The sequence below is a fragment of the Cervus canadensis genome, chromosome 26, assembly GCF_019320065.1.
Source record: "Cervus canadensis isolate Bull #8, Minnesota chromosome 26, ASM1932006v1, whole genome shotgun sequence".
Lineage (NCBI taxonomy): Eukaryota > Metazoa > Chordata > Mammalia > Artiodactyla > Cervidae > Cervus > Cervus canadensis.
The window spans coordinates 48925743-49856096 of record NC_057411.1 but is presented as its reverse complement, the minus strand read 5'-3'; the positions used below and the strand labels follow the sequence as shown (position 1 = coordinate 49856096).

General features: G+C 55.0%; 5 protein-coding genes and 1 non-coding gene across 37 annotated transcripts in view; 3 read left to right on the top strand and 3 right to left on the bottom strand.

Annotated features, from left to right (window-relative positions):
• Positions 1–13215, bottom strand: part of LOC122428163 — a 38638-nt gene extending 25423 nt beyond the window's left edge. The window contains exons 1-2 of the mRNA XM_043447971.1: positions 13080–13215; positions 12846–12943 (exon numbers count right to left, since the gene is read on the bottom strand). Coding sequence (XP_043303906.1) covers positions 12846–12943; positions 13080–13215 — 234 coding nt within the window. The remainder of the gene's footprint in view (positions 1–12845; positions 12944–13079) is intronic.
• A 21842-nt stretch (positions 13216–35057) lies between these two features.
• On the top strand, positions 35058–193723 carry ABLIM2 (actin binding LIM protein family member 2). Of its 31 annotated transcripts, none has more exons than XM_043447917.1 (23): positions 35058–35213; positions 81454–81597; positions 93782–93965; positions 96202–96317; positions 103096–103222; positions 106161–106254; positions 115941–116028; positions 121132–121190; positions 127732–127788; positions 129626–129703; positions 137141–137287; positions 139408–139440; positions 141061–141181; positions 142987–143085; positions 148897–148998; positions 149528–149581; positions 156972–157024; positions 157677–157818; positions 169929–169990; positions 177044–177098; positions 178642–178649; positions 178861–178941; positions 191955–193723. In XM_043447917.1, the coding sequence occupies exons 1-23, from the start codon at positions 35204–35206 to the stop codon at positions 192066–192068; spliced, it is 2028 nt and encodes a 675-aa protein (XP_043303852.1). In that variant the 5' UTR covers positions 35058–35203; the 3' UTR covers positions 192069–193723. The 31 variants fall into 31 exon arrangements, 29 of the variants coding, with proteins under 29 accessions (XP_043303852.1, XP_043303851.1, XP_043303850.1 ...); XM_043447916.1 differs by lacking the exon at positions 35058–35213 and adding an exon at positions 62831–62964 and having other exon boundaries at positions 157680–157818; XM_043447915.1 differs by lacking the exon at positions 35058–35213 and adding an exon at positions 62831–62964.
• TRNAL-UAA lies at positions 152312–152394 on the bottom strand. The gene has a single exon. It is a non-coding gene; the product is annotated as a tRNA-Leu (tRNA).
• A 12768-nt stretch (positions 193724–206491) lies between the features above and the next one.
• On the top strand, positions 206492–354271 carry AFAP1 (actin filament associated protein 1). Of its 2 annotated transcripts, XM_043447567.1 has the most exons (18): positions 206492–206721; positions 261353–261481; positions 266192–266289; positions 277523–277631; positions 285595–285806; positions 288225–288404; positions 304018–304113; positions 305518–305599; positions 311916–312065; positions 320763–320974; positions 326234–326379; positions 333531–333648; positions 336645–336911; positions 339517–339631; positions 343914–344078; positions 345737–345927; positions 347147–347311; positions 349344–354271. In XM_043447567.1, exons 2-18 carry the CDS (start codon positions 261355–261357, stop codon positions 349368–349370), a joined length of 2460 nt encoding a protein of 819 aa, XP_043303502.1. In that variant the 5' UTR covers positions 206492–206721; positions 261353–261354; the 3' UTR covers positions 349371–354271. The 2 variants fall into 2 exon arrangements, with proteins under 2 accessions (XP_043303502.1, XP_043303501.1); XM_043447566.1 differs by lacking the exon at positions 336645–336911 and having other exon boundaries at positions 206494–206721.
• Positions 354272–366659: 12388 nt separating this feature from the next.
• Positions 366660–855565, bottom strand: SORCS2 (sortilin related VPS10 domain containing receptor 2). Its single transcript, XM_043447910.1, has 27 exons — positions 855061–855565; positions 667332–667399; positions 552892–552991; positions 454096–454260; positions 445440–445513; positions 440650–440714; positions 437337–437455; positions 434912–435001; positions 421886–422065; positions 416600–416746; positions 412791–412893; positions 405918–405994; positions 401989–402080; positions 400804–400911; positions 397278–397398; positions 395790–395923; positions 394889–395017; positions 392050–392221; positions 384744–384930; positions 383681–383814; positions 382461–382584; positions 381013–381125; positions 379898–380023; positions 376549–376648; positions 375758–375860; positions 370759–370904; positions 366660–368812 (listed from the first exon to the last, which is right to left on the bottom strand). The coding sequence occupies exons 1-27, from the start codon at positions 855541–855543 to the stop codon at positions 368748–368750; spliced, it is 3525 nt and encodes a 1174-aa protein (XP_043303845.1). The 5' UTR covers positions 855544–855565; the 3' UTR covers positions 366660–368747.
• Positions 638165–640690, top strand: PSAPL1 (prosaposin like 1). Its single transcript, XM_043447911.1, has one exon. It carries the CDS (start codon positions 638201–638203, stop codon positions 639812–639814), a length of 1614 nt encoding a protein of 537 aa, XP_043303846.1. The 5' UTR covers positions 638165–638200; the 3' UTR covers positions 639815–640690.
• Positions 855566–930354: the final 74789 nt, after the last annotated feature.

Genomic DNA, 930354 nt, shown 5'->3' with positions numbered 1-930354 from the left:
ATTCCTGAGCCCCACCCGGTCTCCCAGGCAGTTCTCCTGAGATGCCCTTTCTGGCAGTTTGCCTTGCACACTGAAGCCTGAGGTCAGAGCCCGCGATGGAGTGAGAAGCCTGGAGTTGGCCTGGAGCCTGGCATCTGGCCGCCGCTGGGCCCGCTGGAAGGGCTGCGATCCTGTGTGTGTGCCCAGCGGGGCTCGTCTGTGTTTGTTGTTTCTGGCCTAAGCGGCTGAGACCAGCCCCCGTCAAAGCTGAGCAGACCTCCAGGCCCCGTGATTTCAGGAACTGCCCTTTACAAAACAAGGATATCGGGACCAAACAGGCTGTCCAGATGACTGATGCCCCCCGGGCCGGGTCGAAGGCCTGCAGGAAGCAGTCAGCAGTTCCCCTGAACTGAGGACGCCACCCCCACTGGCTCAGGCTCCGTCCGGGCAGGCATCGCCCTCTGCCCAGGGATCACTGATCCTGCTGCCCTATCTCCCCCTCCTTGGCCCATGAGCTGGCCAGGGCCGGGGACTCCTCCGCGTTTAGAAGAGGGGTGCTCCCTCGTCAACGGCTTAAGTAACGTGGTGTGGGCACTCGGAGGGAGTTGGTCAGAAAGGACCAGCCTACATGGGAGCAAGGCCCAGACTGGCACACCCTCTTATCACACCCGCAGAGGGGCTCCGTGATGCCCAACACGTCAAAGCAGCCCCTTCTTTTTAAAAATGAGGGATGAGGGGCTTCCCTGTGGGCTCAGTGGTAAGGAATCTGGTTGCCAGTGCAGGAGACGTGGGTTCCATCCCTGGTCTGGGAAGATCCCACTTGCCGAAAAGCAACTAAGCCCATGTGCCACGAGTACTGAGCCTGCGCTCTAGAGCCCGGGAGTCACGAGTACTGAGCCTGCGCTCTAGAGCCCGGGAGTCACGAGTACTGAGCCTGCGCTCTAGAGCCCGGGAGTCACGAGTACTGAGCCTGCGCTCTAGAGCCCGGAAGTCACGAGTACTGAGCCTGCGCTCTAGAGCCCGTGCTCCACAACAGAAGCCTCTACAATAAGGAGCCCTTGCACCACAATGCAAAGAAAAGCCCATAGCAATGAAGACCCAGCATGGCCATAAATAAATAAATAAAATAATTTTTAGCAAAATGAGGGACGAGGTTCTGAGCGGCCACAAGGCTGGCAGTGGCCAGGTCGCAGAGGTCCCTCCCATCAGAGGACAGGCTCGCCCCACTCCCCTGGGCCATGTGGCCCCTGAGTGGTGGTGGTGGGGGCCGGGAAGGGCTTGCCTGGAGGCGATGGGAGTAGGAAGCCCCCGACTGGGATGCATGGTGATGGCTTCGCCGCTGCCGTTTCCTCGGGAGCCTGGGGAGATCGCTCAGTGATAAATGAGACCCCAGGGACACCCAGATCCCACAGGCCCTCACAAGGTCCAGAGCACTGACGTTCCTAAAGCAGGGTACGGCCACCCCCTAGAAACTCGGACCTCCTCCCAGCCCAGGCACCAGGGGGTGGATCTTGAACTTGGCTAAGCAAACATTAACCCAGCCTCAGCACACAATTTAGAGAGGCCTCCTCGGAGGGCAAGGATCCTCCCAGCCAAGATCCCCTCATGGAAACAGGGTCTCACAGCCGGCCGAGCAGGGCAGGAGGGCCTGGGGGGAATTTCCGCAGGACTCCCCTGACAGTCACTCTCAGCTGTGCCTGAACCGCACTTGGGTGATGCCGCCTCGGATTGGGGGGGGGGGGGCTCAGTCCCCACTTCATTCATTTAACTGCTTCCCATCTCCTCTCCCTTCCCAGTGAAACCTCAAGAGCCCCCCACCCCAGCCAGCTCTGCTTTCCCTCCTGAGCCTGGCCTCCTCCACTCCCCACTCCCCAAAGCAGCCCTCATCTAGGCTGCCAGCACCTTCCAAGATAGTAAGTCTGATGGCTTTGTCCGCATCTGCATCTCACCGGCCCCTCAGCGGCCACTCTCTGCCCAGCTGACCACACCCTCCTCCCACTCACTAGCCACTCCACTCCGTCTACACTCATCCTTAGGTGTGAGCACGAACGTCGAGGACTTCAGAGCCATCTGCCCGACTCGGATGGTCCAGGTGCCACTCTACCCTGAGGGCAGAGCCAGGCCTTTCTCTCAGTGGGACTGGAAAAGTGCCCTATGGCCCACCACCCACCCCTCCTTCCTCCAAATCTCAGTAGCGGAACCACCAGCCACTTGGCACCTGGTCTTTCACTTTCCCTGGACCTGTCACGTTCAAGCCACCCTGTTCCCTAAGCAGTTGGGGCCCTTGGGCTCCTTGAGCCCCACTGTGGTCCTCTGCATTTGCGCCTCCTCTTCCTGGTCAGCATCTCTTCCAGGTGCCGACCCTGACTCCTGTCTGCCTCTGAGTCTCCCTCCTGCATCGCCTGACGTGGACAAGCTGTCCCTTCCCCAGCGCCGAGGGCCCTGAGCACCTTTGGGCTGAACCCAGGTGCCCCTAGATTAACACTCAGGATCCTCAAGGGCTCTGTCTGGGCAGTCTGCAACCGTTTGTTGAATGACTAACAAACTGGTGCCTGAACAGGAGCTGTGTGCGGGGCGGGGGTGGGGGGGGGGGGAGGCCTGCCCGTCCCAGACACGCAGAAGGGGCAGCCCCCCAAGTTACTGCCTCTGATCAGGCAAAGCCGTGCAGGACACTGACGCCTATCTCCCGCCCATTTCCAGGTGTCCACTTTCCTCCTGGTTCTCCAGCGGGCAGCTGGGTGGGAGGGACTCACTCAGGTCTTATTCACAGGGCCACTGCACGCTCCGAGCAGCAGCCCTGTGGCAGGCGGGATGTCCACACCTGCACCCTTCACACATCCAGCCACCCAGCTGCAGGTTTCACAGGCCGCATGGTGTGGGGAGTGGTCGGAGCACCCACAGGTTCGGTGCCAATCCAGGTGGGAGCCCGGGGTCTCTCCTCAGTGTGCAGGTGGGCATGGCCTCCACCTCCCTCCCCGCACAGAGCTCTTCGGCCTTCACAGAGGGCAGCTATGGGTCCCAGCACCTCACACACCAGCCCTGGTAGTGCTGTGCTGACCCCGCACGCTACGAGGTAAGGTGGTGAACAGCACAGCTTCCATCCAGGTGGGAAGCTGGGTGAGCCCACTGCTCTGGCCTCCGTTGTCCACCCTGGCCGGGGGCCCAGCACCCACCTGGTGTGGGGAAGGGGAGCCCACAAAGGAGAGCAATGATCATCATAGCCGGTGGGGGCAGGGTCTGGCTGCTGGCAGCACTGCCCAGCCCCACCCTATGCCCGGCCCAGTGCTGGGCACTGGGGACCTGGGGGCATGGATGAATCAGATGGCCCTGCCTGCGGGAGCTCTTAGCCTAGTGGTAAAGACAGCCAAGGAAACAGAGTGACCATAATGGAGGATGAGCAGGGAGGCCAGGCCCACCAAACAGCCCCCAAGTTGCCCAGAGAAGGCCAGGGAGGCTGCCTGGAGACGGCCAGGGAGGCTACCTGGAGGAGGGGCTCTGAGCGAGGCCTTAGCATGTGAAGCACATTCCCTGGTGGGGAAAGTAAGCAAGCCTGAGACATCTTGTAGGTCCCGAAAGCAGGAAGTGGGTTAGATAGATAGACAGACGACAGATGGGTGGATAGTAGCTAGATCTACGGGTCCCCACAATGACGGGACCAAGTCAAAGAGACGCAGGGAGGGGCCCATAAAAGAGCGATGACTATCATCAAGGCCAGTAGGGGCAGGGTCCAGACAAGAGCTCACAACGGCCAAAGCTGGCACAATTTAAGGAACAAAATAAAGTGGTATTGGATGATAACCCCAGGTATGAAAGCCTGGTGGGCTGCAGTCCATGGGGTCGCAAAGAGTCGGACATGACTGGATGACTGAAACAACAGCAATAAAAGGAATATGCCTAAGTCCATGCCAATATAACTCAAAGATTGCCTAAGTAAATGGAGGAGAAAGAGGTGAATCTCCCATGTAGCAGAGCTCCAAGTGATTTATGCAGCTGCTCCACCCCCCAGGAGGGGCGTCTCCCTCCCCAGTCCTCAGGGGTGACTGGGCAGGTGACTTCCTTCTGGGAAGCAATGCATGGAAATGAAAGAGAAGGGTAATTTCACGGGAGAAAGCCTGACAATCACTACCTGGGCTGGGGGATAGAGGCCGACATTGGCAGTGACAGGTCTTGTCAACATCAGGCACCCTTGCCAGGACAGAGTGAAATGGGCATTTAACCTCTGTGGCCTTCCTCCCCCAAACCCATGACCCCAGTATTACCATGAGAAAAACTTCAGACAAACCCAAATTGAGGATGTACATGGGTGGGGTAGGGTGTCAGGGGTGAAAAGATTAACTCAGCTTGGGAGTCAGAGAAGGTTTCCTGGAGATGGTGACATTTGCTTAGGGCCTTGCTTCCCTTGGTATGCAGATGACACCACCCTTATGGTAGAAAGCAAAGAAGAACTAAAGGGCCTCTTGATGAAGGTTGAAAGAGGAGAGTGAAAAAGCTGGCTTAAAACTCAACATTCAGAAAATGAAGATCATGGCATCCAGTCCCATCACATCATGGCAAATAGATGGGGAAACAATGGAAACAGTGACAGACTTTATTTTTTGGTCTCTAAAATCACTGCAGATGGTGACTGCAGCCATGAAATTAAAAGACGCTTGTTCATTGGAAGAAAAGCTATGACCAACCTAGACAGCATATTAAAAAGCAGAGACAATACTTTTCTGACAAAGGTCCATCCAGTCAAATCTATGGTTTTTCCAGTAGTCATGTAAGGATGTGAGTTGGACCTAAAGAAGGCAGAGTGCCAAAGAATTGATGCTTTTGAACTGTGGTGTTGGAGGAGACTCTTGAGAGACCCTTGGACTGCAAGGAGATCCAACCAGTCCATCCTAAAGGAAATCAACCCTGAATATTCATTGGAAGGACTGATGCTGAAGCTGAAACTCCAATACTTTGGCCTCCTGATGCAAAGAGTTGACTCACTAGAAAAGACCCTGATGCTTGGAAAGATTGAAGGCAGGAGTAGAAGGGGAAGACAGAGGATTAGATGGTTGGATGGCAACACAGACCCAATGGACATGAGTTTGACCAAGCTCCGGAAGTTGGTGATGGACAGGGAAGCCTGGTGCACTGCAGTCCATGGGGTCGCAAAGAGTCAGACACGACTGAGCGACTGACCTGACTTGGCTTTCTTAGTGCCTCAGACTATAAAGAGTCCATGGGCAATGCAAGAGACCTGGGTTCGATCCCCTGGAGGAAGAGAATGGTATTCTTGCCTGGAGAAGTAAATGGGCAGAGGAGCTTGTTGGGCCACAGTCCATGGGGTCACACAGAGTCAGACACAACAGAATCACTAACACTTTGGGCTTCCCAGATGGTGCAGTGGTTTAAAAAAAAACAACTCTACCTGCCAATGCAGGAGCCGCACGAGATGCAGTTTCGATCCCTGGGCTGGGAAGATCCCCTGGAGGAGGAAATGGTGACCCACTCCAGTGTTCTTGCCTGGAGAATCCCCATGGACAGAGGAGCCTGGCGGGCTACAGTCCATAGGGTTGCACATGGTCGGACACAGCTGAGCAGGCACAGAAGCTAAACAACCTTGGAGGGTAGGTCAGAGCAGGCAAGGAAGGCCCAGGTAGACGGCCCAGCATGGCCAGAGGGCAGGGCTGGGTAAGGGTGAGGAGGGAGGGGGGGCGGTGGTGGCCGCAAGGAGAAGGGCTTGTCATCCCTTAATAGGAAGGGGAAGGAAAGTGCCTGCGATCGGGGCCAAACGACAGGAGGGTGTGACGGACCTCCTCACAGCATCCATGTTTGGGCAGCGGGGCCCGTAAAGAAGCCAAAGGGCCTCAGGACTGGAGGCCATGGTGAAGCTCAGGAACTGGGACGGTGGGTTCGGCTCATGGGAGGCTGATGGCGTGTGTGTGTGTGTGCACGTGAATGTACTCAGTCGTGTCCAGCTCTTTGCGACCTCAAGGACTGTAGCCTGCGACAGGAGGCCAACTAGGCTCCTGCCAAAGTGGACCCCCTACCCCAGAGTCTGGGTTTTAGATTCTCATCACGAAGGCAAGGGTCAGGCAGGCGAGGCCAGGGAAGAAACATGCATTCCTGCTGGAGAGGCAGGGACACAGCAGGCCCAGAAGAGGCCAGGAGCCCTCCGCCTGGGGTCTCCAATCATCACCCTCTGCACCCACACCCGGTCAGGGGGCAGGAAGAAGGGAGCAGCCTGTGCATCACTGCGCTTGGCCATTTCTCATGGGGAGAGCTTGGCTCAAGCTGCTCCCATGCCCAGAATACCTTCCTTTCCCCGTGGCAGCCGGATAGACTCTTACACATTCTACCAAGCCCTGCTTGACCATCATCTCCTCTGGGAGGCCTCCCAGATCGCTCCCAGTTCCAGGAGAGAATAAGGAGGAGCAGAACAAGCTGTTTCTTCCATTGCCCCCTGCCTCCCATGGACACCGACCTTTTCCCTGCACACCCCTCACCATGGGTCGGCTACGAGTCTCCCTTTCCATCTGGTCCCTGCCTCAGAGCCAGCCGTGGCTCCTGACACGGGGTGGGGGCTCAGGCTTCATTAGCTTTCCTTAGCCTTTCCTTAATTGTCCTCTTTTATTCCCAGTGGGCCCTGGGGACACCACCTCGCACTTGAGCATCGCGTCTCTTTAGGCTCCTCTGGGCTGGGACCGACCATCAAATTTTCCATGTTTTCCATGACTTTGATAGTTCTGAGGACAGGCCAGGCACTTTTGCAAGCTGAACTTCAGCTGGGGTTTGTCTGCTGTTTTCCTCAGGCCCTTTACTCTTAATTTTCAACAAACAGAATCTGCTGTGGGTTTTGGTTCCAAGTCAGGCTGGACCACACCCTCTCCCAGCAGGTATTTGTAACTGAACCTCACTTGAGACCCCATGGCTCAGCTAGTAAAGCATCTGCCTGCAATGTGGGAGACCCAGGTTCGATCCCTGGGTTAGGAGTATCCCCTGGAGAAGGAAGTGGCCACCCACTGAAGTACTCTTGCTTGGAAAATTCCATGGGTGGAGGAGCCTGGTGGGCTACAGTCCATGGGGTCGCAGAGTTGGACACGACTGAGCGACTTCACTTTCTTTTCTTTCTTTCCCACCTGAGATGCTGGAGGAAGAGAACAAGGACTCCACAGAAAACAGGGCAGACTAGAGATAGTTCCTATTTGTCTGTGTCCTTAAAATATATGAAATGAGGCTCAGTGCCCCAAGCCAGAAGGACAAAGTGGTCCCAAGACACCCTCTGTCACCTCCCAGCTCCTCCCTGACATCTGTTGGCACACCCTCGGCAGGCTGTGGGGCGGGCAGGGCCGCGCCAAGCTGAGGGCGGGTTACCAGTCAACCAGCCAACTCCTATAAAGCCACAGTGCCCTTTGCCCAGAAGCCCCACCTGTGGGAACACTCTGCAGACGACTGCCCGCTTCTGACAGGCCAGGGCTCTGAGGGGGTGGGGGCTCTGCAACAGTGACACCTTGGAAATGACCCAGGTGTCGCATAATTCACGCTCCAGGCTGGCACTGAGCAGCCTGAAGCCAGTCTCAGGGCCTCAGCAGGGGAAGACCTCTGAGCCACAGTAAGTGGGGAAAGCAAGAAGCAGAGGGATCTGTGCACTACCTTCTGTGTTCTGAAGGGGGTTTAGAATTTCTTCATATTCCCTGCCTTTGTGAGAACAAACTGGAAGGATCAATACATCAGCGGCCTCGGAGGGCTGAGCAGGGAAGCCCCGGGGACTTTTTAGGGTGGTCCTGTGATGGCGGCTACCTGATGCTGTGCGTTTTTCCAAAGACTTTAAACTTTATAGCACAAAGCGAACCTTAATGGATGAAAATAAAACAGAATAAGGAGGACTCAAGAATCCCAGGATGGAGGCCGAGTCCAACAAAGCTGTGAACTGTACGGTGAATGAAAAAAGTGCCTCACTGACCGGAGGTGGAGGCGCCTGCCCACCAGCCCAGCGATGAGTGCCGGCTGAAGACTGAAAGTAAAGGCCCCACCTCTGTTCCCGGGCTCAAGCTGGTCACCATGTTTCCCACGGGGCCTGGGTTTCAAAATCTTAACGCTTCTGTACGTGTGTCCAGCGGTCTGAATGTCTACAGTTAAGTAGATGGTGGTCGGTGGTGACAGACGGGTTTCTCACTGTTGGAGCAGGAGTTACAGAAAACCCAGGAGAGGAAGCTGGAATGACCCGTGGGGTGCTGGCTTAGAGATGGAGACACCAGTGCAGATTTGAATTTCACTGGGCAGAGATACATGTGTCACATGTAGAAATACTCATTAGATTTGTGTGTATACAGGTTAGAATACACGTATACACAGGCAAACTTGCAGATATATGTATGTAGACAGGTTAGTATACACATACACACACCAACTCATAGTGGTTGGATGAATCACAAGCTGGAATCAAGATTGCTGGGAGAAATGTCAATAACCTCAGATATGCAGGTGATACCACTCTAATGGCAGAAAGTGAAGAGGGCTAAAAAGCCTCTTGATGAAAGTGAAAGAGGAGAGTGAAAAGGTTGGCTTAAAGCTCAACATCCAAGAAACTAAGATCATGGCATCTGGTCCCATCACTTCATGGCAAATAGATGGAGAAAAAGTGGAAACAGTGACAGATTTTATTTTCTTGGGCTTCAAAATCACTGCAGATGGTGACTGCAGCCATGATATTTATAGACACTTGCTCCTTGGAAGAAAAGCTATGACAAACCTAGATAGCGTATTAAAAAGCAGAGACATCAGTTTGCTGACAAAGTCCACCTAGTCAAAGCTATGGTTTTTCCAGTAGTCATGTATGCATGTGAGAGTTGGGCCATAAAGAAGCTGAGTGATGAAGAATTGATGCTTTTGAACTGTCGTGTTGGAGAAGGCTCTTGAGAGTCCCTTGCACTGCAAGGGGATCAAACCAGTCCCTCCTAAAGGAAACCAGTCCTGAATATTCTTTGGAAGGACTGATGCTGAAGCTGAAACGCCAATACTTTGGTCACTTGATGTGAAGGGCTGACTCATTGGAAAAGACCCTGATGCTTGGAAAGATTGAGGGCAGGAGGAGAAGGGGACGACGGAGAACGAGATAGTTGGATGGCATCACTGACTAAATGGACATGAGACAGAGCAAACTCTGGGAGACACTGAAGGACAAGGACAAGTTCACGGGGTCGCAAAGAGTCGGACACGACTGAGTGACTCAGCAACATAAACAGGCTAACTCATAGATGTGTGTGTTTACACGGATATGTGTACACATACTCTTGTATCCATCCATGGGTTTATATACACGTATATGTCAGCTGAGAGGACCTAAAAGAAAAGACACATGTAGCAACAAGCACACGCAGCGTGCAGATAAAACACCTCGGCTCCTAAAGCCATTCTCCAAGGAGCAGAACCTTTGGAGAACTGGCTGATTCTAGGACTGGGTCAGCACAGACACATGGTAAGCCTGGCCTGTTGTGACAGAAACATATCTGAGGTTATTGATATTTCTCCCAGCAATCTTGATTTCAGCTTGATATTCATCCAGCCCAGCATTTCCCATGATGTACTCTGCATATAAGTTAAACAAATAGGGTAACGATATATAGCCTTGTCACACTCCTTTCTTGATTTTGAACCAGTGGGTTGTTCCATGTAAGGTTCTAACTGTTGCTTCTTGATCCACATACAGGTTTCTCAGAGATGTGTAAGGTGGTCTGGGATTCCCATCTGTTGAAGAATTTTCCAGTTTGTTGTGATCCACAGAAAGGCTTTTGCATAGTCAATAAAGCATAGGTAGATTTCCTTTTTTTTTTTTTGGAATTCCCTTCCTTTCTCTATGATCCAACAAATGTTGGCAATTTGATCTCTGGTTCCTCTGCCTTTTCTAAATCCAGCTTGAACATCTGGAATTTTTTGGTTCATGTACTGCTGAAGCACTGTCAAGTCAGTGATGTCATCCAGCCATCTCATCCTCTGTCGTCCCCTTCTCCTCTTGCCTTCAATCCTTCCCAGCATCAGGGTCTTTTCAAATGGGTCAATTCTTTGCATCAGGTGGCCAAAGTATTGGCCAAAGAATGGTCATCATCAAAAAGTCTACTAAAAACTTGCTAGATTGGATGTGGAGAAAAGGGAACCCTCCTAAACTGTTGATGGGAATATATATTGGTGCAGCCATGATGGAAAACAGTATGGCATTTTCTTTAAAAAGTAAAAACAGAACTACCATGCAGTACACTGTGCTAAGTTGCTTTAGTCGTGTCTAAGTCTTTGCCACCGTACGGACTCAAACTCGCCAGGCCCCTATGTCCATGGGATTCTCCAGGCAAGAATACTAGAGTGGGTTGCCATTTCCTACTCCAGGGGATATTCCTGACCCAGGGGTCAAACTCGTGTCTCTTATATCTCCTGCATTGGCAGGCAGGTTCTTTAACCACTAACGCTACCTGGGAAGCCCCAGAACTACCAAATGTCCTAGCAATCCCACACTTGGGCATATATCCAGAAAAAATTCTAATTCAAAGAGATATGCACTTTCTTGTTGGTCCAGTGGTTAAGAATCCACCTGCCAACGCATGGGACATGGGTTGAATCCCCACTCTGGGAAGAGTCCACGTGTTGCAGAGCTACCAAGCCCTTGGGCCACAACTACTGAGCCCAAACGCCTTAGACCCCCTGCTCCACAACAAGAGAACCCACCTCAATGAGAAGCTCATGCACCACAGTTAGAAAGTGGCTCCCGCTTACTGCACCTAGAGAAAGCCCACATGGCAATGAAACCCAGCTCAGCCAAAAATAAATTTTTAAGAAAAGATGCATACTCTCCTATGTTCATAGCAGTTCAACTATTCACAAGAGCCAAGGTGTGAAAACAGCCTAAATGCCTATTGACAGATGGATGAATAAAGAAGATATGGTACATGTATACAATGGGATATGACTCAACCACAAAAGAGAATGAAATGATGCCATTCGCAGCGACGCAGATGAACCTAGAGAGTGTCACGTTAAGCGAAGTGAGTCAGAGAAAGACGCTTACATGTGAAATCTAAATATCGACAGAAACTTATCTATGAAATGGAAAAAGATTCACAGACACAGACAATAATCTTGAGGTTGCCAAGGGGGAGAGGGGGATGGAGAAGGGTATAGTGGGAGTTTGGGGGTTAGCAGGTGCTAACTATTATATATAGACTGGATGAACAACAAGGTCCTACTGCGTAGCACAGGGAATTCTCTTCAACATCCTATGACAAACCATATGGAAAGGAATATGAAAAAGAAAGTGTGCCTATGTACATGCATAAAACTGATTTGTATTTCTGTACAGCAGAAATTAACACAACACTGTACGTTAACTGTACTTCAATAAAATAAAATTTAAACAACAAACAAACAGGGAAAGTCTGGGCAACTGTCCCAGCCCAGGAGCCCTGGGAGATGTGATGACTAAATGTCACATGGTGTCCTGGATGGGGTCCTAGAACAGAAAAGGGACATTAGGTAAAAACGAAGGGACCCCAAATGAAGTGTGGGCTTTCCTTAGGAATGATGAGCAAACCCTGGCTCACGAGCCGTTACGGGCGCCGCAGACGCGTGGGGTCGCAAGAACCCTGTGCGCTCCATTTGCAATTGTTTTGGAAGTCTAAAAATGCTCTTTAAAAAAATCAAGTCTATTTTTTTTTTAAAAAGGCCCAGTAAGGTGGAACCACCTGGAAGTGTACAGAGAGAACAATTAAAGGCCAAAGAGCCTGGAGGGCATGTCCCAGGCCAACTTGCTGTGTGGCCCTGGGCCAGCCTTGCAGCGTCTCTGAGCCATGCCTCCCCCAGCAGCAGGAGGAGGGTGAGAGGGCCCGAGCCTGGCTCTCCTTGCCATCCCTGGGGCCCCAGGAAGACCAAGGCAGACCTTCAGAAGAGACCCCGGTTCCAGTCACTATGAGCTGGGGGTCCCTAGCAAGTTATTCCACCCCACCCCCCCGGAAACCCAGCGCTGGGCCAGGCCCTTCCATGGGTCACCTGAGAATCCCATAGACAAGACTCTGCCTGGGGCCTCACCCGCAGCCCCCGGGGGAAGGAGGAAGGGTCACCAGGCTCACAGGGTGTAAGGGTCGGAGGGGCACGGCCTCGCCTGGATCACAAAGCTGCCCCCTCACCACCGGTCCATCTGTATGAAGTTGGCAGTACATCCCAGGACCCGGGGACAGAGCTGCCGCCCCCTTGACCCCTCTGACCCTTCCCTGTCCAAAAGGCCCTCTTGGACAGAGGGACTGTCCCCAGGGCTGCAGGGACATTGGCCCCTAGGGGACTGGGATGGGAGCTGGGGAATGGAGAGGGAGCAGAGACCCCCCAGGGCTGATCCCCAGGGAGGGTGGACAGCCTTAGGGGCAAGGGACATGGCCCCCACCCCAGCCCTCCAGCCCCAGGCTCCCGCCCCTCTCCAGGATCATTGGTGCTGGACTCAGCCCCTGACTGCCTAGGGACACTCTGCTGGCCCCAACACGAATGCTGTCATCTCGCAGATGGCAAATTGAGGCTCCGAGGTGAGTCCCTTACTCGCAGGCCAGGGGCTCAGACAAGATCGGAATCTCTGGGGCTGTAGCCTCCGGGGCCATAAAGAGGCCCACCCCCACCCCGACCTGGGAAAGGCATGCACCTCCTGCTTCACTACTGCCGCCTCGACAAGGTCCAGCTTCACGGCTCGCGGCCCCCTCCTCGGACATGGGGCCGCTTGAGCACTGCCCCACCTCTCCCCAGACAGGATGGTTTCAGGGTGCACGCCCGTGCACACCCTCCCCTGGCTTCGCCTGTCCTGACAGGTGACCCTCCACACGCACGCACGGGGCTGGGGACAGCTTTGTAGGCCGTCTGGAACTTACCACGCTGAGCAAGGGAAGGGGGAGGCTCCTGGGGCCCCGCACCTGCCTCGGTTCCTGTCCTGGCCCCTCGCGATGGTCCCGGCCGTGTGATGCCTGTCCTGGCAGGAAGGCACACAGTTGCAGCGAGCTGGCCCTCCAGGCTCCGATCAGGTGGCCAGGGCTGTCAGCCCGGGTCATTGGCTGGGCCTGTGGCTGGCCCGCCCCGCCGGGAAGGGGCCGGGTCTCCTCCACGACCTTCCTCCTCCTTATCTGCGTCGGTGGAAGTCAGCAATTCCCAGGTCAGCATTCCCCGGCCGGGTGGGGAGGAGCTGCCTGCAGGCGCGAAGAGCAGGAACCTGGCTCCCTGACCGGCCTGGGTGCCAGGGGACATGGGGACATGGGGACACCAAGTGACAGGTGCCGCCTCTTGGGTGTCCGTGCCTCAGAGAGGTAGGAGGCTGGGCCTTTGGATGCTGGGCTGCTCACAGCTCTTTCTGGGTTGGGTTTCTATAGCTAGGGGCTCAGCAAATGTCCTCTGAGCAGCCACTGTGTGCTGGGTCTGGCCACGCCAGCAGCGGGCCTCAAGGCGTCCAGAGGGACCATGTCCCAGATGAGCTTCTAACCAGACACCGAGTGGCCTCAAATTTACAGATCCTTGACTCCAGACCCACCAGGTCAACACCCACTGGGGCAGGGCCTAGAAATCTGGATTGTTAACGAATCCCAGGTGGCCCCTGTCATCAGGCAAGGGGTCCCCCGTCCCAAATGATATGTCTTCAGACATCCAAATAGGTGGGCAGAGTCACCGGGGGCCTGTGACAGACGTGCCCCTCCCCCTTCTCAGATCCCCGAACCACTGCAGGGTGGGGGCCGTCCAGGACTGGCTGTGCGGCTTGGGGCGAGTCTCAGCCTCTTTGTGCCCCCCTTTCCTGCCTGTGAAACGGAAGACCGCTCAGTACCAGCCCCTCGTCCATGTTTGTGAGGAATACATGCGTTAGGAAGTTTCGAGGGCTCAAAACAAAGCCCTGCCCACAGACATAAGCACACACACATACCCATATACACACACACACACAACACACACACACCCATACTCACAATCCATCCAAACACATATACACACCCACACGTGCACAGACACACACACACCCCCACACACAATGCACCCATACACATATATACACATACACACAGACACACCCATATACATACACACCCATACACACAGTACACGCATACACCCACAAACACACACACACACACACACACACCCCCAGCTGGGCAGTCTTATCAGGCCCCCTGTGGCTCTGACGTGTCTGCACGAGGTGCAGTGTGCTGTCCCGGGGGAGAAATGGCTCAAGCAGGAAGGGTGGGGCTGGAGCCGGCCGCAGGGCAGACAGGAGCTGGCCGCTGAGTGCCCGCCGCCTCTGAGGATGGCCGAGTGAATGGGCGAGTGGATCAATGAGGTACGAGGTGCCTGAGGCTCTCTCTGCTTTGACTCACGAGGAGAGCGCAGAGTTCGCCCCCACACACCCTCCAGGCCTGTCCCTGTGGCCCCTGCCGCTGTCGCTCCAGTCCGGAAGCCCGGCCGTCCCCCCGTGCTTCCTCGGGCTCGCCGGTCCGGCCTGTCTGAGGCCGGGGCTCTGGCCTCGGGGCTGGCGCTGCTGCAGTGTCCCCAAGTGTCGGCCACCCTCGGTCCACAGGCGAAGGGCTTAAAGCCCTCTGCTTCATTTTCAACAGTGGAAAGCTAGAGATTTCACCCTAAACCAGGTATCTGGCTGTTCTGAAAAGTCGGGACGTCTGGACCTACAGGGCTGTGTTCCCCGGCGCTCACCAAGGGCCCGCTGCACCCTCGTAGAGGGCACGCTGTCCCGCGGCCACTGGGAGTGCCCCCCGCTCCCGGCTGGTGCCCTGCAAGGGCTGAACCGTGACCCTCGTCCCTAGACCAGGGCTTGGCGGCTTGGTTCCCAGGAGCCAGCTCAGAGCCTTGGCATTCTCAGTCGTGCCCCCGCCCCGCCCTCAAGCTCCGTCCTGTGACTGACCCGCAGACCCCATCCAGCGGCCAGGGGAGGCTGCCGGTCCCTGGCCCCAGGGAGGCCAGATCGGGGGCTGAGAGGTAGTTAGGTCCTGGCTGCCCTTCTCGGGAGCCCTCCCCCAGGTCGAGGGCCGGCAGGGGCCGGGCACCGGGCTCAGGCTTAGACTCCCACCACCCGGCCAGTGCCCTTTTCACGATGGAGACCAAGGCCCTGAGCAGCCCAGGGCCTTGGACAGAATCTCCCCCAGGATGTCCCCAAGCTGGGGTCCCACCACGCGACTTCCCGCCTCTCAGGTCTCAGGTCTGGAAGCTCTTCAGTGCTGGAGACCCGTTCCCACCCCCCTATCCCCCACACTCACATAACCCCTTTGGTTTTCTCATGGGTCCCTGTCTTTTCTTTTCCTCTGCACCACACTGCTTGAGTGATTTTTAGTTCCCTGACCAGGGATCGAACCTGTGCCCCCTGCATTGGAAGTATGGAGTCCCAACCATTGGATGACCAGGGAAGTCCTGTGGAGCCCTATATTTTTCAGTCCCAGGGCACGGCGGGGCAATTCACAGGTCTCTGGGGAAATTGAGTTTCCCCATTTGCAAATGAGAAGTGGCTGGGCCGGGAGCCCTCTGGGGACCACAGTCCCAGAGCGGATGCCTCCGCTTCTGCTGGACAGCAGGTATCACTGCTCCTCTCGGTAGGGCTGGCCTTGGCCTGAGGCCATCGTGAGCCTGCCTAGGAGGCCCTGACGCCTCTCCTTCCTCTCTGAGAACCCCCTCAGCCACGCAGCAGCCTCACATCCGTCCCCCTGCCCCTGACTGTGATGGGCTCGGAACTGGTACAAGGAACCCGAGGGCTTCCCTGATGGGCATGAAAAATGCAGACCGTCTCACCATGGGGACTGGTGCTGCGGAGTCCAGAATTTGCTTAAACAAATCACCTACGTCCCAGACTTCTTGTCTTAACCTTTTAAAGACCATTTTGGAAATCTTGCTTTAAGGAAACGAAAGCCAAGTGCAACTTCTTTTTTACCAGCCTTGATCCTGAAGGGCGGGCCGGGCCACCCTGGTCATCCAGGATGGAGTGGTGTCGGGGGCGGGGGGGCTGGTCAGGGCCATTGGCTGGACGAGTCTCCCCAACCTGGAGATGCCTGGGCAAGCCACGCAGAGAAGGGTGGACGGTGGCCTGAGGGGCAGGCATGACCCCTCCTGAGCGAGGAGGACCTACAAGAAGCTAGAAGGCTGTAGAAAATGAAAGAGTCTCAACAAGCCGAGATACTCATGGTGGGGAAACAAAAGCTTGAGTCAAAGGGATGGTGCTTGGTCTCACTCCTTCTGGGCTAAGCAGTGTTCCCTGCAGCCAAGGCGACGTCCCAGCAGGGGCAGGGCCCGAGACTGGGACCGGCATGCCTGCCGGCAAAGGCACGACCCCAGCGGCTGCAAGGCAGCTTTATACAAGAATCGGAGGTTGAGGCAACACCCCAAGGCCATATGAACTTGGTTCCTGAGTCAGGGTCACCGGGGCTGTCTCAGCGCACTCCTGTGAAGACCCTGGGGCTCCATCCAGGGTAAACACTGACTACATGAAAAATATTCCAATTCTCCAAGCCAGGCTTCAACAGTGAACTGTGAACTTTCAGATGTTCAAGCTGGATTTAGAAAAGGCAGAGGAACCAGAGATCAAATTGCCAACATCCGCTGGATCACTGAGAAGCAAGGGAGTTCCAGAAAAACATCTATTTTTGCTTTATTGACTACGCCAAAGCCTTTGACTGTGCAGATCACAACAACTGTGGAAAATTCTTCAAGAGGTGGGAATACCGGACCACCTGACCTGCCTCCTGAGAAATCTGTATGCAAATCAAGGAGCAACAGTTAGAACTCGACATGGAACAACAGACTGGTTCCAAACCGGGAAAGGAGTACGTCAAGACTATATATTGTCACCCTGCTTACTTAACTTATATGCAGAGTACATCATGAGAAACACTGGGTTGCATGAAGCACAAGTAGGAATCAAGATTGCTGGGAGAAATATCAATAACCTCTGATATGTAAATGACACCACCTTTATGGCAGAAAGCAAAGAAGAACTAAAGAGCCTCTTGATGAAAGTGAAAGAGGAGAGTGAAAAAGTTGGCTTAAAACTCAACATTCAGAAAACTAAGATCATGGCATCTGGTCCCATCACTCCATGGCAAATAGATGGAGAAACAGTGACAGACTTTATTTTCTTGGCTCCAAAATCACTGCAGATGGTGATTGCAGCCATGAAATTAAAAGACACTTGATCCTTGAAAGAAAAGTTATGACCAACCTAGATAGCATATTAAAAAGCAGAGACATTACTTTGCCAACAAAGATTCGTCTAATCAAAGCTATGGTTTTTCCAGTGGTCATGTATGGATGTGAGAGTTGGACTATAAAGAAAGCTGAGTGCCAAAGTATTGATGCTTTTGAAGTATGGTCCTGGAGAAGACTCTTGAGAGTCCCTTGAACTGTGAAGAAATCAGACTAATCAATCCTAAAGGAAATCAGTCCTGAATGTTCGTTGGAAGGACTGATGCTAAAGCTGAAACTCCAATACCTTGTCCACCTGATGCAAAGAACTGACTCGTTGGAAAAGACCCTGATGCTGGGAAAGACTGAAGGCAGGAGGAGAAGGGGACAACAGAGGATGAGATGGTTGGGTGGCATCACTGACTCAAGGACATGAGTTTGAGTAAACTCCAGGAGTTGGTGATGGACAGGGAGGCCTGGCGTGCTGCAATTCATGGGGTCACAAAGAGTCGGACATGACTGAGTGACTGAACTGAACTGAACTGAGCCTGCAAGGGCTTCCCAGGCGGCACTGGAGTAGGTAGTCATTCCCTTCTCCAGGGCACCTTCCCAACCCAGGGATCAAACCCAGGTCTCACACATTGCAGGCAGATTCTGTACCAGCTGAGCCACCAGGGAAGCCCAAGAACACTGGAGTGGGGAGCCTAGCCCTTCTCCAGCGGATCTTCCCGACCCAGGAATTGCATCGGGGTCTCCTGCAGTGCAGGTGGGTTCTTTACCAGCTGCCCAGCAGTAAAGAACCTGCCTGCCAATGAAGGAGGCAAAAGGGACGTGGGTTTGATCCCTGGGTCGGGAAGATCCCCTGGAGGAGGGCATGGCAACCCACTCCAGTGTTCTTGCCTGGAGAATCTCATGGACAGAGGAGCCTGGTGGGTCACATGGTGTCGCAGGCAGTCAGACATGACTGAAATCACGTGGCCCGCACAAGCTGCAAGGCTAGGCCAGAGGAGGGGATTTCAAAACATCATGGGTGACTGGAGCCCATTTTTGGTTTTGAAAATGCTTTCGAGTAAAAGAGAATGGGTCATAAGAATACAAAACTGTTCTCTGTGGTCATCAGAGTGATGAGGTCGGGGCCATTAAGTGTTCATTAGACTCTTTCTGTATTTTCAGGGTGTATCACTCCTATAATCGGAGATGGCTATTTTCTAATCAGAAAAAGTGCAGTGAATAAGGAAACTGTCTTGGGGTGCACGTTCAGACACGAAGGCCTTCCTGAACAAGTTTCTGAGCCCGAGGGTGGGCTCCTAGCACCACTGTCCTCAGCAGACCTGGGCTCGGGACCCTCAGGCCCCCTCCCCCCAGGTTTGCTCATGGTGTATCTGCCCCCGCCCCCCATCCACCACTGTGAAGAGGCGTGTGCGGGGATGAGCCCCAGGGAGGCTGGGAAAGGGGAGTAGTTCTCTCCTTGCGTTGTTTTGAGCAAGTCCTCCCGGCTGTGTCTTCTCCCTTTCCCCTCTCCACATCAGATCAGATCCCTGGGGGTCCCCACCTTCATGTTCAGTCCAAACCCGGGGGCTGGCCCTGCCCACCACCGCCCTCTAGTGGAGGACTGAGCACAAAGCACCACGTGGGGCACCCCTCTGGGGCACAGGGGCTACGACCCCTACAGTGGGCTCAGGAGGAGCGCCCCCAGGCTGGGTTCCTGCAACCACCCGCCACCACCCTGGCCTTCTCCACTTGTTAAAGCCCCGATTCTTCATCACACAATAGCACTACGAATTTAGTCACAGGTAATGCATATCACTGCAGAGGGTGACTGCAGCCATGAAATGAAAAGACGCTTGCTCCTTGGAAGGAAAGCTATGACCAACCTAGACAGCATGTGAAAAAGCAGAGACATTACTTTGCCAACAAAGGGCCCATCTGGTCAAGGCTATGGTTTTTCCAGTGGTCATGTATGGATGTGAGAGTTGGACTATAAGGAAAACTGAGTGCTGAAAAAATGATGCTTTTGAACTATGGTGTTGGAGAAGACTCTTGAGAGTCCCTTGGACTGCAAGGAGAGCCAACCAGTCCATCCTAAAGGAGATCAGTCCTGGATGTTCATTGGAAGGACTGACGCTGAAGCTGAAACTCCAATACTTCGGCCACCTGATGCGAAGAACTGACTCACTGGAAAAGACCCTGATGCTGGGAAAGATTGAAGGCAGGAGGAGAAGGAAATGACGGAGGATGAGATGGTTGGATGGCATCACGAACTCTATGGACATGAGTTTGAGCAAGCTCCAGGAGTTGGTGATGGACAGGGAAGCCTGGTGTACTGTAGTCCATGGGATCGCAAAGAGTTGGACATGACTGAGCAACTGAACTAGACTGAACATGTGTCAGGTGGCTCAGTGGTAAAGAACCCACCTGCCAATTCAGGAGACATGAGTTTTATCACTGGGTTGAGAAGTTCCCCTGGAGGAAGAAATGGCAACCCACTCCAGTATTCTTGCTGGGAAGTCCCACGGACAGAGAAGCCTGGTGGGCCCCAGTCCATAGGGTCGCAAAGAGTTGGACAGATCTGAGTGACTTAGCATGCATGCGCAGCACGTATTAATGGCTTGCAGTGACGACGCTGTCCCAAGGCACATGGGTCACACAGGTCCTTGCCTGGTCACCAAAGCAGCTCTAGCAGGTGGGTGTTCTGGTCTCACACTCTTAGAAAGGAGCTAAGAGGAGACAGAGTGAGCCCAACATCACCCAGCTGGTGAAGGGGGTGAGCATCAATTAACACAGCCAGGGGCTCCGCCAACACCACTGGCAGGACCCATGGCCAACCTGGTGCCTGGTGCCCTGTTCTTGGTAGCCAGTCATCAGCTGACCAAGTCAAGGTGAGGTGCTGGAGCTCTTATCGGTCTCTGCTCTCCAAATGAGGAGCTGGTTGATGGGGAAGAATGATGATGTGGTCAGAGTCCCAGCTCCACCAGATGCCCAGCAAGAGACCCAAGCAGACAGATGCCCCCTCCCAGCCGAGTAGCATCTGTGAGGTCAGAGCAGGGATGCTGAAAGAGCCAGCCAAGCCAGGACTCAGAAGGGCAATATCCACGGAGCAAGTCCATGGAGGAAAGAGCAGGGGTCCTTCCCTTGGGGACCACAAGCGCCATTCCCCCCTGGCTGCCTCTCACACTCACACCATTCACAGGAGGCAGGGTCAGGTGGAAAGGAAGAAACTCCCCTGGTTCTGACACTGCGGGCTGTGTCTCCTTGAGTCAGACACTTAAACTCTCTAACCTTCAGCTTGTCCATCTTGGAAAGGAGGCTCACACGTGAGCAAGCTCAAAAACGATCCTTCCCCTCCCCAGCAACCTTCAGATGAGACCACAGCCTGGCTGATGCCCTGACTGCAGCCTTGCAAGAGCCCTTGATCTACAGAAACTGTGTGATAAGAAATGTTAGCGATCCACTAACGTCACATGTGTCAGCTGGTAAAGCATCTGCCTGCAATGCGGGAGACCTGGGTTCGATCCCTGGGTTGGGAAGATCCCCTGGAGAAGGGAAAGGCAACCCACTCCAGTATTCTGGCCTGGAGAATTCCATGGACTGTATAGACCATGGGGTCACAGAGAGCTGGACATGACTGAGCAGCTTTCACTTTCACTTTCAACACCACTAGCCCCAGTTTCAGTGAGGGGAGGCCGACGAGGTGGTTCAGACCACGGATGGTGGCATCAGCCTCACTTAGGGTCTGTGCACCTCTCTGCTCTTGCCATTTGCTGGCTTTGGGTGGACCTTGGGGAGGGTCTCAGTTTTCCCATCTGTGAAATGGAGCCAGCAACCTCAGGGGCTGCCAGGAGGACAGACAGCATGACTCGGGTAAGGCACATGCGATAGCTTCGTGGACAGTAGCGCCCAACCCTCTGGGGCCGAGTCTTCGGCAGATGGTAGCTGCTTCCTTAGCATCACTCCCTCCCCCCACGGCTCTGGAGAAGGAAGCGCAGGAAGGCCGCAGGTCTGTTTGTCTGCACCTTGGGAAAGCAAATGACAAACAGGACCTGATTTTCTGGAAGGACGAGGATGAGACTGACTTGACAAAATGCTCTGGCAGGCCCCCTTAGTCACCACAATTCACACACAAAAAAGCACCTGGGATTAGAAAGCAGGGTGATTTGGGTGGTGTTCCTGGTTCTCCTTCCTGGAGGAGGAAATGGCAACCCGCTCCAGTATCCTTGCCTAGAAAACCTCATGGACAGAGGAGCCTGGCAGGCTATAGTCCGTGGGGTTGCAAGGAGTCGGACACAACTGAGCTCACAGCACGCACGTACGCCCTGGCTCTGCGGGTGGCTGGCTGTGTGACTGCAGGCAGGGTGCTCACACTCTCTGAGCTTGGTGCTCCCAGGGGTGAGGTGGGTCACCCGTGGACTAGATGGCACACGAGAAGTCCTGTGTCTGTTCGTTCTCCCCCCACCTGCCTGCCTGCCCCCAGCAGTCTGTCTGGAAGACCCCAGTTCCCCTCGTCTGCCTTTTCAACTGAATCCAAATTTTATTCAGTCAATATAAAACCTCCCGGGCTTCCCTGGGGGCTTAGTGGTAAGGAATCTGCCTGCCAAAGCAGGAGACATGGGTTCAGTCCCTGGTCCTGGAAGATCTCACACGCTACAGAGCAACACAGCCCGTTGCAACAAAGCCACAACTGTCGAGCCTGTGCTCTAGAGCCCAGGAACCATAAGTACTAAGGCCAAGCCCCACAAGCAGCTACCGAAGCCCATGTGCCCTAAGGCCAGGCTCCGCAACAAGGGGAGCCTCGGCGAGGAGACACTCGCTCACCGCGACTAGAGAAAAGCCTGTGCCGCAATGCAGACCCAGCACAGCCAGAATAAGCAAACGAGATTGTTTTCATGTAAAACCTCCGGGCCCTGCTCTTACGGTCAGATCCTGTCTCACTGCAGGACTGCTTGCTGGCGTTCCTTCTTCTACCATATCCACAACCTCAACCCCCCCGTGAGGCCAACACTGTCACCCCCATTTGTGGATGGGGGAAGCTGAGGCTCTGTGGGGTCAGGGAACTTTCCCGGGGTCACGGCAGCAGCCCAGCTGGGCGGGAGCCTGGTCCGTGGCCCTCCCGGGAACCGCCTCTTCCAGGGGCCCAGGAAAGCCAGCAGGAGCAAGGCCACAGGTGGGGGTGAGGGGGCAGGAGCCCCAAGAGAGGCAGGGAGAGAGGGGTGCTGGTTGCCTTCCCCAGCTCGGGCCTGGCCTCCTCGGGGCCGCCTTTGCCAGACTGGCTGTCGCCGCTGCTCTCAGCTCCCAGCTCCGAGAGGGAAGGCCTGGTCACCTCGGCCCTGGGCAGCCGCGGGGGGCTCCAGTGACAGCCAGGGAAGTGTGGCTGTGTAAGATCCCTGTTAGGACTTCCTGGTGGCAGAGCGGATAGGAGTCTGCCTGCCAGTGCGGGGGACATGGGTTCGATCCCTGGTCCGGGAAGGTTCCACGGATCGCGGAGCAACTGAGCTCGGGCGCTAGAAATACCGAGCCTGCGGCGCTAGAAATACCGAGCCTGCGCTCGGCAACAAGTGACGTCAGAGCAGGGCGGAGCCTCCGGGAGAGCAGCCCCGCTAGACACGACCAGAAAGGCGGGTGCTCAGCAACGCAGACCCAGCACAGCCAATAATACTCATAAAAGAAGATCCTGGTTAACCAGCCACAGGGACGGCAGGAGGCCCCAACCCGGGAGGCACGGCCTGCTCACTCAGCAGCCGGGCTGGATGGCAGGAGGGACTGCATGGGCCTTGGTCCAATGCTTCGTCCAGACCGCAGCCCAGCCCTGCACGCCTGCTGTGTGCCAGGCCCTACAGAACACAGTGTGGATGCGCGTCTCTGGTCCCCGAGCCCCGACCCCCAGCGACGTGACCTGCGAAGACCCCTCCCTGCGTCAGCCTGCTTCCTTGCCTGAACGAGAGGATCGTGACACGGAGTTGGTGAAGGACGATGAATAAAGTTCGGGAATGCCCTGTGCCCAGCACAAGGAGGGCACTTAATTCTTGCTGTTCCTCAGCTCAGTTCAGTCGCTCAGTCGTGTCCGACTCTTTGCGACCCCATGGACTGCAGCACGCCAGGCCTCCCTGTCCATCACCAACTCCTGGAGTTTGCTCAAACTCATGTCCATTGAGTCAGTGATGCCATCCAACCATCTCATCCTCTGTCGTGCCCTTCTCCTGCCTTCAATCTTTCCCAGCCTCGGGGTCTTTTCAAATGACTCAGCTCTTTTGCATCAGGTGGCCAAAGTATTGAAGTTTCAGCTTCAACATCAGTCCTTCCAATGAATATTCATGACTGATTTCCTTTAGGATGGACTGGTTGGATCTCCTTGCAGTCCAAGGGACTCTCAAGAGTCTTCTCCAATACCACAGTTCAAAAGCATCAATTCTCTGGCGCTCAGATTTCTTTATGGTACAACTCTCAAATCCATACATGACTACTGGAAAAACCATAGCCATGACTAGATGGACCTTTGTTGGCAAAGTAATGTCTCTGCTTTTTAATGTGCTGTCTAGGTTGGTCATAACTGTTCTTCCAAGGAGCAAGCATCTTTTAATTTCATGGCTGCAGTCACAATTTGCAGTAGTTTTGGAGTCCAGAAAAATAGTCAGCCACTGTTTCCACTGTTTCCCCATCTATTGCCATGAAGTGATGGGACCGGATGCCATGATCTTCATTTTTTCATTGTTGAGTTTCAAGCCAGCTTTTTCACTCCCCTCTTTCACTTTCATCAAGAGGCTCTTTAGTTCTTCACTTTCTGCCATAAGGGTGGTGTTATCTGCCTATCTGAGGTTATTGATATTTCTCCCTGCAATTTTGATTCCAGCTTGTGCTTCATCCACTCTGGCATTTTTCATGATGTACTCTTGCATATAAGTTAAAACAAATTTTACAAAGAGAAAATTTTATTTTGTTCTGGTGTCCCGTGTTACGAGCTTGAACACATCTAATCGCTCCATGAAAATAGAAACTAATACTGTCGCCTCTCCAAACACGCTCTGACCTGTGAAAGCAATGCTTTTCCCTAGAGGCTGTCAAGTTGGTGGGCAGGACCCCATGTCCCAGTCTGGTCTATGTAGATGGTGGTTTCAGGGTCAGTTCAGCTGTCAAAGCCTTTGCAGGGCTGTTTGGATCTGACATGCATGTGCGTGACCAAGACCCTGACTAAATCTTAGTCAGTCCCTCTGAGCCCTTTTTAAAATGTTTTAGAGTGTTGCTGATTTACAGCGTTGTGCTAGTTTCAGATGTGCAGCAAAGTGAATCAGTTGTTTATACACGTGTCCACGTTTTGAGATTCTTTCCTGATTTAGGTCATTACAGAGCATTGAGTAGAGTTCTGTTCCCTGTGCCATAGGGTAGGTCCTTGTTCGTTATCTATTACATGCCGCCCAGGGTTCCTTCCAGCCTTGTCCTCAAAAGACAGAACCGGGCTAAACCGGTCTCATGCCTCGTCCCGAGCGCCCCCTAGTGGATGCCTGATGTCCCGCCTTCAGCAAGGATGCTCTCAGACTGTTAAGCCGGAACCGTCCTCAATCTGGTGGTCTCCCTCAGTGATTTTTCCATCCACTGACCCCACCTGCTCCTGGGCCATGACCCCCATGACCCTGTACTCAGGACTGAGCCTGGTTCCCCCACCGCAATTATGGTTGTTCAGTCGCTCAGTCGTATCCGACTCTTTGCGACCCCACGGATGGCAGCACACCAGGCTTCCCTGTCCCTCACCGTCTCCCGGAGTTTGCTGAAACTCACGTCCATTGAGACACTGATGCCATCCAACCATGTCACCCTCTGTCATCCCCTTCTCCTCCTGCCTTCAATCTTTCCCAGCATCAGGGTCTTTTCCAATGAGTTGGCTCTTTGCGTCAGGAGGCCAAAGTATCGGAGCTTCTGCTTCAGTATCAGTCCTTCCAATGAATATGAAGGGTTGATTTCCTTTAGGATTGACCTGTTGCAATAGTCCAGAATAAAATCTCTCCAGCTCTGGGTTTTCTCTGACATGCGCCCCCCCACCCCCCGCCCCAGGATCCTCTTTAGGGAAAGCCCTAAAGCTCTCATAGCTTGGGGGTGGGTTGTCCCCCTTAAACACCCAGGACAAGGAGGGCGCTTCACTGAGTAGGGGTGGTCGTTCTGCTCACAGTGAGGACTTCTGTGGGGCAAGGTCCCTGGCGGCCAGAGGGCTGAAGCTGCCTGAGCCAGAGACACTGAGGGGCTCCCAGGGCCCCTGTTTGCCTGTGGGACTGGGGGCGGTCACTGGGTTCACATTACCTCAACAGCGCATCCCAGCCAGCCTGCGAGGGCCCTCGCATTGTTCCCATTTCAGAGATGGGAAGAGTGAGGCCCAGAGAGGGACCACAGCATGACAAGCAGAAATCCATCCTCTGTGGCTGGTCGTTGGGTTGTGGGTGTCATTGCTCAGAAAACCCACATGCGGGGTTTTCCCTGATTAGAAGTTGGGCTTTGCTGATGGCTCAGATGGTAAAGAATCTGCCTGCTGCACAGGAGACCCAGGTTCTATCCCTGGGTTTGGAAGACCCCCTCAAGGAGGGCATGGCAACCCACTCCAGCGTTCTTGCCTGGAGAATCCCCATGGACAGAGGAGCCTGGTGGGCTACAGTCCATGGGGCTGCAAAGAGTCTGACACGACGGAGGGACCAACTCAACTAACACTTTCATTTCCAGAAGTTGGAGGCTTCAGGACCACCACTGTGTTTCTCTGCCTCTGTCTCTGGGTCTGTCTCCCTCTCACCGAGCGCAAGAAGGCAGATGGTTTGCTGTCCAGAGAGCAGGTCAGATTACTTGCTATCAGCAAGAACCACCCCGCCCCACACACACCCTCTCCCCGTCCCTCCCAGCAGCCTGGGACGGGCTTAGAAAAAGGAGAACGGTGACCAGGGGGCAGGACTCTGATGCCAAGGAAACATCCCTTGACTTTTCCTTCCCTTGAGCCTTTTTCATCCAGGGTTCCTTGAGAAAATGGAGCTCTAGAGCCCTCCGGCATCCACCGTTCTCATGAGTGAACCCCCTCACACCCCCGTGCGGCTGGAATGTCCTCCGCCCGCCGAGCATCCCAGGGAGAAAACAGCCCTCGCACCCCCCTCTCGAGTCCTGGCGTGTGAACTGGGCCGGGTCCGTTCTCCGCCCTCCACCTGCACCTCCTCCTCTGTGACTTTGCTGAGTCTCTGTCTCCCTCCCCCGACCCCACACGTGTGGGGTCTGCGGTCTCTGCCGTCTCCCTGTCTCTGCAAAGGTCAGGTTCATGATCATAGTCACTCAAATAGCTCAGACACAAGACTCAGCCTCTCTGAGATTCCCCAGGGAGTCTGGCCCCCCGGGATCTGCGTCTGGCATCGGGGCTCCTCAGGACAGCTCCCCCACCCCCCTCAGTCCAGGCAGCCCCCTGTCCTGCTGCTCTGACCCCTCCACATCATAGCCTGGTCTCCCCTCCCCAACTCCACTCCAGAACAGGAGACAGGGCTTAGAAGAGGAAGTTTACTATGAACGGGACTCTGGGGATGGACTGGGTCCTGGGGAGAGGACAGAGGGCAGTGACGAATAGACACTGTTGATCTGGTCAGCCTGCAGGCACCGGGGCCTTGATCCCACTGAGATCTTCTAGGGGGCCGCATGGAACGTGCCTCGGGGTTGAGCCTAGAAGAGGGGCCATGGGTGCAGAGGCTCGCATGCCCCCTTGACTGGTCAAGAGTGGCCTTGCTCCCCTGGGTTGGCATGCCGGGCAATCTCGCAGGCACCCATGACCCGTGTCAGCGAAGCCCAGGGCAGAATCGAGGAGACGTGCAGGGCCGTGCCCGACGTGCCCCACAGTCCAGCTCCGGGGGATCCACTCTGCTCACCCCACCCCCGTCAAGGCCAGGCCTCCAGGCTGCTTCCTGGAGGCCCGTGGTCTCTACAGACTCACCCAGGAGGTTCAGCACAACAAGGCGTGGCCCCGTGGCTTCAGAAGCGGTTCCCGGGGACCCCATTCTCTCTCCCCTCCACGTCCTGGGCCGGCACTTCCAGCAAGGTCTCTGGAGGCCCAGACCCTCTCCAGCCCTCCCCGCTGGTGGTCCTTGCCCCGCCTCCCCTGTGCCTACTGCCATCGCGGCGGAAGAGCCCAGGGGTGCCGCTGTGGTCCGCTGGTGCCAGGCTCACGCCCCCTGCCCTCACTGTAGGGGCGCCCCTACCTCGTCATGATGGTCAACCACCGCCCCCCCCACTCCCACCCCCCAGAGAGCGACTCTGCCTTCTGGTCCACCGGTCTGAGGTCCCCATGAGTGGTCAGTTTCAAGTTCAAGGAAGTCTTTGCTCCATCTCCTGTTGGAAGCTGGGGTCCCCTCCACGCATGCTGAGCCAGAACCCCTGGTCCAGCATAGCCCGAGACCACAGAGATGAGCGGCACACACCCTAATAGGGAGCCACTGAGGATGATGCCAGGAGCGCTCTGCCCTCGGTTCTGGCCCCGTGAACCTCCTGCTTTTTCTGAGCATGTACTGCATCCTGGAAAACAGGGCGCCACCCACAGGGAACGGTCCCTGCGCTGCGCCTTGGAGGTGGGCCTTCCATCAGCTGGCAGCTTCCAGAGATGTGTTTTTTGCGGGGGGGAGGCAGGAGAAGTAGACCTCATGGTCTGGGACTCAGAGTCATGCACTCTTCGCTACAGAACGAGGTTCTTGGTCTGTCCGATTCTTTGTGACCCCGTGGACTGTAGCCTGCCAAGCTCCTCTGTCCATGGGATTCTCCAGGCAAGAATACTGGAGTGGGTTGCCGTTCCCCTTCTCCAGGGGATCTTCCCAACCTAGGAATTGAATCAGGGTCCCCAGCACTGCAGACGGATTCTTTACCATCTGAGCCACCAGGGACGCCCATATAGACAATGCTGCCAATTATTATTCACGCTGAACACTGGCTTTTTACCGGCCCCCAAGGGGTGAAGAACTGGGGGCCCAGGGAATACCCATGGTGAGCCTACTTCTCCTTCCTGGCAGGGTGACCTCTGAGGCATTTCCCTGACACACAGCCGATACGCTTTTCTTGCTGAGTCTTGCCTGGAACAGAGTTGGGCGGTGTCACCTTTCTCTGCATCTCAGATGGGGTCAAGCAAGCCAGAGGCTCTCAGGAATTCCCCCAGGTCCCCTGCCAGGCCGGGGGTGCGGTAGGGTGGGGAGCAGGTGAGGGGCAGGCTTCCGGCACCGTCCTGTGGCTTAGGTCAAGAGCAATCCCAGCACCGAGCCATCTGGAGGGAGACTCTGCCCAGGACACTTCAGTATGATGTGGCTTCAGCGACATGACAAACACCGATGCCTTAGGGGACCTGTGGGTGGCTCCCGAGGCTGGGGCGTCCAGATGACAGCAGCAGTGGGAACCTGGTTCCCTGTGTGGCCCGGCGTCTCTCTTCTCACCAACCAGGGGGACTCAGGCCTGAAGCTTTGCTCCCAGGAGGCCCTTGTGCGGGTGATGCTGGGCTGAACCATATCCCCCTCCCTCTCTGCTACCCAAGACAGGCTCAAGTCCCACCCTCTGGGACCTGTGAACTTGACCTTACTTGGAAATAGGGTATCCACGGATGCCGTTAGCTAAGATGAGGTCATGCTGGAGGAGGGCAGGCCCCCAAACACCAGGGGAGTCACAGCCCTGAGCCCAGGGACACCAAGGGTGCGCGGGAGACCCAGAAGCCAGAGAGGAGCCTCCCCTGGAGCTCCTGGGGAGGGGGCGGCCTTGCCACCACCTTGATCTCAGACGTCTGGCCTTCAACTAGGACAGCAAACTTCTGTCGTTCAGGCCCCGGTTCGTGGGGCTTCGTCCCGCGGCCCCAGGACACCAGGCCACCTCGCATTCGTTACCCCTTGGACCAGCCCGGTTCTTCTCTCATCTCCAGCACAGGAAGTGCTCAATCAACGCCCTGCCCAATGCCCTGCATCCGTGAATGAGCTGGCCCTGCCCTCTCACTCTCCATTTCCCTCACGTACTCCTAACTCCCCTTGTCTGTTTTCTGCTGCATGGGCACCAAATTTAATTAGAGAAATCGTTTCTTGATCACTAGCCAAAAATCCAAGTCTTGCCCATGGTGTGTCCTTTCCTGAATCAGGCCCCGACGTCCTACTTCATTACTTGTAATGAACCCTCTCGTGTAGTTTCTCTGTGATGGCGAAACAGTGCCAAGTCTGCAAAGCGCTCGGAGTTAACCGGGCCATCCAAATGACGGAGCAGACTCGGCCGTCATGGGCGATGAACGCACATGGCTTTTTCTGTAGCGCCTGGAGAGCTCAGGGTGAGTGACAGGCACGGGATGCTGAGGCTGGATCTGAATCCGCTGAATAATCCAGGTGTGTGGACCCGTGTTTGACGAAGTGAGGCTCCAAGGAGTGAGTCACATGTTATTTTTACTCCTGGTTTCATATGGCCTGGTTTTAAATTATTGAGCGGCTGGAAAGCTCCCACAATGAAATCATATTTCATTTGTTTCTCCATTTGGCTGTTAAGTGAATCAATTTCTGGGCTGGGTTTGGAGGTGAAGAAAGGACAGAGATGCCCGCTCCGCTTGGACGAGAGAAGGCCCAGAGATGCCCTGGGTGGTCTGGAGTCTCTGGAGGTGGCTCTTCCGTGGGCCTGGGGCCTCCCACGTGCAGGATGTCTGCAAGGCTGGGCTTCCAGGGCGGTGCCTTTCTAGACCAGGCCCCAGGGGAGCCCGGCCACACTGGGCACTCTCTAGGGAGAAGCAATTGGCGGGAAGTCTCAGCAGACGCGGGGTGAGGTCAGGAATGTGGGGAAGGGGAGGCTCACATCTTTGCTTTTGCTGTGAGTGAGAGGCAGAAAAGGGAGCACTGGGGCGGGGGGCGGGGTAGACACTGATCCTGGAGTTCAGTGGTTATGCTCCTCCATGCTGGAGATCCCAGGATGCCCTGGAGATCCCGGGAGGCACTGGGGACCCCAGGATGCCCTGGAGACCCTGGGATGCCCTGGAGACCCTGGGATGCCCTGGAGATCCCAGGATGCCCTGGAGACCCCGGGAAGTGATGGGGACCCCTTGATAAGCCCTTGCCTGGGCAGCCTGACGTTTGGTGAGGGCATCAGACAAGAGGGATAAACAGCAAGAGTACACAGCAATCTGGCAAGGACAGTCAAGGCCTCGGGGAGTGGAGGCGGCCCCCAGTTTAGCCAGGTTTCAGGGGTCTTCTCCAAGGAAGGACTCTCTGGTGGAGTCCAGTGGGTGACGCTGAGCTGTCAGGTGAGGCTGGGCCACCCCCCAGCCCAAGGGGGAGAGGGCCTGGCATGGTTTGGCTCCAGGGCCGCAGGTCCCTATGGTCCGAGCCCCTTATCCTCAATTCAGTCCCCTCAGCCTCATCTCTTGACCGCCTCAGCGCTTCTTGAAGGCCCAACAGACCCAGGAGAGATCCCCCAGGTTCACTCTTCAGAAGAGCCTGGGTGTGCATCCCAGCTCTTCTGCAGGGGACCAGTTTGCATTTGGGCAAGTGAAGCCTCAATTTCCCCATCTGTTAAATGGGTGCAAGGATGACACTGAGGATAGTAATGGAGGGCTCTCTGGCACAGAGCGGTCCTGGAGCATTGCAACCCTGGTCCTCACTGCTTGCCTCACCTGCCTTGGCCCTTGGCATCCTCCTCACCTGTATTTCATGCCACCTCCACCCCACCCCCTTTTTTGGGCCATACTGTGCAGCTTGTGGGATCACAATTCCCTGCAGGGATCAAACCCAGGCCCACGGCAGTGAAAACTTGGGGAGTCCTGACCACTCTTCTGCCAGGGAAGTCCCTCAAACCCCTTGCTCCTCCTACCTGAGTGTGAGGCTGGCCCCACTGGGGGCTAGACAAACCCCTCCACCAGGCTCTGCTGCCCCATTTAACCAGCCCTCCCCTCCTGACCTTTCGCCCTCCCAGCCCCTCCTGGCAGGCCTCAAGAAAGCAGCACTGATGCCCACTGGCCCCGGACCACACAGTTGGCGTTGTGCCCAGCTGTCACCTCATCCCTCAACATCCTTCCCTTCCCAAGGGCTTGAGGCCCCACAAAAGGGCAGTAAACATTTTTAGGACAGATGACCTTAGTTCTGAAGGGATTTCCAGGCCCTCGGAGCTGCAACAGACGCCTGTATCCTCCTCCGGGGCGTTTGTCACAGAAAGAAAAGGCCTTTGTCTGTAGGTCACCGGACTCGTTGCTTGGGAACCTGTACCTGGCACGGGCCATGCAGGAAAAGTACCCCCAAAGGCGCCCAGGGTGGCTGTGCTGTGGGCCAAGCACGGCGTCTTATGCAGTTAGTAGACGCTTGAGAAGGAACACTTAGGCTTTGATCATTTTTGTTTTGTGATCACCTCTGGGTCACCAGGGACGGAACCTCCAAATGATAGCCTGGTGCCCACAGGAGAGCAGGGTTTGCTGTGAGAGGCTCGACTCTAGGACCAGCTGGGCCCGGGGCGGGGGCAGAGGCTGCCCCTCCCTGTTCTGCAGTCTCCATCACCGGCACAACCCACGTCTCCTAGTAAGTGGTCAGCAAACAGCAGAGGTGGAGCTCTTCATGTCTCCTCCAGGGTCCTACCTGGGCTCTGCCCATAAGACCCCTTCAGCTGCCTGGCACCTGCCTGCTGGCACTTAGGCACACCCTCCTTTATGACCCAGGGCTCTGCCATCCAGCCCTGATTATACCCCTGGCTTCCCTGGAGCCCGGGTCTGGACAAGGAGGGCACCGGGCCACAGAGCAGGGGGCAAACACGCAAGGGCCCATATTCATCTTGGAGACGGAAGTCTGGGCACCCCGAGGCCCATCCCAGGGTGGGGACATGGACCAGCATTGCCGCTGGAGGCGCCAGCCAGGGAACCCAGTCAACACCCTGGAAAGTCAACCCCTTCTGTGCTTCCCCTGAGCGCAGCCTGGCCAGGTCGTGTCCTCTCCCCAAGCCTGGAGGTGGAAGACTAGGGCCCTGCTTGTAGGGTCACGGGGAAGATGAAACCAAAGGAAACCTGCTAAGTCTTCAAGCAGGAAAGATGGGGCAAAGGTGGAAGGAATGGGTGGAGGGCCAGCGGAGCCACCCGGGGCACCCACTCGTGAGGGCCTGGAAGGGGGTCCCTGTGAAATGAGATGGGGACTTCCCCGGGGGAACATTTAGGGGTACGTGGGCCGAGGAGCAGGTGTGGCTTCTACCCTGCCTGCAGGAAGGGGCCTGGGTCACCCCAGGGCATTCCTTTCACCCACAGGTGTGAGCTTGGCAGGAGGAGAAGGTGCGGGGTAGCCACTGGCAACCAGCAAGGCCCAGCGGGTCCTCTGAATATCTGAAAGCATGCAACAAATGTTGTAAGCGTCTTGGTTTGACCGTGAGCCTGTCTGGGAGGTCCTTGTGTCAAGGAGCCCCTCTGACACTCCCTCCTTCAGGGCTCTTTCTGCAATGAATTAGATGACTAATTTGAAAACAAATTTCTGTTTTCTTTATTAAAACAGTGCCCAGTTCACTGAAGGTACTGAATACATGGTGGATGGATGGATGGATGGCTGGAAGACAGGTGAGAAAAGGCAACACCCTTTGAGGGCTGGTGATGGCCCATACTGCTCTCCGGTCTGTTTCAATAACAATAAATACAATAACGATCATTCCCTGAGCCCTGACTTTTTTGCACTTCAAAGTGCTTTATTTACATGACTCACGGGATCCTCCTAAGAACCCTGTGGGTCAGGTGCTGTTTCAAGGATGAGGAAGCTGAGACACGAGAGGGTGAACGAGCTGCCCGAGGTCACACCTGGTTCACAGCATCAAGGATGACAACCGAAGCCTGGTTCCATCCACCCAGCCCCCGAGGGCGCCGTGCAGGAGGAAGATGAGTGAGCAGACCTGGCCCACAGGGAGTTCCCCTGTGGGAGAACCAGCCGGGCCAGGGCAGAGGGGGCAGAGGTGTGGCTACAGGACCCCGGGGTCCTCCCTCGCTGCCAACCTGCTGTGTGACCTTGGCAGGACTTCCTGGGGCCTTCAGATCTACCCCAGTGAAAGAATGTGCTGGAACCACATGACCCTGAGGTTCCTTCCTCAAGGAGCTGAGAACGGCTATGACTCCCCAGTCCCTGCCCCATTTGAAGGTGCCTGCTCAGAGAGGCGGGGCAGGCCCCACTGGGAGGCCCTGGGTGGCCGCATGTCGAGCGGACTTCTGGAACCAGGCCACTCACACTCGCCCTCTGACTCACAGGGACTTGGGAGCAAGGGACCGTCCACACCTTTCCGTGGCGAACTCGATGGTGAGCTTCCTAAAGAGGACACGTGGGGGCAGCGGGTGCTCTGATATTGGGTGGGTGTCTGGCCTGCTGCCCCGGGTGATGGCCTGGAAGGTACCGGCTGCTCGGGGTCAGCACCCTGTCTCCTTCCCTCCCTTTCCTCAGCAGGGTATCTGTGGGGTGCCCACTCCGTGCTAGGCTTATACAAGTCACTCAGAAGGATAATAACTGCACAATAATATCAAACACAGCTACTGATCTCAGCTGCTGCTGGGGCCCAGCGTGCATTAGCCCATGGGAGCCTCAGAAGTATCTAGAGAGGCGGGGACTGCTCACAGTCTAACGACGCACACGGAGAAGAAAGCAGGCTCCCCACCAGGGGGTCAGACCCCCCAGGCCCCCACCCTGACTGGCCAGGCTCTGTCCTCACCACAACTAACCACCAGAATATAATGCTCTCATCCGTGGTGGATCCTCCAATTGGCCACTTCACAGATGGGGCGCTGATGCCCACAGAGGGGCAAGGACTGCTCGGGTCTGCACTGCTGAGAGGGCCGCTGGGTGAAGAAGAGGGCACCTGACCCCTGCTCGTTTCCTTCCATCATCACACCCACTCGTGTTCTGGGCAAAAGGCCCCAGCGGACAGGCTTGGAGCCGGGCAGCCACACAAACAGCCAGCCCAGCCAGTCTTTCCAGGTTGCTAGGGCGCATGGGGCTTGGGCCAACCGGCCGCATTGCCCAGGCTGGTTCTCCCCAGGAACCGCAGCCTCTCTACTCCCGCAGGCCCCTCTTGGGAGTAGGTGGACGCTGCTGGAGGCCCAGAAAGAGTTATCTGCTCCTGCCTCAGAGTTCTGTTCAGAGTTCACCTTTTCTGGGACCAGCCCTCTCTTCTCCCCCACCAGGTGGGGCCAGGTCCAGGGAGTCCACCTTCTGAACCGGTCAACCCAGACCCTCCACACCCACCCCCAAAGACCCCTTCCATCAGCACCAGAAACTCACTGGGGTCCCCGTGCTCCCACCCGGGGCCTTCCCTCTGCCCTACCGGGGACCCAGGCCCTCCCTGTGATGGACCAGGGAGGTCACTGACGTCACAGAGGACAGTCGGCCCCTGGGGATGGGGGGGGCGAATGGAGGCCCGCAGACTGCGCCACCGGGATCAGACCACGGCGCCAGCCGATGCGGCGCTCTGGGAGACTGGGGCAGGACATCGGGTCGCCGCCGCCAAGCCCTAGATACGGGGTCAAGAGCGCAGGCCTCGCCCCTCGCCGGGGCAACTGGGCAAACCCTGCCTCCCCCCGCTTGCCCCCGCCTCGATTCTCTTCTGCAAACTGGGGAGGGAGGGAGTTGCCGCTGTGCGGCTCGTTGCACCAAGCTTGCGCCTCACCCGGCCGCACTCCTGGCCCGTTCGTGGGCTCTTGGCAGCAGCCGATGGCCAGGCCGCCAGCCAGCCAGCCAGGCCGCGGGGACAGCTCCGCAGAAACCCCCACGAGTGGGCTGCGGGAGGCCGCAGCGGCGTCGCCAGCCTGCGCATGCGCGGGCCGCGCAGCCTGCCGGAACTGTAGTCCATCCCTGGGGGGCGGCAGGTGGCACCGAGCGAGGAGGGGCGGAGCGCGGTGCCTACATTTCCCAGGGTGCATCCGGTATGGGGGCGGGGCTGGGGCGGGGCCTCCTGGCGGGCGGGGCGGGGATTCGGGTCTGGGGCGGGGTCTGTGGGGCGGGGCTGGCGCGCCGAGGGGCTGCGGCGGAGCTGCGGGCGGGCGGGCGGCCCATCCCGCCTGCAGGCGCTGCACCTGCGGACACGAGCGTCCGGCTGCCGCCCCGCCCCGGCGACCCGACTCCAAGCTGCCGCTGAGATGAGCGCGGGTGAGTGTGCGGGGAACCGGGGCCTCTCCAAACTGGATCGCGGCGCCGCCAGGGCTGGGGTGGCTGCACCTGCAGACGGGAAACCGCCCCGCGGCTGCCGCCGACTTGCGCTCCAGGGTCTGCAGTGTGGCAGGTCAGGCGCGCCCCCCATCGCCCGCCCTGTCCCTGCGCCCGAGGGGCCGGGAACCCCTTTCACCGAGCGCCGCACCGCCTGGCTGCGCTGGGCTGCCTGGACTGCGCCGCTCCTTTGCTTTTCTCCCCGGCGTGCGGGGTCGCAGCAGGGTCCGGGCGAAGGGCGCGCGGCCGCCGTAGACCCTGCGGCGGAGAGGTGTGTGACACGGGTCGGGGGGTGGGGAGGGCTTGGCGGCAGGGGGCCGCCGCCCTTGTGTGACTCCCGCAGCGCCTTGGTGGGTAGGTGGGTTGGGGAGGGGCATCAGGTCGACCCTCCCCCCCCCCCCGGCGCCCTGGGCTCGCCCAGCGCAGACTTGGGGGCGCGGAACCGCAGTTTGTGTGCAGCCCTCCGCGATGCGCGCGCGTGCTCTCTCCGGCCCCTCGTCCCCTCCACTGCGTACCCAGGCTGCTGCCTCTGGGGCCGCACCCGCAGGGTCTGACAGCCTCTGTGCGGCGCTGGAAAAATCCCACGTCACCACCACCTAGTGCGCTGGGGGAAACTGAGGCCTACCGCTGGGGGCCTTGGCTCCTGGAGAGACTCTGAAGTGACCAGAGCCCCGTTTTGAGAGCCTTCTGGGGACCCAGCCCTGGCTGGAGGGCTTGTCCCTACATTCCCTGGCAGGGAGAGGCCATCACCCCATTTTCCAGGGTGCGACCGAGCCTCACCAGGCTTGAGTCACTTGCTCAGGTCTTGCATTGGGGCTGGGTTTTGAAGCTGGTGCTTCCTGATTCCTGTGTCCTGCCTTGAGTCCATCTCCCCGAAGACTACATTATGGACCCCCGGCCACCCCGCAGAAACCAGAGGAGACAGCTGTTTCTCCCTGAGGGGCGGGAGGGTAGGGAAACAAACAGGACTGTGGAGGGAGTATGCCTTTAGGGACCATTTCCTGTCTGCTGTCTGCTTGGAACCTGTGTTTCCCCGGGAGCACCCCCCAAGGGGAGTCTATCCCCTCCCCCTCCTAGTTGAGGAAGGAGGGACCACACGGGCAGTGGGAGTTGGGAGAGAAGCTGAGAGCAAATGGCAGGCTGGAGGAGGCAGACTTCTCTAGAAGAGGATTTCTGAAATGGCCAACCTGTTCTTTGGAGGTGGCTGGGGAACAGGGCACCCCGCCTTGGCAGAGCCTCCAGACACATTTATCTAATGGTAGGTGGGGGGGAGGTAATGGCAGGGTGCACCAGGTAATTTTAGGCTCTCCCCAACCGTAATTGATCCCTCCGATCTCTCCTGTAATCAGGGGGAGCCCTGGAAGGAACCATGGCATTTCCCCCCTCATTTGTGGTTGTCCTGGGAGCAGGGGTAGGTGGTCACCAGGGGTCCTGGGGGGATCAGAGGGCAAGGAGACTGGGGTTTGAATCATAGTGTCCACCTGCTGGTCTTGGACACAGCGTGACCGCTTCTTGAGCTTGGCTTCCTGAAAGCAGTATCGTTGCCCCCGTGGAAAGGATGAGGTAATAGCGGAAACCCTGCATCTAGTAGGTCCTCCCTCAGGGGCTCGTGTGGGTCAGTAAACTTCAGCCTCTCTGAGTCAGCGCAGCCTCTTGGGACTGGCCGTGGGCACACTGACCCGCCACCTGTCGCTTATGGCCCGGCGCGTGACCTGCACAGCAGTGAAATTTTCACCCACAGCCATGATGGGAGAGAGCAGACGGTGGTCCCTGGCGCCGCGTACCTAGGCTCTTGTGGCCACTGTGCACATCTGGAAGGCCAGGGGCTTCCCTCATCCACAAGGGCAGGTCCCCTGACGGCCCTTCCCAGGGAAGTCTGGCATCATCCCAGAGCTGGGCGCCAGCAGGCGTGGCTGGGAGCACGTGGTCCAGTCTCCAGTGGCCCAGACCAGCCGACGGTCGGAGCCTGAGGGGACCTGAACGCCGGCCCCGGGAGGGAGGCTCCCCTTTATGCTGTGCCGGCTGCGGGCGTGTCTTCCTTCAGTCTGATCACTCAGGGCACCTTTGAGGGGGCTCTGGGGTGGCCTCCAGGCCCCGTGCCTACTTGCTTTGTTTTGCATTCATTTCAGTGTTCAGGGGGATGAGGAAGCAGCGCGGTGAGGCGGGAGGAGCTGGCGTTTCGCGTCAGATAAGCCTGACCGAGCGCGCGAGCTGTGTTCTGTTTGCAGTCACCGTGCCCTGCTTTCCCCGCCGTGTGGAGGGAGCCCCTCCGGCTCTGCGCGCACTGCTGGCCACACCCGGGCTCTCCTGGCCACTGTGCGCATCTGGCAGGTCGGGGACTTCCCTTGTCCACTAGGGCAGGTCCCCTGACGGCCCTCCCCAGGGAAGGCTGGCATCATCCCGGAGCCCAGGTGGGGCCCAGGAGACAACGGTGAGCCTGGTGATGGTCTTCTAGCGTCCCAGTCCGTGTGGTCACGGGGGGCGGGGCAAGGTGGGGCAGAGGGACGAGCCTGAGCCCAGAGGGGCTCCAGAGCCAACCCTGCCACCTCTGGGCACCGGGTCTATGCTCTCTTGGTGCCTGTGTGTCCTGCCCGGGCGGCTGCAGGTCTGGTGGGCAGGATTCTCCCAGGTGAGTTTCATGGGGGGCAGGCGTTGCATTAGTCTGCCAGGGCTGCCGTAACAAGGTTCCCACTGACCATGCAGCTTAAACAACAGAATTGTATCTTCTCACACTTCTGGAGACTGGATGGAAGTCTGAGATCGAGGCGTGGACAGGGTTGGTTTCTTGAGGCTTCTCACCTCATCGTGTAAGTGGCCGTTCCCTCCCTGTGTCCTCAGATGCTCTCTCCTCTCTGTGTCTGTGTCCTTCTCTCTTCCTAAAAGGACACCAGTCATACTGGATTATGGATTTGCGGGACGGATGCAGTTCAGCCCAGAAGGGGAGGGCAGGGCCAGGCGGAAAGCTGGGTGGCAGCTCAGCTGTCTTCTTTTCCTGTGGCTGATGGGTTAGCAATGCAGAGCTGGAAGGGGCCTGGGGGATGCTCCAGTCCTAGCCCACCCACCCACACAGAGGGGAAACCGAGCCCCGGGGAAGGAAAGGCGGCCACGAGAGTGTGCGGTAGACGCAGAGCCCGAGCCCCAGTCCTCTGCTCCGGTTGGTGCGGCCCCGGCATTTGAAACAGAGAAACATGTTTCTAATCTGAGTCGGGGCTGGTTCACCACGGCATCCCAAACAGCAGCAGAAAGTCAGAAACCTGCTGCGTGTATGTGGTGGGGAGTGACGGGACATGGGCTGTGGGTCCTTCGTCCGGTCCTTCATCCGTGGGTCCTTCGTCCGGTCCCTCATCCGTGGGTCCTTTGTCCGGTCCTTCATCCGTGGGGCTTAGATGTTTCCTAAGCCCCTGCTGTGTGCCCAGCACTGCCCCAGGCCCGGGGCTCAGTTGTAGACCAGAGCAAGCAGCATCGTGTCTTCCTGGGGGAGGGGGCTGGCGAGAACGTCCTAGTTACTTGTGTGACTGGAGTTTCTCACGTTAGGAGAAAGTGCTTAAGAAAAGCTTCATTTAGAAAACAGCTGAGGACACAATGGTGCGTCCTATGTGACCTCCGCGCTATGAAACAGTGCAGGGAGCAGACCAGAAGGAAATCGTGACGTCCAGGGCGTCCCCCCTCTGTTGGAGGTGGCGAAAGAGCTAGTGCTCCCCGCCCCCCGCCACCCCCCCCCCCCCGACATCTTTACGCTTCCTGTCACCGTCCCCAGTTTTGTTTTTTTTCATTGTGTGTGCTTGCCTTTTGCAATGAGGAATCAACAAGAAGGGCGTTGGTTCCGGGTCTAAGGTGGGCGTGTGCTGCTTCCAAAGCCCATGACTTTGTGACAGGTTGGGCAATTCCATCCACAGGGGCCACTCCTTTGCTCGAATGGAGGTCTCCCAGTTGGCAGCACACGGATCTTAACACACGTGCCCAGTTTCCATGGGTGACAGCATCTGACGTAGGTGTAGCTGAAGACAAATCATCCTGACCCAGAAATTCATCTGAAATTGCACCTGAACAGGATGGTCATTGCCCCAGAACCGGCAGCTCTTGGACAGCCCTGGAATCCTCATCTCCAAACTGTTGGTCCTTCGAATCCATGGTCACTTCCTAACCCGCCACCTGAGGTGCTTCGATTCTTTCTGGTTTCTGTCCAATGAAGTGGTTTGGGGGCAGTCGGCATATTCTCTGGACCCAAATCCTGACTTGGGTGAACTCTTGGAAAGCCCAGTCTTACTGTCTCAGCGAAGGGAGTGTGACCCACACTCTGGACAAGTCGCTGGTCAGACACCCTGACCCTCCGGAGCGTCTGCCGTCTTGTGTGAGAGCTGTGAGCCGGCTAGAGGGAGTCGGCAAGTCTGGTGGTGCAGGGAGCCGGCAGGGTGGGGTGGAGCCTCTGGGAGGGGTCTGTCCTGCTGGTGGGCCTCAGGGCCAGGCCAGCTGTCGTGACCCTGAGCTGCCCCGTGGGTGCCCGACTCTGGTCCCTGGGTCGGACGGCCCCTGTGCTGCAGACACGGGCTCTTCCAGGCTCGGGTTCCAGCTCTGCCACCTGCTAGCATGGGATCCTCGGACCTCTCCGAGCCTCTGATGCTACCTCTTCTGGGGTCTCCATAGGGACCGAGGGTCCCAAGTGCCTGGTATGCGGGAGAGGCTCAGTTCAGTTCAGTTCAGTCGCTCAGTCATGTCTGACTCTTTGCGACCCTATGGACTGCAGCACGCCAGGCCTCCCTGTCCATCACCAACTCCCATAGCTTACCCGTACTCATGTCCATTGAGTCAGTGATGCCATCCAACCAGCTCATCCTCTGTCATCCCCTTCTTCCGCCTTCGATCTTTCCCAGCATCAGGGTCTTTTCCAATGAGTCAGTTCTTCTTATTGGGTGGCCAAAATATTGGTGCTTCAACTTCAGCATCAGTCTTCCCAATGAATATTTAGGACTGATCTCCTTCAGGATGGACTGGTTGGATCTCCTTGCAGTCCAAGAGACTCTCAAGAGTCTTCTCCAACACCACAGTTCAAAAGCATCAATTCTTTGGCGCTCAGCCTTCTTTATGGTCCAACTCTCACATCCATACATGACTACTGGAAAAACCATAGCCTTGACTAGATGGACCTTTGTTGGCAAAGTAATGTCTCTGCTTTTTAATATGCTGTCTAGGTTGGTCATAACCTTCCATCCAAGGAGTAAGCGTCTTTTAATTTCTCAGCTGCTGGAGAGGCTGGAGAAGCAGATAAAATAGTTGGGACAGGAAAGCTCGGGTTGGTGTTCAGATGGCGGCTCATGTTTCCTGGTGATCGTGTGGTCTCGCGAGCTGCTGCGGGCCCGAGTCAGAGGGGTGCCAACCTGCTGGGCTGCCTCTGGCCACTCAGACGCAGGGCAGAGCAACCCGAGTGTCGCGTGTTTGTTTACCCGGGGATGTTTCCATCGCCAAGGTCTCTTGGGTGTCAGGCAGCAGCCTGCTTCAGTGTCAGGGTGTCGCCGCTCGTGGGGCCCCCCTCTCGGGCCCTGCTCCGCCAAGGGCTTCTCAGGGCTCCTCAGGGTCGCCGGGGTGTCCCCGCCTATAGATGGGGAGGTGGACGCCCAGGAGGGCGCCGGGCATCACATCCCACCACTGGTGAACGACAGAGCTGGATTTGAATCCTGTGTGTCCAGCTGGCGGGAGGGCGCTGTCTGTCTGTCCCTCTGTATGCATTAGGGGCTGCAACGGTGACTTTGTGACGTGTGGCTGAGTGTTTGGGGTGGGTGAGGCTGAGTGTTTGGGGTGGGTGAGGCTTCGTCCCCTGGGGGCCTCACGATGACGCTTGCTGGTGACAGCGTGGGGCGGGGACTCACAGCCGATGTCCTCACCTGAGCCGAGGAGCCTGGCCCCGTTCCGAGGTGTGGCGCCTGCCGTTGTAGCTGGGAAGGCAGAGCCAGCCCCAGCCCAGCCCTGTCTGCTCCTGAGGACTTGCCCTGTGCCTCCAACGTGCTCCTGTCCAGGGTCATGGCTCAGCCCCAGGGATCCACCCGGGGATGGACCGCTCAGACCGGGAGAGGGTCACCGCGTGGAGTCCACACGCCTCCCTGTAACCTTGACCCCTGGCCCTCGCTGTCCCCTCTGCCGGGTCCTTGGGGTCTCCTGGAGCTGACCGCTCCTGATGGAGGGGGCACTCACGGCCGTCCCAGGCTTCTCCAGCTCCAGCCCCGCCGGCATCAACCGTCCCGTTAGTGTCTGAGCTCCCCGGACTCTCGGGCCCACCTGCCGGACCTCTCTGTGACCTTGGGCCAGCTGTCTTCCCTCTCTGGGCCTCAGTGTACCTGTCTGAAAACACGAGGGCCACCGCCATCCTCAGAGGTGTGACCTGCTTTCTGCTAACAACCCGTCCCCCTCCCCCCACTGCAGTGGGGAGATCGTCTGGGTTTGAGGCTCAGCCTTCGTCCGTTCAGGGAAACACACGGTGTGAGCCATAAGTCTCGGATCACCCTTCTGGGCCCCGTGGACCTCATCTGACGGTTTCACGGCAGGAAGCACGTTGCCCTTCACGCCGAGGGGGCCTGGTTAAGGGCCTTTCTCTGCAGCCTGCCAGGACAGCCACCTCTGTGGATATCTGCCTGGTACCCAAGCCAGCAGAGCAGCTGAGTCCGAGTCCCGGGGAACACCTGGGGAGGGGAGGTGTGCTCTGACCTCTGCCGGCGTCTCCTACCCTGGGCGGGGGCGGGAGGCTTCCAGGCTAGTGGGGAGCCAGACCCAGGCTGAATCAATTCCATTGCAAAGTGATATATTGGGGGTTTCATGCGCCATGTTGCCTTGGCTGGAGATTTCTAAGCAACAAGGGAAGTGGTCTTGATTGATGCCTCGAGGGCTCTGGGGTCAGAACACCTGAGTCCCAGTCCTAACTGTCACCTGCTAGAGTGTCCCGGCCACCAGGTTGCACAGGTCCCCCTCTTTGCCTCGGTTTCCCCACCTCCCAGGTGGAGGTAATAGCACCTGCTTTTCAGGACTGACCGTGGGCTTTGGGGCCAGGGGCCTGGGGTGGGTTTTTTTTTTTTTGTCACAGCCAGACATGCTGTCCCAGGGCTTGAGGCAAAGCCTGCAAGGTCCTCTGGGCATCGGCTGGCACGGCCTCCGGTCCGCGGCACTTCCTCTGTTGCTGGTTCTCTTGCCTGTGCTGCCCAGCCCGCCCGATGCTGTTTTACAGTCCCTGCCCGGTGCCGGGGTCAAGAGAAGCCCAGTCCCCCGAGAGCGGCCCTCCTGGGTTCTGAGCGGCGCTTTGGATGTCAGCCCCGACTCAGTCCTGCAGGGCTGTCCTCACCACACACACAGGGCATCCACTCGGCCCCTGCACAAAGCGGGTATGCTGGGTGGCCTGTTTCTTCATAACAGAACGAGGGGTTTGACAGATCGGGCCACCCGACTCCAGCCAGCGCCCAGTGGCCCCGCTCTGCACACCTGCTGGCTGAGCCGAGTGGATCCCCCCTCCCGAATCCGCACAGACTGCCTCAATTCAGGGCTCCGTGAACAGCCTCCAATGGAGGTCGGGTGCTAGATGGAGCTCGGGTCCCCGCTTCATGCCCACCCCCCCCCACCCTCATCCCGGTTGAGGACTCAGGGTCAGGCCTTTCTGACCTGCTGCTCTGACCTCCTGCTTCTGCTTAGATGTCAGGGGCCCGAGGATCTTGCTGGAAAATGGCATCTCCAAGGCCCCGGTTAGCGCTGCAGTTGGGCGTGAAGTTCCAAGAAGGAGGAATTATAAGGACCACCCCGTGGCCCCCCCGTCAGTTTGGCGACCGAGTGTCAAATGTTCCCGGGGGCCCACCCCCACCTTTTGTTCTGAGTGACTAGGCTGAGGCTGCAGGCGGTTTACCTGGGAGGGGGTCCCAGGAAGCACAAGGGTGAGGGCTGGGGCGTGGAGGCGGGGAAGAGCCATGGGGCATTTGGATGGGTGGGTGGCCGCTGTGGGCCGTGGGGGCTCAGTCCTGCTCGGGGACCGTGCAGAACGCTCCTAAGCACCAGCAGGACCCTGGGGCCTTCGTCGTCCTGGACTTGGGGGAGTGGCTGGTCCTGGGATCGTGACCCCCCCACCAACACACATTGCACGGTGTGACTGCCACAGCCACGCAGGGGAGCCCAGGGGCGGGGTGAGGGCGGGTATCACGCCACAGCACCCACAGAGGGCCCACGGGCTCAGATACGGGCCAGCATCAGCCTGACTGGGGCCACTGCTGTTCCCAGCCTCAGTCCCGTCAGGGCCACCTCTGATCCCCGCCATCGGCAGCCCCTCGAGGGCTCAGGGCTGTTCTAGAATGCCTGTTTACTTGGTTTATTGAGCACCTACTGTGCACATTGGAAAAGGCCCTGATGCTGGGAAGGATTGAGGGCAGGAGGAGAAGGGAATGACAGAGGGTGAGATGGTTGGATGGCCTCACTGACTCAATGGACATGAGTTTGAGTAGGCTCCGGGAGTTGGTGATGGACAGGGAGGCCTGGTATGCTGTGGTCCATGGGGTCACAAAGAGTCGGACACAACTGAGCGACTGAACTGTGCACAGAGCACTGTCCTCGCTAGTGATTCCCCCAAACGCTTGTGTTTTCTCCTGCCACCTTCTCTCCCCCTCCCCACCCCCTGGTGCTGGAATTCCTCCTCCCAGAACCCAGAAGGTCCAAGACCCTTGCCTCCATCCTCAGGACCAGTGAACCAGAGCTGGAGCCGGGGACTCCAGGAGAAGCCGTGTGCCTGCTCCCAGCTGCCGTGTGACCTGTAGGTGGGCACTCCCCCTCTCTGAGTTGCTTCATCTCTGAGCAACGGCCCCCAAGGATGCCCCTGGCCTCCTCCCCAGACAGGGGGGATATGTTACACACATGGCAAAAGTGACCTTGAGGATGGGATTAAAGGGATCTTGCAGTTGGGGGGTGGTACTCACGGGGGGCCCATGCTGTCTCGAGGAGCCTCCAAGGGAGGAGGCAGGAGGGCCAGAGAAGAGGGGAGGCGGTGGCAGACGCAGAGGTCGGAGAGGAGACGGGGTGCGGCATGGCTGGCTTTGAAGATGCAGGAAGGGCTGCCTCAGTCTGCAAGCTAAAGGGCTTCTGCAGCCACTATGTGACTTGGTGTCACACACAGTGGGGGCCGCCTGCCTCCCGGGGGGTCTACTGAGCACCCACGAGGGGTAGTGAGAGGCAGCGTCACGGGGAGAGTGCAGTCTGACACCCCCAGAGTGCAGGGACGCGGGGCGGCGAGGCTGAGCCGGACCCGGATGCTCTCGTGGGAGAGGTGGCCGGCAGGTGCAGGGGCGGACCGTCCAGGGTGGCTGAAATGAGCCAGCCACCCAGGATGGGCCGGGGTGGGCAGCGAGGGGGCCGTCGGGCCGGGCCAGGACCCGGCCAGCACCTTCCTGCTGCTGCTCTGGCTGTGGCCACGCCGACCCCGTGACACGCGTCTCCCGGCCGCCCCCATCCCTCCGTTCTCCAAGTCTGAGCCTGGCCACTTCTGCCAAGCACTTGAGGCGTAGCTGTAGGGTGCGGGACTACAGGCACTGGTTCCCTTGAACACACCCCTGACCTGCCTCGGAAATCAGGAAACACCATCTGTGTGCAGAAGCCCAGCATCCAGCCAGGCGCCTCCCTGGCTGCCTCTGCCGAGCGCGGGGTGCGGCCTGGGCCTGGGGCACGCACGGCACGTGAGCCGCAGGGCAGGTCTGCATGCTGAGGACCACAGGCATCCTGCCAGGACCCCCCAGGGCCGCCTCCTGCTTCCTCGGGTAGGGGTCCCCGCCAAACCTCAGCGTCGCCTGCACCGCTCTTTCCCGCCAGACCCCGTCATCCCCCCGCCTCACTCTTTCTGCTCCGGCAGAGCCAGACCCCCCCAACCCCCCGCACCCGCCACGGGAGAGCTTTGCTCTGCCCTTGCCGCGGCCACCTTGTCTTCCTCAGTCAGCCCCCGTCCCCTGACCTGACCCCCCAGACTCCTTCTCTGAGGGTAGCTTGCTGGGCTGAGCACCCAGCCAGCCGGCAGCCTCTGAAAAGGAGTTGAGAGGACTTAAAATCACTGGCAACAGCTCACACACCGAGCCCTAAGCAGGCCCCTGGGGGGACACCCTGCAGCCCAGCGCAAGGTTTTCTAGGAGCTGGTGCCCAGGGAATGGGGTTGACAGAGCGGGGAGGCAGTCCCCAATACTGGGGCATCCAACAGGAGGGGGATGGCTGGCGTGAAGCTCCGTAAACCTCGGGGTTAAATAGCAGAAAGTTATTCTCTCCCAGGTCTGGAAGCCCGGGGTCCAAAATCTGTGTTACTGGGCTGAGGTCAAATCTCGGCAGGGCGGGGCCTCCTCCGGAGGTGCTGGGGGAGTCCCCTCCCCGTCTCTCCTTGGCTGCCAGAGGCTCCCTGGCTTGTGGCCGCGTCACCCGCACCTCAAGGCCAGCCTCTCCAGCACCTTCGGACCGCCCGCCGCCCCGTCCGAGTGTGTGGCCGGGTCTCTGCCTCTGCCTCTGAGGATGCTGGCACGTGCGCTTGGGGCCTGTGACCCAGGGTGACCCTCCCATCCCAGGGTCCTTAACTGTATCCCATCTGCAAAGACCAACCATCGCATCCTTTTAACCATATGATGTCACACCCATGGGTCCTAGGGATAAGGACACAAGTATATTGGGGGGGGTGGGCATTATTCAGCTTTCCCAGGCAGCTTCTCGAACATTCTGTTTCTGAGACTGAAACCCTTTTTTTCCCTCCTTGCGGGGTCTGTAGAAGAGCTAAGGGTTAGAGAAAAGACCTCTCATGGGATAAAAATTGTGCCTCTCAAGTCAGCTGAATATAAACATCCCAGAGTCCCCACAGCTGATGGCCTCAGGGGCCTCTGTGGGTCTGTGCGGTCTCTTGGGAGCAGCTAGGCGAGATGCATTGAGCCTTAAATACGCTCATGCCTTCGGTAGAAGAAGGCGGCTCTCCGGAATCTTCTGAAGAAGCGGTCTGAAGCACAGATATGGTTGGTGCATAAAAACTCATTCACTGCAGGGGTCACAGGCTCTGCAGGGTGAATGTCCAGCCAGAGATGCTGACTCAGGAAATTACTGTCCGTCTGTCTTTCTGTAGCAGCTATTCTCCAGCTTTGAGGGCTTTGGACCCCTTCACTCAAAATTACTGAGGACCCCAAAGAGCTTTTGTTTAAGTGCATTGTATTTATTGATATTTACTGCCTTAGACAGGGCTTCCCTTGTGGCTCAGTCGTAAAGAATCTGCCTGCCAATACAGGAGATGCAGATTCGATCCTTGGGTTGGGAAGATGCCCCTGGAGAAAGAAATGGCAGCCCACTCCAGTATTCTTGCTGGGAAATCCCATGGACAGAGGAGCCTGGTGGGGTCATGAAAGGTCGGACATGACTGAGCGACTAAACGACAAGTGTATAAGACATTAAAATGGAGAATTTTTAAGCATCTTTAATTCATTGAATAAGGAAAATAGCCCGTTGTATGTTAACTGTGAGTGTTTTCAGGAAACAGACTGGCCTTGCTTCACAGCTGTGCAAATCTCATTAACGTCTGGCTTAATGGACGGCGGCTGGAGCCTGTGTCCGGCCTGCGTTCTGTCAGTGGTGATGCCACCTGTCACGGGGCCTCAGGCAAACTCCAGCATACATTTGGGAGGGAGAGGGAACGACGGGGGAAAATAACATCTCAGTCTTATTATAAACATGGCTTCGACCCGGCCGGCACCCTGCTTGCATCCTGAGGACCCCAGGGTTCCTAGACCACACTTGAAGCTGGTGATAAAAGATGGAGTATTATGCAGTCGTTAATACGACTGTCAAGGAGCAGTACAAGGCGTGTGTCCGCGCTGGTGATGAAGAATACGGGGTCCCCAACTTTATACAGTGTCATCTACAAAACAGGCAGAAAACACATTGAAATGCAGGAGTTATGGGCAACTCTGCCTTTTTTTTTTTCTTCTGATGCTTTGGCTGTTTTATTTTCCCAGCTTCTTCATTTTAAGGATGTGTGGGGGGGATGGGTGGGGGGCAGGCTTGTGCTCAGTACTGGTCTCAAGAGGCTTGAGTGGAGACCAGCTGTCTGAGCCCCTGGCACCAGCCAGCTCCTGCTCCAGGGATCGGACGGCGTTCTCTATTTTGGGAGGTGGACTCTCACTGTGGCACTAGGCCTTTGAGTGTCACCGACATGATGCAGGGATTGTGTGTGTGTGTGTGTGTACTCGGGATAATTTCATCCACTGTTAGAAGCAAGAGAGCAGTTTCAGTGGGCTCTGGAGCAGGTTTCACAGTGGCTGATGAGCAGTTGGGGCTGGTCTGAAACTCGGCATCCCCTGCAGAAACGCCCCACCCTGGCAGGGCTCCAGTGGAGAGCTAAATATAACCTGGGTGTGTGCTGGCAACCTCGGGCACCCCACCCCCCAGCTGGTGGCAGAGCTGAGCCCAAGGGAGCAATTGATTTGTCTAATGGAGCTCAGTGTCCGCCATTTGTGGGGCATCTGGTAACTGCGGGCGGGTGGGGAGGTTGTCCAGGCCCTGTCTGGAATGCCACAGAGCCCGGCAGGGCACGGATTCTTGCTCCCGATTTTCAGATGGGGGGGGCAACTGGACTAAGATGGGAGGCAGGACCCATGGTCATGTGGCTGGTGAGGGGGGCAGTGCTCTGAGCTGGGAGCACCCTCAATGCCCCTCCCCTCTGGGGGGCACGCGTCTCCCCCACTGGGTCTTCTGATCCGAGGACTGTAGTCACGTGTTTCCGAGGGACCTGGCCTCACCGGTGGCAGAGAAATGGTCTCAATGATCATTGTAACACCCCAGACAGCATCCCTGCCTGGGTCCTCCAGACGCTGCAAGAGTGGTCTCCGTGAGTGCCCATTCTACAGGTGGGCACACAGAGGCCAGGGGACCTTGAGAAACCCTCCCCGGGGACCCGGCTGGTGGCGGGAGCTCCTCCAGGTCCTGGGTGCTGCTGAGCTGCGTCCTCCCTCCTGCGTGAGATGTGGGTCAGCGGCTCCCCGGGCCCAGCAGGAGCCCTGCGCCGAGCACCTCCATGCGCTTGTGATTCTCCTCCACACCTCACCTGGCAGATGGTGGGCGGGGGGGGGGGCGGCTCGCTCCCACTCCTCCCACTGGCCCGGGGCATCACGGGACAGGATGATGTCATCACCCTTGGGGGGCGGCAGGATGGGGTGACCGGTGGGGGCGGGGCAGCCTTCTGAAAGGGACTTGCAGAGAAACGATCCCTCTCTCAAAGTACAGCCCGCCACCTCCAGGATCGGCACCTCGGCGAGGACATCTCACAGGAGACTGGGGCCCTGTGGGTAATTCCTGCCCATCCCTGGCCACAGGGGGCCGCTTGCCCATGGACACCCTCCTCCCCTCACTCCCAGGCACCCTTGCAGCCTCCAGGAGACCTCAGCAGGGCTCTGCTCTGGATTTTGGGGTGATGGAGGGACAACTGGCCTCAGCCTGCCTCCTGGGACCCCCTTAAAGCAGTCTTCAGGGAGGAGGTGGCTCCCTGGATTCCCCCACCAACGTTCCTGTTTCCTCCATGAGGACCTGCCCCTTCCCAGGGAAGGGACACTCCTCTCTCACAGGGGGCCCTCCCCACCTCCCTGGGTCTCATGAACAGGCATCCCCGGGGGAGGGGGAAGGAGGTGGTTTCACCTGAGCGTGTGGAGCTCTTGGTCAGGTGCAGAACGTGACCTTGAGGGAGTTCTTCCCTCCAAAATCTTCCAGCCTGGTAAGAAAGGAGGACAGCATGTGGGGAAGACACACCATGAGAAAAAGCACTCCCCCAGGAGGCTGTGGGGGAATGGACAGAGGGCAGGGAACTGACCTGCTGTGAAAGAGAAATCCTGGCAGACTTCCTGAAGGAGGTGATGGCCCACCACGTAGGAGTCAGAGCCGTAGGAGAAGGGAAGAGGTGAGCCTGTAGGGCGTGTGAGGAGTTTCACTCACTCCTCCACCCCATGCTAGGCCCTGGGTAAGGTGTCATCTGCCTCTCAGGCACTGTGATCCCCTGTCCGCCCTCATGGTACCTTGCATAGTGCCTCGCCGGCAGGAAGTGCTCAGTGATGATGTGGCTACAGGGGGCCGAGGAGTCACGGCATCCAGAGAGGGGACAGGGAGGGAGCATGGAGACCATAGGCACCTGGGGGTCTGCTAGACCCACCCCGCCCTGCCCCCATGACTGCAGGCTGAGCCAGGGCGCGGGTGGGGGCGTCAAGCACTCTCAGCATGTTTATCTGTGAAGGGGGGCGGGGGCAGGTTAAAGCCCCCGTGTAGGTGTGGCCAGGACTCAGGGAGCACGGGTCACTCTAAGTGGGGGGGAGGGGCGCAGAGGGGACATAGGTGCCCCGGTCGTCCATCTTCCTTGACCCCTCGTCCTCCCCGAGAGCTTGGACTCATCGAGGGCCACACCAGGCCCACGTCCTTGCAGAGGGCTTGGGGGCCTGGCAAGCTGAAACAGGAACACTGACCCTGTCCGGGGGTCTGGGTGGGGGGCGGGTGTGTGGGGAGACCACTGGGGGTCCAGGCATGGCCCCTAGTTCGGAGGCCAGGGCCCCCTCCCTGCCCTGCAGCAGGGAGGCTCATGACCTAGCGCTTGGCAGCTGACCCCATGAGCCCTTGCAGCCCAGACACAGCCCTGCGTGTCCTTTTGTTCGGGAGCAGAGACGGCTGGGGGCAGAAGAGGGATCGTCCATCCCCGCTGGGCAATGCCGGGCAGTGCCCACTGGAGGCACGGTCCAGCCAGGGAGGCAGGCCTATGAGGGGTGGGTTGCGACAGTGGGCTTTGGTCCAGGGTAGACTGGTGAGACCCGGAGACCCAGAGAGGGTCTCAGGCCACGATGGAGACCCTGGCCGCGGCCTGGCCCTCCCTGTCCCAGTTCTGGGAAAGAGGGTCACGCCAGGAATAGAACCTTGTATTTCCCACGGCTCCAAAACTGCCGCTCCAGGCCGCAGCAGTCTGGAGAGGATCGGCTCCAGGCCTGTGATCTGCGGCTCTGGGTTGGAGTGGCGGGTGGGAGGCAAGTCACTGGCCACCTGGCCAGCATCAGGACCGCGGTGCCCAGCGGTTGGGTTTTTTTGTCGCCTCCTGCTGGGAGCCATTCTCTGCCCGGGGTGACCGACCCACTCGACACGCAGGCTACAAGTTGGGAAGTTTGGGAGTCTTGGCCCCAGGCACCTGGGCAAAAGGAAGTTCACGATGGATCCCCGGACCGCCTGGCAAGCCAGCGCCTTGTCACGGTCCTCCTTTTACCTGGGACCCGGGGTCGCCCTCATCTGTGGACCTGCTGTGTGCTAACCTGCGTCCAGGTCTGCTCGGAACATCAAGCCCAGCCCGGCCCAGCCTCCCCTCGTCTCTGGAAGCAGAAATATTCAGATCCCATTGACTTGGCTCTGCTTGAGCAAATAGACCCGAATCCTATTAATATTCGTCAAAGGCCACTTCCCTGAGTGCCCGTGAGCTGCTGCGGGAGGAACATGAATTGCAGGGCAGGCTCTGAGCGAGGCCCCGTGGGCTGTGGTCTTGCCGAGGAGGGTCCAGGGAGCTGGTAATTAACTGCCGGCCACGTCTGGGGCCCAGACTTGTGGGTCTTTCCAGGTCTTATAAAAGCCGTAGGATTCCAGCTCGCATTCACTTGGGCCGTTGCTTCTCTGCGCACTCAGGTATCTGTGACCTGGTTAGACTCCTCAGATCTGCTTAGGGCTTTAGGGGTTGGGCGAGAGGGGTGGCTGAGGTCACAGCTGGACGAGGCAAACCTGCGATTGGAGCCCAGGGCTCTCTGTCTCCCGGCCTCCCGGGTCACAGGAGAAGGGGGTGTGCAGACAGCAAGAGCTGCAGGTCAGGTACCCGAGCTTGTAGGAGGAGTGTCCACAGGGAAGCAGGCAGAGCCGCTGATTTTTTAAAAAATTTATTTATTTTAATTGGAGGCTAATTACTTAACAATATTGTAGTGGTTTTGCCATACTTTCACATGAATCCGCCATGGGTATACATGTGTTCCCCATCCTGAACCCCGCTCCCACCTCCCTCCCCATCCCATCCCTCAGGGCCGTCCCAGTGCACCAGCCCTGAGCAGCCTGTCTCATGCCTTGAACCTGGACTGGAGATCTATTTCACATATGATAATATACATGTTTCAATGCTATTCTCTCATATCATCTCACCCCCGCCTTCTCCCACAGAGTCCCAAAGTCTGTTCTTTACATCCGTGTCTCTTTTTCTGTCTCTCATATAGGGTCATTGTCACCATCTTTCTAAATTCCATATATATGCGTTAGTATACTGTATTGGTGTTTTTCTTTCTGACTTACTTCACTCTGTATAATGGGCTCCAGTTTCATCCATCTCATTAGAACTGATTCAACTGCATTCTTTTTAACGGCTGAGTAATATACCATGGTGTATATGTACCATAGCTTCCTTATCCATTCGTCTGCTGATGGGCATCTAGGTTGCTTCCATGTCCTGGCTATTATAAACAGTGCTGCGATGAACATTGGGGATGCACGTGTCTCTTTCAGATCTGGTTTCCTCGGTGTGTATGCCCAGGAGTGGGATTGCTGGGTCATATGGCAGTTCTATTTCCAGTTTTTTAAGAAATCTCCACACTGTTTTCCATAGCGGCTATACTAGTTTGCATTCCCACCAACAGTGTAAGAGGGTTCCCTTTTCTCCACACCCTCTCCAGCATTTATTGTTTGTAGACTTTTTGATAGCAGCCATTCTGACTAATGCTGTCGATTTAATGAGAAAAGAGGCTTGAGAAGACCCTGCTCACACACCCAGGTCTCCTGGGCTCTGATTCAGAGTCTGCTCGTCCTCCAGAGTTCCTCACAGCTGACCCTCCAAACCGGCAGGCTGGACCCCAGGCATCTCTCTTTTGAAATGACCACTGGCTCTTAACCTTCATCCCACATATTTCTGGGTGCCATCCTCTGCTACCAGGGATCTTAAACAGGGTGCATGTGGACTCAGTCGTGTCCGACTCTTTGTGACCCCATGGACTGTAGCCCGTCAGGCTCCTCTGTCCATGGGATGTCCCAGGCAAGGATACTGGGAGTGGGTTGGGATTCCCTTCTCCAGGGGATCTTCCTGACCCTGTGATCAAACCCGCATCTCTTGTGCCTCCAGCACTGACAGGAGGATTCTTGACTGCTGGCGTCACCTGGGAAGTCCCAAATAGGGGGACCTGACCTGTTTTAGGGGTCTCACTCTCACTTGAGTTTCTTGGAGTCTGTTTTATTATCATTAATTGTGCAATAAACCAGACAGATGTTCATTTTTTCAAGAACAGGGGATTGAGGAGGGAGTGGTCTGTGACCCCCTCCCCGGCCCCACGTCTGGCTCTCTGCTCTGCGTGGACCCTGCCTGCGAAGCCTCTGGCCGCGTCCTGCGCGCCCCTCCGACGCCACCCAGGCAGCGCCCCCGAGTAGGACGTGCTCTCGAACAGTCCTTCTCAGCGGCTGCCAGCGGCTCTGTGGGCTTCTCTGGTTTGTTTGGCCAGGTTCTTTCTCCAGCACTAAGTACGGCATTTTCTGCGTGAACGTGTCTCATCTTGTAAAAGACACATAATCTAAAGTACGTCACGTTAGCTGTTTTTACGCACGTCACCCGTTGCTGTGAGACCTTTACCACCCTCCATCTCTGGCCCTTTTCCTTCTTTCTCAGCTAACGGTCCCCACGAAGTCACTCCTCATCGCCTGCCCTCCACCCCTCCTGTCCCCCCGCCCTTGGCACCCTCAGTTCTGCTTTCTGCTGTCCCTGTGGATCTGGCAGCTGTCGGGCCTACGCAGAAGCGCAGGTGAGCCTCGGAGCTTGTCCTTTTGCGGCCGGCTTCTTTCACTGAGCGTAGCGTCCTCCAGATTCCTCATGTTGTAGCGGGTGTCGGAATGTCTTGCCTTGTGCCTGCGTGTCGGGGTAGGGGAGCCCAGGCCACAGCTCCCGGGACCCAGGAAGCGTCTCTGTCCAGCGGGGCAGCCTCGCTTCCCTGGAGCCTGAGTGGGAACCCGGCCGTGCCGGGGAAAGCTGCAGCTGGACCCAAGGCCACAGCGCAGGACGCTGCTGGGTTAGCGAGGGATAAATTTAGCCACGCTGATAGAAAAGCATCCTGCGTCTTCCTTCCTCTGCTTCCCTCAGCCCCGAGGACGTGACTCACAGGGGCATGGCTGTGCCTCCCCGCAGCCCACCCCATGGTCTAGAGACGCAGAGATGCCGGTCTAGAGGGTGAGGGACCCCGACCCACAAAGCAGAGCCGGTGGGGTCAGTGGATGAGGGACCCCAATCCACAAAGTGGACCCGAGAGGGGGTTAGTGGGTGAAGCCCCCTCCTCCCCTTGTCTCAGCCAGAGCTCCACCCCTCCAACACCCTACTGCTGTGAAGTCTTGCTGCCCTAGGCACTGGGCAAATTAAACTGCGGTAAAATAAACACAAGATAAAGTTTACCCTCCTAAGCTCTGTGAAGTGTACAGTTCTGCGGCATCAAATACAGTCGCTTGTGCGGCCATCGCTGCCAACACCTCCTGAAAGCTTTTCCTCTTGTGAGGCTGAAACTCCAGCCCCAGGACACAGCGGCCAGCCCACCCCCACCCCCAGCTCCTGGCGAGCACAGCTCTGCTTTCTGCCTCTAGGGTTCTGTCTGCTCCAGGCGCCTCACGTCAGTCAGGCTCTGTAATATCTGTGCTTCTGTGACCGGCCTGTCTCACTCCACAGAGTGTCCCTGGGGCTCATGCGTGTGGTAGCCCGTGTCAGCTTCCTTCCTCTTGAAGCTGAATAATATTCCATCGCACGAAGAGCCCACAGTTTGTCTGTCCATCCGTGTGACCGTGGACGCTGGGGCGGCTCGCCCCTTCGGCTGTTGTGAGTGATGCTGTTATGATAACGGGTGTGAAATACACGCTTTGGGTTTTTACTGCAGCAGCTCTGGGGCAGGTGGCCCCGTGGGCCTGCCCCAAACAGGCCAGGGCAGAGCCCTGCACGTGTGGGCCTCCACTCTTCCCTCCCCACTGCCCAGAGAAGTGTGCGCTCCTCCCGTCCCGGGTGTAGATGGGGAAACTGAGGCCAGCGGGGTGAAGGGACTTCCCGCCACGCCAGCATCTGGGCACGGTGCCAGGGCGCTGGGCGGTGGGGTGGGGCTCCACATTCAGAACCCACGCCCTCACCTTTCCCGTGGGGCGCCCAGCCTCCCATGTGCTTTTGTCCATTCTCCCAGCTGTTGGTTCATTCATCAGACCCTGAGCGGGTCCACTCACCTCCCTGTCCTGGGCTGGGCCGGGCGAGACGCATCTAGGTTATACGTCCCGCCCTTCAGAGCTCACAGGATGGAGACCGAATCACTCAGAGGCAAAGAACCGGCGATGGACTACCCACGCCTGCCACAGGTGCCGGCCGTGGCTGTGTGCGTGTGTGCAAGCCACGCATTTGCCGACTCTGGCTACAGGTGAGGGGCGGAGGGCGGAGGGGTCCCTGAGCCCAGGGCCAGGTGTTCTGAGCCGGGTCTGTCTCTGTCGCTGCAGTATTTTTCCAGGATCCATGAGGATAAAGGTAGCCAGTCATGGTCTATCCTGTTCCTGGGGGGTTCTGCCTTCTTCATCAGTTCCTCCCCCAGATCTTTCTTTTGAAAGATTTTAAACATATAGAAAAGTTGTTGGTGTTGGAGGGTCAGTACAACGAATACCTTGTGATAATTTTTCACCTGAATGCATTAACTATTAACATCTTGCTGCATTTAGCCGTCTCTCTCTCTCTCTCTTCTGAACCATTTGAAAGTTAGTTGCATCATAACTCCCAGGCCTTAGCACATGTCTATACCTAAATATCAGCCACAGAAAATCCCCGTTTGCTGTCGCCCCCTCCCCACAGGGCCCCTTTACAAATGTTTGTCTACATTTTCTCCTCCAGGAGCCAGGCTGGGGTCTACACCACAGCCGGTTAACATGTCTCTGTCTTTGGTCTCCGTTATTCCGGGATGTTCTTCCCACTTGTTTTCTTTAGTTTTCCGTTCATGCCGCCGACACTTAGAGAGTCCAGACCTGTCTCCCTGTGGATCACGCCCTCCCCGATCTGGGCGGGTCTCTGCTCCTTGGTGATGGGCTTCGGGCTGAGCGTGTTTTGGTGAGAGGCTGCTGTGTGGCGGCTCCCCGCACAAGAGCACGCAGGGCCTCTGGTCCCGCGCGTGGTCAGGTTTTTAGCACCGCACGCGTGCATCCAGCCGGGGTGCGAACTCCTGCACCCGTGGCTTTGCACCTGTGTGCAGACAGACCTGTGAGTGGAACTTATACGTCTGCCCAGAAGCGGAATGTGAAATGGGAATGTCGTCTGTCTGCCAAACCACTGTCCCCAGAGGCGGGTCCAGGTCACACCTTTACCCAAAGGACACACGAGTCTCTTGTCCCTGTCCCCTCCCGGCCCAGCACTGGGCACTGTCCGCCTTCTCAGATTCGCCAGCGGATGAGGAGAGGGCCCCTCCCTGCTTTCCCCTGCCCGCCCCGGGTGCCGAGGGCGTTGCTCTGGCGTCCGGGCCCTTTGTGTTTCTGTGAGTCTGCTGTTCCCTCCGTTATGGTTTTCTGTGGGACCGCTTGTCCGTCTGCGTTGCCCCAGCAGGGGGATGGGCGCGTGCCCTGCGCTCTGTCCGGCCGGGATGAGGAATCGCTGTCCATCTGAGCTCGGGTGGTGGGGCCCAGGAGCCGGTGTGTGTGTGTGTGTTGGGGGCAGGGGGCAGGCCAGGGGCGCGGGGGGCTGCGTCCAGGTGTGTTGCTGGGCAGGGAACACACTGTGGGCTGAGGAGGGGGCGTCTCTGAATCAGGAGTCAGAGGCAAGATCACCTCTGATCATCCTCACCGGCGATCTCCCTGCTCGCCAGGCTCAAGGGGTTGCCGAGACCCTCTCCCCTTCTCGTCCTGCGGGGCCTCCTTTGGGCCTCTGGGCAGCCTCCTCCTCACCTCGGGCGCCTTCCCACTTGCTGACTCCTCCGCTGGACTTGTCCACCTGCTCTTAAGTTTTCTCTCGGCCTTTGAAGTCAGCTTCAGCATCCTCTCCTCCTCCGGGAGGCCCCCTGACCTCCACACCCTGCGGCAGCCGCCGGCCCTGCTCCTGCTTTTCCTTCCCGTCACACGCTGATCGCAGGATGAGCCTGCATGTTCGTGTGCCTGCCTGACTGTGTTTGTCACCCTGCCAGCCTGCCAGCTCCTGGTGGGAGCCTCAGAGCTGATGGCCAGCCCGCCTGCCCCGACAGAACACCCTGCTCAGGGCGTCCGCTCCTCTGTGACCAGACAGGACAGCCTCTGACTCGCTCAACCCTTGGGCGTCCGGGCTTGTCTGACTGCAGCCACCTCCTGGCTGGTGCCTTGGGGGTCCCTGCTCTCTGTCGCCTTAGGGGGACCTTGGGCTTGCTGTCTCAGGGGCATACGTGTTGTAGACAGTGGTGCAGATGCTGTGGGGGGTGGCGGGCTGAGGTGTGACCCCTTTGGAGCTCAGCTCCCCTGACGTGGGCATGGGCGAGAAGAGTGGAAGGAAAGGACGTGGTCCAGGCTGGCGTCTGGGACGTGGAGTTTGGTCTCCATCCGGGAGGCCCCCTGAGTCCCCCACCCCAGACATGGTGCTCCGTGCTGGGGACCCGGAGGTCAGCCTGGCAGGGAGGAGGGATGGGGGCAGAGTCTCAACCTGGTGAGAAAGGGGGTGGGTGGGAGGACCGAGAGAAGGGGCAGCCCGGGGAAGGAGGGAGAAAGCCTACTAAGGGCAACGCCGACGTGTGGCATGCGCTGCCCCGAGACCACAGAGGGTGTTGGTGACGACGGGCAGGTCTATGTTCTGGGCTGAGTTGTGTCCCCGAAGCGTGGTGCTGAAGTCCCGACTCTGGTCCCTGTGAACGTGACCTTATTTGGAAGTAGGGTTGTTGCAGATGTGGCTCGTTGAGATGAGGTCACATGGAGTAGGGCGTCCTGATAAGACGAGGAAGAGAGACACGGACACGGAGACACGGGAGGAGGGCCCCAGGACCGCAGAGGCAGAGGCTGAAGGTCTGCTGCTCCGCGCCAAGCATCGCCCGCGACCCGCGTCAGGAGGGGGCTGGGAAGGGCTCTCCCCTGGGGGTTCCCGAGGGACCACGGCCCTGCTCCACCCTGATTCAGGACTTCCGGCCCCCAGACCGTGAGAGAATAGGGTTCTGTGACTTAAGCCGCTCAGATTGTGGCCGTTTGTTCCAGCCAAACTCATACAGTTAGGAATTGGGAGAGGAGAGATGCCGCTCACCAAGTGCCCATCATGTGCCACGTGAGGTGCCTGGCGGGCAGGTACCCCCATTATACAGACAGGAAACCGAAGCCCAGAGAGGTGAAGCCAGTGGGCCCAGGGCACACAGTGGCTGAGAGATGGAGCCGGCGGCAGACACAAGGCTGCCTGAGTTTCAGAAGGGCAGCCAGCTGGGCGGCGGTGTGGGTGTGGGATGCGTGGCCCTGTTGGAGGGTGGGGAGAGGGGGCGAGGGAGGGTGGCCATGGTGAGGCATTCTCTTTTCTGACCGTGAGGCTCCTGGAGGACTTCCAGGTGGAGGTGTCCAGCACTCCGATGGCTCTGGGGGTTGAGTGCTCAGGGGAGGCCTGGCTGGGTCTTAAGGAATCCTTGTCCAGGGACTGGACGATGTCTCAGATCCCTTCAAAGCTAATTTTTATGCCCCTGAGAAAGCACTGGTGTCTTCCTTGCCTTAAACTCACCTGAAAAACCAGGACCCACGTGTCATAAAGTTTTCAAACCCTTGATTTCATTTGTTCCTCATCTTTTTAAGCAGCGTTCGGCAATGAAGATGCAAGTGGGTCTCAGTTGGGAAGGCTCGGGGCTGTGTGGACACAGAGTGGGCTGTTAGGGGTGAAGAATTTTTCTGGAATGTGGGGCAGGGAGTGTGCGGGGAGGGGGGCAGTCAGGGGCTCGGGGATGCAAGTGGGGCCACCGAAGCCGCCTGGGACCACCCTCCCCCTTGCCTTTCTGGCTGGAGCCAGCCTGCTGCGGCCACAGGTGGAGGACCGTCCACGGGGCAGGGAGGCCTGGATCACGTCCTCACGTGTGGGGGTCCTTCCAGGCTTCTGCAGTCCCACCCACCCCCTGTGTCCAGAAAGAGCGTGTTTCTCTCTCTTCTTTAAATCACCGTCATTTCTGCCTGGTCCCCCTACTCTGGCAGGGGTACAGGCGTAGAAGTCAGGATGGAACTTTCTCCACTGCAGGTGGCGACCCATTTGTGGGTGTGAAATCGGTTTAGTGGGTCACAGCAGCCTTTGTTACATAAGAGGTTGAATTGAATAGAAAAAGAACAGACCCAGTCTGGAAAAAGAAAGGGAAATAGCAGAGCACATCCCAAGTAATAGGGCGAAGTATTGTTTGGTGAAAAGAAAAAAATCTGTTATGTATTCACATATCGTATAAACTATTGCTGTGTCGGGGGCAGGCTGAAAAATGCTCCCCCACCCCAATACATCACATCCTCATCTTAGGACCTGTGAGTGTTTGGGGAAAAAATGGGGGTTTTGCAGATGGGATTAAGGTAAGGAGGCTGCACTGGGGAGATTATCCTGGATTATCTGCATGATATCCTAAAGGCATCACAGTGACTCTTAGAGGGGCAGAGGGAGGCTACAGACAGACAGACAGAGGAGAAGGGGCCGGGCCAGCAGGGCGGGTGGAGGTGGAGTGATGCCTCGGCGAGCTCAGAGCTGGAGGAGGCGGGAAGACTCCTCCCCCCGGGCCCCGAGGGAGCCCTGCCCACAGACCCTGCATCCCAACCCCGTGGTGCCGACTTTGGACTTCTGGCTTCCAGAGCTGTTGTTTTACCAGTTCGTGCTGATTTACAGGAAACTAGTACGCCGTGGAATGAACAACCGCAGAGCTCAGAGGCTAAATCGGCAATCAGTTATCCTGGCTTGGGGTCTGTGGGCTGGCCGGTCAGCTCAGCTGACCAGACCGGGCTCTCAGGGGGCTGGCCCTGTCCCACCTCCACCTTCCTCCTGGGACCGTCGGGCTGGCCTGGGGGATGCGCTCTGTGCAGGAAGAGCGGAGGGAGCTGTGTGACGCCTGAGCCCACAGGAGGTTGCTTCCACTTGCGTGCGTGCAGTGACCAAGCTAGACGCGGGAGCTGACGCCGAGTCACGGGGCCAGAAGAGCCCTCCGCCCTGGGAGGGGACCCTGGTGAGGGGGCGGGAAGGGGGGGCCCGGGCCTGGCCCATCTGCAGGCGCGCACCCCTGTGCATGTGGGGCCACCGCCTGGCAGACGCGCCTCTCTGTGCGCTGATGCTGGAACCGTGTGGAAGCTGCCCGCCGGCGGCAGTGAGCCCCATCCCCCATGCCCTGGACGCAGCCGTTCGTGGGTTTTCAGGGCTCGGCTCTGCCTCTCTGCGGCTCTCCCTGATAATCAGTCTGGAAGGTTCCGGGTGGGGAAGGGACAACGTCCCACCTCACCCCTCACCCCGCATCCTCAGAGGGATAGATGCGGGCTCATCCTGTAGGGTCCAGGGCGGGGGGACCGCTCCCCCACAGCCCCAGCTGGTCTCCATCCCAGGAGGGGACGTGCACATCCACCATTAGCTTGGGCTCACCGGGGTCCTGGTCCTCCGCCTTGAGCGCGCACGGGGACTTTGGAGAGGCCGCGGGGCAGGAATCTCCCACGATGACGCTGGCGGCCCTGGCCCGTCCTCCCCGTGGGTGCTGCCTTCTGTTGCCCCTCCTGCCCCCTCCCCCCAGAACAGATATGGAAGAGGGGCAGGGCCCAGGCAGCCCCCCGACCCCTGGTCCTGGCAAACCACCTGAGGCCGTGGGAGAGGAGGCCGTGGGTCCCGGACCCCTGGAACCTCTGTGGGCAGGGGAGGTGCCCCCACAAGCCAAGCGCAGTCTCCCACGGGCCTGGCAGCCACTGCACTGGTGAGTCATGGCATGCGGTGTGGGGCCCTGGGCTCCATGGGGGCCTTGGTGCAGGCCAGGCCGGGTGGGCAGGGAAGGTGCCCGGAGCTGAGGGTCGGTCAGGCAGATACCTGGAGAGGCATGGAGCCCAGGGAAGGCCTGGTGTGGTCAGCGAACACCAGATCAGGCCAGCTGAACCAGGCCCGGGGCGGATTTCTGCCCCAGGGTCCCAGGGGCCAAGGAGCCCCCGGCCTACGGTTCCCATCTCCTGGGAGGCCCTTCTGGCAGTGTTGTGGCCATTTGTGCCATGCATAGGGGTCTTGGCCCCCCCCCCCAGCCCAGATGGACAGGAGGCATCAGGCCCCGGGTGAGACCCTGGTGGGGGAGGCGCCAGCCCTGGGGAGGTAAGGCCGGAAGGCAAGACCAGCTGGCCTCTGTGCTCCCCAGGAAGCAGCGGGCTTGGGGTTCACGTCCAAGCTGTCTTCGCTGGGATGCATGGGAGAGGGAGGCAGTCCTTCCGAGGGAGGCTTGAGCCACGCTGAGTCCGGGCGGGAGCAGTGCCTGCCCTGTGAATGGAGGGTACCCGTGGTTCCTCCTACGATGATTCTCTGCCTGGGCAGACCCCAGCCTCCCTCGTTCTCAGGGTGAGACTGACCCAGGGTTTTTGATGGAAGGTCTGTTGCCCTGGCCGCTGCCCACCTTCCCACCCCAGCAGAGCCTCATGTGGCCGAGAGTGTCGTCCTGCCGGGAACATCAGCTCACTGTCTCCCCTCTCCAACGTCCGTCCCGGAGTCGAGCAGCTCGCCACCTGCTGGTCTCTGAGTCACCCTGGGTTCTCTCTGCCGGGGCGTCCCCTCAAGCCCCCCAGGAGCGCCCACCGCTCCTGTGATACCCCGACTGGTCGTATCACCGACTGGTCAAGCCCCAGTCGCCGGGTTTCCCTTCTTCTCCCGCTGACTCTCAGACTCAGAGCCTGCGAGTCTCTCTTGTTCACTAGAGCTGGCCCAGCTCCCCCTGTCTCTGCCTCGGTGTCCTCATGGGGCAAGTAGGGACGTGACGATCCCTGCCTCGGGAGTGGGGCTGGCTGGGGGCTCAGCGGGGGCTGCTGTCCTTGTCGCCATCGCCAACGCGGTGGTCGTTTCAGCCCTGAGCTGGGCACAGACCGCAAGGCATAGAAGCTGCAGAATAGATGAGTGGAGAGAAGCTCTCCTCTGTAAGCCCGTGGGGCTGTCACTCTCTTCCTGGGATGCGTCATCCGTACCCACTGGCGGGACCCGGGGGCCGGCCTGGCGTGAGGCTGCCGGCAGCCCTGTGCTTACCACCCCCTCCCCCTGCTCCCCGTCCACCAGGCGGAGAGGTTCAGACCAGTGTGATCAGTCGTGTAGTGTTAGCCGCTCAGTCGTGCCTGACTCCTTGCAACCCCAAGGACTGTAGCTCGCCAGGCTCCTCTGTCCATGGGATTCTCCAGGCAAGGATACTGGAGTGGGTAGCCACTCCCTTCTCCAGGGGATCTTCCCAACCCAGGGATCGAACCTGGGTCTCCTGCATTGCAGGCAGATTCTTTACCGTGTCAGCCCCCAGGGAAGACCTAGTGTGGTTAGCGAATGTCCGATCAGACCCGGAGAGTCCCCGCCGGCGGCCAGCTCCCGCTCTGACTCTTCAGAGCCGAGTGGATGAGGTGCTTTCTGCTGGCTGCAGGTGGAGGGCTGACGTGGCCCCCCCGCCCCAAAAGCCGCTGCAGCTGAGCGCTGGAAAATACGACCTGTGTTCCAGGGCGTGGCCACTGAGCCTCTCCGCTGTGGGATTCTGGCCCGCGGCCACTAGGCCATCACACGCACGGTTAGGCAGGATAACGCCTGCAGGTTCTCAGGGGCCACGTGCTGGGGGCCAGGCAGGCCTTCCTGCTTGTGTGGTTCACGGGTCACAGGGCTTTTCTGCCCCCGGAGAGCTTAACGCCGAGTGTTGCAGAGAAGCATCCACAGGGGCCACCCAGGGGACGAGGGGTCTCTCACGCTGCCTTTATGCCTAGGGACCCCCCCCCCCGAGTGTCCCAAGCCTGCGTATCCTCCCCTCTGGCACACGGGGGCTGCAGAGTGGGTTAAGTAGGTCACCCCGACATTCATGTCCATCCAGAACCTTCACGTGTGACCTTATTTGGAATAGGGTCTCTTCAGGGTAATCAGGGTAAGGATGGAGAGGAGGTCCTCCTGCAAGAGAGGGGACCCTAAATCCGGTGACTGGTGTCCTCATATAAGAGACAGAAAAGGACACGCAGGGACATACAGAGAAAAGCCAGCCCTGTGAGTTCGGGGGCCGAGATGGCAGTGATGTGAATGTTAGCCTGGGTCGCCCGGAGCCCCTGGAAGCTGGCAATGACGGGAAGCATCCCCCCACCACCGCCCCAGAGCCTTTGGGGGTTTCTGTCTGCAGACTGGGGGAGAGGCCACAGCTGTGGGGCTTGGTCCCCAGGATGCGGGCAAGGGCTGGGAAGCGCTGGGGGGCCATGCGGGGCCGCAGACCGACCCAGCTCCCCCAGGACCCTCCCCCACTGCCCTTGCAAAGCCGCTTTCCCGGACGCCCGGGAACAGGTGCGTCTCTGGAGCGGGGTGGCAGTCTATTTCGGTGTGCCGGGCAGGGCTCGGCCCGGCCCTCCTCAGGCATGAGCGCGGCGGCTGCCTCGTGACCCTCTGGCGTGTCCCCCGAGGGCCGTGCTGGCCGCAGAGGCTCCAGCCCTAGGCCAGCTGCCGCCCGCCCGCGGCCTCCTGGGTGCCGGCCGGACTCGCGGAGGTCACAGTCCATGGGGATGCCTGGAGGAGGGACAGGTAAGGCCCACGTTGCCCTCACCGCTCTGACCATCGGCCCGGGAGGAAGGCTTCTGTTCTGACCGGAAGTCTCCAGGCCCCCCAGAAAACCCGGGGTCCAACCCGAGGGGAGGCAGCGTGAGCTCTGCCGTGTATGCAGGCAGACGCGGCCGGAGCTAACACATGCCCACTTCGTGCCTGGCCTCGGCGACTCTCCTCTGGACTCTTGGTGGCCGCCCTGTGTGGTGACCCATTTTACAGATGAGGAAGCTGAGGCTCGGGGAAGGGGAGGGTCTGGGCAGGCAGAGCGCGGTGGGTGATGCTGTCGGGCCCCTGCTCTGGGTTGAGCCTGTGCCTCCCTGCCCCTGCCTTTTGCTTCTTTGCTGGTGGTTCTGTCTTCAACCAAGGCTGACTTTGTTCCCGGGGGAGTGTGGGAGGTGTTTGGCCCTGACTGGAGCCACTTCTGATGGTCTCAGCTTGGCAGGGGATGGGGTGCCACAGGCCCCTGGGGAGGGCGGTTGAGGCCAAAGACACCGCTCAGCTCCCCGTGGTACACGGGACGAGCCCGCAGAAGCGTGGTCCAGCCCAGGGTGTCGGTTGGGCCCGAGGCTGAGAAACCGGCCTTAAGAGATATCGTCATGACTTTGGTCCTTCTGCTGTTGATGCGAAGAGCAGGGCCCATCAAGGTAGAAAGAAACGCTAAGGAGCTTCCAATCCATTCCACCCCGACCTCGGACGCGGATGACAGATGACGGGAAGAAAGCTCTGGGGCAGGGGGAGGGGCTGGAGGAGGAGACGGAGTCGCGCGGGGGGGGCACAGGGGAACGAGCCTGGACCCCCGGAGCAGAGGGGGTGGGGTGCAGCGGGGAGAGCCTCTGAGAGCTGAGGTGTGCAGGGCTGGGGGGCTCCGGCCAGGGTCCAGCCTCCATCCTGAAGGGCTCCCAGCCTGGTCCTCAGGGCTCCGTCCTGGTATGAGGCTCAGTGCCCAGCAGACCCTGTCTCTGGGCAGCTGGGCAGAGAGTCCCCGCCTCTGGCGTCCTCTGTCTGTCCGGAGGCAGGATCTGGGACCCTCGTCCATGTGTCCCTGTCAGCACCCCACACTCTGCCGGCTCAGGGGGGATTTTATGTAGGAAGCAGCTCCCGGGGTGCCGGGTGAGCTGCAGCAAAGGTTTGAAGCCGGACCTGCCTCTGGCCTGACCCCACTGTGGGCCTGGTCTGGGCGCTGTCTTGCTCTGGGGTAGGGGGAGAGGCACATTCTGGACCCCCTCCGTAAAGTGGGAGTGTTTACAGTTCTTCCCTCCCGGGGTGCCCTGAACCCTCCTAGCAGACTCTCCATGTTTGTCCCCCAACATGTGTAGCTGTGGGTGCCCCCGCCTCCCCGGGCTGGCTGGACGCAGCCCCACATGGAGGTCTCGCTCCTGGCCTTAGAGCTCCGGCTGGCTGGGGGTCAGATAACATCCCCCGACCTGCACTGTGGACTGGATTGTTCTGAAAACCCCGGCACATTCCAGGAGCTGAGACATGTGACGGTGTTCGCTTCTCAAATGGAATTTCCAGGCCGGCGGCTGGGCGGGTCTCTCCACGCGGCTGAGGACTTGGTGTCCTTCACGCCCTGCTCTCACCGGACAACGGGCAAAACAATCGTGATATTAAAAGCCGCGCAAACCCAGTGAGATAAGCCTGTTGTTCCAGACTCATAGACAAAGAAATGGCATCTTGTGATAAAAGTGCCAGGGAGGGAGAGGTGACTCTATTTATGTAAAATCGTAATAAGAGTTAAAAGTTAAAGAATGGTAGAACTTTTGGAAGAGAATATTTTATCAGGGTAAGGATTTGTGATCTTGGGGGTTTCTTAGGAATGAAACTAACTACACAAGCAAGAAGACAAAGATACACTGGATTTCTTCAAAATGAAGCAGTCTTATGCTGCAGAGAGCTTTATGAAGCAAATGGAAGCACAAACCACAGAACAGGAGACAATGTCTGCCAATCATGTATCAGAGGATGCGCTTGTGTCTAGAACAAGTGTGTGCATGCGTGCTAAGTCGCTTCAGTTGTGTCCGACTCTTTGCAGCCCTATGGACTGTGGCCCGCCAGGCACTTCTATCCATGGGATTCTCCAGGCAAGAATACTGGAGTGGGTTGCCATGCCCTCCTCCTGCAGAGCTTCCTGACCCAGGGGTCGAACACGCATCTCTTCTGTCTCCTGCGTTGGCAGGTGGGTTCTTTACCACTAGCACCACCTGGGAAGCCCGTCCAGAATATATAAACAACTCTTATAACTCAATCAGAAAAAGCCAAATTCAATGAACAGAAGATCTGAATAGACATTTTTCCAAAGACGATATCCAGCTAGTGAACAAGCACGTGAAAAGATGCTCAGCATCGGCAGCTATCAGGAGATGCAGACCCAAGCCACAGTGAGACACATCTCACGCCCATCAGGGTGAGTGTGTGCTCAGTCGTGTCTGACTCTGTGACCCCGTGGACTGTAGCCCACCAGGCTCCTCTGTCCAGGGGGTTCTCCAGGCAAGAAAACGGAAGTGGGTTGCCCTGCCCTCCTCCTTCAGTCCCTGCCATCTTCCCGACCCAGGGAGTGGACCCATATGGCTGCCTGCATGGCTGGTGGATTCTTTACCATGGCGCCACCTGGGAAGCCTTTCGGGGCGACGGTGATGAGAAGGACCAGCGGTAAAACCGATATTGATGAGGACGTGGAGAAGCTGCTGGTGGGAGGGTGAAGTGGTGCAGCGTCTTAGGGAAGCGGTCTGGCAGTTCCTCACATGGTTAAATGCAGACTTACCGTATGACCAGTAAGGAAAGGGGAACGTCCTCACAAAAGGGCCTGTGCCGGAGCGCCCAGAGCAGATTACGTGTAACAGCCCCAAGGTGGTGACCACCCCGGAGGCCTTGAGGTATGTTCCTGTAGTGGACAGTTATTTGGACATAAAGAGTTACGACGTGCTGACCCCTGCTGCAGCGTGGATGAACCCTGAAAGCCTTAACCTGAATAAAGGAAGTCAGACACAAAGGACCACGTATGGTATGTTTGTCTTTATATGAAATGTCCACAGTAGGCAAACCCATTACAGAGACGGAAAGGTCCATTGGTTGCCAGGAGCAGAGGGAAGGGGGTGGATGGGGAGGGATGGTAATGGGTGAAAGTGAAAGTGAAGTCACTCAGTTGTGTCCGACTCTTTGCGACCCCATGGACTGTAGCCCATGGAATTTTCCAGGCAAGAGTACTGGAATGGGGTGCCATTTCCTTCTCCAGAGGACCTTCCCTTCCTGGGATCAAACCCAGGTCTCCCTCTTTGCAGGCAGAGGCTTTATTTTCAGAGGGATGGAAATATTCTGAAGTTGACTGTGGTGGTGGGCACACCTCTATGAACGTACAACCGTCCAGACACCCAGTTCTAACGAGACACACACACAGGACACGCTTCCCCTCCCATCACCCTCCTTGGACCAGTGGGTTAGGTGGAGAACACGCGAAAGGACAGAAGGCTAAAGGAAGTGGGGAGGGTGGGGAAGCCAGAAGAAACGGGAAACCAGGCCGGTCACACAGAGACCTGGGCTTGAATCCCTCCCCTGCCGGTTACAAGCTGTGTGATCTCAGCCGGTTGCTAAGCCTCTCTGAGCCTCGGTTTCCCCGCCAGCATGCTGCGGGAGGTGAGCATGCATCTCCAGCCAGTTGGCGTGCGGAGCCCACAGCCAGGCAGAAAGGAGAGTTGCGGTATTTCTGGGTGGCCGCTGGGGACAGAGCCTGCCCTCAGAAGTCACAGGCCAGCTGCTGTCCCTGTTACCCTCCCCCAGCCCTGGCGGCCCCTCCGAGAAAGGAGAGGAGACTGGAGCTCCTGCAGGACCACCCAGCAGATACTAGACCCCCCATCCCTCCCTGCTCCGTCCACAGACTCCCGCCGGCGGCCCGGCAGCACCAAAGCCAGTGGGTGGGGTGTCTTACTTGGTTGAGGATCGTCCAGCCCAGATTTTCAGACCCCAGCTGAGACCCCTTCGTTAGCAACACAGATCACCAAGGAGGCTCGTAAGGTCCACCCTTTGTGGAGAAACATAAGGGTTGTAGGGCTGGCCTTCCCTGTGGATCTGGAACCATGTGTGTGAACGTCGTGGACAGAGGTGCCGTGGCCCCGAGGCGCAGGTTGGAGGAGTTTTAAATTGAACGTTGCTGTGGGTCTTGCATGCTTCAGTCACGGGAAGCCGCTTCGTGACTTGGGGGAGGAGGGTCTTTGTCTACCAGGCAAGCATCTGGGGGGCAAGTACGGAGCCACGAGGCCAGGTTCTGGAGGAGGGTCAGGCCGGGAATGGAGACCCCAAGAAAGGGCTGCTGGCCCCGGGAAGGACGCAGAGAGCCTGGGCTCCAGGCTCAGGTGAAGGAGGGCCCTTCCACCACCGGAGATGGTGCTGGGCTGACGGCAGCTGAAATGGGTGCTTTAGCCGAGGCTATGAGCCTGCAGCTGCTGGGCTGCTCAAAGTCCATGAACACAGCCGTGGACAGGAAGGTTTGCCAAGCAGGGGCACCCCGGGAAGATGCCACATAGCGAGTTAGGTCCAAGGTGGGCCTGCCGCCCCCAGAGCTGGTCCCCTCCCTGCCCTCTGCCCCTCGCCTGTCTCCTCTACCCCCAACCCCGCCCAGCATGCCACAGAGGGGAGAGCAAGACTCAGAGAGACTGGGCTTCCGGTTCCGGCCTGGAAGCTGCTTCGGTCCTTGGAACCTGTTTGTCCGTCTCAGAATGGTTAAGAGAGGATGTTCCCTGATGTGTAGAATGAACAGGATAATTGGACTTTAAGTGATGGGTCGGCAGCAGGCTCTGGACGGTAGACAGCGTCCTCCTGGGAGAGGGGTCAGGAGGAGAGGCTGGGGGAGGGGTACGGTGACCTCTCGGACGCCCGTGCCGTCCTTGCTGGGTTTAAAGCCAAGGGCTCTTCTGGGCCACAGGGACTCGCCGATGGTGACCTGAGGGGTAGCTGGGTCCCCATCAGGTGGGTGGTGTCTCCAGGCCAAGGCTGCAGCCCCATCTCCAGGGGCCTGGGCAGGAAAGGGGGGCAGCTTCTGACTCTGAGCGGGCCCGCGTGCACAAGGGGCATATCGGCCAGTCCCCCAGCTGGCTGTGCCCCCCGACTCTGCCTGGAGAGTGAGGGTCCCTGGCAGGATTAGCTCAGCCCTCACAGACCCTCAGGCTTCCCAGGTGGCCCAGTGGGTAAAGAATCCACCTGTAATGCCGGAGATGCAGACAGATGCAAGTTCAATCCCTGGGTTGGGAAGATCCCCTGGAGGAGGACATGGCAACCCACTCCAGTATTCTCGCCTGGAGAATCCCATGGACAGAGGAGCCTGACGGGCCACAGTCCATGGGGGTCGCAAAGAGTCAGACATATCTGAAGCGATGCGTGCAGCACGCACAGACCCTCCTGGTGGGAGCTGACAGCCGGGGCTTGGGGTCCTGCAGGCCTGGCTTCCAGTCCCCGCGGTGCCGTATGCCCACTCCTGGCTCTGTGACCCAGGTCACTGGTGGGAATCACCCAGTGCCGTGTCTGGCCGTTAGTCCAGGCCCAGGAGCCGAAAGCTGATGTTGTCACTCAGACTGTTACTTCTCACCCCTGCAGGGCGCCGTTCTGTGCTCTGAGTCACGAAACGCATCCCCGTTTCCCATCAGATGTCAGAAATATTCATGGGGCACCTGCTGTGAGCTGGGCCTGAGCCATACGCTGAAGACCCAGACGAGGTCCCTGGCTGGCCCAGCGGTGGCCGCCTGGCCCACGGCGAGGTGACATAGGGGACATGCGGTGGCTCTGGCCTGGGAGTCCAGGGACCCAAGCCCTGGCCCCGGCCTGACCTCACACCTTCCCTCTGCTTTCTCCTGTGTTTGGGTGGGGGACGGGCCCAGATGCCCACCTAAGCCCTGACCTTCCGGAATGCCGCCCGTGAGATACTCAGATGCCTCACCGGTCAGGAAGGGCAGCTCTTCCGGCGATGAAATAACACCCTCCAGGGACGTGGGTGGCTGGGGCGCCTGGGCCAGCTGCTCGAAGCTTCAGGAGTCTGTGAGTTGCCAGAAGCTGGAGCCGAAGGTAGCTGGGCGCCCCCCATGGGCAGCCTGAGCTTCCGGGGGTTAGGGGTGGGGTTGCTCACTGCCGTGTTCTCGCAGCTTCTGCCTCGGGATGGGGGGCAACCCCTCTACCAGCAGACACCACCCCCTGCAAAGCCCCTAGCACGTGCCAGTCTGCAGAAGCCCGGCCTGGGGCAGTCTGACTGTCCCCCCGTGCAGAGGAAGACAGGCTCGGGGGACAGCGGAGCGGCAAGTCCCCAGCCCTGCCTCCCACTCCTGGTGGTCACGGGAACAAATCCCGCAGACCTTTCTTCCCAGACAGCTCTGGAGGCCAGGGGCCTAAGGTCGAGCTGTCCCCTGCACGGGCTCCTTCCGAGGTCTGCGGGGACGGGGCCTGTCTTGGCGTGACGATGGCCGTCTCCTCCCTGCGTCTCCACTCCTCGAACCTCTGTGCGTCTCTGCCCCAGTTTCCTGTTTATCAGGACACAGTCGTGTTGGAGATAGACCGACCGAGTGGCCTAACTGTAACTGGCGTGCCTCTCTCCAGGCCCCGGTCACGTTCCGAGGAGCTGAGGGCCAGGACTCCCACATGCGGGGGACGCGGTTCCCTTGTGTGGTCTCCCATTATCCTCGCCGGCTGGGAGTCCATGGAGGCTCCTCTTTCCGCAGACGGTGGGGTCATCGCGTGGGCGGTGGTGGTGTTGCGTGGGCGGGGGGGTCATTGTGTGGGCGGGGGGCCGTCCCTGCATGAAGCAGGAATCTGGGGTTTCCCCGCTTGAACTCTGCCTGAGCTTTGCCGTTGGTCGCTGGGGCCGGGGCAACTGACCTGCAGTCCCACCCTGGCGTCTCCCTGGCTGAGCAGCTGGGCCCAGGCGCCTGGGGGATTTTGGTGTGGCATCTGCGTGGGAACTGGCTAGGGCAGCCCTGGTTGAATTTGGAGCAGGCAGGACCCGTTTCTGGAACCAGACCCAGAAGGTGATAAACTCGTCCCAGGGCAGAGAGATCACACCAGTCAATCCTAAAGGAAATCAACCCTGAATATTCACTGGAAAGACTGATGCTGAAGCTGAAGCTCCAATACTTTGGCCTCTAAGAGTGTCAGTTCAGTTCAGTTCAGTCGTTCAGTTGACTCTTTGCAACCCCATGGACTGCAGCACACCAGGCTTCTCTGTCCATCAGCAACTCCCAGAGCTTACTCAAACTCACGTCCATTGAGTCGGTGATGCCATCCAATCATCTCATCCTCCGTCGTCCCCTTCTCCTCCTGCCTTCAACCTTTCCCAGCATCAGGGTCTTTTCCAATGAGTCAGTTCTTTGCATCAGGTGGCCAAAGTATTGGAGCTGACTTATTAGAAAAGATCCTGATGCTGGGAAAGATTGAAGGCAGGAGAAGGGGACGACAGAGGATGAGATGGTTGGATGGCATCACTGACTCGATGGACGTGAGTTTGAGCAAACTTCAGGAGGTAAAGTGAAGGGCAGGGAAGCCTGGCGTGCTGCAGTCCGTGGGGTCGCAAAGAGTCGGACACGACTGAGCGACTGAGCAGCAAGTGCAAAGAGAGCTCAGAGCTGCTGGGAGCAAAGCAATCTCGTCAAGCGAGGAGCTGTCTTCTTGAAAAGCAAGGGGAGGTGGGTGCAGCCCAGGAGCGGCTGAGGACCCAGAATGAGAAGCTGCCGTGGGCGGGGCTGTGACTGGGTGGAATCTTTATGGGTGGAGCCTGTCGTGGGCAGAACCACAGTGGGTGGAGCCTGCAGCTGGCAGAGGAGGCTGGTCCTGGGTTGCAGCTGCCTTGAGCATGGAAGAACTGATGCGTTTGAACTGTGATGTTGGAGAAGACTCTTGAGAGTCCCTGGGACTGCAAGGAGATCCGATCAGTCCATCCTAAAGGAAATCAGTCCTGAGTATTCATTGGAAGGACTGATTTGAAGCTGAAACTCCACAACACTTTGGCCACCTGATGTGAAGAGCTGACTCATTGGAAAAGACCCTGATGCTGGGAGGGATTAGGGGCGGGAGGAGAAGGGGACGACAGAGGATGAGATGGCTGGATGGCATCACCGACTCGATGGACGTGAGTTTGAGTAAACTCTGGGAGTTGGTGATGGACAGGGAGGCCTGGCGTTCTGTAGACCGTGGGGTCACAAAGAGTCGGACTCAACTGAGCGACTGAGCTGAAATGAGGGTTCCAGGAGGGAGGCCGACCTGGGGCTGAACCCTAGCTCCACCCCTCTGGCCGTGTGGCTTTGGGCTGGTTACCGACCTTCCGGAGCTCAGTTTCTAGCTCTGCCAAATGTACGTAACGATGTCCACCTCGCCGGGTAGTTGTGACGACTCCAGTCAAGGTAACATCAGACTCTGGGCACTTCCTTTCCTGGATCAAAAAGGCCAGCATCTATGGGACTTTGGCTGTGGAGGCGGTGACCTTACCGTCTCTGGAACAGACTTCAGGCGGGGCAGGCGCAGGGATGGGAGAGGGGACCTTGTACAGACGCGGCGTGGGGCTGCCTGGGCTGGTGGTTGGCGTGGCGTTCTGGTTTTCTATGGCTGCGTAACTAACTGCCCCAAACCTTCATGGCATCAGACAAGCGTTCTGTGACACTCACAGGTTCCGAGGAGCAGAGATTCTGAAAGGGCTCCGTGGGGATGTTTTCTCTCTCTTCCACGGCATCTGTGGTTTCAGCTGGAAAGCAAGAAAGCCTGGGGTGACTCAAGCCCTGGGGACTGGCATCTCTGGAGGCGCCCCGACTCGCAAGTCTGGGGGACGTGCGGGGTGATCTGGGCTTCCTCACATCCTGGCTGCTGGGTTCCCAGACTTGGCAACCTAGGAAGCCAGGCAGAGGTCTGTGGCTACTGTGACTTGGGTCAGGGCAGCGGCAAAGGTCCACCCAGGTCCCGGGGAGGGTCTCAGAGCTCACCGCTGAGCAGGAGGAGGGTCAAAGCCTTGTGGGAGAGGAACCTGAGGTTGGGGCTGGTGTTCGGCTGTCTTTACACATCCAGTCAGTCATGTGATCAGTTCTATCTGCACATGCTTGTGCTGAAGCTCCGGTTCCAGGCCTGAGACCCAGGCAGAGCGGCGCTCGTCACTGGCTTCGGGGAGCCGCCGTCTGGCCGCGGGGCAGGTCCGGGGCTCAGCTGAGGACAGGGGGCTGCACGGGGGTCACAGAGACCACGCTTGTGGGGAATCTAAGAACACAGGCAGCTTCGCACGGCGATGACACCCCAGCGGGCCCCTGCCGTTCGCTCGTGAAATTATAGACTCAGGCCTGGGGACGGGTCTCAGGGTGAACATTCCTGTGCCCGGGGGCCAGCGTCCGTGCGATGAGCTTCCTGCAAGGGGTTTCCACGTCTGTCTCCACCTCCATGCCCTTGGGTGTGAGCTCCTCAGGGCGCGGGACCGTGTCTTCGTTGCCCCATGCCAGCCAGAGCGCGGCAAGGAGCCGGTATCACCGCAGCCTCGCCGAGGACGGATGAAGGATGTGTCTGCAGAGGCTTCAGGCCTGGCAGTGCGGAGACCCTTGCAGCCGGCTCACTGGGTTCGGGCTGCCCACAGCCTCGGCGGGACGGGCCGGATCAGAGAGCCGCGTCGTGGTTCTCGGTTTCATTCACAGCCAGCCCTTAAGGAGGTGATGATGGGGAGTGACTATAGGCGCTCTGCTTTGATTTACCAACACATAACAGCAGGAGAGGCCAGGCCTGCTCCTGAACCGGACGACCTGTAAAGAGTGTCCTGAGGGCAGGGGACACAGACCCCCTGAGGTCTTCGTGCCGTCAACTCCCTGTTTAGAAAGCCGGTCTGAACAAAGCCCTCTGCTGGAGGCTGCGCTAGCTGCAGGGGTGCTGGTGGTCGCCAGGTGTGTGAGCACCGTCACCCAGCCGGGCCTGGCTGAGCGCCCCGTGCTCTGTCTGCGCTGGTACCCGGCCCGGGGGAGCTGCGCTTCTCAGACCTGGCCCCTGGCCCAGGAGAGGAGCGTGGTGATGGGCGCTTGCTGCTGCCCTGAAGATGCCTGTGCAGAGCGTGTCAGCTCCTCCCGGAAGCCCTCCCTGACTGCCACCTCCCCGCAGCCCCGTAGCCTCCCTCATTACCTCTGTGCTCACTGTCACGGTTAGAAAGAAAAGCCCGAGAGGGGAGGTGAGAACTCGGCCCCTGGGACCCGCTCTGGGCACATCGGAGCCCCAGGAGAGGCTGGGACGCACGGTCGTATAAAGCTTATTCAATATTAGAGCGGACTTATCAAATGCAGAAACCCCACACCAGCCGTTGGCGTGATACAGAGAGCAAGATGGAGAGTGCTACAGAACCATCACACTGATGGAGCTTGGGTTCCCCTTGGATTCCCCGAGGATGCAGGGACTCCACGTCCCGATAGCGAAGTGGATTGACCCTGAGAGCGAAGCCTGGAAAATGAGCTGAACGCAGACTATGGGTCTTTGTCCAAACCAGCAGTGCCTGCTCGGGGTCTGGTGTTAACCGGACCCTCCGGGAAGGGACAGGGCCAGATGTAGAGGCTTTGAGGGAGAGCAGAGATACACAGTCAGAGAAGTCCCCTAGGACACCACAATGCCATGTGCTTTGCTGTCTGGAGCGTGAGGGATGAGATGAGTCCCTGGAACAAGGGAGGCGCCTGCCCCCACCTCCACGCGCTGGGCCCCGCGTGTCCCGCCACACCAGTCCCTGGCCAGTTTGCACACCCGCCTCCCTGAATGCCCACCACCTCCTCTGTTCCTGATTGGTGAACAAGCAAGTGCGTGATTGGGACTTGCAGACCAGCAGATGGCAAAGGGGCTGGCGATATTGGACACCTGAGCAGCAGGGACCCTGGCCGAGTCCCTAATCCAGCCACGTGGCTTTGGGAAAGCCCCCAGGCATCTCTCAGCCTCTGTGTGTACTCAGCAATCAGTCGCGCGTCCGACTCTGCGACCCCCGTGGACTGTAACCCCCAGGCTCCTCTATCCTTGGGATTCTCCAGCCCAGAATACTGAAGTGGATAGCCATTCCCTACTCCAGGGGAATCTCCCAGACCCAGGGTGGAACCCAGGTCTCCTGCATTGCAGGTGGATTCTTTACTGTCTGAGACACTAGGGAAGCCTTCATATCTTCACCTGTAAAATGGGGGTGACAGGCCATTTCCGTGGGAGGGTTGGGGTATGGATCAAGTGAGGGCCAGGACTGGGTCTGTTTTGTTCCTGTGGGACCTGGGCACATAGTAGCTCTCAGACGTCTGTTGGGTGGATGACTGAACGGTGAACAAGGAGAGGAGCTTTGTTGGCTGGAGTCGGGAGTTGCTCACACTTTGGCCGAGCAGCCTGCAGTTCTGCCGCCAGAATGAAGTCGCGGCGACCTGCAGTGGTTTCCATGGTTAGGGCGCCGAGAGGGAAGGGAAAGATGCTGGGGAAGATTGAAGGCGGGAGGAGACGACAGAGGATGAGATGGTTGGATGGCATCACTGACTCAACTTGCTCAATGAGTTTGAGCAAGCTCCAGGAGTTGGTGATGGACAGGGAGGCCTGGCGTGCTGCAGTCCATGGGGTCGCAAAGAGTGGGACACGACTGAGCGACTGAACTGAACTGAACTGAAGGGTCAGGGTAGATGCTCTGAGGCAGGAGGAGGCCAGCCCTCCATGCTCCTGCACAAGCAAGGATCCCGCAGAGGGGAGGCAGTGGACACGTGTTGAGGTGGCATCTCAGCAGCTTCCAGGTCCCGCGATGCGAACGCATGACACGTTTGCTCACGAGTCTTGAAGGAGGCCAGGCTGGTGAATTTCTCTGAACCAAGTGGAGATCATCCCCCGGCAGGTCTGTGCCAAGGGAGTGAAGCGGAGAACGGAATGTTTGGTGGGTAAACCAGCTGGAAGGGAAATCTACAGTCCCCCTGATGCCCTGGCCTGGTGTCCTGGGGGCCCCCCACTGCGGTGGACATGAGCCGGGAGGTTGACATCAACCTTGGCAGTGGTGCCTGTGGGGTTCAGCGGCCAGGACTGCTCCCCGCGTCAAGCTCCAGCAAGGTTCAGGGCTGGGTCTGGGTGGATCCCATTTGGGTGGAAGACAAAGCCAGAACAGGCTGTTGATGAGGCTTTGGGGTGAGCAAAGGTGTGGCCCCCAGGAGCTCCAGGTCCCCTTCCCCCTTCTCGAAGCCTCTGCCCTCCCCACCCTGAGTGACTGGTTTCCCCCTGGGACCCAGGAGAACTAAGCCAGCAGCTGTTTGTCGGCGACACCCGTCAGTCATCACATCCAAGCTCTCTCCACTTCACCTGATTCCAAACGGTGCCTCCTGAGACCAGGCTCCACATTACAGATCTGAGACTTCTCAGAGCTCGACCAGCCGTCAAGGTCACACAGCTGCCCCCCTCCCCCCGGACGGTGGGCCCAAGCCCGGCCCTGCTAGCTGCTCTCCTGGCTCCTCCAGGCCCTGGACCTGGCTGGTGGATCAGGATTGTACCCGGAGGGATCACAGGAGAAGGGTCACAGCGACTGCCAGGTCAGACCCAGGAAGCCACATGCCTCCACTTTGAACGCGAGTTCCGTGTTGATGTTACTGGTAATTGTTCTCTTATTCCCAGCAAGGCTTCCCCGTGCTGGGATTTCATTATCACGGGGGGGATTAAGTGGTCACAGCCCCGTGGGATTGATCCTTACCACTTGACTTTATGTTTCATGTTATTATCGCAGTGAGGGACTTGTTAAACCAAATGTTAGAGCCAACCTGGAAATTGTAGTGAAATGAACCTGCTGGGTTTGGGGTTAGGTCTGGAGTGTGGTGGTTCCTGCTCTCTCTGTTTTTCTTTCTCACGTTTTTTTAAACGTGGCTTTTTTTCTTGGAGCAGTTTTCAGTTTATAGGAAGTTGGACAGTAAGCAGGGAGTTCCCACATAGACTCTCCCCCAAACCCCCAGTTTCTCCTGTTAACATTTTGCATGTTACATTTGCTGTGACCTTTGTGTGCGCTACATTTGTCATGATGGATGAGCTAGTTCTGGTATGTCGTTATGATATAAAGTCCACACCAGCATGCATCAGCGATTGCTCTTGGTGTTGTGTGTTCTCTGCGTTTGGATGAACGTATAATAATATATGGGCTTCCATGGTAGTTCGTCTGGTAAAGAATCTGACCCCGGTTCCATCCCTGGGTTAGGAAGATCCCCTGGAGAAGGGATTGGCTACCCACTCCTGTATTCTTGGGCTTCCCTAGTAGCTCAGACAGTAAAGAATCTGCCTGCAATGTGGGAGACCTGGGTTCGATCCCTGTGTTGGGGAGATCCCCTGGAGAAGGGCATGGCTACCCACTCCAGTATTCTGGCCTGGAGAATACCCCTGGACAGAGGAGCCTGGTGGGCTACAGTTCACGGGGTCACAGAGTCAGACACAAGCGGGCGACTGAGCCCAGCACAGCGTAGTGAGGTGTGTTTACCATCATGAGATCACGCAGAACTGTTTCGCTTGAAATCCCCTGAGCCCCACCGGTTCATCCTCCCTGCCCCCAGCCCCTGACACCCGGTGATCTTTTACTGTCTGCGTGATTTTGCCTTTCTTGATGATGTCATAGGGTCAGAGTCGTGCAGTGTGTAACCTTTTCAGACTGGCTTCCATCACTCAGTAACATGTACCTGAGGCCCCTCCAGGTCTTTTCACGGCTTCACAGCTCATCCCAAGAGTTCTTTATGTGACGAGATCTGGCCTGAACCACCCCATCCCGGTCTAAGGGCCCACTCCTGCCCTGTCCTGCCACTCAGAGGGTCCTGATTCCCTCTTGTTGCATCCACGTACCCGCCGGGCCACCTCCCCCAGCCTCAGTCCCTCACTGGGCGGCAGGATCAGTGACCACGGCCCTTGCTCTGCAGGCTTCTGTGAGCACTGGTCCCCTTTGCAAAGCACCCGACTGGTGCAGCTGCATGAGGTCTGAGGACTGAGTCCATCTTGGAGGGTAAGAAGGCCCAGACCTCAGATCCACAGGACCCTCAGGCTGGGACCTCAGGGACAAGCGGGCAGATGCAAGCTGGAGGGGACACCTGAGCAGGTGGTACCCACACCGACAGGCCCCCTCTGGACAGTGTCTACTTCCCACCACCAGGGGGCAGCACCCGGCTCTCACCCAGCCACCCAGAGCCGCAGAACGATGCTCCAGGCAGCAGAGCTGGTGCTCCCACAAAACGACCCTCTTAAAGCAGCTTTCACCCCAGATCAAGTATATTTCTGTTAACCAGGAAACTGGCCGTGCCAGGCTGTGAGTTCTTGCGAATGACAGCGGCTGTTGCGAAGGCGGGAGAAGGGGACGACAGAGGGTGAGATGGTTGGATGGCATCACCAACTCGATGGATGTGAGTTTGAGCAAACTCCGGGAGTTGGTGATGGACGGGAAGCCTGGGGTGCTGCAGTCCATGGGGTCTCAAAGAGTCAGACATGACTGAGCGGCTCAACTGAACTGAGCTGTTGTGTATTGATCTCTTATGGTTTGCGGGACTCTGGGCTGCTTGTTACGCAAGCCTTTCTGCCTGAGGTCCTAGCCACCCCTGGGGCAGGTGCTGTGAGCAGAGGGCAGACGTACAGACAGCCGGATGGCTGGGAGTTCCAGGTCACTGCCTGCTGGAGGTGAGGCTGGGCTGCACGCAGGTCTGCCCGCCCCTCGCCCAGGGCTCTGACACTGATCCATCCCACGAAGGTGCTAGTGTAAGACTTTGCCTGTCCACTTGTGGAGACACAAGGCATGCTGTCCTTTGTACGCTTAGTGGGTGAGAAGATAACATGCATTCCCCCCAACCCTCCCCCAAATCTTGATTTAGCCTCAGATGCGGACGGGGTGACTCAGGAGCCTCTCAGCCCCACGTGAGTCCCAGGCAGCCCCAGGGCAGTGTACAGCCGTGAGTCGGCTCTGCCTGAGGTTTCAGTCCTCAGGCCCCGTGGGGAATCTTTAACTCCAGCCCGGGACATCCTTGCTGTCTGCGCACCACCCCCCATCAGTTTTATTAAGTACTGGATGAGGGGGTTTCTGTGATGATTGCATAGGAGAAAAGAGCGAGGGGCAAGCCTGCCGCTGATGCTCAGAGCAGAGTGGAAGTGTCCCCATGGCGTCCAGGACAGCCGTAGGGGCTCCTCAGCCCTCACTCGGCTCCGCACCGCCCAGTGAGCTGTTTGGTCCCCACCCGTCTGAGACCTCGAGGCGGTCCTTAATGCTGGGCCTGGGGTACTGGGGGTGATGCCAGGCTATTTTTTTGTGCCAGTTGTCTGCTTTCCTGCACCTGCTTCTCCAGACAGGGTCGCTTTTAAAATATGAAAGTGAAAGTGAAGTCACTCAGTCGTGTCTGACTCTTTGCGACCCCATGGACTGTAGCCTGCCAGGCTCCTCCGTCCATGGGTTTTTTTCAGGCAAGAGTACTGGAGTGGGGTGCCGTTTCCTTCTCCAGGAGATCGTCCTGATTCAAGGATTGAACCTCGGTCTCCCGCACTGTAGGCAGACACTTTACCATCTGAGCCACCAGGGAAGTCCTGGTATGCATATATATCTTTTAAAATGTATATGTCTGTAATTTTTCCTGTTGATTTACTTCTGGCAGTGCTGGGTCTTCCTTGCTGCACGCGATTTCTTCTCTCTAGTTGTGGAGAGCAGGGACTCTTCTCCAGCTGCTGTGTGTGGGTCTCTCATTGTGGGGGCTTCTCTTGCCACAGAGCGTGGGCTCTAGGGTGCCCAGCTCAGGCGTTGTGTCTCCCGGGCCCTGGGTGCCCGGCTCAGCCGTTGAGTCTCCCAGGCCCTAGGGTGCCCGGCTCAGCTGTTGTGTCTCCCAGGCCCTGGGGTGCCCAGCTCAGGCGTTGCGTCTCTCGGGCCCTGGGTGCCCAGCTCAGCCCTTGAGTCTCCCAGGCCCTAGGGTGCCCAGCTCAGGCACTGTGTCTCCTGGGCCCTAGGGTGCCCGGCTCAGGCATTGCGTCTCCCAGACCCTAGGGTGCACGGCTCAGGCATTGCGTCTCCCGGGCCCTGGGTGCCTGGCTCAGCCGTTGAGTCTCCCAGGCCCTAGGGTGCCCGGCTCAGGCGTTGCGTCTCCCGGGTTCTCGAGCACAGACTCCGCCGTGCTGACGCCCGGGCTTCGTTGCTCCGCAGCACGTGGGATATTCCGGGGTCAGGGGTCGGACCTGTGTCCACTGCGTGGGCAGGTGGACCCTTTACTGCTGAGCCCTCGGGGAAGCCCCAGGATGGCTTTTGGCCCCAGACGGCTGCCCCTGCCCGGGGTCTTCAGAGCCTCCTCCTGGAAGGCCTGGTGCCCCCTGCGTGGCCCGCGCCCTGCGTGGAGCTGCCTGCGGTCAAACCCTCCCCGTAGGCGGGACCCAGAGGAGGGGGCCCTGCACTGCGGATCCGGGGACTGTGGGGAAAGGGGGTCTGGAGGCTTGGGGGGCAGGCTGGAGGCTGGATGGGGAAACGTCCTCTGTGTGACATCAGCCTCCTCCATCTTTACAAGAGTGAGCAAAACTTCTGTGCCTAGTACTCCATCAGTGATGGTGTTAAAACAGCGTCTAAATGTGTATGCGTGTATCTGTGTGTATATATGTACATTACATTTATATATTTGTGTGTGTGTGTCTGTCCTTGCGTGTGTGAATGTATACTTCAGTGTCTCTATGTGTGTCTGTGTGTGATTGTGTACGTATGTGTCTGTCTGTCCATGTGTGTGAGGGTATATTTGTGTCTCTGTGTGTATGTATGTGTGTCTGTGTGTGTATTTGTCTTGTCTGTCCATGTGTGTGTGAACATATGCTTGTGTGTTTGTGTGTGTGTGTGTCTGTCCATGTGTGTGTGAATGTATATTTGTGTGCCTCTGTGTCTCTCTATGTGTGTGTCTGTGTCTGTCTGTCCGTGTGTGTGAATGTATATTTGTGTGCCTCTGTGTCTCTCTATGTGTGTGTCTGTGTCTGTCTGTCCATGTGTGTGAGGGTATATTTGTGTCTCTGTGTGTATGTATGTGTGTCTGTGTGTGTATATGTCTTGTCTGTCCATGTGTGTGTGAATGTATATTTGTGTGCCTCTGTGTCTCTCTATGTATGTGTCTGTCCATGTGTGTGTGAGTGTGTATTTGTGTGTCTGTGTCTGTCTGTCCATGTGTGTGTGTCTGTATGTCTCTGTGTACGTGTGTCTGTGTGCCTACAGCCCCCTGGCTTCTGAGCTCCGGACCTCTGCTAAAACCTCAGAACTCATTCAGCCCAGAAAAGGGGGCCAAGAGCCCTGCTCCGGGGCAGCCCTGACCCGGGGGATGGGGGGTCGGTGCCCCAGCCCCCTGCCCTCCTCCTGAGGGATGCCCTGGAGGGTCTCCCAGGGGGAGATCAGCTCGACAGCACGCTCTCCTTCCTCCCCACTGCTTTCTGCCACCTGGCGTCCCCTGGGTACACCGCTAGGACCGCATCCTTGCCTCAGCCTCGGGTCAGGGGACCCCAGAGCGAGATGGAAGGTGGGACTGGAAGATGTGGGTCCTCGCTAGGCTGTGTGCTTGGAGCTGGCTGAGCAGGGGGTCTGCTTCCATCCCTGCGCCTGGCAGAGACCCAGAGGCAGGCAGAGGAGCGGACGAGCTTCCCCGCGGAGGAAAGGGGACCAGCTCCTCTCAGGGAGTCACGTGAAGCTCAGGGGGGAGGCAGTGCTGCAGGCTGGTACAGAAGCCTGCTGGGCAGAGAGCGCGGCCCACACTGGCCCCTGCAGCCCGGGTCCACCTCCCACCCAGGACCAGCCTGAGAAGGGCGAGCCTGCCCCTAGCCAGGCATGTGGGATCCGCCCCCCGCCCTTTCAGTAGCCTCCCGGGTGCCCCAGGCCCCCAGCCCCATCAGGCCTGAGAGGAGCTGGTCCCTGGCCCCTGGTCGTCCCCTGACCACCTGGCCGTGGCCACTGCTGGGCTGGAGCTCCCTGGGCACAGACGCTGCGTGGGCCCGAGTGACCTCACACTGGCCCCTGTAGGTGCTTCTGGAGGGTGTGGGTGAGCGGCGGCCCTGCCGAGAACCCCTGGAGCCCCACAGGTAGGCCCTTCGGCCATCCACCCTGACCCGTCCCTCTGGGGGTCTCCATGACCACCCTCGGTCGTGGCTGGCTGTAAGGGGGAACAGTGACAGTACTCAGGTCGCCGGCCCCAGGCCACAGAGCGGATTCGAAGCGAGCTCACAGGAGGATGCGATGGTTGTATGGCACAGGAGAGGACCTGGGTCCCCGTCTGCAGAAGGACTCACGAGCTCAGCAGTGTGTGTGTGTTGGGGGGTGCCTTGCTTCTGAGGCCCCGGAGGGCCAGGGGGCATCGGCTTCCCTTTGGGAGGTGGGGGACAGGACCGCCGTCAGAGTCTCCCATCTCCTGACCTCCGCTGGTCCCCCGTTGCCCTCTGGGTCGTGCTGGGGGGTTATGTGGGGCCCCGAGCGCTTGAAGGGTTTCGGGGTTGCTCACCTGTGCCTGGCCCATCCCGCTTTCTAATGCTCCTTTTTCCCCGCAGTGTCAGAGCCGCAGGCTGCTCCCAGCCCCCCGGAGAAGCCGCCCAGCACGGCCATCCTGTGTAACACCTGCGGGAACGTGTGCAGGGGCGAGGTGCTGCGGGTGCAGAACAAGTACTTCCACATCCAGTGCTTCATCTGCAAAGGTGAGCATCCCGGCCGTCTCCACCGCGGGGCCCGGCACAGCCCTGCCGTGGGGCGGGGCCCGCCTCCCAGCTGCTTTGCTGGGCCCCACAGTGTCCCCGGGAACTCCTTAGATCTGGGCTGTTGGAGAAACGCATCCCCAACCTTCATATACCGACGTGATCTTTTCAGCATGGCCTGCCTGCCTCCCTTATAGGGGTGACGAGAGTTCCTGCCCAAGGGGGCGGTGGGTGAGAGGATGAGGTCTAGGTCCTGGGCAGCATCCTCGATGGCTGCAGCCGTGTCCGAGGATTCGGATCCACTGGCCAGAGCAAAGTGGCCACCTGGGTCCCAGAGAAACGTAGTAAATGGCCATTGCTGGTGGCGTGAACTCAGCGTCTGGGGGTGCACGGGGCTGAAGGTGGACTGTGAACCTCAGGCATGCCCGTCCTCACTGGAGGGGGACTGAGAACATTACTGCTTGCTCCAAATGAAAATGACCTTTTATCTGGTTATATAAAGTGACATGTATATGCACTAGATTCAAAGAGATAGTTTGATATTCAAATATCAGAAAGATAAGAGAGTAAAGTAAATGACAAGAAATCCCTCTGATTGATCCTTTCTGGGAGCATCCTTCCAGCCTGCCCATCCTCCCTGCACTAAATGAGTGTATATTCTGGCGTGCACGAAGGGATTTCGTGAATTTACATTTAGTTTCCTAAAAACATGGCTTCCCTGATAGCTCAGTTGACAAAGAATCTGCCTGCAATGCAGGAAACCCCGGTTCGATGCCTGGGTCAGGACAATCCACTGGAGAAGGGATAGGCTACCCACTCCAGTATTCCTGGGCTTCCCTTGTGGCTCAGCTGGTAAAGAATCCGCCCGCCATGCGGGAGACCTGGGTTCGATCCCTGGGTTGGGAAGATCCCCTGGAGAAGGGAAGGCTACCCACTCCAGTACTCTGACCTGGAGGATTCCATGGACTATATAGTCCATGGGGTCGCAAAGAGTCGGACACGACTAAGCCACTTTCACTTTCCTGAAAACACATGAAAAGCAGCATTTGGGGGAAGGGATGGACAAATCAAAGCAATCTGGCACTGTGTCCAGACTCAAAGAATTTATACGTGCATGCTAAGTTGCTCAGTTGTGTCTGATTCTTTGCAACCCTATGGACAGTAGCCCACCAAGCTCCTCTGTCCGTGGGATTCTCCAGGCTAGAATGATGGACTGGGTTGCCATGGCCTACTCTAGGGGATCTTCCCAATCCAGGAATAGGATTTCCATCTCTTATGTCTTCTGACCTGGCGGGCATGTTCTTTATCACTAGTGCCCCCTGGGAAGCCCTGTAGTTTTAAAGAATTCTCTCAGTGACCCTGCAACTCCCACCTTACCTCTGGGCAGCATGCGGTGTTGTCACAGCCTGCCGTCCGGTGGGTTTGAACGCCGCCCAGAGATGCACGGATGTTCACAGATGGATCTTGGGGCCCCAGGCAGTGACGGCCTGGGCTTCCTGGTCCAAGTAGGGAAGCAAACACGCCACGTGTAAGATCGCGGAGCACCGTGGCTTTTGTCAGCACCACGGGGCCGGTTAACTGCCTGAGTCCCTTCAGCCCACCGTGGTCCCAGGAGGTCCTACTGTGCGCCAGGCCCGGCCTTTGAAAGTGCTGAGTAGGAAGGCATGAGACCTGGCTTGGAGGCTGCGGTCTGGTCAGAAGATAAATCTACCAGCTCAGTGGAGAAAGCTGGTGGTTAGTGGTCGAAGCCGAGAGCTGGGAAGGGGGCCCCTGGGGATGCAGCAGGGCCCCAAGGAGCCCGCTGGTCCTGTGAGGCGCCGGAAGCCGGCTTTTCTCCCCTGGCCCTCACCTCTGCTGAGCGCTTCCTGTGAGCTCAGTTCTCTTGTGTGTTTCCACCTAAAGCCCCCCAGTCTTGGGGGATGGGGTGGCTGTGGCCTTATCTCCACTGAAAATGAGGATTCAAGGGTGGCTGTGACTCACAGCTGTCCCCTGGGGGAGCCACTGGTGTGAGTCGGGGTGGGGGTGCCCTTCCCATGAGTCTCAGCTCTGCCCCCACCCCAGCGCAGAGGGACGGGGTGCGGCCCCCAGCAGGGTCTGTGTCCCAGTGAAGAGGGGGCAGGAGGTGAGGGCCGGGGGTCAGGGAGGCCACGGTCATCGGTGAACAAAGATGGACCCTGTGTTCAGAGCTGCCACCTCACCCGGCCGCCCCGGAGCTTCAGAATTACGGATCTCCTGGTCCACGCCCGTCCTTTCCCAGGAGGGGAAACTGAGGCAACAGGGGAACCCTTCTTGCCCAAGGGGGCAAATCCAGTCAGCTGCTGGAGACCCCAGACCTGAAGATCTTCAAACGAGAGCAGGAGAAAGCAGGGGGAGAGAGGGAGGGGAGGATAAATGCGGATGAACGGGAGAAACAGAAAGAGCAGCCCCCACGTGAGCCTTGGAAGGAGAGAAAACCCCAATGGCCAATTGCCTTCCACCCCCCACCCCACCCAACCCCGGGTCAGTGCCGGGTCGCCAGCGGGCCCCTGCCTCCGGCCAGTTCGCCCGGCGGGGACCAGAGTGGGCTCTCCAGGCCGACGGGCCTCGGCCTCTCCCATCGCCTGGGTAGCGCCTTGAGTTTACCTGGCCCCAGGTAGCAGGCGCCTCTGAGCTCAGCTGGTGCACCCGGGAAGGGGCTGTGTGTGCAGGCGGGGGCGGACGGGGTGGGCCGGGAAGGGGGGGCGGACGAGGGGCGGAGGGCGGGTGCATTGTGAGGGTGAGCGGGTGGGGGCACGACTGGGGGGTGGATTGACGGGCACGCGGAGAGTGGACATGGGACAGACAGGAGCCTGGCCGGCTGGCTGGAGCTGAGTGGACAGGTGCCCTGAGGCTGGCCAGGCCTTCTGGCTGGAGCGCGTGTTGGGCCTGGCCTTGCCCCCACCCCTCTGGGCCCAGGCTCCCGCCAGACCTTGAGATGGCACATGGCCAGACGCCCAGATGGTGCCCCCCAGGGCTGTGAACAGGGTGTCTCAGGAGCTCAGATCTCCCTGTCGGGGGTCCGCATGGAGGAGGGGCCCTGCCGGCCACTCAGTCTCCCCAGGGGCACGCGGACACTGCCCTGGCCCTGGATCCTCCATCCTTGTCTCTTGCTAAGACCCCTGAATGGAGGTCTTCCCTCTCGGGTTCCGTGGAGGGGCCTCCTGGACAGGAGGACGAAGGGGGTGGGGAAGGAGGGCAGCGGAGAGAGCCCCCACCCCCCAGGAGCCCCACCTGTAGGCGCATCAAGTCACAGACTCTGTGGGGGCTCTGGTGTTGAGTCTGGTCATTTGAAAAGAAAACTTGAGGACCGCAGCCCTGCCCTCAGCCATGACCCTGTGCCCTTCACTCAACCCTAGGCCCACAGGGCTGCCCCGATGCCCAGGGACGTTTCCCGGGGAGGCCGTGACCCGACACCCTGGCTGGGGCCCTGCCTGGCCCATTTCTTCTGCTCTTCAGCACCGCCCTGGCCACTGCAACATCTGCCTGGCTCAATCTCCTCTGCTCTCCTGCAGAAGCACGTGCTATGTTCATGGAAAGCCAAAGCCATTAGATTGCTTTTTTTTAAAAGCTGATTTTAAAAGACCCAGGGGAAGTGCCCGCTGTATTTAAAAGGATTGTCTGGGGGCACTGACCCTAGGAACTGGATAAAAGGCATTAGATGTTCAGCACCCAGCCCATCACCTGCTGTGGCCCAGGGGGTTTGGTTGGTGGCGGGGGGTGGGGGGCGGGAGGGCTGCCCCAGGTGACCCTCCCCCAGGGTCCTTCTCTGGGCTCCAGCCTCCCGAGGAGACCTGGGAATGGGTCTGACCTGGTCCTTAGCAGCCGGGGTGGGCAGTGCCGGGCCAGCATCTGGGCCTCACCCTTAAGCCCCAGCAGCTGCCTGGGGCGGGTTGCCATTGGTGGGGGCAGTGGCAGGAGTCCGTGGGCATACAGGCCTGGTTCCAGGACCCCCAGGCATCCACCCACCCACAGGCTCATTCTGTGCCAGGAGCCCTGTCAGCCTGCAGACACAGCTGGGCCCTTGCTGTGACATGTCTGCTTAACCTGCTGAAAAATGACAGGAACAGCTAAGATTTCCTGCGAGTTTTAAAGAGCTATGTTTATTCAAGCACGAGGATTGCACAGTCTTCGATTGATCTTTTATTCACCGCTCATGAAAATGCAAAGTCTATGAGTCATTGAAGATGCTCTTGGATGAATAAAATAAAAGAACCAACTTACACTGTCTTAAATTACATGGGTATTTATCATCTTTACAGGAAGCCTGGAAGTAGCCTTCTTACCCACCAGAGCTTGTTAACAAAGTCATCAAAGACTGGGTTCTTTTTTCACTTCTCCACCCCAACTGCCCCACCCCCAATCTTTTGCATTTCAACAATGCCTTTCCTCATGGTCTCAAGATGGCTGCTGTAACTCCAAACATCCTATCCTCACAGGTTGAGACTCAACCCTGGGGACGAGGTTGGGCAAGGATGTGCGTAGGCAAAGGGGCCCTCCGCCCCCCATGATTGCCCTGTTTGGTTAATCAGGGCAATCTCCCTTTGATGACAAACCTAGGCAGTTTATTAAAAAGCAGAGAAGTCACTTTCCCAACAAAGGTCCATATAGTCAAAGCTATGGTTTTTCCAGTAGTCATGTATGGATGTGACAGTTGAACTATAAAGAAAGCTGAGCGCCAAAAGAATTGATGCTTTTGAGCTGTGGTGTTGGAGAAGACTCTTGAGAGTCCCTTGGACTGCAAGGAGATCCAACCAGTCCACCCTAAAGGAAATCAACCCTGAATATTCATTGGAAGGACTGATGCTGAAGCTGAAGCTCCAATACTTTGGCCACCTGATGTGAGGAGCTGACTCACTGAAAAAGACCCTGATGCTGGGGAAGATTGAGGGCAGGAAGAGAACAGAGGATGAGATCATTGGATGGCATCACTGACTCAATGGACATGAATTTGAGCAAGCTCCAGGAGATGGTGATGGACAGGGAGGCCTGGCGTGCTGTGGTCCATGGCGTCGCAAAGAGTCGGACCCGACTGGGTGACTGAACAGCAGCAGCCCTCTGATCAGGGAGGAGAACTTTTCCCTGGAAGCCCTCACAGGCTTCCTGTGTGACTCACCGGTAGAACTGGGTCACACTCGCTCCCACCAGTAAAGAGGAAAGGGAGGGCGGGGACTGACTGACTCCAGCCATGTTCCTCCTTCGGTGGGTGTGTTGCCAGTCCAACTGCAGCAGGGTCTGTTAGCACAGAAGGCAACTGTGTCTAATGCTGACCTGAGATCCCCGCATACCGGGGTCCTGCCACCCAGGTGCTTGCTTGACGTGACTTGGTTTACCCAAATATGAAAATTCGTGAAAGGAAGCACATCGTTTTCCAGACCCTCTCGACATTGTCAAGCTTGGGCCTTGCTGCCAGGCCTGGGTTCCAATCCCACCTCTGCCACTCACTGCTCACATGGGTCTCAGACACATTTCTTAGCCTCGGTTTCCATTCGACAACCGTACTGGGCACCTGCTCTATGCCATGCAGTGTTCTGGGTGCTTGGGATTCATCCATGAACAAAACAGACATCCTTGTCCTCGTGGAGATCATGTTCTAGGGCCGGGAGACAGAGAAGTCTCACTAGATAGAGAAAATAAGTAGATCTTTATTATATACTGAAAGTGAAGGACTAGGGAGGGGAGACAAGGCGCAAGATGCAGACAGAGTTGGAAAGGAGTGCCAGGAAGTCACTATTTTAAGTTGGGTGATCAGGGCAGGCTTCACGGAGGAGGTGACCTTTGTGTGACGACTTGAAGGAGGCGAGGGAAGGACATTGCAACCAGAGGGAACAGCCAGGGCAGTGATACTAAGGCAGGTAGCTGTGCCCGGCAGTCTCCGGGACAGCAGGAGGCCTGCATGGCTGGAGGAGAGTGAAGAGGGAGTGGGGAGGGCTGGAGGAAGAGCTCAGGAGGGTCCTGTGTGTCTCAGTGTCGTGGCCTCTGGGTGCTGTGCTGATGGGAGGGCAGGGTGGGGAGAGGGGCCCAGAGCCCCAGCCCGAGACCGCGGCAGCTTGGACGACAGTCTGAGGGGGCATCTCCTTCCAGATTGTCTTAGAACCCAGCCAGCTTCACGGTACACAGTGGGACTCCGTGTGAGACGGAAATAGGTCAAACATCCAGCGCATAGCAGGTCCTTGGGAAAAAATGAAAGCTGTTACCGTTGTTACAAACAACTTGAAACTTGCCCAGGAAGATGAATCTGGTCCTCTGGACCTTCTTCCCATGACCGAGTTCTGTGCTTTCGGAGCATCTGTTTCCAGCTGGGGTCTTCTGTCGTCCTGCTCATGATGCTTCAGCACGAGCCCCGACTCCGAAATGATGAGAAGATGAGGAAGTGAGACCAGGAACGCAGTGCTTTCTGATCCGTGCGGTCCGGGGGCTGGGCGTGCTCGTGTTTGCAGAAAGAGTGAAGGAGACACGGGGGGAGGGATGTGTGTGTGTGAGTGTGTGTGTATGTGTGAGTGTGTGTGTGTGTAAGTGTGTGTGTATGTGTGTGTGAGTGTGAGTGTGCGTGTGTGTGTATGTGTGTGTGAGTGTGAGAGTGTGTGTGAGTGTGAGAGTGTGTGTGTGTTTGAGTGTGTGTGTGTGTGAGAGAGAATGTGTGTGTAAGTGTGTCTGTAGGTGTGTGTATGAGTGTGTGTATGAATGCATGTGTGTGTGTGGTGTGTGTTTGTAAGTGTTTGTGTGCATGTGTGGGGGTGTGTGTGCATGGTGTGTGTGTATGCGTGTGAGTGTGTGAGCTTATGTGTGTGTGCGTGTGAGTGAGTGTGCGTGTGCATGTGTGTGTGTGCATGTGTCTGTGTGTGAGTGGACATGTGTCTGTGAATGTGTGTGTGTTTGTGTGTTGAATGTGTTTGTGAGTGTGTGAGTGTGTGTGTCAGTGTCAGTGTGTGTGTGTGAGTGTGGTGTGTGCGTGAATGTGTTTGTGAGTGTGTGACTGTGTGTAAGTGTGTGTGTGTGTGTGTGTGTGTCGTGCACCAGCTCTGCCTGTAACTTGGTAACAGCAGGTGGGGTCGTCCACAAGGACACACCCCTCTGGGGATCATGGACGGCCACACCCAGAGCTGGTCTGGGCCTCGGGGGGTGACAGGGACCTGTGTTCCAGGAGCGTTCGTGGGAACCGGACGCCAGGGGAGAGCGGTGGACAGTCAGGGCAGGACGGACTCTCAGATGATGTGGGCCTGTGGTTTCCACAGGGAGGGTCTGCGTCCGAGGCGAGGCTGGGGCCTGGGCGGGTGGGGACCCCGCTGCCCCCAGCCAGCTCGCTCAGCTCTGCGGACGCCTGAGTTCTGGGTCCGCCTGTTGCTGTGGCGTCAGCCGCTCTCCTTGTCCCAGGCCCCAGCACCGAGCGCCCCTCAGCTGACCGCCCCGAGGGACTGCCCTGCGCATCCCAGTCTCTGCCTTTGTAAGAGTTTTCCATCCGGCGTCCTCTTGTCTACATACTTTCGTGTCTCTTTAAGGGACTGTGTGAGCCTTTTCCCATCATGCGTTTGTCATCACGTTTCAATACCTAACCAAATTCGTTCAGTTGCCTGGCCCACGGCAAACTTGGAGCCATTCCTCAGCTGTTAAACGGTTGCATGGATTCCAGCCGGCGCCGGGGTGATCAGTCTCCTTTGCCTCATCTCACTGATTTATCGTGACAACCGTGGGAGATCAGTATGATTAACCCTTTGTTACAGAGGAGGACTCTGAGGCTCAGAGAGGTTCAGTTACTTGCCCCAGGTCACACAGCTGGCCAGCAGCGGGAGCGAGGATCCACACCCAGGCTTCCTGTCTCTAAAGCCCAGCGTTCACGTATCACCTCATCCTGTAGTTAACGCTGCAGCTGACACTGTGCGGGTGGGCTTCTGTGGACGTTCACAGTCGTTTCCTTGAGATAGAGTCCCAGAGACAGACGGCTGGGTTAGCGGGTAGGAGCCATTCGCAGACTCCTTTGAGTCGGTGCCAAACGGTATTCCAGAAAGTGCCACCGATTGTCTTCCCACCACGGCCCGCCCCCTCCTGACCGTTTCTCAGAAATGACCATGGTTGACCGCCAAAGGGGGGGCCTCTCGGGTCACCCACAGCGGCTCGGAGCCCTTCGTGACTCTCGGCTACTTGCTTAGGCAGATAGAATGTAAGGATAGCATACTACCTTGATGAGGACTTTTAGCAGACGACAGAGGATGAGATGGTTGGATGGCATCACCAACTCGATGGACATGAGTTTGAGTAAGCTCCGGGAGTTGGTGATGGACAGGGAAGCCATGCAGTCCATGGGGTCGCAAAGAGTCGGACACGATTGAGCGACTGAACTGAATGTATTTGGACTCTATTTTTAGCAGGCAGAGATCTGGATTTACTGTCTGGCCTTAACCTCAGGCACCTGGGCAGCTACAGTCCACTCAGCAGCAGAGATAACCCGGGGGGGTGGGGGGTGGGCACTAGCGGGACCCAGCTCTCGGGGCAGAAAAGCTGCTTTTATTCAGTCTCCTGGTGCCTCCGTGATGTAGACTCAGGTTTAAAGGGGTACTCGATATCCCTCTGCACATTTTTCTCCTTTGAGGAATAGTCAGTGCCGTCATAGCTTTAAGAAGATTGGAAAATGAGCCAAACCCCAGAGCCAAGGGTGTCCGGGAGCCAGCCGTCACTGGGGGCCGAATCGCTGCAGGCGGCGTTTGCAGAGGACAACAGTTCTCCCGCACAGGCCCCGGGGGAGCCTGTTCTTCCCAAGTCAGGGTGCAGCTGCAGGAGTTACACCGGTGCAAGATTGAACAAAGCGGGCTCGCTCGCTCCCGGTAGGGAGACAGATCCGGAACCGAGTGCTGGTCTCCGACCTCCCGGGTGAGTGACGTCAGTCCAACAATGACCTGGACGGTGTCCCCGCACGACTCGGGGCTCACGTCACGGGCGCTCGTAGGATGCCCTGCACGCTGCTGTCCTCCCAGCTCAGCAGACCCAGCCGAGGACGTGGGGCCCAGAGAGGTCAGGGACCTGCCGAGGGGCACACAGCACGGTGCGCGGGGCGAGCCTGCATCACCCGGGTAACCCCGACGTCCAGGCTCTCAGCTGCTCAGCTTTTTGTCCAAAGAGCCAGCCGCTCCTTGGAGACGTGGAAGGAAGGCTTTCCAAGCCCGCGGGCGGCTGTGAGCATGGAATGGTACATGCAGTCCTGTGCCCTGGGCGAGGGGATGGGGGACGGGGAGACCCAGGAGAGGCCCACCACCTTGGTCCGCGTGGGGCTGGGGGCTGAGCTGAGAGGGCCCCTCCCGGCAGGGCCACTGGAGCCCCCAGGTCGCCGTGGGAGGGTGCGCTGTGGGCATTGACCAGTCCACGTGCTGAAAGGCGCTGCTGACCGGGCTGAGCAGAACCCGGCCCCGGGGACCCTGAGACCCTCCGGAGATTCTGATTCCTGGAGAGCTCTTCCCAAACCGACCAGCCTGAGGAGCCGCCTGCGGTGAAGGGAGGCTGCCCGATTGCCCTCGCCTCCCGAACCTGCAGGGCACCACACAGGACGCTATTCAGAGGTCGGGGCTCCCGGATCAGACCCCAGGAGCTCCTCTCCCCCGCCACCATCCGTGTCATCAAGACCTGCACTGCAGAAGGCTCTTACCCTCTCCGGGTAGTGATAACCTCCGTGTAATAGCAACACATGTGTTGCATTCTGATTTTCTGTGTTTATCTTGGATGCGTGGGTCTTGGTTACTGTGCGGCTTCTTCTCTAGCTGTGGCGGGCAGGGCTAGCTGCGGTGTGTGGGCTTCCCATGGCGGTGGGTTCTCTTGCTGTGGCGCGCCGGCTTTAGGGCGTGCAGCCTTCAGTGCTTGCAGCCCTCAGCTCAGGAGCTGTGGCACACGGGCCCAGCTGCCCCGCGGGTGTGGAATTCTCCCGGACCAGGGGCGGAACGCCTGTCCCCTACACTGGCAGGGGGATTCTTTACCACTGACCACCAGGGGAGCCCCGTCATAAGTGTTCTTCTGATAGCTTTGTACTTGTAATTTTTACTAGTAACTAGCTTTTTACTAGTTACTTTTTACTAGCTTTTTACTAGTACTAGTAAAAGTAGTACTAGTACTACTTTGTACTAGTAGCTGTAATAACAACCTCATCCAGAATAAGCTATTAAATATTTAGAGCCTGTGACCATAAGAACCTAGGCAGCATATTAAAAAGCAGAGACATAACTTTGCTGACAAAGGTCCGTCTAGTCAAAGCTGTGGTTTTCCCAGTGGTCATGTACGGATGTGAGAGTTGGACCATAAAGAAAGCTGAGTGCCGAAGAATTGATGCTTTTGAACTGTGGTGTTGAAGAAGACTCTTGAGAGTCCCTTGGACTGCAAGGAGACCCAACCAGTCCATCCTAAAGGAGATCAGTCCTGAATATTCATTGGAAGGACTGATGCTGAAACTGAAGCTCCAGGACTTTGGCCACCTGATGCGAAGAATTGACTCATTTGAAAAGACCCTGATGCTGGGAAAGACTGAAGGTGGGAGGAGAAGGGGACGACAGAGGATGAGATGGTTGGATGGCATCACTGACTCAATGGACATGAGTTTGAGCAAGCTCCGGGAGTTGGTGATACATAGGGAAGCCTGGCGTGCTGCAGTCCATGGGGTCACAAAGAGTTGGACAGGACTGAGCAACTCAACTGAACTGACCATAAGGAAGGGTTTCCCAGGTGGCGCTAGTGGTAAAGAACCTGCCTGCCAATGCAGGAGACACAAAAGATGCTGGTTCGATCCCTGGGTCGGGAAGACCCCCTGGAGGAGGGCATGGCGACCCACTCCAGTATTCATGCCTGGAGAATCCTATGGACAGAAAAGCCTGGCGGGCTATAATCCATGGGATTGCAAAGAGTCAGACACGACTGAAATGACTTAGCAGGCACGCACACAGCATGTCCATAAGAAATTTCTAATAAATCGAGTTCCACGGGGACTGTGGGGTTTTTGTTGTGGAACCATTGGCGTTTTCCATCTCAGAAACACCCCTCTTGCAGATGGTTCTGTGGGTAGGGGGAGGGATGGTAATTGGCTTTCTAGGCAGAAGGGGGACGAGGTGAAAAGCCTGCTTTTACTCAGAGCCTGGCTCTGGGATTTTAAACAGAGGTCCATGGTCTTGCTTTGGCATCTCCAATCGACTAGTTAAAGCTGCCCATTCTTAGACTTTCCCAGAAATGATATCCTCTGCAATCAGTTAATCTTTAAACATTTGTTTATGTATTTGGCTGTTGCAGTGTGTGAACTCTTAGCTGTGGGGTGTGGGGTCTAGTTCCCTGAGCAGGGTGCAGACCCAGTCCCCTTGCTCTGGGAGCACTGAGTCTCAGCCCCTGGACCACCAGGAACATTCCCTCAGTTAATGTTTTGATGAAAACGTTTATGCATTGATTCGAAGACGGGCTGCAGAGTTTTTTAAGACCCTGGCTTAGGGGCTGCGACGCTTGAAGACCCCAGACGGACCAGATGGCAGGCTGGTCCTCCGCAGGGAGGGGCATGAAGGCTGCTGCCTCAGGAACCAAGCCTGGCTCCCACGTGCCCTGGGGCCTGTCCTGGGGGAAGGCGCCCCCCCGCCACCCCGCGGGTCTCCCCAGTCCTCCCAGGGCAGGAGGTGTGTGTTAGGGTCAGTGCCTGCGTGCCCGGCCTGTCTCCCTCCTGCAGGGGGTCTGGCCTCATCCCCACTGGGGGAGACGGGTGCGGGGAGTCAGGAAGCCTCACTGTGGTCTGGAGGTGATCATGTGTCCTTATGGAATCTTCCCATCCAGAACAGGGCCTAGCACATCGTAGGTGCCCAGGTACCTGGGACTGCCTCCCCCATCTGGTATTTCTGTGCCGGGGACTGCAGAGCTGGAGGGGCTGGGGGCTCATGGGCATCTCTGCTTCATCCCTGGGGGGCTCAAGGAGGTGAGGAGACCCCAGACTGGCCCCCAGCACGGCCTCGTTCTCTTCCTGGGCCGCTGTCCCTTTTTAGAGGCTTCCACAAGGAGGTCCACTCGACTCCAAGCTGAGGGGCCACAGCTGGAGTCTGAGCCTGGAGCCCGGCTTCCCAGGGGCTCAGCGAGCCAGCCCGAGTTCCCCCCAAGGCCCGTGTGTGGCCCGTCAGGACCCGGGAGCCGGTGGCCGCCTGCTCACTCGGCTCCGCGTGTGTGTCCCCAGCATGCGGCTGTGACCTGGCCGAGGGCGGCTTCTTCGTGCGGCAGGGCGAGTACATCTGCACGCAGGACTACCAGAGGCTGTATGGGACCCGCTGCTTCAGCTGCGACCGCTTCATCGAGGGCGAGGTGGTGTCGGCTCTGGGCAAGACCTACCACCCGGACTGCTTCGTGTGTGCTGTCTGCCGGTGAGCGGGGGCCCGCCTCCCTCCTCCCGCCTCCCCACTCCCGCCTCCCCTTCCCTCCTCCCACCTCCCTCCCCTCTCCTCCCTCCTCCTCCTTCCCTCCTCCCCTTCCCTCCTCCCACCTCCCTCCTCCCTCCCCTCTCCTCCCTCCTCCTCCTTCCCTCCTCCCCTTCCCTCCTCCCACCTCCCTCCCCTCTCCTCCCTCCTCCTTCTCTCCCTCCTCCCTTCCTCCTCCCTCCTCGCCTCCCTCCTCCCCCCTCCTCCTTCCCTCCCTCCTCCCCCCTCCTCCTTCCCTCCCTCCTACCCCCTCCTTCCTTCCTCCTTCCCTCTCTCCTCCTTTCCTCCTCCCTCCTCCTTTCTTCCCTCCTCCTTTCTTACCTCCCCTCTCCCTCCTTCCTTTTCCTTTCCTTCTTCCTCCCTCCTCCCTTCTCCCCCCTCCCGCCTCCCTTCCTCCTCCTTTTTCCTCTCCTCCCTTCTTCTCCCCCTCCTCCCTCCTCCTTCTGCCTTTCCTCCCTCCCCTCCCTCCTCCCTTTATTTTTCCTCCCTCCTCCTTCCCTCCCTCCTCCCTTCCTCCTCCCCTCCCCCTCCTCCCTTCCTCCTCCCCTCCCCCTTCCTCCTCCCCTCCCCCTCCTCCTTCCCCTCCTCCCCCTCCTCCCTTCCCCTCCCCCGTCCTCCCCTCCCCGTCCCTCCCTCCCCCGTCTTCCCCCTCCCCCTCCTCCCCCTCCTCCTCCCACCTCCCTTTTCCTTCCCTCCTCCCTCCTCCCTCCTCCTTCTCTCCCTCCTCCTTCTCCCACTCCTCCTTCCCTCCCCCCCACCCACGTGCAGCCCCAGATACATGGCTCCCCGGGGAGGTTCCATTTCCAGAAAACAAAGACTGAAAACCTCCAGGTTTGTTTTCTCTGTTCTCTGCCTCACCCCACCCAGCTGAAAGGGGACTTTTCTGAGCGCTGTTCCTGAAGCCGTTTTCGGTAGTTATGGCCTCTGCTCCAGACAGAAATGGGAGCTTTGTGAAGGGTGGGGGAAGGTGCTGAGCCAGGAAACCAGGATGACCAGGGGCGTTTCTAACGGGGGGTCACTGTGTGTCACGGCAGCCTGCCTGGGTCGTTTCCCCAAGGGTGATCTGCATGTTTGATTTCTCTGCGCGTAGCTTAGAGACATAATCACTGTGGGTTTGAAGGGTCACCTCTGTGATCCACCCTTTTAAAAATAACAGCTGACAGCTTTGTGGTTCTGGAGTCCCCGGGCCTGGACTTATCCAGCCACTATAAATAACCAGAAAATAAACCAAGAAATAGAGAAAACAGGGGGTGCTGGGGCACAGGCAGCCCAGAACTAACAGAGGAGACAAATGCCAGGACCCCGGTGGCCACCCAGATTCCGCCCGCAGGCTGTTTCTTGAGCCAAGGAGGACACGGCGTCCTCCCTGGTTAGGAGACAGTGATGTGGGAGACAGACCAGCGTGGCGAGGGGAGAGGGCCGTGCAGAGCAAGAGCAGGAGAATTGTGTAGAGCTGCCTTTGGATCCTGGACCATGATGAACAAAATGCCGGACTTTAAAATAAAGACGGAACCCAACGTGCCGTCTTGCACGCTCCTGGTGGCCGAGCTTTCTGCGGGACCCAGGCAGGAAGGCAAACCACGCAGCGCTGGAGCCAGACAGGCCTAGGTTTGACTCTGGTTCTGAAAGGCAGCAGCTGTGTGTCCTTGGCAGAGTTAACTGCCTTCTCTGAGCTTGAGTTTTCTCGCGGATAGAGGAACATGAAGACCCACGTGGACAAGCGTGTTAAGCAGCTGTTAGAGGAGGCAGGAACTAAGGAGTCTGTCATGGAAGCCGGCCTGGCAGCAGCGGGTGCTCAGTAAATGGTGCTGTTGCCTTGAGCGCTGAAGTGAGCAGCGTCCCGAGTGGTCGGAGGAGGCGGGGTCGGATGCGGGAGGCCACAGCCTAGACTGCGTGGAGGATCAGTGGCTCGCCGCCGTGTGTAAGCGCCGGCCGGCCCCCACCGGCCCTCCGCACGGCCCTGCGGTTCCGCCTGCTGGTTTGATGAGGAGACCGCGGCCAGGCGGTCCAGTGACCAGTCTGAGGTCGCCCAGAGAGGCCGCGGCGGCGCCTGCAGGGGGAGACCCTGCGTCTCGGGCCTGGTCCCCGGAGGAGGTGGTACATGGTGTCCAGAGTGGTGCTCCCCCAGGAGAAGAGCCAGGTGGGGGTGGATCCTGGCTGGTAACACGCTGTCTTGTTTCAGGTCGCCCTTCCCGCCGGGGGACCGAGTGACCTTCAACGGCAAGGAATGCATGTGCCAGAAGTGCTCCCTGCCCAAGTCAGCGGGCAGCAGCGTGCCCCTGTGCCAGGGCCTCTGGAGTAAGTGGGCGAGGCGGGGGTGGGAGGGGGCCTAACGACCCCGGGACCCAGAGTGGAAGCAGTGGAAACAGATAACTGCGGTTAAACATACCAAAAGGAACCGGGGCCAGGGGCCTCTGGGGCCCTCCCGCCTCCAAGCCTTGGCTCAGCCCGCGACGCCCCCACCCCCCGCCCCCCGTGTGCACTTCTGCTTTCAGCCCGGCTCTAGGCCCCCTCCTCCAGGAAGTCTTCCAGCCTCCTTCCAGTCCTCTCCCTCCGTGGGTCAGCTACCCACGGTTCACTCCACACCACCCAGAAGCCCGTAGGGAGGGCCAGTAGGAGAGCAGCGACCTCTGGGCTCCTGTGGTCTGTGGCTCTCTGGTAACTGCTCCAGCCCCTGGGAGCTGAGCCAAGGCGTGTCTGCAGTGGGTGCTCAATACATGCTTCTGAATGGAGAAGGGGGTTGTCAGGAGCCTGTGGACGTGGGGCAGAGAGGTGCTGGCCTCCCTGCCTGGGTGGCTGTTCTGGGACCAAAGATGGGACAGAGGGGTGGGGAGGGAGCCCAGCGCTCCGGGATGGCTCCCACAACCTCCCACTGCAGAAACGGCGTGTTCAGAGCCCACCCTACGTGCAGGGTTGCTGTGGCGTCCCCAGGGCCAGGGCCATATGTCCTGGGACAGAGGAGGGGTTTCTACTGACCCCCAGAGCCAGCCCCTTGCTCACAGTCCCCTCCCCACGTGCCCACCTTGTCCCTGACACTGAAATCTGCAAGTGAAGACTGAATATCCTCCTAGGAGCTAAATGTTGGCTTCAGGGGCTGGTAAGGATTTTCTCAGATAAGTGAAGTGAAGCCTTCACCCCCAGGAAGGCAAGCTCACAGCAGGCCCCACTGGTGAGGCTGTGGCTTTGGGGTCTGATGGGAGAGGTCTCCATTCACAACTTTCTCTGCAACTGAGGTCTGGATTGATTAAAGAATTTGAGGATGTGCTCCAACAAACAATCCTATTATCATTTAATCTGAAATAGCAAAAAAAAAAAAAAAAAGCTACAGCATAATTCAGAAAGGCAGGGTTTAGTTTGAACAGTCTATCCAGAGCATCCTGGCAGCCAGAGTGAAAAGGGAAACCTGTCCAACCACAGACTCACTGTCTGAGACTTCTTTTTGAGATTTTTAAAAAACGCCATGGGCAGAAAGGCTGCCCTCTCCAAACAGAAATTTATTTTAAAATATCAAATTTTCAAAAACAAATGTTCTCCTGATCCCCAGATGGTCTACTACTATAAGCTACCCCTCCTCCCAGTCCACGGTGATAATCTGCCACTTAGAACCACTTTTGTGCCTTATGGTTGTTCAGTCGCTCAGTCGCGTCTGACTCTCTGAGACCCTACAGACTGCAGCACGCCAGCCTCCCTGTCCTTCAGTCTCCCAGAGTTCACTCAAACTCATGCCCATCGAGGCGGTGATGCCATCCAACCGTCTCATCTCTGCTGCCCTTTTCTCCTCCTGCCTTCAGTCTTTCCCAGCATCAGGGTCTTTTCCAATGAGTCGGCTCTTCGCATCAGGTGGCCAAAGTGTTGGAGCTTCAGCTTCATTTTTATGCCTAGAAAGCACTGATCATCCATCACCAGCTCTTGGCTTCCGTGTGGACATCTCCGCATCCCAGCTCCTGCCTCCTTTTGTCCCCAGAGCAGCGCGGAGGCAGGGGTTCCTCTCTCCTTCCCCAGGAGCGTACATGCCCTGAGCCTGGTGGGGAGGGCGGATGTGCTGGGTGCCCAATGTCCAGCGAGGGACAGGTGGGGCTGAGGTTGGAGCCAAGCCCTTTAAACTCCAAAGAGGGGAGCCTGCCCCGCTGTGAACAGAGGCTTTCTGAGATGCCATTTGATCTGAACCTTGAAGCACTGGCTTCAGGAAGTGGGCACTGAGGTGAGGGCACTGCATGAGCTGGGGGCAGCTGCTACCTCCATGTGAGTGGACAAGGGGCTGCTGTGTGGGGGCAGGGAGCAGAAGTGATGCCAGGGAGACCATGACCAGCTGGCAAAGCCATGCCAGGGGCTCCAGCTGCATCCTGGAGGCAGCAGGGGGCAGAGATGGCTACTGAGGGGCGGAGCGCCCACGTGGGTTGGGGGCACGGGGAGTGTGAGCCTGAGCTGCGTGGTCTGCCCTGCAGCGGGGTGGGGGGGACCCTGGGGGATGACCCAACCCTTCAGGTCCCCCATCCTTCCTGCCCCACAACCCTTCCTGCCCCCATGCTTCCTGCCCTGGCCCTTCACCCTTCCTACCCCCCATCCTTCCTACCCCCCATCCTTCCTACCCCCCATCCTTCCTACCCCCCATCTTTTCTGCCCCCCATCCTTCCTGCCCCAGCCCTTCCTGCCCCCCAGCCCTTCCTGCCCCCCCACCCTTCCTGCCCCCCTCCGTTCTTCCTGCCCCCCACCCCTTCCTGCCCCTATCCTTCCTACCCCCCATCTTTTCTGCCCCCCATCTTTCCTGCCCCCGTCCTTCCTGGCCCCCCCTTCCTTCCTGCCCCTGATCCTTCCTGTCCCCCCCCCCGTCCTTCCTGCCCCCCCAGCCCTTCCTTCCCCCAGCCCTTCCTGCCCCCCGTCCTGCCTGCCCCAGCCCTTCCTGCCCCCCGTCCTTCCTGCCCCAGCCGTTCCTGCCCCCCCACCCCTTCCTGCCCCCCAAGCCCTTCCTGCCCCCCCATCCTTCCTGCCCCCAGCCCTTCCTGCCCCCGTCCTTCCTGCCCCCTGTCCTCCCTGCCCAGGGTGGAAAGCTGCAGGTGGCCACCTTTGCGGGCTGCCTTCCCTGGGGGAAGTAAGAGTGACTGGCTCCTCCAGTGGGAGTCTCGCTGGGTCCCAGGGCCCTGAACCTCCCTCCCCCGCTCTCTGGCCTGAGCCTGTTGCTTAGTAACAGGATCCGTGCTTCTGGCTGGACGCCCACGCCTTCCCCAGGCAGGGATGCGCCCCTCCCTCTGAGTGTCCAGCACCTCCCTTCTTGCCTGAGCCTCCACCATGCTCCGCCCTGGGCTGCCTCTCCCACCACCTGGGAGAGGGTGTCCTCCCAGAGGGCCCCCTTTGCTCCCAGCCAGGCTCCCCTTTTCCAGGCTGCCCCCTGACTCTCCAGCTCTGAACTGGTGGCTGGTTGGAGCTGGTCACAGCCTCCGGGCACAGTCCAGGAGGCTCCTCTGCTTTGCCCACGTACGGAAACCAGAACCAAGGCTCCAAGCAGGCTTTCTTGACTTGGGCGCTGTTGACCTTTGGGACCTGATGATTCTTCGCTGTGGGGGTGACCTGTGTTCCTGGAGGGTGTGTGGAGCATTCCTGGCTTGGCTCACAGAGGCCCAGCGCCACGCCAGTTGAGGGGCAGCTCTGAGGCCAGGCTGCATGGAATGGACCCTGCCTCTCACCACTTGTGTGCCCTGGGTGAGCGGTATCCCCGCTCTGGGCCTTGGGGATGGACATGGGGTCAGTAGTGGGTGTGGGTGGTGGCCCGGAGGGGCAGCCTGGGGTGGGGGCAGCCAGGAGGTGGGAACCTGGGGCCTTGGACGGGGCAGCTCTGTCCACGTTGAGGAGCCCCTGTGGTTCTAGCCAGGAGGGGGTCAAACCCTGAACCTGGGGTCCCCCTCGGATAGAGGACCTGGAGGCCACTAGAGGCAGGGGGCGGGGAGAGGGGTGGGGGAGGGGCGGGGAGAGGGGCGTGAGAGGGGCGGGAGGGGGCGTGAGAGGAGCGGGAGGGGCGGGGCCCTGGCACCGGGGCCTCTGCAGGGTGTGTGCTGATGAGGGGCCACAGGTGGGGTGGGCCTTCACCACCTGGGCGGAGGCCCTGGACTCGTCCGTGTCTTCTGCTCGCGTGACATTGCTCTGTCCACGTGATCAGGGGTGGGTGATGGCTCCGGAGCCTCAGTCCCCCTTTCTGGAAATGGGGTGAGGTTCGATGAGGGGTAATATGGAAAGATAAGGGGGGACCGGGTCCCAGGGGAGGAGCAAGCACGCCGGCTGCCTTGTGGCGTGCAGCGGCTGCTTTGTGGGGTGCCCGGAACCAATATCCCTCCTGCCCCACCCCCGCCACATTGCAGTCATGGCCTGCGGGAGGGTGGGATGCGCTTCAGTTCAGTTCAGTCATGTCTGACTCTGCGACCCCGTGGGCTATAGCACTCCAGACCTCCCTGTCCATCACCAACTCCCGGAGCCTACTCAAGCTCATGTCCATTTAGTCGGTGATGCCATCCAACCAACCATCTCATCCTCTGTCATCCCCTTCTCCTCCCGCCTTCAATCTTTCCCAGCATCAGGGTCTTTTCCAATGAGTCAGCTCTTCGCATCAGGTGGCCAAAGTGTTGGAGTTTCAGCTTCAACATCAGTCCTTCCAATGAACACCCAGGACTGATTTCCTTTGGGATGGACTGGTTGGATCTCCTTGCAGTCCCAGGGACTCTCAAGAGTCTTCTCCAACACCACAGCTCAAAAGCATCAATTCTTTGGCTCTCAGTGTTTTTTATAGTCCCACTCTCACATCCATACATGACTACTGGAAGAGTCGTAGCCTTGACTAGACAGATGCACTTGAACATGCTTTATCTTTCCCAGTGGCTGCTCACAGCTCTTCCCACGCAGTCCAGTTCCTTGGAGAAATCCCAGGTCGAGCCCATAATTTCTCAGGCACTTTTAAGAATTAGAACCCAGTTGGTTCCTTGCCATCAAAGGCACCCTCTGATTTGACTCAGAGCTCCCTGACCCGGATAGATCTGCGGGGACACTGGGCTTCACCCCACTCCCGCCCCAAGTCACAGCTGGGGCTCAGAGGCCCCCGGCATGTCCTTAGTCTCAGGCACCCTGTCAGTGACAGGGCCGGGCCTTGAACCCGTGACCAGGTCTGGCAGAGGAGAGGGCACTTGAAATAAGGAAACTGGAAGATTCTAGAAGGTCACACTGGGGAAGGGGCCCAGGCCCATCCTGCTGCTGTGATGGCAGAGCCAGGTCCAGGTTGCAAGAGTGAGTGGGCAGTGGGCTTTGGTCATGTTCCTGGTGATCTCTACCCCAGTGACCTCTGCCCTGGGCTGTGGGGGCACACTCCCTAAAGGACAGCGGGAGCTCATTGACAGCAGTTGTCAACTGGATTCCTCACCCAAGGTTCCACTGTCACTGGCAAAGTGGTGGGAACCCATGCTGAGCTCCAGATGTTTCTAGAGAAGGATGATTGCCATCTCCATGACAACGGTCCTTGCCACGTGCTCTGGCCTCCGTGTTCACGGCTCACTGTTAATGAGACTGCATCCCGAATTCAGGGAGGATGAGTGAGGGGCTTGGGATGAGGCGCACGTCCCCCGGCAGCTGCAGGTGGCACACTGGCCTGAGCCTCGGACCCTGCCCCGGGGGAGGGCGCGCTACTGATGCGGCCGGAGGCAGAGAGAAGACGTGAACCTCTCCCCAGGGCTTCCTCTCAGCAGTAGCAGGGGTAACTCCAGTGTACACATGCGCTTATTTGTCTATCAAGCGCATCTTCCAGCCCACGGGCCTCTGTTACTCCTCTTCACCCCCTGACAGCCGTGTGAGGCTGGTTCCTTTATCGTCCCCATGAAGTGCGTCCGTGTTTTCGCGGGCACAGAGAGGTGAGGCGACTCGGTCACTGTCACACAGCTTGGGGGGCAGCCTGGTTCCCAGGACCGTGTTTCCAGCCACTGCCAGTGGTCTGCCTCCTCCCGGGTCTGTCTGGCACGGTCCAGGAGGCCCCTTTGCTTTGCCCACTTGGGGAGACCCAAACCGAGGCTCCAAGCAGGCTTTCTTGACTTGGGCACTGTTGACATTTGGGGCCGGATGATTCGTTGTTGCAGGGATGACCTGTGCCCTGGAGGGTGTGCAGAGCATCCCTGGCCTCCAGGCTCCGGGAGCACCCCTCCCCACCCAGCTGGGATGGTCAGAACTGTCTCTAGACGTTGCCAAAAGCCCTGGGGAGCACAATGGCCCTGGTTGAGACTGGCACAGTCTGTGCGTGTGCCCAGGGTCACCTACTAGGTGAGGGCCCAGGGTGGCTTGATCAGGGATGGGCCCGGCTGGAGGGACAGAGCGGGGGGCCGACCAGGAGCCCAGAGCAGGATGGGGACCGAGGGTGGGAGGGCACCAGTCACCTGGGGACCAAGGCACTGCCAGGGGCCTGGCTCCACCCTGGGCTGGGACCCGGACCTAGAGGGCAGGAGGAGGTCAGAGTGTCCGGCGTCCGGCACAGAAGGAGCTCAGAGGCCAGGCTGGAGGGCTTCCTGCAAGGTGCATTCTGGCAGGCGAGCACTTGGAGGTCAGGCGCTGGGGCCTTCCGCCTCTGTATCTCTGCGCCTTTCCTTAGGGGGCACGGTTAGGGTTAGAGTCCACCCGCCAACAGAGGAGGGCAGAGGGGCCACCAGAGCTCCTGCCGTCACAGCATCCTGCCGCCCAGGGACCCTCCCTCTGGGGACAGCCCCCAGTGCAAAGGGCCCCTGTCCAGGTCCATATCTGCTTGCGGAGGCCTGGAAGCCCATCTCCGGAAGGCGGGGACTCCATCCGTTCATCCCGGTATCTCTGGCTCGCGGCCTAAGCTGCGTGCAGTCAGCGCTCAATGCATGCAGGAATGAACTTCAGGGTTTGTTTTCCACATGGTCACATCGGTTGTCGTGTAATAGCGTCCTCCTTCAACGCTGGACGGCCCCTCTGTCCCGCCTGCTGTCCCTGCCCTCATGGCTTCTGCCTGAAGTCCCAGCGCTGCGGGCCCCCCTCCCCAGCCCCACGCCCCTCGCCCGGAAGGATGACGTCTGTGCTCCGTTCTTTCTCCCAGGCTGCGGGGGCTGCGGAGCCGAGATCAAGAACGGCCAGTCCCTGGTGGCCTTGGACAAACACTGGCACCTGGGCTGTTTCAAGTGCAAGACCTGCGGCAAACAGCTGAACGCGGAGTACATCAGCAAGTGAGTGGGCGGGGCCGGTTCACCTCAGGCTTGGAAGGGGGCGGGGCTCCCCGGTGTCCACCCTAATCAGCAAGTGAGTGGGCGGGGCCGGCTTGGAAGGGGGCGGGGCTCCCCGTGTCCACCCTAATCAGCAAGTGAGTGTGCGGGGGCCGGCCCACCTGCGGCGTGGAATGGGGCGGGGTCCTCCGGTGTCCACCCTGCACTCTCTGCCTCTCAGCCCCCACCCCAAGTCTGCAAGGCGAACCCCGCCAGGACGCCAGGACGTGGCCTGTCTGTCCCAAAGCGCTCGCCCTCCCCCGCCACCAGCCTGGCTTCCGTGATGCAGAGACGTTCATTTCTGTTGGTTGAGCCGAGGCGTTAGCGCTCCGCCTTTGACCTTGTGGCGCTCCTCCCAGCGCCGTCCCTGGGGGTCGCCCTCCCTATGGAATCTGCCGCCCGCGCTGGCACCCGGATCCCCGCCAGCACATCGTGGGGGTCAGCCGAGGCTGCAGTCAGGGAGGGCTGACGGGCTCGGGAGCCCCAGGTGCAGCTGTCCTCTGCCGTGGTGCTCCCGCGGGGTCCCTGACGGGTGCTCAGGGTACAGGGGTGGCTGGTTTGGGGTGCGTGGGGAGGGAGCTTGTGCAGATCGGGGCCGAGCCCCTTCTGGTTGGCCAGGAGGGGGCTGCGTTCCAATCCCCAGAGACCCTGGGGACGGAGAGCCTCCCAATAGCACAGGGGAAGGATGGGTCGTGGACTGAGCTCACCGAACAGCTTCTCTGAGGGCAGAGCGACTGTCTCCTGCCAGTCAGGGGCGTTTGGGACAACTTCTATCAAAGGCTGTGCTGCTTCTTGATGCTCTGGGGGAACAGAACCATCACAGGAGTTGATTGGGTTAAAAAAAAATTCCTGCAATAAAACTGCAGAGACTGAAGCACACATATGTACACGCGTGCACGTGTCCGTGAGAGGTGCGTGTACGCCGGGGGAATCCGGTCACTGCATGTACCCACGTCAGTTTCCTGGTGGACCTTGTCCCCTAATTCTGTAAGGTGTGTGAGCTTTGGGGAACTCTGGGGAAGGCTCTCCGGGTTTCTCTGTATCGCTTCTTACAAAAGCATTTGGACCCACAGTTATCTCAAAATCAAGCTTTGCCAGGGAAACCAAGATGAGCCTCTGTCCAGGCTGGGTCAGGCTGGGTGAGTTTCTGCTGCCTGTTTCATAGTAAAGAGGAGTGAGTGACATGCAGAGGCAGCCTTGGGGATGGAGCACTTAAAATAAAATGCTTCCCAGCCCCCTGAGTGCAGCAGCTCACCCACACAGCATGCGTGTTACTTAGCAGCCTCCGGAACTCTCGAGGAGGGGCCTTGGGGTTGCCGTGGAGATGTTATCTTTGAACCTCCTGGGTTTGCTGCATGTGCAACCTTTTTGGGGGGCCATGATCGGGGCCCTGAGGTCAGGGCATTTGAAGGTGGACCCTAGGAGCCCAATTGACGTGTTCCATCGCCTGTGCAAGGAAGGACTGCTTTCTCACTGGGACTGCGAGAAGCACCAGGACCCTGCCCCAGGTCCGTCCACTCCTGCCAGCATCCGTGGGACCCAGACAAGGTCCCGAGCTTTGAGGAAAAGAGCGTGCCATCAGCTCCTTCTCCTGACAGCTCGAGAAGCCTTGCCTTCTGTTGGCAGCTGAGCAGAAATCAAGACCAAAGTGATGACACAGCAACACATCAGCAGTGCTGGGGGGAGACAGACCAGATGCCCCCATCACCACCCTCCGTGCCAGCCGCCTCCACATCCGACTCCTGATGGACCGGGCCTGGGCCAGGGGCACCTTCCTGGTTGGCAGTGACAGCGGCCTCAGCCACCGGTGGGCTAGGCGCCGAGTGCCAGGCACTGGTCACCCCTTGTCATACACAGACCATGCTTTCACGACCCCCGCTTCACAGACAGGAAGCTGAGGCCCAGGCAGGTTAAGTGACCGCTGGGACTGGGCATCTGAGTGCCAGCCTGTCCAGTCACCACTGCCCAGCCCCATCCCACCCCCAACCACATGGAGTGCTAGCACTGTCCTGACACCCATCACTGCCATGTGCCCCACTGGGTCGACCTCATCGTGATAATTACAACCACACGCTGTTCAGGCCCGTGCCTGCGTTCCTGTCCTTCGACACCCGCAGGCCAGCTGTATTCTTGCCGCCCAGTGCAGAGAGCCCAGCGTCTGAGCGGCCCGCCCACAGCTGCCCGGATCAATACTCAGGGGCAGCGCCCACCAGGACTCCCCTCTCGTCTGTAATCCCCAAAGCCACACGCCACGCCCTGCACAGAGTTGGCCCGCCGCGCACGGGCAGCATGAACGCATTGCCGTGTGGTCTCCCAGCTTCTTCCCGAGCAGCGGAAGGTTCAGTGCGGGGACAGTGAGGGTCAGTCCTAAGGCCTACCTGCCCCACTTGGATCTTGTCACCCCCAGTCCTGGTCTCTGACGTGGGCAGCTTTGTCAGACCCCCTTGTCGGCTTGTAAGGATGCCCCAGAAGGAACAGTAAGCCACCCAATGAGGAAATAGACCATTTCATACCCCACCCAGATGTTGAGTGTTGGACAGAACGAACTGGAATGAAGAATCGCGTCTGCAGGAACTTCTTTTATTTCCCAGGCGCGGCTTTGGTTCCTTGGGCTCTCTGGAGCCCTCCACCAGCCCTTTGCTCACCCCTGGGCAGGCGGCCCCAGTTCTTGTACCTTGGTTTCTCCACCTGTGAAATGGGATGATCTTTGTGGTATTTCTCAGCGGGCTGCTAGGGTGACTGAGGGGTGCTCAGCTCACGCTGTCCAAGGGCCCGCTGTTATCCCGAGTAGGAGGCAGTGGGCATCTGCCCCTTGGTCACAGCCCCTCTCGTTGGTGAGGACTGTCGGGCCTTGGGGTCCTCAGGGTGCCCCCGCCCGTCCTGACTGCCGGCTCTATTGCAGGGATGGACTGCCCTACTGCGAGGCTGACTATCACACCAAGTTCGGGATCCGCTGCGACGGCTGTGAGAAGTACATCACGGGACACGTGCTGGAGGTGAGGAGGCCAGCTTGGAGACGGGGCCCCCCCGCAGCTTCCGCCACCCTGAGCACAGTACTTGCCCTCTGAGCTAAGTCCTGCCGTGGGCCCTGGTACCTGCCTGCCCACGAAGGACTTAACCGAGAGGATCCGAAAGGGCCTTTGTGCAGGAATCCATGCCCCTGAGCCTCTGCCTCCCTCTTCCTCCCAGCTCTGCCAGAGGACGCGGGCTAGGCTTTGCTCAGTGAGTGCTGCCTCCTCCAGGAAGCCTTCCCTGCCGCTGTCTCTCAGCTCTGCCCTTTACAAGTTGACAGAGGTGGGAAGGACTTGTGATCCGGGTTCAGCCCTTTGGCCTCCAGATGGGAATCTGAGGCTTGGGGGTTTTAAAAGTGCACCTGTACCCCTTAGCTGTTTCTCCCCCATACCCCGAACCCATGGCAGCGCCGGTCTACTTGTGGTCTGTAGAGTTTCCAGTTCTGGGCGTTTCCTATAGATGGAGTTGTACGCCCTGCTGTCCTCTGTGACGGCGTCTGTCTCCCATGTCTCATCACAGGACTAGACCGGAACTGTGTAAGCTGATCACTTGTTGTTGGACACAGCACTGCTTTCCATGCTTTGGACGTGATAAATAACACTGAGATGAACCTCTTTTTTATTGCCTAGTTTCTAGTTTTCCTGAAGGTTAGTTCACGGACGTTTAGAGACTGAGTCAGCAGCTGTGATCGTTTTCAGGTTCTTGAAAGTTATAAGGCACTTTCCAAAAAGTTTATTCTGATCTCCCACCCTGGGAGAAATTCTGCGCCAAGTGAGAATGTGAACCTCTCTGTCACGTGCCCCCCTTCCACTCCTAGAGGTGCTGTTTCGTCATTTTTAACCGATCAGAGTTCTTCTTGCATTTCAGTTACCATTCATCAGTGTTGCCTGATTATACACTGGGGTCAGCCAATCAGAGTTCTTGCATTTCAGTTATCTTTCATCACCGTTGCCTGCTTATGCTCTGGGGTCTTCATGTTTTTCTGACGCAGTCGGGCAGATGGTCACACGATGAGATGGTTGTGGTCTGGTCTGCCAGACGTCTTGTGTCTTCTTGGGTGGTGAGCAGGCTGAGTGTCCGTACCCACATCCTCTGAATGTGGACGAATGCTGCGTCCCTCCCCGCAGCCCCGTGACACCTTACCTGGCGCCCCTTGTCCCAGGCCTCTCTCCTCACCCAGCCCTTTGCTGCAGATCCTGCTCTGGATAGTCAGCCCCGCTCCCACCCGACCCAGCTGCAGGACTGAGGCTTCTGGACAATTCCCCCACCAGAGCCCCACCTGCCACAGGGTGCCAAAGACTGTTCCAGAGCTTCCGAGCTCCATCCTCCCCGGGGCTGCTCCCCCCTCCCACCCCAGCCTGCCACCCACAACGACTTCATCTGAGATTTAACCCCGGAGAGGCCAAGGTCACTAAGGGCTATCTGCGAAGCTTCCTGGTCAAGGCTCTGTCCCTCCTCCAGCTCATATCCTCTCTCACCTGTTCTTGGTCTGAACCCCTCTGCCTCTAGTGGGGCCTGACTCTGCAGCTCCCTTTCTCCCTGGGGGGTCACACCTCCCCTCTCACAAGGCATCCTCCCCCCACCCCCGCCTCCTCTGGGGCCTGACCCTGCAGCCCCCTTCCTCCCTGGGGGGCCACACCCCCCTCTCACAAGGCATCCTCCCCCCACCCCCGCCTCCTCTGGGGCCTGACCCTGCATCCCCCCAGTGGCTACATGAACAGCTCCCGTCCCCTCTCTGCCTTCTCCCCCTCCCTCCACAGTCAGGTGTCTCCATGGAATGCTGACCCTCCCCCACCTCCCTCCCCAGGCCACACTCTCCTTGCCTCCCACAGGCCCGTCTCTGTGTCCGGGAGAACACGTGCTGGGCCAGCGGCCACCGCCACGCGGGGCCGAGCCCACGTGAACCCAGGCTGCCCAGCCAGGCCGCCCGCCCCCCGACCCCCGGCCTCTCCCTGTGGAGCCACTGGTTGGTGATGTTCTGGTTCAGTGCCACGTCGGTGCCGCCCGATGCCCTGAGCGGGGGCCTCTCGGGCCCCGTGGCCGGCGCATTGCTACTGCAGGTGTGCGGGTGGGACGCTCCTGACCCGGCCCGTGGGTGGGACGCTCCTGGCCCGGACCCTGGGGCCGCCCGGCCTCTCCCGGTCCTGGGCCCGCCCTGTGCCTGCTGAGCGCCCCCATCCTCAGAGCGAGCCAGCATCTCCTCGGGGGACCCTACAGGACGTCCCCCCAGCTCAGTGGTGGCCCCCGGGGTAGCGGGTGGGGTGGGGGGTCTCCCCTGATGGATCGGGTTCGGAGGGCAGGGAGGGACCCGTCTGCGTGTTGTTGTCGTTCAGTCTGCCTGTGAGCTCCCTGAATGATACTCGACGCGGGACCCAACACAGGCTCCGGGCGTTTGGGCAGTGTGAGTGGGGCGACCCCTGGTCCACACCTTGGCTGTGAGGAGCAGGAGAAAGGCAGGGCTGCGTGGAGGATGCAAGAACCTCCCGGGAAGATTAATGCTTTTGTTTTCGCCCCTGCGGGTGAGCTCCGGCGCGCAGTGGTGGCTGAGTCGTCGGCGGGGCCCTGCACGGCTCAGAGCTTCCTCCCCAGCAGCGGCTCCGCAGAAGGGGGGCGGCCGTCACCGCGGCGGCACTGCCTGGGCTTGGCCCAGAGCCTGCTGGCGACCCGGCTGGCCGGGCGGAGGGCTTCTGGTCGGGGGGGGAGGGGGTCGGCAGGCGGCTGGCCGGGGACGGGACCGCAAACCGGACAAGAAGGATCCAGACCGCCGGCTGGAGGGTGAGGGTGTCCGTTCCTGCCGGCCTGTCCCCAGAGGGGGCGCTGGAGAGGGGCCTTGGGAAGGCAGGTGGGGGCGACTGCTTGGACTGGGCTCTGGTGCCAGGACCGTGTGCAGGTAGGAAGCTCCCTGGGCCGGTGGGGAGGCCGTGCTGGCGGAAGTGGGGTGGGCTTGCTGGGAGCCGGGCGGATCAGCAGGGGTGGGACCCTTGAGGCACCTGCCACCACCCCTCACCCCGCCGACTTGCCCCCCAAGAGGCTCTCCCCTGCAGAGCCCAGGTAGGAGAGCAGCTCGGGGCCCCTTCCCTGCCTGCAGGAGTCTGCCGCGTCTGCATGCCAGGCCCCGGAGCCATCTCATGCAGGCGCCTGCCCGCCCGTGAAATGTGCCTTTGACTCCCTCAGCCGCTCTAAATACTGAGCGTCCTCTACCCCATATTTGCCCACATCCTGCGTATCTGGGGTGTCTGTCCCCACGAGCTTGCTCCACGCTGGGTCCGCAGGGGACCCGGGAGGGGCTGACGCAGGCCCCCACCCCGTCGCTGGCTGGCTGGCTGGCCCCCTGGAGCGTGGGAGCAGCCCTGCTGAAGGACTGGCTCCCGGGGATGGAGTCGCTTCGCAGAGCGAGCTGGAAAGTGGGCTGGTGCATGGCCAGGGGACAGGGCTCTGAGCAGACCAACCAGCGTCTGATCCAGAGAGGAGGTGCCCAGGGAGGGGTGTCCCTGGCTCGGCGCCCCCATCACCACCTTCTCTTCTTGTTCTCACTGGTATTAGCAGGAACAGGTGGGAATGGGGGGCGGGCAGGCATTTCTTGCTCAGCCCCATGCTCCGTAACCTTGGTCCTACCTGCCTCCTGCTGCCTGGCTGTCTCCATGGTAACGAGAAGCCCAAGGTCCCTCTGGAATCACTAATTAACCCCATCGTTCCTTTATTACTTCCTCTCTGCTTCCCTTCCTCCTACTCCTCCCTCCTCTACCCACCATGCACCTTGCAGACCCTTCCTGAATACTCCCACCGTGGCCTGGGGGCTGGGCTCCCAGGGATGACCTTGGTAGGAGCTCCTCTGCCTGGAGAACCCCTGGGGGCGGGGGTGGGGTGGCCAGCTGAACGAACATTTCTCCATTTCAAGTGGACTGTCTCTCTGACTCCAGAGCTGGCGGATTTGTTCCCCCCTCTTCTTTTCAGCAGTTTCCTTTTCACCCTTGTAAGCCACAGGACTTTTATCACAGAGAAAAGCAAGCCCTGACTCTGAACAAATAAAAGCATTTCCTAAGGACAGAGATGAAGTCAACTTCTCTCTCTCTTTAAAATTTAATGAATGTGAAGTCAACTTCTCAAGGCCCCAGCTTCTCTCTCTCTCTTTTTAAAGTTTAATGCATGTGTTTATTTTAAAATCACGCTCAGAAGGAACACTTGTTTGTCATAAAATAAACCAAAAATCATCCGTAATGAATGTCATCACCCAGAAAAACTACCGTTAGCATTTAAATGTCATTCTTGCTCATTTTGTGCACCCCACGTAGACGCAGACGCACTCAAATACACACAGACACACACACACACACATAGATGCACACAGATAGACACAGACACACTCAGATACTCACACAAAGATACACACAGACACACACAGACAGATGCACAAACAGATACACATAGACACCCACAGACACACCCACACAGAGACCCCCAGTGCAGGCACATGCTGACTTGCCGGCAGCCTGACGCCACGCCCCTGCTCATCACCAGCAAGGAGCAGCATCTCCACTCCTAGTCTTCAACCGTCCATCCGTCACCACGTTCCCGGGCATCTGGGTTGGGGAAGCCGTGCAAGAGCCCTGGGCCGATGTCCTCACTGCAGGACTTCTCAGAGCCTTGAGCGCTGACGTGCCTAGAGGTGGAGTGTGTTTTCTGTCTGCTCCCACACTCTGCTGACCCTGTCGCCTGGGACCCCGTTATGCACGACGGGTGGATGCTGTTTCCCCATTCTGAACATCTTTATGGGATACCCCCTCTGCATGCAGCTCTGCTCTAGGGCCTGGGGACTGCAGAGGACAAGGCAACACAGCTCCGTCCTGGAGCAGTCACCCCAGATTGAATGGGGGTGAGAAAAGGACAGGGCCAGGGGGCCACGCCAGCCTCGACATGCTCCCCGGAGCCCCTGAGCCTGTACGAGCCTGTCCTGAGGCCAGAGGCATCAGCCGTGGGTCCAGGCTGTCAGGGGCTCTGGGGAGGGTCTTTGCTGACATGGCACACAGCCAGGCTCTTCTTGCTGGGGTGAAATCTCCTTGGGCGGGCCTGGGGTGGCAGAGCCCTCTGTGTGGGTTCCTTCACCCCACCCCCACCCACCCCCGCCACATGCTTCCTGCTAAAGGTTTTCGATGAGCTTCTCGGTAAATTTCATTTGGTCAGCGTGGTCTGTGATTAGATCTTTTAAGATCTGGATCCGGTTCTGGTCATTCGCAAAGGAGAATAAATTAGCTTCAAATCCGGGGATGTGCCAGGAGCAGCCACAGGGAGCTGGCCATCCTGGGCTGGGGGGGGACGTGTGCCCTCCTGGCCTGGCCCTGCAGCGGGGGATTTGAGGGGGGAACCCAGGGGAGGCCTCAGAAAGTAGGTGGAGGCCAAGCCGGCTCTCCCGAGACCGGAAGAGGCCGTGGATGTATCTGGGAGGAGCAGGGATGTGCCTGCCTCTGATGGGCTGTGGGAGGCCCAGCCTCTGTGCTTCCCACGTGGAGAAGGGAGCGGGGAGGGCTTGCCTGCTCCTCTGGCAGGGAGTGGAGGGAGCTGGGGACCCAGAGGCTCGGCCACTGCTCCGTGGTACCAGCCCAGCCCTCCTCATTTGTTGCCTTCGGAACCCTCCCCTCTGCCTGGGGGTCCGTGAGGAGCAGAGCTCCCTTAGGCTGTGTTCCTAACGAGCCTTGTTCTGCCTGATTGAAGATGACAGCCGCTTGTGGGAAGGTACCCGGCATCCCTGTAAAGGCCCACGCTACAGACTCTCACGGGCTTTTCATCACCTTGGTAACCTGTGCCATCTTGAGTCTCACCTGGGTTTAAGGGGCTTGTGCCGCCTGCCCGTCGGGGGCTGGGGTGTCGGCGACACAGGTGACCCCCCGGGGGCTGACGCCTGAGGCCCTTCTTGGGCAGCATTGGGGGGGACAATGGAGCAGGGGGTACAGTCATGTTCTGCTGACGGGGAATGCCCCGGCCAGCGTGGCCACACCAACAGTACCAGAGCAGCGAGGGGGGCTGATGGAAGGGGTGAAGACACATCTGTGAGTGACCTTATGAGCCTGTCTTAGTCGGCCTGGGCTGCTAGGCTGTGAACTGCGAGGCTCAAACAATAGACAGTTATTTCTCACATTTCTAGAGGCTGGAATTCCGAGACCAAGGTGCCAGCCCTTTGGGTTCCTGGCTTGGAGATGGTCACCTTCTCCCTGTGTTCCCCCATGGCAGAAAATGCTGATATCACATCTTATAAAGACACTAATGTCCTTATAAAACACCACAGGGGCCCCAAGTGTCAAGACTTCATTGCCTTTTATGGATAGATCTATAAATAGTCTTCCATCGTGTTTATCACACTCACCCATTGATGAACATGTGAGCTGGTTCTACCTTCTGGCTGTTGGCAATAATGCTTCTATGCAGATTTATGTGCAGGTTTTTGGGTGGGCATATACTTTTCTCTTGTTCTCTTCATTTTTCTTACATACGAAGGAGTAGAATTGCTGATTATCTGGGTCGTGAAGATCTTTTTTCTACAGTTCTTCTGTGTATTCTTGCCACCTCTTCTTGATATCTTCTGCTTCTGTTAGGTCCATACCATTCCTGTCCTTTATTGAACCCATCTTTGCATGAAATATTCCCTTGGTGTCTCTAATTTTCTTGAAGAGATCTCTAGTCCTTCCCATTCAATTGTTTTCCTCTATTTCTTTGCACTGATCACTGAGGAAGACTTTCTTATCTCTCCTTGCTATTCTTTGGAACTCTGCATTCAAATGGTTATAATTTTCCTTTTCTCCTTTGCTTTTCACTTTTCTTTCCACGCTATTTGTAAGACCTCCTCAGACAGCCATTTTGCTTTTTTGTATTTCTTTTTCTTGGGGATGGTCTTGATTCCTATCTCCTGTACAATGTTACGAACCTCTGTCTATAGTTCATCAGGCTCTCTGCCTATCAGATCTAGTCTCTTAAATCTATTTCTCACTTCCACTGTATAATCGTTAGGGATTTGACTTTAGGTCATATCTGAATGGTCTAGTGGTTTTCACTACTTTCTTCAATTTCAGTCTGAATTTGGCAATAAGGAGTTCTTGATCTGAGCCATGGTCAGCTCCCGGTCTTGTTTTTGCTGACTCTGTAAAGCTTCTCCACCTTTGACTGCAAAGAATATAATCAATCTGATTTCGGTGTTGGCCATCTGGTGATGTCCATGTGTAGAGTCTTCTCTTGTGTTGTTGGAAGAGGGTGTTTGCTATGACCAATGCATTCTCTTGGCAAAACTCTAATAGCCTTTGCCCTACTTCATTCTGTACTCCAAGGCCAGATTTGCCTGTTACTCCAGGTGTTTCTTGACTTCCTACTTTTGCATTCCAGTCCCCTATAATGAAAAGGACATCTTTTTTTGGGTGTTAGTTCTAAAAGGTCTTGTAGGTCTTCATAGAACCGTTCAACTTCAGCTTCTTCAGCATTACTGGTTGGGGCATAGGCTTGGATTACCATGATATTGAATGGTTTGCCTTGGAAACGAACAGAGATCATTCTGTCATTTTTGAGATTGCATCCAAGTACTGCACTTTGGACTCTTTTGTTGACCATGATGGCTACTCCATTTCTTCTAAGGGATTCCTGCCCACAGTAGTAGATATAATGGTCATCTGAGTTAAATTCTCCCATTCCAGTCCATTTCAGTTTGCTGATTCCTAGAATGTCAACGTTCACTCTTGCCATCTCCTGTTTGACCACTTCCAATTTGCCTTCATTCATGGACCTTACATTCCAGGTTCCTATGCAATGTTGCTCTTTACAGCATCGGACCTTGCTTCTATCACCAGTCACATCCACAGCTGGGTGTTGTTTTTGCTTTGGCTGCATCCCTTCATTCCTTCTGGAGTTATTTCTCTACTGATCTCCAGTGGTATATTGGGGACCTATTCACCTGGGGAGTTCATCTTTTGGTGTCCTGTCTTTTTGCCTTTTCATACTGTTCATGGGGTTCTCAAGGCAAGAATACTGAAGTGGTTTTCCATTCCCTTCTGCAGTGGACCACATTCTGTCAGACCTCTCCATAATGACCCATCCATCTTGGGTGGCCCCACACAGCATGGCTTAGTTTCACTGAGTTAGACAAGGCTGTGGTCCATGTGATTAGATTAGTTAGTTTTTTGCTATTGTGGTTTCGGCTGTCTGCCCTCTGATGCCCTCTCTCAGCGCCTACCATCTTACTGGGGCTTCTCTTCTCTTGGACGTGGGATATCTCTTCACGTGGGTTATATGGTAGCTTTATGTTTACCTTTTGGAGTCACTGACACTGTTTTCCCAGCGGCTGCACCATTTTATATTCCCACCATCAATGTACAATGGTTCCAATTTCTCCACAGCCTCGCCAGTACTGGTTATTTTTCATTTTTTTTTTTTTTTTAAATTAGACCTGGTGGCCCCGGTGGTAGAGAATCTGCCTGCAGTGTGGGAGGCTTGGTTGATCCCTGGGTAGGGAAGATCCCCTGGAGAAGGGAACGGCTACCCACTCCAGTATTCTTGCCTGGAAAATCCCATGGACAGAGGAGCCTGGCAGGCTACCGTCCATGGGGTCTCAAAGAGTTGGACACAACTGAGCAACTCACATTTTCACTTTCACTGGTGGGCGTGAAGTAGTATCTTGTAGGCATTTGGACTTGCATTTCCTTAATGACAGTGGTAGTAAGCATCTTTGATTTGCTTCTTGGCTGTTGCTGTATCTTCTTTGGAAGAAAATGTCGCTTCACGTCGTTTGCCCATTTTTTAACTGAGCCCTTTGTCTTTTTGTTGTTGAGCTGTAAGAATTCTTGATATATTCTGGATCCTCAGCCCCTATCAGATCTATGATTTGCAGCTATTCTCTCCCATCTGTAGTTTATCTTTCCACTTTCTGTCATGCTGAAGACAGTATTTTGGGGTGATTTCTTTGGTACCTTGTAGAAATAAACCCGGGTGTGGCTCAGCTAGTAAAGAATCCGCCTGCAATGCGAGAGACCTGGGTTCGACTCCTGGGTTGTGAAGATCCCCTGGAGAAGGGAAGGCTACCCACTCCAGTATTCTGGCCTGGAGAATCTATACAGACTGAATCTATACTATACAATCCATGGGGTTGCAAGGAGTCAGACGCGACTGAGTGACTTTCACTTTCATGCCGAAATAAGTCAAACCAGCCAGTGTCCTTTGTTTTGATTATTTTGCTATTTTAATTGAGTTGGATGGATTTTAAGAACAATAAAAACAGTAAAACACTCATGGAGAAAAGCGAGCAATACAGAGATATGAAAATGACCTGTCATTTTCACCCCCCTGTCCTATCCCTCCCCTGGGGAAGTAACGTTAGCTCGGTGTCCCGAGATTCAGGTGCGGGGACCTGGCCCCCTCTGCCTCCTGGGGGTGGTGGAGACGGGAGAAGTGGCTGCCTCCGGAGGTGGGTCTCTGCTCCCAGGTCTGGCCCCCAGTGGGCAGGGGCACGTCCGCACGCACACGCCCTGGACGGCCTGGAGCGTCACGGGCCCCGACCCCTCCCCACGGTGTGGACTGTCCGCTCATGGCCGGCCTGCGCACCTGCGTCGGCGGTGGGGGCTGGCTGTGGCCCCAGCTGATGCGGCAGATCCGAGTCCCCCTCCCCGGCAGACACACCTCTGCTTTCTGCTTCTTCCAGGCCGGGGAGAAGCACTACCACCCTCTGTGCGCGCTATGTGTCCGGTGCGGCCGGATGTTCGCAGAAGGCGAGGAGATGTACCTGCAAGGTAAGAAGAGGAGTGTGCCGCCCGGGACCCGGGGGCACCAGACTGGCGCTCGGGGATCCACGCCCTGTTCCGGTGCGCTGGCGGGTCAGTGAGCTTTCCTGCTGCTTAGGGAGCCCTGCCTCCCAGCGGGGATGGGTGTCAGGGCTGGCAGGCTCTCCCCACAGGGACCCTATTCAAGAGCAGGACCCAGAACTGGTGGACGTGTGGGTCCCAGTAGCATGCGGCCTGTGGTCACTTCAAAGCCTGTCCTGAAAGGCCCTTAGCAGGGCAGGGGTCAGGCAAGTCTCAGGGTTCCCCCCCACCCCTCCCTCTAACCCTGCAAGCTGATGAGAGGGTATGGAGGCCACCGGCTGCTCCTGAGGCTTCTTTCCCGGTCAGGGGAGTCACCAAAGCATCGGTAAAGAGAGCTTTAGAGAAAGGCCTGGCCAACCTTCACACGCATTCCGTGGGAAATCCTGGAGGCATTCACCATTCAAATCACAGTAACCATAGAAAAAGGCGTCCTGGGGCCCCAGACCGGGAGAAACAGCAGGTCACGGCCAGGCGTCCCCTCCCTCCTTCTGCAGGGGGCCTTCTTTGTAGCTCATGGCTGCTTGTTTAAAAAAAAAAAAAAAAACTATATCAACACTCAGACCGGAGCACCCAGCTCCCAGCTGTTTCTTCACGTGTTTATTGCCCAGGGTGCGGGCAGGTCTCCTTTGAACTGCACCTAGTTTTATCATTTTGATGAACCTCTCCCCCACCACCACCACCTGTGGCTTATTCATTCCTGACCTTGATAAAGAAAGATGGTTCACATGCTTGTCAAAAAGGTAGGAAGATGGTATACAGGTCATGGCAGTTGGGGAGAGGGATCCGGCTGAATTCGCCAAGGACGGTGCAGGGGATTTATAGCCAAGGCGCTGGGGGTTGGGGAAATAGGTGGATGGAAAATTATCAAGAGGAGAGCCAGAGGGGGACCCCTTGCTGAAGGCAGGCAGGGGCCTAGAGGCCAAGTCAGAGGTGGGGGCTGAGGAGCTTGGGCATCTATCAAGGGTTGGGGAGTCCCCGCACCCCCCCGCTAAGGCAGCTCAGCTGGATTCTCCCTGGACCTGGGTTCGCAGGTTGAAGGCCTTCCCCGAGGGGCCCAGCAGGATGGTTGGATGCTGAGACCCCTCCCCCACCCCCACTGCGGTCACAGCGTCTTTTCTGTCTCGTGACCCTGGAGGCAAGCCGAGCGGGCTGCACAGTGGCCCCCAGATGGGCCGTGGGATGACCTCACCCGGGGACCGTGTGGCACACAGGCCTGCTTTTCTGAGACAAGCTCGGGAGCCGACGTCAGCCAGGACGGCCTGGTCCCCGTGTCCCCTCTTGTTCTTTAGTCTTAAGAGCTTATCAAAGGGGCCCTTTAGGCCCCTCCCAGCTGTGCCGGGATGTCTTGGGTGGGGAGGAGGCCCCCTGCAGCCCGAGGCGCCCACCCCCCACCGCGACAGCGCTTTCGGGACGTGCTGACACCAAACACGCGGCAGCTCGGGACACGAGCTCGCCATCAAGGGGACCCAGTCTCAGGACAAAGATGCTCTTCATGGCTCTGTGCTGAGGCCGGCTCCCTGTTTCTAAAGCCGGACCTGCCCTGACCTTCTGTGGGGTGTTGAAGCCTGTCCCCTCCCCAGCCTCCTGTTCTCCAGTCTGTGCCCTGAGGGTGCAGACCCGGTGGGTGGTTTTCACGCCTGCTCCATGGAGCACAGGAGTTGCGTGGCAAGGCCCCCGCCCTGCACAGACGCAGTGAGACCCGCAGCCTCCACCTGCATGCTGGGGCTCCAGGAGAATGTGTTTGATGGGTGAATCCCGAGCAGTAAAAGCTCAGAGGAGCAGGGTCCCGAGCCCTCTGGCCTCCGAGCGAGATGAGGCAGCCCTCCCCCACAAACTCCCACCAAATACCAGCCCCGCCGCCCACCCCTGGACGCACCTGCCTGTCTGCAGACTTGGTACACAGGGGAGGAGGTTGGCGCTCACTCATTATCAGAGGTGGCTGTTATGTTAGTCTCAGTCGTGTCCCGCTCTTTTGCAGCCCCACGGACTGTAGCCCACCAGGCTCTTCTGTCCATGGGATTCTCCAGGCAAGAATACCGGAGTGGGTTGCCATTTCCTCCTCCAGGGGATCTTCCTGACCCAGGGACTGAATTTGAGTCTTCTGGGCGGGTGGATTCTTTACCACTGAGCCACAGGGAAGCCCAATTATCGGGGGTACTCAGATTAAAATAACGATTAGATGCTATGTTCCCCACTGGATCAACAAAAGTTAAAAGGACCAATGCACCCCGCTGTTTGGAGAACTGGAGTAGACAGGCCTCTTACCTGGCTGGTGGAGCAAAAATTGTGAAATTGCCAAAATGCCTCAAAGAGCCTTAAAAATGCCCACACTCTCTAAGCCAGGACCCACGTTTAGGAAGCTTTCAAGTCAGTAAGAGAGATGAAGTGGAACTTGTGTTTCATGGAGTTCCTACAACTTTATTTAGAAATAAAACGTCGGAAATAACAGGGAGCAGATAAAGAGATTCCTATTGATCCTTACGATCAATAGGAATATTATGGAATATATTGGAAAATATATATGGAAAAATAATAGGAATATTATGCAGCCCTTAAAAGTTACACTTTTGATATTTAATTATGTGGAGGAACACTAAGACATTTTAAATCAAAAATCACAGAATAAAAAACTGTGTTGCTGCTGCTGCTGCTGCTAAGTCACTTCAGTCGTGTCCGACTCTGTGTGACCCTACAGATGGCAGCCCACCAGGCTCCCCCGTCCCTGGGATTCTCCAGGCAAGAACACTGGAGTGGGTTGCCATTTCCTTCTCCAGTGCATGAAAGTGAAAATTGAAAGTGAAGTCGCTCAGTCGTGTCTGACTCTGTGCGACCCCATGGACTGCAGCCCACCAGGCTCCTCCGTCCATGGGATTTTCCAGGCAAGAGTACTGGAGTGGGGTGCCATCACCTTCTCCGAAACTGTGTGCAAACATTGTATTTAATGTGCACGCGTACACTGGACGACAGCAAGTAGGAGACCACAGATGACTCTCATTTCTTTAAGGTCTTGTTTAAATTTTAATAAGGAGTATCTATTACCAGGAGTTCTCTGGTGGGTCCAGCAGCTTAGCCTCCTCACTACCAGTGCAGGGGGCACAAGTTCAATCTCTGGCCAGGGAACTAGATCCCACGTGCTGCAACTAAGGATCCTCCATGATCCTAAGACTTGCGGCAACCAGATAAGAAATTTTTTTTTTTTAAAAAAAGAACATCTATTACCTTTGTAATCATAAACTATTTTTTTAAAAAGAAAAGCTATGCACACATCAATCAAATCCCAGTCTGTCTGGGAACTCCAAGTTGGTGCAGATGTTGTTCCAGGGAGGGGCAGAAATGAGCTCCCTTCCCAAGTGTTAACTCGGGTGACCTAGAGGCTTTGCAGGCAGAAACAGGGTGTCGCTCCTTCCTGCCACAGGTTTAAGGCCCGCTAGTGTGTCTACTCTGCGTGGCTTGTTCGGGGGACCTGAGAGGGCATGGACACAACTCCCATCTCCCAAGGGGGCGTGGGCTGGCCTGGCACCGGTGGGCGGACGCCTTCTACCCGCAGAGGGCGTGCGAGTGGGCTGTGGGTGGGTGGAGGGCGCAAGGGGGTCAGGCTGAGTTTCAGCGAGGGGGGGAGCAGTTATCACCTGAAGTTATTACCCTTGTTTCATTGCATTAAGTTCTCCCAGTGGTCTGCTGAGGTAGGATTATTGTTGGCCGCGTGTGAAGGTGGGAAAAGCCTGAGGTCTAGGGAGGTCGAGTTTGAATTAGAGAAGAGCAGGACCCTTGGGTGGGGTCAGGGGAGGGTGCTAGTGGTAAAGAACACGCCTGCCAGTGCAGGAGACATAAGAGATACCGCGTGATCCTTGGGTGGGGAAGGTCCCCTGGAGGAGGGCACCCCACCCCAGTATTCTTGCCTGGAGAATCCCATGGACAGAGGAGCCTGGCGGGCTATGCTCCATAGAGGCAGACACAATGAAGCACCTTAGCATACACGCAGGGCCCTTGCAGCCGTTGGGGACCTGTGACCTTGATGGTGGGGCCATAGACGGGGAAGCTGGGTGGGGCCGGCATGACTGAGACAGCTCAGACACCCCGGGAATCAGTGAGGGGCTGGGCCCCGGCCCGCAGTGCCACTCTCCAGCCCACACTTCAGGTTCCCACCTGAGGGTCCTCCTTCCCGCCTTCCAGCTGAGAGCCCCGCCCCAAAGCCGTCTTCTCCCATACAGGTCACACCCAGCTCCAGCCTCCACCGGGCCCCAGGCTGGGCCTGGCCACTGCCCACCTCACGGAGAGGAGCAGGTGGAGGCCACACAGCAGCCCCCTTTATCTGCTGCCTGAATTGTCTGGCTCTGAATAGAAGCCACACACAGAGCCCTCCTCGAAGGCCTCCTCTGGGTGCTGGGCATCCGAGGGATCCCATGGGAGCATTGGCTCATGGTGAAGCACTACCTGTTTATTCCATGTCGCCAGTGGGACTGTGAGCCCCTGGGCCCTGAGAGCCCCAGACCCAGGAGCAACTTGCACAGAGGAGAGGGTGGGCCCAGTGTGAGCAGCACAGAGGAGGGGGCGGGTCCAGTGTGACCAGATCAGAGGAGGGGGCGGGGCCAGTGTGATCATCACAGAGGAGGGGGCGGGGCCAGTGTGATCAGCACAGAGGAGGGGGCGGGGCCAGTGTGATCATCACAGAGGAGGGGATGGGGCCAGTGTGACCATCACAGAGGAGGGGGTGGGCCCAGTGTGATCAGCACAGAGGAGGGGGCGGGGCCCAGTGTGATCAGCACAGATGAGGGGGGTGGGGCCAGTGTGACCATCACAGAGGAGGGGGTGGCGCCCAGTGTGACCATCAAAGAGGAGGGCGGTGGGGCCCCAGTGTGGACACTGACCCCCTCCTGCTGACCGCCTCCACTGTCCTACATCTGGGAAGGAAGGGAAGTTGCTCAGTCATGTCCAACTCTTTGCAGCCCCATGGGCCTACCATGCTCCTCCGTCCATGGGATTTCATCTGGCAATCCACACTAACTCTTCCTCTCGGGAATCTGTCTGCAGGCTCCTCCATTTGGCACCCGGCCTGTCGACAAGCAGCCAGAACTGAAGATAAAAACAAGGTTGGTGGAATTCTCCCGATGCCCTTTCCCCAGCCTCTGAGCGACATTACACAGTTAAGGGGGTGCTGACTTGCCTGCAGGCTCAGTGGTCAGTCCCAGCAGGCCGTGGGGCAGGTGGCCTGAGGCCCACGAGTGTCCAGGTGGAAAGAGCAGGTCAGCTGCTGGCCGGCCCGGGGGCTCCCTGCCCTGGCCCTCCTTCGTCTGGTGGATGCCTGTGGCTGTGCAAGTTCAGGGACCACTGGAAAGGTAGCGGATCTCTAAGAGTCCCCAGGAACATCCATGCTTCTGATGCCAACAGCTGCTTCACAGGGTCTCCCCAACTGCCTTCTGGTTCGATAACAAGTTAGAAGGACTCAGTGCAAAGTGTCACAGCCCAGTTACAGTTTATCCCGGGAAGGATGGCGTGGACTCAGCCCAGCGTGAGGCAGGGTCCGGGGGGAGGTCTGGACCCAGGTTGCCACCGTCCTCTCCTGGTGGAGTCCGGATTCCCCACCTCCCAGTGCCGGCACACACGAGGCGTTGCCAACCAGGGAAGCCCTGTGGCCGGAGATCTTATCGGGACTCTGTTAGTCAGTGGACTGCTTTATTGATTGATTGCCATGTGGTTGCTTTCACTCTCCCGGTGACATCACACAGGACCACCAGCATCTCAGGGCTGGTCTTTCTGGCGTGACCCACCCCACCCTGAGACCTTGGGGGTGTGATGAGCACCCTACCCCCGAACATAGAGCTCTTACCAGGTATGACACTGATCACCTTCCAGAAGCAAGGCAGGACCCCTGTCTAGGCCAGGCCAGCCCTCCCTCTGGGCCAGGTGCAACTTCATCCCGCAGAGGCCCTGCTGGGGCACCCAGCCAGAGGTGCTGCGTGAGGGAGAGGGCTGGACCGCCTCGGGGCCCTCCTGGGCTGATGTCCCCAAGAGAGATAGAAATCAGTGCCTCAACAAACAAGTGATGCAATGGGCTGGTGGGACCAGAGAGCAGGGGAAGGACCAGCTTTTCTGGGGATGGTGGCGGGGGGACACGGAGGGGTCCTTCGGAGGAGTTGAGCGGGAGCGGAGCCTGGGAGATAAGATAGCGCCAGCCCTGAAGAGAGGTGGGGGGTCCCTGGCAGGGCTGGGGGCTCAGGCAGAGGCCCTGGGGCAGAGCAGGCCAGCTCCCTTGGCTGGGGCGGTCAGCAGGGCAGGGGTCCTCTGCCCACACATGCAGAAACACATTCCTCCAGCCGGGGCCACCCACTTGTGCCTGGCATCCGGCCTCCCAGCAAACTCCTCCTGTGGGCTCTCAGATTTGCCTAGAATATCATCCCCTGAAACCTCGCAGATGCCTCCGCTCACACCCTCTTCCCCTGGAGCCTCCTCTCCAGGCTCCAGGTTCCTACATCTTGAACCCCCTGGCCCCGAGCCGAGCCCTGGCAGATGAGAGAGAAGTGTTTGCAGGATGAAGGGAGGAAACGAATCTAGGTGAACTGCAGCCCTGGGGCCCCCCAGGCCCCTCGAGGGGAGGCATGACAGCCAGCTTTGCTCTGTCAGGGACCACCCACACCCCTGCACAACCCCCGCTGGGATCCACACCGTGCAGACCCCAGGAGCGAGTGCACATGCCCCCACACTCCGGGGGGGTGAGTGGTGTGTGACCCACAGAACTCCTGGCCTCGTCCCAGCGACCCCCGGCCTCCCACGCCACCCCCCCCATGAGGGGCGCCCAGGCATCGCCAAGACTTTGAAAGTCGCCAAACAGGCTACGGGTGAGCCACTGGGCAGATGGGCCCTTGAAGACCCTGGTGACTCAAATGCCTCATAGTGGCGGCGGGTCTGCATCCAGATGGGGAAATGACAGCTGGGGGACTGCAGGGTGGCCGACATGCCTGCGGGAAATCAAGCGGGGTGTGCGGAGTCACTCTGGGATTCCCACAAGAGCTGGGACCCAGGCCTCTCGGAATCAAGGCTGGGGGGAGCGCAGGGCTTGCTTTGCTGATGGCAGCTCCAGGTCAAGAGGTCAAGCTGAACAGCGGGTGGCGGTGTGATCCCTGAGTGGAGGGTGGGGGGGGCGGGGCTGAGCGGAGCGGAGGCTGGAGAGTGAGGCAGGGCCCCAGGATGAGCTTGGGAGGCAGACTGCTCTTGGGGAGGGAGGTCTCAGTGGCCCACCCTGAGGGTCTCTTGCACCTGCGTGCGTCAGAAGGGGACCACTGCCCAGAGGAAGTCTGGCCCTGAAGGACAGGGGCAGAGCTGTGCTGTGGGGGCACTCTACTGTTAGCTAGAGATGCTGGTTCTGCTCACCGAGTCCTTTAGTGACACTTCCACCATGGGAGCAAGGGGGTCCAGGGCTGCAGAGTCCCGCACTCTCAGCCATGGGGGGTGGCTGGGGCCCAAACGGAAACCATCCCCAGACCCAGCAGACGTGGTGGTGCCCAAGGCTGGGAATTTGCGGCGGAGGGGTTGGTTCGGAGATGCACCCTCATGAACGTTGTCCTGGGAGACGGGACAGGTCGCGGGCTGGTGGAGGGACCCTCCTCCTCGTGTGGGCCCCTCAGGGAGGGTGGGACCCACCACTTGAGCAGACGCTTGCCACGCCCGTTCTGAAAGAAGTCAGCGGAGGGAAAGTCTCTCTTTTCCTCTAGCGGTTGATCTCAGTGGGTTTGGAAGCTTCTGCTTTACATGGGTCCACCGTTTCATGATTCATTCATTCAGCACAGCTTCAGCGAGGGTCTGGCTCTGCCAAGCCCGGTTCTTGGCCTGGGGCACCGAGGTGATGTCACAAGTCCTGGCCCGAAGCTGCTGCTGATCGGAAGATAGAGGGAGGACCTGTGGACTTACCTGCAAGTCTCGTCCGAGGGCCGTGGGGACCGTCCCACTATACCCGGCCTGGCGTGAGGACCGGGGGAAAGGTGGCCGTGGGCCCGGGGCGGGAGGGCCCCATAGAGGGGACCAAGTGCCCAGGGTCCTCTGTGCCCTGCGCCTCCCCCGGCCGGGTCAGGGTGACCAGTGCCAGCCCCGGATGCTGCACCCCCTGTTGAGCTGGGCTCAGGGCCTGCGGGGAGCCCAGCTCAGGCCTGGAGGCAGCAGGCACGTCTGCTCTCTGCCTGGAGCCCCGCCCTGGATGACCATGGGCCACTGGCCCAGCAGGAAGGAGACCTTCTGGGCGCTGGAGGCTGGCAGGACAGGGCAGAAAGAAGGACCATTGTCTTGGGGGCTGGTCACGGCCCCAGAGTTGGCTTCCGGGGCTCATCTCCACAGATGCTTCGGGAACATTGAGGGCAGAGGCCGGCAGCCTGGGACAGCTGTCCCTTGCTTCCGGCGACAGGATCCAGGCCCTGGTCATGCCCTGCGTGTCCCTTGGTTCACCCTCCCCACCCCTGCCCCTCAGAGCCTCTTCTGTCTTGCCTGAGAAATGAGAATAAACCCTGGGCAGGCCAGGCAACAAATGGACAGGGCAGTGGGTGGAAGGGGCAGTCAGTGTGCAGGGCAGTGAGTGGGCAGTGAGTGGCCAGAGGAGCAGGTGGACAGGGCAGTCAGTGGGCAGGGCAGTCAGTGGGCAGGGCAGTCAGTGGGCAGAGCAGCAGGTGGACAGGGCAGTCAGTGGGTAGGGTAGCAGGTGGACCGTGTGGTGGGTGGGCAGGGCAGTCAGTGGGCAGAGCAGTCAATGGGCAGGGCAGCGGGTGGACAGGGCAGTCAGTGGGCAGGGCAGTCAGTGGGCAGAGCAGCAGGTGGACAGGGCAGTCAGTGGGTAGGGTAGCAGGTGGACCGTGTGGTGGGTGGGCAGGGCAGTCAGTGGGCAGAGCAGTCAGTGGGTAGGGTAGCAGGTGGACAGGGTGGGCACAGATGACTTTCCCGGGCAATCGGGCCCCATGGAGACAGCTCTCCCAGCCAGCTGACCGCCCCTGGCCTGTGCAGCGGGAGAGAGCCGTGTTTTTCTGTAGTGTTTGTTGAGTGGGAGCCAGCTAACGAGCATGAACCTGCTGGACCCGGTCGGCTCTGGGTCAGCCTGGCGGGGTCTGCTGGGCAGCCGTCAGCCCCGGGGATACCGCAGAGGTGGCGTCACTCTCTCTGAGTCTGGCCTCCGGGCGGAGGTGGCTCCGCCGTAACCTGGCAACCCAGACGAGAGCTAAGTTGCCCATCTGGAGGGGTGCTCAGTGGTCAGCTAACTAGGCATGCCAGGCCCAGTGGACTCCAGGACTCTCCTCTGGCTCCAGAGGCCAGCTCGGGTCTCCCTGCGAGCGCACCAGGAGAGTGAGAGCAGCCCTTTCACTCCTGGAAGAACCCTGACTGCGTGCCCCCCCGGGGAGGGGTGCCCCCCAGGACAAGGATGCGCGTCCACTGAGGGTGCCCGGGGGGAGACCCGTCGGAAGGCTGTGGTCCTAACGGCCCGTCCACAGTGCCTCGCTGGGCATCGGATCGAACCCTCATTCAACACACGTTCACCAAGCGCCTGCTGTGCCTTCCAGGCTGGGCGCCAGGAACGCAGAGGTGAATGAAGCCGGCGGGTCCCTGGCCCTACAGCATCAGGCGGCGGGGAGACGGATGGGCCGGCTCCAGGGTGCAGGATGCTTGCCTGCGAGGTGGGGAGGGACGGGGCCCGCTGGATGGGCCTGGCGGGCGGGGTTGGGGGAGAAGCCGGCTTCCTGGAGCCAGGACTTGGCAGGTGTGCGGAAGGGTGGGTCACAGGGGCCGGCCCTGCTCTGGGGGTGGGGCCCCAGTCTGAGGAGCCATGAACAGGTGGGGATTGAAGGAGGGTTTCAGAGCCATGGGAAGGGGCGGCCCTGTGTCTGCTGAGTATCTGGAGAGGCCTCGGCGCGTGGAGAAGGTGGCCGGGGCAGGGAGAGGCCTCGGCGCGTGGAGAAGGTGGCCAGGGCAGGGAGAGGCCTCGGCGCGTGGAGAAGGTGGCCGGGGCAGGGAGAGGCCTCGGCGCGTGGAGAAGGTGTCTGGGGCAGGGCCAGCCTGGTGGCTTCTGCTCCGGTGGGACCAGAGGGAGCCTGGACGGGAGGGCTGGTCCCCTCCAGGCTGTGGCTGTCCGTGGTCACACCTACCCTGGGGGCGCACGCAGGTCCTGGCTGCTTACTGCGGGGCAGGTGGGAACCCAGAGGAGGAAGCCAGAGCCCCTGCACTGACCCTGGGGCCTCTGAGCAGAGAGAAGCCAGGCTTGGTGAGGCTGCCCCGGAGGCCTGAACACAAGGACAGGGAGACTGACCCTGGGCGAGGATGTTCCAGCGGAATTCGCAGTGGCTGCCGGGGTGGGAGAGCCTGAGCTGCCGTCGGAGCCCCTGTGACCCTGGGCAAACCACCAGCCTTCTCGGAGCCTCAGCTCCGCTTGGCTTTAACGTGGAGACGAGCGGGCGCTGACCTCTCTCTGTATGTCCACGGAGCCTGTAGGAGACCTTAATGAGAGCCAGGCGCCCCCCGACCCTGTTGTGGGACGGCGCTTCCTGGGGCCGGGCTGGGTGGACGGGGCTGGACGACTGCCCGGCCTCGGGCGGGTGTGAACAGCACCCCGGAGAAGGCAGCTGGGTGCTGGGTTTGACTGTGAGGCTCCTTTGGGCCGGTTGGAGGCAGGGCAGAGAGGAGATGAGAGAAAGCCCAGGTCTCCTGATTCTGGGGGAACCGCCTGGACTCAGCCCCACTCCGTCTGGGCTCCCGGACCCAGAGGACATCGCGGTGGGGTGGGGGGCACGCTGCTCTTCTCCCCGCCCCCCGTTTCTCCAGGGCTGGGAACTGGGTCATGGCGGGGACACCGTGTAGCCGCCCAGCTGCTCGGGACCCTGAAACGTGCAGGAAAAGCCGGACCCCCCTGCTGCCGTGCCAACAGCCCAGGCCCCCTTCCGCCGGGGTCGTGGTGTCAGTAACCCCGGTGCCACCCCGACAAAGCCAGGAAACGTCCCTCAGGGCCCGGGGGTCCGTTCTTGTGACTCTGCCGTTGCTCTCAGCTTCAGGGCGCTTTCTTCTGAAACACCCAGTGTTAGTCGGCTTTGTGAAGAAGGGACTTCCTGTCGTGAGCCGCAATCAGCTGAACTGAGATAAAAGCAAGGGTGATTCACCAGAGCCAAGCTGCGCCTCTGAGTCCTCAGCAATGGAAAGATCCTTCCAGGCAGGTTTTTCCGTTTCACAGAGGAGGAAGCTGAGAGTCTAAGGTTGTTTTCAGACGTGCCAAACAGACGCGCACAGCGTTTTTGCCTAGCCAAACAGGCAGCCTGGCCACCGGAACAGCGGTAAAACACAGACCCTGTGTTTTCCGCCTCCCACGATGCGTCTCCCTTGAAACGGCAGCTCGTGATGTGTGTCTTCCTGGGGGTGGCCGAGCCTCAGGGGTCAGGCTGAGCTTCTCGAGGGACCCCAGCCCCTTGCCAGCCTTTGCGAGCCTGTGGTCTGAGGGGACAGGCAGACCCCTGAGTCGATGCCCCGTCCCATGTGTGCAGCCGGGCCGTGGGGCCTCAGAGAGGATGCCAGGGTGATACCCGGGGAAAGGAGGCGGGCTGGACCGGCTGACGAGTGACCGAGCGCAGCAGTGACGACGGAGCTTCACGCCCTGTCCTTCTCTTTCCTTTCTAGATGCAGAAGCAGGTCTCCCATCAGGTTTACCCGGGCGCCTCCCCCTATGCCTTTCAGGTTTGTCCCTGCCGCCGCCGTGTCGGGCTCACGTCTGGTCCTGGTGTCGTCCCATCCCCGCTGGTGTCTCGCTGAGTGTAGGAGGAGCTGTGGGTCATCTCCCTGGAGGGGAGGAGGGGGCGCTCCACGACAGGCGTTTTTGTTGTTGTTCAGTCGTGTCCGACTCTTTGACCCCGTGGACTGAAGCACGCCAGGCTTCCCTATCTTCCCCTAGTACCTGGAGCTTGCTCAAACTCATGTCCATTGAGTCAGTGATGCCGTCCAACCATCTCATCCTCTGACGTCCCCTTCTCCTCCTGCCTTCAGTCTTTCCAGCATCAGGGTCTTTTCCAATGAGTCAGTTCTTTGCATCAGGTGGCCAAAGTATCAGAGTTTCAGCTTTAGCATCAGTCCTTCCAATGAATATTCAGGACTGATTTCCTTTAGGATGGACTTGCAGTCCAAGAGACTCACAAGAGTCTTTTCCAGGTGTTAGCCACACCAAACGCGCTTAAGCAACGGAACTGTGTCCTCTCTCAGCTCTGGAGGCTGGAGCTCCCGGGCCCACCGGCGGACTTGGCTCCCCATGAGGCTTCTCCGCTGGGCGTGTGCACGGCTGTCTCCTCCCTGTGTCCTCACAAGTCATCCGTCTGTGCCTGTCTGTGTCCTAGTCTCCTCTCATAAGGAAGACAGTCAGATCCAGGCCTGTCCTGAAGGCTCCATTTAAGCTTAATTACCTCTTCAAACATCCTACCTCCAAACACCTTCTGGGGTCCTGGGGTGTGGGCTTCAACCTATGAGCTTTGGAGGGGAGCAGTTCAGTTCATGATATGGCCCCTCCCAGGCTCCTAGTGGGCGGTGTGGACCGCTGGGAGTGGCTGGACAGAATTTCAGGGGAAATTCAGGATTTCCCTGCTTAGAAAACGAGAGAGGAGTTGGCCCTCCCTGGCAGTCCTGCGATTAGGACTCCTCACTTCCACTGCAGAGGCACGCAAACCCTGAGGCCTGGCCAAACAAAAACAAACACGGGAGAAGCCGTGAGCTGGGGGGCAGGAAGCAGGAGCCCCTTCGTGGAGATGGGTTTCATTCGGATGAGGCGAGTGAGAGGCCTGGATAGTTGGGTGGGTGGGTGGTCCCAGCCAGGGAGAGGGCTGGACCAGGAGAGGGTCCAGGAGCTGCCAGGTCACACATGGCAGGCGGGGATGGAGACAGGTGCAGAGAGCTGGGCGGGAGCTGGAGAGAACCAGGGTCCTCACGGTGATGGAGGACCTGATCCAGAGGAGCAGAGGAGACGGACGGTTGGGGGGTCTGTCACCTCGGGGGTGCGGACGTCATGGGCAGAGATGAGCGAGGAGGGCTGGGGGGTGGCTCCCAGCCACAGTGGGCACGCGAGGAGCAGGTCCCAGATGGGAAGGCCATCCTGTCGAACCACAGAGGCAGGGCCGGAGGCGCAGCAGCCGTCCCGCAGAATTGATGTGGAGAATCCACTCTCCGAGCGGCTCTATCCTGCCTTTGCCATTGGGGCACGCAGAATCCCTAAAAACACATCGCTTGCCCTCACCCTCCAAATAGAAGATCATTTCAGCGACCTGAGAGCTTTGTGGTCGTGGAGCGAGTCCATCCGGCCCTGGGAGCACACGGCCCCTTTGCTGGCAGCCAGGGCCACCCGCTGTGTCTCCCGGTGACAGCCTCCTTGTCGTCCATCCAAGCCCACGTGTTTCTCTTTCATCCTGCCCGTAGAAAGGGTCTCGTGAGCTCCAGCGCTTCTGCTGGTGCTCCACTCGCGATAGTTGCCTCCGGAAGGTTCTCTGCATCAACAGAATCTGCTTCAGCCTCTCCCTGTTTCCTTGTCTCCTAGGAAACCAGGACGTCCTCAGAGAGCATCATTTCGGTACCTGCTTCCAGCACCTCGGGGTCTCCGAGCCGCGTGATTTATGTAAGTCGGATTCCCTCTCTGGAGAGGGGAGGAGACCAGGGGCCTGGGGTCCTTGCTGAGTGTGCCCTCGGCGGGTGCAGGGCCGCGGGAGAGATTGGCACAGACCCTGAGGCTGACTCGGGGCCTCCAGTGTGGATGTGTTGTGTGACCACGGCTGCCCCAGAATGTGGCATCCGGTGCGCAGAGAAATGTACTCACGGCCGTGGTTTCCGGCGGTGTCGGTGAGAACACGCCTGCATCCCGCAGCCGGGACTCAGCTGGATAAACCGCACTCACCAGTAACGGTGCAAATCTGTGCCTGTTGGTGCGGGAAGTTCCTGGTGTGCATGTGAAGGATGACGTGTGTCACGTGATCCCATTTTCATTTATGTGTATGTGTATTCGTATGCACGTAGGTATACATATGTGTATTGTGTGTATTTCAGTGTGTGCATGTATATAGGAATGTGTGTATGCATATGTATGGATGGATATGTGTATGTGTGTATCTACATATGTGCATGTGTGTGCAGGTATGTGCAGGTATGTATATTTTGCGTGTGGGTGTGTGTGTCTCTGTACGTGTACATACAAGTCTAAATGTGACTGAGAACATTTTAACTAATTGTTGATAGCAGTTACCTCTGGGTGGTGGCTTTAGAAATGGAAGGTGACCGTTATAATTACTTGCTAGTTTGCTAGTCTAAAGAGCCTGTGCCGCAGCGGGGGAGCGGGCAAGCGGGGTGAGCCCTGGACTGGGCGTCTTGGCCCAGCTTCACCTCTGCAGGCTGGTTGGCCAGGACGAGTCTCCTCTCCCACTCCCCCCAACTCACGGCCAGAGTCTGGTTTTTCTCTAACACAATGGAGATTGGGTTCCCTCCTCTCGACACTTCTTTTTAGCCCCCAGAACTCTCTCTGGTTGGACACAGGGCAGTTCCTGCCCTAATTCTGATGGAAGATAAGAACCCGGGTTCTAGTCTGGAGGGCGAATGGCCAGATGACCCTGGGCAGCTGCAGACTCGGAGGTTCAGAAAGACAGCCTGACGTCACCAGGCCAGCTGTGTGCCCTCAGGCAAGGCATTAGCCTCTCTGAGCCTCCGGGAGCTCACCCATACCTGGGGGCCCACAACACCTGCTGCCCAGGGCCACGGAGGTCCTGAGTGGGAGGCCCCGGGCACAGCCCTGAGCCCAGAGCGGGGGCCCAGGAAGCGCTCACTGGAGTCACTGTTGTGACATCAGTGATCGTCTGCAGGGCCACCATACCGAGGGCCCAGACCAGGGGCCTCAACCACAGAGACGTACCTCCCCACCGTCCCGGAGCCTGGGAGTCCGAGTCACGGTGTCGGGAGGGTCGGTTCCCTGCAAGGCCCGTCTCCTGGGCGTGTGGACGGCCGTCTTCTCCGCCTGTCCTCCAGCTGGTTGTCCCTCTGTGCACGTCTGTGTCCTGACCTCCTCGTCACAGGAGGACCCCTGGGCGCTGGCTCAGAGCATCCCACCCTGCTGACCTTGGTTCACCTTAATCACCCCTTTAAAGGGCACTGTCACCAAATACAGATTCTGTAGTGCTGGGGGTTAGCGATTCAATGAAAAAAGGAGGAGGACACAATCCACCCCAAATGCCATCATCATCAGGACCAGTAATAGTGACTGTTACTGTTTGAATGAGAGCGTGTCTGTGGCACAGAGTGTGGTCCTGTCCGCAGATGGCAGCTGCTGTTGGTAACTGCTCCTTGCTGTCTTCAGTCACTCAGTCGTGTCCGACTCTTTGCGACCTCGTGGACTGCAGCACGCCAGGCTTCCCTGTCCTGCACTATCTCCCGGAGCTTACTCAAAGTCACGTCCATTGAGTCGGTGAGGCCATCCAGCCATCTCATCCTCTGTCACCCCCTTCTCCTCCTGCCTTCAGTCTTTCCCAGCATCAGAGTCTTTTCCAGTGACTCAGCTCTTTGCATCAGATGCCCAAAGCACTGGAGCTTCAGCGTCAGTCCTTCTAATGAATATTCAGGACTGATTCCCTTTAGGATGGACTGGTTATCCATGTTTTGAACAAGTTGGTGTTTGTAAGGGGTTCAAGTACAGTGCTGGCCATACAGCAGTGCAGCCAGCAAGGACGTTGGTCTCCGAAGTCCCTGTTACTTTATAGAGATCTTGCAGTGGTAAGCAGTAGAGCTGGCTTTGAGACCAGGTCTTCTCACCCCAAAGCTTGGGTTCTGCTCAGGGAAGCCGGTTGCTCAGGGCTGAAAGCCAGCCCTGCTGGGTCCCTCCTTCACCAGGCTGTTTTCAGCACAGCCATGGCCATGTCCCCCAGGCCAGGTCCCCTGATGTCCCCACCCTTGGGGAACAGCAGTTTGCCGAGGGTGATGGTGGGCCAAGAAGGTCCCCACCAGCTGGGTGTGCCTTCAGCCGAAGTGGATTCTGCCTGGGCACACCGTCCCAGCTGATATAGGCTTCTTGCTCGGCTAATACCCCTGCACCAGTTTTAAACAGACGGCCTCAAGAGGATTCATGTAACCCAGACTCCTGAGTCTGAAACACCTGCTCTCAGCTGACACAGCTGAGATGCCTTGAGGACTGGGTACCAAGGCCCACACCTGCTGCCTCCTCCAGCTCTCAGCATCCCACTTCTCAGATGCAGCTCAGAGAGGGGCAGAAGCTGGTCTGTGTCCCAGCCTCTGAGTCAGGGAGCCGCCATCCAAGGACACACGGCCGCTTCCAACACGTGGACTCGCAGTGCCGTGGCCGGCGCCCAGCCTGGCCCCCCCACCCCACCCCCGCTGCCGTCCCTCCCAGTCAGGGCTGGTGTCGGCTCTGGTCAGCAGTGCATCCCTGCGGTTCCTTCACCAAGGAGACGGGAGTCTGGTCAGGCACGCCTTCTCAGGCTCACTCCTGTTGTCTTCCTGCTCCAGCTGGTATCTGCTGTCATCCTCCTGTGTGCCTGACTTGGCTCCGTGCTGGGCACGCTCAGGACCTCAGGACCAGGGCCCCAGTCCATGCGCCAGGTCAGTGAGCTTTAGAGGGTGCTGACCACCCCATCCGGCAGCACCTGCTGTAGTGTGGTTGTCATCAAACGCAGCCTCCCCGCCCTCCTCCTTCCCCCATTCAGGAAGAGATCGCTGCCCCCGTGAGGCCCCCGTGTGCAGGAATGGGGCAGAATTCATCGTGTGCTGTGGCTAACCTCTTCCCCTTGGGCTGTGAGTGCCTGGCGGGCAAAGGTCGTGCCTCATTCATCTTAGCATATATACAGGATAAAACATGGGCACAGTGTGTGGGTTAGCCGCTCAGTCGTGTCCGACTCTTTGCGACCCCGTGGACTGTAGCCCGCCAGGCTCCTCTGTCCATGGGGATTCTCCAGGCCAGAATACTGGAGTGGGTTGCCATTCCCTTCTCCAGGGGATCTTCCCAACCCAGGGATTGAACCCAGGTCACCTGCATTGCAGGCAGATTCTTTACCATCTGAACCACCAGAGAAGCTCAATAAATTGTGGGGTTTTAAAAAGCAATCTTTTCACTGCCTTTTTCTTTATTATAAAGGTAACCCACATTTATTAGGAAAAAATAGTGATTGGTATAGAGACAAAAATGAATACCATTTATAATCCTCCCAGCCAGAGTGGCCCATTGTTAATATATTGAAGTACACCCTTTCAGTCTCTTTTTCTCCATGTGCATGTATTTTCTTTCTTTCTTTTTTACAAAATGAAGTCACATGGGCTATATTGTTTTATAAGCTTTCTTCACCATGGCAATAAAGCAGTGAGTTGGCATAGTGTATCATTAGATTGTTTTATCGGTAGGATTATATTACAGCTATAACATCATATACGGTCACATCCTAGGGGCTTCCCACATGGCGTTAGTGGTAAAGAATCCATCTGCCAATTCAGGAGATATAAGAGATGTGGGTTCAGTCTCTGGATCAGGAAGATCCCCCTGGAGGAGGGCATGGCAACCCAGTCCAGTATTCTCACCTGGAGAATCCCATGGACAGAGGAGCCTGGTGGGCTACAGTCCACAGGGTCGCAGAGAGTTAAGACAGGACTTAGCACACACACATGCTAGATACAGTGTAGGGAGAAGAAAGCTGAGGGGAAACACTCGCAGACGCACACACCCCAGTGGCCTTCCGCCAATGGGAGGGCATAGCCCGTTGTCACAGTGACCCCCCCAGGACCTGGGTGCCAGGAAATGGATCTGTGAGCCCTGCTGGGTGGTGTGGATGTGAGGAGCCAGGAGCATGGCCCCTTAGCCACCTGGCTGGGGGTTGGGGGGTTGGGGGCCTCTGTCTGAGCTGGCTCATGTTGATGTAGTTGGCATTGTCAGGCTTTCTCTCTGATCCCTGCAGTCAGAGGCTGACCCAGGGCAAGGTGGGCCCCGCTGACCGCACGTTTGGGGCAGAACAAGCCAGCGGGCAGCTGATTGCTGTGATCATAGCAGGGCAGAGGGGGCAGAGTGGGTGGGCACAGCCTCCGCCAGCCCCATGGCAGCGTCGCCCTTTAGGTCAGGCCATGTGGATGTTCAGAAATCCAGCAGGTGGCGAGGCCCAGGTGGCATTCCCATTTTCAGGGGGAGACCAAGGCCCAGAGAATCCGCCTGGCTTTGGCGAATGCACGATCTATTTTAGTTCAGTGCGGCTTGCTTGCCCTGAGGACCGTGTCATGTCCATCGTGGAGTTGGGGGGAGGGGCTCCATGGTGAAGCAGAGTCCTGGACCCACAGCCCCTAGCCTTGCGGGGAGGGGACACTGATGCACCAACGAAGATCAGCACCTTTACTCAAAAGAGGAAAACATCCAGCCAGACGGCAGAGAGAAAGCCGGAAAGGCTTCCTGGAGGAGGAGGCCTCTGCTGACTCTGGAAGGACCAGAGGATGAGCCGGGCAGAGCGGTCTGGGGAGGGCCTCTTGGAGGGCGGGATCTACATGTGCTGAGCCCTTAGGCTCTGTACATGGGGAAACGGTAAGGAGTCGGGTGTGGCTAGTTTCCTGGGCTGGGCGGTGAGGGGCTCTGATGAGCAGATACACAAGGGCTAGACCTCCAGGGGCCTGAGTTCCAACTTCCCCAGAACACAGAGAGGAGCAGCTCAAAAACGCTGATCAGAGGTCATCATCACAACAAATGGCACACTCAGGGTTTGAACTCAGGTCTTCCGAGTGCTGCCCAGGGTTCCGAAGGGAATCGCCAGAGCCTGAGACATCAGGTGTTCACTCTCTCAGCCTACGTCACAAACGGCACGTGGTACCCAGTGCCTCCCGGGAGCCTAGGAGTTGGGTGGTCAGGGAAGGCTTCCTGGAGGAGGTGGGCTAGAGCTGCCAGACCTCGGAGGAAGCGGGACAGCTGGAGCGTGGGGGCTGAGCCGGCTCACCGAGGGCAGGAAGAGGAGACAGTGTACCGCGGGCAGACTAGAGACATCCGGCTGCAAACATCAAGTCTGGAGACCACAGTGAGGGCTGTGTCACCTGCCCCTGGAGGGGGCTGCCAGAGGATGTGAGCTGGAGGGTGCAGGGGGGGCAGCTGGAGCTCGAGAGACGTGGCCCTGGCGGAGAGGAGAGCCGGCTCTGCACGCAGACAGCCTGCTTCTGTTCCCCGGCGGTGGGACTCCGGGCTCTGCTGCTTCCCTGTGAAGTGGAGGTCCTGTGTGTGGCCAGCTTCGTGGGCTTGGCCCACTGCCGTCTGGGGCGGAGCGCAGAGCTCACGGTGCTGTTGGAGTTTGAAGAATTGCTGGCAGGACGCCCCTCCCCGCTCACCGCCCCCCGACACCCAGAGGCAGAGGTCAGATCTGGACTCCGGCTGTGAGGACCTTGACCAGAGCTGCCTGGGGCTGGGAGGGGGTGCAGAGAGGCAGGCAGGGGCTGTGTTGGCTGGACCGGGGGTCCCCCAGGGAGGCTGAGGTCGAGATGAGGGTTCTCGAGAGGTTTGGGGGGTCAAGCTGAGCTAATGGGGGCAGCCCGACTGGCCAGCTCTGCCCACGACTGGCAAGGCCAGGCTGAGACTAACCCTCAGAGGGGACACGGGGGAAAGGAGGTGACCGGAGTGTCTGCTCCAGGAGGGACAGCAGCCTGGGCGTCCACTCCGCTGGGAACCAGGCGGTGCTGGGAGTGGGCTGGGGCCGCACGTCCCTTCTTCTGTGGGGATCGCAAGCTGTAAACGTTCCGTCCGCACTTGGGGGGGTGTGTCACAGGAACACCGGGGCTGAGACCGGGGTTTGGGCGTGGATCTCAGCCCTACTGTGAGAGCCAAGTCTTGTGCTCAGCTCCCGGGCCTGTCTGGTCACGCGCCCCCAGGCAGCCCCCAGAGCTGGGAGGAGGGGCTGGCGGGCAGTGCGGGGAGGCTGAGCCCAGTTACAGGACAGCGGGCCGCCAGGTGGACCTCACCTGAGCAGATGCGGTGGTTCCAATGCTCACTCATCACCACGAGTGAGGGCCTCTGTGATGACCTCCGTGAGGTCACACACCAGCTGCCTGTCCCCTGTCTCATGTCAGGCTGTTGGCTGTGTGTAGGGAGTGTTCCAAAGCCCTGGGCGTGTGTACGAGTGGCTGGGTATGGAGGTGTGTTCACGAGTGCTGGTTTGGGTGTGTGCGAGTGTGTGTGCGCGAGCGTGTGGGTGCCTCCAGGTTGTGCTGGTGAGTATGAGTGGGTGGAGTTGTGGGTGTGTCAGGGTCTCCCTCCATAGCTGTAGGCAGGCACATTCTCTGTGCACACGTGTATTGTGTGTGCTGGCCTGCATGCGTGTGCTGGGTGTTTGCATCTGTACATACATGTGTGCACACATCGAGCAGGTATTTAAATGCACGTGTGTATGTCCTTTATGGATGTGTGTAGTTTGTGTGAGCACATGTGTAGTTGTGTTTGGATGCATGCAAGTCTATTATGTGCAGGTGTTTGTGAGTATGCGTCCATGTGTGTGTTTGTATGCATGTGTACATGTTCGCTGGTAGCTCAGCTGGTAAAGAATCCGCCTGCAATGAAGGAGACCCCGGTTCGATTCCTGGGTCGGGAAGATCCCCTGGAGAAGGGAAAGGCTACCCACTCCAGTATTCTGGCCTGGAGAATTCCATGGACTGTATAGTCCACGGGGTTGCAAAGAGCTGGACATGACTGAGTGATGTGTTTTCTGTGCCTACACGTACATTATGTGTGTATGTGCATATCTGTGTGTGTTTGCATCCAAGTGTGTGTTTGTATGCATGCACGTATGTGTGTATATGTGTGTTTTCTGTGCCCTCACATGTGTATTTGTTTGTGCATGTGTGTCTGTGTGTATGCAAGCATAACTGAGTGAGTGTGTGTTTAGACTGCAGATGGAGTTCTCACTGTCTGTAGGACCAGGAGGCTTCCCCACCCCCCTGACTTTGCCCATCCACTCGTTTCACTCAGACTCACCTCCTCCCACGTCTGCCGGGCGACACGGCCCCTGGGTGTGGGTCTGACCAGCCCTCGTGGCCCCTTCCGTCCCTCTTTCAGGCCAAGCTGGGCGATGAGATCCTGGACTACAGAGACCTGGCCGCTCTCCCTAAGAGCAAGGCCATCTACAACATCGACCGCCCCGACATGATCTCCTACTCGCCTTACATCAGCCACTCGGTGGGGGACCGGCAGAGCTACAGCGAGGTATGGGGCCCGCGCAGCAGGTCGCCTTGGCGGCCTCAGCCCCCCTTACCCCCTCAGACAACCTGCGCCTCCTCTTCAGAGAGTCCCCAGAGTGCTCTGGCCTCAAACCACCTCACGAGTCTGGACGGGGAGCCCCCTTGGAGTGGGGGGCAGGGAGCAGGAAGCTCGAGGGTGATCGGGAAAGCAACAGGGGCAAAGCGAGCATCTCTTCCGTGTCCTCAGTCGGGCTGATGCTCATCCCCGGGGAATGGACCGTGTTCCTTTGTCCAGCCTGCTTCTGGCCCCGCTCCCTGCTCACGTGCCTCCCCGCCCCGTGAGCCCCTCGAGCTGGTCTGACCCCTGGTTGGACCGCAGATGACTCCTCCCTTCTGTCCCTCGGGCGATGCGCTTCTCGGGGCCTCCCTGCTCACGGCGGCACCTCTCCATTTAACTGGAACTTGCTGCTGGGTTTGGCTTTTCCTTTTTGAGACTCAGGTGTGACCCTGGGGGCGGGGCTGGAGGCGAGGAGTGTTTTGTCAGTTGCTGGCCGTGTCCACGGGCCGGTCACATGTGGTGGCCTGGCCCAGGCGGCCCCTTGGGGGGCAGAGCTCAGCCCTGGCCGTAACTGAGTCCCCCGAGGTGTGGTCAAGGCTCTGGGGTCTCCAGGTTCGATGGGGGTCATGCGGGCAAGCTCAGCTTGGCAGGCGCTGCTGTGGGATACAAGGGCGGGGCGAGGTCCTCCGGGGTACACCCACCGGTCACGCCGCAGCAGCTGGCCAGGGCCACCCCTGCCGTGGCCACTCGGTCACAGTCACCACGCACGCACAGACCCGCTCTCACTCTGCCCTGGTACCGGGCTTGGCACTCCCCACCTCCCACGGCCCAGCGCTCTGGGAATGCCCCCTCCCCGCAGGACGAGGATGAAACGAGGAGACTGGGGGGGACGTGCTAGCCCCAGGACCGTGGGGCTCACAGGGCAGAGCTGGGGCGTGGGCCCGGGTGGCCAACTCTGGTCACTGCCGCCTCCGTGCCGGCTTCTACCATGGTGCAGAGCGAGGTGTTGGGTCGCGTCCCTTCTCCATCTCTGGGGACCTTGAGGGCTTGCATCTCTGCAGGCCCCACCAGCCGGGGGCCTGCTCGGAGGGGGCCTCTGAGGGGCCTTTCTGTGAGTTGATGATGAAGGGGGGCCCGGGAAGCCCCAGAACGGGGCTTGGGGCATTGAGCTGGGCAGACACGGCCTAGGGCTGAACAGCTTCTCCCGCTGCTCTAGACCTGCAGCCTTATAGCCGCTCATCCCAGGGCGGAAAGCTCACAGCGGGAAGAGGAGTGGGCCGGAAGCACAGTGCTCTGCCAGCCTCTCTGAGCCTCAGTGTCCCCGTCTGTGAAATGGGCAGATTGGGGTACAAGTTCCCCCTTCCCATTCTAAGGGCGGGGATGGTACAAGAGCGAGCCCCCAGCCATTCGGGGCTCCTCCTCGGAAACTCTCCACAGCATCTTCTTACCTGTTCAGGTGTGGGGGAGACAGGTGAGCTTTCCTGCCTGGAAGCTCAGTTTCCAGAGCCCCTTCTGCTACTTGCTGCTTCCCTGAGCCCGTATACAGATGGTGGATGACCCAAATACCGACCCATATACACATGGTGGACGGTGCACTTGTTCTAACGGGAGCTGCCTGGCTGGTGACCGCTCCCCGGGGCCCCGATGGCCCCCAGCCCCTCACTGTGGTCCTCACCCCAAACCCTGAGACTCCGAATCATCCTTCCTTTCTCCGGGCCCCTTTATCTTTTCTGAAGAAGACCTGCGGGCTCACGGGGTGGTGACTCCTGATGCCCTGAACCAACAGTCCTCCTACTGGAAACGGGGCTTTGCGGGAGGGTGGCAGGGTGGGGTGGGACAGCCAGGAGGAGGCAGGTCCACGCTGATCCGCACAGAGCTCTGTCCTGGGGGCCTCTTTCTCTGGGGGGCATTGACTGAATGTCTCCAAAGAGAAGGCTTTGGAACCCATGTGGGGTCTTGTAGGGAGGAGTCCCTTCCCATTGGGAGGAGGGTCCCTGGGGTGGAGGTACCTGGGCCGGGGTCTGGGCCCCTCCCCGCGTGACCGCCTGGTGCCGGGCCTAACGGGGTCCCCTGTGTTGTGTCCACAGTCCCCCCAGCTGCTCTCGCCAACGCCGCCCGAGGTAACCGCCCCCCAGCACGCCCATCTGCTCATCACTCCGCTGCCTAGATTATAAAGATAACTGCCCGAGGCTTCCCCAGGAGGGCCCCCCAGGCCCTTGGCTGTGGCATCTGGCCCTGGCGTCAGTCCATGGCCCTCTGAGGCTGGGGTGCCCTCCTCGGCGCTGGTTATTTTTATAATGGTGTCTCATTCGCATGCTTCCCCGTGCGTCTGCCAGCCCTGCGATGCGGACATCTGGGACACAGGCGTCCTGCGGTCTGGTCCACGGCTTCCTTTAGAGGGGAAAAAAAGTCCAGGGGCTGGGGTAGCTGGGGCCACCTCATCCGCCTCTGAGCGGGATTATGGGAACATCCTTGGGGCCTTGAGGGTGAACGTACTGAAAGCGTTTCTGTATCAAATAGCGTTTATAATTAGCAACCCGCCCTGTATGTCTGTTTCTCAAAATGGATCCTTGACATAGATGGCTGCCAATCAGACTCCATAGGTATCAGATCCTGGGCTCAGGAAGGTGACAAATGCCTGTGGGTGGGCAGCTGGCACCGAGTGGCCATGCCCACGTGTGGTTGCGAGCCCCGGGGACAGGGCAGATGAGGAGACACCTGTAAAATATAAGCTGGCCAGTGGGGCTGTGCAGAGAATACCCGGGGATGGAGATGAGATGGCCGGACTGTGGCAGCCCCAGAGGAGACAGTGTCCATCACTGGGGCGGTGGGGGGAGTGGCAGGCCAGGCCAGGAGGTTAGTGTTACGCACAGCGGGGGGCGGGGGGGACGCCTGACAAGTGCACTCCCAGCGTGAGGGTGGCCTGAGCAGAGCGTGGAGGTGGGTACGCAGGCAAGATTTAGGGACAGTGGATCGGGCGGGTTTGGCTGAAGAGGAGCCCTGGGAGGCAGGAGGTAAGCTGGGAAGGGCATGGGAACCGTGAGTGCCAGACCCAGACCCTCCCAGTGCTCATCCCCATGCCGGCCTGGTGGGCAGAGCAGCGGGGTCCACCCACGGCAGGAGGCCGGGCCGCGTCGTGATTCCGGCCAGGGTGCCGAGTTGCGGCTGGTCGGTGGTCTGCTCTGCCCCCAGCCTGCGGTGCCACGCCATCTCACGCCACCCGCTCTGACCACTCGAGAGGGTGGCCCGTCCTGCTTGAGTGGAGTCTGTGTTGTCGATGACTATGCATCTGACTCAACTGAGCTTCTGGGCCCTGGGGTTCAGGGGCTTCTCACCTCCCACACCTGGGGAGGCCCTGTTGAAGCTGGTTACAGAAGCTCTGTGGGTCTCAAAGTGTCTCCCAAGGACCCTTGGGGACCAAGGATTGGACAAGAGGGGGACCGAGGGGAGTGGGGGGAGCCAGGTGCCTTTACCCACCCTTGGAGCCAAGCCACAAGGAGGTGCTGTGGGAGGGATGGATACCATCCACCCAGGTGCTAAAGGATGCTCAGGCTGAAGGGAGTGTCAGCACCAAGGCCAGCTCCCCGCCTGGCTCTTCAGAGGTGCCCTGGCAGGTGTGGGCACTCCATCCCGGGGCCACGTTGAGTCAGCCTCCGGGGTCAGGCGCGTGGAGGGCGGAAGGGTGGGACGGGATGGGTGGTGGTCCCGGCTCAGCGTTCACTGGGCTGTCTTCCTCCCAGGGGGAGCAGGACGACCGCTCCTACAAGCAATGCAGGACCTCCAGCCCCAGCTCCACCGGGTCGGTCAGCCTCGGCCGATACACCCCGACCTCGCGGTCACCCCAGCACTATAGCCGTCCAGGTACTTGCCCCCACCCCTCACAGCTTCTTTTACCCCCCTGAGCCTGTGCTTCTTGTTGCTTTTCCTCTGAGGAGTCTGTCTGTTACTCTGCGCAGCTGGAGAAAGGACGGACGGGGAGATGGGGAGCTGTGCTTTTAGTGACAGAAGCAAAAGGCCCTCTGCGGTCTGGGTGGGGAGGTGAAGTGCAGAGGCAGCGGGATAGCCGGTCAGTGAGAGGGGCCATCCTGGGAGACACCCGAGGCAGTGCTGAGCACATAGAACCCAGCTCACTTGTTGGTGTCGGGAAGGTGAAACCACACCCACTGCAGGAGTCACCGAGTTCCGAGCTCACGGAGTCCTAGGGAGGTTTGCGCTGCGAACGCAAAATCAACGGGCAGAAACTGGCCTCAGCATACGTGTTGCCGCTCCTCTGTATCTGGGTCAGTGGCCCCAAAGACAGCCGTGGGGAGAAGCCTGAGGAGGGCCCTCTCTCCCCTGCCCCGGCCTCACCCCCTGCCTGGCACCCAGCTGCGTATTGCTTCCCCTTCCCATTTAAAACTCTGAGCTGCCTCATTGTGTCAGAGTCACAGGGACTCCACTCAGAGGCTGCTTTCCTGAGGGACTTTTCCAAGCATCTCCTCCCCGGCCAGCTGCTGCATGGCTCCTTTCTCACCTTCATGAACTCAGCTCTCGAGTTTTGTGGTCCTTGTGGAAAAGTCAAAGCTCCATTCATTGGCAAAGTTATTTTCATTACCTCCCTGCCATGTGCCTGGTACATCTTGCTCAATAGAAGTTTGGAAAGTCGGCGAGTGAGTGAGTGATGAGTGACTGACTCAGTGAATGAATGAGTAAGTGAATGCGTGAAAGAGTGGGTGAATGAATGAATGTATGAGTGAGTGAGTGAATGAATGAGTGGGTGAGTGAATAAATGAATGAGTGAGAGAATGAATGATGAGTGACTGACTCAGTGAATGAATAAATGAGTAGGTGAGTGAATGAAAGAGTGGGTGGATGAATGAATAGATGAGTGAGTGAATGAATAGATGAGTGAGTGAATGAATGAGTGGATGAGTGAATGAGTGATGACTGACTCAGTGAATGAATGAGTGGATGAATGAAAGAATGAGTGGGTGAATGAATAGATGAGTGAGTGAATGAATAAGTGAGTGAGTGAATAAATGAGTGGGTGAATAAATGAATAGGTAAGTGAGTGGGTGAGTGAATGAATGAGTGGGTGAGTGATGAATGAGTGGGTGAGTGAATGAATGAATGGGTGAATGAGTGAATAGATGAGTGAATGAGTGAGTAAGGGAATGAGTGACCAGGCAGGTGGGTAGGTCAGGGAGAAGGGCCGTCAGCCTCTCTGAGGACCTCTCTGTGGACCCCTGACCGCTGTATTTGGGTCACCTGGGCTGGCCAGCTGGTGCTTGGCCGGATGGCCACCCCAGGGTCAAGGCCTGACCCTCTCCTGGGTGAGGCCTGGTGCCTGTCCGGTGACCGACCCCTCCCCGGTCCGGCTAACTGCCCTCCGCCCGGGTCCCAGATCCCAAGAAAGCCCCTTCCTGGGGCAGTGGGCAGGACCCGGGGGCCCGCCGCTCCCACCCAGCAGGCCTGCGGCGGGCCTGGGCACCCCGACCCCAGCGGGCAGGCCTTCCGCCCTCCGAGCCCGGAGCAGAGGCGCCCTGAGCATGCTGGGCAGCCCACCCCCTCGAGGGGCCTCAGAAAGGTGTGTGTTCTTGGGTCGAGACGGCAGAGCGGGGCCTGGGGCTCTTCTGCGGCCATGTGGCCGGGCGGGCTGACTCTGACTTGCTCTCTGTCGCCCGCAGCTGGTACTGCGAGCGTCGGTACCAGTAGCTGCCTGTCCCTGTCCCAACACCCAAGCCCTTCTTCCGTGTTCAGACATCATTACATCCCGTACTTCCGAGGTAAGGCGCGCCGCCCGCAGAGCGTCCGTGTCTCGCTGTCCTGTGTCCGCTGCCGCATGGCTTCCCCGAGCCCCCGTCTCACGCCCGTGCTCCCCACTGTGTCATGTGTGTCCAGCTGTGTCGGTGTGTCCGTGTTCCCAGGAGGCAGCTTGTCGTTCAGAAACACGAGTGGCGAGGCGGGGGGAGGGTTCTAGGACCTACCCAGCACCCACCTTGGGCTGGCTCCGGAGCCTCTACCTAAGTCATCCCGTGTTATTTCCCTCTCGGCTCGGCGGGCGTGGGGGACTGCTCGCCACAGTTATCGGGAAATGTCCACGGCTTCAGTTCATGGTGGCCGGGCACCCCGCCGTGGCTGCAGCTCCTCACAGGGCACAGACCTGCCCGTCTGCCCCACCCCTGCCTGGGCACTTGTGTGTGAATCAGTCCAGGAAAAGGGCCAGTTCCTGTGTTATGGACTGACTCGTGCCCTCAGATTCATTTGTTGACATCCTAAGCCCCCGTGAGCCTGCGTTTGGAGAAAGTGTCTTTAGAAGGTTATTAGGGTGAAGTCATAAAGGTGGGGCCCTAATCCAATGGGGTGGGTGGCCTTTTTGGAGGAGGAACAGACAGTCTGTCTGTGTGTGCTCAGAGGAAAGGCCATGGGAGGCCAGAGCAGTGTCTTCTGCCAATGAGAGAGGCTGCACCTGAGACCCAGCCCTGCCAGACCTTGATCTGGGACTCCCGGCCTCCGTTCCTGAGAGAAACGAATGTCTGCTTTGCAAGCCAGGCAACCGAGGTGCTTTGTTACACAGCCCTAGCTGACTGATACACCCTGGAAAGACTCCCAAAGCACAAGAGGAGCAGCAGTGGTCTGTTGATTCCCCCGGAGTGAGTTAGGGTCCCTGTTCCTCACCGCTGCTGAGTGCAGAATGTTTCAGGAAAAACTTCTGACCCCGAGAGACGGGGAGAGGCCAACCCAGCGGGATTAATGCATCACTGATGGTCACCCATCCCGGCTCCTTGGAACTTGGACGGTTCTCATGTGCATCGTCATCACCCATCTGAGTGACCCTATTAGTCTAACGGAGAAGAGAGCCCCCTGGTCAGTGGGGTGCCTTCTGCTCCTCTCTGTGGACCTGGCCCCGCAGCTCAAGGACTTTTTTTTGGATGTCCTGGCTTTTCTGAGAAGGAGCAAAGCCCCCAGATCTTGTGAGCAGGAGAGCAGCGTGGCTCGCGTGCATCCGTGTAGACAAGGGTGTCATGTGATGGGTGTGGCCTCACCCAGAGGCAGACAGAAGACTCAGTGCAAATCAGAGGGAGCTTGACATTTAGACACGTCCCCTCAGGTCACACAAGCAGGCGCCCATTCTTGTCTCGAAGGTCAGAAAGCTGAGCACACGGCTTTCCTCTGCCCGACGTGGCCCTGCTTTGGGGTCCCTGGCAGAGGTACGGCCCAGAGGCAAGGCCGGGCAAGCTGCCCCACCCTGGGAGCTGGGCTGACTGCCCAGGAAATGGCTTTGTCCACATCCGTCCAGGCAGCCCCGGTGACTGCCCTTCCGCTCCCCACCCAAACGCGGCTCAGAGACTGTGCCACAGCCCCTCCAAGGGCGTCCCTGAGGTCAGGGAGGGGGGCACGGTGCCCTGCGGTCTGCTCCAGGAGGGCTGGCTCCACAGTGGGCCACCCTGCTTCCCTTCTGCCTGCTCTTTCCCCAGTTCTCTTTGTCCAGGAATCGGGCAGAGCCCCCACCCTCCTCTCTCATGGAGGATGTGGGGGGTGCCTGGCACCCCCAGTTCTGCCTGCTGCCAACCTCCAGGGCCGCCCATGACCTCAGGAGCCCCAGCTCCCTTCCCGGACTCTCCCCTGGGGAGACGGAGGCGCAGGGACAGCTCGCTGGGCTGGACCCAAGGGCGGGCCCTCGCTCACCAGGTGCGTCCACCTGCAGGCTGTGGAACCGCTCCCTCTCCCCAAGGCCCACGGGCTCTGGTGCATCGCAGCTCGTGGGCGCTCTGTGGCCAGCTGTGCCAAGGGCCACCTGCCTTCCTCTCGGCTGGTCATGGGGCCTGGTGTCCACCCGCACGCCAGGAAAGCCTTCTCTGGCCACTCCTCCCAGCAGCTCAGCTTTCTTGGCTGCCCAGCTGGAGATTTTCCCTCCGGACGATGCTACGGGTGGAGGGCTCTCCCAGGAGGGACCAGTGCTCGCCCTGACCTGGCCACATGCTCCTCTGTCCCCACCTCACCCCTCCATTCCCAGACACACCTTCCCACCATATCCTGGCTCCTGGGGCCACCCTGCTGCCAAGACCTGTGTGCAGTGTAGGTGCCCGTGGCAGCCATTTACACTTTAGTATGAATTTCAGTCCCTGATGTGTCTCCCAGGACAGTGTGAGGTTTAAGCCTGACCTCTCTCCTGATATGGAGCAGGTGAGTGCAGGAGAGGTGATGCTGGCAGAACCATGCTGCTGGGCAGTAGGGGGAGGTGACCCGTGAGCCCCCCACCTCAGTGTGAGGGGGAGAGGGGTGCTGCAGAGGTGGAGCCTCTGGTCGGAGCCCCCTTGACCACCCGATGGCTGCGCCTGTTGGCACCTCCTCATCTCACCTGCTTCTGGAGCCGCCTGCCTGGTGGCTGTGGTGAGCCCAGGTGGCCTGAGGCAGCAGGCTGGGCAGGTGGAACCCGCCTGCATCGGGGTGTCCCATGGGAGCCCCACAGGGGGCTGGGGGCTGGCCTCGCCTCTGGTCACCTTGAGAAGATCACAGAGCCAAGTGGGGGTGCTCCCGAGGGCTGAGTGTGGACTGCTGAGCAGCAAAATGAAGGGCATTGCAGCTGGATCGGAAAGCAAAGTACAATGTCCACGCGTCCACACCCATGGAAAGGCATGACCGAATAATAAACCAGTGGGGAGAAGAGACCGACTCCCAGCAGAAGAGACCCCAGTGATTCACGGGGAACCTCTCCCCTCCCCACTGTCAGGTGGAGGCTGTGCCTGGCAGCTTCCCCGCAAAGAGTGCAGAGTTGGGGGAAGAGGAGCCGGACGTGGAGAATCCTGGGCCAGCGCGACCTCGGGCACGGGGTCAAGGTCAATCGCAGCGCCAGGTCATGTGGATGGCAATGGGGGAGGGCACCTCCCCTCCAGGCTCTTCCCCCCAGACCTGTGGCCCCGTCTGGTCACGAGAAGACACCCAGCAAATCCTCCCTGAGGGGCAGTCTGCCAGACGCCCGCGCGGCGCTTCTCAAAACCGCCAGGGTCGTGAGGTGCCCGAGAGTGAGAAGCGGTCACAGCCCTGGGGGGCCTGGGGGATGTGAGGACCGTGTCGCCTGGTGCCCTGGACGGGTCCCGGGGTACCCAAGGGACTCGAGGGGAAAACCGGTGAAATCCAAGTGAAGCAAGGCATTTGGACAACACCAGGGTGGCGACACGCCGGCTGCATGTAAGGTGGAACCGCGTGGGGATCACAGGAAACCTCCGTGTCACCCTAAACTCCTCCACAGCAAAGCAGTGACTCCAGCGGGCAGGGGAGACAGCCGTTCACGGGCCGGGGCTTCCCGGGCTCCGCGATGGCCCCTTCCCAAGGTCCTCACGGCTCCCTGAGGGTGCTGAGGACCGTCCATAGCAGAGGTCAGAAGCGACCTGCATCCTGACCCGCCTCCAGGAGAAGCCACGCATCTGGGCACAAGGGACTGTCTGCCTTTTCAGCGTCGCTGCACGGCTGGGCTTGCTTCTGGATTCTCCCATCCCTGGTGATGTCGGTGGTGGGGGTTTTGGCCACCAGGATCCACGGGCACGGCGCCCAGGGCTCGGTCTCGCCAGAACCCCAGGCCCTGCAGAAGGTGGCCATGGGGAAAGTGGTCTTGGAGGCCCCACGTGGGGTCGATGCGAGTGTGCACTTTACCGTGGATAGCGACACAGTGACTGGCAGGTGGGCGTGTGTCCAGAGAAGGGAATGGCCAGCTGGGCTGTGTCCTCTGGGAAGGGTTTGCACCTGAGCCTTGACCCAGGCAGAGTCTGGACAAGCGGGGAGGATTGGAAAGGGGGTCCCCCGGGTGGGAGGGGGGGTGGTGAGCAGAGACAGATTGGATGAGGTCCTAGTCTTAGAGTCTGGTGACCGGTGAAGATGGCAGGTGTGAGGTGGGTGTGACCTGCCCCCTGACCCCGGTGAAAGCCATAGTCCTCCTCAGACACACATGCTCATGCACACACACACATGCACACGCACACACATGCACACACATGCACATATACATGTGTATACACATATACAATACAGGAGTCTTGCTTGTGAAGTCGGATGCCGCACGGTGGCCCTGAAGACTGGGGAGGACGGGGTCCCATGACATGCTGGAGTCTGCCCCACCTGGGGGGAAGCAGAGAGAAACGGGCCACAGCGCCCCAAGTCAGGCCGTCCTCAGCTGCTCCGGGGTCCGAGCAGATGAGTGTGAAGCCCCGGCTTCCGAATGTTCTGCGCCCTGGGGGTGATGAGTCACGGCCAGCAGGGGGGCCTGTGGTTTCCTACACTCGCCCGTGGGCGTGGTCTACCCACGGGGAAGCGCAGCCCAGCCTGAGGCTCCAGAAGACTCTGAGCTATGCTGGAGGGCGGTGCTAAGGGAAAAGAGGGCTTCACGCCCCCTCCCTGGGTCCGGGACAGTCCTCTACCCGACGTTCCGTCCGCGCTGACAGGTGAAACTGGTGCCCTGGCGGGAAGCTGATGGAAGCTGCAGTCAGTCTGGGGAGCTGGCTGTGGTCTGCTGCACCCACCCTGCCCCTTGGGCCCCCTGAGGACCCCCACACACCACCCCAGGGCAAGAGCACCCCTCAAGCCCATCTACCGCCCCACCCCGTTAGCCCACGTCCAGGTCGGCCCGCCCTGCCTCATCACATGTCACCCTGGGGTCCTTCGAATGCCAGTCCAGGGTATTTTCGTCAGGGTGTCCCTTTCCTTTCACCAAGCTGTCGCGGAACGTGTCCTGAGCTGAAGGGCGGGGAATGAGTGGTGCGTCTGTGTGTCTTGCTGAAACGAGCCGTACACCTCTTGTGCCCCGTTCAGTGCCGATGCCACCCTGTGTACCACCCCATCCCTTCAGCAGGTGTGGGGCGGGGAGGGGAGGGTCACCGGGTGACCACAGCTGTCTAGAATCTGTGACTTGATAATCCAACCTGGTCCGCAAAAACTGAACTGACAGGTCCAGGTGGGGTAAAAGTCAGAGCCAAAATCAGAGGGCTCTTTCCGTTCAGTTTGGCAAAAAAAAAAAAAAAAAAAAAACGGCTTTACTTGGGAACACGGCAGCTGATGAACGCCAGTTGCCTCTTTTTCTCCTGTAGCTGATAAAATTGTCCTCAGTGGCTTTTAAAAGACAGATGTTGATGAATTCTGGCACTTCAGTCCCCTGTTGTGAATGGATGATTTGTGAATCCTCCAAGAAATCAGCGTCTTTTTACACAAGGATACTTAGGAAGAGCTGGGGGCACTGAGTCTTGGTGAATCTGTGATTTTCTAGATTCGGGCAGCAGCCTGGCCGTGACGCCCCCTCCCAAGGAAAGGGGGGCACTGTCGATGGCCCGGCCAGCCGTCCCGGGAACTTGGAAGCAGGCTGGGCCCTCCCCTGGGCGCTCCTGCTCCCCTACCCTGGGGCCACGGAAGGCGGTCCCTCGAGGTTGGATTAACGAGTCGTGGGGCCCCATCTGGAGGTGTCGGTGGGGGGGGGTCACACTCCCTCCCCTGGGCAGAGGCCCCACGAGGCAGGGGAGACAGGGGCTCCCGAAGCTCTCACGCTTGAAATGCTCTCCTCTGCTTCCCCCTCCCGCCTCTGTCTGCCGTCTTCGCTCTTCCGTCTGGAGGCAGTGAAAGTGGCCGGAGCACTCCCAGCCTCTCTGTGCTCTCAGACAGCAAGCCTCCCCCCTCCACCTACCAGCAGGCTCCTCGCCATTTCCACGTCCCAGGTAGGCGCCCAGGACGCACGGCCACTCACCAGGCAGACGGGCCGCCCCCTGAGCTGTTGGGGCGGGCGTCTGCCGTTACCTCTTGGGAGTCGCATGTTCCCCCGGCTTCTTCATCCCCCACCCCACCCCCCCAATTCTGAGATGCTTTAAAAATCCACCAATGGGTGGTGTTCACGTCCCCAGACCGGCACATGTTTGAGTCTCTCCCGAAGCCCCACAAACACCGGGGAGGCGCGGCTGCCCTTCCGGGAGTGGACTGGAGACGGGCCGGCCGGGTCCCGGTTGTCACTGGACACCCGCTCCAGCCACTCTCTCCCTCTGCCCCCTTCACAGCGGGGGGTGGCACCTGGGCTGAGTGCAGCTGATGTGTGGGGCCTGGGCGCCGGTCGCTGGGGTCCCCGATCCTTGCTGGGGGCCCTGGGTGACGGACTGCTTGCTGACAGATGGCGGGAGAATGGAAACCATCACACAGTATGCTTGCTCACCCTGCTGTTTCTCTCCTTTTTTTTTTTTCTTTCTCCTTTCCCAGACACTGGCGTCAAAGATAACATCTATAGGAAACCCCCCATCTACAAGCAGCATGGTACATACAGTCGGATTCCTCTGCTGCTGTGTTTGCCCTGCATGCCTGTCAGTGCCTTTGCTTCTGAATGCTTACACTTGCTCTGCTTTGATACATGATGGGGAGGGTAACCGCGGGGGGCTGCAGCCTGAACATTAGGTACGTGGTGTTTGCTGGCGGGACCCCGGGAGGCCCCTTCATAAATTACAGCGGAGAGTGTGTCCAAGTAAGCGCCTCTCTGTGTGTGTGAACCCAGGGCTGACTCGTGGGCCGGGCTGCAGATGAGGGCTTGTAACGGCGAGCTTGTCCCCGTGTGTGGCTTTGGGGGTACTGCTTTGAGGGGAGCAGCCAGGCTGCCTTTAGCCCAGATGGTGAGGGACGGAGGTGCTTGAACCCCAGGGTGACCCAACCTGGTCTTTGGAAAACAGCACAGACCAGAATCAGTCCTTTAGCCCTCTGTAAGAATGTAAGTCCTGTGTTTTGAGAATCTCTGATGGTAGAATTAACGACTTGGCCTTTGGCTAAAGGGGTTTCAAACCTCAGCAAATAGGGGCCGGCGATGTCTGCCGGCGAGGGTGTCTCTCACCGCTCCCCGCCCAGCCTCCGCCTTCAGTTTCCCTCCTAGACGTGGCCAGCCATCTCCACTCCACTGAGCCTGCAGGGGTCACATGTTCAGGGGACAGGAGGCTCCAGGTCTCACCTCTGTTTCGTCAGAGAATTTCTGGTGATTTGGGATGTGTTGCTTCGCCATCCTGAGCCTCTGCTTCCTCATCTGCAGAACAGGGACGATCCTCCATCCTGCCTTTTGGACAGGCTGGTTGGAAGGACCCGGGTGGGGTAATGAACGTGAAATCACATTCTAAACTGTCGAGGACTGTGCAGGTGATGCGGGATTGTTATTAAATCCCTAGAGAGATGGGAAGGGGAGCTCCCATACTTAAAGTTCTTGCCCAGAGGCATCCCCAAGACGGCCACGACCCCTGTTGACAACTGGAAGGATGCTGTGGGGTGAAAGCTGTCGAAGTGTGTATTCTGGACTTCCCAGGCGGTCCAGTGGTTAAGACTCCATGCTTCTAATACAGGGGGCGTGAGTTCAATTCCTGGTCGGGAAACTAAGATACTACGTGACACGCAGCGTGGCCAAAGATAGTGTGTTTTTTTGTGGCTTACTGGGCTTCCCAGAAGGCGCAATTGGTAAAGAATTCATCTGCCAGTGCAGGAGACACAAGAGATGCAGGTTCGATCCCTGGGTCGGGAAGATCCCCTGGAGGAGGAAATGGCAACCCACTGCAATATTCTTGCCTGGGAAATCCTCTGGACAGAGGAGCCTGGCGGGCAACAGTCCGTGGGGTCGCAGAGAGTCAGACACGGCTGAGCACGCGCTGGCCGGCTGGCTGGCTGGCTGGCTGTGGCTTACTGACAAGCCGTGGTCTGTCTGTTTTATAAATTTTCTGCTTGACGGCAACAGGCCCTGTGCTTGATTGTATTTCTCCCTCTTCCCAAGAAAATAAAAGACGACTGGGAACTCCTGGGCTTCCAGGAGGTGATGCCTTTCACTGTTGCCCTCGATCAGAGAAGCAGGGAACCCAGATCTTCCCGAAGGATCAGAGAGGGCGGGGCTCATGGACCCCAGGACCCTCAGAGGTTGTCCAGACCAGCCTCCCGTGTCACCCATGGGGAAACTGAGGCACAGGAGGGCAGGAGCAGGCAGAGAGTGATGTTGTTCCGCCGGGGCACCCGTGCTCCAGCCTTGAGGCTGTCCTCGTCTGCGGGGAGAGCTGACTGACTTGACCTTTGATCAGCCGGTAACACATCACTTACACATACAGGGTCGGATGACCGGCCCCTAGGAGGGGGCTAGGTGGCAAATCAGGTTATGAAATTGCTCCCTAGCGTCTGATGGAGCCCGATGATCCTAGACTGAGAACTTCTCACACTGAGTCCCTTAACTGAATCATGCCACGGAGATTCAGTTTACCTATTTTTTTTTGGCTGCACCGTGCAGCTTGTGGGTCTAAATTCCCCGACCAGGGATTGAACCCACGGCCCCTGCAGAAGCGCAGGGTCTTAATCACTGGACCGCCAGGGAAATCCCAGTTTGTTCTGGGGTGATCGTCATATATATTTTTTTAATCTGGATATTTACACCTTTTCTATCGAAAGGCAAGTGAATCCCTATTTGAACCCTGAGTAATGACCCAAACTCTTTTAACGTTCTGGAACTTGGGCTTATTGATGACTTTATGAAATGAACCTTATAGAGTGCGTGCTCTCTGCCGAGCGTTCAGCCTCACGGCGGGATGAACAGCAGCACAGACAGCCCCTGCTTGACTCTAAAGGGGCCGTGAGAGGGGCAGGCGCTCTCGGGGGCCTCGAGTCCTCGCGTCCAGCTTTCCTCGGACAATCCTCAGGGCGTGAGGGATAGGTGTGATGGAGTGCATTTGAGATGCTTTGATTTTATAAGATTTCCCCCTCTAGCTGGACCATATCCACCGGAAGTGCCTCAGGGGCGGGAGCATGCCTGTGTGTAGCATGTGTGTGAGCATGCGAGTGTGTGCATGTGTGTGTTTTCAAGTCCATGTGCAGTCCCTACTCCCCATCTCAGCAGCAAACTGAGCGTCCACTCAAGGGAGAGAGGAGCCCAGCTCAGGCTGGAGAAACCGTCAGTTTAATCTCCCGACTTGCCAGAAATAAACTCCGGGTGGTGACATTGAGTTCCTGGACCATTTAATTAGTTTGCTAAGTCACTATTGCCGGGAGTGGGGTTTGAACCCACGCAGACACATGTCCATTGGATCTTAAGTCCAACGCCTTAACCACTCGGCCATCCCAGTGGTAAGAATACTGGAGTGAGTTGCCACGTCCTCCTCCAGGGGATCTTCCTGATCCAGGTATCGAACCCGCATCCCTTACTTCTCCTGCATTGGCAGGCGGGTTCTTTACCACTAGGGCCACGTAGGAAGCCGAATGGCAACCCACTCCAGTGTTTCTTGCCTGGGAAATCCCATGAATAGAGGAGCCTGGTGGGCTACAGGTCATGGGGTCGCAGAGTCGGACTCGACTTAGCAACTAAACCACTAAGTCACTTCAGTCGTGTCCAGCTCTTTGTGAGCCCATGGACTGAAGTTGCCAGGCTCCTCTGTCCATGGGGATCCTCCAGGCAATACTGGAGTGGGTTGGCATGCCCTCCTCTCAATTAGTTTAAGATGGTGTATTCAGTGAGCTTTAAAAATTTATGCTTTTTAATTAATGTATTTACTATTTAACTTTCTATTGCCAAGTCATCAAAAGTTGTGTTTAATTTAGCAACAGTCTTTCTTGGTGCCTTCATCCCACTTGCGTGTTTGGGGAAATGAGCCTACAGCATGAGGGTGGCCAGGCCTGAGGACTCGGTGAGGGGCGGGCAGGGGGCACTGACGCTGAGGATGGGGGTCAGGGTTAGGATTAGCGGTTGCATAGCTGCCACAGATGTACCACGTGTGTTGGGGTTCCACCTCGACGTAGCCCGGTTAGTGGCTCCTCAGTCCCTCAGTCATGTCTGACTCTTTTCAGCCCCATGGACTACAGCACGCCAGGCCTCCCTGTCCATCACCAACTCCCGGAGCCTACTCAAACTCATGTCCAAGTTGGTGATGCCATCCAACCATCTCATCCTCTGTCACCTCCTTCTCCTCCTGCCTTCAATCTTTCCCAGCATCAGCATCTTTTCCAAGAGTCAGCTCTTCGCATCAGGTGGCCAATGTATTGGAGCTTCAGCATCAACGTCAGTCCTTCTAATGAATATTCAGGACTGATTTTACTTTAGGATGGACGGATTTGCTCTCCTTGCAGTCCAAGACAAGTAAGCTAAGGTCAGGGCCATGAAGTGGCCATTGTGACCAGTTGATGGGCAAGTCACCCCCAGGTCTGCCTGACCCCTGAACCCGCTGCTCTCACTTAACATCATTAGGGACCAACAGGATTTTCTTGGACTACATTAGTTCCATCTCTTGTTCAGTCGCTCAGTTGTGTCTGACTCTTTCGACCACATGGACTGCAGCACACCAGGCTTCCCTGTCCTTCATCATGTCTCTGCTTGGTTACAATTTAATGACATGTTTTTAAAAAAGGAGTGAGAAAGAGAAGAAAGGAAGCAAAGGAACAGAGTGGAAAATAAGGACTGGCAGAGGGTGTTGGACAAGCTGGGGGTCTACAGGGGGCCTTGCACCGCCCGCTAAACCTCCAGCTGTGACGGGAACCTTTTTGGGGTCCTTTGAACGGCCTCGAGTCACCCGCAGTGTTGAGCCCAGTGTTGGCCCTCTGTGAGGCGGACAGAACTCCCCCACCAGCCCTGTCTCCTGCTCTGGGGGGCAGGGTTCTTGCTCCCAGGGGCTCCACATGCAGCCCCATGATGCCTGGCCCAGAGCGGGGACTTTCCTCCCAGTGGAGTGGAGCTGGCCCAGTGTTGAAAGTGAATTCAAGAGGAAAACGTGATGCCTCCCTCCAGACTTCCCAGGAAGCTGTCCAGTTGTGAGGACAGATGTTCTGTTTCACCAGCCAGAGTGTGGGAGCTGTTAGGTGGCGGTGTGCGTGGGAGGTGGCGGGGGGGTGGGGGGGTGCGGCTCACCACCTCCCACACCTGCTGTCAGCAAGGGGCTCCCTCTTGCCTCCCAGAGCCGCCCACTCGCACCAGGCCATAGGGGCCACCTGCGCAGTCTGTAACTATTTCCCTGGTGGCTCAGATGGTAAGGAATCCACCTGCAATGCAGGAGACCCAGGTTTGATTCCTGGGTCAGGAAGATTTCCTGGAGGAGGGCATGGCAACCCACTCCAGTATCCTTGCCTGGAGAATCCCATGGACAGAGGAGCCTGGTGGGCTACAGTCCTTGGGGTTGCAAAGAGTCGGAAATGACACAGTGATTAATACTTTTAAGAAATTAATCGCATCTCATGTGTCTCTCTGGGATTCCTTCATAGTGGGTTGGAGGCTCATTTTGGCTTTGGGATGGAGGGGAAGGGGATGGCTCTGGGCAGACCGCCCCTCTCATCAGGGTGCTTCCCGAAAAGGTCCCGGGCAAGCAGGGGCAAGGAGATCAGCCTAGCCCCAAAGGGTGCTCATGGCAGATACCTTTCACGGCTCGGATGGAGCCGCCTCGTGTGACATGAAAGACACACACAAGCCCGTTTCTCTGCTTGTCCTGAACCGATCTGTCTGTTCCTGACACCCCGAAACGGCCTGCTACAAATTAGCTGCATGATTCGCCTCTCATTTATTCCTAATATTTCAGACCTGTGAGCTGAGCTCCTCATATGTGACAGGATCCATGTTCATCTCATGGGATCCTCTTCAAGTAGTGGGGGTGGAGTGGGTGTCATTTGCCCATTTTACAGATCAGGAAACTGAGGCTCAGGGCCATGAAGGGAGCAGCCCGCAAACCACACGAGACACCAGGGTCCTCTGTGTCCTTAAGCCCATCTCCCATTTCTGGAGAGACCCCGCCGTGTGTTATACGGCTCTGGAAACCCCCTGTTTGAGTCTGGTTAGCTTGTACACACCTCTCGGAGCTGGAGGCTTTTGCAGAGAAAACTTGCTGCATGTTGGTGGAATCCCCCCCACCATCAGAGGTGGGGCGCTTCTTTGAGCCCTGAGCTGGCTCTACAGCCAGAACTCTTCTGCCCCCATGTGACCCCCAAGGCTTCGTGGAGTCCTCAGACCCAGGAGGTGGGGGTGAGGGCGCGCTGGTCCCCGGACTCCGAAGTCTTAGGAATCTCACACCCTCCAAAGCCCTTTGGCTGGAGCCTCTTAGTTGTTTGTGCATTTGCGAGTTACCCCAACTGCAGCAGTGCCAGGGGCCTCTGCGGGCTGCTGAGGGATGAGGCTCACTCACTTTGAGCAGAAGAGCCAGCCCTGGAGGCCGTCTCTGGGCTGGACAGTGGCTGAGCTCTCAGAGCCCCCAGTAGCCGCTGGCCGGATTGTCGCTGAGGCTGCTGTGCCAGCTGCCCAGAGTCCCGGCTGATGCATGGCCCGACGCCCAGGGCTCTGCTGCCCAGCAACAGCCATCGTCTGGGCAGCGGGAGCGCCCACGCTGATGGGCGTGCATCCGCCTCTGTGCCCCATCCCCTGCCGCTCCATCACCGTGCCCCGCACGCAGGCTTGGCACCTGTTGCCCTCTGTCGGTGGAGAGAGCGAGGTCTTTGTTTTCATGTTGCAAACTGCTGTCTCTCCCGGGAGAAGGAGAAACAGGGAGTCGTTGGGGATAGCGAAATGTCAGAGCATCCAGAACAGTCTTCAACTGTGGCCTTATCTTGTCAAGGTCCGGTAGCCCAGTCCCCCATTTCCAAGCTCTCGGGTCTGATGTCAGTCTTGTCGTTGGTGGTGCACAAGGCAGGGTGCTCCCAAAGGCTAGAAGGTCTGAGCCCTCCGCAGGCTGCAGGTAAGGAGCCCACCCTGGGCGCGTCCTTGGTCTCGGCGGCTCGGTCTCCAGCCTCGGTCTCCGTGGCAGGTGGCGAAGGACCCTGGGCTCTTCCTTCCGTGGTTCCATGCATGCCTGGGGCCAGTGGTTTAGCTCGGGATGCACAGGATGGGTCGTTACTGAATTGGATGCTGAGAACTGTCCGCCTTGCCCGCGTGTGGTTTATTTCATCCTGTTAGTTTGGAGATGATAACGTGGGCCCAGCTGGGTGACCATCCCCACGCCCCGCCAAAAAAGGGAAACGGAGGACACAGACACCTCCTGACTCAGCTCCAGAGAGTCTGCCGAGTGGCGGACGTTTGCGCGCGCGCTCTCATCGAGCCCACCTCCGGTCGTGTGTTGCACCCCCTCATTGCTCTTCCTGGAGTCCTCCCACTGGAATTGCTCACTCCATGTTCTGTGTCTTGCGGGCAGTGAGGTGAGGCAGACAAGAGGAAGGACTTTGGAGTCAGACCGCCCGAGTTGCATGTCAGCCTCTGCCGCCCGCTGATCTGTGATCTCGAGAAAGTCACGTCAGGTGTCTGAGTCTCAGTGCTCTGATCTGAGAAATGGGTCACGTGGGGGTGAGCAGTAAAGTCTGTGAAGCCCAACCCAGCAGAGTCTGACCCACCGGGGGCTGGACCACGGGGCCCTTCTCTTACTTTAAAGTTAAACTTGGAAGGTAGAAAGCGTGATCTTCGAAATGCCAAGCGGCTGAGGAGGGGTCGGCTGGGATGTTAATGAGACATCACTTCACACACCTGCTCTTGTTTTAGCAAATCCCATGCAAGGCTCCCCAGCCCCTATTCATGCGGGGATATTCCCCAGCCGATCTGGTTCCTCAGTCCTCAAAAGTACAAGTGCTGGCGACTTTTCTTTTTTTTTTTTCCATTTTGAGCATGACTGTGAAGTGGGAACCAGGACGTGCAAACCCACCACCGACGGTGCGCTCCCTTGACCGATCGATTTTTCCCTTCCAGCCACGAGGCGATCCGATGGGGAGGATGGAGGTTTCGACCCGGATAACAGGAAGGTAATGAGGGGCAGGCCCGGTGTCGGGGGGCCTTCTCCAACTTGAAGCCGCAGCTCCTCCTCTTAGGTTCTGCCCCTTAGGGGTCCGGCACGGGCCACCTGGGACCAAATTTAAGGGGTGGTCCCACCAGCCTCCTTGCACTGAGGAAACAGCACCTCTTGTCCTCATTCTTTGCTTTCACTTGAAAGTGAAAGCGTTAGTCGCTCAGTCGTGTCCAACTCTTTGTGACCCCATGGACTGTAGCCCGCCAGGCTCCTCTGTCCATGGAATTCTCCAGGCAAGAATACTGGAGTGAGTAGCCATTCCCTTCTCCAGGGAATCTTCCAGACCCAGGGACTGAACTCAGGTCTCCTGCATTACTAGCAGATTCTTTACTGTCTGAGCCACTTTTGGTTCTTTAACCAACGAGATGACTGAAAAGAAAGGAAAATAAATCTTGAGTCCACCCTGGCTCAAGAGCTAAGACCCCTTTGTTCTTCTTTAAGGAAGGTGGGTGAGTATGGAAGGAGCCCAAGGCTGGCTTACCCGACACCCGCCACATGTGATCTCACTTCGGGCCCTGACTTCCCCAGCCTCAGTCTCCTTATCTGTAAAATGGGTCAGTGCCCCTGCAGGTCAAGTTGAAATTCACAGAGCTTCTGTTTTTTCTCAGCAGAAGACCAGCTGGCTGATTCTCAAGGGGGAGGCAGACACGAGGACCAACTCTCCAGACCTAGACAGCCAGTCTTTGTCCCTCAGTAGCGGGACCGACAGAGGCCCTCCCCAGACGGTTCCAGGGGACAACTTCTACTCACGTGAGTGGTTCTTCTGAGCAAGAGGCCGTCGGTGTGGCATGAAAGGCCTTGCAGAAAAGGGGCCCATGACCTCGAGCTGATCCCCCCAGATCTAAGCCTTGCTCCTTCAAAACTCTGAGAGCAAACCTCCAGACAGAGGGCAAGTCAGGTAGGGAGCAGGCCCCTAGCCACGCACTGTTCTCTCCTCAATGGCGTCCGAGCCAGCAGGCTGCCCGCAGGTCGCGCCAGTGTCCCGCTGAACTCTCAACGGCTGGGAGGAGGCTGACTCACACTCCTGGGGTCCTCGGGGGGAAAGGGCTTCCAGGCTGGAAGTGAGGGCCTGTTTTCCTCCGGAGCGGACAGAGCGTGGTCCAGGCGGTGAGTCCAGACTTGGGGCCAGGAGCAGCGCTGTCCAGGGCGGTGTGTGAGAATGCTGACCCGTGTTATTATGTGCCCCTCCTGAGCAAGGGGCCGGGACCCGGGACCCCATGTCCTCAGGGAGCGAGGTGGGACAAAGACCCCCATCTGCCTGATCCAGGGGATCGTGACACTCAGTAGGTGTGCCCTTCAGATGTTGAGCAAAACTCCCCGTAACGCTCTTCACATCCAGAGGCTGTGAATTATAGAGGAAACAGCAGCAAGCTGGTGCACGCAGTAGATGACAGACAGACTCTTTGGGTCTCAGCGGCTGTGGGTGGGTTTCTGTGGACAAGCTGGAGGTGTAGTTTGGAAGTAGAGAAGGCCAGGAGGGGACGGGGACGGGTGTGAGAAAGCCCAGGAAAGACACTGGCTTTGCCTTGAGAGAGGCCTAAGTTCAAGTCCCAGCTGGACGCTGACCTTGAGCCAATTACGCCAGTACTGGGCCTCAGTTTCACCCGTGTGCCTGGAGGGGTTGTTAGCCACCCGGGGCGGGGAGGGGGTCCGGGAGCCGCCAGCGCTCAGCCGAACGCATAGTAGATGCTCAGAGAACAACTGCTTTTCCTCACCATCATCGTCATCCTCGTCCTCCCAACTGTAAACTGTCTCACAAATGAAGGCGCGTGTGTTCCGACGTGGGCGGGGGACCAGGAAGCGTGGAGGTGACCCCTTGTTAAAGAAGACGTCTAAACGGAGCAAGCGTGTGTCGTTTTATGTGCCGTCTCTGTAGGCGGGCGTCCGAGTGCCCCGTGCCTCTCCAGCCTGGGCGGCCGCTGTCCAAGTGGAAGCCAGAGTCACTGCAGGGCCGGCATCCCCACGGGAAGGTCACACCGGGAAAGACCCTCAACAAGACTCATTCACTCAGCGGCCTGGGGCAGGAAAGGCCGAGGCAGGTGGGGTGGGGGTGAGGGGTGCAGGGCTGCTCACAGGAGCAGTGAAGGGCAGAACCCGACCTGGCAGCTGCAGCCGGACCCCCAAGCCCCTCTCTGTCCGGGGAGGTTCGGAACTTGCCCATAGCCCCGTGTCACTGGCCTTGATCATGGCCCTTTCTACTTTTCCAAATGGCAGTTGTTTGGAAGGTGGAGACCTACTGCGCCAGCCCCCCAGAGCACCCCCAGCAGCACCCCAGTAGCCCCCCTTGGGGGCACCAAAGCACTAGCTCCCAGGAACGGACACTCTGGGGTCCTCAGGTGGGCTTTGCCAGCCTCGGTTCTTCCCTTGCTGGGTGGTGGGCAGGCCCGTGTCTGCAGGGCTGGTGGCCTCCCCTGGTCTCTCCTCTGGGGCGGGGAGCAGGCAGCTGCTGTCCCCAGGGAGTCCCTTCGTGGCCTGCCTCTGGCTTGGGGCTTAGGGAGGGGGGCTCCATCTGGGGAGAAGTCCAGGCAGGAACAGGCTGCCTCCTGGCGACCTCCCTGTGCCGCGCTGACCTGCCCTGTGACCTGGGCGTGTTTGCCCACCTGCCTGCACCGCTTCCTCATCTCATGCCACATGAGGTGCCCTGGGGTCACTCCAGGCGTTCCCCCCGGGCAGTAGACCCTGCAAGGCCTGTAGGCTGTGCAGCCGTTTTGGGCAATGACACACCTGTGAGGTCTGTGTCAACCCCATTCCTTGCTGCCGTGTTCCCATCACAAGCTGCAGGGGCGCCCGGCCTGCAGGAACCGCAGTGTCTGTGCTGGAATTCATGTTCTAACTGGGCGAGCCCTCTGAGGTACAAACAACCTGTGTCTCTGTATGCATGTGTATGTGTGTATATGTATATATGTGCGTACACATGTGTATGTATACATGGGTGTGTACGTGTGCAGATGTGTATGTGTGTATATGTATGTATGTGCGTACACGTGTGTGTATGTGCACATGGGTATGTACGTGTGCAGGTGTGTGTGTGTGTGTGTGTGTGCACGGGCATGTACATATGTGTATGTGTGCGTGTGTACACAGCTGTACATGTATGTGTGTACATGTATGCATGTGTGCACGCCTGTGCGTGTGTGTACATGTACACATGTGTGTGCGTGTGCATGCATGTCCTCCTTCAGGGATGCAGGCTCACAATGATTGTGATAATGCTTCTGTCATTGCTTCACTTTCTGCTGGTGTTCTGACATCGGTTCCTGCAAATGGGAAGCCCATGGTGTCTGACCACTGCACCTGTGACTTCATCTCTGCCCTGGTGATACCGCTCTGCTCCCATCCTGCATGGAAATAGCAACGAGGACCCAGGCTGCTGGTCTTGCCTAGGTCAGGCGTGCCTTGCTGTCTACCAGCCTCCTGAGAAATTTGGGCGGGATGAGCAGTGCCCCTAAACTGAGAACAGAGGGGTATCCACCTTCTTTTCTCAAGTTGCATTGAGAAAATGCAAGTGGCTCCCAATCGTGAGTGCATTGACCCCAGTTTAATTTGCAGTCATTACTGAACAGAGTGGTTTGCACACAGCAAGGCAGGCCTGCCTGCATCCCGGGACATCATCTGTAGCGCGCCAGAGGAGGGTAGGACTGTGACACTCAACACAGCGGGCGCTCAATAAATGTTTGTTGAATTGAGATGCGCTAAATTCAACGGGTATTTATTGAGCACCCACTCTGTGCCAGACGCTGTGCGGGGCGCTGAGGGAGAAACCGAGAAGACAGGAGCGGCCCCCGCCCTGGAGAAGTGTGCAGGGAGCTGGGACAGGCAGAGATGCTGCTGGGAGCCAGAGCACGCACCCCACCACCTGCCTGGGGTCCTCTGTGGGCTCACAGGGACCAGGCACAACCTCATCCCACTCATGACACCATCAGCACATCTCACCTGAGGCTGAATTCATCGTTCAGTCACTCACCCATCCCTTCACCAAACATTAACTGAGCACCTACTATGTGCTGGACACAGCGCTAGGCAGCAGAGAGGAGGTGATGAACAGGACCCAGTCCCCGCTCTCCTGCAGGGAAGCAGGTGGCTGAGAAACCTGTGTGATATCCTCCTCCTCTAAGGCAGTGGTTCTCAGCCGGCACGGCTCATCCCTCCAAAGAGGTCTCATTGAAACACGTTTTATGGTGGAGTGCCGTTCTTTTCCTTTATGCGACACCTCGGGCGTTACCTGTACTAGGCATGTACTTGTCTGCGCTTCCCTGGTGGTTCAGCTGGTGACGAATATGCATGCAATGCGGGAGACCCAGGTTCGATCCCTGGGCTTGGGAAGATCCCCTGGAGAAGGGAACAGCAACCCACTCCAGTATTTTTGCCTGGAGAGTTGCATGGACAGAGGAGCCTGGTGGGCTAGAGTCCATGGCGTCACAAAGAGTCGGACACGACTGAACAACCAACGCTTTCACTGGCTTGCTTTCTTTCATGCCTGTAGCCAGTTGTATTATTGATGAATCTGATTTTTGCCCAGGAAAGGGATGGTACTGATTTTCTGTTACAAGGAGAGCATCTTGAGCCTCACAGGATGCGGTTCACAGGATGAAGGACCCCAGGATCTGTGGGCCTCTCACCTGGCCTGGACCCTGTGGCCTGGCCTGCTGCTGCTCTCCCTAGCCCTTCAAGTCCTGTCCTCCCTTTTGAGGTTCCCCACGTTCCCCCAACTCAGGGGGTCAGAGGTGTGACGATGTCAGACAGAGCCCCAGGCTGGCTGAGACCCTTCCCTGAGGACTAGGTGAGCCCTGGAGAGGACCTCACCCTTTGGAAGGGAATCAGGCACGTGAGGGTGGGCTTGGAGGTCAGGATGAGGACTGCTCTGCATGGAAACCAAGGCGGCACAGAGGGGTGGTCCAGTGGGGGCCAGCGCTCCCCACCCTGCCTGTGACTTTGCTGTCTTGTGACACCTTCTGGGTATCCGTCCCCGTGGAGTCCCGTCCACCTGTCTCCCGCCTGCTGCCCACCCAGCCAGGGCCTGGCCGGAGGCTGGGGTCTGAGACTGTTTCATGATCGCCAACCCAGTGCCCACCAGGGAAGGTCGGGAGACAGCATCTCTGTTCATCTCTGTCTCCCTGCTAACAGCAGCAGGAAAGTGGGTGTCAGGCCCGCTCGGAAGTGGCTTTCCCCGTCCTCTGTTAGTCCTTGGGAGTTTCCAGGCTGTGGAGGAAAGAAAAAGATTGTTCTCACATTGCCTAGTCCGTGGTGGAAAGAGGGAGAGAACCGATTTGTGGTGTGCCAACCCCATGAGAATTTCAGAGCGTGGGGGCGTGCTCAGTTCTGGGCGTTGTGACCTGAGACCCGGGGGGCAGAATCCACGAGCATCACACCGATGGGACATCAGTCCTGGCCCTCCTTGTCGGACAAGCAAGAGAAGGCCCGGAGACGGGGCGCGACCGCCCAACCTCAACCAAGCTTTGGTGAGGGCTCCCGCGCCCTGGCCCTGGGTGTGTGCTGGGGGCACAGCAGAGTCTGCACAGACGGTACCCCCAGCCCAGGAGCTGACGGTCTAGAGCGGGTGGGGGGTGACACAAAGTCCAGATGAAAAGGTGAGACGTATGGCGCCTGCCTTTGCATGCTGGACGGCATCACCGACTCGATGGACAGGAGTTTGAGCAAGCTCCGGGAGGTGGTGAAGGACAGGGAAGCCTGGCGTGCTGCAGTCCATGGGGTCGCCGAGAGTCGGACACGACTGAGCGATTAAGCAGCAACAGCATAGCGCCTGCAGGTCAGGCGGCCAGGCCCAGCCCGGGGCTCGGGGTAGGAGGGGCTAAGTGAGCAGGCTTGAAGAGGGAGGTATCTGGGCGAGAGGACCCTCCCAACAAAGGTGAAGCCTGGCTGCTGGGCCCTGGGTGGCGTGGGGGCTGGGATGTGCAGGGTCACACAGGGTTTTGGGGGCCTTGGTAGGGCCCGGCCTGTCCTGCGAGTTCTCAGCAGCGCCCAGACCGCCTCTGACCGAGCCTCCAGCAGGACTGTCGGGGGCGGTAAAGACAGTAGGAGACTCACTGTGGTCATCCAGGCTGGGGAGGAGGCTTCTGGGGGTGTCCTGGGGGTGTCCCCGAGAAGGACCTTCTGAGCAGCACAAGCAACCCACACTGGGGCTAGAGGCAAGAAGCGAGGTGGCCGTTTGGGAAGCAGGAGGCTGGGGGCGGCGGCCAGAAGCCAGTGGTCCGTGTGCGATTGCTGGGAACATTATTCTCTGTCTTCAAAGACCAGAGTCAGGGCAGCAGGGTTGTGAGCAGGAGATGAGGTTGACAGTTTTACCCATTTAAACACGGATGGGAGGCTTTGCAGAACATAGACTAGAGGCTGCCAGGCCAGGGCAAAGGGGACGGCGGGGCCCAGAGGAGCCGCAGGGAAGCCCCTTGAGCTGTCTGAGCAGCAGGACCGGTGTGAGCGGTCAAGGTGGGGGGCGCGTAGGATCAAGAATGATCCTTCAGGTCGTCCTGGCTCAGGTGGGCGGGGTCACCTTTACTCAGAGGCGGGGCAGGAGCAAGGTGGGTTCTTCATGTTGAGACAGGAGTCTGAGACACCCAGCCAGAGCTGCACGGAGGTGGATGGGCAGGCGGGGCCCTCAGGAGAGGTCTGGGCTGGAGGCAGAGTCTTCGGGGCCCTTGGCTCCCAGGTGGGCCTAGGGGTGGGGTGTGGGTAACCTGAGACCCAGCCCCACCCTCACTGGGCGGGGTCTGGAGCCCAGAAAAGCTGCGATTCTCCTGCTCAGCACCCACCTCTGTCCCCGTCCTCTGCCTCCATTCCCCTTTCCTGCAGGACCTGGGGTGAGGGTGGAGAGAAAGCGTGGTCAGGAGTAGCCCCTGGAGAGCCCTGGGGGTGGAGAGAGCCAGGGCTGGGCGGAGGGTGGTGGGGGAAGCCTGGGAGAGAGGCCCAAGCGGGCTTTAGGGCTCGGGTCAGGCGCCCAGCGTCCTGCAGGCGGCCGAGGGGCCCCTGGGGCAGAGACAGCTGGGAGAGTGTGGCTGACCTGGCCGCCGGCTGGATGGACAGCCTGCCGCCTGCCCTCCTGCTCACATTCGGCCCCAGCAAGAGCAATGGGGGCTCCAGACGTCAGGGAGGGGACCTTGGCCCAAGAGAAGCCCCCTCACATGCGAGGGCAGAGCCTCCCTGCCCTCCCCTGGGGACTGGCTGGGACTCTGCTTTCAGCAAAGGTCCCTGTGACCCCCTGTGCTGGACAGGCTTGCCCCCAGCCTGGGGACCAGATGGGGTGTGACCTTGGATTTGTGGTCAGGGACACAGGCCATGCCCAGACCCTCGGGTGTCCAGGGGTGAGAGCCCACATCTCAGGTCACAGCTCTCAGGCTTCCTCTGTCCCCCCAAGTTCAGCTCTGGGTCTCGTGGTACCCACCTGGGAGCTCTGTCTCTCCTCCCCTGGCCCCGGCAGGGGACACCTTATCTGAGACTCTGTGTCCTCTCTCCCCTGAGGACCGTCAGCCCCTGGGGGCAGGGTCCAGGGGGCCCCCTGTGCCTCCTCTGTGCCTGCAGCAGCCCCCCAGTGAGTGCCCACGGGGCAGCGGGTGCCCAGGGCTTCCCTGAGCAGAGCCTACCTCCTTCGTGGGTCCCAGCGTGGCAGGGGCCCCGCGGGCAGTGACCATGGACATGAGATTACGTGAGGGGTCAACGGAGACGACTAGATCTGGGTGCCGGTCCCCCTGGGGGTGAATCCTGGCTTCTGCCTTGCTGCGTGACCCTGGGTACAAGAGCAAACCTCTCTGAGTGTGGAGTCGCCATCGCCTCGTCTGTGAAGGTGGGCATGGTGCAGTCTTCCCGGCAGGAAGCACCTGAGCTTTGGGGCTCCAACGTGAGCATCCTGTGGGCTGAGCCCTGGGGTGTCACGCAGGGCTGGTCGGGTCCACGGGCCCGCCGTGGTGAGCCTAAAATGGACCCCTCTCACATGCTCCTGAAGCCTGAAGCTCAGGTGGCCCAAGGGGCCTCGTGCCCACGGTCCTGGGGCTGAAGGCGGTTCCAGCCCCTCCTTCCTTGGATGGGGACACCGAGGTGCCAAGAGGGGACCTGAACCTGAGCAGGGCCGTGCAGCTGCAGACTTCCGTATCTGTGATCAGTGAACCAAAACCTGTTCACTGTGCTGGTGAAGCTGACCGAGATCTGCCCAGGGGAACGGCTCCCTGCCTGTTATCCACAAGGCATCCTGGAGGGGCCGTGTGTCTCGAGATGCACCTGAAACAGTCATCCACCCGCAAGGGGCCTCTCCTTGCCCATCCGTGTGGTGATCTAACCTCAGATGACCCAGACCCAAGTAGTCACGCTCAGGGCCCCACAAGCAGTCCCAGAAGAACACTGAGGGCAAGGTTGCCACAGGAGGGCTTTTGGGAGGAGGTGACAAGGGGGCCTGGTTAGGCTGAGCTTGGAAATGGGGCATGGGCAGGCATGCAGAGCCTCTAAGGCCTGTTGCAACTCAGGGTCCTGAGTGCCCAGCAGCCACCTGACCTGCCTTTTCTATGCGCCTTCCCTCTCCCTCTAAGACACACACTGCACATACTCTTAAGGCCAGCCGATGCCATCTGACAGGCAGGCCCCTAGAAGACTCCCATGCCTGCAGACCCTCACCAGGGCAGAGCTCCTGTAGCAGAGAGGGTTACTGGGGGAGAAAGTATAGAGTCCCGGGAGCTTGTCTCATCCTCTTCATGAGTAATCATTTGACCTTCTACAGGTCATTTGGTTTTCCTGGGCCTCAGCTTCCTCACCTGTAAAATGGGCTCATGTGTAATGCCTTGGCTCATGATGGTCACATAAAATCTCTGAATGTGTGAAGGGAGCTTTTAACCTAGTGGTTCTCAATCCTGGCTGCACCCAGGGTCCAGTGACCTCTGAAATCTACCGATGCCTGGTCCCATCCTAAGAGTCCCATTCTAATGGGTCTTAATAGTACCCCAGGGATGCGATAAGTGGAGACTCTTCGCTCCCTGCTCTTCTGCACTTGTTACAATGGAAAAGCCCTAGAACAATAGGGAGGATGGCTGTAGAACTCTGGAAGGAGGAAGGTGGACTGGCCAGAGACCTGAGGAAAAATGCAGGACCTGTGTCTCCCACCTGCCATGCAGTGGACAAGGAGAGTAAGTAAACTGCCCTCCCCGGCACCCGGCCCAGGGAGACACTCTCCATCTACGGCCAGTGTCTCCCACCCTGACCCCAGGGCACAGAGCAACCAGGAAAGCACCTTTCATCACCAGGGCATTACCAGCAACACCAGTTGGACGCTGAAGACCAGAAGAGCAGTTTAACAAGCATTCTGAAAACTAACTCGTCTTCAGAAGCACAGTCCCCAGTAAGCCAGGCCCCACATGTTAAACCTAAACAGGGAGATGGTCTGCTAACATGGAAGACTTAACTAGGATCCAGACCTCCTAGCATAAAATTCTCATGTCCGGGATACAGTAGAAAATCACTCATCGCAGCAAGAACCATGAACATAACTATTTGGATGAGAGAAGACAGTCAGCATGTCCTTGCTGTTGTTCAGTCCCTCAGCCATGTCCAACTCTGCGATTCCATGGCTGCAGCACGCCAGGCCTCCCTGTCCTCCACTGTCTCCTGGAGTTTGCTCACTCATTTCCATTGAGTCAGTGATGCCATCCAACCATCTCATCCTCTGTCGTCCCCTTCTCCTCCTGCCCTCAATCTTTCCCAGCATCAGGGTCTTTTCCAATGAGTCAGCTCTTCCCATCAGGTGGCCAAAGTATTGGAGTTTCAGCATCTGTCCTTCCAATGAATATTCAGGGTTGATTTCCTTTAGGATGGACTGGTTTGATCTCCTTTCTGTCCAAGGGACTCTCAAAAGTCTTCTCCAGCACCACAGTTTGAAGCATATCCTAACACTGAAAAGACATTAGAATTATCTGAGGAGGATTTTTAAGGCAGTCATCACAAAAATGCTTCAACCAACAATTACAAATACTCTTGAAACAATTGAAAAAGTAAAAAAAAAAAAAAAAAAAAGTCTCACAGAAGGAATACAGGTCCTAAAACAAAAAGAATTCAATGGAAATGATGGAACTGAAAAATAAAATAAGCAAGATTTAAAAATTCATGGGTGAGTTCCCTAACAGAAGAGAAGGCTATGTCAGAGGAGAGACTCTGAGCTTGAAGATGGAATAAGAGAAATGATCCAACCTGAACAGCAGAGAGAAAATAGGAAAAAAGAGTGAACAGAACCTGTAGGATAACAGTTATGCCATTGGAGGCCCAGAGGGAGAAAATGGGTCCAAAAAATATTCACAGAAATATTGCCTGAAAACAAAAAATTTGACAAAAAGACATAAACCTACAGGCTCAAGAAACTGAGTAAACCCCAAGTAGATTAAGCCCAAAGTTATCCACAAACACACTTAAACTTCAAAACCTGAAGACAGAAAAAACAATCTTGAAAGTAGTCCAAGAGAAAAGACACTTTTTACTCCCTACCAGGGACTCCAATGCGAATAACAGCCAACTTCTCCCCAGAAACCATGGAGGCCAGAGGAAGATGGCACATTTTTCAGGTGCAGAGCAGAGAGACATTTGCTGTCGATGTGAATTCTATCTTGGGTGGAAATATCCTTCAGGAATGAATGGCACATGGACACCTTCTCAGACAAAGAAAAACTCAGCAAAGCTTTCACTGGCAAACATACTTGTCTAAAGGACATACTCCATACGGGAAGTGATTAGAGGGCTCAGAAATTCAGAAAGGAAGAACATCCAAGTAGGTAACAATAGAGGTCAACATATCAAACTGTCTTTCATTTTGATGAGTTTCTTAAGTCATTGTTGATGATCAAAGCGAAAATCATAGCAGCCTCCGATGCGGAAACTCAAGGCAGATAGAAGAAAGAGCTAAGACAGTCGTAGTTGATGAGTCAGGAAGACGAGGTGGCCTGATGGAAGCAAGGTCTCTACGCTTCATGCGAGTGTGGGACACTCAGACAGAGGCCGGCAGCCTGAGCCCGGGGGGTTTTAGAAGCTGGTTTTAGAAGATGGCAGTGCTTCCATCACTGGTTTAGAGCAGATACGATGAGAGGGGAGGACATAGATGATCCCAGGATCCTAAGGGGTGCCAAGCCTCAGTGAGCATCAGAACGCCCTGGAGGGCTTGTAAAACACAGGCTGCAGGACCCCAGCCCCAGAATTCTGCGTCTGTAGGTCTGCGGTGGGGCCGGAGAATCTGCCCTTTCTGACAAGTTGCCTCCAGCGCCGCTCGCCAGAGACCCCGCTTTGAGGTGTGCCGCCAGCCACCCTTGGCTGATCAGGAGTTCCTGGGTCTCCGCTGAGGTCCCCTTAGACCCTCAGCCCCACAGCCTCACACCCCTAAGAGTTCTGGCTCTGTGCGTAAACTGGGGAGCAGGTGTGTCCTGGAGGGACCCCGGGACTGTAAGTCAGGAGGCCTCGTCTTGCAGCTGAGGACCGGGTGAGCTTGGCCAGGTTCCTCTGTGGCCCTGGGCCTCCATCCCCCTTTCCATGAAATGGGAGGAGCTGGGGCCCAGGGCGACAGCAGAAGTGAGAGGCGCCCAGCAGGCCTGGCCCGGCAGCCTCGCCCCGCTTCGCTTTCTCCAGCTCTGCTGTCTTCTGTTTCACATATCAGTTTTCACACAGGTTTCCTGTGACGAGAAGGCTCCTTGGCTAAAACAAGTGTGAGACCCCTGCCCTTGACATTGTAAAGGGCCCCTCCTGACCCTCATCTGGAACCTCCTCACAGGCCATCTGGGGACACACGGGTCCCCGAGGCAGGTCTCCAGCTGAAGCCTTTTCCTGCGAATGCGGCCTATTTGGAAGGCCGTCTCTCCCTTCCCTCCGCCAACCCCCAGGAGAAAGGCACCCGGATTAACAGCACCCTCTGTTTGGAAGCTGGCCTTCCTGGAGTGGGCTGCAGGGCAGGGGGGGGCAGCAGGCGGTTCTGTGCACAGTGCCCGCCTCACCTCCGGGGGCTCGGTCCTCCGTCTTTGGGGACATTCCAGTGGCTCCCAGGAGCGCGTGCTGGGAATGGGGGTCCCTGGAGTCGGCAGGCGTGGCCGCTGCTCTTCACGGGCCCACAGACTATGGAAAGACAGATGTTCAGACACCCCGGGGAAGTCCGCACCCCAGGGTGGGTAGGGGTAGGGGTCCCCCCCAGGGACCCCAGCTCTGCCCTTTGTTCTCCTTCCGGGGCACGTCCCACACTCCTCTCTGAGCCAGGAACTTCTGCTCTGTTCTCTCTAGACGTGGCACTGAAGTGGTTAATGATGAGGCGGGGGTTGGGGGGCGTCTCAATGTCCTGGGCCCCCCGGGGGAGCCAGGAAGGTGAGCGATGGAGGGGGATCCGTTGTGGGATTTGCACAGGGAACTCAGAGTCCGTGTCTCAGACTGGCCCCTTGAGAAGTTAGAAATTAGGGTTTTAATGTGAAACCCCCCAATTGCAAGCAGCTCCAGGGTTTTGAAAGGTAGTCTGCAGGCCCCCTCTGGTGGAGCTGGGCCTCCGCTGGTCACCTCTGGCTCAGGGTGGCCCAGTCCTGCCCACATAGGGCCCCTTCCCCCCTCTGCCCCCAGCTCTCCTAGTCAGCCGGGTGAGGGGCTGGCCAGGGGACAGGACACGCGTGCCTGCCAGGCTGGGTCAGGCTCCATGGCATTCCTGGGGTCAAGGGTGGGCTCGGGGACACCGCCCCCTTCCCGTGTCTGTCTTCAGTCCGTGCCTGGGGGATCGGGGTCTGGAATGAGGCAGGTGGGATGTTCAGGGCCCTCCCGTGTGACCCAGTCACCCCCCACCCACCGGGGCGCACCCCCTCTCCCGTGCCCGGCCGCGCCTGGCCGCCTGCATGACAGATGTGCTGTGTCTGTTCCAGGGCTCCCCTATTCCAAGTCTGACCCTGTCTCAGGACATGGCAAGAATGGCTTGGACCACCGGGTAGGTACTCGGCACCCCGCCCCGCACACCCCACCCCGCACACGCGTGCTAACCAGCGCCCGGGGCTGGTGCGGGGCCCACAGCTTGGGGACCACTTGGCCAGGAGGAGGGCCCAGGGGACCCCGCTCACCCGCCTGCCTGCCTCTGCCTGCTGCCCCGCGAGGGCCAGACCGCCACCCGGCAACACCCTTCCTCCGTCGCCCCCAGCCCCCAGGGAGACCCCAGCGTTGGGGGGCGATGGGGCCACTCAGAGGAATCAGACCCTCGTAAGGCCTTCCTGACCCCCTCTCCTGTGACCTGGAGCCTAACGAGGACCAGGAAGAATGGAGGCGTGCCATGAGCCGTGTGGGCCCGGCGTCCACCTCCTCTCCTGGCGTGCCCTTGCCCCCCTCCCCACGGTTAGTACCATGACCGTGCTCGCCTCCGACGGTGCCCTCAGCCCTGTGAGTGCTCCTGGGGTCACACGGGGGCTAGCGTCCTCTGCCCTCTCCTGCTGACAGCTGCTTTGAGCACCCCCTGCCCGCTCCCCAAATGTGGGGACGTGAGACTGTAGCCCAGACGGCCTAGCACCTGGCGTGTGCCCAGCCGGGCCCTCTTCCCAGAGCTTGTCCAGGTCCCCAAAGAGGAACCCCGGGCGGGCTGGGCATGTGGCGCTGAACCTCTCCCACGGCAGACAGGTGGACGCACACACACACCACACACACACACACAGAACACACAACATACACTCAACACACAACACAACACAGAGAGAAACACACAACATACAGAACACACACAACACACACAACACATACATACACACAGAACACACAACACACACAGAACACACAACACAGAGAACATACAACATACAGAACACACAACATACAACATACACAACACAGAGAACACACAACACACACACGACAAACACAGCACACAGAGAGAGAGAACACACAACATGCAACATACACAACACAGCACACACAACATACACAGCACACACCACACACAGAGAACACACAACATACACAGAACACACAACACAGAACACACAACATACACAACACACAGAACACACAACACACACAGAACACACACACGACACACACACATAAGACACACACACATGCACAGAACACACAAGACACACAGAACACACAACCCACAACATACACAACACACACAGAACACACACACGACACACACACATAAGACACACACACATATGCACAGAACACACAAGACACACAGAACACAGAACACACAAGACACACAACATACACAGAACACACAGAACACACAACACGACACACACCACACACAGAGAGAACACACAACATACCCAACACACAACACACACAGAACACACATACACAACGCACACAGAACACACAACATACAGAACACACACGACACACAACACATAAGACACACACACATAAGCTCACATACACATACCACACACACACAGCCCCAGGATACTTGCTGCCCCAGAGGCAGCCTCTTACTTACGGATGGAGGACACTGTCCACAGACTGAGCACTTCCATCCTCCCAGAGAAGCCCCTCAGACTTGTCCCTATTTGTTCCCCTGGGGTGGTCCTGTCCCCACGTGTGTAATGCAGGGAACGGTGACCCCTTGCACTGACCTCCGACGCAGGGTCCAGCCACGGGGCACATCCTAGAACAGGGGCCCCATCATGGAAGCTGTGGGCATCCTCAGGCCCTGCTCCTTACCCTCGGCCTCTGTGGGCCCTGCTGCTGCGTCTGTTCCGGGCCCGGTGACGCTGTAGGGCTTGCTCAGGTGGACCACACACATCCCACTGACCGCTCAGGTGGACCACACACATCCCACTGACCACTCAGGTGAACCATGCGCATCCCACTGACCACTCAGGTGAACCATGCGCATCCCACTGACCACTCAGGTGAACCGCACACATCCCACTGACAGCTCAGGTGGACCACACACATCCCACTGACCACTCAGGTGAACCATGCACATCCCACTGACCACTCAGGTGAACCATGCGCATCCCACTGACCACTCAGGTGAACCGCACACATCCCACTGACAGCTCAGGTGGACCACACACATCCCACTGACCACTCAGGTGAACCATGCACATCCCACTGACCACTCAGGTGAACCATGCGCATCCCACTGACCACTCAGGTGAACCGCACACATCCCACTGACAGCTCAGGTGGACCACACACATCCCACTGACCACTCAGGTGAACCATGCGCATCCCACTGACCACTCAGGTGAACCATGCACATCCCACTGACCACTCAGGTGAACTGTGCACATCCCACTGACCACCCAGGTGAACTGTGCACATCCCACTGACCGCTCAGGTGGACCACACACATCCCACTGACCACTCAGGTGAACCACACGCATCCTACTGACCGCTCCCCTGTTTGTTCAGAATGGGCTGAGCTGAGACAGGCACGTGGCATGCTTCTCTTAATTTCCTTTAAGGATTTCTCCGCTCCTGTCCTCCGGTCCTGTCCACAGGACCCCCGTGGCGCCGGAGAAGGTAGATCCTTAGGTTCAGCCTGAGGGTCCTGAGGTTTGAGGGAAGGGGTCATAACGCTCCCTGAGTCTCTGCTCTGTGACTCGGGCCATGAGCGCCAGGGTCACTGGCTGGACCACGTCCATGCCAAAGCGTTCCCCCCACCGCAAGCCGAGTCCAGGGGTTTATCTCAAAATGTGAGAGACAACTAAGTGGATGAGTGTCCGCACCCGCAGGCTTGCATCCTTGGTGGCCGAGCTGTGCGTTGTCTAGGGAGAGTTCCCTCTTGGCTGCCATGCTAGAAGGATGCTGGTCAGTGGCCCCCAGCCCCTGCGGGGAAGGCATGGCCTCCAGACCCTCCGCCCCCAAGGAGCCTGGGAACAGCTGGTGGAGACAGTCTAGGGGGGACACTGTCTCCAAGCCTCTCCTAGAGCAGACAGCAGACGCTTAAGCTTCACAGAGTTAACAGCTGAGCCCTCCGGGAATGTTTTTCCTGCTGGCCTCAGGGTGGGGAGCAGAGTGTTAGGAAATCTGTGAGCCCTTCTCTACATCTTAGGGAGTTGATAAAGACGGAATTCATCATCCCATGAGGACCTTTGTTTTTCACATTAGACTACCTGGGAGGTTGGTGAAAATCCTTGTTGACTTTTCTTTGGGATTCTTTTTTCCCTACTTATGTTCTCTCCTATTTTTTTTCTTCACTCTTTCTAAGACTCTTATGTAATTGTATGCCTGTTTTTTGGCCAGAAGACTGGATAATTGATGGCCAGTCTTTTACAGTTCAGCCATGTCAGATTAAGTTGTTTTCTTGGTTTGTTTTTTTACTTTCTGAAAGGATTCTAGGTGACCTAAATTAGAAGCACAGATGCAGGGAGACCAAATCCCAGAGGAGAGGAGAAGAAAGAAATGGGAGAAAATTATGGCAGAAACACACAAAGGAACACTGTCTGGAAAAACCATCGAAGCTCAGCTGCAAGCTTCCTGATGACCAGGGCGCAGAGGCTGGTGGGACCAGCTGTTTGTCCTCATTGTCAAGTGGAAGGAAGTTAGTAAATCAGGAGGCGGAAATTCGCCTGGTTCTTGTTCCAGGATGGATTTGGAGCCAGGACCCTAGGTCCCACAAGGGCTTCCCTTGTGGCTCAGCTAGTAAAGAGTCTGCCTGCAGTGCGGGAGACCTGGGTTCCATCCCTGGGTTGGGAAGATCCCCTGGAGAAGAGAATGGCTACACGCTCCAGTATTCTGGCCTGGAGAATTCCATGGACTGTATAGTCCATGGGGTCACAAAGAGTCGGACACGACTGAACGACTTTCACCTTCACTTTCATCCTAGGTCCCAAAGCTTGTTAAAAAGTCCTGGTAACTAGCCAACCACAGAGCCTGACATGTGGTGGATAGTCACACCTCTCTGTAGGATAAATAGGAAAAGAACCACCTGTGAAAGTCCTTCCTGTGGACCAGAGAGCCCCAGTTCCAACATGTGCCACCTGGCCTGCTATTAAGAGACTAGAGAATTCCATGGATAGAGGAGCCTAGTGGGCTACAGTCCATGGGGTCCCAAAGAGTTGGACACAACCAAGTGACTAACACTGAACAAGGTAGAAGTTAAGGTTAAAAGTGAACTAGTAGTTTTAGTGGTATGAAGAGGGAACAATTCGTTCTTGATGACCCAAGTTATAAATCAGTTACAACATTCATAAACTTAAATGTACCAAGCAACATGGCAATGCCAGAGACCTTGATAAAATGCAAGTATGGAAAGCATTTTGAATAAGGCTCTTTTGAAATCAGATAAGAATCTAGTGAAGGAAAAACGTATAGAGAGCAATTTAATAGTGGAAAGAACAAAATTAAACTAATAAGGGTATGAAAAATCCATATTTTCTGAATTAGGTTTTCACATGTCCATAAAACATTATAATAGAAATGCTCGTGTATATCAATATGAAGGAAACCTTAACGAAGTGTAGAAGTCTGATATTTTCCAACTGTGATGCTGGAAAGAACACATGCATTAGCGTCAGGCAGCCCTGAGTGTAGATCCCAGTCCTGCCACATACAGGGTGTGTGTTTGGGAAAGTTACTTAAATTTCGAGTCTCTATTTCCTAGTCTTTAAAAAAAAAGCATGGCAACCTACTCCAGTATTCTTGCCTGGAAAATCCCAAGGACAGAGGAGCCTGGTGGGCTGCAGTCTGTGGGGTCACAGAGTCAAATATGACTGAGGGACTGGGCGTGCGCGCACACACACACACACACACACACACACACACACACACTCATCCTTGCCTCTTTAAGCTATCATTAGGACAAATAACATGACGGTTGTGAAATCTTCTAAGTTCTGTAAGCCTAGTTCCCAAATGAATAATTATTATAGAGCATGTCTCCACCCTTTCTTACCTCCATATCACTGGCCCCTAAGTAAAACGTGAGCTTTAGCCAGAAAAGAACAACAGTCAGTGGTGAACGGCCACAGTTTTGTTCTCCCTGTTATCAATCCCAGTATAATTTTTGGAAACTAAAAAGCATTGGTTAAATCTTTTACAGTTCCATGTATTAGCTGTGTGATCTTGGGCAAGTTTCTTTACTTCTCTGAGCCTCAGCCACTACACGCTGATAATAATGCCCACCTCCTGAGGCAGCAGGAAGATGAGTGAACGCGTGTGTAGGGCAGCTGACTCCTAGTAACACCAAACAAATGGGAGAGGTAAAGGGTTGGTTGCCTTTAGAGTCTCTGTTCTCTGCTGAGAACTGCAGAGGGGTCAGCTAGGGGTGTGCCTGTGGATGAGGCCTTTGTGGGATCCCCCCAGGCCGCTTAGCTGTCCCGCCAGCCCACGCATGGAGCCAGAGGCCCGGGGCTCCCCTGCACCAAAGAGGTCGTGAATGTCCCCCCACACTGCGCACTTAGAAGGTCAGGAGTAGACTGCTCTTCCCCTGCTCTGGACTGATACGATGCCCCGCCTCCACCTGGGGGTTGCCCCCCTCCCTGCTGAGAGTCTCTGGCCTGTCTCCGAGCCTGGCTGACCAGACGATGCAGGTCCCGCTGCCCGGAAGTGGGTTTCCCACAGCCCCAGGTGGCGGTGATGGTCCGTGGCCGGGGAGCTTGCCGCCTGCGATGCAGAGCAGTGGGCACTAGGGGGCAGCATTTCTCTTTCATATTCCGAACAGGCCCCGGGAAAAGGCCAAGGTGGGAGACAGACCGGTCTTGCTTTGTGCAGGAGGTTCCCTATCCAGACAGGTGCAGGGGCAGGGAGGATGTTTGTCAGCGGCCTGAGAAACCGTCTCCAAATATTGCTTTTGAAACTCCCAAGGGGAGTCCTTCACGGGCGACTCGGTGGGTGCGAGGTTGCCCGGCCCCAGGTCCCAGCGCTGGGACTAGGGTGCGGCCTGCCAGGCTCTTACCAAAGGACTCAGTAATCGAGATAAGCAAGATGCTCATACAATGTTTGTGAAAAATCCAAATTAATTTTTAAAATATTTGCGATGGACAAACGATCAGACGCGGAAAGACCGGCGCAGCCCTCCACTGACACGCTCACCTGCCTGGCCGCCTCCTCCCGCCATCTCTGGGCCTCAGTTTCCCCCACTCAGGATGAAGGACGTTGCACTGGGTGCTTCCGGAGGCCTCACGCTGCGCCACGCTTGCGAGGACTGTGACCACTGCTCACTTGTCACCTCTCGCAGTAAATGAGTGCTGGAAGCCCTGTCCCTGTAACACGACCCCAGGGTGAGGCGGTAACGCCCCCCTGAACCGCAGGGCTCCCTCTGTGGAAATTTAACCACTGTGCCCAGTTTCAGAAGCGCTGGCCAAGAGCCCTGACCTGGGTCAGATGCTATACCTGGGGCCAGACGTGAGCACACGTGAAATGTTTTCCTCCACTGCGGGCAGTTGACTCAAGGCCCAGACAGACTGGCCAGGACAGGGGCTGACCGGCCTGCAGGGCCCCGGTGCTGGTGGCGCAGGGCGGGGACCCTCCGGAGAGGTTTGCAGGATGACTTTTTCAGGTGGGCAAAGGGAACGAGAGCTCCAGACATCAGGGTTGGCCGCTGAGATGCCACGGACAGGTGAGGGAGGCACCTGAGAGGGGTGGCCGGGCTCCCAGGTCCACCGCCCCTCCGAGGGCCAGGCCTTGAGTGCCAGCATGCACAGCCACGCTCATGACACGCGGGGTCTGTGCCAGGGGCTTTACAGGCACCGGCCACCCGGGGCCCCTGGGGCCCGCTCGTCCAGTGGGACCGGAGGCCCCGTGCTAGAGCCCCAGCCTCGGTGAGACGCCTGCGGGGTCCGGGCCAGCTGTGGGACCGAGAGGCTGGGCGCCCGGGAGCTGCCATCTCAGCGGCTTAGGAGCTGGTGGGACAGGCAGGGGCGGCCTGAAGGCGGCAGGAGGCGCGTGAGCACACCCGCTCTTGGGGAGCTGGCGGCCTTTCCAGAGCCTGGTCTCAGCGGGCACCCCGGGCCGACCCGCCTCCCCCGCCCAGCTGCCAGGACCCTGGAGACAGCCTGCCCCCTGCAACCTGCCCCTGCTGCCCTCTCTCTTTCTCTTCCAGAATGCCAATGTGGGCCCTGGTGGAGCAGACCCGGATGCCGGCTGGGGCACGCGAGGTACAGGAGGCGGGGACCCCGCGGGTCTCTGGCTGGGGCAGGGGCCGCTGACAGGGCTCCACGAGTCTCGTTCCGAGACCACCCTCCCCCCAAGCGCCGCGGGCAGAAGGCTCCAAGCGCCCGGGAGGCGGAAGCCGGGGATGCGTGTGTCCCCGCCTCTTCCGGTCACGGTCGCGCTTCGGTTCGCCTCCATCCTGAGTTACCGACATGCTTCCTCTTCTCCCTGGGGTGTCCCCCTCTAATTCAGGTGCTAACTCAATGCTCCCCCATATCCTGCCCTAGGTGCTCCCCTCTGGAGCACGGCCGACCCTGTCCTGACCGACTTATCACTCCAGGTCACTCAGACGAGAGGTCTGTGTTTGAATGACCAGCCCAGGCCAGGGCGGGGGCCAACCAAACAGCGACTGGCACGTCCACGCCACTAAGGGAGGCAGAGCCGCAGGGAAGCGCCACCTCGGGGCTTCCCAGGCGGCTCCGTGGGTGAAGAATCCACCTGCAACGCAGGAGCCCCAGGAGACGCGAGTTCAGTCCCTGGGACTCCCCCTGGAGGAGGAAATGGCACCCCACTCCAGTATTCTGGCCTGGAGAATCCCTTGGCCAGAGGAGCCTGGCGGGCTGCAGTCTGTGGGGGTCGCAAAGAGGTGGAAGGGTAAAGCCCGCCCAGCCCGCTCGCTAACACTGCAGCCTCCTGGGGCCTCACACCGGCAGGATGGCCTGCAGGGAGGCTGGCGTTACTGGAGAGACCTGGTCACGTGGCCGGTGTCCGCCCGGGAGGCTCTGCCAGCCCTGAACCGTGGGGCCGCAATGCTCACTCATGGTTGTTACCCAAGGGTGATGGGAGCCTGCTTTCCAGGGCTGGTCCACGCTGGATGCTGGAGTAGGGGAGAGGGGAGGGAGTCACAGCCTGCACCCTCTGAGAGGTCTCCGGGCTCAGAGCTGGCCTGGCCAGGCCTCCCGCACGGCACACCGGGGAATTCAGGGACCAGCCGCCCAGTGCCCGAGCCCCTCACTGGTGTCTCCCACCCGAGAGGGAGGCTTTGCAGCCAGGACCCAGAGATGCCGCCCTGTCGGGGGGAATGTGTGCTCACGGAGACCGCCCATCCGTACGATTTTATTTTGTTTTTAACAAGCTGCTTTTAGTCTGGAAGAAACAAAAATCTTTAATAAGCTAGCGTGTGGGGCTGTGTATTTAAAAGGAGGAGCTGAAGGGTGAAGAAAGTAAATACAGTAAGAGGCGGGTAAGCCCAGGGGGTAAACTGAGGCAGGTCTCGGGCTCCCCTACCCCCACCCCGGGGAGACAGCAGCCCAGCTAAGAGAGAACACAGCGCTGCCTAGGGCTCCCAGTCTGGGCTCCAGTCTCCAGACCACGCCTCCCGCTCCTAGCTTCCCACGGGCCCCCCTGCCCCAGCTCCGAGGATGCTGCGGGGGTGGAGGCGCGCGGCGCGGCTGGCCGCAGGGCGGGGTCCGGGCAGGATCGCTCCCCCTTCGGGCCGAGCCCGTGCGAGTTCTGAGCCGGCCCCTGTGGTCTCTGCTTCTCTTACAGAATACAAGGTAAGGGCCGCCCGCTCCCGCGCTGACCTCGGCCTGCTGCTCCGCGCCTGCCCAGGTTAAACGTTCCTTTTGTTGTGCTTTCCCGTGAAATGTGTGTGTCAGATGCTCACGCACGTACGTAGCTCTTCCTTGGCCTCGACTCGGCTCTTGGCCCCCTTCCTCACAGACGCACCCACTCCCTGGGTGACCCCGGGCTTCCTTCTCCCTGCAGATCTATCCGTATGATGCCCTTATTGTCACAAACCGGATCCGAGTGAAGCTGCCCAAGGACGTGGATCGGACGCGACTGGAGGTGAGGGGGCCGCAGGGGTGGAGGGCCACGTCCGCCGCACGTCTCTCCGCATCCGGCGTGTTGACGCACGGCCCCCGAGGTCCCCATGGTGATGGTGCAGGGCCCGCGATGGGCTCAGAGTCAAGGACTCGAGTTGTTTCCAAGACCCAAGACCGGAGAACGTGGTTATGTGCCCAGCAAAGATGGCTTTGCCAAGGGGCGCACAGCTGCCATGGTTTGGGGTCGGGAAGCCTGCGTCACTGCACTTAACTGGGTAACATTCGCCTCTTCCTTGAGCGCTGGGAAAATAAGCACAGTTCCTGGTTTCTTATCTGATCACCTTCACCCTAACCTTGAATGGTGCTTAACGCAGGGAGCCAGGGTATATTTAAAGGACCCGCAGGACCAGGGCACAGAAGGTGTGTGGGTGACATCTCTTGACCAGGCCCCACCAGGAGCCATGGTCACAGGTGGTCAGCATGCATAAAAGCTTTCCTTCATCCTCACCATCCTTCCCCCAGGAAACCAATGTCCAACAATGGACCGCACCTCCCGAGCCGTGTTGGGAAGGCTTCACAGGGGTGAGGGGTCTGGGGGCTCCTGAAGGCCCAGGGCCACCTGCCCCGTCTGTGCCCGGGGGCTGGAAGCAGCTGTGGGGGCGGGGGGGGGGGTAAGGGCGTGAATGTGGCCCAGGGGCCCCAGCAGTGCCGGGGGCTCAGCAGGGCTGCCAGGTGGAAGCCCATTCCAGTCCAGGCCAGGCCGATCTGAAATGAAGTGCAGTGTCAGGGGGTCCAGACGGACGCTATGGGGCCCTGATCTCCCTCATGAGGTTGATATCTGCTGGGTGGGTGGCTACGCTCACGGGAGCCCCTCGCCCAAGGCTCCAGGTAGTCGTGGCAAGGAGGGACGGGGACGCTGGTGTGGCTGCAGCAGTTGGGGAAGGGGGGGACTCAATCTTCTGTTGCGATGACGGAGCCTGACCGAAAGTTGTTCAGTCGCTAAGTCTGACTTAGCAACTCCACGGACTGCAGCACACCAGGCTTCCCTGTCCTGCACCATCTCCAGGAGCTTGCTCAAACTCATGTCCATCGAGTCCGTGAGGCCATCCAGCCATCTCATCCTCTGTCGTCCCCTTCTCCTCCTGCTGTCGATCTTTCCCGGCATCAGGGTCTTTTCCAGTGAGTAACCAGAAGGGAACTGCTAGCGCGTCTGACCCACGGGGCTTCAGGGGAGGTCTGATGACGCCTCCACAGCCAGGTTCTCTTGTTTCCTGAGCGCCTCCTCTGTGTGTCGGCCTCACAGATGGACAGACTTTCACCTCCCCTCCCCCAGACTCGAAGTCTGGATGGAAGAGACCCAGTGGGGCTTCCGGAGGGGCTCTGGGACCTGAGGCCTGGGGCCTAGAGACAGGGGGCGGTGCTGGGCTCTCAGATAATTACGGTATAAATAGGTAATATGGGGTAAATACGGCCATTTATCCACTTAACCCTTTCCTAGCAGCTCTTTAGTGATGCAGCTATTGTTGAGAGTTGAGAACATAAGGACAATATTAACTAACAAGACTGGTTTTTGTGTGTGATTTGAGGTACTAGTTTCCTTCCCTTATTGATAAACAACACAGGACTCTCTCATTTCTCACAACCTGCCTTAGCCAAAATCATACATGGAATGTTTAATTGCAAAGAAGCCTTTTTATTACCTGTGAATAATTGAAAAACATGCCGTGCATTAAAAATACTTCACAAATTATTTGCTCATGATTATGACATTAAGGCTTCCCAGGTGGCTCAGTGGTAAAGAATCCGCCTGCCAAGGGAGGAGATGCAGGAGATTTGGGTTCGATCCCCGGGACAGGAAGATTCCCCACTGGAGGAGGATATGGCAACCCACTCCTGTATTCTTGCCTGGAAAATTCCATGGACAGAGGAGCCTGGTGGGCTGCAGTCCATGAGGTCACAAAGAGTCAGGCATGACTAAACACGCGCAGAAGGAGATAACGACTGTGGCCTAGTTCTGCGAACTGTCCGGTGTGGTCTGACGTTGTGCATGCGTGCTAACTCGCTTCAGTTGTGTACGACTCTTTGTGACCCTATGGACCTTAGCCAGCCAGGCTCCTCCGTCCATGGGATTCTCCAGGCAAGCATACTGGAGTGGGTTGCCATGCCCTCTTCCAGGGGATCTTCCCAACCCAGGGATTGAACCCGAATCTCTTACATCTCCTGCACTAGCAGGTGGTTCTTTACCACTGGTGCCGTCTGGGAAGCCTGGGATGAACAAAGCAGGCCCCAAATCAGGCACATCTGGAGGATGGGGCCCAGGGCAGCCGCTGCCTGGGCCTCAGGGTGACCACCCCTGAGCGCTTTGCAGGGGACGCGCTCTGGTTCCTGCTGAAGTCGGGCCCTCGGTAACTGTGCTCAGGTCTCACTGCTATAAAACCGGGCACGTCCGGGCTGAGTGGCTCTGTCAGGCCCTGCCTCCGGGGATCCTGTGGTGGTGCATGGTTGTTCCCAAACCGTGAACGTCCTGAGGGCTCCCACTCCCCCCGCAGGGGTGGCAGGGGAGCTGGTGAGCTCAGAGCAGGGTACCCACAGCTCCGGCTCCTGACCCACCAGCGGCCGCGGGGCCACCACCCCACTGGGACTTGGCTGCTTCCCTCCCAGGGAGTGGGGTGCCCTTTCACCAACTCCCATATCCCCCCCTTTATTTTGCCACAATACAGAATGAAGATGCAAAGTAGCAAATGGTTAATACATGTAAACATTTCCCTTTTATTAAAAAAAAGCCTTGGACATGAAGGTAATGAGTTTCATCACCCCCATTTCCAAGAACACCCCAGAGCGTGCGTTGCTCTCTAGTCATTCTCTTCCTGATCTCAGCCACGCCAGGAGGCAGACTGGAGGTGTTACCACACATGGTGTGTCTCACATCATCCAGGGTTGGGAGCTGGGCCCTGAGCCAGGAGGGGCTCCGGGGGTAGGAGGTGGGGTGCATCTCAGCAAGAGAGAAAGATACAGCAGTGTTTTCATCTCAGGGGAGAGAGCTTAATTTTTAATATAAAAACAGTTCATAACTCTTGTAAAAGTCCAGAAAAATATGAAGAAGAACGTAAACATTCCATGGAATTCCCCCACAGAGTCATCACTCCTGTTAGCCCCGGGGCGGACCTGTTTCCGGAAATCTTTTTTTTTTTCTTTTTTTCTCACAGATGCCCAGAGATAACTGAATTCTGATCTGGATAAGGAGGCTTGTTCTGCTGGTGCAGCTGGGCACCTGCTTTGTTTCTTTTAAATTTGTTGGGGACCTCTTCCACGCCAGTTCATGGGAGCCTGCCCATCCTTTTAGACAGCTGCGTGCTAGTCCCGTGGCCTGGTCTGTTGCCAGAAACTTGGCCTGTGTGCACTGCCGCCAAACTGAATCTCCAAGACGGGGCTTTGGGCCAAGTAGGAAAGAAGAGCTGAACTGCTCTGCCAGGCAAAGGGGGACTGTGTGCCCCAACCTGAGAGGGTTTTGTTGAGTTTTCTAGCAAAGGTTCAAGGGTAGAGTTGCTGATAAGGTGTCTACAGGGTCTGCAGTCATTTAATCTGGTCTCAGGTAATCTCTTGACGAGCTTTTCTGGTTCCTTTCAGCTTAAGGCCTCAAGTGGCCTTCCCTGGAATGAAGAGTGCTGACATCTTCCATTTATTGGGGGTTTTATTAGATTGGGTTAATAAAACTGGGGGTTTTATTGAGACTTCCCTGGTGGCTCAGACGGTGAAGCGTCTGTCTACAATGCAGGAGACCCGGGTTCAAACCCTAGGTCGGGAGGATCTCCTGGAGAAGGAAATGGTAACCCACTCCAGTATTCTTGCCTGAAAAATCCCATGGATGGAGGAGTCTGGTAGGCTACAGTACATGGGGTTGCAAAGAGCAGACACGACTGAGTGACCTCACTTTCACTTATTAGCTTGGTGCAAATGTAACTGCAGTTTCAGACTGTGAATTTCAAATCATTACAACTAGGCTCAGACACATCTTAATTCATCAAAATAGGAACCACTGCAATCCACAGATTTTTACCAATGAGAAATAAGTTTGCTTATCCCTGTAGCATAAGAATCAGTGCTTCAGGATTCGATGAACTCCTGGAAAACATATTCTACCTCCTGCTGGTTGTGGAAGCATTTTCCCTGCAAAAAGTTGTCGAGGTGCCTGAAGAAGTGGTAGTTGGTTGGCGAGAGGTCGGGTGAATACGGCAGATGAGGCAAGACTTGTAGCCCAATGTGTTCAGCTTTTGAAGCGCTGGTTGTGTGATGTGTGGTCAGACGTTGCCGTGGGGAAGAACTGGGCCCCTTTCTGTTGACCAATGCTGGCTTCAGGCATTGTAGTTTTCATGGCATCTCATTGATTTGCTGTGCATACTTCTGAGATGAAATGTTTTCGACGGGATTCAGAAAGCTGTAGCAGATCAGACAGGCAGCAGACCACCAAACAGTGACCATGACCCTTTTTTGGTGCAAGTTTGGCTTCGGGAGGTGCTTTGGCACTTTTTCTTGGCCCACCCACTGAGTTGGTCATTGCCAGTTGTATAAAATCTACTTTTTGTCACACGTCACAATCCCGTCAAGAAATGGCCCACTGTTGTTGCCTAGAATAAGAGCAGATGACACTGCAGAGCGCCGGTTTCTGTGATTTGCGGTCAGCTCATGAGGCATCGAGCTTTTTCCAGTTTGCTTCAAGTGCCGGACGACCGTAGAGTGGCCAGCCCTGAGCTCTTGAGCAGCTTCTCGTGTGGTCGTAAGAGGATCCGCTCCGATGATGACTCTCGGTTGTTGCCGACTTCCGATGGCCGGCCGCTCCACTCCTCATCTTCGAGGCTCTCGTCTCCTTTGCCAGGCGTCTTGAACCACTACTGCACTTGTACGTGCACCTGTTAGCAGTTCCTGGGCCAGATGCGCTACTGATGTGAGTTGGCTCCACTGCTTTATGACCCATTTTGAACCCAAGTAAGAAAAACCACTCGAATTTGCTTTTTGTCTAACACCGTCATTTCCATCGTCTACAATAAATATAAAATAAGCAGCAAGGAACAAGTCATTAGCAAAAAAAAAAAAAGTGAGAAATGCATATTAAAATGATATATAACCTAATAACATTTATTTAGAATGTATTCTACTATCAAATGGCAAATTTCAACAGTGCAAAAATCACAATTATTTTCTCACCAACCGGCTAGTTCTAGGAAAGTGAAAGTGTTAGTTTCTCAGCTGTGCCCAGCTCTTTCCATGGACTGTAGCTGGCTAGGCTCCTCCGTCCTTGGGATTTTCCAGGCAAGAATCCTGGAGTGGGTTGCCATTTCCTCCTGCAGGGGATCTTCCTGACTCAGGGATGGAGCCCTCGTCTCTTGCATTGCAGGCAGATTCTTTACCTTCTGAGGGCTTCCCTGGTGGTTCAGGTGGTGAAGCGTCTGCCTGCAGTGCAGGAGGCCTGGGTTTGATCCCAGGATCGGGAAGATCCTCTGGAGATGGAAGTGGCAGACTCCTCTGTCCATGAGTCGCCAGCTCATGGGACCAGGGATGGTGGCTGAGAAGGTAAAAAGTCTGTGTTCAGTGCAGGAGACCTGGGCTCAATCCCTGAGTTGGGAAGATCCACTGGAGAAGGAAATGGCAATCCACTCCAGTATTCTTGCCTGGAGGATTCCAGGACAGGGGAGCCTGGTGGGCTACAGTCCGTGGGGTCACGAAGAATCGGACACGACGATGTGACTAACACTTCCACTTTTCTGAGAAATAGTTCTATAAAGAGCTCAAAAGGCGTTATTAGGTGCATCCCTTCAGGCAAACCAGGACCCTCCCAAGGCTGCACTATTCCTTCCTGGCTGCTCCTCCTGTGTGTCTGAATCCCCTCCCTTCCCTGATTAGCAGCTGTTTGAATCTGCCCTTTAAGACTCCGGGGAGGTCATGGAGGCTGATGTCTGTCCCTGACAGACAAGGGACAGGGGAAGGCTTCCATGCCCCGGAGCCCCGCTGGGTCCTGCTCTGTTCCCATCCCACGCAGGGGAGGGTGGCAGGGACCAGGCTGTGGATGACAGGCCATTGGTTGGGGCTCCGTCACCCAGCAAAGCAGTGGGTCTGCTGTGTGCCCAGCAAGGGGAGACGGTGGATGTGGGCAGACAGCTGGTGGTGCCCAGACACCAGCACACCAGCAGGGATGTGGGGTCAGTCCCTGGAAGGAGGACCACTCTGTCTGTCAATGGTCAGAGCTTGTTATTCATCCTTACCGCAGAGTGTTTGGCTGAGCCTCACTAGCCTGGTGAATTGAATATGGGTTAGGCATCAAGCCGGGCCTCGGGGATGCATGGTGAGCCGAAGCCAGCAGGAGTTCTGCCCTCAGACTCAGCCTGATGGGGAGGCAGATGTCCATCAACTGATGACAAATGAGGGTGTAAAATTATACCCCAAGATTGGGGCTCTACAGGAGAGGAACATGGGCCCGTGAGCATTTTAAAAGGGATACAGTTAAGAATTGATGCTGTTGAACTGTGGTGTTGGAGAAGACTCTTGAGAGTCCCTTGGACTGCAAGGAGATCCAACCAGTCCATCCTAAAGGAGATCAGTCCTGGGTGTTCGTTGGAAAGACTGATGCTGAGGCTGAAACTCTAATACTTTGGCCACCTGATGTGAAGAACTGACTCATTTGAAAAGACCCTGATGCTGGAAAAGACTGAAGGCAGGAGGAGAATAGATGAGAGAGGATGAGATGGTTGGATGGCATCACGGACTTGATGGACATGAGTCTGAGTAAGCTCCGGCAGTTGGTGATGGACAGGGAGGCCTGGCGTGCTGCCGTCCACGGGGTTGCAAAGAGTCGGACACAACTGAGCGCCTGAACTGAACTGAGCAGTTAAGTGGGTGTGGTAAGTGCCTGAACGTGTGTGTGTGTGTGTGTGTGTGTGTGTACCTGCACAGAAGCTGAGAGCTGCAGGTGGGAGGAGAATTCCAGGAAAGCACACGGCAGATGCAAAGGCCCTGGGGCAGGCCGCAGCCGAGGCTGTGCTTGAGCCAGTGACGGGGAGGAGGGCCAAGCCTCGTGGGGTCCTGCGCTTAGGTTAAGCAGTTTGGTTTCTAGCCAAAAAGAAGTGACTTTTAAGTTGAGGGACGACATGATTACATTCGTATTCAAAACTGTGCCTGAGTCTGCACTGTGAAGCCTGGGCTGGCTGTGTGTACCTAGGAGACGGTTGAGGAGGTGATTGGCTGGTCTGGGCTAGAACTGATGGCATCTTGGACAGGACAGTGGAAGTGCTGAGGTGAGAAGTGGGTGGGTTCAGGCTACACTTGGGGGTCGAGGTGGGAGGGTGTTGTGGGCAGGGGCGGGGACATGCCTGGGGTGACTCCAGGGTGTCGGGATGGAGTGGTGGGTACATGGCAGTCACTGGATTCAGTGGGATGGACCCGGATTCTGCTGATGACTGGTGCTCTGGCCTATGAGGAACGGACAGGGAATAATGCAGGACGCTCAGCCTGGCAAAGAGAAAGATGCCACATGGGCACCTGGTAGCCCATAGTAGGTGCTCAGTTAAGGTCGGTGACTCAAGGAGGAGTCTGGAAAGGCTGTGGTGGCCCTCGCCGCTGTCACATGGACGGCGGTCGGATGCATCCTGTATCGCCATGGGCAGCGCAAGGACCAGGCTTCCCAGGGAGACCATGCCTGCGATCCAGCACGTTCTCTCCCAGAGGGTCTAGGCCCCAACCCTACCCCAGTACGCAGGGGCTCATGTCTCGGGGGCTCTTGGGTCCTCCTGCATTTGGCAGGTGCCCTCTGAGGGTCTGCCGTGCCTGGAGCTTCCACCCCGAGGGGAGGAGCCTTGCCTGCCCTGGGCAGACTCCAGCGTCCACTTACTAAGGCCAGCCCTGCACTCTTACGCCCAGCATTCGCCGAAAGACATGGCCATTTCGCTCTGTGTCAGCCTCTTGCCGTCCAAAGGTGGCACCCTGGCTGAGGGGGAGAGAGCAGCTCGGGTCTGGGTGACCTGGGTGTGAATCAGTCTCCATCATGTTTCTAGCTGTGTGACGTTGGACCAGTTAGCCACTCTGAGTCAGATGACATCACTGTGCCAGTTGGCTGGGCAGTTTGGGTGATTATTCACTTGTTCAGGAGTTGGGAGCGCTTGCCATGAGAGAGCCCTAGGCAGGTGTGATGTGCAGTTTCAATTGTCTTGTCCGTGTCACCCCCTCTTTACCAACCTGACAGCCAAGTGGGCCAGTAGAACTAGAGAAAGGCTTCCATGGAAAAGGAGTGCTATGGGCGGGCCAGACAGTGCTTGCTGAGAACTTCACGGAAAAGCAAGGTGGGTGGGGGTGAATGGAGGCAGGGTCAGGCACAGGCTTGGTCACCCGCAGAAGGGAAGTCCCTCCTGGATGCCTGGTACTGGGAAAAAGCAGGATGTTTGAGAATTTATCAGATTTGGCTTATTTAACAAGCACTTGATCATCACCACCAAGTTGTTCCAAGGACTTGACGTGCTGGTGCACTTTTCACAACTCGGTGCGGCGGGTACAGAGGAAGTTTGTGGCAGGGGGTACAGAGAAGGCTGGAGGATGTCCCCAGACCTTGCAGCTTCTAGGAAGCAGATGTGGAGTTCTGGTTAAGATGTCACGCGGGGCCACTCTGCTGTGCGTCTTCCCAGATTAATTACAGTATGGAATATTGATTTCTAACCCCTCTTCCACACGCCAACCTCCCAGAACACACAGTCCGCTCCTTAGGTAGGAAAGTATGTCAGCCAGGGCCTTCCAGAGAGACAGCAGAACCAACAGGAGACAGATGGATAGACAGACAGACATAGAGAGACGCAGACAGACAAGTATTGAGTTGGCCCAAGAGTTCGTTTGGATTTTTCGGCAAGATGTTATGGAAAACCGGAATGAGCTTTTTGGCCAATACAACATCAAGAAATGTAACTTAAGGAATTGGCTTCCTGTGGGGCTGGCAAGTGTGGCATCCGCGGGGCAGGGCAGCCGGCTGGACACTCAGGGGGGAGCTGACACGTAGAGGCAGAATTCCTCCTCCTCCAGGAAGCCCTCAGTGTTTGCCCCGGCAGAGTGGAAGCAGCCACTGCATCTTCACTTAAAGGCTGATTGTAGGCATGACCATGTGGTAGAATACCTTCACCACCCCTGGACTGTTTGGCCATACAGCCGGGCATCAGCGCCGGGCCAGGCCTGGCTGACTCCTGCAGAGAGCAAGGCTGGCAGATGAGTAGGTGGGGAAGGAGGGTGTGCCCTCCCGGGGCCTGGAGGCTGCGGTCCCCGGGGTGCTCCTTTCTGAGGCTTGGCAGAGGCAGGGCTGAGCAGCTCCCCGGGGGGAGCGGTGGTTTCAGGAATGCCTCTGCTAGACCCTGGGGCTGAATGCACACCTGAGTTTGCCCAAGCAGGAAAAGCCCCAGTTGTGGGAATGCACCTGAAACCCCAGGTCCTGAGGTTAAAGAATACATCCTTTGTTTCGACTCATCCGACCGGTCTGATGGGTCTCAGAAGAACTCAACAGACTGATGGTGACTGTTCCCAGCTATGCGGACGTGTCTGGGAGACGCGTCTGCCAGAGCCTCCGGGTGAGACACGGAGAGCAAACAGGAGCCGTCGTGGAAGGCCAGGACAGGTGGTAGGACTTTAGGGGTGGAGGGTGGGGAGGGAAGAGGGAGGCGTGCGAAGAGAAGGGCAGGCCTGCTGGAGAGGGGGAGCTGGGAGGCAGCGTGACTGGGGAGGTGAGCCGGATTTGGACTCAGGGATGCAAAAGCATGGATCATCCCTGGATGAGGACAGGAATCAGGCCCATGCTGCCCTAGAGGGGCTGAGACAGACGAGGTCAGCTGTGCTCAGTACTGAGGGACACACATGGCGCGGGGCCTGCTTGCTTGGCTAGTGCAACCCAGGAGGGCCCCCGGGAGGAGGGGACATTTGAGCTGGGACCTGCAGAAGGAGGAGGAACTGCTCTGTGAAGTAGGGGAAGAGTACTGCAGGCTCTGGGTGGCAGAGAGCCTGGCACGTTTCAGAACTTATAGATGCCCGCCATGGGGCAGAGCCGTGGTGGGAGAGGTGGGAGAGGTGATGCAGGACCTCGGGGCCACCTGGCAGCCACGTCAGTCCACATCTCAGAGCTTCCATCCCCATCCTACCCAGTAAGCTATGGCAAGGTCACAAGCCGGTGATGGAGAGCTTCTGGCCCTTGTCTGGCACAGAGGAACACTCCAGGGATGGCAGGGGCCATTGTCTTTATGACAACAATGATGTTGTCATGGTGATGATGTCGTCATGGTGATGATTTCATGGTGATGATGCCATTATGGTGATGATGTCATGATGATGTCGCGATGATGATGATGTCATCATGGTGGTGATGTCGTCCTGGTGATGATGTCATTGTGTGATGAGGTCAAGGAACAAGGAACATGGACCCTGCTCAGCAGGAGTCCCCTCTACAGACAGGGCCTCCCTGTGCCTTGTGACAGTGTGGGGATGCCCTGTGGGACCCAGATTCTGAAGGAACACAGACCCTAGAGTCACAGGCTGAGGGGGTCTGCGCCTGAGCCCACCCACTCAGCACCACCTGGAACAGGGGGCCTGGTGGTGGCTGGTGGGCTGCAGTGGGCATCTGAGCTTGGTGAGGTGGTGGGACTAGGAGAGCCCTGCGGGGGAATCAAGACAGGCCAGTCCCAGCAAGCCGGGCAAGCACAGGCCGTGGGCCTTCACCACAAAGCCTGGGATGCTTCCAGGAGCATCCATGGGGGTCACAAAAAGTTGGACATGACTGAGCAACTCACACTCTCTGTGATTCAGCATAAAAGGGTCCCTTGAGTCCCCTCCCCCGTATCATGCCAGTGACTGGGCTCCAAAACCCAGTGCAAGTCACACAGGGCTGTGACTTCTCTGAGAGAGATGCCTGGCGGTGATGGTTGTTTCTGCTTTCCACAGTTCCCCACGGGTCTTCATACCATTTTCTCTCTCGATCATCACAGTAACCTTTAGTAGGATGTGTTTTTTAAATTCAAGAAAGCACTTTTTTTTTTTTCCTGGCAGGAACTGGATTTTTTAATGATAAAATTCACAATTGCAGCCATTTTATTTATTTTTTATTTTTTAGATTTGATTATTTTTATTATAAAAGTAATTTAGATGTTTAATTTTATGCAGGAACAATGAAATAAGTACTGTTTCAAAATTAAATGACAGTAGAAATGAAAGCATATTAGAGCACTTTCTTGTACTTTTCATATTAATTGCAGCCATTTTAAAGTGTACAGTTGACTGCCTTTAGCACACTCTCAATGTTGTGTGACCTCCACTACCTCTGCGGGATTCTAGAACGTGGTTGTTGGGTCCAGGGGGAAACCGCCCGCCCACCGATCAGCTCTTCCCCAGGCCCCTCCTCTCCCAGATGTCGGCAATGACTGAGCTGTGTGGTCCCTGAGGATGTTCCCCACTCTGGATGTTTCCTACAAATGGACTCGTTTAGCCTGTTTCCTAGCCCCTCCATGTTGTAGCACAGGTCAGAGCTTCACGACTTTTTATGGATGAATCATGTTCCCGGTGGCACCAGTGATAAAGAACCTGCCTGCCGATGCAGCAGGTGCAGGAGACCAGGTTTTTGATCCCTGGGTCGGGAAGATTCCCTGGAGGAGGGCATGGCTACCCACGCCAGTGTTCTTGCCTGGAGAATCCCCATGGACAGAGGAGCCTGGCCGGCTATAGTCCGTGGGCTCGCAAAGCATCAGGCGCGACTGAGTACTCCTCAGTCACGTTCCAGAGTCTGAATCGACCGAGTCTTGTGTGTCCCTTTGTCCTTCCGCGGGCACTTGGGTTGTTCCGGTTTTGGACCGGTGTGGATAATCTGCTGTGAACACGGGTGTGAAGGAACCCGTGCAAGTCCCTGGTTTTGGTCTTTTGGGATCTGCTGGGTCTTGAGGTGCTTCTGCTAAGCGTGCGGAGGAACGGCCAGGCTGGTTTCCACGCAGCCGTGCAGAAGCCACACTTCTTACATGGGGGTGGGAGGGGGTTTTGAACCAGGTCCTCCGGGGCTGGAGCTCGACCCCTCCTGCTGCAGGCTGTCCACCCCCCTTTCCATTTTCTCCCCATCTCCTCCCAGGCTGGGGGGGGGGGTGGCTGGCCTCACTCCTCCCGGGAAGCCCCCCAGGAGAGGGTGCCGTGCCCACCTGAGCCGGGTCTTAAAGGACAAGAAGAAGTTATGCAGCACCAGCTGAGGAAGACAGACATGGGGGTGAAGGGAGTAGACACCTTCCTTCCCTGCAAGGAAGAGTCTAGAATTCAGGTGGCGTCAAGTGGCGACAGAGGTGGCTCTATCTCAGGTTGTAATAACTGTGTCCAGGGCTCACTGTTCCTGCCCAGGGCCGGGTTCAGCCCTGGAGCTGACCTGGGCTGACCCGTTCACCCCGAAACTCTGGGGGTGCCAGGGTGACCCCATTTACATGCGAGTAGGCTAAGACTCCAGGGGGCTAGCTGGCGCTGGTGCCCTTAACACTGTCCGGCTTCCCCATTGTGCCCGCCAGGACTGGGGCTCAGAGAGACAGGAAGCTCACTTGGGGTCACAGACCAGAGGTGGGGTGGGGGGAAAGGGAGGATTTGAAGTGAGGCCTAGGCCTGTCTGCCTCCGTGTCCTCGCGCGAGCCATGGGGACACTTCCTGCTCAGACAGCAGCCGTGAGAAGGACATGAAACGGTACACGTGACCACGTGTGCACACTCCCTACCATTTCCAGGCCTGATTTGCGCTCAGTCTGCGGTGGGAGACGCTTCTGCAGGTGTCGGGAGTCAGGGCTCTGGCCCCTGCTTGGCAGCTGCTCACCGTGGGTCCCCTCACCATCCCTCTTTCCTCTGGGCCAGCTTCTGTGCCCTGCAGAGCAGACCGGTGGGGATGCAGAGGGAAGCTGGGGAGCCAGGTGTGCCCAGGGAGACCCCCCCATCCTCTCTGCAGGTCCCGCCTCCAGGGGCGCTTGGCCAGGTCGCTCACTGCCCCCCTCTGGGTTGCCCTTTTCATTTTCAGAGACACCTGTCGCCCGAGGAGTTCCGAGAAGTGTTTGGGATGAGCATGGAAGAGTTCGACCGCCTGGCCCTCTGGAAGAGGAACGACCTCAAGAAGAAAGCCCTGCTGTTCTGATGCTGCTGGGGGGTGGGGGGCCCTGCCCACGGGTGTGCCTGCGGGAACCACCAGACCCCCCTCTCTTGCCCTCGGCTCTGGCTTCTCTGTGTCCACCGTGGGCGGGTGGGCGGTGGGCGCCTAGGAAGGGCCGGTTGGGGGGCACTGGGGGCGGGAGGAGGTCCCATAGCAGGTAGAGCCCCCGTTTCTGGTTTCTGCCAGCACCGCCCCCACGCATAGTCTGCCGCCCAGACCCCTGGCTTTGCACTGTCCTACCCCGCTGCCTCTTGCCATCAGGAAGGAAGATGCGGCGAGGTCGCTGCCCGGAGACGCAGGACCACTTAGACGCACGCAGCCCACCCTCCCACCTCCCTGCAGTGCCCTCCCCGCACTGGGCCCCCGGGGTACACAGAGGACGGGAGTGGACGCCTGAGGGGCTTAATCAGTGACGGGCGCTGACGGGTTACGGTGTGGGCACCCTGCTCCTGGTGTCCATGGCCCCGCTTCCCTGCTCAGCCTGGGAGGCACGGCCTGGCACACAGGCCCCCGTCCCCCGCCCCGGGCCTCCCCGGGGCCGTCAGAAGCATGGGGGGCGGTTTGCAGCCTTCGTGATGAATCTGTGTTTAGGGAGGACCTTCAACCCGAAGGCGCACCTTCTGCCGGGGATCCCGTGCGCTGCGTTCCTCTTCCAGGTCATCCCTTAGATGCCTAAACGATATCTTTAAAGTTAACACAGAAGTTTTTATTTTGTTAAAGAGTAGAGCCTACTTAAACACAAAGACGACATATATAAAGAGTTTAATTTTATGGTCCCGCTGAGAGGGAGCGCGCCAGCCTTATTCTCCACCGTCGCATCTGTGTTCCAGGTTTCATGTGTGTTCCTAATACACAGGACTCCTTGTCCGTTTCCTTTGTGCTTTTTTTTTCTTTTTTTTCTTTTTGGCCTGTCACACAGGCACCCCGAAAGGCAGAAACCCGCCCACACACCCCATACCGCGGTTTGTAAGGACCCCTTAAGTACGGCCACACTGTTTCTCGCTGTCGTTTTCCAAGTCTTGCAGAAAACATCCTCCCCTGATGGCCAAAGCCCCCCAGTTAAGGGTTCCCATGGTCCCGGATAACGCTTGATGCAGCTTTCAGCGCACCCTCTTCGTCACGTGGCCGGTGGAGTCCCCCTTTGCCCCCCTCTCCCCGTAAACCCCCCGGCGAGGGAAGGCTGGTGTCCAGTCCTGAGACCGACGACACCCGGACCCTCCGGGAAGACGGGATGGGAGATGCTGCCGAGATCGGCCAAGTCGGCAGGGAGACCTGCCAACCACGCGGGTAGAGTGTGGTTACCTGAACGTTTGTACAATGCATCGAGGGGCCTGTGAAACACTGCACGGTGTCCCGGAGTGTGGGCCCCGCCTTCGTGCCCCGCGTCCGTCTGTGCGTCCTGGACGTCCGTCTGTTCCGTCCGCGTGACTCCGCCCCTGTAGTCCTGCTGTGCGCCCGGCTCTCCAGCGAGGCTTGGCCTGGGAGGGGGTTTCTCAGCACCAAGCATATGCTTCCCTCCGTGTCGCGATCTGAGCCCGAGCCTCTGGAAACCCCTATTTTCTCACTAGTGAGCGTCTTGTCAGACCAGGGGAGCCTGGAAAAAATAAAGGATGATGTATTCTAACTTGTGAAAGTGAAAAGCCACTTCTTATAAACGCCTGTCATTTCCAGCCACGGGCCCCCTTCTGCCGCCAGCGCCTGGGGAGGGCATCTGCTAAAAGTGGTCGTCCTGGAAGTGGGCATGGAGCCGGGGGTGGGGGGGACAGACCCCGTGTCGGCCTCGGGATGGCCCTAGGACAGCCGTGGTAGGGGCAGCCCCTCGGGCTGGGGCCCTAAGCCCCTCACCCAGGAGCCCTTCACCCAGGCCAAAGTGCTGACAGGAGAGATGCTGATACCCACCCCCATCAGGCCAGGAAGACAGACCAGCATACCGACCATGATAAGAATGACCCTTTGGAGCATGTCCCCAAGGGGGCCCCATAAATACCCCAGAGGTCAGCGGAGGCTTTCTGAGAAGGCACTGCCAAATGTAGGTCTTGCCAGATGAGGCTGCATACCTGGAGGCCAACAAAGGGATGGGTGTTCTGGGCTGAGGGGACAGCAGTGGATACAGGGCTGGAGATGGCATCCCAGGATCCGCAAACAGGCTGTTGGTTGTGGCCCTGGAGCTCGTGGCTAAGGAAAGGACGGGCACCTGCCCAGTAGGTTAGCAGCTGCTGCCCTGGGATGAAACAGTCTGTAACCGCCACCTCCGTTCTCTCAAGCTGCTCTAACCAAAACTGCAGACAGGAGCCTCAGACAACAAAACGCTGAGTTCTCTTGGTGTTGGTCAGAGTGCTGGTCGGGCCAGGTTCCGGCAAGAGGCCCCTTTCTGCTCTCAGATGTGTGGGCTGGGTCCTCAGCTAGCAGATAGCATCTCTCTTCTCACCTAGCCAGCTTCTTACAAGGGCACTAACCCCCTTGTTGAGGGCCTCACACTCACAATCTGATCACCTCCCACAGGCCCCCTCCTGCGTCACACAAGAGATTTGGGCATCAGCTGTGAATCTGGGGACACAATTTAACCCACAGCAATCTCTAATCTTATTGCAATGACAGTAATGACTCTCACGAAGCCCCCAAAGCCTGTCCACATGTACATACTGCGCCCCATCTTGGTATACTCGGTGATGCAAGTCAGAAATGAGAGCATTTCCCTCCCTCCCAAGGATGGCCCATCAGAGGTCCTGGATTCACCCGAAGCATGTCTCTTCATCTCTCCATCTCAGCAGACACCTGCTCGGAATTATCCAGATCAGAAAACAGCCCAAGACTAGAAGGTGGTAGTCACCAATGGCCCTGGGACACAGTGTACACCGGGCCTGTCCCATGCCAACCAGGTACGTGGTCACCCTGACCATATACCCTCTACTCTCAGCTCTCACCTGAGTGAACACAGCTTCCCAATCAGAATTCTGGTCCCAGTCTTGCCTGGGAGCAGGTCATTTCCCACCTGACAGCTGCAGTGATGCTTCACGGCCACCGGTCAGATCATGTCAAGGTCCCAACAGCACCTTCTGTGGCCGGCACTCTGCCCCCTCCCGTAAGCCACAGCTATGCTGCCTTCCCTCGGCACAAGCCCTGAGCTTTTACACTCACTCTCCTCCTTCCCAGGGCCTGGGGCTGCTGCTTGTTTTCCAGGTGGAGCCCCACTCTCCCCTCTCGGTTCAGCTCTGAAGTTCCCACCTCAGACAGTTCAGTTCAGTTCAGTTCAGTTCAGTCACTCAGTCGTGTCTGACTCTTTGCGACCCCATGAACTGCAGCACGCCAGGCCTCCCTGTCCATCACCAACTCCCAGAGTTTACTCAGACTCTCAGACAGGCCCGCTGCTGACTCCAGGAATTTCCCCACCCATACCCGGAGGTCATCATGCCTGCCCGTATGTCAACACATTCTTCTCTTTCTCTTTCTTCTCCCAAATCACATTTTCACTTTTATTTGGGGATATCTTGTATTTTCTCTCTTCTTTTAATTTGGTTATTTTTAAGAATTCATTTTATTGAAGTATAGTTGATTTATTGTTGTTGAGTGGCTCAGTCGTGTCCGACTCCTTGCAACTCCATGGACCACAGCACACCAGGCTTCCCTGCCCTTCACTGTCTCCTGGTGCTTGCTCAAACTCATGTCCATTGAGTCAATGATGCCATCCAACCACCTCAGCCTCTGTTGTCCCCTTCTCCTGCCTTCAATCTTTCCCACCAACAGAATCTTTTCGTGAGTCTTCTCTTCACGTCAGGTGGTCAAAATATCAGAGATTTAATTTCAGCATCAGTCCTTCCAGTGAATATTCAGGATTGATTTCCTTTAGGATTTTTTAGCTGATTTATAATGTGGTGTTAATTTCTGCTGTGCAGCAAAGTGATTCAGTTATAATCATATGTATGTTCTTTTTCACATTCTTTTCCATCATGGTTTATCACAGGTTGTTGAATAGCATTCTCCAGCACATTCTTCTTGTCTGTTTACTGACACTTTCCCTCCGAGAGGGCTGGCAATTTTACAGCAGTGCTCTGTGACCCAGGATGTCACTGGAGTACTTGGTAATGAGATGAGAGCCCAAAGTTTTCCCAGGTGTCAGTGCTGAGAACAGTCCAACCCAAAAGAACTTTCTGCAAAATGTTCTGTACCCACTCTGCCCAGTACGACAGCCACTAGCATTTGAAGTGTGACTGGTGTGACTAGGGAGTTAAATTTTCATTAAAGTTAAGTTTAAGCAGCCACAGGTGACTAGCAGCTTCCAGTGAGACAGCACAAACCTAGAAGATTAGAAACTTCTGCTGCCTTGACCGTAGAGACTGGATCCCTCGGTAGGCTCGGGACCTGTCATTCTGTCTAGAGGAGTGCCATTTGGTGCCCAGGGTGTAGGGTCATTTAGAGTATGCACTGTCTGTGCCTGGCACTGTCTTGGGTGCTGGAGGTTTGGTAGGCTAGCCTGTGTGCCTCAGAGCTCATGCCCACCACCCGAGCTTCAGTGGTCCTAGGTTCTAAGGAGCTGCCCACCCCAAAGCCCCAAGCCAAGTCCAGTCCCATTTTCCATGCCAGCCTTGGTGTCTGCCACCGGCACCAACCTTCCCAAACCAGCCTCAGCCTGGGCCTGTGTCAGAAGCCCTGGGACCCAGGGGGTGGGGAGATGTCAGCCTCCAGCCTTTCTTTCTGGAACCTTCTCCCAGGGTAGCTGTGCCTCCTAAGCCACTGAAATCTGAACCCAGAGCTGCAGAATTCACTGCTTTGAATGAGAGGAGGAAGACGGCCAGGCAAGTCACACTGCCCATCTTAGGGTTTGGCTCAGAAGGGACACGTGTCACCACCAGTCCCACTCATTGGCCAGAGGTGGTCACGTGACTCCATCCGACTGCAAAGGCATCTGGGAACACAGCACTCATGTGTTGAGAAGCCAGCCAGCACGATTGGTGGGCACTCCCAGCTCTGCAGCCCAGGCTCTCCAAGACCTTCTTGTCCCCGCAGTCAACACCACCCCTCCCCGCACCTTTGGTGGCTCTTGGCAGGAAGCCCCCAGCTGCCCCTGTCACCATGCTCTTGGTGCGTGAGGCTTGGTGAATGAGGCTTGCCGTCCTCATTCGTCATGCCCATCTGCCCGCCTCACCACATGACCTCCAGCCCCTTCCAGTCTTTGCCATGTTCTGTGTCCCCTCCTGAAGGCGCTTTACCCACAATTCACCGTGTCCTGCCCATTACCTGCTGCCCCCGGCACAGGCGATTGGACCGAGGGTGGCCCCTGAGGCCCTGGACTTCCTGGTGACCCCACACGGCCTCTGGCTTCACTCTGCATGGACATGGCCCACCCAGTCAGCACTGTCTCAGGGAGCTGCACTATGAGTTGCATGAGTCAAGGGAGGTGGACAAAAGCAGGGGACAACCCCCCGAGCGCGAGCCAGCGGGGCCCACACGGTAGAGAGAGGGCACATGGGATAGTCGGTCAGGAGAGCGAGAGAGGGAAGCAGAAAGGAGACAGAACTGGAGGGGCCATCACCAGCGGGGGGGACACCGTGAGTGGCCCTGTGGATGGCTTGGGGCTGTTTAACCCCACCCACCCCGCTCTGGGTTCTGAGCCGGCTGAGAACCAATGGGAGATGGATGAGTAAGCAGGGACTGTATCATTTCCCTTGGTGCATCAGATCCCAGAGCCCCAGTCCAAATCTTCTGGAACAGCTGAGCTGGAAGATGTTGTTCAGTGTGTTTTAGATCAGAAAAATCTGCAAGGATGGTCCACCTCTTTCCCCACCTGCTCCTGGACATAGATTTCCACCAGGTGACAGCCGGTGGTGAAGGGGGTGGTAGAAGCACCCCCACTGGCCAGTGCAATGGGAGGAGACTGCCCGTGAGCCCACCTCCCCGGGCAAGCAGAAGGAGAATGGGCTCCGGGCCTATGCCGAAAACCCCCGCCTGGGTCCTGGCCTGGGCACGGCTCCCGCAGGAGGTGGAAAAGTGAATCAGTGTAGCATCGATTTCCAGCTCTCGCTCTCTGCCTCTCCCTGTTCTGAGCACCTGGGGTCCTTACAATAATACTGTGAGATCCTTCCTAATCCCCACTCTACACATGGGGAAACTGAGGCACAGTGACCCAGCTGGGAATGTCAGACGAAAGATCTAAAGCTTGCCCTCTGCCTTTGAATAAGGGGCATCGTCCCACGGATGCCTGCCTGAGCAAGCCTGCCCCGAGATCCCTGGGCAGAGCTTGGGCTCAGGTCGTCCTCAGACCAGACCAGCGGCTCCCTGCCTCACCGTCCAGAGAAGCATTTGTCCGTGCGGACAGTCAGGGACACTCCCCACTGTGCCAATGATGGCAGTGGCCAGCTGTGTCCTGCACGGGGAGGACTTTGTCCCAGGCCAGGAGGCCTGGCCATGTGGTACTGAGGTCACTTCCGGTCACACTTAGCTCACAAGGCTCCCTAGACGGCCCACCGGCCCCAGGGGCGCTGAGGTACCCTGATCGTCGGGCTTCCGTAGGGGATGGGTAGGCTCCTCCTGGCCCAGCCCTGCCCCCTCCCCCCAACCCCACTGCTCCCACCTGTCCTCAGGCCTCCTCCAAGGCCGCCACCCTCCTTTCCAGACCCCTCCCCTACATCACCTCCACCCTTGTCATTGCCCCTCTAGAGGGAAACCTGTCTACTACACAGGTGAGAGCTGGGTCATTCCAGAGGTCAGTTTCCTTCGACCCCTGGACCCCTGGTCTCCCCCTCCCCGACCCCCACCTTCCAGAGTGGAAGAAAGCCTGGTGTTGGGTAAGTCATCACCAGGGCTGAGTGATCACGAACTGGCCCGGTTCCCGGCCCACGGGCTGAGACGGCGCGTTCCCGTGTAAGAGCACTTCTGACAAATTAAATGAGAGAGATCAGTGCCTGTCCAGTGATGGCCAGGCTGTGGGCTGTTACCGAGCCAGTTTTCATGAATAATAGAAGCTTCCTTTTCTCCCGTCTGAGTACCGTGAACCATCCTCAGGGGTACGTCATTTCTGAGCGCTCCACACAGCAAGTGCGGCCTCCTAAGCATGCCTCCTGCCTCCAGGGCCCGATACCTCCCTGACCTGATACCTACACACCACGTCTTCCTCCAGTCCGTCCTCAGGGACGTGCAGCAGCTGGTCTGCAGTGCAAGCTGGACTGTGCCCGCCCCTGCCTGGAGACCTCAGCATGGGGACTTCTGTGGCCCGTCCTCCGACTCCTTCGCGGGCACCATCTGGCCATTGATCCCTCTCCAGACTCTTCTTTACCCCTCCTTGTCTGGCACCCTTGTTTCTTGATCGGCATCTTCTCATCTCCCTCCCAAACTCATGTCCACCGAGTCGGTGATGCCATCCAACCATCTCACCCTCTGTTGCCCCCTTCTCCTCCTGCCTTCAATCTTTCCCCGCATCAAGGTCTTTTCCAATGAGTTGGCTTTTTGCATCAAGTGGCCAAATCATTGGAGCTTCAGCTTCAGCATCAGTCCTTCCAATGAGGAAACTGAGGCTCAGAGAAATTACGTAAATGGCCCAAGAGCTTGCAGCTATTAACTAACAGGCTAGGATTCAGACCAAAGCACACGTGTGCATCCTCTGTAATGGTCATGTACAATTGCATGTCAGGTGTGGGACTAGGAGTTTCATTAACATACCCTTTATCATCTAACTTAACTAGCACCCATTATATAAATGAGCAACCTGAGGCTCAGAAACACTAAGTAACTCACCTACAGTCACATGACTGCTGAGCAGAGGTGCTGGGATCCCAGCCCAGGACTACCAAGCTCTAAACCCAAGCACTCCCCAGTGCCCAGCACCTTCCTTCCTCCTTGACTCCCCCACACAAGGCTCAAATCCAGCAACACTGAGTGATGTCTGTTATGTGATCATTTCATGATAAAGAGTCCCAGGGGAAAGCTACTTATTGGCACAAGCTTTTGAGTGAATCATTTCCTTGTGTAAAGATGGGACAACGTAGGGCCTTCCCTGGTGGAACGGTGGATAAGAATCTGCCCGCCAGTGCAGGGGACACGGGTTTGATCCCTGGTCTGGGAAGATCCCGCATGCTGAGGGCAACTAAGCCCATGCACCACAACTGCCGAGCTTGTGCTCCAGAGCCCGGGAGACGCAACTGCTGAGCCCACCGCAGCAACTACTGAAGCCCACGCGCCTAGCGCCCGTGCTCTGCAACGAGACCCCACCGCAGTGAGAGGCCCACGTACCCCAACGAGGAGTAGCCCCTGCTCACTGCAACTAGAGCAGAGCCCACAAAAAGGAATGAAGACCCAGCACAGCCCCAAATAAACAAATAAATCTTTAAAAAAAAGATGCACAACTTACGTATGGTGGTTGTGGCTTAGTCGCTAACTCGTGTCCGGCTCCTGTGACACCATGGACTGCTGCCCGCGAGAATACTGAAGTGGGCTGTCACTGCCTTCTCTAGGGGATCTTCCTGGCCCAGGAATCCAACCCAGGTCTCCTGCATTGCAGGCGGATTCTTTACCGACTAAGCTATGAAGGAAGCTTATTACCTCCCCAAAGATGAATACTGAATGATTGCGTGCATGAGTGGATTCACAGTCAATCAATTGCATTCATCACAGCCCAGAATCAGAGTGATGTTGGTGGTATAGAGGACATTGGAGACCAGGCAGTCCAATGTACGGGGATATATTTAGGGTTTAGGGGACAAGGGTACCCATAACTTTATTTTGTCACTGGTAGATTGGCTGGTCAGAAATCCATGTATGTACCAACCTGTGATTGAAATTTATTTTAGCACTAAAATACAACTTGGTAGCTATGGTTGAAGTGGTTTAGTCCATGTGTTGGGCAAAAGTGTATGAGGTTCTGTGGTCAATGTGGTGAGAATATGGAGGTATTTAACAGGTGTTTCCCGTCTGTCCCAGCCCCTTCTCTGGACTCCAAGCTTATATAGACCAGGACTAGCCCTCATTTAATGGACCAAGACCTCCCTCACCCCAGTGCTGTGCACACAAGGCTAGACTTCCACTGAAGGATGCGGCTAGAGGCCAAGGGATGAGCATCTCTCTGCAGCCTGGGTTAGTGGAGATGCTGGGCAGAGAGGACTGTCTTCTGACACCCCTGTTCAAAACTTCCTGGGCGGTCACAGCCTCTAGACATTCCCCAGCAAATGGTTTCCCCCTTACAGCCCCTTTCCTCTTTTCTCCTGGCTGCCCCCACCCCGTTCTTGTAAAGGCCAAGTTTGGCTCTCTTTGCTTCTCTGCCTCAGCGCCCCCTCCGCATTGATGGTCAGTGAGTCTTCAAAACCAAAATTACCTTCCAAGGAGACTACTGAGGTTCTGAGAAGCTCAAAGACTTGCCAAGGTCATACAGGTGTCAGAGCTGGGTTTCAAGAGGTGATTGTTGTTACTCTCAAATTTATGCTTTCTCCAAACACCAAGCCACCACATTAACTTGATGGACCAATGTTTGCAAAGGCACCAAGCAGAACGGGAGAATGACATGCTTAGGACCAGTTGGGAAGGGGTTCTTTTCCTACTGTGCCACGTTCATGAAGGAGACAGAAGACAGTGCATGTAAGTGGTTGTAGGTTTTGGGAGGGAGATGGACTGACACTTTTTTTTTCCTTTCAACATTATAAGACTGATATCCCATTGTTTTTTGACTTCCATTATTTTGGGTAAGTAGTTATCTGTAAGTCTTACTGGTTCTTTTTTTTAAATAAATTTATTAATTTTATTATTATTACTTTTTGGACATGACACATGGCTTGTGGGATCCCAGCCAGGGATCAGATCTATGCCTTCAGCAGTGAGAGCACAGAGTCCCAGCCACTGGACCACCCGGGGAGTCCCTGTAAGTCTTATTGCTATTCCCCAGAATATGGTGTTTGTTTTCTATGTCTGCTTTTAAGATTTTATTTTAACCGTTAAGTGTTCAGCAGCTTGGTAGGCAGCCTCTGAGAAGACCCCCAGTAATCCCTGCTTCCTGGTGTGCCCACCCTGTGTGGTCCCTTCCCATTGACTGTGGGCTGGACCTCCTAACTTGCAGAACACAGTGGAGCTACTTGACTGTCACTGCCGGTGAAACGCATGGCTTCCATCTCAGGGGCTCTGGGGCAAGTCAGCTGCCGTGTTGGGAGTGGCTATGTGCAGGCCTGGCATCCGTGAGGAATGTGGCCTGCGAGAAGCCATTGGAGTGACATGAGAACAAGTCACCCCCCAGTCAAACCAGCATGTCAAGCCATGGCCCCAGCCAACAGCCTGGTTGCAACTTTGTGAGAGACCTTGAACCAGAGGTGCCTGGATGAGTTCTGCTAGATTGCTCACCCACCGAAACGGTGAGATAAGGAATGTAAGTTTGTTTTTTTTTAAATTTTTTGGCCACTTGGCATGTGGGATCTTAGTTCTCTGCCCAGGGATCAAACCCACATCCCTTGCATTGGAAGCAAAGTCTTAACCACTGAATGGACAGGGAAATCCCAGTGTAAGTTGTTTCAAACTACTAGGCTTCAGGGCCATTTGTTAGGAACTGATACGTGACTCGTGTGAAAGCCCTGTGGGCTTTCAGCCTTGGCAGCTCACACCACATCCTCACGTGGGTTGGATTCCTCACTGGTGCCTAGCTGCCACAGGGGATCTCTGTTCCTTCTGGGTCTCAGAATTTAGGAAGACTGCGTCCAAAGTGTCCTGGAGTAACAATGACCCTATATGCGAGACACCAAATGAAACACCAGTATAAAGAACAGACTTTTGGACTCTGTGGGAGAAGGCAAGGGTGGGACGATTTGAGAGAATAGCATTGAAATGTATCTATTACCATATGTGAAATGGATTGCCGGTCCAGGTTCAATGCATGAAACAGGGCACTCGAAGCTGGTGCACTGGGACGGCCCTGAGGGATGGGATGGGGAGGGAAGTGGGCGGGGGGTTCAGGATGGGGAACACATATACACCCATGACTGATTCATGTGAATGTATGGCAAAAACCACTACAACACTGTAAAGTAATTAGCCTCCAATTAAAATAAATAGATTAAAAAAAAAGTGCCATGGAAATGTAGCTTACCTTGGGATATAAATAGCCTGTAATTACATTTACTTCCTTAAGAGACATATTAGTGGAAGAATCTGGAAGACGTCTGGGGTCACTAACCCCATTTGATAGCCCTTCACAGTATTAAACTAGGTCAGGAGCTTCTACAATGCATGCTGGCTCAGGGATTCCCTGGTGGCCCAGTGGCAAAGAGCCCGCCTTCCAATGCAGGAGACACGGCCCAAGAAGAGTCCGCCTGCCTCCAAGCATCTAAGCCCATGCGCCACAATTACTGAGCTCATGTTCTAGAGCCTGTGTTCCACAAGAGAAGCCACCAGAATGAGGGGCCTGGGCACTGCAACTGGAGAGGAGCCCCTGCTTGCCGCCACTAGAGAGACATCCTTGCAGCAGTGAAGACCCAGTTTAGTCGCTCAGTCGTGTCCTACTCTTTGTGACCCCATGGACTGCAGCTTGCCAGGCCTCCCTGTCCATCACCAACTCCCGGAGCTTATTCAAACTCATGTCCACTGAGTCAGTGATGATATCCAACCATCTCATCCTCTGTCGTCCCCTTCTCCTGCCGCCTTCAATCTTTCCCAGCATCAGGGTCTTTTCCAAAGAGACTCAGTGATTTTCCAATGAAGACTCAGTGCAGCCAAAAATAAATAATAAAATAAATAAAATCATTAAACAAATAAAATCATGCTTGTTGTTGTAAAACAACAACCTTGGACACTGGGCAAGGTAGTAAACTATTGGAGTGTCTCTAATGGAATATGGCTGGGGAAAAGGAGGCTAGTAAGGACAGTAGGGCCAGCAAACCCACTGGTGGATTGGTCTGCCTTTGTTCGGCCCATTGCCTAGAACAGAACTGAGTTGGGCGTTGACGCACAGCAATGAGCAAGACACACTCTGTTTCTATCTTCAAGGAGTTTTTGTGCAAGTGGCAAGAGAGTGATGGTCAACAAAGAAGTGGAATCGTGGTGACTGCCAGAAAGAAGTAGAGGCGGCTATGCATGTGTATATTGGGGAGGGGACCTAGTACTTGTTTTTTATTGTTTCATAAGAAATAATCACAAATGTAGCAGCTTAACATAACCCACATTTTTAAACTCAGTTTCTATGGGTCAGAGTTTAGCCCATTTTAGTTGGGTTCTCAGCTCAGGGCTCACCAGGCTTCACTTAACCCTTCGGCCAGGATGTGTCCTCCCCTGGAGGCTTGACCAGGGAAGAGTCCCTGCCAAGCTCCTTCCAGTTGGCGCCAGGATTCATTTCCATGGGACTGCCTGGCTGGAGCCTAGCTCTTTGCTGGCTGTTGGCTGGAGGCAGTCCTCAGGTCTTACCACCATCCAAACATCTGCAGGTGGGTTCTCCAGAGGCCCTCTCATAGCACAGCCTATACAGAGAACCTCTCCCTATAGTCTAAGATGAGTTCTTTTTTTTTTTTTTTGAAATAAATCTTTATCAAGTTGATTTACAATGTTAGCTTCTGCTGTATAGCAAAGTGATTCGGTTATACATATACATATATCCACTCTTTTTTTTTTTAGCTTCTTTCCCCATATGAGTCATTACAGAGTACTCAGTAGAGTTCCCTGTGCTACAGAGTAGTTACTTATTAGTTATCTATTATATATAAATATATATATATGTTAGTGTGGCATCACTGACTCCACGGACATCAGTCTGAGTAATCTCCGGGAGTTGGTGATGGACAGTGAAGCCTGGCGTGCTGCAGTCCCTGGGGTTGCAGAGAGCCGTACACAACTGTGGATGGTTGAAGGCCTGGGAGAGGCTGAGATTTCCCAATAGGACAGTCTATATTGGAGCCAAGGGCCACCCTAATACCCCAGCATGGAGAGGTTGGGCAGAGAAGGGGTGCAGACTCCAGAGGGGCCGCAGGGGGTGGGGGTTTAGTCGCTAAATTGTGTCCAACTCTTGCAACCTCATGGACTATAGTCTTGGCTCCTCTGTCCATGAGATTCTGTAGGCAAGAATACTAGAATGAGTTGCCATTTCCTTCTCCAGGGGATCTTCCCAACCCAGGGATCGAACCCAGGTCTCCAGAACTGCAGGTGGATTCTTTACCAGCTGAGCCACAAAGAAAGCCCAAAAATACTGGACTGCGTAGCCTATCCCTTTCTCCAGTGGATCTTCCCAACCCAGGAATGGAACCTGGGTCTCCTGCATTGCAGGTGGATTCTTTACCGACTGAGCTACCAGGGAGGAGCCGCCAGTGATCTAGAGGAAAACGGGGACTTTGGCGTCCCAGGATACCCAAGATCAAAGGTGGTGAGGACAGAGGCTTTATGGATGACTGGTACTTGGACTTATGGGGTGCCATGCAGGGCGAGGAGAGTGCTTCAGGTGGGGAAGAGCGTAGGACACAAGCTTTGCGGCAAGAAGGGGAAAGAGCTCTGTTCAGAGCGCCAGTTTTGTGGCTTCAAGTGACCTTCAGAAATCTCTGATCCTGTCTGCGGGAGGTCCTTAAGGGAGAGCCAAATTTGCCTCTACTCCATTCCGCACATCTTTGGGGCTTTGAAAATGTAGCTCAGTCGGTAAAGAGTCTGACTGCCGTGCAGGAGACCTAGGTTCAGGAAGACCCCCTGGAGAAGGAAATGTCAACCCATTCCAGTATTCTTGCCTGGAGAATCCCATGGACAGAGGAGCCTGGCTGGCTCCAGTCTATGGGGTTGCAAGAGTCGGACATGTTTGAGCAGCTTAAGCACAGGTGGCTTGGGGGCCAGGAGGTCTCCCTCCTTGGGCCTCAGTTTCCCTTTCTGTAAAGAGGACCATACTAAATGAAATCAGTCCTGAATATTCACTGGAAGGGCTGATCCTGAAGCAGAAGCTCCAACACTTTGGCCACATGATGCAAAGAACTGACTCATTAGAAAAGACCCAGATGCTGGGAAAGATTGAAGGCGGGAGAAGGGGACGACAGAGGATGCGATGGTTAGATGGCATCACCGACTCAATGGATATGACTTTGAACAAGCTCCGGGAGTTGGTGATGGACAGGGAGGCCTGGCGAGCTGCAGTCCATGGGGTCGGGAAGAGTACGACAAGGCTGAGCGACTGAGCCGAACTGAAAGAGAGCCAATTCCATAAACTTGAGTTCCGGGTCTGGTATGGCCAAGGTCTCGCTGAGCGGACCCCGGGTGGACTTGACGCCGGGCGGTCCCGGGTCGGACCGGGGTGGACCGAGGTTCCGGGAGCTCTGGCTGCAGGGACCCCCGCAGCCCCGCCCCGGAGCGGCCCCGCCCCACCTCCCTTTGTTTCCCCAGGCCCCGCCCACCGCGGCCAGCTCCCTCCCTATTGGCCGGGGGGCGGTCCCCGAACGCCGAGGAGCAGCCAGGGGCGGAGCATCGTGTCGCGGGCGGGGCGAGTGCGCCTGCGCGGAGCCCAAGCCCGGTCGCAGCCTTTCGGCGGCCGCTGCTCCTGAGGAGCCGGAGCGCTAGCCTGAGTTGGGACCAGCTGAGGCGGCTGCGAGGCGGCCCCGCCCCGGGGCTCCATTGTTGCGGCGGCGGCAGCGGCTCTGCCGGCTGCTCGGCTCCTCCTGTATCGGCCAGGGCGGCCTCCGGCTAGTAGCGATCGCTGCCCCGGCGGCGGCCTGAGGTGAGGCGGCGGGCGGCTGGGCCGGGCCGGGCGTGGGGCCCCCCGGTCGGACACGGGCTCCGGGGCTGGGAGAGGGTCTCACGGCCAAGCGGCGGTCCCGGGCGGTCGGGGGATCCTCGGGAGTCAGGGGTCCCAGACCCGGGCGGGGTCCAGGGTGGGGCAGGGGTCTCGAGTCGGGCGGGGGTCCCGGGGCCGAATTGGGGTCCCAGAGCCGGACAGGGTCCCCAGGGCCAGACTGGGGTCCCAGAGCCGGACGGGGGTCCCGGGGCCAGACTGGGGTCCCAGAGCCGGGCTGGGGTCCCCAGGGCCGGACGGGGAGGAGGGCAGGGCTCTCGAGTCGGACGGGGCTCCCGGGGCCGGACTGGGATCCTGGGGTCGGGCGGGGCTCCCGGGCCCGGACTGGGGTCCCAGGAGACAGGGGTCTCCGAAAAGGCAGGGGTCCCGGGCTGGGCGGGGGTCCCAGGGCCGGATTGGGGTCCCAGAACCGGGCGGGGGTCCCGGGGCCGGACTGGGGTCCCAGGCGGCAGGGGTCTCCGAGAAGGCAGGGATCCCGGGGTCGGACGGGGGTCCCCCCCTGGGTGTGGCACATCCGAGCGGGGCGCCGCGGGGTCGCTTGCCCGAGGTGTCGGCCGCCGCCCTGAGGGCCAAGCGGGGACAGGGTCGCGGAGCGGAACCGACCATCGCGCGTCCGGGCGCCGGGCATTGTCTCGGCTTCGGGGTGGCTCCGAGGGGGCTTCGCGCCCGCCAGGACTCCTCGGGGATCGCCCGGTGATGCCCCCCGCGCGGGGTCCTTGTCATCCTGAGGGCGGGGACACTGCCTCGGTCTCCGCTCCCTCCCTAGGGTGGCTGGCTCGCGCGGTTGTCGCCCGAAGGCAGCTTGGGTGGGCCTTCGCACGAGGGGACCCCGGACATCCTGGGAGTGGGAGACTGTCTTTGTCGCCCCCCCCCCCCCCACACACACACCTTACCTCCACCGGGTGACTGGTTCGCGGTGTCTCACTGAGGGTGACTGCGTGGGCCGCCGATCGTAAGGATTCTGGTCACTCCGAGAGTGAGGGGCTCAGAGTGTTTGTGGGTCACCGAGGGTGGCTCCGCGTGGACCCGTGCGCTCGGTGTCTTGGCCCCCCTGCGAGTTGGGGGGCTGTGCCCCGTCCCTACGCCTCCCCTCCCCGACCCCCCCCACCCCCCGCCACGCGGCTTGGGGGGTGGATCGGTCCGGGGACACGCTCCCCTTTTCCCACAACGGTGCGCGCGCGCGTGTGTGTCTTAGGGGTTTCCATGTGTCGACGGGTGTCCCTGCGCGGGGAGCGGCGCCGGTCGGGCTGCAATAGGCTTGTACGTGGGGGAGAAGCATTTGGCTGGAGTCGGACAGCTGAGCCGCTCTTTTATTGTCTCCTTTGCCGTGTGAACTGAAGCGGCGGCACTGGCCCCGGAACCCGCCCCTCTCCCAGGCCCGGTCCCCGGGGAGCGCGGGGCTGTCACTGCGCCGCCGGGGGACCGCGCGTCGGGGTTGCGGCCGGCGTTTCCTGCTGGGGCGCGAGACTCGGCCGGCCCGGCGGGAGCCGGCTCTGATTGGAGGGAGCCTGGTCCCTCTGCCCGGCGCTTCTTGATTTCTTCCGTTAGGATTGGGAAGAAGAAAAAAAAAAAAAGAGTCTGGAAAGCCAGATTTAACTTTGCAGCTCTCAGCGCCTGGAGAGTGGAAGAAAACTTTCCCAAGAATTTGGCGGGCTGGAGAGTGCGTTTGAAGGAGGGGAATCCACACCCGCGGAATGAGGCCAAGGCAGTTACAGTTAGAGGTCAGGTTTATGCAAGGAATAGAGGGGGTGAGGCTGTGGGTCATTCATTTACCCTTGTATGAAAACACCTATTATGTTCCAGGGGAAGTGATTCTTTTCCCCTGGGGAATGCAGTGTCTAACAGGTCAGTCTTTTTCCTTTTCAGAGCGTCCTGGTCAAAGACAGAAAACTGCTATAGACACAAGTAACTTTAATATCCAAATGGAAATTCTTTGTGAACGGACAGGGTATAAATAACAGAAATGCAAGATGGAAATGTGGCCATAACTGCAGCTGTCGCTGTTATAAAGTCCAGACTTAGCCGGCTGGCCTTTCGCTCTGCCTTGTCTCCGCTCACTCTTCTGTCTCCCCTCCGTGCACCCAGCTCCAGGGCTTCCAGCTTCGTTTGGCCATTCTTACAGTATCAGTTTAGGTGACACCTTCTTTCTGAAGGCTCCCCTGACATCTTCTCGTCCTGCCCTCTGAGAGCCGTGGTCTTCAAGGACAGGGTGGTTTGCTGCTGTACCCAGAGAGAATGAGGTCTGTTTGAAGGAGAGGCCCCTTTTCTCCACCCTGGATCCAAGTCTTTCCTGTGATTTAAAATCTGCAATTCCTCAGCTCTCCTAAGGACTTTCAGATGAACAGTTGCTATCACTGTGTTTGTTGCACGGTGTGGAGTACTTGAATTTATTTGGTCTGAGTCTGGCTCTGGAATGAAGCCGCTGTTTGTTCCTGCAAAACCACTGGGCTTCAGTTTCCTCACCTTCGAGGGTTTTAAACTAGGTAAGAACTTTGTCAGCCCTAAACCTTTAATTCTTTCAACCAAATACAGCAGAGGAAAGTTCTGTCAGTGGCAGTGGTATAAATAATGGAGATCCTTTAAAATGTAGGTTCTAAAGTGAAAGTTTTGTGGTTTCTTTCCACAAAGTTTAGTTGTGGGTGTATTCTTTGTCTCAGAGTTGAAAGACACTGTGGATGGAAGCTTTGGCAACTACTTGATACTGTCTTGCATATTCTTCATAATTGCATTTTACTTGCAACATCTGTGCTCTGTCAAATTGGTTTGAAGTTTTCCTTAATGAAGTTGTTGGGTTCAGAACTCTTGGCAGGAGCATGTTGCTGATCTTTTGAGTGTCATATGAAGTCGGCCAACTGCAGGCTTTTTTATGCCCCAATCTCTAATAGAGATTTTATTTTATTTTTTAAATTTTATTTTTATTTCGTGTTGGGGTATAGCTGATTTAACAATGTTGTGGTAGTTTCAGGTGAACATTTAAAGGACTCAGCCATACCTATACATGTATCCGTTCTGCCCCAAACCCCTCTCCCATCCAGGCTGGCACATAACATTGAACAGAGTTCCATGTACTATATAATAGGTCCTTGTTGGTTATCCATTTTAAATATAGCAGTGTGTACATGACCTTCCCAAAGTCCCTAACTATCCCTTCCCCCCAGCAACCATAAGTTCAGTTTCTAAATCTGTGAGTCTCTTTCTAACGGAGATTTTAATTTGGAGAGTATGAGATGAGTGAACGTGGGGAGTACCTTGAGTGGGTGTTTGTGGCTTTGTGTAATGGATTAAAGCATAGTTTAAAATTATTAGTTGCAAATTTGCATCATGTTAAATGACCTATAAAGCTTCAATTCTAAAGAATATAGTAATTAGTCCTTTAAAATATTAATCTCCCTTCCAATTATGTTTGGCAAGGTGGGAATTTGATGTGCTTGATTCTTTTAAAGCCACATGTCTGTTGTTGAAGGGATACACAACACAGTTTTCTCTGCTATTCTTATTTGGGTGATTACAGGGATTAAACATAGATGGTAGCTGTTTGGTCAAGGAGGGATGCCACCAAATTATATTTTCACATTAAGTAGCATTTTTTGTCTTTATTTTGATTTGCAGCATTTAATTAATATAATACATTAAAAAGTGCATTGTTTTATATATGTATGCACTCCATGTGGTTTGTCTTGTTCCCTGGTGGCTCAGATGGTAAAGAATCTGTCTGCAATAAGGGAAACCCAAGTTTGATCCTTGGGTCGGGAAGATCCCCTGGAGAAGGGAATGGCTACTCGCTCCAGTGTTCTTGCTGGAGAATCCCATGGACAGAGGAGCCTGGCGGGCTACAGTGCATGGAGTCACACAGATTTGGACACGACTGAGCGACTAAGCACACACATATTTTGGGAGCCGTCTTCAGAAATGCAAGTAGGTTTTCTTTGTGGTTTTCTGAGATTGTCTTAATATTTTCTCTGAAAGCTCATTACTACTTGTTCTGCAGGTAGGACTGGTTTTTATATGGATTAAATGAAGAGGGAGCGTTCAGAGAAGAGGTTGCCTGGGGATGGAGGAGGTAGTGTTTGAGCTGTGCTTTTGGCTGTCCTTCCTCCTGTTCTCCACTGGAAGAAGCGGGTTGACCAGCTCTTCCCTGGGGGCCTCATTAGAGAGCTGACTTCACCTCACCTTAAAGAACTGATGGTACCTCCCCCCTTTTTTAGTTTATGATATTCTCTAAATCATCTTGTTTAAGTATTCTTTTTTTAGAACTAGAAGTTCAGAGAGAAATTTTTTTCTTAAGCTATAAATCTAAGTCTTTGCTGTTACCCGCTCTGCCCCACCCCGCCTGCATCCCACACCAGCTACCAAATGGCTTTTCCCTCTTTGTTTTCCGTTTTAAAGATCTTATCATATATGTGCCTATTATTACAGGCTACATCAAAACCGTTTTGAATGTTGACAGGATATAATATGAATAATATATTCAAGATAACTTACTCCAGTACTTTTTGCACAGGAAGCTTGGCCCCAGGAAGGCATTTGTTAAGGTCAATTACTTCCTTGAACTTTAGTTTCCCTCCCTAGCTCAGGAGATTGTCCTGAGGATAAAATGAAATCCTGTATATAACAGAATTTTGTAAGGTGTAAAATATGTTGCCAAGGATTAAAAGATAATGCTTCATTAAGAATGTAATGAGTCTAGGTTTTTTTTTTTTAAACTCCAGATGTTTAATATACAGATGGTCCATAACTTGAAGGGTATCAGGCAACTTCATGTAGGATTGTTTTCTATCTTTAATTGGCCAGTATTGTTTGATATCTTAGCCTTTTGAGGGAACATCCAATTCAAGTTTCAGAGATGTTACTCTTTTGAAAGTAAGGCTACGGAACATGCAGACTGTAGCCTTTAACGGTCTCTGTCTTACGTCTCTCCCCGGTTCATGTTCCTGTGAACCTTCCTTTAATGAAGCCTGATGGCTGGGCATTTCCGTTCCTAAGGGACCTGTCTTGAGGTTGGGAAAGGCAGCAGGCATTGCCAGGTCACGATCAACAAAAGTGCCGGCGGGCTCACGTCTGAAATGCCGTGGAGCGTGAGCCGCGGGGGTCAGGGGGTAGCTGACCTCAGCCCCCTGGAGTCCTCGGGCCTTCTCTTCTCATGGCACCTTGGAGACTGCAGGGTCTCCCGTCCACCAGGCAAGGCTGCCTTTCCCTTCCTCTCCACCAGCTCTGAGGATCTCTGATGCCCCAGGCATCGGCAGGAGGCAAATACAAGGGCTGATAAAATCCAGCACTAGTCCACAAAGACCCAACACTGTAGCCCCAGGTGATGAGTGACACTGTCACACAGTTTGACGGACATGGGCCTAGATGGCCTGTGATGTGCCTGAGGGCGGGCGGCCTGTGGACACTGGAAGGGGGGACCCAGTGCCTCATTGGAGAAGAGCTGGAGGCTTGTAGTAGCGGGAGAGGCAGACCTGGGCGCAACTCAGTGCAGGGAGTAGGTGCTGCCAGGGGTCTGCCGGACGTCTGGGGGCCAGGGCGCACACAGTCCAGCGTTTACTCTCCACTGTGGTGCTTAGAGTTCGTCAGGTAAGACAGGCAATGGAAGGTTTATAAGTTAAAGCAAAGGCAGTGAGTTACCTGAAGCCTGGACTGTGTGTAGACGTTCTGGACAGTTTATAACTCCCCACATCTGCATGTATCAGAACAAGCCTGTGATCTCTGTTGTTTTGGATGGAGTATGACCTTTCCTTTGCTATTTTTTTGGCTGTATGGCATGTAGGATTTAAGTTCCCCCACCAGGGATCAAACCTGTGCCCCTTGCAGGGGAAGCGTGCAGTCTGAACCACTAGACCACCAGGGAAGCCCCCATTCCTATCTTTTGATTTAAGGGAGTCAGTTGACTCTTGTTGAATGTCGAGGATGTGACAGACACTGCTGGGTGTTTTCACATATACGGCTGTGTGGCTTTCCTCGGCTGCTGTAACATTGCCCCAAGCTGAGTGGCTTACAACAACACAGATTTATTACCCTACAGTATATAGAGTTCTAACTTGGGTCTCGTCAGGCAAAAAACAAGGTGTCTGCAAGGCTGTGTTCCTTACTGGAGAATCTGAGGGACAGTTGCTTGCAAGCTCATTCACATTGTCCGTCAAATATGGTTGAGGCCACCTGTCAGCCCGAGGCCCCTGTTTCCTTGCTGGCTGCCAGCTGGGAGGCTGCCCCCGGCTCCCAGGGGCGTCTGTCTGGGACCCCTGTCTGAGGTCTGTAGCAAAGTGCTTTTTGTCAGGTAATATGACATAATCACAGAGCCCAGGGATTAGCACGTGGTCATCTTGGGGAGTCGTTATTCTGCCTCCCACAATTACCCAATCCATTTATGACAGCATCCAGTGACACTGGTATTGTTGCCCTCAGTTCACAATAAATAAAAGGCATCGGTATTTTAAGCAAATTGTTAGGACCATTAAGATTCCTGTTAAATGACAAGACAGTTCATCTGACTCACCCTTGAGCTGATGGTGGAGTTTATAGCAGCAGGTCAGTGAGAAAGAAACAGAGTAAATTTTGCGTTTTGGAGTATTTAAATGGATGGGCTGCTCTGATTATAGAAGTTTTGCCAAGAAGTCATTAAAGTAATTCCTCTGTTGGAAAAAACAGCCACGTGTGGGATTTGGGATGTGAAGGACTTTTCCTCTTGGGGTGAAGAGTGCACAATTCCATGTCCGTTTCTCCAGTGAAAACAGCTGAGTCGACCCAACGGGGATTCACATTCCTGAACTTCAGAGCATCTGTTTCAAGACTGAAGCAAAGCCCAGGAAACAGAGTTCATACTTTCATTGATGGTTTGCAGTGGGGTGTGTCTTGTGGTCAAGGAAGCAACAGGTGATGGTCACGAGCGTTTAAGACCAAGCATGACCTCATGGAGTCCCAAAGTCAGACACGACTTAGGGGCTGAATAAACAACAACATGATCTTGTTTGTTCATGTTGTTGTTGTGTGGTCGCAAAGTCCTGTCTGACTCTTTGTGACCCCAGGGACTGCAGCACGCCAGGCTCTCTGTCCTTCACTGTCTCCTGGAATTGGATCATGTAGGTGTTTTTAATAGTTTTTCATTACAATTTTTTTTCCCTCTGTAAGAAATCAGAATCTAGAATCCTAAGGCTTTTTAACTCAGCCTTCAGGAATTTACTGGCTGCCTGATACCCTGTGCAGAAATGCTGTGTGTCTTTGTGTGTGTGTTTACTGGGGGGAGGATTTATAGCTCTCTGTTCTTTTTCGAAGGCGTTGGATTCCAGAAAGTTTAAGAACACACTGCTTAATCTGATATTCTTGCTAGTCAAGTATCAGATTTTGTTTAAAAATGAAATACCCCATTTTAAACAGTTACACAGGCGCATAGTTTTAAGAGTCAAAAGTTCTACAGGACTTAGAACAAAAACCCAGCAGTCACCTACCCCACCCTTCTCCACCCTGATTCCCGTCCCCCGAGGCCTCCCGCTTTCAGTGTTTTAGCAGTTTCTTCCAGATTCTGTGTGAGGCTTCCTGCTTAGGAAGAAGACAATTTGGGTCACCTATTCCCTCCTCCTACCACCCACATCTTTTTCCTCTGTCCTCTCAGTATAATTACGTTAAAGGTTTTGGTTAAATATTCAGCAGGACCTACTATGATTCTGGGAACATTATTCACAGCTGAGATAGATCGTCTGCTTTGCTTACAGTTCCCTTCTTTTATCGTTTTTACCTTTTTTTCTAGAGTTGAGACTTGCCCTGCTATGTTTTGCTTAGTTTTCTGTGCTAAAAACAGCCCCTCAAAGTGTAAATCTCCCCCTCTGTAGGTTCACACACAACAAGGAATAGTCCATTCTGTCCTTTTATTAGGATGATTTTTTCTGAGCCTGTCACCCACCTGCTGGTGGTTTAGCCACTTGGTTGTGTCCGACTCTGCGACCCTTTGGACTGTAGCCTGCCAGGCTTTTCTGTCCATGAGATTTCCCAGGCAAGAATCCTGGAGTGGGTTGCCATTTCCTCCTCTGGGGGATCTTCCTGACCCAGGGATTGAACCTGTGTCTCCTCTGTCACGTGAACTGCAGACAGAGTCCGCTGAACAATACCCAGGTTCAGGGAAGCCCTGATTTTCTCCAGATTGGTTGCTTCCCAGGCCTGCTGCACATTCCCTGCTGCCCTGAGGATTTCTTTTACCTCTTTCCCAAATAAGATGCTTTCTTATTTTTTAAGTTTTCTCTCTTGTTTTGGTTGAGCATGTTCACCAGCAGCTTTCTAAGACATAATTTTTTTTGAGAACTTCTAAGGAAATGGCAACCCACTGCAGTACTGTTGCCTGGAGAATCCCTTGGACAGAGGAGCTTGGTGCGTTACAGTCCATGGGGTCGTGGAGCCGGACACGACTGAGTGACTGACGACATAATGTTGGAACGTTTTACTCTCGTGTTTAACGGTCAGTTTGGCTGAGTGTAGACTCCTGGGCTAGAAATCATTTTCCTGCAGAGTTTGGAAGACGCTGTTCAGTTGACTTTCAATGTCAAGGTGGCAGTCGATGTGCCCAGAGCCATTCCTTTGATTGTGACCTGTGTCTTGCTCTGTGTAAATTCTGCAGGGCTGTTCCTCATGTTTGCAGATGTCACGGTGGCCGTGCCGAGATGTGGACTATGTGTCGTCCACTGCACTGGGAGCCAGGTGGACCTCTTCCGTCTGTGGACTCCTGTCCTTTATCCTCAATCTCCTTCAGTCCTTCTCTTTTCCCATTTCTTTGTCTTTTTGTTTTCCCACTGGGGAGATTTCTCCAACTTCTCTAAACCCTTCTTTGAATTTTGTGTTGCCATGATTATTTTAATTTCAGGAGCTCCTTCAAAGTCCCTGAAAATATTTAAGACAAAAACAAAAACCCGTCTTTCCTTGTTTCAAGGATGGTGGTCAGAGGTTTTATTACACCCTGCGTCCTGGAGGAAAAGTTTATCTTTTCATGGCTTTTCAGCTTGATTATCTAATAAAACCCAAAGGATTTGAGAGTAGTTTTATCACACTGCCGTAGTTTGAAGGGAAAATTTCCATTTGGCCCATTATCTATTTTCTAATATGGAGAAAAGACAGCTTTTGGTCCTTGTTGGTATTAGAAGACTTTTTTTTCCCCCCACACTCTTAAGTCATACGGGATCTCACTTCCCCCACCAGGGATTGAACTTACGCCCCCTTCAGTGGAACACAAAGTCCTAACCATTGGACCACCAGGGAAGTCCCTAGAAGATAGCTTTTGTATGTCTTCAGATACCTCCGTTGAAAACATTTCTTTTCCACTCATCGCCAGGCTGCAGCTGACTTTGCCATCTGCTTTGTGCACGTAAGATTGTCCCCTCTGTATCCTGTGAGGAGCTGCCATCAGTGGGTTCAGAGTTTGGAATCCTGTTTCTTTTTACCTGACAGTGCCCAAGGCGTATGCAGTCTCTGGGGGCAGTGGCATTGAGGAGCCTCCTTTTTTTGGGTTGTGTTAATACTTTACTTGTAAGTTTATCAAGAAAAGGAAAAAGAAGTAGTAATAATGATGGATTCTAGCTCTGGACGTTAAATGATGGTGTGACAGATGAGGGGTATTTTTTTTTTAAATTTTTCTTTTTTGGCCGTGCTGTATGGTTTGTGGGATCTTAGTTCTCCGATAGCAGTGAAGGCTCAGAGTCCTAACCGCTGAGCAGCCAGGGAATTCCCAAACGATGGGCGTTTTTAGCCACGGTAGGTAGACTTCCCTGGTGGCCAGGTGGTAAAGCGTCGGGAGACCTGGGTTCAGTCCCTGGGTCGGGAAGATCTCCTAGAGAAAGAAATGGCAACCCACTCCAGTATTCTTGCCTGGAAAATCCCATGGACGGAGGAGCCTGGTAGGCTGCAGTCCATGGGATCACAAAGAATCGGACACGACTGAGCGACTTCAGGTAGAGTTAGGTTTGGGGTTGTCATCTAGCATGGACCTTTCTGTCAGGAAGTTATAGAAGTGACTTCTTGGGAACAGGACAGAGTGCCTTCTCGGGGACGTTTGATGAAGAGCTTTGTGGTGAATGTCCAAGAGAAAGACTACATATGAAAGTCATTTTGGAGCCCTACTTTTTGAATGACTTTTGAAACCCTTCAAGGGTTTGCCTAAACATTTTCAGCATGTGATTCTGAATTAATTTAACCATGAGAGTCAGGGACGGTTCTTGGGGACATGGGGCATGATGCTTTCTTTTAAAATCCCATCTTCCCAATGAATACAAATTTGTGTGTTGGGCAGTCCTAAGTGAGTTGAGTTTTTTTCTCTAGACGGGTTAATCATTTGAGTTTTCCTGTGCTTAAAGTGTGACCCACTGTCTTAGCTTGTTTAGGTTGCTGTAACAGAACATATAGACTGGGTGCTTTATGAACAACAGGAATTTCTTTCTCACCGTTCTGGAGGCTGGAAGTCTGAGCTCAGGGTGCTGGCCGATTCTGTGTCCAGTGAGGGCCTGCGTCCTGGCTCACAGACAGCATCTCTGGCCGTGTCCTCATGTGTTGGAGGGACACGGGCGCTGGCTGGGGTCTCTTTTCTGAGGGAGCTAATCCCCTCCAGGGGCACCCCACCCTCATGACCTAATCACTTCCCAGAGGCCCCATTCCTCTAATACTGAGACACTGGGGGCTAGGTTTCAACATATGAAGTCTGAGGGCACATGGACCTTCAGCCTGTAGGCCCCTCTAAGAAGCTCAGACGTGCTGTGTGTTCATGATCCATGTGTGCTAAGTCGCTCAGTCGTGTCTGACTCTTTGTGACCCCATGGACTGTAGCCCACGAGGCTCCCCTGTCCATGGGATTCTCCAGGCGGGAATACTGGAGTGGGTTGCCTCGTCCTCCTCCAGGGGATCTTCCTGACCCAAAGATCAAACCCCGGTCTCCTGCAGCTCCTGCATTGCACGCGGATTCTTTACAGCTGGGTCACCGGGGAAGCCCATGTCTTCATGGTAAGTGGGACTGAGTGGTCCAGAAAGTCTAACATTGCCTTTTGGAGTTTGAGTCACCACCCCCATCATGGCTGGCACTGTTTACTGGGTGCTTACTATGTCCGAGGCACCATGCCAGACACTCTCCATCTGTATCTCTTTTAACCTTTTCAGCAGCTCTTGGGGAGGTAATGTCCTCCTTTTGCAGTTGATGAAATGAGATGAAGACTCACGGAGGCTAGAGTTAACAATACTGTATTGTACGTTTAAAAGTAGCTGAGCGAGTAGATCGTAAGCGTTCCCATCATGAGAAAAAAAAATTGTAACTGGGTGTGGTGCTTGATGCTAAGTAGACTTACTGTGGCCCTTTCACAGTACTTGCATGTGTCAAGTAGTTAGGTTGCCTGCCTGAAACTAACAGTGTTGGTAGTTACTTCGAGGTAAAAACAACGAGGTGACGCGACAGAGAGGAACTCTCTCAAGATCACGAAGGAGGTGGGATTCCAACGCCAACGCCAGAGCCATGACGAGCGTGCAGCCCGGCCTCTTCGTTTGTTAGGACGTTCTGGTGGCCCACGCCCGGGTGAGCGGTGTGCCCGAGAGCTGTTCTCAGGCAGCCCCTCAGGACACAGCAGTGGGCAGAGCCAGCCCCGACGGGCAGCCCGGCTGCTGTTGACCCACCCGGCGGGTCTGCGGTGTCTCTGCTCCTGCCTCCCTTCCCTCCCGCGTTCAGGGGCTCAGAGGGTCTGTGCGCAGCAGTCCCTGCCCAGCGGCTCCCGCAGCCGCACACATTGGGAGGGGCCTTTACAGAGACTGACCGTAGGCTGTTAGGGAGGGCCGCACAAGATGCTGGGGTCTCGGAAGGCGGGCGAAGGGACCACCGAGGGGTGGTCCTGAGGGGGATGTTGCAGGGGGCATCGGCTTTCCACAGCGGGACTGACGATTCCAGCCACCCTGTCTCACCCGGATGCCTTTTCCTGAAATCTCTGTTTCTTAGTGCAGAAAAAGGCATCGTCTCTGCACCGCTGATTTCTATGAGTCCAGTTGTGGATGTTCAGCAGGTTGGAGGCACCTGGGCTGGACAGAGGAGCCTGCATCTCCCACCTGGCAGGACAGCTGGCGGGCGTGGTGCAGGGGTGTATTGCCCGGCCTGGGCCCAGGCCTCCAGCTGCACAAAGACGGCTGCCACCAGGGCCCAGAGACGGTTCCCTGGAAGAGACAAGGCACGGAGCACTCAGCGTGTCCCCAGGACGGCAGAAGGGTGGACAGGCCGCCTCTTGGACAGAAGGGTTGCTGTGACTGACTCCCACGCTGCCCGCGCTCTGAGACTGAGCCATCCTTTGTACCACAGTGAAAGGTGCTTCCAAGGCCCCTGAAGTCCTGGCGGTCTGTCTGCATTGCCTGAGCCTCAGGGAGGGCGGCCAGGTGTGACTGCGGCACTGCAGGCCCCCAGTCTGGCTCTGAAGAGGATTCAGAGTTAGTCAAGTCTGCTGGGAATACAAGCATGAGGTGGTGCAGAAAAACCACTTCCGTATCACGGCACATGTAGCGTGACTTAGAAGCGTCTCATGCCCAGGTGGAAAGTGGAAACAAATCCTGTCTTTGGGTTGCACTGGATACCACTGCGACTCGTGTGAATACAAGGTTTCAGGTGTGGGGACCGCCAGCCTGCTCTTGGGGCGTCTTGTGCTTCCCACTGTGGGGGAAGGCGGGCCAGGAGGAGGGGCCCCACACTTGCTGAGCACTGGGTACTCGCCAGCGGTCTTACAGAAGTGTCCCCTATAATATCATTTTAGAGCTAAACATTTTTGATGAAGATGAAGATGGAAGCTTAGAGATGTTAAAGTTGCTCAAGGTCACATAATTACAAGTGGGGAAAATGAAATGCTTGATGAACTCAAGGGTTTGACCTCAAAGCCCTTGATCTTTCCCGGGCACTTGGTTCCTTCCCTGGATAGCAGGGTCGTGATTCAAACCTCAAGAAAGTGAGGTTTTGTGGAAAGAGGGCCCTGGGGACATGAGGTCTCTCCAGACTTGGAATCTGCCACACCGGGCTTCTAAATTAGGGACTGGCCATATGTAGCGAAGCCCCTGGTTTAAGACTTTTCTCTGTGGAAGTAAACGGAGACCAACCGCATGAGAGAGGCGAAGGCTATTTATTCAGAGCTGGCTTGTAGCAAAGGGGTTGGCCTCCGTCGCTTGTGCTTGGCAGAGGCTCAGAGGAGGGGGTGAGCTTTCTAGTGGAGAAAAGGGGGCTCGGGGTGCCTGATGGAGCTGGGGGCTGCAGGCTCTCTAGAGGAGTGTCCAGGTGACTGTTCAGGGGGCAGGAGGTTGGCCCTGAGTTGGAAGCAGGACAAAGACTAGGAAGGCCATTAGATATCGGTCTGGTCCTGGCCGATTGTCACGGGGGTTGCTGTCTGGCTTCCTGGGTTGTCCCTGGAGACGTCTGTCCTCCTGAAGTTCTGACTCACAGCAGGCTGGCTCTCTGGGCTGGCGGCTGCAGGCTGAGGGTCAGAGCTCTGCTTTTGCACGATCTGGTCATTGTCATTGTATACTATCTTTCATCTTTCTCTTCTTGTTAGAAATACTAAAAAATTAGAGGACTTCCCCAGTGGTCCAGTGGTTAAGAATCTGCCTGCCAAAGCAGGGGACAGAGGTTCAATCCCTGGTCCAGGAAGATCCCACATGCTGCAAAGCAGCTAAGCCCGTGGGCCGTGACTGGTGAGTCTGTGCTCAGTGAAACTGAGGTAAAGATCAGCTCAGTTGCTTGCTGAAGCTCTTGGCATTATTTCTGAGAGACACAGCACACTGCTAGTTTCAGGAACTGTTTACTGAGCACGTCCTCTGTAATGCGTGCTATCCTGAAATTGCATTTAGGGATGGGGTACAGGGCAAGAGACCCGAGTTTGATCCCTGGGTCAGAAAGGTCCTCTGGAAGAGGTCATGCCAACCCATTCCAGTGTTCTTGCCTGGAGAATCCCATGGACAGAGGAGCCTGGTGGGCTGCAGTGCATGGGGTCCCAAAGAGTTGGACACAACCAAGCAGCTGACACTTTCACTTTCACACAGGGGAGACAGTCCGCAGGCACCAGACCTGCTTGTGGAAGGAGGGAGGGGACCTGTGGGGAGCAGAGGGAGAGGGCCTCTGGACAATGCATGCGACTTTGATGTTCTTGCAGTCCGGTCCGAGGCCCAGTTATTGCAGAGACGCTTCCCAGAGAGACTTGATTTTGATTTTGGCTCACCAGAGACTGAAAGCGAAAGTCACTCAGTCGTGTTCGACTTTTTGTGACCCCCGTGGGCGATACAGTCCATGGGATTCTCCAGGCCAGAATACTGCAGTGGGTAGCCTTTCCCATCTCCGGGGGATCTTCCCAACCCAGGGATCAAACCCTGGTCTCCTGCATTGCGGGCGGGTTCTTTACCAGCTGAGCCACCAGGGACGCCCAAGAAACCTGAGACTGAGTGACCTTTCATGTAAAACGGCCTGAGTCACGGCCTTGAAGGTTAGTGCTGCTGCGCCCTAGCTGGCCTGCTGTCACCCCCTAACTCCTATGACGGGGCGTCACAGGGACTGGAGTGCTGTGCCTGCGAGTGGCTCAGTGGGTATCTCGTAGCACGTGGATTTGATGCTGGTTGTGATGCATCAGACTCTCCCGCTCTTCCCCACTTGGAAGAAGGTTTTCCCACATCTTGGGCTTTGCTCCGAGGCCACAGGGTGAGCGCAGGGCCCTGCAGTTTGCTGGGTGACACGCATGTGGAGTGCTCAGTCGCTCAGCTGTGTCTGACTCTTTGTGACCCCTTGGACTGTAGTCCTCCAGGCTCCTCTGTCCATGGGATTCTCCAGGGAAGAATACTGCAGTGGGTTGCCATTTCCTCCTCCAGCGGATATTCCGGGCCAGGGGTTGAGCCTGTGTTTCCTTTTTTGCAGGCGGATTCTTTATTGCTGAGCCACCAGGGCAGCCCGTGTTGTGTGCGGGCAAGCAGAGAGCTTTGGATAGCGTGGCAAGAGGCAGTGCCCAGTGCCGTGGGGTCGTTGGTTACAAACGTGCCTGTAACAGCCGCATCAGGCTGACACAGAGGGGCAGGGCTTTCTGCTCCGTGCCTCCCCTGCTCTTTTGGCGCGTTTTATTTGGGTGTCTCCTATACAGACGGTATGACTTCAGCTTTTTCACCAAGTAGTTATAGCACTTGGTACCTCCTCTGTGGGTCACTTTTTGTGCTGCAGTTCCTTTAAGGAAATTGCAGCTCTCCCGCCTGAATCACGCTTCCCCCCGATTCAAGGTGTTCCTGATTTCTGAGCACCTTGGGAGGTGTATTCTGGTGGAGGAAGTACTCCTCTCTGTTTGGTGGTCTCTGGTGATGGTCCAAGTCGACAGGGTCTGTAATGTGTTGTCTGAAACCCCTACCCACCCTCTGCCTCCCCTTCCTTCTCCTCCTTCTCCCTGTTTTCTTTTCTTTCTTTTAAAATATTTCTTATTAAAAATTGAGCAAGTATTTTGGTTTCCTTCATTTGCTCTTCTTTGCTAATTACATGTTGAGTGAGCGCGAGAAAATTAATAAGATTTTACTTCCCTTCAATGATGATAACAGCTACTCTTAAGCGAGAGGTGGACCGTGTGCCAGGCATTGAGAAGTGGCTTTTAATCCTCACACTCAACCAGCTGGGATAGATGGTGTTTACCCCCAGTTAATGGGGAGGGGATTTAGCTCAGAGAGCTTGAGACATCCTCCCAAAGTCACACAGCCAGGAAGTGGCAAAGCAGAATCAAACACAGGTTGTCTGCGTAGATGGATGGTCTGATTCCAAAATGTGCTTATAACTCCTGGAGGCCATAGAGCTGAACTTGGGTCGGAATGGCCCTGATGTAGCTGCCTTTATGTATCTTTATTATTTACAGATATTTACTTGAAGTAAACTTCCTTGCCTTCAATAATATGGAGTATTTGAAAGCTTATATTTCAGTCTTGCATTTTACACTTTAGGTTTGCCCTTGATACGCATGTTTATTACTCAGTCACAGGGCTTTATAGTGATGACCTTTTCCCCGACATATGCTAAGTCGCTTCAGTCATGTCCAACTCTGAGCAATCCTGTGGACTGTAGCCCACTAGGGTCCTCCGTCCATCGGATTCTCTAGGCAAGAATCCTGGAGTGGGTTGCCATTTCCTCCTTCAAGGGATATTCCAGACCCAGGGATTAAACCCACATCTCTTACATTTCCTGCATTGGCAGGCAAGTTTTTTTTACCTCTAGCATAGTGCCACTTGGGAAGCCCAAGGGAAATGAATCCCTAATTAATAGACACATATGCTAATTGTTTTAATTATTACACACTTCTAGCTGTTGCTTAGGTTTTGCTTGTGATACTCATGTCAACAGGATCTGCTGTCATAGGTAGAAAGTCAGAATATTAAGGAAAGAATACTTATAGTTTCCAAACTTTCAAACTGGACATTTTACATTGTTCAGTATATAATTAGAATTAAAGCTTTACAAAACAATACTTACTGTAATATAGATGATGAACCAGCATGATTTTTAATTTCGTTAAACTTGGAGCTGGTTGCCTGGAGCAATTAGACGTCCACAGGCCAGAAAAAAAAAAATGAACTTTGATCTCAGCCTCACACCTTATACAAAAACTAGCTCGAAATGGACCACGGACTTACATGTAAAATGTAAAACTATTAAACTCTGAGGAAAAAAGAAACAAAACAGAAAATCTTTAAGGTTGGTGCTCGGTTGCTCGGTTGTGTCCAACTCTTTGCGACTCCAGGGACTGTAGCCCACTAGGCTTTTCTGTCCATGGGATTCTCCAGGCAATAATCCTGAAGGAAATTGGCCCTGAATATTCACTGGAAGGACTGATGCTGAAGCTGAAGCTCCAATACATTAGCCACCTGATGTGAAGAACTGACTCATTGGAAAAGACGCTGATGCTGGGAAAGATTGGAGGCGGGAGAAGGGGACGACAGAGGATGAGATGGCTGGATGGCATCACCTACTCAATGGACATGAGTTTGAGCAAGCTCTGGGAGATAGTGAAAGACAGGGAAGCCTGGCGTGCTGCAGTCCATGGGCTCGTAAAGAGTTGGACATAACTGAGAGACTGAGCTGAACTGAATACTGGAGTGGGTTGCCATTTCTTCCTCCAGGGGATCTCCCCAGCCCAAGGATCGAACCTGAGTTTCCTGCGTCTCCTGTGTTGGCAGGTGGGTTCTTTACCACTGTGCCACCTGGGAAGCCCTGTAAGATTTAGGGCTAAGCAAAACATTCTTGTTTGGACTTGACCCTGAAAGCACAACCCATGAAAGGAAAACCTGATACATTGGACTTCATCAGAATTGAAACTTTTGCTCTGCAGAAGATTTTGCCAGTGGGAAAGGGGAAGGAGAGAAAAGGTAAGAGTGGGAACTGAGAGGTACAAACTACTCTTACATAAAAAAATTGTAAAATAAGCTGCAAGGATATATTGTATAGCACAGAGAATATAGCCAGTATTTTGTGATAACTTTAAATGGAGCATAATCTATAAAACATTGAATCACTGTTGTATATCTGAAAACGAATTTAATACTGTAAATCAACTATCCTTTAATAAAAATAAACCAGTTAATCAAACATATCTTCCTGTGTAGAGGGAAAAACAAAAGACTGTGTTAAGAGGTTGAAAAGACAAGCTACAGACCAGGAGAAAATATTTACAAACCACATATGTGATAAAGGCCTCGTATTTAGAATATATATATATATTAAAAAAAAACTCTCAAAATTCAGCAGTAACGTTAACAGTCTAAATAGAAAATAAGTAAAAGACATGAAGAGACATTTCATTAAAGAGGATGCACAGATGAGAAGTATGCACATAAAAATATCTTGAATATCATTAACCATCGGGGAAATGCAGATTAAGACCGCAGTGAGGTATTACTGCACGCCTCCAGGAATTGGCTAAAATAAAAAATTGTGACCCCATTAAATGCTGGTGAGGATTCAGAAAAAACCAGGTCATTCATGGCTGATGGGAAGTAGTGTGACCAGCTTGGAGAACAGTTTGGCAGTTTATTTAAAAAAAAAGCAAACAACACATGTGGGATAGTTAGGGAGTTTGGGAGTTTGGATGGACAGGTACACACTGCTATATGTAAAATGGATAACGAACAGGGACCTACTATGTAACACAGGGAGCTCTGCTCAATATTCTGTAACAACGTAAGTGGGAAAATAATTGGAAAAGGAAATTGAAAAACAGTAGACACATGTATATGTAAGTGAATTGCTTTACTGGATACCTGAAACTAACACAACATTGTTAATCAACTATCCTCTAATATAAAAAAAACAAAAAGAAAACTAAAAACTAAATGTGCAACTACCATAGGACTCAGCACTTTGGGGCAAATTTATCCAGAGAGATGAGGACTTAGGTTCACATAAAAACCTGAGTATGAATGCTCATGGCAGCTTTGTTCATAATACGCAGAAATTGGAGATAACCCAGATGTTTTCAGGGGCTGAGTAGGTTTAAGGAATATGGTACATCCAATCCCATAGAACATGACTCTGCAGTAAAAAGAAATGAATTAATATATACAACAACCTGTGTGAATCTCCAAAGGATAATTTTTTGTTCAGTCGCTAAGTCGTGTCTGACACTTTGGGACCCCATGGACTGTAGCACACCAGGCTCCTCTGTCTTCCACTGACTTATGGAGTTTGCTATCCAATCATCTCATCCTCTGCCACCCCCTTCTTTTGCCTTCAGTCTTTCCCAGCCTTGGGATCTTTCCCATGAGTTGGCTCTTCACATCACGTGGCCAAATTATTGGAGCTTTAGCTTCAGTGACAGTCCTTCCAGTGAATATTTAGGGTTGATTTCCTTTAGGATTGACAGTTTGATCTCCTTGCTATCCAGAGAATTATACTGAATGAAAAAGAAAGCCAACTCCTAAAGTTTACACAGTGTATGAGTCCATTTATACAGCATTCTTGAAATTACAGAATTGTATAAATGGTGAGCAAATTAGTGGGCTAGAGGTTAAGAAGCGGGGAGGAGGCGAGCAGGGAGGGGAGTGATTATAAAAGGGCAATGTGAGGAATCCTTGTGGTGCTGGAAGTGGACTGTATTTTGACTGTTTTGATGCCAGCATCCTGTTGTGAGATTGTATTATGGTTTTGTAAGATGTTACCACTGGGAGAAATTAGGTAAAGAATATATGGAATTAGGGGCTTCCCTGGTGACTCAGATGGTAAAGAATCTGCCTGCAATGCAGGAGACCTAGGTTTGATTCCTGGGTTGGGAAGATCCCCTGGAGTAGAGAATGGCAACCCACTCCAGTATTCTTGCCTGGAGAATTCCACGGACAGAGGAGGCTGGCGGCTGCCGTCCATGGGGTCAAAAGAGTCAGACATGACTTAGCAACTGACGCTTTATATGGGATTAAGGATTTCCCTATTGGTCCAGTGGTTAAGACCTGCTCCCGCTGCAGGGGGCCTGGGTTCCCACGATCCCTGACTGGGGAGCTAGATCCCACACGTCACAACTCAGATCTTGTGTGCCACAACTAAGACCCGGTGCAGCCAAAAAATATTTTTTAAAAGATCATATGAGATTATATATGTTTGTTTAACTGAATCACTTTGCTGAACACATGAAATTAACACATAAATATTATGAGTCAACTATGCTCCAATAGAAAATAAAGATTAGAAAAGAGTATGTGGGATTTCTTCTTTCTGATAATTACATGTTAGTCTACAATTATTTCAAAGTAAAAAAGTTTATGCTGGTTGCTAAGCATTCAACTGGTTTTGTTATTCACTGGAGAACTCTTCTAGAGGAATTTAAGAACTTTTGGCTTTTCAAGAATCTTTATGATTCTAAAGAGATTTTATATGCCCATTATAAAGAAATCAAAGCAATGCAGAAAAGTACACATGTGAATGTTTTAAAAAAATCTCTCTAATCCTATCCTTTGGAGATCACCATCAATTTGAAAGTGAAAGTCTGTCAGTCATGTCCGACTCTTTGTGACCCCATGGACTATACAGTCCATGGAATTTTCCAGGCCAGAACATTGGAGCGGGTAGCTGTTCCCTTCTCCAGGGGATCTTCCCAACCCAGGGATCCAAGCCAGGTCCCCCGAGTTGCAGGCAGATTCTTTACCAGCTGAGCCACAAGGGAAGCCCAAGAATTCTGGAGTGGGTAGCCTATCCCTTCTCCAGGGGATCTTCCCGACCCACTGCCATGACAGTCTTCAGGAGGAAATACTACGAGTGTTTCCTTCACCACACATTCAGTTTGCGTTCCTTCTGAAGACTGCCATGGCAGTGCATACCCTCATTTCGATATCAGGAAGCCACAGCTCAGAGAATTTGGATGACTTGATGAAGGGCACACACGGAGTTAATGGCGGAATTGGCTCCTCAGTGTTAAGACCTTCCCTAATACTTTGCCCGGGCCAGCCCTGCCCTTTCCTCTCCTTGTGCCTTGGAGCAGCGGTTCTCCGAGTGTGGTGGTCCTCCAGCCAGCACGCCTCTGTCACTTGGGAGCTTGTTACAGATGCAGATTATCATGCCTCCACCGCTGGAATCAGCATTTTTCTTTTTCTGCCTTGCTGTGAGGCATGTGGGATCTTAGTTCCCCGATGAGGGATCGAACCTGCAGCCCCTGCATTGGAAGCTCTTTGGCGTCTTAACCACTGGACCACCAGGGCAGTCCCTTGAAATCAGAATTTTGGTTTTGCTGAGGCCTCTGGGTGGCTCTGAGGATACCCTGCAGGACTGAAGGTGCTTTGCCTTGACAGTGTTTGAACAGCAGATTCGTGCGCGTTAAAAAACAGACAGTGTGAATGACCTCCTACCGCTGCTGCTGCTCCTTCACTGCGCTTGCTTCTGCTGTGACTCGCGCACTGTCTGGTCATTTGTCTCCCCCATTCAGTCCTGAGCTGCCTGTTGTGTGAGCTCCCGGGGCTCTGCAGGGCTTTCCAGCTCGTCTGTCCAGGCCCTGGGTCATTGACTAGATAAAGGAGCCGGTGAACCTGACGGTGGGTCGATTGCTCAGTTTATCTCCCAGCCCCTGGTGTCTGCGTGGTCGCTTCTGCTGAGTTCACTCCTTGCTTTTCTCCCCTTGCTCCCTTCCACATTTTCGGAGGTCTAGTCTGCTCTGTGCTGGACTTTGGAAATCAAAAATGATCGAGTGGGTTGGTATATTTAAAATGGATAACCAGCAAGGACCTACTGTACACCACGTGGAACTCCTCTCGATGTTTCATGGCAGCCTGGGTGGGCAGGGGGTCTGGGTGAGGATGGATACACATGCATATGTGGCTGAGTCCCTTTGTTGTTCACCTGAAACTGTCACAACATTTGTTTATTAATTGGCTTATACCCCAACACAAGATAGAAAAAATGGTTGAATGTTAAAAATGACTGTGTCCCTCAACTGCAGTTGCTTCTGCAGCTCAGGTCCAGCCTCTTCCCCCTCTCTCTTCCAGATCTGACTGCTCTGCCCGGCTTGTTTTTACTGAGTTAATGCATCCTTACTCATTCATCGCTCAGACTAGACCCCTCCATGGGTCTTACTCTCCTTCTTTCACCTCTGGGTCTAATTAAACCTCATTGTACATTTCTTTCATGTGTGTTTTTTTCTCTCTCTCATCTTGCTGTTTCGGCTCTGGGCTAGAACCTCGTCGTGTTGCATTTGAATCGTTGTAATAAACATTGAATTCTTTCCTTGTCAGAGAATACTTTCTGTACTTCATTTTCCACATTGCTCCTAGAATGATCTTTCCAAAACACAAACGAATTCTATTTGCCTATGCAACCAGCTCAGCAAGGGTGCACGTTTTGTTAGAAACGTGATGACCTGTCTTTGGGCATCCCAAGGACTCTAGGGAGACAAACTTGCTCATCTGTAAGACCAGGGAAGAATCCTGGGAGGGACCACGTGGGATGCTGGCAGCACTGTTGATGCTCGCATCAGGAGGCCTCTCGTCCTGGTTCTGATACTCGCTGGATGTCGCTGGAGAAGTTCCTCCATGTCTGTGCGTTTTGGTTTCATTCTCCCAAGAGAGGGGTGTGATGAAACGTTCTGGCCGATCACACACAGGGCTGCAGGGAGGAGCAGATGAGATGCGTGGAGGGAAAGCTCTGCAGTCTGTTAAGGCGGTTATGTGCTGTGGGGGTGAAGTGGTATAAACAGCGTTTCTGGAATAATTTAAAGCCCGGTCGTAGGTCTGCCTCAGGACACCAGTGGGTCCTTGTGTGTGGCACCCCCACCCCCTCCCGGCACGGCACTGGGGTCTCTCTATTGCAGAGTTACAGCTGCCCGAGACGCCCCTCCCCCACCCACAGCCTGGAAAGGAGGCTCTTTCCTGCCTATATTTGTTGGCATCAGCTCAGTGCCTTAGGGATCGAACGCGCTGGGAGAGCCATGGAGAAGAGAGCTCGCGGCCCACGGTGGGGGCAGGGGGAGGACTGGGGGAACCGGGCGGGGAGTCACTTCGTGGTAACTCGCCAAAGCCTTTCTCAACCCATCTGCTCACAGAAGTGACCCGCATGAAAAGTAAAAGATCTGCTGGAGACAGATGGACTGGATTAGTCCGGTACGTTTATGGCTTTTGCGGCCTCAGAACAGCCCGTGACAGAGCTGCCAGGATCTGATCGCTTTCTGGGGAGTGCTGGGTCAGCCAAGGGGCTGGAGAGGGCGGGGGGCCGTCCACGCCCTGCCGCTCTGGCCTGGCCCTGGTCCCTGAAAAATGACGCCTAGGAGGGGTCTCTCAAGTCTGTTTCTTAACCTCCTTAGGCTGTGGTGACTTTCATCTGTAACAGCCACCCACAGCAAAGGGCTTCTCAGGGTTAGACGAGGCAGTGTAGTGACACGTGGGCGTGGAGGAGGCTTTGCAGGAGACGGGCTGGAGTTAGGGGCACTGAGGAGCCTTTGGCACGGAGAAGACAGGTCAGGTATTTGAGGGATGAATGAATGACCGAATGCATGGATGGTAACCCCTCCGCTCTTGGGACAGGACTCAGCACGTGTGTCCTGCTGACCCCGGCTACTAAGTAGGCTGGTTGCTTAGTTCTCTGCTTTCACTTGTGATGGCTTAAGAATGGGCAAAGTCCTTTGGTTATTTTTCTGGTCATTGGTGAAATTCCTTTTTATCACTCTTAGACTTTGGAGGTGACACCTGTCTTTTTATACTTGACCCTCTCATTCAGCTGGTGGCCACCCTGAGACCAGAGAGGACAATGGACTTCCCTAAAGTGACGTTGCTCATTGGCCCTGGGGCCAGGACTAGGGCTTAGGCTTTCCTGATAGCTCAGTTGATGCTGGGGAAGCTTAAAGGCAGGAGGAGAAGGGGACAACCAAGGATGAGATGGTTGCATGGCATCACTGACTCAATGGACGTGAGTTTGAGCAAGCTCCAGGAATTGGTTATGGACCGGGAAGCCTGGTGTGCTGCAGTCCATGAGGTCGCAAAGAGTCAGACATGACTGAGCGACTAAACTGATAGCTCAGTTGGTAAAGAATCTGCCTGCAATGCAGGAGATTCCTGGGTTGGGAAGATCTGCTGGAGAGGGACAGGCTACCCACTCCAGTATTCTTGGACTTCCCTTGTGGCTTAGCTAGTAAAGAAGTCTACAATTTGGGAGATGTGGGTTCGATCCCTTGGTTGGGAAGATCCCCTGGAGAAGGGAAAGGCTACCCACTCCAGTATTCTTGGACTTCCCTTGTGGCTTAGCTTGTAAAGAAGTCTACAATTTGGGAGACGTGGGTTCGATCCCTGGGTTGGGAAGATCCCCTGGAGAAGGGAAAGGCTACCCACTCCAGTATTCTGGACTGGAGAATTCCACGAACTGTATAGTCCATGGGGCCACAAAGAGTCGGACATGACTGAGCTACTCTGACTTTCTAGGACTGGAGTTCTCAGTCCCTTGAGCCCCACTGGCTCTCTTTTCTATATTGTGTGACTTTTCTGTTTCCATCCTGACAATGTGGTAAATCTAAGATGCCCTGTGCCCTTTAGAGGGGAGGGTGCACTTCAAGGATGGAAAATGGCCCAGACTTGAATTTTTCTTTCCTGCAGCTTTCTCATGGCTCAGAATTAATCCCTGTCTACTGACGGGGAACATAAAGGAAGTTGTTTTGTGTGTAAACTTTCACCAGAGTCTTTTTTCACCTGGGAGTTTATTTGGTTTGGACTGGAATGAATCTCTGGCGTTGGTTTCTGTATTCCAGAAGCACAGAGAACTCTACACTCTTTTTTAGGGCCTTGAGCCAGACTTGTCTCATCTACCTCGTTTCCTCATGCCTGGAGTTTCAGCGAGTGTTGGTGAACTGGTGGAAGTGTGCGAGGGACACACTGTGGCTTGCACCCCTTCTCCTCAACTGGGGGATGTGTGCCCACTACACGCCTGTTGGAACAGAATCCCCGGGAATGGAGCTTTGGCATCTAGAGGCCTTACAGGAGCCCCAGGTGATTGTGGTAGACGGTGAGGTTGAAAGCCAATGTCCAAGGTGAGGGGAGTCCCAGGTAATGCAAGCGTCTTCTGCTTTCAGCAGCTTAGAAGGGTTTGGGGTGCTTTTGGGGTGACTAGGAATATTGCCCAAATAGATATGGAAATTACATAAATGCTACATCCTGATGGTTCAGATGGTAAAGAATCCTCTTGCAGTGTGGGAGACCCAGGTTTGATCCCTGGGTTGGGACGATCCCATGGAGAAGGAAATGGCTACCCACTCCAATATTCTTGGCTGGAGAATCCCATGGACAGAGGAGCCTGGTGGGATGCAGTCTATGGGATCACAAAAAGTCAGACATAGCTGAACAACTAACACTTTCATGTTTTTCACGTTTCACATCCTATTTATATTTACCGTGAGTATGTGTATCAGCCCCTCAGTCTGTGCTGGGGTCCTCTACCCATTCTTCTTTCTCTTCCTGGAATAATGCGATGACAGCTAGTTACGCAGAACCACAGTGAGTCTAGTGGCCTCGAATGACTTGGGGTGTCTAGTGCCGTGTAGGTATTTGTCACCCTTCTGTCTGCCCCAGCTCTGTGCCCAGCGGCTGATAAACGTTACCTCTAAGCAAGGGCTGTGGAGTCAGGCTGCCTGGCTCTGGCTGACGAGCCGTGCGACTCGGGGAAAGTGGTAAGACTTGTCTAAATCCCACTCTCTTCATCTGTAAAGACAGGAACCACTGTCATCTCACAGGAGGGTTTTGAGCTTTAAGTGCAAACACATATATAAAGTGCGTAGTTTAGTGCCTCTACCAGCACATAGCAAGTGTTCAGGAAAGTTGCCCTGATTGCATCATGTGGTTTTTCTTTTTTATTAGTTTTTTTTTCAGTCGTTTAGATTTTCAATGTACGTATTCAAAGCTGATACATTTGTCAGAGATAGTTCATCCTTAGGCTTTGAACCAAAGGTCTCTTTAGTGTTAACTTGTGGAGTGAACTCACCACTTAGATGGCAGCCCCGTTAGCACCTTCTTTCCAGTGAGTGTAGCCAAGGGATTTCACAACTGGAGCCTTTCCTCTGAAAGCTGATTTTAATCTGGTTGCCTGATGGGTCCTGGAGCTCCGTCTGCCTCTTTGATTTCTTCCTGGACACGCCTCTGCGGTGAGTTCTGGCACCAGGGGACGGTTTCATTGCGGCCTCATTGGTAGCCTTGGGGGATGTGATCTTGCGCTGGAGGAAGCGCTGAGGTGCTGTTATTTCTGTGTCATCCAAAGTTAGGTGCTTCCTATGGCCCCCTGTGCCTTTCCTTCTTAGCTCTCTCCCATCAAACTGATATTTTTTCTTCTGTTCCTGTCTCTGCTCAGTCGCTCAGTCCTGTCCGCAACCCCACGGACTGTAGCCCACCAGGTGTCTCCATCCGTGGGATCTTCTGTGCAAGAATACTGGAGTGGGTCGCCATTTCCTCCTCCAGGGGATCTTCCCGACCCAGGGCTCGAGTCCACGTCTCCCGTGTCTCCTGCTGTGGCCTCCTTACCGCTGAGCCACCAGGGCGTCCCCACCCTTTCCCCTTTAGACTCGAAGTTCTGTTTGAACCAGGACTCCGGTTGTTGCTGTCAGTGCCCCGTCCTCCTCGCTTAGCAGTATCTGGCCCCTAGTAGGTGCTCACTGAGTATTTAGCGAATGATGATACAGCAGAACGCAGGCTAAATCCACACGGTGAGATTAAGCTGTGTGGTATGAAATCTGCGTCGACTCAGTTCAGTACATCGGTTGTGTCGATGCCAGTTGAAAATGCTGTAGTAGCTAACGTAGTTCAGTAATCACCTGTTGAGTGTCGTATGGGCATTGGGGCTCGAAGGACAGTATCTGATCCCTGCCATTGTGGACAGCAGCCTGGTGGGGTGGACGGACACACGGCCTTGATAGAAGATGGTCAGTGTTAAGATAAAGGGGTGTACACCATATGCCCTTGGAACAGAGGGTAGGGTTTGTGCTTTATTGACACAGGTAAGAAGCCAAACAGCTGAAGTCACTCGTTACGTATTCTTGCTTGTATATGTGATAGGAGGCACCTCCCTTGGAGTCTGTGCTAAATAAACTCTCAAATGGCTTCTGTATGGATTGCATGGCTTTTGCCTGGGCCTTGTTTCCCTTTCCTTCATTAGAAAAAAAACAACAACACAGGCTGGCGTTGCTGCAGGAGCTTGGACCAGAGGCTCAGCGAGGAGGTTTTGGTTCCGGCTCTGTCACTAACTCAGGCTATTTACTTCCTTTTCCTGGGCGCCACATCCCACAGCCGTACCCGGAGTGTTGGGCCAGGTGATGTCGAGGGCTCTTTGAGTTCAGACTCTAAGACTGACCATTTCAATCCATCTTCCACGGGAGCAGAGAAAGAACAAAGCAATTTGGGAATCGTTTACCAGCGTTCCTGGGACTTTGCAGCCTGATTTTGGGGGAATGTCGCTGCCGGTGAGCTCAGGGAGAGGCGTGAGCTGGCGGTCCGCTCGGTGCTGAGTTGGAGGGGCCCGCAGTGTGTGTTAGCTTTCCCTGGCGTGAGTGGGGGCAGCTGCGAGGAGGGGGCACCCTGAGTGCCGAAGGTGGTGCTGAGCGCTGTCACGCGGAACCCTGGGTATGTCTCCCGAGAGTCCGTCTTCAGGATCCCACCCGCATGGCGCTCTGCTTTCAGCACGGGAAGGGGGGAGAGTCATCACTTGACATCGGATGCTCTTTCACCTTCGCTCCAGGAGTGAGCAGATGACAGCTGTCAAGTCTAGCAGCAGCAGTCCCCTTCTCTGCGCAGCCCCGCTCTGAGTTTGGATGACTTCAGGCCCTCAGTTCAGTTCCGTTCCGTTGCTCAGTCGTGTCCCACTCTTCGCAACCCCATGGACTGCAGCACGCCAAGCCTCCCTGTCCATCACCAACTCCCAGAATTTACTCAAACTCGTGACCATTGAGTCGGTGATGCCGTGGTTGGATGACTTGAGGCCCTCAGAGGAGTTAAAACGAGGTCTTGCACATCCGCTTGCTTCTCTCTCAGAGAACTCGCAGGGAATGACACAGTGTGTGTTGTGGGCGTCCGAGCCGGAGACCCCAGCTGCAGGCCGTGTTGCTTTCAGTCGGGGGCGAAGGCGGGAGGAAAAGGCTGTCATCCTCTAACTCGATTTTACATGGTTGTTTTTAACGGTAATCATGGTTCCTTAAGTTTATGTTTTGCTTCATAGTTCACTAGGAATTTTTAAATCCATTAGCTCATTTTATCCGCTCAGCTGTTCTGTGAAAAAGGCAAATTCGTGCCTTCTGTTTTCCGATGACTTCACTGTGGCTCGTGGAAGCTGAACGCCTTGACCAAGGTCATGGGTTGAGTTAGCAGCTGGGCTGGGAGGAGATCTCGGGCTTCTGGTGGCCCTGTTCGCCCCTTGCTGTCACGGTGGTGCTCTGCACCCCGTAATGGGACACGTTCGGGTAGCCTTCTCTGGACCCTTCCATCTGGGGAGGGGGCCTGGGAATTTCCGTTCACTTCGGAGCCTTGAGATGGCCTCTGCCCCCTTCCTCCCCGAGGCGTGGGCATTCCTGAAACCCTGGGCTGACCTTGTGTATGTGTTTGGGGTGGTTCTGAACCTCCTGAATGGACTGTCCTCCAGGAGGGACCCCTGTGCCCACCTCCACACCCCTGGCTGACCTGAACATCACTCTCATTATGGGAATGGGATGTGGTGTGTGCTACCTGTGTATTTTTTTGATTCAGGCTAGTGAGGGCCAGAGCTGAAGCCACTAACGCAGTCAGCGAGCTGTCTTACAGTCGTGGCATAGGCACTTCCGCTCCCCCTGTGAGCACCCGAGGGCGCGACGGGGCCACGTTCATGGGGTCGTCGCGGCGGTGCTGCTTGCTGTCTGGGTCACAGTCAGTGTGTGGTGCTGCCCGAGGTAGTCAGGCCAGCAGAGGTGGCAATCTGGAGAAGGACGTGTTAGTCCCAGGAATTTTCGTAGAAGACATGTGCAAAAGAAACCTTTTTGGAAGAGTGGGCCTGGAGTTTAATTTCAGCTCCGAGGAGCCGCTGTGCGCCCAGAGGGCCTCGGGGTTTCCCTGTGACAGAGGGACTTGATTCGATGCCTGTGACCATGTTCACTTTTCCCTGGACCTTTTTCCCGAATGGAGTGGGTTTTTCTGTCGCAGTCACACTGCCTCTCTGAGAAGTCTTAATGGTAATTTTATAGGCTGATCTCCCACTCGTTCAACCCGAAGGATGACCAGCTAAGAACCAGACTCACAGCGTTTCGGCTCTGGGAACCGGGTCTGGGTTCCGGCTCTACTGCCCGAGGGGGAGGGTCGCTTTTTGAGCTAAAAAATGAGATGCATGTCTGCCTCCTGCTCCTTCCTTGATGCTGTCTCACGTCCCTGGGTCGGCATCTTTCCCGCTTTTAGGAGCTGAGTGGGCTGTGTGCACAGACAGTGAGGAGTAAAGTGTCCTGGGTGACATGCAGCTGGAGTCTGTTTTCTCCTGCCCAGCTCTCGGACTTTGGATAAGTCACCCGGAGTCGCGGGGCGACCTTCCTTTTCTGTTATGCTTTTCTCGAAGGGTATTTGCAAGAGTTGATGAGGTAACCCCTGTGAAAGTGCTTTGTACTTTTTTAAACAATTGAAGTATCGGATGATATATCAGTTTCAGATGTGCAGCATCGTGATTCAGTATGTTTATAGATGACACTTCACGAGAAGTTATTACAAGATAATGGCTCTAATTCTCCGCGTTCTGTGTGCTTTTCCATTTTGGAAGATCTCAAGCCCGCGTGTGTTATTGAGGCAGATGGAGTTGGCTGGGCTCTGGGAACGTGGGTCTCAGGACGGCCCACCGTCCTGCTGGCGGCCCTGCCCTCCTGGGCCCCCGCTGGGGTGGAGACAGCACGTGCTGTGCGCTGCACTCAGTCCTGTCTGACTCTTTGTGGCCCCGTGGACTGTACCCAGCAGGCTCCTCTGTCCCTGGGACTCTCCAGGCAAGAATACGCAGTGGGTAGCCATGCCCTCCTCCAGGGGATCTTCCCGACCCAGGGATCAGAGCCACATCTCCTGCATTGGCAGGTGGATTCTTTACCGCTGAGCCACCAGCGAAGCCCTAACACCTGCTTTCCTCCTGGGAGCCCGGGTTTGATCTGCCAGGCAGAGCGGGCCCGTGTGGCCAGCCCCCAGTCAGATCCCTGGCACTGGGCCTCCATGGGCTTCCCGGGGCTGAGGGGCGAGCGTCATGGGTGTTGACACTGTGTGACTCCACCGGGGCGGGGGTGGGGGGGGGTTCCTGGGAGCTCGCGTCTGGTTTCCCCCTGGGTTTCACCCTCTGTGCCTTGTGGTTTGCCCACGCTGCCTTGTACCTTCCTGCTATAATAAACCACAGCTCTGGGGAGCTCCCCTGGTGGAGCAGTGATTAAGACTCAATGCTTCCACGGCAAGGGGGCACCGGTTCGATCCCTGGTTGGAGGACTAAGGTTCCACATGCTGCACAGGGTGACCAATTTAAAACAGAACAAGGCAAAATCCCACAGCTCTTGAGTGTGTCTGTCTGAAGGAGCAGGACACAGACACACGTCTTATTTTTCAGCTCAAAAATCGACCCTCTCCCTCTGACAGCAGAGCCGGAACCCAGACCTGGTCCTGTGAGTCCTCCTAGCTGACTATCGAGCCTGGGGGTATTTGTGGGGACCCCTGACAAGAGGACCTTTTCTTTTCTAAGCTTTAGTAAGTATGTATATATATATATTTTTTTTAAATAAAATGGGTATTGTATATCTTTGAGATCTCTTTTATTCAGCAAATACCAGTGAGCATTTTTCTCCTATCACTAAAACATTTTTTCAGAACATGACTTATAACTGTCTCAAATTGTGACGTAAAGGTTTATGCACCGTGAGAAACGTGAAGTTTACAATTCACAGTGCCGTTACAGGTCATGAAAATGCTTGTTTGTAGACCTGGGTGTGCATCTCTGATGATTTTCCTGGAACATGGTTCTGGGAGTGAGAAGATGACAGAACGTGACCGCACGTGTGGTCTGATCGACGTGCCGCATGGTTCATCGCGAAGGTGGTCTCCACCCACAGCCTCGTGAGCAGGGCACGGGCGGCCGTCTTCCTGCATCCTCACTGACACTGATTGTTTGAAGCCGTGGCTTGTCAGTGTGACATGTAACAGACGGCGTGTTTTACTTTGCATTTTTGAGCAACAGCGAGGCTGAGTGGTTCATTGTGTGCTTGTGGCTCCTTTTTCTGACTTGTCTGTGCAGACCTTTTGGATGGATAGTGGTGGGCTCTTCCACCTTCTGCTCAGATGTTTTCTGACTCTTAGTCTGGGCTGTGGCGGGGCTCTCCAAGTCAGAAGGCCCTGCACCTGCCCTCTGCTGTGTCTGCCGTAGGCCTCCAGACCACGGTCGGTGCTGAGGAGGTGGACTCTGGTTATGATAAAAAGCATGGCACCTTCAGCAGCCGACGTGAGCGTCGTCTGAGCCGATGGAGCAGAACACGCGGGAAGCAGTGTGTACCCGCGGGCGAAGTGCAGGCTCTGTGTGCCTTGAGCCGCTGCCTCCTGTGCCTCACGTGTCCCGGAGAGACGGGGCCCCCGTGCCGTCTGTCTGACAGCCCTCCGATTTGGCCCACTGTCGTTTGCTGTCATCACGGCAGCAGTGGCTGAAGGCACAGCTTGGCTTAATCTGCACATTTGGATGTTTGTGCTATTTATAAACAATTAGAACAGGCGTGGAAGCCTCTTTACCGCAAGCTGGCAAATGCAGCAAAACACGGACCGTCTGTTAACCCCGTCTGCATGGGCGCGAGCACGAAGCAGTCACACAAACAAACACATTTACCCACATTTAAATGCTTCTCATTAAAAAAAAAAAAGGCATTCAGCCATTGGCCATATGGTTTAGAGACTTAGCCTTGAAATGCACGACTTGGGCTATCAGACACTGAAATCTGAAGCCGTCTTAAAACCTTGCCCTGAAGTGCTGTGTCCCCTCCCTGCTCAGCAGACACATGCATTTCCCCCCCGTTTTGAGGAGGGAAGGGTGGAGGGGAGGAGAGTGTCCCTCTGCACAGGCTTCGGTTTCAGTCTGTCTGTCCCTCCCCCGATGCCCGTTCCCTGTGTGTGTTTCATGAGGCGAGCCTTCCCTTGCGGTGGACACATCCCTTCTCCTCTTTGCCGCTGCACTTTTCTCCGAGAGAACTTCTCACTGTCTGCGGTGTCCTTTGGTTTGTCTGTCTCCTCCTCCCCACCTCCCCGAGGGCTGAGGTGACTGTCTCCTGCATTCACTTGCTCTGTCACCAGGGCCCAGCGCCTGGATTAATCAATACTTCTTGAATGGATGGGCTGAAAAACCTGTTCTTCTCCTTCTTTCTGCCACGTCAGGAAAAATGCTTTTGGACAAAGCTGTCTGAAAGGGAACGGGGAAGAGTGTCAGCAGTTTTGGTTGTGCAGGTGGCTGCCAGTGGCTTTTCATCCCAGCTCTGTCACCTGGAGGAAGGCATGGGGCTGGAGTGCAGTCACAGAGACGGGCCCTGCAGGAAATCAGCTGCGTGTCCCAGCTTCTCATGGAGGGATGTGGTGCTGCCGTGTGTGTTACGTGAAGAGCTGCTGGAGCCTGAAATCCCAGGCTGATAAATTCCTGGGCAGATAAGAGCAAAGCTCGAGGCACAAGAATGTGATTTGCCCCAGGTCACCCAGATAGCATCACAGAGTCTTCCCAGGTGGCACAGCGGTAAAGAATCCGCCTGCCAATGTGTGAGATGCCAGATGTGGGTTCCATCCCTGGGTTGGGAAGATTCCCCTGGAGGAGGCAACTCATTCCAATATTCTTGCCTGGAGAATTCCATGGACAGAAGAGCCTGGCGGGCTACAGTCCATGGGGTCCCAGAGAGTTGGACGTGACTGAGCAAACACACACACACACACACACACACACACCCAGGTAGAGCTGGGATCAGTACCTCTGCCTGTCTTCCCAGATCCTGTTTAGGTGCTCAGCACACATCCTGCTTGCTGCTGAAGCCGTCTGCCTTGACTCTGAATACGTAACAGCAAGGGAGAGACTGTTCTCTGGTGTCACAGGCGCTGGGGAAAACAAATAACCCAGCAGATTAAAATGCTGTTTACAAGCCCTGTGTCCCGAGAGCGTGGCCGTTTTCCTCAAGCTTTTATATTTCACAGTGCCTGTCATTTTCTCCTGAATTTTGTAAATCAAGTAAGACCAGAGAAGACGTTGGGAGAACAGTAACTTTAGAAAAAGGAAAAAAAAAAGTCAGTCAAACCAGGGAGTTACAATTTCTCTTTTACATTCTCCATCCAGAACGTCAGGCTACTGTGTCAGATACGGCTCGGAGCTGGTGAGGCGCTACTGTGCGTGGCCGGGCGTTACACACCGTTTTAGAGTAACAGGTGCAGCGGCGACCCTGCCCTCTAATAGCGGGCTTATTAATTTTGAATTTGAATGACGGAGGAGCAGATGGTGAGGTGGGTGTGGGTTTAGGCCTTTGGCCATCTATAGCTTTTACTTGCTCACATTGCACTGGGAGCTGAGGCTGGCTGGCTGCTCCCCGGAGCCGGGGGAGGCTCCGCCCCCTCCCCCGCCAGCAGCTGAGCTCTGCCTCATGCCCTCCTGGGTCCACAGGGGCTGCTCCTGGCAGTCGGTAAGGTCAGGTTGCTGATTGCTTTGGATGCATCAGAGTTTATTTGCACCACCCAGATTCTGAAGCCGAGCTGTCGAAAGGTTGTCTCCTCTTCTGTCCTTCAAATCTGGGTGATGTTTTTGTTTAATTACAGAAGCAAACACAAGTCGTCTGAATGAGAGGTGAACTCTGCTGCAGAGGCCCTGGGACTTTGTTTACACAAAAGCGTGACACTTCCAGCATAAATTGGATTTTTCTAAATGATTACCCAGGCACGACCCTGCACACCAGAGACGGGCCTTCTGTTTTGTCTTGAGTCAAGAGTTTACTTCAGTGTTTAGAAAAAAGAGTAACAGAGCTACACCATTCAATTTGAAGGAGCTTTCACGTTCCCTGCCTCTCTCGAGGTTGGACGGCTCAGTCATCGAAGGTCCCCTCCTGCCTGCCCAGCTGTCCTGCCCGCCTTCCCTTCCCTCCTCCTTCCCCCCTGCTCTCTCATCAGGGTGACGGCCCCCGAGGCCCGGCAGGGCTGCAGTCCGAGGCGAGGTGTTGCTGCGGCTCCTGCTGACCCAGCAGAGGTCAGCTTTGCCACTCCGCGGTGCGGTCCTCCTGTAGCCTGGGAATTGTATCGTTCTGCTAAAGGGGATACCAGGTGGTGGGAACAGGGGCCTCTTCGTCCCTTGTGCTGGGAAAGCCGTGGAAAAGTCTGTAATACTTGAAACTGGGTGTCGGAAGGAAGTCAGGGGTGTGCATGAGACCAGAGAAGTTTCCAGTGTAACGGGGGCATCAGCTGCACTGCACGAGCCCCTCCTCCACCTCCCACGAGGCAGCCTCGGACAGATGGCTCCCTCTCACATCTCACTTGTGAATTTGCCTCGAAATCGTGTAACGTTACATGACTGTGTTCATGCTTGTAGCGTAGGCCTCAGACTGCATTTAACACAGACGTTTACTCTTGCTACAAAGGAGACACTTCTGTCTGTGTACCAGCTGGGAGGTGAGTACTGAAATCTGGGCCAATAGCTGGGATGGTGGAGCTAGATAGTACAGAGGTCATCGTGTCCAGCCTCTCCCGTCTGGATGAGTCAGAAAGAGGGCCAGAGTCGCGAATTTGCCTTTGACCCTGATGCCGCTCGCGGTAGCCTTGGAACCACGCTGTGTCTGGGGCTGTCGCTCTGCGCTGCGATGCATGCTTCCTCTCGTACCTGCATAACGTTATCCTGTCATTCAGTCTTTTGTTCTGATGAGTTCGTGCATCCTTGCCATGTAACAGCAGGCCCGAGCTGGAGTGTGGCAGTGTGAACACAATTATGGAGGCTTGTACAGTTTTAAAAGTTTGTTTACAGTTTCTTTCTTTCTTTTTTTTTTTTAAACATTTATTTATTTATTTGGCTGTGTTAGTTGTGGTGCCTGGGCCCCCTGCCTAGGGAGTGCAGAGTCTTAGCCACTGGACCACCGGGGACGTTCTTGCCTACCGTTTCTTGCTGGTTGCCAGGCATTCTTTCAGAAGGGAGTTCTGTGTGGTATATTTATATTTCTTTTCAAAGGCAACTTTGGTTAGAACCTCCTCAGAGAGAGTGTGGGCGGGGTGGGGGCGGGTGGCCTTTGGTGACAGCTGCCCACCTCGCGGGCAGACGTGAAGTCATCGTTCCCTGAGGGGGGACCTGCTTCCCCATCCTCATCGCGCCCTGCACTTGACTCAGTCTGTGTTGGTTTCCTAGCATCTGGCCGTTTCTGGCCGCGTCTGGGTCTCCTTCCTTCCTTATTTTAGAACACGGTTTCAGGGCCCAGAAAATGATGGCCATTTAGCCCAGACATCCACGCAAAGGACAGTTTGCTGAGGAAACTGGACCGGAGGCGTCTGCTCAGGGGTGTCAGCGCTTCGATTCTCTGACAGGCGGGCTGGGAAGCATTTGGACATGTGGCCGTGTTCTTTCACGGTTCTTCCTCCTTGCAGCGTTCCAGATTTTTGGAGCGGTCCTTGTAATTGTCAAGAATGTCATTCTCGAAGGTCTAAGAAGTCAGGATTTATTCAGTGTTAATTTGATATGGAGAGCTCATTCCTGGCCAAATGTGTCAGTTAGCTGTTCTCTTGGCAGCCTTGTGGGAGGTGTTTGCTATGGCTCAGACGTAAGGGAAGTGCATGAGTTTGAAGACAGTTTAAGCCATGAATAACTGAAACACAGCCAGGTACTTTTTGGCTGTGTCATTTGCTAACCACTGTTAGGCTTCTTGATCAGGCCTGTTGAATTCTTGGGCCCTCCTGCCCTCCTAAACACACACACACACGTGCATACATTTTTTTTTTTAAGAAGACCATAGCCCCTGTGGTGGCCACGGTCAGTCAGGCTCCTGTTTGCTCTCTCTGGTTTAGAAGCATCCCAAGCCCAGGCCTCCTTCTGTTTCTCTCTCCCTTCCCTGGCATCACTGGTCAGCCTGCCTCTGCCCTGGGGATGGGGTGGTGGAGGGGGTGATTCCGTAAGAGGCTGGGGCTTGCTAGGTGCATATTCGGTTTGTTAATGATGAGATTTACTCTGTGCTGGGAACTCACAGCACACAAGAGTGCTGAGTAGAGTGGGGCATGTTTCGACTTCTGCCCTTCTTAGGGAGGGGGAGCTTGTGAACCCATCCTTGCCTGCAACAAGAAAAACACGGCTTGCATATCCGCATGTCTAGTATTCCCTTCCTGCACGTTGACTGTCCTCGTTCTTGTCCTTGTTACTCGCTCAGCCGCTGCTTTTTGAGCCTCATGCATGTTCTGGTCATGGCAGGGGCTCTGCAAGGCTGTAGGACCAACCAGCTCTTGGGAGACGGCGGGTGCAGGGAACTGATACGTGTGCTGGTCGGAGCTTTGCGAGCGCTGTGCCGGGAGTGCCATCAGGCGCAGAGACAGCTCGTGGGTCACCTCGAGGAGGTTCCGCATCTTATCAGCCTGTCTCTGTAGCTCTGCTCCCTCTGTAAGATGCTCATCACATGGCTTAAAAATTCTCTGCTGTATATCTCTCCTTTCTATTCATTTGAGAACTGTCTAAGGATAGACTGTTGGCTATGATTTTTTTTTTTTTTTAATATTCCCACTGCCAAGCACAGTAGGATAAGAAAGTCAAGGGGTCATTAATGTTTCATGAAAAAATGGATGGGCTTAAGGGGGTTGTCCCCAGGTTGGCCAGGGGGAGACAGGATGAGTTCACAAAAGGAGAGACTGGATTTTGGTTTTTCTTTTTTACCTCTTTCATTTGAAATAAGTCAGACTTAACGGAAAAGTTGCAAAAACAGTGCAAAGAATTCTTGTCTGTGCTTCACCCAGATTCCCCAAACTTTTTATGACGTTTGCTCCTTCTCTGTCAGTGTGTCTCTTTTTTCCTTAAACGTTTGAGAGTGGAAGATAAAGTACAGGGGTGGGGAGCAGAGCTGGAAGAAATGAGGTGAGCTGGAGCCTTTCCGGGCGTGAGAAGGGGGTGCATGGGCCTGGTTGGAGTTTCGTGTCCTTGGGTCAGTTATTTATCCTTCCTGAGAGTTTTCTGTTTATGAAATGACAGTGTCGATCATGCAGATTACATTGTTATTAATGTTTCTGAGTGACGTGTTTGGGAGAGCAGTTCCCATTAGGTTTACTGATGTTTCGCGGAGTATAAGAGGGAGACTAGACTCAGTTTCTCTGGAGGAGGAAGATCTATGGTTTATTGAGAGCTTACTGTGTGCTGTGAATGCTCTGTACTGGAAAGTTACCTGTTATCTTTGTTGAATCCTTATAACTCCCTTTAAGGTGGCTGCTGCTGCTGCTGCTAAGTCACTTCAGTCGTGTCCGACTCTGTGCGACCCCATAGACGGCAGCCCACCAGGCTCCGCCGTCCCTGGGATTCTCCAGGCATGAACACTGGAATGGGTTGCCATTTCCTTCTCCAATGCGTGAAAGTGAAAAGCGAAAGTGAAGTCGCTCAGTCATGTCCCACTCTTAGCGACCCCAGGGACTGCAGCCTACCAGGTTCCTCCGTCCATGGGATTTTCCAGGCAAGAGTACTGGAGTGGAGATTACCCTTAAATTTTTTTTTAATACAGTGATGGTGGTGATAGTCAAAACTTTTCCGTACTGAGTTTTCCACATAAAGATATTAAAACCCCAAACCCGTTGACAGGGCTGTGCTCACGCTCATTTTCTGGAAGGAGCAGGTGATAGGATAGGCTATGACAGGATATGGAGGGAGTGGGCATTATGGATGAGTGTGCCCCTGCGCTCAAGGCCACGTCCGCACGTGGCAGGCGGAGCTTCATCCTGGTCTCTCCAGCACCAGGGGGTCCGAGCTCCCTTGCCGCCGGGAGGCCACGCCGGCCTCGTGTTTCTGTAGATCCCCGGTCATGTGTTCTTTGGGCGCCGCACTCCAAAGCCCGAAAGCTCTTGGGAAGCCAGCTGCCGTCTTTAATTGGCTTCTGTTAACACACTGGCGTATGTCACGCAGGCCTGGGTGCCCGCGCCCTCCCCCATCCACGCCCCGCCGAGCTGGGGTCCACCTGCCTGGGAGCAGGGGCAGAGAGACCCGCCCTGCCTTCCCCCCGCAGGGCGAACCTCCTCCTCCTCCAGTGCCTGCTGTCAGGGGCCCTGGAGGCCTGTCCTCTTGGGCTGTCAGATGAGTTGGAGATGGAGGAAGGGCCTGGGGCCTCGCCGCTCACGCTGACACGTGATAGCAGCCCAGTGAGTTCAGAGGCCAGGTTTCGGGCTTCTCTGGCGGAGGCCTGTCACAGAGTGGGCAGCGAAGGAGGGGACGATGGACCGGGTTTCCGTCAGGAGTGGAGATGATTTCGGAGGCTGGTGGATCCAGCCCAGGTCACATCCGCTTGCTCTCTGTGGTTCAGCGTTCACAGCAGGGAAGCAGCTGGCCTGCTGCAGTGGGTCGGGCCTCTCGTCTCTAAACCACTCAGTGTGGTTTAGGGCCTGGCTTCTCTTAAGTGGACCCTGTGGACTGGGGGCTCTGTAGACGCTTAGGCCCCATCCTTGCCTGTTGAATCAGTGTCTGCATTTTCTTTCTTTTTTTTTTTAGAGTTTTTTTTCTTGATGTGGACCATTTTTAAAGTCTTTATTGAATTTGTTACAATATTTCTTCTGTGTTATGGTTTTTTTTGGGGGGTGGGGTGGGGTGGTGCGGTTTGGCCATGAGGCATGTGGGATCTTAGTTCCCTGACCAGGGGTTGAACCCACACCCCCGGAACTGGAGGGCCAAGTCTTAACCACTGGACCACCAGGGGATTCCCAGAATCTGTGTTTTCATAAGACCACCCCGTGAGCTGTAGCCCGAGAGAGTCTGTGAGAAGCAGTAGTTTATAGTACTCCAGGCTGGAGGAGTACTTTCCTTCCAGAAAGCAAGCATTGGAAAGGATCCTTTTAGCTTCAGCGTTTTCATATTGAAAGCATGATCAACTGTGGAGCTGTGAAGGCAGAACTGACATCTTTTCCGACATCCTGTCGGTGTCACAGTCGAGTGTCACTTTCCTGAGTGGAAAGGGCTGTCCCAGCCCACTAGTGGCGTGCGAGAATTCTAGACCAGTTGAAAGCTTGAGACCCCAGCACTGCCCGCCGTGTGGCATGACTGGGCGGATCCCTCCATCTCCTTGGGCCCCAGTGTCTCCTGCCTGACCCGAGGAGGTTAGGACAGAGGATGCGTGAGTACTGGTACTGGTGGTGAGTACAGTGTTTCCTCTCTGATAGACCACTTGCTGTGACCCGCCCCCTGCCCCTCCGTCTTGAGGAGGAGATTCCATTCTCATGCTCCTGTGTGACTCCCCTCCCTGCTTTCCTTGACTGCTGCTGCTGCTAAGTCGCTTCAGTCGTGTCCGACTCTGTGCGACCCCATAGACGGCAGCCCACCAGGCTTCGCCGTCCCTGGGATTCTCCAGGCAAGAACACTGGAGTGGGTTGCCGTTTCCTTCTCCAACGCATGAAAGTGAAAAGTGAAAGTGAAGTCGCTCAGTCGTGTCTGACTCTTTGCGACCCCCTGGACTGTAGCCTACCAGGCTCCTCTGTCCACGGGATTTTCCAGGCAAGAGTACTGGAGTGGGTGCCATCGCCTTCTCCAGTTTCCTTGACTGATGGTCTGCAATTTCAGCACAGCTGGCCGGGGTCAAGGGAGAGGTTTCAGATGCACTGTGGTTGCAGAGCTTTAGAAGGGCCGAGAAGAAAAGCCAGCATGCCACAGCGTCACCATTTCCATCTGTCACTGGGGCAGTTCTGGGGACGAGTAGGCTGTTGAGCTTGCCCACTGGGAAGATCTAAAGTCTTAGAGGTTCTGTCAGCCTCCAGGAAGCTTCTGCCTCCTCTGTACCCACCAGATCCAAGGGTCTGTTTTCACATGACTTAATTAAGTCAGGCTTTTAAAATTCACGTCAAATAGTGGCCGGAGAGATGCGGTTAATCTGGTGGGACGTGTGAAACAGTGGCGTGTAATGGGAAATAGCTCGTCTCCGTTGTGACAAACATGATGTCTTTCAGCTGGCAGCGCGTCCTGGTGACCCTGGGCCTCCCTACCCCGCCCGCCGTGGGGAGTGAGCGGCTTTCCCACCCTGGACTCTCGCTGCTTCCTCCTCCCCGGGGCCTGCTGTCTCCGCGGTCACTCTGGATGTCTGCAGAGCCTTAGGTGCTCTGACTGGGCAGCTAGTGGCCGCGGCATGGGCTGGCAGGGAGGGCAGGCTTTCATTCTTCATTGAGAGGCCTCCGTGTCTTTTGAGAAATGGAGTGTTCCTGCCTTAGCAGTAAACCAGGATGTCACAGCCCTCAGCGACTCTGGCCCTCTGAATGTGAATTTCGGGGTCCTAAGGGCCCTCGGGAAGGAGAGGGATACCTGCCGTGAGGCTGTAGCTGCTCCTACAGAGAGCACTGAGGGAAGCAGGATGTGAAAATCACAGGATACTGGCCTAGACTGCTGAGATAGGGACACGAAAGGAGTGACTTCAGTGAGCCCAGACTGGCGTCTTTCCACACACAGAAAAACGCTGAATTCCTTAACTTGGGATACCTGGTTTTCTTTAATTAGAATAATCTTTTGATGTCCAGACTACCTGCCCTTTGTTGTAAGGCTTCTGTATAACCTGGCTCCACCCCTCGCCTCCTCGGAGCAGTTCTCTTTGCATTACTAGAGAGATGCTGTCTCCCGGACTTGAAGTCCTAAAAATTCCCACCGAATAAAACACATAAGTCTCAACTTTTAGGTTGTGACTGGTAAGTCAGCACTCTCTAAGTGATGCTTCTCCATTTGGGGATGGTGCCAGGGCCCCTTTTGTGCCCAGTGGCCTGAATTGGCACCGTCCCCAAGGGCTTTAAGGCAGGGTGGTGTCACAGGAAGCAGCCAGACAGAGGTGTGCCATCAGCTGGACTCAAACCTGGGAGTCTCTGTTCCTTCCAAGGCTCCATCTGTGACCCCAGAGCCGTAGGGGAGAAGCACATGTGGTGGGAGAATTCCACCGGGAGGGGGACAGGCGTGTCCGCAAACGCTTCAGCCCCTCGCTGCCTCTGTGTGATGTTGACCACAGAAGGGATGCTGACGGAGGATGCAGGCCTGGGGGCCGGGGATTGGCTCCTCCCCTTTGCCCCCGGCCTGGTCTTCACTTCCTCATTGGGCTCTTTGGGAACAGCAGCACATGGCCTCCCCCCATGCCTGGTGGGGAGGGTCCGCGAACTCCTGTAGCCGGGCGTCTCCCTCTGACCTCGCCCGCTGAAGGGGCTCTGTCATCTCTGGGGGGAGCCAGAGCCGGTTGGGGTGCTCCTTCCTCCCAGGCATGTGGGCTGAGCTCATCCACCTCCCCAGTGACCTGTGGAGAAAGCCTGTGGTGGTTTCAACGAGGCCACGTTATCAGTTCAGTCTTCCTTTCCTTTCCCCTTTGTTTTTTGTTCCTTCCTCTGATTAGAAGGAAAACTCATTCAGGCATAAAGGTGCAGTACAGCTTTGTGGTCGGGAAGAGAACTTGGTTCATTAAAGCTTTCTGAGTCTTTGCCTGGGACTGAACCTTGCTTTCATCCTTGCAAAAGCAGAGTTAGTGCTCCATATGCTAGACCAGTCCCGTGTTCTCACTCCTGTCTGTTGCTGTTGGGTGGCAGAATCTTTTCTTAAAACTCCATTTACCTGGATTTTCTTAAAATTCCCCGTATCCAAGCATGATCAGATAAAATAAGCAGTGTCTTCTCTCTAATTTTACTTCGCCTTGACTAGTTCCAGTTTTGTGTTTTTTTTTTTTTTTCTCTGATTCTTAATTCTCCACCTCTAACTCTTCAGCCCAGAGCACCAGGCTGTGAAGACAGAGGAACAGGGGCATCACCTGCTCAGACCAAGGCAGCCACTGCTTTCTGTTACTGCGCATTAGTTTTGCTGGTTCTAGAATTTCCTAAAAATGGGATCATGCAAGTCTGCCTTTTTGTGTCTCGCTTTGTTCACTTAGGTCCGCCTTTTGGATGGGACCATGCGAGTCTTCCTCTGTGCCTAGCTCGGTTCTCTTAGGTCCTTCTTTGAGATTCATCCGAGTTATGCAGTGGGGTAGTCTGTTTCTGCTTTGCTAAGAAACGCTCCCTTGTACGAGTGCTTTGCTATCTGTGACCCGTATGTTTGTTGCCGGTGTTGTTTGTCGTTAGCCACATGTTTCTTATTGGTTGTTTAGCTCGTGTGCAGTTATTGGTTAATATGAGCAGAGCTGCTGTTTTTGTGTAGACATGGGCACTAATTTCTCCTGGGTGGATGCCTTCCAGGGGAATTCCTGGGTCAAATAGTAAATGTCTGTTCAGTTTTCTAAGAAACTGCCAGCTATTCTGTGACATTGTACCACATGGACTCCCTGCAGGGAAGCTGCGATTCTGCTGCCAAGGCTTGCTATGAGCCGTCTTCCGAATTCTGGTCGTTCTGGTAGACGTATGAGGGCATCTCGCTGTGATTTAAATTTGCATTAACCCGATGATTAATGAACGTATATGCAGATGCATATGAAATAAACGATTTTAGTGGGGATTTATAATCCTGTCTCTGTGATCTGTCCAGACACAATACCGCACGAGCTGGTTATCATGGGTTGAGCTGAGTCTCGACATGAGGTGACCTGGGGTCTCAACACTGCTTTCTTCTGTCCGGTGTTTGGCTGTTCTAATCTGTTTCATTTTCATGCATTTTACAGTCCGCCCTGCAATACAGGTTTTCTTAAAAAAAAAAAAAGAAGCTGCTGGGATTGTGTTGAGTCTATAGATTAATTTGGGGGAGAACCTCTCAAACAGATGATTATAGTATCTCTCCTTTTGCTTAGATCTTCACCAAATTTTCTCAGCAGCACCTCACAGTTGTCAGTTTATAGGTCTCACACATGTTTTGTTAGGTTCATCCTTAAGTGTTTCGTGTATTTTAATGCTATCGTGACTAGTACCGGTTTTTCTTTTTCTTTCAATTTTCAGTCGTCCCTTGCCTAGTGAGGAGTTTTCCTGTTTTACAGAGAAGCTGACAGATAAGTAGACAGGTGAGAGGCATTGCCTCTCCACTGAGTCAGGTTGGGGAAGGCTTTGCAGAGGAGGTGATGTTTGGTTGCACCTACAGAAATCTCGGTTGGAGAAGATGAGTGGCAGGGCAAGGGTGTTTCAGAAAAGCAGCGCTGCTGAGGGTGGGCAGGAACACAGGGAACTCTGAAAATGAGAGGTGGCTGGATCAGGCCACACCGAAGCGCGAGGTGGGGGTGTGGCAGGTGATGAGCTTATAAGGACACTGGGGCCAGATTCACAGGGGTTACTGCTGGGCAAGGTTAGAACTAGTCGGTGAGCACTTGGGAGTCCTTGTGTGTTTATGAGCTTGGGAATGAGCTATTTTTTTTCATTTATGTATTAAAAGTTGTGGTAAAATATATATAACATGAAATGTACCATTCTAGCCATTTTGAAGTTTATGGTCCAGTGGCGTTAACTGCATTCACGTAGCTGGTCAGTCATCATCACCACCATCTCCAGGACTTTCCCATTTTCCCAAACTGAAACTGCATCCGTTGAACACTAACTTTCCATCCCCCTCCCCCAGCTCAGGGCAACCACCGTCCTACTTATTGTCTTTAGTAGTCTGACTCCTCTGGGGGCCTCATCTGAGTGGAGTCCTAGGTGTTTGTCCTTTTGTGACTGGCTTATTAACCTAACTTGGTACCCTCAAGATTCACCCCTGTGTAACATGTGTTAGAAGTCCCTTCCTTTTTTTTGGGCTGCATGGTGCATGGATTTTAGTTCCCTGACTAGGGATTGAACCTGTACCCCTTGCAGTGGGACTTGGAGTCTTAATGACTGGACCACTAGGGAAGTTCAGAAGTTCCTTCCTTTTAAAGGCTGAATCACAGTTCATTGTACGGATAGATCACTTTTCGTTTATTCACTCATCCATCAGTGGACACGTGTTCTTTCCACCTTTTGGCTGTTGTTAAAAAGCAGAGGACCCCAGACAGCAGGGATTAGGAGCAAGAGACTTTGACCTAAAATACTCAGTGGAAGCTTTCTTCATAGAACCCACCATAATTCCTGGCTGTTTTTATTTATTGGTATACTGTTTTTCTCTCCAGCCTGAATGTTAAGATTGTGTTTGTTTTGCTTATCGTTGCATACTCTATAATTAGGTCCTCAAGTATTTTTGCAAGTTTTTTTAGTAAATATTTAAAAAACTTCTTATAATAAGAGCATTTTTTATAATCTTATAATCTTATGTAGAGCAAATGTAATAATGTGCATTTTTCCTAATCCATCCTTTTGCTGCCATTCTCCATGTTCTCTTGATTGAGAACGCCTCTTCCTGCTCCAGCGTGTCACTGCGCTGTTTCATCCCTAGTGCCACTACCAGAACAGATCACCTTTCCAAAGATGGAGTTCGATCAATGGCACTTTTCCTGACGACTCGGAACTCTGTCTTTCATAGGAGTGTGGTTCCATGAGTCCAGGTGTTTATCTGCTGCTCTAGATTGTGATCCCGTGGGTGTCAGAGACTTGCCTTTGAAGACATCAAGTATAGTGTCTTAAACAAGGTCACGTTTAACAACTTACTACTGAATTAAATTGAACTGATGTAAGTGGAATGAAAATATATACTCTTGATATAGTATTTAAAACTCTTCTCAGCAACCAGCTTGGTTTTTGTCAAGTCTCACACCAACTTATGAATCAGGCTTCACGAATCAGGAAATCTGGTTCCTACGGTGTTGTCAGGGTACACACATTATCACAATTAATTAAAAAACACATCCAGATCTAGGGTTTGTCTTTTGCTCTCTTCGAAACAATAGCAGGATATTTTTATTAGGGCTTGCATCATCCATCCCTGTATTAATATGACCTTTAAGAATCACATAATTTCTGGAAAGAATGTCTCCTGTGGATTATTTATTCATTTATTTATTTTTGTCCTATGGATTTTTATACTGATTCCTTAGGGAGCTTCTTGCCAGCTGTGTATAATCCAGAAGGGAGGAGTTTTAGGATTCAGAATATACATACGTGCACCTCCTCCTTTAAAGACACAGACTTTGCTTTGGGATATTGATAAATGTTTTAAAGATTCAGAATCTGTGCTGAAATTGAGCCCTCGTTGTCCTGAGTCCAGTTCAGACACCGTGACGAGCAGAGTAGGGACCTTATTTATTGACTTTGTCTTTGCAGACTCAGATTAAACTAGTACCCTTGATTGGATGTCCTGAACTCAGAGGCCTTCCTTTATTCACAGCAGCTTCTGGAATCTCCACTGTGGTCTTGCCAACCAGCCCAGGACTGTTATTATCCGCATGTTATAGATGAGGGCACCGGGAGTCCCAGTCTTAGCGGTCTGTGCTCAGAGTCATCCGGTCACTCAAACAGCGGTCAGCTAGAGTTTGAGGGAATTTTAGACGTAGTCTGCCCGGGGGAAACTTTCCAGCCAGACAGCATCTAAAGCGGAGCTGCTTTTCTGAGATTTCTCAGCTCAACCTTTGGGCAGCCCATTTAGATGATCTGCAGAGGCTGTGGAAATATTTGGAAGAGTCTGCATGAAGAGTCTCAACTGCAGCCCTATAAGGGAAAATATGCAAGTGCTCTGCCGAGCGCTGGCCCCTTGGCTTCGGTGCCACCCGTTTTTGTCCCCACCGAGTCTCCCCGCGTGATCTCCTGTGGTCAACGCAGGCTCAGCAGAGCAGACCCTGCCCAGGTGAGGACTGGGCTGTCTGAGAAGATGAGTTTGCCAGGATCGCTCTTGTCCTGCTTTCGACGCGCTTGCTCTAAGACTATCCACAGGAGATGCAGTCACTGACTGGGAGGCGGCAATCCGTGGTGTTTTTCTCTGCAACTTTCTCTTCAGAGCAAATCTTAGGAATTTTGTCTGTTATGGAGCTCTGGAAACGAGCGAGTGAATTAATCCACCAAACACTTATTGAGGGTCTTGCATTGTTCCAGCTCCCACGTCAGGCCTGTGCTCAGCATTCTAGGTACAGAGAGAGGTCACACAGGGTCCCTGACTTCAGCCTGCCTCGTGTCGGGTGGAGGGAGAGACGGATTAACTGTGGTCTCAGATAGGGTGGGAAGAGCTTGCAGGGCAGGTGGGCAGGGGTCTCCACGGGTAGATAGGTAAGAGGTGGCGGGTAACAGGGGTGTGTAGGGGGTGTGTGTTGGGAGAGGAGACAGGGACCCAGGGTTCAGGCGCAGCGCAGCAGCGTGAGCCGAGGTCCAGGGCAAAAGCAAGCCTGGTTTATGTGGGAAGTGAGTCATTCAGAAGAGCTGTGGGCTGGGGGGTGGGGAGAACTGAGTCTGGAAAAATAAGCAGGGGCTAGTTCAGATTCTGCTACAAGGTCAGGAGAAGTCACTGCAAAGAAGAATGTAGGGGGGCGTTTTCCGAGGTGCCTCCGGTGTGGCCCAGTGGTCCTTAGTGAGAGGGGAGAGATGGGACTTTGTGAAACCAGTGCTCCAGGGTCCTGACCGTGGACCCAGCCCCTGGAGACTGTCCATAAAGGGCAGGTGCACGGCTGGCCAGGGATCCTCAGCTGCCCCCCGCCCCGCGAGTTTACGGGATGCGCCGTCTGTGTGAGGGCGGGTGGCGGAGATGAGGGCCCTAATTCAGTCCTTACCCTGGGGGCTCAGACTTTTATTTTCTTACAGGCTCACCCGTCAGTCTTTTCTTCTACATCTGATTTTGAGTTATAGTTTTAAAATCTTTTCCCACACCAAGGTTATAAAGGAATTCGCTTGCTATTTTTTTCTGGGACTTCAATGGTTTCATATTTCATAGTTAAAGATTCTAAAGTATCTTTAGCCTTTTTTCTTATGTTTGATGTAAGTATTTAATTTTATCTCCCCCCACCCCCCCACCGCCCCAAATGGCTACTAGTTGTCCTGACACCAGTTTTTAAGAGGTCTTAAAAGAGGTATATCTATGTAGCCTATGATACATAGGCTATCCTATGGGTCTGTTCCTGGACCTTCTGTTCCATACTATTGATCTTATTGGGAATTTGTGTATCAGTATAACACCGTTTAAATGATAGGACCTTTCTGTTATGTTTTAATAGAGAATATGGCTGGCCCTTCTTCATTGTCTTAGATATCCCTTATTTTTCCCTATAAATCTTAGAATCGATTTGTCTAGTTTGAGACACACAACAAAACAACCTTTGTTATATGTGTATTGGGCTTGCATTAAATTTACCTCATAGCTTGGAATGAATTGACATCTTTCTGATGTTAAGTTTTCTGTTCAAAAGCAAGGGGTGCTTTCTGTTTGTTCAGGTTTGTTCCTTTGTCTTTCAGAAGTGCTTTGAAATTTTCCTTATGTAAGTTTTACATCATTTACAAAGGTGTTTTAAGTCACCTTTTTAAATGGAATTTTCTCTTCTATTTATATCTTCTGTTTATTGTTTGGTATAAAGTATTAGTGTTGGTCTCTCAGTTGTGTCTGACTCTTTGCAACCCCATGAACTGTAGCCCGCCAAGCTCCTCTGTCCATGGGGATTCTCCAGGTAAGAATACTGGAGTGAATTGCCATTCCCTTCTCCAGAAGATCTTCCCGACCCAGGGATCGAACCACGGTCTCCTGCATTGCAGGCGGAATGCTATGCAAAAGCAATAGTTTTTGTATATCCTACTTTATTAACATTTTTGGTCACAGTTTTACCTTTTATCATGGATTCTCTTCCATTTTCTAGGTATGCTTTCATATCAGCTGTGCACAGAGATAATTTTATTCTTTTCTTTTCCATTCTTAAGTTTCTGATTGCATTGACTAATACTTCCAATGCAGTGTTAAAAGCAGTAGAGAAAATGGGCTTCTCTGACTTGTTCGTGACCTTACTGGGAATGCCCGGAGTGTTTCTTCATTAAGGAAGATGTAATTTTTGTTATGTGTTGATATCTTAGTCTATTTGGGATGCTGGAACAAAATACCACAAACAGGGTGACTTACAGACAACAGAAATGAGTTTCTCACGGTTCTGGAGGCTGGATGACCAAGGTCAGGGTGCCTGCCTGGTCCAATCCTGATGAAGGGCCTTGTCTGGGTTGCAAATGGCTGACTTTTCACTGTGACCTCACATGATAGAAGTGGCAAGAGCACTTTCTTGAGTCTCTTTTGTAAGGTCACTCATCCTGTTTGTGGCGGCTCCAACCACATGACCCAATGACCTCCCAAAGACCCCACCTCCTAAAACCATCACGTTGGGGGTTAGGTTTCAACAGAACTGGAGAGGGGGACACAAACATTCAGCCTATGACAGTGCATATATTTTACCAAACTAAGGCAATATGTACCAATTCCCATTTTATTGACTTAAGTCAGGAATGGGTATTGAGTTTCCTTGAAGGCATTGTCATCCTCTGTGGGGAGAATCATCTGATCTTCTCATTAGCTCTGTTAATATGTGAGTGATATCAGCAGCTCTTCTATTTTTTTTTTCCATTTGTTTTTGTTAGTTGGAGGCTAATTACTTTATAATATTGTAGTGGTTTTTGTCATACATTGACATGAATCAGCCATGGATTTACATGTATTCCCCATCCCAATCCCACCTCCGTCTCCACCCGATCCCTCTGGGTCTTCCCAGTGCACCAGGCCCGAGTACTCATGCATCCAGCCTGGGCTGGTGATCTGTTTCACCCTAGATAATATACATGTTTTGATGCTGTTCTCTCAAAACATCCCACCCTCGCCTTCTCCCACAGATTCCAAAATTCTGTTCCGCACATCTGTGTCTCTTTTTCGGTTTTGCATAGAGGGTTATCATTACCATCTTTCTAAATTCCATATATATGTGTTAGTATGCTGTAATGTTCTTTATCTTTCTGGCTTACTTCACTCTGTATAATGGGCTCCAGTTTCATCCATCTCATTAGAACTGATTCAAATGAATTCTTTTTAATGGCTGAGTAATATTCCATGGTGTATATGTACCACAGCTTCCTTATCCATTCATCTGCAGATGGGCATCTAGGTTGCTTCCACATCCTGGCTATTATAAACAGTGCTCAGCAGCTCTCCTGACGTGGAGCCGTCCTTGCATTCCTGGAATGGGTTTCTTCTGGTCATGTGTGCTATTAAGGTGTTGTGTTGATTTCTGTTTGATAATATTTTATTTAGGAGTTTTGCATTGATATTTATAAGTAAGGTTGGCCTTTAGTTTTCTTTTTGGTGCTATCTCCATCAGGTTTAAGCATCATTTTTGTACCAACTCCTAAAAAAAGAAAGGGTTGGAAATTGTTTATCTGTTTCCATCCTCTGGAAAAATGTATGTAGTAATCTTGATAGTTAAGCTTTGGTACAATTCCCCTGTAAAACCATCTGGGTCTCGTGCTTTTTTGTGAGGCTGGTTCTTTGTTAACTTTCTTTGCTTCCTCTATGGAAATTGGCCTGTATAAGCTTTCTGTAATGATTTGGTAAATTTTGTTCTGTTCTGTGAAATTGTCTATTTCACTTAGTTTCAGATGTATTTGCATATGTACATAGTAGTCTTTCAAGACTTTCCTTATACCGTGTGTAGGTATTTAAGGACTTCCTAGTTTTAGAAGATAGGAAGTTGTGGGTTGTGTCCTCTTGCCGTGTCCGAGGATCCCAAGGCTTAAAGTGAAGTTCTAATAACATGAGCATGTGCTGTGATAACAGTAACCGCTACTGTTTGTGACATGCCTGCCTCTGTGTGGATATCAGTTCATTTTGTCCTCATTACAGTCCTGGGATACATAATAATCGTCTCATTTTAAGGATGACATAATTTGGAGGAGTTACTCACTTTTCAAAAACAGAAATAGACTCACAGACATAGAAAAGAAACCTATGGTTACCAAAGGGGAAGGGGAGGGAGGAAGGATAAAGTAGTAGTTTGGGATTACAGTGTGCACACTACTATGTATAAAATAGGTCACTAATAAGGACCTGCCATGTAGCACAGGGAACTGTGTTCAATATCCTGTAATAAACCATAATGGAAAGTAATCCAGAAAAGGACACACATACATATAGAACTGCATCAGTCCGCTGAGACTAACAGCATTGTGAGTCAACATTTCAATAAAATCTTTTTGTTTGTTTGTTTAAATGGCCATTGCCGCTCAGCAGGCCGGTGTTGTCTCAGAAGGTCATCCACGGCGTGATTATCATGAAATGGTCGGAGCAGGGCCTTTGCAGTCAGAGCTGCGTTCAGACTTGTCCTGCTCCGTTCCAGCTGGGTGGCTGTGAGCATGTTGTTACCTGGAGGTGCTCAGACACTTATTTGCTTCATAACCTTAGGCAACCTCTGAGCGTCGGTTTCTTCACCTGTAAAATGGGGTGAGACCAGTTTCCGCCTCCTGGGATTGTTGGGAGCCTGCATGAAGTGATACATGTAAAGGGGCTAGAATAGTGTTCCATGCCTGTGATGGCCGTGTCGGGGAACAGGTGGGCCCTGGCCTCTGGTCCCCCTGTCTGTGGGGCCGAGTGAGTCCTCACAGCATCATTGTGAGAATTAAAGTGTCCCACGTAGATGCCGAGCACAGTGCCTTTCACGCGGCAGGTTCTCAGAAAACTCTCCTTCTCCCACATCTGCCCATCAACAGTTCTTGCGTGCTTTCTTCGTGGCTTGAACCGCTGGGCTGCTGAAGGTCCTCGGAGTTAAGCAGAACATAAAGCCTGCTCTTAACCAGCTGACTAGCTATTTTGAGGAAAAAAAACAAATCTTAAGGTCAGTCAGCGCCTGGTTATCAGCACAGCTGGTAAGAGAGGAAAGAATTTAGTGACTTGGGAGGGATTGAGTTGGGAGGAGCTTGCTGGGGATGTTAAATTAGAGAAGGCTAGGGGAGAGGGTGTTTAAGGGCCTGTTAAGGATAAATGGGGTTTGTTCAGTCTGTGGGACATCCTTGATACGTGGAGCTTTTCTAATGGTTTTGAGTCTCTGATCTGGGAATGTTTTGCATTCTGAGGTGCGAAAAAGAGCTTTGCTTTGAGACTCTTTTGGGTGCCGTTTCAGGTGAAAAGAAAACCACACAGTAGCTTAGTAAACAATGAAATGAAAATTTATGACAAGGATGCACGTATCTCAGGCAATTCACGTGCAGCCCAGGCTCACAGGTAACTGAAAAAATTCCAAGACGGTCTCAGGAATCCATCCTGCACCCTGTCAGCCTGGCGCGTCCTCTCTCTTGCCTCTGAGTATCTGCATGTCCTCTTGAGGGTGTAACTTCATGCTTTCTTCCTCTGTTAATGACTTTCACTCCCCGGCACGTAGGTGCCTATGGCAGCTCCGTAGCTCCTGAGTTCACACGTCTTCAGTTCCAGAGATCGCAACTGGCTAAGAGTTCGAGTCCCAGGCGAGATGTACAGAGGGAAGACTGACCAGCTTGAGCTAGGGTGGTCCAGCTCTTATGGCCTGGGAGCGGGGCTGGCGGCTGGTCTGCTGGGCCCGGTGGTGTAGATGCCGCTGTTCAGAGTCTAGCTTGTAGTTGAGGGCACTGTTCTCTGCAGGCCATGGACTGGGCAGGATCCCAGTGGTGATTCTAGGAAACCCCCAGCCCTGCAGTGGATCCCCAAGGAGAGCTCTGTGAAGGCAGCACAGGGAGATGGGTTAGGGCAGGTGCTGTCTTTAGTCCTCTTCAGATATTTTGATGCTGCTAGACGAAACCCCAGGGAAGAATTGCAGGATAAATATGATCTGGCAAATGTGAGAGAGGCATTTTTGATAAAGGAGTATACAGATGGTGATGAAGAGTGGGTCCTGCAAGCGTAACATAGATCCATAAACATTTTTAACATTTTTTGCTTATAGCTATTGGCAGTCCTTCAATTTCTGGGCAAGGTTGATTTTGTTTGTATTGTGGTGAAATAAACAGATACTTTGCCTACCTAATGTGAAGAGCTGACTCAACGGAAAAGACCCTGATGCTGGGAAAGATTGAGGGCAGGAGGAGAAGGGGACGACAGAGGATGAGATGGTTGGATGGCATCACTGACTCAATGGACATGGGTTTGAGCACACTCCAGGAGACAGTGGAGGACAGGGAAGCCTGGCGTGCTGTGGTCCATGGGGTCGCAAAGAGCTGGACATGACTTAGTGACTGAACAACACATGTAGCATAAATTTTCCCATTTTAAGCCTTTTTGAGTATATAATTCAGTGTCGTTACATGCATTCACAGTTGTGCAACCGTGAGCACCACCCGTCACCAGCACTTCCGTCTTGCCTAGCTGCAACTCTGTGCCCATCAACACTGACTCTCCCTCCCCTCCCCCGGCACCTGGCACCCACCACTGTACTGCTTTCCTGGCGGCTCGGTGGTAAAGAATCTGCCTACAGTGTAAGAGACACAGGAGATGTGGGTTCGATCCCTGGGTCGGGAAGATCCCCTGGAGGAGGGCATGGCAACCCACTCCATTATTCTTTCCTGGGAAATCCCATGGACAGAGGAGCCTGGCGGGCTCTAGTCCATGGGGTCCCAAAGAGTCGGACACGACTTAGCAACTAAACAACAGCGACGTGAGTTTGACGGCTCTGGGGACCTCACGTGAGCGGGATCGTGCAGCACTTGTCCTTCGTGACTGGCTGATCTCACTTGGCGTAATGTCCTCAGAGTTCACCCATGGGGTAGCATGTGTCAGACCTTCCTTTCTTTTTCAGGCTGAATCATTTGTCATTGTAAGAACGGACCACATTTTATTTACCCACTCACCCACTGAAGGACGTTTGGGTTGTTTCCACATATTTGGCTATCATGATTAATACTAGCAGCCCTTCGTTTCTGAGGTGTGGATGAGATTGTTTTCTACTTAGAATCATCAGGAAATTGTCTTCCTGATGGAAAAGACCGTAAAGACTAGCTTCCTCCATCCTCTTCATTTCATGGAGGGGAAATCAGGAAAAGTGAGCCACCTAGGACACACCTTGTCTGCTCTGAACTCATTTAACATTTCACTGCCCACTTATCTAAAATTATGGGAACTTTAGTAGTTATAAAAAGAGTGGCCTCAGTTGGGATCTTTTTTTCTGGAGGGTGTTGTAGACCTCAGTAGATTTGGGAAGAATCCCATTGACCAGTGGTTCTTGAACTTTTTTGCTTAGGACTTTTTGGTTTCAAAATATATGTCGAGAATCCAAAAGAACTTTTTATTGGTGTGGTTATATCTGTGGATATTTATCATATTAGAATTTAAGTCTGGAAGCTTTTTGAGATATTTATTAATATATTTATGCAAAGTAATTGCATTTACTGAAGTGCTATAGTGTGTGAGAGAGTGGCATTGTTTATGTTTCTGCAGGTATCTTCAGTATCTGGCTTAATAGAAGAAAGCTGGTTTCTTGTGTGTGTTTCTGCATTTTGATTGTTATGAACCATTGTTTTGGTGGAAGTACATAAAGATAGTCTGGCCTCACACAGATGTGTACTCGGAAAACAGCAGAATATTTTAGTGCCTTTCCAGAAAATTGTGGATATTCTTTGACCCTACATTGAAACTCAGCAAGTGGTAGTTTCTTAACGATTAGTGGCAATGTGGTCTCTGACGCTGTGTCAGAGAGCACCTCCTCTCGGTTATTGCTGTTTAGTTGCTAAGTCGTGTCCGGCCCCTGGAGACCCCGTAGACTGCAGCCCACCAGGCTTCCCTGTCCTTCACCATCTCCCGGAGTTTGCTCAGACTGATGTCCATTGAGTCGGTGATGTTTTCTCTGTTACGTGAGGATGTCTTCAGCTTATTCTGCACATTACCTGGATCTTTACCGACATGTGGTTTTATGACATCATGGTTTCCTAAGTTGTGTAGATCTTCCGAATGTGGATACGCCAAGCGATCACCTTCCTCAGCGTCATCCCAGCCTCACTGGGAAGGTCTCTGCTGAGAGGCCGTCATGCTCCTGGTGCTGGATGCCTGTGTTCGCAATTCTTATTTTCACCTGGAAGCGCAAACTGTATCCTTGGCAACAAATGCTGTCGTTGCTTACCTGGACGTGACAAGGTTTGTTCATTTTTGAGGGAATGTTGGTCGCATTCTCAGGTCTGGGTAATTGTGGTTCGTCTCTCATTTCTTCTTCTGCATGAAGACGGTGGCTCCCTGTAACTCACGGCTCAGACACTTGTCATGGTTCTTCCTGCTTCACCACACAGCATGTTAAAGAGGTTTCCTCCAGAGCTGAGATCTAATAAAAGTAATGATTTTTACTGCTTCATCAAAGGCGCTCTTAAGTGAAAGTAGCATTCTATAAATTTTATTTATTTTTACCGCCAGTGTGTAAGTGAAGAGTATAGTGACCAAGAGTCCAGCTGGGTGTCACTGCTTTGATTTGCACTAAGATGCCGACAGCTTGACCTCCCTTTCATTTGCACCATTAGTGCAGAAACTAGTGAATGATGACACAGTGTCGTGAAAATAGTTTGACCTCGTGGATGCCCTGAAGGAGTGTTGGCATCTCTCAGAGGTGCACGTCGTGGGGTGAAGCTCGCTGACGTCAGCCCTGTGGTCCTGTCCTGTGGGAGTCAGAGGGAGAATCTGCTTTAACCCTCGAAATGAAAGGCATGACGGAAGTCAGGACTTGAGCTGACATCGAGGTCCTCCCCGGCACCCTTGTTGTAACTGTAAATGCGCTCAGCCTTCCTGGGGAGGGAGCCAGCCCTGCAGAAGTACAGGGTTGGATGTTGAGTTTCTGAAACCACGTCCTAGTGGTTATCTGAAAACTATTTGGCGTTTTAAACTCCCGTCTATCCTTCTGGACACTGAAATTTAATATCATGCAGTTAAACCAAATGATGGTGTCAGGCTCTTGAGTCGTGACTCCATCTTTGGCAGCGTGGCTTTGGATCTCCTCCCAGCTGAATACCATCGCCTCAGAGCAGGGAGTGACTGAGGAGCACATCGGTCTAGAAGATGATGCATGAGCCTCTGAGATGACCTGCTGTTTAGCTCACTTGCTTTTCATGTTGGAAAACCAGAGTCATCCATCAAGCTAAACCTAAAGTGCTTTGAGTAAAACTCTTCACTCATATTTTGACATTTGCAAATTGACGGGTCTCACGGTACCCTTCTCCTCTCCTTTATTTTTAGCAATGGAAGAGTTAATAGTTGAACTTCGTCTCTTTCTTGAACTCCTGGACCACGAGTATCTCACCTCAACTGTCAGGGAGAAGAAGGCAGTCATCACAGACATCCTGCTGAGGATACAGTCAACCAAAGGTACGTCTGTCTCAGACTTCTAGTCTGGTTTCTACCAGTCTCCTTTGGCCTAGTGCTAAGTCGCTTCAGTCATGACTGACTCTTTTGCAACCCCATGGACTCTTACCCACCAGGCTCCTCTGTCCGTGGGATTTCCCAGGCAAGGATACTGGAGTGGGTTGTCATTTCCTTCTCCAGGGGATCTCCCCAACCCAGGGATCAAACCCTCATCTCTTACTTCTCCTGCATTGGCAACTTTACCACTAGTACCACCTTTTTGTCTCTAAGCCATCTTTAATTCACATCTTTCTAGAACACGTTCATGAATGAAGTCATTTACTCAAGTTGTCATCGAAGGCCTTACTGTGTGCCAGGGACTGTATGAGTCTCTGGGTTTAGAAAAATAAAGCCTTTAAGGAGTTAATGGAATAGTGGGTTCGTTGGGGGTCTCTAAGAGCACCCCAACATTGGGAGATTTGCTGGCACTCAGCATGGAGTTGTATTTTCTGATGGCTGGGATTCATCACAGAGGTTGTAAGGACACACAGACAGGTTATAAAGGAAAAAGACTCCAGCTGAGTCTGGAGGGTTCCACGTACAGGCTTCCTCATGCTCCTCCTCTCACGAGGCTCACACAGATCACACTCTCTGCTCAGCGACAAAAATGCAGCCACCCGTGTGCCTTGTTTCTATTCAGGGAAGCTCACTGGAGACTCAGCGCCCAAGGGCTTTCCTGGGGGCTGGTCACATAGGCACCCTCTGCCTGGCACATAGCCAAATCCCAGACTCACAGGAAAGGAGGTTTGTTGGCCAGGGTTCCCCAGAGGAACAGAACCCACGGAGCTACAGAGTGAGGTGGAGAGGAGATTTCTGATAAGGATTGGCTCGTGTGGTCTCAGAGGCTGAGCAGTGACACGACCTACCCTCTGCAGGCTTGAGGCCCAGGAAAGCCGGTGGTGTAATTACCAGACTGTAATTTGGTCTGAGTCTGAAGGTCTGAGAACGGGTGGTGGGGGAGGAGGGTTGCTGTCTGTGTGCATCCTGATCAGAGAACCAGGAACACCAGTGTCTGGAGGCAGGAGAAGACGGACATCTTGGCTCCAGCCCAGAGAGTGTGTCCACCCTTCCTCGGCCTTTCTGTTATGTTCAGGATCTCAGCACGCTGGAGGATGTCCACTCACACTGGGGAGGACCATCCTCTTTGCTCAGTTCTCCAACTCAAATGCTCATCTCTCCCAGAAACATACTCACAGAAGCCTCCAGAGATAGCATTCTGCCAGCTCTCTGAGCATCCCTGAGCCCAGTCAGGTTGGTGCACAAAATTAGCCATCGCAGCAGGTGTTTGGCATTGATTGTGTTGTTTGCTTAAACAGTTTAGGCTAGGCACCAACGTTAGACCAACCATATCAATTAAGGAGTGTTGGAAACACTTCTGAAATTCACGTTCCCCAATGCCAGCCAGGGGCACAGCCTTGCCCGCAGGCCCCGGTGAAGACAGCAGACTCAGGCCTATTGTGTCCTTCCTTTGGGCACGGTGGGTAAGACAGAGTAGTGGGGAGAGAGCGTCAGTGTTAGGAGAGCACCCGAGAGGAGGATGCCCCCAGACCCGCTTGGTGAGAGAGAGTGAGTGGGGTAGGGGCCGGGGGCAGTTCCTGGAGGATACGGGGTTAGAATCTTGAAGGCAGGAGACAACTGGATGAGATGTAGAGTTGTAAACAGCTTCACTGAGACATAGTTCCCATGCCGTGCACTTCAGCCATCTGAATGTGCAGTTCTTTGCTTTTTAGTATGTAGAGCCATGATTTGACAAAGTTAGATTGGCATTCCAGAAAGTTCTGCTGGTCAGTCTGGGGGGTGGGTTCAAGGATTTGGGACCAGATGGAATGAGAGCTGCCTGAGTCCCCAAGACAGAAGTGCAGGATGAGGATGGTGTTTTGGGGTCAGTCAGATCGAGAGAACCAGTCGGATGGAGAGAGAACTCTATGTGCTCAGTCATGCCTGACTCTTTGTGGCCCCATGGACTATATAACCGCCAGGCTCCTCTGCCCGTAGGTTTTCCCAGGCAAAAACACTGGAGTGGATTGCCGTTCCCTCCTGCAGGGGAGCTCCTGATGCAGGGATCAAACCCGTGTCTCCTGCATCGCCTGCATTTGCAAGGGGATTCTCTGCCACTGAGCCACCTGGGAAGCCCAGAGAGAGAGAGGCAAAAGTAGGGATGAAAGCTCGCTTTTAAGTGATGCTGCTGCTTCCCTGTCTGGATCCTTTCACTACCTGATTGCCTGTGGATGAACCCCAGGCCCCTCAGGCTGCCTACGAGGCCCTTTATGACATGTGGTATTCCTGGGTCGAGAAGATCCACGAGAAGGGACAGGCTACCCACTCCAGTATTCTTGGGCTTCCCTGGTGGCTCAGCTGGTAAAGAACCCGCCTGCAATGTGGGAGACCTGGGTTCGATCCCTGGGTTGGGAAGATCCCCTGGAGAAGGGAAAGGCTACCCCCTCCAGTACTCTGGCCTGGAGAATTCCATGGACTGTATAGTCCATGGGGTCACAAAGAGTTGGACACGACTAAGTGACTTCCACTCACTTTCACACTTCAAAATCCCAGACTCACAGGAAAGCAGGTTTATTACTCAGACTTCCCCAGAGAAATAGAACCAATGGGATCGAGCGAAGAGAGACTGTTGTGCAGTCATGTGGGCTTTGCTTTCTGTCTCTGCCCTTTACCCAGTCTGTGACCTTGAGCACGTTACTTAATCTGTCAATGCCCAGTCTCCTCCCCTGTGGAAAAAAGGGGTAGTAGCATCTACCTCAGAGGGATGTTGTGCAGATTGACAAGATGATATAAAACATTTCCAAATAGCGCCTGACACACGGCAGGTGCCGAGTAACTGTTGACTGTTATCTCCTACTCTTGCTTTTACTAGCAGAGGCAGCGTTTCTCACAGCCTCATCTCTGCTGTGTACACCCGCGTGTCAGTCACCTGAGACCACTGGTCTGAACAGGCCACAGTCTGGGCCTCCTGCCTCTGGAGCTGCTGTCTGCTCTCCCCTGGTTTCCGTTCCTTTCTTTCTCTGCCCAGTGGGTTCCAACACCCCTTCCCTCCATGCTTTGTTCTGAATGTAGCTCCTCATACCTTCCAATTCACTGATTTTCTCTTCAGCTCTTTATTTCTGCTTGAAACTCACCCACTGATTGTTTTTACAGTAGAATTTCCATTCATCCTTTATCTTTCTTTCTTTCCTTTTTTTCTTTTTTACTGTTTTCAGTCCTCTGCCAAGATTCTGGTCTTCGTTGTAGCTTCTGCAGGTCAGAGACTTTGTCTTTTCCCAGCCTGTGACGTCATGCTCAGCCCCTTATAGGTGATCACTGAGCAGTTATTTTTCTAGGTCTAGAAAGTTGAGCCCTTGACACGTAATGTGTACTGGGCCCAAATTAGTGTCTTCCTGTTCCCTGCTCCCCACATCTCCTGAGAGTCCGGTGTACATCTGTTTGTCTTCCCAATGTGAATGCGATGGCTTGAAGGTGTGAGAGTCTGTCAGTCTTGTCAGCAATGAGCAAGTGTGTTAACCGCATCCAACCCCTGGATGATGCTCAGTGCAGGCTCACTAATTCCCGGGGAAGCGTCTGCCCCCTCAGTACATGGGTAAGCACTAGCCTGGGCAGAAGTTCAGAAAAGGCTGCTCGCCTGGACAAACAGCCCGGCCTCGGGAAGAATGTCCACCTTGGTACCAGCTCCATCATGCTTCCTGCCCGTGTTCTAGTTAAGTGCTGTAACCCTTTTTTTTTTTTTTTGGTCCAGCTGTGGATCTTTCACCTGTTGAATGAGGCAGAAGAATACTTACCTTGCAGGACTGTTGTAGAGGATTAGAGAAAGTAAACATTTGTGATGTGTTCAGTGTGGGGTCAAGGAGGTGGCAGCTGTTCACAGCTTGCTTCTCTTCCTCATCCAGTTTAGTTCAGTTCAGTCGCTCAGTCATGTCCAACTCTTTGCGACCCCATGGACTACAGCACGCCAGGTTTCCCTGTCCATCACCAACTCCCAGAGTTTGCTCAAATTCATGTCCATTGAGTCGGTGATGCCATCCAACCATCTCATCCTCTGTCGTCCCCTTCTTCCCCTGCCTTCAATCTTTCCCAGCATCAGCGTCTTTTCCAATGAGTCAGTTCTTCGAATCAGGTGGCCAAAGTACTGGAGTTTCAGCTTCAACATCATTCCGTCCATTGAATATTCGGGACTGATTTCCTTTAGGATGGACTGGTTGGATCTCCTTGCAGTCCAAGGGACTCTCAAGAGTCTTCTCCAACACCACAGTTCAAAAGCATCAATTCTTCGGCGCTCAACTTTCTTTATAGTCCAACTCTCACATCCATATGGGCTTCCCTTGTGGGTCAGCTGGTAAAGAATCTGCCTGCAATGTAGGAGACCTGGGTGTGATCCCTGGGTTGGGAAAATCCCTTGGAGAAGAGAACGGCTACCCATGCCAGTATCCTGGGCTGGAGAATTCCGTGGACTGTATAGTCCGTGGGGTCGCAAAGAGTCAGACACGACTGAATGACTTTTACTTTCTTTCACATCCATACATGACTACTGGAAAAACCATAGCTTTGACTAGATGGACTTTGTTTGGCAAAGTAACGTCTGTGCTTTTTAATATTCTGTCTAGATTGGTCACAGCTTGTCTTCCAAGGAGCAAGCCTTCCTCATCCTCATTTGTGGTTTTGGCGCAGGTTTTGAAGTGAAGGATCATGCCACGAAGCCGGAGACCCCGAGCAGCCTGCCGGCCCCTCCCCAGATGCCTTTGCCCGAGATCCCACAGCCGTGGCTGGTGAGTGCAAGACCCACCATCAACTTTTTCAGAGTCCACATGTACGCGTTAATATACAGTATCTGTTTTCCTTTTTTCTGACTTACTTCTCAGACTCTGAGTTCATCTGTGTCTCTGCAAATGACCCAGCTTCATTCGTTTTTGTGGCTGAGTCATATGCCATGGTGTCTGTATACCACAGTGGTATAGACAGTGTGACATATGAAGCAGAAACGGAGATGCAGTCTTAGAGAACATGCGTATGGACACCACGGGGGAGGAGGTGTGGAATGAACTGGGAGGCTGGAGTTGCTGTGGGCACACTGCTCTGTGAGAAGCAGGCAGCGATGAGGAGCCGCTGCACGGCGCAGGGGACTCCCCTCCGTGCTCTGTGCTGACCTACAGTGGGAGGCGATCCAGAGAAAGAGGGGATGCGTGCACACGCATGGCTGATGCACGTGACTGTACAGTGGAAACCAACAGCGTTGCAAAGCAAGTGCACCTCAATGAAAATGGAAAAAAAAATGTCCCACATTCAGGAGAATCACTGGACACCTGGGTTGTTTTTGGTTCCAGGGCAGGTGATAAAAGCCTGATTCTGCAAGAAAAGAGGCCTTGGTTTGCCCAAGGTGTCCCTATATGAGTGTGTTTTGGGGAGCTAGTAACGGTTAAGTGGGAGGCTGTAGGTGTGGCCTTCCCATAGGAGGCTGCTGGTCCTCTGAAAATTGCTGGAGCTACAGGTCCATGGGAATCTATTCTTAAGTCAGATTTTTTAAAAAAAAAAAAGCCAGATGATTTATCAGCAAAACAATGGCAATAGAGTCTAGTGACATGCCCCTCTCTGCTGTTAGCTCTGAATTTGAATACCCATAGCCTGAAACTTTAATATTCATTGTTATGCTTCTTTCTGGGATTAAATATCCTTTTTTTTCCCTCCAGAAGAAAAACATGTACATAGTCCAGGAATGTGTATTTTATTTGATCTTCTGCATTCAAAATTTGTTTTGGAATTCTCTGGCTATTTTTGTGATGTGGGGATATTCATGTTTGCCATTCATGGCCCACTCAGCTTTTTCTGCCTTTCGCTATTTTCTAATTTGCTTTCTCAGGAAAACTAGGCTGTCATTCAAAATTACAGCAGTATCAGTTACTTAGCAACTCTCTTCCTGATGTTTGCTTTCTGTATGAATCATCTGATCGTCTGTCCACCCGGAGAAGAGCTGCAGGGAGGCAGGGCCGCAGCTTGTTTGTCTCGTCCCTGCCTGAGTCCCAGCGCGGGGCCGGTGTCCTGTGGGTGCTCCGTGATGATCACTGGAGAGGGGGCGGAACGAGCTGAGTGCTCACTGGGTCCCCACCACCTGTCACAGGTCGTGCTTGCCCCCTTTTCACTTATAATTTCATTTAATCCCCACAACCTGACCTCAGAGAACCCTGAAACGCCTCTGAACATGTGAAGGCTGTGTATATCCACTTTACAGAAAAGGAAATGTGGATCCACTGGCAAAGGGGCAGCCCAAGGTGAGGGGGAAAGGCACAAGCAAATTTTTGTAGCCTATTCTTTGGATTTCAAATCCAGTCTTTTCCCAACAGTACTGTCAGTATTTGTGGGGGTGAGGCAGCAAAACTGGCGTGAGCAGTCACAAGCATTCACAGCCGGGAGAAGGTTTTGTCAGGAACCGCAAGCCTGTTTCTGCACCGGGAGCTGGGGAGGCAGCAGGGCCCAGGGTGCAGTCGGGAGTGGCTGCCTGCTTCCAGGCACCGGCTCTGACACTCACTCTGTGGGTTCAGACTGTAGCTTTCACATCTCTGTGTCTGAGATGCCTCATTCTGAAACGAGTGTGCTAACGACATCACCAACTCGATGGACATGAATTTGAGCAAGCTCTGGGAGTTGGTGATGGACAGGGAAGCCTGCTGCGCTGCAGTCCACGGGGTTGCAAAGAGTCGGACGCGACTGAGCGGCTGAACTGAACTGAACTGAATAGTACTTAGTGAGTTGTTGTGAGACTGAGAAGCGGCGCTGTGCCTCACGTGCTGGGACTATCTACCTTGCATCTGTTACGCCCTGTGCGAGAGCCGGGTGTTCCTATGTAGGGCAGTGCTTCTTAGAATTTTGGGGAACTTGTTAAAATGAGCGTTCTGGGCTTCCCTGGTGGCTCAGTGGTAAAGAATCCACCTGCCAGTGCAGGAGATGTGGGTTCCATCCCTGGTCTGGGAAGATCCCACATACTGAAAAGTAACTAAGCCCGGGTGCCGTGACTACTGAGCCTGTCCTCTAGAGCCCGGGAACCACAACTCCTGAGCCTGTGCCCTAGAGCCCGGGAACCACGACTACTGAGCCTGTACCCTAGAGCCCGGGAACCACGACTACTGAGTCTGCGCTCTAGAGCCCGGGAACCGCCGCTACTGAACCTGTGCTCTAAGAGCCTGAGAGCAACAACTACTGAAGCCCTTGTGCCCTAGAACTCATGCTCCACAGCACGAGTATTCTCCTGCTAGTTTTTCAGGGCACTCGCTACTCAGCGAGTGAGCCCATCATTCTGTAAGCTGCCTTTGGTGAGTTGGCTTCTGTCCAGCTGGTCGTGTGCTGTTGGCACGCTGACTTCCAGGAGATTTGGCTGGTGGTAGAGTAGAGATGTGGTGGGTAGGAATCTATGCCAGGCAGACAGCATATCACAGATTAAAGCACAAGCCCGAGAAAGACCCCGAAGGACTGAAGCCTGCAGGCCCCTCTGTGTGGCTGAGTGATAGGGTTTGGGTGGCTCGTCCGTGGGTGAGGCTGGAACACACCGAGGTGGGGGTTAAACCTTGAGGGGCTGTGGGCCTGCCTGCAGAGCAGATCGGACCATCCTTGGAGCAACTCTAAGTGATCAAAGGGGATTTGTTTCTAATGTGAGACTTAGGATGCTCCAACCTGGTGTTATTTCATTTATTTGAGCCACAATTGCATTTTCAACTCTTTTATGGCATGTATCAAAGGAATACTGCCTTTTATCACAGCTGTGTGTATTACGATCCCTGAGAAATGAGTCCTTTTCTGTCTTTTTAGCCCTTTTAGTGTTGAACATTGCTTTTTGCAATCGTTATCAAGTGTCTCTTGACGTCCTTTTTTCCTGGACATTAGAGAGGCTAGGCAGGCAGGCGGGGTCACATTGGCCGCTTTTCTGAGTACGCTTAGCATCCTGTCACCCCCCATTTCAGGCCTGACAGGCCCCTAACTGAGGGCCCTCACCTGGCTCTGTGAGGCCCTCTTGGGCATTAGTGCTCCCCTCTGGTTGGCTGACACCTAAGTGAGCTCCACCTGACCGCCCAACAGAATGTGGCAGAGACCAGATGGACCTCTATGCCCCATCATTGGTGAATTACACTCAGGTGATAGAAGTGAAAGACGGGGGAGGGTGGGATCCAGTGGACCTCTAAAATTTATCCATTTGGGGTAATTGCAAACTTTATGCCCATTGATCAGCAGTGCCTCTTTTTGACGTTCTCTTCATTGCACTAAATTTTAGCCTTCTGAAGATGGTGTGTGTTCCTCTCCTTTGTGTTCCTCATGTCCCAGCAGAAAACGCTGGGACAACCGCTCCAGGTCAGGGCCACATCAAAAAGCCCGCCTTGTCACGCCGATGATGCTTCTGTACAGGAAGGGAACAGTGCACGTTTCCGTTTTGCCCTTAGAGTCCATGCGCCTGCAGCCCAGGGTCCTGGATGAGCCGGCGACCCCTTCGGTGTGGCCTGTAGGTCAGGCGGTGGGAATGTGGGCCTGTGCTCTTCGAATTCAGAACCGCTCTCAACCCTTGAGGTCACAGGGTGGGGTGCAGCGCCTTTGACAGCCCCTCCAGCTCCCTCACTCTCCTGGGGAGACTGGAGCAAGCCAAAGTATGCATATGCATCATGAAAACATTTCTGGGAAGGGCTGCGCTTTTCAACAGATTCTTGTTTTTGTTTCACACTGAGAGCTGTGCAGCTATCAAAGGCCTGGTCCTTAGTTAGCATGCAGCCGGTGCAGAGGGAGCGTTTGTGAAGGAGGCCGGTTCATCCGGAAATGGGTCCCATCTGTGTTGACCTTGGCTGCCTGGCCCCACCGCCCAGCCCACCAGCCGGGGCTGATACAGACCACTGGGGATTGTGCTTCCTGCCCTCCCCTCCTCCGCTCCAGAGTAGCAGGGGGTCCTCAGAGGCGGAGACCTCACACCTCCTGCTGAGCGAGACGAGCAAGGACGCTTCTCTGGGGGCTGCAGACAATACGGATGATACCTCATCAAGGCATTTTCCAGAAATGTTTTTATTTGCTCACTTAAGTGGTCACTCCAGTATTCTTGCCTGGAGAATTCCATGGACAGAAGAGCCTGGTGGACTCCAGCCCACGGGGTCGCAATGAGTCGGACACGACTGAGCTGACTTACATGGTGTTTAGATGGGGGTGTGCATGTGTGCTCAGTTATGTCTGACTTGCTGTGACCCCATGAATTGTAGCCCATCAGACTCCTCTGTCCATGGGATTTCCCAAGCAAGAACACTGGAGTGAATCGAAAGAGACACGTGTACCCCAGTGTTCACTGCGGCACTGTTTACAATAGCTAGGACATGGAAGCAACCTAGATGTCCGTCGGCAGACGAATGGAGAAGGAAGTTGTGGTACGTCTACACAGTGGGATAGTACTCAGCTGTTAAAAAAGACCGCATTTGAGTCAGTTCTAGTGAGGTGGATGAAACTGGAGCCTATTATACAGAGTGAAGTAAGCCAGAAAGAGAAACACCAATACAGTATATTAATGCATGTATATGGAATTTAGAAATACAGTGATGACAGCCCTATATGCAAGACAGCAAAAGAGACACAGGTGTAAAGAACAGACTTTTGGACTATGTGGGAGAAGGCGAGGGTGGGACAATGTAAGAGAATGGCATTGAGACATGTGTATTAACTGTACGTAGAGATGGCCAGTGCAAATCCGATGCATGAAGCAGGGCACCCAAAGCTGGTGCTCTGAGACAACCCAGAGGGATGGGGTGGGGAGGGAGTTGGGAGGGGGGTTCGAGATGGGGGGACATGTACACTCATGACTGATTCATATCAATGTATGGCAAAAACGACAATATTGTAAAGTAATTAGCCTCCAATTAAAAAAAAAAAAGACTACTGGAGTGAGTTGCTGTTTCCTCCTCTAGGGGATCTTCTTGACCCAGGGATTGAACCTGCGTGTCCTGCATTGACAGATGGATTCTTTACCACTGAGCCACTGGGAAAGCCCCATTTAGATTGGGTAGAAGATAGTAGTTTAGTGTTTTGATGTTTTTAGGCCAGACCCTATGTAAATATGATGAATTACTATGCCAATAGGTAATAGGTCATTTTTTTTTTATTATGGTAAAACATATGTAACACAGACTTTATCATTTTAATCATTGGTCAGTGTCCCATTTAGTGATGTGAGACTTTATTTTCTTGGGCTCCCAAATCACTGCAGATGGTGACTGCAGCCATGAAATTAAAAGACACTTCCTCTTGGTAAGAAAAGCCATGACCAATCTAGACAGCATATTAAAAAAGCAGAGACATTACTTTGTCGACAAAGGTCCGTCTAGTCAAAGCTATGGTTTTTCCAGTAGTCATGTATGGATGTGAGAGTTGGACTATAAAGAAAGCTGAGCACTAAAGAATTGATGCTTTTGAACTGTGGTGTTGGAGAAGACTCTTGAGAGTCCCTGGGACTGCAAGGAGATCCAACCAGTCCAACCTAAAAGAAATCAGTCCTGAATATTCATTGGAAGGACTGATGTTGAAGCTGAAATTCCAATACTTTTGCCACCTGATGTGAAGAACTGACTCATTGGAAAAGACCCTGATGCTGGGAAAGATTGAGGGCAGGAGGAGAAGGGGGTGAAAGAGGATGAGATGGTTGAATGGCATCACCAACTTAATGGGCATGAGTTTGAGTAAGCTCCAGGAGTTGGTGATGGACAGGTAGGCCTGGCATGCTGCAGTCCATGGGGTCGCAAAGAGTCAGACATGACTGAGCGACTGAACTGAACTGAGTTTAGTTGTGTAAAGTACATACGTATTTTTGTGCAGCCCTTACCACGACCATCTCCAGAACTTTTCATCTTTCCAGACTGACACCCTGTCCCAGTGAACAGGGCTCCCCTCCGCCAGCCCCTGGAGCCAGCATTCTACTTCCTGTCTCTCAGAAACTGAGGTTTTGGTCCCCGCCCCCACCACCTGCCTGGATGTCGTTTTGTCCTTCCTAAAGTACTTTCACAGCGGCTTCGTTTTCTGTGTTTGACAGACGGGATCATGAGATTCTTGGAGATTATATGACAAAATTAGGCATTTTACCAGTTGCAGAGCGGAGACTAAGCCTGAGATTTAAAACAAAATCATTTAATTCCCAGGGAAGTCAGATGTGATCCTTCTGGATATGAAGCATGCCGTTTCTTTTCTCCTTGTCTCTTGAAGACCTCAGGGTTTGGTGTCATGTCTCATCCCTGCGGCATCTTCATCGTGGAACTATGCTGTGTCCTGCTGGCATGGCCGTGGGACTCTTCCGCCTCCCTGCCTCCTGGTGGAGAAGGAACGGAAGAGAAAGTGGCTTCACGGTCTCTCATTCTTAGTCATGTATAAATAAAACTTGAGAAAAATTGAGAAAATATGCATGAATGATTTCCCAGTGTTTTCTCAAGTACTGTTGGAATGCAAATTAAATAGTAATCAGAAGGGAATGGGTTGTCATTTGGATAAAAAAAAAAACAAAAAACTTTTACTTTACCAAGAAGAGTACCTGCTCAAAATTCTTTTTTTAAAAAAAATTTTTAAATTTTTTTGGCTCTGCTGAGCAGCACGCAGGACCTTAGTTCCCTGAGCGGGGCTTGAACCCATGCCTCCTGCAGTGGCAGCACGGAGTCTTAAGCACTGGACTGCCAGGGAAGTCCCATACTCGAAATTCTTAACGTTGGGGTTGAAACCACGTTTTGCAGTTTAGACCTTACACTTTTGTTCCCTGTTGACAGTCAGGAAGCTTAGCTGATGCTGTGGAGTGCTGCTGCTGTCCTCACGCCATGCCGGCGGAAAAGGGTTTTGCCGATGCGTGGCAGAACTAGAGCGTGGGCCCGCTTCTCTTCTGTCAGATCCTATCTTTCGGCTGCTGCTAAAGAGTCCACCTGCCAATATGAGAGATGCAGGAGACACGAGTTCAGGCCCTGGGTCAGGAAGACCCCCTGGAGAAGGAAGTGGCAACCCCCTCCAGTATTCTTGCCTGGGAAATCCCACAGAGAGAGGAGCCTGGTGGGCTACAGTCCATGCGGGGGTCGCAAAGAGTCGGATACACTGAGCCCGCACGAACTCACGCACTTGTTCTTCCTGACGTGTGTGTGCTGGGCCCATCACACAACTTCACTTTTACGATTTTAATCACCATAACCAGAAGGACAGAATCTGGACATACCCCTGTGCGGACAGAATTAAAGTCAGAAAGAGGGTCCACATTCCCAGCTGGGGTTTTTCTCTGCTAAAGTCAGGACTTCTGGTTCACTGGCGTGTCTGGTGCAAAGGACTGAGTGATAAATTGGGGCTTGGCGGAGGGGAAGGTGGTGGGGTGGGAAAGTGCACTAGGGGAGAGGAGAACGGAGGAGTGGGAGTGGAGACAGAGACAGTACAGACGCGCCTTCCTCCCGAGGGGTTGAGAGGACACGTCCCGCCGAGCTGCAGGAGCTGGAAGCCTCAGATTGCGTCCAGTGACCTTGAAGGTTGGGAAGATGCTTTCCCTGCCTCTTATCTGGCTCAGCCACCACAGCGGTAGGTGCCCAGGCCTTGGTCCTGGCACAGGGATGCACTCTCACTCCCGCAGTGCCCACCCAGCTCGCTCCTCCTCCACGAAGCAGCTCGGCCGCAGCAGGGACACTGGGCGACATCCGTCATCCCCTGAGCCTCAGCTTCCTCGTTTGCAAAATGATATTCAAAACACGAACCTCTCAGAGTTGTCTTCTGAACAAGAAAAAAGAGACAGAAAGTCACCCAGAACAGTGTGTGACACACGGAAGGCAGTCTGTGAATAGTGGTTAATATTGTTATTTTGCTGAAATAATAGCAAAATGGTCATTGTATTTGTGCCGTCTTGTTCAGTGGCTCAGTTGTGTCCGACTCTTTGCGACCCCATGGACTGCATGCAGCCCACCAGGCTTCCCTGTCCTTCACTGTCTCCTGGAGCTTGCTCAAACGCATCTCCATTGAGTCGATGATGCCATCCAGTCGTCTCATCCTCTGTCACCCCCTTCTCCTGCTCCCAATCTTTCCCAGCATCAGGACTTTTTCCAGTGAGTTGGCTCTTCACACCAGGTGGCCAAAGTATTGTGGCTTCAGCTTCAGCATCAGTCCTTCCAGCACACATTCAGGGTTAATTTCCTTTAGGATTGACTGGTTTCATCTCCTTGCTGTCCCAGGGACTCTCAAGAGTCTACTCCAGCAAGTCCAGTGGCTTCTGACCTACTGGAAGGATCTGAAGGAAGCGTTCCCTTGAAGGCCGTGGTGCTGAACCGCGGTCCTCGTATTCTTTTCTGTCTCTTCCCGCATCTGCCCTTTAACAAACTGTCATCTCTGCCTGTGTCTGTAACCCCTGAGGCAGACGTTCAAGGACGAGTGGCATTTGGGGGTGGAGTGTGAGATCCTCTTTGGAGAGGCAGGGCGCTTCTCTAGAAATATTATTTTTTGAGGTGTATGATTTCAGAATTAAAGTTTGTTTTTTCTTTTTATTTTAAAAACAGTATTATATAGAAAATTCAATGGACTTCCCTGACCAGCCAGTGGTTAAGACTGTGCACTTCCAATGCAAGGGGTCATGGGTTCGGTTCCTGGTCAGGGAACTGAGATGCCACATGCCGCAAGGTACTGCTTAAAAAAACAAAAGCAAGCAAACAAACAAACAAAAAAACCCAAAAAGAAAATTTGAGCTCTACAGATGTGCATGAAACAGCCATAACCTTGTGTCAGCATTTTGGGGAGTGATCCGTCTTTGTGTAGAGGTCCGCATAAGCGCAGCTCCGATAGGCTGATGGGTACCTGTTTTCTTTCATGTAACAGCGTCCAGTAGAGACTTTTCAAGTAAATGACCACATGTGTGCACCGTTTTCCTTTTAAATGGCTGCACGTGGATGTGTTGGAACACCTAAACAGTCTCATCTCAGGGAATATTTTGATTGCTTTTAAATTTGGAGGGAAAAGCTTTTATTGAATATCCTTATATGTTTTTGCTCATGTGACCAGTTGACCTTCTTAGCATGTATTTCTAGAAGTAGAATCGTGGATTTAAGGGCATACAGGTGGAGAGGTTGTGTGGAGTGCGCACCAGCGGGGTCTGAGGGTCCGCTGAGAAGTCTCATTAGCTGAGCGTCAGCTCCTGCCTCACGCACCTTAGCAGCCCTGGAAAGGAAGAGTGTGCTGTGCTAATTGATGAGTGTTTGTTTGATTCAGCCATTGGTAATGCTTTCCCAGAACATGAATAATTCCACTGTTTCAACACACTAAGCGGAAGTTGAAGCATTCTCATTTCATCAATAAAAACACTCAGGGACTCAAACAGCCATCTACCAAAAGCACTGAGCGGAGATTTTTAACCCCGATGTTGACTTCTGCTCTGACCTGGCCCAGGGAGGGTCGTGTATCAGGTTCCATTGTCAGCACCGCCTCAGGAGGACCTGGACGTGCCCAGCATGAGAGCCCAGGGTGAGGCCGGCGGGCAGCAGCCTGGGGAGGGGAGTGCAGGGGAGCCAGGGCCGGGATGCTGCCTTCGGGGACGGGGCGGAACGCTGCACAGATGACCTGGAGTGAATTATCTTTCTTCATCTCTGAGAGGAAGGAGTGGGTTGAGCCCACAGTGGCGATTAGTCATTCGCAGAGGACTTCTTGGCCTCAGGCTTGAGTTACAGGAAAAAAGAAGGTGGAGTTCCATGTTCTATGGGTCATTGTTCTCCTTGGAGACGGAACTTGGTTGCTCTTCAGTTTGGGGCCTCTGTTCCCTTCCATTCCCAGTGACATCTTTCCTGTTTGTTTATAGGATATGGGTGGTGTGAGCTAGTTAGGAAATGGGGAGGAGAGTGAATATGAGAGAATATGAATCGAAAAAAGGTCACTGCTGGGCAGACCTGGGCTTGAAGACCCCAGCTTGTCACGAAGCAGCATCTGATGTTGAGCAGGTGTTTTTAGACTTGGAGCCTCACTTTCTGTGTCTATAAAACATAAGGTGATGCAGTGTGTTGTAAAACGTGTAGTCTGTAAAGCGTAAGGTGATGACCTTGAAGTGTCCCCGGATGGGTGGCTGACGCAGCTTATAACCAGGGCAGAGGCTGCTCAGGGTGGCGCCCGCAGGTATAGCAGGTGCTGGCGCGTGTTGGCTTTCCAGCCCTCCTGTCTCTGTTGTCCTGAGGTCCAGGAGGGAGGGATGGAACCAGCAGATCCTACGCGTGTTCATGGGAGGAAGAGCTGGGTCTGCTTTAGTGTCGCCAGGGACGTTTGAGAGACCAGTGCTTCAGCTGGTCTTGCTGGAATTTGGACGGACCTGTGCCCACCAGCTTTCCATGTTGTGAAGTTACGGCTTCGAAACCAGCCTGCCTGTCTCAGAGTCTGTCGAGGAACTGCAGTGGGACTGGGTTGAGTGATGAGCGGATTCCTTCTCCAAGAATAATGTCCAGTTTCTTTTAGAGCTGGCTCATGGGTGATTTCCTCTTCTCTTTGTAAGTTCCCCTGACACACAGAAGGAGATTGGTGAGACGGAGGGCACACACGCTCATCTCTTCAGTTGCCACATAACGATAACTGCTCTGAGATGCGCACCGGCAGATCTGAACTGTCTCTGTGCCCCCCAGGGGTCTCTGGTGTGGAGTGTGGTCCTAGGAGGAGAAAGTCAGCCTGGGGACCTGGGAGGGTCAGTGGTGTGGGGTGAGCTGTTGGGTGGAGGGGAGGAGAGGCCCCCGTCTCTGCTCTGGGGAGGGGTCTGCCAGGGCCAGTGACTGCAGCCTCTGCCTGAGTTTCTGTCTGGTGATGATGGTGAGTGGCGTGGATTGAGCGGCGTGGCCAGGGCCAGGCAGAGGATGGTCATGGGCAGGCAAGCAGTGGCGACCCTTCCAGGAGTCTTGTCGGATGATGTTATTTTTCTGCGGAGACATTACAAAGGAGAGAGGAATATGCCCGTGGACACCTGTTAGGTAAGAATCCAGAATTCTCTTCTAATGCTTGTGCTCTGCTGTTTTTCTTTCCTTTGCTCAGCCACCCGACAATGGGCCGCCACCGCTCCCAACATCCTCTCTCCCGGAAGGCTACTACGAGGAGGCCGTGCCCCTGAGTCCCGGGAAAGCTCCGGAGTACATCACCTCAAGTGAGTGGCCTCCCGTCTGGCCAGGGTGTTACGGAGCCCCCCGTTTCCTGGGGTAAAGGGGAGTTGGAGCATACCCAGCAGCATGGAAGTTTAGAGTCAGGAGAACCCAAGGGAGGGAATATAGGAAGGACTTTGAGAAGTCTAAGGTCCTCCACACACCTTGGGTAATTTCAGACGGTTGTCCTTTTTTGTGACTCAAAATTAGTGAAATCCCGTTGCCATGGGAATATGTCTCAGCTAATGAAATGTGTTCCCTTTGGTCAGAAGGGGATGGCCTTTTGAGGCATGCGCCCATGGGGTCCCCGCCAGCTTGACCAGGGCATGTCCCTTGGAGGCTGCATTCATGGTGCCGCCAGGAGGGCGTGTCTACAGGATACATACAAAACAAGTAGACATATCATGGCTGTTTGTTTCATTTTTAAATTTATTTCTTGTTCAAGTATGGTCAAATTACAATGTTGTGTTAATTACTGCGCTAGAGCAAAGTGACTCAGTTATATCCTTTTTTGTGTTCTTTCCCATTATGGTTTATCCAGGATATTGAATAGAGTTCCCCACACTGTGCAGTAGGACCTTGCTGTTTATCTTTTCCGTAAATACCAGTTTGCATCTGCTAACCCCAAACTCCCAATCCCACCTCTCCCACCCCCACCCCCTTGGCAGCCACCAGCCTGCCCTCTGAGCCCCCGCCTCTGTTTCCGCTTCACTGAGAGGTTCATTTGTGCCATATTCTACGTCCCACATGTGAGTGGTATCACATGGTCTTTGTCTTTCTCCGACTTGTTTCACTTAGTAGGATGATCTCTGTGCCCACCCATGTTGCTGCAAGTAGTGTTGTTTTGTTCTTTTTTATGGGTGAGTAGTATTCCATTGAACATACATACCACAGCTGCTTCGTCCATTCACCTGTTGATCAGCATTTAGGTTGTCTCCTGTTTCTTTTCTTTCCCTTCATTCATACAGGTTTTACCAGAATGTTTTTGCCTAAGTTAGGGCTATCACGACGTGGCTGTTCTCTTCCTGCTGGGGACTCAGAAGTGCCCCTTTATTGGCAGCTTTCACATTCACAGAAAGAAGCACATGCTGGCTTTGAACACCTTTTTGTAGTGGTGTCTGGGGTTTGTTTCTAGAGCTTTGGCTTTCTTTCTCCCCTTATACTCTTCAGTCCATATAGTCAGAGCTGTGGTTTTTCCAGTAGTCATGTATGGATGTGAGAGTCAAACCATAAAGGAGACTGAGCACTGAAGAATTGGTGCTTTTGAACTGTGGTGTTGGAGAAGACTCTTGAGAGTCCCTTGGACTGTAAGGAGATCCAACCAGTCCATCCTAAAGGGAAGAAGTCCTGGATATTCATTGGAAGAACTGATGCTAAAGCTCCAAAACTTTGGCCTCCTAATGCGAAGAACTGACTCATTTGAAGAGACCCTGATGCTGGGAAAGATTGAAGGCAGGGGGAGAAGGGATGACAGAGGATGAGATGGTTGGATGGCATCATCGACTCAATGGACATGAGTTTGAGTAAGCTCCGGGAGTTGGTGAAGGACAGGGAAGCCTGGTATGCTACAGTCCATGGGGTGCAGAGTTGGACACGGCTGAGCAACTGAACAACAGCAAAAAGTACTCTGGTGGGCAGCATGCTTTGTCTTGTGATGATACAGACATGGCCTCTCTGAGTGTGCTGACTTAGGGAACCCAACTTGCCTTTCCCATTAAACATGGATAAAATGGGAGTGAAAGACTTATTAGCTTGTGTCTTGGGGAGACTCTCCGTGCCTGTCATCCCATCTCCTCTGTTTTCAGACACATTCTCCTTCATCCTCACCGTCTGCCTGTCACCGGAAGTCTCTGCTTCATGCAGACTTGGGGTTTGCCATCTTTCTCTCCCCTGGCAGCACGCAAGCAGAGTCGTTAGAGCAAAGCGGAATCTAACTTGCTTGTTAGCAGGAGATCCCCTCGGGATGCTTTGTGAACACGAAGAGAGACACACAGAAGCCGGGCGGGCTGGACTCCAAGACCCAAGGGCCTTTCCCGCTCACTCACGCCTCCTCTCTCTGGAAACTTCCTACAGAGGCTCAGCCCAGCATCAGTAGATACTCATTGTTCTGAATGAGGTCTGAGTGAGAGAAGGGATTGTTCTCTCATGAGAGGGCTGTGAAATCTTGGGTCTTGAGATCTGGAGATTAAATATTTTAATTTCTCTTTCATCTTAGAACCATTTGGCAAAAATGCATTTAAATCATTTCTTAAGCATCAACTGCCTCAGAAGATTTAAAATTATGTAGAAAACACACAAAAGTTAAACGGCTTGATATAATTCAAAACTTCATTGGGTCCCTTTCTTTCTGAGAGCAGAGAATAAAGAACAAAAACATCTTGATGAGGGTATTTCCCAACTTTGGGGACATTTGGTCCCAGCCGTCTCCTGCCTCCACTCCCCCTTCTTCCAGCATGCTTTCAAAACTAGAAATTGATAGTCTTTTTGTTTCACCTGTGGGAGCCTGTGGTTATTTTCGGTCCAAGAAGCCCCACCTGGCTGGGGTGTCATGTCCTGAGTTGCTGACGGGCAGGCCCCTTGGGTTGAGCTCATTCCAAGGAAAGAGTCATGGAAGGACTGCTGCTTGGGGAGATAGTGGGTTAGCAGAGCTCACACTCTGGCTTCTTAACCCAAGCATCTGTGGCTGAACCTTGGCTGCAGGCAGGGACCCCTCCCAGGGGACCTTGTGGCAGGGGGCTGAGTCCAGGTCTGGCCAGGGTCACACACCCTTCACTTACTGTGGACTTCAGGCAACTTTGTTGAGCTCTATGTCATGTCCGGTTTGTCAGAGAAGCAGGACCATGATAAGTGTTGTAGCGTGAGGGGTGTGTGGTAGACACGAGACCCTGTGCAGTTGTGGGAACCCGGGAAGGTGAGTGTCATAGGACTGGCTGTCATCAAGGAGAGCTGGGTGAATCCTCGGGGCAAGGAAGGTTGCTGGGAACCCCCTCTGCCTCTCACCTCCCCATACGGGTCCCCGCATGAGAGGCTGGACCATGGCTCCACGGAGCTGCATGCCTAGCAGTCCCTTGACCTGCCCGTGTACTGGCAGCCACTTCCTGTTTGCCTTCCAGGTCACTCACAAACTTCCTGTGTGGCCAGTCCTAACCTAGAGGCCTGCAGGAAAGGGAATTTAGGGGAGTGCTGAGTTGATACAGTGTGAAAGCACCACCGTTGGTCTTGGCTTGGTTTGGCACCCACGCACCCCTCTTTACCCATGGTGAGTTTCTGAACAAAGACAGGAGGAGAGTCATGGTTCAGTCTAACACAGTTCAACTGTGGCCGGAAACTCCCCAGTTCCCCAGGGGATACAGTGTCCTCTGTCCACTTTGGGTGACATTATTCTCTTGTAGCCAAGTTATACTCTCCCCCTTGAGTGACTGTAACTGTTGGGCCTGATGGAGCCCGATGGAGGAAATAGAGCCCAGTGGAGATGATGCAGTTTGATGGAGCCTGATGGAGATGATGGAGCCAGATGGGGGTGATGGAGCCCGATAGAGATGATGGAGCCAGATGGGGATCTGGATGAAGGTGGTGGTGATGGAGCCCAATGGAGATGATGGAGTTGGATGGAGGTGATGGAACCTGATGGAGGTGATGGAGCCCAATGGAGATGATGGAGCCAGATGGGGATGATGGAGCTGGATGGGGATGATGGAGCCCGATAGAGATGATGGGAGCCAGATGGGGATGATGGAGCCGGATGGGGGTGATGGAGCCTGATAGAGATGGTGGGAGCCAGATGGGGATGATGGAGCCTGATGGAAATGATGGAGCCCAATGGAGATGATGGAGATGATGGAGCCAGATGGGGATGATGGAGCTGGATAGGGATGGAGCCCAATAGAGAGGCGCCTGCTCTGGTGTGATGCTGCGTGCTCCTTGGTGGGTGGGATGACCTGGAACTACAGTGGGGCAACTTGGGCTGGTGGGAACCTGATCAAACTTTTAGACTGTCCTGGGGTCATTTCCTGAAAATGACCTGGTTCTCATCAGAGATTGTCAAAGCTGTGCTCCAAAACCCCCCCTGGGAGAGCATGCCGAAGGCTTCTGTGTCAGTGTCTGAAACAGGGTTGGGCTGAGAAGCAGAAGCACCTCAAGGTGGCACGGGAGATTTACTCCAGGGCCTGGCCCTCACACAATGTGGAGCTGCTGAAGGAGTCAGTGGGAGGCTGTCCCCCAGCGTGTGGAAGGAGAGCTGGACACGGAGTGGAGGAGGTGTGGACACACCATTGGTGACTCTCTGCCCTCCTGCCCACCTCCATGTCTTTCCTCACTTTGCAGAGGGTCCTCATTACCTCCTCACCAAATCATAAACTCCAGCACCCACAGTGAACTCCTTGATGAGGGCACTCTGGACTCTGCTGGGAGACCGCCCAGGAGACTGCTGCGTCGTCCTGCGTGCTCAGACTGTTACTCCCAACTGCTTGGTTTGCGGAGTTGACTGACATTCTTCTAGCATGATTCCATCAATCCTGCTCTCTGAGAAGAAGGTGGATCATGAACTCGCTGTCTTTTCAGCTGTGGACCTCAGCCCATCCTCCCCTTGATGAGAAGGGTGGCCAGGGCACAGTCTGCTCTTTCAGTTCAGAATCTGAACTGCTCTTTCAATTCAGAATCAGAATCAGGCTCTTTCAGTTCAGAATCAGAATCAGCCAAAACCTTCTTCCTCTATCAGGATGTGCTCACTGAACATTTCTTGCATGAATGAAATGAAATTTTCCCATCGCTGGCTGATTTAGTCATTCATTCTTTTGTTCATTGGTTCACTCAGTGTTTAGTGAATTTGATGTTCTAGAAAGTGAGTTAAGCGCTGAGGGGTTCATGGCCCCCCAGGCGGCTATGAGCATGGTCTTTCTAGGATAAAATAGGACTTGATCCACTGCTCGACTGAAATCTGTCAGCAAACCTTGGCCCTCGGAGTAGCTCGTGATCTTTCACAGGTTCATGGTTTCTTCCCTGGGCCCTATGTTCCAACCACACTAAACTTAAAAAAAAAAAAAACCAAAACTTTATTGTAAAACATGTTTATCAAAAAGTGCATAAAATATGAATATACACTTAATGACTTTCCATAAAATGGAACATCTAAGTGTTACCACCCGGTCAAGAAGAGAGCATTGTCAGCCCTGGAAACCCCCTCCTTCCTTTTGACAGCCTCCCCCCGGCAAGGGTCGCCCCTGACTTGGCTTCGGGGACAGTGACATAAATACTGTTGAAAACCAGAAGGCTCGGGGCTGTTGGTACAGTGTTTTATACTTTTCATTGCTTTTGCAAACCGTGTTCCTTCTTCTAGACTCGTCCGTCTGGCTGGCACCGGCTCCTCAGCATGGGGGTCAGTGGCTTTGTCCCGTCTGCTCCGTGTGCTGTGCGCACCGCTCTTTGATCGCCTGCCTGCCTGAGTTCTTGAAGTGTGGATCTGGAGATGGGTTTATTTAACTTTTGTTACAATTTGAATTTAAGCAGCCGCCGCGGCTGCCATGCAAACACGGGTGTTGGGTAGAGGTAGATGCTGGCGTGGGGGGGGGTGGGGCGAGTGTGCGCCCGCACACATGTGTGTGTTGCTGTGGGGGAAGGTGTACAGAGGAGGAGGAGGAGGAAGGCCTTGACTCAGGCAGCACGGGAGGGAAGCCTGGACTCTTCTCTCCACGGCGGTCTGTAACCTACATCCTTCAGGCACTTGAATCCCCCACCCCCACACATCTCGGCACAGCATCCTTCCCACCATCACGGCAGACGCCTCTCAACGTCACCCAGCTTCAGCCCACTCTCCCCGCCGTTTCCAGAGTTACCTCTAGGGTCAGTTACCCTAGTCTAGACTAGTCACCCTAGTCTCTTCCGTAAAATCCTCTCCTGACTTGTTTATTAGGATTTAAAAGTTAAACCATCAATCTCTCTATTCCCCACCCCCCTTGTTAAATAATTCTTTGCAAGGAAGTTAACATACACACATGTCTACTGATTACAGATTACAGTACAGTTTCCAGTGAGTTCTGTTCTGTAGAAGGTAGGCCAGTTCTTGTGCATCCAGTTGCTTCAGCCACAGATTCTCCTTATCTATCCTTCATTCCTCATTGAGGTGTTCACTCCTCACATGTATTATGAAAAGCAAATGTATTCCAGATGTGTCTGGAGTTGAGGGAATGCTGAGGTGAATCAGACACTGCCTCCAGGACCTTTTGATCCAGCCGGGCTGAAGTGATCAAGATCAGACAGTCGCTCGTGTTGATTCATCACTTTTAAGATGCCAGCCATCCTTCTGAAGGCTTTGCATTTTTAAGTTGAGCTAACAGTTCTCCAGATGATGATGGCAACATCACCTCAATGGACATGACCTTGAGCCACCTCTGGGAGATGGTGAAGGACAGAGGAGTCTGGCGTGCTATAGTCCACGGGGTTGCAAAGAGTCGGACGTAGCTGAGTGAACAACAAATAGCAGTTCTCCCTTCCACACATACGTGTCACTTGCTCTGTGCCACGTCCTTTGCGAAGCGTGGGACAGTCACATCCAGCAAGGCAGTCTCCCTTCCTGCAGGGGACTGACAGCTTGATGTGGGACAGACAGACAGGGGTGACAACACAGTGGCTAAGTTATGTGCTGAGTGGTGTGGAAGCCGAGGGGAGGGTCGTCTCACCTGGCATCTGAGCTCAGGCTGCCGTAACAAAACATCATCCACTGGGTGGCAAAATGATGCTTTTTATTTTCGCAGAGTTGTGTAAGCTTGAAGTCCAAGATCAGGGCTCCAACATGCTCAGCTTGTGGTGAGCGCTGTCTTCCTGGTGTACAGACACTGCCTTCTACCCATGTCCTCACGTGGTAGGGCGAGAGAGCTCCAGGTCTCCCTCTTCCTTTTCTTCTCAGTGGATTCGGACCCACTCACATAACCTCACTTAATCATAATTACCTCCTGAAAGTCCTGTCTCCAAATACAGTAACATTGGGGTTGTAGCTTCAACACATGAATGTGGGGGGCACCCAGTTCAGTCTGTGGCCATCAGTGATCCAGGGGAGGACTTCATGCAGTGGGTGCTCTGAGTTAAATCCTCAGTGATGAGCATGCATCCAGGCAAGGGGAGGAGATGGAGCGGGATAAGCAGGGAGCCTGGGTGAGAGCAGCATGTACACAGACCCCGAGGAAGGGAACACGGGCTCCAGTGGGGACCCTGCAGACACCCCGGTATGTAAGTGTTGATGTGCTGCAGGGTAGGGAGGGCGCGTGTGGACCTCTGTGACAATCCCCAGGGTGGGCTGACTGAGAGGGGTGGTCTGGGTCTGGATCTTGAACCTTAAGAAGGGTTGGTGCGTGTGGTGATGCCAGGAGGGAGGAGGGCACTGCAGACTTGAAAGAACTTTAAAAATGTATTTATTTATTTGACTTCATTAGTCTTTGGTCCCCGTGCACGGACTCCCAAGTAAAAGGCGCTGGATCGCACAGGCTCAGTAGTTGTGATGCATGGGCTTGCTTGCCTCTCGGCATGTGGGATCCTAGTTCCCCAACCAGGGATCACACTCAGGTTTCCTGCATGGGAAGGTGAATCCTTAATCACTGGACCACCAGGGAAGTCCTGAAAGAACTTTCACATCAAGGTGTGGGTGGGAGTTTCCTTTGGCAAAACCCATTGTTGAGTAGGGGTCATGGCACCCAGCAAGAATGTTGGGAGGATTTAACAGTGTGGGGCCTGCAGGTGCTGAAGTGGTTTTTATAAACGCAGAATTCTTAGTCACTTCATTTGAAAACTTTATTGAGTTTCTACTACCCAAGTCTGAGTTATTTTTCCCCTAGTTTTGCCAGTTGATGTTTTCCAAGCACCCTGAATGCAGGAACCCCTTCCTCACTTACTAATAAAATAATGGAGCCCATAGGTCATCCTCAAGATACGGTTTTTGCAACTAGGTTTTTGCTCACCTTTATTTCTCATCTTTGACAGATTATGACTCGGATGCAATGAGTAGCTCTTACGAATCATATGATGAGGAGGAGGAAGATGGGAAGGGGAAGAAGACACGGCACCAGTGGCCTTCGGAGGAAGCCTCCATGGACCTGGTGAAGGACGCCAAGATCTGTGCCTTCCTGCTGCGGAAGAAGCGCTTCGGGCAGTGGACCAAGTTACTCTGCGTCATCAAAGACACCAAATTGCTGGTAAAGCCTCGCCACTCGGTTCTATTGTGTAGAGTCGGTGAGACGCAGTGGGCCATCTAACTAGGTGGAATCTGTACCCGGGCGACGTTCCCATTGGTGGACACAGGCGGAGCGGTTAAGCGCTGGCCCGTGCCTGCCGTCAGCGAGCCCGGCTGAGGCTCCCGTGGCTTTAACGCCCTTTTCTCGCCAGCTCCCTGAGCACTCAGCGGGCAAAGCCACCCCCGCCTTGGGCCGGCGTCTGCGGCTCGTGTCAGTGGAGATGCACGCTGCTGGGGCTTGCCAGACGTCGCAGGATGGGTTTTCTCATTTGTAGTGAGTCAGTGAATTCCTCAAAGCCAGGTCATCGAAGGCGGATGGGCAGGCCAGGCGAGGTCTGGGGGACGGTGCCCGGGAAAGGAAATTCTTTTGGAAAGCTAAAGGCTGACTCTCTTTTCTTTTTTTGTAACTCAGGGAGGCAGAATAGAAAGAGTAAGTAGCAGGGGAGTGGGGGCAGGAGGACACACACCCTTTGCTGCAGGCGCCAGGCCACCGGGGAGCCTGGAGGGGAAGCGGGAGCCTTTGAGACGCATCCTCTGTCCCTCCTCCCTCCTCCCTTCCCAGCTTCAGAAATCACGGTTGGTTGTTGGAATTAAGAATGTCAGACTGTGTTTTTGTATTTTGTTTTTCCTTCAAATGAACCTTGGGGAACAAAAATCACTCAAGATTCTATCATTAAACGAGAACAGATGAAGGTATATGATTCTGTATCTCACTTTTCAGTGGAGCAGATGACCTCCCTTTAAAAAAAACAATCTCATCTGTGAATTATGGGAATCTTATTTTACTAGATTCTTAGGACATAGTATGTTTTTTGATTCATGGTTTTGTTCAAAAAAACACTTTTTTTAAGCAGTGAGAGTACATGTTTTTTTCCACATGTGTGGCCTGAATTTCTCCCAAATTTAGACTATGCCAAACAATGATGATGCCACGGGGGAATTTTAAAGTAAAGAATGAAAGAAAAAAAAAGATTAGAAAGATTAATATGGTCCGTATTTACAATCTGACATAATGGCTGCAAGATGTGGATATGTTATATAAATGTTTTAAAAATACACAGTTGGCTTTTTTTGTAAAGGGCTTGCCTAGTGGCTTAGCTGGTAAAGAATCTGTCGCAATGCAGGAGACCTGGGTTCGATCTCTGGTTGAAAAAATTCCCTGGAAAAGGGAAAGGCCACCCACTCCTGTATTCTGGCCTGGAGAATTCCAGGGACTGTGTGTATAGTCCATGGAGTCACAAAGAGTCAGACACGACTGAGCGACTTTCACTTCACTTCTCATACAAAAGAAGTTTTAGAGCACGCTATGGGAAGCCTGTGGTCGGGGTACGGTCAGCAGTTGTCAGAGGTGCCGAGTCCATCCTCTGCCCCAGCCCCTTCCCTTCCTGCCTCTTGCTTCCCTCACTGCTCATCTGCTTCTCCCGTCACTTAACAGGTTTCCCATCTTCCAAACTGGGATGATGATGCCATTTAGAGTAGCTATAAATATTTAAGAAGGGATGAATGGAAAGCCATGCAAAACCACTGTCTTTGATGAAATGCAGAATCAAAGTTTTATTATGAAACTTTTTTTCATTCAAAAATGACCTATGATCCAACTGCCCAGATTACTCCTGTTGACACTGAAAAAAAAAAGAAATTAACAGTGAGAAAAGCAAGTGCTATCTAAGTCTCACAGAACAGAAAGCTGTAAACGGAAAACAAAACAGCAGCCTTTTCCCTTAAATGCCCCCAGTGCGTCTTCCCATGGGTGCCACCATGACCAGCTTCTTTGAATGTCCTTCCAGAACCCATTTGTTTCTGCTCCCAGGCAGCTCTCTGGTGGACACTGAGATGTACCCAGACCCCTTCTTTTCAATGCCCTCCCTTGGACCCTGCGCTCAACTAGAAAGCACAGCTTGGCAGACATTTCTATCTATTATATGCTGATATGTATACTCTTCATAAAATGATTCATCTGTGTTTCAGAAATAGAGTAGGGATGAGATAGGGAGACATGAAACAACATAAATTGTGGTGTATCCAAGTGCTGTGTGCCCACGTTGGAGCAAATCTAATATATTCATGTCACCTATAGAGGAAGCTCCGCTAGAACATAAGACCCATCAGGCCTTGATTTCCCTGCCGAGTCACGTCCTGGTGCTGGCTAACTCTGCTGAGTTATGAGCAGGTGTGTTTGCACGTACACAGAGTGAGGTGTGGGTGTACAGCGGGGCTTTGTGTGTGAGTCCCAGGATCTTCAGGGACTTCAGTCTCTGAGCGTCTCTGCTCTTCAGTCGGACCTCCAGGTGCTTCCCCAGTGCTGTTTTCACTGCCGTAGTTTTATCCGTAGTAAGGGACTTCCTTACACCCTTACTCTGATTTCTCCTGTCCATCACAGTGCTACAAAAGTTCCAAGGATCAGCAGCCCCAGATGGAACTGCCGCTCCAAGGTTGCAACATTACATACATCCCGAAAGACAGCAAAAAGAAGAAGCATGAACTGAAAATCACCCAGCAGGGCACAGACCCACTTGTTCTTGCCGTCCAGAGTAAGGAGCAGGCTGAACAATGGCTGAAGGTAACTTGTTGCTTTTGTTTCCGAGCCAGTTTCTTTCCCAGACCTCTTCCTGAGATCTGTTTTTTATTTAATATGCATTTTTTTTAATGCAAGCTCAGGCGAATAGTGGATTGACCTGAGTAGTTGTGTCTTTGATGTCTTGAATATTCTGATTACTTTGAGGTTAATCATTTTAAATTTTGTCTTCAAAAAGGCATTCTGCCTCCTGTTTGCAATCTACTTCTAGTAACTTTCTCTTTTGGTTTGATTTTATCGTTTTGCTTTGTCATGTCCGAAGTGAAGTGTTAGTTGCTCAGTTGTATCTGACTCTTGTGACCCCATGGACTGTAGCCTGCCAGGCTCCTCTGTCCATGGAATTCTCTAGGCAAGAATACAGGAGTGGGTTGCCATTTCCTTCTCCAGGGGATTGAACCTGGGTCTCCTGCGTTGCAAGCAGATGAGCCTTTACCATCTGAGCCACCAGGGAAGCCCATCGTGTCTGGATGTAGTTTTTTTTTTTTCCTTGCTCAGTTTCCCTGGGCCTTTTAAATCTGTGAATTTAAGTTTTTTCTAAGTTTTGGAAAAAGTTTTCATCCATTTCCCTTAAAATGTAACTGCCCCATTCCCTTCACTCTCCCAAATAATTTAAATATATGTTAGACTTTTTCACTATTTTCTACTTTTATCTTCTCTTTTTGTTTCTCATCCTTATTTTCCCCCTTTAGGTTTGTTAATTTTCTTCTTGTTTCTTTCCAGATCACTGTTTCTGTCTTTAGCTGTATCTAATCTGCTAATAAGTTTGCTCTTGTTCACTGGGTTCTTTATTTTGTCTATGGTAGTTTTCAATTCTGGAATTTCTAGTTGTTTCCTTTTAGGAGCTTTTGTTTGGCTTTTCTCTCCATAACAAGCACATAACAGGCATGCTTCTTTTGACTGTGGTTTCGATTGAGTTTGGACCTGGGTCTGTAACCTACGGTTCCTTTTCTTGTGTATGTCATTTTGTCTTCTTGCCAGGTTATCTGATGATCATGCTGGTCATTATACTAAAGTTTGGAAAAAAAATTATTATAGTACATTTTGATGTCAGCTCTTCTGAAGTATAATTCAAATATCCTACAGTTCATCCTTTTAAAGTATGATTCATTGGTTTTCAGTTGATTCATAGAGTTGTGCAACTAACAACATAATCTAATTTCAGAACGTTTTTACCAGCCCAAAGAGAAACACTGTCTTTACTGTGTTAGCAGTCCCTTCCCCCAGTTCCAGCCCCAGCCCCAGCCAACTACTCATCTGCTCTCTCTCACTATAGATTTGCCTGTTCTCAGCATTTCCTGTAAACACACTCATGCAATATGTATCCTTTTGTGACTGTCTTCTTTTACATAGCATAATGTTTTTAGATCCATCCACATTGTATCTGTATCAGTCTGTCATTCCTTTTTATTGCTTTTTGTGTCTTTTCTAAGAAACCATTTTTTTAATCGAAGGCCTGAAAGATTTATAACTATATTTTCTTCTGATAGTTTCATAGTGTTAGCTTTTAAATTTAGTCTGTGATCCACTTTGATTTCATCTTTGGTTATAGTGTGAAGTAGGGGTCTAGTCTCATTCTTTTTCTTGTGGCATCCAGGTATCCCTCTAGAAACAATTTGGTTCTTAGCTCAATGGCTTCATTTTTCAGAGAGCATTTTCATTTGCCTACGGTACAAGCTTTGGTAGGCACTAGATCTCCAAAATGGGTTTAATCTAATTTCAGAACTTGAGATTTTTCAGAGCCCTCCAGATGACCTGCAGTCAGGCCACAGTCCATTAAAGGGCAGGCTTATATTTATTTCAGTCTTACTCCAGCTCCTAATCTTGGGGTCCTACTCTTAAAGGTAGGGCTTCCCAGGTGACTCAGTGGTAAAGAATCCACCTGCCAAGGCAAGAGACGCAGGTTTGATCCCTGGATTGGGAAGATCTGCTGGAGAAGGAAATGGCAGTTAACTCCAGTATTCTTGCCTAAGAAATACCAAGACAGAGGAGCCTGACAGTCCATGGGGTCACAAAAGAGTTGGACATGACTTAACAACTAAACAATAAAAGTGTGGGGGTTTTGCTGGGACCTTGTCTTTTCTGTGCCCTAAACCCCAACTTTTGGTTCCCATTCCTCCAGAGCTGTCAGAGTACTAACTGGCTTCTCAGCCACCTCCTCTGGGGAGTAGCAAAGGCAGTCCTAGCTCCTGGCCTGCCTCTCCATATTTCCATCTACTTCTGGATCACGGCCGGGTAATTCACTATGATAATAGCTATTTTCTGCTTTTAGGAAGATGCTGTGTGTGTTTCGTCTTGCTTTCCTGATTGTCTTTATCAGGAGGATTGGTCCACACCTTCTAGTCCATCACTGTCTGATAGTACTTGCTGTGAAGAAGACTGGGACGGAGTGGGAAAGCCTGATCAGACGTTCTATAATGATGGTTCTTATAGTAAGATGCCAGTGTCCATTAAACCCAGAGCCCCACTTCCCCCTCCTCCCCTGGAAAAGCATAGGGCCAGACTCTGCGATGACAACAGTGATCATTTCTGTTGGGGCAGAGCACATAGATGTGGCTTTTCGCATGTCTGTAATTTGGGAGATGGAGCAGAGCATTTGTTTTTTTTAATGGGAGTCCTGTGATCCAGAGTTCCGGCTGCTGAGTTTGCTTAGCCTTCCAGACACAGAACCTAATATGTCACATGTCAACCCCTGCTGTTACCAAAGTACTTTTCCATCGTCAACAAAGCTGCCCGAAAAAGTTGTTACTATTGGCCATTTCATTTTACAGGTAAGGTACTGAGTCCCAGGTAGACACAATGGCACACCAGTCAACCTGTGGTGGAGCCAGGAGTGGACCTCAGAATTTCCTGACTTCATTTTCATCTTCATTCTGCTGGGCCATCTGACAATTTGCCATTTTCTCTTTTTATTCCTTACTTTCAGGTTCTTAGCACCATTCCTTCAATAAGGAGGGAAAGAATGAGGCAATAGATGAAGAGCCTTATTTATGATTCTGTTTTCTTCACCTGGTTACCTGTATCTGGGCTTTTGTGTTTACCTGTTTCTTAGGGGAGAACCGAGAAAGGATGCTCTGAAACCTAAGCGTTCTTCTGTCTTCTCTCTATTCTCTCAGTTTGTTGACTATTTAGCACGCACCGAGTTGTAGGTCCCTTCTTAGGTACACCGGTCTGACGTGAAATCATGTAGAGTTCACTGGGTTTTGCTGTTTCATCAGGAAATAATATTGAGCTGACTGTGCTGCTCACAGACATGCAACTGAAGACAAAGCTTTTTCCAGAAGTCAGGTGCTAACGGGGTGAAACAATCTCACATCTATTTCAGCAAATGTGAAATTCAGTTCAGGGGCGTTTAGCCAATTTCAGAGTGATGACTCTGTCAGTGGAAGTTGAATTGCAAGAACTTTTTAGCATTTGCTCACATTTCTTTAAAAAGAAGTAAATACCTGGTAAATTACCTTTTTCTAAAGGGTTTACCTTAATTACTCCAGTTAATGTTTGTGCTTCACTCCCATTGCATATTATAATACAGGAACCTAAGAAGTCTTGATTAGAAATGGAAGTCAGATGGCAAAACTAGTTTTAATCAGATATAAAATTTTAATTTTTTAAAACCGGCAGAGATCTGGGATGTTTTAGTTTAGTTTCATCCAGATATTGTCTTTTGATTGGCTGCCTTTTCAGAATCATCTGGAATTTAAAACAGAGATTTCTAATGATTTGGTACCTAAGAATGTTTTTTTTTTCTTTTTAGTTTATGTCTTTTACCCTTTTTAAGATCCTCAAAGCCACAAGGTATACTTGAAACATGCCTCCTCTATTAATTCTCTCTCTCTCTTCCAAGATAACTTTTATCTAGAATTGGGGCTTTAGTATTATTATCTAGGTATGCTTTAGAAATACTTTTTACTTACGCATGTATATACTCATAAACAAGGGACAATATTATTTTTCATGTTTAAAATTTCTGCATAAATGGCTTCAACCTGCACATGTCTTTCAGCCAGCTTGCTTCACTCATCTGTTTGTTTGCACACCCTCACTCTCTTGAACCATGCGTGTTCTCACGCATGTCACGCTATCCTGGACCATGTTCGTGCGTGTTCTCACTCATGTCGCCTGGTCTGGGTGTCCTGGTTTTTCCAGGATGGAGACCATATACTGGAATTGCTGAGTTTGGTATGTGCACATCTTCACCATTCCTAGAGCTTGACAGATTGTTTTCCACGGTCCTTTGTATAACTGAGCTTCCTCCAGCGATGTGTGAGAGGAATCATTTTGTGTGTGTCCTTTTTTCTTTTACGTATGCAAGCAAATAGAAATGCAGATTTCAATACCCATCCTCCCACCCTCATAAAAAGGGTGTATTCTGCACCTTGGTTTCCCCCCACCAAATAGAGTAATTTGGAGATTTTTTTTTTCCAAATTAAAGAATAGAACACTTCCTTTTTTCTCTCTTACACTACATAGCATTTCACTTTATAAACAGAATATGCTTTAAAAAAATCTGCCTACTTATGGATATTGGATTGTTGTCATCTTTTGATGTGACAGAGTTAAGTAATATTTGTCCTATGTCCACAATATCTCACACTTTTGCTAGTCTGTAGGCTAAATTTCCAAACAGAGTAATTATTTGTATGAAGGTTACAAGGGTTTGTAATTTTGAGACACAGATAAATCACTCTTCACGGGAGGTTTACCGGTTCAGCTTCCCATCAGCTGTATGTGTGTGCCTCTTTCCCCACTGTCTTGCCAGCAGAGTATGTTACCAGCCTTTGAATGTTTGCCAGCCTGGGAGGAGAAAATGATATCTCATCTAGTTTTAATCTGCATTTATTGTCTTATGAGTGGCATTGGGCATCTTTTCATGGAGTTTAGGAGCCTACGGCTGTGTTACTGTTTCTGTGAACTGTTTATATCCTTGGGCCTCTTTGTAGATATCCTGCTCAGAAATCTCTTTTTAAGGAAACTCCCGATTCCAGAGGCCAAGCCAGGTTTGGTAGTCACCGCTCTAGCTCAGCCTGCTAATTTCCACTTGGATAGAAGTTCTCACGGAAGAAGCAGGGTTTGAGAGCACAAGTAAGCTCTCAGTCAGGTAGGCTGTGAAGGTAAATAGCATTCCATAGCCATTTTCACTAAAGTTTTATTTGGTTCTTATAAATGCTTCTGAAATTCATCATAATAAATATAAAAAAGGCAGGAGGGAGAAGGGGGTGAGCTAGTCCTGCGTAGAGAGAGTGTCACTAGAGGGCAGACTGGAGCCCGACCCGGAGTTGTGATCTCAGCTTCAGAAGCCTCTTCCTGAATGTCTCAGATGAGCTACTTGACTTCTCAAAACATAGAGTTTTCTCATCTATGAAATGAGAGGGGTGGACAGAACTATTTCCTTTTGGAGTTGTGGTGAGGATACAGCCACATGAAAATGAAAGTGTTAGTCTGACTCTGTGACCCCATGGACTACAGCCTCTGTCCACAGAATTCTCCAGGCAAGAACACTGGAATGGGTTGCCATTCCCTTCTCCAGGAGATCTTCTCAACCCAGGGATTGAACCCGCTGCAGGCAGATTCTTTACTGTCTGAGCCACCAGCATTAAGACCTAAAGCATTTAGAAGAGCGCCTCGCCTGTATGAGCACGTACGTACGGGCAAGCTGCTATAGTTGGTGGTGTTAATCGATTTACAAGCTCCTGCTGACGTCCGTTTGGAAGTCAGGATGACAGAGGATGTTTTCAGGGGCCAGAGCTACAAGCGTCCACCTCCCTTCCTCCTGCCCTCCTTTGTCCATACCTGCAGGGAGACCGGGAAGCACTGTCCTCCCGTGTGCCCTCAGACAGGACACCATGTGCCAATTATCTGCCACATCCCCTACTGCAAAATAAACTAATAAACATCCCAAACAATCCTTAAATAGTTTATACCAAAGATAATTTTTTAAAAAAATTTGCCTACTCTGGGTCTTGGTTGCAGCGTGCAAGATCTTTTTTTAGTTGTGGCATGTGAACTCTTGACTGTGGCATGTGGGATCTAGTTCCCTGACCAAGGATGGAACCCCAGGCTCCCTGTGTTGGGAGCGTGAAGTCTTAGCCACCGGACCACCAGGGAAGTCCCCAAGGAGAATGTTCAAAGGAAGTTGTCTGCACTGTAGACACCACTGCCCTTTTCTGATGAGAATCTGTGAGAGTTCTAGTGCTGACTTTGGTATAAAGTTCATCCATCCTTTTCTTGCTCTTTCCACCCCCCACTCCCTGCTGGGCAGCATTGTCCTGTTCTTACAGCATCTCCTGATCTCAGGCTGCTTTAGAGGAATATAGTTGAGAAGAGTTTTCACCATGATTTAATATGCTAGGAGAGTATTGTGGTTTTACCAGAGTTCTCAAGGAGAATCACAAATTGGTTTGCTGTATGCTTCAGCTCAGAGAACCCCATCCTGTTTGTCCTTAAGTGAAGGTCTTTCAGGACTTCCTGGTTGGTCCAGTGGTTAAGACTTTATCTTCCAGTGCAATGGCTGTGGGTTCGATCCCTGGTCAGGAAGCTAAGATCCCACATGCCTTTCAGTCAAAAATCCAAACAAGCAACAGAAGCAATATTGTAAGAAATTCATTTGTTGTTGTTCAGTCTCTTTGTGACCCCATGGACTGCAGCACGCCATGCCTCCCTGTCCCTCACCGTCTCCCGGAGTTTGCCCAAGTTGGTGTCCATTGAATCGGTGATGCTATCCAACCATCTCATCCTCTGCCGCCCTCTTCTTGTAATTTTAATGTTTGACTCATCTCTAGGGCCACTCGTATGGAATTTGTCTCATGAGTTTACATCCTATTTCATGTGCTCTGTGTAAAAGAAGAGTAGCTGCTCCTGCTACTTACAAGAGATTTTAAAACACCTGTGACAGGAAGTCAAAAGAGATCCTGAGAAAGATATACGACATGTGAAGAGACAGGGAGTTCCGGGAGAAAGATGGAAACTATTTTTTTAATAAAGAAAAATGCTAGAAATGAAAAAAGAATAATTCATTAGATGGGCTTCAAAGCACACTAGACACAGAGGAGGAAAGGACCAGTAAACTTGAGGAGAGGTCAGTCTAAACATCCACCCAAACTGAATACATGGGAGAATGAAGAGAATAGGACAGAGTACCAAAAAATCCATGGGATATTCCAAGTGACCTAACACATACAAAAAGAGAGAAAAATACTTAAGAGATATAGCCACAAACGGTGCAAAACTGTTGAAAGACATCAACCCACAAGAACAACAACAAAGAAGCTCAAACACTGAGAAAGATAAAAACGTATAGAGCTATACCCAGACACATCACCGTCAACTGATAAAAAGCGAAGATTAAACAAATCTTAAAAGAAGTCATAGAAAAAAATGAGACATCACATTCAAAGGTACAATTGATACAAGTGGTGGCTAAGTTCTCACAAAGAGTTAACGTGAAATAAAGACATTTCCAGTCAAAGCTGAAAGGAGTTATTTCAGGAAGGTCTGCTCTATTAGAAATAATTTTATTTTAGTAATTTCTTTAGAGTGAAGGAAAATGATGTCACTACATGGAGGCCCTACTTCAAAAAGAAATAAAGAAAAGGGAGATCCTGGGTGAACACAAAGACTTTTCTTTTTTTCTTTTTTTGCTACATTTTTCAACTTTTTATTTTATTTGTCATTTTTTTAAGTCTCTATCGATGTGAACAGCTGACTCATTGGAAAAGATGCTGATGCTGGTAAAGACTGAGGGCAAAAGAAGAAGAGGGCTGCTGCTGCTGCTGAGTCACTTCAGTCGTGTCCGACTCTGTGCGACCCCATAGACGGCAGCCCACCAGTCTCCCCCGTCCCTGGGATTCTCCAGGCAAGAACACTGGAGTGGGTTGCTGTGCCCTCCTCCAGGGGATCTTCCCCACCCAGGGACGTGGGCTGCCATTGCCTTCTCCAAGGAGCAGTAGAGACGGAAATAGATGCTATTTCCTGCAGAGAGGGGCGTGTCCCTTCCCCTGTTCGCAGCTCCCAGGGGGCTGCCCCAGTCCCGCCTGCAGTTGAGGCAGATCTGGGCGGGGCTGTGGCTTTACTCCGACTCACTCTGCTACTGCTGTCACATGCTTTCAGGGCTGGATCTGGAATTTTCCATCAGTGTGCTCAGGTTCTAAGCTGTCGTGGGAGCCTGGAGCTCTCTGTGTGCCTCAAACACACGGTGGTTTTCCGGGCCACCTTGTTTCCCCGTTTGGCTTGCTGACGGCCAGCGCTTTGGTTTGCTGGGGCCTTCTCTGTCTGCAGGTGTGTCTCTGGCTCCCCATGCCTTGGGAGAAATCCTTCTGTCCTGGTGTGTCTCTAGCTTTTGCAGGTTGGCTGCCCTGTACTCTGGGAAAGCCCAGGTCTCCCTGGAGGAGGGGATCGTCTTCACTGCTGCTCTGGAGCAGCTGCCTTGCGCTTGGCCAAAGTCCCGTGTGTCTCGGGGCACATCCCTGAACTCAGCTTCTTTGGCCCTAGGCTTCCTGGCTGTTCTTACACCCTCAGTACAGAAGCAAGGGAAGGAAGTGGCGGGTGGGTATAGACTCGTTCCGTCACTGCGTCTCCTTGAGTTTTAAATGGTCTTGCCAGCCTTCATGTGGCTGCTTGAGCTTCCCCGGTGGCTCCGCTGGTAAAGAATCCACCTGCAATGCAGGGGACCTGGATTCAATCCCTGGGCTGGGAAGATCCCCTGGAGGAGGGTATGGCAACCCACTCCAGTATTCTGGCCTGGAGAATCCCATGGACTGTATAGGCCATGGGGTCGCAAAGAGTCAGACATGACTGAGTGACTTTCACTTCACTCCATCATGTGGCTGCTAGAAAATTTCTGGTCCCTCCTCCACCCCTCTGTGATGGGTCCCTTCCTCCTGCTGTTCTGCCGTTTGTGAGGCAGCTGGTGTCACTTCCTTCTTAAGAAGGACTCTCCACTTTTGAGAACTTAGCTCACTTAAGCTTCTTTGTATCCTCAATGCTTTAATGAGTTAAAAAAATGCTACAAATTTTTTAGAAAACATCATCCACACTGTTTTCTCAAGGTGAGAGAGGCGGCCTGTGTGCCTTTCTTTGTGGCAACAAAGGTCAGGAGACCCTGTGCTGCCCTTTTTATTCATCAGTCTTGCTAGAAGTTTATCCATTTTATTAGTTCTTTCAGAAAAACCCCCAGTTTTTCCACTGTTGATTTTTTTCTATGATACTGTTGCTTTCTATTTTATTAAGTTCTCGTCTTTCATTTTGTTTTGGCTTAATTTTCTACAGTTATCCCAGTTTCTTGAATTGTATACTTAGATACTTAATTGTTAGCCTTTTGCATATATATATATATATATTTAAAGCTATGCATTTCCCTCTAAGCACAATTTTAGCTACATCCTCTAGTTTGATTTTTTGTGTGTTTTTATCATTTAATTTAAAATATTTTCTAATTTCTGTTGTGAGTCCCCTTTTAAGTGACGATTTATTTGGGAATATATTGCTGAGTTTCTAAGTATTTAGTGATTTTTTTAAAAAAATTTATCTGATTCTTTTAAATTTCTAGTTTAATTCCACTCTAGTCACAGAACTTTATATGGATTCACAAAGTAGACATCTTGTAAACTTGACTTATTGCCCAACATGTAGTCAGTTTTGGTATAGATTCTATGTCTAGTTGTAAGGGGTGTGTATTATACATTTGCTGGGTGTACTCTTCTATAGATGGTTATTCAACCACAGTCATGAATTGTCATGTGAAGATCGTCTACATCCTTACTAATTTATTTATTTTATCAGTTACTCCAAGGGAGAGATGTGGGAATATCTACTACTTTGATTCAGAATTTATCTATTTGTCTTTATTATTTCCTTTGGTTTTTGCTTAATATTTTTGAGGCTGTGTTCTTTGTTACATACAGAATTTAAATGGTTATATTTACTGGGAGTTAAAACCTGAAATGTCCCTCTTTCAGTGTTTCTTGCTTAAAGAATTACTCTCTGATTAATCTGTAGATTAATAATCTTCCCTAATGGTACCTTTATGATGAACAGAACTTGTTAAATCTGAAATCCAGAATATCAGGTCTTTACTTCTATTGTTGTCTGTTGTTTATTTGCTAAGTCGTGTCCGACTCTTTGTCCAGCTGTAACCTGCCTGACTCCTCTGTCCGTGGGATCTCCCAGGCAAGAATACTGGAGTAGGTTGCCATTTCCTTCTCCAGGGGGACCTTCCCTACCCAGGAATTGAACCCGCATCTCTTGCATCTCCTGCGTTGGCAGGTGGATTCTTTACCACTGAGCCACCTGGGGAATCCTTTTTTTACTGGTATAGTCGGTGCATTTTGCATCCTGCCCCCCAAGTTTTAGCATATTCCAGGTCATCAAGATAGAACCTGTGTTTTCTCCCAGAAGTTTTCTGGAGCTGTCCATTTAGGTCTCTGATTCATACATTTTGGTTCTCATGTACAGGATGAGATGTGGGAGTCAAGATTCATTTTCTTACGTCTGTGTAGTCAGTTGTTTTAGAACCACTGAAACACCAATCTCCACGATTGGAAGTGAGTCGATCGTGCTGTGTGTGAGCCCTTCCCTGGGCTCCGTGTTCTGTCTCCACAGTCTGTTTGAGCATCCACGTGTCAGTGCCACAGTGTCTGGATTGTTGCGTCTTTAGAGACAGCCTTGAAGTCAGCTAGCATGTGGGTTCCAGCATGGTTCTCTGTTTTTCTAAATGATTAAAAACTTTGAAATCATGTTTTTAATGTGTAAAAAGTCAGTGCTGTCATCCTGGTTTTTAATTTCTCCTTGTTAAGGCCACACCTTTGTGCTTGAAACAGATGTTTTTTCCTTAAAAGAACTGTCATACAAGGAACAATGCTTATTAATCTTGATGACAGCCTGTTAGAATGACAGAAGAGTGAATGGAAAGTCTGGAAATCTGGAGTGTATTCTAAGAATGCCTTTAACTCATTATGATATTTTTGGTCATGCAACTTTCCCATTTATCTGTCAAATGGAAGTAATACTGATCAGAATGATCAAAAAGCTAGCATGGAAAAGGTATATAAATGCTCCCTTAGAATTGTAATAAACACTTAAAATATATGATTTATTGGTATCACCTCTTAGGATTCCTTGTGTGAAAAACTCTAAGAACTCTCTAACTTCAATTACTTTATAAAACAAATGCCAAGTTCCCTTATTAATATAAACTCCTATTCGCCCATTTGTCCTAAACCTTTCATCCCAGGCTTTCAGTATTTTGAAAGATGGCTTCAGTGCAGCAATGAAATATCTTTTCACTACGTCACGCACACCCCTCTGTCAGGTATGAGAAGCCCGGGGCCTGTGTTTGGCCAGGACATGACTTGACAGAAACTTCTTCAAGGGTAGCTGCCAAATCTGTTTCTCTCCTTTTGGTCTGCAACTTCCATTACCAACAACGCTTGCCAAAGTTAACTCTGTGTGTGTGTGTACAGATGCTGAAAACATGAGCCATCTTGTAGGGGTCAGTCAGAAGACAAGAGCCAATATTCCCAGAAATGGAGTGGTCAGGTTTCCTACAAAAATGTGCAGAGATTGTGTTTCTGAAGATGAGGGTTCAAGTTAAAAGCAAACAAAAATACCACAGAACATATAACAATTTGTTTTTCTTTTTTTGAAGGATTTGTGATTCTGAATTTGGATCCAATTCCCTTAAATACTTATTGAACTTCTCTCTGAATGTGGCTCTTTCCAAAGAAGTATATTAATATAAAAACCTCCTTTGCAGCTATTAAAAAAAATAGGTCAATAAACCCTTTATTTAGAACTTCTGAATTAACTCTGCAGGGGCAGTATAGCAGTACATAGTAATCAGAGCAGAAAGTTCCACGAAGATACAACCTGAAAGAATCCGACCGTTTGATGAAAGCTGTGGAAAGACTGGCTTCTGCTCGTGGATCTTTTCCGCGGGGTCTTTCTCTGTACCTGGGAGGACAGTGATGAATAATTGCTATTATTAAATCCACGATGCTGAGAGGCCACGGATAATCCCACGGAGCCCCAGGTGTGCCAGCTCTCCTCTGGTCTACCAAACCCTCCTCCGTCTATTCCCTCCGCGGGGACGATTTTAAGTTCAGGAAGGTGGCAACTGATGGGAGGAGAAGAGGTACAGTTGATCTGTGTACAGATTTGTAAGCCTGCAGATTCCGGGGCTGGCTTCATCAGGAAAGGCTCAGTAACCACCCCTGGCTTCAGGGGTCCAGAGAGCCCTTGGTTCCTCAAACCTCTGTTTGATGGAGACACAGGACTGGTACGGGACAGGGGTGAGCGGAGGGGACAGCCCAGGGGCTGGGAGAGGGTGGGAGGGAGTCAGTGAGGCTGGGGTGCTGGCGATGCAGGCGTGGCTTCTAGTTGATGCGCTCTCTCTTTCTGTTTTTTAAAAAGCTTCCCAGCTCCCTGAGGATTTTAGGAATCTGCGTGGAGGACCGGGAAAACTCATGAGGCTTTACTTGTCTCCTGTGATGGTCTAGTCTCTTGCCTTCCGTTTTTCATTCACACCTTTTTTTTTTTTTTCTCGTAGAGAATTTCAAGTCCAGTTTATGTCTTCATTCCCTTCTCTTTTTTTCCTCTCATCAAACTCTTTTTTCAGTTGCTGTTACACGCTAGGCATTGGGAAAACCAGCCTGAGCAAGGCGAAGCCCCTTCTTTGAAAATGAGCCCAGCTTTAATAGAGGAAGCAGGTTTAATAGACCGGCAGGTTCAGGATGCCCGTGACCGGGTCCTGAATGCAGCACGTGGCCGCCTGTGCCCGTGGAGGGACAGCTGCACCGTGTCCCACGCAGGAGGGTCCGAATGGGCTTCCTGGTCACCAGGGACCTGGGCTGCCCCAGAAGGATGAGTCCTGTTCAGCCAAGAGGGGAGCACACCTCCGCTGGGAGACCCCTGAGGTCTAACTGGAGCTGTGGAGATCTTCCACCTTTGGGAAAAGAAAAAAAGAAAAAAGGAGAAAGAAAAAAAGACAGCTGTGTTTTGCATAAAAGCTTTTGCCAGAGATGGATTTCTGCAGGTTATGTTTTGTGGGATTTAGCCTTTTAGTGTGAAGTGAGAGCCTTGAGACCCTCAGGGCGGGTGTAAGACCCTCAGGGCATGTGTACAAATGGACACGCGTTCACGTCTGTACCAGTCAGATGGAGGAAGAGCGCACGCCGGCTGCGTCGCTGAGCTGTTGTGGTGGCCGTCGCTTTGCACACGTTCTCGGTCGGGGGGTGAGCTCACAGGGTGACGCTGCCGTGCATCTGGAGCCCACTGGGGGTGGGGGATGGGCTGGGATTCAGCCCTAGCTGCTGTTGGACACAGGAGCCCAGGAGTTTCCCTTTGCTGCAGTGATGTCAGCACTGGTGACCGCAGTCACATCAGTGTGTATGAACACACGTGCAGGCGCCGGCTGAGCACCCAGGTCACATTTTCTCTTAATCCAACCATAAGGACAAGACAGGTCGTCTTTCTCCAGAGGAAAGAAAAAGTCTCATCCTTAGATCAAGAGAGCTTGTTCCTTGTCAGCTGAAGGCGTGATAAGCACAAGGAGGTCGGGGACTAAAGACTCGATGCAAAGACAGTAGCGAAATTAGCATGGAACAGCCAAACTGAGGGAACCTTCCCGCCGGAAGTTCAAGAGGGGCAGGTCATCCTTGGTGCACCTTCGCTGGTTTTCACACGTGAGACTCCACAAGGAAGCAACGGCGGCGAGCTCTCTGGGTTTCTTCCCTTTCTTTTTTCCTGTTTCAGTCTCCGGTGTGGATTTCACTCCCGTTGCTTTTTCATAAAGCAGCTGAGCGGCGGGATGACTGGAGATGCCGTCCCGGCCTCCCTCAGCTCCTGGCTCCGGTCCCAACCCCAGAGCAAGTCAAGGGAATCTGAGTGTGTCTGCTGGGATCCTGTTGCAGAGTTCCTATACAGATAGCTGGGAGTCTGGCATTGCTGTTTTTCTTTTTCTTTTTTGCTCAGAAGGCACTTGGGTTGAACTCAGATTGCATCTTAGTTCCAAAAGGAGTAGAAGACATTTTGAAAGCTTTGCCTGCTAGCTCCTCATTCACAGGAGTATAAGTTGCACCAGGCCGGGAGCTTGTCTATCCTGTTTCTTGCGTGTCCTCGGTGACCAGAGCACCTTGCAGGAGCTCTGGGGGTTGGCTGCAGGGGGGCTGTGGTCGGCAGTAGGTGCCACACGGTGGTCCTCGCTCCTGAGGGTTTCAGCTGGGAACCCTTCCTGAGCTCTCAGCGAGAACGCGACGGGTGCCGGCAGTGATGACGGCGGTGGTGACCGCAGCCGCCGTGTCTTCCTTGTATTGGTACACGCGCGGGTGCTGGCTGAGGCATTTTGCATACAGGGTCATGTTTTCTCTTAATTCAACTGCAAATACAAGACAGGTCGTCCTGACACGCCTTCCTTTGCTCGTGAGGACCCTGAGGTCAGAGAGGGTGCGACTCAGCCCCTCTGATGTGCTGGCCTCGCAGATGGGTCAGCAGGCGCCTTCTCAGACTCTTAGTGCATCTTCCCTGCTTCTCCAGACCCCAGGCCCCTCCTGTCTCCGCAGAGCCCCTCCCAGGGGTCCCCTGCAGCCATGCCCGCCCCCTAGTCTCTCCGCCCCTCTTACAGACACTCCTCCTCCAGGCAGCCTCTGCTGGGCTGTCCCTCTCAGCTCCCTCCCTCCCTCCTTCTCCCTGCTCCTGGGAAGTGTGCTCTGCTGGTTGGCGTCCGGCTTCCGTGTCCACTGCAGCTGGGCTCTTGTAGCCGCTCCCCTCCTTCGGTTCCATCCCGTGTCCTGACCGTGTATCTTCCCCGAATCTCCGCCCTGCTTTGTCTCCCCACCCCAGACGTACCCCCTCTAGAGCTGTGAGCATCAGCCTTGGCAGTGGCTCCCAGGTTCCCGCTGCTCTCCTGGCCCGTCTGCCCACACGGCTCTCTGGGTTTTCCATAAACTCTTCATGTCCACCCTTCATGCCTCGTTCCCGCTGCCTGTAGCCCTTTCCACCGGTTCTTCCCGTGGCCACGTCCTCCGGCCTTTTAGCTCAGCTCACAGCTCACATGTCATCCCAAGAAGGCCTCCCTTGATCTAAATCAGCCACCCCTTCCCGTTAAAGACCCTCTTCTATTCTTTGTAGCGCTGGCGACTGTCTGACATCACCTTCATTTCTTGGGCGATACTCGTTGTTTACCATGATATCTAACTTTTACTGGACTGGAAGCCCCATGAGGGCAGGACTCTCACGCACATCATTCCCTTCTGTATCCCAGAACCTCTGTTGTTTTCAGGACGGTCTAGACATTTGGTGAATGATGAGTGAATGTGTGGGGCTTCCCTGGTGACTCAGTCGATAAAGAGTCTGCCTGCAAATGCAGGAGACCTGGGTTTGATCCACGGGTAGGGAAGATCCAAAGGAGAAGGAAACCACAACCCACTCTAGTATTCTTGCCTGGAGAATCTCCGTGGACAGAATGAATGAGTGAGAGAATAAACAAAAGAATGCCTGGCCTCCCGAGGCTTAACTCCAGACCGCTGTGACCCTTGGGTTTTCCCGCCGCGCCTCTTGCCTCTGCTTCGACCCTCGTGTGAGCATCTCTGCCATTCTGCCCTTGCCACAGGTGGTCAGAGAGATCTACAGCGGCTGCAGCGGGCCCGCCGAGCAGGAGTGCCCTCCCCCATCGAGCTCCCCGGTGCACAAGGTGGAACTGGAGAAGGTAAGGGGCGTGTTTCTTTCTAGGAATTAACCTTGCGGCTGCTTTAGGCCTTTCTGGAAGTTTTAACAGCACCTCTGAGAATATCAGCATTTCTAGTTGAAAAATAAAAAGGAAAAAGAAAAGAAAAAAATACGATGCACCCCTGTTGCCTCTCTGCCTGCCCGGTAGGAAGCACGGCTCAGCTGTTTCACCAACTGCGTGGTTTTTATTCTTTCCAGCTGTAGATGCAGGAAAGGGGTGTGAAGGTGTCACAGGGTTTAAGGTGTTCAAGGCCACCGGCTCTAACACGGCAGGCAGCTCTGTATTCCAGTTCTTCTGGAATACGGTAGGTGCTTCCCGAGTGTTCCTTCCCAGAGGTTTATTCCCCGCAGACAGGTTACAACCCACCAAGCCTGCAGTCTCTCCCCAGTGGTGTTCTGACAACATCCCCACCACCCACAATCCCAGCTCTTCCTCTCAGCCCACACGGTGCGAAGGAAACCAGAAGTCAACCCACAGACTGGGATAAGACCGGTGCAAAAGACATCTGAGAGAGGACTTGCATTCAGAACAGATAAAGTCTCAGAAGTCAGTATGAACCAAAAATCCAATAAGAATACAGATAAAGGTTTTAGTAGATGTTTCCCTAAGGATGATGACTCTTCAGAGTCCCCTGGACAGCAAGGAGACCTAACCAGTCAGTCCTAAAGGAAATCAACCCCGAATATTCATTGGAAGGAATGATGCTGAAGCTGAAGCTCTAGTACTGTGATCACCTGATGGCCACAGTTTGCCCGTATGTGCAAAGATCCCGGTTCCGTGGAGAGCCCCAGCTTCCTGCCCTGTGGTGTTCTGTCCGTGGCCTGTCTCCCAGGAGCGTCCTGAGTCCTCCCTGTTGACCCCTGCCCCACCCGTGGACAGTTCCTTTCCGCCTACTCTTGTAGTCAGGGCTCTCTAGAGAAATAGAACCCAAGAGCCTGTGTGTGTGTGTATGTACACATATTTTATATGTATTATAAAATATAATTTAAATATAAAATAAAATAAAATTCTCCACGCAGATGAGAGACTCCCTGTGAGCCACTGGCTCAGATGATTATGGACCCAGGTCAGGATGGTGTGGCTTGGTGTGGGGAATATTTATGTACTCCTAGTATTTTTTCAAAATAATTTGCAAGAAAAAGTGATGTAGCATGTGTTACTGTAAGCTCAGTAAGTTTTTCCTTTGTTCTTTTGAAGTTTTTAAAGCTTTTGTGGCAAACCAACCAGATTAGTCTGTGTTATAGCTGAGCCCTAACCATCTCCAGATTATTGGAACGTGGCCCACGTTTTCTTTCGTTTTTGAGATAACATTTGACTGATCCATGATACATCACTTGGTCAGTGTGGCCATGGTACGGTAACTTAATCTTTTTATCCTCACAGAAACTGTCTTCAGAGAGACCAAGTTCAGATGGTGAGGGTGTTGCAGAAAATGGAATTGCTATGTGTAATGGAAAAGAACAAGGTGAGTTCTGCTGATGCCAAAAATATATAAACCAAAAAAAAGAGAAAAAAAAACCCCAACTCCAAAACAGAAACGACATCCAGGTCTGTAAATCCTCATTATGTAAAAATGTCCTCAGTGATTTAGTTACGCAAGTGTCATCGCCCTGTGTTACACAGACGGAACCCAGAGGGCTCCCTTTGGTTAGCACTCTCTCTCCAGGTCTTCATTTTAATGCCGCCAAGCCTTGGTCTAGGCTTTCTCCTTTTGTCTGGGTATGTTCCCTGCATGGATTTATTGTATTTTATTTTTTTGTGGAGTTGGGGGGTGGGCGCTGTGCCTCCTGGCTTATGGGCTCTTAGTTCCCTTCTGAACCAAGATTGAGCCTGGGCCCTGGCAGTGAAAGCTCCCAAGTTCTAACCATGGGGCAGCCAGGGAGCTCCTTGGTCCTCCTGTTCTACTGTACGGCTCACAGCAGGTTACTTCCTCACCTGATTTATCGCTGGGACAGATGTGCCTCGGGGGCGGGATGCCAGCATCTCGCTGGGAGACGTGATTGGGGGAGGGGGGGAACCTCATGTAAGTGGAATAGTCTAGTGTTTGTCCTTTTGGGATTGACTAATTTCTCGTGGCATGACGTCTTCAGGGTTCATCCCCGTTGTGGCAGGTGCCAGACTCCCTTCCTTGTTAAGGTTGGATAGCCTTCCCTTATGTGGGTGGATCACGTTTCCTTCTCCATTCATTCACCAGTGGACATTTGGGTGGCTTCCACCTTTTGGCTGTTGTCAGTAATGCTGCTGTGGGCATGGGGGTACAAATACTGATTTTGTTTTTCCCCTAAAGTCAACTCTATAAAGGTGTAAATTACACATTGTCATATTCAGCCTTTTTGGCATATGACAGACACATAAATGTAACCTGCATTGCAGTCAAGATGTAGGACATCGCTCTCACCCCAGGAGGTTCCCAGGCGACCACTGACGTGTTTGCTGCCCTGAAAGTGGAATCACACGGGTGCAGCCTCCTGGGTCTGGCCTCTCACTCCGTGTATTGAGATTGAGGCGGAGTCAGTCGTCCGTTTTTTTCTAGGCTGAGAGGATTCCAGCATGGACGGACCAGTTAGGTACCCACTTCCTGACTGGAGAATAGCTGGCGTGTTTCCGGGTTTGAGTGGTTCATGAGTGAGGCTGTCGCGGACGTCCACAGCAGGCTTTTGTGTGAGCATGTGGCGTCTTCGTTTCTCCAGGCTGATACCTCGGGCTGTGGCTCTGCGGCCGCTGGTACTCACGCCTCCTCGCCAGCCTTCCATTGTCATCTTTGTTTCATCTTGTTCTTTTTTATTTTGGCCATTTTAATAAGTGCACAGTGCTGTGTAATTGTGCCTTTCAAATGCATTTTCCTGTGACCAACAGTGCTGAGCATTTTTTTTCTTGTGTATTTTTTTGCCAGACATGTATCATCCTTTGTTGTTGCTGTTCAGTCACTCAGTCGTGTCCACGTCTTTGCAACCCCATGGACGGCAGCACGCCAGGCTTCCCTGTATCACTCTGCATCACTCTGTATTCCTCTGTATCACTCAGAGTTGGCTCACACTCATGTCCATTGAGTCGGTGATGTCACCCATCCTTCTCATCCTCTGTCGTCCCCTTCTCCTCCTGCCCTCAGTCTTTCCCAGCACCAGGTTCTTTTCCAGTGAGTTGGCTCTTCACATCAGGTGGCCGTAGTACTAGAGCTTCGGCTTCAGCATCAGTCCTTCCAATGAGTGCTCAGGGTTGATTTTCTTTAGGACTGACTCCTTGCTGTCCAAGGGACTCTGAAGAGTCATCATCCTTAGGGAAACATCTACTAAAACCTTTATCTGTATTCTAATTGGAATTTTGGTTCTTACTGACTGCTGAGAATTCTTTATCTGTTCTGAATGCAAGTCCTCTCTCAGATGTCTTTTGCACACGTCTTACCCCAGTCTGTGGGTTGACTTCTGGTTTCCTTCGCACCGTGTGGGCTGAGAGGAAGAGCTGATTTGTGGGTGGGGGGAATGTTTCCCCTGTGCACGGCAGGCTGCATCTCTGCTCCCCAGGTGAGCGGTTCTGCCCGCCCGGCTCGGCTCACCACCCTCTGTCACTGTGGCAGGGCACTGGTGCACAGACGTCTACTGGCTCAGAAAGGGAGTCACCGTAAACGGAAGAGCAGTCCACACCATGAAGAATCTTGGAGCCCAGGTCGTCTGGGCTGTTTTGATATGTCACAGTTTACCCCAAAGGGTCATGATCTCTGCCTTGGCCCACGAGATTTTCTAACTCTGTTGTTTCTGTGTGTAATTTTAGTTCTTTCCATCGGAAGTTATTCGGTGGAGGGTATCATCTCTGTCTTCACAGGGCACATTATGTGTCATCAGAGCCAGGAAAGCTATCTTTAAGTCCTGCCCCAAAATAGGACAACGTGCAATCTCAGGGCTCCTGTTCAGACGCCAGGGCTCAGCGGTCGCTGCTGTGGCTGCTCTCTTTCCTTGTTTGCCGCTCCCTCTCCTGGTGTCCCTGCATGAAAGTGGCTTCTGCAGAATGACATCGTCTGTCTGGACCTACGGGTCAGTGTCTGTGTCTGCATCTGACAGCCTCGTTCCCTTTTAACAGGGCCAGCCTTCTCTGCTCTGTCAAGGTGACCTTGGTTCAGACTCTTCTGCCTGGCATGGAACTTTGCATATAGTTAGACCCCCAGTGGATAGCCACTGAAGGAAGCTAATAGCTTAAGTACATCCTGACCCGCTCCCCGAGCTTTTATCCTTGCTGCACACTCTTGGCCAATTTGTACTTGAGAAATTCCAATAAAGCCCCTTTGATCCCAGCCATGTCTCAGCTCAGACAGATTTCTCTGCTGGCTGCATGGAGGAAATCCCGAACTCCTGCAGCTTCCCTGGAATGTTAAACTCTTAACTGAACACAGAAACGAGCCAGACTCTGTGACCAGAGCCACAGGGAATGACTCTAAACTCAGGCATCTTCTTTCCAGGCGTCAGGCCCCAGCATGTAATGAACCAGTGCGGTGTGATTTGGGGTAAATTAGAAGAGTTGCTACTGATACTGCAGCTGACGTGAGAAGAGAATTGAGTCCCTGGGGCTGATCTGTGTGGGAGCGACGGTTGTCCCTAACTAGCCCTGCACACGTTTACTGTTTAATCACGGGCTAACGAGGCTATTGGTGGACTTAGCAAGTGCTAAGTCGCTTCAGTCGTGTCTGACTCCCTGCGACCCCCATGGACTGTCGCCCGCCAGGCTCTTCTGTCCATGGAATTCTCAGGCAAGGAATACTGGCGAGGATTGCCATGCCCTCCTTAGGGTATCTTCCCAACCCAAGAATCGAACCCACATCTCTTAGGTCTCCTGCACTGGGAGATGTGTTCTTTACCACTAGCACCACCTGGGAAGCCCCCAGGTGGCATTAGTGGTAAAGCAAGTGAATAGTCTGATGGTATTAGCTCCATGTCCCCATTCCTCCCACCCGACTAAATGTCAAAACACCTAGACTCTAACTTGTATAGGGTGACAGAAAACTGCCTGGGTTTATGACATTTATGGCTCACTGCCCCCTCCCTGCACCCTCCCCACCTTCACAGTGACGCTGTCTGGACTCTGTCTCTCCTCCACAGGGTCAGTGAGTTGAGAGTTCCGAGTTTTTAGGTTTTTCTTCATAACTCTACTGTATGAATACCATCCACATATTCTTGTTCTATCGACATATTCTCCCGTTCCTACAGCTTTGGCTTTTTCTTCCAAGGATGGCCTCCCTTCTGCTTTGGCAAAAACAAACAAACAAACAAACAAAAAATCAATCCACGGGCATTCAAAGAATTAAACGTCCTTGTTAATGTCTTTTTTTTGTAGTCAGAGTCCAGCAAGAGCGTTCCCAACAGTAGCAAGTCCTCATCAGATTGGAAGTCAGTCTGATGACTCAGCTTTCTCACGCATCACCTAGCAGGGAATGACTGATTCACACTCCCAGACTTTGCAGAAGGTGCCTTCTGAGCATGGAGTGCCTTCACTGAGAGGACCTTATCAAAGCTTAGCTTGAGTGGGACTCTGGTCAAAGGTTGGCTTGATGCTCTTGAGAAACCACAAAGAAGGGTCACCCATTGCCGCTTTCAGTTTGGGTTTGCTTGAACTGAAATCAGTGGTACGGGCATTCCAACCAGGGATTCCATGTCTGACGGCTGGGGAGGGGCTGTGCCTTCAGACCGGGAGATAGAAGCAGGTTCCTGGTGCTTTATTTTATAGGGGATTGTGTGCGGTGGGAGAGTGTAAAGAGGGATCGGAGTGATTGCTCCGTGTTCTGTGTTTCTAACATGATCTGGTACATGTGAGATAGCACAGATGTGCTTGTCTTAGCTCAGGCTGCCTGCCGTAAAGAGATGCCACAGACCGTGCGGCTTTAACAACAGAGATGCATCTCTTACAGTCCCGGAGGCTGGACGCCCAGGATCCAGGGCCCTCGGTGCTGGCTGCCAGCCACGGCCCCCTTGCTGGCTTGCAGATGGCCATCCCCTCACTGGGTCCTCAAGTGGCCTTGCCCCCTGGCCCCTGAGGACACCAATCCTGTCGGGCCAGGGCCCCACCCTTAAACCTCACCTAACCGTGCTTCCTGAGGGGCCCGTCTCCAAATACAGCTGCACGGAGGTTAGGGTTCCCCATGTGTGAGACTTGGGGAGACGCAGGCATTGTCCATCGTGCCTTCCCCCTCTAGTGAGGCTTCTTGCTTAACTGCACTGTAACGCCTCCCGCTGACTGTCCTTTCTTCCTGGAGAGGAAATCAGGGTTCCACAGGGACTGATCTCAGGGACCTCCCTGAGTCAGGGGCGGGCAGCGGGGAGAAGGGACGCGGAGCCCAGAGGAGGCTGGGCCGGGCCGTTCCGCACGTGGGACGGGTGGCAGAGTGGAACCTAGAAGAGGGGGGCGCCTCTCTGCCCCACTGTGAGCGGCCGGCGTGGGGGAAAGAAGTAGTGAGTGCCTCTGCTTTTAGAGGGAGGGTGCAGTAATCAGGCTGACGGTCTATGATCTCACATCCCTGAGTCCTCTTTCTCTGCTGACCCTGTGTGACTATGTGCGCTGTCTCTGTGGGCAGAGGGCCGCTGAAGGAATTCTTGACTTTCGTTGCCTTTTCAAAGGGTCTGTGCCGCCCTCTGGGTTACACATGGCAAGATGAGGGGTCCTCCTGGGGAGGACTAGGAAGGGGCTATTGGGAGGGGTCTTGGGAGTCAGTGATGGCATCTGGCCTTGATGCTCTGGGGCCCTCCCAGCCCATCCACACCAATCGAGGCTGTACCTGACCCGCCTGGAGGCTCGGTGTCCTGCGAGGCCCTTGGCTCCAGGGTCAGACCCGGGACAGCCCCGGTGACGGCTCACTCCCCAGAGGCGCTGTTGGTCCTGGAGAATCCTCTGTGTCCACCCCGGTCTGCGCCTGGTCCCCACCCTGTGATTCTGTCGGAGGTTGTGGACCAAGCCCGCAGGGGCTGGAGAGAGCAGATGGCCGGCACAGGTCAGGCACGGGAGCAGAGCTGGCGGCCGGCGCTCAGTCTGCCAGGGGCCTGGGGCTGTGGTCAGCCAGACATGTTGGTCCTCACGCACGGCCCCCACCCGCCATCACTTACCAAACTGTGGGTTCAGAGTGGCTAGATCTTTCAGTTTTCCAGGGGAAGCCAGAAGTCATCTTTGTGCAAAACAGTCAAGAGTTTCACACGTACGATTGAGCCCCGCCGGCCAGACAGAACCCACGGGACTGGGGCTGGGATGCGAGCCTGACAGGTCGGCGAGGGGCTGGCTGAGGCTCCCCGAGGACCGCCCCCTCCACCTGCCGGACCGCGCCCCGTGCCGCCCCGGATGCGGGCGCCCAGCCTGCTTTCTGTTCCTTCCCGCGTCACAGGCTCTGCGAGAGCTGACGCTGTTCCTGCCCGGGTGGCTCTGCCCCGGGTTTCTGCGCTGACGCTGCCTTGTGTTCAGCTGCTGTGCTTCCTAACCGCGCGGTCCCTCTGCCACGGAACCCCGCCTCAGGTCTGCAGAGGCCTTGCCGTCAGGCAGCCTCCCCCAGGGGTGCGTGTGGGGGTGTGCACGTGTGTGTGAGTGCATGTGCGTGTTCAGCCCGCTCTAGAATGCAGGCTTCCTGGGGGCTCTGTTTGTGCTGTGTTCTCTAGACTCCAGACCCATCGCAGACACAACGCAGGTGCTTGATGCGTAAAAATTCAGGGAGAGAAAGTTGGCCACGACACATGCTTTATTTTGATGTTTTTTTTCCCCCCATTAAAGTATACCGTTGAAACATGCCTTTTTGTCATCATCTTTTTTCTTCACAGTTAAGAGGAAAAAAAGTTCCAAATCAGAGGCCAAGGGAACCGTGTCTAAAGTCACTGGGAAAAAAATCACCAAGATCATCGGTTTGGGAAAGAAAAAGCCATCGACGGATGAGCAGACCTCCTCGGCAGAGGAAGACGTGCCGACATGTGGTGAGACGGGGGCGTGGGGCTGTATTACCGGATCCGTCCCTTCCCTGAGCACGGAGACCCTCTGTGGGTGACTTCTGTATTGCGTTTGTCGGAGTCTCATTGATCGGGATTGTGATCAGTTAAGCTGGGGGAACAGATTACACTTTTACTGCGTTTTTTAAAATTATTATTATTTTTTTTTACTGCTTATTAATGAAGCCCTTGCAAGGGTTTGAGATGATCTCTGAGGTTCTCTCAAGGTGAAAAACAGAGTCTCTGTTTGACCCCACGAGGTTCTCCCAAATTCCTTTTAAGCGACTTTAGAGGGAAACGTGTACGTGTAGGGTCAGCCAGCGAAGGCGTGCCAGGTATGTAAGAACGTTTACACAATCCCCAGCAGCTCCCCACTTGGCCTGAAGTCCTGCAACTCAGCTTTTAAGGAACGCTCTGCGCCTCAGACTCAGTCAGGCTGGCTGACCCCCCGCCTCCCCTCACTGGTCTTGGTCCAGTAAGAGGTCTCTGGGCAGCCCTTGTTGTCGAGGCTGGGGAAGCACCAGGGAGGTGGTGGTGATGGCCAAGACGCCCCTGCTGCCCCTACTTGACTGGGCCAGGGCACGGGAGAGGCATCTGCAGAGAAAAACACGTCCAGTCTAGCGGCAGAAGGTCGACCTGAAGCAAGGAGTCACGGAGATGAGTGTGTGACGACTGACTTGTGGTCACAAACCTGGGGGGAAATCCAGGTCGGCCACGGGAGGGTCTGTCAGGGACGTGGCCTAGATGGGACAATGTTGGGGACCACCTCCCTGCAGAAGTGAGACTGTGCGTGCTCGGCGTTTCCTAGGCAACCACACTTCTGAGAGTCGGGTCACTCTTTCAAGGAGAAAATCTTTAGAGGCTGAAAGATGGACATTCACTCTTTAAGAAAACGTAAAGTGAGTCATGCCTTTCCCGTGGACCACGGCTCACGGGCCGCTGTCCGTCTGCGCCACTGCTGTGATGCCTGATTGCGTGCTCCCTGTTCCACCTCTCTCTCTCTCCCCTTCTGGCCGAGCCCCTCTTCTGTTCAGGTATCGGGTTATTTGGGGATGCCAGGAGAGAATCAGCTTTTAGATACCGCCCGTTGGTGCCTAAGTTGGGCCCCACACACACAAAGATGAGTTTATTCGGCCGATATCCCATCCCGGGGCGTGGCTTGTGCTGAGAGGGTGGTGTGAGCTCGGAGCCGTGTTGTTCAGGAGGAGGGGTCAGTCGTAGAGTGCGGGGCAGGTAGACTTGGGGTGGGGGTGCCCCCCGAGGGGAGGGCAGGGTGGGTTCACAGCTCCCCGTGGCTTTCACAGGCATGATCCTGAGAAGTCGTGATACACAGGAACCCCCTGGGTCGCTGTGCAGAAGCGCGTTTGGAGCGGAAGCCAGCGGGCAGGCAGTGGTGGGGCCTCGCGGGGTGGCGGCGTCATCTCGGGGAGGCCCCTGTGAAGCGGCCGCTGGTGGGTTGAGCTGGGAGGGGAGGTGGTGACCCCAAAAGGAGACCAGGGGTCTGGGAGTGCCGTGCACACAGTGGTCCTGAACTTGCCCCTGGTCAGAAGTTGGGTCACAGAAGCGAGCGCACTCTTCCATGTTTTTTCGGCGGAGAGCAGCCACCCTGCAGAAGCTGAGCCAGCGGGCAGAGCTCTTGCGGGAGGACGTGGGGAGGGGGCATTGCTGATGCCAGGCCCGTGGCCTCTGCCTTCCTGGAGCAGCTCAAAGCCCCGGCGGCTGGGCTGGTGTCCTCTTCCTTTCTGCCTGGAGCAGAGTTCCAGGTTAAGGTGGAAAGCGGGAATTCTCCAATGAAAGGGGATTACTATTTTAGCTTTTTTTGTTGTTCTCAAAACTGCTCTAGGTCAGTGGAGGAAAGAGAGGTTCTTTCATGAGAAACGTTCGTATGGAAGGCGACTTGGCCACTTGTGGTCCAGGCCGCTCGCTGTGCTGAGGACCCTGAGCTCAGGAAAGCTGGGGGAGCTGGGGGCAGGACAGGGCTGGCCCACGGGCCTGTCTTGCAGCCCAGGTCTGCCCCGCCCCCTCCTGTTCCTCCCAGGGCTTGCCACCTTCGTGAGTTTTGTAAGCAGCTGGTGGGCACGTGCTGGATGGTGCAGTCGCATTGAGGCAGAGTCGTGGGGAGGCTGTAGCTCCGTGTGGGTTTCCACCAGGCTCTGAGTGGACACCTTTCACCGCTACTAAGGGAGCACCCTCTGTCCACATGGTCTTAAAATGATCATCCAGTTCTTGGCTGGGCCAGGGCCAGGGAGAGGACTCTGCAGAGAAACCCAGGGGGAGAGTGACTGTGTTCCGTTATGTCAGGACAGCTGCAAGGTGTCAGGCAGGAGAAGCCGCTGGATGAAGGCCCCCCGCCCATCCTGCCCGTGGAGACTCTGCAGCCGCTGTCCTTGCCGGAAGGAAGGGTGGGGCCGCTCCAGGGACAGGGGACACTCCCGGGGAGGGGATGACAGGGAGCTGAATTGAGATCTCCTTCCTCCTGGGGGGCACTGCACGTCCCCTGGGCCTCCGGGTGCACCAGAGAAATGCCCGCGGGTAGGAGAGGATTCTCTGCAGGTCCACACAGCCTGGCTGGCCGCTCTCCCCGCAACCCGGCTCTGCCCAACCCGCCCAGCTCTCACCTCCCCCTCAGTCAGTGGGTGCTATGCCAGCATCAGCCAGGTCTGCTCTACAAACAGTCGCTTAGCTGAGCGGGTCCAAGACTTGCACGTGGCCCCCTGAGCAAAGACTGCCGTGTCCTTTGTTCGCCTGTCCTCAGCGCTCGGGTTCCAGAGTCGTCATTGTGTAAACTCAGCTGTAGTTCCCCGGAGATGTGCATTTCACGTTTTTCTTTCTTCCCCACCCCGTTTCTGTTTGGGCCAGCCCCCAAGCCTCTCAGCTGTCCAGCGTCTCCTCCTCTGGACCCTGCAGGCCACCCGGTGGGGGATTTGAAACCTTGGACTAATTGTGTCATCCTGTGCTGAGTCAGCTGAGGGCCTCTGACAATCTCGTCTCAGTTGGATTTTCCTGCTTTTCCCTCTAAGTTCCTAGATGGAGATGCAGGTTGAATTCACCAACCACCCCCCCACCCCAGTTTTGTCCCAGCTCTGAGCACAGAGCCTGGGATACCGCAGCTCAGTAAGCCCTTGCTGACTGAATGGTTACCGTAAGCAAACTGCAGCTTCTCTGAGCCTCAGGTTCCCCACCTGTGAAATGGGCTCATACTTAAAATTACTTTGTTTTCCTTAAAATTGAGGATAAAATTATGAAACATTAAGCACATTGCCTGCTTCACAATGTATGCTCAGTAAATGGCCTCTATTATTCATTTGTTCACCTGGAAAAACCCTAAGCACGCTGACATAGTCACCCAGACAGATGGCTGACACAGATAATACCTATACTAGGAATAGAGAAACTGATGAAAGGGAAGTTCCCCAGGAGCCAGGATGGAGGGTTTCCTGGAGGCAGCATAACCTGGGCAAGGTGGAAGGACTTCCTGGTTATTTCTCAGGCCCCTCCCGGCTCTAATGTTTGCTGACTCTGTGACTTTTCAGCAACAGAACAAAGTTTTTGGTGGATGTGCAGAAAGCTTATCAGTTCAGTTCAGTCGCTCAGTCGTGTCCGACTCTTTGTGACCCCATGGACTGCAGCACGCCAGGCCTCCCCGTCCATCACCAACTCCCAGAGCTCACTCAAGCTCATGTTCATTGAGTTGGTGATGCCATCCAACCATCTCATCCTCTGTCGTCCCCTTCTCCTCCCACCTTCAATCTTTCCCCGCATCAGGTCTTTTCAAATGAGTCAGTTCTTCACCTCAGGGGGCCAAAACATTAGAGTTTCAGCTTCAGCATCAGTCCTTCCAATGAACACCCAGGGCTGATCTCTTTTAGGATGGACTGGTTGGATCTCCTTGCAGTCCAAGGGACTCTCAAGAGTCTTCTCCAACACCACAGCTCAAAAGCATCAATTCTTCAGTGCTCAGCTTTCCTTATAGTTCAACTCTCACATCCATACATGACTACTGGAAAAACTATAGCTTTGACTAGATGTCTCACTTGTTGTAATCCAGCCACAAAAGATCAGGTGACATTCAGTCGGGGTAGGGGGCGGGAGGCACTCTTGGCGTCTGTCACCACGTCAGGGGCGTCTGGAGCTCTTGGGCCCGTGTGCCCACTGGAGGGCACGCACTTGGGCGGAGGGTGGGTTCAGGCGTCAGTGTCTGTGGGGCCGGGTCAGCTGTCGGCAGCGTCTGGACGTCTCATCTCCCCTCCCGCCCTCCCGCTGGCCGCCCTTGTTGCTCCTCGACTGCCCTGTTCCCCTCCGCCGGTTACAGACGGAGGCCTGCAGAGGTGAGAGGAGCAGTGGACGTCCCCACAGAAGTGTGACCAGAGCACAGAGGCCCCCTTGGGCAGCACCACCCTTCCCCGTCCTAGAGAAGGCAGTGGACACTGGCCCCCTTCAGCCAGGCCTCCCTGCCTGCCCTTCTGCAGCGGCTGGGACTCGGGAGCCGCCTGGCCCCCACACAGCGGGATGCGCGGGCGCTTGCAGCTGCCCCCTCGTCCTGAGCCCGGAGCTGTGCTTGTCAGGTCGGCCTCAGGCCGTCCTCATGGAACCGCGCACACGCTCGCCACCACGCTCTTGTAAGAAGCCTTAAAGAGTTCTTTCTTCAGGATTCGGAGCAAAGATGTTCTCAAAACATCAAACGGAACTTTCCAGATTGTTCAGATACAGCAACTTCTCCTCATGACATGATAAGTGGGAACAAACAAGCAAGAAAAATGAAAGGGCCCTGGCATTGCCTCACGGCAGGGTGCTGAGGTGACCAGGGCCCGCCCGCGCCCGGGCCTGGCTGCCCCGTGCTGCCCCCTGGTGGCGGCCGTCTGCTCGGGCTGGCCAGCTCGGGGTGGATGGGGCCTGTGTTGGCAGCGATCCCGTCAGACTGGCCGTTGTGTGTGTGTGTGTGTGTGCGTATCTGTGTGTGCCGTGTGTGTGTGTGTCTGTGTGTGTGTGGTAGAGTGGGGGGTGACAGCGATCCCATCACAGACTGGCTGTGTGTGTGTGTCTGTCTATGTGTATCTGTGTGTGTGTGTGTGTGGTGGAGGGGGAGCAAGAAGAAGACTCCTAGGGGCCATGGGGCCTGCCCCTGGCTCTGGGGGCCTCAGATGGGCCGCCTGCTGTGTCCCTGCGTGGCCTCTCGCTGCCCAGGAAGTAGGAATGTGGGCCACCTCTTGGGAGCGGCCGGTGAGCCTGGCAGGGGAGGCCACGAGCCAGATGTGGGCTCATTTCTGTGGCGTTTGCTGTTTACAGAGACAGGCCTCTTACCCACTTTGGTCCTCATTTCTCTTTTCCCTTTTGGGCACTGTACCTAAATATGAGGAAGGCGTTAAAATATGGTAATTGCCTGTGAAGTCATGCTCTAAATAAAGTGTGAATCTGTCCAGTGTAATCATTCCTCCTGTGACTCGCATGTTGAGAAATTCACAGCATTTGGTGACTCGGTCAGGGAAGAAAAGCTGGCAGGCCCCTTCGCCTCTCCAGGATTTGGGTCGTTCTCTTGGCTGGCCAGGCCGTGCTCAGAACCTGTGACACACCCCACACACACACCTCCCCAGCCCTGCACCCGGGACAGGTGTGCCCACGTGGTGATTCTAAAATCCGGAAGTCCTGCGGAAGTCCAGAGGAATCCCGTCACTGCTCCTGACAAGGCAGACTTGCTTCAAGTCCTCCAGAAACATTTTAGCATCTCCTCCCTCACCGTCCCTCCCCACCGTCTTCTGCGTCAAGGCCAGGTCCCTACAGTAGCATCTGAGGTTTCCTATGACCAGGCTCCTAGACATGCCAAGTCTTAGTTTGCCACACTCCCCGCTTCCCCTGGCCTAAAGAGCTCCCCGCACCTCTCAAGGCCCAGGTGAGGACTTGCCCCGGGTACACATGAGCCTCCACTCTGCCAGCCCCGGTGGTCACGCCCGCCCATGCCCTGCGCCCCAGAGCCCTTACAGATGTGTGCCCAAAGCAGGCTCAGGTAGTTGAGCGCCACCCCAGGCTTCGGCTTGTTTCTTCTTAATCACACACCTTGTTCTGCTGTCCATCGGCCATCCTGTGTATCCATTCACACCCGGAATGTACAGGCAGCTGTTTCCATATAAGTCCAAAGACAGGCCTTCAGTGTGATTGATGACTTACAGGTGATATCAAAGTCAGAGACAGTAAATAGTTCTAACAGCCATTCCTTGGATGTTCGAGTATTATATTTGACTGTATTTTTTAAGGAGAGCTTACAAAAGAATGTGTCAGAACTGTGACACTTACAAATACTGTTTCCCAAATGAAAACCACAGCTCTTTCTCCGCCATCTTTCGCTCTCTGAAGAACTTCAGGTGGGTCTTTGCTGGGAGGCCGTGAATAGGGCTCATGGATCAGGGCGTGACCTCCCTCCTCGCCTTTGTGAACTTGGCTTCCCCAGCCTGTCTTCACGCCCCTTCAGTGTGTAAAATACGGGGGACTTGCTTCTCCATTTTCTCTGTAATTTTACAGAGACGGCAGCTTGTGTCGCAAAACTGAGGTTTCAGTTCCAGGTGCCCTTTAGGGTGATATATTGGGAGAACTGACGTCACATTCAGGAATGTGAACATTTAAGTACTGTTATGTGTTTCCCTAGTAAGCTCTTTGAGCAATTATTTATAGTCATATTTATACGGAAAAGAGGAAGCATCATTCTGGGCCCTGAAAATACGTTTGGCCTTTTAATTTTCATTTGGTTTTTGCCTTTATAGTGTTGATCCATTGCTAACAAAGTGTGTGATGTGTCAAAGAGAAAAGAAGCAAAAAGCATGGTCCAAATTGCCTTTAGGAAGACATTAAAGAAAACAAACAGGGGTCAGAACGGATGTATTTATTTAAAATCTCTGTTTTTTTTGGCTGCGCTAGGCCTTCATTGCTTTGCGCAGGTTCTCTGGTTGCGGTGGGCAGGGATTGCCCGTCATTGTTGCGCATGGGCTTCTCGTGGCGGTGTTGCATGAGAACACCTCCTCCCGTTGCAGAGCATGGGCTCTGGGCGCTCAGGTTTCAGTAGCTGCAGCACGTGGTCTCACCAGTTGCGGTTCGCAGGCTCTGAAGCGCAGGCTCAGTCGTTCGTGGCACACGGGCTCAGTCTCTCTGGGGCCCGTGGAGTCTTCCCGGACCAGGGAATGAACCCGTGTCCCCATGCACTGTCAGGCAGATTCTCAACCCATGCGCCACTAAGGAAGGAGCCTCTTTTTTGAACTGCGCGTGTGTGTGATTGTGCATGTGTGTGTACACATGTGTATGTGTGTGTGTGAGTCGAAAGAGCAGCTGGATAACCTAAGGAACCCTTGATTCTCTTCCTCCTGACCTGCCTTCCACATGCTGCTCCCCTCGCTGCCTCCCTCTCGCCGGCGCAGTCTTTTACTGGCCCTGTGGATGAGTTAGAAGTCATAGCCACCCGGTGATATCTGCTTTTCATTCCTTGTTACTTGTAGAAAAATGCACTGTATGTTTGTGGCAAATGAAAATGATCAGTTACTCCTATTTGAGGAGATTAAAACATGACGACAGCTCTTCTTATAATTCCACCGCATTCCATCCATGCTGCGCTGATACAGCGCAGCCCCAGAGATGTGGATGGCAGGTTTCCACGTGCGTCAGACCCAGGCCTTCAGACCTCAGCAGATCCTCCCATCAGAGGGCCGAGGAAGGGCGTGTCTGTTCTCTGGGCTGGAGTCTCATCCTGAAGACCTGCCATCATTTGCTGGAATCCTTCCAGCAGTGGGGAGCTCACCACCTCCCCAGGCTGCCTGTTTCTTGGAAAGCTTCCCTTTGCAGATAGTTTCATTCCTCATGGGAAGCCAGAATCAGCCACCCGGGGGCTCTTGGCCTAGCTGTGTCCTTTGCAGCCACTTGGAATGAACCTGGGCCCTTTCCTGGGTGAGGCCCCTTCAGCTTTTTGAGGGCAGCTGTGCGTCCTCATCCCCTCTCTCCTTCTACCCACCAATGCCTCAGCGAGCTGTCAGATGTCCGGTCGAGCTCCAGGGTCCCGAAGGCGTTTCCGGGAGCTGGCGCTCGGCCACATCATGCGGTTCGGCGCGTCGGGCTCCGGGGAGGTCTGAGCTGTCCCGGCCCCCAGAGCTGATGGGAGCAGCCGACTCGTGGTGGTGGCTCCTCTCCCAGGAGCCTGTGCTCGGGCGTGCTGCGTGCGGGGTTCCTTCCCGCCGCGTGGCCGCCTCGGGCGCGTCCCTCCTGTCGGGCTGACGGCCGCTCTCATTGCAGGCCGCCTGGTTCATTCCCTCCTCGGGCGCGTCCCTCCTGTTGGGCTGATGGCCGCTCTCGTTGGTTGCAGGCCGCCTGGTTCACTCCCTCCTCGGGCGCGTCCCTCCCGTCAGGCTGACGGCCACTCTCGTTGGTTGCAGGCCGCCTGGTTCACTCCCTCCTCGGGCGCGTCCCTCCCGTCAGGCTGACGGCCACTCTCGTTGGTTGCAGGCCGCCTGGTTCACTCCCTCCTCGGGCGCCTCCCTCCCGTCGGGCTGACGGCCGCTCTCGTTGGTTGCAGGCCGCCTGGTTCACTCCCTCCTCGGGCGCGTCCCTCCCGTCGGGCTGACGGCCGCTCTCGTTGGTTGCAGGCCGCCTGGTTCACTCCCTCCTCGGGCGCGTCCCTCCTGTCGGGCTGACGGCCGCTCTCGTTGGTTGCAGGCTACCTGAATGTGCTCTCCAACAGCCGCTGGCGGGAGCGCTGGTGCCGAGTCAAGGACAACAAGCTCATCCTGCACAAGGACAGGGCCGACCTGAAGACCCACATCGCCTCCATCCCGCTGCGCGGCTGCGAGGTCATCCCGGGGCTGGACTCCAAGCACCCCCTGACCTTCCGGCTGCTTCGCAACGGCCAGGAGGTGGCCGTGCTGGAGGTAGGGGCCACTCGCAGGGAAAGGCAGTTAAAACTAATTTCTTCACTACACCCTGAAAGCTTTCATTTTTAAAATTTAAAATTTTTGTTAATGGGCTATTATTAATTTATTTTCTGCTTCTCTATTAATTCAAACCTTTTTCTGCTTTGTCTTTTTTTTTCACTTAGCATTATCATGAGTAAGCTACAAAGATACACCTATGTATACATATGTATACACACATATACATATGGACACACACATATGTATACTTAAATAGAGTGTAGAATTTTCCAGTGTACATGTAAGTATGTTTATGTTGTACAGTTGACAGAAATCAGGATGTTTTGGATTTGGTAAAATGGCCAGCGTGTGGTCTAAATTAATCAGCCTGTGTGTGTTAGTTGCTCAGTTGTGTCCAACTCTTTTTGACCCCATGGACCATTGCCCACCAGGCACCTCTGTCCGTGGAATTCTCCAGGCAAGAATACTGGAGTGGGTAGCCATTCCCTTCTCCAGGGGATCTTCCCAACCAAGGAATCAAGCCCAGGTCTCCTCCATTGCAGGCAGATTCTTTACCATCTGAGCCACCAGGGAAGCCCAGTCAGATGCAAAGCCAGATTCTAAGTGACCGCAGTTGTTGGTCCTTTAACGGACCGGAACCTGGTCGTCCGGAGTCGATGATGAGAAAGTGAAAGAGGGAAAGAGGCTAATATTCCCTGGGTTACATAGCCGGCTTTCACGCTCCAGGGTATCAGCCAGAAATAGAGAGATAAAGAGAAAGAGAGGAAGAGAAAGAAAGACAGACACGGGGACCAAAGCTCTGATGGAGCAAAGGTGTTTTAATCAACATGGCGTGGGCACATATACTGTAGTTATTCTCAGCAAAGATAAAGATTAAAATTCCAGACTTACAAAACACAAGGCGATCCCCATTAAAGAGAGAAGATGGTACTTATCACCATAATGAGAAACTAACAAAGGAAATGCCTGGATTCCTCAGCCCCGGGAAAGGCGTGCCTCTCCTCTTAATTCCTGAATATTCAGGAATTAATAAGGGCCAAAGGTTTCCTGACAGATCCATAACAGCACACGGGAAGCCTCCTGTTGAATGCTTCCTGACACGCAGTGATGCTGACCAGTGGAGGAAACGGCCAGTTAGCCAACCTAGAAGGTCCTATTAGGAGATAGGAGTTTGTTTCAGAGACTGCTTTTTTTTTTCTTTTGGTGAGGACAAAAAATGATTAACGTCATAGTTCTTCCTCCCACGAGCTTCTCGCCCAATGGTTTGGATGCTTTGAGGTCACAGGTCAAAGGTCCGAGCCCGCCCTGGTGGCTGACCTCACAGATGAGAAGCAGGCCTGGCTGGGGCTGAGGTGTCTGGGCCCCCGTCTTGGTTCTGTTGCAGACTTTGATCACAGCCCAATCTGTTTTTCTCTCTCGGCTTCTTTATTTGTCTGTGAAACAGCACTGGGCCAGGGTCGGTGTGCTTGGTAAGCATTTTCGCGGGCTGAATGCTATGGGGCAGATGGCAGCGGAAAAAAGCTGAAAACGTAAATGAGGAAACTGTACTCTTGGTGCGGAATGCAGGTGTCACCTGAGAGGCCTGGCAGCAGGTCTGACGGGAGTGCGAGGGCAGGAAGGCGTGGGCTGGCACACGCTGGGCTCAGGGGTGGAAAGGGAGTCTCTGGCCTGGATGCCGGGTGGAGACAGGAGACCCCGTGGGCAGGGGCGGGGAGGGCTGGGTGAGCAGGACCCTGTCCTGTCTCTACTCCCCGCCCTGTAGGCGCAGCCTCATGTCCCCGAAAGATGGTGGTTATGTTTCATTGTTTTTCCCTATTCCAGTTGTGGAATCAAACGCACACCCTCAGAAAACTAACCACGCTCAGTGTTCCAGCATAAGCAGAGTCTGCCTGAACCAGTTAAGGAAATGCAGTGATGCGGGCAGTAAAATTGTATTCTGTACACTTTCTAAGATCATTTTATCCTAACTTTTGAGATAACTTCAGAATTACAGAAGAGTTGTGAACACAGTACACATGATTCCATTTACCCTTTACCCACATCCCCCAAACACTAACATGTACCACGTTTGGTATCTCTCGCGTGGTCTCTGCCGCCTCTCTTTTTTCTCTCTGTATGTTCTTTTCAGGAAAAACAGACATGTTGCCCCTCTCTCTCTACACACTTCAGGGTGAATTTATTAAAGAACGAGAGCATTCCTTTACCAAAACCACTCCATAATCATCAAAACCAGGGAATTCAATTATCTGACTCTCAGATTTTAATCAGACTCCCCCAGTTACCCCAGGAATGCCCCTTGTAAGCAGAAGGAAACCCCAGGTGATATGTTCCCTTGGGCTGCAGTCTCTTTGGCTCTCCCGGTCTGGTTTCACGACATTGATACGGGGCGTGGTACAGAGCAGTTATCATGTAGAGGATCCCTCAGTCTGGGGGTATCTGCTGTTTTCCCGGAAATCCGCACCTGGGGTCAGCACGCTTGGCAGGGCCCACGGAAGCAGTGGTGTGCGGTACATCACGGCAGCCGGTATAGCCGCCGGTCCGCCCCACGACTGGTGGTGCTAACTCTGACCCTGTGGGTGGGGCGTCTGCACGGCTTCCCCACTGCGGAGTTACCGTGTTCCCCGTTTGTCTTTAATAAGCTTCATGTGGGAAGAGTCTCTGAGATATCCTACCACTCACAGTTTTACCAGCTGACTTTTAGCATTCATGAATGAGTCTTGCCTGAAACAGTTGCTGAATGACGACTTCCTAATTCCATTATTCCCTCTACTTTTGTTAGTTGGTATCTGCTGTCAGGAAGATTTCCCTTCCTCTCATTTAATTAGTCAGTCATTCATTCATTCATGTATGTTTGTATATCAGCAGGGGTTCAGAGGTTATTTTTTAATCAATGAGTATAATCCTATATTGTCAGGGTTGATCCTGGTCAGATTAACAGAGTTGGTCAGTGGAAAGCCCTTTGAGCTATGTGACCTCTGCTGTGTCCCAGAATAAAGACACTGCAGTTGCCATTGTTCTGTGAGCTCTTTCCTCACATTATGAGGCACCAAGATATTCCAGGCGCATCTTGGACTTTTCCCTGCCCCAGGCCTGCTGGAATCAACCACGGTCCAGAGAGCTCTAGAGGACTCCTCCTGGTGGGTGGTGGTACTCAGAAGCCAGGATCTGGGTGGCAAGTGTGCTCTAGATTACTGGGGTGTCATAGGAAATTGTGTATGTGTACATGTTTATACACACATATGTTCAGGCATGTTTGTCATACATATTACACACATGCACATGCACACGTGTAGCAGTAGTAGTAGTGTTAGGCGCTCAGTCGTGTCCGACTCTCTGTGACCCCATGGACTGCAGCCCGCCAGGCTCCTCTGTCCATGGGATTCTCCAGGCAAGAACACTGGAGTGGGTTGCCATTTCCTCCTCCAGGGGATCTTCCTGACCCAGGGATCAAACCCAGGTCTCCTGCATTGTGGGTAGATTCTTTACCGTCTGAGCCACCAGGGAAGCCCACGCGTGTATACACTCACATCTCAACCTGAAAGTGAAAGTGAAAGTCACTCAGTCGTGTCCGACTCTTTGTGACACCATGGACTGTACAGTCCATGGGATTCTCCAGACCAGAATACTGGAGTGGGTAGCCTTCCCTTCTCCAGGGGGTCTTCCCAACCCAGGGATCAAACCCAGGTCTCTTGCATTGCAGGCAGATTCTTTATCAGCTGAGCCACCAGGAAAGCCCAATCTCTACCTATTTATCTACTAAAAGCCACAAGATTGTAATTAATATTCTAAATTCAGTATAACACCGCTGAGATAGTTGTTAAAAGTCTGAGGAAATTTCTGAACAACGAGGAAAATAGTTAAGAGTGTAATAGTATCCACAACATCTTAGATATTGTGTTAAAATGCTTTTAAGAATGCTTCGATTAAATAATGATGAGTGCATGGCTAGAGGATCAGTCACAGATACATTCTTGACATAGGTTTTTGTTTGGGGAAGGGCAGAAGACCAGTGAAGAGAACCTATCTGTGATTTTTTTCTAGTATCCAGGTGTTCATTAACTCGGCAAACGCTGGTTGCATTCCTGCTCTCTGTGAGGCGCACAGTTGGGACCCCTTCCCTCTGTCCCGCGGCCCCATGCGACACTGGCCAGGCACGGGCTGTCACTTGTGCAGTCGCTGATCAGTTCTGTCAGCGCGCAGAAAACTTCTCTCCCCTCAGCCGCTCTTCCTCCCAAGAGGTTTTGTGCCTACCACGAGGCGTATATGCTTAGTTGTACTCTGATCGATGTTCAACTCATCCAGGTTACGTTGTTGAAAGCCCAGTTTTCTTTAAGGGTTTAGGCTCAAGTCACACATCTTTCTTTATATAAAAATTTTGTAACTTTTACAAAAACTTTAAAAATTAATTTTTTTCACATTCAGGTACCTCAAAGCTCTGTTTTCCATAAACTTTAAACATTAGTCACATATTTGAATACCGAAAGTATTTAGGCATTTGAAATGCTATTATGAGTAATGTAATCGACCTTCTGAATCACATAACAGGGACAGCTTAGAATTTTAATGCACTGAATCTTAAAGATCTATGTCAGACTTGTAAATCGGGCAGATGACACTTGGGGAGCATTTGAAACTTCCTAAAAAGATAGCATGCACAAAGCAGCCCAATGCTTGTCAATACGACAACTGTATCCACGCAACCACTATGAAAACGGGAGTGGTTGATTTACTGTACCGTCTAGTCAGGGTGATAAAATTGCTATTGCAGGCCCACGTCAGAGACCACAACAAGGGCTCCTGGTCAGCAAAATTGGTGCCCACAGTGGCCGAGACCTGACACGCTGTCCAGGTTAGGCACCTGTGGTTGGAGGGGCTCCTCCTGCTGCCCAGATTTTATTTGCCTAAGTAAGGAGGCTTTCTAAACAGTCTCCTGTGGCTGAGATTTAAATAATCCCATTAGCTTCCACGTCTTACACCCTAGTGCCTTTCCCCGGAATAACTGGGAGGCGTTTAGCACCTCTGGTTTTTCCTTCCTGGGGCATGGTCATTGTGCAGCTTCGGCAGTAAGGCTTAGCGTGAACGCGGTGTTGACCCCTTGACGCAGGCAGTGACTGCATCCTCGTCGTCTACATCTGCACGTGCCCGTGTTACCGGGCCTTTCCTGTCGTGGTGTCTCTCTACTGACACGTCTATGAAAATGTGAAAACGGTACTGTTACTTACTTAACATGCTCTTTCCGCCTCTTCCCCTCACCAGGCGTCTTCTTCTGAAGACATGGGCAGATGGATTGGGATTTTGCTGGCCGAGACGGGGTCCTCGACAGACCCCGGGGCCCTGCACTACGACTACATAGACGTGGAGATGTCGGCGAACGTCATCCAGACGGCCAAGCAAACCTTCTGGTAAGATCCTCCGCCGTGAGGAACGGCACTGAAGTTAAACGACTTCATTTTTTCCGTAATTTCTTCCCTTTTATGTAAGTGTATAGCCTTAAGGGGGGAAGAAAAGAAAAACTTACTAAAGACTCTCCGTTTTTGTGTCAGTGCAGATTCTGGTGAAATATTTGTCATTTCAACCATCTGTGTTTTGTATTAGAACAGGGGTTGGCAAGCTTTTTGTGCAAAAGGCATGACAGTAATATTTTTGGCTTTGCAGACCAAATGTTCCCTGTTAAAACTGCTCAGCTCTGCCACCACGGTCACACACATAAATGAGTGGACATGGCTGTGTGCCAATAAAACTTTATTTGCACACACAGGCAGTGGGCCATATCTGACCCTGGACTGTAGTTTGCTGACCCCTGTCTTAGGGAAACAGTTTTATAAAGCAGAAATAATTCTCCTTATTGTATAAGTGAGGACTGCATTTTCAAAGCCATCAATCATATCCTTTTAAAACTTCAATATGATCTTTTTTTTTTTAAGGGCTGTTATGTATAAAAACATTTAAACAATGAGTATTTCTTTCACATAATCATGGTCAGGATAATTAATGCAGCAATTCTCAAGGTATGGTCCACAGACCCCTGTGGGTATTCAAAACTCTTTTTAGGCAGTCCCAAAGGTCAAAACTGTTCCCATAATGGCGCTAAGAAATTATTGTTGTTCTTTGCATTTGCATCAGTGATGCAGAAGGAACCAGGGACGGGGGTAAATTGGCAGGTCCCTTAGTACCATCTTAAGTGGTCGCTTAACACAGTGCTGTGTCCACGGTCACCACCAAGCCTTTGTAGCAAAAGAGGGTGCTAGGTTCACTTGAGACATCCATGGTCAAGCATTGAAATTGTTCCTTATTCTGTGAAGGGCCAGATGGTGGATCTTTTTTATTAACTCTCTTGAGTCCACGTCTTTTTGACATTTATGAGACGTAGCGGGTAGGACACTCAAAGCTCTTTATTGACTAAGCTGTCGTGTTATCTTGAGGAAATGCTCTTATGTGACTGAGTTACTAACTCAACTAGCTCCTCCCCATCCCACCACCGTTGTTTTTTTTTTTTCATTTTTACTGGAAAGAACAATTCACAGATGAACTGTCGTTATTCAGACGTAGGCATTTGCAGACACTTTTTCAAAAATGAACTGAGCGAGCCTCTCATCTCGAGGAAGATGGCCGGCAGTGTTCGTTGCCTGCGATGGAGTTGAACTTTCACTGAGAATTGAGAATTCTAGGAGTGTTCTATCTTCCACTCCGAGCCGATGTCTTCCTGGTACTCAGACTTTTGTGAGAACATCGGTGGTGGTGATGTTAAGTCTGAGTTTTGACATTGTGTAATGAAGTGTGTGCATTTGGAAGGTCTGCATCAGTCATGCACAGGTAAAAGATCCCTCCCACAAGCAATATAAATGAATGGGTATTCATGTCAAAGCGTGCAAGCAAGTTCATTGATACAGTTTCAGATTCTACATGGCAACTAATCATTAAGAAATTACCACTAAAAAAAAAAAAAAAGAAAGAAATTACCACTCATTGAGTTTTGGTGTAGTATCAAAGAGTTATCTTCCATGACCTGGAAAAGCTGTTAAAATACACCTCACTTTTCCAACTAAATATCTGTAGGAGGCTGGATTTTCTTCACCTACTTCAACCAAAACAACATATTACAACTGATTGAACGCAGAAGCAAGTTTGATAATCCATTGTCTTCTACTGAGCCAGACACGGAATAGATTTACAAGCATATCAAACAGTACCATTTTTCTCATTTTTTAAAAATTTTAAAAAGGTATCATTAACATTGATAAAAATATGTTGAAATACAGTGGATTTACTCCTGTTGTTTTTGAATGAATAAAGGTGAACACATTCCTGAGTTTCAGTTGCAAGTACCGTCAGCCTCGATAGTGAACACCCACACAAACCAAAGCTCTTCGGCGTCTTCAGTAACTCTGCAGGATGTAGAGACTCAGAGCTCGGGAGGACTTCTCGTCTGCCGGAAGGCACCTGTGAAATGGAAACAGCTGGTTCCTGTTTGATGCTGTGCGCTGTGCAGAGCAGGGGTTGGGCGCCCTTTCCTGTGAAGGGCAAGTCAGCGGGCACTTTCAGCTTTGCAGAGCATGTGTCCCCAGCACGACCACCCTCCTTTGTCACCATGCTCAGCTTTCCGTGGTCAGGCAAAAGCAGCAGCTCAGTCCTGGAACCAGTGGACGTGGCCGTGCCCGGCCGGAGTTTGCTGGGTCCTTTGCGTAAAGTAATGCCTGTGAGGTTATGACGGAAGGCGCACTGGGCCAGGAGGAAGGGACCTGGGTTCTGTCCTGCTGCAGCAGGTGCTAAACGGAAAGGTTTGGGGAGTGTCCTTCCTAACCTCTCAGTGTCCAGCTTCCTTTTTGTAGAACACAGAGTTTAGGTAACGTGATATCTGAAACTTCGGGCTGTTGTAGCTCTGATCCCTGGATTCCCGCTTCTATCTCTCATCCTCGGAGAATCTGGACTGGAGCTCGAGGGAGGCGGATTGAAACAGAGCAGGTGATGGAGTTGTATGATCAGCAAGTGATGATGAACATACCAACAACTGTTGACAAGCCCACCCGGGCCCTCGAAGACTCTGAAATCCTTTGATAAACTCAAAGATAAATTCAGATGTTTGCGCTAGTTCTGTTTAACATCAACACCACCATCTAGCTTCTCCACACAAGTGGTATTTGTGGGAGACTGGACCAGTTCTGAATGGGGTTGTGGGATGAACGTTAACTTAATGCTTGGCTAGGGAGAAGGCAATGGCACCCCACTCCAGTATTCTTGCCTGGAGAATCCCGGGGACAGAGGAGCCTGGTGGGCTGCCGTCTATGGGGTCGCACAGAGTCGGACACGACTGAAGTGCCATAGCAGCAGCAGCTGCAGGGGACCCAGCAGAGGAAAGATAACGTTGGCCTGGTTCAGGAATCGGGCTTCCCTGGTGGCCCCCTGGTAAAGGATCTGCCTGCGATGCAGGAGACCTGGGTTCCATCTCTGGGTCAGGGAGATCCTCTGGAGAAGGAAATGGCAACCCACTCCAGCATCCTTGCCTGGAGAATTCCATGGAGAGAGGAGCCTGGCTGGCTACAGTCTGTGGGGTCACAAAGCATTGGACACGACTGAGCGATTGAGCGTGCACATGTTAGGAATCAAGCCACCATGTTCCACCCAACGAAGGTAAATGGCCTTGACAAAGTGAGGCCGTCCTATGCAGCTTTACCGGACCACCTCCAGGAGCGTTAGAGGGTTTCTGAGGTACAGGCTACCTGTACGCTCTCACTTCTGTTGTTTGGAAACCAGGGTGACAGTGATCACGTGCTCACTGTTCTGTTCATTCTTGTTATTTTTTCCCATAAGAGGATTCTGTCTAATTAGGAAAGTGTAAGTGAACTACAGTGAGTCTCCTAATTGTATAGTAAATAAAGCACATTAAAGGAGCTTTTTAAGAAGCATAACATCCTTAAGTCCAGTTTTGCAAAATCTTCACAGCTACAGTGACATAAAAGAAAGGAGTTCATGGTTGTTGACTGTACCATTTGGACGTTATTAGTTTCTAAAAGCCTCTCCTATGTCTACATGTAACTTCAACAATAATAAGCAAATTGGTAACAACATTTAAGAGAAATCTTGACTAAAAATATTTCCCCTAGGACCCAGATGAGTGGAATATTCATCTGAACCAAATATGAGAAGGTCACATTTTCGAAAAAGGAACATAGATTGCAATTTTGAAAATTGATTTATTAAAAATATGCACAAGTTTATACCTACGAGAATCTTTGCCGCACCATTAACATCTTTATTGGAGGTGTCACTTAGCAATAAAGTTTATTCTTATTTATTAGTTTTCTGTTAAACCTTCTATAACAATTAAGAGAGAAGAGATTTAACAAGCAAACAGTGTTCAAAATATAAAATCTGGTAGCCTGCCAGTGTAATAAATAATCTAAGATTAATTTCTGCCTTTATGTAACTGGCAGCTAGTTAGCCAATCTTTTCGAGGTCATTAGGGGAATTTTCTGTGCATTGATTATGTCTGAAGGAGAAGGGCAATGATATATTTTGGGATGAGGACGCCAGAAGAAAGAATAGGAGTCTCAGGTCTACTAGAAAAAGCGGTCTGTTTAAGAGTGTTAGTAACGGTAAAGAGTCGAAGCATGCTTTCCCATGGCCTGTTTTTAAATAAGACCTGATATATGCGATATATTACATGGCAGGTGTTCTGAAAGTTTCTTCTGGAACTCCTTTCAAGTCATGCTGGGTAGAAAGCTGTGACAGCGCTGGTGACGATGAAAGCTGTAGATTAGTGTGGACACAGAGGGGGGCAGACAGACTGGCGGGAAGTGTCGCCTCCAGCCACCCTCTCATTGAGTCCCCAGGAGATCTTACTCTAAACTGCAGTTCCTGGAAACACAGGTGAACCTTTGAAAGTGTTACGTCGCTGTGAGAAGCGGATGCGTCTGGAGACGGGTGGTGGTCGGGCTGTGCCACAAGCTGAACGTGCCCAGACTGGGCCCTGGGAAGTGGTTACGGTGGCGACGTTCTGTTACGTGCATTTTACATATACCTATGTATCCTGGGTGGCCCTAGTGGTAAAGAACCTGCCTGCAAATGCAGGAGGCACGGGTTCAGTCCCTGGGTCAGGAAGATCCCTGGAGGAGGGCATGACAACCCCCTCCAGGATTCTTGCCTGCAGAATCCCCATGGACAGAGGAACCTGGCGGACTACAGTCCATGGGGTCACAAAGAATTGGACGCAACGGAAGCGACTGAGCATGCACATATATTTCTGTATCTCCTGCTTTGGGTTTAACAAGTGGCGTGTGGCCTCTTATCTCATTTCTGTGTTTCTATGGGGCTAAGAACCAACTGTAGGAAGAGTGTCTGGCCAAAAGGCAAGGGACCTCGTATTTGGTCTTGGATCCCAAAGACCTAGCCGGGGAGCCCAGGTCCCTCCCCAAGAGATGACGGGCAGCCTGGCTGGTGGCCGAGATCTCTTCCAGCTGGGACAGGACGTCCTGAGTGTCTGTGACCTCCCGTTAGGTCCCGTGGTGCAGAGCGACCTGCTGGTGTCTGTTCCTAGTGAGTGAGCTTCTGCCCCACCCCCCTCACAGTCCTCGCTCCCTCCTGGCATCTGTGCTCAGGGGGCCACGCAGGGGCTGGAACCTGGGGACCCAGACCAGGCAGAGCGTCTGTCTCAGAGCACGGGACAGCCCTGGTGTCAGTGCCCACGGGCATTGGTGCATATCGGGCCACAGGCAACCCGTGGGGCTGGGGTGGTCATCCCATGGCCTGCCTCTCATCACCAAACCTTCACCCCCAAAGTACCCCCAAATGGGGTATTCAAACCAGAAAACCTTAAATATGTGTCTGAAAACACATCAAATCTGTCTTTCTTGTATTCTGTTTTTCCTATACATTGTTGTAATTTTGTCCCCAAGTCGTGTCCGCCTCTTTTGCGACCCCATGGACTGTAACCCGCCAGGTTCCTATGTCCATGGGATTTCCAGAATACTGGAGTGGGTTGCCATTTCCTTCTCCAAGGGATCTTGCTGACCCAGGGCTTGAACCCATGTCTCCGGCATCTTTTCCTAAATATCTGTTAAAGTATCTTAAGTACAGAGCAGTCATATGCGTTTTTGTATCAGGAGAAGAGTTAGTGTGTGAGATAGCGGTGTGTCCCAGGTGGGACTCGCTCTGTGTTCTGTGTTCTCCCAGCAGAGGGCAGCACTGCACCCGAGCAGCCTTCCCGAGCTCGGGCCGGGAGGGTGGGGAACGCAGCTTTACCCCCAGGGCGGATCCCGTACAGCCCCTTCCTCTCATTCTCTCAGGAGCCAGGAATCCCAGGGCAGCTTTGTCGCAAGTGTCTGAGAGGCAGGTCTTCCCACTTGCTGCCCACAGTTTTGCTCATTTGCCCTGTTTTTTTTTTAAATTCATCTAGCTACCATAGAAATGTGAGATCCCAAGAAAAAGCAAAATTTGGAAAAAAAAATTTTTTTTGGTTTTAAATTTCAGGCTATCCTAGTTTTTCCAGTTGGGGAAATTGGAAAATCCCTAGGGTAATTCTTCCCCAGGCCTTGAGGTTTTTCACTTGGACCACGAGCAGACCGTTCACACGCTCCTTCCTTCCCTGCTTCCCCCATTCGTGCGGGTCGTATTTGTTGAGCAGCTCTTACCGGCCGGCTGTCACCCCGGCACACGACGGGTGGAGCTGGCGGAGGCCGTGTCCTCCTGAAGCTGGGGTTCCGGTGGGGAAGGCGGACGCCCCTGTGTCACGTGTCGGGGGTGATTAGTGGCAGGAAAGAGCAGGGGACAGCAGAGGGGAAGAGGACGCTGTTTACTTGGGGTGGTCGGGAAGGAGGGGTCTCAGAGCTGCAGGCAGAGAGCCGCTGGGAGCCTGGGGTGCAGAGCAGGAGGGGTGGGGGTGCGGGGAGTGGGCTCGGCGCTCGGGGCCTCGCAGGTCGTGTGGGTGATGTGGCCCGCCCTGCCTCCCGAGGGCTGGGGGCGGCCGCCCTCAGGCTCCCGGAAGTTCAGGGCGTGGAGGGCGGAGGGGAGGGAACAAACACCCAGAGCTCAAGAAAGGCTGTGGGATGGACGTTCTAAGGTGCTTATAGAACAAGGTCCATGAACTCGCCCTGAGAAGAGCCTGAGAGGAGATACTTCGGTTTTGCAGGCCAGGTGGTCTCTGCCTTCCAGAATAACCAGGCTCATGAAAAAGGCATGTGGAAAAAAAGGAGGTACAGACAGTTTATCAGTGAAGGGTCCAGGTAAATAAAGGTGTTCCGGTCAAGCTTCTTTGGCAGCAGCAGGCTGAGCCCCTGCTGTAAATGCTGAACGCCGGGTTGTTTGTGGCACACCAGGCATGTGCAGGGCCGCTCTCTGAGTCCCCGGCAGGATCATCCCAGTCTGTGCTGCAGTCCCAGGAGCAGGTGACGTCCCCTCCTGCAGGTGAGGGTCCGCCCTGATGGCTGTGGAACACCCGATCCTGCCCAGGTCCTGACGTTTCTCCACCCGCAGCCCCGGGCAGGGCCCAAGCACCCGTCGGCACTCCCAGAAGGCTCGGTGATCCACCGGAGGTGGTAACCCGCTTCCTCTCTTTCAGCTTCATGAACCGGCGTGTTCTGTCCACTAACCCCTACGTGGGGAGCACCTCCAACGGCTATGCGCACCCCAGCGGGACGGCCCTTCACTATGATGATGTCCCCTGCATCAGCGGCTCGGTGAGTGTGGCGGGCAGAGCTGGGGGTCGGCTGTGCTGGAAGGCAGGCGCCTGTGGGTCCCTGTGACTTCCCCTCCTTTCGGCCTAAACGAGAGAGGCAGGATGAAAACCACACCCGCCCTCTCTCGTGTTTGACACCCCGTTCGCCTTAATCCCCGCGTGCACACGAGGGTCATCGGCACCAGGAGCCAGTTTGTCATTCGCGTCAACGCCATTAACCAAACACTGTCGGAAATCTCCATCAGAAGGGAGACATTGCCGCAGGGTAATGACCGAAACGCCAGCTCCGGACACCTTCCCGCCTCCTCAGGGTAGCTGGGACTCCATGTCGCTGGGACTCCTGTCGGTGGAGGAGAAGCCGGCCTGCCGGCCTGGCCTGCAAGGCCATGTTCGAGTGCAGACTGAGATGAAAGGGGCTCCGTGTTAGGTCGTGGGTGTCAGGGTGCGGGCAGGCTTGGAGATCCTGTCCCAGATGCAGAGCCCAGCAGTAGGGAGTCCGGCCTGAGTCCGGGGTGGCCTGGGGTGGGCGGGACACAAGTCCTGTCCCACCCATCAGGCCTGGCCATTTGCGCTCTTGCCCCCCATCCCTACTCCACCTTCAGCTGGGGTCTCCAGGACTGGAGGGTCTCTGGTGCACGCTGTGGCCATAGCTGCCCGCTCTGCAGAGCGGGAGCCAGGAGCTCAGGGAAAGCCCATGGTGGCCCCCACAGGAGCAGGTTCCAGGCCAGGCCCTGGGCCCTTTCCCAGGCGGCCCGGCTCTCGGGGTCCACTTTCTAGTCTTGGGGGCGCCTCCCCTGCCATCATAGACCCAACCGCGCCTCATCCGCGTGGGACGTTCTGCTCCTCTGAGCCTTTGGTCTCAGCCCCAGCTGTTTTGAGAACACGCAGCCCTGCCCCTCTCTCGCTGCCCAAAGGCCCCCTTGTGAACCTTGCCGCCCCAGAGGGGTTTCTCCCAGGGCACGTGGTGGGCAGAGTGGTGTAAAGAAAGCCAGGCCTTCACAGATGCCCGTCTGGGTCCCCTGTCCCATCGGTCCAGTTAATGCCACGCAGGTTCAGGTACCCCAGGAACGGGCTTTTTTAGGGCACACACAGCTCCCACTGGCCCAGAGCTGAGACGCTGCCAGCTCCAGACTGCACCGAGGAGGCATTTCTGCGTGTGCGTCCCTGGGCGGGCGGCGTGAGGGATGCAGCTGGAGCGTCCCGCACGCAGGGCTTCTGACTCCCTTGCTTGTTGAGGCTTCCTTGGAGTTCAGGCCTCTCTTCAGACTGTCGCTCCCCTTCCTGGGCTCCGTGACCCGGCCCTCTGTTTTGGAGGAGCCTTCACTCCTCAGCTTGACAAAGTTCATACTTTTGAGCCACAATCCCTGACATTTTAGCAGTGTTTCAACTTCAGTAATTCTTTCCCTTCACGTTCTCCCTGAGGCCTAGATGAAAGTGCATCTCGAAAAGGATCTTCTGACAGGCGCACACACACTTTTAACCTGCAGGTGCTGTGTGGAGTTTGTTTTCCAAGTTTTCCATGTGACCTAATCCTTTGGTATTTTAGGAAGAAGATGGTCCCGTCTAGACCATCTTAATAACCAGGGACAAATATGTGCTAGGTTGTCATTATGAAACGCTCACATCCACTGCATGTACTGTTATTTTTAGATTATAGATGTGTCCCCAGCACACAAAAATAGACGCACTGAAGTGACTGCAGCGGAACAAAAACATTCCTACAGTGAAATTTTAAGCCTTTTCTATTTTTATAACAAAAGGCCGTAATTGCATTCTGGCAGAAAGGAACTCTGCCAGGATATAAAAATAGACTAAAATAAGTATAGTACATGAATTAATATTTTCTCTCTCTCTTTCTCTTTTTTAAAATGCAAAGCAATTTATAAAGACCTTTAAAACTTAAAAGAATCTGGCCATGGTTGTGAGTTTGGGTTTTAATTTATACTTTAATGTCCATGTTCTAAAGTGGCTTGTAGCTATTTTAATCCTTTGTATAAAGGTTTTCCACTGAAGTAATGCCATTGTATCAATTATAGTTTGAAGCATCCTATTTTCTATGATGATTTAACTTCTTTCTTGTAACAGCCTGTGATTTTGGCCGTTGTGCTTTCTTCAGGCCTAACCAAGTGTGGGACACGGGTGATGCTGGCAGTCACGTGACCCACAGAGCCCACACCCCCGAAGCCCACATGGCAGGCTTGGAAGGGTCAGCAGGTGGTCTGCACCCAGCCCCTCCTGGCCTGGGGGAGCCTGAGGTGCAGACGCTGAGGGCCGTGTAGTTACGGGCACGGCTCTCAACTCCGGCTCTGCTTGATACAGCTCCTCCTGAGCCCGTGCCTTAGTTTCCCCTCCTCTCTAAGACTCCTGGCAGAATTCCCTGCATCGTGCATCAGTTTTACTGTGAAATAAGATAAAGTGCTTTGCTGAGATCTTAAACTCATTATTGACCAGGGGATTTTTTTTCAGAAACCAACGCCTGTCACCGGTAATCTGTTGTGTAGGTGAATATTGATACGTCCCCCCTCAGCAATGCTCAAGCGATGAAGAACGTATTAACACGTCTATGATCAAGAAGTTAACATGTTTTCTCAGGAGAACCGGGGCCCCTGATCTCTGGATGGACCCCAGTTCAGCATCCTTTTCCTTAAATTACTTTGTTTCTGCTTCCTGGGTCAGGAGGACTTCCAAAATCTGGTTCTTTAAAGACATGTCGGGTTCCCCCCCCCCCCCCCCGCCACTTTAACAAATAAAACAAAGCAAAACAAAAATATCATTAGCCAATGACCCTGGGAGCAATTTAAGAAAAAAAGATATCTTAAGACCCCAAAGGTAGAAAGGCTGTTTGGAATCGGTTCACCTAGTGTGTGTGTGTGTGTGTGTTACTGACAACAGCGTGGGGCGTGCATACGTGTTCTGGGGTGCTTGCTAATAACAGCTCAATGTGCTCTGCTTCCTGCGGCCGGGGCGCCGACTAACGACGCGCTGTGTGTGTTCCAGTGGGGCCCCGACGACGACGTTCCCGCCCCCTGCGGCCGAGGCCTGGGAGAAGAGGTGCTCTATGATAACGCCGTCCTGTACGATAACTTGCCGTCTCCGAAAATCTTTGCTCGCTACCCTCCCGCTGACAGGAAGGCTGCTAGGCCGTCTCCTGACAGGCTGTCCTGTAACCACTACAAACACCCCGCCTCCTCCGGCCTGCCCTCCTCCCCGTCTGTCACTAACACCTCTTCTGTGGGGAGGGCGTCTCTCGGGCTCAGCTCACAGGTACAGCACCCCTGTTCTGTCGTCTTCTAGAATCTCTGTCACGCTTCTCCTGCAGGGCCTGGCGGCGACAAAAGTGTCCACCAGCTCGCGGGCAGTGAGCCCCGTCAGGGGTAGAGCACAGTCTTCCCCTCAACTAGAGTACGATCTGCAAATGCAGTCGGCGTCCGGCCACCCAGGGATGGGTTACAAGAAACGCAGAGCGTAACCGTGTTACATACCAGCCCGACTAGTTCAGGGGGCTGCCTGGTGACTCAGAGGTCAAGAATCTGCCTGCAATGCAGGAGACCTGGGTTCAATCCCTGGGTCGGGAAGACCCTCTGGAGAAGGAAATGGCAACCCACTCCAAGTATTCTTGCCTGGAGAATCCCATGGACAGAGGAGCCTGGCTGGCTACAGTCCATGGGGTCACAAAGAGTCAGATACAACTTACTGACTAATCAACAACTACTGGCCCAGGGTTGCATTCTGTTTGTCTTCTGCCTCTGCCCACCTCTCTCTCCCTCCTTGTGATGGTCCCCAGTGAATTTTGTGAGTTATGGTGATTAAAGGCAAAGTGTTAAAGAGCATGGGGCGGTAAGTTTTCAGAAGACCTCTGAGCTATGAGTTCCTTTCCTGTGTTTTCATTGCATGTACCTGAGGAAGGGTGGGCTCCACTGGCCATTGCTTCCAGACCTTTAAGCAGGATTAGTCCAAGGATTACAGTATTCTCCCATCATGAGTGTAGGAGCATACTCCCTAAAATGGAGTGGATAATACGGCTCTTGGATTATCACTGAATGGTCAGTAATCTTGATATTGAGTGATTGTCCATCCCACACCTCTTCTTTGTGGCACACCGTGACGTTTCAGTGTAAATATTAATTTTGTGTTTGTACGCATTTAAACTAAGATCTAAGCGGTACCTGGAAGAATACTCTACAAACATAAAGCACAGGACCACATTTTAAATTATTTTCTTTTCCCTCCAGTTTTTGGGGTAATCTTGAGGAAATGATGAATGCCAAGTAAGATCCCAGAATTTCAGAGTGATAGTTTATAGTGGTTCTTCCAAACCTGCTCTTTTTCTCAAAGTCACGTAGGAAGATTTTTGTGTCTTATTTCTAAAAACAGCTGGAGATGGTGATTCAGTGAGTCTGAGGACCCAGACCAGTGTATCTTCAAACATAAGTACTTACATAGAAAGTTTTTTGATGAGTGAAAGTGATGTGAAAGTCACTCAGCCGTGTCCGACTCTTTGCGACCCCATGGACTGTACAGTCCATGGAATTCTCCAGGCCAGAATGCTGGAGTGGGTAGCCTTTCCCTTCTCCAGGGGATCTTCCCAACCAAACCTGGGATCGAACCCAGGTCTCCCGCATTGCAGGTGGATTCTTTACCAGCTGAGCCACCAGGGAAGCCCCTGATACTTATTTATGAGCACTTACATAAAACATCTCACAGGTCACATGCTTCTCTTACTAGGTGAAGGTATTGACCTGTCTTTTTATTGGTATTGGAGTTCACTTTGGTAAAAAAGATGGGACAAAATATCCTGTCATATCCATTTGGAGTATCCCCTGGTTAGTTTGGAATCACTTGACACGTGGTTCGTTTGTGTTTCGTTTTTGTTCATGTTACTTTCAAGTGGGAAGCACGTTTGCAGGTCGCTTGCCTTCAGTTTCTGTGTCCTCATTTGGCCATTTAGTGGGGACCCGCTACACTTAACACACACCTGCCGTATGTGCGCCCTAGATGTGGGCACTGTGTCATTTAAGCTTTTTAGGAGCCCTGTGGGTGACATCAGTGTGTTTATGTTTTCAAACGAGCATGCAGGCTCAGAAAGCATTAATGAAGTGCTCAACACCTCCTAAATGATGGAGTGGGAATTTGAAGCCCCCCACCCCGACCCCCCACAAACCCAGGCTCCCAGCAGTAAGAAACGTGTGTATGGAGGAGCCTGGGCTGTCTAGCTGGATTCACGACCCAGCCAAGGTGCACACACATCACTTGTGCAAAATGCAGCCCGGGTTGGCTTGCAGCCATCAAAGAAGTGGGGATGCGCTGAATTATTCTGAAATCCTGCAGTGAGTTAAAATGCAGTTCATACTGTTCCTATATCTAGCTGCTTCTGCTTCCTTCCTGAGACCCCATGAGCAAATCAAACGGTAGTTCTTCACCCAGTTAGGATGTCAGTATAAAGCCCTGGGAGCTGAAGACTTCAGTGCACACGGTCTGCTACTTCCCCGAAGACCATCCCACCGCAGTAAAAGCTGTCTGTCCTTGGACACCCAGACTGTCGGTAACCTCGGCCCAGTGCTCTCAGAAACCCACAGTCTGTGCCACCTCCCGATAGAAATAGGTAACTTCGGCGCACTCCCAACTGAGGACATCCTAGGGTTCCCTGTTGGCTCCGAACCTCGGTGCTAGAACCTTCTCAGCCACTCTGGGAAGTTCACAGCCGTCCAGTGTTGGGAAGCCAGGCCGGTGTCTACCAAACACCTGTGCTTTTTTTCTGTCTGTGCTACATTCGAAAGAGTCAGAGACTGAACAGTTGACTGCAAACAAAAACAAAAACAGAGGTGTTTGTCTGCTTGTTTTTCATTCTCCCACATGTTTATTTCCACAGTCGAAGGGTAAGAAGCCCCCCGTGGCCTCCAATGGCGTTATGGGCAAAGGCAAGGCTCCGAGCGGGCAGCAGAAGAAGGCTGACTCGGCGGCGGGTGTGAAGCGGACGCCTTCGAGTAAGTTGATCCCTCCATCTCCCGTGTTCTGGCTTTGGGTGCGGCGTGCAGAGCTGGGGCCGCGTGGCCGTCTCCCTTCCCACCTGGGGAGGTGGAGCGTGCCATGTGGGGGATGGGGGTGGGGGCGGTGGGCAGTTGGAGAGAGAGATCCTTTCACACCCGGATCCTTCCTTGCGTGCTGGGTTGCGGAATGGCCAAGACGGCAACCTGGCACTTCGGTTGCAGCATACCCGAGCAGACAGAGCCGGTTCAGCTGCAGACTTGCTCACGCGTGTTTACCCGTGAGGCGGTTCTGGGTTCAGGGGTGGTGCTGACCCCCGATCGGTGGGTCGGGCTCCTCCGTCTGTGTCCCCGGTCTTCTGAGTCAGCCACTTGGGTTGAGTCGCATAGGCTGTCTGAGCTCAGCCTCTGTGTATGGGAGGCGCAGACGGGGTCAGCCGGGGCCTCTGGCCCTACCAGTTGGGGCATCGCGTGTCCCTCAGAGCGCGGGAGCCTCTCCGGGTCTGTAGGGAGTCCTGCGCCCCCCACCCCCCCGTGCTCTCTCCTGCCGCGTCACCCCCCGGCCCCCACCCTGGATCGGGGCGGTGTCCACCCCGCCCCACTGTGCGAGGGGAGACGCAGTCTCAGGGAGTTGGTGAGGCTCCCCGAGGTCTCCCCGAACCCTGCGCGGACCGGGTTTCCAGGCTGCAGACCCGGCAGGGGCCGGGCTGAGCTGAGGAGCCCGCCTGCGCCCAGCGTCCTTCATGACCCGCAGACGCGTGCCTCCGGGCCTCGGTCAGCGCGTGTCTTTGTATCTGCTTCAGCCCCGGCTGTGCTGGATCGCTCTTCATCTAGTCAGTCAGGCAGGGGCTGCAGCTGGAAGACCAGGCAGTGGGCGCTCAGGGGTGCTGTCCCCGAGGGTCCCGCAGGCAGACAGCTGCTCCAGATGGGCCCCAGCGCAGGCTCTCAGCGGGCCCGGGAGGTCCTCGCTGAGTGTGGGCCTGTCGGGGAACTTTCCCAGGGAGGAAGGTGGGAGTTAGGAGCTCCGTCTGACGCGACCACCTGGGACCACCTCAGAGCTGACACGTTCTGAGCTGGGATTGGCATAGCCCCAACCCCAGGTGACTGGGCTCCTGGCTGCCGACCACGCTGAGTGCCGGCGGCTTGATTTCAGAGTCTGGGAGCACGCGGCAGGTGAGACGGGGCTTGGTCCATGGCCTCGGGTGCGCACAGGCCCGCTGTCGTCCCGGGGGCTCGCGGCGCCTGCCCTGGGGAAGCATGGGCCTCCTGACGTCAGCTGCCTGGCTCTGCCCTTCTCCTCAGACACGGTCTCACTCCCCCGTTGGGCCTCATCGTCATCACTTGTTTAACGTGCTTTTTCTGACCTCATCTCTCGGGCAGACCTTGTTTCCCGCATGCAGTCGGGGGTGCTTACAGTCCCCTGGGTGCACCTGGGCAGGGGCAGGCGGGGGACAGAGGACCGTGTCTGCAGTCCCCTGTGCTGCGGGGCCTGGGCCACAGGAAGCCTGCCTCCGTCGTCTCTCAGCACCTGCTCCTGTTGTGTTTCCTAGACAATTGCTCTCCTTATTTCATGAGGCCTTTGGTAGGGAATCCTTGCTACCTTTGGTGACATCCAGTGATGAAAAAAGAGAAATTGCAGTCTGTGTTTTTGCCGCGTTCAGCCTGTTGCATGGCATCCCGGATGGTGTTCATTTCACGGGGACCAAATGATGCGGGAGGCAGTAGGCGACTGTACACAACTTTGTCAGGAGACAGCTTAGATTGGAAACGAGCGGGCCGAGTTTGGACTGCGCTCTGTTTGTAGAATACGCGGTATCCACGCCCCCGAGAGCAGTGCTTTTCTTTCAAGCCTTTTTAAGATTTTTCTGTTTGATGTGGGCCATTTTAATGTCTATATTGAGTTTCTTACAATATCGCTTCTGTTTTATGTTGTGGTTTTCTGATCCTGAGATACGTGACATCTTTGCTCCCCAGCCAGGGATTGAAGGGCCCCCCTACATTGGAAGGTGAAACCGCCTTAAGCACTGGACCTCCAGGGGAGTCCCTTGCGTTTCAGGTTGCTGATTTGGTCATTCTCATGCTGTGATCCTTTTAATAGCATTCTTTGCTGGGTGGGGGGGGGGGCGTTGGTGGGTTAGTGAGGGGAAGATTGATGGCCGTGTACCTGCTTCTGCAAATGCAGTTTCATGCAGTCACCATGGTTTGCCTTGCAAGAGCTGATGAATCCTGGGTTTAGGAGAGGCGCTAGAAGTGGCTGGAAAGGGCTCGCCGTTGGCTGGGAGGGTGGACAGGGCTCCAGGGGCTGTGTTTTCGCTGACTGGGATGAGAGCTGCCAGGGAGTGTCCACACGGCCCGGGCGTCACGTGGTCTCGTCAGAGCGACGGGTCTCAGCACAGGCATCGGCTGTGTTTTTTCAGCCCACAAGGTGGGATTTAGCACTTCTGCTTTCTGGGGGGTGACGCTGAGGCTCCAGGCGATTAATTGCTGGCCCACAGTCACGGCCTCTTCCCTGGTCCGCTGCCTTCATTATTGACCATCACCCCCTCACCCCACCACGGCTTCTTCCCAGAAGTCATTTGCAATCTAGTAACAGTGTCAGACATGCAAATAAACCACTGTGGTGTCTCATGGGACGTGAGCTCCCAAGGGCAGGGGTGCAGAAGGCCTTGCAGTTAGCTTCAGGGGCATCGGGAGACCATAGGAGCTACAGAATTGTTGTTCCATCACTCAGCCATGTTCAACTCTGTGACCCCATGGACTGCAGCACACCAGGCTTCACCATCTCCTGGAGGTTGCTGAAACTCATGTCCATCGAGTGGGTGATGCCATCCAACCATCTCATCCTCTGTCGCCCCTTTCTTCTCCTGCCTTCAATCTTTTCCAACATCAGGGTCTTTTCCAGTGAGTTGGCCCTTCACATCAGGTGGCCAAAGTATTAGGGTGTCAGCTTCAGCGTCAGTCCTTCCAATGAACATTCAGAACTGAGTTCCTTTAGGACTGACTGGTTTGATCTCCTTGCTGTCCAAGGGACTCTCAAGTCTTCTCACAAAATTGTGAGCCCTGATTATCCTGGAAAGGCCAGCACAATTAGAGGATAAGAGCAGAGGCTCAGGGTTTAGCGTGATGTTAGCTAGTGGTGTGATATTGGCCAAACCTCTCACTTGTCCTTAAGGCTAGTTGCCTCTTTGTTCATTTATCCACGCTCTATGTTTAATGAGCATTTACCTAGTGCTCATTCTGTGCTTGCTCAGAGTTCTGGTGAGTGTTAATTTAACCCTCACAACAGCCCTGTGAGGGAGTCCCTGGTGGTTCAGCAGTAAAGAATCCACCTCACAAGGCAGCAGACATAGGAGACTCCGACTCCATCCCTGGGTCAGGCAGATCCCCTGGAGGAGGAAATGGCAACCCACCCCAGTATTCTTGCCTGGAGATTCCCATGGACCCAAGGAGCCTGGCGGGCTCCAGTCCGTGGGGTCGCAGAGTCGGACACGACGGGGCAACTATAAAGAACCACCGTGTGAACTGCCCGCTCTCGTTCCCCCCGTTGTGCAGGTGAGGACACTGAGGCACAGAGCAATGCGGAGCCTTGGTGGAGGCCACACAGCGTGGGAGGCACGCTGGGACCCCCGCCCAGGCAGTGGGGCTCCAGACGTGGCCCTGGGCGCCCCTCCACTTTCTCACATGTCCCCGGACTCCTCAGGGTCCTGCTGCAAGCTCTGTGCACACCAGAGGCCACCCTGCCACCCGTGGAGGGGGCATAGCTGCCATCAGAGTCAGCAGGAGAGTCCACAGCGCCGTTGTAAGGGTCAGACATGATGGCAAGAGGACTGCATGCATCGAGATTATTCCTGTCGCTGATAGACCCCTCTTCTCGGATTGCAGAACGTTTTATTCACTCTCGACTTTACTGAAGAGTATACATGGCATCCTGCCTCAATGGGAGGAGTTAAAGAAATTTCCCAATATTCTATTTTTTTTTTTTTTTTTTTGCCTTTTCATACCGTCCCTGGGGTTGCAAAGGGTTGGACACGACTGAGTGACTGCATTGAACTAAACATTCTGTTTTCATCTTTGAAATTCATTTCAAAGAATATCAGATCATCAGAACCAGTCACTTTTCTGCTTGGTTCAAACCTGTCCTGTTCTTTTTCCTTGTTGGATTAGCAAAGTAACTCGATTTGAGTTTATATTATGGAGTTGGCAGATTAAACAAGCTTTATGAATTGGCCCATCATCTGCTTGGTTAAACTTAATTTCCTACTGATGCTTTCTTTTTTGAAAGATGCTGACCAGTACAAATATGGCAAGAACCGGGTGGAAGCAGACGCCAAGCGGCTGCAGGCCAAAGAGGAGGAGCTGCTGAAGAGGCGGGAGGGCCTGCGAGACAGGCTGGCCCAGCTGCGCAAGGAGAGGAAGGGGCTGAGGGCGGCCATCGAAGTGAACAGCGGTACGCGGGGGCCCCTCCTGCGGGGCCAGGGCCTCTGCCCAGGGGCTGAGCCTCACCGGCTCTCCTGCTTCCACGCGGTGCTTCTCGCAGTTTGGAAGCCTTGCTGGAACCCCGGGGCAGGGGCCTCGGTGTGGAGTAAGGACCAGGCAGGAGGAGACCCCCCGGCTGGGGCTGGGGTGGGTGCCGGGAGCTGTCCCAGCCTCGGGTGCTGACGGCCAGGTGGTCGGGGGCACGAGCCCCAGGGCTCGGGATCTCTGGTCCCCGGCTGTGACAGAGGTCTCAGGGGGAGGACGCGTCATCTGCAGAAGCCCAGGTGGGGGGCCCCCCGTGGGGCTGGAAGGAGCCCCCCTTTCCCTGCGGAGGGACCAGCGAGAGCGGGGTGATGGCAGACTAGTGGATGGGACCTGGGAAGAGCCCCGGGGGACGGGAGCAACCCCAGAAGTGGGGGGAGGGGGGACCCCGGTGCGGACCACAGCCCATCGTCTCTAGGTCAGGCCTGTCTGCCAGGCCTCCTCCCGGGGCGCTGGGCCAGCACTGCCTGGCTCTGGGGTCGGCGCTGCAGAAACGTCTCTCTGCGCCGCTCAGGGCTGAGTCTGACTCTGGGGCGAGGATGATTGTCGACTGTGACCCTTTGGCCTTGGGTCGGGGGCAGGGGTGAGGAAGAGGGACCCAGAGAGTAGGACGATTCGGGGAGGAAGCCCCTGCTCTCCATCGGCGCCTGCGCCGGAGGAGCTGGTGGATGTGCAGCAGTTATCCGGCAGCTCCAGCCATCCCCGACTCTGTGCCTCGGTGATTTCTTAAGAAGGAAAGCCCTTTCGAAGCCTGAAGGATGGGAGGCGGGTGTGCGCTGGTCCGAGACAGCCTGTAGGAGGGGCAGGAGGTGGCATCTCCTGTGAGCGCCCCCCCAGCCAGGGGCAGGGAAAGGGGATCAGAGGCTCGGGCAGAGACCTAGATGGGAGCCCCCAGGTCAGCAGGACGGGAGGAGAGTCCTTCCCTCCGTGTTTCCAGTTGGCAGGGTAGTGAAGATGCAGACAGATTAGACTAGCTTCAGGCCTGGAAAAAGAGAACTCCCATGTGCTGCCAGGCAGCAGGCTGGGGCCAGGCCCACTGGTCAGTTAACCCTCAGGATCAATTTCCTTATCTGTCCAGTGGGCACATTGCCTGCCTTCCCGTGTCACTGTGACACGTTTCAGATAAGATAAATAAAGCAAATGTGCCGTGTTCTATGGAGATGTGAGCTGTGTTATATTTTGATCACAGGGGCAAATAAGATGACTCAAGTGTAGAAAAAAATGAGAACAGGAAAATATTCAGTTGTTTCATGTCAACGGCACCTTTGGAAGCCACCTAGTCCAAATTGCTCATTTTAAAATGAAGGTGTTGAGGCCCAGACCCCAAACTCCTGCCGTTTGTGAGGATCAGGGTCTTCTGCTTCCTGGTCCATATTCTCCCAGCTGCATGAAGCAGGGCAGCCGGGAAGGGACCCTGCTCCTTTCAGGAACTGCAGGATTGGAGTTTGGTGGGACGGACTCTAGTTGCAGGGAGCGAGACCCCCAGGGTTGGGCCTAGCACCTCCCAGGGCGCCCCGAACGTCTGTCCTCGGATACTTGGAAGTATTTGCCTTCAGCTGGAGCAGTAGTGTTCCTCTGGGATTTCAGGCAGGAAGACCCAGGTGGTCCTAGAGGAGAAGCTGAAGAGACTGGAGGAGGAGTGTAAGCAGAAGGAAACGGAGCGTGTCAACCTGGAGCTGGAGCTGACGGAGGTCAAGGAGAGCCTCAAGAAGGCACTGGCCGGCGGCATCACCCTGGGGCTGGCCATCGAGCCCCGCTCAGGGACGTCCAGCCCACAGGTACAGTCCGCCCGCTCCCCGGGAGAGGGACGGGGCGTGCTCTCCCAGGTCAAGACTCATCCCCGTCCCCCAGCACCAGCCTCGCCAAGACACAGCCCGCGTGTCCACCCGAAATGCTTTCCTTGGCCGTGTTTCAAGGTCACAGACCCTGAATTTTTTTTCTCTGTCTCACTGAACTTTTTTTCAAAGGTGGTGGAAACCCCGAGTCTGTTTTCTTCCCTTTGGCAAAATCTGAGTATATTTTGGGTTGGTCAGAAAGCTCGTTCAGGTTTTTCCCGTCTGAGGTCGTGTCTCCGGGCACCGATCGCTGCTCTGGGGTGACCCGGGGCGCTCCCTTCCTCTCGAGGGTCTCCCACTCAGCCCCCTCTTGTCAGCTCTCCCTCCCTGTGCCCTGCCTCAGGTCTGCTCCTCTCTCTGCAGGGCCCCTCCTGGGGCCCCAGAAGCTCTCTGCCTTGTCCCCACCCCGATCCAGCCTGGGAACAGTGGCTGCCATGGGGCACTCCTGTCCCAGGGGAGGGCAGGGCTGCCCCCCTCAGAGCTCAGCTCGGCTTCCCAGGGGGTGGACAGAGCGCTTCCCTCCTCCCCACCCCCACCCCTCAGCCAGAGTGGCCTTGGAAGGCCTTTCCAAGTGAAGGGAAATGTGGGGCGAGCTGGCTGCAGCCCCCAGGGTTCTCAGCTACCCTTGGAATGGTCACTGAAGCCCTGTTCTCCTAAAACGGCGTTCTGTGAGATCTCTCCTGTGTTTACATCACATGTGACGCAACGAGTACAGGACGCTCAGTCCTCGAGGCCTCGTTTGGGGAAGGACAGCAAATTACAGGAGCAGTTTGCGATCTCACCGGGGCCCGGGTGACCACGGGTCCGCTCTGCTCTGTCTCAGGACTTGCTCTGACCCACGGAGACCGCACTGTGAGCGGCCAGGCAGCCCTTGGATTGGCCCGTGGCCACTGCCGGGAGCCACACCCCACGGCTGCAGCATCAGTCCTTCCAGTAAATGTTCAGGGTTGATTTCCTTTAAGATTGACTGCATTGAGCTCCTTGCAGTCCCAAGAGACTCTCAAGAGTCTTCTCCAGCACCACCGCACGAAAGCATCCGTTCTCCGGTTGTCATTTTTGCCTATTTCCCAAGCCCGTTTTCTTCATTAAACATTTTCCTCATGGAAAATACAGGTGACCTGGAACCCACACCTCACCCAGCACCTCCTCTTTCTGTTAACAGTCTCCAGTTTTCAGGCATCGGACTCTGGAGAACTCGCCCATGTCCAGCTGTGAGACCAGTGACGCAGAGGGCCCGGTGCCCGTGAACAGTGCGGCCGTCCTGAAGAAGAGCCAGCCGGCCTCCGGCAACTCCCCGTGCCGGGGCCACGTGCTGCGGAAGGCCAAGGTGAGCGCCCGCCCTGCCCGCTGGGGGAGCGGCAGTGCTGAAGGGGAGCAGGTATCCTGGGGCGGGGGGCGGTGACTCCAGCGCCGAGGCAGGCAGGAGGGGAGGGGGCACTTCAGTGCAGAGTTTGCCGGGGACGGTGGGTGGGCTGAGGAGCTAAGCGTGGCCTCCTGATCCGGTTCTACGGCTTCTGTATGTCTCCCGCGTTGTAGGCAGACGCTTTACCCTCTGAGCCACCAGGGAAGTCCCTCTATGTTAGCTGCTGTCCCACAAGTACCTACCCGGTTCTTTTCTAAAGTCAGACCCTCCTTCAGGAAGCCACCCTTTCAGAGTCAGGAACAGCGAAGATCTGGTCTCTAGGCCCGCACCACCTGAGGTCAGGAAAGCCTGCGTCTCTGGTTCTGTCTCCTGGCTTCTTCTGACTTGTGTCTTCAGTGATGAAGCAGAGATTGGCCAGGTGACCGACGGGGTCCTTTAAAAAAAAGTAAAAAGGCGAGGCGTGAACTCTTCTCCAGACCCTCCCCGGCCTCCCCACCCTCATCCCGTAAACCTGTGCCTGTGGGGCCATCCCAGCGTGCCTTTCAGTCTGTCGCTGGCACTGCCCACTGAAAATTTTTTATGCCAAACTTTAAATCTCAGAAAATTAAAGAAAAAAAAACTATAGATTATCAAAGGAAGCAGTTCTGGATGGTGTCGCTGGCCGTGTGTGCTGTGGGAGCATCCTACTTGGTCCACTCACCCTACTTCACCCAGAGGAGTTTCACTTGTCCTGACGAGCGTGGGGGCCGGCCGCCCTCCCCGCTCTCCCTCCGGGACCCTCTGTGTGCTGCCGTTACCCTTGTTCTCTGGCGGTTTTGGAGCCCAGTGCTGGTTGGCTGGGGAGATACTGTTTTCTGGAAAGCGGACCTGGTGTTCGATCAGATCAGGAGTAAAGCGCTGGCCACATGCTGCCATGTTCACGGGCGGGTCCCTGACGGTGGCGGCTATAAACAGCATCCGCGGTGTCTGCCTTCACAGCACGTGCATTTGACCGAGCCTGTGTGTGTTGGTAAATTTGCGGAATAGAACGACTGTGCGCCATTGGTTACTTTACTCCAGTTCAGTCGCTCAGTCGCGTCCAACTCTTGGCGACTCCATGGACTGCAGCACACCAGGCCTCCCAGTTCATCACCAATTCCCAGAGCTTACTCAAACTCACGTCCACTGAGTCGGTGATGCCATCCAACCGTCTCATCCTCTGTCGTCCCCTTCTCCTCCCACCTTCCATCTTTCATTAGCATCCATTAAGTATTCTTAGTTTGCAGAGGAATATGTTTTGCTTGAGAGATATTTAAAATCAAGCTGTCCCATAAAGTCCCTCTAATTATTTGCAGAAGGGAAATGCAATAACAATATCCCCTTTTTTTCTTTACTGTCAAAGAAACCAGTTTACAGTTCTGTGACCGCAGCCTCTGGAAGGCTCCGTCTCCCGGGCCTGCCCTGGCCATGCAGAGGCGCGTGCTCTGCGCGTCCCCCTCTGATAAATGTAAACTGTGTGGTTTTGGCCGCGGTGGATGCACAGCTGGCCACTCAGACCAGCCCAGGGCCTCCCTGACAGGGTTGAGCGGGGTTTCCCGGGAGTCCCGAGCATAGTGACAGGGAGCCACGGCTGGATGAAAGGGGTGGTGGCCTGGCCCCGCCCCTGGGAGCGTCCGTCCACCTGTGAGTGCATCGCGCGTGTGGTCTCTGCTCCCACCGCAGCCTTTCTTCCCGGGGACTCCTCTGACTCATCCTGGTTCTCATCGAGAACCATCGTTCCAGGCACTGTTCCTAGGGTAATGCCCGACTCCGGAAGAGGGCTGCTCAGAGTGTGGGAGGGTGTGCCCCCGAAAGCCGGGGAGTGGCAGGCCCCCTGTCTCAGGGTTTCCCAGTGTGAGCAGGGCTGATGGGCCCTGACGCCTGGCTCCGGGCAGCCGCCTCCTCCCTCTCTGGGCCCCGGCGCGTGCGGGAGGTGCCCTGTGGATCTGTACATGCCCCCTCTCCCCTCGCTTGGCAGGAGTGGGAGCTGAAGAATGGGACATAGAGCTGGAGGATGCCCGGCTCTCTCAGCGTCGAGTGACCGCCCCACGACTGCTCTCCGTGCCGGGACCCAGGCCCGCCACATGCATCCTCTCTACTGTATAAAGGTTCCTTTAAAGAGATTTACTTGTAACGCTTTGGCTTCCAACTTCATTTGTGAAAAGACGGCAAGGGGCAGAAGGCGGGGAACCTCCCCCTGCCCCTGTTGGCAGATGAAGAAGCCATAGCTTCCCGCCCAGGTAGATGGCAGCTTCCACCCATGCCTGTACCCCCCAGACCGAAGACCCGCAGGGACCTCGACACAGACTCACTCTGCGTGCTGGGTGAGGTGTGGGCCTCCGGCTGCCCGCTGCTCTCCGGGCGCCCCAGGGATGCCCCACCCAACCCCTGAGTCTCACCAGCGCCTCCCCCACGCCTGGTAAAGTCACCACAGAGCTACGCTGTGAAGCAGTTTCTGTTTTTACAAACATTTTCTGAACAGATGCTTTTGTCACCAGGACATGAAAAGCTGCCACTCTTCTATAGACCTTAAGAAAGTGTCCTCCCTTTATCCGGGCTGCACTTAGCTCCCAGGGTTTTCCAGCGCTTCTGGGTCACAGTTTATTGAGGGCTTGTCCCGCTTGGGAAAGGCAGCGGAGGGATTTCAGTGCCTCACGTTGTGTGTCCTTTCCTGCTGTTTCCAGCATCCACACCCCCTCCACCCCCTCAGAGCCAGCGCGGTGGTCTCAGAGCCCTGGGCGGCCTTGGGGTGACGGTCACACTCATTCCCCAGGGGCCTGGCTGCCAGGGCAGGGCCTCTTGGAGCATCCCTGCGGCCTCCTGTGGGATGTTTCTGGAGCCTGAGACGTGATGGGGACAGGCCTGTCCACAGGCAGAGGCCATCTGGGTCTGAGGGTCAGGCCAGCCCTCAGTCTGCAGAGGGACCTCTCAGGAATGCTCCCTGTGGGAAGCGCGGCCACGCCCAGCACAGCCATCAGTCACCCCGGAGCCCCCTGCACGCGGACCGAAGGACCAGTCACACGCGTGGACGGGCTCTCTGCCCGCCGCCGTCGGAGCAGGCCTGGCGTCCGCTGCCCCTCGGGTGTTTCTCATCAGATACAGGAGCAGGAAGCGAGCGGGCAGCGTCCTGTGACCACGTCCTGGTGCTCACGTTTTCTGCAGGCCACGCCGGTCAGGGTGGCTGTCACCAGCAGGGTCAGAGTGGCCCCTGAGGCCAGCACGGGCCGTGGCTGGCTCTACCGACCAGAGCAGGGCAATGAGCTCAGTGCCAGGAACTTCACAGCAGAACCGGAAGCTGTCTGCGTGGACCATGTGAAGTCGCTCAGTCGTGTCTGACTCTGCGATCCCATGGACTATAACCTACCAGGCTCCTCTGTCCACGGGATTCTCCAGGCAAGAGTACTGGAGTGGGTTGCCATCCCCTTCTCTGGGGGATCTTCCCGACCCAGGAATCGAAGCTGGGTCTCCCGCACTGCAGGCAGACTTTTTACCCTCTGAGCCACCAGGGAAGCCTGCTTACTGGAGCCCACCTGGGAAGCCTGGCTTTCTCGCAAAGCCGGCTTCTGGTCTGTGAGCTGCCACCTGGCGTCCAACGCTCAGGTTCGCCCTCCATAGTTGATGCAACAGGTGGGGGGCGCGTCTCACCCACACCTATGACCCCGACCCCAGGAAGTGCAGGTAGGAAGTGGGGAGCTCGTCTTCCCAGTCCTGTTCCCCCGTCCTCCCACCCACATAAGAGGCTGGGCCACTTGGCATCACATGAAGCTGATTTTCCGTAAAGGAGAAAACTGTGATCCGCTATAGAGTCTCACTGCCTTGTGGTCAAATGAATGTTCTCCGGGTGTGGCTCTCCAGCTGCTGTGATTGTTAGCCAGCTTTGTCTAAGACGGCGGCCAGGCCTTGATTGTTACTGGGAAGGGACCATGTGACCTTAGCCGGCACAGGTGGGCAGAGTCAGCAGTGGCGGGCTGGTTGGCAGAGGTCACTGAGACCATCTCTGTGGACCGCAGCCGAGGATGGCGGTTGGCACCGGAACCAAGATTTGGGCCCTGGTCTTCAGACTCCCGGTGTACGTGTTTCCTGCCTAAAAAGCCCACGTTTCTAAATTCACTTTCACAACCATCAGCCTTTTAAAGAGAACGGAGGAGTTGATCCTGTCTCGTTCCCCGAAGCCACGTACAACGGGCCCCGCGGGGGTCGAGGCTGCCGGCATCGGGCTCTGCGATGTCGGGTGTTTCCCTCAACGTCTCAGATTCGATCAGAAAGTTAAAGCATTTGCTTCAAAATAAGTTATTTATTTGTATATGTTCAGTAAGTATAGTTTTTAATTTATATCTGTACATATTAGACACACCGTGGACACCCTGTAAGAATCCTGCAGTGACAGCGATCTCTGTAGCCCGCCCGAAACGGGCCCCAGGGGGCTGCCCCCTCGCCCTGGGGTGGGGGAGGCCAGGAGGCAGCAGTGCTGGAGCCAGGCTCGGGGGAGAGGCAGCCGGCCAGGATCCCTGCTCCGGGGTGCGGGCCCCTCCCCTGGGAGAAGTGGATCCTTGGGCCCAGTCCCCATCCCTCCGACAGACGGTCGTGGTCACAGGGTGCTGGCCAAATGGGATCCTGACCGAAATGAGATGAACGTGGTGGCCGGACCAGAGCCCTGGTGTGAGACGGTCTCCTCCCCGGCGTCTCAAGGCCCTTCCCTTAGGACGGGGCGACCGTCAGCCTCTCAGGGGCTTCTGCTCCTGGCTCTGTTTTGGCAAGGGGTCATCAACCTTGAAAATCCCCTCATTTTCACATTTTTATGAAGTGAAGCGAAAGTCGCTCAGTCGTGTCCAACTCTTTGCGAGCCCATGGACTATACAGTCCATGGGATTCTCCAGGCCAGAATACTGGAGTGGGGTAGCCTTTCCCTTCTCCAGGAGATCTTCCCGACCCAGGGATGGAACCCAGGTCTCCCACATTGCAGGCGGATTCTTTACCAGCTGAGCCACCGGGGAAGCCCAAGCATACTGGAGTGGGTAGCCCATATTACATTTTTGTAGTGTTTTTCATTCATTCACTAACTTTTTGCACAGACGTGGTCAGAGGGCATGCCATGTCACCCTTGACGTGGGCTCAGGAGGTGGAGATGACCGCCCCCCCCCGGCCCCTGAGGGTCAGGCAGGGCCAGTCTGTGTGTCCGAGGAGCCAGCAGCGCCCCCGCCCCCAGACAGCTGTCTGCAAGAGCCCAGCGGGGCCGGGGCACCTGCATATGCGTCTCCCCAGGCTCTTCTCCTGGGGACATGTAGAGCCAGTCAGGGCCCCTCGGTTCACACACCTTGGCTTTGTCCAGCTGGACTGTCCCCTTGTCCATCTCCCCGGTCCCTGAGCTAGTTTGGGGTGTTTTCATGAAAACCCAGGATCACCCTGATGGGCTGGAGACGTGCCCACTTGGAAACGTCTGTCACAGAAAGTAAAAGGCGTGTGTCCTGGCCCTGGAGGCCGGCCCCCCAGCGAGGGGTTTCGATTCCTGTTCACTGAGACAGCGGTGCTGGGTTTGTGCTGCCCAGGGGAGGGTGCAGGGCTGGAGCTGGGCTGGGCCTGAGGGTTGTGGGCAGAACGCTGCTGTCTGAGGCCCCAGCCTTTCTTTCCCGAAGAATGAGTGTCAGCACGGTGTTTGAAAGGAAATGTAAATTGTGCCCACGGGCAGCCTTCTCTGATTCTTCACCAGCGTCTGTCCTGGGACTGGAGTCTTCTCCGCCTGGCCCAGGGGCGGGCACTTGGGCAGGGCCTCCCCCGCGTGTCTGTGGCCCGGCCCGGCCCGGCCACTCCACCCAGCGACGCCTCCTCTAGGAGCCAGCAGGACACCCGGGCGTCTCCACCTCCGCTCAGCAACACTTCAGTATTAAACTATTGCCTTCCTCTTTTTTTTTCCCAAATTAAGTTTTTTAATGGAGAAATAATAATTTCAGACCATGGCATAGTTTTAAAGAGGGTATTTTGTTGTTCTTGGTGTCCTTACTGTCTTATTATTATCCCCATGATGGACTGGGTTGATACTGTGAAATAAACTAGAAATAAGTTAACATTTTTATGTCCACAACCACCCCCCACAACACACACACACGCATACTACACACAGCTCAGCATCCCAGAAAAAGAAGCAGCCTCTCGGTGGCCCCCGAGCCCTAGCAGGACTGCCTGTCCTGTGTGTGTCCTTGATGAAGACGAGACAGCTTCACGCCCAGGGAATGTTGGCCTCACGTGCACCCCATCTTTTATGAAATAATCCAGTTCTATCCTTCCAGATAAACCCAGCTTGACAGCGGACAAGTATCACCAGGTGTTTCTATTCGTTGCCATGGAAGAAACTCTCCAGATGGAATCATCAGATCATGTTTCTTAGGGACCAAAGGTGTTTTTAATAAGATAATATTTGATTTTTTTTTCTAAAAAGAAAAGAAACACTAACTTTACACTTTAGCATCAACTTTTAAATTATACGTGTTCAGCGTTAATTGACCATGGCTGTGAGTTGTAAAATGTTTTCATATTAAGAATGTAATTATTTCCTTATTGTATTTTTTAAAAGCTAAAGTCATATTTAAAATTCTCTTTGAAACAGGCAAGAAATGGGAAAGGTTTTTTTAATTAAATATGTTGGCAATGTCCATTTTAAATAACTGTAAATATATTTTCACTGTTTCACCATGTATTTAATTCATAAAGTAAAAAAAAAAAATTTATCAGAAGAGACTTGCATTGGAAATACTCATTTTCAGTCCATTTGCCCGATTTTGTAGTAGCTTCACTTGACTTTTCTGCTTCGCTATGGATTTTCTACAGTTTTTCACGGTGTAGCCCACAGACTGGCGCCCCCGGGCGTGCCATCTTTGTGTATTGCTAATAAACTCGACTCCCCCAATCCTGCCTCCGTGTCTTGACTGGGTTTGTGGGCAGACGGGAAGGACTTTCCAGTGGATGGAGTTTTACCAACAAGGCACTTTGCTTGCCAGGGCTTCCCTGGTGGCTCGGACGGTAAAGAATCTGCCTGTAATGCAGAAGACCCATGTTCGATCCCTGGGTCGGGAAGATCCCCCGGAGAAGGACATGGCAACCCACTCCAGTATTCTTGCTGGGAGAATCCCCATGGACAGAGGAGCCTGGTAGGCTACAGTCCCTGGGGTTGTGAAGAGTTGGACACGACTAAGTAAGACTAATGCTCTCATTTTGCTGGCCGCCTTGAGAAGGGGTATAAGGAGGGGTCAGGGCGGGGCGCATGTTTTGTTTCTCTGGCAAAAATCTTCTTTCATGAAAGAAGCATAGTGCTTTTAGTAGCTTTTAGCCCAAGGACCCAAATACCTGGTTCAGGGAGCATCTGTGTCCCTTCTGAGTGCAGCTCTGTGCCCGGCGCCGGAAACAGGGCCGATGGGAAGTGACTCTGTTCTCAGGGCGCCTGCTCCAGCCGGGGAGACAGACGTGTCCGCTGTATGGAAGGTTCCAGAGCCACAGGAGAAGGTGCAGCGGCCTTTGAGGCTGCTGCTTTTGGTGGTGGGGTTTGCAGGGCTTCCCTTGCAGCTCAGCCGGTAAAGAATCCGCCTGCAATGCAGGAGACCTGGGTTTGGTCCCTGGGTTGGGAAGATCCCCAGGAGAAGGGATAGGCTACCCCACTCTAGTATTCTGACCTGGAGAATCCCATGGACTGTAGTCCATGGGGTCGCAAAGAGTTGGACACGACTGAGTGACTTTCACTTTTGCAGGGTGGGTATTTGAGCTGGGTCGTGGTGTTTAAATAGGAGTTCAGCAGGGGGAGAAGGGCACCACAGGAGACCATGGTGGCGGGTGAGAGCAGGTCCAGAGAGCGGGCAGGATCAGGCCGTGGGCCTCCTGTCTGCCCATGGGGGGTTGGGGCGGGGCCTCTCTGGAGAGTAGTCAAGGCTTTTGGTGTGTGTGTGTTTGGGGCGTGGAGTGCGGGGATGGCCAGGTTTCTGGTTTTAGAAAGACCCCTGTCAGTGGGAGGAGAGGGAGTCAGTGACACGCGGGCAGGCGTGTGTGGGGCCCTGAGCTCGGCCAGGAGCAGAAAGGCCCCTGCGGGTGCACAACCCACTGAGGGCTGATGGCAGTCAGACGGAGGGGCCCCGAGGGGCTGGCCAGCCTGCCGCCTGACACGGACCCCAGGGGAGCAGAGCGTGGCCAGAGCGGCAAGAATAAGGTGTCGGCTTGGGCTCTGCAGGACGCCTGGGTCACCAAGGAGGGCTGGCCTGTGTCTGTGTGTGACTTGGGGACTCAAGTCATCACCCACCGGGACCCAACCTTTCAGGACTTTTTTATTTTTGGCCGGGCCATGCAGCATATGGAATCCTAGTTTCCTGACCAGGGATTGAACCCAAGCCCCCTGCACTGGAAATGTGGCGTCTAAACCACGGGACCACCAGTGAAGTCCCTGGACCCACCTTTCAGAGGTCAGGGACCAGGTGGCCCCGGGGGCCTCCTTCACCCCCCACTCTCCTCTCCCTGGAGCTGGGGTGGGTGTTGGCTGGTCGTGCCCCTGATAATGGGCACCCTCCCTTTGCTAGAATGAAGCAACCGCCCTGAGTCAGGTAGGCTTGCTTCTCCAGGCCCCCTTAGACGACAGGAGAATGATGGTCCGCATGCTCTCAGCTGGCCGCAGTGCCCTCCAAGCCGTCCGCCAGGGCAGTCCTCTGCCCGCCGTTTGCTGTCCAACAGCGGGTTCTGCTTGGCGAGGGACCGGGTTAAGCTTAATTAGAACCAACTTTAATTGATGCTTTTTCCTCCGGCTTGCACATGGGTCATGTCCTGGCGGGCTTGCAAACGAGAAGGAAGTGCCTCTTTCATTTCTTTTGAAACTCAGCAGAAGGGACACCAGAGTTCTTGGTTTTGCTTTCTACAACCACGGAGACAAATTTGGGGGTAGTCATCCCTCCAGCTATAGTTTTGGGGGCAGGCGACACAAAGCCCTGATAGGCATAAATCAGGAGCCCGGCCCTTTAAGGGGAGGCAGGGAAAACGTGAGCTGCTGTCTGTGACCCAGAAACTTTTATGATGGGGGCTTCATCAACTTTATGATGCTATTAAAAATGGCTATCTTTTCAGGGACCAGTTAGCCAGAAAACAGAGCAGGAGGCATGGTAGAGATGATGAAGTGGGTCAGGTGGACTCATCTCCAGGCCTGGGGGGCTGGTCCTGGACACGGAGAAGTCTGTCTGGCCTGGGACAGCCTGGGCAGAGGGCAGGGCATTGGCGCATTGCCTTGTTCTGACGCTTTAACACCTGGGGCCTCGAGGACCCTGGAGGCACGGCCCTTCCCAGGACCAACCAGTTCCTCGAGACATCACCTGCAAACACCGCTTTCCTGTGTGAAGTGACCTGTCTGGAGTCCACACCCCAGCCACCTCCTTGATGAGGTTCTTATCAAAGGGACCACTATCTCCTGACCTAATCACCCCCCAGGCCAGGTACTGCCCCTGGTTCCGGAGTCTGCCAGATTACTCAGACCAGCCCAACCTAAACCAGCTTGCCCAGCCTCACCCTTCCTTCCCGGGAAACTGCAATAAATGAAGGTTCTTGTCCTCATCTCCCCCTCCCTCTGCCTCCTGCCTGGCCCCTGGAGCTTCCCTGCGAGGCCTGGCCCGGCCTGATGTGGTGTGGCCCTACGGGGAACGGGGACTGTGACAGACTTAACCTCCTGATCAGCCCCGTCCCCCGCCACCCATCCTGGGCGATGATAAAACCTACGGTTTGAACACCCCATTCTGTGGGAAACGCATGCTGGGTATCGTGTGATGGGAGACGACCCATCCGTGAAACGTCCTACAGCATCCGTAAGACTCTTGTCGAACGGAAATGCTTTCCTCTGTGGGTTCTCTCTCCAGCAGGATAAACACTGTCATTTACTTCAACTGATCATGCATTCATTTATTCATTCGGGGACGGCTTACTGAAACCCCTACTGCACCTGGGGCCCTGGAGACACAGACTCTATAAACGTGACTGTCGGCACCAGCTCCTCACCGCAGCAGGTGATGGATATGCGTGTGACCCGGGCGACCTCGCTGATAAACACATAATTATAAATCGTGAAATGCCATGAAGACACCCCCTGTCTTCTGGTGGTGACAGACTCCAGCCAACCCTCCATGGGACGCACCAGGGACCCATCCCCACCCCTCTGCATCAGGGGACTCAGGGGTCCCCGGGGACACTCCCACGCCGACCCTGGGAGGATGGGGGGTCTCCGGCACAGGGGGTGTTTCTTGAAGAGCTCTGTGTTGGCCGCTAAGAACAGGAGCTGCCTCCCCCGAACCCGGGCTGGATGAAGGCAACTCTGGAGGAGGAGAGCCCAGGAGATGTTTGGTGTGACTCACTGATCCCGGTGTCCCTAGGTCTGGGGTCACGGGACATCCCACTAAGTTCCCAACTTGACCTCTGCAGATCAAGCCATAAACACACACTGGGCCTGGCGGTTCAAGACTGACTTGAGTCACTGCGACAGTGGGGAGAATTGTTGTCACCTCCCAGACCTGGACGGTCACACACCTGGAGCCCCCGGAGTCCAGGGGGCTTGCAGCCCGTGAGGGCTGATTCCTGCCTGAGTCTGTGAGGTGCTTCGCCCCCAACCTCCCCACAGGTGCGCACGCAGCATGCGGACAGAGACCGCGCTGGGGGTGGGCAGGGAGCCCGCACACTCTGGGGGTGGCGGATGCTGGCCCCCACCCCAGGCAGGTGGATCCTGGGGATCCCCAGTGCCTTGGAGGCCCCCCTGCCAGAGCCGGGGTTGGGGGGTTGAGATCTTTGGTGGAGCTTCGGCCTCTGCGTGGGTCAGAGGGGTTCTGCTGTGAGGCTTTCCCTGGTTCCTGAAAGTGTTGGGGATACAGCCCGGGCCACAGGAAGCATCTCCTCCTGGTTTCCAGACCCAGCGGGCTCCCGGGGCAGGGACCGCCCCCAACTCATCAAAAGTCCTCTTCCTCCTAAGACAGTAAACAAAGCAACCTTGGGGCGCGAGAGGAACTGCAGGCCGTCCCGCCATCCGGGACCTGGGAGTCGCAGGGCGGGGACTCCGCCCACAGCCCCGCCCAGTTCTCCTGAGGTTTCCCGCGTGAGAGACGGGGTGAGCACCCTGCAGCTGGTGCAGTTGCACCACTTTCTATGGAACACGCGTGGCTCCCAGCCTATCAAGAAGCAGAGATGTCACTTTGTCCATAAAGGTCCGTCTAGTCAAGGCTATGGTTTTACCAGTGGTCATGTATGGATGTGAGCGTTGGACTATAAAGAAAGCTGAGCCCCAAAGAATTGATGCTTTTGAACTGTGGTGTTGGAGAAGACTCTTGAGAGTCCCCTGGACTGCAAGGAGATCCAACCAGTCCATCCTAAAGGAGGTCAGTCCTGGGTGTTCATTGGTAGGACTGACGCTAAAGCTGAAACTCCAATACTTTGGCCACCTCATGCAAAGAGCTGACTCATTGGAAAAGACCCTGATGCTGGGAAAGATTGAGGGCAGGAGAAGGGGATGACAGAGGATGAGATGGCTGGATGGCATCACCGACTCAATGGGCATGGGTTTGAACAAACTCAGGGAGACAGTGAAGGACAGGGAAGCCTGGCGTGCTGCAGTCCATGCGGTCACAAAGAACTGGACAGCTTCCTGGTGGCTCAGCTGGTTAAGACTCTGCCTGCAATGCAGGAGACCTGGGTTCGATCCCTGGGTTAGGAAGACCCCCTGGAGGGGGAAATGGCAACCCACTCCAGTATTCCTGCCTGGAGAATTCCACGGACAGAGGAGCCTGGTGGGCTACAGTCCATGGAGTCACAAAGAGTCAGACACGACTGAGTGACTAACCTTCATTTTTTTCATTTCATTTAGCGACTGAACCACCCAGTACCTGGGAGACAGGCGGCCCTTTCTATTTCATGCCTGTTGGTGAAGTTGCTCCCACCTGGCAGGAAGCAGCTGCCCTCACAGGTCTAGGCAAATGCTCCAGCTCTTTCTAAGCAGCCAGGGAGTCTGGCTTCTCCTCCAGAATGCCAGCACCTTCAACCATGCTGGTCGGGTCTGGTGGGGAGAAAACAGCAGGTCCTCCGCACGCCTTGGTGGGACGCAGGTGACCAGCTGCCCTGGATGCTGCACACACAGAGGGTTTTGGAAAGGGTGCCAGAGGTGTGTGTGATCACAGCACAGGCTGGTGACGAGCAAGTCGGGAACCGTCTTAGAGACGCCTCGGTCTTTGGCACAAAAGCTTGACCAGAAGCTGCTTGAATCTCAGGAACTGCTTGAAAGTTCCCAGCAACCGCCCAAGTCTATGGCAGCAAAGCAAAACGCTTCCAACCTCGTGTCCATCCACACGGCTACCCGTGGCCGCCTCCCCAGAGGACGGCACCCCTGCCTCTTCTTGGCCAGATCGCACCTCTGCCCCAGCTTCTCAGGAAACCTTCCACGGGGACGTGAGTGGTGCCGGTGGGGGTGGGCGGATGACAGTCAGGCACGTGGGACGGCAGAACAAAGACAGTGATGCCACACCACCCCGTCGGTCACTCCCGTCTCAACGCCAAAAACAGAAGGCGCAGAGCCAATCTAAGCACCAAATCTCACCCTGCAATTGTCCCTAAGCCCACACCAAGCCTCGGGTCTCAGGGAGTGCACAGGAATCTTGTGGCTTCTTGCTCTCTTCTGTCCCCACGTCTGTTACGGTGAATGCTGTTACCTGGTCCGGAGGTGGCCGCCAGCCCCGCCTGCCTCCCAAAGCTCCCAGCAGGAGGTGCTGGCTTTTGAACCACCCCTTCAGTTCAGTTCAGTTCAGTTCAGTCGCTCAGTCGTGGCCGACTCTTTGCGACCCCACGGACTGCAGCACGCCAGGCTTCCCTGTCCATCACCAACTCCCGGAGCTTGCTCAAACTCATGTCCATCGAGTCGGTGATGTCATCCAACCATCTCATCCTGTGTTGTCCCCTTCAATCTTTGTCCTCCCGCCTTCAATCTTTCCCAGCATCAGGGTCTTTTCCAACGAGTCAGTTCTTCACATCAGGTGGCCAAGCACCCCTTGGTTGATAGAAAGATGTTTCGGGGGCTATTTTTCCTTTGAAACGTGCCCAGATCTTACAGCTTTGAACACTTTCAAATCTCCGTGAACCCTTCTACTTTCCATACAAATGAGTAACGCCCAGATGGAGCCCAGTCAACACAGTCCCTCTATTTACCTCCCAGGCTCAGTCCTGCCCATCCCCCTCCTGGTGAGTATTCCGTATATTCTGTTTAGACTTTGTAAGACTTTTTTAATCTTTATGGTTCAATTCCCGACCTTCTTACAGGATGGACTTTGTCCTGACACTGTGTAGGCCTTTTGACCTGTAGGTTCAGACTTCCTCCAGCTTGGCTTGTGTCCCTGATTCCCCAGGGAGCCTGTGTTGAATGGGAGAGCTCTCTCCATCTCCTACAAGGCTTTTATTGACTCCATTCCTTGTTCCTTTGTTATTTTTAGAGATAGGTAATCTGCTCTTTATTACTTTAATGCAAATAGATGCTAATTCCGCTCCTGCCTTCTCACTCTCCTGCCTCACCTCCCTCCAGTGGCGTCCCCTCCTCCTCAGCCTGTATCTCTTCTGTCTGGTCTCAAAAAGGCCACAGCTTCTGACATTTCGCTTCGAGACACGACACATACAATCTCTAAAATTTCCTTCAGCTTCCTTTAATAAGCTCTTCTGCACCAACCATGCTTCTCTCTGAACCTGCAGGGCAGCCCTCCAACGGTCTCAGATGCGGGATTGTTCTTCAGGCCCCTTGGGGCTGTGGTTGTGTTTCTTTCTGGTTATCTATCCTTGAATGAAGAGCACTCCCTCCAGACCAAGCGTTTTCTGGTTCAGGAGCCTGTGTCCCGTCTCCCCTCACTGCGTTCTCAGCTGCTGGGGTAATCTTCCTTTTGCACATTAATCCTGAAGGCAGCGTGATGTTGCCCCAGGCAAATCATGAGCGTCTAGCAGACCATCACCGTATGTGCACCTCTGGAACTGACCTCCATCTGAGGTTAGGACTGCAGGCTGAGCATCATCAGCAGCTCTCTGTGGTGGTTCTGTCCCAAATGCAGGGACGTGTGATGGCCCCACCTCCTGCTTGGGACATGTGATGACCCCACCTCCTGCTTAAAAGTGGAGTAGCATGTGGCTGAGGATTAAGACCGTGAGCCATATAGGGGTTCCTCCTGGGATGTCCATGTGACCTGACCAGAGCATCCAGACTTTATGAGAGGAAGGTGTCCAGGCTGGAGCTGCTGCAGCCATTCTGTAGCCTGGGGACACCTTGGTGGCTCTGTTCCCGGGCAGTGGGCTGTGGCTTGGAGTCACAGAGCCACACCAGAAGGTCTCCACAGAACGCTGTGATGCAGACCTCCCATGAGACCTCCACCCTGCCGGCGATTTCAACAACTTCCTTAACCAATCTACTTTCTCACTGTCCCGATAAAATTTCACACCTTCTCCTGTTTCCCTGGCTCCCTTCTCTCTTCTCACTTTTGGGGATGACCTCACTTGTAACTTCCCTGAGAACACGGAGCAGCTGGAAGAGAAGCTCCCAACCCAGGTGCTTCTGAGCCCTTCTGTTCCAGGGTCAGGGGTCCCCACTCCCACCTGATCTGACCCTCTGCTCACACTCAGGCTCCGGGACCCTCACCCCTCAAGGCCTTGCTGCCCCGCATCCCCTGCTCTCCCTCCGGCATTTCCTGTCTCTCCAGGTCTATTAACTCATTCCCGTCCACACACTGCCTTAGCTGCTGCCCTGGTTCTCTGCCCTTGAGTTGCCAGGCAATTCCAGAACATGTTATTCTGTTCTTTGTCTAGTGCCTCGCCTCCCGTGATTCCCTCGACTGGCTCCCAGGAGGCCTCTGTCCTCACGCCCGCCTGCGATCTGTCCCCGTGACTCACCCTTGGCAGTCTCTGCACAGCTGACCCAGCCCCACTCCGAAGCACCCTTCACGTAGGACGCAGTGGCCTCCCCCTGCCTGCAGAAGTGCTGTGGTCAGCAGAGGGCCTGGGCTGCCCGGTGATGTCCGGCTGAACCCCGGCTCTAGATTGCTTTATGCCTTGCTGCCTGCGACTCTGGGGCGGGGGTGTCGGCACCTGTCTCCGGGCTTGCTGCCGGCCCGGTTCACGGCCGTGTGTGGGAAGCGCCCGCCTTGGACCCGATACACAGCGGAGACTGCGTGGGAGCCGCCGTCGTCCCTGTGGTCACCTTGGCTCGTGGTTCTGATGGCGGCGGCGGGTGGAGCCTGCTGGACAGGGCCAAGCACCTGGGCGGTAACCTGTGAGCTGCAAACCACGAGCGTGGTCCCGTGTCCCCGCGCAGAGCCAGGGCGGAGATTGGAGTAAAGTGCCGTCTGCTGAGCTAGTACCGTCGGAGATTAACAGTCTCATCACAACGTCACAGCAATGCCAGGGGGTTATGGGCACGGGCCATTAAGATGCCTGGGCTGGTGCGGTTAGTGCCTGCAATTGGCAACTCTGAGCTCGATGAGCTGCAAAATCCCCTGGGCCTCACGGGCCCAGGTTGTGGAAGTGAGGCCACGGGGGGATGGGTCATGCGCGGCCAGGAGAGGGAGTGGCTGGGCCCACCCTGGTCACCGTGTCCGTGGAAACAGCAGCACGGGGTGATCACTCCCACAGCCCGAGGCTTGTGTGAAGTTTTCATGCCTAATAGAATCAGATGAGCAGGGGCCGGGGCAGCTGCCCAAGACCCCCGCCCTCCACCCTGGCCCCCACCACATTAGCAGGCTGGGCGCGTCTGGCCGCTCTCTTTGCCTCTGAGCTCGGAGGTCGCAGGGTTTCCTCCTCCGGCTGGTCCTGCTGTGTCGACAGCGACCGCACAAAGAGGCTGCTCACGGCCCCCAGGGCGCCCCCTGCCCCTTCAGGACGGAGGGAGCTACTGAGGGCCCGGCTGTGGCTGGACCCAGCGGGGGGCACTGTGATCGGGCAGCTCAGCGATCAGGTCTGGAAGTGGGGGCTCACGTGGGAGCGGTGGGTGGGGGCGCCGCCCCCGGGCTCAGCCTGGAGACCCGAGGTCAGCGCCAGCTGGTCCGTGTTCAGCTGTGATCGCGACCGCTCTTAGCTCCGAGGCCGAGGCCTGGTCTGCCAATGGTAACACTGTCTGTGTCGGACGCGGGAGGGGAGGGCCCACCCTGCAGCGTGCGCCCGGCCGGGGCCAGGGGTCGGGGCCACTCTGCCCTCTCTCAGCTGGGTGGGGTCCTTCTCAAAGGGGTCTTGACCCTGACTCCCCACCAGAGTGGGTGTTGGTCTTGACAGCAGCCTCCGTGCCTTCCGGGGGATGTGTCACCACGTGCCGGGGTATCTTCTGCGGGGGTCCCGGGGCCTCACAGCTGAGGAAGGAGGTGACCGTTGTCCCTTCTCGGGGATCCTACCTGGGTAGGGGCTGCTCCTCCAGCCTCCGAGTAGCTCGCTGGCCCTGCGGCTGCACCCCCTCCACCCCTCGCCCCCTGGTCTGGAAGGAGGCCTCCAAATCCTTGGAAGTGAAACTCTGCTGTTGACGAAGCAAAACTGGCTGGGTTTCCGCAGGGACCAGCCGTCTGTCTTACCGACAGAGCCAGAGGGACGAGCTCGGCAGATCCTCGAGGAAGTGTTTTTCCTCCTCTGTTCTGATTTGTCGATGACGCTGCATGTTTCTGTCTGTCCCTCTGAGGTTCGTGAATACCTGGTGACTCTGGACACCAGACTTGGTGCCTTGGGTGAAAGTCAACTCGAGTCCACCTGGAATTTGGGGCTTCGCTGGAGCGTTAGAGCAGTGCCTCTTATTTGGGCTAAAATTAACTTTCTCCGCCAGCACCTCCGTCTCCCCGTCTGTGAACAGGGGACTCGTGGACCTGCGCGGCCACAGGAGCTCGGGTGTGGCCACAGCACCTGTGCTTTGTAGCCGCCATGTGGCGCGTCTCTGTCCTTGTGGTCCGAGCAGGAGGCCGCCCCTGGCTGCGCCCCGGGCCGTCCCGGGGGCCGTGGCCCCAGCATGACCCCCCCGCACTCCTGCCTGGCCCTCCATTCAGGAAGGGGCTCCGGATGGATTGACACGGGAGCAGCACACTCTTGTCACCCCCGACAGAGCCCGGCACGCCCAGAGCAGGGGATCGCGATCGGCCAGCCGGGCGGGGAGGGTTCTCACTCCCCCAGGCCTGGCACGTACACACGGAGAAGACCTGCTCCTGTGCCGTGGGTGCCAGCCCTCGAGTCCTCTCTGTCTCTCCTTGCACAGCGCACATCACACACAGGCACGGGCCACACACAGACGCAAATACAGGCACAGACACACACATGCATAGACACAGGCGCAAAGAAGGGCAAACACAAACACACACATAAATATATACACACAGACACACATATAGGCACATTCACAGGCATAGGCACACACACACTCACACACACACACACACTCACACACTCACACACCCATGCATCCTCACACACACTCACACACACCCATACATCCTCACACACACACACTCACACACAGTCACACCCATGCATCCTCACGCACACACACACACACCCACCCATGCATCCTCACACACACACACTCACACACAGTCACACCCATGCATCCTCACGCACACACACACACACCCACCCATGCATCCTCACACACACTCACACACACACTCACACACACTCACACCTATGCATTGTCACACACTCACACACCCATGCATCCTCACACACACTCACACACACCCATACATCCTCATACACACACACGCACACACACCCATGCATCCTCACACACACACACACACACACACATGCATTGTCACACACACACACACACCCATGCATCCTCACTCACACACACTCACACACACCCATGCATCCTCACACACACACACACACCCATGCATCCTCACACACACCCACACACACACCCCCATGCATCCTCATACACACACACACCCATGCATCCTCACACACACACACACACCCATGCATCCTCACACACACCCACACACACACACCCATGCATCCTCACACACACACACACCCCCATGCATCCTCACACACACACCCATGCATCCTCACACACACACACTCACACACACACCCATGCATCCTCACACACACACACTCACACACACAGTCCTCTCCAGCCTCCCCACAGCATCCCCACCCTGGATGGCCCCAGCTCTGGCCTTGTAAACACACACACACACAAATGCAGGCATATACAGATATTCACATGCATAGACACATGCATAGACACATACATACTCACACACACACACACACAGGCACACATACACACCATCCTCTCAACCTCTCCACAGCATGCCTGCCCTGGATGGCCCCAGCTCTGGCTTTGCGAACACACACGCACACACACACTCACACACACACACACACACACACACACAGTCCTCTTGGCCTCCCCCGCCTTGGAGGGCTCCGGCCCTAGCCTGCAAACACACACACACACTCTCACACACATGCACACACACTCCTCTCGGCCTTCCCCGCCCTGCAAGGCCCCGGCTCTGGCCTGCTTCCCACACGTCCTCCCCTTCCCCGTCCTGCAGACCTGGTTCCCATAGGCCCCCGGCCCTCCCCTCCTGGTTGGGTCCTGCAATCATCATCAGCATCCCCGCGGGCCCGGGGTCTCCTTTGGGCCCCAGGGGCATGTCCTGTTCACTCAGGGCTCCAGCCTGGGGTTCGGCCCCGGTCCCAGGGGGCACGAGATCTGGCCGGAAGGCTTTGAGGATGTTGACGACACTGAACTCCACGTACTGTGGTCCAGAGAAGGAAGGGGGTGTGTCTGTGAGTCTGCGTGAAAGCTATGAGTGTGTGTTGTGTGTCTCTGTGTGTGCAAGTATATAAATGTGTGTCTGTGTGTGTGTGTGAGTGTGCGTGTGCACGGAGTGGTGACGTGACCACACCAGGGCTTCCTCTATCCACTCCTGGCTCCTCGGTCTCCTCAAAGACAAGCGGGAGGCATTTCAGGGACAAGGGGATTCCGTTCACCTGGGGTGCACCTCCAGGCCCTGCACCTCACTGGGCAAGCGGAGTGGGCTCCAGGGCCCCTCGGCTGCCACTGGCGGTGAAGTAAGGAGACCCGTGTGAGGACGTGGTGGCATCTCTGCTCTGCAGGAGGCATGTCTGTGTCCAGTGACCGAGATGGCCAACGTCATGGCACCCTCCCCCCAAAGCGCAGGGACCCCTGGCCCACCCCAGCCTCTGTGACACCACAGTTCTGGGGCCCTGGGTGTGTGTTTAGGGAAACGTTGACAAATAGCTTCGTAATAAGGCAAACGCCGATCATACTCATTTAATCTTTGTTAAAAGCATCACAAATGATTTATTGATTTTTAAAAAGGAAAAATAAGAAAGAATTTATCGCATCTCTGTTATGTGCATATAGAAGTGTGGGCTCGATCCAGCTGAATGAGACGTTAGCGGTCCAAGCCCAGCCCGCTCTTCCCGGGGGCCCGCGAGTACCTGTACGTCAAAGATGCAGGACCTCAAAACGTGGAACCAGATAAACCCAGACCTACGTGTCGATCTACACGGTTATGGGGATGGAACGTATTCGGTTATAGATGCCAACTTATTCCCAGGCTCTTGGGTCCGCACACCCAAAACGCTCTTCATAGAAATGATGACAGAAAATACGAGAACACAAATAGCTGAAGGGAAACCCTATCCCATCAGCGAGAGAATGCAGCTGAGGGTCAGGAGGTCATGGGGGGTCGTCACCCACTGGCACTGCTGAGCTGCGCCCGGGGGACTCCCTGCTGACCTTGACCTGGGACGGGGCCAGCGCTGACAGGTGTCTGACCCTGGAATGAGGCTCACAGGCCGGGCTGGGGTGGACGGCAGGACGCGGGGCTCCCTAAGGGGTCTTTGGAGAGGGCAGGCAGGCTGGCGGAGGCAGACGCCCCGAGAACCCAGCCTCTCCCCACAGTGCCCCGCAACTCCTGGGCTTCCCGGAGGACGCTCTGCGGGGCCGCAGGGAGGGGATGGGGGGCGCCTCTGCCGCCCGCCCCGTGACCTGCAGTGACCCCTTCTGAGCCGGTCCAGACCCCATTTGTGACACGTGGGACTGGATGCCAGGGTCCCCCCTCCCACATGCGGGAGCTGCTCTGGGGGTGCAGATGACCCCTCGCAGGCTGAGTTTCTTTTCTGCGGAAGCGAGCTAAGGCTTCCCACTGCCCCGGGCTTCATCCTGGACTCCTCGCAGCCGGGGGGTCCTAGCCTGGGCTCCAGGGTGTCCCCACCTCTGGGGGGAGGCTCTGGCCACCTGAGAGACCAGGGAGGGGGTGGGGTGGGGCCGCCTCCAGTTTCAAGGCAAAAGGTGAAACCCCGCCCCCAGATTCTCCCCGAGTCCCTGATTCTAGGCATCGGTGAGCGAGGGGGTCGAACTGTGTGGGAAGCGGGGGGCTGGCTCCTGGGGCACCTCTGCGGCCCCTTGCTGTGTGTGACCCCAGGGCAGCCGCTCCCTCTCTGGGCCTCAGCGGCTCTGTCTTCAAGACAAGGCGGGCACTCCCTGTCTGCCCTTCACGCTCTGCCTTTCTAACCTCTCCTGGTTCCTGGGTTTCTGCGCGGCTCCCTCAAGCCAAGAGGGAACGCAAAACACTGGGCATCTGTCTCGAGGCCGCTCCCGGGACTGGAAGCCGCCCATGGAGGGCGGAGCTGGGGGGAGCTTTGCTTTTGGTGGCGGGACCCCAGGAGAGAAGGCTTGGGGGGGGGGCGGGGTGGAGGAGCATTTCTGGGCGTTCGGCAAACGGGGTTCCCAAGAACGGGGGCTAAGAACCACCTCTCCCCCCAGAAACCGAAAATGGCTACCTAGAGAGGTATTTACATCTCTGCAGGTTAAAAAGAGGAAGGGGACCCCGGAGGGAGGCTGGGAGTGTGGCGTGGGGGGGCAGCAGCAGGCTTTCCGGATTCTGGAGGGTGCGCACGACCCCCGCAGAGGGACGGCCTGTGAGCGGTGGGAGCTGCCTTCCTGGGGGTTCCGAGGAAGAAAGCGGGGCTCCGCATTCCTCCGGGGACAAGAGCCCCCGGTGCAGGTGATGGGAGGCGGGGGGTGGGGGGTCTGCGCTTCCGAGAGTCCGGCAGGCTCACCCCCCAGTCTCAGGGGGCCCGGCCTCGCCTATGAGAAGTCAGGCCTCCTCGCCGGAGTGACGGGGTGTGGGCTTCGAGCTGGGGGCCGGGGCGGGGCGGGCTCGAGCTGGACGGGGCGGGGGCAGCTGTCGGCTGGCGTGGACGCGGCGGGAGGAGGAGGAGGCTTTCCCGAGGTCTCCGCGGGGGTGCGGGTCCCACCCCGAGCCGGGGGGCGGCGGTGTGGTCCTGGGCCCTCCGCGGGGTATGACGCGGCGGAGAGGAGAGCGTTCCGGGCGCGGCCTCCGCGGCCTCAGCTCACCAGGTAGCTGTGCATCTCCCGGGAGCTGACGCTCAGGACCACGCCCGAGTGATTCCCTGGAGGAGAGACCCGGTGTGAGCTCGCGGCCGGCCCAGCGGCGCGGGACCGGGGCCGGCGGCGCGCGGGCGCGGTGCGTGCGGCCTCCGCCGACGTGCGGGGCATCCCGAGCTTCCTCCCGCCATCGTCGTGCGGGTCGTGCCTGGACGCGGGTGCGGAGGTTGTGGGGTGGGCGGGTGACTGAGGGCGGGTCTCCCGGTGCCGGCACAAGCAGTGGACCCAGGGGGCCTCGGGGTGAGGCCGCGCCCGCCACCCGCCCCCACCGCACCCACTGACCTGCAGGGGGGCCGGCCCCGGCATCGGCAGCAGGGGGAGGTAGGCGGGGCTCTGTGCCCCCCGGGCAGGGGGCACTGCAGGGCGGCCAGGTGAGGCCCCGGGCGGCGGCGGGAGAGAGAAGGGCACAGGGACCGTCAGAAATGCAGGGGTCAGCCAGGGTCCCAGGCGGGGCCGCGTTCTGAGACCCCTGGGGAGCAGAGGCGTGGCCGCTGGCTGCCTGGAGCCCCCACCTCCCGGGCGCACGGAGACGGAGCGGCGGAGAGGTTCCAGCCGGCCGTGGGGACCACGGGGTCGTGAGCTGGCCTGGGGCTTTGGGTCCAAGGTCAGCCACCTGTCCACTGGGCCGCCTGGGTGGGCGACGTCACCTCTCTGTACCTCACTTCTAGCTGTTTAAAAGGTGGGGACGACGACTCCGCCTCCCACAGTCCCAGGGACACGGCAGATATGGGTTGAGGGGATAAAAGGGCAGCGATGACACCCCTCCCCCCAGGTGGCAGCTTGCCGGCGCGTCCTCGGGCCCCACTGGGGACATCACAGCACCCCAGGGCCGGGGCGTGCAGGGCAGGTGGGGTGCAGAGCGACTATTAAGGGTTGGGGGAGCAGGGGCCCCAGGGTCTGGACTCCAGCCCCTTCCCTACCAGCTGTGTGGCCCTGACCCCGGGCCAGTCCAGGTCTCAGCTCTGAAAAGGAGCGCCCCTGCTGGGCTGTGGAGGAAGCCATGCAGCTTGAGCACTCAGCGCTCACGCTGCCTGGAGCACTCAGCATTCATGTGGCCTGGAGCACTCAGCGCTCATGTGGTCAGGAGCACTCAGCATTCATGTGGCCTGGAGCACTCAGCGCTCACGCGGCCGGGTGGGCAGCTCCAGTGCTCTGGTGGGACTCAGGGCTCCCGGGCCTCAGTCTCCCCACGGGTTGAGGAGGGAGTGGAGATGGGGCGTGCTATCCCATCAGAGTGTGTGTCCCCTCCAAAGATGGACAGATCATGGTCACCTCAACCGCAGAGTCAGAACCAAGGGCCAGCGGTGACGGCCAGGAGAGGTGGAGCGGCTGCCAGGCTGTCCCCTCCCTGGTCTCTGCCACTCAGAGGCCGCAGGGGGCGCGGGGTGGACGGTGCAGCGGGCTGAGCCGGCTGCAGCGTTATCACCAGCAGAAGCTTCGAGGTGGTGGGGCTCAGCCCGCGAACACCCGCTCATGAGAGGCCCCGAGAGAGAACTGGAGGTCAACACAGACCCCCACCCCCAGAGGAGGCCGCTGAGTGGGCGGCCGCTCCATCTTCCCTGCTGGCCGTGGGCGGGGGGCAATGGGGTCATGGAACAGAGACGCTGTGCGCACTGTAAAGGGCTGTCACACGTTACGTCCATGTGCGCACGGCCCAGGGCATCGTCCTCCCAGTGACGGGAGGGATGCCGGGAGCGCGGAGGGGGTGACTGCCGAGAGAGGCCCCGGGGACCCCCAGAACACAGCAGCTTCGCTGTGGAAGCCAGCTGTCTGCCCCACCCCTCGGGGGACTGTGGGGACGGGCATCCGGGGTCCCGGTCCACAGGCAGCCCCAGGGGACTCCTGCCATCACCCGTCAGAAGGAGGGGACCCAGGGTAGGGCCCGCCTGGCCCCAGGCCTGGTGGTGGAGGAGGGGTTCCTGGGGGAGGGGGTGTTGGGGGGCGGTGTTACCTAGAGTCTGTGGGTGGAGCTCGTCCTCTATGAACTCCTCACCCTGGATGGCGCTCTGCACGCCCTGGCTGTGGCTCACGGGGCTCGTCATTTCCTGCTCCTTCTCGTTGTGCATCTGGGCATACACGGTCCTGCCGGGGCGTTTCCTGCAAGGCGGCAGGCGGTGGGGGCGGAAATCAGGGCTCTGCCTGGGATGTCTGTCCCTGGAGGCCCCCAGCCCACCCCTCTGTGCGGTGCTCTCATTGTTCCTGGGTCTGCCTCCTGCACCACCTCTGTGCCAAGCCACCTCCTCCAGGAAGCCCTCCTGCACCACCTCTGTGCCAAGCCACCTCCTCCAGGAAGCCCTCCTGCACCACCTCTGTGCCAAGCCACCTCCTCCAGGAAGCCCTCCTGCACCACCTCTGTGCCAAGCCACCTCCTCCAGGAAGCCCTCCTGCGCCACCTCTGTGCCAAGCCACCTCCTCCAGGAAGCCCTCCTGTGCCACCTCTGTGCCAAGCCACCTCCTCCAGGAAGCCCTCCTGCACCACCTCTGTGCCAAGCCACCTCCTCCAGGAAGCCCTCCTGCACCACCTCTGCGCCAAGCCACCTCCTCCAGGAAGCCCTCCTGCGCCACCTCTGCGCCAAGCCACCTCCTCCAGGAAGCCCTCCTGCGCCACCTCTGCGCCAAGCCACCTCCTCCAGGAAGCCCTCCTGCGCCACCTCTGCGCCAAGCCACCTCCTCCAGGAAGCCCTCCTGCGCCACCTCTGCGCCAAGCCACCTCCTCCAGGAAGCCCTCCTGCACCACCTCTGTGCCAAGCCACCTCCTCCAGGAAGCCCTCCTGCGCCACCTCTGGGCCAAGCCACCTCCTCCAGGAAGCCCTCCTGCGCCACCTCTGGGCCAAGCCACCTCCTCCAGGAAGCCCTCCTGCGCCACCTCTGCGCCAAGCCACCTCCTCCAGGAAGCCCTCCTGCGCCACCTCTGTGCCAAGCCACCTCCTCCAGGAAGCCCTCCTGCGCCACCTCTGTGCCAAGCCACCTCCTCCAGGAAGCCCTCCTGCGCCACCTCTGTGCCAAGCCACCTCCTCCAGGAAGCCCCTCCTGCGCCACCTCTGTGCCAAAGCCACCTCCTCCAGGAATGCCCTCTGTGCCACCTCTGTGCCAAGGCCGCTCCACCTCCTCCGGAAGCCCTCCTGACCACCTTGTGCCAAGCCACCTCTCTCCAGGAAGCCTCCTGCACCACCCTCTGCGCCAAGCACCCTCCTCTCAGAAGCCCTCCTGCGCCACCCTCTGCGCCAAGCACCTCCTCCAGGAAAGCGCCTCCTGGCCACCTCTGCGCCAAGCCACTCCTCCAGGAAGCCCTCCTGCGACTCAACCTCTGGCGCCAAGCCACCTCCTCCAGTGAAGCCCTCCTGCGGCCACCTCTGCGCCAATAAGCCACCTCCTCCAGAAGCCCTCCTATGCGCCAGCGTCTGTGCCAAGCCACCTCCTCCAGGAAGCCCTCCTGCGCCACCTCTGCGCCAAGCCACCTCCTCCAGGAAGCCCTCCTGCGCCACCTCTGCGCCAAGCCACCTCCTCCAGGAAGCCCTCCTGCGCCACCTCTGTGCCAAGCCACCTCCTCCAGGAAGCCCTCCTGCGCCACCTCTGGGCCAAGCCACCTCCTCCAGGAAGCCCTCCTGCACCACCTCTGCGCCAAGCCACCTCCTCCAGGAAGCCCTCCTGTGCCACACCGCGTCTGGCCAAGCCAGCTCCTCCAGGAACCCCTCCTGCACCACCTCTGGGCCAAGCCACCTCCTCCAGGAAAGCCTCTCCTGCGCCACCTTCTGCGCCAAGCCACCCTCTCCAAGGAAGCCTCCTGCGCCACCTCTGTGCCAAGCCAACCTCCTCCAGGAAGCCTCCTGTGCCACCTCTGGGCCAAGCACCTCCTCCAGGAAGCCCTCTCGCGCGCACCTCTGGCACCAAGCCACCTCCTCCCAGGAGCCCTCCTGCGCCACCTCTGCAACCAAGCCACCCTCCTCCAGGAAGCCCTCCTGCAACCACCTCTGCACCAGGCCACCTCCTCCAGGAAGCCCTCCTGCGCCACCTCTGCACCAAGCCACCTCCTCCAGGAAGCCCTCCTGCACCACCTCTGTGCCAAGCCACCTCCTCCAGGAAGCCCTCCTGTGCCACCTCTGGGCCAAGCCACCTCCTCCAGGAAGCCCTCCTGCGCCACCTCTGCACCAAGCCACCTCCTCCAGGAAGCCCTCCTGCGCCACCTCTGGGTCAAGCCACCTCCTCCAGGAAGCCCTCCTGCGCCACCTCTGTGCCAAGCCACCTCCTCCAGAAGCCCTCCTGCGCCACCTCTGTGCCAAGCCACCTCCTCCAGGAAGCCCTCCTGTGCCACCTCTGGGCCAAGCCACCTCCTCCAGGAAGCCCTCCTGCACCACCTCTGGGCCAAGCCACCTCCTCCAGGAAGCCCTCCTGCGCCACCTCTGCGCCAAGCCACCTCCTCCAGGAAGCCCTCCTGCGCCACCTCTGTGCCAAGCCACCTCCTCCAGGAAGCCCTCCTGTGCCACCTCTGGGCCAAGCCACCTCCTCCAGGAAGCCCTCCTGCACCACCTCTGCGCCAAGCCACCTCCTCCAGGAAGCCCTCCTGCGCCACCTCTGCACCAAGCCACCTCCTCCAGGAAGCCCTCCTGCACCACCTCTGCACCAAGCCACCTCCTCCAGGAAGCCCTCCTGCGCCACCTCTGCACCAAGCCACCTCCTCCAGGAAGCCCTCCTGCACAACCTCTGCAACAAGCCACCTCCTCCAGGAAGCCCTCCATCCTGTGAGCTCCCGCAGCCCTGGGTTTGCCTCTGCCCCGGCAAGCACTGTCTGTCTGTCTCCCCTGAGGCGTGCTGCAGGGAGAGTGCGCTTCTTTGTCTCTTTCAGGTCCCTGTCACCCATCACCTTGGGGTTCTGATCATGTCAGCAGGTGTGTGTTTCCGCAAGGCATGCGATGCTGACAAGCTCTGAGAGGTGTTTGCTGAGCCCTGCCCAGGTCCTGGGGCGTCCTCTGGTGCCCGTCCCCTCCAGGGCAGAGGGAAAGGAGATGGAGGGCACAGCCCCTCTCTGTCTCAGCTGGGACCGGGCTCAGGGCTCTGGGCCACGCTCCTTCGTGTGCGACTCCCACTTGGTTGGAGCAAAACTCCAAAGGGCACATGGTTCCACTTTACAGATGAGGAAACTGAGGCTCAGTGGGAGGGTGGGCTTCCTCGGAGCCACCATCAGCAGTTCACCAACACGGGCAGTTCTCTGGAAATACTGAGATGGCGGGATGCACATTCAGGCCCCCGGGGTGGGCTGGGTCATGACGGGCCCCAGGGGACTACAGCACTGACAGCCTCTGAGACTCAGGAGCCGCTTTTCACACGGGCGGGCCCAGCCCAGGCTGCCGGCGGTGCCAGCCTGGAAACCCCAGCTCTCCACAAAGCTAAAGCCTCCGGACAAACAGGGCATTTCTCACCATATTCTCTGATGGCCAGTCTTCTAGCTGGGCACACTCACTCCCAGAACTGTGCTCCGCCCACGGATTCCATGGTAACCGCCCTCCCATGATTAATTCACTAGGTGAGCCCAGCGGTCACACCTGCCTGCCTCTTCTTCTTCCCTTTTCCCCGCCTCCCTCCTGATTAGACCCCTTTTACAGATGAGGAAACTGAGGCCCACAGGGAGGGGAAGAGACTGGCTGGACCGGCAGAGCTGGTCAGCAGCAGGCTGGATGGCAAGCTGGTCTGGGAGGCTGACCCAGCCCTGCTGCCGTCTGGGCTGTCCTGCAGGTTGGGAAGGGGAGTTGCCCAGCGTGAGTGGTCCTGGAGGACAGAGACCCAGAAGAGTCCCAGGCTGCAGGAGGGACCCTCGGCCTCCAAGGAGCAGGAGCCGGAGGCTCAGGGTGTCTCCAAGCTGTTCCCAATGGTGACCCTGAGCGGGGAGACCCCGAGGCCACTGGAGCCGAACCAGCAGGATGGGGTGAGACGCGGGGCTCGGATCTCACAGCTGCATTTGCAGGGCATAAGCCTGGTGACACTCTTTGGCCTTTGTGTCCATCCCCGGGCCCTGTATCCAGGTCAGATCAGATTCTCCAGCCCCTCCAAGTGTGCCCATGAATAATCCTGACACTGCGGGCTATTAAACCCTACTGATGATGGCCGGCATCAACGACTGCTACACTTCTGCCAGGGGCTGCACCACCACCCTGGGCAACTTCGCCAAGGCCACTTTTGATGCCATTTCCAAGACCTACAGTTATCTCACCCCTGACCTCTGGAAAGAGACGGTGTTCACCAAGTCTCCATATCAGGAATTCACTGACCATCTTGTGAAGACCCACACCAGAGTCTCCGTGCAGAGGACCCAGGCCCCAGCTGTAGCCACCACATAATTTTATAAAGAGAATAATAAAGTGAATGAAACCAGAAAAAAAAAATTAAACCCATTTTACAGATAAGGATCAAGGTCAGAGGGGAGGAGGCATCACAGCCCCTCTGAGGACCGCACGCTGAGCTTGCCACCCACCCAGCCTCATTCCAAGCCCCTGCCTGCTCCACCCTGGGGTCACCACCCCACCCTGACTCCTCCCCGAATGAAGCTGGAGCCCTCCTCGCCGTGGGGTGCCTGGCACAGGGCAGCTCTGGCTCAAGCTTGTGGAGGGAGGGGTGGGTGAGCACTAGGGGGAACATGGGTGGTGGAGGGCACGGCCTGGGGTCAGACCCTCACTCCTCAGCTGTGTGGCCCTGGGACAATCGCTTAACCTCTCTGAGCCTGGGTTTCCTCATCTGTAAAATGGGTGCGTGGAGCAGAGGGGAGGATCGGGTGGAAGACACTCCCTGGCTTGTGAGTGGCCAGCTGCCCTTGGGGACCGAGATAACTCAGGACCAGCGTGCGGGTCCAGGTGAGGCCCCCTCCCTGTCCCGCGGCCCATCGAGGGCACAGTCCCAGCCCTCTGTGGCCCTTGGGCCCCACCCACATGCCCGGTGAGCCCAGGGAGGCCAGGCCTTGCCTTTTGAACTTGTACAGGATGAAGGCCCCGACAGCGAAGAGCCCGCTGACGAAGAGGATCGCCACCGCCCAGTAGCCGCCTCCGCCTCCCAGGCTCGGGGAATCTGTGGGCAAAACAGCCTGTGAGCGCTCAGAGTGGGCAGCGGCCGCCCCCGGAACCTGGGACCCCACTGTGTAAATCCCGGCCCTGGTCCTTCCCCCCTAGAAAGTGGACACAGCTTTATCCAGACCGATGCTGGCGTGGACATGCGTCTTCATGGAGCAGAAAGCCACCCTTTGGCTCCTGCCAAGATTCTTGCCCCAGAGCGGGAAGGACGGTCCATGGTGGGCGTGGGGGCAGAGTGCATCTGAGACCCTACGTGTGCGCTCAGTCGCGTCCGACTCTGTGACCCCATGGAGCCCGCCAGGCTCCTCTGTCCAAAGGATTCTCCAGGCAAGAATACTGGAGTGGGTTGCCATGCCCTCCTCCAGGTGACCTTCCTGACTCAGGGATCGAACCCAGGTCTCTTATGTCTCCTGCTCTGGCAGGCGGGTTCATTACCACTGGCACCGCCTGGGAAGCCCAATCTGAGACCCTAAATGACGTAAATTAAAGCAAGAGCTCTGTGCGTGTCCACGGGGGAGGGCAGCAAGGCTTACCAGGATTTAACTGATGAACACCGGGCCAGGAGGGACATGTGGTCAGCAGAGGGGCCCCTCTGCCCCCAGTGTACACAGTAGCCAGCGTCATCTGAGGGGCCTGGGTGCCCGCCCATCCCACCTTGCAGAGGCGAGCCCGGCCAGGGCCCTCACCTGTGTCCACGTCCCTCATGGCCACCACGACCCGGACCCCGCCACGCAGGAGGAAGCTGATCTTCTGTGCGTTCAGCACCTGCTGGATGGCCGTGAGCCTCTGAAAGCACAGAGCGGGGAAGACGGAGGGGGTCTTCAGGGTCCCAGCACGGGGAGTGGGAGAGCGGGGCAGACGTCCGCCCTGACCCTCTGGGGTCAGGGGGCTGGGGGAGGGCCCCTGCGCCTCTCTGGGCCTCAGTCATCCCATCTGTAAAATGGGACTGCTAGCCACCAACCGTCACCAAAAACCTCTGATGGGACACAAGGTGATCCAAGCGTGACCCTGCCCTCAGACAGCTCTGGTTTTAGTTGGCACCACGGAGTGTGGTAACCCAGGGATGTCCAGGAGGCCCCTGACCCCAAAAGTAATCAGGGGAAGCTTCTCGGAGGTGGAAGACCAAGAAAAGGACAAGACAGGGACAGGGCAGGTGACCCAGGCAGGCGAGCGTCCCCACACCTGATACAGAGAGCTCCTAGGGGTGGTACTGCAGGATCGTGGGGTGGAGGAGGGCTAGTGGGCCTCTGGGGCACCCTACTGGTTTGGGAATTCACAAGCAGGGAGTTTCTGGGGTTCAGAAGGGAGTCAGCCAGCCCACACGGGTGTCAGGGGTCACCTGTCTGCACAGGTGGGGGCAGAGGTGCTGGGGAGAGAGGCCCCCAGGGATGGGGGTCCTGTGGCTCCGCTCCCGGGGTCTCTGGCGGGGGGTGCATTCCCTGGGGACTCTGGCCAAGCCTCCCTGGGCAGCGTTTTGGCATCTGGGACTTGGTTTCTGTTCACAGAATGAGGGTGCTGGGCTGGCCTGTCGCTTACACAGCTCCCCACCTGGAGGATCTGGGAGGCACCTGCTTCTGCCCCTTGAACTGAGAACAGAGAGGTGCCAACACAGGAGTGGCTGCCAGGGGCTGGAGGGGGGCAGGGGGTGACTGCTGGTGGGGGCGGGGTTTCCTCTGGGACGATGAAAAGGCTCCTTTGGGAGGACTTAAATGGTAGTAGTGGTCGCATGGCTGTGAATATACTAAAAACCACCGACTGGTACACTTCACAAAAGTAAACGTTATCTCAGAAATAGAAAAAAAAGAACCAGAACCGCAGCCAAGCTCAGGACTAGTCGTGGACACCGATGCCCACGCAGACGGTCTGGAGAGAGTGGCCAGCGCTGAAGTGGGGCTGCAGCACGGCCCGCGGGACCCCTGTGGGTGGGTGGCAGCACCCGTTTTACAGACGAGGTTGGTCATCACTTTCCTTCCAAGGAGTAAGCGTCTTTTAATTTCACGCCTGCAGTCACCATCCGCAATGATTTTGGAGCCCCCCCACAATAAAGTCTGCCAGTGTTTCCACTGTTTCCCCATCTATTTGCCATGAAGTGATGGGTCAGGATGCCATAATCTTAGTTTTCTGAATGTTGAGCTTTAAGCCAACTTTTTCACTCTCCTTTTTCATCAAGCGGCTCTTTAGTCCTTCTTCACTTTCTGCCATAAGGTGGAGTCATCTGCATATCTAAGGTTATTGATATTTCTCCTGGTAATTTTGATTCCAGCTTGTGCTTCTTCCAGCCCAGCATTTCTCATGATGTACTCTGCATATAAGTTAAATAAGCAGGGTGATGATATACAGCCTTGATGGACTCCTTTCCCGATTTGGAGCCAGTCTGTTGTTCCATGTCCAGTTCTAACTGTTGCTTCCTGCCCTGCATACAGGTTTCTCAAGAGGGAAGGGGGGGAGTACCTCACAGTTTACGTTGAACACTCACGACAGTGGGGGGCGTACCCCCCACCTCCTTTCCTTCCAACCCTCCCTCTGAAGTGCCCCCAGTGGGTGCAGCCTCTGAGACTGGTGCTGGCAGCCGGGTTTTTCAACTGGCCACTGACTAACCTCCAGAGACACCCATCATCAGCGCTGGAGCTTGGCTGGGAGCCCCGGGCTCAGACGTGGCTGCCCTCTGGGCTGGGCTGTGGGTCAGGTCGGCACCGTCTCGGGTCCACCTGGAGGCCGCCCAGGCATGCCTCGAGTGTGGCTCTGCAGCCAGAGCGGGGGTGGGGCATGGAGCCCACGCTGTGCTTCCTGGCGGGGGTCTCACTGAGCCTCGCTTCCCTCGTCTGTAAAACGGGTGCTGCCACCCACCCACAGGGGTCCTGCGGGCCGTGCTGCAGCCTGCAGCCTCAGCCTCAGCGCTGGCCACTCTCTCCAGAACGTCTGCGTGGGCATCGGCGTCCACGACTAGTCCAGAGCGCGGCTGTGGTTCTGATTCTTCTTTTGTTTTGAGATAACGCTTACTTTTGTAAAGTGTACCAGTCAGTGGTTTTTTAGTATATTCACAGCCATGCGATGGCTATTACCATTTAACTCCTCCCAAAGAGACCTTTTCATCCTCCCAAAGGAAACCCCGCCCCCACCAGCAGTCACCTCCCTCCCCCAGACCCTGGCAACCACTCCTGTGTTGTCTCTGTGGATTGGCCGATTTGGACATTTCATATAAATGGAATCGCCCAATCAGTGGCTTTTTGTGACCATCTTCTTTCACTTTGCAGCATGCTTCCAAGGTTCACCCACGTTGCAGCCTGGACCAGAATGTCACTCCTGTTCCTGGCTGAGTAATATTCTGCTGTGTGTATGGACCACCTTCTCCTCACCCAGTCATCTGTGGGCGGACATTTGGGTTGTCTCCACTTCAGGGTTATGAAAACCCATGCATGTAGGTAGACACACATCTTCAGTTCTCTTTGGTTCATCCCCGGGGTTGAAGCTGCCGTGTTATATGGTAACTTTGTGCTTGAAGATCTGCCAGACAGTTTGTATGGCGGCTGCAGCATTTTCCGTTCCATCTCAGCAGTGAACGAGGGGCCAAGTTTCTCCACGTCCTCGTCCACACTCATCACTGTCTGCTTGTTGTGGAATTACAGCTGCCCTGGAAGGTGTGAAGGGCTTCCCGCTCACCTTTCAGTCCCAATCCTAGTTGGATGTCCTGAAACCAGTTCCTGGAGTCCCCTGGATGGTGCTCACCCCTCGAGTGAGGCTGGGGTGGTGCGGCCAGGTCCAGCCAAACAAACGGGAGTGAAATTGGCGTGTGCCCCTTGGGGGGCTGGTGCAGTCAGGTGCCCCCCACTCCTCTACCACCGTGACCCTGGGGTAGCCCCAAGGGGGAGGAGGGACAGTGATCGGTGAGAGATAAGCCTTTCCGTGATGAAGAGTGACTGAGGTCCCCGTGCTTGTTGAGTATCACCATCAGACCCTACGCCGTGCGGCGGGAGGGGGGGGCCGGGCCCCCGGCCCCTGGCCCCCGACCCCCGACCCAGCAGCTATGGGAGGTACCTTGTCACTGGTGAGGCTCCTCTTCCTCGTGGGCCTGGGAGGGGGCAGGAGCACGTGCAGGTCGGCCAAGGTGGGCAGCCCTGGCTTTACCACCGTTACCATCAGCTCCTCGGGGATGCTGGTCTCCTGCGGGGACACAGAGAGCCACTCTGATGCACCCGCGTGCCTCCTCTGCCCCCTGCTGTGCTCCAGGGACCTCGGGATGACACCCCCTCCCTGCGTGACCTGTCTGAGTCTTGACCATTCTAGACCCCGGCCCGGCACGGCATGGCCCCCGCGTCCTTCGGCTCCATCGTCCACCTCCCGCATCCCTGCCCTTCTGGTGCCTCAGCCTTTTGCCCCGACCACGGCCTCCGCTTGCCCAGGGCTGCCCCCCTTCAGCTCAATTCTCCCACCGCCGCCAGGGGAGCAGGCCCCTCCCTCGCTTACTGTCCTCCTAGGTGTCAGGGCTCCTGACCACGCAGCTCCCTCAACCCACAAAGCTCTGCTTCCTGGAAGTCCCACTCCATGCACATTCATCTGGCAAACTCCTATTCAGCCTTCAGCGCCCAGGACAATACTACCCAAATCCTTAACGGGCCAAAAGGAGGCATGGCCGTGGTGAGCGTCAGCCTGGGACAACTGTGGATGACTCTAGGGGGCTGGGCTTTCTCCCCTGGGGGGTCAGGGGCCTCGAGTGCCCCGTGCCCACCCTGCCTTTGCCTTCCGTGAGCTCCCTGATGGTAGCCATCGCAGAGACTTGTCTCTCTGTCTCCCGGATCCAGCAGTGAGTAAGTGAGAATCACTTTAAAGAGATTCTGGACCGTCGGAGGAGGGCAACTGCGTCTCGCGCAAACAACTGGTGCTCACTAGGTGTGCATGGAGCATGCAGCCCGCCCCTCCCTCACAAGACGACGCTCCAACCCCGTGTCCCCCAGGGCCAGGTGAAAGGATCCTAAGTGGCTTCCAAGCACCGTTGTCGGCGGACCCAAAGGATAGACAATTAGGACTCAGGGCAGCCTGCCCACCCCCACCCCATCCCCTGCCCTGAGTACTCCGGCCTCCGCCCCCCACTTCCCCGGGGTACCCACAACCCATAAGAAGGGGGGCGGCTCTGCCACGGGTGAGCCAGGTACCTTGGAGAGGAGCCGGGACACCACAAGGCCAACGTCTTCCCTCCACTCGGGGGTGTTGGGGTTCTGAGCGTCCAGGTCCTTGGAAAACTGCAGAGGCACCACTTCAAACTGATCTGGAAAGAGGCGGAGATGGGAGAGTGTCGCCCACCCTGGTCCCTTTACAGCCGGTGGCCACACCCCCTGGATGGCCCATGGCGGGCCCTGGGGGTGGATCCTGCAGCCCATCTGCAGAAAACAAGATTCCCCCCGTCTGTGTGCCAGCAGCTGTCCCAGCGGGGCCCACTACACTGCTGCCATTTAATAATAATAACAAAGGTGACAACGATGAGGACCACGGAGCTGACCTGGGAAGGAGAGCCAAGCCTGCTCTGTGACTTCCCCATCAACCCTCAAGGACAGACAAGCTTGGTCTTCTGTCTCCCAGGGATCCATGGAGTTTGACCGGGCTCTCCCCCCACCAGAATAAGAGTCCCTGGAGAGCGGAGTCCACCCCCTTCCCCCCCACCTTCTCGTTCTCTCAAATTCCCCAGGGTCCCTGACTCAGACACCTCTTCTAAACCAACAAGCAGCAAGTGGTGAAAAAAGAAACCCAGCCCTGGGAGCCTCAGAGTGAACTGTCCTCTCTCCATTTAGCTCCCGAGCCTCAATTTCTTCATTTGTAAAGTGGAGGGGGCTCTGCCAGGGTGAGCAGTCAAAGGGAAAAGTGCCTCGTGAACATGCAGGGCGGGTGGAGGTGAGTGTTGCAAGGTTCTGGGCTCAGGGTGCGGTGCCCATGGGCTTGGAAGTGAGCAATGGCCAAGGGCTGTCCCCTGAATACTTAAGTGATGGCTGCTGTCCACGGCAGATGCTGTTCTTAGAGCAAAATGAGGTTTTTATTGGGGTGATAACGAGGGGAACGTGGCTCTGGGTGGTGGGACGCTTCCATTCTGAGGACTAATTTTAGGTTGCGACAGTCTCCTGGGGGCAAGGCTCAGACCACCCTCCCGGGGCGGGGGAACAGATAAATGGGACACAGATTCAGAGCAGGACTCCCAACAAAGTCCAGATCCCATGTCCTCTTTCAGACATAATCACGCGAGAGTCCTCAGATGCCAGGATGCTGAGGACAGGTGCCTGCGGGGGGTTGAGGGGAGGGAGACCCGGTGGCCAATCCCAGCCCTGCCCCCCGATGCATGACTCGCCAAGTCCCTCAGCTGCATCCTCACTTGTGTCGTGTGGGGCCCGTGGCCCTGTGCACGGGAGGTGTCAGTGTTTATTTTACAGATGGGGAAACCGAGGCCCGGGAGTCCGGAGGTGTTGGAGCCGTGCTGGGCCATCCCTCCATCCAGCTGGGGCCGCCCCGGGGTGACTGGCGCCTCAGTGGGTACCCACCCCCCCACCGGCCTGACCCTGAGCTCCTGGGAAGGAGAAGCTGTGCTGCCTGCCGCGGTGGGGGAGAGGGCACTCACCCAGCACGCGGACCACCTTGGAGTCCTGCAGCACGGAGGTCCCACAGGCGGCCTGCACCGTCACCCGCACGTCCCCCGGGTCCACAAACCGCGTCGTCACAGAGTTCTCCAGGGACAGGCGGGGCTGTGGGCACAAGTGGGGGTCAGGAACGGGCCTGAGAGCTGGCCCCACGGGAGCTCTGCTGAGAGCGCCGGGGGGGCGTGGGCAGGTACCCCCCACTCCAGAGATGCCTGGACCCAAGAGCTCCGCAGCTCAGACACGAGTCTCCCAGGGCCCCCTGTCCTCCAGAGGCGCCGAGACGCCCTGTGCCGAAGGCCCAGAGTGGCTGCTAGGCTGGGCGTCCCTGTCACCTTCCTGCCCCACCCCAAGCTCAGCTGGGCTGTAGCACCTTCACGCTTGGACCCCAGGGCCCGGCTCAGCACCCACCCCATGGGGTGGGGCACCCACATCGATCATGGGGTCCGCACTATGGCCTCAGGCCCTGCAGACGGGGAGACAGAGGCTCTGGGAGGCACAGCGACTCTCCAAGAACTCAGCTAGAGGCGGCTGACTTGCCGCTTGAAGCCGGAGCCCAAGCACCATCCTCACCCACCCCCACGCCCCGGAACCACAGTCCTGAACCTGAGCCCCTCGCAGGCTGGGCCCTCAGCCGCTGCCTGCTGAATGAGTGAAGGATCCCCTTTGGATCTTGGGGCCCCTTCCCCCAGGCTAAGGGGGGCAGCCTCGTCCACAAAGGCCCTCAGGACCTCCCACCAGGCATCTGTCCTCGGCTCCTCATGGCTCGCAGGACACAGCCCATGACCCTGGGTGATGCTTCTCAGGTCGGGCTTAGCCCAGGGGCCCCCTCCTCCATGAAGCCCTCCCTGATCACATCCACGCTCAAACTAGAAATGACATGACCTCTGCTGGAGCTCCCAGACACATCACCTGTCCGCTTCCTGTGACACTTGTCACACCCTAACTCAGGTCACCTACTCTGTTCACACATCTTCCCCAGGAAAAAGCATGGTCTCGTCTGATCCGATTCACCATGTGTCCACCACACTCAGACACAGCTGGACCCAGAACAGATGGTCAGGGTGGAGGGAGGGTTGGTGTGCACCCGCCTCGCCTCCACGGTGTCACATGCTCTGTCCGGCCCAGTACGGAGGGTGGGATCTGCCCCATACTCCACCCCAGACGGGAGCCTGTGGGGAGCAGGGGCCCGGGGCCTGCGTACCTGCAGGCTGTGGCCAATCCACCAGTAGAAGACGGTGAGGTTGGGGTTCAGGGGCAGCAGCACGGCTGTGAGGTTCACCTCCTGGTTGACGCCGATGACAGGAACCACTTCCAGGTAGAGGGCCTGCAGGGGGGCTGCAGGGGCCACACAAAGGTTAGGGGTCAGAGGGCATCAGGGCACTGGCCATGAAACAGGTTGCTATTGGTCACTGTCACCATCAGCCTCATCACCACAACCATCACCACCAACACCTCTACCACCATCATCACTACCTCCATCACCATCACCACCATCACCATCAGCCCCACTAGAAACACTGCCACTATCATCGCCACCATCACCATCACCACCATCACCATCACCACCATCACCATCACCACCATCACCATCATCACCACCATCATCAGCTCTATCATCACCATTATCACCACCAAATCACAGTCAATACCATGACCATCAATACTATCACCACCATCACCACCATTATTACCATCACCATCACCATCACCACTACCATCACCATCAACACCATGACCATCAATACCATCCCTACCATTCCCATCACCACCATCACCAAAATCATCACCACCATTATTGCCATCACCATCACCACCATCACCATAAGCATCATCAATACCATCCCCACCATCATCACCATCACCATCATCATCAGTTCTATAATCACCACCATGATCACCACCATCATAGTCAACACCATGACCATCAATACCATCATCACCACCATCACCTCTATCATCAGCTCCATCATCACCACCATTATCATCTTCACCTCATCACCATCACCATCATCATGTCTATCATGACCATCATCACCACCATTATCATCTTCACCTCATCACCACCACCACCATCATCATCTCTATCATGACCATCATCACCACCACCATCATCACCACCAACCCCACTGTTGCACAGACCGCCGAGGGTGTGGACTCAAGCCCAGCCTGCATGCCTCCCTGCATGGGTTCCCTGTGCTTCCCCAAGGACCAGGTCTCTCTGTCACGGGGAGTCACCCTTGGCCTCGAAGGGGTGGTGGACTTACAGTTGACCTGGACAAACAGCACTGCCTCGTCATGCCCCGCCATGTTCTCCGCCCTGACGGACACGCGGTAGACGCCAGGGCTCTCGTAGCGGTGCCGGATGGGCTCCCCGGTCAATGTGAGGTTCACGTACATGGCCTTGAAGCCATCCCCCAGGTCCACCTGGTACTTGGTGGTCAGGACATCACCCTGTAAGACACACCAGGGGACCACTTAGGACCTGGCAGCAGAGCTGGGGGCCAGCGATGGGCCATTCACTAGCTCACTCACCTATTCGTTCACCCACTCATTCATTCATTCCCTCACTCCTTTCTTTCCTCAAAGCAAGCTCCCTGGGGACTCCAGGGAACCAGGTCTGTTCTATCCTTGCCCCCCACCCCACCCCAGCCTGGAGGGCAGGGCTGAGACCAATAGGAGAGGATGGAAGTAGTAGCCAGGGCCAGGTTTGCATTTCAGAAAGATGCAAAGGCTGAGAGGGAGAGGAGTCAGCACAGATGAGCTCAGGGAGGCCTGCACCAGGGACCGGGAGGTCAGCAAGAGGCCTCACACCTGCTGGATGGTTTAAGTAACAGGGGGATGTGCATGCATGAAAACTCTTAGTCTCCTAGGAAATTAAAAATCAAAACAAAACATTGTTTTCCCCTCTGATGCTGCGATTCCCGCATTTTTTTTATCTTCTCACTCTACGTGGTGCAGGAGTGATGCTTGGGTGCATGGGCTCTATGCAGGGAGGGGGGTCCCATGACTGTCACCCCTCTTCAGCATCTCCTCACCCACATGAGCCGTCTAATCGCCCGTATAATCCCCACCGCGAATATCGTCCTTCCAATAACTGTGCTTTCCTCATGGAGTCTTGGGAAAGGAAATTGAGGAAGCAAACAGGAACTTTTTCAACTTCATGGCAAGAACGAGTTCTTCCATTACTGCATGTCCTCTCTCCCCATCATCTCCCTATCATATCTTCCTGCCACCCCTCTGCCTGCTGGGGGAACACCCAGGAAACCATGTCCTAGAGGTCAGGAATGAAACATGACCATCATTAACCGTTTAGCGATCCTCTTGGTTTACACCTGCCAAACCTTAGAAATTGACAGAGTACTTTTATATAAATTATGTTCATTCACCTTTCTTCACAAATACAATGTAAAAGGTGGGATCATGCCCAGTCCCTCCCCCATCCACACCCACTCGGAACCTCAGAACGTGACCTTATTTGGAAATAGGGTCTTTGCAGATGTGATTAGTTAACTTGAGGTCACACTGAATTAGAACAGGATCTAAGTTCAATGGCTGGGTCTTTAGCAGAGAGAGGAGGGGCTCTGAGACACAGAAAGGAAGCCAGGTGAAGACAGAGGCTGGACCAGGGATGCACGGAGCCCCCAGAAGCTGAGAGACAAGGGAGGACCCTCCTTCCAGAGGGAGCACAGCTCTGCTGACACTTTGATTTTGGACTTCCAGCCTCCAGAACTCTTGAGAGGAAAAATCTCTGTTATTTCAAGGCACCCAGTTTGTGGCCACTGTCGTGACGGCCTCGGGGACCTTACACAAGTATGTTCTATGATCCCCGTTTTATAGATTGAAGGACTGAGGCTCTGTGAGTCCAGAACCCGCAGGCTGGCTTGTGGTCAGGGCTCTCTCTGTTTAAAGGCAGCCTCATAGATGGGGGTGGTCTCAAGGTCAACTTGCTCTGGGAGGGAGGGGTCTCCGTGCAGCTTCCTGGGGGAAGAAGGGGCTTCTGGCTGAGTCGGGACGTGTGTCTTTGATGGGCAGGAGCCACACCGCCTGGGGATGCTGTGTCCTGCCTGTGAGCAGCTAAGAGGGTGTGCCTTAACTCCTGAAACACTCCCCTTGGTTAAAACACTTCCTCACAAGGATTTCCTTGGCGGTCCAGTGGTTAGGACTCTGCACCTCCACCACAGGCACCATAGGTTCGATCCCTGGTTGGGGAACTAAGATCCCATGTGGCATGTGGTATGGGCAAAAAATAAACAAATAAAATTAAAAAACCCCCACCTTGAGCCTGAGCATCTCAACGAGAGAGCAGCCCCTGCTTGCCTCAACTAAAAAAAGCCCTTGCAGCAATGAAGACCCAGCACAGCCAAAATAAATAAAATTATATTAAAAATAATGATAATAAAAGCCTTGTCATAATCAGGAAGGTAATAGTGGCAATGTAAGAAAATACAAAAAGGCAGAGAAGCAGCTAGAAAGGAAAAATGGTAGCATCACCACAACACCCACCACCCACAGCGAAGTGTTTCCATGCAGATCTGCATGTGTGTGTGTGTTTATTCCTGAGTGCTTCAAAAACACTGGGAAGCCTCACGCTGAGCCAACTGCCAATTCACGTGTAATTGTCAAGGATATAACACAGAGAGACCCGTGTTCGCCGTACCCATTTCTCCCCGTGCAAACATCTTGCAGAGCACATCACGGCTTGGAATCCACAGTGATTCATCCATGATTCAGTCACCCCTGGGGTCCCTACGGCTACCCTTTCACACCCAGACGTGCCTCTCCATCACATCCCTGACTTCATGGGATTAGAACCTTTAACTTGTTCTCCATTGCTATAATTTCATTATTTGGGCAATATCCTCTAAATAGAATTGCTGGGATTAGCTTTCTCACTCAGTATAATTCTCTGCAGATTCACCCAAGCTGTGGTGTAGAGCCTGTTCCTTCTTATTTCAGAGTACCACCCGTGGGATGGACGTACCAGCTCACCTCGGGTTTATCCACTCGCCCGTCGAGGACATCTGGCTGTCTCCGGGTTCTGGCTCTTAGGAATAAAGCTGCTGTGAACCTTGATGTACACAGGTTTTCTGTGAACCTCCTTGTTTCTCTCGGATAAAGGTCCAGGAGTGTAACTGCCTGTGGTTGCTGCATGCTTAGTTTTTAAGGAAATGACCAACTTTTCCAGAGCGGCTGTACCATTTCACATCCGCGTCAGCCATGTAGGAGGGACCCAGTTTCTTTGCGTCCTCACCAGGGTTTGGTGGGACCACTGTCTTTCATGTTAGCCATTCCCGTAGGTGTGCAGGGACGCCTCTTTGCGTTGCATTTCCCTGATGGCTAACGATGCTGAATGTGCTTCCCTGTGCTTATTTGCCATTCTCTTCAACGACACATTTCTCCATGGTTTCTGCTTATCTTCTAATTGGCTTGCTTGTCTTCTTATGGTTGGGTTCTGAGTAATCTTTATATATTCTGGGTACTAGTCCTTGTTGGATATGATCTGTAATTATTTTCTCTGTGGCAGTCTTTTCACCTTCTTCGGCTCTGTCCCAGATCAAACATGTCGCATTCTGATGAAGGCCAGTTTATCACATTTCCTTCATGGATGGTGCGTATGGTGTCAACGCTAAGAACTCTCTGTCTAGCCCTAGAGCGCAGGTATTGTCTCCTGTCTTTTTTCTACAAGCTTCACAGGTTTCCATTTAAGGCTGTGATCCACTCTGAGTCGACTGCATCAGGCATGAGGTTTGTTTTCACCGGCTCCTCCTTTGTTGATGCCCGTCCTTCCTCCGCTGAAATGCTTTGGCGCCTCGGCCAGAATCATCCGGACCCGTCTGTGCGGGTCTGTTTCTGGGTCCCCCATCAGATCTTGTTTTCAGTTCTGAGATCTTCACAGAACTTGGATTCCCTTAAATCCAGGGCTGTTTCCACACCTGGATTGGGTGCGTGTGTCTGTGGCTGTGTACGAATGCAAGTGTGTGGTCACGGGTGAACATGTGTAAGTGTCCGTGTGTGTGTGTGTGTTTGTGTGTGTGTGTGTGTGTGTGTGTGTGTGTGAGAACAGGAGTGTACACCAGTGTGTGTACCCACTCCAACCTTGTACCCACTCCTCCCCAAGGCTTCGACGCGGGAGCCAGTGGCCTCTTCCGGACAGTGGAGGGCAAAGGACTCTCTTCCAAGAGCAGCTTTCTGCCGTTCCCTCACCCTTGCCCCTCCAGGCGAGGCACCCAGCCTGCTGGGATGGTGGGCTGCCAGGCGTGTCCTGTCCTGGGTCTGGATGGAGTGCCCCGGCTGCGACCAGCTGCTGGGATTCCGGGCTCTAGAGGGCAGCAGGTGGCCATGTTTCCTGCAAGTCAGTCCTGGAGCTCCGGGCGGCAGCTGGGACCTCTCCGAGGGTCCAGGTGGCCCCAGGCTGGGCAGGGGGCTGCACCCTCCTCTGCAGTGAACAGAGCCTCCCCCCTGCCCCGCACACACACACACTGCCCCAGGGTTGCCCGAGGCTGGAGCGTGACTCTCAGGGCCAGGCTCAATCATCACGGGCCAGCAGGTTGATGCACCCTTGGCTCAGGTCTGGGGGCTGCAAACCAGGAGGTGTCCACACGGAGCCCCCAGGCCTGGACCCAACGCCAGCTCTGCGCGGCCCCAGGTGGGTGCTTCCCCTGTCTGAGCCTCAGCCTCCCCAGCTATAAAGCCAGCTGGTGGGAACACAGCCCGTGGGCGGGGGAGGATGGAGGGGAACATGCCCACGGGGCGCCTGCACATCCAGTTCTTCACACGGGACCAGAGCCCCCGCTTTCAAACATCAGAGGCCGCGTCGGCGTTCCCCAGTCCCACTGGGCAGGCATGGAAGGACGTCGTCTACATGAAGCCCCACTCGGTTCCCCCAACACGTTTGTGACTGAAGCCTCCGATGCCCAAGAGCCGTGAGCCGGGGGGGGGGCTGGGGCCCCGGGTGGGAAAAGGGGGTTCTGCACCCCCTTTGTGCTTTCCTGTCATTATGAATTTCCTGTCTGCTTGTGAGTTTTTTTAGCTTCTATTTTTGAATTTTCTACCATGAACATTTGTTACATCTATAATCAGAAAAATAAGCACGCTGCATATTAGTTTAAATAGACTAGAAGGGAATAAATTAACAGTGATCACCTTGATAGAATAAGATTTTGGGTGACATTTATATCCTTATGTTTTTAATGTGTTTCCCCAGTGTTCTACAATGAGTATATACTGTTCTTAAAATCAGAAAAAAAAAGTAACACTTATGCTAAAAAGAGAAAGAAATACTAGGAGACAGGGAGGAAATTTATATGTTCATATGTGTGTGTGTGTTAGTCGCTAAGTCATGTCCAACTCTTTGCAATCCATGGACTGTAGCCCACTAGGCTCCTCTGTCCATGGGATTCTCCAGGCAAGAATGCTGGTGTGGGTTATCATTCCTTTCTCCAGGGGATCTTCCCGTCCCAGGAATCGAACCCAGGTCTGCCATACTGCAAGCAGATTCTTTACCATCTGAGCCACCTGGGAAGCCCCATATATATGTGTGTGTGTGTGTATACATATACACATATATGAAATATTTCTATATCCATCCTTCTATATTTGTATCTATGTCATCCATTAACTATCAATGGTTTTTTCATCAATCTACATCTATTTATCATTTATATCTATCTATCTATTTATGCATCACTATGAACAAAGCTAGTGGAGGTGATAGAATTCCAGCTGAGCTATTTCACATCCTAAAAGATGATGCTGTGAAAGTGCTGCACTCAATATGCCAGCAAATTTGGAAAACTCAGCAGTGGCCACAGCACTGAAAAGGGTCAGTTTTCACTCCAATCCCAAACAGAGGCAATGCCAAAGAATGTTCAAACTACTGCACAATTGCATTCATCTCACACGCTAGCAAAGTAATGCTCAAAATTCTCCAAGCTAGGTTTCAATAGTATGTGAATGGAGAACCTCCAGATGTTCCAGCTGGATTTAGAAAAGGCAGGGGAACCAGAGATCAAATTGCCAACATCAGTTGAATCATATAAAAAGCAAGAGAATTCCAGAAAAACATCTGCTTCATTGACTATGCTAAAGCCTTGACTGTGTGGATCACAACAAACTGTGGAAAATTCTTAAAGAGATGGGAATACCAGACCACCTGACCTGTCTCCTGAGAAATCTGTAAGAGGGACAAGAAGCAACAGTTAGAACTGGACATGGAACAACAGACTGGTTCCAATTTGGGAAAGGAGTACGTCAAGGCTGTATATTGTCACCCTGCTTATTTAACTCATATGTAGAGTATGTCATGCGAAATGCTGGGCTGGATGAAGCACAAGCTGGAATCAAGATTTCTGGGAGAAATCTCAATAAACTCAGATATGCAGATGACACCACCCTTATGGCAGAAAGTGGAGAGGAACTAAAGAGCCTCTTGATGAAAGTGAAAGAGGAGAGTGAAAAAGCTGGCTTAAAACTCAACATTCAACAAATGAAGATCATGGCATCCAGTCCCATCACTTCATGGTAAATAGATGCGGAAACAATGGAAACAGTGAGACTTTATTTTGGGGGGCTTCAAAATCACTGCAGGTGGTGACTGCAGCCATGAAATTAAAAGATGCTTGCTCCTTGGAAGGGAAGCGATGATCAACCTGGACAGCATATTAAAAAGCAGAGATATTATTTTGCTGGCAAAGGTTCGTCTAGTCAAAGCTATGGTTTTCCAATAGTCATGTATGGATGCAAGAGTTGGACCATAAAGACAGCTGAAGAATTGATGCTTTTGAACTGTGATGTTGGGGAGGACTCTCGAGAGTCCCTTGGACTGCAAGACGATCCAACCAGTCCATCCTAATGGAAATCAGTCCTGAATTCACTGGAAGGACTGATGCTGATGCTGAAGCTCCAATACTTTGGCCACCTGATGCAAAGAACTGACCCTGATGCTGGGAAAGATTGAAGGCAGGAGGAGAAAGGGATGACAGAGGATGAGATGGTTGGATGGTATCACCGACTCGATGGACATGAGTTTGAGCAAGCTCCGGGAGTTGGCGATGAACAGGGAAGCGTGGCATGCTGCAGTCCATGGGGTCACAAAGAGTCGGACACGACTGAATGACTAAAGTGAACTGATTTATCTATCATCTATTACAGAATTTGTGCTGGCTATGAGATTATAAAATAATAATTTTTTTTAAAACTGCCTGTTTTTCTTAAGATTCCAAATTAGCTAGATCAGTATAAGGAGAGGTTTAAAACATTCTACTGCCGCCCACGGGAATGAATGAACCTGACATCACCATGAGGTAAACACCCAGGCAGACGTGTTTGAAGCCGTCTCTCCCCGGACCTGAGCTGGCGGCTCGCTGCGCCATCGCCCCCTGCCCTCCACTCTCTCCTGAGTTTTCCATTTCGTTGCTTTAATGCTGGTTTGGACCTGGGCAGGGGTCTCCAGGGCACTGTTAGCTCCCGCAGTTTGGAAAACGCTGGTCCGGATGACTCCGCACCCCAGGACTCCGAGGGGGAGAGGACGCCGCCCACCGCCCCGTGCGCGCGGCCGAAGCGGCCCCTCACCTGCTCCTGCCGCACCACGAACAGGACGTCCTCGCCGGGCCGCACGGCCACCGCCTCGCCGCGGATGCTGACCTGCAGGCCCCGCGGCGGCAGGAGCGGGCACTGCAGCCGCACCGGGCTCTGCCGCGGGTCCACGCCGCCCTCGCACACGTTGGACACCAGCTTCCGGTACCTGCGGCCAGAAGGCGGGTCAGGGGCTGGCGCGGGGCGGGGCCTGCCGGCCGGCCGGCCGGCTTCGCTCGCCGTGCGGGGCCCCCTGGCTTGGGACCCCCAGGCGTCAACCCCCCTCCCTCTTCCTGACTCGTCTCTTTGCTCTTTCTGCCCATTTTGGAGCTGGGGAAACTGAGGCTCAGAGAAGGGAATGAGCACTAATGGCAGGACCCACGTCCCTCACTGGGCCGAGCTGTTCTCACAAGGATGGTGAGAGGTGTTGTTGCTAGGGAGGCGACTGAAGGAGCCAGAATGGATGCTGCGACTTTGCTGGGAAACGTGGTCCCGGGAAGCCAGAGTGCCCCGGAGGGGCTGGGACTTCCCGCTGACCCGGCATGTGGCTGTGGACAATCACAGTCCCACGGGAGGCCTCCTCCTCTTACACCGAGGGACTGGGGCCGGATGACACCCGATTCACCAGCTCATTCACGCAACGCGAGTTGCCTGAGCATCTGCTGTGCGCCAGGTGCGGGGGTCGAGGTCATCCCTCGCAGCCCCTGCCTTTTCAGGGAGGACTGTCCAGTGGGAAGGCCGCCCTCACCAAACCACCCCCCACATCAGGGCAACATCACGACCCTGAGAGTGTGGGGAAGGGGCTGCACCTGGGGATCTGGTCCCCAAGAAAGGGGCTTTCAGCTGAGAGCAGGAGGTGAGCAGGAGAGTGAAGTGTGTCTGGCAGTGGAAACAGTGTGTGCAAAGGCCCTGTGGTGGTGGGGGGCAGGTGTGAGATGAGGGTGGGGAGAGGCTGGCAGGAAGAGCCTAATGCGCTCTAGTAAACTGTTAGGGCTTCCCTAGTGTCTCAATGGTAAAGAATTCACCTGCCAAAATGCAGGAGACATGGGTTCAATCCCTGGATCAGGAAGAGCCCCTGGAGGAGGAAATGGCAACCCACTCCTATATTCTTGCCTGGAGAATCCCATGGACAGAGGACCCTGGCAGGCTATAGTCCATGGTGTTGCAAAAAGTCAGACACGACTCAGCGACTAAACAATAACAACAAACTTTTAGGAGACGTTAGGAAGACCCTGCTAGGGTGGCATCAGCTGAATTGTTATCATGCAAAGATGCATGTGGTTAGTTGGGAAGAAAATACCCTCCCTAAGAGCTGCCCACCCACAGCCCCTTGGCATCCAGAGTGTGCAGATGGTGTGAAATGAAACCCTTTGCCCTTGATATGGGTCCTGACTCTGACATTTCAGACAAGAGTCCCTGCTTGCTAAGCCCTGGAGCAGCTGCTGTGGCTCCCTGATGGAGGGAGGGATGGATGATAGATGGATGATGGATGAATTACTGGAGGGATGGGAGGATGAACGGATGGTGGGTGAGTGGGTGGAAGAATAAAGAGATGGATGGTTGGATGGACAGATGGATGATGGATGGATGGGTGGACAGATGGGTAGATGGATGAATGGATGAAGGATGGATGGGGAATACACAGATAGATGATTGGATGATTGGATGGATAGAGGAATGATGGATGGATGGGTGGGTGGATGGATGGGTGATGGATGGATGGGGAATACACAAATAGATGACTGATGATTGGATAGATAGATGGATGATGGATGGATGGGTGGATGGATGGATGATGGATGGATGGATGATGGATGGATGGATGGATGGATGGATGGATGGATGGATGGATGGAGAATACACAGATAGATGATTGGATGGATGGATGGATAGGTGAATGATGGACAGATGGGTGGATGGATGATGGATGGATGAGGAATACATGGATAGATGACTGGATGATTAGCTGGACGGATGATGGGATTTATGCCACTGAGGTCCAAGCCTGCAATCTCTGGCCCTACTTTTTGCTTCTTCAGGCTCTGTCCTGCCCCATCCCCAGGGGCAGCAACCTGGCTTGTCTAATAAGTCCATAGGCAGTTCACTCCCTCTCAGAACTTCCCCACAGGGACACAGAGACCTTTAGATGAGGCTTGCGTAGGGCCTGTGGAGCCGCGGGCTCCCGGCTGTTACACACAGAACGCTGTTATAGTTTGATCCCTGAGACGCAGCACGCTCAGCCTCTGCGAGAGCAAGGAGGTCACACCTGCGGAGCACTTCCCTCCCCCTTATGCATAGCGTGTGTCCATCACACCACACACCGAGGGACACGCCATGTGTCGGAAAGCTTAGTCCAGTCCAGGGGACGACTGGGTGAGTGTGACAATAACTGGGGATGTTCCATTCCCACAGAGTAAGCTCGGGGCCCAGGGTGAGTCAGGGAAGGCTTCCTGTAGGAGGCGCCATTCAAACTGAGACCTAAAGGGAGTGTGAATATCTCTGGCCCAGCTCAGGCCTGGCTCGCTCAGGGTTGGCAAATGGGGAGGGGCTTTGGCACTGCAGGGACTCAAGAGGGGCCAGGGAGGCGGGTTCCTTCAGCGCCAAGGCCAGGGACCGTCTCTGCCTGTTGCTTTCTGTTTGGAGCCGGCTCAGGGCATCTCTCCTCCCTGACGCTGACCCACCTGGGCTCCGAATGGAGAGCCCTGGGTGGGGGGCAGAGTCTGGGTGACTTGCAGGAGCCCCAGCGCAAAGTGCGGTCAGCCCTGATTTCTCTCTCTTGGGCTCCACGCGAGCAGCCGTGGGCACCAGAACCATGGTTCTGCCCCATGCGACTCACCCGAGACTGCTGGTGTAGGTCTGGCCCAGGACACAGTCATCAGGGGGCGACAGAGGGTTATACCAGAAGTTGGCAAAGCACTTGTTGGCATCGGACTCCGAGGAGGGGGCGCGCTCAAATCCATAGTCACTGGGAGGAGGAAGACATGGCGGTCAGGAGACAGGCAGTGGCAGGGATGCGAGCCAGCCCAGGGTAGGTGCCCCACACCAAGGACACACAGAGGCAGATCCACAGGCCCCGTCCCAGAGGGGAGAAGGACTGAACGCGGATGGTTACATTCCAGGTGAGAAGGGTTGCAAAGGGGATTCTGGGAATTACAGCAGAGTGCTGAATCCAGCCTGGGCATTCTGGAGGGCTGCCTGGAGGAGGTAGGCTGACTCTCAATGGAAGATCAAGACATAACCAGGGGAGGGGGGAAGGGCACTGAGGTGGGGACCAGCCCCTTCAGCGCAGGAGCCAGAGCCGGGAGATGCAGGTGCAGATGGCAGGACGAGGAAGGGCGAGGATGGCTGGGGAGGGAGCCGGCTTCCAGAACTCGGACATTCTCCTGTGGGTGGTGGGCCAGCACAGGAGTTCTTGAGCGGGGTGGGGATGGGGCGGGTGGCCAGGGGGCTTCCAGGTGGGTCTCTGGACGGTGGAGGAGGGGCTGGCTGGTCCCCAGGGTGCCCTCCGTCTTCCTCCATGTCCCCGCCCACCTGGGAGCAGGCCACCCCATGCTGGCTTGGGAAGGATGCCCATGGATTCTTGAACGTGGGCCGGACCAGGTGGCTGGGTGCTCGGGCCCAGGATAAGGGGGCCGTGCTGGAGCGTGGCTCTCAGGTCGTCCCCGGGGGTGGCGGCCGCGGGGTCCGTCGGGCAGCACTGCCCCCTCCCCAGGGCTGGGGCAGAGAGGGACCCTCACCAGAGGAAGTCCGAGGCCCGGCAGGGGCACACGCGGGCCGTGAGTGCCGCCGTGAAGCTGCGGCCTGTGACGCACCAGGACGCGGGCTTCCTCCTGCGGAAGCTTCTCTGCTGGCCCATGACGCAGCGGTCACCCTGCAGGGGGACACAGGGTGAGGGGCCGCCCCGCTGCGGCCCCCACCGCCGGTCTGGCCCGTTCCTCGTCCCCCCAGCCCGGGCAGTCTTCGGGGCAGGAAATCGGGGCCCAGGGGGAGGGCTGTGTGTGTACCTGAAGCCGCCCTGGGGCAGCCCGGCCCTGTCCATCCCCATCCCCCCAGCACTCGCTGGGTGCTCTGTACCTGGCCGTGCTGGGCCCTGAGGGGGTCTCAGGCCCCGGAAGAGAGGCCCCACGCAATCCTCAGGCCTGAGGGTTTCAGGTGGGCCCTGTGAGGCTGGGATGAGCCACGGCTTCCAGGCCTCAGGGAACACACAGTAGATGCTCGGCCAACAATCCAAACAGGACATACCGGTGCGAACAGGCACCATGGCGGGTACAGCTGAGGGCCCTCCCTGCCCCCCGGAAATCCTGGGCCCCTCCACTCTAAAATCTTGACCACCCAACCCGAACTGCCGCGGAAGACCATTTCTGGTCCTCACGTACTCCCCTCCATGTGAATAGTCCTCATTTTGCTGTAGGAACAGTTTTGTGTGTCTGAGATTATGGTGTGCGGGCTGCCCCAGACCACTGATGTTACCTAAGGACCAACCTAGACAGCATATTAAAAAGCAGAAACATTACTTTGTCAACAAAGGTCTGTCTCGTCAAGGCTATGGTTTTTCCAGTCATGTATGGATGTGAGAGTTGGACTATAAAAAAAGCTGAGCGCTGAAGAATATGATGCTTTTGAACTGTGGTGTTGGAGAAGACTCTTGAGAGTCCCTTGGACTGCAAGGAGATCCAACCAGTCCATCCTAAAGGAGATCAGTCCTGGGTATTCATTGGAAGGACTGATGTTGAAGCTGAAACTCCCAATACTTTGGCCACCTGATGCGAAGAGCTGACTCATTTGAAAAGACCCTGATGCTGGTAAAGATTGAAGGTGGGAGGAGAAGGGGACGACAGAGGATGAGATGGTTGGATGGCATCACTGACTCAATGGACATGGATTTGGGTAGGCTCCGGGAGTTGGTGATGGACAGGGAGGCCAGGCGTGCTGCAGTCCATGAGGTCGCAAAGAGTCGGACACGACTGAGCGACTGAACTGAACTGAATGTATGATACCCGCGCCCTGTTACCTTCCCTCCATCCCACAAATCCGGGAGCCCGAGCACAGCTGGCTTAGGGCTGGGTCATGCCCCTGTGCCCCTGGGTGTACCCACAGACCCTGGCCCAGGCCGCCCAGGAGGGCCGGCAAGCCCAGCAGGAGGACCTACATCCGGGGAGGCCGGAAGCCTGGCAGGATGGGGGTTTTGCGGGCAGAGGGGGTGCCCTGCACGGGGCCCGGCCCACCTGCGGGTTGGCAAGGTCCCAGGAGCTGTAGTCATCCTCGCTGCACCGCCTGGAGAACCAGGGCCGGAAGTCTACCTTGACCAGCTCCCAGTCTGAGCGGAAGCTGATGTGGCCGAAGACGCTGGGGAGGGAAGGAGGGGGCAGGAAACCGCCTTAGTCTGGCCCGCCCCCAGGCACCCACCGGTCCCCTCCGGGCCTCCGCCCACACCTGCCCGGTTGGTCCAGCGGTCTCTCTCCTGCCCCCGCTGGGCAGCCCCGAGACGGACCCTGTGCAGGGCCGGGCAGGCCACAGGCCTTTGGGCATCAGCGTCAAGCATTCCCACCGCCATCGCCCGTTATCTACGGCTTGCGGATGGCGCTGCTGTGGGTCATCCCAGGTGGCCCCCCACGGGCGAGGACGCGGGCGCAGTGGGGTCAGGAGCCCGGCCCGCCCTCAGTGGCCAGGCTGGTCCTGGCAGAACTGTTTCGCAGGATGACTCATGGTCAAGCTGTCTGTGTTCTGTGCTGGCTGGCTTCTCCCCATCTGCATCCCCGCCTCTGTTGGCCTGTCCATACTGGGGGTTGGGGTGGCCTGTGCTGTAGAATCCCGGCTCCCTCTGCATAGCTGGGCCACAGAATTTCCCCCCCAAGCAGACCGGATAATCCATGGAGAGGTAGGGAGTCATCCCCTGGCTCAGAGAGGGCTGGGAGCGCTGTGTTTGTACGCTGCTTGGTCTAAATCCTCACCACAGCCCACTTCACAGAAAGGAAAACTGAGGCAGAGAGAGGGTGAGTAACTTGCTTAAGGTCACAGAGCATGTTTGTGCCACTTCTTCGCCCACGGCGATCATGTGCTGAGTGCCTATCATACGATGCCCAGATCCCTCGCTCTCCAAGAAGGCTGCTGCTTAACGGGTTGCCACCTGATCCTCCCAGCACCTCACGCTTGGGCTCCAGGAGCCCAGCCTGCACTTCTCTGGTCCTTCTCCAGTTCACCCTGTAGGACCCCGGCCATATTACCAGAGGTTGAGCACTTGGATGGAGGAGGTGATATACTCACTCCAGCCTTGGTCCCCATTCCAAGCTGACAGATAGGACCTGGATACTTGGGGAAATCATTCATGGTCTAAAGGGCACAAACCCCAGTCTAGGAGAGTAGTTGAGAAGGGCCTTGGAGTGTTTTCCCAGGGACATGATGGCTGGCTCTGCATGCCTGAGGCTGACACCGGAAGAGGAGCTCCGGCTCCAAAGGACACCTCGGAGCCAGACAAGCCTGGTTGACACCTGTTTACTTGTCTGTGACCTTCGGCATGTCCGTTCCTCTCTGTACCTCCTTTTCCTTTAAAATGGGGACAATGACACTGGCCTTTTGGGATCCATGGTGGATTAGCGATGGTTTGTGTAGGACACTGTAGAAGGTTTACAGACACACATGCACACGCACACTCGCTCTTACACATACACCCCCCAACACACACACGCGCACATGTTACCTCCATTGCCCCGAACAGTCCCCAGAGGCAGACACTATAATCTTTACCTCACAGACGAGACCCTGAGCCTCTACAGGGGCCTCTTCTGGTCCTTGCAGCCTCCCTTGGCCTTGGCCTGGCTCCCCCCGCTGTGGTCCACCTCCCCATCCCGGGCTCTGAGAGGCCCGATCGTTCTCCACTGGCTCCTGCCCTCCTTGCCTGCCTGCCCACGGGCAGCCCTGGTGTCTGGAGACACCCTGCCGTCCTCCTTCCAGCCCAGCCTCTCATCCAATTGTGTTCAGCTGCCATAAACCACCCTGCTTTTCTGCTGCCCGAGGCGTGAGCCAGAACCCCCGTCACCCCAGCCTGGACCTCTCCTGTGCAGGCGGACGTGGCCCAGCAAGGCCCACGTGGCCCGCTTCTCCTCCGCCTGGTCCAGCAGCTCTCAGAGGGGCTCCCGACAGAGAGGTCGTGGAGGGCCCGGATGGGGGTGGTGACGGTGGTCGTGAAGGTGTCCCTCTGGTCCGCTGTCCCGACTCCCGTCCTGATGGGGACAGTCCCCTCCTTGGGAGTCTCACCACATGGGGACTGTCTTTGCCACGACGACCCCTTCTCGCAGGCAAAGCCAGCTGGGTTGTTACTTAAACGGGGCATGAGGGTCTTAGCTCATTGAAGGGATGTCCTTAAGGGACGTCTTCACACCAGTATTCCAGCCTGGAGAATTCCATGGACTGTACAGTCCATGGGGTCGCAAAGAGCCGGACAGGACTGAGCGACTTTCACTCACTCACTCACTCATGCCAGGTCCTCCGCATGTACCTCCTGTCTCCGCTCTTCTGGAAGCCGTGTTATGACGGAGGTGACCGCGGCGGTAAGTGCTGGCGTGCGCCCTGCCCCTGCCAGACTCCCGCCTCCCACATCCACTCCTCCTCACCACCCCAGGGGGCGTGCTGTTAATATTCCCACCTTACTGACAAGGAGACTGAGGCCAGGGGCCCCTCAGGACAGCACGGCCGTGGCCCAGCTCCTGGGGAGTAGGATCGGTCTCCTGGCTGGTGACTTTGGGGCTCTGATGCCCGGCCCAGGAAACACGCTCTGGCCTGAGCTTGACCACCATGCAAACTCCTGGGCGGGCTGCACAGACCCCACCAGGGAGGTCTCTGAAAAGAGGCTGGTTCACTTGATCTAACTAATCCCCTCTGTGTCTCTGAAGTCCTGCCTTTTATGAAGCCTAAACGTTCAGCTGATACTTTGAGAAATAGCTGGCATCTGGCTAACTCTGAGTTTTAGGAAGTCAGTGCCTTTAATGTGTGTGTGTGAAAGTGAAAGCGTTAATCTCTCAGCCGTGTCCGAGAGTAGGTACCCATTCCCTTCTCCAGGGGCTCTTTCTGACCCAGGGATCGGACTGGGGTCTCTTATATCACAGGCAGATTCTTTACCATCGGAACCACCTTCTGAAAGTCGGAAAGTGAAAGTCACTCAGGTGTGTCTGACTCTCTGTGACCCCGTGGACTATACAGTCCATGGAATTCTCCAGGCCAGAATACTGGAGTGGGTAGCCTTTCCCTTCCCCAGGGGATCCTCCCAACCCAGGGATAGAACCTGGGTCGCCCGCATTGAGGTGGATTCTTTCCCAGCTGAGCCACCAGGGAAACCCAAGAATACTGGAGTGGGTAGCCTAGCCCTTCTCCAGGGGATCTTCCTAATCCATCACCTTCACCATCATCACCACCATCATCATCTTCACCACCAACAGTGTCACAATCTCAAAGGGCCAAGTGGGCAGTGATCCAGGGCTGACCCTTGACTCTGAGTCCCACCCCTCACCAGCCAGGTGATCCTGGGCAGATGACAGATGTCCTTGGTTAGGGACGAGTGGCCGCCTTCCAGTGGCAGAGGATGGTGGGAGACAGGGAGGCAGGTGTGAAGATGGAGGTGAGAGTGAGGAGGATGGGGAGGGAGGCGGGGGGTCAGTGTTGAACCCGCCTAGAGCGGCAGGGCCTGAGGTGGCCCTCCGCCACAGCCCGCCTGGGGTTCGGCTCTGACCTGCCTGCCCACCTCCCGTGGGCACTCACGTCATGACCAGCGTCTCGTCGCCGGGCTCACTCAGCAGCCCATCCACAAACACGGAAGTGCTGGTGAAGTTGTGCGTGCTCCAGGTGAGGCCCTCGTCCACGCTGAACCTGCCAAGAGAAGGGGCAGCTGGGGACACAGTCTGCCTCCAGGGCCAGCTGCCTTGTCAGACCCAGACCAGCCCACGCCCAGGGGCCAGAGCTGTCCAGCGGAGGTGGCTGGGCCAACAGGTGGGGCAGTGGCCAGCCCAGTATCCCCACCACAACTGGACCCCATCCTCACACTCTCGTAGGAGGTCACGGCAGCCCCCTGCCAGCGCCAGGGGGCATCCACATCTGCTCAGGGACACCACCGTCAAGGAGCCCTGGGGGTGTGGCCTGAGATCCCCTGGACTGCAGTTATCCAGGTCTTAGAAATCCAGGTCAGCCCTGCCCAGTGCCCAAGCCCAGCCCAGGGTCTGCCGGGTCACACGTGGGAGCTCACTGCCTCCCAGTGTGGCCTATCAGTGTTGCCAGCTTGCCCTGCAGAAAGATCTTTTTCAGACTAAAGTGATACTGGCGTCCTGACAGCTCCCCCGGCTCTGCCTTCCAAGTCCAGAGTTCACATCTGACCTCACATCCCCACAACAGCCCTTCACACGTCTGAAGCTGATGCCAAACCCACTCTCGCCTGGGCACACGCAGCTGGCTTCCCTGTCCTTCACCTATCTAATTGAGGTCCATCCAGAAAAGTCACCTCCTCTGGGAAGCCTCCCTGCTCTCCCAGGATGGGGGGTGCTGGTAGAGGCACCCTCACAGCCCCAGGCCTCCCTCTGGCCCACCCGATCATGCTGGGTCGTCATTCCCCACCCCTTTGTCTCCCCAGGCCTGGCAAGGAGCAGCTATCAGCAGCATGGGTGGGGGTGGTGGTGGTGGGTGGTGGGTGTTGGTTGAAGGGGCTGGGTGTGGGTGGTGAGGGGGCCGGGTGGTGGTGGGTGCTGGGGAGTGGGTGGTGGGTGGTGGGAGGCAGGGTGGGGGTGGTGGGTGGGGAGTGGACACTGCAGAGCCTGGCATTAACCCCCTTGGCGGGGTCTGGTGCCTTCGTCCTGGGGTCCTGCAGGGGGGCCACCCTGGGGAATGCTCCGAGGAGTTCCCCGGTGGAGAGGACCGGCCCCCGCCGCACTCCACGCCGGGCGCCCGGGGTCTTACTTGAGAATCTTCAGGGGGATGGAGGTGTCCTTGATGGCCACGATCACGCCGCCGTGGTCCAGGTAGAGGATGTGGTGCTCCTCTTCAAACACCTGCGGGAGACCGCGGGCGGGGCTCTGAGGGCAGGACCCGGGGAGCGCTGGGAGGGCTCTCAGGTGCGGGGGTCACTCTCCCGGGGACAGAACTGCCCACACGCTGCCTGGGGGGCTGCAGCAGAGTCTAGCTCCCTGACGCAGGGCTGGTCAGAGGGTTCCTGGTGTCCCCAGGCCATCCCCTCCCTCCCCCAACCACCCAGACTCAATACGAGTGGGACGAATGGCATGAATGCACGCTGATGGCAATTTCTAGACCACTGACCAGAGAGAAAAAATGCAAATAAACCCTGCAGGTGGCCCTGCCTATAGGAAAAACTCAGGCAGCAAAAAGGCCAGCAATGTGAGATCAGAAAGAAATTGTAGAATTCAGGAAAGCATTTAGGATAAGCATCCACTAGGAAAAGCAAACCTCTGTTTAACATTGATTCAGTTCATGTGCCGCCTCCTTCAGGAAGCCCTCCCAGATGCCACGCTGGGTGGGTGTGGGGCGTCTCTGGGCCCCCTGTCCCAGAACTTACTGCATGAATTTGTCATTGTTTTCTCCAGCCAGGGAGCTCCTCAAAGGCCCAGTCTGCCTCTGAGTCCTCTCTGTGGCCCGGTACCGGCTCAGCTCATGGCTGGAGGTGCCAGGCCTCAGGAAGTGTGTGTGGGATAAATGAATGAATGAGTGAATGAATGAATCCCCACCAAGTCCTTAGGGGACAAAAGGTTGAGAGACCTGGACAGGGCTCTCACAGGAGGAAATACCTCTGGTGGTCAGCTGGGCATAGCCCCAAATGTGCTCACAACCCTCACATGTGGTCAGACTCCCCATCTTGATACCCTCCTCCCACAAGGACAAGCAGGGGGCATTTGCCCTGTCTACCCACGGGGGAGACGGTGCCTCCCAGTCTCCCCATGGGAGCCCCACAGGCGATTCCACCCTCATTAGCTGGGGCCTTGGAAATCAGGCGGCTCCAACCCCCATGCAGCCATGAAATTAAAAGATTCTTGCTGCTTGGAAGGAAAGCTATGACCAGCCTAGTGAAGTGAAGTCGCTCAGTCGTGTCCGACTCTTTGCGACCCCATGGACTGCAGCCTACCAGGCTCCTCCATCTGTGGGATTCTCCAGGCAAGAATACTGGAGTGGGTTGCCATCTCCTCCTCCAAGAGATCCTCCCAACCCAGGGATCGAACCCGGGTCTCCTGCACTGCAGGCAGATGCTTTACCCTCTGAACCACCAGGGAAGCTCAAGCAAAAACATCTCTTTGCCAACAAAGGTCTGTCTAGTCAAAGCCATGGTTTTTCCAGTGGTCATGTATGGATGTGAGAGTTGAACTATAAAGAAAACTGAGCGTCAAAGAATTGATGCTTCTGAACTGTGGTGTTGGAGAAGACTCTTGAGAGTCCCTTGGACTGCAAGGAGATCCAATCAGTCCATCCTAAAGGAGAACAGTCCTGAGTGTTCATTGGAAGGACTGATGCTGAAGCTGAAGTTCCAACACTTTTGGCCCTGATGCGAAGAGCTGACTCATTGGAAAAGACCCTCATGCTGGGAAAGATTGAGGGCAGGAGGAGAAGGGGAAGACAGAGGGTGAGATGGTTGGATGGCATCACCGACTCAATGGATGAGTTTGAGCAAATTCTGGGAGATGTTGATGGACAGCGAAGCCTGGGTGCTGCAGTCCATGGGGGTCTCAAAGAATCAGACACGACTTAGCAACTGAACAACAAAACAGCACCCACAGGGAACCCCAGGGTCTTTGCACATCCACTGCTCTGGTCTTCTGCACCTTGACCAGTCAGCCGTCCCGCAACCCCATTCCCTGCCTTTCCCACTTCCCTGACACCCTGAGCTCTAGAGGGCGCTCCTTAAATGTTTTCTGGATCACTCCAGTTAAGTCCTGTTTTTAAAATATGCCCCTTTAACACCATGCTGCTGCTGCTAAGTCGCCTCAGTCGTGTCCGACTCTGTGCGACCCCATAGACAGCAGCCCACCAGGCTCCGCCGTCCCTGGGATTCTCCAGGCAAGAGCACTGGAGTGGGTTGCCATTTCCTTCTGCAATGAATGAAAGTGAAAAGTGAAAGTGAAGTTGCTCAGTCGTGTCCGACTCTTCGCGACCCCATGGACTGCAGCCCACCAGGCTCCTCCGTCCATGGGATTTTCCAGGCAAGAGTGCTGGAGTGGGGTGCCATTGCCTTCTCCGACTTAACAGTGTAGACGCTGTCATTTGTAATTTACATTCCCAGAGTTTTGCAGTAGAGATATCTCATGGCATCCTTGACAAGCCAGCCTGAGCTCTCCAGGTCTTCCTGCTTTTGTCCCACCCTGACCTCTGCCTCCTGCTTGCCCCCCACCCCAGTAAACTCTCCCGCTCTGACACACGGGCACCCCCTACTCTGTCAGGGACCTGGGCACTCTTGCACCCTCCCGTACCCTCCTCCCATCACAGCAGCTCAGCCCTGAACCGACTTTCTCCCACTTAATTCTGACAAGTTCCCAAATTCGAAGCCTAAGCAAGCAGCTTGCCAACAGTGGCCACTCTGAATACCTTACGGTCAGTTTCTACAAAATACATCTCTCTGTTTCACCAGGTCTATTAAATCTAATAAGCTGGGGCCTGGAGTGGGGGTGGTTTCTGTAATAAATGGACAGGTGGTGACCTTTAAGAGAGTTTAGACATATCTCACTAGTTTTAGTGAAACAGAAATATTATAACACAATAAATCTCTTTTGCCCTTTTCAAAATTCTGGTTTCTTGCATATTATTAAAAAAAAAAAAAAGCCAGGACTTTAAATCAGGGTGCAGGTGAGCTCTCCACTTTGAGGATTAATGTCTTTGTCCAGAGCAGTAGCTGGGAGGGGTCTGTTGAGTGAGGGGCTCAGAGGTGCAAAAGTCGACCTGAAAATAGAGCTTCTTCCATCCTCAGGAAGGGGAGACACAGACAAAAATTTAGTGCATTTTCTTAAGCATTTAAGGTAGAAATTGCCACTCCATGAAGTTGGCAGACCACATGAGGCTTTTTTTTTTTTTTTTTTCCTGGAAAGAAAGAAACAGCAAGTGCAGAGGGGGTCTGAGCCTCTCCCGGGGCGGAGCACTTGCGTTTCACTGGACTGCCCAGGTGTTGGGCCATCAGCCACCCTGCTCCGTGGAACGCCCTTCAGACGGCAGGCAGCCCCCACCCCTCTAGTCTGAGACTCTGAGTCGCATGTTGGGATAGCGCTGACGGTAGCCCTCGCAGTGTGATGCCCTCAGCCCAGGGGGCCATTTCCTGCATAACTGCTGTCTCCTGCTTCTTGTCATCTTCCTATTTTCCTTTCCTCAGGCCGCACTGAACATCAGATCATCACCCCGTGGATGTGCCCGAGACACCCCTCACCACACACACTGTGCCCCCCCAAACCTGCTCCTCCCCAGTTTCTCCTTTCTTTCCCAAGTCTCTGCCATCCACCCAGCAGCTGTCCCTGCAGGACCCCAGGTCTGCTCTGTGGCCCCCACATCCTGTGCTCGGGGAGTTTGCATGTGGCTTCCTACAGGGACAGCGCCTCCACCCCATCCCTGGCGGTTATTCCGTTTGGGTTGACATTCAGGGTAACGTGACTGCGGGGAGACGTCTCAGACCACGAATCCCCCAGCAGTGGCTGCTGCAAGAATAGCAGGAGGTGGGGGCCAGCCAGGCCTGGGCCCTCTTTTCCCCAATGGCGACGTAACTCCTAAAAGGAGCAGTGTCCGGCTGCTCAGGCCGGGGGCAGAAACAGCAGTGTGTCTCAGAGCTCCTCTGGAAGGGAGGGGGTGAGACCAGACCTGTCTCCAGGGGTCCTGGTGCGGTAAGCCCCTCCCTGCCACTTTACCTGCCGCCAGGTGTGGCCGCAGTCCGACGTGATGTACATTTCCTCTTTATATTCCACCAGCTGGGAGCCCAGGTTACCTGGTCCGGAAGAGAAGAGATGGAGCTGCTCTTAGGACCGGCCACTCTCCCCCTGACCAAGGTCTGAGCACAGCCAGGGCCCTGAACCAGGGCTGGTGGTGGATGGGCCCTGAGTCTACGCCACCAAAGCCACCAAGTGGATGTGCCTTCCGCCCTCTGGGTACCGACAGGCCTGCTGTCACCACGCGGGCCCTCGTCTGCGTGGTCAAGGGTTAGCTTTGCCCAAAGAAAGCCGGCCTCAGGAAGCTCCAGCAGAGCCCAGGTGCAGGCAGAGCGTGGGGGCCTCAGGAGACACAGGGGTGAGGAGCGGGGTTCGGGAACAAGAAGCGTGGTTGGGGACCACACGGGCCAGGTGAGTGGCGTGTGGACCCGGCAGCTTGTGATGGGCTTTAAAATGGGGCAGGACACGGCTGGCTTTGCGTTTGCAGGTAGCCCCCTGGGGGATGGGTAGAGAGGAGGCCAGAGGCAGCTCTGGGGCAGCGTGGCGCCATCCAGGTGCGAGGCTGGGCAAGCACATAGTTGGTGCTCATTAAGTGCCCGTCGAGGGGCCGTTTGGAGGACGGGGAAGTGGGCACCAAGCCAGCTGGGCAGCCAAGAGGCTCCTCCTGGGTCCTGGTTCACCTGACCCTAGGCCAGGCTGGCGGGTGCATCACCAGCCTTGAAGGGGCCACTCTGCGGGGCTAGGACTTAATCTGGGGGTGCTGGTGGAGGGGCAGGAACCCCCACTTAATATCCAAGGTGACTCCAGTTTGAAGACAAGGAGGCTTGGCTGAGTGGAATCCAACAGGAAGAACGTCAGTCTCCTGGAGGACACAGCTCTTGGAGGCCTCGGAGCTGGGCTGGGTGACCCCAAACAGCCTCCTGGGAAGGGGCTCAGACAGCAGAATTTTCTGACATGTCAGATTTCACAGGCTTCTGCTGTGACCACATGGTGATAGTGGGGGAACCAGGGACCTGAGCTTCCTTCCAGGATGAAGGGGCCCTGCTTTGAGGACACAGTAGCCCTTCTGGATTCTTCCTGGAACCCCAGAGGCCCCTGACCTCTGTCACCTAATTCACGTGGTGCCCTCAGGAGCGCCTCCTCCAGAGCCAAGTATAGATGTCACTGGAAAATCCCAAGGGAGAGGGATCGTTCTCAAAGAGACGAGGCAAAGCCAGTTCAAGCAGAGTGGCTGAGGGCTCACATGCCTGCCTTTTTTTTTTGAGGTCCAACCAACAACCAAATCATCCATCCATCCTTCATCAATTTATTATCCATCCACCCTTCATTAATTTATTATCCATCCATCCATCCTTTATCAATTTATTATCCATCCATCCTTCATTAATTTCTCATCCATCCATCCTTCATCAATTTATTATCCATCCAGCCTTCATTAATTTATCACCCATCCATCATCCTTCCATCCCCTCGTCTCTTCATCAGTTCCACCCCTCCCCCTCCCCCGCACTTATCCATCAGCGTCTGCTCTCTCCCCAGCCTGTGCTAAGCTGTAGGGGGTGTCAGCTGGGCAACCACGGCCCTGGCTCCCAGGGACCTCTCCGCCTAGCCAGGGAAGAAGGATGCCCTGCACGGGGCAGGGCCGAGGATGCCTGGGATCCCGGGCAACCGTGAAAGCAGAGAAGGGAAACCTCACGGACCCACGAAGCAGGGGAATCCAGGAGAGCTTCCTGCAGGAAGCGACCTCTGCCCCTTGCCTCGAAAGACAAATGCCACTGGCCAAGGGAAAGGGGCAGGTGTGCCCAGTAGTGGGCCGGGCCTTGGCGACGGCAGTGAGGTGGGAGGGGAGGTTGGTCAGGGGAGGCGGGCAGAGGGGCAGCTGCTGAGCTGGGTTCCCTTCTACCCGCCCGGCCACTGCAAGGCGCTAAGGAGAAGCTGCTGAACACAGTCAGAGGGGTGACCGAAGGAAGGCAACAGCTGGGGGTGGGGGGTGGGCAGAGGAAGGAAGGGGCGCCCTTTATCTCCACCCCACCCTGTCCTTCCAGACACCAACAGAGACGCCAGGACCTGTGCGTCCAATACCGAAGCCGTGCAGCCAAGGCTGCGGCGTCAGCACAACCTCGCAGGCAAATTTGCCGTCCGTGGTTTTGGGGGAGTGATGTCTGTCTTTTAAGCGATGCGATCTGTTTTCCTTGTTTCATCTACCAAGGCTGTCAGGCTGCCACTCACCTAACAGGCACCGGGGGTTGGGGGGAAATCAGGGGACACTCAGAGGACACGTCCACAGGCCGTCAGAGTGGAGGGCTCTGCAGGAGCTTGGAGGCCAGGGCCCTCACGTTAGGGAGGGGAAACTGAGGCCCAGGGGCGGTCCCCGGTGCTGCGTCCCCTCCTGGCTGCTCTGGGCTCTCCTTGGGCCTCCTCCCTGAACAGCCCGGCCCCTCTGCGCTGTGTCCATGCCCCCGGGGCCTGGTATACAGTAAGCGCTCCCTGAATGCGCGTTTCCTTTCTGACCTTCCTTGGCCCGCAGCTTGCAGAGTGGCCAAGACCTCAGGGCCCGAACAGAGCAGAAGAGTAACACAAGATCCACCCCAGTCCCCTCCTGGCTGAGGAGGAGGGTGACCTGGACGCCCCGTGTGGCCCGCCCCTCGATGTGGCAGAACAGGGTCTGCCAGCTGCTGAGACAAGGCTGGGCTAGGGGCAAGGGGGCCGCCCCGCTGGTCCTCCGCTCGCTGCCAGGGGCCTGGCTCCAGGGGGGCCGGATGACCCCCTCCAGCTTGGCTGGTGGGGCTCAGGTCAATTCTCAACCTGCTCAGACCCCTCAACCTGACATCGGGATACCACCCGGCGGTTGACGTACCTCCGGCCGGCCGAGTCCTCGAGGAAGGGGCTGCAGGAGGACCAGGGAGACAGGGGTCCTACTGGGAGCCCCAGGGGGCTCTTCCCGGCACAGAGAGGGTGGGGGTGCTCCAAACCTTCCCGTCATGGCCCCTCAGGGTTTTCCCGGCCACAGGACTCCCCTGGAGCTGTGTCCAGGAGGCGTCTGCAGACTTTGCTCTGCATGGCCCTGAGGATTCACCCCCGAACACAGAGCCGGAAGCAGCGTGTGCTGTGTGGGGGGCCCGGGACCCGGCAGGGTGGCTCCGGGAGGCATGGTGCCCGCCCTACAGCATGAACTCGGGGAGGGCTGAGTCCGAACCGGACCGGGGCCCTCAGTCCAGACCACGCATCTGTGGTTTGCTGCGTCCTCAGAAGCTCGTCCCCTTGACGCGGCCCAGCCGGGGCAGAACATTCCAGCTGGCACCCTGGCCTGCTGGGTTTTTTTCTGGGTTCACCCTCTGAGGCTGCTTCTGGACCCTGGTGGTTAGAAGCCAGCGTTCCCGTCTTTGCTTCTTGAATTCTCCTTTCCCGACCTCACTGGAGTCACCACTGTGGGTCTGGCCTCTCGTCCACGGGCCCGGAGGACAGGGTCCCAGCAGAAGGCACCTGGCGTGGAGCCTGGCTCAGGGCGGTGGTGCCCAGGTGCTATCTGAGTGATAGGGAGAGCTGCGGAAACATGCTTCCGCCGAAGCCTGAGAGGTCATTCTCTCTTTTTGCAGATGAGGATGCTGAGGTTCGGAGGCACCAGTGATGCCCAGAGCCCAGCGCCTGGAGGTGGCAGAAGTGGGGGCATGTGGCACCCCCAGCCTGTCCCAGGATGAGGGGTGAGTGATGGGAGATCTGCACAGAGGCTCCCTGGAAGCAGACAGCCATCACCCCCCAGCTGCCTCAGGAGGCTCAGCCCAGACGGGGCCCTCATTTGGACCCACTGCTCCTGCCACGTTACCCAGCCCACAGGGGAGGCCACCAGTGGGAAGCTGTCCCTGCTCAGCGGTGGCAGCGGGGACTGAGGAAGCCCAGCTCACTCCACCTTCCCTCTCTGGTCCTCTGTTCCCAGCAGACACACAGGGCTGGATGGAGGATGTAAAACAATTCTCACCTCAGTTGGCACACATTGTACGGGTGACTCCACCTCCATCTCGGGAAAGCCGTGGCGAGGTTAAAAAGTCTCTGAATGAAGTGGAAATGCAGCATCCTGCCCCTGAGGGGTGGGCAGTGAGGGGAGGGACGGAGGAGCAGAGGGAGGCGGCCACCCACGCCCTGCGCTCCCCCTTCTGTGACTCACACGGTGAAGCAGATCCTCGCGGGAACTCTTGTCCTGAGCTTTCAAAGACTTTGAGTGCTGGGAACATTTGAAACTGTGCCTTTCGCACCTTTGGTCAAGAATTTGAGGTTTCAAGCCGTCATGGACATGCATTTTAAACACACCGTTGCCTTCGGGTCCAGGGACCTGAGTCCACAAGGCCTAGGGTGCCTGATACACGTGGCCTGACCCCCTCTGTGTGGGAGCTGGCGCCCCACGAGCGGCATTGAAATTGAGGCTGATGCACATTCTTCCCACTGACACTCTTCCCTCATGGAAGCAGGCGGATCCCGCCCCAGTGGCAGCCACTGACTAAGACCCCTGGGGCACAGATGGGCAGGAGGGGCCCAGGAGCTGGAGCTTTCCCTGCCGTCGCCTGTCTGGTTGTGTCACTCGCCCCGCATTGGAACGCCCCCCTCTCCAGGATAGCGTGAGATGGCCGCGCTGACCGCCAAGGCCTCCTGCCTTCTGAGGTGCACACGCCCACAGGGGTCTCGCCTCCCAGCCTCCTTGTGGCTCTGATCGGGTCATTCTGAGAAGCATAGTCCCTCCTCTGTCTGGAAGGATGGCCCTGCCTCCTCCACATGGCCACTCACTCATTCATTGGCTCACTCACTCATTCATTCACTCTCATTCACTCACTCACTATCCATTCATTTACTCACGCATTCCTTCACTTACTCAGCCACTCATTCATTACCTCACTCACTCATTCATTCACTCACTCATTCACTTATTCATTTACTCACTCACTTATTCATTCATTTACTCACTCACTCATTAACTTACTCACTCCTTCATTCACTCATTCACAAACTCCTTCACTTATTCATCCATTTACTCATTCATTCACTCATTCATTACCTCACTCACTCATCCATTTACTCACTCATTCACTTATTCATTCATTTACTCACTCATTTATTCATTCATTCACTTACTCATCATTTACTCATGTGCTCACTCTCATTCCTTCACTCATTCATCACTTACTCATTCACTCATTCATTAGCTTACTCACTCATTCATTCACTCTCTCACACACAGCCAGGCTGGGATACATCTGCTGAAGGGTCAGATGCATCATCCAGCTCAGGGTCTGGAGTCCAAATTCTCCAGGCTGCAGCTGGTGCTGGAGCAGAAAGAAGAATAGAGCCCCGGGTTCAGGCAGCCATGAGCCCTGGCCCGGGCCTTGGCAGTCCCTGCTCTTTGACGGGGCAGAGACACTCTCTCTGACTGCCTCATGCCCCATCCACACCTGGGTGTGCACAACCCCAGCCTGGCCCTTCCGCCCCCAGGACCAGTGGCCGGCTGGTGGGCCCACCCCAGAGTCTTGCTCTTTGCAGTTTCAAGGGACACAGCAGTCCTCCCAGGGCAGAGGACTTCCTTTCCGAGAGGAGCCTGGGGTGGGTCTCAAGCTTCAGGAGGACACCTTGCAAGTTGCGAGCAAGTATTCCCTCTCCTCGGGTTCGTTACCTCCTCTGTAAAGGGAGGGTGCTGACCTCTCAGGGTTATCATTATTTTGAAAAGAGATCAGGGCCTGGCAGGGGAGAAACGGCCACCGTGGCAACTGTGGACAGAGTGTCAGGGCTGAGCTGCTGAGAGCTGGTGAGGCTGTCCCCTCTCTGAAGGGAAAAAGGGAAGCCAGATGCCAGCTGCTGCCTGGCAGTGGACTTTTAAAACATGTGATTTTATTTGCAATGATTCTTCTAACTCACATAAACCTTATTTTAGAGTTTTATTCGATCGGCACACATTTAGTGACCCCTGAAAAAGTTTCTAGTTTAATGGGGTAGACAGACACAATCACAACATGTTTTTTCTCCCTTATGTCAGTTGTATATGTGTCTCTCTCTCTCCCCACTAGAAACTTCTTTAGGGACCAATCACTGTCAACCATGATACAGATTATCATTCCATCCATTCACCCATCCATCCTTCCATGTATTCATTCACCATTTTGTTTTACATCCTTCCATTGGGCCATCTGACTATTATTCTTTCAACTATTCAAGTATCCTTTGACCCATCCTGCCACCCATTCATCCTTCCATCCATCTATCCATCCATCCATCCATCCATTCATTCTCCCTCAGTCATTCATCCATCCATCCATCCATCTATCCATCCATTCATCCATCCATCCATCCATTCTTCCATCAGTCCATCTATTCATCCATCTACCCATTCTTCCATTGGTCATCCATCCATCTATCCATTCTTCCATTAGTCATCCATCCATCTATCCATCTTTCCACCCATCCATCCATCTATCCACCCATCCTTCCATCCATCCATTATTCCATTGGTCATTCATCCATCCATCTATCCATCCACCCTTCCATTCATCCATCCACCCATTCTTCCATTGGTCATCCATCCATCAATCCATCCATCCACCCATTCTTCCATTAGTCATCCATCCTTCTATCCATCCATCCTTTCTTTCATCTACTCATCCATCCGTCCATCCATCCATTCATTTAGTTAACACCTATCACGTGCCCACTCTGGACCACACAGACATCCCTCGGGGGGAGGTGCCAGGAGACCTGGGCTTCCTGGGGATGCCCTGGCACTGGCCCAGTGGACACAGTGTGGCCCAGGCCTGTGACGGTCAAGTCCCCCCGAGACTGGAGCTCCGCGCGGGCGGTGCGGCTCCTGCGGCCTCCTACCTGCGCCCATGATGAGGCCGGGCGCGCTGTCCTTCGTGTGCACGGTACCCGACACGTAGGGGTTGTCCGCCCAGCGCAGGTGCAGGTGCAGGTGGCAGTCCGGCTGCGGGGGAGAGAGGGGGTCGCGGTCAGCGCCTGGGAGGGAGCAGCGACCCGAGAAAAAGCAGGACCCAGGCGGAGCACAGTCCCGTGGCTTCTGGGTGGGAAGGCAGGGCCAGGGTGTTTTGGAGGAGAGGGAGGAGGGTGGGGAGGAGGCTTGGAGGCTGACCCCTGGGTGCAGGCCTTAGGTCGGGGCCAGGTGGGTTTCTCCAGGGGAGGGGCCTCCCGGCCTGGGTGCTGAAGGGCGGGTTCCCCAAACAGGCTCCTGAGCGCAGAGCTGAGCCACAGAATGGCACTCCAGGAGCCTGCATGGCCCGTGGCCACATTCATTCATTCATCCACCCAGAACCTTTATTGGGGGCCTCTGAGGTGACCATGGGCATCAGGGGACAGCTGTGGGCAGCCTGTAAACTGTGTCCTCTGGGATAGGCAGGCGGTACGGTGGGTGTGTTAGTGCCCAGTTTACTCTCGAACATCGGCAGGATCTTGACACAGCCTGGCTGGTGCCCTGGCTGATGGGGCAGAAACACTGGCTGTTGGAAGAATTCCAGCGCCCCTCACGTTGCTTGGTGGCTGCCTCTGGGCCAGCCCCGAGCCACACACTTAACGGTGCATGTCACAGAATGCTCTCAGCATCTGTACTACCATCCCCTCTGTGTTGATGGGGAAACCGAGGCAGAGTGTGTTTAGGCAACTTCTCACAGCTGGGGCTGCCTGGCTCCAAAGTCCACAGTGTGAGCCCTGCGGGGAGGGGGACGGGGGTGGTCTGGCACTTCCAGGCAAACCAGGCCGGCGGCCCCCAGAACGAGGAAGCACCAGCTGTTTCTTGTCCGGCGTCATCAGACTGCCCATCTATCTTTGCCCCAGCTGCCTGCCCCCCACCCCCGCTACTCTGCTGAGATGGTAGAGGCCAAGCCAGCCCCTGGGGTGGGACTGAGGGCCCCAGGGGTGTAGACGAGCTGAAAGGATGTTTCCTCTGGACTGACCCTCCTGAGTCCCCCCAGGCCTCAGGGACTCAAGCCCACAAGCCCCATGACCCGCAGGGCTCTCAGCACCTGCACATATGATGGGAGGGGATGCACCGAGCGCCAGGCTGCTCTCGGGGTGCAGAGTCAGACACGGCGGGGCCCGCCAGGGCCACCGAGGGCACGGGTGGGAAGACCTCAGGGCAGGCGGGTGCCAGGGGAGAGTGGGCCTGGGTACCTGCAGGGCCTGGGTGGGTGTGACTGGCTGAGGGGGCAGGACCACGCTGCCCCAAGGCTCTCCTTTCTTGGCCCCTCCACACGCGGGGGCTGGCTGGTGCGCTAAAGGAGTGTCCATCAGAGACTGTCGGCTGGCGGGAAGGCCATGCTGTTGGCCGCTGTGAGCGAGGGGACCTGTCCCTCTATGTACCCCACCGCACAGCTCAGCCCAGTGTCTGAGAAGAGTGGCCACGGACAGCAAAACGAATAGGTTTTCATTCTGAGTCCAAAGGTCGAGAGAGGCAAAACTCCCTCCAAGGGCAACTGATCATCCTAAAACAGGTCTGACCCATGCCCGTCTATTAACAAGTCCCCTTCAGAATTTGCTGTTGGGCTCAAGAAACTCACACGGGGGCTCTGTATCAACCTAGACGGGTGGGATGGGGAGGGAGGTTCAGCAGGGAGGGGGTTTATGTACACCTATGGCTGATCCTGTTGAGGTTTGACAGGAAACAGCGAAGTTCTGTAAAGCAGTTATCCTTCAGTTAAAAAATAATTAAAAATAAAAAAAGACCCCCTTCATTTCCCTGTCACTAGAAGGCGATCTTCCCAGTCAGAGAGCTTGTCATATTACCCAGGAAAATCTTTCTGACCCAGAGTCAAAAGAAAAGCAGATGACTCAGAAATCCCACATATCGGGAGCCCCAACAGGGCTTTTTAATGTGACTATAAGCAAAGGATGCAAAAGAAAAATGTCTGACGCTGTCACTTCTGAGCGACGCAGTTGCAGGTGTAACTTATTCCCCTTTCTATACATTTCTGCATTTTCCAGGTATTCTGCAATAAGCAGGGGTCACTTTTCTGATGAGAAGTAAAACCTTAAGTGTAGCCTGCGCTGTGCATTGAAAGTTTGCGCGACTGAGTGAAGGACACATTCAGAGGAGACCCAGGAGGAGGGCCGCGCTGACGCCACCCCGCACGCCCCACGGGGCCTCGTCCACGGCCGCCAGGGCTGCACATGCAGGGGACGGGCCGGGGAGCCGAGGCCGCGGCTTCTGCCTTTCGTGCCCAGCTGGGCGTCCTGACACTTGTCCTCTCGCCGCTGTGCTCATTAGGCTCTTGGCCTGACTGCCTGTGGCCATGTGCTTACTAGCTGGCTCCCACTTTTATTATTTTAAGGCTGGGGCATAAATCTTGAAAGGTTATCTCCTTACTGAGCTGCATAATTGCAGACAAGAATCTATTCTTAGCGAAAACTTGCTTTGACAGATTAATATGGCTTAACTTTGTCGACGATGATACAAAAATTAGCCCTTTCACAGCAATTCTGTTCTCAGAAGCGCTTTTACAAGTGGCAGGTAATTAATTCTCCCAGTAGGTCGACAGGTGCTATTATCCCTTGCTGCTAGCAGGAGGAGGGTTTATGCAGAGGCCGAGTGTAGCCCCCTAGTTGGTGAGGTCAGGGAGCGAGGACTCAAGGCTCTGCCCAGAGGGCACAGAGCCCCACCTTGGTCCTGGGGGGCGGTCACCGGCTGGTCAGGTGGGGTGCCTACCATCTTGAGGGGCCCTGCAGAGATCCAGGCAGGTCCAAAGAGGGCAGAATCGCTTGCTGTTTTGTGTATTGATGTATTCCCAACACCCAGAAGAGTGCCTTTCCATAATAGGTCCTGGTACATGTTTGTTGAATGAATATTCCTGTAATCTAGGCACCATCGCACTTTCTGTTTACAGAGGTACAGAAATGGATGGGGGCCCCTGACTGTGAGGAGCTTCCAGTCGAGGCCAGTGGGAAACAGAAGCATGTGTGCCCAGTGAAGGCTTCTCTGTAGAGGGGACATGTAGACAGGGTTTTCAGGTGTCAATAGAAGTTCACTGAATGAAGAGGAAAAGCCTTTCCTATCCCTAAGGCAGACAAGACACAGGGGCAGCCTACACTCATATTCATGTAGAAAGGCACACTTGGAGGATTAGGGTCAGCTTGGAGCTCGTGAGATTTGGACCATGTCCTGGCCCCGTCACTTAACCAGCCCCCGACTCCTACTTCCACAGGCAGAGTGTACTGCTTGGCCCTTGCCACTGGCCACCAGGGCTTAGCAAGTGTAGCACAAGCAAGCTACAAGCTTGCAACATCGTTGCAATATTTCTGCTGGCCCTCCTGCACGTCTGCTGTTGCCGGAGAGTGTGCCTGGGCTGGTCCCAGGAGGAGGATGCTGGATCCCTTCCTAAATCATAACCCCTAGGTGTGTGAGCGAGCCCAGCCTCTCACAGATCTGGAAACGAGTGACTGATGTTTGGGGTGGTTTGTTACACAGCACTGTTGTGACCAGAGCTGACCGATACACTCCCCTCTCTGACCTCTTCAGTAAAGCAGGGAGTTTCTTACTGCCTTCTCCACCACATCCAGAGAAATAGGTGGTTCATGGCTCTCAGATGGCCCTTCTCAGATGTCAGCATCTCTGACCCCTGGATCCTGCAGCTACGTCTGGGGCCCGCCCCAGGGAAGGTGTGTGCAGTGAGCCGGACACTTACAGGCTTGCAGTTGGTTGGTTTCCCGTTCATGTCCGTGCTGGGAGGACTCAGATAATCCCAGTCTCGACCCTTGTTGTAGGTGATGAGCGTCACCACCTTCCCGTTGACTTTCTGGTTCGCCAGGAAGACTCCTTTCACCCCTCGGACCTGGGATAGAAGCACAAGAAGGATGGTAAATGCCTGCCCAGCCCCGTGTGAGAGCTCTGTGTGCATGACCTCATTTGGCCCTGACCACAGCCCTGAGCCGAGGCTGACTGTACACCCTGGGGGCGAGTGGGGCTCCGGGCACAAGGGAGCAGAGATGCAGTCTGAGCTCTGGCTGGGAGGTTGCTCTGTCTGACCCCACTTGCCAAGTGCATTTCACGACACCGAGCTGTCCTCCCAGGTCCAGCCACTGTCAGACGGCGAGCAGAGTCCTGGTCCTTAACGTGCATGTGCATCTCAGTCACCCCGTCTTTAGCCGGGGCTCCTGACTCAGAGTCCCAGTCCCCCGCCTCCTTCCCAGGGGACCCACAGGGCCTGGGCCAGTGGAGTCACTCTGGGCTTCCCTCTGGGGACTTTGTCAGCTCAGCCCCACAGGAGGTTGCCACAGGAGGTTGAGGTTGGGGTCCATGCTGGTCCCAGCCTGCCCTGGACAAGGGTCAAAGTTCCCCATGCTCCCTTTCTCAGGGTTCCTGGGGGGAGGTGACCCCCACACACGCCATAGTCAGTCACTGAGTCAGCTCATAAGAAACGGTCAAGCATCAGCAGTTCCCAGTTGTTCAACCTCCTGGTTCTACAGAGGTGAAGTTTTCTGGCAAGTTCCTCGGGCGTGGAGGCCTGGGACCCAGTAACTGAGGCCCGCTGGTGTGGCCTGTGTTCCTTGGAGCCCCCATGGGCCTGAAGTGGCCTTTGCTGCTCTATAAATAGCATGAACCCAGGGCAACTGAGGCACGGAGTTACAAGATTTATCTGGAGTTCCCTGACCAGAGGTGACGCTCAGGGCAATGGTGATATTCACAGTAAGTGCCTTCTACATGGCACTCAAGGGGGTTAATAAAGCGCCACTGCATTAAATTCTCAGACTCCACGAGGTCGATGCTTTCCTAGGCCTCCATGGCAAGGGCCCAACAGCTGGGGAGCAGGCTGGGGAGGGACCCGAAGACTCTGATGCAGAGTGAATGGAGTATGTGTTTCCTGTGGCCTCTGCAACAGGTGACAGACGGATGGGGCTTAAACCACACAAGATCGTGTGACAGCTCTGGGGGCCGGAAGCCCAACAGGAGTGGGTCCCATGGGCTGAAAGCAGGGTGTCGGGGGCCGGTTAGTCCTGGAGGCTACAGGGAGGCGCTGGGTCCTTGCCTTTCCCAGAGTCTAGAGCCACCCAAGGGGCTTGGCTTGCTGCCCCTCCTCCATCTTCAGAGCCAGTTGTGCAGCAGCTCCCTGGCCATTCCTCCACAATTCCCTGTGTTTTTCTGATTCCTTCTGCTCCTTCCACTTGCGAGGATCCCTGAGATTGCAGTGGGCCTCATGGAAATCGCTGGAAACTCTTCCCATCTTCTGACTGCCAACTCCATCCCCCTTTGCCTGCGTCTTTTGCTAGGAGGCTGCTGTCTGGGGTGGGGATGGGGGTCTGGCCCTCACTCCACAGACGATGTTTCGGGGACGGTCTTTCTGGGGGACGACCCAGGGGCGGGAGGACCACGGCCCCTTCTCTCTCACTCGTAGTGACGTCACTCTGTCTCGGGCCCATCTGAGCATCACTGGAGGCAGGCACCCGGCTTGCCCCGTGCTGGGTCCAGATGCCTTCCCTGAAGTCCCAGGGGCAGATTCAACGCTGATTTGCCTGGTGATGGCTTGACGGAAAGCACTCTTTTATATCCCAACTGGTCTCCATGAAAACACTCAGCAGTAAATAACCCAGACCCTCCTGTTCCAGAGAGGTAGGAGCAGGCCGAGTCTCCCCGTGGTGGGTCTGATCAGCTGAGTGCCAGCTTCCAAAGCCGACATACCCGCTTCACGTGCCCTCCCTCCTCATGGCTGTGCTCGCTTCTTGGGGCTGACGAGACAAAGTATCACAAAGTGGGAGGCGGGGCGGGGCTCCAACAACAGAAATTCTGTTTCCTCACAGTCGGGAAGCCAGAGGTCCACGATCAAGGGGCTGGCAGGGCGGTCCTCCCTCTGAAGTTTCTTGGGGAGGATGCTTCCTCATCTCCTCCAGCTTCAGCGGCCTCCAGGCATTCTCTGCTCCATCTGCACAGACCCTCCTCCCTGTGTCCGTGTTTCCTCTTCTGCTCCTTACAAGGACACTTGTCATGAGTTTAGGACCCAACACAAGCTCATCTCAAGACCCTTCACTTAGTGACGCTGCAAAGATCCTTTTCCCAAAGAAGCTCAAGGTCATAGCTTTGATGTGGTTTTACTTTTTTTTTTGGGGGGGGGGGGTGTCCCATTCAGCCCACTACAACGGCTGTCTCCTAGCTGTGGTCAGGACTTCTCAGCATCAGGGTACAGGACTGGGAGAACCCATGAAAGTTTTAGTCACTGTCGTGTCCAACTCTCTGCAACCCCATGGACTGCAGCCCACCAGGTCTTCAGTCCATGGGATTCTCCAGGTAAGAATACTGGAGTGGGTTGCCACTGTCTTCAGGGGATCTTCCCAACTTAGGAATCAAACCTAGGTCTCCTGCATTGCAGGCAGATTCTTTACCATCTTGCGCCACTAGAGAAGTCCCCATATCCCCCTTCCTAACCCAAGCTTCAACACAAGGGGGCCCCCAGAGAAGGGCTGTCATCTGGTCTAGAACCAGGACACCCACCCACTCACACTGAGGAGCGGTGTGAGTTCATGGCCCCTGAAAGTCCAGGCCTCTCGGGGCAGTGTTTGCCTGTGATGTCTCGGACAAGACATTTTTCCTGGATCGGCCATTAGATGAATGATAACTGGGGCGATGATGGAACAGGCACACATGTAGAATCTCTAGGCCAGTCCCTCCCCACACACGATCTTGAATCCCCAGAAAGGGCCACGGCTGTGAAAACTGTCGAGCTCGCTGAGTACTGGGCTGCTCTAAGTGTTCAGTGGAAACAGAGGCCTCCAGTTGGCACAACAACCCACTGAGGAAGGTACTGCTGACATCCTTGTTTCACGACGAGGAAGCTGAAGCTAACCTCCCCGAGGTCACACAGCAAATACGTATCAGAACTGGGATTTGAGCCCAGGCAGTGGGGCTCCAGAGCTCTGCTCGTAACCACCACCCGAGACCCACCTTAGGTGGATTTCAGGGAAGCCAAGTCACTTACGAGGAGGCCCAGCTTTGGGCCTGGCCCCTGTGAGCTCCCTGCAGTCCCCATGGCCTCTCACCGCCTGGTCTCTGGCATGGATTGCTGTTTCCTGGTTCCTCACGCCTGGCTAACTTTAGCTGGGCCTTAAATCCATCTGCATCTCTTCCTCCAGGAAGCACTCCCTGACTCCCATCTTGGATTAGTTAGCTGCCACTCATGGTGTCCTCTAGACGCCGACTCACCAGGTGGGAACCACTGGTGGGGGCTGGTCTTCCTGTAGAGTCTGGAATTCTGTGAGAGGTGGTCCTCCCCTACCTGCATCCAGGGGGTGGGGCCTGGAGCCAGGCATGTGCCACAGGCGATACCGATACCCGCAGAGGGCCAGGCTGTCCCTGTCTGCGGTGCCCTCATCCCGAGTCAGTGACACGCCCATTTTGCCTGTAACTTTTAGCAAACGGCCCTAAGCCATGGACTGTGTCCAACTCAAGTAGTAAACCCACAAATGGGTTTTCATTGTAAACCAATGGTTACCTTCATCACTTCCTTGGAGAAAGCAGTTCCGCGCTGCTGTTGACAACTCGGAGATGGAGGCTGCAGCCCCCAGCTCTGTCCGGGAGGCCTGCTCCTACCCCGACTGACCCGCTCTGTCCACTCAAGGCCCGGCTGGCCACCCACGGGACACTCTCCCCAGCCCGGCAGGGACGGCAGAGTCTGGCAGGCCCACCACTGGCATCTACCATGAGGACACACTGGCCAGGGCTCCCCGAGGGAGGAGCTTAATGGTGGACGACCAAGCGAGGGAGTGCTGGCCAGGAGGGTGGACAGAGCTTGGGTCGACAGACCTGGGCTGCCCTGGTTTTCTCACTTCCTCCCCATCTACCTGGGTAGGTTGCCTGCCCTGTCTGAGCCTCTGGTTCCTTACCTGTAAAGCGGCTGAGGGAGCCCCTCCCCAGCTCTGATGTGGACAGGGATACTAGAGGTGGCCTTGAAAGGCCGGGTCCAGGTTGGGCTGTTGTGGGTGTGGGGCTGATATTTATGGAATCCAAGTGCATGGGAGTCAGGAGCCCCAGTTCAGAGCCTCTGATCTGATCAGCTCAGCCCTTCAGCATCATGTGACAAGAACACATGGAAGCTTAAATGGGACACAGAAGGGGTGGGACCCCCCAGGGAGGGCACTGGGGGGTCTGGGAACTGCAGGCGGGGAGGCCCCAACCCCCAGCCTCAGAGACAAGAGCTGCAGGGCCAGGGGAGACACAGGGAACTAGAGAGAGCCCGGCAGAGGTGAAATACACAAAACGGGGCAGAGACCAGTCCTGGGTGGGGGGAGACAGAGAGGCCAGCAATGGGAGGGGTCCCATCCTCTGTCCCTCAGCCTGTTTTCGTGCAGTGGCGTTCAAGGCATGCATGGCTTTGCAGATGACAGCTGACAAGTAAGTTGGTGGTGGGGACCGCTAACCCGAACCCCAACTCAGCAAGATGTCATCCCCACAAAAGAATTCCATTCTTCTCATGAGCAGAGTTACACAATGTTCCTTTCCTGGATTTTAAATCTCACCAGAAAGAGTGAGTTTTCTCTCTTGCTCTGAAAATACCTGCATGGTATCCTCTAGATCGGCAAAGAAAGCCTAAATTAAGGCATTTTTGCAAGGTGGGAGGAGCTGGGGCGGGAGTGGGAGGAGCTGGGGCGGGAGTGGGAGGAGTTGGGGCAGGAGTGGGAGGGGCCGGGGAGGGAGTGGGAGGAGCCAGAGCGGGAGTGGGAAGGACTAGGGAGGGAGTGGGAGGGACTAGGGAGGGAGTGGAAAGGACTGGGGAGGGAGTGGGAGGAGCCAGAGTGAGAGTGGGAGGGGCCGGGGTGGGAGTGGGAGGAGTCAGAGCGGGAGTGGGAAGGACTAGGGAGGGAGTGGGAGGGACTAGGGAGGGAGTGGGAGGGACTAGGGAGGGAGTGGGCGGGGCCGGGGCTGGGGGAGAGGCCCGCCCCGCTGCAGCCCACGCTAGGGGCCCCAGACGCCCCTCAGGTCCCACCTCCAGGATGTCGATGACCACGCTCTCCTCCGCCTGCCGCGAGCTGCGCACATCCTCCAGCACCAACGAGTAGCGCACGCCGCGCGTGTCCGACTGGTACAGGTTGTAGGTGTCGGCCTGGTACCACTCCTGCACGGCCACGAACACCTGGCTCTCATCCGTGCTGATGACCTGCAGATCCTGGGGGCGCGGGGGAGCGGCGTCAGTGCGGGCTGGGGCTGGTGCGGGGGACGGAAGCTGGCCTGGGGGTGGGGCGTAGGGGGGATAGAGCAGGCCCAGGGGGAGGGATGGGTAGGCCTCAGACCTGGTGGGATTGGGGGGATTGGCCACAGCCCTCTTCGCGTCAGGCTGACCCAGATTTTTCACCCCGGCTCTGCCCGCAGTGCTCTGTGGCCTTAGACAAGTCCCGTTACCTCTCTGGGCCTCCGTTCTCCCAGCTTCAAAACGGGGGTCGTGTTCCCACCCTCCACATTGGGTGGGGGGAGGGTTGCCCAGGCACCGGGTGGGGCGCAGTGATACTTCTCCCCACCCCGGCCCCTGCATGCCGTCTGCCTGCTTGTCCCTGCAGTTAGGAGGAGGCTGAGACTCCTGCATCCCAGAGCATCACCCCTGGGAGGCGGGGACGGGGCTCCTTCCAGGCCCCTCCCCGACCCCATCCTGAGGCTCAGATAAGCTACCTGTGCGTCCACTCACTCAGCACGTGTTCACTAAGTGCCTGCTATGTGCCAGGCGCTGTGCCAGGCCCCGGGCCCCATCGGGCACCCACACTGGTCTCTGCCCTCCGGGCTGCACTGGGAAGGAGGGCTGGATTCATTTGCTTCAGCCTCACGCCCAGGGCCTCCTCGATGGCCTGCTACAGGGAGCTGCCCTTTGCCCACAGTTCCTCCAGGCCAGGACACCCTGCCCTTGCCCACGGCCCCTACCTTCGCCAGGCGCACAGCCAACAAGGCCCGTGCAGGGCGGTGGGCGGCTCGGGGCCTGGCGGGAGCTGAGGGAAGTCGCCTGGCCAGCAAGCGGGCAGGTGGCCTGCCCTGAGACGGTCAGCGGCCCAGGCCAAAGCCCACCTGGAGCAGGACGCCTGGCAGCTCTTGAGGGGGCCAGGCACCCCGCCTCAGGATTTGTTCCGGATTTGACAATTCAGAATAAAAAAAAAAAAAAATCCACAGTTGAATAAAAAGGAAGAAGAAGAAACCCAGGGCTAAGCTGAATTTCTTGTTTTCCTTTTCGCTCCCAGCCAGCGCCAAACGCTGCGTGGGAGCCACATGAAAAGGCATCTGAACAGGCCTGTTTCAAAGCTGTAAGGAGCTTTTATGTTACAGCCTCTCCAGCTTGCCTTCTATCACACCTAGACTTTTATTGCCCCTCTGGCTGCGGAGCTTCCAAGATCCAGGAGTGGAGGACAGATGGTGGAGGAGGCGGGGCAACGCTGGTCACGCCGCCAATGCGCCCACCACGGCCAGTGTAGTTCAGGGTTCTCTTCCCTTTATAGACCTTCAATCCAGTGAAGAGGCCGGTGATGGCGCCTCCCCTCCTGCCTGCTCCCACCCCCACCTCCTGGTACTCTGCAGCCATAAAAAAAGGGCTTTGCACAAAAGAGGGGGGCAGTGCTGTGAAACGCCTGAGATGCACCTCCCTCCCAGGGACAGCGACCTGCAGACGTGAGTGGACCCAAGCAACTCACAGCCAGGGAGGGGTTACAGAGTCAGGGTCACAGGCCTGTCGGCTCCCCCTGTGAGATGGGACAGCAGGGTGATGGGGAGTCGGAGGGCTGCGCCTGAAGCCTGGGCAGTGGGGCATCTCTGCTCCTCTCACCCACCTCCCCTCTCCTATTTCTCATGCTAAGCCGCGGTGTCCTGGGTATCGCTAATCCTGCAGCCCGGCACAAGGAAACCTTCGTCGGCCGAGGTTCCGAGCTCACGCAGCGCCCAGCATCAGTCACACGGGGACTGATCAGTATTTACCGCTATTACCTTCATTCTGACTTGGTCTCCCCCACACCCGGCTAAATGTTTACAAAACCTGAGTAAATGTTTACTAGAATTTGGGAAACAAAGGAAAATGTGTGAAGGGAGTAAAAGTCGCCTGTAGTGCTGCTCCGAGAGAGACCTGATACTAACATTTAAAAATGTTTACTTCTGGGCTTGTTCCCAAATGTGATTCATATACTTTCTCACGTATGGTTTGTAGCTTGCTCTTGTGTGTTATATGAGGAGCATGTTTCTCTGTTGTTACAATTATTTATAAACACCACTTTTAGTGACTGCATGATATTCCCTTTTGTGGATGTACCATATTTCACTGAATATTTCCCCACCGGTGAGCTTTTTAGCATCTCCTGCACGATGTGCAAAACAGTCATAAACATTCCCAGACATACATCTCTGTGTTCTCTGTAGTTCCACAACATAAATCTAAAAAGGGAAATTGCTGCATCTGAGAGAAGGAACATTTTTAAAGTTCTTGTTACATTAGGTTCCTTTCCCCCAAGCAGAGCTAGAGGGTGCTCGTTTCTCTCCATGCACTGAGACCAGTCTTTCAAAAATCCTTGGTGTTTAGAGAGTGATAAATAATATACAATTTTTCCCTTAAATTATTCATATTATTCTTCTTTTAAAAGGAAAGTTAGAAGCAGAGACATCTGTTGACTCCATTTCTAAACAAAAGACATTAAAATATTACACATATGTATATGTGTTTCCATGTGTGTATATACTTAAATGGGCTTCCCAGGTGGCTCAGTGGCAAAGGGTCTGTCTGCCAATGCATGAGATGCAGGAGAGATCCCTGGGTGGGGAAGATCCCCTGGAGGAGGAAATGGCAACCCACTCCAGTATTCTTGCCTGGAAGATCCCATAGACAGAGGAGCCTGGCCAGGTACAGTCCATGGAGCCACAAAGAGTCTATGGGGTCACAAAGGACATGACTGAGAGACTGATCGTGCGTGCGCGCGCACACACACACACACACACACACACATCTATATGTCTGGAGAAATATGTGGAAACATCAGAGTTGCCAATGTTTGTTATCAGGTAGAATTAGGTTTGATTATAAGTAATAGAAACTGCCAAAAAAAGTGACTCAAATGCGATAGAAACTCATTTTTCCCCAAATGTAAAAGGATTCCAGAGGCAGACATTCCAGTGTAGAAGCTGGAATCACCAGGGACAGAGTCACCAGGAACAGCATCTCCTTCTGAGTCACCGTTCCACGGCCCCATTCTACCCCATTCTACTGATGGTCTGAGATGATTGCTGGACCTCCAGCCAGCCATCTCGTCAACGTGCAAGGCAAAAGGGGGGAGAGAGGAAAGAGGAGGGAAAGGCTAGCCTTTAAAATAGGGCTCTGAGAATTCTCCCAGACCTGACGATTCCACTTAATCTCATTGGCCAGATTTCAGAAATGACCACATATAGCTGCAAGGGAAGCTGTAAAATTTAGTCCCAGCTGGGAAGCAAGGCACCAGCTAATATTTAGGGTTTGTTAAACTAAGATGAAGAATAAGAATGAATATACAATGAACAAAGTTAGTGGAGGTGATGGAGTTCCAGCTGAGCTATTTAAGATCCCTAAAAGATGATGCTGTTAAAGTGCTGCACTCAACATGTCAGCAAATTTGGAAAACTCAGCAGTGTCTACAGGACTGGAAAAGGTCAGTTTTCATTCCAATCCCAAAGAAAGGCAATGCCAAAGAATGTTCAAATTACCATACAGTTGTGCTCATTTCAAATGCTAGTAAGGTAATGCTCAAAACCCTTCAAGCGAGGCTTCAGCAGTATGTGAACTGAGAACTTCCAGATGTACAAGCTGGATTTAGAAAAGGCGGAGGAACCAGAGATAAAATTGCCAACATCCATTGGATCAGAAAGAAAGCAAGGGAATTCCAGAAAAATATTTACTTCTGCTTCACTGATTACACTAAAGCCTTTGACTGTGTGGATCACAACAAACTGTGGAAAGTTCTTAAAGAGATGGGAATACCAGACCACCTTACCTGTCTCCTGAGAAACCTGTTTGTGGGTCAAGAAGCAATGTTAGAACCAGACATGGAACAACATACGGGTTAAAAATTGGGAAAGGGGTATATCAAAGCTGTATACTGTCACCCTGTTTATTTAATTTCTATGCAGAGTGCATCATGTGAAATGCCAGGCTGGATGAATCACAAGCTGGAATCAAGATTGCTGGGAGAAATGTCAACAACCTTAAATATGGAGATGATCCTGCTCTAATGGCAGAAAGCAAAGAGGAACTAAAGAGCCTCTTGATGAAGGTGAAAGAGGAGAGTGAAAAAGCTGACTTAAAACTCAGCATTCAGAAAACTAAGATCATGGCATCCGGTCCCATTACTTCATGGCAAATAGATGGGGGAAAAAGTGGAAGCAGTGACAGATTTTATTTTCTTGGGCTCCAAAATCACTGTGGATGGTGACTTCAGCCATGAAATTAAAAGATGCTTGCTCCTTGGAAGGAAAGGTATGACAAACTAGACAACATATTAAAAAGCAGAGACATCCCTTTGCCAACAAAGGTCTGTATAGTCAAAGCTATGGTTTTCCCAGTAGTCATATACTGATATGACAGCTGGACCACAAAGAAGGCTGAGCATGAAAGAATTAATGCTTTCAAACTGTGGTGTTGGAGAAGACTCTTGAGGGTCCCTTGGACAGCAAGGAGATCAAACCATTGAATCCTAAAGGAAACCAACCTTGAATATTCATTGGAAGGACTGATGCTGAAGCTGAAACTCCAATACTTTGGCCACCTGATGTGAAGAGCTGACATTAGAAGAGACCCTGATGCTGGGAAAGATTGAGGGCAGGAGGAGAAGGGGACGACAGAGGATGAGGTTGTTGGATGGCATCACTGACTCGGTGGACGTGAGTCTGAGCAAAGTCCAGGACATAGTGGAGGACAGGGAAGCCTGGTGGCTGCAGTCCACGGGGCTGCAAGGAGTGTTGGACACAAATAAGCAACTGAACAGCAGCAAGAGTTCCTACAACAGTTGTCTTGAGGAATGAAGTGAGATTGTCACGGAAAGGAGGAATGGAGTGGTAAACAGGTAGAGATGGTACATATATTTGCATTATTCCATTAGTTGTAGTGAAAATATTTTAAAGAAGTACTTTTGGGAAGCTTAAAAACATTTTAGTAAGAATGATAGGGGAAATTTCCTCATAGATTTTTACATAAAATTTAAGGAACAGCTGAAGGAACCAACATCTTCACCAAATTCTTTCAGCTCTTTGCATATTGTAACTCACTGCCTTCTGGCCTCCAAGGTTTCTGATAAAAAATCTGCCTATAATCTTACTGATGATCCCTGTATGTGATGAGTGACTTGTCTCTTGCCGCTTTCAAGATTCTTTCTTTGTGCTTCACAGTTTGATTATAATGTGTCTTGGTGTGGAACTCTTAGCGTTTATGCTGCTTGGAGCTCACCAAGCTTTTAAAGATCTTTATAGTTAATGTCTTTCATCAGTTTTAAGAAAGTTTCAGGTTTTCAAATAATTTCTCTGCCCCTTTCTCTCTCTCTCTTCTTCTTCTAGGACTTCCATAGTTCGTATGTTGGCTCATTTGATGATGGCCCACAGGTCTCTTAGATGGTGTCCACTTTTCTTCAAATTTTTTTTCTTTCTCTCCCTCAGGTTTTATCATTTCAATTGTCCTATCTTCAAGGTTCTCTGATTCTTTCTTCTATTTGCTCACATCTGTTTTTGAATCTCTCTAGTGGATTCTCCATTTCAATTATCGGTCCTTTTAGCTTCAGAATTCCATTTTGGTTCCATTTATGTGTTCTATTTTTTGGTACAGGGACACCTTAGAGATACTGTGGGTTCAGTTCCAGACTACCACAATAAATCAAACAATAAAGTGAGTCACACAGATTTCTTTGGTTTCTCAGTGTAAATAAAAGTTACTTTCACACTATACTGTAATCTCTTAAGTGTGCAATAGCATTATGTCTCACGAAATGTATATACCTTAACTAAAAAGTGCTTTATTGTTAAAAAATGGGTAACCACCATCTGAGATTTCAGTGAGTCATAATCTTTTGCTGATGGAGTTCAGTTCAGTTCAGTTCAGTCGCTCAGTCGTGTCCGACTCTTTGTGACCCCATGAATCGCAGCACGCCAGGCCTCCCTGTCCATCACCAACTCCCGGAGTTTACCCAAATTCACATCCATCGAGTCGGTGATGCCACCCAGCCATCTCATCCTCTGTCGTCCCCTTCTCCTCCTGCCCCCAATCCCTCCCAGCATAGGGTCTTTTCCAATGAGTCAACTCTTCACATGAGGTGGCCAAAGTATTGGAGTTTCAGCTTCAGCATCAGTCCTTCCAATGAACACCCAGGACTGATCTCCTTCAGGATGGACTGGTTGGATCTCCTTGCAGTCCAAGGGACTCTCAAGAGTCTTCTCCAACACCACACTTCAAAAGCATCAATTCTTTGGTGCTCAGCTTTCTTCACAGGCCAACTCTCACATCCATACACGACCACTGGAAAAACCATAGCGTTGACTAGACGGACCTTTGTTGGCAAAGTAATGTCTCTGCTTTTTAATATGCTGTCTAGGTTGGTCATAACTTCCCTTCCAAGGAGTAAGCGTCTTTTAATTTCACGGCTGCAATCACTATCTGCAGTGATTTCCGAGGTCAGGGGTGGCGGCTGAGAAGAGCTACCCCATGTCCAAGGTCAAGGGCTGCGGCTGAGAGGAGCTACTCCATGTTCAAGGTCAGGAGGGGCGACCTTGTGCAAGGTAAGGAGCAGCGGCTGCACTTTGCTGGAGCAGCCGTGAAGAGATAATTCACGTCCAGGGTAAGAGAAACCCAAGTAAGATGGTAGGTGTTGCAAGAGGGCATCAGAGGGCAGACACAGTGAAGCCATAATCACAGAAAACTAGCCAATCTGATCACATGGACCACAGCCTTGCTGGTGGAGAGTCTGAACTAGATGCTGACGGCTGCCGTGTGATCCGGGTGGTGGTTGTGGCAACGTCTTAAAATAAGACAAGGATGAACAATGCTGCACCTATTCACTCTTCCTTTTTTGAATAATTTCTCTGTAGCACACAATGATGTCTGATAGCATTTACCCACAGTAGACTTCTTTCAAAATTGGTATCAATCGTCTCAAACTCTGCCACCGCCCCATCAACTAAGCTTGTGTAACATCTAAATCCTTTGTTGTAATGTCAGCAATCTTCACAGCATCATCACCAGGAGTAAATTCCATCTCAAGAAACTCCTTTCTTTGCTCATCCATGAGGAGCACCTCCTCATTCCTTGAAGTTCTATCACGAGCTTGCAGAAATTCAGTCACATCTTCAGGCTCCACTTTTAATTCTGGTTCTCTCGCTGGTTCCACCGCATCTGTAGTTACTTCCTCCTTTGAAGTCTTGGCCCCTTCAAAGTCATCCATGAGGGCTGGACTCCACTTCTTCCAAACTCCTACGGATGTTGACGCTTTGACCTCTTCTCATGAATCACAAATGTTCTTAATGGCATCTAGAATGGCAGATCCTTTCTAGAAGGTTTTGATTGACTTTGCCCAGATCCATCAGAGGAGTCACTGTCTATATCAGTTATAGCCCTGTGAGCTGTATTTATTAAATATTAAGACTTGAAAGTTGAAATCACTCCTAGATCCATGAGTTGCAGAATGCACACTGTGTCAGCAGGTGTGAAAACGACATGCTGACATTAATCTCACTGCACAGCCCCATCAGAGCTCTTGATGGGGCCAGGTGCCTTGTCAAATGAGCAGTGATATTTTGAAAGGAATCTTTTTCTTCTGAGCACTAGGTCGCAAGAGTGGGCCTAAAGTAGGCAGTGCACCATACTGTAAACAGATATGCTGTCATTCACGCTTTGTTCCATTTGTAGTACAGAGGCAGAGTAGATTTAGCATGATCCATAAGGGCCCTAACATTTTCAGAATGGTAAATGAGCACAGGCTTCAACTTAAAGTCATCAGCTGCATTAGCCCCTAACAAGAGCATCAGCTTATCCTTTGAAGCTTTGGTGTCAGGCATTGACTTCTCCTCTCGACCTATGAAAGTCCTAGATGGCATCTTCTTCTGGCAGAGGCTGTAAGTCTACAATGAAAATTGATTATTTACTGTAGCCACCTTCACTAATGATCTTAGTTGTATCTGGATAACTTGTGGCAGCTTCTATCAATACATCAGCGCTTGCTGCTTCACTTTGCACTATGATGTTACGGAGATGGCTTCTTTCCTTAAACCTCACGAACCAGTCTCTGACAGCTTCAAACTTTTCTTCTGCAGCTTCCTCACCTCTCAGCCTTCATGGAATTGAGGAGAGTCAGCGCTTTGCTTGGTCTCCCCTGGTGGCTCAGGTGGTACGATGATCCGCCTACAGTGTGGGAGGCCTGGGTTTGATCCCTGGGTTGGGAAGATCCCCTGGAAAAGGGCGTAGCAATCCACCTCGGTATTCCTACCTGGCGAATCCCCATGGACAGAGGAACGTGGGGTTGCAAAGAGTCGGACATGACTGAGCACCTTAGCGCAGCATGGCGCTTTGCTCTGGGCTCAGGTATTTGTTTAATGGAATGTGTGGTTGGTGTGATCTTCTATCCAGATGATTGAGACTTTCTCCATATCAGTGATAAGGCTGTTTGTTCATGTGTTCTTAGGAGTAGCACTTTTAATTTCCTTCAAGAACTTTTCCTTTCAATTCACAGCCTGGCTGTTTGCTGAAGAAGTACTGACTTTCAGCCTATATTGGATTTCAACATGTCTTCCTCATTAAGGGTAATCATTTCTAGGTTTTAATTTAAAGTGAAGCAAGCGTGACTCTTCCTTTCATGAGAACACTTAGAGACGATTGTAATGTCAATTTTGTTGTGTCTGAGGGGACAGGGAGGTCAGAGGAGAAGGACAAAGATGGGGGAATGGCTGCTCAGGGGAGCAGTCAAAACACACATAATGTGTATCAATTAAGTTGGCTCCAAGCAATTACAGCAGTCACATCAAAAGTCACTGATCATAATGAATATGGTAATAATGAAAAGGTTTGAAATATTGTGAGATTTACCAAAATGTGACGTAAAGAGAAAAAGTATATGCTGTTGGAAAAATGGCCCAATAGACTGGCTCCATGCAGGGTTGTTGCAAACTTACAATTTGTTAAAAAGAAAATGCAATATCTGCTAGGTGCAATAAAACAAGGTATGCTTGTAATTCTAATTCATGAGTACACTGTTTTCTTGACTTCCTCCCCATTTCTTTTATTTCTTTGAGCATCTTGAAGACAGTTATATTAAAGTCTTTGTCTAGTAGATCTGCCACCTAGCCTTTCTCAGAGACAACTTCTGTTGGTGTTTCCCCCTTCGAATGGGTGGTCCTTGCTTTGTTTGCCTTGTAGTTTCTTTGCTGTTGAAAACTGGATGTTGGAATCTAATAATGCAGTAACTCTGGAAATCACATTTTCTCTCCTCCCCAGGGTTTGCTGGATTTTTTGTTTTTGTTTTTGTTTTGTTAGCTGCAGGCTGTGTGTTGGGAATCAGCCTAAGGTGTAAACTGAAGTTCTCCTCAAGCCTTATCTGAGTGTGAGCTTTTTCCAGGGCATGCTTGATGACTTTTTAAATCCCTCCATATGGCAGTTGCTTCTGAATGTCCTCATCCTTAAACTGTTGTTGTTAAGTCATGTCTGAATCTTTGTGACCCCACTGACTGCAGCACGCCAGGCTTCCCTGTCCTTCACTATCTCCTGGAGCTTGCTCAAACTCATGTCCATTGCGGGGATGCCATCCGATCATCTCATCCTCTGTCCTTAAATGTTGGCTTCCAAAAGGGAAAAGAAGGGAAATAAATGTGGGGATGGGGTGGAAACAGGCTGTGGCTGTAAGACCAGCAAGACCCCAAGGGGCCACCCCAGGGCAGACCCTTCCCCCATATCCTCTGCTTTAGCTCCTCTCTGAAGGACCTAGATAATAGTATCTGATGTACATTTCCCGAGTTCCTTTACAGATGCTAAAACAACCTCCAAGTGGAAGAAGTTAAGCGCTTCATGATCACGAGCATGTCGTCCCAGACCTCCTGGTGCCCAAGGGTTAGCTTCCTGAGTCCTGCAAGTGGTGTGTCCACTGTTCCGGGAACACGTGCACGGATGCGACCCTGTGACTGAGGGCGGAGTCGGGAGAGACGGGTAGCGGCTACCTTGGGAAGAGCCCAAACTGTGGAAATTGATGACTTACCCTGCAAGCCTTCCTCTGGAAGCTGCAGGCCTTGGAACGGACCAGGAGTTCCAAAATCGTTACATCAGGAGGGCTGTGCCAATGTGATTGCTGTCTAAGGGAGAAGACAGACCGCCTGCTTCCACCCCACCCTCTTCCCTGATGTCACTTTCTCCTTTGTTCCTACACTGTACGGATTTTATTTTATGCGAACATATTACAGGTAAAAGACTATTTCACTTTAAAGTAAATTTGCATTCACTTTATGCTTATGAATGTTTTTATAGAATCAGTAGTCACTTGGATTTTTCCTCTCTTTTGTCTGTTTATAGCCTTTGCCTGCTTTTTTTTTTCTCTTAGGGAACATGACTATTTTTTAAAAATCTCTACAAGTAAACAATTTAAGCAAAGAATGCTGACAAATATAATAAAAACTGTTTACCCGTTTTAGTTTTCAGAGATAGGTGAATTAAAATGGCAGAATGAGGCCATTTATACCTTTTTAAGTAGAAGGAAAATAGAAATGATACAACGCAAAATCTGGCAAAGCTATGTTCAACCAGGCCTATTCTAACTTTGCTGGTGGCAAGGTGGAACCCTTTTAGAAAGCAACTAAGCTCCACAAATATTTATATCCTTGGTCCAGAAATTTTTCTTAGACTAACTTGTGAAAATAAAAAAAGAAATACCTGTGGGCACAAATATATTCCTACCAGCACTGTTTATAATTATGAAATATGGAAACAACCAAAATGTCTAAACAACAGGAGTCTGGCTTAGCTGAACAAGGTACGGTCTCCCGAGTTGAAAGTTTTGCAGTCATTTCAAGGGGATATCATGTATCATTTGGGGAAAATTCTCCAAGACACTGTCATGTGAAAGCCAGGCTGCCGACGGAGTGACTGCAATGATGCAGCTGCAGAAGTCGCTCTGGCTTGGGGCCAGGGACTAGGGGCACGCAAACAGGGCTGGGGGAGGGGAGGGAGGGAGGGAAAGAGGCGGGGGGGCCTTGGTGAGTTCCCCTCAGCTCTGATTTCTGTTGTTTTCATGATGTTACTTGGGCCATTAATGGAAAAAAAAAAAAAAAAGATGGAAATGGTTTGAGTGGAGGAAAGAGGCAAGAGTCACAAATTCACCGCATAACAACAAAATCTGATTAGGAAATTCAGTTAGCTAGCTCTCCACATTGTTGGTGGGAACACGGGATCTGGCTGCTCTCCTGAATTTGGTGGAGAGGGAGCAGCCTGCTGCCTGGATGGGCAGTGTGCTCACAAGACTGTATGTGGCCTTGGGACACCCCACCCTGGGCTTGGGGTCGGGGGATGATCCCTGAGAGCAGCCTGAGTTGTGCATCACCCCCCACCCCGGCTCATCACTGGCCCTGGGCTGGACCCCCGAGTGAGGATGCTCAGCACCAATATGAATGCCACCCATATCAGCAGGTCCTCGGCCATCCTTTGGAGCTGGGTGATAGGAAGGACTGCCTCCTCTCACCTGGCCCCCACCCTCTGCCCTCCAGCCAGGTCTCTCTGGCCCCAGGGCCTTTGCACCTGCACCGTCCTACCCCTGAACAGCTTTCCCCCAGCCTTCGGGCTTCAGAGCAAACACCCTGCTCAGGCAGGGAAGCTCCCCCCGACCCTCCGTCACACTCTGGCTCGGCCTCCTATCCCCTTTACAGCACACACCACAGCCAGCAATGATTTCACACGTTTGTCTGCCTGACTTTCTGCCTGTTTCCTCTGAACACCCAGCCGGGGCAGGAATTTGGGGTGTCTGACTCACAGCTGTAGAATCAGTTCCCAGCTTATATGTGATGCTCAGTAAGTGTGTGGGTGGGGAAAGGCTGCTCTGTCTGTGTTTCTGAATTATGTACATGGAGTGGAAACCATCCTCCAGAGGGGGATGTGGCCGGAGGCTGGTCCCAGACCCCCACACCCCGGACCTCAGTGTGAAACATTCTTCGGCTTCTTACCAGCTGTGTGACTTCAGACAGGATACTTAGCCTGTCTGATCTTCAGTCACTTCCTTTGTAAAATTGGAATACCATACCAGCAGGGAGGGGACTGTGGAGCTCACTCTGAAACAGGGCGGGGGCAGGGTCTGGGAAGCCTCCATGTTCCCCCCTTCTTTGCTTGCCAGGACTTCCCTGGTGGCTCAGATGATAAAGAATCTGATTGCAATGCAGGAGACCAGGGTTCGATCCCTGGGTCGGGGAGATCCCCTGGAGAAGGAAATGGCAACCCAGTCCAGTATTCTTGTCTGGAGAATCCCATGGACAGAGGAGTCTGGCAGGCTACAGTCCATGGGGTTGCAGAGTCAGACACGACTGACCAACTCATACACACATACACACAAGGGGAAGGAAGTAGCATTAATTGAGCACCTAGTGCATACAAGGCACCATAGTAGACAGCAGGAATGCAGTGGTGAATAAAACAGAAACTGCACCCCAGCCCCAGAAACTCCAGATGACAGCAGGAGACGGACACAGGGCCCTCCTCACACCCTGACTGTCAGGGAAGAGACGGGTAAGGTGTGAGCAGGACCAGCCTGGAGGGTCAATGGGAGGAGATGTTGCTCTGAAACATCACATGTGCAGGAGTCTGGGGAAAAGGAAAAACAGGCAGAGGAAGGAGCATGGTGGAGCCCCTAGAACGGGATGAAGCTGGGCACACGCAAGGATGGAGTGGCGGGGGAGGGGAGTCATTGGAGGAAGCACGGCCGCCTTGCTCTTGTCCATCCTGACCCGGCCATCACCAAGCACCTGCAGGCCCCTGAGTCAGGACGCAGCTCGGGGCCAGGTGGAACAGGGAACCCACTCTTACCTTCGGCAATGCATACTTTGGCAGCTTCATCAGGACGAATTCACTGCGACGGTAAGAGATGTAGTATTTGGTCTGGTTTGTTGTGGTTGCCTAACAGGAGGGGAAAAACACTTTTTTAAGGGGCTCGGTTTCCAGTTAAGCCAGATCTTCATGAATGAAAAACCACACATTGTATTTCAGCGGGTGAAAATGCCCTTTCCAGTTGTTTACATGTGCTTTGCCTGAACTAGACAGACTCCTATTCATCCTCCAGAGCCCCATACCAAATGCCCCACCTCTGGGAAGTCTTCCTCCACCTCCCTCAGTTAGAACTAATCTCCTTCCCTCTTTCAGCACGTTGCTTCCCTATATCTGAGTCACAGTACAAGGGAAAGAAAATTCTGTTCCCCAGAACTTCTCTTAGTGAGGATGCTTGGTGGGCCACCGAGTGGAGGAAGAGGCAGGACAAAGGCGAGTTCAAGTCACACAAGGTAAGAGACGCAAAACGACAGGCAAGGCTCCCGAGACTGCCACGTGTATGACGTAAGACAGTGTGTCCGCACCAAACCAGCAACTCCACGAGCGGGGGTCACGTCCACTTAACAGATGAGCAAAGTGCGGCCCAGAGCTGGAGTAACTTGTCTCCCATGGGAGACAACGGAAGAGCCAGGGAAAGAGCGGCATTTGCTTCTTTAGGGGAAGGGACAAGTGGAGAGGAAGGAGAGGGGAAGAGGAGCAAGGGTGCAAACAGGTGATGGGAGACGGACTGGACCAGGAGCTGGAGCCCTGTGGCCCCTGACCAGCCCCTAGCCAGGCACGCGCCTCCCCGGTCTGACGCAGACAGTGTCACCAGCGGCAGACCAGGCCTCTGCGAGAGCTGAGAGTGGTCCCGATCACGCCTGAGTGCCGCCAAGGCCGAGCTCAGGGATGGCTCCTTCACCCACCGCAGCTCAGCTTCCCGAGCGCCCACCTCTAGACCTGGCCCCTGAGCCGCCCGATCACAGTGGCCCCTGCTTCCTTACAGCACCCCAGTCCTCCCCGAGCCCCTCCCATGGCCCACCCTCGGCCTGGCCAGCCTTCCCAGCACCTCTAGCCAAGCCCCCACCCCCATCCAGGGCCCCCTGCTGCACAAGGGCCAGCCCAGCCCGTTCGGCCACAGCTGTGGCCCCAGGATCTCAGGCTGGGGCGCTGGCGGACCAAGCAAAATGTTTTGCAAACACTCCAGGTGGGACTGATTGTCAGAGAAGCTGACGCCATTGTCGCTCCAACACTCAGCAGATGTTTGAGAAATGCAGCGGGAGGTGCTGAGCATAGACCTGGAGCATACCCTCCCTGCAGACCGCAGGGTCCACGGTAAACAGAAAAGGATGCCAGTGTGGCCTGGGCTGCAGAGCGCTAGGAGTGCTCCAAGGAGGCAACCAGCGAGCCTGAAGTAGATAGAAGCCAAGGAAGGCTTCCTGGAGGAGGGGGCACATGACAGAGTATTGGAAGAGGAGGTGGAGAGGGGGCCATGAGCACTCCAAGCCCAGGGAAGAGCATGTGCAAACACAGAAGAGATGGGAAGCCGAGAGGCGTCAGCAGTGGGTGAAGGAGGATGAGAGCAGGGCTGGGAGTCAGGGCCGGCGGTGGCAGGAGCCTCTTACTGACTGCTCTAACGGGGGCCACAACACACCCTGCCAGTTCCAGCCCCATCTCTACAGGAGGTGTTGGTTCACTCTGCTGGGGCGATGAAGTGTCTCTGAGATGGGGGAGACTTCAGTGGAGAGAGCACCCAGCTAGTGCCCTTAGGGACTGTCTCCATGAGAGCCTGTGGTATTATCTCCTGGGATCCTAGGGGGCAGAACAGGGGCCAGTGGATGAGAGTCGAGGAAACACTTTATCTCACTGCTGTAATGACATTTCCAGAGATCTGAGTTGTCTCAGAGCGGGTGGGCTGTTTTGAAAGGAGTGAGTTCCTCATCAGTGGAAGTAATCAAGAAGTGGTATGACCAGCTGCTCCCTGGAGTTTCTGAACAGTCAGATCACACGGTTTTGGAGGGTGGTCCCAACTGTGGTCTGAGCAGCAGGGAGCAGGACTTGGTCCCTGGGCTGTGGACGGCTGATGCCCAGTAGCCAAGAACAATGACCAGGACAACCCACATCAACTCAAAGCCACCGGCACCAGACGGAGCAACACGGGTTCAGGCCTGGGGGCCCTGAGCTGTGGGGGGTCCTGGTGGGCAGAAGGGAGAAGGAGCGGATGGCAGCCCACTGGCAGTGCTCTGGCTTTGTGGGGTTCTGGGGTGGGGTGCCTCATCACAGGGGCAGGAGGAACTGAAGAAAGTAGCGCTTGGAAGTAAAATAGCCATTTTATGGCTTCCTGTTGGAGTGATTCCATTTTCCCCAGAGTGGCTTATATTCCACATCACCTCCTGCCAATTTCCAGGAGCCCCGGAAGCAAGCTCACCTTAACGAAGACGTAATCGTCCTGCACGGTCAGAGAGCCGTGGTCGATGAGGCCCGCGAAGGGCATCGTCTGCGTGTTATTGGAGCAGTTGCGGATCTGGCAGGTGACGTAGTGAAAACCTGCAGGAGAGAAGACGCAGCCAGGCGGGGCGTGAAATCTCTAAACACCCAGACGCTAGCTGACGGAGTCAGACGCAGCCCCAGACCTGACGAAGCGCTGAGCCTTCTCAGCTCCGTCTGTGTCCTGAAACCACCACCGCGGATGTTGTTTGTGGGTCTGAATTTTGAAGGGTTGGCCCTGTGATTACTACACCTGCTGCTGAGTGGGGGGTGGCTCTGGGCCCGGAGCTCTCCTGGGCGGAGCTCTCTGAACCCTCAGGGCCATCCTCCGGTTGGGGGAGGTGGGCCCATCTTCCAGATGCAGAAACTGAGGCTGAGCGGAGTTAGAGAGTCGTCTACTCAGGGCCACCCGGCCGGCCCCCAGGCTTTTCCCAAAGAAAGGCTCATTGGAACACAGCTGTGTCTGCTGCTTGACGCATCACACACAGCGCCTTCACACCACTACGGCGGTCACGGGCAGCACAGGCCACACGGGCAGCCAAGCTGAAGCGTTCAGCAGCGGGCCTTGATGGGAAGCGTCTGCTGAGCCTGGGCTGAAGTCGTGCAGGAGAGCACAGCTCTGTGAGTGCAGGACTCGGCCCATGTTCTGCCCCGTGCACCCTCTGCCCCTGCGGACACAACATCTGCACATCCCTGGGCACCTGGACCCCTCTCTGGGAGACGGACCTCAGAGGGACCCCCAGAGGTGGTGGGCAGGAGATCCCCACACAACTCCCGCCCACTGGCCTTCCCCGGGCCCAGCGGTGTGGTCACCCAGGGAAGGGACATCCAGGGCCACAGTGCCTGTCATGGCTGGGACCCCTCCCACCTTCCAGACGTCTCTCCACTCACATCCAATCAACAGGTGGGTGTGAGCGGGACTCAGGGGTTCTTTCCCCTCCAGATTTAGGCAAACCCTTTCATCCTTTTTGAAATTTCTATGGTTGAGCAAATGGAACACCAGCTTTGCCTGGAGACTCGCATTTCCATCAGGCCCTGTTTCTGGGATGGGGGGCCCCTGGGGAGTTGCCTGGAGCCTCTTCCCTGGGGACTCATTTCTTCCATATGTGGGCAGGAGTGGAATTAACCACAGGGACCAAATGGAGCCCAGCCAGGCGCTCAGAGACGTCAGCACCTTTGGGGGCATATCCTGCCCATGGCCTGGGGTAGTTGGGCAGGATGGAGAGTGCCAGGGGGCCGGGCTGGGGGCCGAAAGACATGCCTTAACTCACTGGCAGGGTCCCCTGAAATAGTGCGCACAGTAGGATTGCAATCAGCCCTGAAAATTGTGAGCACAGTAGGCTCACAATCAGCCCTGAAAACAGTGCACACAGTAGGCTCACAATCAACCCCTGAAACTGCACACAGTAGGCTCTCAATCAGCCCTGAAATAGCACGCACAGTAGGCTCACAATCAGCCCTGAAACAGCACGCACAGTAGGCTTGCAATCAGCCATGGCTGTGCCACAGCCCGTTCCCTCTAGAACCACGTCCGTCTCCCCTCTAAACAGGCCAGTCACTCCCTGTGGTCAACACTGAATGTCCTGTCGTGGGCTTGCCTGGCTGGGCATGCTGTGGGGTCTAACTCAGACCAGCCTCAGTGGACCTCAGTCTGCTCACTCACCCATTCGCTCATTCGTTCACTCACTTGCCCACTCACTCACGCATGCATTCCTCCGCTTGTTCGCTCACTTATGTAACGATGGTCAGATCCTCCTTGTTCCAGCTCTACCGCCAGCAAGACAGACAAAGACCACCTCTCATGGTGCTGACGGGCTGTGCAGTGGGAAAGGGGCTGACCCATAGCCCGCGCTAATCTCTGTGGCATAAACCACTCTCTGGAGCCACTCCGGCTGCCGAGGGGAAGTTTCTGACCACGGGGCTGAGAAGGGAGGTGGACGCTTGGCTCTCGTGAGCAAGCCCCAGTGTGACAGGAGTGACTGTCCTCCTGTCCACAGCCTGCAATGTCACTGCAGCGTCCTTCCGGGGACAGGGGCCCAGCCTTCCTGCGGAGACAATGACAGGGGCAGGGTGACCTTGGGGAAAGGTCAGCAGCTCAGGCTGGCTGGAGGGTGGGTGGGGGTGGCCAGTGCAGTGGGTCCTAAAGGCCAGGATTCTGCGCCACCAAGCTCGGCTGGACTGGGTTCTAGCAGGATTCCCAGACCGGGGTGGCCGGGAGCAGGGGGGTGATTTGGGATTTTTGCACGGAGGGTGGCAGGGCTGGGGTCTGCACCGGCTCCAGGCCCCATGACTGAGCCCAAGAAGTGAAGCAGAAGCAACAGTACCACTGCCCTGCTCCCTGCAGGTGGGGGCTGCGGGCGTCCAGGGAAGAGCCGAGGGCTTGGAGGTGGTAGGGGGATCCCCCCCGCCCACTCGATGACCCATACCGCCCCAGGCTGAGCACTTCGCGTGGGACCCCTTCCACAGAGAAGGACGCTGAGTGCGGGGAGCTGAGGTCACTTCCAGGGTCACCCGGCTGCCACGCAGAGGGCTGGGAGCTATCTCCAGAGCTTCAGTCACCGGCCGGGACTCTGGTGCCTGGCACTGAGCCCGCCCTCCATGTAGTATGTCCCCCCGCCGGGGACAGCAGGTTGCATTCGTCAGCACCCACTGTAGGTTAAGCTTGACCCTGCCCGGGTCTGCACTCCAGTAGAAACCAAGGAGGTCCTGCCAGGCAAGGGGCAGGGCTGTATCCTGTCCACCTGTGGGTCCTCAGGAGGGTCAGCCCTGGGCCTGGCCCGCAGGGGGCTCAGCCAGTGTTTGTTGAGTGAAGGCACAACCTACAGGTCCTACTGGCTGTGGTGTTCTAGAACACTGCATGGTTCTGTCGGGAGAGGACCTTTCTCATAGCTTGTGTGGCCCCTGGGCTCATCTGCCAGGAAGGCCCCTATCCCCCCGGAGGCGGGGGGAGCCCTCGGAGTCCCTGCCCCCCCTCAGCACTCAGCAAGTGCAGGGGAGGGATCGGGGCTGAGAGATGGGGAACCACTCAGTGCTCAGGGGCCAGAACAAATCGCCCTCTTAATAGACTTTTCCACTGGAGCGGAGCTCCTTGACTTCAATTTATCCCTGGCTGGAAAACAAGCACATTTAAAATTATGCCACATCGTAACACAGCGAGGTCAGCTGTTCAGGGCCAGTCGCCAAGGACAAGGGCGGCCGAGCCTGCCATGGGGTGAGCACTCGGGGTGCCCGGCTCCTACATCTTCCCTGCTTACCTCCTCCAAGGTCCTGGGCCTCCACGTGGACCAAGTCAGGGTCAGCATCCACCCCAGACACAGCCCTGGAAAAGAATGGCAGAGGTTGGCTTTGGAAACGAAGCCCCCAAGCCCTTCCTGCCGGGCCTGCCTGATGCCAGAACCCCTGGGAGCCTCATGGCCTCCTGGGTCCCAGGCTCAGAGGACACGTCCCTCCCCCAGAGCCCACCTGCTCTTGGGAGGCCGGCAGAGCCCCCACCTCTGCCTTGCTGGGCATTCTTACATTTATAGTAGTTTAGAGAAGACTTGTACGCCCATGTCTGTACATGTGTGTATGCACGTGTGTGTGCGTCTGTGTGTTAATGATCGAAACAATCTTACGAGGCCTGAGAGGTCTGGAAATATCATTCTAATTTGGGGGCTTCCCTGACAGCTCTTGGTAAAGAATCTGCCTGCAATGCAGGAGACCCCGGTTTGATTTCTGGGTCGGGAAGATCCGCTGGAGAAGGGATAGGCTACCCACTCCAGTATTCTTGGGCTTCTCTTGTGGCTCAGCTGGTAAAGAATCCATCTGCAATGCGGGAGACCTGGGTTCGACCCCTGGGTTGGGAAGATCCTCTGGGGAAGGGAAAGGCTACCCACTCCAGTATTCTGGCCTGGAGAGTTCCAAGGACTATACAGTCCAGGGGGTCGCAAAGAGTCAAACACGACTGGTCCAGGGGTTCAGGAATCAGAGGGACACTGTGGGGACCGTGGCTGAGGACAACAGAGTGCTCAACGAGGGCTGAGAAGAACGGGAGGATGACACGTCCTGAGGGCACGGGGCCTGGGGCTACATCCTCCATGGGGGGCAAGGACAGTGCTGACCCCTGCCCGCCCAGAACAGGGCAGCCAGGAGGTGGAGTGCAGGTTTTTCACGTGAAATGACACTTCAGGATGATGTGATGTGGTCCAGGGTTTCCCAGATTTTACTGGTTCCACCTGTCAACCGGATGGTCACCTTCTGTCTGTCCACTCCCTTTAGAACCTCTGTGTACTTCAGCCATCTCTTAAGCGAGAACACCCAGGAGGTCGTGGGTGTGATGAGCTGACTGCATTTGTTACAAGGTACATTCCAGCCAATATGACTATTCAAGAGGCATCCACCAAGCTGACTGTCTCCCGGACACTGACCTAGCTGGTGCAGCACATTTACTTTGCCAAAGAGCAGACTGAGAATCTGATGCAGAGTCTCATTGCATCAGAGCGAGTGTCATCAGAGGCGCCACTCAGCGCCCAGGACAGGCATCCCCACGGCCCCTCCAGGCCAGTAAGACGTCCCCACAGAGCACTCAGCTCCCACTGCTGACAGCCCCTGGCCCGGAGCCGACCCCCCAGTTCTCAACTTGACACCCAGCAGCTTGGCACCGGGGTCCCTGTGTGCTTCGTCTCCTCCAGGGACCAGGTGGTCCCAGCTGGACACAGGAAATCCACAGAATCTCCGGGTGGTGGGAAGTGCAGTCAGGGCATTTCAGTGTGGGCAGCCAGCATCAATCACTCTGACCCTCCAGACAGTCTTAAGAGGAAGGTGAAGTGTTGATTTAGGTTTGGTGAATAGGCTATCTGTAAGCTCCTTGGAAGGAGGTCTCCTGCCTGACATTTTCCTCTCTTTTCTGAATAAAGTCAGACATTGTTCCCTTTACCAGGAGCACTGACGGGTCCTCGGCTCAGCAGGGGAAGTTTAGTTTGATCATCCATCATCTGTGAATGGGGTAATGACACCTGGCCTATGGCTTGCTCACATTCACTCACTCACTCACTTTCTCAATCACTCATTCATTTATCTCACTTTTTATTCATCCATCCATTCCCCCTCTCTCTCTCCATCAGAGTCTCTCCCCTGCCGCTTCCCAGCGGGCCCACACACCAGGCCCAGCAACAGGCTGGGAGCACGGTGAGCCTGGGGTCCCTGCCCCCAGAAACCCTAGACCGCGGGTCTTGAAAGACCTCGTGAACCTCTGCACTTACACAGCTCAGATGGAGCCTGGCTCCCTGCAGGAAGGGACAAGCGTTGCCCCCTAGACCTTCTTGTTTGTCAAGGTCCCCAAAGCTGGTGTCTGGGGAAGGCCCTCGGTCTGCTGTTTGGAAGCAGCAGTCGCTTGAGAAGACCTGTGCCTGAGCAAGCTGTTGGAAAAGTCGAGAGTTCTGGGAGCCTGGGGAGTTGACAGTTACTAAGGGAAGCTCTGATGCAAACAATTCCGCTAAACCCTCAAAGACGCCCACCACCCGCTCCAGGGCTGCAGCGGTCACCCCCTCACCTCCCTTCAGGACAGAGGCCTGCCTCTTGCCCCCCACCTGGCAGGCACTGGCGCTCACCGAAGAGGAAGGCTGAGGCTTTATGGGTGGACCCAGGCTGGAGTGCCAAGGCCGACTTGGAAATGCCTGGGGAATACAGGAGAGCAGACTGCCTGGCAGAGCGGCCAGGGGCAGGGCCACCGGCCACAGGCAGAAGCAGCCGTGGCCTGGGGCTGCTGCTTCCAGGTGGGGTGACTGAGGACGTGTGCCCTGGCCTCTCCACACGTCCCCTCTGTATCATGAAGGGGCTGTTGTGTGGATTTCATAAGATGATGCACTTGGACCCGCGGTGGGCGCCTGGTCAGTGTTCACAACGCGGCTGCCGCTGGGAGGCCCTCATGATTCTGCCCCAGTGCCGCTGAGAGACCAGCGGGGAGGTGACGAGCCAGCGTCATTACCGGCCCACAGCAGGTCTCCCCGTCCCTGGCCGTGGCCCCAGGAGGTCAATCTAGTGAGCTCACTTGCTTAAGCTTCTCAAAACATGACGGTCTTAGACAGAACTTGGGGCTTTGGCAATTCCCGCTGTCATTTCAAGGACAGAAACTTGGGGAAAAAATCATTTGATTTGCCCGAGATAACAAAGTGTCTGCATGAGCACCAGCTCTGCTTTCAGCGTCTGTGGGCCGCTTCTCCCCGAGGCCCCGGAGGTCTCCCCAGGACTGGGCGCATCAGTGGAGCTGCCAGCTCTGCTAATCTCCTAGGGCACCAGCTCAGAGACTGCCCCCTCCCTGACCCTTCCCCTCCTGACCTCTCCCCTCCTGACCCTCCCTCCTCCTGACCCCAACCCCTCCTTACTCCTCCCCTCCTGACCCTCCCTCTTCCTAGCCCCTCCCCTTCTCCTGACCCCTCCCACCTCCTGACTGCTCCCTCCTCGTGGCTCCTCCCTCCTCCTGGCTTCTCCCTCCTCCTGACCCCTCCCCCTCCTGACCCCTCCAACCTCCTGACCTCTCCTCTCCTCCTAGCCCCTCCCCTTCTCCTGACCCTGCCCACCTCCTGACTCCTCCCTCCTCGTGGCTCCTCCCTCCTCCTGAGCCCTCCCACCTCATAGCCCCTCCCACCTCATAGCCCCTCCCCTCATCCTGATCCCTCCCACCTCCTAGCCCCTCCCCTTCTCCTAACCCTCCCCTCATCCTGACCCCTCCCCCTCCTGACCCCTCCAATCTCCTGACCCCTCCCCTCCTTCTAGCCCCTCCCCACCTCCTGACCCCGCCCCACTTCCTTGAGCCCACGTTGACAGGAGGGACAAGGCCTGAGACTGGTGCCCTAGTTTCTGAGGAAGACCCGGGCCCTCCTGAGGGCAGCCATGTGGTGGAAGGCGCACCGACAGCCATTGTTCCAGGGGAGAGACCAAGGCTTCCCTCCTGCGGCCTGTGGCCCTGTGTCAGCCCGCTAGTTCCTGGTCCTGATGGGCATGTAGACACTGAAGAGGCAGGGGGTGGGCAGGGAGTGGTTTCCACGTGTTCGTCCTGCGGAGACAGGACCGTGGCCTGGCGGGAGTCCATGCGTTAGTGTGTGGCCCGAACGAGATGCAAAGCAGAGAACACGAGTGTGTGTGTGCACACATCCACACTCAGGAATCACAACTTGGTAGAAAGAGCTTGTCTCTCTGTGCACCTCTAGAGGCCGCGGGAATTCCACGCTCGCCGGCTTCCCCTTCCTCTGCCCGCGGACCTCGGCCAAGTCTCATCCTCCGTGGGCCTCACTCGCTCACTCATCCAACAGGCATTTCCTGAGCACCGGAGCCCCCTCGCTGGGGCGGTGAGACTAGAGTCCTACCTACGCAGATCGATTTTGATCAGCTCCCAAGAGATGCCAGAAATGGGGATGGGGCCGGGGCTGCAGCCAGGCAGTGAGTCAGGGGCTGTCAGGACCAGGCCAGGGGGAGGGAGGGGGAAAGGGGAGGAGGGGGAGTCAGGGGAGGCAGTGGGAGGGGGCGGAGGGGAGGAGGGAGGGGGCAGTGGTGAGGAGGGAGGGGCAGTGGGGAGGAGGGAGAGGGAAAGGGGAGGAGGGAGAGGGAAAGGGGACGAGGGAGAGTCAGGGGAGGCAGTGGGAGGGGGCAGTGGGGAGGAGGGAGGGGCAGAGGGGAGGAGGGAGGGGGCAGGGGGGAAGAGGGAGGGGGAAAGGGGAGGAGGGAGAGTCAGGGGAGGCAGTGGGAAGGGGCAGAGGGGAGGAGGGAGGGGCAGGGGGAGGGGGCAGGGGGCCTGCCGTGCGTGGGGACTGTGCCAGCGTTATGGGCATTAGTGCCCCGGTCTACTGTCCAGGAAGTGGAGGTCGGGAGAGGGAGACTAACACAGAAACAAGCACACGTGGCCTGAGGAGGCGGAGCCCCAGCCCGCGGCCGTTTCTGACACGCCCAGCAGAGCAGAGAGGGTGCCCTGGAGGCCCCCTGGGGTGAGGAGGGCAGGGCTGGGGGCCCAGGGTGCTGACTTGGCCTCTCGGGGTGGGGGGCTCCCTAGGTCCCGCGGGGGCGCGCTCACCAGAACACGTGGTCTTTGGTCACTCGCTCCTGCAGAAGGGTCCACTTCCTCCCCAGGTCAGACGACGCGTAGAGCTTTAGGGCAGAAGGAGCAGAGAGGAAGGTCTGGTTATGACCGAGCAGCGAGCCTCCTCCCAGAGGCCCGTCTGCCCTGGACACCAAGCGCCCGGGGGAGGTGGGTCTTGCTTAGCCCGGCGGAGGAGCAGGGAGGGCAGGCCCTGCACTCTAGGTGGCTCAGACCAGCCTCCAAGAGGCCAAAGGTCAAGTGGGAACGCCACACAGAGCCATTCTTGACCCCAGGCCGGCTGGGAGGACCCTAGAGATGGTGGGGGGGGTGGTGTGTGGCAGGGGTCCTGGGCGCGGTGTGTCCCGAGTGCAGGCATGTGGGAGGGACCTGAACTGTCCCTTAAGCTCTTGTGGCGGGTGGGCGCTGGGGAGGAGGGGCGGGAAGGGAGAGCCGGTCAGCGCAGGAAACAGCAGCGCCCCCTCTGCAGGCTGGCTGGGGCCTTGACCGCTGCAGTGACCCAGGGCCTTAGGGTTCAGGGCTCTGCAATCACTGACTCCAAAGACCTCATCCTTTCATCTTTGAACCTGAGTTTCCTGAGTGAAGCCAGGTGGAACAATGAGCTGACATGGGGCTCGGGGTCCCTGGGGGGAGTGTCGGGCCCACCATTCTCCTGGACAGAGCTGCCCAGGGCGAGGCGGAGACCACAGGAGCGAGCACCCCACGCCTGCCTGGTCCCTCGATCCTGATCCGTCCTGGGTCTGCCCACACTGTCAGTCTGGGTGTCTGGACCTCCTCGCCCCCTTGACAACAATGGCCCTGAACACTGCAGATCCCACAACTGTCTGGGAGAGAAACTTCCGGAAAACGTCCCCTCTATCTTCCCCGCAGCCGCAGAAGAGCAGACAAGCTCCTGCACAAGTGCTTCCTCCTAGCCAAGAGCATCTCCGAACCTCCTAACCCCGGGGACTTGTGAGAAGATGCCCCACTTCAGCATGGCCATCCCCGCTGTGAACATCACCAAGAGCCTCTAGAGAGTCACTCGGAACGGTTGTCTGACGGACACGCTGTGACCCTGGTGACAATCACAAACACTTATTCCTTTTTTTTTTTTAAAGATTGACTACTTCAGTTATTTTTCAACTGTCTTTAAGTTTTTAGTACATTTAAAAAAATAATTTTATTTATTTATTTTTGGCAGGGCCTTTGTTGCTGCCTGGGCTTTTATTTAGTTGCAGCGAGCAGGGGCCACTCTCTGGGTGTGATGCAGGGCTCCTCTCACTGCGGAGCACGGGCTCTCGTGTGCAGGGTCTTCAGTGGTTGCGGCGCGTGAGCCCTGCAGTTTCGGCTCCTGGTCTCTGGAGCACAAGCTCAACAGGTGTGGTGCGCAGGCTTAGTCCTCTCGGCACGTGGGCGCTTCCCCGACCAGGGATTGAACCTGGGTCCCCTGCATTGGCAAGTGGCTTCTCTACCTCGGAGCCACCAGGGAAGCCTGGTCCTTTTTCGTAAACAAAACTTGGAGTTGCTCCCCTGCTCTCCCCTGCAGGGAGAAAACGCCCGGTCTGCGAGGTCTTCTTACCGGAAGAGGCTGAGAGTCTGCATCTTAGTCTGTCTCCCACTTGGTGCCTCCCCAGCTGCCCCTCCGGGGCTTCCCAGCTCTGGGCCACCTAGAACCAGAGGCCCTTTCACAACTTCCTCAACAGGCTCCCATTGTGATCAAGCCTCGCTCTTTCCTGGGTCCATCTCTTTCCTCTCTCTTGTCTCTAGGCCTTCACACATGCTGTTCCCTCCACCTGGAACAGCCCTCCTCCCCTCTCCCACCCCTGGGCTGACTCCTCTCCCTGAGGGCAGTCTCCCTTCACCCATCTGCAAATTGAGAGAGCATGGCTCAGATCCTCAGGCGGTGTCAGTTCAGTTCAGTTCAGTTCAGTCTCTCAGTCGTGTCTGACTCTTTGCGACCCCACGAACCGCAGCACGCCAGGCCTCTGGGTCCATCACCAACTGCCAGAGTCTACCTAAACCCATGTCCATTGAGTCGGTGATGCTATCCAACCATCTCATCCTCTTGTCCCCTTCTCCTCCTGCCCCCAGCATCAGGGTCTTTTCCATGAGTCAGCTCTTCGCATCAGGTGGCCAAAGGATTGGAGTTTCAGCTTCAACATCAGTCCTTCCAATGAACACCCAGGACTGATCTCCTTTAGGGTGGACTGGTTGGATCTCCCTGCAGTCCAGGGGTAAGTGAGAGAAAAAGGAGATGGTAGCTGTCGGTTTCTGGCTGCAGGTTATGACACCCCCAGCTTAAAGGATGGTGGGCTTGTTTCCATCGCTGCCGATGCTTCTGTGTTTACGACACCCGCCTGGAACTTCCTGAAGCCTCTCCAATTTGCTCCCTTGGGAGGTGATTTCACAGTGTGCAACCAGTCGCTGCAGAAATAGAACATTTCTGCTGAGTGAAAGACCAATACCAGTGACTCCACAAGAATAAACCCATCAGGGACGTCCTAGTCACCACAGCTAACACCTGCATGGTAGCATCCTGGGGATGAGCGGGCTTGCTCTAGACGGATGCTCCACAAAAAGGAGTGGGATGGTGTGCCGCCGCACGCGTGCTACTCTGGTGTAAAGATAAACCGACCGGGAGTCAGGCCAAGGGAGAGATGGAGGAGGAGGAGGGGAGCAGGGCGAAGGGAAGGTGCGTCCACGGACACGTGTGCCGGGGGGTCTCACGCAATTCTCAGAAGCACGGCAATTCCACCCGGCGTTCAGTGGCAGGTTGGACACACGATTGAAACTCAGCATCCTTTTCTCCCTTGCCGTAGGGTACCTGGTCATGCCGCAGAGGCTGCAAAGCTGAAATCCAGCGTTGCTCAGACTCCCTCGTAGCTAGAATTCTGGGTCAGACAGATGTAGTCGTGCGAGGTTTGGAAGGCCAAAGTGCCATGGAATCAGTTCCCTGCAGCCTTGGCCATCCATTTATTGAAACTGATGTACAACGTCATGTTCGTGTCAGGGGTACAATGCAGTAATTTATATATATATATATGATTTGTTTATAAATAATGTATATAATTTTTTATAACATTCTCTTTCCCTTCTCCAGGGGATCTTCCCAACCCAGGGAATTGAACCCAAGTCTCTTGCATTGCAGGCAGATTTGTTACCAGCTGAGCCACCAGGGAAGCCCAATGTATATAATAATATATAATAAATAATATATATATGATATGTATATATATATGTTCTTTACTTTTCAGGTTCTTTTCCTTATAAGTTATTACAAAACGCTGAGTATAGTTCCCTGTACTATACAGTAGTTAGTATAGTTAGAAACTATACAGTTGTTTCTTCTTGTTTATTTTATATATAGTAATGTATAGATGTTAGGCTTCCCAGGTGGCGCTAGTGGTAAAGAACCCACCTGCCAATGCAGGAAGCGTAAGAGACATGGGTTTGATCCCTGGGTAAGGAAGATCCCATGGAGATGGGCATGGCAACCCACTCCAGTATTCTTGCCTGGAGAACCCCATGGACAGAGGAGCCTGGTGGGCTACAGTCTATAGGGTCGCAAAGAGTTGGACACAACTGAAGCGACTCTGCATGCATGCATGCATGCAGTGTCTATATGTTGATCCCAACCTCCTAATTTATTCGTCCTCCTTCAGTAACCGTAAGTTTCTTTTCTATGTCTGTGGGTCTATTTCTGCTTTGTAAATAGGTTTATTCGTATCTTTATTTTTAGATTCCACATATAAGTACTGTCACATGGTATTTGTCTTTGTCTGGCTTACTTCGTATGATAATCTCTAGATCCATCCATGTTTTTGCAAATGGCATTATGTCATTCTCTTTTATTGCTGAGTAATATTCTACTGTACACATAGACCACCTCTCCTCCATCCATTCCTCTGTTGATGGACATTTAGGTCATTTCTGTGTCCTGGCTACTGTAAACAGTCCTGCACTGGGGTGCATGTGTCTTTTCAAATTATGGTCTTCTCTGGATATATGCCCAGGGAGTAGGATTGCTGGATCACGTGGTAACTCTGTTTTGCTGGCCAACCAGGTCATGGGGACATGCTTGGCATCCAGCCTCCAGTTCTGGGGGCTGGAGGGGCAGTTGTGGTGGAGGCAGCCGTAGGACCAATCACTGGCTTTGTGGACGTTCCCAGGCAGTGTGAGCTGCAGCAGTGATGATTTCAGATGCCTCGACCCCAGCTTCAGCTGCGTGTTCTTGACCTTGGTGACCCCAGCAGAGCTCCTGGTCCTCCACCTTCCCCTGCTGGTCCAGATCCTCAGGCTTCTGGGAGAATCCTCAGAAGTCTGGTCTGAAGCCCCCCTTCCAGCCCCCTGGCAGTTTAGAGAGGACCCAATTGTCCCAAATCCTAAATCCTTTTTCTTAAAATATCCAGAGGGAGGTCCCTTTTCTGCTTGAGCCCAGTCAGACACAAAGGTCGGAGCAAAAACGAACACACTCTGAGCTGTAAGATTCTCACTGCTCAAAGCTGTTCTCCTGACCACAGAGCCCCCTCATCCCTTCCTAGGAGAGCTCTTGTCTGCCCCACCACCAACCCCTGGAGGATTATTGGGGTTCATTTTTCTTTCTTTTCTTGTGTGATCATCTTTGCTGCTCGGAAGTTCTTTTAAAAAGTAAACTTACATCCTGACTTATTCTCTAAGCCCCTGTTCAACATCCCTCCTCCAGGCAAGCTTCCCTGATTGACAACCAAGGTGTCTTTTCTCCTCTACCAAGTTGTCCATCCAGAAGGAGACCAGTCCTGGGTATTCATCGGAAGGACTGATGCTGAAGCTGAAACTCCAATACTCTGGCCACCTCATGCGAAGAGCTGACTCACTGGAAAAGACCCTGATGCTGGGAAAGATTGAAGGCGGGAGGAGAAGGGGACGACAGAGGATGAGATGGTTGGATGGCATCACCGACTCAATGGACATGAGTCTGAGTAAACTCTGGGAGTTGGTGATGGACAGGGAGGCCTGGCGTGCTGTAGTCCATGGGGTCGCAAAGAGGCGGACACGACTGAGCAACTGAACTGAAGTTTCTGGAAGGCAGTCTCATGCTCAGACCAATTTCTCACAGTGCTGGGTAGCGAAGAGGTTCTTGTCAGGAAGCAGAATAAAACATACAAGTGGGTCTATCGATGTTTTAGAGGTTAAGTGCCCAGGGCTCTGTCTGCGAGTGGGTCTGAGGTTTGAGCGGAAGGAAGCAGACTGGTCAGTGTCAGAGCAGGGGTCCCTAGCGAGCTGACATGGGGGACAGACTGTCCAGCTCTGATATCCTTTGGATCCCAGGAGCCTAATGCAATTTGCTGAGCCTTGAAAGAAAAACCACTGCCTTTGGGTCTCACCCAGGGAGCCTGTCCAGGATCCAAATAGGGTAAGTGACACAGTAAAGAGGGGAACTAGAAGTAGGGAGTTAGGACAGTCTGAGCAGGGAAGATGGTCTGTCTGCTAGAGGAGGGGGCAGGCATCTGAGTGGGGAGGGACGCGGAGAGAGCAGAGGAAGGCATTTGGTTTTGTAGAAATCTGTGGGTCCCTGTGAACCGGATATTGATGTCCAGCCTGCAGACCTTGGATTTTGACACACGACTTGCTTTGCCCATGGGTAGGGATGTGATGTTTTCCAGGTATAAGCAGACACGTGAAGGTCCTCCTGCAGTTTCCTCTGCCCCTCTGTCATGAGACTACCACGTCCGCAAGTAACTAATGGTTCCAGAACTAGAGACCTGAACCCTGCCCAGGAGCCATGACTAGCCAGTCCCAGCCCACCAGGACCCCCGCTGACTCACAGACCCGGAAATGAGAAGGAATGCTTGCTGCGGGAGCCGTGGGGCTCTGGGGCTGTGTGCTACTCAGCACTGGAGCAGCAGACACCTGCCTGACACACCAGGTCTGTGGGCATCAAAATCAACGTTGTCCGCTCACGCCACCCTGCTTCTGGGGAGTCAGCTAGCTTCCTAAACCATGAAGCCTAAGAAGCCGAAAGCCCTGCTCTCACTGTTTGATGTCCTCAAATTCCTCATTCCCTTTACAACCACAACGAAGCCTGTCTTCTCCCCTTTTTTCTTTCCTGATAGTCACGGAGAAGAACCAAAGAAAATAACTGAGATTTCAGCTCCATTAATTTTTCAGGGCACCATAAATTAAAGAGCAATTGCAATGCAGTGGATTTCTGCGGGAAAATAAGTCTCTGTGATTGTGCTTTAGTCTAATTACACGGAAAGCTAAGTAGCGCTATTAATACCCCAAAGCACATGCTGTCCCAAAGGAAAGTACCCAGAGCAGAGGCAGCCCGCCAGGCCAGGGAATTTCAGGGACGTCCTGAACTTCAGTCAGTCAGCGGGGACCAGGTCTTGGCAGGAGACTTGCTTTGGCCAGTGGCGTGTGAGTGGGTGTGACATGCGCCAGGTCAAAGCAGGCACACTAAATTGGGGACCAGCAAGGAGGCCGGGTCCTGTAGATAGCTATGGCTCAGGCCAGACAGGAAGCTTCATTTGGAGGTCCCTGACCATGGTGGTCCCTACTGGTACAAATTCATTCATTCATTCCTCCAGCTGCCATCGATGCATCTACATCATCCATCCACCCCCATGTATCCATCCTTCCATCCACCCACCATCCATCCACCACTATGCATCATCCTTCCATCAATCCACCCATCCATCCACCCATCCACTCATCCATTCACCTATCCATCCTTCCATCCATCTTACCCACCATCCGTAATTCATCCACCGCTATGCATCCATCCTCCCATCCACCTATCCATTCACCCATCCATCCATTCACTCACCCACCATCCATCTATCCCTATGCATCTATGCTTCCATCCATACATCTATCCATCCACCTTCCATCTACCCACCCACCCACCCATCCATCCACCCACCCACCCACCCATCCACCATTCATCTACCCCTATGCATCCATCCTTCCATCCATCCACCTATCCATCCACCTGCCATCTACCCACACACCCATCCATCTATCCACTCATCCACTCATCCACCCATCCATCCATTCTTCCATTCACCCACCCATCCATTCATCCACCCCTCCATCATCCTTCCTTCCATCCCTCATTCAATATTTCCAGCCAGGAACTTGAGATAAAATTGTGGGGGAAAAAAAAAAAAGCCAGGCATAGTCCCACCCTCAAAGAGCTTACCCCAAGGGTGTGTGTAAGGTACAGACAATAATCAAATATGCACGAATGCAGACAATGCATGAATATATAATCGTGCATTGTGACCCGTCCTGGGAAAGAGAGTCACTGGAATCTGGAAGAGTGTGGAATGGTGAATCCCAGGCAGGTGTGGGGGCACCCAAGGAAGCTTCTGATCCAGATAGCTTCTGTCTGCTCCAGACTCAGTTTCTGCCTTTTCCACCCTCTTCCAACCCTGGGAGCTGCCCTGTGTAGGCGGCATCCACAGGCCCCTTCTCCCTGGCTTCTGGTGGGATTCAGATCACGGGAAACAGGACAGGAGGAGAGAGACGGGAACCATGACTCCTGTTCTCCGACTGCCCAACCACAGAATTTCTCAGGGATGAGTGACTCTCCCCAGGGCCAGCCTCCTCCTCACCCCTTTTGTTATGACAGGGCTCCAAGCCTCCTATCAGGCAGGGTGGGTGGCTGACAAGGTCCCCCTCAAAATATCTGCGTCATAATCCCTGGTACTTGTGAAAGGGACCTGATGGACTGAAAAAGGACTTCGTGGTCAATTCAGTGAAGATGCTTAGATGGGAAGCTTGGTCTGGATGCTTAGATGGGATGCTTAGGGAACTTACACACACACACACACACACACACACACACACGCACACACACACATGGCAACATGAAGATGGAGCAGGAAGAGTTGAAGATGCTGCCTTTGAAGCTCGGCGTGACTCATCAGAAGCTGGTGGAGGCGAGGGAAAGACCCTCCGGAACCTCTGGGGGAGAGTCACCCCACAAATGCCCTGGCTTTGGCCTCATGAAACTGATTTGGGGCCTTTGGCCACTACACCTCTGTTGTTTAAGCTGCCAAGTTTGTGATCATTCCTTACGGTGTCTGCAGGAACCTGACCCAGACCTTTCCTCCAGGCAGGCGGCCCCTTCTCCAGGGGCCCTCAGTCCACCCGCTCCCAGCTCCGGGGTCTCCTACCGCACCCACGCTGGCCCTGGAGAAAGCCCCTCACAGCGCACTCCTCAATCACCCGTGAACTCCTGAGGCCCTGCTGGACTGCCCTCAGAGGAGAGGATGCTGGCTTGGGGTTGGAAGGATGATTCCCTCTCCTGGTGAAGGTGGAAGACGCTTCCAAGTGGAGGGAAGGGCCTGGGGTGGGAGGGTGTGTGGAATGTTCTGGAAGTGGAGGGAGGCCCCACGGCTGGAGTGTGCTGGGGGGCAGAGTGGAGGGGCCTCATAATTATCCACCGTCCTTCGGCTGTTTCGTGAGCCTGTTGTACCTCACCTCCACCCACTGGCTCTCACTTGAACCCATGAGCTCCCCAGGGTCACCTGACCACTCAGCCCTGGGCGGGAGCAGGGGGTGATGGGGTCCCCGACCCCAGCCCCGGGGAGCCCTGCTGCCTCCCAGGGCTCCGGGGCCCCAGGTGATGGGAGGTTCCAGTCCTCGTGGACGCCCGGCGGCTCACCTTGCCCTCCTTGGTGTAGGCCAGCACCTTGTCCTCCTCCCGGGGGTGGAAGAGGAGCGTCTCCACGGAGAAGGGGACGAGCTGCTTCTGGAAGGTGGCACCCTCGTCCGCGCTGAGGAACAGGCTCTGGTCCCGGTCGCTGAGCGAGGAGCTCACCAGGATGATCTGAAAGACATGGGTCAGGAGATGCGTCTACACTCTGAGGGGCTGCTGCCTGCAGCGGGCTCCCTGCAGCCCCCAGGGGCAACCCGCCCAGCCGACACCTGACGCCAGACTTCCCGCCTGCAGAGCCCGGACAGCCGATTCCTGCCCTGTTTGTGGAACTCTGTTATGGCCGCCCCAGGCCACTGACTTGTCCAGTGAGAGCTCTGCAAGGGCCGGGGCAGGGGGTGGGGAGTGCCAGGAGGAGGCTTATTGTGAAGAGCGCCCAGAGCAGGGGCCATGTGGGAGGCTGCCTCGTCCTGGCTGGAGGCTTCGGGGTGGAGTCGGAGCCTACCCTCCGTATTCTCTCCCTGCCCTCAAGCCCAGCATCGGATCGCTGGAGATGCCGGGAGATGCATACGTCTGAGAGTGGCCCCGACTCCACTCCGACGTGAAATTGATGGCAAGGTGCCCCTGAGAGGAAGAGGGACAGCCCCACCATGCGCACCCCCAGCCCCCCAGCCCCCGAGGTCCCTTCACATTTGCCTTCCGTCCAGGTTCCTCTTCTCACAGGTACAAGCCCTGCTGGGCTGTGTGTGAGCAGTGTCCCCCGTGTCACAGAAAGGTCAGGAAAGGGCGGCCAAGGGTCAGAACAGGGCAGCCCTGGGGCCACTCAGCAGAATGACAGGGCCCCGCGGAGGGACACACGCGTGCTCCTGGTGCCAGAGATGGTTGATCAGCCAATGGGCTGAGTCAGCGCCAGGAGCACCCGGGAACATGGGGTGCAGGGGCTGGGAGCCACCTGGTCCTGCCCTCCCCCCCCACCCCCGCCCCCCGCCCCCAGCACTGTGGTCCCGCCTCCTGCTTCATCAGAAGATCCGTTCCCCACACGGAAGCCGGGGGAATCTCCTACATACGGACCTTGAAGAACCTTAACGGTTCTTCACAGCCCCAGGAGGTGCCCACCCCCGTATGGGGGTCCTAGAACCCTCCCAGACCGCCTCCCTCCCAGCCTCATGTGTGGCCTGGCCTTGCCTGGTGTGGTCCACACCCCTGCCCCTGCCCCTTTCCACCTCGGCGCACACCCTGGGATGGCCTTCCTCCCCAGGCTGGTTGGAGCTCCTGCTGCAATGCTGCTGGGGACCCAGGACTTGTCCACAACACACTCACCCCATTTCATGGAAGAGGCCTCCTGCACGGGGACTGGGGCCCTGTCGGGTCAGGGGGACATCTGTGGAGGTCACTACTGACGCCCTCCCCTCCCCTCCCCACCCCCGCAGGGCCTGGGCATTCCACCCGTAGGATGAATGAGGGAGTGAACGAATGAGGGAGTGAATGAATGAGGGAATGAATGAATGAATGAGGGAATGGATGAATGAATGAGGGAATGATGAATGAACTATGTGTCGGTGGAGCAGGGGGCTGGGGACACACACCCAGCTCAGATTCCATGTCTGTGTGACCAGTACCCTCTGTGCCTCAGTCTCCTTGTCTGTAAAACGGTGAATGACAGGGTGCCCACCATGAGGTCTAATACGAACGCAACCAGCCGGTCTGTATTACGATTCCGCGTGGTGACTGTCACCGTGTTGCTGTCACCTCTGCTCAGCAGGTGGGGAGACTGAGGGCAGGCAAGCTGCTGGGGTCACAGAGCCGTGCTGGATGGGGCCAGGGTCAGTGGCGATTCCACACAGCCCGGGGTTTTAGCTGGGCGGGAGCTGGCAGCCTGGGTGGGACTAGCGTGGACCAAGATGAGCTCAGCTTTTCTGGGAGGGCAAAGGACGATGAGTTGCCCCGGGAATGACTTTCCCAAACCCCGACATGCCTCTGGAAGACACCTAAGCCCATGGCGCATAAATCAGTGAGCTGCACAAAACTCCTGTTTCTTGTCAACAAGGGATGTATCAGTATGTTCTTTCTTTCCAAGGAAACCTCACTGAGCTCCTGAGTGAGGTCATTCACCTCCTTCAGCACAAAGGCTTCTGTGCCACCAGCAAACGGAGGGTCACGGAGCCTGATTCCTTGGTGACTCTGATCCCTGAAAGGTGGACACATGTGCTCAGAGATGCCCTTCATGGTGTGGTTTACATGCAAGAAAAATAGGAGCGGGTGGCGGAGATGTTAAAGGGAGTCAGAGAGTGTGTACCGATGTTTCCATGGTGTTTAGTGACAAGAGAACTAATGCACTCACAAAAAAAAGCAGGACATCATAAGCAAGTTCAGTTTCTGTACATTTCCCATGGACAAAATTGTAAGGAAGTATATAATAGTTTTGTCATGGTAGGTGCAGAAAAGTAAGTGTAATTTTGTCAGTGGAAAATACACAGAAAGAAGGGTGGAAGGATCATTACTCAGCCATAACAAGAATGAAACTTGCCATTTGCGACAACACGGATAGACCTGGAGGGCATTGTGCTAAGTGCAGTAAGTCAGACAGAGAAAACAAATACTGGGGGATCTCACTCATATGTGGAATCAAAAAGAAAAAGGAAAAAAAAAAACAAAAAAAAAACCAAGCTCATAGAAACAGAGAAGAGACAGGTGGTCGAAGAGGTGATTGGGGATGGGCAAAATGGGTGGGTGGGGTCGAAAGGTACAAACGTCCGGTTATAAGATGAAGAAGCCCTGGGATAGACTGTGCAGCATGCTGAGAATAACCAACAAAACTCTACTGCACATTTGAAAGTTGCTAAGAGAGTAGATCTTAAAAGCTTCGTCACACAAAAGAATTCTGTAACTATGATGTATGGTGACCAACCTCACCTAGAATTGTTGTGGTTATCATTTCACAATGCAAACAAATATTATTATGTTGCACACCTGAAACTAATATTACTTGTCAGTTACAACTCTGTTTTTAAAAAAGAGAAAGCAAAGAAACACAGGGGCTTATTAATAGTGGTTGGTTTTAAGCAGGGGGTTGGGATTTTGTCTTAGTTTGAAGTAGACCTTTTAGTTTAGAAAAGTTTGATTTTTTTGAAGACTTTTTTGATGTGCACCATTTTTACAGTCTGTGTTGAATCTGTTACAACGTTGCTTCTGTTTTAGGCATGTGGGATCATCTTAGCTCCCCAACCAGGGATTGAACCTGCACCCCCTACACTGGAAGGCAAAGTCTTAACCACTGGACAGCCAGGGAAGTCCCAAACAGTTTTAGATGGATGGAAAAGTTGCAAAGATAGTACGGCATGTTCCCGTACAAAGCATACCCTGCTTCCTCTACCATTAACAGCCGACATCAACATTATACATTTGTCACAATAAGGACCCAACATCGGCACATTGGTGGTATCTAAACCACACACTACATGTCACCCGTTTTCCCACTGATGTCTTTCTCTGTCCCTGTGCCAGGCTCCCGCGTGACACTTAGCTGTCACTTCTCCTTGGGCTCCTCTAGGCTGCGACATTTTCTCAGACTTCCCTTATTGTGGATGACCTTGGCAGTTTTGAGGAGGACTGGCCGGATATTTTGTAGTTGTGTCTCTGTTTGGGTTTGTCTGCTGTTTTTCTCATGCTGATACTGGGGTTCTGGGTTTGAGGGAAAGAGCCAGGAGGTGGGGGAGGTCCTATGTCCCTTGATCACAGGGATAGGGACTGAACTCCTTTTGCTCCCTCCAGCATCCAGCACATGCCTGACCCCGAGCTGTGGGTCAATCCAGGCCTGCGGGATACTTAAAGGAAAGCACACATGCGTGCTTGAATGAGCAATTCTGGCTCACTCTGTGACTCCTCGGGGAACTGTTTGCTTGCTCTTCTTCTCTGGGCAGAAAACATCCCTGGGGATGCTTAAGTAGCCTGGGGAGCAGAAATCATATATAATCTCATTCACTTATTCCTGTTCACCACTCAAAATTTCACACATCAGTGAAGGTTCATTCATTCATTCATTCCTCCATGGTTAAAAGCCTCAGGGTCAAGCAAGGATTTACGTTGCCCAGGGTTTACGGGAGCAGAGCAGGGGATGTCAGATCCAAGTGCAGAACAAAAGGAGGGCTTCGGGAAGAGGTGACGTCCAGATGAGCTTTGAAGAATAAACAAAAATTTGATCCAGACCTGGGGAAGGGGGTCCTCAGGCAGAGAGGCCAGCAGGACTGAAGACAAGCAGATGGGGGCCCTGCTGAGACCGTTCACATCCCCCCAAGCTCTGCATAGTATTCCCTCTGGCTGGAATGCACAGCAGGACCAAGACCCCCCTGACCTCACCCCCGGCAAAGAAGAATCAGATTTCCAGATTTTTTAAATGTCACAAAATCCATGTGTGACAAAATGAAAATTTTTGAAATTTTCTGAGTCCTGAATTCTGGGCAACTTCAACAAAGCTGAATGTTTCTCATTTATTTTTGGTGTCCCTGCTTTGTGGGTGCCCCAGCATGAGTTTAGCCTGCTTTTATGATGGGACATCCTCCTTCTTTTCCACTGCTTCTCCAATACCTCTTCATCTGGCACAGCTAATTTTGAAGGTCACCTCCTCCAGGAAGACCTCCATGATACACATCCTCCAACAGAGTTCTCCTCATCCCTCATCTGCTCCTTCCGCAGCATCTCATGCATTCATGTGCTCCAGTTTAACATTCCTGGGGTTCTGTCTGTGAGTCTGCATTTCCCTCCAGGTGGGGAGGCTGTGCAGCCTGGCAGGACCCAGTCCTCATCCTTGCCCTTCAGCCTAGAGCATGGGTGTTGGTATTCCCATGCAGAATGAGGTCCCTGGGCACAGGGTCGCCTCTCCATGACAGCCCTTAGTTACAGCTAAAGCCCTGTTCATGGTGTCACCCAGTCGGAAGGAAAAGGAACCTGAGGAAGTGATTCTGGCCAGGGGCCCAGCAATCTGGATCGTGGGCTATTTTTGGCCTCAGAATGGGACAAGCCAGGAAAGATGGGGGGAGAAGAAAGTGCTGACAAGGAAAGAATTATTGGAGCAAAGAAAACAAATCAATTAGCATCGTGCAGAGAGGAGGCTGGCAGATTGTTCCTCCAAACTGGGAACCAGACTACTTTCAATGGTGTATTTTCACTGCTTACTATTCCGGGAAAACATATGGTACCCGAGTGAGGTTCTGGGGGCCCACAAGGCTGGATGCCTCAAAATCAGAGGCAACTCAGTTAAAGGGAAATATCTGATAGATTCACTGGACTGACGTCCCATGTGAAGCCTGAGTCTCAGGGTCTAATTTTCCAGGCCACGTACACGGTGCAAACATGGAGCTCCTGGTTCAAAGAGAATCAGGAATGTCAAGATGGGGCCAGTAGACCATCAGCCCAAGCATGGATTCTCGTGTGACGGCCTGAGTCACACACCCACAGGGTGGACTCTTCCCAAAGCCATTCGGTTAATAAGCTCCGGGACCGCTGGGAGCAGCATCCTTGGAGACTGTCAGACTCCTGGTGCCTTGGCCCCACCGGGACCTGCATTTTCTCACGGCCCCTGGTGAGTCCCAAGCGCCCTCCCTTGGGTGGGGGTGGGGTGCTGCCTTAGGCCGCAGCTCCTGCTTGTCTCAGCCCTGTGCCCACTCCAAGCACTCTGGTGGACTCGGCCTCTGCTTCCCATCAAGAGACAAGGAAATAACCTGGCGCACTGCAGCCCCGTCCTCAGCCTCCTACTCCTCCCGGCCCTGATCTCAGCCACTCCATGCTGCCCCGCAGGACGGAGGTACCCACGACAACCCCGGAGCCCACGGAGGCCACGCCACTCATGGAACACGGAGGCCACAGCCGGGGCCTGCCAGCTCGGGGCCAGTGCAGGCTCCGGAGGCCTCACCCCTCCAGAGCTGGAGGTGAGGGGCTGGCCTCACCCCTCCTTTGCTCCTGCAAACTGTGCAACCTTGGGCAAATCACTTCACGTCTCTGAGCCTGTGTCCTCCTCTGTAAAATGAAGATAGGGGTTCCCACGGCAGAGGCGACTGGAAGAGATAAAGGAAACAAAGTCCATAACAGACTGAGATGACAGTGGGTTTATTCTCGTGGCATTTTATTCTAAAGAAGCTTGGTTCACCAAGCACCTCCTTGGGTCAAGGCCCTGGAGCTGAGGCAGCTCAAAGGCGGTGGTGAGAAGGACAGTTTAGGAAGCACATGGCTCCCTTCCAGCAGGAAACTCCAGGACAGACAAGGACAAAGGCAAACAAGCGGTCCCCAAGGTGACGAGCATGTTCTCTAAAGGGTGGGAGTTAGGCCAGGGCATATGCGTTTGACTGCCTCCCTAACTGTGTACCCTGAGCTGCCCTTGCCTCAGCCCAGGCCTGGCCTGGGGTTGAGGGCTTCCTGGAGGGGGTGTCACCTGAGCTGGGTCTTGAAGGATGAATAGGAGTTCACTAGGGGGAAGCAGTGATGGTGGAGCTCAGGGGAACTACACATCGATGCTGAGTGGAAATGACAGAACCCTTCTTTTGAAGAGAGTCACCTGCTTGGGGATTTGGTTTTCGATCACATTACTGACATGTGCTTTATTGGACATGCTCCACCCACACCAAAGTAGCCTGGACATCGGTGAGTCAGTCAACCAGATTTGCCCCTCTATGTAGGACTCGTGGTAGAAATAGGGGGGCGGTGGAGCCTGCAACCGGGCAGTGGGCACAGAGGAGGGCCAGCCCAGTGCAGGACACAAACAGAAGTCACTGTGACGTGGAGCGACAGGAGCTGCCATGAAGCTGGCGTGCAGCATGGGTGTGGGCAGAGAGAGGTCCCCCAGGCCTGCACCCTCTGTGCCTCCCCCACAGGCCCTGTCTGTGTTAAAGCAGATCGATTAGCTCTCTCAGCCAGGATGTTCTGGGTGGGAAGTCTGCAAAGTGACCTGGCCGCGGCCGCCTAAAAATGAACAACCCTTCTGTTATTTCCCTGCCACTCGCATCTGGTTGCAGAGCAGGGAGCTCTGGGGCGGTGCAGAGATGACCAGCGACCAGCAGGGGCAGGTGGGGGTGGTGCAAATTGCTGACTGCACTTAGTGTTCGCCGCATGCCTGCTAAGCTTAGGTGCGATCATCCCCATTTCTCAGATGGGGAAGCTGAGGCCAGAGAGGCCTCGTGGAAGATTGTACTGTCAGCCAGGTTTGCACCCAGCACTTCCCTGCATCATTCATCCGCACCACATCATGACCAGTGATGTGACTGCATCAGCTTGGAATGTGGAAACGACACTGGGGTCGTGTGGCAATGGTCTTGGGAGAGTCTAGACAGGTTCCCTTCCCCATCCACCACCACCGCCCCAAAGACTATTAGGCATGGCTTCCAGACATCTGCAGGTCCATCCTGAACTTGGGGAATTTCTGACCCCATAGACAGCAGAGGAAGGCAGGGACGGTGTGTGTGGGGGGCAGGCTTTCTGTCCATCTTCATCTCTGTTTTCCCGGTTCGGTCCAGCATCCTATTCTTTGAGGCCATTCACACATCCATTCAGCTGCGCGTCAGACCCCAAGCTGGGAGATGAATCTCACAGGAGCCTGGTCCCCAGGGAGCCCATAGCAGACAAGGGAAGTTGTTGAATGATGTGAGCTGCGCGCTGGGACAGGCGATCCCGAGAAGGGACTGGAATGGAGGCTGTCCGCAAAGTGTCCATGGAGGCGAGCTGCGTGCTCCCGGCACGGGCGGGTCAGCGTCGGCCAAGCGTGGAGGGGTCCTCCAGGAAGGGCAGAGTGTGCCAGGCGCCAAGGTGGGCCTCCCATGACCAGGTCAGGAAGTTTGCCTGAACCTGACACCCTGGACGCCCTTCTGGGACCCTTCGACACGGGCCTGCCCCTCCCTGCCTGCCCAGGTCGTGTCCACCCGGCTTCCTGCTCAGACCTGCCCTTCCTGAGTTACCCCTGCATGAACCACGTGTGGTCCCAGCCGCCAAGTCGCCTCCTCTGGTGCCCTGCTGGGCTTCCATTCCCCCATCTCCTCCAAAAGGTGGTGCCAACATCCCAGTCTGCCTTGCAGCCTAAACCCTAGCTCTCAAACCTCCAGTTAAAAAAGGAAAACAAACAGCACCCGGCAACTGGTTCTCACCTCCGCCGGAACTCCGGCTGGGTACGCCACAGATCTTGGGTGTCCCTTCAGACTCTTTATCAAGGAGAAGACTTGTTTTTCATCGTCTCTTTACCATGTGGAGCCCTCAGAGGCTCCCCTCTGCACCCCTGGGAATGGGGGTCCTCAGGAAATTACCTTCCTATTTAAAATCCAATCGCTCAGTGCATTCCTTGCCAGACAGATGCGCCCAGCTGGGGACACAGGAAACTGGGCTTTGACACCCGGAGAGGCAGACAGTGGAGACAAACAAATACAGCAGCATCCGCCCCTGGGTCTCAAATTAGAATCTGTGCAGAGCATCTTATAGACGCCGGTGTGAGTCATCATGAGCGAGAATAACTCTGCTACCCCGAGAGGAGAAGGCGCGGATGAATACCTCGCTGGGCCCTTCGGCACACACTCGGATTGCTGCCCAGGGTCTTAGCAGAAAGTCAGCCCACGTGACGGCTTTCCATCTGGGGGCGCCGGAGAAAGCAGAGCCTGGCGGAGATGCGGCTCTGCTCGGTAACCTTGGGCTCGACCCTCTCCTCACCTTGAACTCGGAAACAATCGTCTGTTCTGGGCTGAGGTCCTAAATTAGGCGCCACGTGTGAAACTGTGGCAGAAATAGAAGGGCTCTTCATGCCTTTTGTGCTTTCTTCAGCCAGAAAGTAGGAAGTGACGGGCAACCCGCTCCAGTATCCTTGCCTGGAGAATTCCATGGACAGAGGAGCCTGGCGGGCTATAGTCCACGGGGTCGCAAAGAGTCAAACAGGACGGAGCCACGCAGGCAAATCAGAGAGATCTGTTCTTGAAGAAGTCACAGATTATCGGAATTTACGCAAATTTAACTGTGCAGTGCTGTGTCCCTGCTTGAAAGCCTCAGGGCCTCTCCTGCCGGGGCTCCTGGGTCTGGCGATCACGACTCACTCCCGTGACCTCACCTGGCTGACTTTGCCCCTCCCCACCCGGCCCAGGTCCAGCCATCCAAACCACATCCACGTCCCCAGATGTCCGCTGCACCCTCACACTCCTTTTCCCTGGCAAACACTGGCTGTCTTCTCTCTGACCTCAGTGAGGAAGGGGGCCTGGAGAGGGCAGGCCAGAGGCTGACTAGGAGGACACGGGGGTTATCAGCTGAGATAAGCTGGTGGCCTGGGCTGGGGCAGATGTCATGTGACTGGAGGGGAGAGGGCGGGTGTCCGTGACATTTCAAGTCAGAGTTCAGCGGGTTTGGTGAAGGAAATAGATGGAGAAATAACGGACTACCTAACCTAAACCTGCCCTGGGGTAGGCCTTCGGAAGGTCCATGCTCAGACGTGTGACTGGGGGTCCTGGGAGTGGAGGACCCTCCCAAGGAGTGAGAAAACAAGTGGCCAGGGATGGGGACCAGAGAGACCCCCGCAGAGAGGAGCCTACGGGGAGAGCCCTTCCCCTGGGCCTTACGGCTGAGTGGGAGAGACAGGGAGTAAAACAAATGCAGGAATACGATGATTTCAGATAGTGAGACGTACCATGAGAAAAATAAAATCAGGTGACTAAATGACTATATGTATATACATGTGTCCATGGGTATATACACACATAAGCTTGTATGTATATATGACACATGGACATTCATACGTGTATGTATAAAGAGATACGTACACATGAAAAGGGGGTTCCCCAGTGGCACAGACAGTAAAGAATCTGCCTGCAACGTAGGAGACCCGGGTTTGATCCCTGAGTTGGGAAGATCCCCTGGAGGAGAGCTTGGCAACCCTCACCAGTATTCTTGCCTGGAGAATCCCACGGACAGAGGAGCCTGGTGGGCTGCAGTCCATGGGGTTGCACAGAGTCGGACGTGACTAAGGGACTGACACATATGAATGAATATCTATAAAAAGATGAGTGAAACAGTCCAGAAGGATAAAAGCGCTGTTTCCGGCTCATGAGACTGTGGGTATGAAGTTTCTTCTGTCTCACTCTGTTTCTACTTCCATTCTTACTACGTCATGTTTACCTAAGATGGGAGAGGTACTCAGTACATATTTGTGGGATCAACAGACACATTTTCATAAATTAATATTTTAAGATGAAAATGTGCTAAATGTGCAATCAGAAAAGAACAATATATACTTTTCAAGAAGAAGAATTTGCTTGTGGGCAAAGGCCTAAGAATGTATATTCAGTTCTCTATTGAGTAAATAAGATAGAAAGATAATTTTTTTAAATGAAGGTTTACTTCTAGAAAATCCATAAACAGTTATTAATATGTTAAATTCAACTGTATTTCCTTCTCTCTACTCAGTATCCAACCATCCATCCATCCATCTATCCATCTACCATCCATCCATCCATCATGCATGCATGCATCCATCCATCTATCCATCCATCCACCTAGCCATTCCTTCAATCTTCCTTCCTTCCCTCCCTCCCTCTCTTTCTGCCTCCTTCCCTCTTCCAATTCACTGTTCATCCTCCACCTATTGACCCACTAACAGTGGCTTTGGGGAGTGGCTGCAGGAGCAGACGGGAAGGGAGTGCCGCACACTTAGAGCCCCGTGCACTGTTTAGTCGCCGGCTGTAACCATCATCACGCAGCCCAACCCTCGACCCACCCTTCTTGACATGGGCACCAGTGGCTCGTGCCTCCCAGTCTTGTCTCTGCATAAAGTTGAACCCCATCAGGTAGGCGTGGGAAAGCAAAAGGGAGATAACGTTTACTGAACATGTACTCTGCACCGACCCGGCTCCCCTGGTAGCTCAGCTGGTAAAGAATCTGCCTGCAATGCAGGAGATCCCGGTTTGACTCCTGGGTCAGGAAGATCCCCTGGAGAAGGGATAGGCTTATCCACTCCAGTATTCTTGGGCTTTCCTGGTGGCTCAGCTGGTAAAGAGTCTGCCTGCAATGCGGGAGACCTGGGTTCGATCCCTAGGGTTGGGAAGATCCCCCGGAGGAGGGAATGGCTACTCACTCCAGTATTCTGGCCTGGAGAATTCCATGGACCGTGTGGTCCATGGGGTCACAAAGAGTCAGACACAACTGAGCGACTTTCCCTTTCCTTTGCTCTGGGCCCTGCACTAGGCACCAGCCTTTCATCACCTTATTTTCACAACAACCACAAGGTGGGGAGGGTTTTTGTTTCTATTTTAAAGACAGAAACAGGAGCTCAGAGGGGTGAAATGAGCCCCTCCAGCCCACACCGTCTGTGTGCCTCTGCCCTGGCACAGAGCCGACTCTGGTGCTGAGAACTTGTCCTGCTTCTGTGTCGAGATCGACAAGCTTCCAGCACAATTTAGTAAAGCATCCGCTCAAACACAATTATAGAATTGATTGTCAGGAAAGGATTGGTTCAGTTTTAATTACCAGCCTGACAATCACTGAAATGCCAAGAAACATCCCCAAGAACATCTGTAAATTGAACGGAGAGGCAGACCTTTTTCCCTTTGGCTGGACGCTGACTTGGAAGATCTCGTGTCTGGTCGATAGTAACCAGATAAGGTGAACCTATCACAGGACCTATAAAAACAACTCGTTGCCAATATCTTTGAGCCACAGCTTATATATACAATCTTGTCTGTAGCATTTGGGAAATATGAAGCCCCCATCTCCCCCATAATTATTGATGATCTGAGTTCTCTAAAGGGGCTGACGCTGAGGCTCTGGAGTGAGTAGGGTGTAATTGTTCTGTTTGGCTGTCTGAGGATGTTTTGCAGACAAAGCTAAAAAGCCTGCTTGCTGGGCAGAGGGTGGCGGACGGTTAATTCTCTGGAGTGACTGTGTTTGGGAAAATTGTCTTTTATCAGGACAGTTGTATTAACAATGCATGGTTAGATCTGTGAACAATTTGCTCATTCATCTGCCCCTAACTGAACAGCAGAATGCGAGGGAATGATCTCTGTACCTTCTCGGGGTACGTTTTCCACGCTGGCTTGGGCAGCGTGGTACAGCGGGGTACGGATGATAGCATTTGACTGTGGAGTGACTATGGAATCTCCAAAGGCTCTCTCTTCCAGTATTTGTGATTAGAGACCAAGATTATTACTGTCATGCTTGTTGGGCAAAGCACGGCCAAGGCCAATGTCCATCAGTGCAGGGACTATTGATGTTCTCTGCTTGTAGAAGCCAGTAAGGACAGAGCAGAAAGCAGCAGTGTTGCAGCTTCCTCGTATCTGTGGGAGGAAATTGACTCTACCAGGGGAGCCTCAGCCAGTGGCCTGTAGCAGAAATCACCTGGATAGTCGTCTTCCTGAATAAGACACTTCTGCCTCATGTGGAGTGAATGACAGCATCAGTAACAATCCTCAGTCAGTTCAGTCACTCAGTCGTGTCCGACTCTTTGTGACCCCATGGACTGCAGCATGCAGGCCTCCCTGTCCATCACCAGCTCCTGGAGTTTACTCAAACTCATGTCCATCAAGTTGGTGATGCCATCCAACCATGTCATCCTCTGTCGTCCCCTTCTCCTCCTGCCCTCAATCTTGCCCAGCATCAGGGTCTTTTCCAATGAGTCAGCTCTTCGAATTAGGTGGCCAAAGTACTGGAGTTTCAGCTTTAGCATCAGTCCTTCCAATGAACACCCAGGACTGATCTCCTTTAGGATGGACTGGTTGGATCTCCTTGCAGTCCAAGGGACTCTCAAGAGTCTTCTCCAACACCACAGTTCAAAAGCATCAATTCTTTGGTGCTCAGCTTTCTTTATGGTCCAACTGTCACATCCAGACATGACTACTGGAAAAACCATAGCTTTGACTGGATGGACTTCTGTTGGCAAAGTAATGAGCCCTGCTGTGTAGGGCCACCCAAGACAGATGGGTCATGGTGGAGAGGTCACTGGAGAAGGGAATGGCAAACCGCTTCGGTATTCTTGCCTTGAGAACCCCATAAACAGTATGAAAAGGCAAAAAATAATCCTATGTGGCATTTATGGAGCACTTACTGTGTGCCAGGCACTGTACTGAATACTTGACTCATGTTTTCAACAATCCTCTGATGAGGTGGTTGCTGTTATTAGCCCCATTTGATGGATGAAGTGAATCCCCGAGAGGGCAGTGACCTCTCAGGTCACATGGTGGGAGCTGAGGCCAAGATGCAACTCAGGCAGCTTCCTTCTCACACACTGCAAAGATGGGGGCGCATGTTGCCGAGGTTAGGGGGTACAGACTACAGAGATGAGGGGTGCATGCTGCAGCAATGGTAGGGGTGCACACGGCCCTTCCCTTGCTCTTTGCTTGTGCATCCCAGAACTCATGCTGGCCAGTGATGAGGACAGAGGAAGCACAGCCTGGATGTCCTTGACTTCACAGAGCACACCGTCCAGTGGTGAGACGGCAGCCAAAGAAGCCCCTGAATGAGTGACCGTGGGCTCTGAGCAGGGCCCCAACACTTGACGACGGGGTGGGGGCGGGGAGAGGGCCCTGGTAAGACCACAGAGAGAGTGAGTCGGCCGGGTCTAGCAGGAAGGGGTGGGGAGGCGGGGCAGAAGAGAGGACCACAGGGAACATGGAGAAGGGAGACTTGGGGGGCTGGATGCCCACTGGGTGGGGCAGCAGCGAGTCTCCTGCCTGGGGTGCTGGGAGGAAGCAGTGAGCCACACAGACCTGAGTCCACCCTGGTGGCCTGACGGTCTTTAAAGGAGAAGGGCCTGAGGAGGAGACTGAGAAGTGGGCACAGAAGTGAGATGAGGCCCGAGAGCACAGGGCCGGGGGGGCCTGGGCCCGAGGGGAGGGCATGGGGGCAGCTCAGACAGGGGAGGATGGAGCAAGCCCCGTGACTGTCACAGGAGGGGCGTTCCTGGTTACCACCGACTGTCACAGGTGGGTGTCCCTGGTTACCACCGACTGTCACAGGTGGGTGTCCCTGGTTACCACCGACTGTCACAGGAGGGGCGTCCCTGGTTACCACTGTCACAGGAGGGCTGTCCCTGGTTACCACTGTCACAGGTGGGTGTCCCTGGTTACCACCAACTGTCACAGGTGGGTGTCCCTGGTTACCACCAGCTGTCACAGGTGGGGTGTCCCTGGGCACCATGACTGTCACAGGAGGGTGTCCCTGGGAACCATGACTGTCATAGGCGGGTGTCCCTGGTTACCACTGACTGTCATAGGTGGGGTGTCCCTGGGCACCATGACTGTCACAGGTGGGGTGTCCCTGGTTACCACTGACTGTCACAGGTGGGTATTCCTGGTTACCACTGTTACAAGTGGGTGTCCCTGGTTACTACCAGCTGTCACAAGTGGGGTGTCCCTGGACACCACTGACTGTTACAAGTGGGGTGTCCCTGGTTAACACTGACTGTCACAAGTGGGGTGTCCCTGGGCACCATGACTGTCACAGGTGGGGTGTCCCTGGTTACCACCAATTGTCACAGGAGGGGTATCCCTGGTTACCACTGACTGTCACAGGTGGGTGTCCCTGGTTACCACCGACTGTCACAGGTGGGTGTCCCTGGGCACCACTGACTGTTACAAGTGGGGTGTCCCTGGTTACCACCGACTGTCACAGGTGGGTGTCCCTGGTTACCACTGACTGTCACAGGAGGGGTGTCCCTAGGTGCCATTGATGGTCAGAGGTGGGCCACTGGTGTCCCAGGGCTCCACCGACTGTCACAGGCAGGGTCCTGGGGGCACTGGTGTCCCTGAGGGAGGGGTGATGCAGAGATGGTGCCATCTGCCACCCCTTCTTTCTGTCTCTTGACCATATGCCATCAGGCATCAGTGAATCTTTCTGCTCCTTTGGGACAAGGCGTGGCCCTGGGGGCTGGCCCACAGCCCCTCTCAGAACAGACACCTAGTACGCAGTGGGTGAACTGAACACACTCTCGGTGATGATGGGAGACACGGGTCATCTGTCTGGTCAGTTCCTCCTCCTCCATCTGCAGATGAGTGATAGTGTAATTCAAGTTCCCAGCGCTGCAGCCCTGCACCAGGAGACTCCCGAGGGCTTGGGGTCGCGTGGAGACAGAGGGGAACCCAGGCTCTGGTCTCCCGTGGGAACCACCACTGTCGATGTTTCTGGATGGAGAAGTACGGACGTCCATCCTGCACGAAGGCTCCCAGAACCCTCCCCATGACCCTCAAGGTGGAGGCCTGGCTGTCCCACAGGCACAGACCAGAGACCATGGGGGTGGGGGGATAGATCCAGCCCCTCCTGTCACTCAAGACACAGAGACACCCAGAAATAGGTGGCAGGCCGAGCCGCAGAGCCTCAGGGCTGACTGTAGCCCCAGCTGAACTGGCATAGTCTCTGATGATGGAAGTGCTGTGACTAGCCCCTGTCCCTCTGCTGGACACCACATCATGAGGCGGGGAGGTCCCACCTTGCTCACTGGACTAGCATGCTTTCTGATGCTGCAATTGCCACAATAACATCCCTTCCCCTTTTCTTAGTTACCTCAGGTGACAAGGGGCTCCCTACTTCACTGACTGTGCGTTTGTCTTTAAAACAAGCTCAACCCCACAGATACAGAACAAAGAGCTTGGGAGTCTGGCAGAGCTACACTGAGTTCTGGCCATGCACGTACGGCAGTGTGACCTGAATCAGTTCGGCGGCTCCGGGATCCCAGCGCCCACCCTTTAAGCAGGAGTGGGACCCCCTCCATCCTTGCTCCCCTGTCTGGTCTGGTCCTTCTACTCGAGCCTCAGGATGAGGAGGGAGGGTGGGAGATGGGAGGAGGCCTTGGGAGGAGCATGGTGGTCCCGACCTTCCCTTGTCGCTGCTCTGTGGGCATCTCTCCCTGGAGAGTGGACCTGGGTGAGGGGCTGCACTCAGGGGAGGGGGTGAGTACTTCCTACTCAGGTCAGAATGTCATTAAAGTGCCACAGCATCCCTGATCACAGACTTGCTGGCACATCGTGCAGCTGTGACAAGGGACAGATCTCACCAAGCCAGGCAGCAGTCGTGGCAATGACAGTCATCACAGCGATAACAGTAAGAGTAACAGCCTGGTGGACACCCAGTCCCGGCAGACGCTGCTCTGAGCGCTTCATTTGTGATCGTTTGCTGGTCCCCCCCGAGAAGCTATTCTGTCATTGTCTCCAGTTTCCAGTGAGGTTAACCCCTTGCCCCGAGGTCCCCCAGCTCACGCGAGGCCAAGCTGGTGACAGGGACGTTCCAGGCCACTAGGCCGAGCTGCCTTCTCTGATCTGATCTATTGATAGGGTTTCTGTGTAAGATTTTGTTCAGCAAAAAGTATTGATGTTTAAAAGAGAGACATACTTCTGCATGCTTGGTTCTGTCCAATCACCACCATGCAACACACACACACACACACACACACACACACACACACATCACATTTTATAAACCAGGGGAAGGAGCGTTTAAGGAAAGCTTCTTGGGGAGAACTGAGAAGATTGCTCTGCTCCATGTAGGGAGCGCCGCCCATGGGTGGGTTCTGGGCTGGGCAGATTGCCCTCATCTCTGCTGGACTGGCCACCCCACCCAGGGCAGACACGACCCCCCTGCTGGGGAAGCGCTTGAGGTTCAGAGGACCTGGAGGTCCCTTCTGCACATTGGTCAGAGCTGATGGGACTCAGATCTGTGTACCTGTCCCATCCACAGCCAGTTACCTCCCTCTCTGCTGACCTCTGCCCATCGGGGTCTCCTGCTGGTGGATTAACTACAGAGGTGGCAGACAGCAGAAGGATAGGCGGACAGGGACCACTCAGGGTGGCCTGGAGTCCTCGGGGCATCCTCCTGGCTGAGAAGCAGGTGAGCTGGGGATGACCTGGGCCAGGACCTTCAGTCCTGGCCGGTTCCTGGCCAACCCCCAGGCCTGTACTTCGGCATCTCACCTGTAGGAAGAGGGCAGAGGCCTCTCTCCCTGCCAGCCTCAGGCCGGCCTGTGGGAACTGAGACAAAGCAGCCGTGTCACAGCATCAGGCTTGTAACGCACGCCTGTCCAGACAGCGCCCTGAGCCTCGGGGTTGACAATGTGCTGAGCCTCAGCCCCCATGTTAGCCACCAACAGCTCACAGCTCAGCCCTTTCCAAGAAAACTGCCCGCAGTCGATGAGAGCCTCAGCCTGGGGATTTACACCTTCCCCTGGAGGACCCCAGACAGTGCCCCATGGACAGGGGAAGGCTGTCCCCACTTCAAGGAGGAGCATCTCTGAGCCCCCTGGTCCCAGCACTGGTAGCGGGGAGAGCACTCCCCATTCTCGGAGTGGGGGAAAGTCAGGATCGGGGAACTGGGGGAGGCGCTGACTGCTGAGACCACTTTTATTTTTCTCGGTGTGACGTCCTGATGTGGCTGTAAAATCACACACACACAAACACGCGAATGCGCACATGCAAGTACATTCCTAAAAGCGGCCCCTAACACAGATGCATGACAACGTCTGAGTATCAGCCAGACACTTGCTCTTGGCAGAGCCCCCGGACTCCTTCCCCGGACAGTGGCAGGGAAATCTCACCAGCTGGTTTCACGTGGTGGTTTGGGACCCAGAGGGCACATCGCCTAGTCCAAACGCCTTGCTTTACAGTCGGGGACACTAGTGTCTGAGGAGCGGGGGCCACCTCTCCACGGCCGTCAGGGCTAAGCTGAGGCCCTGGCTGCCTGATGCTGAATCCAGGACAGGAGACTCCACCCCGTCTCTGAGCATGGACTCCAGAGGTGCCTGGTCGGAGTGAGGTCCTGCTGGCCTGTAGCTTCCAGGCTGTTCTAAGAGAAATGCCTGCTGCAGGCATGAGGGTGGCTTGTGCTGGAGTGCCCGCCTTGGGGTGGGATGTGGACAGGGCAGTGTGATTTGGACACATCAATGTAGAACTTGCTAATGTACTTGATATGGGTGGTGAGACAGAGGGGGCAAGGGTGACCCCAAAGCTTTTGGCCCAACTAGGGGTGGCCCCTTGTTCTGGATGCTTACTCCTTGGAAGAAAAGCTATGACCAACCTAGACAGCATATTAAAAAGCAGACACATTACTTTGCCAACAAAGGTCCGTCTAGTCAAGGCTATGGTTTTTCCAATAGTCATGTATGGATGTGAGAGTTGGACCATAAAGAAAGCTGAGCACCGAAGAATGAATGCTTTTGAACTGTGGTGTTGGAGGAAACTCTAGAGAGTCCCTTGGACTGCAAGGAGATCCAACCAGTCCATCCTAAAGTCAATCAGTCCTGGGTGTTCATTGCAAGGACTGATGCTGAAACTCCAATCCTTTGGCCTCCTGATGCAAAGAACTGCTTCATTGGAAAAGACCCTGATGCTGAGAAAGATTGAAGGCAGGAGGAGAAGGGGATGACAGAGGATGAGATGGTTGGTTGGCATCACCGACTATGGACATGAGTTTGAGTAAACTCCGGGAGTTGGTCAAGGACAGGGAGGCCTGGCATGCTGCAGTCCATGGGGTCGCAAAGAGTCAGACATGACTGAGCGGCTGAATTGAACTGAACTGAACTCGTTCTGGAGAGGCAAAGGGTGGTGTTCTGACCGCAGCTGATGGCTTGGAGATGCCTGTTAGCGATGCCCTGCAGGGGTGGTGGAGGCCACGGCAGGTCTGAGTGTGGCATCTGCAGCAGACGGCAGGGCGGGGGTATATGGGGGGTAAATGTGGTATGTGACTTTGTGAGACCAGGTGGGATCGGGAAGAGAAAGGGAAGAGCCATGGCTTCAAGGAACATCCCGCCCCAGTGCTGTGAATCCCAGAGGGAAGGTGAGCAGGGCTGCTGGAGAGGCCAGTGGGAGGTGACCCTGCCCTTTGACAGGTGAGGAGATTGAGCCTCAGCCCCAGAAACACAGCCGGGACAGCGGAGCCAGACTGTGAACTCAGAGTCCTTTGGCGTGAACTTCAGAACGTTTAAGCGCTCCTTAGAATGCCCTACCCTCTTCCACGTGGTCAACACCTATACATCCTTCAAGAGCCAGCTCAAAATCCCCCGTCTGTGAAACACTTCTTGCTCCCTCTGATGCCCAGTTCCCCACTGTGGTTCCATAGGCTCTCAGTCACAGCTCCACTTTAGAACTTAGCCCACCTCAGGACCATGGTTCATGAGCCCCCTGGGCCGTGAGCTCCTTGAGGTCAGGGAATGGGCTCTGTTCCCACCTTCTTCCCTCGGCTTGCCCAGAAACTCAGCATTTGAGGGGCTCTCTGAAAGCTTGAGGGCTTGCTGAATGGATGGATGGATAAAGGGATGAATGAGTGAGTGGGTGGGTAGTTGGATGCGTGGATAGGTGTTCAGGTGGATAAAAGGGTGGATTTAATAGTGGATAAACATTTGGGTAAGTGGCTAGTTGAATGGATGGGTGAGTGGATGATGGATACATGGATGCATGGATAGATGGATGACTATAGGGATGAATGGCCCGTGGATGGGTGGATGGATGGATATATGGATGGGTGGGTAGACGTATGGGTAGGTGATGAACGGGACCATGAATAGACAGATAAATACACAGGTAAATGGCAGTTGGATCAGCAGTTGGATGGATAAGTGGATGGATGGATGGATGGATGGATGCAGGCACGATAGAAAGACAACAAGATTTGTAGTCAAGATATTTAGAATTCTGTCCTAGCCTCACTCTTGTGAGCTGCCTGGCAAGAATCACACATTTCCTATTGCTGGTCCCTTGGCTCCTCACCTTTCACATGGAAAGGGGTGACCAGTTGTCTATCTGCTGGGACTCTGTGAGGCTCATAGTGGCCGGGAGAGTGGCCGAGGGATGGCACAGGGCCATGTACATGTGAGGCGGCTCCCAGGAACCTGGCAGAGTATGCACCACCGTGGAGTTCTCTTTGCCAGAAATCACCTCCAAAACGTACATTGAGGGAACATAATTTCCACATGGCTGGTTTTAAAACCAAGTAATTAAGTGGTTTTACAGTCAGTTTTTAAAACAAGCTCTTTAAGTTATGAGTATAAAGCATGTCCCTATAATAGCCAAGTTGTTCTGTTTTGTGATTTCTATTGTAATGGATTTTATAATTAGCAGGGAAAAAAATCTATCAGGGCTGAGGCCACTCCATTGAAGTTGATTTTTGGCTTCGTGTGATCTAGCCAACCAACAGAGGTAGGGCTCCCTCAGGACTTGGCTCATGTGGAGGCTTGTAGGGGTGTGAGGTGTAGAGGGTGACTGATACAGACATAGGACCGCCCACCTAGGATGGAGGGAAGCCAGGGCTATGGCTGTGTGCATGTGTGTGTGTTCCTGTAGGTGTGCGTGGGGGGTTTTCAGAGGAGGGGGAATGCAAGGAAGCCTCCTGATGAAGGTTATATCCCCAGAACCTACAGTAGTGCCAGGTAAGTCTCTGAAAAATAGTATTGAGAGGGAGGGGGAGTAGATGGATGGATGGATGAATGGTTGGATGGGTAGATAAACAGATGGATGGATGATGAATGGGTGAATGGATGGATGGGTGGATGGATGGATGGATGGATGGAATGGCTGGCTGGATGGATGAATGGACGGGTGGGTGAATGGATGGATAGATGGATGAATGGGTGAATGGATGGGTGGGTGAATGGATGGATGAATGGGTGGATGGATGGGTGGGTAAACAGATGGATGGATGGATGGATGGGTGAATGGATGGGTGGGTGAATGGATGGATGGATGGGTGGATGGATGGATATGTAAATGGATGGGGGGATAGAGGGGTAGATAAATGGATGGGTGGATGGATGGGTGGGTAGGTGGATGAATGAATAGGTGAATGGATGAATGTGTGAATGGATGGGTGGATGGATGGATGGGTGGGTGGAGGCATGAGCAGATGAATCTCAAATTTCAGGATGGCAGGGCCCAGATCCACCATCTAGGGCCTCCTACCTGGGCAGTGAGTAGCAGTTTGTACTAAGAAATCAAGAGAGTGTATGGAATTGGAGGAATTCCTAATTTGTCAGTTCCTGAGATATTTCCACAAGCAGTGTTCCCAAGGATCATTCCTGGGAAACTGTGTGGGTTGCATCGCTCATTTGGTCCTAAACATCCCTCTTCTGTGATGCTAACCTCAGACGCATCCTTCCATCGGGGCCAGCGTCCCTTAGTTCCTGAACGTGTCTTGGCACACTCCTGCGAGCGGGGCTGAGTTGCCTCTCTGACAGGGTGGCCTGGGCTTGCCTTGCTGCACAACCATGCCCATCTGGGTCCAAAAAAATAAAATCTGTCGCGGTTTCCATTGTTTCCTTGATGGAGAGGTGTGTGTTAGCACACACAGGGAATCAATAAGTATATTTTAATTCCTGATGTATTTTCAAGGCAGCCGACCCAGCCTGAGATCCCTGATGTTTGTCCATTCATCAGGGAACAGTCCCTCTGCCCCAAATGCTAGGTTCCCCTTCAGTGCCTCAGTGGCCCCAGTGTCTGTGGGCCAGCCAGCCCTGGGACCCTGAGTGCCTGGTAAGCAGCGTCTGCGGCTCCTTGGCAGAAGGGAGGGGCGGGGAGGGAGGCTCCGCCTTCAGGGGGAGGAGCGCTGGCCCAGGGGCGGTGCTGCTGGCCTTGGTCCTGGCTCCGCTTGAAGAAGGGCTCCTCCCTCCCCCTCCTCCCTCTCTCTGCCTCCCCTCCTTCCCTTCCCCTCCCTCCTCTCCCCTCCTCTCTCCGCTTGGAGAGTTACAGCTTTCATTATTTCAGGTGCCTACTGTGGGGGCAGGCCCATACCAGGGCTTAACTTGTATTATCTCCTCATCCTGGCAGCTACCCGCAGGGTGGGATTAAAGGCATCACGGATGGGAAGGTACACAGCAAATTGGAAATTGCTGTAGTGATGTGGCGGGTTATTACCGATATTGCTTTCTGCCAACAGAACAGGCCTTGATGGAGAGGTGAGGTGTGGGGTTGGCAGAGGTGGGGGGACCCTGTGGAGACCTGAACACACTGGCCCAGCCACTCCTTTGCAGGTTTCAGGGGAGGGATGATGGGGACCCCAGAGCAGGTCCGGTTCTTGGGGGATTCGGGTGAAAGCTTGGGGGCTGTGGCCCCCCACTCCCCTCCCCAGCCCAGGTGCCTGGTGGTGCACGGTCACTCTGCAGGGGACACTGAGGTGACTCAGGTCGAGGCCTGTCCCCGAGGAGATGGAGAGAGCCCTGTCTGCTCTCCCAGCACTGGCCATGGACCGGGCAGGGGGCAGCAGGAGGGCGTGGCTGGCAGAAGCCCTAGGGATGTGAGTGAGGGGGCATCTCTGCCCCACCCCCAGGCTCCACACCCACGCCTCCCTCCCAGGCTTTCTCCCTGCAACCTCCACGAAACCGTCTCGGGTTCCTGTTCTGTCCCGTCTGGGCGAGCTGTTTGTTTCCTGACCAAACTCCCAACATCCTGGCTGCAGCCACTCACGTGGGCGGCCCTGGGAGTTAGGAGCCCGGGACCAGGCTTGGTGAGCCTGCTCTGAACGGACCAGAGAGTCACCCTTTTGGCCTGCAGGCCACACAGCCTCAGTCCTCGCTGCTCACGGATGGATGTGGCCTGGGAGCGGCCATGGCTGCCGGCGGACAGATGGGGGAAATCCCACAGCTGCGTGGAACTGAACATCTGTTCACACGTCGGGAAAGATGAGCACGCTTTAAATTTTTAAACCATTTAAATTGTTGTCCAACCGTTTGGAGAAATAACCGGGCACATCCTGACTTCCTGGGGCCGTCCCTCTGGAGGGATGCGGATGGGCAGGGCAGTGATGCCCTCTGCTCCAAACATGCATGCGGACGAATGAAACCCCCGCGGATGGAGAACGCCTCCCTCTGTGGGCCCAGCTGGGTTCCCGAGGGGACTGGAGTGTGGGGGGGACCCCATGAACAGGAGGGACCCCACGAATAGGAGGTTCTGGGCTTGTCCGAGTGCCCTGCCCCCGCCCACCTGGTCACCCTGGCGCTGTGGTCCTAGTTCCTCTGGATTTTGCTGACCTCCAAGCTCCCAGCGTCAACACTCCCACCCTCCACCCCCCGCAGTGCCAGGATCCACTGGACCCACGCGGCTCCACGCAGGGTGCTGGGCGGTCACGCTCTCTGGTCCTCAGACGCGGTGCCCTTTGGAGAGAACCGTCACCCAGTCTCAGGGTGTCTGCGTTTTCCTGGTGCCAGCAGCGGTGGGCGCGGGGCGCTTACACGGGCCGGGCGCTGAGCTCCTGGGGGCGCCGGCCCTCCCGCACCCACTCGTGTGCACAGGTGGGGGGCGGGGGTGTGTGTGGCCAGGTGCCCAGTGACTAGACGTCCTTCCGAACCACCAGGAATGGAAGGACGGCCTGAATCAGCAGGTCAGAAGCCCATGCTGGGCTGGCAGCCCTGGGTGCCAGGGGCTCTGAGTCCGCCCTGCGCCTCCCCAGCCCGAGACAGCGCCCGTCACGGCCCCGCTGCGGGAACGCGAGTGTCTCCTCACCCGGGCGCGGCCGTGTGGGCAGGGATCCCAGACCGCCACGGCTGGGACCCGAAGGGGCCTGATGGGTGCTGGCTGGGCGGCCGGGCAGTGGGTGCCGAGTGTGCCCCTACACGCACACGTTACACATAACACACCTGCACACACCACACACACATTACATGCAACACACCTGCACACACATATACATTACACATAACACACATGCACATACATTACACATAACACACCTGCACACACACACATTACACATAATACACATTACACACAACACACATTACACATAACACACCTGCACACACACCGCACACACACATTACATGTAACACACATGCACACACACCACACACACACAATTACATGTAACACACACCTGCACGCACACACACATTACACATAACACACCTGCACACACACACATTACACATAATACACATTACACATAACACACGTTACACATAACACACCTGCACACACACACATTACACATAATACACATGCACACACACCACACACAACACACACGCACATTACACATAATACACATTACACACAACACACGTTACACATAACACACCTGCACACACACCGCACACACACATTACATGTAACACACATGCACACACACATTACACATAACACACCTGCACACACACCGCACACACACAATTACATGTAACACACACCTGCACGCACACACACATTACACATAACACACATGCACACACACCACACACCACACACACACACATTACACATAACACACATTACACATAACACACCTCCTCACACACCACACACACACATTACACGTAACACACATTACACATAACACACACCTGCACACCCCCACACATTGCATACACACATTACATATAACACACACCTGCACACACAACACAGACTTCACACACATATACACATTACACACACATTACACACCATACACTTCACATATACACACACATTACACACATACATATGTTACACATAACACACACCTGCAGACACACACCACACACACACATTACACATACACACACACACCACACATTACACAGAACACACATGAACCATACACCACACACACACCCCTCCCATAAACACACACACACATTACACACACACACACCACATATCACGCACACCCATACACACCTAACACCTCATATGCACACAAATGTCACACACATACACACCACACACACATCATATACACATATCACACACCACACACACACACACACACATGCACACATGCGCGCACGCTCACTCCCTTTAGTCTGCATTTGTAAGGCACTCGGGAACCTTAGGGACCCCCCCAGTCACCCGTCCACAGGAGAAAGGACCTCATCTGTGGCCTGAGTGCTTCCCAGACAACAGGCTGCTGGTCTGGGGGTCCCGGCCCACACACGAGCAGAGTCAGCGTCAACTCTGCAAACAAGTCAGGAAACGCAGCCTGCCGGCCTCATTCTGAGCGCCACCCGAGCAGAGGGGAGGAGGGCGCAGAGGAGCACAGGCAGTCCCATGGCAGGAAGAAGCCCCCACGCCCTCGGCCCCCGCGCGTCTCCTCACAGAGGGGGCGTCTCAGCACCACCTGCCCAGTGTCTGGGGGGTACCCAGGGGGCCTGGACGGTGGGGCGGGCCGGGAACCCGACTCCCCAAATTTCCTTCTCCAGCAAGTCCCCACTCGACAACAGCTAGCTGCATCTTTTGAACGCACTGGCACTCAGTCCTTTCAGAGCTGGTAAGATTTCCAAAAAAGTCCCCGACACCGTGAACTTGACTAAGCATGTCTTGCGCTAATTAGTCTGGGGGCCCCACGGAGGCGGTCCGGGGAGAGGGCATTAGCGGGCTGATCATCAGCTTCATGATTGGAAAACGGGCCCGGGGATGATTATGGTCAAAAATTCATTGGACTGTTCGCCCGGAGCACAATTGCCAAGTAATGAAGGAGATCAGATGCCAGGTTGTGTTAGCCAAAAATGAAACACAAAGCAAGAGGCAGAGAGCATCTGTGCTTGGAGATGGACGGGTGCCATCCAAACAGGCTGGGGGGAGAAGACGCTGACCAGTGAGGCTCCAAAGACAAGTCACCACGAGCTCACCCTCCTGGCTCGGCTCATCTCACCTCCCCAAGCTCATTCTCAGCTGATGGGGGTTGGGGGTGGGACATAAACAGTCCCCGACCCTTCCTCAGGTCCGTGTCCATGCTCATGGCCACTCTGGCCCCAAGGCTTCCATTCTGATCATTTCCCTGCCAGGCCCTGGGCCAAGGCCACAGAGCAGGACACAGTCCCTGCCTCCAGAAGCCCTTTTTAACATGGTGGGGGAAGGATGAGGAGAGGATGCCCAGAGGTCTAGGGAAAACCTAGAAGGAAAGCATCTGAGTCTGTAGGGTGCATCAGGGAGGCTTCCTGGAAGTGGTGACAGCCGCGGTGAGTGCTAAAGACTAAGTTCACTGAGGGGAGCTGAGGATGGGGTGAGCGGGGTGGCCCCGCGAGGATGACCAGGCGGTGGGAAGGCACACACAGTGCATAGTGGTTGCCCGGGCAGGTCTGCAGGCTGGAGGGGCCCCTGTGTCCAGGCTTTCAGCTTCCATCACAATCTGTGAGAATGGAAGCCTTGTGTAAGAAGCACTGGGGTGGCGTGTTTGGGGAGGGCCATGAATGGGCAGGGCCAGTGGCTTTGAAGCAGGGTGGGCACGTGGTCAGATCTGGTTCTGGAGCAGGCCTGGCACCTCGAAGGTGGCTTATGGGCAGCTGCCAGACCAGAATGCAAGACCTCCCGTCTCATCCTCCCTGCCTGCCTCTCTGAGTGGCCCCTGGCAGCCTCCAGCCTTGACCTTCTAATCAACAGAACAAGCTTGGGGATTAATGCCGCCCTGAGATCCCATCTGCTCTGTGACCCTAGTGATGCAAGGTGGCCCAGTGGAGAGAGCCAGAGAGACTTTGCTGGAACCTCAGACCCACCCACAATTGGATAGAGCTGCCTTGAGAAAAAGTCCCTTCCTTCTCTGAGCCGCAGTTTTGTCTGTGAGGCCAGAGTCTAAATTCCTGGCACCTAGAACTGTCATTGAAGTTGATGTGGTGCTAGAGAAGACTTCGATTGTAGTGTTGGAGAAGACTCTTGAGTGTCTCTTGGACTGCAAGAAGATCCAACCTGTCCATCCTAAAGAAATCAGTCCTGAATATTCACTGGAAGGAGTGATGCTGAAGCTGAAGCTCCAATCCTTTGGCCACCTGATGTGAAGAACTGATCATTGGAAAAGACCCTGATGCTGGGAAAGATTGAAGGTGGGAGGAGAAGGGGACGATAGAGGATGCGACGGCTGGATGGCAACACTGACTCAATGGATATGACTTTGAGTAAGCTCCAGGAATTGGTGATGGACAGGGAGGCCTGGTGCACTGCAGTTCACGGGGTCACAAAGAGTCGGACACAACTGAGCAACTGAACTGAACTGAACTGAGGACTGTCATTAAAGAGGAGATGAGGCCATCTCTACAACACGAAGAATCCAGGAGTGCTTGGAGCCAAAGAAGGAAGGGCAGGAGAGTGGAGGGCTTCCTGGAGGAAGAGTGACACGGGCTGAACTGGGAGGAGGGGATAGTCCATAATGCAAGACTTCTCCTAGGTGACCTCTCCACCTCGCCCTGAGGACCCACCTCCAGAGCAGAGCACGTCTCCCAAGATGAACTCATTTAAATGCTGGACACAAATTTCTTTTCATTGCCAAAAGGTCAGTGAAAGATACAAATGAACTCCAGAAACCCAGAGAGAGAGCTTTTGAGGATGGCAACCCACGTCTTTCTAAGTGCAAATCTGTGGTCAGACCACACAGCCAATTAAAATAGCAAAGTCAAAAGCTATCAGTGGGGCTTTTCATCAGCAAACAGGTGACAGGGAGATGGATCCTGGTCTTGGGGCTCGCGGGCCCTAAACTGGACACCCGTAGTTGAATAGCTTCAAGGAAAACTCAAGGGCTTCCCTGGTGTACAGTGGATAAGACTCCGCCTGCCAATGCAGGGGGAATGCAGGTTCGATCCCTGGTCCAGGAAGACTCTACATGCCATGGAGCAACCAAAGCCCACGGGTCACACCTGCTGAAGCCCCCATGCTCTAAAGCTCATGATCTGCAACATGAGAAGCCTGCTCACTGCAACTAGAGATGCCCGGCACAGCAACAAAAGCCCAGTGCAGCCAGAGATTAATTAATTTAAAAATGCATCTAATTTATATATATATATATATATATATATATATATATATATATATATATATTTAATTTATACATGGGCTTCTCTTGTGGCCCAGATGGTAAAGGATCCGCCTGCAATGCGGGAGAACTGGGTTCGATCCCTGGGTTGGGAAGATCCCCTGGGGAAGGGAAAGGCTACCCACTCCAGTACTCTGGCCTGGAGAATTCCGTGGACTGTATAGTCCATGGGGTCACAAAGAGTCAGACACAACGGAGCAAATTTCATTCTTCACTTCACTCTGTATGTAATTTATATATATATATTTAATTTACACCATCTGGTGGCCCAGATGGTAAAGGATCCGCCTGCAATGCAAGAGACCTGGGTCTGATCCCTGAGTTGGGAAGATCCCCTGGAGGAAGGCATGGCAACCCACTCCAGTTTTCTTGCCTGGAGAATCCCATGGATAGCGGGGCCTGGTGGGCTACAGTCCATGGGGTTGCAAATCACGATCATGCGACTAAGCACAAAATTTATATATCTATTTAATTAATATATATATTTAATTTATTTATATATATAAAGGAAAGATCACTATGCAGAATATGATTCAGCAGTGGCAGCTCCAGCCTCACCCTGTTTATTCAGAAATGCAGTCAAGGGGTCCCCAACAGCCCTGGGGGTTCCCATAAAATTTTGATGGCGGGTGTGACGACAGATGCTGACATGCGCAGTGGATGCTACGCTTGGGGTCATGATCAACAGCTCAGCCCTCCCATCCTGGCAGCATGCTATGTCCTATGCACGCTCCGCAGAAGGCGGGATGAAGTGGGCACAAATGGGGCACGGCCAGTGGAGCCCAGAGAGACAGCCCCAAGGACACACGTGTCCCTGTTCTGGGGAAAGTGCAGAAGCTACGCCTTGTTAGAAGTCCGCCACCAGAAAGGCACCCTGGCAAATTCTGAGAGGAGTGAGTGAATCTTACAAAGCGACCACTCCCAGCAAAAAGCCAAGTCAGACTGAGACGCAGGCATGCCAGGGAACCGTCTCAGCTTGAGTGACAACTGCTGGGGTCTTGAGGCCACAGGGACAATCTAACACATACTAAAGAAATGCAATTCGCAGTCAAATGGGTTTGAACGGATATCATCCACGGCTAGAAAGACCCAGGCACTCCTCTCCAACAGGCCATAAAGTGCAAATTGTTCTGTGATTTAAAGCAGCTCCTCACTGGAATAACTCAACTGCTACTCAGCTTAAAGAGTCATAAGATCTTTATATCCAAGCCACTGAAACTCTGATTTAAAGAGTAAATTATCATGGAGACAGGCTGGTCCGTGGGAAGGGAAACGGACCGGTCCAAGTTTAAGGACTTGGGATGAAAGAAACACTGTACCCTGACTTGTATAGCTGGTGCCCCCTCTCTGGCCCGAGGGAACCCCACTCTCCTCGCCCTGGAACCCTATGTGTGTTCCATCTGTGACTTTTTTGATGCAGGTCCCCGGACCATCTCCACTGAGATCACCTCCTGGAGGATTGTTTGTGGGCTTTTGAGGTTGTTCTGCCTGACTATTCACTAGCGGCAGCCTGCTGCCCTTGTCAGGGGAGTCTGCGTGACCCAACTGTGCATTCCCCGCCCCCACCCCGACTTTGGCGCCACCAGAATGGACACGGAGATGCACACGTGTTTTACAAACATGTGACGGATGGAACTGAACAGAGAGCAGAGGCAGGTGTGAGATAGCAGGTTTTCCTGAAAAGTCCGCCTGGGGAGACATCGTTTTACTGCAAGAGAGCACGCTAAATGACATCAAATTCCTCACTACGTGAACAACCACCAAGCTTAATTAAACGTACCTTAAAGTATTTTAAAGGGCTTCACAGAGCTGGCAAGGACATAGGGAGGTTTAGAGGTCAAAACGCAAAGTGTTCGTGGAGTAGCTCAGAGCCAGCTTTCCTTAGTGGATCTGCCACATCCTGGAGGGACAGGTTCCAGAGCTGTAGCATCTTCCTCTTCTTTCTAATGATGAAACCCTCAACTTTCAGCTGGACATATGACCACACTTCTTAGACTCCCCTGAAACTTGGGGTGACTATATAACTATGTTTGACCCAAGAACATGAGTAGAAGTGCTGTGTGAAGCACTGGAAAGTGTCCTTAAAATGACAGCATGTTGTTCTTCACTCCCTTTCTCCTTCCCAATAATTGGAACATGGACACAATGGCTGGCATTGCAGCAGCCACTCTGGACTGTGAGGAGCCTTGAATGAAGCATGAAGATGAAACCTGAATCCCTTATGCTGAGGATCATCAAACCAGCCCTGCAATGACCACTGCCAGATTTATTGGTCATAAGAGAGAAACAGACTAGTAAACATCTATCTTAAGTAAGGAATGCTGGTTAGTATTTATGCCTGAAATGAATTCTAACACAATGGGAAAACTTGGATTTCTGTTTTGATGGCTGCATGCGAGGAGCAGGTCAGGAGACAAAGCCAAGAAAGGGAACCCAGTAGGAAGCCCTCTGCCCAAATCTGGGACCCCAGAGGGCTATGTCTTTGGTGTAAGGGTGAAGTAGAGAGAAAATGATGATGTAGAAAAAAATCTGGCCCATCTTTATCTTGTCCCTGGGAAGAGGAGTCAAGTGCATACAAACATACATACACAAGAGAGACATATACCCATCTCAGGCAAGATCATTGCTAGAAGGATGAAAGTTCACTAATTTAATGATAAAAGTTTCCCTTTACAAGAAAGATATAATATTATGTAATATTCTAATCTCAGAATATAGCCTCAAAATAAATAAATGAAAAGTTGACAGAATTACAAAAAATGTCACAAATCTACGTTCACTGTAGAAATTTTAGTACATCTCTCTCAACAATCAGTAGGCAAGTAGACAGAAAATCAGTGAGTCTATGGAAGATTCAAACGACGGTTCAAACAAGCTTGATCTAAGTATATAGTCGAGGTGCTCTAACCAACTGGGGAACACCGTTCTTTGGGGGAACTTAGGGAACGTTCAGCATTTGTGACCCCATGGACTGTAGCCTACTGGGCTCCCCCATCCATGGGATTTTCCCAGCAAGGGTATTGGAGTGGGTTGCCATTTCCTTCTCCAGAGGATCTTCCCGAACCAGGGATTGAACCCAGGTCTCCCACATTGCAGGCAGACGCTTTACCCTCTGAGCCACTAGGGAAGCCCTTAATACACCACTCACTGTGTCAAAAAGGAAGTTTCTACTGATTTAAAGGACTCATGCAGGCCACATGCTCTGTGTGGCCACCTGGGTGGCTGGCAGAATAAGCTGCCCAGAGACGGCCAGGCTCTAATCCTCAGAACCAGGAAGGATGTTGCCTTTCATGGCCAAAGGGATTTTGCATGTGAAATTACATGGAAGATCTTGAGATGGGAAATTATCCTGGATTATCTGGGTGGGCCTCATACAATCACAAGTGTCCTTTTAAGAGGGAGGCAGGAGGGTCAGAGTGAGAAAAGGAGCTGTGTCCACAGAAGCAGAGGGTCTGAATCAGATCGGAGATGCTCTGTTCCTGGCTTTGAAGGTGAGGAAGCAGCCACAAGCCAAGGAATGCAGCTAGAGGCTGGAAAGGGTCAGGAACAGTCTCCGCTAGAGTCCATGCAAGGGGCACGGCCCCATAAACACCACGATTATCAGCTCACTGAAACCCGTTTCAGACGTCCGGCCTCGAGACTTCTGTGAAAGAATAGATTCCTGCTGTTTCAGCCACCACCTTTGTATTGAGGTGTCACGGCAGCTATTGGAAACCAGTACGCCTGCCATCACATTAGCCACTGACTAAAGAGACGCTTACAGGGACCTCCACGGCGGTCTAGCAGTTAAGACTCCGGGCGCCCACTGCAGAGGATGCAGGTTCGATCTCTGGTCGGGGAACTAGGACCATGCATGTCAAGCAATGCGGACAAAAAGGAAAGAAAGAAGGTTGCACCAAACCCTCACACACGTAAACACGCAAGAAGCCTTCCCTGGCTCTCGCTGACATTCTTAGATGATGTCTGAGCTCTAGAGCAAGCACCCGGCTCTCCCCACAACCTGGCCCCAGCCCCTCCCGCCCCCTCACAGATTTCCCAGCTGTTCCCCATCAACACTCAGAGGGAGCTCGGAGCTGCCCTGGGCAGTACCGGAGTCACAGGCAGTGTTGCCAGATGGGACCGTGCCTGTATGAGGTGTGTGCAGTTTGTGGGGCCGCCTGGGGACAGACAAGCTAGAGCAGTAAAGGGACCCACCACCCGGGCGATCTTTGGGGTGTGCGGCTCGGTCTGGGGTGACCCAGTGTCACAGCTGACTCCGCCTGGTGCCTGCCACACCTCCAGCTCGTGGCCCTGTCCTCCGAGATCCACGTGCAGGGCAGGCGGGCCAGCTGGGGTGAGGACGGGCATCCCCAAGACTGCTGAGCGAACCCCCGTGCCAAGTGCAGAGTGCCTGGTTCGGTGCCTGGCGCCGGGACAGCGGTCACTTCCGTGGTCACATGTGCCACTCGGAGGCCACGCCGACCCCCTCCCAGCCCCGGCTGGCTAGGTTGGCAGCAGCTGAAGGGCAATGGGGTACATTCTGGAGTCGAGCTGATTCTACTCAGCAACTCATGAGCCCGGCGGGCCTGCGGGGAGCCAGGCCTGGGCTACCAGGCCAGCGTGGGGCCCACTCTGCAGAAGGAAGCTTCATCCCTTCCTGACAGCCTGCTTCCCACGGAGGACAGGTCTCAGCGAGGCTTCTCCCAGCTGCCTTCCTTGCCCTGCGCTTCAGTCCAGGCATCTGCAAGAGCATCAGTGCGGGGCCACACCGAAGCCAAGGCGGCCCAGGCCCCTGGGGGGCAGGGTTTCCATGCAGGGAAACAGCTATGACTGGACTTCTTTTCCATCTGACAGAGGCAGCCAGCCCCCAGGCCCAGCCCCGTGTGACAGTTCCGCCTGTAACACTGTGTCATCGCTCCTCGGGGTCTCCTCCTGGGGTTCTCCACATGCAAAGAGCTGTGCCCCTTACTCTGAACCCCCAGGGCGTCCTGTGAGCCCCTCACCACTTGAATAGGGTGGCTTACGGAGTCTCTCCACTCAGCCCGTGAGCCCCTGCATTCCGCCACAGGCGGGATTGGACTGGCCCCTGGGGTCCCCTGACACCTGTCTCATCAGCTGCCCATGCCCCACCCTCCAGGCAGGGCATTGCTGCATGGTGCCCAGGGCCAGGACGTCTCCTGTAACTCTGGGTGGCGTGGGTGTGGACGACAGAGACCCCAGCACGGTGCCAAATGCCCGTGGAGGTGGGGATGCCTGAACCAAGACGCATCCACTCCCGGGATCCTGGAGCTCCCGGAGCAGGCCCCCCTCTCAACGGCTCCCCAAACGCAGGCAGGCTTCCTCCTGGAACATCGTTTTAAGATTACATTAAAAAAAAGTTAACAAGCTTGTCTGGGTGGGTGGGGCTGGAAATGGGTTAGCGCACAAAAGAAGAGAAAATCTGAAAGAACAGGTTCTTCCAGGCCAATTTACCCGTAATTGGGTATCTTTTTGCGCCTGCTAATTAAACAGCATTTTTCCCCAAGTCAAAGAGCCAAGTCTTGGCACGGAAGGGGACTTTGAAGACAGAATGGGCAAGTCTCTACAAAGAACCACCTGAGCCGAGAGCACTGTCTGGGGCAACAGAGAAAAGACTCGGCCCTCCGGAGGCAGAGTCGTAAGCCATACCCCCTGCCTTCAGCATCTTCCCGGGTCCCTCTGCACCCTCTTCTCTCCCAGAAAACGGCCCTCAAACACCCCCCGCTGCACACTTCTGCGCCAGGCTCACAAACCCACTCTTAATATACTTGATTTCTGCTAATCCAGCGTGGAGTTCTTGTACATCTTCTGAAAGCAGCAAAACTGATGAAAAGGTTCCATGTGCTCCTGAGTCAGATCTGAGAGGAGGGACTCTGCGCGTGCCAATGAAAAGTCTCATTTGCAGCCTTGCAGCCTGAATGGGTGCCTGCCACTTCCTGCAACAGTAACACACGACGGGGAGAGGTGGAAAGGGCAGCTGCTGGGCACTTGTGCGTCCCCGCAGGCCCAGGGAGGGCAGCGCAGACGCTAGACCGCGACCCCCGAGGGCAGACACTGGCCTCCGCACCCAGAGCACCAAGAACTATCCAAGTGTAGCCTGGTGCCCGGCGTCCGTAAGTGTTCAGTGTGCGCCTGTGAGTGTGCAGACACTAGAATAAACAGACCCACCGCCCACCTGTATCCGGCAGGGTAGACATGAGGAAGCCCCTGAATCCTGGCATCCAGGTACTGTAGTGGAGTAAGTCTTTATCTGTCTTCCTCCCGGTTCCTGGCGCACACACAGGTCGTAAGATCTGGGAAATCTCCAGGGTGAAGAGAGTGTCTTTTGTATGCTGATGACACTGTGGGTGGTGGCCCCTGGACAGCTTCAGGATGGCGGCTCACCAGCAAACAGGCTGGTCCAAACGGACAGCCTCCCCCCACCCTTGTCTCCAGAAAAGGGCCAGCAAACAGGTTGGTCCAAATGGACAGCCTCCCCCCACCCTTGTCTCCAGAAAAGGGAGAGCTAGAGCTTCAGTTCAGTAACCAAGGGTCAGTGATGGAAGCCGTCAGCACGTAATGAAACCTCCACACACCCCCCAGAGTGGGTCTCTAGAGCTTCCTGGTTAGCGAGCCAGCACCTCCCATGCAGGCGCTGGGAGGGTGACGCTCCCAGAGAGGGCGAGGAAGCCCCCCTGCACCCCCGCCCACCTTGCCCTGTGCAGCTCTGCCCCTGCCTCTCCTGAGTGGCATCCCTAATAACAAACCAGCGGGAGTCAGTGAAGCTCCTGTCCCACTCTGTGACTTGCTCTAGCACACCCTTGGCCCTGGGTGGGGGCAGTGGGAACCCCCGGGAATTCATAGCAGATCCACCAGACAGACAGGCGACAACCTGGGACTTGTCACTGTGGCCTGAAGGGCTGGGGGCCGCTTCCTGGGACTGAGCCCTTAACCTCTGGTCTCTTACCCCAGGTGACCATGCAGAACTGAACTCGGAGGTGGGGTTGGGGCGGGGTCATTCATTAGGAGATGGGTTGGTCTGGCACATTTGTGTCTCGTCCCCTTTAGTCCTCAAAACAGGTACACGAAGCTGCCGCTGTCATCCTCCTAGTTTTGCAGAGGGGGAAACTGAGGCACCCGGACGATGCATCCTTAGATGATAGACCACTGATGAGGGAGAATCAGGCCCCAGGGCACGCCTCGGAGATGCTCAGAACTCCACCTGGAACCTCCATGCGGGGCCGGTACTGAAGAGGGAGGCCCCCAGCACCCCAGATCAGCCCTTCTTCTGCGACTCCTGAGAGGTGAGCAGACCTCCGTTCATTCTATAATTTATGAAAGTGCATTCGCTTTACTGCCCACTCAGGCCATGTGCAGATCCTATTGCAGGCGATGACCGTTTGTGTTCGTGAATCCCGCAGCCATCGAGCTGGACAACTGCACCTGTTTGGCCAACAGGGAAACTGAGGCACAGGGAGACTGAAGCTCGGGGCCAAAGTGTTTCCCCAGGGTGCACGGCTGGCAGCGTCCACCCTGGGACGGGGGCCCAGTGCCCTTGATCTGGACAATCCATCCAGCCCTCTCTCTCCTCGTTTTATTTCCCTGGAGACTGGGGACATTTGAAGGAAGGAACTGAGTGTCTTTATTTTGGTATCACCTGGTCTTTCCCAGTGGCACTAGTGGTAAAGAACCCGCCTAACGATGCAGGAGACATAAGAAATGTGAGTTCAATCGCTGGGTCAGGAAGCTTCCCTGGACAAAGGATTCTTGCCTGGAGAATCCCCGTGGACAGAGGAGCCTGGTGGGCTACAGTCCACGAGATCACAAAGAGTCAGACACACCTGAAGCAACTTAGCACGCTGAACAATGATCTTCCCAGCTCCAAGCAGACAAATGTGCTCAAGAAAGGCCCAATAACTGAACGAATTAAAAACAGCCTCGAAGTGGAGAATGCCTGGTCGGCCTTTCATTATGAACAGTGTTCCTCCGAATGGTATCTTCTCCACACAGGCTCCCAAGAGGGCAGGGGAGTCACTGCCATTGACGGGGCTACCGATAATGGCAGCATTATTCACGTAAAATTGGGCATCTTCTGCACAGTGAGTTACAATGTCTCAGCTGAAGGCTCCGGTGCTAATTGGCGAAGGGCACCCTGCCTGTTTCCGCAGAGTCTGCTCTTGTTTCTGTGGTCCCCCTGGGGCCGCCCCCACTCATAGGCACCCTCTGGGTGGCCGGGTTTCTGCAGGGCTCTGAGCACCAGCATCATCTGGAACTGAGCTGCTCTTTAAAGGACCACGGAGGCCCACCAGGGGTGAAGGTGGCAGAGCCGACCCTCGGAGGCCAAGAGGCTGGGCCCAGGGAAGGAAGGGCCTGGAAGGGGACCATATTGCCCCTGATGAGTCCATTGGCAGTGACATCAGCAGGTGTTTTTGCCCCTTGATTATAGTCACCTGCAGCAGACGGCGTTTTCTCACAACACCTGCAGGGACATCACCCATCTCACCTGATCCTGTGCAGCAGGATCGGTCATAAGAAGCCTTGCGTGTTTATCTGGGCCTCTCGGGAAGCTCAGAAATGTTCCCTCTCAAAACCCAGCCACTAGGACCCCCAGGCCAACACAGAGGTCACATGTAAGTGTATCCGTGCTCCCGCGGAAGTCCAGCTGAGCTCTCAGCCAACTGCCAGCGTCAACTGAGGAACCAACCTGGACGTCCAGCCCAGGACACTGAGCCTTCAGGTGAGAGCAGCCCAGCCAACATCCACCCTAAACCGCACTGGAGACTCAAGCAAGAGCCTCGCAGCTGAGCCCAGGCAACCCAGAGGAACCTAGGAGATGAGGATAAATGAGTGTTTCAGCCTGAGTTCTGGGGGACTTTGTCGTGCGGTGGTGCAGAACCAGAGCGGCCCCGGTAAGCTGGCATTACTTTCAAGTGGGGAAAATTCTAACACTTTCTGTGCACTCACCAGGGTGGCTCAGATGGTAAAGAGTCTGCCTGCAGTGCAGGAGACCCGAGTTCGATCCCTGGGTCAGGAAGATCCCCTGGAGAAGGGAATGGCAACCCACTCTAGTATCTTTGCCAGGAGCGTCCCGTGGACAGAGGAGCCTGGCGGGCTACAGTCCATGGCGTCGCAGAGTTGGACACAACTGAGTAACTGACACACTTCACAAGGAGCCAGACATTCTGTTCGGTGGTTTATGTCATTCATTCATTCCCTCATTCAACAAATCCTCACAGTATCATGAAGTCAGCATTACATTTTAGAAACGATAGGTTTTGCTGCAAATTCAGGCTGAAGTCCCAGCGACCTGACACATCAAAGGTTCATGTCCCTGCCGCGCAGTGTCAGTAAGGGCTCTGCTCCACACAGCCATGCCGGGACCCAGGCTCCGGAGCCCTTGGCCTTCTCAGCTGTCAGACGGGGAGGGAGGCTGGAGATTTGCACGGGCCTTCTCACGGGGCGTCACTTCCCCTCCCTCTCTCATGGCCATGCCTGCTCTGCGGGGAGGAGAGTGCCCGTGCCCACGCAGCCTCAGGAAAGGCGAAGTGGAGGTAATCTACCCCCATCTTCTCCAGCTTTATGCAGGGGTGGGAGGGACACCCAGGCTGGGGAGCCCAAGTTCATGGCTGCGGTCAGGGCGTTAGTGAGTCGGTGGTAGAACTGACCTGTTTGACTCCAGATACACCACCAGGGCCTCTGGGTACAGCTGGAATTTTTTTTTTTTTTTAAAAGATGATAACTAGAGTAGCAACAGAGGGATGAAAGCAGCCAGTTGGGGGAGCCCACAAAAATAATGACTGGGACCGGCCGCTGTAAACACCAGAGGCCCGGAGGGAATGAAAGGGGCTTTGTTGAGAGGTCTAAACCAGATGCTGGTCCTTTGAAACTGTAAAGAGGAGAAGCTCAAGGCTGCGTGCTATGCTTAAAAGCCTCGAGCATGACAGCCCGACGGCTTCCTGGGTGCTCGGCCAATTTAAAGGAGGTTCCACCCCCCCTCACTCGCAGCCTGCTGGGGTTTTCTGTCTGTCCGCTGAAATGGCCCCATATAAACCTTTGAGGAGGTCTCAAATGTCTTTTGGAGGCTGACACAGAGGCACAGAGAAGGGTAACCGCTGTTCCAAGTGACCCAGAAAAGTGCAGACACGGCTGGAGGAGGGCAGCGGGCGTTGGTAGGAGACCCACCCACCCTCTGTGCGGTCAGAGACTGCAGGGCTGCAGACCTGCACCCAGACTCCGGGGCCTTAGGGCGGCTCCAGAAAGCCCTCTGGGGTGGGGCGGGGTGTGGGGCTGGGATAGGCATTGCTTCTAAGCTAACACTTCCTCCCCCAATGACATCTTCAGTCCTTGTGAGCCAGCTGCCCAAGGGAGCGGCCGAGGGTTGACCAGGCTGGACGCTCAGGCCCACAGAGGCCCCCGAAGTCAGTACGGGGATCTGCTCCTCCCGGGCCCAGGACCAGGAATTTCCCGTATTCATGGCTGAACTTGGGCCTCACGAGCTGTGCTAACGGCCCCCCACCCCAAGCCTTCCAGCGGCTTCTCCTGAGATTCCCCCTGGACCAGATGGAGTTGAGGGGCCACCAGCTTTGGAGGAAGAGTATTCCCCCCCCCAAGAGTCACCCAGCTCAGGGGCTCCGGACAGCTCCAGGCTGGGCTGCAATATGGGGTGACGGCTGTGCGCGCGGGTTGGAGAGATGCCTTAGGCTGTGGACACACACGCAGGAAGTGGGAGGCAGGAAGGAGAAGGGGAGGCAAGAAACTCCAGATGGTTCGGAAGAGGGAGGAGGGAGGAAGCGGAGGTCGGAGGGGAGAGCCATTCGGAAGGATGGAGGCAGGAAGGACAGACAGGGTGGGTCCAGTCCTGGCTCCATGGCCGCTCCCTGAACCCGCCCCCCCGGCAGAGTTGGCCCTGGGCGTGATGCATCAGCGAGTGTGCCGCGGGTCGGATAACGTGGCTATCTGCACCAGTCCTGCAAGTCCGCTTTTCGGTTTAAACCACCGGCAAGCTGCAAAGACGTTTTCTACATTTTAAAGACAACGAACTTTTGGTAGCTGGGGGGAAGGGCTAGTTAGGGACTTTGGGAGGTTATGTACACACTGCTGTATTTAAAATGGGTGACCAACAAGGACCTGTTGTATAGCAGGGACTGTAGCCCGCCAGGCTCCTCTGTCCATGGGATTCTCCAGGCAAGAATACTGGAGTGGGTTGCCATGCCCTCCTCCAGGGGATCTTCCCCACCCAGGGATCAAACCCAGGTCTCCCACATTGCGGGCAGATTCTTTTCCATCTGAGCTTCCCCAGGAAGCCCATAGCACAGGGAACTTTGCTCAAGGTTATGTGCTAGCCTGGATGGGAGGGCAGTTGGGGGAGAATGGATCATGTATATGCATGGCTGAGTCCCTTCGCTGCTCACTGGAAACTACCACAACATTGTTAGTGGGCTATACCCCAATACAAAATTAAAAGTTTAAATTTAGGGAAAAAATAAAGACGAGAAAGTTAACTCGTATAAACAGAGTGATGATGCCTTAGCATCCTAATGCTTCCATAACAAATGGCCATAAGCAAAGAGGCTCAAGACCGGACACATTTATTATTTTATGGGTCCAGTGGTCAGAGGTTGAACACAGGCCTCACTGAACTAATGTCAGGGTGTGGCCAGGGCTGGTTCCTGCTGGAAGGTGTGGGGAGAATCCATTTTCTCGCCTTTTCCAGCTCCCTGGGGCGCCTGCATTCCTTGGCTCAGGGTCCCTTCCTCTGTCTTCAAATCCAGCCACTCTTCCAAGTCACATCTCCCCACACGAGGCTCAGAAAGCATCTCTGCTTTTAAGGGCAGGTGTGATGGGCTGGGGCCACCAGGATCCTCTGGGACTTGTCCGGCTGGGTCAGGTGTTTCAGGCACAGGCTCCAGGGGAGAGGGGCCATGACTCCACCTTCCAAGGTGGGCTCTACAAGCAGTGTGTAAAGATGAAGCCAAAGGCCAAGCAGCTGTGCTCAAGCGGAGGCTGGTTTTCTGCTCATAAACCTTCAGGTGGGAAGAGGGTATGAGACCTGATTCAGCTGCACTAACCTCTCCCGTGGGCAGGGCATGAGGCTGGGAGCCCAAGTCAGATCCACTCAACTCCTCTCCATGGGTGCTTGCTGTGAGCCTTTCCCGTGCTGGGGACACGGTTAGGCAACCATCGTACTGTGTTCCAGCTGGAGCTCGATGACCTCTCTGCATCTGACAAGTGAACAGAGGTCTCAAGGGCAGGGCCGGGTCTCAGGATGAGGTGACGCTGAGCCCAGGCCCATTCCTTGGCAGCAGAATGACCTTGCCAGTTTCTTTCCCTCCTCAGTTGCCACATCTCAAAAATGGGTACCTTTATCTACCTCCTTCATCCACGCATTTGGAGGTGACAAGGCACGTGGTGATGATCCACAGTGTACCCAGGGTCCCACACCCCAGGGCCTGCGAGGAGAGTCAAGCCCTTGGATTCTGGGACCAGTGAAGCATGTTCATAAGCCCTTTCCTCCTTGGAGTCAGCAAATAACAAGGAGAATCCAGTTGGCAAGCTTGAAGCATAGCCATGAATATGTATGACTCATTGAGTAATCAAACACCCGGAATCCTTTCCAGAAGAAGGGATCGCAGCTTAATTTTTCCACCACAGACTTAAATTCAAATTAGTCATTATTTAATGTTGGGACAAATCACAGGAGAAGGACATATTTTCAGTTTAATGTTTCTTTGTTAATAAGCGAGGCTGACTCCCTGACAGGGCGCACATGCCCCAGTCACGCTGGGTTTCTTTTTCTCCTTCTACTTGTGCTGAAGAGCTGTGCCCTTGAAGCAGCAGGAAAAGGCCACTCCCATTCTTGGCTTCCTTGTACCGATGTCCTGCCAATGTCGGGATGTGTCTCCTCTCTCCTCCAGAGGCATCATCGCTTCCCACCCACCCCGGTTCACGGACAGATCGGCCAAATCTCCTTGTTTGTCTCCAGACACCCAGACCGTCTGGGTTCCGGTCCTGCCCTGCCATTTCTCAGCTGTGTGACTTTAACTGTATTACTTAACCTTTAGTTACCTCATCTGTAGAAGGGGGGATGATAGTAGTTCCTACTGCCTAGGTCACCATGAGGACTGCAACGTGTGAGATACTTAGAAAGGTGCTCATCCAAAGGTCACACCCATGGTGGTTCAGTCGCTAAGTCGTGTCCGACTCATCACGACCCCGTGGACTGTAGCCCCCAGGCTCCTCTGTCCATGAGATTTTCCAGGCAAGAATACTGGAGTGGGTTGCCCCTTCCTTCTCCAGGGGGTCTTTCCCACCCAGGGGTTGAACCTGGGTGTCCTGCTTTGCAGGTGGATTCTTTGCAGGTGGATTCCCTGGATCCACAAGGGAAGCCCACGTCACACCTGTAAGTGTCACCTATTAACCCCATGCTGCTTTTGTTATCACTAACACGGCCAGCTACCAAGACCACATATCCTATGCCCAAGGCTCTCTCAGCCGCTCCACCCTCATTGTCAATGTCAGGTTTCAGCCCTGGGCTATTGCACTGGCCCAGCTGGCCTCCCAGAAGGAAACTCTGGGCTCACCAGGAGGAGCTAAGACTCTGCAACGGGCTTTCAGGGCCCTGACAGCCTCACCCTGCCCTGCGGAAGGGCTCACCCCCCACCCCTGTGCGCTGGGCTCACTGCAAGGCCCACCATCGCCCAAACAGGCTACGCTCTTTCAGTCCTCTGAGTCTTTGCACACACTGTTCCCTGGGCTCTCAATGCTTATCCACTTATCTCTGAATTACCAGTGACCCCCAGAGAAGCAACTCTGGGTCCTCTGTGAAGTGTCCCAACCCTGGCTGAGTTAGTCGCCAGCCCCTCTGTGCTTGGAGAGAAAAAGAACAGAATAAAATGAAAGCAGAATAATACAGAAATCTTGCCCACACCACTGTCTGAGCATTCACTACACTGTGTTATAGATGGATGGATGGATGGGTGGACGGATGGGTGGGTGGATGGGTGGGTGGGTGGGTGGATGGACGGATGGATGGGTGGGTGGGTGGGTGGATGGATGGATGGGTGGATGGATGGACGGGTGGATGGGTGGGTGGGTGGGTAGATGGGTGGGTGAATGGATGGATGGGTGGATGGATGGATGGGTGGATGGGTGGGTGGGTGGATGGATGGATGGGTGGATGGATGGATGGGTGGGTGGATGGATGAATGGATAGGTGGATGGATGGGTAGATGGGTGGGTGGATGGATGGACATGTAGCCATCTTCTCTACCAGGTCCTTCTCCAAGGCAAGAGCCTTAACTAGTCTCTCCCTAAAGTCACCTCTGATACCAATTTTCCAAGGTGGAAAACAAATGCCTTTATAAAAATTTTTATACCCAGCTACTGTGAAGTGTCTGTGGGTAAGACAAGCCCTGGCAAGTCCCCTGAAGTGCAGCCAGAAGTGGGTCCATGCCACAGAGGAAACCTCAGTCCTCTGGGTAGCATTCAGCAGATTCTAAGATGGGAACCCAGGTGTCATTTCCTTAGTACCAAATTGACCCTAAAATCTCTGGGAAGCTGGTTTTTGGGGTCTTTAAATGTGCAGCGGCCACAGTGGACTCCAAGACCTAGTCCCAGAGCCCAGTGACCCTGGGAGACATGGAGAGATTTCCACATAAAAGAGGCCACCTACTCAGAGTCCAAGTTAAAACACAGCCTTTCAGTTCAGTTCAGTCACTCAGTCATGTCCGACTCTTCACGACCCCATGGACTACAGCACACCAGGCCTCCCTGTCCATCACCAACTCCTGGAGCTTACTCAAACTCATGTCCATCGAGTCAGTGATGTCATCCAACCATCTCATCCTCTGTCGTCCCCTTCTTCTCCTGCCTTCAATCTTTCCCAGCGTCAGGGTCTTTTCCAATGAGTCAGCTCTTTGCATCAGGTAAGTATTGGAGTTTCAGCTTCAGGATCAGTCCTTCCAATGAATATTCAGGACTGATTTCCTTTAGGATGGACTGGCTGGATCTCCTTGCAGTCCAAAAGACTCTTTAGAGTCTTCTCCAACACCACAGTTCAAAAGCATCAATTCTTCGGCACTCAGCTTTCTTTATAGTCCAACTCTCACATCCATACATGACTACTGAAAAAACCGTAACTTTGACTAGACAGAACTTTGTTGACAAAGTAATGTCTCTGCTTTTTAATATGCTGTCTAGGTTGATCATAGCTTTTCTTCCAAGGAGCAAGCGTCTTTTAATTTCATGGCTGCAGTCACCACCTGCAGTGATTTTGGAGCCCCCCAAAATTAAGTCTCTCACTGTTTCCACTACTTCCCCATCGGTTTGCCATGCAGTGATGGGACCAGATGCCATGATCTTAGTTTTCTGAATGTTGAGCTTTAAGCCAACTTTTTCACGCTCCTCTTTCACTTTCATCAAGAGGCTCTTTAGTTCCTCTTTGTTTTCTTCCATAAGGGTGGTGTCACACACAGCCTTTCCTTCTAATAAAAAACAAACTGGCAGCCACACATTCCATCAAGCTATAGAAACCCGAGGCCAGCTTCACTCGAGACATTTCACAGCCTCAAGCCGCCTCTGCAGGACACTTGAGAAATGGACCATCAGTGCGGCGTGGCCATCCACCCCGGCGGATGCTTTCACCGATCAGCCTGGTCCTTATGCCAGGAGATGAGACGGGGGGGCGGGGGGGGGGATGCAGTGCGCTCACATTCCTGCCCGTTCGCTCCTCTCTCTGGGGACCCTGGATGGAGGACAGAGGACCTGGTAGGCTGTCAGACAGACAGGAAAACTCTGTCCCTGGGGGGCTGAGACAAATCCTTTGGGGCCGCTTCTTACAGTTAAAGAAATTGGTTTTTAAAGGCCTGATAAAGTGCATTCTGTTGTTACAGAAAAGCAATCCATCTTCGTGTGTCATTGCGACTGAGATGACAAATTGATTCTTTTAAAAAATGCCTGCCCTGTCTTCCCGAGGACAGTCCAACTCGTCAGAACACGGTCCTCGGGAGATGGGGATGACCGTTCCCGGCCAGCTCTGCTCTGAGGATGCCCCACCCGGGCGGGGTGGGGCCTGCTGAGCCGAAGAGGTCATCCTGAGAGCCCCTGGGGCAGAGTCTCCCGGACAGGCCGCTTCCTGTTTTCAGAGTGATGGGGAGAAAGGGGAGGAGGTTGAAGCCCAGCCTGCAGGGGCACCCACCTTTTGCGAGTGCCAGATGGGGTGCTGGGTGGTGGTGACTCCAAGCAGTTAAAGCAGAATGGGTCTCTATGGAGACCCTTCGGGCAACCGCCTGGGGCCTCACCAGCCCACCACCTCATGGACCAAGGCCCAGCTTGAGCCAGCCATCTGTCAGTCTTACCCTAAGCCCGGCAGTAATCCTCTAGCCAGCGAGGTCCTCACAGTCAAAAGAGAGGACCCAGGCTCAGTCCAAGGTCATAGAGCAGCTGAGCAGGAGGCAGTGACCTACAACCGGTAAACCCTCGGCCTGCCCCCTCTTCCAACGCAGACCCCCACCATGATCCAGAGACCCCATGTCGGAGAGCAGAGGCCATCCGGCCACCGCCTAAGGCCAGACACACGTCTATGGTATCCTTCCGAGGGGTTGCCCGGCCTCGGCTTGTACACATCCTGAGACAGCGTGTTCACTCCCTCTCGGCCCCAGCCATCCCATCTCTGAACACCTGTAGCTTCTCAGGGGCTGTTTCTCTTTTCTGATTGAGATCTGCTTTTCTGTCGCTCCCAGGCATCTTCCCCCAGTTCAAAACAGTGGCCTTCAGAGGGAGAGCTTGGACCCTGAATGCCTCATGCTGGGTCCAAAGCCGTCCTCTACCATTCATTGCTGGAGAAGACTCTTGAGAGTCCCTTGGATGGCAAGGAGATCAAATCAGTCCATCCTAAAGGAAATCAGTCTTGAATATTCATTGGAAGGACTGATCCTGAAGCTGAAACTCCAATACTTTCGCCTCCTGATGCAAAGAGCTGACTCATTTGAAAAGACTCTGATGCTGGGAAAGATTGAAGGCGGGAGGAGAAGGGGATGACAGAGGATGAGATGGTTGGATGGCATCACTGACTCAATGGACATGAGTTTGAGGAAACTCTGGGAAATGGTGATGGACAGGGACGCCTGGCGTGCTGCAGTCCATGGAGTTGCAAAAAGTTGGACACGAGTGAGCAACTGAACAACTACAGGTACTGCTATTCATCACAGAGGCCTCTGTCATCACACTGAGTTTCAAAGGACTTCAACATTTTTTAAGAATAATGTATATCTGAGATATAAATCCCCCCAAAATTAAAAACAAGCAAATGTTCAAAACATTTAGGGCAGCACCGTTTATAAAAGCCAGAAGGAGAAAGAACCCACATGTCCATCGGTGGATAAATGGAGACAAAAGTTGCAGCCTATTTGCACCAATGGAATATTACTCGGTCATCACAAGAAATGAAGCTGTGACCCTTGATACAATATGTGCTCGATCGCTCAGTCATGTCCAGCTCTTTGTGACTCCATGGACTGTGACCTGCCAGGCTCCTCTGTCCATGGAGATTCTCCAGGTAAGAATACTGGAGTGGGCTGCCATGCCCTTCTCCAGGGGATCTTCCCAACCCAGGGATCAAACCTACGCTCTTGTGCCTTCTGCATTGGCAGGTGGCATCTTATCCATGAAGCCCCGGGGGAGCCTTGCTGCAGAACAGAGAGACTCGGAAGCCTGCTTCTAATGAAAGAAGCCAGATGCCCTGGGCCACATACTCCACGACCCCATTGCTCCATGAGGTCTAGGAACAGGCAGATCCAGAGACACAGAAGGCCAGTGTCGGGCTGCTGGTGGTGGGAGGGGGTGCTTCCTGAGTGCCTGTCTGCCTGGGGACATGAATGTTTCTTGGAACTAAATACAAATGGTGACTGCCCAACACCGGGAAAGTATGAAATGCCACAGAGTCATTCACCTGAAAGGGTTAATTGTACATTACGTGAATTTTGTCTTAATTTTTAAAAATATTATATCGATAGTGATAGCAGTGTGAATTTAGTCCTTTCTTTCCAGTTAGAAGGAAGGCATGTTAATTATTGATGAGATAGGAAAAATATAAAGTGGAAAATAAAAACAAACAGAGCATGTTCATATATTTAGGCATTTCCCTTTTGCCTGTTTGCTTTGTACACATATTTTACTTTTGGTAAATTAGGAGATGGACATACACACATTTGGTGGCTCAGATGGTAAAGAATCTGCCTGCAGGGTGGGAGACCCAGGTTCGATTCCTGGGTCAGGAAGATCCCCTGGAGCAGGAAATGGCAAACCACTCCAGTATTCTGGCCTGGAAAATCCCATGGACGGAGGAGCCTGGCAGTCTACAGCCCATGGGGTCCCAAAGGGTTGGACATGACTGAGCGACGTCACTTTCATACACACATTTGGTTTCAGCTTTTTCACTCAGGTATGTTCCTGGGGTCTCAAATATTCTTCAAAATGTGCTTCTAAGCAACTGGACACTTGGTCCTTGTGTGGACACTGCGTAAACTATTTAACTCAGCCTGTGTTTGTCCTCAGAGGGGCTGCGATGAGCCGGACACCACCTTCTCCAGGGCCCTTGCCATCTGCGCAGGACGCAGGCCACTCTGTCACCAGCTGGTGACCTGCACGGGGGCGGCCAGCGGGGGGCGGGGAGGGAACAGCAGAAGGGCTGGCGTCAGCTGGAACGGACCCAGGTCTGCCCCTCTTCACTGTCGAGGAGGGTTTTCTGAGAAGGGGAACTCAGATTCACTCACTCGAGACTCTAGACAAACTGCTCACCTGCTTTTCACCGCATCACTCATCCCTCCCGAGACCTGGGGCCAGGAGAGGGACTGAGTCTCTGAGCTCTTCCTGCTTGTCTCCAAGGGCTGAGTGTCACTTGCCATTTTGATTTTTTTTTTTGTCTCTAAGCGTGGCCTGGCCGGCTTGGGGACATCAGCTGAGCAGCCAGGGGGTGGGGTGGGCCTTGTCGCCTTCCCTCTGGGAGAACGGTGGAGGCCTGTGGCGGGGGGGTGAGGGGACCCTCCCATGTGCCCTGCAGGGCTGGGGACCAGATTCCCACCCTCGCTTTGGGTTGCAAGAAAGGATTTCTCCTAACCACTCTGTATTTTATACAAGAAATACAGGAGGTGCTTGAGCTTTGGTCTAAGGGGTGGCCCAGTAGAGCCCCTATCACAACCCTCAGAGGTAGCAACCATCCTCCTTTTACAGGTGAGGAAACCGGGGTGCAGAGAGGTGAAGGGGCTTGGCCAGGTCCCACAGCAGAGCCAGAGCTCACAGGAGCCCGTGGCTGTGTGCTTGTTTTAACCTCGTGGGGCCCGGGCTTCCTGCAGTCCAGCCTTCCCCCACCCGACCCTGGAGTTCTGGCTGCCGCCAGGGACTCTCGGCAGACGTGCGCAGCACACAAGCAAGGTTTGGCGTTTTGAACACCGCCGGCACGCAGATGCTGCCTTTGTAAGCTTCCTGTCTGTCAGGAGGTGCCCCGCCCTGCAGCGTCCCCCTCCTCGTCCTCGTTGTTGTGACGGGGACCATAATGTTATGCAGAAAGGAAAGCTTGGGGACTTTTTAATTGCCTGCAATTAATTATCTGCGGAATGGCGTGAAACAACAGGCAGAGCGAGGCAGATGGGGAGATGCTAGCCGTATTTTTTCTTTCTTTTTTTGGCAGGGAACAGAACCGGGACCGAGAGTTGGAGGCTCTGGGCTCCCAGCCCCTGGCTGGCCCCTTGTGTGGGTGTGACCATCTTGGAGACCCCATCTCTATATGGGGAGATGGGGTTGAGAAGCCTGGCTGTCCAGCCCAGCGCCAAGGTTACCACTGGCATCAGGGCTCAACGGCCACACTCTGTGGGCAGATCTCAGAGCCTGGGCACAGACAGGGTCTGGGGACCTTCCTAGACTTTCCGATTCAGCCCCACCAGGAATGGCAGGGCCACTTGGCTATAGTTTAGCCTCGCCTCGAGCACGGAGCCAGACCCTCCCATCAGACTTTCTCGTGCTATGTCTCCAGGTGACAGAAGCCCCCCGGGAGCAGGTGACCACAGCTGGAGGCACGGGGGGGCTCTGATCAGGGGGTCAGCTGCATCTTGGCAACAGGAAGATGTCACCGCAGGGGCAGGGCACACTGCATTCGTGGCTTCTCGTGAATTCTCCAAGACCAGAGAGGAGGACGCACGTCATGAGAGGTGACCCTGGCTGGCAGGGCTGTGGGAACCATAGGTCAGGGCTCCAAGGCTGAGACCACCCTGCCAGGGCCCCGAGGACCAGGGCGCCCCAGATCCGAGTGAACAGTGGGTGGGGCTGGGCAGGCCCACTCCTCCCTTCTGCCCAGGGGTGACGTTCTCCTCCATCAAAGCCAGGTGAATAGAAAAATAGGAGGAAAAACCCAGCATGGTGCTTGTGAAAGAAAGCCATAGCTGAGTTCAAGAAATACTATCCCGAAAATTTGGAAAGAGACTTTCTCTCTGAAGAGGACTCACCTTCAAACCCTGAGTAAAATGGGAAACTTCTGTGGGCATCCTCGGGAGGAAGTGAGAACAAAGAGGGACTGAAAGGACGCTCTCAGGGAAGGAGTGGGGTTAAAACTGTCGGGGTGTGGGGCGGTGTGTGGGCGGCAGGGAAGGCACAGGTCAGAACAGGATCAGGGACATTCAGAAATGCTTGTGAAACTCCCCCAGACGGTGGCAGAAAAAGACCCAAAATTAACAGGAGAGGAAAACGGCCTTAACGAATAGAGCCCTCGGAGGTGGGGGGCAGGCGGGGGACATCTCTGGCAGTCCAGCGACTAAGACTCCGCGCTTTCCCTGCAGGGCGCCCGAGTTCCACCTGTGGTCAGGGAACTGGACCCCACATGCCGCAGCGAAGGGTTCCCACGCTGCAGCTACAGATCCCGTGTACCGCAGCCGAGTTCAGAGAGCCCCCGTGCCACAGCTAAGGCCCGGCGCAGCCAAGTGAATAAATACATTTTTAAAGAGGTTGGAGCCCAGGACCTCTCCTCAAAATTATAAGAGCTCCTGAGGAAGCAGTCAGAACAACTGTAAAAGAGCAATCGCCGAGGTGTGTTAGTCACTCAGTCTTGTCCGACTCTTTGTGACCCCATGGACTGCAGCCCGCCAGGCTCCTCTGTCCATGAGATTCTCCAGGCAAGAATACTGGAATGGGCTGCCATTTCCTCCTCCAATCACTGAGGACAAAGAAGAAATCTAACAGTTGGAGCGGCTCAGCTCAGCCAGGACCAGGTGGTGAGAGGAAGCCAACGTCAGACTCATCCTTGTGAATGAAGATGTTAACTGTACGCAGAGCGAACATCAGGCCAAATAAATGAGCAATCAGATCGGGATAAGGCACCCCTATAACGCTAAGTATCAAGCAAGCCGAGCACCCCCTTCCAATGCTTGAGACAAAAGGGGTGACTCAAAAATCTATATTCACAAGCTGTCATTCAGTAGAATCACCACAAGAAACTCTCAGGGCGCGTGGCCAACATCCAAAGTCAGAACAACCGGATTTTTTCACCACTGCCGTCTCTGCGGGCTTCCCTGGAGACTCAGCAGTAGTCTGCCTTCCGATGCAGGAGACCTGGGTTCGATCCCCGAGTCTGGAAGATACCCTGGAGAAGGAAATGGCAGCCTACTCCAGGATTCTTACCTGGAGAATTACAGAGGAGCCTGGCAGGCTATAGTCCGTGGGGTTGCAGAGTCGGACGCTGCTGAGTGCATATGTACGCGCGCACGCACACACACACACTGTCCTTGTGCCTTATCAGCACGACCCCCAGACTCATCCTAACACAGTCTTCAGGGTGATTTCCTAACGACCCAGAGACGATGGAACGGGAGGGATTGGTATCGAAGTCACTGTGAGAAGCCACGCACCTACGCGGCTGTCTTCACCACTGCAGCAAATATGATGATAAAACATCGGACGTGCTGCAGGTAACTCTTGAATGCAAAGACATCTGGTGAAAAAGGAATAACTCAACGGCCACCATCTGCATGTTGTGTCTACCATCCCCAGGGTCCCCTGAGAGTCTGATCCGGAGTTTCAGCCATGTCTGGGACACGGACAGATGAGAGAAGGGATTTGCCTGATGCAGGGAGGAGGGCATCCCCTGAGAGTCCTCCTTCTCTGACTGCTATAACCAGTGCTCTGCTCCCAGGGGCTGGCCCAAACCCTTCCTCTGAAGCCCGATGGCTTTGAGGGGCTGCTGCCAGAATGCGACCCCATTAGGGGTGACTATTCAGCCAAACCCTCCATCTTCCTGAGAGACGCCACGACCCCACATCAGGGAGATGCAAGAGGCTCCACAGCCCATTATGTCTATTTTCTGCTGCAAAAAAAAAAAAAAAAAAAAATTGTGGCCAAAAAAGGAAGAAATTACATTTCTTCAGTTTCACACTCTCAGATCTTTGCATTCCTCCTCCCGATGCTCTCGCCCATCAGAGAAAGCAATTTTTGAGGACCTGTGACATATCAGAAGAGAATGTTGCCATTTCTTTCCCTTTCGGCGTGGGCACGTGGAGAAGCAAAGTGGTTCAGAGAATCCCAATAAGATACTGACGACAAGGTCACCTCCCCTTGTGTTTCACACTGTGCGTTCCTTATTTTGCCCCCCACCACTCCCCCCACCGCCCCAGCACTGGCATCAGAGCCTATAAACAGAAACCACATCATGAGGCATGATGTCAAATGATATTGACATTCTCAGCTCCTCTGGGTTATGGCAGCGATTATTTCACTCTGGAAACCTCACACATGTCTATTAGGGCCGCAGAACTGTGATGCTCTCGGAACTCTGCCTGCCAGCCTACCCCAGGCACAGATTTCCTCCCTCCAGTGAAGCTCGGCCGTGGTTCTGAGGTTTCGGCCTTGGGTTGGGGAGGGGAGGCAGGCACACGCTCTCCATGGCACTTTTTATGTCGACCGGGGAGGCGGCCTCGTTCCTTGGTTTAGGAACGGCAGAGGGACCAAAGGAGCCCGAGTTGTCCTCGTTTATGTCACTCTATGATCTTGGGCAAGTCCTCTATGTTCTCCAGACCCCAGCATGCCTCCTGTAGGATGAGGGCTGACGCTCGGGGGTGTGTCTAAGTTTCCGGTCCAGGACTCAGTGTTGATGAAGCATCTCTCTCAGCTCACCATGGCAGGCAAGCTTCTTCTGCTGACATGTTACTGTTTCCAAAGTTTGGAGCATGATGGACGCAGACCCCGGCTGTAGGGTCAGGAGACGGTGCCTCCCGATTTCTAACTCCACTTTATCCGTGCTCTCTTCCTGCCCAACTCAGAGGCCACGGGAATGCCCATTTCCTTGTCACTGATAAGAAGGAATTCCCACTCCTGATCAGCAACAGTGACTTGTTACTATAACAGTTTATCCCGCTGACATCTCTGGAACACCTGCCATGTGGCAGACACCATGTTAGGAGCCAGTGTATGGATTGTGAATGAAGGAGATGAAGATGCTGCTGTTATGCCAACACTCGTGTGTTAGAGTCAGCAAGGCATGTCCACAGACAGTCTCAGTCCTCAAGACATTGTGTCTGGAGCAGATCTTGTGAATCCTATTTTACAAATGAAAACGTGAGGACACAGACATCAGGGATGCTCGGAAGACACGCATATCAGAGGCAGAATCCGAGGCTTCTGTCTTCTCTGTGCTTCTGTCTTCTCTGTGCTGTATCTAGGCTGGGGATGAAACTGACCACATACAAGCCTCAAGCGGGCAAGGACTCCTGGTCTGAGGGTGAAGCCCAGGGCATAGGTCTGCTTTGCTCTTATATGGTGAGTGACAGGTGTCGAATTGAGCCCATGTTTTTATTTGTTTATTTTTAACTGAAGGATAATTGCTTTACGATATTGTGTTGGTTTCTGCCATTCATTGATACGAATCAGCCATAGGTGTTCATATGTCCCCTCCCTGTTGAACACCCCTCCCACCCCGCACCCCATCCCACCCCTCTAGATTGTCACAGAGCCCCAGTTTGAGTTCCCTAAGTCATAGAGCACATGCCCACTGGCTGTCTATTTTACATATGGTAGTGTATATGTTTGGGCTCTCCCAGTGACTCAGAGGTAAAGAATCTGCCTGCAATGCAGGAGATGCAGGTTCCATCCTTGGGTCAGGAAGATCCTCTGGAGGAGCGCATGGCAACCACTACAATATTCTCACCTGGAGAACCCCATGAACAGAGGAGCCTCATGGGCTACAGTCCATGGGATTGCAAAGCATTGGATGCAGCTGAAGTGACTTAGCACGCACGCACATGCACAGTGTAAATGTTTCCATGCTACTTTCTCTGTTTGTCCCACTCTCCCTTCCTCCTCCTCCCCACCCCATGTCCTAACCTTTTACATCCTCTAGAGCCTGGAGAGAAGGGCTGGGATTCATAATGATGTCTTATCCAGAGCAGACCACTGTGATGCCCACCCACTCCTGAAGGCAAGCTCTCCAGTGGCACCCCTCACACCCTCAGGAAAGGAAGGCTCAATGCTTGGGGATCATTTCAGGCATTTGAACCTGCTTGAGGTGTCTCATGGGGTTGGGATGGTGAGGGGCAGCTGTGCTGGGCCTTTCTACAACCCCCGCATCATCCCACTGGGCAGCTGCCATCGCAGGCTGCTCTGTTGTTGGTCTGCCTGCTGTCCCAGGCAGCGGTGTTTCTGGGCAGCTCTCTGGAGCCAGGTTACATTTGACAAGGCCATGAACACAGAGCCAGTTGTCATCACAATAAATGTGTATTGAGCATCTGCTACGTGACCGCAGCCACACTTTTGATGGATGAGCCCAGAGTGGGCAGGGGCCTGACCTGAGGGCAGCCCTTATGTAGGGAGGGCAGTGAAGCAGGGCCTGGGTGATGGTGTTCAGCAGGACCACTCGGACTGCGTCTAGACTAAAACCGCAGCTGTGACTGCTGGTGGAACTGACTCGCCCAGACAGCAGGGTTCAGTGGGGCCGGAAGTGGGGGCGGGGTTGGTTCAAACACAGGCTGCACATTGCCTTGCTGGACGCGGCATGCCCACAGAGGGGGAAGTGGGAAGACGTCAACTTTGTCTCGGGGGCCTTCCAGTCTCAATCTTCTGTGATCCTTTCATCTCTAACAACACTCTATGTGGCAACACAAAACCACTTAGATGTCCAACTACCTGGTGATGGGTGAGTGGATCATGACATATACATGGCTTGTTTAACCATTTTGTGTAAGGGACTGTGGAAGGCAGTGTGGTGCAATGGTAAGATCATGGTCTTTGCCATCAAACATCTATGGATTCTAAACCATCTCTGCCTTTTAATGAACTGTGTGATCTAGGGCAGTTTACTCACTCTCTCTGAGCTCAGTCTGTAAGATTAGGATTAATAATCCTTTCATTTCAAAGTTCTTCTGTGTATTAGAATTAATGCTTATAAACACCTTATATCATGCTGAGTGCATACCGTATCTCCAATAAATGGTTGTAAAAATTGGCTACATCATCATTATCTAAATCACAGGCTATCTTGAAGACAGTAAAATGAGGCTTACAAAGCATTCTTAATAATGTGGAGAAAAATTACAGGATGAAAATTCAGAGCATAAAAGTGTCTCAACAACACAGTAAAGATTCCTAGAAGAAAGACAAGAAGGAAATATATCAAGGCGTTGCAAGAAGATGCCTCCAGGGGTGGGTTTGTAGGTAGGATATTACTTTCAGTATCTGGGTTGTCTTCAGTGAGCAAGCATTACTGTAGAGATGACACGAAAGACTCAGATTCAGGATGGGTTTCGGGCAGTGGGAATCCATGCTTCGGTGTAGGAGGGCTTGACTGGGTCTCTAAGGGCACCAATCAAGTGTCACAGAGGCTTGGCTGGGTCAGCACCACGGACAGCGCCCAGGGCAGCCCAGACGCTGCTTGGCTCGGGGTTCCTGGCTCAGGGATGCTTGTCGAATCTCCGGTGATCGGTGACCAGGTGAAGCCACCATTAGGCGGGCTCTCTGCTCATAGCAGGGCTTCTGGGCTCCCGATGTCATACCAGCCAAGAAGGAGACGGATGACTTGTTTCCTCTTTAGGACAGAGTCTGCTACGGTCTTTGATTGAAAGCTCACTGACTTTGGTTTAACATTCTGTTTTACACATAACAATAAGGTGAGGAGAAGTACATGCTGCCAGAAATCCTTTTCCTCACATCCTGATCAAGGGGGATATTATCACTGGGGCTGGCTTAGCTTTTTCCTATGGAAGAACTAAAAAGGGCATCAATTATTTAAGTCTGCTTTTCATTAAAAGACTGAACACCTTTTCATAGGTTTATCAAGATTTGTTATTTTTTTGTATATTGCCTTATAAGTATCTTTTTCCTTAAAATATCTTATTGTAACTTTATTAAAAATTTAAGGACATGTGAAGGCCAAAAGGCTTTGGTGTTGACAGATCCGGGTTCAGGTCTCAGGCTCACCCTCTCTCACTGGATAAACTTGAGCAAATCCCTTCTCTGGGTCTCAGTTTCCTCACCTGTAAAGAGGTGACATGTTTTTCCTTGTAGGCCGTTGTAAGGATTTGAGTATAAAACAAAGATTATACAAGGCTTTCCTAGTGGCTAAGTGGTAAAGAATTCCCCTGCTAATTCAGGAGACTTGGGTTCAAACATCCCTGGGTCAGAAAGTTGCCCCGGAGAAAGAAATGGCAACCCACTCCAGTATTCTTGCCTGGGAAATCCCGTGGACAGAGGAGCCTGGCGGGCTACAGTCCATGAGGTTGCAAAAGAGTTGGACACGACTTAGTGACTAAACAACAACATACAACTCAGCGCATCAGTATTATTGACATTCAGATGCGGTCTCCCACTGTCCTGCACCTCCTAACACTGGCCCGTAGCTCTCAAATACAATGCGAGAAACTCTCCCTCCTCGGGAGTTTGGAATTTATGCTTTTGCCACACTTGGCTCCTACTCCAAATGAGTAGACTTTAGAGACGGTCAGTCCCTCCCATAAGACTTTCTATGGGAGAAATTTAGAAGGTCAAGAATTTTGTAAAGAAGTAGGTAAATATGCAAAGTAGTTTCTATCAGTTTGAAAAAAAAAAAAGTACTGTTTATTGAGTTGTATAGAAAATGACAAGTTAGACCTACCTGCCATGAATTGGAAGGGTTTGCATTAAGCCTGGGTTTTGGAAACACAGCTGATAGGGTGAACCGGTTTAACCAAACATTCTTTTACATACCTTCATAAGCATACACTTCTAACTGTACAAAAAATCACACCCGGAAACGTGAGGTTTACGTCATTACCATCTTCCAGGAAGTATGAAATTGAGTAGGATTCCAGGACTAGGGGAAGCTTTGAGACCAAATACCGCACTTCTTCCACTTTATAGATGACAAAGGTCAGGCCCAGAGGTTGCCTGTCTTGGCCAAGGTCACCTGCCTGTCACCGAGTTGGAGCCAACACCCAGGTCCTCTGCTCAGCCCGAGGCCCCCGGCACGCACTCTCGTCTGCTTTCCTTTAGACACACTTCAGTTGTAGGGGAACTAAACACTCCCTTGAGCATATGATCAAAATTAAGAAAACTCATCAACCAACTCAAGCTGAGCGGACAAATTAACTGGAAGTAATTGTGATAGATAATTTGGTTGTAATTCATAGGCACAGACGTGAGCTGCTGGCTGGTCACTGAGAACCCTTCAAAGTGCTCTCGATAAGGTGCCCCTTCATCGGCTTGCCCACCTGACTCCACCTGTCGGTCCATCCTGCCTCCTCCATATGCCCACCTGAACTCATCGTATGCCACCTGTATGCCACCTAAGTTATCTAGATGCCCACCTGACTTCACCTGTTTACTCATCTAGCTCATCTCTATCTTCACCTGACCTCACCTGCCCGCCCACTTCAAGCTGGTACCTGGAGACACAAGGTGCCCAGTCTTTAAGGCGCTCAGTCCTCCTTCCTTACCCCTGTCACCTTCCTTCACCCCTTTCTGCTCTGGGAAAATGCTGCGACTCCCACCTGAACCCACTTGTAGCTTACCACCTGCCCCCGAGCCTTCTCGCATCGGAGCCGGGGGCTCTCCAGAGCAGGAGCCCGACTCCACCAGGCCTCTGCCTGCACCTTTCCTTCTGCAACCCAACACACACGGCAGACGGGCTGCCAGAGGACCACTTCTGTCCTCACGGGGCTTCAACGATGTTGGCGTTTCATGTGATCGTCCACAATGCTGATTTCTCTTGTAACCTCAGAAGACTGTGGCGACCAGATGCATTCCCTGGTCAATGCTGAAGGGAGCTGAGTAGCTGTAGCCTCTCAGGAGGGGCACGCACAAGGTCACAGTCCCAGCTGGTGCCACGAGCCAGGCCAACTCCATTTAGCAGCCCCAGAGCTGCTGGAGCTGGCAGCCTCCAGCTCCCAGGACCGAGCCTCAACTCCTTGCCTTGCCGTTCCAGGCCCTTCCTCTCTGACGCTTGCTCCATTTTGCAGATTTCGCTCTCCCTCTCCACCCCTCTGTGGCTACACCTTACCAATGTATCCCTCTGGCCCTACTTCTCAAGTAAGCGAGCCTTTGTACACAAGCTCTCTGGATCGTTGTCTGGCCAACTCCTATTCATCCCTCAATGCCCAGCACAAACGTCACCTCTGTAATGAGATGTGTGCCAGGTGGGATCTGACCTCTTCCATCACACAGTGCTTGGCACCCAGGAGGCACTTATCTGATTGGCCCTTTCCTAATGTCTTTTTTTTTTTTTTTGATGAATCCAAGGAGAAGCTAATATTACTTAATGAAATGTATTCATTTTCTGAAAAGAGCTCCCCAGAAATGGTTGCTGAAAGGAAGCCCATAATTTAGAAGGAAATTTCTCATTAATAGAGCCCCACTGACTTGTTACTATGTGTAGGCAACCAGCTCCTCGCAGTGAGTCTCAGAGCCTGGAAGCGTGGTTTCTCTCCGCTGCTCCGGCGCTTCAGCTGAGCTCACGGTTCAACCTTGCCCTTCCCAAGTCGCCACAGCCTAATACGCAGCTGTGCCCCAGTCATTAAAATCTTCTCTCTTCATGGAGATGTAACACCCCAACCCCGGAAAGGTGACAGTCCCAACTGCATCAATTCACAAGCCAATGGAGCTTTTCAAAAAACTAATCTCTCAATTGTGAACTCAGATCATTCATTTGTCAAATTGCTGGACAGAAGCAGAAACATGAGACCGTTTACCTTTCTCACCACACAGCAAACAGCGGGCCATAAACACGTCAGCAGCCAGACACTGCCGCCTGCTTGATTCGGCTCAGAAAACAAGGCGAGCGTGCGCTCACCTTCCCAGAGACGATGTGTAAACACCCTGGTTAATTCGCGGGATAAACAAGAGCAAGGTCGGTGCTGTCCTATCCAGACGTGCCTGTGTGGCTGAGCAACTGCGGTCTTGATTTAACTTAACGGTAATTAATCTAAATTTAATTTTAAAAACTGACACTTGCTTCAGCTACTGGAAAACTCAAGTATCTTTGGAGCAACTCAGGCGGGTGAATCCACCTTTTCAACTGCAAATTTTATGATCTCTGAATATGGATCAAGTCTTTCCAATGAAAATTTAGAGGTTGAATCGAGATGCACTGTCAGAATAAAATAAAAACTGGATTTCAAAGAGTTAGCATGAGGAAGAGTGTCAAGGATCTCCTTGGTTACTTTTACATCAGTTATTCATTGACATAATAATACTGTCTTAGATAAAATAAACTACTAAAATCAACTTTACTGTTTCTCCTTATGTTTCAAGTGTGGCTATTAGAAAATCTGAAATTCCGTATGTGGCTGGTGTGACATGTCTATGGACTGAGCTCCTTGGAACTGGGATGGGGAATGTGGACGGACACCTTCCTTTAACAAGAGAGCAGTTGCAGTAGGCTCTGGGGACTGACTCCCTCACCCAGGGTCTCCAGCAGAGGCCTGGGATCCCCGCTCCAGCTCCAGGACCTTCAGGGTGGGGCATCTCCCCAGGACCCCTCTGACTTCCGTCTCTGTCTTGCCTCCCCCACTTGAAGGTCAGACAGCAGGACTCTCAAACATCAGAAATGTGCATGGCTGGTCAGCCCGGGCCTGGGAAGAGCCACCCATGGACACAAGACAGCCATGCTTCCATCTTTATGAGATGAGCCAGCTGACGAGAAAGCCTCACATGACAGCAGTGCCCACTCTGGGTGCCCTAGAGGACAGCGGGCAGCAGTGTGGCCCAAAGCATCTTTCCCACGAACACGACCATCTCCTGCAACTCAGGCAATGAAGCTAGGGGTCCTGCTGCTGATGGGAACCGACATTTATGAGCCCTGAGCCGGGGGAAAGGGCCCCTCCACCTCCTCAGTAAGTGACTGCCCTCCCTCCCATGTCTCTCTCTCCTTTAATGGGACACAGTCCAACCACTGCTCCACCCTGTCTTCTGCATCTCACATGTGGGTCAGGGCTATTGGGAATCACGATGACCAGCTTGCAGCTGGGGCAAGGGAGCTGGAGAATTTCATCTTACTCCTTAAGACCTGAATACAAACAACTCCCTGCTCCGCAAGTGAAGACATGCGTTTGGCTCTAAACATCCAAGCTCATGATACCATTCCCGATGAGGACCCCTCCTCCCTCAGTCCATCCCTGCGGAGGGTAGGAAGGTCACCAAGGTCATCCGTGGGGAGAAGGGCGGGAAAGCCAGCAGGAACATCCCATTACAGGAGCCGTGAAGGAACAGATCCCCCCGAGCTCGGCTCACAGTCAAGCTTTCCTCACCCCCAGGCTTCGGGGAAAATGGGCTGAGAACAAGGAAACACACAAATAAGATCCAGTTGGCCCTGAGCAGCCATGAATGCAGGGCCGGTGGATACAGAATTTGCAGATACATGACCCGAGGATACGGAGGGCCAGCATCCGCAAGTGGTCCTGGAACCAATTCCCCATGGATGCCGAGGGACGACTGCAATTTCCAAACCCCAAGAGCACTTTGAAGAAAACGCAGCCATGCAAAAATGCTGGAAAGAAACGGGAGGAGAGGTCGGGGGCCATTTTAGACAGTTTTCTGCAAAAGTAAGACTTGGGAAGAGACAGAGACAGGGCTGAGAAGGAGGGTCTGTGAGGACCTTGGAGACGATGGGCCCTGAGCGGAGGGAGTGAGTCGCAGGGAGCCAAGCCTGTGCTTTCCGGGCATAGCCAGCAGATCAAGGGACCCTGGTGAGCATGGGACACACGGCCCTGGGGGCCAGGGCAGCAGTGTGACCTTCACCCGGTACGTGTTAGTTAAGGATTCAGAGGCCTGAAGCCAGCGGGGCACTTGGCAGCTGGCAGCCTGGCTGGGGCGCTTATGTGTAGCTTCTAATCAGATGCTTTGCAGGAAGACTTCGCTCTGGGGATGTCCCTGGTGGTCCAGGGGTTAAGAATCCGCCTGCCAATGCAGGGGACACAGGTTCGATCCCTGGTCTGGCATGTGGATCCCACATGCCACAGGGCAGCTAAGCCCGTGTGCCTCCACCACTGAGCCTGCGCGCCTTACCGCCTGTACTCTGCGACGAGAGGCGCCGCCACAAGGAGACGGCCACCACTCACACCTGGAGGGAAGTCCCACTCGCTGCAGCTAGAGAAAGCCCAAGTGCAGCACCCAGCACCCGGTACGGCCAATATTAAAAATAAACAAAGAAATAAAAATTTTTAAAAAAAGCAACTTGCCTTTGTCCTTGTAATTTCCTGAGGCTGGGGATGGGCGTGCATCAAGAAACTATTAGAACTGTGCTTCTGCTCATTTGATCTGAAAAGTAAAGGAGAAATCGGCTTTCCTCCTAACTGGGTTGACAATGTGGCCGCCATTCTACCTGCCTTGTCAGCCGCAGGGACCGAGGTCTTAGCTCTGTGACCTGTTGACACTGACTTGCCAAGAGGTGTCCCAGAATTTGACTTTATAAAGACAGCACCCTTCACTAAGGGTGTAATGGGATGGGCACAGCATGTGAACTTGCTGAAGTCAGATGAGTATTTTGCAAGCAAGGGACTTTCAAGAGCTGTTGAACTTGAAGATGAATTCTGAGTCTGTCTTTTACTGAAAGACACAAGTTCCACGTGAGGACTGAAGGCAGGCTGGTCTCACTCCAAGGCTTACTTAGCTCGTGTTTTCAAAAAGGAATCAACACAGGCAACTTACGCCCTCAAATCAAGAGCTGCTTGGATAATAAGTGAGAAAATCTCTCCTTTCCGAAGAGACTGGGGTTGAAGCAGGAGCACTTTGAAAATGGATGTTTGGCAGTATTTCCAATGTTATAAAAAGACGTGCATTGCTTATGAAATCTCTCAAAGGTGCAGACCTTACAATCTTGGAAGCAAAAACACCTAGCCTCCAAAGGGGTTCAGCCTGTGTTTTAGCCCATTTGTTAAAAACACAAAAAATGCAACATTTCTCAGTGGGCTTGCTGTGCCGGAAGGCTGTCCCCTTCCTGGGGGCAGGATTCCCTCACTCTGGAGAGGAGACCTCGCCCCACCCCCAGCACTGGGAGAGAACGCTCATCCCCTGGGCCATCCACCCACTCAGCCTGCAGTCACAGGGAGGACAGGTGGATGGTCTGGGGCTCCAGGCCTGGCAAGGATCGCACCCACCGTGAAGCCGACCAACACGGCGGCCCTGATCTCAGGGAGCAGACAGGATGGAGGGAGACACAGAAGGAGCCTCACTGACCTTTCAAGAGACGGGACAGGAGCACACAGGGCCCCGCGGAGGGACCAGGCCGGGTCAGGCTCCGGAAGGCTGCCTGGAGGAAGTGGTTCCGACTGAGAGGACAGCTGAAGACGTGCAGAGGGGGCTGAGAGGGGAGGATGCAGGGATTCCAGCCCCCAGGCCGGCCTGATGCGGTCCAGGCCCTGACTTAAAGGCAGAGTCTGGAGCTCTGAGCGGGATGGTGGCAGGAGGCTCAGAGAGGGTGGAGCTCAAGGTTGGTTCTGGGGAGAAACGCTCCAGCCTGGGGGTGACGATCAGCCCCACATGGTGACCTGTGGACACACCCTGCCAGGTCCTCCTGTTGTGGCCAGACCGCGCCCAGTGCCCGACGCTCCGGGCTCAGAGGCAGCCTCACCGCACTGGGTAAAGGAGGCTGAGAGGCCCCTGAAGAGCGGTGAAGGCACGGTCCATCACTGGCGGGACCCAGGAAGCCAGCTGGCTGCGCTCGGTCACAGGATAAGCTTCCACCACTGATGAGATTCACCATTCACGCCTGCCTGCGGGCTCAGGCGTGTCCGACTCTTTGCAATCCCGCAGATGGCAGCCCGCCAGGCTCCTCTGTCTATGGGATTTTCCCAGCAAGAATACTGGAGTGGGTTGCCATTTCCTTCTCCAAACTAACACTGGGTGAGCAAAACTTCATGCTAGGCCTCGTTTGGGGATGAGGCTTTGAAGTGGTCTGCCTAGGGGGACCACCCTAGGCAGACTCCCCACAGTGAGTCCCGCTGGCTGGCACAGACCTCCCCCACCGCCGCCCCCAGCTCTCAGCCCAGGTCCCTCCTGTAGCCCTGCCCCACTCCCGTCACTCCGACCATCACCCGCCACCCCCTGCCGCTGCTTTCTCCTCCCAACTCACCCTACGCTGCTGTGACAGGTCCCCCGGTGCCCCCCATCTCCTTCACCTCAGATGCAGCCCAACCACCTGCAGGGGCCTGGCCCGGAGCTGCCGTCAGGGGTGACTGGAAGTTCCCGACCCAGGCTGGTCCAGAGATCAGCTCTGCACCTTTGCCCTGGCCACGCGGACCCCTGGGATCCCTTCCCGACTCCCCGCCCTGCCCGAGTCTCCTCTGTCATGGTCTAGCTTCAAGGCTCTCTTTCAAGGCTTCTCCGGTTACCAAAGACCTCTGCCCGTGTCTGCCTCTCTTGAGCCTGGGTCTGCATCTGCTTCCCCTCCATGTCTGCAGAACCCAGCTCTAAGCCCAGAGGTGATGTGCAGAGAGCATTTGCTGAAAAAAAAACTAACAGAACAAATAACGCAAAAGCTCTTTGCCATCCTCTCTGCTTCCTGAGCAAACAGGATGCATCATTTTCATAAATATGGGATGCTCCGGCTCAGGAGATGGGGACCACTTGGCAAGATGCTTGTTAAAGCTGCAAGTGCAGATTTCCAGGGAAACAGCCCCCAGCCTCACCTCTGAGGTCTCCCTGGGTTGCCTTGGGATGCAAAGGGGGTGGTGGGCACCCGGGACCCAACCCTTCCCCCCAGCCAGGCTGCACACGTGGCAAGTAACCTCACCACCTTCCTTGTTCAAACAAATCCTCTCAGGAATGTTGGTCTCATTATCAGTGCTCCCCCACCCTGCCCACCTTTGGAGGCTGGCTTCCTGCACCCGTGAAAACCTCGCCTTCTGGAAGGAAGATGGAGCTTCCTGGGGACCGGAGGTACGGTGTCAAAGCTCAGCCGATGTCGTGCGGACTGAAGGGAAGGACAGAAGGAGTGAGAGGAAAGGCACCTTCCAAGTCGCAGCGCCTCTCTGCGTGCCCGTCCCTGCCGCTCACATCCCCAGGGACCCCACTGCCCTGCCTGTCTTCAGCAAAGCAGGTGGTCCCACAGGGTGGTGAGGGGGGCTCAGAGATCAGATCCGCTTCCCCCGAGAACAGTGAAGAGTGGGGGATGTGGATGGGTCCACTGACTTTCTGGGGGTGCCTCCCCAGCCCGCACAGGAGCAGGACCAGGGTGGGCGCTGAGTGGTGACTGGCAGCCCCCACGGAGGGTGTTGCAGGGTCTGAGTTCCCGGAGCACCTGCAGAGCCTGGAGATGGCCCAGGGCTCCCCGCTCTGTGGACACGCACGTTCACTGCCCGCCTGTCCCGGGCTCCACCGCCGCTGCTTTATGAGCCCATAAATCGGGACTCCACCGGAGGCAGGCTGCCTCTCATCCATTACTTACTGACATCCCCTCCGCAGCCATCGAAACCAAATTAATGAATTTCGCCCTCCCTCTGGCTGGCTTTATCAATAACACCTTAGACCAGGCAATCAGCTTTTAGAACCGGGGTCGGATCTGGCGGGTGGTTGGAGGGCTGGCTCCATCCCTGTAGCAGCAAGCGCACACCTCCCTCCTGGAAACAGGCTGCTTGCTCCAGTGCCCACCGGCAGAGCTGGAGAACAAAGCACCTTGTCCCGTCCCCCCCGCCCCAGCTAATAGATCACCCCCATTGTCGTTAAAAGCCACATCCATCAGGGTGGGGACAAGGAGGTCCCAGAGTGGCTGCATCCATCCTGGGGCTCAGAAAGGACAATTTACTTGGCCGGGAGCTGTTAAGCGGCACCTCGCTGGTTGTGTAACATATCACTCCACCCACCCTGGACCACTGCCCTAGGGTAGAGGGGAGTGCCTTGTCCCCGCTATGAGATGGGCTTGAGAAAGTCAAAATGACCTTGAGGAGCCTGGTAGAGTCTCCACAAAGGAAGGAGCATCCTGTTGTCTGTGCAAGACACACACCTCTCACAAACGGAGCGCTCCGTCTGTCGACGGCATGTCTGTGTGTCTGTGTGGACAGCATGTCCGTGTGTCCCTGGGCTACGGACACGCGTAGCACTGTGTGTGTGTACACTCGTGCCGGTGTACGACGCAGGAAGTGATGGACAGGGTGAAAGGTAGAGTCTTTTGCCAGCCAGAATCTTACAGCATCGGTTCGTCAAGCTCCAGCCTCACTCTCAGCAGCTGGGGGCTCCCTGTGTGACCGTCACCCTGGGGCGGCTCTGAGGCTGGAGAGTCTGGGTGGAGCCCCTCACCACACCCCGGGGCACCGGTTCCCTGGGGCGGTGGCAGGCAGAACCGGGAAGCGCCTCACCTGCTAATTTAAATAATTAGGGGAAACAATTACTAATTAATTCATTAAATTTAAATAACCAGGGATAAATTCTAGACAATTTATGTAGACATTCTGCCCTCAAGGGGAGGGGGCCCCTTAGGTACAGGCTTCCCTTCTGAATGAGGGGAACTATACCCACTATTTTGTAATAACTGATAAAGGGCTTCCCTGGTGGCTCAGAGGGTAAAGCATCTGCCTGCGATGCAGGAGACCCTGGTTTGATCCTTGGGTCAGGAAGATCTGCTGGAGAAGGAAATGGCAACCCACTCCAGTACTCTTGCCTGGAAAATCCATGGATGGAGAAGCCTGATAGGCTATAGTCCATGGTGTCCCAAAGAGTGGGACACGACTGAGCAACTTCACTTTCATTTTCATAAGGGAAAAGAATCTGGAGGGGATGTGTATGTGTAGCCGAGTCATTGTGCTGACCTAAACTAATACCAGTGTCAGTCACCCACGTGTGTTGCTGTTGCTGTCAGCTGCTCAGTTGTGTCTGACTCTTTGCTACCCTAAGAACTGCAGCCCACCGGGCTCCTCTGTCCCTGGGGATTCTTCAGGCAAGAATAATGGAGTGGGTTCCCATGCCCTCCTCCAGGGCATCTTCCCAACCCAGGGATCAAACCCATATCTCCTGCATTAGCAAGTGGACCCTTTACCACTACGCCACCTGGGAAACCCCAGATAGAATAAGGGTATTAGGTAAAAACCAAGGAAATCTGAATACAGTGTCGAGTTTTGTTAATAACAACACATCAGTGTCAGTTCTTTACTTGTGACAGGTGTATGGTACTAATCAGACATATTAATAACAGAGGAAGCTCTCTACAGTATCTATACAGATTTTCCTGTAAATTTAAAACTGCTACAAAATTCAAAACTCAAAAAAAAAAATGCACTTAAAAATAACTGTGGGTGTTGAAACAGCAGTGTTGGGTCTGAAGCTAAGCTCAGGTGCTTCCTAGTTGGGGTGAGGGGTGGGGGTGACCGAGAAAGCCAACGCCCACCAGCCATCCATGGGCCTGTGGCTCCCAAAGGTCCCACAGGGCAAGCTGGACCAGGTGATGGGGTCCCTGGTGGCTCAGATGGTAAAGAGTCTGCCTGCAATGCGGGAGACTGGGGTTCAATCTCTGGGTCGGGAAGATCCCCTGGAGAAGGGAATGGCAACCCATTCCAGTATCCTTGCCTGGAAAACCCCATGGACAGAGGAGCCTGGCGGGCTACAGTTCATGGGATCACAAAGAGTCGGACACGACTAAGCAACTAACGCACACTATTGGCTGAACGACAGCATGCACATCACTTCCTGACTGAGGGAGCCAAGAACCGAGTGGCTTCAGGCTTTCTGAGTGGGGAATGGATTTGTGTTGAACGACTGAGACTTGTGGGTTGCTGGTCTGCACAGCAGCTGGTGTGAATCACTCCAAGTTCACCCACCTGTGCGACCTCTGCTGGGCATTTCCCTCTGCATTAAACGGTGGTAAAGACAGGAATGTTAGGTGGTGCTCTGTAGGCTCAGTAAATGATAAGGGTCATCATCTTCACCATCACCATCATCATATTTTCACCATCTTCATTACCATCATCACCACCATTATCATCACCATCTTCATATCTTCACCATCTTCACCACCATCATCATATTTCCACCATCTTTATCACCATCATCACCATCATCATATCTCCACCATCTTCACCATCTTCACCACCATCATCACCATCCTATATCTTCACCATCTTCATCACCATCATCTCCAGTCCCTCATCATCACCATCATCACCTTCTGATGAGGATGCAGCCCACAGCCTTTGTCCTCAGCACAGGGCAAACCTCTCACCTTTCCATCAGCCTCTGAGCAGGGTGGGAGTTCCCGTCTTGGGGGCAGGCCAGGAAGCTGTTGAGAAACCATTCTTCTTCAGGGACTAGCTGTTCATTTTTAAAATTGTGTCTCATCGATCCTCCGTCAGAGGAAACAAATGTGGCCTGAGCATGCGGGGTCCCCACAGGACCCAGAGACGTCAGGCAGCCCCCGCTCCACCCTTCCTCTGAACTCACGCAGCAAACAAATAAGCCATCAGAGTGGCATGACTTCAGAGCCTGCTGGGGCACTGCGTCATGATGGAAGGAGGGGCCGGCCACTCCCCAAGGTCAGCTCCTGTGAGTAAGAGTGGGGAGGCTGCTGGGAAGTTGGGGTGTCCTCTCTTAACTATCAGGACCATTTGCTTCTTCTTTCTAGAACACTTCCTGTAATAGTCGCCGTGATCCTGGGTTCCCTTCTACAAAGAGTTTCGTGCAACCTGATGCTCCAGAGACCAGCGCAGGAGGAAGGCCTCAGGGGGAGTGCTCCCTTCTCAGCAGGTGACCTCAGGCATCCCCCTCCCCTCCAGGGCCACAGCGTCCTCATTTGTGAAATGGGAACACCGCCACCCAGGACCAACGACACTGTGAGTGATGTGCCCAAACTCCTGTGTCAGAGTCCTAACCCCCAGCACCCCAGGACGGGGCCTCATATGCAGACAGGGTCTTTACGGAGGGAGCCGAGGGGACAAGAAGTCATTGGATCCGGTGGGCCCGGATCCAACACCACTGGTGTCCTTATACACAGAGGCAATGTAAACACAGGCCCACAGGGAGGAGGCCGTGTGAAGACGGAGGCAGAGATCAGGGTGATGCTTCTAGACACCAAGGAATGGGAGATTGCCAGCAGACCCCCAGAAGCTGGGAGACGTGGGTAGGACCCTCCCCTGGAGCCTCAGGGTGAAAGTGTTCATGAAACTGTTAGTTGTTCAGTCATGTCCGACTCTGCGACCCCAAGGATTGCAGCCCGCCAGGCTCCTCTGTCCATGGGGATTCTCCAGGCAAGAACACTGGAGTGGGTAGCCTATCCCTCCTCCAGTGGATCTTCCTGACCCAGGGATCGAACCTGGGACTCCTGCATTGCAGGCGGATTCTTTACCCTCTGAGCCACCAGGGAAGCCCAAGGAATGGCAGCGATTGCCAGGAGACCCCCCCCCAGAAGCTGGGAGAGGCAGGAAGGACCCTCCCCTGGAGCCTCGAGGGAGCAGAGAGCCCTGCCCACCCCTTGATTTCGGATTTCTGACCTCAAGACCGTGAGAGAAGACATTTCTGCTGCTTACACCCCAATCCGTGGTGGTTTCTTACAGCAGCCCCAGGACATGAACAGAGGAGCCTGGCAACAAACACCCCCTGGTCTGCAGGAGGGCAGGCTTCCGCCTCTGCCTCCCACTCCTCTGCCCCTCCCACCCCTCCTTCCTTTTCCTCCCCGCCATGACTTTTCGTGTGTGCCAGCTGTCCTGCAGGGGCGGGCACCTTGGCCACTGTGACAGACAGGGGGATGTAATAAATGCTCATTCACTGCCTAGCCCTGGCTTCCTCATGTGAATGATGAGGAGATGAGGGGATGTGGGGAGCACAGAGTCACCTACTTGTGGGCACCCCCTTCTCAGGAGGACCTCAGAGAGGGCTCTGTGCCTGGCACCTGGCTCATTCTCATGGAACTATCAGCTCAGAGACGGGGGAACAGGGCAGGGGCTTCTTGGAGGAGGACATGGCCATCCGTGGTCCACCCTCCCCAAAATGTCAGAGCCCCTCACGGACAGCTGCCTCTGATAGGGCTATGAGGGTTGGCAGGGACTGGTCTAGTCACTCAGAGGATGCTTGGCCAAGTGAGGGCTCTACAAATGGTCCTCCTCGTTCCTGAGCGCCCTGTGTTTTCCAGAATGCTCTGATGGATGAGGCTGCGTTCATTCATCAGGTATTCGTCATGTGCCTTCTTTCTGCTAAAGACAATTTCCCTGTTCCAGGGACACAGGAATGAAAAACCCATTGTTCTCACCATTGAAAGGTAACAATCCGCTAACACAAGTGTTTTTTTAAGGAGAGCATTTGCCAAGTGCCAACTCTGTTTGGGAAGACACAGCGCAGTTTCACATAATCGTCTCTGTTCATCCTCGAGTGAAAGTCGCTCAGTCATGTCCAACTCTTTGCGACCCCATGGACTACACAGTCCACGGAATTCTCCAGGCCAGGATCTAAAGTGGGTAGCCTTTCCCTTCTCCAGGGAATCTCCCCAAACCAGGGATCGAACCCAGGTCCCTTGCATTTACACTTGTGAATGAGGCTCAAAAGCTTGGATCTCCCCCTTAATCCTCGAACCATCAAAAAAGAGAAGAGACAGAAAAATCTCCCATTCATGGGTGGCAAACAGCCTCAGTCATGAGGCTTACCCGACTCCCCTGCCCTCAGCTGGACAGAGGACGGCGGAGCTTTGAGGCCGGGTCCACAGCCCCGCAGCCACCCCTGTGCGGGACACCACCGGCCAACAAGTTCTCAGCAAAGCAGAGGGACGAAATCTTCCCATTGCCCACCGAGAAGTACCAGAGCTTTAAGCTAATACCTCGTGTAGTTTCCCTGGCAGGTTTCTTTCTACTAAAGCACAAACACCAACTTGGGGGAAAAAAAAACAAAGAAGAAACCTTATCAAATAAATTAAGCTGACAGTTTACCTTTCATAAAGTAATTTCTAACAAGCACCATTTCACTGGAATTAGGATGTTTACATTTTAGCCAAATTGTTCCCACTTGCGTTGCTTAGCAATAGTCAAAAGCAACAAGGTGTCTCTGTATTGACAACAGTTTAAGAAACGACCAGACAGTTTTGGATTCAAGAACACTGTCAGCCCACCTCAGATAAACAAGCTTGGATCTGTGCTGGTGTGGGGAGAGAAAAGCAGCTCATTCTGCATAGACTAGAAACTGCAGGACCAAGCTTCTAGCCAAGCTGTGTGTTAGAGGCAGTGAGCACCCCGTCAGTGGAAGTATGTAAGCAAAGGCAGATGGCGTCTGCTCAAGGAGCACCCTTCTGGGAGGGGGCAGGGGCTAGTCAGACTCCCGTCCAAACCCTGGGGCGTCACCCCTCCCGGTCAGTGGTGACGCCCACCCAGCGGGAAGGGAAGAGCTCAAACTGCAGAGGAAATAACCCCCAAGGACTTTGCTCCACGTGAGGATGGTGAGATCTTTGGGGCCAGTCCCGGCGCCTTCTGGCCCGTCCGCTGTATGCTGCTGGCCCTGGGCAGGTCACTCGCTCCCCTGAGACTCGGCTTTCTTGTTGGTCAAATGGAAGGATAGAGGCTCCAAGAGGGACAGTCGTCCTTGGTGTTGACTGTGGCATTCCCAGTCCTGGGGGCAGGCATTCAACGACACACGGTAACTGTCTACACAATCCCTGAGCAGTGGGAGTGAGACGGAGCCCTCACGTCGAGCCTGCCCATGTGGGTCTCCCCCTGCAGGCCCACCCCTCACGCCTCCCTCAGCATGGACCGGGGGCGGCCCATCCTCAGTTCCTGCTCCTCTAGACCCGGGGTTGTCAAACTGCCATCTGCTGCATGACTCTTGCCTGCGGCCTGTTTTTGTGCAGATGACGGAACTAAGAAGCCTTTTCACCTTTTTAAAGGGTTTTGTAATGGGCTGAATGTGTATGCGTGTGTGTGTGTGTGTGTGTGTGTGTGTGTGTGTGCATGTGCACTCAGTCGTGTCTGACTCTTTGCAACCCCATGAACTGCAGCCTGCCAGGGGGTTTCCCAGGCAAGAATACTGGAGTAGGTTGCCCATTCCTCTTCCAGGGGATCTTCTTGGCCCAGGGATCAAACCTGTGTCTCTGGTGTCTCTTGCATTGACAGGAGGATTCTTTACCACTGAGCCACCTGGGAAATTCGGTGGGTTGAATAGGTCCCCCAAATGTACAGCCTTTCCACAGCCTCAGAATGGGACTGTATTTGGAAATAAGGTTTCCACAGGCACGATGAGTTAAAATGAGGTCATATTGGAGCAACATGCCGTGTGCGTGCTAAGTCACTTCAGTCGTGTCCAACTCTTTGTGACCCTATAGACCACAGCCTGCCAGGCCCCTCTGTCCATGGAATTCTCCAGGCAAGAATACTGGAGTGGGTTGCCATTGCCTTCTCCAGGGGATCTTCTTGATCCAGGGATCGAACCTGTGTCTCTTGCATCTCCTGCACTGGCAGAAAAGTTCTTTACCACTGGCATCACTTGGGAGGACCACACTGGAGCAGGCTGAGCCCTAAATCTGGTGGTCATGACCTTATAGGAGGGGGCGGGTTGAGACAGACACACAGAGGAGGAGAAGCCATGTGATGACAGCAGAGATTGAGGGTTGCAGCCACAAGCCGAGGTTTGCTGACACCACCAGCAGCTGGAAGAGATAAAGAAGACTTCCTTCCCAAAGAGTCTGGAGAGCGCATGGCCCTACCAACACCTCAATTCCAGGCTTCTGGCCTCCAGAGCTGTGCAAGAATACATTTCTCTTGTCTTTAAGCCACCCAGTTTGTGGTAATTTGTTACAGCAGCCACAGGAAACAAGTACTGGTTATATTTTAAAACAATACATATCAAAACAAAGAGAGTGAGAAAAATATGCAGTGGAGACCATGTGCGCCCCTCAAAGCTATTACTATCCAATCTCTCATAGAAAAAGTTTGCCCACCTCTGTTCTTGAGTAAAACCAAGCTCGCTATCTACACCACAGCCTCAGAACTTGCTGACCTCCCAGCCCCATCCTGGGCCACCGCCTCCTCTCTGCGCCCGTGCCTCTGGCCCCAGGGCCTTTGCACATGTAACTGATCACAGCTGACCCACCACTTCCCCAGCACAGCCCTCTCTTACCAGGTGCTCCCAAAGTGGGCCTAGAGCTTTGCTATGTGGTCAGAGGGATAATTAAGTACAAGTAACAGTGAGTGATAGTTAAAATCGATGGTTAGTTGTAATTAATCAGGCAATTGTTGAGTCAATGCTTGCTCCTACCCTAGGCTGTCAACTCCATGAGGGAGGAGCTAAGCCATCAGTACCTGCCACAGTGCTCTGGGCAGATTAAGTAAGCCCTTTAGATACAGTTGTGGGAGGGAGGGAAGGAGTGGGGTGAGGGGGGAGGAAGGAAGAGGGAAGGGGAGAGGAAGGAGGAGGGACGGGGAGGGGGAGGAGAAGAGGAAGGAGGGAGGTGGTGGGGGAGAGAGGGAGGGAGTTAGTGAAAGTCACTCAGTTGTGTCTGACTCTGCCACCCCGTGTACTATACAGTCCTTGGGATTCTCCAGGCCAGAATCCTGGAGTGGGTAGTCATTGCCTTCTCCAGGGGATCTTCCCAACCCAGGGATCGAATGGGGGTCTCCTGCATCGCAGCTGGATTCTTTACCAGCTGAGCCACCAGGGAAGCCCCAGAGAGGGAGAGACAGAGGAACCTAATTTCAGAAACTCCGAGTCTCAAAGCTAAAGCTCCAATACTTTGGCCAGCTGATGGGAAGAGCTGACTCACTGGAAAAGACCCTGATGCTGGGAAAGACTGAAGGCGGGAGGAGAAGGGGACGACAGAGGATGAGATGGCTGGATGGCATCACCGACTCCATGGACATGAGTTTGAGCAGGCTCCGGGAGATGGTGGTGGACAGGGAGGCCTGGCGCGCTGCCGTCCGTGGGGTCGCAGAGTCGGACACGGCTGAGCGACTGGACAACAAGAGCAACAACAACCGGAAATGTGGGCCTGGTCCTGGCTTCCTGCCTGGCTGGAGACTCACCGGAACCTCAGATTCGAGAGCTACCTGGGGCTCTAGTTCCCAGGTCTTGATGGCTCTGCGGTACTGTATACAAGATGGAGCGAGTTTGAAGTGAGTGACAGGAGGTGCCCACTCTGGTCCAGGCTCCCACGCGGCCCCCGTTAAAAGAGGGAACGTTTACCAGACACCAGCTGTTGTTTTGGGAGACAGGCTTTAAGTCATACTGACTTGGGCAAGGAAGGTGGAGGGTAAGCACCTAAAAAAAATAAATACATACACACACACACACCTACACACACACACACACACATAAACACACACACACACACACACACACACACACACACACACACACACCTCTGAGGCAATCTGGGAGGGCTTCAGGGAGGAAGTGACTTTCAAATTGTTCACCGGGTGGGCTGGGAAAAAGCTAGACAAGAAGCAGAGTCTGAGGTCCTGTCCAAGCACCCGCCCCTGCCAGCCATTAACTGCTGTCTTGGAAAACGGCAGCGAAATCCACCTGGCTTCTCCCAGCCACTAACTAGGAGGCTTCGCGTCCATCTCGTTTGGCAAGCCTCCCTCCCGCTAACTACCAAGGCTGCATTTTTAACCCACTACGAGTCTCTGTCGATAAGGAAAGAAGGGTCTGACTCTGAGAGATGATCAACATGCTTGCAGGGACTCATGACCAAGAGGACTAGCATTAAAAGGAGACTGAGATACTCCCGCCCCTTGGCAGCAGGCCTGCGGAAGAGCCAGAGGGAGGTACCAGCCCGAGGGCCTCGGCTGGCAGCGGGGCTGCAAGTGCCCCGGCCCTCACGGCTTCCTTCCTCTGAACCTGGCCAGGTTGGGGCAGAAACAGCCCCGTGATTTTCAGGGTGCACATTGCCCACCAGGCACTGCCCAGGATGCTGTACGTGGTGAATTCTCTCCTCCACTCCTCCCAGTGGCTCATGGAATGAGTCCTGGGATCCCCTCTTTAAAGGTGGGGACCGAGACACCTGCCACCAGGGAGTGGACACACAGCCTCCGTCTGCCCCATCGCGGGGTCCACCTCCTTTCTTCCCACAACCACCCTCCCTCCAGGCAAATGAATTACCTTTCAGGTGAAGACCAACCCATCACTCTTCCCTCCCCCTCCCCCCACCCTCAGCTGCTATGCGCTTAATGGCTCCTTGGACAGAGGAGTAAATAGAGACAACCAGATCCAGACAGTCTGCCTGGAGGTCCCCACTCCTGGCCCGTCCAGACAGGGATGAGCGAAACAGGACAAACAGATCAATAAAGGTAATTATGAGCCCTTTTGGTGGGCTTAGCCAGCAGCATCTTTCCTGCACATCTCAGCTGCCAGGATGGGAGTGTTTGTCAGACCATCGCACGTCCTCGGAATCCCAGCCAGCCTTCTGCAGAGGCCTTCAGTCCCGTTGGCCTGTCACCAACGTGCATCAAAAGGACAGTCAGCCCTCGCCTGCTTCCTAACCAGAATGGCTGGGAATGAACCCCAGCTCTATGACGTCTGCGGTGTAGCCACAGGTTGCATCTCCTGACCACAGGTCATGTCTCCTGACCACAGGTGATGGTGAATGTAGATGTTTTTAAGGTTACTGGGTACCAGCCGCTGGGGCAAGCCCTTGTGGAGGCAGCTCGTTCCTCTCCTACAACCACCGGGGGGAGGGCACTGCTTTCAGTTCCATTTTACAGATGGGGAGACTGAGGCACAGAGTGGATGGGAACTCCGAGATGGCACTGCAGGTCCCAACCCAGGCCCTTCGTCCTGTTCCACCTCCCGAGGCCCCGAGATGCGGGTGGTGATCGCCTACCTGGGCCTTCCCCGTGCCATCCTTGGGCCTCTGCCTGTTAGAGACTGCCCGGCCGCCAACCCCCGGGTGTTCCCTGGGCTCTAGAGTCCCCTGGGCATGCCCTGCCCTGTGTCAGTCATGATAGCGGCTTGGGGCGTCCACCAGGCTGGTGGCAGCTTCAATCCAGCTTCGCAGAACTGGACCAGGCACTAGACCATCTCACCAGAGTCAGAGATGAACCAGGCCTGGCCAGGTCTGTGCTGAGCTCACAGTGGCGCAAGAGGGGCTCAGGGGACACTGGTGGGTGCAGGGACCACTAGCCTTCATGGAGGAGGGGTCCGCAGGCTGGGCTTTGAGGACCGAGCCAAGTTCGGCAGGAAGGACGGGAGAGTGAGTGCAGAGAGCCCCAGAGACCCATCTACCCGCCCGGCTGCTGGGACAGCAAGACACAGAGGAGAGATGGTTCCGTATGTGCAGAAACCGGGAAAACTGGTGCCAAGGTCAGGGGAGGAGTGACCCTCGGCTGACCAAAGGGTGAGGGCGGGGCGGGTCAGAGGAGGACAAGGCAGGGCCTGAGGTTCAGTCCTGGGGGGCTGCAGGAGGTCAGCCCGGAATCTTGGGGATGGACTGGGGCAGGGGTGATGAGGTATGTGTGGGGCCAGAGGACTCCCCTTTGGAGTCTGCAAGCCAGTCCCAGAGCGGCCTGGCCAGTCAGTGCAGTTGCTTATTCATGTCCAACTCTTTGCGACCCCACGGACTGCAGCATGCCAGGCCTCCCTGTCCATCACCAACTCTCAGAGTTTACTCAAACTCATGTCCATCGAGTCGCTGATGCCATCCAACTATGTCATCCTCTGTTGTCCCCTTCTCCTCCTGCTCCCAATCTTTCCCAGCATCAGGGTCTTTTCCAATGAGTCAGCTCTTCACATCAGGTGGCCAAAGTATTGGAGTTTCAGCTTCAATATCAGTCCTTCCAATGAACACCCAGGACTGATATTTAGGATGGACTGGTTGGATCTCCTTGCAGTCCAAGGGACTCTCAAGAGTCTTCTCCAACACCACAGTTCAAAAGCATCAGTTCTTCGGCGCTCAGCTTTCTTTGTGGTCCAACTCTCACATCCATACATGATTACTGGAGAAACCATGGCTTTGACTAGACAGATCTTTGCTGGCAAATCAACGTCTCTGCTTTTTAATATGCTGTCTAGGTTGGTCATAACTTTCCTTCCAAGGAGCAAGCATCTTTTAATTTCGTGGCTGCAGTCACCATCTGCAGTGATTTTGGAGCCCCCCAAAAATAAAGTTTGTCACTGTTTCCACTGTTTCCCTATCATTTCCCATGAGGTGATGGGACCAGATGCCATGATCTTAGTTTTCTGAACGTTGAGCTTAAAGCCAACGTTTTCACTCTCCTCTTTCACTTTCATCAAGAGGCGCTTTAGTTCTTCTTCACTTTCTGCCATAAATATGCTGCCCGGGGAAGATGCCAAACGTCCCTACAGGCCCTGTGACAGGCAGGCGGGGCTACACTCACGCGAGCTCATGCCCAAGTCGTGCTGCCAAACGCCCAAGGCCACGGCCCCGCTTAGGAACTGGCTGCCCCTGCAGGTCTGCTCTGAGAGCTGGGTTCTTTCCCGTCGCCTGGGAGGGGGGTCCCCTCTCTGCGAGCCGCCAGTTCATTTGGTTTCCCTCAGTCTGAAGTTCTAGCTGCAGGCTTGCGCCCAGGGCCACTTGGCGACCTCTGGAGACGTGTTCGGCCAACACCTGGGGCGACAGTGCCGCTGGGATCTAGTGCGCAGAGCCCAAGAACGCTCCTAAGTGCCTCGGAGTGCTCGGGACGGTGCCCTGCCCGCATCAAAGGATCACCAGCCCGTGGCCACAGTGCCAAGGCTGAGAGCGCCAGTCCAAGGAAATGTCTCCAGAAGGGCTTGTATATCCCTCTGGCTCCCATGGAAGCAACTCTGGTCACCTTGGCCGGCCGGACAGGGAGTGTTCCAGCAGCCCAAGGCAGTCTTGGGGAGGCAGGGGCCGTGGTCAGGTGCCAGGTCCCTCCTCCCTCCACAGCCACCATCTGCTCTGCTGCTGCAGGAAACCAGAGGCTTTTCCGGGGACCCATCTGGCTGGACTGCTTATCTTCTCTGGGTCTGTAAGCAAGTCACCCGCCTCCCTGAGCCTCACTTTCCTTGTCTGGTTGTAGAATGAAATGTGCTAATGATACAAAGTGCTTAGGATGTGGCCAACGGGAGCTACAAAGTAATGCTCAAAATTCTCCAAGCCAGGCCTCAACAGTAAGTGAACCGTGAACTTTCAGATGTTCAAGCTAGCTTTAGAAAGGCAGAGGAACCAGAGATCAAATCGCCAACCTCTGTTGGAACATCAAAGAAGCTAGAGAGTTCCAGAAAACCATCTACTTCTGCTTTATTGACTACACCAAAGCCTCTGACTGTGTGGATCACAACAAACTGTGGAAAATTCTTCAAGAGATGAGAATACCAGACCGCCTGACCTGTCTCCTGAGAAACCTGTATGCAGGTCAAGAAGCAACAGTTAGAACTGAACATGGAACAGCAGACTGGTTCCAAATCAGGAAAGGAATTATGTCAAGGCTGTATATTGTCACCCTGCTTATTTAACTTTATGCATCATGAGAAATGCTGGGTTGGATGAAGCACAAGCTGGAATCACGATTGCCAGGAGAGATATCAATAACTTCAGATAGGCAGATGACACCACCCTTATGGCAGAAAATGAAGAGGAACTAAAGAGCCTCTTGACGAAAGTGAAAGAGGAGAGTGAAAAAGTTGGCTTAAAACTCAACAATCAGAAAACCAAGGTCATGGCATCCGGTCCCATCACTTCATGGCAAATAGATGGGGAAACAGTAGAAACAGTGACAGACTTTATTTTTGGGAGGCTTCAAAATCACTACAGATGGTGTCTGAAGCCATGAAATTATAAGACGCTTACTCCTTGGAAGAAAAGCTGTGACCAACCTAGACAGTATATTAAAAAGCAGAGACATTCATTTGCCAGCAAAGGTCTGTCTAGTCAAAGCTATTGTTTCTCCAGTAATCATGTATGGATGTGAGAGCTGGACCATAAAGAAAGCTGAGCACCAAAGAACTGATGCTTTTTAACTGTGGTGTTGGAGAAGACTCTTGAGAGTCCCTTGGACTGCAAGGAGATCCAACCAGTCCATCCTGAAGGAGATCAGTCCTGGGTGTTCATTGGAAGGACTGATGCTAAAGCTGAAGCTCCAATGTTTTGGCCACCTGATGCAAAGAACTGACTCATTTGAAAAGACCCTGATGCTGCGAGAGATTGAAGGCAGGAGGAGAAGGGGAGGACAGAGGATGAGATGGTTGGATGGCATCAGCGACTCGATGGACATGTTTGTGTAAGCTCTGGGAGCTGGTGATGGACAGGGAAGCCTGGCGTGCTGCAGTCGTGGGGTCGCAGAGTCGGACACGACTGAGCGACTGAACTGAACTGAACCAAACGGGAGCTACGCTTCATCCAACAGTAGCCACTGTGCTTCCAGCTCCAGTCCTTCCCCAAACAAGGCATCACCGGGACTGGGGAGGGGAGGGGCGGCATCACATAGACCAGGGCTCAGCTCCAACCACCACCTCCTCCAGAGGAGCCCCGGGACCCCCTGTGCTTTTTCCAGAGGCATCTGCAAAGCAAGGGGCTTTGAACGGCTCATCCATAGGAGGACGGACCCTTTCTAAACGTGCTTGACATGGGAAAAGCACTCGGTAAGTATTCATTGGGTGAACAAATGATTATCATTATGATAATAGAATCTAGCCCAGAGCAGTTAATCCAATTCTCAGGCTTCATGCTTGGCTATTAATCTCTATCTACTTAATCAGTGTGATGAAGAGGCCTCGCATTGCCAGGATGCTCTACAGTCTGTAAAGAACAGACAGTCTTCAAAGCCTTTTCTTTATATCATTTGTGTCTAACAACAGGCAGAAGCCAGAACAGTGTCACCCACCCCAATCTACAGATGAATTAATTGAGACTCAGATACGAGAAAAGATTTGCGTCCTCCACATCCCCGCCGTCTGTCCCGTTGGGTGATGCATCTGAGGTCTGTGTAAGAGGAAGGAAGATGGAATGACCTCGAACACTCTCTGGGACAATGACTAATGGAGTGATTGATTGATTGATTCGCTGATTGAACTAAATGAGTGACTGTAAGGATATCAATGGTAAGTTTAATATACGGACAGTTTCAAGTCCCTGCAAACACTTAGAAGCCCCAGTTTATTCATGCACCTTTGATAAACGAATGCAGTCTGTTCTTATATACTCCTTGTCAATCCCCACCCCCAAGGTGAGCCCGACTCAAGCTCAGCATTTCGCCCTCTGAGCCGTCACACAGGCACTTCTTGCCGGGATGCTGAGTAGCCTTTCTCCTTTTCAGTCTCTGAGTGACCCTTCAAAATCCTCATGAGTCATCCCTTCTCTGGGAAGCCTCTCACCCAACTCCTGACCCCTACAGACGAGGCAGATTAAACTGCCCCTCCTCTGCGTGCCCATGGGAGGACTTCATTGTGACATCTGCCCCCCTTGCATGTCATATTGCACACTTATCTCTCCATTGAGTGCAGAGTGCCTCAGCGGTATACCTGGGACAGGTGAAGTGGGAGAAATGGGGGCTGGATGGATGGATGGAAACAGAAGGAAGAGATGGAGGGAGGGAGGGAAGATATATGAGTGGATGGAAGGCTAGATGGATAGATGGGTGGGTGAAGAGATGGATGGGTGGATGAGTAGGTGGGTGGTAAGTGGATGGATGGATGGATGGATGGATGGATGGGTGGATGGATGGAAAATCCAAGGAATGTATGGGTGAGTGGATAGGTGGATAGATGTGTGGGCAAATGGATGGATGGGTATTGCGTGGATAGGTGGATAGGATGGATGGTGGTTGGACGGGTGGATGGATGGATGTTGGGCGGATGAGTGGATGGATGAGTGGATGAATAAATGGATGGATGGATGGAAAAGTCAATGGATGGGTGGATGTGTGGATAAATGGATGGGTGCATGGATGAAAGAACAGCAAACTCTGGAGCCTAATTGTGTGACTGTATGTTCTTGAACTCTTCTTCTTGTGAAGACTGGACTTGTGTAGATTTGCAATCAGCCTAGGACTAAGTCTTGGTCTCCCCTCTCTTTGCACAGTGTCTAGCTCAATCCATCAGCTATGAACTAGGCATCTTCCTCTTTCGGCTCTCTATATCCCCTCTGGGAGAATTCTCCCGTGCCCAAGTTCTACCTGACACTTTCTACACAAGGGTCTCCAGCCCAACCCTTCCTCTAAGGTTCTCACTCACGCATCCAAATACCCTTGGACTTCTCAAGGTTCTCCAAAATCAACACGCCCCAGAGAAAATCCATTATTTTCACCACAAACCCACTCCTACCCCAGCACTTTCCCCTTCTGAGGGGTGACCCCATTGTTGAAGGCTGAAGACCACAGTCCAGACCTCCATCACCCTTCACCTGGACAGAGGCAGTGGCCTCCACCTGGGTCTCCTCCTACCCCACCAGAGCAGACTTTTCAGATAGAACCTCAATGTTGGCATCCTCTGTTTAGCACCCTTTACTGGCTTCCATCTTTATTGGGAGTCAATGACAGCTAGGATGTTAGTGGAGTGTGTAACACACAGACTGTTCCCAAAAGCCGTAGCCAATTTAGATGCATTCTTCTCTAGTGGGCAATTGCTATGCTAATTACATGTGTGTGTGCATGCTCAGTTGCTCAGCCATGTCCCACTCTTTATGACCCTATGGACTGTAGCCAGCCAGGCTCTTCTGTCCATGGAATTCTCCAGGCAAGAATACTGAGTGGGTTGCCACTTCCTCCTCCAGGGGATCTTCCTGACTCTTGTCTCCTGCATTTCCCTCACTGACAGGCGAATTCTTTACCACTGCAACACCTGGGAAGCCCATGCTAATTACAAGCCATTTTGAACGCTTTCCCCAGATAACTCTGCCTCTGCTAGCTTCCACCATGCTGACCTTTCTCCAGCTCTCTCAGCCTCAGGACCTTTGCACCTGCTATTTCCTTCCCATTTTTCACCTGCTTAACTCCTGCTTTGCATCTTGGCTCAAGTGCCACTGTTGCAGGGAGAACTCCCCAGGACCCTCTACCAGAGAGACTTCTCTTTATTTTTTTAAATGTACTTAATTGGCTGCAGCGGGTGGTGGTTGCAGCATGCTGGATCTTTTTGATGTGGTGCACGGGCTCAACAGATGTAGCGCAAGGGCTCCAGAGCGCAGGGGCTCAGCAGCTCCGCCACATGTGGGATCTCAGCTCCCTGACCAGGGATCAAGCCCAAGTCCCCTGCATTGCAAGGTGGATTGTCTACCACTGGGCCACCAGGGAAGTCCCTACCAGAGCAACTTTGAAAGCGACGTGCTCTAACACTATGCATTTCCTCCACTAACAGTTTGACCCAGTGCCTCTATCCCTCAGGGGAAGGAAAGCGTGGATGGAGTCTCTTTTGTTCCCTTTCTGATCTCCAGTGTTAACTACCTGATGGATGAGTGAGAACTCTGTGTGTGTGTGTGTGTGTGTGTGTGTGTGTGTGTGAGTCACCCAGTCATGTCCGACTCTTTGTGATCCCGTGGACTGTAGCCCACCAGACTCCTCTGTCCATGGGATTCTCCAGGCAAGAATACTGGAGTGGGTAGCCTTTCCCTTCTCCAGGGGGTCTTCTCAACCCAAGGATCGAACCCGGGTCTCCTGCATTGCAGGTGGATTCTTTACCATCTAAGCCACCAGGGAAGCCTGAGAACTGGGTGCTTTCCCCAAATGTTGGCTTTGGCTGGCTTTGGGCACCGCTGAATGGACCCCCCTCCTCAGATCCTCCCCGCCACCTGCCTCCCCAAGGTGGTGGAGGCCCCACTGTCTTCTTCTGGGTCCTGCCAGCCCACGCAGGTGTGTGGGGAGTCCTCCTGGGTGTCTGCTAGCAAGCGCCATCAGAACGCTGCCTGGTGTAAGCCATTCCCAGACAATTTCAAAGTGGATTATACCTAACTGCTCCTGGGGAAAGTGGCAATTAAAAAGAGACAGGTTAATAGCGACCCACTCACACAGCCGGAGGTTCTGGAATGATCTGGCTCAGGCAATTACCATCACTTTAATGCCCAGGATGGGTTTATCCTGAAGGGGTCCTGGGCAGGCCATCTGCGCGTTTTGGATCTCAACTCCGGCTTCCAGGAGAGGCCTAAACAGGACACGCACCTGGACGACACTTCATGCTCCTCGTGTGATGAGCATGGTGACCGGCCAGGCTGAGCACAAGACTCCCGCAGAGTCACGGCTGTGATGGCGTCTCTGCATTTTCCCCGAGCCCCAGCACCTCAGCCTGCAGGCACTTAGCTTGCATCGCTCACACCTATCTCTACACACCTCTCCCCACACACCTGTCCCCACACACCAATGCATTTACATCACGATGCCTTTCTCGAGTGCCCCAGTCCTTCCCTCTCGAGTGCCCTAGCCCTCCCCTCTCTCCTTGTGTGGCCAGCTCAGCCTGCCTGGTATTTCTCCTGGGGACCTGGCCTTCCTCAGGACTCCCACGCTCTCTGCAAGCCTCAACATTGGCACATAACTCTGTGTCTCTGCCAGGTATCTGAATGCCCTGCTGTCTCCACAAGTATGTGCAAGCGTTCAAGTTTTCCATCTCCTTCAAGATTTGACGTTTGTCTTGGAGAAAATCCTTCCTCATAACAGGGTCAGGAAAACATTTTCCTGCTTTATCTTCTAAGAGTTTCCCGGGTTTGCCTTCTCTGTACGAGTGCCTAATCCACTGGGAATGAATGATCTGTAGCGGGCGTGGGGCTCAGTCTTGTTTCTGGTCAAGGGCATCACCAACTTCCCTGCCACCATTTGAAATATGCCACCCCTTCTCCCGCCAACCACGGGCCTGAGGTTTCTGTACATTATCTGCGTCTGTCTCCAGGCACTGGTTCGATCACATCGGTCAACTTGGCTTTCCAAAACATGCCAATCGTTGTGATAATTCTGGGTATTTCCAGTGAAGCGAGGCACCCGCTTTGCCCTTCAGGGTTGCTGAGCCTTCTCTGGCTGTTTTTGGTCCTCTGCTCCTTGACTTGTTGTTTAGTTGCTCAGTCGTGTCTGACTCTGCAACTGCAGCACATGTTCATTTCCACATCGGCTGGTTAAGTTCAAACAAAAGAAAACAACCTCAAACCTATTGGTGTTTAATGCAGAAGTGCCTTGTCTCCAGATGTATTTGAAAAGAATTGACTTCTTTGCTAAACCGATTTCCCCCCATCATCACAGTATAGTCTTCCTTCATTGGCATCTTCTTAAATGTGTTTCAATAACATTCAATAATTTTGTCCATAAAAAACAAGTCCTGAGGACAAGGCAGACATCTTTTTCATCTTCCTATTTCACATATTCTAAATAGTGTACCTCTAACCATTTCAAGGGGGTTTGTTAAGTTAGTTTGGGGACTTAAAACCTTAATGGCAGAATGTCTAGCAACAGAAAGTAGGCTGAAGCCGAGGTAGAAAGGGTTTGATGGGGGTTCCTTCTCCTAGTCCCCCTAATAATATCATAATGTCACTCACTGGTGTCATCTACTCATCCACAGTAACAAACATCTTTCACACTTTACAGCTTGCAAACCATCTTCAAGCTCACAGTATTCAGCCCTCCAACATCAGAGCGTATCAGGTGAGGAGAATTCTAAAGCAGGTGTGGTTCCCCCCTGACATCTTCTGTCCAGGGTCCGTCCCTCGCAGGAGGCTGAGTGCTCCCCTTGGAGGCTCAGGGGCGAGGAGTCAGCGTCCACTCCATGGTCACCAGGGACGTGTGTTCACATTTGCCGTCTTGCTCTACACAGCCCCTCGCTGTGTCACGCACTGAAGTCCTCTGCACGTTGTGGTTCTGCTTGCATTTCTCTTCTCCAGCGATGTGAGCAATTAACTTCCTGACCCCTTTCAACAAAAGAGTCTTTAAAGTTTCTAAAAAGTATTCTTCAACTTACGTTTTCCCAACTACCAAAATAAGCAATGAGGCATGGTTTTGGCTTCCGTCAATGTCTGGACTGGAGTCCAGAAGCTTCTTTTCCACTTTCATCTTCCTCCCCTGACTTTCCCAACATAAGGCATGTGTGCTGAGTCTCTTAAGTCGTATCCGGCTCTTTGCGACCCCACGGACTGAAGCCCGCCAGGCTCCTCTGTCCATGGGATTCTCCAGGCAAGAATACTGGAGTGGGTTGCCATGTCCTCCTCCAGGGGATCTTCCTGACCCAGGGATCGAACCCGTGTCTCATGTCTCCTGCATTGGCGGGCGGGTTCTTTACCTCTAGCACCACCTGGCAGGCCCAACACACATCATAGTCCTTATTGATATTAACCAGATTTTGGATGACAGCTTTTTCTTTCCAAAAAAAATATATTTTTGACATGTGCACTTGGTTTCTCTCCAGTGTCACAGCATCTATTGAGGCTGAACCTGTTGTTTACCTGGCCTCAGTCCTGCTCCTGTGTTTCTATGCCAGACCTTCTCTGCCTTCAAAGCCCTGAGTTTAACCCAACCCTCTGATGCCAGAATAACTTTTCTGGCGTTTTCCTTTCAAGACAGATGCCTGGCCGTCTAAGTCAGATGCCTCTGTATTCCCTAAACGGACAAATGACAGCTGAGGTGAAGACAAAATCCTGAGACCACAGCTTTTCTGTCCTTATCTGCAGACCCTGAAATCCATTCTATTATTTTAAAATGTAATATTAGAAAGCATGTCTGTAATGGCCTGCTTCTTATTCTTTCATAAAGAGCTTTTCTTTCTTGAGAAAAATGACATTTTACCCTCATAATTAAAGAAAACAAGGCAGAAGGTGAGGTAGGCTTAACAAGCGCTTTTTAAAAAATTTCCTTCAAGAACTCGCCCTCTCCACCCAGCCCAACCTCATCTCTGATCACTGCTTCCGGTCCTGTCACTCTGAATTCTTATTAGAAAACACCCGTGGTTCTCAGGCTGGCCCTCTCTCCCCTCCCCTGCCTGGCATCTTCCTTCTTTTCTTTCTTAAAGCCTCTTCCTTCTTATGACCCTTTTGTCTCGAGGCTCTTCATTGGTGAGAACCCCGTGATTCGGTTTCCCTGCTCTTTCGGGCCTCTGAAATGCCCTTCGCCGGTCATTGAAATTTTGGGATCTCACAAGTGTTCCTCAACCCCCTCACTCCCATCCCACTACTTCCGCCTTCCTGGGAGCTGCATCTCATCACGGTCCTTTGTCCTAAGCGTCCCCCTTCCATCCACAGTGACCGCCCTATGGGGACAGCGCACCCCAGGACGTCATCGCCCCACAACGGTCCCCACACCCCTTCCTGCCTTATAGGCTGTGTGAGCTCAGGGGTTCAGGGTGTCGGTGCGGCCGTGGGCGGGAGCCGCATGCCTTGGCCGAGACGCCCACCCAGCAGGGCTTTTGATGGGGGGTTTCCCAACCTCTGGCTGGTGGGCAGGGCTGCTCTGGTTCATGAACTTTCTGCTGAGTGGGAGCTCACAGGTCCTAGCTTAGTCTCCATCTCTGGCAGTTCATCTACGCTCCATCTTCCTGGTCAGTTTAGCGAGAACTTGAGAAAGCTGGGGCGGGAACAGACGCTGCTTTGTCCGAGAAATCAGTGCCGTGGTCTAGAGATGCCCCTGCCCTGGTTTTATTTTTATTAAATAAAATAACATATTTTAATAAAACCCCAACCAGGTTTCATTCTTTTGGCCACACAGTGCGGCATGTGGGGATCTTAGTTCCCCGACCAGGAACCGAACCTGTGCGCTCTGTGCTGTAAGCGTGGGATCTTAACCACCAGGGAAGTCCCAACCATCCAGGTTTTAGCACAAGATTACCCTCCTCGCCTTGGTGAAAAGTACCAGTGCCTGGGGAGAGCAAGGCTTCCAGGAGCAAGCCTTCCTGGAATCTTCACCTTCCACGCAGAGGCCAGAAAAAGGACGGGTCAACTCAGAGGCCAGAAACCCCAGTGATATCACACACGCTGCTGAAGACCCTTAGAAACGACTATGCTGGACTCACGTGGGCCCTCGCTCTAGGGAAGAAAAGATATGTATTTCTTTGCCCGACAACCACATTTTGTTAAAAGTATCGCAGGACTTTGGAGGACATATAACGGCTGATTTATGTGGGACAAATAACTATTTAATTGCTGTCTAATTACATGACAATTAGAATTCCTATCGCGGCCATGTCCTTAGGTATCTATTTATGGGCTGTGTGAGGCTGTTACAGCGCCCGCAGCCATTAAGAACACCAGGAACCGCGCAGCGGGCAGGGCTGCCGGCTACAGAGCATAATTACCCATGTAATGATTCTCCTATACCCGAGTAATTACAGGCTGGTATTATTTGTGTATTACCATTTATTCACACACCTAATCACAGTCTCCTTTCACAAACTGGGACCCGGCCCAGGAAGCGCTGATCAATTTTTTTAAATAACATAAAAGTCATCTGATGAGAAGCTAGGCTATCGGGCGCCTTGTGTTCCCAAGGGGAGGCAGCCAACGTCTGCAGGGAGGGAGCTGGGAATCCAAATCTGACACCAAGTTCATCGTGGCAAACCCCACCCAGTCCGACCATGACCCAAGAGACAGAAGGACGCTGCCCTGGGCACGGTGCCCACTTGGGTGGGCTCTTTGCTGCTCTGTGGGGCCGTGGCCTCTGCCTGGTGCCTCTCTGCAGGTCGTGGCCCTTGTCACCCTCTGGTCCAGCACATACGACCCACCCCGTGTTAGGACTGCCCATTTCCATGTCTGTTGGCTCTCCTGGGCTTTGAAACTCACCATGGCCGGGGCCTAGAGGGGCTTTATTGTTTTTTGGTAGCGCGTGGGGTTGAATTCTGAGCCAGAGTAGGGGGGTCACTGTGTACCCATCAAACAGGATGGAGGGACAGGCCCCACAGAACTCTGACCCAAGAATCCCATTTATAAAAGCAATCATTTCTCGGGGTGGGAAGGGGTGGTGATGTTCTGAGACATGCAGACAAGTGATATCAAAGGTATTTTCCCTTGAGAATTTCAGTCCCATTTTTTACAGCTCTATCCAGCATCTCTTAAATAGCCAGCTCAAAGCAACCGAGGGGGTGACCCAAAAACCTCAGGAACAGGGTAGCCGGAAAGAGGGGCCAAGTCCTGGGCAGTCACTACAACTGTTAGTGCAATTAACAGAGCTCAACCTTGAATCAGGCATCCCAGGCTGCCTCCCGTATGGTGAGGAGGAGTTGCTGTCTCCCATCACCACCAGCCCCAAGCCCCAGCCCTGCTCATCAGCAGATTCATGTTGGTGCTACATTCAACTCACCCCAGGCTTTGAGAACCACCCTAGAACGAACTCTCTCTGTCCATCCCATCTCGCCTTTCATAGCCAGCTTCCCTGTGCCCCCAGAGCTGGAGCTGATGTGTACGTTCTAGTCAGTCCCCAGGGGCCTGTGACGTGGTTGTCCTGGGCAGGCCTGGGGGCAAAGATGGGTAAGACATGGTGTGGGCCCTGGAGGAGCCTTTGCCCATCTGGGGAAGATGGCTGAGACGCACCCCGATGACGAGCTCTGTGCAGGCAGTGGGCTGTGGGCATGAGTAGGAAGGAACAGGCATTAATTGAGCACCTACTATACACCTGGCTGGGTGCTGGGCCCTTCCTAAGCTTTATCATAGTCTTCCCTTCCTGTGCAGAGAACAGGCCCCATTGAGGACACAGGGTCTCAGGAGGCCAGTGGCTGCCAAAATTCACCCCACAGCGGCGAGAGCAGGGGAAGGGACCAGTGACAGGTAGATTATCAATGCCTTCAGTTCTGGCCTGCCTTCAGGGCCTGCTGGCATGGGGAACCCCTCCCCCAGCTCCTCACCCAAAGCCCCCCAGCTCCACTGGGGTCCACATCTGGAACACTGCAGGCAGGGCACTTCCACGGGAAGGCAAGCTGGCTGAAAAGTCTAGCTGTGAGGTCTTTCTTTCAAGCTAAAAATATACACTTACTGCTGTGTTTAAAGAGACAGGAAGAGAGAGTTGGAGGCTTGAAAGAAAAAATCCTCAAAAAAGGAATGACTTTTTAAACAGTATAGTTAGAAGTGATTCAACAGGAGCAACGTCAGTAAATGCTGGTGGACATGGGCACAAAGCTGTCCGAGCTTCTACCTGCTCTTATGAAATCTCACTTACCTGGCTGGAGACTCATCTTTCCCTCACTGCATTCCATTCTGGTTGGGCTGACCCCTACCTCTCAGAGAACACATGACCGGACCTGGCCAGTCAGAGCACAAGCTCCCTCTGGCCACACCCACTGCTTCAGGAACAGGTCTCATGACCCCAGCCCAGCCAATGAGAGTCTTCCCTGGGTTCTGTGTTGAAACTACTTGGAGAAGGACCCCTGCCCCTTCTGAGATCGTGGTGCTACAGATCATATGTGTCTGGGGTGTCCAGAGGTCATCTGTTCTGCCAAACAGCCAAATTGTGCCTAGGACTGAAGTTTGGCTCCAAGAGAGCAAAGTTAAGAAGTGGGGAGACAGACGCTGAGTCCTAATGTCACTATTAAAGGTCCTGGATCAAGCTGTGCCTGAAGGAAGATCTACCCTTGGTCTTCACAGTTCCATAAGCCAATGTGTTGCTCTTCCTGTTTGAGTGACTTCATATTACTTGCAATCAAATTAGTCCTGACTAATACAGCACAGGGGGAGGGGGAGGGGGAGGACAGGCATTTATTTGGTGGCTGATTTATCAGAGGAAGCCAAGTAGAACAGAAGACACTAGAAATGGAAGGCCCCTCAGATGTCACATACAGACAGCTGCCATGTGACACGGGAGCTGCCACCCCGTCACTCCGACACCCAAGCCTGACACCACGGGCTGGTCAGGCCTCCTTCCCGCTGCACGTATGTAGCCCCAAGTCCTTCCCATAGAGACTTCCAGGCAGTGATGTAGGTAGGGGGTGATGTCCAACTCGCGCCTAGCTCAGAGGGAGGTGAAGCGGCTTGTCCCAGCCTCCCTGCTAATCTAATCCCTGAAAGTACAAGAGACACTTCTTCCTTGGATTTATATCTTCCCTTGTGTCTAACGATTTCTCAGCCACACCTCTTGGATAAGCCACATGACTTGTGAGATTCCTGGAAACCAGAGTATTTGCATATAAGGGGAGGAAGGGCACGGCTGTAAATTATAGCACAACTGCCAAAGCTGGGTGACAGGCTGATACTGAAAACAGGTCTACAAAGCACTTGCCCTGGGCTTCCTTCCGCTGGCCCTCCACTCACCCTGCGCCCCCACAGAGCCAGGAGGCAGGGTGGCATGGTAAGAACCTCTGCCCGGGTGGGGCCCAGCTGTGCCACGCCTGCGTACCACCCTGACCCCGAGGAATCACTCCATCTCTCTGAGCTGCAGGCTGCTCTCCCGTCCGTGGACGCCTGTGGCTCAGCCCCTGTGTGGCTTCAGCGGGTAACAGTGTCACCAGCACTGCTCCTGGGATCGCCAACGGCTTGGTGCCCCACCCCACGCCCAGCACCCCAGAAATCACCTTGCTGAATCTTCACAGAAACCCCCCTGATGTCAGCGCCCACTTCACCAGCCAGGCTCAGAGGGGCTCAGGGCATTTTCCCACGTTCCAGTTCTGCCTGGACCACTTGTGTCTCCACTGCCAGGATGTCAGGGGGCCTCGCCTTCCTCTCCCCAGGGCTGCTGTAATTGCCCGCTGCCTGCACCAGCACCATCACGCCCATCATCACCCCCAGCTCCCCACAGACACACGCCTGCCCACTGTCCTTCATCTAGGACCCCACATTGCCAAGCTCCTTTCACTCCGAGGAGAAGCCCTTGAACCCTCACCGCAGTGGCAATGAGACCAACAGGGTAAGGTGCCCTGGGGCCCCAGGGAAGCCCATGGTGCTGGCTCTCCACAAGCACAGACACGGTGGTGTTCCCGGTCCCCACCAACTCGGGGGCCTTGGGACCCCAGCACCCTGGGGCCCTAGTGCCTGAGTTCCCTGCGGTTGCTGTGGCCAACTACCTCTCATAACTTATAACATCACAGGTGTGTTGTCTTCAGTTCTGGAGGTCTGAGTCCAGGTGTGGGCGGGGCTGGTTCCTTTCTGGAGACTCCAGGGGAGAATCCACTCTCAGCCTTTCCCAGCTCCTAGAGGAGCCTGTGGTCCTTGGCTTGCGGCCCCTCCCATCTTCAAAGCCAGCAGCATAACACCTTCCAGTCTCCCGGTTCCCTTCTCTCCTGACTCCCCCCAGCCCTCCCATTCTGTGACCACCTGCTTCCCTTGTTACATCTCCTCCTCTAATCCTCCTGCCTCCTCTTATAAGGATTACTGTGACAACAGGGATTATCCAGGATAATCGCTCAACCTCAAGATTCTTAGCTTAATCACCTCTGCACAGTCCTCTTGGCCACGAGAGGTAAGGTATTCACAGGTCTGGAGGATTAGGGCGTGGACATCTTTGGGGGTCATTTTTTGGCCCTAGCAAGGGAATGGAGTGGTGCTGCCTGCCCTAAGCACTTTAGGAGAGGCGGGACTCAGGAGCATGCACGCTGAGCGAGAGGAACATGGGGAAGCGCCTGAGCTGGAAGGGAGCGCCCCTTCTGATGGCCAGTTGGTCAGCAGGCAGGAGCCTCTGGGCATGAGATGAGGCTGGAGGCAGACAGCCTGGGTTTCACATGGAGAAATATAGAAGGCCAGGTGCCCCGGCAGAGCTGAGCTCTGGAAGCTGAGGGACGCAGGTCGGAGGGGACTGGAGTCATGAGGCGGCCACTGGGGTGAACCCAGCAAGAGGAAGGGTGGCTCGGGTAGGGGTGGCAGAGGAGATGAGAGAGGCCCCGGGCACCCATGGGCGTCCACGATGGGCGGGGTGTGGAGGGTAAGGAAGATGGCAGTGCTAACGACCACCCCCGGGGTTCTGCTTGTGTGCCCGAGGGGACAAAGGGCTGGAGACGGCCAGCTGACACATCACAGCAGGAGTCGATTGTGTAGCCTTGGGGTAGAGCCAGGGCGGTGGTTTGGGGAGGTGGGGACCCAGTACTGGTGCTAAATAAATGAATAAATAAAAGAGAGCAGAAGCTGGAGGCACTCTTATTTATCAAGGGCCTCCTCGTTGAGATCAGGTTTTCCCCCACACAGAAATCACGTTCAATTTTAAGCCGTTTTTACCAGGCTATGACCTGTCAAGCTTCCTAAGAGCTCACACTGCACAAGGACAAATGCTTTGCCTGCCTCTATTTTCTGAGCATTTGTCTTTGAAGGGGAGAGAGACGAAATTCAGGCTGCAGCCAACAGCTGATCAGAAGCAGTTTTCTTAAGTGCCGATTCTTAATGGGGAAGCTGAGCAGGAGCACCAAGGGGAACAAGGAACAGGTTCATGCTTTTCAGGAGGCTCACGACAGGGCCCTCAGCCTGGGGGCAGCATCTCCTCTGCCACCGGCTAAACAGGACTCAGCCACTGACCTTCAGTGCCACGCGGCGTGCTCTCTCTGCGTGCGTGGGTCCCCTCGGCAGCCCTGGGGCACTAGAGAATAAACCATCACATCCTCTCCCACCCAAAGGACAGCACTGTCCATCATGTCTCGCGTCTGGAGCCAGCCAGGGATTCTGTCTCCGCAATGGAGGCCACATCCAATGTGGAGACATGGCACCACAATGGGCTGGTGGGGGGGGGGGGTGTCTACACCACCCACGAAGAGAAAGGAGCTTTTCCATTCCAGGGCTCCCTCTGGGCAGGCTGGCAGTGCAGCTGAGCAATGCCCTCCTTTCTAGCACCTGAGATAGGAGAAAAACAGCAGGGCCAAGAGGGAGGCAGTCACTGGATTGAGCGTCCACTCCCCGTCGGCCGACCTGGAGACCAAGACTCTCAAGGTGTCTGAGCTCCATGGGATGGTGATCAACTGCCTCCCAAGGGCTCTGAGACGTGGCAGCGCTGCTTCTGGGCCAGCCAAGGATGCGCACCCTGGTTTGCCCTGAAGGCAGAGCCACCCAAAGGCTTTAATTTATCAAGGGAGGCCGGCAGGTCCAGCAAACATTAGGGCCTCTCAGGGCCTGCAGTAATGAAAGAGTAGACTCATGCAACGTGGGCCCCCGAGAGACGTGCTCACCACCCCGTCGCCTCGCCCGTGGGCCCCTGTTTTCTCATCTCTAACGCGGTGGCCACAATCACTGCCTTGGGGATGCTGCTGTGCCCTTGGGCAACTCCCCGTGGTCCCAGCCCAGCCTCTCTCCCCCTCACTCCACAGCCTGGGAGGACTGACACGTGAGCATGGGGAGCAGTGAGCGGAGCGCCGCAGGTGTGCGTCACGAGGTCCCTGGAACCTGCGAGTGCGGATGGAGTCCCTGACACACAGGTGGGCAGTCGCCAAGATGTGCCCGGATGGCCTTTTTGATGCACTCTAGTTGAGTTTTGGTTGTGGCTTTTGGGGTCTTAGACTCTGCATCACCTGCAGAAGAGAGAATAAATCCAGGATCCCTTTCCTTCTCTGTTTATTAGCTCCAGAGGCCAGAGCCCAGGAGGCATGTTTTCTGAGAAGGCTTTTTTCCCTTTCTCTCCTCTCTTCCAGCAATAATCTACTGGCTTCAGGAGGGCATCATTTCCACGCATTAGCTGGAAATTTGAGGGCTTCACTCCATGTCTGAGATGGAAGCTCTGTGCACCGTCAGGCCCAATTGAGCTATTTTTCTCCTGGACGGGACAGGATGCCTGGCGCTCCAGGGAAATGGAGACCATCGCTGATTGGAAGCGAAGGCCTGTTTACCTCTAGTGTACTTCCCCCTGCCCTGCAGGCCCTAAAAGCTGGCTTGTTTTCCCTCCAGGCAGGGGCTCCCACTCCTGGTAACTGACCTCTGGGATCTGGCACCAAGCCAGGGCAGGGGGTGATGCCTGGGGCCTCAGGAGGTTTCCAGGAGCCTTGACTGTTCTCAGAGAGCCAAGGTGGGTGGGGATGAAGACACCAACCCACCTGCCTCATCTTGTATGCTGAGGCTGACCAGAGAACTCCGGAACAGGAAAGAGGCCTGGGAGGCCTGCCCAAGCTAAGGGGGGCCCCCTGAGAGATCCCCCCACACAATCAGAACTGCAGTGGGCACACGTGACTATTCTGTACCATGAGCCCTGAGCACTGTCTCCCACTCCAGCCTAGCCAACCTGAGAGCATCCTGGGCATCACCTCTGGATGCCATAGGCCAGTGGACTCAGCTTTCCCATCCTGGGCTAGTAATACTCCCCCGAAGGTCTGCTGCTTCTCCAGGGCCCTCCCGTGTCCCTGTTAACCCACTGCTCATACCAGAAGGCTGGGGCATCATCTAAACACAAGACATCTCCTGACTGTGTCCTTGTCTTCCCCGTGAACCTGCCCACCTCGGTTCAGCCTCTTTATCACTCAGCTGGACCCCACCAGTGTTGGAGCCAGACGGATGCCCATTAGATGGCTGGATGAGTGAATGGATGGGTGGGTGGGGAATGGATGGATGGGTGGATGGATGGGTGGATGGGTGGATGGGTGGGTAGATGGTTGGGTGGATGGATGGATGGGTGGGTGGGTGGGTGGGTGGATGGATGGGTGGGTGGGTGGGTGGGTGGATGTATGGATGGGTGGGTGGTTGAATGGATAGATGGGTGGCTGGATGAATGGATGGATGGGTGGGTAGGTGGGCAGGTAGATGGGTGAAGAGTGGCTTTCCCTCAGTCCATTCTAGTCTCCCCACCACAGCAAAAGAGCTTTCTTAAAAAAAAAAAAAAAAAAAAAAACAGGCAAACCAGCACATCTGATCTCATCCTGAGGACTCCTCCAGCCTTGCCCTTGAGAACAGCCCATCCAGGTCCTCCCAGGAAGGCCTGGTCCCCCAACGGGTGGCCCACATGCATCCTGCCTGGAGAGCACTCTCTGGGCATGCCTCATGTTGCAAGCATGCAGGAGCGCAGGGCACCATGAACACTCCCTGGGAGGCAAGCATCTCCAGCAGACCTGCCCACCTCCTGCCCCAGAGAACTGATGCCGCCGGCGCCCAGCCCCTTCACTGGTGGAGCACACTCACTCCAAGGGAGCACCTGATGGCTGCTGAGGGGCTCCTCATGGAGGGGGCAGCCCTGGTCGGGCACAGATCCAGAGAGGCAGCCTGAGTGTAAGCACTGCATGCAAGGGCGCCACACCGGGGTGCCCACGTCCCTGTACTGTAGCAGGACACAGACATGGGTGCGGCCAGCTCCGCAGCTGCCCAGGACGGGCGCGGACACCCCTGAGCTTGCCTCCTGAAGCTCAATGTGCATCTCAAGCCCTCCTTTCCTGACAACAAGGAGATGGTGGGTCCCCCCAGGTTGATGAGAGGACACAGCAGGGGTCCAGGCTCAGGCCTGACAGCACCGTCAGAAAGACGGGGAGTGACGGGGTTGATCGTCCCAGAGTCCCCGCGGCGCGGGCACTGTGCCCACAGGCCACGTACTGGCCTGGCTCACTGGAGGGGCACCAGTTCCTGGCGCTGTCCAACACGGACGCAGCATCCTTACCACAGGGGCCAGCACGGTGCTACCCTATGCATTATTTCCTGTGATCCCCAAATTACACCGCAGAGAGCCAGGATGGGGAGATGCTGGCATGTGAACCCCCTCAAGCCGAGAACCCCCCAACTCTGTGCCTTGGCCCTTTCTGGTCAGACGCTTCTGCAGAGCAGGGAGATGCTGGTCAACACTCCGGGAGAAGATTTCAAAGCTACAGTCACACAACCCATCTCAATGAGAGGAGGAACAAAATGAAGGCCTTGACGCTAAACACGATCTTTAAAACACTGGCGCATACCTGGGCTTCCAAGCTCCGGGGAAAAAACCTCTGATTGACCATCCGGCATGGGGGTGGGGGGTGCAGCAAGCATGCCTCGGGGCTGCTGCTCTTAATGTGGGCAGGTCAGACAGAGATCGCCCCACCTTGGAGTCCTCTGAGTGACAGCAGGAGGGTCTGTGAACGGCCAAGGCCATGGGACGGGGCTGACCTCGGCTCCCTCCTGAGGACAGACCCCCACCATGCACTGCGGAGGCCAAAATGAAGAAACAAGACCAGGGAGCTGAGCCAGGAGATCAGCGGGAGAAGGGGGCGGGGCTCATGCCAGAAAAGGGCGGAGCCTCCACAGCAGGGAGGGGCGGGGGCCTCTGCCCTGGAGGGGGCGGGGCCTCCAGGTAAGTGGGCGGGGCGTGCATTCCAGGATGGGGCGGGGTCTCTACGTCGAGAAGGGTCTCTATACTAGAGAGAGGGCTCAGAGTTGGAGACCAGGATTGGGACAAAAGGCCCAGGAACCCCAAGTATTTGAGGAGAGATAGAGACAGAGGCTGGAGAAGGACCTGGCAACCCACTCCAGTGTTCCTGCTTGGGAAACCCCATGGACAGAGGAGCCTGGCCGGCTACAGTCGTTGGGGTCGCAAAGAGTTGGACTCGACCGAAGCCACAAAACAACTGTTAACAAGAGACAGAGGCAGAGATGGAGAGACAGAGCGTGCCTATTACCTGTCCTACACGTGTGGCCTTAGAGAAGACCCTGAACCTGTTGGTTCCTTCACCTGTGAGATGATGTACAAGCCCTTGCTTTAAAGGGGGTTGCAGGGATCAGAGGTAGCGTACATTAAACTCCCCATAGGAGGCCTGGTACATCAAGAGCCTTCAGAAGTCGGTCCATTCTTCAGGACGACCGGTCTCTTACCAACCATGGTTTGTGCTCTGTGACACCGAGCTTCTCTAAGGAGAGATTTTTGGCCTGATTCATTTCCACCCTGAGTGCTTGGCTCGTGGCAGTTTCTCAGGATGTCTCGGGTGAGTGAGCAGAATGAACAAGTAGATGAATCGATGGAGATCTTGTCCTGACCCCGTGCTTCCCAAATGAGGAGTCACGGCCCCAGGAGGGTGCCTGCTGGTGGCTGGGCCAGGGGTCCTGAGGTTTAAAACCAGAGCCTTCTCCTGGGTCATCAGGTTAACAGAGATTTTTTTGTTGAAACTGTGTGTCTCTGTGTGTGATTTAAGCATTCAAACCAGCGCTGACACATCATGAAATAAAGTGAAAATTCACATGAATTTTTAATATAAACCATGACACTTGAAAGCAATTCCGTGCCCTGACCGGCTCCCCCTGGGCTGTGACTACACACCCTCTCGCCCTGCCAAGGGGTTCTCCGGGCCAAGTCAGAAATGCGCTGCTAGTCCAAAGCTAAATCAGGAATTCAGACAGCACAGAAGGTGTACGGGGATGCTGAGGGATCCTAGGGGCCCCCGGGGTCTCAGGTCATGCCATGACAATGGTAGAATGTCGTGCCCATGGGCATCCAGGTGGGAGCTCTGGTTACACTACTGGCAAGACAAAAATAAAAGGATATTCATTTTGTAAGACAGGTTGCAAAGTGGTCTCTTAAGGAGCTATACAGTGCTGCTTAGTCTGTAATTGTTGCTAAATGGACTCCTAATAGCATTCACATCTTCCTGCAAAACCTATCCATTGCCGGTAACTGGAGAGGTAGACCCTCCACTCACGCTCATGCAGGCGCCCCTGTGAATAAAGGACCCGATCTTTTTCCAGATCAGACTCACGATGGGGTAAACCTCTTGCACTGGAAGGGCTCACTTTGGGCCCTGTTCTTATTCCTCCCACACAAATGCAGCAGCAGGAGAGGTGCGGTTTCCCAGGGCTCCACCAGAGTCTCAAAGGTTGAAGAAGGTTTGCACTGTCTGTCCAGCTCACCTCCCTATTCCAGTGCCCAGCTAGGTGTTTAATCTGCATCTGGTATCTGCCCCGTGCAGTAGGTACTTAAACTACATCTGGTATCTGTACCACATAGTAGGCGCTTCATCTGAATCTGATATCTATAAGATTGGACCAAGGGTTCTCACTCTCCAGCACCAAGCATGTCGCCTGGCGCATAGTAGGACCTCAACCCACATCGGCCGAATGGATGGGGCTTGATGTTGAGATGGAGTGTGGGGACCTGCTGGACCCTGCCCTCCCGTGGAGGAGAAGCCAGCACACCCAGTGGACAGAGCAGTCTGGGCTCTGCCCACGGGGATCTCACTCCCCACCTGCTGCTCCTCCACTGGGAGGAGCCCAGGAGAGTCCAGAATGCTGGAGCTGGGAGGGGCTTTGGAGAACCTCCTCATCTTACAGAGGGGGAAACTGAGGCCTGGAGAAGAAATGGGATCTTCCAGAGTCACACAGCTCAGCCATGGTCAGATGGGGTCTGGTCTGGCCACAGCACGTTACTGAATCCCCCACCTCCGTCAAAGCGGGCTGGGCTGGGCTGGGCTTGCACTGATGTGGGGACCCTTATCTGCTCCCTGGAACTTTGCCGCAGGGTGCCTGGTGAGCTCGAGGGTGTGACAGAACGTGCTCTGGCATCCAGCAGAACTGGATTCGAACCTTGCTCAATGCCAAGTACAGACACAATATGTTTACTGCATTGGTGAGAGCTGAGCTACCCCACCAGCCGGGTGACCTGGACAACTCGTCCAGCTTCCCGAGAGACTGTTTTCTCATCTAGCAATGCAGGTGACGATGCAAACCCCCAAGTCATGCCCCACGTCCACACAAATAAATGACGATTGACATCTGGTTCTGGACCAGGGCCCGGCGTACTCTGCATGATCGCCAGGGGTGGCTGAGGAACGGGGAAGCTACAGACAAGCGAATGCATGAATGCAATGATGAGAGGACATTTCTGCTTCTCCTGACGGGGCCCCACCCCAGCCCCAGTCCAGCCCATTGCTCCCATGTTTCCTGAGAATCGGCTGAGCACTAAGGGCAGTGTGCAGAGTGCCTGGGCTGCTCCCCGACCCCTAGGACCACCCTTCAGAAGCTCGCAGACCAGCACGTGGCCCCCACTCTCTCCTCCACCCTCACCAACCCCTGTGGCTTCTGGCTCTTCATTTGACATGGTCTCACATCAGCCTTTTCTGTAACAGCGACTGCGGTTTTCTGCTTCCTGTATTTCTTGAGAATCAGCTGAGCACCAAGGGCCGTGCATTTAAAACACACGGTGACATCACCGGTGGCAGACATGGGGGAGGGGGCGCCTTTGGGAACTGTCAATGTATACTCTGAGTGGCAGTAAAATAAGCAAGGTGCTTTCTGAATCCACTTGTCACGTCTTCCCTTGATCATCGCCCCAGTAAGAGATGAGATACCTGGGACCTCCCTGATGTCCCCTGGCTGGGGGGTCATGTCAGAGCTGGAATGAGGACAGGGGCCCCCAGTCTAGGTGCTGCTCCCCGGACCCCCCTCAAATTCAGGGGGCCCCACAGCACACCACGGGCCCTCCACGCCTGCTCTCCTAGGTGCAGGGGGAATCCGGGGATCAGAAAAAACTACAAGGCAATGGCATCCATTCAGCAGGACCAGCTGCTGCTTGTGACGCTCACTCACTCATTCATTCATTCCTTCAACATCAGCTGAGTGCTTGTGCGGGGCACAGGTCTACCCCCAGTGGTATTTCCAGGCAAAATTCTCAAATACCCTCTCAAGGGCATCACCGATCAGTGTTCTCTTTTTTCCTAAAGACACAAACGTCTCCCTGCCTGCACCCCTGTCCCGATGTTGTCTGCAGAGGCGACTCTGCTGCGTGCCCCAGTTGGAGCCCCCTGGACCACCCTCCCTCTGCCCGAGCCCCCAGGGGACCAGCATGGACGCCTCATTCCTGGTGCCCTTGGCCTGCTCGGAAGCCCTATCTGAAGCCCCCTTGCTGAGTTCCTGCCCATCATCTCATTAACCCCCGCCCCACCCCCTTTATCCTGGCAGTTGCTGCATGCAGGGCCTGGGTCTGTCTGTCCTCCCTGCTGTAGGCCTGGCTCTACATGAAGCCTTCCCTGACCTCCCGGCCTCGGAGACTCCCTGCTCCGTGCCTGCACTGTTGCCTCTGCCTGTCTCGTTTCCGAAGGTGGACACAGCCTTTGGGGCCAGCCCTGGAGCCACGGTCACACCCCAGCTGGTGATGCACAGAGGGGTCTCCCCTCACAGGGGCCAAGAGCAGCAGCTTGGGGGTGGCTTCAGGGCCAGGCTGGCTAGACAGACAGAACTTGGAGGATGCAGAGGAGATGAGTGGCTTGACCTCCCGTGTCCACTGCTGCCTAGAGTCTTAGGGGTGGACAGGGCTCTCCGGCCTGGGTCAGCACCAGCCCCCAGGAGCCTTGCTTGGCCTCGACTCTGAATCACAGTGACCCCAGGGAGAAAGACGGCAGTGGGCGGGAGGCAGAGCTTCTGTCCTTGCCCATCCCAGCGCTCAGCTCTCGTGGCCGATGAAGGGCCTCCATGCGCCACACACTGCTCTGCCCAGGCCTAGGCTGGGGTGCTGCCTGGGTGTGTCTCTCGCTGACCACCCCGCCCCCCAAGAGAGCCCCGCGGCTCAGAGGGTGGGGGCGGAGCTCAGGAGAGGTGAGCTGCTCACAGCAGAATGAGGGTTTGATTACCTGGAGGTTGGTAAGCTGTCCTCTTACCGACCTGGGCTGGAGTCAGACACGGGATGAGGGCCGCTCAGGGGGCAGGTGCGGCCGAGCTGGGGGTGCTGTGAGTGTGGCGGCGGTAGTGGGTGGGGGTCGTTCCCTCCCACTCACTGTCATCTCTCCACAAGAGAAGCTCCCAGCTCTGGACCCGGGTGAGGCTGGGGTCAAACCCAGCTCCCCCCCCACCAGCTCTGTGATGATTGGGTGGTAGCCTCACCTTCCTGGGCCTCAGTTTTCTGCCCCGGAAAATGGGATACTAACCCCTCCTTTCCAGGAACAGAGTGCGACCGTGCATGTGAAGACCCCGGGCAGGGTCTAGGGAGATGCAGGCATGGGCGAAACCAACCCCCTGCCTTTCTCTTCTGTCCCAAGTCCCCTCTAGGCATCAGTGTCCCCATGGAAGTTCCCCCTCCCCCCAGCAGCCCTCCCCATCTCCACATTCCGATTCTGTCCATCAAGAAACCTTTACAGCAGTGAAAGTTAAAGAGAGGGGAGGGGGGGACGGCCTGCAGAAAGCTGACATCACATTAAAAGGTGCCACCAAGATGCCCTGGACACCCCCCAGCAAACGGCAGTCCACACCAGTCCTCGTGTTCCATAAAACTCTACAAAGGGGCCTGATCCCTGCAGAACCTGCCAAGTGCACGCCTCCCCCGACTCCTCTGGGCCCAGTAACCCACCGTCAGCTTAACCGTCACATCCGCCAGCGCCCTCCACGTGGGGCCCCTGCGTGCAAGCAAGTGGCAGGCTCTGTGTTCCCATTCCCAGGGCAGGGTTACACGCCATTTCCCAGGAGGTGCCTGACCTGTCCAGGTCCCTCTCCGTGACACTGATCTGTTTCTCTGAATGGAGTCAAGCGTGCAGGACAGCTGGGGGCACACCGAGGGTACTTCCTCTGACTCATTCTGGGGTCCCAAGGGGGTCAGGAGGCAACCCTGGGCTTGCAAAAGCCCCAGTTCTCCTAGAACTTGGCATGAGTGGCAGTACCTGGAAATGGCCACGTTCCCTGACCCACAACCAGGTGGAAAGCAGAGTCAGGAGACTCTCTCAGGCCAGGAAAACAGAAAGTAAACTTCAAACGAAAAACCAAATCAACCAAAAAAAAAAAAAGTGGCAGGCGATCAGACTGTTTTTTGCTGCTTTGCCAGGACTCCAGACCAGGAAGACTCTTTCTCCCCTCCAGAGCGGCCACTACCGCCCCCCAACCCCCAACTCTGCCTGGATGGAGGCTGGCCCAGGGCAGGGGCAGACACAGACACCAGGGTAACCTTCCCTGCCCCCAGGCCCAGCCGCTGTTTTAAACCCCTTCATCCAAAGGAACTCAGGTGGAAGAGCCAAGGGTGACGCAGAGAGCTGGGAGGTAGACGCCTCACCTGCCCTGAGGGTCCCAGAGGAGCAACGTGACCCAGCCCCCCTGCCCCCCGTGCACAGAGAGACGCCGGGCGCAGCACCTACCTTTCTCTTGTTGGTCGGGCAGATGTAGAAGTTGTCAATGACGGTGGTGACGCCAGGCTGGAGGGTGAGCTTGGTGTAGGACGTCCCGAAGTCCGACGACCTGGGGGGACAGGATGACAGCTGTCAGCCACGGGTCCCCACCACGCCTCTGGGCCCTGTTGGTGTCCAGCACAGGCTGTGTGCCAGGGGTCTCTGGGGAGGCCCAGGACTCCCCCAGCTCTGTTTTCCAGCGAGCCACCTGCCCTGGGCATCCCACAGTGTCTCACCCTGTCCACGGTCTGTGTGAGTTCTACCGTAGCTTCATCACCCTCGTTAGGAAGGGTCTCACAGGTCCTGGCCATGTCTTTTTGATTCCTCAGAAAACCCTGACAGATTATGTCCCTATGTCCATCTTGCAGAGGGCCAGAGGACCAGAGGGGATCTGTTCCTGCCTGAAATCACTCAGCAAACAGGTGGCCAACTAGGACGTGCATATTAGCTGGCATCCTGTTTGTTCTACAGAAGGTCCCCACCACCCTGAGACCTGTCTGCTTGTCCATTTCCCTCTCTGGACCGTGACTTCCTCCAGGGAGCTGCACCCTCCTCCCTGACCACATGCGCCCCCAGGGCCCCTGGAAATCAGACCCCTGTCCCCGAGCCAGCTGGTGGGCGTCAGCACCCGCTCTACTCCATGGGGCCCAGGGGCCCATGTTCCTGTCTGTAAGGCAAGGCCTGCAGGAAGGAGCCTCCAAGTTCTAACCTCTGCCCAGAGCAGCCGCAGCAGCAGAAGAGATACAGGCATCAAGGGCAATTTCACAGCAGCCAGAGCATCGGGACACGGAATTAATCCCTTGTTGAAGCTCAGCACCCTCAGCTGAGCTCAGCTCAGGGACCCTGGGCCCAGCTCTCCTTGGGACCAGCCGGTTAAAACGTGCAGTGACCGCAGAGCCGGAGGCACAGTCTGACCCGGGTGGCACTTTTCACCCCCTCCCTAAACTGACACGTGAAGTCCCGGAGGCCTCAGTTTCTCCCAGAGCATCTGGTTTTCTGACCAGTCAGGAAGCTCACCCCGAGGTAGGGACACGGACAGGAGTGGGCATCCAGGGCTGCTGAGGCCCACTGGGTTGGCGGCCCTTGGACCTGTCCATCTGATCACCACTGAGACGTGTTGGACGGAGCTGAGCTCCAGGGCTGAGGGCGGCCGATCCCAGCTATTGGCGGGGGCTCGGCTGGTATCCAGTCCCCAGACCCGGCACTGTGTGGGGCCTGGGCTGCAGGTGGCCCCCTCTGGACCCATCGAAGGGCTGGGTCAAGCTGTGAGTCTCAGACTTCCCCCCTGTAGCCAGGGTCCAGAGTGAGGCCTGGAACTGCCCAGGGAAAATGCCCCACCCCTCTGGCAGTGTTGTAGCTCCATCCCATCATAGTACATCCTCACCTTTCTACAGGGATGTTCTTCCTCCCTGCCTCTTTCCTAAGCCTGCCCTTTCCCAGAGGCTCTAGGAAGATGGGTCGTGTTTATAGCCCTGGGGCTCAGTGGCCGCTTGTCCCCAGAGGTCAGGTCCTTCAAAGGCCTGAGGTCACAAGGTGCTTCCCCAGGCCAGGACAGAAAGCAGCCCCTGTGCCCCTGATTCCCAGGAACTCCAGCAGGGGCTGCCCCCACCCCACCCCACCCAGTCTCCCTCCCCCAACAGGATCCTCTGACTCTCTACCCACTCCCCTCCTCAGGTGTCATTAGGGAAGTGCTTACTCTCAACACCTTGGAGAATTGATTTTCCTTGGGAAGGAGGAGGCCAAGGCCCAGAGGAATGATTCAAAGACCCAGGAAATTCCAGAACCCCCAGGGAGAGAAAGAGTGTGTGCCTGGCAACCTCCAGCCTCTTGGTCCCCTCCCTCTCCCTCCGGCCCAACAAGCCACCTCTCAGACCTGTGATGGGCTCTGCCTCCGGGACACCTGGCCGTCTACCCTTCCCTCCATCCAGACACCCACCTGCCCCAGCCCAGCTGTTCCCTTCCCCCACCCGTGGCCACAGCAGCCTGTTCACACCTGCTCACTCAAGGGCACCTGCTGGTGTGAGCCCTCAGCAGGGAGCGAGTGGGACCCAGGCCCTGCAGCCTGGGAATCTATATTCTATCAGGTCCTGGGGAGGTGGCTGATAAAAAAGCAAAAACACAGCTCTGTCAAAGGAGACAAGGACTGGGGAGAAGCATAAACAGGGTGGGGGACAGAGGGGGCAGTAGAGAGCTGTCTCAGAGCATGGCAGGGAAGGCCCCTCAGACACCCAGCTGAGATGGGAAGGAAGGAAGAGAGGGTGCTACGTGCCAGCTACAGACACCAAGGACTGCCAGCCACCCCCAGGAGCTCAGAGAGAGGCAAGGAACAGATTTCCCCTACATCCTCCAGGAGACCCAACCCTACCAACACCCAGAACCCAGGCTTCCAGGCTCCAGACTGCGGACAACAGTTTCCATTGTCTAAAGGCAGTATGGTACTTCATGTGACAACCCCAGAAAACCCTCCATGTAGAGGGAGGTGCAGGCACAAAGGCCCAAGGAGAGGGCTCCCTCTCCCCTGTCCTCTCTAGACAAGGAAGGTGAAAGTGAAAATGAAAGTCGCTCAGTAGTGTCCAACTCTGCAACCGCATAGACTGCAGCACGCCAGGCCTCCCTGTCCATCACCAACTCCCGGAGTTTACTCAAACTCATGTCCATTGAGTCAGTGATGCCATCCAACCATCTCATCCTCTGAAACCCCCTTCTCCTCCCACCTTCAATTTTTCCCAGCATTAGAGTCTTTTCAAATGAGTTAGTTCTTTGCATCAAGTGGCCAAAGTATTGGAGTTTCAACTTTAGCTTCAGTCCTTCCAATGAATATTCAGGGCTGATTTCCTTTAGGATGGACTGGTTGGTTCTCCTTGCAGTTCAAGGGACTCTCAGGAGTCTTCTCCAAAACCACAGTTCAAAAGCATCAATTCTTCGGCACTCAGCTTTCTTTATAGTTCATCTCTCACATCCATACATGACCACTGGAAAAACCATATCTTTGACTAGACGGACTTTGTTGGCAAAGTAATATCTCTGCTTTTTAATATGCTGTCTAGGTTGGTCATAGCTTTTCTTCCAAGGAGTAAGCGTCTTTTAATTTCATGGCTGCAGTCACCATCTGCAGTGATGTGCAGTGCTCAGTATGCAAACCAGAGATGCAAACCAGATTTGCCAGGGAACACCCCAGACACCCGATGATGCACAGGGTGGGTGTCCATCTCTTCCCTGGAGTGCGATATCTCTCTGTTAGAAGCTCACCAAGCTTGAGGCACAGATGACTCAATTAAACGCCTTCCGTTTCTGATTCTTCTCTAAACTCCCCACAGCCCCAGGGTACCAGCCCTGAACCTAAATCCGCCTCCTCCTGCAGCGCCACCAGGTACCAGAACAGGAAGGCTGTGTGACCTCCAGTGAGCACGTATCCATCTCTGGGCAAGTTTCCCATAGAAACCAATCAGATTTGCCTGATGTCTGAAAACCAGCCAACAAGTGCCCCCTGGACTTGCCTGTTGAAGGGAGACTCCCCGATTCATCTCTGGATGGTCAAAATTCCTGTGAGAGCTGAGCATGTCCAGAAGGAAGAACAGGAGTGAGGGGAGGCGGGAAAAAGGAGGGTGGGGAGGAGGGGAGAAGGAGAGAGGAGGAGGGGAACAGTGCTCACCCAGGGTCTCCTCTGGGCCAGACCTCCTCCCAACCTACACCCTGACCTTCCCCAGTGCTAAGACCATCTCCAAGTTCTGACTGTAACTCAAAAGTGATGATTCCATCTAGATTTATTCAAATTAAAAATTTTGAATAAAAATAGACTCTACATCCAGCAAATAGATATATGAAAGGCAAGTGCAGTTGGAAAATTGCTATTTGTAAATTGGCTGCTTAATTGCTAAGTGTTTGTACATATGCACTTAAAAAAATGATTTAATTGAGCCGTTTTCATACTCTATAATTATTTCATTGGCATAGACGTGTGTTCAGCTCCTGCCCCTCCCCCAAGGGTGAGCCCCCCGGCTCCTAGGATATCCTTGGCTACCTTGGAAAACCGCGCAGGTGGGGAGGGGGTGCCCCCTGCGTGGCTGGTGCCACCTGCAAGCTTGTGGTCTTGAGCAAGGCCTGGACCTTGGCGAGACTCGGTTTATCTGTAAAAGGGGCCAACAGCACAGACCTCAGACACCCACGATGAGGCTGGACATGGTGGACTCACAGTCCCAGGGCCACCTGAGGGCTGCTGACCCCGCTCCGCATCTGTGTGGACCTCGCTCTGGCCGGACGCACGGCTGCGTGGACTTGCCGCCTGTGCCCTGATGATCAGGCCTCTGAGGGCCAGCACTGCCCCTGCCCGGCCATTGCGCCAAGCCCCTGGACAGACCCCAGGGCCATGCCAGGGGCCTGGGGCCCGGCTGGGAAGGGACAGGTGCAGAGTTCTTTCATGGCACAGCCAGGACTCAACTCTGGTCTCCAGGCACCTCCCCACCTCCCTCCCAGCAGGGGAGGCATTGTGTGTTAGGACGGTTTCCCAGCTGACCACCCTGCTGATGTGAGATGAGAAGGGACGGATGGCAAGGGGCCACCACCCAGGGGTCCTCAGGAACCGACAACCCCAGGGGACCTGGAAAGCTGAGGCTTTGATCCGCCACCCAGAGCAGACAAATGCACCCTCGTGGAATCATCCAGGGAAAGATCTGCCCAAGCCGCTGATAGACAGTCAAGTCATTCTAGAAAATTCCATGATGTGGCTTGAGATTTTGAGTGTGAAATTTGGAGTCAGGTGCCAGCTGGGTGGGTGAGCTGCTGGAAGGGGTCTCAGTGTGCCCTTGATGGGGCACGACAGCCGTGGTGAGGGAGACGCCAGTCAGGTCGCCCCGAGGTTCTGAGACCGTGGTCTCCCTCCAGTGGGAAAGGCATCTTGGGGGGAGATTAATAGACGTGGGGGCTGACACTCTCTGGTTACCATACCCAGGGCGGAGCTCAACCTCCCTCAGACAGGATGCCCACACTGGGCCAGGAGCACGCCTTCCCATTTTACAGGTGGGAAAACTGAGGCTCAAGGCATACCTCTTGCCTTGCGCAGGATCTCACGGCAGCTACAGGAAGCTCGGTTTAAGCCCAGGCTGTTGGCTGAAGTTGCCTCCTCTGCTCCACCCCAGGCTATGTCCAGACATGCAGTCCTGTCCCTGGGGGCTTCACAGGGCCGGGCACTGACCCCGTGTGGCTGGACTTTCCGATGCTATTTCTCCCTCTCGCAGAGCCTGGCGGGCGATGCTCTCTGCTGTGTCAGCGTTGACACGCTGACCGCAGCCCACCCCCACTCTGGAGTCCTCATAGTATTTCCTGTGGGTTTTCTCCCCGGTTTAAAGCTTCTCCTTAACTCAAGACCAGTCTTTTTATAAAAATCCATTTTATTGAAGTATAGTTGATTTGCAATATTGTGTTAATTTACACAACGTGTAAGCAACGTGACTAAGTGTCTTCTGTGGTGGCTCAGATGGTAACAAATCTGCCTGCAATACAGGAGACCTGGGTTCGATCCCTGGGTCGGGAAGATCCCTTGGAGAAGGGAAAGGCAACCCACTCCAGTATTCTTGCCTGGAGAATCTCATGGACAGAGGAGCCTGGCAGGCTACAGTCCATGGGGTCACAAAGGGTCGGACACGACTGAGCGACTAACATTTTCACTTTCGTATACTTTTTCATATTCTTTTCCACTACAACTTACCCCAGGATGTTGGATATAGTTCCCTATGCCTTACAGTAGGACCCTGTTGTTTACCCATCCTGTATATAATGGCTTGTATCTGCTAACCCCCAAATCCCACTCTGCCAACAACTTAGGGGTGGAAAGCGGTGCAGGGCCTGGGGCCAGGCCACCCTGCAAGGCTGCCCGCAGGACAGTCTGCTCGAGCCGGCTCCTGACCGGCTGCATCCGTTTACTCCATTGTGAGGATCACTTCCCTTTCAATGAACCTGTCTTATCCTTCAGAATCCCTGAGACACATGATTCCTTGGGCTCAAGAGGTCCTTCCAGAGCACCTTTCTTGAGCGCCTGTTCTGTGCCCGCTTCTTGCTGAGCTTGGAGGGGAAGGGAGGGGGGTTCTGTGGCTGGTGGTGCCAATGCGACCATACTGCCTGTTCAGATGCTGGAAACTCCACACCCACCAGCCAGCAGGCGCTGCCCGAGCCCCGTTCCTGGACCCTGCCCCTCCCGAGACCTCCTCACAGACCAGCGGCAAAGGGCTCACACCCAGCTTAGCAGGCGGCCACCAGGAACCTGTTCTGGGCTGCTCCGGTGTCCGCTCTGAATGAGCAAGGCTCCTGCCTCGTCTAGTAAGGAGCAGGGCAGGGTACCTGGCCCTGGGAGTCCAAGATCCAGGACCTTGGACATGTGGCCAAAGAGGAGCCTGGAGCCCGGAAAGGTGCCGGGAGCTCTCAAAGCCTGGGGGGGTCGGTACAGTGCCAGGGGCTCCTGGAGAACCTGAGCAGAGGTGCCGGGGGTCCCAGAGAACCGGGGGGGAGGTGTCGGGGGGCTCCTGGGGAACCCAGGGGAGGTGTGGGTGGGGAGGGAAGCTAGCAAAGGCTCTATGTGTGCCTGCGGGTCTGAGTAGGGCCGGCGGGGGAACCGGCAGGACCGGAGAAGGGAAGGGGAGAAAGAGGGCACGGCACAGAGCAGGCGTGTTTTTCTAGAAGCTTCCCTGACAGTCAGCCCCACCCAGGTTCAGTGGGGAGTTGTCTGCTCTGCGCAGTGGCGGTGAAGCCGCGAAAGCCCGGGTCTTAGGCAGAGGCTGTGGAGGGGTGAGGCCCGGAGCCCGGAGGAGAGACCGTATTACACGGGGACCTCAGCCTGGACCAACCACGGGGCTGATGCTGTTTCAGGTCCAGGATAAAGATGCTGGGTTTACGACCTCATCTGATCTTCATTCCCACCAGTGACCCTCACTGCACAAACGAAGAAACTGAGGTGCAAGCAGGTGGAGAGCCCTGCCCGGCTCACACACAGGACAAAGTGATAGACTTGGGTTTTCAGCTGGGCGTCAGCTCCCTCCAGTCTCCAGCTCTGTGGATGGTTCTGTTGGTTCTGTCTCTGGGGGTGGGAAGATGACCCAAGGCGGGGGCGGGAGGGGGACATCTTTGCAATGACTCTGTTCCCAGCTCTGGGGTCTTTCAAACTGGGTTACAACCACTGGGGCTAAATGAGGGCCGTGTGGCTGGACGTGTCCCTGGGCACCGTCCTGAGCGGGGCAGGGCTCACTGGGCTCGGCCGAAGCTGCCCGCGTGCTCACCATGACACACAGCTCTCGACCTCGGTGACCCTGCCCTTACAGCCACCCTGCACCCCTCAGCCAGGCGTACCTGCCAAGGCCACGGTGAGTCTGGTGACCCTGATGGAGGGAGGGCTGTGGAGAGGCGTGGGGAGTAGCCAGCCTCAAATGTCGCTCTAGATTTGTTGGGAAGGACACACAAGCTGGTCTGACAGCAGGCCAGGCCGGTCACTCCCTGGGGACAGGCCCTGCCGTGTCCGGCTCCTCTCCCCCGCTGCCCAGGGTGAACTGCACTGACGCACACCATCTCCCCGGGAGCCCATCGATTTGGGAGGACGCCAGGCCCCTCCGAAGCCCAGAAGTGTCATTTCAAATAGGAAGCACCCAAATAGAACAAGACAAATAATAACACAAATGACTTGCTGCAGACCACACCACGCAGTTCCCGAGAGCTTCCCAACCACGCCACTGCCTCATTATGGGGGGGTGGGGGGTGCGGCCGGGAATTCCCAGCGGTGGCGGGGGCAGAGGAGCTGGAAGAAAGCTTGAGGTGGGGGGTGGGAGCCACAGCATCAGGGGCTGAGGCTTGACATCAAAGCCTGTTGGGGGCTGGGCCAGGTTAGGCGACCCTGGTGACCTGGAATCCACTCTTAGGAAAATTCCTGAAGTGTAACGATCCACACCCGATAAAATGTCCTTCCTGATATGCTGACACACTCTCCACTCTTCTTGGAATCATTAAAAAAAAAAAAAAGAACAAGAACAGAAAAGCAGCTGCAACAATAACAGGAAGAGAATCTTCCAGTTCAACCAGCAATCAGGTCCCTTAATCCCAATGCACCTGTTCAGTCCCTGTCCACAAGAGAACGTGTTTCCATGTGGCCATTACCTGAGCCCAAATTCTGATCTGACTTTATAATTGCAAGGTCAACATTTCCTGCTGGCTGTGTAATATTCCATCCAGTGCAGGTGGCAGGACTGATGGGTCCTTGGTTAGGATGAACTTTTTAAAAGCCTTTCTAAAAACACTGAATGCCTACTATGTGCTGTGCGTTTTGGAAATTGACTATTATTTCTAATACAAACCCCTCTGCCCCTTCCCTAGGATTAAGTCCCAGGGGCTTTAAGCTCCGGCATGGCTTTTAGAAAGTATATTCTTGGATCCAATAAACTCTTAGAACTCAATAATTTAAAAGCAAGAGTCTTCATTTATTCTTAGGGGGTCCTGGCATAAGACGGTAACATTTTTACATGCCAATTCCCAGGTTATAGAATCTGACAGTCTAAATTGATTTTTTGAGTAACTGTTGACTCTGCCCAGTTTCTATTAAAGGCAGCCCAGATGATACACTGAACATTTTTAAAGAGGAAAAGAATGTAAAGAGACGTTAGCAGATGAGAGATGGGCGATCTGGAAGGAAATTCTATTTTAAGTGTTCAGAGAAATATTTCAATACAAAGCACAAAAACTGAGTGGGAAATAAGATGTTTTCAACACAACTCCCCATTCAATAAACATCAAAGAAAAGCTTTGGGTCATGAATTTGGGGACATTCGATTGACTTTTTTTTAAGGCAAAAAGTTCATGGAATACAAAACAAAGGTTGATTCAATGACAAAACTGAATAGTTAATCCAGTAACCTACAGATCTCCATTTCCAGACTGTGTCCTTAAAGACACACTCTCCCCTACCTGCCCCTGGGTTTCTGCAGGCCCCTGACCTCACATTCCTCAGCAGGAGGCCCCACGACCTGCTTTGCGTTGACATCTCAAGATCTGGGCAGGCCTCCATCCTTCCTGGACCTTGGACAAGTCAACCAATATCTCTGAGACTTAACCTGCTTGAGCTATCAGGCAATAATAAGAATAATGGTCACCAACCATCATCCATAAATAATCATCAATAATTATTCCCTCATAGGTCAAGTTCCATGCTCAGTGCTTTGGTTGGATTAACTCACTTAATCCTCCCAGCCCTTCTATGAGGCAAGATGAGGCACCAGCCCATTTCTCAGAGTAAAAGACTGAGGCACAGAGAAGTGAGGTAACACGTGGAGGAGCTGAGTGTGAACCCCAGTGGTCTGGCTCTGAGCCCAGGAAATTTAGCCCCACATCCTCACCAGCAACTACTTTCCAGAAGGGATGGTATGAAAGAAGAGACTTCTCCATCCTGTGTCTGCAAGTGTGACTCTGTGTGTGTGTGTGGCAGGGTGGGGTGGGGGGGAGGCGGTCAACAGGGAGATCACCCAGATAAGGAGACCATGGCTCCGTGTGAATCAGAAATCTCCCCTTCCTGGTCAGGCTGGGGGCGGGAGGTGAGCCTGGCCCAATTCCTTCTGGGGGCGGGGGTGGGGAGCATGCCGTCTCCCTAGGAAGCACCCTGTCCAGCCACCCCTGCGGGCACCCTGTATGCATCAACCACAGACAAAGACAGGGCCTGCCATAGAGGGTGAGAAGCCCCACTCGTTCACACCCACGTGGCCCGTGTTTTCCCAGCTGATAGAACCTGCAGGCGGGGTCAGCCAGACGCCCGGATGCTCTGTATCCCATCAGCCTACACTAGTTTCCTCTTCTCCCACGTCATGCCAATCACCCTCTGAATAGCCGCCTCCATTTCCCTAGAACCAGAGTCCCTAAGGAGAGCAGGGCCTGGGAAGGCACAAGGAGGACGCGGTTAGTACCCGTTCTGCAAGGAGAGAAGTGGGGCTCTGAGAGGAGACCCTTCCTCACGGCAGAGCCTTCAGCGGGTGCAGACGGGACACAGGAAGCCCGCATGGGTCCCCTTGCCGCTCTTCTGCGTGCCCACAGCCCCCGTGACTTACTGCTCCACCGTAAGTGGATTTCCCGGCCCCTTGATCTGCCTGAACTCTCCTCGATGGCTGGGACAGCGTCTGGCAGCCCTCTGGCCCAACACACCCCTTGCAGCGAGCGCCGGTAGATGCCGACTGAACAAGCGCATGAATGAATGACACCGTTCTCACCCAGATACCATCCCAGGTATTGCTGACACCCCACATAAGCTTGTCAGCACTCAACCCCACTGCAGGGCCCTGGAGGGCCCTCGAGACCTCCAGGTTTCTGACCACACCCCTCCTATGCAAAGGACACAAGCCCAGAGAAGGGCAGTCACTTGTCCAAGGTCACACAGCAGATGAGCAGCCAAGCAGCCGACTCTAACTGAGGTCTCCTGGCCCCCAGAGCAGTATTTCTTTATCCAGACTACTCCAAGCGGTTCTAGGCAGACAGCTGCAGGGTGGATATTAGAATCGCCCCAACTCCTGCCTACAGTCGAGGAGACAAGACAGACCCAGCCCCTCACACTTCCAAGCACCGGAGGCTTCTTCAGAATGCACCAGGTGAGTGAGGTGGGAGCAGACTGCAGGCGGTCTGCAGCAGCGTGTCCATCCCTGCAGCCCCGGGGAGGTAGCAGGACAGACAGGCCTCCAGACAGGCTCTCGGCATGCAGAGGAGGCAGCCCTGTGTCCACACCGGGCGGGCACCCAGGCCCACGCGCCAGGTGCCCTGGGAGAGGGTGAGCCGGGGCCGTGGCACCAGCCTAAGAAGGTGAGTGGCTCAGCAAAGCCCGGGCGGTTGAGTGAGCCCCCTGCAGAGCTTCTCACCCCCGTGGGGCACTTTCCTGGCCAGCCCGGGTGAGGACCACGTCTTCCCTGGAGCCAAGCTCCCACAGACGCCCCCATGGCTAAAGCAATCATTCCCAGAGAGCATCCATGGTCCACATCATGCTCACGTGGACAGGGTGTGGTGACGGGCTGATGCCAGAGGCTGTGTGACCAGGAGCTGGCTACTCGACTTAGGAGACCTCACGTGTCCCTTCTGACCAGGCCCTTCAACCCAGGGTGGTCACGAAGGTTAAATGAAGTGCCAAACCCGAACCTTCTAGCACAATCCCTGGCCCGGGAGGCAGTCAGTTCCTTCCCTCCCCCTCTATTCCCTGCCCACCCCTCTTGGAAGCAGAAAATAGGTGATTACAGTGCAGTAAAGTGTTAACTCTGCAGGGCTGGGTTGTCCAAACCCTGCACAGTCCCAGTAAGGCTCTGGCCTTTGACTGGCACTGGGAAGTTTACGTCTAAGCCCTGGCAAGTTCCTGCCTGTTCAGAGTCTCTATTTTCTGAGGCCTTGAGCCAGACAGTTAGTCTCAGCTCACAGTATGATTCCTAGTGGGGTCTTGGGTCAGCGGGCTTCCCAGGTGGCGCTAAGGGTAAAGAACCCACTTGCCAACACAGGAGACATAAGAGACCTGGGTTCAATCCCTAGGTGGGGGAGATCGCCTGGAGAAGGGAACGCAAACCCACTCCAGCATTCTTGCCTGGAAAATCCCATGGACAGAGGAGCCTAGCAGGCTACAGTCCACGGGGTTGCAAAGAGTCAGACATGACCGAGCACTTATATAGTGTTAGCTAAAACATGATATTAACACTTTATAATAAATATTAACACGGAGACGCAGGTTCAATCCCTAGGTCAAGAAGATCCCCTGGAGGAGGGCAGGGCAACCCACCCCAGTATTCTTGCCTGGAGAATTCCATGCACAGAGGAGCCTGGTGGGCTACAGTCCACGGGGTCACAAAGAGTCTGACATGACTGAAGTGACTTAGCACACGTGTGCACACTTGGGTCAGCGGGTCTCAGCCCTATCTCTGGAGGGGCTGGAGACCACGGCCAAGCACAGAGCTACATGGCTGACTTTTGGAAACAATTTGGACACCAAGACCCGGTGAGTTTCCCTGGCTGCAGCCTTTCCTATGTGTTGTCACATGTCACTGAGGCACAGGGCTCTGCCCATATGGCCAGCCAGGGTGACCAGGGCCTTTGCACATGCCATTATCCTTCCCGATGCCCACGTGGACTGACTCCTAACTGCATTCCAGGCTCTGCTCAGGCGTCCCCTCAGGCAGCAGAACACCCCACCCCAGCCCCCTCCCAGTGACTCTGCTGCTTGGCTGTGGTCCACGGTGCATATTGCTACCTGACACTGCACGTGCGTCTTGCTGATTTATTGTCTGTCTCGCTCCAGGACATCAGCTCCCGGGAGGCGAGCGCTGGCTGGTGTCTGGATTCCCTCCATGCCGGGACGCTGCAGCCTGTCTCCCTGCCACGGGGGCCCCCATCACTGATGCTGTCTTGGGGTTTTGTTTTATGAGTGATCCAGAGTCAAGTTTTATTTTCCCCTCCACGGGCCGCTGCACGTACTAAAAATCCACCTTCCCTCGCTGCCCTGTGTAGGAGCCTCGCTTGTTAAGTCAGGGCTGTTCTGGGTCCCTCCCTGGCTTGCTGCCCGTGGATCTGTCCCCCAGCCCCTGTGACCCTGAAAAGCTGCAAGACCGCGGCCCTCACCTCTGTGTCCCCTGCTCCCAGCCGAGCAGACGGGAAAGTGTGCTGATGTGAATCGGTGATGCCCAGACTATTTCCATAATGGCAATAAACGGCAGTCAAAGTGCAGCGAGGAGCCGGCCGCATCCCCGCCTCCCGAACACCCTGTCTCTGCAAAGGGGCCCTGTTCCTCCGCCTCTACCCACGGGTGCCCTGGAATCACTTAATGCACTGGCTCTCCAGGCAAGGAAACCCAAGCGGGTGGAAATTGGCAGAACGTTATTTCTCCAATTCCTAAGAATCCCATTTGAGAGTTAAATAATGACAAGATGCCTTTAAGCGCTTGAAAATTATGGGCTAAGCCGTTCTCAGGGAAGGCGCGTCATCCAGCAAGCATGCAGAATTGATGGTTCCACCCACACAGGTCTGTGGGCCGGGCAGGCAGGCAGGCAGGGAGGGAAGGCTAGCCTGGGATCTGGGCTTCTCCCAAGCACGTGGGTGTGACCCGGTCCTGGGAATCTCACCCCACTGGCAGGGCCGGCCCCCCCTGCTCTGCATCTCCTTCTGGCTACCCTGCGCCCTGGCTGCCTGCCAGCTTCCCTGGCACTAGCCCTGCAGTCCCTGGCTCTGGCCAAGGTCCTGGTTCGGCTACGCGTGGACACCCTAAGCTCCAAGTCTCATGAATGGAGATTGTGACCCCTTCACCCATGTCTCACTCCTGGAACCCAGCTGGAGCGTTGTTCTCCCTTGCCAGGGAAGCTTTTACCATCTAAGCGGAGTCGGGTGTGGGAGCTTCTGCCATCTGGGGCTGGAACTCCCGCTTGGCCCCAGCAAAACTATTTTTTAAAAGGCCTACAACTTATACCTGTGCGCATGCCCTGCTTTTTCAAAGTGCTTTCTCTTACCAGAGAGGGTCCCGTTTTAGAGACTGGAAAATCAAGGCTCAGAGAGGTTAAGTGACTTGCTCAGAAAAACCCACAGCGAGCAGGTGGAGAGGCGGGGGACCCAGGCCCGTCGGATCCTGCAGCCCTCGACCTTCCCCTCCTTCCTGCAGAGAAAGCAATGGCTACGCTCCCCCGAGTGTCCCCATGCTCCAGAAATACTGCCGCTGGCTCCGCCTTCAGCCTCTCACCTCACCTGCAGCCTGGAGGGAGGTCTGAGAATCTGCCATGAAAAAGGAAGAAGCAAACAGAGGTTCAGGGACCAGAAACAGCTTGGCCGAGGCCCTGCAGTCATAGACAAGAGTGCCTCGGGGGGACGGGCTTGGATTTGGGGGGAAAGCTCCCAAAGCTTTCCCAGAAACCCTCCCAAAGCTCCGGGGGTTCCGGCCCTGCAGAGGTGTGGGGTTGGGTTGCACACTCTCCAAAGGACAGCCACACCTGCCCGTGCCCATCAGTAGAGGGTGCTGCCCCTCGCATGGTATAAATGACGTGGAAAAGGAGGTGGGCTCAGGCCTGAGTGGGTCCTGGGAGGAGGGGCGGGGAGGAGGGAGCGGATGTTCTCTCAGGTCCTTGGGAAGCCTGAGGGTGGGTACCAGGGTGGTTGCTGAGGATGGAGTCTGGGGGCCGGGGTTCTGGGGAGGAACCTGTCCCGTCGTTCAGGCTGGGGACCAGGGAGCCTTTCCTCGTGGGATTGCGGGTTTGGCCTTGGGTGGACACCCCCAGCCCTCTTGGAGCACACTTCCCCTCTGCTTCTCTCAATGACTTGTCCATCCACCCTTCTTCCATCCTTCCATCCATCCATCCCTCATCTGCCACCCACCTGTCCATCTGTCCTTCATTTCCTCCCTCCCTGTCTCCCTCCCTCCCTTCCTTCCTTCCCTCCCTCCTTCCATCCGGCGCATACAACACACATTACCGGGTCCCTGCTCCACGCCTGGCCCTGCCCTGGCCTCTGAGACAGGACACAGAAATGCCTTGGAGAGACTGTCTCCAGGCACACGGGACGTTTGATGAGTGACTAGGGGAGCCCTTGAGATGCTCTCCCAGCCACTGCCTGCCTGGAAAGTCATCCCTGGTGCCCGTTGACGCCCCCACTGCATCTCCTGGATCCAAGGACCTGTCCCTGGGCTGATCTCAGAACATGACTCAACTTTTCTCTTTTAAAGACACCAGTCTGCCCCTCACGGTGTCCTTCAGAGGAAGCCCAGGAATGAACCTCTGGGGCTCATCCCGCTGCCCACGTGGGGGCATCCCGTGTCTGCAACAGCCGGGCGCCACCTGCCAGGACCTGCTAAAGAAGAACATGCGACTGGACCCCAGGGTGATGTCAGTTCGGTTTTCCTCCCCGTTAAGGACGTTTTCTCCCGAGGACAGATTCTCACCTGGAAACTGGCCAGGCCAAGGTGCATCTGAATTTTCTGCATCTGAGTGTCCGGGGAAGTGGCAGACGGCTGACGCTGGGGTTCCAGACACAGTGAAGGAGAGACACTCGATCTTTCAGCTCCGTGAGAAAACAGGCGGTTGCAGCCCTTGCCTGGCCTTGCTGGCGCCTGCCTCCCAGCCCCCAGGGTCACCTCCAGCCTCTGCCAGGTGCGTCTGTACCGGTCTGCAGAGACGCCCCCAGAGCCCGTTTCTCTGTCTCTCTGGGCACGGACCTCCAGTTCTCTTTCAGCACCTGGCATTCTGCCTCTTTTTCTCCGTGGGTATCTCTGTCTCCCTAGGTCCCTCAGGGTCTCCCCACACGTGCAGCTCTGTCCTTGCTTCTCTTGGCCTCTCTGTCTGTCCACATCTGTCTGAGCCAATCTCTCCCCCATTCACCCCTTCTCCGTCCCCCTTCCCTTTTCCCCTAAGGGCACCCCAAGAGAGGATGACCCACAACAGAGAGGCCTGGGGACCACGCGTGGCGTCTCACCCCCCGGCCACCCAGAAGCAGGAACCTTCCCTGCAGCGCTCCTGACCCCGGGGAGCTGACCGACGCCCTGCAGGAGCAGGTGAGCAAGAATAAACAGTGAAGCATGGGGTCAGTGCACTGTGCACTGGGGATAAAAGCAAAGGAGTAGTGGGGAGCTGGGGCTGCCATCTCAGGCGGAGTGGCCTCTCTCAGTGAGGGGACATCGGAGCAGAGGCTGGAACACACCCAGGAGCCAGTCCACATGGGCACCTGGAAACGATGGGAGCATGTGCAAAGGCCCTGAGGTGGGACTCCATGACCAGGCTGCATTTCCCGGGCACGTCTCCTCCCTGGCTCCTTGCTGACGGCCCCTGGACTCCAGGGCCCTGGAGCTGGCCTGTATCATGAAACCAGGGCCCATCAGATTCGGCCTCAGCCCGCCTGGCCAACGTGCTAACCAAGGGTCAGGAGATGGGGCGGGGGCCGCCTCACGCACAGAAGCACTGACAGCTGGGAGCACAGGGCCTCCGTCCGCTCTCAGGCCTCCCGCAGAACTCTCCCGGCCAGGACTCCGGGATCTTCGGCAGGGGCAGCCTCAGTCCCCTTCCTCCGGTTAAGTTTGCTGGCCAGCCCCACACTCAGGCGGGGTCCCACAAAGCCCTCAGGAAGGGGAGGCTTGGTGTCCACATCCCCATCTCGACCTGGGCCTCTGAACACAGCAAGGCCGCGGACCCCGTCAGAGCAACGGTCAAACCCCGCTTCGCAAGACATCCCCGCACTGTCTGCAGACACCACACTGACACCAATAAGGCAAATAAACACGGCCTTTGAAGATCAGAGGCACCGCGCTACAGTCTATTACACTAAACTCAGCGTCAAGGGTGAAAGAAAAGACAGGCTGGGATTATTCTCGCCATGGCAATTAAGAAAAGAAGAAGAAGGAAGAAAGGGGTGTTTCGAGGGAGGTCATTTCACGGTGCCTGAAGCGACGATGGTGCTGCCTGGATGGAGTTTGTGATGGGGAGAGGCAGGCCTGGGGCAGGGCCTCCCCCCTCCTCCTCTGGCTCCACGCACACGGGCGGGGTGCCCTCCTGAGACACAGCCTCTCCCGGGGCCCCCAGGACACAGCCCCGTAGGCTGGGGAGGCCGAACCTTCTCCCAGCGCCTGACGGGGTCACGGCCAAGAGGAGAGCCTGGCCTTCCTGGCCTCCCTGCAAGGCTGTTTTCTCTCCCCGTCCTATGCAGCTGTCCCCAGCTGGCCAAGCCCTTCTCTCGGGGCTTATCCAGCCTTCCTGAAGCCTCATGGTTCCCATCTGTGAGATGGGAATGGTAAGGGTGTCCTCCCCGTGGGGTCTGCCTCAGAGTCCTCCTGTTTGGGCGAATGAGCAGAGGGGACTTGGAAGGGTTTTCCTGGCTGTGCCACCAGCCTCCTATCTTCCTCCAAGTCCATCCTCTGACCTGCTCTGCTCTGAGCCCCTGGAGCCCCGGCCTTATTCCAGCCTGTCCATCTCCTCCTGAACCCACTTCCTGTTGGGTTCAGCCAATGGGAGGCTCTTGTGGGAGGCCGGAGGGCAGGAGAAGCGAGAGTTCAGTTCAGTTCAGTTCAGTCGCTCAGTTGTGTCCGACTCTTTGCGACCCCATGGACTGCAGCACACCAGGCCTCCCCGTCCATCACCAACACCCAGAGCTTACTCATGTCCATTGAGTCAGTGATGCCATCCAACCATCTCATCCTCTGTCATCCCGTTCTCCCACCTTCCATCTTTCCCAGCATCAGGGTCTTTTCCAATGAGTCAGTTCTCTGCATCAGGTGGCCAAAGTATTGGAGTTTTAGCTTCAGCATCAATCCTTCCGATGAGTATTCAGGATAGATTTCCCTTAGGATGGACCGGTTGGATCTCCTTGCAGTCCGAGGGACTCTCAAGGGTCTTCTCCAACACCATAGTTCAGAAGCAACTCTTCGGCGCCCAGCTTTCTTTATGGTCCAACTCTCACATCCATACATGACCACTGGAAACACCACAGCCTTGGCCAGATGGACCTTTGCTGGCAAAGGTTGGAGAACTCTCCCTCTGCCTCCAGGGAGTCTCCAGCAGAGACTGTCCCTGCTCCTGCTCTGGCCCCTGCTGGACCCCGGCCCCTGACCTGCGGGAACACCGCCCTGTGTTTTCGTTCTGCGGCAGAGGAGGCAGCGAACCCCGCAGGCCTCGTCTCAGCAGCCTCCCTGTCCCGGGCGGCCCCCAGCCTCGACATCACCATGTAGCCCTCTGTCCGTTCCCTGCACTTCAAGCAGGCGCTGATTTCCTCTTTGGGCCTCGTCATAGGCTGTCTCCAGCTTCCCAGGTGGTGCTTGTGGTAAAGAACCCGCCTGCCAGTGCAGGAGACCTAAGAGACCTGGGTTCGATTCCCTGGAGGAGAACATGGCAACCCACTCCGGTATTCTTGCTTGGAGACAGAGGAGCCTGGCGGGCTGCAGCCCACGGGGTCGCAAAGAGTCGGACACACCTGAACTGACAGCGAGTAGCACGCTTGCTGTCTCCACAGACACTTAACAGTGAGCGACGGTGCTACCGTACGTATTCTACGTGTCCCGCACGGCCCCGGTCTCCTTCGTGCCCTGCGCGTTGCGACACGCCTTCCCAGGGAACAGGGGCCCCTCACCGGTCACCACCAGGCCTCCCGTTAGCCCTGCCATACACCAGCCCTTTCTCCTCTTTTCTATTTTGTCTTCTTTCTGCGATCGTCTCTGTCGCTTCCTATCAATATCGGGCTTAATTTCCATGCTTTGGGTCTCTCCTCGGAGCTCTGACACACGGCACAGTCATTTTTTTTTTCACGCAATGAAAATAGCTTTGCTGTTTCATTTCTGGTTTTATCAATCACACGTGGGCATTGTGGAAACCCAGGTGATGCTCACACATACAAGAGAAAGATAAACAGCCTGCAATCCCGCTGCCCTGCTGTGACACAGTGCTAGGTGAGCCGGCGAGTGGGACGGGGGCCACGCTTCATGCTTGTCCCTCCTACTTCCGTCCCTTTCTACACCTTTTATAAAATTCACGGTCCCCCCAACCCTGCCCATCTAGCTTCCCACCACCCACTCTCAGATAAGCAGGCCAAAACAAACATCCCAGCAAGGACCCCTCTGGATCTTTCTACGAGCTCGCGTGTGTGTGTTACTCAGTCGTGTCCGACTCTTTGCGACCCCGTGGACTGTAGCCCGCCAGGCTCCTCTGTCCATGGGATTCTCCAGGCAAGAACACTGGAGTGAGTTGCCATTTCCTCCTCCAGGGGATCTTCCCGACCCAGGGATCGAGCTCGTGGCTCTTGCGTCTCCTGCGTGGGCAGGTGGATTCTTTACCACTGGACCACCAGGGAAGCACAAACTCACGCGTATGCACACACAAATGTCGACGCGGGGGCGGCTGTCCATTTAGCACAGGGTGGAAGCCCCCCCAGTGGCTGCCCCGGGCCCCCTGGAGTGAAGGGCCTCCTGCAGAGCCCTGCTTCCGGGCATCCGCCTTGCTCCCGGTCGAGCACGCTTGTCCTTGTCCCATCAGCCAGGCTGGGTGGAAGGGACACATCCACCGAGAGAACCTCAAATGCTGCTGCTTTCAGCGCTCCAGGAGGGACAGCAGGGGACTGCAGAACGCGGGTCTCCCCTGGTGTCGGAGGTTGCTAGCGGGCTCATCCCACCATGAGCACGGGGGATGCTCGCCGGCTCCTCTCACACCCTCTCCAGGAGGTCACTGAGAAAAGGTTTCCTCTCTCTCTCTCTCTTTCTGTCTCCCCTTTATTTAAGTCTCCTTGATGGACCAGGAGACAACGGCAAAGTCCTGCCTTCCCTCGCCTCTCCCTGCCACCTGGAGACAGAGCATCTTCCCCCAGGTAACTGGCTTCCACCAGGTAACCCGGCCATTCTGTGACCCTCCACCCACCCCCCCCCCCCATCCATCTGCCCTTCTTCCCCTTACAGGAGCTGTCTAGAAACCCCTCAGGGCGACTTATTACTCAGTAACAACCCTGTCCTCATCGAACTGCTGCATTTCTCATCAACCCATTTATCTGTTGAGTTTAGTTTCAGTGTTCTTGTCTTATAGGCAATTATGTTTTATATATCAAATGCATCAAGATGGTCTCTTATAAATTCTGAATTTCCTTTCTTGCTTAAATAACTCTATGTATTCTCCTTTCCTTACAATATTCCTTGCAATATTCTCCAGATATTTCCTTACAATATTCTCCAAATCTTTACAATATTTGATTTTTAACCTTTCTTTAAATTAAAAAATTTTTACTATTTTTTTTAGGCTGCACTGCGTGGCGTGTGGGATCTTAGTACCCCAACCAAGGATCAAATCCCTGCCCTCTGCATGGGGAGCACTGAGTCTTAACCACCGGGCTGCCAGGGAAATCCCCCTTTTTAACTTAAATTTCACTGATGTGTCTGAATTTTATTTGGGCACATGTCTTCAATCTAGACAACCCCATGTGCATACCTAGTCCCTTACCAAAAACAGGGCACAATTCTCCCCTCATTGGAAGACCAAATCGGCCAGTGCCATTTTTCCCCACTGACTTGATAGAAGACCTTCCTCATTAATTCTTATCTGTCAGTGTGCAAGTACGCCCTTTGGAGTCTATTTCGGGGAGGGGCTGATTCACCCACTGATAGACTGTTTCTGAGGGCAGCTACTCTATGGTAAGTTTTAATAGCTTCTAAACAAGTTCCCCTTCCTTGGCTTCTTTTACTGTTTTTAGAAATGTTTGCTATTCTTGAACTTAACGTTAGGAGAACTTGATCCATGTTCATTTGTGTACAGTAAGACTGCTAAGCCCAGGGCTAAATAAATATTGGGTCTCAGATGCCACAACCCTTGAATAAGCCAGAAACACTCAGAAACACACTTAATTCTAATAGTCACATCCTCCTGCCAATTATCATGGATTTTTGTGGGTATTTCGGACAATTAGATGTTGATGCAGTCATCGGTTCAAACGATCCTGTAAAAAACCTGCTAATGTGGGGGAAACATTCTTTTTTTTTTTTTTAATTTAAATTATTTATTTATTTTACTTTACAACATTGTATTGGTTTTGCCATACATTGACTTGAATCCGCCATGGGTGTACATGTGTTCCCCATCCTGAACCCCCCTCCCAACTCGCTCCCCATCCCATCCCTCTGGGTCATTCTTAAAGTCTCAATATAAGAGGTTATTGTAATTTTCAATTTGTGGCACTTACATTGCTTTGTTTTGTAGCTATGTGTTGGTGGATGAGTGTCTATCTCTTAAGCTCTATTTCAGACTTTGCTGCCTCTAGGAAGCCCTCCCTGACTGCACAAGGCCTCAGGGGACGTTTATGCGGCTGCTACTACCTACATAGTCCATGCCGTTTCTCAGGATTGTTTCATTCACACCTCCCAGCAGCGCTGCGAGGTCAGAACACCTGAGAGGTAGGAGCACTGAGGCTCAGAGAGGTGAAGTGACCCGCCCAGGGACACACGGCCAGCTTGGGGCTCCTTCACACCCCCGGCCACCTTGCTGCCCTAAGAGACTGAGAGCTCAGTAACGTCTGCTGAGGACTGAATAGCTGAATGGATGGACAGACACACAGATAAAACAGCTCTGCCTGCAGCCTCTGGAAACTGCTAAGTGGAAAACTACACATGCATTGCTGCGGGAAACAGGGAGTTAATTTCCCCCCTATGGCGCAAATATAGCCGTGTCCAATGGAGCTGGGTGCCATATATGTCCCACCGGCCACAGCCCCCACGGCGGACATCTTCAGGCCTCATTAGGCTCAGACCACGGCAGCCTCCTGTGCTTCAGTGGAAGCGGTCTATCCAGACTTCAAAAAGTTTGTTTTCCCACACGCTGCTTTCTGGGGTTCATGCAAGGAGGACGCCACGGCTGACACAAATGAAGCCCTTGGACTGTCCCCCCTGGCCCCCCAGTTCCCAGCAGCCTCCCCCCAGCCCCAAATGAATGCCTGACTAGAGAGTGGGGATTTAACCCTTAGCAGGGTGCTCTGTGACTGCTTCCTATGCCTGATACCCTTGGAACCACTCTGAGAGTTAAGTGCTGTGACCCCAAGCACAGATGGGGAAATGGAGGCAGAGGGGAGGCAGAGGTTAGTAACACACTCCGACAGGCTCTATTTGAAGCATCCTTCACGTGCCACCACCAGATCCTCACTCTAGCTCCAGGAGGACCGTTCAACAACAGCCCCATTTTTCCTATGAAAAAAACTGAGGGTCTTGAAGTTCATTAACTCACAAAGGTCACACAGCAGAACCCGGCTTCTGACTCAAACAGCCTGCAGCTAATCCACTGCTGGGAGAGATGGCCTTGTGTCCTGAGCCTGGATGCAAACTGCTTCCATGCAGGACTTTTTTTCCCTTCTCTACAGCCCTGGCAAAATTGACTGGTCTACAAGGATCATTCCAATGCCCTGGGCCTGGTCAAGGACAACCTAGCCGGCAGTGCAGGAGGTCGGGGTTGGGGGAGTGCCAGCCTGGGGCGGTGGTGGGGAGGGGGTCAGTCATGTGAGCAGAGGAGGAGAACAGGCCAAGAGCACTTTGGGGCCGAGAGCACTTTGGGGTCAAGAACATTGTGGGGCCAAGAGTTGACTTCTGGAACTAAAATGAAGTAGCGAGGAGAATCTGATGACAGTGATGCCCACAGGTCCAAGCTTCCTGTTCAAGGGGAGCCAGGAAGAGGCTGAGACCCCCAAAGGGAAGAGGCCAGGCTGAGGCCCAGTGTGGGGCTGGGCAACTAGGGTCCCTCCTGGTGTGCGTGGACCAAGCTGTCTGCTGTCTTCATGGGCACACAGGGTTCACATGGCCTGTTTTGGGGGGAACTGATGAGACAAATTCACTGTGGACAGGCCCCAGGTCAGTGCCTGCCCCTCCCTGCAGGCAGGATGAATGGCAGCTCTCCACGCCACCCCTCCCCAACCATGCACCATCCGCCACCACCGTGTTGGATCCATCCCCTGCACACCTTTCACAGAAAGTAGCCTTGCCCTCTGATGCAGTCATACTTCCTCTTAAAATTAAGTAGGTCTCAGCGAAGGGAAAACTGTTAATCAATTCCACACCCTCAAGTTTCCATCATATTTGTTGGTTCATCCAGTTTTTGCCATGGGATCCACCATCGTGACTCCTACTCCCATTTACACTCCAGATCTCCACCTTTGGGGATCCTGCTTACTTTACAGGTGAGAGACTAGAGCTTTGGTCCTTTGATTGGCCCTGGGCTGGAATTTCTCCACTTCAACAAGGAGCGTGGGCAAGAGGCTGGCAGGACAGCCTGGCTCCCATACCACCACATAGCCTCTGGGCTCCCCTTCTCACTGCTGGTCTCTCAGGGTCCCTGAGGATCAGGGTCTAGCTCGACCAGAGCAAGAAGGTGCCATATGGTGATAGAAATGTCACAAGTTCAGGCAAGACTAGCCGAGGGCAAAGTGAAACTTCTGGCCCCGAGGTCAAAAGTGACCAGGAATTTCAAGATGGCAGCAGGAGAGGGTGCAACCCTGTGGATCTGCTGGGTGTGGGGTCCTGGGGACCCCACAGGTCACCAGCCCCGGGGTCTGGAGTCGTCAGAAGGACGTGGGTTCAAATCCCTGCTTATTAACTGAATGATGGTAACAGTGATTAACCTCTCCACGTTTGGCTTCCTAGTTTATAAAATGAAAAGCATTCTTACTAAGATGAAATGGATTGATATTCATCAAAGGTCTTAGTGGAATCCCCAGCAGCAGATAGATACCTAACACATCTCCCAGTCTTCCACTCTGTAGCCCCAGCGAAGTCACGTGAACAAGGGAAGAACCGAACCTAGTGCCAAAACCCACTTGAAGATATTCCAGGTTCTGTACTGGGTTCTAGGTTCACCAATGGCATGTGGGTTTGAATGATGTTGATGAACAGCTGTCCAGCATTTCAAGGGCACACACTGTAACAAAAAGAGCCTTGAGCAGAAGCCAGAAGCCTCCCCGTCTGTCATTCCCAATTCCAATCTGATGGCTGAGCTTCAAAGAGCTTAGGGGAGACCGCGACAGAGGCTGCACAGGAACGAGGCCATGCCCTCACCTCTGGCACTGGGAGAGCAGTGAGGAGGCCCAGGCAGGACCACGGTGAGGTCTGCAAGGGCTCAGGGCCGGTGGTGCGAACTCACAGTAGCACCCGCTCCTCCTCTCCACCCAGGGCCTTGGGGGGCGGGGTGCACCACCGTTCCAAGTCAGAGGGGAGGGGCCGGCAAAGGGAAACCTCTCTCTTCTATGCCCCAGAACAAGCTTCGGAGGGGCTTCAGAAGCATCTTCCACGGCAACCAAGAAGCCCCTTACACCTGGCCTCCACCCTATGGGTCTCTGTGAAGTTTAAAATGAAAAGTACTGAAATGTGATATCCAGCCAGCCAGGGGTCAGGCCTGTCTGTTTAGGTCAAAGCAAGCAGCATGAGCATCTATCCTGGGCTTGGGCCCGTGTTAGCCCCTGGAGAGCACATGGCCATTTCCCTCAGCATCTGCGCCTGCCTCTAAGCCACCTCCACCTCTGGCTCTGTTTCCATCTGCATCTGTCTCTGATCTGCATCCGCCTCCATTTCCATGTCCATCTGTATCTGTATCTCTCCCTGGACCTCTATCTATACCCATCTCCATCTGTTCCTGAATCTGCATCTTTATCTGCATCTCCATCTCCATCTTATGTCTTTGTAGTCGGGGCTGGAGAATCTGTATGGACTAGATTCAAGTCAAGGTCACCACCAGCTTTGCATTTCTGTGTGTGTTAGTCGCTCAGTCGTGTCTGACTCTTTGTGACCCCGTGAACTGTAGCCCACCAGGCTCTTCTGTCCATGAAATTCTCCAGGCAAGAATACTGGAGTGGGTTGCTATTTCCTTCTCCAGGGAATCTTCCTGACCCAGGGATCGAACCTGGGTCTCCTGCATTGCAGGCAGATGCTTTACAATCTGAGCCACTAGGGAAGCCCATAGCTCAGTTGGTGAAGCATCTGCCTGCAGTGCAGGAGACTCCGGTTCGATTCCTGGGATGGGAAGATCCCCTGGAGAAGGAGAAAAGCTACTCACTCCAGTATTCTGGCCTGGAGAACTCCCTGGACTTTAAAGTCCATGGAGTCGCAGAGAGTTGGACAGGAATGAATGATTTTCACTTGTATTTCTAGAAGATATTAAAAATTTGTACCCAAAACTCTGTCACTTAATTTCCAGGCAAGTAGCCTCACTCCTTTTTTTTTCAATAGGCCCGGAATTCCAAGGCTATGAATAGGGGTGACAAATGTCTGTGCATTTTTTCCCCTTTTGAGTTTGGATTTCCCTGCTCTATGAAGGAATAACACTTCTACTTGGGGGATCTTCTGTCATCCTCTGAAAAAATGACAAAGATAAGATATATAAGTTTATGTAAAACATACATATTTTTTGAAATTTATTATTAGGTTTTGAATCTCCCAAGCCTCAGCTGAGTTTGGGCTCACATACAGAGACAGGTCTATGATCTAAGTGCCAGGATGCTATTATGGGCAAAGCCTCTCTGCTCAGCTGTTTAATTTTAAAACATGAAATCAGGTGGAACTTGTCCAATAAATGCACTGAAATTTAAGGAAGTAGCCAGATTCTTTTTTAAAAAGTTAAATAACATTTAAACAGGTTGCATTTCCCCGTGGGTCACTGCCATCCCAATGGCTTTTGAATATTCTTTTCCCCCTGGTTTGCCGAGTCTGAAGAAATAAACTTTGGAGCAAACCACGTCTCTGGGCTTGGGCTGCCTTGGAGGGAAGGGACAGCCTCTCTTTCTCCTGCACAGTAATTTTGAGCACAAACGTCATGTTTAAATTCTGGCTTTGCCCCTTCCTGCTGAGTGGTCTTGGGCAAGTCACTTCCATTCTCTGCACCTCATGTGTGCTCCCTGTCCTCAAGGCGTGGTGGGCCAGAAGGAGACAGATCTGAAAGCAGAAGTCAGGGGAGGGATGAGGTGATCACGGGGGACGAGGTGATCACGGGGGCTGAGGCCAAAGAGGAGAAGCAACAAAGGCGGCCAGCGTGGTGCTCACGGACAGGCCACTTGAGTCCACCAGCTCTTCTTTATAAACGGTCATCACCTTTCTCATCATAATCGTCTCATAATCATCTCATCTCTTGCCGACAAAGGTCTGTAGAGCCAAAGCTATGGTTTTTCCAGTAGGCCTGCATGGTTATGAGAGTTGGACCATAAAGAACTGATGCCTTTGAAATCTGGTGCTGGAGAAGACTCTTGAGAGTCCCTTGGACAGCAAAAAGATCAAACCAGTCCATCCTAAGGGAAATCAACCCTGAATATTCACTGGAAGGACGGATGCTGAAGCTGAAGTTCCAGTACTTTGGCCACCTGATGGGAAGAGCCGACTCATTGGAAAAGACCCTGATGCTGGGAAAGATTGAAAACAAAAGGAGAAGGGGGTGGCAGAGGATGAGATAGATAGCATCACTGACTCAGTGGACATGAATCTGAGCAAAGTCCAGGGGAGAGTGAAGGACTGGGAAGCCTGGTGTGCTGCATTCTCTGGGGTGGAAGAGTTGGACACGACTGAGTAACTGAATAAAACCATTCTCATCACACCCTGACTATCCCATATCCACATTATAATGCCTTTCATTTGCATTCACATAAATTACCTCTTTGAGAACAGGGATTGCTACCCAGCTCAGGATTCAGAATTGTTCATCAGCCTCATGGGGACCAGTATGACCACAGGATCCTCTTCCCCAACCAGGGAGAAGTCACCCTCAGACAGTGATGTGAGGTACAGTTTACTGAGCCCTGTGAGGCCTTGCTCTGACCTCCCAAGCCTTCTCTGGTAAGACCCTTTGTTTTGAACCTCTCACGATCCTTCTTTTGAGGGACAGGTAGACCTCCAGAGCCTAGAGGCCATCTCCTCGCTTCTGATGGTGCTCCTCCTGAAACGGGCCAACGACAACCCCATCCTCTCAGGGCTACCTCACGAGGGAAGGAGCAAGGACACAGTGCATTTGGGCCAAGCGTCTGTCTCGAGTCCACAGGCAGAGTTCAGGCTCCTCAGACACCCAGGCTGGCTGCTGGAGCCCACGCTTCCTCCCTGGGAGAGCCAGGGCTGACTGTCCTCCCAGTGCAATTACAGCGAAAATCAGAAAATCACTAACCTTACTATCAGGTGCATAATTAACTTGAGAACCTTAATTGTGTCTTAGTGGGGGAGGATCTCCCCGGTCGAGACGAGACGAGGCGTACTTTAAAAAGAAAGTAAGAGGAAGAGGGGGAATCACACCTCCAGATTCCTTCAGCCCCAAGGCGCAGAGACACAGTCAGAGAGCGAAAAGGTCCCCTTTTGTCAGCAGGATGCTGGGGTGCAGAGAAGCCTACTCTCTGGCCCTGGGTTTTGGTACACGAGTTTTGGTATATTCACTGCATGGGAAGGTGCCCAAGCCACTGGCCCCACGAGGCCAGCCTTCAGTTCTAGCACCAGCCTAGAGCCTGAGACGCCAATGGTCAAACCACACACAAGTCCCACCGAGAATAAGGATTCCAGGAGGGTGGCGGCGGCCGGCTCCCCACCCACCTGCTCCTCCCACTAGGACACGCCAGAGCGCCCCTGCCACATCCCCGTCTTATCTGTGTGCCGCCCAAGCCAGGGGGGAATCACAGCAGAAAACCATCTCTCAAAACTCTTCCTGTCTGTGCACTTATCTGCCTTTTTTTTAAAAAAACAAAATTCCCAGTGGCCCTCTGGCTTCTGCGTTTCACGACAAGGAATTTTCTGAAAAGAGGACAGCAGGCCTTCCTGATTGCGAAAGTTCACTTTGTGCCACTCTGCTTTTTACAAAAGACCTGCATTAGTACGTGTTTTCACTAGCTGAAAGCTATCTGAAAAGGACTTCGGTTTTTATGGGGGGAAAAAAAAGGTGAAAAGTGAAGCTAACATTCGATGTGTTTTGCAGCAAGGTATTAGGGGCAGTGCACCGTCCCCCCCGCCAAGCAGCAAGAGGGACACCCCCAGGCTCCTGGCCCAGAGACCACACTCAGCCTCTCAGCAGGGAGCCGCCAGAGCCATGAACTCCATCTGTGATCCTCTGCCCGTTACCTCCATGTATTGATATTCCGTGCATGTGTTAGCAAGATGCGCCCTAAGGTAATGGCTACTTCGCTTTATGCCATTTTGACTTGGGAAAGGTTTCGTAGGATCACTCTGCTCTGGGACAGAGGAGTAACCTGTGTGAGGTCTGGATCCGGCCCTCACACTAGGCAGCGATCAGGGAAGTCACTTCCCCTGGCGACCCTCAGTTTTACCCCTCTGTGCAGCGGGATCACAGAAGCACCGCTCCGAGGGTCGTGTAGGGATGAGCCGTGCTGGGTCCTGAGTGTGGAGCCCAGCACGGAGCTCACCCTCACGGTGGCCAGGCAGGTGACCACGATCGAACGGAGTGATAGTGTGACTTGCGTGACCCTCGGCGGGCACCCAGCCAGGCAGTGAGGTCACTGGGGGTCAGGCTCTTGCAGAGATGCCGGGATGCTCCTGGGTGGCGGGCAGCAAGACGGCTTCCCCCTCTCGGTGGTGTTGGGTGCTGGCCAAGGGAGGAGCCGCCTGGTTTACAAAGTTCTGCGGCCCCGGGCAAGTAAGTCCCGGACCTCCCAGAGCCTCAGACTCCTCATCTGACAACAGAAGCCACCCCACGAGGCTGTGGGGAGGGCTGACTAAGACTCTCCCCTCGGAGGAGGCAGGGCAGGGTGAGAGGCGCAGCAGGCCTTTCCTCACCATCACCCTCCTTCCTCTCCATCCTTCGTGGACCAACCAGCCCGACCGAGGGAAGAAGGCATGTCAGAGCACGGCGGGTGGGGCAAGACAGTGGGCCGAGGGGCCCTGCATGCTGAGACCTCCGCCGCTGATATCAGCCACGTGACGCTGCTGTGTCTCTGTCCCACTCTGACCCTCACTGTCCTCTTCTGCAGAGTGCCAGTAGGCACTCACAGCATCAGGGTTTGCAATGGATCAGGTCACGTGTATAACAACAAGAGCCCCTGCCCAGGGTGTATTAGACCCTCCCAGTACGTGTGGGTAACTGCACAAACTAACCTAATGAGCAGGCACTCTGTCCTGAGGCCAGGGCTGGACAGGTAGCCCTGGCCTGTCTGACAGAGCCCAGCTGTGCCTGCAGCCACGGGATGTCCACAGCCCCTCGGCCCCCACCCTGAGGACCAGGTCCCACCCTGCGGCCACCACCCTCTGCCTGGCTCCCCAGCCAGGCCCCCCCTTCCAGCCGCGGCCCTTCCACTCATGCCCACTTCCTTTCTGTGGCTTTGGCCTTTTCCAACGTGGCCCGTGAATAATGAATCCCTGTTATAAATTTAGAAAGCGTCCTTTCTCCCTGCAAGCTGGCCTTTCTCTTTATTTTTATCATGCTGGTTTGTAAGAAAGCGAATCTCTTGGAAACTCATTTTTCTCTCAACTGATTATTCTGACAGCCAAAATTAAGTTGCTAATTTTACAGCATCTGTGTGGAGCTCCTCTGGCTTTCTGCCCCACCGGCCCCCACTGACCCCCGCCCCCCGCCCATCGGGGGTCAGGGAATGGGTGAGGAGGGCTCCAGTAGCTTTCCAGAAAGTTCTAGTTCCAGGGGATGGGGTGGGGAGGTGGGAAGGGAAGGGGCCTTGGAGTCAGACTCCAGTGGGAATCCTCACACCCTGCTCCCTGGGCGGGCTGGGTGGGCATCTATCTCGCTTCTCTGGGCTTTGGGTCTCTTATCTGAGTAACACAGGAGAGGACATTCTTTGCAGGCTTCCTGAGATCTTTGTGACGTAGGGATGCAAGGATGGGTGGTGATGCTGGTACCAAGTGGGCCCACTGCTTCTGTCTCCCCATTTGTACTGCAAAATTCACAAGACACTAGACTCTTCTGGAACATTCTCAAGAGAGGTCCAAATTCCCTCCCCGTCTACTCTCCCCTGCGGGACTTGGGAGCTGACCTGTCCCTCCCAGGTCCTCTGAGTCTGGGCCTGCTCCCTCTGTGGCCAGGCCTCACCCGCCCCTCTCACTTTGCTCTGCCAGGCCTGGGCAGGTGCCAAGGACACAGGAGAAGGACTGGCGTGGGGCCCACCCTCCCAGAGCTTCTCTGCCCTCTTCGGGGCAGCAGGACAGGACAAGCAAAGGGGATGCCCAGGAAGTTGCCAGGCCCTGAGCTACAAGGGGCAGGGGTCCAACCCTCTCCGCTGTGCTCCTGTCTGCTTCCTCAAGCCCATCCTCCCCCTCTGTCAAGGTCGGTGCCAGCCTGGTGGCTCAGCCCTCGTTAATTTAGGCCCTGGCCCTTCTCTTGTCCTGGCTAAGTGCACAGTGGCATTGGTCCTCCGTGCCCTGCAACCTCAGGCTTCCCTTGCCAGCTTCCCCACCCCACCCCACCCCACACACCCCTCTCCAGCCCACCACTGCCACACACTTAGGCTCCAAGGGTTTCAAGAACCAGGCCCAGCCTCACACCTCACCACCGGCCCTGACCCAGTCTTAAGATCTTAGACCCAGTGCTCAGCACAGCTCCCGGCCAGTGTGAATGAATCTGAATGATGAGCCTATTACCATGAAGACCTGATTGCTGGGCTCTTTGTGCAAATGGGAGGCTGTGCCACACTGTGGTCAAGGCTACAGCCTCTCCACTCAGACCCCAACCCCACCCCTAACCAGCTACCTGGACCTCCCAAGTCACTTAGCCCCTCCGTAAAATGGAGAGAATGCAAGATGTTAAAATCCGACTTTAAAGTTCTCCCCTGTGAGTGTTAAATAATTCACATGAAAGAATTAACACAAGGCGAATACTCAATAAATGATGATAATGATGGTGGTGATGGTGGTGGTGATGGTGATAATGGTGGTGATGGTGATGATGGTGGTGATGGTGATGTGATGATGGTGGTCATGATAGTGGTGATGATGGTGATGGTGGTGATGATGGTGACGATGGTGATGGTGATGAAAGTGCTGGTGCGACATATTGGGGGAAGGTAAAGGACCAGTGCTACTAAGGACCTTGATATGCCAGATGCTGTGCCAGCGTTTTTACAACCAAGTATCAACGTTCTGAACTTAGGAAAGCCCCAATTCCCTGGTGACCCCAGTAAAGCACCTAAGCTCTCTGTGGCTCAGGCTCTTTCCTGGGTACCTTGGTCTGAAATGCATTCACAAGGGTGTTAGGCGGCTCAGATAAGGAAGCTGAGAGTCAAGAGTAAAGGGTTTCTGTTGAGCCAGAGCCTGGCTGGGCATCAGGACCGCGGACACCATGGCCACGCCGTTCCCTCCCCAGGCTCACTTTCCCCATCTGCGCCACGAGGCCGCTGACATCCACGGTCCGCCCGACCCTCCGGCTGTGCTGTGAGCAGATGGCCCTGGAGTGATTTGTTTCCAAGGTGAATAGGGAACACTCAGGCTTGGGTGGGTGGGGGTGTCAAGGAGGGAATCTTCAAACCTGTGACCTGAGCTGGGACAGCACTTGACCTCACGATAACAGCCGTTACCATTTAATGGATGACAAACTGAGGTCCAGAGAAGTGGGGGCGAGAGCTGCCCAAGGACACACAGCTGCTTGGGGCAGAAATCTGCCCCCAGGTCTCCCTGGCGCACGTGGATTAGAGGAGGGTGTTTGAAGGCAGCCCCGGACGCTGCCCTGAGGGTTCAGCGCTGCGCCCGTGGCCACACATCTGCGCTCCTGACTCCCAAGCCGTGTGTTTCTCATTTTCTGCATTTTTGACTCAAGCATGTTGGGTCCACCCTGAGCAATCTTGTGCGATCCTTGTATGGGGAGGGCCTTTCCCAAACTGCCACGAGCTGGAGGCGAGGCCCGGCGCCTGGATCGGGGGCTCTGAGCTCTCCTCTCTCCCTACAGAGTGAGGGCAGCCTCCCGCCTCTTCTGCTTGCTTTGGATGCCGAGCGGCCGTGTTTGCTGGCTGACTGCTCTCGGGAGCTCTCAAAGGAGGCAGAAGGCCATCTCGCGTCATTAACGGCCCGGCCGGAGCAGGCAGCCTGGGGTCCTGGGACCAGCTCCACACTCAAGCCGAATGGACTGCGACTTGAATCCCAGCCTACCGCTATGCAGCTGCATGACCTGAGGCAAGTTGCACACCCTCTCTGAGTTCCCGACTGCCCGATGGGGCTCCACCACATCCTCGTGAGATTGCCTTGAGGTTGCAGGCAGCAGGCACACTTCAGGGCTCGGCGTGCCCCTTCCTGACTCCTCAAGGGGCCACTGCCGGGGCTGAAACATGCACATTTGTGCTTGGCACAGACCAGGGGCTCAGGGAAGGGGACTGCCCATGGCATCCACTGTCCTGCCGAAGCCAGAGTTTCCTTCGTCAGCACCAGAAGTGGGAGGAGGCCCCTTGTGGGGCGTGGTGCATACACCATTGTGGTCACCAGGGCCCCCCACTTCCCATCCAGGGGATACATCCACACACACACACTCTCTCCTGAGAGCAAGGCCAGGCCAGCCTGAGCATTCCTGCTTTTCAGACGAAGATCCTGAGGTTCCAAGAGGCACAAAGACTTCCCAGACCCCCAGCTGGTCAGGGCTGTAGAAAGACTCAGGCTTGGGTCTGGGGAAAGTCCAAACACCAAGCTCGGCCATCTCTCCAGGGTCAGTGGGCACATTCCAGTGATAGCTGGAGCCAGGGAGGGGATCAGGAGAAGGGCCAGGGGGTCAAGAGGGGCAGCCTCAGAGAAAGCTGGAGGAGACCACAGCCCGGCAGAGACCTAGCCCAGATCCCCCAAGCTGGCCCCACTAGGAAGCAGGTCATGGGGGCCGAAGCCAGCCTGGAAGGCCTGCCCCCCAGACCTCAGCTGACTGCAGCCCCATCCCTGACCTGGGAGATTAGCTTTAAAAGACACGAGTGCAGGGCAGTGTGTTTGCACATGAAGGGGATGTGAGGTAACATCTACTGAGCCCAAACTGCATGCTGGGCATCTCCCCATGGGCACTCAGACCTCTCGGTGAGCAAGACGGGACTGCACCCATTTTGCAGGTGGCAAAATCGAGGCTCAGAGAAGTGTGGGGACTTACAGGGTCCCACAGCTCGAAGGAATCAGGTACGACTTGAGCCCAGCCTCGCCTCACTCCCAAGTCCTCACTTTCTGCCACGTCTCCTGTTACTCTGCTGGATCCCAGGATCCCCTGGGGCCCGAATCAATGCCGATCTCAAAGTCCTGGGAGTTTCAGCATCTCATCTGGGTAAGCGAGGTCACGGTGCTGAGGCTGGATTATGGTCCAAGAGGCCACACCATCTCCAAGTCCACTGCCCCTGGCCTGTGGGACCCCAAGCCAGCCTCCTAACGTCACCTGACAAACAGGAATAACATAAGCAGTGCTGCCTTGGATGGGGGTTGTGAGGCTTGGATGAGCTACCGTGCATACAGAAAGGGCTCAGAGGAGCTTGTGATAAAGGACTTAATACACGCGAAATAAACAGCAGCTGTTACTGCTAAAGCCGGTTCCTTTTACAGACACAAACATGGAAACTCAGAGAGGTTAAACGATGTGACCAAGGTCACACAGTATCATGGCTACGTGTGTGCTAAGTGTGTGTCCGACTGTTTGAGGCCCCATGGACTGTAGCCCGCCAGGCTTCTCTGTCCATGGGATTCTCCAGGCAAGAATACTGGAGTGGGTTGCCATGCCCTCCTCCAGGGGATCTTCCCGCCCCAGGGATTGGGCAAGCATCTCTTATGTCTCCTGCATGGACAGGCGGGTTCTTTACCACTAGTGCCGCCACATAGTATCAGGAAGAGTCAAATCCAGACAGATCTTTGTCACAGTGGCTGCGCTGCGTGTATTCAGTCAACAAGCATGACATGAGCACCTGCTGTATGCCACACCCCTCCCTGGGGCCTGGCTATCTGGGGATACCAGCGTGCAAACTGCAGCTGCTATGTCTGCCCTCGGGCAGGACGTGCCCTCATGGGGACCCGGGTCAGAAGCCGCAGGTCTGATACACAGTCACGCGCAGGAAAGCCTGTGACCAGGGTGCAGAGTGGCTGTGGGGGCAGAGGCGAGGGTGCCCCACCCTAACACGGCCTCAGGGGCACTCAGCGCCACGGACAGCCTCCTGGGGGCGGCCGTGCTCAGAGCTTGCTGCTGGTGCTTACCGCCCCTCCGCACCGGCTGTGCCCCGCCCCGCCGACCCCTCCACATGGCTCTGGAGCCCGCGCTAACCCTGCCCGGTCCACACACTGACCAGCAGGACCTCTGAGGACCTCTGAGGGACAACTCTCGAGCATCACCCTAGTGATGGGAACCCCTGGTGGCTCAGACGGTAAGGAATCCGCCTGCAATGCAGGAGACTCAGGTTCAATCCCTGGGTCGGGAGGGTCCCCTGGAGAAGGGCATGGCAACCCACTCTAGTCTTCTTGCCTGGAGAATCCCATGGACAGAGGAACCCGGCGGGCTGCAGCCCATGGGGTTGCAGAGTCAGACATGACTGAGCGACTAACTTTACTTTCACTTCCTAGGGACAGAACCATAGCTGTGTCCTTTTAACATAAAAAGGTGACTTTTGGAAAGACCCTGGGTCACCTAAGGATGCGGGCTGCTGACCAGTGGAGCTGACACTTGATTGGAGGGTTGGAATTTTCCATCCCTACCCACCCTCCAGCACCTCCAGGGAGTGGAGTGGTGCTGGAGGTTGCATCAATCAGCTGATGGCAATGATTTAATCAATCGTATCTATATAATGAAGCCTCCATTAAATGCCCCCCACCCAAAGGACAGGGTTCTGAGAGCTTCCAGGTGGTGCAAGGAGAGAGGAGCCTGGAGGGCTTAGAGGCTGCAGCCCCTTCCTCAGGCCTTTTCTTGAGCATCTCTTCCATCTGACCAGTCCTGAGTTATACTTTTTATAATACTTTTATATATACTTTTTTTATATATACTTTTATAATACTTTTTATAATAAAATGGTGATACAGTAAATAAAATGTTTCTCTGGGTTCTAGGAGCCATTCTAGAAAATTAATGGAACCTAAGGGGGGGGACCCCCTGATCTGTAGCTGGTCAGTCAGAAGCTGGTGTCAAAAGTTGGGCAGTCTGGTGGGTTCAAGCCCTTCCCCTGTAGGGTCTGATGCTATCTACAGATAGACAGTGTCGGAACTGAGCTTCATAGTAGGACATCCACCTGGTGTCGAGAACTGTTTGGTGTTGGGAAGGATCCACACTCCAGAATTGGTGTCAATAGCACAATTATTCTGAGATGCAAGGGTCTCCTCACGTCTCCTGGGGGCTCAGAAGACAGAAGCACAGGCAGTGGTGAGCACGGGTCACACGTCCACAAACACAGTGGGGTGTTTTAACACGAGGTGGCCAGTGATGTGGGAGCCACCGGTGGTCCCTCTGTAATGGGGCAGGGCTCCATGTGGCCTTTCCAGGACAGATCTCCCCCCTCCATGTCCTCTGCCTCCCCCTTGTCTAGAGAGAAACTTCAGCCAAAGAACAAATTTAGCAAGAGGGTGAGAAAATGCAGAAGCAAAGGAAACCAGTCAAACAAGACAAAAGAATAGTTTAGCCATTAAACAAAGTCAAGGACCTTTATTTCTCTTCCCAAGGCTTAGAGATCATATTCTAACCACATCCTGTGAGCAGTGTTACAGAGACTAAAACCCCACCAGGTGGAAGAACTTAGCTACACAATGACCAGACTGTCACCATGACGTGAAGTGGCTGCAGTTCTGAGAAATGGCCTCAAGAAACAAAATCAACCCTGGAATTAAAGATGAACTGTACTTAAAACAAGCAAGAGGACGCTGATCAGACCACCACAGGACCAATTTCAAGGTGACAGTCAGAGCTGACTGTGCTGTTTCTACACGTAGCCCCCCACCTCCACCCCTGCCCACCTGTGCTCCCCTAAAATTCCCCTTTAAAAGCCTTGCTCCTGATCAGCAATGGGGAGTTGGTTCTTTGGGACATGAGTCCACCTTCTCCCCAGGACTGCCGGCTTCCTCAATAAAGCAATCTTTCCTTTTACCCTACACTCAGCTGGTAAAGAATCCGCCTGCAATGTGGGAGACCCTGGGTTTGATCCCTGGGTTGGGAAGATCCCCTGGAGAAGGGAAAGGCTACCCACTTCAGTATTCTGGCCTGGAGAATTCCATGGACTGAATAATCCATGGGGTCACAAAGAGTCAGACACGACTGAGAGACTTTCACTCCCTCACTCCCTAGCTCTGGGTATTGGATTCTTGAGCCATGAGCAGCCAAACCTGAGTTTGGGAACTCCTTCACTGGGCCTGTAAACAAGCAGTCACCCCTTTCCTGAGAGTCTCAGGGGCTGTGAGCCCCCCGGCAGGCAGGCCTGGAAGAGTCTGTGTAAGGAGCAGGAGCACCAGGAAAACCCGGCAGAGGGTCAACAGGAGGCTGAGTCTACACCAGAGTGGGCCTGGGGGCCTACATAGGCGAGGGCATCCGTATCGGTGGTCTCCAACATTTTGGGCACCATGGACCAGGGCCTACATAGGTGAGGGCGTCTATATCAGCGGTCTCCAAGGGGCACCAGGGGCCAGTATCGTGGAGGACAGTTTTTCCACGGATGGAGGACAGGATGGTTTCACCCTCAGCTGGTTTCACCCTGCTGTGCACCCTAGTGCCTAACAGGCCATGGTGGGTACCAGTCTGTGGACCAGAGACTGGGATCCCTGGTCTATACCGTGTGGAGGTAGGGAAGCGGGACACATGGAGACAACTGCCCCTTCTTCCCAGCCTGATTTCCCGAGCTCTGAGGCTTAAGCTGACCCATGGGGCCCCAGTCAGAGCCCCATGATCCACTCGCTGTGGGACCCTCCCAAAGACAGCACAGCTGCGGCCCCCACCGTGGGTCGAGGAAAGCTCTGGGAGATGGAAATACTCCCTCAGTGACAGCAAACCAGGTTGGCCAGACCTGAAAGACTTGTCCAGAAAGGTAAATCGATGGTGCACGGACCCCAGGGCCCTCCCCTGAGTCCGTGGCAGACGTCACTAATCAGTCACCACGCTGTGTTAATTTCAGAGTCTCTCCCAGCTCAGAGTCCAGGTACCAGACGACCTATTAATAAATTACCTTTGATGCTGAAAACCCTCGCCCCCTCTAGGCTGAGCCACTGGGAAGACAGCTCACGACTTGCTGGAGAGTAAGCCTCTCTGTCCTGGATTCTTCCTCCTCTGTCCCTGGATGGAACCGGGACGTGCCTGAGGTCTACAAAGAGGAATTTTCACAGAATCACGGTAAGCCTGGGAAATCACACTGTTCGCCATGACCCCGAATTAAGACACAGAGCCCACACAGCCAGCATCACTCGGGGCCGGAGCTGCTGGGGCTTAATTGAGAGGAAGGCGCACAGAGGTGGGCGGCCAAGCAGCGGGGGGCTGGGGCAGGGGAGTCGAGCCCCCTCCAAGGCGACTCTGAGCTCCTGAAATGGGCTGGACCCTCACAGTAAGCAGAGTCTTGTGGAAGCTGGTATTAGCAGGTGGTCTCCCCACAGGCTGGCAATCCCCAGACAGTGGGAAGGGCAAAGGCCGGCAGAATGCTGCCTGGTCTCTCCAACACAGGTAGGTGAGAGAATTTTCCATTCTCATAGCTTTCCCATACTATTTACATCGCAGCCAACAAGCCACCGCCCAGGTATTTGTGCTGGAGGAGATTCTCAGGGCAGCCTGGACAGGGGGCAGGAGTCTCAGGTTCAAGATCGCACTCTGCCTCTCCCCATGGGGATCTTGGGCACGCCATGGCCTCTTCAAGCCTCCATCCCTTCCCCTGAAAGATGGGGCAATTTGGCCCCCGGGGGAAGGTCTCGTTCTGGTGATGGAATGTCCGGGGACCTGGGAAAGCAGAGCTTCAGTTATTCCTGAGAGATGACTCCTGCTGCTTCTGAGGTCGGGGGCTTCTTGTTCAGGGAGTGGTCACGCCGGGGCCCCTCTGTGCACGTGTGGAAGGTGAGTCACCCAGCCCCAGCCGGCAGGGGAGGGCGGTGGGGCTTTGTGCCCTCTGAGCTGGTCCTTGGGGAGGTGGGCAGTGGGAAGGACCTCCCCCTCCCAGGGGACTGGGGAGCATCCTGGCCAGAGGGATTGTAACCTCAGCATCTTCCCTCTGGGATTTGTAAGGGGCTGGAACTGTTTTCTTTCAGCCCCCGAGTCGTGTCCGACTCTGCAACACCACAGACTGCAGCCTGCCAGGCTCCTCTGTCCGTGGGATTTCCCAGGCAAGAATATTGAAGCGGGTTGCCATTTGCTACTCCAGGGAACTTCCCGACACAGGGACCGAACCTGCCTCTTCTTTACCGCTGAGCCACCAGGGAAGACCCAAGGGGTTGAATAGCCACGTCCAAAAGATGTGTCTGAATCCTAATCCCTAGAACCTGTGAATGTGAACTTATTTGGGAAAAAAAAAATGAAGGTCTTTGCAGATACAAGCGAGTTAAGCATCTCAGGACAAGATCACCCTGCATTATCCGAGAGAGTCTTAAACCTTATGACAACTGTTCTTATAAGAGGCAGAAGAGGAAACACACAAGGAGGAGGCCGTGTGAAGTCAGAGTCAGAGCCTGGAGTGATGTGGCCACAAGCTAAGGACACCAGGGGTCACCGGAAGCTGGAAGAAGCAGGAAGGGTCCCCCCCTACAGCTTTCAGAGGGAGCCCAGCCCTGCTGACACCTTGCTCTCAGACATCTGGCCTCCACACCATGAGAGAAGTCATTTTTAAGCCCCCAGTTTGCAGTAACTTGTTCCCTGGGACAGTGATGCAGGCTGTTATCAGGGGGATCTCAGCTAGGCCAGGAGGGGATGGTTCAGCCCCAGGTACCCGAGGCGCACAGGCGGGGAGGCCCCTGAATGGGACCTCCTCATGAGAAAAGGGGCTCCACCCTGGTGACCCTGCTCAGGGACAAGGGGGTCCCTGAGAAGGAGGCCGAGTCCAGCCTTGGGTGCAGTTGAGGCCGGAAGACCCTCTGAAGCCAGCTCCTCCGGCTCTGCTGACAGCCGCCCCGCAGGCCCACATGGACTCAGGGCCGTGTATTGTGGCCCCTCAGACTGGGCAGGACTCATTTTCAACCACTGGGAAGAGCATTTAGAAAAAAGCCTCAAGAATGCTGGGGAGCCTGCCGTTATGGGCCCACGGAGCTCCAAGCAATTCAGTGGAAAACTAAAGAGACCTTTCCTTCCGGGAGCGGGAATCCAAGGCCATGGTGAGGTGACCTCGAGGGCGCCGTGGTGCCTGGTAGCCGGAGTGAGTCATCAGACAGTGGCCAGAATGGAGACCGTGATGCAGGCAACAACGGGGCTGAGGGTGCTGGCGGGTTTAAGGGACCAGCCCTGGTCCTGAGCCACGGGCCTCCCTGCTCTAAGCATCCTTCCGGACCCTCCCCAACCCCAGCCTTTCAATCCAGCATTTAGTCTTTCTCCTCTGCGTGCTCAATCGCTTCATCATGTCCGACGCTTTGTGACCCCATGGACTGTAGCCCGCCAGACTCCTCTGTCCATGGGACTCTCCAGGCAAGAATACTGGAGTGGGTTGCCACGCCCTCCTCCAGGGGATCTTCTAGATCCAGGGATTGAACCAGCATTTCCATGTTAATATTTATTATAAACTGTTAATATCATGTGTTAGTTAACACTATACAAGTGCTCAGTCATGTCTGACTCTTTGCAACCCCATGCACTGTAGCCCACCAGGCTCCTCTGTCCATGGGATTCTCCAGGCAAGAGTACTGGAGTGGGTTGCCATGCCCTCCTCCAGGGGATCTTCCCGACCCAGAGATCAAACCCGTGTGTCTTACATCTGCTGCATTGGCAGGCGAGGGTTTTTTTACTGCTAGGGTCACCTGGGAAGCCCTTCCTCAGCCTGTTCTGGGCCTCACCTAGTCTGGCTCCCCTGGGCCCAGGGCAGGCCCCTAGAGGCTCCCCCCACCCGCCTCCCTGGATCTCACAGGCTGTCTCCATGGAAGCTGCCCTTCCCGGAGGGGCTGGCCGTGGGGCCGCCCGCCCTGCCTCCCACCCCCAGCTCCCCGCCTCCGCTGTGTCCACACCAAGGCCCAGCAGGAGGACCTGGAGGCCGGCCGACCCCTTGACCTGTTTCCCAGCTGGTGCTCTCCATCGTGAGGAAAGAGGAGCGGCAGGCTGGGAGTTGTAAAGGCAAAGCTGGAGGAGGAAGCTTCCCGTGGGGCTCGGCGGAGGCTGTGTAGATGAAGGGGGTTCTGCAGCATCAGGCTGGACCCCCGTGTGATGGACAAGTCGGGGGGTGGCCCCCCAGGCTCCGGGCTGGTGAGACCCCGGCGCTCTGCCTGCAGCCCATCCTGCCCAAGGCAGCTGTGTTTCCCCGCACTCGGGGTCCCTGTAAGAGCAGGACATGGCTGTCCACGGCGATAAAAGGGATGAGCGGGTCTCACCTGGAGATGGGCGAGGGGGTGCTGTGAGGACCCAGAAAGGCAATGAGCATGTGCAGGTTTCCTGCAGGGCTTGTGCCCATGGGGAGGTCCAGCCTGGGGTCAGAGTCCCGCATCGCTTGCTCACTCATTCATTCAACAGACACCCCTTAAGTACTCAGCTCGTGCCCCTACGGGAAACAAGTCAGCCAGGCTCCACACTTGGGGAGGGGCCCCCCCTTGCAGCAGGAGCGGCAGACAATTCACACACACATACACACACACACACACACACACACACGCGCGCGCGCGTGCGCACACACACACACACACATATGAGAAAGGAAGAGGGGCCCCGCAGAGGGAAGGGGTCAGGTGCAGGGAAGGCTGACATTTAATCTGTAACGTCCCTTTCAGCTCAGCATTCTCTCATTTAAAGATCGCATCATTTTGGGTTTTTTCCTTTTAAATGAGATCAGAGTGGAGGAGGTAAAAAGAAGAAAACCCCGCCGGGGTGCGAGCAGCAAGCAAGCTGAGGACTGAAAGCCTCCTCGTTCCACACTGTCATCAGCGCTTTTTACCCAGAGCCTTTCAGATCTCAAAGGGCCACACTGCTGTCTGTTACACAAATCTTGCTAAAGCAGGCTTCCCCGAGACCGTGTTCCTTCCCACGGCAAGGCCATCGTAATCCCGTCCAGCCGCTCTGTCTCGGCTCCATCAGAAAGAGAACTCGCGAAATATGAGGAAGATAAAGTCGAGGCTGGGCAGGCCACGCTGGTTCCCGGCTCGGGAAATACGGGGGGAGGCGGGTGTGAGTCGTGTGACGGCGCCGGCCTTCCGAGGGGGAGGCAGAGAGGTAACTCTTGCACACCTGAATCCATCACCTTGGAAAACACACTTGGAGAAGCACAAGCTGCCGGCAGGTGAGTCCCCACGAGTGGATGGCAGGGGCCTTGGGGCAGATAACTCTGAGACGCCTCTCATCACATGTTGATTTTTACCATGCTGTGTGTTGGCCTGAGACCTGGCCTGTAGTAAATGCTCAAGAAGTGTGAGTTTCTCTTTTCCCTGGAGGCCCCACCTCTGATAAATGAAAGGTTTGCATTAGATTATCTCAAAGTCCCACAATTCTAAGAATCCAGGTGGAAAAAGTTCTGCTTAGACTTGATTTCCAAGTTATCTTCAGGGACTCCTCTGGTGGCCCAGTGGTTAAGAATCTGCCTTCCAAGGTAAGGGACAAGGGTTCAATCCCTGGTTGGGGAACTAAGATTCCACATGCCACGGGGCAACTGAGCCCCCGCGCCCCAAATACTGAGCCTGTGCGCTAGACTGCACGCTGCAACGAGACAGAGGCCAGCACTGCTCAGGAAGAACCCGAATGCCAAAACTAAGAATGAGTGAATGAATAAATGAATTAATATAAAACAAAGTTATTTTCATATTTACCTTAGTGGAAAACATTACCAAAAATGTCTTATCTTTCACTCACTTATTAAAAACACATACACACATCAAGGACCTGCTGTGAGCCAGGTACTCTTGAACCTTAGTTCACTGGACCTTTCTAGCAAAGCCACGAGGCCAGCAGAGCAGCGGATACAAGAGGCCTGGAAAGTCCCGAGGCCACGTGGCCAGTGGGTGGGGGGCCAAGATGGGCTGTCCCCCACTTGAGGGCCCCGTGCTTGTATTTCTCGCTCGGCCAGCACACTGTAAGGAGGGCTGTGGCAGAAGATACGAGGTCCAGGCGGTTCCGAGTGCATTTCAGCAGAGCGTCTCATTCTCCACCATCAATCCCCCAAGAGGGGACTGTCTAAGTGCCCACCCCTGCATTTCACAGACAAGAAACAGACTCGGAGCTCTGCAGGGCCACAGAGGAGCCCCGAGGAGATGCACATGGTTTTCTCCAGTCCCTTCCCGTCCATGAGAACCACCTAGGGAGGGCTCTCAGGTGAGGGCAGGACCCTGCCCATCTGGCCGCAGCTGGTTGTGCCAGGCCTGGACACGGGCCCTCAGTGAATGGGACATCTTCTCCCTCCTGGGAATTTGGAACTAGGCCTGGAGAAGTGGGCTGAGGGGGCCTCTGAGCTGTTCTCTGATAAGGACTCGTGGTCCGAGGCTGCCATGATGAGCAGGACGTCTGTGGAGCAGACAGAGCAACCCCGCTGCAGGGCCAGCAGGGGAAGAGGCGTCCTCAGACAGAAGGAGGGAGGAGGAAGTGTCTGATGAAGCAGGGAGGGGACAGGCCCCAGCCCCGCCCCCACCCCAAGATGCTCACCCCCCAGTACCATCTGCCCCGCCCCTCGCCCACCCCACGATCCTCACCCCCCAGTACTGTCTGCCCTGCTCCGCCCCGCGTACTGTCTGCCCCTGGGTTCAGGAGCATACCTGATTTCCAACTACCAGCCTCACTGTACTTAAGTCAAACGGAGGCGGTTTCTATTTTGCAACCTGCAGAGCTCTAACTGGGACACACCATGGTTCACCCTCAGCTCTTCCTGCTCCAGACACTGCAGGATTATACACCAGGAGAGAGAGCCAGAGAGAGAAGGGGGGTCCCAGAGGTGTGCTCTGGCTTTGGCACGGCCTCGGGGTGGGTGTCTGCCTCCCTTCCCTCCCCGGATCCTGGTGTCCTATGTGCCCATCTTCCGAGTTACCCAATTTCACACCTGCCAAGTGACAATCCAGGCTGTGATAAGCCTGTCATTATGTGGTCCCTGCCATGTGCCCCGGGACTGTTTGCAAGGTTCCTCCTCCCTTGATCCTGGGGACAGGCATCGGCAAACCCAGACGAGCTTTCACACCCTCCCCTGCTCTGCCCAGGCTTGTGCACCGACCACACACCTGGTGTGTGCCCCGTGCCCCGCTCTGTACTGATCACAGGGAGCAGGGGCTGCCAGGCCGCTTCCCCCACCTTCTGGGCACTGACCAAGAGTTTTCAGGCACCCACAGCCAGGAATGGAGACAGGAATGGCAACCCACTCCAGTATTGCTGCCTGGAGAATCCCACGGCCAGAGGAGCCTGGCAGGTACAGCCCACGGGGTCACAGGGAGTCAGACACGACTGAGCCACAGATCACCCACGCATGCACAGCCAGGAAGCTCATCCCAAATACATTGCGAGTGGGGGGCTGGGGTAACCAAAGAAGACCTGTACCCAGGCAGAAAAAGCCCCTGAAACGTGTAGAGAGGGGGCTTCCAGGTGCCCTGTCCTCCAACGGGGGAGAGGACTGGATAGACCAAGCCCCCTGCCTCCTGGCATGGAGGGTGGACACACAGAGGAACAACGTGGAGTCCAGGGGTCATTGCTCAGCGGGGAGAGTAGCAGCGTGTTGGGGGAGATGGAAGGCCTCGCCCAGAAGGGCATTTCAGCACAGGCCCCAGGAGGTGGGGGCAAGTCACACAGACTGGGGGGCCGGTGTCCTGGGCCAGCCACAGCCCCAAGAGGAAGCCCGTGCTGCAGAGTTTCCTTCGCCATCATTGGATTTTCAACCATTTCTTTCTGTCTGAGGGTGTATGTTACTGCAGACCTACTATGCACCAGGGATCTTCTTAAATCACCTCATTGAGCAAGCGTTCCAGCCGCCGCAGTAGCGGGGGCTCCCAGGACAGGCTGACCTGCCACCCAGGTCCCGAGCTCCTCACAGCGGGGCTGCTTAGCACACAGCCCCCCTCAAGGCACCCTCACGCCTGCCCGTGTGAGGGCAAAAGAGGCCTGGGGCTGGGGGGCTAGGAGCAGGGACGTGGGTCCCAGGATCAGGGACATGTACACGTCTGCAGGCCGGCCTTCTGCACGGCTGACGCTGAATCTCTGCAGCAGCGGGCGGCTCTGGGAAGGGTGCTAACTGCACCCTCCGGTGCTGGGAGGCTGGGGGGCTCTGTGAGGAAGGGCGCTGGGCTGCTCAGGGTCAAAGCCCCCTCCACCCGGTCATCCCCAGCTGTGCCACCTTCGCCTAGAGGAGGCGGGGTGCTGTCCAGCCCCTGGTTCCCCCTGGGGTCCGGAGCCACCAGCAGCCTGAACTCTGTGAGCACAGAATCCGGAACGGGGGTGGGGGTCGCTTAGCCGCTCTGGTCCCCCGGCCGGGAGCCCTGGGGCTCTACAGTTCCCAGCGTGTGTCCCCCACAAGCTCCCCCATGGCCACCAGGATCGCCCACTGGTCTTTGCATGAGAGATGCTGGCTCTTTCCAAGACTGGAACCCACCTACCACAAGAAGTTACGTCTCATATCACGTTGCCAAACACCATCGTGCCTCTGACCCTGTTGGCTGAGACCCCTCCCCAGGGCCCAGAGGGGACCCCGAGGACGGTTCCCAATCTCTCATGGTCACTGCAAGACCTCCGGGGCGGGGGGGTTGCTGGCAACCCAGCCATGTCCCCAGCGGGGCCCTGAAGTTTAAGGGGACAGGCAAGTTCATAGCATCTTCGGGGAAACTGTCTTAGATACCAGGAGAGCCAAGCAGATGTGCACTTTCCCAGACCCAGCACTAAGAAAGGCTTTTGGAACTGCTTGCTTGAGGAAGACCAGCCCTTCCATTAAGGGAAGCGGACAGCAGCCCCGCGCCCTGGGATGTGAAATCAGGACCAAGGCCATAGGGAAGGGGCAGGGCAGGGAGAGCTGAGCAGGTGCTGGGGGAACTCTGCTGTGGAGGAGGGGAAGGGAGGAAGGAGGGGCGCGGGGGGAGGGGCGGGGAGGAGGGGGCCACAGAAGGGGGGCGGGGCGGGAGGAGGAGCCGCAGGGGAGGGGAGGGGCGGGGTGGGAGGCGGGGCTGGTGGGGGATGGGAGGGGTGGGAGGCGGGGCTGCGGGGGGACGGGCCGCAGGGGGAAGGGCAGGTGGGAGGCGGGGCCAGTCCTGCGGACCTGGGCGCTGCTGGCTGGCTGCGCGCTGGCTTCTCAGGAGTTTTTTCCATTTTGCTTTTTCCCAGGTCCATCCATGTCCCTGTTGTGTGTTGTGAGTGAAGTGGCCAGCCACCAGTGACAGTTCCTGGGTCCATCGGGCCAGATCGCAGCCTCAGCGGTTCCCCCAAACCCGTGTCTCGGCTTGGCAGTGAAGGAATCTTGATGTGGTTCGCATCTAGGAGGCTCAGTCCACCTATGCCGGACTTGAACCGAGGCGGTGACCCTTGATCATGCCAGGGCACCTCCTCCAGCCTGCTCAAGGACTTGTGAGCAAGTTTCCCAAAGAAATTCTGCCTCAAGGCCACACCATCAGCTCCTGCCTGAGGGTCCAGCCTGCAGGTCTGCCCTGCAGCTTTCTGACTTGCTAACCACCGAATACAGTAGCCAGGTCCTTAAAATAAATCTATTAACCTACGCCTTCCCAGGTGTCACTAGTGGTAAAGAATCTGCCTGCCAATGCAGGAGATGTAAGAGACGTGGGTTCGATCCCTGGGTCAGGAGGATCCCCTGGAGGAGGGCATGGCAATCCACTCCAGAATCCTTGCCTGGACAATCCCATGGACAGAGGAGCCTGACGGGTTATAGACCATGGGGTCACAAGAGTCAGACGGGACTGAAGTGACTTGGCATGGCCTGCACACTAGTGCCTGTATCTATCTTTCTATTATCTGTCTATCCATCACCTGTCCATCCATTCATCCATCCATCCATTTACCTACCCCTCTATCTCCCATTACTTTAGTTTCTCTGGAGCGTCCTGGCTGACACGCTGCCCGAGCCCCTCGCACCTGCGGAGCCTCTCAGGAAAGAGGGCCCACTGGACACTGGCCAGAGGCTGCCCTCGGCGCCCATCTGCCCCGCTCTGGGCGTTGGCACGGTGCCCACTGCAGTGCCTCATTTGCTCCCTCAGGGCCAGGGACCCAGTCTGTCCTTCTGACCGGAGCTTTCAGGTGCCAAGCCCCCACTGGCCCTCTCTGAGCAGTAGAGAAGGGCCAGTCACCGCGCTGTGCTCTGAAGGCCCGGGCTGGGCCCCAAACCACAGCACCAGAGTCCAAGCCAAAAACTGTATGTGTGTGTGTGTGTGTGTGTGTGTGTGTGTGTGTGTGTGTGCACATGCGTGCACATGTGTGTATGCTTGCACTCATGCACGTGTACGTTCAGGGCCCTTTGTGAACTGATCCCATCTTGGGGTTCCAGCCTCATCCCACCGGGATCCTTATAGTACGACCCCTAGACTTCTGCTTGCCAACCTTCTGGAAGGTTCCAGACGTCTTGCTTCTGACCCTGTGCACCTGCTGCTGCCTCAGCCTGGCGCAGTCACCCCCCAGCCCCACTTGAGCCCATCAGCTCACCCCCATCTCTGGAGCTGTCCCTGGCCAAGGAAGGCTCTTCCCACGTGTCTCCTGACCACCCATCCCCCGCTGGACATCACTGTCGCTTTAGGTACCCGAGTCACCCCACCAGGCTCCCTGGGGACACACACTGTCCCTTGCACCTCCGTACACCCAGAATGCAGGAGACCCCCACCTCCCATCCCCAGCTGCTCACCCAACTCCTCACATTCAATTCAACAAACACATGCTGATGTTTTATTGATGGCATATTTGTTCTAGAAACAGCTTTTCATCTTTGCTCATTAGCTTTTTGCATTCCTGATAACATCCCTCCTTTCGATGCTTTAATATCAAAAAATTAACGATCAATGTGTAGAACAAAGGTTGGCAGACATCGCGAGCCTAAAGGTGTTAGTCTAGCAAATTCCTCCGTGTCCAGCGTACAGAACTGCACACGCCAGAGGCCATACCATCTTTGTGAAAGAAATCAATGAAACAAAGTATCTAATTGGCAATTATGGTCTCAAGGATGAAGTGATTTTTTTTTTTTTATTAGCACTCAAGTCCTGCTTTCCTCCACAATCTGAGCTGATGAAGTTTTGCTCAGTTAATCTGGTCCCGCCTCCCAGTCACATGGGTCCCAGAGGGTTGGGGGGCCCCCCAGGGGGACGCTGATGACAAACATAATGAGGACCCACCCGCCCTGTCTCACTCAGGGAGCCCCTCCTAACGGGATCAGCGGGAGGTGGGGCTGGAGGCTCTTGCTCCTGGCTGTGAGTCTCTGCTCCCGGCTCCTCTGAGAAGCGTGGATCCGGGAAAGCAACAGGGGAGGGGGTGAAGGGTGGGCAGAGGGCTCTGTCCATCCCTCCGCCTCTTCACAGGCTGCTCTTAGAGGGCAGTGACTGGGCACCCGGGTTTGATATCGACATGCTAGGTCCTTCAAGGCCTGGGCTCCATCCTTGCCACCTGCACCCCCCATAGCTGGCCCATTGTACCAGCTGTGGGCTCTCTGGAGGCTCCATGTTCCCTTGTTCTCCTGAGGTGGGGCGTCCACCCAGCCTGGTTCCTCTCCTTGGCCCCTCCCCACCCAGCAAATCCCTACCTGCCCCCTGCTCCTCCCAACACCTTCCCTGAACCCTCCCCAACCAGCAATCCCAGCCCAGGAGGCCCCAGGAATAGAGCTGGCAGCCAGGGCATCCCTGGGTGCCCCGGGCTATCTGCCGGTGTCAACTACAAACTGGCCCTTACCAAGAGCATTGCCCATGACTGAACAACAAAGGCATTTGCCATCTGCCTCTATGGAGACTGAACCCCATGCTGCTATAGCTGTTGATCTTCAACACCCCCTGAGGGAGTTCAGAGTGGAGTGAGGCCCTCTGTGCTCCAGGGAATCCGGTGGGACAGGTCTTTAGATATTTGGATGTTTTTAGGAACAGATTTTATGATCTCCATCCTTGCATCTCCTCATATCTAGAGAAGCACTAAATCCCTTCATGGTGACATCAGACCCTCATGACTAACAAAAAGCCTTTTGTAAATTGAGTGCTTCATGGTATTGAACTCCCCCTTCACCAAAATCTTATATATCGACTTTCCCCCACTGCCACTTTGGAGCAGTCTCTCAGAGCTATCTGAGATGCTGCCTCCCAGGCTGCAGTCCTCATTTTGCTCCAAATAAAACTCAACTCACAACTCTCAAGTTGTACCTCTTTTTTTAGTCGACACCAGTAGCCCAGCAACCCAGGGTGTGGACACTCATATTGCTCTACAGACAAGGAAATGGAACCTCAGACATCAGGGTCCAGGCACTACGAACTGCCAAGAGGACTCGGACGCCCAGGCCTTCATTCAGAGCCCAGCTTCCTACTCCTCAAGGTTTATGTTCTAGAAGCATGGGGCAGGCGGGCAGGTGGGGCAAGACACCTTGGACCGTGACCTGCAAGCCTCTATCAGCAAAGCCTGTATAAAGGCTGCCCTTTGGGGATCATTCTGCAAAGTAAGACCTGTTTCTGGACCCGGAGGAAGGAGCCTCATCGCTGGGCCAGCAGCACCCAGGACCTGCCTGGTCCACACACAGAACAGCCTCCTCCCAGGAGCACCATGCATCAAGGGGACGAGAGCGGCTCAGACCTCCCCTGGGTGCCCGGTCAGCTTGCTGTGTGACGGAGGGTCAGGGGGCCCAGTGAGCCCTCCTGGGAGCACGACTGCCCTTTCCCTGGAAGGAAGGTGACTGTGGCGTGGCTGGGATGCCCAGCCCTGCCTCATCACCTACAAGTGCCATTTAAAAGACATATGGACAGGGCAGCAGGCTCGGGTCTGCACGCCTTTCTTATGAATTCACAGCTGGAGCCCTGGTAGCATCAGCTTTAATTAAAAAGACTCTCACATGGGCGAGTGCAGAGGCTCTGTCCTCACGAAAGGGGAAGGCGTGGAATGGCTCTCTGGCATCTGAAGTGGGTTCCATGAGTCGGAAGGGTCAGGGCAGTGGGAAAGGATGCTTGATGGGACACTGGGTGGAGGGAGCCCCTCCCAAGCTGCTCTGACCCCGTGAGGCCTGACCTAGAGGTGCAGAAAGACGACCCAGGCCTCCAGCCTTGGCCTCAGCTGTTCCTTGGCCTGCAACTCTCTCTCCTTTGGCCCCTCCAGGGCTGGCCGCTGCCCTAAAATGGCTCCTCCTGGGTGGGGGGGTCTCCCTGACCACCCATTTGAAATGCCAGCTCACGTTCCTTCCACCGTGGTCACCTGCCTCCTCTACTCATCACTCTGACGTCACTGATCTTCACGCATGAAACGTTCACCCATCACCGAGCACCGCTGTGGGCCCCGACACAGCAGGGCCATCGGGGTAAAGCATCAGTGTTTCTTCTTTTCGTGGCCTGCCTTCTGCCTGGGTGGAGAGGGACATGGCAACCCACTCCAGTATTCTTGCCTGGAGAATCCCCTGGACAGAGGAACTGGCAGGAAACAGTCCACAGGGTCGCAAAGAGTCAGACATGACTGAGTGACTAAGCCCTTCTGCATGGGCTTGTGAGCTCCATTGGGGCCAGGGCACTTTGCTCAAACGCTCAGCCCTGATGGTTCTCAGTTCTCTCCTCCTGGCTCAGGGTCCAGCCTGTGTGTCCCCAGGCACCTCTCGTGGACCATTACAGCAGGTCCTCCTTCTAAAGCAGCCTCTGGCTCCCTCAGCCCGAGGCAGACCGACTTAACTTCTGGCAGCCAAGGCCTCCATGGCATGCCCCTGCACCTGTCCAACAGGCCCCCACCAGCCCTACCACCCTCTGGACTCAGGATGGCCCCAGACACTCCTGCCTTCTCTTTCCTGCCCAGGTTGTCCCTCCCACCCAGATCCCCCTCCTGCAAATCTTCAAGAGAATGAACTCAGATGCTAGCTACCTATGGTGACCTCTGAGATCAGCATAAGCAGAATAGCTTTAAAAGCTTTCAGCACCTAGAATAATCACACCCTCTCCAGATGCCCCAGGGAGAGACCCTCAAGACGGCCCCAGCAAAGTACGAGGCAGCACCCCCATGTGCATGAGGAAGGGGAGGCCCAGAGAGGTGGAAGAGGGTGTCCTGAGCCACACAGCCCTGAGCTGCTCATCTGAAGGCGGCCTCTCCCAGCCTCACTCCCTGCCTGGGTACTTTCTCCTCTGCCTCTCAGACAGCCCTGCTCACAACCTCGTGTCTGTCGGTGGTGTCTGCTCTTCCCCAGTCATAGCCACAAACCCCCTGAGGGCTGCACCCTGTCTTAATCTCCTTTTAAATCCCAGCACTGCCTGGTCCAGGGGCCAGGAAAGAGCTCATGTGCTGGTGAATGGGATGCCCGTAGGGGGCTACAGCGGGGGGGTGACCCCTAGTCATACTAGAATGCTTCTTCATTTTCTTCCTCTCTAACAAGACTGAGGTGAAAAAGTGGATGGATAAGAAAGTGGGAAGATGGGTGGATGAATGGATGGGTGGGTGGGTGGATGGATTGGTGGGTAGATGGATGGGTGGGTGGATGGATATGTGGGTGGATGGATGGATGGATGGATGGAAAGAAGGATGGATGGTGAGAGGGTGAATGGATGGGAGGTTGGATTGATGGATGGATGGATAGATGGGTGGGTGGATGGATGGGTGGGTGGATGGATGGATGGATGGAATGGGTGGATAGATGGGTGGGAGACTGGATGGATGGTAGGATGGATGGATGGATAGGTGGGTGGGTGGGTGGGTAGGTAGGTGGACGCATAGATACGGTAACTTTCTGTGAGGCCCTGAGTAACTCCGTAACCCAATATGAGTCCCATTTATTCATTTGGGGAAAAGAGATGATAAGGCCCAAGGAGGAGAAAGAAAGGTTTTCCCTTGGCCACAAACCTGCCTGAGGAAGACTGCAACCCCTAGTCCTGTGACCTCAGTTCGCCTGAACCCCTCCTTTGTGACCTCTGACCTCCTCTCTCTTTTTTTTTCCAACATGACTGAATGTGAGGACCACTGTCTGGCAATAGCTGCCTCTCTCTCTCTGATGATACACTCTCACACTCTGGCTGTGACACTAATCTCACCTCCCCGCCAGATGTCAGGTGGGAGATTGTTTTTAAACAGGTCTGCAGTGGGAAAAAATGAAATTCCTTGCAGGGTTCTCAGTCTTGGCTGCAGATTGAAATCACTGGGGGAGCTTTTTAAACAGACACAAGAGTCCTACTGCAGTCCAATTTACTCAGAATCTCTGGGGGTGGGGCCTAGGCTTGTAATTTTTAAAGCACCCTCAGAGACTGGGGACCAACTAGCTAGAGACTTGGCAGCCCTTGGTGGCTAGAAGAATGCAACAGACTAGACGGGCGTTTTGAGAGCAGTCTCTCTGGATAATCAAGATCCTTCCTGTAGGTTCTGATCCATCACTTGATCTCCCAGGAGTCATCCAGAGAGCCGAGGGAAGAGAAACCACACCGCTTACCATCAAGGTCTGTGCCAAGTCAACTGCGACTTCTCAGAGTGCTGAAGCTCTTGGAGAAACAATTCTTATCCATCAGGTTAACCCCAAGATCCCTGTCTATCATCCTCTTTTCAGTTCCTTGATGTGATTTTCATTATCATCACCACCACCACCATCATCACCACCATCATCACCATCATCACAACCACCACCATTATCACAATCACCATCAACACCATCATCACCACCATCATCACTACCATCATCACCATCATCACCACCATCATGACCATCACCACCACCATCATCACCACCACCACCACCATCATCACCACCATCATCACCACCATCACCACCATCATCACCATCATCACCATCACCACCATCATCACCACCACCACCATCATGACCAGCATCATGACCACCATCACCACCACCATCACCACCATCATCACCACCATCACCACCATCATCACCACCATCATCACCATCACCACCATCATCACCACCATCATCACCATCATCACCACCATCATCACCACCATCACCACCACCATCACCACCATCATGACCACCATCATCACCACCATCACCACCATCATCACCACCATCATCACCATCACCACCATCATCATCACCATCACCACCAACATCACCACCATCACCACCATCACCACCACCATCATCACCACCATCATCACCATCATCACCACCATCATCACCATCATCACAACCACCACCATCATCACAATCACCATCATCACCACCATCATCACAATCACCATCATCACCACCATCACCACCACCACCATCATCACAATCACCATCACCACCACCACCACCACCATCATCACCATCACCACCACCATCATCACCATCACCATCACCACCATCACCACCACCATCATCACCATCACCACCACCATCATCACCATCACCATCACCACCATCACCATCACCATCATGACCATCACCACAACCATCATCACCATCACCACTATCACCACCACCATCATCCTCCTCATCCCCAGCATCACCACGTCACCACCATCGACATCATTGCTGTCTCACATCCATTGTCAAGCTCTGTGCTGAATGCCTCCTTGTTTTTCCTCACATCTGACCTCACAACAACTCTTCAAGATACTGCAGTTGATTTTCCAAATGAACACATGGTAGTTCAGAGATGTAAACAACTTGCCCAAGGTCACACAGTCACAAGATGGTACAGTGGGGATTTGGATGCACGTCTGCTTGACGCCTGATTTGGTGCTTTTAGTGGGAAGGGAGGGCTTCCCAGGTGGTGCTAGTGGTAAAGAATCTGCCTGCCATTGCAGGGGACGCAAGAGATGCAGGTTCGATCCCTGGGTCAGAAAGATCCCTGGAGGAAGAAAAGGCAACCCCCTCCAGTATTCTTGTCTGGAGAATCCGATGGACAGAGAAGTCTGGTGGGTTACAGTCCATGGGGTCACAAAGAGTCAGACACGACTGAGCGGCTGAGCACACAGCGGCACAATGGGAAGGGAAAGATGTCAAGACTCAAATTCCTCAAAGCCCAGGAACAGCCCTGCCTTTCCCTAATCGAATCCCCCCACGGTGCTGACAGTGAGAATCGATCAAGGTAGAGGAGATGATTAGAATCCAAACGACCAGCTGAGACCAGACAGAGCATTTCAACGGAAGAGGATCAAGTTGGGTGTGGAGAAAAGTAAGGCCCTGCTCTTGCACTGTTTCAGTTCACTCATTCACGCACTCATCCACCCCACAAACCTTCCCAAGTAGCCCTCTCCTGTCACACCCAGAACCTTGAGGCCAATCCAGCTCTCACATGGGCAGAGGGTAACTCCCACCCCACGATGCTTGTCCCTCGTCTTTTTGCAGAGCAGGCTCCTCAAATCATTCTGGAGACCCGGCTCTCTTCCAGGTCCAGGCTGGTCCCAGGGATGCTGAAATGACCGGGATGCGGATGAGGGACATGAAGAACGTGACAGCAGCCTGTGCAAAAGGCCTGGGTACCATGGGGCAGGGAAGCCAGCCAGGCGTGGTGCAGGGGTTAGCTACCGTAAGCGAGGCTGCGACCTGGGGCTACATTAAGAGACACTGCTCCATAGCTAGAAGCAGGCTGGGGCATCCTCCTGGGACCTGGGCTATTCACACAGAAGCCTCATGACCAGTGACTGAGGAGAAACGGAACCAGAACAGGTTCACAAGAGGGTGGCAGATATCCATCCATGCCTTTCAGGAGACAGTGGAGCTGAACTCAAGCGTGGGAGCTGGGAGCTGGGAATGGCGTGAGGGGCAGAGACCTCCCTTCTGAAGCCAGGAGGGCAGAGCCTCAGACAGGTGCACACCCCTAATCAACCCTGTGAAACTGAAAGTGAAAATGTCCAACTCTTTACAACCCCACGGACTATACACTCCATGGAATTCTCCAGGCCAGAATACTGGAGTGGTAGCCTTTCCCTTCTCCAGGGGATCTTCCCAACCCAGGGATCGAACCCCGGTCTCCCGCATGGCAGGCAGATTCTTTCCCAGCTGCACCACCAGGGAAACCCAAGAATACTGGAGTGCCCTTCTCCAGCGGATCTTTCCGACCCAGGAATTGAACCCAGGCCTCCCGCATTGCAGGTGGATTTTTTGCCAGCTGAGCCACCAGGGGAAGCCTTGTAGGCATCTCCAATGACAGGGGGCACTGGGCTGGAGCGGCCAGAGCCCGCCAGCAGGACAGACCATTGAGTGCTGGACAGTCACCCAGGAAGAAGGGTCCCTGTGCTGGAGAAGGCCCCGGGGCCATGGTCTCCTTATCTCTTGGGGCTGAGAAAGAATGATGCATCCGAGTTTTCTTGGAAAATTCCTGTCCGCTGCTGCCATCCCCAGCAAGGGTCCACGCAGACGAAGGTGGCAGTGTGGGGTGACCTGTCACTCGGACACGTTCGGCAGCTTCTAGCAGCAGCACGTGGGCCCCGTGGATCACCCAGACTGCCGTCCAGATGCTCAGGGGCCCGTGTGACCTGCTGCAACAGGAGAGCCGCAGCCGCCAGCACCTGGGCTGGAGCCAGGCTCGCCAGGTGAGGTGGCCAGATGCTGGCTGACACTAAGCCATGAGACCTCGACACCCCTCCAAGAAGCCTTGGGCACCCACAAGCCCCACGAGACTCCAGAGGGAGACACAGCCGTGTGTCATCCCTGGGCCCCCCACGGACCCTTCCCAGGCAGCCACACCTCAATCCAGGTGACAGCATCCAGCCAGGGTTCTGGGCCCTCCCCAGGGCCTCTGTCTTGCAGGACCCACAGCCTAGCCAGGGCCCCGCTCCAGGAGTCTCCCTCCCTGTCACCCCACATCTAAGCCATCAGCTGCCCGCTAGTTCTGCCTCTTAAACTGGTCATGAGTCTCCCTCCCCCCCACCTCCCTGCTTCCCCAGCTCAGGCCTCACCAGGTCTCAGCCAGACTCTCCCTGAAACCCACTGTCCACCAGCGGTCAGAGGGATCTCACAGCCCTGATTCCACTTTGGGAAACGGGTGGTGTCAGAGGTTGGGAGGTTGTAATAGAAAATACAATTTCCCTAAAATGTTCGCCGAACTGCCCGCCACCTCCCCTACCCCTACAAACCCCCAGACATCATCTCCCAGACTGCCTTGTGTGAGGTGAGGCCGTGGGACGGAACCCTGGTCAGCGGTCTGGGTCCCACTCTGGACTGGCCCATTAAACCCCCCACTGTGTGCCTCCCTGAGGACCCCGAGGAGGGCAGAGGAGCCATGAGATGGAAGGAGCCTGGGCCCCTGAATGATGGCAGGGAGTAGAGCCCAAGACCTCCCCGGCCACCCCACAGGCCGCAGCAGGCTGTGCAAGGCCAGGAAGATGCCTCCGGGTTCGGGGTTGTGGGTTGGAGCAGGCAACATCCTGAGACAGTTTTTGGCTCTGCGTCCCCGTGTGTGGAGGAAGCTGGAGGAAGGTTCCCTGTGTGTAGAGCAGAGAGGCTCCTGCCAGTGAGATCTGGGTCCATCTGGCTTTAATTCTGCCGGTCTGACCCCAGCCCTGGCTCTGCCCTGGGCTCTCTGAATCTCAGTCTCCTCATCTGCAAAATGGGAACAAGAGAGAAGCCCCCATCTTGGGACGATTGTGCAGTGATCCTGCAACCATTCATCTCTGGAACAGGAGATGCTAGGAAGTCGTCTTTCTGCTTGGCTTGTTTTCTGTGTTTGTCTACAGAGATTAAACATTAGCCCTATTTAAAATGCATACCCGTTACAAGGAGCAAAGCCTCTCATCTTTGGCAAGTGGGATTAAAGGTGAGTCTTTTCTTGCCAACATGTCCTACATTTTCTCTGTATTGTTTATAAAGGAGACTTTATAAAGACGCTGTAATTTTATAAAGGATAAAAAAACAAACTTTAAAAAAAAATGGTGAATGGATCCGTAAGCACAGCCCCCTGGGGATGGGAGACGTGTCACTATAAACATCAAAATCAGCAGAAACAAGGACACGCCACGCAGCCCAGCTCCTCCCCCATGGACTCACTGCCTCCCTGCACTTGAGCCCAAGTCCCACTGGTTGTGGAATGAAGCCAAGACGCCGCGCGTGTTACATTGTAAAGAAATCTGCAGGATTTGTACCGTTCCACTAAATTAAAATGAAAGAGAGTATTAGCAGCGCAAAGGAGAATTGTAACCGTGAAGATTAAATATTGATGCCCAGAGGATTCTTCACGGCTAACCGGAGGAGGACATTCCTGACGCCAGGCCTGCTGGGCCGCGGGAAAGCTGGAACACCCAATAGTCCTGTGTGGGCGCTTTTAGTCCTCCACTTTCAGAGAGGTCAGGTAACTTGGCCGGGACTCCCAGGACCTGGGGCAAAGCCCCCGAGGACTCTCTGCACCTCAGCATGAAGTGAGGGGGGTGGTGCTGGGGGTCTCAGGGCGAGGTGGGCCGTGACCAGAGCTGGGCACAGCTGCCCACCTCCACCCACCAGGCACACACTTGGGCTCCTCACCTCTGCACCAGGGTCCTGTGCCTGCTGGAATTAGAGAAAGTCTGGGTACCTGGGAAAATTTAGGGTGGACTATTGTCCTGGTTTTCATTCTTCATTGATTTCAATGGAAAGGGTCACAGCACACTGTTTCTGTGGGTCCCTAGGGGTGTGGGTCCTCCCAGTTCTCTCTGAATGGATACAAACACCCTAAAACAACCCATTCTTGACTGCAACACACGTCTCCCCAGATGACAAATCTGACCGTGGCCAGATTTGTGGTCAGGACCCAGCCCCCGCCCGTGGGTACCCAGCATTCAAGCTCCCTCACTAGGTTGGTTGCTCTCCTTTCTCCTTCCTCCACCCCATTCAACCCACTCCTCGTCCACAGGCCGCTGCTCTTTTCCTGAACAGACCACAGTTCCTCGGGCCTCCTGAGCTCCGGCTGTGTCCTCTCCTGTAGCACCTGCTTCCTGCCCTCCAGGTAACTTCTATTCATCCCTCAACGCCCATCACAAAACACCCCACCCGTCCCAGTCCCACAGAGCCGTCTCTGACTCCCTCAGCTAGTCAGCGGCTCACCCACGAGGGTTCCAGCAGGGTCTGTGGGTGGGACCCCGACACCATGACCCCACAGGATAGTGGAGTTGTCTGGGCCCATCTCGTTCCTCTAGACTGGAAGCATCTGCATTGTAGAGCCGTGTCCTTCATTGAGACACCTCCGGCTCTTAGCTCACTTCTGGCCAGAGGAGAAGCTCAACGCACGCTCCTTGAGGGCAATGATTGAATTAAGTAATACTGCAGTTCACAAGTGGTCCCCAAAGCCAAATAAAGAAAGGATGCTCTTGCTTTCTCTCCTTCTGCGTCCCTCAACCTAGAGGCACGGGGGGCTCGGGGGACTGGTTTGAAATCACAGCTGCCCCACACCCCGGTCTCTGCTGCTGTGTCTGGGCTCCCCATGTGTCCACCAGGAAACCACATCACGTCAGTCTGAAGCGCATCAGTATGCAGGCGGCGTGGCCTCCTGCCGAACAATTAATCGGGGCCATTTGTATGCATCGGGCTGTGCTCCGGAGCCAGGAAGGAGCGGAACCACCATCTCCCCAAATCCTCCCAATCTTCCTCCCCACTACTTCCAGATTCAATAAGCACAAATCACTGCTCTAATTTTTTTTTCCCCAAAGTTAAACAGCAAATTGCTTTGCCAGCTCCAATATTTGCAGTTTTTACAGGATGTGGGGGCCAGCCCCTTCCCTTGCGGTGGTTTCATGGTTTCCACCTGGAGCCCCGGGACCAGCAGAGGGGAAGCTGGTTCACAGACTCTCCAAGTGTCTCCCATCTGTCCTCTCCCTGACACTCTCACTGAGCTTCTCTTGAAGGTTCGGCTTTATTCCTTGGAGTTTTGGGCCCCGTGACTGTCAGACTCAAGCTGCATCCAGCGGCCTTTGGACAGGGGGTGATCCAAGCGATGAGAACTCAGCTCTCACCACCGAGGCCTGGGAGAGGCGGACTGGGCTGGTCTGGCAAGAAGCCACAGCCCAACAGTACGTGTTGGAGGGAAACACCCCAAGAGGAGCATCTCCACCGCCACCCCGGAGCACTCAGACCCCCGAGAACACACAGGCTGCTATCTGGGCACCACCTCTTTCCTTCTGGAAACCCAGCTGACCCGCGTGTCACCATCTCCACGGAGCCCTTCCCAGCAAATCCATCTCCACGCTCTCGCCCCAAAGGCCCAACGTTAAAACTCCAAGCCTCTCTTCCCAACGCCCTCCTCCAGGAGAGGAGCCAGTGGGGCCCTGTTCTGGAATGTTCTCACTGCCTGGCTCAGACTCCTGTCTGGATGCCTCTCCAAGTAGCTTCTCCCACACTCACTTCCCCGATTCCTCTCTCGGGAGGATACACTCTCTCTGCCCCGTCCTGGCCTCTAGCTCTTGGCCCAGGGCCTGGGTGAGGAGGAATCATGAGCAGGACCGACCACCTACTACGTGCAAGTCCATCACTGGGCTCTTTTGCAGCTGTCGGTGATGTGATCCATGGATCTCTCTGGCTAGACGGGTGTCAACAGCCCCACTTTATAGAAACAGATGGTTTAGGAAGACATGACACATTCAGCTGATGCGCGTGGGTGCCCGGTTCATAACCGCAGGTCGTGAAAACACCTGCGGCCTTGCAGTCGATGTCATGGCGCCTCCATAAGGGAGGGTCTGTTCCTCCACCTGCATTCGGAATCTGAGAGGCAGGCAGCCCGGTCTCCACAGGTCCCCGGGGGCAGAGCGACCTAGCTGACCAGCGCCTGAGTGCAGACGCCTGAGTCAGCTCGGCCCAGGGTGCTAACCTCCGAGGTCAGCTACAGAAAGGGTTGCTTGCAAAGTCGCTAAAGCTCGGAGCGGTCTGTAACACCGTGAGAGCTAACCGGCACACAGCTTCTCACCACAAAGCCCCCTCTATGCGCTCCACCAGGCTGTGTCTCCACGTCCCCAGGCATCAGCCGAGAAAGCAGCTGTCTTCACATCCACCAAGTGCGTCTTCCTCTCCCTTTGTCTACAAGCGGCTCTGCGTGTTACTGCACGCACTCTACACGTGAGCCCCACTTCACAGATGAGGAAACTGAGGTCCGTGTTAGCAAGGGGCAGAGTCACGAGTCTGCTCCAACCCCAAAGCTCACACCCCAGGGTCCCCTCTCACGCCTTCCCTCCCCTCTCCAAAAACCAGCGTTCGAGGGTCTAATTCAGGGGGACCAGGCGTGGGGATGGACACCAAAACCACAGGGGGTGAGGGCCACCATTTAGGAGGTTTCTAGCTGGGCCTACATGTTTTGAGGACATGTTTGCTGGTGGTGGTGATCCCAGCATCTACAATGATCCGGTAAACCTACACCACCGGCCACTTACACAACCCAGTACTCAGCCCTGGTGTGCTGAGGTGAGGTCCCCTCCCTCCTGGGCAGGACACAGGCTAACGGCCCCCTTGGCTCTCACTCAGCAGAGACAGGAGTCCAGGCCCAGTGCAGGAGGAAGGGGCCCTGGGCTCCAAGCCGCTGCTGCTCACCGAGGTGTGTGGCCCCAACAAGGCGCTCGGCGCCCTCACCTGTGAAACGGGAACCAGCGTCTCCTGCCCATCCACGTGCAGATCACATGACGAAGTAGACAGCCTTTGCAAACCATCAAATGTGCTTCTCTAATAGCAGGAAAACAAACCATCCACTTAAAAATGGACAAAGGAATGAATAGACTTTTCCCCTCCAAAGATAAACAAATAGCTGATAGGCACGTGAAAAGGTGTTCAACATCGCTAGTCCCCAGGGAAACAAGAATCGAAACCACAGTGTGATACTACCCCACAGTCATTAGCATGTGTGGGTGCTAAGTCACTTCAAGTTGTGTGCGATTCTTTGCGACCCCACGGACCGCACGCCAGGCCTCCCTGTCCATCACCAGCTCCTGGAGATTATTCAAACTCATGTCCATAGAGTCGGTGATGTCATCCAACCATCTCATCCTCTGTCGTCCCCTTCTCCTCCCACCTTCAATCTTTCCCAGCATCAGGGTCTTTTCCAGTGAGTCAGCTCTTCACATCAGTTGGTCAAAGTATTGGACTTTCAGCTTCAACATCAGTCCTTCCAATGAGTACTCAGGACTGATCTCCAGAGTCATTAGGATGGCTATTTAAAACACATACACACACACACACACACACACACACAAATCAATGTGTTAGCAAAGATGTGGAGAAATTGGAACACTTGTACACTGTTGGTGGGAATATAAAATATAAAATGAAAATAAAATGGTGGAATATAAAACTAAGGAAAATAGTATGGCAGCAAGGAGATCCAACCAGTCCATCCTAAAGGAGATCAGTCCTGAATCCGTCCTAAAGGAATCAGTCATTGGAAGGATTGATGCTGAAGCTGAAGCTCTAATATGTTGGCCACCTGATGCGAAGAACCAACTTTTTAGAAAAGACCCTGATGATGGGAAAGATTGAAGGCAGGAGGAGAATGAGACGACAGAGGATGAGAGGGTTGGATGGCATCACCGACTCGATGGACATGAGTTTTGAGCAAGCTCTGGGAGATGAAGGACAGGGAAGCCTGGCATGATGCAGTCCACGGGGTTTCGAAGAGTCAGACATAACTGAGCAACTGAACAATAACCGTAGCAAGGTGGCAGGTTCTTAAAAAAGTCAAAGGTAGGATTACCAGGTGAGTCAGCATTTCTGCCTCCGGATAATAGCCCCACAGAATTGAAAGCGAGGTCTTAACAAGGTACCTGTGTACTCATAGCTGCTTTGCTCACAATAGCCGCATTGTTCAGAACAAATGAAACGAGGAAGAGACCCAAGTGCCCGTGGACCGAAGAACGGATAAGCAAAATAAGATCTCTGCACACAATGAACTGTTGTTCACTGTTTAAAGGGGAAGGAAATCCTGTCACAGGTTTCAACCCGGATGAACCTTGAGGACATAATGCTCAGTAAAATAAAAGACAGACATGGTTCCATTTATATGAGGTCCCTAGAGCAGTCAAACTCGGAGAGAAAGTAGGAGGGTGGGAACCAGGGGCTGGGGGAGGGGGTGGAGGACGGGGAGGGCTGGAGGGGGACCGAGTTTCGGTTTGTCCCCATGACCCCAGGGGCAGGTCTGGGGCAGGTTCTGACCACACTGGGCCTAGCAGGGGTGTGAGTTAGGCAGGAGTCAGAGGTGCTGCATCCGGAACGCCCTGCCCAGCTTTTGGCTCCAACCCTGGAGAAGGCAGGTGGGCGGTGGAAGAGCCCCAGTCAAGACCTCTGATCACTGGGCTGGCTCCTCCGCCAGCGGGGCTCTCAGAATGAGCCTCACGCGTGTGAAAACAGTAAAGGTCCATTTCACATTTTATGTCACCTTTCAAAATGTCTATTTTGAGCATGTTATTTTTTTTTTTTATCACATCCATAAAATCCTAGCTCTTGAATGAGAATCCATCTCTGGGTTGGAGGTTCCACCTTTTTCCTAGCGATCACGTAGAATCTGCGGCCACCAGGTGGAGGACAGGCCAGGCTGGAGGACCAGAGGCCCAGGGGAAACTCAGCTTCTTAGGGGCGATGGGTGAGCCCAAATCCTGGCAGAAAGTCGGGGTGCAGGCAGGCGGCACAGTCCTAGGTATCCCTAGTACAGGACTGGGGCTGCTTTACTAGCTTTAATAGCTTCTTACACATTCAGACGCAAAGTCAGTCCCTTTACAGGCAGGAAATAAAGCAACGGGAGTAATTATTTTATTAAGGACCAGGGAATGATGAATAATTTAATTTGCAGAAAGAATTACAGCACGGATTGAATCTCCACGTCCTCAGGCCGAACATTACTTTCTCTCCAATTTCTTTTGACATTTCTGGCGGGGTGTGGGGGGAGGTGGGTCAGAACCTTCCAGCACGCTTTAGCTTTGCCTCCAGGGTGGGTATTCCTGGACGCTCCCAGGCGGGAGGTGACCAGAAGGGAGAAAAGAAGGATGGGGTTGGGCGGGGAGGGATGAGAAACAAAGTCCTTGCCCGAAATGTGGTGCCTTTTCTCAAGCGTGTCAGCATGAAACATGTAAATAACTCACTCAGCCCGTGTATACTGAATGCACACGTATGTGTATGCTAGGCCTCGGGAGTCGGGGGTGGGGGGTGGGCAAGGCAAGTTTGCGGTGGGGTTGGGGTCACAGTCAATACGCTCCATCAGCTGGGGCGGGATGGGGGAAGCAGGGTGGGGGATGCGTCTGTTACTCCCAGATCCGAACGTCCAGTCAAGTCATCTCGTCTTAACTTTCCCACCAGACTCCTGCTCCCAAGAAACGAGTCTTGCCCAATCTCAATTACACAGCTCTCTGCGTGTAATTCCGACAAGCCTGCGGTTGTTCCCACCGACACGGAAATTCACCTTGCCGCTCCGCTGAGCCACCCAGATGGCCGTGGAGGGCGGGCTCTGGATCCAAGGGCACCGCGGGGCTTGTGAAAGCCGAAAGGGAAAGGCGCTCTTGACATTGCATGCAGTGGAATAGGAAATCGGACCCTTAGGGGAGTCCAGGATTAAAGCTGCAGCTTCAGGCTGGTTTTCCGTCAAGGGGCGGCTCTGAAGGGTGGGGCTGGCCCCTAGCCTGTCTGGACCTCAGACGCGTGCGTGGAAGTCTCACGGCTGCACTGGCCACAGGCTGGAAGCCGCTACTTTCTGCCCGTGAGCCCTAGGCACACTTCAGTGCGGTAAGTGTCCTGGGACGCCTGGGGGGTGCCTCACTCCATCTGGGGTGTGAGATCACTCCGCCCCCACAACGTGGTGGGGGCGGTGGGCTCCTAAGACAAGCGCCATCCAGAGTGGTGAGTGCCAACCTTCGTTGGAGCCCCGGAGCCCTGTGGAAGGTGTGTGTGCGTGTCACCCAGGTGGGGGGAAGGGACCAGGGAGGCCTTTGGAGGAAGGACATCCACATGCCAGAGAGTGAAGGACGGAGCCACTGGCTTTTCCTTCCACCCTCCCCGACACTCAGGGGAGCCCCTCCGAGCCTCAGTCCTCCGCCTGTAAGAAGTGGGTGATGAGCATGAGTCCTCCTTGAATCCCATGCCCTGCGAGCTGCCTGGCGCACAGCAGATCCACAGGTGTTTGTCAGATGAATGAATGGATGTTGGATGGATTGGAGCAGAGGCTCACTTACAGATGAGTCTGACCCGGGGCGGGAGAGGGGGACAAGGAGAGCGGCTCTAGGAGACTGGGGAGAAAGGGTCCCAGAAAAGCCCCTGAAACCACACGGTCTGCCTCCTGGGGGTGTTTCCTATGAGGACTGTAGTGGAGCCAGAGCTGGGGAAGGCGGGGGCACTGCGGTGGGACCTGGCGAGCTCCAGAAGCCTGGGATCTGACACCCCGGGGCCTGGTTCCATGTCACGCAGTCTGCACTGACGTCTCAAGGCGACACTCTGCAGGGCTCCTTCAAAACAGGGCTCGGGGAGACCAGGCTGGCTGCCTACCCAGAGGGGCCGGTGCAGGTAAGCCTCCAGGGCTTGGCCTTAGAGCCTCAGACTCATGCCAGCCCCCACCACCCGCCCCGCACATCCCCTGCTAACCCATCACTTGGACCCTTACTCCACAGGCGGGAGCCCGGGTCCTCCCCCCGCAGGCTGCTCTGTCCATCTCCACGCCTTCCCACTCGCGGGTCCCGCCTCCGTCTCCTGCTCACCCTTTAGTGTTTTGCATAAGCATCACCTCCACCAAGGGCTTCCCTAGCAGCCTAGGTGGTTAAGAGTCCGCCTGCAATGCAGGAGACCCTGGTTTGATCCCTGGGTTGGGAAGATAACCTGGAGAAGGGAACCGCTACCCACTCCAGTATTCTGGCCTGGAGAATTCCATGGACTCTATAGTCCATGGGGTTGCAAAGAGTCAGACACGACGGAGCGACTTTCACTTTTCACTTTTCACCTCCACCAAGAAGCTTGCCAGGCAGGGCCCATTGCCCTGGTGTTGGGGCTCCCCTTGGCCCAGCCCGGAGCTCTGAGGCTCCTGCCACCCCAAGGTGGGCTCCCCTTGGCCCAGCCCGGAGCTCTGAGGCTCCTGCCACCCCACGGTGGGCTCCTCTTGGGCCAGGACTGTGTCTGAGCACCTGAGTTCCCAGCATCGCTCAGGCCAGGCCCCAGAGGAAGGAGGCTCAGGTCACACTTGATGAATGAATAAGTGACAACTGAATGATACATCAGTCTCGCTTATTGAAAAAAGCTGGGAAACTACCATGGTAACGTGTAAGACTGGCTCGACACACAGCCTCCCTCGCTCAACAACATCCAGTGTCTCCCCAGTACCCACGGTGCCTTGTCCCGGCCTGTGCAGTCCATAGCACCCACCCTGCGACCTCAAAATTCCCTGCCGGCCCTGCCCGCAGCCCCACACGTCCTCCCCCCCAAGGCCTTCGTGGGAGCCTTGCCTTCACCCAGGCTTCTCTATTCTCTGTCCCTGGAAAGTTCTTCCCCTCCCTCAGATTTTTCTGAGAAATACTGTGCCTCCACAATGCCCGAAAGGAGTAGGATGCCACCCACCCAGGTCAAGGCAGGCTTGTTTCAGTGTATCCCCTCCGCCGAGACCCACCCCGCCAAGCCTGCAGATCAGAGATCCCCGGCCCTGGAGGTCAGGCCCCTCTGCGGAGGCCCAATGCATGCTAGGCCTGAGCACGTCAGCTCAGAAATGAAGCTCAAGGACCTCTGGTCTCCCTTCCTGGCCTTTCCCCGAGGCCAAGAAAGCTGAGCTAAAGTGGAGACACCCAAGGAAAATGCGTTTTGGCGCAGCCCCTGCTGAGTCGCCAGCCTGACCCTAGCCCCAGGCTCATATCTGTCACTTGGGATGACATCTATGGGAGCACTCAGCTGGCTCCTGCCTGAAAGCCACCTGGGGCCAGGGTGCTGGTATCCGCTCCCCATCCCAGCTGGGCCTGGCCTCCGAGTCTGCCTCCTGTCCTTTCTGGAATAAAGTCGCCCAGCTCTGAGGCCCAACAGTGTCGAGATGAGAGGTCAGAAACCGGGTGGAACAAACGAGGTGTTCCAGAAGAGAAAACGCCCTCCAGGAAGGGCCGGGCGGTGGGGAGTCTGTCTGTGGCCCTACTAGGTGCTACGTTTGTGGAGCACCTACTGTGTGCCAGCCCCTAGAAGGCCTGGGGATGCCACGGAGAGGGGGAGACAGGAAGACGGTGTCCACGTGGGGCTGAAATGCTTGGGCGGGGCTCGGGTCTTCATGCTGGCTCTCTCTTATTCACCCTGCCACACACACAACTCAGCAGCACCCCTTCTCTTTGTCAGGGGCAAGACAGAGCCAGAGCAGGGGAGGGGCCAGGCAGGGTCAACAACAGGAAACAGCAGGGCGGAGCGTTACAGGGTGTGAGCGTGGCCACGCAGCCCAGCATCCCAAGTCCAGCGGCTGGGTATCCGCTTTCTCCACCTCCTCAGACCCAGGTGCGCGGGGATGTCTTCGTTCACACCGGCGACGATACAAGCGTTTGTGCCAAGAAGCCCCTTCCTGCTTTCCCATGCCTGTGTACCAGGTGAGACAGAGCTGGTGGGCTCAGAAACCAAATACCCCAGGGACGCGGAGCTTCTCCATCCCCCTGCTCCAGGCTGCCTCTCTCCTACCGAGGTTTCTGTCCTGCAGAGGGGGTCCCTCCCACCTCCGCACAGCACAAGCTCATGAGTGGGAAACAGTGGGAAAATGCACAAAAAGGCAGATTTGTCACCTGCCCTGAATGTAAAACAGAGAGCAGCTTTATGGCGCCTCCGGTTTCCTGATCGGAAAGCAAGCGTGTCATTCATTCATTCATTCATTCATTCATTCATTCAACTCACAGACAAGGAGGGCCAGGGCTGTCCTGGGAAACTTGGGCTCTAACCAGGCATCACGGTCCCTGTGGGGGTTGCTGTGGGGGTCGGAGGGTGAGGCAGGATGCAGAGAGGTGGCTCCTTCCACCCAGCTCCTCCAAGGTGAAGGAAGACATGGAAGGCTCAGAGAGGTTGAGTCACCTGCAGAAGGTCACACAGCCCTGGTGCCAGAGGGCCTCCCCACCGCTGCCTGGGTGAACCTCTTCTCTCCAAAGGAAGGAAGGAGACAACCCAGTGGCCCCCACACCATCCATGCTGGCCTGCTCAGGTATCGCTAGGACCTGCAACCGTTCCCCCATAAAGCTCCACTCCAAAGCCCACTTCCTAGGCTAGACTGTTCTCAGCCTTGATGGGAAGAGTGGGTCCCCTTGTGACCCACTAAGGTCAGCCACCTGCCCTTCAATCCTGTTGCCATACTGCCAGCCCGAGGGAGGCGGGGGTGTGAGCAGAAGGGAAGCCTGACCCAGCAGCCCGTCTGCCGCTGAGGCCACCCGTGTGTCCAGAGGACACGAGAATATCCCCCTGACGGCTCAGAGCAGCTTCCAGGGCAGAGGTGGGGAGGGGCCCCTGCCCCTCAGGGCCCACCTGGAAACAGATCTCCTTCTGCTGTCTCTCAAGAAGCCTTGGGCCTCCTGGGAAAACACCCTTTGCGTCCCAGTTCCTAGGACTCAAGATAACTGGGATGCAGGAGGAACCGGTTTAGCTACACAAAAGGTCAGAACTAGCTGGTCCTGGCTGACTCTGGCCCCAGGAGAGCCTGACTCTGTTTGGCAAACTGACTCTGGCCATTTGGAGGGGGCTGCCTGTGTATCGGGGGGATGCCTTGGGCTGACCATCTGTCTAGGGCCTGCGGTGGCCGGGCTCCAGGCTTTCCACTTAGGCCTGCAAGGAGCTAGCTCATCGTCCCCAGTTACAGATGAGAAGGGTGAGGCCCAGCCTGACAAGGGACCTCAATTAAAACCCCCCTGCCTGTTCAGAGCAGAGAGTGGGAGGACAGAGGCCAGCAACCCACGTGGGGAGGCAGACTGAATTCCAGCTCTGCTGCTTACTAGCCATCTGCTGGCCTTGGGGAAAGTCTCCTGCTCCCGGGCCTCAGTTTCCTCACCTGTAAAATGGGGATAACAGCATCAGTACCGTGAAAGGATGAAGGACAAGGATGAAGGGGAGGGGTCAGCGGGGGCCATTGCCAGGCAGACCCAGAGGAGGGCCGGCTGGCCGCTCTCCCAGGCCCTTGACCTGTCTGACTCTCTTTTCTCCCCGCCACCCACCTGCATCTGAAGAAACAGCAGCTCAGAGGGATCAGGGTCCTCCTGAGACCACGCAAGGAGGGTAGGAGGACGGTGGAGAGCAGAGAGATGGAGAGTGAGCTGAGAAGAGCTGGGGGGCTTCACGGCCTCCTCCCCGCTGGGCAGCTGGGCGCGGACAGGGAGCCCACCGGGACCTCACCTATTTGTCAGCAGATCTCAGAGCACAGAGCTTCTGAGAAGAGAGCCAGGCCCCGGGGCGGGGGCGGCTGTCAGCCACTCCTCTGTCTCTGTCTCTCCATCTGTCTGTCTCTCTCTCTCTGGCTGTCACGCACACACCCCTTCAGACACCTGTCCCACCAACAGGGCCTCAGGCTGTGTGCAGGCCCCCCCTCGATGGACAAAGCTCAGACCACCGCCACCTCCGCGGCCTCCCTACCTCGTGGCCTCGGCTTGGGTCTCTGGGCTCCCTGTCTCAGTAAACCCTGCGGTCTTGCAGCTGTTCTGCGGCTCCCACCACCCTAGAGACCAAGCCCACGCTCCCCCCCGGCTGCCCAGCCTCGTCCTGACCCAGCCTGCTCAGGGCAGCGGTCTGCGCCGCTCAGCCGTCCACCCCATCCTGCTTGGGACACCCACGGCCTCCAGTCCTTGCAGGGCGGTGAGTCTGCAGGGGGCTGGTCCCCTCCCTGGCCTGCACTTTCAGCACGGGGACCCAGGACCGGGGGCTGGGCCTTCCTAAGCCCACACAGGCCCCGCACAGGGGTGCCCCGCGCACATTTGGGAGCGGTTGGGACCCGAAGTCTACCTCCCCTGTGCCTGGAGGGGATACCGGGGCTGAGGACAGGCCAAGGCTCTACCTCAGGGCTCCAGGTGGCTCTGTGGTGGGGCCTGCCAGCCACCAGGCCAGGCCGCTTCTCCTGTTCAGGTCTAGGCCTGGGCCCAAGTCACCATGTTCCTTCACCCACTCAGCTGTTCATTCATTAACCCACTCACCCGTTCATTTGTTCATTCAGCCACTCACTTTTTCATTCATTCACCCATTCACCTCTTCATTCATTCACCCACTCACCCATTCATTCATTCATTCACTCACTCATTTATTCACCCACTCACTCCTTTGTTCCCTCACTCACTCACTCACTCACACACTCACTCACTCACTCACTTATTCACCCACTCACTCCTTTGTTCCCTCACTCACTCACTCACACACTCATTCACTCACTCACTCACTCATTCACCCACTCACTCCTTTGTTCCCTCACTCACACACTCACTCACTCACTTACTCATTTATTCACCCACTCACTCCTTTGTTCACTCACTCACTCACTCACTCACACACTCACTCACTCACTCACTCATTTATTCACCCACTCACTCCTTTGTTCACTCACTCACTCACACGCTCCCTCTCTCCCTCCCTCCCTCCCTCGCTCTGTGGCTCACGGTCACCTCTCAGGTGCTGGCCCCCCACCCCGGCACTGGACATCAGACAGGAGGACCCTGGAAGGTTGGGGCGCATGTGTTGGGAGAAGCAGGCATAGATTGGAGCATTCAGCAAAGAACCCTGCAGCTGTGGTGAGCGCTACACAGCTGGGAACAGGGCCTCCAGATTGGGGAACAGTTACTGGGGGACTGGGGGCCCCTCACGTGGTGTGGGAGCCTTGGCGTGCAGGTTGACCAGGCCGCTTCTGGGCAGGCGTGAAGAGGAGATGGTCTCACCTGGAGCCTCGGTCGTGAAGTTTAACAGCCACTGGGAACTGCAGGGTCCTGGGGAAGGGCCAGGGATGGGGGACTAGGGGCCGGAGGCTGCTCCCCCTGTTTCAGCTGTAGCTCCCCTGGTTTCCCTAATTCCTCCCCTCCACTGGGTGGTGGAGGGCGGGCGGCACCCACCAATGTGCTACTGGGAAACCCAGCTTCACCAGGTAGATCTCACGAGTCAGAGAAGACCCTCCAGCAAAGCCCCTAGACACAGGTGAGGGAAGTGAGGGCAGGGAGGGCTGAGGTCACAGCCGCTCCGCACACAGGGTGCCAGAGCCTGGGTTCATCTGGCGGCTCCGCAGGCCCCGCCCACACCCCTTTGGGACCCTCCTCCCCAGAGCAGGAAGACCCAGTTGCCCATGCGTCCCGGGGGGCCCCTGTTCGGGTGGTTTGAAGGGCAAAGCAGAGAGCAAATGGTATTTGTTTAACTAATTTCAAGGATCAAGAATTTCCAGATGTTTCCCAGGCCCAACCCTCCGCCTGGCCCAGGTGCCTGCTTCACAAACGCCCCTCTGGGGCCGAAGGGGCGGCTCCCTGGGGACCCCTGGGCGTGGTGGAATTTCTGGCTGTTGAAACTCCAGGGGAGGAGGTAGTCAGGTTCCTGGAAAACTGGAGCGATTTTCCAGGCCGAAGACAGTGGAGACAAACACAGAACCCATCTGAGAACCTGACCTCGGAGCTCCGCTGGGGAAGGAGACAGGCAGGAGGCTCCGGGGGGCCTGGCGGGGAGCCGGCCCACCCACGCCAGCTCTGAGGGCTCGCAGCATTGAAGAATGCAGCGATGAATTGCTGAAGCCGCAGAAGACCAACATTTACTGAAAACCCTGTCCAGCACACCGCCCATCTAGGGTGACTCTGGGTCCCAGCAGCCTCCCCAAGGGAATTATTGCCCCACCTCACAGCCAGGAGACAGAACCACAACACCACGCGCACACCTGCCCCGGTTCACCCACAAGTGGCTGGCAAAGCAAGGGTTTCATCCTGGTCCGTGTGTATGGATCCCACGCTGCGGATCCCACGCTGCGGGTGCAGGGGAGAGGCGAAGGAAGGAGGGAGGGAGGAGGGGAAGGGAGGAGGAAGTGGGTGGGAGGGAGGGGAAGAAGTCTTCTTTTGGACACACGAACTCCAGGTATGGCTGGCACAGGGCTCTGGGGCAACCGTGGCCACGTCAGTGACTCAGGAGATGCGCTATGCTCTGCACATCAGTCCGCCTCCGGAGGACCACACCCGATATCCTGGCTGGCTCACGCAGGTGTGCTGGGAGACCCACGCAAGGCTGTTGGCTGTGTTGGACTTGGCCAAAATACCCAAAACAAAACAAAACAAAAATGGGAGAAAGAAAACACAGCATCTCTCCAAAGGGAAACAGATCAACTGTGGGTTATCCACACAGCAGAATCCCACCTACTGACAGGGATCCGCTTTATAAACACAACACCAAGTGAGGAAGAGCAGGCCTCCAGCAGAGAGGTCCAGCTTGGGACCATGCGTGCAGATTTAAAACACACGACCCAAGGGCTGCCTTATGGACACAGACGGACGTGGTGAAACCACGAAAACACGGACGAGGATGGAACACATCAGAGTGAGAGTGGGGGTCACATGGACTGGGGGAGGGGGGGCGGCCTCGCTGTGTCTGCAATGCTCCAACTGCTCTCAAACAACCTCCAACACGTATGCAAGACATTAACATCTGCCTAGTGTCCACCGACATATAAGGGTCAATGATGTGCATTCCCACAGCCAGAAATGCTTCATAACTGCAGTGTTTTAACGTTGGCATCCATCCCTGATGGCAGCAGGGTCCTCCAGACGGGTGGCAGAAGCCATGCTTCCTGTCCTGAGCCTACCCTCCTGGCTGAAGGACCCCAGGGGCTGGCTCTGACTTCCACAGTTCCCGATACGCGGATTCATTTACTTATGCCAACCGTGCGTCTCTCCCTCCGTGGAAAATAGAACCTTTTTTTCTAGGACAGGATTAGCAAACAAATAGAAGTGACAGGATCCAAGATGATGACTGGGCACACACTGGCTGAACCTAAGGAAAGGGGTTCGGCCTCTCCGAGCCTCAGTTTTCTCATCTGTGAAATGGATGAGAGTGGACACCATGCTGCCCCGCAAGGTCGTCCTGGAGAAGCAGTGATCGTGTCCAAGGGGTGAGCAGCTAGCACACGGCCCTGCATGTCCTAAGTGACCAGTATAGGGGAGGATAGGCCACTGTGAGGCGGGTCCCGTGAGCTGGGGGCCTTGGGACAGCAGGCCCTCCCTGTCAATCAGAGCTGTCTGCCCCACAGCCCCTCCCAGAAAAGGAGGCACCTCCGTCCAGGCACAGCAGCTGTGTCACGGACTCTCAGCCTCTCTTCCAGAATAAAAGGAAATCCCCTGTGGCATCAGGGCTGCTTGGGAGGGGGTGGGGACGGCGGCCAGCACCCTTCAGCCCATAGAGGAAGCTGTCTTGCTCCCTCTCTATGGAGGGGTCCCCTGGCCGTGCCCCGGGAGCCCAGCCAGTGCACCGCCAGGCTGCCCAGGCTCCCAGCGGAGCCCAGGCCTGCCTAGCAAGGCCCTCCTGTGCCCTAGCAGCTCGCATGGCTCCCCAGTGCCCTGCCAGGCCCTCCCGGATGGAGGGAGGAGAGAATGAGCTGGACGGGGGACCGGACCCATGCCTGGAAGCACTCAGCCCGGTTTCCACAGCGACAGAACCAGAATAACCCTAATCCCTGCCCTCCTCCCCCAGCTGCCTCGGGATCCAAAGATCCCAGGGTGTGGAGAGACAGGACGATGGCAGAGGGTTCCCAGGGAGCCAGAGACACAGGGCCTGGGGACTCAGAGAGCAGCCACCTGGCTGGAATCCTGGCCCCGGCTGCCACTGACTCTGTGAGCTGCGGGTTCTTAAACCGCTGGATCGCACCGTGGCGTGGGGCACAGTGCCTCCGTCTGGGCGGCGGGGTGGGGCGGGGTTGGGGGGCTACATGAGGGCGCACCTGGGTGGGTTCAGCACGGCACCTGGCACACGTAGGTCCTTCACACCCTGTGGGCAGGATGAGGTCGGGCGGGAGGGGGGGCTCCTACAATCCTGCATATGGAAATCACCAAAGCGCTCCCTAGAATAGACAAAACAATCTTCCAAAGGGAGTACTTCAGAGGACTCACGTGGCCTGCTTTCAAGACCTACTATAATCAAAACAATACGGTCCAGACAGGAGAACTGACATGTGGATTCACGGAACAGAACAGACAGTCCAGAAACAGACCCGCCCATATATGGTCAATTGAGTTTCTGACAAAACTGCAAGGATAATTCAAGGAGGAAATGTTAAAATGAGGTCACGCTGCTGTAGGTGACAGTGAAAGCGTCAGTTGCTCAGTCACGTCTGACTCTTTGGACTGTAGCCCGCCGCACCCCTCTGTCCATGGGATTCTCCAGGCAAGAATCCTGAAGTGGGTGGCCATTTCCTTCTGCAGGGGACCTTCCCGACCCAGGGACTGAACCTGCATCTCTCGCACCGCAGGCAGATTCTTTTACCATCTGAGCCATGTAGGTGAGCCCCTTCATCAGTGGTTCTTATGAAAAGTAGGAAATTAGACACAGGCAGGCACATAGGGAGGAGGCCGTGTGACGAGGGCAGCAGAGATGGGGGTGATGCTTCTAGAAACCAGAGATTGCCAACGAAACCCCAGACACCAGGGCAAAGGCCTGGGACAGTTTCCCTCTCAACCTCAGAAGTGACCAGTCTTTTTTTTTTTTTTTATTTCTTCTTTATTTATTTATTCTTTTTTTTAGTTCTACCACTTTATTGCTACCCACCCATTTCCCTCCATCCTCGTGCACACACGCTCAGTCATGTAACCCCATGGACTGCAGCCCGCCAGGCTCCTCTGTCCATGGACTTTTCCAGGCAAGAATACTGGAGTGGGTTGCCATTTCCTTCTCCAGAAGTGACCAGTCTTGCTGAAGCCTTGATTTTGGACTCCGACCTCCAAAACTGGAGACAATAAATTTCTGTTGTTCATGCCCCCAGCCTGCTGTGTTACGCAGCCCAGGAAACCAACATGAGGACTGATGGGAGGAAACACAAGGCTGTCTGCTGACGTGCAGGCTGGGTTGGGATGAGAAGTCCCTCTGGGAGGCTGTGGGCAAGTTCTCAACTGCTCAGCACCTCAAAGAGCGCCTGGAGGTGGTCTTCCGCACTTTCACTCTGGCCGGGACCTTCCCGCAGAGGGCTGACTGCCTGTCCCAAAGCCACTCTCACCATGGCCAGAGAGGTCAGCGTTTGACCTCCCCCAAACCATGCTTCACATGGCAAATAGATGGGGAAACAGTGGAAACAGTGACAGACTTTACATTTTTGGGCTCCGAAATCACTGCAGATGGTGACTGCAGCCATGAAATTAAAGGACACTTGCTCCTCGGAAGAAAAGTTATGACCAACCTAGACAGCATATTAAAAAGCAGAGACATTGTTTTGCTAACAAAGGTCAGTCTAGTCAAGGCTATGGTTTTCCTAGTGGTCATGTATGGATGTGAGAGTTGGACTATAAAGAAAACCGAGCGCCTAAGAATTGATGTGTTTGAACTGTGGTGTTGGAGAAGACTCTTGAGAGTCCCTTGGACTGCAAGGAGATCCATCCAGTCCATCCTAAAGGAAATCAGTCCTGAGTGTTCATTGGAAGGACTGAGGTTGAAGCTGAAACTCCAATACTTTGGCCACATGATGCAACGAGCTGACTCATTAGAAAAGACCCTGAAGCTGGGAAAGATTGAAGGTGGGAGGAGAAGGGGATGACAGAGGATGAGATGGTTGGATGGCATCACCAACTCAGTGGACATGAGTTTGGGTAAACTCTGGGAGTTGGTGATGGACAGGGAGGCCTGGTGTGCTGCAGTCCATGGAGTCGCAAAGAGTCGGACATGACTGAGCGACTGAACTGACTGACTAAACCACGCCTGTCCTGGGAGGAAGCCCCGCCTCGCGCCCTCCTCCGCATCTCACCACCCAGGGCACAGGTCGGGTCCTCAGTGTCCCTCCCCCATCCGTCCTCCTCCATCCCATGCCCTGGATCAGGCGCCTGCCTCTCACCTGGATGTCACAACAACGGGCCAACAGGTCTGCCTGCCTGGGTCCCCCTCCTCCAGACCAGCCTCCTAGCTAGCTGTTCAGGTCAGACATGAGGCTGGTCCCTGCCTCCTCTCTCCCATGTCCCACATCCAAACACGCAGCACATCCGTTGGCTCTAACTTCACAGATGCAGCAGAGCCCAGAACTACTCCCCTCCCTGTCACCCAGGCCCTCACCTGGAGCTCACCTGCCTCCCTGCAGTGACCGCTGGCTCTTCCTAAGGGGTCTGGCCTCCTTGCTGTTCCTGCCTCCTGCTGCCACAGGGCCTTTGCACAGTCCCTCTAAAGCATACTCACCCCAGACACCCACCTGGTTCTCGCCCATCCCTTCTCAAGTCTTTACCCTAGTATTGTGGCCTCACTGACCACCCCCACTTCTGACCCTGCCCACCCTACATGTAATTTCTCTCCCTCTCACTCATCACCTTTCCCCATCTTACAACACCTACTTGTGTTTTATAATTGTTGCTTAATTTCTGCTCCCTCCCACTAGTTTCAGGAACCTGGGGCTTTCTCTGTTTCATTAGTTCATATGTCCCCAGTACTCAGAACAGCAGCGCTGAGCCCCTAATAGGGCCGCAATGCCTCATTGTTGAACATGTATGTGAAAGTCAAGCAAAACAGGCACAGCATGGCCCATCTGTCCTTAGGATCTGCTCGTTTTCTCTCTTCTAACAGAGTAAGAGGAACTCTGCCCACAACCAGCCTTCTCCCTGCGCCTGTGGGGATGAGATGACCTATTTTACCTGCCAGGGAGGCCCTGCCAACTCCCCCAGGTGCTTTCTGGAGGCCACCCCGCCAGGAGCGGGCAGGCCAGGTGGGGCTTGTTATGTTAAGACCCTGGTGGAGCTGCAGCCTGGCCCTGGAAGGCGGGGCGTGCCGCACCGGGAGGGGTGGGCAGGATGGCACCTGTGCAGCGGTGGGACACCAGGAGGAAGGCGAGACTCAGGGGACGATACACAGGACCACCCCGAGGCGCTGGGCGCAGGAGACCCTCGGCCAGCGCAGACGTGCGGCCCCTCGAGGGAAGGTCTCCAGGCTGTGGAGGCTCGTGTGTCTAAGGCCCCGAGCCCCACACACCTATGTCTACACCCCTTCCTCACGACCCAGCTTCGCTAATCACCAGTGTCCACCCTGGGGGCTATAGCTTCACAGCTTTTAGAAAGTGAAAGTGTTAGCTGCTCAGTCGTGTTGACTCTTTACTACCGACTCCGTTTACTGTAGCCCACCAGGGTCCTCTGTCCACGGCATTCTATAGGCAAGAATATGAGAGTGGGTTGCCATTCCCTTCTCCAGGGAATATTCCCGACCCAGGGATTAAATCTGGGTCTCCTGCAATGCAGGCAGATTCTTTACCACGCCTTTAGAGGGGCTCCTAAATGCCTGGAGGCGGGGGCCACTGGAGCTCGAAGATCCAAGTAGGCTTGAAGGATGGAGAACTAGGGTCTGCCCTTCAAAGACCCCTGCCCCTCAGCCTGTATGTCCTGGAGTCAAACTCCAATCCTACACTACTCTCCAGGGGCTCAGAGGGGCTTCACAGACGCATCCGACGTCTGGCGTGTCACAGTGCTCCACCAACACCCAGGTGCCTGGCCCCAACCCAGAGGCTCTCCATGCAGAGGGGGGTGCCTGCCCCAGGCTGCCCAGGGCCAAGGCTGGGTCCAAACCACAGCTAGCATTTAAGGTCAAGGTCAGCAGGGCCCAGAAGCCCTCTGCTGTGGATGGAATGAATCACGCCCCGTAAAAGACAGGCTGAAGGCCTAAACAGGCACCTATGAATGTGACCTTATTCTAGAAACATTAACAGCATCTTTGTACATGTGTCTCTTGAGAAATCTGTATGCAGGTCAGGAAGCAAAAGTTAGAACTGGACGTGGGACAAATCGGGAAAGGAGTATGTCAAAGCTGTATATTGTTACTCTCCTTATTTAACTTACATACAAAGTACATCATGAGAAACGCTGGGCTGGGTGAAGCAGAAGCTGGAATCTAGGAGAAATATCAATAACCTCAGATATGCAGATGACACCACCCTTATGGAAGAAAGCGAAGAACTGAAGAGCCTCTTGATGAAACTGAAACAGGAGAGTGAAAAAGTTGGCTTAAAACTCAACATTCAGAAAACTAAGATCATGGTATCTGGTCCCATCACTTCATGGCAAATAGATGGGGGAACAGGGGAAACAGTGACAGACTTTATTTTTGGGGGCTCCAAAATCACTGCAGATGGTGACTCCAGCCATGAAATTAAAAGACACTTGCTCCTTGGAAGAAAAACTGACTAACCTAAATAGCATATTATAAAGCAGAGACGTTCCTTTGCCAAAAAGGTCCATCTAATCAAAGCTATGGTTTTTCCAGTAGTCATGTATGGATATGAGAGTTGGACTATAAATAAAGCTGGAAAAAAAATAAAAAATAAAAAAAAGAAAGCTGAGCGCCGAAGAATTGATGCTTTTGAACTGTGGTGTTGGAGAAGACTCTAGAGAGTCCCTTGGACTGCAAGGAGATCCAACCAGTCCATCCTAAAGGAAATCAGTCCTGGATATTCATTGGAAAGACTGATGCTGAAACTGAAATTCCAATACTTTGATCATCTGATACAAAGAACTGACTCATTTGCAAAGACCCTGATCCTGGGAAAGACTGAAGCAGGAGAAGAAGGGAACGAGAGGATGAGATGGTTGGATGGCATCACCGACTCAATGGACATGTGTTTGAGTAAACTCTGGGAATTGGTGATGGACAGCCAGGCCTGGTGTGCTGCAGTCCATGGGGTCACAAAGAGTCGGACACGACTGAACAACCAAACTGACTGACTGTAGATGTAACTGGTTAAGAGAAGGTCATGCTGGATTAGGGTGGGCCCTACCCTAATGAGGAATGTGCTTATAAGAAGAGGACATTTGGATACAGACACAGACCCACAGGGAGAAGCCATGTGATGACAGAGACTGGGGGGACAGCCACAGGCCAAGGACACCAAAGGTTACTGGTCACCCCCAGAGCCCAGAAAGAGACAGGGAAGGATCTCCCCCCCTGCCCCGGATCTCAGCCTCCCAACGCCTTGTTCTCAGACTCTGACGGTATAAGTGGGGGCAGGCATGGTCTTCTCCTCTGTTGTTACTGTGAAGCTGAGGCCTCAAGGGGGACCCATGAGGGCAGGCCGTCCCGGGTGAGGGGGGCAGGGGCGGTGTCAGGCTCAGCGGGAGCCGGAGATGTCGTGCCCCACCCCCGTCCCGCCCACATTGGAGCCGGAGATGCCAAGCCCCGCCCTCTCCCCGCCCACATTGTAGCCGGAGATCCCGGGCCCCGCCCACATTGGATCCAGAGGTGTCAAGCCCCTCCTCTCGCCACGCCCACGTGGGAGTCGGAGGTGCCAGGCCCCACCCCTCGCCCCGCCTACATTGGAGCTGGGGTGCCGGGCCCCGCCCCTGCCCTGCCCACATCGAACATCTGTGAAGTGAGGATAGCCGGACAGCCCCGAAGTTCCTGGAGGTGCCCCTCTGTAGGAGTGCATGTGCCTCAACTCGAGGCGCGGGGCAGGCGAGCTGGCCGGTCCCTAGGAAGTGTTAGATGGCGCTGAGCTGGGCCAGCCAGACTTGCCAGTTCAGCTCTTCTCCAGGGCGCTGAAGATGCTCAGCAGGCCTCCTGGCATACATCACCCCCGGCCGCCCCATCCCAGCCCCGCTCAGGAATTCCACGGCCCTAGTCCTGCTTGTAACTCTGCCCGGCTCACCCACGCACCCACATCTGTTGGCTCAGGTACCAGTCCTGGCCTCTCACCCAGCTCCCCGGCAGCCCTCACCTGGCTCTGGCTGCCCCCACTCACCACCTGGCTCTGCCAGGCCACCCCAGGGCCTGGCTGTGGGGTCAGGCTCTGTCTGCTTCCCCGGGGCTCTCTGGCGAGCTTGGGTGCTCTCCTGGGGGAGGTCCTGACCCCCGCCTTGGGCTGCCCGCCCACACCCCCTACCAGGAGGCCCACAAAGACCAACTCAGGTAAATCCGACCTCCACCATCTCAGAAGCAACAGTGACTCTTGGGAAGGGGCTGGCTGACTCAGGAGGCTCCCACACCTACACCCCCTGGCCTCCTGGCCCTGCACCAATGGCAGCATGAACCCACTGCTAGTAAAGAAATGCTCAAAATTCTCCAAGCCAGGCTTCAGCAATAGTGAACCATGAACTTCCAGACATTCAAGCTGGTTTTAGAAAAGGCAGAGGAACCAGAGATCAAATTGCCAACATCTGCTGGATCATCAAAAAAGCAAGAGAGTTCCAGAAAAAACATTTATTTCTGCTTTATTGACTATGCCAAAGCCTTTGACTGTGTGGATCACAATAAACTGGAAAATTCTGAAAGAGATGGGAATACCAGACCACCTGATCTACCTCTTGAGAAATCTGTATGCAGGTCAGGAAGCAACAGTTAGAACTGGACCTGGAACAACAGACTGGTTCTAAATAGGAAAAGGAGTACGTCAAGGCTGTATATTGTCACCCTGCTTATTTAACTTATATGCAGAGTACATCATGAGAAACACTGGGCTGGATGAAGCACAAGCTGGAATCAAGATTGCCAGGAGAAATATCAATAACCCCAGATATGCAGATAACACCATCCTTATGGCAGAAAGTGAAGAACTAAAGAGCCTCTTGATGAAAGTGAAAGAGGAGAGTGAAAAAGTTGGCTTAAACCTCAAAATTCAGAAAACTAAGATTATGTCTTCCAGTCCCATCACTTCATCGAAAATAGATGGGGAAACAGTAGAAACAGTGGCTTACTTTATTTGGGGGGGCTTCAAAATCACTGCAGATGGTGATTGCAGCCATGAAATTAAAAGACGGTTACTCCTTGGAAGGAACGTCATGACCAACCTAGACAGCATGTTAAAAAGCAGAGACATTACTTTGTCAACAAAGGTCTGTCTTGTCAAAGCTATGGTTTTTCCAGTAATCATGTATGGATGTGAGAGTTGGACTATAAAGAAAGCTGAGCACAGAAGAATTGATGCTTTTGAACTGTGGTGTTGGAGAAGACTCTTGAGAGTCCCTTGGACTGCGAGGAGATCCAACCAGTCCATCCTAAAGGAGAGCAGTCCTGGGTGTTCATTGGAAGGACTGATGTTGAAGCTGAGACTCCAATACTTTGGCCACCTCATGCGAAGAGCTGACTCATTTGAAAAGACCCTGATGCTGGGAATGATTGAAGGTGGGAGGAGAAGGGGATGGCAGAGGATGAGATGGTTGGATGGCATCACCGATTCAACGGACATGGGTTTGGGTGGGCTCTGGGAGTTGGTGATGGACAGGGAGACCTGTCGTGCTACGGTTCATGGGGTCGCAAAGAGTCGGACACGACTGAGCGACTGAACTGAACTGAACTGAACCCGCTGCACCAGTGGCAGCACGCACACAGCTCTGGCCTCCACCTCTGCTGCGCCTCCTTCCTGGGCGCCGCCGCTGGGTGCCGACCGCAGCCCCTGCTGTGCTCAGGCCCCCTCCCCAGAGGGGCCCCCCAGGCCACCCTCTGCGAAAGCACACAGCCACCTCCACTGAACCTCGTCTGCTTTTCTTTACTGCATAGAAGTCGTTTCCACCTGGCATGAGAAGGGTCATGAGTGTTCACTCGTCCGTGGTCTATCCCTAGGACCCGAATATCCACTCCTCATCCATCTCCTTCTCTGCTGAGCCTCCAGCCCACAGCAGGGGCTGCAAAACAGGCAGGAAGCACCCTCAGTATGGCCCAGCAGCATGGGAGTGTCACCCAGAAGAGGCAGGAAAGGCAGAAAGAGAGGTGGCCCTGGGTCAGGGTGGCGGGGGGCATCAGCAACAGGCAGGATAGATGAAAGGGCTCCGAGGTCGGAGAAGCCGGCGTCTCTGTGCTCAGAGATTGCAGAACACGGGCTGGGGACCCCCCCGGGGCTGGAGCCTGTGTCCCCCCATGTGGGCAGAAGAGCGTGCACATGTCACCGTGTACATGGGGACAGCTGCCCCCTGCCCACATGCATGGTGGCCTTTAGGACTGAGGGTGAAATGGAGGCCAGAAGGCCAGGCAAAGCATTGACAAGTGGGCCCTGCTCCCGATTCCCTCACTCTCCTTGCTGGTCCTCTGGGAAGCAGGCCATCTGCAAGCTTCCTGCCCACCTCCTGTGGGTCCCCTCCCTGACCCTGGCTCAACGTATGGGGCTTCACCCACAAAATGCCCCCCTCTCACCCCCCGATCCCATTGGGACCAGGCTTATCTCTACTTAGGAAGAAAAAGTAAATACCTTCCAGGGAAATTTTTTAAACAGATGGAATTTATAAAATATACAGCAAGTGCTGCCTTTCGTTGGATGGTGGGTAGTGGAGGAATGCTGGTCGAATCATTTCCAGCACTTTCTGTAGGGTGACATCAGAGCCGTGTGGAGCAACGCCGCTGGGGGGACAGGCCCGGGGCCACCACATCAGAGCCTGGTGCATCTGCTTAGCACACACCGACCCTGGGCCCCTGCAGTCCTCCCCCAGACACCTACCCAACAGAAATGCCCACTCTGCCCACCGCACAATGAACCCAAGAATGTACAAAGCAGCGATACTTGAATAAACCCAAACTGGAAGTGCCCGATGCCAGCCCTTGGCGATGAGGACACTCTGGCGGCTGGTGCAGGGGACACTGCCAGGCAGAGAGGCCCAGGGACCACAGGGCGGGGTCTTGTCAGAGGGTGAAAGCAGCGGACACACATGCCCACCCCACTGATGCAGATTCAGGAAGAAGTGAAACTGATCAAAGGTGAAGAAAGTCAGAAAAGCGATTGCTCTGGTTGAGGGGTGATGGGTGTGGTTTACACACGTGTGTGTGTTTGCCAGGATACACCAAATTGCACAGTTACAGCGTGTACATTTTACTATATGTAAATTTTATGTCAAAAGGGTAAAGATAAATGTGTGCAAATGCAGAAGTCTACTTGGTAAATTTTGCTTTTCACAGTGGTAGGAGTTAGGTGTTCTTTTTTATCTTTCTTTTTTTTTTAAATATATATTTATTTGGCTGCACCAGGTCTTAGTTGTGGCACGCGGCATCTTTAGTTGCAGCATGTGAACTTGTAGTTGCAACATATGAGATCTAGTTCCCTGACCAGTGAATCCAGGCCCCCTGCATTGGAAGCATGGAGTCTTAGCCACTGTACAACCAGGGAAGTCCCAGGATTAGGCATTCTGAAACAACTGTTTTTATATTTTAGAGTTCAGCAAATGAGTAAGTATATTAAGGATAATGGGACCCACACTCCTCACTATTGAGCAGGGGATTAAGAGTACAGAAAAGAAGAAAACTAGAATGTTGTCCAAGATGTTGTTGCCTAAGGATCAAAGTGAACTCATTGTCTGATGAAGACATACGGTGAATGGATGATACTTGCAAGTACACATGTGTCTATATGTATGTGCCTGCCTGTCTTCATACCTACAAATGTCTGTCTCCATTTCTATGTAAACACATCCTTCCTCCATCACCCGCATCCGTAAGAGGTCAGGTGCTCACTACTCTGTTCACCAAGGTGGCTGTGATGACACCACAGTTTCAACGAGCACATCTATGCCTGGATCTTGGTTCCTAAACACTACCTTCCATCAACCAGGCTGGTTCCAGGGTTCATTCAAGGAAGGCACAAGATAAGCCTGGAGCAAGTCTTCATTTAAAAGCAGAGAAGTGCTCTAAGAACGGTGGACACTAAGAGACACACAGGCCAGCTCAAAGGGCCCCACTGAGCTGATTTGGAGCCATTTAGGCATCAGAGCAATTGTAGGCATGGACTCAGTTCAGTTCAATTTAGTTGCTCAGTCATGTCCGACTCTTTGTGACCCCATGGACTGTAGCACCCTCTTCCAACAACAAACAATAGCAAACACCCTCTTCCAACAACACAAGAGAAGACTCTACGCATGGACATCACCAGATGACCAACACCGAAATCAGAGTGATCATATTCTTTGCAGCCAAAGATGGAGAAGCTCTATACAGTCAGCAAAAACAAGACTGGGAGTGGACGGTGGCTCAGATCATGAACTCCTTATTGCCAAATTCAGAATTAAATTGAAGAAAGTGGGGAAAACCACTAGACCATTCAGGTATGACCTAAATCAAATCCCTTACAGTTATACAGTGGAAGTGAGAAATAGATTTAAGGTACTAGATCTGATAAGACAGTGCCTGATGATCTACGGACGGAGGTTCGTGACATTGTACAGGAGACAGGGAGCAAGACCATCTCCAAGAAAAAGAAATGCAAAAAAGGCATGGACTACAATCTGTTAAATAAAATAAGCATTCACAAGTCTACATAGGAAGGAGGGAAGGAAGGAAGGAAAAGAGGGAGGAAGAGGGAAGAGAAGGAAAAGCTCTTTTTTGTAGAAGAATACCAACTTAAAAATACTGAGGGAAGATGGGGTTAGCAAAGGACCAGCTATGCTAACAATGGGTAAATGTTTGATGAGAACAGAATATTTAGATACTTTCAAAGGACCTTTCTAAATATTATTAATTACAAAAAAGGAAACAGTAACTTCACAGAGGAGGAAGCAGCAGGTCTCCAGCAAGTGACCCCAGACCCGAAGTACCAGGTGGGCCCACATCCACCCTCCTCACCTGGGGCACAGAGGGGTCCTGCAATGTCTGACTGTGAGGGAACCGGGGCAGACCCAAGGGGAGAGCATCCTACAAGTAAACCGCTGGGACTCCAGGGTCAAGAAAAACACACGAAAGGTGACGGAGGGGCCGTGATGAGCGCACATAGCCCCTGACCCTGGAGCTGGGACCAGGAAGTGAAACACGGTCAGAGGGCAGCCCTGGGGCTGCTACACAGTCCCAACAAGGGCTTCGGGTTAAACAGTAGGATTATATCAACATCACAGCCCTGGATGTTGACAAATGCACTGTGATTATCTGGGAGGACGTCCTCATCCTCCAGAAACACACTGGGGCAGCTGGCATAAAGGGACATGACATCACTATGCTCTAAAAAGGTTAGGACACAAGTGTCTGTAAATACAAATGCAGGTGGATGCGTGGGTAGACGAGAGGGAAGCGGGGAGGGGACCCACGAAGCAAATCGGGCCAAGGTGCCCGAGTGACCACTGGACAGAAGTTCCTTGCTCTATTTCTGCAGTGGTCCTCTAAGTTTGAAATCGTGTCAAAATAAAACATAACCTCCACCCAGAAAAAAAACAGACGTGGCGCAACCAGAACTCTTTGAGCCCTGTTGAGGGCAGTGGACACGACCACCGTGGAAAACCGTCTGTCGGCATTTACTGGACGTTTACTCTCTGACCCCTGCAATTCTGCTCCTAGAGAAAACCCAGCAGAGATGGGGGTACACACGCATCCCTAGATGGGCACCGAAGTGTCCACGTCGGCCCCAAACTAACTGGACTTGATTCAAATGCCCACGAGGATAGAAGAGATTAGTAAAATGTGAATTCACCCGACGGATTCTGCAGAGAAATGAGGACCCACCTGGCAGACCAGACGGAGCTCGCAGGCCCAATACCGCGCCAAAGAAGCCAGAGATGAAACAATCGGGGTTCCCGGCAGTGGGCAGGGCAGTGGTGGCCGGAAGGTGCATTGGGGCTGCCCAGAATCATGAACATTGTCTGGGTCCAGGCGCTCGCTCAGTCTGTGGATCTTCCCTGAGCTGAACACTTATAATCTGTGCCCTTTCCTTTATACATGAAATATTTTAATAAAAATTCTAAAAGTAACAGGGAATTCCCTGGCAGTCCAGTGGTTAGGACTCTATGTTCTCACCACCATGGGCCTGGGTTCAATCCCTGGTCGGAGAATTAAAGATCTCACAAGTCATGCGGCTTGGTAAAATAACGAAATAAATTATTTAAAAAATATTAGAAAGTCCAAGAGAAAAGTCTCTTACGGCATCACCGACTCGACGGACATGAGTTTGAGCAAGCTCTGGGAGTGGTGATGGACAGGGAAGCCTGGCGTGCTGCCATTCATGGGGTCGCAAAGAGTCGGACACGACTGAGCAGCTGAACTGATTGAGTGACTGACGTATTTTTTTATAAAATAAAAACCAATTTCGTGTTTCCTCAGCGGGGAGAGATTTCTGGGCCTCTGGGCAGGGCGGTGCCTGGGGAAGGAGACCGTGGCAGCAGTCATGAAGGCCAAGCAGAGGTCTGGGGCTGCCCGGCCGGGGCCCTGGCGCAGGGCGGTGGGCAGGGCCTCCTGCTTGCCGGCCTGGTGCCCACAGTCCGCGTGGGATGCGAGTGGTGCTCAGGAATCTCAGGTGATGCGCTCAGTGAGGAGCAGGCACGTGGAAAGGGTGTGAAAGTGAGCCAACCCCTGCCTGCCCCAGGCAGCTCGGGATGGGGTGTCCACGTCTCCAGCCTCCGCTTTGCAAGTGAGACCCGGGAGCCGGGCAGCTGAGCGCCCAGGCTCACTTCAACCCAAAGGCTGTCCCTCCTCTGGTTCAGGGCGCCCACAGTCCTAGGGCCAGTGTGAAGAGCTCAGCAAGTGCTGTTTTCCGCATGCTCTGCCCAACCCCGGACCCAGAGGAGGTGGATGGAGCCACCCCAGCGACATTCCTCCACGAGGCGGCTGCAGTCTCGGGCCCCCAGGCCTGACCCACATAGCCGGAGGTGCGGACTGCCCCTCTGAATCTGAGAGACAGCACCATGCCGGGGGCTTACACCCTCCAAGGGGTGCAGGCGACCCCAAGGGAGCCCCCTGCCCTCGGGCCCTCGACCCGCCCACGCCTGCATGGGAGGACCCCAGGGTGGTGAGCCAAGCAGAAAGGTGGGAGCCATGAGCCAAGTGGAAAGCAGGCCAAAGGCGAGGCTGGCTGTGGAATCTTCCTTTTAATGAACCGGATCCAGCTCGGGACGCCTAGGTGTGTCCGACATCTGATCCACTTGACTGATAACTCATTTAAAAACTAAGCCAGAAAAATAAGAAGATAACGAGTGACATAGAAATGAAACAAATTCCTTCTGTGTATGGGTACTTTCAACCAACACTTTCATATCTAGGGTGGGCCAGCCCACACTCGGCCAAGTTTCCAGACCTGTTCCCTGGTGGCTGTCTCAGGAGGCCGATGGGCACTCACATCACAGATGAAGACATGAGGGGCCCTTACATGGCACTGTGGGCCCGGGCCAGGAGCAGAGCCAGCCAGGCGAGCCATTTCAAGGGCAGATGTAGGAAACAGGGCATCCGTAGGTGGTCAGTCATTAAATTCACTGCACCTTCTGGCATTAAAAGGACAGAATGCCTGTGCCGCCCACAGGGGGACAAAAATCCCCCCAAGAGTCTCTCATCCTGGGCTTCCCTGGTGGCTCAGACACTAAAGAACCTTCCTGCCTTGCGGGAGACCTGGGTTCGATCCCTGGGTTGGGAAGATGCCCTGGAGAAGGGAATGGTTACCCACTCCAGTATTCTTGCCGGCAAAATTCCTTGGAGAAGAGGATATGGTCTATGGGGTCGCAAAGAGTTGGACGCAACTGAGCAACTAACATGAACAGACATCAAAGGTTCTCTTTCTAGGAGGGGACCTAGCCAGCAGAAGACATGAGAATGGAAGGATGCACTGTGGGGAAGGGGGCAGACAGGCTTCTAGGAAAGAGGTGAGTTGTGCTTTATTGAAGACTGAGCTGGGTTTTGAAAGCTGAGCGAGAGTCTATCCAGCTGGGGGGTGGGGAGAGGGAAGGATGGTTCTCCAGGAAGAAGTGACCTGCACGCCCTGCAGGGAACCAGGGAACACCAGGGCGATGAGTCAGGCTGAGGAGGAGCCTGCAGGGCGGGGCAGCCCACCAGGCGGACCCCGGGGCTTTATAGCAGCTGCGGGGCGGCCGCGCGCGCAGTGGAGCTGGCCCCGTGACAAGGCATGCTCTGCGTGCTGCTGCTTCTGCCGGGCGTGCTGGGCGCCGCCCTGGCCGGCTCCATCTCTGGCCCCAAGGAGTGCACCAAGGGCCCGGCGGTGTGGTGTCGGGACCTGCAGGCAGCGACGCGATGTGGGGCGGTTGGGCACTGCCGCATCACGGTCTGGAGCCAGCCCACTGCCAGGTCCCTGCCCTGTGACCTGTGCCTGGACGTAGCAGCCACTGCCAGCAATGGGCTGAACCCCGAGGCCGCCGAGACCGACGTCCTGGCTGTGGTGATGAAGACCTGTGAGTGGCTTCCCAGCCAGGAGTCTTCGGTGAAATGCAAGGGGATGGTGGATGCCCACGGCTCCGCCATCCTGAGCATGCTCGGCGGGGACCTGGGCAGTGCCCCACGACAGGTGTGCACGGCTCTCACCCTCTGCCAGCCGCTGCAGAGGCGCCCGGCCACCCCGGGGCCACTCTCCGAGGAGGACATATACGACATGGTGGCCCCGTTCGTGGCCAATGGCCTCCTCGGCTCCCACCGTCAGCGGATTCCCGCGGGCACCGTGTGCCAGGACTGTGTCCGGCTGGTCACCCGGCTCCAGGGTGCCCTTGGGCCCGACCTGTCCAGCCTGGCGCAGGTGACCACACGGGAGCAGTGTGAGTCCCTGGGGCCGGGCCTGGCTTTCCTTTGCAAGAACTACATCCACCAGTTTTTTGCTCCTGCTGAGCAAACACTGAGGTTCATGCCGCCCAGCGAGATCTGCGAAAACGAAGGCTTCTGTGAGGAACGGCAGGGACCTGCCCGCTCAGCTCACGTGGCTGCCGTGGACGGGGTCCCCGCCCTAGAGCTGGCGTCTCCGTGGAAGAAGAGCGAGGTGCAGATGCAGGGTCCCGTGGCCTGTGACGTGTGCCTGCAGGTGGTGCAGAGGCTGGACCACTGGCTGGAAAGCAGCAGCAGCAAGACCCTCATCAGCCAGGCCCTGGAGCGTGTGTGTTCCACGCTGCCCCCTCCCGTGGGCCGGGAGTGCATCAAGCTGGTGGACACCTACACCCCCACGCTGGTGGACGTCCTGAGCAGAATCACCCCGGAAAAGATGTGCACAGTTGTCCGACTGTGCAGAGGATGGAGGCGGGCCCGGGCGGTCCACGAGGGCCCCACGAACACGCTGCCTGGCCTCCTGGACCAGGACAGCCTCTGCAGGGGGTGCCAGCGGCTGTTCGGTCTGTCCATCCACAACCTGGAGCAGAAGAGCACCGAGCGCCGCGTCCTGCGGGCCTTCAAGCTCGCCTGCGGCATCCTGCCGCTGCCCTTCATGGTGCAGTGCGGCCACTTCGTGAGCGAGTACCAGCCCGTTCTCATGGAGACCCTCAGGGACATGATGGACCCCACCACCCTCTGCACGAAGTTGCGCGCCTGCCGCGACCCCAGAGACGTGCTGCTGGGCACCGACCAGTGCGTCCTGGGCCCGAGCTTCTGGTGCCAGAGCCGGGAGGCAGCCCAGATGTGCAACACGGTGGAGCACTGCCAGCGCCGCGTGTGGAAGGAGGTGCCCTCGCAAGCCGAGAGTGTGGGCGACCCCGGCTGCCCCAGCCAGTATCCCCCTGCCCCCGAGAGGCCCGCCTCTCCTTGAATCCCACAGGGCCCTGTGAGGTGGGCACTGCCCCACATCCCAGATGAGAACTATGGCTCCCAGCGGGGAGGCTGGAAAGGACCTGAGCTCCGTCCTGACCCCAGGCCCATGGCTGTGCCCTTGCTCATGCCGCGAGTGGACTGGAACCACCTGTTTCACTACCGCCGCCAGCCGCCCGCCCTGGCTCTCCATCACTGTGCTGTCGCTGATGGTGGGGGGCGGGGGGGCAGGGTCTGGCAGTGGCCTCTGGTGCCCCTGCTACACTTTGCCAATGGGGTCCCACCTGGGGTGAGCAGTGGCAGGGCAGAGCATGGGTGGTGAAGGGGCCATGACGGCTGGTGGGGAGGGGGTGGTAGGTCTTATCCACCAGCCACCATCATCTGCTCAGGCCACAGCGGCTCAACCTTGGGGTCCTGGCAGTGGCCTCAAAGGTGCATATGACATGTTGAGTGTCTCTCTGGGGAGGAGGCTGGGGTTTTGGCTAAATGCCCCGAGCAGTTCTTGGGCTCAGCGAAGTCCTTCTGACACCCCACGCCCACCACAGGAGCCTCTCCCCGCACCCCAGACTCTAGGCTGCGGGGAAACCTGTGCTGCACTCCAGGTGAGGAGAGGAAAACATGCCGTGAAAGAGCCCAGGGAGTCAGACAATGGTGGGCAGATCCTCCACCTGTCGGAGCCTCAGTTTTCTAATTTGTAGAATAGGGCTGATAACACCAGTCTCATGGGGATGCTGAGACCATTAGAGGAGATGTCCCTGAGCTTCTTCCTCTGAAAGAACCAGCAGCCATCCATCTGCTGGGGCCAGCAAGACCCAGCTCAGGGTCCCCAGCAGAATCTGGCAGTGCAGGTATTGAATAAATCGCAAGCTTCCTCCCAGTGGCATTTGCTGTCTTCTCATTCTCCTGAGGCCCTGGGCACGAGCTGCTGTAGCACCCCCTTCTTTCTGGCCTTGCCCAGGCATTCCCCTCCTCCAAGAAGCCCTCCTGAGGCTCTCAGCCCAGTTCAGGCACCCTGTGTGGTTTCTCCTCATGCCATATTGTCATCATCACCCCCAGCACACAGTGTGATCCCCTTGGGGTGGCCATGGGGCATGACTCCCGCTGTCTCTCGTGCACACAGCACAGGCCTGGCACACAGTAGGTGCTGAAACATTCGTGGGTCACACACATGAGCATTTCAGTGGAGGCCGGGCCTAGAGAGGCCCCGCAGCTGCTTTCAGATGAATCCCTCTGGAGGAAGAGAAGTGCCCAGGCCTGGGTTACATACAGGAGACCCGAGTGGGCGCTGTTTACTGAGAAGCCACACCTGAGCACTTGGGTAAGTGTCCTGGGCCCCAGCCATTGCCCCAGGGAGACAGGTGCACCCGGCCTGAACTTCCAGCCTCCTTGGTGCTGGCATCTGCAGGCTGTGGCTGGGCCCACTGGTCGGCCCTGTGCACGGTGGCAAGGGCGCCGGCCCACAACCTGAGCGTCCGGATGTGCAGGGAGGGAGGCAGCCCTGCCCAGATTCCTCGACACAGATGCCTGTGATGGACGGACTTGCAGACTGTTGGACTGGGCACGGACCGCGTCTCTGGGAACAGCCCTGGGGGCTGTCGGTCTGCGGCGCCTGTCCCCTCTCTGGGACAGGGTGGGCTGTGGCCCCTCTTCTGGCCTGTCTGGGGGACACCTGCTGACAACGGTGAGACAGATCTCAGCTTCCTGGGATGTCACTGCTCACACGTGATGGCCTGGGAGCGGCCAGGAGGGGGTGAGCACCACGTCTCACGGGTGCCTCGCCCATGCAGAGCCAAGGTGCCCTCCCATCACCTCCTCCGGCCCAAAGCGGCCTGCGGCAGGCAGTCAGTGAAAGGTCTCCACGTGCCCCTCCCCCAGGCCTGGGAACCAGCTGCCCCCACCGCCCGCTCCAGACCTGTGGCTGCACGTCAGCCCAGCCGTGCACCCGGCATGCCGGTCATCCACGGACACTGACGGCTGGCCACCCCCGAGGGCTTCCCATCTGCCCCAAGAGCTCCGCCTGGCTTCACGCCTCCCCCTCCACAACCACCTTGAGGGAGGCACCGTGATCACCCCATTTCGTAGACGTGGAAACAGAAACCAGAGAGGTTCAGTAATTGGCCCAAGGTCACACAGTTAGGACGCAGTGAAGCCAGGAGTCCAGCCCAGATAGGAACGGGCTCCAGGGCCTGTGTTCCTGACCCTCACCCTCGCTGGTGGAGTTCAAGGCCTGATTCCAGCACTCCACGGCCTCTGCCTCAGTTTCCCATTCCTGAACGGATGCCCCGCTCCCTGGGTCCTCAGTGGGACCAGTGTATGTGAAGGGCCCTCTCGGCAGACACACAGTCAGGAAGAGGCTCTTCACACCTCCTCCCCCACAGGACCGGCCTTTCTGCATTTCTAGGCTGCCTCCTACGCTGTCTTTCATTGTTTTCTTTTTGCATATCTTCGTCCTAAGACACGCACTGAGGTTTCTGGATCGGATATGGCTGATTTGTTTTCCCCAAGTGAGTGTCTTAACCATGCTCTGCTGCTGTTTCCTTATCATTTCCCACATCAAATTCCTTTTCGATGAGAAAGCTGGGGGGGTGGGGGGGCGGCTAAATTAGCTGACTGCAGCTGCCAAGGCCATGAGAGCATGCATGCAGGGGTGCCGGGACACCCGGCCCCAGGGAGCCTGTGAAGGTCTCCACCGGGCAGCGGACGGAGGGCCTTGGGGAGCACTTCCTTAGCATGGAAGCCTGTGACTCCACCATCATCCCCAGACCTCTCAGTGGGTGTGTTGTAGGCTTGTGTCTGCGCACACATTCACTTCTGCATGGATGGTTTGCATAGAGCCAGAGTCTGCTGAGCCAACCCCGTATCCAGGGAGGGTAGGGGGGAGGACAGGGAGCAGGTCTGCCCTTCATGCTCCTTCCTCTGCCTCAATCTCTTTGTCTGGGAAATGGGCCACTAACCCCAAAAATGATTCCCAACAGTGGAAGTGCTTCCCAAGCCAGCCCCCTGGATGGCTGGGACCAGTGCAACAGACATCCCACTAAAGTCCTGCTTCCTCCATGGCCCTGCCCCTCTCGGTCATCTGCATCGCAGCCTCCCAGGCCTCTGTGAAGGTCCCTCCCTCCTGCCGTCCTCTGTCCCCATGTCGCCTCCCTGCCAGCATCTGTACTCATCCCACCTCGATCAGTTCAGTTCAGTTCAGTTCAGTTCAGTCGCTCAGTCACGTCCAACTCTTTGCGAACCCAGGGACTGCAGCATGCCAGGTCTCCCTGTCCATCACCAACTCCCAGAGGTTGCTCAAACTCATGTCCATCGAGTTGGTGATGCCATCCAACCATTTTATCTTCTGTCATCCCCTTCTCCTCCTGCCTTCAATCTTTCCCAGCATCAGGGTCTTCCTCAGTGGTCACCGTTGAAGGCAGTCTGGCCCCTGAACCATGGGCAGCTCCAGTTCCTAGACTTGCCCCACCTCCCCACCCCACTGCCATCCCCCCTGGGCCCCACTCGGACACTCTGGCCCACCCCTCCTCGCAGGAACTCAAGAGTGGCAGTGGGGGGTAGGCCAGGGGCAGGAGCGACCCTGACTTGAGTCAGCATCAGGTCTGTTTCATCCCCACCAGGTCCTAATGCTGGTGATGCAGGGATGTTACCGACGCCCAGCCCAGCAGGCTCAAATCTCTGTGGCCCAGAGAGAGACCGCGTCTTGCCTGGGCCCTGTCGTGGGGGTTCGAGCCCCCAAGCTTAGGCTTCAGCTGCATTTAGAGTCTGGCTCTGATGCAGTGAAAGGCATGAGAAACAGCTGCATCCGGTCCCTCCAAGACCCCCAGGGGCCTGAGCCCCAACTTACAGAAGGGTCTGCTCTTCCCTCCCTAAGAGGCCCCTAAGTACATCTTCGTGCCCCCCTGCACTGACACAGTTGCTGTGATACTGCCCTGGAGGCTCAGACTGTGCCAGATCTCACCTCTGGACCCCCGGGACGAACCAGACACAGGTGCTAGTCAGGAGCCCTGCTGGCGGCAAGCGGGGCCCATCATGCCAGGCCCAGCAGTGACTCCACATCCCTGTCTCCTGCCGCCATGGGGACCTCCCTATCTAGATGGTCCAGCTTCCAGAGACCAAGCCTGCCACCCCGGGAAGGCTGCTCTTGTCCCACTGCTCTGAAACTCCCCCAGATTCACCGCATGCCCGCTGTCACTGGGGCCAGGCCTGATTCGGCATGGTGGGACATTTCTGAGACAGTCAGGGAATCTTGGGGGCAGAGTGGAGAGAATGCAGGCCATGTGGGGGTCATGTTCGAGCCTGGCTTCGCCACTCACTGTGGTATGACCTTGGGCAGGTTCCTTAGCAAGTCTGAGCCTCGGTTGCCCTGTGCGTATGTCACGGATAGTGAAGGTGCCCCTCCCATGGCATCTGCTGGAGGACTGAGCGAGGTACCACATCGGAGCCGGGCACACACAGCTGGAGAGGTCACCAGCCCCGGCCTGAGCTAAATGTTTGCAAGTTCCTGCAGCTCGTAGAATCCGGGAACATGGGCCGAGGCCCAAGGGCCTGAGGCCACCAGGTCGGCCTTAGACAGTCTGCCCATCAGATGTTCCGGGCATTCCGACTGTCCTGCTGAGCCCCGTGCAAAGTGTGAGGTTGTCTGGGAGAAGCTGCTGGACACGGGAGGAGTGGGCAGATGGGGAAAGAGACGGCGGAGGGGAGGGAGACACAGAGATTGGGAAGGATCTTCCCATCTCCATGACACACCCCGGTTTCTCTCCAGAAAAACTAGCACCTTCAACACTCTGACAGCACGTGCTCGGTCCCCGAGCCCCAGCGGCCTCCCCCAGCTTGGCTGTGTGTGCCGGGAGGCCTGCTCTGGAGAAAACCCAGCAGTAAAGGCCCACCCAGCCTTCCCACTCCTCGGGCTCCGGGCCACCAGCCCCCACTGCATCTCAGCACACGCTTGCTGGCCGTGGGAAGCAATGTCTTGGGAATAGCAGGCTCAACCCGGGGCTCTCTGCTGAGACAAACTGGGCCCTGACCCCCAGCACCAGCCTCTCAGCCGTCCTCCCGGGCCTGCAGCCGAACAGATCCCCCGTGACTCCCGCTGAGGGGTCACGAGCTGGGGTGTCTGAAAACAGTGCTTTCCCCTCCTGGTCCCCTGGGGAAAGTGACAGGGCTACCCCCGGGGCCCTGGGCTGCAGCCTGACCCTCACGACCTGACCTGCCCACTGCTCCTCTGCCCCTCTGTTCCCCTCTGTAACTAGAAGAAGTTGGACCAGATGGGGTCAGAGCACAGATACCCTGGGCCCGAGGGTCCTGGACAATGGCTGAAGCTAGGCCCCTTGAGGGGGCAGACTGGTGGCCCATCCCTCTAGAGGTCAGAATGCCAGGCTGCCTGTAAGAGACCTCAAAATTCTTCCATGCTGACAGCGTAATAGCTTCATTTTAGAGTCCTCTTCTGGCCAAACCAAACATGCCTGAAGATGCGGCCTGGCCCGCCAGGCCCCCAGCACGTGACCTCGGCAGGCTGGGACTCTCCTGCTGGAATTCAGTGCCTGGGCCTGTGGACCAGTCTCAGAAGCCCAGCCGGTTCTGATTCCTCATGCAGCGCCCCCCTGGAGCCTCTCTGGGGTCAGGTTTCTGGTGCAGGGAGCCATTTATCCAGGACAATGGGGAGTCAAGCAAAGGAAGGGAAAGCTCAACCCTCCCAGACCAGTTTCTCAGGTTCCCTTTCCCAGGGGAAGGGCGAGATTATGAAACCGGGGCAGCAGAAAGGGAGAGGGGGCCTTCTGGGGCAGCTTACTCAACTGTCACGGGGCTGCGATGGGGAAGCGATGTGTGCTGCCCAAGGCCCCGCCGGCCAGACCTGGAGGGCTCCAGACCGTCCTCCATAGCCATCGCGGGCAGGGGTTGGGGCACCTGCCAAGGGCCGGTTGTAGGAGATGCTGGTTTAGCAGAACCTGGCACTCTGGGATGTGAGTGGGTGAAAAAAGCAGGAAGGCGCCAGGCAGGCCTTGACTCCTCCGCACAGGGCTACCTGCACCTCCCCCTGCCCCCTGCCCCCAGCCCCAGGCTCCGGGGCTCAGCCCACGGGGCTCAGATCAGGGGTGGGGCTGGGTTGGTTCTGCCTTCCTGTGGGCCCCGCCCCCCACATGCAGGCCAGCGAGCATCCTGCCAGGGGTGCCGGGGATGGCACCTGCCCCTCTAGGAGGCGGGGAGCACAGGGGTTGTGGTCTGAGGCCACTTGTGCCCTGACTTTGGTGCTGGCTGTGGCGAGCCCTGGCTAGTGACCTTCCTGGGACAGGTGGGAGCCACTTCCCAGGTCTTGAGTGCAACCCTCAGGGAAGACAAAGCGGGTCCCCTGCCCTGCTTCTCCCACTGAGACCCTCCCACACCGGGAGAAGCCATCACCCCCAGTGTGGGTGGGCTAAGGAGCTGCTGGGAGTCAGCCCTGCTGGGGGGCGGGCACCAAGAGGAGAGGTTGCTAGAGAGACGTGCAGGGTGACTTCGGGCAAGCTGCTGCCTCGTCTGGGCCCTTGTTTCCCCACCTAGTTCAGAGGGCTGTGCAGATCCGGATTCCACAGCCAGGAGGCAGGACTCAGTGTCCACACTGGGCAGACAAAGGTGGTGAAGCCAAGAGAGGCAAAGGGACATCTTGGGGTCACATGGCTCTCAGCCAGGATCTCCCCAGCTACAGACAGAGCTCCCCATTCCATTCTGCCTGAGGCATTCCTGCTGGCAGAGGATTTTCTAAAGATGGGGCAGCTGTTACCCCATTGTTCAGAAGAGGAGCCAAAGGCCAGGTCCAGCCCCTACCACCTCCTCCTCACAGACTGCTGACACCAGGGTTACTCGCCAAGGGGAGAGGGGCCAAGGTTCCTGGGAAAAGCCAGCAGCATCCCCCCAGCCAGCAGTGCATATAGATCTGCAGAGTCCTAGGAGGCTGGAGGGTTCCAGAACCTTCCTAAACCTTGGTGTGCTGGGGCAAACTCACACCAGCTCCACCAGGACAACCAGCTCCAACAGCTCACATCTGCTCATACCAGCTCACACCAGCTTGCATCTGTTCACATCAGTTCACACCAGCTCACACAAGTTCACATCAGCTCACACCAGCTCTACCAGTTCATACCAGCTCCAGTAGGACCACCGACACCACTAACTCCACCAGATCCACCAGCTCATATCAGCTCACACCAGCTCACACAGACTCACACTAGCTCATATCAGCTCACACCAGCTCCACCAAGACCACCAGCACAACTAGCTCCACCAACTCACACCAGCTCACATCAGCTCAGACCAGCTCACACCAGCTCACATCAGCTTACATCTGCTCACACCAGTTCACACCAGCTCACATCAGCTCAGCCAGCTCACACCAGCTCACATCAGCTTACATCTGTTCACACCAGTTCACACCAGCTCACATCAGCTCAGGCCAGCTCACACCAGCTCACATCAGCTTACATATGCTCACATCAGTTCACACCAGCTCACATCAGCTCATACCAACTCCACTAGGACCACCAACACCACTAGCTCCACCAGTTCTATCAGCTCATATCAGCTCACACAAGCTCACACTAGCTCACATCAGCTCACACCAGCCCCATCAGCTCACATCAGCTCACACTAGCTGAACCAGCTCACAACAGCTTGCACCTGCTCACATTAGTTCACACCAGCTCACGCAAACTCACATCAGCTCACACCAGCTAAACCAACTCATACCAGCTTGCATCAGCTCACACCAGCTCCACTAGGACCACCAACACACTAGCTCTACCAGCTCATATCAGCTCACACCAGCTCATATCAGCTCACACTAGCTCACATCAGCTCACACCAACTCATATCAGCTCACACTAGTTCACACCAGGTCCACCAGCTCCACCAGCTCACACCAGCTCCACTAGTTCACACCAGCTCGCACCAGCTGGCCAGAGTCAATCGAATACATCTCCTCCCATGTTATGTTCAGTGACTTCCTACTGGAAGCTTAAAACTGGCCATGATAAGAAACTACATCGTGGATGTTGGAAAGTGCTTCAAATTAGAAGGAGTTTTGTTGGTTTGCTTTTTGTTTCCTGGAGTGCTGGTGGTTAAACACTCACCACTCTTCCTAAAGCTCCAGAATTCAAGAACCAAAGGCAGCCTTACGCCCCTGATATATCTGCCAGGCCTCTCCGGCCTTTCTGACTACCGACTCTGCCAAATGAAGGGGGAGGGTGGGCACTGGTTCCAGAACCAAGGCAGACCTGCCCCTACCCTCCCAGAGCCGCTCACAGCCCAGCCAAACAGAATGTCCAATCTCTCTGCTTTCAACTCCTGGGTGAACCTATTGTGTGCCAGGCACTGTTCTAGGCCTTGGGATACATCGTGAGGCACACAGGCAAGGTTGCTGCTGCCTGATGGGGGAAGAGAGACAAGCCATTTATGAAAAAGTCATACCAACATTTGGAAATGGAAATTTCATTAAAGTAGTGTCATCACAAATAATGCATTGAAATCCTGAGAGATTATAGTAAATGCAATACAGAGTAAAGAAGCTGGAGGAACAGAATCTAATGGGAAGAGCTACTTAAGAGAATGTCGTCAGGGGTCCAGAGGGGGTGACACTCACCTGACTTCCGGCTCACGTCCAGGGAAGGGTTTCAGGACAGAGATGCTGGGGCAAAGGCTGGGAGTGGGCGAGAGGGGTGGGGGAGGCAGGCATGGCTGGAGTGAGTACCAGGGCTGTGGGAGAAGTGACCAGGAGGTGAGAGGCATTCTCTGGGAAGCCTGTGGGGTGCAGCAAGGGGCTGCATGGACCTCCAGGTGGGATGAAAGCCGTGGGATGGTTATAAGCTGGGCAGTGATGAGTCCCTTTCCTGAGAGCCCGCTGTGGTGCTGGGTGGGCCTAAGGGGGCAGGAAGGAGCCAAGAGACCCGAGTGTGGCTGGTGCAGACGTCCAGGTGATGGAGGCGCTGTGGGGATGGAGTGGGCAGGGGTGCAGGTTCGGGACAGATCCTGGAGGAGGAACCACAGGGCCCGCTGGTGGATCAGACGGTGAAGAGACTAAGGAGGATGTGAGTCTGAGAATAGCGTGCAGAGATCCTGGTCCTAACACATCCTCGTCCTGACACGCATGGGCCTGGGGCAGGGCCACCGATGGGGGCCGGGGGTCTCCACACTCAGCATCCCCCACCCAGCTCTGTCCTGCCCTGCAAGGGGCCTCATGCACGTGTGTGGACTGCAGCCTGCTCATCCCCTCCACAGCCACCCCAGCCTCACCCACCATCCATCCCTCGGGAGAGCTGGGGGAGGGGGCAGCCCGGGCTGTGGGAGGGAGCGGGGCAGCCCCCATCCCTGGGATTTGCATGCTTTGGCAGCAGGATATCCCTCATCCCGGGGGACCCTTGTCCTGTGGGAGGGTGTGGTCCCGACGAGGCCCAGAGCAGGGTGCTCTGAGATGAAAGGGGCTTGGCTGCCAGGTCTAGAGGGGGGACTAGAGGGGGCACAGTCCACAGAGGTGAGGGGCCAGGAGCAGATTGCGGACCGGGAGGTAGCGGAGTTTGGTTTAGACATGTTGACCCGAGGTCACGTGTCCAATCAACCTGCAGAGTTTGGTGGCCTCTGTCCGCACCACGAAGGGTGCGTGAGGGAAAATGCTGGAAGGCAGCATCAGCCAGGCTGGAATCTCCCCATCTGGTCCTTCGTTCACAAGGGAGGAGTCAGAGGTCAACGAGGGCAATGAGTAGCTGAAGGTCACAGCGAGGGGGAGAGTGGGCCTCGGTCCATCCCTCCGCCGCTGGCCGCCCTTCCCTGAAGGCCTGCCCTGCTCTCTCAGTGCCCTTCTCAGAGCAGCAAGGGCCTCAAGACACGATCTAAGCTTCACAAGGACCCAGGGGACCGGAAGAGGATAATGTGGAGACAGGCGGGCAGAGAGGCATCGGCGATGTCCAGGGAGAGATGAGGGTGGCAGGGATGGTGGGGGAGAGGACACGAGAGATGGTGACAGAGCCCCGCGGGCTGCGACTGTGGCATAGTCTCCCCACCGGCCCCAGTGCCGGGGGGACAGAGATGCTGCTGGACCGGGGGCTTTGGAGACCCCATTCACTGCACAGAGGGACTCAGGCCTGATCCAGCAACACTGGCCAAGGGCAACAGCACTGCTCAAACCATGAGGATGTAACAGCCAACGTCTCCTGTGAACCAGGCGCTGGGTTACACGTTTTCCATCCGTTACCTCGTTGGACCCATTTTACAGATGGGATAAGCTGGGCTCAGAGAGGGGAAGTGACTGCCCAAGGCCACACAGCCAATAAGACAGGGGGAACTCGTCTGTGGCCTGGAAGCCTGGGCTTTCGCACCTCTCATGCAGGCTTCGCCAGAGGGAGAAATCTGCAGAGGAGCTGCGATAACGGGCATCTCTCGGGAAATGTGTGGCATGGTGGTGCAGGGTGCGGGCTCTCCCTCTGGCAGAGCCTAGACCCTCTGGGCGCCTGCAGAAGACACAGGCAGAATTTCAGCTGCAAATACCATGCAGACCAGGGGTGGAGCAGAGCAGTGGCTGGGCCCCTGTTCTCGAGGGAACCGGGAACCGGGCTCGGGACTCTGTCTCCAAGGAGGGAGCAAAGCCGAGCAGCAGTGACGGCAGACACCTGGGCACGTGCCCTGGGCACACTGCCCGCTGTAGCTCAGGGCTAAGAACAGCCTCCTGGCCGCCTGTCCGTCTCCCCGGGAATGGAAATCCCAGCGGGGCAGAAGTCAAGTCTCTCCTTCAACTCTGAGTGCTGAGTCTAGGAGAGCGCCCAGAGGAGTCAGCGCCCCAGAAAACTAGCTGAGGGACGCAGGGAAGGGGGCATGGAGACGAAGAAGGGGTGACATGTCTTAGGTTGGGCGTGGCTTCGGGCTGATGACACCTGGTAGGTGCTGCAGAATCAGGTCTGACTGTGTGAAACCAGTCAGGAAACTCAACCTTCCACGGGCTTATTCCTGCACATCCCAGTGTTGTCCACTGAAACATGAGCAGCTTACCTGAGGCCACTATAAACGACAGAGCTGGGACACCCAGAATTAGGGTGCCCGTGATTCTCCCCGATGCAACCAACATTAGGTTTTTACCCCAAAACAGAGTAGCCTTCCTAGCATCGTAGAAACAGCCGGCATCTTGGAGCCTGTGCTGAGCAAACTCTTCCTGGAGTATCATCTACTGATCCCAGGGGCTCACTTTCTTAGACAAGAAGCCAGGGCTCAGAGAGAGGGGCTGACTGTCCCCGGAACCTGCTGCTAATGGCAGAGCTGGCTAAGCCCCTTGATGCCACTCGGCTGCCGGCACGTTCCCTGGACACTGCTCGGCCAGTAAACGGGTTTATGGCTCCATCCTTCAAAACACACTCAAGCGAGGTTTATTACATAATAGAAAACAAAGGTAGTTTGGTAATATGTTTCCCACTCGGGAGTTTTATTAAAATGCAATAAATCTCCAGGACAGAGTGTGACTTTAAAGCAAAGGGCAGAGATGCAGGTCTGCTCTTCTGCAGGGAAAGGGTCGGGGTGAGGAAGGTGCGGAGTGAGCGTGGGGTGAGGGCGTGGAAAGAATGCAGCATTCTGGCCCCGCCCATGCCAGGCTCAGCCCCTCCCAGGAGCCGCAAGGAATGGGACTTTGCACTCAGCTGGGCCCCGGAGGGCAAGAGGAATGAGGCTTCGTGATGCCAGCACTTTGTCAAATACCACTTTCCCTCCGTGGTTCTCATAACCATGCCTTCTACACCCTGCAGCCTCACTGCTCTGAATGCTGTAGCCATGTTCTTGTTCTAATCCACAAGCCCCAGCACCTAGAGGACACAGTTCATCTTGGGCTGGCTCACAAGACTGGCCTTGGTTCAACTCCCCCGGGGCCTCACAAGCGTGCTCTCCCACCCTCCTCTGCCCACCTCGCATTTTCACCACTCCAGGCCTCTTAGGATTCCTCCCACACCAGGCTGGTAGGTGCCTCTGTGATTTTGCACATACCGTTGTCTCTGTCTAGAATGTCTTTTCCTCTACCTGACTACCTGGAAAACTCCTATTCATCCTTCAAAACCCTATTTGGACATCACCTCCTCCGAAGTGTCCAGTCATTCTCTCCCATGGGTTCCTTAATGGTAGACAGATGCTGGTCCCTCCTTCAGTCCCTTCCTCTCTGACAAGGTTAGTGTCTCATTCATGGCCAATCCTAAGGCCTGAGGTTCAAGAAACGTCTACAGGGTTTGACTATCTGAAAACTGTCTTACTGTCTCATGTTCAATCTTGGTGCCCCAGCCAGGTCTCCAACTGACCAGAAACACAGACAGCCTCTGGATGCCTTCATGCCCTGTGTGGTCAACAGAATAAGCAACCCCCAAACATGTCCACCTCCTAAAGCCCAGAGCTTATGCATATGCCACCTTAGAGGCAAAGGGACTTTGACATGGTTAAGTTCAGAACTTTGAGATGGGGAGGTTCTCTTGAATTATGCAAATGAATCTGATTGAATCACATGGGTCATTAAAAGAGAGAGCCTTTCCAAGCTATGGGTAGAGAAAGAGAGGGGAAACAGACAAGTCAGAGGAGGCAACACTGGTGGCTTGAAGATGAAGGAGGGGCCACGAGCCAAAGAACGCAGGCACCTCTAGAAACCAGAAAAGGCCAGGAAAAAAAAAAGCTTTCTCTAAAGTCTCAGGGAAGGAAGCGAGCCCTATTCACACCTTCATGTTAGCCAGGGAGACCCATATCAGCCTTCCGCCCTCCAGAACTGTGTCGTAAAAAATTTGTGTTGGTTTTGAGCCACAGATTTTGTGGTCATTGGTTACAGCAAGAGAAAACCAGTGCGCCCCATGCCCCAGCCTGGCTGCTTACATGGGTTCTCCCAGTCCCTGGGGTCACCAGCCTCTGCGCCATTGCCACCTGCCTTTCTTTTTTAGGATTTTTTTTTAACGTGGACTGGTTTTCTTTTGAGTCTTTGTTGAATTTGTTACAATATTTTTTCTGTTTTATGCTTTGGTTTCTTTTGGCCACAAGTCATGTAAGATCTTAGCTCCCCAACCAGGGGTCAAACCTGCACCCGCTCCATTGGAAACTGAAGTCTTAACCCCTGGACTGCCAGAGCAGTCCCCGCCCCACTCCCTTGACTGCCTCCCCGCCCCCCCCACTTCACCGGCCATTTTCTGCCTCGTGACCTCCTATTCATCCTTCAGAACCCATTTTCCAGGTCCCTCTGATGGGACCTCGGGCCCTTGGGCCGGCCGGAGCAGCACATGCCCTGAGGCTCAGCCATGCCTCCCCGCACACACAGGCAGCAGGGCACCGTCTTGGATTCTCTGCTCTCCCACCAGTTGGGCCAGATCGTGGGTGGCAAGTGCTGGTGCTCGGTTGATTCTGAATGTTTGGTGCCAAAGCAGTGCCTGACACACCGTAGGATCTCAGAAAGCGAGTTGCAAGTGACCTGACCGGGGCTTGGGGTGGTCTAAGTCGGAGGCCTCCAGCTATTCGTGGAATTTGTTGAACAATAAGGAGGCCCCCACCTTGCTGCCGAAGCTTTACTTTAGCTGGAAGCACCTTCATGCCAGCAAAGGAGACACATTTATCTTATTTCCTTGGACCTAAACAGCTCTTTCATGTCTCTGTCCCCCAGTACAATCAGTTACAGCCTCAGAGACAGACCCTCCATACACTCAAGTACATGGCGGAATCCTGATACCCTGTAATCCAACAGACAGGAAAGAAAGTCCCTGCTTAAAATACACCCAAAGAAAATAATCAGAAAAGTGGAATAACGTACCTACGAGGCCAAGAACACAGCTTTCTTTACATCTTTACATTAGCGAAAACTGAAAATGACGCAGATGTCTAAAAATGAGGATTTGGCTAAATAAATAATATCTCCTTCATCTGAGGCTACATTACACGGCCGCTAAAAATAGTGGTTTTGGAAATATGTGGGAGCATAGGAAAATGTTTAATACTGGGATTCAAAGTTTATAAAACGTGTATACATTTGCATCTTAAAAAGACTGGTGAGAATTTTCATCTCAAACATTAACATTTGTTATCTCCTAAGGTGGCTTAACACAGGGGATTGTTTTTATGCTTCGTTGATGCCATAGTTTCTAAAATTTCTGTGATGAGCATGTGTTATCGTTTTTAAAAATAAGATATTTTTTTTAAGGAGAAGCTTCTGGAGAGGAATTTAGCAACACCCTTATCAGTACTGTCTTTAATATGTTACTAAATCTTCATAAGGTTGAATGGCATTAGGCAGCACCCTGTTATAAGGAAATGTGAGGTGGTTCCCACCGAATCCAAGAGCAGTGTTTTGTGGGTTTCAATCCAGCTCAGGAAATCCCGGATACTGAGATGACGGGAAACTCAGATCCCAAGAAGAAATGTGGAGGGATTATGCGGAGGGTCTGCAAGGGCCCAGAGGAGGAGCCTGACCCAGCCAGGGTTGGGGGTGGGGTGGGGAACTCGGGAAAAGGGGGGGACCTCTGGGCACAGAGGAATGGGGGGACAGGAAGCTGCTGCTGAGATCTGGGTGGCGGGGGGGCTTGTGACAAGGCCTGTGGGGAGGTGCCCTGCCAGACGGACGAAGGTGGGGTGGGGGGAGAACTCTAGAAGAATCTGCAGTGTCAGGGGCCCCCACGAGGTGGTTCTGGGGTAAGTGCTGGCCGCAGCATCAGAGCGTCCGCTCAGCACTCACAGGCTGGCCCTCCCCACAGAGCATCTGTCTCCGTCTCTCAAAAAAGCATCTGAGATGACCGTGTGGGCCGGGCAGCTGTGCTGTGGGCTCACGATGCCTCAGGGTCACCTGCGTGGGCCAGACTGTCATCAGCGCCGCGAGAGAAACCAGGTGCCCCTGCCAGCCATCAGAAAGCTAAATTCAGAGCCCACACCCGGCTCGTTTGGGGCCGTCCTGCAGAACCCGGGAACCTGTCTGCTTTCTGCTCGTGTCTGCTTTTTCCCTGAGAAGTCTTCCGGAGCCCGAGGGGGGGCTTACAGCAACGGGGTCAGAGGAGCAGGACGCCGGAGAGGGAGAGAGAAAACCGCTGCAGGCACGCGGGCAAGCCCAGGTGGGAAGGGGCTCCCTCGGGGTAGGTATCACACAGCGAGCTGGGACTCGGGCGTGACTGGGGTGCCCAAGGCCAGATGTTCTCATCACCCTCCAAGGCCAGCAGCGGCATTCTTGAGATGCAGCCTCGGGCCGCAGAAGGACTTTTGATCCGTCCTGTAGGTGGACCTGGCAGAGCCCGGCGGGATGGATGCTGGGGAGGGTGAGGAGGAGCACACAGGAGACGCCACAGTGGCCATGGCAACACGGAAGGCACCGTGTACGCAGAGCTGCCCTGGAAGAGCAGGGAGTCTGTGGTACCCAAGGGCCGGGGCCGAACCTTCTTCCAGAAGTCTTCCCCGACTACCACTTTCTCTGCTCAACAGAGTGGGGTGGTCCAGCACTTCCCCACAGTGCGGGCTCCCTGGTTATCACTCATCTGTTAGCCCTGCTACACTCTGAATCTCGGGGGTCACTGATCTCAGGGACTCAAACACAGAGCCTGGATGGAAGGATGCGTAGACGGATGATGGGTGGCTGGATGGAGGGATGAGGTGCAGCTGGATAGATAGGGTGTGATGGATGGATGGCTGGATGCGTGATGGGTGGGAGAGATGGCAAGAAGGAGGCCAGGGTGGCGGGGAAGAGAAGAGGCGGAAAAGAAGAGAAAGCCAGATGGCAGAGAAGATGGTCAACGTTAGTGACCAGCAGGGGTCCTCAGAGCTGGGACCCGGGACCTGCGGCAGGCCCGGCATTGGAGTCAAGACAGAGGAAGAGGTTGGGGGGCTGGGGAGGCTGAAGGATTTCCTCAAAGCTCCTGTGACCTCTCGGCCACCCCAGATCTGTTCCAGAGCCTTTTACAGGCACCCTGAGGCCTCAGAGCCTGACCTCATCCAACTGTTGATCGCAGTTGAATTACTTATTGAAGAGACTCAAACCCAGGAAGCTTTTAAGTCAGCGCCTCTCTCGATCCCTTTCTGGTCTGCGTCTTGTTTAAATCAAACTCAGGTCTCCATGGTGATGTTTAAGCAAACACAGAGAGAGACTGTTGCAGGGAGGGAGTCATAGCCGGTGGAAAGGCAGCCAGACACATCAGGGGAAGAGACGGAGGAAGGAAGCCACCCTCTGACACCTCCCAGGCGCCACATGTTGCACACACAAGGTCTCTTGTCATCCTCACGTCAAAACTGCGAGGTCTGCGTCGTCAGACTCAGGGTACAGACGAGGCCCGGGGTGGGGGGTGGGAGCCACAAAGGAGGAAAGGTGCAGAGCCAGATGGAAACTGGATCTGTCTGGGGGCACCGACCACCCGGCCTAGAATGCCTGCTATCAGCCACAGAGCATCCCATCACCATCTAAGACTCTCTCTCTAAAACAAGGCCCGCTCTTCCCGCCTACAAAGAGCGAGACTTGCCACCTGTTTAACGTTCCCTGCGAACACTCAGCACGTCCACCTGTAAGGACCCTAACAGCACAGCAGCGCTTTGTCTGCCTGGACATTCAAGGCCCCGAAGACACAGGCTGTGATCCCGGGGACTGCCTGTGGGCTTCCAGAACACTCTGCACACAGCCAAGCTCTGTCCACCTCACCCTCAGGACAGTCCAGCTGGGCAGACGTCCCCGTCCCTGGCCATCATCTGTCTCCGCAGAAAAGGACCCTGACGCTCCTTTATGTTAGTTCGTATTGAGAGGTTATCATCCGGTTGTGACTTGATGGCTCAGATTCCCTAAACTCTGCATCCTCAACATGTAACCCCCAAATTCTATATTTTAAAAAATGGAGACAGAGGGAGGTACCCTAGGAAAAATAGAGCCAAATCTGGTTTGGAAATGGAATGACATCAAAACCCAGTAGCATTGCAGGGAGACAGATGTGGTCTGGAAATCTCACAGGCCAGTTCATCTGGAACAGAAGATCTATACAGTAGTTTCCCAAAGCTCCTTCCATGGAAAACCCACCCTAGGAAATGCTCAGAGGAGCCAAAGTAAAATAAAACTTAAATTGCATAAAAAAATTTAAACAAGTAAAGTTAATTGAAGTAAATAAAAAGTAAAATAACATTTTAAATTAAATTTTTTTTAAATGAAAGCTCATGGAATCAGATGGGATTGGAGAAATGCCACATGATCTTCTCCTGGAGACGTATGGTGCCCAGTGGTGTGTTAGAGACTCTAGTGTGTTCTCCTACAAAGAAATCTGATCCATTTTCTTCCATCTAATTATGTTTGCCTAGCTTATGACCACACAACATATATTTTCTGGAAGCATCGATGAGCACCTGTTGCGCTTGAGTGTCATTCAGCAGACAAGCCCCTTCTTTCCCCTCCCGTCCCCCACTGGGACTGGGTTTGACCTGTGACTTGCATCAGCCAACGGAATTTAGCAAATGTGCGTGAACAGGAGCCTTAAGGATGCTTATAGCGGTGCGTGCCTCTCTTGCTCCCCTGTCCGTGCCTGGGAAGAAGGGGTCTTGATGGCCTCTGGCTGGTCAGCTGGGGTCCCAGCACAAATGGAGCAGAGTCAAGCCTGTCAACCGCAGGGGGAGCTGTCTGGCCACCCCAGACTACTGCAAACAAATCAGTCACCCCAGGGCGTGAGAAGAAGGAGCCTGCTGTTGCCACCGAGTTTGGGGTGACTGGTTACACAGCGTCATTGTCACTATAACTGAGGAATGCACCAGCCTACAGAAACACTCTTCTAAGAATGGCACTTCTAAGCATTGCATATTTCAAAATATGACATAGAAGAACACTCTCTGGAGGACACATTCTTAGAGAGTGTTGGAAAAGAATAAATGACAATCATAGGAGCTCAGGACACAGTTGGAGGATACCCATCTTAACATTAAGGGTCAGGAAAGGACTTGGGCTATTTGCAGCAGAGAGGCAGAGTTGAAGAAGGAATTTAGCAATAGAAAAAAGATGGGCAGGAAACACAACAGCTAAATCCCGGAGGAGGGGCCTCAAACAGTCAATAAGACACAATAAAAGAAAGTTTGATTCCAGAAAAATTCACGCAATTGCAAGATAGGATAATACTGAATTATGTTCTAACGTCCACTTGAATGCAAACACACCAAGTCTGAAGATTCCAGAGATGCGGGGCAGGAGTCGCTCTGCAGACAGACTGACAAAGGAAAGGAAGGTGGAGACAGACATGGGCGAACACACTCCGCAGCCCTGGTGGGAACAGTGGAGCCTGGGGATGAAAACCCTCATGCTCCAAAGCGGGGGAAGGTGTGGCTCAGCCAGCTTACCAGGGCTGCAGGGATAAACGACCAAAACCGAGGCGTGAGCATCAGTCGCGTTTCTAAAGGCAGCACAATGCCATCTGCGTTAGTTTGTAAATCACACTAAACCCTGGGACATATTGATCGTGGACAGACACATACGCGTGTACTTAACACAGGACACCCCCACGGGGATGACTTCTGGGGTGGGGGATGGCGGGCATGGGGGAGGTGGAAGGAAGGAGGGGGAGCTGGGCTGGATCAGAACCTGGAAGAGTGTGTTTCTTTAAGAGATGGAGAGCCCAGGAAGAGAAAAATTAACATCTGTTACAGCTAGGGAACCCGTGTTGGGCTAGACTGCGGTCTGCTGCAGTAACAGCTGAAGCCCCAAACTTCAGTGGCTTAAGCTGATTATTCCTGATCATGGACCACTGGTTCAGATAAATGACATGACCCCACAATAACCACAAGGGAGGCCAGGGAAGGGAGAAAACGCTTGGATTATTTGGTGAGCACGGGGTTGTCTCTGGCACATGGGTACTCAGGCAGCTGGCACACCACATTCCACACCTTCTGTGTCGGTTCAAGATTTCAGGACTAAAGTGAAGACGGAGGAAGAGAATCCCCCTCCCCCTCCCCCCCCCTCCCCCTGCCCGATGCAAAGAGTTGACTCATTGGAAAAGACCCTGATGCTGGAAAGATTGAGGGCAGGAGGAGAAGGGGGTGACAGAGGATGAGATGGATGGATGGCATCACCAACTCAGTGGACGTGAGTTTGAGCAAACTCAGGGAGATAGTGGAAGACAGATGAGCCTGGCATGCTGCAGTCCATGGGGTCACAAAGAGTCAGAAACGACTTAGTGACTGAACAACAGCAATAATCCCTAACAAAAGGGTGGGGTTCCACCCACTCAGAGGAAACTCGAGACCCCAGTATCCCACTCCAGTATTCCCGAGGTTGCCCCTACTAAAAGTACCACCCAAGGTCACATGTGGGGGTGGAAGGGCAGGGCTGGCACGGCCTCCACACCGTCCAGGCAGTGTGTGAATGGGGCTGTGGGCTAGGGCTACACAACAGCAGAGGGAAGAAGAGCGTAGAGAGTGAGCCAAGATCCACTTTCTCCCTGGCTCAGGACTCCCCCAGCCCTTCTTGCTCCATCTGATGGCATCAGGGCCAGCTCTGTGCTCCTGGCTCCCACCCTACCTGCTGGGATGGCCTCATAGACCGGAAGGGTCTTCCTGGTCCCGGCAGTATTTCCCAAGGACCACATCACCATATGTCCATCCATGCATCCATCTGTCATCTGTCGATCCATCTCTCTGTCCTCCCAGTCGTAAGTTTATCTGTACATCTGTCCCTCCTTCCATCCATCTATCCATCCATCTGTATATCCATCCATCCATCCACCCATCTGCCCATCTGTATATTCATCCATCCATCCACCCATCTGCCCATCTGTATATTCATCCATCCATCCACCCATCTATATATCCATCCATCCATCCATCCACCCATCCACCAACCCATCTGTATATCCATCCATCCATCCATCCATCCATCTACCCACCCATCTGTATATCCATCCATCCACCCACCCATCCACCCAACTGTATATCCATCCACCCATCTGCATATCCATCTACCCATCCATTCATCCACCCATCTATATATCCACCCTTCCATCCACCCATCCAACCATCTATATATCCACCCATCCATCCACACATCCACCCATCTATATATCCATCCATCCATCCATCCATCCATCCACCCATCTATCCACCCATCTGTACATCCATCCATCCATCCCTCCATCCACCCATCTGCATACCCATCCACTCATCCACCCATCTCCATATCCATCCATTCATTCGTCCATCCACCCACTCACCCAATGCCCAACATCACCTTCTGTACCAGATCTAACCTAGGTTCTGGGCATTGGGAGATCATCACAGGGGACCCTACTGGTCTCCATCCTCAACCTGTGTATGTTCTGGCAACCAGGGGTTGAAGGGGGCACCATACCAAACACAGGGGACAAACCATACACAGGGACCCCCACCCTCCAGGAGATATGTGATAAAGAGTGCCTGGGGTCTGCGTCATGCCAAGCAGTGGGGCGGCTTCTTTGAGGAAAAGAGGTTTACGCTGAGACGAAACGTCCATGAGGAGCCAGTACCCGAGGTTCACTACCAAGGGCACGCCATGCAGGCGCTACAGAAGGGACGGACCATACACGGTGGGCAAGGCTCAGCCAGCAGGCTGGGTGGCTGGAGACCGAGGAGTGGGGGTGAGAGTGGAGGAGGGGGCAGGGGGTGGGGTGGGGGCCAGGGGCACAGCGTCCCCGCAGGGAGTGGGGCTCGGGTGCTGGTCCAGGTGCTCTGGGGAGCCAGCGGCCTGCTGAGCCTCACTCCTAGTCAGCCCAGCCCCGGCTACTCAAAGTGAGGTCCCTGGAGCAGCAGCAGCCTGGGCCGCACCTGGAAAGCTGGTAGGCACGCAGAGCAGGGAAGCCTGAGGACTCCCGCCCTGGAGAGGCCTTTCCTGGGGCTGGTCTCCCCTGGGGCACTTCTGAGAGATCCCCACACTGAGTCCACATCTACCAAGGCAGGGTGGTAGTTTTTAAGAGCTTTTCAAATGACCTTTATGTACCTCCTGCTGAGGACAGGCTATCTACACATTGGGCCCTGCTCAGCTCTTGAGGGCTTGCGTCCACTTTCTTGGGAGCATTTACGAGGCCGCTGAGTCCCCACTGGCCATTTGGGATCCAGCTTCAGAGACCCCAAACAGACCTCTCAAGACCCCAGCCTGGGTGGCTGGCAGCAACCTGGGTTCTTGAAACTCTGTGCCCTGCAGCTGCCCAGAGATGCCCCGAGATGCAGGCTGTGGGCACTATCCAGGGGGGTACATAAGGACCATTTTGTCCTAGCGTTTGTATTTCCTGTCTATCCTGACCTTAATGTCGTCACAGGTCTGTCATGGAGGAAATACAAAGTGCACACCAGGCCTTTAGGTGTCCTGTGAGCGCTTATGTTCTTCTGTACCTGCCCTCACTGGAGAAGGAAATGGCAACCCACTCCAGTGTTCTTGCCTGGAGAATCCCGTGGACAGGGGAGCCTGGTGGGCTGCTGTCCATGGGGTCGCACAGAGTCGGACACAACTGAAGTGACTTGCAGCAGCAGCAGACCTGCCCCCGCAGTTTTTGGCCCTGACCACTGAACTGCCCCGACCGGGCTCAGACAGGACATTGGGATACACGAGTGTCAGCCTCCAGGGCGAGCGGGCAGGGCCAGACGTGGGCAAGTGTGCGTGTCACGTCCCTCAGGCCCTGCAAGGAGAGGGGTCTGGGGGGCAGCAGTGGGGTGAACTGGGAAGGGCTGCTGGCCCGCCGAGCATGGAGGGCCAAAGGGGAGAATGACACAGGGCATCACTGTGAGTCACCGGGGAGACCGGATCCGGGCAGAGGTCACGCAGCTTCGTGGTGGATGCGTCCTGGGCTGAGCGGGGGCATCAGAAAGGTGTGTGTGCGGAGTCACTTCAGTCGTGTCCAACCCTTTGCCACCCTACAGACTCTAGCCCACGGGGCCCCTCTGTCCATGGGATTCTCCAGGCAAGAACACTGGAGTGGGTTGCCATGCCCTCCTCCAGGGGATCTTCCCAACCCAGGGATCGAACTCTTATCTCTTAGTCTCCTGCTCTGGCAGGTGGATTCTTTACCGCTAGCACTTCCGTTGGCATCCAGACCTCCTGAGACTGCATGCGACCTTATTTGGAAAGAGGCCTTTGCAGATGTAATGAAGTTAGAGAGCCCGAGATGAGCTCACCCTGGATCACCCGGGTGGGCCCTAAATCCAAAGATGTGTCCTTGTAAGGAACACACGGAGGAGGCCGCGTGAAGATGGAGGCAGAGACTGAAGAGATGCAGCCGCTATGAAGGCCCGCGGCCCCCATTCCCCAGGAGCTGGAAGAGGCAGGAAGGATCCTCCCCAGCACCTCCAGGGGGAGGCCAGCCCTGCCCGCATCTCCATGTCAGACTACTGGGCCGTAGGACGGTGGGAGAACATTCTTCTTGTTTTAAGCCCCTAGACTTTGGTCCTTTGCCCCAGCAGCCCTGGGACACTTGCAGAGACTGGACATGCAGGCCAGGGCAGGGTCAGCCGGCTCCTCTAGTTACCATTCACCTCGGGATGGTCCAGGAGGGGAGGTGGACCAGCTCTGTGCTTGTCCAACCCCCGAGGCCAATCAGCAGCTTTCTCGTGGGAAGGGGCTCCCACGCTTCCCCCCTCCTCCCGGCTGAGAGGCTGAGCAGAGAACAGTGTCCACGGAGAAGGAAGGGGCAGAGGGCAGCACCCTCAAAACCAGCCAGGAAGAGGCACTCCCACCATGGGGCCCACAAAAGGCAGGACAATTAAAAATGCATTCAGCTTAGATTTCAGAGAGCCATTTCCAGACTGTAAATACCACATCTGTCATTAAAAATGTATTTATTGTGATCACACAGGAGAATTCTTGGGAGTCTGGGTGCACATTCAATAGATGTGTCTTTAATAACCCCACTGAATACGTGTTTGTCAGACCCCAGCACCCTGAAACTCCACACGTGCCCTTAACGGCAGACAGCGGGCGGTGACACCCTGACCAAGGGCCGGTGGCAGTCTCGCCCCTTCTGAACAAGCTTGCACGGTCTCAACACAGGGGATGTGAGCAGGGGATGCTCGCAAGAGAAAACGCGATTAAACCCAGAAACCACTCGCCCTCGCTAGGGGCATGGAAACGGCACTGCCTCCCTTTGGGCCAGTAGGTTAGCAAGTTCCAGAAAAGCTGTCAGCCCGAAGGTGGCCAGGAGGCAGAGCACTACCCCATGTGGAGGGTTGCGTTTCTCCCGGAAGAGAATTTGGCTGCAACACGCCAGCCGTGAATCTACTCAGACCGTCTGGCTCAGAAATGGAACTCCCTAAGACGCTTCCCAGGGAACAAAGCGGAAAGGAAAGCAACATGTCAAAATGTCTTAGGACCGGTTCAAATGAATTCTTTTTAACGGCTGAGTAATATTCCATGGTGTATATGTACCACAGCTTCCTTATCCATTCATCTGCTGATGGGCATCTAGGTTGCTTCCATGTCCTGGCTATTATAAACAGTGCCGCGATGAACATTGGGGTGCACGTGTCTCTTTCAGATCTGGTTTCCTCAGTGTGTATGCCCAGAAGTGGGATTGCTGGGTCATATGGCAGTTCTATTTCCAGTTTTTTAAGAAATCTCCACACTGTTCTCCATAGTGGCTGTACTAGTTTGCATTCCCACCAACAGTGTAAGAGGGTTCCCTTTTCTCCACACCCTCTCCAGCATCTATTGCTTGTAGACTTAGTGCTCGGGCCTGGTGCACTGGGAAGACCCAGAGGAATCGGGTGGAGAGGGAGGTGGGAGTGGGGATCGGGATGGGGAATACGTGTAAATCTATTGCTGATTCATGTCAATGTATGACAAAACCCACTGAAAAAATAAATAAATTAAAAAAAAAAAAAAGAACTCCAAAAAAAAAAAAAAAAAAGTCTTAGGACCGCAGCAGGTCTAGGAGTTGTGGGTATGGTGTGAAAGTGTTGGTCGCTCAGTCGTGTCCGACTCTTTGCGACCCCACGGACTGCAGCCCACCAGGTTCCTCCGTCCACGGGATTCTACAGCCAAGAATACTGGAGTGGCTTGCCATGCCCTTCTCCTGGGGATCTTCCCAACAAAGAGATCAAACCCAGGTCTTCCGCATTGCAGGGAGATTCTTTACCATCTGAGCCACAAGGGAGGCAGGGCTAGGAGTTAGAACGAATCAATCCCAGGGGTGAGTGCACAGCCATAAAAAGTAATCACGTGGCCTGTAATACCACACGGAAAAACGGGAAGCACCTTGCATGTATGTGTGACAGAGAGAAGGTGCGCACCTTGATTCTGCGTCTCACGGTACAGCAGTCTCAGCACAAGAAAGATGAGATAAACACAGAAATCAGGCCTGACAGGTAGGGACGTAGATGAACTTTCTGGAAATAACTGATGCTTCTGCATGTATTTTTAATAAAGGGGAGGAAATGTCTGAGCCTAGAGACTGATGAGAAAAGAATGTGGAAAATTAAAATCTGTTGATTTGCTTCGGAGGAAAACTAAATTTAGACTGCGTGCTGTTCTGGGGACGATTCGTATGCAGTCTCCCTCAGTCCTCACGATTTCCCATCCAGGGATGTTTCCACTTTACAGACAAGGAGACGTAAGCTCTTGAGGGGAAAAAGAGCTCCCTGTGGAGACTCTGAGGTGGGTGGTTTGTCTTCCTTGAGACAGGCTGGGACCGGGAACCCTTTGCTGCAGAGCTTTGGACAAACGTCTCCTTGAGCAACAAAATGCAAAGAGATATAAGGGACTAAAAACAGTTGCGCGCATGCACCGTTGGAGCAAATTCTGGACAAGATTCACAAAGACCAAAAACAGCAGCTGCCATGTCTGAAGCCGTGATATTCTTTAGTTGCTCAGTCCTGTCCGACTCTTTGCGACCCCATGGACTGTAGTCCACCAGGCTCCTCTGTCCTGGAATTCTCTAGGCAAGAATACTGGAGTGGGGTTGCCATGTCCTTCTCCAGGGGATTTTCCCAACCCAGGGATTGAAGACGCATCTCCTGCATTTCAGCTGGATTCTTTACTGCTGAGTCAATCAGGGAAGCCATGTCTGAAGAGCCAGAAGCAAAAAGAGGTTTTCAGGAGCAAAACAGGGTACTGCGCCTGAACTCTGAACTCAGTACCGCCGACAGGGTGGGCAAACCACCTAAGCCAGCCCTCCTGCCCGACCCTCGGACACAGCCCTACCCTGACCCCATTTAAAGAATCAGTTCGGCCCACCTCAGGAAGTGAGCAAAGGAACCTGTTACTTGATCTAGCTCCCTCCTGCTGCAGCAGGGACCCCAGTGAAACGTTGCCTGAGTTTGTAGTCTGGCCTCTTGGAGTTTAGTCACTCAGTCGTGTCCAACTCTTTGGACCCCAAGGGCTGCAGCACGCCAGGCTTCCCTGCCCTTCACTATCTCCTGAAGTTTGCTCAAACTCATGCCCATTGAGTCGATGATGCCATCCAACCATCTCATCCTCTGCTGCCCCCTTCTCCTCCTGCCTTCACTCTTTCCCAGCATCAGGGTCTTTTCCAATGAGTTCTTCACATCAGGTGGCCAAAATATTGGCGCTTCAGCTTCAGCATCAGTCCTTCCAATGATTAAGGGGGCCAGGAACCCTGGTTGGTAACAGCCTGGCTTCCCTACCTGTACATGAAGAATTCTGACTCTTGAGGCCACACTGGAGGGCTAGCCAAGGTCATTTCCACCCCCACCAAGCCCCCACGAAGACGTGCCACAAATTTTAACTCCACCCAGCAACTCTGTGTGAAGCAGAACAGTGACACCAGGAAGGACTGCTGGCTCCTCAAGCTACACTCACAATAACCTCACCTCCTCTGTCCCTGGCTTCTGAAGATGCTGCAGGAGCAGACAGAACCTGGCTCCCACTTTCCAGGGGATTAACAAACATTCATGGAGACCTGGGCTGACAGGCAGGGGCTGGAGATTGAGTTGAATTAGTAGATGGACTCTGCTTGGAGCTAGAGAGGACGAGTGCCTCTCTCTACTTTGCAGCCAAGGGGGCCAGTCCTTGGACCATCCACCTGGAAGGGGGAACCTTCCAGGAGCCGGCCCTTCTCAAGGAGCCTGGCCCCAAAACCAGTCCCCAAATGCAAACCTTCAAAGGACAACCGATGAGATTTCACTGGAGCTTTAAAGCTCAGGCCCCTCTCCACTCTCATCCCAAACAATGAACAAACAGCCTTATCCACCCCCGGAGGAGCATATCTGAAAGCAGGCTCCTTGCTGGATGAGCTACTTCAAGGCATGAGATTGAAATATCCCAACACATAAAGAAGCGGGGGTCCTGGTCGGAAAGAATCTGTGGCGGGCTCCTCATCCTGAGGCTGGCGTGGAATTGGAAAGCAAGCTGGCGAGTCTGGGAGGCAAATCTGAGGCTGAGGGGGCGGGCTCGGAAAGGCACTTCTACTGGAAAAGGGAAGGAAAACGCACGGCTCCCCACTCCCCACATCAGCACCAGGGCGACCACGCCCGCCACCACAAGGCCACCCTGCTCCTCATCTGGCCAAGGATGCACCCAGCTCGGGGGTCATTACAGCAACTTGCAGGAGCATCAGGGCAATTCCTCCGTAAGAACCAACTAGGAATCAATCATGAAGCCCCTTCGCTAAAAGCAAAACCAAAGGCCAACAGGAAATCAACTCAAGGTGGCGACACGCATGTCAGGAGCCCTGATCAGCAGGCTTCTGTGTTTTTAATAGATTTCAAATAGAAAGAAAATGAATTAATTAACACTCAAGAAACATGTCTTGGAAAGCAAAACGGTTCAACATGCAGAGAATGTGGAAATGTCGAGCGGTGCCCCCAGGACACAGCGTCCTCGCCTGAGAGATGCATTGAAACCCCAGCCCAAGACGCTGGGATCCTTCCTTCCCCTTCCAGGGGGCTTGCGAGCTAAGTCACTTCAGCCCTACTCTTTGCGACCCCATGGACTGTAGCCCGCCAGGCTCCTCTGTCCCTGGGATTCTCCAGGCAAGAATACTGGAGTGGGTTGCCATGCCGCAGACACAAATACAAGGCTGATCATAATCCAAATGACATCTCCAGTCCTCCTCCTAGCCCACCTCCCTGAAACCATCAAAAAGGCCGCCTAACTCTTGGACTGAATTTACCTTTTACATACAGACAGATAGAGCCCATTGGCAGTGGCGGGTTCTTTATTTTCCAAGCTCTTGGACTGAGCCAGGGAGAAAGACAGACCCTTGGACCGTGAGGATAATCAGTGTATCTGGGGGACTCCGGGAGCTGCGTCGGAAGCTCGGAGCACAAGCAGAGGAAATTGTGCACTGACCTGAATTCACAAGGCAGGCCCCCTTCCCCCGGGAGGACAACAGCGAGGGGAAAGGAGCCCAGACAGAAAGGGAAGAAAGCAAAGAGCCTTCCAACGCCTGTCTGTGCCGCAGCCCTGCATGCACCGCTGACGGGACTCCTAATTGGCCTTCACCTTCTCCTACACGGGTTTTCCAGCGGAAGGGAAGTGGAGAGGCCGCCAGTGAGAGGGGGCTGCTCCAGCCAGGCCCCAGGATCTCAGGCCCAGCCTTGGAGATGCGCAGGTACAGGAGGAGACGAGGCCCGCCCTCGGGCTGACTTACCGCCACAGAGAACTTTCCAGAACCTTCCCCATGTCTGCGTGGTAATACTTGGTCAGGATCAAGATCACCTGTGATGGCAACAGAGACAAAGGCAGAGATCAGGGGCTTTCAGGGCTCTCGACGCGGGGGTATGGTGACCCTCCCCCACCCAGGATGGGGCGGGGGGTGCTCTTCCCACGAGCCCCAGCCCCCAAGCCCCAGAGCACTCAGACCCCGGGCTGGTTTCTGCTCCAAAAAGTCGCTCTGCGCCTCACAATGACTCTCGGAATATCCCACGCCCGGGAGGTCCACCCAGCAGTACCTGCCACTCAGGAGGAATCTCCCCAGCTCAGCCCTGGACTGTCTCAGACTGTGGCCCCAGGGAGCCAAGGAGGAGGTGGTCCCAGCGAGCAGGAACGGGTCGGGTGAGGCTTTGTAAGAGGGGCTTTGTCCCCACCCACACCTTCGAGAACAAGAAGCCGGCCAGAAACAGCAGTTGGGGGCTGCAGGTGAGGCTAGGGCAGCCCCGAAGTATGTGCTGTCATTAACGTTCCCTGGAGCGGCAGCCGAGGGCAGAGCTGATGACAGCTGGCCGGGAAGATGGGCGGGGACAGCTGGGACCTTGGGGGGCATGGGGGTGGGGAGGAGGCGGGCACGAGTCATCAAAGGCACACACGCTTTTTGTCGCTGGTGCTAAACTGTTTACCGCACACACTGGGCCCTAACTTAACAAAGCCTCTTCATATCAGGACTGTGCAGGAAATACAACTGTTTATAAAAATGAAAATAAATGCACATAAGCAGCAGAAAGTTTCCCACCCCCCAAAAATGTATGAACAGCAAGGGAATGAGATTTCATTCACCTGCCAGGCGAGAAAGGGTCCCCCTCTTCCCAATTACTTCACAAGCCTCTACATCAAATTTCATTTCACTCACTGCCAGACCCTATTAGCGGCTCCTAACATCCCCGTTGCTATGGGAACCCCAGGAGGTGAAGCGGGAACAGCCCCCCGGGGTCCCAGCAGAGCGGTCGGCCTGGTTAATTTGGGGTCACCACATGGGCCATCCCCAAGTTTGGTGCCTTCTGGCAAGCAGGACTTTTCTGCTCTCCATCTTGGTGGGCATAGGCACTGCCGCAGTCTGGCTGATCTTTCTTTCCCTGGTGATTAAAGCAGGGAAGATAGAAGGAGGAGATGTCAAGTGAAATGGGACAGTGTACATTTTAAAGGCAGCGATGATTAAAAAAAAAAAAATCCGAGGTCTTGTCAATGGAGGCGCGATCAGCCTGCCTTGCTCGGGAACAAAGCGATTTTCTCCTGCTGGGCTCTCGGGCTGCCCGAGTCAAGCAGGAATCATCTGAAGATTGGGGAAGGCAGCAGAGTGACAGGCCCTGGACGTGCAGGAGACAAGCGTATTTTTAACCTATTGATTTATATTTTATCATCTTGCTGTTCCCAGAGGGGATTTCAAGAAGCGGGAGCGTGACAGCTGGAAGGGACCTCAAAGTCTGTTTAATCTGGCCCTATCCAGGGCGAAATTGTCAACCTTGCGTCCTTGGAGAGCAGCTGCCATCTGGGCTCTGCTTGCACACCTGGGCAGCGGGGAGCTCAGCCCCTGGCCTGGTGCTCGGGCCCCTCTGTGCACCAAGCTCAGTCTCCTGGTAAATTCTGCCCATGTGGACTCTGTCCTGCCACAGTGGGCCATCACCAAGGGGTTCCCCCTCCCACTCCCTCTGGGTGAGATTCCCCACTCATGCCCATCCCCTTCATTCTAAGCTCCGGCCTTTGCAAAAGCTGGTCCTCATCTTGGGACCCTCTTCCTCTCCCCCCACCCCCACCTCTAATGCCTGGGTTAAATCCTACTCAGCATTCAGATCGCAGGCTAAGTGACACCACCTCCAGGAAGTCCCCCAGGCTCCTCCCCTGGATTCACTGTCTCCTCCAAAGTCCTTTAGACCCTGTGCTTCCCACTCGCCCAGCACAGCCAACAGGTCTGTCACCACCCTGAGTCACGAGCCCTTTGAGGGAGGGGGGCTGTGTCTTGTTTTATGTCCCACTGCTGGGCACAGAGCCTGATGTATCGCGAGCACTCAAACTGCTTGTTGGCAGAAATATATGTGGCATTTCCCAAACTGACGACGAGGAAGGCAGTGAAGCCAGCCAGAGCCAGGTGCCCTGGCCACCTGCTCACAAGCCACTCTTCCATCAAGGGGATGCCACCCATCTTCCTGCTGGGGGTGCCCTCCAGGCACCACGCTGACCCACCAAGCAGGAGGAGAAATGGGGTCCCGAGGCCAGGACGCAGGTTGTGCCTGCCCGGAGGTAGACCCCTGGAACTGCCCAGCTGATCAGCCTGGGGCTGGGGAGAGCCGGACAGCCCCAGCTGACACCGCTGATTCTGCAGTGGGCAGTGGGAAGACCCCTCTGCTCTGGGGGCAGACCCTCCAAGCTCCATGTCCCTCAGTCCCTGGGTCTATCCCCTGGAGGAGGAAGAGGCACCCACTCCAGTGTTCTTTCCTGGAGAACCCATCCAGTGTTCTTGCCTGGAGAATCCACTCCAGTGTTCTTGCCTGGAGAACCCACTCTACTGTTCTTGCCTGGAGAACCCACTCCAGTGTTCTTGCCTGGAAAATCCCATGGACAGAGGAGCCTGGCGGCTACAGTCCATGGGTCCCAAAGAATCGGACACAACCGGGAGATTGAGCATGCATGCATGCAAGCATTAGTTCCCAGGGCCAAAAAGAAAGAAAAGTAAAGTGTAGTCACTCAGTCATGTCGGACTCTTTGCGACCCCGTGGACTACAGCCTGCCAGGCTCCTCCGCCTGTGGGATTCTCCAGGCGAGAACACTGGAGTGGGTTGCCATGCCCTTCTCCAGGGGATCTTCCCGACCCAGGGATCGAACTCGGGTCTTCCGCATTGCAGGCAGACTCTTTACTGTCTGAGCTAACAGGAAATTCCAGTTCCCAGGGGAAGGGGCTGATGATCAAAACACAGGAGGGAGGCATTTTGATATCACTGACTGAAGAAAAAAAAATCACCTGAACATTCACAGTGAATTGGAAACTGCACCAGTTTCATAAGAGATCCACATTCTGTGCTCAGGAGACCACCCTGGGGGCCCCAGAGGAGCCTGGACGCAGCCTCATTCAATGTAACGAAGCACCTGACCTCCTGTACAGATGGGACTTGGGTCCTGGGTGAGGGCTCCCTGCCCTGGGCAGGAAGGCTGACCTACAGCGGGTGCTGAAAAAGGGGGCTGTCGGGGTGAACCTCCTGGAGGACACGGGGCTGTGGCCTTGGCCTGGCGAGGGCACGTCTGCAGGATAGCAGCTTGCTGGCTGATCTTCCGGGAGGCCCGTGGGCACCTCCCTGCCTTGAGCCTTGGACCTGCCTCGTGTCATCACGGCCTTTGGCCTCTCTGAGCCCAGCACCCCCCTCTGTCCATGGGGATGATGTAGGTCTCGGCCAATGCCTCACCCAACAGCAGAGCTGTTCTTGGGCCCACGTCTCGAGGATGAAGACCTCCTCCCGGATGAGCCCTGGCGGGCCCTGGTGTTCTCACTCACTCCCTGCACTTAGAAGGATGCCAGCCCAGGGAGGGACAGCCTGGACCAGGACAGACGGGAGAGATGCAGCAGGACGGGCTCACGACGGAGCTCTTTCCAAGCCCCATGACGCCCTGCGGCGGGAACATGACAGCGGGCAGAATCACAGCCCGTCGGCCCCGCGGCCCGGCACTTCCGCTCGGGGAGCTCTTCCATGGATGACCCGTGCACATGGACTCCTGGGTGTCCTGGGCGACTGCCCGCGCACCGTCTATAACAGCTGCAGACTGGAAGCTCCGTGCAGACCCACCGCAGGCCTGGCCCACTCGCCGGGACTCAGCTGCCCACGGGAACACGGGGCAGCGTCCAAGAGGAAAGACTTACCACGCAGACTGCAGAAAGGACCCCCCACCGGCTGCAAGGAGGCCAGCTCAGCGAGTGGAGCCGGGGAGGAACAGTGCTGTATCCCTTCTGTGTTCAACATGGGAGAGGCAGACCCCCTGAGCTGAACTAACTCTTCAGCACGGTTCCAATGGTAGGCTTTCTGTTCCCTGAATTTTACCTCCATTGAAAAAGGGAGCGAAGACAAGGGTAGATACTCATTTCCGCTTGAAGACACGTGATGACAGGGGGTGCTAGAGGGGACGGAAGAGACTTCTTACAGGGTGGTCTTTGGGGGAGGGGGAGGGCTGGCAGGGGGGAGGGGAGGTTTCCACTGGGGACCCTTTACTATCTGCAGCCCACTGGCCTGACAGCCACTCCACCTCCACACATCAGGGGCACATGTGCACACGTGCGTGTGTGTGTGTGTGTGTGTGTGTGTGAGCTTGGGTCAGCGATTCCATCTCCACACAAGAGGGGCGTGCGCGCACGTGTGTGTGTGTGTGTGTGTGTGTATGTGACCTCAGGCCACACGGCCACTCCAGGGCACCTCGCCTCTGATGAACCCTCACATCTGGCCACAGTCTTTCTCCCTCCTACCTTCAAAACATGAAAAAAAAATGCCCATTTTCATGCTGGTGGGGCTGGCGTACATGGCTGGCAAAGATTAGACCCTGATGAAAGCTTTTAGCTGGTGCTTAATAATTGCTTCCAGTGAAGCACATTGACAAATTCCTTCCTAACTAAACCGGGCTGCCTGGACCTTGAGGCAGTCCTGCTCCCTTGGGGGCAGCGAGGTGGTCGGACAAGGTGAAGGAAAACAGAAGGGTGTCCCCACCCGGAGGGTCCCCACCCCTCACCCAGACATGGCTATGAATCACGATACGGGGGAGGGCGCGGACCCCTGCCCCCCAAAAGCACCAGGCTTCTCCCAAAAAGCTTGCATGCAGGAGGCCAGGCGAGAACACACGTTCTCCCACCGTTTCCCCCAACAGCCCTGAAAATGGGCCCCTGGCCCCCACTTTGCAGATGAGAAGCCGAGGTGGGAGGGGCAGTGGCCACCCCCAGAGGCACATGCAAGAGACGGCAGAACTATAACCAGACCCACTGGCCTGAGGCCGAGCCCGTGGCTCCTTCTAGAACAGCCTCCTGGGGACTTCTCCGCAGCCCGAGCTGAAGAGGAAGGGGCTTCCTGCTGACCACAAGGCAGCCAGACCGCCTATTCCCCACCCCCCAGGAAGGCTGTCGGCTCAGCAGTGGACGCCTTCGCCTAGATGCATCCTCCATGAAGAAGTCAATTCCCGTTAAGAGAAATCAATTCCGCATTTATATACCAGTGAGGGGAATCCTGTTTCTCTCTGCTAAAGGCCCCCAAGGGGAAGGGTGAAGGGATCTGTCAGGCTCAGAAGGCCACACGGCGGGTGCTAGTTCTCCAGAGTCAGGCCTTGGCACAGCCCAGCGCTTCCCAATAGACACCCTAGACTGCGTGAGTGTCCTCACTCACTGCTGCGACCCCAGGAGGCTCACCCGCCTGCCTTCTCCCCCTCCTCCATGAAGCTTTCCTGCACTCTACATGCTGGGGAGCCTCTGGGAGCCTCCCTGCAGGTTCTCACTCCCAACTGGGCCACGAAAGCACTTGTCAACGCTGCCGATGGCCCCAGACATTTCCCTCCAGCAGAAACCTCCGCAGAGTAGAGAGCCTGGGTCCCCACCTGCCACACCCTCCCTCCGTATTCAGTTCCTGGGGCCCCCTGACTCCAGGCTCCTCTGCAGAGCCTGGAGGACTTCACAAGGGGCCAACTGTGTTCCCAGAGCCCAAGGGATCTGGTCTGAATCCTGGCTCCACGATTTAGGAGCCCTGTACTCCAGGGGGCTCAGTTCCTCATCTGTGACACAGACGCTGTGTAGGCTCCCAGGACTGGAGCAGAGATGAAATGAGGGTGGTGGGTCCACAGTGAGCTAGGTTAGGGCCAGGGTTAGAGCTGGCACTCAAGTTAGAGTTTGTATGAGGTTTAGGGTTAGGGTTAGGTTTAAAGTTTGGGGACAAATAGGGTTTCAGCAAGTGCTAGATTCAGGGTTGGGGTGGGACCGGAGGTGGCATGGGCCTTCTCTGTGAAACACTGTTTTGCATCTCATGGTCTGTGCAGCACTTGTTTAATGATACTTGTGAGAAGCATTGCGTGTGGCAGTGTAGGTGAGTTGCTATGAAGTGGAAGTGAAAGTATTACTCAGTCATGACCGACTCTTTGAGACCCCATGGACTATAGCCCGCCAGGCTCCTCTGCTCGTGAAATCCTCCAGGCAAGAATACTGGAGTGGGAAGTCATTCCCTTCTCCAGGACATCTTCCCAACCCAGGGACTGAACCTGGGTCTCCTGTATTGCAGGTAGATTCTTCACCATCTAGCCACCAGGGAAGCATCGTATGTGTTAGTGTAGGTGACAATGAAATATCTGAGAAGCTTGTTATATAAATCAATGAATGGGCAGACCTACCTACTCACCACCATAGGCTCCTCTGCCCACTTCTGTGCCCATCCTCCTTTCTTCCCTGGCCCAGACCCCTGCACCTCTCCACCTACTGGGCCAGCATAGCTGCCACCTCCTCCAGGAAGCCTTCCAGGATGTCTCCAGACTAGGTTGCTGATTTGATTACATCAGATTTTCCGACAGTGGACATGAGCTCAAGAACAATGTTTTGGGGGCTGAGCCCCATCCCCTCACCATCTGCTCTGCTCTGAAGCCCAGCACCAGGGTGAGACCCATGGCAGGGGAAGATACACAGCCTTGGACCAGACCCTGCCTGTCGGTGAACCTACACGGCTGTGTCATGACCCTCCCTGCTCTAGTGTCTCGTCTACAACACTGGAGGATAAAGGCCACACACCTCCGAGTGGCTGTGATGACAAAGTGTGATGATAACATGTGTGGAGGGCCTGGCACCCCACTGACTCAAGTTGGGGGGCTGCCCAATGGACTGTGCCTTCCCTCCTCAACAACGAAGGTGATACCCAGGCCCTCGGGGATGCTTCACCATGCTCTGAGACACCCAGCCCCAAATAGGATCCCTTTCTGAGGTCACAGGGCTTTGAACCCATTCAGTCATTCTGTCTTGGTCACAGGAATAGAGGTCAGAGGCCACCCAGCAAGTCCCAAGTAGAACCTCACTTCATCTCCCTGGTATCTGAGCAACTCCTCCTCCCTACCCCCACCCCCAAGCTTCAGAAAAGCAGGAAGAGAGCAGCTGGTGCTTCCAGGAGCAGAGGAGGTTGGAGGGGAGGTAGGTGGCCCTGGGAAGGGGTGATGGCTGCTCTCTGTGGATGCAGAAGCCAGGTGACCCCACGGAAGCCCCTTGTTCAGAAGATTCTACCAAGACAAGGCAATCCAAGGATGGCCTTTTGGAGGCTTGGGGAGGGGGAGGGGGCTTTCTGTGAGGCTCTGGGTGGGAGGGCACTGGTTCCTCTTCCTCCTAGGCGGAAGGACACAGATGCACACAGAGGCTGTTGGCCAACCAAGGCAGACACGGCAGTTTGGATCTGGGCACCAGCTTCAACCCAAAGGCAGGGATTCTCTGCAAAGGAGGCTTGGCATCCGTTTCCTGGGTCTGCCGGCTCACTGAGGATACATTGAGCAACGTCATCAGAGGAAGCCAGGTAAAGGGAACACGGATCTCGGCACTGTTTCTGTAACTTCTTGTTATTTTTAAATAAATAAAAAGAAAGTGAGACTTGGGAGACACACCTGCCAGATGTACATAGAAATAGACAGATGGAGACTATGCAAGCTCCCACCTCCCCACACCCCAAGGGCACCTGGAGACACCGCTGAGCCTGCGGCCACCCTCCATCCCCACTCTCCAACTGGCCCCGTGTTGGAAACCAAGGCCCATAAAAACGCCATTGTAACAGCAGCCACGGTGGGGTCCCTCCGCGTGATGGGCAGGCCTGGACACATGGACCAGCCAGGGCCGGGGATGCAAGAAGTAAAAGAGGACGTTAGAGGAAGAGAACAGCTCACGGGAGCCGTGGCCTTGAACCCATGACCCTGCCCACCAGCGGCCACAGCCCCTTCTCCCTGGGAGAGACAGCAAGAGGCAGGCGCCCCAGGGTAAGGTCCCAGGGGGCTTCTCCAGGGCCCCGCGGTGTCCACACTGGCAGCTGAAGTGTGGTCGTTTGCAGGGCCACACTGTTCTCCTGAACCTATTTCCCAATGCAGCTGCCCGGCCCTTGTGGGCAGCAGGTGTGTCCCTAGACTCGCTTCCAGCCCACAGAGCCCAGCACGGCAGCAGCAAGTGTGCCAGACCAGGAAAACCTCCCAATCATCATGATGTGTGAAAAGCAGACGGATTTACTCTACTGGGTCCCACGCTGAGCACTTCCTAGATGTCAGCTCCTTTAATCCTCCCAGAAGCCCTGGTTGCCGGGAACCACTCTGCTCCCGTTTTGCAGGTAGGCACGTGGGGGCACACCGAGGGAGGCTGCCCTGACTTGAGAACATAGCCCTGAGGCCTTTGGAAGTCTGGCTGCGAGAAAGGAGGCCCTTTGCCCAGTGCATCCTGGTTGAACTCACCAGTGTAAGGCTGGAGGACACCAAAGCACACTTCCTGCTGTAATCAAACTCTCATCTTGAGCTTTGGCCCCTGGAGGTGCCCGGTAAAGCAGGCTCAGAGCTCTCCTGGAGCTAAAGAGCTTAGCTGGCAGTGGAACCCCAGGCTCTTGGATCCCAGTGCTGCCTGACAGCTGACACCCTGATGGGTTTTCCTTGACCTTGGAGGGTCAGGCCCTGGGCACCAGGCTGGGCTCCGGGCAGTGGCGCCCCTCCCACCCTAGTCCACCGCGAGCCCACTGCGACCCGGCCAAGTCCCCAGCAGGCTCTCCACTGACTTTGCTCCGGATGTTTTACGGTTCCAATTTCAGATCGCGGCATGTCAGTATTTCACCACTCCTCCGAGAGCCCTCGTCCAAACAAAAGGCTACATTAAGGCTGATTTATTCGTAATGCCTCAAAGCCACCACACAGACAAGCTGACCCCCAGAGCATCCGGAGCCAGGGCCGGGTCTCCAGCCCCGCCTTTGTGGCCGCATTCGCCAGGGTTCGAGAATGAATGAGCAAGTGCACGCACAGGTGGACGGCACGTGCCAATCAGGCAGAACAGACAGCTGCCCACCAGGAAGAGAACCCCGCCTACCTGAAACAGGCCCCGCCCACTGTAACACGCCCCGCCATTGGAACAAGCCCCACCCACTGGAACAGACCCCGCCCACTGGAACAGGCCCCACCCCCTCACCCTTCTTCTTGATCCCAACTTGCTGTTCCTAAGCGCCTACGTCTTGCCCCGTCCTCCTCTCCTCCCGGGGAACATCCTAACTCCTCCCAGGAACTCCTCCCAAGCAAGTCTGTTTGGAAAAACTTCTGGAACCTTCTGCCCGCCTGCTCTGAGCCCCCACAGACCCAGGACATGGTGGGTTAGATGCAGCCCCCACAAAGGATGTCACTCTGGAGCCTGTGGAAGTGACCTGGTTTGGGAAAAGGGCCTTTGAGGATGTCGCTGAAGATCTCCAGCATATCCTGGATTATGTGAGTGGGCCCTAAGCCCAGTGACATGTGTCTGTATGAAGAGAAGAGATTGCACACAGGCAGCAGATGTGAAGATGAAGGCAGAGATCGGGGCGATGCATCTACCAGCCAAGGAACCCCAAGAATGACCAGCAGCCCCCAGAAGCTAGGGGAGGGGCCTGGGGCAGACTCTCTCTCAACAGCTTGGGGAGGGACCAGCCCTGCCAACCCCTTGACTTTGAGCTTCCAGCCTCCAGACCCTGAGAGAACAAAATCTCTGCTGTTTAACCACTCCGTTTGTGGTGCTTTGCTATGGCCGCCCCAGGACACTGATACAGGCACTCGCCCATCTTCCAGATGGGGACGCTGAGGCTCAGCTTGTAGGAGGTGATGGCTGGGAATGGGCAGGGCTGGGGTCTCCACCGGGGGCTGCCTGACTCCACAGTTAGGGACCCCTGGACCACTGCTCCAGGTGCCCCTTCAAACAGAGTCGGCCCCAGACAGCAGGGGCCATTGGAAGGCTCCCTGGGGGCCCTGTTCACAACCGCCAGTTCCCCTTGGGAGATGCTGGGGCTCCCACCTTGGGCTGGGCCTTAACAGAGAGCAGGTGAGCGCCCGCTCAACCCCTCCATCAATCAGCCACCTTCACAGGCACGCAGCCCAGGGTTTAAAAAAAAGAGTTGGGAACTAAGCTTTGAAAGGATCACTATAAATCAAAATCAGTCAGCAGAAAATAAATGGAGGAACATTACTGATCTGTGGAAAACGGCATTTTTACATCATATCTGTTTGAGGGATAAAGTGTATTTTAATAGGTGGGTCTTCATCAACGTTTCCACCTCAGCTGTCCTTTAAAAATATTATTTACCCTCCATTGCTCATGACCTGATTGAATTTTAATTTCACCCATCCCTCCTTTTTAACAGTCACTTGAAGTGAAATTTTTAATGAAATTACATGACTTTTTTTTTTTTTCCTCTTGGCCGTCACTCTTCAAAATGATGCTCGGCATTCCTACTACCTGGAAGAGTTGGCATTTTTCAGATCTATTTATGGTAATAAAGGGTAATTGGAGAAGTTGTGATGTTTCTGGTGCCACCTTCTCTAGACATAAAGCACGCCCAGGGAACCTCCTGGAGGGGGGTGGAAATTGCTGATACTGGTTCTAAAGCAGAAAGCCCTCCCCAGGCTCCCATGCCCGCCGCCTCCCCACCCCCACCCGTCTGCTGTCAGAAAACTGCACATTCCTTACTTCCAAGAATTTCTCTTTGGAGAAGATGCTGTCATATTGGAACAGAGGAGCCTGGAACAAAGGAAGCGCGAGCGATGGGGTTTAGTGAAGACTTTGGCTGTGTCTGGCCAGGAAGGCTGAGATTTTTGGGGAGCAGCAGCCCCTGAACGGGTCTCTTGACCTCACGGAGTCCAGACAGGCAGGTCACCCAGAAACACCTGTCCCTCAGGAGAGTCGGGAAATCAGGGAGGCTGGTGGCTTAGCTACCAGCTTGGAAAGTAGCCGCCACGGCCCCTCTGAGACCTGCAAAGACAAATTTATCTCCCGAGAAAGCCAGTGGGAGAGACCAACGACGGATTCTGTCCCTATTTCCAGAATCGGCTCCTCTCAGCCATCTGGGGTGCAAAATGACTTCTGGGGGCCTCAGGCATTTGGGCCTCTGCGGGCCACTTCCTCCATAAAAGATATTAACACGTCTATTTTGCAGCTGCATTGGTGTAAAACAAAAGAAGAATATATTCCTATTATACATCAAAACATTTCCTTGACCTAAAACTTTATTTCTTCTTCTTCTGATTTTAAAGGACAGTAAAACATTTTTTGTGGGTCTCTAAATGGGTTGTGGGCCCTGGCACGGAGCCCCATGTCTGCAGGAGACCCCCGCCGGCCCACCACCTCTGCTGTCCAGCTGCGGCCTGCCCCCCAGCCCCCCTCGCCTGCTGGGTTCTCAAGTGCAGGCGGGTCGGCAATACCTGCCCTCTCACCTGGGAGGACAGAGGACCCTCTCCTCTGGAAGGAGACCCTGCTAAGAGTCTCAGCAAACCTATAAACACACAGGCGCATCAGCACCATTTTCCGCTTCATTCCAGGGTTTGCAGACCAGTCTGGGACCCAGTATGGGGCTTCCCTGACGGCTCAGTTGGTAAAGGATCCCCCTGCAGTGCAGGAGACCCCGGTTCCGTTCCTGGGTCGGGAAGATCTGCTGGAGAAGGAATAGGCTACCCACTCCAGTATTCTTGGGCTTCCCTTGTGGCTCAGCTAGTAAAGAATCTGCCTGCAGTGTGGGAGACCTGGGTTCAATCCCTGGGCTGGGAAGATCCCCTGGAGAAGGAATACGCTAGTGAAGTCACTCCGTCGTGTCCGAATCTTTGCAACCCTATGGACTGCAGCCTACCACGCTCCTCCATCCATGGGATTTTCCAGGCAAGAGTACTGGAGTGGGTTGCTATTTCCTTCTTACCCTATTATTCTTGGTCTTCCCTTGTGGCCCAGCTGGTAAAGAATCTGCCTGCAATGCGGGATACCTGGGTTCAATCCCTGGGATGGAAAGATCCCCTGGAGAAGGGAAAGGCTACACACTCCAGTATTCTGGCCTGGAGAATCCCATGGACTGTGTAGTCCATGGGGTCACAAAGAGTGGGGCACCGCTGAGCGACTTTTTCAATGTCACTGGGACCCAATCAATCTATGGGCCAATAAGCCCTTTCCACTTCTTCAGCAGGGTGGACAGGAAATCAATTTCAAACTCATCTCGGTGGCCTTGACCAGCCTTGGGGCCCCTCCAGAGGGGCCTGGACTCTGTGCCTTGCGTTAAGTGTGTGGACGGCCTGGAGGCATCGCCCGGGAACCAGCTTTATGCCCAGCACTGCATCGATGTAGACGAGGAAGGAGAGGCCTGCACACCCAGGCGTGAGCATCCCCCGTGTTTCCTGCAGCCCAGACCTGCAGGCCAGGACCGCCCCACTCCATCACTCCCCCACTCAGCCCCAGGCACCAGCTTTACCCCCATCCTGGCCCTGAGATGCCTCCCCCCACCCAAGAGACGCCACCCGCCCTTTGCGGTCCTGGGGAGACTTCGGCGCCTCTCCCGTCTCAAGCTTTCCCGATGACGCCCTGTCTTCCGACCTGCGTCACTTTCTTCTTCATATCCCACCCTCATTCACCAACCCGTTTTCTCCCCAGAGGCTCCTGGAGAAGCGGGTTTGTTCCTCTTCGTTACTGCCGAACGCATGGCATCGCCTCTTCTCTGACACTTCACAGTTGGGGTCCGTCCCTTCTCGAGCACAGGGACCAAGGACTTGCCCGTCCCGCCTCCCCAGCACCTGGCACACAGTAGGTCCTCTGGCTGTGAGCAGCTGCAGGCTACATACAGCTGGTACACCAGAGTTGTCGGGCTGTCAGGGCAGATGAGGGTGGGGATGACCCCGCCGCTCTCGTTGGGACGTCTCGGGAGTTTGGAGATTAGCCGTGTCCACTACCCACTATTCTGGGACATTCCTTCAAAGACGGTTTAAATCATACTTTGAATTAGAAAGAGAATGGTAGGGGTGGGGGTGGGCAGCTGGAGGAGCATTTCCTTCTGTCCAGAGCCCACTCATTCAGTCACCTTGGGGGCACTCAGCCTTCCCCAGGGAGGAGGAAGAGGAGGGCTCTCTTCCAAAAGGGGACCTTTTAGGTGCAGCTGCCAGTGGCAGGAGCTGGGGGGCAGGCCTTTGGTGTCACATGCTGGGGAAAGCTGTCCCTAATGTGAGTCGGCCTCGAGCACAGCCTGCCCGCTCCAGGGCTCATCTCCTGGCCCTGGGGTCCCCGCCTCTCTCACAGCGCATGCATGCCTGAACGCTCTCTCAGCTGGGCTGCAGGTCAAGGAGGCCACCCCAGTCCCCTCCAAGCAGAGCCAGGAATCCTTGTCGGCATCGCTTAGCCTCAAAAAAAAACCCGTGTCTGATCATTCAGGGGCCGCCCTCAGCGTCTGCACCAGAATCACCCACCAGGAGGGCACCTTCGGAAGTTTTTTAGATATGGTAAAGAATCCGCCTGCTGTGTGGGAGACCTGGGTTGGATCCCTGGGTTGGGAAGATCCCCTGGAGAAGGGAATAGCTACCCACTCCAGTATTCTGGCCTGGAGAATTCCATGGAGAGAGGAGCCTGGGGGGCTACAGTCCATGGGGTGGCAAAGAGTTGGACACCACTGACCAAATAACACTTCACTGCTTTTACTTAAATGGGAAACTTTCGCACCATTTCTAGAAATGGAAAAGTGAGCAACTCCGACAAGAAGTCAATGGAAAGTACCCACAAAGCAACTCCACGAAAACAAAGCGTCCTCTCCTGCACTGTGTGGTTCACCCAAGATGAGCCCAGGGCCTGGGGCTGCCCTCAATTTATGAGAGGGGAAGCAGAGTGCCGTCAGAGGCATGCTCACCCAGGGCCAGGCTCTAGGATGATAGATACAAGAGTGTGGACCCCGCCAGGGCTCCAAGGTCATTGGATGCCCCTGTCCCGGCCCCTCCATGACGGCAAAAGTTCCACTGTTGAGAAAACACCCAGCTTCTCTGAATACAGAATCCCTGACACACCCAGCTTCCCTGCCATGGCCCCAGCAACCCGGAAATCCAGTGACGGGGAGCTCACCACCTCGCCAACAGAACTCCAACAGGACAAGAATTGTCAGTGAGATGGTTGACAAGCCTCAGCAACTTCCGCTTCTGTAAGACCAGGCTGACCGCAGACGCTCAGCCCCTGCGAGCGCTATTTCTGGAAAGCCAAAGAGCTGGGGAACGTGCGCGCCAGGTTCCTATCTGTGAGTAGCAGCTCTTTTCAAATTGAGCCAGGCTTGCACACAGGGCTTCCCCGGTGGCTCAGTGGAAAAGAGTCTGCCTGCCGTGCATGAGACACCAGAGACATGGGTTCAATCCCTGGGTCGGGAAGATCCCCTGGAGGAGAAAATGGCAACCTACTCCAGTATTCTCGCCTGAAAAATCCCATGGACAGAGGAGCCTGGAGGGCTACCGTCTATGAGATCGGTACCATCAAAGAGTTGGACATGACAGAGCATCTAAACAGAGTGCAGAGAGGCTCAGGCTCAGTCCTGAATCCCAGGCTAATGTTGAGCGTGTCTTTGAGAACAGTGACCCCTCACCTCTGTTGGCTGTCATCTCAGCTTCTGCTATACAAGCATCCTCACCGAGGCGGCATCTTTGCAAGACTCTGCCCCAGGGAGATGGTTCTCCCGGTGACACCCCCAGAAACCACCTCCCTGCCCTGGGCAGCATCAGATGTTCACACCTTTTCTGGAAGTGGCTGCTACATCGGAGGCCCGTGACCATCACAGTGGATGCTTTGAACGTCTGAGACCAAGTATTTCAAGAAAAGAATTTTAAAAATAACATTGGGTGGTTTCTTAAAAGCAAATGCCTGCAGCTGTCTTCACTATGTTCTCTAAGCATGCCACAGCCTAAAAGAATGTGGGACTTTCAGAGTGGTCTTGGTATAAATCTTCCAAACAAAGCAACATATTTCTAGTGAGTCCCTTGTCTCTGCTGAGAAAAAGAGTCCAGAAAAACCTTAGGGTCTACAAGATTCTGCCCCATTCTATGGGCAAGCTGCCCATCACTCCCAGCCTCGGGCTTCCTATCTGTAAAATGGGATTCTAATAATATCTGCATGAGAAGAATATTTGATGGGGAGGTGAATACCACATAAACCTCACCTGTGGATGGTAAGGCCTCATTCACACACTATTGTAACTGCAGCACTCCAGTCAAATGGCCGTTCAACTTGCTTGCTTCATATGACCGGAGGGTCCGTAATTGCCAAAGCTCCTCCTTGTGTTTAACTGAGCCTGTCTCTCCGGGGGCCTATCATTCAGCCCCAGCTCTGCCTTGGGATAGCACAGGCTGCATCTGACCCCTGAACAGCAGTCCTGACCTCCCTCCTCCCTACCCCGAGGCTCAAGTCTCCCAGCCCCCGCTGAACTTGCCGCAAACTAGTGAATAGGGAGTAAGCCAGACCCCACCTGCTATTTCTAAGTGAGTCCTTCTTTTCAAAGCAAGTCCACACGGAGAGGTGACCTCTCCCCCAGTTTGCCTCCCTCCATCCCAGGCATCCTCAACCGCCCTCCGAGCACAGGGTCCAGGGCCACAGAATTCCAAGATACCTGCACACTTGAGTTTCAGATATGTGATCGACATGCTGATTACACCAGATCAAAGAAAGATGGGTTCTGTATGATACTGAAAAATGGAGAAGGATCTGATAAAAGGCTCTCTTGCTGCCTTCTCAGCCAAGGTTAATTACAAATGCCAAGAATTAATCTGTGTCTGTGCGGGACAATGGGCCCAGAAGAGAAACATGACCCGTCCTCTAATTAAGACTGTCACAGATGGAACCCAGGCTTGGGTGGGGCAGACCTGGGCTTGTTCACAGCTGCCAGTGACCGTGGCAGTGAGCAGGGGGTCTGGTGGTGAGTGGTGGAGTTGGGCAGTGACCCGGAGATGCCGTGGGCAAAGCCTGGCCCAGGGGTCCCCTGAACAACAGGAAGGGAAGGCGTCAGACAGGAGCTTTATGTCCTCTGAATGGATGCCTAATAATAACCGTCAACGAGGAGAAGAAGCAGTTGAGTAAATTTCAACAGAGATGTTCCTTTCATTCAAGGTCACTTTCATCAGCCAAACTGGTTTCATTTTCACAGCCAAGAACAGTCACCATCTTCCCATATATATATTATCTGTAATAAATAAAGACAACCCTGCTTCTCTCCATACTTCAGGTTGGTCTACGGAATTCTAGCTAAAAGTAGAGGGGGAAAAATATATCTATATGTCTTTCATCGTGAAAACTGGCATATATTGATAACTTGTTTCAAGAGAAGAAAATGGTGGAAGGGTTGGGTTCCTGAATACAAAAAGACCTTCATGTTTGAAATCTAATTTACAACCTCTCCTTGGGGTGAAGTCACTTTATCTTCCTCCAAGGAACAAGGATGGGAACAATTCTGTTTGAGACCCAAACATCTGGCTGAATCACACCTCACATATCTCAGACAGAATACTACCTTCACAGGAGTGACTTGTTATAAAGCAGACCTGTCAAATCCAGCTCCACACATAAACTTCCTGAGCCGATTTCCCTAAATCACAAGACTGGCATTTCATCACCAGCTGCGTCTGAGGGTGTTCTGCAGTCCGGGTGAAGGAGCACCACCCTGCCACCTCCCACCAGGGCTAAAAACAGACCCATCTCCATCAACTTGACAAAGACAAAAAACTTGAATTAAGAGCCCTGTCTAAAATTAACAGCGATTGAAAGTTAATGATGGGGCAAATTTGGCAGAACGATCTCAACATGCATCAAGATGTGGTCTCGGCTTTCAGATGGGAGGCCCCAGTGGTAAATGTCATGGGAGCTCCAGCTGAGACCACGGCCATGTGGCTTTGTGAGCACCTTCCTTCCACCAGGATCAGACACTTGGCGAATGGTCTGATCTGTCAGCCCAACGCTGCCCTCAGCTCTGGGGCTGGGCTAACACACCCACTTGTCAACACCTGAAGCTGTGTCTGCCTGTCATCTCACAGCTTAGATCAGCAAGCCAGGAGCAGAGTCTATTGGGTGAATCAACTGTAGCGCAAACATTTAACTCAATCGGCAAACACACATCACGGGATCAGAGTCAAACCGTAATCAGAAAACACTCATACGCAATGTTACAGGAGTTATTTGAGATTCAATCCACAGCAGGCCCTTCCTGCACTTTCACAAGTACGTGGAAAATCTGTGTGTCTCTGTTTCTGCCAGGAGACTCTGAACTCCTGGAAGGCAACCAGCATGACCCACGCCGTGTTCAGATCCCAGCCCCGGTGCAGGGCCGGTACCCTGAGGAGGAGGCTCTGATTAACTGGGAATGGTGATCCTTGTAACTCTGCTAAAAACTACATTCACACACACCTACATGTGAATGCACAAAGACGTGGGCACGCACATGCACAGACGTGGAAAACAGACCAGATAGAAACACATCTGAGTGTAAGAACAGGTTATTAGCGAATTGCTTTCTTTTCTCTTTTGCACGCTTGCAAGTGTATCTGCATTAGGCGTGTATTGTATGATTTACAACCTGGGGGGGTGGGGGCTGTCCTGTGACAGAAGAGGTGGGTACAGCTATGCATGGTTACAGAGCTCTGTCCAGATGAGCTTTGAGGTGGCCGGGAAGGCAGAGATCACTGCCCACTGCGCTCCTGTTATGTCTCAAGAATTGCCCACACATCGCCTTGCATCGAATTCACCCGGCTCTTGTGTTTCTATTGCAGGCCACGTCTCTGGAACTTTCTAAGCTGTAAGCATTCACCCAAATTAATCTTCATAACGACCCCATGACTACAAAAGGCCCTCTTATTATCCCTGTGACTGCTGAGGTACAGAGCAGTTAGGTAACTCACACTCACATCCCAGGCAGCCGACGGGAGAGAAAGGGGTTTGAATGAGATGGAGAGACCAGCCAGGTCTACCCGACAAGAAATCAGCCACATTTGTTCCCATCTCTCCCCCACCCTGGGGTCACTCTCAGATCTGTCGTCTCTAAGGACACTTGGGCAGGTGGATGTTTATTTCAGTCCGGCTGAAATGTGCAAATGTGTGTGTTGCTTTGTCTGTGCTGTGGAAGTGAAGTGAAACTCGCTCAGTCATGTCTGACTCTCTGCGACCCCGTGGACTGTATAGCCCGCCAGACTCCTCCGTCCGTGGGATTCTCCAGGCAAGAATACTGGAGTGGGTTGCCATTCCCTTCTCCAAAGGTTGACATTCCCGAATTCTTCCTTTGTGTTGTTGCTTAGCTGTGATTACCACTTTCGCTGGTCTGGCCCAGGCTGGTTCCGGGCGGCCCAGCCCGAACTGAGACGCTCCTCCATGCAAACTGCGGTAGTGTAGGTGAGCCCCCCTCACGCTCAGCAGCACTGTTATCAAGAACTGGACGCATGGGACAAGCATGCCCACCCGCTGGCCCTGGCGAGTCCTCTCTCCAGAAAGGCTACAGCAGTGCGCTGCTGCTGTCCGCACGATGCCGCCAGGCCCAGGAACAGAGTGCTCACCCAGCACAGGCCGTGGGAACGTGGGGGTTTTCATGTCCTGGGAGGTCTGTGGAGCTGGCCCAGATGCTTCTTGGATTTTTCCACTTATCCTCTGAATGAGATGCTGATACAGACCCCAGCACCCCATTGGATGCCTCTGCACCCCCATGCTTGACTCAGAGGTAGGAGAAGACACAGCCTCCCATCTGAGGCTGAGTTTCCCCTCATCGTGGTAGTGAGCTCCCCATCACCAGGGGCAAGCAAGCATACACCTGGGGAGGACCTGAACGAGGTGTCCAGGGGAACTTGCCCAAGCCGGGGCTGGACCAGGCAGATTCACAGGCCCTCCCCAATCCCGTTCGCCCATCCTGCCCCTGGGCCTTTCTCATCACATGCCAGGAGCCCGGTGATAGATGGACTTGGTCAGACACTTCCTCCTGAGGATTCCCTCCAGTCCCAACCCAGATCAACCATCTGTCAATGTATTTGCAACTAAACCCCAGTCGAAGCGCAGAGGCCCATGGGAAGGCACGCTTTGGCTGGGGTGTCCCTGCTCAAGGCCCTGCCTCCCAGCCGTCGTCCACCTGGGCAGAGAGGCGGCAGGGTCACACGGCCCCTGCAGAGTCAGGGGGACAGCACAGGCCTCGGGCCCCTCAGGATACTACGGCAAAGCGTGGTCTGCTCAGAGACGAGGCCTCAGACCTTGATGGCCACCAAGACGCCAGCCTTGGGCTCATCAGGCACTTGGCCATGCAGGGTCAGAGGCGAACTTGGCCAGAGAGTGTGAATAGAAAGAGAGAAAATGGGTAAGTCAGGCCATATCATCTGAAAAATCCCACACCCGGGGAGCCTGGGGGGGATCCCGTTGCTGCTGCAAACAATTTCCATGGGAGAAACTCAGCAACATCAAGTGACCCAGTGGCCAGCAGGGTCGTGATCCGCGGTGAGCGGACGTCCCCCACCCCTATAGCTCCCGGGGCCCGTGTGTAGGCGAGCCCGTGGCAGCTCAGTTCATCCACCGGTGATTAAAACCTGCAATTCCCATGCCTCTGGGGCACTCCAGGAGTTCCAGGTTGCCCGGCCAGCCTCTCAAGGGTCCCTGCTCATCTTCCAACACGATGATCCTCAGGCCCCAGGGAGAAGGAAATAACTCTGGCTGTAACTCAATCCATTTTTTTTTTCCCCCAATCAGATAATGAATGAATAAAGTCCCACCAAGACTCTGAAACCTGGAGGCTGAGGAAGGCGGAGCACCAGACCCAAGTATGAAATAATGAATTTATAATCCCTGTCCAGAGCAGTCAGGATGGAAACTGACATCACCATGGAAACCAAGGAGGTGTCACGAGGTTCTCTGGGAGGACCGAGGCAGGCCCTTCAGCTGGTGCTCTGGGGCTGGAAAGGGTGAGAGAGCAGACGGCGGGACGGGGCCTCCCTAGTCTCGGAATCTGCTCAGTACATCCGCCCAACGGGGTGAGAACAGGCAGCCTCTCAAACCAGAATCAGGGGCCCCTGTGCCCCCAGAGTCTGCAGCCAGTACACGCGTGGGCACAGCCCTTGCGAACCTCCACAGAAACGCAGAAGGGACCTCAGGATAAACAGCCAGCTCTGTGCAGGAGGCCCCGAGAATGTTCAGCAAAAGGCCGACTCTGCTTGGTGCTGAGGACGCCCCCTCTCTGCCTCCAGGAGCTCCCCAGAGCGGGGAGAGACCCCTGAGTCAGACCAAGGCCTGGGGCAGGGTCCTGGGGTGGAGACACCCAGGAGAGGCGTGATGCCTCAGCAGAGCACTCTGGGGGACGGGGTGCGGATGCTCCGGCCAGTGGACCTCGGCGAGCAGGAGCAAAGCGCACGGTGACGAACACTGAGGCGGGGACGGCCGTGCGCACCGCGGCCGGGCGCAGCTGGGACAAAGCGCAGCGTAAAAGCAGCTCCAGGCTGTAGCCAGAAGGTGCCGGGCAAATGGAAAACAGTCTATTCGCCCAGAGAAATGCCACCTCAGCTGGGCAAGAGGCGGAGCAGCATGGGGTGCGGTAAACAATTGCAGATGCAGGAGAAGGTCCTGAAATGCTCCAGCTGCAGCCCCACAAACCGGCACATTCGCTCACAGGCCAGACGCGGCCAGAACAGCCGCCTGATGGTGATGAGCAAAACTGTTTCTTTTGGGGGAAAGATTTGACGGCGTTGATGTATAATTTTGCAATCAAAATTAGTCAGCCAAGCTGCCAAGGACCCTCATTTGAAATGGTTTTACCCGAGCTGTTAATTCTATCCTCAGCTTCCGTATAACTCATTATCGAGAACAGTAATGGCGAAGCTCCCAGATGGACCAGTCAGTCCTCTGAATACAAACTTCTCCCTCTCGCCTCCTCCATGCCCGGCCCCAGCCTGCACACTCAGGGCAGGAAACTGGGGACTCATCTCTCCCTCCCTCTGCCTGGGCTCGCTCATCAGAATAGAAGAAAAACGGCGGCAATCCTAATTCCCAGCCCTCCGGGTGACCTCAGCACAGCTCTGGTTGGAGGTCAGGGGCTCGCACCCCAGCTCAGACACGAGAGGCTGGTGAGCGTGAGCAAAGCTCATGCCCTCTCTGGGCACTGTCTCCCCCAGGCCCTTCCTGGGCACTGAAGGGGATGATCTGATAGGAAACTCCGAGCCTGCCTGTCCTGGGCACCCGGCATGGGCCGGGCACACGGCAGACGCTCCACAACAGGACTTTCTCCCGCAGGAGCTGCAGAAGCTCTCTGTTCACTATCCAGGCACTTCTGTTTTTATTACTGTCACTACTATCCCAATTTCATAGATGAGGAAACGGAGCTTAGAGAAGGGGATTCACTTGCACTTGGCTGATTTCATCCGTAAATGCTGCGTTGGGAACCAAGAATCACGGCTTTCAAACCATACGGGGGACATGACTTGACACATCCTTAAAGCCCGAGGTGTTGTCCTTGGTGGGGGAAGACTTCCAGGGGCTGCACCCAAGGGGGGCGCTCTGGATGGGAGCCCTGGAGGTGAATGGGGCACCTCCTCCAGGAGGCCGGGCCCTGTGATATTACAGGCCCCCTGCACTGTCCCCCTCACCCCCTCCATGTGTGAAGAGGGGACACGTAATCTGGGGCAGGCAGTGATGGCTGAAAAGCCCTTTGTACGCAAAGGGATCCTTCTGTCTTTAAGCTGCTCTCCAATCCCCCGTAAATCTTCCTGCAGCCCAGAGCAGAGGATTTGAGGCCCTGGGAAGCTCAGCCATTCAGAGGCAAAGCTGAAAATGCAGCTGACATGCAGCCCCCCCCGCCCCTGGTGGCGTGGGAAGGCGGGCGGGCGGGGGCGTCTGTCACCAGCTCGAGCTCTGGAGCTGCGATTCGGGGTCGGGTTCTGGGCCCCTGCCAAAGCCTTCATTATGCTTGGAGAATGTTCTTTTTAAATTGTCTCTCTTTGTTTTCCCACTCCCCCAAATTTATTTAAAAATAAACTGCGTGAATTCAATGCACGGTTTCACAGCCCCATAATAAGCAATTTCCTAGCGAGTGTCAGAGCCAACGCCGCCTCCTGAGTGCGCACGCACCCAGGCCTGTCAGCGGTTCGCAGACGCGGAACGAGCAACCCCCAAGGGTGGCAATCGTGGTGCTGGAGAAGACTCTGGAGAGCCCCTTGGACTGCAAGACCAAACCCATCCATCCTAAAGGAAATCAGCCCTGAGTACTCATTGGAAGGACTGATGCTGAAGCTGAAGCTCCAATACTTTGGCCACCCGATGTGAAGAGCTGACTCATTGGAAAAGACACTGATGCTGGGAAAGATTGAAGGCGGGAGGAGAAGGGGACGACAGAGGATGAGATGGTTGGATGGCATCACCGACTCAGTGGACATGAATCTGAGCAAACTCCGGGAGATAGTGGAGGACAGAGGAGCCTGGCGAGCTACAGTCCCTGGGGTCGCAAAGAGTCAGACACGACTTAGCCACTGGACAACAATGAGGGTGGCAGGGTCCCCTGAGAACTTGCCCGAAAATCACCCCCGTCTACTGTGTCCTGTCCTCTCTTCTTGTGCTAGCCATCTCCACAAAGATGCTATTGTGTAATACTCCAACAACCCCGCAGCAGAGATAAGATCATTCCTCTTTACAGATGAGGAACTCGAGACTCAGAGAGGTTAATGAATTTGCCAGTGTTCACATAGCTGGCAAGCGGCAGGGTAGAACATCAGGCGTAGGTTGTCCGAGTCCAGCGCCCTGGGCCTCACCGCTGTATGGATGGATTTGCTGGCTCCCCATTCTGGCCATTGTGTTCTGGACACTCCGAAGACTGCTGCTACCCCTCTTAAAGTGCGACCTCACTTGAACAGTGTTCAAGGTAGCCAGGTCATTGAAACAGACCACAGACTATCACCTCCCTGGCCGTAGGCCCGATACTTCTGTTAATGCGGCCTGGGATGGAAGTGTCACACAATTCCCCTTTGGGGAGCTGGCGCTCCACAGAGAGCCTGGGACTATTCTAACCTGCTTCTGGGATGGCAGGGCTGGGAACCTGGATGCACAAATTACATGCATCCGCATAAAATTGCTCCCGAGACTTAAGTCCCTCCCGCCGGGTCACGGTTTGCCATTAAACGGCACATGGACTCGAGCCAGGGCCTCCCCTCATCTCCCAGTGGCCTGAGTCATGGTTTCTTCCACTTTCCTGAAGCCTGGACTGGGTGACTGCCCAACCGGGACATCTTAGGGGCAGGTGTTCAGGCAGTGCCTCAGAGACTAAGTCAGCAAATGAGTGAACGGATGCTTTCAGCCCACGACTGTGTCCCAAGGGCCTGAGCCCATTGTGAACCAGAGCGCTCCCCGCTCCCGCGGGGTAGGCCGTCTTGGGGGAGCAAGGTGGACAAGCCCAGACTGGCGAGCACACAGCCCACCATGGCCACAAAGGCCATGGAGGGGCCAGGGTGAGGGATGTGGACAACGTCTCAGAGACAGGGGTGCCGGGGAGGGGGGTGGCAGGGGGAGGGGAGGAGGACGGGAGGAAGGAAGAGAGGAGGAGAGAGGTCAAAAGGGGGCCTCCCAGCCTTTCCTTCCTCATCCACAGACAGACCAGAGACGCCAAGGAGGACGAGGCTGCAGGGATGCTCTGAGAGCCTCACCCAGGCCCGGCCCTCCACATCCGCCTCCTGATGCCCAGGCTTGGTGCCCAGGCCGATGGACATTGCTGCGACACGCAAGAACAAGAGACACCTCCCGTACCTGCCAAGGGCAAACGGCACGCACCGACAGCCCCGGGCTTGTTTTGTCTGATGGCGGGGTCGGGGGGAGGGGGCGGCCCTGGCAGCCGCGTCTGTGGTCCCTGCCAAGCAAGGCAGATGAGGGTGGCTGTGAATTTATGAGATACTCTGCGAAGAAGGTGCCTGGTTTTCTCTCCTGGGGAGTCCCAGCGGGACAGTCCACACGTCGTTTATTACCGTCAGCGGGCAGTCTTGGCTGCTGCAAGCGTGATCATGAGTAGCAGGTACTTGCCAGGTTCCCGGGGCCACAAAGCTGCCCCCTCCCCCGACACAGGGGAGCCCCATCGCCCCACCCCCCGGGGAGTCCTGGGGCTCCACAGGACCCCTACGGGCAGGACCAGATGGTGGGGACCACACCTCTGTTTTGCACGTCAAGCTCTGAGGTCCTTTTTGAGGAAATGCTTCTGGACCTTAAAAATGTTTGAAAGCTGAAGACCACCCCATCCAAAGGGATCTCCTGACCACACCGGATGTCCCAAGCCCAGCCCTCACCCAGGCCCCATCTCAGGCTGCGGTACGGTTCACTGAGATGCCCCAAACAAAAGCTTGGGGGCCTGTGACACACCCTTTCCCCCACACCCCGCCCAACATACCACCCATCCCTGTCCATTCTCATCTCCCCCAGACCCTCCACCTTCCTCTCGCTTGGCTGACGTCACTCCCAGGGAGCCCCGCCCTCTCTCACCTGGACCATTGAGGCTCTCCTTGGCCCTCAGGGGACTCCTGGAACCCTCCCTTCCCTACCGAACGCCCCCCCCCCCCCACAATGCTGCAGCCAGGGCCATGTTTCCACAATGCCAGTCTGACCAAGTCCCCCTCCATGGCCCCTGACTGCTCTCCCCACCCAGCTCACAGAGCCCTGCCTGCCTGGGTCCATGGACCTCTCTCGCTCTGTGGGGACAGTACGTTACCGCTATTGAGTCACTGAGGCTGATGGCATTTCCACCAGGAGCTGTCAGCCTCACACAGACGAGATCTCACAAGTACAGGAAGATCAAGCAGCATGCAACTCAGATGCGGCAGGGCTGGGATTCAAACCCCGGCCAGCTGGCTGCCTGGTGCCTCAGATGGGTTGAGAAGATCCCCTGGGGAAGGGAAAGGCTACCCACTCCAGTATTCTTGCCTGGAGAATCCCATGGACAGAGGAGGCTCGTGGGCTACAGTCCACAGGGTCAGGAAGAGTCGGACACAACTGAGCGGCTAACACAGCCAGCTCCAAAGGGGGATTTTCTAGGCTCCTTCTGCCAGGAAGCTTGAACACAGAGAAGCTAGAAGAGCCGCTGGTGTGAACACTTGTGACCCCAGGTTCTGTCACTTACGCACTGTGTGACATCAGGTAAGGTTCCGGAGTCCTGTGACCTAAGGCTTTTCCTCTGCAGATGGAGCTGACAACCCTGGCCTCCACGTCTAGGGAATCAAGGTGAAAGCCATCTGCACAACAGGGTCTAGCATGTAGCAGGCGCTCCTGCCAAGGCTAGTTCACTACCCCTGACTTTCCTTCTGTCTTGTTAAAGGGATCAAAGCTAAAGCCATCCTCAAAGGAAGAAAAAATGTTGTGGCCAAGACTCCTTCTCATCCTGACCCTTTGCTAAACCCCTGTGCTTTGCCCCAGTGGCTCAGTGATAAAGAATCTACCTGCAGTGCTGGAGATGCAGGAGACCTCGGTTTGATCCCTGGGTCAGGAAGATCCCCTGGAGGAGGAAATGGCAGCCCACCCCAGGATTCTGGCCTGGAGAATTCCAAGGACAGAGGGCCCTGGTGGGCTATAGTCCATGGGGTCGCAAAGAGACACAATTGAGCATGCGCACAGCAGAAGAGTGGACATTGCTCTGAGCAGAAGACAGAGACAACCCAGGAAGGGGAACCTGCAGACGGACTCCAGGAGAGGGCCTCTCCAGCCCCACCGCAGTGGGGCCCCTGGCAGCACACTTTGTGGACAAGCAGTGATATCTGGGGGCTCCGGAGTCAGCCCAGAGAAAAGGTCAGTCTCGTGGCTTTATCACACTGGGAGGAACAAGAACAACATGTCGCCATGAAGACTGGTGCATTTGCCAGTCCAAGGACAGCCCAGAATGTTCCCATGTGGAGAGAAAGATGCCCACAAGTCAAGCCGGATGATCTGAGGCTGGTCAGGGTGTATGAGGCACCTGCTGCTAAGAAGACCTGGGTCGGACCTGGATTCTAAGCCCAAGCGTGTGTGTGAGGCTTTACAAGCTATGACGGTGGTGACGGTGGTGACGGTGATGGCAGTGAGGTGGTGATGGTGCTGACACCATGATGGGGGTGGTGGTGATGAAGACGATGACTGTGGTGATGTAGATGGTGGTGGTGAAGGTGATGACTGTGGGAATGTTGGTGGTGGTGATGAAGGCGATGACTGTGGTATGTTGATGGTGGTGAAGGTGATGACTGTGGTGATGTTGGTGGTGATGAAGGTGATGACTGTGGTGATGTTGATGGTGGTGAAGGCGATGACTGTGGTGATGTTGATGGTGGTGATGAAGGTGATGACTGTGGTGATGTTGATGGTGGTGGTGAAGGTGATGACTGTGGTGATGTTGGTGGTGGTGAACGTGATGACTGTGGTGATGTTGATGGTGGTGAAGGTGATGGTGGTGGTGATGATGTTGGTGGTGATGAAGGCGATGACTGTGGTGATGTTGATGGTGGTGAAGGTGATGACTGTGGTGATGTTGGTGGTGATGAAGGTGATGACTGTGGTGATGTTGATGGTGGTGGTGAAGGTGATGACTGTGGTGATGTTGGTGGTGGTGAAGGTGATGACTGTGGTGATGTTGATGGTGATGAAGGTGATGGTGGTGGTGAGGTGATGACTGTGGTGATGTTGATGGTGATGAAGGTGATGACTGTGGTGATGTTGATGGTGGTGATGAAGGTGATGACTGTGGTGATGTTGATGGTGGTGAAGGTGATGACTGTGGTGATGATGTTGGTGGTGATAAAGGCAATGACTCTGGTGATGTTGATGGTGGTGAAGGTGATGACTGTGGTGATGTTGATGGTGATGAAGGTGATGGGGGTGGTGAGGTGATGACTGTGGTGATGTTGATGGTGATGAAGGTGATGACTGTGGTGATGTTGATGGTGGTGGTGAAGGTGATGACTGTGGTGATGATGTTGGTGGTGATGAAGGCAATGACTGTGGTGATGTTGGTGGTGATGAAGGTGATGACTGTGGTGATGTTGGTGGTGATGAAGGCGATGACTGTGGTGATGTTGGTGGTGGAGGTGATGACTGTGGTGATGATGTTGGTGGTGATGAAGGCGATGAATGTGGTGATATTGGTGGTGATGAAGGCGATGACTGTGGTGATGTTGGTGGTGAAGGTGATGACTGTGGTGATGATGTTGGTGGTGATGAAGGCGATGACTGTGGTGATGTTGGTGGTGATGAAGGTGATGACTGTGGTGATGTTGATGGTGGTGGTGAAGGTGATGACTGTGGTGATGTTGGTGGTGATGAAGGTGATGACTGTGGTGATGTTGATGGTGGTGAAGGTGATGACTGTGGTGATGTTGATGGTGGTGGTGAAGGTGATGACTGTGGTGATGTTGATGGTGGTGAAGGTGCTGACTGTGGTGATGATGTTGGTGGTGATGAAGGCAATGACTGTGGTGATGTTGATGGTGGTGAAGGTGATGACTGTGGTGATGTTGGTGGTGGTGAAGGTGATGACTGTGGTGATGTTGATGGTGGTGGTGAAGGTGATGACTGTGGTGATGTTGGTGGTGGTGAAGGTGATGACTGTGGTGATGTTGATGGTGATGAAGGTGATGGTGGTGGTGAAGGTGATGACTGTGGTGATGTTGATGGTGATGAAGGTGATGACTGTGGTGATGTTGATGGTGGTGGTGAAGGTGATGACTGTGGTGATGTTGATGGTGGTAAAGGTGATGACTGTGGTGATGATGTTGGTGGTGATGAAGGCGATGACTCTGGTGATGTTGATGGTGGTGAAGGTGATGACTGTGGTGATGTTGGTGGTGATGAAGGTGATGACTGTGGTGATGTTGGTAGTGGTGAAGGTGATGACTGTGGTGATGTTGATGGTGGTGATGAAGGTGATGACTGTGGTGATGTTGATGGTGGTGAAGGTGATGACTGTGGTGATGATGGTGGTGATGAAGGCAATGACTCTGGTGATGTTGATGGTGGTGAAGGTGATGACTGTGGTGATGTTGGTGGTGATGAAGGTGATGACTGTGGTGATGTTGGTGGTGATGAAGGCGATGACTCTGGGGATGTTGATGGTGGTGGTCATGAAGGTGATGACTGTGGTGATGCTGGTGGTAGGGGTGAAGGTGATGACTGTGGTGATGGTGGTGATGAAGGTGATGACTATGGTGATGTTGGTGGTGATGAAGGTGATGACTGTGGTGATGTTGGTGGTGATGAAGGTGATGACTGTGGTGATGTTGATGGTGGTGGTAAAGGTGATGACTGTGGTGATGTTGTTGGTGGTGGTGAAGGTGATGACTGTGGTGATGTTGATGGTGGTGAAGGTGATGACTGTGGTGATGATGTTGGTGGTGATGAAGGCGATGACTGTGGTGATGTTGGTGGTGGTGAAGGTGATGACTGTGGTGATGATGTTGGTGGTGATGAAGGCGATGACTGTGGTGATGTTGGTGGTGATGAAGGCGATGACTGTGGGGATGTTGATGGTGGTGGTGAAGGCGATGACTGTGGTGATGATGATGGTGTTGGTGAAGGCGATGACTGTGGTGATGTTGATGGTGGTGAAGGTGATGACTGTGGTGATGTTGATGGTGGTGATGAAGGCGATGACTGTGGTGATGTTGGTGGTGATGAAGGCGATGACTGTGGGGATGTTGATGGTGGTGGTGAAGGCGATGACTGTGGTGATGATGATGGTGTTGGTGAAGGCGATGACTGTGGTGATGTTGATGGTGGTGAAGGTGATGACTGTGGTGATGATGTTGGTGGTGATGAAGGCGATGACTGTGGTGATGTTGGTGGTGATGAAGGCGATGACTGTGGTGATGTTGATGGTGGCGGTGAAGGTGATGACTGTGGTGATAGTGGTGATGAAGGCGATGACTGTGGTGATGTTGATGGTGGTGGTGAAGGTGATGATGAAGGTGACCACTGACAATTACGGAGCCCTCTGCAGTGTACAACATGTTGTATATGCTCAGTTCCACTTGTCTTTCACAACAAACCAATGAAGGGCTGTGCTATTACATTCTATCATTATTCCTAGTTCATAGATGGACACAGGAGCCGAGGAGGTCTAGGTGTGATTCTTAAGGTCACATCCGTAATTAGTGGCAGAGTCAACGCTTGTCCTCAGATCTGTCTGACCCCAGGGTCCACCTGAATATAATGGGAGGGGTCTGCTGGTCGAACAGGTGGGCTGAAGAGCTGCGACAGGGCCGGGGGTACATTCACAAGGAGTGACAAAAAGTCGCCGTGTATCAGAAGAACCTCGGGAAGGTCCCTGAGCCGGGTTAGTGTGGGGGCTTCTGGGGCAGGAGATGTGGCTAGACTTGGCCAAGAGAGCCTTGAAGGCCAGGCCCGGGGGCTCAGGGGTGACATCTGGGCAGAAGGTCACCAGCCGAGAAGGGCAGCTGTCGGCGTGGTCCACACCCAGTCGTGGTAAGGTTGGTGGCTGTGGTCAGCCTCCACCAGGCCTGCAGTTCTGTGGGGCAGGAGCCTCTTCCTGGACCTTGGGGCTCGGCCCCCAGCAGGGACAATCTTGTCCCAGGAGCCTGGGAGCCCATCCAGTAGCTGCATGGGTGATGAGCATATAGACTCAGTTCAGTGAGTGCCCACTAATTAATCCACATGAAAAGCCAAATAAAGCAAAAAAAAAAAACAAAAACCCAAAATCACCAATGGCCTCTTTTCCAGGTCTCTGATCTTCCATGTGGCAGGGAAAACTATCCACCCAGACTGGGTGTAAGATAAAGTGGGGTCCGGCGTGGGAACTCCATTTCTGAGCAAGCCTTGAGCTCATTTGTTAAAAGGCCAGGACCCCTCACCACGCCTGGCTGAGATGCACATTCCAAGGGTAGGGAAGGGTCTGACATCCGGGATGAGGTTCGATCATGTCCAGTCCCATCTTACCATTCTCGTCTCTCAGAGCCCCCCCACCTTCACACGGGCTGTTCCCTCTGCCCTTCCACATTCTGTCTGCCTGGCCCAAGATCACAGAGTGGGTCCTGGCGTGAAGACCCAGACCCAGGTGTCCGGACCCCAAGTTAGGTGCCCTTCTAGCTCCACGTCCCCACCTATCAGGCCATGTGTCATAGACCAGGACGGCAACAAAAGGAGGTGTGCTCATACCCCAAGGCAACCTCGGAAAGGCTCGGGCCTCCTGGAGGCCCTGGCATCTGTGTGAGCCTCACATCCACGCCGGAGCACGGTCGTTAGCCTTCCACCTCCAGCAGGGCTTCAGTTTCCCTGTCCCTCCTTAGCCATCGCGTGAAGGTCAGTTTAACGAAAGCCTCACAGCTACCGCAGCGGGGCCCCCAGCATCCCTTCTCTCCGCGTGGGGATGTCTCCTGTTGCTTTGGAGTCAGGCAAGCCGGTTCTGTATCTTTTCTTTATAAAATAATATTATTCATCGTCATTGGCTCCCTGGGGCTGCAATAACAGAAGCAGGGGGGTGGTGCTGCTATTACGCGGTCCAGCCCGCATCAGGCAGTGGCAGATCGGGGCGGGGCGGGGGGGGCGGGGCGCGGCACCAAGGGTCCGGTGGCTGGACCAGGCTTCTGGCGAGGAACTGCTAATCTGGACAAGGGTTGTAGGTGCTCGCTTTCAAACAAACGCACTAAACCCGAATCAGATCCCTGCCGCCTTGCCGTGCTGCTTGCTGGCAAGGGGTGACATTCATGGGGATGCAGTCACTGGAGACACAGGCTCGTTTCCAAAGTCACTGCACTGACAAGGTTTCCCTGAGGAAACACAGAGGTGACCATCATTTTTAAAATCTGCTTGGCATCCATGTGCTACAATTAGGCATGATGCATTTACCTCCAAATGACGTATTTTGTTTGCTAAAATAACGATCCCACTGGTGGGGAGTGTGGAGGGGGTGGGGTGGGGTGGGGCCACGCAAAGGAGGAGGAAGGGAAGGGGGCTTATAAATCCCCGCGCAGCATCGAGGAAGCCGAGGCAAGGGGATGGGCACGGAGCCCGGGGGCCTGGGTGGGACTTGGCACAGAGAAACAGAACCTGGGGACCTTGGGTCTGCACGCTTATCCTCAAACTAGAGGACATTTATCACCCCTGAGAGCAGAAAGGCGCATGAAGAGGGGCCGGGACGGGCTTTGGGGGCCAGCCCCGTTCCATCAGTCTGGCACAGGGTCTTCCAATAGGAAAACGAAGCAGTGACCGTGCAGAAACTTCAGGCTCCAGGGATAAGGACTCGCCCAGAAGGGCTGATATAACAAGGAGGAGCCACCACAATCCCACATGGAAAAGAGGGAAACAGGTGTTGGGGGGACAGTAACACTTGTGAGCTCCCTCTTCTCCAGACATTCACCCACAGGACTCACAGAACACTCAGCCTCCACCCTCAGAGGTGGGGACTGGCATACCCATTTCACAGATGAGGAAAACTGAGCCTCGGGTTCTCAGTCCAAAGTCAGACAGTCACCCGCTGATCTGGGGCTCCGACTGGTTCCAGCTGACTGGGCTGCATCACCTGCTCCCAGTGAGATTGCAGGCTTCCAGAGGCTCCGGGAGGGGTAGATGTCCCCATTTTTTTTTTTTTCTTTTGAAAAAGAAGAATATCTGAATTCAGAATGAATGACCTAGTAACCTTAGCATCAAATGAAGCACGATAATGGAATCAATGTTAAACAGAGAGTTTTGAGATTTCAGAGAGAGACACACCAATATGGACTCATCGAGAACACACAGTGCCCTCAGGAGTGAGTCGAGGGACCACGAGCTGAGTGGTCAGCGGCTGTGGGCTGGGAGATGCAGCGCGTCCTGGCATCACACCCACAGGACCTGCTCATGGCCCACTGAGATCTGCCCCCACGGCTCCAGCTCTAACTCACGGAGCCTCACACAACACAAGGGTCCCAGAAAAACCCCTTAAGCCTTAGAGGGAAGAAGCAGAAAGATACACCAGAAGGTTAGCAAGACAGAGCTTGGGCATCACCGTGGACTCCTGTCCTCGTGGTCCACGGGACACCCCGTGTATCTGCTGCTTGGCAGTCAGAGCCAGACCCAAAAGAAACAGCATACGCAACTCAACAGACAGGTACTCTGAAGTCAGACATAGCTGAGTTCAAACCCCAGCATTACAACCTCCTCATTGGCCTCAATGGTCATCCATTCACTCCTGGTTAGCTGGGTGACCTTGGGTTAAACACTTAACTTCTCTGAGCCTCCAAGTCCTCATCTTAACAGAAGATGCTGAAGCTCCAATACTTTGGCTACCTGATGCTAAGAGCTGACTCACTGGAAAAGACCCTGATGATGGGAAAAATTGAGGGCAGGAGGAGAAGGGGGTGACAGAGGATGAGATGGTTGGATGGCATCACTGACTCGATGGACATGAATTTGAGCAAACTCCGGGAGATAGTTAAGGACAGGGAAGCCTGGCATGCTGCAGTCCATGGGATCGCAAAGAGTCGGACACGACTTAGTGACTGAACAACAACAACAAAGAGAGATAACAATATACCTAGGGCAGAGTCGGGGATGTTTCAAACAACGCAAAGATTTTTAGTCGTTTTTCTCCTTTTGTTGTTTTCATAACTCACAACTTGTGAATGCAGCTTCCCTATAATGTTTCAGAGGGGAGCACCTCCCCCCGTGGCTGGCACCCGCCTGTACAGACCCCGTGGGGCCTGACCGCATCCTTGTGGTGCCCAGCCTGCACAGCCCTGGCCTAAAGTCTCGCCAACACGTCAGATGTGGGGAGTGTCGGCTCCTGTGGTCTCACAGCTTCCATCCAGCTGCCAAGTGTGGGGATTCCCTCCCCCACCCCGGGCTGCAGGTCACACCCTAAAAGGGCAGCTGCCGCAGGCCCCCTACTCCAGGGCTGGCGTGGGAGACATGGACCCCCCAGGACGAGGGACAGCTCTTCCCTGGCCCCCTGCTGTCCCCACAGGCCACGGGGCCATCTGTCAGGCCTTGGGGGTCAGGGCACAGGGGACCCAAGCCCACCCCGTTAGGAGGAGACAGGAACGAACATATCACATATCCTCCCCGCAGGAGCCCCACCAGTCCAGGCAGGCTGGAGCTGATCCAGACCGGTGACGTCAACCAGGCCCCTGTTCCAGCCACAGGCCAGGATGGGATGCATGGCCTTGCTGTGGCTGTTAGGATGAGCCAGTCATCAGACAGTCTGATGGATCACTTCCTGTGGCCTCCAGGAGGGGTGATGCTCAGGAAGGCTTGGTCATGCAGAAAGTAGGGAGGAGATGGTCCTGCTCCTCTCTGTCTGGTCAGACCACCTCCGGGGGCCCTTCTGAGCTGGCCTTGCCCTGCGCTGGTGTCCAGGGGAGGAGGCCTGGTTGGTGAGGGGAAGGATGCAGGGGCCAGGGAAGGGCGGCCACGGTCAGCAGACCTCAACGCCATCCTGTGGAAAAGGGTATGATGGCTCTACAGGACTCTGGGTTGGGTTGGGGGGCGGGGGGAAGCTGGGAGCTAGAGAGAGCGCCACCCAGAATGGAATGGACCTTGCAGGGGATGGGGGCCACCCAGGACCGCCCAGCAGAAAGGGTAGGGGACAGGAGGACAATGTCAAGACTAGATGGTTTCCTTGTCACTGTCCTCTGCGACACATGAGGCCAGGTCACCTCACCTCTCCCAGCCTCAGCTTCCTTGTCTGTAACATGGAAGTAAAGCAGCGCTGTGACGGATACTACCAGGGCTGCCTAAGCTAACGCCGAAACAGCACCACGCGTTCTGTGGGGCAAACAGCCGGCAGATCAATGGCATTTGATATTGATCAATGGTGGAAATATTAACGAGATAATTATCTACCTCATGGGGCATTAGCTAAAATAAAAAAATACTGTGAGGATTAATTAAAATAATGCCTGTGATCATTTTAACACGCTGGCTATTCAAGGGCTCAATGTGATAGCTACCATTACTACAACTCGGCATAATTGCTGTTCTCGACGGCTCCTTTCCCAGCGACAGCTACAGCGCAGGGCTCCTCTGCCCCAGGTTGCCCTCCTCCCTGGCCCTCTGTTGCCTCCTGCAGCTCGAGACCCCCCGGGGACACGATCTTGACCCCAGAAGGGCCTCCTCTCAGCCGAGGCTGGCCCCTTGGCGGCCCGTTTGTATTCTGCAGGCTAAAGTGCTATTTATTCTCAATCCTCTTGACCTGATTTTAATCCCAGCTACATTCATGTCTACAGCCATCGAGCGGAATACGTTCCGTGGAAAAATAAATTCATTCTCACAGAACGATGCTCTAACCGCAGCCGGCAAAGGTCAGGCTGAATGCATTTTCCGCCGGCTGTCGGGATCTCCAGCATAGATCTTCAGAAACTCGATGGGTCCCTTCCAAGCGGGAGTGCAGAAGAGGAACTCGGCCGGGGTATTTTTAGATCCCGCCATGGCCCCTGCTTACACAAAGCCAATTAAACAAACAGCGGCGCCCCTGAGCACTTTTCCTGAGTGGTTTTTCCTAAAAATAAATTACCCGGCATCACGAGGCTCAGCATCCCTGAGCGCCCGCAGCTGTCAGATAAAATATCTCAGTGGAGAAGCTTCAACACCTGCACTTGCAAATGGGGACCCTTGAGCGGGGTGTCTTGAGTCTGAGCTTGACCCCGATTCCCCAGGCCCGCCCAGGCCTGGACAGACTATTATCATCAATGATAAGGAGGACAGCCCCGAGCAGACCACGTGTACGATCCCGTGTCACCCGCATTAATTAGGTCACGGGCTCCCAACCCTGAGAGCGGAGATTGTGTGAATGTGATGGACACAAGAAGGGTCCGGCAAACTCCGTGACTGGCTGGAGCTCACCCAGCTGTGATGTGGGCCAACTGGGACTCAGGTCTGGGTCTGCAGACCACACAGCCTGTGCCTGCAGCCGGAGTCCCAAAGGTCACACGATGGAGCGTGGAGAGCAGGAAGACCCTCACCCTGAAGTGGCCGGGATGCAAAGCTGGATGCCCAAGATGGCTAGACCCTCCTGGTTTTCAAGAGAACTTGAACATCCAGACTCGAAGCCATAGCTCCCACTTTTTGAAGGTCGCTAACTATGACGAATTGAATTGTGCTCCACCCCAAACTCATATCTTGATGTTCTAACGTCCCAGTGCCTCAGAACATGACCTTGTTTGGAATAAGACTGTTGTAACCATCTTAAATTAGTTATGATGAGGTCATGCTGGTGGTGCTGTTTAGTTGCTAAGCTGTGTCTGACTCTATGACCCCTTGGACTGTAGCCCGCCAGCCTCCTCTGTCCATGGGATTCTCCAGGCAAAAATACTGGAGTGGGTTGCCATGCCCTCCTTCAGGGGATCTTCCCGACCCAGGGATCAAACCCACACATCTTCTTCATTGGCAGGTGGGTTCTTTACCATCTGAGCCACCGGGGAAGCCCCCTGCTGGCGTAGGGTGGTGCTAACCCACCCTGACTGCTGTCCTTAGAAGGAAGTGCTCCGTGTGAAGAGAAAGAGACAGACACAGAGGCCAGATGATAGGTCCAGTCAAGGAGGAAGACCGGGAGCAGGCCCTCCCCAACAGGCTCAGAGGAAACCAGCCCTGCCAACACCTTGGCCTTGGGCTTCCAGCCTCCGGAGCTGGGAGAGAAGGGATTTCTACTGTTGAAGTCACCAGGCTGGAGTTCTCTGTCCTGGCAGCCCCTGGAAAACAGATAAAGTCATTCATTCTCAAGTGCTTGGAGTGCCGTGGGTGACAGACAGCAGCGCCGTGGATCAGGCTAGGCCGTGGGCCATGGCTCTGCAGCCTCTGTCCTGCCCCGACTTGCATGGACTCCTGGCTTCACAAGGGAGGTGACCTTCAGTTCAGTTCAGTAGCTCAGTCGTGTCCGACTCTTTGTGATCCCATGGACTGCAGCACGCCAGGCCTCCCTGTCCATCACTGACTCCCAGAGTTTACTCAAACTCATGTCCATTGAGTCGGTGATGCCATCCAACCATCTCATCCTCTGTACAGGGTGACTAAAAGACTTTGAAAGAATAAGGCCAAAGCCAAGGCCAGGGCATCACCATCACCAGTCATGTTTAAACCTGCAAAGTCCCAAGTCACAGGCCAACCCCCACCCCCACCCCAAGTTCTGGCAGCAATTACCCTGCCCACTCTGGCTCCGGAGCCAGAAAGGTCACTTAACCTCTCTGAGCTCAGGTGCGTCCTCCTCCTCTATAACGAAGGGAGACACCCACACCCTGTAGCATCGTGACCACAGTCCCAAGACTTCGATGCATCTAGTTTATTCTGTGCACCGTTATGCATTTCCCAGAGGTTTTGCAGGGAGTGTCCACTGCTTCAACAGCCAGAAAACAAGACCCAAGCCCAGCACCCAGCCGGTCAGAGGCACTTGGGAAATGCACTGCACGAAGCCAGGGCTGTGATTCATGAGAAGGTACAATAGTTACGGGTGTTCTATCATCAGATCACACAGCATCAACTGTCACCAAGTGGAAACTACAACAGATGCCAAGAGAAAGAGACGTGAGGAGATTGTGAAACTCGTGTGGGACCTTTTCACTCCCTGTTCTCAGTTCTGGTCAGACGGAAAGAGGATAAACTAGGAAATGACACAAAAGACCTAAATTTTATTAAAAACATAGTGCTAACTGATAAGGCCAACAAAGCATCTTTTCTATCACCCATGAGACAGTCACAAAAATTGACCCAGGGTAGGGTGTGAAGGGGCTTCCCAGGTGGTGCCAATAGTATAGAACCCGCCTGTCAACGCAGAAGACGGAAGAGACGCCGGTTCGATCCCTGGGTCGGGAAGATCCCCTGGAGGAGGGCATGGCAACCCACTCCAGTATTCTTGCCTGGAGAATCCTGTGGACAGAGAAGCCTGGCAGGCTACAGTCCATGGGGTCGCAAAGAGTCGGACACGACTGAGCCACCAAACATGCTGCTCATAACCATAATAACAGAGGGTCTGGCCCACAGGAGTGTGACCTCTCTGGGTCTCAGTGTCCTCCTCTGTGAAATGGGAGTAATGAGCAGATAGTCGTTATGACAACACCGCCAGCCTCTCAGGATCATGACTTGGGGAAAGGTAACCTCTCTGAGCCTCTGTGTTGTCATCTGTAAAACGGGGTTAATGAGAATGCTAATATCCACCCAAGCGCTGTTGCAAGAATCAGAGATGACGTGGACCAAGTTCCAGTATGTAGCAGGCATTCCACGAATGTCAGCCAGTGACCGCCCCCTTCCTTAACCAGGTCACACCGACTGATCCCTCGCTCACTCTGTCACCACAGACAGCATTGTACTGATGCTAAGAAAGCTTTTCCCTGGGACCCTTCTGAAAAAAGAACAGATTCCACGTCAGCAAGACCCGGTGTAGTATTTCCTCTCTGACATATTCAGGAAATCCGAGCCTGCTCACTCCCCTCCTTGGGAACCAGAGGCGGTGGAAGCAAACAGTCCCAAGGGGTCCACCTTGAAATGGTCCCCAACAGGAGGAACCACTTTCCTTCCTTCTGGTCATCTGAGCCAATGCTGGCAGAACACACAGTCCACAGATGCTCCACCCCCACCCCAAGGTAGAGCAGGCCAGGGAGAGGGGTGGCGATGTCTCCCCCATCCCCCACCCAGCCTGGAGCTGCACGCCTGACCCGAGGCATCACGCCAAAATTAAACCTCTCATTGCAAATCAAAGAAGGATTTGTATTTCTCTATCTTCCCCCGACAGAGCTCATATTAGCTCAAGGAATCTTCTTAAAAAGTCTCGCTTTGGAAAGGTTAAGTCACCTTGAAAGAACAAAATTATCACTCAATTAGCAGTGCTGCCGATTAGCGATTATTAACACTCTAAGTGTGCAATTAGCACCTCCTTCAATCCAGTTCCTCAGCGAAGTGTCCCAGCCCAAGAGCCTGGAAGGAACTCTGATAACCACCTCGGGGACCTCACAGCACACGTCAGTTACCATCAGCTGAAGTTTTAGGCAAACTTTCAGGATCTATGAGTCTGTTATCTGCTCTGTCCCCTCATTAAACAATCCAAATTTTCACATCTGGGACTAGGAGCCAATAGAAACGCCACTATGCAAAGACTTTATATTTTTAATTAGATTTTTCAAATAAAAGAGCAAAGGCTGGGCCCTGAAGGCAGATTTGAGCTGGAACCTTCCCGAGTCCCAGGGGCAGGCGGTCAGAGACACAGAGTTGGAGATATCCAAGCAGACGGAAGGTCACAGAGCAGCCAGGGCCCCCAGCAGGCCCTGGAACAAAGGGAGGGGGCAGGGTTCGAGCAAGCTCCAGTCCTATCCCAGTTGCCTCACTTCTACACGGGCTCAGAATGACTTCTCAGTTCATTGGAGAGATTCCCCGAGATCATGGATATAAAATGTCTGGCCTGCATTGGGGCTGAGCAGCTGGCTGGCTGGTCTACCCCAGGATGGACTCGGGCCCAGGACCACAAGCACCTTCAGAAACCCCAGGGCCATCCATTCACAGGCACACTGACTCTTCAGAAAGCATTCCTGGGGGCTACTGTGTGCCCGGGGCCACCTCAGTCCCTGAAGACGTGGCTTTGAGCAGAACAGACCAGTCCCTCCCCTCTTGTTAACACTGCAATGCATGCAGAAGGGGGCCACTATGGATTGAAAGTTTGTGCCTCCCTAAAACTTGGCCACTAAAACCCTAACCCCCAGGTTATGTGTTGGGAGGTAGGGCCTTTGGGTGATGAGGTTTAGATGGGATTATAAGGGTGGGGCCCACAAGCTGGGGTTAGCACCCTTATAGGAAGAGGAAGACAGAGAGACAGCTCCCTCTACATGATGAGTACATAGCAGGACGGTTAACAAGCCAGCCCTTAACCTAGCCCTGAATCTGACCACACCTCAAGGCCAGACTTCCAGCCCCACGAACTGTGAGAAATAAACATCTGCTGTGTAAGCCCCTGTAAACATCTGTCTGTGGTGTTTCGTTACAACAGCCTGAGTAGACTAAGACAGGCCAACATAGAAAGAAAGCAATAAATAAGCCAGGTACACACTACGTCAGATGGTGACGAGCTCTGGGGGGAAACAGCAGAGAAGGGGCCAGCTCTGCAGGCGGCGGGGGTGGCCCTGAAGTCTGGGGAACAGCCCTTCTCTGGGCCGTCTGATGAGAAACCCTCTGAAGAAGTGACAATAAAGACCGGCAGGAAGAAGCAGCCACGAGAAGACTGATCCGAGCGAGGGAGTCAGTGCAAAGGCCCTGTGGCAGCGATAAGCTCGGGGGACCCAGTGGACAGAAAGGAGGCCGAGTGGCTGGGACCAGGAGACCAGGGGGAGAGGGGAGAAAGAGTCAGAGAGGGTGCAGGGCTAGGAGGGATCCCAGGTAAGGAAGCCCACCTCCCACCGGCTGGCCTGGGCTCCTTGACGTCCAGATCTCACTCAGGCAAGGAGAATGGACTGGGAAGAAGAAAGTGCTGCCTCTCCCCCAGAGGCCATTCCCTTCTCCCCCAGGGCTCACAACAAAACAACATTTCAGTCTCCCTGGAAGCGGAGTTGAGTCCTGGGGCAGAAAAGTGGGTCCAACCCTCCTTTTCCCACGATTGCAAGCATTTAGCCCAAGTTCCTTTTCCCACGATTGCAAGCATTTAGCCCAAGGCTCCCAGCACTGGGAGGGTGATCCTTCCCCTGGGTTTCATTCATAGCTGCCTCCACTGGACCTACATTTTCTATGTGCGCCCCCTCCCTCCCACCCACACAGCGGGAACAGAGGACTCCGGACTGGAGGACACAGCAGAGAGACGCAGGCTGAAGGTGCCTGGTCTCCCTGTCGCCCCCTGTGGGAGTCCCAGCCCCCTAGGACCACCCAGGCTGGTTGCTGCATAAACAAAAAGCGTAGCACTTAAGAGTGTAAAGTGGTTTGTTACAGCGGCAGACCTACACTGGCTGACACAGACCGCGTGGCAGAGCTATTTGTCCGAAGGAGAAGAATGTGTCCTGAGGCCGGGGAGGGCCCAGAGAAGCCTGGAGGACACCATAAACCCAGAAGAGCAGGAGGGGGTTCCCTGGAGGGTCTGCCTGAGGCGGGGAGGGGAGAGGGAAGTGGGGGGTGGGGGGAGGCCTCGCCTTAGTGTGGCTCCTGGACCCGGCTCGGGGTCCCTCCAAGTGAGCGCAGGGCCCCTCCCACAATGCAAACCAGTAGAACATCATTAGCTGGACGGATAAAGTGTTGAACAGACTGAGTGTTGTCAGTAAAATGTGTTTTTTCCTGCGTATGTTTGTGTTTTCCTATCACTCGATACTGTTTGGAAACAGAAGATGAGGCTGGGAGAAACAAAGACTGATCAAAGCCTCACACTTTGCACAGAGGCGCCAAACACCACCGACGGCAAACCTCCCCGTCGTGTGAAAGGAGGCGGTCGAAGGCTTGGCTGATGAATGAGGTCAAATCTGGGTTTTCGGGTTACTTTGGAGCTCTGGTTTTCCACCCAAGCCCCGGGGCCCCACTGGCTGCGGGCCCATCCACAGGGTCCCTCAGCTCTTCCCTCACTCACCTGCCAGCCCTGTGTGGAGGAGGGGGGGCGGGGGGCTCCCTCCAGCCAGTTGGCCAGAGGCTCGGGGGGACTAAGGGCGGTGGGGGCAGTGAGTGCAAGCCACAAGGACACGGCCCCCTACCCCACTTGCCAGCAACATGGTCCAAGGTGAGGGCAATGTGCAAGTGTGAGCAGTGAGCCCAGGGGCACCCCGACATGTGAACCCCAGCCTGGGGCACCCCGACAGGACCGCAGGCGGCCCCAGGCTGGCCGAGCCCTCCCGCAGCCCCTCCTTGGTCTTGCCCAGCCCCCATCAGTATCTCCCCCATCCCCTCCCCCAGACGCAGCAAGGAGCATTAATGGGCCGCCCGTGTTCAGAGGAGTGCCAGGAACTGCGGCTGGGCTGAGCAAACCCAGATGAAGGAAGCCGACCCCAGGGGTACGTTCCTACGTGAGCTCAACTCTAATAAGGAGATTAGAGGTTACAGTCGCAATTAAGAGCAGTGAATTTTTCAGAGCCAATTAAAAAAGCAATTGTGGCCAATAGTCCTTTATAAGTAAGGCAGGAGAGAAGGCCTGCGTGCGGCCTTGGTGGAAACCTCTGCAGCCCCAGCCCCGCCCTGGTGGAGCTGGCCCAGGCCCCACCCTGACAGCCTCCTGGGTCTGGCCTTTGGGCCCCTTCCCCCACAGTCCTCTGGGGGGTCCACCCAGCGGCCCCCGCACTCCTTTGAAACATGCCTGCCTGACCGTCTGAGCGGCTCCCTGGGCTCTACAAGCTCTTGGAGAGCTCAGCTGCACCCTGGCACTGAGCAGGCACTCTTTAGGAGGTCACCACCTGGCCAGGATGTAGGGGGTCAGAATTCCCAAGCACAGCATCGGACACCCTACCAAACCTGCCCAAGGACTCACCCCATTGTCCACATAACATAAGCTCTTTTTCCCATTAAAAAGTGAAAGTAAAGTCGCTCAGTCATGTCCGACTCTTTGCAACCCCATGGACTGTAGCCTGCCAGGTTCCTCCCCATGCAAGTATATACTCCAGGCAAGGATACTGGAGTGGGTTGTCATTCCTTTCTCCAGGGGATCTTCCTAACCCAGGGATCAAACCCAGGTCTCTTGCATGGCAGGCGGATTCTTTACCGTCTGAGCCACCAGGGAAGTCCATTGAATGGTCTTCCAGGTGGTCGTTTAATTTGTTGCCCGTTGATCATAACAAGTCAGTCAATTTCCTTAAGGACGGTCCGACAGTGGGCCACTGCTGTTGGCTCCTAGTCAGTTACACCGTAAATAACACTGATGTGAACATCTTCGCTGGGAATGGCTTCCCGATTGCGAATGATTTAGTGTCTTCAGAGAAACTCAGAGTAGGGTTTTCCCGTCACAGGGCAAGTGTGCTTTCTTTAAAGAGGCTGCGTCAATTCACAGCTGGGCAGGAACTCGAAACACGTGGAGAAGACCCCGTCCGCTGCATTTTTGCTGGCCCTGGGTACTACCTTCGGTTCACGTGCTCCCAGCCCCTTTTTAAAAATCTGCCGCCAAGGCATCCAAGAGAAGGATAATGTGTGGATAAAATGCATGTGGGGGAAGCAAAGGGATGTATGACAGGTTTGCAAAGGACCCCTCAGGGTATTTAAAATACAAAGCTGAGACGCTGCAGGGATGGTCTGAGTCTGTCTAGAATTGTCACCTAGGCAGCAGGCCCTAGCCACTCCCCCGCCGCCCACCTTGCCCAGGCACGGGAGGAAAGGGCAAGAGTGTTGGACGGACTGGAGCTTGCATGCATGTGTGCGTGTGTGCGTGCTAAGTTGCTTCAATCACGTCCGACTCTTTGTGACCCTATGGACGGTAGCCCTCCAGGCTCCTCTGTGCGTAGGATTCTCCAGGCAAGAGTACTGGAGTGGGTTGGACTGGAGCTTGAATGTCAGCAGCTCCGCTCAGCTGCCTCTGGGCTTCGGCTTCCCCGTGTAAACAGCTCCTCTCTCGAAAGCCTGTTGTCAAGATGAAGCACCTAATGTACTCAGAGCACTGGCTTAGCAACAGGCACATGAAGTAGGTGCTCCATGAAGCTGAGTTTCTCATCTGTAGGGCTAATAAATTACATGTATGGAGAAGGGTGTATATCTCGGCATCCTCTGTGTAGGACCAAGGAGAATGCTAGCGTCATATTCCAAACGTGATTCCAGTGATGTAAGCCCTCTCCTTTTTGCTTTCTGATGGCAAAAAGGCAGAAAAAAGACGAGTGTTAAAAACTCGGTGGGGAGGGGGTATGTCCCTGGTGGTCCAGTGGTTAAGAATCCACCTCCCAGTGCAGAGGACGTGGGTTCCACCCCTGGTCGGGGAACTAGGATCCCACATGCCATGGGGCAGCTAAACCCACACACTGCAGCTACTGAGGCTGCGCACTCTAGCGTCCAGACTCCGCAGCAAGAGGAGCCTGTCCAATGGAACAAAGAGCCCACGCGCCAGAAGGAAGACCCAGCACAGCCAAAACCTTGAAAAATAAAAACAGAGAATTCAAATCTGTTCTCTACCAGCCATGTGATTTGGTCCAGTTCCTTAGCATCTGGAAACTTGTTTCATCAACTGTAAAAATAGGGGTTTGATAAAGGAGCCAGACTTTGGGGGGTCCTGGGGGGTGGGGAGTTGAATACACAAATGCACCATGAACATCTGATTCCAGTGTCTGACATACTGTCAGAATTTAAGAAATATGAGTTATTTTTATTATTCCTCAAGTTCACAGAAGAACTTCCTCACACGATTTGCTTTCTCGGAACGAAATCCAATTTCCTAATTCTTGTGAGAGAGCCAGCAGCGCGGGAAGAATGAGCTGCCTGAAGGATACGCAGTTAACAGTGAGTCATTTCCCCAGGAATTCCGAAAGGGCGACCCAGGGAGGCCAGCTGATCTCACGTCCCTGCTCAGCCTCACAGGCAGGACCCTCTCAATTAACTCCATGTTGAGGGCTAATCTTAGGACGTCGTTAGACGATTGCAGAGAGCATCCTCACTCCAGTTCATCAAGACTGGTTGCCTGTTCATTTCATGCGATCCACAAAAAATGTTGTCCTTTTGAACTAGCATGGTTTCTGGGTGTTAATCGCAAGTCTATTAGCGCAGACACTGTAATAATGAATTGAAATTTACATCGTGTGTAATCTCATTAATTGTGTGATCATATCGGGTTTGACAGTTTTAATGCATTGCTAAGGGAAAATAGTCTCATACATGACATTAAAGATCTTATCAAGGTTAATTTGCCTTAAAATGTTGTTACTACGTAATTTTTCATCTCCTTTTTAAATGCTGTGGTTCAAATACATGGCGCTTTGATCTGGGGAGAAAGTACCCACACACACCCTAGAAGCAGAGTAGCATTCCTCACCTCTCAGGGGAGAAGGGAAGAGTGGAAATAAGCACGGGATTTGGAACCAGTCAGGTGAGTTTTTCAGTTCTGCTTGTATGTGCTATGTGACTGGGTAAAATGCTGAACTTCCCTGGGCCTTGAGTTCCTCGTGTGCAAAGGGCTACAAGAAGCCCTATTTCATTGGATTGTCATGAGGCTGAAACAGGTGCATAGACGGTCCAGGAGAATGCCTGACACATGGTAGGTATGTTTTATTCTTATTCGTCATTGCACTGTCAACACCTGGCATAAGGCATGGCACACGGGAAGTCCACTTTAAAAGGATCGAGGGTTGCCAAGGAGACCACATGCAAAGAGACACATGGATAGCATCAACAGAAAAGCCAATGACAAATCAAATCCACAGTAGGGGAGACTGGGCCAGGTGCCCCGACTCAGACAAGTGACCTTGAGTGGTCCGAAACGCAGAAGACCTGGAGGAGCTGCCCTGACAGCCTTCCTCAGGACAAAGGCTTTATCGTAAATCAATTCTGTTCAAGAAGCTTCTATATGGCACCGACGTGGGCCGGGTCATAGCTGTCCTCGAGCACCGGTTTTTTCATGTTTGTAGGTGAAGACAACGCTGAATGATAGGAATAAGAATAATGAACATTAATAAAGTATTTCGCATAGACATGATCCTATTTTCGATCAGCAGAGATCTGCAGAGTTCCTAGGACTATGTACAGGCTCCACGTTAGGTGTTGGGCGTACAAAGCTGATTGGGTCTGACAAGCTCCGTGGCTCCATGGTTCTTTCAAGCAGCTATAGTTTGATGAAGGTCATGATGGGGTAAATAAAAGGAGTCAGAGGAACTCATAGCAGGAGAAACTGGTGCCAGTGAAGATCTGGGAAGACCTCCTTGGAAAAGGGACAATTAAGTGAGGCTGGAGGAGAAGCATCAATTCTGCAGGAAGATAGAACAAGTACAAATGCACATGTGCCTAACAACTCAGCCCCAATATATGTAAAGAAAACCTGACAGAATTGAAAGGAGAAAAAGTAAATTCAACAATCACTGTCAGAGATTTCAGGACTCCACTTTCAGTAACGGTTAGAACAGAAGATCGGTACGGGTATAGAAGATCTGAACAACATGATCAACCCACTTGGCCCAACTGGCATTGATCAGACTCTCAGTCTAATGACAGCCGAGAAAAACGGTTTTTTCTAGGGCACAGGGAACATTCTCTCACATGCTAGTCTGTAAAATAAGACTCAATAAATACAAAAGGGTTGAAGCCATATGAAATATGTTTTCTGACCATGATGGGACTAAATTAGAGGTCATGACAAAAAGAAATTTAGGAAACTCCCAAACACTGAAAAATAAGCAACACGCTTCTCAACACCCATGGATCCAAAAAGAAATCACAAGGAAAATTAGAAAAGATGCTGAACTGCATGAAAACAAAACACAACACATCATAATGTACGGGATGCAGCTAAAACAGTGTGAAGAGGAAAATGTATAGCTTTAAATGCTTATCTTAGGAGGCAAGAAAAATCTAAAATCAACCATCTAAGCTCAAGAAGCTACAAAAGGAGGTGAAAAATCAAACCCAAAGTAAGCAGAAGGAAGGAAATAATAAAGATCACCGAAGAAATAAGTGAAATTGATGACAGAAGAGCAATAGAAAGAAATCAATGAAACCAAAATATCATTCTTGGAGAAAATAAAGAGACATGATAAACTTTTAGCTAGACTGACTTTGAAGAAAGAGAAGGAACTGGCCAGAGAAAAGATTGCTGGGAGAGCATGAAGGGAAGAGAGGAAGAAAGTATTCCAGGCAAATGACTAACAAGAGTAAAAACTCAGAGATAAGAGAGCATGAGGTTCATGGTGACAGTCGAAACTGAAGCGGGGGGTGGGGGGAATTCCTAGTCTGTGGTTTTGTCAGTGTCCTTCAGGTCAGTTCAGTCGCTCAGTCGTGTCTGACTCTTTGCGACCCCACAGACTGCAGCACGCCAGGCTTCCCTGTCCTTCACAGTCTCCTAGGGCTTACTCAAAGTCATGCCCATTGAGTCAGTGATGCCATCCAACCATCTCATCCTCTATCGTCCCCTTCTCCTCCTGCCTTCAATCTTTCCCAGCATCAGGGTCTTTTGCAATGAGTCAGCTCTTCGCATCAGGTGGCCAAAGTACTGGAGTTTCAGCTTCAACATCAGTTCTAGCAATAAACACCCAGGACTGATCTCCTTTAGGATGGACTGGTTGGATGTCCTTGCAGTCCAAGGGACTCTGAAGAGTCTTCTCCAACACCACAGTTCAGAAGCATCAATTTTTCAGCACTCAGTTTTCTTCACAGTGCAGCTCTCACATCCATACATGACCACTGGAAAAACCATAGCCTTGACTAGACATACCTTTGTTGGCAAAGTAATGTCTCTGCTTTTTAATATGCTATCTAGGTTGGTCATAACTTTCCTTCCAAGGAGTAAGCGTCTTTTAATTTCATGACTGCAATCACCATCTGCAGTGATTTTGGAGCCCTAAAAAATAAAGTCTGACACTGTTTCCACTGTCTCCCCATCTATTTCCCCTGAGGTGATGGGACCAGATGCCATGATCTTAGTTTTCTGAATGTTGAGCTTTAAGCCAATTTTTTCACTCTCCTCTTTCACTTTCATCAAGAGGCTCTTCAGTTCCTCTTCACTTTCTGCCATAAGGGTGGTGTCATCTGCATATCTGAGGTTATTGATATTTCTCCCAGCAATCTTGATTCCAGCTTGTGCTTCTTCCAGCCCAGCGTTTCTCATGATGTACTCTGCATATAAGTTAAATAAGCAGGGTGACAATATACAGCCTTGACGTACTCCTTTTCCTATTGGGAACCAGTCTGTTGTTCCATGTCCAGTTCTAACTGTTGCTTCCTGACCTGCATACAGGTTTCTCAAGAGGAAGGTCAGGTGGTCTGGTATTCCCATCTCTTTCAGAATTTTCCACAGTTTATTGTGATCCACACAGTCAAAGACTGGCGTAGTCAATAAAGCAGAAATAGATGTTTTTCTGGAACTCTCTTGCTTTTTCGATGATCCAGCAGATGTTGGCAATTTGATCTCTGGTTCCTCTGCCTTTTCTAAAACCAGCATGAATGTCTGGAAGTTCATGGTTCACGTATTGCTGAGGCCTGGCTTGGAGAATTTTGAGCATTACTTTACTAGCGTGTGAGATGAGTGCAATTGTGCGGTAGTTTGAGCATTCTTTGGGATTGCCTTTCTTAGGGATTGGAATGAAAACTGACCTTTTCCAAAGCTTAGATCACCTCAAATGTAAAAAGCCATCACTTGGAGGTTTTAAGCAGAAAAGAGACACAGTCAGGTTTTTATGGTCACTTCATCTCAAAGATGGGAAACTGAGGCTTGGGGTGGTCTTGGGAGCTGCCTGAGGTCACATGGCTGGCCAGTGGCGTTGCCAGAGCACAAAGTCAGTGACAACCAACACATCATCCTGGACAGAGCACCGGAAGGGCAGCTGGGAGACCCCCAAAACGCCATCCACCGCTGATCGTTCTTGTGTTAGTCACTCAGTCATATCCAGCTCTTTGCGACTCCGTGGACTGCAGCCCGCCAGGCTCCTCTGTCCATGGAATTCTCCAGGCAAGAGTACTGGAGTGGGCTGCCATTCCCTTCTCCAGGGGATCTTCCCAACCCAAGGATTAAACCCACGTCTCCCGCATTGCAGGCAGACTCTTTGCCATCTGAGCCGCCGGGGAAGCCATCACTGGGGGCGGCTGTACTGATGGGGCTGCTGGCAAAGCTCCTGCAGCTCCTTCCAACCACGGCATGCACGATTCTAAATAAAGACAAGCTCTGCGGCCCTGAAAGCCTATCTAATCTGTGTTTTGTAGGTTTATATTGGTCTTACGAGCGCGGCACAGCTCAGCCTTTCCTGTGCCACATACTACAAAGTTTTAAAACTTCAGAACAGATGCCAAGCAGGAATAAATACCACAGTCTCCGCTCTCTGGAACAAGCTTCTGCAACTCCCAAGTTCTCGGAAATCAGGCCCCCCACCCGGTCTGAGTGGCATTTTTATCACAAGATAAAATTCTCACTCAGCCTCCTGGAATCCGTCCTAGTCCCTGGAGAGAGAGTCACAGTGCATTTCTCCAGCCAGGGACCCAAAGCAGGGCAGACGGCGCCCCGGCCCGTGGGAGCCGAGAGCAGCCGGAGGAACCCGGCAAGGAGGGGCCCACAGTGCCAGGGTGGTGGGGGCCTGGGTGGCCCCCAGAGCTGGAAGGCAGAGCCCAGAGCTTCCAAAACCTTGACCCCCAGAATCCTGGGCCCCACCCTGGTTCAGCTGGATTCCTCTGTGCAGATAAACCGTGAGTCTGGGTGGGGGGAGCCGGGTGGACGTGGGACGGGCTTTTATGAGCTTTGCAACATCAGCCTTGAGAGTCCCTTGGACAACAAGGAGATCAAACCAGTCAACCCTAAAGGAAATCAACCCTGAATGTTCATTGGAAAGACTGATGCTGAGGCTGAAACTCCAATACTTTGGCCACCTGATGCAAAGAGCTGATTTATTGGAAAAGACCCTGATGCTGGGAATGATTGAGGGCAGGAAAAGAAGGGGGTGACAGAGGATGAGATGGTTAGATGTCATCACTGACTCAATGGACATGAGTTTGAGCCAACTCTGGGAGATAGTGAAGGACAGAGAGGCCTGGCATGCTGCAGTCCATGGGCTCGCAAAGAGTCGGACACGACTGAGTGAACAACAGTATCGGCCTCATTTCCAAGCCAGAACCCATGCTTCCAATTACCCCTCAGCCTGCTCCCTACCTCCTGCCTGTGTCTGGAGAGAGCTTGCTGGTCAAGGGTGCATTTCTGCCCCTCACTCCATGAGTCCCTCTCAGTCCCTCCGGGGCAGGGACCGCCCGGACTGCCCTCTCCTGGTGCCAGCAAATTTGAGCAACTCAGGGGTGGCACCTGTCTTTGTCATCCTCCCCCTCCTCGCTGCCCCCAGCTCCGCTGCTGCCTTCTGGAGTGTCCACTAGGGCTCTTCTGGCCCCCTGCTGACCAGGGTGGACCCCTGTTGTAACATAACAGCACCCTGACTGTGACTCTCACTCTGTCTAAGCTCCTCCTTCCAGCCAGAAGGAAAGCCCTGAGGGTGCTGGGCAAGTCACCCGGTTTTCCTCCATTTCTAGAATCTTCCATGGGATAAGCGAGGCCAAGCTGCTGGGGGCCCAGTGACCCCTGGAGAACACTCAACCTCTGCTCTTGAGGACCTGACAACTCGGCAGAGAGAGCTCACCGAGACCCCAGCTCCCAGGGGGAGGGGAGGGGAGGCACCATCACGCTGGCTGAAGTCCTGAGGTCCCCACGGCGCTACAACAGCAGTGGTCTGTGCTGAATGGATGGCGCGGGGCAGAGGGTGTCAGGACCCAGCGTCCAAACCACACCGTCCCCACCCCCCAAGGCAAGTCTACACTCACAGGCCTGGGGCAACTAACCCCTGGGGCAGCTGCCGCAGAGGCTCACCAACTCCCTCCAACTTTACGGACGGCCACTCGGAGGTTGCTGGCCATGCCGCTTCCCAGCTGCCTGCCTCGGACTGGCCACTGAACCTGGAAACCTCATGCTGCTCCTAACGAGACCAGTCTGCACCCCTCGGGGACGCAGGTGAGGCCAGGCAAGGTGCTGTGTAAGTGGAGAACAGCTTCCGTTTGGAATATTCCATGTGTCAACTGTCTGAATCCTCCAAACACGACGCACACAGGTACTGGTACTATTAGCCCTATTTTCCAGATGGGGAAACTGAGGCAGGCAGGTTCGGGAAATGCGCCCAGAGTCACTCAGGTAGAAATAGCCACTCTGGGCTCTGCAATTGGAGCCAGACGCCTGGTTCTCTGCGCTGTGCCACTTATGTAGGTCAAGTCCCTCTGCAGAGGGGCGGGGGAACAGACTAGCTCACAGGCACCCTTCACGTGCCAGGCGCAGGGCTGTGCTGCCCACACTGAATCACACCTGCCCCCTCCCGGTATCAGGACGGCTTCGTCTGCCTTACACACGCCAAGGCCGAGGCTCAGACGTGTCACCTGCCTCACCAGCGTCACTCAGCTGAGCGTGCGGACATACCAGGAGCCAAAATGAGACCCCCTGGTTGCAAAGTTCCAGCTACAGTGTTAACCTGCCCGCCACCACTCAGGACGGCCCAGATCACCTGAATCTGTCCGAAACTCACATTCTCAACCAGCGCTCAGAGTCCCCGTGAGCGCCTGGGCACGTCTGCAAATGGCACAGTCACACCAGGCTCACGCCTGGTGTTATCGTTTGAGCCGGGTGATCCTGGACCAGACCCTGGGCTTATCTGAGGTTTAGTATCGCTTGGTCCTAATTGCAGAGTCATCTGATGGGAAGAGCCCCAGCAGAAGATGATGCAGAGCGGCTGTCAAACAAACGTCACCCTGTTCCCACGCCCACCCCTGCTTCCCCACACCCTTCCACAGCATCTTTCCTGTGTCCCTGAGATCCACATGCACCCACAGGCCCCTCCACCAGGTTGGTGCCCAGGGCAGCAGGTGTCTCCACCTTCACGGTAACTGCATCTTCTTCCTGCCTCGGCACCTGCGATTCACCACTGAAGATGCTACATCCACTCAGTCACCCCACTCACGGCTCCGGGGGTTAACGACCAACACCGTGACTGCCCACGTCAGCGGCCAATTACCCCTCCCGGGCCATTTCTTTAAGGCAGATTACTTTATGCGAACATTTATAGGGGACACGTCATTACCCAGGCTTCAAAAATCCTTCAGGGAGGGAAGTCTGGGAAAGGGAGGATGAGAAAAGTCTCGCGCGGCTGGCTCTGTGTGCTGAGCTCTGGAATGCTGAGCGGGCTGGGCCAGGGGCCCTGCAGGTCACACCGCGACCCCCCCACCACCCTTGCAGACCCACGTGTCCAAGGACGCCAGGACACAGCCTGGCCTGCCAGACAGCTGCCTCCGGGCATACCCACCGCACCCCGCACTCAGCTCTTGTTCACTGAATGAAGACCAAAGAAAGGAAGCCAGTCACGCATCCCCATTGGATCCATCCAGGGCCGGTTGCGTCGCTTGAGAGGCCAAATGCAAAATGAAGATGCAGAACTTTGTTAAGAAATGATTCAGAATGTCAAAGCAGCAGCAGCAGCATGAACTAGGCACCAAGCCCTCCCACTGGGGGTCCTCTGAAGGTGAAGCCCTCTGAGCACAGGGCCCCCCCGAGCCCAGGGCTGGGAGCTGAGGGTGGGCACCTGCCCAATGGCCCAGTGGGCAGGTGGAACAGCCCTGACGATGAAGTGGGAAGGACTCTGTACAGGCTGGGCACACCGGCCCAGCCCAGCCTCCCCGCCTATGATGGCACGGGGTGGCATGCTGACACACCACTCCAGGCGGTCCTGTGTGGGGCTCAGGGGCCACGCAGGCTCGGGCCCAGGTCCTGACCCAGCCCCTTACTACCTGTGGGACCGAGGCACTGTCAATCTGCCTCCCAGCCTCAGTCGCCGCATCTATCAGATAAAAGTGTGAGCGCAGGCTCCCGTGATGGTCCAGTAGTTAAGAATTTGCCAGCCAATGCAAGGGGGACATAGGTTCGATCCCTGGTCCGGACAGATTCCAGAGGCCGCAGAGCAACCGAGCCCAAGCATCACAACTACTGAAGCCTTGCGTGCCCAGAGCCTCTGCTCCTCAACGAGAGAGGTCACTGCAATGAGAAGCCTGCACGCGGCTACTAGAATAGCCCCTGCTTGCCGCAACTAGAGAAAAGCTGAACACAGCAATGAAGAGCCAGTGCAGCCAAAATAAATAAATTAAACTGAAACAAGCAAAAAAAGATATGGGTTCCATCTTGCAGGTGCTTCCGGGTCCCTGAGAGGCGGCACTGGCAGACCCAGCTTTGTGCTTGGCACCCGGGGGCCCGTTGTGAGTCCACAGCACCAAAGTCACGCATGGCCCCCTGATGCCCAGCAAGGTCAGGGCAGCCGTGGCAGGCTAGGCCCAGCTGCTGTAATCGCCGTGCCTGGCAGGGGCCAGCCCTGCATCATACAGGGACCAGAGCAGGCCTCCCGGCTCCCATCAGCCTGTACCTCCCACACATCCCCACCTCCCTGGGTGCCAGCCTGCCCAGGTGGGCTGCAGGAGACAGGGGCAAGCCCAGGAAAGGGAGACGCCCAGACAGCGTGTGGCTGTTTTCACTCGAAATCAACACCCCGGGAGCCCTCGTCCATCTCCTGGGAGCCCAGGGCGAAAGTTCTTTGAAAAGCCCAATGGGCAACTCTGCATCAGAGTCCCTGCTCCCCACCCCCGCCGTGCCCTGGCCTCACCCACAGGCACCTCCTGCCCTCCCTGATGAGCCAGGTCTGCCTCGGCCAGCCCGTGGGTCTCTGGGGGTCCTGTCCTGTTCCTCCACCTTCAGCCCCGTTACCGGCTGCCCCCAACACTGATGTCCAAGTCAGAGCCGGGTCAGCATCCATGCTGTGTCATCTCTGGCCCTGGCCAGGGCCTTCGCCCCGCCGAGCCTCAGCTGCTCATCTGCGGGATGGGGCTAACTGCCCCTGGCGGTTCCTGGCTGCGACCCGGCCTCATCCCAGAGTGGCTCCTCCAATTCTTTGTCCTAGACCCTCACCCCCTTTGGGGGACAGTCATCCCACGAGTTCCCAGCCCCCAGAGTTGCAAATATGGAGACAACCGAGCCGGTTTTTTGTGGTTTGGATGGTAAAGAGTCTGCCCGCAATGCGGAAGACCCGAGTTCAATTCCTGCATCCAGAAGATCCCCTGGAAAAGGAAATGGCAACCCACTCCAGTATTCCTGCCTGGAAAAGCCCATGGATGGAGGAGCCTGGTGGGCTACAGTCCATGGGGTCGCAAAGAGTCAGACATGACTGAGCGACTACACTTGATTAGGAGTTGAACTGTGACCCCCAATTCACATGAGAGCCCTAACCCCCAGCACCACAGAAGGTGACCTAATTTGGAGATAAGGTCTTTACCAGGGCAATCAAGTTAAAATGAGGTCAATAGGGTGGGTCCTAACCCGATACGGCTGCTGTCCTTACAAAGAGGGGACGTTTGGATATAGGCACACGGGGAGAAGATGTGTCATGTGAAGATGAAGGCAGAGATGGGGGCAATGCCTGAACAAGACAAGGAACCCCGAAACGTGCGATGCTGAACTTTCTCCCCAGCCGGTCGACACTCCATCCCCCCAGCCCCACGGGGCCGCACCCCCAATCCAGGCTGCAGCACAGTGACAGGTGACTACCCCCAGGATCACAAGTGAGGCATCAAAGTCGCGAGGATCAACCTGCTGGAAAGCTCCCAGGGAAGCTGGGGAGGCCCCTCTCAGAAGGGGTCTTTGTGGGGGTGGCCGAGGGGCGCAGCAGTGCCCCCCAGAGTCTGCCCCGCAGCAGCCCGGCGGGTCTGTGGGTCTCCACATGTTTTCCATGGAGGCAGCGGCTCCTGCTGTGGGAAGGGCTTTGGGGGCCGCGCGGGCCACGTGCTCCCCAGAAGCCGCAGATGCGCCCCCCAGCAGCAGCCGCACGGCCCCAGGAACTGTAACCCATCATGCCAGCGACTAGTGCCCTGCCACTCGGGATTAAATAAATGGTCTCCAACTGTGATTGAGGTGGTGCATAAAATATCTCAAAATTAATTTTTAAAGAATAAGTGAGGGCATGAACGTTTTATGTGCGAGCTGAGGGGTGGGGTGAGGGGTGCCGGGGGTGGGGGGGGGCAGGCCAGAATATGCTGCAGAAAGAGCACTGGACCAGGAGTCCCCGAGCCTCCCACCCGGCCCCGCCCGAGCCTCTGGGTGACTCAGCCTCGGTTTCCACACCGGCTCAGAGGGACTGGGACCGGATGGCCTCTTAGCCCGTGAGCTCCGTTCAGCACAGACTAGACAGCCCAGCATGCTTGTCATTCAGTCAACCAGCATGCACGGTGCCCCTGCGGCTGCCAGGCTCCGTGCTGCAGCCAGGGAGCTCGGCCCCCAGAGGAACCCAACGACAGGCTGGGGGTGGGGTACACTGACAGCCACAGAGCATCTGCAGGGGCCCACAGGCGACCCCACGGGCAGTGCGCAGGTCAGGGAAGGGTGTTTCCGGCAGGGGAACAGCATGTGCCACTGCAGACCCACAGACAGGACGCTTGCTCCGGAAACTCCAAGGAGCCCCCAGGGGCCTGGAGGGGAGGCAGGATGAGAGGCTCAGGGTTGGCTCCTGGGCGGCCAGGCATGCCCTGCCAAGGGGGGTGGACCTCACCACACACGCCACAGAGAGCATGCAGACCCCGATCTTCCATCAGGATTTAGAGCCTGGCAACCGTTCTCCCAGGTGGCGCTAGCAGTAAAGAACCCAGCTGCCAATGGAGGACATGCAAGAGACACAGGTTCGATCCCTGTGTTGGGAAGATCCCCTAGCGAAGGACATGGCAACCCACTCCAGTATTCTTGCCTGGAGAACCCATGGACAGAGGAGCCTGGTGAGCTACAGTCCGTGGGGTCACAAAGAGTCAGACATGACACTAGTGAGTGAGTGAGCACTCACGCAACCGTTCTCCACACCACAGCCAGGCTGCAAAGCCGGCCCCATCACTGCAGTGAGGAGCCACTTCAGGGGCTCCACGCCATCTCCAAAGTCCAAGCCCCTTCCTGCGGCTGGAAGGCACTGCGGGGCCTGCCCACCAGGCCCCTGGCCAGACACTTGACTGCCTGCCGGTGCCTCCAGCAGGCCAGGTTTCCTCCCTTTGTACTTGCAGCCCTGCCCGCTCCCAACTCCGCTTGAACGCCCATCACATATCTATCCACAGGTCATGTTCCCAGGAAAGCCCTCGGGTCCAGCCCCTGCTCTTTTCCCCACATACTCTCCTTCCTCTTCGCAGCAACCGCTATCGTCAACAATTACAAGTGCAATTATCCACTTACGTCTCTCCCAGCCCCCAGCCTGCATGTTCCAGACAAGCAGGAACACACCCTCCCCCCATGAGTGCTGCATGCCGGACCTTCCCACCGGGTCCCCACAGAGCAGGTATTTGTCAAATCCTTGTAAGTGAATGAACACACGGGCGAATGAGTGGATTAATGAAAACCCCTGTGACCCCAACACTTTGAGATTCTACAGGGAATGTCTGTCTACAGGAATCCTCAGGTAGGAGGGAGGTCCCACGGGGCTCTGATGTGTAGAGCAGGAGCTTGTGAAACTAAGCCTTCCTGCCTCTTTAGCCACCAGTATTTATTAAACTGTCCACAGAGTTCTCCAGGCAAGAATACTGGAGTGGGTAGTCATACCCTTCTCCAGGGGATCTTCCTGATCCAGGGATCGAATCCAGGTCTCCTGCATTGCAGGCAGATTCTTTACTGTCTGCGCCACCAGGGAAGCCCATTTTTTAAACTTTCCTGGTGATTCAGTGGTAAAGAATCTGCCTACAGTGCAGAAGACCTTGGTTCGATCCCTGGGTCAGGAAAATCCCCTGGAGAAGGAAATGGCAACCCACTCCAGTATTCTTCCCTGGGGAATCCCATGGACGGAGGAGCCTGGTGGGCTACAGTCCATGGGGTCGCAAAGAGTTGGACACGACCAAGCTACTTAGTACTCACGCATGCAGTGTTTGCACAGCCCTTTGGCCCCTGTCATCTCAGTAGTTCCTACAACCATGCTGGCTGTAACGGCCTTGGTTCCTGTTTCTCAGGCAGGAACAGGGGCAGCTTGGTGATGAGTCCAGGTCCAGGGCAGTCCGTCCCAGGTCTGCACTCTTTCTGACTCAGCCAGCTGGGCCTTGAGCCCAGAGCACAAAGATCCTCTGAACTCTGGAAGCTGCCTCATGCCTGGGGCTTCAGAATCGCGCCTGGGGCCAGCTGCTCTCAGCATCTGCGTGAGGGTCTGGGAGGACCCGAGAACCCCCGTCCTGGCAGAGAGGAGCCCTTCAGCCCCCTGCTTGCCTGGATCCGCCTGGCCCAGGCCGTGGCCCTGAACCCCCCTCCCTCCCCAGCCCCGAGGAGGGACTACAAGAATTAGGGTCTCCCGGCCAACCCAGACCCCGGGAGCACAGTCATCACAGGGAGGCTGGGCGCACACCTCCTCCCAGAAGCCCCCCAACCCCACCAGGTCACTGAACTACCTGCCAGACACATGGTCACTTCCCTTCCATCAACCGAGCAGGTGGGGGGGTGGTCACAAAAAGGCAGGTGGGGCCTCCTCTAGCTCATCTAGCTTCTTCTCCTGGGAGGTGGGGTAGCCCATCCCCTCCAGGACGGGAGGAAGACCCCCATCCACACCTTCCAATGACAGAGCACGTCATAGCACAGAACAAGGCAGCTGTCACCTATCTGAGACTTTAGTTTAAAAAGTGGACCGAGGGGTCTTCCTTGGTGGTCTGGTGGGTAGAACTCCATGCTTTCACTGCCAAGGGCACAACTTCTATCTCTAGCTGGGAACTAAGATCCCACAAACCCTGTGGTGTGGCCAAAAAAAAAAAAAAAAAAAAAAAAAAATAGCGGACTCCAGTGGACAGCCAGGGCTGGGGGAGAAGTGAGCTGTCATCAGTTACCTTCCCCCCAAATCCAAGTGAGAAAGCCAGGCACTGCCAACCCCAGGCAGTAGGGGGCAGAGCTGAGACGTGAACCAGGCAGCCTCTAAACCCAGCAGCGGGGATCCCCGCCCTGGCCTTCCAGCCTCCTCCGTCCTGCACGGCCCCAGGCACCCCTCCTTGCAGGAAGAGCCGCTGGACCGCTGGACCGTCAGGCTGGGAGCCGGATCTTCTAGCCTCCCCGAGCCTCACTCTCTTCACATGTGAAAGGGCTAACGCAGCCCAGCCAGAGACCTGCCTAGAAAGCCGGCCGGGGCTGTGTGCCTTTGAGGAAGGAGGGCTGCTGATGCCCAGTCCTGGAAATTCCAGCCCCATCTGCCTCCAGCAAGACACACCTGCCATCCTGAAACAGCCTCCTCCTGTTTACAGGAAGGTGAGGAAGAGGGCGAGAGCAGGAGGGAAGCCAAGTGGCCAGCCCCCCGGCCAGGGAGCGGCGAAAGCCCGGCAACAAACCATCCCTGGAGGCAGCTCTCGGCAGGTCAGGTTGGCGGGGTGTGGGGGGGGGTGCGCGCTGATGAAGGAACCTCCAGGAGGGACTGCTCCCACGTGTTTTGGTTCTCGGGGAAATGTTTGGGTTATCAAAGCAGCCTCCCTCCCTGTAAAATTCCCTTCTCTCCCAGGGGAGGGTGCAGAACAAAAGCGGGTCTCTTTTTGTCTTCCTTTTCCAGACGAACTGGAGACCTGTGCAAAAACCACTAAAAGCAAGACATCTCTTACCCTGTTGTCAGGGCTTCCCTGGTGGCTCAGACGGTAAAGAGTCTGTCTGCGATGCGGGCGACCTGGGTTCGATCGCTGGCTCGGGAAGATCCTCTGGGGAAGGGAATGGCAACCCACTCCAGTATTCTTGCCTGGGAAATTCCATGGACAGAGGAGGCTGGTGGGCTACAGTCCATGGGGTCACAAAGAGGTGAACATGACTGAGCGACTATCACACTACTGCTAAGTCACATCAGTCGTGTCCGACTCTGTGCGACCCCATCCTTGGGATTCTCCAAGGGATTCTGCAGCCTACCAGGCTCCTCCATCCATGGGATTTTCCAGGCAAGAGTACTGGAGTGGGGTGCTATTGCCTTCTCCAATCACACTACTACTAGGGGCTAAAACAGCATGGAGATGAGAAGAGAAGGGTGGGGTGGGTGGGGTGTGTCCTGGACAAGACTTCCTAGGAATTTTGGAATTTCAAGCGTGAAGGTGGATTTGACCTTGGCACTGTTGACCAGCTCTGGGCTGGGTGAAGCAATGTAGATGCCTTCTGTGTGAAATGCTCCATGGCTCCCCACTGCTACCAAGATCCAGTTCAAAGTCCTTACCCTGGTAGATGGCATCTCAATCCACATCCTTAGATTTATTTCCTCCTAACCTCCAGTCACAGAGCTCTCCTCTCTGCTCCAGACAATACCTTGTACTCTGATGCCCACTATGCTCTCTACCAAGAATTCCCACACCCACCAGCTTCATCAGCCAACACCTACTCATCCTACAAAGCCTGTTCAGATGTCACCTCTGCCATGGAGCCTTCCTCAGAGTGGCCTGAAGAATAGTCCCTCCCTCTCTGTGTCCCAGGGCACTTTATCACCACTACCACCCAAACACAGTGGGCCGCCATGGTCTTCCCCTCCCCATCTCCCGCAGCGGACAGTGAGTCCCAGAAGGGCAGGCACTGTGTCCAGCTCTGCTCCGTATCCCGAGGCCTTACACATCTCCACGGCTTTGATTCCTCTTGTTTGTGGTCCTAGACCATGTAGCCTCCTGCAACAATCAGCGAGGTCCAGGTCATCCTACTTGACTAAGCCCAGGATTCATGTGCATCTATGAAGGGCTTAAAATTATTCACGAATAAAACTCAGTCATCAGACTGTCCACTCACTCACCTACTCATCCAACCATCTATCTACCTATCCATGCATCCATCAACACATTCATCCATCATCCATCCATCCATCTACCTATCCACCATCCATCCACACACCCATCCATCCCTCCATCTGCTCATTCATCCACCTTCCATCCCTCCACCATCCATCCATCAACCTGTCCAACATCCTTCTATCCACCCATCCATCTATCTATCCATCAACCCACCCACCATCCATCCATCCACCCATCAACCAATCCACCATCCAACTATACATCCACCCACCCCTCCATCCATCATCCACCCATCAACCCATCCATCCATCTATCCACCACTCATCCATCCCTCCACCCTTCCATCCATCTACCATCCATACATCAACCTGTCTGACATCTACTATCCATCCATCTATCATCTATCCATCCACCCATCCATCCATCCATCAACCTATCTATCAACTCATCCATCATCCATCCATCCACCCATCAACCTATTCACCGTCCAACTATACATCCACCCATCCATTCTTCCATCCACCACCCATCCACCAACCTGTCCAACATCCATCTATCCATCCATCCATCATCCATTCATCCATCCATTCATCCATCCCTCCACCCACCCACTCATACATCCCTCCATCCACCCATCCATCCATCCTTCAACCAACCCATCTATCAACCCATCCACCAACCGTTCATCCATCCACCTATCCACACACCCATCCATCCATCTACCTATCCACCATCCATCCATCAACCCATCCACCCACCCATCTATCCATCCACCATCCATCCATCCATCTATCCACCCACCCAATACACATTTCTTGAGCAACTACTACGTGCCAGGCCCTGTGCTAGGCCTGGGGAATAAACTCCACAGACAAGCCCTGGCCCTCGCAGAACTCACAGCCTCAAGGGCTTGACATTCAACAAAGCATAAGAAGACACGATGAGGGCCTGACAGGGCCACCTGGGGACCACAGGCGCCTGGCAGAGTCTGGGGAATCCAGAGTAGGAGTCGTGATTGGCTAAGGGAGAGGGGAGGAGGGGGTTCCAGGGGGAGGAGCCAGCAGGGAAGGAGGCTGGGCATGAAAGGAACCCCAGGACGGCTGCACTGGGGCCGTGGGGGAGGGTGGTGAGGGAGAAGCAGGGCCAGGGCCAGGGCGGGAACAGGGAGGCTGTGATGGGGAGGGGGCATCACGTTTGCAGGGAGGGGGCCGCTCTCAGGCTCTATCCCTGAGTGAGGACCTCCACACAGTCAATGCCCCAGACTCCTCACCCTGGGAAGACTCTCAGGGGGCAGGGTTGCCAAGAGGAATAAGAAGATGGGAAAGTGAAAAGAAAGTGAAAGTCGCCCAGTCGTGTCTGACTCTTCGAGACCCCATGGACTACAGAGTCCATAGAATTCTCCAGGCCAGAAGACTGGAGTGGGTAGCCTTTCCTTTCTCCAGGGGATATTCCTGATCCAGGGATCGAACTCAGGTCTCCTTTACTGAAGGCAGATTCTTTACCAGCTGAACCACCAGGGAAGCCCAAGAAAACTGGAATGGGTAGCCTATCCCTTCTCCAGCGGATCTTCCTGACTCAGGAATCAAACTGGGGTCTGCTGCAATGCAGGCAGATTCTTTACCAGCTGAGCTATGAGGGAAGCCCAAGATGATGGGGGGACTGAGACAACAGTCCAAAACAGCAGGAGCCGCAGAAGGCTCCGGCGCTGGGACGCGTCCAGTCGGCTCTCGTTTTAGGACGCTATCCCGGCAGCCTGGAGGCCGGACCAAGGGGGCAGAGATGGAGGAAACATCAGCTCAACGACCAGCCCTGCCGTTTCCCGCCCCAGGAGATGTGAGCTGGTTTCTCTGCCCGTTTCAGGCGCACCCCTTTCCGGGGCCCCTTCCCCAGCCCAGCTCAGGGAAGGAGAAATGTTTGGACAGAGAGAAACACTGACCACAAGATACAGCTTCGTGTTGAAGGCATTCCATCCATAAGCTGCTTCCTTATTACTTTCAGATGGTTTGAAACAACCGGCTCGGAGCCTTCGGTGGGGAAACACGGGCCACGGGGTTGGGGCTACAAGGCAGAGGCTGGATCCGGCCTCCGGGAAACACAGGCACCCAGGTCAGGGCCCTGGCTCTGTTTTGGGGTGTCTCCTTCGCGCTCCCTTGAGCCCAAGAGGAGGCAGGTTTAGTGCGAAAGCCGGCCGACCCACGCCCCCCGCGACACCAACATCTCATTTGAAAACAGCCACCATCTTCGCAGAGCAAGGGGCCTCAGAGAAGCCAGGAGGCACGCGAAGCATCTGCCGGGGTCGCCGGGGCTGCTGCGGCTTCCAGCAGGCACTTCTGGCCCTCATGGGCCGGGCTGGGAGATGCCCCGAGTCATCGTGACCCTCCCTGAGCACCTACGGGTGTGCTGGACGCTGCAGAGCCGAGAGAAAGCAGCTGTCCCCGTATCTAGGACAGACGAGGTGACACAAGGGGGCTGGCATGCAGTAGGTGCTCATTAAGCATGGCTCCCTCCCTGCTGCTTCTGCCTGTGGACACTGGTTCATGTAGATGCTGCACCCCCAAGCTGTACCCCACCCTGTAAGAGCCTTGGCGAGGCTTCCCGCCTGCTCCCCAGGACTGGCTGGGTGATCTGGGCAAAAACCCACTCTCAGGATGGCCTGCTGGAGCCCCTGTGTCCAAGCCTGGACCCCTCCCCTTCCTGTGAGACCTCCAGCAGCTCACGACCCCTCTAGGAGCCTCCGCGTCCCTGGGGCTCCCCAGGTCCACCCAGCAGGGTCTGGACATTCCCACCAGATGGATAGCCAAAGCCACTTGACACCCTGCCTCTCACAGCACCCCATGGAGCAGCCTCACAGGTCAACTGGGAGCTCATTAGAAACAGCATCCGGCCTCACCCGGACCCACTGAATCAGAACCTGAATTTTAACAAGATCCCCGGGGACGGTGGGTGTCTGAGAACCTGAGAGGCGCTGCCAGGAGGAGCCGGAAGGGGGGGCCCTTCCCTCCCAAGCCTCGCTCGGCTTTAAATCGATCCCCGACCCTCTGGCTCGCCAGCCCTCTGCTCCCACCTGAGGTTAGACTCCGCCTCACTTCTACCAGCATCTCTCAAGTCCCCCACCCGCTCACCTGTGGTCCTGTCACTCCCAGCTTCACAGATCCACACTGCCACCGCCCCCCAGGTGCCGGCCCCTGCTCCCAGGTGCCCTGACCCAGCATCACGCCACCAGCTCTGGGCTCAGGGGGCAGGACCTGCCCCAGCCCTGCCCAGAGAACCTCCCTGAGTCTGAGGCTGGGGCTGTGAACAGGCCTGGATCACAGAAGTCCCACGTGCTCCCGGCCCCAGTGGTTTCCAAACCGAAGAGAAAGAACCCCAGAGGCCCCCATGTGGGCAAAGCCCCCACCGTGTGACCTGACCTTCGCCCCCCTCCTCCGGCCTGTCCCCCCACCTCCAGGCCCTGAGACAACCACACACAGACTCCCTTGGCACTTTGATCCTCTGTCCCCTGTGGGTCTCTCTCGGGGAAGCCTAGCCAGCTCACCCGGGGGCCCTGAGAACGTTGCTTCCCTCTGAGGCTATTTCCTGGATGCTATGAGCAAGAAGACCCTTACTTCTCAGGGCCGAGGCAGGGGCAGGGCTCCCAGGCAGGTGTGGGTACCAGTTGCACCAGAGGGACCAGAGGACTGTCCACGGCAGCACTGATTTTCGTTTCCAAATTCTGCACTTTATTTCTAAATTCTCCACCCATTTCTAAATTCTGGGGCCACTGTGCCAAGTAGAAGGAGCTGGGAGACCCAAGTCCAAGGCCCAACTAGGACAGTACTTGCTGTTTCCCCATCAGGGAGAAGGCGTGTGTCCAAGAAGGACACCCCACAAGCCAGGGGTGTGGGTGGCGATGCAGTTGGAGTCCTGTACTCCAGGGAGAATGCAGGCGCCTTGGGCGGAGCTGGCCAAGAGGCTCTTTGCAGTGGGCTGACCAACAGCCCTAAATGCGTCCACGTCCTAATTCCCTGAACCTTGAACATGTTGCCTCACGTGGCAAAAGGGATTTTGAAGATGCTATGGGGTTAAGCAAGAGGTGGGGATTTATCCTGGAATGTCCAGGTGGGCCCTAAATGCAGCCACAATGTTCTCCTAAGACGAAGGCGGAGGGAGACTTGACTATGGAGCAGGAAACCAGGCAGGTTACAATGGAGGTGGGGGTTGGAACGGTGCGAGGGAGGGGCCGTGAGCCCAGACGCTGGACATGGCGAGGACTGGACCCCGCCCCGGAGCCTCAGGAGGAAGCGAGCCCTGCGCCATTGAGTTTAGCTCCTGAAGGCTCACCGCAGCCCCCGGGCCTTCAGAACCATAGGAGAGTGGGTCTGTGTTGCTTTCAGTCCCTACATCTGTGGTCTCCCTCTGAAGCACCCTCGGACATCACATTTCCCTCCTGAGTCGAGTTTGGCGCAGTGGGCTAGGATGAAGGTTTTCACTAAAAAAAAACTAGATTGGGACTGACATATACACAGTAAGGATTGATGCTTTTGAACTGTGGTGTTGGAGAAGACTCTTGAGAGTCCCTGGGACCGCAAGGAGATCCAACCAGTCCATCCTAAAGGAAATCAGTCCTGAATGTACATTGGAGGGACTGATGCTGAAGCTGAAACTGCAATACTTTGGCCTCCTGATGCAAAGAACTGACTCATTGGAAAAGACCCTGATGATTGAAAGATGGAAGGCAGGAGGAGGAGACAACAGAGAATGAGATGGCCGGAGGGCGTCACCGACTCAATGGACATGAGTTTGAGTAAGCTTCCCGGGGTTGGTGATGGACAGGGAGGCCTGGCGTGCTGCAGTCCATGGGGTCGCAGAGTCGGACACGACTGAGCGACTGAACTGAACTGATACACACTACTCTACGGAAGATAGATAGCTGACAAGGGCTTACTGTGTAGCACAGGGAACTCTACTGCTCTGTAACAGCCTGAACGGGAAAAGAATCCAAAAACCGGTGAATGTATGTATGTGTATAACTGATTCACTTCGCTGTATACCTGAAAATAGCCCAACACTGTAAATCAACTCTACTCCAATTAAACTTTTAAAAAAATTAAAAAGAAAACTGGATGTGAACTGGGCTCCCCTGCAGGCGACACCGTGTTCAGGTGGGGGGCGGGGGGCCCGCGGTTCCGAGGGTTCGGGTGGGGGCGGGGGGCCCGCGGTTCTGAGGGCCCCTCAGCGGCTCGCGCGGCCAGCGATGCGGACACCACCCTTTCCTCGAGTGGCTCCGTGTGGCTGGCGGCCGTGTCCTCGGTGGGTGGGAGACTGGCCTGCTGACCTTTGGCTCTGCCCGAAGCTTGTCCCACTCCCTCAATTCCTGGACCCCAGGAGCCTTCCCAGGTAAGCGAGCAAGAACCCGACTTCCCCTGTGCAGGCAGTGGGAAGATCGGCCCTCCAGCGGCCGGGTCCCAGCCCAGGCCAGCTCCGCGGGGCTCTGAAAGCCCCTATTGAGTGTGGAGCTTGACCCCGCGGCCTTGCTGGGAGCTCTGAGTCACAGGACTTGGAAAGAGCCTCTGGATTCTTTCCCAGAGCCGGAACACAGGCCTAGAGGGATTCAAAAACCACTTTTGCTCCAACTTGGCCTTTGTGCAGGAGGCTTCTGAGTCTGCCAGGGACTCGGGGAGAACGTACCCCACCTGATCACTGCTGTGGGCCAGCAGTGGGCCATCTGGGGCCTCTCAGGATGCAGGACTCCAGTCTTACCTGAGCTAATGGATGAGGTGGATGCCACAAGCAGGGCTGCTGGACACAGAAGGCTCCTTCTCAGGCTGCAAGGGCGGGCCCACAAGGATCAGTTGAGCACATGTGGGGAAACCAAGGTCCCCTGAAGGGCTGCCCTTGGCCAAGGTCACAGAAGGCGGTCAGTGGCAAAACCAGTGCCCTTCACAGTGTGGATAAATGACAAGCATTTGTCTTTGTCTTCACAGATCACAAGTCCATGTGGCAAAGATAGGGGCTTCCAGCTGCCTGCTAGGTCCCTAAGGCAGAGCACTTGGAAGGCACTTGAGAAACAATTTTTGAATAAATGAACCAACTCCAAACTGTCTGTCTGGGGCTGGTCCTAGGACAGCCCATGAAGATCACTCCCTGATGGACCTAAAGAGGCCTGACTGTCAAGCCCAGCCAGCCTCAATCTCAGTGGGCATGTGACCATGTCTCAGAGCCTCAGTTTCTCCATCTGTAAAATGGGAATGACAATAGCCCTGCCTCCTGGAGTGGCTATGAGGATTCAACAGTGAACACAGGTCAAAAACCCAGTACAATGGCCAGCACAGAGCTGGACCTCTGAGGATAAAGAAGAGAAGGATAAAGTCACAGTGAAGCCCCCAGCTCAGGAACTCATGTGTGGTCCGGGGTGGGGGGAGACAAGAAAAAACTTTACACGTCTTCAATGGGGTAGAGTATGGGCAGTGGCCCCAGAGAGGTCAGAGATTGCAGGGCCTTCACACAGGAGGAGCCCTCATGTGCCTGGGGAAGGAAAGAGGTTTCACGGAGGCGGCCACGTGGAGACTGATCCCCAAAGGTCAAGAAAGCTTCCAATGGGCCAATAGGAGGCAGAAGGCAAGAGCCCACAAGTGGTTCCAGAGCAGAAAGCAACACTGGTGGGGGGGGCTGATGATGAGTGAGGGGTTGAATGGCGTCCCCCCAAACTCACACCTACCTGGGACCTCAGAGCATGAGCTTGTTTGGAAATGGGGTCTTTGTAGATGTGACCACATTAAGATGGGGCCATATGAGGTAAGGATGGGCCCTGAATCCGATGACTGATAAGAGCAAGGAGACGGGGGGTGGGACACCACACACGGAGAGGAAGGTCAATGGTGCTGCTGCAGGACAAGGATGCCCAGGACAGCAAGGAGCCCCAGACGCCGGACAAGGCAGGGAGGGCTCCTTCCCAGAGCCTCCAAGGGTGCACGGGCCTGACACTGGAGCCCAGACACCTGCCTGGCCGGTACAGAATGAGTTTGGTTGTCTTGAGCCGCATTGTGGGGTTGTTCACGAAGCTCTTGGAAAGCCATGCAGTCCCCAGCCCCCAGCCGCCTGCTTGCCTGTGAATCAGAAAGGAGCAGGAGTCGGATCTTTGGCCCCCATGGAGTTGAAGCAGCCCCGGGAACACCAGCCAAGCAGCTGGGAGCAGGGCGGAGGCCCCTGAACTGCGGGGGATGGGGGACAACAGGAAGGCCACTGCGTCCCTACTCCGCCACCCACCCATCAATGGGGCCCTTCATGAGCCGCCCTCTGGCCCCACGCCAGCCCCCGCCCCACTGCCCTGCCCTTCCACCTCCATAGCCACACTTCCTGCCGGACGCCAGCCCTCGGAAGCCAGGCTGGCCTCTGGCCAGGCCCAGTGGGACCACACTCAGCCTCCCTCCTGTCCAGGGCTGGGAGGGTGATGAGGACATCAGTCTGTCATCACTGTCGTCACCGGCCCCTGGGTGCCAGGGCCATGAGGGCCTAGCGGGGTCTGGTGGGGAAAAGTGAATGAGGCTGGGGTCAGGTCTGGGGGGGCCAGTGCAGTGGGCCCGGGCCTCAGTTTCCTCCCCGTGGGGTGGGGGAGGATTCCTCTGCCTGGGGTTTGCCAGGGTCAGAAGAGGCAGTGCACGCTCGGCCCCCCCAAGTCCTGCACCCGGCACCCTCCCTCTTTCATCTCCAGGGACCTCGGTTTTTTTATTTGTAAAACCCGAGTGGAGGGGCCTGGGTGATGGTCCCATGGCTCCAAGGACACAAACCTGTGTGCTATGGAGCTGACCTTCACTGTCCAGAAAGCAGATGCCAATGCTGGAAACCACGATGTCCTCATTTGGGAACAAACCGCCATCACGAGATGCCCCCATCCTGGTCACACAGAGCACGTGGATCTGCTTGGGGCTGGGCCCCATGTCCACAAAGGACACAGAAGTCCCTGTGTCTCAGTGTCCATGGAGGAGGTGCAGCAGCAACTGTGGGCACCCAGCTCTGCGGCCTCGAATGCTGACCTGAGACTTCGGGGAGCCCCATGGCCCAGTGTACAGTCTGCACCCCGATACTCAGCTCCCCTGCAGAGGCAGTAAACGTGCACTGCTCAAACTCACATATCGTGTCTCAAGCCCAGGATCCTGGGGCCAGGTTGGGAGTGCAGAGCAGTGGGTCCCTCTGAGCCCCAGAGCCCCTCAAGGGATGCATAGCAGCTTTACACTGACTGAGGCAGAGATTCAGCTCAGATGACAAGTTTGCCCAAGAAAAAGACCTGTGCAAAGCCAGTGTTGTTTCTATAGCAGTGATGGTGCAGCTTCAGGCAGGGATGGGAGAGAAATCAACAACCATCAGCCCAGGGCCCCCCTGCAGCCTCATGGCAGTGGGGTCCCTGTTGTCAGGGGAGGAAACTAAAGCCCAGGGTCTGCTCAGGAAGCCCTGGGTGAAATGGAACCTAATGCCCATCTACTCAAAATCCCAGGAAGGACACACCCACCTCAGGACAAGATCTCTTCCTCTGAGGCCCCCAGTGACAGGCCCTAACTTGCCTGAAGCCTCTCTCCCAGCTCCCACTGTTCAGCTTGTGATTTCGTCAAACCCCAGGAACTCCAGAACGGCCTCTCATCACCTGCTTCTGAGCCTCTGCAAATGCTGATCCTTCTGTCCAGAACACCCTTCCCTGCTTCCCCATCCCATGGGATCCACTTGGCCATCACACAACGCCTCCTCCAAGAAGCACTCTGTGCTTACTCCCTTGTCCTCTCTGTGGGGGTGGTGGGGATCCCCCAGTCACCTGTCTCCCAGGGAGGGTGACCTCCCAAGGGCGGTGCCTGGCACGCCATAGGTGCTCAGCACAGGCTTGCTGGGTGAAGATGGGTGGCATTGCAGGACCATCCGCACTCATGTGCCTGACGAGCAGGGATGCACAGGGGAAAGACCCAGCGCTCACGCTGGGAGGAAACCGGTGGTCACTCAGTCCCCTGATCTGAGAAGGAAAAATCCCTGCCTATTGGACTTCCGGAGCTGTCTGCATGCTCCCAGTGATGGTGAGCTCACTCTCTCTCTGGGAGAGCTCTGTCCACATCCACACAGCTAAACCTGTAAAACCATTGATCAGTGGAGCCGCCCCCCTCCGTGGCTCTCGGGGCACCTAGCAGAGGCCCCTGGGCAGACCTGTGAGGCCAACAGGATCCCCTGAACTTCTCCCTTCTGGGATAGAGAGAACCAGTTACGGCCTTCAGCTGTTCCTTCCTCCTGCTTTCATTCACTCACTCACTCATTCATTCATTCATTCCCTGGCAGTTAGGCACCACAAGAGGTGTCTTTGCCCACATCATCTAATTTAAACCTCACAATGGCGACAAGTCCCATTTTACAGATGGATACACTGAGGCTTGTGGGAGCAGGTAGGGGGCTAGGGTCACACCCACCCCACCTGCTAGTCCCATCTCGCCTGCGCTCACCCCATCCTCCGAGCATATGCTGGCCTTTGTCCCAGGGAGGGGGCTGGGGTGGGAAGCCCCTCCACGGGCCCCCAGCCTCCTGTGCCTCCTTGGCCCGGCAGATCTGCAGTGCTGCCTTCTCTTCATCCAGGTCTGACTGCACCGTCCAGAATCACACGGCCCCGCCTTCCCTGCCCGGCCGGTCACTCCTCAGCTCCCAGACCTGCTCCTCAGTCTCTACAGCACTTACGCTCGTGTGAAATTACCTGTTAAATGACTTTTGTTTCCCCTGTTAGCACGTGGGCTCCCCGAGGGCAGGAACTCTGCTCTGCTCAGCACTATGAAAGTGTTAGTCACTCAGTCGTGCCCAACTCTTTCCGACCCCGTGGAAAAAACCCCTAGCACGCCAGGCTCCTCTGTCTGTGGAATTCTCCAGGCAAGAATACTGGAGTGGGTTGCCAGGCCCTTCTCCAAGGGATCTTCCCAATCCAGGGACTGAACCCATGTCTCCTACATTGCAGGCAGATTCTGCACCATCTGAACCACCAGGGAAGCCTTTTCACTACTACGTAAGAGCAGTAAGGCCGGGGCGCTTTCTTTAAGTGAACGTGTGGAGTGTATGGGGGTGACCGATGGCATAACCAAGCCCTGCTGTTCACATCACTCCACTGGACCCACCGCCGACCCTCTCCCGCCCTCCACGGGCAAGTGAGAGTGACACGGGGTCCGAGCCCCGTGGTGTTCAGAGCAACTCTGGCCAACATCATCAAACTGTCACAGGCTCTGCCCTTCCCTCCGGAAAGAGCGGCTCATCCGGACGTGTGGATGTGTTTGCGTTTCTAAATCCCCCCTGAGTGGCTGTCTGGCACACGTGTCAGCTGTCTCTCTGGCCATCTGGCAGCAGACTCGGAAAGCCGCGTCCTCTAAATAAATTGTCACATGTGAGTCTTCCCAGCAGGTAATACCAGACACCTCAGGTGGAGGTGGAAAACCTGGCCTTTTCTGGGTTCCCTGTGTCCAGACCTCAGGAAAAAGCCTTCTCTTCTGCGGGGACCCAGCGTTCATCCAGAACCCACAGCTCAGAAGGCAGAGAGTGTGTGGTCCCCCGTGCTCTGCACCAAGCTGGCCTGGAGGGAATCAGGACAGGTGGGGCTTCCCTTGAGATGCCATGATCCAGAAAGAAGGGCTCCTGGGGGTGAGTTTTCTAAAACCTCCACCATAGACCTCTCTAATGTTCTGAGTTGTTCAGTCACTCAGATGTGTCTGACTCTTTTTAACCCCTTGGACTGTAGCCCACCAGGCTCCTCTGACCATGGGATTCTCCAGGCAAGAATACTGCAGTGGGTTGCCATTCCCTTCTCCAGGGGATCTTCCCTATCCAGGGATTGAACCGGGTCTCCTGAATCACAGGCAGATTTACCATTTGCACCACCAGGGATAGTAAAACCTCCAGCATAAACCTCTCTAATCATTGCTTTAACTCTCGCCAATGTGGTGGAAATCTATTTTTAAGTGATGACTATGTTTCCTTCCCTTTTTAAGAAGAGTGCCCTGAATACCATGCAGTATTTGACACCACACACCCAACCATCTGTGAGAACCAGGAAGATAATACAAAGTAGAAGCAAGACGGGAACACACATTAGGGAGGAGGGGGCCCCAGCAAAGCAGAGGGCACAGCCCCCCCAAGCTGGGGCAGCTGCTGCTCTACACAAGCCAAGTACTGACATCTAGTAACGAAGGGCCAGTGTTGCCAAGCCCTTGATTTACCGGTCTCTTGACTTTTCACGAGAATCCAGAATTCTAGATTTTTATGCTTTTTAAAAGCTAGAAAAAGCCATACGAACCATATAGGACAAGTCAGAGGGGCCAGTTTGGTCCTTAAGCAACAAAACCCAAACCCACCTCAATTCCTAACTAGAAGGACTAAAACCTTGATACCAGCAGCCTGATAAAGTAAGAAGCCAGCCATTTCAGGCATAATACAGTTTACCGCCAGTCTACAATGTCTACCACTCAATCAAAACTTACAAGACATTTTTTAAAAATAGAAACAACCCAAATGGTGAATGGAAAAGCATAAACTATGATCTCTTGGAACAATGGAACATTATTCAGAAATTAAAAAGGAAAAAAAACTGATACACACTACAGGACGGATGCATCTCAAACACATTGTGTTAAATGAGAGAAGCTGGACTCAGAGGCTACAAGCCATATGATTCCACTTACATGGCGTCTGGAAAAGGCGAAACTATAGAAGAGACCAGTTCAGTGGTTGTCATGGGTGAAACAGAGAGGAGGATTGACTACACAAAGACATAAAGGTATCTGAAGGAGCAGTAGAATCTCGCTGTATCTTAATTGCAGTGGTGCTGATATGACCATAAACATTTATCAGAATTAATAATATTTTACACCTAAAGGGGTCCACTGTATGATGTGTAAATTCTACCTTGGTAACCTGTAAGGATAAAAGAATGGTCAGGCCATGGATGAGGAGCTCTGCAGGGAACAACTTAATCGTTGCACACACTGAGCAAGCACTGTTATAGTTAAGTCCCAGTTATTGAACTAATTGTTTATCTCGTTTAATCCTCCTCAGAACCCAAGGGGTAGCTTCCATCAAAGAGTTACAGGCAAAATCTGGCATCAAAGAGGGCAGGTGAGTGGCCCAAGCTCATGTAGCTGTGAGTGGGGCTGTTCCAGGCGTGTCTGACTCCCCGGAGTGTGCTGGTGGTGAATTGACGCCACGTCCTAGAGCTTGGAAGGTGAGGTCTATGAGCCCAGGAACAAGCTGGGGTTCCCCACCGCGTCTCTGGCACCCAGCACAGTGCCTTGATCCCACGAAGGGCCGTAAACCAGACAGCTCCGTGTGACGCCAGCACCTCGGAACCAACGAGCAAGGGGACAGAGCCCAGGCTGGCCACCTCCTACCTGGAACCCTCAGTGACCCACTTCCCTGACTGCCAGTTTCCCTGTCTGTAAAATGTAGACAATACATATCAACAGGATCGCTCGAAGACAAAACAAAATACACATGCAAAATGACTAACCAAGCACTTCCCGGGTCGTTCAGAGGCGAAGAATCCACCTGCCCATCAGAGGACACAGGTTTGATCCCTGGTCTTGGAACAGCCCACATGTCTCAGAGCAATGAAGCCTGTGTGCCCCAACTACTGAGCCCGCGCTCTCTGAGGCCACGTGCCACAACTGCTGAAGCTCCCAAGCTCTAGAGCCCAGACTCCACAACCAGAGAAGCCACCACAATGAGCAGCCCGCCCACCGCAATGAAAAGTAACCCCTGCTCACTGCCTCCAGAGGAAGCCCAGTGCAGCGATGAGGACCCAGCACAGCCAAAATAAATAAAGCTTTTTTAAGTGACTAACCAACGTCTGACACATAGTAAATGCTCCACTCCATAGAGTTACCGTTGCTGCTGCTATCACATCAGCCGCTGTCCTCCCTACATCCCTCACACCAAATAGTCTGGACACTTTTCGGAATGATATTCATCGCTGCTGGGGCCAGGACTGTGCTAGAAGATTCCTCTATTCAGTGCTCCCTCCCACCAGCCTTCGCTACTTCCAGCTGTTGGCTTCAAGACCAGCTCAGACAGAACCTTCTCCTCCTGCTGTAGTTCAACCCATAAATAAGGACGAGGAAGGGCAGGGGGCTCACTGCTGTCTTCACTGAGACCGCCAGGCTCTCTCGCACACTCAGAAACTCCCAGAAAAACCTTAAACCCCAAGCAGAGACTGCACCACACACCCCCTCCCATCCCTGGGGTTGCCGGCCTTGGGAGGTGACCTGTGGACCTTTGCTGTCGGGAGTTGAGGAGACGCTTCAAGGAGATAACCCCACCCCGGGTCCCTGGCAGGTCTGGTGTAAGAGAAAAGGAACTGGACTGGGTTCTAGAGACCTGGGCTTGAATCCAGTCTCTGCCACCGCTCAGCCGGTCTGCTGAGCCTGCTCTTGGATGCTCTTCCCTTGTGTGCAAAGTGGCGCAGATGCTTCCAGAATTAAGATGCTTGTAAGGAAAAGCAATGGTTCACAAAGCTATCTGAACCCTTTCCTGACCTTCAGGTGCGTGGCCCCCTGCCTGGACCTCCACCTCCCGTCCCCACCAGCCCCCAGGCCCCGCCCCGACCTGTCCACCCCTCTCCTTCCAGAGTTCCCATCCTGGACACCCATCATGTGACAACTGGATGTTTATTATGCTTATCTATTTACCACCTGCCCCTGACTCCAGAATATCAGCTCTCAGAGGGCAGCGTTTGTTTCCGATTAATTCACTGCTATGTTCCCAGAGCCTGGCGGTGTCTGGCCCACAGCAGGTGCTTCAGACCCACTTGCTGAAGACTTGGCTGGTCCCCCAACTTCTGTATTTGGGGTCATTGAATGTTTATGCCAACCTAGCCTCCCAAGCTTTGTGCAGACAAAAATTTCCAAATAACTGGAGCCCAAGATCCTACAGCAGCTTCCCCGGTGTCTCAGTGGTAATAAAACCCACCTACCAATGCCGGAGACACATGTTTGATCCCTGGGTCGGGAAGAGCCCCTGGAGAAGGAAATGGCAACCCACTCCAATATTCTTCTGGGAAATCCCGTGGACAGAGGAGCCTGGAGGGTTACACAGTCCATGGGGTTGTAAGAGTCAGACACCACTTAGTGACTGAACAACAAGACCCTGTATCAAAGCCTTGGGTGGAGGTGGAAGGGTTAACTTCTTGTAAGGCTGAAGCAGGAAGGAACCACAGGGCGGTCAGCACAGCGGTGCTAGATGGCCATGACCTTTCATTCTGAGCAATACCACCATCTGCATCAATTACCCCAGACAGTCAAGCTGTGTGCAGCCTTGAGTGTTGGCAAACTCATACATGACGACCTGTGCCCCCTCCCCCGCCCGAGCCTGGAGGACTGAGGCTCCCACGAGACCCCTCGTGCTGGGCTGGCGGGTGGATGCAGGACTCACACCAGATGTGCTGGAGAACCCTTCCCCAACCAGGCGCCTGGGCCTCCCCCGCCACCCGGAGCACGTCTGAGCCGCCGTGTGCACCCCACCTGGGTCACCCACAGACTCCAGAAGCCCCGTCCTGCGGGTGGCAGTCTCTCCTGCCCCCACGGGACCAGCTCCACGGAGCTCCCACCTGCGGTATCCAAGCTGGGGACCAGGTGTCGGGGGGCCTTCTGCTCACCCACACATTCATCACGCCGCACAAGAGCAGGGAAGGGCCCCTGCCCTCCAAGGAGGGACCCGTCCGCCCAGTGGTGTGGGGCGCCTCACACCAGGCCCACCCTCAGGGCCAGGCCATCTTGGACTCAGAGATGTGGACGGGGTAGTGGGCTCCAATTCTGGCTTCCCTGTCCCCCCAGCTGGGTGGCCTGGGGCAAGTGGCTCAGCCTCTCTGTGCCTCCGTTTCTCCAGCGGAAGATGGAGGGAATCCTGGGGAAGCTCTTGGGAGAGAGGCCAGTGTGCAGGGAGGGAGCATTAGCCATCACGGCTCACGGCAGGTGCATTTCAGGGCCAGGGGAATATACCTCTGGCCCAGCCGCCATCAGAGAACACGGTGGGGCCCTGGACTAACAGGCTTCCGTGACAGAGCTCCACAGGAATTCAAGCTCTTGATTCTGGAGTCTGAAGGCCCAAGACCAAGCTGTGGGCAGGGACGGTTCCCTCACGCCTCTTGCCCCAGCCTGGAGATGACCACCCTCTCCCTGGGTCCTCACATGGAATCCCCTCCGTGTGCATCTGCGTCCTGATTGCCTCACCAGTCACCCTGGATTGGAGCCACCCCAGTGACCTCATCTTACTTCAATCAAGCCATCAATGCCCTCAGGTCTTCCAGGTGGCACTAGTGGTAAAGAACCTGCCTGCCAAAGCAGGAGACACAGGAGAGACAGATTTGACCCCTGGGTCTGGAAGATCCCTTGGAGGAGGGCATGGCAACCCACTTCAGGATTCTTGCCTGGAGAATCCCATGGACAGAGGAGCCTGGCAGGCTACAGTCCACGGGGTTGCAGAGTCAGACGCGACTGAAGCGACTCAGCACGCAGGCACACAAAGGCCCTCACTCCAAGTTCAGCCCCGTTCTGAGGGGTTGGGGCTTCAGCTTGCAGGTTTGGGGGGACACCCTTCAGCTCATGTGCCTGGGCACTTACTCAGCATTTAATCTGCTGGTCTGGGGGGGCCCCACTGGGTTCTCATGCCCTCTGTGAGCACTCCCAGCCTCCTGTTTGCTGGCCACCCGCAGCTCCCCAAGGAGCCATCTCCCACTCCAGCCTGCCCATGCCAATGCCTTATTCATCCATCAGATCTCACTTTAGAGACCCTCCTTCCCCGGCCCCCAGCCTGGGGCTCCCCTCAGAGCTCCCCCAGCCAGACGCACTCCGTGTGTTACTACTGCCGCAGGCAGCTTGGACATGGCTCAGTGCCGTCTCCACACTGCACCGGGTATTAAAGCATCGATATTGCTGCTCAGTCACTAAGTTGTGTCTGACTCTTTGTGACCCTGTGGACTGTAGCCCACCAGGCTCCTCTGTCCATGGGATTCTCCAGGCAAGAATACTGGAGTGGGCTGCCATTTCCTCCTCCAGGGGATCTTCCTGACCCAGGGATCGAACCCACATCTCCTGTGTCTCCTGCACTGGCAGGCAGATTCTTTACTGCTGAGCCACCAGGAAAGCCTTCTCAGGGCACTTGGGGACCCCTGAAGCTTTGCTCTGGTGCTCTTAAGGGTCTCTGATGTATGGTTGTTTGGGGAGAGTTACAAGGATTCTCTGTGACCTGGGGGCTCCTGGGAAGGGCGTACGGAAGTCTATTTCAGGGAGCACCAGTTCCAGCGATGGAAATGGAATCCTGGAGGGACCCTATTCCCTCATTCAAGGGCTCCAGAGCAGGGTCTCGCCTCCCTTCCTCATGAGGCAGATGCCACTCTTACCCAACTATGTGTCCTATTCAGGAGGCTGGGGCTGGGACTTCCTGGTACCTGTTCAGAACGGCCAGGAACTATTCAAGGACACTGCCCCTCGGTCCCCACTTGCTTCTTGTATAGACATTTCATTGCTCACCCATAAATTCACCCTGTCATCCTTAATATCTAATAACAGAGTCAACATTTTCTAAGCTGAGCACTTTATGGTCATCATCTCATTTAATCCATGTAAAGGCCCAGGGAGGTCTGATAACCTGTTCAGGGTCACTTTGCAAGTGCTAATGAGGTCAGCTCCTCCAGAACAATTACCCACTGTGGTCCTGAGTGTAGTTTCTACTCACATGTTTATCCCGGACACTTTGTGATTGGGGGCTGGGGCTACACTGGCTCATAAGAGGTGCTCAGCAAAAGCTTTCTGGACGGTCTTTGTATTTTCCAGTGTACTCTGTATCCCAGATAGTTATCACTGGAGATGCTCAATAGATATTTGTCTTTTGGGGTCGCTGGAGGAATGAAGAAAAGGAGAAATGGAGGAAGAGTAAAAGGATGGTGGGTGGATGGATGAGTGGACAGATGGATGGATGGTAGGCTGGGTGGACAGGGGGATAGTGGATGGAAGAAAGGATAAATGAAGCGACAGATAAATGGTTGGATGGAAGGGTGGATGGATGGATGGATAGCTATGTAGATGATTAAAGGATAAATGGTAGATGGATCAATAGGTGGATAGATGGAGAGATGATTGGATGAATGGATAGGTAGATAGGCAGATGACTAGATGGGTGGATGGATAAATGAATGGATGAAAGGTGGATGGTCCCTAAGCCTATCCCCACCCCCGCACCATCAATGCTAGGGAAAAGTGATGTGGAGGACACAAAGCCGGCAGCAAGTTGCTGGGTGGAGAAGCTGTGGGTGTGACTCACGGGGGTAGAAGGCAGAAGCAGTGGAGGGACACAAGGGAGGTGAAGACCCAAGGCCCTTCAGAGATCAGAGAGTCCTCCTCACTAGGAGAAAGAAAGGCTTCCTGGGAGAGGCAGCATTTGGGCTACGCCTAGGAAAGTTTCCAGGAGAGACGTGGGGGAAGGGTCCTCCTGGAAGGAGGCAGGACAGGAGCAAAGTGACAGCGCAGGAGAGAGGCAATGTGCACCTGGGAGCCGGCAGCCTCCTCACCTGACTCCTTCCCGGGCCCTGAGCTCCTGCAGGTCAAAGTTCAGTCACATCCTTGTCCTCCCGCGGCAGGAGCACTGGCCTGACCCAGAGAGCAAGATGACAGGTGGTGAGGACTTCCTGCTCTGATGGGTTCAGCTCCTGCTGCATGTCCATCTGCTCAGAACCCAGGATGTGATGACGTGAATGAACACAGAAACGAGCACGCACCGAGGGCCTTGCTGTTTGTTCAGTTACTACATCATGTCCAGCTCTTTGTGACCCAATGGACTGCAGCACACCAGGCTTCCCTGTCCTTCACCATCTCCCAGAGTTTGCTCAAACTCATCTCTATTGGATTGGTGATGCCATCCAACCATCTCATCCTCTGTCATCCCCTTCTCTTCCTGCCTTCAGTCTTTCCCAGCATCAGGGTCTTTTCCAATGAGTCAGTTCTTTGCATCAGGTGGCCAAAGAATTGGAGCTTCAACTTCAGTATCAGTCCTTCCAGTGAATATTCAGGGTTGATTCCTTTAGGACTGACTAGTTTGGGCACCTACTGCATGCCAAATGCTTGACATGCCTGGCCTCAGTGACCCTCAAAACTACCTGGTCATGCTTACAAATGGGAGACTGGCCTGCCCTGGGTCACAGAGTCAGGGGCTGGCAGAGGCCGGGTTTGAGTGCGGGTCAGCTTCCTGGAAAGCCCCTGTCAGTCTACAATGGGGACGAGAGAGGAACGGGGCGGGTGGTGAGTCCCGGGCACAGCTCACACACTGGCTTCACACCTGTCCCTGGGCAGCCTGGCAAAGTCAGTTTACATGATCTCCAGGGCCTGCTCACTCTCCACTTAACATTTCCTAACAATTCATCAGGATGCAGTAAGAAAATCCATACTTTTCTTGGGAACGCTGGAGGAAGGAGCGGGGCAGCCCATGCTGCTCCTGGTCCTGCTTCTGTGCCGAGCGTGGACCAGGCCAGCCTGCCGGGCCTGCCGTCTCGCCCGGTGGGCTGGCTCAGCTGCTTTCACCCATCACTGCCCCAGTAAACCCATAAAGGAGTCAGACTCCAGGTATAAAAAGAGAGAAGGTGGCTGTGCAGCTGAAAGGACAGCTCCCACGGGGAGAAGAGGAGGCTCTGAGGTCCCCAGGCTCCACATCAGTTTCTGGAATCTTCCTGGACAGAATCCCAGCTGCTACCCAGGTGTGTCCCACGCCTGTCCCTCTTCTGTTCCCTGAGCACCCACCGGGGTGGACTCCGGGGTCTGGAGGAGGTGAACCTGCTGCCCTTCCTGCTCTCAACAGGATGCCTTAGCCCATTTGCTACAACAGAAATCCCAACACCATGTGGCCGAATCAACCAACATTTCTCTCTCGTAGCTGCAGAGCCTGGAAGTCCATGATCAGGTCCAGCATCCGGTGAGGACCCCCTCCCTTTCTGGCCTCACATGGCGAGAGGGACGAGCGAGCTCTCTGGGGTCTCTTTGCTAAGGGCACTGATCCCATTCGTGGGGGCCCCACCCTCATGATCCATGCACCTGGGGGGCTGGGATCTCAGCACATGAGTCTGAGGAGGGGGAGGGGGACATAGGCATCGAGTCTGTGGCAGAGGTCTAGGCGGGTGGGACAGGTGAGGAGGCAGAAGCCCTCATCCGGCCGAGGTGACAGGTGCATGGAGAGGCGTGCGGACTTCTGGCTGGGAGAGGACCCAGCTTTGCAGGGTCCTCCTCCTGAATGCATGAGCTGCTGAATGAGTGCCATGAGGGACCGAGGGGGAGATGTCCTGAAAGCAGGGCAGGCCCCGCCTGGATCCCAGAGCACCGGGAGCCGTGGACGGCCTTGGAGCAAAGGAGCAGCAGCAGCAGCACCATCTTTGGAAACATCCCCCAGGATGGCAGGAATGTCAGGAAGGCTGGCACAGCAAAGCCAGTGGTAGAGAGACAGCAGAGAGACAGGCCCCGGGTGGAGCAGCTGCCACCGGTCTCCTGATGGAACAAGATACCAGCAGGAGCGCTGGGCCCTGATGAGGTGAAAGACAAAGCAGCCACAACGTCCTCACGCTTGCGGTCAAGGGGACTGCCCCACCCAGAGCACGTGCAGGAGAGGTCCTCAGTCTGGGGGAAAGACCAAAGGAGCGGGGAGATGCCGGCCCATGATACGCCCTGCCAACCTCCCAGACAGCTTCCCGCTGGAATCCATCTTTGCTGAGAGATGCACATCCATCCACCAAAAAGGACCCCGAGTCAGACCAGATACAGGCACACGCGAGGTGACTGGCCAGAGACAATCCAGGAACCTGCCCCCAGGCTGTGCTGTGCGCTTAGTCGCTCAGTCCTGTCCGACTCTTTGCGACCCCATGGTCTGTTGCAAGCCAGGCTCCTCTGTCCACAGGGATATAAGCAACCTAAGCCCCGCCTACTGCACACAACTCACTCTGAGCTTACCTGTGTACTTTTCCACATGTGCGTTGCTTCTAACAAACCTTGTCTCGATTTCACAGCCTCGGTCTCTTTGCTGAATCCTTTCTTCACAGAAGACAAGGACCGAGGTCCTTCTTCTAGCCATTCCTCTGCCAGAATCAATGAGGCTACTCCAAATGAATAGATGAGGCCACGCAAGTGCCCAGAAAAGAGCTCTCTGGGGGGGTCTCTTTGGCTAAGGGCGCTAATCCCATTCAGGAGGCCTCCACCCTCATGACCGAATCACCTCCCGAAAGCTGCTCTTAGTGACCCCTAGCTTGGGCCAAAGGGATCTTTCTGTCCTCCTTACTCCCCGTCTTACCCAGGCAGCCTCTCCCCACCCCCGCTCCCTGCTCACCCCAAGTCAGCTCCTCTGCCCTCATCCTCAGGAGCTTCTCTCTCCTGCTCACCCCACAAGAAGAGGGCTGTGTCCCTGCTGCCTTTGTATCCCTAGGGCCCGGCACACAGTAGGTGCTCCACAATTTTCTAACAACCGAATGGATGACGGATGAACACTCCCACCAGACGGTGCCTCGTGGTGTGCTGATCTGAATCAATGGGGTTCATTCCACTGCTTTCCCACACATTGGAGCTCAACCAGTGTTAGAACTTGAATCCATCCAGTCAGCTCGTCTGCCGGAGTGAAATGGACCATCCTGTTCTCCCCAAGTGCAGGGGCTGCACAGACTAGGGAAGCACAAATCCAGCGTGGCCTGACAGTCACAGCACCACCAAAAGCCACACTGAGGCCCTCAAGCCCCCCAGCAGGCCTCCACCCAGCTTCATGGCCCATTCACGAGGCCCGGAGAGGTCAGCCACCCCAGGGTCCAGCCACGCAGAACATTTATTGCCCAGCTGGCTCCAGCTCAGCCCAGGGGCCTGGAGATCAAACGAGGACCTGGTACTGAAGCTGGAGTTGCATGATGTCCAATTATACAGAACCTGCTTCTCGTTGCAGAGAAAAGAACCCCCTCCCCTGCCCCCGATCATCAGAGTGGCCAGTTAGAGGCCTGAGGCCTCTGCTGGGACCTACCTGAGCCAAGGAGGGGTGTGATCTTCCCCGTCAGGCCCCCGGGTGGACAGCACAGGGTCAGCCGCACTGTAGGACGTCTGCTCATCCCCCACCAACTCAGGCAAGTCCAAGGGTAGGACCCCAGCGTAGGCTGAGCCCCAACGGTCCCCTCCATCTCGTATGGCTCACACGACCCTTACAACGTCGGCATGGGGTTGATGTCGTGATTCCAAGCTCAGGAAACTGAAGCTCAGAAGCTGGAAGCTGCCTGCCCAGGGACACACAGCCAAGGAACAGCTGTGGCACTTCTGGCTTTAGCTCCCTGAGGCTCTTGTACCAAAACAACACAAACGAGGGGCTTGCAGCAACTGAATGGGTCCTCCATGGCCTAGAGGCCAGAAGTCCCAAATCCAGGGGCTGGCAGGGCCAGGCCACCGCTGGAGTCTCTCCATTCGAGAGGGTCCTTCCTGCCTCCTCTTGCGGGCCTCCCTTGGTGGCCGCATCACCCTAACCTCTGCCCCCATCTTCACGAGCCTCCCCTCTGGGTCTGCACCCAATTCTCCCTCTTCTTAGGAAGACCCCAGGCCCTGAATCAGGGCCCCCCCACTCCAGCATCCCTGCTCTTAACTAGATCACATGTACAAAGGCCCTACTGCTAACTAAGGTCACATCCACAGGCTCAGGTGGACGTGAACTGGGAGGGACATTGTTCATCCCAATTCAGGCTGTGCCTCTTCCCCCACGCATCCTGCCGTGAACTGAACAAGGTCGTTTCACTTCTCAGCCAACAGGGCAGAGCGCCCTGCTCCCTGATGGGCGGTTCACACGGAAGACAGAGGCTCTTCCACGGCTGGGGGCTCATCTCGGTCTCGACCCCAGTTTCCCCACAAAGAACTTGCGTCTCCTCCCTCCCAGGGCTCAGAGCTCTGACGGCCTCATCTCCAGAGGTCGGGGTGGGTGGGGGCTCACGCAGGGAGCCGACCACTCTCAGCGGCATCCACCTCCACCAGCGTCCCCACACATCTGGAACTTTCTGGGACATCTGGAGGGGAGGCTCCTGGCCGGGAAGGAAGCTGTTCACATCCGTCATTCTCCTTGGGGGCAAGCTGCACCTCCTTGCCGGGGCTGGGCCAACTCTGTGAGGCTGTCTGGGGTCCCAGCTGTGGCCTCTGGCCGACCTTTCCGTGGGCCCTGCAGACATGAGGGTTCCGGTGTGTCCCAAGAGGGCCCCGGGCTCTGGGGGGAATCTGACAGCCCCTCCACACTGGGCCTGTGAGCTCAGTTCCAGCAAGTTCTTCCTGCGAAAGTCTGGCAAGTACTGCGTGGAAACAGGAAGACTTCACGTGCGGGGCAGTGGACCATGGTAAGAGGCACAATGAGGCTCCCTGAGATAAAGCGTGGGGACCCCTCTGTACGACCTGGCTCCCCAGAACACCCCCAACCATAGCAACAGGCGCAGCAGGAGCTCTGGGGGGTGGGGGCCCAGGATGGGGACTATGAGACCCAGGAAAGAGGCCTGGGTCTTGCTAACACCTGAGGAGGCACAGATGGGAGGAGGAGGAGGTGGGGGACAAAGAGGATGGAAGAGCCACGGGAGAGGGCAGGAGGGCTCACCCCACACGCACACACCCCCCAGGGAAAAGATACGAGGGCGCCCCAGCTCCGATGGGCCACAGGGCCGAAGTCAGCCGGCCAGAGCGGGCCTGTCTCTGGTATCCGGCCAGGACTGGTCAGAGCCCGAGCGTGAGCCCAAGACCCCCTAGTCACACCGCCAACAGCATGACTCACAAAAGAGCGACAGAAGCATCACCTGTAAAATCGACGGACGGCACGTCCGCAAAGTCGAATACTTCCGCCTTTCACAAGGCACTCTTCTCTTCAAAACAGGAGAAGGAAAAGGACCCCCCACAGACTGGGAGACAACGTTCGCCAATCACACGCGTGATAAAGGACTCATACTCCTGCATGTCTAGAGCTCTCGCGAAACACAACCACCACCACCTCCAAAGCACCAACGTCAAAGATGGACAAAGGAGTCTAGCAGACACCTCACCAAAAGAGACGGAAAGAGAGACAGCAGAGAAACGCAAAGAAGAGATGCGGACGTCACGGGTCACCGGGGAAATGCAAATCTAAGTGCAGTGAGGTCCCACCACACACCGACTAGATGGGCTGGAATCAAGGAGGTTGAGCATGCCAAGGGCAGGTGAGCGGGGAGGAGCTTGACTCTCGCTCATTCCCATGTGAAATGGGAGCGTTGGGAGCTTTCTCAGAAACTCAGCCTGCCTCAGCCATCCCATCCAGGCCTGGACGTTCACCCAAGAGAAAGGAGGGCACGGGTCCCCACGTAGACTTGCACAGGAAGGCTCAGCAAAGAGTTGGAAACAAACCAAATTCCCACCAACAGGCTAATGGATCAACATGCTGCGGGATGTCCACACAGCAGGATGAATGGAAGACACTATCGATGGATGGACGATGACAACATGGAAGAATCTCAGAGCAACTCCAGGGAGTGAAAGTGGACCGACAAGAGACTGGTTCTGCATGACTCCACGGAACCGTCAAGAAAGGCAAACTGACCCGCAGTGATGGGGAAGAGGTTACCTGGGAAGCCAGTGGGGGGATCATAAGAGGGCAAGAGGAGACCTCGTGGGTGACGGACACCCCACCAATGTGATGATGGTTTCACAGGAATACACGCATCCAGATATACCACATGGTGCACTTTAAATACGCGTCAACTGCATATCAATTAAACCTCAGTAAACCCTTTTTCAACCTGCTGAAGGCTGGCCGGTCCCTCTAACTCATGCAGAGCATTTTACTCTGGACCACGCTGAGCAGCATCATAGATGCACGAGGCAGTTCCATTCACAGCTTTCCCTTTGTAGATCTGCCAAGGTGTCCTGTTCAAAATCTGTCTTTGCAACCTACAATCTTCTCAGATCAGGGCAGCACAAACTCACAGGGAGGGTCGAGGCCCTGGCGGGGAGGCCCCTCTCCTGACCCACCCAGTTTCTGTCTGACGTGTACCCCTGACCTGGAGTGAGCCTGCAAGAGGGTCCCGGGAGTGGGGGTCCCGGAGATCACATCCTTGTGTTTCTGGAAATGTCACTGCTCAACTCTCCTATAGGTTTCTAGCCCCATGGTTCACAGACCATTTTTAGAATGACATCAATCTGCAAAAGCCAATTTACCAAGTGGACAGAAGTTGCATTTTATCAAGTATGCAAGTTTATTTAATAACTTCAGCTTTTAAAGCCAATCCAGATGGATAGGGAGGCTGCCCCGAGTCGTCTTTAGGGACTGCCCCACCACCACCCATGTCCCCGCCACATCCTGAGCTGTCTCTGTTTTGTGGGAAACCCTGATCCAGACAGGAAAAGCGCATCACTCTCAGAGTCCTCCCCGAGAGACGCAATCAGGCCTGGCCCCTGTAACCTAGTCGTGGGAGCTTTCTTGTGTATTCCCTACAAGCAGAAGGCAGCCGGGAGGTGTCCCGGCTTCAGAGTGCTTAAACAGTCAAATGACTTCAAAACTGAAATCCAGATCGAATGCATGTGGTGCCCCGGAAGTCTGCCCCAAGGAACCCCAAGCTTCGGAATCCACGTTCCAGGTACACGTCCCATTTTGCCGATGGGCTGCTGAGGCCTGGAGGGTCACACCCTCCGTCTTGGACTCAGGAGAGGAACCCGGCCCTGAAAGGATGCCTCGGGCCCTTACTTCTCCCAAACTCACCGCCTGCTGGTAAATGCAGGGAAAAGGGGCTGTAGCAAACCTCAACCTGCACCCACGGGGCCGGGACCCTGCCTCGAGCCAAGCCGACCACCCGCCTGGTTCAGCCTCTAGAATCAAGAGCCCAGCGTTCAAATCTCTGTCCAGCACTTGGCAGCTGTGTAACCTCAGACACCTGACTTAACCCTCTGTGACTCAGTGTCCCCACCTCTGAAATGGGCATGGTGATGATCCATACCTCCGTGAGTTGTTGAGGAGATTAAATGTGAAGCTACGGGTGCAGGGCTCAGCAGATCCAGGCCCAGGGCCAGGTTGGGGTTGGTGGGGGCAGTGGTGGGGGGCGGGTGGGCTGTGGGAAGATCACCATCAGCTCTTTGCCCAACTCTCTCAGGCCCGCCCACGTCTTGTCGGTCATCTTCCTCGCTGACCCCTGTTCCGCCTACACCTCTCTCCCCGCTCAAAGTCCCCCAAACCCACCCACCCACCCTTAAGCCTCCTCCTCCAGGAAGTCTTCCCCACTGCATACAGCGGAAAACCCACACAGAAGGGTTCCCACTGTTTCTGAATGCTGACATCTTGGTCACTTCAGCTGCCTCCCTGAAGCCCTGTTCCCTCTCTGCCCCTTGGGGTGACAGCCTTTGCCTGCAGAGCTGCTGCAGAGAGGGAACGAGCCACGGAACCCCTGCCTGGCGCCCTCGGGGCACGGATGCCGGCAGAGCCCCGTCATGTCTCCCCGTGACTGCATCACACAACCCCGTCCCTCTGCCTCCCACAGAGCTGCACGAGGTGGGGGCTGAGTCTCTGCATCCCCCTGGAGCCCAGCCCAGAGCCTAGAGGAGAGACAATGCATCACAGCCACTGACTGAATGGAGAAATTCAAGTCCCACAGCTTTGCAGCCCCATCCCAGAAGAACTCAAATAAAGGAAAATGTCTCAAACATATCCAGCAGCCAGCAAAAGCCATGTGCCTTTGTGGAGGGCTCGGGTCATGCTCCCCTTTCAAATGCTTCTGGAAAAGAAGCCCGCCATCTCCGCTCTCCTGATGTCAGTGAAGGCATCCAAGTCGGCCCTTGACCAGAGTCGTGTAAGGGAAAGGTCCGACCTTTGGCTGCCAGGAGGGTCGAAACCCTTGTGTGGGTTTCAGGTACATAAGAGGCACTCTGGATCCCTGAGTCCCCAGAAAAGTAAGAGCCCTAAATTCTATCGCCCCCCACATGTCTCTGATTCGCTGGGTCATCTGGGTGGGTCACTTGACCTCTCTGGGCGTCTCGAACGTTCTCACACACGAGTAAAGAATCCACCATTCAATGGAGTTCACGGCCGTGCACCAAGTGCCCACGGCCCCTGAGCCCCTCCCAAATGCCAGCGTCCACGCCATCCTGGCCGTGGGGCTGGCAGGACGCTAGAGGCAGATGCCCACCACCCACCCAGTGGGCAGGGCCAGGTAGGTGGAAGGTGGCGAAGGGAGGGAGGGTTCATGGGGGCGGCAGGGGGGTGGGCGTTCCAGGAAAGCTCCACAACAGCAGAGGCCAAAAGGAGGAGAAAACACGGCAACACGGTCCCATGGACAGTGGACCCCGGGGCTCAGCGAAAGCCTGGGGGTGGGCAGGAGGCCTTGGCATAGAAGGTCTGAAGTCGTGGGCATGTGGACAGAGCTCACACAGGCCAGGCCAGTGAGGGTTTCTCCAGGAGAGACAGGAGGAAGGGCAGAGAGAGGGGAGTGGGCTGGGGGGAGGGGGAGGGGTGCCTGAGCGCCAGCCCAGCTGGGGGCGGGCGGGGTGACCATCTGACTCCTTTAGGGGCTGAGAAGTGTCCAGCTCTGAGTTTGTGGGTGTGTCTGCAGTATACACCCCAACTCCATCACCCTCAGCAGGAGGGCCCCCACTTGCCAGAGTTCCAGGTACCAGGCCAGTCTGAAGCTGCTCCAGACCCAAGAAGGGAGACGGGCAGGTGCCTGCCCCACATGCAGCACCCAAGCACACACGCGCGCACATACACACGTGCCCACACTCACACAGACGCATCTCTCAGCTCCGCGCCCGCCCGTGAGGCCTGGCTGAAGCTCAGCTGTCCTCCCTGGTGTTTACAGAGCAGCTGTCAGCACCCACCCGCTGACAGTCCTTCCCCTGCCTGCGAGGAAAATGCAGGAACAATGAACAGCCCGCCACAGAGAGAAGGAGTCAGGCAAAGCCTGCAAGGAGCAGAGGCTGAGGCCCAGGCCTGCGGGCCGGTGTGGCCAGCATGGCTGGGGTGGCCGGGCGGGCACTGGGCCCCCGAGCCTCCGTTTCCTTTTTGACAACCAGAGGGAAGGCTTCCCCGGCCCTGGCTCCCCATGGGACTTGTCTGAGACAACGCCCAGGAAGTCGTGCGCATCCAAGGGGCTGTTTTTCTTCTTTTCTGGATGAATCAGTTATGGAAGGAACGTCCAGGCTGCTTGGAAGGGAAGGTGAGTTACAGCCTGGAATCTTCCAGAATCCCCTTCCCGCGGTCTGTGCAGGGTCCTTCCAGCACAGTGAGGCCTTTGTCTGGCTCTTAGAGCAGTCAGGGCTGGGAGACGAGAGGGCCGTAGGGCCCTCGGATGTGGTCAGCCAGCACGTCTGCGCCTTCCTGGGAATCACTGATCAGGCCCTGAGGCCTTGTCCCAACACAGCAGACCCCTGAGAGCTGGACCATCTCAAAAAACCCAGAGGGTGGACAGTGTGACCTTTCAGACGTCCTGTCCCCCGCCCCCTCCTCAGGGTGGGTGAGGACAGCGGGGTGAGGCTGGATGCAGGGAGTCTAGCTGGAGGCTCAAATGAGAAGGAGGAAGAGCCCTGGGCCCCCTGGGTGTTCACACTTTTCCCCCTGAGAAGTGGGGGACAGCAAAGCAACAAAGGAGCAAAGCAGCTTTGATCCCCTGGTCGGGGGATGGGGTCAAACAGACCCCCTCATCTGTCAAAAAACCTACTCCAGGGGCTGGTTGTTGCAAAGCTGCCCCCCGCCCAAGTCCAGCCCCTAGGGCCTCTTGGGGACCCCCTGCAAGTTCTCCCTGCAAGCTGCTGTCCCACGGACCCGACCTCAGTCCTCGAGGCCTGCACCGTGCCTGCACCCCTCCAAGGACCTGGCCTCTGACGCAGCTCTGCGCATTGTCCTGAGCAGAGATCTGCCTTCAGGAAAGGCCCCCAGACTGGCCCAGGACCTGTCTGGTCCCCCTTCCCCAGCACAAGCCTCCGGGAAGAGACAGTGATAGGCTGGGAGCCCCGGCGGTCATGGACGTGTTTCTCAGGCCGAGTGTCAGACGCCCTCGTCCAGCCTCTGAGCCTGCTGTTACAGCGATGCCAGCCTCAGAATGGAAGGCCGCATGGGCCTGACTTGTCTCTGCTCCCCGGGACTCAGCAGGACCTAAACAACCTCTCCCCTTCCCCTCCCTGCCCTCTGCCTCCTTCCGCCGCTCTCCCTTGGGGCCCGCCTGCCCACCCCAGAGACCAGAACTGTGGCCTTCCTTCAAGACACCGCCTCCGCCCCCACCTCCAGACAAGCATCCTGGTATCTCCCACCACCCACAGCTGCCAATCGCGGTGGATTCCCAGGCCCCGAGGGAGGCCTCCCTGTGCGTCTCTGCCCCACTCCCCCCGGCTGCACTCGTCCCCTGCCCCATGCCATCAGCTGGCCAACTGGCACATCACGTGAACACCGGGAGAGCATTTTGACAGCAGCTGGCGGAAGCAAGGTCCCAGTGGACCCGGCCACCAGCCTCTCCCTGCTATCAGGCAAACTCAGGAATGAGAGTCACGGCAGGGATTGACCACAGCCAGCAGGGACCCAAGTGGCCCCGAGAGGCTCTGCCTTCCAGCAACAGGGGGACAAGTATGAATACCCAGGGGTCCGGGGCTCTTCCTCCTTCTCATTTGAGCCTCCAGCTGGACTCCTTGCCTCCAGCCTCACCCCACCATCTGCCTTCACACCTGGTTGTTCAAGGAACAAAGAGTCCTTGATCCCCAGGGACTCTCCCAAGAACACATCTGATCAGGCATGTTCAGCTTACGTCCATTCAAGCCCTCTTGTGGCCCCAGGAGTGGAGTGGAGCCTGCTGGATGGACACTTGGGCCCCTGTGTTAGGATGCGGGGGGCGCCATAACAAAGCCCCACAAACCGGGCAGCTGGAACAACAGACACGGTTTTCAGGAGGTGGAAGTCCACGACCAAGGTGTGGGCAGGGCTGTGTCTCCTGACACCCTGCTCCCTGGGTCCCTACATGGGGGGGGGTGGGGGGGGTGTGCACCCCACCCCTCCCTTCTTGCAAGGACCAGGGTCCACCCCAGCAACCTCATTCGATCTCGATCACCTTCTTCATAGCCCGTCTCCACACAGTCATTCTGAGGTGCTGGGGGTCAGAACCTCCACACGTGGATTTTGTGGGGACACAGCTCAGCCCGGAAGAGCCCCCGAGAGCCTGCACTCCGTCCATGCGGCCGTACTTCCTACTGGTCCTTGGACGGACCCCACCCAGGACATCTTGAATCAGAAGTTGGGGTCAGTGAGGGGTCTGGGGATCAGGTGAGAGGGCAGAAGCACCCCCTAGAGGCCTGTTCTCCCTTGCACAGTTCAGTTCAGTTCAGTTGCTCAGTCGTGTCCGACTCTTTGTGACCTCATGGACCGCAGCACGCCAGCCCTCCCTGTCCTTCACCAACTCCTGGAGCTTGCTCAAATTCATGTCCATCGAGTCGGTGATGCCATCCAACCATCTCATCCTCTGTCATCCCCTTCTCCTCCCACCTTCAATCTCTCCCAGCATCAGGGTCTTTTCCAACGAGTCAGTTCTTCGCATCAGGTGGCCAAAGGATTGGAGCCTCAGCGTCAGCATCAGTCCTTCCAATGAATATTCAGGACTGATTTCCTTTAGGATGGATTGGTTGGATCTTCCTGTAGTCAAAGGGGCTCTCAAGTGTCTTCTCCAATACCACAGTTCAAAAGCATCAATTCTTCGGAGCTCAATTTTCTTTACAGTCCAACTCTCACATCCATACATGACTACTGGAAAAACCATAGCTTTGACTAGACAGACCTTTGTGGCAAAGTAATGTCTCTGCTTTTGAATATGCTGTCTAGATTGGTCATAGCTTTTCTTCCAAGGAGCAAGCATCTTGTAACTTCATGGCTGCAGTCACCATCTGCAGTGATTTTGGAGCCCCAAAAATATAAAGTATCTCACTGTTTCCATTGGTTCCCATCCATTTGCCATGAAGTGATGGGACTGGATGCTATCATCTTAGTTTTCTGAATGTTGAGTTTCAAGCCAACTTTTTCACTCTCCTCTTTCACTTTCATCAAGAGGCTCTTTAGTTCTTCACTTTCTGCCACAAGGGTGGTGTCATCTGCGTATCCGAGGTTGTTGACGTTTCTCCCAGGAAACGTCATTCCAGCTTGTGTTTCATCCAGCCCAGCATTTCACATGATGTACTCTGCATATAAGTTAAATAAGCAGATTCCCTTCTCCAGGGGATCTTCCCAACCCGGGAATCAAACCCAAGCCTCCCGCATTGCAGGCGGATTCTTTACCAGCTGAGCCGCCAGGGAAGCCCCCAGATGAGAATACAAGGCCACAAAGGGGCAGATTTGGTCTGTTGTTCTTGGCTGCCTCTCCAGCCCTGAGACCATGCTTGGTATACAGCAGGTGCTCAATAAGTATGTGGTGAATGAATGAATGGTACGAAGTCTTAGAAAGGAAACTGTACTTTGGTTTCCAGCTGTCAACCGAGGCTGACAGTTGCATTTCCTTCCTAGAGTTCCTGGGAGAAGCCCCCAGAATCACTGGGGACCGGTCACCCAGCCACGGCGACCTCCTCCCCCTCTGACCTCTGACCTCTTTCCCCAGGGCAGTGTCACAACGGGCCCCCGCAGTGAGTGTCCCCGTCACCTGCCAAGACGGTGAGCTCTGCTGAGGTCTGTGCCCAGAGCTCTGGCTGGTTTCAGATGGTGTTTTCCTTCGTCTGTGGTTCAGCAAATGACGATTAAGCACCCACAGTGAGCTGACCCCATCCAAGGTCCAGAAACAAGGATCCGACGGTAGGTGGCAGCGGAATCAGACTTCAGTACCATAAACCCTCAGTCCCCAAGGAGCGTGTGGGTCCGGAGACCCCTCAGATACCAACGTGAAAAGCAAAAATTCTCCTTCTAAATCTCCACAGCCCAGATGAAAAAACAAAGAAGAGAGACCAAGAAGGGACCAAGCAGATTTGACTGCATCCAGAATGGTGCCAACCCACACCTAGTGCATTTCAAGACCAGCAAGAGGCATGGAAGAATCTTGAAGCAGCAGAAGGGGATAAGCTAGTTCTCTTTTTAGATGAAGAAGAACTGGAGATAGTGAAAGAAAACAAGCACAGAAGACACCATCCAACAAATAAGATCCATTAATAACACACATGTAAACCTATGGCGGATTCATATTGATGGACGGCAAAACCCATCACCATATTGTAAAGTAATTATCCTCCAATTAAAATAAGTAAATCAAAAAAACTATACTCCAAAAATAAATGTAAAAAATAAAAAATAATAATTCCTTAAAGTCTGAGTTCCTGACACAGTTTAAAAGTTGCCGTCTTTACTTAATGAAGGTGGGCACGTCTCGTTGCTCTGGAGACTGTGTGTCCCTGGGGACACACTTCCTGGGCCGAGGCATCTTCTCTGACCCCACGCCTGATCCTTCTGGAGAAGGCCCCCTGGGGCACTCATTTTGGAAAATCACATTAGGCTTGCTTTCCATCCCCCAGTCTGAGCTCTGTTGTGCCCACGTGGAGGAGGACCCGGAGCACCTGCAGCATTAACCCTGCCCTGTGGACACGGCACCCTGGGCCCACGGACACCCGCGGCCCCAGAGTTCTGCAGATGGCGTCACCGCCTGGCTGGGACCGTCACACCCCCAGGGACGTGCAAACTTAAGCTATTAAAATGCACGATTAGGGAAGCTTTGCAGCGCTAATCAGATGGTAGTCTTAAGTTTACTGACACCATAAAATGCTATTTGATAACTTCATTAGCGTGTATAAAAGGAGCACATGTATATTAGGGTTTTCCGATGGCTCGGTGGGTAAAAAAAATCTGCCTGCAATGCCGGAGACACAGAAGACTCGGGTTCAATCCCTGGGTTGGGAAGATCCCCTGGAGGAGGGCATGGCAACCCACTCCAGTATTCTTGCCTAGAGAATCCCTTGGACAGAGGAGCCTGGTGGGCTATAATCCATGGGGTCTCAGAGTCAGATTCAACTGAGCACAGACGCGCACACACACACACACATGCACACACACCACTCACATGGACTGATTGCCCACTGTGTGCCTGACACTATTCTAGAAGCTGAAAGGACAACAATGGACAAACGAGCTTTTATACAAAAGTGGAGGAGACAGACAGTACTCAAGCTGCTAGGACACGGTCATGTGTAGCTGGTTAATGCCGTGGAAAAAAACCGAAGGGAGGGAGGGTCCAAAGCCTACAGGGGGAGCCCTGGGTTGCAATCCTACATAAGGAGGTCAGGGGGCCTTGCTGAAGAGCGTGACGCCTGTGCAGTGCCCCCAAGAGCCGGCACATGCTTGGCTGCAGGAAGGGCGTTTGGGTGGAGGAAATGGCAAGTGCAAAAGCCCTGAGGCTGGAGTGTGCTCAGCAGGAGCGGTTGTCATGGGAGACGGGGTGGGGTGGGCTGAGAGGAGAGGCGGTGTGGATCTCGGAGTCCTGGTGGTGAGCTTGGCTTTTCTTTCTTCTTCATGTCGATCTTTTTTAAAGTCTTTACTGCATTTGTTACAATATTGCTTCTTTTTTAGGTTTTGGTGTTTTGGGCCTCGAGGTACATGGAGTCTTAGTTCCTCGACCAGGACTCGAACCCACACTCCTTGTGTTGGAAGGTGAAGTCTTCACCGCTGGGCCACTAGGGAAGTCCCGAGCGGAGCGTGGCTTCTCTGAGTGAGATGGGAGCCCCTGCAGAGGTTTGCGGTTTATACATCTTTCTTCCAGCCACGTGCAAGCTCTTGGAGGGCGGGGAGCATGACTGGCTCCACCTACCGCTGGCTTTCCTGCGAATGCTGCCCCATAAATCCGGGGAACAAGACGGAGGCTGCAGTCGGGCCCCGGGGACAGGACTAGGGATGAGACACAGTGAGCGAAACGGCATGCAATTCAGCGCTGAGCCAGGAAAGACGGGCTGCGGGTGTAGACAGCGCAGGGTCGGCAGGTGGCCCACCCACCCACTTTCTGTGCTGCCTGTGGGTCCCAAGCGAACCACAGAGCCCACTGCAGGGGAGAGGGGAGAGGCCAGAGAGGGGAAGGCCAGGAGGAGGACCCCGGCCCGGACGTGGTGCCGTGGGATTAGGTGCCATCCGGTTTACTCAAGAGGGATCTGCAGGAAGAAGGATCCGAGGTGTTAACCACATCCTCCCAGAGCAGCTAGAGGGCAATCCGGAAACATGTGCCCGGCGAGGAACCGCCTGGGCGGTCAGCTGAGCTAATGGAAAAAGATGGGAAACGGCCCATTTTCACCTCGTTCTGAGGATTTCAGTAAACACTCTCCTCTAGGCTCCCCCCACCCGCCCCAGGACTGACGACACTCAGAGAGGGCGGTGGACCCAGCTGGGTGGGTTTTGGCCCGCCCCGGGGCTCAGGCAGCAGCTAGGGCCAGCCTACGACTTTGCCTGGTGGAGAGGGGGTTCGGTGACCTCTGGGCACAGCACACCCCAGGCCAGGCCCCTGTGCGTCTCTACCATGGACTGGACCACACCCCACGTGTCAGCCTGGCCCCGAGCCCCGGACTCTGCCCTCTGTTATGTAGAGAGCAGCTTCTGAGAACCTGTGAGACCCTGATCCACTCGCTCCATCCACTCGGGGTGTGCGGTCACCCCATCTCCGTACCCCTGGTCACCCCGAGTGTGTATAGAGAGTGATGCCTTCAGTGCTGACTCCCTGACTCCCCCATCACAAGGCAGGCGCCATGAGGGTGGGGGGTGGTTCTCTGTTCCGATTGCTGCTGTGTCTTTGAGGCCCAGCATACATAGTAGATGACAGGCTTCCCCTGGTGGCTCAGTAGTAAAGAATCTGCCTGTAATGTGGGAGACCCGGGTTCAATCCCTGGATCAGGAAGATCCCCTGGAGGAGGGCGTGGCACCCCACTCCAGTAGTCTTGCCTGGAGAATCCTAAGGACAGAGGAGCCTGGCGGGCTACAGTCCCTGGGGTTGGAAAGAGTTGGACACGACTGGGCGACTAACACTTTCACCTCCGCATAGTAGACGCTAAACATATTTGTGTGGAATGAATGAATGAGGTGGATGGGAGGACACTGAGGCTAAGCTCTGCGCTGCTGTAGGACCTAGGAGTGAGCCAGAGAGTGCCCCCCAAGAAAAGGGGCCCCCACTTCCGCCCACAGTGCCCCCCTGCTCCATGCCTCGGAGAGAACTCTCTCCTCCTTGGGTCCTCCCACTCTGGGCTCCCTCCTCCAGGAAGCTCTCCAGGCTCCCGCATGGCAAGAATCCAGCTCAGCTCCTGATCAAGCCACTGGTCAGTGACTCTGAAGGACGGGACAGTGCCTTCCCCATCTCGCAGTCAACGGGGACCAGCAGAGGGCAGTCCGTTCTCTCCTGACCCAAATCTGCCAAACTTAAGTTGTCTTGCATGCATGCGTGCTAAGTCGCTTCAGTTGTGTCCAACTCTGGGATCCCGTGGACTACAGCCCGCCAGGCTCCTCTGTCCATGGGATTCTCCAGGCAAGAATACTGGAGTGGGGTGTGGTGCCCTCCTCCAGGGGATCTTCCCCACCCAGGGATCAAACCAGCATCTCTTGTTTCCTGCATTGGCAGGCAGGTTCTTTACGACCAGAGCCACCTGGGAAGCTCTAAGTTGTTTTATCAGTTTCCAACCAGAAAAGCCGGTTCTATCAACCCCTGACTCCTGTCCTTCTGGCTCAGAAAAGTCTCTAGAACCTGTCTTGCTGCCCCTGCCCCATGCTACTCCCTCAGCTCAGGGGGCGACTAGAGTCAGGCCTGGGGGTTGCCTGGGGGAAGGACAAATGAAGGTCAAGGCGGCAGGCGGCCGGCCGAGCCCATCAGCCCCCAAGGGGTCAGATGAAGTGCCTGAGTGAGCCCTGGGCCACGGGGTCCCTGACTCCCCATTTTCAGATGACTGGACCACAGGGCTGTCTAAGGCCTCTCCCATATACCTTTAAGAAGAAAGAACCACAGAAATCAACGGAGTAGGAAATTCACCAGGAACTAACAGGCTCTCATTTCAGACTAGCGCGGGTGCCTTCGCTGTGTTTTGAAAGGAAGGGAGAGCGTTATCTCCAGCTGTTCTTTGATGTCCCAGGCCAGATGGCCTCCTAGAGATTTATCCGGGGCCGTGCGATCCATACTGAAAGGAGCTGAGCCTTGCTCAGACGAGAGGCGTCTGGGGCGGTCATCTCTAAGGGGGATACCAGCAGCAGCGCTGAGTTGATTGGTGTCCAGGGCTCATCACCGAGGGCTCATCACAACCCAGACCACCAGCCCCTCAGCCCCCCAGCCCCCACCTCACTGGGCTCCCAGCTGCCAGGACAGCCCCCTGCCCCTGCCAGGCCGCCCGCTGTGTCTGCAAAGTCTCTATTCATCCCCGCCAACCAAGCCACAGTGGGTCCCCCACCCCCAGGCTCATTTCCCTCTTGTCTGCTCACCTCCCCCACCGGCTCACCACCATTCAGCTTTATGTGCCGAGCTGGGGGGCTGGGGAGCTGGGGGTGTGGGGGTGGCAGGGCCGGGGTGGCCCTTTTGTGAGGCCTCCCGCTAATGCCTCCCGCTAATCCCGCAGTTTGCACAACTCTGCAGCGCGGGGTCACTTTTAATTATCTGCCCACCAGGCCGGTCCCAGAGGAGGACAAACACTTCCCCGAAGGGAGGCCCACGGCTCTGAGAAACGCACTGCCCACAAAGCCTCAGCCCCAACACGGGGGGAGGCGCGGGGCCCTCCAGGCCACTGGTGCTGACCCCGGGCTGGGCCGTGGACCACTCTGGGAGTTGAAGAAGGCTCCAGCCGCCCTCCTCAGAAAACCGTGCATTGTGGCCAATGATTTCCTGGCCTTGGCACTCCTCCCAGAAGCCAGACGGGGACTCCAGACCAGCCTGACCTCTGGCCCTCCATGACCCCCTTTCCAACACCCCAGCCCCCCCATTGTTCATCCTAGGTAGAGTACCTCCTTGTCCGAACCCACCCCTGCCTCTTCTGGACACAGGCGGAGCCCAGGATTCAAGGACAAGAGGCTGCCCCCAAGCATCGCTTTCCCTTCCCACGGCAGCCCCACCTTGAACCCTGAGTGGCCTTGCACACATGCTTGTGGACACCGGCGTGGACCCCCCCCAGCTCCGTTCCCCTCTGAGCCCCACCCCTCCATAACCTCTCTAGGCCAGACCTCAGGCCTGGGGGCATACACTGGCCACACAGCTCGCTCTGGGAGGACAGACCTGGAGAACCGGTTTCTCAGGCCCTGGAAGCAAGCTCGGGTCATCTGGGCACAGAATCGCAGGGTCTGAGGTACCCCAGATGCAGCCTGGAACCAGCTCCAGGAAGCCCCTTCTCCCACTCACAACTCAAGGGAAGTCAGAGCTGGGCGCTTCCAAGCGTGGGGCCAGGGCAGGCTCCCCAAGGGGCTTTGTGGATCCCAAGCAACTCCTTAGATGTGTGGGGCCCAAGTCTGGGGCCAGCCTTGCTCTGGGAGCCACAGAAAATACATCTAACCCTCTCCTGGGCAGCTCTTCAGTCGCTGGGTCTGAAACACAGATTCTAAGCCTCCAGAGCTCAGACAAGGACCTGCAAAAATGGGCCCGTGAGCTCCAGATCCGGAAGGGAACTTCAGGCCACACAGCACAAGGATTCAGCCAGGAGGAGCAGCTCGCCCAAGGACCCAGGGCCTGAGCGGGGCAGCAGGACCAGAGTCAGGCTCCCCCCATCCAACAGCATCCCTGGGAGAACAAACACAAAAGCAGCATTCATGCAGCAAGAGGGCCCCAGTGACGAGTGAGCTGGGGGGAGCCGGGGGCGGGGGTCACTTCTCCTTCCAGCCCAGTTCACTGCTTCCTCCTGCAGCCACGGAGCACCATGCAACCCCGAGACGGGCAGTGGCGGGGTGCAGGGGTGACTCAGCCGCGGTGTCCGCCCTCCAGAAAGTAGGACGCATGTGTGAGCAGTCCCTGCCCTTTCCCCCCAGGCGCAGAGCAGACGCCCAGAGAGGGAGTCCACAGGCCTCCGGGGAGGTGGGAGGATGCCCCCAGAGAGGGGGAGAGGTCAGCTGAGTCTTGGAGGCAGAGACTGTGGAGCAGGGGCGCCCCGGATGGGCAGCGGTGCGGGCGAACCCAGGGCGGTGAAGATGCGGTGTCCTGGGCGGCCGGGCTCTGAGCAGCTCAGATGCAGCCAGGCCTGTGGACTTTACCCCGAGGTGGCCGAGAAGTGGAGGACTCATGCCCCACCCGCCCCCAGCAGACAGGGGCTGCCAAGAAGGTCACTGGGGGCCCACCCTGCATTGGCACAGAGAGCAGGGACTCTGCTTCTAGGCGGGCTCGCTGTTTTTCAGCCTCTGACCTGCAGGAGGAAGGCTTCCCTGTGGTAAAGAAGGACGGAGCCTGGCTGAGTGTTTTGCAGATATTAATTCCCCTCCCCATATCCCCGAGCGGCCCTTTAACAGGTGGGAAAACTGAGGCTCAGAGAGACACAGTCATCAGACCCAGATGCCACTCCACCAGGGCTGCGTGAGCGTCCTCAGGGGCAGAAGGGAGGGGGCCGCTCGGTTTCCCGGGGCCCGCAAGGCTTTCGAAGAGGCTGCACACGACACTCCACGCTGTCACCACTGGAGAGAAAAGAGCGTCCACCCCAGAGGAAGAGATTTCTGGTTCCTGGAGGCCGTGAGAGCTCAGGGCTTCAGCCGGGGTTTCCTGGGTGTCCAGGGAGACTAGGACACCAGGCCAAGGAGCCTCAGCAATGAGGGGGTCAGCCTGAGACCCGCCAGCAGGTGGTGCTGCAGCCACAGGGCTGGGCGTCGGGTTCCACTTCCCCTGGGAGATGCCCCCAGGGTGGTCCGTCCATCCCCAGGGGCATCAGACACTCAGCGAAGGCCCGGAACCTGCTTCCGGTCTGCAAGACAGACCGGCCCTGACCGTGGGAGGGATCGTCACTTTTGTCTTCGAGGGTCATAATGGAGCACGGGCGGCCATGGGCTGGGCTCCCTGCGTCCACCACTCCGGGCGGTCCACCACCGCTCAGCTGTGGCAGGTGAGAAACTGAGGCTCGGTCCCAGGAAGTGTCCGCCTGACACGCAGGGGTGCCACACCCACGCTGGGCGCGTCCAGCCCCCCCAACCCCCACCAGGGCACCGGCCGCCACACAAATCGGGATGATGGAGCCATCCTGTCCAAACACCTGCAGTGGGCCTGCCCATCGGTGCCCCCACGCACGGAACCCAGGCAGGCAGGGTCTCCATCTGCCACGTTCAGCCCCTCGCCACCTGCAGATCCCTGCTCCGGGGCTCCAGCCCCTGCTGACCAGCCCCCTCCCCACCCTCCAACTGCTGGGCATCCAGCCTTTGCCGGCCCTGGGCCCCACCCCCACCACCAAGGCAACGTGGCACCCAGCCAGGGCCCTTGATTCACAGACAGAGCCCCGGAGCAAACCACCCGGCTGGCCGCCCCAGCTCAGGTTGCCGCCTGCAGTGGCCCCGGCTGATTATTCATGGAAATCAGGCCTCCACCATGTTCCTTGGGCTTCGGCTGGGGCTGGATTAACAATCGCCTCTTTGTGTGGAAGACCGTAGTGGTGTCTCTGGAGGGAAAGGGAGGAGGGAAGGAAAGGAGGTGGGGGGGGTGGATGGGAGGAGAGAGGAGGAAGGGAAGGGGGAGGAGGGAGAGGGGAGGAGGATGGAGAGGAAGGGAAGTGGGGAGGGGAGGGGAGGACCAGAGGGAGGAGGGACAACAGCAAGAGAAGCAGGCGAGTGGGCAGAGAAGGAAGCGGGAGGAGGGGGAGGGCAGGGGGGTACCCATGGAGGGTACCGGTAGTAGATACTGGTTGGGCCCAGGGAACAGAACAGACTCCCCCCTCCTGAGTTCCAGAGCCCCAGGCCCCCACCACCATCGAGGCTGGGGGCACGGTGCTCCCTGTCAAAGGTGCTCCCTGGACACTGTCAGAGGCCACAGTGGTGTCTGAAGTTCTCCGGGCCCCCTCCCAGAAGGCCCAGAGGAACACCCCAGGCTCTGTCCTGGGGTGGGGGGCAGCCCAGGACGGCGGGAGACCTGGTTCTGGCCCTGGTGGGATTTACACGCAGACAACACAGTTCAGGACAGCTAGGCGATCAAACACCAGAATGGTTCCCATTCTCCCAGAATCCCGACAGCCAGGAGGCCCAAAGAACCAGTGCGGTTTTAGAGCATAAATAACAAAGAAACAGGGTAAGGGTTTTTTTAATTTTTTTTTTTAATGAACTTATGGGAAATGAAATCAAACCAGGCCACACAGCAGGGTGATAGCATCTTTGACACCCACAGTCGAATCCCGAGACCCCTCTGTCCAGAAACAAGTCAATAGCTCCACGTTACCTACAGGATAAAAGCCGACCCCTCCGGTTGGCTGTTCAACACCTGCTCAAGGATGCTCAAGTCTTGTTCTGACCACCACCCCCCTCCTGCTTCATCTCCCCCGCCCTCCTTCCCTTCAGCCCCCAGCCCCTCCCGGTGACTCCAGAGAACACGCTGTTCTCAAACTTGTCAGCCCCCCACACCCCATCACAGAACCTTATCTTCAGATTTTCCCTCTGCAGGAAACCTAGCCCGCATCTGCCCAACTCAGGCCTCCGGCCCATCCACAAGGCTTGCAGGAAACCTCCCAGATCACCACTTCCCCACCCCCATCACCACTTAGACTCTCTCAGCTGTCCCACGCTAGTGACCTGGGTGTGTGCACATGCGGGAGAGGCGCTTGGGACCTGTCGGTTAAGGAGGATGTACATGAACCCCAGCCAGCCTTCCTGGGCCGCCTCTGCGCCAACTTCCGGCGCGGACTCGGCAACAGCCAGGCCTGGATGGAAGGCGGCACGGCGGCCTCGGGGCATGGGAGACCAGGAACGAAAGCAAAATTGGACAATCAGCGGTGATCAAGAGGGTACGCTGACAGCCTTTGGAAGGAAGGAAAGAAAGATCCTGGCAGGCCAGGTCATGCCATGCATGCTGCTGGAGGAGGCCTCGGCTCTGTTAACCTAAGACATTTACCCCAGCAGTGCTAAGGAGAGCCCCTGGAGGAAGATGAGCCCTCCGAGGGGGAGCCTGGTTGACCCTCTCAGCCAAACAAAGCCCCTCCTCGCGACCTTGGTGGCCGTCCAGGGAGCAACTCCTGCAAAGAGGGGCTGCCTGCATTGGCATCAGAAATGTCAGCCCCTGTCCGGCAGCCTGGGTGACATAGAGCCCCCCAGGGAGCAAGAGGGGGGCTTTACACAAGCTCCCCGCAAACGGTCACGCCTCTAGGAATCTCTTCTAAGGAAAATAATCTTCAACTCCAAAAGTGCTGTATTCATATCTGTTGAGAACTAAAAATAACCAACAGTAAAGGGACCGTGGAACACACCTGGGAATAGCCACTCGATGTAAATGTCGGCAGCTGTCACAAACAATACAGTAAGTTCCCTACATACGAATGAGTTCTATTCCAAGAGCGCATTTGTAAGTCCAGTTTGATCAGAAGTCCAACAAAGTGAGCCCAGGTACCCAACGAACACGATCAGCTATGTGGTACCATCCTGTAATAGGTTTATAACACTTTGCACACAAATAATACATAAAAAACAAACACACAAAAACAAAGAAAGCAGTTCTAATCTTCCAGCGCGGAACCTTGAAAAGTACAGGGGTGCAGGACAACAGCTGGCACACAGGGACTGGCATCACGAGAACAGATAAGAAGAGCTACTGCCTGGAGCAGAGACAGGAGGTGGGAGACGGCAGAGCTGACGGGTCAACAGCAACAGGAGACACGAGTGTCAGTCGCTCAGTTGTGTCCGGCTCTCTGTGACCCCGTGGACTGTAGCCCACCAGGTTCCTCTGTCTGTGGGGATTCTCCAGGCAAGAACACTCGAGTGGGTCGCCATTCTGTTCTCCAGGGGACCTTCCTGGCCCAAGGGATCGAACCTGGGTCTCCTGCATTGCAGACAGATTAAGCTTCAATTTCACTCACACCTGACGTTGACGGAATGCACCTTCACATCTTTGAAAGTTCACAACTTGAAGTTTCATATGTAAGGGAATTACCATACCTGCAAGGACTGCAAAGCTGTGGTTTTCCCAGTGGTCACATATGGATGTGAGAGTTGGATCATAAAGAAAGCTGAGCGCCGAAGAATTGATGCTTTTGAACTGTGGTGTTGGAGAAGACTCTTGAGAGCCCCTTGGACTGCAAGGAGATCCAACCAGTCCATCCTAAAGGAAATCAGTCCTGAATATTCATTGGAAGGACTGATGCTGACACTGAGGCTCCAATCCTTTGGCCACCTGATGGGAAGAACTAACTCATTGGAAAAGACCCATGATGGGAGAGACTGAAGGCAGGAGGAGAAGGGGATGACAGAGGATGAGATGGTTGGATGGCATCACCGACTCAGTGGACATGAGTTTGAGTAAACTCCGGGAGTTGGTGATGGACAGGGAGGCCTGGCGTGCTGCGGTTCACGGGGTCGAAAAGAGTTAGACACAACTAGGCTGAACTGAAGCACTGTGGACGGACGAGGGGAATGTATCTGATATGAAGCTAAGCGGAAAATAAGTCAGGACACAAATTCATGCAATCAGCAAAGTCTCAACCACCAGACTCCTGACAGGAAAAAAAAAGACTGGAAGGAAACTAACCAAAGATAACCTGCCAGGGACTGGCTGCATGTGGTTACCGTGGCAACCCTCCTCCTTCCTGATTTTCTGTATTTTCTAATGAGCACAGACTATTTTTCCTTTCTTAATTAATAAGTGTCTTCTGGACAAAAACACTCAGCCCGCTGCCAAATCTCATGGCCGGTGTAGGGTCTCCACCAACGTCATCTCTGTTGGGGACAGATTTCTCAGGAAGAGCTAGAGATTGCCGGCCACCAGGACCACCACGCAGGCCACCCCCCCCCCCCCCGCCCCCGGCTCTGGCCTGCCCAGCAGGATACGATGCACCTGGCTGGCAGACAGATGCCACCAAAGTCCGCAAACTCTTCCTTCCATGAGCTCATTTCACTGGTGGCCCACCTCCTCTACAGAGGATGATAACAGAGAAAATAAACAAGGGGAACTTCAGACACACACATTTTCATCCTGTGTATCCTGAAGACACAGTGACCGCCCCCCCACCCCCCCACCCAGGTGCAGCAGGTTCCTGTGGGTCTGTCTGCAATTGCCCCCACAGTGGCCCGCTTGGGGGTTGGGGGGATGAGAAAGGCAGGAGAGAGTGTGGGGCGGGGGCGGGGGGAGACTCAGCTCACCTATCTCTGCGGAAGCCGAGTCCTGGCATCACTCGGCCTCCGAGGTTGGGCTGGCTCTCTGGGCAAAGCCCGGCCCTGGCGTGTCCTCTCCAGACCACATCCCACCCCCCACACACTGTCTCCTGCCCCTTTCCTGGGCCCCTGTGGAGCCGGGGTGTATGTGTCCCCAGCCCAACTGCGGGGGCACTTCGGTGAACCTGGATGAGCTGAGTGGCCCTTCTCTCTGCCTGTGGGCTACCTCACCCGTAAAGACAAGATTTACGCTGCATTCTCTGGGCCCCCGTGAGCATCACCCGCAAAGATCTGACGGCGTTGGGGGACTCGGCTCCTGCAGCGCCTCAACCACCCTCAACAACCGCCTGGATTCTGAGACGCCAGCCCTCACTCTGCTCGCAGCTCACTGGCCCCTTCCACTCATGCTGGGGCATTTCTGCCTCTGGAGAAGAAACGCTGGCCTGGATCACGCCCCCCCTCCAAGGTCTCATCCTCAATGTCCACAGGGCTTTGCTCTCCTGAGAAGGGCATTGCTCTACACCCGGGGTCCAGCCGGAAACCCTCGAGCCATCCCGGAAGCCTCCCCACTCAGGGAGCCCTGCAGTCCTTCACCAGGGGCGTGGTCCCCTGGTCCCACAGACCCATTGGCCAGATGGGGAAACTGAGGCCTGGAAAGGCCAAAGATTTGCTGTGAACCACAGTGACCCAGTGACTCTGCCTGTCCCTGTCCTCTCCCCAGACGCCTGGCCTCCGGGCTGGCCCAAGATAAAGGCCTGACTGGACAGCAGTGCTTGCCTCGGGTCCAGGGCTCTGGCCTTCTCCCAGACCCCACCTCATCCGCTCTGCACCTGCAGCCAGAGGGATCGTAGAGAAAGCAAGCCTAACTGCACACCCATCCGGCCGCCCTGCTGCGCTTGCTTAAAATCCCTCACTGGCTACAGGGCCCGTGTTCTCCCATCTGAGATCCCCTGCTCTTCTGTTCCCCTCCAGCCGCCTCTGCCTTGAACAGGCATGGCCGTGCCCACCCCAGGACCTTTGCACATGCCTCGCCCACTGCCTGGCCCACTCCTCCACGGGCAGCTTCACTCAGAGTCTCCCATCTGATCTCTGGGTCTCTGCTAACACGGCCCCTCCTCAGAGAGGCCCCCGATGCCCAGGGGAAGCACTCTCCCAGCACCGTGCTCCTTTGCAGCCATGCTCTCAGCTGGCATCATTAAATCACTAACCGTGAAATTAGTTCTTTAACGTCAGAGTCTCCTGCCAAGCGGGCCGGGCCAGGACCACATCTGCCTTGTTCCCCTGTCCCCTCTGCAGCGCCAGGCTTAGGGTAGGCCCTCGACCTTCATTCTCTAAGTGAATGAGGGAAGGAAGGGAGGATAAATGCTGCCTCGGACGGTCACTTCAGTGAACAGACCAGCTCAGAGACCACCTCTGATCCCACTCGCCTGGACGCACACACACAGTGACATACGACAGCAGAGGAGGAATGCCGTCTGGGAGTCTGTAGACCTGGGTTCCAGGCTCCGATCCTCCCGCTGAGCCACTGTGGCCCACAGCAAGTCTTGGGCCTTTCCAGGCCTCAGTTTCCCCATCTGGCCAATGGGTCTGTGGGACCAGGGGACAAGTCTACAGCCTGTGCCGCCAGCGATGGTCTGTGCTCCTCGCCTCCCGTCCACGGGGCTGGGCCGAGGCCACGAGGCTGTGGAGCCGCACCACGGAGGGGCCTGGGTCACCGGGCACGGCCCAGGGCCCACCCCACACACCCACGAAGTTGGCAGTCACTGCGTGAGCATGCGGGGGTCCTTGTTAGGGCAGCTCTCTCTGGCTGTCCTGATGAGTCCACGGCAAACGGCGGTAATCCTGACCTCACAGCCTCCTGACAGCAGGGCTACTTGGCTTCCTGAGGGGGAAGCTGAGGCTTCGGGAGGTTCAGTGGCCACGTGGTCTGCGAGGACATTCTCCTCTGTTTCCTCTTTGACTCCGCCATCTGAGGGCGGCAGGGGCGGGGGATGAGGGAACTATATTTAGCATATTAAACAAGCGCAGAGAAGAAGTCTAGGTTCACAGGAAAGGAAGGTTCAAAGAGGGTTGGGGATGGCAGTGGCTCTTTGCACGGCCCCCAAGCCAACACCCCACTGTAACCCGACCACGGCCAGCCCCTCACCGTCACTCCGGTATCCAAAGTCCTGTGACAGACATCGGGCACAGACTGATGTTTGCCGAGGGGGTGGACGTTCGGGGGGGCATAGAGTGGGAGGCTGGGGTTGGCAGATGTCAGCTTTTATGTACAGGATAGGTAAACAACAAAGGCCTACTATACAGCACAGGGAACTATCTGTATTCACTATCCTGCGATAAACCATAACGGAAAACAATCTATTTTTTAAAAAATGAATATAACTGGATCACTTTTCTGTACAGCAATAATTAACACAATGTTGTAAATCAACTATACTCCAATAAAATAAAATAGAAGAAAATTAATGCAAAACTACACAAAAGGTATGTCATTAATAAGTGATGTACACCCCATAAATGTAAGATTATTTTAATGTTTGGGGGAGGGAAATAATGTAATTCTCACACAGGCAGAATAAAGGAAAATAAATAAAATATTCTCAATTGCAGCAGAAAAAATATAAAGTCTTATGACACCCCGAAAGTCTGGCCCAAGTTTGGGGCCAAAACTCGTTTGGTAGCAAAGTGTGACACGCAGCCTCCCACCATCCAAAACAGAAAAGGGCTGGGAGAAAGGGGGCAACAGCAAGATGGTAACAGGGGTGGTCTCAGCCCCAGAGAGACCGAGAGGTCCACTGCACTGCAAATGGACCCCCTTGGTCTTCTACAACAAGCATACATGATGATCACCATAATGACGGCGGGAAATTAAACAAACAGAATGCCACTCGGCGGGGTCTGGGGGCAGAAATGGCAGTTCTGCAGACCTGCTGATCCTGTTCCCAGCGACGGTCGGGAGGAAAGCTTTGTGGGACTCCCCAGTAATTCCCACCACACCCCAGACATCTTGAGGATCACAATGCTGGGCCATAACGGGCCATAACGGCCTCCCCTGGGGTCAGCCATCAAGATCTTGCCAGCACGGGGTCAGGCAGCTGCCTACCGCACAAAGGCAGCCCCCACCCACCCTCCCATCCCCGCACGGCCCCCTCCCCCAGGCCCCCTGGAGGGTCAGGAGCCGCCTGTGAGGACGGCCTTTCTGTCACTCTGAAGGGGACTCTGTTCTTCTCCCCCAGTCGCTATCTAGTGGCTCCAGGTCACGGTGGCAAGGAGGTGTGCATTAAGGGTCCTTTATAGGCCCGAGCATGGTGATGCCCCCCCAGCATCTTGGGAAGATGGTCCTGCTGACTTCCGTCTCTATGTGGGATGTGCAAATAGCCTGTGTTTGTTCTCCAGCACCCGCCTTCTGCAGCTCACAGCTTTCATCCTTAAAGAGCTGCTGATAAGAGCGTCTGAAAAATGCTAATACGGAGGAAACTCCCTACAGAGTTATAATGAAAAGCTTTACATAAATTGTGATATTTTACTAATGTCCCAGGTCTGGGAGGGCTTTATTAACGACGGTGCAATCTCTTTGGCAGTTGCCACTGATCCACGTTGCCGACTTCAATGAATTCAATTCATCAAGCACGCACTGAGGGCCCACTAGGTGCCAGACACTGTTCCAGGCATGGGGGGAGCCTTCCTTCCACCAACAAATATTTACCCAGCACCCACTCAGTGGCAGACACTGAACAGCAACGGGGAGGAAAGGCAGACCTTGCCTGCGAGGCATCGAAGACAGAGAAGTGATTACTCAAAGACAGTGTGGTGGGGCTCTGAGCCGTGCAGTCTGGAAGGCTTCCTGGAGGAAGAAACATCAGGCTGAATCTCAAGGAGAAGTGGGCCAAAGAGAAGGGAAAGAGGGTGTTCCAGGCAGACAGACAAAGACTGGAAGGGATGAAGCCTCACAGCCTGTCCAGAGAATTGCAGAATCAGGGTAACACAATCGCTAATCCTGCAAGCACCCAAATCTCCAGGAACATACCCCAAACTGCAACCAGGTTCCCTGGGTGGGAGATACACCACCCTGCCCACACTAGATGGACACTGGTCTCTCACCGGGAGCCCCTTCAGGTCTAACCGTCATGCCAAGCCCAGACAGCAAAGGACTGATTGACCAGTAGAGTCAACACTGAAGGCTATGGCCCAGGACAGCACAGGGCACCTGGGAAACCCAGAAGAGAGAAGGGAAGGCTTCCTGGAGGAGGCAGTGCCTGGGCTGGGTAGCGGCCACCCCAGTCAAGAACGGCTGATGCCTACAACCCTGCTGTAGACTGAACTGTGTCCCCCACCAAGTTCATATGTTGAAAACCTAATCCTCAACGTGTTTGTAAGAGGTTGTTGTTGTCATTGTTTAGTCATTAAGTCGTGTCTGACTCTGTGCAACCCTATGGACTGTAGCCCACCAGGCTCCTCTATCCATGGGACTTCCCAGGCAAAAATACTGGAGTTGGGTGCCATTTCCTTGTCCAGGTAATGAAGGTTAAATGAAGTCATTAGGGTGGGACCCTAAACCAACAGAAGTGTGTCCTTATAAGCGGGGGTCCCCACCCTCCAGGATCTAATGCCTGATGATCTGAGGTGGAGCTGATGTCATAATAACAGAAATAAAGTGCACAATAAATGCAATGCATTTGGCTCATCTGAAACCATCCCCCACCCCGGTCCGTTGAAAAACTGTCTTCCACGAAGTCGGTCCCTGGTGCCAAAAAGGTTGGGGACCACCGCTCAGAGAAAGAGGTCTCTCTCCACCACATGACCACACAAGATGGCAGGGGTCTGCCAGTCAGGACGAGACCCTCACCAGCCCCGGAGTTGGCCGGCATCTCAACCTTGGAGTCCAGCCTCCAGAACCGTGAGAAGGAACTGACTGTGTTGAGTCCAGTCCTGATCACAGCAGCCCAAGAAGACTGAGGCAGACCCCCACCACCACCCCCTCACTCTGTCTCCAGGGCCCCCCAACACAAAAGCAACCTCACAAGCGAGGGGACCCCGAGGCCAGCCTCCCCGGCGGGCACCTGCTCTGGGTGGAGGAGGCGCCTCCCAGCCCCGGGTGGAAGGTTCACGTTCTCACTGTCCAGCCGGCCTCGTCCTTCAGGTGCCCGTCCGAGAACACGGATGACGATTCTGGCTAATTCATGGAGCTTTTCCGCGGATTAACTCGTTAATTAATGTACCGCACTTCTGAATTCGCAAGCGGCACGTTGGAGCCCCAGGGACAGCGGTCTGAAATCACGAGATGCAGCCCAGCGGCATGAATGGGTTTTCATAAAGGCCCCCTGCCTTCCCGAGCTGGGCTAGCGAACCCACCGCTCCGCTCCTCTTCCCGCCTGTCCAGAGCCCTGAACAAAGCCATCAGGAAGGGCTGGGGGCAGGGGTGGAAACTGATCAGGCTTTCAACAGACAGTTTAATGCTCTCCTCCAAACAAGACACCACTTTCAAAACAGCAGAAGAAGCGGCCTTACTTTCAAAGCGAAAAACCACCTTAAATAAATCTACTGTGTCCTTGGCTCTTTAATCCCCTAAGATGGGAAGCCCACCTCCGCCTGTCATGCAGATCAATACTCTGAATTCCTAAGAAGCTATTTTTTTTTCTTTCAGTCAAGTGTCAAATTAAAGACAGTCAATAATGGTATTGTAGTGACTTTCTTTAAAAAAAAAAAAAAGACAAATAATCTATCAGATGAACCCTAAACCTGTAAAATTAGACTTCTTCCCCAGAGGCTGGCGGGAAGAAGCAGGTGTCCCGGCCTGCATGCTCCTCCCCTGGACCCAGGGGACACACATCGGGCCCTTCCCATAGAGAAGGGAAACACGGAGATCCCCAGGCCTGCCCTCAGGGAGGGTGTTGATCAAGCTAACACAGAGGGCTGGGACCAGAGCAGCCACCAGCAGCTTGAGACACAGAGGGGAATGGAAGGCTTCCTGGAGGAGGTGGCCTCCAGACTGGGCTGCAGCCACTGTAATCAAGAAAGGCTCATGCCAAGGCCTCCTGACTCCTGTCTCTGCCCACACTGACTGCTCCTTCCTCCATCAGACCCCTTGGCAGTGCCACGTTCACCTTCCCACAACTTCCCCCGGCTTACCCAGAAACTCTCACAACCTTTTGTGTCTCCCAAGGCCTGAGATGCCCAGTTTCCTGGTCTGGGACCCAAGCTCCACACCCCCCCCAACCACCAAGTCTGCTTCAGTCAGCATCTGCTCTGTCAGCCTGCTCCGCTCTGATTAACTGAAGCCCATGCGCACACAGATATCTGAGTTTCAGCCCCAACTCCGGACCTCTGTGCCCGTGAGCAAAGCTCCCTCTGGGCCTCTCTGCTTCAGCTCGGCAGCTCGGGGCTGGCCTGGGACCAACGGCGGCCCCGCCCACCCTTCTGGCCCTGGTACCAGCCCGGTTCTAGGCCAGGCCAGCCTACCACCATTGTCCTGCTCAGCCCTGCGGCCCTGCCGGCGGAGAAAGGAAAACCGGCCTGGGAAAGACACTGCATCTCAAACCTCAGGCCTCTCCAGGACCCCCTCCCTTCTCACGCACCCCCGTTCTCTCTGCTCCCTGCAGTCCCACCTTCCTGGCCAGACTTCAGTGGGCAGCTGCTTCCCTGGCCCCCCGCCCTGGGCATAGGCTGCTTCCACCGCTGCCCTGCCCTGGTTCTCTGCCGCAGCATCTCCTGTCCGTCCGAGTGCCTCCCGGAAGGCAGGGACATGCCACCCCCGCCCCGCCCGTCACACTGGAGCAGGCTCAGGGTCGGAGCTGTGCAGTCAGAATAAACAGTCTTGGGGAGCCCTCTGGCAACTCTAGGAAATCATTTAGATGGTCCTGGGGTGGGGGAGGGGTGGAGAGGATGGGTAGACAGTAACGCCTGGCCCGGAGGGGACCTGGGAGGATGGACCAAAGACAGCAGGGGGGCAGCTGGCCCTCAGCACCCATAGGAGGGCTCTCGCTTGCCATGATGGCTAACAGTAGGCCAGTGCCAGCACTAGGGCGGCCAGGTCTGGATCCTGAGAGCTGGCCTGGGCCCCCAGGCTCATCAAGGTTGTCCTGCACATCGGAGAAGCCCACCACTCAGCAGGGGAATCTCTAATTTGCTGTCAGCTTCGCTTTAATAGCCAGCGGCCCACGTGCTCCCGGGCCCCCTGGGACTCCAAAGCCTGAGCCAGCCTGAAAGGGATTTGACACGGGGTGGGAATGCTCTACAAGGCTCTGCTGGCGACCCTTGTCTCCCCAAGAGGAATAAGGAAGGGCTGAGCCCCCAGGCGAATGCCCCTTGCCCCATCACCCCTCCTGGACTTCCCCATGGATGACCCAGCTCGGTCATCTGGTGGGACCCGGCTGGCAGGCTGCAGAACGCACAGAAAGCCCAGGAAGGCTGGGCTTAGGTTCTCAGCTCCCGGCAACCGGGTCCCTGGGGAGGACAATGGCTCTCCACAGAAAATTCAAATCAGTCCCCCACTCCGGCCAGGCCCCTGCAGCATGGGGCTGCCACGGGGGTGTGAGACGGCAGGCGGGTGTGGTGGGCTGAAAGGTGTCCCCCACAGAGAAGTCCACCTCCCCACACCCAGACCCTGCAACACGAGCCCATTTGGACAAAGGGTCTTTGCAGGTGTCGAGATGATAGTGAAGAATGTCGAGGTGTGGGCACCCTGGATGATCCAGCTGGGCCCTGAGCCCAGTGACAAGCATCATTAGGAGGGCACGGTCCTGCTCTCTGCCTGTAGCTGTTCACAGGCCTCCGGGCAGGACTCCGCAAACAGCCGTTTCATTTTGAGATGGCTCACCATCGCCCCGGTTCTCCGCAGCTCACAGACAGCAATCCCCACTCTAGGGCCCCCATCAGGGCTGCCAGGGAAGGAGCCTGCAAAATGAGGTCCCTGGAGGCCAAGGGATGAGGTCACATCACAAAGGATGCCCTCGCTTCCTTGGCCCAAGTCCTTCATGGCTCCCCAGTCTCAGGAGAAGGAGCTCCCACATCCCTGCCCCGCCCCCTCTTCCACCTCCCTCAGCCCCGACTCCCCATCCTGGGTGCTCCGGCCAGCCAGACCGAGCTCCTCCCAACCCCTGAGTGTGCCCGCCCTGCACTTGCTGGAAATTGTTGGCGAGAAGGATCAGCATAAGTCACCCGCCCAAGCCCCTGAGCTTCAAAACTTGCCTTGGACCTAGTGTCAACCCAGAGGGTGGGCACCGCAGAAGGAAACAGACCACTCTGTACACCTGTAGGCAATGGTCTGACAGAATGACCCTAGGGTAGGGAGGCCCAAGAGACACCCCATCCGATCATCACTCCAGCCCCTCCGCCGCCACCCTGAGCCTGTGCGCCGGGACTTCACAGTGCCCTCCACTCACCCATCCAGCCACTGTGTTCATTCATCCATCCATGAATGAATTCATCATGCCCTTCATCCCGTCATTCATTCATTCACTCATTCCTCATGCCCTCCATTCACCCATCGTGGTCTGAACTTTTGTGCCTCACCTGCCTCAAATTCACATGTTAAAATCTAATCCCCAACATGACGACATTAAGAGCTGGGACCTTGGGTTATGAGGATGGAGCCCTCACAAGTTGGATTAGTGTCCTTATAAGAGGCTACCAGACAGCTAGCTCCCCGCTTTTCTCACCATGCGAGGATTTAAGGAGAAGGAGCTGTCTGCAGCCCAGAAGAGGGTTCTCACCAGAAATGGGCCATGCTGAAGCCACATGTGTCTCAAAGCCTCCACAACTGTAAGTTTCTGTTGACGTGAAGCCACCACGTCTCATATCTTGTTACGCAGCCTGAACAGATGAACACAGTGCCTCCCCTTCACTCAGCACAGACACGGTTCACTCACTCAACATGAAAACATGTGCTAAGTGCCAGATGTTTGTCCCATCTCCCCACCCAGCCAGCACCCACTCTCTGCTCCCTGTTACAGCAAACCCAGAGGAGCACTGTCTCCACTGTTTGTTCACCTCCTCACTTCACTTTCTCTCCCACCCCCTCCCATCGGGTGCTTGGACTCACACTCCTTCTAGAACACAGCTGCCTTACATCATCTCATCCCTGTTCTTGTTCGTTATCTGTCCTCCTCTCTAGGGACCTTGTCTGACTCATCACGGTGCCTAGAATGGTACCAGTGGCTACTCCACCTACTGAATGAATGAGTGAGTGAGTGAACAAATGAGGGAGTGAGTGAATGAATCAATGAGGGAGTGAGGGAGCGATTGAGTGATTGAGGGAGTAAATGAGTGAGGGAGTGAATGAACAAGTGAGTGAACAAATGAGTGAGGGAGTGAATGAATGAGCAAGGGACTGAATGAGTGAGGTAGGGACTGAATGAGTGACGTAGTGACTGACTGACTGAGGGAGTGAATGACTGACAGGAGTGAACGACTGACTGAGGAGTGAATGACTGACTGACTGAGGGAGTGAATGACTGAGGGAGTGACTGACTGAGGGAGTGAATGACTGAGGAGTGACTGATTGAGTGAGGGAGTGAATGACTAAATCAGGGGGTGAATGACTGACTGAGGAGTGAATGACTGACTGAGGGCGTGAATGAATGACTGAGGAATGACTGACTGACTGAGGGAGTGAATGACTGAATCAGGGAGTGAATGACTGACTGAATCAGGGGGTGAATGACTGACTGAGGGAGTGAACAATGACTGGGGAGTGACTGACTGACTGAGGGAGTGAATGAATGACTGAGGAGTGACTGACTGACTGAGGAGTGAATGACTGACAGAGGGAGTGAGTGACTGACTGAGGAGTGAACGACTGACAGAAGTGAATGACTGAGGGAGTGAATGGCTAACTGAGGGAGTGAATGACTGAGGAGTGACTGAGTGAGTGAGGGAGTGAATGACCAAATCAGGGAGTGAATGACTGACTGAGGAGTGACTGACTGACTGAGGGAGTGAATGACTGAATCAGGGGGTGAATGACTGACTGAGGGAGTGAATGACTGACTGAGGAGTGAATGATTGACTGAGGAGTGACTGACTGACTGAATCAGGGAGTGAATGACTGAATCAGGGAGTGAATGACTGACTGAATCAGGGGGTGAATGACTGACTGAGGGAGTGAACGATGACTGGGGAGTGACTGACTGACTGAGGGCGTGAATGAATGACTGAGGAATGACTGACTGACTGAGGGAGTGAATGACTGAATCAGGGGGTGAATGACTGACTGAATCAGGGGGTGAATGACTGACTGAGGGAGTGAACGACTGACTGAGGAGTGAACGATTGACTGAGGAGTGACTGACTGACTGAATCAGGGAGTGAATGACTGAATCAGGGAGTGAATGACTGACTGAATCAGGGGGTGAATGACTGACTGAGGGAGTGAACGATGACTGGGGAGTGACTGACTGACTGAGGGCGTGAATGAATGACTGAGGAATGACTGACTGACTGAGGGAGTGAATGACTGAACAGGGGAGTGAGTGACTGACTGAGGAGTGAACGACTGACAGGAGTGAATGACTGAGGGAGTGAATGGCTAACTGAGGGAGTGAATGACTGAGGAGTGACTGAGTGAGTGAGGGAGTGAATGACCAAATCAGGGAGTGAATGACTGACTGAGGAGTGACTGACTGACTGAGGGAGTGAATGACTGAATCAGGGGGTGAATGACTGACTGAGGGAGTGAACGACTGACTGAGGAGTGAATGATTGACTGAGGAGTAACTGACTGACTGAATCAGGGAGTGAATGACTGAATCAGGGAGTGAATGACTGACTGAATCAGGGGGTGAATGACTGACTGAGGGAGTGAACGACTGACTGAGGGAGTGAATGAATGACTGAGGAGTGACTGACTGACTGAGGGGTGACTGACTGGCTGAAGATGTGACTGAATGAGTGGCAGAACCCGTGCCTCAGTGATGGCTCCTCACCTTGCCTTTCCACCACAGATGTCCGTGCCCCGCCTTCCAGGCCCAGAGAGACAGGAGCTGAGCGTGGCGCTGCTGACGGAGGCCCTGCCTGCCACGTCTCCAGAGGCGGGAACTGAGGCCTCGGGACAGACCCACCTGGGTGTGAACCCAACTCCGCCGCCTGCTACTGAGTGGGCCTGGAGTGAGGTCATTTCGTTTCTGTCCATCTCGGTTCCCTCACACACATGCTGAGGACCCAAGCGCGTCCAACTTGGGGGCCCTGACATGACCGGCACCACCCACAGACCAGCACCTCTGCCCTTAACCCCCAGCTTTTGCCAGGCTCACCACGTAATTAGTGGAGGAGCTAAGAACAAGTCCTGCGATCCAGGCCACTTTTGTGTCCTTATAACATGCAACTACATCCTCGTTAAGTTAAAATTGTATATGGCACCAAACAGTCCAATAATTCAAACTGAGCTCATTTATACCTTGCAACCCCAAGTCCTTTGCAGTCAGAATTAAGGCACACGGCTTACGCAGTCAAACCTTGATATTTTTCCCAAACGTCATTGCATGATCTACTTTTTAAAGGGGTGGTGGAGGGGCACATCCTGTTTCATAAACATGTCCACTGTCCTGACAAAGCTCTCAGCCCTCCAGAAAGTGCTTGAATCATTGTATGCTGACATTTAAATGTGCATCAGGAGGCAAAGGCCTCCCCTGGCCAGACACAGATACGGTAGCAACCTGCAGTGATAACATCACCCTGTCAGAAACATCAACCTTCATCTCTGGGCCGTCGGCAAGGCCTGGGCACAGGGCCAGGGAGGTGATCTGGGCCTGAGTAACATGGGAAGAACTGGGTAGTGAAACCAGACTCTGTTGTGAGAGCGGGTACAGAGCAAAAGTGGGGCCAGATCGGGTTCCTTTCCTGACCAAGCCCCTGATCAGAGGGGCTGTCCCAGGTCCCAGCAAAGGAGGCACTGTCAGAGCTGGAATGTGTTTGCGAGGCCTGGAGCAAATGCAGCCACTGAGGCACAATGAGTACTTGAAGATGAGGATTCTCTGCATGGACTTCTGGCTGGAAATGGAATAAAAAGATGCTCCAGTCCCCATCGGTGGACAGCAATGAACCTCGGAGGCCACTGCCTTTTCAGCACACGAGGATTCACGCCAAAAGGGAGGGGACAAGAGGAGGGAAAAATCGATATAATCACTCCCAACGGAACAGCCCACCAGGGACCTGCCAGGCTGCAACACCACAGTCTGGACATGCTGCCCACACAAATGGCTTGATGGAGGCTTGAAAATTCTCCAGGTCTACGAGAACTGGCTGGCATGAAATGAACGTGCCAAGCACGGGTGTGTGAGAAAGGGAGGATGGAAAGGTCTAGAATATGAGCAAGATGACCAGACCCAGGAAAAAGCCCAGAGGCTGGAAAGACTCTGAGAAAGCACTTGTGCTCAGAGGCCAAGGGGAAGTGGGGTGGGGGGGGCAGGAAAAGAGGGGGACACGGGCTTCCAGCAGGCAGCCCACGGATTCAGACCTTTAGGAGTTAAACGAGGCCTCGAGCCCAGCCAAGGGGACTACAAAGGAATTAGAGAGGTTTGCAAACATGTCAGGCAGCACTCGGCTGACAAGCAGATGCAGGCGAAGCGGTCCACCCGAAAGATAATGATTTCTCGCCAAAACAGCAGTCCCATCTCAAGAGCAGGGCGCCGGCTGTCACAAGCGTGACCCCCGTGCTCCGATTCCATCAGTGAGACTGACAAGTAAGAAGAGTTGTGTGCAGCGTGTAGAACGTGGAAGGAAGCACAGCCCTGACTGTCCTCAGCGGGTTCACCAGGACCGGGCTGTGTGTCTGCAATTCGGGGACATTCTGGGTGGAGCACGGTTTCATGAGAGACTTAATGTATGGTGTGGAAGGGCTGTCCTGTTTTCACGGAGCTAAAGAAGTGCTTGTACCAGGCTCTTTGGGAGACGGGAGGAAAGGCCTCTGTTATTCAGTCTCCGGTTAATTCATCAAACCCTGCTGCCTGCGAGTGACCCTTCGTGAGCACTTCCCAGGTACCAGGTGCTGGGTGAGCACTGTCCTGGGGTTAAATCCTCCCTTTCTCACTGCTGGGTCACAATCAGTACCGGCCATCTCTGCATTTTACAAAAGGGGAGGCTGAGGCCCCAAGAGGTTAAGTGACTTAGTCAAGTTGGACTAGATCACAGCACCTGCCCTCCTAACACACCCCAGACCACTTCCACCTGCTTTGCTTCATCAAATCAGATCCAAACATCCCACCAAACACTGGCCCTCCCAGAATTACAAGCAAGGTTTCCCCCTACTTAGGACAAAAGAGGGGCCATGCATGAAAGATGAAGGTGTTATCCTGCTTTAAGAAGGAAAAGAGAGAAAGTCCCCTAATGCCTGTTCTGCCACAATTTAAGTACGAATAAAGACAAGCTTTCACACAAATTCTGAAAATGAAACCACAGTTCCAAAACCCAATTCATTCATCTTTACCTCTTGAGAGTGCAGCTGTTTTTTAAAATGTTTCAGCGCCAATTTGGCACAGTGATGAAGAACCTGCCTGCAATGCAGGAGATGCAGGTTTGATCACTGAGTCGAGAAGATCCCCTGGAGGGGAGAATGGCAACCCACTCCAGTATTCCTGCCTGGAGAATCCCATGGACAGGAGCCTAGCGTGCTATAGCCCTTGGCGTTGCAAAGCTGGAGACAACTAAGAGACTGAGCGCACACACAGCACCGTTGCCCCCTCCCTAAAGGGGCACAGAAATAAGGTGACTTCTTGCACGTGGAATCCCTGTGGGTGGAGTTCTGTGGGTGCCTGATATGAAACTGGCGGGAGGCGTGGCTGGGAGTGTCAACTGCTCCCCCACCCCCGAGTTCTGACTTCTCAGTATGAGTGACACTACCCAAAAAGGAGGCAAGAGGCCTGGATTCCAGATAACTTCCAGACCTACAAGCCCCATAGCTGTCAGAGGCTGCAGCAGACGGCCACTTGATCTGAGTACAGCCAGTTGTCAGGAAGAAAGTTTTGAGATTCCAAGATTAGGGACAGCTGAGAGTCTAGGTGTAACAACAGTGTCTCCTGGGTGGTGGTCACACTTCGGAGCTGAAAGTTGCAGAAACAACACAAGGGGCTGTGTGTGGATATGAGAGGTGGACCGTAAAGAAGGTTGAGTGCCAAAGAAAGGATGCTTTCAAATGGTGGTGTTGGAGAAGACTCTCGAGAGTCCCTTGGACTGCAAGATCACACCAGTCAATCCCAAAGGAAACCCTGAATATTCATTGGAAGGACTGATGCTGAAGCTGAAACTCCAATACTTTGGTCACCTGATGCAAAGAGCCAACTCGTTGGAAAAGACCCTGATGCTGGGAAAGACTGAAGGCAGGAGGAGAAGGGGCGGCAGAGGATGAGATGGTTGGATGGCATCACCGACTCAATCAATGTACATGAACTTGAGCAAACTCAGGGAGATAGTGGAGGACAGAGGAGCCTGGCATGCTGCAGCCCATGGGGTCGCAAAGAGTCGGACACGACTTAGAGGCTGAAGAGCAGCAAAGATGAGATGGGGCACTAACTGGGCAGCAGGCAAGGAGGGGAAAGGCAATCCAGAAAGAGACACTTTTCAACCAGGTTTAATTTGAGTCTGTCCTGCTAGCTATAAATACAAACATTACCCACGACAGGTTGTTGAGCATATAGAATGCTCCCTTCGTCCCCATCTCTAAATGTAGCATATCTGTATCCCTGGAAACGGGCTCCCTCAGCATCTCCTGAACTCCTCCTGGTGAGTCTCCCTGTGGTGCAAGGCTGGACAGCTACCGCCTCCGTCTCTGATACCACATGGAGTGAATGCCTTCACCACCCTTGTCAGCGCAGAGACTGGTGCCTTTCAACTAGTTGTTCTGGTTTCTGGTAGAGCCCCCCTGGTACACTGGGATTGGGAACAAAGTCACCAAACCGCATTTTGATCCATTGTAAGTAATAGCTGAATGAAACTGACCACCGCATTCTCTGCAAGGAGATGGGATCACCCCAACAGCCATTGGTATCACTGCTCGCTTCAGGAAAGCTTTCCTGAGCAATGGGTCTATATGCATCTGTTCCAATTTCTCTCTTGACTCCAGCTGCTAGGAAGTTCAGAGCCAAATCTGTGACCCATCTTTAGCAACACAGCAAGTATTTCATGAGCTGAGCCTGTCCCTAGCTCCATCCTTTTCCTCTCCTTTTTTCCTCACTTAGTTTATTTTCATGTTGCTTTTACATCTTCAGGGATTCCCTGGTGGCTCAGTGGTAAAGAATTTGCCTGCAATGCAGGAGACACACATTTGATCCCTGGGTCAGGAAGATTCCCCTAGAGGAGGAAATGGTTACCCACTCCAGTATTCTCATGGACAGAGGAGCCTGATGGGCTCCACAGTCCATGAGGTTGTGAAAGAGTCAGACACAACTTAGTGACTAAGCAACCTCAAATCCTCTTTTTGAAAAACAACCAAAAAAAAAAAAAAAAAAGAGAGAGAGAGAGAGAAGGTACATTAGTACACGAAAAACATTTAAAATACATTTCAAGGACTCCCTTGCAGCTAGGTTCACAGTCAGAATGTCAGTTCTTGCAAGCACTTCAGCAAAACTTAAATTGGGGGCTGAGTTAGGTGGGGAGGGAGAGGGCTTTGCAGGGATGCGTGGTGGCTGGCATGAGTGGCTCCACAGATGGACTTGCCCTCTGCTGGCTTCCTGACCTCAGACCAGGCAGTAGGTTTTCTAGAAGCTTTATCTTCGAGATTCAAGCTTTGAGTTGCTCTTTCCAAGCATTTTGAAAGCAGGTAATCCTGGTGTTAAATCTCCTTTCAGGGAGCCAGACAGAAGGGTCTCTTTCTCTGCAGCCGCATCCCAACAGATCCATTCTGTGAGCAAAGAGGAGCCTTTGGTGGCAATGAAGGCACAATGCCCAGCTGCTCTCAGCTCTAATGCCCATCCTGGTAGGAGAGCTGCCCCAGTGACACAAATGCCCATCTGCACATCAGAGTCACTCCTTAATGCCCATCCCGGGATCTACAAACAGCTGCACTCTGAACCTCTACCGTCTCCAGCCTGGCGCCGTGCCCCATTTCAAACATGATCCAACAGACCAGACCCACAGAAAGGAAGGGCTCAGAGGAGCGTGGGTGGTTGGAGCCTCCTGGAAATGTGGACGGCTCACTTGAGGCATCACAATAGTCCTAACTCACTCCAGTATTCTTGCCTGGAGAATCCCCATGGGCAGAAGAGCCTGGCAGGCTACAGTCCAGGGGGTCACAAAGAGCCAGCCACGACCAAGTGACTAAGCCTCTGGCTTTCCCTGGTTGCCTCTCTCTCTCTTTATAAACAGATGCAAAGCCAGCGTGACATCTGAGGAGCCGATGAGTACGGAGACTCTGCTGCATTCAGGGAAGTGATTCCCACCAGATAAATGTCAGTACCAACGAAGCACAGAAACCCCTGAGAACTCCGGGGAGGGAGGGCTGCAGCTCTCCACCCAGCCCGGGATACGGCAGGGGGTTGCCGAGGATGGAAGTGGGCGCCCAGGAGCACCCGCCTGGGAGACAGGCTCTCCCACTTCTGCACACCCTTCAGTGGGTTGCTGAGCCTTGCCAGTTCCGGTTTCTTCCCCCATCATGCAGGCATAATGACAGGGCCTCCCCCCTCCCCGAAGGTGAGGGACCAAGGAGCCACCCCGAGGTGTCCACAGAGGCGTCGGGGAGCAGGTGCAGCCTCTCACAGCCCTGCTCCAAAAACTCCGCAGAGCTAGAAAGCCAGGGCTCAGCTCCCAGCCATCTTGGGGGCAGACAGACCCTCCAGGGCACAGACGAGCGCAGCTGGGCCCCGGAGGACCAGCCACACCGTGGCTCTGCAGGAGGGAACTGGTGGGGGCACAGGCTGGCACAGAGTGTCCCAGGACCTGGCCCAGAGGATGAGCTGCCATGGGGATGAGCGACCCCACAAGCTCAGGTGGGCGGCCACCCCGCCAGGATGCTAGCCTGCATCAATCCAGGAAGGGGCCCTGATTGAATTTTGGGGCTCGGTTGGCACCTCCACCAGAATGCCGGTGCCCAGGGGAGGTGAGAACTCGGAGGCTGCAGGGGCAGGACAGCGCCTGCACCACCTTCAATTGGGGTGACCCTTGTCAAGCCCTCAGTACCCCCAGCCAGTGAAGTGGGGTTAGGTGCCTCTCCCAGAGGCCACTGTGAGAACACACACGGCCTTGGACGTGAGAACAGGCTCATAAAGTGCTGAGCACGTCCGGGCAGTTTCGGGAGCAGCCCTGGAGCCCAGGGGTCAGGCTGCCAGCAGCAGCCCCCTGAAGTGTACATCCTGGCCTTTGTCTTCTCATCCGTGAAATGGGGAGGATGCTAGAACCAAGGCAGGTGAGCGTGCAGACAGGCCTGTGGGGTCTTCACGGACACACGCTTCGCTCACCACACATGTTCGGTCCTGTCCCAGACCCAAGAGTGATCTTCTGCAGAAGAGGACCTCCCAGAGCAAACTCCACTCCTGGAGCGGATGCATTCACGGTGCTGGAAGGCCGAGAGGATCACGGGTTGGAGAAGGGTGCTGGAGGGCCTGACAGCCTGGGACCTGACTCTGGGCACGGCCCAGCCCAGCCCAGCCCCTTGGCCTGGAACACTGGGCAGTGGGGGGTTCCCTGGTGGGAGTAACGCATGGGCAGGTGGGGACTTCTTTCTTTCCAGAAGGTCTCCTGAGAGTTGGGGGAGCAGAGGGCAGAGTCTGGGGCCCAGGCAGCGACTCATGTCTCAAATTTAATCCAACCATCTCTCCTTCTGACCTTCAAGCAAATCAACAGATTTGCAGATGGATAAGGAGACCTCGGTTTGCCCTAAGAATTTCCAAAGGCAGAGGGCACGGCAGGGCCTCGAAGCCCCGCATTCTCCCTGGGGCTCCCAGTTCCCTTTGCAGGGCTGTTTTTCTTGTCTTCCTCATGTCAAACCTGCCTGCCTTCGTTCGGCGGGCGGGGCTGCACCCACGGGTCTGCCGACGTGGGGGCCGAGCAGAAGCCATCAGGCGGTGACGGTGTTCCTGCAGCCCGGGTTAGAAACCGGAGCTTGAAGCCTTCTCCTCCTCCACAGACTCTTTGCACGTCAGAAAATCTGCCCCCGCCTCGGCCCCTCTTCGCCTCTGCTTTCCTCCCCAACCCTGCCTGCCTCAACCCCCTACCTCCACCTCCTTTCTCACCACAAGTTTAAGCTGAGCTTCTGGAAACTCGTTTTAAGCTTCCCTGCTGGAGTGAGTGAGTGTTAGTCGCTCAGTCGTGTCCAGCTGTTTGTGACCCTGTGGACTGTAGCCCACCAGGCTCCTCTGTCCATGGGATTCTCCAGGCAAGAATACTGGAGTGGGTTGCCTTTTCCTTCTCCAGGGGATCTTCCCGACTCAGGGATCGAACATGTGTCTCCTACATCGCAGGCAGATTCTTTACCGTCTGAGTCATCAGGAAAGGCTACTATTAGGAGACATTTCTAAGTATAATGACAGGTCAACTTAAAAAGCATGAGCAGATACATCCTTGACTTTATCTTATAATCTATAGGCAACGCATTAGAATATGTAATGAATCCATACACCTTTTCCAAAGGAATACCCGAGACAGAAGCAGCGATAGAGTTATAAAGGGCGATCGCCAATCAGATAAAATAATTTAGATGAAGCTTATCTCTCTCAAAGAGATGGGGGACTGAGCAAGTGGTCAGGAAGGACACACAACATGCTTTTAAGTTTGTATGAAAAATTATGTTCGGTTCCATGTTGCCGAACACACTTCTGTTTTTGCCAAATAAATCCTCTACTTCAAATTACTGTCCCTGGTGGCTCAGATGATGAAGAAGCCACCTGCAGTGCAGGAGATGTGAGAGACGTGGGTTTGACCCCTGGATCCGGAAGATTCCCTGGAGAAGGGCATGGCAACCCACTCCAGTATTCTTGCCTGGGACTTCTGATAGACAGAGGAGCTTGGTGGGTACAGACCTTAGCGTCGCAAGGAGTCAGACACAGCTGAAGTGACTGAGCCCACACAGTGCATCTCAGCGGCATTCTAGAAAGTTCTGCACACCGTCCAGCAAGGTGGGGCTTGCCTCTGCGAGCCACAGAGGCTACGGGAGTGTCCAGTGGCTGGAAGGGAACCTGGAAGAGCCAGGGCACAGATCACTCAGCGAAGAGCTGGTTTCCCGTGATTGACACAAACCCCCCAGTTACGTGGTTGGAGCATCAGTCCCCTCCCGTCACTGGAGGTTTTCCACCCGGCACCTCGCCCTCTCTGAGCCGAGGGCTGGGCCCTGGGGTGGACACGCTGGGCCTTGCATTCTTGCTCAGCGCAGGTCTGAGGAACAGATGGGTGAGGAAGAAAGTAAGACAGGACACAGAGGTCAGATCCTGGGGGGAGCCCGGCATGTGTCACGTCACATCATTCCGCTGGGAGTCCAGGCGCCTCCATCACTGGAGAGACTCCTCAAACCCCCCTCAGAGCCTACCGACTCTTGGTGTGCACACAACGTTAGTGAATTTAGCAATGCAGGTTTCCAGACCATGGGAGACTGGAAAATGACAAGGGGAGGAATCCCAGGAGCAGTGAGAAGTGAGGGCTGGGAGCCTTGCCACTTCACTCTAAAGGAAAGGCCGTCTGTGACCCTGAGCCCCAAGAAACACAGCCTGCTGAATCTCTCACCCAGGCACCTGCTGGGTCCCCGGTGACATCACCCACCTAATGCTCACCGCAACCTAGAGATCTCACCCCAACTTACAGGTGAGGAAACTGTGGCTCACCTGCTAGAATAACCAGGACACATTCCGCCATCAACAAGGCTGCCCCCGGTCTTCCAGGAAACCACCCGAGGCATTTTGGAAATGCTGTCATCAAAAGTCATTAAAAGGAAAGAAAAGGCATCAGCACTGAAAGTTGGCGGTCAGGGAGCTGGGGCTCACTGGGTACGCCCTGCTTGTCTCATCACAGCTCCCCAAGCACCCTGAGAAACACGCCAGCTCACCCGTCCTCAGCAAGAGGCAGCCGCGCTCGGAGAGGGGCAAGACGAGGTCAAGCGCTGGGGCCGGCACTCGAACCCAAGGCTCTGAGCCCAGCGCCAGAGACCTCGTCGGGCCGACCCAGACCCCTCACTCCGGAAAGCACCACTTTGTGCTGGACCAGAGCTCCGGGAGCAGGCTCTGAGCACAAAACCTTAGGACCAGCAGAGGAATGAATGATCCCTCCCTCCCCACGACAGAGAAGTGAAGCGGAACCATATCCAATTCAACACCAGCGCCTCTGAGGTTCAATATCTCACAGCCCCCGCCTACGGAGAAAGGGCACGGAGTAATGAAGCTGTTTTCAGGCCAACTGGACGCTGGAAGAGAGGAGAGGGGGGCGAAAGGTCGCAGGAGGGAGACCGAGGAGTTAATAAAACCCAGGCCGTGGGGCTGCCAGGGAAGGTCCACTTTCATTTTGGAAACTTGCAGTGTCGGATATTAAAGCACGGAGTCCAAGGCGTGGAGGAGGGGGTGGTCCACTCTGCCTGGAGGCCAGGCCACTCCCACTGGTCCCTTGGGTTCCCCCGCTCCGCCAGGCACCCCGCTTTCTTGCATCCAAGCTTCCCAAAGAGCACGGGAAGGGGGCACTGGGCCAGAGCTTCCGTGCTCACACACGGGACACCGAGGTTCAGTTCAGAGAGGGTGGTAAGGCGCCCGGAATCACACGGCTTTCATGTGGTGGAGCCAGATATACCCCCCAGATGTCCTGTTCCAAAGCCACGCTCTTAACCCTCTGACCAAGTGGCACCTGCTCCTCTCCTGGCACAAGCAGTGAATGCTGGAGCCCAGGGCAGGCCTGCCTTTCCAATCAGAGGGAACGGTTCAACAGCGGGGCTTGGCTACATCCCCACCGTCTCCCCTGCGGTGGCTTCTGAGATTCTGAGAGCTCTGCCCCCCCAGCTGTGCACACACCCCTGGGTCTCCCTGCATCCGCCTGCAGCCTGGCACACGGTGGGGGTGAGAGAGGCACCCCTGGGGCTCAGGCTGCCCTTTCCCGTGCGCCCTGTGACCCCTCACTTGCACGAAGCCCTCTCACTCACAGTCACGGTCACAAGAACTGGATCTCCCCATTTCAGGGATGGGGAAGGGGGGGTGTGCAGGCGGCCGCGCGGGGACCCGACTGCCCCAGTCACAGTTATGACAGCGTCAGCAAGTGTGACCATCACGAGCAATGTCTCCTGACTTCAAAGTCCACGTGTCCACGTGCCTCTCGGAGGGAATGCAAAGACTAAGGACACAGTGTCCCCCTGCCCCCCCGCCTCAGCCTCACCCACACACGGAGGGTGCTGACTGGACACGCCTGAGGCCCCCGGTGTGTGTTCCCATCGTCTACCCGAGCCCCGCTCCCGGGGACTGAGCCCCGGGGCCCATGGCAGAGACCATGTGACGATCCATGCTGCTGGCCCGGCCCCCACTCACTTCCTGCTCCCCTTAAGTAAACAAGGCTCATTCCAAGCCTCAGCTCAGGGTCTGCTTCTGGGGGAACCGAACCACGATGGGGGAAAAGCCAGGATCCGTGGCAGGCGGTTTCCGCCGCGTGTCCACGTGAGTCCCCAGGGGCAGGGGGACTGGCTTGGCCCTGGTCAGCGGAGAGCACTCGTGTTCCTTCTCTGCACTTCCCTCCCCAGCCTTTCCCGGATTCCCAGGGGACCCCCTCTGCAGGTCTCTGTTTTCATTCCCGAGACTTCCCATCTGCATCGTGTCCTCCCGAGTACTCCTAAGGGCGCTGGGAGATGACACCGCAAGCTGCTGGCCAGATGTGCTGGGGATCCAGCCCCGTCCCCACCTCTGGAAGCTCAGGTTCTACCAGTGATGAGCCCACAGCTCATCCCACCTCCCCAGGGCGAAGCCCAGCGCCTCCCGCTCCAGCGGCTCCCCCCACCCCATGTTTGGGAGCTCGCTGGGTGGGAAACACCGCCCCAACCCCTGCCCCGGGGAATGAATAGAAATGACGACAAAGGAAAGGGGAGGGGGCCGAGGGGGTCTCGGACAGCCCGGGCCGGTGGGGGACATTGGAGTGGAAACACTCTGGAAACTTTTGCTTCTCTTTGAACAAACATTCCTTCCCGCCTCCTCTGGGGTTCAGCTTACACTGCCAGAGCATAGGATCTGAGGGCGATTATCCCCAGCCGGCTGCGGCAGATAGTATTACCCCGTCTCGAATCATCCGTCCCGTCTCACAGGGCAGGGGAGCTCCGCTCCTCCCTGACGGGCTTTGCCCCAGGAAGCTTGCACACACGTGCCCGGGGATGTAGGCGCCTCTTGGCTTGTTTGGTTTGGTCCAGAACATCAGATGGACCAGATGCATTTACAGAGAGAAACTGGCACGCTACCCGCATATCCCTACTTTCCATTGTTGCCGTATTTCATTGATTCTAAGACCTGGGGGCTTTTGTCCCCACCCCCCAGCCCCACATTTTAACTTCCTTGAAACTGGTATGTGGCTTATAATCAATGCCATCCCTGAGTGGGGAATAAAATAGTGATGCAATTCAGGGTGCAGCTCAGAGTGTTTAGAGTGCATGAAATACAGTAACTGAAGCACTTAAATACAGCAAGGCTAAGATTGCACCCCTTTTTCTTGCTGACACCCTACCTCGCTTCACCCAGATCAGTTCACTGCAGGCCTTTCATACCATCCTGTGGTCACAAGAATGGAGCCCTTTAAAACGGGCTCACACTGGAAGTAGAAATGCTTAAGAAAGGTGGCAAAGGTGACTGGTAAATCAGAGACCCTCCCCCTCCTCCAACCCCATCCACGTGACCTGAGCACAGGTTCACACACTTCTCACACGCCAATCTTGCTGCCTCCATGCTTAAATACCTCAGAAACTGTCCATTGCCCCTGGGGCAAACTCAAGACTTCTTATCAAAGACCCGAGCCCACCCCCTCCCCCTCCCAGAGCTAAGTCTCCTATCCAGGGTCCACTCGCCCCTTCCCTGAACACACACACTCTTTCCTGCCTCGGGCCCTTTGCACATGCTGTTCTCCCAGTTCTCTCCAGTTCAGGAAACGCCTATTCATCCTTCAGGACCCCAGGCTACTCATCACGCAGCCATCGTTTACCCAGCACCTGTGCTGGGAAAGCCACCGCAAACAAAGCAGGCAGAGTCCTGCCCTCCTGGACTTTTCGTTCTAGGGGAGGGAGCCACAAAAACATTACAGAATCCACAAGAAAAACAAGTGCCCTGGAGTAAAACCTTCGGGAAGAAGCCTCAGAAGGGTTGGGGTGCTGACATTTTAGATACAGTGGCCAGGGAGGCCTCCCAGAGAAGGTGATGCGGGAGTAAAGGCCCGAAGGAGGGGGGACGGGAGGCATGTGGTCATCTGAGGAGGGCATTCCAGGCAGGGGGAACAGCCAGTACAAAGGCCTGAGATGGGATCGTACTTGGAAGATTCAAGGGATAGCAAGGAGGCCAGAGTGCTTGCGTGGGAGAGGAACAGGAGAGGAGACTGAGTGGAAACAGACTGGGCTCTTCAGGGCCTTGGGGTGCACTGAGATCACGTCACTTTTTTCCGAGAGAACTGGGGAGGCCAGGGAGAGCTCAGAGGAGAGCAGGGGACCTTCTCAGAACACAGGATGGTGTTTTCACAGGATCCCTGCGTGCAGAGCAGACAGAAAGGGACCAGGGCAGGAGCCAGGAGCCTGGCTGGGAGGCTGTCGCCATACCGCCCACCTCCATCAGACGGTTCCTGCAGAAGAGTCTCAGCATTTGGAGTTTGGCCTATTGTCGTCATGGAAACACCCACTTCCCTTAGCAAGAAAGGTTCTCCACTCCTCCAAGTGTCTGCCTGCTGCATACAACCGCGAGAGGCACAGGCGTGAATGAATGAGTGAACAAACTGGTGAATGAATGAAGGGACGCTGGTGAGGACAGAATCATAACCAACCCTTCACTGGTTCTCCCAAGAGGGGGCCAGCTGAGCTGGGGGCAGGGTGGGGCCAGCCCAGAGGGGCTGGGATTCTAACCGTGAACTTCATTCCCCAGAGGGGTATACGGTTCTAACTCAGAAAACAGAGTCTTTTTTTTTTTGCCCGCCTTGACGTCCTGAATTTCTTTCTACTTATTTGACTTGGTAAAACGCTTCACAGAAAGAGCCTTCAAGCTCTATTTTGGTCCTCACCTCCTTGACAGCGGCTTTAAGGAGAACTGCTGGATCTAGGCGAGCCTTTGTTTTTTTCATGGAGAGGCGCATTTTAATTTTAGGTTAAGTTATTCTCAGCAACAATTTTCATAGCAACTATTAGTCCCCAGACAGTGACTCTGAACACATCCAGCTTGGCAGAGAGGTGGGGGTGGAATCTGTGTGGGAGCGGGCTGGACCACCGCTGCTCCGGGTCAGCGGGACAGAAGGAGGGTCGGGTGCCCCCCAAACCCCGAGCCGGAGGGGCCGGGCCGCGGGCCGCGCTATCGTCGCGGCGTCAGCTGGGGAGCACAGAGGGGCAGGCGCGGGGGCGGCCAGGCGCCCCCCCTGCCAGAGTTCAGATCAAGCCCACTCAGCGAGGCTGTCAGGGTGAAGGCGCCAGGAGGGAGTCGCGGCATTTCTGGATCGCCGTGTGCCTGCACGGAGCGCCTGCCCACACGCCTGCACTCTGTCCTCGCCGTTCATCTGAGACACGCAGATGTCCCTGGAGGAGAGGGCGAGACTCTAAAGCCACATCGCGTGCTTTTCCCGCGGCTGCCATACAAATAACCACAAACCGGGGCCGGGAGGCAGGGGGGGCGGGTGGGGCTTAAGACAACAGAAATTCCTTTCCCTCCCCGTTCTGGAGACCGGAAATCTGGAATCAGCATCCCTGGGCAGAATCCAGGTGTGGGCAGGGCTGGGTCCCACCCCGGGAGGGGGCCAGAGAAGGAGTCCTGGGCCCCCCAACCTCCCACCCCCCCAGCCTCCCACCCCCGCACCCTGCTTCCTGATCTCTGGTGAGTGAGGTGAAAGTCGCTCAGTCATGTCCGACCCCATGGACTTTGTGACCCCATGGACTATACAGTCCATGGAATTCTCCAGGCCAGAACACTGGAGTGGGTAGCCTTTCCCCTCTCCAGGGGACCTTCCTGACCCAGGGATGGAACCCAGGTCTCCTGCACCGCAGGCAGATTCTTTACCGGCTGAGCTCTGGCAGCTCCCAGCAACTTTGGTGCTTCTCGACTCCTGCCTGCATCTTCCCGTCTCTGCTTCTGTCTGCACGGGGCCTTCTCCCTCCGTCTGCCCCTGTGTCTCAAAGCTCCCTCTCCCCTCCCGGGTAAGGACACCCGTCACTGGGTTTTGGGCCTGGAGGATGTCACCGTGAAATCCTTAACGTGATTACTTCTGCAAAGACCTCGCTTCCAAACAAGCTCGCATTCATGGGTACTGAGGTCGGGACGAGGACACACCTCTATGGGGGACACCATTCAATTTTATACCCACCATCAGGCCAGGGTGACATGGGCCCCAGTCAACACAGCACCCCACCCCACAGCCCCACCGCCACCCCACCAAGCATAGGCACCCCCCAGACACACCCCCAACTTTCTTTGCCTCTCACTGTCCCACCTACTCAGGACCTCTGCTGTTTCAGAGAATGACAAGGCCATCCTCCTGGGACCCCACCAGCACCCTGATGTCTGGTGGTCCTCAGCCCAGCACACGGACGTCAGCTCCACCAGGCCAGCAGCCCCGGGGACTGGAGGAGGCGGTGCCGGTTAAGTGGCTCCTGGACTCTGCTCCCTTCCGCCTCCATCTGCCCCCTGCCAACCACCAAGTCCCGAGCCCTTTGCTTCCAGGCCAGGCCTCCTCGTCTGTCCCAGGATCCCTGCACGCGCCCCTCCCTGGAGTCCCAGCATCAGTCCTGCGTCCACTCTCCTTCCCTCCGTCTCACTAACACCCCCATCCTAGAAGGCCTGACTATCAGACTCCCCCCTCCCTTCACCCCATCAGCTTGCTAACTCAGCGATCCTTGACACCCCTGCCCCGTGCCCCAGGCTGGGGTCTCCTCCAGACCCTTCCGCAAGCTGACCAACTCTCCCGGAAAGCCCACAGGCTTGCCACCCCCTGCACTTGCTTTGAGACACACCTCCGGCATCACCTCCTCCGTGAAGCCCTCCCTGACTCTTCTTCATCCCGCGGGCTGACTCGGTCCCTCCTCAGAGCTCCCGCCACCTTTTCAGCTTCCTTCACTCACAGCCGGGTTCCCCGCTCGTCCACCAGGGAGCTCCGGAGGACAGGGTTGGGCCTCATTCTCTGAATAGCCCCGTCCCACTGATAAGCAGCAAGGCTGTGCCAGCCACGGGCCCTCGGCCATGGCCGTAATTGCTACTAACGAGAGCACGCACCGTGTCTGCTTTGGGTGCCAGCACCTCAACTAGTTGGCCGCCGTCACTTGACGGGTGGTTGGAAGAGGTGGGTGACTGACAGACGGGTATGTGGGCGAACCAGGAGCTGTCTGTTTGGATGGTCATCCCCTTCCAGAGATGCCACCTTCGCCAGCTCTCCCTGGAGCTCTGACTAAGGGAAGGGGCCACACAAAAGAAGCTTTGGACCACTCAGCAGGACCCACCCGGCCGTTTGCTGAAGGAGGCCTAGCCCACGTCGGCTCACCTCCCGGGGCTACCCCCTACCCCGTGTGGCTGTGTGGACATCGCCCCATCCAGGGGTCTGAGGCTCGGGGTCCGTCCAGGGAGAAGGCCTGAGAGACCCTGCCCTGCAGGGGGGAGGCAGGCCCGCGACTCAGATCAGGTTTCAGGCTATGTAGACGAACCACCCGGATCCCTCCCGGAAAGCCCCTTCTCCCACAGCTGGCGCCAGCTGGCTCCAACTCGCTCACCCCGGGCAGGTGGTTTGCCAACTTTCCCGAGCACAAAGGTCACCTACCCGTGGAGTCGTCACAAAGGAGACCTTCCCCAGGCTGCAGGTGCTCTAATTACTTATCAACAGACAGACTGACAGCCCCTCCCCGCCGGGCCCAAGACAAGCCCAGCTTTTCATGAGCTCAGATCTTTCCCTCTTTTATCTACCAAGTAGGGCTAAGGAGGCTGGCAGGACCAGACGAGGGGGGAGCATGTCCCCAGTCGGCTCCAAGTGGGAGACAGAAACCACCCCCCCAACTCCGAACAGGACACTCAGAGCTGGAACCACCTGCAGGAGGCTTCTCCAAGAACCCCGGGCGCTGCCCTTGATTAAGCAAAGTATCTTGTGCAAAGAATCGAAATAAACATCCCTGGATTTAATACACCACCTCTCTATGTAAAAAGGAGGTGTTGGCGAAGAGGGGGGCGGCAGTTAACAGCCACAGTAATACTAGAAAAGCAACAAAATTTTAAAGGCTTAAGGAAAAGGAAATGTCCACTCATTAACAATCCCTCTGTCTGTCCCTCATGGCAATAATTTTCCAGCTAAATCAGGAAAGAGGCACTGCTTTAACCCATTCATTCAGTCAATACACATTTACTGAGAGACCGCCAAGTGCTTCAAGGGGGCTGAGCCCATGCTGGTCCTGATACCAGCCGGGCTCACCGGCCCTCCCAGGGACACCCCAGCCTGCCACGCCTCCTCCCCCCCAAAACTTCAGGACACCCCATGAGCAGGCCACGGTGAGGAGGGCACTGCAGCCAGGCAGGCAACTTCCGGGCTCCACTCCTCCATCCCACAGACCCCACCGCAATCTCAGTGTGGGGCTTCCCACCTTCCTGGAGCCCCAAAGGACCCCGCCTGAGGCCTGGCACTTTCGGGTCCTCAGGACGCAGGTGGAGGGTGTGTGAATGAGAGCGTGAGTGGAGGAATGAAGTTCTCGGCTGGCTCCCCGACACCCCCAACCTATGGTGGGGAGGAGACACAGATGTGGTACCAGCGGCAGGCTCGGTGAGCATCCCACCTCAGTCCAAACAGAATCTGGCCATGAGTCCTCTCTCCCTGCCTGGTTCGGGGGATCCCAGGCGGAGGGCATCCACTGTGGATCCTGCCAGCCCCCCAAACACAGCACAGAGGCAGACAGCCCCAGATGTCACTGGTCCCCTGGCCACAGTCGCCTTGAAGCAGCGTCAGCGGAGAAGATGGGTTTAGTGACTCCCACTGCCCGCAGGGCTCCTCGCCCGAATGCAGGAGGATCCCCAAGCAGGGAAGGGACCCCGTGACCCCTACACCAAGGTCACACACACAGAAGCTTCCAAACCAGGTAGAGACACGCCGGCGCCCTCCCGGGACAATGGGGAAGGTGGCAAAGCCCAGGGCAGACGCCCTGCTCAGCTCCTGTCACAGCGCTCACAGAACCAGGATCACAGGGCCTCCCAGGCAGGGTACTGTCTACCCTCCAAGCTGGGCTTTCCTGCAGGTGTGGACGCAGTAACGGGGGAGGCGGGGCTTCCCGAGGCCCCAGAGCTGTTCGGGGCGGAGCTGGACTCTTCCTGTCTCCTGAGTCCTCCTACACCAGGTGGCCAGCCTCACTGCAGATCCAGCCATGGCTGGAGCCTCTCTCAACACTGATCCTCACCTCTGACGCTGAGTATTTACAACAGTCTGGGCCTTCTCCATGCACACCGCTGCCCTTCACAGGGTCATGGAGCCCATTTTACAGATAAGGAAACTGAGGCTCACCCAGGTGACATGATTAAATCCAGCTCAATCCCGGGTCTAGACTCCCTGGTTCCCTCCAAGGTGTTCTGGGAAGAGCAGGTAAATGTGTTCACTGTTGGGATGGACCCCTGGAACCCCAGGGGGGCAAAGATTCCAGCTGCAGGACCGCGCAGAGCTCCTCCAACCCAGACGACAAAATCCCACATAGGCTGGCTGAGCACTGCAGTTATTTAGCCAAGAACGTCTGGGCTGTGTCCTGAGGCCTGAAGACAGGCCCTGATTCCCTTCACCTCCCCGAGAGCCAGACAGAGAGCGAAGCCCCGAATCCTGGTTGGAAGGCAGAACAAGACCCCAGTGCACAGGCCCAGGGTCCGCTTGGCCCCCACAGGAGGAAGGCTTCCTGGAGGCCAAGGCTTTCCCAGGATGGGAGCGGGGCTGTTCACCCTCGGGTGCCCGGATGCGGACCCCTGACGTCCCTGTGGGTGGAGGTCACGGCTGCCCCGCACTGGCTCCCTGGAAGGCATCGGGAGCAAACCTCGCCCACGGAGCTCTGGGTCTCCTGAAAGCCCTTGGGGGCCGTGCGGCCTGGAGACCCCCGTCCTGAGTCCAGCACACTTGCCTATGAAAGCTGGGCCTCAAGCCCCTCGCCCGTGAAGAGGGGGTGCTGGGCAATCCTGCCTCGCCGTCTTGGGGACGAGTGAAGGGAGAACGTGGGACCGGCTCAGCACGGCCTCAGGGTCACCGTGTGACTCTTCACACTCCATCTAAGGGCAAGGACCCCGAAGCCCAGGGATGGTCAGCCAGGGAGCCCCGAGACCACTGGGGTCCACCGCTCACCGCTCTCCTGGTCCATGATACACGGCCTCCATCAATCAGCCCCGCCCCGTCCCCTTTGGGGAGAGCGTCCCACGGCCCCGGGACCTGGGCTGGGCTCAGAGGGCACCTGGCTGTGGGTGGGATCTCCTCCCACAGAGCCAGAAGGGAATTCAGCGAATCAGCTGCTGTTGAGGGGGGCAGGGAGGAGGAGCCCTGGGTGGCCCCCTGTTTCAGGCGACAGTGATCACTCACGTCCCGGGAGGCCCGCACAGGGAAGCCAGGTCACGGGACCGGCAGCGGAGGGGCTGGGGCAGTGAGAGTGGAAACGGAAGGAGCCCACGGCCGGGCCGGGCCCGGGAGGAGGGGGACACACGCCTGAATCCTTGGAACATCTCCCCGAAAAGGACCAAGGCTCGGGTAGTTCCAGAACACTTCCAAGGTCACCGGTCAGGGCAGAGGCTTGGGGCAGACTGTCCTTCCTTTCCACACCACATGGCCTCGAGGGCCAGCACTCGGAGGAGAGACAGTCCCTGCTCCCACGTGAGGACCACCCAGAGCCTTCGTCTTGGCCGGGAGGTCTGAGGGCGTCCCCCAGGCAGTCGCAGTCGCTGGGAGCACGGTCCCCACTGCAGATCCGCCCGCCTCGGCCAGTCCCACACGGCACATGCAGCTGGGCCGTCTCTGCTGCAATCTGGACTCTGTATGGACACACACCGGTCCAGCCACCCGTTGGAGGGCAGTGATAAGCCACAGCCATGCCATTTCTGTGGCCACGGTTGCTAAGGGGAGTCCTGGAGGTCACCGCCGCAGGCGCCCAGTGGTCCCCGGATAAGAACCCTTAAAAGGGTGGTTACCCGCTCTCAGCCTGCCCTCAGGGACCCTCCTTGGCCGCCTCACCACCAAAGAGCCCCAGCCACCATCCAGGCTGTCTCTGCATACACAGCTGACCCTTGAACAATGAATGCAGGCGTTGGGGTACCAACCCTTCACAGAGCCAAAAATCCATGTATAACCTAGCGTCAGCCCCACACACCCACAGCTCTGCATCAGCAGATTCGACCAGCTGCAGGTCTGTTAAAACATACTGTTGGAAAAAGTCTGAGTGTTTAAGTGGACCTGCAAAGTTTAAGCCTGTGTTGTTCAAGGGTCAACTGTATTTCCTTAGTAAAACCTATCCCTACCAGCAGTTACCTGGGACTTCTGTTTGTTGATTTATCTCTTGTTTTGTGCCCCTCATACCAGACAGAAAGCTCTGAGAGGGCAGGGACCTATAGGTGTCCTGTTATTTCTCTGTCCTAGAGCTTAGAGACTGGCCTATAGGGAGAGGCCTCAGTGCACTGTGGATGGATGGATGGAAGGATACATGGATGGATGGATGGATGGATGATGGGTGGACAGGTAGATGAGAGACTGATGGATGCATAGATAGGTTGGTGGGTGGGTAGATGGATGGATGGTAACATAACTGGGTGGGTGGGTAGATAGATAAGTAGATGGGATAGATAGATTGATGGACAGATGAGTGGAAGAATGAATGAATAGAAAGACTACAAGTCAAGAATAAAGGAAGGAAGGGCAGAAGGAAGAGAGCACCCACATCTCCTGCCATTCTTGGCAAAGACTAACAACAGAGCACTGTACAGTTTCAAAAGGAAGTAAAGGAAATCAGGAGAGCTTCTTGGAGGAGGTGGCCTTTGAGATACCCCCTGAATGCTGGGCACAGATTGGCTGCATGGGGAAGGGAAAGGTGCAACCAGATTCTGCATGTTAACTGCAGCCGTTTGGAGTTTTCCTGATCACCTTCCCACTGCATCAACACTGTTTTTATAAAGCTAATTTCCCGATGCACCTCCACTCCCAGGACCCCTAAATCTTGCTCAAATCTATTTTGTGTACACATAAAATGTATTTATCAATATTGTTTGTTTTTTTTCCTCCTGGATTGGAATGCAAATTGTAGCTCATACATAATGCAAATTCTCCTATCCACACAAATCAAACGAAAAGGACCTTGGTCGGCTGGTTCTCCCGTTTCTTCACAGGACGCGTGGAGGGCCACGCTCAGGGGACGCTGGCCTAGGCATAGCCTCTGCAGTGTCTGTCATCACCAGGCAACACTGCTGTAAAAGATGCTTCTTCCTTTCATTATTTCTCAACCCAGTGTCTCAGGTGGTTTGCTGAGGAGCCTGATTCCCAATCCACTGTAATTGAATAATCAATTGCTGCTTCCTTAATAACTGAATTTATTAAATGCAGAATATATACAGCTGATCATTCAAGGAACTAATTTGCAAGTCAGAGCTTTTGAGGGATGGTCTAAAGAGAAGATCTATATGCTTCATAAATCTGGGAAGAGGAGGAAGAAGGGAGGAACAGAAGACAGGGAAATAAATTTCCGAGGCGTGATTTGCGTCAATAAATATAATCTCACGCCTTGGCCCCGGGTGCCACGGCAGACAAGCGTCACACTTGCTAACGAAGCGGCATGGTGAGCCTGGACCAAAACTCAAGACGTGGTGCACTGAGGCATTCACGGAACCTCACCTGAGCTGCCCAGAGCCAGGCCCTTCCTTGGAGGGGCTCTCGAATTCCAGAGCCTGGAGTCCTCTACACGGGAATCACCAGCCCCCACGGCCATCATGGGCTGGTTTGTCCAAAAACCTGCCTTAAAAATGTAATGTTAAAAGGACTTCCCTGGTGATCCAGTGGTTAAGACTCTGCGCTTCCACTGGAGGGGGCACCTGGTCATCACTAAATTCACGGGTGGCACCGAGGCAAACAACAGGGCTACTAGCTACTGAGGTGCCCTGAGCCCACGACCCAGCATGGAAGGGAGGAAAAGACGCCCAAGCAGGGGGCAAGGGGGCCCAGGTGAACGAGGCCGCCACCCCGCCCCAGCGCAGGATGGAGACGGCAAATGGGCCTGGAGGAGGTGGGGGAGCTGAGCCAATCAGAGCCTCAAACCTGTGCACGCAGGGAGGTTAAGAGACTTGTGTAGAGACACCTTCCCTCCCGGGCAGCAGGGGGTCAGGACGCCAGCCCAGCCCTGCTCCTTGCAGGGCAACCAAACGAGACAGCCCGTCCTGCCTCTTCCAGATAAGGGTTCTGACCAGTGGGCGCCCCCGGCCTGGACAGGCCAGTCTGACCGCCAGCTCCATCCTGCAGGTGAGGTCCCCGCGCGTTAGGGAAGGAGAGATGGCTCCCCTGCACGAAAACCTCCCGCTGCTCTCTGCCCGCGTCTCCAGGGCTGGAAGGAGAGGACCACACGTGATTCACACGTTCTCCTAACACCCTGCCCCCTCGCCCACCCTCTGGGCCCCAGATGGGAAAACCTCAAACCCTGCTCTAAGTAAGAAGGCCTGAGAAATTCCCGCTGAGTTTCTCAAATCACCAGCCAGCGAGCACCCCGGAGTTGCAAATTAACAGTGATGCCCTGTGACGGGTGACAGACAGTCTCCATGGCGCCCCCGACGCCCACATCTGCAGGGCCCTGGGTGGAGCGGCCAGGGCTGGCGCCTGCACCCCGCCAGTGGATGCCAAGTGGCACCAAGGAAGGTGGGCAACGTCTGGGGAGGAGCAGCAAGCAGGAGTGAGGGAGACCCTCCAGGGGTGGGCACCTCCAGGCACGGGCACCTCCAGGGCCTCCTCTCACGGGCGGACCCTCCTGCCACCCCCCGGCCCCCCTGCAGGTGGAGGCCCTGGGAGAGCACCTGCCCACGGTGACTCGGAGGCCTCAGCGCTCCTGCAGGAAAGGCTGCTGGCACGCTGAGTACAACCACGCCGCCCAGAACTGGACAGCCTGGGTTTGAAGCTCAGCTCAGCCGCTTGCTAGCTGTGTTACCCGAGGCCAGTCGCTTAACCCCTCTGTGCCGCGGCTTCTCCACCTGTTCAATGAGCACAGTAATCAAGGCGCCTGTCCCCCCGGGGCGGTGGGAGTGGGAAGGCAGTCAGTTCACCGTAAGGCCCGGCGCGCAGTCAGCTCTCAGCCGCGAGCCGTCTGTGTCACTGCCCCTTAGGCTGCTGATACCGACGGCAGAGCCTGCTGGAAAGATTCAGCTGCCCGCGCTGGAAGGCCACACTTCTCAGCCGGGACCAGAAGTCCGCCTGCGCGGCATCCTTCTGGAACGGGAGCCCTCGACTTTGGCAGTGCTGACACTGGAGGCGGTGATTCTTTGCTGTGGGCGTGCCTCCCAGGATGTCAGCAGCACCCTGGCCGCCACCCACGAGGTGCCAGCAGCTCGCCCTGCCATCGTGACAACTGGAAACTGCCCTTGAGTGAGAAGGCCTCCCGGATCCGGAGGGAGGAGGGACATCTGTGTGCCTGTATCTAGGGGAGAAGGGGGAGGGGGAGGAGGGGGAGGGGAAGACAAGGGGGAGGGGTGACAAGGTGGAAGAGAAAAGAATCTCTTCCGGGAGCCACACCCCCGTTGACAAAAGTCAAGTTCACATCCAAGACCATCCCCGCGGCTGGTTACACAAGGGGGGGCCTGTGAGAGGCTCTGACACAGAAGAGGCCTTGCCTCTGCCCCTGGATCCAGCGTGGAAAGGGAGTGATCTGGGGTGTTTTGTTTTAAATAAACTTCTTCTATTAGAAGGTTCTAGAGTTAGGTTCAGTTGCTCAGTCATGTCCGACTCTTTGCAACCCCAGGGACTGTGGCCCGCCAGGCTCCTCTGTCCATGGGATTCTGCAGGCAAGAATACTGGGGTGGGTTACATTTCCTCCTCCAGGGGATCGTCCCGATGCAGGGGTCGAACCCGCGTCTCCTGCGTCTCCGACATCGCAGGTGAGTTCTTTACCTGCCGGGCCATCAGGAAGTCTTCTGGAGTTGTAGGGAAGTTGCAGAAACGGTGCCGAGAGTCCCCGAAACCCCGGAAACCCAGCCCCTCCCCTCTTAGCCGCCTGCGTTCCCACGGTACACTTGTCAAAGCTAATGAGGCAGGGCCGATGATACGTGATAATTAACGAAAACCCACACTCCATCCAGTTTCTTCAGCTTTCCCCTCACGTCCCTTGGGTACCCCGGGACCCATCCAGGGCACCAAGCGACACGGTCCTCACGTCCCCCAGGCCCCGCGAGGCTGTGACTGCTTCTCACTCTCGGGCACCTCACGACCCTGGCGGTTTTGAGAAGCGCCGTGCGGGCGTCTGGCAGACTGCCCCTCAGGGAGGATTTGCCGGGTGTCTTCTGATGACCAGACAGGCTCACGAGTTTGGGAGGAAGAGCCCGGAGGGGAGGCGCCCCCCCCATCATGGCAGGGACGCTGCCGTCCACATGACCCGGCACTGCGATTGACCTTGACCCTGCGGCCAAGGTCGTGCTGGCCCAGTATTCTGCACGTCCGGCACCTCTCCCCCTCACTCTGCACTCTGCGGGGAAGCTGCTGGGCACAGACCACAGCCATGCGGGGAGGCGGGCACCCCTCCTGGAGGGCAGAGGGTCCCCGTGAGTCACTGGGGTCTCTGCCTGGTTTGTCTCTTCCCTGGTCTGGGTGTCTCCGAGTTGAGTCTCGCAGGATGACCAGCCTGTCTGAGCACTAACCCCTCGAGCCCCAGGCCAATGGCCCTGAGACCCTTCTGATGGGAGGGGAGTGACTGTGGCTAGCCCGCCCGCAGGCCTCCACAGCCCAGAGCCACTGGAGGAAGAAGTCAGTCCGGGCTCTCCAGCTGAACGTCACGGCCTCTAATCACGGTCCCAGCACCAGGGATCCATTCTGACCCTGACATGCTACCTCCCCACCCCACTCCAGCCAGACTGACCACCTTACCTTGCCCCCCAAGTGACCCCCCCTTTCCCACCACTTTGCTTCCGCTCCTCCCAGCCCTCCCCTCTCCCCCGACCCTCTTATAAAACCCTCCCCCTTTCCGCAAGGTCCAGCTGGTGAGGATGGGCCAGCCCGGTGACCCTGCTCATTGTAATCTGAATGTGTTTTTTCCAGGGCTGGAAGAGGCTGGATGCGGCCATGGGTTCAGGATAGAACCTTGGGGACGCTGCACCCAGAGTCGCTCCCTCCTCCCCAAAAGGCCTGAACATCTGCTAACAAACCTCTGTGGGGAGGACTCCTGGGGATGAGGGACTTGGATGTGGGAGGCAGAGGACAGACTGCTCCGGAAAGCTCACAGCAGGAGAAGACCAGGGGACTCACTGTTAAATGCTTAACTGCTGTCATGATCCCCCACCCAGATCTTTCAGATGCCTCTTGGCCGGGAGAAACCAGGCCTCCGGGGGCCAGGGTTGGGGGGGCGGGGAGTGGGGCGTGTGGGGCGGGGGGGCTTCTAAGCCCAGCCGGGCGAGGAAGGGGCTGAGTCCAAGCAGTGCACGGGGTCCAAGTGGGGTCTCCACCCAGAACACTGGCGCTGATTGGGACCACCACACCGCCTCCCGAGGCCCCATCTGGACAACAGAGACTGTGCCGCTTGGCCCAGTGGTCTGTCTGCCGGGGGGATTTCCCCGTTCGACTGTTTCAAACATTTCAAAACAAAATGCAGCAACGATTTCAGATGCCACCCTGGAGGACCCAGGCCGACTGGAAATTCCTGCCTGTACTAATTGTTAGAATCACTCATCTCCTTGGGCTGTGGCTGGGGAAAACCATTTGCTCCCGCAGTAAACAGTGGTCCCTGCTTACAACCATCACCCTGGCGCTATGAAAAACTTCCATCAAAACAGGAATATTTTTACAGGGGTGGGGGGTAAGGAACACCCTCCTGACCCAGCCCCGCCGCTCCAAGAGCGCACATCTCACTGCAGACACAGGCACTTCTGGCCCCAGGGCTCTGCCCTGCCCACCCAGGCCCACATGTACCACGTCCAGGATCCCCTTTCTCCCAGCCATGCCCATCTCCCAGATCGTTGAGCTCCCTGAGGTGCCTGCCACAGGGCCTTGGCTCAGGCAGCAGCCCCTGCCTGGACGACCCTCACCCACCCCTACCCTCCTGCCTCAAGGCCACCCCTGGCCAGCCCTGTTCCATCACCTCCAGGGCATGCGTGCATTAGTCACTCAGTCGAGTCCCACTCTTTGTGATCCCATGGACTGCAGCCCACCAGGCTTCTCTATCCTTGGGATTCTCCAGACAAGAATATTGGAGTGGGTTGCCCTTCCGTTCATCCAGGGGCCACTCCAGAGCAGTGATTCTCAAACTCCAGGAGCATCATCAGCAAGCCCGCCCCTGAGGGCATGAAAATGCATCGCCAGGCCGCGCCCTGCAGTTCTGATTCAGCAGGTCTGGGGCCAGGCCGAGAGCCTGCATTTCCAGCACAATCTCAGTGGATGCTGCTGCGGTGGAGGCTGGTCCAGGGAACCCCACTCAGAACCACTGTCTTAGCACGCTCACCCCACACCCTCCCCACGTCTGACCCATAACAGAGGGCCCCCAAGATGGGGCTCAGGGCCACGCACCCCTCCGCTCTGCCAGACCACGACGGTAATACCAGTCGGCAGAAAGCGCCGGGCACCCTGGGTGGCGTCTCTCTCGGTCACCGCTGGTCTCCCCGGGGCTGGGCATGATGCCTGGCAGTGGAGGCCAGCACAGATCTACCAAATGGGGCAGAGACAGTGACAGATTCCAGGAGGATGCTCCAGAAAGAGGACTGGGGGCGGAAGAGGGTCCTCTCTGCATGTACGCTTGAGAGACAGAGGCGGAAGCGGAAGTAAACTGCTCCTTTTGCAGGACTTGTCAGGGCCTTTACCACCCAGGGGACAATGCACCTCTTGAAGAGGTCAAAGGACCCAAGCCCCACACGTGCATGACTGAGGATCTCTTTTTACACAGAGCACCTTATGGAGTCCCCATCCCAAGGAACCTGTTGTTCAGAAGGGCTAATGGCACTCACTCACTCACACACACACACACACACACACGTATGACACAGTTCTGTATACAATGCCAAATTAAACCCACATCAGTGCACCAGCTTCACACTCACTAACACACTGTGATTCTGGTTCCCGGGGCAGAGAGCCACGTGCTGTATCAGTGGCCACAGAGACGCCATTTCTTTAACCAGTCCCCTGTGGGAAACCGTTTGGGTCGTTTCTAATCTTTCACCATCACAAACAATTATTAGAAGCGTCTTCCTGTCTGTGCACGTCAGGTCACTTGCCTGAGTGTCTGCTTTGCAGAACTTCATGACACTGTAAAGTTCTGTCCGTTGTATGCGCAGTAGGTCTGGACACAAACAATAAAACACAGGTGCCCTGGAGTTGCAGGCTTATCAATGCACCTTGCGGCAACCGGGGGTTCCTGACTTGGAACTCCGTACTACAGGCGGGGGCCGCCACTTCCAGAGAATTCTCAATGGAATGAGGGGCCCCCCACAGGGAAGCGTCACCCTGGAGCCCACGGACGGTCCCCTCACCTCCTGGTCATGCTCCCACCCAGCCACCGTCCGGCCAGCCTGCCCTCTCAGACAAGTGACAGGTGACAGTGTCTCAGCCTCCAGGGACCCCAGGTTCCTGAGATGGGTGGTGGGTGCACCACTGCAGCTCAGAGGCCCCGGGCCCGGCCCACCCTCTCGTCCCTGCGCCGGGCATTTTGTGGGGACCCCGCCCAGGGAAGCATCTTGGACAGCACACCCCCTCCTCATTCACTGCATCTCTGAAGGGACTCCTGCACGCAGTGGGGTCTTCCCCTGATCTGTTCCTCTTCCTCTTCTGGGACGACCCTGCCCGATTCCACCCCCTCAGCGACTCGCCTCGGAAGCAGCCCACGAAGTGACTTCATGGATATACTCAGGGCTGCCAGGGCCTGAGAACAGAGCTCTTGGCAGAGCATGGCCCCCAGGCCCCAAGTCACTGATTAACTGGACCCTGGCTAAACTGAACACACACCCCAGTCCTTCCCCATTGCACAGATGGGGAAACTGAGGTCTGCAGGTTTCCTCCTCGTCAATCTAACCCAGTTAGGTTTCTGGGAAACAATGTGCTCAGCTGAAACCCCAGCCTCCTCAGACTCCACGGCTCCGGGGGTGGCTGTGTGACGGGGTTCTGACCCACAAGACGGAAATGAAAGTCACTGGGTGGGGCTTCTGAGAAAGCTTTTTTAAAAGGTTAGGTTCTCTGAAATCTTCCCTTTACTCCTCACCTCCCTACCTCCCTCCCTCCTGCTTGGAATACAGACGTGATGCCTGGAGCTATGGCAGCCATGTTGTAACAGAAGGATAAAGCCACACATTGAGGCCAGCAGAGCAGGAAAGCAATAGGAGCCTGGGACAGAAGCTGCCACCCCAGCCCTAGCTGGCTCACTCCAGACATTTTCTGGAATGGGACAAATACAGCCTTAACCAGTTAAACCACCAGTGGCCAACTGCCCCCCAGAGCAAGGGGCTAAACTGAATTTTAATCAGATGGATAGGAGGCAGCTGAAAACTGATGCCCACGGAATCAGGGGAGCTTTGAAGGATAGAGATGTCAGGGAGACAGGTATTATTTGGGAGCATCTACTACACCCAGGCACCAGTCTATCTCTTCACAACTACCCAATCAAGACACCAATAGATAGTATTCTACCAATTACAGAAAGGAACACTAAGGCTTAGGGAGAAGGAAATTTTCCCACCTGGAGTTAAAGACATTGGGAAAATATCAGAGCAAAACTCAGCATCCTGGTCATCTTGGTCCAAAACTTTCTTCCCACATAACAGCCTCCCCTCAATCAAGAACAGCATCTCATGACTCAGAGTGAGGCCTCATGTACCCATGAGATGAGATCCTCTTACAACGGGACAAGCCAAAATGTAGCCTTGCTCCCCCAACCCATCTCCATTCTATTAATACTGGTGTATATATTTCTTTAAAAAAAAAAACAAACAAACTCCTGGTTGTTCAATTCCTTAGGAAAATTTTATGATGACTCCTCACAAAACAAATTCCTCTAGAATTTGTTGCTTCACATCACAGAGCCCAGAGACAGAACAAGAAGAAAGGATGGAGCTCAGAAGACACTGTTTAAGTCCCTGGATCAAGTCATACCTGAAGCTAGAGTTCTACCCCTAGAACTGTCCATCACACAAACCCATATGCTCCTCTTTTTTCCTTTTCTTAATTGGAACTGGCCTTCGGTCATCTGCACATGAAAGGATATCACCCTACAGGACCCACTTTGGAGATGAAGAGCCTGAAGTCCAGAGAGTTCTGTCTTAGCCTGAGTCATTCAGCTTTTTGGAGTCAGAGGAGGGACAAGGTCTGTGCTCTGATCCTGCTCCAGAGTCCTCACCATCCTTCATGCCGCCTGGGGCTGCTCCCCTTAGCAGAGCAGCCAGCAGCCTGGCACCGTGGTGGTTTAGGCAACATCTTAACCAAAAGGCCCAGTTCTTTGGCTTCAGTGAAAGCCTGAGCTTCTCTTATTAGGCGGCAAAGCAAAAGGGAACCCACTGTTCTTGGCAGACTCACACCGACTTCCAAACAGCCCCAACCGGGGATGCGAGAGCCCCACATGCCCAGATGTTTCCCGCCTGTCTGTACCCGACATCTCACCTTCTCAACTACATGAAAGACCTCGGGCTGGCCGCGTCCCCGCTGTCTTTATTTTATACCCAAATATCCTGACATCTGCCTCTCGGCTGGGGAGACCTGCAGACTATCAGGGGATGTTTGGAAGATAATCATTCCATGGGATCCAAAGATACGTCTTGTGGACATAAATCTTGGGAAGTCTCTATGGAAACACACGAAAATGCATGTTGTTTTTATTAATTCTTGCAATGAAACGTCTCTGGGATACGCCTCTTGTTTAAACCACACCAGGAGAGCCAGCGTGTTTCTTGTTAGAGAGGATCCGTGGGGTTTTTAAATTATGGATGGAGCAACCTACAGAAAAGAAACCGCCCCAGTCCAGGAGGCCCGGGTGATGGGGTAATTGCTAGGTTGAAGCAGACGGTCACCCTTTCTTATGTAAGACGCGATCTTGCCTGAGCCTGCGGAGGGCAGGGTCCTGCATGCAGAGCCTCTCAGAGGCGTGAGGATAACGTCCGTAGAGAAACTCATCTCTTGCTGGAAAAGAGGAATCTGAAGGCCCCAGTCCCTTCTTTGCTGCTGTTCACACACATCTGTGCCACAGTGGGAGGGGAGCCTGGGTTCGAATCCAGCTCTCCCACATACCCCTGGGAAGCCTTGAACAGGTTACTGCACACACACACCTCTATTTCCTCATCTGTAAAGTGGGCATCTCATAGTATTGGGTTGGCCAAAAAATTCATCCAGATTTTTCCATACCATCTTACATGTATTCATGCTAAGTCACCTCAGTTGCGTCCAATTTTTCGAACTTGTGGACTGTTGCCCGCCAGGCTCCTCGGCCCATGGGACTCTCCAGGAAAGAATACTGGAGTGGGTTGCCATGCCCTCCTCCAGGGAGGAGGGACCCAGGGATCGAACCTGTGTCTCTTACATCTCCTGTGTTGGCAGGTGGGTTCTTAACCACTAGCGCCACTTGAAATGGCAACCCACTCCAGTATTCCTGCCTGGAAAATCCTAGGGACAGAGGAGCCTGGTGGGCTACAGTCCATAGAGTCACAAAGAGTCGGACACGACTGAGTGACTAAACCACTATCACCACTTGAGAAGCTCATGACATCTTACCGAAATAACCCAAAAGAACTTTTTGGCCAACTCCATACCTATCTCCTAGGAAACATGGAGGCTCAGATGAGGTGAAAAGCCTTTGTAAACCTTTGGATCTGGTCCAGGGTAAACTCTCCCAGGTGGTGGCCAAGGAAGAATAAAGAAGGCTACAGGTGGGAGGGAGGGTCAGGATGGGGGACGCACATACACCCAAGGCTGATTCATGTCAACGTGTGACAAAACCACCACAATATTGTAAAGTAATTAGCCTCCAGTTAAAATTTTAAAAAGGAAAAAAAATTTTTTTAATCAAAATGGGTAATAAAAGGGAAAAAAATAAAACATAAAAACATTAAAAATAAATTAAATAAATAAAGAAGGCTACCATTGCCCTGGCACCCCTCCTGCCAAGAGGGGAATCTACGAGCACCACCCCCACCTGAACCTGGGAGGCTCTGTAAAGTCCCTAACCAGAGAACACAGCGGATGTGCTGCCGTGCCCGTATCTGGCTCCAGGTCTTAGGAGATCAGCAGCCTCCACGTCTTGCCTTCTGGGATCCTTAACTCCTGGGACCGCCACGGTGTGAGGAAGCCCAGCGCGTGAAGAGGCCACTGAGAGAGCGACACCAGCCGGCCCGCCAACCTGTCCAGGCCGCTCCAGCCCAGCAGAACAGTGAGGAGGCCGTCGTGCACGTCCAGCCCCGTCAAGCCTTCAGATGACTCCCGCCCCACCGCCATCTGACCATAGCCGAGCAAGACCCGTGCTGCTGGGTCCAGTCAACCCGTATAACCACTGTCATAATAAATGACTGTCTGAAGACAGAGGCTGGGGGCTGTTTGTCTCTAAAGCATCACTGAAATGCCCTGACTGATGAAACCATCATCCACATACCACTGCTAAAGTGACTTAACAACAGGTCAGGAGCCCAAGGGGCTTCCCGGTGGCTCAGACAGTAAAGAATCTGCCTTCGGTGCAGGAGATCCGGGTTCGATCCCTGGGCTGGGAAGGTCCCCTGGAGAAGGAAATAGCTACCCACTCCAGTATTCTTGCCTGGAGGCTCCCATGGACAGAGGAGCCTGGCGGGATGTGGTCCACGGACTCATGAAGAGTCAGCCATGACAAACTTAAGCACACGCACACACGCAAGGGGGCCCGAGACGTTTCAGATGGTGCTGGCTGAGACCCTGCTGGCCTGATCTGCTGGCCCAAGTCATCATCCCTCCAGCCCCAGACACCAGCTGTCGGGGGTCCCGCCCCTGAGCTGTCTCCATGCTCTGGCCTGACACAGAGGCTAATCTTTCCCACGAAGACCATGAACAGGACGCTTTATCTCTGCAACATCTGGCTTCTTAAGATATTGATGTATTTTCTGCAAAACTCTGAAGAAAGCATGGGGCTTCAAACACTGTAAATACTACTGAAGAATTACATATCTTGAAAGAGAAATGAAATTAAATAAACGGCAGAGACCTTTTAAAATCAACTAGTCAAGATAAGAAAACTGAGAATGAGACACGCCAGGCGCCCAGCCAAGGTCACGGAGGGTGAGACTGATAGCCATAACCATTTCCAAAATGCTTCCGCACACCAGGCACTTCAGGACGCCGTCTCTATGTCTCATAAGAAACTGACTAGACAAGGCCATCACCCTCTTTTTTTTACAGGCGAGGAACCGGAAGCCCAGAGAGGTCGAGTAACTTGCTCAAAGCCACACAGCGGAGGCCACACACCTGGTGCCCGGATGTAAAGCCTGACTCCAAGCCATTGTCCCGCACTGCCCTGCACGTCAACAGAAGCAGCGCCTGGCCTGTAACCTCAGCTAACATACGCAGCGCATCCTCCAGCTGGCTGTCTCTTCTCCACGCACCGCCTCTCCATCCAATCCTACCTGTGGGGTCACGGAATTGTCCCGATTCACGGACGAGCGCCCTGGGCTGGGGGAGGATCCACTGCTGCCGGCCGCACACGGCAAGAAGCTGAGCCGGCATGTGGACTTGGGCCGGGCGGCCCTCCACGGAGCCGGGCCTCCCAGCTGTGTGACTGCTGGGCCCAGGCCTCAGGCCCTGACACCCCAGGGATCCCCATCCTCAGGCCGCCTCTGCACATAATACAGGGAGCTCGGGAGCTTGGATTTTTCAGTAACTAGGGGTGGAGGAGGGTAGGGGTTTTGTGCAAGAAGGAATCACGCCCTCCAGGGACCTGGATTCTGGTTACAAGAAGGGTTTTTAAAGCACCTCCCTCCACACTTTCATATTTGACCCCTCAAGGTGGGCGCCTGGCTGACGTCACTGGCGACTGGGGGGACAGACAGGCCCTGGGAGGGAGGGACCTTGGCCATGACCCCTCGCCCGTCCTGGGCAAGGCCAGCCTCCCTGGGCCTCAGTTTTCACGATCCACAAAGAGAGAGCCAGCAGTGTTCCGGCTCGGCTAAGACTCCGCGTTTACGCCCCAGAGCCTCCAAAGAAAACATATAGGAAATGTCCCCATGAAGACTAATAAATTTGCTTCTTCGTTTTGTTTTACGACGCTGTTTAGGGTTGGCCAAACAACCAAAACGCTTCAAGTGCTGAAGAAATGGTTTTCATTATATTTCAAAGGAATGTTTGGGTACAAATATTGCATTGTTTATTCATTCCAATAATTTTCTTTTCCAAGTATTCCACCGAAAACCAGATAATGGATTTCATTACCCAGAAACATTAAAGCTTCCAATAAATGCAAAAAAACACTGAAGACAGCGTCATCCGTCTAGGGTATGTAATCTTCAGTCAGCCACATCAACTCCACCGGAAACAGAGGCTCTGCCTGATGGTGTGCACACCTGCTGGCCCAGGATTCGCTAGTGACCGGCGCCTGCGAGGAGAGCACATCGAGTCTGGGCCAGGGCAGCACACTTCTCCTCCCCCAGTGCCTCCCGTTTTCAGAGCCAGGGTCTCACCTCTGCTTGCTTGGCACCCGCTGTGTGCCCCGTGGAGAAGGCTGGGATGGGGCACATCAGGGCAGACTGCCTGGAGGAGGAAGCAAATGGGCAGCACCTGTCTGGATGGGGACACTGTCCGTGGAGGAGGCGGGGTGGGAAGTGGACAGCAGGGTCAGGGGAGGGAGGATTAGATGCTCATTGCCATCTCTGTGCAGACACTCAGCATAGAAACCCTTCACGCTCGAGATGCAAGGACGAGGTGACTCACCCTGCAGGCGCCGATCACAAGCAAGGCAGGGTGCTGCACAGGAGCTCAGAACAGCGGCCCCAGACTCATCACCAGCTCTGGCCAGCCCACCCCCACCAGGGCTTCCCGGGGCCTCCATCAGGCCGCCCATCCCCAGGCACCAACGCTTTGGCTTGGAGTAGAACCTGAGCGTTCCTTTTCTAACCAAGCCCTGCAGGGACCCAGACGTATTTGGTGAGGGTGCCAAAGAGGACAGGAAAGAGTCAGGTGGGGGGGTGATGTCCCAAGACCTGTAACTTCTGAATCCTGAAATCTACAGATTAGATGCAGAGCACAGTTTCCAGTGAAGAAAAAAGGACGAGGGTGCAGAAGCGTCCTGACTGGACGTGGTCGGGTACCCTGAATGCAGATTTGAGGGCACGTGCAGGGGGCACAGAGGACCCAGGCCGTGGAACCCTCCGGCCTTCTCTCCTGGCCTTTTCTGCCTGGCTGTGGTTTCTGACATCAGCCCAGGACTGAAACTATACACAGTGTGGATCCGCTGGCGGGCAGCTCTGCGTCCCCTCAAAATGGACTCTCAGGGAACTCCGGGTACCCAGGCCGGCCTTCTGTCTACTGAACTGGGGCATCCGAGCCCCTGTGTGTGGAAAACCAGGTAGGTCAGCATCGTGGCTGACACTCGGCCACTAAGCGCAGTGAAAGCCGGGGCTTTAAATCAGAGCCCCTCACCCCTTTCGTGGTGCCAAGCCACCAACCTGGTGGCTGTGGGTGCACTTTCCAGGGCAAAGAAAGCGAAATACCCGCCCATGGGAGACTCCACTGTAGGACATCAAGGGCTCCTGAGCGTCTGGGATTTGAGGACCCCTCAGCAAAGAGGGTTCAAGGGGCCACAGGGCCTGTGGGGTGTGTGCAGACAACAGAGTCACCCCCCAAGACTCCCTGAGCACCTCGAGGGCCCAAGGCATCCTCCACTCAATGATGCGCCGCTTCCAAGCAGCATCCCAGCTCAGGCCGGGACCCGTGGCCTCCTCCCCAGCCCCTGCCATCTGCCAGGGGCGGAGCCAGCCCCCCCCCCCCGCCAGCCCCACACGCGGCCCCCAGGCATTTCTCAACCCACCTGTGAGGTCATCCCTGCCCCACACCCTCCTGTGCATGGAAAATGCTCCAGCCCGCTTTGGACCAGATGCGGGTCTGTGGTTCTGCTAAGCTGACGGGGGCACATGGTTTCCAAATGCCAGAGGGGGCCATCCCCACCACCCTTTGCCTTTATAGACATAAAGTCAAGTCTGAGCCCGGCTCAGAGGCAGTGCCTTGGGGTTCCTAACGATGCCACTTCCCACCCCCAATTATGGCCACTCAACCCCATGGGAGTGTCGCTCAGGCGTGCCAGCAATAGCTGTGACAGTCTACTCCATTATCAACCCAAGCTTCGCTGAGCACACACTCTTGTGCCAACACTGCAGCCCCAAGCATCTAACCCTGAGATCTGGGACCTGGGTGGGTGCTTGAGTCACTCACTGTTCCCTCGTCTATAAAGCAGGTAGTCCAGCCCACCCTTCAGGCCCCTTCAGGCCCCTCCAGGGCTATGCCCAGGCCCCTAACCCCTGGTAGGGACCTATGTGCCCACGCAGCACAGGGTCACTCGCCTGTTCAGCCCCACGCTGGCTGAGCACTTGCCCACCCAGCCTTGCTCTAGTGCTGGGCAGGAGGGGGGCGGGAGGAAGCAGAACCCCACCCAGTGCAGTCCAGCCTCGTCCAGCCCGGGCCAGGCACCCCCTCAGCACCCCGGGCACATTTGAAACCCTCGCCACAGGCTGTGCCGAGGCTCTGTTCCCATTTTACAGATGAAGAGACAGGCTCGGGCAAGTAAACCAAGGCCTTCTGTGCAGTGGGGCTTCCCTAGTGGCCCAGATGGTGAAGAATCTGCCTGTGATACAGGAGACGCGGGCTCCATCCCACGGTCGGGAAGATCCCCTGGAGGAAGAAATGGCAACCCCGCTCCAGTATGCTTGCCTGGAGAATCCCATGGGCAGAGGAGCCTGGCGGGCTACATACAGTCCAGGGGCTTGCAAAGAGTTGGACAGGACTCAGCGCCTGACACGTTCACCTTCACTTCACTTAGGAGAAGAGAGAGGCATAGTTGAACCCAGGTCTTTCTAAGCCTAAAGCCTGAGATGCTGCAGAGGGAAAGGAAGGCAGGCAAGAGGACTAGTGGGCCCGTCCCGCAGCCAGTCCCCGAGGTCCCTGAAGCAGGTGCTTCGAGGAACGCGGGGCTGCGTCCAGCACCCAAGGGTGACGAGAGTAAGGATGCTCACTGGGTGCCAGGCAGGCTATGCCGAGTCCCCTCCCCACCAGCCGGGAGACCCCACTGGGGCAGGTCACCGCCTGGTACAGCTGGAGTGTGAGTGGGGGAAAAGGGGTCTCCTTCCAGGCCCCCGCAGAACTTGAGCTGGTGGGAGAGCGGGCGGCCTGCCCTCCCCTTCTGCTCCCCCCGTCCCTGCACCTGGCATCTCCAGGGCACCAGGGGGCCCATGCCCTCCACCTCTGGGGGTGGGGGCAGCCCCTCGGGTTCCCTGCCTGCTTCCTCCCCTCCCCTCCCCCGCTTTCCCACAAAAGGACGGGCCTGGGCGCTGGCTGGCAGGCAGGCTCACATCCTGGCCTTGCTGACTTGCATATTAAGGCCCGGGGGTTCCCCCCTCCACCCCACCCCCCCCTGCATTCTGGAAACCTTCCGCTGGGCAGAACAATACAGTTGGAGGAGCCTGTTTGTCTGCAACTGTCTTTTCCTAATTGCCTGAAAAGGGTTTCCCCTAATTGTTTAAACAGGAGTTTGGGGTGGCGGGGGCAGCAGCTCAGGCCGGTCTGCCGGGGCTCACGGGGGGCAGGGGGGCTGGAAGGGGGCCCTGGATGCTCGGAACCAGGGGGCAGTGCCAGCGCCCCCCTTGTGCCCGCCTGCTCTCCACGCTCTGCACGGCCCCCTGAGAATGCATGGGCCCTGAAAAGGCCTTGGCAGGCCTGCCGGGGACCCTGCGCTTAACATGCAGGGCAGACGCTGGGCAGGGGTGGGGGGGGATTGGGGGGGAGTGGCAGGGACGTCACCGGCAGGATGGATGTCACCCACGCCTGGGGGAACAACAGCATCGCGTTCAACAGCAGGTCGGCAGCAGCCAGGAGAGATGAGGCCGCTTCACCCGTGGATCCTGGGAGAGACCTTGGGGATAAATCACTGAGTGGATTAGCGCCTGAGTCTAGAAAAAAACTCTCACCTCCCCATGCTCTGTCTGAGTGGAGGAACCTCCACTCCACTGGCGGCTGAGCTGGGGCTTCAGCCAAGCTGGGCTCCGTGGACAGCGGGAGCTGGTGGGCCTGGAGGGCAGGGAGCAGGGTGCCCCTTTCCCAAAAGCTTCGGAAATGGGGGCGCCCCTTCTTGGCACACGTGGGAAAGACAGGAGCCGATCAGGGGTGAAGAGAGGCAGGGAGGGCCGTGGTGACCCCACGGAGAGGGGCGGCGAGTAACCGCTAAATGGACCAGGGCTTCCCTTCTGGCCACAGGCCGCCCCCAGATCCAACAGCACCCCCACATCCGGTCAGGCCCATACCACGTGCCGGTGAAGGGCAGGGCTCGTGAGAGCAGGTGTGAGGTCGGGCTCTGCTTCCAGCCCCCTAGAGAGCTCCGCACGCCCAGGCGGGATCTGAGCGTTTCGGTGTCCGGAGGGTGCCCCCGCCCTAACTGATGAGTGCGGCTCGTGGGGCCTAAGCTGCTTGTGCAGCAGCATGGGCCACACTGCACGCCCCATCCCTCCGGGGGTCTAGGCATTTGGGAAAGGGCCAGGCGAAGGGTGCGGGTGTGACCAGCTTCCAGTAAAAGACCCCAGGCGGGCGGACAACACTTTCCCGCAGTTTTCATAACCGGACGCGGGGGAACGTGTGTCCTGAGCTGCCATACCTGAGACGCCCCCGAGCTTGTGTCTGATGCTCAGCCTCACCCCGCCCAGCTGTGCCTCTGGATCCCGCCCTGCAATAAACCAGAGCTCTGAGGACGGCTCTATGCCCAGTCCCGGGAGTCCTCCTGTAGGCCACGAAATGTGGGACTGCGCTTGGGGACCCATTTCTCTGAACCCCAGGTCTATGGCCAGGCCTAACAGGCAGAAAGATGGCTAGGATCTCCTCTCCTAGAGCCAAACCCAAGGCTATGGCCAAGATCCAGCCCTGGCCAATTTCTGTAGCTCAGTGGGCAGCCTCAGGACTGAGGAGACCAGAGTTGGGGAGACTAGACTAGTCTGTGTGATGATCAAGAGCATGGTCCCCCAGATGTGTACAGGGCTCCCCGCACAGTGAAAGTCCCTGGGAAACAGAGCTGCAGACACAGAGCTGGGAACCCACCCGACCGCATGCTCAGAGGACCAGAGTCAATGTCCCTTCTGAAACTCGCCAGCACGTGCTGCTGGCCTTCCTGGGAGAATCCCATTTGACCAGTGTTTTCCAGGGCTCAGAGCCCTGGGCTAAGTGACAAGCCACAGGCACATGGTCATGTTCACAGCTGAGTCTGGTACAAGGTCAACTAGCTTCCGGCTCAGACTCTGGGAGGAGGAGCTAGCAGTGGAGTTGGGGCAGAGGGCGATTTGGCCGGGGGGCCCGGGAACGCTGTCCCTAAGAGCTGACATCTGCACTGGGTCCTGCAGCATGAGGAGGCTTGGGAAAGCGGTGGGGAGGATGGAGACATTTTTCTCCCCAAGACAGAGAGGAAAGGACAGGCAAGTCCGATCGGCTGCTGATCAAGGAGGAAAGGAAAGCGGGGTCAGGGCCAGCGGGATGGACGGTGCACATCCCGCTAAAGGTTCAGGGACCAAATCAAGAGGCAACAGGGCCTCCAAAGCTCCAGAGCAGCGCATCCTCAGCCCCCATCCAGCTGCTTCCACAAGGCGGAGGCCGACTCTGGCCCCCACAGAGGGTGGGTGAGAGAGCCTGGCAGAACCAACGTGGCAGCCGGTAGGGGCTGGGAGGCCAAAGCCAACCAAGGTGATGTCATAGCCCCGAGAGACACCCCTGCTGGCAGCTTCCCCATCAACCCAGGGAGGGCGCCTCCCGCCCCCGGTGCTGTGTGGCCCCCACCCGTGGGTTGGCATCCCCACCACGTGGTACAGAGAGGACACACAACTCGGTCAGCTAACGGGCCACACGGCCAAGAGGGGGCACCCCAAAACCAACCAGAGCTTTCCACTCCTCCGTCCACTGGCCCCCCATTTATTTGGCAGCCCCATGACATCAGCAAGGAGATCCAGAAGACAAAGAGAGGTGTGTCCAAAACATCGGGTGAAGGATGAAATAAGGACGGCCTAACCGGGGCCCCTCAAGAGTCTGTGGTCACCAGCGCCCAACCAGCCCCAACTTCCGGGCTGATGTTGTCCAGTCCCTTCTCCACGGCGACGACCAAGATCCAAGAGGGACATGGGACAGCAAGGCCTGGACAAAGGGGAGAAGCCAGGATCTTACAAAACTGGGTGCTCTTGGTCCAAAGGCCAGGCCCCCACGAGCCCCCCTTAATACCCCGAAGCATGAGATGGGGACCTCTGGAAAGAGCTCTGAGGCTGACGAGGGCTCACGGAGGGCATGGGCGAGCGGGGTGGGCATTTACAGATGCGTGCGGGGCCACACTGCCTCACTGCTTCCAGCCCCCCTGGGTAGTAAGTGTAGCTGGATTTATCACCCCCGCCCACCCCTGCATGCAGAAGGGCAGGAGACCCGGCAGGTACACAAGGTCCCGGGTCATTAAAGGCAGGTTGCAGATTTATCAGATAAAAATGCAGGTCCCACAGTTAAATCTGGATTTCTGATACAATACACGTTATTCAAGTAGTTTCTTAGTACAAGTACGACCCTTGCAAGCTTTGAATTTGAAGTGCAAGTAAACACCTTTATTTTAGTATAGATGGTTAGATGGCATCACCGACTCAGTGGATACGAATCTGAGCAAACTCCGGGAGGTAGTGAAGGACAAAGAAGCCTAGCGGGCTGCAGCTCATGGGGTAGCAAAGAGTCGGACACGACTGAGCGACTGAAAAACAACATCCCAAATAGGACAAGGGACAGCACTTACACCACCAAAACACTCACGGTCCATTTGATTCAGAGTGAACGGAGCATCCCGTATTTTAAGAGGCATCCCCGAGAATCAAGCTGGGTCTGAAACCCATGTCCCGCTGCAGCCACTGTCTGTGAACAGGGCCTGGGGTTTGTCATATGATCACCCACTGCGTCTCCAGGAGAAGGTGATCAGTTACATGGCCATGAGACTCTAGCAAGAGCCAGGGCTGAAAAGGCTAAGTCCTCTTGAAAAGACAGTACCTTGCACTCCAGCATGATCCCGCCTGGGGAACTTGAACCCTACAGAACCGTCCAGAAGCACGGCCTCAGAGCAGGGCCCGGGGCGGCCAAGCTCTGCTCCTCCCCAACCTGGAGAAGCAGGGAGGGAGAAGCGGTTTGGCAGAATCGGGAGCAGATAATCACTCCTAATTACCGTCACTCCAGCCTCGGTGCTCCCCAGCAAATTAGAGTTTATCTTTCATTCCAGCTGACACCCTGGATTGGCTCCGCATTCTGTATCAAACAAATTACGAATCCCCGGGAAGGGCTCCTCGCCGGTAATTTGCTGGTAAAACACTTTCTGCAGAAGTAAAACCTGATTAGAATGAAGCTTGCCCACGAACACTTCTCCTCTTTCCTCCAGAGCGGGTGGAGTGTTGGTGCCCACCATCAGGGCCTGGATTTCCCAGGTGGCGCTGGTGGTAATGAACTCACATGCCAATTCAGGAGATGTAAGAGACGCAGGTTCGATCCCTGGGTGGGGAAGATCCCCTGGAGGAGGGCATGGCGACCCACTCCCATAGTCCAGGCATGCACACACCCGCCCCCTCACTCCCCAGAGCAACCAAGCTGCCCAGGGTGGACAGTGCCCCTCAGGCACACTCAGAAGAACTGCCTGCCCTACGGTCTCTGGGACCCCAGCTGTTCTCCTGGACAGCTGCAGCGCAGGGACATGCCTTATTTCTTTGAAAAAGATCAACCTCAGCCTGGATTTGGCCCTACACATAGTAAAGAACACAGCCGCAGCATCCAAAGCCCTTCTGGTACCCAGGGACCCCCTTCCACTCCTCCACAAAGCCGCCCTCCACCTCCACCACCTCTTCTAATTAAATCTGTTTGTCCTCAAGCCCCCGCATCCAAAATTAATGAAATCGCTGTTGGTTCTTTGTGGAGTAGTACATCTGGGCCATTGAATGGTCGTGTTCCAATCATTTCACTTTGCCTCTGCAAACTGCAGCCTCACCTTGCAGATTCACTCTCATCGCGAGTTAAATAGACTCTCGTCTCCAATGCCATTGCTTAAGAAAGAGCATTGTCTCTGAGAAAAAAAAATGCATTTCACATTTCAGATGACAGACTTTCAGTAACACCCGTTGGTCCACCATCCATTAGTATCTTTTAAAACCCCTGAGTGTTTCAGCACCATGTTCCTACACTTGCATTCTGTAATTTAGAAACAAAAGAGACCTCCCCCCCACAGAAAAAAATCGCATTTCAGGTGGATCGTGGTGCACATCTTAGAGAAATTCAGCTCAGCAAAATGTCCATGATGGAGCAAGGGCAGGAGAAGGAAGACTCAAAACGCTGCTTCCTTGAGCCCCATCACACAGCTTCCTCGGAGCTTTCTTACATGTGACATGATGTGCATTTGCTCAAAGCACCCCCAAGGGGTGTTATTGTTCCCATTCTACAGATGGGACACTAGAGGCTCAGAGACACTGACCAGATACTCCAGGACACAGAATCACATCTGCTCACCTCACCACGGGCTCCATGGCATGAGGCCCGAGAACCTGGTCTGCAGGAAGGACTCAACACGACTGCTGAATAAACAAGCGAATAAAGGAAAACAGAAAACCAGTCCTGCCAGAGTCAGAGTCCCGTCCTGGGGCCCCTGGGCTCACCCCACCTGCTGCCTGGCTCCACTCCACGGAGATGGACACGGGTGGGGTCCCGTCGGAGGGACAGCCAGGGCCCCTGCAGACGCCTGGGTGTCGAGCGCGGTCTCTTCTCAGGAGGAGTTCGTGGGCACAGTGGGACAGCCCTCAGAAGGAAGAGGCCTTGTGCTAACTCAACAAAAATCACTATAAGAGGAGCTCCTCTGGATGGGGAGCTTTCGCTGGGCATTTTGAAAGGCCACCTATTTCTATTGCGATCAATTTTGTTAACGTTGGATTTCCTAAAGAAGAAGAGGGGAATTGCCCACGTTATCTGCTGCTTGTCAGAAACCACATTTCTATTTCCATTCGCGGCTGGACTGGAGGCTCTGGCACACCTCCTCCGGCTACTAAAACTAGCGGCCTGCCACCGAGGGGCCAGCCACTGAGGCCAGTGTCGCCGATGGCTGAACCAGAGCTGAGGGGGCCCTGCTGGCCCCCAGGGGAGCCGTCCGGCTCCCCAAGGCTCGGGGTCTCCATCCAGAAAAGAATGGCCACTTCTCACACCTGAGATGTGAGCCTGTGTCAGAAAGTTAAAACCACAGTTCATGAGCTGCTCACCGTGGGGGTGGGGGGAGGCTGAGAACACAGGCTCCGGGCCCAGCCCGCCCCCCCACCTCCTGGCCTCGTCTCCCACCGCCCTCAGCCCCTCACTCACTGCCCTCCATGACTGGCACTGCTGGTCCATAACACAGCGGGACACACTCCTGCCCCAGGACCTTTGCACCTGCTCCGGCCCAAGCACTCCAGCATCAGATGCTCCCAAGGCTCACCTCCTCACCTCCCCACAGCAAGGGCGCCTCTGGGCACCCACCCTGAAGGGTCTCCTGCATTTCCAGACGCTCCCCCCACCCCCGCTCCTTCTCCCCTCTCCCTTACCCCACCCCCAACATTTTATTCTCTCCACTGCACATTACACACTCTCACAGGGGTGAACGTATGTCCATGTGTGAATGCCATGGGCATGTGTTCTCTTGTTCCTGTGTTTGCAGTGAGCCCCTGCTCCACAAGGATGCCGGGAGAGAGGGACTTTCAGCTATTTGGTTTCCTGCCTTGCTTTTTTTCCTTCCCCGCTCCGTTATAATCAGAGAGAAAGTCCTGAGTGATGAGGTTGACGTGAGTTGCGTTAGAGCAGGGAAAAGGAGAAGAACAATGTTCCCCTGGAGAATCCCAGGGACAGAGGAGCCTGGTGGGCCACCATCTCTGGGGTCGCACAGAGTCAGACACGACTGAAGCGACTCAGCAGCAGCAACGGCAGCTACGGTGGGAGGATTGGAATGACCCCTACCTTGCTGCTCACACCTGGGACAGCGCCTGCACACAGTTAGTGTTCAGTGAGACTCATGGCACTTGTGCTAAAGAACCCGCCTGCCAGTGCAGGAGACATAAGAGACACGGGTTCGATCCCTGGGTCTGGGAGATCCCCTGGGAAAGGACATGGCAGCCCACTCCAGTAGTCTTGCCTGGAGAATCCCATGGACAGGGGAGCCTGGCGGGCTGCCGTCTTTAGAGTCGCAAAGAGTCAGACATGACGGAGGCGACTGAGCTCAAACAAGACTCATGGGGGTGGGCACGCTCCCCTGGAGCTGGACGGTACTGACAGCTGATGCTTCCTAGGTGCTCGTGCCTGTCTGCAAACCAAACTCCGACACTAGCAGCATGACCCGAAGGGCTTGCCCACGCCGAGAAGCTGCCCCTGGGATTCAGAGAGGTGCCTCACCCTCACTGTGAACTCTAAGAGTCTCCATCCTGAGTGCTCATCAGCATGGCCCCCATGGACCCCCCAGGGACAGAGTCAGTCCCAGCACCCAGCCAGGACCTGGCCTTTCAACAGTCGCTCAGGCGCCAGAACGGACCCCACCAGGGGCTGGCCAGGGGCTCACCAGCCACACCCTCTCCAGGAATCTGTACCCTCACAGCCTGGCTGCCCAAACACTCCTCTCGAATCAGGAAGGGGTTCCCACACACCCACCCTGTGTTCAGAGCACCAGAGATGCCTCAGTCAGAAACACTGGTGGTCCAGAACCAAGGCATGGGCTTCAAGGCCAAGGGGACCGTGACAGGGCCTTCTGTGTGACCCTGGGCGAGTGGCCATAGCTCTCTCAGCCCGCTCTGCCCATCCCATCCTGGGGTGAACTCCCACTCCCCGCTCTGCACGAGCTTCAACCCGCCTCCTCTGCTAGGCTCCCCCAGCCGCCAGCCCGGAGCAGCCCGGAGCGTGGCCGCAGGGGACAGCCTGCCTCACGGCCAGAGCTTGGGCAGCTGAAGGGGCGGCAAGCCCAGCTCCACCTGAGTGCCCAGCACCGTGACAGTCAGACCCGGGACCCTGCCCCCGAGGGGCCCAGGCGGTGCCTGGGGGGCAGATCACAAAGACGGTGGTGGAGGGCAGCCCCCTGGACCTCAGCGCCCACAGAGGGGGTAAAGCTGGCATCTCCTCCTGCTTCAGAGACGCCCCCTGCCCCCCGGTAGGTGGCTATCTAACTCCCTGGCTGCACAACGCCACCCAGGGACACTCCAGAGCAGTCAGCACACGGGGTCACCAGGATGAGCCTCCCGGAAATCCTCAGACCCACAGCCCTCTAGGAGGCACAGGATGTAACCCAAAGTCACGTTCTCTTGCTAAACACAGACCGATAAATTGACAGCGGCTGTCAGCATCTCGGGGAGCTGGGCGCCTCCCTCTCTGCGGCAGCAGAACAGGCCGCTGATGGACGGAGGGGGGAGGGGACATCCTTGCCACGGCTAAGCTGCCCTCCACCACCCCCGCCCCCGCCCCTATCCCAGCTACCCGGAATCAGTTCAGGAGAGCAAAGGAATGGAAACATTCGCGGGTGATGGACAAACCTGCCGCTTCAGGGACGGAACACGTATCAGGTCACCTTTCCTGCTGGACACCTGTCACCACCCCGGCACCGTAGCGCTTGGGGGGACGGGGCTGCAAGGCTGGGGGCGGGGCTCAGCAGGGTGACCGACCCAGCATCCCCACACTCTCGCCCCCAAGCCCAGGACCATCAGCGCCTGGCCTGTCCGTCACGGCAGGCGGCCCATGCAGAGGCTCAAGCAGCCCCCCGCTCACGGCTTCCCACCTGCCCCTCAGGGCCAACTGCCTTACTTACACACGAGGAAACCAGGCCTAAGAAGGGGCCGGGACGGTGTATTACAGGTCACTCTGAGAATGCTCACCACCACCCTCTGGCGTGTGCGTGGTGATGACGCCCATTTTACAGATGGGGAAACTGAGGACGGAGGGGTAGGGCCTCCCTTGACATCCCAGCAGGCAAAGCCAGGGACCAGACTGAAACGCAGAAAGGGCGGCCACAGAGCTGGGCTCTGACTGACCTGGAAGGTGCCTCATGGCAAGGGGGAGCGGCCGTTGCCAAGACACCCTGGGACTTGACGACATCCCGTCTGAGAAGCATTCACCACACAGGAACCAGCAGCCTCACCTGGAGCCTCCCTCTGGCCCCGGGGGGGCCCGCCCCCACGGCAGCAGAAAGCTGCCCTACTCTGAACCACACGGCCGTGCTCCTCCCGAGGTGTGAGCCCACACCTGGCCCCAGGAATGAGTGGTATGAGCAGCAGGGCTGCAGGGGACGCAGCCAAAGGCCTCTGTCCGCCGTGGAGTCGGGGCTCAGCGATGGCCAGGAGGTGCGGTCATGCTCACCCTGACCGTGCTCATGGGGATCCCATCCCGCCTCGGGGCTTCTGCAGAACAAGTCCGCAGCAGCGGGCGGCCTCTGGACCGTCCCTCCCACTCTCCAGGCTGGCCTGCCCCCCACTCCTGGCTCCAGCAGGTCCCCAGGCCATCACCTTCTCACCGTTCCCCCCACCTGGGGCGCCTCACCTCCTGCGACATGGGGGTAGGACCACACCTGAACCCCGCCATCCGCCTCCACCCGCAAGTGGGCCAAGGAGTCAGACTCCGGGGTTCAGACCCCAGCCCGGCCACTCTCAGCTGTGTGACCGACCCGCGCGGCTTCCCCACCCGTACACAGGTGGTGATATATAGGTGTGCCGACCTCACAGGGCTATCGTCACAACAGAGGAGCGGACCTGAGCCACGGGGACCCCGAAGCGGCATCTGGCAGGGCAGCGGAGAGGTTTGGCTTTAACGCTGCACCTGGTGCTCCGAGTGCCCTGCGACCGTGTCCCCGTGGGGCCCCGTGATCCCCGGCCCTGCCTAGCCTTGACCTGGATCCCTGGTGCCTGACAGTCCATTGAGTGGCGTTAAACAGCATCCCGGGGCTCGTCCACGGCGTCTCCCATGGATGGGGGGCAGGGTGGCCCACAGTGATGCTCCCCCGCCCCCCAGCAGGGGGGAAGCCAGGCGTCTACACAGCATGGTGCCTCCCCCTGAGACGGCAGCAGCTGGCTCGGCGGGAGCCCCCACATTGTGCGAAGCCCAGCTGCCTGCCGAGGGCTCGATTGAAATGTCGGCACGCCTGAGCTGAGCTGGAGTCTAAAGGTCACGGACCACGCGGCTCGGCAGGGAAGCAAATTAAGAGCTCGGGACCAGAACCCGGGGTGGTGGGGGGTGGGCTTCAGAGATGATGAAAAGAATGGATCCGCCGTCCGGGGCGCCGCAGGGACTGGCATAATGAGGCCGCATGCCACGCCTCGCTTGCTAACTGGAGCTCTCGGTGGACAGAGCGCCGGGGGCCCAGGGCCCCAGGGCTGGACACTGCGGGGAGAAGCTCGCTGGGAAGGGGTACCACGAGGTCCAAACACGGCGGCCCCCAGCCCTCAGGCAGAGGCCGTGGCATCACCAGGCGTCCCCCCTTCCCTCCCCTCTGCCTGCCCACCCGTCCCTCCGTCCTCGGCACCTGTCCTGCTCCCGGATGTCAGGTCAGGTGGACACTGGCCCCACAAGCAGGCCACCAAGAGCAGGGCTGGGATCCCGAGCTGAGCGTGTCACCTGGGCTGCCGCCAAGCGCCCATGGCCACCTCCCGTCAGGAAAGGCCACCCCACCCTCGGGCCCCTGAAACGAGGTTCCCTAGAGACATTGAACCGCGTGGAGTTTCTCGCCCCAGTTCCTGTGGTGGGAGCAAAGTCAGAGCCACAGATCAGAACCCAGAGCCCGCAGTGACCCGGGCACCAGACGCCCCGATGGACACGGAAGTCACACAGGTCCAGCCCGCAAGGCGTGGGCTCGGGGTGAATCTGTCTCCTCCAGAGGTCAGGCAGCAGGACAGTCACAGCCACTGAACGGCTCACGTCCCAGGGTTGCTCAGACCGTGGGACACTTATCAGAACTCAGGAACTGACCTGAGCCCCGGGGACCCCAGAGCAGCTCCTGGTGGGGCAGCTGAGAGGTTTGGCTTGAATGTTGCACCCGGCGCTCTGCGCGCCCTGCCATGCCGCACTTGGCCGGTGGCCCCGAGTGTGTCTGAGTGTGACGGGCAGCAGGGGCGAGTGTGGACAGCGAGGGCACACTCATCCCAGCCCCGATGTCCGGCCCACGTCCAGCTAGCTACGGCCTCTGAGTCGGAGAACTAACTTACTCACAGAGAGCTCACCGTTCAGCTAAGATGCTCGCGATCTTGGCAATAAGGAGGCTCCGAAGTGAGGAACCAAATACAGGAAAAGCCCATCCTTGGCATTTCCTGGGGCTCCTCGAAGACACGGAACAGCTGTGCCATCCCCCACCCCCAGCCCGAAACAGAGCAGGGCCTGGCCGTGAACTCTTGACCGGGGAGATTCCTTCCCACAGCGGAGCCGCTGGGTCTTAACCGGAACAGCAACACTGAGCCGGAGGTGGCCTGTGACGGCGGGGACAGATGGCAGTCCGGATCAGTGAACTCAGGGGAGGGGCCGCAGCTTTCTTTGTCCTGCCTGGTAGCCAGCAGGCTGGCAGAACCACAGCCCTGCGCCCTCCACCCGTTAGGAATAAATCCATCATGACTATCCCCTTGCTGGGTCCCTCCTAGACACCAGGATTTAACCTGCCAGCAAAGAGGACAGCACCAGCCATGCCCGTGGGGCGCGTTCAGCGCAGCCTCCGTCAGCTTCCACTCTGGACGCCCCCAGAGGTGTGCGTGTTGTCAGACGGGCTCAGGTTCAAATCCAGGCTCTGCTCCTTAGGCTTTGTGACCTCAGGCCCGCTAGGTGGCCTCCTCCAGCCTCGGCCGTAAAGGAGGGGAGGGAGGCCCCTTTCCGGCGTCCGTAGCAGAGACGATCACGCCTCGCAGTCCTGCTCCGGCACACACGCCCTAGACTGAGACGCGAGGCTCCTGACCCTCCCGGCGTGGTGGGAAGCCGTAACCGGAGATCAGAGGCCCCTGGGCTGCAGGGGTCGCCAGGGGGGTTCCGGCCTGCCACAGCCACCTTTTCTCTCCCTCATGGCTTGAAAATACAGCTCCAACTTCTGACTTGCTCCCGTCGAGAGGCACGGCCTGTGTTCCCCTCCCCGTCCCCGAAACCCAGACAGGTTTCTGGCAGGGTGGTGGTGGAGGTGACACTTTGGGTCTTCCGAAGCTGCGTCCTGAAAGGCCATGGGGCCTCCGCTTCTCGTCTGGAGCCCCACGCTGGAGCCCGGGACGTTCCCGTGAGCGCCCCACTGCCCTGAGGCCACGGAGCCGGGAGGAAGCTCAAACTGGTCCACAGGCGAAGCGCACCTGGAGAGCCTGAGAGCTCGTCCAGAGGAGCGTCTGAACCGACCCCGACGGTGGGAGCCCAAGCTACGGCTGTTTCATCCGACAGTTCACGGCACAGCGGGTGCCAGGGTCCCTGCCGCCTCCCTGGACTGGACCCAACACACACACATGGTCCCCCACCCCGACAACTCCCGGGCTGGCTGGACCACGCTGGTTCCAATAGGTAGGGAGGAGAAAGGCGGAAGGGTCCAGAAGGCAGTGACAAGCAGCCGTGCCAGGGGTTGTCAAGGCCAGAAAAGACGGCTGCCTGGTGCCTGCAGATGCAGCTTCCCTGGGTCTGGAGTCACAGCTCTGCCTCCTGCCCACCCCACTCCCATCACAACTACTAAGAAGTAATTTCACATTCGCCGTTTGGTGCCTTAACAGTGCATTTTCCTCACACCCGAGGATTCGGCTAGAGAAGGCAGATTTAGAAAAGAAAATTAAATGCTGTCAGACCTGCCTTCCCCAGGCTGCCCAGCCACGCTCTGGGGGCCGCCCCTGGGGCTGTGGCCTGCGAGGTTCCTGGACCACCTGGCCAGCACTGATCTTCTGAGAAGTTTTCATCCTCCCAGAAGATGGTCTGACTTGGTTTCCTGCTCACGGTGCCTCGGGGGCCCACTGCAGACTTCCCCAACCAGCCCCGGGGTGCCTGCCCCTGTGGCCACCATACTCTTTCCACAGCTCTATCCACTGACTGATTGAGGGTCCCTTGGACACCAAGGAGACCAAACCAGTCAGTCCTAAAGGAAACCAACCCTGAATAGTCCCTGGAAGGACTGATGCTGAAGCTGAAGCTCCAAAACATTGGCCAAGAGCCGATTTATTGGAAAAGGCTCTGACTCTGGGAAAGACTGAAAATGGGAGGAGAAGCGGGGAGACAGAGGATGAGATGATTAGGTAGCATCACTGACTCAGTGGACATGAGTTTGAGCAAACTCTGGGAGAGAGTGAAGGACAGGAAAGCCTGGCATGCCGCAGTCCACGGGGTTGCAAACAGTCGGACACGACTGAACAACAGCAGGTAATGAGATGAAGGAGCCATCGAGCTCCTGTTCTGTGCCTCCGCAGTATCAGTAACCCCACTGAACAGATGAGAAAACTGAGGCCCAGAGACAGTACCCACCTCCCAGCTGCTTCAGAGCGTGGAACCTGGAGTGGGGTGGCCAGGTTCAAACTGCAGGGCTGGCCGCTGAGCCGTGTGCCCTGGTGCAAGTTACCTAAGGCCTCTGTGCCGTGACTCTCCCAGCTGCAAGTGGGGTGACGGGCCACCCCATCACCCTGCAGCCCTGGTCTGCCTACTTCCTGGCACCCTCACACCAGCCCAGCAGCAGTGGCTCAGATCTGAGCCAGGCACGAGCCAAGGGGCGGCTCCCCCTGCCCTTTGCAAAAGGCCCCTCCTCGGTGGCTCCCCACCTTCCCTCCAGCGAGCGTTTCAAGCCGGAGCCGCCCAGGTACAGAGCCTGTCCTGTGCGAGGCCACACCTAGAACCAGACACACAGCAGTGCTGGCCACCCACAGGCTGCCGCTGCCTCCCACCGGCCGTGCCCCTCGCCCAGCAGGCAACATAGATAGGTACGAGCGCCTCCCCAGGGGCATCTCTTCCACGCCCAACATCAGCCCATCTGGGAGAGCGCGGGGAGGACTTCTGACTCAAGTCCAGGTGTCACACGGGGCCTCTGGTCCCCTCCTGCGAAGCGCTGGCCTTGGGAAGGCTTCTTGGAGGATGCAGGGTCCGGCAAGGTCCAATCTGGGAGGGCACGGGGAGGACTTGTGATACAAGTCAGGGTGTCACACGGGGCCTCTGGTCCCTTACCAACCACCTCTTACCAACCACAGATCAAATTAGTCATCTGTGGAAACCAGGGACCCATGCAGGTGTCCTCCATCTTGCCAGGACTCTGGAGTGACTGATGCCCTCTGGAGCAGCTGCTGAGGGCCCTGGCTCTGAGCGCTCAGGGCCGGCCCCTGGGTGATGCACGTCCAGGGCCCCCTGGAGCCCTCTCGGAAAGCCCGTGTCCTCTGGGGATGAGCACGCTCGATGGACCAGGCCCCACCAGCGAGTGACCCTGGAATTCAGGTCACTCCCTAATAGAACCAGGCAGCCCCGCCCACCGCCCCGCACTCGGAACACTTCAGAACCAAAGGAAAGAGTCTGAAGGCTCAGCTCTGCAAGTCATAAAAGCCTTAATTAAGTAAAGATTCCTGGATCTCTTTTTTAATCTTTCAATAAAACTTCAGTAAAGACTCGGGCGGAGGGGGCTGAGGGAGCAGGGAAACCACAGTCGCTATGAGATCACAGGAGAAACACTTCAGGGCTTGCTTCACTTCCCACAAGAGCAGCCTCTAATAAACGCAGGCCAACCCGACTCACGGCTTCTCCCACGTGCAAAAATAACTGTGTGGATCCAGGCTCGGCAGGAGCCCAAAGCTCAGCAGCAACGCTCACAAGAGGTGGAGGTCGTGTCGGGGGGCTGTGTAGGGAGAAGAGAGCTGTCAGCTCCCTGCTCTGTCCATCCCTGGGGGACCACTCAGCCCTGGACCCTCGGCTCCCTTACCCACCCACACGCGCCACCCCGCCCCCTGCCCCAGATAAAGGTGCTTGTTCCAACCATGGAGACTTTGCAGAAGTCGGTGCTCCCTGCGACCTCCCAGAGTGGACCTTGCTGCACCACGCCTCCCCCAAGAAGCCCTTCACAATCGCCGCACTTCGCAGGAAGGGACCAGAGGCCCCATGGGGCATCTGGACTTGAAGCCACGCTGTGATTCTGGGACACATCAGCGGATCCTTCCAGAAAACGGGAGCACAACTAGGCAGCTGGTGTGTTCCAAGTTCGTGGTCTTTGACTGATGACCTTTCAGCAAATCTGTCCTAGGAAACTCACACACGTGGATAAAGGGTTTCATGCCAGGGTGTCGATTTGGTAACTGATGTCAGTACAATTGTTCATAATGAAATACGAGCTTCCCTCCAAGAATACAACGATGGGAAAACAATAAAGAAATGACAGTTCTCCAGATGTGCACACTCCCAGTCACAAGATAAATCAGCCACAGGCATGAAACGTACAGTGTGGGGAATACAGTCAGTAATTACATAACGTCTGTGTATGGTGTCAGGTCACATCTGGATTTATCACAGTGATGATTCTGACATGTATAGAAATATCGAATCTCTGTGTTGTATAACAGGGACTAACACTGTGTTGTAGGTCAATTATATCAATACTTCAAAAACAAACTCGTAGAGAAAGAGAACAGATTTGTGGTTACCAGAGGCAGAACAGGGTGGAGAGGGGGCGTTGGATGAAGACAGTCAAAACGTATAAACGTCTAGTTGTAAACAGATAAGTACCATGGATATAAAGTACACCGTGATAAATACAGTTAACTCTGCTGTGTGTTACATACAAAAGTTGTCATGAGTTAAATCCTAAGAGTTCTCACCACCAGAAAAAAGAAGAACCTTTTTTTTTTTTTTCCCCTAGAGTAGCCTGCCAGGCTCCTCTATCCATGGAATTCTCCAGGCAAGAATACTGGAATGGATTGCCATTTCTTTCTCCAGGGGAACTTCCCGACCCAAGGATTGAAACCATGTCTCCTGTGTCTCCTATGTTGGCGGGCAGATTCTTTTACCACGGAGTCACCTGGGAAGCCCTAAGAGTTCTCATCACAAGGAGAAAAAAAAAGAGGTCTTTTTCCTATTCCTTTCATACTGTATCTACATACAAGATGATGGATGTTCGCTAAACCTATCACTGTCATCGTTTCCAGAAGGATGTCAGACAGACCGTCAGGCTGTATAGCTTAAACTTACACAGTGCTAGTGTCATTACATCTCAATAAAACTGGAAGAAAAAACTTTAATAAAGCTCTAGAACAACAACATAAGAAGTGACAGTTCAGTCACGGTCGTTTTCAAACGATTTCCACTGATGGAGGAAAATGCTGACAAGATAATGGTAAGGGTGCAAAGAATTCCAAACCATATCACAGGGTTCTAATCTTTGCTCAGAAAGGAAATGGTCATTAACAGGGCCAGTGGCGCAGTGGATAACGCATCTGACTACGGATCAGAAAGGGAATGATCAAAAGATTGGACACTGTTATCTCTGAAGGATTATAGGTAATTTCAAGCTTCTTCTTTCTTAGACATTTCCTCTCCCAAGGTCTAAAATGAGCATGCGTTACATCCTTAAATCAACTGTAACATGAGTCTGGATTTTCTGCCATTGGTTGATTGTTGGTATTTAATGAACTACATAGTTTGGTCAATTCAGGGCTCCGGAGGTCTGTGATTTCATGCCCCCCGCCCAGATAGGGAGCAGGACCACGCAGAGGAGCCCCCCACTACCCTGGCAGGGGTCTGCCCCAAGAGGAGACAGAAGTCTCTGCAGGGTGTTTTTATAGTTTAGTTGCTCAGTCGTGTCTGACTCTTTAAGGCCCCATGAACTGTAGCCCGCCAGGCTCCTCTGTCCATGGCATTTCCAGGCAAAAATACTGGATCGGGTTACCATTTCCTCCTCCAGAGGAGCTTCCTGACCCAGGGATCAAACCCGAGTCTCCTACTTGGCAGGCGGATTCTTTACCAGTGAGCCCCCAGGGAAGTCCCGACGCAGGGTAACTAGTGGATTAATGGAGGCAGAGTGGTGCGAGGAGAGGAATAGTTTCCCAGCCGCCATCTGGTCCCCCTGCAGGAGATCTGTCCAGGCCTGCGGGTCCATGAGCGCCCTCGGGGATGCCCAGACCTGCTATGCCTCGCCCCGCCCACCCGTGCACTTCCTCACCCAGCTCTGCCATCCGGAGCCTCCCAGCCGTTTCCTGGGCCTCCAGCTCCCTCCAGCCCCTGCCCCCTGTGCCCTTCGCCACCCCGCCTGTCCCCCTGCTTAAGCACAGCCCCTGACCCCCTTCCCTCTGCTCTAGCAGCACCACCCGCTTTTTACAACAGCTTTGCTGAGATAAAATTCACACACCACACGATGTGTCTGTTTCAAAGGTACACGTCAATGATTCTTGGTGCATTCACAGAGTTGCACAAACATCGCCGTATTCGTTTAGAATATTTTCATCATCTGGAAAGGAAACCCCATTCCTTTCCTTCCCAACTCCCCATCCCCCCACCCCTCCACCTCCTCTCCCTGGCCCCTGGCTACCACGCTCCTTCTTTCTGTCTCTACGGGTCCGCCTGTTCTAGGCAGGTCACACAAACAGGACCGCACAATACGTGCTCCTCCCTGTTTGGCTTTCTTCGCCCAGCATCGTGTTTCCAAAGTTCATCCACCACACAGGGTGTATCAGCACTTCCTTTTCTTTTTAACGGCCAAATAATATTCCACTGTGTGGGCCTGCTCATGCTCAGTCACCAAGTCGCGTCCTACTCTTTGTGACCTCGTGGACTGCAGCTTCACCAGGTTCCTCTGTCTGTGGGATTTCCCAGACAAGAATACTGCACTGGGTAGCCATTTCCTTCTCCAGGGGATCTTCCCAACCCAGGGATTGAACCTGCGTCTTCTGCATTGCAGGCGGATTCTTTACTACTGAGCCGCCAGGGAAGCCCTGGTATGGATACAGTACGTTGCTTATCCATTCATCCATTGGTGGACATTTGGGTTGTTTACACTCTGGACTATGGTGAATAATGATGCAATGAGTATTCATACATGTTTCTTTATAGACACAGGTTTTTACTTCTCTTGATTTTTCAGTTCATTTCAGTCGTGTCCGACTCTTTGCAAGTCATGGACTGTAGCACGCCAGGCCTCCCTGTCCATCACCAACTCCCCGAATTTGCTCAAATTCATGTCCATCGAGTCAGTGACGCCATCCAGCCATCTCATCCTCTGTCATCCCCTTCTCCTCCTGCCTTCAATCTTTCCCAGCATCAGAGTCATTTCCAATGAGTCAGCTCTTCGAATCATGTGGCCAAAGTATGGGAGTTTCAGCTTCAGCATCAGTCCTTCCAATGAATATTCGGGATTGATTTCCTTTATGATTGACTGATTTGATCTCCTTGCAGTTCAAGGGACTCTCATGAGTCTTTTCCAACACCACAGTTCAAAAACAATTTATAAAGCAACTGAGCACATACCTGTACATATATCTGGGGGTGAGACTGCTGAGTCTGTCTGTCCCTCAAGCCTGCCAAGCCCATTCCCAGTCAGACTCTCTGCATGCAGGCTCCTAAGCCATCCATGACAGCCCTGCCCCCTGCAGATCATTATTAGTTTGATTTTCCCCATGGCATTTACCAGCATCGGAACCTACTTCACTAGTTTTTGGTTCTGGGTCCTTCCCCCTGCTAAAATACAAGCTCCACAAAGGCAGGGATTTGTCTGACTCGGTCCTGACTGAACCTCTAATCACCTAGCACAGGGCTGGACACTCCCAGGATACTCAGTGCGAATGGCTTAAGGTAATTTAATTCCCTGCATCTCAGTAAAGTGCCTCCTCTTCCAGGAAGCCTGCCCCGATCCCACTCCAGCAGCCCTGGTCAGTGTTTACCTGTCCATATGCTCAGAGGACTCAGGGCGGCTGGAGGGCCGGGTCTACTGGGTTTTCTTTCTCTGGCTCACACCTGCCCACATGGGCCTGGCACACAGCAGGTGCAGGAGAACTTTGCCAAATCACAGATCTCCCTGACACAAGTCCACCTGGATGGTTCACACCCTTCAGGGAATCAGTGATTCTCACTCATCCTTGATTCAATTCGCCCACTCGCACATCTCAAATTGGGAGGATGCTTGAAGGTAAACCCTGGCCACACGGGAAGTCATGACCAATTCTCTCATTCCGCAGGTCACACTGCCTGAGAGAGGGCCTGCCACGGAGGAGCGCAGCAGACAGCCCGGGAGAGAGCTCACAGAAACGCAGACGCTGGGCCCTCCTGGCCCACTCCCACTCGGGACATCTAAGTGATGGGCCTTTATCACAAGTTCCCCCCAGGAGAGTCTGATGCACACCAGCCTGGAAAGAAGTCTTCAAGGACATCAGTTCAGTTCAGCAACCCGGGGAAAAACAGAGAAGAAGGAAGGTGATACCATTTGCCCACCAGAACCCAGGGACATCTGGTCAACCCTAGGGGTGGGCGGCTGGCATGCCAGCACGAAGGAGAAAGTCAATGTGATTAGATGTTTAATTGGGCGCCTCCGTGAGCTGGCGCATTTGCCCACGTAAGTAATTATGATTTATTAAACAGCATCCTGCTTATTAAAGCCTTCTTTCCTCTCTCTGACAAATCAGTGGAGCATTGCTTTGTTTGGGAAAATCATTCCTTTTTTAAGAAGCTGTGTGGGTGCCGCTTAATTAATCATTTACTTCCTATAGCAACATGGAAACAAACTAAATGTGCAGACTGCTGAAATCATTTCTTGAAAGTTTCACACAAGCTCACCCCCTGAATTCCTTCCCACCACACAGGACCCAGCAAGCTCCTGGAGAGGGACTAAAAACAGCAGCCTCTGAGCGCCAGCCCAGGGAGACCACCCCAAGTGCTAGACCCAGCGTAGGGCAGGGGTCTCCAACCTCCGGGATCTAATGCCTGGTGATCAGAGGTGGAGCTGACGCAATAATAGAAACAAAGTGCACGATAAATGGGAATGTGCTCGAATCATCCTGAAACCATTCCTCAACCCCTGGTCCGTGGAAAAACTTTCTACCACGAAATCAGTCCCTGGTGCCAAAAAGGTCGGGGACCGCTGGCATAGGGCACCTCCCCACTGAGTCAGGCAGCAGCTCCGGCCCTTGTGTGAATCAATCCCACCCTCACCGAAGTGAACACTGAGTGGATATTTTCAGAAAATCGGTTTGAAGGGGGCACCAACATCTTGGCCTGCCTAGGACCCACCCACGGCCCCTCTCAGATTTGAACCAGTGAACCAGTGAAGTTGCTTAGTCATGTCCAACTCTTTGCCATCCCATGGACTGTAGCCTACCAGGCTCCTCCATCCATGGAATTTTCCAGGCAAGAGTACTGGAGTGGGTTGCCATTTCCTTCTCCAGGGGAATCTTCCCAACCCAGGGATGGAACCCAGGTCTCCCGCATTGCAGGCAGACGATTTACCATCTGAGCCACCAGGGAAGCCCAGGAATTGGGAAAACCGGCCCTTCCCTCTCCTTCCGCCTCTCCCCCGCCCACCTATCTCTTTATTCTAATTATTCCCTGAGGTCCTACTATGCACCAAGCTTTAACTTAGGGTGCAGAGGGGAACCAGCGGCCCCTGTTCCAACACTGCTCCCTCCAGTGGTGGAAGGTCACAGCAACACCGATGACGTACCACACAGCAGGCGCGTGGCCCGGTCCCCTGTCACCCCTGAGCCTCAGTCTCTGCTTCAGGAGCCGGGAAAGCAGCCTGGAGCTGGCCTCCTCACTCCAGGGAAGCCTCCCCACATCAGGCCTGCAGCCAAGCCAGGGCTTGACGACAAAGCCAGGCTTGCAATCTGCAGCCTCAGCCCAGCCCCGAGGACACGAAGCCCGCTGGGCTGGGTGGCCAACACTGGCTACTGTTTAAACGCTGCAAATGCTTTTCATGGAACTAGTACTCAAGTCCATTCCACAAATCGGCTTCTTCCACCGAGTGAGCCAAACACTCCTTGATTTTCACATGGACAGGGAGGCATGATCCTGAGGCTTCATGGTGGCCCCCGAGGGGCTGGGTTAGGGTCCCATCTGCCCTGTAGGGTCTCCTGCATTTCTTCCAAATCCTCAACCCAGGACAGCTGCAGAGTAGAATCATCCAGGTGCCAGGCCTCTGCCCAGACCCACTAAACCAGGCTCCCTGGGGGAGCTGCTCAGGCTGCAGATACCGTAAAGGCAAGTTAGGGACCCCCAGATCTGCAGGGCTTCAGCACCCAGCTGTCCCATGCGGCATCTCAACCTCAACATGGCCCCAAAGCCTAAAACCATCTCTGCAGTCAGGAAATGACGAATTCTGATGGAGACAGAGAAACAGAGAGACAGGCGGATAAAAAGATAAACCAAATACGGGTTGCCTGGTGTAATTAAAGAAACAGGTGGAGACTAGAAAGATGAGTTTAAGGAGACTGACAGGAAGTCTTTGCTGCAAAGATACTCAAAGTGAGACAGAGCCAACACACTTTCAGGGCAGAGGGAATCAGGGGGACTCGGGCAATAAGGCGGGAAGGGCCGGACACCTCCAGGAAGAACAAAGCTCTGCAGAGGGCAGAGGGCAGGGCGAGGGGAGGCCAGGCGAGGAGTCCGGATTTTACGTCAAGAGCGCTGGGAAGCCCCACGGCGGTCCTCTGCACATGAACACGGCTAGATGGATACGTGTTAGAAACAAGCCACGACAGTCCCATCAGGATTCGTCGACACAACATTAAAGGGTTGCCTTCTCGACCTTTACCATCAATTCCCACCAGCTTCAGCGAAAACACACACGGAGTATGGAATCCACCATGAGTTAAATACAGAAAAGATATCAAGTCATTTTTAAATTCCCCAGTCTCCTATTTCCACCCCATATGCCGAGCAGAAATAGAGAAAAAGAATATGCAGTGTTTAACAAGGCATAGCATTTTAAATGTCTTTAATCTCTTGAGAGAGGAATTATTTCAGTGGGCTGAAGCTGATATCTATAATGAATATCTACCAAAAGTTGAACCCAAGAAAAAAACTTTTGGGGGCTAAAAATTTTCATGTGATTTCTAGGTAATTAACAGTTTGGTCTGCACTATGGTAAAAATAGGCTTTCACCTGAAACTAATTTCCTTTTTGGCTACCAAGGCCATTCTTTGAGTGATGGAGGAGAAGAAAGCTATTAGAATCCATTTACGCAGCGCAAATAGGAGGTGACACCCGGCCGAATGGGAGGTGAGCCGGCCAAGTGCAATTAGGAACACAGAATCTCCTTGTTTGGGTTTCTCCCACTGTTTAACCCAATCTTCTACTTCAGCCAAGCCCGATGGCTCACAAACCTCCAAAGGTTTGTGCTTCTGCAGGGGGCTGGCTCCTGACCCCTGGCCGGTCCAGCGGTTCAGCCCATCCTGGCCATTCGCTGGTCTGCTGGGAGTCCCACATCATGCATGCGATGGTCCACCCAAGGTCACGGCTAATCAGCAGGAGGCGCAGGCCTGGGACCTTGTGCCCCACGGGCGATGTGACCCCGGCCTGGCTTAGCTCCCTCTCCGGGTCTCTCAGCCTTCCCCCAGACCCCTCAACCATCACCATCCTAAAACCTGAGCCTCTATTCAAGACCCCAGCCTCCCAGGGGAAGTTGCTCACCAGCCACCCCCCTCAGGGCTTCCTTTCCTGCTCATTCCAACCACCGGGTGTTTTCCTGTTCATCCATTTGTGCACTGTTGTCACAAACAAGTGCGTGCGTGCTAAGCTGCTTCAGTCGTGTCCGATTCTTTGAGACCCTACGGTCCGTAGCCTGCCAGGCTCCTCTGTCCATGGGATTCTCCAGGCAAGAATACTGGAGTGGGTTGCCATGCCCTCCTCCGGGGATCTCCCCGCCCCGGAATCGAGCCTGCATCTCTTACGTCTCCTGCAGTGGCAGGCGGGCTCTTCACCACTAGTGCCACCTGGGAGGCCCTGTCACACACACTCACACACAAAACTAAGTAACTTGAGAGAAGTCCCAGGCCGTGGGCATTTCTGTCGTGAGTGTGGAGGCCACTCCCTTCCACCCACCCAGAAGGGGGATCTGCCTTCCATTCGTAAATGTTCAATAGTCGCCAATCTGTTATCATTCGGAGTTGCTCGGGGACTTCCCTGGCTGCCCAAGTGGTTAGGACTCCAAGCTTTCACTGCCGAGGGCGCCAGTTCCCTGGTCAGGGAACTAAGATCCTGCAAGCCAGACACCACGGCCAAAACAAGTTGGCCAAATTTTACCTCCAAGAGACTTAAAAACGCTCGTCTGCAGTAAAATCACACAGACTCAGGCTCAGGACAGGCCCCCAAGCAGGTCCGACAGGAGAATGGACACGAGAGGCCAAGTGTCACGCACGTCATCTAAATGCACTTAAACACAGCTTTCATTTATCTGCAACTCACTACAGACACGTCCGCTCACCTGGTCCTTCCACATTCACTGAGACCTGCTATACCCAAGGGCTCCGGCACCTGTAAGGCCACAGGGTCCTCGGGCCCTAAGCAGGGACCCCAGTGTCCCAGGGAGACGACCAAGGGCAGAACATCATGGTCTCCAGTGTGGGCGATGGTGGGGGCAAAGCAGAGGAGGCCAGCTGTCGGGTGCCCAGGCTGGAAGTTTCCAGACCAGGCAGAGGGGGTCAGAGGCACAGAGACCAAGGCCGAAGTGGAGGAGGGGCCAGAGAACAGTCAGCGGCAGCCGCAGTGTAAAGCCGGAGCAAGGCTGCTGAAGGAGAGGCAGATGGCAGGCTGACACCAGCCGCCAAAGATGCCCACGTCCTAATGCCCGGGGCCACTGCCTGCGTGACCTTGTGAGGGATCCTGCGGCTGTGATGAGGGATCTTGAGATGGGGAGGTGGTCCTGAATCGTTCAGGTGGGCCCAGCGTGCTCACACGGGCCCTCAAAAGAGGGAGGCAGAGAGAGATTTGACAGAGGGCAAGGGAACTTTGTCATGGAGGCAGATGAGGGATCTTGAGATGGGGAGGTGGTCATGAATCGTTCAGGTGGGCCCAGCGTGCTCACACGGGCCCTCAAAAGAGGGAGGCAGAGAGAGATTTGACAGAGGGCAAGGGAACTTTGTCATGGAGGCAGAGCTTGGGGTCCGGTGGCCCTGAGCTGAGGGCTGTGGGGAGGAGTCAGTGAGGAGGCCGAGAAGTGTTGACAGCCCAGAGATTGCGGTCATGCAAGGAAGGGCTGCAAGCCAAGGAGTGCGGGCACCTCCAGAAGCTGAGAGGCAGGAAACATTCTCCCGGCAGCGGGAGGGTCGGGGGAGGCCCAGGAGGAACCAGCCTTGCCCACACCTGGACTCCAGCCTGGAGAGAACGACTCTGCACTTCTGACCCCCAGAACGGTAAGAAAACACATCCGTGCTGGTCTCAGCCACTGAGCAGGTGTTGTTTGTTACGGCAGCCAAGAAGGAACCAAGGCAGGGAGACAACGGCCGTGGGAGAACGGCTGCAGACCCCACCCTTCTGCCCACACTGCTGGCCCCAGGTGGACCGGTCCTGGCTTCCACTAGGGGCCAGCGCTCACCATTCAGAGACAAGGCCACCTGGTCTCACCTTCGGCCAATGTATACCATCACATGGAGGCAAAACTGGAGTCACTCAGCAGTGCTGAGCATCACCCTACTTCCCTTTTAAAAAAAAAAAAAATTTATTTGGCGGTGCTAGGTCTTAGTTTCAGCACATGGGATCTAACTCCCTGACCAGAGACTGAACCCAGGGCCCCCTGCATTGGGAGCACAGAGTCTCAGCCACTGGATCACCTGGGAAGTCCCCACACTGCTTTCCCTGAAGTTCCTGAGTTGAACAGATTCACAGCCCGGAAACCCAAGCAGCAAAGACAGGCCCCCTTCAGGTCCATCCGGACAACACGCCCTGCTTGCCTTAGCATCGCCTTCTCAGGCAACCTCGACTCGGTGCTGACCTCAGCTGCTCTCAGAGAGACCAGACACCCTGGAATGTGCTGTCTCAGGAAGGGGGTGAGCCTCCTGTCCCTGGAAAGATCCCCAGCTGCGACTCGGTGACCTCCGAGCACCCTGGAGATGCTGAGACCTCTGAGTCCACCCTGGACTCCTCCTGGGCACCCAGCCTGTGCCCAGTAGGTGCCCACATGGCGTCTGCTGAATGATTCTGCCCCCCGGAGCCTTCCCACCCAACAGCTGTCCTTTTGGCAGAAGAAGCCGTGAGCACAGGCTGGCTTCCTTCTCAAAGACAAGACCCATCTGTGATTCACCTTCTCCCACAACTCCTGTCAGACACCCCAGGCTGGAGACTGGAGGCAAAGACATCAAAACAAAGATTCGTAGCCGACTTCCTGGCAGAAGGGATCTCAGCACTGCCCACATCTCGCTCCCCGCGGGGTACTCTGCTGCTCTGGGGAGAGACGTGAAATAAAAGCCCAGTGAGGTTGTTGCAGCTGCCCCCAAGCCCTGGAGACTCAGCCAGTGTGGGCTCGGGCGTCTGAGAGCCTTTCCCGGGTCCCCCCTCCACCCCCAGGCCCTCGGGGTCACCATCTGGAAAGGGCCCTGGCCTGGGATCCTACAGACCTGGTCTAGCCCTGCTCTACCAGCCGCAGCTCTGAACTCTGTTCAAACCACTGGACCTCCCAGCGCCTCAGTTTTCTCATCTGGAACGTGAGGCCAGGGGGCTCAAGAAGCCTGACAACACCCGTCTTCCCTGGTTTAACTGGGGGGCTCTGGGCTTCTTCGGGTTGAGATTTTGGCCACACGGGGGCAGAATGAGGGGGAAGCAGGGACCCCCCCACCGACCCTGGCTCCAGGCTAGGGTGGCCACACTGTCCCACCCCTGACTGTCTTCCACCCATGACATGACCCGAGAGGGCCGCCTCCAGCCCTAACCGGGACAGTCCACGTCCAGGGCGCAAAGCCTCGGGTGTCCCAGCAAACACTCACCCCTACTGGGGTGACATTGGCTGCCTCCCCGCACTTCACCCCAGCCAGTCCCCACGAAGCACCAGCAGCCCCCCGTGTGTGTGCTGACCAACAGGCAGTCCAGGCCACCTGGAAGGAGCCGCCACGCCAGTGAGAGGCAGGGAGGGCCACCCAAGCAGGGCCCTCCTCTGCTCTGAGCTTGGGGCACAGGGGCGTGACTCCCCGGAGATCCGGGGGGGGGCCCTGCCGACAGGCTGGGGTGCCTCACCACTCAGCAGGCTGCCAAAAGCAGAAGTGAGGAGCAGTGCTGGCCTTGACCATGTGGAAATCACGCAGTCCATAACTGACCCGTCTGGGAGTGCAGGGCCCCGGGGGAGGGGGAGCGTCATGGACGACCAAGGGAGTTCTCCCGGCGTGGGAGGATGGGCGGTCAGTGAACCGCAGGCAGAGGCTCCCCGGCTGCCTGCGGCTCAACTCCCTCACACCACAGCGCCCTCTGCAGGGCCCCACCCGGAACCATGCCTTCAGGCTCCTCTGCAGGGTCGGGGTGAAGCGGGGAGGTGTCCAGGGTCAGTGCCCTGGCCTGGCAATCAACACTTCACCTGGCAATCAGCATTTCAGTCCTGAATATTCACTGGAAGGACTGATGGTGAAGCTGAAATCCCAATACTTTGGCCATCTGATGGGAAGAGCTGACTCATTGGAAAAGACCCTGATGCTGGGAAAGATTGAAGGTGGGAGGAGAAGGGGACAACAGGGGATGAGATGGTTGGATGGCATCACTGACTCGGTGGACATGAGTTTGAGCAAGCTCCAGGAGTTGATGATGGACAGGGAGGCTTGGCGTGCTGCAGTCCATGGGGTAGCAAAGAGTCGGACACGACTGAGCGACTGAACTGAACTGAACTGGCCAAGTTGATGGGTTCAGGGTGACATGTTCCCCGTGCTGGCCAGCAGGTCTCCGTCTGGACTTCTGTTGGGAAGCACTGGTGGGAGGCAGCGTTCTTCAGCCTCGGGTGCTCAAGGAGCCATGACCAGATGGGCTGTCGGAGAAGGGGGACAACACACAGGGATGCAGAGCCCAGAGACAGAGGCCGGGGGACAGAGGCTGAGAGACTGCACCTGGGGCCCCTGGAGCCAGCCACGCCTGAAGCCGACACCCTTGACTTCTCGGACCCGTGAGCTGACGAGTCCATTTCTTTGCTCAGGCGAGTTGGAGTTGGGTTTCTGTGACTTGTGACCAAGAATCTTGCTTGACACACCCGCTTCTGCACAAAGACTCACAGGAGCCATGGGGATAGCAGGAAGCGAGAACGCACACCACCACCCTCCAGTAACCATCGGCCAACCGGGAAGATCTCCCCAGTCAGCCCAGACATGCCAGGTGGGGACACGGGGTGTGACCAACGCTGTCTGTCAGAGGCTGGGAGGAGAGGCAGACCCCGGAGCGCCGAGGGACGGGAGCCAGCCCTCACCCTGGGCCCCCTGCACTCTGCCCCTTGTCTTCTTTCCCGCAGGAATTCCTCCCCCTGCTCAGGGTTCAGGGAGGTGGGGGGACAGGAAGTCCGCCAGGGCGCCCACGGGGATGCAGGGCACAGAAGAGGTTTACACACACATCCTGCTGGGCACGTTCCCGACAGAATTAGGCAGAAACGGACACCAGATAGCATTCTTTATAGACTTGCACTACTATGGAAGATGGCCATTGCATTTTCTTCCAGGTGGAGCAAGAATAAAAGGGATTAAGGATTAGTGGACAGACTCTTAGCTACCTGCCCAGCGTCACACCCACTTCCCTCTTAATGAGCTGGAGACCTGCATGCACTTGGTGGAATTTCAGGCGGTCGATCCACACCCTTCAAAAGGCCCCATGATAAATGTCAGGGCGGTGACTGTCCAGTGTCACTGCCTGGCTCCTCCCGGGGAGTCTCCCTCCTCCCTTCCCCCACCCCACCCTCAATCCCCAAACTCACCAAACTACGGCCCTGCTGTTGCCACAACCTGGATGCCCTCCGTCCCCTTCCCCAACCCTCCTCCACCCCGCCACCACCTCTGGGAAGCCCTCCCAGGTTTCTCCAGATGGGGAGGCACAGGGGGAAGCCGTGTTCCCTTCAGGAGGGTTAAGACCGCAAGTCAGAATCTACTGACTTAGGAAAGCAAGGCAGACCCATGAGATGTCTTGTACGGTGAGTCTGTGGCCCCGACTCAGCTCTGCTATAAACATCAGGGCCTTCTGAGGATAGCAGGAGCTTCGGGAAGATCCCGGTGGGCATCAGGGTGCTGGCGGCTGGCTGCCCACCACCCCCTCCTCCTTCCCTGAAACACCTCTCACATTGCAGGTCCACACGTGGCAGTGGGTCCTCGGATCCCCTTCCTGGGATAAGAGGGGAGCCAGGTGGCAGATGGGGCCACCCTCCAGGCTCCGCCCCTTCCAAGCCAGGGCGGGGGATCCAGGCGGCTCTGGGAGCCCCTTCCCACGTTGAGGACACCCAGACCTGGGCTTGGCCATTGGCTCATCTAAGGGACTAGAGATGTCATGCCCCCCCAGGACTCTGGGGACCCTGAGGCGGGCAGAGAGGTAAGCCCAGCCCTGGGGCCTGGCAGGGCCCCGACCGAGGCAGAGAGCGGACAGACTCGCAGTCTCTCGTCCTTCACTATTGGGGCCTGGGGCCCTGCACACGGGACCTCAGGACAGGCAGGGCTGGGACCCCGTCATGCGACAGGCGTCTGGACCACAGCCCTGCCCCCCGTCCCATCCCACCCGGACCACCCCACCCCCGGCGGTAATTCCTCATCACTCCAGCGGGCAGTGCTGCATTGAAACGCTCCCAAAAGCAGGACTCTCACGAGCCCTGGGGAACAGAGGGCAGTCGCTTCCTTCCCCCACATGCCGCGTGGACAGTACTCCCACCCCCACGCTTCTCCCAGGTCAGAGGTCAAGGTGGCCAGCACGAAAGTCAGCCAGACCTCCACATCCCGGAAGGGCGAGGTGGGGATGCTGGCCAGGCAGTGTGAGGTGAGGTCCCCCCAGCATCCAGGGCCCGTCTGGCTGGCTCCTCCGTGTCAGGAGGGCACTGGTGACTTCAGGCCCAGTTCCCCTCCCCGGGGCCGGCAGTGCGGGGCTGTGGGCTGTGGGATGCTGGAAAACCAAGTCCCAAAGCACCCCTCCCACTCGACTCCCCTCCCCAGAAGGCCATGGATTTTAGGTTTCCCCATGGCTGCCGGGCTTCTGTTTGATGAGATAAAAAGAAAGTCCGATCGGACCTTAGGAGGTGAGCATTTCAGGCCATAATTCATATCAGGAAATTTGCCAGAAACCAGACGTCAAGGAGAAATACTCCCTTTAAAAGTGGGCTCTTGGAGCCCAGATTGCTGGACTTTGCTTTGTTTCAGCAAGCTACCCAGGAAACAGGATGAAAATGGAACCCGTCAAACTCCCTGTGGACGCCACCCCAGCACATTAGCACAGCTCTGGCCAGATGCTGGGGTGAGCTCCAAGCAGCCCCCAACCCCCCAGGCGTGTGGTGTAAGGGGAGGGTGCAAGCACAAAGCCACAGTCTCCAGAGATGACACCTTCTCAACCTTTTAAAAGATGACCTGCCGTGAACGGGGATGGAGAAATAATGACCTCTTAATATTATTTTCAATATTTTTTATTTTATTTTATTGGATGCACCAGGCCTTCGTTGCAACATGTGGGATATAGTTCCCCAACCAGAAATTGAACCCAGGCCCCCTGCCCTGGTCATGAGGAGTCTTAGCCACTGGACCCAGCAGGGAAGTCCCGGCAGTGACCTCTTTATGTCCATCAACTCCAGCTGCAGCTGGGCACTGCTCTCAGCACGAAGCAGGTAACAGGTCACAAGGGCGTCATCGGCACCTGGGACTTGGTCACCAAGAGAAACCCCAGGTGCTTCCCAGGGCGTGCAGACAGTGCTGCTGACCGAGAAATATCATTAACGCTAATCACAACTTCAACGCTGTAGGAGTTATCACACTTGCTGCTAACTCTCGTCAATGTGTGACTAAAGGAAATTAGTTTTAATATTTTGGTGACTTTATGACCATAGAACTTATTTCCTCTCAGTCCTCTCTATTTTAACATTGCGCTGGTTATAAGACCCACATTCTGAGAAAGTTCCGTGGGGGAGTCAAGGACACACCAAGAGCTGAGGACCCCTGTGCCAGGATGCAGGGGTGGTCCTCGGAGCTGGGAAGCCCCTCTGCGTACATCCTTGGGCAGCCCAGCAGCTACCTCCATCACGGATGAAGAACGGCTACAGGGATGAATAAAAACCCTAAAGCCCTTCTACGGTCAAGTGATAAATCAGAACATCAACTTGGATGGGGTTAAGTAGTACCGATGGGAATAAATTGAGAAAAACATAAGATTTTTTTATTGAGTGCTTTATTTTTACGGAGTGAAAATTGAATTATTTAGCTAGTCAGTGAGGAAGTGGATAGGGGAAAGGGCCTAAGGGGGAAAGGGAGGAAGTGAAGCCACGTGAACTTGAAACACCAAAGGTTAACCTTAGGAGGCAGCAGCTTCAGGGCACGCCCCTCTGGACCACCAGCCTCCCACACCCCACCCCTGGCCAGTCAGCCTACTCCTGACTTTCCCAGGAGACAGATCTGGATTTCCTGGGCTCCAGGAAACAGCCCCCTCCCCTCGGGTCTCAAATGGCAGAATGGGGGTTATCAGAGGATACCAGAAACAGCACCACTGCACCACCTCCCCGCCGCGTGGTTTCCAGGGTATGGGATAGCCCTGACCACTGTGGCTATTTCTCCTCCAAAACCACAGGGCGCTGGGTTTCTTTAGGGATTGCAGCCTTGCAACTAACTGACAAGTGGGCAAAGCTCAAGGCAGACACAGGAGTGACAGCTACATGTCAGACCACAGACTCAACCCAAACACTAACACAGAATTAACATATGATCCAGCCATCCCACAACTAGGTACATACCCAGAAGAAGTGAAAACGGGAGTTTCAATAGCCGTTTATAACCCCACGTCCATAGCAGCATTGTTCTCAATAGCCCAGATGTGGGAGCAGCCAAGTGTCCATGGATGGATGAACAGGTAAACAAGTGTGGTCCATCCACACACTGGACTATGATTCAGCCTTGAAAAGGAAGGACACTCTAATGCATGCTACAGCATGGGTGAACCTTCAGGACACTTCGTACAAAAAGGATAAATAACACGTGCCTCCACTTACACTAGGTCCTTAGAATAAACAGTCAGACTCACAGACAGAAGTAGAATGCTGGTTTCCAGAGAAAGGGAGAGGTGGGAGGGGATGGGGGGTTAGTGTTTCTTGGAGACGGAGTTTCAGTTTGGGAAGATGAGAAAGTTCTGGAGATGATGGTAGTGATAGGTGTATAACCATGTGAATGTACTTCATGCCACTCAATGTCCACTTAAAAACGGTTCGGAGGGTAAATTCTAAGTTATCTGTAATTTACCACCACTGCCAACAAAGGTCCATCTAGTCAAAGCTAAGGTTTTTCCAGTAGCCATGTATGGATGTGAGAGTTGGACTATAAAGAAAGTTGAGCGCCAAAGGATTGGTGCTTTTGAACAGTGGTGTTGGAGAAGACTCTTGAGAGTCCCTTGGACTGCAAGGAGATCCAACCAGTCCATCCTAAAGGAAATCAATCCTGAATGTTTGTTGGAAGGACTGATGCTGAAGTTGGAGCTCCAATACCTTGGCCACCCGATGCGAAGAGCTGACTCATTTGAAAAGACCCTGATTCTGGGAAAGATTGAGGGCAGGAGGAGAAGGGGACGATGAGGATGAGAGGGTTGGATGGCATCGCCAACTCGATGGACATGAGTTTGAACAAACTCCTGGAACTGGTGATGGACAGGGAGGCCTGGCGTGCTGCAGTCCATGGGGTCGCAAACAGTCGGACACGACTGAGCGACTGAACTGAACTAAACCACCACTGAGAAATAATAAAAAAGAAAAAAATGCAAAAATGTTTCTTGCCCTAAAAAAGAGCACTCAGGCTCAAGAGTGAAGAGTGACGTCACATCTTGGGCCTGTATTAGCTGTGTGACTTTGGGCAAGTCCCCTGGATGCTGCGAACCTTGCTTTTCTTGTCTGTCAAATGAGTGCAAGAGTTGCATCTTCTTAGGACTGTTCACAGGAGTAAATGAGATGATGCTTGCGATGTGCTTGGCACAGCCACGGGCACATAAAGGGGGCTGTGATTATTAACTTCATGATTACTAATCAGAAGCAATATGTAAATGATGAGAAATTGTTATTCTAAGATAGAATTACCTCCGAAGCAGAAGTATGGAGGCCATCCTAAATGCCGCCTCTCCTGCTAAAGCCCGGGAGATGGTATCTCTGACGCCTCAGATATACGCACGGCACAGACACTCATAAAGAACCCTTTCTGAATTAAAAGTCATTTGAATAGAAACAGCCACACTCGGCCTGGCTCTTTTCTCCCTTTAATTTGAACTTAATTTATCTCCGAGCATCAGGACACAGTGTCATGCGAGAGATGTGCCCTGCTGGAGTCAAGGCGAGCTCAGCATTGACGGGAATGATCGGCTTTTGCAAGAAAATCACGAAGGAAGGAGGGTGCTGTTATTTTAAGATCTTCGAGCTGGTATGAGAAGAAACTAATTAAATGATCGTAATTTTCTGGGCGAATGCAGTAACTGACTGCTGCAGAGATGCAAAATTAAGAAGCAACTTTTCTACCTCAAAAGAACAGCGGAGTTTTCATTCCTTTTTTTTCTTTCCCAGTTCTCCAGTGAGAGCTCCCATTCCAGGATTCCCATTAATGTTTAAAACAACATACAGAGCTTAATCGGGATACAGATGACACAACGCTGTGAGTCCTGGAATCCCGGAGCTGCAGCAGGAAGGGTCTCCCTGCTGCCCTCCGAGGGCTGTCCATCCGTCATCGCCAGATCCCAGGGGGCTGGGAACGGGTTGAACGGGTCTGTGTTTTACAACCCAAGCAGCACAGGTCAGGGGTGGTCGCACCGTGGGAGCCCGCGTGACGTGGCGTGGGGCATTCGCCATGCCCGCCATCCATTGGCACTCCTGGAAGAGCCACAGGTGCGTGATTTCACGGCGCTTCTGTGCCCCGCATCCACACTCACACAGAGGATGAGGCTTTCCGAGGATTCCCACGGCAAGAGCAGGCTGGGGATAGACCGCTCCATGCAAGCTTCACCTTCCAGACCCCGGGGACGGAGACCTCGCCATGACCGCGACGACAGCCAGGGCTCCCCCTGCTCCCTGAGCTGCGAAACCTGGGCACAGGCTGGCCAGGAACAGGGCTGCAGAAGCAGCTGGCTTCGAGGCTCACCAGCACCGCCCCACGCTCCATAAAGCACCCGCACCAACTCGGGAATTAGGAGGGTGAGGGCGCAACGGGCCACTGGGAAGCATCTGTAAATAACTCACTCTTTGGATGCTAAAAAAGAAAAATGAGGAAGCTCCCCACCCCAAACAGAAGGCAGTTTACAAGCTCCCCCTCCGGGTCCTTCTGAACTGGGGGATCGCCATGGGGGTGCCGGGCATGTTGCCAGCGCGTGATGTCACGCCCCCAGCCCTGCACTCCCCCGTGTCATCCTTGGGGGGCTGCGCCTGCCTCTGACCAATTACGCTAAAACCAAATGTTAAAACAACAGGAACTCTAAAGGAGGCCTACCAAGCGCTGGACTGCCTTCTAATCTGAAGGGGCATGCAGCAGAATGAAGCTAATTTATGATCTCCTTAAAACACTCTCAGGAACCCTCATGCAACTACAAATTAAATAGCCACTTCATTAAAGTAAAAGTAGATTTGTGCAATGTGTCTGGGAACCTTATTAACAGGACTGTTTTTATGCCTTTGAGCCAAGCTTCCTGATTGACAGACCTGTTCTTTCTCTGCCTGGTGCACCGGGCTTTCCCAGGATTCCATACCTCACCATCAGCCTGCACCCTCTCACCCTCCCAACCTCCTCCTCAGCCCCAGTGACGGTGACTCTACCCACCCTTCAGAGCTGCTCGAGCATCACCTCCTCCAGGAAGTCCTCCGGGACCTCCCCAGCACAGATCCTGAGGGCACCAGAATTCTGTAATAAATTTCTGTCCAGTCCCAATGTCCCACCAGGACAGGAGCTGTGACTGATTTTGCTCAGCACCCCAGCACCTAACAGATCCTCTTTTTTTTTTAACTTTTTATTTTATACTGGAATCTAGCCGATTCGCATGCTGTGACAGTTGCAAGGGCACAGAAGAATGACTCAGCCTCATACACGCATGTATCCGTTCTGCCCCAAACTGCCCTCCTGTTCACGCTGCCACATAACATTGAGCAGAGTTCCCTGGGCTGTACAGAAGGTCCCCGTCGGTTATCAACCTTAAATACAGCCAGGCAGACATGCCGATCCCCAACCCCCTAGCCATCTCCTCCCTCCATCCTCCCCACCCATCCACCCCCGCCCCCAGCAACCGTAAGTTCATTCTCTGAGCCCTAACAGGCCCTCTTAGAAAGCAGCTGCTTTGAAGGCTAACGTGAGGTCTCTTCTTGCCTGGGACTCTCAAACTTCGAGTGAGTCCTCCAGGCACAGAAGAATGCCAAAGACCCCAGGTGGTCCTGCACCCAAGACAGGCAGGCCCCCCACCACGACAACACTGCACAGCTTGCATGCCAGGACTCCCCTAGACCCGGCCCCCCCAGCGTACGAGTCCTCACCACCGCCTGCCCCTCAGCACCGGCTGCCCTCACTCTCATCATTTTGGTCCAGCCACCAGGCCCAGGCTGGCGCAGCTGACTTCCTGACAGCAAATGTGACGGCCCCTCAGTGCTGGTCACCGCATCCCTGACCTCTGTCTGCTTCTGTCTCTGTCCAGGTGGCCGCTGGCTGCCCTCGGTGAAGGCTGTTAGACAGAGAAGCAGCACTTCATCAGGGAAGATGCCCCCTGGCCAAGCACAGACCAGCCACAACTCAGCCTCACCGTGAACTAAATCTCTCTCCAATCCAGTCCCCACCCCACACACAATGCTGGACGCCGGCGCTCTGGTGGCCTGGAATTCCGAAATATCTCACGGAAGATTCCGTAGACTTAAATGGAAGACGCTGGAGCCACGAAGCCCGCCCACAAGAGCGGATCACAGCTGTCACCACGAAGCCCCCCGCCATCAGACGCCAGACTACAAATCAGCTTTGTCACCGGATTCATTCAAGAACCCGAAGGGCTTTCCATGAAGGCCTTTATGGTCCTCTGGACGTTGAAGGCTGGCCGCCAGCCAGGAGGCCAGTGCCGCTCTAGGAAAGAGAGAGGCCTGCAGCGGGGAGAGGGAAGCCGGAGCCGAGGCGGGCAGCCACGCCCTGTCCATCCTCCCTGGAGCCTGCTCTCAGACCCACTCTCCCCTCCGTCTGCCCCCTCCAGGGCCTGGGCCAGGTCTCAACGCCACAGCAGCCTCCTCCCTGGGCCTCTGTTCAGGCTCTCCCCAAGCCCGCCCTGCACGCTGCCTCCGGGGTGGTGGCGGAAACTCAGCCCGGCCCCGCGGTCACTCCCTGACCCCCTGCTTCAGGCCACGCCCTGTCGGAGCACTTTACACAGACGATCCTACTGAACCCGCACCGCAGACAGACCTTCAAGCCATCACTTCCCCCAGATCTAAGACACCGAGGCCTCGGGAGCTCAGTCAGTCCACCCCAAATCTCAGAGCCAGAAAGGGGCAGGGCCAGTACAAACCCAGGCAAGCGGATGCTTAAGCACCCATCACCCACACTGCCACACTGGGCCCTTGGGCCTCATGTTTGGGACCCATTAGGAGCTGACTTCAACCAATCTTTTGTTTTCACACTTCCTTCCTCTGGTTTCTCTTCATGCACAATGCGTTCACTGTCTCCTTAGATGACACATAACGTACCTTCACATTCCCACCTCCCAGATCTTGCTCAAGTAGTTCCTCCCCCAGAATGTTCCTCTCTATCTCCCATGTGCTCTCCCAACTCAACCCATAAGTTCACCCTGATAGCGCCTCTTCCAGGCAGCCTTCCCTGATTTCCCCACTGGGGAAGATGGTGCTCAGTCCCCATATCTTAACTTTGCATGACCATCCCTTCTTTCCCCACAGGACCCTGATGCTGGGAAAGATTGAAGGCAGGAGGAGAAGGGGACGACAGAGGATGAGACGGTTGGATGGCATCACCGACTTGATGGACATGAGTTTGAGCAAGCTCTGGGAGTTGGTGATGGACAGGGAAGCCTGGCGTGCTGCAGTCCATGGGGTCACAAAGAATCAGACACGACTCAATGACTGAACACCACCACCACAAAGACGGCCATTGAGAAGCCAGAGGGAAAGGCCTTGGGAGGTAGCAGCCCCACTGCCCCCTTGATCTTGGATGGAAGTGAAAGTGAAAGTCGCTCAGTCGTGTCCGACTCTTTGCGACCCCATGGACTATACAGTCCAAGGATTTCTCCAGGCCAGTATACTGGAGTGGGTAGCCTTTCCCTTCACCAGGGGATCTTCCCAACACAGGATTGAACCCAGGTCTCCCGCATGGCAGGTGGGTTCTTTACCAGCTGAGCCGCCAGGGAAGCCCCTGGATGACCAGCCTCCAAAACCCTGAGAGAATGAATTCTGCTGTTTGAGCCATCCAGTCTGTGGCTCTTTGTCGTGGCAGCCCTGGGAGGCTGATACAACTGCCCGGAAGGAACTTGACCTCTGAGAGGTGTGTCAGGTGTGACCCATTTCACACCTTCAGAAGCTCCATGCTCCAATTTGGAGCTCTGTGTCTCTGGGTATAAAACATGCACAAATGTTAGGTTCCCGAAGCTCCCCCAGTAGAGAGCGGGGTAGTCAGGGCAGAATTATCTCTGCTCCCCTAGACATCTCCAACCCAATCCTGCAAACAAGGACACAGCTGAAGCAGAAAAGGGAGGGGGCAGGGCAGGCCAATCCGTGGCCCAACAGTAACAAAGCCAAACAACCGGGCCTGGCTGCAGGAAGCTCCGTCCATTAGCGTGTCAAAGCCACAGTTCCACTGCCCTAAAGAAAGGCATGCGGATGAGCTGTACTTAAATATATAACCGTGGGATTTCCCGGAAGCGGGAAAATTGGGACAGGGCACAGCACCTGTCCCATTGGGGTCGCATGAAACCCTGAGCCTGGAGGCAGAGACCTGCGTCCTGTCATACGTGCCCTGTGTGTGTGTGTGTGTGTGTGTGTGTGAGAGAGAGCCTGGAGGCAGAGACCTGCATCCTGTCATACGTGCCCTGTGTGTGTGTGTGTGTGTGTGTGTGTGTGGTTAGTTGCTCAGTCGTGTCCGACTCTTTGCAACCCCATGGACTGTAGTCCGCCAGGCTCTCGCTTCTGCCCGTGGAATTCTCCAGGCAAGAATACTGGAGTAGGTTGCCATTCACCTTCCCCAGGGGATCTTCCCAACCCAGGGATGGAACCCGGGTCTCCTGCATTGCAGTCGGATTCTTTACTGTCTGAGCCACCTGGGAAGCCCTCATTCTTGTCATATTTGCCTCCAAATCACCCCTCTGCCTCTGAGGGCAGCTAGGGAGACTCACAACCTGGAGCCTCTGTGCACCACCCCGTCTGGAAGCATCAAAGGTAACACCGGTTGGTTGCAATGAAACATTCATTTCACACCTAACAATTCATTTCTATGGCTAAACGGCAGACAGAAAGGCAGTGTCTGAACTTCCAAGCAAGTCCACTTCTGCATCTCCATGGGAGCAGGAAGAAACCAAGCCTTTGGAAGGAAAAAGCACATATGTTCTCAGCGCTACAGCCACGGGGCCTGTCCTGGAGCCAGCTCACATCCTGTGATTCGCCATTCCTTTCTGCAGATGCTCTAAAGTACCGTTTTAAGCAGCCTACCCCTCTCAGCAAATGCTTTTTCTATTAACTTTGAAAAACACCTGACACAGTAAAGCAAACACTTCCTCTGCTCACGTAAAGCACCTGGGCAGAGCCTAGCTCCTTGGATCCGGATACCTGTGCAAACGAAGAGAAATAAAATTTTGAAAAGACTCTGCTCAGCACATCAGCCTCGAGTCAGTTTCTTTCCTGTTGCCGCTTTCAAATATGGGGCTTTCAAGCGGAGGAGCGGAGGTGATCCAAGTGCAGAATCCTGGCTAAAATCCTTGGCCCTGTGGCTGCCAGAGGGACTTGGAGCGCATTTCTGAGAGTGGAGAAAATAACATAACGCATGCGCGGAGTGCTAAGAAACTAGAGACACGGGGGGGGGAATGGCTTTCCTCAGCGCTTGGTTACAGCTTTCACTCCTCCTGAATTTTCCCCAGGCAAGTGAAACTCAGGCATCACCTGCTGCCAAAGCCAAAGAATTTGATGTGCTTTTCCAGAGAGGACTCCAGTCTCCCATTCCAGAGAATGGGTGATGGGGCGAGGGAAGGGGGGGACATTGACAAGCGAAGTGGGAGGTGCTTGATCCAAACGCCTGGTCAGCATCTCCGGGCTGCTCTGCCCGCCTTCTCACCCACAGACGCTAACAGCCATGAGTACTTGGGCTTCCGCCTCCTGAGTGTCTTGCTAAGTGCCAGGCCACGCCCGGCTCCCCACAGTCACCCCTGCCCGTACTGCCTTTCCTAGCTCCAGGGGAGCAAGGCATCTCCCAAAGCTCCTCTCCAAATCTGGTCTTCCTGCCCCCCACTAGAGAGAAACCAGCACCCCCCTCCCACTTCCCACTCCCAACCTCCCCCTTCCAGGCATTCACCTGCCAACAGCCAGGAAACAGTCATAAGGGACCCACTCAACTCAGCCACTGTCCCCGAGGAGAAAAGCCAGGCGGGCTCCTCTGCCAGGCCCTGCCCCCTCGTCTCTCCAAGGCAACTCTGCAGTCAATGGGGGTCGGCGGGCTGGCGCTCAGAGAGCCCTGAAGGTGCTGGTCCCATCTGGGAGGCTGGTCTCCACCGCTCCGTGTCTCTCCCTAACTTCTTTCACCCCACCAGCCACCCTCCCCCCGACAAAGCTAAAAGGAATTAGTTTCTGGACGAATCTGGGGTGGGTGGGGGTCTTGGTTTGGATGTTCTGGCTCCACAGGATTGACTTAGGAGTCAATATTTGTTTGTTCCCTTGAGTTACTGGTGTCCAGGTTTTGCCCTGCAGCCCCAAAGGTACAGCTTAGGGTACACAGGGCAAGGTTTGGAAGGAAAGCGGAACGAGGGAAGGGCAGGGCCCAGCTGCACGTCCGGGGTCTGACCCATCTCCCCGGACGCGTGCGGGTTTGGACGGCCAGGCACTCTCCTGGTGGCTCAGATGGTAAAGAAACCGTCTGCAATGCAGGAGACCCAGGTTTCGTCTCTAGGCCAGGAAGATCCCCTGGAGGAGGAAATGGCAACTCACTCCAGTATTCTTGCCTGGAGAGTCCCATGGACAGAGGAGCCTGGTGGGCTACAGTCCATGTGGTCTCAAAGGGTCGGATAAGACTGAGTGACTAACACTTGGACGCCCAGGGCTCTTCCAAGGAGGTGGGCGCCTGCTACCCTCCTTACGGCCCCTCAGGGCCCTGATTGCCTCCTGCTGGCCAGCCCTGCCCAGGGAGTGAGCCCCGGCCCCGCCCCACCCCCAGGGCATCCAGTCTGACTGGAGATGGCAGAAATGACCAGATACCAGAGACCTGGCGTTGGCAGGAGAAGCTGGCTGGGGAGGGTGGCCAGCGGGGCACTGAGCTCTGGGCCAAGCAGGCCCGGCCAGCGCTGCCCCTGCACCAACAGACTCACTCCCCCGCCGCATCCCTTCTCCAGCAGAATTTCCCACCCCAGGGCGCCCAGCACGCAGGGGCTAGACAGAGGAGCTGAGGAACAGCACGCCCAGCACAGGCTACACTCCTGCCCTGCCTCGAAGCGCGCCTGGGCCCCACCCCTCCACTCCCGATGGACGCAGGGCCTGGCCCTGTGCCACCTCTCCAGAAGTTTGGGGAGCAGTGGTCAAGGAGAAGGGTTGGGGGCAGCCCCTGGCAATGAGCGGACAGGGATGGAAGGGAGTGAGGAGGGGTGCCCATCTGTCTCCCCATAACCGGCCACTCCCACTCCCTATCCCCAAACTAGCGCCATCTGGGGCTGCTAGGAGGTGACCTCAGCACGATCCTGGGCCATCTACTGAGATGGGAGCAAAGCGAGGTGGGAGGGCAGGCTGGCTGTGCTCCCCACCTCCAACCCCACCCACGGGAAGATAGGTGAGGGTTAGCCCCATACCCCTGCCACACCACCCAAAGGAAGTGGGTACAACCCACAGGGCTGGTGGAAGGAGGCGCCAGAGGACCCTAACAGAAGTGTCTTTGCTGGGCAAGGGTGTCCAACTTCCAGCTGGAGCCAGGCCAAAGTAGCGGCGAAGGTGGGGAAGGGCGGGGAGCGCAGGGAGCTGGCCAGAGCGCCGCGCGGAGCCCAACTCCCCGGGTTAGCGGATCCCCGCACATCCAGGTGCGTCCGGCGGCGGGTCCTCGGGACGGGAAGAGGGGCGGCCCCAGAACCGGACGCCGGGCTGACCGCGGGGGTCCTGGAGCCCGTGGAGGTGCCAAGAGCGGGTACCGGGTAGACCAGGGTGGAGAGGGTCCTGGAACCAGAAAAATCCCAAAGCAGCGCTGGGCGGACCCGGCGGAGCATGAAGGCGATCGAGGAGCAACACCGAGTTGGGAGTGATCTTAAAAGGCCTGGGGGCGTCCCAAGGTGGCTGGGGTCCCAAAACCTCCAGAGACACCCCCAACCTGCAATCTGGAGGCCAGTGGGGGCGCCCCCAGACGGCTCAGGGTCCTGGAAATCAGTGGAAATGTCCCCAGAGGTGAGGCAGGGTGCTCACGTATCTGGAGACCTCTTCCCAAGTGGCCCAGGGACAGCAGGGGCGCCGCCGGGGTAACTCCCGTCCCCAGGTCTCCGAGAATAGCGGGGTGACCGCGGGGTCGTCCAGAAGTGGGGACTCAGAGGTGTCCGGGTCAGGGCCCGCGGGGGGCGCGCGGAGGTCACTTACACTGCTGTTCTCGCCCGTCCAGTGCACCATCGCCTGATTGTGCGTCGCGTCCCCCTTGAGCACGAACGACGTGCTGATGAGCGAGGCTTGCGCCCGCGAAGCCGCTCCGGCCATCGGCGCTGCCCGCGCCCAGCGCCCCTGGCCCGCGGCGGGGGCGCCGTCCTCGCCGGGACCCGGAGCCTGGCCGGGACCCGGGGTACCGGGCTCCTCGTCGCGCGCCTGCCGACCCTCGCCACCGCCGGGCAGCGCGCGCCCAGCACGCGGGTTCGGCGGCGCCCGGATCAGCCGGGCGCGGGGACCCAGGCGCCCGGGCTCCGGAGAGCGCCCCGCCGCCCCGCAGGCGGCCAGCAGCAGCAGCAGCAGCAGGAGCGGCCGCGAGCGCGGCGAGCGCGGCGGCGGCGGCGGCGGCGGCACCCCTGGGCTCGGGGCTCGGGCGGCGGGGCCGGGGCCCTTCGGGGCGCGCGGGGATCCCCGGAGCGCCATGGCCGCCGAGGGGCGGCGGCGGGGCGGCGCGGGCGAGAGAGACCGCGGCCGGGAGAGCGGAGGGCGCTGGGGAGCGCGAGCGAGAGCGCAGAGAAAGGAGCCGGCGAGGGGAGGGCGCCGGCGGGAGGAGGGGACTCGGCGCTCCGCCGCCGCCACCACGCAGCCGAGGGCGCACCGCCACCTGCCGGCCAGCCCCAGCCCGCCCGGGCGAGCGCCAGACGCTCAGCAACCGGGGCTGGAGGAGGTCCTGGGGCGCGCCCCCACCCTCCAGGGCCACAGGCCACGGACTCCTGTCCGCGCCTTGCTCCTTCCCTGCTCCTCCCCGCTCTGCTGCCCTCCGCCCTTCCTCCAGCCCTTTCTCCTGCATTTACTCAGCACCTACTCTGGAAGAGCCAAGTGCCAGGCACTGGGGATAACCGCCTGAGCACAGCCGGGGGCCTGGTTCAGCAGCTGAGAGTCTGCTGTCGGAGACAGACCACCCCCAAGTGGACGCGATCATGGGCGAAATCGCCCCAGGGAGACAGGACGAAGCCAGATCATAAGTGGAAAGGTAGTCTCTTACAGGGGCCTCTGAAGCAGTAGCAGTGTGTCGGAATCGAACCCAGCACCTTGAGGATGAGGAGGAGACCTTTAGAAGTTGGGGGTGGGCAGGGGGAGTACTTCGAAAACCCTAAGGCAGCTTCCAGACGACCTATTCCTGCAGCCACGCCTGCGGCCAAGGCTTCCGGACTTGCAGATAGTGGCTTTTTGTCCCAACCCCGGAGGCCACCAAGGGGGCAGCCCTGAAGGTAAGCACAGACACCTGGGCGAGGAGAGGGTGTGGGCAAGGTCCCATTCCGAGCCTGGCAGGCCACCGCGCAGAGTTGGGAGAGAGGCTCAGAGCGTGGAAGCCCTCTCCCAAGGTCATGAACTACTTTAGGCAGAATTGAATGTAAGAGTCAGCTCCGCATCCCCTGCCAGGCCAGGGGCCGCCCTGCCTCCATCCCTGCCCCCCCCCACCCCCCTCAGTGGCCCCTGCATTAGAAATCCTCAGGCTCAGTGCCCTTGTCAAACTCTCCTCCCAGATGGGTCTCTGTTTCAGAAAGAGAAAGAGAGAATGCTCACAGAGAGAGCCTAACAGGGCAAAGCAGCAAAGCCTCGAACATTCAGGAAAGATAGACAGAGGGGCTTCCTGCTGGCCCCCAAAGAGCTCAACCACCCAGCACCCTCTCTTCTGCATGCCCACCCAGATTCAACCAGAATTCATGCTCAGTAAGAGACTGGGCTTGCTCTGTGCCCAGCGCTGGGGTGGGGGGCATGGGGCTGACTAGATATCTACACTGCCATCTCCTACCTCAGAGCATGCCCTCACCCCTCCACCATGTAAATTCCCAATCTGTCAGAGTCTGACTCTCCAGCTCATGCCCAGGGTCAGGAGAGCAGGGGGGAGCCAACAGCTGGAGGAACATCTGTCCAACACAGGGACAGAGCAGAACAGAACGGGGTCAGTGCGGGGCTGAAGGGAGGGAGGACCAGGTGCGGGGGTGCGTGTGAGCTCAGCTGCAAACTCGTGTGCGAATCTTTGCGACTCCGTGGGCTGTAGCCCACCAGCCTCCTCTGTCCATGGGGATTCTCCAAGCAAGAATGCCAGAGTGGGTTGCCATGACTTCCTCCAGTGGATCTTCCCAACCCAGGGATCAAACCTAAATCTCTTACGTCTCCTGCATTGGCAAGCAGGTTCTTTACCACTAACACCCCCTGGGAAGCCCTGACTCATCCCTTATCTAAATCCAAAGCTCAGAGACGTTATTTCCCCCAGATTTCTCAGCTTACAAACACTTCTGGGCCTGGGGACCCAGTGATGAGAGAGGAAGACAAGATCCCTGTTCTGAGGAGAAGTGTCTGTCCTCGTGCAGATAGGCAGATCTGGGAGAAAACCCAGACAGTGCTACACAACCAGGAGAAGCCAAGGCAGGTGTGGGATGGTGATGAAGGGGTGCTGGGGGCCAGGTGACTTTGAGCAAAGAGGGAAAGGAGCTGCATGGACCTGGCAAGAAGAGCCGTCCCAGCAGAGGGGGAGCCCATGAGCTGCAGCACGTCCCAGAGCAGCTGAGCGCTCAGAGGGGGAATGCGCCAGGCCTGATCTGTGTTCACAAAGCACAGCAAAGACTCCGGGGGGCTTCAAGCAGGGGAGCGAGGGCAGCGGCGTTCTTATAGCATCACTCTGGCCGGGGGGAGGACAGGTGCAAGAAGGCCTTAGGACATGACCGTCCGGGACCTGAGAGAGGCCAGGGCGGCTGGGCACGGGGGCGGGCAGAGACGGAGGAGGAGGAGTGGAGGGAAGCCAGCTTCTGGGTGCCTCCTACCTGCTGTGTTCACCTTCCTTAGTGACCCACGTCAGGGACTCAGACACATGGCTGCAAGAGAAAGGCACAGGCAAGTGTAGAAAGCAAAGGAGAGCGTCAAGCAGGCTTCCTGTCTGACACCCCTGGTGCAGAGGGATCTCGGGAGGCCACAGAGGCCATGTCTGTGGCGCCCACCAAGGTGGCTGACGGCTGGAGCGTGAATGCTGACAGAGGCGTTGCAAAGCCGGGCAACGTGTGGACACGGGTTCAGTACCTGGTATTGGGTGCATGGAATAAATATTAACACCTCATTCTTCACAACAGCAAGATCCTAAGACTGGGAAACCAGCCCCAGCATCCTACCTCTTCACCTCCATGCAAGCCACTGGACTCCGGACTGAATCAGGCCTGCTCCTGCTCCTGGGGGAATTCACAATCTGATGGGGGAGTGCACAGTATGATGGGGGAAACACAGTCTAATGGGGAAAGCACACAGTCTGATGTGGGAGGCACACAGTCTGATGGAGGAGATGCACAGTCTGATGGGGGAAACACACAGTCTGATGTGGGAGGCACACAGTCTGATGGTGGAGTTCACAGTCTGATGGGGGAGATGTACAGTCTGATGGTGGAGTTCACAGTCTGATGGGGGAGATGTACAGTCTGATGGGGGAGTTCACAGCCTGATGGAGGAGATGCACAGTCTGATGGGGGAGTTCACAGCCTGAGGGTGGAGTTCCCAGTCTGGTGGTGGAGTTCACAGTCTGGTGGTGGAATTCACAGTCTGATGGGGGAGGCGCACAGTCTGATGAGGGAGGCACACAGTCTGATGGGGGAGGCACAGTCTGATGGAGGAGATGTACAGTCTGAGGGTGGAGTTCACAGTCTGGTGGTGGAATTCACAGTCTGATGGGGGTGGCCCACGGTCTGATGAGGGAGGCACACAGTCTGATGGAGTTCACAGTCTGGTCGGGGAGGTGCCCGCTAAACAGAGAGCGACATCAGGGAAGCAGGCGCTCCCAGGGAGACATCTGGGAGCCTAAAGGAAGGGAGCCACCTTCTGGGGTTCAGGGGGACGTTGCTCAGAGGCGTGCCCTTGACTCCTCCTCCCAGTAATAGCAACAACAGAAACATGTGGTCGGTGCCCCTTGCGGGGCGCCTCCTCTGGGCGAGCACTGTTTGAATGGAAGCGTTCACTGAACCTCTGATGTCCATACGGGGGCAGTCCTGTTCTCCCCAATTTAAAGGTGAGGACGGTCACAGCACGCAGGGGGCAGTAATTTTTCTTAATTTATTTTTTAATTGAAGGATAATTGCTTTACAGAATTTTGTTGATTTCTGTCAAACCTCAACATGAAGCGATCAGGTTGTGACATCTGTCACCGCATTGACCGCCAGGGTGGATTCGGCCAATCCGGCTGGCTAGGCGGTGTCCCTTTCCTCCCTCACCGCCCACGTGCAGTCCAAGAGGATGCCCTCCCCAGGCGGAGGAGGACCAGTCGTCCGTCAAGGGTATACGGGTAGCTGCTCTCCCCTGCTAGAACCTCCGAACAAGCTCTCGAACAATCTCCAAACAAGGGGGCCGTGATTTACTTGAAGGGTTCCAAGGCCCACGTCCTCATGCATCGACTGGGCGTCCTGAGTATCGCCCAGCTTCACCTCTCTGTTTTAGAAACTTGCCTCGCCTGTAAAATGGGACCAGTGCAGCCCTGACTGGGGCACTCTCCATGTGTCAGCTCTGGACCTGTGGCATCAGCGTTGATGACAACTGGCTAGAAATGCTGGTTTCCGGGCCCACCCCACACCTTGCATCCTTGTATGCTTGCTTGGTCGTGTCCGACTCTTTGCAACCCCGTGGATAGTAGCCCGCCAGGCTTTCTCTCCAGCTTTTAATCAGACCACCTGCTCATTAAACATCTCAAGCTTTTTTTAATTATCAAAGGTCTCTTTGATAATATTTTAATATTATATTTTAATTTAATTTAGTGACAACATTTTAATTTATCTTTATAATCATGGCAAAGCTCAAGAGATACAGCTCCCCAGCCTGTCCATCTCAGAAACGGTCAAGGAATCACAAGAGAACCTCACCAGGGACACCGGGGGGCCCGGTAGGAGGGAGGCCGAGCATCCAGACAGGCTGGTGGGGGGCTGGGCTCCACAGAGGGGTGCCCGGGCCACTCCCTCAGCCACCCCGCTCGGCCCCCAGGAACCCTGAGACATTCCGTACCTGCTCCAGGGCAGGGGGGCAGCCGTGACTTGCAGACAAGTCTCCTAATGACTGTCAGTGAACAACAGGGTTAGAGGGGACAGCTTTGAGGGGAAGGATCAGCGCTACAACCTCATTACCGGGTTGTCAGGGGAGACGGAGGCGGCAGTGGGGTCGGCCAGTCAGGAGAGAAGTCTGATCCCGAGATGGAAGGGAAGCGTGTCCAGACGGAGGAGGAAGACGGGGCCCCACGGCGAGACCGCCGCGGGGGAGACAGAGGACGCGGTGGCGGTCCCTTGGGGGCATGGCAAGGGGGCAACCGTGGCGGTGGTGGCTGCTTCCTGCTCGAGGCAGGAATTTCCATGCCTGGAGTGTCAACGCTGCGGGCCCCCAAACCCCAAACCCCTGGCGTGAGAGACCAGCCAGGCAGGAGGCCGGGCCGGACAGGGCGCAGGTGACCGCCAGCCACTTCCGGCCAGCAGGGCTCTCTTTAATCACAGATGCCGCATGGCAGGTGCTGCAAACAGCTTGGTTCATTTCTCTCCTGCTCATCAAATGTTTGCTGAGCACCTACTGTGTGCCTGGCTTGAGTCCAGGCCCCCGGGAGAGAACAGGGAAGGGGTCAGACCAAATCATCGGAGGCAAAAACAGGAACTGGTGGAGAGACAGGGAAGCGTGGTCCTGGCAGAGGGGCCAGCGTGGAGCAGGAGCTGGAGGAAAACCATGCAGGGGCCTTAGAGGAAGAGCTTCAGGGGGCTGCGTGCAGGGTGGGGCCGGGCGGGGAGAGAAGGTCCCTGGTCCCCGGAGCATCCATCGTGGTTCCCAGGGGGCCAGGCGGTGACCAGAGCTGGCAGGCAGCCTCGGGAAGGTCAGCACCAGCGATGGCAACGGCGGGTCGATGACACTGGGGCAGAGACATGGAGACGCTCTCCCAGCGCTACCTCGCCAGCTCTGCCCCAGGAGCTTTGCAGGGTTGCCATGCCCTCCACCACCCTACCCCTGGGGGAGGAGGGGCGGCGGAGAGCCCCACACCGTCTCCTCATCACAGCGGAAGAAGCTACAGCACAGCATAACAAGGCTAACAAGGCGGAGGCTTGCCCAGGTCTCCACCAGCAGCACGGGGGTGGCCGTGCGCTCAGGCTTCCCCGCATGCGGATGAGCCCCGGGTCGTGGCCTGTGCCTGGGGGTGGGGGGGTCCCTCCAGGCCAGGCTCCTCTGCCTTGGCTTTCACCTCTGTCTTCCCCCCAAGCCGGTCGGGCCAGCATCAGCTCCACTGACACCTGGTGAGACCAAGGCTCCTGGCGTGGACAGTGACCAGCCCACCCCGTGCAGTGGGGAAGTGCAGCCGTGGGGCCTGAGCCTGGGCCACCCCTGAGCCCTGCCGATCCCATCTTTCCTGTCACACAGAGCCCTGTGGGGACAGAGAGCAGGGATAGAGACCAGCGCGGGCCGGTTCAGGAAGGGAGCTGTCTCAGACGCCCCTCTCTCCTCCCAGGAGGGAGCCCCTCTCCTACCGGATGGAGGTGTGACGCAGGAGGGAGCCCTCGGGGCCTCGGACCACCGTAGTACCGAGCCATCTCCTGTGGGTACCAGGGGAGGCCTGGGAACGTAGCTCCCATGGACCCAGAAGCGTGGGGTCCCTCACCTGGGGCCAGAGCCCAGTTTGGTCCCTCTCGCAGGCAGGGCGGAGGGGCGGAAGGCTGGACTCAGGAGTGACAGACCTTCAACCAAACAGAAACCGTCCTTGGGGCAAATCGCCGAGGCCAGAGTCTTGGCACAGCCCCGGGCCACGGTAGGAGCCCACAGAATGTCTGTGAAGGAGGAGACAAAAGCAGGGCAGAGGGCAAAGGTGGGGGACACAGCCAGCCTCGGGGGGCCCACCTCTTCCTCAGCCTCACCCACGGCGGAAGGCAAGTGCCCCCTACACACCCCCACCTCCACCACACACCAGGGTCCATTGGAATTGCAAGAGGGGGCCAAACATGCCAGTTGCCTCCTGTGTGCCTGTGTTTTGGTGCACAGTTATTCTGATCTTAGAAGCAGAGAAGCCCAGAGAAGCTGAGTAACCTGCCTTGGATCAGACAGCTGGAGAGAGGCAGCCTGGACACAGGTGCTCACCGTCCTGGTTCAGACGTGGCTGTGAATGCACTGGCAATGCCTGCCTGCCACGTGGGTGCCCTGCGTCTGAAAGTGCCCCCCTCGTGGAGGCGTAACTGGCGTTTGTCGGGGGAAATGAGCTCAGAGCGGGGGTGAGGAGCGAGCCTGGAGCTGAGTGTGGGCTGCGCCCTGCAGATGAGTCACTGAGCGTCTCTGGACCTCTGTCTTCTCGTGTGTTCGGTGAGAATGGTCATCGGTTGTGTGTGGATAAATGTCTGTGAGATGCCCAGAAGGGTGTTTCTGTGGGGTGCGTGGCTTAGGAAACACCCCATCTCTAAGGTGCGACATGTGCGGATTAAGGACAGAAAAGCCCTGCAGTTTAACAGTCTGCTTGACTTTGATGAATTCAGTTTCTCCCCCGACTTTCTGACCTGGTAGTTCTTTACTTCCACTTAGCAGCACGAACACTCCAGAGAACACGGGCTAGTACAGAAATATGTGCTGAGCACGAGGAAGACACAGGCAGGGAAGAACTTATTCTGCCTGAGGGGCTGTGTCAGGAAGAAATACGTTTGAGCAGGTCTTGGGCCCCAGCTGGAGTGAAACAGAGGGTGCAGCACAGACAGGGGTCAAAGGAATGAGGGCGCCTGGTCCACGCGGGGCGGGCACGTGTGGCTGACTGCCTAGGACAGAGCCGTGCCCTTTAGACTGGAGGAGAGAATGGGCTTCTCCTGAGATCAAAGAGACCGTTCTAGGGTTTTCAGAGAAGGAACAGCATGATCAGATTTGTGTTTCGGAAAGCTGCTTCCGGCAGATTCTGAAAGCTGGAGCTTGGAAAGGAGACAAGAGACCAGCTGGGGGCCATGGCATTGCTCCAGGAGGGTGACGATGAGACCTGAGCAGAGTCATGGGCCGCGGTGGAGAGGAGGAGGTAAGAGGTGGGTCCCCGGAACCTGGGATGGTGCAAGATGAAAAGGACGGGGGAGTCGAAGAGGCTCTGAGGCCTCTGGGAGAATGAGGGTGCCGTGTTCCTCCTCGGGGAACAAATTTGAAGGAGAAGGTGTCTGTGGGGCGTCTTGGAGGTGTTAGGCGAGGCCAGGCTGGGCTGCAGTCACGAAGTTTAGCCCCGATGTCGGGGGGTAACCCAGGAAAGGTGCATCGCATTCATTCACAAAGTCTGAGGCAGGTCGACTGGCCCTCCTCCATCCTGCAGTCCTCCAGTCGCAACAGGTGACCTCCAGGGTCACTGTGGCAGAGGAGAGAGGACTGCATGGGCGTTTCGTGGGGACTGGACCTGGCCGGCACTCCAGCACTCACGCCCCAGTGGCCAGAACCTGGGGTCACGGCCTCCTCCTGCCCACAGCACATGGACATTTGGCAAGCACTACTTGTCCCTGTCATGCCGGCAGGGAGGCTCCAGAGACCCTTGGAGATGGTGATCGGCAAAGTCTCAGGGCTTGAGACGCAGATGTGGGCATGACGGTTGAATGAGATCACCCAGGGGGAAAAAAGGAAAAGAGAACCCTAGGGTAAAACCAGCAACACCTCTCAGGTTGCATTGATCTTTAGGAATTCCCAGAGGATGATAAGATTTAGTCCAAAATCTCTTGTTTCCAAATATCTGATTATTTGTTGTCATGTAGATAAGGCATCCAGATTTTTCCTGAATTTTTCAGTTTCCATATGGTTCCTTGGCATCTCACAGGCAGCCAAAAGCACTTGGCAAGCGTTTGCGTGCTGTGGCACTCTGTAACACTCTCTCTGTGTAAGGCCAAGACCTCACGATGATAGATTGGTCTGGAGCAGAGGTTTTCAAAGCCTTCAGTTCCAATAAACATTTTAAGAGGGAACTCACTGTATTCCTACCTTTAAGTGTTGCTCTAGAAATCAAAATGTGTGCTTTAAAATTATTGTATATGAAACTGAGTTTTTTTTAAATTTAAACGCTTTCTACACTTAGCATTTTTTAAAAAATAAAATTTTCCACAAATAAAATTTTGGTTGAAAATCATGGTCTGAGGGAAAACTTTTCCTTGGAATGTGTTCCTGCCTTAACCAAGACTAGCAGAGGAAAATGGGATGCTTCTTCCAAATGGCTCTTGCAAAAGCCTCTCCCTGAGGCCAGGGTCCCCACTCAGAGACCATAGGCATCCCCTTTTTGCTCTCCACTTGGCCTCACTGTTCAGCACCATGGTGGGCATACAGTAGGCTCTCAATCCATATTGGATGGATGGGTGGATGTGTGGGTAGGTGGGTGGGTGGATAGATGGGTAGGTGGATGGGTGTGTGGATGGATGGGTGGATGGGTGGGTAGCTGGGTGGGTGGATGGGTGGGTAGGTGGTTGGGTAGGTGGATGGGTAGATGGGTGGATGGACGGTGGGTGGGTGGGTGTATGGATAGATGGGTGGGTGGTTGGGTAGGTGAACAGGTAGATGGGTGGATGGGTGGTGGGTGGGTGGATCATTTACACTGTTACATTGGAAACTCCTAGACATTCAGACTTCTAAACTACAACTGCTAAAATGAACAGCAATTTGTGGACGGGAAAAGCCCTGGACTGGGAGTCAGGAGACCCATCTCCCATGTTACCACTCCATGGGCTAAGCTTTGAGAAGTTGGGAAGGTCCCCTTCACTGTGAATACGACTATTTTCCTCCTCTGCTAAATGAGGTCTTATCCACTTGAGCCAACTTTTATAGCTTCATATCCAGCCACTTCTCCCCTACCCCCATCCTCCCAAGGACCGTGAACTGTGCCCACAACTTTCCCAATCAAAAATGCACTTCAGGGAGGCAGAACTTCCACTTAACGGCCAAATGAAGAGGTTGGCAAATCCTCTCTCCAAAAATCAGTTATAAACTGCACAAACTGACCAAAAACAACAACAACAACAACAACTATTTCCATGCCCTGGAAGTCATCCAAGAGCATGCAACCATCAGAGAAGTGTTTGTGCTTGAAAGCTGCTGAACTTCAGGCACAAGCAGTGGGAGCCTACAGCATTCTGGCCCAGGGCTGCTCCCACGCCACTGTCCCGGCTGGAGAGACTCAGAGATCCTGCAAGACAGGGCAGGTCGTGAGGACCAGCAGCTGCAATGGCACAGGCGAAGGGAACTCACACAGCCTGGAACAGTGGGTGATGGCCATGCCCAGTAGCCCTGTTCATGGAAATTAGTGTCTTGGAGGTTGTGTAGAATGACCAAAGCTGTGTGCCTCTAAAAAGGACCCAAGGCAACCCCAGACTCCTAGCTAACCCCATGACCATGTGCATACATAGGAAACATACAAGGCCTGGTAAAAAGCAAAAGCCAGGCAGACTATAAATGCCTAAATTTTGAGAGTGCTCCTCTATCCACACACAGGTCTGTGACAGAGCTTAGAAGGCTTCCTAGCTCAAGGTGTTTCAGAATGACCTCTGATCAAATACTGGCTGACCTCGAAGCTATGCAAAGACAGGGGATCAGAAGCCAGACTTAAAAATAAAAATTAGAAATTGAAAACAAAGAACCAGCATCAGAGACAGATTTCACAGATTTAACCCAGGCATGTTTAAGCAAATAAACAAAAAATAGCAACAATCATCTGGAGGAAATAAAAGTCCAGGGTTGGCACAATATACAACCCAAAATGTCTAGTTTTCAACAACAAAATTATTAAGAAATGCAAAGAAACAGGAAAATATGACCAATATCGGAGTAGGCAGTCTTTAGAGGTCTCTAGAAATTGGTGGTAGTGAAAGATTTCAAAGTTGCTAATCAGAAGTATTAAAAGAAAGCATAACAGTAATAAATCAACAAGTAAAGAGTCTCAATAAGGAGGAGGAATAATGTAAAAGAACCAATGGCAAATCTGAGATAGCAAATCAGTGAACTTGATAGATTAATGAAAATTATCAATATGAAGAACAGAAAGAGATAAAATATTGATGAAAAATGAACAGAGCCTCAGAGACCCATAGAACAACATCAAGCACACCAACTTACGTATTACGTAGGTCTCAGTGGGGAGGAGAGAGAGGAACAGGGCTGAAAGAAAACTTGAGAAATAATGGGCAAAAGTTTTCAAAATTGATGAAAAAACTTTAAACATCCAAGAAATTCAAGAAACCCCAGGTAGGTTAAATACAGAAATGTGCACCTAGGTACATCATAATCAACTTATTGAAAGACAAGGAGAAAAACATGAATGAAGAAAAAAAAAGCCAACTTATTAGGTATTTGGGGAGCAATATGATTAACAGGGGAAAAAACAGAGGACAGATGCTGTGGAATGACATATTCAAAATGCTAAATGAAAAAAATAAATAAATAAAACCTGCCACTAAGAATTATATGTCCTGCAAAACTATCCTCCAAAAAGTGTAGATGAAATCAAGATAGACAGAGTGACAGAACTCATGGCTAACAGACTTGTCTTATAAAAAATACTGAATGAAGTCCTTCAGGGTGAAAAGGAATGACACCAGATGGTAAAAGAAATCAATAAGAAGAAATAAAAAGCACCAGAAATGGTAAACATGAGGGTTAATGTAAAATACCATACAAGTATTCTATTAAATTCTGTAGAAGACATTCATAATAATCATATCTTCTTATTGCTAGGTTTATAACACTAAAAATGTAATATATATGTGATACTCATAGCACAAAGAGGGGGAAATTGAAACTATATTAGAGGAAAGTTTCCACATTTGATTGAAAATAAATTAGTATTAATCTGAAGTAGATTGTGACAAATTAAAATATATTTTGCAGTCGCGAGAGCAACCACAAAGAAAATAATTTAAAATATGTTTAAAGAAATTAAAGCAAATAACAAATACTGGAGAAGATGTGGAGAAAAGGGAACCCTTGTGCACTGTCGTTGGGAGCATAAGTTAGTGAAGCCACTATGCAAAACAGTATGGAGTTTCTTTATAAAACTAAAAAGAGAACTACCATATGATTCAGCAATTCCATTCCTGAGTATATATCCAGAAAAACACATGCATTCAAATTAGATATCACCACAGAGAGAAATCTGTGGAAGTCCCAAATATTTCAATACTGAACAACATATTCCTAATCAACTCAAGGGTCAAAGAAGCAATCACGAGAGAATTAGAAACTATTTTTAAATGGTTGAAAATCCCAACAATAAATGAAAATTCAGAGCATGCAGCTAAAGAAGTGTGTTAAAGGGAATGTCTATGTCTGAAAAGAGAACAAAATGTCTTAAATAATTTAAAGAGACTAGAAAAAGAAGATTAAGCAGAAGAAAGGAAAATAGGAAAGATTAGAACAGAAATCAATGAAACAGAAAACAGAAAAGCAATGGAGAAAATGGGTGAAACTAAAAGCTGGTTCTTTAAAAAGACAACAAAAATTGGCAGTCTTTTAGCTAGATGGATGAAGAAAAACAAAAGAGAAAAGATACACAAATTACCAAAATCAAGCATGAAAAGATGGTATCATGGCCAATAATACAGAGATAATTTCTAGAAATATACAAATTACCAACACTGGTCCAAGATGAAATATAAAGTCTGGGATTTCCCTGGTGGTCCAGCGGTTAAGAACCTGCCTTCCAAAGCTTGGGATGTGCGTTTGACCTTGAGTCAGGGAACCAAGGTCCCACATACCACAGGGCAACTAAGCCTGCTCATGGCAACTAGACAGATGAACTGACATAGCGAAATAAACAACTAAATATTTTTAAAAGGATGAAATATAAAATCTGAATAGATTTGCAAAAAAGAAACTGAGTTAATAATCTTAAATCCTCCCACCAGAAAAGCCCAGACCACCCACCTTCACTGGCGAAGTCTACCAAATATTGCTATTTAAAGAAGAAATATTATCAGTCCTTCACAAACTCTTCAGAAAATAGAGGAAGAGGGAAGATTTTTCAATTTGTCTATTCCTTATTAAATTGATATCAAAACCCTAAATAAAATATCAGTTCAGTTCAGTTCAGTCGCTCAGTCATGTCCGACTGTTTGCGACCCCGTGGACTGGAGCACGCCAGGCTTCCCTGTCTATCGCCAACTCCCAAAGCTTGCTCAAACTCATATCTGTCGAGTTGGTGATGCCACCATCCAACCATCTCATCCTCTGTCTCCCCCTCTTCTCCTGCCGTAAATCTTTCCCGGCTTCAGGGTCTTTTCAAATGAGTCAGCTCTTCCCATCAGGTGGCCAAAGTATTGGAGTTTCAGCTTCAGCATCAGTCCTTCTAATGAATATTCGGGACTGATTACCTTTAAGATTGACTAGTTGTATCTCCTTGCAGTCCAAGAGACTCTCAAGAGTCTTCTCCAACATCACAGCTCAAAAGTATCAATTCTTCAGCACTCAGCTTTCTTTATGGTCCAACTCTCACATCCATACATGACTACTGGAAAAACCATAGCTTTGACTAGACAGATCTTTGTTGGCAAAGTAATGTCTCTGCTTTTTGATATGCTATCTAGGTTGGTCATAGCTTTTCTTCCAAGGAGCAAGAGTCTTTTAATTTCAAAATATTAACAAACTGAAGTCAGCAACATGTAAATAGGATTCTACAACATGACCCAGTTGAATTTATCCTAGGAATTCAAGGTTTGTTTACATCCACATATCAACTAATGTAATACACTATATCACGAGAACAAGGGGAAAATCACATGATTATCTCACAGAAAAAGCATTTTAAAAACACAGTACCCACTGATGATAAAAAAAAAAAGAAAGAAAGAAAAAGCTCAGCAAAGTAGAAATAAAGGTGAACTTCCTCAGCCTGAAAACAGACATCTACAAAAGTCCATAGGTAATATCATATTTAATGAGGAAAACAAACAAACAAAAACTGAATGCTTTCCCTTCAAAGATCAGGATTAAGGCAAGGACATCTGTTTGTACCACTTTTATTCAATATTTGACCAGAGCAAAAAGACAAATAATCAAAAGTGTCCAGATTCAAAATGAAAACATTAAACTAGGTTTTTTCACAGATGATGTGATCCTTTATGTAGAAAATCCCCAGAGATCCATAAAAACACAGTTAGAAGTAATAAACAAGGTTAGCAAGGCTGCACAATACAAGATCACTATACAAAACTCAATTGTATTTCTATATACTAGGAACAAGCAATCCAAAAATGAAATGAAGGAAACAATTCCATTTACAATTACATCAAAAAGAATAAAGTGCTTAGGAATAAATTTAACAAAAGAACTGCAAGACCTGAAACACTGAAATCTAGCAAACATTGCTGAGAGGGAGAGGTTAAAGATGCTCTAAATAAATGGAGAAATATTCCACGTTCATGGATTGGAAGCCTCGATGTTGTCAAGATGGCAGTTCTCTACAAATTGATCAATAAATCCAATGTAATTCCTGTAAAATCTCATTAGGCTTTTTTTTAATGGAAATCCATACGCCAGTCCTAAATTTTATGTAGAAATGCAAAAGATCTAGAATTGCCAAAATAATTTTTAAAAACAGCAAAGTTGTAAGACTTATTCTACCTGATTTCTAACTTCCTGTTAAGCCTCAGTAATTAAGACATTGGGGCACTCATGGAAGGAAAAATGTAAAGCTCAAAGGAATAGATCAGAACAGATTGCCTGATGGACTATGGATGGAGGTTCTTGACATTGTACAGGAGACAGGGATCAAGACCACCCCCAAGAAAAAGAAATGCAAAAAGGCAAAATGACTGTCTGAGGAGGCCTTACAAATAGCTGTGAAAAGAAGAAAAATGAAAAGCAAAGGAGAAAAGGAAAGATATAAGCATCTGAATGCAGAGTTCCAAAAAACAGCAAGGAAAGATAAGAAAGCCTTCCTCAGCGATCAATGCAAAGAAATAGAGGAAAACAATAGAATGGGAAAGACTAGAGATCTCTTCAAGAAAATTAGAGATACCAAGGGAACATTTCATGCAAACATGGGCTCAATAAAGGATAGAAATGGTACGGACCTAACAGAAGCAGAAGATACTAAGAAGAGGTGGCAAGAATACACAGAAGAACTATACAAAAAAGATCATGACCCAGATAATCACGATGGTGTGATCACTCACCTAGAGTCAGACATCCTGGAATGTGAAGTCAGGTGGGCCTTAGGAAGCATCATTATGAACAAAGCTAGTGAAGGTGAAAGAATTCCAGTTGAGCTATTTCAAATCCTAAAAGATGATGCTGTGAAAGTGCTGCACTCAATATGTCACCAAATTTGGAAAACTCAGGACTGGAAAAGCTCAGTTTTCATTCCAATCCCTAAGAAAGGCAATCCCAAAGAAAGCTCAAACTACTGAACAACTGCACTCATCTCACACACTAGTAAAGTAATGCTCAAAATTCTCCAAGCCAGGCTTCAGCAATACGTGAACTGTGAACTTCCAGATGTTCAAGCTGGTTTTAGAAAAGGCAGAGGAACCAGAGATCAAATTGCCAACATCTGCTGGATCATTGAAAAAGCAACAGAGTTCCAGAAAAACATCTATTTCTGCTTTACTGACTATGCCAAAGCCTTTGACTGTGTGGATCACAATAAACTGTGGAAAATTCTGAAAGAGACGGGAATACCAGACCACCTGACCTGCCTCTTGAGAAACCTGTATGCAGGTCAGGAAGCAAGAGTTAGAACTGGACATGGAACAACAGACTGGTTCCAAATAGGAAAAGGAGTACGTCAAGGCTGTATATTGTCACCCTGCTTATTTAACTTAAATGCAGAGCACGTCATGAGAAACGCTGGGCTGGAAGAAGCACAAGCTGAAATCAAGATTGCCGGGAGAAATATCAATAACCTCAGATATGCAGATGACACCACCCTTATGACAGAGAGTGAAGAGGAACTAAAGAACCTCTTGATGAAAGTGAAAGAGGAGAGTGAAAAAGTTGGCTTAAACCTCAACATTCAGAAAACTAAGATCATGGCATCTGGTCCCATCACTTCACGGCAAATAGATGTGGAAACAGTGGAAACAGTGGCTGACTTTATTTTGGGGGGCTCCAAAATCACTGCAGATGGTGATTGCAGCCATGAAATTAAAAGATGCTTACTCCTTGGAAGGAAAGTTATGACCAACCTAGACAGCATATTAAAGAGCAGAGACATTACTCTGCCAGCAAAGGTCCATCTAGTCAAGGCTATGGTTTTTCCAGTAGTCATGTATGGATGTGAGAGTTGGACCATAAAGAAAGCTGAGGACCGAAGAATTGATGTTTTTGAACTGTGGTGTTGGAGAAGACTCTTGAGAGTCCCTTGGAGTGCAAGGAGATCCAACCAGTCCATCCTAAAGGAGATCAGTCCTGGCTGTTCATTGGAAGGACTGATGTTGAAGCAAAAACTCCAGTACTTTGGCCACCTCATGCGAAGAGTTGACTCATTGGAAAAGACCCTGATGCTGGGAGGGATTGGGGGCAGGAGGAGAAGGGGATGACAGAGGATGAGACGGCTGGATGGCATCACTGACTTAACGGACATGAGTTTGGGTTAATTCCAGGAACTGGTGATGGATAGGGAGGCCTGGCATGCTGCGCTTCATGCAAAGAGTTGGACACGACTGAGCAACTGAACTTAATTGAACTAAACTAATGGAACAGAATCAGAGTCCAGAAATAAACCCAGTTAGGTAATAGATTTTTGGCAAAGGTGCAGAGAGAACTCAGTAGGGTGCAAAATAACCTTGTATCCAGAATGTATGAACTCTTAATCCTTGAGAAGATCCCACCAAAAATAAAAAGCAATTTAAAGATGGACAAAAGAACTGAGTAGACATTTCACCAGAGGAGATAATGCTAACGGATAATAAGCACATAAGAAGACATTTAACATCATTAGTCATTAGAGAAATACAAATTAAAACTGCAGTGATCTGCTTCTACACACCCACAAAAGTAACCCTAATAAAGAAGACAGACGTGAATAAGATACAGGAACACGAGCGCTGCAGGCATTGCTGCGGGAGAAATGTATACCAGGGTGGAGATGGCACAACCACTTTGGGAAAAAGAAACTGACAGTTTCCTAAAAAGTGAACATGGACTTTGCACAACACGCTCAATACCTCTGAGCCTTACTCCCCTCATCTGTAAAATGGGGGTAACTATAAGGGTACCCACCTCTCAGGGGTGTGAGATCAAGTCCACTCAAGAATCCACTCAAGAGAGGGACTTCCCTAGTGATCCAGTGGCTAAGATTCTGTGATCTCAATGCGATCCCTGGTCAGGGAACTAGATCCCACATGATGCAACTAAGAGTTGAAAGCCACAGCCAAAGATTCTGCATGCCACAACGGAAGTCTAAGACTTCACACACTGAGAGAGTCAGTTCCTAGGCAGGTTGATAAGAAGTCCGGGGGTCCCCCAGGAGAGAGGGGCCTGGGGTTCTCAAGGAGGAGGAAAGGACAACCTTTATTTTTTCTCTACATTCCTTAGTCTTAGCCACATTTTTTCCCTTAAGTCCGGAACTGATGATTACACAACAAACAACTCAGTTCAAACTCTGTACTAGGGGATTCTATAACAGTGTATCCTGCTTGAGGACAGTTTCTCCTTCCTGAAAACCTGACTAATCCTATTCTCTAAAAATGTAAATTATGGGAGGGGATCTAGTAGGATCTTTCTATTGTTAAGTTCTAAACCTGTGATCCTAATATGTAAATTGTGGGAGTGGGTCTGATAAAATTTTCACAAGCTTGAGACATTCTTTTGATTTATTGTAATAACTAACTAAAAAGTATGTAATTCCCTTGCTAAACTAGAGAGTAAGGCACTCTCCCCCCGCTTCTGATGTCTATGTCAGAAGCTTTCTCTGCCGCTTTTCACTGTAATAAAACTTCTGCCACACATGCCACACAAGAGCCCTGAGTGGTCAAGCCTGGTCTCTGGTCCCGAAGCTAAATCTTCGGAGATCACAAATCTGACACTGTAATCTGAATCCTTTTCCAGTAGTCATGTGTGGATGTGAGAGTTGGACTCTAAAGAAAGCTGAGCACCGAAGAATTGATGCTTTTGAACTGTGGTGTTGGAGAAGACTCTTGAAAGTCTCTTGGACTGTAAGGAGATCCAACCAGTCCATCCTAAAGGAACTCAGTCTTGGGTTTTCATTGGAGGGACTGATGTTGAAGCTGAAACTCCAATATTTTGGCCACCTGATGTGAAGAGCTGACTCATTTGAAAAGACCCTGATGTTGGGAAAGATTGAAGGCAGGAGGAGAACGGGACGACAGAGGATGAGATGGTTGGATGGCATCACCGACTCAGTGGACATGGGTTTGGGTAAACTTCGGGAGTTGGTGATGGACAGGGAGGCCTGGTGTGCTGCGGTTCATGGGGTCTCAACGAGTTGGACACTACTGAGCAACTGAACGGAACTGAACTAAATCCGAATCCGACTTTGTTCACCGTAAGATATCAATGCCACAACTAAGACCCGGCAAAGCCAGAAAAATAAATAAAAAGAATTCACCAGAGAGAGATAAAACATCCACCCACACCAAGAATATATGTGGATGTTCACAACAGCATCATTCATTATCATTCATTATAGCCCCAAACTAGAAACAACTCCAATGTCCATCAAATGAGCTGCAGATAAACAAAATATAGCAGACACCTCCAAGGAAACACACTTTATCAATGAAGGGGAATGAGAAACTATCTGATGTGTGCCACACCACGGACAAACCTCAAAAACATCATGCCAAGTGTGAGACAGCCAGACTCCAAACTGACATATTGTACGATTCTATTTATTTCAAATTGTGCAGGCAAAGCCAATTCATAGAAATGGAAAGCAGACTCGCGGTCGCCGGGGTGGGGTGTGGACTGACTGCAGACGGGCGCTGACTGGGGTGGCGGCCGTGTTCCAGGACCAGACCGAGGGGCGACTGTGCGAATCTAGACGTGTGCTGAACGTCAGTGGATGGCACAGTGACGACGGTGGATTCCACGGTGTGTGAACTGTCCCTCCTGTAATACAGCCGCTTTTCAAGAAGAAAGAAAAGTGCTCTGGGTTTTCATCCTTCACCGGTTCAAACAGCATTTCTTGAGTGTTTCCTGCGTTCAGCCTCCGCTGGATGCTGGGCACTTGGGGTAAATTATAGTACATGTTTCCTCACCTCGGTTCTCAGCCTTCTGTGATCCTCATCCCCAATTTACAGATGGAAAGAGTGAGGCTCCGAGGGGGAGCCCTGAGTGCAGTAACCCAGCAACCGTCAGAGCCGAGGTCTGAACGCTCACAGCGTCCAGCCCAGCCCCTTCACCTCCACCTCAGGACCCCAGGTCCTCACACTTCCCCCATTCCAGTCCTGCTTAGCACCGCAGAACCAGCACGAAAGCCTTCACCCTGGGAGCTGGCCTCCTCCCCACCAGGAGACAACCCCCTCTTGCCCCTCTGTCCCTCTGCTCACACCCCTTCGCCCCGCAGTGGCCTCCCCTGGCTGCCTCCTAGGTTCCCCGGTTCCCTTCTGCTCTGCTGGGACCTGTTCTCATGTACCCTCCGGTCCTAAGCTGCTTCCTTCCCCATCTCCATCTGCGTCCCCATCTTCTTGGACCCCACCATGGATTTAGGCTGGGATAGCTGATATCTTCCACCCACGTGCTAGCTGAGACCCAATGGGGGCGGCTGCCTAGAGCTGCCGTTGGAGATCAAGGCTTCACAGATTCCTGTGCCTGATCAGTTAGTGGTGTCTGCCCCGGGTGAGGGCGTGTGAGTCAGTCCTGGTTTAAGTTCAGCCTCCCAAGGACCTTTAATCGCAGCAGGAGGATTTGCAGGTTGTATGTTCAAGGGTGGAATTTGTAGCACCTCTACAAGCAAAGGGGCTTCCCTGGTGGTTCATTGGTAAAAAATCTGCCTGCAATACAGGAGACACAGGAGACTGGGGGTTCAGTCACTGGGTTGGGAAGATCCTCTGTAAGAGGGCATGGCAACCCACTTCAGTATTCTTGTCTGGAGAGTCCCATGGACAGAGGAGCCTGGCGAGCTACAGACCATGGGGTCACAAAGAATCAAATATGATTGAGTGACTTCACATTTGTTATGTTCATTCATTAGAAGGCAGAGGGCACTTTCCCAGAGCTGACGCCTCCACGGAACTACAAAGCGACGTCCAATCCCACATAGAGGTCAGGTCTGCAATGGAACCTTCCAACATCCTGCGGGACACCTGATTTTCCAAGCCAAGTTGTGGGAGGTTTTCCTGGCTTTCTTTTCAAATAGATGAAGTCAAGTATGGTGTGAATAGAGAAAAGATTGCGAGGCTGTCTTGGCAAGCCAATTTCCATAGTCACGTGGGGATCCTGAGAGGTAAGTCTGCTAAGAGGTGACCGGCCACATGATCGAAGCACATTGGCACTAAAAATATTTTAAAAGCCCTTCTCTTGATTTATACCCAAAAGAAAATATTGCCAAGGAGAATGAGTTTTCAACTCAAGTAGCACTTATGCCTGATCTAGCTAAATTAGCTCTTTTGAACGGGTGGTTTTGCTCTGATGCCTGTAATAACAATAACAATAATATGCATTTAGAGGGTGTTTTATCCTCTCCAAAGCACAGATCTTTCACGGTGTACCATTCCCCTCATCCCAGATGATCAGCGGGGTGACAGGCAAGGGGGATGGAGGTTTGGAGGGCAGGCGCTAACAGAGACTGATCACATTTAGCAAAATCAGATTTCAAATATGGGTGGGAGCCAATGTCTGGGTGCTCAAAGAAGCCTGGAGATCAAGAGGCCAGAAATCAGCCTTCCCCTCTGCTGTGGACTGAATCATTTCCCTCCTAAATTCATCTGCTGAAGCCCTAGGCACTAACATGATGGTATTTGGAGGTGGGGCCTTGGGGTGATTAGATTACACGGCGTCATGAGAGCGGGTCCCCCAGGATGGAATTAGTGTCCTTACAAGAAGAGAAAGACACTTGGGCCTTTCCTCTCTCCCTTGGCCACGTGAGCACACCGTGAGGAGTTGGCACCTGTCAAGCCAGGAAGGGAGCCCCCCTCCCCCAGATACTGAAACTTCTAGGAATCTTAGACCTTGATCTTAGACTCCCCAGCTTCCAGAACTGTGAGAAATGAACCGCTGCTGTTCAAGCCGCCCAGACAGCGATGTCGTCAGGAGCATGAAACCCACGCTTAGTGGTTCATCATTAGTCCACACCCCAGCCCCCAGTTCAAAGACCCTCTACCATGACTTTGTTAAACAAGCCGATTCCGACCCAGGACAGGTGCCCAGGGTCCAGCTTTGCCCTGAACACCACCCTAAATCACATCCAGGACCATCTCTGAGTGAGTCCTACACGCCAGCCCTGCTACTAGCTCTTTACATGGGTCACCTCCATCTTGGCTGACAAGCATCATCACCCATTTCCCAGATGAAGAAACTGAGGCTCCTGGAGGGACCTGTTCAGGCTCCCACTGCTGGCAAGCGGCAGGGCTGAGACTGAATCCCACCTGTCTGACTCCACAGCCAGAGGGGTCCTCACCCAGGGCCTGGACCATCCTAGGGGCAGCTGGGTCCCTGGGAAGGGGGAGGTGGGGCCGTCTCTGCAAAGCCTTTCCCACTGTTCTGGAACTCATCTCTCCCGCGGGACACTCTCACTCACTCACAAAGGACCGAGCTCTTCTCCCGTCTTACCCTTGACATTTTTCTTTATGTTGAGATTATTTTGATTGCAAGCGACAGCATCACAGCCGGAGCGCACAGCATGGGCGAAGGCGCGGAGGTGTGACGCGGGCACAATAGGGTTAGGAAGCTGACTCATTCACAGCGGGGCCGCCAGCCGTGGGCAGGAGGCTGGAGAGGCAGCGTGACGAAGGGCTTCAGACGCTGTTCCCCAGGTCTCGAGGGGTCCCTTGGGGTCTTGAGACAGGGAGGGCATCGCCCCACCTCCCCATTGCTGCTCAGCAAGGGGGTTTATGGATGACCCTGCACCCTCCCTAAATTCCTCGCTCAGCCTCTGCTCTGAGAAGTGTCAGCACCCAGGCGATGCTGGGAGCAGCCGACCGCAGCCCTGCCCAAAATCAGCAACCACCTCAGCACCCGGGGACCCCAATCCTGGACTGACCACCCCTCCCCGGGGCTGCCAGGCTTTCTTACCCTCAGGCAGCCTCTCTCTCCACCCTCCTCGTTCACTGCAGTGACACGGAAACCCAGGTAAAGAAAACCCAGGCCGGGACATGCAAGGGCATTGGCCCTCATTACAGAAAACAAATGAGGACCCAGAGTGCCATGGACCTTACGTGGCAGAAATTCCAAGGCTCCTTGGATGAATAATATATGAATAATCACGCAGCTTTGCACTTTTTAAATGCTTTAATCCAAGACCTTTGCCAACAAAGGTTCGTCTAGTCAAAGCTCTGGTTTTTCCAGTAGTCATATGGCTGTGAGAGTTGGATTATAAAGAAAGCTGAGCACCGAAGAACTGATGCTTTTGAACTGTGGTGTTGGAGAAGACTCGAGAGTCCCTTGGACTGCAAGGAGATCCAACCAGTCCATCCTAAAGGAGATCAGTCCTGGGTGTTCATTGGAAGGACTGATGCTGAAGCTGAAACATCAATACTTTGGCCACCTGATGCAAAGAACTGACTCATTTATAAAGCCCTAATGCTGGGAAGATTGAAGGCAGGAGGAGAAGGGGATGAGATGGTTGGATGGCATCACTGACTCGATGGACATGAGTCTGAGTAAACTCCAGGAGTTGGTGATGGACAGGGAGGCCTGGCGTGCTGCAGTCCATGGCATCGCAAAGAGTTGGACATGACTGAGCGACTGAACTGAACTGAACCCAAGAGCTTCGGGTCCTTTGAAAATCACATATTTGGTTCAGGGAGCATCCTCTAAACACCTCCTCTCCAAGCTGGGCACTGGGTAATTCTGGAATCACCTGTGCATTCGGGGGAGCCCCAGAGGAGCTGTCTGGGTGCCTCGCTCAGAGGGGTGATGACGAGGGTTCAGCGGAAGGGCTTTGCGTGGACCCGGGCCGGGGCTGAGGGGCCCCCACGGCAAGCGGTGGCTGCCCGGGTCAACAGCCAGCAGGGCCACCACGGCTAGGCCCGGAGGGGCGAAAGGGTTGAAGCCACAGAAACGCGCCTCTCCCAGGTCTCGGTTAGCGGTCTGGGACCAGGCATCAGCAGGCTGGCTGCTTCTGAGGCTGAGAGGGGAGGGAGGGTATCTCTCCCAGGCCTCTCTCCTAGTTCCTGGGGCTTTGCTGGCCAGCCTAGGTGTTGCTCGGCCTATAGATTTCTGCCTTCATCATCACTTGGCTTTTTGTGTGGTGTGTGGTGTGCATGTGAGACCCTGTATCTAAACGCCCCCTTTTTAAAAGGACGCAGGCATGTTGGACCCACCCTAATGGCCTAACCTTAATTGGATCATCTGTAAAGACCTTGTCTCCTAAGAAGTTCCCATTCGAGGTCCCGGGGACTCCAGCATATGAATCACGTGTCAGAGGGGACACCACGGTTAAACCCACAACACAACATAAAACAGACACGCAAGAGCATGTGAAACAAACGTCGGCTTCACTGGGGCGCTGTGCAAGTGACCACAGCCCAGGACGAGAAGCAGCACGTGCCGGCCCCCGAGGCCCCCCGGGCCCTTCCCGAGGTGGCCAGCGCCGGCTGCGATGTCACGGCGGCCTTGCGGTGTTGTATGGTTTCGTCCCCACATCCCCATGTGCATGAGACCCACGGCTCAGCTGCGATCTGACATCTCGTAAACGGAGGCAGACGCAGGGCCCAGCTTCCTGCACCCGGCGTGTTGTCAGGCTCGGCCCTGTCTCGGAGCGTGGCTCCCGTCGCAGAAGACCCACCCAGGGCCCTGTCGTGCGGGCCCAGCCCTGCCGTTTCCACCACGTGGATGCAGCACCGGCCTCTCAGGCTGTCCATGTATCCCTGCCCACGGAAGGACTGGGTGGGCTGCTGGGCCCAAGGGGAGGGGCATCTTGAATTCCCTGGAGAACGGCAAACAGTCCTCCCAAGCATGGCCCCAACTGTGAGCAAGCTTTGGCAGGGAGGATGGAGCCGAGCACCCAGAGGAAATGGAGGGTCTGTTCTCCAGAGCGGGGTTGCCAGCATCCATGAGAGGGTGGCCTTTTTGGGGCACCAGCTCCATGCCAGACGTCCATCCACTTTGCCTGGAATCATCTAGCGGCCCTGAAGGGTGTTGTCCAAAGGTCCCAGCTTCCCAGGTAAGAAGTGAGAGAGTTGAGTGACCAGGGTCACACGGCAGATCTGAGTTTGGAACCCCAAGCTGTCCGGGCAACGTTAAAACACGAGGAAACACACGGGAGGCGGTCGGGAGGAGAGAAGCTTTCAGTTCTAACGCCCTCATGCCAGGAGTGAGCTGAGAATAGCAGAACAGGACACGACATCTCTAAACAGGCAGAACACCGCCTAATTCTCCCTGGCCCTGAGTCCCTCCCTCTATCAGCTCCCGGACGTTTGGGAGCCTGAGCTCTGACTCTGACAAGCTGCCCCAGATGTGCTTAAACCTCGGGGCATTTTCAATGTATTTTGTGTCTCGTGATTTATAGACGAAGCCCTGGAGAAGGCCTGCTCAGATGGCCACAGAGAGGAACGCATTCGTAGAGGACCAGTTACATCAGTTATTTCTGGTACACTTAGCAAGCTGACCACGCTTCTCCCTTCCAGAGACCTTGGAGGGTCTCTTCTTACCAGGGGCATCTCGGGGCATCTGTTCTTAGGAGGATGCTCTGGGCTCTGCTCTCCACCTTTCTTATCACCTCTCACGCAGTGATTTTCAGAACCGTTCAGAGCAGTGAGAGGTGCCAGGAAATAATCCGAAACATGAATCCTCTGCAGACCTGTTTTCAGCCCGTCTTTGCACCCCGGTGAAGTCATCAACATCGGCTGAGTCTGTCCTTGTGGCTCTGGGCCTGCCCTTCCCACCAGCTCCCCTGACTCCAGCGACTCCCAACCCAGGGTGTTACCCTCGGCCAGTCCAGGGAGAGGAGGCAGTGGGTGGCCTCATTTTGCCAGATGAGGGAACCGCATGTCAGACCAAGCAACCAGGCACAGAGCCGACACCAGGACCGGAGCTGAGGCCACCCTGCCCTTTCCCACGGCCATCAGAGCACTGTGGTTCCAGGACCAAGGACATCCCATTTTCCAGTCTACCTGGGGGCTTGACAGGGTGGGTTAACAACATAAACTGCTTGAGACGGTTTGAATTGCTTCCCGCCAGCATCGTACGCTTAAGTCCTAACCCCTGTGTCTCCAAACATGACCTTATTTGGAAATAATAAGTCCCACAACGAGAGTACTTAATTAAGCCGAGGTCATGCTGTAGGGTGATCAAATCCAGCATGACTGGAGTCCTTACAATTAGAGGACTTTAGGCTTCCCAGATGGCACCATGGTAAAGAATCTGCCTGCAGTGCAGGAGACCCGGGTTCGATCCCTGGATCGGGAAGATCCCGCAGAGAAGGGAATGGCAACCCACTCCAGTATTCTTGCCTGGAGAATCCCATGGACAGAGGAGCTTGACAGGCTATATAGTCCATGGGGTCACAAAGAGTCAGACATGACTTAGCAACTTAAGGACTAAGCACCTATGCACACAAGCCCAGACTCAGGAAAGCATTTAAGATGCATAGAGGAAAAAATATAATCCAGCATCATTCAAAAGAGACTGTTCTTTGAGTCAATGAGAGAGGATCCTTTTTCACTCTTTAATTCAACCAGTGAATCCTGAGAGCCTATCACGGAGCAGATGTTTCTCTACCCGCTAGGAGCAAGCAGCGCACAGCAGGAATCCCTGTCTTCTTGAGCTTGTTTTCCAGTGGAGAGAAGGAGAGGATAAACAGAGGAAATAAACAAAACTCTGGAGTGTGTCAGACACTAAGTTGCAAGGAGAAAAACAAGGCAGGAAAAGGGGCCGGGGGTGCGGCAGGGGGTCTGACCACAGACCTTGGGCACGGCTGGGATCACTGGCCTGTCTCCTGCCCCCTTCTCTGTTGGCACCCACCTGTGCCTGGGGGCCAGGCACGTTCATATCGGGAGAAAACATCTGGGTTTTGGGTCTCTGAATGCCCAGCGAAGGTTGGGTGAAACAGCCCAGACCCTCGAGTGGACTAGCTCCCTGGGCATGGTCCTTGACCATGAAAAAAAGGGTGGAGAGAGGTGAGCGGACACACCCCCGCTCTGTGCTCTCACCTGTGAAAGGGTCAGTGACTCAGTCGTGTTCGACCCTTTGCAACCCCGTGAACTGTAGCCCCTCAGGCTCCTCTGTCCATGGGATTCTCCAGGCAAGAACACTGGAGTGGGGTTGCCATGCCCTCCTCCGGGGGATCTTCTGTACCCAGAGATCAAACCCAGGTCTTCTGCATTGCAGGCAGATTCTTTACTGTCAGGGCCACTAGAGGGGTCCCCTGTGGACTCCTCCAAAACACAACCTCTTCCTGAAAGCTTTCTGGAGAATTCCTGTGGGCCAGGTGGCCTCCTGAGCGTCTCACGGTTCACCCTGAGACCAGAGACACAGTGGTCCCTCCTCCAGCCCTCAGAAGCTCCCTCCCCGCCTCATTCTCACCAGCCTGGACCTGCCCCTCCCGAGTGAAGCGTGAACACCACAGTCCTGGCCTGTGTGTTCCCTTAGGACCGCAGCTCCAACAAGATGCAATTTTAAATGTTCCAAAAGGCACTATCCTCACCAAGGAAGGGCATTTGACAAAAGCCTCAAAGAGGTGAGAGAAGCAGCCACGTGGGTATTTGGGGGAAAGGGCATTCTAGGCAGAGGAGACAGCAAGTGCAAAGGGCCTGAGGCAGGAGCACTTCAGGGGGTTTCCAGGGACAGCATGGAGGCCAGTGTGGCGGGAACGTGTGAGCAGGCAGGAGAGGAGGAGGAGACGCGATCAGAGAGGAAGCAGGGGTGACGTCTGGGTGACCCAGGAACCACTGGAGGTCTTTGACTCAGGAGTAACTTGATCCAGCTTGAGCTTTAAAAAGATCACTCTGGCTGCTGAGTTGAAAATAGACTTGGAGGAGGGGTATAGGAGGGAGGCAGGAAGCCCTGATAATTCCATAATTCGGGTGTCAGAGGGTGGTGGCTTGAATCGGGATGGAAGCAGCGAGAAGAGGGGACACGGGACAGAGGACTCTGGAAACCCTTGGCTGGTCAAGTGGACAGGCGGGGTGGACGTGTGGAAGATGGGTCATAGGAAGAAGACGAGATTCAAGGATGACCCCCCACACCCAAGGCTTCGGTCCGAGCTACCGGAAGGATGGAGTCACCATGAACTGAGATGGGGAGAAAAGAGGGCGGAGCAGAGTGAGGGGAAAGGGCAGAAGTTTGCTGGGCTACTGATGAATACCAAGGGAAAGGCATCTTTATACTGGGGAACCCAAGCAGAGACCACCTTAAGCAGGCCAGCAAGGACGACACAGTGACTTCATGTGCCTCCTGGCATGATGTGCCAGGAAAGATGCAACAGATGTTGGACCTGAATCTACAGTGAGGCAGCAGTCAGCAAATCCCAAGCAAGGGATGCTCTCCAAAATAAGTGGTCTGAATTCTTCTGAAGCATCAGTGTTATGGGGGGATTGAGATGGGGGGGCTGGGATAGTAATGCATTAGGTTAAAGCAGACCAGAAGGCATGACAACTAAATGCAATGTATTATCCTTTTTAAAAAAAAAAATTTTATGTGAATCATTTTTAAAGTCTTTATTGACTCTGTAACAATATTGCTATTGCTTTTGTTGTTTGTGTTCTGGGATTCTGGCCGTGAGGCCCCTGGGATCTTTGCTCCCTGACCTGGAATCAAACCTGCACCCTCTGCATGGGAAGGCAAATTCCTAACCTCTGGATCACCAGGGATGTCCCTAATGTGATCCTTGATTGAATCTTGACTTAAAAAAAAAATAAAAAATCAGCCATAAGGAATATTATTTGGATGAGTAGGGAAATTCGAATATGGATTTATTCTAGAAAATAACATTGTATCCGTACTAAATTTCTGGAGGGTGATTGCTGTTGTGATGGTTAATTTTATGTGTCAGCTAGAAGGGTGTTCTGGATGAGATTAACATTTATAATGGTCAGTTGGGGGTAAAGTAGGTCACCCCCCTACATTGTGTGGGTGGGTTGTGTCCAATCAGTGGAAGTCCTAAATAGAGCAAACCTGTCTCCCTGAGACCTGGGGGCTTCCAGCAGAGCCTTGAGGCTCCCAGGCATCACTGACTCTCCTGGGGCTCCAGCCTGCTGGCCCATCTGCAGACTCTGGACCGCCGACCCCCATAATCACAAGAACCAGTTCTTATAAAAAATCATGTATATACTATACATCTATACATCCCCATCGAATGACTTCTGTTTCTCTGAAGAACCCTGGCTAACGCAATGATGATGCGCTTGTGTTGGAGGACACGCTAGGAGGACACGTGGGCCAAAGTCTTTGGGAGCAAAGTGTCTGCAACTTGCTCTCAAATGGGTCAGCAAACAGGAGAGTGTGCAGGGGGTGGTGTGTGTGTGTGTACAATCACCAGGCCAAGGGAGAGCACAGTTACATTGTTCTAGTCTTTCTGTCTTTCTAGAGGTTCTAAATGTTTCAAAATAAAAATCAGAGGGAGAGAAAGGGGGCTTCTTCTGATGCCTTGCTATTACCTTGGAGTCAAGTCTTCGGCACAGAAAACTCACCACTCTGGCGCAGCAAATCCCCCCACCCACCCCCGTGCTAAGTCGCTTCAGTCATGTCCGACTCTTTGCCACCCCATGGACGGTAGCCCACCAGGTTCCTCTGCCCATGGGATTCTCTAGGCAAAAATACTGGAGTGGGTTGCCATGCCCTCTTCCAGGGGATCTTCCCGACCCAGGGACTGAAGCCGCATCTCTTATGTCTCTGGCATTGGCAGGCGGATTCTTTACCGCTAGCGCCATCTGGGAAGTCCCACCTACCCCCCCTCGTGATGCTGCCTAAACATGTAGCTAGATGCAGCTGCAATGTGACTGTAAATAAGTCTGGGGAAGAAATTGACAGGAGGGCTGAATCACAACACCTGCCTCAGAGAAGCCCCTGTTCCCCGGGTGAGGTCAGGGCTTACACTGTGTCTCTCCTGGCTGCTGATGCCTCTCTATATTCTGCTGGTCTCTGGTCTCCTCCTGGAGCCCCAGCGCTGACTCTGGGACATGGGGAGGCACCCTGAGTGGCACCTGGACCAGCTGGGGGGCGCACCCAGTTCAGGGACACCGGGGGGACTCGCTGAAGCCACCAGGACCTCTGGATGATTCTAGGAGGCCAAGGGCACTACTCTGTGACCGGCGATCCATCCCTGCTCACGTGGGCCAGAGATCCTCACGCTGGCCCGCAAGGGCCCGATGTGAGCCTGCCCCCTACCGCGCTGGGGGGTGTCAGGAGTTGGAGGCAGCCTGGGGGCCTCCCCAGGCTCCGTGGTGGGTCAGGGTAAGAGCACGATGCAGAGTGAGGAACAGCAGAGTTCAGGCTGGGGATGAATATGGAGACGAGGGCCAGACCACTTGCGAAAGCAGAGCTCTGACCCTCGACCCACAGCCGCGGGCCCAGGGAGCCAGACGCCTGTGAGTCAGACCTGCAGGAGTCAGACTCCTGTCTCTGGTGACAGCCCAGGCAGTCAGACAGCAACCCCAGTGACAATCGGCCAGGACTCGATCAATACCGGACGGCCTCCCTAATCACGCTCCCAAATCAGGACGAGAGGGACCCAACTGCCCCCTCAACAGTCACCTAGGACGCGCCCCCACCCCGACTTCGGGCAGCCCCCCAGCTCCATCAGGCACGCGGAGCCCCCTTCTCTCCACTGGGAAGAAGCCCACCCCCTCTGCCAGCCTCTGAGTCTCTGCCAAACACAAATGACAAGGCTAAGCCCTGGCTCAGCCAGCTCTGAGCCAACAGCCTTTGCCTGTCTCCTTCTGTTGGTCTTTGTTTATTTCCATGATGTACAGAGCAGTAGGGACAAAGGTTTGAAAACACAGAACTTCGTAAAACCCTGCCAGCTAGCTGCGCATCACAACCTCACTAGCACGAATTCAACTTACACGCACACACGTGTTCACCAAAAGCCACAGCCAACCACAAGCAACCTCAGAGACCAGCCCCGTAGAACAGGGAGGGGAGTGAGGGGGCTTTGGGGTATGGTGTCATTCTGTTTCTTGACCTGGGTTGCTGATCACACTGGTTTAATAAATGTTGTGAAAATCTCTTCTAGCCACACACTTAACAATCTGTGCACCTTTCTGTATGTATGTTTACTTGCGTGATTTTTCAGTTAAAAGTTTGCTCACAATCCCTGCCCCGAAAAAGATCCGTGCCCACTGGATAAAAATGAAGGTGTGCACTAGGCACCTGGAACAGTGGTCTGGGGGGCGGGGGCGAGACGGGGAGACCGAGGAATAAACAGATAAACAGCCACGAGAGAGGCCTGGAGGGGACGGGGGTGGGGAGTCCCAGGCCGGGGAGTGAGGACAAGCCCAGCCCTCTGGGCAGGGCAGGGGAACCAGGTGGAACAGGGGTTCGAGCCACGTCATGACTATATCCGCTGTGTCAAAAGCCGTCGGTCCTCAGACGACAAGAATCGCGAAGGCTGCCGACACTAGGAGTCGTGACAATGTGGCTCAACCCTAACCGGCCGGTGATTTTTTTTTTTTTTTAACCTCCATCAAAGCTTTAAACGCATGGCTTTTTTGACCCTACAATTCATTCCACCTGTAGCAAGACACGCAGTTGAAACTCGTTGGGCCCACGCCAGCAGGCCGGCACCGAGGCATCCCCGTGACCACGTTGGTCAGCCTCGGGGACACTGAGCATCTCTCCGCATCAGCCTTGCAACGTGAATGGCAGACCGTCAGACCTAGACCCCACCGGCCCCTGGCCCCGTGGATCAAGGCAGCCCAGTGTCCACGGGGTGACCGCCCAGGACAGAGTGACCTCCAGGAGGGGCGGACAGGAGGTGTGAGGATCACTTCAGAAACACAGTTTCATGCTCATCTCTTTATGGAACAAATCGCTGCAAGTCTGAAAGGTCAGACTGCTGGATAGACCCTCGGGGCAGCACTGGGTGGCCCGCAGAGGGTCCCCTGGCCCCTGGGATGCTCACGCTCCCCACAGCGGGATTTGGTGCTCCTGTGGTTTTCAGATGAAACCCGAGCGGGAAGGACAGGGCTGGCCGAATGGGACACTGGGTCCTTGTGATGAGAGGGGGCCTGGAGAAACACATGCTGTCCCGGTTTTGCCGTGTGTCCCCAGGAGACACGGGCGGGAGCAAGGAGCTGGGTTCTCAGCCATCACGAGAACCTGACCCAGCCCCTCCTCTCTGGCCCCGGCTCACCGGCAGGCCAGCGGCCCGGGAGCTGGACAAGGTCATTTCCGGCCGCCGGTCAGAACCCGCTCCAAGAGTCACCCTACCCCCGGCCACCACTGCAGCTCAGCCCACCCCCTTTCCCCTTGAAAACCTGAGTCCAGCCTCAGAAACACCTGTGGTCACCCCACCTGGCTGCAGGCCGTCGGCTGCCAGGAGGACAGTGAGTGGAGGGCGGAGAAGATGCCAGCCGCTTCGCTCACCCACGCTGATCTCGGAGGAACAGGCTTTATGGCTCCTCGCTCTGGCCTTGCTGGGCGGTTCCCTCCAGGTCCGGAACACACCGGCCCCCACCCCTGCCCCTTCCTTCCTGGCAGCTCCTCCTCACCTCCTGCACCCACGGACCATCCCTACCACACTCACGCATCTGGCTCATCACCAAGCTGCGTGTCAGCCAGGCCGGCGGGTCTGGAGGCCAGCGCGGTGTCAGGGTGCTGACTCAGCTCGTTATTCCCGGGGCTCAGATGTGGTTACAGGGCAGGCATGCCTCTCCCGCCCCATGGGGCCCCTCACCCCGGCACAGCCCTGTAAACCACGCTCACAGCAGCTCCTTCCAGTCCCTGCCCTCTGGAGCAGGGTTAAATGGGGGCCCCAGAAAGATTCACCCACATCCTAACCCCCAGAACCTGCCATTATGAGCTTATTTGAGAACAGATGGGATTTGCCTACAGGTGTAATTCAGGTCTTGAGATGAGTTCATCTTGATTTAGGTGGGCCCTCACCCACTCCAGTATTCTTGTCTGGAGAATCCCATGGATGGAGGAGCCTGGTAGGCAACAGTCCACCAGGTCGCAAAGAGTCGGACACCACTGAGCGACTTCGCGTTCACTTTAATCCAACAACAGGGGTCCTAACATGAGAAAGGTGGGCCTAGGGGCTTCCGTGGTGGCTCAGATGGTAAAGAATCTGCCCGCAATGCAGGAGACCCGGGTTCGATCCCTGGGTCAGGAAGATCCCCTGGATAACAGAATGGCTACCCACTCCAGTATTCTTGCCGGAAGAATCCTATGGGCAGAGGAGCCTGGCAGGCTGCAGTCTGCCACTGCTGCTGCTAAGTCACTTCAGTCGTGACCTACTCTGTGCGACCCCATAGATGGCAGCCCACCAGGCTCCCCCGTCCCTGGGGTTCTCCAGGCAAGAACACTGGAGTGGGTTGCCATTTCCTTCTCCAATGCATGAAAGTGAAAAGCGAAAGTGAAGTCGCTCAGTCGTTTCTGACTCTTAGCGACCCCATGGATTGTAGCCCACAGGCTCCTCCGTCCACGGGATTTTCCAGGCAAGAGTACTGTAGTGGGGTGCCATGGCCTTCTCCGGGGCTGCAGTCTAGAGGGTCACAAAGAGTGAACACAACTGAATGACTTTCACTTCAAAGACAAAGAAACACGAAGGAGACCATGGGAGGGTGGAGGCCAAACCACGCAGCTCTGAGAACACTGCTGGGAGCTGCAGGGGGGCCTGGGACGGACCCTCTCTCCCAACCTCAGAGGAGGCGCCCGGGATAAGCTTGGTGTCAAGCTCCTGGCCTCCTGAACCGAGAGGGCACATCTCTGTTGTCTTAAGGCCCTCATTTCGTGGCAACTTGCTCCGCCAGCCCTAGGATGCTGACACGCCCTCTGGGGCCCTGGTGACAGAAGAGGGGCTGCACCCCTCTGCTCTGGGCCCTTTGCCCGGAGAAATCACAGCAGCTTCCAGCATCCAGCATGCCACGGGTCTTGCTTTCCCGAAGAGGCTGCTGCTGCTGGCGACAGACGTCAGAACCCAAGGCTCAGGAGACCCTCTCTCCAGGAGACCTGAAAATTCATCTCAGAGGGGTACCCACTCTGCCTGGTGTGTAAAAAGCCCACCTCATCTGCCAATAGCCCTGCTCCAGCCCCCTTGGGGAGAAGGGGCCATGGGTGGCCACAGGGAGGCCGGCCCCCCCAGCCCCGCCCCCGGCTCCCTCAGCTCCTCCCTGCAGCTCTGGGGGGCCTGCAGGCAGACTGGGGCCTCGTGCCAGGACATTCGTCTTGGCGTCTGCAGCTTCCCCTTCTCCTTTAGCCGCTCAGAGCCGCGTGAAGCCACATCTGGAGACAAACACTGTCATCTAGCAGAAGCAAGTGTTCTGCTGGGTCTTTCTCATCAGGAGAAAACACAGCTGAAGCCTCTGGGTTTGGCCAATTTCGAATTCTTTCTCCTTCCTGCCTGTCAGTCTGTCATTAGTCACTGTCTGCGTCTCAGCCCAGTCTGTCATGTAACAAAATACCGCAAACAATATCAGAAATGTATTTTCTCACAGTCCTGGAGACCAGAGGTCCGAGATCAAGGTGTCACCAGGGTCAGTTTCTGGTGAGGTTTCTGGTCGGTTTCTCCTTCCACTGTGTCCTCCCAAGGCCAAGAGAGAGCCAGCTCGGGTGTCCCTTCCTACAAAGGCACCAACCCCTTGGATCTGGACCCCACGCTTATGGCCTCATTTCACCTCAATCACCTCCTGAAAGCCTCCAAACAGTTGCGGGAGGTTGAAAAGGCTTTAAGTTCTTAAAGTACACCAAGAGAGATCATTGGTAAGCCTCACTTCTCTTGATGAAAATGTCTCATTTCTGGGTGTGTCTTCCCTGGTGGCTCAGATGGCAAAGAATTTGCCTGCAATGCAGAAGACCCAGGTTTGATCCTGGGTAGAGAAGATTCCCTACGGAAAAAGCAATGGCACCCCACTCCAGTACTCTCGCCTGGAAAATCCCATGGACGGAGGAGCCTGGTAGGCTACAGTCCATGGGGTTGTGAAGAGTTGGACACGACTGAGCGACTTCACTTTCACTTTTCACTTTTATGCACTGGAGAAGGAAATGGCAACCCACTCCAGTGTTCTTGCCTGGAGAATCCCAGGGACGGGAGCCTGATGGGCTGCCGTCTATGGGGTCACACAGAGTTGGACACGACTAATGTGACTTAGCAGCAGTAGCAGAGAAGATCCCCTGGAGAAGGAACTGGCAACCCACTCCAGTATTCTTGCCTGGAGAATCTCACGGACAGAGGAGCCTGTCAGGCTACAGTCCATGAGGTCACAAGGAGTTGGACACGACTGACCGACTGACACTTGACCTTAACTTTTTCTGAAAAGAACGAGCACTGGGTTAGGAGTACAGGGCTGCTCCTAGGGAGCAGAGAGATGGTTCAGAAACCAAATACAGTCCCACTGGGGCAGCGGCTTCAACATGTGACTCTGGGGACACAATGCAGCCCATAGCAGGCGTCTTTACCCTCTTGGGTCTTCCCTGTTCGCTCAGACGGTAAAGAATCTGCCTGCAACATGGGAGACTGGGGTTCAATCTCTGGGTTGGGAAGATCCCCAGGAGAGGGAATGTATGCCCACTCCAGTATCCTTGCCTGGAGAATTCCACGGACAGAGGAGCCTGGCGGGCTACAGTCCACGGGATGCCGGAGAGTCGGACATGACTGAGCGACTAACACTTTGCGTTGTTCACCCTCTTGGGATCTCATCTGGTCCCACGCACAGCAGTCTCTGTGGATGGGGGACAAAATAGAGGCTCTGAAGGCCCCTCTTCCACAGAGGCTCACCCCAGTGAGAATCCCAAACCCCAACCTGGCTGGTGACAAAGATTCCCTCCTGGGCCCGGCTAGAGGCAGCCCCCAGCGAGCCCTTTCTCAGGCCTCAACCTCGGCATGCAAGGACGTGGCCAAATACCACCACCGTTTCTAAGGGCTCAAGGCCACCTCCTGAGCAGGATCTCAGGCCCCCCTTGAAGAGCCTGCCCGGGGAGCTGAAGGCTGGCCAGAGCTGGCTGATCCCACACCCGAGGTGGGCCCATGTCCTGGCTTCCGTGGGAGGGGAGGGCCTGACTCCAGAAGCACTGACGGCAAACCCAGAAGGTCATCACATGCACCCACTTCCTGTCCCACTTGCTATAATTTTCACACACCCCTGACCCCACCTCCCCCTCCCTGTAAGATGCCCAATCACCTCTGCACACGCGCAAGTGAAGGTCGGGACACGCTGGACTCTTTCCACTGCGACAGTTATCATGGCTGAAATCTGTCCTTGACACTGTGGCTGGTGTCCGGCTTTGTTATCTCTGACGCCAGCCACTCACCCAGTGCTTCCCAGGTGGCGCTAATGGTGAAGAACCCACCTGCCAATGCAGGAGACCATAAGAAACGTGATTTTGATCCTTGGGTTGGGAAGATCCCCTTGAGCAGGGCATGGCCACCCACTCCAGTATTCTTGCTTGGAGAATCCCATGGACAGAGAATCCTGGCAGGTTAGGGTCCATAGGGCTGCAAAGAGGTTGCAAAGTGACTTAGCACGCATGCACACCCACCCAGCACGTATGCGGCCTCCGTGGTTAAGCCAAATTCTCACACCAAACAGGTCAGAACAGGAAGAATCAGCCCTTTAACAACCTTGCGTCCTACTGTGTGATGGCATTCACAATGAACACACTTGGACTTGAACTGTCCACACCAGGAGCCCAGGGCAGTAGGTACTGTGAGAGGGGACCAGCGGGTGTAGAGAGCCAGGCTGATCATGACTTGGGGGGTGGAACGCGGTGCGTGGAGACCCCCACGCACACATACACCACTCCCACCTGCTCGCCAGCCTGTCCCCTGAAGGGCTGGCTGAGTTCCAAGGTTCTTCCCTCACCAGGGAAGCCTCACCATAGTCAGGAATCTCGACTGGCTCCAGAAAGGTCCAGAATGCCTCCCCGGGCAGCAGGCCACTCCCAAGAGCAGGTGGTGACGGTGGACGTGATATGAGCCTTTGCAAAGGGGACATGCCATGTCCACTGCCACGCCCCGTGTGGGGCTCCCAGGATCTGGACAACAGCACGGGCCATGAGTGCCCGCTTCCCCAGGAGCCCCGCTGGGGCACACGTGTTGGGAGCTGGGGAGGGTGTGGGTGGAGGGCCCAGCCCCCAGGCCTGCCTCCCGGCACAGCGTGTCTGGGGCTCTGCCGTGTGCCCTGGGGCCGCTCACTCAGCCTCTCTGAGCCACTCCACACAGAGGAGCGCCCACCTGCCCTATGGGCCAGTGTGGACACGCCCTGAGTGAGAATCCGCGTACCTGGGCCCCAGGTGGAAACTGTGTTCACCTTTCAAGGGGCGTGGCTGCTTCTCCCGAAGCCAGCGGCCCTGCTGTGGCTCATGTGGAAGGGATGGCCCCAGGGGTGAGGCAAGAGTTGCCGCTCTCTCCTCACAGGCCGAATATATTAACCCACCGAGGCCACCGTCGCTATCACCACTATTGCGTTATGAGCAGAAACCTGAGCCGGGAAAGGAAGTTCCATGTGCGGAGGCGCAGAGGCACGAGAGACCGGCTTCACCCTGAGAAGCATGGGGCCGGGACCCGGCCGAGCAAGGGTGCCTGGGTGAGTGTGGCCTCCAGAGGCCGGTCAGACCAGGGCCTGCCAACCACAGTGGGGTCAGAACAGACACGGCCGACTCAGATTTGCCTGCGAGCAGACTTGCTCTTACTAAAGTGTGAAGGGCACCCCGGGGTGGGTGAGGCCGATGAGAAAAGAGAACGCTCTGAGGCTTCAGATGTGAGATGACAGGGTCTGGGCCTGGGCAGGGCTGGGGGATGGGGGAGGATGCCACAGAGTCCAGAGCTGTCTAGGAGCAGAAAACAGCCAGGCGTGCATGTGGGCTAAGTCGCTTCAGTCGTGTCCAACTCTGAGACCCTATGGACTGTGGCCCTGCCAGGCTCCTCTGTCCTGGGATTCTGCAGACAGAAATACTGGAGTGGGTAGCCATGCCCTCCTCCGGGGGATCTTCCCGACCCAGAGATCAAACTCGCATCTCTTATGTCTCCTGTATTGGCCGGCGGGTTCTTCACCACTAGCACCACCTGGGAAGTCCAAACGGCAAGGCGGGCACGTGTTAAGGTGGGTGTAGTGTGGCAGAGGGGACTGGAAGCACAGGTAGCATCTTTCATCATCCTTGAACCTGGGGGCACAGCCTTGGCTGGCCAAGGCGCTCAGCTCCCAGTGCCAAGGACGCTGGGCGAGGGTGTTGGGAGACAGACTGGGGCTCTCCCGATGCCCGCGGCTCTCGTGCGCCCAGAGCCAGCGATCCTTATCTCTGCGCAAGCGGAGGGAGATAATCAATCTCTATTTGGGGCGGGAAAGGCGGACAAGCACCATTACCGCAGGAGAGAAGACACGAGACCACTCCCAGAGACAAGCATGATTAATAGCCGGGGCGTTGATTTAAGGGGGGAGATTAGAAGAACGCAGCCCGGATCTCTGCAGGGGTGAGGTGGGCCGGCGCTGAGAGCCAAGGAGGGAGGCGTGGTAGCCTGAGAAATCCCATTTCGGGGCTGATGGGCAGGGGCAAGACCGGGAGGACAGCTGACAGATGAACACGCCGTCTGAAGGTAGGAAAACAACTTTCCAAGACGGAGAGGGGATTTCCCCGCCAGGAGTGGGGAATCTGGCCACAAGCAGCAGAGACTCGCGGTCCCCCACTCTAGACATGCAGACCCCTCATGCGGCTATGCTGTGGAAGGCCGACCCTCAGGGTTCAGAAGTCCAGGGACAGGCAGGACTCAGGTCCTAACAGAGGTGACGGGAGGTTCTCTGACCCGGCCTTCGAAGGGGCCTCTAGCCTCAGGGTTGTCCAGAGACACAGAAGCAACAGACTGCATGTGGGCGCACACACACAGAGGGGGTTATTTTAAGGAATTGGCTCCTGAGACGATGAGGGCTGGCAAATCCAAAATCTGCAGGACAGGCCAGCGAGCTGGACACCCAGGCCAGAGCGGAAGGCCATCTGCTGGCAGAGCCCCCTCTTCCTTGGGGACCTCGGTCTTTTTTCACTAATGCCTTCGCCTGATTGGGCAAGGCCCACCCACACCACAGCCAGTTATCCACCTTACTGCAAGTCTACTGATTTAAATGCTCTGTTCAGTCGCTCAGTCGTGTCCGACTCTTTGCAACCCCATGGACTGCAGCTTGCCAGGCCTCCCTGTCCGTCACCAACACCCAGAGCTTGCTCAAACTCATGTCCATTGAGTCGGTGATACCATCCAACCATCTCATCTTCTGTCATCCCCTTCTCCTCCCACCTTCAATCTTTCCCAGCATCAGGGTCTTTTCCAATGAGTCAGGTCTTCGCATCAGGTGGCCAAAGTATTGGAGCTTCAGCTTCAGCATCAGTCCTTCCGATGAATATTCAGAGTTGATTTCCTTTACGATTGACTGGTTGGATCTCCTTGCAGTCCAAGGGACTCTCAAAAGTCTTCTCCAACACCACAGTTCAAAAGCATCAATTCTTTAGCACTCAGCCTTCTTCATGGTCCAACTCTCATATCCGTATATGACTACTGGAAAAACCATGGCTTTGACTATATAGGCCTTTGTCGGCAAAGTGATGTCTCTGTTTTTTAATACACTATCTAGGTTTGTCATAGTTTTTCTTCCAAGAACCAAGTGTCTTTTAATTTCATGCTGCAGTCATCGTCAGCAGTGATTTTGGAACCCAAAAACATAGTCTCTCACTGTTTCCATTCTTTCCCCATCTGTTTGCCATGAAGTGATGGAACTGGATGCCGTGATCTTAGTTTTTTGAATGTTTAAGCCAGCTTTTTCACTCTCCTAGATGCCACCATTTAAAAGAATTTTTTCATCATCCCTATTTTTATTAAAACAATACAAAACCTTATAGCACATAAATATACAGCTTATCTATTATCATCTATGACTGAACACACACACACAGTGTTTTCAAATTTTTACTGTAGTAAACGATTTTCATAAACATCATCTCACCTCTTTACTTCTTTGTCCAAATTCCTTTTCTTCCCTTAATTCCCCAAAGTGGAATTCCTAAAGCAAGTAGGAAGAAAAAAGTGAAAGTCACTCAGTCATATACAACTCTTTGCGACCCCATGGACTATACAGTCCACGGAATTCTCCAGGCCAGAATACTGGAGTGAGTAGCCTTTCCCTTCTCCAGTGGATCTTCCCAACCCAGGGATCGAACCCAGATCTCCCGCATTGCAGGCGGGTTCTTTACCAGCTGAGCCACCAGGGAAGCCCCAAACTGTTGAATCCACCCTTTTTAGCGTATGATCCTGAGTCTTCACATATATTTACAGTCATGTAACCAGCATGATCGGGATGAAAAACATTTCCATCACCCCGAAAAGCGCCCTTGTGCCCTGAAGCTGTCCTCTCGGGCCAGAGTCCCGAGTACCCCGTGGAATGTGCGTGGTACTTAAGGTAGAACTCAGGCCCCCAGCCCCATCCTGTACCAAGGGACTGAGCTTAGACAGGGTCAGTGGTAACAGAGAACAGGAGAGACGAGAGATGTTCTATTAACGTGACCCTGCTGGATAAAAACGAATGAGCTTTTGGGCACAAAGCAGTTGGACGTTTTTGTACAGTGGGACAACAGCCTTCCCCACACCCTTGGATTTCGCCAACTTCTAGCCCTGAAGCCCAAAGAAGTTAAGACACTTACTCAGAGTCACATAGCAACTGGGGGAGCAGAAGTCCCAAACACTCTGCCCGCCCCCCCCGAGGCTGCAGACCTCTCGTTGTTCCCTCCACCATCACTTCCTCCCCATTATGAACTCTCCTTCCTGGCCGTCTCTCCACCCCAGAGGCCCGGAGCATACAGAGGATAATGAGGGCAGGCCAATGCAAAAATCACATGAACACTTCATGGTGACTTTGAAATGTTTTGGTGAAACCAGGCCTCCAATGGCAGATCTAAATTGCATCACATGAGGTCTGGAGGGTAGTGACCTCATGGAGGCACAGACAACAGGAGGAGGTGCCAAGTGAGAGAGATGTCAGAGACTCAGCTGCCTCTGGGCCTCGACCACCAAAGCGCTTACATCCCCAGCAGAAGGGGTACCTGGCTCCCTGACCCACCCCCTGAAGACCCGGTGGGCCTCAGACGAGTAGAGGACGTGTGCCCAGGGCTCCTTCAGGGCTCAGCACCAGATCTTGGGCCTGTCCTTCCCATTGCCCTGGTCCAGGAAGAGCCCCTAGAGGGTAGGGGCCAAGCCCGTTCAGGCCACTGAACCCTGCAGTCATTGCTGTGACTGCAGGGCACGTCTGCTGTCTACAGAACAGAAAGAGACTCACAGATACAGAGAACGGACCTGTGGCTGCCAACAGCAGGAGGATGGCGTGGGAGGGTGAGATTTGCAGGTGCAAACTATCACACAAGGAATGGAAAAGCACCAAGGCCCTGCTGATCAGCACAGGGAACCGTGTCCCACATCCTGGGATAAACCGTATTGGAAAAGAAAAAATAACAATAATCGCACCTAACTCGCATGGGTTTTACTTTAGCAAATTAAAGAAGGGAATATATTAGTTCAGTTCAGTCGCTCAGTCGTGTCCGACTCTTTGCGACCCCATGGACTGCAGCACGCCAGGCCTCCCTGTCCATCGCCAACTCCCAGAGTTTACTCAAATTCATGTCCATCAAGTTGGTGATGCCATCCCACCATCTCATCCTCTGTCATCCCCTTCTCCTCCTGCCTTCAATCTTTCCCAACATCAGGGTCTTTTCCAGTGAGTCAGTTCTTTGCATCAGATAGTCAAAGCATTGGAGTTTCAGCTTCAGCATTAGTCCTTCCAAGGAATATTCAGGACTGATCTCCTTTAGGATGGACTGGTTGGATCTCCTCGCAGTCCAAGGGACTCTCAAGGGTCGTCTCCAACACCACAGTTCAAAAGCATCAGTTCTTCAGCACTCAGCTTTGACTTCTACCATCTGTGTCCCCAGTGCCCAGGTCTCAGAAACACTTGTTGACCGACTGACCGGTCACTCCCCCTGCCCCAATCACCTAGCCATGGCCTCTGACTGGTAATAACACTACAGTTGATGAGCTAAAGAGTATAGACTCTGGAGCCGGGTTGCCGGGTTCCGGCCCCAGCCCCACCAACTCCTTGCTGTGTGGCTCCAGGTGCCCCTCAACCTCTCTGTTTCTCTGCTGGAAATGGAAGTGGTTGAGTCTGTGCCCTGAAGAATGGCCAGGGAATGGCACAGAGGATGTGTAAAAGGAGCACCGTGAGCCCTCAAGAAGTAACTGTTTTTACAAACACTGATGAATATAACTTTCCATGCCCTCTGCCCGCCTTCCTCCCCGGAAGGGCTGGGACAGGAAGGTGGGGGGTCCCAGACGGGAGAGCGATGAGGCTGCGATCAGCCACGTCGGAGGGGCTGATAAATAGAGGTGAGTCCAGAGAGGGCTTAGCCAGCCTCTCCAGTCGGCTGTAAATAAAGGGCTGGAGCCCAGGGAGGGGCTGCCTCGGCCAACACGGATGCGGTGGGGCTGTCATCCATCACCCCACATGCAGTTGCAGGCGGCCCCACCAGGGCCCCCAGGCTGGAGTGTCAGCGAGCGTCCGGAGGCTCAGAAACAACCACCCCCACCCCCAGGAGGGACACTGGCCGGGGCGGGGGCCCGGTCCTGTCCGGAGAGTGAGGAGGCTGGGGACGCAGACAGGCCTGGGTCCTGCAGCGCCGCCCTAGGGCCTCACACATGCGCTGCCCTGACCCTACCTCACTCTTATCCCCACCTACAGCTGAGGAGACCGAGGCACAGAGGAGCTAAGAAACTTGCCCAAGACCACTTGGCTAATACATTGACTGAGCCAGGATTTGACCCCCACCCCCAAACCCAGTGCTTTAATGTCTCTCGGGCCATAGGGAGCCACAGAAGGTTACTGAGGGAGAGAGGGACCTGGTCGCTCTGCATGGAGTTGGGTGGAGGATGAGGCTGGAGGGGGAGGTCTGGCCACAATCCCGTCCGTGTCTGTGATGGACAGCAGCCCTGGAGCAGCAGAGTCCGGGCCCTACGTGGGGATCAGCAGTGATGGCCCTGAGTGGGGAGTGGGGTGGGGGTTCTGAGAGCCTCTTCTGATTGGCGTTTCCCACTCTTCATCACGAGGTCAGGAACAAGTGGCCCGCAAGTCCACTCCCAGTGCCACCGCCAGGCCCGGCTGCTGTCCCTTTCCTCCCTCTTAGCTGAGGCCACCTCCCAGTTCCAAGGCCAGGCCTGCGGGCAGCTCCGAAACAGGGCGACGTTGACGGTGTGGCTTCTCGGGACACTCCACCCCCAGACGTCCTCACTGTACCTTGGCCGGAGGAGGTCGGCCCCAGTCCTTGCGGTTCTGACTTGTTCAGCTGTGGCTGAATTATCCAGAGAGAGAAGCCGGCTCCCCTCCCGGGGGTGGGGGAGGGCCGGCCGGTGGGCATCATGCCCCTCTCTCCCCCGCTGCAGAGCAGCCTCCGTGCCCCCGCCCTGCCTGGCACACACACTTGGCTGGGTCTGCAAAAATAACAAAATATGAAATTCAGATTAATGTTCTGTTTAGTCGGGATCTGAATTTCAAATCAGGACGAGCTGACTCAGATTGACTACAGTCCGTCTCCCTGAGCCCATCAGCCCGCACCTGGGCCCCGAGTGAGGGGTTCTACCCGGGGGAGCCCAGCATATCCGGACGGGTGGGCGGGCGCTGTGTGCCAAAACAGGTAGGTTGACAGGCCCCAGGCTCTGCCTTCGGAGGTCAGCAGGGTCCAGACCCCCAGCTGGGCTTCCACGCCAGCCTTCCCACCAAAAATCAACAACCTCCGGTTGATGTGGGGTTTTTCCAGCTTTACTGAGGTACAGCTGACAAATTTGTAAGATATTTACAGTGCGTGTCATGGTGATTTGATATATAGATACACTGTGAAAATATTCCTCCCATCTAGTTAATTACCACATCAGTCACATCACATGTTTATCTCTTTTCCTTTTTTTTTTCCTTTGGTGAGACTATGTAAGTTCTACTCTCTTAGCAAGGACTTCCCTGGTAGCTCAGACGGCAAAGAATCTGTCTGCAATGCGGAAGACCTGGGTTTGAACCCTGGGTAGAGAAGTTCCCCTGGAGAAGGAAATGGCATCCCACTCCCGTATCCTTGCCTGGAGAATCCCATGGACAGAGGAGCCAGGAGGGCTATAGTCCATGGGGTCACAAACAGTTGGACACGACTGAGCGACTAACACACACACACTCTTAGCAAAGTTCAATTATACGTACAATGTATCAACCATAGATATCAACCAATGTATCAAACGAAGGCGGCGTATTAAACAGCAGACACATCACTTTGCCAACAAAGGTCCGTCTAGTCAAGGCTATGGTTTTTCCAGAAGTCATGTATGGAAGTGAGAGTTGGACCATAAAGAAGGCTGAGCACCAAAGAACTGATGCTTTCGAATGGTGGTGTTGGAGAAGACTCTTGAGAGTCCCTTGAACTGCAAGGAGATCCAGCCAGTCCATCCTAAAGGAAATCAGTCCTGAATATTCATTGGAAACCGATGCTGAAGCTGAGTCTCCAATAATTTGGCCACCTAATGCAAGGAGCCAACTCATCAGAAAAGACCCTGATGCTGCGAAAGACTGACGGCAAAGGGAGAAAGAGGCAGCAGAGGACGAGATGGTTGGATGGCATCACCGACTCAACAGACATGACTTTGAGCAAGCTCTGGGAGACGGTGAAGGACAGGGAAGCCTGGTGTGCTGCAGTCCTGGGGTCACAGAGAGTCGGACACGACTTAGCGACTGAACGACACGCAACATCAACCACAGTTACCAGGTTTTATGTTAGACCCTCACCTCTTATTCATCTTACAGCTAAAGTTTGTACCCTTCTGTCATCCCCTGTTGCTTCTCCCCCACTCCCGACTGCCCCTGGCAACTACTTCCCTATTTGTTACTATGAATTTGACTGTTTAAAAAATATTCCACACACACACAAAAATATTCCAAATAGAGGTGACACCATACGGTCCTTATCTTTCTCTCCCTGACTTATCTCACTTAACATAATACCCTCAAGTTTCCAGCCATCCTTCTTTCTCATGGCTGGATGATATTTTGATTGCTTTTTTTCCCCATTAATTTTGCCGCACTGGCTACCGTCGGTCCACACCAGAGCTAAGAGAAGACGCACCCGCTGGCCCCTTCACACATTCCCCTCTCGCGTGGCCCCTCTGGGCCTGGCACCGGTCAGCTGAAGGCCAGCCCTGGCCTGGGACACCGAAGACGTCGGGACCCGACGGTGTGCCCCCGTCCTGGCACCTCCGTCTCCCGCTCGGGTGCTGACCCTCCTGAGCCTCATTTCCCCACCTGGGAAAGGGGACCACACCTCCTCCTGCAGGGAGCTGGCTGGGCCCGCGTGCGCTCTGCTCAGCAGCACACAGCAGGATCTTGTTCAGGAGGCCCACGTCCCAGGCCCCGTCCCCAGCAGGCGGGGGGTCGGGGCTGGACACCGGAGGGAACACACAGACCGAACTTCCCGTCCTCATGCGGCTGACGCTCCGGGCTGTAGTTCTCAATGCAGGGGCGGTTCGGTCTCTCAGAGGCCACCGGGCCGGGTGGACATGGGTCTGGTTTTCACAAAGCTGGGGGCGGGCCTGCTCCTGGCCTCCACTGGGTGGAGGAACGGTCACTGCTAACACACAGGACAGACGCCCGCAGGGAGTCACCCAGCCCCAAACGTCCGGAGAGCCAAGGCAGAGGAGCACTGCTCTAGGGAGGGACAGTAGAGCAGACGAACAAGGAAAACCGACAATGGCCAGAAGGTGCCGAGAGCTACGGAGTCAGCCCCACGCACGCAGGCAGGCAGACGAGAGTCGTCTTTCCCAGCACAGCAAGCATGAGGCTGCAAGTGGGGTACATGCTCCCGGGCCTGAGACCCCGAGGCACGCTGCCCACCTGGCGTTAAACCAGGCCACAGACGGTCCACGGCCACTGCGGGCAGACGTGCAAGGCCCCCAAAGTGCCCGCTGCAGCCTTCACCGGCGGCCCCAGGGCCCCAGACGTAACGGGCCAGACCCCTGTCCCCGAGACCCCCAGGCCAGCAGAGGACACACACTCGGTGTCTGGCACCCTGGCCACCTGCAGACTGTGTGTTCTTCAGCCGGTGGCCTGGCCCGCTCTCCCAGATGTAACATGGGGACCCTGGTGGGACTCTGGGGTCAGATGGGACCTGGTCGTATGACGGGCTCAGTCAGGGTCACTGGTGTTATGGTACACAGTGGCGGGGGGGGGGGGCATGGAAGGTTCTGGAACACTGAAAGGAGGGAATGCTGAGTATGCCAGGACACAGAGGAGCTTAGAGGGGCTTCCCTGAGAATGGGGCACCCCCTTGGGGTCTCACACCAGGTAAGCAGATCAGGAAGGAAGGTAAGACAAACGGACTCACAGGGTGGACGCCTCTGGTGTGTACGTGTGTGTTTGTGAAGACAAAGCGGGGGACGGGGTAGGACATGACACTGGGGTTCAACACCTACGAGGCAGTGATCGCCACACCTAGGACACTACTTCACCCTCACCTCCTAACTGCACCGACGGGCTCTTCTCAACTCAGCAGCCAGAGGTTCCCTTGAAACCTTTCCCTCTCATCACAGGCAGTGTACAAGCCAGGTCCTTACCAAACCCCACATCTGCCCCACGCAGACCTCACCCCGTGAGCCCCGCTCTCCTGTGCCCCCCACCCCCATGGCTCCAGCCACACGGGCCTCCTCGCCCGTTCCAGGAACACTAGTGCCTCAGGGCCTTTGCACCCGCTGTGCCCTCAACCAGGAGCTCATTCCCATCAGTACTCCAGGCTTCGCTCCACCCTCCTTCAGGGCTTTGTGCAGGCAGTGATGATGTCACAGAGAACACGACCTTTGAGCTGGGCCTTGAGGGGTGAGTCAGAGTTTGCCAAATGGAGGAAGGGTGACCTCTTCTGGAAGAGGGGTCCTGCATGGACGGAGGGTGCTGTGTGGGAGAGCAGGGCAGACCTGGGTCCAGGGCCCAGCAGGGAGACCTGTAGGAGCTGACCAAGAGGAGAGAGCCAAGGAGGAGGAGCCACGTCTCAAAGTCTGGAGACTGGGAGCCATCAAGGAGGGGACTCTGAGGGTCGGGCCTCACCAAGAAACGGCTGCTTCGTTCCCTTGCTCTCCTTCACAGGTAAGTTGGCATCATTGTGAATTACTGCACTGATCCACTCTATAACATTTTCTATTATTGGAGTATAATTACTTCTGAAGTATATATGCAAGCCAAGAAGCAACAGTTAGAACTGGTCATGGAATAACAAACTGGTTCAAAACTGGAAGAGGAGTCCGTCAAGGCTGTATATTGTCACCCTGCTTATTTAACTTGTCTGTAGAGCACATCATGCGAAATACTGGGCTGGATGAAGCACAACCTGGAATCAAGACTGCCGGGAGAAACAGCAACAATCTCAGATATGCAGATGACACCAATGTAATGGCAGAAAGCAAAGAGGAACTAAGAGCCTCTTGATGAAAGTGAAATTTCAGTTCAGCTCAGTTGTGTTCAACACTTTGCGACCCCATGGACTATAGCACGCCAGGCTTCCCTGTCCATTACCAACTTCTGGAGCTTGCTCAAATTCATATCCATCGAGTTGGTGATGCCATCCAACCATCTCATCCTCTGCCATCCCCTTCTCCTGCCCTCAATCTTTCCCAGTATCAGGGTCTTTTCAAATGAGTCAGCTCTTCCCATCAGGTGGCCAAAGTATTGGAGTTTCAGCTTCAACATCAGTCCTTCCAATGAACATTCAGGACTGATTTCCTTTAGCATGGGCTGGTTGGATCTCTTTGCAGTCCAAGGGACTCTCAAGAGTCTTCTCCAACACCACGGCTCAAAAGCATCAATTCTTTGGTGCTCAGCTTTCTTTATAGTCCAACTCTCCCATCCATACATGACTACTGGAAAAACCATAGCCTTGACTAGAAGAACCCTGCCAAGCCTGTTTCCAAAAGGGTGGCACCAATCTGCACTCCCATCTGCTATAGACAAGCCTCCTGATTGGTTCACCTCCCTGCTAATGACTGGTCCGTGCCAGGCATGTGATGTCCATCTGATCAATGAGGTCTGAGGAGAGGACTGCCCAAGGGATGCTGGGAGATTCCCTTAATTCCCAATGACTCACAGGAAGAGACCAGCTCTCCTCTTCCTATGGATATCCTTGTGTCTGAATGAGATGCTCCAGCGATCTTGTGACCATCAGGAGCGCCCATCAGAGCAGAAAGATGGAAAGACCTGAGTCCTAGAGTCCATCACAGAGCCCCTGAATGAACCACCCCTGGAGCTGCCCCGCCTTTGGACTTCTGCTTGTTACCAGGAACCATGAATGTTCCTTGTTGTTTCCATCATTCTGAGCTGAGTTTACTGTTACTTTTTCAAGTAACAGCTGCCTTCCCGCCTCATTGTCCAGTAAATCTGCGGTGACTCACTCCCCTCTAAAGCAAATTCTTTCTGCTTAAATCAGCCAGAGTGGGTTTTGGTTACTTGCAGCTTAGAACACTGATGATTCAGAGGAGAGTCTGAATGCAGGTCTGTTTGCCAACGAGCAGTAGCGTTGAGACAGGGATGAGAGAGCGTGCCTGAGGTGGAGATGGGAGCTCCAGGGGTTCACCACCACCTCTCAGATGGGAACCTGGAAGGTCACAGGGCAGGAACACAGCAGGGGGCAGATACTGGAGGGACTTGAACACTGAGCAAAAGAATGTTGACTTTGTTCTTTAAGTCGTGTGATTTTGACCAAAAGGGTCACCTACTAGAATTTACGTTTTAGGGAATTTACCTGGATGAGGTACTTAGGGGCCTTGGGGAGAGGGTCTGGCATCTTCTGAGCTTCTACCGTGTGGGTGATCACGTCCCCACACCATCTCAGCAAATCCACACAAATCCCCTCTGAGGGAGAGATTAATCTCTTTTCCAGATGAGAGACCGGGGGTGCAAATCCAGGAAGTGACCGGGCCAGACTGGCCAGCTGGTCAGGGCACAGGGAAAATCGACAAACACCAGACTTAGGCTTTTTCAATCCCATCCTGCTGCATTCCCACGCATCGGAAGAGGGTTTGCACTCCCGGTCTGATTCTCCAAAAATCATCTGTGCTGCTCCAGGGAGGGTGAAACCTTTATCCCAGTCAGCATCATGTTTCTGTCATTCTTAAAAGCCAGTGACCAGGTCAGGAGTTTTACATCTGTCTCGTCTCACAGCTGCCGAGGCCGATAAGTGATTTTCCATCTTCTCATGCAACACTGATTTAAACAAAGCCTTTGCCAGGTGACGATGCTTGTCTGCGTGTCGTAAAGGAAGCTGAAGACATTTCGGAGCAGTGCAGGAGCAGTGGGGGCAACCTCAGGGCAACCAGGGCGGGGCGGGGGGGGAGTTGATCTTAGCCCCCGGCCTGGGAGGCAGAGTCCAAAACCTGTGCTGCTTCTGTAGAAGCTACAGAGAGGGAAGTCTGCCAGAAAACCCCAAGCTGAGCTCACTGCCAGCCTCTTCCCAGCCTGAGCAGGGTGCATGGGTCACGGGAACTGTGTTGATTTAGCAGAAACCCAGGGACTGGCGCAGTGGTAAAGAATCCACCTGCCAGTGCGGGAGACTCGATCGCAGCTTTGATCCCTGGGTTGGGAAAATTCCCTGGAGTAGGAATTGGCAACCCACTCCAGTATTCTTGCCTGGAGAATCCCATGGGCAGAGGAGCCTGGAGGGCCACAGTCCAAGGGGTCACAGAGAGTTGGACAGGGCTGAACACACACGCATGCACGTGCAGGGACAGTTATGAAGAAGCAGCAATTCCAAACACCTGTAGGGGCCGGGCGCTCTGGGGACAGATGCTGTCTGACTGTTTGATTCTCCTGACCAGCCCCTAAGGTAAGGTCTGCCCTTGCCATCCCCACTGTACAGGTGGGAAACTGAGGCCCAGGGTCACCGCGGGACTTGCTCACACAGCTGGTAGGACCTGGACCCAAGCCCGGGGCTGTCTGATTCTGAATCCAGTCCACTTACCTGGCCACTCACCATGTGAGCACCAAGTGATCAGGGAGGCCTCATGGAGGAGGAAGCATTTGTGCGGAGCCCTGAAGGGTAAGTAAGAGCCAGAGGTGTTAAGGGCAGAGAAAGGCTTTTCCCAGAAAGGGGAGAAGTGTGAGCTGAGGCGCAGAGGTGAACAGCCAGGAAGACAAAGCTGCAGAGAGTCCCTTCAACCCTCCATGAACCTCTCCTTTAAACTCATCTCAAGACGGAAAGCTGGGAGAAGCTACATCCCAAAGGAAGATTTGAGACTCAATTTCTCCCTGGAACAAAACTCTCAGGCCAAGATTTTAAAATTCTTTTCCTCTTGGAAAAAACATATCTGGTTTCAAGTCTACGTTTTTGGCAACCTCACTGCCAGAGTCTCTTTCCATTCAGGAGAAACGATGTATCCCCAGCATCTGATGGGGAATGAGGCCTGGGAGGCGGGGAACAGACAGGGTGGGTGCAGAGAAGGAAAAGGCAGAAAGGAGGCCTGTGAGGGGCTCTGATCCAGAGGGGGTGGGGTGGGGTGCTGGGGCACAGCAGAGGGAAGGAAAGGAACACCCACTGAGCACCCACTACACACAAATATCCCTGAGGGTACCGCTGCTCAGGCCTGCCTGGCAGCCTGCTTGAGCTGATGACACCCCAAATCCCAGTCTGCCTTCTGGCTGGCCAACATTCAGAAAGAACCTACTGGGTGCGTGATGCTCCCCTGTATCAGAGGAAAGAGTTCAGCCTCTGTGACTCCTTCCCCATCAGAAGAACAAATGTACTTCCTTGATCAGAAGGAACTCACAGAGCAGTAAGATGAGACATTAATTAATTGAAGACATCCCCAATAGAAGAAGCGCTTGCATGGCCAGACCCAGCAGCCTGTGAGGGGCAACAAGAGGCCAGCAGGTGGCCTCAGGGGCGAGGTCAGTTCTTCAAAGACTCTGGGCACCTGCTCTTGACGGGGGCCGGGACCACAGGAGACTCAGATGCAGGCAGTGAGAAGCTCACAGTATATACCTAGGCAGCGTGTGTGGAGGGCACCCCTCTGCCTCACCAGCTCTGGTTTGAGGCCATGGAGAGTTAGAGGACGTGATGCAAACAGAGGCTTTCAATGCACCTGCCTTGTGAGACTTGGTCTCCTGTGCTCTGGAGCTCCGCCATGAGCCTGGCTCCCAGAATGACACCTGGAAGAAACCTGAAACCAGCCCAAGGCTGGGAACCAAGCCCTGCTGACCCACAGCCTTGGCCAGACGTGCAGCCATTCTGCAGACCCATGAGTAAGAAAATAAGTACTTCCTGTAATAAGCCACCTAATTTGGGGGGGGGGGTAATTTGTTACGTAGCATTACTGGGGCAATAACTGACTGATACATGATGACATGGTACCATCAAGGCTTATTTGGAAGGCTCCTCTGTCCATGGAATTCTCCAGGCAAGAATACTGGAGTGGGTAGCCATGCCTTTCTCCAGGAGATCTTCCCGACCCAGGGATCAAATTCGGGTCTCTCGCGTGGCAGCCAGATTCTTTACCATCTGAGACACCAGGGGAAGCCCCTTTTGGAGGTAAACGCAAGTGAGCTCAAAGGAAATCCTGAGTAGTTAGAGAAGGCTTCTGGGAGCAGGTGACATGTGGACTCAGCCTTGAAGGGTAAGTAGGAAAAGAAAACTGGAAGTCTCTCTCAGCTGATGGAGTAACCACAGACAAGGAGCAAAGGAGGGGAAGAAACGGACTCTGCAGGGAAGCTGCACACAGGACGGTGTAGTCAGGGCACGCGGGCCGCGCCCGGCACGATTACAGCCTGGCTGGACCACTGCAGAACAGGAAACCCGCACGCTCCCTGGCAACCGTCAAGCCTGAGCAGTGATCCTCCCTTATGGCCACCCCCGTTCTGCCCTGGGAGACGTTCTGTTGCCCACTGCCCCCCACGGCCCCAACTCAGTGCTCCGTGGAGACGAGTCTGCTGGGCCACGCGTCTCCATGGCCACCTGAGGTGAGCACTGGAGAGAAGGCCATCTTTCGCGGGGCGGACCCCTCCATGGCCCGCCTCTTTCTGATGCCACTTGGTGAGCCCAGGGACAGTCCGAGGGGTTTAACAGCCATGAGCCCAGACAGGTCCAGGCTGCTTTAGTTACCTGGTTCCCTCAAAACCTAGACAGTTTCCGGTCCACTCCACGTGCACACGCTCACAGCCACGCCTGGACTCGAAGCCTGAACATCTGAGTGTGTCCGCCCTGTGCTGGGCCCATAGCCCCGGACTCCGCCCAGCAGTGTTTGTCTCGAGGTCATTAGGACACCGAGCTCCAGAGAGAAAGACCCCCTTCCGCCGGATTATTACTGGGAGATTCTTTCAACGGTTCCTGCCAGCAGGAGGACTGGGGCATCCGGCCCGTTTCCTGCTACGCCTGTGCCCGCCCCGCATCGAGCTGCCCACGTCACCTTCAGTTCGGGGTAGAAAAGTGCTGACCCTTTCACCTCTAGAGGCCTGCGCTGGTCAAGGTAGATGGCAGGCATGGCCTCGCGTGCACCGTGTCCTCCTCTACCCCTCCTTACAGACGGGCCGGCTCTAGTGTCAGCTCACACGTGTCTCGAGGGACCAGCACGCGCCCACATTCTGAGCCTTGCCCTCCACCCCCTCACTCTGCGACCCGGACAGCACAGCACAGCTGAGGGCCATCAAATAAAACCTCCTCCGCCGCATCGCACGGGTCTTCAGCCTTCCCATCGCGATGGGTCTGCTCGAATAGCCCCTCCTTCCTTCCCCATTCAGCCAAGCCCACAGTTTCCGTTCTGTTACTCATCGCGTCCTCCTCTGGCCACCAAAGTCTCCTTCAGCCAGCATTCCGATCAGCAGCTCCTAACAGCAGCCCCCTTTGCACAGTCAGAGCCCCGGGCAGGGAGAGGGCTGCACTGAACACTGACCATCCCCACTGGTGCCCACAGGCCCTGGGGACCCTCTCAGGAAGGAGGTCGGGCCCTTGGAAGGGCACCGGCGGGGGGTCAGGGGGTGTGGACTTTCCAATTTCATCAGAGGGTGAGGTTTCAAAAACTACCTCGGGGGGACTGACCCCCTAGACTCCCCTTCAAGGGTGGAGGTGGCCAGCCTTCAATCCCCACCCCGCTCAGGACAGGCCTCTGCACCCGAGGCCACGACCCTGCAGGACAGCCCACCTTCAAGGATGGTCCAGGCTGCAGTAGAAGGACCTGATGCTTCTCAGCTCGGAAGGGCCTTCGAGCTCCAGAGCCCTCTGCCGGGCTGGACGGGGCTGCCCAGGGCCTGGGCTCCACCGAACAACTTCTGCCGAATCCTGCTTCTCTCCTCTCCCATTCCTGTGGCTTGCTTCCCAAGGGCGCCCCGGATACAGCCTCAGCACATCAGTGCCACCTCGGGTCAGCTTCCCGGGGACCCAGCCTGGGACTCCAAGGTGTAGCGCTTGCGTCCCCGGAGGGTCCTGGACGCCCTCAGGGATGACGTCGGAGGAACAGCCAAGACCCGACGGCAGACTCAGGAGGAAGCACAAGGCCGCCCCGGGGTCCAGAGCGGCGAAGACTCCCCAGCGTCCAGGGAGGACGGGTCCTGGGGCCCAGGGTGCAGCCGGGGGAGACGACGGGGTGGGCGGGTGAGCCCAGCCTTGTCAGCGGAGCACTCACGTGTGCACGCACACCCGTGGCTGCTGGGGCGGCCCTCCAAACCCAGAGAATCGGGGCAACCCCGTCCACACGTGGGAAGGAGACACACAGGCCGGTTGCACAGAGGCGGTGCTGGGCACGGCTTTTCGGTCATCAGGTGTCTGAACAGCCATGCCGTCTGGAGAGACGTGCAAACCATCACCCCCACCTGCTTGGACCCCAGCCCCTGGGCTGTAGGAGCCCCTTGGCCGCTTGGGGTGCTAGGAGCCTGTGAACGCGGCCGTCACATTACAGATGCCCAACCCCCATCTCTGTGTAGCTGCCGTGTCCTGAATCCAGGAGCTGCTGCCTGGGGATGGAGAGCTCAGCATGCTCAGGCAGGAGCAGGGGTGGCAAAGGCTTGGCCCCTCCAGCTGGGGCAGAAGACAGACATCAGAGAGGGGCTTCGGGGTCACCATTGAGGCGAGGGGGCCCTCAAGGGCACACAGGAGCTGAACTTGGAGGTGGAGGCTGGGAACAGGGGGACGGGGGAGGCTGGTTTCTCCTGAGTTCATCCTGGGATGCTCCATCAGGGACGGCAGGGCCAGAGGAACAGAGCAGAATGCCTCCGGCCAAGAGCCAGGGAGATGTGGAGATGTGAACCATGCCCTGGCCTCTCCACTGTGTTCTTATCTCCATTCCTTGGAACAAGCTGTGTCCCCCACTGTGAGGCTTTGGAAGGCTCTCTCTCTCCACCACCCTTTCTTAGATAATAAGCAGGCTGGATAAGCACCAATCCAGGGCTCCACGGGAAGTTCCAGAACTTGTTCAGGGACCCAGACTCTTTCTGTCTCTAGGATCCTGGGGATATGTTCTCTCCTGATGGTCACAGGATGGCTGCCAGGATACCAGACATCATGTCACCATTCCAGGCAGGAGGGAGGAGAGCAGACTAAGTGCAAAAGATGTTCCCGAAGCCCCGCCCAGGAATTCCGCTCACATCCCCATGGCCAGTACTGAGTCATGTGCCCACCCACGTGGCAACCGAGCCCGAGGAGTCTGCGTTTTATCCAGACGTGATGCAGCCCCCCAGCACAAAACCAGGGTTCTGCCTGAGGTAAAGAGAGAAGGGAATATTGGGTAGGGACTCAGCCTCTTCCAACTGTGGAGGGTGGGTGGGACGGTTCAGAATGGAGGCGGGAGCCCAGGGAGGGGGCCGGGCAATGGCCCAGATGACAGCTGGGAAGACCTTGGGGATGCAGCAGGAGGAGCGGACAGTATGCCCCGCAGCAGGGCCATCCCCTGCTGGTCCACGGGAGGAACGAGCTGGAGAGGCCGAGCCTGCAGGCGGATTCCCCGCAGCCCGTGACCTTGTGAAGCTGGGTGTCTGGGGCCATCTGCACACCCCCGCACCCCGTCCCTGGCCACCCCCATGCATTCCCCACCCTGCTTCTCCATCCTCCCGCCCCAGGGGGCCTCCTGGCGTCTCCCCGGTGTCCTGTCCTGGGTGCCCAGCCCAGGCCCTGCCCAGGCCCAGAGGCGGGGGGGCAGGGGGAATCTGGGCAGGATGCCCAGGGAGGCGGTGTGGGCCTGCAGCTGAGGCTGGATCTGTCCTTCTATAAAGACTCCCAAGTCCACTCCGTCCCCCGTGCGGGCGGCACGCACACATTAAAGTCACCTCGGACTGGAGAACTGTGGGCGTGGGTGGGTTGGGTGGTTTTCTTAGTATCCTCCCAGGTTTAATCCTTTAGTTCAGTCACTCAGTCGTGTCCAACTCTTTGCGACCCCATGGACTGCAGCACGCCAGGCCTCCCTGTCCATCACCAACTCCTGGAGTTTACTCAAACTCATGTCCATCAAGTTGGTGATGCCATCCAACCATCTCATCCTCTGTCGTCCCCTTCTCCTCCCGCCTTTAATCCTTTGGCGTTGGCCAAAACCTCTGCCTCAGAAGCCACCCGGCCTGGGAGATGAGCAGCCTTGTGGCAGAAGGCGGCCCTGCCTTCTTCCCTGGCCAGGGTGGGACTGCATGTGAGCGCCGGTGGAGGGAGCAGAGCCCCTGGCAGGGATCTGAGCCGGACTTTCTCCCTGCAGTGCCCCCCTGCCCCCCGTGGTCACCCCTGATGGGGGCATCTGTTTGCCTGAAGCTGCGTCAGTTTCCCTCTGCTGCAGCCCTCACCTGCAATACCTCCACCTCCGTCACCCCCACGGCCCCAGCCCTGGAAGGACACACGGTCACACGCAACTTGCACACACATGCCTGTGTACATATACACCACACGTACATATGCGTGTGCTCATACATGCACAGGCACACACACCACACACACATGCCCAGATGTGTATGTGCACACATTACACATACATACATGCACACACATATGCACAGGTACACACATCATATACACATGCTCGGGTGTATGTGTATGCACATTATACACATATGTATGTGCACACACGCATATGCCAAGGTACACACACCACACACATGCCCGGGTGCGCACACATTGCATTCACATGTGTGTGTATACATTACACACATATGCATGTGTGCACACATGCCCATGTACACATGTTCACATGCACATGTGCGTATGTTCACATGTACACACCATTACACGTGTGCATGCTCACCTATTCACATACATCCTCTTCTCCACACACTCCCATGCCCACCCACACCCACCCTGTCAGGATGGCTCTGGCCCAGTGGCCCTGCTGCGACCATACCACATGGTCGGTTTCCTCTCCCTCCTCATCACGCAGGGCAGGGCCGGCCCACCCCATGCCTTCTTCTGCTGGGCCATCTCCCCCAGGCTCCTTCCATGCAGGCACCACGGTCACGGCCCCAGCTCCGGCAGACTCCCCAGGCAATGCCTCTGCTCAAGCTGTCCCAACACAGCCAAGACCCTCCACAGCTGGTGGGCCAGCATCTTCTCCTGGCTGCTCAGGAGCAGTCTGGCTGCCTCTGCCTCTGTCAGAAAGTTCTGGCTGTGTTTGGGGGTCCCAGCGCCGCCCCCACCTCCCACCCCTAGGGTCCTTCTCGGGCCGGAGTCAGAACTCCACCATCACTCCCTCCCTGCTCAGGGCCCAGGGTTCAGCCTCCCATCCTTCCTCTGTAGGTGCCACAGCCTCTCCGTTTCTGGTCCAGCTGTGTGTCCTAAGGCAGGTCACTTAACCTCTCTGAGTCTCAGTAGCCACACCTTAGGACAGGGACACTGGACTCTGCGTCAGCTGTGCACTCAGCTTGGCCCAATCATTGCATGCTGGCACACAGGGCGCTCTGGCCTGCCTGCTGGGGACTCATGCCTGGCTTGTGGCAGGGAGGTCACGGCCCCTCTCTGAAAACCCCACTGGGGGTGGAAGCATGGAGGAGTTCCCAAAACTCGGGGACACTGGACAAACAGGTTGATGATCCTGTCTCCCCAGCATGGGGGTCATGAGGATCATGCCCATATGGTATTTTTACCTCTAAAGGGAGTTATAGCAAGACCACTTTTCTGAGAGATTAACAGCCACCTCTTTCAAACAAAATCCCTCCCCAGGCTGCAGGCTGGATGCTGGCTGGAAACCTCTTGGTTTTAGCTTAGTCTCCAGAAGGGCTGGTTTCTGGACCTGGGTGTGGATGGAGGCGTGGGCCAGATGGAAGGAAGTGGGTCTGGACAGACACTCGCTGTCTGCAGAAGGTTCAGGTGGGACCCCAAAGCAGGAGACGCCCTGTAAAATTCCCACTCAGCTGCATCACTGCCAAATTCTCATTCCCCCAGACAGTTCCTCCCAGCTGTGCACACACACAGACAAACACACACATGTATACACACACGTGCACATGCATATCTGTGAACACAGGTGTGCGTGTGTATGTGCACATAAGTACACATGCATACCATTGTGACATGTGTGTGCACACGGGACACGCACACGTGTCTGCATGTGCACGTGCATGCACATGTGTTCACACACAGACTTCGAGGTGACTTGTGCATGGCCAGATTCCAGCTAGAAGTACTCCGGGTGACCAGGGTGCTCAGGGCATGGGGTGGCATCCTTGCCACGGAGGATCAGGCAGTCTCGTGTTGGCCTCACACGCTGGGACAGGGTGGGGGCCGTGGTCCCTGTTATTGCGTTCAGGGCACACAGGGCCCACCGCACTCGTGGGGAGGCAGCGCACACCTGCGTCTTCCAAAGTCACACACTCTGCATGCCCGGCAGATGGTCGCTCTGGCCCCTCCTCCCCGCCCCGCCCCTCCTCCTGTCCACACACCTCTCAAAGTGGAGGCGACAGCCTGGCTTCCAGCTCCTGGCACACAATTCGATGGCGGAGGCCACATGGAGACCAAGGAACCCGGGGAGTGGAGGAAAGAGGGGGAGAACCCAGGAGGTATAAGGCTTACCTGGGGACTGCGGAATCCCCAGCAATGTTCACTGATACAATGATGGGGGAAATTGAGCTGTTGTCCTGGGCAGTAACTGAAAGATGCAATCTAGCAGAAACCCATTATCCTGCAAGTTATTTCTGATGAAATTACCCCAGAAAGGGTGCTTCAAACTTAATGACCTGCCCCCACCGCCATGCTGAGTTAGTGCTCAGGGCCCATTTTCACAGTCCTTCACTTAACACCCACTCACTGAGAGCTCTGCTCAGCCCTAGGCCCTGCTCTGGGCACTGGTGCTTCAGCTGTGACCAAGACGCACAGGACCGACCCCAGCCTCACAGGGCTAATGTTTTAGAGGAAAACAGTGAAAGGCATGCCGAGGAGGCTGCTGCTATTTCATCTGTTCTCTTAGCAGCTTGGGACGAGCAGCCGTGGCGGCCAGCCTCTGCCTTTACTATGGCCCACCCGCAGTAGGTGTCTTGGGTTGAACAAATGAATAAACAAACGGAAACTAAAATGAGACCTGCAGAACCTATTTGCCAGATAGGAAGAAGGTAACCCAAACACAAATCGTGAGGAACACAGCTGCAGCCCAGAGGCAGTTAATCCGTCCCAGCCCCGTTTTATTCTCCAGCCGAATCTCCCTCTTGTGGGCTGCTTTCTCTCTTTGGCAGCGTTGCAGTTTTAGCAAAAAAAAAAAAAAAAAACCACAAGTGCTCAGCGCGCAGTCACTTCAGTTGTGTCTGCCTCTTGGTGACCCCATGGACTGCCAGCCTCCTCTGTCGGTGAGATTGTCCTGGCAAGAATACAGGAGTAGGTTGCCATTTCCTTCTCCAGGGGATCTCCCCGACCCAGGGATCGAACCCACATCTCCTGCAGCTCCTGCATTGCAGGTGGAGTCCTTACCACTGAGCCACCAGGGAAGCCTGCCCCCCTGCCATGCCAAAAAAAAAAAAATACAAGATCTTCAGCAAAATTTGAATTTCAGATTAAGTAACATGATTTTTAGTAACAAATATGTCCCATGCATTATTTGGGAGATACTTATACTAAAAGGGATTCACTGTTTATCTGGAATTCACGTTTAACCGGGCACCCTGTGTTTTACCTGGCCACCCTCTCCCCAGGTGAGGGCAGGTGGGCCTGGGTGGGTCAGCGGAGGATGGGCTGGCGGCTGAGAAGGAGATGGATCTCTCAGGACACACCTTTTGTTTTGTACGCGAGTTACTTAACTCTTTAAATAGCTATTCTCATTGTGAGACTCACAGTTAGCATTAGGGGAAGCTGATGTTTGGCCATTCTGAAACCACCCAGAGGTTAACCATAAAGAGACAGAGGGATGCTCAGTGGGATCAGAAGCACCTAAGTCCACACTTCAAGCAAGTGCAGGGCCGGAAGGGCAGCTCCTGCACCCACGTGGGGCCACCTGGGCTCCATCTCTCCATCTGGGGCCAACACTCGCTATGTCTGCTTCCCCAGAGTGACGAAAATATGAACTTGCACAAGAACTTCTGATGTGAGCTGGAGTGTGACTCTCCTCCACACAAAACGCTGCCACCAGTGAGAGCGTGTCCACACGGTTGTGTGTACACAGGCGCTCACAGCAGCACCACCCCCAGAGGTCAAACGGTGGGAACCACACCCGTACACGGGACGAATGGGTGAGCCGAACGTGGTCCATCCACATGCTGGAATACCATTCAGCCAGGAAAAAGAGCGGGGTGGATGTAGCCTGCAACACGGATGAAACTCCAGGACAAGATGCTCAGCCGGACACGAAAGGCCACACCCCGTGGGATTCCATTCCTGTGAAATGTCCAGAACAGGGAAACCTGCTGAGATAGAGAGCTGGTGAGAGATGTTGCTCAGGGTTCGGGCGGAGGGGTGGGAGTGACCCTGGCTAAACGGTGCGGGATTTCTTTTCAAGATGATGAAATTGGTCTATAATCGACTGTGGTTGCACAACCATCGAATATATTAAACCTGTTTAATTGTCTGTTTAATGGGTGGATTAAATGGTATGAGAATGATGCCTCAATAAAATTGTTAAAATTTCTTTATTAATTTTTACTGGAGCATAGTTGCATTACAATGTCATGTTTAAAAATTTTTTTTCAAAAAGATGCCATGGCCTGTGTGTGCCTGGCTTCCTCCCACCCTCCTCCCACCAGCCAGGCCCTTCCTGCCTTCGTGGCCCCCCGCCTCTTCCCGGAATTTTCTCCCCCCAGGTTCAGCGCCCTCACCCTGTCCCTGGGGGCTGCCCGTGCTCCCCACCTCACCCCACATCCTCTAACACACACAGTAGGCAGATGACTGGCTTTGTTTCTTGCTTGCCATCACATCCCCCACCCCGGATCGTAAGTCCCACTCAGGGAAGAGGGGTGGTCTGTGTTGCTCCCAGCTATATCCCCAGCTCCAGAGACAGGGCCAGGTACCCAGCCAGAACTTACAACGTATTTGGGAAACGGAGAAGATCAGGGTGGGTCAGAAGGAACAGAAGTGAGGATCCTGAGTCCCCCCAAAAGAAGCAATGACCAGGAATGTCCTCCAGAAATAAAGCGGAGGGGCTTGTAGATATGATGGTCCCCGGGCTTCCCACAGGCGTCCACGTGCAGGTCAGAAGGTCAGGTTCCGCCTCATTCCCCTCTCTGAGCCACGGCACCCCCATCATGGGACCTCCCTCCATCCACTCCCCCAATCACGCTGCCACCACCCCAGGCCAGGCCACCAAGCACCATCTCTCCGATGAGTAGGTGATAAAGATGCCAAGGGAAGCCCCCTGACAGTCAGCAGCTCTTTAAAAGTCCCAGCATCTGCGGGTGGGCGGCAGGGGAGGATCACGGTGGGGGCTGCCTCCCTGCAGGCAGAGTGGGCACAGAAAACCGCAAGGTGGTTTGATTTCTCCTCACTCCCTCCGTCTTCCAGGTTGTAAAGCCTCCTCACCCACATTGTTTTTATTTAAACCTTACCCTGGGAATTGTGCATAACGACCTCTGCGTTAGAGGAGAGCGTGGACGTGGAGATGGGACCAGGCGTCTGGCCCCGGGGTCTCGCACGCTCCACCCCCAGGAGGCAGGTGGTCAGCATGGAAGTGGCTAGCCCAGCCTGTGGGCAACACCCAGGAGAGGACTCACAGGAACACCTCTGCTTGGGGGGGGAAGAGTTGGCAGAGGTCTACATCTGCACGCTGAAGAACCAAAGTTAAAATATTGTATCAAAAAACAAGAAAGGTTTTCATACACGAATCCCTGTGGATGATAAACTTTCATGAGGTGCCCGGAAAGGCAGCTATTTTTACTTCAGCCGTCTTCAGGGTGGGCTCGCACATAGGAGATGAAAACCACGTGGGGCCTCTGACGCTCACGGTCGGTTTATCATTTCCACTCTTGCTTGGGCTCCGCCGTCAGAGAGCTCCCTGCGAGGACTCCGTGACTTTCCTGCCAGCCTGCTTCTCCCCCTTGCCTGTGAGGTCTGCTGGACCTGCAAGTCCAAAATCTGTCCTCCTGGCCCATGACTCGCTCAAGCCCAGGCTCGGAAACCAAGCTAGGTCCCAGAAGGTCTCCAACGATTGGTCCCCTGTACCAGGGGCAGGGTCGGGGGCTCTGGGATCTGAGCCCTGAGGACCACAGAAGCCTGGACTTCAGGGGGTCAGCTTCCCCAGCTGCCCAGAAGAACTGCTAAATAAAGACCCAGAGGAAGGCAGCCCCCCGGGGTGGAGAGAGCAACAGAGGCAGCCCCCACCCCCAAGCTTGGCAGAGCCGGGAGCCAGCCCAACACCTGGCCTTGCTAATTACACGAGCCATCAACTCCCTCCCTGGAGCCAGAGTGAGCTGGGTTTCTGTCACCTGCAAATGCAGCCAAAAATGTCTCAAACTAGCTGCATGGGGGATTTCTTTTTAAAGAACAGCTTGGTGAACTGGGCTCTCTGGGCCTGAATTCTGGCGCTTGATCTCATGACTAACCAGGTGATCTCAGCCCAGGCGTTGCATCCTCCCATGACTCAGTTTCTCACCTATAAAATGGAGCTGATATTCAAGGCTGCTTCTCGGCACCCATGAGGAAGTGATGAAATAACAGATGAGACGCACGCCAGAAAGTCAAAGTGGTTCAGGGGAACAGTTGGCGTCTCCCACCCAGCGTCACTACCTGCCCATTTCCACCTCCCGCTCCGGACTCCAGCTCCCTGAGAACAGAAGCCTCCCCCTCCTAATCTCTTCACCCCCGACACCTAGCACCAGGCCTGTCGTTGTTGTTCAGTCATTCAGTCGTGTCCAACTCTTTGCGACCCCATGGAAGGCAGCACTCCAGGCCTCTCTGTCCTTCACCATCTCCCGGAGCTTGCTGAAACTCATGTCCATGGAGTTGGTGATGCCATCCAACCATCTCATCCTCTGTCGTCCCCTTCTCCTCCCGCCTTCAATCTTTCCCAGCATCAGGGTCTTTTCCAATGAGTCACTTCGTCGCATCAGGTGGCCAAAGTATTGGAGCTTCAGCTTCAGCATCAGTCCTTCCAATGAGGCTCCAGGCCTGGAAGGTGCTAAAAACCTGGGTGGGTTTACATCTGAAAGAACCGAAAGCAGGGACTAGAACAAATATGTGCACATACATGTCCACAGCAGCGTTATTCATAAGAGCCAAGAGGTGGAAGCAACTCTCATGTCCCCGGATGGGTGAAGGGATCAGCAAAATGTGGTCCAAACACACAGCAGAATATTCAGTCTTACAAAGGAAGGGAGTTCTGACACAGGCTGCAACAGGGACGAACCTTGAGGGCATTCTGCTCAGTGAAGTAAGTCACTCACAAAAAGGCAAATCCACTCCTATAAGTACGGTTCCTTTTATGTAAGTCCTCAGAGCCGTCAAATTCCTGGAGACAGAAAGTAGGATGACGGGCGCCTGGGGCTGGAGGAGCTGGGAGTGTTGTTTGATGGGGACAGAGGTTCAGTTTGAGAAGATGGAAAAACTCTGGAGGAGGATGGCAAAGATGGTTGTGCCACCACGTGAACGCACGTAACGCCACCGAACGGCACACCTCATGGGTGAGGGGGGTTTAGGTTCTGGGCATTTTAACACAATTTTTTTAAAACCTGGAAAGCAGGGCTTGAAGCACACTGAACGGGAGGCATTAAGCAACTTCAGCAAACAAAACAGGGGAGCCCAAAGCAACTTGTCTGCCATTAAAATCACTCTTGGAATCGGAACAGGAGTCCTGCTGTGTTTGGCCTTTGCAAATCGCTAGTTGGGAATCAAGCCTGCTCCATAAACGCATCCGGGTTTTGGAGCCACAGTGGTGGAACTGCTTGCAATGAGGCCGTGCTGGGTGAGGATCATTTAATCCCCGCACAAAAGGCAGAGGCGACACTTGTCCCCAGCGTAAACTTGGCAAAGCGGAGGCTTGCAGGGCAGGGCGCGGGGATGCGGGGACGCGGGGACGCGGGGACGTGTCTGTAGCACCAACAACACGCAGCAGAGAGCCCAGCCTCCACACTTTCTGGATGTTTCTGCATCTACCCGGTAAACAATGCTAACAGCAGAGAATCTTTGGATTCGGAGAGAAACCGTCCACATTTTGTTTACCAGCTTGCGCGGGGCTCAGCTTTTTTCAGCGCACATGTTTTAGTTTAGCCATTTTAAAAATACATATTTAAACAAGAAAATTTCATTCACATGGGAAGGTAGAACTCCATGAATCAAACATGTGTAGCGCCTTTGGTTATTTACAGAGACCTTGTAGAGTCCCTGGTTTATTTGGTCTTCAAAACCACCTGGGAGGCAGGATTCGCCCCCTGTCAGAGGTGGGGGAGGGATGGTGGTAAGATCTGTCTCCCTCCCTCTGGACAAGGGTGACTCCGGCAGAGCCAGGACCAGCTCCTGGCTGCCTCTCTCCTCGACCTCTGACCTCCGTACTCCTTTCACACCTGTGTCATCACCCCGCCTTCGGTGCCTACCTTGGGGAGAACTGGAAGGACCCATAAAACCATAACATAAGGGCGGGCTCATTCAGCCTGGAATCCTGAGCAAGCCGAGCTAAGTCGCTTCAGTCATGCCCGACTCTGCCACCCCATTGACTGGCTCCTCTGTCCATGGGCTTCTCCAGACAAAAATACTGGAGTGGGTTGGCATGCCCTCCTCTGCCCTCCTCCAGGGGATTTTCCCAACCCAGGGATCCAACCGACAGAGCCCACCAACCAGATAGAACCCTCCTCTCTCCTGTCTCCTGCACTGGCAGGCAGGTTCTTTACCACTAGCGCCCCCTGGGAAGCCTCTGAGCACCGAACACCAATACCAGAGACTTAAATAAACAGGGGAAAGGTGGGAGAAGGGAGGAAGGATGAAAGGAGCGGGAGGAAGATTAGAGGCACAAGGTCAGCCTAGTATTGACCCAGCAGGGGCTTTGCACATAAATCTCTAATTGCTGGTCGTTTAGGCAAAGTAAAGCAGTATCAAATCTCCATCGCAGGAGCGCCGAAAGGAACACACAAGAATCCCCAAGGCCAACAGCCGGGGCCCAGCAGGCAAGTGCCCGGTACACAGGGCCCGGGCCCTGGCTCCGGCAGCACCGCGGGTGGACGAATACCAGCCTGGCCCGCGGGGGGCCCGTGTGTGGACAATCTGAGCGCTGACGGCGCGCTGGCGGACCGCGAGCTTCCCTTACGACCCGCCGGGCCTCCGTGCTCACAGCACTGACAATCGGAGAGCCCGGTGGCACACGCGCCAAGCCCTGCGTGTGCATCCACGCATCACTCCATCCTCCCACTCTCCCCGCCAGGAGGGGCCAGAAGGTAGCAGAAGCGGGGGGGATGGGGGGGGGGACCCTGCCGGGATGGGGGGAACCCAGGCAGCCCCGCTCCGGAGCCCTGCCCCCGGCCCCCAGCACTGACCCGCCTCGCCCTGGTGGGAGGGGTTAGGGAAGCTGCGGGGCGGGGATGGGGCCTGAGGGCCGAAGCGGAGGCGGAGCCAAGAGACAACACCTCCACACCCGCGCCACCCCTCCCACCACCCCACCCCACCCCCACACCCCCCTACCCCCCGCGGAGTGCAGAGCAGGGCTTGGCGCCGGAGCCAAAACCCATTCCAGCGGCCTGGTGTTTAGGCAGTCAAGCAGGGAAGAGATGACCTCACAGGAAACTGAGGACCAGACCCTGGGTCCCGAAACTGGGACGCAGAGGTGCGTGCGTGCTGCGTGCTAAGCCGATTCAGTCGTGCCTGACTCCTCTTTGAGACCACGGACTGTACCCTGCCAGGCTCCTCTGTCCCTAGGGTTCTCCAGGCAAGAACACTGGGTTACCCTACCTTCCTCCCTGGGGGATCTTCCTGACCCAGGGATGGAACCTGTGTTTCTTCCGTGGCCTGCATGGCAGGCGGGTTCTTTACCCCTCCTGCCACCTGGGAAGCCCTTGAAGCAGAGGTAATTTACTGTCAATGCAATAAGGAGGCATGGCAGGGTGAGGCAGCTGGTTGCCAAAGGGAGATGTGCCTTTTAGAAAGATGCTCTGGGTACCACATAAACGGTAGGTTAGAGGAGAGGTGACCCGGTAGCAGCCATCTTTGACCACTAGGGCCGTGACTGTGGGGCTGGACAGAACTGGACACACTCAGGTGGACTGTTATGGAGACTTCCCTCCTGGTGATCATTGAAGCTGCATTGCTCAGAGAAGGCTCCACTCTGCCCTAAAACCCATCACCAATAAAGAAGAGATCACCCATTGCTTCACACCAGCAGGGGAGACAAAAATAGCAAGCGATCCAGGTAAACCTGGAGGAGGAAATGGCACCCCCTCCCAGTATTCTCACTTGGGAAAGCCCATGGGCAGAGGAGCCTGGTGGGCTACAGTCCACGGGGCCGCAGAGAGTCAGACATGACTGAGCATCTGAGCAGAGACGCAGGTAAACCAACAGAAGCTGCCGCAAGAGAGGGCACGTAGCACTCTGGCGCTCAGTACTGCGCCCATAAAGAAGAGGGGTCTCCTGTGAACTGAACGTTTTTCCCCCCAAAATTCACATGTTGAGGCCCTAACACCTCACCCCCCTCCTTGCTAGAGGTGGGCCTTTGGGTGATTAGATCATGAGGGTGGGGTCCCTGATGGGATTCGTGCCCTCCTCAGAGAAGGAGACACACAGGGAGAAGGCAGCCATCCCCAAGTTAGGAAGAGAAATCCCCTAGGAGCCCGACCACGCCGGCCCCCTGGCCTTGGACTGGGGGTGTCCAGAGCTGTGAGAAGTAAGCCTGGGCGGTCTGAGCCCCGAGTGTGTGGCATTTTGTTGAGCCAAGACAGGCATGACCACTGCAGCCTGGGAGGTCAGCAGAAGGCCTTCTGGTCCAGGATCACCTGCTCATTCTGAGAGGCACAGCCCAGGGGACTGCCCCCATCTACAGATGAGGGACTCAGAGCGGGAGAGTGGCCAGTGCAAAGTCACACAGTCACTGAGGAGCAGATGCACCCCTCTAGAAGATACTTGGCATAGACTACGAGACCCAGGCTCAAATCCTGGATCACCCTCTAGCCACGTCACCCCAGGAAACTGACTTAACTGTGAGCCTCAGTTTTACGCATCTGTAAAATAGGGACACTAATATTTACCACAAAGAGTCATTTTGACATGTGAATGAAGTTACATGTAAGAAATGCTGTTGTAAACTGACAGGGTGCAGGCGTCCATGAGTTGTCATGACACTCTTTACTTCATGAGAAAAGCTGCCTTTTTCACTGAGACCCTCTGGAGAGCTCCCAGCAATCCTTCAGAGCCCCACCCCAACACCCCCCTCTGGGAGGGTTATCATGACTCCTCCACGCAGGATCCAGGGTGCAGACTCCAGGCACAGCTTCCCCACAGAATTGCAATGATCTGCCAACATGCTGGCCCCTCTGGCCCGCACTCACGGAGGGCAGGGGCTGGCACCAGCTCTATGCCTGGTTCCCACAAAGGGGCTCAGAAATGTTTGCTGAATTAATGCAAAAAAAAAAAAAAAAAAAGAAAGAAAAATCACATTTACTTAGCTCCTACTTGGCATCAGACCCTTAAGCTGACTTAAACCCAGGAGCCCTCAGGGGAGGTCCCAGTCTTTGGCCAATAAATATGAATGCCAGTAGCCCCTGTCACTTCCAGCGGAAGCTTCAGAACCAGAGCAGGACACCTTGTCCCCTTGTCCTTCCGCAGAATCTCCGGCAGCACCCTGGCTCCCAGGTGGCCAGGGTTCCGGAGCCAAGCGGACAGCGTTGGTGCCCATGCTCAGAGTCACTGATGCTTGGGCTTGCTTGCAGAAGCCCTGCTCTGTCGCCGGGTGTTTGGCCTGGGTTTCTTCGCAGGCAGATGAAAAGGCTGGGCAACCCATCTCCAGGACCCACAGCTTCCTCGCCCTGGACTAGATAAACTTGCCCTCGAGTGGGGCGGTTCTACACCTTCTCCCAGGTCCCTGTGGGAGTGATCCTGTTGTCCACAGGGTCGTCAGCCCCAAAGAAAGCAACCTCGTGTGCCTCCTTCGCTCCCTCTCTCTCTCCCCTACTGGCCATCATCTCCCAGGTAAACTGCCTGCCCTGCAAAGCTTTATCTTGAGGACTGCTTTTGAGGACCCCAACCTCAGACGAGGGATGAGAAGGACTTCTTGCAGGGCCCTCATATGGCCCACGAGAGGCATGGGATTTGAGCAGGAAATAAGCCTTTGTTCCAAGCCCCTGGGGCTGGAGAGCTGTTTGTCACAGCAGCAAAACTCAGTTGAGCCGAGAACCGTGATCCCCTTTGGAGATGCAGACGAAAGGCTCAGAGAGCCAGTGGCCAAGGAGGCTCGGTTGGCAGAGCTGCCCCACTGTAGGGTGGACGCTCTTAACCACCTCCTGGTGCAGGAGGGGGTGTGGGGAGAAGGTGAGTCCCCCCAGCCTGCAGGCCCCCAGGCGGCACTGGGAGCGGCCGAGGCTCTCCAGCCGGTCCTTGGTCTCCTGCACCCTGGGAGCACTGCTCTCCTCCCCTCGCGGACCATTTCCGCTCTTGAGCCAGCACACAGACGCCGGCCCAGGTTCTGGAAGAGACGACAGTCTCCTCGGGTGTCCACAGTCTCCCCCCAACACAGAGTATCCCCTTTCTCTGCCACCTGGGGGTCGCCCATCAGCCTCTGCCCCTGGGACCCCTTGAGATCAGCCTTGGTGCCCCACTTTGGAGCCTCCTGAGGACGGGGTTCTGTCTTTGGTGGGGAGTTTGGAGGGAGGTTCAGGGTAGATCTCTCCTCAGACCCTCCTTGGTCAGCCGAAGGACCATTGCCAGCTGTTTGTTTTCCAGAGTTTGCAGTTTTCTTGGCAGCTCTGTCCAGGCCTTGAACATTCTCAAGGTGTTTTTTGTTAAGTACTCTTTGAGCTTTAATGAGAGAGGAGACAGAAGCGGGGTGAGACAGAGAGGAGACACCTGAAGCCCCTCTTGGAGCTGATATATCCTTCACAGCCTTGGGGCCTGAGGATGGGTGGAGGGCTGCAGAGATTTGCGTAACCATTTGAAAGCCAGGGGCTGGATGAGTCCACCCCTGACCCCTGGGCCTGGCTCAAAGGCTGCATTTTTCAAGGCTCTTTCTCTAGACACCCTGGCCAGAGCACAGATGGTGTATAAAATTTTCCTGGCTGGATTCCCATTGTTCATTTTCCGGCCTCCCCAGGAACTGAGAGGTTCTTTCTGTGGCCACAGTGCCTGACCGGAGCTGCCAGTCCTGGGCAGGTGGAGAGCGCCCCGTCATGGAAGGCATGCAAGCTAGGGATGCCTCCAGTGGCTCCCAGGACCTCTGACACCCAGCTGGATGTTACACCACTTAACTAATGTCTCACCGGAGACCCCCCGCCAGAGTCTCAGCTCCAGCATCTGCCAGGGGAACGTGATCAGGCGTGGACAGTGGTGGCCTGGGGCCAGTCCCCATCAGGTGTGACCTTACACACAGGACCAGGTCACCCATCCTCTTTTCTCTGTCTTTACAAGGCACAAGGGCATCTCCTGCCTAGGTAAGGCTATGCATGCCTGGACTTTGCACTACCTCCCAGCCCCTGGCCACCAGGCTATCCTGACACGCACATCAAAAGGTGGCGGACAGCTCCCGGAGCTTTCAGCATCTCAGAGGCAGGGCCACTCCTGAAAGGGATGAGCTGTGATTGGCCACACCAGTCCTGGCATCACATTCCTCTGGCCTGTGATTGGTTAAAGTGTGGGCATGTGACCCACTGGTGCCCAATGAGAGGCAAGGGGACTCTGCCAGAGGAGCTTCCCTTCTTGATCTCAAGGTCTTCCTGTCCTCCGTCTTTCTGCCTGGGATGTGGATGTGATGTCCGGAGGCACAGCAGCCTCACTCCTGGCAGCTTCATGCAGCAGCTTGAAATCACACCAGGGGCCGCTCCCCCCATGAACCCTCCTCTACATAACCTCAAGACCACACCCTCCTACAGATGAGGAAACTGAGGCTCAGAGTGGTTAAGCAACGTGTCCGAGGCCACACAGTCAGGAAGGGGCAGAGCCTGTTTCAAGGAGACTAAGAAACCAGGCTTCTCTCCCTCTACGCCACCCCAGAGAAGCTAGCTGCAGGGTCCGGATCAGGGGCCAGTTCCTGGGCTTCTCAGGGGGTGCACACTTCTGGAATATGTGGCTGCATCTTCACCCCAGTACACTGCCTTCAGGGTCAAGACCAGTAACAGAGACCACAGGGCTTCCCTGATGGCTCAGCGGTTCCTGATCTGGGAACATCCCACACGCCACGGAGCAGTTAAGCCCGTGAACCACAGCTACTGAGCCAGTGCTCTAGAGCCTGTGCTCCGCAACAAGAGAAACCACTGCAGTGAGAAGCCCACGCGCTGTAACTAGAGCATAGGCCCCCCCCACCCCCCCGCCAACTAGAGAAAACACTGGCACAGTCAGGGGCGGGACACGGTAGGCTGCCTGCTCTAGCCAGGGCAGCCTTCTCTGGGCTGCGTGCGCCCCATGGAGGTGCTGAACGGTCTCGAGGGAAAAGCAGGGAGGAGAGCTGGAGCCAGGGCCCACCCTGCTCTGCCCCTCTGCACATCTGGTGGCCTAGATGGGATTCTGCCCTCACTGCCCAGGCTCCGCTACCTGCAGGAGCTCCTCCAGGGGGGTCTCTGCGGCAGGGCGAGGGCATGCGTGTTGGAGTCCGATGGACCCAAGTTTTAGCCCACCTCCACCCCTCCCTGGCTAGCGACACCCCCTGCCCCTCATCTGACACTGGCTTCCTCCCTTAAAGACCCTGGGAAAATAGCACCAGCCCACAGGAGGCTGTTGCAGGTTCAGGGAAGGGGCAGGTTTCAGCAGCGCGGGGGGCTCAGAGCAAGTGCTCTGTACACAGCCGCAGTCATGCTTATTATTATTTTCATTTTTTGGCTGTGCTGGGTCTTTGTCGCTGCATGGAGGTCCCGCAGAGGAGGTCCTAGAAAGAGGGCCCGATATATACGCCACTTCTCTGACTGTCCCACCCGCAGCACTCCGAGGGCAGGGCAGGGTGTCTTACCACCTCCTCCAACACCGGAATCCACAGCAGAGCCGGCACTGGCCGACACCTGTAGTGTGTTGAATAGGCATCTGCACTGGGATCCACGGGTACCCAGAACTCGTGCATGTGGACAGTTGGGCCTGGAAGCCCAAAGAGGACTGGGCAAAAATGCGTGTTCCAGGAGCTGTGAGTCAGGCCAGCACACGGGCCATCACCAGGCCCAGGGCTCCGAGATGGAGCCTTCTGCTCCACAGCCCAAACAGCTCCCCAAACCTGGACCCTCCACGGCATCCCACCATTGCCTACAAGATAGAACTGTGCCACACTGTCGTTGTTTAGTCACTTGTTTCTGATTCTTTGTGGCCCCACAGGCTGTACCCGCCAGGCTCCTGTGTCCATGGGATTCTCCAGTCAAGAATACTGGAGTGGGTTGCCATTTCCTTTTCCAGAAGTTTTTCCCAACCCAGGGATCAAACCTGCATCTACTGCATTGGCAGGCGGATTCTTCACCACTGAGCCACCTGGAAGCCCACATCAACTACCTTGTATGTTCTTTTTGAAAAATCACAGCCTGCATTGTGACCAAATACAGAATATTTCTTCTCAGAGCTTCAGCGGCTATTCAGCTGCTTTTCTGCCCCTGACGACTAGGTGTTTCATTTTGTCTGCTTTGTTCCTGCCACAAGGGCGTCCCTGCTGAGATGGCTCCGTGACCCAGGGGCACGTCCTCTGCCTGGGGTCCTGCAGGGGGGCTCATTCCGAGGGCATATTGTCACACTGTTCACTGAAAACCTTCATGAGCTCAGAGATATTTAACACACATATTTTCCCGGCTGCACAAGGCAGCTGGGGTGCCTGCCCCTCCCTGGCTCTCTGAAGACAAACCCCAAGCACCTGAGGTCATCCTTGGGGTCGGCGTCCATCAGCCCGCATGCCTTCCCTGCCAGCAGGAATAGAAATGTCCAGGCAGAAAGGAGTCCATCTTTCTCAGCTAAGGAGTATATTGAGTGTAACTTGTTACATGGATTTTTCAAAATATAGCATGTGCGAGACATTTCCAGGAACAAAGAAGAATTGGAGGCAGGTTATTTAAATCATCTCTCTTGGGGCTTTCCTGGTGGATCAGTGGTAGAGAATCCACCTGCCAGTGTAGGAGACACAGGTTCGATCCCTGATTTGGGAAGTCCCACGAGCTGCAGAGCCACTAAGCCCGGGTACCACAGCTAGGGAGCCTGTGCTCTGGAGCCCAGGAACCACGGTTGCTGAAACCCACGTGCCTTGGAGCCCGTATTCTGCGCCAACAAAAGCCATCACAGTGAGAAACTCATGCACCACAGAGTAGCCCCTACCCTCTGCAACTAGAGAAAAGCCCACGCAGCAGTGAAGACCCAGCACAGCCAAAAAATAAATAAATAAAAGTATTTTTTAAATAAGTAAATAAATCATCTCTCTTGGCTAAACTCTTTGCAGAGGTGGGGAGTGGGGGATCCACAAGGCATCTGGGGACTGACCTGGGAGCCACGGCTGGGTTGAGCTCCGTTGAGCCACATTTATCACCTCGAAGCTAACTGCTTGCCTCTAGACAGGACCAGACACCTGGCAAACAGCCCGGCCCGTGCACTAAATCAAGGCTGGCGTGGAACTGAAGGCGGGGGCAGCTGGGAGAGAAGGCTGGACTCTGAGAGGGGGTGTCAGTGGCTTGGGAGGAGGCCCCTTGCAGCTCTGTTGTTATCCTGGCATGCGAGGGAATCAGCAGATTGGAGGAGGACCAGGTGAAGTTGAGGAGGAAGGAAGAGAAACTGGAGGGGGCAGTGACGGGGGAAGGATGTGAGGAAAAACAGTTCCTTCTGTTCTGCTCAGCACACTGAGAGGAGGCAAGCTGAGCCCACAGCCTCAGCCAAGATAAGAGCAAAGACCTTCCCCCTCTCACTCCTGGTGTGATCAGGACCTTAATGAAGGAGGGCACAGAGGAGAAACCTAAAACAGCAATGGCAATCCAGGAGTGTTTCCTGGAGGAGGTGACAGACAGACTGGAACCTGAGTCAAAAGATAGCTACCAGCCAGACTGATTCAAAATTGGGAAAGGAGTATGTCAAAGCTGTATACTGTCACGCTGCTTATTTAGCTTCTATGCTGAGTACACCAAGTGAAATGCCAGGCTGGACAAATCACAAGCTGGAATCAACGTGGCTGGGAGAAATAGCAACAACCTCAGATATGCAGCTGATACCACTTTAATGGCAGAAAGCGAAGAGGAACTAATCAGCCTCTGATGAGGGTGGATGAAGAGAATTTAAAAGCTGGCTTAAAGCTCAACATTCAAAAAACTAAGATCATGGCATCCAGTCCCATCACTTCATGACAAATAGAAGGGGGAAAATTGGAAACAGTGACAGATTTTCTTTTCTTAGACTCCAAAATCACTGTGGACAGTAACTGCAGCCATGAAATTAAAAGATACTTGGTCCTTGGAAGGAAAACTATGACAAACCTAGATGGCTTATTAAAAAGCAAAGACGTTACTTTGCTGACAAAGGTCCATATAGTCAAAACTATGGCGTTTCTAGTACTCATGTACAGATATGAGAGTTGGACCATAAAGAAGGCTGAGAGCCAAAGAATTGATGCTTTTGAATTGTTGTACTGGAGAAGTCTCTTGAGAGTCCCTTGAACAGCAAGGAGATCAAACCAGTCAGTCATAAAGGAAATCAACCCTGGATATTCATTGGAAGGACTGATGCTGAAGCTGGAGCTCCAATCCTTTGGCCACCTGATGCGAAGAACTGACTCATTTGAGAAGACCCTGATGCTGGGAGAGATTGGAGGGGGGAGGAGAAGGGAACGACAGAGGATGAGATGTTGGATGGCATCATCAACTCAATGGACATGAGTCTGAGCAAGCTCCAGGAGATAGTAAAGGACAGGGAGGCCGGGAGTGCTACCGTCCACGGGGTGGCAAAGAGTCAGACACGACTCAGCGACTGAACAACAATACAACAATCAGGCAGGCAAAGGCCGCTTGGGGTCAGAGGTTCAGGAGGAGAGGAAGGGATGCTCCAGGCTGGGACTCTAGCGAACAGAGGGCCTGCAAGATGTCAGTTCAGCATGCTGCTCAGGCCTGGAGGGCAAGGAGTTGAGGCTGGTCATCCTAGGAATGTGAGCTTTAGCCCGGAGCCAGCAGGGAACCACGTGTGGGTGGCAGAAAGGAACCGCGTGATCAGACGTACCCAGGGGCCCAGCCAGTGGTTCCTCACCTGTGTTCTCAGCCAGGGGCGATGTCAGGGAAATGACTGGGTGGATGGGAAACCAGAATGTTCCCTCTGTGGCCGGACAAGTTGATTTTGGAGACTGTGGCTTCTATCTGTGGGCCGGCGGGTCTCCCGACACTGGGCCCCAGGCCTCCCCAGTGTGGACAGGCTGCCTTCGTGGGGCCCAGAGAAGTGTGCTCGGACTCTGCTGGCCGACCTCACGTACCAGGACTGCCGCCTGTCAGTGGCTCAGAGCCCAGAAGCAGAAGTCTGAGTTAGTGCTTGCAGGGCCCTGCAAAGACACAGCACCAGGGACAGATTTATACAAGGGCAGGTTTATTAGAGGACTCAGCTCGCGGGGTTGTGGAGGCTGAGAAGACCCACAGTCACACAATTTGCAAGCTGGAGGCCCAGGAAAGCCAATGGTGTAATTCAGTCCAAGTGCAAAGGCCTGAGAATCCTCACCCCGCCCCCACCCCATACCTGTCAATATGACTTTACTTGGAAATGAGGTCTTTGTAGACGTAATCAGTGACGATGGAGAATGGTGTGCCCTAATCCTAATCTTTGGCTGTGAAAACTCCCCTTGGAGAAAGTGCTCTCCAGCGTCCCACCTGACGGAAAAGCAGTCCAATTCGTGAAGCCACTTTAACTTGAGTCCCGGCAGGAACAGGGGCTTCCCAGGTGGTGCCAGGGGTAAAGAACATGCCTGCCAACGCAGGAGATGTAAGGACACAGCTGCTTCCCTGGGGCTTGAAGATGCCCTGGAAGAGGAAATGGCAACTCACTCCAGTATCCTCGCCTGGAGAATCCCATGAACAGGGGAGCCTGGCAGGCTACAGTCAGTGGTATCGTAAAGAGTCAGACAGGACTGAAGCAACTTAGCATGCATGCACTCATGGACAGGGAAACGGGTGGTTGCGAAAGGGGCTGTTTCTCCCAGGACTTTAAGAGGCCTTCACTCATTCATCCACTCACCTCCAGGGGCTCACACTGGGCACCAGGGGCAGTCATGAGCTGCTGAGATTCACAGCAGATAAAACAGACCCGCTCTGCCCTCACAAACTTACGTGCTGGTCAGGAGAAGCCCAAGAGAGGCGAGACAAGTAAGCAAGACAGATGTGCAGCAGGGTGGACCGGTGGCGGGGAGCAGAGTCTGGAAGGAGCAAGCTGGCCGTCTGGGACAGAAGTGGGCTCAAACCCTGGTTCCAGCGTGCATTGGCTGTGGACCTCTTTTAGTTTGTCAGCCACTGGGGTGGGGAGAACAGGCAGAGCCTAGAATTCAGCAGTGCTGAATGAGTGGATGGAGAACCCAGCCTCACAAACTCGTGAAAGCACAGCGCTGGCTCACAGGAGGTGTCTCATCGAATTCCTGCGATGTTGAGGAGAGGGGTCTCCCATACCCAGAGAAGGTGGAGGGTCACAGAAGACCCCAGATAAAGCTGTTGCTGGCATCCTCTGCAGGACTAGAATGTTAAGCTGGGAAGAGATTATGAGAATGAAGACCTTATTTCTCAGACTCCCTTGCAGCTAGGCATGACCACATGACTCAGGCCAACAGGGTGTGAGCTGATATGGCACCTGGCATCCTGACCACCTCCTCAGAAGACTCTTGCAGTGTGGTCTTTCCCTTCCCCCACTTCTGCCAGCCTGCTTTTTGGGATGTTGCTGTGAGAACCATGGTGAGGGCAAGGGCCACACCCTGGGGAAGGCAGAGCTGTGAGCAGGAAGGAGTCGGGGCCCCTGAAGACCTGGGGTCACAGAGCCACCCAGACTTTGGCAGATGGGGAATTAAACTTCTCTGGCTTAAGTTACTGTTGCTTTGGTTCCTAGTCCAGGAGGGCGTAAGGAGGAGGGCAGAGGCAGGTGTGCCCACTGCTTCCATGGGCCCTGCATCCATGTCCATGTTTTCTGACAGTCAGGCCACCAGTGGTGGGAAGGAGGTTCTGAGGCACTCTGGGTTCAGCCACAGCTCCATAGAGTCCCTCTGCCCTTGTGCCCTGCTCATGGGAAGTCCAGGCTTTTCACAATAACATGAGTGTTTTGGGCCTTGTGAAACAGGCAAGAGGTACAGCTCACCTCTGCTCATCATAGGGTCCCAGCTGTTACCTCAAGATGCCTATGGCTCCAGCTTTGGGTTTGTGATCAATCCAAGGTCAGGGTCAAGGGTTCAAGGGAAGACAAAGAGTGCAGGTGCCCAAGGTCCTAACAGCGACAAGAGAAAAAGGAACTTGGGAGGAGGAGATGTTACTATTCCTGTTATCCTACCATTTCACCGACAAAGGTCCATACCATCAAAGCTATGGTTTTCCCAGTAGTCATGTGTGGATGTGAGAGTCTGGACCA

Coding starts and splice junctions, on each gene's coding strand:
- ABLIM2 (XM_043447915.1), top strand. CDS start 62,940: ATGGGGATGCCTGGAGGAGGGACAG. Junction 62,965..81,453: donor GATGCCTGGAGGAGGGACAG/GTAAGGCCCACG, acceptor TTTTCCCCGCAG/TGTCAGAGCCGCAGGCTGCT. Junction 178,942..191,954: donor TGGATCGGACGCGACTGGAG/GTGAGGGGGCCG, acceptor TTTCATTTTCAG/AGACACCTGTCGCCCGAGGA.
- AFAP1 (XM_043447567.1), top strand. CDS start 261,355: ATGGAAGAGTTAATAGTTGAACTTCGTCTCTTTCTTGAACTCCTGGAC. Junction 261,482..266,191: donor GAGGATACAGTCAACCAAAG/GTACGTCTGTCT, acceptor GTTTTGGCGCAG/GTTTTGAAGTGAAGGATCAT. Junction 266,290..277,522: donor AGATCCCACAGCCGTGGCTG/GTGAGTGCAAGA, acceptor TCCTTTGCTCAG/CCACCCGACAATGGGCCGCC.
- PSAPL1 (XM_043447911.1), top strand. CDS start 638,201: ATGCTCTGCGTGCTGCTGCTTCTGCCGGGCGTGCTGGGCGCCGCCCTG.
- SORCS2 (XM_043447910.1), bottom strand. CDS start 855,543: ATGGCGCTCCGGGGATCCCCGCGCGCCCCGAAGGGCCCCGGCCCCGCC. Junction 440,715..445,439: donor ACCAAAGACCACGTGTTCTG/GTGAGCGCGCCC, acceptor ATTCTTTTCCAG/GGCTGTGTCTGGGGTGGATG. Junction 383,815..384,743: donor GCTGTTTGTCCAGGTCAACT/GTAAGTCCACCA, acceptor TGGCCCCTGCAG/CCCCCCTGCAGGCCCTCTAC.